The sequence below is a fragment of the Callithrix jacchus genome, chromosome 5, assembly GCF_049354715.1.
Source record: "Callithrix jacchus isolate 240 chromosome 5, calJac240_pri, whole genome shotgun sequence".
NCBI lineage: Eukaryota > Metazoa > Chordata > Mammalia > Primates > Cebidae > Callithrix > Callithrix jacchus.
The window spans coordinates 104376926-105317307 of record NC_133506.1 but is presented as its reverse complement, the minus strand read 5'-3'; the positions used below and the strand labels follow the sequence as shown (position 1 = coordinate 105317307).

Here is a 940382-nt window from a genome sequence, read left to right as displayed (position 1 = left end):
CGGCAGTCATGGCTGCATCCAGGGGCCTGAGCTGCTGTCCAGAGATCTGGAAAGAATGGGTTGTCCAGAGAGGTAGTGAAGTCCTGGGCACAGGAGGTATTCAAGCTGCCGTGGAAGAGGAGGAGGCTAGATTAGCTGAGTTCAGCTACTGCCATGAGTCCAATCTGTGGATTCCACACTCCAGCTCTGGGAGGGCGAGGACCTGGATCCTGCCCCAAGTCCCAGTGCACCTGTCTCTTCCTGGCCCTTTTCAGGCACCCTGAATAGGTGGGGACAGTGTGTGTGTGCATGTGTATGTGTGAGTGTGTGTAAAGGGGAAAAGTGAGGGAACTAGAATGTTTCACGTTCCTAGAATGGCTGCTTCTCCCTCCCCCACATGCTTGGCCTGAAGGGATGGGGTTATGGGTTTGAAGGATGAGGGGTCCACTTTCCTGGGCTCAGCACCTTGCACAGACCCCATGGAAATGACACCACAATTGTGTTTCCCCTCAAATCCTGACTCTATCTGGTGTATACAAATGACCTGGAAGTGGAACCAGGCCCTAAAAGGCAAAGAGCTGCTAGAGGATGCAGCTGATTGGCTCGGATTATTTTGTTTGTTTTTGGAGACAGGGTGTTGCTGTGTCACCCAGACTGCAGTGCAGTGGCATGATCACAGGTCACCATAGCCTTGACCACTTGGGCTCAAGCAATCCTCTCCCTCAGCCTTCTAAGTAGCTGAAACTACAGGCACATGCCACCATGCCCAGCTAATTTTTTTGTGTAGAGACAGGGTCTCGCTCTGTTGCCCAGCCTGGTCTCAAACTCCTGGGCTCAAACGATCTGCTCACCTCAGCCTCCCAAGGTGCTGGGATTACAGGTATGAGCCACTGTGTCCGACCTCAGGTTGATTCTTAAACCCAAGGGGCGTCTGTCTCGATTGAGAGATGGTTTCAGTAAGAGAATGGTTTGAGTCTGGGTGAGGGAGGTGGAAGTCCCAGCATTTTCTCTGGCAGCTTAAGGGGATATGGGCTGTGAATGTGGAGAGGTGTGGATAGTTCCTGAGGCCAGGAGTTCACCCTTGGAGACACATCTGGATGTGAGAGTAGGATCAGGGCAGAGGTTCTGCCCCACCAGGCCTCTCTGATGGCCATGGAAGACCCCAGAACAGAGAGCCACCCTCACACCTAGCTTCTCAAGGACTGGCCAGGTCCACCCCTTCCCCTGCTCTGCTCACCCTAGAAGGGCTTAGAAGTCCAGGAGGCAAAGGCGGCCCCCTATACTCTGTATGCTGAGGGGCAAAGGCACCTCTTCTTGTTCCTGTGCCAACTCTGACAGCCCAAGATGGGCTGTTTGGTAGAAACTTGGGCCAGGTGGGAGTAGGGGTGTGTCTACCTGAAGTCCCTCCTTTGAGGTTCCCAGCTCCGCTCTCCCTCTGGATTAGAGCCCCCCACGCTGTGGGCATGTGGGCTGAGTTGGGGGAAGGTGGATACGTTGCTAGGGGAAGGAAGGGAGGAACCCCCCAACCCCACCCACCATGTAGTTCAGGTCTTTTTCTCCCACAGCAGGAACTCCAGGGTTCCCCTACAGCCTCGAAGGACTGGTCTCCCCACTGCCCTTCCCTTCCCCTCCCACCCCGGCTCCCAGAAATCACTGAAGCAACAGAGATTCGTCTTTATTGTTTTCACTGAGGGGATGAGTAGGGGTTGAGGCCCCGCACAATATAAAGGTGCTGGTGGTCGGCAAGGCGTCTAGAGGCCAAGGCCCAGCCTGGAGAAGGAAGCTCCAGGACGCTGGTATCTCCCTGCACGCTCTCCCCCAGTGGCTTTCTCTGGCTCCTACCCAAGCTGCCCCCAGCCCCGAGGCTCCTGGCTCGGTGCCAAGCATCCAGGCTGTCCTACCTGGGCCCCCGAGAGGAGGCTGGTGGTCAGGGTTCCGAGGTGTTCAGCCACTGGGGGTTCGCGATGGTCCATGGAGGGGATTTCGTGGCGTTCGCAGTTTTCTTGTGGGTTTTAGATTTCTTCGAGCTGGGAACACGTCTTTGCATTGGTCAAGAGGGCGCTCCCCGAGCCCAGCTAGGGCCGCGATGCGGGTGAGGGTGCCCGGCGGCGTCCGTGTCCCCCAGCACCCTCCGCCGTCCTCCCCCCCCTCGCACCCTCTGCCTGCCCACCTGCTGCTGAAGAGCCTCCCCACGTACTTCTCAGTCGAGCCTAGGTTCAGCTGCCGCGGTACCTGCAGCTCCTCGCCCAGGGCGCCCTCCGGCGGCAGCAGCAGCCACACGAGGCCCGCTACGGCCAGAACGCATGCGCAGCGTAGAGCCGGCATCTGGAGGGGGCGGGGTGCACAGAACTGCAGGAGGTCACGTGACGCCGGGGGTGGGGCCCGCGCGCGCCCAGACCGCTGCTTGCAGGTATTCCGCGGGGAAAGCCAGCTGGGATGCTGGGGTTCTCAGAACGAGGGACGTGGCTATTTCTGGGACACATACCAGTGCACGGACGCCCTAAGGGACATCCTGGTGCCCGGGGGAATGGTGCACACCTGGACATGCTGGAGGGCATCGAGGTAAAAATGAACTGGGAGACACACCCTAAGGTGGACTCTCAGCCCCTCGCTCTTCCGGACTCCCTTAGTCATTCCAGGAACTGTGAAGGGGTGTGGGGAGGGAGGAAAGGAGGAAGCTCAGAGGCTACCTGGCACCCTGAGGTCAGGAGGCAGTGGTGGCAGCGCTGTGATGGGCAGGATGAGGGAATGTGGCTTGAGGACACAGCTCCGAGTGGGTCTCCCTGTCAGTCGCCCCTTAAACTCTGACTGAAAGCTGCCATTTAAATGGAACTTCCAAATTCACTATGGAGCACATGCCCAGATTCCCAGAGAGCAGTAGGACAGGGGCTCCTGCCTCCACTTCTCCGAGAAGAACACTGAGATGCAAAGAGAAGTTGCTCAGCCACCTGGTTCAGGCACAGCTGGGGTTAAACCCGCCGTTCTGACTCCAAGTAGGTGTGTGACCGTTTGGTCCGCCCATTTCTGGGGCCCCTGATATAAGCCCTGTGGGCTTCCTGTGATGCAGGATGATTCTCAGATGTCATTATCTACCACTCACTGTGGAACAGGCCCAACGATAGATCGACCTTGAGACTCGTGGATGATTTGCCCCAAACTTACCATCCCACCCACTGGGACCACCGCTACTCCTCTCTGCTGGGGGTGGCCCAAACCTAGCCTCCCACTGGCTCCCTACTTCCTACCTGCCCTCCAGTGTATCTGGGGTGCTGGTGACATCCCAAGAGAGACACAGAGGCCACTAACTTGGCTGCAGACCATGGAGAGCAGCTGGCCTTGGAGGGGCCGGGATGTCCTGCACAGCATCACTGCATTTTTTTAAAAGTCCCATCAAAGCCCTTTCTTCTTGGTGAGGGAGTCCCATGGTGTCCTGTGTTCTCCCTTCTAGACTGCATGCTTCCTGAGTGCAGCTGGGGTCTTGTTCACCTCTGAACCTCCAGCAGCTGGCACAGTGCCCAGCTCACTGTGGGCCTCCATGGATGCTTAGGGTGGTGGAGATGGGAGGCAGGGGGAAGGGAGGTAGGTAGGAGGGGAGTAGAAGGGAAAGAGGGTCTCATGGATCAATGGATGTGACCAAAAAAGGGACAATGGGACAGATAGATGAATGAGTGAACAAATGCATGGTGTGGCTCCTGTCATTGGGCCTGGAACCAGCCGCTGCCCATCCTCACGTGTTCATGCACCTTGTTTCCATGTGTGTATGGAAGAGACAGAGGGAGGCAACTGAGGAACCCCGTCTTGGCTTTAGCTTGTACCTAGTCTTTTCCACAGCTTCCCTGTGGCCTCCAGGAATGCCTTAGGGCACCAGAAGAAGCTGGGTGAGCTGTCAAATGACTCCCTGGAGTGCTCCTAGGCAAGACCTGTGGTCCTGAGAAGCAATTAGAAATCACTGCTAGAGTCTGAGACCAGACTGCTGCATCCAGAAGGTAAGTCCAGTATATTCTGGGATAATGCAGGGGTGTGGAGGTATGGGGACTACTGTAGGAATGCAGCCTGAGGTAGCTGACATCTGGATCAGGGCAACCATGGGAACAGGTATAGGGGACTAGATAGTAACAGGGATGGAAAGGAGAATTAGGACTCTAACAAAGTCCTGATGTAGGATGTGAGGTAAATTTTAATGGTGACTTAACAGAAAAATCTGAAAGTTGGTACATTGTCAGTGGGAACAGTGACATAATAAAAAGAGGGGAGAGAAAGAATAGCCAAGACCACTCTGAAGAAGGAGGAGGAGGAATGACATGTCCCACATGCCATTATGACTTATAAAGCAATTAACAATGAAAACAGTATGGCAGCAGTGCAGGTACAGAAGGAGAAGGAAAGGCAAATCCTACACTTGACCCAAGATGAAAGAGCCAGATGCAGCTCCATATATTTGGGAGCCTTCGAAAGAGGGGACTGCAGGCCAGATGATTACAGATGGCTCACACCTGTAATCACAGCACCTCCCCACCTGTAATCACTTGGGGAGGCCGAAGCGGGCAGATCACATGGTCAGTAGATCAAGACCATCCTGGCCAACACGGTGAAACCCCTGTCTCTACTAAAAATACGAAAATTAGCTGGGTGTGGTGGCGCGAGCCTATAATCCCAGTTACTTGAGAGGCTGACGCAGGAGAATCACTTGAACCTTGGGGGCGGAGGTTGCAGTGAGCCGAGAGGGCACCACTGCACTCCAGCCTGGGTGACGGAGCAACACTCTGTCTCAAAAAGAAGAAGAAGAAGAGACTACAATAAATGCCAACAGTTCTGGTTATTATCCATACAGAAAAAAGACACCTCGAGTAACACATAAAAATAAACTCTAGCTTGCTTAAAATCCAGTGGAAACAACAAAGCTTTCAAACTTTCTGAAGAAAATACAGATGGCGTAAAGGACCTCAGGCTAGGTAAGGATTTCTTAAATAAGATAAAACCCAAAAATCACCTTCCCCACAAAACCCACGAACCACAAAGGGAAAGACTGATACAAGTGACTACATTAAAGCAAAAAACTTCTGTACACGAACACCACAAAATAAATATATGAATGGCACAGACTGGAGGATCTCTGCAGCAGACAACAAAGAATTCATGTGCAGAAAATATACAAAGAATTGTTACAAATCAATAGGAAAAGTCAAACAAGGCAATGTTTTTTTAATAGGGAAAGGGCAGATGACAGAAAAGATAACCCAAATCATCAAACACAAAGGGAAAGCAGTGACATCACATTTATCTTGTCAAACTGACATATATTTTAAAGTTTGAAGATATAGGAAAACTGGAACTCTCATTCCCAGCTGGTAGGATTATAAATTGTTAAAATATTTTATTTTTTTTGAGGCAGAGTTTCGCTCTGGTTACCCAGGCTGGAGTGCAATGGCACGATCTTGGCTCACCGCAACCTCCGCTTCCTGGGTTCAGGCAATTCTCCTGCCTCAGCCTCCTGAGTAGCTGGGATTACAGGCACGTGCCACCATGCCCAGCTAATTTTTTGTATATTTAGTAGAGACGGGGTTTCACCATGTTGACCAGGATGGTCTCGATCTCTTGACCTCGTGATCCACCCGCCTCGGCCTCCCAAAGTGCTGGGATTACAGGCTTGAGCCACTGCGCCCGGCAGTTAAAATATTTTAAATGCTTTCTGACAATAACTGATAGAATAAGGTATGCATCCATCCTGTGACCCAGCATTTAGAGGAATATGTCCAGAGAGGTTCCAGCATACATTGAGGAGATATACATGGCACAGATGTTCATCAAAGCACTTTTATACAGGCCCATAATCCACTGACTTTTCCCATCCAATCTCTATTTGCTTTGAACCAATTAAAGAAGATGTAGCCAATAATGCAATTCAATCACTACATTTCATGCTATGAAAAAAATAAATGTGAAACAACAAAGAAAGTATGAATGGCATGCTGGGAACTAATATGCCAAGTAGAAAATCGGTTTCAAACTGAACTGGGAATTCCAAGAACACAGCATGCTGGAAGTCAATCAGAAACAGTCCTGGCTGGTTTCGAATTCCTGGCCTCAAGCTACCCTCCTGCCTCAGACTCCAAATGTGCTGGGATTGCAAGTGTGAGCCACCACACCAGGCCAGAAGTTAGTGCAATATTAATTAATATAATTTAACCATAAGGCTTAAATTGTAACATTACATGTTTCTATCCTATTGTATTGAATTCAAATCTTGTTTTCTCCCTGTAATCCTAGCACTTTGCAAGGCTGAAGTGGGAAGATTGCGTGAGGCCAGGAATTTGAGACCAGCCTGGGTAACACAGCAAGACCTCATCTCTAATGGGGGAAAAAGAAGACTAATTTTCATTTAGTCGTAAAATGTAGTCTAAATATTGTTGCGACTTACCTAATGCAGGCCTTACCCTACTGTATTCATTTATTTCCTAACTGAAACAAGACTGGGAAGGAGGTATACATAAATAAAACCAAAGAAATGCCCCCGACCGTACTCTGCTTTCATTCTGCCTACTCTGGGTCTTTTCTAAAACAATTATATTTTTTGAATAGTAATACAAGTACATAATATCAAATTTTTTAAATATAGTAAAATGCAACTCAGTTTCCCTTCAGAGAGTCTATCTTTACAAAAATTTTTATCTTCATGGTCAAGCAAATACAAACATAAATATACAGGCACACTCCTGTATACCCACAGAATGCACCATTTTAATATTTCACAATAAAATGCCTCTGTTTTACTACCCAGGCTATAGAGGATGTCCATCTCTCTTAACACATTTTTTCAGCTGATTTTATAAAGTAAAATTTTTACGTGTATTTATTTCAATCCCAAAATATAATACAATGTTCTTAAAAAGATGTGTGAGATGTCTGGAGACACATTCCAAGTAAAACTAACACAACACAAAACTGAAAATCTGCTTCAGTATCAACAGAAGGAATGTACCTGTTATTACACAGGAAGCAACTGTGTGTTATCATATTAATTATTTCGTGACCAGGAAGAATGCTTAAGAATTTTATACCCTAAGAAGTTTGTTAATTGCATGAATAGCCCAGGCATAGTAGATCACACCTATAATCCCAGCACTGTGTGAGTCCAAAGTGGAAGGATCACGTGAGCTCAGGAGTTTGAGACCAGCCTGGGCAACATAGTGAGATCCTGTCTCTATAAAAAATTTCTTAAAAATTAGCCAGGCATGGTGGTGTGCACCTGTAGTCCCCACTACTCAGGAGTCTAAAGCAGGAGGATCACTAGAGCTGGGGAGATCAAGGCTGCAGTGGCTATCATTACGCACTCCAGCCTGGGCAACAAAACGAGACTGTTTCAAAAAAAAAAAAATACTGGATTCAAGAATACATCCATTTTAATTTTTAAGTAATCTAAATTGTTCTCTGTAGTGGCTTTCACCAATGTACAGTCTCATGACTATGATGTACCTGTTTTCCTGTAATCTTACCAAGCTAACTTTTTACAGTTTAACATGCACATCTCTTACTATGATAATGGTTGAGAATATTTTCATATTTGAAGGCCATCTGCGGCTGGGTGTGGTGGCTAATGCTTGTAATCCCAGCACTTTGGGAGGCTGAGGTGGGTGGATCACCTGAGGTCAACAGTTCAAGACCAGCTTGGCCAACACGGTGAAACTCTGTCTCTACTAAAAATACAAAAAAAATAGCTGGGTGTGGTAGCTCATGCCTGTAATCCCAGCTACTTGCGAGGTTGAGGCAGGAGAATCACTTGAACCTGAGACATGGAGGTTGCAGTAAGCCAAGATTGCACCACTGCACTCCAGCCTGGGTGGCAGAGCAAGACTCTGTCTTGGCCAGGCATGGTGGCTCACACCTGTAAGCCAGCACTTTGGGAGGCCGAGGCAGGAAGATCACAAGGTCAAGAGATCAAGATCATCCTGGCCAACATGGTGAAACCCAATCTCTACTAAAAATACAAAAATTAGCTAGGCATGGTGGTGTATGCCTGTAGCCCCAAGCTACTCGGGAGGCTGAGACAGAAGAATCACTTGAGCCCAGGAGGCAGAGGTTGTAGTGAGCCAATATCGCACCACTGCACTCCAGCCTTGTGAAAGAGTGAGACTCCATCTCAAAAAATAAAAATACTCTGTCTCAAAAAAATAAAAAGTAAATGCCATCTGCATTACCTTTCTGTACACAGTGTTTATATAAGTTCCCATTTTCTATTGTATTTAGGTCTTCCTCGAACTGATAAATACCTGAAGGAAAGTCATTCTTTGCCTATAATGAGATATTACAGATATTTTCCCCAGTCTATTTGTTTGTTGACTTTGTTATGATGAAATATAGCCAAATTTATCCTTTTTTTATTTGAAATGGGCTTGCTCTGTTGCCCAGGCTGGAGTACAGTGGCAGGATCACAGCTCAGTGCAGCTTCAAACCCCTGGAGTCAAGCGATCCTCCACCTCAGCCTTCCAAACAGCTCCATGGCTGGCTAATCTGTTTTTTAAAGTTTCTTTCGAGACAGGGTTGTCTTGTTGTCCAAGCTGGTCTTGAACTCCTGGCCTCAAGTGATCCTCCCACCTTGGCTTCCCAAAGTCCTGGGATTACAGATGTGAGCCACTGTGCTTGGCCTTATCATTTTCTTAACTCATTTATGCCTGAGGTTGCAATTTTTTGAATTTTTGTAATCAGACCTTGGCGATGAACTTGAGCAGGACATGAATAACTCCAAGATGCTTAGCTTTCCAATACTGGATGCTAGGCATATTTATCCATGTCTTACGGCTTCTAAGCTTTGGGTTAAGCTTAGAAAAGTTTTTCTTATTCAAATACTATTTTAAAGATACTAATCCAACCATTGTTCGTTTTAATAATTTTATGATCTCTCATTTAAACCTCTCATTCATCTGGAATCTTTCTGGGGTAAGGAATGACAATGGGGATCTGACTGTTTAAATTCTGTGTTGTTATTCCGTTGTCCCAACACCACTACTGAGTGACTGAGGCTCTTTTTGGATGTTTGACTTTTTAGAAGTTAGACTCAGAAGTAGAGATGACTAATGAGCTCAGAATTAGTGAAACCAATACCAAAAATTTGGAACTTGGGGGACCCTAAAACACATATAACATTAAAAAAGCACAGATCCTGAAGTCCAACATCTATCACATAGAAAGCATATTAACTGCTACTGTTGTTAGTCTTGGAAGACCTAAGGATGGATTATCTCCAATTCAATTAAAATAACTATGTACTATACAATAGGTGTTTATAAAAAGCATTTATATGGCACTTTTACTTTGTATAATGTGAATTCACTTACTTTCTCTTCATATCTACTCTTTAAGAAGATGGGCAGAGATTTGAATTTCCATTTATTGCTGAGGAAAGTAATTCGGTGATGGTACCTTGTCCCTTTACTTATAGGAAATGGTAGTGCCAAACTCAAACCCAGACCTTATATTTTCAAATATTTACCACTGCTTTTATGCCCCACACCAAGTACTTTCATGAAAAAATTAATAAGACTCCCTGCTCACAAGGAGGTTGAAACGATTTTTCAATTAAATATTCAGACCGATCACATACTTAATTCTAAGCATGAAAGGAGAACATAGAAGTAGAAAACATCATCCTTGGCTTCAAGAAAACTTCAAAGGTCTACAGCAGTTCAAAAAAGCAAGACTTGAGGGACTGGAAAATAAACATGAAGGTCAGGAACCATCTTATATACTCTCTCCATGTCTTATGTTATTTACTGCTGGTATAATTAGAATGTAGTGTTCGGGCCAGGCGCGGTGGCTCAAGCCTGTAATCCCAGCACTTTGGGAGGCCAAGGCAGGTAGATCACGAGGTCAAGACTGGTCAACATGGTGAAACCCCATCTCTACTAAAAATACAAAAAATTAGCTGGGCATGGTGGCGTGTGCCTGTAATCCCAACTACTCAGGAGGCTGAGGCAGGAGAATTGCCTGAACCCAGGAGGCGGAGGTTGTGGTGAGCCGAGATCGTGCCATTGCACTCCAGCCTGGGTAACAAAAGTGAAACTCCGTATCAAAAAAAAAATAGTGTTTAGGTAAGTAAATCATTGTTGCTTGTCTAAATGTACTGATCGAACCTGCTAGACAGGGTGAGATATGAAACAATAACAGGCCCCATTTATTTTTCCCTGGGGCTAAACTTTTATCTGTGTTCAAAATTTTATTTTTCTGTGAAATATATATATATATAATTTTTTTGAGACGGAGTTTCGCTCTTACCTAGGCTGGAGTGCAATGGCACGATCTTGGCTCACCGCAACCTCCGCCTCCTGGGTTCAAGCAATTCTCCTGCCTCAGCCTCCCGAGTAGCTGGGACTACAGGTGTGCGCCACCATGCCCAGCTAATTTTTGTATTTTTAGTAGAGACGGGGTTTCACCATGTTGACCAGGATGGTCTCGATCTCTTGACCTCGTGATCCACCCGCCTCGGCCTCCCAAAGTGCTGGGATTATAGTGTGAAATATATTTAATCAATAGGTGTAGCCCAGAAGTGGTGCCTGACCTTTCTTCATTACAGTGTCTAAGAGCTATCTGATGATTTTTTATATTTTTAGTAGAGAGGGGATTTCCCTATGTTGGCCAGCTGGTCTCATACTCCTGATCTCAAGTGATCCACCCGCCTCAGCCTCTAAAAGTATTGGGATTACCAGCCTAGGCCACCGCGACAGGTCTATGGATGCTACTTAAAACACTACGTTGGTACAAGTAGCTTATGGCTCAAACAGGTAATCTAGACAGAACAAGGGCAATGAATACTAAATTTCTTTCTTCCTTTTTTTTTTTTGAGACAGGGTCTTGCCCTGTCACCCAGGCTGGGGTACAGTGGCACAGTCACACAGCTCACTGCAACCTGGACGTGTTGAACTTTGCATGCCCAGCCAATTCATTTCTAAAGGAGTACTTATTTTGAAAAATATATATATATATTTTTCTGAGATGGAGTTTCGCTCTTGTTACCCAGGCTGGAGTGCAATGGCACGATCTCGGCTCACCGCAACCTCTGCCTCCTGGGTTCAGGTGATTCTCCTCCCTCAGCCTCCTGAGTAGCTGGGATTACAGGCACGTGCCACCATGCCCAGCTAATTTTTTGTATTTTTAGTAGAGACGGGGTTTCACCATGTTGACCATGATGGTCTCAATCTCTTGACCTCGTGATCCACCCGCCTCGGCCTCCCAAAGTGCTGGGATTACAGGCGCGAGCCACTGCGCCCGGCTGAAAAATAATTTTTAAAAAATGAATTCTTCACTTAATTTCGGTTACTATAATAATGACTAAAAGTCTTTTGGCTTTTGTTTTTTGTTGTTGTTTTTGAGATGGAGTCTCACTCTGTTGCCCAGGCTGGAGTACAATGATGCGATCTCAGCTCACTGCAACCTTCACCTCCTGGGTTCAAGTGATTCTCCTGCCTCAGCCTCCTGCGTCTCTGGGATTACAGGTGCCCGCCACTCCACCGGGCTAGTTTTTGTATTTTTAGTAGAGACGAGGTTTCACCATGTTAGCCAGGCTGGTCTTGAACTCCTGACCTCAGGTGATTCACCTGCCTTGGCCTCCCAAGGTGCTGGGATTACAGGTGTGAGCCACCACACCCAGCTGTGGCTTTTTTATTTTTTAATATATAATTTGGGGTTTAATTATAATCTCATAGAACCAAAAATAAATTATAGAATTTTTTTTTCTTTTTAAAAACTGTTGGCCAGGCACGGTGGCTCACACCTGTAATCCTGGTCTTTCGGAGGCTGAGGCAAGCGGATCACCTGAGGTCGAGTTTGAGACCAGCCTGGCCAATATAAAGTGAAACTCCATCTCTACTAAAAATATAAAAATTATCTGGGCATAGCTGTGCACTCCTGTGGTGTTCGCGCCAAAGGCTCGAGACAGTTGACTTGCCTCAGTTTGGCTGCTGGACCTGTACTGCATTTCCTCACCTCGAGGGCTGTCGAGTGAGACAGGGCCATAAGCTGACTCACTAAAAGCAACAACAGAATGCAAAGCAAAGGCCTGCAGTTTATGAGGACATTGTGCTGTCTGCTTCCATGTCCCCCTTCAGTCTCTGTGTAAGCAATAAACTTGCTGCAATTGAAATGTCTAAGAGGAGCAGAGACCTCTGCCCATATTTTCCCTGGAGCCAAGCCTTTGTTTTAGCTCCTGATGAAAAACAGGTTTAACCAGCCACCTTAAGGGTGCCATTGTATCTTTGGAATGTAAAATCATTGAAATGTAAACTGCTACCACTAGCCCCCTTAAACTGCTTCCTGAGCAGGATATCACAAGCCCCGGATATCTATTTTATGGAGTTTGTTTCCTTTCTGTTTTCCCCTTTGTTTCTTTCTGCTGAGATGAGGTAAATGTAAACAAGACAAAAGGTATAAAAGCTGTAACCCACAAAAATAAATTTGCTGCGTTTTGGCCATAATCTTCACGCAGCCCTCCAGACTCTACTTTTCTATATTCTTTCTTTTCCGCGCACTCTCTCTCTCAGGTTGAACTAGACATCTACGTTGGCGGTCTCGGGGACTCCCGCGGGTCGGTAGTCCCCCGGCAGACGTGCCGGACCCCGACACACTCCTGTAATCCCAGCTACTTGGGAAGCTAAGGCAGGAGAATCACTTGAACCCAGGAGGAGGAGGTTGCAGTGAGCTGAAATTGTGTCACTGCACTCCAGCCTGAGCAACAGAGCAAGACTCCATCTCTCAAACACACACACACACACACAGTCTGGTTTACAACAAAGATGTATGATACAAGTAGGCTGCTTATAATTTTTTTCCTTCTCAATAATCAACTTGATATAATTTAAATGTACATGGAAGAATTGCAAAGGAATCCTAACTTTAAATTAATAAATAAGGCAACTGAATGTTGACAAATAGTAATAAGCAAAAAGCTGGTTTTCTACCTAATTCAGAGTTCTCACAAACCATCTATTTGTTTTCTCTCTCTGATCAAAATGGAGGATGTGGGGCCTGTTCTTTGGTTGGAAATGAAGTTCTAATTCTAGTTTAACCATGGAGCTAAGCTGAAAATTCAAACTTTTTTCATCTAGATTACCTCAGTTGGCCTTTTTTTCTCCCCCTATTTCTACACATAAATATATCATTAAAATGCTACATTTTTATCATTTGTTCCTCTCTATTAAACATGTGAGAAAAAGGGTGAGTCCCACCTTGTCACCCAGGCTGGAATGCAATGGCATGATCTCAGCTCACTGCAACCTCAACCTCCCGGGTTCAGGCAATTCTCTGATTCTCTTGCGTCAGTATCCCAAGTAGCTCAGACTATAGGCAAGCACCACCACGCCCGGCTAATTTTTGTATTTTTAGTAGAGATGGGGTATTCACTGTGTTGGTCAGGCTGGTCTCGAATTACTGCCTCAGCCTCCCAAAGTGCTGGGATTACAGGCATGAGCTACCGCTCCCGGATGTGTTTCTAGATTTTTTTGCACTGATTTCCCAACATATTAAATATTAGGTTACATCCCAAACTCTATCTGATTAGCGTATAGCATGAAAGAAAACAACTCTAAACTGTATTGGTTATTACCAAGTTTAATTTCATTCACATCAAGTGTCATACAAACACTACCTACCTATGTGGCTAAGACCCGAAATTAAGCCCTGATCATCTTATCGATTCTGTAGGCTTGTCAAGTGATGCTTGTTCAATTTCCAAATGTCCTTCTTCATATTGATCAAAGTGATTACCCTGAAAAAAGATGATTACAGCTATTTTTCAAAAGCAATAAATGTCAAATTTAAAATTTATTAACAGCCTAACCAAACTAAGGGTTATTATTCCTTCCTTCCTTCCCTCCCTCCCTCCCTCCCTCCCTCCCTCCCTTCCTTCCTTCCTAGAAACTGCAATCATTTTTTCAGTAGACAATCAAAACCACACCACAAATTCCAACTTTTAAAAAAATTATAAAACCATATTAGGGCCAGGCACAGTGGCTCAGGCCTGTAATCCCAACACTTTGGGAGGCAGAGGCAGGAAGATCACTTGAACCCAAGCGTTCAAAAGCAGCCTGGGCAACACAGTGAGACTCTGTTTCTTTTTTTTGAGACGGAGTTTTGCTCTGGTTACCCAGTCTGGAGTGCAATGGCGCGATCTCGGCTCCCCGTAACCTCTGCCTCCTAGGTTCAGGCAATTCTCCTGCCTCAGCCTCCTGAGTAGCTGGGATTACAGGCACGCGGCATGTGCCACTATGCCCATGCCCAACTAATTTTTTTTTGTATTTTTTTTAGTAGAGACGGGGTTTCACCATGTTGACCAGGATGGTCTTGATCTCTTGACCTCGTGATCCATCCGCCTCGGCCTCCCAAAGTGCTGGGATTACAGGCTTGAGCCACCGTGCCCGGCCTACTCTTTAAGAAAAAAGAAGTTTTAATTAGTCACACATGGTGGTATGAACCTGTGGTCCCAGCTATTTAGGAGGCTGAGGTGGGAGGATCACTTGAGCCCAGGAGGTTGAGGCTGCAGTTAGCTGTTTCAAACCACAGCATTCCAAGCCTGGGTAACAGATCAGGACCCTATTTCAAAACAACAAAACACAGCTTCTTAGAAATCCAGGCCCAGTTATCTGAACTTTGCTTCTCTTAACAGGTGCTGAAATCGTAAACTGAAACACGATCCACCATTTGGGACACGGCGACTCTCTTAGACTGACTACACGAGTAAGACTATGAACTCATGAACAAGGAAAGGCGGCGCGCTCCCCCAGGGTCCCCCAGGCTCCTGTGGCTCCGGCCAGAGGGTGAGCTGGGGGCTCCGGGACAGGCCGCGCCCTCCGCCCTGCATGCACCGGTCCCCCAACCCCTGCCTGTCCCAGGCCTTGAAGCTTCCACCCACCTCGGTGAGTTATGGCAGCTCGGCCTCTCCCAGCCCAGAGCCCACCAGCCGCCGGGTCTCCCTGCCCAAACCTGCTGGGCCTGGACAAAACGCCGCCGAGCGCCTAGACACAGCGCCTCTGGGTGGCGGGCCTAGTGACCGCCCGAACTGCGTGGTGGAGGCCCCGAGGGTGCGGAGGGCCCGGGAAGGCGGCCTAGGGACACAGGCAGGCTCGGCCGCCTCTCTAGGCGGTGACCGCTCTGTCCCCATTGGCCGAGACCTACCTAGTCCTGACCTCAACCGACAAAGCTTAATGGGCCTGCAGGTCAGTCCCAAACGATGATGTGTGGACCCGTTAGTGTCCGTTGGGTGGTTGGTCTTGGTGCTACTAGAACTTGCTGTCGGAAGAGAGAAATAGCAGAATGACAGGCCACGTTCGTCCCTTTGGAAATGCCTGCCACCCTTTGGGAAGATTTACTGGCTGTTTATAGAAGGCCTGTGTATATAATACGAAAAAGCTGCTCTCAACTCCACCCCAAATGCTTTTTAGTAGAAAACATTTGCTACATCGAGTCCTTCTAGATGCAAAGAGCTACCTGTTTTACTTTCATAAGCAATACCGCATTAAAATTTTAATATGAAGAAATAATAATGAAAATAAAATTATATTTCAATGCCGCTCAATGCTGATAACATTATTTTAACCTAAACCTGCTAAGACAATAAACTTTAAATCAACTGATATCTCCCGGCTTTTCAAGGAATTAAAAATAATCTTTTGACAGTTTCCAAAGCAATTATTCTTCAAGATGATCTGCATCAAGAGAGATAAACATGCCCCTATAATGCTGTATTTCATCATAAGCAAGTTGTCACTTTAGCTAAAATAAATAAAAAGTTTCAACAAATGATAGTTGCAGACAACTAAGATGTTCTCTCTAATCATAGTTTTCACAGATCTCTCTGCTTCATTAGGAAGGAAAAGCTCATAATTTGGTTTTAAATCAAGATACCAATTTTCTGGTTCCCTTCTTGCAATAAAGTACAGGGCATGAGGATTTGTGAGTCCCACAATGACCTAAGTCAAAAGACTAAAGACTTCAGTGTTTTGGTCTAGCCTAAGTGAATTCAGTGTGTGGAATGATAAGACAACTTGAATTGTAACTAACAAAAAGTTGCTTTGCTTTTTCAAGGTAAAATTGAAATTCTAATTGAATACATAAAATTCAGTGATGGGAGCTCTAACCTGTAATTTGCCACATTGTGTTATAAATGTTAGGTTTCTCTCACTACTCTGTGAAGTCCTTAAGACAAGAACTGAGTCTTGGTTCTCTCTTAGAAACTTAATTCTTAATATGGCAGCCAAACACTAGGGAACAATTAGGTGCTAAAATTTTGCGGCAATGATGAATGAGTTCTAGAACAAGATGGTGGTGGTGATGGTCATATGATATTGTTAATGTACTTAATGCCACTGAACTATATACTTTTTTTTTTTTTTTAAGAGAAGTGGGTCTGGCTATGTTGCCCAGGCTGCCTTCAAACTCCTGGGCTCAGCCTCCTGACTAGCTGGAACTACAGACTTCACTACATGTGGCTTGAATTACATACTTTAAAATAGTTAAAGTGATACATTTTATTACATGTATTTTACCACAATAAAATAAAATTGCATGGCAAAGTCTATACAAATAAAGAAAGGGGGGAAAAGGAGAAAAAAGGAATAGCAAGGGACAGGAAAATGTTTTCCAAAGACAAAAAAAAAAAAAAAAGGACTTAAGAGTAGGTATTTCAGGAATGAGAAAAAGCACTCATCAACAAATGATTAAAAAATTTTCTTAAAATAGCTATTAATCCTGAAAGTCTGTCTTAAATTAACCTCCAATATTTTGTTCAATTACCTTTTTAAAATAATACCTGCTTCTTCAAATTTTAATTTCTATAACATTAAAAATTTTAAGTTAAAGGTGGTAATTGGAAAGTACTTCTAAATTACTAAATCATATCCAAATACTGAGATTAGCTCAAACCTCATCATATTATAGAACACCAATGTACAGCCAAATAGCAATTCTCTCTCTACAGGCCTATACAATTTAATGTTAAAAGAATAGACCAGGCACAGTGGCTCATGCCTGTAATTCTAGCAGTTTGGGAGGCCTAAGTGGGAGCATTCATCGCTGGAGGCCAGGAAGTTAGACATCAGCTTGGGCAACACAGCGAGACCTTGTCTCTACCAAAGAATTAGCTAGGCATGTGCCTGTATTCTGAGTCCTGTAGTCCAGCCTCTTGGGAGGCTGAGGCAGGAGGATCACTTCAGCCCAGGTGTTCAAGACTGCAGGGAGCTGATTGAACCACTGCACTCAGGCCTAGGTGAAAAACAAGACTTTGTCTCAAAAAAAAAAAAAAAAAAAGAACTCATCCTAAAAACACTCATTGTGTACTATTTTTTAAAAGTAATTACAACTTTAGTTTGTTTAGAGACAGAGTTTCTCTGTCACCCAGGCTACAGTACAGTAGAGCCATCATGTCTTAAAATATATATATATATATATATATATATTTTTTTTTCTTTCTTTCTTTTTGAGACAGAGTCTCACTTGGTCACCCAGGCTGGAGTGTGCATTGGCACAATCTCGGCTCACTCCAACCTCTGCCTCCCAACTTCAAGCAATTCTCTGCCTCAGCCTCCTAAGTAGCCGGTTTACAGGTGCCTGCCACCACACCTAGCTAATTTTTGTGTTTTTAGTAGAGATGGGGTTTCACCATGTTGGCCAGGCTAGTCTTGAACTCCTGACCTAATGATCAACTCACCTCGGCCTCCCAAAGTGCTGGCATTACAGGTGTGCGCCACCTTGCCTAGGTGAGACAGAGTCTTATTCTGTTGCCCAGGCTGGAGTGCAGTGATGTGATATTGACTCACTGCAACCTCCGCCTCCTGAGTAGCTGGGATTACAGGTGGCCGAGAGCATGTCTGGTTAATTTTTTTGTATTTTTAGTAGAAACGAAGTTTTACTATCTTGGCCAGGCTGGTCTTGAACTCCTGACCTCATGATCTACCCACCTCAGCCTCCCAAAGTGCTGGGATTACAGGCATGAGCCATACACTCAATCTTTTTTCATTTTGTTTTGTTTTTGAGGCGGAGTCTTGCTCTGTCACCCAGGCTAGAGTGCAGTAGCATGATCTTCGCTCACCACAACCTCCGCCTCCTGGGTTCAAGTGATTCTCCTGCCTCAGTCTCCTGAGTAGCTGGGATCACAGGCTTGTACCACCACATCCAGCTAATTTTTTTTTTTGGTTGAAACAGGGTTTCACCATGTTGGTCAGGCTGGTCTCAAACTCCTGAGCTCAGGTGATCTGACTGCCTCAGCCTCCCAGAGTGCTGGAATTACAGGTGTGAGCCACCGTACCCCACCTGTTTTTGATTTTTGTAGAGAGGAGGGCTCACTGTGTTGCCCAGGTGGTCTCAAACTCCTGAGCTCAAGTGATCCTCCTGCCTCTGCCTCTCAAAGTTCTGGGGTTACAGGCATAAACCATCAAGTCTGGCCTAGAGTATTTAACTTAGGACAACTACATGATGGTTTTAACCAAAACGTATCACTATCAAAGACTACATAAAGAACAAACACAGATTATTAGAGAACTACCAAGTAATTCTACAAAAAGAGAAAATGGGCATTTTCTAGGAAAAACCATTTCAGCTCATTTCTGCTGCTTGAAAAATCACACAAGTTTTTCCAAACAAATAATGAATCATTAGCAAAATCCTGTTTTAATCTTAGGCTTATTTTAGAAAACCCTGGCTGGGCATGGTGGCTCACACCTGTAATCGCAGCACTTTGGAAGGCAGAGTTGCATGGATCATGAGGTCAGAAGTTCTAGACCAGCCTAGCCAACATGGTGAACCATCCCCCCACCCCACCCCCGTCTCTACTAAAAATACCAAAATTAGCAGGGCATGGTAGCACACACCTGTAATCCCACCTACTCTGGAGGCTGAGGCAGTAGAGTCGCTTGAACCCAGGAGGCAAAGGTTGCAGTGAGCTGAGATTGCGCCACTACACTCCTGCCTGGGTGACAGAGTAACTCCATCTCAAAAATAAAAAAAGAAAATCCTTCTGTAAATTACAAATTACTGTCAGCAAACACCAGGTTCCAAATAAGACACTTAACAAATTTCTAAATTTGTTAGCTAATGAACTTTTCAAATCATTCTTGATCTGTCAGATGCAATACAAATAAGGATTAATAATAGAGTTTTAGAATTGTAGTCCAAAAAAAGACCCACAAATCTATGATTAACTAATCTTCAACAAAAGTACAAAGACAATTGAACAGAGAAATGATAGTGTTTTCAATAAATGACACTGGAACTAGGTGTCCCTATGCAAAACAAAGAGCCTCAATCTATACTTTAAATGATAAAAAAAAAATTAACTCAAAATGCACTGCAGACCTAAATGTAAAACTGAAAATGATATATTCTAGAAGAAAAAATATAGAAGAAAATCTTTATAACCACAGGCTAGACAAGTATTTTCTTAGAGACAGCCCAAAAGCATGATATATGGAATAAAAAATTGATAAGCTGGACTGGGAAAAAATATTTACAAAACTTATTCCTTTTTTAAAAACATCAGAAACCAGTGAATGCTAAACAAATCTATACCTGATTAAAAACTTGTATCCAGCACCCACCATACCTGGCTTGCCACAGCTTTTATGCAGATAGACTTTATTTTTTCCAGTAGTTTAAGGTTCACAGCAAAGTTGAGCTGAAAGTAAAGATACCACCTCCTGCACATTTGTTATAATGCGTTTGTTACAAGAAATGAACCAACATTGACATCATTATCAGACAAAGTCCATAGTTTACATTAAGGTCCACTCTTGGTGTAGTTCTACGCATTCTGAAAAATGTATAGTGACATTTATGTTTCATTATAGTATCATAGAGGATAATTTCACTGCTCAAAAAAGCCCCAATGTCCACCTGTTCATCCGTTCACTTTCTTCCCCTCAAATTCCTGGCAACTACTGATCTTTTTTCTGAGTCCGTAATTTTGCTTTTTCTAGGATGTCACACATTGGCAATCATTATGCAGCCTTTTGAGATTGGCTTTTTTCACATATTCGAATGTGTTTCCAAAATTCCTCCCTTTTTCTGGCTTGATACCTAATTTCTTTTTAGAGATGAATAATATTCCACTGTCTGGTAATCACAGTTTACTTATCCATTCACCTACTGAAGGACATCTGAATTGCTGCCAAGTTTTGGCAATTATGAATAAAGAATGCTATAAACATCATGTTTTGGTTTTTGTGTAGACATGTTTTCAGCTCCTTTGGTTAAATACTCAGGACAGTGATTGCTGGATTGAATGTAAAAATAGGTTTAAGTTTGTAAGAAACTGCCAAAGTGTCTTGTCTTCTCTTTCTCTTGACAGTGTCTTTTGCAGAGCAGAACTTTTAAATTTTAATTTTAATAAAGTCTAACTTACCAATTGTCTCTTTCACGGGTGTGCCTTTGGTTTTCCACTTAAAGTCATCAGCAACCCCAGGGATTACTGTGCTTATTGTGATTTACTTTTGTGGGAGTTGATGGTGTTTAAGTTTTTGTGTTAACATTAAAGAAACCAATTAAGCTGGGAGTGGTGGCTCATGCCTGTAATCCCAGCACTGTGGGAGGCCGAGGCAAGCGGATCACAAGGTCAGGAGTTTGAGTCCAGCCTGGCCAAGATGGTAAAACCCTGCCTCTATTAAAAAAAAAAAAAAAAAAAAAAAAAAAAGCCTTTTTTATAGGGTAACTTTAATTCAGCTTAAATCTGCAAACTTGTGGGATTTTAGACCAAGAAATGACATGAGTGTCTAGTTCAAATTCTTCATTTTACAAATGAAGGTACAAAGAATGAGAAATATGACATGATTTGCATGAGGTCATAGTGAATTATTAATGAAGACAACTTAGAATTGCTGATAACCATTTTAAAGAACTGAGATGAAAGATGTATTGATAATTTTTCTTGTATAATAAATACGTTTGATGATAAGTGTTCATTTCTTATTCTTTTTAACTTGGTTTTATGGCTACTAATTTTTAAAACAGTAAATTTAAAACAGTGAAAAATATAAACAGTTTTTATACTTTTCAAGGAATCTATGATCTAATGGGAAACATGTCCAGAGACATGGACTCCAGTAAGCGCTGCTCAGGGGAAACGGACAAACTTTCAGAGACAGGTTCAGAGGATGCAGCAGTGCCACCAAATAGAGGCAACTGGCAGGGGGTGGGTGGTGGGCAGCATTCAAGCATTAAAATACAGAGAGATGGGGGAGGTAGGAAGAGTGGGGTGAGAAGCGTGGGTGCATTTTAAGTAGAGAGAACAGTGAAGCAAAAGCTGAGGAAAGAGCTTTGTACAATTGCTGTGAAGAGGAAAGTGGCCAGTCTGACATGGGCCTTCTCCAAGCACCTTTCAGCTGGGGTTACAATGCTAATTCCCCTTCTGTCACCGTTGGGTCCACTGTTAGGTTAATGGTGTTTATCTCATCACAACATAAATAGTTTTTCTTTTTTTTGAGATGGAGTTTCACTCTTGTTGCCCAGGATGGAGTACAATGGCACTACCTTGGCTCACCGCAACCTCCATCTCCCAGGTTCAAGTGATTCTCCTGCCTCAGCCTCCCATTTAGCTGGGATTACAAGCATGCACCACCATGCCCAACTAATTTTTTGTATTTTTAGTAGAGAGAGGGTTTCTCCATGTCGGTCAGGCTAGTCTTAACTCCTGACCTCAGGTGATCCGCCTGCCTTGGCCTCCCAAAGTGCTGGGATTACAGAGGTGAGCCACCCCGCTGGGCCACAAATACTTTTTAAAAGGCAGTAAACATTGTTCTCATAAGGACAGGAAGTCATTCCAGTTTTCTTCCTCAGTTGACCTCTCCTAGAGCCATTTGCATTCTAAGACTTAATCTGACCTCATCAAAGCAAGAGCTATGGTCCCTCAGTAAAGGAATTTCAAACAGCTGGACAGAATTTTTTTGGACAGAGGGAGAGTCCACTGAAAGTGCTTGGCCTTTAAAAATCTTTATAGATAACAAATTTGGCTCAGTGACATTTTAAGGTTGTTTTGAAACAGGGTACCTCTCTGTTACCCAGGCAGGAATGCAGTGGTGTGATCACAGCTTACTGCAGCCTTGAACTCCTGGGTTCAAGCTGTCCTCCCACCTCGGCCTCTTGAGTAGTTGGGATTACAGGTGCACACCACCACATCAGCTAATTTTTGTTGTAGAGATGGGGGTCTCATTATGCTGTCAGTGTTGGATGAGATGTTTTTTGAGAAGTAGTCATGCTGACAGCTGTACAGTTACATTTCCCGGGCAATTCCTAGCCCACACTCCTCTTGCCCTGTCACCCTCCAGCAAACAGTTATACTTAAGTTCTACAGGATCTGTACTCAGATGATTAAAAGGTACATTAAAAGGTACCAGCATGTCCTTAAAGCCATAATGGGTGTTGAGGGTGGGAGCAGTGCTGCCAGGCCTCTCCAGCTGTGCAATGTGCATCAACCTGGCCAGGCCTCTTCTGGGTCCTGGGTTTGGTCTGGAGACCTTGTGCGGGAAGGCACTGCTCTGACCTAGGGATAGAAGACCTGGCCTGGTGCTGGGTGTTAGGGCACCAGGTTTCCAGTCCCTGCCTTGTCATTCACTTTGTGATCTAAGACAAATACCTCTGTTTTCTCATGAGGTGTTAGGCCCTAATTTATCTATAAAGGCCCTACCAGCTTTTTTTTTTTTTTTAAAAGACAGAGGCTCACTGTGTCTCCCAGGCTGCAGTGCAGTGGTGCCATCTTGGCTCACTGCAACCCCCACCTCCCAGGTTCAAGTGATTCTTCTGCCTCAGCTTCCCAAGTAACTGGGACTACAGGCACGCATCACCATGCGCTAATTTTTGTATTTTTAGTAGAGACAGGGTTTCACCATGTTGGTCAGGCCGGTCTCAAACTCCTGATGCCTGGTGATCTACCCACCTCAGCCTCCCAAAGCACTGGGATTACAAGCGTGACCCACCATGCCTGGCCTTTTGAGACAGTTTCATTCTGTCGTCCAGGCTAGAGTGCAATGGTGCTATCTCAGCTCACTGCAACCTCTGCCTCTCAGTTTCAAGCGATTCTCCTGCCTCAGCTTTCTGAGTAGCTGGGAATATAGGTGTGCACCACCATGCCTGGCTAATTTTTGTATTTTTAATAGGGGCAGGGTTTTGCCATGTTGGCCAAGCTGGTCTAGAACTCCTGACCTCAGGTGATCCACCCACCTTGGCCTCTGCTGGGATTACAGGCGTGAACCATAGCGCCTGGCATTCACGTTCTCTTTCAAGTGATTGGTTTGGAGAAGGAAGAGAGAAGCTGTATACAAAAGTCCCCCTTATCCATGGGGAACATATTCCAAGATCCCCAGTGGAGGCCTGAAACGTAGGTAGTACTGAACCCTATATATATTGTTTTTTCCTATATATACATACCTATGATAGTTTAATTTATAAATCAAGCACAGTAAGAAATTAACAATAATAGAACAAGTATAACAATACACTGTAATAAATGGTGTGTGAATGTGGTCTCTCTCAAAATATCTTAATGTACTGTAGATCTTAGCAACCTCAGCATTTTGTCTTTCCCTAAGTCAAAAATCTTCACCTTTTCACATAAAGGAACTTTATGGTTTCTCATTGGCAAATCGGAATTGTCATATCGCTACTGTTGCACTTTAGGGTCTTTGAGGAGTGTTTCACTGTTGCTGAGGCTGGAGTGCAATGAAGTGATGCATGGCTCACAGCTGCCTCAAACTCCTGGGCTCAAGGGATCCTCCCATCTCAGTCTCCTAAGTAGCTGGGACTACAGGCACACCACCGTGCCCAGCTAATTTTTTTTTTAAGAGATGAGGAGGGTCTCGCTATGTTGCCCAGGCTGGTCTTGAACTCTTGGTCTCAAGGGATCCTCCTGCCTCAGCCTCCCAGAGTGATTACAGGTATGAGCCGCCACACCAGGCCCATTATTAAATAACATAAAGGTTACTTGAACACAAGCACTGTGATACCTCAATGGTCAATCTGATAACCAAGATGGTTACTAAGTGACTAACAGGAGGGGAATGGGAAAAGAGTGGAGCTCAAGAAAGATCAAATTGCCTTTAAAGATTTATTTCCTGGGCAAATAAATGAACAAAATGGCCTCTCTCCTCAAGTGACCTAGTTCCCCAGGCATTGGCTTTTTTTTTTTCCAGGAAAAAAAAAAAGCTAATTCTGAGTCCACCCTCCTGAGCCCCTGGTAATATTCTCTCCATGGAGCCCGGCTCCCTGCTCTGGGCAGCACGAACAGCACTGAACACCTCTGCCTCCCTCTGGGTGCCGGCTCTGGGGTCCTGGGCAAGGCTGACCTGAGGCTCAGGGGATGCCAGAACTGTGTCCTCACAATCAGCCACCCATGATGTTCATCCCTTGCTCCCACCCAAAATCCTCCATTTCTCTCCTACTGTGTCTCCTTCCATCCTGCTCCTCCTCCTCCCCAGCAAAACCCTCCACTGTCACCTCCCCCAGCAACTGGCACTTGGCTGAGAACTCAGCTTCCCCACAGCCCTCTCCAGTGCAGGCTATTCATCTTCTACTCTTCAAACGTCAGGATCGACAGCCTCCCTGCTCCCGAGACCATGTTCCCCTCCACTTATCCCATGCTCAACTTCCGTCTGGTTACCACCGCCCCCCGAGCCGTACGCAGCGGCATTTTCGCTACCACCGGCCTGGGTGGACTTCCCTTGACCTCATCTCCAAAGACTTCCCCCCGCCCCCACTCCATTTCAGCTGCACACTCCTGAACCTCTTCCTGACCTTGTACGCCCTCATCATAAGTTCCCACCCTTCCAGGTGACTTTTGTCACTCTAGCACGTGTTCTTCAGCAGGCCTCAAGCCCATTCACTCCTCCTCGGTCTCCCTGTCTGACAACCCCCTTTGGCCTCAACTCTCCCCCTACCCAGCTTGAACTGCACTCTCCAGCACCTCAATCACTCTTGTTCAATTCTTCAAAACCATCTTTCATCTTTCTGAACTCCAATTCTGTAGGGGCCTTCTTGTGGGTAGACCCCTACACTAGAGAAATGCAAAGCATACAGTCTAAGAGATTTGGGCACCAGGTCAGCGGCCCCCTCCACCTCGGCTGGGCCTTCAACACTGCCACATTCCTCCATCTTAACCCACAGCAACCCAAGGGAAGGGGAAGATGGGCGGAGCGCAGAGCACCCACCTAACCCACACCAATCCTTCCATTCCCTCCGCCTCCTCCAGGGCTTTGAGCCGCTTTTCCTGATCTTCTCGCGTAGGAGCAACTTCTCACACTGTCCAAACTAAACTAGCTCAAGTCTCTCTCAGCTGAAAAAGAAACACTCCCTCGAGTGGCTCTCTCTCCAGTGACTCTCTCCAGCTACAGCCCCACGTCTCCTCCCCTTCACGACCAGCTGTCTACACTTCCTGCTTCCATTTCCCCACTTCCTTACTCCCTGGCTCCTGCCCCCACACCCGACAACTGTTCCCCACAGGGCCACCGGTGGGCACCACTCAGTGTTGACACGGCTGCCCCTCCCTGTGACATCGCTCTCCTGCTAGTCCGCTCCTATCTCAGTCCTCTCCTCCCCATTACCCGATCTCTCCCAGGCCCTCTGCTAGCCATCAAAGGCTGATGCCTCACAAGCCTACGTCTCCAGACGGGCTCGCCCAACTGCCTCCTCCAGCCAACGCTGCAGCCCACTCAAGGTCCACGTGGTCTAAACCGCATTCCTTCCTCGCACTCCCTTGCCCTGTGTCCCCTCTTAAGAGGGGATCCTGCTCCGAGCCAGACCTGCGCCCAGCGTGGAGCTGAATGAACATAAATACTTACTTAACAAGTAAACGAATCCTTGACCCTCCCTCATGCTCTACAGCCGGTGAGGAGTCCTGTCCATTTTACTGCCTCCTACGTCCCTCGAGTCCTCCCCTCCGCTTCTTCGTTCACCGTGACTGGCTGCCTCCCCAGATTCGCAACGCCGCGGCGCTCGAATCCCGCTCTGTAACCCTCGCTCCGTGACGCCCGCACTGCACGGGGGCACCGCGGCCCAAGACAGGCGCTGGTCTCTAATACACGAACGGAACGAGCAAACGGAGGCACGAGGAAAAAGAGCACCGCCAGCAGCGCCCGGAGCCCAGGATACCGCGGCGGGGACGGAGAAGCCGAGCCCACGCACGTATCCGTGAATCGGGATCTGCAAAGGATAGCCTAGCGCCAAACGACGTGACTAATCCCCGCTCACGCGGCGCTCCCAGCCGCCAATGGAAACAGCTTTCGAGCCGCCTTCTCCACGCGCCATACTCATACGGACCAATGGGTGAGCCCTTCAGGGAATGCCGCCCCCTGTCCACGAGCCTCCTCTCCTCTCCAGCCAATGTGAGCGGCCTGCGTGGCCTTCGAGGGGGCGGGGTGGCGGTCTTAGCGCGTCATCCAGGAAGGCGCGCGGTGCTGGAACCCTCTTCTCATAACGGCGAGTCCAGGCCCAACCGACAGAAGATGGGGGTTCCGGCAACCAGGCGCTGCATGGAATGGCTGTTGGGCCTCTATTTCCTCACTCACATCCCCATGACCCTGTTCATGGACCTGCAGGCGGTGCTGCCGCGCGAGCTCTACCCGGTCGAGGTGAGAGGCGCCTGTCTTATCCCGACCCGCCAAGGCTCTCCCGCGCGCTGCGTCCACGGGGCCTTCATCCCCTCCGCGCTGGCACAACCGGGTTCCAGTTCTGCCGCCTCCCTCGAGTCCTGCCCATGCTCCTCCGGCTCCTTATCCAACTTCAGCTCGTTGTCTTCCTCGGGCTTTGTCTCCGTCCCAGACCCTTCTTCCAAGCGGCAGGGGCGAACGCTTTGCTTCCTTTAAAGACACTCCCTGGGTTTAAGGTTCCCGCGGTTCCACCTCTGGACAGTTGTCGGTGTCTGAGGGAAGTAGCCTGGTTGAACTGGTGTCTAAAGCCACGTGTTAGGTTTGTTTGAAAGTTGTTATTTTTGGAAGGGCTTTAAAATCCCAATCTGATCCAAAAAATAATCCGAGTAGAAACAGACCCGTCTGAAGGGTTAGCACGTTGGTTGGTGCCGCTGGGGCGTTCACAGATCGTCACTGCTTTAAGGTTACGTTCCAGCAACTTCCAAAGCTCAGGAGTAAATTGGCAGCTTTTCTGATTGGCCCTTCAATGTTGAGTTCGAGTTACAGTGATCACCTGAGTAGAAATAAAGGTGAAAATTCCTATTTCCTGGTTGTTGGAGAGCCTTCTTTACCCCAAACTCTGCTTTAATGCTTTGTTTTTTCTTCAAAGCTACAGTTTTAGTTTCTTGGTTTGTTGGTTTCTTTCCTCTTATCTGGACCCTGTGACCTTCTTCCATGGAATTTCTGTCCTCAGTTCTGTTTCTCCAACTTATCTGTAGAGCTGTAGAAAGGACTGACTTGTCTACCTGAAGATTTCATTTTTCCTCTGGGGTTTCTCCTTAAATGCTTTTTCTCTGCTGAGGAGGGATTCTTTACCTGAGGTTCATGAACTCCCAAAAATGGGTGCAAAATGTGTGTACCTTTTGTTTCCTGGAAGGAGAATATAGCCTCCATCGACTTTTCAAGGGGCCTAACTCTCTCAAAAAGGTTAAATGCCACAGCTCAAGAATGTTCCACCGCTCCTGTAAGTCACTGATTTTTGTTTGCTTCTAGAACCAAACGCAACTGGAAGACTTCTGGCCTCCTTTTCCATGGGAAAAGTGTAGGCAGTGTGTGGCAAGGTGCAGTCTGGGGACTTGGTTCTTCCAAGAACCGGTTGGTAGGCAGGTCAGGGCTCTGTACCCTCGACTGGCAGAGGGAGTTGAGTTAAATCATAAGCTCAAACATATACAGGGTGAGTTAGTTTCCTATTATTGCTGTAGTTACCACAAATGTAGTGACTTGACACAGATTTATTTGTTATACAGTTCTGGAGGCCAGACCTTCACAGTGAAATCTTACAGTGCTAAAATCAAGATGTCGGCAGGGCTCATTTCTTCCGAGGGCTCCTGGCAAGAGTCTGGCCCTCGCCTCCTCCGTTTTCTGGTGGCTGCCGATGTTCCTTGAGTTGTAGTCACATCACTTCAGTCTCTGCTTTGGGTCACCCCATTGCCACCCTTTCTGTAGTAACAGAGCTCCCTCTGCTTCACTTTTATGAGGACTTTTGTCATACATTCAGCGTCCAACAGATAACCCAGAAAATCTCCCCATCTCAAGGTCTTTAATTACATCTGCAAAGTCCCTTTTGCCAAATAAAGCGACAGTCACAAGTTCCAGGGATTAGGATGTGGTTATCTTTGGTGGCCATTATTCAGCCTACTACAGGGCCAGATAGTACAGACTCTTCCCAAAGACCAAAGAGGTCATGAGAGCTCTGCAGTAACCATTACTTGCCCAGAAGAAAGGAAAATCTACTACAGTGTTGCCCTATCTGTGGTTTTTGAAACTTGTGTGGCCAGCAATACTCAGGCAGGCTGCCTGTTTATCTGGTGTTATGGGACCTATTTGTTTTGAGGTGGAGTCTCACTCTGTCACCCAGGCTGGAGTGCAGTGGCTCGATCTCGGCTCACTGCAACCTCCACCTCCCGGGTTCCTCAGCCTCTCAAGTAGCTGGGATTACAGGTGTGAGCCACCACACCCAACTAGTTTTTGTATTTTTAGTAGAGATGGGGTTTCACCATGTTGGCCAGGCTGATCTCGAAGTCCTGACCTTGTGATCCACTTGCCTTGCCTTCCCAAGGTGCTGGGACTACAGGTGTGAGCCACCGCACCTGGCCGGGACCTTTTAATACTTGGTAGTTAGCCTGCTACTCCACGTAACCATTCCAGACTTCACAGCTGTTGGTTTCTATATGCTTCGTGGATGTACCATGCCCACAAGCCTGTCTTGCTCACCCATAACAAAATACATTTAAAAGGTGCCCAGCATCATATCATAAAGATCCCCAATTAAACATTAAAATGCTTACATTTGATAAAATTTTCTCAGTCTTTTTCTTATAAACAGGTCCTTTGTCACCCAGGCTTGGAGTGCTATGGTGCAGTCATGGCTTACCACAGCCTTGAATTCCTGAGCACAAGAGATCCTCCCACCTGTCTCCTGAGTAGCTAGGACTATAGGTGCACACCACCACACCTGGCTAATTTTGTATTTTTTGTAGACATGGTATCTTACTATGTTACCCAGGCTGGTCTTCTTGGCTCAAGCCATCCTCCTGGTTCGGCCTCCCAAAGTGCTGAGCTTTCAGGCATGAGCCATCATGTCCAGCATCAGCTTTATTTTTTTAGTGCTGACTTACTGCAAAAGGCCCAAGGGCCAGTGCAGGCAGTATCTGGCCAGAATGTGCATGCGTATGCGCGCACGTGTGTGTGTGTGTGTGTGTGTGAGATGTTAGGCATCAGCACAGGGGCATCCTGGGGTATGGGGGGGTGGGGGGGTGGGTGTGTGTGTGTGTGATGTTTGAAGGCATTAGCATGGGGGCATCCTGGCATGGAAGGTCTGTGTCTCCATTCTTGTTGCTTTGGTGTAGGAAATGCTGATTTTTTTTGCTTCTGATGGGGCAAATGATAATAAAAGCTCTGAGTTAATTCTGTTTCTCTTTGAAAAATGCCAAAATGTATAATCTGTCATTTTCCTCCTTAAATTGAAGTAATTTTTCCCTAGAGCTAAAAAGCCCGTAGGAGATCCCCTAGTGGTTGGGCTGAAATTTGCAAATTAAATTTTTTTTCTTGGATTGAACCAAATGACTGCTTGGAAAAACTTATCTTTTCAATTTACTTTTTTTTTTTTTTTTTTGAGATAGTCTCGCTCTGTTGCCCAGGCTGGAGTGCAGTGGAGCAGTCTCCGCTTACTGTAACCTCCACCTTTCGGGTTCAAGGGATTCTCTTGCCTCAGCCTCCGGAATAGCTGGGATTACAGGCATGTGCCACCATGCCCGGCTAATTTTTCTATTTTTTTTTTTTAGAGATGGCGTTTGACCATGCTGGCCAGGCTGGTCTCAAACTCCTGACCTCAAGCAGTCTGCCCGCCTTGACCTCCGAAAGTGCTGGGATTACAGTTGTTGAGCCACTGTGCATGGCCTGGAAAAAGTTACTATGAAACAGTAAGAATTAAATTTGGATAAGAACATTGGAAAGAGAGGGTGGGGAGCATTTTGTAGTATCATTTGCAGCTGGATGACATTGCATCTGGTAAAAATAAGGAAAAACAAGTGAGCATTTGGCTCTGAAATCAGTCTGTGTTCTCATTCTAAATTACAGAAGTACAAGATTGGTGAGTAGGAAACCCTGGTTTAGAGGTGCCTATGTGCAGGCCAGGTGAATCTTTTCATGGATAACGAGGGTGAGTTGAGTCAAATGTGAGTCAGGTGTAAATGGAGACAGTTTCATTACCTTTAGTGGAGAGGCCATAACTAATAATTTTTAATGCCAGTTGTGAGCTGTGAGTTTAATGGGATTAAAGTTGAATATCTCCAGATATGTATTAATTACATTCAATTAAGTAATCATTATGTTGCTAGTCAATATTTTAAAGACTACATGTATTAAGTCTCTATCTTACCAATAGTGAAATAGGCACTATTACTGGCTCTATTTTGTAGATGGGGACACATGTGTAGGGAGATTAAAGGCCTTGCCTAAAGCCAGGCACTCTGCCTCAGGTCCCACACGTCTCACCAGGCTGCCAGGTGCCTGGGCTTTCTACTCTTTTACTCACAATTAGTGCTGGCCTCATTCTGGTGTCAGGTGGCTGGTATATGACTGTGGGCAGATGGTTGGGTCCTAATTGATTAGGATATCTGGCTAAGATTGTTTTTTAAATTTTGCTGATCTTATCTTGTAGGCCTTAGAACTTAAAAGTGCTGTACAAGTCTGCCTCAATTTACAAAATAGGTGGATCAGAGAGGCTGAATACAAATTGAATAGAAAGTGAAGTTCAAATGGCCAGAATGACTTTTTTTTTTTTTGAGGCGGAGTTTCGGTCTCGTTACCCAGGCTAGAGTGCAATGGCACGATCTCGGCTCACTGCAACCTCCGTCTCCTGGGTTCAGGCAATTCTCCTGCCTCAGCCTCCTGAGTAGCTGGGATTACAGGCACGCGCCACCGTGCCCAGCTAATTTTTTGTATTTTTAGTAGAGACGGGGTTTCACCATGTTGACCAGGATGGTCTCGATCTCTTGACCTCGTGATCCACCCACCTCGGCCTCCCAAAGTGCTGGGATTACAGGCTTGAGCCACCGCGCCCAGCTCAGAATGCCCTTTTTTTAAAAAAAAAAAAAAAAAGATGCAGTCTTGCTCTGTCACTCAGGCTGGAGTACAGTGGCGCAGTCTTGGCTTCCTGTAACCTCCACCTCCTGGGTTCAAGCGGTTCCCCTGTCTCAGCCTCCCGAGTAGCTGGGATTACAGGCGTGAACCACCACTCCCAGCTAATTTTTGTATTTCTGTAGAGACGCGGTTTTGCCATTTTGTCCAGGCTGGTCTGGAACTCCTGACCTGGGGTGATCTGCCTGCCTTGACCTCCCAAAGTGCTGGAATTATAGGCATCATGCCTGGGCCTGGCCCAGAATGCCTCTTAAATTTTGCAGCCAGGCTGGGTACAGTGGCTCACAGCTGTAATACCAGCACTTTGGGAGGCTGAAGCAAGAGGATCGCTTGAGCCCAGGAGTTTGAAACCAGCCTGGGCAATGTGGCAAAACCCTGTCTCTACAACAAATTAGCTGGGCTTAATAGTGCATACCTGTAGTCCCAGCTACTGGGGAAGCTGAGGTGGGAGAATCACTGGAGCCCGGGATGTTGAGGCTGCAGTGAACCACACTCCACCAGCCTGGGCACCAGAGACTATCTCAAAAAATAATAATAATTTTACAATCTTCTAAAGCAGGTAGTTTCCTCCAGTATTTAAAAATCTAAAAAGCGAAAAATGATCTTAAAAAAAATCTAGTCCAAGTTGCTCACTTTATAGATGAAGAAATAGAGCCCTGGAAGAGAACAGTGACTTAGCCTTTGTGTTTCCTGTCAAATTCAATCTCATTCAAACTATCCGAAAAGTGCTTAGAAGGAAGCAAAGGGTATTGCTATGAATTTAAATTAAGTACAAATTGGAGATCCTAAACAAATTGGAGATCCTTGAGTCAATAGATTGGTTATCTAGCCAGAGCCTTTCTGAAAATTTCGCCAACAGGATGTTTTGTTTCTGGATGTTTGCTTAAGGCACTCTTGCAACAGTGGGCCATTTATTTCACAATAGTGAGCCTTTATCTTTTGATAAAAATTAACAGGAAAAATATCCTTGGATTTTCCATTGTAAGATAAATTCTTACCCTGGAGTTGCCTCTATTAATCATAGTATCAAGACTTATTTGTCTTTTAAGGCCTGTGTGTCAGGACAAGGCCATGTCTAGGAGGTTAAATGTGACAGGTGTTAAGTAGTCCACGTAAGCCAAGAGCAGCACTAGGCTTTGGACTCCCATAAAAGCGCAAAATGGGCAGCCTTAAACTCTGCATCTTTTCTCTGTCTGTGGCCAGGTCAGCATGGATCCTCGTTCTTTTTATTTGACAGGGTAATTACAAGGGTGAGGCCCAAGCTAGAACTAACATGCTAAAGCCCTGCATAGCCAAGAATCTTCTAGGTAGTTTATGTTTTGGGGCAGAGTTTATTCTTCCACTAAAATCCTACTGTCTCCTAAAACAAACCAAAAATTAGAATTAGGGGAGCTAAGAATTATAATAGGGGTTTTTTTGGCTGGGCGTGGTGGCTCACACCTGTAATCCCAGCACTTTGGGAGGCCAAGGTGGGCGAATCACAAGGTCAGGAGTTCAAGATCAGCCTGGCCAATATGGTTAAACCCTGTCTCTACTAAAAACACAAAAGTTAGTTGGGTGTGGTAGCATGCACTTATAATCCCAGCTACACAGGAGGCTGGGCAGAAGAGTTGCTTGAACCTGGGAGGTGGAGGTTGTGGTGAGCTGAGATGGCGCCACTGCACTCCAGCCTGGCCAACAGAGCGACTATCTCAAGTAAAAAAATAACAAGGAGCTTATTTGCCATATGCCGTACTGGAGTTAAAATGTCCAAAATTACATCTCCACAGAGGTTAGATTTACTTTCCCTTTCACTCCCACCTCCACCCCCAAAAAAGAAGAGAGAAATTCATTTCTGCATTTGAGGGAATCTGGCCTTTGGAGTTTAGTGTATAGTTGCCATTGCAAAAGGGAAAGTGTCAGGATGGTTTTCACATTTGTCTTTTTTTTTTTTTTTTTTTAAGAGAAAAAGAAGGGGAAAAAAAAAGAGGGAAAAAGGAATATTACTTCATTCCTAAAATGGGTTTCAATAATGGCCAATCAATATTTAAGTGTTTAAAGTGGTTAATGCATATTTTATGTGTTTAAAATGGAGACCTCTATTGTGTTTATTTGTTCTGGCTCTGAGTTCAAGTCCTGGATATCGTTATCAATTTGTTGTCTCGTTGAATCTAAATCTCATTATGTGTCTTATGTATCTGGGTGTTAAGATCTCTTATTGTTACATTACTCCTTTTACCCTTGCATCCTTGTAGCTTTGAAATCTATTAAGTGTGAGACTTGCAATTCCTGCTTTTTATTTATTTATTTTTGCTCTCCATTTGGTTGGTGAGCTTTTTCCATCCCCTTGAGTCTTTGTATATCTTTAGATATATCGTTAGATTTTGTGGATAATGTATATTTTGTGTGTTTAAAATGGAGAGCTCTATTGAGTTTATTTGTTCTGGATCTTAGTTCCAGTCCCGGATATCGTTATCAATTTTCTGTCTCGAATCTAAATCTCATTATGGGTCTTATGTATCTGGGTGTTAAGATCTCTTATTATTCCATTAATCCTTTTACCCTTGTATCCTTTTAGCTTTGAAATCTATTTTGTCAAATGTGAAAATTGCAACTCCTGCTTTTTATTTATTTATTTTTGCTCTCCATTTGGTTGGTACGTTTTTTTTTTCCAACCCTTTATTTTGAGTCTATGTATATCTTTGGATATACCGTTAGATTTTGTCTGTATCTTTTGATTGGGAGATTTGGTCGATTTAAATTTAGGGTTGCTGCCATTTGATATTAACTGGCTAGTCTTTTTTTTTAAATAAAAAAAAAAAAGAATGATATTGTTGGCAGAAATGTCACATTTGTTCATTCAGCGAACCCCCTGAGTGCCTACTAAGTGCCAGGTATTTATTATTGCTCCTGACAGTGGCCAACACACTTGGATATGTGTTATCTTGAAATTATGAACAAATGCTGGGTAGCAGAAAGAAGGGGCTGCAAGTTGAGAGAAGGGAACATTTGAGTTAGGGATAGTCAGTTTTTATTGAATGACCATCTAGGCTGTGTCATAAAAGCCAGCTGGACATGCCATCTGCTGCCGGGGTGGGAGCAGGGCTGATTAATGACAGGCTCCTCGAGTGTATTTTCAGATGATTTAGAGCCAAGCCTGTTGAGGCCAGGAGGCTGTAATTCATCATGATTGTTTCCTTTTTCAGTTTAGAAACCTGCTGAAGTGGTATGCTAAGGAGTTCAAAGACCCGCTGCTACAGGAGCCCCCAGCGTGGTTTAAGTCCTTTCTCTTCTGTGAGCTTGTGTTTCAACTGCCTTTCTTTCCCATCGCAACATATGCCTTTCTCAAAGGTTGGTAAATGGTGGGAAAATGCGATTTTTACTCAGGAATCAGGTCCCAGAAATCTTTTGGGAAAGTATCTCCAAAGGGGAGGGGATGGCCCCCATAGATTGTGGGAGGATGCCATAGGATCTGGGGAAATAGCCAGGGTAGATCTTGTAAAGGGACGTTAGTGTGGCTGTGGCTCAGGCTCATGTCTGTGGTCAGCGGGGCTGCATGGCTGCCTCACTTGTCTGGAAATCTCTCGAATACGCATGAAACCTGAGGTCATCCCCGACACAATTAATTTCCCTTTTTGTTGGCTTATTTCTCTGCATTGAATAGTATCACACTGACTTATAAGCTGTAGCATCAGGCTAATCCCTAACGTGCTTTTCTCATTTTAAAATTCTTACAGTGTTCTCATAATCAATACTTTTTAAAGAAGGTGACCATACACATGTACTTGATAAAGAAGCTAGAACAGCTGAAAATGCTCATTTCCCACTGGCATCCTCTGGGGTCACCGAATCTGCCTCCTGATCCTCCCACCTATATAATTACTGAACAAACAGATGCCATGGGGCAGGGATTTCCCTTCCCTTGCATTTTATACCACACAGATTTCACAAGTTATGGCACTTTTATTGCCCTGGAGTTTTTCTGAGTTATGTTCTGGCCCCCTTCTTGGTTCTTTGGCGAGCTGTGAGTGAGCTGTCACATTAAGCCTACATGTTGCGCAGTGTGGCACATCCAATTTTCCAGTTAGAAGTTCCCACTTGGAGAAGGTAGTAGAAGAGAGCAGGCAGAGACAGCGGGAAGGTCATGGATGCCTTGGAGTCATCAACAGACCTAATCATTTTTCTTTCCCCTGACTACCTCAGGAAGCTGCAAGTGGATTCGAACCCCTGCGATCATCTACTCAGTTCACACCATGACAACTTTAATTCCAATACTCTCCACATTTCTGTTTGAGGATTTCTCCAAAGCCAGTGGTTTTAAAGGACAAGGACCTGAGACTTTGCATGAACGGTTAACCCTTGTATCTGTCTATGCCCCCTACTTACTCATCCCATTTGTTCTTTTAATTTTCATGCTCCGGAGTCCCTACTACAAGTATGAAGAGAAAAGAAAAAAAAAATGACGGAAACAACCATTGGCCCAGGGTAGAGATGCCTACAGGGCGGTTGTTTGTTGGATACAAGGAACACTGCTCAGAATCCACGTCTTCAGCAGTATTTGAAACACTGGCAACAACACACAAGAGCAAGATGGTATCAGGAACCATGTCAAACCCTTTTTTTTTTTTTTTTATTTAAAGACAGTCTCACTCTGTTGCCCAGGCTGGAGTGAGGGGCAGTGGCATGATCTCAGCTCACTGCAGCCTCTGCCTCCTGGGCTCAAGTGATCCTCCTTAAGCCTCCCGAGTAGCTGGAACTATGGGTGTGTAGCACCATGCATGGCTTTTTTTTTTTTTTTTTGAGGAGACGGGGTTTTGCCATGTTGCCCAGGTTGTTCTTGAACCTAGTAGGCTCAAGTCATCTGCCCACCTCAGTCTCTCTAAGTGCTGGGATTACAGATGTGACCACCTCAGTCTCCATAAGTGCTAGGATTACAGATGTGACCACCTCAGTCTCCGTAAGTGCTAGGATTACAGATGTGACCACCTCAGTCCCCTTAAGTGCTGAGATTTTAAATGTGAGCCACTGGGCCCAGCCCAAACTTTCACCTTCTGAGGGAACTGGGATGAACAGACTGATTGGCTTAAAGTGGGGAAAGGGATGTAGGCTGGGTTATAGGGAAGTGGTACTGAATACCTGACTATATGCCTAAGTTCCGCTGCAAGATTATTAAAGCAGGACCAGACCAGAAATTGCTAAAGAACATGGCCTGCTTGACATTTTCATGAGTCACCTGACCCACAGGATATATGCTGCTTATGACTAAACCCTCCACTCCTGATTCCCTAGAGTATATCAACCTATCAGCAACATGAACAGTGCAATGTTTGGGGCCATTTTAAAATGGGAAATTTTGTCTTTGTAATATTAATTCAAAACTATGTCATGTTTTCTTGTCCCCACCTCTAACCCAAGGAAAAAAGAAAATACTATGCAAAGGAAGTTTAGTTTTCTTAAGGTTTAGCCCTACAATGACTTTCAGTCAGAAATGGGTTAGATTGTAAAATGTTGGCCGGGCGCGGTGGCTCACATCTGTAATCCCAGCACTTTGGGAGGCCGAGGCGGGTGGATCACGGGGTCGAGAGATCAAGACCATCCTGGTCGTCAAGGTGAAACCCTGTCTCTACTAAAAATACAAAAAATTAGCTGGGCATGGTGGCGCGTGCCTGTAATCCCAGCTACTTGGGAGGCTGAGGCAGGAGAATTGCCTGAACCCAGGAGGCGGAGGTTGCGGTGAGCCAAGATCGCGCCATTGCACTCCACCTTGGGTAACAAGAGCGAAACTCTGTCTCAAAAAAAAAAATGTTTTTGTTTCTGTTGTAAACAGATCCTAGGAGGTTTTTTTGTTGTTTTGTTTTTGAGACAGTCTTGCTCTGGGCATCTGTGGCATGATCTCAGCTCACTGTAATCTCTGCCTCCTGGATTCAGGTGATTCTCCTGCCTCAGCCTCCTGAGTAGCTGGGGACCACAAGCACATGCCACCACGCCGAGCTAATTTTTGTATTTTTAGTAGAGATGGGGTTTTACTATGTTGGCCAGGATTGTCTCTATCTCTTGACTTCATGGTCCACCCACCTTGGCCTCCCAAAGTGTTGAGATTACAGGTGTGAGCCACTGCACCCAGACGTCTTTAAGTTACTTTATTTCTAAACCTTAGTTTTCCACGTTTCTGGAGGCCACCTGACACAAGTCCCTTTATCTGAAGTCTAGCATCTCAAGCCTGATCTGGAAGTGTGCTCCCTAGTGGATAACTTCATCCTTCTAATATAGTTCAGTCATTCCCATCTTGTTCTCAGAAGGGAAGGTGGCTGCAGCCAGGCACAACATAGTCATTGTGTGCATATAGGGTCTCCTCACGTTGGTGCTTGGCATTCCATCAGCTTTCTCTAAATCTGTGCTCAAGTCCAACCTTAAAATGATGTTACACAGCAGGTCCCAGTCAGTTCCCTCAATTTTCACCCACTTTGCTCAAAAGCCATATTGGTCTGATTAGTGGTATTGTCTTGACTCGCGTGTCTGATCCAAATGTAGCTGCTGAACACTGCCTGGTTTGTTTTCTGGACCGGGGGATAGGGAATCTATCACAATGGGTTAAACATATTTCAAGGGCAACAGGAAAAAAGGTACATCAAGCCATTTGAAAACAAATGTATTGCTTCTCCTTCCAAAGCTTTGTAAATTGACAAAAAAAAAAGGACCAAAGTTTACAAACTGTTTAGTTCCAACTAGGAGCATAAGAGGTGAGAACATGCACTGCATGGTCACCAGCAGCAGCTGTGTGCTGATGTTTAAAAACGGGCTCCCCCAGACGCAGGGGGCTGCCTTCCTTACACGCCACCTCTTGTGACATAGGTCACTGGTGAAGCCGCTGGAATGGTACAGAGGTTTTTTTGGTTTTGAGGAGCTTTTTTTGTTTTGCCTTCCTGCTATAAAAGTGAAATTTTCAGTTCATTTCTGAAAAATAAATTGGTCAATAAATTCATTTTGTTCTGCTTCTACTTTACATAAACCTTCATATTCAACCCGATACCTGAAAAACAAAATTGTTAGAGGCCCTGAAAAAAGGATGAAGTAAATCACAGACTTAATTCTTCTAGAGAAGTAGAGGTTTAAATGATTTCAGGAAATGGTGTGAGTTCAGAATGAAGAAAGATAGAGGCAAAGCCCTACCCAGAGCCACCCATGAGAAATCTCTAGCCCTAGGAAAGTCTTCTTTCAGAGAGCCAGCCAACTTCATGGACCCTTTCATGCTCAAGCTACTAGAGGTGGTTTGATATTAACAAGTTTTGTATTTCCTTCTCATCAAATGTAATTTTATTTTTAAAAATCTTCAAATCAGGATGAAAGTGAGATGCTATTCCTGAGAAAACGATGAATAAGGACAAGAAGTGAATGCAGGAGGAAGAGTAGAAATTCAGCTGTGTAAAGAACTTGCTTTACATCAATGCTTCTTACCTTTCTAGCTGCATTTTCTTTTCTGCTATTAGTGCTTGAAGTTGCTGCTGCTGAGCTTCTCTCTGCTTTGCTATAGATTTGAGCAAGTTCCGAGCACCGATGGCCTACAGTATTGCCAGAGAAGGCCATGGCTTCGTTAAAACCCGTCTACAGCATGAAGTCCTCAAAGTGGGGAGGGGTCATCTGGGAGCTATGTCAGTCTCCAGAGAGGAAAAGAAAGCAGAGCCCCAAAGCTTTTGGGTTAAAACAGAAGGATTAGCCTACTGATCACAAAGTGCCTCAAGAACTTGACAGCAGCTTTGAGGTGAGTCTAGGAGTATTCCTAGAGCCAGGCACAATGGCACATTCGGTGGTGCCATTCAGCCTTGTGCCTTTCACCAGTCATACTGTAAGCCTTCATCTCTTCATTTATAAAATGAGGATAAAACCATCTATATCAGTGCTGATAGAAAGATTAAAGGAGGCCAGGTGTGGTGGCTCACGCCTGTCATCCCAGCACTTTGGGAGGCCAAGGTGGGCAGATCACTTGAGGTCAGGAGCAAGACCAACCTGGCCAACAAGGTGAAACTCCATCTCTACTAAAAATACAAAAAAATTAGCTGGGTGTGGTGGCGCACACTTGTCCCAGCTACTCGGGAGGCTGAGGTGGGAGAATTGCTTGAACCCAAGAGGCAGAGGTTGCAGTGAGCCGAGATTGCGCCACTGCACTCCAGCCTAGTGACAGAGTGAGACACTGTCTTTAAAAAGGAAATCATAAGTTCAGTAGGTTAAATGGACCAGAAGTTATTAAAAGCTTAATTAAATAACCCACCCACCCCTCTAAAATCAAGAGGGAAGAAGGATGAGAGGCCAGTGAACTAGGTTCCCAGGCCAAGATGTAGGCAGAAGACATGCTGATCTTACCTTCATCTTTTCATTTTCTGCTTCTTTTGCAAGTTGATCAATAAGCTCAATTAAACCACCAACTATTTTCTGAAACTGGCCAATTTCTTTTAGGAAAAGAACAAAAAATAAAATATTTAAGTATCATTACTCTTCCTCAGCAGAGTGCTGAGGCAGTGAGGGCAGAACTGACTGCCCCTTCTCATTTGTGTCAAAATAGTTCAGTGTTAAGCCAGGCATGGTGGTGAGCATCTGTAGTCCCAGCTACTCGGGAGGCTGAGGTGGGAGTATTACTTGAACCCACGAGTTTCAGGATGTACGCTTTGATCATGCCTGTAAACTGCCACTGCGTTCCAGCCTGGGCAACATAGTGCAACTCTGTCACTTAAACACCTTGGTGCCTGTTGGCCTATGTCTCCCACCCTTGGTCTGAACCTAGAAAGGGGTGGCCAGCTGGACCACGGCATACCCCGACCTTGCGTCCCCACTGAGCCAGCTGCTGTAACCTCAGGCTTTGAAAGCTCTATGCCCTTCTTAGGCTCATCCTCCAGACAGACCCCAACTCTGCTTCCCCAGGAGTGACAGGAAGCACTGTTGTTCACAAAATGGCAGCCTTAGGACACAAGCACTGCCTCTGAACTAGCTTCAGGTAGGACACCAGATTTCAATTAATGATGGGGATGGGGCTTCCCACTTGTAACCACAGTAAATAAAGAACTCACAGCATTTACGTGCCTAATCTCCCATTCATTTTTTCCAATGTCCCGCATGTGACAAACACAATTTACTGAGGGAAAACTACGGCCTAGAAAAGTGTGTGCACGGCATAATGTGTTAAATGCTTGTTTAGAAACATGGAAATTCCTGCTGCCATAGAAGGTTAGTGACAGAAACCGAGCTACCTTTCACTAGTCACGCTCTTTCCACAACCTAGGAAGCCCCCAAAATGTTCAGAAATCCCTTGCTCTAGCTAGATCTGGCTCTGTACTGACATCGGGCTGGCTTGGCTGCTGGGACAAGAGGCCTCCTGAATATCTGTAGCCAAAAGATTATGTCAGTTTGTTGAACTGCTTCTAGAAACTTCACTTACCACTTTTAACTCCAAATAACAGAGAATCTGCCACTGAGAAAACTCTGAAGAAATCAAATGAGTACATAATTCTGTTTTCCACCCCAAGCCATGGTTGTGTCCCCATGAAATTTAAGGTTTCTAAGAGCAAGAAGTGAAAGATGGCATATCTAAAAGCACCCTCCCCTCCCCATCCCAGTGTTTGGTTTGACTGGTGCTCTGCTGGGGACCACATGAGAGCATAAGAGGCAAGTAGAGAAGGGTGGCATGTGGGAACTCAAGAGACAGCAGCTCCATCGTAGGAGGGCCAAGAGCTGCAGTCAGGGATAAGCATGGGGTACAGCTGGAATGCCAGCTCAAAGCCGAGTGGCACGGTATCTCCCCAAATGATACTCACTGTCCACAAAGTCTTTGCACTCTTCCTTCAGCTCTATTGTCTGCTGGGTAACCTCTGGGTCCAACACCCGCAGCTTGTTCAGTTCATCGAAGTGCAGCCCTGCTTCACCCAGGATGTCCTTGGCCATAGCTGCAAAGAAACCGGCCCAGTACCTAATCACTCCCCAGACACCCACGGAAATTCCTGCTGCCAAGCCAGCCCCACTTCTACCATTGGACACCAATGCCAAAAACCCAGATGTTCCAAAGGCTCCCTGTTCCCTCTGCCACCACATCACTGAGCCTCACCTAGAGGAGTTCTGCTCTGAAGGAGTGACGGCAGCAGTCAGGAGGAGGTGTGTCATAGGAGCAAGGGTCAGGAAAGAATAAAGTCTGCTTGCTTGTCACAGTCATCGTTCATTCCACACACATTTCTTGAGTGCCTACTACATGCCAACACTACTAGATGCTGGGGGTACAAAGATGAATGCAATGCGGTCCCTGCCCTGGAAGAACACATAGTTTAGCTGGGGGAAGACAGACATGGAAACTGAAAAGTCATAATGTGTTAAATGCTTGTTTAGAAACATCAGTAAAGGGCTGGAGGAGGACAGAGTCATTCATGAAGGAGTGACAGCTGAACTAAGTTGTGAGCCATAAGTGTAGTGACTTTATATCACCAGTTATGTACCCAGAAGCACATGAGAAGGCTTCTCAAATACATACACATAAAGCAAATAAAAGAAGAAATCTGCATGAATTAAAAATTATGGCTAAAAAATACAAAGGAGTAAGAATATTACTCAAAACATATGTTACAGGATATTGTATACTCGCCTGAATTGGGAATCAAAGTTGGGTCATTCTCTTTCTAGCAGAAAACACAGAAAGGAATGAAGTATCAGTAAGAACATATCAAGTCAGGAGGCCAGGGATAGGTATTCGAAAAAGAAAACAGCATGGACAAAGGCCTGAAGTCACTGAAAGGACCGATCCTGCCTAAGAATGAAAGGAAAAAGGATGGAGCTGCAAAGGTGGGCTGCAGCCAGGGCAGGAAGACACTGTATGCCAAGCTAAGCAGTTTGGATTTCTGTCTGTAGGCAACAGAGAACTAACAAAGATATCTTCTCCCTTTCCAAGCCACCTTGCATTTCTGATCCAAAGGATGCCTCAATTCTGGAAAGAAAATACTGAAAAATCACCCTCATTCTGGCTCAAAAAATTCCACACATACACAAAATTAAAAATAGACAGCATATGACCTGTTTAAAAAGGGAGGCAATGCTAGTTACATCTAACAATTGGCTGCTATGCCAATTCTAAAACCCAGGTGCTCCAAAGGCTACTATCACCTGGACCTGCACCAGCCCCTCCCCTCTGCCCCCAGTGTCCCCAGCCTCACCTGTTTCCCTTCTTGCTTCCTTAGAGAAGTCCTGTTCTGAATGGGGTGATTCTGGGGGTGGCTGTTCAGGTGCCACAGGAGGAGCAATGGTTGGAAAAGAATTAAGTCTCACTGTTTCCAGAACTTCTGGTTTTCAAGAGGACCAGAAATCCGATGTCTCAATGTTGGTATGTATATCAAAAATTTAAAATAAGGGGGAAAACCCACCAACACTGTGTGGACCAACTAAAACATATCTATGGGCTGTCTGTATACAACTCTGGTCTTTGGCCTCAAGGGAATCCACTGATGTAAGTGAGCTAGCATCTTCCTTTTGAAGCATTTTAATCATCCATAGCTTCCTTATAATAGGGCTTTAAAAAAAGATCTGGCTGGCTGGGCTTGGCGTCTCACACCTGTAATTCTAGCACTTTGGGAGGTCGAGTCGGGCAGATCATGAGGTCAGGAGTTCAAGATCAGCTTGACTAACATGGTGAAACCCCATCTCTACTAAAAATACAAAAATTAGTTGGGTGGGGTGGCACGTACCTGTAATCCCAGCTACTAAGGAGGCTGAGGCAGGAGAATCACTTGAGCCCAGGAGGTGGAGGTTGCAGTGAGCCAAGATCACACCACTGCACTCCAGCCTGGATGACAGAGCAAGACTATGTCTCAAAAAAAAAAAAAAAAAAAAAAAATTCTGGCCAGTGAGGTACTCATGCCTATAACCCCAGCACTTTGAGAGGCTAAGGTGAGAGTATCACTTGGGCATGGGAATTTGAAAGCAGTCTGGGCAATGTGGCAAAATACCAACTCTACCAAAAAATTTTTAAATAGCCGGGCCTGGTGGTATGTATCTGTAGTCCTAGCTACTTGGGAGGCTGAACTAGGAGGATCACTTGAGCCCAGGAGATAGAGGCTGCAGTGAGCTGTGTTCACACCACTGCACTCTTGCCTGGGCAACAGACTGAGAGAGACCCTGTCTTTAAAAAAAAAAATCACGAGAGAGAGATCCAAGATGGCTGATCACTAGCAGCTTGGGATTGTAGCTCCCAGTGAAAGCACAGAGAACGACAGGATGCCACACTTTCAGACGAATTTTTGTTGCTCACAGACCAGGAGATTCCCAGCGGAGGAGCCCCATGGGTCACCAGTGCGACTCTTGTGGCCGGTGCAGTGGTTCTTGGTGCAGAGAAAACAGGACTGGGTCCCCTTTTGGTCGATGTTTGGAGCTCTGGGAAGGCAGCGTCGCCTATTCAGCTGATTGAAGGAGGGACTCAAGAAGGAAGCTAGACCAGAGATTCCCGGACAGAAAAGCACCATCAATCTTAACACCACTGTTTTAGCCAGCACAGCGGGTTGCTCAGATTCTGGTGCTGGGAATCAACCAGTTGGAGGTCCACTCAGAGACCTAATTAGAAAGTCGCTAATTACAAAGACGACAGGTGGATAAATTTACAATGATGGGAAGAAACCAGCCTAAAAAGGCTGAGAATACCCAAAATCAGAATGCCTCTCCCTCTACAGGGGAATCACAATTCCTCACCAGCAACAGAACAAGGCCTGATGGAGAACAAGTGCATTCCATTAACAGAATTAGGCTTCAGAGGTGGATGATAAACTTCTGTGAGTTAAAAGAAAATGTTCTAACCCAGTGCAAAGAAACTAAGAACTTTGAAAAAAGGTTTGACGAAATCCTAACGAGAATAGACAATTTAGAGAGGAATATAAATGAATTAATGGAACTGAAGAATACGATGCGAGAACTCCGCAAAGTATGCACAGGTTTTAACAGTCAAATTGATCAAGCAGAAGAAAGGATATCAGAGGTTGAAGACCAACTTAATAAAATGAAACGAGAAGACAAGATTAGAGAAGAAAGAGTAAAAAGGAATGAGCTAAGTCTCCAAGAAATATGGGACTATGTGAAAAGACCTAATTTACGTTTGATAGGGGTACCTGAATGTTATGAAGAGAATGAATCCAAGCTGGAAAATATTCTTCAGGACATTATTCAGGAAAACTTTCCTAACCTAATAAGGAAAGACAATATTCAACTCCAGGTAATACAGAGACCACCACAAAAATATTTCTCAGGTAGAGCAACCCCAAGACACTTAATCATTAGATTCACCAGGGTTGAAATCAAGGAGAAAAAGCAGCTAGAGAGAAAGGTCAGGTTACCCACAAAGGGAAGCCTATCAGACTCACAGCAGATCTCTCAGCAGAAACCCTACAAACTAGTAGAGAGTGGGGGTCAATATTCAATATCCTCAAAGAAAAGAAGTTTCAACTCAGATCTCATATCCAGTCAAACTGAGCTTTATAAACGAAGGAAAAATAAAATTTTTCACGAACAAGCAAGCACTCAGAGATTTCATCACCACCAGGTCTGCTTTACAAGAGCTTCTGAAAGAAGCACTCTACACAGAAAGGAACAACCAGTATCAGTCATCCCAAAAACTTACCAAAAGGTAAAGAGTATCTCCATAATGAAGAATCTATATCAACTAATGGGCAAAATAGCCAGCGAGCATTAAACGGCAATATTAAACTCACAAATATCAATATTAATTCTAAATTTAAATGGATTAAATGCCACAATCAAAGACACAGAAAGGAAAATTGAATAAAAAGTCAAAACCCATTGGTATGCTGCATCCAGATCCATCTCATAAGCAAGGACACAAAAAGACTCAAAGCTTTGGTGGAAGACTTACCAATCAAATGGAGAGCAAAAAAACAAAACAAAACAAAAAATAGGAGTTGTAACTTTCGTCTCTGACAAAATAGACTTTAATAGTAACAAAGACTAAAAGAAACAAAGAAGGACATTATAATGGTAAAAGGATCAATACAACAATAGGAGTCAATGATCATAAATATATATATAAATAATATATAAATTATATATAAATATTTATACATAAATATATAAAAATAAATATATATGCACCCAATATAGGAGCACCCAGATACATTAGACAAGTTCTCAATGATTTATAAAGAGACTTGGACTCCCGCACAATAATAGCGGGAGACTTTGACACCACATTGTTAATATTCGACGGATCAACGAGATAGAAGATTAACAGGGACATTTATGATTTGATTTCAGACCTGCAACAAGTACATTCAGTGAATATCTATAGAATTCTTCACCCAGGTCCAAAGAACATACATTTTTCTCAGTATCACATTACACCTATTTTGAAAATGACCACATAATTGGAAGTAAATCATTCTTCAGTATTTGCATAGCATTTCCAGACTTAAATGAAATATTGGTTGGCTGTTTGTTATTTTCTTCCCTTATTCTTTCCTGTCTCCGCTGATAAGTACAATTATCGGCATAAAAGAGGTTTTTAATACCTATCTTTAGATTGCATTCCAGCCTGGGAACTAGAGCAAGACTCCTGTTCTCTCTCCCCCTTTCTCTTTCTCTTTTTTTCTTTCAAAAAAAAAGTGATAATTATACTAAAGTGGATTTTCATTTACTGAGAATAAACACTACAACAAAGAAGTGCATGTAAATCAGTCTGAAAGCTTCTCTTTTTTAGAAGCAAAATTTAAAACCGACAAAGCACCAAGTATGTGAATCTCCAGCTTCAGCATGTGAGAGCAGCTTTTGACTATTTTTAAACCTTAACATTTGATGAAATTTCATTGTAATGTAATTTGACCCCCAGGCCTGTTATGATATGACATCTACAAATGTGTTAACAAATCATGTTCTTTTTTTCTTTAAAAAAATAAAAAAGGAAGAAAAAAATTAAAAGGCAGTAAATAGAGAATAACTTGGAGGGGGTATGATGTTTAGAGAAGGTTATCAGGGAAAGCCTCTCGAAAGAAGTAACATTTGAACAGAAATTTAGGAGAGAAGGAGCCAGCCAGGTGGAGACCTGGGAGAAAAAAAAAAAAGAATTTGCTGAGATTGGGTTTTCAAGAATAAAAATATATCTAGGGTAGTAATGGGATCCATTGTTCCCAAACATATTTCCTTTTGTCCCAGGTCGTTTCTAGACCCAGAATTGGAGCTTGTCCTGTCTCCTCCAAACAAGCAAAGGGTGCTCTTTTTGGCTACAAAGACCTGTCTCACTGGCTCTGCCCAGAGGTAGATTTAGAGCCAGGTCCAGAGTAAGCATTTTGGGGACAAATTATTTCACCAGAAGTAGTTTCATGTGGAATTATTTGACGGTGAATAAGGCATTCCTAAGTGCATGGATGGTGTTGGCAGAAGCATCGAGGGCTGGAGAGGCAATTCTGTACTCAGGATATGAGTCTATTCCAAGAATGGCACATGTCTGCCCATGCACATGATTAGAAGATCTAATGTAATCAACTTGCCACGAGGTGGCTGACGGGTCCCCTGGGAAGGTGCCCCACTGGGGGCTGAGCATCTCCATTGCTTGCAGGTCAGACATGCTACAGTCCTGTTAGCAGTAGTCATGATCAGAATATTCACAGAGGGTATTTCTGGGTTAAAAAAAAAAAAATCTTTTGCAGCTACGAGGTCATTAATCTGACCAGCTGCTCCAGAAATATTCAAGTAATATGAGGGAGCAAACATCCGATTCAACTTCCACTCCCTTCCCTGAGAGCATGCATTTATTCAGAAACACCCACTGAGTCCGTGCTGTGGGGAAATGTGAAGTGCAGCAGGAGAACACAGTTCATGGGGGGCGGTGTTGGAGGAGAATGCCAACAGAGGCCTTCTGAAAAAATGATGTAACTGAGACCTAAAGACTGTTCAAAAGTTTGTCAAGTGAAAGGGGAAGCAAGGCAGTGCAGGCAGAAGGAAACACATATGTGAAGATCCTGAGGTAAGAGGAAATTTGATGCATTCCAATAACTGAAACTGAGCAAGAGAATGAACAGGGTGAGGCTACATAGGGAGGTAAGAGCCTTCCGTAGAAGGCTCTAAAAGAGGCAGTAATGGGCAGCCAGCAATCAGATTTAGAAAGATCGCTTTTGCTCAGCCTGGAGAATGCATTGAAGGGAACGAGAGGGCAAGGTCCTACCTATCTTATTCATCACTGTAACCCTAGCACCTAACATGTGCCCACACATAACTGGCACTCAGTAAATATTTGTGGAATGAATGACCGTGGAAACAGATAGGAGACTATTACAGTAACCAAGGCTGGCAGCTAAAGACAAGTGTTCCGAGTTGAGATGTTTTGTAAGTCGAGTTGATGGGGCTCAGTAGGGACTGATTGAATGTGGGGGTTTGAGGATAAGAGAAAAACGAGTCAGGCCTGACTCTCATGAATCTGGCTTGGCCCCTATCTGATGGAGGGGCTAGCTTAAAGAGATAGGTAAGATGGAAGAAGGGGTGCAGGGAAAGAGTTCGCAGATTCTCTACCAACTCCCACCACATGCGTGTCTGAGCATCTGAGCAACACGTGGCCCAAGAGCTAGGACTAAGCTCCCTGACTATATGCGGTGGTACACTCTCTGCGCCCCGGCTCTCCCAGATGCGTGCTAGGCCCTGCGAGCCGACTCTTTACTCTGTAAACTCCCCGAACTTATCCGAGCCGCAGTTTCCTCATAAGATCGTCGCAAGAATCAACGCATCAAACTCCAGGCCTAAACTGGGTGAGAAGGCACCCCGCTAGAGTGGGGCGGATTCCCACGTCTCTTTCCGCTCGGGACTACCTTTCTTCAGGACGCAGGCCTGTCAGGCTCCTCTCGCCCCTGATCCGCCCGCGTCCCCCTACCCGAGGTCAGCCTACCTGCTGGCCCCGCAGCGGCAGCGCACTGCAGCCCAGGCTGATGTAGACGGCAACTTCTCCCGGGTCGGCAGTAGCCGGTACCCAGTCAGCCTGTTAGGGCCGCTGCCACGGCTACAGAACCGTTTACCCACGACGTCACTACCTTCCTGACCCCGGAAGCACTTACAGCCCCCATGCCACGGAGCCTGCTGGGAAACAGAGGCCTGCGGGGAAGTCAGGCCTACAAGACCTGACCATAGCGCCGGCAAGGCCGCCGGAAGTGGCTTTGCCCTTCTCTTACCGCGAAGACTCTCGGGGGATTCCGCCTCCACCCTTCCCGGATAGAGCGTTAGGAATGTTGGGCCTTGTAGTCTCAGGCTGCATAGCCAGCAGGGCTGGGCCGCATTCCGGGCGGAGTCAGCGAGCACAGGATGTGAGCTCACAGCCCGGGACTGCTGGTGGGCAGGCAGCCGCAGGCTAGGGGCGGCTCGGAGTCCACTGGCCCCCCAGCTGAGAGGAGAGGCGCCCCCGGGGACGGTGAGAGCCGGGCCCGTCGATGCCCTCGGGGAAGGGATGGACTTCCCCTGCTGGAGCAAAGCGAGCCTGGTCGGGTCGTGGGGAAAAGGCGTGGGGCGGCGTAGGGGAGATGGAGAGCTCCGATCTCTCACGGAGGGTGGGCGTGAGAACCGGTGTGGGTTTCCCGGTAGTGAGAAGTGGCCCGAGCTAGGGAAGAGCCCACACCGACCACATTTCCCAGGACTTTTTGGGTGACACTTAACCTTTACACTTAGGGTTTCTGCTAGATCCGCCCACTCTAGCTCTGAGCTTTCCCCACGGCGTCCTCCGTGTCTGGCGGATTTCTGGGTCCTTCTTCCTTTAAGACCCCACCTCTTTCCACTGCCGCGGCTGTTTGCCCTTTGTTCTGCTTGGGTTTCCATTAGCTTCGCTGAGTGAGCCACGGATCCGCCCCTAGCCCCAGGCATCCCCAATATCCACTCCCAAAGTGCGGAAGGAAGAGCACTGTGGCTATCAGTGGAAACTTCATTCTCACTGGAATTACCTTCTGGGGCGTCACCAGCCACAGGATTCCTGGAACCCATTGGTCTGGGCGGAATCTGATTGACGTCATCCAGGGGCTCAAAGCAATTGCTCTGTAGGAAAGGAATAGATTGGCTCTGAATCCGTCGACCTCTCTTGGCAGGCCTATCCTTTGAGCTCCTTTGCTTTGGCAGAACATGTATGTGTGTTTTCTCTGATCCTGGGAAAACTGGGGCTAGACGCAGAATACACAGGGAACTTGCTAATACCTGTTAGGGAGGTAGATTTAGTCCTTTGAGGTGGGCGTAAAAAGGGAAGGTGATCTCATACCATTCTAGTGTTTCTTAGTCATTGGCAGCCTCCTGGTGAGGGCTCACCTCCCATATCCAATCCCTGTGGCAAATGAAAGGGTCTCCCAGATAAGCCGCCAAAGTAATTAACTGCTTCACACAGCACCCACTCTGGCTGTCCACTTCCTTGGACATTTTCCCCAGGGACTTACCTAAATCTTTTCAGGGACAATTTCATTCTAACAAAATGACATATGTAAAATACTTAAAATGTGCATGGCACTGTGCTAAGCACGGTTAGGGGACACAGCAGTAAACTTGGGAAACCAATGTCCTGCTTCTGGGTTGCACTTACAAGAGATGAGCGACTCTAAACTCCCGCATGTGATGAGCAGTCGGTGAAATCATTCCACTTTTTTTCTGTCTCATTATCACCAGTGTGGTCCGGGCAGCCATCATCTGTTCTTGCCTAGACTACTGCTTCCTCTGGTCTTCCTACTTTCTCTCTTGCACCTTTACAATTCATTTTCTACCCAGCAGCAAGTTATCTTTTCAAAATACGCTACAAGCAAGTCAGATCATATCACTCCCTTGCTGGCAGTCCTCCGATTGATTCATATACTATATTGCGATTAGTATAAAATCCAAACTTTGAAATCATCTAGCCTTCCCTGACTTGATCCCAAACCAACTTTTCCCTACTTTCTGTGCATCAACTGTTATGACCTTATTTCTGATCCTAAAACCTGTTTCTTTTTGTTGTTGAGATGAGATTTCCTTATGTCACCCAGGCTGACCTGCCCAGGCTCAGGCAGTTGTCCCACTTCAGCCTCCTCAGCAGCTGGGACCACAGGCACGAGCCACCATGTTTGGCTAGTTTTCTTATTTGTAGAGACAAAGTCTCACTATGTTGTCCAGACGGTCTTTAACTCCCGGGTTCAAGCAGTCCACCTGCTTTGGCCTCGCAGAGTGCTGGAATTACAGGCATGAGCCACCACACCCGGCCCCTAAAACATTTCTAACAGGAACTTTGAACTTACTCGTCTGCCTGTCTAGAATGCTCTCTTCAAACCGCAGCTGAAATGTCACCTTCCCAAAGATGCTTTTCCTGTCCCTCTGTCTGAATTAATGCCTCTCCCTAATCACTCTTTTATCACTGTTTTATTATCTTTATTGCATTCATCACCTTCTGGAATTATCTACTTATTTATTCAGGTCCTTATTTATAGTCTCGTTCCTTCCACTAAAATGTAAGTTCCATGTGGACATGCCTTTCTATATTTATTCTCTCCTGAGTACCCAGTGCCTGGCATGTAGGAGTACAATAAATGCTAACTTTCTTTTTTAAAATTCCTGTTAATATTATGATGCTTCTTTGAACTGTTTGAAGGTAAAGTCAGTATCTTTTCACCGTTCCCTACTGCCTAACATAGCAGGGTAATCAATAATTTAATTGCTGAATGAGTTAAATGGGCTAATATATATTAAAGGCCAAGAATGGTACCTGGCACATAGTAAGCGTTGCAGTGAATTTTAGATAGGTTGTTTCTCCAACGAATGAATTTTAATGATGCTTTAGAAAGCCAAAAACATACAGAATCTAAATCACGAGGAGTACCTGGTTTTGCTTTCTTTTCTCCTCCCTCCTATGAACTCCTGTTAGTGTTTTAATTTCCAAATCACTTTATTATTTTTATTTTAATTTTTTTTTCTAGAGGTGGAGTCTTGCTATGTTGCCCAGGCTGGTCTTGACTCCTGGGCTCAAGCAGTCTCCCACCTCAGCCTACTGAGTAGCGGGGAGTACAGGCATGTGGCAGCACACAGCGTACCTCATTGTTTTTAGATTTATCGTCTGATCTTTTCTAGTCCTTTCTTCTCCTATTCTTATTGGGAAGTAGGAGAGCAGGGCTGAGCTCCCTCTCAGGAAAAAGAGACAAAAATAGCCATCTATATTCTTCCCTGAAAAATGGTGACAGTTTCAGGAACTTGGGACAAGGCTGGTGCCAAGAAAAGGGAAGGTCAGAAAGCCCTAGCTGAAGCCCAGGTAACCTGCGCCAAGAACGCTGGCCAGCGCCCTCCACCCTGGCTCACTCCATTCTCTCCTGAAGCTGCTTTTACTTTCCTTCCTGAAGCCAGACTCTCAGTGGTGCTCAAAATAAACACTGGCGCAGACTGCTCCTGAGGCCAGAATCTTTAGAAAGGAAGTGCATCCTGTCCCTCTGGCTCCTGGGAAACTCCTAGGCTGGCCGGATTCCCAGTAGGCTTGGCTAAAAGTCTGAGATCCTGGAAACCTTGACAAGAGGGTCACCGGAATCGGACTGGAAGATCCCTACGGTGTTCTGTTCCTCTGGCCCTCTGACTGCTTCCATGGGTTTGCTTGTCTTCCTTGCTGCCCTGAGTGGAGCTGAGTCTCAGGGAGGCTGGTGAGGTGACCAGGGCAGGGATCTGGGAGACTGCCTCAGCCCCAGTTCCTGGTGTAGTAAAAATGGCAGGGAGACCAGATGCAGTGACTCACAGTTATAATCCCAGCACTTTGGGACACTGATGTGGGCATATCGCTTGCACGTAAGAGTTCAAGACCAGCCTGGGCAACATGGTAAAACCATGTCTCTACCAAAAAAAAAAAAACTTCACTGGGCATAGTGGCGGGCACCTGTGGTCCCAGCTACTCAGGAGGCTGAGGTGGGAGGGTCACCTGAGCCTGGGAGGCAGAGGCTGCAGTGATCCAAGATGGCACCACTGCACTCCAGCCTGGGTGACAGAGTGAGACCTTGTCTCTAAGGGGAAAAAAAAAAAAAAAAATGGCAGGGACTCAGTCTCTGCCAGCAAGTGGTGCTTGGGCTTGTCAAGGAGAGAATGATACAGTCATGTTTCTGCTTTTGTCTGCTCCTGGTCTGAGGGCTCTCTCAGCTGACTTATATACTCTCCCATCTCCCATGTACAGCACGGAGAGTATGAGGCTGTGGCCTCCACTGGCCACTCATTTGTGACCCTTTCCACCACGGCGGAGCCTTCCAAGCCTACCTCCTGCCGTGTGGTGATCTACCTGCAGCGGGAGATGTCAGGGGACACCTGCCTGTGCCCGGCCTCGGGGGCTAAACCCAAGCTCAGTGGCTTCAAGGGAGGAGGGCTGGGCAACAAGTACGTCCAGCTGAATGTGGGCGGCTCCCTATACTACACCACTGTGCGGGCCCTGACCCGGCACGACACCATGCTCAAGGCCATGTTCAGCGGGCGCATGGAGGTGCTGACTGACAAAGAAGGTGAGGTGTCGGGGCGCGCTGCGCAGGGTGGGGAGGGTAGGAGGGGTTCCCGGGAAAATGACCAGATCTAGAATTCAGGGTCACTTTTCCTCTTCACCTTGTGGAGGATGGAGTCCCTACTAGAGCTTTGGAATTCTGTGAAGTTGTGCATGGAGTGCTATATGTTTATGCATTTTTCAGGAAGAAGAGCCATCCTTTTAAAATATTCAAATAGGACAAGATTCTCATAGGGGCCATCACCTTAAGACTGGGCAGCGGGCAGAAGCTAGCAGCGGCGGGTGGCTTCTGTGTTGGGCTGGCCCTGGCGCCCTAAGCCTAGGCCCCAGTAGCCTCCACAGCCTGGAGGGCTGACTCTCCCATGGGGTGTGCCACTTCTGGGTTTCAGGGAGGAAGGGTGAAGAGCAGCCGTGGGCCCGAGTGCTAGAACCTCCATCCCCACCTCCGTCACCCTGCACGAGAGCTCTGTGCTCATGGAGCCCCTTTCCTGCCACCTGCCATCTGCCACCAACTTGTCAGGTGGCCTTTGCCTGCCTTGGGGTACCTGGTGGCAAACTAATCCTGTAGGGCCATCTGCACCCCTAGGCTGGATCCTCATAGACCGATGTGGAAAGCACTTCGGCACCATTTTGAATTACCTCCGAGATGACACCATCACCCTCCCTCAGAACCGGCAAGAAATCAAGGAATTGATGGCTGAAGCAAAGTATTACCTCATCCAGGGGCTGGTGAACATGTGCCAGAATGCCCTGCAGGTACATGGGTGGGGTGGGGTGGGGCGGGGCAGACAAGGTCAGGAATTGCCCCTTCTTGTGGGATGGAGGACTGTGGTTCCTGGCAGGTTGTGTGGGAGGCGTGGTTGGTGAGTGCAAACCTAATGAAGTGAGTGAGACGTCACCCAGGCCCACAGACCTGGCCGCCAGGTTTCACCCTTGGCAGCGTGAGTAGACCCCGCTTCTGGTTTCTGTGCTTTGATACCTGGATTTTTGGTTTTCTCTCATTTTTTTTAAAACAGGGTTTCACTCCTGTCACCCAGGCTGGAGCGCAGTGGTGCAATCTCGGCTCACTGCAACCTCCACTTCCTGGGTTCAAGCGATTCTCCTGCCTTGGCCTTCGGAGTAGCTGGGACTACGGGCACACGCCATGGCACCCGGCTAATCTTTGTATTTTTTGTAGAGATGGGGTTTCACCATGTTTCCAAGACTGGTCTCGAACTCCTTGGCTCAAGTGATCCACCTGCCTCAGCCTCCCAAAGTGCTGGGATTACAGGCATGAGCTACCACGCCTGGCCTGGATCTTAGGTTTTCTAAATGGAGGTCTGTTTTCCATCTGGCAGTTCCTATTGCCAGGGGCCTCATGATCTGAGTCTGACACTTCCTCACCAAGCAGAGGGTGGCCATGGCAGAGGGGCTCCAGAGGTACCTGGCTAAGCCTGGGAAACAGAAGATCCCAAAGAGGGTTCTCTGTTGTGTCTCGCCCAGGACAAGAAGGACTCCTACCAGCCCGTGTGCAACATCCCCATCATCACATCCCTGAAGGAGGAGGAGCGGCTCATTGAATCCTCCACCAAGGTACCCGGATCTGGGAGGGCTGCAGGCCAGGGAGGCCAGGCCCCCGTCCCGGCCCTCACTGTGTCCTCCTTCACAGCCCGTGGTGAAGCTGCTGTACAACAGAAGCAACAACAAGTATTCGTACACCAGGTAGGGTGGCTCAGACAGCCGAGCGGCTGGAGCAGACACCGGGCAGCAGACCCAAGGGAAGCTGCCCGCACTCCCAGCGTGGTCGGTATGGGTCTGGGCTGTGTGTTGGAACTGGTTATGCTAAGTGGGGGAAGAACAGAAAGTAGAAAGGAAATTGGGACAGAGGCCTTTGGAACTCAGCAGGGTGCCCTGGCTGGGATATAAATGATTGAAGGTGAAATGCGCCCTCAGCATGCATCACGAAGGCAGCATGGTAGGTGTTTTTACACGTTTTCTTACTGGGTGGCAGGGATGCTAGGAGGCCGGTGAGCTGGGTGTCCCGCTGAGCCAACCTGTGTAGTTCACACTGAGCTGATTCCCTCCCTCACCCTTCAGTCCATGTCCTCTCCATAGGCCACAGTTAGGTAGACGCAGGTGGCTGCAGATTCAGAGTCCCAAATCCTCCATATGACTCCCTGTGGACAGGCACATTGCCACTGTCACCCCCACAGTAAGGGAAGGAACACCTCCCACTGAAATAGCAGTGCTTTTACTTAAAACCAACTCAGTTCCTTTTCCTCGAAGGCCCCCCAACCCAGAGAGTGCCCCGTGGCCCTTTCTGTCCTGGCCCCCTGGCGTCTTGCCTTCGTTTCATCAGGACAGCACAGGGAAGGGAGGGAGAGGAGGGCCCCACTTGCCCTAGCACCTCCCCTTGGGCTGCAGCCTCATTCCCTTCCTCTCGGGTTTTTCAGCAACTCTGACGACCACCTGCTGAAAAACATCGAGCTGTTTGACAAGCTCTCCTTGCGCTTCAATGGCCGCGTACTCTTCATCAAGGACGTTATTGGCGATGAGATCTGCTGCTGGTCCTTCTATGGCCAGGGTCGTAAGCTGGCAGAGGTGTGCTGTACCTCCATCGTGTATGCCACAGAGAAGAAGCAGACCAAGGTGCGTGGCTTCCCCCTGCATGGGTCGGGGAGGGGAGGACACACACCCGCTGTGGGGGGCATGGTCAGGCTATGACCAGCAAAGGGCAAAAAGGGCACACACTTGGCTCTTCTTGCCAAACACAACGTGCTGGGCAAGGACAAAGCCAGAACAAAGGGTGTGGGGAATGGACAGGAACCACTTTGTTCCTGAGAGCTCAGGGCAGGGGCCACTGACTAGCAGGGAACAGCCTGGTACAATGGGAAGGACTGGGTCTTTGAAGTTGGCCCACTTGCCAGTTTTCTGACTTTGGATAAGCCACTTAAGCCACCTGGGCCTCGGGTTCCTCATTTGCAGACATGGGGATGACAGTATGAATTGAATGAGATATGAAAAGGATACAACTCTTGAGAGCAGCAGTGTGGTGTAGAAATAGCTTAGGCTTTTGTGTTAGAATGCTGTTCAGATCTATCTGAGCCAGGGACAGAGGTGGGCACATCACTTGAGCCCTGGAGTTCAAGACCACCCTGGGCAACATGGTGAAACCCTGTCTCTACAAAAAATACAAAAATTAGCTGGGCATCATGGCACACGCCTGTAGTCCCAGCTGCTGCTCAGGAGGCTGCAGTGGGAAGATCCCTTGAGCCCAGGAGTTTGAGGCCAGCCTAAGCAAAATAGCAAGACTCCATCTCCAAACACTCTTAATAATAATAAAATGAAATCTCCTCACTGGCCCCCATTAGCTGTGGGTTTCTGGCTAATCAACTTACTGCCAGGTACATGAGGCATTTGATAGGTGACAGTTATCAGAAACTCAGCTGGCCTCTCTCCCCCAGCCTAGTCAGTTACCCCAGAGAGCAGCTGCCTCCTGTGAGTGCACATCCTGAGATGATCTGCTGGGGTGGATAGCAGGTCATCCGGGAAGGGCCATATGGGTGTGAAGAGCTCAAAGTAGCCAGACTTGCCACACACCTTGCTGACTCCCACACCACTCAGGTGCCTCCAGCTGGGAGGTCTGCAGAGGGTTTGGGGAAGGGCAGCTTACAGGGAGCCCTGCTTCCTCCCACAGTTTTTGGTATAGGGGTAGGAGGGAGGGCGACAGCATGGGTGGCTTCTGAGCCTGTCAGTGGCGTAAGAGTGCAGGGGCAGGTCTCTGGTGGCTGGTGACACTGCAGCGGAAGTGGCAGCAGCACCTGGCATCTTCCTAAGTGTGTTCTCTTTCATGAACCTTGTGACCCCTCACAACACACCTGTAAGACATGCAGGGCTAGAGCCACTCTCCCCATGTGACAGATGAGAGAACAGAAGCTGAGTCCAACACAGCAGGTCAGGCAAGAATTCAGGTGCTTGACTGCCTTCCCTTTCTCTTTCCTCGGGGCAGGTCATGGCAGCGACACACGGGGTCGGACAGGCAGAGATAGGCAGCAAAACCACTCAGCAGAGTAGCTGCTCTCTGTATGCCTGTTTGGTGGTTTGCTCTGTGCCAGGCTTCTGCTGAGCAGTCGTATCTTTCCCGTAACATTGACAGCAACTCTTAAGGGGTTGAATTGAACCATCCTTTACATATGGGAGCTGCAGCCCAGAAGGGTTCAGCTCGAGGCCTCACAGCTAGCAAGTGGTGAAGCTGTTTGCACATAGGCCTGGCCTGCCCTCTATGCCCGCCAGCCCCTTGACCTCAGGCTGGGGCAGGGGTGCGGAGGGTGTTGGTCTTCCCTGTCCTCATATCTGTAGAACACATCCCCTCACCCTGCCTTCGGAGGGAGGCCAGCTCTCCCTGGAGACGGACTGCCACCTGTCTTATGAGAGGTGGCAGAGGCCTTATGGAGCCTCAGGGCCAGTAGCTCTGACACAAGGCTCCCTCTTGAAGATGAAACCTTGCTTCTTTCCTCCCTCACCCCAGGTGGAATTCCCAGAGGCCCGAATCTATGAGGAGACACTCAACGTCCTACTCTATGAGACTCCCCGCGTCCCTGACAACTCCTTGTTGGAAGCCACAAGCCGTAGCCGCAGCCAGGCTTCCCCCAGTGAAGATGAGGAGACCTTTGAACTGCGGGACCGTGTCCGCCGCATCCACGTCAAGCGCTACAGCACTTACGACGACCGGCAGCTCGGCCACCAGTCTACCCATCGTGACTGACCAGACTGTCAGGGAGTCAGAGCACAGGAAGCCCTATCTCCCATCCTGTGGAACCCCGCCCCATTGGCCACCCCATGCTGCTGCTGGCTGGGTCTCTGCTCCAGCACTCAGAGAAATGACAGGCCCTGCTTGGAGGTCAGAGGGTCCAGAGAGGGGAGGGACCACATTCCTCTGCCCTGCCCCTGAGCATTTCTGGATGACTGAGTCCTGTCCTGTCTGCTCACCATCGCCCTTCCTGCCTGACAGGGATCTGCTTCTGCTCTGGGGTGAATGGACAGACCCACCTCCTGCTGAGAACCTTCCCTGCCCAGGCCCTCTTTGGAAGGGCTGCTGCCCCTTAGGCCTCAGTTGAGGCCCACAGAGAATGGGTTCATTCTCGGGGTAGGTGGCTCCTGGTGCTGTAGGGGCCCAGTTTCATAACAGAAGGTGGGACATCTTTTTTCCTAAGGTGTTTGAGCACAGGCTTGATAAGTTTGGTTTTTTATAAATAATCTAGGAAATTAATAGTTCTAAGTCTAATAATGAGGAAGCTGGGCATTTCTTTTGCCCTCCAGGGTGCCAAGACCCTGTATATGACAGAACCCATGGCCCTTCTCCATGCCTGTGGGATCTGTTTCTTTAAAGCACTTTGTACTGTTTTTCAGGAGGTTGATATTCTCCCTGACCCACATCTTTCTACCCTAATCCCCACTTCCCTGCAGAATCAATCTGAGGGAGGAGATAAAGAGGAAGCAATTAAAAAAAATCCAACAGAGCAGCTCTGGCTTTGCCAGCCTGGCTAGCAACTCAGAGTGTACCAAGGAGGGAAGGATGGCTAAGCTGGGACCTGTGGTCCTAACGGTGCCTGTGGGAAAAGACATTCCCCACCCCCCAATTTGAGTCACATCACTGACCCCTAGGTGTAGCATGGCTGCTCTTTGTCATTCACTTGAGTGCCCTTGGCTTCCAGCCATGCTGTCCTCACATACGGTAAAGCCAAAGAGCTGTCACGGGCCAGAAACAACAAGCCACAGCAGGAAGACCAGGGAGCCTGTGGGCACTGCAAGGTGTTGGTTGGCACGGCCATTGGCTGAGGACAGCAGTCTCAGAGCCCGGTGTTCCCAGCAGCCCCTGCATAGAGGTGACACCTGCTTGGCCACACATCTACACCCTGCCCGGACTATCCATGCTGTTGGCTTGTCCTGGCTGGGGAGGTGGTTCTGCCCAGTGGTGTCTCTGAAGGCAGAATGAGAGACGGGAGCAACTGAAGCATCTTGAAGGCCTTCGCTCCTTGTTGGGTAACTCAGCGATGGAGATGCCAAGCACTAGCCAGGTGGGTGAGTTCCTCTTTAGGGCTTTGGTTTTCATTCCTTTTTGTTTGGCATAACCAAACAAGAGTTCAGCTTATCTGAATTCTTTTCCAAAGGAATGCTGTCAGGGAGGGCGCTCTTCTGCCAGCCTAACAAAGCAACATAGCCACATACAGTACCCACTTTCCACTCTGGAGAGAACATAGGTTATCAAGTTCATCCCTCTTGACTACTCTTATGATAGCTGATGCCATATGCCAGACCCAGGGTTAGACATTCATAAGGACCTAAAGTGATATGATGGCCGGACAGGGGCAATGGGACTTTCTCATCAGGCATTTTGTTAGTCACAGTCTTGAATGTATAAATAGCACTAAGACTCTCAGGTCAGGTACCTTGGTGATTAGCTACTTGTTCTTCTAGCCCTCATTGAGGTAACAAGATAAAGACAAATCCATTTATTTGGCCAAATTCAGTCTTTGGCTTTGTGGCTTTCCCACAGAGACTGGAATGCATCAGCCTAAGACCACTGGCCTATTTTCTCAGCTGCCCTCTTGAGATCCTTTAATACTGAAATTCCCAGCACCCCACCGAGGTATTTTGATGCTCGCCTCCGACCTCCCCATCCCCTTTAGTCCCTGCTTACTGCTTTGACATCCACATCCTCAATGTCTGGATCTTTCTTGCCAAGAAAGCACAGTAGCCTGGGAGAGGGCATTTATCTTCTCTGACTGAAAATATCTCCTTAAGGAAAATACTAACATTGAACTCACTGACATGATTTTAGCTTCTTTAATCAGATTTTGTGGCTTAAAAGTTTGGGGGTTTTCTTTGAAAGTTTATAGCTCCATTCAGAAAGCAACTCTTGGCTGTGTGTGTTTTTCAACTCTTAGCAGCCCAGGGGTAAGTAAACAAAAATGTGTGGATTAAGGTCAAACTTTCTTGTCAGTTTCTGAGAAACCTGGCAGCCTCCTGTTAACACAGACCAGTTTTGGGTTTTATTGAATTTGGTATGTGACCAGGGTCGGCCTGGAGGATGGTGCAGGTCATGGGCAGGAGAAAATTTTTCCTTTACCACATAACTGTAATACGTGGTTGCTCAGCATAAGCGATGGAAGCAAACACTAATTTCTAATAAAATTATGTTACACTCAATGGTACAGAGCCATGTTTACAGTGAGCAGGCCTTGGCCAGCTCACAGCCACGGGCCGTTTACCACCTGACCTTGTGTTCTAGCTAGGTCATAAGCGCGACCATACTGTTGCCCTGCAACCCCAGCTCCCCCTGGAGGAGGACTAAGGACAACACTAACAAGGGCTGGAACTGTGATTTAATATTAAGTCCAGAAAATAACCTCTAACAATCCCTGCAGTGGCTGAGAAGAAATCCTAAGAATTGGGGCAAGATGCAGCATGATTTATCTCTGGCTCTTGAACATCTGAGAGAGGCCCAGGAAGTGGCTTTGCTTAGTCATCATCCATACCTAAAGCTGCTCCTTGAGCCACATTCCTGCCTTTGTGGACTGGATGCTTGGCAGAGTCATACTCAGGGCTGGCACACCCCTTGCTCCAGGATACCCGACTGGCTTGCCTCACTCCTCTCCTGGGCCCAGAGAGGCCAAAGATGATAATGGTTGGTCAGTGCTAAGAGCCAGGCCACTCCAACCCTGACACTGGCTTCCCTCTCTGCATTTGGCAGAAGGTAAAGTAAGAGTCCATTCCAGCACCCCACCCCTGCAACTAGCTGAGAGGCACAGTGACCCTGGGAAATGTCCAGCCAGCCTCCAGGCTGATAGGGAAATAGGCACATGCCCTATCAGGGGGCAGCTCCCTGGAAGGGCAGCAGAGAAAGCAATCAAGGGCACCCACTGGGTCAGAAGGGGAGCCTGAGACTCCAGGAGCAGAAATGGCGAAGGTGATCAAGCGTGCACTGGTTTACTGATCAAACCTCACAGGCCAGGAAACTCCTCCAGGCCTGTGGCAGCTGAACACAGTTCCTTGGTGGAGAGGTTTACTGGAACATGGTGTAGGCCATGAGGAGGCTTATGAGGAGTCCAGCCTTGGAGGAGTCCCACATGGGTCTTCTGAAGAAAAGTTATACCACCCCTCCCCCCAAAAAGAACCCCACAATCAAATTAAGAGACCCACTGTGGCCCGTGATGGGGAGGGAGAAGAGTTCTGCAGCAATTGTGGGATGAGACTTGTTCTTCCTGGTGACTGAGCCTGGGCACTTGGAGCCTCAGCTGGCCTACCAGTGAAGGCCTGAGGGTGGTGTCTTCTCATCTTTATTGCTTTCCAGAGAGAAGGGAGGGATCCGAACATCAAAGTGGGAGCCATCAGGTCTTTCGAAGCGGAATGTGCCCCTGCAGGTTAGAGAGTAGGTGGTTTAGAGGGAGCCAGAGCTGAGGTTCTCCTAAGGATCTGGATGGCCCTAGGCCCTCAGCTGCCAGCCACAGAGGATGTGTGAGCCTGAGCTCTCTTCTGTCTACCTCATGACAAGATGACTAGTCCAGAGACCCTCATGGTTATCCATGAAAAGAAAAATGCAGCTGTGATGGCTCACGCTTACAATCCCAGCACTTTGCGAGGCCAAGGTGGGCAGATCATCTGAGGTTGAGAGTTTGAGACCACCTTGGCTAATATGGAGAAACCCCGTCTTTACTAAAAATACAAAATTAGCCAGGTGTGGTGGCACAAGCCTGTAATCCCAGCTACTTGGGAAGCTGAGGCAAGAGAATCGCTTGAACCCAGGAAGCAGAGGTTGTGGTGAGCAGAGATTGCGCCATTGCACTCCAGCCTGGGCAACAAGAGTGAAACTGTCTCAAAAAATAGAGAAAAACACAGCTGTCCAGATTCTGGCCTTTTTTTTTTTTTTTTTTTTTTTTTGAGACGGAGTTTCGCTGTTGTTACCCAGACTGGAGTGCAATGGCACGATCTCGGCTCACCACAACTTCCGCCTTCTGGGTTCAAGCAATTCTCCTGCCTCAGCCTCCAGAGTAGCTGGGACTACAGGCATGCACCACCATGTCCAGCTAATTTTAGTATTTTTGGTAGAGACAGGGTTCCACCTTGTTGACCAGGATGGTCTCAATCTCTTGACCTAGTGATCCACCTACCTCGGCCTTCCAAAGTGCTGGGATTTTAGGCATGAGCCACTACGCCCGGCCCTGATTCTGGCCTTTACATACACACTGCATAAACTACCCAATTGCATTTTCAGGTTAAGGAGTGAAACAGCAAGGAAAAATCCCAACTATATGAGCAACTCTGCAGCATCAAATCACCAGACCGCTTTGGCCTAAGTCCTCAGTCCACCAATCATAAGGAACTGAGAAACAGGCAGTAATAGAAAATCAGACAAGTCTCCCACAACAATAAATAGCAGATAAGGCTCCCTCTAACAATGTCACTTGTCTTAGAGTTAATGGCAAGCTCTAAGCTCTTTCTTTTCTGACCTACAGCTTCTGTCTGTGGAGCTGGGCAGCCCCTGCTGCTGCACACTCACTCACCACATGTGCCCACTAGAAGCCTGCAGCGAGACGTGGCTGCTATACTGGAACGCGGGCTGCTCCTTGGATAACACTGGTTCCTGAAAGGGTTTAGGCAAAATGGGTCAGGCCAAGCCCCAGGGACATGTTTCCTGCACCCCAGGGTTATGTGCTGACTGCCAGTTCATCAAGACTGGATGTCCCCTATCCAGCCAGCACCACAGCAGGCACTCCCACTGCATGGTACACTTCCTGCCAGTACCTCCTCCCACAGCATGGTCATTTGGCCTGGGCCTTTTATCCTGGCTCTGGGAAAGATCATCTCAGACTGAATGTCTGAGGGTGCTGCACAAAGATTCTGGGCAAAGGACCTCCTCTACAGCCTGGAGAACACAGTGAGACCCCATCTCCACAAAAAAGGTTTTTTTTAATTAACCAGGCATATCTGCTACTCAAGAAACCGAGGTGGAGGATTGCTTGAGCCCTGGAAAGTAAGCTATGGTTGCACCACCGCACTCCAGCCTGGATGACACAGCAAGACCCTGTCTCTAAAAACAAAGAACCTACTGTGGAGATACCCCCTCCAGAGACCATTCACACTTGCTAAGTGACAGGTACCATGGCAGGTACTCTGAAAACCTCTGCTGCCTTAATTCTACTGGTGATCATAAGATAATTGGCGTGATGCATATTTTAGCAGTAAGGAACTAAGATTTTGGTTAAATAACTTGTCCAAAGTTATGCAGTGAATATATAACTCAGCTGGAATTTGAAATGACTAGCTAAATCCAAAGCCCTGTTCTTACTCACTTTGCCACCTGCCTCCCAAGTCCCCGCTGACTTGAATAAATGCCTGTTGAATGTGGTCCCTGACACCAGTACTACTTGTGACTTTATTTCTCAGGAGACAGGGCTGAGTAGGCAGGGATTATAAAGTCAGATCTTTTCAAGGACCAGCAGAGGATGTAAACTTGTAAACAGGCAAAGAGGAAAGACCACAGGGAATGGTGGGGGTGCATGCCCCACCTAACAATATTCAAATTTTGCTTTTTAAAAGACACTATACCAGTTTTAAAAACTATACAAGTTTTGACTTCAGACTCACTTGGGTTTAAATCTAGGCCCTACCACTGCTAGCTATGGGACCAAGGGCTAGTTATTTAATTTCTCAGTCTCAGTTTCTTCATCTATGAAATGGGTTTTAAGAAACCTATCTCATGGAGTTGTTGTAAGATTTTTAACCCAAAACAATGCAATGTGTTCACAAAGTGAGCCTCTGTCTCTAACCACAAAGGAGAAGGAAGCCATGCACTGAGTCCCCAGGCTGGCCACACAGAATTACTGGACCAAGGATGCTCACCCTGCCCACTACCCCTCGACCTCGCACTGTCTCCAGGGTGCCGGAGAGACTGAATATCCTCCAGTGCCGCTCCCGGAGCTGTACCACGTCACTGTCAAGGTTCTCCAAACGGATACAGTAGCGCCACTGAGGGGGTATGGGACAGAGTTTAAAGAATAAACTTTGAGTAACCCTCCCAGAATTCTGTGCAGAGCAAAAGTCAACAAAGCTGACATGTGCACTGCACAAGTTCCACTCCCACCAGGAGGTGAGCTTCCCCACCTCCACCCTGACCCCCAGGCACACCCACAAGCTCCCCTTCTCCCCAACAGAAACACTCACCCAGTACACGTGGGAATTCTGAGCTTCCTAGGGAGAAAACAAAGACAATTTAAGTCCTACAGGGCAAGACCAAGTATGTTCCAATCAACATCTCTCCAATGTAGTTGATGTATTCCAGGAAGGTTGCAGACAGACCAAGCTGCGAGTATCTGTGGGATAAGTATGACAGCTGGACCATGGCCTGTAAGCCCACAGGGAGGCAGCATCCCTGTTCCTGGCCTCCCCGCTTCTCATCCCTTCAAGATCACCAAGAGAGCTGGATGCCAACAGAAATCAGCTACAGGACTCTTACCTTTTTCACTGCCCTCCTGGCCAGCCCTGCCTCCTATCACTGCTGCCTTGGGCCCCTATCCTCCTACTGTCTCCCATTACTGTCCCTTACTATAATAGTTTAAGGTAGCCGCCTCCACTTCTATGAAGTCCTCGAAGACAGGAACACTGTTTCATTTACATTCGTATCCAAGCATGCACTGATTATACACACTTTTCTGACTGCAGCTTCTATCTGCTGAGTTGGGTGGCCCCTACCGCTGCACATGCTTACCGCCAGGCAATGTGTAAGTGTGTATAATGTGCAAAAAGTGTGATGCCTACACTGATTTATATTATGTGTATATTCTTCATAAACATGGCTCCCTTTGAGCAAGAGGGAAGAGACAGGATAAAGGACTCCTTCCTGGGACCCATGGATTTCCCTGCCTGCTCTAGGTCTTGGTGTCAGCCATTCTCAAGAGGCTACTCAACCTCACTCAACACATGCCACCACTTTGGAGCCACAGGAATATGGTTTATATTTAGACTACCCTCCCCCAGCAGTCACCTTGAGGACACCATACAGAACCTGAAGGCCTAAGTCAAAGCTTAGGCCTCCAAGAAGCCTTCCCTGGCCTCCCTTCCACTTAGCACAATGTACAGGAATGTGTTTTATAAATATAAACAAGGAACATGGTTTATATTTAGACCCCCCTCCGCCAGCAGTCACCTTGAGGACACCAAACACCTTGAGGCCTACCCCTGCTAGAAGGGGTCCAAAGGCTGGCCACATACCCTCATGCCCATGTAGAAGGGGATGACAGTGACACGTATGTTCTCAGTTGTTTCCCGGTGAACATCGGAGAGCTCCAGCCACGGGTGATTCTTCTCTTGCCAGGCCCTTAATGTCTCCCGAGCCACAAAAGGGGGTGCTGGGGCAAGATACAACTGGTTAGTCCAGGCTAACAGTCCAGTGTGATTGCTCCTCCTAGAAAACCCTTCCTAGTGGAGGCCCAGGCAAACAGGATGCTCATACATGAAGCAAAAATACAGGCTGGAAGAAGGTACAGGACTGCTACTAAGGACAAGCCCTGAGGAGCTAGTGTAATAATATGGGAAGATAATCGGACTGGGAGGGCTTTCAGCCCTCACTCTGCTGCTAACAACCCTGAGTCACTTGTCATCATCCCTGAGCCTCAGTTTCCATATCTGTAAGGAGATAACAACCATCTGTCAGGTATGACACCTATGAGGTGTAACAGTCTAATAAGAGGTTGAAAAAAGTGTGGAAATAGAACTTTGGAATTTTTTTTTTTTTTTTTCTGAGATGGAGTCTCGCTCTGTTGCCCAGGCTGGAGTGCAATGGCACAATCTCCGTTCACTGCAACCTCTGCCTCCCAGGTTCAAGTGATTCTCCTGCCTCAGTCTCCCGAGTAGCTGCAATTAGAGGCGCCCGCCACCATGCCCAGCTAATTTTGTATTTTTAGCAGAGACAGGGTTTCACCAGGTGGGCCAGGTTGGTCTCAAACTCCTGACTTCAGGTGACCTACCCGCCTCAGTCTCCCATAGTGCTGGCATTACAGGTGTGAGCCACCACGCCTGGCCCTAGAATTATTTCTATGATATTCTTTGATGAAAAGGTCCTCCCATTCCACCTCCCCTTCTTAAGAGATTACCTTTTGTTTGGTCATACAGAAGAAATCTTTCAAAGAGCTCATGTTGGATGGGAACCTGATCAGTGGAGGTGTAGGGGAGGATGTCTTCATGGCTGACATAGTCCAGGCCTGGCACAGAGATGCAAAAGACAATGAAACTCACACAGGAGAGGAGAGAAATGGGGCTGAGAAGAAACATTTCCTGGCCTTGTCCCAGTATGGGATAACCCTGGTATCATACCTCTCAGCGTCATAATCCCTCCCAGTGGATGACAGGACATCAGAAGCCTCTCTCTCAGACACACCAGACCCCTTCTTGACAGGCACCATTCAAATACTAACTACTCACCTGGGATGGCATAGAGGGCCCGGCTGTCATCATGGTTAGCCAAGAAGGTCACAGCTTCTGTCTGAGATCTCTGAGACTAAGGCAACGAGTGAATCAGGGCTTTGTTGGCCACTGTGTAGTCCAAGGCCTTGGGGACCAGGACTGACTTGGGCTCTGTTTGACACCTTTCCCTCCCTTTGTCCCCATCGGAATGCAGGGCTTTTCCATGGAGAGGACCCCCAGGCTCAGCCATCTTGCTTACTTACTATATGTGGGCAGTCTCGGGCATCAATCAGCACCTGATAGTAGGTGTGAGTTTTGCCTTTCACCTCCTTAGAGCCATGACCAGCAGGGTTCTCTGCTCTGTGTGGCGAGAGGAGGCCAAGATCACTCCAGGAGAAATGGAAGCTGTACCTGACTCAGCTCCCTACCCCTCCTGACCTAAATGGGCTGGTCCCTGATCTCAAGGGGCTTTAGCACCAGCTGAACACCTATTGTGCAACACCTCAGCCCAGCTGCTCCTCAGCTGGGGCAAACAACAGAGCATGAAAGACCATGGTATGGAGCCACCATCTGATGTGTGGATGCCTCTTAAAAGAAGGGGGCCATACTGAGAAAATCAAATTGCCACCTCAGTCCCCAGGGCCCAGAGTACCCTTGTCTTTTTACATCCCAGGGGCTGTCTGTGATCATTTAATGGAGCTGAACCTTTTCTGTTTTAATGTATTCTAGGGATGATGTGAGATTGAGGGAAAGACTCCAGCTGAACATTAAGAAATGAAAAAGACTTTTCCCCCAAATGCCCTCTAGGGTACGCATAATGAAAATTAGGAGTGGCTTAGGAAGCATTCTTGGGAAGCCTAAAAGGACTCTCTGACTATCCCTGAGCACTCAGCACTTTTATCTCCATGGGTCTTAGTGCCAGAGAGGTACTCTAGGGATGTTTCCAAGGCCCAGGAGGATGCTGTCTTTACCCGTGGTACCCCAAGTACATATGTCTGCCATCTCCTTCTGAGGATACTGTGAGGCACAACGACAGGAAAACTTACTTTTCTGGAGCTGCAGAAGCCACATCCCGGTCATACAGTCTGGCCTGCCAGGGAAACAGGACAACACCTCGGTAGCCAAAAATGCTATGAAGGAAAAGCTGGGAGGAAAGAGGGGCCTCCGTGAGTCTGCAGTCCGGCAAATCCATCCAGGTGGGACCCAGACCACAAAGCAGCACAGGTGGAGGCGACTCCAGTACAAGGTCTTGCTGCCTTTTCCCTTGAAGTCTGATCAACCAGACCAACACTGGAACACTCTTATTTCTTCTTTACCTGGCTAACTGTACTCATCCTTTAGGTCAATGCTCAGGCCTCCAGAAAGCCTTCCCTCACCTCCCTTCCACTTATTAGCACAATGTCCAGCCACTGGCCATTTGCATATCATTAATTCTCTTCTAGACTATAAACTCCACAATGGCAGGAATCATGTCTACTTTGCTTTCTGATTTAACCCTAATACACAATGCCTAGTCCATTGTAGGCACATAGAAAAAAAAATGTTGAACCAACAAAAAGTTTTCCTTACCTACAATGTCCTAGAAGGGCCTAAACCTATCCCAGTGGACCCAGAACAAAGCTGATGTAGAAAAAGAACCACACACTCAGAGTTTACCACACGGCAGTCAGTTTTATTATGGTAAAGCATCAAAGGTTTACTTTTCTGAAAGCTTCCTCCACTGGCTTCCCACCATCCACTATGTTAGAGAAGTCTTTAGCAACTTGACCAAACCTCACTACAGTCCACACTAACTTGGAAAGAGAACCCAATAACACATCAAGTGCATTCAAATCTAGGAGAACAGAAACCCCATCTATAAAAATTTGATTCTGGTCTGGCACCAAACATCAAGATACAATGAATAGAAAACCTTACCATGTAGGCCTATGACCCAATCTGACTCCTTTCAGAAGCAGAGCACTATATGAAAATGAAAGACGACCCAGCCCAGTACTCACCTGCCCAGTCTCATATTTTCCATTCTGTTTTGGCACCTCAAACACACCGACTGTCTCCAACACTTTGCCCTCTGGTCGGTTTCTGAGTAGGATGGAAAAGAACAAGCAACAAAAAAGCTGAGAAGTTAATGGTTACCTATCCATCAGAAAAAGCTCCTGAGGATACTGAGGGGCCAGGGCAATGACAGCAGAGAAGGGTTTGGGGTAGTGGGGCCAGCTGGAACAGGAAAGGCTTTCCCCCTCCTTGGTGAAAACCTCCCCAATCTCCCACTGTTAGATGTGACTGCCCCCATATTACTGCCTTCTCTATCCACATGGCATTCTTCATATCATGCCCTCACACTCTGCTCAAATGTACCCCTGCTCTTGTTTCTTCCCTAACCTACCCTCTTGACCTCCCATAGCACTTTAACTATCTTGCTCACTTTTTCTGGAAGGGAAACATCTTTTTTTCTTCTTTCTTACATTTTTTATATCACAAATCATCAAGCAATATCCTGCCCACTTTACATTTCAGTTGTGTCCGTGCCTTATCTTTACTAAAGACTGTCAGTTCTCTGGGAGCAATGCCTGAGTCTGATTAGCCGGTACTGCCCCCTTAGAGCCTAGTGTAGAAGAAGGGCTCAAAAAATATTTGTCCTGTATTGTAATTCTATGTCCATCTCCTCCTCTAACCTGTAACCTTTACATTGCCCTTGAAAACCTTAATCATCTCTAGATTTCCTACTGCACCCAGTGGTCTCTCAATATTGTTTTTGTTCATATTCTCACAGGGGTCTTAAATTGCAAACAGCTATGATCTCTGGCCAGGGTCAGTATCTAATATCAGCCACGAAAAACTCAGCACTGTCAGTCACCACTCTGAACAGGGTTGCTCTTTCTAGGAGCACTTCAAATAAAGGTTGTTTCTACTGTTTTTAAGATGTGAACTTTATGCTTCCTCCCACTGATTCCTTAGCCCGTTTGATCCTCTTGTCCCATCCGCGAAGACACTTTCCACACCATCCCCATGGCTTCACATCCTTTTCCCCAAGTCACCTATAGAAAATCGATCTCCCCAGAGTCACTTGGAAACCTGCGGCCTACAAGGGTCCACACACCCAAGAGTCTCATTTCCCACCTCTAGCATCTTTCTGAGGGAGGCCGTGACCGAATCCGAAGGCTGAGGGTTCAAACCAAAGCCCTAGGGCTAAATTTAAAAGCTGCCCTCCGATAGCGGTGCTGGGAACCCCAGCAGGGGAAGTACGATTCACTCGGGGAGGGTAACGTGTTCCCCCTCGGAGCCAACCCCGCACAACCAGGGCGCTGGGCCGCGTTGGCTTCCCTGCCCCTGGCACATGTCCCAGACAGCGCAGGTCGACTCCCTGCTCGGGACCCTCTCCGGGATCAAACTCCAGTCCCCTTCAGCCGGTCCGGACACCCGGTCTCCGCACTTGCCGGGAACACGCTCCCTGGGCTACAAGCCCCGTCCCCGAGGCCCCTGGCTCCGTCCCTCACCGGGACGAGAGGTGCCTCCGCGTCGTCGTGCTCGCCGCTGGCGAGAAGGCCCCAGTGCCAGCCTCCGCACAGAGCGGCCTGGGCCACCGGGCCCCAGTCAGCGACCGGGACCACCAGCGGCTGCCCACGGCTAGGGCCCGCCGGGCTGCGCAGGCTGCCATGTCCCGCCCGAGCGCCCGCCGGGCTGCTGACACAGATCCCTAACCTGAGGCGGGGCGGCGTTCCGCCCCCGCCCCACACTGCCCCGCGCCGCGTCCCCGCCCCCTTGTCTGCCTGGTCCCACCCCGGAACTCAGAGCTACTTCCGGCGCGCGGCAGATGGAAGTCCCGGTTGGGGTCACCTGACTCAAGAGTCGGCTAAATATGGCGTCCTCTTTGGTAGCAGGTGAGCGGTTGGTATGTGCTTTGAGCCCCGGCGGGGAGCTGGAGCCTGATCGGCTACCCCGAAAACTGCGGGCCAAACTAGAAGCCGCTCTGGGGAAGAAGCACACGGGCGGTGACAGCTCCAGTGGCCCCCAACGCTTGGTTTCTTTCCGTCTGATCCGGGATCTGCACCAGCACCTGAGAGAAAGGGGTGAGCCCCAATCTCCAGTCCGGGGTCGCCTCCTTGTTTCCAGATCGATTTCTTTCTGAGGTCTTTTCCTGTCACTCCCCTTCTTCCACGGAGCACTCATCTAGAGAAGCGAAGAGTCACCTCATAAATCCCAGGGCCACCCACTTTCTTACCTCCCGTGGGAATTCCTCGTGGATGATAAATTTGCTTATGCAGTTTCTGCTCTCTTGACAGCCCCCCTTCACTTCCAGGCATACCTAGGCCCAATTGACTCTTGAGAAAGTCTAGGTTTTTACTAAATACTAACATCACAGATTCTGTCTCTTTTTCTCCACATTAGGAATCAGCTCAGCATAGTGAGCTTGTAAGAATCCGGATTTCTTTCCACCTTCAAAGCAAGAGTGGCAAAATCTGATAGTTTTGTTTTGTTTTGTTTTTGAGATAGGATGGGAAAAGCTGTGTTGAAAGATCTGGCCTGGGAGTAGCATGTGAGTTCTAGTCCTAGCTCTGTCACTAATCCCTTGAAGGAGACATTTCTCCTTGTTGGGTCTCAGTTCCCTTATCTGTAAAAGGAAGGAATAGGACAAACTGGCACATAAGGTCTTTTGCCAGAATTAACATAGACTAGCCAGAGTGCAAAGGGTAGATGGCTCAATTGTTACAACTAGAGAGGACCTTAGAAAGAGATTGCTTAGTATTAGTGTCCTCTGAGCATTTAGCATCACTGTGACCTAAACCTGTTTAGGGAAGATCTGTGTGGCCACAGAAGTGATCTAACCCGAAAGCACAAGTAAATGGCTTCACTGCTAGTCTGACGAGATAATTGAGAGCTGATAACTAAAGTCAGCAGCGCAACACTGGGAGATACCTATATAGAATTATCCTAAATTCCATTCAATTGAAAATGATCTTGGAAATGAATTAATGTAGAGATGGCCATGTTTTATTTTGGTAGAAAGAAGGGCTAGACCCCTCTTGTTCTTAACCCTTCATCCTCAGCTCTGTGGATCACTGTGTTTGTGAAACCTTTTCTTCTCAGATTCCAAACTATACCTCCATGAGCTCCTAGAAGGCAGTGAAATCTATCTCCCAGAAGTTGTGAAGCCTCCACGGGTATGTAAGTGATACGTTTGTGAGAATAAGTATTGACTGAGTTGGGCTTATTCATGATACGTTGAACTTAAAAATCAACTTTTAGGTTTGAAAATTTGTTTTTTAAATCTTTGGGACCTGGGGGAACAAGATATTGTCCTCCCCATTGACTGACTGTTTGGAAAATTGAGATCCAAAAAAGAAGCAAGCAGGTTCAAAGCAGTGTAATATGTGGGTCTCCTGATACCTTTAGCAGTGAACCAATGATTGTGATGTGCTTTCTAACAAGCTGGGAATATCATTCTTCTCATTTGGTTTTTCTGCTTCAGAACCCAGAACTAGTTGCCCGGCTGGAGAAGATAAAGATACAGCTGGCCAATGAGGAATATAAGCGGATCACCCGCAACGTCACTTGTCAGGTAAGGGCCTGCTCTTCAGCACATGGACTAAGTAGGCCCTCAGAGTGAGACCCTGCACTGGAAGAAGGTACAGAGGATAAACAAACATGGAAACTTGGTTTGTATACTGTTCAGGGACCATAGAAGCTCTGCATACAAACTAAATACAGTTCCCATCTCATTCACTGAGCCCTGGCAGGGAGCTGGAGCGTGAGCAGCTACCTGGAAAACTACAGGCCGAGCTAGAGGCCACTCTGGGGAAGAAGCACACGGGTGATGATAGCTCCAGTGGCCCCCAACACTGAGATGGTGACCAATTCTTAAATATCATAAAAGTGGGGCCGGGCATGGTGGCTCACGCCTGTAATCCCAGCATTTTGGGAGGCAGAGGCGGGCAGATCACAAGGTCAAGAGATCGAGACCATCCTGACCAACATAATGAAACCCCATCTCTAAAAAAAAAAAAAAGAAGTGGGAATGAGGCAGCTGGGTGCAGTGGCTAACAGCTATAATCCCAGCACTTTGGGAAGCTGAGGTGGGTGGATCATCTAAAGTCAGGAGTTCTTGACCAGCCTGACCAGTATGATGAAACCTCGTCTCTACTAAAAATACAAAAATTAGCCTGGCATGGTGGCAGGCACCTATAATCTCAGCTACTAGGGAGGCTGAGGCAGGAGAATTCCATGACCCCAGGAGGCAGGGGTTGCAGTGAGCCGACACTGCACCCTTGTACTCCAGCCTGGACAAGAAGAGTGAGACTTCATCTCAAAAAAAAAAAGTGGGAATGAGTCTTGGAGCCTTTCTTCCTCCTCTTCTTCTTCCTCTTCTTCTTCTTCCTCTTCTTCTTCTTCTTCTTCTTCTCCTTCTCCTTCTTCCTTCTTCCTTCTTTCTTCTTTCTTCTTCTTTTCTCTTTTTTTTCCTGATGGAGTCTCACTTTGTCACCCAGGCGGGAGGGCAGTGGTGGGATATCTGCTCACTGCAAACTCCACTTCCCGGGTTTAAGCGATTCTCGTGGCTCAGCCTCCCGAGTAGCTGGGATTACAGGCATGTGCCACTACACCAGGCTAATTTTTTTTAATTTTTAGTAGAGATAGGGTTTCCCATGTTGGCCAGGCTGGTCTTGAACTCCCAACCTAAGGTGATCCACCTGCCTTGGTCCCCCAAAGTGCTAGGATTACATGGTGAGCCACTGCGCCCGGCCATTGGAGCCTTTCTTCTGACAGGACTCCCTACTATTCTCTTGCATGCTCCTATCCTGGAACAGGAGAGGAGTAGATGGGTAATGGCAGCCTATGTCCTCTCTCTGAAATGCTTGCTCTGTGGTCCAGAAAAAGAGTCTAAATCGTTCGAGACAAAAGAATCCATGGAGAAGGCAGAGTTAATGTATTGGGCAATAGAGAGGGCTGAGCCCAGACTGACAAATGGATGCTCTCTGAGCTGCTTCTATTCCGAAATCATCTGCTTTTTCTTTTTCCCAGGATGCAAGGCATGGTGGGACTCTCAGCGACCTGGGAAAGCAAGGTGAGGTACTGAGAGATCAGGCCTCTAAAGCCTTTTCCTGAGATGGGTTATAACACTCAGGCTTGCTGTTTGACTGGAACCCAGTTGGTAGGGGGTGGCAGCCGTGAGATAAGAGCACCTCCTAGAGAATGTTGAACTAAAGGTTTTCTCTCTGGCTCCTCCCCAAAGTGAGATCATTGAAGGCTCTGGTCATTACCATCTTCAATTTCATTGTCACGGTGGTAGCTGCCTTCGTCTGCACCTACCTTGGAAGCCAATATATCTTCACAGAAATGGCCTCGGTGAGTAGCCACTGGGCAGCGCAGGGTGCCCTAGGTAGGGGTGTCAGTGGGGTAAGGAAGAACATATGTAAAGTGCCTTGTACAGGTTAGGTATTGAACAGATATTTATTCTATTAACAAGGGGCGCATTGGAGCTTTCCAGCAGTCATGGGGGTGCAGGGGGTAGGTAATAACCCCAGAGGAAGCCACATTAACTTTTCTTCCTATTCTCCAACTTAGAGGGGGATTGGGGGCTCTCCATAAGGTGCTGAGGGTACAGAGCTGGGTGTTGACCTGTATCCCTTAAGCTTGGTTCTGCCTACCTCCAGCGAGTGCTGGCTGCATTGATCGTCGCCTCAGTGGTGGGTCTGGCCGAGCTGTATGTCATGGTGCGGGCAATGGAAGGCGAGCTGGGAGAACTGTAACTGGTGCTTCGTCATCAAGCCTGGAGAAGACTTTGGGGGCTCCAGGTTCCCAATTCCCGGTTGCCAACTCAACCCCTCAGACTTTTTGTACTCAGGTTCGGTTAGTCAGAGGACCAGCCCAGGCCACCTGCTGTTTCTGTGGGGAGCCCAGTCTTCTCTGAATTTCCAAAGGGAGCAGTGGAGGAGATTGAGATAATACATCTTTAAAACAGAAAAAACTCATCTTGGTCTATCAGTACCTTTTCCTGAATCCGGTACCTACCTGCCTTCTCCAGCCCATTCTAGACACTGTTGGGACTAGGGTTTTTCCACCAGGAGCAGTGGAATCCAGGCCTTGCCAGAAGTAGACCATACTGCCTTGAACTTGTCCATATGTACAAACTGATCACCAGCTTTCTCCAGACGTGTTTTTTTTTTTTTTGAGACAGAGTTTTGCTCTTGTTACCCAGGCTGGAGTGCAATGGCGCGATCTCAGCTCACCGCAACCTCTGCCTCCTGGGTTCAGACAATTCTCCTGCCTCAGCCTCCTGAGTAGCTGGGATTACAGGCACGCGCCACTATGCCCAGCTAATTTTTTGTATTTTTAGTAGAGACGGGGTTTCACCATGTTGACCAAGATGGTCTCGATCTCTTGACCTCGTGATCCATGCTCCTCGGCCTCCCAAAGGGCTGCGATTACAGGTGTGCGCCACCGCGCCCGGCCTCCAGATGTTTTTAATGCAGACCTGTAATTGAGTTCAGAAGCCTCCAAGAAAACAGAAAGGATCTTCTTTCTCCAGTTTGTGCTGGAAGAGGAACTGATCAGAGGATAGATATCAAATAAAAGAAAGATGGGTTGCTATAGGATGGTGGAACTGGAAGCAGGCAGCTACCTTTTTGAAAAAGGAAATGGTATTAGGCCCCTTTTCCAGAAGATAAGACAGACTTATAGAGATCAACTGACCAGCTGTGGTCTTTCCTCTGTTACATGGAGCCAAAGACGCCTATGTTTTCCTGAAGTCTTGTAATGTTTAACTTCTGAGAACTTAGTGGTGTGATGATAGAATCTGTGTAATGCACTGAAAAGGATGTCAACCTTAGTTATTTATCCAATAAATATTTATTGTATCCAAGGTATTCTTATTTTAACTCCTGTGACAACAAAGTACAACCATTTCCATAGTTCTAACTGTTCAGGGTCTGCTCCTCATGGTAGACTCTCTTTTGTTCATTGTATGTACTCCTGTCATCTTTTTTACTTTTCCAAAGCACTTTCCTGTTTTAATAAATTATATACCCATTAACTCAGTAGACACTTCCTCTACAATGTTTGTGAGTTTCTGTTAGTTGGGAAAAGTGTCAGCTGTGTGAAGAAAAAGTAGGTGGCATTTTACAGTGTTTCCAGTAACCTGAGCTGTATAAAAGTTGTGTTAAAAAGCCACACTGAGGCCGGGCGCTGTGGCTCACACCTATAATCCCAGCGCTTTGAAAGGCCAAAGTGGGTGGATCATAAAATCAGGAGTTTGAGACCAGCCTGACCAACATGGTGAAACCCTGTCTCTACTAAAATGCAAAAATTAGCCATACATGGTGGTGCATGCCTCTAATTCCAGCTACTCTGGAGGCTGAAGCAGGAGAATGGCTTGAACCCAGGAGGCAGAGGTTGCAGTGAGCCAACATTGCCCCATTGCACTCCAGCCCGGGTGACAGCTAGACTCCATCGCAAAAAAAAAAACAAAAAAAAAGCTATACTGGACCAGGTGAGTTAGCTCATACCTATAATCCCAGCATTTTGGGAGGCTGAGGTGGGCAGATCACTTGAGGTCAGGAGTTGAAGACCAGCATGGCCAACATAATGAAACCCCATCTCTACTAAAAATACAAAAAAAATTAGCCAGGCCTGGTGGTGCATGCCTGTAATCTCAGCACTTTGGGAGACCAAGGCAGAAGGATGGCTTGAGCTTAGGAGTTTGAGACCAGCCTGGGCAATGTGGTGAAAGCCCATCTCTACAAAAAAATGCAAAAATTAGCTGGCATGTGGCACACACCTATAGTCCCAGTTGCTCAGGCAGCTAAGGTGGGAGGATCACTTAAGCCTGGGAGGCAGAGGTTGCAGTAAGCTGAGTCCCCCTGGAGGACAGAGTGAAAAGAGGACAAAAGAAAAGGGGGACGGGGAATCAAATGCCCAGTCCTCCACTTCTCAGCATGTAGAAGGGGGGGGTCTCTCATCTCCTAGCCACTCCTGCCTCACTATGCCTTGCTTTCTCTAGTGCACTCTGGGTCCAGGGACTGCTTGGCAGGTGGCAGGAAGAACAAGAAGCTTGGGGCCTCCTCAGTTTTTAGGGCCTGTCTGGAGAGGGAACTAGTATTTGCTGAGTGTTTTGCAATATGTCACACACCATGTAAAGGCCTTTACCTACATGATTTCTTATACCTAAAACAGAGAGCAAACAAATATCCCCTTTTTTTTAGTCACATAGCGTTCCAGAGTTGCCATGGTTACATAGCAGAGTCAGGATTTGAATCCAGTGCAGACTGCAAACACTATGGTTCTCTCTCCGAAGCAGAGCAGCTCTAGAGGTGGAAGTAACTGGAGTGTTCTAGACTCAGTGGGACCAGGAGCAGGGGGTGCCAGCAGAGGCTCTCATCTCCCCAGGGTCTGTCAGTCAGAGCTCTAAGCCCTTCAATTAACTATCCCTCTAATCCCAGCAGAAGCTTAGGTAATACCTCCCACCACGCATCTGTGTGGAACCTGGCCCTATGTAGGGATTAGGTGATGATAAATTTCCATGGCAAATGGCCCTTATCCCCATTCATTTGCAGATCACAATTCAGATTAAGTTACAGAGTGTGGGTTTTATTTGGAGATTAGTTGGTATTACAGATGATGGTGATACCAAAATCTAATGCTGCTGTGCCCGCCTGCATCCCAGATCTGTCAGGTTGTCTCCACAGCCCCACAGCAGAGGGCAACCAATCTGATCTTTGTGAAAATTAAATCAACGTAAGCCCCGGCCTCCTATCTTTGCTTTATTTAATGTCACTCCCTCTTCAGATTCATAGTTCTGATTAATTTGTCCAGGTGGTTGGCAGTCAGGAGAGGGGGTCCTGACCCATAAGAAGGTGGCTCTCCAGCAGTCTAGATTAGGAGCAGCACTCTCCTCTCCTAGCTCACTTAGCAGTTAGCAAGGTAATGGACTGGAGAGACCTCAGGAGACAGGAGGCTGCTCCTTCAGAGGGAGGAGGTCATCAGACCGTGAGAAGAACTGGGGACCAGGCCTGACAAGTGGAGGAAAACAGCCCTCACCTCAACCTTCTGAAGGTACCTCCTGCCACAACGATGGGCATATGCCCCAGAGGGTCTGGGGTGTGGGGTGGTAGGAGTCAGACCTCAGTCTGCATAGGACCTGCATCTAGGCTGGCCTGGAGTCCTGTGTAAGGGAGGATGCCTGAGCTAAACTCCCTTCCCATAGGGAACTCCTTTGGGTAAAAGGTGGAGGCAGGGGATCCACTTACAATGTGTTCAATCCTAGGAGGGCAGAGGGGGCCACAGGAGTCTGAGGAGGGGTCTTGCAAGTTCTAGACCAAGACCAGGAGTGGTCCACGTTGGTGACAATGGCCGAGGCATAGATGAAGTCAGACAGGTTGCCTAGTGATGTCCGGGGAGTAGCTTGCTCTAAAGAAGGGTGGACCCCTGAAGCCCCAGCCAGTTCCCATGGGGCTCAGCTTTAGCCCCTTCCCATCCCTGCTGTGGACCCAAGCTAGGAGCTGGACAGGAGGTGTGTTGACATACTGAGGTGCACTGAAGTGTGCCACTGGAGGGTGAAGGCCTGGCATTTGGGGATCCCAGGGCAGCTGGAGGGTGTCTAGAAGAGAACAGGAGCTCTGGGGGGACTCAGGCCTGGGGCCTAGACTTCTTGACTTCCTGTTCTTGATTCTTTTGGCCCAGTAGTTCTGGAACCACACCTGCTAAGAAAGAAGAAGGGGTCTATTCTGGCCCCAGCATCCCCTCCAGCCAGGGAGAGGGAAAACAATCTGAAGGCAGGCTACCCAGAAAAGGGGCTGTGGGCCAAGCCCAGGAGTTGGCTGTATGAGAAGGGGTCACAGCTCATCTGTATCTTGGCCTCAGGAAGATGAGTGACCCGGGCCAAGTGCTCACAGGTGCTGATGTCAGGGTAGGGCCATGCTGCAAACACCCTCTCCAGCTCCAGCAGTTGCCCTTTGCTGAAGGCGGTCTGCTTTCTCCGGTGGGGACCCAACCTGCTGGCACCACCTGCAGGCCACGGTAGGGGATCAAGCCAGAATCAAGCCGGGATTCCCTGCAAGAGCCTCCACCCAGCCTCAAAACCCTCAACTAACCCTGAAGTCCCTGCTCCCACCCCTCTTCAGCCTTCCCTCATCCCACCATGCCCCATGTCCTCACACTGCTCACACTTCCCCCATCAGATCACCTGCTGGGGATGCATCCATAGGACTGGTCATGGAGCTCGCAGAGGGTAAGGAGCCAGAGGGCCATGCCAGGGCAGTGCCCACACGAGACCCCTCCATTTGGGTTTTATCCTGCTCAGGGTGGCTGGCCCTGCCTCCAGGAGGGGAGAAGTTCAAGCAAGGCAGAGAAGTCTCGGGGGAAAGAAGGGAGGCCAGAGGCCGAGTTGGGCTTACGAGGGTACAGGTGGGCAAATTGTGTAGCCCCTGCCCCTCCGGGGCCTCACAAAGGAAACTGGACCCAGCCTCCCTCCTCAAACCTCAAACTCTGGCAGTCTGTACTTGAAATAGTATACTTCATGAAGATTATCCCAGGGCTCCTTCCAGGAAGCCAAAGAAAACCATCTCCAGTTCTCCCAGGGCACTGGCTGTCCCTTCTGGAACCCTTAGTGCTCTGGACCTGACTGCCTTCAGGGTAGAGAGGGTAGAGTCCTCTCCCACAACTGGGGACTGAGGTGGTGAAGTGGGCCAGGATGAGAAGGATGGTGGAGTGACAACAGGATGAGTGGGAGCCACCTGCTGTCAGCAGGACTGTGGAACAGATGTCACCACCAGATTGCCCTTAGGTCTGCTTTAGAGCTTTGCCCGCATCTAACCCTTTCTCCCTCTGGCCCCTCAAGAGCCAGATGGACTTCCTGGGGTTCTGAACCTGGAACCAGAAGAGGTTCCACAGATGCAGTTGAGGGGTTCTAAGAAAGATGATAAAGATGTTTATTTGTACAGTATTCTCTTTCTTAGACATCTTCTGAGCTACTTTTTCTTTTCTAATTTAAAATTTTTTATAATTTTATTTTTCTCTATCACCCAGGCTGGAGTGCAGTGGTGTGATATCTGCTTAGTGCAGCCTCAACCTCCCAAGCTCAAGAGATCCTCCCACCTCAGCCTCCTAAGTAGCTGGGACTGCAGGCACGCACCACGATGCCCAGCGAACTCATTTTTTGTAGAGATGGTGTCTTGCTATATTACCCAGGCTGGTCTCAAACTTCTGGGCTCCAGCAATCCTTCCACCTTTGCTTACCAAGGCGCTACAATTACAGGCATGAGCTACCATGCCCAACCAAAAATTTCCACATTTTTTGGTGTGTGTTTTGTTCTGCTTTTAGAGACAGAGTCTCATTCTACTGCCCAGGATGGAGTGCAATGGCACAGTCATAGCTCACTGCAGCCTCAAACTCCTGGGTACCTGGGCCACTTTTCTACAAGAAGTGTGTGCTTTTGAATTTCTCTTCAGTTTCTGCCCTTTGCTATCTCTCCTGGTCTTGCTGCTCCCCATCCCAGACTCTAGACAGAGACTTTGAGAAAGGCTCACCCTAGGGGTGGGTTTGGGGAAGCACAGTGACTGGTTCCCCAAGTGCTCAGGAGCCTGAGCTACTGTGATTTCAGATCAGGATGGACAAAAAAGCTGAGCTAGATCCCCATGACCTATTGTCTGTTCTCTCTCCTCCAAGACCCTAGTCAACTCCAAGGGGCAAAGAAAGCCTCACCCAGGGAGGGTAGCCTGGTAACTCTGCATCATCAGAGGGGTTCAAGTGCCTGCTTAGTTGCTGGTGGGTTACTGGGGGCTGCTTAACTCAAGGAAGGGTAGCTCAGGAGGCCCTCTCTAGCCCCAAACTTCAGTTCACAGGTCCTGAGCCCAACATGGATTGGACACAGCGAGGCCCTTCTCTGTTCCCCTTGCCAACTCATTCTGAAAGCCCAGCTTCCTCTCCTTTATCCACGCAGGGAAGTGTCCACCCCAGTCAGGACAGTAGTCTTAAACTCATGGCTAAGGGACCTTTATTGGGCTGGGGGAAGGAGATTAGAGGAGGGAGCTACAGAGGGCCTGGCCATGTGGGCTCTGACTCCTACAGACGGCCAGGAGCTGGGCAGCCCAGCCAGTACTGAGCGATGGAGCGTGGGTAGGGAGGGTCCACAGTGTCCACTCGCCGTGTGCGAAGGTTGACTCGGTAGTACTTGTCTGGAAGAGAAGAAAGCAGAGGGTGTGTGAGGCCCAGCCAGTTCCTGCCCACTCTTTCTTTGAGAAGAAAGTCTAGGGTATCTTCCAGAAGGAAAAGTAAATATCCACCATGCAGTTAAGGACTCCTGGCCTGGCTTTCTGTGATCACTACCTGCAGCCTGTATTCAGCCCCTGTGGACCCGGGACAGCAAGGAAGACCCAAGCTAGACCAGCCTCGGGGGTGGCAGGGGCTCCTACCTCCAGAGAAGAAGAAGACAGTCTGGATGGGTTCACAGGTGGCAGGCACAAGCCAGTCCATCCCATCATAAGAGTTGATTCCCAAGTCACTTTCATCACTGGAGAATAAGGACAGCCAAGTAGCTCGGGATGGCCGGCGGGAGTTCTGCTGTTGGCCACGGCTACGACCTCGGCGTGAACGGTAGCCTTTGCGGTTGCGATGCTTAAACTTTTGCTTCTTGGCCAAGGAGGGGCGGGGTGCTATGCCTGAGACGTAGATGTGGCCAGCCATGGCTGCGTCCACTTGCTCTGGCACACCGTGCCACTCCTGGCTGATGAACTGGGGTTGTCTGGTACCAGCTGTGGCAGGGAAGGGGTGAATGAGAGGTCTTGGGGGTCTGAGTCTTGGCCCCTCCAGCAGGGCCATTAGAATTCATCTGCTGCACCTTGCCCAAAGACACACAGCAGCTAATGGCAGAGCCCAGCAGCCAGGCCTTTAATTCTCCGTCCAATGCCCTTCCCCCTGCACCCTCTCCATAGTGTCTCGACCCTAGGCCCCCTAAACTCCTCAGCCACAGCCCCTCCTCTGCTGGCTGTACCCTCAGCTGTGCTAGGCAAAGTCCAAGGTGTGGAGTCCAGGTGGAGCTGAGTTTCCCCCAGAAGGTCAACAGAAGCAAAGTCTAGCCTGAGCAAATAGCCTTTGATCGATAGCTCCACAACCACAGCCCCTCCAGCCAGCCTGGCTCTACCGCTACACAGGGGTTCCAGCCCTTTTGAGGGAGAAGCAAGACTTGCCCCCTCTCCATACCAGAGCTTCTACCCCAGAAGAGAAGCTCGAAGATGTCCTCCCAGCTGTCCCGCTGCATCATGGCAAACTGCTCAAACACTGCCGACAGGGAGCTGCCTTCACATTCCTCCCGACTGGGCTGGTGCTGGAACTGGTACTCCCAGTACTGTTTCCCTGAGGAGTGGGGTGGTGGGCATTAGGAGGGCTGGGCCAGAGCAAGACTGGAGGTCCCAGAGGCTGTTGAAGTTAGGAGCTCCCACCATGAGGTGGGGTAGGGGTTGGGCACACGCTGAGGCCTGTCCCCAGTGAAGTGTGAAAGGAATCTGAGACTGCTCTGAAACCTGCCCAGGCTCCCACCCGCCCCCTGGGTACCTTTGAAGAAGTAGACCTGCTCCCGGCCACTGTAACTATGGGCAGGGAGGGCCAAGGCTGCATCCACGTTGTCCGGAATGCCATCAAAGCCGTCAGAGATATTTCGGGGGTAACCAGGGTCCAGGACACCATCCTCAAAGCGCCAGTACTGACTACCCTAAGAGGGAGGGAAGGTGAAAGGAGGTATGCAGGGTGCTGACTGGGCACGAGGCAGAGTCTTTTGCCCTGAGGCAGCCGTTCCCAGCTCCAGGTTCTCTGCCCAGGACCTGGAGTCTTGGGACTGCCCTGTGCTCACAGAGCCCCCACAAGGTCCTGCAGGGCCCAGGTCTGGGAGCAATAGCTCTCAAACCCTCCCTACATGCTTTCTACCTTGACCCACAGCCCCTGGCACCTTGAAGAGGTAGGTCTTCCCCTGACAGTTGATGCGGGTGAAGGCGGCATCGATGGGGCCCTCAATGCCCCAGACATCTCGGATGAGCTTGGGGTATCCAGGCCTTACTGCCTTTTCATCCAGTTCATAGCAGTATTGCCCTAGAATGGAGGAGGTGGTGTGAGAGTGGGGATGCTCGTGGGGCAGACCCCCATCCCCAAGACCTGCCCTTGGAATCACCTCGGAAGGCAAAGAGGGAACCGTTTTTGAGGTCAGTGAAGGCATCAAAGGGTTTCCCGCTGCACAGCTCCTCCTCTGCTAGGGTCTCAGAGGCCCCTTGATCAAGGGTATCAAGGCTTGAGGTCATAACAGGTGGGTGCTCAGGATGCCCTTCAGGCTGGGCCTGGAGGTCATGGGTCATGGAGGGCCCTCCTGGCTGTGGATGCGTGGTGGTGGTGTTTTTGTTCTCCTCATCATAGTCACTGACCCCGTACTCATCCTCCGGCATGACAAACACATCCCCACGAGTCACTGCAGAGAGAGTGGAGGATAGTGAGTCTCCAGCTGCAGGGAGGACCCCAGCCTACCCGCCTGGGCTCTGAACACACCTTGGGGCTTGCACTCAGTCATATAGTCCATGCAGCAGCTCTGGTAGTAAGAGCAGAGCTCGTCACACTGACACTTCTTGTCGGGGTTGAAGCCCTCGGTGCAGCGATACTTGCAGGAGTCTATGAGAAAGGGGTGTCAGTCGGTGCCACCAAGCCCGGGCCACCCTCGCCCACCCTACATAGATTCAGACAGCCGCCAACACCCTCCTGTACCTTGGTCAGCCAGAGCAACCCATGCCAGCAGGGCCAGCATGAGAAGGGGTCTCAGGGGTGCCATGACGGGGCTTCTAGCTCAGTGGCTGGCGAGCTGGGCTCTGATCTCCCTGAGGTCTCTGCTCTGATGCCTGAGGAAGGGAGGGAGAGGCAGAGACAGGGAGGGAGGGGACTGGAGAAGAGGAAATGCCTTTTCTGCCTCTCTGTTTGCTCAACCTCCAGCCCATCCCCCTCTGCCCTCCTCCGGCAGCTGCTGCAGCTAAGGGTCACATTCCTGAAACACTGGGTCTGGGAGAGCTGGGAGATAAGACCTTTGCCAAGCTGAGAATCATTAGGTCATCAGAAGAGGGAATTAGCACAGTGGGTCTGGAGGGCAGAAAGAAGGATCACTGGGCAACAGCTTTATCTCTCTGAGTCTTAGTTCATTTCAGTAAAGTGGGACAAACAAAGCCTTGCCTCATGGGGTGTCGGGAGACTACATAAACTAGAGCAGACAAAATGCCCAGTAGCTGGAGCAGCCACAAATTCCTTCTCCAAAAACGGCTATTGATCCATGATTGTTTGATCAGACACATCCCTGGTTGGGTGTTCATTTGCTATTGTTTATTTAGGGCAGAATAAGGGAGTGGGAGGAGAAATTGTAAGCACCCTGGGGAATTTTCTTTTTTAGCATAAAAGAACAAAGTTTTATTTCTGGGTTCTTCTCTTGGGTGCATCAATCTCCCCAGGCTGGAAATTTGGGTAAATATCAACCCTCTGGACTGGATTTGATTTCTGAGTCTTTTCACTTATTCTGAGCAGGCCACTCCCTGTCCCCAGCCTCAGTCTCCCCATCTGTAAAGAGTGGGCTTGTTCAGCACACTTTTAGGCTCTCAAGAGAAATATGATCCCTCTACCTGGAAAGTGCCCTCTGGCACAAAACACCTAACTTTGTGCCCAATTTAAGGTATCCACAGAACTTCTGAAGCCCTCCCATCACCTGAAGGAAGTGATGCTAAGATTTTAGCTGACGTTTTCTGTTCTGTAATCAGAGGGAATTTTGATTTTGGCCAATCTCTTCACCATGGGCTTCAGTCCCGTCATCTGTGGAATGGACACCAATCCCCACCTGATAGGCATGTTATGAGGTTTCGCTGAGAAACAGGCATAAAAGGGTCTTAAGAGTTATGATGATTGCTTTAACCATTTAGTAGGGAGGGGGCACACAGCGGAGTTGCTCCCACGTACCGGTGTCACAGGGGGCGGGGGGAGAACTGAGACCGTCCTCTCACTCTCCACCCCCTTAGTCCAAGTCCAGCGCAGAGAGAGGCGGCTGCTACTGAGGGGCTGGGGGAGGTTGGCCGGGGCGTGGGCGTGGCTGTGACTGGGGCGGCTTGGGGGTGGGGCTGCCCAGGCAGTGGGAGGAGCCCTGCGGGACCCAGAGGCGGGGCGTCGCGCGGCGACTCCGGGGCGTGGCTGCTGCTGAGCATCTCCCAGCCCCAGAGGAGCTCCTGCCGGGGCCACGCTTTGTTCCAGCCGCCGCCTCCTCTACCTTCCGGCGTCCAGAGCCATCCCTCGCCTCCTCGCTCTCTCCTTTCGTCCACTCCCTGCATCTGGGTCCGCATCACCTTTGCTAACCGCTGAGCCCCCGACCCCGCCCTCACTCCTGCCCCAAACTTCTGGCCGGCGCCCTTGCCTGGTACCCTTGTCTCCATTCCACTTCCTCCATCTTCTTCTCCCGAACCCTCTGGGGTTTGGGAGGGTTCTCTTTTCCCAAAGCCGGGGTTTCTCCGAGCGCCCCTAGCCTCCAGGCCGGGGATGTCCCTCGCAGTCCCGCGCCCATGGTCCTGACGCTGCTCCTCTCCGCCTACAAGCTGTGTCGCCTCTTCGCCATGTCGGGCCCCCGGCCGGGCGCCGAGCGGCTGGCAGTGCCAGGGCCGGATAGGAGCGGTGGCGCGGGCCCTTGGTGGGCTGCGGGCAGCCGCGGGCCCCGAGAAGTGTCGCCGGGGGCAGGGGCCGAGGTGCAGGACGCCCTGGAGCGCGCGCTGCCGGAGCTACAGCAGGCGTTGTCTGCGCTGAAGCAGGCGGGCGGCGCGCGGGCCGTGGGCGCAGGCCTGGCCGAGGTCTTCCAGCTGGTGGAGGAGGCCTGGCTGCTGCCAGCCGTGGGCCGCGAAGTGGCCCAGGGTTTATGTGACGCCATCCGCCTGGACGGCGGCCTCGACCTGCTGTTGCGGCTGCTGCAGGCGCCGGAGCTGGAGACGCGTGTGCAGGCCGCACGCCTGCTGGAGCAGATCCTGGTGGCTGAGAACCGGTGAGCGCGCCGGGCCAGGGTGGGGAAAGCGTCGTGTGGTGTTGACTGTCAAGCGCCTGGGTCTCCCGTGTGTCTCGCGCCGTGCCTTTGCCTGCCTAACCTCTCAGCCTGTGTGTTTTACAAATGAGGAAACTAAGACTTGGGAAAGTTTAGTGACTTGCCCAGTGGGTCACGGTGAACTAATGGTGCAGCCAAAATTTACTCCCAGGGCTAGTGGGGTGAGGAATGGAGTTGCGGACAGGAGCCCGTCCCTGGCTCTATGGATGGAGATGGCATTCTACTGCGAATTCTCCCTCTCCCTTGCAAGCCCACAGCTCTCCTGCCCACTGGCTTGGGTGCCCTTCTATGACACCTTCCCTCCCCATCATCCCATCCCTGTCCCACTGGGAGAAGAAGGGAACACAATGCTCAGAAAAGAGGGAGGGAGACTTCTCCTTTCCCTCCTCCCCAGCACTCAGCAATGAGAACTGGCCTGAGGCTGCCTTACTCCCTTCTTGCTGCCCCAATCCACCTTCTGCTACATCCTTCATTCTGGTTCTCCTAACAGGCCAGACATGATCTCATTCTGCGGCTGCTGATGGGGAACAGAAAGTTTTCTGCTGGGAGGCTTGGGGGGGCGGCAGGGCGGGGAAAGGATACCGGAGTGCAGAGCCAGGCAGGGACCAGGCAGAGTGTGTGTTCTCTCCCTCCGCCCCACTTAGCACCAAGATGCAGCAAGAGGGTCAAACAGGCCTGTTGCCACTCTTGCATGTCTCTTGGGATCTCTCCTGGAATATGAAGACATCCGAGGATTCACTTTCCCTCCCTTCTGATGCCAGAGCAGACCAAGCTGTCACACTCCAGTCTCACGCTGAAGTCTGAAGCTTCTCAAGCTTAGAAGTTTTTGGAAGAGTCACTTTCAGCTCATGCAGCTCTCACAAGTGTGAAGGGAGTGGGTTAGGGGTGTTTTCCTTGCCATTTCAAACAGAAAAAATTACCTTGTGATTGGTGGAAATGATACAACTGTCAAAAATGCATGAATGTAGGCCAGGCACGGTGGCTCACGCCTATAATCCCAGCACTTTGGGAGGCCGAGGCGGGTGGATCACGAGGTCAAGAGATCGAGACCATCCTGGTCAACGAGGTGAAACCCCATCTCTACTAAAAATACAAAAATTAGCTGGGCATGGTGGTGCACGCCTGTAGTCCTAGCTATTCAGGAGGCTGAGGCAGGAGAATTGCTTGAACCCAGAAGCGGAAGTTGTGGTGAGCCGAGATTATGCCATTGCACTCCAGTCTGGGTAACAACAGAGAAACTCTGTCTCCAAAAATAAATAAATAAATGCATTAATGTAGTAGTTTAGGTTGGGAGACCAAGATAGGGTTCTGCTTATTTGGCAAGCCATTAACCTCCCGTCTGATATCCGGTGTAGTGATGGAGATAGGCCATGAATTTGGAGGGGGTAGCAAATAGAATATGTGCTCACTGGGTGTGGTGGGGTCAAAGCTGGTGGGTGTGCTATACAGGCTTGATATATAGAGTCAGGTAGCTCTAACTAGAATCCCTGGAGAGTGAGTACAGCCAGCACCCCAAGGAGAGGACGGCTGCAATATGCGAATAGTACTGCTAAGTCTCAGGGTTAAAAATGACAATCCTCACCTGGTGTAGAGTTACTGAGAGAAGAGTCACTAACCAGTGTCCCTGGTCCCAAGAAACATCACGCTGGTTGCTTCAGTACCAAGGACAGAGCACAGTGTGCCAGGTTGGCATCACAGTCCTTCCAAAGAAAGGAAGGGTCCCTGCTGGGCACGGTGGCTCACAACTATGGGAGGCCAAGGTAGGTGGATCACCTGAGGTCAGTAGTTCAAGACTAGCCTGACCAACATAGTGAAACCCCATCTCCACTAAAAAATACAAAAATTAGCTGGGCATGGGAGGTGGAGGTTGCAGTGAGCCGAGATAGTGCCATTGCACCCCAACCTGGGCAACAGAGCCAGACTCTGTCTCAAAAAAAAAAAATCCAAAAAATTTTTTTAGACTGAGTCTTGCTCTGTTGCCCAGGCTGGAGTGCAGTGGCACGATCTTGGCTCACTGAAACCTCTGCCTCCCGGCTCAAGCGATTGTCATGTCTCAACCTCCCAAGTAGTTGGGATTACAGGCACCTGCTATGACACCCAGTTAATTTTTATATTTTTAATGGAGACAGGGTTTCACCATGTTGGCGAGGCTGGTCTTGAACTCCTGACCTCGGCCTCCCAAAGTGCTGGAATTACAGGCATGAGCCACCGCACCCGGCCACATTAGATATTTCTTAAGCACATCCTTGCTCTGATATTCTAAGAATTTATGTAGTCAGGTGTTTGGAAGCACAAAGTGAAGATGAAGGATCTTGAACTCTGGAAACAGGCAGATCTGGCTTCAGATCTCAGCTGTGCCTCTCAGAAGCTGTGTGGCTCTGGGCATGTCATGTAACCTCTCTGAGTTTTGGCTTTTTCATTGGTAAAAGGAGTAACTGGGCCAGGTGAGGTAGCTCATGCCTATAATCCCAGTGCTTTAAGAGACTGAAGTGGGAGGATAGCTTGAGCCCAGCAGTTTGAGACCATCCAGGGCAAGATAATGAAATCCTGTCTCTACAAAGTAAAAAAAAAAAAAAAAATCAGCCAGACATAGTGGCACATACCTGTAGTCCCAGCTATTCAGTCGGCTAAGTTGGGAAGATTGCTTGAAACTAGGAGGTCAAGGCTGCAGTGATCTATGATCATGCCACTGCACTCCAGCCTGGGTGACAAAGTGAGACCCCCATCTCAAATTAAAAAAATATATACAAGAGTAGGAAATAGCTGTCGTTCCAGCTGCCTCTGTGGGTGATTAGGACCCATCTGTTTTTTGAAGATGGGCTGCAGAGAAGTTGTGGGGTCAACTTAGGAAATCTGTGCCAGCCTAAGGCATGTTTGGGACTCAGCTAGGTTCTGCAGTGGACATAAAATCACATGCAGTATGGTCACTGTGGTGCCCGCTGGCCAAGGACTCTGTTGCTGGCTGGACCTCTACCTCTTTGTCACCTGTGGAGGACATCTTTTTTTTTTTTTTTTTTAGACCCAGTCTAGCTCTGTAGCCCAAGCTGGAGTGCAGTGGCGTGATCTCGGCTCACTGCAACCTCCACCTCCCAGGTTCGAGAGATTCTCCTTCCTCCCAAATAACTGGAATTACAGGCACCTGCCACCATGCCTGGCTATTTTTTGTATTTTTAGTATAGATGGGGTTTCACTGTGCTGGCCAGACTAATATCGAACTCCTGACCTCGCAATCCACCCCTCTTGGCCTCCCAAAGTGCTGGGATTACAAGCCACAAGGCACCACGCCCAGCCTTTTTTTTTTTTTTGAGATGCTGTCTCACTATGTCATTCAGGCTGGAGTACAGTGGTGCAACCTCTGCTCACTGCAACCTCTGCTACCTGGTTTCAAATGATTCTGCTGCCTCAGCCTCCCGAGTAGCTAGGATTACAAGCATACACCACTACACCTGGCTAATTTTTGTATTTTTAGTAGAGACAAGGTTTTGCCATGTTGGCCAGGCTGAACTCGAACTCCTGACCTCAAGTGATCCACCTACCTCAGCTTCCCAAAGTGCTGGGATTACAAGCATGAGCCACTGCTCCTGGTCACCTATGGAGGACATCATTTGTGGAGGTCAGTAAGGCAGGAAGCCTGAACCTCTACCAGGATATAGCAACTCTCCCACCTGCTCAGCTGGCCTCCAAGTTCTCTCTGTTGGATCTCTCCTTCCCACCACAGCCAGAGTGAAGTTTCTAAAATCCAAACATGACCAGATCACTCCCCTCCCTGAAAGTTTTCAGTGGCTTCCCTTTGACATCAAGGTAAAGTACAAATGCCTTGAGATGGCTCAAAACACCCCTAGGTCTGATTGCTTTTCACACTCTCCCCTTGAATCTTCTGCCTCAGCTATGGAAGTGTGGACAGCTTCTCAAGCGCACCAGCTCTCTGACACCTCCAAGTCTTTGTATACATCTGTGCCTGAAATGCAGTCTCCCCCTCTCCTCCTGACTAATGCCCCCATTATTCTTTTGCCCTAACTCCACAGGGAACCATTCAACATATCTAATGTGTATCTTTCTATCTGTGTTCTGCTAAAATCTTTAAATCTTTATTCTGGGTTTTGTGTGCATGTATTTTTAATGTATACAAATGATGCTGTGTCACATGGCACATTCTATTTACTTTTTCCCACCCAGTGTTGAGTTTTGTTGGTTCGATTTGGTTTTGGGGTTTTGGTTTTTTTGAGACAGGGTCTTTGTTCTCAGGCTGGAGTGCAGTGCCCCAATCACCACTTGCTGTAGCCTCAACGTACTGGGCTCCAACTATCATCCTTCATCCTGCCTCAGCCTCCCGGGTAGCTACAGGCCTGTGCCACCATACTTGGCTAAGTTTTTGGCTTTGTAGAGATGGGGGTTTTGCTACGTTGCCCTGGCTATGTTGTCCAGGTTCATGTTGCTGTGTTATCACCCGCTCAGCCACTTCTACCTCCCCCAAAATCCTCCAGAAGGGGCACCTGCCCATGTTAGTTACCTGACTCTCCCCAGGCTTGATACTGATTGCCTCCAACTTCCTGGCATCACAAATGACACTGTAGTGAACACCCATGTACTTTTGTCTATCTATATGACAATCTCTTTGGGAGAGGTTGCCTGTATTGCTCAGCTTCTAATTTTGCCCATCTAACAGGCATAAAGTGGTAGCTGGTTTTCCATTTGTTTGTTTTTTGGCAGTGAACATTTTATTCAGGGCATGCGTATGGAGAGTGGTTAGGGACAAAGGAGAGTAGGAATGACCTTTGAAATAAAATGAAATGATTTCGGTGAAGAAACTCTAGGGAAGGGTAATTTCCCCCATTTAGATCATTTTAAGAAAGAAAATGACAGATAAGGTTTTTGCTCTATGGAACTAACAAACAAGTAGACTATTAATGCAATATCAGATATTAAATGCTCTGAAAACAATCAAGTAGGGCAATGAGTTAGAAAGTGATGGGAAAAGCCTTTGATTGGATGATTGGAAGGAGGTAGCATTGGGGCAGACACTGGAATGATGAACCATGAAGACGATTTTGTTGAAGAACATTTCAGGTACTGATAGCCATTGTTTTAACTTTCATTTCTCTGATTTCTAATGAGTTAGAGCATCTCTTTATCTGTTTGTTCAAATTTGCATTTCCTCTTTTGTCAATTGCCTGGGGTTTTGTTTGTTTGTTTGTTTGTTTTGAGACGGAGTCTCACTCTGTCACCCAGGCTAGAGTGCAGTAGTGTGATCTCAGCTCACTGTAACCTACACCTCCTGGGTTCAAGCAATTCTCCTGCCTCAGCCTCCTGAGTAGCTAGGATTACAGGCATGTGCCACCACACTCGGCTAATTCTTTTGTATTTTTAATAGAGACGGGGTTTCACCATATTAGCCAGGCTGGTTTCAAACTCCTGATCTTATGATCTGCCCGCCTCGGCCTCCCAAAGTGCTAGGATTACAAGTTTGAGCCACCATGCCCAGCCTCAATTGCCTGTTTATGTCGTTTACCCATTTTCTTTTGAATTTACTATCTTTTCCTTGTTGATGTGAATCTTTGCTGATATATTCTACATATAAACCCCTCGTTGATTTTTTTTTCTTTTCTTTTGGAGTTTTCTCTCTCTTGCTCTCTCTTTTTTGTTTGGTAGACACGGGGTCTTGCTTTGTTGTCCAGGCTGGCCTCCATGTGCCAGGCATCGCGCCAAGCACTCTATATGGCTTATCTCATTAGTTAAGGTTAGTGCTGGGATTACAGGCATGAACCACCTTGCCCAGCCTGGTTTTATATTTTCCCTTGTTGGTTTTGGACATTGCAATACCTCTGACATTCTTTCTATTCCTCAAACATGCCACCTCCTCCGCCCTCAGGCCTTCATCCTTGCTCTCTCTCTGCCTGTTATCCTCTTCCCAGATATTTGCATGCAGAGGTTTCTCCACATTAAGCTCTCAGATGTCACCTCTTCACCCCTCCTCCAGGCACACTCTATTACATCATCTTGTTTTGCTAGCGCCAAGGCCCTATCACGAGGATCTGGTTCACTCATTGTTTCCTGTCTATGTCTTCCTTCATCGCCCTGAGGATAAGCTTCAGCCAGTCTTAGTTAAACCTCAGCCCCCAGTGCAGTGCCTGGCACACGTGAGGTCCTCAGGAAACATTTCCTGAATGAATGAATAGATGTGCCATAGTCATGGGCCATGGAGTGAGGGAAAGGCAAGGCTAAGAGTGGTGTGCTTCAAGTGACACTTAACGACAAGTTAATGTTTGTTTTTACCACGTGCCAGGCATTGTGCCAAGCACTCTATATGGCTTATCTCGTTAGTCCTGATAATAGTCCTATAAGGCAGGTATTCCTATTCTCTATGTATGAGATAAGGAAACCAAGGTAGAGAGATAAAAGAAGCTGCCCAAAGTTTGGTCTCCTTTATCCCAGTTAGAAAACGGGCTGAGAAGAAACCAGGACCCAGGGAATCTGCTCCTGAGCTGAGGCTCTCAGACACCACACATACTGCCTCTCTAGGGAAGAAGGGAGGGGGAGAACGGCTGTGGCCAGGATAGATCACCCTTAGAATCGCAGAAATGAGGTCCTCCCAGGGAAGGCGATGAAGGTGGGGAGCGGGGAGGAGGTGAGGGCAGGGAGCAGGGAGGGGAATGCTCTCCCTTATATGAGGCCCGTGAAGCCCAGAGAGGGTCAGTGACCAGGCCCCAAATGGGCAAGCCAAGCTTCCCACGGTGGGGCAGTTCCACCGCCCCCTTTCACTCTCTCTGGGCAGGGACCGCGTGGCGCGCATCGGGCTGGGCGTGATCCTGAACCTGGCGAAGGAGCGTGAACCCGTGGAGCTGGCGCGGAGCGTGGCAGGCATCTTGGAGCACATGTTCAAGCACTCAGAGGAGACGTGCCAGAGGCTGGTGGCGGCCGGCGGCCTGGACGCGGTGTTGTACTGGTGCCGCCGCACTGACCCCGCGCTGCTGCGCCACTGCGCGCTGGCGCTGGGCAACTGCGCGCTGCACGGGGGCCAGGCGGTGCAGCGACGCATGGTGGAGAAGCGCGCAGCCGAGTGGCTCTTCCCTCTCGCCTTCTCCAAGGAGGACGAGCTGCTTCGGCTGCACGCCTGCCTCGCGGTAACGGTGTTGGCGACTAACAAGGAGGTGGAGCGCGAGGTAGAACGCTCGGGCACGCTGGCGCTCGTGGAGCCGCTTGTGGCCTCTCTGGACCCTGGCCGTTTCGCCCGCTGTCTGGTGGACGCCAGCGACACAAGCCAGGGCCGCGGGCCGGACGATCTGCAGCGCCTCGTGCCGCTGCTCGACTCTTCCCGCTTGGAGGCGCAGTGCATCGGGGCTTTCTACCTCTGCGCCGAGGCTGCCATCAAGAGCCTGCAAGGCAAGACCAAGGTGGGTGCAGGTTTGGGATTGGGTGGATCAGGGGTTAGAGAGCCTCTGGGAAATTTTCCCAGAGGGAGTCACATTTAACCGGGAGTTGAAATACACATCAGAATTATGTGAAGCAAGACAAGGAGGGGGCCAGTCATTATGGCCTTGAAGGCAAATCCCAAAGTTTGGACTTGGTTTGGTTTGGGGGGCAAGAGGAAAACACTGAGAAGTTTTTAAGCAGGAGCCACTTGTGTTTTACAAAGATCATCCTAGCTGCAGTGTGGAAAGGGGCTTGGCAAGGGTGAGGTTGGAGGCAAGGCCACCCAATAAAAGACTATGACTTCCAGCAGTGGACGTTGGGGGCAGGGGGAGAATTAAGATGGTGAAGACTGGGATGTCAGCAGTGGCAGAGAGCAGATTCAAGAGATGTTTAAGAGATGTAGTTAGCACGTGGTGTCTGGGAGAAGGAGAGAGAGGATCTGAGGATGACTCCTGGCCATGAACATAGGCAATGAATAAGGCGAACTGGGTGAGCAACAGGTGGAGGTGGGAGAGGGGAAGAAAGTGAGTTCTGCTGGACATATGGAGAGATGCCCTGCTGGAGAGCTTCAGTGGGTAGTTTAGCCTTTGGAGTCTGGAGTCTGGGAAGATGGCTGCTGGAGACAGAGGCTTGAGGCTTGGGACAAGACATCAGAGTGTCAGCCAGATAACATCCACTGGAGTCCCAAGGGGTCCTCATGTCCAGGTCTAATCCACCAGTGACCTTTGCCCACTGCTTTAACTTGCTGTGTTAGCTTGAGCGCCTGGCTTCCTCTCTCTGGGCCTCTATTTTGACCTCATTTTTATCCTCTGGAAAATTCAGTGAATTGGACCACAGCAGCAGTTCTTACCCTGGATGTGGGAATGATAGTTTTAGCACCAAAAGTTTTTGGATTGTTCTTTCTGGAAACAGAGTTCTGCTATATTGCCCAGGCTGGCATCAAACTCCCTTGGGAGAAGGGAACTCAAAGAAGGGAAGTGGCTGAGGCAGGAGAATCATGTGAACCTGGAAAGTGGAGGTTGCGGTGAGCCGGAATCGCACCACTGCACTCCAGCCTGGGCTACAGAGTGAGACTCTGTCTCAAAAAAGAAAAAGAGAAAGAAGACTGCTATGTTAGGGGGTGTTTGGGGGTCACTGGGTCCAGTGTTCTAGGAACTGCTGATTCTTCTCTCTGCACTCCAAAGTTGGGCCAAGGAGGACTTGCTCTATAAGGCAGCTCATTCTGCTTTGGGAGAAGGGAACTCAGAGAAGTAGGGTATGAGAACCCCAAGGACTGGATCTGGGCAGCAACCATGATCACCAGTGTGTCACCCCTTTCCCACTGAGGCCAAGCGAGTCCAGTTCAACAAAGATACCTTGAGTCCCACTGTGTCCTTCATTGTGCCAGATACAGGGCTCCAGTAGTGACTGAGACATGTCCTCAGCTTATGCTCCAGTGGAAGTTGCATCGTTAACTAGGGACAGTGGCATTCAGAGTGTGGCATAAGTCCCAATTAGAGGTGTGGGCCAGGATATGGGGGAATCAAAGCAGGCTGCATGGAGGAGGCGCTAATCAATTTGGATTCCGATGGATGAGTAGGATTTCCGTGGATTAGTAGGATTCCTACCAGCAGGCTGGAAGAACTAATGGTTTAGAAACATCATGGGTCAAGACCCAGAGGTGTGAAAGCCTTGGGGTGTGTGTATGTGTATGTGTGTGGGTGTGTGATGTGTGGGCTGGTGGAAGGTGAGGTGACCTGGGAGTGGTGGGCAGCTGCACTGTGCCCTGCCTGGCAGCCATGCTGAGAGCTCAACTTTTATTCCAGGGCTGGTGGATGCTGTAGAAGGGATATGAAGGAGGGATATGCCCCTCTGCCTTCAGCCTATCCTGAGTCAGGACCTGTTCAAGAATTCAGAGTATTTCAGGAGCGGGGAATCAGCAGGACTCCTGACTTAGTGGCTGAAGGCGGGGTCAGGGCAGGTGGTGGGACTTTGGGTGGTGAGAAGAGACAAGGAGGAGGACTGGGAACGTATGGGGGCAGCTGGAGAGCTGGTGGAGCCTAGAGTCCTCGCCCCACTCCCTCCCCAGGTGTTCAGCGAAATCGGCGCTGTCCAGAGTCTGAAACGCCTCGTTTCCTACTCCACCAATGGCACTAAGTCGGCGCTGGCGAAGCGTGCGCTGCGCCTGCTGGGCGAGGAGGTGCCGCGGCCCATCCTGCCCTGCGTGCCCAGCTGGAAGGAGGCTGAGGTCCAGACGTGGCTGCAGCAGATCGGCTTCTCCCAGTACTGCGAGAGTTTCCGGGTAGAGCCGCTGGGGGCCACCTCCCCCAAGTCAGAGTGGGCGCCCTGGGCACAGGGACTGCGTCCACTCCAGGCCTCGCACTCCCGCGGCGCCAGGGTGGCTTTTGGGGGTGGAGAGCCTGTATGCAGCCACCCTCGGGGTCACTCGGCTCTAATCTGGGTCCCGTTCACCTCCTCCGCGCCATCTCCAGTTCTTCCGTTACATCTTGGGCTCGAGGTCCAGGGGCGGAAAAGCGGAGCCCTTCCTGACACCTGCCTCCTCTCCCAGGAGCAGCAAGTGGACGGTGACCTGCTTCTGCGGCTCACAGAGGAGGAACTCCAGATCGACCTGGGCATGAAATCGGGCATCACGCGCAAGAGGTACGGAGCCTCCTGCCCGCCCGACCCCAGCCGGGTTTAAATAACCGTCCACTCCGCCCGCAGCCCGTGGGAGTCCGGACCTCAGCATCTTCTCCTCCATGGGGTGCAGGTTCTTCAGGGAGCTCACGGAGCTCAAGACCTTCGCCAACTATGCTACGTGCGACCGCAGCAACCTGGCAGACTGGCTGGGCAGCCTGGACCCGCGCTTCCGCCAGTACACCTACGGCCTGGTCAGTTGCGGCTTGGACCGCTCCCTGCTGCACCGTGTGTCCGAGCAGCAGTTGCTGGAGGACTGCGGCATCCGCCTGGGCGTGCACCGCTCCCGCATCCTCACGGCTGCCAGAGGTCAGCCCGCACACACGCGACCCCGCTTCAGCCGCGGCCCGGGAAGGGTGAGGGGAGACACGGGGTGGAGCCTCCCAGCCTCACTGTGGATTGATTGAGCACAAACGTGGGTCAGACTGGGCTCTGAGGATATAAAGATGAATATGTTGCACTTTGCCCCAAGAAGTTCCCAGCCTAGACTGGCGCAGTGGCACTCACCTGTAATCCCAACACTTTCGGAGGCCGAGGTGGGCAGATCACTTGAGGTCAGGAGTTCGAGACCAGCCTGACCAACATGGAGAAATCCAGTCTCTACTGAAAATACAAAATTAGCTGGGCATGGTGGCGCATGCCTATAATATCAGCCACTCGGGAGGCTGAAGCAGAATCACTTGAACCTGGAAGGTGGAGGTTGTGGTGAGCTGAGATTTCGCCATTGCACTCCAGCTTGGGCAGCAAGAGCAAAACTCAGTCTCTGAGGCAGGTAGGCGGTGGGAGGGAGGGAGGTATTAAACAGGCAGGTGGCCTCGGCAGGAAGCATGCCCAGGTCTCCAGTGGGAGTACAGAGGAAGCCCAGCCCACCCTATCCACCCAGGTCTAGATTTCAGAGAGGACAGGATGCCTGGCCAAGTCTTAGAAGATGCACTAACCAAAAAAGTGGCAACAGGAAGGGCAGCCCAGGCAGAGGCGGCAGCCAATGGAAGTATAGTGGGATATATAGGTGGGAAGGGTGTGTGCGTGTGTGTGTTATCCTATTGGCCAATAGCTTACAAAATTTGGGTCTAGAGGTGGTTTAGAGTGAATTCTAGGGCTCTAGCCACCCTCCTTATATGCTAATTTATTTTAACTTACTAATTTACTACTTAGCTAATCTTTATTGTCAATTACCAGGGACTCTATTAAGTTTTTAAGATATTATCTCATAAATGTCTACATTGATTCTATGCAGTGAGTGTTCGATTTTTTAAATCAACCTTAAAGAACTCTTTAAAGAATAAAAAGAAGAAGTGTCCAGAGGACTGGGCACCATGGCTCATGCCTGTAATTCTAGCAGTTTTCGAAGCCAAGTCAGGTGGATCGCTCAAGTCCAAAGTTTAAGACCAGCCTGGGCAACGTGGTGAAAGCCTGTCTCTACTAAAAGTACAAAAAATTAGCTGTGCGTGGTGGCACACGCCTGTAGTCCCAACTACTTGGGAAGCTGAGGTGGGAGGATGACCTGAGCCCAGAAAGTTAAGGCTGCAGTGAACTGTGATCAGGTCACTGCTCTCCATCCAGTCTGGCAGCGGGAGTGAGACCCTATCTCAAAAAGAAAACAAGTGTCAGTTTGAGTTTTGAAAGACATCTGTGTGATCCCTCCAGCAAAATGGAAGATATAGAATACTTCCATCGTCGGTGTTCATTTTAAAGATAACTAACTAAAATGTTAGTTTTTTAAACAAATATTTTTTTAAAAAAAGAATTCAAATACGTTTCCCACAGTCATAAAAGTCATTAGATGGCAAAACTGGGACTTGAGCCATTGTCTTTCTGCTTCATAAACAAACAAATGTTGTCTGTGAGTGTTATGTCTAAATATTAAAAGAAGATGAATTCTTTTCATTATATCTATTCATTCAGCAATTACGGACTAAGCACCCACAAGACAAAAGGGACTGGGCTTTGGCTGTATTCTTATGCTTCAAACAAAGCAGGTCGGCTTTTATTATTTTTACATTACAGCTCCCAATAAAACTTCAAGATTTCTTATGTATTTAAGACAAGATCTCACTCTGCCACCCAGGCTGGAGTGCAGTGGCACAATCACAACCCACTGAAGCCTCAACCTCCCAGGCTCAAGCGATTCTCCCACCTCAGCTCCCAAGTAGCTGGGACCACAGGTGCGCAACACCACGCCCAGTTAATTTTTGTAATTTTTGTAGAGACAGGGTTTCACCATGTTGCCCAGGCTGTTCTCAAACTCCTGGCCTCCTCCCACCCCGGCCTCCAAAAGTGTTGGGATTATGGGCATGAGCCACCACACCAGGCACAAGATTTCATTTTTAAACAACAGGAAAGTCCTGGGGCAAAAATAGCTTACAAAAAATAAGTTTGTATAGGGAGTAGGGAGCCATGCTTAGTTTTTAAGTGGGGCCAGTGACACGCTCAGGTTTGGATTTTGGAAAGATGCTCTAGTAGCTGTGGCAAATGGACTAGACTGGGCAATTCTGTTTCTTTTGCTTCTTTTCTTTTCTGTTTTAGACAGTCTCACTCTGTCGCCCAGGCTGGGGTGCAGTGGTGCGTTCTTGGCTCACTGCAATGTCCCCCTCCTGGGTTCAAGTGGTTCTTGTGCCTCAGCCCTCTGAGTAGCTGAATTACAGACATGTGCCAAGATGCCCAGCTAATTTTTTTGTATTTTTAGTGGAGATGGGGTTTCAACATATTGGCCAGGCTGGCCTCGAACTCCTGGCCTCAAATGATCCACCACTTTGGCCCCCCAAAAGTGCTGGGATTATAGGTGCGGGCCACCGTGCCCAGCCTAAGGCAATTCTAGCTGGGTTTGGGGAGGCCATTGAGGAGGCTGACATTGGAAACCTGACCCAGGAAATGGCCCAGAGGCTGGAGTCCAGGGTGTTTAGTAGGTAGAATCCTCAGAATGGAGTGCCTGGCGCTGAGCACTGAGTGCTGCTCCACGGGAGTAGAGTGCTGTCTGTTTTATTCGCTGCTGAATCTTAAGCACTAAAGATAGTTCTGGCACATAGCAAGCACTTGAGAAATATTTGTTGAATAAATTAAATGGGAGGCAGGAGTTGAGGCTGATACCCAGGTGTCTGGATTTGGTGGAAAATAGGGAGAAGGAATGAGGGGAAGATGTGGGGTGTGTTGAATCAGGAGTGACTGTGAGCAGCTGGCTTTGCAGGTCTGGAGTTCCAGAGAGAGGACAAGGCTGGAAGTGCATATCAATGTCCCTAGAACACAGGCCTGCCTCCTAAGAGAAACCCAGCAGTAACATGACCTTCCTTCTGTAGGCCGCATCTCTCCTTTTTGGGGCAGGCCACCCTTCCCAGGCTGGGCTGAGAGGGCTGGGTGGACTAGGGACAAAGTCCCCACGGGATGATATGCCTCACAGCAAGTGATGGGGGCGCCACCCTCACTATGCTGCCTATTGCCCACTTCAGAAATGCTACACTCCCCACTGCCCTGTACTGGTGGCAAACCCAGCGGGGATACCCCAGATGTCTTCATCAGCTACCGCCGGAACTCAGGTTCCCAGCTGGCCAGGTGAGGAGGGGCAGGCAGGTGGCGGCAGGGCCTCGGGGCATGGCTGTGGCACTGACACCCGACCTACTTGCAGCCTCCTGAAGGTGCACCTGCAGCTGCACGGCTTCAGTGTCTTCATTGATGTGGAGAAGCTGGAAGCGGGCAAGTTCGAAGACAAACTCATCCAGAGTGTCATGGGTGCTCGCAACTTTGTGCTGGTGTTGTCACCTGGAGCACTGGACAAGTGCATGCAGGACCATGACTGTAAGGATTGGGTGCATAAGGTAGGTGCCAGCCTTTGCCTCTGTGGTCCCAGCATTGGCCGTGGTCCAGGAGATAGGGTCATCCTTCTATTCCTTCTTGTCTCCACATGCCGGCACCCTTAGCCCTGAAGCACCTCTCTGGCTCAGCTGGAAGTCAGGAACCATAGCTCTGACTATAGTAAGACTTTAGCAAGCCACAAGGGACAAGAGACTAGGCTTTGGCTCTCTGAGCCTCAGTTTTTTTATCTACAAAATGGGGTAACTTACCTGTTCCTCTCACCTTGTAGAACTGTTGTGAGGATCAGAGAGAGATAAAAATGCTTTGAAAAATAACTTCTATGAGAGCAGGAGAGTATAGTGACAGACAGAATGGAATAGGTGTTGAGAGCTCAAAACTGAGAGTCTGAATCCTGGCTCTGGCCTTGGGCAAATTACTTAACCCCAATAAGCTTTGTATTTATTACCGGAAAGTGGGTATAATAATGGTATGTAACGTCCTAGAACATTGTTATAAGGATTAAAAGAGCTAAAATTTGTGACGTGGTTAGCAGAATGGCTGGCACATAGTAACTGCTTAATAATGATAGTAATTATTATTAATTATAACTACTACATATGTTTAATTCTTATTATTATTATTATTATTTTTTTTTTGAGACGGAGTCTCGCTCGTTACCCAGGCTGGAGTGCAATGGCTCAATCTCGGCTCACCGCAACCTCTGCCTCCTGGGTTCAGGCAATTCTCCTGCCTCAGCCTCCTGAGTAGCTGGGATTACAGGCACGTGCCGCCATGCCCAGCTAATTTTTTGTATTTTTAGTAGAGACAGGGTTTCACCATGTTGACCAGGATGGTCTCGATCTCTTGACCTCGTGATCCACCCACCTCGGCCTCCCAAAGTGCTGGGATTACAGGCATGAGCCACCACGCCCAGCCTTACATATGTTTAATTCATCATTGTATTTTCAGTGCCTGACACATTGTAGCAACTCATTGAATACTTAGAGAATGGATGGATGGATAGATCCATATTGTGTCTTAAGGTTATTAATCATTAATTGGTCAGTAGAAATTGGAGTTGGGGCTGAGGCATGCAGTAGTCATCTGAGGGACAGGATGAGACAAGCAGCCAGCTCAGAGGCAAGAATATGCCCACGGGGCTGGGCATGGTGGTTTACAACTGTAATCCCAGCACTTTGGGAGGCTGAGGCGGATCACTTGAGTTCAGGAGTTCGAGACCAGCCTGGGCACCATGGTGAATCCTTGTCTCTACTAAAAAAATACAAAAATCAGCTGGACGTGATGGTGCACACCTGTAATCCCAGCTACTCGGGAGGCTGAGGCAGGGGAGTCGCTTGAGCCCAGAAGGTGGAGGTGGAAGTAGGCCGAGATGGTGCCACTGCATTCCAGCTTGGGCATCATAGTGAGACCCTGTCTCAAAATGACTAGAGCACAAGCAAGTTGGTGTAAATGCTGAGCCAGGTAGGCAAACCTCTTGTTTGCCACAGGGATCTGGAGAAGAGAGAACATCAAGGTGTCAACGAAAAGAGTCAAACTCTGTAAAATATTTGAAGAGATTTATCCTGAGCCAAATATGAGTGACCGTGGCCCATGACACAGCCCTCAGGAGACCCTGAGAACATGTGCTCAAGGAGTTCAGGACAGAGTTGAGTTTCTGCATTTTTGGGAGACATGAGACATCAGTCAATACATTTAAGACGTACATTGGTTTGGTTCAGAAAGGCAGGACAGCTCAAAGCAGGGGCTTCAAGGCTATAGGTAGATTTTAAATTTTTCCATTTGATAATTGGTTGAGTTTATCTGAAGACCTGGAATCAATAGAAAGGAAATGTTTAGGTATGAAAAAGGGTTGTGGAGACCAAGTTTTACTGTGCAGAGGAAGTTCTCAGATAGCAGACTTCAGAGGGAGTAGGTTATAAAATATTTCTTATCGGAATGAAAGGGTGCCTGGCTCTTTGTTGATTATCTCCTGAGTCTGGAAAGAAAAAGAAAAAAATGGGGGAAAGGGGATTCTCTATCAAATGTAGGTTTTCCCCAAAAGAGACAACCTTCTGGTGCAATTTCAAGATATGGCAGGGAAATGTATTTGGGGCTAAAATATTTTTATTTCCTCCCTTGTTATGTGATGTTATACTAGTCAGGTAGAAAGCAGACCACGTGGCTGGGCACAGTGGCTCACGCCTGTAATCTCAACACTTTGGGAAGCCGAGGCAGGCAAATCATAAGGTCACAAGTTCAAAACCAGTCTGGCCAACATGATAAAACCCCATCTCTACTAAAAATCCAAAAATTAGCTGGGTATGGTGGTGGTCACCTGTAGTCCCAGCTGCTCAGGAGGCTGAGGCAGGAGAATCATTTGAACCTGGGAGGTGGAGGTTACAGTGAGCCAAGATCGTGCCACTGCACTCCAGCCTGGGTGACAGAGTGAGACGCTGTCTCAGAAAAAAAAGAAAAGAAAAAAATAAAGCACACCATGCTATATAGTGTTAAAATTAAAATCCCTCTGATAAGACTTTATGGTTTGTAGGGCATGACTCCCCAGGCCCCTTAGGTAGGAATTTGGGCAAGATAAAAAAATTTTTTAAATGAGTGTTTAGTCCTCAGAGGGCTGGAATAATCAGGGAAGACTTCATGGAGGAAGCAGGTCTTGAGAAGAATCTTAAGAGTTTAGGTAAGTGGAAGAGAAGGCATCCCAGCCCAGGGTAACAGCATGAGCAAAGGAATAAAGGTAGGGAGGAGAACAGTGTTGAAAGCCCACATGCATCTTGGCTACTGCTTTCTCCATATCACATATGAAGAAACTGAGGCTCAGAAAAGTAGAATAATTTTCCCTTGGTTGCACTGCTAGTGTAGAACTCAGAAAAGCTGGGTTTCAAATTCCATCTATCTGACTCCAAAGCTCATGCACTTTCCCAAAATCTTCACTGCATTCTATTGCACAGATCTGAGGGTGTGTGAGGGGAGGTGATCGGGTAGGGCTGGATTCAGTTAATACCAGAGATGATTGTCTGCCTCTCTTCTCAACTCCATATCCAGTGATGTCATGTTGGTAGCTTGACATCAGCCATGGTGGGAGTATTTACACCAAGGAAATTGGCAACCACTCCAAATCAAGGTTTTGTTTGTTTGTTTAGCTGGCTGGTTGGGTTTTCTCCCACTCTGAATAGCTAGTTATTATAAAGTTACCAGCACACCATTGGCTGGATAAGAACTATGGAAACCAGGTTATGGAGTGTCTGAAGACAGGAGAAGACCTGTGCTTAAAACACTGGGAAACAAGGAGCCCATGAAACGGGAGATGCCAGGGCTGCGGGTTTTAGAATGAAGGCTCTGACACAGAAATGCAGTTCACCTTGAGTGTGGAGTGAAGCCCCAGAGGCCAGGTAGGAGGGGCCTGGTTTGGGGAGGGGCATTAGGCCAGGTGAACATCCTGGAGGAACATGGCTGATGACCCAGAGCAGGCAGCAGGCAGCCTTTCGAGAGAAAGAGAGGAGTGTCTGTGAGCTCCATGAGAGTTCAGACCTTGCCTCATTTATCTGTGTCTCTGGTGCCTAAAACCACGCATAGTACAAAGGATGTGCAATTGCACCAAAAAAAAGAAAAAAGGAAAGAAAGAAAAAGGAGAGAGAAAGAGAGAGGCTGTAGAGGAGTTTATAGAACAATTGAATCAATGATTAAGCCGACAAGTGATACTCATGAAGCTGAGATGCCATGCCTGGGAACACCATACATATCTAGCAGATTTACCAGGTAAGTGGACTGACTCCGTTTTTTTGTTTTTTTGTTTTTTTTTCCTCAGTAGAGACAAGGTTTCTCTATGTTGCCCAGGGGCTCAAACTCCTGAGCTCAAGCCTGGAGTTCAGTGCCTGCCTTGGCCTCCCAAAGTTCTGGGATTACAGGCGTGAGCCACCACGACCAGACAGAGGACTTGACTCTTAATTGTTTTCATTCTCAACCAGCTAAATGATCCTAAACAAACCATTATCCCTTTCATTTTTCTTTTCTTTTTTATTTATTTATTTATTTTTGAGTCTTTGTCACCGGGTTGGAGGGCAGTGGGGCGATCTCAGCTCACTGCAACCGCTGCCTCCCAGGTTCAAGCAATTCCCCTGCCTCAGCCTTCCGAGTAACTGGGACTACAGGTATGCACCACCACACCTGGCTAATTTTTTTTTTGTATTTTTGTAGAGACAGGGTTTCACCATGTTTGCCAGGATGGTCTCAATCTCCTGACCCTGTGATCCGCCCACCTCGGCCTCCAAAGTGCAGGGATTGCCGGCGTGAGCCACCGCTCCTGGCCACCATTATCTCTTTCTTGGCCAGCCTCTAAATCTGTGCAATGAACACTTTGTACTGTCTTTGGTTTTGTATAATTCTGGGTGAAACAAATATCTAAAGATTTCCAAATTGCTGCAGGGTCAGGATTCATCCCAATGCTCAGCAGAGAGGCAGCGGGGCTTGGTTGAAACAGCCTGGACTTGGACTCTCAAGGCTTGAGTCAGAGGACTGGCCCCTGACTTGTGGGCTGGGAGCATGTGTGGCTTGGTGGGATATCCCCTTCCGTCTTTGGGCTTTTTTTCTCTTCATCTGTGAAATTGGAGCAGCTCCCCAGGAAGCCAGTCAAGGTTGAAGTTATGCATGTTCTTTCTCCAGGAAGGCTCCAGTTCCCAAGCATGCTTGGCACCCATTGTCATCCCAGCAGACGGCAAGGAGGTGGGAGGAGCCTTTGCCTTGGACGGGCCCAGAGGCTCCGTCATCCCTCTTTGGTTGTTTCTGGTGCTTAATGGCCTCTGGTTTTAAAACCCCTTTCCCTGAAGCCACATTAGTGGGTAATCAATATGGAAAACCGCAAGTGAACTGCACTCAAGAAAGTAAAATCCCCTTGGTTCCTTCTTGAGAGGAAGGAAAACATTCAATACTCACTTACAGAACCCCATTAATAGCAAATAATTCCTCAGAACAACGCTTTGAGGTAGGTTGTATTATCCCCACTCTGCAGAAGAGGAAATAAGAACACCTATTAAGCATACACTATATGCTAAGCACCGCTCTAATTACTTGCCATGGAATGTCGTGCTTATTCCACGGAACAATCCTCTTCCAAGGAAGCTTATTTTGTGTGGCTGGGAGGGCAGGGCAGGGGTAGAGTTTGAGAAGTGGACTGTGGCCAACCACACAGGACCTCACAGGCGAGATGAAGGAGTTGGGACTTTATTCTAAGACCATGCAAAGTCTTGAAGAGTTTTAACTAAGGGGTGACTGGATCTGATTTGTTAGATATGTGTTTTGCAGAAATTAGCTACGTGAAAGGGCAATGTGGAAAGTGAATTAGAGAAGACAAGGGTGGATGAGGAGAGACTTGCTGGGGCTTAAAGATATAATGGGGATTGGAAGAGGGTGGTGGTGGGGTGAAGGTGGGGAAATGATGGATTTGAGAAGTAAGGAGTACAACTGGCAGGGTGCATGATGGATCAACCTGTATGCAGGAGTGTGTTTTCTTTCCAACACCAAATTGTATTTTTTATTATACTACAAGGGATAAGGGAGACATCAAGGTGGACTTCAGGACTAGTGTCCTCCCCTGGGCCCAGCCTCGAGCTAGTGGCCCTCCCAGCACCTGCTTGGCTACAAGGGTGTCTAGATGGGGACCGGGCTATCTTCCTCTTCTTTCTTTCTGCAGGAGATTGTGACTGCTTTAAGCTGTGGCAAGAACATTGTGCCCGTCATTGATGGCTTCGAGTGGCCTGAGCCCCAACTCCTGCCTGAGGACATGCAGGCTGTACTTACTTTCAATGGCATCAAGTGAGCCCCAGGGCCACGGGACCAGCTGGGTAGGGTACAAGTCGCCATGACAGGCAGTGTGTGGGCAAACAGCTGACTAGCAGCTCCCTCTCCCCAGCTTCTGACCCACATGCTTCTGTGCCCACAGGTGGTCCCACGAATACCAGGAAGCCACCATTGAGAAGATCATCCGCTTCTTGCAGGGCCGTTCATCCCGGGACTCATCTGCAGGCTCTGACACCAGTTTGGAGGGTGCTGCACCCATGGGTCCGACTTAGCCAGTCCCCAGTTCCCCAGCCCTGCTGTGACTTCCATTTCCATTGTCCTTTCGGAAGGAAACCGGCCTCCCTGGGCTGAGACAACCCGTGCTCTTCTCAGGAAATGTCTTTCCCTGTCCCCCACCCTCATGGCCCACCTCCAACCCACTTTCCTCAGTATCTGCAAAGGGAGGGGAAGTCAGGCTTGGGCGGGGGGCTGGTTAGAACTCCCCCAGGCCCTGCCAGCGGGTTGTCTGTCTTGTCGTCTGTCTCAGTCATGGGGAGGATCCCTGCTCAGTTCTGGAGATACTGGAATTGGGGTGGGGGTGGGGGTGGTTCCTGCATTCCCTTCTCCTGCTCAGATAGCAGCCAACTTGAGGAGGATGAAGGCAGGCAGCTCAGACAGGAATCAGGGCAATGCCCTGGTGGGCCTTGGCACTGTATTCTGAGCAAGAGTCTGGGCCCGGAAGCCAGCCAGGGATGAGTGCCTTCATGGCTTTCCACCCAGACCATGCCTGGCCCCTGCGCTTACAATTTCCTGCCGCTCCGAGGCCTTGCCCTGTAATCACTCAGTGCCCTTAGCCAGCCTGACGAGGTCCCAGATCCCCTACAGCTTCCTTTGGTGTGGCATCTTTTGCCACCTCCAGGGCCAGGGGTTAGGCAAACCAGCCCTCCCTCTGATTTTGCTGCAGCCAGCTTTGCTGCACTTGCTGGTGCACAGGAGCCTCCTGTTTGGGCCTGAGTCTGGGCATGGGGAGGCGGTGCCTCAAAGCCCATCCTACCCCGTGCCTTGGTGCTGTGCCTCAGGCTCCTGCCTGGTCGGGCCCAGAGGGCTTCCCCAGCCCCTCAGCCAACCAGGGCTATCCACCCCTTGCTCAGGGACCAGGCAGCCCCCATGACAGTGGAAGTAGCCTCAATGGAACCTGCAGCTCTGTGGAAAGAGGCAAGATCCTAAAAAGGGAAAGCGTTGTTACCTTTAAAGTCCAAATCACCTGGAAATATTAAAATCAGGCGATCTGGGGTAGGGCCTGAGACTCTGCATTTCTTAGATTCCCAAGTGAGCTGGTGCTCGTGGTTAAGGGCAGGAAATCTCTAAAGCATAAAGCCCTCACAAATCTTTGCCATTTCCCAAACACTCCACTCCATGGTCTCTATTCATCGGAGCAACCCTACCTGGAATTATCATTCCCATTTTACAGATAAGGACGCTGAGGCTCAGAAAGATTGAGGATAAGCCCAGTTTCCTGTCATTGGTGGCAGCCCCAGATCCAGACCCAGGCCTCCTGGCACCCAGTCCGCTGGCAGTGGAATTGCTATCCTGAGAATCATCATGAGGCTAGGCTATTGCTTCCCCCTTACCCCAAAGAAGCTGGCAGCAGGGGAGAGGATTTTGCAACAAAAAGCGGACCCAGAAGCCGTACAGAAATAACTGAGCAGGAATGTCCTCTTGTACCCTCCTCCACTGGGTTCAGAGGGCAAGAAAGTACCCTCCAATAAACCCAGGCTCCAGGCCGTGGGGTCTGCTGAGAGCTCTTCCCTCCTGAGGGCCGGATGTTCACACCTCAAGGCTGACTGCACCCCCAGCCCCACTCCTGGCTGTGCTAGGTGACACCTTGTTCTCGGCCACATGATCAGAAAGTCAAAGGTCTCACTCCGGGTTTGGGGCTCCTTCCTCCCACTCCCCACCCTGCCGGGGTCTGTCCCAGCCTTGACGCTTCAGTTTTGACCCCACCTGATCCTCCTTTCCTCGTGCAGCACAAACGCTCGCCGGTGCCAGGGCATGGACACGACAAGCAGGGCAGACCGGATGCTGCCCTCACAGTACAGAGTCAATAAAATATTGTCTGAGTGTGTCCAGGGGATGATTTCTGGCTCTTTGTCTCCAGTCAGTCCCACCCCTTCCTGAGGTCCCAATGGGCAGTATTCAGAGAGGTTTCTTGCATTTTTTTCTGTTTAGTGTACCCTCCACTGCTGTCCACTGCCCTGTGTGGCTTTCTGGTTGACCTCTGACTGACCTTCTGTCTCTCTGGGGAATCAGAGTCCAGCATCTGGCCCCAGCAGGAACAGCTGAAGTCATGAGCCTCCCCTAAGCCAAGGCCAGTGGGTCCAAAGGTGACTGCCACCCCTGCCAGGACAAACACAGCTCAGATCACCAGGGCAGGCACCTAGGCCTGGCCCCTCCTGAGAGGACTCAGAAGTAGCCTTTCCTCCAAAGCCTGCTTGGACATATGTCGGTAGGGCTAGGGTGTTCTGCTTGGCTGGGCTGCAACTGCTACCCCTCGGTTGGGGCTGAGTCAGCCAGACCCTCCCGCAACTTCTCCCCAGAGGCCAAGAACTGCTCAGGGACATTCAGAGGTCAAAAGTCCAGCCACAACTCATTCCTCCTTTCCCCCGGCCCATGAAGAGAGGTATCTCATTGTAGAATGTATGAGGAGGTGGGAAGGATCTCGGAGCATCAGCTAAGTTTCCTAATTTGTCCAACCAAATGTGATCACCAAATTCTGGCTCTTTCAACAATTTGGGGCATCCCTGATCTAGCCCTTCCTAGTGGGGCTTGCTCAAGGTTGCACAGCAAGTCAGCAGGAGCCTTGGCTGGCCCCACTTGGTACAATCCACCAGGCAGCTCAGGGGCTCCTGCCCAGCCCAGCAACTTCTGTTTTCTGCCTATGGCAGGCAGACTGTGAGCAGGAAAACAGAGGGCCCCAAAGCCCGAGGCACCAAGAGGTTCGTTTCAGTTTGATGAAACTGATTTATAATGATTGGCACTCTTGAGCCCAGGGAGTGGGTAGGCCATAGCCAAGGATCGATTCCCTAACCACAGGGAAAGCAGCACTCTTCCTCTGAAGATCACCAAGCTCCTCTCATCTCCCTCCCTCCTTCCCAAGGTTGGCACTAACCAGGTACCATATTCATCGTTAATGAGTGACTGGTGGCTACTGTACACGTCGGGAAACTGGTTGGGGCTGTGCAGTTTGGGCTGGAAGGAGAGATGCCAGCCCTTGTGCTGCCTCTGGTCCCTGAGGTGTCACCTCCATCAGGACCTCTCCTCTGCCCTGAGGGGTTGTAAGTGATGGATGACAGAAAGGGAGAACTGACTCCTGTCCCAAATAGCTCCCCTGCCACCTGCCCTGCAGTGGGCCTGTCTGGGTTATAATTCTAGATCCTAGTCAGAGGCTGGCTCAGCTATGGATGGGGTGGCGCCTTGGTCTGTCTTGACCACGTCGTCCACAGTGAGCGCGGCCCTTTGAAAGGAGCTGTGGTGCTGCTGTGGGCGGGGCTCCCAGCTGGAGACCTCCAGTTGGCTGGTGTTCACTTTGCTCCTCTTGCCCTCTGTCTTCTGATCCAGGCAGATCAGGGGCTCTGGGGAAACTGCTGGAACTCAGGGTGAGGACCAGCCTTTTCCAGTGTCCTGTGAGAAACCAGAGAGAGGGTTTGCATTTCACATGGGGAACCCTCAGTGCCTGTCTGGAGAAGTGATGCAGGATTACTTGGGTAGGCTTGTCCAGGTAGCTCTCCTGAAACCCTTCCCCAAGCCGACAGCTGGAGGACAATGTCCAGGGACATGGCTCTGGAAAATAACTTTTTTTTTTTAAGAGACAGGGTCTTGCTCTGTTGTCCAGGCTGGAGGGCAGTGACATGATCATAGCTCACTGTACCCTTGAAGTCTTGGGCTCAAGTGATCCTCCTGCCTCAGCCTCCTTAGTAGCTGGGACTATGGGTGCACACCACCATGCCTAACTTTTTAAATTTTTCATTTTCTTTTTTGAGACAGAGTCTCACTCTGTTGCCCAGGCTGGAGTGCAGTGGGGTTCAAGAGATTCTCCTGCCTCAGCCTCCTGAGCAGCTAGGACTACAGGTGCCTGCCACCATGCCAGCTAATTATATTTTTAGTAGAGACGGGGTGTCACTGTGTTAGCCAGGATGGCCTCAATCTCCTGACCTTGTGATCTCCCCACCTTGGCCTCCCAGAGTGCTGGGATTGCAGGCGTGAGCCACCACCTGCAATTTAAAAAAATTTTTTATAGAGACAAGGTCTTGCTAGGTTGTCCAGGCTGATCTTGAATTCCTGGGCTCAAGTGGTGCTCCTGCCTCAGCCTCCCACAGGGTCAAGATTACAGGCAGGAGCCCCCAAGCCTGGCCATGAAATACAATTCTTAATATCATACGAGAAAAAGCCAGTCAAGCTAGCCTGTGGCCCAGCCACAGGTAGCTGAGAAAGCTCTCTGGGCTTCCCTTTAACATAGTTCTGCTGCCATAGTTCCATCTATAAAATGGGAATGGAGGGAATAGGGGAACTGGGAGAGAGAACATAGCCTTGCCAAGTAGCAATGTTAGCCTGCTTCTTCCTCCACCTGCCTCTCCACCTTGCCCTTGGAAAATGGCTCCCGGAGGATTAGGCATCCATCTGCAAGGGTAGGGGCAGCCTAGGACAACACACCCAGAGGGGAAGGATTCCAGGAATGAAGCTGCAATGTCTGGGTGGGAGGAGAAGAGAAAACTTTTCCAAGAAAGGGCTCCATTACGAGCATGGGTTCAGGGACCTGCATTACCCGATGAGAATGGCTGGGATGAGCAGGAGGCCAGCTCCCAGGAGGAAGGGGAACCCCTTCATGAAGTTCAGAGTGACTGGGTAGAGTGAGTTGAAGATGCCGGAGGCCGTCAGCATAGCCAGGCCATTCACACAGGCCACAGCAGAAAAGAGAGCACCTGGGAAGAAATTAATACCATACTCTGGAGTCGGAAAGAGCCATGTTCGAATTCTGGCACCACCACCCCACAGCTGTGTGACCGGGGCAGTCACTTAACCTAAGTCTCCCCTTCCTCACCGGTAAATCCTTCTACATGTGACAAGAATTCAATAAAGTCGTACATGGACAGTAGCTGGCACAGAGGGGCTACTAAATAAATGGCTGCTATAAATCCACATTAAAAGTACATGTGCTCTGACAGAACCCAGCATATAAAATTAAAAAGGAAAAAAAAAAGGTACGTGTGGTATTGTCTGATGAAAGCTTGATGAAAATGGCTTTTTCTGGCTTATCCTATTTGGAATTTTCTCCTGCTTGGAACTAACTACAGGTGTGATTCCTCAGTTCCAACATTCATAGCTGTGTCACCACTGAATAGCTTCTTATCCTTTGTGTTCCTGTTCCTCCTCCTGCTAAATAAAGATAATACCTGTTTCCTGGATTGTCAGCAACACTAAGTTCACATGGAAATCACCCATCACTGGGCCTGGCCCCCTGGAAGTAGCCAGTCAGTAAGGGTGTTCTTTTTTCCTGCTCCCCTTGACATCTCTGGGCACAGAGAAAGTGCTGGGAAAAACGTTTAGGTAAATAAATGAAGGCACATGGATTCTGGGGACACCAGAGCCCAAAGTGGGCTCTGTATGGCACCAGCTGTCTGTCATCATCAGAACCTCATTCCAGGACAGATGGAGAAAAATGAATGTTTTCAGACTGGGGAATAAATACCCAGAGGATGGAAAAGCTGTTCTTTATAGATACACCAGGAGAACCCAGTTTACAAAATGTGCAACAATCCAACAGAAGTGGAGATTAAATTCTGTCACTTTACAGAGGCCTGTGATGTCATCAAGAGCAAACCATCTACATCACAGATGAAGAAACAGGCCTCTGTGACAGGATTCAGACTAAAACCCAGATCCTGACACCAGCTGCTTTTAAAAACAGACATGGGCTTGCATCCCAGCTCCACCATTTACTGGGTGAGCTGATGTAACCCCCTGGGCCTCTGTTTCTTCATCTGTCAACTGTGGAAAATGAAACCCACATCACAAGGCTGTTCATTTCTGGGCTGGTACACACTGACCCCAGTGAAACAGAGAACTCTAAGCATCATCACACCCACCTTACAGATGGAAAAGCTGAGGTCTGCAGAGAGTAAATCCTCTGCTCTGGTTATCCACAAAGAACATAATTGTGCACTGCTGACTGCAAACCCCAACTTTGTGGTTTGAAAATTCAAGGCAGCACGATCCTCTGCCCTTCGTGGGCAATTTGACAGAATTGTGTTTGTTTTGGCCACTTAATTCTCCAGGATGGGAGGCGGGAAGGCAAGCTGTTCCCCCAGCCACGGCTGCCCATCAGGCAGCACTGGACATGAGGACGCAGACACAGGTGGGTCCTGATACTCACCCTGCTCTGTCTCTCTCACCAGCTTGGAGAGTTTGGCCCGGATGATGGGTGTGGTGACTAACGACAGGAAGAGCAACCCATATCCTGTGGAGAAATAAACACTCATCAGGAAAATGGGGCCGGGAGAGGGGTGTCCAAGGGAGAGGCAGCACAGCTCCTATCCATACCTGATGTGGGACTTAGGTTAGACCCAGGAAGAACTTCCCTGATGGTGAGGGTGGAGAGACAGTAGCCAAGAACAAATGGAGACTGGCCTTGTCTAGGCTTGGCCATCTGCTAGTTCTCATGAATGAATGCTGATTCCCACCTATTGCTTTCTTGTCTGAACCTCTTGTGGTCACAGCAGGCATCACCCACCCACTTGGCACTTAGTAGGGATATAGCAGGGCATATAAAACAAGCATGGGCTTTGGAGTCAGCCCTGAGTTCAAAACCTGATGCCATCACATACTATCTGTGTGGTCTTGGGTACTTAACCTTTGTGAGCCTGACTCCCTGCAAGAGGAAGACCTTCATCACAGGATGAATCTGGGGCATAGGAGGCTAGATAACAGTGCCCAGAGGCATCATGTTCATAGCCCTGGAACCTGTAAATACTGCCTTCTTTGGAAAATGAGTCTACACAGGTGTGATGAAATAAAGGCTCCTGAGAGAGTGGGCTTATCCTTAGCAGGTTGGGCCCTAAATGCCATCATACATCTTTTTTTTTTTGAGACTCGGAATCTTGCTCTGTCTCCCAGGCTGGAGTGCAGTGCACAATCTTAGCTCACTGCAACCTCTGCCTCCTGGGTTCAAGTGATTCTCCTGCCTCAGCCTCCTGAGTAGTTGGGATTATAGGCATGCACCACCACACCTGGCTAATTTCGTATTGTTAGTAGAGATAGGGTTTCACCATGTTGACCAGGCTGGTCTCAAACTCTTGACCTCGTGATCCTCCCCTCTTGGCCTCTCAAAGTGCTGGGATTACAGGCGTGAGCCACTGTGCCCAGCCCATCACACATATATTTATAAGAGGAAAGTAGATGGAGATTTGGCACAGACAGAAAGAGAAGGCACAAAGAGGAGGAGAGCCAATGTGAGCACGGAGGCAGAGACTGGTGATGGCAGCCCCAAGCCAAGGAATGCCGGCAGCCCCTAGAAGCTGGAAGAAGTGAGAAACATGTCCTCTCCTGGCGTCTTGCAAGTGAGCGCTGCCTGCTGATTCCTTCCATTCAGCCAGTAGTGCTGACTTTGGACTTTCAGCCTCCAGAATTGTGAGGGAATATATTTCTGCTGTGTTAAGTTCCCAAGTTTGTGGTATTTCATTATAGCAATCTCAGTGAACCAGTACATGAGGTAAAGAGGTAACATCTATGAAAAGCACGATACAGGGACACAGCAAATGTGAGCTCCTTTTCCCTTTGATTCAGTTACTTACAGGCTTCCTGTTTTCTTCATAATCATTTCTCTCCCTGTGTGATTGTTGACCCCTCATCAAAACTGCAAACTCATACAGGATGGTGGATCCTCTAAAGAGGGTACAAGATGAGGTACCTGGGGCCCCTGCCAGTGTCAGGCCCCCCAATCTCACTCTGCTGAGACCTCCCCCAAACCCAGGGCAATGACAGCATCTTCATCATCTCTGCATCCCCTAGGGCCATCGGCTGGAGGGAAAGGTACTGGCTCCCTTCTGCTTAATTGTCAGACAAGCAGTTGAGTTAAGAAATCCGTGATTACTGTATTATTGACTATATACAGCACATTTTGGGGCTCTATCTAAATAAGTCTGTCTCTTTAAAAAAAAAAAAGTTAGCTAAAGCCAGGCATGGTGGCTCACACCTTAATCCCAACACTTTGGGAGGGTAAGGCAGGCAGATCCTTGAGCTCAGGAGTTAGATCCTGGGCAACAGGGTGAGATCCTCATCTCTATAAAAAATACAAAAATCAGCAGCAGGGCATGGTAATGTGTGCTAATGGTCCCAGCTACTCAGGAGGCTGAGGTGGGAGGATCACTTGGGTCCAGGGAAGGTGAGGCTGCAGTGGGCCAAGATGGTGCCACTGCATTCTAGCCTGGGTGACAAAGTGAGACCCTGTCTCTAAATAAATAAATCAAATAAAAATTTTAAAAAGTTAACTTCCTCATCTACTGGCCTGTTGACCCTCTCCCACCAAAAAAAAGGAGAGGAAGTGAGGAGGGAAAGGGGAAGGAGGAAGAGGAGAAGAGGAACTGAAGCAGAAATTTCGTATCTGTGGCCCAAGAAGCCTGATTTTTTTAAAAAACTAAAGAAGCTGATCAAGGATATTTGAGGTAGGTCCTGTGATTCTTTTTCTTTTTTTATTTCTGGTCCTGTGATTCTTATCAGAGAAGTGAGCACCAAGGCACTAATTGCATGGACTTTGTTTAGGAACATATGAATAGGCACAGTGTGGGAGGCCAAGGGGTAAAGCAATTAGTGTATGAGCCACATTTTGTCTTTTGCTCTATATTACTAATAGTATTAAGGGTTGATAACAGTGGACTAATTACTTTAGCTACTGAAGGTCTATATTTTTCATGTATCAAAGATGACATTTTTTTGAGATGGAGTTTTACTCTTGTTGCCTAGGCTGGAGTGCAATGGTGTAATCTCAGCCCACTGCAACCTCCACCTCCCAGGTTCAAGTGATTCTCCTGCCTCAGCCTCCCAAGTAGCTGGGATTACAGTCATGCACCACCACTCCTGGCTAATTTTGTAGTAGACGGGGTTTCTCCATATTGGTCAGGCTGGTCTCTAACTCCCAACCTGATCCACTGGCCTCGGCCTCCCAAAGTGCTGGGATTACAGGCGTGAACCACCGCGCCGGGCCCAAAGATGGCATTTTTGAGGAATTCCTTAGTTGTCTGTCCTCCAGTGCAGGCTGGGGACATATCTATGTTTCCAAAAACACAGGAATGAACCACAGTTGGGGGCGGTGAGTGGCTGGCCCCAATTCTTACCCAGTGCCTCATTCTTACCTGTGAACATGAGCGGCGTGATGGTGGCAAAGGCAAAGACCACCATCCCCAGGATGTTGAAAGCCAGGCCAATCTCGGCCACCCAGGCGTCCACCAGGCAGTGCTGCAGAAGCTTCAGGCCCAGCAGGCTGGTGAGGTAGGGGAGATGCTGAGCTGCAGAACCGTAGCCGATTAGTTTGGAGTCCCAGCAGAGGGGTGTGCTCAGTTCATACAGGGTCAAGATGTCCTGGGCCCCAAAGTGCACAGTGATCACCACGAAGATGGCCAGTGAGTACAGGGCTAAATGCTTCCTGGACTTCTCTGGGGCTGGAGTCACATAGAGCTGGACAATGGATCGGTGGTGATGGAAAGTGAAGAGCCGGGCAGACTTTGGCTCTTTTAAGGTCTCACCAAAGCAGAAAGCTGCATAAAGAGTCATGGCTATCAGCAAGGCCAGGGCCAGCCAGAAGGGGTTGGCATAACCTTGGGCCCGGAGCCAGTGGCCCCCGAGGAGGCTTGCCAGCATCCCAGCCACCCCGATGCCAGCTTCTAGCAGGGCCATCCGGAAGGTGCGACTGTGGCAGGAGCTGACATCTGCCACGGACGCAAAGCTCGCAGCCAGGAGGCCACTGAAGTCGCCGAGGAGGGCACAAAGGATGCGACCCAGCACGAAGTAGCCGACATGGAGCTGCAGCTGCACCACAAAGACGGACACTAGGGCCTGGAGCAGCAGGCCCAGCGAGGTCAGCACCAGCAGCGGGCGGCGGCCCACACAGTCGCTCCAGGCTCCCAGCAGGGTGGACGAGAAGAGCCCCACCAGGAAGCCGCCCACGTTCATGTAGAGGGTCCAGTGGGAGGTAAGGGTCTCCACTTCCTGTAGGGGCACAATGACCAGGGTGCGGTTCCTCACTCTAGGTTGCCCAACCCCCAAATCCTCGCCATCCTGGGAACTACGGGGATGAGGACTTTCTTTGGAGCCCTAAACCTCAGAGAATCTTAGCACAACTTTCCAAAATCTGCCAGTGGAGAGGTGTAAGGACATGGACCAAGGCCCCATTCCCTTTCTCCCCCCACTCCCTTTTGTCAACCTGCAAGACCAGATTTTAACTACATCAACTTTTCGCACCCCCTAAGCTGAGGTTCCGGATCAGGCCCCTTGGCTCTGGTCCCGCCCACCATCCAAAATGCACCCTCCCTCCAGTTACCCACAACTACCATTATGCAGGCCCCGCCCCTCCGCTGCCCCCACGCTCCAGCCCAGGGCCCTCCCGCTGTCCAGCTTCACGCCGCCCCGCTACCTGCATGGTGGGATCCGAGCTGCGGTTGCTGCAGCCCCCTCTGTGGCGGGTGCCATTGTAGCCGAGGTCGGCGCTGAAGCGGTGCCACAGGTACTGCGTGGTGAGCGGGCCCTGCAGGACCAAGGCAAAGTTGGCCAGGAAGACCAGCGGCTCTACGGGGCCCCGGCACAGCACTGCAGCTGCGGGGCGGGAGCGGGGCTTATCAGGGGGGCTCGCGCTCCCCTCCATGTGCAAGCTTGGCGGGGCTGTAGACCGGCGGGCGGAGGGAGGGCGCGCTGGCGACTAGCCGCCGGGGACCAGCGACGCGTAGCGCGGGGCTTGCGCTCTCTGCGCCTGCGCCCGGCGTCCCTTCTTAAATGTCTAGCGGGGAGGGGCCTGGGACCTGAGGCCAGCGGACTCTCGCCGGAGGTGCTCCTGGCTGGGCGTGGGCCGGCCAGGGGCCCCGCAGCCCCTGCCCCCAGGGTGACCTCATCTGTAAAGTGTGCATAGACAGCGCCCTGCAGCTCTCCCTCCCGGCCCAGACACACCACAAATAACAAGAATATCAATAATTAACATGTATTGATCACTTACTATATGCTGGACATGGTATTAAACCCTTTTTGTGCGTTGGTCTCGTGATACCCTACAGCCTAGCCACTATTAACGATCGGGCAATCTACCGGTGAGGAAAGAGGTCATCGGGTACTCAAGGCAGAGCTGGAATAGCACAGGACTCCTGATGCTGCTGATGTGCGCTGTCACAGAGAGGCAGGTGGAGAGGATCGGAGTGCAGCTGAGCCCAGCTGCCTAGGCTGGAACACCTAGGCTCTGCCACTACCTTGGGCATGCCACTTACCACCCTGAGCCTCTATTTATTCATTTGTAAAATGGAGTTGCTAACAGAACATGTCTCCAAAAGTTGTGAGAAAACAGTGTCTGGTATATTTAAAAGTGCTATTATTGTTATTTACAGGCTGTCATGTCTGGCAGTGGTGGCTTACACCTGTAACCCCAGCACTTTGAGAGGCTGAGGTGTTTGGATCGCTTGAGCTCAGGAGTTTGAGACCAACCTGGGCAACATGGAGAAACCCTGTCTATAAAAAATACACAAAAATTAGCCGGGCGTGGTAGCCTGTGCCTGTAGTCCCAGCTACTCGGGTGGGTGGATCCATTGACCCCAGAGGCAGAGTTTGGTTGGAGTGAGCTGAGATCATGCCACTGCACTCCAGCCTGGGTGACAGAGCAAGACCCTGTCTCAAAAAATAAAATAACATTAAATTTAAAAAAAAATTTTTTTAAGGCTGTCACTTGCTTCACTCCTGCCCTAGGATCTTTTCCTGGGAAACTCGTCGTGTTTCTGGGGTGAGGCAGGGCCTGGCTTAGCAGTTCCCTTAGAGGAGAAGGTGGTAGAGGGCCTGACCGGCCCTTGGGTGTGACCCTATGCTCCTGGGTGGCTCCCATTATAGGAATTAGGCCAGAAGGCAGTCACCTGCTCTGCTGCTGAGCTGGCCAGACTTTGTCTGGGTCTGTTTTGTTGCCTGTAAAAATGAACCGCATTACCTGCCTTACTCCCCCATCTTTTATTTATTTAACTCATTTACTGAGTGCCCCTTATGTGCCAGGCACTGTGCTGGGGGACTCCGGGACCACAACTGTAAAGGAAATAGACAAAGCCCTCACCAGGCCCGTTAGTTTCTAGAATGGAGGGAGAGGGAAAACAATCCAAGAATCCTACTAATTGGTATAAAATTTCAACCATGGAAAATAGTTTCAAACTCCAAAGGTGCTAATTCAGATGCTGGGCATGGGGGTAGGGGGAGCAGAATCAGAAAAGGCCACCTTCCCTGAGAACAGAGGAGCTGAGTGGGTTTCTGGAGGCAGGTCTTGACAGGCCTAATTCTTGGGAGGATGGATAGCTCCATTTCTGGCCACTGTGACTGTGCCTGGGCTTGTTGGAGCTTGTTAACTACTCCACCTCCCCTGAGCCAGGAGTCTGAGACTCAGGATACGTAGGTGCTGGCTAGAAACTAGTGGACTAAATGACCTCCCCCTGCAAGCTGCCCCCCATCTGTAGTCCCCTAGAGAGAGGAAATTCTACGTTAAACATTCAAACCTCTGGATTGGCTCCCCTCCCCTCCCTACCCTCCTTACCTCTTCCTCCCATTATACAAAAGCTTGGCCCAGTTAGGTCAACTACAGTGAGGGTGGGGTTAGGAGGGGAGGAGGAGAAGGGAGGGAAGGGAAGGTGTAAGTCCTTGTCTAAATCCTTGGAATTATTTCCTGGATAAAGAACTAAGGCTAGGAGAGGACAAGATCCCTCCTCAGAGAATGGGACGGGGTGTGGTTCATCCCAGAACCAGAGCCTCCAGTACCCATAGGGTAGAGGCCTTTCTAAGTCCTTGAAAACAGCTGCAATCAGATCACAGGCCTGCTCAAAACCATCCTGTGCTTTCCATTTTCCTCAGTGAGAGCCAAGTCCTTATAAGGGCTCTAAGGCCACCTGCCTCTTCTCTGTCCCTCTCCCCTGTGCTCAAGCCATGCTGGTCTCCTGCCTCAGGGCCTTTATACTTGTTCCTTCTACCTAGAATGTGCTTCTCCTGGATATCCACCTGGCCGGTTCCCTCGCTTCCTTCAAGTCTCTGCTAAAATGTCACCTGACCCTCCTATATAAGCAACTTCCCACCTCCTGGCACCCCCTAGTCCTTTACCCTGTTTCATTTTTTTCCATAGTATTTACCTGTCGGGGTCCGGCACATCTGCCGGGGGACTACCGACCCGCGGGAGTCCCCGAGACCGCCAACGTAGATGTCTCGTTCAACCTGAGAGAGAGAGTGCGCGGGAAAGAAAGAACACAGAAAAGTAGAGTCTGGAGGGCTGCATGAAGATTATGGCCAAAACGCAGCAAATTTATTTTTGTGGGTTACAGCTTTTATACCTTTTGTCTTGTTTACATTTACCTCATCTCAGCAGAAAGAAACAAAGGGGAAAACAGAAAGGAAACAAACTCCATAAAATAGATATCCGGGGCTTGTGATATCCTGCTCAGGAAGCAGTTTAAGGGGGCTAGTGGTAGTAGTTTACATTTCAATGATTTTACATTCCAAAGATACAATGGCACCCTTAAGGTGGCTGGTTAAACCTGTTTTTCATCAGGAGCTAAAACAAAGGCTTGGCTCCAGGGAAAATATGGGCAGAGGTCTCTGCTCCTCTTAGACATTTCAATTGCAGCAAGTTTATTGCTTACACAGAGACTGAAGGGGGACATGGAAGCAGACAGCACAATGTCCTCATAAACTGCAGGCCTTTGCTTTGCATTCTTTTGTTGCTTTTAGTGAGTCAGCTTACGGCCCTGTCTCACTCGACAGCCCTCGAGGTGAGGAAATGCAGTACAGGTCCAGCAGCCAAACTGGGACGAGTCAACTGTCTCGAGCCTTTGGCGCGAACACCACATTTACCACCATCTGAATTATAACTTTCTGCTTTCTCTATTTCCATCTCCCTTTACTAGAGGTCATGATGGCAAGGACTTTATTTTGCTGGGGATATCACCACCATATCCCCAGCACCTAGAATAGTGCCTGACATGTGGTAGATGCTCAAAAGACAATGGTTCAATGAACTCCTCTCGGTCTCAAGAGAGGAGATTGCACAGCTGGAGCCCCAGAGCACGTGGAGAGAGTTGCCCACATTGAGCTGCACTGTGGAGTCCAGCGCCCAAGAATCTACACCTAGAAGGAAGCTGAGAAATCACATCTCCACCTATCCAACCATTTGAATGACAGGGAAACTGATGTCCAGAGGGAAAGGTGACTTACCCAGAGACAGCTAAAAGGTCCCGCCTGTCAAATTTCTAGAGGAAAGAAGAAGCAATCACAAAGGAAAAGATCTGCAGACTTATTTCCATAGAATATAAAGTCTTCATTCAAAGGCAAATGATGAACGAAGTAGGACAAGATCTTCCTTTTAAAATATGACAAACGTTACTATTTTAACTATGTTTGATAATAACCTGAAGATCCCTCCCTCAGTAAACAGTTAGATAAAAACCAAGCACTGAGAGGTTGTAACGCAGAACATGCATGCGAGACACACAAGCGAACACTTCTCCAGCTTCCGAATAGTGAGAAAACACTGCGCCTTTCAGCTTGTTCTTTGCAGCCAGCACATTAGCAATGATTTTGCTTAAAATGAGAATGCTCAAAGCTGGTAAGGCTACAGGGAAACAAACCCTAATGAAGGCCTATAAATACACCCTTTCAGGAAACAAATCTGGTAGCCTTTAATCAAGACCCGTAAAGTCTCTAACTCCACATTTGGGTCTCCATCCAAAGGAAATACTCTCAAGTACAGAATAAAAGCCTTAGGTGCTAAGATATTCTCCATAACATTATTGACATGAGTTAAAAAAAAAAATAAAGATAAACAACCTACATGTCCAACAGTGGCGAAATCGCTGAGCAAATTATAGTCTATCCACTCCAGGAATATGCATCATTAAAATGACATGTTCAAAGAGAGTATAATAATATAGAAAACTGCTTACATAATAATTTGTATGTAGAAAAAGTGTCGGGGTCCAGCACGTCTGCCGGGGGGCTACTGACCTGCAGGAGTCCCCGAGACCACCAACATAGATGTCTCATTCAACCTGAGGGAGAGAGTGCGCGGAAGTGAAAGAAAAAAGAAAAGCAGAGTCTGGAGGGCTGGCTTAGGCTATGTCCAAGTAGCAATTTTATTTTTGCAATATGTTCTATTATATACTTTTCTGAAGTTAATGTTGTTTACGCCAGATCAACATACTTAAGTTACAGTAAGCAAGTTATGCCCACTAAGTTACACCCAGTAAGTAAGTTAAGCACAGTAAGTAAGTTACACCCAGCAAGTAAGTTATGCCCAGTAAGTACTTAACAATTGTAAGCAAGTTACAGTTATGCCCAGTAAGTTATGGTAAATAAATTATAGTTACGCCCAGTAAGTTATGGTAAGTAAGTTACAGTTACACCCAGTAAGTTACGGTAAGTTACCAAGTATAAATACTTAAGTTAATATTTTACAATGAAGGTAACAAGGGTCCAAAATGAACACAATCAAGCAATAAACCATAAGGAGCCGAAAGTGGACACAGTGCCTCCCAAGTCCTCATACCCATAAAATAATGTCTGTTAATTATTTTGAATAGCATAGTCCCTCTCTCGGTTCCTGCTTTCCCTCAGCTCGACTCCCCCAACCGGGGATCTATGTCCGGGCTCAAGCTCACCGTACGGTTAGGCCCATTTCCTAGGGGCCTCACACAGGAGCGATCCCCACAGATCCCTCAAAAAAGCAGAGAACTTGGTCATAGGCATAGAAAAGAATTGCACTGGAAACCATGGCACCAATATATTAACAGAAGTCCTCTCTGCATGGTAGGGTTAGGTAAGATTTTCTTCTGTTTCAAATGCTTTCAGCCTTTCTGATATAAACAGATATAAACATATGTTTTAATCATGGAAAATGTACAAATTTTTAAAATCTGATGATATTCCTTTCCTTCAAATGTATTCTGGCTCTGCTAATGCCGAGAAAAACAGCCAAAAAAAGGCAAAAAGAAAAAAAAAGAACAAATGTATTTCAGCTCAATTGCCAAATACCAGCTTCATGCTCCTTGGTGTTCTGGACACATCACTAGGAGCTGACTTATTGAACCAGGCAGCACTGTACTAAGGGCATTACACACATCATCTTACTGAATCCTGACTACAACCTTGTGTGATAGGCATTACTATTTTTTTTTAAGATGCAGTTTCACTCTTGTTGCACAGGCTGGAGTGCAATGGTGTGATCTCAGCTCACTGCAACCTCTGCCTTCTGGGTTCAAGTGATTCTCCTGCCTCAGCCTCCCAAGTAGCTGGGATTACAGGCATGTGCCACAACACCCAGCTAATTTTGTATTTTTTAGTAGAGACAGGGTTTCACCATGTTGGTTAGGCTGGTATTGAACTCCTGACCTCAGGTGATCCACCTGCCTCAGCCTCCCAAAGTGTTGGGATTACAGGCCTGGGCTACTGCACCCAGCCATGTATTACTGTTTTTACGGGTGATATAACCACAACTTAGAGGAATGAAGCAAAATGGTTTTTCTCACTCTGGGTTCAGGTTTTCTCTCCTCCTTACACCTGTTCTAGTGCTTTCTGTTATCCTCAGCCTTAGTATATGTTAGTCTCTTTGCCAGGAATACACTTCCCACTTTGCGTGGCCTATTCCACTCCTTTTCATCCTTCAAAACCCACCTCTGTGTCTCACTTCTAGGCAAAATTATTAGTCATTGGTTAATATGTACTTCCACAATACTGGGTTCATACATTTAACCCTGGTTTTAAATTTAACCTGGTTATAAATATGTGTTTCCGGGTTTGTCTCCTTTTAACCCCTTGGGGGCAGAGAAATTGTTTTTTCACCTCAGTATTCCCTGTCTCTGGGTGTCACGTGCAATAGGATGAAATGTGAAATAGCTTTGATGAAGTCCATCAACTCCAGTCAATTGATTGCATCTGTCTGGATTGCTGCATTGAGATGGGCTGTTCTTCTGGCTTGGTGGGAAGGAATCCTGTGATCCATTCTTAATGTCTGCCTGGGCTCGGGAATGTAAGTATCGGCACTAAAACCTGTGTTGTCCAACCCCAGGATATGTGCTCAGTAAGTTTTGAGAGACTTTGGGGAAGTACCTAGAAGTCATAAGAATTTCTTTGCTCCCAGTTGGGTAATGCCTCTGAGAGGCTGTCTATACAACCTCAGTGAGAGAGAAGATTGCAACGTGGATTCTTCATCCAAATGGCAGTCTTATCATAGCCTCCACCCAAAACCTATGCCTCTTTTTTTGCAAGAGGTCACTCAGCTTCTGAAGAGCTATTTGTGATTTTAGATACTGAGAGGAAGGATGGAGACAGCATGACAGAAAAACTGTTTTCCTTTTTGAGTTGTTGCTTCTCACATAGCAACCATAGGAGTCAAAGCAGCATCCTTGTCACAACTAAGGGTGTTCCCAGCACTGAGTAGAAGCTGCAGCTGTGTCCCCATCACTGTGTGACTTTGACCAAGTCCCTTTCTGGCCTCAGTATCCTCATCAATGAAATAATTTCTGGGCCTCTGTTTCCTTGTCTGTGAAAAATGAAGTAATAATATCTACCTGTGGGGTGGATGTTAGGCTCAAATGAGAAAATATGTATGGCCGTGAGCTTCACGTGGCTGTGTCCAGGTGCCAGAGATGACGATTGCTGTTGAACTGAGCTTGAAGGTAGGAGGGATTTCACCAGAAAGAAGTGAGGCTGTCCCAAGTGAGAGAAAGAGCTGGGCCTTACAGAGGAATGCTACCCGGAATTCAGAGAAGTGCAGGGCTGGAGGTCATTGAGTGCATAAAGATGTCATTACCACATGGGGGAGATTTCCCAAAACACTTTGTCTTTGGGCTCCTGCCCTTGGTTTCATTTTAAACACTTTCCTTTTGATAAAGGCTTTGCATCTATCCATCCATTCATTCAGCATCTACTGCCCGCCAGACCCACTGCTAGGTGCTGAGGTTACAGACAAGAATTTATATAATTCCTTCCATGAATCCTCAGGCCAGTGGGAAGCAGCACAACAAATCTCAAATAACAATAATAAAAGCATACAGAAAGATGAATCATTTCAGAGGGAAGGTGTATGTGTGTCATCAAGCGAAAGTCAAAGGGTTTGCAGAGGAGCTGAATTTTGAAGCATAAGATGATAAAACGGAGTCACCAGGACAACAGAGAGAAGACATGTGAAGAGCCTTCTGTCCGGTGGGAAAGGCAAGCTCTGAGAGACAGTAAGGGCACCTATTGTGTTGGGGGAAACAAAGTCATCTTAGGACACCCTGAAGGCAATTGAGCCCAGGCCTCAGTTCACAAAGGGTTTCAGTTTTAGACATTCAGTCCCAGGGACTCACTCCCTAGATTGATCTTTGTCTTTTAGTTGGAGTGTTTAGTCTAGCTGCATTTAATGTAATTACTGTTACAGTTGTGGTTAAGTTTACCATCTTGCTAAATCTTTTCTTTTTTTCTTTTTTTTTTTAGAGATGATGTCTGACTATGTTTCCCAGGGTGGTCTTGACCTCCTGGCCTCAAGGAATCATTCCACCTCAGCCTCTCAAAGTACTAGGATTATAGGCATTAGCCACCACAACCAGCCTTGCCAAATCTTTTCTACTTTTCCCACCTATCTTTGTTTCTTTACTTCTTCTCTCTTATCTTTTGGATGAATTATTGTATATGATTTCATTTCTGCCCCTGTTAGCTTCTTTTTTTTCTTTCTTTCTTTTTTTTTAAGAGACGGAGTCCCACTCTGTCTCCCTGACTGGAGTGCAGTGGGCGATCTCGGCTCACTGCAATCTCCACCTCCCGGGTTCTAGCAATTCTCCTGCCTCAGCCTCCTAAGTAGCTGGAACTACAGGCGCACACTGCTATGTCCAGCTAATTTTTCTTTGTATTTTAGTAGAGATGAGGTTTCACTGTGTTGCCCAGCCTCATCTCAAACTCCTGAGCTCAGGCAATCCACCTGCCTCAGCCTCCCAAAGTGCTAGAATTATCGGTGTGAGCCACTGTGCCTGGCCCTCTGTTAACTTTTTAGTTACATTATTTAAATTATTTTTTAGTAGATACCCTAGACAATATGCTTTCTTGATGTTTGGCAGTAAACCTCAAATTAGTACTTTTTACTGCATCTTGAAAAATGCAGAATCTTAAAAGTGTTGTTTATTTACTTATTTTTAAAAGATGGGGTCTGCTATGTTGCACAGGCTGCAGTGGTGTGATCATAGCTCACTGCACCCTCAAACTCCTGGGCTCAAGTGATCCTCCCACCTCAGCCTCCCAAATAGCTAGGACTATAGGTATACACCAGCATGTGAGGCTAAGTTGTTTTGTTTTGTTTTGAGACAGAGTCTTGCTCTGTCGCCCAGGCTGGTGTGCAGTGTTGCGATCTTGGCTCACTGTAACCTCTACCTCCCAGGTTCAAGCAGTTCTCCTGCCTCAGCCTCCCAAGTAGCTGGGATTACAGGCACCCGCTACCATGCCTGGCTAATTTTTGTATTTTTAATAGAGACAGGGTTTCACCATGTTGGTGAGGCTGGTCTCGAACTCCTGACCTTAGGTGATCCACCAGCCTCGGCCTCCCAAAGTGCTGGGATTACAGGCAGGAGCCACCGCGCCCAGCCCAAGGGCTAAGTTTTAACATTATTTATTTATTTATTTATTTTTTCTTTGTGGAAACAGGGTCTCACTATGTTGCCCAGGCTGGTCTCAAATTCCTAGGCAGGCAATCTTCCTGCATTGGCCTCCATGTGCTAGGGTGAGCTACCATGCTTAGCCTTGAAAGTATTTAATGTCATTAGTCTTCTAATGCCTTTTGTATTATTGTTATCACATATATTTTACTGTCACCTTTTTTTTTTTTTTGAGACCAGGTCTTACTCTGCTGCCCAAGTGGGAGTGCAGTGGCATAATCTCAGCTCACAGCAACCTCTGCCTCCCAGGCTCGAGTGATCCTTCCACCTCAGCCTCTGGAGTAGCTGGGAACCAAAGGCACATGCCACCACACCCAGCTAATTTTTGTATTTTTTCATAGAGATGAGGTTTTGCCAGATTGCCCAGGCTGGTCTCAAACTCCTGACTTCAAGTGAACTGCCCGCTTCGGCCTCCCAAAGTGCTAGGATAACAGGCGTGTGACACCTTGCCCAGCCTGCCACGTTTGGAACCCCATGAGATATTATAATCATTGCTGTTTTAAACTGCTGATTTTTATATTTATCCACAAATTTGCTTTTTGTCAGTGCTCTTTATTCTTCCTGCTCTTCTGTGCTACCATGTAGGGTCATTTTCCTTGCCTTAAAGATTGAACTTTTCATTTATCTCCTAGTGCATATCTACTGGAAGCACATTCTTTTGGCTTCTGTTTGAGAATATATATATGTATATATAGATCTATTTTTACAGAGTTTTGCTCTTGTTGTCCAGGCTGGAGTGCAATGATGCAATCTTGGCTCACCATAACCTCTCCCTCCCAGGTTCAAGCAATTCTCCTGCCTCAGCCTCCAGAGTAGCTGGGATTACAGGCATGCGCCACCACGCCCAGCTAATTTTGCATTTTTAGTAGAGACGGGGTCTCTCCATGTTGATCAGGTCGGAGTTTGAGGTCTCAAACTCCCAACCCTCAAACGGGGGAGTTTGATCTGCCTGCCTCAGCCTCCCAAAGTGCTGGGATTACCCACCTGGCTGAGAATGTTTTTATTTTACCTCCATTTGGAAGAATAATATTGCTGGGTATGAAATTCTAGATAGACAGTTTGATTTTCTTTCACATTCTAAAAATGTCATCACATTGTCTTCTGGCTTCCATTGTTTTTCATGAGCTTCCCTTCTGTCAAGGATTATAACCCCTTGAGTCCTAGCTATATTAACTCCTCACCAATGCTTTCAAAGAAAGAAGAGTATATTTCACACAGTTTTGGCCAGATGTGGTGGCTCACACCTGTAATTCCAGCACTATGGGAGGCCAAGGCAGGAGGATCACTTGAGGCCAGGAGTTTGAGACCAGCTTGGCCAATATGGTGAAACCCTGTCTCTACCAAAACTACAAAAATTCACCAGGCTTGGTGGCCCATGTCTGTAGTTTTGGCTATTCGGGAGGCTGAAGCAGGAGAATTGCTTGAGCCCAGGAGGCAAAGGTTGCAGTGAGCTGAGATCACGTCACTGCACTCCAGTCTGGGCAACGGAGCAAGACTGTCTCAAAAAAAAAAGTCACACAGTTTTAACTTGTGTCAGTTTCTACAGTTCTCTGTGAATATATTTATTCATGGGGACCCATGGAGCAAGAAAATATATATGTATATGTATAAATACATACTTACATATTAATTCTATAATTATACTGTGACTAATACAGTTAAGTAGCATTATATTATGCGTTAAAATGCTTTAATTTATTAAACATAAATATTTAAAATATGGTATGAAAACCTGTCTTGGCAAGTCTTTATTTTCAGTTTCTCTGGATTCTCAAATAAGAAAAGTGGCCCAGGTCTCTTGATCTCTGGGAGACTCTGCAGGAGCGCCTCATGGCTGACACAGTTTGGGAGTGACACAGAGGGTAATGTCTAGGAATTCCATTTGGTCTCAGGAAGGATATCTTCTGGTCAGGCCCTCCCTTCAGTCCCAGGCTCAGGAGCCCAACTATGAAGGCCTGGAGACCTGGCTTTTTTTTAGTGCACCAGAGCACTAAACTCAAGCGAGACCTGGGTGCAAATCAGAAAGCTGTTTTCTAACACACGGTATCTATTCATACCTGGTAATGGCCACATCGCGTATCTTGGGCTGCCTATTCCCAGTGCCCGGGAAATGGAAAATGGAAGCAGGGAACAGAAAGGTGCTAGGTGAGCCACAAATCAGAGGCAAAGGATGGAGGATGGTTTGGGGTGGGTAGAGCAGGCACAAGGGAAGCCACTGCTGAGAACTGCTCTCTAGGGACCAAAGTGTTGTGGCACTTCCTCGGTGGTGTTCTTGTACCATACTTCCCTATGCTGATCTTGTACACATTTTTTTTTTTGTAGACCTGTCAATAGAACGTATTCAGCAACAGTCAGCTTTTAATTAGGGAACTGCTGTGTGCCAGCCACTTTACATATATGATCTCTTATCCTCATTATAATTCAGTGAGGTAAGTATTGTTATCCCTGCTTTATAGATGAGGAAATTAGGTTATGAGGCTTGCCCAAAGACACACAGCTAAAATGTAGCAGAGCTGATATTCAGCCCATGTCTGTCTGACTCCAAAGCCTCCACACGTTGTATGTTCTTTTTTAAAAATTTTTCATTCATTTTTATTTCATGGGCCACCAAGTTACACACTTTTTACTCTCAATAGTTCACAGACAGGTAGCCTGGGGGTTGGATATGGCCCACAGATGTGTACTTGGGAGGGTGCAGCCTCCCAAGTATTTGGAACTACAGGCGTGCACCACCACGCTCAGCTAATTTTTGTATTTTTAGTAAAGACAGGGTTTCACCATGTTGAACAGGCTGATCTCCAACTCCTGACCTCAAGTGATCTGCCCACCTTGGCCTCTGGGATTCCAGGTGTGCACCACCACGCACCACACCTGACCTTCAGGAGTTCAATTTGGATCTCACTGAGATTGAGGTGTCTGTGTGATATCCTGGTGGAGGGGGCTCCACTGGGCAGCTGTACCCAGAGCTAATGAGGAAGGGCAGTGCTGAGAGCCATCGGCAAACGTGTGATAGAGCCTGGCAGTGGCAGACCATCCTGAGAGGATCTGACAAGGGACAGAGAGCCTGGGCAGGGGCCAGTTAAGAGCACAACCGTTTCAAGTTGAAGGGAGGAAGACGGAGCAGGCAGAGAGGAAGAAGAGAAGAAGCAGAAGGGAGCATTAAGCCAAGAGGAGAGAATTGCAGGTAAAAGTGGTGACATGCCAGGTACTGTAAAAAGAGAGGGCTAGGGAAATGTTGGCAATTGAAGCTCAACAGTGGTCACTCCAGAAGTTTCCACAGGTGAGATTTTAAAAAGGAAAAAAATAGAAGTCAGAACACAATGGGTTAAGTCAGGATCAACTGTACATTTAATACCAAGGAATGAAGCAAAGGGGCCTCTCGATAAGGTCATCCTTAGAGACTCCAACAAGCAAGATGCAACACATTCTGGGGTGAGAGCAGCTCTCCTCTCAAAGGTGGGACTGGGGTGCATTAGGGTCAGGCAGGCCTAATCTCCATGGCCAGTGCAATCTCAGGGAAGCATATCTGAGGCTGAAACCCAGTCAAGGGTAGTGAGAAGGCAAAAGGCGCAACCCCGCCCAGCCCTCACTGGTTAGGTGGATGACAGCAGCAGACGCACTCCCCAGGTGATCACCTGTCCAGGTAGCCAGCTGCCCTCCATGGGCCCAGAATTGACTTTTTTATGCTTAACTCCCAATGCCTCTACGCCCCTGTGGGAGGCTAAACAGGGACAGCCTCACAGCCCTGCGGAACCAATACTTACTTCAGACTGTCCTGTGGTGCCTACACCACTTTAACTTTTCTACGCAGTTATTTTGACATTTGGTTGACAATTATTTCTTATTTCATGAGACTGAGTGGAAAAAGGGAGAACCCTGGGGCTGACTCTAGTGCTGATATCTTTCAGATAAAGATGGGAAGTCAATTGTGTTTGCCGCTGTAGCCATGCCACTGTTGCTCTCTAACCCAGTGCTTCCTCTAGCTTGCCAAGCTCCAGCCCAAGGAGAAGGGCATAAGTAGGGAAGTCTCTATACAAGGAGAAGCCGGTAGCTAATGAGGTCTCTATGTGATGGCTGGTAAAAAGCCAATGGCCCGAAATTGACCAGAGGTAAAGCACCCAGGGAGCTACTGGGTACAAAAGCCACTTGTAAGAGTGCGCCCTCTACTGCAGAGATGAATAAATGCTACCCTTACAGGCCTGCCACTGTGGCACTCCGGGGAATGAGTACTCAGAAGTGCACTGAACCTCTGACTGCAAACTTCCTTTCCAATGTCTGGTGCGAAAAGTTGCTCAGGACTTTAAAACAGTTCTGTGCTGGCTGGGCATGGTGGCTCATGCCTGTAATCCCAGCACTTTGGGCAGATCACTTGAGGCCAGGAGTTCAAGACCAGCCTGGCCAATATGGTGAAACCACGTCTTGACAAACAAACAAAAAACAGATCTGTGCTTCCAGAGCGTAGCTACTGGTGCTTTGCAGGAGGCAACTGAGGCCTGTCTGGTTGACCGTTTGAAGAGCCCAAGTCGTGTGCAGCCCATGCCAAACATGTAACAACTATGCCAAAGACATCCAGCTAACACACTGCCTATGTGGAGAACGTGCTTAAGAATTCACTATACACTTTGGGAGGCCGAGGCGGGTGTATCATGAGGTCAAGAGATCGAGACCATCCTGGTCAACAAGGTGAAACCCAGTCTTTACTAAAAATGCAAAAATTAGCTGGGCATGGTGGTGCGCGCCTGTAGTCCCAGCTACTCGGGAGGCTGAGGCAGGAGAATTGCTTGAACCCAGGAGGCGGAGGTTACGGTGAGCTGAGATCATGCCATTGCACTCCAGTCTGGGTAACAAGAGCGAAACTCCGTCTCAAAAAAAAAAAAAAAAAAAGAATTCACTATAATGGGAAACACTTCATTCTCAAAATATTTTTCTCTTCTTATTACTGGTAATTCTGAATGTTGGATATTTTTTTCCATAGGGTCAAAAGGTATGTAAGTATATGATTGAGAGTGGAAAAATAGGGGAGAGAAATCAGGTATTGGCAGTTTTCCCGTTTTCATCTGTCTATGAGTTTTTAGTATAAATGCAGGCAGGTAAAGCATCAGTGCAAGTCAAAATGTTCCAGTGACCAAGTTTTGGCAGCACAAATTTATAATAATTGTAAATACACCTGTTGGCCAGGCACATGGCACATGCCTGTAATCTTAACACTTTGGGAGGCGGAGGTGGGAGGATAACTTGAGCCCAGGAGTTCGAGAGCAGCCTGGGCAACATGGTGAAACTCCGTCTCTACAAAAAATACAAAATTAGCTGGGCACGGTGGTTTATGCCTGTAGTCCCAGCTACTTGGGAGGCTGAGGCAGGAGAATCAATTGAGCCCGTGAGGCAGAGGTTGCAATGAGTCAAGATTGCGCCACTGCCCTCCAGCCTGGGCAACAGAGAGACTCCATCTCGAAAAACTAATACTAATAAATAAACAATAAAAACTAATTGATTAAATATGAATAAATAGGAATGAGAAATCTCTAACAAAGTGAATTAAGGATTTTTTTAAAAGTCTACCTGAGGACAAATTGCCTGAGTACTGCTGGTGAGAGCTAGAACACAGATGAGTGAACACCGATACAGGATTCTTCCAGGAGCCCTAATTCCCGACCTTGTTTGCAGTGCTAGTTTGCTGCTGCCGGTGTCTGGTCTTCCTTTCCCAGCCTTGTACCTTGTCCTTCTCCCTCCAGGTCTCTCTCTCTCTCTCTCTCTCTGTCTCTTTTTCTTTTTCTTTTCTTGAGATGGAGTCTCGCTCTGTCACCCAGGCTGGAGTTTGATCTTGGCTCACTGTAACCTCTCTCTCCCGGGTTCAAGCCATTCTCCTACCTCAGCCTCCTGAGTAGCTGGAATTACAGGCACGCACCACCAAGCCTGGCTAACTTTTTTATTTTTAGTAGAGACTGGGTTTCATCATATTGGCCAGGCTAGTCTCAAACTCTTGACCTTGTGAACTGCCCACACTGGCTTCCCAAAGTGCTGGGATTATAGCCATGAGCCACCACACCCGCCCAATCCCCAGAGTCTCTTACAGTGCCCCTTCCTTCCTTCCTTCCTTCCTTCCTTCCTTCCTTCCTTCCTTCCTTCCTTCCTTCCTTCCTTTCTTCCTTCCTTCCTTCTTCTTTCCTTCCTTCCTTCCTTCTTCTTTCCTTCTCTCTCTCTTTCCTTCCTTCCTTCCCCTCTTTCTTTCTTTTCTTTCCTTCCTTCCTTCCTTCTCTCTCTCTTTCTCTCTTTCTTTCTTCTTAGATATTACAGATATCTGTCACCCAGGCTGGAATACAGTGGTGCCATCTTGACTCACCGCAACCTCTGCCTTCCAGGTTCAAACAATTCTCCTGCTTCAGCCTCCAGGTAGCTGGGATTACAGGCACCTGCCACTATGCCCTGCTAATTTTTTTATTTTTAGTAGAGACAGGGATTTACCATGTTGGCCAGGCTAGTCTAAAACTCCTGACCTCAAGTGATCTGCCTGCCTCGGCCTCCCAAAGTGCTGGGATTACAGGTGTGAGCCACCATGCCTGGCCTTCAGAGATGGGTTTTCACCATGTTGGCCAGGCTGGTCTCAAACTCCTGACCTCAAGTGATCTGCCCACCTTGGCCTCCCAAAGTGCTGGGATTACATGCATGAGTCACCATGCCTGGCCAAAAAACTTTTTTTAAGTCAGTATCAGCAAGTTCTTGTTCCCAACCTAAAAACAAATTTCTTCTATCTCCTAAGTAAGGTGAGAAAATGAAAAGTGAATAATAAGAAACTACCCTAGAAACTTAAACTTTTATTATTGCTACTGTTTACCCCATCTTTATTTTATTTTATTTTGTTTTGTGACAGAGTCTCACTCTGTTGCCCAGGCTGAAGTGCAGTGGCACAATCTCGGCTCACTGCAACCTCTGCTGCCTGGGTTCGAGTGATTTTCCTGCCTCAGCCTCCTGGGTAGCTGGGATTACAGGTATATGCCACCATGCCTGGCTAATTTTTGTATTTTTAATAGAGACAGGGTTTTACCATGTTGGCCAGGCTGGTCTCGAACTCCTGACCTCAAGTGATCCGCTCACGTCAAACTCCCAAAGTGCTGGGATTATAGGCATGAATCACCATGCCTGGTCTAACTTTTATGATTATGAAAAATTTCAGGCCAGGCTTGGTGGCTCAAACCTGTAATTCCAGCACTTTGGGAGGCTGAGGCAGGCAGATCACTTGAGGTTAGGAATTCGAGACTAGCCTGAGCAATATGGCAAAACCTTGTCTCTACAAAAAAAATTAGCTAGGTATGGGGGCGCAGGCCTGTAATCTCAGCTACTTGGGAGGCTGAGGTGGGAGGATCGTTTTGAGCCTAGGAGTTCTAGGTTGAAGTGAGCTATGATTGTGCTACTGCACTCCAGTCTGAGCAACAGATCTAGACTCTGTCTCAAAAAAAAAAACAAAACACCATTCAAACATACACAAAATAGAGCCAGGCAATGAGCTGTCATATACTCATCACTTATGTTGAACAGTTATCAAAATATTGCTACAGATTCATCTATTTTTCCCTTTGCTCAAGTATTTTAAGACAAATTCCAAATTCATGGTATAGTGTCATTTCACTGCTAAATACTTTAGCATGCATCTCTAAAATATTAATATATAGATATTTTCTAACATAAACACAGTGCTGTTATCCCTCCTTAACACTTAACCATTCTTTGACATGATCTGATACTGGGTACTCAATAATTGTTTCAACAAAACATCTTTTTATGACTGCTGTGTTTGAATTAGACTATTTTTCAAACAAGCCCATGCATTGCACTGGAACAGCATATTAAGGCTCTTCTATCTCTTTTTTTTTTTTTTTCTGAGACGGAGTTTCGCTCTGTTGACCAGGCTGGAGTGGAGTGGTGCAATTTTGGCTCACTGCAATCTTTGCCTCTCGGGTTCAAACAACTCTCTTGCCTCACCCTCCCGATTAGCTAAGATTACAGGCACTCATTACTATGCCCAGCTTATTTGTTTATTTATTTATTTTCCCCCCAAGATGGAGTCTTGGCCTGTAGCCCAGTCTGGAGTGCAATGGCACGATCTCAGCTCACTGCAACCTCCGCCTTCCAGGTTCAAGCAATTGTCTTGCCTTAGCCTCCCGAGTAGCTGGGACTACAGGCATGTGCAGCCATGCCCTGCCCTTTTTCCTTTTTCTTTCTTTTTTTTTTTTTTGAATCAGAGTCTCACTCTGTCTCCCAGGCTGGAGTGCAAGTGGTGGATCACGGTTCCTACAACCTCTGCCTTCTGGATTCAAGCAATTCTCCTGCTTCAACCTCCTGAGTAGCGGTGATTACAGGCACGCACCACCATGCCTAGCTAATTTTTTTGTATTTTCAGCAGAGATGGGGTTTGGCTATGTTGGCCTGGCTGGTCTCCAACTCCTGGCCTCAAGTGACCAGCCTGCCTCCGCCTTCCAAAGTGCTGGGATTATAGGCGTGAGCCACTGTGTCCAGCCCTATTTGCTTTTTTAAATGCCATTGGCTTGTTGCAAAAATAATCTGAAGATTTACCAAAAAATCATGTGTACACAAAATAATATTTAATGTAAAAAATACTCATGAACATTTATATTAATAGAGATTTTATAGCATTATTGAGTTCTAAGAGTGGATTCCATCATATGATATGTAAATCTATTGCTCAACTTTTATATCCTTGACTTACACAGTGTGTAAAAATAAAAGTACAGCCTGTAGTAGAAAAATGTATCAACCAGAGTGGCCTGAAATAGGAGACATCTGGGAAACAGAGATCAAAGGGAAAGAGGGAACTTGGTAGTTTATCCATTCCAGAGTAAATTACCTGGAATGAAATTTACCATTCCGGGTGATGTGCAGTCAGCCAGACGGCAGCTTTCACTTCACAGGCACCATGGATACATCAGCAGGCAAGACAGTCCTTGTCAGCAAGTTGCTCAAAGTCTTCATAAATATCCTTACAGACCCCACCCATCTGCACATCTTCATTTTCCTTCTCTCTTGGTGACCTCTGATGACCTTCTGGCTTCCATGGCACTTGATGGACTGGCACATGGGTGCAGGTCCCCAGGAAGATCTATTCCGGCTTTTTAAAGTTTGATTACCTACTGGGAGTTAACACGTTGGTGTTTGGACGTGTCAGGCAGTCCTTTATGAGTCTGATTACTGTGCCTCAGCCTCTGAAAACCAAACACAGTCTGGTTGTCCTCACAAACTAGCATCTGGGGCCAGGCCTGGGTGTCCAAGGTTCTGCTGCCATGGACACAATGGGATTTTTCTTCCCGCCACCCCACAAACTTCACCTAAACATCTTAACCTGATGAATGAAGCCTTCTGTGACCTCTTCTCTGCCTCCCCTCACCCTTATTCTACGGCCTCAATAGCTTTGTCATCATCCTCATCCCTGTCCCCACTGTCACTTCACCATCCCAGGACCTCCTTGGACTATTCCAATGAACTCCTAATTTGTCTTATTTATTTTATTTTATTTTTTTAACAGAGTCTTGCTCTGTTGCCCAGGCTGCACTGGCGTGATGTGCAGTGGCAAGATCTTGGCTCCCTGCAACCTCCGCTTCCCTGGTTTAAGTGATTCTTGTGCCTCAGCCTCCCGAGTAGCTGGGATTACAAGCATGTACCACCACGCTCAGCTAATTTTTTTTTTGTATTTTTAGTTGGCCAGGCTGGTCTCAAACTCCTGACCGCAAGTGATCCACTCACCTCGGTTTCCCAAAATGCTTGGATTACAAACGTGAGCCACCCCGCCTGGCTTTGTCTCAAATATTCTAGAATTGCTCTGCTTCCAAATCTTTCTCCACGGTAATCTTTTAAAATGCATCTCATTTTGTTCCCCCTCTACTTAAAGACCTTCGATGGTTCCCTTGGTATGACATCTGAGGCTCGTTCCAGTCTGGTGCCAGCTCCCTCACACTCTGCCCTCACTCATGCCAGACACTATGCCCACTGCCCATATAGTCCCAGCGCCTGCTACTGCCCCTGCGTGTCTGACTTGCCTTGGATACCCCCGCTCCAGGAAGCCCATTCCCCCTCCGGAGCAAGCTCTGACACAGAGCCCTGTACTCCCCTGGGGGAAGTATAGGGCTCTGTGTCAGAACTGTCTCCGGAGGGGGAATGGGCTTCCTGGAGCAGAGGGTATCCAAGGCAAGTCTAGAAGGTTGAGTAGGAAGGAGTTTCTCCATCACACAGGCAGGTGGTGCGGGCATAGGGCCTTCCAGGTGGGGGCAGTAGCAGGCCCTAAGACGACATTAGGAGTGAGCAGTGCTCAGAGCTGACCTCACAGGCTAGGACTGATGGAGTGTAGGTGGGTTCAGTGCTCACCTCCCCACAGATAACACCAAGGACCGGGCTTCACAGCAAGACGAATTCCAACCTCCTCAGCCTGGGAGGCTTCCCCGCTTTTTGCCGACTGGGAGCCCCAGCTGCCTCCCTTTTCCTTCTCTCCTTGGTCCTCATGGACTTCCTCCAGACCTGCCCCAAGCTGCTCTCGTTTCTCTCCTGGTGGCCACACCTGGTACTACAGTGCTCTCCAACGCAGGGGAAAAGTCCCCAGCCTGCAGATAGGGACCCAGCTATACGTCTGGAAAATGAGCCAGTGGATTAAGCAGGCATATTTTCCAAAGACTCGTCATGGCAGAGATTTGGTTTTTAGTGGGTTGACTTATGTAATGATGAGTCCTGTAAACTCGAGTCTTGTGAATGAGCAGTTACATCCACCAAGCCACGTTCCAAGTCACCTATGTAGAAGTATGGGAACTAGGACTGTCCCAGGATGTTACAAGGATCAAATCGTGCTAGTGGTGTCCCTCCAAGGGGCCAGATCCCCAGCCCCGTGGGGCTTTACGCTAGGATGAAAGGTACACACTATTAGAGTGTGAGCTTGTCACACTTCACATGCCCTCCCACCAGAAACTTCTTTCCCAGCACATATCCTTTTGCTGGGGTTTCTCTGATCACTCAGGACCTCTCACCCGCTCCAGACTTGACTGCCTGAACTTCTTCCCTAAACCCCCATCAGCCAGCCAGCCACCACATATTGGGTATCCCCAGAAGATAGGCTGTACCTTATTCTCCAGGGGGGAAAAAAAAAAGGAAAGCAAGTTGCAGGGGCTCATCCCAGCACTTTAAAAAAATTAGCTAGGCCAGGCACGATGGCTCACACCATCATGCACTTTGGGAGGCTGAGGTGGGTGAATCACCTGCGGTCAGGAGTTTGAGACCAGCCTGGCCAATATGATGAAACCCCATCTCTACTAAAACTACAAAAATTAGCCGGTGTGGTGGCACACGTCTATAGTCCCAGCTACTCAGGAGGCTGAAGCAGGAGAATCGCTTGAACCTGGGACACAGAATTTGCACTGAGCCGAGATCATGCCACTGCACTCCATCCCGGGCAACCTAGAGATAATCTGTCTCAAAAAAAAAAAAAAGACAGGAACAATACAGGAGAACTGCAGGAGATTACTTTTTACTGCAATATACAATTTACTGCAGAGATGAACTGCTCACATGGAGACGGTTAGCACCATATGGTATTGTAAGCAGATGCAACACTTGAGCTCAGCACAATAGCAACAGGAGGTGGAAATAATTACGGTAGTATAGTCAGTACTACAGTTAATTTTATGCAGTTATGATGTAATACTGCACCCATACATTGGTTTACATTTCTCTTGACTGCAAATGGCAATAGCACCATGTATTATCTGTGAGTGTGTACGTGTTTCAATAAATCTTAACTTTAAAATATTTATGGAGAGTAATCTGCGTACAAGAGAACCCACACAGTTAAAATTGTGCTGTTCAAGGGTCAACTTATATAGACACACAATTAATTTCTGTGTGTTTATCTTATATCCTCAATGTTGCCAAAAGAATTACAGTGTTTGACTTTCAAATATTGAAATAACCTTTCATGCCTAGAATTAACCTCTCTTAGTCATGGTGTATAATTCTTTTGTATATTGCTGAATTCTATTGATATTTAACATTTTAAAAATAGGCTGGGCATGGTAGCTCACACCTGTAATCCTGGCACTTTGGGAGGCTGACAAGGGAGGATTTCCTGAGCCCAGGAGTTCGAGGCCAGCCTGGGAAACATGGTGACACCCCATCTCTTAAAAATTAAAAAAAAATAGATTTGTTGGCCAGGTGCAGTGGCTCAAGCCTGTAATCCCAGCACTTTGGGAGGCCGAGGCGGGTGGATCACGAGGTCAAGAGATCGAGACCATCCTGGTCAACATGGTGAAACCCCATCTCTACTAAAAATACAAAAAATTAGCTGGGCATAATGGCGCGTGCCTGTAATCCCAGCTACTCAGGAGGCTGAGGCAGGAGAATTGCCTGAACCCAGGAGGCGGAGATTGCGGTGAGCTGAGATTGCGCCATTGCACTCCAGCCTGGGCAACGAGAGCGAAACTCCATCTCAAAAAAAAAAAAAAAAAAAAAAAATATATATATATATATATATATATGTTGACCACGTGTAGTGGCTCATGCCTCTAATCACAACACTTTGGGAGGCTGAGGTGGGCAGATCACGAGATCGGGAGTTCAAGACCAGCCTGACCAACATGGTGAAACCCCGTCTCTACTAAAAATACAAATATTAGCCGGTTGTGGTGGCGCATGCCTGTAATCCCAGCTACTTGGGGAGCTGAGGCAGGAGAATCATTTGAACCCGGGAGGCAGAGGTTGCAGTGAGCCGAGATTGCACCACTGAACTCTAGCCTGGGTGACAGAGCAAGGCTTCATCTCAAATAAAGTAAAATAAAATAATAAAATAAAATAGATTTGTTTTTGTTCGAGATGGGGTCTTGATCTGTCCACCTAGGCTGGAGTGCAGTGGTGCTCTCATAGTTTAGTGCAACCTCAAACTCCTGGGCTCAAGCAGTTCTCCTCCTCAGCATTCTGAGTAGCTGAGACCACAGGTATGTGCCACCATGCTTAGGTAATTTTTAATTTTTTTTTTTTTTCGTAGAGACAGCATCTTGCCATGTTGCCCAGACTGGTCTTAACTCTTGGCCTGAAGTGATTCTCCTGCTTCAGCCTACCAAAGTGCTGGGGGTACAGGTATGAGCCATCACACCTGACCCAAATCATAAAAAGATGTATTTAGTACTCTACCTAGAGATAAAGAATATTATAAAATAAAGTTTGGTGCTTCACCTGACCTCGATTTGGGACCATATTGTGGAGAAAGAACAAGGTAACAACCAAAAGTGTCAAAAGTCATTCTGATTTTTCAGAGATCCCCTTCACAAGCCATAGTAACATCTCTTATAATTCCCATCCTCAAGACAGTTTTATTAGTTAGGGTTTTCCAAAGAAACAGAACCAATGGGAGACACGTAAATATAAGTATAAATATAAATATAAATTGTGTGTATGTGTATGTGTAGAGAAAGGGAGATTTATTATAGGAATTGGCCCAAATGATTATGGAAACCACCAAATCCCATGATCTGCCACCTGAAAGCTGAAGAATCAGCAAAGCTGAGGGTATGATTCGATTTGAGTATGAAAATGTGAGAACCAGGACCACTGATGTCCAAGAACAGGAGAAGATGAATGTTCCAGCTCAAATAGAGAAACTGAATTCACCCTTCCTCAGCCTTTTTGTTCTTTCCAGGCCCTCTGTGGCTTGGGTGACACCTGCCCACATTGGTGAGAGTGATCTTCTTTACGTGGTTTATCAATTCAAATGCTAATCTGTTCTGGAAACACCTTTACAAAACACACCCAGCTATCTGGTCATTCCATAGCCCACTTAAGTTGATGTAAAAATTAACCATCGTTCTCGCTTCAGCAGCACACATACTAAAATTGGAACGATACCGAGAAGATCAGCATGGCCCCTGTGCAAGGATGACAGGCAAATTCGTGAAGCGTTCCATATAAGAAATTTTTTTTAATACAAAGTTAAAAAAAAATTAACCATCACAGAAGTGTTTTTAGTACGTAATGCTGGGTCAATTGAAAGTCCATTCGGGGGCCAGGCGTGGAGGCTCACGCCTGTAATCCAAGCACTTTGGAGGCCAAGGCGCTGGATCACCTGAGATCGGGAGTTCAAGACCAGCCTGACCAATATGGTGAAACCCCATCTTAAAAATAAATAAATAAAGTCCATTTGGGAAAAAAAATATTGACTTCTACATTATACCTACAGAAAAATCGATTCTAGATAAGTTGTAAATAGTAAGCTAATAAAGGTTTTTTTTTGTCACCCAGGCTTGAATGCAGTAGCGTGATCTCGGCTCACTGTAACCTCCACCTCCCAGGTTCAAGCGATTCTCTTGCCTTAGCCTCCTGAGTAGCTGGCACTACAGCTGCATGCACCACAACACCCAGCTAATTTTTGTATTTTCATTAGAGACAGGGTTTTGCCATAATGGCTAGGCTGGTCTCAAACTCCTGACCTCAGGTGATCCACCTACCTCAGCCTCCCAAAGTGCTGGGATTACAGGTGTGAGCCATCGGACCCAGCCACTTTTTTATTATTTGTAGAGATGGGGTCTTGCCACATCTTGAACTTCTGGGCTCAAGCGATCCTCCCACCTTGACCTCCCAAAATGCTGGGATTAGTGCTGACATTACGGGCATGAGCCACTATGCCCAGCCCTCTTAGAGTCACCTGATATCTACTAATAACTTTAAAGCTTAAATTAGGTAGAATAGATGCTGTGGACCGAAAGTAGGAACGATGCTTAACAATAGAAGATCCAACCGTTGCTTACGGATCATATCCACTCCACATGGAAGAATGAGGAACCCTGGATTCTCTCTCTCATTCTCTCTCTCTCTCTCTCTCTTTCCCCCTTTTGGGTCCTTCCTGTTAGCATTTAAGCATGCTAAATTGATCTTATCTTTTTGTTTTGTTTTGTTTTAAGACGGAGTTTGGCTCTTGTTACCCAGGCTGGAGTGCAATGGCGCGATTTCGGCTCACCGCAAACTCCGCCTCCTGGGCTCAAGCAATTCTCCTGCCTCAGCCTCCCAAGTAGCTGGGATTACAGGCATGCGCCACCATGCCCAGCTAATTTTTGTATTTTTAGTAGGGACGGTGTTTCACCTTGTTGACCAGGATGGTCTCGATCTCTTGACCTCGTGATCCACCCGCCTCAGCCTCCCAAAGTGCTGAGATTATAGGCGTGAGCCACCGTGCCCGGCCTGATGTTATCTTTTAAAAATTCCCTTAGCCATATATTCTCCTCCACCCCATTCTCTCCTACTTGTCTCAAATAAGAAGATGATAGATAAATTTGGTTTTGTTGTGTTTTGCTTTTTTATAAAAGTAAACAAAATTCAGAGGACGGGCTAAACATCATCTGTGTTGACTGGACACAGATAAATAGTGAATTACTGAAATGAAGAACTGAAGATAGAGCTGAAGAAATACCCAGAATTCAGAAGAGAGGCAAGTAAAGTAGAGGTTTGAAAACCTAGAGGATAGAATAAAGTATGAAGTATATAACATAGGTCTACTCCGAATTCTAGGAGGGAGTCTAGAGAGAATAGAAATAGACCTTTTAAAAAAATGTCTAGAGACAGAGTGTTGCTATGTTGCCCATGCTCAGCTTTTTCCAGAGGTATTGGCTGAGGCATTTCCAGAATTCATGAAAGGCACAAATCATTCAGTTCATAAGTCCTGCGTAGGATAATGAGTGATCCTGGAAATGGGAAGAAAGAAGGAGTTGTGTGCCAATAAATTGGTAAGCAAGTAGGTAAATCAAACATTAACTGCACAAAATATATAGTTGTAATGTTTAACTTGAAAGAATTATAAAAAATAACTAAATAGGGGCCGGGCGCGGTGGCTCACGCCTGTAATCCCAGCCCTTTGGGAGGCCGAGGCGGGTGGATCACAAGGTCAAGAGATTGAGACCATCCTGGTCAACATGGTGAAACCCCGTCTCTACTAAAAATACAAAAAATTAGCTGGGCATGGTGGCACGTGCCTGTAATCCCAGCTACTCAGGAGGCTGAGGCAGGAGAATTGCCTGAGCCCAGGAGGCGGAGGTTGCAGTGAGCCGAGATTGCGCCATTGCACTCCAGCCTGGGTAACAAGAGCGAAACTCCGTCTGAAAAAAAATTAATAATAATAACTAAATAGAAATAAGATAATGGACTGTATAAGACAGAAGGGGATGATTGGTATGAGAAGAATGGTAGAAAACTTGAATAATTTTAGATTTATTTTTTTTGAGACGGGGTTATGCTCTTGTTGCCCAAGCTGGAGCACAATAACGCGATCTCAGCTCACTGCAACCTCCACTTCCTGGGTTCAAGCAATTCTCCTGCCTCAGCCTTCCGAGTAGCTGGGATTAAAAGCACACGCCACTACGTCCAGCTAATTTTTTGTATTTTTAGTAGAAATGGGGTTTCACCATGTTGGCCAGGCTGGTCTCAAACTTCTGACCTCAAGTAATCCGCCCACCCTGGCCTCCCAAAGTGCTGGAATTACAGGCATGAGTCACCGTGCCTGGCCAATAATTTTAGATTTTATATAAAGTATGCATGTTAAATGATTAATATTCTGAAAGAGAGAAGATAGAATTTACAACCTCCAAACCAAAGAGGGAGAGGAAGAATTAAATTTGAAAAGTAAGATACTTCCAAGTTAAGATGCAGAATCAACTAGTCTTCCAAGTTTAGATGCATACAAAGCTAATTTATCTCACTTCCAACCAAAAGCCCCAATTAAAAGTTATATATATATATATATATATGGAGAGAGAGAGAGAGAGAGACTGAGTCTTGCTCTGTCACCCAGGCTGGAGTGCAGTGGCACAATCTCAGCTCACTGCAACCTCCACCACCTGGGTTCAAGTGATTCTTCTACCTCAGCCTACCAAGTATCTGGGACTACAGGCGCCCACCAACATACCTGGCTAATCCCAAAGTGCTGGGATTACAGGTATGAGCCACTGTGCCTGGCTTCAGTATTATTTTTAAATATTTATTTTTAAAAAATTAATGGAGGGGACCAGGCGTGATGGCTCATGCCTGTAATCCAAGCACTTTGGAGGCCAAGGCGGGTGGATCACCTGAGGTCGGGAGTTCAAGACCAGTCTGACCAACATGGTGAGACCCCGTCTTATTTTTTTAAAAAAGGAAAAAAAAAAAAATAATGGAGGGGAGAAGAGTTGGGGAAGGGAAGACAACAGCAGCAACAGTTTGGAACACATGAACATATGGGCTAAATGACTTAACACAACAGAGAAGCAGAATTCTGAGACAGTAGTGGGGCACCAATCACATTCTTACCAGAGGATTCTCAAAATACTTAGTCATTGGAAACTACAAGCAACTCTAAAACTGGGGATGGTATGAGAGTGGAATTTAAAATGAGGAGGATTAGATAAAAGCTGAGAAGCAGTTGAATGCCAAATGCCCTCCAGTATTCTACACCATGGCATTCCCGCTTCTCCTACACCCTAGCAGGTGATTGGGGGATTATTCTTGAAAGAAGGAATGACAGAATGCCTTTGCCTGGAGGGAGGCTGAGTAGCACAGCTGAAGACTACCTGGAAAGTGGGATTATGTGACTGTAGATGTACTGAAAGCTAAGACCTTCCTTAACCCTTTTCTCCTGCTCAGCTCCCAGAACCCTATAAGTAAAACCTATATCCTCTTTTTTTTTGAGACGGAGTTTCGCTCTTGTTATCCAGGCTGGAGGGCAATGGCGTGATCTCTGCTCACCGCAACCTCCGCCTCCTGGGTTCAGGCAATTCTCCTGCCTCAGCCTCCTGAGTAGCTGGGATTACAGGCACACGCCACCATGCCCGGCTAATTTTTTGTATTTTTAGTAGAGACGGGGTTTCACCGTGTTGACCAGGATGGTCTCCATCTCTTGACCTCGTGATCTACCCACCTCGGCCTCCCAAAGTGCTGGGATTACAGGCTTGAGCCATCACGCCTGGTCCCCTCCATTAATTTTTAAAAAATAAATATTTAAAAATATATATTGAAGCCAGGCACAGCCCTATATCCTCTAATCGGAAGATTAGAAGAGTGTTTTCTGAGGAACATGAACAGCCACAGAGAAAAGATCCAAAGATACAGAAACTTGGGGTTTCCAAACTAATGACCAATCCAGGTCACCAAATGAAACTCGTTGTGACTTCACTGACTCAGAGTATCTTATTTGTTTTTTCGTTCTCCCACTCTTAAACATAACAAAATGACATGGATTATGAGATAAGCCTGGATCTGAGTTAAGCCTTTAACATTGTAGGGAGGAACTAAAGCGAACAGGAAAAGCTCTCAGAAGAACAGAAACTATACAAGGGAAAAAACCTCCAAATTTCCAAACGACCCTATTATTAGGCTCAGTGGTGCACACCTGTAGGTCCAGCTACTCAGGAGAACTGAAGTGAGAAGCCCAGGAATTCAAGACCAGCCTGGGCAATATAGCAAGACCCTGTCTCAACAAAACAAAACAAAAAACCTATTGTTAAGTCATTAGAGAGATAAGAGAAAATGTTATATCTACAGAACAAGAATGGATGCTATTTAAAATAAGAGCATTAAGAGAACAAAAAAAAAGCAGTAGTAGAAATGAAAAACTTGAGGAAAAAATTGAGGAAATCCTAAGATACTAAAGCAAAAAGAAAAGACAAGAAAGACAGAGACAGCCCAGGAAGCCGAGAATCCAAATAATGCAAGAGAGAACAGGGAAATTAAAGGGAAGAACATCAATGAAACCATTCAAGAAAATGTCTCAGAATTGAAGATGTGAGCTTGACAGAAGCCACAGAATGTTCAGCATAATTGTTAAAATAGACCCATTCCAATGCACATTATGGTCACATTGTAGGGTCTTCAAGACAAAGAGATAACCTTCAAGTTTCCAAAAAGAAAAATAAAAGCTTTCATAAGAAGATCAGGAACCAGAATGACTTTAGAATTCCCAAAAGAGTTACTTGAAACAGAAAGAAAATGAAGCAATAACTCAACATTCTAAAGAAAAATTATTTCCAACCTCAATTTTTTTTTTTTTTTTTTTTTGAGGTGGAGTTTTGCTCTTGTTGCCCAGGCTGGAATGCAATGGCGGGATCTTAGCTCACTGCAATCTCCACCTCCTGGGTTCAAGTGATTCTCCTGCCTCAGCCTCCCAGATAACTGGAATTACAGGTACCCGCCATTATGCCTGGCTAATTTGTGTGTGTATGTGTAGTTTTGTAGAGATGGGGTTTTACCGTGTTGGCCAGGCTGGTCTAGAACTCCTGATCTCAGGTGATCCACCCGCCTTGGACTCCCAAAGTACTAGGACTACAGGCATGAGCCATGGCACCCAGCCTCCAACCTCAAATTCTTCAACCAGACAAGCTATTGCTTTAGTTTGAAAGTAGAATCATAGTTTCAGACATGCAATGTCTCAGAAGTTACCTCATATACACTTCTCAACAAGCTATTAGAAATTGTCCTCTACCAAAATGAGAGCGTAAATTAGGAAACAGAAAGTAGATGAATGAAATAGATCCAACACAGAAGGGAAGGTATGGGAATTTCCAGAATGATGACAAAGGCAGATCCTAAGATGATGCTTGTGTTCCAGGTAGAGGACAGCCTGTTCACATCGAGGCAGTGTGACTCACGAGGCAAGTGGACGTAATTGAGGCTTATAATAACCATGCCATCTGCTGGTGAGTGTGATCCACCAAAAGAAGGAATTAAATCAAGGAGGAAGGCATGGAACCCAACTCAGGAAAAAGGGAAAGAGTATTACAAGGACACATCAAAGGAAGACCCTAGCGTGCAGCAGGTCCAGAGATCAACTAGACTAGATGGAAGAGGTTTGGAGGCCTCCAGGATGGAGGAAAATAAAGCTCTCTAAGAAATGTATGGAAGTGATGGATCACCTGATGTGACTAAACTTGTGGAAGATTTTACCAAGAGGCTTTTAAAAAAGTTTTATTTGTTCATTTTTATTTTAGAGACAGGGTTTCACTTTGTTACCCAAGGTAGCCTCAAACTCCTGAGCTCAAGCGATCCTCCCACCTCAGCCTCCTGAGTAGCTGGGATTACAGGTGCAAGCTGCCGGGCCTGGCTCTCAAGAGGCCTTTAGATGGTGTGAGAAGGGTTAGTGATATGTACAAAGAAACCAAGCTAATGAAAACACTAGACAATTATGAACTTTAGGAAAAAGCCACAACTAAGAAAGAATCATAATCACCATATACATTATCCAACTATGAGTATTTGCATGAACATTCTAATGTAAACACTGAATCTTGATTTAATTTAAAATTATAATACAGTCTTATTTAAGAGAGCCAAATATTTCTAGTATAGTTACATTATATTTAAATTACACTCTAATAGGAAGTTGCTAGCTAAAATCCAAAATTGATGAATGAAATATAAATGTGGCCTGGCACTGTGGCTCACACCTGTAATCCGAGCACCTAGGGAGGCCAAGGTGGGTGGATCACCTGCAGTCAGGAGTTCTAGACCAGCCTGGCCAACATGGTGAAATCCTGTCTCTACTAAAAATACAAAAATTAGCCGGCATGGTGGAATGTGCCTATAATTCCAGCTACTCAGGAGGCTGAGTCAGGAGAATCCCTGGAACCTGGGAGGTAGAGGTTGCAGTGAGCCAAAATCATGCCATCGCACTGCAGCCTGGGTAACAAGAGTGAAATCTGTTTCGAAAAAAATCTATATATATTTTTAAGATTATATATAATTATATATTTTAGATTGCATATAAACTATGTAATTTTTTATATGCAGATGGCACCACTGCATTCCTGCCTGAATGACAGAGTGAGACTCCATCTAAAAAAAAAAAAATACATATATATATATATATATGTATATAAGTATTCCATTTAGAAACAAGGATAATATGAATATCAAAATAAATGGTGAAAAGAATTGGAAATGGCTGATGTTGAGGAAGTGGGGAGTGAAGAGGGATGGACAGAAAACTGCTACTTTTTTTAACTTTTCAGAATATTTGGGTATTTAAATGTCTTCTACAATGTAAAGACACCTTAAGCTTGAACTTGAAAGACAGAAAAATATATAACAAGCAAGTCCAACTACAAGGACAAACGGAGGACAAGCAAGGATACTTGACAGAGATTAATTTCCATCATTATAGGAGACTTTAGCACACATTTCTCAGTAAGTTATGGATCAAGCAAATAAAAATTCACAAAAAAGTGAAAAATGTGAGCAACTTAAATTTGATTTAATATACATTATATCTAGAACACTATAAAAAATTCAAGAGTACATATTTTTCTTAAGTATATGTGGATAATTTCTGACAATTGGCCGTGTATGAGGCTACAAAGTTTACTTCAACAACCAAAAAAATCAATAGCATACCAACATCATCTGACTCTAATACAATTAGGTCAGAAGTCAAAAAAACTTCCAATGTAGAAACTCTGTAGAAGGGGTTAGCAAACATTTTTTATAAAGGGCCAGTTACTAACTGGAGCTATTATTAAAAATTAAGCCAGGCCCAGTGTCTTATACCTATAATCCCAGCACATTGAGAGGCCAAGGCAGGTGGATCACCTGAGGTCGAGAGTTTGAGACCAGCGTGACGAGCATAGTGAAACCCTGTCACTACTAAAAATACAAAAATTAGCTGGGCGTGGTGGTGTGAGCCTGTAATCCCAGCTACTCAGGAGGCTGAGGCAGGAGAATCGTTGGAACCCAGGAGGCGATGGTTACAGTGAGCCGAGATGGCACCACTGCATTCCAGCCTGAGCGATAGAGCGAGACTTCTTCTCAAAAAAAAAAATTAAATTATACACATTTTAAAATAATAAATAATATTAAAAACAGGGCTGGGCGCAGTAGCTTGCGACTATAATCTCAGCACTTTGGGAGGCCAACGCAGGTGGATCACAATGTCAAGAGATGAGACCATCCTGGCCAACACGGTGAAACCCTGTCTCTACTAAAAATACAAAAGTTAACCAGGGCGGTGGCTCACACCTATAATCCCAGTTACTCGGGAGGCTGAGGCAGGAAAATTGCTTGAACCTGGGAGGCAGAGGTTGCAGTGAGCCAAGATCATGCCACTGCACTCCAGCCTGGGCTACAGAGTGAGACTCCATCTCAAAAGATATATGTATATATATATAAAACAAAGGTTTTTAAAAATATATGAATACAAAGATTTTGTTTTATACATATATAAAACAAAGGTAATGAATACTTAAAATCACCACATCTTAATTACTTTATGATATTTTACTATAATCTATGATTTTTTTTTCTTTTTTTGAGTCTCCTTGTCACCCAGGCTGGAGTGTGGTGGCACAACCATGGCTAACTGCAGCCTCAATCTCCCAGGCTCAAACGAGCCTCCTACCTCAGCCTCCCAAGTAGCTAGGACTACAAGCGCGTACCACCACACCCAACTAATTTTAAAGTATTTTTTTGTAGAGACGAGGTCTCACATGCTCCCCAGACTGGTGTCCAGCTCCTAGGTTCAAGCGATCCTCCTGCTTCAGTCTCCAAAAGTACTGCTTGGATTACAAGCATGAGCCTCTGCACCCATCCTAATCTGTGCTTTTGAGGTAATTTACCTCTATCAATTGTATCCGTATTGTGAGAATACTATTATTATGATATACTATTTTATTTCAATTTTTACTGTAGTAAATTATGCATCAGATAAAATTTGCCATCTTAAGCACGTTTAAGTGTACAGTTCAGTGGTATTGTATACATTCATAAGGTTGTGCAACTGTCACCACTATCCATCTTTGTAATTCTTCTCAATTGGCAAAACTGAAACTCTACGCCTTAAACAACAACTTTCCATTCTCCTCTCACACAGCTCCTGGCAACCGCTGTTCTACTTTTTGTCTCTATGATTTTGACTAGTCTAAGTTCCTAAGTGGAATATACAGTATCTGTCCTTTTGTAATTGGCTTATTTCACTCTGCATAATATCCTCAAGGTTCATTGTTGTAGCATATTGCAGAATTTCCTTCCTTTTTAAGGCTAGTATTGCACTGTATGGATATACCTCATTTTGCTTATTCATTTGTCTATCTGTGGGCTCTTGGGTTTCTTCCATATTTTAGCTAGTGTGAATGCTGCTATGAACATGGGTATACAAATATCTCTTTGAAACCCTGCTTTCAATTATTCGGGGTATATACCTAGAAGTAAAATGGCTAGATCATATGGTAATTCTATTTTTTTTCTCCCTACTATATAAAGTACATTTGAGCAGGGCAATTCTATTTTTAACCTTTTTCTTTTTTGAGATGGGGCCCTGCTCTGTGGCTTAGGCTGGTACACAGTGGCACAATCATAGTTCACTGCAGCCTCGAACTCCTGGCCTCAAGTGATCCTCTTGCCTCAACCTCCTGAGTACATTTTTAATTTTTTGAGGTGCCACCATACTGTTTTCCACAGCAGCTGCACCATTTATGTTCCCACCAGCAGTGCGGAAGGGTTCTAATTTCTCCACATCCTTGCAAACAGTTGTTCTTTTCTTTTTCTTTTCTCTCTTTTTTTAGACAGTGTCTCGCTCTGTCACCCAGGCTAGAGTGCAGTGGCACGATCTCAGCTCACTGCAACCTCCACCTCCCGTGTTCAGGTGATTCTCTGATTCTCCTGCCTCAGCCTCCCGAGTAGCTGGGATTACAGGCACCCACCACCACACTCGGCTGATTTTTGTATTTTTAGTAGAGATGGGGTTTCATCACATTGGCCAGGCTGATCTCGAATTTCTGGCCTCAAGTGATCTGCCCAACTCAGCCTCCCAAAGTGCTGGGATTACAGGTGTGAACCACCATGCCCGGCCTATTTTCTGTTTTTTAAATAGTAGTCATCTTAATGGTCATGAGATGGTGTGAGACAAAGTGGCAAATGTTTGCCTCTTATCAGCCCCTGCCTTAAGAAGCCATGATTTCTCCTTCTGCTTTTCAGCCTAACTTCATAACTCCCCCGACTGAGCACCGCCGTCTGGAAGAACGCCTTGAAGACCATGAGCAGGACAGAGCACAGCCTCCCACATCTCTTCCCTGAATCACAGCATTGTTAGAAAAAGTAAGTTCAAAGATCCTAGCCCTTCCCTTTTCCTGTACGTAAGATAATGTCAAACAAGATTAATCATTACGTCAAACTTTGATGAGATTTTTCTCTAACATAATTTCTGAGCACATTTGATATAATTTCTGAACACAGGTAGAGTCTGGCAACCTGATATATAAGCTTTGGGCTGAAACGCTGCTTTGGAGCAGTCTAACAAAAACTCCTGGCCGGGCTCTATGGCTTACGCGGGTAGTCCCAGCGCTTTGGGAGGCCGAGGAGGGCGGATCACGAGGTCAAGAGATCAGGATCATCCTGGCCAAGATGGTGAAACCAAGTCTCTACTAAAAGAACTAAAATTAGCAAGGCAAGGTGGTGAGCACCTGCAGTTCCAGCTACTCGGGAGGCTGAGGCAGGAGAATCACTTGAACCCAGGAGACGGAGGTTGTGGTGAGCCAAGATCGCACCACTGCACTCCTGCCTGGCAACAACCAGACTCCGTCTAAAAACAAAACAAAATAAAACAAAAAAAAACTCTCTCTTGGGTTGCAATCCTCAGTAAGACTGAATTAAACTAACTTTTAAGCCTGATTTTTTTATTTGACAGTAATATCTTATAGTTTTGATTTGCATTTCTCTAATAGCTAGTAATGTTGAGCATATTTTTGTGTGTTTATTGGCTGTTTGCATAACTTCTTTGGAGAAATATCTACTTAAATCCTTTGCCCATTTTTAAATCAGGTTGTTTGACTTTTTGTTGTTATGTTTCAGGAGTTCTTTATATATTCTAGGTATTATTATTATTATTATTATTATTATTTTGAAACAGGGCGATACTCTGTTGCCCAGTCTGGAGGGTAGTGGCACAATCTTGACTCACTACAACCTCCATCTCTCAGGTTCAAGCAATTCTCCTGCCTCAACCTCCCAAGAAGCTGGGATTACTGGCACGTGCCACCACTCCTGGCTAATTTTTATATTTTTGGTAGAGACGGGGTTTCACCATGTTGGCCAGGCTGGTCTCAAACTCCTTGCCTCAAGTGATCCACCCACCTTGGCCTTCCAAATTGCTGGGATTACAGACATAAGCCACTGCACCCAACCTAGTTGTTAATTTTTTATCAGGTATTTGATTTGCAAATATTTTCTCCCATTCTGTGGATTGCCATATACACTGTTGACAGTGTCTTTGATGCACAAAATATTTTTTTACTTGATTGATTGATTGATTGAGACTGGGTCTCCTCTGTTGCCCAGGCTAGAGCACAGTGGCACAATCACAACTTACTGAAGCCTCAACTTCCCAGGCTCTGGTGATCCTCCAACCTCAGCCTCCTGAGTAACTGGGACTACAGGCGCCACCACACACACCTAATTTTTTTGTATTTTTTGTAGACAAGGTTTCACCATATTACCCAAGCTGGTCACAATCTCTGGGGCTGATGCAATCTGCCTGCCTCAGCCTCCCAAAGTGCTGGGATTACAGATGTGAGCCACCGTGCCCAGCCTATTTTAATTTTCCTGAAGTTTGATTTGTCTATTACTTTCCTTTGCTGCCTGTGCCTTTGGTATCATATCCAAGAAATCACTGTTAAATCTAATGTCGTGAAGCTTTTGCCCTAGGTGTACCTCTAGGAATTGTGTTGTTTTAGATCTTACACTTAGGTCTTTGATACATTTTGAGTTAATTTTCATATATGGTGTAAAATGATCCAACTTCATTCTTTTGCATGTGGATAGCCTACATAATGGTGTGTTATTTGAGCATCTCTTCCCAACTCTGTATTCAGTGGTATCACATTGATAGCTTGGAATCAGACATAATGGGAATATTTACACAATAGTAATTGGCAAATACAAATCAAGACTTTTTTTTCAGGGATCCACTTGTTAAATATTATCAGCACACCACTGGATGTACAACTTTGATTGCATCCAAAGAATAAAATGGAGTAAAGGATGAATAGATGTGTGTTAAAGCAAATGTAGTAAAAAGTAGAATCTAGCTGGGTATGTATTATATATTCACTTTTCCATTATTTCAACATTTCTTATATTTGAAATTTTTCATACTAAGATGTTGGAAAAAGGAAAAGTGGGGAAAGGCAGCAAAAAAAAAAGAGGCACCTAATTATTATTATTATTATTGTTTTTAAGATGGAGTTTCACTCTTGTTGCCCAGGCTGGAGTGCATTGGCATAATCTCAGCTCACTGCAGCCTCTGCCTCCAGGGTTCAAGCAATTATCCTGCCTCAGCCTCCCGAGTAGCTGGATTACAGGTGCCCACCACCATGCCCAGCTAATTTTTTATATTTTTAGTAGAGACAGCGTTTTGCCATGTTGGCCAGGCGGGTCTTAAACTCGGGTGATCTGCCTTCTTACTGGGCTCCAGTGATCCTACTGCCTCAGCCTCCTAAGTAGCCGGGACTACAGGCAGGCTCCACCACGCCCAACTTGGAACTACATTTTTAAAGTGCCGAAAGCAGGGAAAAAACTGTTAACCCAAAATTATATATCCAACAAAATTATCCTTTAACAATGAAGGAGAAACAGTGACATTTTTAGTTAAACAAAAGCTGAGATAATGTGTCACTTGGAGACTGCGCCTCAAGAAACACTGAAGAAAGTTATTCACACTGAAATTATACTACATTATACAGATCTACAGAAATAAATGAAAGATCAGAAATGGCAAAATTGTGGGTAAATGTAGAAGCTATTTTTAACTTTTTTTTTTTTTTAAAGACATAGTTTCGCCATGTTGGTCAGGCTGGTCTTGAACTCCCGACCTCAGGTGATCCGCCCACCTTGGCCTCCAAAGTGCTTGGATTACAGGCATGAGCCGCCACGTCCGGCCTATTTTTTTATTTTCTTAATCTCTTTTTAATGTAATAAAATTCAGTCATCCATAAAAGCAGTAATTTAATCTGAAAGTAAAACACAAGAAGCAATATTAGAGTTTGTTTAGTAGATTATGTTTTAGCTTTGAAAGCCATAGAAATCAATTATCCCAGTTTTCTTCCCATAAAATACCATATTTTTCAAAGCCTTATATGAAAAAAATTTTAATTTGAATATAATGACAAATGATATTTCATAATATTTAAAATATAAAGTGAGGTCAATGACTCAAAAAAGTTACACTGCAATGAGTTTGAGGGGAAATTTTATAATTTAGATCATAACAGATATAAAATATAATAGTACAGCTTTTTAGTGCTTGACAGGAAGGAATCGTGATAAAAAGGTCAATATGAAACCCTTTAATTATAGTAGCAATGTCTACCATTTGAAATGCATCCATGCTCTTTAGTATACTCATATTAGAGTCAAGTATATTTACTTTCACATGTGTTATAGCTGCTATTGCAAAGGAAAAATATTGTCTTATTTTCCAAGAGATACACACGGGGCATTTTTTTCTCCATGGAACTTGTGCAAAGCAATATAAGATTTAAATTCTTCACATAATATATAAAACGACAAACTTCCTCAGACCGGTGTTTTGAAGTCTGGAATGCTGGCACTTTCCAAGTAGGCAACAGTTCTTCATTCCTGTAATCTGGCTCAGAGCTGCTGTTGACTATGGACCTGGAGCAGCAAACATGATTCCTTTTTAGGTTTCTTCTTTTCCACTGGTGTTTTTCTGTTTATCTGTCTGACCTGACCAGGTCATAAAATACCTCATTAAAGTTTAACTTTGAGCTGGGCGTGGTAGCTCACGCCTGTAATCCCAGCACTTTGGGAGGCTGAGGCAGGCAGATCACTTGAGGCCAGGAGTTCCAGACCAGCCTGGCCAACGTCATGAAACCTTGTCTTTACTAAAAGTACAAAAATTAGCCAGGCGTGGTGGCCTGTAATCCCAGCTACTCAGGAGGCTGAGGCACGAGAATTGTTTGAGCATCACTTGAGCCTGGAAGGCAGAGGTTGCAGTGACCAGAGATGGCGGCACTGCACTCCAGCCTGGGCAACAAAGCGAGACTCTGCATCAAAAAAAAAAAAAAAGTTTAACTTTGACCTTGCAAAAGATTCTAAAAAGACGTAATTATACCACTGTCTGCCTGTTCTTTGTCAACTACTCACTCATCTCCAGGTCACCTTTATTGCCAGCCAAACTTATTGGAACATCTTCTGTGTCCTTAACCTATAGAATCTGTTCCTTCAGGTCCTGTAAGTCATTAAACATGGACTGAGCTATTATAGAATATACTAGTGCAGGCCAGGCATGGTGGCTCACACCTGTAATCCTAACACTTTGGGAGGTCAAGGCGGGAGGATCACTTGAGCCCAAGAGTGTGAGACCAGCCTACGCAATATAGTGAGAACCCGTCTCTACAAAAAATAAAGAACTAGCCGGGTGTGGTGGTGCACACCTGTAGTCCCAGCTATTCGAGAGGCTGAGGTGGGAGGATTGTGTGAGGCAGGGAGGTGGATACTACAGTGAGCCGCGGTTGCACCACTGTACTCCAGCCTGGGCAACAAAGTGAGACCTGTCTCAAAAAAAAATATATATATGTGTATGTATACACATACATATATATACGTGTATATATAGTAGTGCAAACCCTTGGCCATTCTTCATACAAAAATTCCTCATTGCTATAAGTTGCTCTGTTCCTGCTATATCCAAGATTTTGAGCATGTACTGTTGGCAATCTTCTTCAATTTACTTTCTGTAGGAATCTTCTATCATTGGGTCATATTTTTCAACAAAAATTCCCTGAATAAACTAAACTGTCAGAATAGACTTCCCAGCACCTCCTGAACCAAGGACCACTAGCTTGTACTCATGCATGATAGGGTCTGTTTAAATACTGACAATCTACTCAATGCCATTGATGGTGCAGTGAGACACAAAGGCATTGTTTATTTATTTATTTAATTTTATTTTTATTTATTTTTAGACAAGATCTCCCTCTGTTGCCCAGGCTGGAGTGGCACCATCACAGTTCACTACAGCCTCAAACTCCTGAGCTCAAGGGATCCTCCCACCTCACCTTCCAAGTGCTAGGATTACAGGCTAAAGCCATCTCCCCAAGCCTTCACACTCTTACACACAGGGTTGGCCCTGTGGGAATCTATTCCTATCTCCCCTCCCCTCCTTCTTCCACCTCTCAGCCGTGGCTTCTGCTGATGCACACTCTATGTGGTGAGAGCTTCTGTTTATAAAGTGTAACTATTTTTTTTTTAAATAACAGCTTTATATAGCTATAATTCACATACCTTATAATTTCCCTATTTAGGTGTACAATTAAATGGTTTTTGGCATGTTCACAGAGTTGTGCAACCATCACCACAATCAATTTTAGAACATTTTCATTACCCACTGCTATGAACTAAATGTGTTGCCCCTGAAATTTGCATGTTGAGGCCCTAACCCTCAGTATAATGGTACAGTAGTTTCCTCTTACCCAGTTTTACTTTCTGCAATTTTAGTTACCTGTAGTTAACTGTGGCTGAAAAGATTACATGGAGAATTCCAGACATAAACAATTCATCAGGTCTTTGTTGTTGTTGTTGTTGTTGTTGAAACAGGATCTCACTCGGCCACCCAGGCTGGTGAAGAGTGGCATGATAATGGCCCACTGTGGCCTCAATCTCCTGGGCTCAGGTGATCCTCCCATCTCAGCCTCCCAGGTAACTGTAACTACAGGCACATGCCACCATGCCCAGCTACTTTTTTTGTATTATTTGTAGAGGCAGGGTTATGCCATGTTGCCCATGCTAGTCTCAAAGAACTTGTAAGTTTTAAATTGTGTGCCATCCTGAGTAGCATGATAAAATCTCATGCTGTCCTGCTCCATCCCACCTGGGACGTGAGTCATTCCTTTGTCCAGCATATCAATACTGTGTATGCTACCTGCCCATTAGCCGCTTAGCCATCTCGGTTATCAGATTGGCTGTTGTAGAATCACAGTGCTTGTGTTCAAGGAACCCTTATTTTACTTAATAATGGCTCCACAACGTGCGAAAGTAGTGATGCTGGCATATTGTTATATGTTTTATTTTATTATTAATTTCTATTAATATCTTACTGTGCCTAATTTATAAATTAAGCATTACCGTGCTTATAAGAAAAACATAGTATACATATGGTTTGGTACTATCTGTGGTTTCAATCATGCCGTGGGGGTCTGCAGATAAGTGGGGACTACTGTACGTGGAGATGGAGCTTTTGACACGTAATAGATTTAGATGAGCTCATGAAGTTAGAACCATCAGGATAGGATTAGTGCCTTATAAGATGAGACACAAGAGAGCTTGTTCTTGCTGTTTTTCCACCATGTGAGGACACAGCATGAAAGTGGCCATGGGGCACATGTTCTCAGGACCTCCTAGAGTTGTGTCATGGAGGGAAAAGAAAGGAAGGAAAGAAAGAAAGAAAGAAAACGGCCATCTTCAAGCCAGGAAGACAGCCCTCACCAGAACTCAACCATGCTGGCACCCTGATCTTGATCTTTCAGTCACCAAAACTGAGAAAAGAAATTTCTGTTATTTAAGCCACTCAGTCTATGGTATTTTGTTATGGCAGCCAGAGCTAAGACACCCACCAAAGCAAACAAACAAAAACAAAACCTGTACTTGCTGGTAGTCGACTCCTCTTTCCCCAGCATCTCCTCCATAGCTTTAGGCAACCACTAATCTATTTTCTATCACTATATAGCTTCCTGTTCTGTACATCTCATAAAAATGGAATCATACAACTTGTGATCTTTTGTGACTGGCTTAATTTGTCTAGCGTAATGTTAAACAAAAAATAACATTGTATTGTGGGGTTTATAATGTATATAAAAGTAAAACATACGACAATACTGTTACAGAAGGCAGAGAAGCAAACAGAATTATATTATTGTTAATTCTACATAGGCTATTTATTTTAATAACTAGAGCAACCTCTAAAAATAAAAACAAAGAGGCATAACTAAAAAGCCAATAGAGGAGATAAATAAAATAGAATACTAAAAACATAATCAGTTAACCTAAAAGAAAGAAAGGATGAGAATTGATGTACAAATAATCGGATGAATAAAAAACAAATAGCAAGATGGTAAATGTAAATATAACCATATCAATAATTACATTAAGAATAAATGGACTAAGTCATTCAACTAAAAGGCAAGAGATTTACAGACTAGGGAAAAAAAGACCCAACTATTTGTTATCTACAAGAGATGTACTTTGAAGGTAAGGACACAGATCAGTTGAAAGTAAAAGGATGGAAAAAGACACAACATGCTAACTGTACACATAAGAAAGCTAGTGTAACTATTTTAGTATCAGGTAAGGCAGACTTCAAGACAAGGAGTATTGGCCAGACACAGTGGTTTGAACCTGGAATCCCAACACTTGGGAGGCTGAGGCAGGAGGATTGCTTGAGGCCAGGATTTTAAGACCAGCCTGGGCAACAAAATGAGACCCTGTCTCTACAATATATATATTTTAAAATTAATAAATTAATAAATAAAATAAAATAATTGAGACAGGGACTTGCTATGTTGCCCAGGCTGGTCTTGAACCCCTGGACTCAAGTCATCCTCCCACCTCAGCCTCCCAAAGTGATGGGAGTACAGGCATGAGCCACCATATCTGACTTCAATTATTTAAAAAAACAAAAAGGAGTATTACCAGAAATAAAAAGGCAAATGACCATAATGACAAAACAGTCAATCCTTTAGAAAGCTATACCAATGTTAAACATGTTTGCACCTGTAACAGAGATATGAAAAGGCTGGGCACAGTGGCTCACACCTGGAATCCCAGCAGTTCAGGAGGCTGAGGCAGGCCAACCACTTTAGATCAGGTGTTCGAGACCAGCCTGGCCAACATGGTGAAACTCCGTCTCTACTAAAAGTATAAAAATTAGCCAAGTGTGGTGGTGTGTGCCTGTAGTTCCAGCTACTCTGGAGGTTGAGGCAGGAGAATAGCTAGAACTTGGGAGGCAGAGGTTGCAGTGGGCCAAGATTGTGCCACTACATTCCAGCCTGGGTGACAGACCAAGATGTCATCTCAAAAAACAAACAAAAACAAAACATATGAACAAAAACTGACAGAACTAAAGGGAGAAATAAGCAAATTCTCAACCGTAGTTGGAGATGTTTACACCTCTCTCAATAATTGATGGGTCAAGTAGATAATAAATCAGAAAACATTTACATGATTTGAACAATCCTAGCAACAAACTGGACCTAACTGACATTTATAAAATGCTATTTACAGCAACTGCAAAATACACATTCTTTTCAAATGCAACTAGAACGTCCGCCCAGATAGACCATATTCTGGTTCATGGTCTATTCACTGAAGCTCAACGAATTTCACCAGATTTTTTAAAACATGTGGGATGAAGCCAACATCCTCTAGAAGAAATTTATAGCTTTAAATGCCTATATTAGAAAAGCAAGGGGCTGATAGGTCTTAAACTAAGAAGTCAGAAAAAGAACACTGAAAAAAAAAAAAGAAAGAGAGTTCCCATGCTTCCACTAGGGAACATGAGAGCGGGTCCATTGAACTGGAAGTTGAGACTGTCTCCTAGATTTTTTGGGCTTTTCTACCATTGAATAATCAGGAAAAAGATGAGATCAAAATATTATTTTATTATTGATTATTGATCTTGATTTTCAAAATTGTGAAATAGAAGAAATAGGGTTGCTGCTGTACAGTAAGAGCAAAACAAGAGCTATTTAGAATCTAGAGGAACACCTTGCAGATGCTTCCTAATACTATCATGTTTAAGGGTTAAAAGTCAATAGAAAGGCCAGGCCCAGTGGCTCACGCCTATAATCCCAACACTTTGGAAGCTGAGGTGGGTGGATCACAAGGTCAAGAGATCGAGACCATCCTGGTCAACATAGTAAAACCCCGTCTCTACTAAAAATACAAAAATTAGCTGGGCATGGTGGCGTGCGCCTGTAGTCCCAGCTACTCAGGATGCTGAGGCAGGGGAATCACTTGAACCTGGGAGGCAGAGGTTGCAGTGAGCCGAGATTGTGCCATTGCACTCCAGCCTAGGTAACAAGAGCGAAACTCCATCTGAAAAAAAAAAAAAAAAAAAAAAAAAGGCAATAGAAAGCAACCTCATAAGGGTACCAAGGGCCCAGATCCTTTAGAAATAAAGGGTTGAGTCATAGCACCAGATGGAGAGCTGCTGGGCTGAGCTGCCGGTTGTGAGCTAAAAGAGCATGGAGTGAGTGGTGGAAGGAGGAAATTACAAATGTCATTGCCTAGTGACCAGTTGTTTAAATGAGGACTATAGTATGCACCCATATTTTCTTCTTTGCTGTGTTGACATTTTTTATGAATTTTCCCCATTTTATAAAAAATATTTATTTTTTGTTGATTAACTTTACAATCTATTGGCAGAATGCTAAGGCAAGACTATGACAGAATTAAAAGAAAAGGGGACATTACCCAGAGATCCTAGTCTTGGAGCTGGATGCAGTAAGTCATGGAGCTTTCCAGTGTCCTCCTTTGCAGGGAAGAGTAAGTTCGTTTTCATTTGTGCACAGGATAAATGGATTGTGAGTAAGAAGAGTTTGTTATTGTTTTGGGAATTTCAGTATGAAAGCAGATGTTGGGCAGCCAAGGGGAGAAGTGCAGTGGGCATGCATCATGCTTTGTATGTCTTTTGAATAGCTTTCCTATTTGGGGGAATTTCTTACATTATGCAGTTCTGTCTTACCAACAGAGGACCTAGAACTTGTTTTCCCTTGCTGCTAGAACTCAGGCATGTGACAGAGGCTCTATACTATTTTTTTTCAAACTTTTATTTAGGTTCAGGTGTACATGTGCAACTTTGTTATATAGGTAAACTCATGTCATGGGGGTTTGTGGTACAGATTATTTTGTCACCCAGGAGCTAAGCCTAGTACCCAATAATTATTTTTTCTGATCCCCTCCCTCCCTGCACCCTCCACCCTCAAGAAGGCCTCAGTGTCTGTTGTTCCCCTCTTTGTGTCCATAAGTTCTCATCATTTAGCTCCTACTTATAAGTGAGAATGTGTGTATTTGGTTTTCTGTTCCTGCATTAGGTTGCTAAGGATAATGGCTTCCAGCTCCATTCATGATCCCACAAAAGACATGATCTCGTTCTTTTTATGGCTGCATAGTATTACATGGTATATATACACCACATTTTCTTTATCCAATCTGTCACTGATGGGCATTTAGGTTGATTCCATGTCTTTGCTATTGTGAACCGTGCTTCAACAGACATTTGTGTGCATGTGTCTTTACAGCAGAATGATTTATATTCCTCTGGGTATATACCCAGTAATGGGATTACTGGGTCGAATGGTAATTCTGTTTTTGGCACTTTGAGGAATCACCACACTGCTTTCCTTAATGGTTGAACTAATTTACACTCCCACCAAGAGTGTATAAGCGTTCCCTTTTCTCCCCAACCTCATCAGCATCTGTCATTTTTTGACTTTTTATTAATAGCCATTCTGACTGGTGTGAGATGCTATCTCATTGTGGTTGCGATTTGCATTCTCTAATGATCAGTGATATTGAGCTTTCCTTCATATGCTTGTTGGCAGTATGTATGCCTTCTTTTGAAAAATGTCTGCTCATGTCCTTTGCTCACTTTTTAATGGAGTTGTTTTGTTTTTTTCTTGTAAATTTGTTTTAAGTTCTTTATAGATGCTGGATATTAGACCTTTGTCACATGCATAGTTTGTAAATATTTTCTCCCATTCTGTGGGTTGTTTGTTTACTCTGTTGATAGTTTCTTTTGCTGTGCAGAAGCTCTTAAGTTCAATTAGATTCCATTTGTCAATTTTTGCTCTTATTGTGGTTGCTTTTGGTGTTTTTGTCATGAAATCTATGCCTGTTCCTATGTCCAGAATGGTATTGTCTTCCAGAGTTTTTAGAGTTTTGGGTTTTACATTTAAGTCTTTAATTCATCTTGAGCTGATTTTTGCTTATGGTGTGAGGAAGGGGTCCAGATTCAATATTTTGCATATGCTTAACTAGTTCCACATATCCAAGCACTATTTATTGATAGGGATTTCTTTCCCTATTACTTGTTTTTGTTAGCTTTGTTGAAGATCAGATGGTTGTAGGTGTGCAGCCTTATTTCTGGGTTATCTATTCTGCTCTGTTGGTCTATGTATTTGTTTTTGTACCAGTTCCATGCCATTTTGGTAACTGTAGCCCTGTAGTATAGTTTGAAGTCAGGTAACGTGATGCCTCTAGCTTTTTTCTTTTCACCTAGGATTGCCTTGGCTATTGGGCTCTTTTTTTTGGTTCCATATGAACTTTAAGATAGTTTTTTCTGGTTCTGTGAAGAATGTCATTGGTAGTTTGATAGGAATAGCATTGAATCTGTGATTGCTTTAGTCAGTATGCCTATTTTAATAATATCAATTCTCCCTATACATGAGCATGAAATGTTTTTTTGACCGGGCACGGTGGCTCACGCCTGTAATCCCAGCACTTTGGGAGGCTGAGGTGGACGGATCACCTGAGGTCAGGAGTTTGAGACCAGCCTAACCAACATGGAGAAACCCCATCTCTACTAAAAAATAAGAGTAATAATACAAAAATTAGCCAGGCGTAGTGACGCATGCCTGTGGCTACTTGGGAAGCTGAGGCTAGAGAATCGCTTGAACCTGGGAGGTGGAGGTTGCAGTGAGCCGAGATTGTACCACTGCACTCCAGCCTGGGAGACAGAGTAAGATTCCGTCCAAAATTTTAAAAAGGCAAAGAAGCATATTTTCACATAAAATATTTTGATTTCCTTCTATTTCTGTTATGCCAGTCAAGTTGGAAAATCCACTACATTATATAGGGTTAAATAAAACCCATCTGATGAGATTTTATGGTTTGTAGGGCATAACTCCTCAGGTCCCTTAGATAAGAATTTGGGCAAGAGAGGAAAAAGGTCAGCGTCTAGCCCTCACCTTCCTGGTTCTCCAGCTTACAGACGACAGATGGTGGGACTTCTCAGCATCCATAGTTACATGAGCCGATTCCCATAACACATCTCTTTATACAAGTATACATTTGTACATATAGATATGTATATGTGTGTGTATGTGTACGTTTAAAGTCTGTTTCTCTGGAGAACACTGACTAATACAGCTTCTCAGGAGTAACCATAAAGGAGACCTAACACCTAATGCTCAGCACTGTTGATGTAGACAATCGTAGCAGTGCAGTCTCTGCTAGAGAAGTCTCGTGGTCCATCTTGAGTGTTGTTAATGGTAGCAGAGTCTCTAAGCCCGAACTCTGGCTGTCCCAGGGATTTTTCAAAAGACTTAATGAATCATTTTCTGCTAAAACTAGCTACAGTGAAATCTTTTATTTGCTATTAAGAACACTAACTGAGCCGGGCAGGGTGGCTCACGCCTGCAATCCCAGTGCTTTGGGAGGCCAAGGCAGGTGGATCATCTGAGGTCAGGAGTTTGAGACCAGCCTGAACAACAGGGAGAAATCCCATCTTACTAAAAATACAAAATTAGCCAGGTGTGGTGGCTTATGCCTGTAATCCCAGGTACTTGTAAGGCTGAGGAAGAACTGCTTGAACCTGGGAGGCAGAGGTTGTGGTGAGCCAAGATCGCGCCATTGCACTCCAGCCTGGGCAACAAGAGCAAAACTCCATCTCAAAAATAAAAAATAAAATTATCTGGGTGTGGTGGTGCACCTGTAATCCCAGCTACTTGGGAGGCTGAGGCACAAGAATTGCTTGAACCCAGGAGGTGGAGGTGAGCCAAGATCATGCCACAGCACTCCAGCCTGGGTGATAGAGCAAGACTCTGTCTCAAAAATAAATAAATATTGAAAAAATTAGCCAGGCATGGTGGTGTGCACCTGTAATCCCAGCTACTTAGGCAGTTGAGGCAGGAGGATCACTTGAGCCCAGGAGTTTGAGGTTTCCATGAGTCATGATCATGCCACTGCACGTCAGCCTGAGTGAGAGAGGAAGACCTTGTCTCTAAAAAAAAAAGAATCATTCTGCTGCATTCAATTAATAGTATATTGTGAAGATTCTTCCATGTCCATTCATATAGACCATTCTTTTTTAATAGCTGCATAATATTCCATTGTACAGATGCTTCATACTTTAGTATGAATTAAGTATTAATCCTTAACTACTAAAAATAAAGTTTCAATGAATATTCTTGTACAAAAAAAATGTTTGGACATTTGAACAAGTCTGCAGGATTGATTTCCTAGAGGGAAGATTCCTGAGCAAAGGGATTTGCAATTAAGACTGGGATAATGGCCAGGCTCAGTGGCTCAGGCCTGTAATCCCAGCACTTTGGGAGGCCGAGGCAGGTGGATCACTTGAAGTCAGGGGTTCAAGACCACCAGCCTGGCCAAATAGGCTGGTGGTCTTGAACCACCCTGTCTCTACTAAAAACACCAAAAAAAAAAAATTGCTGGGTGTGGTGGCACACACCTGTAATCCCAGCTACTTAGGAGGGTGAAATAGGAGAATGGCTTAAACCTGGGAGGCAGAGGTTGCAGTGAGCCAGAATTGTGCCACTGTACTCCAGCTTGGGTGACAGAGTGAAACTTTGTTTCTAAAAATAAAAATAAAATAAAATTGGGATAGTTACTGTTTTGTTTTTGATTTTTGTTTCATTTTTTATTTTTTGAGATAGTTACTGTTAAATTACTTCCAGAAAAGTTATACAAATTTATAGTCCCACTAAAAAGCCCACTTCCCCCATGCTCTCACCAATTCTCTACAATTTTTCTCTAATCTGATAGGCAAATAATGCTTTATTTGACTATTCCTGACATTCAGTAGTTTTCCTTTTTTTTTTTTTTTGAGTCGGAGTTTTGCTCTTGTTACCCAAGCTGGAGTGCAATGGCGCGATCTTGGCTCACCGCAACCTCTGCCTCCTGGGTTCAGGCAATTCTCCTACCTCAGCCTCCTGAGTAGCTGGGATTACAGGCATGCGCCACCATGCCCAGCTAATTTTTTGTATTTTTAGCAGAGATGGGGTTTCACCATGTTGACCAGGATGGTCTCGATCTCTTGACCTCGTGATCCACCCGCCTTCAGTAGTTTTTTTTCATGTTTATTGATCACTTAGTGTCTTCTGCAGATTACTTGTTCAAATCCTTTTTTTCTTTTTTTTTTTTTTTCCTGAGCAGATCAAATCCTTTTTTCTATTGGACTTTTGGCCATTTTCTTAGTGATTTGTAGGAGTTTTAAATATTTTATATATGCCTTGTTTCGGATGTTCCACATATTTTTCTTCCCACCAAGTCATAGTCTCAATTTTGTTTAAGAGTCTTTAGTCTTAGAGTAATTTAAAATATTTGTTATTGGCGCACTTTGAGTCTTGCATTTCAGTTTGTTTATTTCTTCGTTTCAAAAAGGATTTGCCGGGCCTATGAGACTACACAAAATGAAGAGTAAGTTCAGGCAAGGACAGACTAAAGGTGGAATATAAAGATAAGGCCCCAAGGTAACTTAAAAGCCACAAACGCCTCCAGTCCGGGTGGCACAAGTCCGTGCTTGGTCAGGAGAGAGTTGACGCCTTTGTTCAGGGTGCCCTGGTTGGGGCTGGCATCGTAGCAGCGGCTTGGAGGCTCACCTGTGAGGTGGGGTGGCTGCCTAGCTGGGCTGCCCAGTCCCACCCATCCCTGGCCACACCCCCACCCCACCTGCAAGCTGCGCCTGGGCAGGGAATCCTGTGGTGGCCCAGGCCTCCTGCGTGTGGCTCTGGGAAATGACATTGTATTCCAGGCAACAGTTTGTCCCAGGGCCTGTATCTTTTTTGGTGACTTTTGTTTCTGTTTTTCTGAGACGGAGTTTCGCTCTTGTTGCCCAGGCTGGAGTGCAATGGAGCAATCTCAGCTCACTGCAACCTCCGCCTCCTGTGTTCAAGCGATTTTCCTGACTCAGCCTCCCAAGTATCTGGGACTACGAGCATGCGCCACCATGCCCAGCTAATTTTTGTATTTTTAGTAGAAATGGGGTTTCACCATGTTGGCCAGGATGGTCTCGATCTCTTGATCTTGTGATCTGCCCACCTCGGCCTCCCAAAGTGCTGGGATTACAGGCATGAGCCACCATGCCCAGCCCATTTAACTAATTGTTAAATCGATTTTTTTATTTTGAAATTCGTTTTTTAGTTTTGGTGATACCATAAGTTTGTTTTCAGGTTTCAAGAGTTTTCATAGACGATTGAAAATTCCTAGACCCTAAACTCTCCCACCCAGCAGGGCTTACACCTCTCCCAGTTTGGCTTAACCTACCAAAGACCCACATTCCCAATCTCTAGCTGCTACTAGCACCTTCAATGTCTCCTGGGATGGGAGTTACGACCTGGGGCTCCAATGAATTCTTTTGTTTTTGTCTTTGTTTCTTGAGACGGAGTCTCTCTCTTGTTGTCCAGGCTGGAGTGCAATGGCTCAATCTCAGCTCACTGCAACCTCTGCCTCCTGGATTCAAGAGAGCCTCCTGCCTCAGCCTCCTGAGTAGCTGAGACTACAGTCACCCACCATCATGCCCCACTACTTTTTAATTTTTTTTGTATTTTTAGTAGAGATGGGGTTTCATCATGTTGGACAGGCTGGTCTCGAACTCCTGACCTCAGGTGATCCACCAGCTTTAGCCTCCCAAAGTGCTGGGATTAAAGGCGTGAGCTACCTCACCCAGCCCAATGAACTCATTTAAAGGAAGAAACCTGAAAGGAGAAATAGAGAACTTCTGCCTCTCTGTGCCTCAAACTCCAAATAGGTCTTTGGCTGCAGGTAGAATTTTAACAACCCAAGAGGTTCTTTGGAAGGCTTGCTTGTAGGGGACTGGGAGAATCCAGATTTTTGGGGAGGGAGGGGGAGGAATCCAGATTTTAATGAGGTATTTCTTTGATCAGTGGGGCTATGTTAGGTGTTGTTAACTATCCCATGACCCACTAAATGTGGATCCCAACACTTAGCGTTGTCTTTAATTGTGTATTTAGTTTTGTCATTATTTAATAGCCTGCCTCCCTTGCCAACCGTAAACCAGTGCCCAGCATAGTGCCTGATACCGTGACACACAGTAGGTGCTCAGTAAATGTGTTTTGTTTGTTTGTTTTTGGGGGGGTATTTTTGAGACAGAGTCTCGTTCATCACCCAGGCTGGAGCGAAGCGGCACAACCTCCGCCTCCCGGAATCAAGCAATTCTCCTGCCCCAGCATCCTGAGTAGCTGGGACTACTGGTGTGCATCAGCACACCCGGCTAATTTCTGTATTTGTAGTAGAGATGGGGTTTCACCATGCTGGCGGGGCTGGTCTCAAACTCCTGATCTCAAGTGATCCACCTTCCTCGGTCTCCCAAAGTGCTGGGATTACCATGTGAGAGCCACTGCTCCCGGCCACTCAGAAAGCATGTTTGTTTAACAAATGATGGTTGAATTGATGCATTCTGCTCACTAGAGATTTTGATAGAGTCTCACCCCATGATAAAGCCCAGTAACTAAATAGCACCAGGAGTATACCTGTAATTGAACAAAGTTAGGTTTTTTTTTTTTGAGACAGTTTTGCTCTTGTTACCCAGGCTGGAGTACAGTGGTGCAATCTCGGCTCACCGCAACCTCCGCCTCCTGGGTTCAGGCAATTCTCCTGCCTCAGCCTCCTGAGTAGCTGGGATTACAGGCACGTGCCACTGTGCCCAGCTAATTTTTTTGTATTTTTGGTAGAGACGGGGTTTCACCGTGTTGGTCAGGCTGGTCTCCAACTCCCGATCGCAGATGATCTGCCCGCTTTGGCCTCCCAAAGTGCTGGGATTACAGGTGTGAGCCACCGCGCCTGGCGTACAAAGTTAGGTTTCTATACTTGCTTCAGTGAAGGAGCACACACCATCAGGGACTGTGGGACATCTTAGTAAGAGGCAGCGAGGATGGGCTTGTTTGGAACTGTGCTTGGTGATTTTGGAGAGTATTTAAGGAAGCAAGAGTTTGTTCTGGGTTGAGCACTGTCAGGAAGCAAGGGCAATTTGATGATTGGGAATCTTAATAATTTTTATCTAGGAGGTAGGAGGGTCCTAGTAGGGCTAGAGTTGTCATTGTCATTGTTTTTTTTAAAATTATTATTATTATTATTTTTGAGACGGAGTTTCGCTCGTTACCCAGGTTGGAGTGCAATGCGCGATCTCGGCTCACCACAACCTCCGCCTCCTGGGTTGAGGCAATTCTCCTGCCTCAGCCTCCTGAGTAGCTGGGATTAGAGGCACGCGCCACCATGCCCAGCTATAGAGTTGTCATTGTTTAAAAAAAAAGCAATGGGCTCTGTGCGGTGGCTCACACCTATGATCCCAGCACTTTGGGAGGCCAAGGCAGGCGGATAATGAGGTCAGGAGTTTGAGACCATCCTGGCCAATATAGTGAAACCCTGTCTCTACTAAAAATACAAAAATTAGCCGGGCATGGTGGCATGCACTTATAATCCTAGCTACTCAGGAGGCTGAGGCAGGAGAATCGCTTGAACTTAGGAAGTAGAGGTTGTAGTAAGCTGAGATCACACCACTGCACTCCACCCTGGGTGACAGAGTGACACTGTCTCAAAAAAAAAAAAAAAAAAGGCCAGGCATGGCAGCTCACACAGGTAATCCCAGCACTTTGGGCGGCTGAGGTGGGTGGATCATGAGGTCAAGAGATGTAGACCATCCTGTCCAACATGCTGAAACCCCGTTTCTACTACAGATACAAAATTAGCAGGGCATGGTGGCGCGTGCCTGCAGTCTCAGCTACTCGGGAGGCTGAGGCAGGAGAATTGCTTGAGAACCCAGGAGGCGGAGATTGCAGAGTGAGACTCCATCTAAAAAAAAAAAAAAAAAAAAAAAAAGCAGTTGTCATTCATGTTCGCTAAGGGAGACGGATGCTCGGTCATTTTGAGTGGCATAGTATCCTTGATCTTGCCTTGTTCTATCATGGTGGCAAAGCAACCTCATCTGACGTCGATATTCTGTGATATTCTGCCATGTTCAGCAAGGAACATGACAGCCTAGCTGTTGGTTGCCAGGCCAGTAGAGTGACCATCATAGTTTATCTGGGACCAAGGGCTTACCCAAGATGTAGGACTTTCAGCACTAAAACTGGGAGAGTCCTGGGAAACCCGAGACAGCTGGCTACTCTATGGGCCAGTTGCAAGCTCTCAGGATATTTTTCTTTCTCGTTAGGTACAGTGATAGCACTAGTACTGCTTCATAGAGTACTTGTCTAATCCTCCCCCAGTCACTGAAATGTATAGTATATGTGTAGACTAAAGCTTTTTTTTTTTTTTTGAGACAGAGTCTTGTTCTGTTGTCCAGGCTGGAATGCAGCGGCATGACCTCAACTCACTGCAACCTCCACCTCCTGGGTTCAAGTGATTCCCCTGCTTCAGCCTCCCAAGTCAGGCTAGTCTCAAACTCCTGGCCTCAAGTGAGCTGCCCATTTCAACCTCCCAAAGTGCTGGGATTATAGGCATGAGCCACCATACCCAGCCTAACAAATGCCTTTATATTCACCATTATCATCCCATTTGAGGCCAAGAGACCAAAGCCCAAAGTGGGTAAAAGTATTGGCCCTAGGATTGGGTGTGGAAGCTGCTGACATTGCAAGGGACATCCCACAGGAGATGTCAGCCTGGCCAGGGCTAGGAAGCCTCACTCCACAGGGATTCTGCCTACCCTGAGCCAGGGAGCTGTTGTGTAGAATTTCTGAGGAATATGAGACCTTATTCACGTTATGCAAAACAGGGCCATATTCTGCCAGAAAGCCACTGGGATTATAGGCCATCAGGGCCCTCGCCATCATCTGTGCCACCCAGCATCTCAATGGGCCTTAACCCTGACCCTTTCCTCTCAGTGGGGCGTGGGTGCCAGCTCCCTCAGCAACCTTTTGGTATTGCCAAGGTGTGGCTCAAGGTTGCCGGAAAGAATGTTGAACTGGCAGTTGAAGGATCTGGGTTCAAGTCCTCACTTGGCCACTTACTAGCCATGAGCCTTGGTCAGTCATTTCCCTTTTCTGAGGCCTGAGTTTCCCCTTCGTTATGATAATAGTATCAGTCTCAAATAACATGATGTGAATTCAATGTAAGAATGAGTGTGAAAATCTTGGGGCTTGGTCCACAGTGGGGACTCACTGATGTTGATTAACTTGTTAAAGTAAAATTAATAGAGGGAGGTCCCTGAGTTCTAGGTCCAGGATGTGCCAAATGTATGTGACCTTCAAAAGTCTTCTGGCCAGGCACAGTGGCTCACGCCTGTAATCCCAGCACTTTGGGAGGCTGAGGCAGGTGGATCATGAGGTCAGGAGATCAAGACCATCCTGACTAACATGGTGAAAGCCTGTCTCTACTAAAAATACAAAAAATTAGCCAGACGTGGTGGCACATGCCTGTAATCCCAGATACTCAGGAGGCTGAGGCAGGAGAATCGCTTGAACTAGGGAGGCAGAGGTTGCAGTGAGCTGAGATCATGCCACTGCACTCCAGCCTGGGCAACAAAGTGAGACTCTGTCTCAAAAAAAAAAAAAGTCTCCCCAATTCTCCAAGCCTCAGTTTCCTCAGCATGAAATGAGCAGACTGTTCTGGATCTTCTCTAGCCTCTTTTCCAGCTCTACTCCCCAGCACTGTGGGATGGGAACGGTCAGGGTACCCACCTTAGGGCACACATGCAGAGTGCTAAGTGTGTCAAGGTTGGGAACAGACACAGAGGCGGATGCCTTTCTGCCCCAGGGACCTGTAGGCTTTGCAAATTAAATGATGAGAGGCTTTATGACATCTTGGTGAAGGAAGGAGGTCAGCATGGAGTGTGGGGAGGGTGGAGTACTGGATGTTGATAAGGGGACCAGTGGGTCCATCTGTCAGTCATGTGTGGTCGATCTGTCAGCCACCAGAATCATTCAGAATCCTGTCCCAAGAAGAGCGCTGGGCACAAGCGGTGCTGCACACGTGGTGGTCCACGCTGAGCTATCCACCCAAGGTGGGTGATTCAGATCCCAGCTCTGCTCTCCAGACTCCTGGCCCAGTTGGGGACATGCCTGGGACAAATGCTTACCACCAAAAGTAAGCACGGTCTGTGCCAAAAACCAGAGCAGCCAGTATGTCCTCAAAGGGACTCTGCGAACAGTGTCCTCAAGACAGGCTACAATATTAGGCAAGGGTGGCAGGTGGGAGCTGCTCCTGAGGGATGAGAGAATTCTCCTGGAAGGAAAAGGAGGGGGGTGGCACAAGCCATAAGTCAAGGCTCTGTGCAGCCAGGGAGGGGAAAGCATGGAAGCCCCGAGGATGCTGAGCCACGGGGAGGCACACCTGCAGCTGCGGAAGTTGGAGAGTGGAGTTGCAAGCAGAGGCCAAGGAGGAAGGGGAGGAGAAGGAAACCAGCAAAGGCTCAGGGCCAACCGCGTGCCAGGCACTCTGCATGAATCTTCTCACATAAACTGCTCACCTTCCAGGTATTTTTCTTATGCTCATTCTACGGGTGAGGCAGCTGAGACTCAGAAAGACCAGGAGCAGGTGGCACAGGCAGTGGGAGCAGAGCCAGGGTTAGAAGTGGGGTCCAGAACCCCTTCCCACATCGTCTGCTTTGAAGCTGCTCCTGGGCTTCCAGGAGAGGAGGATTCTTTGGCAGGAGGGGAAGGACCAATGCAATGTCACTCCTCTTCGAGGCAGCCTTCCAGTTGCCCTCCTACTCAGAGAGCTCCATGGTTCAAACACTGCACAGCAGCTAGCTCACCTTAATGCCACCTGACCCAGCACAACATGATTAAGCCCTGCTCTTTTCGGTGAAAGGTCTTTCACGAAAACACTGCTCATCACAAACATGGGCTCCCTTGGTTCCATGCCAGGCAGAGCGTCTTCCCTGCCTCCTTGGCTTCAGGGTCAGAACACATGACGGGAGGGAGACTTTGTCACTGTCCCTGTCACTGTGGGGAGAGGCTTGGTCAGAGTCCTGCTTTGATTTGTCAACAGCACTTGATCTCTTGGGAAAATAAACTGAAGCTGAACGCTCAGAAAGCATTGGTTTCTTGACCCTGAGATTTAAGGGACCCTGGAGAAGGGCTGCATCTGCCCACTGCTGGCCGCTGAGAAATGACGATCGCTGCTGTTTATGGAGTGTCCACCCAAGATAGGCCCAGCAGGTTGCTGGACGAGCATCAGATCTTCTCTTTTGACTACATGTCCAGTTTTTCCCCGCTTTACAGAGAGAGAACTGAGACTCAGAAACATTGCATTTAAAGCCAGATCTGTTTCATTCCAAAACTGCGTGTTTGCTGAATGAATGAATACATGGGTAGATAAAGAATGAATGGAATCAGGTTCAGGGACCCAAAGACTGGAAGCCAGCATTAATCGTACCACCTCTTCCTATCTCTAGAGCCTCCTCACAATACTGAGCTAGCTGAAATCAGCTGGAAATAAACATCAAACGAAAGTTTAAATAGAAAACAGAGGGAGAAAGAGTCCTCAAAAGAGCTGGGCCTGTGTCATCTAAGGACACGATCAGCAGAATAAAAAGGCAACCTAAAGAATGGAAGAAAATATTTGTAAACCATACGTCTGAGAGGGGGTTAATATCCAGACTCTATAAAGAACTCTTATAATCCAACAACAACAAAAGACAAATAACCCAGTTAAAAAATTGGCAGACAATTCCAATAGACCTTTCTCCAAAACTAAACAAATGGAAACGTGTATGAGAAGTTGCTCAACACCACTAATCACTAAGGAAATGCAAATCTATACCACAAGGAAATATCTTCCCTGCATCATTCCAATTTTAATGTGCGTGCTGCCGAAGCAAGCACAAAACCACAGTGAAATACCACACACCCACTAGGATGGCTGCTATTTTAAAAAGACAAAACAAAAATAATGGGTATTGGTGAGGCTGTGGGGAAATTGGGATGCTTGTGCACTGTTGATGGGAATGTAAGATGGTGCAGCTGCTTTGGCAAACAGCATGGCATTTCCTTAAAAAAAAAAAATACTAAACATGCCGGGCGCAGTGGCTCACACCTTTAATCCCAGCACTTTGGGATGCCGAGGCAGGTGGATCACAAGGTCAGGAAATCGAGACCATCCTGACCAATATGGTGAAACCTCATCTTTACTAAAATATAAAAAATTAGCCGGGCGTGGTGGCAGACACCTGTAGTCTCAGCCACTCGGGAGGCTGAGGCAGGGGAATCACTTGAACCAGGGAGGCGGAAGCTGCAGTGAGCCAAGATCACACCACTGCACTCCAGCCTGGTGACAGAGCAAGACCCCGTTTCAAAAAAAAAAAAAAAACCCTAAACTAAACATAGAGTTACCAGATGATCCAGCAATACTGCTTCTTGGTGTATATCCAACAGAATAGAAAGGAGGGTCTCAAAGAGATATTTGTACACCCACGTTCATAGCAGGAGTCTTCACAACAGCCAGAAGGTGAAAGCAACCCAAGTGTCTATTGACAGATGAACGGATAGACAAAATGTGGTCTATAAATAGAATGGGATGTTATTCAGCCGTAAAAATGCTGACGAACACCACAAAATACATGAATCTTCAGGACATTATGCTGGGTGAAATACACCTTTCACAAAAGACAAATAACCGTCTGATTTCATTTCTATGAGGCATTGAGACTAGTCAAACTCAAGGAAGCACAAAGTAGAAAGGTAGTTGCCAGGGACGTGGGGAAGGAGGAAACGAGTTGTTTAAAGAATGTAGAGTTTCAGTTTTGAAAGATGGCAAGTTCTGGAGCTGGTTGCACAACAGTGTGCGTGTACTTAGCAGCACTGAGCTGTGCATGTAAAAATGGTTAAGAGGGGCCATGTTGTTCCCTCCACGCTGTGCAGGAGCAGCTGGAGCTGGAGACTGGCTGCGTTACTGCCACCGCCTCCTGCTCTGCAGGTCTCCGACTCTCCCTCTGTCCTCATAGCACCCAGACGGGCCGGCCCAGAGTTCCCCGGCCATCTTCCGTGTGGCCACAAGACACTCTTGCACTCCTGTAATGAGCCTGGCACTGTGATGAAACGCTTTTCCCCTGTCGCTTGAGTGCATCTTCTCGACAACCCTAGGAGGGTTCTTGAAGCTCTTGAGATTAACAATGGCAGGAAAATCATCACTTTTTAAAGTAATTTTTCTTGGAGATGGTGGAGTTGGGAAGAGTTCATTTATGAACAGATCTGTAACTAAAAAGTTTGATACCCTGCCCTGCTCTTCCATACAATAGGTGTGGAATTTTAAAATAAAGATTTGGAAGCGGATGGACATTTTGTTACCATGCAGATTTGGGACACGGCAGGTCAGGAGCGATTCCGAAGCCTGAGGATGCCATTTTACAGAGGTTCTGACTGCTGCCTGCTTACTTTTAGTGTCGACGATTCACAAAGCTCCCAGAACTTAAGTAACTGGAAGAAATAATTCATATATTCTGCAGATGTGAAAGAGCCTGAGAGCTTTCCTTTTGTGATTCTGGGTAACAAGATTGACATAAGCAAACGGCAGGTGTCTACAGAAGAAGCCCAAGCTTGGTGCAGGGACGACGGCGACTATCCTTACTTCGAAACAAGTGCAAAAGATGCCACAAACGTGGCAGCAGCCTTTGAGGAAGCGGCTCGAGGAGTTCTTGCTGCCGAGGATAGGTCAGATCACTTGATTCAGACAGACACAGTCAACCTTCACCGAAAACCTGAGTCTAGCTCATCTCACTGTTGATTGCTAGACTGTTGATGCATTCAAACCAACTCACACATATACACAAAATCAACACAGGGATGGAGACGAGAATTAGCGTTTGCAGCAGTATATCATCTACTAATAAAATTAAAGTATATTGCTGCTTTATTAGTTGGTGGGAGAAGAGACACATCCACTCATGGAGGAATAGATTTACTCAATAATGGCACCTTCCATTTATAAATTGTAACGGTTGTGTAATAACGTTTCCTTAATTTAAATATGTAAGTTGCAGAGCTAATACATGAGATGACCAAGACTTTAATGATAATTAAAATAAGAAACTTGACTATTTTAGAAGTTACACTGGGATTTTTTTCCTGGGAAAATGGAGAACTACTTTTATATGTGTATGTTTTATGTGATTAGCATTGTATTTTGGTTCAGGGAAATAATTTCCTAAAGCAATAATGTTAGATATTAAAGATTAAAATCTAATATATTTGTGGGAAAAAAAATGGTTAAGAGGAGCCAGGTGTGGTGGCTCACGCCTGTAAGCCCAGCACTTTGGGAGGCCGAGGCAGGCAGATCACGAGGTCAGGAGTTCAAGACCAACTTGGGTAACATGATGAAACCCCATGTCTCTACTCATGTCTCTACTAAAACGCAAAAAATTAACTGTGCGTGGTGGCATGAGCCTGTAATCCCAGCTACTTGGAAGGCTAAGGTGGAAGTATTGCTTGAACCCAAGAGATGGAGGTTGCAGTGAGCCGAGATTGTGCCACCGCAGTCCAGCCTGGGTGACAGAGCAAGACTCCATCTCCAAAAAAAAAAAATTGGTTAAGATGGGCCGGGCGCAGTGGCTCACTCCTGTAATCCCAGCACTTTGGGAGGCCAAGGAGGGAGGATCAAGTGATCAAGGGCTTTTAGTGAAAGCCCATCTCTACTAAAAATACAAAAAAAAAAAAAAAGCTGAGCATGGTGGCACATGCCTGCAATCTCAGCTACTCAGGGCAGGAGAATTGCTTGAACCAAGAAGCAGAGGTTGCAGTGAGCTGAGATCGCACCACTGCACTCCAGCCTGGCAACAGAGCAAAACTCCGTCTCAAAAAAAAAAAAAAAAAAAAAAAGGTTAAGATAGTCATTTTACATTATATATATTTTATCACAATTTTTAAAGAGAGCTGGGCCTGGAGATTTAGAAGGAGAAAGAATGGGCCTTGCTACTTGGTGATGCAAGAAGGGGGTTCTTGAACTGATTGTGTATAAATGAGCCTCAGATCCCTTTTAGGATCAGAATCCCTGCCCAGCTGGGTCCCTGCCCAGCTGCCAGCAGCCACAGCCGATGGACTAGGCCAGCTCTGGAAGGGTTACTCCGCATCTCCAAACCCATTCACTTCTTTGCCTAGTTGTCTAACCAATGGTCCCTATATGCCCTGCCTGAAGCTCCAGGGACTAGCTCCAGAACATGCTGGAAGGAGGGCTTGGCTCTCTGGCATCAGCCTTATAAATTGTCTTAGGGGCATCTCATCCACCCATCTACCCATCCAGCCAGCCATCTATTCTTTTAACACATACTTGTTGAGTACCAACGCTGTGCCAGGTCCATACAGTCTCTGCCCTGAGGGAACCTGTAGTCTTGTGGGGACAGAGATGGGTTATCAGGAGAATGCAATGCAGCATGACATGTGCTGATATCTGGGGCAGTTTGCAGGAGAGCTCATCCTGTCTGTGATGAGAGTTCACAAAGAAAGTTCAGTCTTAGGGCTTGAAAGGTAAACAAGACTGAACCAGAGTGAGGAGGAGGAGGAGTCAGGGAGAATATGCCTAGGAGAAGCAAGAGTGTAGGAGCTGCCTGGAGATTTTAGAAACTGCAGGGCCCACCTGGGGACCTGAAAACAATTGAGTCTGTCTTATTGCTGACTGCGAAGCAGGAGAGGTGATGGCTGAGACAGAAGAGGAAAGGGAGAACTGGATTTTGTAGGGACATTTAGGCACCTTTTGACATTTGACATCTTAAAGGGACATGAGGTACTTCTCAAGGTGCATGGGGGCCAGATCTGAATGTGTATAAAACAAATTTTGTGGACCCAGTTGGAGCGGTGATGGAAGATGAGGGGAGCGGTCAGAGCACCTGGAGTTGGATTTGGGGTCTGAGATACTCAGAGCTGTACACAAGATGTCCATCCCGAGTCCACCCCTCCCTACTGACTGAGGGCACACCAGCCACCCAGGAGGGGTGCTTCTCTTCAAGGGAGGGTGGTCATCTTGAAAACGGCCCCAGGTGCCTCCCTAGCCCCGCTATCCTGTGGTCCCCTCTGTCCTTGAGAACATTCTTTCTTCCTCAATCAAGGATTTGATGACTGTCCCTGCCCTCACCCTGTCTTCTCTCCTCTAGGCTGGGCAGTCTCGGATCTTACAAATCATTCCTGGTGGTCCCTGATGTGTCCAGCCATCCTGCCTTTTTAGGACCCCTGGGGTTGTACCCCCGTGGACCCCAGGCCCAGCCTGCACAACATTGGGTTGGCTCAAAGACCACTGTCTTAAGGCCTGCCCCACATGTTCAGATATAAACTTCCTAAAAGCCTCCTTTGTGACCCTTTGGGATCCAGCCCTATCTCCAGCTTATCAGCCACCTGCTTCTGAGGACAAGCTGGCTCTTGCAAGCCAGAGACCATTTCCTCTCCCCCGAGGACTTTCAGCCAATCTCTGATGGCCCTGTCCAGGAGGGGCAATGGACAAAGGGCAGGGTGCATGTTTCCTGGTAGTGACTCTTTGCTGAGCTAGTACAGAGACCTGTCACAGCGAAGGTCCCAACGAAGACTGAAGAAGGCCAGCCACACACCTGCCACATGTTACTCACAGTTCATTAGGAGCCACGGGAAAACACAGAGTTATCTGCAGCATTAATTAAAGGGGACGGGTGGGGTAAACCAAACTATTGAATAAGACCTGGCAGAGTGGGGCCATGGCTGTGACAGCCAGGCAAAGGGGAAGCTGTTGTAACAAATATGACAGCTGGAGGCTTCCCAATGGCTTGGGACACTGCTTTGAGACGAATTCATCACTGATGGAGCCTGGCCACTGGTGATGCAATAGCCCCCCAATATTGGGCCTCAAAAAAGAATCAACGAAGGTCCCAAAAGCCTATGTCTTGGAAGAGGGCTGTAGGGGAAGCCAGAGGCCCTCAGTAAAATAGTAGCCATCCCACTTGGAAGCATTGAGTTTTGTCCCAGCTCCATCAAAGGAGCCCAGAGAATGGAGGGTTGAGCCAAGGGCCCTTGGCATTCGTTTCCAGCCTTCCTGGAAACAAATCTGCATTCTCTCTGTTACTCGCAAGGCGTGTGACTCTAGACAAGCAGCCTCACTGCCCTGAGCATACATTGCAGGGTTGGTGTGGAGAGTCAGGTAAAGGAATGCAGGTTTTACACGTGGTGAATGTTGTTCCTGGGGGTGAAGTTGGGCCTGGTTTTTCTTGTGGCTTCTTAAGAGCCTCAGGCCATGGGAGATGCTTCCACCAAGGTGAGACAGAATGGGGGCATTGTCCTGAGTGTCTGAAACCCTTTGTGTCTCCCTGTCCTTCCTGGCTCTTGCTTACTTTGCCCTGGGCAGGTGGCAGGGCACCGTGTGGGAGTGAAGGAGCCATGCCTGAATGGGGGCTGGGGTGGCTAGCCTGACCTGTGTCACTGAAGCATTCCATCCAGCCTGCCCTCACTCCAGGAGCCCTTGACCTGGGTCCCTCCGACCTCTAGGACCACCCTGCAGAAAGCACCAGGAGTTGTTCTCATAAAAGCTCTGCTGGCTCCAGGAGTGTCTCAGTGGCACGATAGCACAGGCCATGCTATGGTACACCCAGAACTGTAGTTATCAGCTCTTAAGCCTGTCCCCTGCAAACCCACAGTCCAACCATGCAGAATCTTCTGTTCTCTTAATGTCCCCACACTTCTGCATCTCTTCCCAGACTGTTCACTGCCTGAAACACTCTCCCTGATACCCTGCCTCCTTATCCCGGCACACACAGATCATCACATGCTAATAACCTCAGAAACATGTATTGATCTTCAGCTGCATGAAGTCAAGGTGAGGAGGGGTGAGGGTGTCAAGAAACAGAGGGTCTGGTCAGAGATAAGACCCACAATTTCTTCCGGACCACAACCTGCCCTCTTCAACACACATGCACACGTGCACACGCCCACACACACACGCCACCCTCCAGGCTTTCATTCACTCTTCCCTCTCCTTGTGCTCCTTCCCCTATCACCTCCTGGCCAAATAAGACTGAGCTCTCAAGCCTTCGCTCTGATGCCGTCTCTTCCAGGAACGCTTGCCTGGCGCCCTTCACCCAGGGCTTCTGCGCTGGCTTGGATCTCCCTTAAGGCACCGGTAATGCATGTGTGAATTCTGGCTGGCTCCATGTCCTTTGGCCTCAGTTCCCCCAGCTGTTAAATGGATTAGTAACACCTAACCCACAGTATAATGAAATACACTAACTGACTTGGACTAAGTGCTGAGCAAATGTCAGCTTTGACCACTAGCAGCAGCAGCGTTTTAATCCCTGTATCCTTAGCACTGAGCACAGGGCTGAATACATAATTGGTGCTAAATACTTGCTTGGTGGAGGGAGGGAGGAATAAACGGATGGATGGATGCCGGATAAATGAGAGATCTAGTATGTTTCCAACACAAGAGACAATCTTTTCTGGGGGATAAAGAGGGCTAGGAAGAGCCTGAAAGAAACTAACCTTCATTGTACACCTGCCATGCCTCAAAGCTCAACATACATAAGTCGTCTAATTTACGCTTTGCCATAGCAAGATATTACTGCAGAATGAGGAAGTGGCCATTCTGAGAGGTTAAGTCACCAGATCAGTGTCACACAAGACACAGTCAGGACCAGGAACTCTGATGGTCCTTGATACCTGGAAGGAGGAGGAGGAGGACTTGCTCCAGGCCTTGGCTGCCGACAGTCTTAGACTGGAAATTCCTAGGGCATCTCTGTGGGCAGGGCAGGGCAGGGCAGGGCCACCCCACCCAGGCTCTCACCTAAAGTGCTCAGCTGAGAACCTGGCTTGGGAGAACAAAAGGAGAAAGGAAATGGCGGGCAGGTACAGGGGGTTTGGGGGCTGCCTGTGGAGGGTGGCTGGGGGACTCTCCTTCCTTCTCCAGCTCCTCCAGCGCCACCCTCAGCAGCCTCCCAGGACAGAAAGAGTTAACGCTGGGCTTAACTTCTTGAAGGAACCTGAAGCTTGTTATTCCTTGGTCTTTCCTCCCTCCCTGTCCCGCTCTCTTCCTGATCTTTACTCCGCCTGTGGGTCCCTCCTCCTTACTGTCACCTCCCTGACTCCAAAAACGTTCTGGTTGCCAGAGTGGGTCAATGGTTAACGCTCAAGTGGCTTTATATAAGCCTACCCCAGCCACCTGCCCGCTCAGCTGCGTCTTTGGTCCTTCTGCTTCCCAGATCCTGAAAGCAGTGGCTGTGGCAGCCCTCGCTGGTCCACACCATGGCCACCTGCTGGCAGGCCCTGTGGGCCTATCGCTCCTACCTCATTGTGCTCCTCCTGCCCATTCTCCTGCTGCCTCTGCCCATCCTCATCCCCAGTAAGGTAAGGACTTGGTGTTCTGGGCACAGATAACCCCAGGGGGGCAGGGGAGGGACTGTCAGGGCCAGGGTTGAGCATCCTTAGGATCCAGCATAAACTCCTCACTGCCCCTGCCCTGGAAGTGAGGCTACGGCCCCCTGGTCCTCCTGAGGACTGAGGGCTAAGAGGTCAAAAGGGGCTTTTTCTTGGCATCCAGCCATAGGAGCCCAGTGTTAATTGCTTATGCGGATTTGCAACCCACTGTCCTAGGAAACAGGAAACCAGTTCCATCAAGGAGATGCAGCAGGGGCAGATGGAACTGGTCTGCCTACTGTGTGCCCACCTAGCCCTGAACTGAGCTCCATGGGGGCTGAGACAGGCTGGCTGGGGAGGGAAAGGCCAGGTGAGCAGTGGCACAGTGTGAAGAGGAATGGCAGGAGAGTAGGAGAAAGCCGGATGCAGGCGGTCTGCTTCTTCAAGAGCATAAGCAGGAAGAGAAAGAGTTCACCTGTGACTTCAAGGGCTAAGTCTGTGGAGGAGGAGGCGTGGGAGTTGGAAGAGGGGACCCCTGCAGGTGGACAGCACAAAAACTGTTCCCCTGATGGAGGCAGAGCTGGACACAACCAGGCATCACTGTCTTCCCCTCCACCCCCAGCAGAAGTCCTAACTTCATCTCTCATTAAATTGAGCCCCCACTGCCTGCCCTGCCCTCGGCACCCAGTAACTCTTTCCGCCATCTTAAGAGGTCAGGCCTGACTGTCCCATTTGACAGATGGGGAAAATAAGGTTAAGTCCCTTAGTCAAAGTCCCAGGGCAGATCCGAGTTTCATAGAGCTCGGATATTATACACCTTTGGGCCCGCCTCTGTAAGAAAAAGAACACAAAAGAATGAATCTGAAATTAGCTTGGGGCTTTGGGAAGGGTCCAGGAGGAAGGCTTTGAAGCTCGGTCTTCACAGACAGTCAGCCTCTGGCAAATCACACAGCTGGGAGGTTGAGAGCTGGGGGTGTGATCTGGTGCCAAAGCCTGTGCTGTCCTCTCTACACCCTGCTGCCTTCTGCCCCCGCCCCACACCCCAACACTGCCCATCAAGACATTTGCTTCCTTTTGTCACAGATATGGAAATTGAGGCAAGCTTTTTTGCTCATGGTATCCTAAAGGGGTATTGGTGGTGGCACGGCCCCTAGGCCCCTGACTCCTGGTGAGTGGCAAGGCTCAGCTGACCTTTGAGATGACCTTCATCTCAGGCCAAAGCCAGTGGCATCTCAGTGCTGGGGACCCATCAGATGAGTTTTTCCAATAGCCTGGGGCAAGTGTGTTGACCCCAGGAGGGAAGCCAGACAGGCACTACGATTTCTTCCCACTCACCCTCGCCCTGGGGTAGCACAGCCCAGAAAGATCAGTCTGTGCCCAGGTCACACAGGAAATCCTGAGCCGGTGCTGGAAAGCAGGCCTCTTCGTGGGGCTGAGATGTGTTAGGAGCCCTGTCTTCCCAACACCATATCCTGCCCTGCCACCTGCCTCTGGCTCACAGATGCTGCCAGCCCCATCCTGACTCTGGCTCTATATAGGAGAGGCCAGCCCCCTTCAAGGACTTTGCTCCTGCAATTGTCCCCTACAAGATAATTATTTCCCTTTCTGCCTGATCTCCCCCATCCACATACAGACGTGCTATAATACCGATCATATTAAACAAACAACAGCTCTCACTCCTTCCAGATATTGCCTTCTTTCTCTGTTCTCTCTCATAACAGAGAGCCTCAGGACATTGTCTACACTGCAAGGGCACTTTCTCTTTAGTCAGCTCCCAGCTCCAAGACTCAGATCCCATCAATTTCCATGTGACCAAACCCTGGGCCATTCTAACATTCCTCAACCCCTCAGCAGCATTGGTCACAGCTGTCACCCGTCTTTGCCGTGTTGTCTTCTCTTGGCTTTGGTGACACCTTCTCCATTTGACTCTGAGGTTCTCCAGGGTCCCCACTGCCCATAGCAGATCTTATCCATCTCGTGCTTTACAAAGTGTCTCCATGCCCGTGAGTCCTCAATCTGTAACCCCAGCCCTAACTCTAAACTTGCGTTATCCAATCAACACCAGCCACCTCCGGATTGAATATTTTCTTTGTAAGCAGCATACGCTTGTTCACGTCCAGATCAAAACCTTTCCTGCCCTTCTCCGGTTGGCTTATGCATCAAGAAATGCTTCAACCATCTACCTTGCTGCAATAGCCAAACACTTGAGGTCATTCTTGATTCTTCTCCTTCCCTCCTTTCCACATGCAACAGAAGGTCCTGCTCACTTGATACACCAAATTATCTGAATGGAGCCATTCCACCACCCCACTGTCTCCCCGGTCATTTCCCATGTGTCTCACCCTGCTTAAAACCCTACATAGGCCAGGCACAGTGGCTCACATCTATAATCCCAGTACTTTGTGAGACTGAGGTGGGAGGATTGCTTGAGTCCAGAAATTCAAGACCAGCCTGGGCAACATAGTAAGACCCCCCACTTTAATTTGGGGGGGAAAAAAGCTCTCTACACTGGCTTCCTGTCAAACTTAGGATAAAACCTCTTTGAGCAGCCAGGGGTCACCAAGGTTCAGCCCTGGACTCCCCAGGCTCAATCCCCTGTGCCCCGCCTGCTCCTCACATTGGACTATTCCCCCAGATGCCTCCTTCCGGTTCCTTAGATTTCAGCTTACATCCTCCTCCTCAGAAAAGCCTTCTCTGAACAACCCCAGTCATTCTTGGGGAAGAGCCCTGTTCTTTTATTCATAGGGTATTCACGCTCTGAAATTATCTATTTGCTTATTTTTTACTTCTTCTCTGGCTTCCTGCACTAGAATGTCAGCTCCAGGAGGGCAGGGACTTTGTCTTGTCCCATGCAGAATCCCCAGTACCTCGCACTAAGTAGATGTTCAAAAAATACTTATTAAGCCAGACGCAGTGGCTCACACATGTAATCCCAGCACTTTGTGAGGCCAAGGCAGGTGGATCATTTGAGGTCAGGAGTTCGAGACCAGCCTGGCCAACATGATAAAACCCCAACTCTACAAAAGCACAAAAATTAGCCAAGTGTGGTGACGCATGCCTGCAGTCCCAGCTACTCGGGAGGCTGAGGCAGGAGAAGTGCTTGAACCCAGGAGACAGAGGTTGCAGTGAGCTGAGATCACGCCATTGCACTCCAGCCTGGGTGACAGACCGAGACTCCATCTCAAAAAAAACAAACAAAAAAAACCCCAACTTTTTCAATGAAGAAAGGAAGGAATTCGGACAAAGTGGATCTGTCCTGTATCCGTGTTGAACCTCTGTTCTCTGTAATGTCAGCAAGCTTAGCCCCATGGCCCTGGCCTCCAAAGGGGGAAGAAAGAGCCCCAGCCTAGGTTCAAATTTGTGTCCATAATAATAATATTGATGTTTGTTGGAGAACATTTTATGTGCTAAGCATTGTACCGTGCACTTCAAAGCATTGTTAGATCATTTATTTCTTTCAAAAGCCTGTGTGTTGGGCAGGCACGGTGGCTCACGATTGCAATCCTAGCACTCTGGGAGGCCAAGGCAGTTCGGATCACTTGAGGTCAGGAGTTCGAGACCAACCTGGCCAACACGGTAAAACCCCATCTCTACTAAAAATACAAAAATTAGCCAAGCGTGATGGCAGGCACCTGTAATCCCAGCTACTCAAGAGGCTGAGGCACGAGAATTGCTTGAACCTGGGAGGTAGAGGTTGCAGTGAGCTGAGATCGTGCTACTGCACTCAAGCCTGGATGACAGAGCGAGACTCAGTCTCAAAAAATAATTTATAATCAAGTCAGAACAAGTCCTTATCTAAAAAAATAATAATCTGTGTAATTAAAATACCCTTAATGCAAGCTGTTTCTGAACCTCAAAGGCAGAAGAGGACTTGAATGATTCACTTCCGTCATGAAACCCATACAAGGAATTTGGACCTCTGTTCCGAGGCCCGCCTCTGTCTTTTGAGATTTCTTGGCTCTCAGTTGAGATAGCAGAGTCCAGTGAACAAAACATGGCTTTTGGAGCCAAACAGGTGTGGGTTCAAATCCACTGAGCAGCATGTACAGCCATGTGACCTGACCAAGCTTCTTCAAACCCTGTCATCTCTAAGGGACTGTTGTGAAGATGAGATGAGACAGCACAGTTATCATATACAGAGTGCCTGGCACCAAGGGCCTGGGAAACACGTGCTCCCTTCACCCTCTGCCTCTTGTCTGAATTTCTGGGCCCCTGGAAAACACAGACTGGTCTGAAGCACTGTGTAGATGCCTCACTTCTCCATCGCTCTGTTCAAATGGGCTCTCGTGCTCAGGAGGGCCTCAGATGTTCCCACCTAGACAACAGGAAGGCATGTCCAGTCACCCACCAGAGTGGTGAGCTGTGTCCCTAGGAATAGCCATGCCTGTGGCTGTGTGGACATAGGTCTTCTAGCTTCTGGGATACCTGGAAGTAGGATCAGAAGAAGGAGCCAGCCTCAAAGGCCAGGGGGATCCCTGGGGTAGAGGCCCCAACTTGGACTTTGCCCCCATATTACTAAATCATGTCCCTGCTTATTGGTACCTGCCAGGTGAGGGCCAGGAATGGGAAAGTAAGTCACCCTCTTCAACAGTCAAGTTTTCTGGATATGATTCAGCAACAAGGCTCAGGGCTGTCGTGAGGATCAAATTCATAGGGGAGCATGGGAATCCCATGTTCCTCATGGTGCCGGCTTGTGTTTTGTTCTTTTTTTTTTTTTTTTTTAAGACTGAGTTTTGCTGTTGTTACCCAGACTGGAGTGCAAGGGCACGATCTTGGCTCACCGCAACCTCGGCCTCCTGGGTTCAGGCAATTCTCCTGCCTCAGCCTCCCGAGTAGCTGGGACTACAGGTATGCGCCACCATGCCCAGCTAATTTTTTGTATTTTTAGTAAATATGGGGTTTCACCTTGTTGACCAGGATGGTCTCGATCTCTTGACCTCGTGATCCACCCACCTCGGCCTCTCAAAGTGCTGGGATTACAGGCATGAGCCACCGCTCCCGGCCTGCATTTTGTTCTTTAGTGCATACAGGCAGGGCTGGCCCCGGCCCAGACCGTGATGTCAGGACTCTTCCCCGGACTCTGGTTTTCTCCAGCACTCAGAAATTCATTGTTCCCTTTGGTTTCTTAAGACAGAAGCTGATGCAACAAAGTCATTCACATCAAGGTGTGCAAATCAGTGAAGAACATCTCAATGAGAACAAGCGAAGGACAGGAAGAGTCACTGCCGTCACGTGCAGCCTCAGTGCAGGTGTGGGATGGGAAAGCTTTAGAATGGTCAAAAGGGAAGGCTCCAGTGCAGGCTGTTGACACAGGGAAGCCGTGGACAGCTAACTACAAGCAACACCCCAGGTGACTGGTTAGAGAGGCATATTTGGCTTTCTTAGGTTGGCCCTGAGTTGGAAGTAGGAGTAAAGAATTTGTGGCAAAAATTGAGGGAATTGGCAGTCATCGAGCAAATCCTGATTGTTTAGGGCCCACTGCTGCAGAGGTCCTGGTTGGGCATCTCTGCTAGTTATTACAGGAGTTGTGAAACATATTTTTACATATGAACTGGCCATTGTCCCCTTTGGATATTCAGTCCTCAAAGGTATTAGGAATCTGGCATCTGCCTATTCTTCCTGGAAAAGACTTCATCCCCCGAGAGTCTTTCATGTTTTTGTTGGTTTGTGAGATGGAGTCTCACTGTGTTGCCCGGGCTGGCCTCAAATTCCTGGGTTCAAGCAATCCTCCTGCTTTAGCCTTCCAAGTAGACACACACCATTGCACCCAGCACTTTTTCGTATTTAAATTGCTGTATTTATTTATTTGTTTATTTTTTTAATTGATTTATTATTATCATTATTATTATTTGAAATAGGATCTCACTCTGTCACCCAGGCTGGAATGCAGTGGTGCAATCTCAGCTCACCACAACTTCTGCCTCCCGCGTTCCAGTGATTCCCCCAGTTCAGCCTCCCAAGTAGCTGGGATTACAGGTACACGCCACCATGCCCAGCTAGGTTTTTGGTTTCTTGAGGGTTTTTTTTTTTTTTTTAGTATTTTTAGTAGAGATGGGGTTTTGCCATGTTATCCAGGCTGGTCTTGAACTCCTGGGCTCAAGCAGTCCCCCCACCTCAGCCTCCCAAAGTGCTGAGATTACAGGTATGAGCCACTGCGCCTGGCCTAATAGCTGTATTTCAGTAAAATTGGTTTCATTTTTATGTATTTTATTTAGTGCATTTAAAAACATTATTCTAAGACACTGGAATGCTTCATCAGGCTGCCAAGGGGATTCTAGTACCTAAAAAAAATGTACGAACCCCTGCAGCAGAAATTTCCCTAAGTGTATACAAATACTTGCACACGAATTTTTTAAACTGTGTATAGTAGTATCTGTGTAATCTTTTATTAAACCACCAGTCTGACTATGCCACTCTCTCTCTGCTTAAAACTCTTTGAGGCCTTCTCCCTTCTTCTCCGCTGTCTTCCAGACAAAGTCCTAGATTCCTTTCAGGGCAGACAGGGCTCTTTCCAAGAATGCATCTTGATCTTTTATGTCTCATTCCATTCTACATTTACTCCCTCACCCCAAGCCCCTTTGCCCACTAACTGAACTCCTACTCACCCCTCGGTACCCACTCAAGGTACCCCCTCTGGAAGCCTTCCTCAACCCAGACAATAGGAGACACAGGAACGGGGCCCCTTCTCTTCTGAGCTGCATTCTTCTGGTCTCTGCTTTACAGGTGCTTGGCAGGCTGCCACCCAGTGCCTCGCCTTGCTCCTGAGACCCAGGAGTGCTCACTGCCAGCAGCACGCCCACTTGCTAGGGGCAGAGGGGCAGTGGGAGTGTCCCCCATGTGCCAGCCCGTCCCCACCCTTGGGTTAACCTTCAATCACCAGAAAGAATAAGGTGTGACACCTCTGAGACTGTGGGCACATCTGCTGCTGCCTGACAGTCATAGGCTGTACCATGCCAGTGACAGAGGCCAAGATGTCCACAGGTCCCACACCTGCCACACACCCCGGGTTTGGAGTCTGCCCTGGACTCCTTGGCACCTTCACTTCCATTTGTGCCTCATGTATTCTCTCTGATTTCCCTGGAAGCCCAGGAGCACGTTTCTCTCCCAGCACCAACCCTGCTACATGCTCACAGGCTACAATGCTTTAAAACTAATTCCTGCCCAGGTGCGGTGGCTCACACTTATAATCCCAGTGTTCTGGAAGGCTGCGATGAGAGGATTGCTTGAGCCCAGGAGTTCAAGACCAGCCTGGGCAATATAGTGAGACCCTCATCTCTACAAAAAAAATATTTTTTTTTCGTTTTAATTAGCTAGGTGTGGTGGCACACGCCTGTACTCCCAGATACTCAGGAAGCTGAGGCAGGAGGATCACTTGAGCCCAGGAAGTCGAGGCTGTAGTGAGCTATGATCACACCACTGCACTCCAGCCTGGGCAACAGAGTGAGACTCTGTCTAAAAAAAAAAAAAAGTTAATTAATTAAATTTTTAAAAACCTTATTCCTACATTTGTTTGTTCTCTTTATCCTTACAGTAACCCACTGGGTGGGTGTTTCTCTTATCCCCATTTGCATAGTGGAGATAAATGTGTTTACAGCTGCAAATGCCTGATGTTTCTTACCAGAAAAGCTGAGAGAGGTTAAGTAACTTGCCCAAGGACACACAGCAGTAAAGCAGGGCCTCAGCACTCAGCACCCCATGCCCTGGACATGTGCTTTTTCACTACAGAAGAAACAAGCTGCCAGGTTTAAGGTTTGGAAGCCCCTCTGGGGGTTCTGTCTTCTGTCCACCCCTATCTTTGCAAGCAGCCCTGCCTTCAGGCCAGCCACACAGGCACTCAGACTCCCCGAGGGCCAGTGCTGGGCCTGACTCATGCTTGTATCCCTAGCACCCACGTTCATTCACCCATTCATCCAGAGTGTCACCTCTGCTATAGAGATGCCAGGCACCCTGATGGGGTGAGTGGAAACAGACTTGCACCCTGCTCCCTGGAGGGGAAGGTCTGACGACAAAGATTGATACTCATCATTTAGTCCCTAAAACTAAATGTTTAATTGCAGACTATGATGAGTGCTGTGCAGAAGAGGTACAGGGACTTAGAGTGTGAAAAATGGGAACTCTATCCCAACCTGGAAGCCAGCCTGAAAAACAAATATTTGAGCTTAGATCTCAAGAACCAGTAGATATCAACTAGGCAAAGTTGGGAGGGAAGAGAGGTCCAGAGAGAGGAGGTCACGTGCAGAGGCCCTGTGAATAGAAGTAGGATGCGGTATTTGAGGAATCCACAGAGGGATGGTGTGGCCAGAGCAGAGAGAGTGAGGGGGAGAGTGTGAGGACATAGGCACAGACCAACCCCGAGCTTAGGTTCCCGAAAGCACCAGGAAGCCACTGAAGGGGTGTGAGCTGCTTTGAGGTGAGTGTGTGTATGCTGGGGAGGGGGGTGCAAATTAAACAGAAGTGCCTTGAGATCACTCTGGCTGCAGCAAGTAGAGAGGATTTCAGGGGCAAGAGAGGAAGCTGGGAGATGAATAAGGAGGCTTCTGCAGAGGTCTTGCTGAGATTTGAACTAGGCTAGTGGGCCAGGGCTACAGAGAAATAAATGGGAACACTCAAGGGAGGACCCAGCAGAACTGGGTGCCTGGCCCATAGAGGGTATCTGTGGAATGAGTGGCTAATGAATAGGCAGGAGGCCCAGGGCCTGCCCTCAGTGAGCTTCCAATCACAGAGACTGCCTGTTGGGTGGAGAAGAGTGAGGATCTGAACGGGGTGACTTCCTTGGGTGTGGGGGTGACACTAGTGGGAAAGGAGTCTTTACAGACCAGACCAGCACCTGCAAAAGAGTGACAGGCTGGAGTCACAGAGGAGAAAGAGGCTTGGCTCCTGTCCTCAGGAGCCCATAAACGGATCCTGAGAGGAGAGAAGCTGCTATGGTCAAGGGACAGAGCTGGGGAACAACCACCCTGCTGGCCTGGGGAAGGAGGAGGCAGGGATAGAGGCAGAAAAGCATTCGCCACCAGGAGAAAACTCTTCCCCGGTGATTTCTGAGCTCCAGGAGGGGTCACCAGGGACTGTGGTGCAGGCTGTGCCCCGCATAACTCCATATGAGAATGGTGCCCTGGACTTGGGCAGGGCAGTAGCCCTGGGAGCTGCCAGCGGTCAGCCAGCGTGTAGTTGGGCTGGGCTGGCCTAGGTTCCATAGAGCTGGGCTGCAATGCAGAGAGCACTAGAGTGACCTGGAAGGATAGGGCTGATCCCCAAATCCCCACTTCTAGAACTGGGGATACTGACCTTGTAATTGGACATATTGTGTGCCTAAGAAGAAAAGACCCCTAGGGCTCTGCCCTGAGGGAGTGCTAAGAGGCTGGGACCTGATCCAGGGGCCTCTGAGAACCCTGACAGCACCTCAGTCTCAAACCCAAACCCTCTAAGCATCAGCAGCTGTCAACAAGGCAATGCCAGACCTCCCAGAGTCTTGGTTCTGCCCTGTTCAGAAAATTACTTTGAAATGCACAGGCCAGGCACAGTGGCTTACACCTGTAATCCCAGCACTTTGGGAGGCTGAAGTGGGAGGATCACTTGAAGCCAACAGTTCGAGACCAGCCTGGGCAACAAAGCAAGATCCATCTCTACAAAAAAAAAAAAGATGGGCATTGTGGCACATGCTTAAAGTCCCAGCTATTTGGGAGGCTGAAGTGGAAGAATTGCCTGTGCCCAGCAGTTGGAGGCTGCATTGAGCTATGATCACACCATACACTTCAGTCTGGGAAACAGAGCAAGACTTTGCCTCTAAAAAAAAATTTAAAAAAATTTAGGGTGGGTGTGGTGGCTCATGCCTGTAATCCCAGCACTTTGGGAAGCCGAGGTGGGTGGATTATCTGAGGTCAGGAGTTCGAGACCAACCTGGACAACATGGTGAAACCCCATCTCTACTAAAGATACAAAAAATTAGCTGGGTGTGGTAGTGGGCACCTGTAATCCCAGCTACTCAGGAGGCTGATGCAAAAGAATCACTTGAATCCGGGAGGCGCAGGTTGCAGTGAGCGGAAATTGCACGATTGCACTCCAGCCTGGACGACAGGATGAGACTCCGTCTAAAAAAATTTTTTTAATTAAAAAAATAAGAAATGAAGTGTTCAAAATTAAATGCATGGGATTGGCGGGGCACGGTGGCTCATGCCTATAATCCCAGCACTTTGGGAGGCCGAGGTGGGTGGATCACGAGGTCAAGAGATCGAGATCTTCCTGGTCAACTTGGTGAAACCCCGTCTCTACCAAAAATACAAAAATTAGCTGGGCATGGTGGCGCGAGCTTATAGTCCCAGCTACTTGGGAGGCTGAGGCAGGAGAATTGCTTGAAGCGGAGGTTGAATTGCTTGAATTGCAGGACGCGGAGGTTGCGGTGAGCCGAGATAGTGCTATTGCACTCCAGCCTGGGTAACAAGAGCAAAACTCCGTCTCAAAAAAAAAAAAAAAAAGAAGGATGGGATGACAAATAAACTAATTATTTTGAATACAGGTATCAAAAGATGGAAAAATAAATTCCAGCTCAGAAATAGATGTGCTTCCTTGCTAGTGCATTAGATAAGATCTAACGTTGGTATAATAACTACCAAAATTTCAAAATAATGATGGAGGTAAACAGAATGTCAAGATATATTCTGGGGCTTTGCGCCGAGGTAGGAGGGGGGAGTGGAGGCGGGAGTGAAGTCTCACGAGAAGAGGCGGTTGCCCTAGCGGAGCCCTCTGGCTGTGTGTGGCTGAGGCTTCGGCGCCAGAGCCGCGGACGGTTTGCTGAATCCGTTAGTGCGCTCGACCGAGACCCGCCGCCGCCATGTCTCACTGCCTGCGTCCCCCAAACACGTCTCTGTTCGTCAGGAACGTGGCCGATGACACCAGGTCTGAAGATTTACGGCGTGAATTTGGTCGTTATGGTCCTATAGTTGATGTGTATGTTCCACTTGATTTCTACACTCGCTGTCCAAGAGGATTTGCTTATGTTCAATTTGAGGATGTTGGTGATGCTGACGATGCTTTCTGTCCATAATTTGGACAGAAAGTGGATTTGTGGACGGCAGATTAAAATACAGCTTGCCCAGGGAGATCGGAAGACACCATATCAGATGAAAGCCAAGGAAGGGAGGAATGTGTACAGTTCTTCACGCTATGATGACTATGACAGATACAGACGTTCAAGAAGCCGAAGATACGAAAGAAGGAGATCAAGGAGTCGGTCTTTTGATTACAACCATAGAAGATCCTATAGTCCTAGAAGCAGTAGACCGACTGGAAGACCACGGCATAGCAGAAGCCATTCCGACAATGATAGATTCAAACACCGAAATCGAACTTTTTCAAGATCTAAATCCGATTCAAGATCACGGTCTCCAAGTCCCAGCCCAAGAAAGAAATGAAGGCTAAATCACGTTCTAGGTCTGCATCTCACACCAAAACTGGAGGCACCTCTAAAACAGATTCCAAAACACATTATAAGTCTGGCTCAAGATATGAAAAGGAATCAAGGAAAAAAGAACCACCTAGATCCAAATCTCAGTCAAGATCACAGTCTAGGTCTAGGTCAAAATCTAGATCAAGGTCTTGGACTAGTCCTAAGTCCAGTAGCCACTGATAGTATAAACCATGGTCATTTTTAGGCATGTATCATTTACTCATAGTTTGGTTTACTGGAATACAATATTGCAATGATGCTTAAAAAACAGGTTAGTTTTCCCTGGACTAGGCAATGGTTATAATTAAAATGATATGCTGTTGAGAAGCCATTCTTAAGAGTCCAGTTTGTTTAATGTTATGGGCAGCTACCAATTTGTGGTGTCTCTGCATATTTTTGTGAAGATTCTCATTTTTTATGCTTGAAGTATTTGGTGAAATGTTGGTTGGCCATAATTTGCAACATTGTCTCATTAAAAATAAACTTTCATATTCATATTTGGTAGAACTGTTAACCTAGAAATGTAGCTTGCTAATAAGATAGAATGATACAAAAGTGAAGTAGTAGCCACAGTACAGCACTGACTGCTCAGACACACTTAGGTTCAGGATGGGCCTTTATGTCTTGTCAAAATGTCTAGGCCCAGCCCGGCGCGGTGGCTCACACCCGTAATCCCATCACTTTGGGAGGCCAAGGCAGATGGGTCAGCACTGTTTACAATAGCAAAGACCTGGAACCAACCCAAATGCCCATGGATGATAGACTGGACAGGGAAAATGTGGCACATATACACCATGGAATATTATGCAGCAATCAAAAACGATGAGTTCGTGTCCTTTGTAGGGACATGGATGAAGCTGGAGACCATCATTCTCAGCAAACTGACACAAGAACAGAAAATCAAACACTGCATGTTCTCACTCATAGATGGGTGTTGAACAATGAGAACACATGGACACAGGGAAGGGAGCACTACACACTGGGGTCTGTCGGGAGGAATAGGGGAGGGACAGAGGGAGGTGGGAAGTTGGGGAGAGACAGCTTGGGGAGAAATGCCAGATATAGGTGAAGGGGAGGAAGGCAGCAGATCACACTGCCACGTGTGTACCTAAGCAGCAATCTTGCATGTTCTTCACATGTACCCCAAAACCTAAAATGCAATTAAAAAAAGATATATTCTGAGATAACTGCAACAACTGGATTGGTATCTAATAGCTGATAGCCACCATCAAGTATCTGTGAGGAAGTCAGCAATAATACCATTAATAGCACTATGATTCGTTCCCCATGTTCATAACCTTAGTTTGATGTTAGTGAATAGATAATAGTTTCCCCCATTTAACTTCGTGGATCCTCGGAATTCCATGCCCCAGTTAAGAATCTCATGATGCAGGAAGAACAAGTCAGCGAATTGTGCTCCAGCTTGACAGGCTGCCCAGGAGGTGGGATGGGGACACAGGGCCAAAGCCATCGAGGTTAATGAAGGCTTCTGGATGGAACTTTGGAACAGGTCTTGGGTTTTGATCCATAGATAGAGGGAGATCCATCACAGACAGAAACAAAGAGGGGAAGGGAGCCATGTATTAAACACACTGGTGAGTCTGACCTTTTTTTTTTGATACAGAGTCTCACTCCAGTTGCCCAGATTGGAGTAGTGCAGTGGTGTGATCTCAGGTCCCTGCGGCCTCAACCTTCTGGCTCAGGAGATTTTGCCACCTCAGCCTCCTAACTAGCTGGGACTCCAGGTGCCTGCCACCACACCCAGCTAATTTTTTGTATTTTCAGTAGAGACTGGGTTTTGCCATGTTGCCAAGGCTGGTCTCAATCTCCTTTACTCACGTGATCTGCCCACCTCAGCCTCCCAAAGTGTTGGAATTACAGGCGTGAGCCACCATGCCCAGCCTGTTGCTCCCTTTGGAGTATGGAAATGGGGTCTCAAAGTGACGTGACTTAACAGAGCCCAGCCACTGGACGTGGCAGGCCCTGGGAAGATAGCTCTGGGTTCAGAGTCCCAGCTCATTCTCCCTACACCCCAGCAGTCACAGGGAGCCTGAAGCTGAGGACACCCTCAAATGCAAGTGATCATGCTCAGGATAGCAGGTGAAAGCTGGAGCTGGGGAACCAGATGGCCTGGTTTCTCCACTTACTATGTGTGTGATTTGAGGCATTTTTGAAATGTATTTAACTCCTTTCTTTTTTTAACTGTGAAATGGGAACAATAGTTATTACCTCTGAGAGCAACTAAATGCAACTTATAAAAGCATTTGAAGCACATAGAACATGATATCTGGCACAGAGTCATCCTCTGATACTTCTACAGAAATTTCTTCTCGAATCAGCAGAGTGAGCACCACCCCAACCCCCTCCTTGCCTCTGACCAGAGAGTTCTAGGTGGACAGGGTAGAGGACACCAGGGTCCAGGAGGGTTGGCCTGTCCTTAGTCCAAGGGGAGGGTAACTAGCCATTCAATCATCGTGGGTAAGGAGACACCAGCATCAGCAGAATCCCACTGGGGGAAAGAGGGGGGCTGGGTTTCTCTGGTCGAGGGTCAAATGACCCCACTTCTGGGGCTGATGAGTTTATGTCCAGGGTGACAAGCAGTAGTAGAGGTTTGGTGAAAAGAGAGCTTGGCTTCGGACAGACTTGGTGCAGCTGGTGTGCAGCTGGGCAGCTGTGCAGGCTACACACTTAACAATTATTGGGGCACTATTCACAAAGACTACAAGGGGAGTGCTCTTAGGTGGCGCTTGAAAGTTACACAATCCCAATGCCTTATCTGAGTTCCATCCTGGTTCTGCCACTTTTTGTAATAGTTTTGTGACCTTGAGCAGCCATTTACCCTCTGAGCTCATCTATAAGGTGAGACCACCACACCCACCTTAATAGCTGTTAGGTTTTCGTGAAACCACAAAAATGACAATACTAAAGGGCCACCTCCTACTCCCACCACAGGGACCCTTCCCAAGCTTTAGGGTACTAAGAGTGTGAGGTTATAATGGGTGAGCTCAGCCTGTACCAGGTAGAAAGACAATGACAGGGCGATAGGGTTGGTTAAGGGAGCAGGGGCTCCCTGGCCCCACTGTCCAACAAACCCCAGCATGGGGCCCCTTCCCTTGGCAAACAAAGAGTGGGAAGGTGCCCAGCCCCTGGAGAGGGGATACAGGTGCCCTCTCCTGGCTAATGATTCTCTAGCCCTGGAAAGCCTCCTGGCTAATGATTCCCCAGCACTGGGAGAGGCTCTATCAAGGAGGGTGGGCCTTCATTCCTGCCCCAGGTCCCCTTTGAGGCCTGAGGTCAGGCTTCTCTAGTCTTGGGGGCTTCATCTAGGAAAGGGGGACTTCTGGTACCCAAAGGCTCACAAGACTATGACTCAGCATTGCCCCACAATTCCCTGCACAGTACAAGCATCTTGAGGGCAACTTCACATAGCCTATAAATGTAAATTGCACCTCTGAAGTTGTGTCATGCAGCAGCCAGACCAGGATTGCTAGAAAGGAGATCTTCCACCATTCCCCAAACTCTCCAATGATTCATTCATTCTGACAAGATCCGCTCCAAAGCCTGCTGAATCCTGAGCTCCAAGGATTCAGACGCCACATAACCGACTCTGTCTGATGGAGAGCTCACTCCTAGCAGAAGGAACAAAGACTAAATATCCAACCAATAAACATATCTTGCAAGTTGTGATAAGAGCTGGGAAAGGCCAGGGTGCCAGGCAAAGGTCCACGTTGCCCAGCTCCCACTCCTTCTGGCAGCCCCCATCTCATCTTGGGACCCTCAGCTGGGCCCCCTGCAATCCCCTCGTGCTGGGAGGGGACTGGTAACAAACTCCAGACTCTCCGATGTGGCTGGCCTATCACGTCCGGGCTCCCCAAGGTCAAAGACAAGGTGGTACTGGTACCTTGCCTTGATTTTTATTTGCATTTTGAAAAGAGACCTTGGGCTTGGGAATCAATGACTGTGGGTGTCACAGGCAGTTACTAATGGCCTGGTTTGTCTGAGGGACAGGAGGTGGCATGGCTCTAGGACACAGGCCAGACCCTCTAACAGCTCTGCTGATTCCCTACCCCCTGCAGGAGGCCTATTGCGCGTACACCATCATCCTCATGGCGCTCTTCTGGTGCACTGAGGCCCTTCCCCTGGCTGTCACCGCCCTCTTCCCCATTGTCCTGTTCCCTATGATGGGCATTGTGGACGCCTCTGAGGTGAGCCTCCATCCACAGGAGAAAGCATTCTGGGCAATGCAGAAGGCGGGGGGGAGGGTGTGGGTTCCCTCAGACCTTGTTGACTAAGAAAGACTCATCATAGGCAGGGCACATGGATGAGGGGTTCCTGCCTCTGCATGAGGAAGAAGTCAGCTAGAAGGCTGCGGGCTGGGGCGAGGAGGGGTGCAGGATTGGTGCAGAGAGTTCGCTCAGAGTGGGAGTGATTAACCAGCCTTAGGTGAAAGGTGGAAGGCATAGCCACCTGGAAAAGGGGCCTTGAAGGCCAGCTAACACACTCGTATACTTCTAGTTCAGTGGCTCTCGAACTTGAATACCATCGGAGTCACCTGGAGGGCTGGTGAAAACACAAATGGCTGGGTCCAGAGTTTCTGATTCAGTAGATCTGGGGTGGGACCTAAGCATTTTATTTCTAATAAGTTCTAGGTGACGGTGATGATGCTGGCCCAGGGACCACACTTTGAGAACTGCTGTCTAGTTTTTAGAAACAGCACTAAAGTATCTATCTCACAGTCCATGGCTTGAAACTCGAATCACAGTAGATTATCCCAATTAATTGTTCCCAGAGGGAGATAAAGCGAGTTTGTCAAGAAGAGAGAAACCTTGTTGATACTAAATGGCAGATAATACAGGCCGGGTACGGTGGCTCATGCCTGTAATCCCAGCACTTTGGGAGGTCAAGATGAGCAGATCACTTGAGCTTAGAAGTTTGAGACCAGCCTGTCCAACAAGGTAAAACCTTGTCTCTACAAAAAATACAAAAATTAGCCAGTGTGGTGGTGCATGCTTGTAGTCCCAGCTACTTGGGAGGCTGAGGTGAGAAGATGGCTTGAGCCAAGGAGGCAGAGGTTGCAGTGAGCTGTGATTGTGCCACTGCACTCCAGCCTGGGCAACAGAGCCAGACCCTGTCTGCAAAAAGTGGAATTTAATTTTTAAAAAATGGCAGATCATTCAAAGACCATTTCCATCCAGTTTTGAGAGACCAGGAAAATGCCAATCTGTGGGAATGTCAGTGACTGCATCCCATAAGCTCAGGGGCACCGTGGGAGACTCCAGGGTCTTCCCATTGCTCAGCCATGTGTCCACCTGCCAGGTCGCCATCGAGTACCTGAAGGACTCCAACATCCTGTTTGTCGGGGGGCTGCTGGTGGCCATCGCGGTGGAACACTGGAACCTGCACAAGCGCATCGCCCTCTGTGTGCTCCTCATTGTTGGGGTGCGGCCAGCCCTGTGAGTTCCCACACACCAGCACAGGAGAACCTGCTGGGGAGATGTTCTGGGCACCTGGTCCCTGAGGAAAGCTGGAACAGCAGTGTGTCTGTCTGCCCATCCCTAGGCTAATCCTGGGCTTCATGCTGGTCACGGCATTCCTGTCCATGTGGATCAGCAACACAGCCACCTCGGCCATGATGGTGCCCATCGCACACGCCGTCCTAGACCAACTGCACAGCATGCAAACCAGCGGGGATGTCGAGGAGGGCAGCAACAACCCCACCTTTGAGCTCCAGGAACCAAGTCCCCAGAAGGAGGTGACCAAGCTTGGTGAGAAAGAGGAGTCTAGAGCCTGCCCCAACCCCCTGGTTCTTGGAGAGAGTCTGAGGGTCTGTCCAGCTCCAAGGGATGGTCATCTTGGAGCTTTGGGAAGAGAGGAAAGACAGTGACCAATTTGTTTTTCCTTTTTTAAAAATATCAAGTCCCTGCCGGGCACAGTGGCTCACGCTTGTAATCCTAGCACTTTGGGAGGCCGAGGCGGGAGGATCACCTGAGGTTAGCAGTTCGAGACCAACCTAGCCAACATGGGAAACCCCGTTTCTTTAAAAAATATATTGTTTTAAAATGTCAAGTCCCCTGTGTTAGAAATCCCCTCATCCCTGGGCAAACCAAGATGCTTGGTCACCGTAGCAAGAAGACAGCTGGAGTGTAGGTGGACAGTCCAAGACCTAGGCGCCATTCTTCCTGTGTGATTTGGGTCATCCTCCTTTCTTCTCTCAAGGGAGAGGTCAGACCAGATGGTGGCCGAGGGCGCTCCCAGCCTGAGACTATGGGGAATGCTGGGCCCCTCAGGCCTGGAGACAGCATCTGTCCTCCTCCCAGCCCCGGTCTGTGCTGTTCAAAGATAAGGTGCCCTGGAGGCCCTTGCAGCCCGGGCCATGTTCCCCAGAGCTGGCCCTGTACCCGCCCCCACCTGGGCTCTCCCTTGTTTCCAGATAATGGGCAGGCCCTCCCTGTCGCTTCTGCTCCTCCAGAGGGGAGGACACATCACAGCAAGGAGCATCTCCGCATCAGCCAGTGCATGAGCCTGTGCGTGTGCTACTCTGCCAGCATTGGGGGCATTGCCACGCTGACCGGCACCACGCCCAACCTGGTGCTGCAAGGCCAGGTCAACTCGTGAGTGACAAGGGGTGGGGCATCTTGGGGGATCCACACACTCCCTGGAAGGTGAATGAGGCTAGGCAGTTCTGGGGCAATGTCACACGGCAGCCCACATCCCTCCTGCAGGCTCTTCCCTGAAAATGGCAACGTGGTGAACTTCGCCTCCTGGTTCAGCTTCGCCTTCCCCACCATGATCATCTTGCTGCTGCTGGCCTGGCTGTGGCTGCAGATTCTCTTTCTAGGATTCAAGTAAGTGGCAAAGTCCCTGCCCTTAGCACTGGGAGCTTCCAGTTGGGTCCAGCTGTGGAAAGAAAATGATATCATTACCATCCCAGTGAGAAGGCTTCTCCCTCCCAAGGCCCCTCTGTGCACTTGGATCTCCATTTGAGCAAATTACTGGATAGAGAGTATTACCCCATTTCACAGATGAGCAATCTGAGGCTTCAGGAGTGGTTCAACTAGATTTGTCAGTGCTGGGACTGCAAACCAGGTCATTTGATGCCCCTTCCCATAATGCTCCACCATCCTTTAAAAGATGCTTAAGGAGCACACTCCGAGCATGGTTAGTTACAGAAGCACCTGCTGTGTTCCTACCGTATACCAGGTGGTGACTAACGCACTGAGAATACTAGAAGGAACTAGGCACAGCCCCTGTCCTTGTAGCCCATCAGGTGGATGATGATATGGTGGGGGCCATGACAGAGGGAAGCCCAGATGCTATGGGAGCACAGAGAAAAGAGTGCCTAGTTCAGCCCAGGTGAGTGAAGATTTCAGAACACCCTGGAGGAGATCGTGCCTTGGCTGAATCTTGCAGGACTAGAAGTCAGCCAGGGAGAGAAAGGGTGAAGACATTCCAGGCAGCAGGAGCAGTTTGCACAAAGCTCAGAGACAAGAAAGGACATGATGTGTTCGAGAGAACTCTAGTTCTCAGGGCTAAAACACGAACAGCAAAAAGGAGCATCAGGTCATGAAGCTGGAGAAGTAGGCCAGGATGGTTCTGGAAGCTCTATGTGCCACCTAAGCCTCTGGACCTTGTCCTTGAGGCCAAGAGTAATAAGTAGATTCCATTCCTACTTCCAACCCGGGATTCCTGGCAGTCACTATCTGGAGCTCTGAGTTGGAAAATCGTGGGAGAACTTGCTAAGGCTCAGTTAGTATCAAGTCTGTGACTGATTAGTGACGTCTGCCATGAGTATGGAGTGTGCCTGGTATGAGTGTTACTGTAATATGGCTTATAATTTGCCCTTCCTGCCCAGGCAGTGGTGAGCCCTTGAAAGTTTTTAAGCATTGCTGCTGCACTTTGGAAAAATCACTTGGGAAATGTAAGGAAGCTGGCTGAAGGTTGGGGGTTAGTACAAGGCAAGGTGGTAGTGGAAGAGAGATCAGCACAGTGCCAGGCGCCATAGGGGAGTCAAAGATGTGTGAAGCGTGAAGGAACTCACAGTCCAGCAGGGAGCTTGAGATTTACCCAAGTGGAAAGTTAAATGTCAACACAAGTGAAGTCAGCAGCAGAAGGAAGTGGGCTGTAGCCCATTGTGCCTCTGAGACAATGCAGGTGGGGCTCAGGCTGGCAGGGGATGCCCAGAGCAGGCAGAGGAGGAAAGGAGGACTTCCCAAAGGCTGTTGGAGGAAGAGAGATGTAAGCCAGGGCCGGATGAGGTCCCGAGGTCTGAGCTGCTAGGTCCTCCTCATCCTGGGCGAGGGAGGATTCGGCACCATAGAAGCCCTGGAGGAAAAGGGGCTCAATGGAGCAGGGCCAAGCATGGGGAAACCCAGCTCCTCCTGCTAAGCACGAACTATGACCCCTAAAAATCTTCCGCTCTTCCTCCAGAACCTCAGGTGGAGCCGGGGCCTGAGTATCATGGCCCTGAGACGCCCTCTTGTGAGCGTCAGCCTTTAGGTCTTAGGCACTCCAAGCCGCTTGCTCCCTGCCTGGTGCAGGCCCTCCACGAGCTGCCCCGCCCCTCTGCCTACAGCTTCCGGAAGAACTTTGGCTTTGGGGAAAACACGCAGGAACGACAGCAAGCAGCCTACAGCGTCATCCAGACCGAGCACAGGCTGCTGGGCCCCATGACCTTCGCAGAAAAGGCGGTCAGCATCCTGTTTGTCATCCTGGTGCTGCTCTGGTTCACCCGGGAGCCAGGATTTTTTCTTGGCTGGGGCAACGTGGCTTTTCCCAATGCCAAAGGGGAGAGGTGAGAGTTGCAGGCAATGGGAGGAGGACACGTCTGGGGCTCACGTGCTGGGGAGGAGGGAGGGTTGTAGGTCCCCAGTGCAGAACAGGAGGTAACACCTGGTGGGGGATGAGGGTTCCCAGGCTTGTCTGTGGGACGTCGCCTCGCCACCACCCTCAACCCCGCAGCCCTGAGCAGCCCCAAGCCGTTAAGCCAGCCCTCCCTGCACCCTCTACAGCATGTTGTCCGATGGGACAGTGGCCATCTTCATCGGCATAATTATGTTCATCGTACCTTCCAAGTTCCCAGGGCTGACCCAGGACCCAGGTAAGCCCCTGGACTGGGAGAGGGAAGCCCCTGCCTTCAAGTATGTAATGTACCTTCCACCACATTTGACAGGAGTAGGCAAAGCCCAGAAAGGCTGGAGCTACTTGCCAAGGGCACAGGGACTCGGGGACAAAGTTGAGATGTTGCAGAACTCAGGGTCCCCTCCTGCATGCGTTAAGCTCCAAAAGGGACTCCACAGGGAGCCCCCAAGTGGAGAGAAGAAAGGCCTGTTTGTTCTTTGGTGACCCATCCTTCTCTGCTTGGGGAGTAGAAAACCCAGGGAAGCTGAAGGCCCCTCCTGCCCTCCTCAACTGGAAGACAGTGAACCAGAAGATGCCCTGGAATATCGTGCTCTTGCTGGGTGGTGGCTATGCTCTGGCCAAGGGCAGTGAGGTGAGACGCCCCCGGCCCCCTCCTGGCTCCTGCGTCTTTCTTTTTCCCAATGTGAGGGAGACTCTGTGGCAGAGAAAGAGGGGGTCCTGCTTCTGTCCCACAGAGGGGAGACCTGGTCGCCCTGTAGGAGTCCCCACGGGTGGGCAGAGCCTTTGCAGCAGCTGGAGAGACTTAGGTTAGAGCCCCCATGAGGGAGGAAGACACACAAGCCCTAGAGCCCTCTCCTTAGTTCAGCTCTCAAAGTTCAAGGGAAGGCGGAATTCCCTGGTGGGCGGGGCCTGTTCCCAGAGACAAATGCTATCCCACCCCAGGCCCTCGCCCCCTGCCAGAAAGAGCACGCCGTAACGTCCGCACCGAAGTAGTTGGGGTTGTGTTAACGCGGTTTGCCTGCCTCAGCCACAAGGGGGCACCATGATCACACCCACTCAGGCTCTGGGGACCAGAACATCTTTTCCCAGAGCCTCCGTCCAAAAGAGGGAAATCCCTGACACAGCATCCCTGGTCCTCCATGTTCTGGCTCAAACAGGAGGCAGCTGCCCAGGTCAGGGATGGATGCAGGGGACTCCCGGGTCTTTGGCATGTTCATCCACTAACTGTGCCCAATGCTGTGGTAGGTGCTGGCCCCACCAAGCGAGATTAAGTCCCCGCTTCCTGGGCTTGAAGCCTGGCATTCCAGACGCGGCAGGGCAAGACCTCGGAGCTTTTCCATCCCCATCCTCCCATCAGCCTCTTCCAGCCTCTAGCAGTCCTCCCCCAACTTTCTCTCCCTGCCAGGAGCAAGTTCCCCTCTGCCCCAAGCCACTGGACTGGAAGGGGCAGGAAGAGGGCTAAGGTTGTCCAGGGACCTCCTGAGAGGGGTCAGGAAGGCAGGAGTAAGTGCAGTCAAAGATTTTTGCTCCCATCAGGCTCCAAGTTTCCCTAGAAGGCCCTTTGGCCCCCTCTCCTATTTCCTCATCTGACCCTTCTTCCCACACCCAACTATTCTTCAAGAGCAGGAAAGGGCATCCCTTGGTCTTAGCTGGGTCTTGTCATCCCTCTAGAGCTGCCTTTGACTCTGAATACCAGAGAGGTGTGAGCAGGAGCGGGATCCTCCCAGAGCCTTGGCAGAGGACTCGGGGGCCCAGGCAGCCTTGCCTCTCACACGCCATCCTCCCCTACCCACAGCGATCGGGCCTGTCAGAGTGGCTGGGAAACAAGCTGACCCCACTGAAGAGTGTGCCATCTCCAGCCATCGCCTTCATCCTCTGCTTCATCGTGGCCACCTTCACCGAGTGCACTAGCAACGTGGCCACCACTACGATCTTCCTGCCCATCTTAGCCTCCATGGTGAGCTGGCCCTCAGAAACACCTCCTCCAGGTAGCCCTCCTGCCTGCCTCACCAGAGGTTCTGCCTGCTAGGCAGAGTGACCTGTCTTTTGTACCTCCTCTTTTCCTGAAGATGACCCCTGAACTTCCATCCTTCTCTAGGCTCTTGAGCCACCTTGGGCCCCAAGGTGCTCTGGCCCCGACTCACCCTTTCCCTGGTGATGTCACCCCTGGAGTATCCTGATGGGGATCGTGGTGGCCTCACCTACCTCCCCACCCGTCCCTGTTCTGGTCATTCCTGAGGTGTTGGGGTGAAATTGCTCCCCGAAGCGTCCCCAGCCCCTTCTTCCCCAGGCATGTTCCTGAAGCCTTTGATGACACCCCCAGAGCCCCTTTGAGATCCGTTTTATGGGCCCCTCCCCTCACCACACCCCACGAGGCAGGCCGACACACTCATTCCCTCCAGAGAGGTCAAGAGGCCCTTCCCAGGTCACCTAGTGCCTTCTGGGAGAAGTGTGTCTCCCAGAGAGGGGAAGCAGGAGAATTGGGGGCCATACCTCCCCTCCAGGATGGGGAGCAAGGTTAACTCTGCCCACTATCTCCCATCCAGGCCCAAGCCATCTGCCTCCACCCTCTCTACGTCATGCTCCCCTGCACTCTGGCCGCCTCACTGGCCTTCATGCTGCCTGTGGCCACCCCGCCCAATGCCATCGTCTTCTCTTTTGGGGGACTCAAAGTGTTGGATATGGTGAGTGACAGGGAGGCCTGAATGCCTCATACCTCCTTCCTGCTCTAACTTTCCATCTTGGTGAACCACAAAGCAGCTTAAAGCCACTGAGAGCCTCAGAGTTGAGTGGGCTCTCATCTGGGGTGAAGGTGCAGTGGGGGAGGTTGGGACATGACCTCTCAGTAGCAGCATCTTCAGGCCCTGCCATCCCCCTGCTATGTGAGAGGGAGGGAACTGGGTGGGGAAGATGGGGAAGGCTCCAAGGTGCCAGGCACACTCAGGGAGATGAGTTCAGAGAGAACAAGCCCAGGGCCCTGGAAGCTCAGGAGGAGCGCCCCTTTTCCCTGATAGCACTGGGAATAAAGCAAGGGGCAAAGGCACTGGCTATGCTGCAGATTAGGCCAAAGGAAGGACTTCCCAGAGATAATTTTGCTAGTGGGAGGGCTCCTATGCACCCCTGAACACCCAGGGGCTTAGGGGTGGCCCAGCCCAGCCCCTGCTTAGCCAAACTGACTCTCCTCCCTCCAGGCCCGGGCAGGATTCTTGCTCAACATCATTGGGGTCCTGGTCATCACACTGGCCGTCAACAGCTGGAGCATTCCTATCTTCAACCTACACTCCTTCCCCTCCTGGGCACAGTCAACCAATACCACAGCCCACTGCCTGCCCAGCTTGGCCAACACCACCATGCCAAGCCCCTAGACTGGGGTTCACCCTGGCCATGCCCAGGAAGACCCACCCCATTCCCACTCCTCTGAGCCAAGAGGGGACACCCCAAGTTCCAAGCTCCTAGCCAAAGGCTGAGAGAAAGGCACGTGTGTACATAATCTTTTGTGTGTCTGTAAGGAAGGTGTATATGTTCAATTTCCTATGTACTGGAAGAAAAGGCGTGTGTGTGTGTGTGTGTGTGTTCACGCGCGTGTGCGTGCACCCGCATGGATGTGAAGGGTGTGTGATGTGAGGCCATCTGAGGGTGCTGTGTGCATGCACATGATCCTAGGTGTGTATGCTAGACAGTGCACGTGTGTGTTCACAGACAACACAACACACCCTCTCTGGCGCCCCAGCTTGGTCTCCTCAGCTTAAAGATCAGACTTCTTTGCATTGTATTTATTGAAACTCAGGCTTGGAGTGCCCTGGGAGGAGGGCCTGCCAGCGGTTGCCATGGGAACAGCCTCTGGGACTGGCCCAGCACACTGAGGGCTCCCCAGCATTTGGGTGTTTTGGTGGAAATTCAAATATTAACCACGTTAAAGTTTTTTCAGTAAAGTCTGGGATGATTTTTCATGGCACTCTCCAGGGCTGGTCCCCAATGTGGTTCAGACCCCAGGTTGGGGGGGTCCAGTGGGAAGGGACCTGGCCTCTGTCCTGTATGCAGCCCCCTAGGCACCCCTCCCACCTGGGGGAAAGGTCATGGTCAGGTATCCCTGCCAAGGCCCTTCAGAGTGGGCGCAGCCACCTAGGAGAGCCGCACTGACATCACTGGGCTGGCTAATTGGGAGCTGCCAGTCCCTGCGTGTCTTTGGGAAACCGGCCTCCCCGTTCCCAGAGCACTCCCTGGGTATTTACATAAAACCCTCTGCCCCTGCCAATTCCTCATGGACCCTTACTCCAGCTGGAAAAACCAGTCCCACCAGGCCAGAGGAGGCAGGCTGACCTGTGCTGGGTGCCCAGGGGACGGACCCTCATCCTGCAGCACAGGAACAGGCTGGGAACTGGCATGGCCTTCAGAGTCCAGGACCAGACAACTGTGAATAATTCCGCCTCCCCCACCAACATCTACCTGGCCTCCCCCAAATTCTCCCACCCCACACCCTCATGACCTCCAGAGTTTTCGTTTATCTACAAGGTGGGGTGGGGATGGGGAAGAATGATACCACATCCATCATTCCTTCTGCGAGCCAAACAGCCCTTCCCGCCTGGAAATTCATCTTTGTGTTGAGGCGAAGTCCTCCCACTGTGGATAGTGGCATGTCAGCCTAGAGTTCATCCAGATGGAAGTTTCCCAGAGTCTCGCCCCATCCCCTCCTGCTCCAGTGGGAGAGAAAAGAGACACTTCCCGTCCTCTTCATGCCCACGTGAAAAAGGGGGCTGGGCTGTGAAGAGAGAAACCCAGAAAGGATTGCATTCTGGATCCCCCTGGGCCAGGTTTCCACTGGGTCCTCCCAGAGCTGGGGGTTGGGAGTGCATATAGGAGGGGCACTGTGCGGGGGAGTAGGCAGCTGTCCCCAGGGGACAGAGGGTCCTGACAGGACATGCCAGGCATCCTGGAGAGGCAGGAGTGTTGTTCGGGTGGCTCCACCCCCACTCTGGCCCCCCCAGGCTGGCATTCCTCACTCATGAAGCACAGCCATAAATCACTGTTCCCACTCAGACCCACAGGAGGACCCCCTCTCACCCACCAAAGCCCCAGGCAACAGTTCCCCGCATTGGAAATGAGCAACCCCAGAACGGTGTGGCTCCCCCAGTGGCCTACCCACAATGTGGTGGGTCCCTAAGGAGCAGCCCAGCTCCATCTGCAAGGAAGACCCTCTGCTGCTACTTCCTTCTGGACCCCAGCTGGGGAAAAGGCGAGTGTGCTTCTCAGGGTGCACATGCCCTGCCTACTGTTCTCGGCTCCACTTCCCCCTCAGTCCGGCTCAGAGAGGGTCAGGTGTGGACTGAGGTCCCAGGAAATCCACACAGCAGTCCCAGGAAGTGAGGACTGGTCCTGCTTTCTCCGGGAAGGAGGTGAACGCCAGCCAGCCTGAGGGTCTAGAGGTCGACTGTGGTGGGTGCCCTGGAAGGGCTCTGGAGCCAAGCTTCCCCTAGGTGCTCAGAAAACATCCTCTTCAGCAGGCAGGAGGGTGGACAGGCAGCAGGTGGCACCTGTCGGCCTAATCACCATTATTAACTGGGCAATAAAGTGGCACAGCCTGGGCCAGCTTTGAAGGAAGGGCCTGCCAGCTGGGTCAGGTTTGTACAAGCAGCCTGGCAGCTCAGCTCCTCTACACACTCCAGGCGATGGCAGGTAGATGGGCCCTGCTGGGACTGGGTCTGCACCCTCGATGCCTAGGCACCCACCTCCCTTCATCGATGGCTTCCAGGAAAGTAGCAGCGAGCTTTGGGTGTCTCCTACCAGCCGGATTGGGCCATGCTGGGACTCAACAGCTTCTACAGTGTAAGTGTCCCATTGCTAAGATCCATGAGACTGGAAGTTACTTGAGGACAGTCTGCCTGTTGGAGATGTGTCCCCAGTTCCTACACAGGGCCCAGCACGTGAAGAAAGGAAGCATACAGAGCTTCTTGCTCTCAGGGTGAAGGTGGACACGCTGCTTTCCAAGTCTCTTTCCAGACTGCCGTGGAGTAGTATGAGGCCTTGAGAAACGTCTTGACCTCTCTGGGCCAATGTCACCTTAAGCTCAGCAGATAGGCCCAGATTTCTGAGCCCACCCATAGTGTTCCCCTGTCTCTGTCCCCTGAGGTCCTGAGAGTGTCCCTGTTTCCCTACCCTCCTGCCAGCCAGCTCCAGCCCTCTAAGGCAACCAGAGGGCCCAGAGATGGGCGGAGCTTGCCAGGGAGCTGGCAGAGGCAGGGGCGGGCTGTCCACACCATTCTCGGAGTTCACCTGGACCTGGGCCCCAAATAAAGGGCAGCCCTGGGGGTTAAAGTCCTTGACCCCAGAGTAGGCCTTTGGGGACACAGGCCATGACTTCTCTGTCTCCTCACAGTCTGGAGGGGAGGCTGCTTTCTGAAGGAGGGAGGGAAGCGTGGAGGAAGCTTGGGAGTGCAGGGTCCAGGTTGGGTAGAACGGGGTGGGTGAAGTTCTGGTGGAGTTACAGCCTAGAGAGGGTGCCCCTGCAGCCTCCCTTCAGTTTGGCAAGGGAGGGGGAAGGGGGTGTGCAGAGGGGGAGGTGAGGAAGGAAACAGAGCAGCCTGATTGGCAAGAGTGTGGCAGGGACCATAAGTGTGCTCTGAAGGGTAGAAACACCCACAGTGTGTACGTGCAGTCACAGATCCATGGGTACCCACAGAACCCACAGACGCATGCACCGACATGGATACCTGTGAACACACAGTTAAACACATTCACACACAAACACTCATGCGCACAACGTTACAGGTGCTCAGCCTGAAAGACACACATGTCCAGAAAGACACCATGTCCAGAAACACACACAGACATACACAGCCACAGCCAAGTGCACACACACAGTCGCTCAAACTCCTCTGCACCCCATGTCAGACCTGAGTGTTTCACTGCATGGGGATGCCCACACTTAGACACAGATTCTGGCTCTGACACACCCAGTAGCACATTGCAGCTCCACAGACTTCATGCGCACCCACGGCGGCACGCGGGCATGAGAACACAAATGTAAATACATACACACTCATGCAGAGGTACACACGTACTTACAGACACTGACACCAGTGAAAACACACACACCCCAACATTGCTTCTCCCACCTTCACAGCAGGAGGGATTAAGGCAAGAGGCGAGAAGCCCTCCCCACCCAGCAGGAGTTTGTGTTCCTCCCCCCTACCATCCCCCGCACCAAGCTCTCAGATTGGAAACTCCCTGGATTTCCCAGGGGGTCATCCAACCAGAACAGGCTCAGACCTCCTGGCCCAGCTGTCCTGCCACACACACCCTCCACAGCTCAGGGTGCTTCTCCATCAGCCACAGCCAATGAGCTGCTTGCTCTTCCCCAGGAAGCTCACCCTAATTAACCCCAGATCCCCTCACCCCTTCTTTGATGTGGGGTCCCTGGGCCTCAGGGCCTCATGGCAGCCATGCTTGGGGCCTGTTCCTCTGTGGATGTTCTTCAGTGTCTTGCACACCAGTGGAGTGAGACTTGGAAAGCAGCAGGCTCACATTGGGAACGCACTTTGGAAAGGCAAGTCCAGCCTGCATGAGCAGAAGCGGACAGAAGATGGCCAGCCCAGACACAGGGTTCAAGGAGGGGTCCCCTCCTCCATCACATTGGAGCTCCCAAGGGTGGGCACACACTCTTCCTTCTTCCTTGGGTCCCTAGGGTCTTTCCCCAGACCGAGGCATAGCAGACACTGGTCCCAGGGATTTCCATCCCCAGCCGGGGCTGTTTTCTGGCTCAAAGCAGCCCAGCCCTGGATACAGCTTAGCAGCACACAGTGAACCATTTCCAACCTCCAGTCTTCAGAGGAACAGAGCTTCCTCTGGCCCCAGCCTGTCTAAGCACCCAGCGGCAGCTCCTCCAGGCCAGAGCCCAGCTCAGCTCCACCTTAGGACCTGAAATGAGGAGGCTGGAGTGTGTGGGACCAAAAATCCAGACAGAAGTCCTTTCCCAATACTGCAGCAGCTAGAGTGGATGCTAGACACCAGGGCAGACTTTTGGGCCTAGGAGAGAATTCTGAAGGGTTGGCATGATGAGAGAAGGAAGGGATGGTCTGATCTAGAGACAGAGGAGAAAGATCTCACAAATTCCCTTTCACTCCAAGCTCTGTGGCAATGCCAAGGCTCCTGCTTCAGCTCCTAGGCTGCATGCAATGAGGAAGTTGTGCTTCCCAAAGGAAAGAGGCAGCCAGAGCCGGAGCCCGCACCCATTCCTGGGGCAGAGGTGGATCCCGTCTTGGAAGAGAAAGAAGTTCATCTCATCCATCAGAAGCAGTCTCACTGTGGGAAGTGACAACTACAGTCTTTCCTGGACATCCCATCAGGGCCTCCCTGGGACAAAGTCTTTTAACTTTGTTCATGTTACATTTTGCTCTAAAGAAATTTAAACTTTTTACTTAGTCAAATCTGTTAATATATTCCTTTATGGCTTCTGGATTTGATGTCACGCTCAAAAATGCCTTCTCCACCCCATAATCATAAAACTGTTTCCCATATTTTTTCTATTTGTTTGTATGATTTTCACTTTTATATCAGATTGTTAATCCATCTGGATTTTTAAACATATAGTATGAAGTAGGATTTAACTTTATTTCTTTCCAATGGAAAGTTCATGATCCCAAGGAGTGGGATTTCTTGCTTGTTACTTTTAAATACTTTATAGTCCAGATGTCGTGGCTCAAACCTATAGCAGTACTTTGGGAGCTCGAGACCAGACTTGGCACAGAGCAATACCACATCTCTACAAAAAAAAAAAAAACAACTTAACTAGCTGAGTGTGGTGATGTATACCTGTAGTCCCAACTACTGGGGAGGCTGAAGTGGGAGAATCGCTTGAGCTCAGGAGGTGGAGGCTGCAGTGAGCTGTGATCATGCCTCTGCACTTCAGCCTGGGCAACAGAGCGAGTCCCTGTCTCAGAAAAATATAATAAAGGCCGAGCACCAGGGCAGACTTTTGGGCTGTAATCCCAGCACTTTGGGAGGCCAAGATGGGCAGATAACAAGGTCAGGAGCTCAAGACCAGTTTGACCAACATGGTGAAACCGCATCTCTACTAAAAAATACAAAAATTAGCCAGGCGTGGTGGCGCGTGCTACTCAGGAGGCTGAGGCAGAATTGCTTGAACCTAGGAGGCAGAGGTTGCAGTTAGCTGAGATTGCGCCATTGCACTCCCGCTAGGGCGATAGAGCGAGACTCCACCTCAAAAAAGAAAAAAAGAAAAGAAAATACCTTACTATTATATACCTATTTTAAAATACCTTGTCACATGCCCAATTCTCATAAATATTCAAGTTTATTCTGGATTCTATTATCTTCCATTAATTTATTTATTTCTGTGTCAAAGTTGCAGTTTTAATCATGGAAGCCTTATTGAACATTTTGAAAGCTGACAGGGCAAGTTACCCGTCAGTCTTCTTTCTCAAAAAGTTCCAAGCTATTCTCATATACCTACCCTTCCCCCAAACTGCAGAATCAACTTGTCAAATCTCGGGGGCCAAAAAACCTTTAGACTTTTGATTTGAATTACATTCAGCTTCTAGATTATTTAGAGGAGAATTGGCGTTCTTACAATATTCTATTCTGCCTCCTTGTTGTTGCTGTTTTAGAGACAGGGTCTCACCATGTAGCCCAGGCTGGTGTCAAACCTCCTAGGATCAGGCGATGCTCCTACCTCCAAAGTGCTGGGATTACAGGCGTGAGCTACCCTGCCCAAGACATTTTTCTTTCTTTTTTCTTTTTAACCTTCCAATTCAGGAACATGATATGCCTTTATATTTATTCAGGTCTTATTTTATGTCCATAATTAAAAATCTATTATATTTTATGAGTTATATCTTTTTGTCTCCTTTTTCTCTTTTCTTTGTTTTTTTGTTTTTTGTTTTTTTGAGACAAGGTCTCATTTTGTCACCCAAGCTGGAGTGCAGTGGCTCAATCTCGGCTCACTGCAACCTCTGAATCATGGATTCAAGCAATCCTTCCATCTCAGCCTCCCAAGTAGTTGGGGCTACAGGCACTCGCCACTTCATCCGGCTAATTTCTTGTATTATTCATAGAGACAGGGTGTCACCATGTTGCCCAGGCTGGTCTCGAACTTCTGAGCTCAAGAGATCCACCTGTCTTAGCCTCCCAAAGTGCTGGGATTATAGGCGTGAGCCACCTCACCCAGCTAACTCCTATTTTAATTCGTTGTTTTAGCTGTATAGAAATGGTTTTGATTTTTATACATGGATATATTCTTCTATCTTACTACCTTCTCTCATTTGTTCTCATAGTCTTTTAATTGATTCTCTTCAATTTCCTAAATAAACAAACACATCATTTGTAATTATTGAAGATTGTTTTACCTCCTTCCTTCTTATAATAATGCCTTATTTCTTTTTCTTATTGTACTGGTTGGGGCTTTCAGAATAATGTTCATTGATAGCAACCATGGCAGCCTTCAACTTACAATTTTTGTGGTTTTCTGTGCCCAGAGTATCCAAACAGAAATACCTGTGAGTCTAGAAATAACAATTAGCTCTATGTACATCAGATAGGAGCAATTAGCAAACATCCAGGTCTTGATAGCCGCCCTTTCACTGGAAACGCCGTTGACTATAGGGTTAGAGTACAGAGCTTTGATTGCTACGTGAGCCCCAGAGAAAGGTGGATTGAGTCAGGGCCCCTGTTCTAACCCCAGAACACAATTCTTTTTTTTTTTTTTTTTTTTTGAGATAGAGTCTTGCTCTGTCACCAGGCTGGAGTGCATCGGTGCGATCTCGGCTCACTGCAACCTCTGCAATTCCCCTGCCTCAGCCTCCCAAGTAGCTGGGACTACAGGTGTGTGTCACCACACCTGGCTAATTTTTGGTATTTTAGTAGAGACGAGGTTTCATCGTGTTGGCCAGGACGGTCTCCATCTCCTGACCTTGTGATCTGCCCACCTCAGCCTCTCAAAATGCTGGGATTACAGGTGTGAGCCACCGTGCCCAGAACACAATTCCTACACCCAAGTGGGCATACCAGCACATCCTCGTTACTTTCCCAGCACACTGGCCTTCGTGAACAGAAAGAAGGCACTTGTTTATTGAGCCTCTACTATATATGAGGGGTTGTGCTGAGAACTGAAGACATGTAAATTTATTTAATCCTCATAACCACCCTGTGGGTATTATTCCCTTGTTAACAGATGAGGAAACTGAGGCTCAGAGTGGGGAGTATGGAAGATCACACAGCTAACCATCACTTACAATGGGTTCATTGCTGTCTGCCTCTGCCCTTCTTTTCTGAAATGGATATTTACTACAGAACATTTTCTGCCTCAACTAAGAACTCTTTAAATGTTTTAGTGTGCCAGATGACCACCACTGTCCCCTGGCCAGGGTTGACATTACCTCTTCCCTGGGAATTCCAGAATCACTGGGGAAGAGCTGACTTGCCCATACCCTCAGGCCAGAAGCCAAATCCCAGACCTTGTTGGGCAGCAGTGCTGGTGCTAGGTCCCTAGAGCCTTTAGCTCCAGGAAGAGATACAAGTGGGCTTAGAGGCCAGTGGTGAGGGAGACGGAGGAGGGAAAGAATGGCCAGGGACAGGAGACAAGAGGGTGGGGAACAAAGAAGATGAAAAGGAAACAGAGAGAAGGAGGTGAGGACAGGGTCTGGGGGAACAGCAGAGAGCTGTCAGGGAGCAGGGATAGCCCCAGGTCTGAGTCCAGCTGGAACCAGGGAGGCCAATTCCTAGGCCTTCACCGTCAACGTGGATTCCAAGGGGCCAGAGACCAGGGCAACAGTCACTCAGGTTTCTGTTTCTATCCTCCAGACCATGAATAGTGGCCGTGGGATCAAGACATAGAACCAGGGAGCCCCATCTCCTCCCACACAGACAGCCATACTCACACAGGGCTGGATTGCTGACCCACAGCAGAGATGTGTGCACAGACATGAACATGTAAACACATGGGCAACACAGAAGCCTGGGTCTGGGGACACAGAGACACAGACACGGGAAGACATGCAGACACACGCCAACCCCAGAGACAGAGGCACAGACCCAGGGAGAGATGTGAACAGCCTCGCATATAGCTTCCCCTGAGATGTCATCTGCACATGCTCAAGTGGGTGCACACGCCCCCACCCACAAGGAGACACCCTCAAGGTGCTGCAGGAGCTATGGAGAGACAGATAGATGGCCGGCCCCGTGGACAGACAGTTCCCAGCAAATATGTGTTAATGCTTGGCCCTGGAAGGGTCCCACCTATCCATGCTGTGCCTCAGAGAACCCTGGGCTGCCACCCAGTGCTATCCCCAAAACCTCATGAGTGGGCTCCATGAACATACATGTGGCGGCGGGCTCTCCTGACACACGTGCACATGCTCCAACAGGCCTGTGCCCCACCTGTGGGGGGTGGGGTGACATCCCCTTTCTGGAGTGCAGGCAGGTGTCACGGGACAACCACCTCCTCCACAAGCCACAGGCTGTGCCCGCTGGCAGGGACAGGGGAGGGGGCCCGGGCTAGCTCAGGAGGAGGGAGGGGCTGGTGGGGGCTGGGGCGCGGCAGGGGCGGGCACAGGAGCCAGTACCTGTCAAACAAGAGCCAAGGAGCAAACTAGCTTCTTAGTCACCTTTCTCTTCTCCCGGTTTTGGCAGCAGCCCCTCCGGGCAAGGGGAAGCTGATATCATAATTATTGGCTCACCTGGCAGCTGCCTCCCCTCACCTGATGTCAGCACAGACCCAGGACCGCCGAGCTGACGGACTGACAGACGGACAGACCTCCTGGCCCCCCAGACCCGGGCCCCCACGCCGACCTGCTTCACTGAGCAGGTAAGAGGAGCCCTGGCCCAAGTCAGCCGTGGAGGCCAGCAGGGCCGGGCTGGGTCATGGGGAGGGGGGTTGCTTTTTTAACGGGGCTCAGGAGTGACTGGGAGCAACTGGGTGCTCCCTACATTCTCACTGCAGCTCAAAGGATACTCAGAATTGGGGTGAGTGCCTGGAGGCCCAGGGGCACCCCCTCCCTCACGGCCCCATCCAGTTCCTTTCCTAGATTGTCCACCTTTAATTCCTCTTGCTGTGGTGTGTGCTGGACTGCGTGTGTGTGTCCCTGTGTGCTGGAGATGTGCTCACCCACCTTGTGCTGGGGGACATGAGGACTTAGAAGTGCTAGATCTGGAAAACTAAGGCTGAACGATGGAGGCAGATTCCACACCTAGTGGTTTTTCTAGGTGGAGAAGGGAGAGCCCAGCTCTGGCCGGGGGGCACCAGGAGTGTGTGCAGGTGAAGGAATTGCTCAACATCTCCCAGCAGCCTGCACTGGGGTCTAGATACCTGGGCCCATGCAAGGCCTGGGTTGCAGAAAGGAGATGGTGCGCCTTGTGGAGAAGCAGACAGGTAGCACACAGGTGCTGTGGCCAGGAGTTGATTCGGGGCTTAGGGCAGAGTCGCCCCCACCCCCTAACTCCATCTCTCTCCCTCAAGACCCCTGAGGCTGAGTCCTGGTGAGCAGAGCCTAGCCAGGCAGGGAGCCCTTAGGCCTTTGGAGCCTAGAGATGGGGGTGTGGGGAGTGAAGGCCCTAAGGGAAACGGCCAGAGCAGCAGGAAGCCCTGCCAGCTACCCCGGCTCCTCCCCAACCCACTGTGGCTTAGCTCAGATAGGGTTCTCTAGTTCCCGTGGAGTCCCCCAGGCCCTCCCTAACTATCCAAAGCAGCCCGTTGGATGAATAGACTCTAACAAGTGGGCATGTTTGCAGGGGATATGTGATGTGCTTTGTGGCAAGGCACAAGTGGTCAGCGGGAAGGGACCCGAGTGAAGGGGCTCCTCTTGGGGAGATCATTCCATCCACCCCTGCCCCTATGCCAGTCATTGTCCACGTTGGGCAGGACTGCCCCTCCTTGTTTTCCTAATCACTGAAGGAGAAACTCTGGTCAGTTTCCTCACAATCATGAAGTGCTTCCCAGAGCCTCTCTGGTCATTACTGCTGCAGAGTCCAGCCCTGCTTGCTCCGTAGCAGTCTTCCTCCCGCACTGAGGAACCCAAGTTCCTCGGATCTGAGGGTGGAGTTGCACTGTAGTCCTGTTCCCACCAGGCTTGGCTCAGACCCTTTTACCATCTTGCTCATTCCCTGATACAAGACACAGGCAGTAGAAGAGCATCCCCAGTGGAGGGGGAAGGGGCAGCACCTCCCATCCTGGTCCCTTTCTCTTGTGGCTCTGTGAGGGGCCTAGGGTGAACCAGGCCGGGTCCTGGAGAGGGGCAGAGGAGGTGAGGGCTGCCCCAGGTTGGGGATCCTTAGGGGCAAAGGAGCCACAGGGAGAGGCGCATGTCCTCCCGGCTCCCCGCCCAGCCCCGCCCGTGTAGCCTATGCGAGCTCAGCTCCCGGCTCCAGGGCCTGCCGAGGCACGCTGCCCCCCCAGGCCCGGCGCCTCACTCGCCTCCCTGAGCCAAGAACCTGTTCTCCCAGGAATGCCAGGGAGTTCTCAGAGGACTTTATTTCCCAGGGGCTCAGGAAGCCCCAGAATCCTCTGGACCAGTGGGTCCTGGGAAACTAGAGAAAGATCAGGGACCCCTGGGACTCCTCCCTGCTCCCAGCTTTGTCCCATCCACACACTGACGCCACATTGCCTCCAACCAACAGCCATCTTTATTCATCGTGAGAAGGCTTAGGAAAGTTAAAGACAAGGGGGAAAGGCCGCTAGTGACATGTGCCCTCTGCCATGTGCCATCCTTAGCCTGGAGAAAAGCCTTCCTTTGCCCCCATCCCCTGGAGAGGCCCATCTGCCCTCTAAGAAAGCAACATAGCACCTTTTTCCTTGGACTCTTCATCTGTTCTAGCCAGGAAGTCCTACCTGATGTCTAACTTCCTCCTTTCTGACTTGAGTTGACACCTGGTCTTCATGGACCAGCAGAAACCCCATTGCCTGCACAGGGCCCAGGCACACAGGCAGAGACTGTCTTAAACCACATTGAAATGCCCTGGGAGCTTGGGCGCTGACAGGGACAGAAAGGCCCCACTCGCACTGCCCCTCTCTTATTCTCTCCAACTCCATATTCTAACGAAGTTGGAGTCCACTTCTGCCTGCCTCCCCATCCCCCAATAACAGAAGGATGGAGAGGACTGAGGTCCTATAGGTATGCCCTCCCCTCTGTTCTTCCAAATCACAGCCTGCCGGCCCTGCTGTGGCGGGCAAAGTGGAGTTCAGGAAGATTGGCCTCTGCAGCAGGAGCGACTGATAGACTTCAGAGAAAGGTCTCAGCATTTTAAGTTGAGTTTGACTGGACTCTGAGCACAGGAGGTGATTTCCTGAGTGGAGAGGCAGCCTTTGATTGGGGGTGGGTGGGGTTGGGCTGGCAACATGCCCGGGACCTGGGGAAGGACGAGATGACCCCCAGGAGCTGGGGAAGGACAAGATGACATCTGGGAGAGGACCTCCCAGAAGCACCAACCGCATGGTTCCTGAATACATCGGGTCTTTCCAGCTTATTCTTCCCCATCCCCTGCCCCTCCCTCCCTCTCTGTGCCCAAGTCCAACCTCATCCCTGACCCTTCCACCCCCTCTGTCTCTTTCCCCATCACAAGCCTATCCCCATTTCCATCTTCAATCCCAGCTCAGCCTGATTCCTAGTCATCCCCATCACCAACCTTCCTGCCATCACCACAGCCCCTCCTGCCACTTCCTCCTTACCTCACCTCCTCACTCCCACACCCAACCACACTCCCACCCCATCTCCCCCTCACACTCCTCAGGGGAGATCTCCCCCTCACACTCCTCAGGGGAGATCTCCCCCTATGTCACAGGTCCCCTTGGAGTCCAACACCCCTCATCAGTGTCCCTGCCAGGTCCTAGCGTGTCCTCCAGGTTATCTGAGCGTTGAGGAAAAGCCCAGAGCCATGCCAATAGACAAAACGGACAGGACAAGATCCTCCCTGGAGAAGCCCTTATCTTCCTGATCCTATCTGGACTGTAAAGGCTAGATTCTCACCAAACAGTAAAAATGAGTTCAGATGCAACAAGACAAGCAGAGGCCTGGCGTCCAGACAGACCTCCACACGGCGGGTGCATGGCAGTGAAGCGGGGATGGAGAGACGCAATCAGAGAGCCCCGCGGTGGGCGGGGACAGCCTTTCTCAGGGGCCGGGGAGCCTAACTGATCCGATTTATCAGCTAAGGAGGGGGAGGCATGGACGCAGGAGCAGGGATTTTTAGGGCTGATCGGGAGTGCACATCCCCGGGTCTCTACCCTGCCTGTGGCCCCTGCTTAGTCAGCTCAGATTAATGGGGCCAGGGAGAGAATTCGCTGAATCGTGATCTCGGGGAACTTGACTGGAGAGCCAACTGTGAGTCATGGAGAAAAGGGAACCTGTGCGCTCACAACTACTCTAGAAGCTTCCAGGGGTAGGCACACCTCAAGATCCCTCCCAGGATGCAACAGAGAGCCCACTGAAAGGTCTGACCCTCTCCCTCCACCCCATGCTCACAGGAGGATGTATGGTCAGTCAGCTCCAAATCCTGCCCTCACACACCCTCCAAGGCCTTCAGGGCTCCCCACACCGCCTCTGACAAACTACAGCCAGCCTGGGCACCAACACACACACAGACACACACACACACACACACAGACAGACACAGAGACACAGACACACACGGAGACACACACAGAGACAGAGAGACAGACACACAGAGAGACACACAGACACATACACATAGACACACACAGACACAGACACACACACAGACACAGACACACACACAGACACACAGAGAGACACAGACACAGAGAGACACACAGACACACACAGACACATACAAACACACACACAGACACACACAAACACACACAGACACACACAGACACACACCGACACACAGAGACACACACACACAGACACACATACACACACACAAAGACACACACAGAAACACACACTGAGACAGACACACACACACAGACATACACACACAGAAACACACACACACAGAGGCACACACAGACACACAGGGACATACACACACAGAGAAAGAGAGAGAGAGAATGGGAATGGGGTGTATCCCTGGAACCAGATTGCCTGGAGACAGTTGGAGGTCCCACCTACACTTGTAAATTCCATAGCCATGTCCCAGACTGCACCAGCCCATCAGTCTGGGAAGGCAAAGGATGTACATGAGGAAGGACACACATATTCACGCACACACACGCACCCCGCTGTGATCAGAAAACCCAATTACCAGACTGTACACTTAGCATCCCTTCTCCACACAGGCCCAGAGTGACCACAGCAGTCTTCACTGTCAGTGGGGGCAGTGTCTCCAGCTTCTTCTGGAGGGGGTTCCTGGAGGCCACGTTGGGCCCAAAGAGCATGTGGCTTTATAGGGGTGGCTCTGCTTCTCTGTGCCTTCTCATGAGCATGTCCAATCTGCCTGAAGTGGGAAGGGTTTTGGAGAAAAAATTATTTGGGGTGGCAATGCCAAACCCAGGATGATCTGGGATGGTCAAGGGAGAAAGATGGCGGCTGGAGCAAGGAGCTGGATGGGCTCAGGAAAACACCCCAGAGCCTGCCCCTTCTCCAGGGACATGATTAGGTGCTCAGAGCTGCTTCCCATAGCCCCAGCACCTGGAGGAAGGAGCAGGGCACAGACACCTACCTCCATAGCAGGGAGACCCTCCCAGCCAAGCCCCTCCTTGTTTGACAGATGGGGAAACCAAGGTCCCACCAGTGGATGGGCGGATCCAGCCACCCATCCGTCCAGAGAGGTCAGGCTCCAGTTGGAGGGACTTCCACTGGTGGGACCTTGGTTTCCCCATCTGTCAAACAAGGAGGGGCTTGGCTGGGAGGGCCTCCCAGTGCACTTCTCACTCCAAGGCTTAGTAAGTTCAAGGAGATAACCACCTGCCTGTCCCCTATGCTAGACGGCGTTGGGGGAGGAGGTGCACCAGTGCATATTTGTTTTGCACTAAATCTGTATTATTAGTAGTGGTGGCAGAATTAATATCCCTAATAATAGATTGAGCAGCTCTGATAATGATATGTACAGAGTGTGAGAGGCCCCTGGCCCAAGGGACAGTGGAATCCCCACTCAGGTGGACAGGCAAAGAGGGAACCCACCAGCAGGATGAGAGCCCTCTTGACCATCCCCATGGGGCGCACCCCTAGGAAGGGCAGATGGTTGAAAGTGAAAAGATTTCACTTAGCCCCATCCCATTCCCAAAATCCCACAGGCCCGGGACCTCCAGGGGAGGAGGCAGGGGCACCAGACATGCTGTGCTGATTTAATTTCTGAGGATTTTGACATTCTAATTCTCACTTGGTCCCCAAAACAGCTAGGTGAGGTATGTAGGGTAAAGATGAGGACCCCATTTTATTTATTTATTGTATTTATTTATTTTTGGTTTAGGTTTTGGTTTTTGGGTTTTTTTTTTTTTTTTTTTGAGATGACGTCTCACTTTGTCACCCAGGCTGGAGTGCAGTGGCTCAATCTTGGCTCACTGCAACCTCTGCCTCCCAGGTTCAAGCAATTCTCCTGCCTCAGCCTCCCAAGTAGCTGGGATTACAGGCTCCTGCCACTGTGCCTGGCTAATTTTTATATTTTTAGTAGAGATGGGGGTTTCACCATCTTGGCCAAGCTGGTCTTGAACTCCTGACCTTGTGATCCACCCTCCCAAAGTGCTGGGATTACAGGCGTGAGCCACTGTGCCCCGCCAAGGACCTCATTTTATAAAGGAGGGAACGAGGTTTATTCCCATGAGTAGCCCACGCTGAGAGCAGAGCTGGGAGCGGAACTTCCTGCAGTCCTTGGTCAGGAGGACTCATTGTGAGGAAAAAGGGAGATTCTGTAAGGAAGCCAGGATCTGGGCTCAGTGAAGGCTTCCAGAGATGATAATGCCAGAAGGTAAAAACAAAGCTCCAGCATCCCTGTTGGTCTCACAGATCAGATCCTCTGCTGCCAATCACTGCCACAGCCTATTACCTACACAGCCCACAGGAGGCTCAGCCCTGGGTGACTTCATTACAGGGATGGGACTTCTAGGCCACAGGGACCCAGAGCTAATGGGAGCTTGGAGGTTAGCCACTTCATCCCATCCCTCAGCCCACTTTTCCACCCCCTCCAGCCAGTGTAGCTGAAGGAAGCTTGCTGTGGGAGGGATGAAGGCAAGGCTTCATAATCTGTGAAAAAGCCTCCTGGGCCTTCACTCACACCCTACCTCATCAGCCATTCTTTGGCCCCTATCACAGCTGGGCAGACTGAGGATTTCAGGGAAATCTCTTCTCTGGAAACCCATGTCTAAGGCCTCAGATTACTGCTTTCTGGATCAAGCAGGCAAGAAGTTCCTCCTTCTCAAAAGCCCAGCTCTCCACTCAAGCCCTCAGTCATTCTAGGTCACCTCGTCCACCTCCAAATCCGTGGTCAGGCCAGTTCTCACCATCAGACTCAGCCATGCCTTCAAAAATCCTTGGGGCCAGGTGAGCACCACGGCATGTACTTTTAGTCTCATATACTCCGGAGGCTGAGGCGGAGCCCAGAAGTTTGAGACTAGCCTGGGCAACAAAGCATGACCCCATCTCTAGACACGGGGGACGGTGGATTAAGAATATTCTCCTTAAACTGCCTGTCCAAGGAGCGTTTATGTTCTTGGAACTGAGAATTTCCCTCCCCTACTAACCTTAGTGGGCAAGCTTGCTGAACTTGCTTCTGGGAGCAAGATGTTGGGGTGGGCTCACAGCCTCAGAGCCTGAATCCAGAATAGGCAGGGAGTCAGGAAGGCGGAAGAGGCAGATTGTGAATGACACCCAAGAAAGAGTAAGAGCAAAAGATCCTGGGGGCCAAGGATGCTTAGGTGGAAGGTCTCTGGCAAGGGTCATCTAAGGAGTTGGAAGAACCCAATAGGGCTGATCTCTTAGACTAGCAGAGGGGTCCTAGTCTCAGAAAGGAATGAACGGGAGCTTTGAGGGATAGCATTTCTTGTTTCCTTGAAACTAAACATCCCGTTCTTTCCATATACAAAATAAACATCCCCAGCTTGGCAACACGGCGAAACTCCCTCTCTACTAAAAATACAAAAATTAACTGGACATGGTGGTGCATGCCTGTAATCCCTGCTACTTGGAAGACTAAGGCAGGAGAATCGCTTGAATCTGGAAGTAGAGGTTCCAGTGAGCCAAGATCGCACCACTGCACTCCAGCCTGGGTGACAGAGTGCGACTCTGTCTCAAAATAAATAAATAAATAAATAAACATTCACAGATAGGTCAAGGACATCTATCAATCTATCTCACTAAATATTCATTCTTTACACTACAGATACAGAAATAAAAACACTTTAAAAATAAGACATTCAGAAACAGAAATTTAAAAAATAAGACATTCATCCATCTGTCTGTTGATCTATCCATCTGTCCATCTGTCTAGGTTTCCATTTATCCATTGTTCATCCATCAATCTCCATCCGATGATCTGTCCATTCATCCAACCGTTCATCTCTCTATACATGCATCCATCTATCCATCCACCCATCCGTCCAGAGAGGTCAGGCCTCCCCAGGGCTGCTAGGAAGGGCCTGTGGTCCTGTGGCATTTATGGGGCATGTGACCTGCCTGCCTGGCCTGGGGAGACAGCTCCGCCTCAGCCCTCGGGCAGGGGGCTGGTCCAGGCATGTGGGAGTATTTATACCTCGATGGAGGCTCCTGGGGAGCTGCAGGCTGAATGACTCCCCGAAGCGGTGATGGTGGCCATGACCCAGAGCCCACTGTGAGTGCTTGGATTTGGCTCCTTTGGGGCCAGGGCTGGGTGGCAGAGGCTAGAGAGGGGCTGGAAAGATGGGAAGCTGCCCAGAGGCAGCCAGAGAGGGCGGAAAGGAAGGGGTGCTGGCAAAGGCGAGTTGGAGACTGGATGCTGTTGGAATTAGGCACCTGAAGCAAAGCTGGGACGCTCCTGGAGAAGGGATGAGTCTGTTGCCCTTAAACAGGCTCTGGTGGGTGCCTTGGTGAATGGCAGGAAGGACAGGACACAGGAGGACTAAGATTACAAGCACTCAGGGTTAGAGATCTGGAAGAACCTCCAGGTCAGCCCGAGGCTCAAGTGCTTCTCCAGGATGGGCACACTGGGAAGTGCTCTGGGATCAGCTTCCAGAGGCACACGGGAATGCTGAAGGGGTTTTAGGAGAGACCGCCTGATTTGGGGGCTGGAATGACTCAGCTGCAGGTGTCAGTGGCTCACATGGAGGAAAGCGTCACCTGGGGGACAGGGTGGCTTTTCATCCTTTGTTCTCCCCACTCCCCTCCCTGCCCGTTCTGTCCCCACCTGTTTCTGGACTTGAGTCAGATCTCAAGGCAGGGGCACATGACCCATTTTCTGAAACTGATGCTGGGTTAAGAGCCAGGGAGGCCAGGATTCTGCCCTCAGGACTTCTAACATTGATGGGAAGAAAGGAGCTAGCAACCCCCTTTCTTGGAATCCCCAAACCCCAAGTTTCCTGGGGTACCCTAGCCCCAGGCACAGCCCCCAGGCCCTTCCCTGCCACCCCCGTAATTGTCGAGCTACTCCAGGGGACCCCTCCCAGCAGCCTGTCGGGTGGATCCCTGGGTGGGGCTACAGGCCAGCACCCGGCCGAGCCCCACCCCTCGTAAAACATGCTGCCACAGCCAGCAACAGAAACCATTAAGGCAGAACTGAGCCGTCTCCACCTCACTCATAAAGAGCGGGTAGGAGGCAGCTGGGTGGAAGGCAGCATGGAGCATGAAGAGAGCCCCATGAGGACCCTCGGCACCCCAGGCCTGCCTGTGGCCCTGTGATTCAGCTGCCCACAGGGAAGCAGGGACAGACCCTCTCAAGGAAACCTCCAACATTGCTCCCACCCACCTTTCAGGTGTGAGCAGGGAGGCTGAGGCATCTCCAAGGTGGGGCCGTGTAGCATAATGGTTCAGCATACTGGCTTTGAAGCCTGGGTCAGAACCCTGGGGAGCATAATTTACTAGCTGAGTGAACTTGGACAAGCCAGGTTAACCTCTCTGAGTCTCAGTTTCCTCATCTATAAAATGGGATGATAATACAGCTCCTCCCTCCTGGGATGTGTAAACTCAGCCAACTCTTCCCAATCTCCTTGAGAATTTCCTCAGGGGGGGCCCATATAAAGGCAGAGGAGGGGTGAGGTCCCAGCTGACAGCTCTGTGGGCCAGATACACCTTTACAGAGTACATACCTCCACAGGATACATACACCTCCACAGGGTACACACTTCCACAGGGTACATGCCTCCACAGAGTATGGAGTACACCCTTCCACAGGTGCACACCCCTCCACAGGGTTCACACCCCCATAGGTGTATACATCTCCACAAGGTACACACCTCCACAGGTGTACACACTTCCAAAGGTGTACATACTTCCACAGGATACACACCCCACAGGTGTACACACTTCCACAAATGTACACACTTCCACAGGTGCACATGCTTCCACAGGGTACATACTTCCACAGGTGAACACACTTCTACAGGGTACACACTTCCATAGGTGAACACACTTCCATAGGTGAACATACTTCCATAGGTGAACACACTTCCACAAGTGAACACACTTCCACAGGGTACACACTTCCATAGGTAAACATACTTCCACAGGTGAACACACCCACAGGTGAACACACTTCCACAAGGTGAACATACTTCCACAGGGTACACACTTCCACAGGGCACACATTTCTATAGGTGAACATACTTTCACAGGGTACACACTTCCACAGGGCACATACTTCTATAGGTGAACATACTTCCATAGGTGAACACACTTCCACAGGTGAACATACTTCCACATGGTACACACCTCCACAGGGCACACATTTCTATAGGTGAACATACTTCCATAGTTGAACACACCTCCACAGGTGAACATACTTCCATAGGGTACACACTTCCACAAGGTACACACTTCCATAGGTGAACACACTTCTATAGTTGAACATACTTCTACAGGTGTACATCCCTTCACAGAGGTATACCCCTCCACACGATACACACTTCCACAGGGTACATACTTCCATAGGTGAGCATACTTCCATAGATAAACACACTTCCACAGGGTACGCATTTCCATAGGTGAACATACTTCTACAGGTGTACATCCATTCACAGAGGTACACCCCTCCACATGGTACACACTTCCACAGAGTACACACTTCCACAGGGTTCACACCTCCACAGGATACACCTCTTCACAGGTGTACACTCCTCAAGAGGTATACACCCCTCCACAGGGTACACACTTCCACTGGTGAACGTGTCTCCACAGGTGTACTCCTCAACAGGTATATGCCCCTCCACAGGTGTATACACTTCCACATGTGTACACCCCTCCACAGTGTGTGCATCCCCACAGGGTACATACCTCCACACGTGAACACCCCTCCACAGGTATATACACCTTCACAGATGTACATATTTTCCCAGGTGTACACACTTCCACAGGGTACACACTTCTACAGGTGAACATACCTCCATAGGGCCCATACCTCCACAGGGTACACATCTCCACAGGTACACATTTCTCAACAGGTATACACACCTCCACAGGTGTACACACTTCCACAGGTGTATACACCTCCATGGAGTACACACCTCCACAGGATACTCACTTCCACAGGTGACCATACATCCACAGGTGTACACTCCTCAACAGATATACACCCCTCCACAATTATACACACTTCCACAGGTGAACATACTACCACAGGGTACAGACTTCCACAGGTGAACATAACTCTACAAAATACACCCCTTCACAGGGTATACAGCCCTCCACAGAGTACACCCCTCCACAGAGTACACACTTCCACCAGATACTCACCTCCACAGGGTACACTCCTCCAATGGATACACACCTCCACAGGGTACAGCCCTCCACAAGGCATACCTCTCCAAAGGGTACACACCTCCACAAGTGTTCACACCTCCACAGGATCCATACCTCCACAAGTATATACACCTCCACCAGGTACACTCCTCCACAGGGTATACACCTCCACAGGGTACACACCTCCACAGGTGTTTACACCTTCACAGGTATACACATTTCCACAGGGCACACACTTCCACAGGTATACACACCTTCACAGGGTACACACCTCCACAGGTGTTCACACCTCCACAGGGTACACACCTTCATAGGTTACACACCTCCATAGGTGTTCACACCTCCATGGGGTACACACCTCCACAGGGTACAGGGTATATACCTCCACAGGACTATCAGCATCTTTAGATGCAAATGGTTCCAGGGCCTCATTTTACTTGTAAAGGAAATGAAGTACAGAAAGGGGAAGTGAGTTATCCAACATCACACAGTCAGCAGAGTGTCCCCTGGCCCCCACCCCCCTAACAGCACCTTCTGCCTGAGTCGTAAGGAGCCGAGAGAAGGCTCTCTGAGAGGTGGAGAGATGTGGATGGGTAGAGGGGGGCAGCCTGGCTGTTTGTGAGAAGGGCATGAAGCAGGCATGCGGTAATGATGATTGCTGATCCCTGATGATGTTGATCCTGTTGTCAGCCTCTCTGGGGAATTTCTCACTCGTTGTCCTCCCTACTCATGTCAAAGGGCTGTTTCTTTCTTTCCTCTGACGCCAGGGCAGATCAAGTCTACCTCTTCCATCCCCACTCCCCAAGGATCATGGAGAGCAGAAGGTGGCCAGAATGCCCAGATGCTAAAATGATCTTTAGTCAATGTTTTGCAAGCGGTGCACCCCTAGAGAGTCAGTGTCTGGGGGTATGGTCATGGCTCTCAAGGCCTGAGACTTAGATGTGGTTGTCAGTCAGCTGTGTAGCCCTAGGCAGATTATTCCTTCTCTCTGGGCCTCAGTTTCCTCCCCTAAAAAATGGACTTGATGACCTTGCTCCCCTGCCAGTGGTGTGTTGGTAAACATTCACCTGTCAGCCTTCAAAAGTAAATACATCATAATTTTTTTAAAGGCCCTGATTTATAGGATTTGCTAATTTCCATGGGCAAATAATCCCACCGTGGCTGATCTGGACCAATTTCACTGGACATAAAGTTGGGAAGAAATGGGCACGATTGGCTCCCACAAGCCCCTACCAACTGGCCCTGCACACAATTGCCCCCTGCCTTCTGGGGCAAAGAGAGGATGAAATGAGACAAGAGATACAAAAGTGCAGAGGGGCTGGAGCGGTGGTGTACACCTATAATCCCAGCACTTTGGGAGGCTGAGGCGGGAGGATCGCTTGAGCCCAGGAGGTCGAGGCTGCAGTGAGTGATGATCGTGCCACTGTACTCCAGCCTGGGCAACAGCAACACCTTGTCTCAAAAAAAGAAAGAAAAAAGTGCAGAGGAAACTTCAGAGTGCACTGTAGATGTGGAATTGTGATGAAGGGACCCCAGAGCACAGTCTCCCAGTGAGAGCTTCCAGGAAGCAGGTGGCTGTGGGTTGTGGGTACCCATATTAAGGGGCAGGTCATGAGAGTGATCTGGGGGAGCTCCTGGGATCTGAGAAGGCGGGAGAGCTGACTGGGCCTCCTGTGCTGGTATTTGCTAATATTTACACACATCCCCTCAAGTTCCAATGCTCCCTGAAACTAGAACAGGCAGGATAAAGGTTAGCCCTCTATGAAAAGTCCCTTCTGAATGCAAATGCCAGCCCCAGGATACTGGGGCCAGCAGGGAGGCCTCCCAAGAGATTCAAAACAACAGAGTCAACCCCCTGCTCTCCACACAAGTCCCCAGGAGCTTCTACAGACACTAGGTCTACCACACGGGAATGACGGAAATGACCTGTGGGGCCAGAGAGCCAGGAAGAGGGAAATTTAGCCTCTGCTAATGGGAGAGGACAACGTGGAGGACCTGGAGGTGGGAGGCAGGAGAGGCAAGAAAGGCGAGTTTTCTATGCTCCCCTCCCCCAACCCCCATGGCTCATGCCTTAAATAAACTCTGTCCCACTGCTAATTATTAATAATAGCTATTATTTATTGAGCATGTACTATGTGTTAAGCTATTTACAAGCAATATTTTATTTATCCTCCAGAGAGGTATGTATTTATTAGTCCTATTTTACAGATGAGGAAACTGAGGCATGGGGAAGGAAGTTAAGCATCTTGCCCAGCCAAAGTCCCACAGTTCCTGCAATTGAAACCCAGCCCTGACTGGTAGTCCAGTTTCAGGAGCTCTGTCGGCTACTCCAGGGAAGGGTCAGGGCCAAGGCAGCCTCATCCAGGTTCCTGCAGTGAGCCCTTCCCTGTGCTACACAGGGGCTCCTCATAAACACCAGTCAGAGGCCTTCTGACTAGCCCCAGAGGAGCCCCTCTCTCCTGGGCCGTGTGGCCTTAGGAAAGTCATTCTTTACCTGTTCCCTGAGCCTCACTTGTAGAATAGAGCTTTAGCTGCCACCAAGGGGGCATCATGGTCAATGAATCAGGAGTCCCCACTTACAAAACCTGCCCAGAAGAATCCCTGAGGACTAGTCAGGGACCTCTGCATCCTTAATGCAAATTAAGGAGTGAATCTCTGAACTCTGCCTAACTTCCTGGGTTTACATCCTGTCTCTGGGAGATGGGAGGAGGCAGCAGGGTGGTTTGGCCAAGTGAGGCTGTGAAAGTCAGGGTTATGAACTGAAGCCTCTGTCAAGGCCTCTGACATGCAGAAAGTCAGCGGGAGCTGGAGATGATGTCCTGGAGAATAGGGAACAGGGACAAGAATGGGGCGAGGCAGACACTGCGGGAATCATTCTGGGTGGGTCAGACCCTCAGCAGGCGGCGCAAGCCTAAGCTGGAGCTCAGAGAGGCCTCCCCAGGTTCACATATCTGCAGGGGAGCAGTGCTAGGGCCTGAGGCCATGCTGAACGAAGGCCAGGGGGACAAGGAGGACTAGCAAGGGCAGCTGCCACCTGGGGCTGGGTCATCAGCCAGTCGCCCCAGAGCTGCCAGGCCTGAGGCAGTGAGACCATCAGAGAAGCTGTAGAGCCTGGGGCCAAAGGCCCCTGGGCCCAGCCACACTTGGCCAGCAGAGGCCAGATGTCTGACTCGTGTCCTTGAGCATTTTCCCTGTGCCAGCACCTCATGCAAACCATCCTCATGACCACCCTGTGAGGCACAGAGAGCTACACAGTTTGTTCAAAGTCACACAGCCAGAAAGTGACAAAGCTGGGGCTGGAATTCAGTCGGGCTTGACTCCAAATCCCTGCTGTAAACCACACTGTGCTACCCCACCTCCAGAGAGGTGAGTGGCCACCCTCTCCAGGTTACCAAGTGTGAGATCTGGCAGGGAGGAAGGGCCCTCGGCCTCCCATTTGGAGCTAGAGAATGCCTTGGGAAGGCGCCAAGCCCCCTGCACCACCCACCTGAGAAGGCAGCTCTGGGCTGGCCGGGGTGAGGCGTGGCTGGCAGGCAGGCCCGAGCTGTCCAGGAGGAGCTATCCAGGGAGCAAGTGGCAGTGATGCGCAGCGGGAGATGGGCTGCCCTGCACCTCAGGCCCCATGCCTGCTCTGCTGTGGTGTCCCGTTACGGCCAGCTCGGCGCTTCCCCAGTCACGCCACATTTAGCATTGCCGAGTGAGCAGGCGCCAGGACATCAAGAAGGGGTGCTGGGGACTCTTGAAGGGGCGGGAGAGCCTCCCACCAGGCCCCCACCTGGACCCCGGCTTCTAGCCCCTCCACCACTGATCCGCTGTGCGACTTTGGGCAAATTGCCTCCCCTCCTTTTCCCTATTACCCCCTCTGTCAAATGAGGTTTATTGATGGTTTATTCAGCAAAGAGGTGCCAACCCCAGTCTGGGTACCACAGGGCCGAGAAGGCCACCTCTCCCTCCCAGAGCTCCAGAAGGAGCATGGCCTGGGATCAGCGCAGCCGCCCTGCTCTGGCTTGAGGGGGTCTTGGGTAGAAGGGGTGAGTGTTTATTAATTTTTTTTTATTTATCCAAAAAATAAAAATAAAAACAAAAATACAAAAAATAGGCGTGGTGGTGGAAGCCTGTAGTCCCAGCTAGTCTTTTTTAAATTTTCATTTATTTTTATTTATTTTTGAGATAGAGTTTCACTCTTGTTGCCCAGGCTGGAGTGCAATGGCGTGATCTCAGCTTACCGCAACCTCCACCTCCCAAGTTCAAGCGATTCTCCTGCCTCAGCCTCCCGAGTAGCTGGAATTACAGGCACCTGCCACCATGCCCAGCTAATTTTTTGTATTTTTAGTAGGGACAGGGTTTCTCAGTGTTGGTCAGGCTGGTTTTGAACTCCAGACCTCAGGTGATCTGCCCGTCTCGGCCTCCTAAAGTGCTGGGATTACAGGTGTGAGCCACTGTGCCCAGCCCCAGCTATTCTGGAAGCTGAAGCAGGAGAATTGCTTGAAGTCAGGTGGCGGAGGTTGCAGTGGGCCAAAATGACGCCACTGCACTCCAGCCTGGGTGACAGATCGAAACGCCGTCTCAAAGAAAAAAAGTGAGCCACACTCACAATGATATTCATAATGAGAACTGGCATTTATAGGGCATTGACTGCACCAGGCACTGTGCTGAATGGTCTCTGCACATGATTTTGTTTGACACAACCTCCGTGTGAGGTAGGGCCTGTCACTCTCCCAGTTAGATGGTGATGCTGAAGTTCAGAGAGCTTTGCTGGCACAGCCTGTGGGGAAGGGCCAACCCCGGCTTTGAGGCCTGAGTCCTCTGAACCACTCCACTGTGTGAAGGACAGGTTCCCCTATGACTGCAGAAGGTCTGAGCAGAAAAAGCCCTTAGATATCATGTACCAAGCTCCTAGGTCTTCATGGGGAAACTGAAGCTCAGAAAGGGGCCATGGCCTGCACAAAGTCACAGGTTAGAGTTTGGAGGACATGGGTGGAACAGCACTGACCAGGTGCTGCAGTATGGGTGTTGACATCCTCAGGGCCCACTAGGCTCACAGGCCAGGCAACCAGGGGCCTTTGGGTCCCCAGTTGCACACTGTGGTCATGTCGCCAGGGTGACCTGAGGGTCACTGCAGGATTGCTGCGGGCCGGCTCACCTGCTCGGAGGGGCTTACTCCCACCCCAAGCGCGAGTCTGACCCATGCACCAGCTCACCCTCCCCTCAGGAAGGACCCATCGACTTGCCCAGTCACTGAATGGAGACCACCTGCTTGAGGTCACCTGCGGTGTCACTGTAGACACCGGAGACTGATCTTGAGGAGCCAGAGGCAGGGCCCAGCCGGGAGCCAGGATCTCACCGATCAGTCTCTGCAGCTACAGCCTGAGATCAGCCAAGCCCTCCCGAGGGCTCCTACCTGGATGATTTGCCCTTTCTCCACAGGGGACCACTCTCTGCTCCATTTTTTCAGAATGTTTTTCTTTCTCCCTTTCTCTCTCTCTCTCTCTCTCTCTCTCATCCATGGCTTACTTGATGCAGGTTCCCAACCCAAGGATGGGGTGGGGGTGGAGGTGGCAAGCCTGGGTTGGTCAGCCCTGGACGCTGGTCCTCACTCTCATGGCAGACGGCTTTCTTTGAGCCCAGGACTGGGTGATGGTGTCGCTGCCCCCGCCGCAGTCTGAAGTCACGCTGCCGGGCCCCACCAGACTGGAGGGCGAGCGCCAAGGGGACCACATGCAAGCGCCAGGCCTCCCCAACTCCCCCACCACACAGAGTGTAAGTATGTGGCATCTGGCCTGGGTTCAGGCCAAGGCCTGCGGCTAAACAGGCAGCAGGTGGACCAGTCACGTCACCCCTACAGGGACCTACCAGGTTCTGTCTTATCCCTTCCACCAGCAAACAAGTCCTCAGTGACCCCGGGATCCAGAGGGTCAGTCTGGGCCTGTCCCAGGGCAGGGCTGTGAGCCCCATCAGACTTGGGGTGCCCAGGTTTCAGGGTAGGGTACCCTCATGAAACTGGGGCTCCCAAGGGCAGGCTCTGTCTTTTCCACCATTTAGGGGCTCCCCAGAGCTCAGCCATAGACCCCTTTACCCAGAACAGAGCAGGGTCTCAGCAGGTGCCCAGGCCTGGTTCAGCCTACACTCACAAGCTGTCTACCCTCTGTCTGCCCAGAAGCATGCCGGCTTCAGCTGCTCGCCATTTGTGCCTGATGGCCCTCCAGAGAGGACACCCTCCCTGCCCCCACACAGCCCCCGTATTGCATCACCAGGCCCTGAGCAAGTCCAGGGCCACTGCCCAGCCGGCCCCGGCCAGGGTCCCTTCCGGCTCTCACCCTCAGACAAGTATCCTGGCTTTGGCTTCGAGGAGGCCCCAGCAAGCAGCCCCGGGCGATTCCTCAAGGGCAGCCACGTACCCTTCCACCCGTATAAGCGGCCTTTCCATGAGGACGTCTTCCCTGAGGCCGAGACCACCCTGGCCCTTGATGGACGCTCCTTTAAGACCCCGGGGCCCCTGGAAGCCTTCGAGGAGATCCCCGTGGACGTGGCGGAGACTGAGGCCTTCCTGCCTGGCTTCTCAGGAGAGGCATGGTGTAACGGGCTCCCCTACCCCAGCCAGGAGCATGGCCCCCAAGTCCTGGTGAGTACTAGGGGCCAGCAAGTGCCCCATGTCCCCACTGTGTGGGTTCCTAGCCGCCTAGAAAGAGTCCTCTGAGGCCAAAGTCCCACCTTCTCTTTGCAGACCTTGCCTCTCAAGACCAGAGACTTGGGGCCCCCAGGTCAGCTGGGGAGGGGGTGCTGGCCTGGCCAGTGTGGAGTGGGGCAGGTGGGGGAGGCAGGTCAGGCTAAAGAAGCTGGCGGCTTCCCAGATGCTCCTGAGTCAGGATTCCACTGTGTGACTTCTCTCTGTTTGTTTAAGTGTCAAGAATCTCCAGCCAGACCTACAGGCCCATATGCAAATGTGACAAGAAAAACACATTCCAGAGGCCAAGAGAAAGGGTTTGGGAGGAGTCACAGAACAGTTTTTCCCTCCCCAGCCTTAGCATACAGGGTTGAGAGAGGACTTAAGCCTTCTAGAGGGACCTTTCCTGGCCCCATTCTGTGCCTGGAGTGGGGCCTGGGTGTATTCCTAGAAGTACCTTAAAAGGTTAACATGCCCTTCCATAGCCTGACCCCCACAAGCTGTGTGACCTTGGGCAAGTCTTAACCTCTCTGAGCCTCATCTGAAAAGTAAGGTTAACAGTACCTGTCGGCCGGGTGCAGTGTCTCACGAGACGCCTATATTCCCAGCACTTTGGGAGACCGAGGCGGGTGGATCACGAGGTCAAGAGATCGAGGCCATCCTGGCCAACGTGGTGAAACCCCGTCTCTACTAAAAATACAAAAAAATTAGCTGGGTGTGGTGGTGCGCTCCTGTAGTCCCAGCTACTTGGGAGGCTGAGGCAAAAGAATTGCTTGAACCCAGGAGGCAGAGGTTGCAGTGAGCCGAGGTCGTGCCACTGCACTCCAGCCTGGCACCTGGTGACGGAGTGAGACTCTGTCTCAAAAAAAAAAACCAAAAAAACAAATAGTACCTGTCTCAAGGCATTGCTGCTTAGGGAAGAGAAGAGCTAAAGGGAGCTTGCCCTCTGCTCCCCAGCTCTGGTTTGGAGGTCCCCGAGGCAGTGACTGAGTGGCGCAGGCTCAGCGGTGCCTACCCCTCACCTCTTGCTTTCAAACAGGCCCCCATTCCAGCCCCAAACCACCCCAAAAAAGGCTTGGAAGGAAGATGGAGAAGACAGTTGGGCACCTACCGGGTGTGGCCAAGACAGGACTTTATTCCGGCCCTTTGATGGCTTCCTCTCGCGTCCCTTAAACAGGACCACAGCCTGCAGACAGGGCACCATCATCTCAGCTACAGCCCCCAAACCTCCACTCATTAACAGCTCCCAATCATTCTGCTGGGTGCTTTTTTTCACGTGCCCTCATTTAATCCCCTCAGTCACACTCTAGAAAGTTCCCACCATTCCCATATTGCAGATGAAGAAACTGAGGCTCATAGAGGCCAAGTGACTTGCCAAGGTGTCTGCTAGCCTGCAAACGGTGAGGCTGAGATTGAGCTCACACCCTGACCCTCCCACACATGGAGAAGAGCTTAAGACACAGCTATCTGTCCATTTGCCGGGTGACCTTGGGCATATTGCTTCCCCTCTTTGGGCTCAGCCCCGTCATCTGTCAAATGAAGGGGTTGGACACAAGTGCTCTTGGCCCTTCTAGGCCTGAGATTCTATGATTATGGCAATCTCTGCATCAACAACCCCAGGGGACACCCAGCGAGAGGTCACAGCTGATTTGCCCCTGTGGGCCCAGATGCCAGTTTCCCAAGGCCCCTGGTAACTCCTGGAAGCACCGCCCGCCTCCTGCAGGGCTTGTCCACCTTCCAGGGCCTGGCTGCACACCCTCCTGTCCCTACTCACAGGAGAGCTCTGCACTAGGCCCTGGGGACTCCGTGCCGGCCTTCACAGGGCTCACGCAGACCAGCAACTGTGTAGACTCCCAGAAGCAGGGAGCAAAAGTTCTGCACCAGGGATGGCCAGGAGTCAAAGCAGAGCGGAGTTACTAGCCCCATCCAGAGAGCCTGCTGGGGCTTCCTGGGGCTGTAGGGAAGAGGAAAGAGAAGGGACCCACAACTGGGCCAGCCTGTCTGGCCACTACCCATGCTCCCCTCACCATGGCTCCTCAGGGGGAGTTCTGGAGCTGTGGCCTTCCTGGGGCTGTACGGAAGAGGAAAGAGAAGGGACCCACAGCTGGGCCACTACCCATGCTCCCCTCACCATGGCTCCTCAGGGGGAGTTCTGGAGCTGTGGCCTTTTCCTAGTGTTCTTTGCACACCTGCTCTGAGAGTCTGAGGCCTCTGAGTCAGGCATGTCAAGTGAGGTCAGCACCGCACCCTGGTACTATTCTGGGAGATCCCTGTCCCCACCCCAGCACAAGTCTCCCTAGCTTCTCAACTTCTCGGGACAGCCCAGCTTCAGCCTCTCCCCTGCCGTGAGGTGAGGGGTAGGGGCTGCTGTCACTTCCAGCCTGGACTCTACCACTAAATTGCTGAGTTCCTTTGGGAAAATCCCTGCACTTCTCTGTTTTCTGTGTGTCCAGGAATAAGCTGTCAGGGAGGCAGAATAGGGGTTGCTTTTCTGGAAGGTTCAAGACACAGGAAAGAGGAAGGGAGAAAATAAGGCCTAACCTAGTCATCTGCTTTCTCTTCCAGCAGGGTTCAGAGGTCAAGGTCAAGCCCCCAGTTCTGGATAGTTGTTCGGGGATGTTCTGCTACCAGCCTCCCTTGCAGCATATGTACTGCTCCTCCCAGCCCCCCTTCCACCAGGTGGGTCTGGGGCAAGTGGCCTGCTTCCCCCGGGTCTCAGGATATTGAGGGTGTGTGTGTGTGTGTGTGTGTGTGTGTGTGTGTGTGTGTCTGTGTGTGTGGTGTGTGTGTGTCTGTGTGAGGGCATATGTACACCTGGATGGGCAGGTAAGGGCATCAGGGCCCTGAACCTTAGGCTGGGCCACAGCAGGTGGAGGGAGTGGTTAATGGGAAGAGAAGCAATTGCCCTCATCCAGGGTGGGCTTGTCTGAGTCCCTGGCAGGGCCTGAGAGGACTCAGATAAGAGTATGGGGCTGAGATGGAGGCAGGGCTGTGATGGGAACCAGAAATGAGGGAAGGAGGAGAGCTGCCCCAGACAGAGAGAGGGGCAGAGAGAAGAGGAGTGTGTGGTGTGAAACACAGGCTGAGCAGGGCTTCTGTATAGGTCAGCCACTATCTTGCTATATGACCCTGGCCCCCAACTTCTATTAGCCTAGAGAGGATGGGCACCCAGTGTGGGCTTAGGGGACCTTCCTACCTGGAGGACTCCAAGTCCCCATCATCTTCAGCCCTTTCCTCCTTTCCCAGCTTCAGCTCCTCCCAAGTGTACAGGATGCCAAGTAATTGCCCCACACTGGTATGGGATGGAGGAGTTTTAAAGGAGAAAGAAAAGAGCTCCAGAGCAGCCAGGCAGCTCCCAGGAGTCACCAGGCAAGACGGAGCAAGTGGCTGCCCAGCGCCCAGCTCCATCCACCTGCAGCCTGGCACCAAGACAGGCCCTGCCTGTGGAGCAGGTTCTACTCCTGGCTCTGTGGCTCTGGCCCTGATCTCTAGGAGGAAGGCAGGGGAGAGGGGCTGGGTCAGACTGCCTGCTTTGCGGGGAAAAGGAAAAGATGGAGGGAAGCAAAGAGAAGGCATGACAGGACATCCTCCCTGCTGAGGGAGGCCTGGGGGAACGACCAAAGCTATCCTGAGGCTCATGGTCTGACCCAGGGTAGATGTCCCCAAAGCAGGAACAGAGATTGAGCCACAGAAGGACTAAGGGGCCACCAGACCTTTCATGATCTCACCATGCCTGGCCCTGCTTTGATGCCCTCTGCAGTCTGCAGTCTGCACCCCCTCTCAACAAGATGGCCGCACCCAGGGTTTTATGGAACCCGGACAGAGGGTGACTCAGGCACTAAGTGTCTCCTGGGTGACCTGGAAAAAGCTCTTCAGCCTGGAGCAGCTGGGGGAGTCAGAGTCTCCTGCCCCTATCCCCCATAAAACACCATCCCTGGCACCGCAGCCACTCCCTTTGCCGTAAAACCACCTCCCACCCCCACCTGCCCACTACCATGACCAGCCCTTTCAAAGAGCCACTGAAACTCATAAAAGTGGCAGTGCCCAGCAAACGCCCAGGCTGGACATCCCACTTCCGGCCCAGCTGCTCTGGGGAGATGCACGATTGCCAGGAGCACTTCCTGGAATGATGCAGGGGCCGAGGGCCCCATACTCTCCCGGCAGGGTCCCATCAGTGTGGCAACTAGAGCATCAAAGGCTAAGAGGAAGGAGCTGGAGGAGGGAGGCTTTAAGGCCTCTGAGATGCTAAATTATAGGGTGTGGATCTCCTTACAGCCCCTCAGATAGCTCTGTGTTGGGGATGATGGAGCCCATGACCCAGGCCTGAGCGCCTTCTCTAGTTGTATATAAATGAGGGAGGGGAGCCCTCCTGGGTACCATGGCAATCACTCTGCCCCCTTTGACCTCCTCAGTACTCACCAGGGGGCGGCAGCTACCCCGTACCTTACCTGGGCTCCTCACACTATCCGTACCAGCGGATGGCACCCCAGGCCAGCACCGATGGGCACCAGCCTCTCTTCCCAAAACCCATCTACTCCTACAGGTACATTTCCCACACTCTGGGGGTGGGAGGAGGAGGGGATGAGAGGGCCCCTGGGAGCACTGAGGTGTGGAATCCTCTGGGTCTACAAGTAATAGCAGGTGGAAGTCAAACCAAGGGGGCTTCAAGAGGATGCTGGAGAAAGGGTTCCTGCATGGAGGCAGGGGCATAGACTGGATCGCCTCTGACCCTTTGTCTGCACCTGGGGAGTCATGTCTGTGACTTGACTCAGCAGATACTGGTGCCCTGGGGTGAGCCTGCCAAGATCTCACCTCCTAGGGCCCAGGGCCTGGATCTGAGAGTTTAGGGGAGATGCTTGATGCCTTCCCTCTCCTTCCCCAGAAACAGAGAATTCCCCCTCAAAGCTCTACTGGAGGGAAATGGGGTGAGGCCTGCAGCTGTGATTCAGCTATTCACCATCTGCCAGATCTAGTGGGACTTCTCTGGGGCCGGGCTCTTCAGTGTCAGCAGACCCAGCCTGTCTGGGAGACCCTTCCATCTGTCCTTTCATCCAACCAACAGTGACACTTGACCAAATGTGTGTCAGGCCCTACATGGGATCGGGTCATCAGCTAGTGTGAGCTCAGGGGAAGGGAGAGGAACTTAAACATCAGCCAGGAGTACAGAGAAGGGCTTTGTGAGAGGCAGGGTAATTCACTGAAAGAAGGATACGCAGGCCTTGAAGTCCAGCAGAAACAAGTTCAAGACCAGACTTCGGAATTGACTCATGTGAAACCTCAGGGAAGTTACTTAATCTCTCTGAGCCTCTGTTTATTCCTCTTTTTAAGAAAATGTCAGGCTTTGGGGGCAGGGGACTGGGGGAGGGATAGCTTTGGGAGACATGCCTAATGTAGATGACGGGTTGATGGGTGCAGCAAACCACCGTGGCACCTGTATACCTATGTAACAAACCTGCACATTCTGCACATGTGCCCCAGAACTTTAAGTATTATTCAAAAAATTTAAATATAAGACTTACAAAATTCAAAAGATAAAGAAATGTGAGGGTTTGGTAGCAGTTCAGGCTGCTGGACAGACTATGTAAGAGAACGTAGGTGCCATGCTTAGAACTTTGCAGGAGCTCAAGAAACCTTCATTCCCTCCCTACTCTCCAACGTTCATGCAGTTGGCTCAGGACTGACTAGTAATGACAGCTTCCATTTAATGAGTGCCTTCTATGTGACAGGCAGAACTTAATCCTCACAACTCTGGGGTAGCTGTGACTTTCTTCACTTCAAAGTTGAGGAAACTGAGGCTTAGAGAGGGCAAGGCATTCACCCAAGGTCACACAGCTAGCGAGTAACTAAGCCAGGTTTCTCAGATTCCACAAGACCTTCTTGCGTCTGTAATTCCCGACTCCAGTGTCCATTTCAATGGACAGTTTCTCATTCCCTTCCAACTCCAACCCCATTAAGCCTCTCACCAGGGGTGCCGGGCTCGGAGTGGGTTTAAGACCCAGTCAGAGGTTTAGACTCTCAGGGGCTTTCTCTGTCTTCAGCATCCTCATCTTCATGGCCCTTAAGAACAGTAAAACCGGAAGCCTTCCCGTCAGCGAGATCTACAATTTTATGACGGAGCACTTTCCTTACTTCAAGGTAAGCCCAAGGTTCCCCCCACCCCACCACCCCCAAGTCCTGGCCAAGCCAGGCTTTCAGAGCCAGAGGATGCAGTCTGGACGTGGGAGAAGAATTAGAACGAAGGCCAGGAGAAGGCTTACCCCCACCAGGCTTTCCCTTGCCTCCACCTCAAAAGGACAGAGTTCCTACAAAAGGGGTTCCCTGTAGGGAACAGAGCCCAAGCGCTCGTGCAAGGTTGTACAGCCGGCTGGAGGTGGACATGTTAGCACCGACAGGCCTCAGGGAGCATCCACCTACCCCAAGTGGGGAGAGAAAGTTGGAGAAGAAATGAGACACTGTCGCTACCCCAACCCCTGGGATGCTGGGGAGCTGGAGGAGCTGGTCAGCCATGGTGACTGTGTCGTTGGGGCTGAAGAAGCCATTGCCTTCCAAGGTGAGATTAGGATCTGCCTCTGTGGGTGGCAGGCTCAGCTGCCATCCTGCCAGAAAGTGGGGTGTGGGCTACCCAGTTTTTGAGTGTCCCAGGCTGGCTTACCTGACTCTCCCCCAACCCCTTGGGCAGAATCTCATTTCTATCATCCACAGAAGGGGCCTCTGGGAGCCTTACCCAACTCCCTCTCTACAGGCAGGACAGGGGCTTTTCTCCCAGGGTGGACAAACACATCTGAGACAGTAGTCCATTCCCCTAAGGTCGAACAGTAGATGGGATCAGTTACTGGATCAAGCTTCTCGGCTTACACACTTCTCTGCATTCCCCCAGCCCCTCGGTAGACACAAATCTCATCTGCGACCCAGGCAGTGGGCAGTTGCTGAGACCCAGGTGATCTGGAACTCAACTCCACCTGCCAGGGGGTGATTTCTGCCCCCACCATCTATGGTCCTGCCTGGGGATAATTTGAGGCTTGATTTTCAAACAAGTTTATCCTGCTGGGCTGCCGTCAGATGGGGAGTGGGCACGATTGCTGGAGTGGTCTGGCCAGGGGTGGAAAAGTGTGGCAATCCACCAGAGGTTCTGGGAGGAAAGGAGGAAAGCGAGTCACCCCTGGAATTCAAGAAGCATCAAAGCCTGAATTCAGGGTTGCCCCCCAGACCCCAGCAGCTCAGGGGGCTAAGTCTCCCTAACCCCTAAAGCTTTTGGAGGGTCTTCTAGGGTTTTGAGGGGCCAGGGCAGAGAGAGGGAAAAGGCAAGGCCCTACTCCAACTCCTCTCAGCCTTCTTTCCCCACCAACTCCTGGCCTGGCCCCCAGCCCCTCCCTGCATCTCATCTTCCTGGCTTAATTATTTTTCCTGGGAGCTGTGTAATCCCTGTTTTATGGGGCTAAGGAGTGAAGAGGTCTGACAGCTTTTTGTTCCCTTTGGTTCTAGTTGTTGTTTTTAGCCACTTGCATCACTCCCTCACTCCCGAGTTCACATTTGATCTCAGAGAGAAAGCATCTGTGAGGATGGGAGGGGCCCCCAGATGGTGAGGCGGGCCCTATGGGGTGACCTGGGCTGGGCCCTTACCTGGGGGACAGAGTTAGAGGCTGAGCTCTGTTATTGCCTCCTTGTGTGATCCAGGGCTAGGCCCTTTATTGTCTGGACCTCAGTTTCCCAGTCTGTAAAATGGGCCAGATCAGTTGGCACATAGATTACTTCTGACTCTGACGGTTCCCCTCTGATCCACCTAAGGAAATTCCTTAATTCAAAGGTCCCCCTCCTCATTCCATCTCTCACTTTCCATTTGAAGATCTTTTTCTGGGCAAGGATGACTGGACCCCAGAGTGGGCAGCACTCATGCCCAAGGCAGCTGCTGTGGGCGTCCCTTGGCCCCATGAGTCAGGGATGTGGGACTGGGGAAGTGTTCAGCCACTGGACATAATTGTTAGTGCTGACCATCCCTATTCCAAACAGGAAGTGGCTGGGGTGGGGGCTGCCCTGGCATCCCAAAGTCAGTTTTATGGGACCATAAAAGGCCCCAATGCCCATTAACTCTGCCCATGGGGCGACATGGCCTTGACTCCTAGTGGAGACTAGGAGTCAAAGGTGAACCCCTAGTTGGCTGGTCTGGTGGCTCTAGAATCCTCCCTACTGACTTAGGGGTCATCTCAACCAGCTCCTACCCTAGGCCAGCTGCCCCCAAGAAAGGCTGCACCAGGTCCTGCCAGCCACTTGGAGTGATGCTGGCATTAGGGCCCAGTTCTGTTGGGCATGATTCAGCTTGGCTGCTCCCTGGGGCAAGTGAGCTGGGAGGAGGGAGTGGCTGCCCCTCATTAAGCAGAAATTTTGGGCTGAAAGGGGGAGGGGCCAGGGAATGAGGGCAAAGGAATCCAACTGGCCAGAGCGAGTGCCATACCAACAGTCAGCCCCTGCTGGGCTCAGGGCTGTCACAGAGCCTGGAACAGAGCTGGAGGTGGGCGGGCAGGGGGCCCACTGGCACTCCCGCCACCGCCTCTCACCCAACTGAGTCAGCCTAATGGTTTTTACAACCCTCCCTGGGCACAATTACCACACTGGTGGCATGACCAGGCCTCCTAATGGGTGTTTATTCTGTTGGCACGAGCAACCCCCCACCGCCTGAGGGCTGGCCTCCCCACCAGGGCACACTCATGCAAACACACACCCACACATCACACAATCATGGCTACCCACACTCACACCCAGAGAGACTTTCTCACACACGGCCATCCTCACACTCGAGGAATTCATGGACCCATACCCAGGAGACCTTGCTCACGCCAGGTAGACACACTTAGAGACTTGTGCATGTGCTCATTTGCACTGTCCCTTCATATACCAAACCCACATAGACACACAAACATATGTGCAATGTGAACACCGCACACACCCAAACACTCACCAACCTCGTCCATCTTTCTTTTCTCCCAAGTTAGCCCCAGAGGGGATAAGGCAGACCCAGGAGAGGAGCATTCCTCCCTAATTTCTGCCTCTAAAGCCAGCCGGGAGACCTCAGAGTTGTGAGTCCCCTTCCACAGAGGGGTCCAAGCACAGGCCTGGAGAGCCAGTCAGGAGCAGCCCAGCTTCAGATGGAAGGGTGCCATGGCTTTCTGAATTACCTTGACAGTCCTCTGAAGGGTCAGGCAGGATGGGGTGGGATGAAGGCAGATTTGAGATGAAAGTAACTTGGGGTCAAGGTTCCTGCTCATCCCTCCCCCATCACCAAAGGGGACCAAGCAAGGGCTGGGTGCCAAGGAAGACATCAAGCCCCAGAGTAGATGGCAGCTCTGTGCCCAGAGGGGCCACAGGAGTGTTCTAGAACCCAGACCTGAAGCCCACTCTGGCTCCCTGACCACGGCCTGAATGCTTGTCTTGCTCTGCTCTGGCAGACAGCGCCTGATGGCTGGAAGAATTCTGTCCGCCATAATCTGTCTCTCAACAAGTGCTTCGAGAAGGTGGAGAACAAATCAGGAAGCTCGTCCCGCAAGGGCTGCCTGTGGGCCCTCAATCCCGCCAAGATCGACAAGATGCAGGAGGAGCTGCAGAAGTGGAAGAGGAAAGATCCCATCGCTGTGCGCAAAAGCATGGCCAAGCCAGGTGAGGCCAGGCCAAGGGCACCCAGGAGCCAAAAATAAAGAGAATCGAAGAGTGAGGCAAGGCCCTGAGTGAGGGTTCCAGGTCGGGGAGGGCTGTGGAGGAGGGAGGTCTCATGGTGTTCTTTCTCTCTTGGGCCTTTCAGAAGAGCTGGACAGCCTCATTGGCGACAAGAGGGAAAAGCTGGGCTCCCCGCTCCTGGGCTGTCCACCCCCTGGGCTGGTAGGCTCAGGTCCCATCCGGCCCCTGGCACCCCCAGCTGGCCTCTCCCCACCGTTGCACTCACTCCACCCAGCTCCAGGTCCTATTCCTGGCAAGAACCCCCTGCAGGACCTACTTGGGCACGCACCCTCCTGCTATGGGCAGACTTACCTGCACCTCTCACCAGGCCTGGCCCCTCCTGGACCACCGCAGCCACTGTTCCCACAGCCGGATGGGCATCTTGAGCTGCGGGCCCAGCCAGGCACCCCCAAGGACTCGCCTCTGCCTGCCCACACCCCACCCAGCCACAGTGCCAAGCTGCTGGCCGAGCCTTCCCCAGCCAGGACCGTGCATGACACCCTACTGCCAGATGGAGACCTTGGCACTGACCTGGATGCCATCAACCCCTCTCTCACCGACTTTGACTTCCAGGGTGAGCTGGGGGTGGGAAAGGGAAGTGGGACAGGACTGGAGAGGTACACCTGGCAGGGTGATTCACTCTCTCCAAGTCTCCAGGCTGCAGCCTAGAAGTGGCTGGGTTTTTGGTCGACTGAAGCAGAGGAGGCCGGACATGGCAGAAGGAGCCTCCCACTTGCTCTCTGCCATCCAGAGAATGGGGCAAGAGGGATGTCCTTGCCCCTGTATCTCTCCTCCTGGTGCCCCAAACATGGTCCAACTGACATCATCAAACCACTCTTGGCCAGGCACAGTGGCTCACACCTATAATCCCAGCACTTTGGGAGGCTGAGGCAGCTGGATCACCTTAGGTCAGGAGTTCAAGAGCAGCCTGGCCACTATGGTGAATCCCTGTCTCCACTAAAAAATACAAAAATTGTCTAGGCATGGTGGCAGGCACCTGTAATCCCAGCTACTCTGGAGGCTGAGGCTGGAGAATCACTTGAACCTGGGAGGCAGAGGTTACAGTGAGCTGAGATCACGCCACTGCACTCCAGCCTGGGTGACAGCAAGACTACACCTCAAAAACAAACAAAAAACACTCTCAGCTCTGGATAGGCCGAAAACAGCTCCATGTTCTATTCCACACTCAACTGTGAGTGCCCAGTAGTCTGAACATTCTCAGATGTATTTGCATTTTATCAGTGTTCATCTTTTAAAGCAGAAGGAGAGACTCTACCCTAGAGAAGTGGGCGCCCTCAGAGCTGGGCGAGTCCTGGAGAGATGTGGAGATAGGAGTCTGGGGAGGGTTCAACCCATTCCACTCCATCTTGGCAGCTCTGTCTCTGCAGATGGCCAAGCCCACCCATTCCCATCTAAATTCCAGTGTGCCCCAGGCCCTGGTACTGGCCACAGGAGGTTTGGAGCAGAATGGTGACCCCACCCTCACACTCTCTGTGTTCCCAGGGGTGGGGAACATTCACAAGCTGATGGAGGCCCCTGTCCTCAGAGAGCTCCCAACCTGATGGGGAGGCAGCCCAGGTATGGGAAGCTATTATTAGAAAAGTGCACATAGACCCTCAGCCCAGTCCAGGAGTGGGGAGCAGCGCTCCCTCAGCCTCAGAGGAAGCTATAGACGTGGGATGCATTTACTTGAGCCCCTGCTAGATAAGAGGCATCAGGCTGGCTGCTCTCCATGTGCTTCTCATCTGGGCCTAGAGGTAGGAGGGATTACTAAACCTACTTCATGGAAGCACACAGAGGCTTGAGAACTTACTCTAGGTCACTTAGCTAGAAAGAGGGAGAGTTGGGATTGGAACCCAGGCAGCCACATCCAATCCAGGTTTAGTCAGGCCCTCTCTCTCCAGAGCCTGCAGCCTGAATACCCGCTGCAGGAGCCCCAGGCCCTGGCCAGGCATGGTGCGAGTCCCATGGCACAGGTGGCAGCACTGTTAGCTCCTCAGACTCAGGTGTGTGTCCTGGCTCTGCTCCCATGCCCTGGGCCCTGCAGTGGAGGAGACCCAGGGAGCCATGCCCATCCATCCCATTAGGTCCAGAGTACACTGCTGGAAGCACCTTGATCTGGGCTGTAAATCTACCTTCCTTGGGAGACTGGGCAGGAGCCAGGGTTAACTGCTGAGTGCATGACATTGGCATCCATGCTGCCAGCAGGCATCAATCCCTCCCCAATTCCCACCCCCCATAAAGAACCACAGAGGTCATCTAGATTGATGGCTTTCAGATTGTGATACATGCGAGGAGGAATCTGAGGCTCAGAGAGGTTCAGCAACTGCCTGGTGTCACACAGCTAGTGCCAGAGTCTGTTCCCAGCACATGTCACCCTGATCCCCTGCTCTCTGCAGCATGTGAGAGCTGACAGGGAGGAGTGGGCAGACAGGGCTCCACCAGTGCCTCCCAGTGACACCTGTTCTCTCCTTCCCCATCTCCCCCAACTAGGAAACCTGTGGGAACAGTTGAAGGATGACAGCTTGGCCCTCGACCCCCTGGTACTGGTGACCTCATCCCCAACATCATCTTCGATGCCGCCACCCCAGCCACTACCCCACTGCTTCCCCCCTGGCCCCTGTCTGGCAGAGACAGGCAGTGGGGCAGGTGACTTGGCACCCCCGGGCAGCGGGAGCTCCGGGGCACTGGGTGACCTGCACCTCACCACCCTCTACTCTGCCTTTATGGAGCTGGAGCCCACACCCCCAACGGCCCCTGCAGGCCCCGCCGTGTACCTCAGCCCCAGCTCCAAGCCCATGGCTCTGGCATGAGCTGTGCCTAGCATCGTCAGCTCCAGTGTTTGCCTGGTCTGGAAGTCTTGGCTGGCTGCCCGTATCGGGCTCACCTTAAAGGTCAAGGAAGAAAAATACTACCTGTCCTCTATGCCACTAAGCCAATGTGTGTGTTAGCTGGCAGTGGGGGCACAGAAGACACCACCTGGGGTGCTGCCCCTCACACATTTCTGCCACGTGGTGGCCCAGCTCCTCACCCAGAGCCCCCGAAGAGCAAGTATGTGGGCAAGAAGAAAATGCACTGTCCCTAGCTCACACTCATCCACACTTAAACCCTGGTGCACAATCACACACATTCAGAGGTACCCCCACCCACATGCCTAACAGCCAGAGGAGCCAACATTACATCACTGAGAGCCCAGTGCCCAGTTTCCGGGGCAACCGAGAGCTGAGGACTTGGCTTACAAAAAGCTCAGGGCCCCTGCCAGGCCAAAGATAACCCGAGACCCGCATTCTGACATCCACATGCTCTGCAGGCCTGGACCCTCATCATGTCCTTTCCCATAAGCCCCCTGTATTTATTCCCCCATCTTTGTCCCAACAGCCCAGCCTGAGGGAGGAGATTGAGAGCTCCTCCCTGGGTTGTCTATGGCCCCCCTTAGGGGTTGCTAATTGGCAGCACCCGCTCAGCCAGGCTCTACCCATTCTTAGTACACGCTCTGTCCAGCCTCCCCCAGGGTGACACACAGGAGGGGAAACATCTACCCGGGGACCAAACTGAGCCCAATTCCGAAGCAGTGTTTGGAAAAGCCCTTGCCCTCGGAAACTTGAACTCGCCCTTTTCTCCCAGTCCCGGGTGCAGGAAGGGCCCCCTCCCAGTCACCAAAATCTCACTCCTCCTCCAGAAAGAAAAGTCCACGTAGTTTAGTTCCCAGCTTCACTCTACTAACGATGGTTCAACTTACAGTTTTTCCATTTTAAGATGGTGCGAAAGCAATACACATTCAGTATGTTCCTCGACTTAGGATGGGGTTATGTCCAGTAAACCCATCGGAAATTGAAACATCGTAAGTCAGAAACCACTTTTGACTTATGATGTTTCCCCGCTCAGGATGGGTTTCTCCGGTTGCAGCCCCATCTTGAGTTGAGGAGCACCTGTTAGTTACTTACAACTGTCTCATGCAACCCGGGCATTCAGGGGGAAAGCCTGGCACAGGGTGGCAGGGAAGCACCCATGCCAAGCACCCCCGCTTTGACTGCCTAGCAGACTGAGGGTGACCAGGAAGCACAAGGGATACCCCTGGAGCTGTGGGGTGTGGTCCAGGTGCCTGCCATGAGCCTGACTCCACCAAGGGGGAACCTCAGCCCAACTTGGACCTGGGGGTGACAAGAACTTCCACCCCCAGGTTGGCCCCAGGCTCATAGGAGGCATAAGCAGATCCCTTGATGGCTTGTCATTGTCCCCTGTCCTGTAACAATAAAGCAAGTGCCTTGTGGTCTCACTACTGAGCCTTCATTTCTGCCCCCCTCTCCCTAAGCAAAAGGGCCAGGCCACACTGATGGCAAATGCCCTGGGCCTGTGGCGTCCCTGCCACCCGCACCCAGAACTGGGAAGTTTCTAATCCAAAGAGTGAGGCATCCAAGAAAACTTCTTGACCCACTGGGGAGGCTGAGGAGCAGGTGGGCGAGGCCTCTTCCCAGGAGGACTTCCAAAGAGATGCAGGGAAGAGGCTGCCCTGCCCAGAGGAACAGAGAGGATTCCCTCCCCAAGACCCCTTGCCTCTGAAGTCTGCCCACTTCCCCTTTGCACCCCCATCTCCTCACACAAGAAGGAGTCACTGCCCCACCCAGGCTGTGCCCTTCTGCTTCCAATCTGTCCCTGGCTGAAAGAGATGCCAAGAAATTTGGGGTCCTGAGTTCCACAGGTGACAAAACGGAGCATACCCTGGTGCTGTGTGCACTGCTGGTCCTAGAGAGTGGTCTCTGAAGGATCAGGGGCTCACTCAGTCCCACTTCAGACTCACCCCCCAAGTTTCAACTCCAGGTGGGGTTGGCGTCACTGCAGCACTGTCTCAAGAGAGATGGGGCAGATGTGGAAGCCAAAAGCACACACATGACCTCCAGGTCCCAGAGCAACCACAGGTGGGGCTTCTGCTTAGAAAGCTCTTCTTCGGTGAAGGCTGGGCATAGTGGCTCACACCTGTAATCCTAGCACTTTGGAAGGCCAAGGCGGACAGATTACCTGAGGTCAGGAGTTCGAGACCAGCCTGGCCAACATGGTGAAACCTCGCTTCTGCTAAAAATACAAAAATTAGCTGAGTGCAGTGGTGGGCACCTTTAATCCCAGCTACTTGCGAGGCTGAGGAAGGAGAATTGCTCGAACCTGGGAGGTGGAAGTTGCAGTGAGCTGAGATCACGCCACTGCACTTCAGCCTGGGTGACAGAGAGCGAGGCTCTGTCCCATAAAAAACAAAACTCTTCTTGGGGCCAGGCCTGGAGAGCCAGCCAACACCTACCTCCAAGAGGACAGGTCTGCAAAAGACCCGGTAATAGAATCCCACCTAGCCAGCACTCTCCCCAGCAGAGGCTGGAAGGCTAGATGTAGGGCTGGAGGGCTGAGGTAGGCTAGGGAGTGGGGAAGGCATGGCCAGTGCCTCAAGGGGATGGCCCACCTGCCTCAGCCTGGCCCTGGCTGTGCGGGAAGCAGGGGCAGATAGCTTGATTCTAGGTTTTATTGCCAGATATTCGGTTTTTCACTCATATCTGGTGGGCAGGGCCTCTTGGCTCTCTGCCAAGCCCTCAGGCCATGCTGCACCCCAGCTCTGTCCAACCCTGGGCCTGTGTCTTGAAGACACCCACGACCCCAAACACAGGGCAAATGTTTCCTGGGAGAATCCCATCAGGACCCACTTGTTTGCGTCGGGTTCTGAGACTCAAGAACCTCGGATAAACCTATCTTATATCCCCAGGCTGGGCCGTCTCCTCTAGGGGGACTTCAGTCAGGCCTGTGTCCAGTGGGTCCATTCAGCACACTTGTGTGTGAGCTGGCCCCTGATGCAAGAAGACAGGTAGCAAGCAGGTAGTGTTGTGTGTGTGTGAGTGAGAGAGAGAGAAAGAGACAGAGAGAGAGAGAAAGAAAGGGTGTGTGTGTGTGTGTGTGCGTGTGTGCGTGTGTTGTTGTTGTCGTTGTCCAGGCCCTCAGACTATTTTAACTTGGTCACAGTTCCACCCTGAAATGACCCCATGCTCTCCCGCTCATATGCTGCCACCTGCTGGCCACCCCACACCAATCATTTAGCCATTATTAGAGTGAGCAACCATCTTTTTCATTTTATTTTTCTAAGTAGATAGGCGGTCTCACCTTGTTACCCAGGTTGATTTTGAACTCCTGAGCTCAAGTGATCCTCCCACCTCGACCTCTGTTAGGTATTGGGATTGCAGGCATGGGCCACTGCACCCACCTAATGTTGGCATTTTTTTGTAGAGGTAGGAGGGTCTCATTACATTGCCCAGGCTTGTCTTAAACTTCTAGGCTCAAGCAACGCCCCCTCCTTGGCCTCCCTAAGTGCTGGGATTACAGGCATGAGCCACCACGCCTGTAATGACCAGCCTGGCCAGGGTGAGCAACAATTTGTCTGAATGGATGCAGGGTCTGCGAGTCCCCTATGTGGAGGGAATTAGTCCTTTTGCTCACATATTCTAAATGTGAGAGATCTCAAATTGATTAGAATTCCCAGGTCCAGGAACTTGCATGAAAAAATTACCTCTTCATTCTCTCTCATCCTTACCTGAAATCTAGCATTTCCCTCCATTATGAATGTCAGCAACAAATTACAAATCACACTAGCATTGGCAATACCTGTGACTTTTGTCATTAGAAAGCACAGATATTTTCAAATTATGGATAGTACAGAATATGTATAAATATACACATGTGCACACACATACAGTAATTTGTCGCTTAACCACAGAGATATGTTCTGAGAAATGTGTCCTTAGGCAATTTCGTCATAGAGTGTACTTACTCAAACCTAGATGGCAGAGCCCAGGCTATATGCGATAGCCTATTGCTCCTAGGCTACAAAGGCTGCAAATCTGTACAGCATATTAGTGTGCTGAATACTGCAGGCAACTGTAACAGAGTGCCTATATGTGTTTCTACAACACATAGAAAAGGTACAGTAAAAAATACAGTATTGGCTGGGTGCAGTGGTGCATTACTGTAATTTCAGCACTTTGGGAGGCCAAGGCAGGTGGATCAGGAGTTCGAGACCAGAGTGGCCAACATAGTGAAACCCTGTCTCTACTAAAAATATAAAAATTTTGTGGGTGTGGTGGGATGTGCCTGTAGTCTCAGCTACTCGGGAGGCTGAGGCAGGAGAATCACTTGAACCCAGGAGGCAGAGGTTGCAGTGAACCAAGATCATGCCACTGAACTCCAATCATGCCACTGAACAGAGTGAGACTCTGTCTCAAAATAAAGAAAATACAAAAAATTAACCAGGCGTGGTGGCACACACCTGTAATTTCAGCTACTTGGGAGGCTGAGACAGGAGAATTTCTTGAACCTAGGAGGCAGAGGTTGCAGTGAGCCGAGATTGCACCACTGCACTCCTGCCTGGGCAACAGAGCAAGACTCCAGCTCAAAAAAAAATACAGTATTATAATTTTATGTGACCAGCACCATATATGCAGTCTCTCATGACAGAAACATCGCTATGCCGTGCATGATTGTAGATACACACACACACACACACACATACAGTCATCTCACAGTGGTTCCAGGACCTCCCATAAATTCCAAAATCTGTGAATGTACAAGTAAGTCCCTGATATGAAATGGTGGCAGATTTGCCTATAACCTACACATATCCTCCCATATACTCTAAATCATCTCTTGATTACTTATAATACCTAAGACAATGTAAATGCTGCATAAATCGTTGTTATACTGTATTGTTTAAGGGATAATGACAAAACAAAGGTCTGCACATATTCAGTACAGACATTCTTGATCCACAGCTGGTTGAATTCACAGATGCGGAACCCATGGCCAATTGTATATAGTTTGTTTTTTGTTTGTTTGTTTTTGTTTTGTTTGAGACAGAGTCTCACTCTGTTGCCAGGCTGGAGTGCAGTAGAGTGATCTCAGCTCACTACAACCTCTGCCTACCAGGTTCAGGTGATTCTCTTGCCTCAGCCTCCCAAGTAGCTGGGACTACAGGTGCACACCACCATGCCCGGCTAAGTTTTGTATTTTGAGTAAAGACGGAGTTTCACCATGTTGGCTAAGATGGTTTCAATCTCTTGACATTGTGATCCACCCACCTCAGCCTCCCAAAGTGCTGGGATTACAGGAGTGAGCCACTGCGCCCTGCTGTATGTAGTTTTTAATAATAAAATAAATAGGATAATCATGTATTTTATGTTCCTAAAATCCTTTTATTGCCCATAGGCTTTAGCAGACTGACAACAAGAGAGTCTGTGGCACATAGAGAAGTAAAGTAAGGGGCTGGGCCAGCACCAAGGTGGGAGGATTGCTTGAGCCCTGGATTTTGAGACCAGCCTGGGCAACACGGCAAAACCCTATCTCTACAAAAATTTAGCTGGGTGTGGTGGCACATGCAGCTTCCTGTAGTCTCAGCTACTTGGGAGGCTGAGTAAGAGGATTGCTTGGGCCCAGGAGTTTGAGGCTGCAGTGAGCCGTGATTGCGCCACTGCACTCCAGCCTGGCCAACAGAGTGAGACCCTGACTCAATAAAAAAAAAAAAAAGGTAGTGTTCTCACTTTAGTTGCCAGATGGTGGGGAAGTGGAGGGTGACTCCAGGGGAGGGGCCAGGCTAGTCGGCCTGGGACAGCAGCTCTTTAACAGCTGGAAGGTAAGATCTCAATGTTTTAACCACTGGTTTGGCAGTCCCAGCAAGCACGCTGCAGGCCAGCCCAGGAGGGCATGCACTGTGGGTTTCCCTGTGGTATTTAGGCTTTCCTGCTCCAGCCAGGGGCAGGATTCTCATGACACCCCTAAAGAGTCAACGCAGGCCAGCTGCGATGGCTCACGCCTGTAATCCCAGCACTTTGGAAGGCTGAGGCAGGCAGATCACCTGAGGTCAGGAGTTCAAGACCACCCTGGCCAACATGGTGAAACACCGTCTCTACAAAAATACAAAAATTAGCTGGGCATGGTGGCAGGCGCCTGTAATCCCAGCTATTCAGGAGTCTGAGGCAGGAGAAGAATCGCTTGAACCCAGGAGGCAGAGGTTGCAGTGAGCTAAGATCATGCCATTGCTCTAGAGCCTGGGCAACGGAGTGAGATCCATCTCAAAAAAAAAAAAAAAGAAAGAAAGCAAAAATGACTGACCCATTTCAGAGACAAAAGGGAATTCCCCCCTTCACGGTCAATAGCTCACCAACATCAGAGCTGAGACTAGCCCCACCTCCACCCCGTCTTCCTCCTTCTCCTGCCCAGGGAGCCTCTAGTTTCCTAGGGACAGTGCTAGGAACTAACTGCAGCAAGATGTACCATTTGCAATAGGACTAGTCCCAGAGACATGAAGACTTAAAGGAAGGCATGGGGGCAAGGCTTTCCCCTACCTAGGCTCCTCCAAGCCCTTCAAGGGACGCAGACCTCTTTTCAAGATGAGTGCCAACCGGATGCATCTTCCCTTCCAGCTGTTAAAGAGCTGTTTCAGAGATGAGAATCTGAGAACCGGGACCCTCCTCCTCTCTGAAGGTGGAAGTGCAGCAGTCCCAGTCTAGACCCTCAACCCGGTTCTACTTGGCAACAGCAGTGAGTAAAACTATTATCAGGATGGTGGGGAAAGGTCCTGTTCCTTTCTATAGCTTCTCTGCAGACGTGACCCCATAAATTACAACAGCAAAACCAGCCCTATAGTGTACTTCTGTACCATACAGCCTCATCTGCAAACAAATCCCTCCCCTCCATATTCTTATCCATGTTCTCCTTCTTTACCTTTGTGGCAGCTGATGGTTCCTGCCCACTTGCTTTGTGATGAATTCTTTCCTCCAAAACATGGGCTCACTCCTATCTCCACTGGTTCCTTTCCTTCTGCCCTGCTCTCAAATACTGGCCTTCCCTAAGGTGATACATTCTCATTCAGGGACCCTCAACTGGGGGATGGGGATTCTTCTTGTAAAAACATTGTTTGGGAGAGTCCCGGTAATTGCAGGACATTTGGCATTCCTGTCCCCTGCTCACTAAATAACAACAGTGTCCGTGGAGGACCCCATGATCTCAGCCACCATCACAGCTTCAGCAATCACCTTGTGGTCAATGGCCTCGACAATCACCACCTCCAGCCCTTATTCCCCTCCTGGTCTCAGGACCTGTCTTTCCTGTCTTCTGGTCATTTCCTCCATGCCCCAGCATGTCTCAATCTGAGGTCATCATCTCCCACTGGCATCTCCCTGATCCAACCTGCATTCTCCAGCCCAGTGATGGCACCCCAGCCGCTCTAGCACCCAGGCCACAAAGCAGGCAATCAGCCTCGCCTCCTCCCTCTCTCCAACCCACTCATCCCATCAGCCACCAGTCCTTGGGATATCACCTCTTAAAAATACCAATTTCATCTGTTTCTCTCCATCTCTGAGGACACTGATCTAATTCAGGTTCTCTCTCTCTCACCAGATTCCTGCAGTACCCTCCTCATCCTCACTGCCCCCTGCCCTTAGTATGGTCGCGCATGGAGCCAGACTGCCTGGATTCAAATACTGGCTCTGCCACTTCGTAGCTGTGCAATATTGGCTAGGCACATTAACCTCTCTGGGCCTACATCTTCTGTAAAATGGGCATAATGGTGGCTTCCTCAGAAATGACCATGTTTTATGAGTCAACACATGTAGAGCACCCAGCCCCGGGCCTGGCACTCAGTAAATCTTGGCTATTATTCGTCTCATTCTTTCCAATCTGCCCTTCACTCAGCAGCCAAAGATAATCTGACCAGGTCATGCCCACTTAATCCTCCTCAGGGGTTTCCCACCTCTCAGAAGCCCCGCTCCTGAGGCTCTGCAGATGTGTCTTCCTTTCACATTACATTCACTCTTGAACACACCTAAGCTCACACCCATAATCCTAGCACTTTGGGAGGCCCAAAGCAGGAGGATTCCTTGAACCCAGGAGTTCGAGACCACCCTGGGCAACATAGGGAGACCCTCTCAAATAAATAAATAAATAAATACACCTGATAAATCTTGCCTCTGAACCTTAGCTTAGGCTGTTCCCTGTGCCTAAGCACTCTTTCCAACTCTTCCCATCACAAGCACCTGCTCCAGTGCTGCCTCCTCTAAAACTCCTCTCCAGAACCCTCCACACAGAACAACTCTGTTGCTCTCCATGTACCCAGTCTTTTTTTTTTTTTTTTTTTTTTCAGAATTCCCAGAATTCAGTGCAGATCCTAGCCCCACTGCCTGCTCCCAGCAAGAGCTTCACAGAATCAAGCGGAACTCCAGCACTTCTGGGCCTCCTGGGGCCACAGCTCCTCAGCCCAGAGGGTAGGTCAGCTCCAGGCATATCTGGAGGGCCTGGAACTGTAGGGTATAGGGTGTGTTCTCTGCCCACCTCAGTTCCTGAATTTCCTCCATTAAGGAGCCTCCTCCTCTGAATCTGGGGAGGGGGTGGAGGCTGAGAGCAGTGTTATGTGCAGGGCTGCCCCGGCATGGGGGCTCCCCAAGGCAGCTGAGGACAAGGAGATGGCTCCAGGCCTTAGCCAAAGCCCTGCCACCTTCTGTGATAAGGGCTAAAAGCACAACCCAATGGTCCTAGTGGCCTCTGGGGTTCAGGGAAGGTAGCGTGGAGGACAGGGCTACCTCCTCCACACCTTCCCTCCCACCCGGGAATTCAGGGCCTTTGTTTCAGCCTCTGTTCTGCCAGGGTTGACTCTGACTTTGGGCCAAAGCTTCCCCTCTCAGGATCTGGGTCTCCTTCATCACAAGAAAGACCCTCTCCAGTTCCATCCTGTTCTAAATGCTGACTCTAGGTGGTGTCAGAGCACAGAGAATCAGAGGTCAGGAAGACCAAGGGGTTAGAGTGCACTGGAGCGTGGGAGGCAGGAGAAATTTTTTACTACCTTAAGCACATTCCTGCCTATCCCCCCTCCCTTCTTTGCCCATCACATAGAGGCTGGCCACACCTGAGAACAGAAAAGGAGACAGTTTATTGAAAACTATATACAGCTGGTCCAGCTCCTACCATGGGCTGCAATCTCAGCCAGTCCCGCCTACACCTCAGGCAGTGTCCTGGCCCCTCATGGGAGGAATGGGGCTGGGCCTAGGGCCCAGACTCCGTTGGGTGGCTTGGCAGCTGGAGCCCACCGTGATCTTTGTAAAGTACAACTCTAAGTGGCCTGAAGGTAGTGGGCAAGGGACAGGGCATGGATCCCTGCCTGACCTAGTCACAGCCTTGATAGGGGAACACTATTCTGAAACTGGGCCCAAGGAGGGCTGAGCTAAGTTGTCTGGAAGTCCTGATTGCTCCTCTCATAGGCCTTCCTAGACATGGAGGCAAACAGCCTCCCTACGACCCCACCCCACGCAGCAGGCCCCATGGGCTTCACGGGCTTGACTGGGACACCAGGTACCCTTCCTCCCAACACTGACTCAGGGTCCAGGTCTCCTGGAGCACTTCCCAAGCAGAGGACTTGGGGTTGAGGGGTGAGCGTTGGGGAGGTCACAGCTCCGGGCCCAGAACCGGAGCTTCCTGGGGTGGGGCCAGCCGTGGGGTCAGGGTGTCCCGCTATAGGAATAGTCTGCTTTGTTGTGCATCACCAGCCGGTCATCCACGAAGTAGAAGCTGTCAGACTGGGTCTCATATGGGTGGCGGATCATCTCGCTGACTGCAAGAGAGGCCCAGCCAGGCCGGGCAAAGGTCAGGAGCCTGATTCCGACCACTGCAGGGGCTTTAGGACTGGGGTTCAAGGATGGCAACAACTTGAGATATCGCCAGCCTCTTTCTCTACAGATGATATGAGACTGGTGCCAGACACAGAGCCCCAGGGTGGGGAAAAATGGGGTCAGACCCAGAAGTCCCCCTCCCTCCCATAGCTCAGTCTCTACACACCCCCCCCACATCCCCCACATCCCCACTCGCAGAAGGCCCTGCCCACGCACTCAGCTCCTCGGAGAGAGGGGGGAAGTCATAGATGTGTTCGCAGGTGTTCTTGCTGCTGGGGATGCAGAAGCCAAAGTGGAAGTCAAAGCTTTTGAGTAGCTGGTTGCGGAAGTAGTGCCTCTCGATCATTCGGAAGTTGTTGACAGGCTTGTCTCCCACGGTGAACTCCACCCTGAGCACAAGAAAAGGAGGCAAGGTTGAGTCTGTCCTTGAAGTCAGCCAGCCAGACAGGCTCAGGACAGGCCACCCCTAGGAGAGGCTGAGAAGGGCCCACTCCCACCCTCTCCCTCACCCCCTTGACCCCACCTCCTGCCCAGTGACTCACGTGGCTCCCACCTGCCTCAGACGGAGGAAGGCAGGTGTGAACTGGTAGCGGACAAAGCGCCCAGCATTGGGGTCCAGGTCCCGCCGGCTGATGGGCAACCGCTCTGCAATGTACCCCCGCTGGGGCTCAGTGGGCTTCAGGCTGGGCCCTTGTCCACCCAGGGTTCTACCCTCAGGCCCCCATCTGTCTGAATTTTTTATAACTCCCCAAGAAATTCTGGGGCACACTGAGGGGTCAGACCATTGGCCGAATAGCGCCACCTAGGGGTTCTAGGTCTGCAGGTTCCCAATTGCCACTGTGGTTCCCAGGACCCATAGGACTGCAGTTCCCAGAGAGGCCTGTAGAGGTCAGGCTGCCAGGGACCGAAGGGACAGGGCTGACTTCGGAAGATGTCCAGCCTCAAAAACAAATGGGAAGGAAAAGAAGGGGCCCCCTCTGCCTGCAGACTCCTGAGAATGCTGGGGTCCAAGCCCCAGCTCTGTGGACTCCTCTGTGGCCCAAGGAGTCCCTGGCAGCCCAGTCCACAGCTCGTGCCTGTCAATGGCTCACCCAGCCCACTCACCTGAAGCTGGGGGCTTCTTGATTTCAAAGAGGACAGTGCCTGAGTCCATGTCCCGAATCTTAAACCTGACGAAGTCGATCTTGTAGATATTCTCCTCAGGGGAGCAGAGGTAGTCTAGGGGAGACAGGCAGCTGAGCAAAGAGGGGGCCCCAAAGCCCCTGCTGCCAGGTCAGCTTGTGTGGGACCCCAGAGTAGCTACCATCTTCTCATCCCTGGGATCACTGCCCTCTGGAAAGAGGAACCTGAGCCCCTGCCATAGGGGTACACCCCCAGTGTGGAAGAGACATCACTCAGCCATGGGGATCTAACAGGAAATAAGGAGAGCCATCCCAGTGGCCTCTGGGGCCAATGAAGGGCAGGGCAGAGAAAGATGGAGGACAAGGCCACCTCCAGGACACTCTCCCTCCCGCCCTGGAGTTGATGGTCCTCATTCTGGCCTCTGCTCTGCTAAGGCTGGCTAGGTGACTTTGGGAGAACTGGATCTCCAGCCTGGTGGGAGCCTCTCCTCTCATTTGGGAACAACTTCCTGCAGTCTGACCTGCCTCTTCTACTGCAAACTCAATCTCTCAACCTCTCTGTTGCCTTTGAGAACCACACTGTAAAGGGGACCACACAGCTCTGCCTGGTAGAGTCACAGTCCTTCTCTGGAGGATACCCCTACCCTTGCCCCACGGTTGCCCCTGGCATGACATCTAGATGTGTCAGGTGAGGCTGATGTTGAGGGGACTTTTCCTGACATGGGTGGTGCTGGGGCAGGTGAACAACCCTTCCCTGTTCCTCCTCCCCTCCCAACCCCCTCCTCTCAGTAAGAGGCTTACACCAGCCCAGCTCCCTTAAGCAGCTTAACCAAAGCTCTGCTGACTCAAGCCCAGAGCCTGGGATATGGCAGGGGAGGAGGCCAACTTCACTCTCATCCTTTGTTGATCTCCAAATGGGAGGAAGTCTTAGCAAGCAGAGGGAACCCCCTTAGAGGTCATTTACACAGCCCTGGCTCTGAGCCACCTCCCCCCGCCCCGACCCCCATAGAGAAGAGAAAGTAGCCCCCGACCCCCATAGAGAAGAACACAGGCTAGGCCAGGAAGAGGGTATGGCAGGTGCAGCAGCAGTTGTGGAAGGGGTAAGGGGAGTCCTCAGGCCCAGAAGGGGAACCAAGAACAGTGGGAGGCCCTGTCTGAGGAAGCTCGGGGACCTCCAGGGCCTTATCTAACCCTCGCAGCTCTTGCAGCAGCGACTTCAAGTGCTCAGGGAGGCCCTGGCAACAAAGAGAGCTGAGAGGTGCGGGGAGGGGCTCTGGTGCTGTCAGCCTGCGCAGCATCACATCCTCCCCTGGTGGCCTATCGAGGCCCAGAAATCACCCTCCAGGCCCCTGGGCCACCTCCTAGTCCTCTGGGGCAGGAAGACGAAGTGAATATAAAGTCATTTTCTCTTCCCCAGGCCCACTTCTTCCCCAAGCCTGATAGTCTCCTCCAGGAAGCCCTTCTGGCAGTTATCTGTTACCCCGGGGCCCAGTATAGACTTTATACAGCTTGGGGAAGAGGCAGGGCCCTGAGTCTACTACAGCCCATGGGTGGGGTGGGGGGAGAATGGAAGTGGGCCACCCCTACCTCACCTTGTTCACCCTATGTTCACAGAAAGTAAGCGCCAGTATAAAGACACAGAGAATGTACAGAGCATAGGGAACGGAGGTGGCAGAGTGGGGAGCAGGATCCTAGTGCCCAGCTCTCAGATCCATAAGGCCTTTTTGCCTCCCATTCTTCACTTTCGGAGCCTCTCTCAATTAGCAACAACTTCCTGCAGTCTGATCTCAGTGCCTTCTACTGAAAACTCAATCTATCAGCCTGTCTGTCCTTAGAGGAAGTGAAGAACAGGGATGTCCATAGCTCAGAACACCATGACCATTCCTTCCCTTCTAGAAAGGATGAGGCCTGGGACCCAGGGTCAGGTCAAAATAGGGGCAGAGTGGCCAAGGGCTCAGACCACAACTGCTCTATTCCTCCCAACCATAAATAGCTTCCTAAGCTGGATTCAGGGCCCAGTAATCTGGGAACAGCAAACCTCAGACCTGTGTGATTAGGGTCAGAAGAGACCAGGCAAGGGGTGCCAGGGTGGAAAGCCCTGGAACTCGGTTCTCAACTCCTGTACAGGAAGGGGTTCCCATAAAGCCCTTCCCCCGACTTACCCTCCACAGATGCCCAATCTCTAAGGGCTAAGAATTTCCTCCAAAGTAGGAGACAAATGGCAGTACATGAGCTGGAAGCTCCCTCTAGTTGCAACATAAACCCCCAAAGTTACTCAGGACTCAGTCAGTCTCACCTCTGGACTGCCTCTGAGAAAGTTCTGCCCCAGAGCTAAGCTGAATCCTAAACGCTGCTGCTGCAGATTGTAGCCCAACTGGCTTCAACATCAGCCTGATCCAGGCCTCCTCCCTCCATTGATGCCTGCTTGGGTAAGGGAGCTCAGCACTCTGGGGGCCCAGCCAAGAATGCCTGCTGTCCAGCTCAGAAAGGAGGGAGGAGTTGGCCCCCCAGCGACTCAGGAGCACCAGCTCAAGGCTGCCTCCCCTCCACAGCTATGTCTGGGAGCCCTGGGGCTCTGCTGCTTTGGAAGCTCCAGGACTCAGATCCACTTCAAAACCTGCCCCTCATACCCACAGAGAGGAGCCCCAACAGTTATTCTCACAAAGGGGGCCAAGGCAGGTTGCTGGTGGATGAGGCCAAGGTGGAGAGCCACTGTCTCTCCATGCACTGCTCATCCTTTGAGGCTCAGCCAAGGCTTCTGCTATGAGGTTTCCTAGCCCTCGTTCCCTGCCTATGATGACCCTCTCCCCTGCCCTGAATGCCAAGTTGTTTGACTCCAGGCAGCAGCCATGTAGGGCCCAAAATACTACTGACCAAAGAGCCCAAGGTACACAGCATGCATAGATGCCAGGCACTGTACAGAATCAGAGGACTTATCTCCACAATAACCTTATGAGATAGGTATCATTATCCCCATTTTACAGTTGAAAAGACATGCTCAGAGAGGTGAGGTTACTTGCCCAAGGTCACACAGCCAATTACATGGCAGAGTTGGAACTCCAACCAGGCAGTGTAGCTCAGAAACTCTTAACCGCAGTAGAAACCAAGCCTCCCTTGATGACAGAGCCCCCAGAATAGGACAGGTGACAGTCCAGGCTTGGAGGGACGTTAAGCCACTCCCCATGAGAGGAACCACAGCCAACACACTGAAGCTGCCTGCTCAGTTTCTTTCCTGGGGAAGAAAATGGCCCAGGTCTTCCTGGAGGATTGGGGTGAGGGTATTAATGGTTGGGGAGACTTGAAGAGCCTGAACGCCTCCCAAGTAACTCAGCCTCCACTAGCCTCCACCGTGGGGGCTGAGGACAGGCTGCACTCAGCCCCTCTCCCCCCATTAGTGCAGGAGCGGGCCTCATACAGCTCTGGAGACTCCACAGGGACAGGGCTACGGTTGCAGCTGCTGCCGCACCTCCACGCCGGGAAAAGGGGACGGGCCCCTCGAAAAGGAAGGAATAAATCTCAAAAGGGAGAAGAAGAGCACACAGAGAGATCAAGGGAAGGGGGTACACAGCGATCTAAGGCTTGGCGGCAGAAGGGAGAGTAGGAGACCTAGGAGAAGGGGACCCGGTGGGGGAGGGGAGGCGGGAAAGGGGGCGGGGGCTGGGGGTCGGCGCGCCCGGAGGGCCCCTCGCGCCCTCTCCCCTTCCCGCCCGCGGGCGGTGCTCCCTCGCGGGTGCTCACCACCCGTGATCCGCTGCAGCCCCAGCACGTCCTCCGGCCCGATCGGCTGCTTCCTCTGCAGCGGCCCCGGCATGGGCCCTGGGCCTGCGTCCGGTTCCGACTCGGACCCAGATTCGGATTCAGCCTGCGGCTCTGGTATGGGGGCCACGCTCGGGCCCGAGGGCCCTGGAGCGGGCTCCGCCCCCGTACCGGCCCCGCCGCCGCCCTTCTTCACCTTCATGGCCTCTCAGGGCCGCGGCTCGCCTACTGCTGCCGCCGCTGCCTGCGCCGGCTGGAGCCGGGGGAAGGGGGAGCGTCCGCAGCCCCGCCCCCGGCCGGGGCTCCAGGTACTTCCCCGCCCCTGGGGCGGGCCCTGCGCTGATCCCGCCCGCCGCCCTGCCCACCCCTGTCGAATGGCCGTGGGCGCGGGGGAGGGGAGTCAGGGGAGCCAGCCCTGGGCTTCATTCTGTTTTTCTGACACTTTCTTGGTACTAGTGGGGTCCTGACTACCTCTCCGCTTACTCACTGTGTTCTAGCCTTTCTGCTCGTGAGTTCCAGGCTCAGGGTCTCTGCTTGGATGCTCTTCCCCAGATGGCCTCTTTTCTCCTGGTCACAGCTCAAATGTCATCTGCTCAAATGGTCTCCCTCAAGCTCAGTCTAAAGTCCTTCCCCCTCAGTCACCATCTCATCAGCCTCTTTTTTTATTTCTAATGCAGTATGTGAAATTATTTTTATTTGTCCGCTGACTCTTCCCCCGAAAGCTCAGCTCTGTGAAAGCACTGATCCTGCCTACTTTGTTCTCTGGAGGACCAGCACCTAGCAGAAGGCTCCCTGCAGCTGGTGCTCGAGATTTTTTTTTTTCTTTTTGAATCTGATGAATGAGTTAGTATCTCAGGTAAAAAGCAGATGCTAACAGCCTTGGGCGATCCAGCTAGGAAAGGTACATGGCCACGTGGAAGCAAGGTGGACCTGTGGGCACAGGAGAACAGACACCAGGAAACCATTGCTTACGTGTGAATGCAGAAAGAAAGAGTAAAGCTCAGACTTCATATCATTCCAATTCATATTCAGCCAGTGTTTATTAAGAGCCTAATATACGCCAGACACTTTACATGCTGATCACATTTAATCCTCACAACTGCCTTGTAAGGGAGGTATCATCAGTGCCATTTGAGTGAATGAAAATCTGAAGCTCAGAGAGATTCAACAGCTTATCCAAAGTACTCCAGACAATAAGTGCAAAAATAAGAATTTGAATTCACAACTGTTTGATTCCAAATCTGGAACTTGCTGGAACCTCTACCACACACACAGAGCACCACATCCTCAGCTGCTACCTCCTGGACTCCCATCAGACTGTACCCAACAGACAAAGCCAGCCAAGAGGGAGGGGAGTGACGGAGAAGTTCCCAGAGGTGACCAATGCCTGGCCCCTTCATAACAGCAGAGGCGAGGGCTCTCACACGGAGGTTAGGCAGAAGTGTGGAAGGGAGGGCTTTCCCATAATGCTCCCTCCTTTCAGTGCACCAGTGCGCTATGTTGAGAAATGGCGCAAAAGAACAAACAGTCCCTGCCTCAGAGGGATACAGGCAGCAGCCTTAAAGATCACACAAGATAGAGACCCGGATGATGTGCCTTTTGAGGTCCCTCTCAGTGGAGCAGGACTGAGCCAGGGGAATGGGAAAGGAAAGAAAGATGGACCCATCTTGGAGTGTTGTACTTTGGTTGCTGGAGAGCCAACAGTGGAGACTGGAGACGGCAGGCCCCATGTATGTGCTTCTCATCTAACACCACCCGTCTTGGCCAGACAGGAAGGCTTCCTATGGAGGTGCTGCCCTGCTCAGTCTGTCTTCTCAGGCTTTTTCCAGGACTTGCGGGTCTCCAGGAAGATCTTGACCAGGGAGAGGAGGATGGGCACAGCCATAGGCAGGAAGAGTGGGATGTAGATGGCAAACTTCTGGTCATCAGGGAAATAAAGGAGGTGGAGGAGTGATGGGTCAAAAAAAGCACACTCAGAGGATGTCACAGCTTCCTGGCTGGCGACAAAGGCAGATGCCAGGTGCCCAGAGGCCAACTCTTCTGCTGACTTCTGGATTGCAGCTACAGCCCTGTATACCTAGGAAGGAGAAGGAACAAGAGGGTATACCAGTAAGTCCTAGGCATTGGTGGGAAGGGTGCTGGGCCTTACTGTGCCTTCCATCTATCGAGGAAGGCACTTGAAGTTCATCTGGGATCTATGGAAGTCTGTCTAAAGGGATATGGTTTATTTTCCTAGGGTCAGCTTGAAACCTCACACTCTCATCTACACTTCTTCAGGAGAGCTGGTACTGCCGTCTAGAGGAAGCCTGGGAAGATAGCAAGCCCACTCATGACGTGGACCTCACAGACCTCTAATCTCACCATACTCTGGCCCTCTCTGGCTACTCCAGTCCTAAGTTGCAGAATCCATCCCCTGCCTGCTTACCTCAGATGCCACATTGTCCTTGATGACAATGTTGCTGATCTTGCCCAGAAGCTGTGCCAGGGAGGTGAGGGTGGTGGTGGCTGTCGCCAGGTTCTCCACTGACCGAGCCCAGAGCAGCCGGTCTAGCTCCCAGGTCGTTAGCCCTTCGCTCTTAGGCCCTGAAAGCAGGCATTTTGGAGGCACCTGGGGCTGAGCAATCCCAAAGAGCAACCTGTAGAAACAGCGGTGTAAGATCAAGGTCGCTGAGACCACAATGTGGGAGAGGATGGCTAAGATTTCTCAAATACCTGTCCTAAGCCAGTGATTTTCAATCCTACCCAGAACCACAGGGGTTAAAGGGAAGTACTTCAGGGCTTTGGGGTATAAGCGGCAACACCAAGAAAGTCAGCCGCAAACCCCACTATTCCAACCGGTGCTTCTGCTTCTACCTGTTTCAATATTGCACTTCCAAGGTCTTGTTTTTTAAAAAAAGTTCCATGGCTAAAATACTTCTGATAAACCCAACTTAGTTAATCCTTTCACCTGCTCTACCCTCTCTTTGAACAAATGGGGCCAATGGGACTTAGCATTAAGGGATGATCCAGGACTGCCTTTGCCAAGGCACATGTGCTATGCTTCTCTAAGCCTGCATGTGTGACAGACACCGCTAGTCAATCAGAAGAATACTCTTTCCTAATGAGCCCAGATACGGCCTTAGAATCCTCAACACAGAGCCTCAGGCAGCCACTCTCAATCTGTCAGGCAGCACAAGAATTAACAGCTATTGCCTTAAGCAGCCCTAATCCCGCCCCATGGGCCTGACATTCATGAGTCTATTTTTCTTAGAACTGGTTTTGTCACCTACTAGTCCTTCTTAGAAAAAGGAGGATGGAATCCTTAGAAACCCTTCTTGGTTTCCCTGGGGCACTGGGCACAGCCAAGATATCCCTGCCAGGTAAGGTTTGATTCTACTTTGCAACTCCCCTCTGCAGCCACGGAGACTATGTCCCCAAGTGGACCATCCAGGACCTCACCGCAGCTGAGCCAGAAACACCTCCATCACTCGCACCATGTCCACCTCGACTCTCACCGGCAGCGCTGAGGCGTTATAGGCTTTGGAGTCGACATTATATACCTGAAAGGGGGATGCCACAACATCATACCAGGCCATGCACCGCTCTGCCCTAGGCACTCTGGAGAGAAAAGGAAGACATATTCTTTGCTCTTTAGAAGATATAAACCTCATGGTATACAGGAAGGATTAAATAAATTATCCCAATTACCCCCTTGAAAGTCCTGTAGAACATTTTTTTTTTATCCCATTGTAGAATTCTCCCCCATGAGAAACTCCCAGTCTAACAAGAGAGACAAGGGCTCCCAGCCTTGCAAGACTCCCACAAATAAGGCCAAGATCTAAGAAGGACACAGAATGATCCCTGGTAAGGGCAAAGGGCCATAGCATAGAACAGACTGGTGGAAACAAGAGTGGGGTCTGCAGAAGAGAGGCATGAGCACATGGCACCCTCACCTCTCTGCCTGCTCCTACCCCAAGCTGGGCCATGGAGGACACCAGAAGGAAAACAGAAGGGACACAGTTTCAGGGAACACCTGCCTGTCCCAGAAGCATGGGCTCTGGGATCTGCATAGTGTGACTATTACCATAATGCCACCCCAGCGGGGACTGTGAAAGGCATTGGTGGCCACTGGAGCGCCATCTTTGTCCTGAATGTACAGCGGGGAGTGGGCAAGCTCAGGAACATAGAGTAGAAAGTTGAGCACAGGGTACAGGGAGGCAGCGCTGGATCCTGGTAAGTATAAAGACAGGGAAGGCAGAACATCAAAACATGCTGGACCTGGACCCAGTCCCAGGTCAGCCTCTAACTTGCTGGTCACTCACTCTGGGACTGATTCCCCAACTAACAATCACTAAGGTATCCTCCTGTCCTGGCTTTCTATAGTAAAGGGCTTCAGAATGTTCTCTGAGATGTGCCACACAGATGGAAACATAGTCCTCAGCTCCAAAATACTCCTCAAAGGCCCATTGAGCATCTAAGGCAGCTTTCTTGGCCACTGCCACAATGTACCCATGTTAGTACAGATAGTTTTACGCAAACCAGAAATCTGACTTTATGTCAGTTCCCTGCTTAACATCCTTCAATGGCTAGCCACCATAACAGGTTAAAGTTCAAACTCCTTAACATGGTCCTTCATGATCTGGCTCTGCCTGCCTTACCAGCTTCATCTCTGGTCATCATTTACATTTCAGCCACACTAAACTACTCTGAGCTTCCTAAATGCCTATGATTTCTCACTCTTCTGCATCTAAGCTCACAGTTCCCTTTGCCTAAACTGCCCTTCTTTTCTGTACTCAGCACTGTCATAAGGTAGGCCCTCAGCCAATGTTTGCTGAATAAATAAATGAATGGAGGAATTTTCTAAGACCTCACATGCCACCCCCTCACAGTCCTCGGGCCACACTAGCTTGCCGTGGTGTCTGAGATTCCACAATTAGACATACTCACTTTGGTCTGCCTATGTTCCAGTTCTTAGTCACACCTCCTCTTCCTAGTTTCCACCCCAAAAACGAAAAACTGTAATACCAGCTTCAAAGTTATTCAACCTCAATCGGCAGAACTGTCCAACCAAATTCTGCCCTCATGTACTTTTGCTGTTGTCTTTCCTATGTGTGTGACTACCTCTCTCCTAGATGGCTTTTAGGGAGATAGACACAGCCTAGCCATTCATTTGTAAAATGTGCTGGGAATCATGTTTAATAAATGCTTTTGGATATGATAGTGTGAAGATGGAGATATCAACAGAGCATCATGAAAAAGGAACCTAGGGCTCAGGCATGGTAGCTCACGCCTATAATCCCAGCATTTTAGAAGGCTGGGGCGGAAAGGTCACTTGAGGCCGGGAGTTTAAGATCAGCATGGGCAACACAGTAAGATCCTGTCTCTACAAAACTTTTTGAGAATTAGCCAAGTGCAGTGGCACATTCCTGTAGTTCTAGCTACTCGAGAAGCTGAAGACGAATGAGTCTAGGAGTTGGAGGCTGCAGTGAGCTCTGACTGTGCCACTCCACCCCAGACTGGGCAACAAAGTAAGACTTTGTCTCAAAAAAGAAAAAAAAGGAGCTTCCATCTCCCCAGTCTCCTTAGACCAACCCAACCTAGGAACCATCACTATATACAATCCACCTCCAACCCCCGCCCCTCACCTGGCTAAGCCGTCAGGGTCCCTCTCTAGCCTGGCAGAAAAGAAACACCCTCATCTTTAGGTGCTCACCCAGCCGGGACTCCACTGGGTTGATGACATGGGGGAGGTTGTGCATGTCCAAATAGTAGCTGGAGGAAGCTGAGTCAAAGCGGGGGTTCACTCCCAACATTGCATAGTAAAGAATCTGTAGAGCAAAGAGGGAGTGGTTACTTTGTCTAGATTTATACTCTACTTTCTCCCAAAAAAGATTTGAGGTGCCTTAAAAAGATACAATCAGGACAAGACAACATATAAGAGACAAAATCAGGGTTGAAAGAAAATGGGTGCAGAAGAAAATAGCAAAGCCAAGGGTAAAGTGAATACACTAAATACATGCTTTGAACACCACATATTTTACCAGGTTTCCTAAGAATCTACACAAAGAGAGAAACAGAACAGCACAATTCAGTGTCTACAAGATCAAATCAAGCCAGTTATTCAGAAGCAATTACTCCCACTACCAAGACCTGACAAATTCTCCCATGTGTTTTCCCTACAAGGTCATAATGTGACATAGAATCACATCTTTTTTTTTTTTGAGACAGAGTCTCGCATTGTCCCCCAGGCTGCAGTGCAGTGGCATAATCTCGGCTCACCGCAATCTCTGCCTCCTGGGTTCAAGCAATTCTCCTGCCCCAGCCTCCCGAGTAGCTGGGACTACAGGCATGTGCCACCACTCCCAGATAATTTTTTTATATTTTTAGTAGAGGCAGGGTTTCACCATGTTGGCCAGGCTGGTCTTGATCTCCTGACCTCGTGATCCGCCCGCCTTGGCCTCCCAAAGTGCTGGATTATAGGCAGGAGCCACCACACCCAGTCCTTCACATCTTTATTGTTACTACAATAACAAATTTCAGGAAGCTTTTTTCTAAAAACTAAATGCCTTAAGAATGGCTCATGGTAGTAACATCTAAGCATGACTGGTGAGTACGAGTCTAGAGGGAGCCATAGGAAGCTGGTTTGTTAACAAGCACTGACAAACTCCCTCAACTGGATGCTACAGAGGGAAACACCAGAATCTGCCCTCAGTGGATCGATGGACACAGACAAGGGCACACATACACCCCCACTACCCACCCTTCTGACACTCACATACATATACACACAGGAAATTCCTAGCAAATCAGCAAGCTCTAAGAGATGGAAGAACAGACTACACTTGTAAATATGTAGGGAAGTTGAAAAGGACTCCTCAACTTGCTCTCGGTCTCACCTGAGAGTCCACAGAGAAGTTGCCGGCAGCACTGAGGGCATTCAGGAAAGGTTGCACATAGCGCCGGACAGCCCCCTCGATGTCCCAGTGGACGTCATGGGACTTGGGGTCTGGGTTGAGTAAACTGAAGGTGATCTCATAGCCTGCAGAAACAGGAGTCAGGAAAGTCAGAGGCTCCTGTGGACCAAAGAAGAGGGGCAGCCTGTACTCCCAGCTGAGCTGAACTTGTTTCTCTTCTGGATAGGGCTGGTTTCCATCATGGAATCAAAAGGACAAAACTGGGATGAGAAACACTGAGTAAGAAAAAGCTGCTGGGTGCTGTGGCTCACACCTGTAATCCCAGCACTTTGGGAGACTGAAGCGGGCGGATCATTTGAGGCCAGGAGTTTGAGACCAGCCTGGCCATCATGGAGAAACCCCATCTCTACTAAAAATACAATTATTGGCTGGGTACGGTGGCTCAAGCTGTAATCCCAGCACTTTGGGAGGCTGTGGCAGGCAAATCACTTGAAGTCAGGAGTTCAAGACCAACCTGGTCAACATGGTGAAACCCCGTCTCTACTAAAAATACAAAAATTAGCTAGACATGGTGGTGGGCACCTGTAATCCCAACTACTCAGGAGGCTGGGGCGAGGGACTCACTTGAACCTGGGATGCGGAGGTTGCAGTGAGCTGAGATGGTGTCACTGCACTCCAGCCTGGATGATAGAAAGAGGCTCCGTCTCAAAATAAAATAAAATACAAATACAAAAATTAGCCAGGCATGGTGGCATGCACCTGTAATTCTAGCTACTCAGGAAGCTGAGGAGTGAAAATCACTTGAACTTGGGAAGCAGAGGCTGTGGTAAGCAGAGATCACATCACTGCACTCCAGTCTAGGTGACAGAGCAAGACTCTGTCTCAAAAAAGAAAATAAATAAAATTAAGTAAGAAAAAAATTGAGACTTGGCTGGGCAAGGTGGCTCAAGCCTGTAATCCCAGCACTTTGGGAGGCTGAGGTGGGTGGATCACGAGCTCAAGAGATCGAGACCATCCTGGTCAACATGGTGAAACCCCGTCTCTACTAAAAATACAAAAAATTAGCTGGGCATGGTGGCACGTGCCTGTAATCCCAGCTACTCAAGAGGCTGAGGGAGGAGAATTGCCTGAACCCAGGAGGCGGAGGTTGCGGTGAGCCAAGATCGCACCATTGCACTCCAGCCTGGATAACAGGAGCGAAACTCCGTCTCAAAAAAAGAAAAAAAGAAAAAAACTGAGACTAGAGAAAAAAAGGAGATAGAAGTTCTCTGCAGATTTTCCTCCTGCCCAATGTAATTAATTTCCTCTCTCTTCCTGTGGCAAAGCCTGATGCCCTACCCAAGCTGGACTTGAGAGGCCGCCTCTTCTCGGCGCTCCACTTGTCCTCTGGAAGGTGGTCAGCCAGAGCAGCAGCAAGCACATCCTCAGTCAAAGACATGGCCTGGGCCACCTGGATTATGCGGCGCCCAATGATGTTAAAGGCCTCCCGGTGCATTATCCCCCGCACCACTGCTGTCCTCTTGGGTCCAATGTAGCTCATCATGTCCTGTGGGGGTGAATAAGGGACAGAATGCCCATGGCTCAGAAAAGAAAGCCGAAAAGCACCCTGGCTCTTACAGTTGAGAATGTGGCCTTCTGCCACTGACCACCATGTGTGCACCTCTCTTGAGAGTCGGAGAGCTATGAACTCAGCATATCTGAGCTATGAGTATATATTGAGAGTTTTCATTTGTTTCTGTTCCCTTTTCTTTCCCAGTAGACATGGGTCCAGGCAGCATCCAACTTTCCAGAGGCTGGTAAAATGGTGAAATGGAAACTAAGAGATGGCATGCTAAGCAAGAAAAGCAGAATAAACAGCCAACTGGAGAGTCTGACATAAAAACGGCACATGGCAAAGAAACAAGTATCACAATAGCATTATTTCTAACAATAAAACCTAGAAATAATCCAAATGTCCATTTGCAACAGAATGAGTAAATTATGTTTATGTTCATACAATGATACATACATTCAACTACATAATTATGATTCTCTCAACTATAAATGTTGAACAAAATAAAAGTTGCAGAGGAACATGTGTTATATTCCACTATTTATATAAATTCAGAAATGTAAAATTAAATACATTGTTTATAGAGATACAACATATGTGATCAAACTCTAAGGAAAAGCAAAAATTATATACACAAAATATGGTCGCCTTGGGCTAAAAGGGAATGGAGTATATCCACGGAGATCGACACTGTGCTACTGCACTGTAGTTTGTAAGCTGGGGTGGGTATGGGAATGTTCATTAAAATTTTTAGTCTTTTTATAAAAATTAAATGTTTGATTATAAATTTTTTTCGAAACGGAGTCTCACTCTGTCACCCAGGCTGGAGTGCAGTGGCACTATCTCACCTCACTGCAACCTCCATCTCCTGGGTTCAAGCGATTCTCCTGCCTCAGCCTCCCAAGTGGCTGGGACTACAGGCGCCCACCACCATGCCTGGCTAATTTTTGTATTTTTAGTAGAGACGGGGTTTTGCCATATTGGCCAGGCTGGTCTCAAACTCCTGACCTCAGGTGATCCGCCCACCTCAGCCTTCCAAAGTGCTGGGATTACAGGTATGCACCACTGCACCCAGCCGATTCTTTTATTTGTAGTAGAGACAGGGAGTGCAGTGACATGATACTAGCTCTCTGCAATCTCCACCTCCTGGGCTTAAGCGATCCCCCTGCCTCAGCCTCCAAAAGTCACTGGGACTACCACATCCAGCTAATTTTTTTTATTTTTTGTAGAGACGGGGTTTTGCCATGTTGCCCAGGCTGGTCTTGAAATCTGAACTGAAGCAAGTTGCCCGCCTCAGCCTCCCAAAGTGCTGAGATTACAGTGTAAGCCACCAGACCCAGCCAGCATTCTTGATTAAAAATATTTGGAGTTTTCTGTAGCAAATGGAAAAAATGGGTAGCAACGGTGCAAGAAGGAGGTGACCCAGGAGGTCATGAGCTGAAGGGATAAGGCAAAGCAATGGCCTCTTTGTTACCCTACCTGGGGAAGAAGTGAGGAGTGTTCAGAGATCACGTACACAGTCAGGGAGCCCTCCGCTTGTTCCTGAGGCTCATCTAACATGGCTTCTGCCTCTGGGACAAGAACAGGTGGTACACCAAGAGCAAAACACCATCCCATCTCCCCCCACCACCCCCCGAGTGCCTCACCCACCCCTTCATTCACATTCAGGTGACACAGTGGTCAGACTTGGGTAAGCCAATCAATCTCTGCGGCCCTCGGTGGACTGAGTTGAATCCCACAGTACCTCATTCCCAGAGAGGTTTTGGAGGTAAGACAAAGTATGGGAACCAGGCACTTAGAGATCAGAAGGAAAAAGAGGGCTTCACATTAAAATGGTGTGCTCATCCCTTCCCATACCTTGCGCACTGCCCGATGACAGGGCCTCCTCCTCATAGTCCAATGCCCTCCGATAGGCCTTCTGGAAACGGCATTTGATTTTCATTTTGTCTAGGAGGGATAGGAAGTAGCGCGATGAAAAGGGCAAGCATCAGGCTTCTCCCACCTTCCCAGCCCTAACACCATCCAGCATCTGAGACATGAGATGGTTGTTTGCCGAAAAAGTCCAAGTAGCTGCAGCCAACGCTAATGATTTCTGGATAGATGATAAACACATGATACCCGTTTCTCCCATCTGCCCCAGCTCTTGCCTTCACCTATGCACACACTGGTCCTTCAGCTTGAAGTGTCTTCTCAATGTGAAATCTATTTCAATAGTCACTACATTAATAGGCAAAAGGAGAATAACCATATGCCCCTTCCAATCAATCACTGCCCCAAAATAATTAAATTCAGTGAACGTTCCTGATAAAAAACAAAACACACAGGCCAGGCACAGTGGCTCATGCTTGTAAACCCAGCACTTTAGGAGGCTGAGAATGGTGGATCCCTTGATCTCACAAGTTGGAGATCAGCCTGGGCAACATGATGAAACCCCATCTCTATAAAAAACACAAAAATTAGCCAGGTATGGGCCAGCACAGTGGCTTACCTCTGTACTCCCAGCACTTTGGGAGTCTGAGGCAGGTGGATCACCTGAGGTCAGGAGTTTGAGACCAGCCTGGCCAACATGATAAAACCTCATCTCTACTGAAAATACAAAAAATTAGCCCGGTATGGTGGCAGATGCCTGTAATGCCAGCTACTCGAGAGGCTAAGCCAGGAGAATCCCTTGAACCTAGAAAGCAGAGGTTGCAGTGAGCCAAGATCACACCATTGCACTCCAGCCTGGGCAACAAGAGTGAAACTCTGTCTCAAAAAAAAAAAAATTAGCCAGGTATGGTGGTGTACACCTGTAGTCCCATACTTGGGAGGGCGAAGTGGGAAGATGACTTGAGCCTGCGAGGCAGACGTTGCAGTGACCCTAGATAATGCCACCGCACTCCAGTCAGGGCAGTAGAGCCAAACCTAGTCTCAAAAAAAATAAAAAATAGGCCGGACACAGTGGCTAATGACTGTAAATCCAGCACTTTGGGAGGCCGAGGCGGGCAGATCACAAAGTTAGGAGTTTGAGACCAGCCTGGCCAATATGGTAAAACCCTGTCTCTATTAAAAATACAAAAATTGAGCTGGGTGCGGTGGCTCCGCCTGTAATCCCAGCACTTTGAGAGGCCGAGGCGGGTGGATCACAAGGTCAAGAGATCGAGACCATCCTGGTCAACATGGTGAAACCCCGTCTCTACTAAAAATATAAAAAATTAGCTGGGCATGGTGGCGCATGCCTGTAATCCCAGCTACTCAGGAGGCTGAGGCAGGAGTATTACCTGAACCCAGGAGGCAGAGGTTGCGGTGAGCCGAGATCATGCTATTGCACTCCAGCTTGGGTAACAAGAGCAAAACTCCGTCTCAAAAAAAAAAAAAAAAATACAAAAATTGGCTGGGTGCGGTGGCTCACGCCTGTAATCTCACACTTTGGGAGGCCAAGGTGGGTGGATCACCTGAAGTAGAGGGTTCAAGATCAGCCTAACAAACATGGAGAAACTCCATCTCTACTAAAAATATAAAAATTAGCCAGGTCTGATGGCATGTGCCTGTAATCCCAGCTACTCAGGGGGCTGAGGCAGGAAGATCACTTGAACCCAGGAGGCGGAGGTTGCAGTGAGCTGAGATCGCGCCATTGCACTCCAGCCTGGGCAAAAAGAGCAAAACTCCATCTCAAAAAAAAGAAAGAAAAAGTTCCTCTTTTCTTTATAAAAGAATTCCAGATCATATATTTCTTCCAGGAAGAAGAAATGATAGAATTGTTAAAATCACTAATTTGGCTGGGCATGGTGGCTCATGCCTGTAATTCCAGCACTTTGGGGACCGAGGTGGGAAGACTACTTAAGCCCAGGACTTTGAGACCAGCTTGGGGAACACAGTGAGACCCTGTCTCTACAAAAAATTTAAAAATTAGCTGGGGTCAGGTGCAGTGGCTCATGCCTGTAATCCCAGCACTTTGGGAGACCAAGGTGGGTAAATTGCTTGAGGCCAGAAGTTTGAGACTAGTCTGGCCAACATGGTGAAACCTCATCTCTACTAAAATTACAAAAATTAGCCTGGCATAGTGGTGCACACCTGTAATCCCAGCTATGTCAGAGGCTGAGGCATGAGAATTGCTCGAACCCAGGAGGCAGAGGTTGCAGTGAGCCGAGATGGCACCACTGAACTCCAACCTGGGTGACAGAGTGAGACTCTTGTCTCAAAAAAAAAAGAATTAGCTGGGCACAGTGGCACATTCCTGTAGTCCCTAAAATAAACCATCCCAGCTACTTGGGAGCCTGAGGTGAGAGGATCGCTTGAACCCAGGAGTTCAAGGTTACAGTGAGCTATGATAGGGCCACTGTACTTCAGCCTGAGTGTCAGACCCTATCTCAAAAAAAAAAAAAGACCCCTTCTCTACTTTTTCTTTCTTTCTTTCTTTCTTTTTTTAAAGACGTGGTTTCTGGCTGAGTGCTATGGCTCAAGCCTGTAATCCCAGCACTTTGGGAGGCCAAGGCGGGTGGATCATGAGGTCAAGAGATTGAGACCATCCTGGTCAACATGGTGAAACCCCGTCTCTACTAAAAATACAAAAAATTAGCTGGGCATGGTGGTGTGTGCCTGTAGTCCCAGCTACTCAGGAGGCTGAAGCAGGAGAATTGCTTGAACCCAGGAGGCGGAGGTCGCGGTGAGCCAAGATCGTGTCATTGCACTCCAGCCTGGGTAACAAGAGTGAAACTCCATCTCAAAAAAAAAAAAAAAGATGGGGTTTCACCATGATGGCCAGGCTGGTCTTGAACTCCTGACCTCAGGTGATCCACCCACCTTGGCCTCCCAAAGTGCTAGGATTACAGGGGTGAGCCACTGCGCCCGGCTACTTTTTCTTTTTCTTTTTTTTTGAGAAAGAGTCTGGCTCTGTCACCTAGACGAGAGTGCCATAGTGCCATCCCAGCTCACTACAACCTCCACCTCCCAGGTACCAGCGATTCTCTTCTCTCAGCCTCCCAAGTAGCTAGGATTATAGGCATGCACTATCATACCCAGCTAATTTTTGTATTTTTACTACAGACAGGATTTTGCCAAGTTGACCAGGCTGGTCTTGAACACCTGACCTCAAGTGATCTACCCACCTCAGCCTCCCAAAGTGTTGGGATTACAGGCGTGAGCCACCATGCCCTGCCTACATTTTTTTTTTTTTTTTTTTGAGACGGAGTTTCGCTCTTGTTACCCAGGCTGGAGTGCAATGGCGCGATCTCGGCTCACTGCAACCTCCGCCTCCTGGATTCAGGCAATTCTCCTGCCTCAGCCTCCTGAGTAGCTGGGATTACAGGCACGCGCCACCATGCCCAGCTAATTTTTTGTATTTTTTTTTAGAAGAGACGGGGTTTCACCATGTTGACCAGAATGGTCTCGATCTCTTGACCTCGTGATCCACCCGCCTCGGCCTCCCAAAGTGCTGGGATTACAGGCTTGAGCCACCACGCCCGGCCTTTTTTTTTTTTTTTTTTTTTTTGATACATTCTCGCTCTGTCTCCCAGGCTGGAATGCAGTGGCGTAGGCTTGGCTCAGTGCAACCTCTACCTACCAGGTTCAAGCAATTCTCCTGTCTTGGACTCCAGAGTAGCTGGGACAACAGGCACACACCAGCACACCCAGCAAATTTTTGTATTTTTAGTGGAGACGGGGTTTCACCGCATTGCCCAGACTGGTCTCAAACTCCTGACCTCAAGTGATCCACCACCCTGGCCTCCCAAAGTTCTGGGATTACAGGCATGAACCACTGTGCCCAGCCTATTTTTTTTTTTTTTTAATTAGCCAGGCATAGTGACACATGCCAGTAGTCCCAGCTACTTGGAAGGCTGAGGTGGGAGGACTTGATTGAGCCTAGGAGTTCAAGGCTGCAGTGAGCTATGATTGAGTGACTGTACTGCAGTCTGGGTGGCAAAGTAAGACCTTGTCTCTAAAAAAAAAAAATTTTTTTAAAAAGCACTATCTTGTGGCTGCTAACAAAATGGATTCCATGATCAAATAGATGCTAAAAATATCATGTGAAAGGTTGATGGGGAACTCTAAAATATAGAGATCATGCAGACAATACCTGAGCTCACTGCATAATTTTTGCATCACCCAAAATGGGATAACCAGCCATTAATGCTTCATGATGTAACACAATAGGAAGTACACTGCACCAACTACAATGCATTCTTATCCAAAACATTGAACCTGGATTTAATTAAACCGCTAGATCTACCAGTTTATAAGAAATACGGATGTTAGAGGAATGAGTTAAATGAAACTGTGCGGAAGCTACTTGCCAAATCCCAAATGTGAGATGCTCTATAAAACAAATGACCTGGTTTCTCCAACGAATCAATGGTGTGAAAGAAATGTATGGGGGAAGAGTGGGGGGAGCTGACATAAAATAAAAGTGACAAAAAGGCAAATGCAATTTATCGATCCTGATGGAATAAACCATCTGTGAAAGGATACCTTAGACATAGCTGGAGAGATCTAAATACAGACTGAGAATTGGGTTAGGAATCACTGCTAACTTGATTAGGTATGATAATGGTAGTCATGATAAAAAAGAAACAAAACTCTTCAATGGCTTCCCTTCTCATCCAGAATAAAAGTCTCGAATGAAAATTCTCACATCGACCTACCAGGCCCTAAGCAATTGAGCCCCCTTGTACTGCTCTGGTTTTATTTCATTTCCTCTTTCTCTCTTCCTCATTCACCCCAGTGAAGCCACAAGGAGATTCTCACTGCTCCTGAAAGGTACAAAACCTGCTCTTAACTCAGAGCCTTAGACTTACTCTTCCCTCTGCCATGATGCTCTTCCCCCATTCCCCCAGATATGTGCACAGTCTGTTCCCTCATCTTTTAGGCCTTTACTCAAATGTCCTCTTTTCAATGAGGCCCTCCTTGTCCACCCTATCTAAAACTGCAATCCCCACCCATTACTCAAGAAAATTCCCTCTCCTCCTGTCCTGCTCTATTTTTCTTTTTTTTTTTTTGAGACAGAGTCTCACTCTGTCACCAGGCTGGAGTGCAGTGACGCAATCTTGGTTCACTGCAACCTCTACCTCCCAGGTTCAAGCAATTTTCCTGCCTCAGCCTCCCAAGTGGCTGGGACTACGTGCACGCCACCACACCTGTATACTTTTTTGTATTTTTAGTAGAGATGGGGTTTCACCATGTTGGCCAGGATGGTCTCAATCTCTTGATCTTGTGATCCACCCATCTCAGCCTCCCAAAGTGCTGGGATTACAGGTGTGAGCCACCGCGCCCAGCCCCAGTCCTCTACTTTTCTTCTATCACCATCTAACATACATTTGACTTACTTGTTCTTTTTTTTTTTTTTTTTTAATTGAGACAGAGTCTCTGTTGCCCAGGCTGGAGTACAGTGGTGCGATCTTGGCTCACTATAACTTCTGCCTCACAGGTTCATGGGATTCTCCTGCCTCGGCCTCCCAAGTAGCTGGGATTAAAGGCACCTGCTACCATGTCCGGCTAATTTTTGTATTTTTAGTTAAGATGGGGTTTCACCATGTTAGCCGGGCTGGTCTCGAACTCCTGATCTCAAGTGATCTGCCCGCCTCAGCCTCCCAAAGTGCTGGGATTACAGGCATGAGCCACCGCGTCCCGCTTTATTTGTCTTTTTTATTGTCTGTCTCCTTCTTGTATGTTTTGTTCACTGCTATATCTCTAGTAACTAGAACTGTATCTGACGTAGGTATTCAATAAATACTTGTTGATTAAATGAACAACCCTATTACTACTTCTGACTAACCGCTGAGGAAACCAAGGTTTAGAGAAGTTAACAACCTTACTCAAGTTTACGCAAATAAGTAGCAGAATGAGGCTTGAATCCAGCTCCCATACGCCTGGTCACCCTTTATATGTGTTGCCTATACTGTCTTTACAGTATACCCATATTACTGAACACTGTGTCATCAAATATGAAGAAATCTATGATAAACTGAAAACAATCAAATTTCAAACCAATTTGTGAGGGATAGTCCAACTTTTATTTAGAAAACAAGAAGTTTGGCCGGGCGTGGTGGCTAACACCTGTAATCCCAGCACTTTGGGAGGCCAAGGCAGGCAGATCAGAAGTTCCAGACCATGCTGGCTAACACTGTTAAACTCTGTCTCCACTAAAAATACAAAAAATTAGCCAGGCATGGTGGTGTGTACCTGTAGTCCCAGCTACCTGGGAGGCTGAGGCAGGAGAATCACTTGAACTCAGGAAGTAGAGGTTACAGTGAGCCAGGATCACGCCACTACACTCCAGCCTGGGTGACAGAGAGACTCCATCTCACAAAAAAAAAAGAAAAGAAAACCAAGAAGTTTGGCCAGGCCTGATGGCTCACACCTGTAATCCCAGCACTTTGGGAGGCCAAGGCGAGTGGATCACCTGAGGTCAGGAGTTCAAGAGCAGCCTGGCCAACATGACGAAACCCCATCACTACTAAAAATACAAAAAATTAGCTGGGCGTGGTGGCAGTCACCTATAATCCCAGCTACTCCAGAGGCTGAGGCAAGAGAATCACTTGAACCAGGAGGCAGAGGCTGTAGCAAGTTGACATTTCGCCATTGCACTCCAGCTGGGCAACAAGAGCAAAACTTCATCTCCAAAAAAAAAAAAAAAAAAGAAGTCTGTTTGTGTACAGAGACTGAAGCTGAACCATACAAAATATGATTACTTTTATACTTCTTTTTTGGTCTTTTTGCTTTTTTCCTTTTTGTGGAAAACGGGGCCTTGCTATATTGCCAGGCAGGTCTTGAACTCCTGGGCTCAAGCTATCCTCCGCCTCTGCCTCCCTAAGAGCTGGGATTACAGGTGTGAGCCACAGCACCCAGCAAAATATGACTACTTTTTAAAAAATGTTTCAACCAGCTGGGTTTGGTGGTTCACACTTGTAATCCCAGCATTTTGGGAGGTTGATCCCTTGAGCCCAGGAACTGAAGACCAGCCTGGGTAACATGGTGAAACACTGTCTCTACTAAAAATACCAAAACAGGGCTGGGCATAGTGGCTCATACCTGTAATTCCAACACTGTAGGAGGCCAAGGCGGGTGGATCACAAGGTCAAGAGATTGAGACCATCCTGGTCAACATGGTGAAACCTGTCTCTACTAAAAATACTAAAATTAGTTGGGCATGGTGGCATGTGCCTGTAGTCCCAGCTACTCAGGAGGCTGAGGCAGGAGAATTGCTTGAACCCAGGAGGCAAAGGCTGCAGTGAGCCGAGATCGGGCCATTGCACTCCAGCCTGGGTAACAAGAGCGAAACTCCGTTTCAAATAAATAAATAATATATATATATAAATAAAATTTTTTTAAATACCAAAACAAATTAGCAGGGGAGGGTGGGCTGAGGTGGGAGGATTGTACATGGGGAAGGTGGGCTGAGGTGGGCGGACTGCTTGAGCCCAATAGGTCAAGGTTGCAGTCGGCCCTGGTCGTGCCATCACATTCCAGCCTGGGCAGCAAAGAGAGACCCTGTCTCAAAAAAGAAAGAATGTTTTCACCAAAGCTAAAGAACTAAAGTGTAAATGGCACACAGGTGCCTCATGCTCTAGACTCCGCCCACATCTCCAGTCATTCCCAGTCTTTCACTACACATTCCAGTAAGGCAAAACTGCTCATAGGTCCCCAAGTATGCTGATTCACCCTGCCACACTTTCACACAGGAGTATAGTTTGTTGGTTAAAAGCCTGAACACTGGAATCAGGCCTGGATTTAAATCCCAGTTCCATCTCTTGCTAGTTATGTGATCAGACAAGTTAAATTCCCGCAGCCTCGGTTTCTTTATTTATAAAATGGTGATCATATCATTAGAAAGGATTAAATCAGGCAACACATATAAAGTGCTTTACCTAGTTTTTGGCACACAGCGAGCAACAACTATTAGATATCCTTATATTATCTCATGCTATTCACTCTGCCTGAAATTCTCCCTCTCCCTTTCCCATTTAACCTGAATTCCTAAACATCCTTTAAAAATCCGACTTAAAATTTACATCTCTCAAAACTTTCTCTGCCTTTCTTTCCTCCAAGATGATTAATACTCTTTATTAAGTGCAACCCCTGTTTTTTGCATACTTCTACTGCAATTTATTTTATCTTTCTCCCCGACCTGAATGTCTTGAAACCGTTGTCAATTTCTTATTTATTCCCAAATTCCCGGTAACTAAAAAAAGCACCTCAGTAGCTGGACGCGGTGGCTCAGGCCTGTAATCTCAGCACTTTGGGAGGCTAAGGTGGGCAGATCACAAGATCAAGAGATCAAGACCATCCTGGCCACCATGGTGATACCCGGTCTCTATTAAAAATATAAAAATTAGTTGGGCATGGTGGTGTGCACCTGTAGTTCCAGCTACTCAGGAGGCTGAGGGATGAGAATCACTTGAACCCAGGAGGCGGAGGTTGCAGTGAGCCAAGATCGCACCACTGCACTTCAGCCTGGGCAACAGAGCAAGACTCCATCTCAAAAAAAAAAAAAAAGTACCTCAGTAAAGTGTTTATTATTAAACTGAATAGGGGTTGGGTGCGGTGGCTCACGCATGTAATCCCAGCACTTTGGGAGGCCAAGGCAGGAGCATCACCTGAGGTCAGGAGTTCGAGACCAGCCTGGCCAACATGGCCAAATACAAAAATTAGCTGGGCGTGGTGGTGCATGCCTGTAATCCCAGCTACTCGGGTGGTTGAGGCAGGAGAATTACTTGAACCCGAGAGGCAGTGAGCTGAGATCGCGCCACTGAACTGCCACCTGAGCAACAGAGCTAGACTCCCTCTCAAAAAATAATAAATAAATAAAAACTGAATAGGGCCTATATGCAAACCCAATTTAATTTCAAACTCTGTGTTCTTTCCACTACATCCCACCTCCTCCCCTATACCTTCATGGGCATCGGTTGGTTCCGATTAGGTAGTGTCTTATGAGTAAAGTTGCTATTTAATGACAGTGAATTTAAAGGTAGTTTTTTTCTGACCAAACACATTGTTCATTCAGAGAGGTCTTTTAGTAGTAAGTTTTTAACTGCCTTTATGATACACCCACTCTCCTCCCACCCAACTCAGCTCTGGAGTGAGCTCAGACGTGTAAGGCATCCCTGACCCTCAGGAACTCACATTTCAGAGGAATCTCTCTTTCATGCACAACGGTGAAGGGCAGCTTCTCCTGGTCGTCCAGGGGCACTGACTCCCGCGTAAACACGACAGTGACAGGCACCATGAGGCGGAGCTGCAGGAAGGGGCGTCAGGGCCATCACTGAGTCTCCACCTCGCCGGCAGGCTGTCCCCCGACCGTCCCCCACGGCAGTCTCACCTGCAGGGCATTCAACCCACTGATCTGGGAGTAAGGCAACGAGGCCCGGTAGGTCTCCGTGGTCTTCCACCAGAGCGGCAGTCCCAGAACGATGGCCACCGCAGCGAAGAAGAGGGCGGCGCGCTTGCCCCGGACCACCTCTGAGGGCATGGGGAACAGACTGAGGCGCCGGAAACGGGCTAGGATGCCGGCCCCCTCCCCGACGCGAAGCCCCGACCACCGGCATCCAGGGGCCAGCGTTCATTGGGATCCCGGTGAGAATGGACCCGGCCCAAGCCTGAAGGCAATCCCATCTGAAAAGACCCCCCGATCCCCCGTCCGCGGGACCTCTCGCACACCACAATCCCCATCCCTGCGTTCCTCCTTTGGCATCAGCGAGCTGCAAGCTCCCACCCGAAGCCCACCGCACCTAGGTCTGTAGCCGCGGCCCCAGCAGCCGCCATGGTGGCTTCCGGCTGCTCCGGCCGCCGGGGGCGGAACTTCGTGACCCTCACCCAATCGGAATCTCTTCAATGAGGGGGCGGGACCGCAGCGGTGATCGGGGCCAATCGAGAGCGGCACTCCAGAGGAGGCGGGAGCAAGCAGGCAAGGGATGGGCGGGCTCCACTGGGAGCCCTGCTGGAGGTCTGAAAGCAGGTCACCCTGACGCCGAGAGGTGGTTGAGGTACTGTGCGGGTTTCGGCACTGCTAGAACGAAGTCCCCCGATTCCCTATAGAACACACTCCTAGTGTGTGCCCGCGATTAAGAGGGCAACCTCTGCAGTAGTTAAATAATAGCTGGACAACTACAGGCAGCTCCGAGGCTCAATTGTCTCATGTGAAAATGGAGATATTTACTTAAATGAGGCCGTTCTTGTAAGGAGCCTGGCACACGGAAAGCCCTCAAAGGTCAGCTGTCACGGTTTTATCATTCTTATCTTAGAGCTCCTCTTGGGGCGCCCTCTCCTCAAGCCTCAAACATGGAGGTAGCAAGCTAGTACGTTTTAGCATGATTGGCTCTCTCGCTATTTTAAAATTCATTTTAATTCATTTTCAACTTGGAAAACTCAGGATACTTCACTTCAAAATCTTGAAAATTTATGAGCCCAAACTCTGGATCCTGATCATTGCGGTTCAAATCCTGGCTTCATCACTTATTAGGTTAGTGATCTTGAGAAGATCCCTCTGTGTCTTTCTTGGTCTGTTTTCTCTATTAAAATAGGGAGGATAGTAATAGTACCTACTTTATAGAGTTGTATGAAATGCGTGAATACATATAAAGTGATTAGAACAGGGTTGGTGCTATGTGCAAGCTATTTTTGTTATTATAAGGTCAGGCCACACAGGGTGGAGCATTTGTAGCCTCCCCAGCTGACACAGAACAAACACAGCTTTTTATCTGCTTAGGTAGTCCCAGGTTCTCAGCCTATCTCACACCCCACCAGTGGCACGAGGCTTCATCAGAGCTGTCCTTACTCAGACCCTCAAATTGCCCCCCTTGTACCCACTTCTACCCCAAATGAGAATGGGCCATAGCCCTTGGCAGCCTCCTAGATGCCCTGCTCAGCCCTGGCAGCCCGCAGAGCCTTTGGAGTTTCCCTCTTTGGGCCGGAGTCCAAATGCTCCCTCGCCCTTCCTGGTGTGGCTCCCCCTAGCGGAATGCGTCAGGGCCCAGCTGGGCTCAACACTGGAAGATAGGAGAGACTGCCACTCACTCTTACCCCAGCCTGTCCTGCTGCCTCCCTGCTTTGAGCCTTGCACAAATCTGCCTCCAGGAGTTGCCAGTCTGGCCTCACTCCATCCTTCTGTAGCTTTAGCCTAGTGTCACTGATGTGGCATTCCCTAGAAGACTTGCAGTCTTCCTCAGTGCCCCGCTCCAGACCTGGACATCAAGGGAGCAAGAGCCTGAGCTGGGGATGGTAATTGCATGTGCCCTTCCTCCATAAACTCGAAGCCCAGTAAAACTCAAATCCCACCCTCTCCACCCCCAGAGTCAGAGGGCCCTAAGATAGAATCAGCAGAGATCAGAAACTGGGAGGTGGGAATTTGATGTGTAAAACAGGCAAAGTAGCATGTTCTGCTGCCATTTATTTGCTGTATAATATGTACTCAAGGCATGAGCGAGGCTTCTGTACTACCCCCTGATACCAGGAGAGAGGGCAGGCAAGAAGGTGAACCCAAGGAGAAGCTACCACATCATGGGAAAATTGTGAGAGCTGGCAGAGGTAGGGGGAGACTCAGCCATCCTGCTCTGACTTCTAGCAATTTCTTCTGCCCTCAGTCATGAGGAGCACCCTATCCTCCCATCCTATGATCCCAGGTGCAGCAATGAGAGAGGGAAAGGGAGGGGAGAAAAGGAAGACAAGCCAGTGCCAGATGAAGGCATCTCTGCTCTGCATAGCTATTTGGCCTTGGCCATGACTACAAGCAAAAGTGGGTGCACACGGCAGGGCCAAGGGCTGTGGGATGGAGTGGATACTCAGTAGGCATGGTTGGCAATGTAGAGGGACTGTGCTGCTGCTCCACCATCTTCTCCACTGCCTTCATACTTGCCCTGGGCTGCAAGGCCATTCACCTGCAAAAGGGAGTGTGGAGTAAGCAGGCTGAGCCAGCCCACAGGTGCCAAGCCCTGCCGAGGCTATAGTCTCTGGGTGCTGTCCACCACCCACCACCACCTCTAGCTCCCAACCTCGGCCCGCTTGATGAACTCCTCAGTGGCAGCTCCAGCATTGTCCTGTTGCCCTCGCCAGGCATTGAGTGCAGAGGCTTGCAGGGCACGCCCATAGGAGAAGGTAAGCGCCCAGGGCCGGGGAAGGGGGCAGCGGTTGATGGCATTGAGGTTGAGTGATGCCTCCTCTTCGCTCTGGCCCCCAGACAGGAAGGTTACTCCTAGGGTTGAGGAGAGAAACAAACTGACTGGTCACTCCCAATTTTTCCCAGGTAGGGAATCCCTGAAGGCCACAAGAAGGACCTGAAGATGGGCCTTAGGGATAGGAGCAGGTTAAGGAGGTGGGTAGTACCTGGGACAGCTGGGGGCACAGTGCGACGCAGGGCAGTGACAGTTGCCATGGCAATCTCCTCTGGGGTATACTTGATGGGACAGGCATGGCCAGGGGTCACCATGTTGGGCTTGAGCAGGGTCCCCTCCAGGTACACATGATGGTCACTCAGGGCCTTGTACACAGCAGCCAAGACCTGGGTGGGGATTAGAGGAGGTTTACTAAGGGTCTGGGCCCCCACTGGTTACTACATAATGCTCCCTATCTAGGGGTAGATGGGCACGGACTGCGAGGGCTCAGTGCAGGCTCAGATCACAAGCCTGTGCCAGGATCAAGTGAAAAAGTACTAGGAGAAAGTATGCCTGGATCTAAGCCGGGGGCTCCAGGGAACAGGCACTCCTGCCGAGCTGTTCCTGCAGTATGTTTGTGTGTGAACTTACCTTCTCTGTAACATACTGACAACGTTTGAGGTCATGGTCTCCGTCAGGCAGTATTTCAGGTTCCACAATAGGCACAATGCCATTCTGCAGGCAAGAGCAGAGATGCTTGGGAGGGGCAGTAGGGGAGACAGAGAAAGCCCTGTAACTCTCTCCCCACCAGGCACACAGAGCACCTAGCTGACCATCCTCCCGACACACACACCTGCTGGCAGATACTGGCATAACGGGCCAGCACATTGGCATTCTCCAGAATGGCAAGTGCAGAGGGTGTGCGCTCACTGATTTTCAGCACACAGCGCCACTTGGCAAAGTCAGCACCATCCTTCTTGTACTGGGCACAGCGTTCTGAGAGCCCATCCAGCCCTGCAAGCACAGTGCCAACCTCATCACCCTGCCCTTCTTTACCAGCATCAACTATCTAACACCTCTTTGGTCCTCAAGCCCACCCACCCTATACCTTGAGTGGTAGTTTCTCCATCAGTCCCAGCTAGAGGCACCACACCCTTGTCAACCTATAGGGAAAACACAAGCAGAGGGTTGAATCCAGGCAGGATTCCCCTCGCTACCTCTCCTACACAAGCCTATTTTCACACCCAGCTTCCATTCAGAGCAGGGCTGGGGGCTGCACCTTAATGCCCACGACGATGCCCTTATCCTGGATTGTTTGGACGAAGGGAACACCATTGTCATCTTTCTGGTAGAGGGTCTCATGGAAGAAAATGACACCTCCAATGCACTTCTTCACACGGTCATCAGCACTGAACAGGACCTGGCGGTACAGCCTGCGATTCTCCTCTGTGTTCTCCACTCCAATTTGGCTCAGCCGCTTTGCCATGCTGCCTGGGGGCAAACAAAGAGAGGCAGCAAAAACATCTCCAGGGTCCCCTAGCCACCTGTACCCTACCTGGCTACAGATGTTCACCTACCTACAGACTCATCTGCAGCCAGAATCCCTTTGCCCGGAGCTACAATCCGGAGGGCAATGTCAGACAACTCCTTCTTCTGCTCAGCAGAAAGGACTGGGTATGAGTGAGGCATGGTGACTGGAGTGGAGCTCCCTGGAGTAGAGACAAGATAAAAAAGCCAGCCCTCATCCATTACCTCCTCCACTGCCTCTCCTGGCCAGATGGACCAAATGGTCTCCCCCATCAAACATGGGGCTGGGAACAGGGCAGCAGTTCTTGGCATGAGTCCTCGGCATCAAAGTGGCACCAATCCCTCTGACAGCTAGCAAGCTTAGGGCTCCAGATCCAACATCTCCTTTTGTCCCTGGTGGGCACCCTTCCCAGCCCTGGGGAAAGATGCAGGGTGGGGGTGGGGAGGTGAGCAGCTCTGAAGCCACAGGTCTTTTGATGAATCTGCTGCCCATTCGAGGATGCCAACCCTCCTTTCACTGAACTTGGCCCCTTGTTGAGGTAGGCAGAAGCCCTGGCCTTTCCAGCTTTCCTTTTCTCATCCTCCACAGGAGCCCTAGGGAAAGTGTACTTACTTCCAAGGCTTCAGAATGAGGCAGAAGTACTTATTGCCACCCTCTTCTCTCAGCTGCTAGAGGAAAAGGTTGGGAGGAAGAACAGCTAGAGAGTAGGAGTGGCCGTAGCTGCTTCTCTGTACTCCAAACCTGCCTGCCGATGCCTATTGCCTACTCCTACCCAATACCGGAAGTTGGCCTCAGTGGGGCTGCAGTGTTGTAGGAAAGACGGCCAGCAGGTCAGCTGCGTTAGTGTGTGGAGACAGGGTTAGTGACACCTCCAGGTCATCTCCATCCCTCTCTGTGGATGGAGGGATAGCAATAGCAAGCACTTCAATTCCCCACACTCAGACACCCAGACCGAAGGGCAGAGGACCAAGGCTGAAAGGAGTAGAGAGCCTGAGAGAGAGATAAGACTGAGGGGAGGTAATGGTGACGCAGGCTAAACAGTCAGTGAGAGACCTAGATCGGGGGCAGAGAAGGCGGGAGAACTGGAGAGAGGACCTAGCCTAGGAGGAGAGGGAGCAGGCAGAGAAGGAAATGCTCTGGGTAGGAGAGGCAGACTCCAAGGAAAAATTCAACAAGTAGAGGAGGCTTTGGGTTTGGAAAAGCTGAGGTCCAGGTGGGAGAGTTGAGGTGGGATAGAACGGGAGAAGTTGAGCCACGGGGTTTCAGGTGCGCGGAAAGGAGCAAAGATGTCAGGAAAGAGTCGAAAGGGCACATCCAAGAGCCCCAGGGAGCAGGATGAAGATGGCAGGGGAAGAGCCAAGGAGACGAAGCGGAGATGCTGAGCGGCTCCCGCCTCGCCTGGCCTGGCCTTACCTGTGCGCAGCCAGTTAGCAGCGGCAGCCACAAGCACTGCTTGGGTTCTGATCAGCAAACTGATGTGGCTGCAGCCCTAGCTCGCTCTGGTAAATGAGGCTGCGGATGCCGCAGAGCTACGTGACTCCTCCGGGGGCGGGGCGGGGCCTGCCCGCCCTGCCCTGGCCACGCCCCCTACACCAGGACTGGTGTCCGGAGCAAGACCACGCCCACTGAGGCGGGGCGGCGAGGAGTGAGTGCCCCGCCCGGCATCTGCGGCTGTTAGGGACTGCCCTTCCACCTCGTCGGGCCTCGCCACTAGGGCCCGAGAGGCTGGAAATGACTTTGCATTCATTTCTGCCACAATCCCTTTAACACGTGCTGGGCAATTGCTGGATGTTGGGGATTAAGATTGGTCTGGTGAAGAGGAGGCACCGAAACATTAACAGGTTGGGTAGGTGGGGCAGAGGCATCATCAAGGTGCCCAAATTCAGGGCAGGAAGTAATGAATTGAGCTTCTCTGTCCTCACCCTATTTGCCAGGGCATACTCCTGAGGGGGCTGGGGAAAGTAACAGAATGAAGCCATTCTGTTTCCCCCAGGCGATGAGCCAGGGAACACGCAGTCCGGTGCCCAGAGTTTTGGAGAAAGCAAGGGAAGGGAGGAAGGGCAGGCAGCCTTGGCTTTGGAGGCAGCAGGAGGTGGAGAGGGATCTGTGGAGGGTGCCCAGGCAGGAGGGCCAAGCTGCCTATTCCCTGATTTAATCTGTCCCATCTCACCCAAAAAATAAGATTCAGTAAGCTTGGAGAAATCCATTAAATACACTTTATTTGAATAGTATTAAACTCAGTTGGTCTATGCCAGTTGGTCTTGGTATTGGGGTAAGGGGGTATTGCAGGTAAAAGGGGGTGAAGCAGATTCTGGCTTTCAGTTTCTTAGCTCAGAAATTCCAGCAATCCCTGTAGCTCTTTGCATCCCCTCACCACCTCTGGAATAGAGAGCAGGGTCTGGGAAGAGAGGCAGAAAAAGCAACTCAGGATCACAGGCCTAAGGCTCAAGGCTCCCAGCCCCAGGAGGCAGCCACTGAATTAGACGGGAGAAAACAGACACCACAGAGAACCCTGCAATAGTTATTCAGGCCCAGCTCTCAGCACAGGCTGGAAACCAGAACTGTGCTCATCAGTACCCCCTGGGGCCAGGCCTTGTACCAGGTGGCTTAGTTATATCACCTCCCTTGTTCCTATACCTTATAAATATGCTGAACAATGTCATCTAGTTTTTCTAACTCCTTGTCAGAGCGCCGAAGGTTCTCCTCTAGGATATTTCTCTAGAAAGCAAACAGATTTCATAAGTCCTATGCTTAAAAGAACCAGAAAAGCTTGGTAGGATAGGGGAAACATGGCAGGGCATTTGTTAACAAAGGTAGGAAATGCCCTGGAATGGCACGGACATTCTTACATGGCTCTGGAACTTGATCATGAGTTTTTCCTTCTCATTTTTCATCTCCAAGAACATAACTCTCAGTTTGTCCACCTAGAAATATGTCCAGATCAACAGGGGTACAGCCTGGCGTCCCCACCTGCTGCCCAGCTCCTCTGTTAACTCTGAGTCACCTCCTGAGAGAGCCACACTTTCTCCTGAATCCAACTGGTGGCCATGGGCTGGCAGTTGGAGTCCAGCTGGCCTGCCAGAGCCTCCTGGAGCACTTTGGTCTCTGTCTCTGCACGCCGAAGTGAGCGGGTAAGGTGGGTCACCTCCTCTCTAAGGCTCTGGGAATGAGAATGGAGAGGTGTCCAATAGAACATAAGAAGAATAGGCAACATGTGGTGAACATAAGTAAACCAGGAATCCACTTCTCATATTTGGGATCCTGGCTAGCGGTAACACAGAAGGCAAAGGCATGGGCATGATGAACATACTATGAGCTCGCCGCTCTTGTCTATCTGTTCTAGGATCTTCTCATTCTGCTGCTGTATCACTTCCTGGAGTTCCTTTTCATTCTGTGAGGAAAGGGAGGTGAGAAGACACAGGGAGAGCTGGTTTCTTCAGAGCCCTTGCCAGGAGATAGAAGAGAGTGCCTGACCCATGCTCAGCCCACATGAGACCAATTGGTATCACTCCAATTCTTCCTCCAGGGCCAAGTCAGGCAAGGCACATTTCAGTGTTGGGAGAGTTCTGCTAGAGTTCCTGATTTTTCTCCTGGGTCGGCCTAGGAAGATAGGTCAGCCCATAGCTGATATGTGAAATGTCTGACCCCAGGAAGGGCAAAACTAGGGCAGTGGTTGGAAAATCCCTACCACCCAGATTCCTGGAGAGATAATGGGTCCCAGTAGGCCAGTAGAGCTGCCCCAGTTCTTCATCGCCCCACTTCTAGGTCCCTCCTTCACCTTGTAGCGCAAGCACAAGGCCTGGTTCAGCTTCTCTATGTCTGCTTCCTTTGCCTTCTGGGCTTCCTGATGCTGCTCCTCCTCGGCCTGCAGCCTAGCCTGCAGCTCACAACTGGAGGAGGGAAGAATTCAGCAACATTCCTGTCCTCTCAGGGGCCAGCTGGACCCTTGGCATGCATAAGAGGCTGTGTCACTGTCCCTCTGTCACCAAAGCTGCATCCCACTCACATTTTTCGCTGCAGAGTCCTGATGGCTTCTTCTTTAGACTCTTGTAGCAGGGAACAAAGACTCTGAAGCTCAATAGTCATAATACTCATTTCTGCCAGGCTCTCCTCCATGCCCAGGGTCTCTGAAAGAGAAAGTCCCAGATAGAGATGTAGCCTTCCAGCCCTGGAAGGAAGGAGTATATAGCCATCATTTCTACAACTCTTATCCGTGTTCCCCACCCACAGGATTTGTATGTCTGGAACATTACAGATCCCAGAAGGCAGAAATAAAATGAGCCCAAGTAGAATTGAGGTTTTTAGAGCAAAGCACTTCTCACTGCTTTCGTCTTTACTCATCACCACCAGATTTTCTAGAAACGAGGCAGGATCCCCGGAGCCACTCCTAACCTGCAGGCTGAAGGGAAACCATTGATGCTACTCGGGTGAAAGCACTCTTATCACTTCCAAGCAAGGGCACAGGAGCTGATTCTGGCTCTACGAGAAAAACCAACTATGGGAGAGGGCTCCTCTGGTGACCCAGTCAGGAGTCTACCATAATGGAAGCCAGAGAAAGATAGACAAGCCCACTGATGGGCATCTTCAACAGCTGAAGATATTGACAACAGTCACAACTTTCCCACCCCCAAATCCCAGGTCCTTTAACCTTCAGCTGCCACTGCTATCAAGATGCTTCCCAAGAAGGTGCTGTCATTGGGCAGAGGGCGTTCCTGGGTGGGAGCACAGACCGTGCTCAGCAGAAGGGTCTCTTGTTCAGTCTAAGGGCAAAAAAGAAAAAATAGCTGCTGCTCAGGTCTAGTGAATTCCTGGGCTTCCAGGTAACTCCCAGCCATCTCCTCCAAAATGCTGTCCCACCTATTACCTCAATTCTCTATCTTCCACTTCCCCATTAGTACCTTTCCCCAAACATGTTTATATTCTTAAGCTTCTCCCACAAAAGCAACAGTATTTTAAAAACAAACCTAAACAAAACAAAACAAAAACCCTTCTTCTTACCTTAAATCCCCTTTTAGCTACTGCCTTTTCTTTCCAGAAAGGAAGGGAGAGACGGAGGGAGAGAGAGAGGGAGGGAGGGAGGGAGGGAGGGAGGGAGGAAGGAAGGAAGGAAGGAAGGAAGGAAGGAAGGAAGGAAGGAAGGAAGGAAGGAAGGAAGGAAAGAAGGGAGGGAGAGAGGGAGGGAGGGAGGGAGGGAGGGAAGGAAGGAAGAAAGGGAGGGAAGGAAGGAGCGAGCCAGGCACGGTGGGGTGGCTCACGCCTGTAATACCAGCACTTGGGGAAGCTTAGGTGGGAGGATCACAAGGTCAGATATTCGAGACCAGCCTGGCCAATATGGTGAAACCCTGTCTCTACTAAAAATACAAAAATTAGCTGGGCATGGTGGCACATACCTGTAGTTGCAGCTACTCGGGAGGCTGAGACAGAAGAATCGCTTGAACCCAGGAGATGGAGGTTGCAGTGAGCTGACATCGTGCCACTGCACTCCAGCCTGGGAGACAGAGTGAGACTCCATCTCAAAAAAAAAAGAAAAGAAAGGAAAGGAAGGGAAGGGGAAGGAAAGGAGCCTATACTTCTTGCTTATAATTCTCACCATCTATTGACTCCCCAGCCCAGTACACTCAAGTTTCTGCCCTGTCATTCCACCTAAATCATTGTCAGTTGGTTCACCAATGGCAGCCTTACGTTCAAATGCGATGCATACATTTCAGCTCTTGTTTTACCTGACCTATTTGATATTGATGACCACATTGTTCTTTTAGAAACTGCTTTTTCTTAGCTTCCAGGACATGAGTCTCTCTCCCTTAAAGGCAGGCCTCACACCTTTCTGTTTATTTCTTCTCTATCCACAGGTCCTTCCTTAACTGTTGGATCCTCTGGGTTTAGTCCCTGGCCCTCAATTTACTCTGATTCATTCCCAGCATGGCCTTACCTCGGGAGCACCACAAAAATATCTACTTCAAACTTCCCTTCCACATGAATGACTCTTCAATCCTCAACTGGATTTTTTCCCAGTGTGCAGACTCAAAGGTTAACTGCCTGTGAAGAATCTACCAGAAGGTTCCACAGTCAATCTGTCAACTTTAAAGCTGAGTTCACCATTTTCCCTGTGCCACCCTATCAGAAGTCCGTTCCTATTCCCGTATTTGTAGGGGGAGGGAAGGCTAGCAAAGGCCTACAGGTCAGATCTAGCCTGCCAACTGTTTTTGCCTGGAATGCAGCCAGACCCATTCATTTACACATAGTCTATGGCTGCTCTTGAACTACAAAGGCACAGTTGAGTAATTGAGACAGAGACCATATGGCCCAAAAAGCCAAAAAATACTTATTATATGGCCATTTATAGGAAAAGCTTGCTGGCCTCAGTTCCGGGGGAGAGTGTCACCATTATTCTTTACTTTTTTCTTTTCTTTTTTTGAGACGGAGTTTTGCTCTTGTTGCCCAGGCTAGAATGAAATGGCAAGATTTCAGGGCAACCTCTACCTCCCGAGTTCACACGATTCTCCTGCCTCAGCCTTCCAAGTTGCTGGGATTACAGGCACCTGCCACCACGCCCAGCTAATTTTTCTGTATTTTTCGTAGAGGCGGGGTTTCACCATGTTGGCCAGGCTAGTCTTGAACTCCTGACTTCAGGTGATACACCCACCTCGGCCTCCCAAAGTCCTGAGGCCAAGTGTCACCATCCTTCTAGCAATCTAAGGATCATTATTCACTCTTCTGCCTTACTGTTACATCAAATTGGTCACAAAGTTCTACTGCGTCTACTTTCCTAAATATTTGTTGAATCCATTCACTCCATTCTCTTCTTTCTACTGCCTATAACACTGCCATTATTTCAAGCCTTCAAAATCTGGCCTCCTGCCTACTTCTCCAGTGTTGTCTCCTGCCTTGCCCCACACAGCGCCCACACTGCAGCCATGAAGAGCTGCTTCCCATTCCTCAGACTTGCTGCGTTCCATATGAATGCCATCTTGCCTTGTTTACCTTCTAGTCCCAGCACCTAACCTAGGTCTTCTAAGGTAGACACTACAAAAAAGAACACATCAAGAAAAAAAAGAATAAGAAGAAGAAAAATAGTTTGGAAATCTTCTGTTGCCAAAGAAAAAAAAAAACCAAAAAAGAACACATCATGTACTATGTATATGACTTTCTACTTTCTACATATGACTCTCATATGTAGTCAGATGAAACTTTTCTTTTCTTTTTTTTTTTTTTTTGGAGACAGAGTCTGGCTCTTGTTACCCAGGCTAGAATGCAATGGCGCAATCTCGGCTCACTGCAACCTCCGCTTCCTGGGTTCAGGCAACTCTCCTGCCTCAGCCTCCTGAATAGCTGGGATTACAGGCACACACCACCATGCCCAACTAATTTTTTGTATTTTTAGTAGAGACAGGGTTTCACCATGTTGACCAGGATGGTCTCGATCTCTTGACCTCATGATCTACCCGCCTCGGCCTCCCAAAGTGCTGGGATTACAGGCATGAGCCACTGCGCCTGGCTGAAACTTTTTTTTTTTTTTTTTAAAGATGGGGATTCACCATGATGGCCAGGCTGGTCTTGAACTCCTGACCTCAGGTGATCCACCCCCCTCGGCCTCCCAAAGTGCTAGGATTACAGGCGTGAGCCACTGCGCCTGACCAGATGAAACTTTCATACACTGTTCCCTTTGCCTAGCGGATCTTCTTAAATACCCACCCCTGCCCCACAAACTTTAAACCTCAAGACTATACCCAAGGTCAGCTGCTTTGAGAAGGCATCCTAATTCTCAAGGTTGAAGTGGTTCTCCCCTCTCTATCTCTAACAGAGGTCCATGCAGACCTCCATCATGATTATAAGTCAAGATGACAAGTTTACATCTGTTTGTCTTCCATGCTAAACTGTAGATTTGTTGGCATTTCCTGCACTTAGCACCCAGTTGGGGAAGAGGATCAGGTAATAAGCAGTTTCCAGATTTTAAGATATTTGTTGTACCTTTATCTGCTGAATAAGCTAATTAACTGTATATTCTGAATGATATCAACCACTTATTGTTTAGTGTACACTTCAGGGAGGCTACATTTCTGCTTTCTTGAAACATTGGCTGGGCATGGTGGCTTACGCCTGTAATCCCAGCACTTTGGGAGGCCAAGGCAGGTAGATTGCGAGGTCAAGAGACCAAGATTATCCTGGCTAGTGCAGAGAAGGCTATTTAAAAATAATAAAAAAAAAAAAAAGGCTGGGCATGGTGGCTTACACCTATAATCCAAGCACTTTGGAGGCCAAGGTGGGCGGATCACCTGAGGTTGGGAGTTCAAGACCAGTCTGACCAACATGGTGAAACCCCATCTTTAAAAAAAAAAGGACTATCCTGGCCAACCTGGTGAAACCCCTTCTTTACTAAAAATACAATAATTAGCCAGGCATGGCAGTGCATGCCTGTAGTCCCAGCTAATCGGGAGGCTGAGGCAGGAGAATTGCTTGAACCTGAGAGGTGGAGGTTGCAGTGGGCCAAGATCGGGCCACTGCTCTCCAGCCTGGAGGCAGAGTGAGACTCCATCTCAAAAAAAAAGAAAGAAACAAAGTCTGGTAGAAGAGACCATGTATCCAAGGAAAATTAATATAAATACCAAAAAAAAAGAGTAAATTCATGAAAAATGAGAAATATGGCAGAAGAAAAGATCCCTGGGTCCTGTGATTTGATTTGGGAACATTTCAAAGAAGGTAAACCAGGGAAGATTTCCTTTTTGCAGGGGGACAGGGATTCACTCTCAGTCGAGTGCAGTGATACAAAAAAAATTAGCCAGGTATGATCATGGGTCACTGCAGCCTCAACTTCCCAAGCTCAGGTGATCCTCCCACCTCAGCCTCCCAGATAGCTGGGACTATAGATACGTAACACTACACCTGGGCTAATTTCTGTATTTTTTTGTAGAGATGGGTTTCACCATGTTGCCCAGGTTGAAAGGGAGGGTTTTTTTTGTTTTGCAGAAAAGCAATTTATTAAGCCGAGAGAGAGAAGTGGGGAGAGAAAGAAAGCCAGCTCCCACACTGTCGTGGGAGGGGATCCCAGAGAGGGAAATCCCGGAAGGGAGGATTTTAATAGAAAAGGTATTTCTAGTTTGAAGAAAGAAAAAAATGAATGTGGGAACAGCCTGAGTTTGGGTTGTGGGGATGAAGATGGGGACATGTGTATACCATCAGGCAGTCTAGCTGGAGCAAAGGGTTCATAATAGGGAAGTAGGAGACAGGTGAAGAAAGGTTTAAGGAACAGGCTAAAGAGGTCCTGTAAGGTAACTGAAAGTCACTGAAAAGGTCACAGGGTTAGAAAAAGAGTAATGTTTTAGGAAGACTATTCCGCAAAATAAAGATACTATTGGAAGACAAGAGAAGGAACCCCAGGATCCTACCTTCTCCTTTAGTTTTGTCTGTAGGAAGAGAGTCAGGCTCTGTAGTTGCTCAGTCAGCATCCCTAGCTTTTGAGAGTGTTGCCGTGTCTTCTCCAGGTCTTGCTCCTGGTTCTCTGCTATGGTGCTGGCCAATTTAGCCCTGCAATAAGGAACAGGGAAGATGACCAAAGACCAAATTACCTTCATGAACACCTCTCCCAAATTCCCACAGAGCTGCATTAAAGGAAAGAAACAAAGTGCTCAACACTGTCACAGTTCTCTTCTCAGAGATTTCGGCTTCTAGAAGTGTTCCTGAGAAACAAATAAGCACTTGGGGGGAAGTACAGAAAGTTAGAGAACTTACGTTAAGTTCTCTACAGTGTCCTTGAGGTTCTCACACTGCAAGCTGCGCTCCCGGAGCACTTCCAGAGTGGTTTTCAATTGACACTCAACCTGACCTAGCTCCAGGTGAGCAAACTGATTCTCCTGGTCTGCAAACTAAGAAGACAAGAGAAGGAGCAACAGAGGGCGGGAGAATTTCAGTGCCCTGGGGACAGAGGCTTCTTCTATTTCACAGTCACGAACCTCATCAATGCTATCAGGCAAGAATCACACTCCTGAGGTTTACCAGCTCCCTTGGCCCAAGCCACATTCCTTACCTCCAATGTCTCTTTCAGGTCCCGCACCTCTTTGGCCAGGACAGCTTGTTGCTGCTGCAGTTCTGCCTGCATGTGTTTTAGTGCCATCTCTTCCTTTTGCCATCTGCCAGAGACCACACATTAGATCCCATTTGGTCCTAAATCCTGGGTGCCTACTGCCACAACACTGTTAGGAACTCACTGAGCAGCCTGCTCCTCATTGCTCTGGGTAAGTTGGCAGAGTAACTCATCCTTCACAGACAGGTCCTGGGCACAATGGGCATGCTGACTCTGTAGCTCTTTTAGCTGGCTGTCCATGTTGGCCAGAATCTGCAGCTGAGCCCGGAGATCTAGACCAAAAATATCCTAATGACACCATGCAGTCACCAGGCCAGAGACTCCCCAGACTTCTGCTCCAAAGCAAGTGCTCCAGAGTACTTCATTGCTCTAGTGCCACACTCCAAGCCTTAGCAGGGCTCAACTGCTTACATGCATGCATACACACACACACACACACACACACACACACACACACGCACATACACACATACAAACACACACACACACACACCTGTTGCTAGATGACTGTTTTCCAACTCCAGTTGTTCTATTTGGCCTTTGCACTCCTCTAACTGGGCAGAGACTTGTGCCAGCTCCCTGGAAACCTAGGAATAAAAGATCGTTTTTCTCCTATATTTCCTCCTGAATCAAGAATCCCAGGACTTGGTCCAGCTTCTCTTTCTGGACAAGATAGAAAACTACCTTGCTCCTGGGCATCAACATTGCCCAGGAAATAAGGTTGATCCTCAGAAAAAAAGTAGAGGCAGGAGAAAAGTTGCCAAAATAAACATGCTGAAGGGCAAAGGAAAAAACTGGGATTAAGGCCATCTTACAGCTAAGGGACCTGGCTGGTCTCCAAACCCATAGGGTAGAAAGAAAACAGGTCCAGGGTAAGAATCTAATGATATCACACATTAGAGAGGCCTGTGGCAGAAAAAGAAACCAAGCCTAAGCAGTCCCCACTCCTGGTTTGCACCTCATGCTTTTCCTCAATTGCCGCATCACGATCCTGCAGGGCCTGCTGGCTCTTGACTGTGAGTTTCTCTGTGAGTTGTCGAGACTGACTCAGCAAAGCTGTCCATGTTGTATACTATCAGAGAAAGCAAGTAGGTCAGTGAAGCACACTTGAGGCAAGGCTCCTAACAGGACTTGATGTAAGGAATTAGTTACGATGGCCCCAAATACTCACATCCAGTTGAATGGACATCCAGTCCTGTTGCAAGGTAGAGGTAAGACTCACTGTCTGCTGAACCAGCTCTTCTTGCTCAGTATGAAGCCTTACCTACGAGAGAAACATTGCCTAGGCAGGAGCCCCTTCCCTTTGGATATAGCAAAGTGGGAGTATGCTACTACCCTCCCAGTCCGTCAGCAGAGACCCCCAGGAAAGAAAATTCCCTTAAATTACCAGTTGGGTCTGGGTGTCTTTCAGAAGCCCCCTGAATTCCTGCATGGATACTAGGTCCTGTTCCAGCTGGCTGATGCGCTGGCTGGCATGTGCACAGAAAGCCTCCAGCACTGTCTCTGCCTATTGAGGGAAGAGGTTGCAAGGACACAGTGGGCAACAGGGGAGCCAGCACAAAAAGCTGTAACCACCCAACACCTCAATATATCAGTTCTTTACTCCTCAGGGCAGGCAGTTCTTAGGCCACCCATCTGTGTCTCAAGTGCGTTTGTTTCTATAGGAACCTCGAGGTGGAAACCTCCCACATCCAAAAACAAATGCCTGGCACCTTACCACATCCTTGCCTCTGAGAGCCATTTCCTCTCTGTGCCTTGCCTCCTCCCTTTCTGCTTTGAGGCTCTGGAGCTTTGCCCTCAATTTCTTCAGCAAATCAAAACAGCAAGAGACCAAGGTTTCTGTACGCTGAGACTACACGATAAGAATCAGATGCTGTGTATGGTTCCTCTTTATGGCTTTTAGTCCTACCAGAGGCCTCTACCTCTATCTTCATGCTGCTTACCTCCTGACTCACAGTAGTTTTATCTTCTTCTAAATGCAGCAGGGATAGGTGAAGCAAGGATATCAGCTCTTTAGAGATGAGCACCCATGATTGCTGTAGAGAAAAAGATGAGTAGATGAGATCAAATAAAGTCACTACACAGGAAATGGGGGCACTGGGGAGGAAAACCGCTCCCCATAAGGAGATGTACTTTACAAAGGTTTGGAAACCTCCCTTTGCCAGCATGGCTCAGTATCACCATCTGTTAACCACCCAGGATTCTCCATTCTTGAATTTCACAGGAGACCCTGTGGTGGTATAAGGTCAATTATAACTTACCATGACATTTCTGGCCTGCTGTAGAGCTTGTCCCATCTCTTGGCTCTCCTTAAGATGCTGAAGTTTATTAGTTATCTAGCCAGAAAAACAAAGTTGTTCTTTGTTTTGTTTTTGAGACAGAGTCTTGCTCTATTGTCCAGGATGGAGTGGAGTGGCAAAATCTCAGCTCACTGAAACCCCCACCTCCCAGGTGCAAGCAATTCTCATGCCTCAGCCTCCCAAGTAGCTTGGTTTACAGGCATATACCACCACACCCAACTAATTTGTATATTTTTAGTAGAGTCAGGGTTACCCAGGAGGCTGAGGTGGGAGGATCACCTGAACCAAAAAAGTTGAAGTTTCAGTGAGCCCTGATTGCAACATGGCACTCTAGCCTAGGCCATAGACCAAGACCGTACCTCAAAAAATAAAAATAAAATCTGTTATTAACCATCATCACTGCAACAACAAAAAAAGTTCATCTGAATTTAAATTAAAATTTCCTTTAAATTACTTCAATCAGAAGACTTCAAGTGAAGAAGCTTTCTTTTAGATAGAGAAATATTTTAATCAGTTGTATGGTAGTCACTGTAATATAATTTTTTTTTTTAATTTTTTCTTTTTTTTTTTGAGATGGAGTCTCTGTCACCCAGGCTGGAGTGCAGTGGCATGATGCTGGCTCACTGCAACCTCTGCCTCCCGGGTTCAAGAGATTCTCCCACCTCAGCCTCGCCCGTAGATTGGACTACAGATGCGCGCCACCACAACCGGCTAATTTTTGTATTTTTAGTAGAGACGAATTTCACCATATTGGGTCAGGCTGGTCTTGAACTCCTTACCTCATGATCTGCCCACCTTGGCCTCCTAAAGAGCTGGGATTACAGGCATGAGCCACTGAGCCCAGCTGACTCTGTTTTTTGAGGCAGGGTCTGGCTCTGTCACCCGGGCTGGAGTGCAGTGGCAAGATTTCAGTTCACTGCAGCCTTGAACTCCTAGAGCTCAAGTGATCCTTCACCTTGGCCTCCCGAGTAGCTGGAACTACAGGTACACACCACCGCACCCAGCTAATTTTTGTATTTTTTGTAGAGATGAGGTTTCACCATGTTTCCCAGTCTGGTCTCGAACTCATGAGCTCAAGTGATCATCTGACCTCACCCTCCCTAAGTATTGGGATTATAGGTGGGAGCCACCATGCCAGCTGACCCCTTTCCATTCTAATAGATGTAAACACTGAGAAATCCTCTTCACATAAACAACAGAAATAAGTAGAAGCAGAAGAAGGGAGGCTGAGTGCAATGGCTGAGGTGGGAGGATGGCTTGATACCAGGAGGCAGAGGTTGCAGTGACCTGAGATCACACTATTGCACTCCAGCCTGGGTGACCGAGCAAGACTCTGTCTCAAAAGAAAAAAAAAGAAATTATGTTCTTCTTTAATAAAGTGGGCATAGGCAATCAGGCAATTGAGAATGGAGAAGTAGGAAAGAAAAACAATAAAGAATACATGTGGGCCGGGCACAGTGGCTCACGCCTATAATCCCAGCACTTTGGGAGGCTGAGGCGGGTGGATCACGAGGTCAAGAGATCGAGACCATTCTGGTCAACATGGTGAAACCCTGTCTCTACTAAAAATACAAAAATTAGCTGGGCATGGTGGCGCACACCTGTAGTCCCAGCTACTTGGGAGGCTGAGGCAGGAGAATTGCTTGAACCCAGGAAGCGGAGGTTGCGGTGAGCCGAGATCGCGCCATTGCACTCCAGCCTAGGTAACAAGAGCGAAACTCCGTCTCAAAAAAAAAAAAAAATGAATACATGTGCATAATGAGAATGAATGAATAAGGCCTAATATTTGATAGGACAACAGGGTGACTACATTCAATAGTAATCTGTACATTTAAAAATAACTAAAATAGTATAATTGGATTGTTTGTAACACAAAGGATAAATGCTTGAGGGGGCAGATACAGATACTCAATTTTCCATGATGTGATTATTAACTATTGCATGACTATATCAAAACATCTCATGGACCCCATAAATATACATATCTGCTCTGTAACCACAAAAAATAAAAATTATTTTTAAAATGTTTTAGGCTTATTCATAATTTTTCTTAAAATATTAAATAGAGTCTACCAATGTAAAAAAAAGAAAAAGAATACAAGTGGAAGATGAGGATCTAAAAACCAATTCCTTTAAAACCTTCCTTGCTTACACTCCTTTGGAAAGTTTTAATGTACCCCAGGGCATAGTGAGTACCCACAGCTTTAAGGGGATTTTCCAGATCTTCAGCTTTTTTGTTTGTTTTAAGAGACAGGGTCTCACTCTCTTGCCCAGGCTGGAGTACAGTGACATGATCATAGCTCACTGCAGCCTCAACCTCCTAAGCTCAAATGATCCTCCTGCCTCAGCCACTTGAGTAGTGAGGTATGCAAAACCGTATCCAGGCGATTTTTAAAAATCTTTTATAGAGATGGGATCTTACTATGTTGCCCAAGCTGATTTCAAATGCCTGGTCTTAGGCAATCCTCCTATCTTGGCTTCCCAAAGCAGTGGGATTACAGGCATCAGCCACCATGCGTGCCCAGATCCTCAGCTTTTACAAATGTCCTAAGAATGAGCCTGTGATAGGAGTCCCCTTTGCCCTCTGGCAGCTTCTCAGCTGAAGTTCCAAGGAAGAGAGCCCACTGGAATCCTTCAAACTTTGAGAAGAACCTTCTTACCCCACTGGCAGATGTGTCAGTCTGTGTGCTACTGTCCTGGGTTTCTGGGTGAGGGACAGCCAGCCGGCTCTTCCAGTCCCGAAGCTGGAGGGAAAGAACCTCCAGAATGACAAGAGAGCTCAACAGGTTATCTTCCAAGTCACGTCGAGACAAGGCAGTCAGATCTGGAGGCCGGCTGCAGCAGAAAGAAAAGAACATGAGGAAAAGTAAGGGAGGGGAAGGTCCAGTGTAATGGAGCTCACGAGGCACAAGGACATAGGGGCACTTACCCACACAGGAACTGCTCTGTCTCAGAAGTACTGTCCTTGGTGCCAACCAGGCCTGTCTGGGATGTGTTTGTACTCTTTTCCTGTGGTGCTGAGGGAGTAAGCAAAGTCCCCACCAAGCAAGCAGAGAAAGGGGTAGTGCCAACTGCAACATCCCGAAGCATCGAGGGAAAGGATAAGCTTTGGCAGAGATTTTCCAGCATAACTGAGGTATTTACACCTTTTTCCAGCCAGGCCAATGGGGACATCCAAGGCTCTGTATCAGAGCCAAGAATCCTACCAACATCTACTGCTGGGCCTGGAGCTGCTTGGGATTCCATTTCTACTAGATTTGGTGTCAGGCATGTGGATGGAATATCTTCCACATTTGAGACAAGTGCTTGATCTCCCAATTCAAACTCCTCAGGGTGTGTGGGAAAGCTCATTTCTCTTTCCTCCAAAGCTCCATGCTCTACAATTTCCTCCTCTGGGTCCACATGATTGACAGGGATATCTGTTGCCAAGGCAGTTGAAGGGGAAAGCCAGAGAACAGAGGAAGGCAAGAAGGTGTTACTTTCAGAAGGTACTAAGTCTTCATGCACACCCTCAGTCCTGCTGTCCCTCAGGCTTTCCTTGGAGCAATATAGTTGTTCAGAACAGGCATTTGATGGATACTCTAAAAGATGGGATGAAGAATCCTGGCAGACAGGTTTCTCAGATATAGCAGCAACAGCTGCTGAAAACCTGTCTTCCAAGCAGGATGCTGCCTCCTTTCTCACCAGATCCCCTGGCCTCAAAGGTTCATTTAAAGATATGCTGTTTGTCTCTGCCATGGTAGCTAAATGGGCCTCAAATGTCATGTCTTGCTGCTGCCCCAATGGAGAGGGTGCAAGGATGATGGTTTTAACTATATAATTGTCCAGTGGGTCTACTGCCTCCTCCAACATTTTAGGAGTAGAGCTAGTTTGGGGAACTAGATCTAGAGGCTGCTCATCTGATTCATGCTGACAAGCTTCTAGCCACTTTGAGGAATGATTGAAATGTTCTGAAGGGGAGTCTGTCCTCTTGGCATTTATGGAATCCACTGGAGATGAGTTGTTGCTGCCTTCCTGCCAAAGGAAACAAAAGTAGTTGTCTAAGGCAATCAATTCAGTTCCCAATATATAATTATGGATACAGGATATTGTCCAAACTCAAGAAAGAAAAGAATTCTTACTACCTCTGCTTAGGGAAGAACTTGGCTAATCTTTGTTGCTCATATAAAGAGAAAACCCTGAGGAAAAGAAAGGGAGGAGAAGGTCCCTCAGACTTTCCTTGGAGCAATGTAGTTGTTCAGAACAGGGATTTGGTGGAGACAAACAGCATATCTTTAAATGAGCCTTTAGTTCATTTAGTTCGTTCAATAATAGAGACGGAAAAGCTGCTAAGCCATTTGGGGTCCTTCCAAGCGAAGCAGCCTACATTATAAACAGGCTGGGAATACAGATGCATATCATGGGCAGATGGTAGCTTGAACGTGACCCCATTCCTCTCCATTCTGAACTCTAACCCACTTCTAGGTGAACAGGTAGGATGGGTCCATAGGGTGTGAGTGAAGACTCAAGCTCTGTCAAAACCTAGAGTTGGTACAAGATCTTCTCCTTCTTGACCGTGTGCAGTGGTTCACGCCTGTAATACCAGCACTTTGGGAGGCCAAGTCAGGAGTTTGAGACTAGCCTGACCAACAGGGTGAAACCTGTCTCTACATTTTTAGTAGCCAGGCATGGTGGCGCATGCCTGTAATCCCAGCTATTCAGAAGGCTAAGGCAGGAGAATTTCTTGAACACAGGAGGCAGAGGTTGAAGTGAACTGAGATCACACGATTGCACTCCAGCCAGGGCAAAAGAGTGAGACTCCATCTCAAAAGAAAAAAAAAAGATCTTCTCCCTCTTGAAATAGACAAGAATTTGGGAACCAGAGTTAGAAAGTACTTGGACCACAGAGATCCATGAAGTCCAGGGAGAAAGGGCAACACTAACGTGTGCCAGTGACCTAGTCTTTTAGTCCACAGAGCTAAGGGGCATCCTGAACACAGGGGTTGAACCCATTTGGCCCTTGGGATTTGAAGAGCTCTAGACTTTGTAGCATAGGAGATTAAAGAGCAAAGAGACTTCCTCCTGATGCCCTGGCAAGGGACTGACAACCTCCCTACTGCTGGGTCACAGGGAGAAGGACAACCGCACCTTCTACTACCTGCCAGATTGCTGGACCTGAGACTCAATGAACAACAGAAGGAAAATAGGAATGATCTTAAGTGGATCTGGTAGCCAGAGAAAGGATAAACTCTAAGATAGCTGGTAAAGGTAGACCCTAGGCCAGGTGCAGTGGCTCACACCTGTAACCCCAACACTTTGAGAGGCCAAGGTGGGTGGATTATTTGAGTTCAAACCTCATCTCCACTAAAAATACAAACTTAGCCAAGCATGGTGGTGCTAGTGTGTGCCTATAGTCTCAGCTACTCAGGAGGCTGAGGTGGGAGGATCACTTGAGCTCAGTGGGCAGAGGCTGCAGTCAGCCAAGACAGCGCCACTGCACTCCAGCCTGGGCAACACAGCAAGACTCTGTTCCAAAAACAAACAAAAAATGTAATTCTTCAGTTACCTCAGCCACATTTTAAGTGCTCAATAACCATGTGACTAGTAGTTACCAGGCTGGACAGCACAGATTATCAAACATTTCCATCATCCCAGAAGTTCTATTGGACAGTGGGTGTTTTGCAGCTCTTTCAAGAAAGACTACTATCTCGCTCCTCTCCGCCAAGTGCAGAAAGCAGAAACTGGACCCCTTCCTGACACCTTACACTAAAATTAACTCCAGATGGATTAACGACTTAAACATAAGACCTAACACCATAAAAACCTTAAAAGAAAACCTTGGCAAAACCATTCAGGACATAGGAGCAGGCAAGGACTTCATGCCCAAAACACCAAAAGCCCTGGCAACAAAAGCCAAAATAGACAAATGGGACCTAATCAAATTCCACAGCTTCTGCACGGCAAAAGGAACAGTCATTAGAATGAATCGGCAACCAACAGAATGGGAAAAAATTTTTGTGGTTTACTCATCTGACTAAGGGCTGATATCCAGAATTTACAAAGAACTAAAACAGATTTACAAAAAAAAAAACAGGCCAGGCACGGTGGCTCAAGCCTGTAATCCCAGCACTTTGGGAGGCCGAGGCAGGTGGATCATGAGGTTAAGAGATCAAGACCATCCTGGTCAACATGGTGAAACCACGTCTCTACTAAAAATACAAAAAATTAGCTGGGCCTGGTGGTGCGTGCCTGTAATCCCAGCTACTCAGGAGGCTGAGGCAGGAGAATTGCCTGAACCCAGGAGGCGGAGGTTGCAGTGAGCCAAGATCCCGCCATTGCACTCCAACCTGGGTAACAAGAGCGAAACTCCGTCTCAAAAAAACAAGAAAAAATGCTCGTCATCACTGGTCATTAGAGAGATGCAAATCAAAACTATATTGAGAAAGCATCTCACGCCAGTTTGAATGGTGATCATTAAAAAATCTGGAGACAACAGATACTGGAGAGGATGTGGAGAAATAGAAACACTTTTACACTGTTGGTGGGAGTGTATATTAGTTCAACCATTGTGGAAGACATTGTGGCGATTCCTCAAGGACCTAGAAATAGAAATTCCATTTGACCCAGCAATCCCATTACTGGGTATACATCCAAAGGGTTATAAATCGTTCTACTATAAGGACACATGCACACGAATGTTTATTGCAGCACTATTTACAATAGCAAAGACATGGAACCAACCCAAATGCCCATCGATGATAGACTGACAGGGAAAATGTGGCACATATACACCATGGAATATTATGCAGCCATCAAAAACGATGAGTTCAGGCCAGGCGCGGTGGCTCACGCCTGTAATCCCAGCACTTTGGGAGGCCAAGGCGGGTGGATCACAAGGTCAAGAGATCGAGACCATCCTGGTCAACATGATGAAACCCCGTCTCTACTAAAAATACAAAAAATTAGCTGGGCACGGTGGCGTGTGCCTGTAATCCCAGCTACTCAGGAGGCTGAGGCAGGAGAATTGCCTGAACCCAGGAGGCGGAGGTTGTGGTGAGCCGAGATCGTGCCATTGCACTGCAGCCTAGGTAACAAGAGCTAAACTCTGTCTCAAAAAAAAAAAAAAAACGATGAGTTCATGTCCTTTGTAGGAACATGGATGAACCTCAGCAAACTGACACAAGAACAGAAAATGAAATACCACATGTTCTCACTCATAGATGGGTGTTGAACAATGAGAACACATGGACACAGGGAGGGGAGCACTACACACTGGGGTCTGTTTTGGGGAATAGGGGAGGGACAGAGTGGGGTGGGGAGTTGGGTAGAGATAGCATGGAGAGAAATGCCAGATATAGGTGAAGGGGAGGAAGGCAGCAAATCACACTGCCATGTGTGTACCTATGCAACTATCTTGCATGTTCTTCACATGTACCCCAAAACCTAAAATGCAATAAACAAAAATAAAATAAAAAAATAAAAGTTAAAAAAAAAAGACTACTATCATCATACTTCTGTTACTCAGGATATCATCTGTCTTTATACACTCTTCTTTCCTCCTCAAACCTATTTTATTTATATTCCATCTCTTTCCAAAAATAATTCATATAGCATGAAAATGAACAAATAGATACGATTAATGAAATAACAAAGTCATGGTCAAAAAAGAGGAAACAAACCTTCCTATTTCTGGAATAACAGTGGCTGTATGTGATGATCCAGTTTGGCCCTGAGCTATGGTAAACTACCTAGTTCTCATTATCAGAAAGAAAAGGATACTAATTTCTTCAGGAAGACAATTTTCCCAGACTGTTGGTCCTAAAGCGTTTCTTAGAGGAATCTTATACAGGAGCCAAGCTTTAGCAGCAACTGACATGCAGTTTTGACATGCAGTTTTAACATGCAGACAAGTTTTAACAGCAACTGACATGCAGTTTCTACATGGCCATGTCTCTCAAGACCTTTAACAAAAGTACAAATCAGTGAGGGCAATTCTGCAAGGGGCTAAATTAAGGTGATCCAAGTACCCTGCCTTCCAGTGGTGTTAATGATCCCAGGAGAGTTCTGACTACCTCCTAGAGTGGATGGATATTGCCTCAATCTTGCAGCTGACTGACCTTTCCATAAGTGAGGCCATACTGGAGGAAGAGCACTAATCAAGGTGGTAGGATTTCTCAGTAGTTTAATAAAGGTCGAAGGGAGGAGGAGGAGGTAATAAAAACTTACAGCTAAATAGAGATTCAGGTTCTCAGTGGATTTCCTTTAACCACCCTAGGGCACCTCTCTGTTGGCCTGAATAACTGTAAATGGATGTCACTGAGGTAGAAGACTTCATTATGGTTATTAATTACGTTCTAGCACTGGTCCTTTGTTCCCCTGAGCTCTCACCCTGGGCAAACAGCCCAGTTGAGAAACTGTCCAGGTGAATCTTACCTGCAGCCCCAGCTTGCACAGTGATGGGGTCAGCGAGGAGCAAGCAGGGGTACTTTTTTCAGAGTTGGTGAGGGCACCGGGCTGCAAGATAAGTTCGCGGAGAGGAGTTCTCATAGCTGGTTTTCCCTGAGAAAGAAAGCAAGAAAGAGGGCAAGTGTGAGGAAGGCTGGGCTCTGCCAGCCCACCCTTCCTCCCTCCCTAAGAAACTCAAGAAGCAATTAAGAGAGTAGGCTTGAGCTCAGGGTTGTAGCTCCCAGTGAAGGCTCAGGGAGTAAGTGGACGCCAGACTTGACGAATTTTTGTTGCCTACGGACCAGGAGATTCCCAGCAGAGGAGCCCCATGGGTCACCAGCGCAACTCTTTTGGCCGGCGCGGCTGTTTTGCCGGTGTCCCATTGCAGAGGTTCTCAGTGTGGAGTATGCGGGACTGGGTGCCCTTTTAGTTGGCATTTGGAGCTCCAAGAAGGCAGAGTCACCCATTCAGCTGATTGAGAGGGGGACTGAAGCCGGGAGCCAGACCGGGAGATTCCCAGGCAGAAAAGCGCCACGAATCTCAGCGCCGCTGTTTCAGCCGGCATGGTCGCAGCACAGGAAATTGCATAGATCCCGGCACCTTTTTGGCAGGCGACTGGGGCACCTGGGAGAGAATCGACCGTTCAATTAGGAAAAGAAAAAAAAGGGGGCTCCGAGGCAGGGGAGCCAGGTGATCGGGCTTGGCTGGTCCCACCCCCCACAAAAAAACAGCAATTGGAAAAGCTGACGCTTGAGAGTTTCACAGCAAGCACAGCTGAACCCGGGAAGGTCCAGCTCTGTGGGGGAGGGGGGTCCACCAAAGGAAAACAAAGAAACAGAAATAACATCACCACCAACAAGCTGGATGTCCGCTCAGAGACCCAATCTGAAAGTCAGCAATTACAAAGACCACAGGTGGCTAAATCCACAAAGATGGGAAGAAACCAGCACAAAAAGGCTGAAAACATCCGAAATCAGAATGCCTCTCCTCCTTCAGGGGACCGCAGCTCCTCATCAGCAAGGGAACAAGGCATGATGGAGAATGAACGTGATGAATTGTCAGAATCAGGCTCCAGAAGGTAGATAATAAGAAACTTCTGTGAGCTAAAAGAACATGTTCTAACCCAATGCAAAGAAACTAAGAACCTTGAAAAAAGGTTTGACGAAATGCTAATGAGAATAGACAATTTAGAGAGGAATATAAGTGAATCAATGGAGCTGAAAAACAACAGGAGAACTTTGCGAAGTATGCACAAGTTTCAACAGTCGAACTGATCAAGCAGAAGAAAGGATATCAGAGGTTGAAGACCAACTCAATGAAATAAAATGAGAAGACAAGATTAGAGAAAAAAGGACAAAAAGGAATGAGCAAAGTCTCCAAGAAATATGGGACTATGTGAAAAGACCTAATCTACGTTTGATAGGTGTACCTGAATGTGACAAAGAGAATGAATCCAAGCTGGAAAATATTCTTCAGGATATTATTCAGGAAAACGTTCCCAACCTAGCAAGGCAGAACAATATTCAACTCCAGGTAATAGAGAGATATTCCATAAAGATATTCCTCAAGAAGAGCAACCCCAAGGCACATAATTGTCAGATTCACCAGGTTTGAAATGAAGGAGAAAATGCTAAGGGCAGCCAGAGAGAAAGGTCAGGTTACCCACAAAGGGAAGCCTATCAGACTCACAGCAGATCTCTCAGCAGAAACCCTACAAGCCAGAAGAGAGTGGGGGCCAATATTTAACATCCTTAAAGAAAAGAACTTTCAACCCAGAATTTCATATCCAGCCAAACTAAGCTTCATAAGCAAAGGAAAAATAATATCTTTTGTGAACAAGCAAGTACTCAGAGATTTCATCACCATCAGGCCTGCATTACAAGAGCCTTTCCAAAAATATACCAAAAGATAAAGAGCATCAACATAATGAAGAATCTACATCAACTAATGGGCAAAACAGCCAGCTAGCATCAAATGGCAGTATTAAACTCACATATATTATTATTAATCCTAAATTTAAATTGACTAAATCCCCCAATCAAAAGACACGGACAGGCAAATTGGATAAAAAGCCAAAACCCATCGGTATGCTGCATCCAGACCCATCTCATATGCAAGAATACACAAAGACTCAAAGGGATGGAGGAAGATTTACCAACCAAATGGAGAGCAAAAATAAATAAATAAATAAATAAATAAAAAGCAGGAGTTGCAACTCCCACCTCTGAAAAAATAGACTTTAAAGCAACAAAGATCCAAAGAGGCAAAGAAGGACATTACATAATGGTAAAAGGATGAATGCAACAAGAAGAGCTAACGACCCTAAATATATATGCACCCAATACAGAAGCACCCAGATACATAAGACAAGTTCTTAATAACTTATAAAGAGACTTAGACTCCCACACAATAATGGTGGGAGACTTTAACATCACATTGTCAATATTAGACAGATAAACGAGACAGAAAATTAACATGGATGGATATCCAGGACTTGAACTCAGACCCGGAACAAGTAAACTTAATAAACGTTTATAGAACTCTCCACCCCAAATACACAAAACATACATTCTTATCAGTACCACATCACACCTACTCTAAAAGTGACTACATAATTGGAAGTAAATCACTCCTCAGCAATTGCATAGCATTTCACGGGTTTAAATGAAATATTGGTTGGCTGCTTGTTTGTTATTTTCCTCCCTTATTCCTTCCTGTCTCCATTGTTAAGCACAATTATTGGCATAAAAGAGGTTTGCAATACCCATTTTTAGACTGCATTCTGGCCTGGGCAATAGAGAAAGACTCCCATTCTCTCTCCCTCTTCCTTCCTCTTTCTTTCTCTCTTTCATTCTTTTTTCTCTTTCTTTCTCTCTCTCTCTTTTCTTTTTTTTTCCAAAAAAAAAAAAAAAGGGAGAGAGAGAGAGAGTAGGCTCGCACCCTAGTCGCGCAGGAGCGGCACGGCGAGCAAGGACTCCACAAACCCCTAACCCCAGGCTCCACCCAACTTTCCAGGACAGTCAACACGGCCGATGCCCCCGACCCAACAGCCCGGCCAGCTCTCTCCGCCAGAGCTCTCTCGATTACCGTCTGGGGCGAAGGCGACAGGCTGAGGCTCAGTTTTTTCGCCCGCCACATCTTCAACACAGAAGACAGGTTGATCACGTCTCCGACCAAGTCGAGGACGCCGCGTTCACCCGCCGTCTGTGTTTAAACCTTCTCCGAGCTTCCCAATTGGCTGCTCCAGGCCGGCGCTTCCGCTCGGGGCCGAAGCCCGCGGGTAGGTGGGCGTGGCAGTGTTGGTCACGCCCCCTATCCCGCCTGCCCCTGCGTAGTCTCGCGCTCTCCGCTGACCAAGTCCTCACCGCAGGCATCGGCGATAGGGCTGGAGGCGAGGCTGGCTCAGGACAGGGCTTGTGTCCTCACATCGGAGAAGACCCCACAGATTGCTAGAGAGTCAAGGAGTCCATCCCTCCTGCTTCCAGTGGACCCCCTCACATCCATGGTGTTCACATCCAAGTTGTCTCTGTGGATGAAGCCTTTCCTCAGGTCTCCCTCAGTCCCCTCCCGCCGCAGCCTTGACGGGAAAGAGCCGGCCAGGGAGTCTAGTAGCCGAAGCGGGTCCGAGCGACTTCCCTAGGCTTGGTGGGACCGCGTCCGGAACGGCCTGGGCTATAATGGTCTAGAAAAGCCTCCAGAGTTTCTGGGCTTTTCCTTGGACTTGCTCAGGCCCGCTATCAGTTCACTGGGATAACAGCCTACATGTATTGAACTTTGAGTGTGTGGCTGGCGCAGTGCCAAATGCCGTGTAGTAGCTCACTTAATCCGCATAAAGACCTTCGTAGTGAGAAGTACTAAAAATATCCCCATTTGAGACAGCAGGGAGCTGAGTCAGAGAGAGCGTGTGTAATTTGCCCAGCGTCCCACAGATAGTAAATGGCAGAGCCGAGCTCCTTCCCTGCCCCGCCAGCGCCTGCCTTCCGCCTCTCGGATCTCCTGTGTTCAGGAAACCTGTTGAAGGTAGGACTGCTAAATGGTAAGTATTCAGAGTGAGCCGTTTGCGATGGTGTGTGTTCCTTTGCACACTCACGGCGCCCTATTTACACTCTACAAGTCTTAATACATTGGGGGAAAGCAGCAATCGAAAGAGGAAAGAACTATGATGTTAGAAACTGAAACGTCCCTGGGGACGGGCTCCTCTAGTACTGTGTTATCCAATACCTAAGCCCTAACCATAGTGGCTTTTGAGGACTTCAAATGTGACTAGTCCCAGTGGGAATGTGCTATAAAGGTAAAACACTTTACACACTGGATTTCAAACACGTCATATGAAAAAAGGAATGCAAAATATAGCAGGGTGCGGTGGCTCATGCCTGAAATCCCAGCACCGGGAAGACAGAGGCAGGAGGATGCTTTGAGCCCAGGAGTTCGACACCTCCCTAGGCAATATAGTGAGACCTTATCTACAAAAACAAACAAAAAAGTTAAGGCCAGGCGCGGTGGCTCACGCCTATAATCCCACACTTTGGGAGGCCGGCAGATCACCTGAGGTCAGGAGTTAGAGACCAGCCTGGCCAACATGATGAAACCCCCTAACAAAAATTAGCTCGGTGTGGTGGGCGCCTGTAATCCCAGCTACTAGGGAGGCTGAGGCAAGGAGAATCTCTTGAACCCAGGAGGCAGAGGTTGCAGTGAGCCGTGATCGTGCGACTACATTCCAGCCTGGGTCACAGAGCTAGACTCTGTCTCAAAAAAAAAAAAAAAAAAAATTTTTTTTTTAAGCCTGCAGTGGTGGCAAACGCCTACCATAATCCCAGCTTGGGAGGATCGCTTCAGCCTAGTTCAAGGCTGCTGAGCTATGTTCATCCCACTGCACTCTAGCCTGGGCAACAAAGCAAGACCGTGTCATCAAAAAAAAAAAAAAAAAATACTGTTTACAGGGTGGCCAAGGCAGGTGGATCACCTGAGGTTGAGAGTTCAAGACCAGCCTGACCAACATGGAGAAACCCCGTCTCTACTAAAAATACAAAATTAGCCGGGCATGGTGGTGCATGCCTGAAATCCCAGCTACTTGGGAAGCTGAAGCAGGAAAATTGCTTGAACCCAGGAGGCGGAGGTTGCAGTGAGCCAAGATCTCACCATTGCACTTCAGCCTGGGCAAAAAGAGCAAAACAACATCTCAAAAAAGAAATAAATACTGTTTACATATTGAAATTATATTTTAGCAATATTGGGTTAAATAAAATACATTAAAATTAATTTTTTTTGAGAGGGAGTTTCGCTGTTGTTACCCAGACTGGAGTGCAATGGCGCGATCTTGGCTCACCGCAACCTCCGCCTCCTGGGTTCAAGCAATTCTCCTGCCTCAGCCTCCCGAGTAGCTGGGACTACAGGCGCGCACCACCATGCCCAGCTAATTTTTGTATTTTTAGTAGAGACGGGGCTTCACCATGTTGACTAGGATGGTCTCGATCTCTTGACCTCGTGATCCACCCGCCTTGGCCTCCCAAAGTGCTGTAATTATAGGCGTGAGCCACCGCACCCGGCCAAAAAATAATTTTTTTATTTTTGAGAAAGGGTCTTGCTTTATCACCCAGGCAGGAGTGCAGTGGCGCCACCATGGCTCCATGCAGCCTTGAAGTCCTAGGCTCAAGCAGTCCTTCTGCTGGGACTACAGGCGTGCCACCACACCTGGCTAATTTTTTTTATAAAGACAGTCTCTTGCCGTATTGCCCAGGCTGGTATTAAATTCCTAGGCTCAAGTGATCCTCCCACCTCAGCCTCCCAAAGTGCTGGAAGTACAGTCATGAGCCACCACACACAGCCTTTTGAAACTTTTTAAATCTAATATATAAAACTTTTTTTTTGAGATGGAGTCTTGGTCTGTCACCAGGCTGGAGTGCGGTAGGGCAATCTCAGCTGACTGCAACCTCCACTTCCTGGGTTCAAGCAATTCTTCCACCTCAGCCTCCTGAGTAGCTGGGACCAGAGGCATGTGCCACCATGCCTGGCTATTTTTTGTATTTTTAGTAGAGACGGGGTTTCACCATGTTGCCCATGATAGTCTCGATCTCTTGACCTCATGATCTGCCCACCTTGGCCTCCCAAAGTGCTGGGATTACAGGTGTGAGCCACCGTGCCTGGCCTATATATTTTTAAATAGGGTCTGGCTCTGTTACCCAGTACAGTAGCATGATCTCAGCTCACTACAACCTCTGCCTCCCAGGCCCAAGTGATTCTTGTGCCTCAGCCTCCTGAGTAGCTGGGATTACAGGCCCACACCACTATGCCCAGCTAATTTTTGTACTTTTAGTAGAAACAGGATTACGTCTCATCATGTTATCCAGGCTGGTCTCCAACTTCGGTCTTAAGTGATCCTCCTGCCTTGGCCTCCCAAAGTGCTGAGATTACAAGCATGAACCACCACACCCTGCCTAAGGAAATTTTTTTTTTTTTTTTGATATGGAGTCTCACTATCACCCAGGCTGGAGTGCAATGGCATGGTCTCGGCTAACTGCAACATCTGCCTCCCAGGTTCGAGCAGTTCTCCCACCTCAGCCTCCCTAGTAGCTGGGACTACAGGTGCATGCCACCACAACCAGCTAATTTTTGTATTTTTAGTAGAGACGGGGTTTCACTGTGTTGACCAGGCTTGTCTTGAACTCCTTACCTCGTGATCTGCCCACCTCGGCCTCCCAAAGTGCTGGGATTATAGGCATGAGCTACTGTGCACAGCTGGAATTTTTTTGTGTGTGGGTATATAGTAGATATGTATATTAAAATTAAGTGAATTTAATGTGAATAAGTAAAAGGTATAAGTCAGTGATTCTGAATGGAGGTGGAGGGACTAGGAGGAGTGAATGCCTTCCAGAGATAATCACATCAGAATTGGAGGAAAGCAGCAGTGCTTTTTTTTGAGACAGAGTTTCACTTTTGTTGCCCAGGCTGGAGTGCAATGGCTCGATCTCGGCTCACCACAGCTTCTACCTCCTGGGTTCAAGTGATTCTCCTGCCTCAGCCTCCCAAGTAGCTGGGACTACAGGCGCCCGCCCACCACACTCGGCTAATTTTTGTATTTTTAGTAGAGATGGGGTTTTCACTATGTTGGCCAGGCTGGTCCTGAACTCCTGACCTCGTGACCCACCCACCTCGGCCTCCAAAAGTGTTGGTATTATAGGCGTGAGCCACCGCACCTGGCCTGGCAATGCTTTTTTAAATTATACTAATTATACTTTCTGAAACTTTTTCTTTTCTTTTTTTCTTACTCGCTCTGTCACCCAGACTGGAGTGCAGTGGCCAAATCATAGCTTCAGGTTATGATTTGGGCATAACCTAAAGCTTCTGGGCTCAAGCAATCCTCCCACCTTAGCCTACTGAGTAGCTGGGTGGTACAGGACCACCACACCTGGCTAATTTTTAAAAATATTTTTATAGAGATGAGGTCTCACTGTGTTGCCTAGGCTGGCCTGGAAGTCCTGGACTGAAGTGATCCTCCCACCTCAGCCTCCCAAAGTGCTGGGATTACAGGTGTGAAGCACTATGCTCAGCCAAAATTTTGATTTTCTGTTACCCCCTCCACTGCACCCTGAGAATCACTGCTGTGGTAGACTACTGAAGAGTATGTTGAAAATGTTCTCATTTGGTAAGAAATAATTCAAACTACACTCACATGATTATGATCTCTAAACTAATATGACCTAGGAAAGAGATTTTAGTTACATTATGTTTAACCATTTCTTAAGGACCTTAACCCATTGTGCTGCTGTGATCACAAAAGCCATATAATGTTGGGTGACCCAAACATTAATTAACACGGTATTATAAAATCCTCTGCATCTGCCCTTTGAAAAAGCATCACAGGGCTGGGAGCATTGGCTCACGCCTGTAATCCCACCAATTGGGGAGGCCGAGGCAGGTGGATCACCTGAGGTCAGGATTTGAGACCAGCCTGGTCAACATGGTGACACCCCATCTCTACTAAAAATACAAAAATTAGCCAGGCGTGGTGGCAAGCACCTGTAATCCCAGCAACTTGGGAGGCTGAGGCAGGAGAGTCACTTGAACCCAGGATGCAGAGGTTGCAGTAAGCTGAGATCACACCACTGCGCTCCAGTGTGGGTGACAAGGCGAAACTCAGTCTCAAAAAGAAAAAGCATCACAGGCCAGGCGCAGTGGCTCACACCTAAAATCCTAGCACTTTGAGAGGCCAAGGCAAGCGGATCACTGAAGCTCAGGAGTTCAAGATCACCTTGGGCAACATGGCGAATTTCCATCTCTTAAAGAAAAGGAACAGGGAAGGGGAAGGGGAAAGAAAAGAAACTATATGAATAAATTGTCTTATTTATTTATGTAAATAAATTTCAGCATCACAGAAATCCCAACCCATCCCCTATAGTTAAGAACCAGTGGTTATTTTACCTTCATTTTACACACCAGGAAACTAAGATCCAGAGAGGTTAAAATAACTTATTAAAGACAATTAGATAGTTATTAATGGATTCAGGCATCAGGTCTCCTAAATTCCAATCGAATGCTCTTAACTACTATTTTAGAAACCATTAATTCCTATCTTTCGTGTTCAGAGTTTTTATCCAGTATGCAGTTCTGGTCATTACAACTTTAAAAAAGTAATGTAAATGTCTAAAGAGAAACAAATGAGATAAAAGTATATTGTCGTATTTATTTATATCCCAACCTTATTACAAAAAGGCTTACAAAGATGCAGATATTATAATAGGTATTATTACTGCATATAGATGCAGTAATATAAATGGATTAAAACTTAGAAAAATGAGAATAAGGAAAAGACAGGTAGAAAAGACAGAACCAAAAACATGACTAGCATACAAAATACATAAACATTTGCTGAAGGTAGGCCACAAACTGGGCTCTAAATGGTCTAGTCTCAGTACAAACAGAAAAATACAATCAGTTGGATATTTAGTGTCCTTAAGGTTAAAAACAAACAGCAATTCAGGAAAAGCATAACTGGGTCCAGAGAAAATTTCTCCTATGCATTCTTAAGTAGAAAGTTATGAACTGTTATGATAAACACCCTTTACAGTATCCATAGCAATTTATTTTATTTAATTTTTTTCCTGAGACAGGATCTCACTCTGTTGCTCAGGGTGGATGCAGTGGCACAATCTTGACCCACTGCAACTGCTGCCTTCCGGTTTCAAGCAATTCTTCTCCCTCAGCCTCCTGAGTGGCTGGGACTACAGCGTGCATAACCATGACTGGCTAATTTTTGTATTTTTTTGTTAAAGACGGGGTTTCACCATGTTGGCCAGGCTGGTCTCAAACTCCTGACCTTAGGGTATCTGCCACCTCAGCCTCCCAAAGTGCTGGGATTACATGTGTGAGCCACCACACCCAGCCAGCAATAAAATTTCATAGAGCAATTAAATTTTCTTTTTTTTTTTGGAGACAGACTCTGGCTCTTGTTACCCAGGCTGGAGTGCAATGGCGCCATCTCAGCTCACTGCAACCTCTGCCTCCTGAGTTCAAGCAATTCTCCTGCCTCAGCCTCCCGATAGCTGGGACTACAGGCACGTGCCACCATGCCCAGCTAACTCTTGTATTTTTAGTAGAGATGGGGTTTCACCATGTTGACCAAGATGGTCTCGACCTCTTGACCTCGTGATCCACCCGCCTCGGCCTCCCAAAGTGCTGGGATTATAGGCGTGAGCCAAAACTGTATACAAATTTAAAACCCAGATGCTTTTCCTTAATAAAGGAAAAGGTTATTGAGATATATGGCACAGTTTTGGCTCACTGCAACCTTGGCCTCCTGGCTTCAAGCAATTCTCCTGCCTGAGCCTCCCAAGTAGCTGGGACTACACATGTGCGACAACACATCCAGCTAATTTTTGTATTTTTTAGTAGAGACAAGGTTTTACCATGTTGGCCAAGCTGGTCTCGAACTCCTGACCTCAACTGATCTGCCCACCTCAGCCTCCTCCTAAATCTTCAGGTTGCTGCATGACTCTTAATTTCTTGGTTTGCCCATCAGAAACGAAATCCTGGGCTGACTAGGAGAAATTATCAGTTTAATAATCTTATGCTTTTCAAAAGAGGTTTTATTTTGGACAACTGTTCTAATTATAGACCTAGAGAAGTCATTTAACCCACCAAATTTCAGTTTACATTTTCTTCTTCACTAGCTTATTTGATTCACCTTTCAATTTTTCTTTTTGAGACGGAGTTTCGCTCATTACCCAGGCTAAAGTGCAATGGCGCAATCTCGGCTCACCGCAACCTCCGCCTCCTGGGTTCAGGCAATTCTCCTGCCTCAGCCTCCTGAGTAGCTGGGATTACAGGCATGCGCCACCATGCCCAGCTAATTTTTTGTATTTTAGTAGAGACGTGGTTTCACCATGTTGACCAGGATGGTCTCGATCTCTTGACCTCGTGACCCACCGCCTTGGCCTCCCAAAATGCTGGGATTACAGGCGTGAGCCACTGTGCCCGGCCCAGATTATATTTTTTAACTGCATATTTAGGGGTTGAAATGCCAGCTTTCGAAACTTTTGAAAAATTCACAGGCTGGGTGTGGTGGCTCACAACTGTGAAGTTTGCAGTGAGCAGAGATCATACCACTGCACTCCAACCTGGGTGACAGAGTAAGACCCTATTTCAAAAAAAAAAAAAAAAGGCCAGGCGCAGTGGCTCACACCTGTAATCCCAGCACTTTGGGATGCCAAGGCAGGCGGATCACTTAAGGTCAGGAGTTCGAGACCAACTTGGCCAACATAGTGAAACTCTGTCTCTACCAAAAAACATAAAAATTAGCTGGGTGTGGTGGCACACACCTGTAATCCCAGCTACTCTGGAGGCTGAGGCATGAAAATCATTTGAACCCAGGAGGCAGAGGTTGCAGTGAGTCAAGATCACACCAATGCACTCCCGCCTGGTCAACAGAGTGAGACTCTATCTCAAAAAAAAAAAAAATTCATATTGCCTCTGACAAGCCTATTAAACACATGAATAGCACCCTGGGAGCCCAGGAAGTATTATTATTGCTCAAGAAAGGAAACATGGCAGAGAAACAAGTGGAAGCAGCTCTGGCTGACAGCCTAAGGGTAGGAGCACTACAGAAGTAAAGAAAAGGAAAAGGTCACCACCCTGATCTGAGATGTTGAATTGAAAGATAGGTTGTATGATGGGGAAGGAATAGGGCCAGTTTGGCTGCCAGTAGCAGAATGTCCAAGATTGGAACTCTAGTCTAGGAGAACAGAACAGTGAGAGATTACAAAATAAAAACAAGCTGGATTATCAAGGTGGTCATACTGAGTCTACAGGGATAGAGATCTTCAGGCTTCCAGCCAGGCTCCAATTTACAGTAGAGAGGCTCAAGCAGGGATAGGGTAGAACAGGAAGGACTCCAGATCACAGTCGAAGTCATCAAAGGGCATGGTCTCCGCTGAACTGGGCAGGGTAGCTTGTGTCTCCATGACAAAGTTCACTGGGTGCTTCTGTAGGAGCTCTGGGTCAAAGGCCACACCCCGAAAGAAAGGGTGGACCTGGAAGTGATGCAGATAACGCAGACGATAGAGGGGGTTCTGGCCTAAGAGCTAAAGGGAAATAGAGCATGATAGATGAGTGACTAGGGTAGGGAAGGCCTGAACAGAAAGGATGAAAAAGAAGAAAGAAGTTGATAGAGCTGTGGAGGGTAGAAATAAGAACCCTAAAGAGTAGATGATTTGTGAAAGAGGGAGAAAGAGAGGCTACTTTGGGGAAAAGGTGGGAATAATGGAGCTGTATTTGTGAGTGTTCAGATGGTAAGAGTGTACAATGCTCCACTCTCTCAGAAGGGACCTCTGTTCTGGATGGGGAGGAGATTGGGGGGACCAGGAACTCAGGAATGTGACTCAGTACAGCTTAGATGGCAAGTAGTTAGGTAGTAAAGTTGGAGCACCCCCGCTAAAAAATGGAGCAGAATGGGGAAACATCACTTTAATGAAGGCAGGAGAGCATGAATGAATGGTTTGATAGCCAAGAAGGAAAGTAGTGCTCATTCTTACCTCATGGAGCAGGAGTGAGAGGCCCTGGTTAAGAGAAGCTGGGATCTCATAGTCACTATGGGTCACACTTGCCAACATGGCCACATGATCTGTCTCTGCAGCCACTGGAAACTGAGTTAAGAGGTAGGGAGCAGGGGTGGGGGAAGGGATAGTAGGAATAAGACAAGATTTCTTAAGGTCTTCCTTCTTCCCACCACAAGGCACAGCTCTTCTCTGCCCAAAACTACTATTCTCTCACCTTTCCAGTTGCCAAAGAGAAAAGCAAGACACCCAGTGACCACCAATCAGCAGCATGGTTGTAAGGTCCTCCACTTAGGACCTCTGGGGCTACAGATTTCAAAGATACTCGTCACTGACATCCTTTAGCTATCCTCCTGCCCAGTGCTTACCCATCAGCTTTAACCTCTCTCACCCATATACTGAAGAGTGCCACAGATAGTGTAGGCTCGAGCTCCCTGGGGCAGGTAGCGGGACAGACCAAAGTCTGTCAGTTTCAGATGACCTATTAAAGAAGGTAAGGCAACTGCACCACTGTTCCACCCCTTATTGGCCATGATTTATTCCCAAACCAAAGCACCTCTCATCCTGGGGCTAGGGAAGAAAAAAAGACTTACCTCGTTCATCTAGAAGAATATTCTCCATCTGAAAGATTACAGGTGAGAAATTATTCTTCCTCTTCAACTCTTTTGTCATGTATACACCCCAGGTGAAGGTGATGCCCTACTCAGCACTCAAATCTATATCCAGAGAGCCCTTGCCCAAATCCTTGGCACCCATGGGGGCCCCAAGGTCTACTGTCCTCAGCAACCCAACTGATTTCTTGGACTTGTTGGAACTTCTGAGACTCTTTCTCAGACAAAGGGAAAAAAGCACTTAACTCTACCTTCACATCTCGATGCATAATGCCCAAGTCATGGAGATAACCTGTGGATAGCAAGCATAGGGCGTGCTGCAGCGTTTCTGTCCTTTCTTGTTTCCCTAGTAGCCCTCACCCCATCCTTATCTTATTCTTTGACCTCCAGAATTAATATTAATTCTTTACTCTCTTTCTTCCCAACATAAATCTTCCCTCCCCATTTCCTTTACCACTGTTTCACTTACACAGCACCAGGACCAACTCGGCAGCAAAGAGTCGGATGGAAGCCTCAGGAAAGCAGCCAACAGCCGACCAAAGGGAGTACAGATCTGTGCTGCAGTAGCTACACACTGCAAAGCCAGTTTGGAGCTACATACATTGCCAGAAATCTAGGCAGTGTTTGGGAGCTGCAATGCCTGAGCTCAAGGCATTGTAGGCCTCCTGCCCAAACTGATACCACCTGCTGTTCCCCCTCCCTTTGGGACAGAGAAGTGTCATGAGAAAGGGGACAGAACAAAGGCAGAACAAACCAAAGAGGTAATCTCAGGTGGGGAGTATGGTAGAAGGACCCTGGGGGATGAGGAGAGTCCAATCACTCACTAATGAAAAGGTGCCATTTTCCCTGCCAGCTGTCCCTCAAGCTGTGTACAAAAGGATGGTTGATCTGTCGCTAGGGACAAAGAAAACAGGAAGTTAGGGAGGAATAGCGTCATTGAGAATAAAGGCAGCCAAGAAATCATTACCCAGATGTGCAGAGGGAGAATTGCTGCCTCACTTTTCAGTTCAGAGGAACTCAGTAATTGGGACTGACTGCCTGGTAATCCTCAAACCAGCAAATACTAAGGAATACACTGGGACATGAATTAAGAGATTTCCCTGGTAGGCATGGAAAAACTGTTGACAGCTGATAGCTACTCTTCCCAGGACCTACTTTAAACTAGGTTGAAGTAGATGGAGGAGGCAGAACCAGGAAAAGAAGGTGGGCAAGAAAGGTACTTTCCCTACCAATGGCCTAGCTCTTTCAACAATCCTTTCCATGACTAGGTGCATACCTGGATGCTAACCTCCTCTTTGCACTGCCTCACGGTGTCCCTCTGTAGCACCTTTACCTTGGGCACCACCTATAGGAGAGTAGTGATGAATAGAGAATAGAGCTATTGAATTGTTTATTCCTCCCAACCTGTCTGGAATCCACATTGGAAACAGACAAGAGAATGTGGTACCTGAGCCCCTACCTTCACTGCAAATACAGCTTTCTGGGTACAATCTACCACCTTGAGGACAGTTCCAAAGGAGCCTTTAGCCACAAGGCCTAAAATCTGTACAGAGAAATGGAGAACAGGGCAATTGAGACTGGTCATTTCTAATTCCTCCCAAAGACTGAGACCCCACTCAGGGATTCCACTGACTTACCTTTAGCTGCTGCTGCTCCCTAATGGGCCTAACAGGAAACTCTGGTAGAAAGAGGTTGATGAACTGAGGCACTGGCCACTCAGGCAGAGGCTTCTCTACCAGCAGTGAGGCTGGCCTTAGCGACTCCCGGAACAGACAGTGATGCCCCTGTAGTTTCCACAGTTCTTCCAGATCTGACCTGATGGTTCCCATACCTGACCAGAGGGTCTTCCAGCCTTGGGCCCAGGGACCCCAGATATGGCCATCCTGCTGAGAACCAAGGGAGCCACTCTAAACTTTCCGCTCCTGAGGCATAGCTGGTTCCACCCATCTTACTAGGCACTCCCTCCCCTTAAGTCTCCACCCCTAGAGGTACATTTTTCAACATGAAGGAAAATTCGTCACCTTTGCTTTATGCTAAGCCCTGGATTTTCTGGACACAATTCAAATCCTCTAGGAAAATAATTGGTGGACATTTTCACCACAATGCATTATTAACACAGCTTGAACCTTAGTATTGAGCTGTGATGCTTTCATAGTATAGCCTCCCTGCCCCACCCCCACATCCAGTAATCACTGCCATGCTCCTAACCAAAAACTTCCCAGGCCTCAAGAGCCCATGTCTCCCTCTCCTCCCCTCAGTAGGCTGCCAGAGCCCCATAGCCTACCTTGTGAGAAGCAGCCACCCGGGTGTGTTGACCCTGCCGACAGCTCACTGCTCCCATCCCCAGCCTCTGCCTCCTCTCTCCTGCTAAATCTGCTGTCCCAGTTACATAAGCAATTCCTCTCCCTGATACTGCATGACACAAGCCCCGCCTCTTCCAATGTGCAGAAACCCATCAGCATGGGGGCAGAGTCACACTAGTACTAGATATTTTTGTGATAAAGCTTCAGGGTAGAGGAGGGAAGAGGCCACCCTCAGAATGGCAGCTGCTGGATGTCTTGGGTTGACAACAGAGGGATACACAGACTGAACACATGCACTCAACACACACAAAAAAAACGAGCATCAAATTTAAACTTTTTTTTTTTCTCTTTAAATCTTTTTGCCATTCTCCAGGGCATATCTCAGGGGGAAAAGTGGGGTACCCATGGCCAGCCCTGGCTCCTATTGCCATCCTCCCAAGTGAACTTAGCACGGAGATTGGGAAGGAGTTGATTGCCCCTTCCCCCAGAACACTAATACCTCTTTCATACATGGCAGTGGAGTGAGGATCAGCCCCTTCCCCTCAGTTTCCTGGCACAGAGGGAGGACAGTTACACTTAGAAATATAATATATATATGTATATATGTCTATAAAAATGTATCACACTTGATCAGGACTATCGCCCCCCACCCTTTCACTTGACCCCAAGGGAATCGGGTCCAGGGGTCTTGCTCTCTTGTTGCCTCTCTGGCCCTGAGCCTGATCAGCGTGAGATGGAACTCAGCATTATTGTCCACTATGCCCTGCAGGGAATAGGCCAGCTGCTGAAGAGCAATGCCTATAGGCTCTGACACCAACAAATCCTGGTAGATAAAGGGAAGCCCCTCCCACTCCACAAGTCCCTGGAGCATGAGCCAGAGTCAGATCCTGTACTGCAGCCACTCAAATCGCCAAATCATTTGCGCCTGCCAAAGATCGACTTCTTGCCAGGGTTCCTGTCGCCCACACTTAAACCAATGAGGAGCCGGGCTTTCTCCTCTTCTTCCTGCTGTTGCATGTTCAGGTCCGATTTAGTTTCTAGCTTTCCCCGGACTTCAGAGCCTGTTGCAGGCTTCAGCCTTAGCTTCTCTTTGATTACCTGGCAGATTGGAGAGGAGTAAAAGGAAAGGTAAATATTAGTGGGCAGACAGAATAAATCAAAATGAACCAAGTCAACAAAGATTTATTGAACACATCCAAGGCACAACGCAGCAATGTGCATGATAAAACGGTCTCTGCTTTCAAGAAGCTTACAGTCTAATTATAACTCCTTCTAAACTTTAGGTTGTGTTAGCTCTCAGTTCTCTAAAATCAATGGTGATATATCAAATACTCAGTAAATATTGAATATAATCATCTGAGTGAGGTCATGGAGAGGGCAAGCATAGAAGCCACATTTCATGCACCTGCCCCTTCCCAAGGATATTCGTTCATGTATACTAAAATGAAATGTGCCTGAAAAGAGGATCTACCTGCCAGCCCCATTAACCAAACAGCCACGAGCCCTTGCGGGATACCTGGGCAACCAGGGCTTTGCGGCTGTCCCTTTTGACAGCCATGGCAAAGTCAAGCCATGTCCATGTGTTGTTATGGTACTCCAGACAGGGCAGCACCAGGTTAAGGTCACCCCAGTCCACACTGTTCTTCTCACCCTGTAAGAGGCGGCAGAGGAGAAAGAAAAAAAGAGGGGGAGAAAAATACATCAGCTGCCATTTTGAGTCCAAGCCAGCCACCTGAGTGCAAGTCCTACAATAATAACCTACAGATACCGATTTCCCCTTACCTCAGCCTGGTAATGGTGCTGACTCCTGAGAGGAGCAGAGGAACAGTAGATTTATCACCCACAGCTTAGCATCACAAACAACCTGGCTATGTCGCTGTCTAGAATCTCTGATGATCTTATCTGGTTCCCTTCCCACCCTGTTCTACAAAGTGCTTGAGAGGTGCAAACCTTGTAGCTGACACACAGTGGAACCTGTGGAATCTTTATGTAGATGAAGGAGTTGTTCATGGCAGCTCGCTCTTTCATCTTGTCAATATCATCCACAGGGTGCTAAGAAAGGTGGGCAAGGAGTGTGACCCCTGAATCCATCAGAAGAAACTCAGGACCCCAAACATCTCCCTCTTCTTTTATCCTTAGAGTGGACTCAAAACCAAAGAAATGCCCAGCCACGCCAAACAGGACCTCAGGACTCTCCCATTTTTCTGTCATTGGGGCATGTTTGGTACCTCTGGTGATTTGCGAAATGACCTTCTGACCCCAGAACTCCGAGTCAAACCCTGCGCCACACCCTTCCCGGGGCCCAATGGTACTGCATCATCTGTTGCGATCAGCTGCCGAGGCTTTACCACTGGTATTCCTATGAAAAAGCAAGTGCACCAGTTGTCATCCATCCTCATTCTTAAGTCTCAGCTGTCTTTGAGGCTGCTACTCTATTCTGGCACTCCGTCATAAAAGTTCTCACCAGTAGTCACCAGTTTGGACTTATCCTCTTCATCACCAACTTCATCATCTTCCACACTTCGGCCAGGAAAGAAAAAGCCCATCATTCTATGAAAGAACTGGTGTGTCAGCTGGATGGTGAGAGGGACCACATTTACCTAAAGAGGAAAAAGATTCAAGAAGCAATTAAGCTCAGACACCATCATCAGTTTACCTACGCCTGATATTGTGTAACACACAGCTGGCTTTTGAATATCCTTTGTTCCCATGTCCCTAAGGGACTGCTTACTAACCTCAAAATGCTCCTTAACAGAGATACCCCCAACAGGGGGCCGGACTTTGCTGAAGAGGCGGAGAGCTAGCTGTCGCCCAGACTGGCAGGAGCTCTGGGGCCGCAGTACTACCTGTAGGATACAGAGTAAATAACAGCCCCCAACCCAATGTCCTTCCTGCCATAAAGCAACCCATAAACCCTCTGCAGAATGAGAGGAGAAGTTGCTAAGCTGGGCAAGCCTTCACCCTCTCAGATCACCACATTGTTTTCCATAGTGGATTCATATTAAAGAGCCATTATAAATGCCCTGTGCTAAAAATATGCAAATGGACTAGGAATGGAGGAAAAAGGACTTGCCTTATAGACAGCATTGGGGAGGAGGTTGTTCATAGTGAACCAGCCCAACTCCAGAAGATGTTCTGCTGTGTCATCAGACTTATTCACCTATAAAGACAGATTATGACCCATCTACTATAATAAACCTTTCTCAGAAGTCTACTAGACAACTGCTATATATCCAGTTTGTTTTCAGGCTCTACGTATGCCTAATCCCAACCTTGCTATCTATCTTCTTCAATCTTATACAATCAATACTCTTTAATCCAGCATTTCTCATGGGTACCATTATCCAGGACACTAAATGTTGGTAGTACTATCTAGCCATAGTGACATTAAAAAATTGTCTAACTCATTTCCAAATGTCCCTTGTAGGAGAAAGTAATAAATAATATCCTCTTCTTCATGTCAATGGCAGGAAAGCTGAATGTCAGTATTAGAATATTCTATTCTAGCCAGGCACGGTGGTTCACACTTGTAATCCCAGCACTTTGGGAGGCTGAGGTGGGTGGATCACGAGGTCAGGACCAGCCTGACCAACATGGTAAAACCCCATCTCTACTACAAATACAAAAATTAGCTGGGCGTGGTGGCATGTGCCTGTAAATCGCTGCTACTCAGGAGGCTGAGCCAGGACAATCACTTGAACCCAGGAGGCAGAGGGTGCAGTGAGCCAAGACTGTGCCACTGCACTCCAGCCTGGGCAACAGAGCAAGACTCCGTCTCAAAAAATAAACATAAAAAAAAAAAAGAAGACTCAATTCCAGGCTGGACATGAAATATTATTTGCCTCTGGGCCACATTTCTAGGGATAATCTTATTCAATGAGAAAAGCATTTGATCAAACTCATCTGTAATGTATCTTTTTTTTTTTAAATTTGAGACAGGGTCTCATTCTATTGCCCAGGCTGATATTCAGTGGCACAATCTCAGCTCTGCAACATCCACCTCCTGGGTTCAAGCCATTCTCCTGCCTCAGCCTCCTGAGTAGCTGGGCTTACAGGCACACACCATCACACCCAGCTAACTTTTGTAATTTTTTTGTTTTTGGAGATGGAGTCTAATTCTGTCATCTGGAATGGAGTGCAGTGGTGGCACAATCTCAGCTCACTGCAACCTCCGTCTCCTGGGTTCAAGTGATTCTCTTGCCTTAGCCTCCCAAATAGCTGGGACCACAGACGTGTACCACCACACCTGGCTAATTTTTGTATTCTTTCTTTTTTTGTTTTTTAAGACAGGGTTTCACCATGTTGGTCAGACTGGTCTTGAACTCCCGACCTCAGGTGATCCGCCCGCCTTGGCCTCCAAAGTGCTTGGATTATAGGCATGAGCCACCACGCCCGGCCTAATTTTTATATTCTTTTTTTTTTTTTTTTTTGAGACGGAGTTTTGCTCTTGTTACCCAGGCTGGAGTGCAATGGTGCGATCTCGGCTCACCGCAACCTCCGCCCTTGGGTTCAGGCAATTCTGCCTCAGCCTCCTGAGTAGCTGGGATTACAGGCACACACCACCGTGCCCAGCTAATTTTTTGTAATTTTTAGTAGAGACGGGGTTTCACCATGTTTACCAGGATGGTCTCGATCTGCCAACCTCGTGATCCACCCGCCTCGGCCTCCCAAAGTGCTGGGATTACAGGCTTGAGCCACTGTGCCCGGCCTATTTTTTATATTCTTAGTAGAGACAGGTTTCACCATGTTGGCCAGGCTGGTCTTGAACTTCTGACCTCAGGTGATCCACCCGCCTCAGTCTCCCAAAGTGCTGGGATTACAGGTGTGAGCCACTGCACCCAGCCTGTCATATGTGTTTTTAATTACTTACTTTCTTTTGTAGAGACAGTGTCTCACTCTGTTTCCCAGGCTGGAGTGCAATGGTGTGATCACAGCTCACTGCAGGCTCAAATTCCTGGGCCTGCAATCCTCTTGCCTCAGCCTCCCAAGTAGCTGGGACCACAGGTGTGCACCATGATGCACTAATTTTTTAATTTTTTGTTCAACTCTTGGTTTCAAGCAATCCTCCCCTCTCAGCTTCCCAAAGTTATGGGATTAAAGGCATGAGCCACCACACCTGGCCTGTATCACTTTTTAAAAAATGTTTTATTTCTTTGTTCATTCTTACTCTCCCCTATGGCATCAGAGCTATATGTGTATCACTCATAAACAGATGTGTCTCGGCCAGGCGCGGTGGCTCAAGCCTGTAATCCCAGCACTTAGGGAGGCCGAAGCGGGTGGATGACAAGGTCAAGAGATTGAGACCATCCTGGTCAACATGGTGAAACCCTGTCTCTACTAAAAATACAAAAAATTAGGTGGGCATGGTGGTACATGCCTATAATCCCAGCTATTTAGGAGGCTGAGGCAGGAGAATTGCCTGAACCCAGGAGGTGGAGGTTGTGGTGAGCCAAGATCGCGCCATTGCACTCCAGCCTGGGAAACAAGAGCGAAAACTCCATCTCAAAAAAAAAAAGAAAAAACAAACAGATGTGTCTAAGGAAGCACTGCTCATATTTCCAATTATACCATCATTAGCAAGCATATAATAATTAGCCCCTTTTTATTTCTCTTTTATGAGTTAGACTCCTAAGCTAGGTCAATGTCTCTCAACACAGCTGCCTTTGTGTGATCATATATCCCAGATACCTTGCTGTAGAGGAACCTCTGCAGCTCTAATTCAGCAATTCCCAGCTGTCCATCTTCCTCTGTCAGGCGCCATCGTGCCTGAGCAAAATAAAACTCAGTGCGACGGACCACACTCACATCTTCTTGCTGCTTTCTCAGCTCCATCTTGTTAGCCCGCTGCAACTGGAAATCCTTAAAACACCTATAAGTGGACAGGGGCGCCAAAGCCAGTAAGGGAAACAGCACACAGGTTGGGGGTAGGGTAGTATGCTCTGGAGTGATGCAGGGGGTTCAAGATAGTGCTGCTTGGGTTTGAAAAAAAAAAAGATGCAGGAGGTAAGGTAAACTCAGAAATAAACCTATTCTGGGTTAGCCAGTCCCTAAATTTTTTTTCACTGAATTTACTGCTCCTGACATTCTAGGTCATAGAAACACAAACCCCATCTTTGAGCTCTACAGCTTCTTGATAAAGTCGTATCTTCCCACTAATAATTTCTAGAATTATATCTGCAATTGTATACTGATAAAGATATTTTTATGTTTGTTATGTCAGGTTCATTTAAAAAAAAAAGATATTTTCAATTAAGATGCATAGTATCAAGGCCACAAAATTCCTTGACATATACAGGTACAAAAAAAGGAGATCAAAAACAAACAAACAAAAAGGCCATAAAAGTGATCTTTCGGCTGGGGACGGTGGCTCATGCCTGTAATCCCAGCAGTTTGGGAGGCCGAGACGGGTGGATCACAAGGTCAGGAGATTGAGACCATCCTGGCCAACATGGTGAAACTCCGTCTCTACTAAAAATACAAAAATTGGCTGGATGTGGTGGCGCATGTCTATAGTCCCAGCTACTTGGGGGGCTGACGCAAGAGAATCATTGAACCCAGGAGACGGAGGTTGCAGTGAGCCGAGATCATGCCACTGCACTCCAGCCTGGGCAACAAGAGCAAAACTCTGTTTACAAAAAAAAAAAAAGTGATCTTTCCCAACTACCCATTTTTCTTTTCCAGGAAGAGGTATCTGAACCTATTCCTACATGAGCCTTTGATAATGCACATTAGACCTAAAGATAGTCAGAACATGGGCAAGGAAGAGAACTGCCTCTAGCTGAGGCACTGGAAAAGAGTAAGGAAAGAATACTGGGGTACCTGATGAGAATATTCAGCTCTTCACTTTCTAGCTGCAGGGTGGCCTTTTCCTGGTTTAGCTGCAACTGAAGCTTTTGGTTCAGGTCAAGCAGATTCTCATTCTTGCTATCATCCTGCAAAGACTAGGGAAGCAGGATAGAAATTGAGAGGAGATCTCCCTCATTCTAGGAGACTTCCTGGTCCTTGACTATCTATCTGCAGTGACTACCTTCATGATAGAATACATCTGCTTCTCCAGCTGTCGTATTTGGGCCACATGCTGCCGCACAGCCTCCTGCAAATGCAGTATACTGCTGCGCTGCTCCTCGGGATTGCTAGAGATTTCAAGCTGGAACCTGACCCGTTGCTTCTTCTCACTATGTTCCTAAAGGAAAGGAAAGGGAAATGAATAGGATTTCTAAATAGACAATTCTTACAGTAAAGTGAAATAGAGAAAAGAGAAAGAAATGGGGGTGATCTCTTCTAGAAAGCTAACCTTTATCTGTCACTGTTAACAGCAACAGTGGTAGGTCAATGCAGAAAATCTGGCAGTGTGGATTTCACAAGTCAGGCCCAACGGGATGCAGATAGAGGTGGAAGCAGGGAATAGTTAAATGTTTTTACAAGTGTCTAGGTGACTGGGTAGAGAAATGACTAGGAGAAAACAATCAGGCAAACAAGCCCTACAGTCTGAGAGACACTCAGGCCTTTTCTAAATAAGTAGGATTCCAACTGCCACTGCTAAGAGGATGTGTTAACCACAAGGCCCTTTTTCCGTGTGAAGTATGAGGCCAAATAAAGCACAAAGTCTGGGTGTTCCTGTGAGGCTAACCAGCATTCTACAAGGACCCATGCTCACCTTCCGCTTGGGTTCTACATGCAGCAGCAGGTTGTTGACGATGTCCAGGATCATGGCATACTGAGCTGGGTTGGTGGAAATTTCCAGCTCATGGTGGATAAGGGTGAAGGTATCCACAGCCCCTAGATAATTGTTAGCAGCTAAATAAAAGGCGCAAGTTTCTACCCAAATGTCTACTCCATCTCCTAACCCACATTTGGAACCACCCCACTAGTCAACCCCACAGAAAGGGTGAGAGGTACTCATGGGCAGAAACATGTTTATTTCAGAATCATAAGCAATGCCCGTTCATCCCAGCTCCCTGCAAGAATAGAGGTTATTTTCTAATAGCAGAATTTACAAAAAGTAGAGCAAAGTGAAATGTTAATGCCAGTGCACAATGAACTTTTAATAACTTTACTGTTGCAAAGTCCCCTCCTAAAAGCCTTTCAAGCCCTGAATACCTTCCTGCTTCTTTAGGAGATCTTCCTTTTCCTGGTTCTCAAGAACTTCAGGTGGCTTAATCTGAGTTGCTAGTTCAGGATCAATGTCATGGCTATAACTAATATAGTACATTCGGCAGCTGCAACGCGAAATGATCCGCTGGACTTGCTGAGCTTGCTGTGCCTCCGCTGGCTGGTTCCAATCTGGGAAGAGGTGGGAAAGAGATAAGAAAAAGACATTCTCAATAAAGGTAATGTGAGAGCCTCCCAGCTATGTCTCAGAAACTCCAGAAACACCGCTTTCAACCTAGCATAGCACAAAATGGTCCTAATCCAACGTACACTGACATTAAGAATAGGTAGGAAAATGAAGTCCCTTCGGGATACACATCTGATCCTAATCATTTGACACGGAGGACGGGGAGAGCTGACCTGTGGTTGTGGTAACCATGCCGCCCACTGCCTGTCCACTCTCCATCAGCTCCTGCACAGAGTCCAGACTACGCTGCCGGTGCTCCTCAATATTCTTCACCTAAAGACAGAGATGCAGGCAACTTTAGCTCCTGGGGAAACAGTGGCTTGTCCGTGGCCAACTGGGTGACAGATCTCCATGTTTTAAGTAGTTACGTATACTATCTAGAGCTCTACTGCCTAGAATAGCTTGAACCATCTCCCAGGATAGAGGACATATTTGTCTCATTCTCTTGCCCCAGTATACCCAAATTCTCCAACCCAATTGAGTTACATGCACACTTTGCCAGGCCCACAGGACTCAAGACAGAAAAACAATGAGTGAGGTTCAAATCTAATCATGTTATGGGCAAAATATCTCGTTAAAAAAAAAAAGTCTTTCCCACCCATTTTGGTATTTGTTCCATTTGTGTTCTTGCTGTTTTCTATCTTCAGATAGATAACCTCTTTGACAATGTTGCCATGGGAAAAGGGGACTGAATTATTTTGATTCACTCTGCCAAGCTGAAGCAGAATGAATAACAGAATGAGTGCGATGGGAAGACCACAGCAGATGGTGGATCTGTCAAGTCTCAAAAAAATATAGGAAAGGCCAGATCAAAGTCCCTCATACCTAAGCCAACGACGTTCCACTCTAATGCTAGTATCACAGCCTGAGGGGGGAAAAAAAAAAAAAAAAAAAAGAGTTCACCTGCAAAAGAAGGCATGCCTAAAAGCAGCACAGATGCAGAAAGTGCCAGAAAGATCCTGATAGCTCAACCATTCTACTTCTGCATGGGTAGTTAACACCTGTGCTTACCTCCTAAGACTACTGGTAAAGGGCACTGCTTGCCTGAATGAACCACAGCTCTTATATATCAGCATGACTTCTCATATTACCAACAACCGGTCCCTTACTCATCTTGACATCTGATCTAAATGCTCATTACCTCTTACTACATTTGAGGTTGCCTAAATTAAGCCCTAAGGTCCTTGATATAAGAAGCATCAGCCAGGGAGGTGAAAGGAAGGATCAGTTTTACCTCCCACAAAGAGAAACTGTAAATGGATTTATCATTTTGGTCCTTAACAGATGCAGCTAGATCCTGTAACTCATTTAGGGGTGTACCATGCCCTGTGCAATGTGGGCACTTAACAGCTGTTAAGTAATAACAACATACAATAGTGACTAGGCATATCTCATAACCATTAGACTCTCCAATAATTCTGATGATATTGCATCTTAGAAGTTAAAGCATAAACTATATCCTGGTTCAGTTTTACCGAAAAGCTGAAAAGAAAATTCACAATCTGGCAAAGCAAAGACAGACTTCTTCCCTAGTTTTTGCCAACTACTCACAATCTCACCATCTAAAAAAACATTATCTTGGCCGGGTGCAGTGGTTCACACCTGTAATCCCAGCACTTTGGGAGGCCAAGGTAGGGGCGGGGAATCACCTAAGGTCAGGAGTTTGGGACCAGCCTGACCAACAAGGTGAAACCCCATTTTTACTAAAAATATAAAAATTAGCCAGGCGTGGTGGCTCACCTGTAATCCCAACTCCTCAGGAGGCTGAGGCTACAGAACCGCTTGAACCTGGGAGGCGGAAGTTCCAGTGAGCTGAGATCGAACCATTGCACTCCAGCGTGGGCAACAGAGCGAGACTCTGTCTCAAAAAAAAAAAAAACAACATTATCGGCCGGGTGCAGTGGCTCATGTCTATAATCCCAGCACTTTGGGAGGCCAGGATGGGTGGATCACGAGGTAAAGAGATCAAGAACATCCTGGTCAACATGGTGAAACCCCATCTCTACTAAAAATACAAAAATTAGCCGGGCGTGGTGGTGCGAGCCTGTAGTCCCAGCTACTGGGGAGGCTGAGGCAGGAGAATTGCTTGAACCCAGGAGGCGGAGGTTGCGGTGAGCCGAGATCACGCCACTGCACTCCAGCCTGGGTAAAGAGAGCAAAACTCCATCTCATAAAAAAAAAAAAAAAAAAATATTATCTTGCCACACACTTAGACTTCCCTAGATGTACTGCCTTAAAAAAAAATGACTACTTTCCACCTGAATAAAGCTTTGTATTTTCAAAGCACCTTATCATGTGATCCTTTCAACAATCTTGTGAGGGTGAAGTATCAATTCCATTTCACAATTAAAGGTGATTTGTACAAGAGCTCATGGCTACTATAATGGGAAAGCTATCATCAGAACTCACATAACCTGACTCCTAGACATCTTTCATTCAACGTCAATGCCTTGCTGAAATAACCAATCAGTCATTTTCATAAGAAAGGACGGAGAAAGGGCAGATAGTAAGCTTATCAAAAATTCTCAGACTCACTGCCTGTTTTCTTGGCTGACGGCTATATCAATGTGAACATTAATAGGGATCAGCAATCTTCAAGAGTTAAAAAGCTCCAGTCCATTTTATATTAGTTGTGGGAAACAAGTTTCTCTTGCAATGAAATAGAACATCATGAGAGAAAAAAAAAAATATTTATATGCTTCCAGACCAGAGACTGTCCACATTCAAGGTGTTATCAGCTTCATTATTCTGCTAAGTTAGTAACAGAATCTTCCAGCTATTAGAAAGTCTATGGAAAGGTAGGAATATAATGTGCCTTCACAAACGCACTGACTAACCTCTAACCAGAGCTGTCGGCCATCCTGCTCTGTGGGGCTGCTTTCAGTGGTGGCAAAGTACTGCATGCCATCCAAGAGGCAAGTCCAGGATGTCTTTTGCTTCAATGTATCACCATACCAAGCTGGATGATGCTGGCACTGCAGCAGTTGGGCTTTGGCAGCTGACACAATGACACAGCCTTCTGTCTCCGCTCCACGAAGAACCATCTATGCCAGAGATAGAAGCAGAGTTAAGCTACCAAAGAAGGTGAGAAGTTTAGTGAGCACACTGTACCAACCACTGCAGCTAGGTCTAATTCTGGCTTACTGAGTAAATTTTTACTGGCTTTTAAACACAGAAGTGATTATCTATGACACCTATGAGAAGGAAAAGACTTTTGGAGCTCTATTCACCCATTCATATTTAGAGGAGGGGGAAGGTGAACAATATGATCATAATCTAGTCTGGTGTTGGGGTGACTTGTAAAGAGAAGGTACCTGACAGTTGACCAGCTCAATAAGGCAGTTTCGGTTGTATATGTCATCCGTCTGGCAGGCAGCAATGCCACACAACTGGTCACTCATGCCTGACTCCTCTTCTGTGAACACTACAAACCTATCTGTCTCTTCAATTAGCTTCTGCAACATGTAAGCACCTGGCAGAAAAATAGGAAGCAGGGAAAGGTTGCAGTCTCAAAGGGAAAGACTTTTCCCTTTCCAGAGCCAAACTGATCTTCCTTCAATTTATCTGGCTAGGTAAGGGCTTAGAATACTTCCTCTCGAACCTAGAACTCTAGCCTAGCCCACCCCTTGACCCATGAAGGCAAAACAAGGGTTATTTCATTTTCCCTTCAATTTTAATAAAAGTAGCAGATTTCCAACAGAAATTTAGAAATGCTAGGTAAGATAACATTTTTTTCTCTTAAGTATAACCACCTCTAGATTACTCTATAATCTCCCCCACAACCTTATTTTATTCTTTTTATTTTTCATTTCATATTATTTTATATGCTATTTGACTCTTTTTCACTTGAAACCACTCTCTTGCCAGCAATGTCATCATGTTCTCCTAACTCTGCTGCTTTCTCTGATTGTCTCCAGGCCCTCTTCCTTCTCCCAGGTCTAAACTCCTCAGATCCATCCTTGGCATGTTCCCTTCTCTTTCCTACACTTTCTCTTAATGGGTTTGTCTAATAGTGTATATGGTTAAGAGCAGTTTCCAGAATCAGACTAGTCTGCCTGTGTTATGACCTTGGGCAGATTGCTTCTTTGCTTCTCAGTTTCCTTGTCTGTAAAATAACAGTAACTACCTCATAAGATTGCTATGAAAGTTTAATGGGGCAGGGCACTGTGGCTAACGACTGTAATCCTAGCACTTTGGGAGGCTGAAGTGGGCAGATCATGAAGTCAGGAGATTGAGACCATCCTGGCCAACATGGTGAAACCTCATCTCTACTAAAAATACAAAAATTAGCCAGGTGTTGTGGCGCGTGCCTGTAATCCCAGCTACTTGGGAGGCTAGGGCAGGTGAATTGTTGGAACCCGGGAGGCAGAAGTTGCAGTGAGCGGAGATTGTGCGATTACACTCCAGCCTGGTGACAGAGCAAGACTCCGTCTCAAAAAAAAAAAAAAAAAAAAAAAAAGTGAGTTCAAAGGAATAATACATAAAAACATCTTGCAGAGTACCTACCACACAGTAAGCAACTATTACAATATCCTTGGCATTAACTCTTAGCTCTATGCTGAAATTCCTAAATATCTATCTTTAGCCCTAAGCTTTCAGACCCTCATTTCCAGCTGTTTGTTAGACATTATATAGATGTCCTACTAGTAACACAAATTCAGCATGTCCAAATCTGAATTCAACTACCCTACACCTCCCCAAACCTGTTTAGTCGCTGGCTCTATTTCTGATATTACAGTCTTAGTCGTTATAATTTTCTCCCTGTAACTCCTCCTTCCAACCAGTGGCCAATTCTCCCATATGCACAATAATGTTTATATCCATCTTATCTCCATTCCCACTGCCTCTACCTAGTTCCAGCCCTCAATACCTCTTTTTATTTACTTATTTATTTGAGATGGAGTTTTGCTCTTGTTGCCCAGGCTGGAGTGCAATGGTGCAATCTCAGCTCACTGCAACCTCCGTCTCCTGGGTTCCAGCGATTCTCCTGCCTGAGCCTCCAGAGTAGCTAGGAGTACAGGCACGCATCACCATGCCCAGCTAATTCTGTATTTTTTAAGTAGAGACGGGGTTTCTCCATGTTGGTCAGGCTCGTCTCAAACTCCTGACCTCAGGTGATCCGCCCACCTCAGCCTCCCAAAATCCTGGGATTACAGGCATGAGCCACTGCCATACCCAGCCAGTGATGTCTTTTTGTATGCTGAGTTGACTGGTTGCTGGAGGCCCCTAAGTAGCTTCAGGATGGGGGCTGTCACTGGAAAGACCCAAGCAGGATTAGAGGATTATAACTTTCAGCCCCACCCTGCCACTTCCTGGGAAGAGAGGGGCTGAAGGTTAAGTTAATCACCAATGGCCAATGGTTTAATCAATCATGCCTATATAATGAAGTTTTCAGCCGGGCGCGGTGGCTCACGCCTATAATCCCAGCACTTTGGGAGGCCCAGGCGGGTGGATCACGAGGTCAAGAGATCGAGACCATCCTGGTCAACAAGGTGAAACCCCGTCTCTACTAAAAATACAAAAATTAGCTGGGCATGGTGGTGCGCGCCTGTAGTCCCAGCTAATCGGGAGACTGAGATAGAATTGCTTGAACCCAGGAGGCAGAGGTTGCAGTGAGCCAAGATCGTGCCATTACACACCAGTCTGGGTAACAACAGCGAAACTCCATCTCAAAAAAAAAATAAATAAATAAAAATGAAGTTTTCATACAGACCCAGAAAGACAGGGTTTGGAGAGCTTCTGGATAGCTGAACACGTGGAAGTCGCTGGGGGGTAGTAGCATGCCTGCCTGGAAAGAGGACAGAAGCTTCCCGCCACTACTCATACCTTGCACTATGCATCTCTGCATCTGTATCCTTTGTAATACCCTTTATAATAAAGCAGTAAAATGCTTCCTTCAGTTCTGTGAGTAATCAAACTCAAGGAGGGCACTGTGGGAACCCGTTTATAGCCAGTTGGTGAGAAGCACAGTAAAGCAACCTGGAGCCTGTGACTGGCTTATGAGAAAGGGGCCGGCTTAGAGACTAAGTGGTCAACCTTTGGGATCTGATGCTGTCTCCAGGTAGATAGTGTCAGAATTGAACTAAATTGGAGGACACCCAATAGGTGTCTGCTGCAGAATTAATTGCTTGCTTATTGGTCAGGAAAAATTCCCACGTTTGGTCACAGAAGTCTTCTTCATTTGTTTTCGAGTGAGAGAACAGAAAAAAACACTTTTGAGTTTGGGCTTTTTTAAACTCGACTCTTCTTTGAACACACTGAGCTTTCCAATGCCACTCCTACTCAGGCTATTCCCTCTGCCCTGATTGCCCTTCTACCCCATTTATACATGTCCAAATCATATTAAGCTTTCAAGGCCCAGCTCAAAAGCTACTTCCTCAACAAACCCTTCCTGGATGGTATTCCTGCTTCACTCCTGTCAGCAACAACTCCCATATTCTTTTTTTTTTTTGAGATGCAATCCCGCCCCATCACCCAGGCTGGAGTGCAGTGGCACAATCTCAGCTCACTGCAACCTCTGCCTCCTGAGTTCAAGCGATTCTCGTGCCTTAGCCTCTCGAATAGCTGGAATATGCCTGGCTAATTTTTTTTGTATTTTTTTTAGTAGAGATGGGGTTTCGTCATGTTGGCCAGGATGGTCTTGAACTCTTGACCTCAAGTGACACACCTGCCTCGGCCTCCCACAGTGCTGGGATTACAGAAGGGAGCCACTATGCCCGGCCAACTTCCATATTCTCTTATGTCTCTTTTGTGGCATCTATCACTTTGCTTCTTTCCCTTACTGATCTTGTTTTGGCTCCGTCACTCCATTCTGGCCATAGGACCACACCATTTAATGCCCCTACATCACTGTTAATTAATATATAAGACTTAAGTGACCTAAGAAGGAAAAATATGTTTCACTTCTGCACATAGATGGAACAAGCCATGATTCAGTCCTTTTCAAACTCCTGTCCAAGCTCATATCCACATTCTACAACTAAACCTATTAAGTCTCATCTCCCTGAGCTTACCTCCTGATGACCCCTTATCAGGCCGTCCACTGAAGCTGGGAGTGTTAACACGAGGTGGGGTTGAGGCACTAGTTGGGACACCCCGCTTTGGCTTTTTGGCTGGCATCTGTGGATCAATCTTTAACCCCTTCAGGGCCTCAGTAGAAAGATTACGTTTGAGTACTGCTGCCTTTTTGTAGCCATCATATAACCCAAAGGCAATGTCTCGATTGGTGGTTGTCCAGGAAATTCGTAAATCTACCAAGTGTAGCTGATGTGTATGAAAGGTAGGATCCCCATCACGAGTAGAAAGCTCCTAAGAAACAGGAAAAGGACTTCAGGTAAGCATGGAAATTGCCCCCAATGCTATTGTTCCACAAAGACAATGATAAAAGAAAAGTTTGTTGAATAAGAAACCTGTTAGGCACAGGGGCTCATGCCCATAATCCCAGCACTTTGTGAGGACGAGACAGGTAAGTCACCAGGTCAGGAGTTTGAAACCAGCCTGGCCAAGACAGGGAAAACCCATCTCTACTAAAAATACAAAAAACTAGCTGGGTGTGGTGGTAGGCGCCTATAATCCCAGCTACTCAGGAGGCTGAGGCAAGAGAATTGCTTGAACCCGGGAGGTGAAGGTTACAGTGATCACACCATTGCACTCCAGCCCAGGCAACAGTGAGAGACTTAGTCTCACAAAAAAAAAAACCTGTTGTGGGGAGACAGACCCTGGAGAAGGAAAAACTAAGTGGTCTTGGCTTGTTTGTTATATTACATTAAAACTATACCGACTGTATTTTATTCATTATTAAAAAAATTTTTTGGAGTTCCTCTAAAATATTTTTTTTAGAAATGCAGTCTAGGCCAGGCACGGTGGTTTACACCTGTAATCCTAGCACTTTGGGAGGCCGAGGCAGGCGGATCACAAGGTCAAGAGATCTAGACCATACTGGCCAACATGGTGAAACCCTGTCTCTATAAAAATACAAAAATTAGCTGGGCATGGTGGCACACGCTTGTAGTCCCAGCTACTCGGGAAGCTGAGGCAGGAGAACTGCTTGAACCCAGGAGGCAGAGGTTGCAGTGAGCCAAGATTGCACCACTGCACTCCAGCCTGGCGCCTGAGCGAGACTCTGTCTCAAAAGAAAGCAATGCAATGGAGTCTAAGTCTATTTTGCCTAGAATGGTCTTGAACTCCTGGCTTCAAGCAATCTTCCTGCCTCAGTCTCCTAAGTAGCTAGGACTACAGGCAAAATCCACTGTGCCTGGCACCACTGTATTTTATTTTTAAAATATTTTTATTTATTTACGATCTGCCCACCTCAGCCTCCCAAAGTGCTGGGATTACTGGTGTGAGCCACTGTGCCCAGCTGATTCTCACTCCATCACCCATGCTGGAGTGCAGTGGCATGATCTTGGCTAAATGCAACTTCCACCTCCCAGGTTCAAGAGATTCTCATGCTTCAGCCTCCAAGTACCTAGCATTACAGTTGTGTGCCACCACACCTGGCAATTTTTTATTTTATTTTATTTTTGAGACGGAGTTTCACTGTTGTTACTCAGACTGGAGTGCAATGGCATGATCTCGGCTCACCGCAACCTCCGCCTCCTGGGTTCAAGCAGTTCTCCTGCCTCAGCCTCCCGAGTAGCTGGGATTACAGGCATGCGCCACCATGCCCAGCTAATTTTTTGTATCTTTTTTAGTAGAGACGGGGTTTCACCATGTTGACCAGGATGGTCTCGATCTCTTGACCTCGTGATCCACTTGACTCGGCCTCCCAAAGTGCTGGGATTACAGGCGTGAGCCACTGCGCCCAGCCAATTTTTTATTTTTTTTTTATCTTTTTTGAGACAGAGTCTCACTCTGTCACCCAGGCTGGAGTGTACTGGTGCAATCTTGGCTGGCTTCAACCTCCACTTCCTGGGTTCAAGCAATTCTCCTGCCTCAGCTTCCTAAGTAGCTGGGATTACAGGCACCTACCACCATGCCCAGTGAATTTTTGTATTTTTTTAGTAGAGATGGGGTTTCACCGTATTGGCCAGGCTGGTCTGGAACTCCTGACCTCAAACGATCCACCCACCTTGGCATCTCAAAGTGCTGGGATTACAAGTGAGAGCCACTACACCTGGCCTAATTTTTGTATTTTTAGTAGAGACAGGGTTTCACCATGTTGGCCAGTCTGGTCTCAAACTCCTGATCTTTAATGATCCACATGCCTCAGCCTCCCAAAGTGCTAAGAGTAAAGGCGTGAGCCACTGCACCCAGCCCCAATGGTGCAATCCTGGCTCGATACAACCTCTGCCTCCTGGGCTCACGCCATCCTCCCATCTCAGCCTCCTGAGTAGCTGGGACTAAAGGTAAAGGTGCATACCACCATGCCTGGCTAATTTTTTTGTGCTTTTTTGTAGAGACAGGGTTTCACCATGTTGCCCAGGCTGCTCTGGAACTCTTGAGCTCAAGGGATCCACCTACTTTGGCCTCCAAGAGTGCTGGGATTATAGGCATGAGCCATCATACCTTGCCTATTTATTTTTGAGATGGGATCTTACTGTCAACCAGGCTGGATCGCAGTGGCATGATCACAGCTCACTGCAGCCTTAACTTCCCAGACTCCAGCAAACCTCTCACCTCAGGCTTCTGAGCAGTCTGGACCACAGGCACATGCCACCACACCCAGATACTTTTTTAGATTTTTGTTAGAGACAGGGTTTCCTCATGTTGCCCAGGCTGGTCTCAAATAGCTGAGCTCAAGCAATGCACCTGCTTCAGCCTCCCAAAGGGCTGGGATTACAGGTGTGAGCCACTGAGCCTAGCCCTGACCGTATTTTATTTGTTTTGTTTTTGTTTTTTGGAGACAGCATCTTGCTCTGGTGCCCACGCTGGAGCACAGTGGCACGATCTTGGTTCACCGCAGCCTCCGCCTCCCAAGTTCAAGAGATTCTCCTGCCTCAGCCTCCCAAGTAGCTGGGACAACAGGCATGCTCCACCATACCCAGCTAATTTTGTATTTTTAGTAGATACAGGGTTTCATCATGTTGGCCAAGTTGGTCTCGAACTTCTGACTTCAAATGATCCACCTGCTTTGGCCTCCCAAAGTGCTGGGATTACAGGCATTGAGTCACTGCACCCAGCCCTCCCCCACTATATTTTAAATGACAGAATTTCAACTTAAAATCCTTCCCTAACTGGGGGAAAAGTCAATACCAGCTTTTTTTCAGAGTTAGGAAAAATTTTTACTCTATTTCCTAAAGAGTAAGATACTATTTTTAGAAGAGGAAGAAAAGGTATTTTCAAAAAGAGGGATGCTGATATAGCTAAACAAAGTGAGTCTGTCATAAATGACATACATGCTTGGAATATGAGAAACCTTACCAGGGACTTAGCCTGCAAACTACTCCTATGGACTTTATTGTGTTGCCCCCAAATTCATATGGTGAAGTCCCACTTCCCAATGTAATGGTATATGGAGATGGCCCTTTGGGAGGTAATTACATGAGGTCATGAGGGTGGGGCACTCATGATGGAATTAGTGCTTGTATAATAAGAGAAACCAGAGCACTCATCCACACTTGTGCTCTCTCTCCCTCTCTGCCATGTGAGGACAGAGACAAGGCAGCCCTCTGTAAGTCAGGAACAGAGCCCTCACCAGAACCCAACCATGCAGGCACCCTGATCTTGGAATTCCCAGTCACCAAAACTGAAAAATAAATTTCTGTTGTTTAAACCTCCTATCTTTGGTATTTTGTTATGGCAGCCCAAGTAGGCTGAGATACCTACTAATATAAATAAGGAAATAAATAAACTATTGGGCAGTACCTCCTCAGCCGTGCGATTGCTATGCCGTTGGTAGGTGAGGGAGGACAAGCTCAGCAGGTGGGTCTTTGTTACCAAGGGATCAAGACAGTGATCAGCATTCTCCTCAGTGGGTGAGGCCATCAGATGAACGGTCACCTGACTTAAATCACTCACCATCTGGGTCACACTCCAATCAGAGATAAGGCGCCGCATCACTGTGCCTGCTGAGAAAAGGAGGTACACAGAGCCCATGCTACCCAGTTCAGAGGATAGTGTGAGACAGAGATGGAGGAGGGAAATTAAACTGAGAAAGGGAAAAACAACAGGGAATAGGATAGGAGAAATGAAGGGAGTCTTTTATTTTACCTTGAGGTATAAGCCGCTGAGTTCCCCGAGTGAAGACGTGGCCCTGACTGCACTCAATCTGGATGCCCCGTTGCTGGGCAAATGAGGCCCAATAATGTACCTGACAACAAGAGAGCATAACTGAACAAAGGAAGGCATGAGAGGGATGATTAAGGGATTCAATATGAGAAACAAGAAAATTAGAAGCAGAATAGAAGTGAAGATGTCAGCAAGGACATCAGTGCCTTACCTGCAGCTGGGGAAAGAGGGCTGTATAGGAAAGTTGCTTGTAGTGCTGACCAAGTTTCTTCTTGCTGGGTTTCAGGTTATTGAAGAGCTTTCCCCTGCAGATAGGCCTTGTGACACTAGTCCAAGTTGCCCAGAAATTTTGCATCCAGCGCAGGGTACTACTATATAGCAGAATTCGGGGCTGGGATATTGCTGCAAAGGGAAGGATAGACATTTCTTAGTTATGGATGAAACACAGAGATAAAGCTAAATCTTTCCCTTACTTCAGGTTGTAGAGGCTTAAAAATCTAAAATCCAAACAGCACCTAGCCTCGCATTCAGCATCCCCAACTCCCTCTTCTTTCAATGATCTAAGCTCTCTGCTTTCCCCTACTGCTGTGGTCTAAATATTTGCATTTTCCCAAAATTCACATTGAAATACTAACCCCAGGCCAGGCACAGTGGCTCACGCCTGTAATCCAAGCACTTTAGGAGGCTGAGGCAGACAGATCACGAGGTCAAGATATCAAGACCATCCTGTCTCTACTAAAAATACAAAAATTAGCTGGGTGTGGTGGTGCATGCCTAGAGTCCCAGCTACTTCAGAGGCTGAGGCAGGAGAATCATTTGAACTCGGGAGGTAGAGGTCTCAGTGAGCTGAGATCATGCCACTGTACTCCAGCCTGGGTAACAGAGCAAGACTCCATCTCAAAAAAAAAAAAAAAAAAAAAAAACTAACCCCAGCCAGGCACAGTGGCTCATGTCTGTAACCCCAGCACTCTGGGAGGCCGAGGTGGGTGGATCATAAGGTCAGGAGTTGAAGACCAGCCTGACCAAGATGATAAAATCCCATCTCTACTAAAAATACAAAAAATTAGCCAGGCACGGTGGCAGGTGCCTATAATCCCAGCTACTTGGAGGCTGAGGCAGAAGAATCGCTTGAACCTGGGTGACAGAGGTTGCAGTGAGCCGAGATCGTGGCACTGCACTCCAGCCTTGGTGATAGAGTGAAACTCCATCTCAGGAAAAAAAAAAAAAAAGAAAAACATCATCACCTAAGGTGATGATGTTAAAAGGTGGACCTCTGGGAGGTCACTAGATCACAAGGGTGGAGACCTTATGATTAGGATTAGTGCCCTTTTAAAAGTGGTCCAAGGGAGCTCACTGACTCCTTCCACCATATTAGGACAGAGCAAAAAGTCACCATCTATGAGGAATGCACCCTCAAGACACTGAATCTGTCAGCTCTTTGATCTTGGACTTTCAAGCCTCCAGAACTATGACAGATAAATGTTTGCTGTTTATAAGTTACCAAACTTGTGGTATTATTGTTACAGCAGCCAAAAAGGACTAAGACATCAACTCTTTCCAATAAACAAACAAAAAAAAAGGTCCTAACCCAGCTTCTCCCTTGTCCTTGTCCTCTCCCCTCCCAAGACAGTCAAGCTGAAGTCCCCAGTGTCCATGCCCATCCTCCCAGCCCTTCCTCCCCACTGCCCCAGGCCCAAGCCTCACTTCCACTGTGACGAGTCAGATCCATCTTGATGGAGAGATTGAGGTTCTCTGAGCGAAAGGCCCGGTAGGAGTCATGGAGCTGGCCCAAGGGCACCTCAGGCAGGAACTCTGGGGCCCGTAGAGTGACACTATGGTGATCATGGGGGTTCCCATGGCACAGCCACTGCAGGTCCAGTGTCATGCAGAGGTCAGGCAGGTGAAGGAAGCAGCAGTCGTCATACCTGCCTCACAACGGAGCCCCAGCCCTCAGTGCCCTGGTCACTCACTTCCCCTTGGTTCTTCCCCCTCCCTCCAACCTAAGTCCCTCACCCCATGGAGGCCCCTCCCTTCACTCCACTCACTTAGAGGCTGTTCTCACGTTGATATCCAAGTCACCCTTGAACACAAACTGACCAGGTTTCCAATGAAAAGACAGGTGGCTCCACTCCCAGTGCATATTTTCAGTTGTGTTGTATGGATCCTATGACCACCCCCAAGAATTTGGTGAGATATAGATAAGAAAACCATCCTCATCTCCCAAATCAGCACCTTTCTCTCTTCCCACACGTGCTATACAGGCCTCAACCATACCATCCTGATAGGAAAAAAGTATCATGACACCCCTCACCTCAGTGGCCAGTTGGTGCAGGTTCGCCTGTTCAATGTCCATGTGCCAGTCTCCATGGAACAGAAGACGGCTCTTGTCCCACCAGGGCAAAGGTGGGCTGGGGTCAGCTGAGGGCTTGGTCAACAGGTCCACACACTGGCCAATCAATGTCCAGGCTGGATCCCAGCATGGGCCCCATACCACTGTATACTGGAATATTTCCGCTGGGGTAGAGGAACAAAGGCTATAACTTGAACATAACATTACTCCTCTCTTCCTCCTTCACTCCAGAAGGACCTCAGCTCACCTCCCATTTCACCCATTACAAATGTCCCTCAGCCAAGCCAACTGCCCCATCTCTACTCACAGTGAAAGTCATGGTAGAATTTGAGTGGGGGCATGTTCCTCTCCACTGCCACGTTACCCCACGGAAGCCCCAAGTGCAGGATCTGACGCCGACGGGAGCAAGGCTGACCACTCTGCTCAGTGCCCACAAGTCGACCCATCAGCCGCCAGTCACAGATCTCAAACAGGTACCGTGGGTAGTCTCTGATCCGAACTGTTATCAGAGGAAGAATACACACTGGCTGCTCAGGCTCAGTCTGAGCACTCTGGGGCATGTCTTTTACCTCACCACTACTTTACCCGTCTATATTTACAAAGTCAATTGAGAGAACAAGGGCAGGCAGCTGGCAGCAAGCTGAAAAGTGACAGTGACCCTGGAGCAGAAGGTTAAGGGCATAGCACTGAGATCCAAGAGCCACAATAACCTTAAAGATGACTGTGTTAGCAGCTTTCCCTTCATGTTAGCCAAGCAATTTTAGGGTGAAATTCAGGAACAAAGAAAGGGAAGGGGAGCTCACCCATCCCACTCCACCCATCCCAAACAGCCACGGTTCCCAATATAACTTAGTTCTTCTGAAATCACTCAGAGAGCTCCCTAGAGCTCAGAGGGCAAACACCAGGTCTGCAAATAAGGGAAACATTACTTACCCAGAAAAGTCTTGACATTGCACTTGAGCATACGACACCACTGAATGACAAGATCTACTCCCTCAGGAGGAAAAGGGCTGCCTGGATCAAGCTCTTGAACCTGCTCTACCACACGCTCAGGACCATGGAAGGAGGCATCTGCCAGAGCTACCAGCTCTAGCCCTGCTACACTCCAAGTAAGCAGTGCCTGGCGCATGGGTGTGTTGCCATAGAGACGACGGGAGCGCTGGATGTAGATTTCAATGTTTTTGCGTTCCAAAGAGGCATAGAGCTCCTCAATTTTGCGGGCAGGCAATAACTCCCCATGCTGCTTCCGAAGGGCGGCCACTTTGGCATCCAAAAGCTGCAGCCTTTTGGCACTCTCCTTACTTTCATCCTTCATCAGCTCATAGTTATCATGAAGTTTCACCTCAAAAATGTCATCCAGGAAAACCCATGAAAAGTGCTGAACCTTTAAGAGTAGATCAGGTGGGAGCGGGACAGGGTGTGTGGAGGCCCAAGCACAAGTCCCTCGATGCAGTCCCTTCAGCCACTTCTGAACTCCCACAGCCTCATCTAGAGTTCGAGAAAAGTCATATTGATAAGGAAACTCCACTGAGACTGAGCCAAGGGAGAGGAGCCAAACACGGTTCCGGAGGGTCTGCAGTGCAGGGAAGGGGTTCCGGTGGAGAATCATCTCTTCCAGCTCAGGTAGCAACTGCACCTCCACCTCCTTGAAGTTGAAGATACTATTGCCATCAAAGCCAACAGCCAGCTCTGGACAGTATACCTGCAGGGAACCTCCATGCCGGCTCAGTGACACACTCTCTGCAGCCAGGGTAATGAACTTGTCCTCAGCTACAAAAGCTGTCACCTTGGCTGTGCTCACCTCCAGGGTCAGGTTTAGCAGCCGCTTTGGGGGTAAAGGCTCAGAGGCATGGCCTTCTAGCTCAGAAGTGGTTCTTGAAGTCTCTAGTGCAAGGGATGGTACAGTCTCAGGAAACATAGTGGCTCTTAGCAGGTCTCGGCACTGTAGAGTGGCCAGGACATGCTGGTACAGGTACATGTGATCGGGGGGGCTCCAAAGTAAGGTCAGCCCTGCACCACACTGAACCTTTAGGGAGCAGAAGAAAAGGATCTGTCAATTACCATGTCGCAAAACAGTAGAGATGGTAAGGATTATGATACATGCACACCTGGCTCAAGAACCATCTCCACCCAGAAGTCTTTCTTGAGTAACCACATTAATTACTCCCTTCTTTTGTTCCTGTTAGCACTAATGCGGTGAGCTAACAGTTGTTATTATCTTAAATTTAAGAGTACTTATACTTTTTAAGTTTTCCTCAACTGAATCCTAAATTGTCTGAGAATAGCGGTCAGGTGTTTTAATTCTTCGGTATCTACCATAGTACACTCAGTGTAGACAGCAGGTACTCAATAAATCATCTGGCTTCATGTTTCTGCTTGTGAGTTGCCTTTCTATCAGCAACTAAACTTTGTCTGGTAACCACTGCAACAGTCAACTTGAATGTTTCATGAACTGACTGCATCAATTTCATTCTCAAAATACAGCATAATAAATTACTGAGCACACAAGTCAATATGGCAGCTGACTTATATAAAAGTATGCCTCAAGGATGGGAGTAGAGTCTTCGTCAGCTTGAAAAACAAAGTCAGTTCTGAATAGCTAAGTGGACAGAGAAAAGTAAAATTCCAGGACATAAAAATTCTCAAGTTCTAGTCTCCAAAAAAAGAAACTTCAGTTTCTAAAGGAAGGTGAAGTCTGACAAAGAGGAAAATACCCCACCCTCCTCCTAAGAGGGTCCCATGTCCATCTGTTACCCTGAGGACAAAGACACTGGAAAGCCTCTCTGAAAACGTGCTGGTGCCTCTATCTTCTGACTCCTTCCAGTCTTTTGATGGGCTAAGGGCTTCAACAAAATGACACCAGATCATTATTTTTTAAAAGTCCCTTATTTTTCAGAGATGCATACTGAAATATTTATAGTTGAAGTTATATATATCTGATACCTACATGAATTGATAATTATTGAATCTTTTTTTTTTTTTTGAGACGGAGTTTCGCTGTTGTTACCCAGACTGGAGTGCAATGGCACGATCTCGGCTCACTGCAACCTCCACCTTCTGGGTTCAAGCAATTCTCCTGCCTCAGCCTCCCGAGTAGCTGGGACTACAGGCGCGCACCACCATGCCCAGCTAATTTTTGTATTTTTAATAGAGATGAGGTTTCACCTCATTGACCAGGATGGTCTCGATCTCTTGACCTCGTGATCCACCCTCCTCGGCCTCCCAAAGTGCTGGGATTATAGGCGTGAGCCACCGCGCCCAGCCTGATAATTATTGAATCTTGATATACAAAAGCTTATATAGTCTCTCTAGTTTTGTATATATTTTCAATTCCACAAAAGGTTAAAAACATACAAGCTACAAAAAATAATGATGATCAGGTGTCATACTTCTCATGAAACCAGTTTTACAACATGAGTTAAAAAGAGAGGCTGGGCATGGTGGCTCACACCTATAATCTCAGCACTTTGGGAGGCCAAAATAGGAGGATTGCTTGAGCCCAGGAGTTTAAGACCAGTCTGAGCAAAACATGAGACTCTGTCTTGGGAAAAGATAAGAAAAAAAAAAAGACACAGGAAGGCTCTAAGCTGAGGGAAAAGCCAGCCTGGCCCCACCTCTCCACAGGAACATTACCTCTAGAGAGCGGATGCTGCTGTGATAGGTGATGGAGATCATGGAAAGGCTGAGCACTGGGGTGGGAATGTCAGGGGCCTTGCAACAGGGCTGCATCTTCTCTGTGACTGATTTTACCAGTGCTAGCACAAGTCCTTGAATCCCCACAGTGGAGGTCTCCGCACTGCCCAGGATAGTCAGGGTGTCCAGACGTACCTCTGAAGCACCTAACAACAAGAAACCATGACAGCCTTGGTTCACAGCTCTCAAAGGGAAACAATAGTCCTCACTTACCTTTCTTATTTATTTCCTTAATTATCTTTATTCCTCATGCCACCTTAAGTTCATTCCTTAGGTTTTTTTTTTTTTTTTTGAGACAGAGTTTCGCTCTTGTTACCCAGGCTGGAGTGCAATGGCACAATCTCGGCTCACTGCAACCTCTACCTCCTGGGTTCAGGCAATTCTCCTGCCTCAGCCTCCCGAGTAGCTGGGATTACAGGCACGCGCCACCATGCCCAGCTAATTTTTTGTATTTTTAGTAGAGACAGGGTTTCACCATGTTGACCAGGATGGTCTCGATCTCTTGACCTCTTGATCCACCCACCTCAGCCTCCCAAAGTGCTGGGATTACAGGCTTGAGCCACCGCGCCCGGCCCATTCCTTAGGTTTTTAAAATTTTTTTTAAAGAGATGGGGTTTCTCCATGTTGGCCAGGCTGGTCTTGAACTCCCAACCTCAGGTGATCTGCCTGCCTCAGCCTCCCAAAGTGCTGGCATTACAGGCATGAGCCACTGCGCCTGGCCTCATTCCTTAGGTTTTAAGGAAACTTTCCCTTTTCCATCTTAACCTAACTAGATTCAGCAGAGCCAAAGAATTTCCTTAACTCCTACAAATTGCACAGACACATACCACTTACCCTCTAGAACTAAACACACAAGGAAATAAGAAGCTATATGGATCTCACTCTCTTGACTAGATCAAGGCTGTCTTTTTCTTAGGTCTTGCTTACTACTTGCCTTTCATAAGCCCTTAAGAAATATCAAGAAACCTAATATTTATGCAAGACCTTCAAGCATCTCATGACTCTAATTTAGAAAAATTCCAGATAATCAGCTTCATCAAATGAGAAGGAGCACACTAAACCAACATAATCTGCTTAGGTTACACACTACACACTTCAGTATATTTATTTATTTTATTTTTGGAGACAGAGTCTCGCTCTGTTGCCCAGGCTGGAGTGCAGTGGCACCACCTCAGCTCACTGCAACCTCTGCCTCCCAGGTTCAAGCAATTCTCCTGCCTCAGCCATTCAAGTAGCACACTTCAGTATAGACTCCTTGTCCCACTTACCAACCAAGGCAGAAAGGGTGAACAAGTTCATGTCTTCGACCTTCAAGTCCACTTTCCACAGTAATGACACAGATTCCCCAAATGAAGAGTCCCTAGAGACAGCTGACTTCCCAGATTGTGAACCCATCAGGGATAAAATACGAGACAGACATTGGGCACAGGTATCTGATGCTTCTACCTGAAGTCCTCGAATGGTACAATCAAGAAAGAGGGTATCTGACTGGGTGCTGGACAAGCCCAGAGGCTGGTTATAGCTACCCTAGAGAAGAAGCAGACAGATACCATTAGAAGTACACAGGTGCACCGTTTTATAATGCCCTGATGCACTGCCAGCTCCCAACAGGATGCTCAGTGCTCTGATCCATGACAGGATGAGGAGAGCCGTGCAGGCCCCTATTCACCAAAGCCCCCACCTACCTGTAGTGTGAAGGAATCCAGAACAAGAGCCTCACCCCAAACATGCATATTGGGTGGGTGTGGTGCCCGCTGAATGTGGGAGTCACTGCCCACACGCCAGCAGAGGTGGTCCACAGTTAGGACGCCCCGCTGATGGATGCTTTGTGGCCTGAGGTGCTGGTAATCTGAACAAAGGTGAGAAAAGAGTTCCATGGAGCCACCGTGGCCATCAGTTGGGCCAAGCTCCACTAATGGACAGATTCTTGTTCCTTTTCCATCTGAGAGGCTTACCCAGAGAGATGGAATTGAATCCCAAGGCAAAAGGCGGTGTATCTCCAAGCTGAATGGAAATGTTGACATTGGAGATGGAGGTGCTAAAGATGATGGGAGCCAGAATTTGGGGGAAGGTTCTGCATAGGGACAAGACATCACTGTTTGGTAAAAAGTGCAACCTCCTATTATGGAACAGTTTCTGAAGCTCACAACATCAGAGTGAGAATTTACAGTTGTGTTGTGATTCTTAGGATGGGATACACCTAGAAGATAAAACACTGAATTCATCAACTTACTGCTACTCTTTTTTTTTTTTTTGAAACAGAGTTTTGCTCTTGTTACCCAGGCTAGAGTGCGATGGCGCGATCTCGGCTCACCGCAACCTCCACCTCCTGGGTTCAGGCAATTCTCCTGCCTCAGCCTTGAGTAGCTGGGATTACAGGCACATGCCATCGTGCCCAGCTAATATTTTGTATTTTTCATAGAGACGGGGTTTCACCATGTTGACCAGGATGGTCTTGATCTCTTGACCTCGTGATCCACCCGCCTCGGCCTCCCAAAGTGCTGGGATTACAGGCTTGAGCCACCATGCCCGGCCAATTTACTGCTACTCTTAACAGTAATCTGCAGGAACCCCAGAAAGATATTAATTAGACTGAATCATCTAAAATTGTCACTTTCACAGGCCAAATATGATGAACACCAGCAATATTATATGACTGAACCTAAAATAACCAAGAAGCATCACTTTTAAACTATAACCTTAAGTTCTCTGTGCAGCACAATGGAAGCACTACACAAAGACATAACTGTCACCTTACAATCTCCATGTTGGCAGACAAGACAAAGATTTTCCTTGTCACTTAAGTTCAGTTCAACAAATGTTTATTTTGTATAAAACAGTATGCTGGGCACTAAGGACACAAAAACAAAGAGGACAACATCCTGCCATGAAGGAGTCTAGTCTAATAAGAAAGATATATAAAACAGATTGCTATTGTGACTCAGATTTGAGGTGGTCAAACAACCTCCTCATTTAACACAAGATGCCACTTTGGACTAAAAGAATCCCAGAGAATCCAACTGATAAGATGGTGGCTGAAAAAGATCAGACTGACCTTTTTTTCCTTTGCTTAAGAACAGGTGAACTAGACCCTTGAGTCTCCAGTGCCAGTAGATGCAGCCAGTGAGAGAATTCCTGGTGCCGGTAGTGAATGATGCAAGTGTTCAGAACCAGGGAGGCTGAGAGGTCAATGGTAGTCACCTGAAATGAGAAGACAAACTGTGGATTGGGTTTTATTTTACAAACTCATAAATATAATAATGTAGAGACAAAGTAGAGAAAGAAACAATTCTTGGTACCACAATCATCATACCTGCACACTAGCCTTGAGGGAATTGAGGCAGACAATGCGCTGGCGACTCTGGGACAGCAACAACCCATCTGTAAGAGGCCAAAGGACAGATCAGAGGACAGCACTGGAAGGGCAAGAGATAAAACTGGGAGAGGGTCAGAAGTTGGCAAAGAGGTTAAGACTGTCACTAACACTTGTGAGTTGGGGCTGTTTTCTCTCATTATGTTCCCTCCTTCTGCTCCCCAGTTACACTGAGATTAGATTAAGAAGACCATATGAGACATGAGCAAAGAGAGTATCTACTCCTCCCATTCTCTCTCAGTACCAGTACCCCGACCCATGAACCTTCCAGCAGGAGTTCAGTGCTCATCTGTGCCATATCAGAATTTGCTGTGAAGCTTCGAAGGGGCAGCTGATCCTCATCACGGTGATACAGGAACTGCAGTAGCTTCAAAGTCCAAGTCAGGTGCCTGAACCAAGACAGATTCTGGCTCAGGAAGATGTGGATGCCACTCCTACTTCTTGTTATTTTTATTTTTTTTTAATAATTTAAATTCTTCTCACATTACATAGATGTAACCATTCCTATTTCCTTTCTCCCCATAGGCAAGCTCAGTGCAACTACTAGGCTGGTTACAGAGATCCCAACATACAGCTCCCACGATCACTCTCCCATCCTCTGTGTCAGGAGAGACCTCACCTCTTTTGACTATTCATGGACAATACCACACTTGTGTTCTCCATCTTAACCTTGACCTGGTCTGGCAGCTGCTGGAGGAGGATCAGGCCAGGCAGAGTTGGCTCAACCAAGTCCTCTGTCACCTCTGAAAACATGAATGAATAACACAAGAACCAACAATCTTAACACTTTCAATTCTCCAGAAATGCCCTGTCCTCTATGGACAAATTCTCCCACATAAAGTAGACTAAGAAAATGCCTAAGCTGGATGGACCACAGGGTGAACACCCCAGAGATCCAGGCACCTGCTGTACTTCCTTCTCCAGACTCTAAAAACCTAAAGAGTACAAGGAGCAGGTTGGTAAATGATAAGAATATGGACCTTAGGGCCAAATAATTTAAACCTCATTTTTACTACTGATTAGCTGTATAACTTCAGTCTAGTTACCAAGCTAACCTTCCTAGGCTTCAGTTTCCTTATTTGTGAAATGCTGAGGATTTAGTGAGAGAATATACAGTCATCCCTTGGTATACTTGGGGCTTTGGGTTCCAGGACTCCCTGCAGATACCAAAGTCCAAACATATTCAACTGCAGCAGTTGTCCCTGTGGGAACCTGTGTATACAAAAAGTCAGCCCTCCACATCAGCAAGTTTCATATCCTGCAAATGCTGCATTTTCCATACATGTTTGGTTATGGATGTAGAACACACAGATATGGAGAGCCAACTGTATGTACTGAAAAAAATCCACATATAAGTAAACCCACACAGCTCAAACCATGTTGTTCAATGGTAAATTGTATATAAAATACATAGTAACTAACCCATGATAGATGCCCACTCAGTGTTAGTTCTGTCACTCTGCATAAGCAAATGCCTATTTCTTCTAACTGTCCTTAGGGTCAAAGTCCATGGTGACTAATGACTCATACCTAAAAAAGGAGTGAGGCCACCATTTTATCTACTTCCAAAACAATCCCTGAGAACAAGATAGCCAAGAAACTCAATGACTGGGGCTTTACCTGAACAGGGAACAGGCTTAGATGCCAGGCTTGGGCCCTGGCACAGCAGTTGGCTCTGGAAGAGGCCTTCATGCAGTTCAGCATGGAGTGTCCACACATCCACAGAGATAGCTGTCAGATGCCGACTGCTAATGCCCACCTTTAGACACAGGTCCAGGGCCAGTGAGAGCTCCACTAGGCAGGTGTCTTCCTGTGGGGAAGATAAGCCTCTGAGGTGTGTAAGAAGGTTTGGCAGTCTTAGGTCAAAATGTGGTGATCTGGAACACCAGGTACTGACTTGAGGGAACCCCCTAAGGCCACAGAACCTAGAATGTAAGCCCTAAGCTCCTTCTTTATGCCCAGGAGGAAATGAGGCATCTGAATGATCATGGCATACTTACCAGCTGACCACTCTTTAGAACTTTGCTGTTGACCTTACATAAGCTCACCTCACAGATTAGCCTAGGAAAGGAAAAAAATTAGGAGCACTTCACCCTTTTCCTCACCATTTACCTCCAATCAAGCTCTGTTGGCTAGAAGGGACAAGGCAAGTGAAATGTCTAATGTTGACACCTCCTCAAGTTGCACATGAGAACTTAACACCTTAATAAGGAGGCCCTGAAACAACTCTAAGGCAAGAACAGGACAGCTCCATTCTCTCCTCCCCAGTGCTTACCTTTTCCCATCACTATCCAAAAGAAATCTGCTTCTACTGATCTGTATATGCCATAAGGACTCAGAGGTATCCACCTTGAGAACCATAATGTTTATAGCATCTACATGAATAGAGAATAGCTGGAAGGAAAAAGCGAAGACAAACATTAATTATTGTTAAGGAACTACCCTTCCTTTCCAAATATGTAAGAGAAACAGCTCTTAGGATTATGCCCTAAAAATAGTAGAAAAATCTACCCATAACTCCAAAGCCAACCATGCCAAAGTACAGTCCAGGATAGCGGGAGAAGTTGTCTCACTTGGCAGAAGATCTTCAGTAAGGATGGGCTGAAGGACAGTTCCTTTTGATCCACCCCAGCGCTCTGGGAGAATGGGGCAGACAGGCCAGAAACTTTCTGTAGGTCCGTTCTGATACGCACTTCTCCAAAGCACAACGCCACATAGTGTCTGCCCAGAAGAGAAATCTCACTGCCACCAGGCCCATTCCTCTCATAGCAATCTATTCTCCACCCTCACATTCACTTTCTCATCCTTCCAAGAAATATAGCTCAAATCAGAGGGTTAGGTTTATAGCAGTTATCAATATCTGTCTCACGAGATAACGGCACCCAGGCTAACAGGAAGACTTCAGCAAGAACATCCCTTCCTCCTTGGATTGTGAGTCCTCTGTAGAAGAATCTCACTCTGGAAACACCAACTACAAAATACTCCCTTAGGGGAGAAGTGAGAATATAGGGTACTCACGGAAGATCATGGCTAAGGAGTTTGCTGGAAATCCACAGGTTATCAATTTCCTAAAATAGTGAGGGAGAAAGTTCTGTGTGCTAGCTGCTGCTAAATAAGCAATGAGCAGCTTGACAAGCCAGGAAAGGTTCTGGATTATTAGAATTTCTCTTTCATAGGCATGTTGCCTTGAATCCCCTCTTAGAATAGTAAACTCTTCGATATCCTGTTATCTTTCTTTTGTATCTTTGTTATGTGGCCTGGACACTCTGTGTCCTATAAACATTTTTAACTGAACAACTTGCATCAATCCCAGCGTTCTCCAACTAGTTCTAAGATCATCTTGGCAAAGAAATGGCAAGGCTGGGATTTACTAGAAAAGCCACCAGAATTTATTTTTTTTTTAAAAAAGGAAATTAAGAGTTTAAATTCAGCTGAATCAACCTTACATACATATCCAGAGTTTCCTAGAACTCACCACTGTTTGCTGGTGCTGCTGAAACTTAAGACTGACATTCTGGATCCAAAAAAAGCGGAAGGAGCCAATCTTTAGCTCCGCCTGCAGCTTCCGCTGACACCACTTGGTGGCCAACCGGACTACAAGCCACCTGCAGAAAAATTTCCGTTTATTCATAGGACCCTTTTCCAATGAAAGTTTCCCTCACCCCTTGCTGGTCTTACAAAGCCTTGCAAAAAGGTCGTTTCCTGAAACTGGATCTGAGCAACCCTCCTTTCTCCCAAAGCACCACTCTGTCATAGACATTCAGCGACACTGATCAAGATCCTAGCTCTCGACTGACCCCTCCACCCAGAGGAAACCAGAAACTCCACCCTCTAAGTTGGGGACAAAAAAAAAAAAAAAAATCTCTCAAATTGTTAGGAATCCCAGAAGCAAAGGCAGAAGGCCCCAGCAGGAGTCACAGCGGAGGCGGCTCTGTCAGATATGCCATCACGCCATCACACTCCCCAGAGGGTCTCCGTCTCCTGCCCCCACCCTCCAGATAGGTATCCGCGAGAAGGCACTTTGAGGTCAGACCTGGCTGCTAGAATGCTGTTCTCCCCAGACCTATGCTGCAGGTGCCCTTCGCGCTTGGCAAAGAGGACATTCGGGGGGGAAGAGAGGGAAAGCGAGGCCACTGAACCAGGCCCCTTCCTCAGACTCCTATTCAGTTCCTGGCCTCAGCATTTCCTCAGGCCCCGCCCGCTTCCTCAGTCTCCCCCACTCTCAGCCCATTCCCTGCAGCTCAGGCCGCGCGCCCCCGCACGATCCCTCCCCTCGCCGCGCGCCCCCTCCTCAACTCTACCCATTCTGCCTCCCGCGCCTCAGTCCGGCCGGCGCCCCCTCCTCAGTCTTTCTTCCTCCTCTTTGCCCCCTCCCTCCCTCCGCCACTGCCGCGGCCGAGAGCCCCTCACCGGCCTAGAAAGAGAGCGCTAAGCGCAACCAGCAGCAAAACCAACAGCGCGGAAAAGAACAGAGGCATTTAGGTCCGGGTCCGGCCCGGCTTGGCCCCGGCCCCCGCCATGCCGGGCCCCGACGCCGGATCCGCGCAACGCAGCCGCGGGCCGACCAGCCGCGAGCGCAGGAGCAGCGCTGAGCTAGGAAGCGTTGGTGCGCACGCGAGCCCCGCCTCCCACAGCCCGCCAGCCAGCCAACGGCCTCCCTCCTCAGCCCCACCCCGCCCCGCGACCCGGCAGGGCCGACCGGCTGCGTGCGCTAGGAACGGGTGTGGCCCCGGGAGGAGGGCGCTGGGGAGCCGACCGAGAGCTGACAGACGCCCCGGGCGCTCCCCACGGTGCCCGGAGTCCGGGCCCACTTCCTGGGCTGCGGTGACTTGGCTGGCTCATTTCGGCGGGGAGAGCTAACTTTCAGGGGCAGGGGAGTTGGAGTCCGCCTCGCCACTTAGGCCTGGACTTATGTTCTGCGGAAGTTACACCCCCGTCAGACTAGTGGTATCTTATTCAAGATCCTGTTCAGGAAAATTACTGAGGCGGAAACTAGGAGGTAATTAAAAAGCCTGAAAAATCCCGCCCAATTCCATCCAGAGGAAACTAATGAGTTGTGTTTTTTTTTTTGTTTTTTTTGAGACGAGGACTCGTTATGGTGCCCAGTCTGGTCTCGAACTCCTGCAGGCTCAAGGGATCTTCTCACCTCAGCCTCCTGAGTTGCTGGGACTAAAGACGCGCGAAACCGTTCCTGGCCAATGAGTTTTTACTTCATTTACTGTTTGAACACTGTTCTGGTCAATCTACTTATAGTACGAACTGGGCCCTGAAGAGGGGAGATACTGCAGAAGTACTGAATATTGTTCTTGCCCGTTAGCAAAAAATAGTTTATCTGGGAAGCAGACATATAAAATAGACAATACATAGTTTTTGCCTGCTTCTCTGTAAAATGAGAGAACAGGACAAAGGTCTCTCAGAGTTACTGTGCTGCTACCAAGAATCAGTATCTGAATGATACCGATAATACAGCACAAGCTAAGAAAATCCTGAGGATTTTTTTTTTTTTTTTTTTGAGATGGAGTTTTGCTCTTGTTGACCAAGCAGGAGTGCAATGTCGCAATCTGGGCTCACTGCAAACCTCCACCTCCCGGGCTCAAACGATTCTGCCTCAGCCTCCCAAGTAGCTGGGATTACGGGTGAACCCCACCATGACCAGCTAACAATATTTTTGTATTTTTAGTAGAAATGGGGTTTCATCATGTTAGCCAGGCTTGTCTCAAACTCCCGACCTCAGGTGATCCACCCACCTCAGCTTCCCAAAGTGCTGGGATTTCAGGCGTGAGCCACTGCGCCTGACCCTGAGGGTTTCAAAATAAATGGAGTAGGTCATGTCTCTTTTCATGCCCCTTCATTCCCACATCCTAATTCCATAAATATCCTTCAAGATTTTACTCAAGAGTTTCTGTTTGGCTTCCTCAGATAAAATACCATTTCATCTTTCACCTATTTGTGGCCCAAAGTTGCTTTTATGTCTCTGACTGGTTTCTTCCCTTATCTAGTCCTCTCATCAGTGATTTCACATCTCCCCAAGAGCTCCAAAGCTGTTTCAAGGTCATACTTACCTCTCAAGCACTATATTTGTGTCATCTTCCTTGTAATCTGCAGCCTTCCCCCAGGGTACATCCTCTGAATGCTCAGGAAGGCCTAATTCACTGAAAACCTCTGTCCAAATCAAGGAGGGGTGCCATGCAACACATATCCTTACTCTGGTTCATGTTATCTAATCTGTTTATTCAGCCAAGACTATCCCTTCCTTCCTTCTCCCTAGACTGTTACTAGCCCTACTCCCAACCATCTCATAGCTTAACATGTTGATTTTAGCATTTTTCTATTTCTTTCTGGAGAGATCTTAAGGGAACAACACAAGTAGAATAAATACAGGGAGTCGGGGAGCAGGAGGGACAGTAGAGGCAGCAGTGGAGCTCAACTAATTCATGGCCTCCATTTATTGAGACCACAAATCCTTGTAAAAGAGACCAAGTCTTTTAATGTCATGGGCCATGTTTGGCACAGAACTGGTCTCTAAATGTTCTACGTTAACAAAGCAAATAGGAAAAAGAACAAAACCCAGAAGTTTCTAAAAATAAAAAAGGCTGCTAGTCACTGAAATTCCAGCAGATGGCAGCCATCTCTGTTCACCAATACTATGACTGAAAGCTACAGGAGCAAATTTTCTATAACTGACATAGGAAAGGAGGAAATCATGTAGGCAGAGGACAAAAGTAGTTTTCTAACCATCTTTTTAGAGAAAGATATATCTACGTTTGTCCAAAAAACAGGATTTGTTTTCCAAAAGCTAAACACAATTGTGTAGTTAAAAAAACATGAGTCATGAACAGCTGGATTACTATTCCAAAATTATTCGTTTTAAGAATTCAGGCAGTAAGCCAGTCATGGCAGCTTATCCCAGTAATCCCAGCACTTTGAGAGACCACAGCATGAGTATCGCTTGAGCCCAGGAGTTCCAGACCAGCCTGGGTAACCTAGTGAGATCTCAACTCTACAATAAACCAAAAACTGACACAGGAGGATCACTTGAGCCCAGGAGGTCAAGGTTATAATAAGCTGTGATCGCATCCCTCCCACCTGGATGACAGCAAAGACCCTGTCTCAAAAAAGAAAAAAACAAAATTCAGGCAGTTACTCAACTTTTCTGTTGCACTGGTAAAAAATGTATTACCCTATACTAATTCTGTGAAGATTAAATGAGGTAAGATCTATAATATGGTACCTAGTATTTAGCCGTGCATACTGGTTCTTTCTACCCCACCCCTTTTTCTCATTTGCAATAACAGCTACAAAGCAAACATTTCACTGGCTGTTTGTTATGCTATATTCTTTGAGAGTTTTTAGCTATAATTAGTCAAAGATCTATTAAAGATGAAATGTCTGGAGAGAAGTCAACGTAGAGAGAGAAAAGGTTTGGATGCAAGTAAAGTTCTTAAAAGAACCCAACTGAAGGTTCATAGCATCTCCAAAGAGTGTTAGGACTCAAGGATTAAGCAGATAATGAAATAGCACACATAATAAATAACAACATAGTGACTAATAATAAAATTATTGTTTTTATCATTTTGGAGAGAGAAAATAGGGGGAAAATCACATAGATTAACAGTCCATGATGTCAAGCTCCTGAGGAGTAAAAGTTTCTCAGCTAAGAGGGATACTGCCCTCAGTTTATCAATATGAATAAAAAACATCCGCCCCTTTACCAGCAAGTCCTCTACTCAGAAAGAACCGACCTATGCAAGTCTGGGAGAATGAAGTTCAATTGTGCAGGCTGAAGCTTCCAAACAGAGCCTCTATTTTCTGTTGTATGTCTTCATCTCAATGGTGACATGGCCACTGACCAAGGAACTTGTGGCAGGGATACCAAGGAGAGGCAGCAACAGACGTCTATGAACACTGTGTTAACAGTGGCTCAGAGCCTCTAGATTTATAGCTCTGCATGGTGGGCTTCTGCCTTCAACAACTCACTGGGCTTCATGAAGATGCCTTCCATGGCTTTCCAGTAGTTGTTCTGACTTGGCTGGGCCATGCCATGCACTTCTTTTTGCCCACTGATAGGTCGACCATATTGTTCTCCTGTGACAGACAGCAGTACCTCAGTGGAAGAGTGTTTGAACCGCACCTCACCATCTCTCACCCAGTAGGGTCCATTACAGAGCACTGTCCAGTCATCCAGATAATCACCTTCACCTTCCTCACCAAAAGCACTCACTTCCTGGAAAACACAGAAGGTAGTAACATTAGCATGGCTGACAAGGGCTTGAAAAGGGGTGGGAGGGAATGGGAAGAAAAAAGAAGGCCACCTTGAAATAAAAAATCGAGGTGGCCAGGCATGGTGGCTCAGGCCTGTAATCCTAGCACTTTGGGAGGCTGAGGAAGACAGATCCCTTGAGCCCAGGAGTTTGAGACCAGCCTGGGCAACACAGCGAAACCACATCCTGAAAACACATAAAAGAAATTAGCTGGGTATGGTGGCACATGCCTATAGTACCCAGCTACTACAGCTATCACCTGAGTTTGGGAGGTTGAGGCTGCAGTGAGCCGTGATCTTATCACTGCACTCCAGCTTGGATGACAAAGCAAAAAAAGACACAAAGGATGTAAGAAGAAAAAAAAATTCATTCCTATAAGATTATGGTCCATGGTTTCTATCTGAGTCATGGCATCAAACAGAAAGAAAAAAAAAAGATTATTGTCCAAACCCTTATTTTACAATTAATACTATATTTACCTTATATTTTCTATTACATTGTTAAAATATTATAACTTTTTTTCTCTTGAAGAGTTGGGATCTTGGCCAGGTACGGTGGCTCACACCTGTAATCTCAGCACTTTGGGAGGCCCAGGTGGGCAGATCGCCTAAGGTCAGGAGTTCGAGACCAGCTTGGCCAACATGGTGAAACTCTGTCTCTACTGAAAATACAAAAATTAGCTGACGTGGTGGCAGGAACCTGTAATCCCAGCTACTCAGGAGGCTGAGGTAGGGGAATCGCTTGAACCGGGAGGTGGAGGTTGCAATAAGCCAAGATCGTACCATTGCACTCCAGCCTGGGTGACAAAAGTGAAACTTCATCTCAAAAAAAGAGCTGGGACCTTGCTCTGTTGCCAGGGCTGGAGTGCAGTGCCTCAAGTGATCTTATGGACTCAGCTCCTGAGTAGCTACAACTACAGGTGTATACCACCACACCCTGGTAATTAAAAAAAAATTTTGTAAGCAACTATGTTGCCTCAGCTGATCTTGAACTGCTAGTCTTAAGTGATTCTCCTTGCTTGGACTTTCAAGGTGTTGGAATTATAGGTGTGAGTCACCATGCTGGCCTTAAAATACTTTATTTTCTTGAGATAGCATCTCGCTCTGTTGTCCAGGCTAGAGTGCAGTGGCACAATCTTGGCACACTGCAACCTCCGCCTCCCAGGTTCTAGTGATTCTCATGCCTCAGCCTCCAGAGTAGCTGGGATTACAGGCATGTGCTTCCACACCCAGCTAATTTTTGTATTTTTTTAATAGAGATAGGGTTTCACCATGTTGACCAGGCTGATATCAAACTCCCAGCCTCAAGTGATCCACCCATCTCATCCTCCCAAAGTGCTGGGATTACAGGCATGAGCCACCATATTCGGCCCTTAAAATACTTTATATCCCTAATTATTTGACTTTAAATATTACTGCTTCATTCCCTTAAGTAGCTTTTAAATGACCTGATGACAAGTTCAAAAGGGAATGGACTCTGGAGTCAGGCCAACTCTGAATCTCAACTTGATCCCTTCCTCTGTAAATCCTCTGAGCCTTTGTTTTCTCCTCTATAAAATGATCACAGTATCACCCGACAGAGCAACTGTGAGAATTAAATGAGATAGCAAATATTAACTGAGCAAAACATAGCAAGTTCTCTATATTTTTTTTTTTTCTTTCTTTCAAAAAAGGCAGTGAAAGAGAAAGTTTTCTATATTCTACTCCTCATCTAAATCCCATTCTCCACAAGGCCAAATATTCGGTTTCTATACAATGGCAATTGAACATTTATTGGTTATTTCAGGTGTGTGTGTGTGTGTGTGTGTGTGTGTGCACTCTACTTGATAAAATTGTTTCCCAGGAGGGTACCAGTATGTAATTCTGACACTGCTATGTTTGTATACTGGAATGAACAAGTTCAATACATGAATGTCGGATGGTGGGAGCAAGGTATCTTACTGTTGGAGTGGGAATTTACAAATTAACACGGGGAGGCTAGCATGATTTATGTGGTAATGGATTACAGCTAAAAACATCAGTAAGAACCCTAGCCAGGCACAGTGGGGCATGCCTGTACTCCCAGCTACTTAGGAGGCTGAGGCAGGCTCTAGTGCACTATGATCACACCTATGAATAGCCACTGCATTCCAGTCTGGATAACACAGAAAGAGCCCATCTTAAAAAAAGGAAAAGAAAAAGAAACCTCATTTAACTTAATATATATATAGATACAGATGGCTACACATAAAAATATTTATAGATATGTGTATATACATGAGTAAGTATACACAGATACAGCTCTTTTTTTTTTTTTTTTTTTGAGACAGAGTCTTGCTCTGTCACCAGGCTGCAGTACAGTGGCACGATCTTGGCTCACTGCAACCTCCGTCTCAAGTGATTCCCGTGCCTTAGCCTCCTGAGTAGCTGGGACTACAGGTATGCACCACCAAGCCCGGCTAATTTTTTGTATTTTAATAGAGATGGGCTTTCAACATGGCCAGATGGTCTTGATCTCCTGACCTCATGATCCACCTGCCTCAGCCTCCGAAAGTGCTGGAATTACAGGCATGAGCCACCACCCCTGGCCAGACACAGTTCTTTATTCTGTCAAGTTAGAGGGCCTAAAAGAAACATTACAGTTTCTTTTAGACAAGGTTAGATAAGGCCTAGAACTTGGTTTTAATACCACTCTCCAATAAAAGGAAGCATAGTTCCTTGGAGAAATAGCTGATTCTAGTACTGGAGCAAGAAATAAGCAAGATGAGCCTGTGGCATCTTTTGGTGCCAGAAAGTTAAGAAGTGCTTTAAAGTGTATGCACGTATACACACACACACAATGGGATGCTGTCAAATAGACACAAAGCCAGCTGAAAGAATTCCTAATACTCAAAGTTGGAACAATTTAAACAACAAAATGTAGTATTAGATTATAACAAAGTATAAACTATCCATGAGTTTAGACTAATGTAAATAACTGAATAAATAAATAAATTGGGGAAAAGAGACAAATCCCCCATATGGAAAAATCCCAAATAAACTATGTAGGTATTCCACACTAAGGTAAAGAAAGCATAACTCTCCAGTCTATAAGAGTGAAATGCACATAGTGACTTCCTTCAAAAAGTGAATGGAAAGGGGGAAAATGAAAAGAGTAACTTTACAGGAGAAACCCAACCAACAAACACTACTTCAGCCAAGTAATCAAGGTCAACATCAACAGTCATAAATCATAAAGCCTTTTGGCTGGAACCGCCATCTTCCAGTAATTCGCCAAAATCATGAACACAAAGGGAGAGAGGAGAGGCACTCTAGGCCTTTAAGAAAACATGGAGCTGTTCCTTTGGCCACATATATGCGAATCTATAAGAAAGGTGATATTGTAGACATCAAGGGAATGGGTACTGTTCAAAAACGAATGCCCCACAAATGTTATAATGGCAAAACTGAAAGAGTTGACAATGTTACCCAGCATGCTGTTGGCATTGTTGTAAACAAACAAGTTAAGGGCAAGATTCTTGCCAAGAGAATTAATGTGCGTATTGAGCACATCAAGCACTCTAAGAGCCAAGATAGCTTCCTAAAACGTGTGAAGGAAAATGATCAGAAAAAGAAAGAAGCCAAAGAGAAACGTACCTGGGTCCAACTGAAGTGACAGCCTGCTCCACCCAGAGAAGCACACTGTGTGAGAACCAATAGGAAGGAGCCTGAGCTGCTGGAACCTATTCCCTATGAATTCATGGCATAATAGGTGTTAAAAAAAATAAAAGACCTCTGGACTGTAAAAAAAAAAATCATAAAGACAGTATATACCCCTGCTATGATGGGATAAAAATGGCACTTTACCTCTGTGATCTTCCTCCTAAATCCTTTATAAGACTAGTCTAATCATAAGAAAAACAGACAAATTCCAACTGAGGGGCATTCTACAATACATCTGATTACCCCTCAAAGCTGTCAAGGTCATCAAAAACTAGGGAATTCTGAAAAACTGTCACACCCAAGAACAGCCTAATAAGATATGACAAGTATATGTAATGTATCTTGGAATAGAAAAGGAACATTAGGTAAAAACTAAGGGGCTGGGCACAGTAGCCTCACACCTGTAATCCCAGCACTTTGGGAGGCCAAGGTGGATGGATCACGAGGTCAGGAGTTCGAGACCAGCATGGCCAATATTATGAAACTTCGTCTCTACTAAAAATACAAAAATTGGCCAGGCGTGGTGACTCACGCCTGTAATCCCAGCACTTTGGGAGGCCGAGGCGGGTGGATTACGAGGTCAGGAGTTAGAGATGAGCCTGGCAAACACAGTGAAACCCTGTCTATACTTAAAAAATACAAAAAATTGCCGGGCATGGTGGCAGATGCCTGTAATCCCAGCTACTCAGAGGCTGAGGCAGGAGAATCGCTTGAACCTGGAAGGCAGAGGTTGCAGTGAGCCGAGATTGCACCATTGCACTCCAGCCCTGGCTACAGTGCGTAACTCTGACTCAAATACACACACACACACACACACACACACACACACAACTAGCCACGCGTGGTGGCAGATGCCTGTAATCCCAGCTACTCGGGAGGCTGAGGCAGAATAGCTTGAACCTGGGAGACAGAGGTTAAAGCAAATGGAGATTGTGCCACTGCACTCCAGCCTGGGACAGAGATTCTGTCTCAAAAAATAAAAAAAAATTCACTAAGGGAATCAGAAAAAAGCTATGAACTTTAGTTAATAAAACTGTCTCAGTATTGCCTCAATAAGTGTAGCAAATTTACCCTTCTAAGATAAGATGTTAATAGGGAAAACTGTATACAGGCAGTGGGGACAGGGAAGGAGTCATTAAGGGGTCACCATCCCCTGACAACTCAAAGCTTAAAACAGTGGCACAAGGCGGGGCGCAGTGGCTTAGGCCTGTAATCCCAGTACTTTGGGAGGCTATGGTGGACAGATAGCTTGAGCTCAGGAGTTTGAAACCAGCCTGGGCAACAAGGCAAAATCCTGCATCTACCAAAAAAATACAAAAATTAGCCGGGCATGGTGGCATAAGCCTGTAGTGGGGGCTGAGGTAGGAGAAGTGCTTAAGCCCAGGAAGCCAAGGCTGCAGCAAGCAAGATCACACCACTGCACTGCAGCCTGGGTGACAGACCAAGACTCTGTGTTTAAAAAAAAGAATAATGACACAATAACAAATCCATTTTCCTAATGTAACTAGCTAGCATCATTAAAAAAATTAAAAAAAAAAAAACTGGGGCCAAACGCAGTGGCTCACACCTGTAATCCCAGCACTTTGGGAGGCCGAGGCGGGTGGATCACGAGGTCAAGCGATCAAGACCATCCTGGTCAACATGGTGAAACCGCGTCTCTACTAAAAATACAAAAAAATTAGCTGGGCACGGTGACGGGTGTCTGTAATCCCAGCTACTCAGGAGGCTGAGGCAGGAGAATTGCCTGAACCCAGGAGGCGGAGGTTGCGGTGAGCCGAGATCGCGCCATTGCACTCCAGCCTGGGTAACAAGAGTGAAACTCTGTCTCAAAAAAAAAAAAACTAACTGCAAGTTGGAAAACATTGGGTTTCTTTATTGCAGGATATCAGAACTTAAGATATGCTGTCTGTCCTTCCCATTTCTCGATTTAGTTTAGTTGTTGTCTCCACTTGGACTGGAACAATTTTCTTCACATTTATAAAACAGAGCCACCAGACACGGTGGCTCAAGCTTGTAATCCCAACACTTTTAGAAGGCTGAGGCGGGTGGAACACCTGAGGTCATGAGTTTGAGACCAGCCTGGCCATTATGGCGAAACCCTATTTCTACTGAAAATACAAAACTTAGCCAGGCGTGGTGGCGCATGCCTGTAGTCCCAGCTCCTTAGGAGGCCAAGACAGGAGAATTACTTGAACCCAGGAGGTGGAGGTTGCACTGAGCAGAGATCATGCCACTACACTGCAGCCTGGGTGACAAAAAAAACAAAATAGCAGAGCCATTTCCCTAGGTCTGCACAAAAGAGAATATCTACACCTGGAAAAGAAACAGTTAAGAAATCAAACCACCACCCACTGAGTAATTCAGGGCAGCAATGATCCATCGATCCATTAAAAGCCACCTCACCTGGTTTCCAGAAAGAGGTGAAGTAAAGTGGTGACTATGGAGGTTTCGGCCAGTGTTGACATGTGTCAGCCGGATGGGTTGGCCACACTTGATGGGGGTTCCCCTCTCACACACTGTGGCGGTCTTCCCCCGTATCCTCCAGTAACTGTTGCTGTCATCCACAGAGGTTACACCTGTCACTGACTGCTGCCCACTACCTGCAGTTAAGAAAAGAAAGCCAACTCTCTTTCTCTGCCATGGACAACATGTTCAGAAACAGAAGCTCGAGTGTGCTCAAGACTCAGCTTCACCAATAACCCACCACCATGGCCAAGGAAGATACTGCTGCTGGAGGTGTAATGGATATTAATACTGCTTTACAAGAGGCACTGAAGACCACCATCATCCATGATGGCCTACTAGGTGGAATCTGCAAAGCTGCCAAAGCCTTAGACAAGAGCCAAGCCCATCTTTGTTTGCATCCAACTGTGAAGAGCCTGTGTATGTCAAGCTAGTGGTGGCCCTTGGTGCTGAACGCCAAATCAACCCAATTAAGATTGATGATGCTTTCATGTGACTTTGCATACAAGTAAGAAAAAAAAAAACAAGATTGATGACCGTAAGAAACCAGAGAAATGGCTAAGCTCTGTAAAAATGACACATAAGGAAATTCTGTAAAGTGGCTGGTTGCAGTTGTGTGAAGGACTGCGGCAAAGAATTTCAGGCCAAAGATGTGTACTTCAAATGTAAGAAATTAACAAATAAAAAATTTGGCACCCATTCCTCAAAAAAAAAAGGCAAGTGAGCTCAACCTCACCTTTCTTGTCTATGGCCAATATTGCACTCTGTGTCATAAAACAGGTAAGAAGGGGTGAGGAGTAAATGCTATGCTTGCCAATATCTTTTCTTCTACAACATTAAAATATTTATTTGAAAATGAAATGTGTCCACATAATACTAGTTATTATATGATAAAGTATACTTACTTAAGAGTATGTCATATCAGAAAATTCTGGCCTGGCGCGGTGGCTTATGCCTGTAATCCCAGCACTTTGGGAGGCCAAGCTGGGCAATCACAAGGTCAAGAAATCGAGACCATCCTGGCCAACATGGTGAAATCTCATCTCTACTAAAAATACAAAAATTAGCTGGGTGTGGTGGCACACGCCTGTAGTCCCAGCTACTCAGGAGGCTGAGGCAGGAGTACTGCTTGAACCCAGGAGGCAGAGGTTGCAGTGAGCCACGATCATGCCACTGCACTCCAGTTTGGCAACAAAGACTCCATCTCCAAAAAAAAAAGAAAAAAGAAAATTCTAACAATTTGCATCAAAGGATATCAAAGGCACAAATGGTATGTGAGTGTTTTGAGGCACAGGCAGTGCTAACCTGTACACACTAGCCTGCATAACCCCTAATATGTCCAATCATATAATTTTCACGTTTGTAATATTATTCATGTTCATTAACTATTACAATAAAATTTTTATTCACAATTAAAATGAGACTATTTTACATTGCCAACTTTAATCCAAGCAGCCATTACAGCTCCCAACTCCCATGAGTGGTCAATTATTATAAAAGTATTCTTATAGGTCTGGCACAGTGGCTCATGCCAATAATCTAAGCGCTTGGGGAGGGTAAGGTAGGAGGATCCCTTGAGTCCAGGAGTTGGAGACCAGCCTCAGCAACACAGCAAGATCCAGAGAGAGAGAGAGAGAGAGAGAGAGAGAGAGAGAGAGAGAGAGTGTGTGTTGAGACAGATTCTCACCCAGCTAAATTTTTTTTGTATTTTTAGTAGAGACAGGGTTTCACTATCTTGGCCAGGCTGGTATTGAACTCCTGACCTCATGAGCCACCTGCCTTGGCCTCCCAAAGTGCTGCGATTACAGGCGGGAGCCACTGTGCCCAGCCTATATACATAATTTTATTTTATTTTATTTTATTTTATACATAAATTTTTTGAGACGGTGTCCCTCTGTCACCTAGGTTGGAGTGCAGTGGCACAATCACAGCTCACTAGAGCCTTGACCTCCCAGGCTCAGGTGATCCTCCTGCCCTAGCCTCCCAAGTAGCTGGGATTTTAGATGCCTGCCAACACACCCAGCTAATTTTTGCATTTTTTTGTAGAGATGGAGTTTTGCCATGTTGCCCAGGCTTGTCTCGAACTCCTGGGCTCAACCAATCTGCCCACCTCAAAGTGCTAGGATGACAGGTGTGAGCCATTATACCAGGCCTAAAAAAATTAATATTGCTGGGCGTAGTGGCTCACGCCTGTAATCCAAGCATTTTGGAGACCAAGGTGGGGGGATCGCCTGAGGTTGGGAGTTCAAGACCAGCCTGACCAACATGGTGAAATCTTGTCTTTACTTAAAAAAAAAAAAAAAAAAAGGCTGGGCACAATGGCCACCGTCATAATCCCAGCACTTTGTGGGGCTGAGATGGGCGGATCGCTTGAGCCCAAGAATTCAAGACCAAGCCTAGGTAACAAGACAAAACCCCATCATTACAAAAGATACAAAAAATTAGGTGTGGTGGGGTACACTTGTAGTCCCAGCTACACAGGAGGCTAAGTTGTGAGGATTGCTTGAGCCCAGGAGGTCAAGACTGCAATGAGTCGCGATTTTGTCACTACACTTTGGCCTGGGTAACAGAGTGAGACTCTCTTAAATTTAAAGAAAAAAAATGTAGCTACAGGCTTTAAAAAAAGGGGGTGAGAGATATATAAACAATCACTGATAGCTAACGTGTATTACTAAAACTGCTCAGCACCACAGTGTGTGAGCACTTACACTTACTGGGTATCTGGCACTGACCTAAGTCCTTTGCTTGAATATTCTTATTTAAAATCTACATCTATTTGCTGAGATAGGTATCATTTTCTCCAGCATACCCAAGGTCACACAACTCTAAGAAATAAGGCAGCTGGTTGCAGTGGCTCACACCTGTAATCCCAGCATTTTGGGAGGCCAAGGTGGGCAGATCATGAGGTCAAGAGATCCAGACCATCCTGGCCAACATGGTAAAACCCCATCTCTACTAAAAATACAAAAGTTAGATGGGTGTCATGGCACAGTGTAGTCCCAGCTACTCAAGAGGCTGAGGCAGGAGAATGGCTTGAACCCAGGAGGTAGAGTCTGTAGTGAGCCAAGATCGTGCCACTGTGTTCTACTGACAACAGAGCAAGACTCCATCTCAAAAAAAAAAAAAAAGAAAAAGAAACAAGGCTGGGGTTGAATGAACATAGGCAGTCCAACTCCAGAACTAACAGTCTTAACCATTCTGCATCGTATCCCACTAAAGTCATCTTTTTTCCAACAGCTTTAATTTGTCAGGTTTCCCCAAACAAGCTACTCTCATAAACTCCGGGGATACTCTTTCCAAGGCTTCATTCACTACCCAGGTCTTTGAAGTATCGGTATTTCCCAGATACTTTTCAACAGTTTTACCTATTCCTTCTAGATTTGCCTTCAGCTCCATGGCCTTGCCTGACCACAGCCTTTTGATATTTCCCTTTTACCATGTATACCATTATGCTTTATGCCAGTTATATGGGTAAATGTAGCCAATTATCAGCTCCTTTCTACTGTCTTCTTCCACTCAGCTCATGACTTCATATCTTCTTTCAGAAAAGAAAAGGCAAACCAACTCTCTCTTCCTACTTCTGGTTACTGCCTTACAGCTCTCTGGGTCCTCACAGCCACACTTCACTAAACCATGGTCTACATTTTGTGTCTTACAGTTTCTGCTTTCTATTCAACCCTTTACTTCCTCCTCCAAATCCTTATACCTTGGAATACTGAAAGTTCTGTGCCTGGCTTTCATCTGTTTCTACCTCTTAAACAATTGTTGGGGATCAGGACAAAAGCATTTGTTTTTTATTTTTTTGAGAGTCTTGCTCTGTCACCCAGGCTGGAGTGCAGTGATCTCAGCTCACTGCAACCTCCGCCTCCCAGGTTCTTGCAATTCTCCTGCCTCAGCCTCCTGAGTAGCTGGGACTACAGGCGCCCGCTGCCACGCCCAGCTAATTTTTTGTATTTTAGTAGAGACATGGTTTCAGCGTGTTACCCAGGCTGGTCTCCAACTCCTGAGCGCAGGCAATCTGCCCACCTTGGCTCCCTAAAGTGCTGAGATTACAGGCATGAGCCACCACACCCAGCCAGCATCTGTATTTTTAACAAGTTTCTCAAGTTATTCAAATTGATGCCAGATTGAGAACCACAGTTCATCCTGGGCGATTTCATGTAGTACCCTGACATCTTCAACCACAGTCTGTACAAGATGTTGTATTTAATGTTGTATCTCAGGCTCAGCACAGATCCCTTTTTTGAGCTCCAGACTGAACCTGGTTCTCAAATCTGGCTGCCCATCAGAACCACCTGGCCGGGCGCAGCAGCTGGTACCTGTAATCCCAGCACTTTGGGAGGTCAAGGCAGGCGGATCACAAGGTCAGGAGATCGAGACCATCCTGGTCAACATGGTAAAACCCTGTCTCTACTAAAAATACAAAAAAAACAAAAAAAATTAGCTGGGTGTGGTGGCACATGCCAGTAATCCCAGCTACTTGGGAGGCTGAGGCAGGAGAATCATTTGAACCTGGGATAGGGAGGTTGCAGTGAGCCAAGATCACACCACTGTACTCCAGCCTGGTGAGAGAGTGAGACTCCATCTCAAAAAAAAAAAAAAAAAAAATCTTAAGAGCTTTTTAAACCTACAGATCCCTACTGCCAAGCCTCTCTCCACCACCACTCTAATTCAGTAGATCCAAAGTAGGAAACCAAAACAAATTTAAAAACAAGCCTAACAACATGGTAGTCTTCACTGAATGAGTGCTAGGATTATTAAGACATCCCAGTGATGACAACTCAGGTCCTTGCCTAGTCTTAACGGATCAGATAAGTTTTGGGAATCATGAACCAGACTAGCACGCCTGAGAGAACTCTCCTCCCTCAGCAAACAGCATCATCAGTCATCCAAGACAGAAATCTACTAGTTATCTTAGATGCCTCTCACATCTCACTAGCTGACCTTCATTCTTTATTTTGTTTTTTTTTTAGTTTATCTTCTTTTTCAGACAGATAAGATTTTCTTTTTTTGGTCTGTTTTCATTGTCTTGTAATTTGCTTGAATGTTTATCACTACTGAGTCTCCTGTATGTCGTACAATTTTAGCCATGTAGTAGGAACTCATTAAGACCTATGCTTAATGAATGAATCCACATAAAATTTATTCCTAAACATTTTAATTTCAAATGTTAAAAAAAACTGGTTTTCACTGGGCGCAGTGACTCATGCTGGTAAACCCAACACTTTTGGTGGCCAAGGTGGGTGGATCACCTGAGGTCAGGAGTTCGAGACCAGCCTCGCCAACATGGCGAAACCTTGTCTCTACTAAAAACACAAAAATTAGCCAGGTGTGTTGGCACGTACCTGTAGTCCCAGCTACTCGAGAGGCTGAGGCAGGAGAATCACCTGAACCCGGGAGGCAGAGGATGCAGTGAGCTGAGATCAGGCCACTGCACTCCAGCCTGGGTGACAGAGTCTCTTTTTTTGAGACTCCTTGTCAAAAAAAAAAAAGGCATTTTCTCTGCAATTCTTGTCACTGCTCCAAGTTCATTACAAGAAGGAGGTTAAGGTTTGGGTATAAGGGGAACAAAAGATACAAATTGAGGAGCAAGTGAAAGAAGCAAAAGAGCTGGAAGACAAAGGGTTGTAGTCAAAGAGTGAGCTCTTGGAGTTTAAAGTTTCAGATACAGTACTTTCCGTAACTTTAAAATTTCAGATAGCACTTACTGTAATTTTCTTGTTTGTCTCTAAAGCAGGCTTTGAACCTAGATAGATTTGGATAGAACCCCGACTTTGTCATTTGCGAGATGCAAGGCTTTGAATAAGCGATTTAATTTCTTTGCGACTGTTTCCTCAACTGCGAAATGAGGATATCAATCGTTATCACCTTACAGGAAAGTTAATAATCGGAAAAAGAACACAAGTAACGTGCCTGGCCGGTAGCTTAGCAAATATTAAGTGTTGTTGCGATTAAGACGCTTTAGAACAACTCAGTTCTCCGACTCTCTAGACCTGAGGAACCTTCCCAGGGAACTGCTAACCTTCCCAGACCACACCCTCAGGGGGTCCCGCCCCTCCAGAGCTTCCCAGGCCTCCCCAGCCCACCCAAGACCGGTCCCCAGCATTACCTGACCCATAGCGCACATCGTGTGAGTGCAGTCGGACGTTGTGGCGCGTATTGACTAGCTTCACCACGGAGCCGCAAGTAACGACAGCCAGATTGGACGCTCCCACAGCGTTCCACAAACCCCCCAACAACAGTAGCGGTACCACAGCCATCGTAGCTGTATCGCGGAGCTCCAGATCTTCGAAGAAAACTCGGCCCCTCCCCGGAACCGGAAGCTGAAGGCGAAACCACGGAGAGAAGGAAGTGAAGAAGCCCGAGTCTGATCTTTATGGTTTATTTTGCTAGAGCGGCCGGAAAAACCGGCTGGGCCTGGTTCCTTAAGAAACTCTCGCTCTGTTCCGGGGTCCCTGTGGCAGCTGTCGTCCTGAGCCGCTTCGGCTAGCTTTCGCACCCTCAGGACGAAACCCCCAAGAGCTGCAGAGAGAGTAAGAAATGGGCCGCCCACTCCCAGTGACAGGGAGCCGGAAATGACGTAGCACGTTGACGCAGCAGCGGCGGCGGTGGCGGCGGAGGGGCAGTGCGGTGGCTCCGTACTATCCTTTCCCAGTCTTGGTTCGACGACTCCATTTTCCTCGGTGGGGGCTTAGCGCACCGGAGGAGCGGCCGGCTTCAGGCAGGTAAAGTTCCGACTAGAGAGCGTGTTTCTCGCATTGGTCAGGTGGGGAACCAGGCTTCTAGGGCCTGGTCGCGTAAAGGAAGAGGCTATGGGGAGCCGAATGCGGGAAGAAGGAAGGGGGGGCCTGGCCTTCCTTGCTCTGTGGGGGGAAGGGGAGGAAAGCGGTTGCTCAGAGTCTCAAAGCTTTTCCCAGCCCGGTAACACCTGGAACCCGTCAATTGGGTGGCATGTTGAATCAACAGGCTTCCTGGCATCCCGTCCTTCCCTCCGCAGCTTTTTATAAAACTGGGCCACAGGAAAGCACTGGGGATGGAAGGGACCTGGGGCTTCTGAGCAGGGATCAGGTGATCGAATTGTTTGTTCTGGGGATATGAATACTATGGAGCTTTCAGCAGTTCGGCCAGCAGGCTAGAGGGCGATGCCAAATTCCAGCTCATTACATATTGCTGAAAAATACAAATGGAACTTTTTGTAGACGGTTGCATCCTTCATTCCTTTCTAAAGGGCGAAGGTCTTGTAGAAGTACCTGAAGCCCATTCATTCTCCGTACATTCATTTTCTCAAACGTTTGCCAGACGCCTATCATGAACATTAGAATGATTTATTAGATCAAAATTGTATTGTCTAGTTTCTGCCTTTCTCCTCAGGCACTCCTTTGAACCAGCTGGAGAAATTCATTTCCCTGGGTTGTTACGCGAACTGATGCTTATTTCAGAGACCTAAGCTCTCTAAAAATACTTCCACGGAAATTCACTGTAATATCAGAAGTAGCAAGGGTGTATGAAGCTACATCATTAATAAGCATTAGAGAGTGTAAACGATATTGAATTTGATTAATTTCTTCGGGAAAATGTCTGGTTCCACTGTTTGTCTGAAAGTTACCGGTTTGTAAGTCTTCGGTGTTTTGATTACAAAAGCATGACTGCTCTTCCATCAGCTGTGAATTTAGGGCCCTTTTCCATGAGTAGTGTCCCTTTCACCAGTACAAGTCCATTATTATTCACTTGGTTTGTGTGGCTGCTAGATTGCATTGCATGGCCTGAGACTCTAAGAGGTCTTAACTTCATCAAGAGATTAATTACATCAGAAAGTGGTGCAGTCTGGAGAGGCTTAGTCAATTTTTACAGTTCTCCTTCTGAAAGCCTCTCTAGTGTGGTGGAAACATATGATCTTTGTAGGCAAATACTTTTGCCCTTGCTTCTATAGTCTTGATCTTAATAAATGGCGCTACTATCAATCTTACCTATAATCCTTGGCTTCCTTTCTCTCCACTATTTCCCAATACAGAGAGTCACCAAATCCTTTCTTTCCATAAAACTGTTCCTATCAGCATACAGATTATGTTCTGGTATCCCTCACATTCCTCTCCAACTAATGTGGTAATTTTTTAAATTTCCATTCATAGATAACTACCTTTACCAACTCAGCTTTCTCACTTTTTATTTACTCTTCATTTTATACCAATCTGGCTTCTCTTCTGCCGACTCTTTTTTTTTTTTTTTTTTTTTTTAAGAGACAGGGTCTTGCTCTGTTGCCCACATTGGAGCTCAGTGGCTCTATCATAGCTCACTGCCAACGGGAACTCCTGAGCTCAAGCAGTCCTCCTGAGACAGCTTTTAGTAGGCAAGTGCCACCACAGCAACTTTGCCCACTCCACTGAAGTTGCCCTGATCAAGGTCACCAGTGACTTCTTTGTTGCCAAATCCAATGGATACTTTGTTCTCATCTTCCTTTGTCTCTGCAATGTTCAAATAGTTACTCCTGTCTCCAAACTCCCATCTTGGCTTCATTGACATTGCACTCTTGATTTTTCTCCATTTATCTGGCTGTTCCTTCTGAGTCTCATTTGCTAGCCATTTTTGCTCTCTCTCTCATGTCTAAATATTGGGTCTGGGGGCAGTGGCTCACGCCTGTAATCCCAACACTTTGGGAGGTTGAAGTGGGTGGATCACTTGAGGTCAGGAGTTCAAGACCAGCCTGGCCAAGATGGTAAAACCCCATCTCTACTAAAAATACAAAAACTAGTGGGGCATGATGGCACGCCTATAATCCCAGCTACTTGGGAGGCTGAGACAGGAGAATCACTTGAATCCAGGAGGCAGAGGTTGCAGTAAGCAGAGATTATGCCACTGCACTCCAGCATAGGCAACAGAGCAAGACTCTATCTCAAACGTGTGTGTGTGTGTGTGTGTGTGTGTGTGTGTGTATTTATATATTTATATATATTTACGTGTATATATATGTGTGTATATATATATATGTATATATATGTGTGTATATATATATATGTATATATATATATGTGTGTATATATATATATGTATATATATATATGTGTGTATATATATATATGTATATATATATATGTGTGTGTTGGAATTCTCACAGGATTTAATCCTGAGCCCTCTGCATGTTTTTCCTTTAGGTGGCCCAGTCCTATGGCTTTAATTACCACCTGAAAGTTGGCAACTCTAAAGTTTAAATCTCTAGTCCAGCCCTCTCCTCTATGTTCCAGAATCACACACTAAAAATGCCTGTTTAATTATCTCCCTTTGGATATTTCTTAGGTACCCCAAAGCTAACATAACCAAAAGAAAGTTTTGGTTTTCTCATCATTCTAAGTGTTACCCTTCTCATTTCACTGAGTGGTACTCCTATCCATAGGGTTACCAAAGATGGACCTCTGAGAATCATCTTTGTTCTTTTCCTTTACTACTCCTCTTCCCCAGTCTTTCAATAAGTTCTGTCCCTTCCACTTCCAGAATGTATTTATAATCTGTCTTCTCTTCTCTGTCTTCACTGCTACTACCCTATTCCAAGCCACCACCATCTTTTGCCTGGGCAACCATGACGGTATCCTCAGGTTTCCTAGGTTTTCACTCAGATCTTCCTCCAGTTCATTTTTCCATGAAACAAGATCGGATCAGGGCAGATCATGTCATTTCCCTACTTACTCTCCAGTGACTTTCTGTGGCCTTCACGCCCTGCTTGAGCAGGCCTCTCCCTCATAGACTGCTGCCTTCACCATGCTCTGGTGCCATCAGCATTATGATGTCACCTATCATATACCATGTTCTTGCCCACTTTCTCTACTGGAACCTCTCCCCGTGGTTCTACAGGTCACATCCTACCTATGGACATCTCAGCCTAAGTAAACTCACTTTACTTAGAGATGAGGATGTGTATTTCCTTCTTAGCTCTTAGAGCAAGGTTTGTTTTATTTGTTGGTAGTGTATCTGCTACACCAGCATACAGGCATCCTAGGAGCATGGATCTGGTCTTGTATATGCCTGGCATGTGGGAGACACTCATTAAATAAGTATTAGTGCCAGGCATGGTGGCTCACACCTGTAATCCCAGCGCTTTGGGAGGCTGAGGCATGTGGATCAACTGAGGTCAGGTGTTTGAGACCAGCCTGGCCAGCATGGTGAAACCCAGTCTCTACTGAAAATACAAAAATTACACTGGCGCAGTGGCATGCACCTATAATCCCAGGTACTCAGAGGGCTGAGGCAGGAGAATTGCTGGAACCCTGGAGGCAGAGGCTGCAATGAGCCAAGATTGGGCCACTAAACTCCACTGTACTCTACTATACTATATCAAAAAATAAAATAGTTAAATAAAAAAAAAAAGACCATCCTGGCCAACATGGTAAAGCCCTGTCTCTACTAAAAATACAAAAATTAGCTGAGCATGGTGGCATGTGCCTGTAGTCCCAGCTACTCAGGAGGCTGAGACAAGAGAATCACCTAAACCTGGGAGACAGAGATTGGATTGAGCCGAGATTGTGCCACTGCACTCCAGCCTGATGACAGAGCAAGACTCTGTCTCAAAAAAAAAAAAAAAAAGTGGCTGGACACGGTGGCATATGCCTGTAATCCCAGCACTTTGGGAGGCTGAGGCGGGTAGATCACCTGAGGACAGGGGTTCTAGACCAGGCTGGCCAATGTGGTGAAACCTCGTCTCTACTAAAACTACAAAAAAAAAAAAAATTAGCTGGATGTGGTGGTGGGCACCTGTAATCCCAGCTACTTGGGAGGCTGTGGCAGGAGAATTGCTTGAACCCAGGAATCAGAGGTGCAGTGACTCAAGATTACGCCACTGCACTCCAGCCTGGGTGACAAAGCAAGACTCTGTCTCAAAAAAAAAAAAAGTTTGTCCTAGCTACTAGGGAGGCTGAGTTGAGATTATGGCTTGAGCCCAGGAGGTCAAGGCTATAGTGAGATGTGATCACACCACTGAACTTTAGCCTGGGTAACAGAGTAGGGCCTCATCTCAAAAAATAAATAAGTTTTTGTTGGATTAGCAAGTAAATTAAGTCAATTCTGTGTTTCTGCAATGGCTTCACTAACACTAGATCCTTATAACTTCTCCAACTCTTATGAACCATTCTTCCCCTTCTGGGTCTTCTCTGTACCTGCCACAGTGCGTGCATTGTGCTTGAAGCACACAACTCCAACATCATTCCCCACACCCATCTCCAAAAAAGCCAGCTCCTCTGCTGAACTAATTCCTCCTTACTCTTAAGGTCTTTGTTTAAAGTCACTTCCTCAAAACCAGGGTAGGTTGTCTTTTTACAGGATCCCATGCTATCCTTGTCATCAATTCCCTAAAGACCTGTACTTCTAAATCAGGGGTCACCAAACTAAGGCCTGTGAGCCAAATAAGGTCACCCCCATTCATTTATATGTTATGTATGCTTCTGTGCTACAATGGCAGATCTGGCCCTATAGAGAAAAGGAAGATTTGCCAACCCCTGTGCTTAGAGCAGGAACTGTGTGTTCCCCAATGTGTGTACCATGAAGTTCAGTAACTTCATCTCTCTCTGTGTTGCAGGGGTTCTGAATCTGCTTACATATTTAAGTTGTGCCCTTCTTTTGCCCTTACCCTGTTTCTCCAAAGAAATGTGGAAAGAAAAGGAATTTTAAAAACAAATTTTTTTTTTTTTGAGTCTTGATGTGTCACCCAGGCTGGAGTGCAGTGGTGCAATCTCGGCTCACTGCAACCTTCTCCTCCTGGTTTCAAGAGATTCTTCTGCCTCAGCCTTCTGAGTAGCGGGGACCACAGGCACTCGCCACCACACCCAGCTAATTTTTGTATTTTTAGTAGAGACAGGTTTTCACCATGTTGGCCAGGATGGTCTCGATATCTTGACCTCGTGATCCGCCTGCCTAAGCCTCCCAAAATGCTGGGATTATAGGTGTGAACCACTGTGCCTGCCTGAATAAATAATATTTTTAAATGAACAGAATTAATTTTTTCTGTATTAAACTTTTAGGTTTTGTAATTCCAAATTGGATATTCACTTATGGATACCTTTGGAATAGTACTAGGCCCTTGCTCATAAAATATAGGATACAAGACAGTGTGGAATGTTTTGTAGCTTAAACTTCACCCTAGATTTCTGGGGCTGTTCTCCAGAGCACCACACCTAAGTGTTTGCTCATGTTGCCTTTCTCCAGACTGTATCTTAGGCATCACCTTTTCTGAAGTGTTCCCCAACCTTCCCATTACTCTTATAGTTCAAGTGTGTAACTTAACATAATCCTAATTGTGCTTTGTTGTAACTTCATTAACAAGTTTTTTGAGACAAGATTGTGAACTCCACCAGGTTGGAACATATTTTACTCATTTTTATATACCTAAGTCCCAGCACAAGCTTGGCTCTTTAAAAAAAAAAAACTAGCAAATGTTAATTGAAGCTGCAAAGTGAAAGGAATTAAAAGACTAGATCTCTTTTCACTCTGGTCTCCTCTTAATTGCCTCCTACAACTTCTTGTTCAAAGGGAGGGACTGCAGAGGGCCTCTCCCATGGCAATCTGATCCCAGTTCCATTCCTCTTCCAGAGAATGTCATGGTAACCACCAGCTTCTCCCTTTGAGCCACATCTTGTTCTGCAACTGTGCTTCTGCCTAGAGAAACCTTCTCCCTCTATCTCCCCACTCCCCTTCTAGACCTATTTCAGTTGCAAATTTAACTTACAGTGTGAGCATAGGGAAAATTTTAAGAGCGTAAGTGCTGAATACATCCAAGCTCTATCAGGCCTATTATAGATATCATATATTAATAATAAAAATACATACATTAGTATCTTTGTTCTAGAGTAGTTCCTGCTTGTCAGTCTCAGACCGCAGTGCTACTGCAGTCTGCACATCTAGCTCCTGCAAGTTGCAGCAAGTCGGAATTGCTTCTGGCAAACCTCTTACAAGTGGAAGTCTTGTTATTGAGCTAGATTGGAGGCATTCCCCAGCTATAGCATAGCATGTGCTTTATTGCTAACCTAGGTGATGGGAAGAAAGAGAACACAGCTATCTTCCCAAGCTGTGTGCAGCATGGAGCACCAGCTGCCCCTGAGACAGAAGAAGGCTGTTGTTTTAATCAGGTAGGCTGTCTGTTTCTCTGTTAAGTAGGCTGAGAGGCATCTGGTCTGAAGGAGCTGGCATTTAATTTGAAGATGTTGAGGCCTTAAAAGATTGAACTTATGGGTCTGCTAGCCTAATTAAAACAAGCTACGTGTGGGGGCTGCCATACTCAAATCTATTTTTAATGGCTCAGTTCAGGGCTGAGGAGGAGCAATGTCAGAATTAAAATTAGAGCTTCAGATTTAATTGGCAGTTTAAGACTTTCACTTTTGGCAATACTCAAGCTAAATGACCTTAAGGATACCGCTCTTGGGGGCATGAGGGGCATCAACCTAACCCCTAGGCTTCCTGTCCCACAGCTCTTTAGGCCTAGTCTTTATAGTCATTCCTAAACTTTTTGGTCTCAGGACCTTTTGTGGTTTTTTTTTTTTTTTTGAGATGGAGTCTTGCTTTATTGCCAGGCTGGAGTGCAATGGTGTGATCTCGGCTCACTGCAACCTCTACTTCCCAGGTTCAAGCAATTCTCCTGCCTCAGCCTCCCGAGTAGCTGGAACTACAGGCATGTGCCACTACAGCCAGCTAATTTTTTACTTTTAATAGACACAGGGTTTTACCATGTTGGCCAGGCTGGTCTCAAACTCCTGACCTCAGGTGATCTGCCCACCTTAGCCTCCCAAAATGCTGGGATTACAGGCGTGAGCAACTGCACCTAGTCGAAGAATAGTAGTTTTTTGTTTTTGTTTTTTAGACAAGTGTCTTGCTTTATTATCCAGGCTGGAGTGTAGTGGCGCAATCTTGGCTCACTGCAACCCTCGCCGCCCCCCCACCCCGGGTTCAAGCAGTTCTCCTGTCTCAGCCTCCCAAGTGGCTGGGAGTACAGGCGCACACTACCATGCCCAGCTAATTTTTGGAGTTTTCACCATGTTAGCCAGGATGGTCTCAATCTTCTGACCTCATGATCCTCCCGCCTCAGCCTCCCAGAATACTGGGATTACAGGCATGAGCCACCAAGCCAAGCCAATAGTAGTTTTTAAAACAAGCCATTTTAGTAAGAATGGACTGGGTGTGGTGGCTCACTCCTCTAATCCCAGTATTTTGGGAGGTCGAGGCAGGTGGGTCACTTGAGCTCAGGAGTTCGAAACCAGACTAACATGGTGAAACCTCCGTCTGAAAAACATAAGGCTGGGCATGGTAGCTTATGTCTGTAATCCCAGCACTTTGGGAGGCCTAGGCAGGCAGATCACGAGGTCAGGAGATCGAGACCATCCTGGCCAACATGGTGAAACCTCATCTCTACTAAAAATATAAAAATTAGCTGGGCATGGTGGCATGTGCCTGTAATCCCAGCTACTTGGGAGGCTGAGGCAGGAGAATTGCTTGAACTAGGAAGTCAAAAACATAAATGGCAATACAAGAGGCATTATAAGGCACTCTGTGATTCTGTACCAGAAAAGCTATATCCCTTCAGGTGTGCTACACAAATTAGGTCTTTTATTAGTCCCTCCATTGAATATGGTCTTTATCTTCCAGAAGCTTATAGTCTTAAGTAGGAGAAAGGGACATGGGATATATATATAGTAGACCATTTTACGGGACAGGGTGAAGAATGATACTGAGTGTGTCAGCAGCCAGCTTGAGGGTTCCACAATGGAATCTTGATGTGATAATTTTTTAAGTCCTGCTCAAGGCCCATCAAGCTCCATGTTACTATTCTTAGAAGATCCCTACTGTCATTTCCAGGCTTTGGTGGAAGAGTCTGAAAGCAGGGATGTAGAAGATAAAGTTGGAATTGGTTAGTACAAAGTTACAGAATGCTAAGGAATATTAGGTCCAGGATTCAAATTCAAACTCAGTTAACACATTTTGAAACAATAGATTCTTTCCCCTATGTCATGTAATATTGCCAACTCTCCTGTGAGGTAGGTAGTGCCCTTACCATTTTCCAGATTAAGAAAGTGATACTCAGGCATGTCAAGTAATTTGCTAAAGTTTATGTGTAGCTGGTGGGATATGAGACCAGGATTTGATTTCTGCTCTTAAGCCCAGCAGTCTTTCCATTTAAACATGTTGCCTTTATTTTGTAGGACATGGAAGCCTGTCAAGATTTTTTGCTTGCAAGGGGAATAAATGATAAAAATAGGCCCTTTTTGGACCCAAATGCTCCCAGACAATACTCACACAAATCAGCTCAAGTTCATGAAGTAATTGTGTATTTAATCTATTGAAAAGAGATTTTGCCACCCAGTGGCTCACGCCTATAATCACAGCACTTTGGGAGGCCGAGGCAGGTGGATCACGAGGTCAAGAGATCGAGACCATCCTGGTCAACATGGTGAAACCCCGTCTCTACTAAAAATACAAAAATTAGCTGGGCATGTTGGTGTGCACCTGTAGTCCCAGCTACTCGGGAGGCTGAGGCAGGAGAATTGCTTAAACCCAGAAGGCGAAGGTTGCGGTGAGCCAAGATCATGCCATTGCACTCCAGCCTGGGTAACAACAGCAAAACTCCGTCTCAAAAAAAATAAAATAAAAGAGATTTTGGCCAGGTGTGGTGGCTCACACCTGTAATCCCAGCATTTTGGGAGGCTGAGGCAGACGGATCACCTGAGGTCGGGAGTTCAAGACTAGCCTGGCCAACATGGAGAAATCCTATCTCTACTAAAAAATACAAAAATTAGCCGGGTGTGGTGCTGTTAGCCGGGTGTGGTGGTGTGTGCCTGTAATCCCAGCTGCTCGGGAGGCTAACGCAGGAGAATCACTTGAACCTGGGAGGCAGAGGTTGCAATGAGCCAAGATTGTGCCATTGCACTCAAGCCTGGGCAACAAGAGTGAAACTCCATCTCAAAAAAAAAAAAAAGGAAAGAGATTTTGCCGAGTGTGGTGGCTCATGCCTGTAATCCCAGCATTTTGGGAGGCCGAGGCAGGCGGATCACCTGAGGTCGGGAGTTCAAGACTAGTAGCCTGGCCGACATGGAGAAATCCTATCTCTACTAAAAAATACAAAAATTAGCCGGGTGTGGTGGCATGCGCTTATAGTCCTAGTTACTCGGGAGGCTGAGGCAGAAGAATCGATTGAACCCGGGAGGTGGAGGTTGCAGTGAGCCAACAGATCACACCACTGCACTACAGCCTGGGCTACAGAGCAAGACTGTCTCAAAAAAAAAAAAAAGATTTTCATAACTAAGAATAGTATACCTAAATATATAACAGGTCCTTTTATAAAGTTGGCACTTATTGTTTCCTAACCCTCCTAGGAGCAGATTATATAATCTCACTCTACACTATATCCCTGCTTAATTATTCCTATATTAGTTTATTTCCTCATTTGCCCATTCCTGTCTTCAAATGGGATGGAAAGAAAGAGAATACAGCTATCTTCCCAAGCTGTGTGCAGCATGGAGCACCAGCCTCATTTGTACTTTTAAAAACAAGGCAATTAGGTTGGGCATGGTGGCTCATGCCTATAATCCTAGCACTTTGGGAGGTGAGGACAGGTGAGATGGCTCATGCCTGTAATCCCAGCACTTTGGGAGGCCAAGTCAGGTGGATCACCTGAGGTCAGGAGTTCGAGATCAGCCTGACCAACGTGGTGAAACTCCATCTCTACTAAAAATACAAAATTAGCCAGGCATGGTTGTATTTATTTATTTATTTATTTATTTATTTTGAGACGGAGTTTTGCTCTTGTTACCCAGGCTGGAGTGCAATGGCATGATCTTGGCTCACCGCAACCTCCGCCTTCTGGGTTTAAGCAATTCTCCTGCCTCAGCCTCCCGAGTAGCTGGGACTACAGGTGCACACCAACATGCCCAGCTAATTTTTGTATTTTTAGTAGAGACGGGGTTTCACCATGTTGACCAGGATGGTCTCGATCTCTTGACCTCGTGATCCACCTGCCTCGGCCTCCCAAAGTGCTGGGATTACAGGCGTGAGCCACTGCGCCCAGCCCAATATATATATATATTATTTTAACAGGCCTCCCCCTCCTATAATCCCAGCTACTCGGGAGGCTGAGGCAGGAGAATTGCTTGAACCAGGCAGGCAGAGGTTGCAGTGAGCGGAGATCGCACCACTGCACTCCAGCCTGGACGAAAGACTGAGACTCAGTCTCAAAAAAAAAAAACAGTACATAAGAAAGAATCAATGCTAGGAGGAATGGATAATGGAAGATCTGGAACCGTATGCTTCTTCCTCTCTTTTCCCCAAGTGGGAATGTTGAGTGGGCAGAGCAGTGGCAGGTTGCTAAAAGGCTGTTTGTGGGAACGTTTAAGAGCCCTCTGTACAATCATGTGTCACATTTTTTCGTTCTACCCTCTTTTCCTTCCCTAGTCATCTTCAGTCTGAGTGAGAAACTGCAGTAATGTCTGATTTTGTGGAAAGCGAGGCTGAGGAGTCAGAGGAAGAATACAATGATGAAGGCGAGGTGGTACCCCGAGTCACCAAGAAATTTGTGGAAGAGGAGGATGATGGTGAGGAGGCCCCAGCCTCAAGCTTCTCCCCACTATTGCTAAGCTTTGGATAGTTGGATTCTTGCTGATGAAAGGCTCAGGCTCAGCACAGAAGTTATCACACATGAGGTACCAGCTTGAGAACTTTCAGTCATTCTTAGCAGATACTAACTGAGCATCTGTCTATATGCCAGGCACTAGGCCTAGAAATATAAAACAACAAAATCTAGCTATTGTGGAGTTTACATTAGTGAGAGGGGGTAGATAATAAACCAGTGATAAGTCCATATGTAATACTTTCTGCTTTTAGACCTAGCATTATTGATATTTATTACCAAGTTTCCTATTTCTCTGTCCAAGCCCAATATTTAGACCCGTCAACAGATTAGAACTACAAAATGACTTTAAAGGGGTAAAGGGACATACAAGTTTTATCAAAGGAATTGTGGCTGAAAGAAGGAGTATAGCTGCTGAATTTACAAACTGACTAAAACAAAGTTATTGGTGGCTATAATAATGTAGTAACAATTTTGAGAAGCCAAAGACAGGTGGCAAATATAGGGAAATAACCTACATCCTGGCCAAAGACAAATGGTGAATGTAGGGGGAAAACCATTCTTTCCAGATGCTGCTATTCTAAGTCACTGGCCATGTTTCGCGTCTTTACATGAGGCAGAAGAGTTAACATGGCACCCAGGTAATTAGGTGCAGAGCAAATGGATAATCACATTAATCGAGTGGCCCTGCACCTCTAGCCTGTTTTTTAGTCTCCATGCCTCAAACATGCATGTCTTCCAGATGAGGAGGAGGAAGAGGAGAACCTAGATGATCAAGATGAGCAAGGCAACCTGAAAGGCTTTATCAATGACGATGATGATGAAGATGAAGGAGAGGAGGATGAGGGCAGTGACTCTGGCGATTCAGAAGATGATGTTGGCCACAAGAAGAGAAAACGCAGTGAGTAGTCTGTCGCTGGCTCAGGTGAGGCTTGGGGTGGAGGTTTTAGTGGAAAAGGGCACCTTTTCACCATGGGCAACTCTTTGTTTCTTCAGCCTCTTTTGACGACCGCCTGGAGGATGATGATTTTGACCTCATTGAGGAGAATTTAGGTGTCAAAGTCAAAAGAGGAGTAAGTGTCATTCTTTGTCTTTGTCCCTGGAGGGTGAAGTTTTTCCTTCAAATTTCAGTGTGTCTCTGAGTGAGGAGATACATGCAGGACAGTTTGGAGAACATTAAGAGGAGAATGGTGTTCGCCATCATTGCGCTATGGAGCCTAGATCTGCATCCCAGATCTGGGTGCCTGTTAGAGAAAGTCTTGTCCAAGTTTCAAGGGTGGGTTTTGAGGCTACAAGAGCATCACTCAGTATGTTCTTTCCCATCTCCCTTGGTCAGAGTAATTGTGGTGGGAAGAAGGAAGTGAGACTGGAGATTTGGTATCAGTATGCCAGCCTTTTCAGATCCTGATTAGGCAGGTTTTCCCACCCCTAGCAAAAGTACCGGCGTGTCAAAAAAATGTCAGATGATGAGGACGATGACGAGGAGGAATATGGCAAGGAGGAACATGAAAAAGAAGCTATTGCGGAGGAAATCTTCCAGGATGGGGAAGGGGAAGAAGGACAGGAGGCCATGGAGGCCCCCATGGCTCCTCCAGAGGAGGAGGAAGAAGATGATGAGGAGTCAGGTATGTCATATTGGGCAGGGAAGCCAGTGTTTGGATGGGTATTGGGATTTCCTAGCCTGTGGGAATAGAATAGAAGCCATTCTTTAGCTACATCCCCCAGCATTTGACACAAAGAAGTTCCTTTTCAGGAGCCTCCCTACTCTGTTCCTCACTGGCCACTCAAATAGTAGGAACCAAAATGATTTAGTCGTGGTTCAGCCCCTGACTCTGAGCCCCAACCCCTCCTTTTCCTACCCAGATATTGATGACTTCATTGTGGATGATGATGGACAGCCTCTGAAAAAACCTAAGTGGCGGAAGAAGCTTCCTGGATACACAGATGCGTGAGTGGGGTCTGGTACAAGGTGGGGATAAAATGATTGAGTGGGCCCAATCGGGAAGGAGGAGGTCAGAGGCCTTTGCCAAAAATGGGGCATTCCCAGCTTGCCGCCATTTTGTTTCCCTTCATCAAATACCCTCTATGAGGCAGTGATTTCAGACAGTTCCTGGAAGCCCTGGAAGCTGTCTCTGCACTCTAGGGCCACTGTGGTATTCGAATAGAGTCACACATGAGCAAGGCTCCAGCACTCCTCTTCCACTTAGAGTTCCATGTTTATTCATTTATATATATATTGACCTTCTTAATATAATTTTGTTGGAAGAAAATGCCTGCATCACAATTTAGAAGTTTGAAAGCTTTTGCTTTAAGGAAATACTGTAATACCTTAGCAGAAGATGAATCCACTGAGCAAGATATGGACCCATCTGCTGTGTTGCTATTTGATTACTGTCACTCAAAAGTGCCAAAGATGGGCTTTTTATTCTTCCATATACAAGTTTGCCCAGAAATATCCCCCAATGAAGTCTTTTGTCCACAGTGAATATGGTTATTTTGTTTACCTTTCTCCTAACCCTCTTAGTTCCCTTGGTACAAGTAAAGGAGTATGCAAGGGCTGCATTTCTCTCCCTTCACCTGAACCTCAGCCAACTGCCTCTTGCTGCCACCCACAGGGCCCTGCAGGAAGCCCAGGAAATCTTTGGTGTGGACTTTGACTATGATGAATTTGAGAAATACAATGAGTATGATGAAGAACTGGAGGAAGAGTATGAGTATGAGGATGATGAGGCTGAGGGTGAAATCCGAGTACGCCCCAAGAAGACCACCAAGAAGCGTGTGAGCCGAAGGAGCATCTTTGAAATGTATGAGCCCAGTGAGCTGGAAAGCAGCCATCTCACAGATCAGGACAATGAAATCAGAGCCACTGACCTGCCTGAGAGGTTCCAGGTAAGAAACCACCAGCCTCTGCTCTTTTACCAATCCATAATTACCTTGTAGCCAGGAAATAATCCAGTAAAAGTCTAGCATTGAGTATCCAGCACATGCTTTGAACCTCATCTCACCTGGGGCCTGGGAAATCCAGCTCTTAGAGAAGGGAAGATAGACTCTATCTTGCTTATGGTTCTTGAAATACTGTTTTCTTTAGAAATCTATGAAATGCAGGCTGGGTGCAGTGGCTCACACCTATAATCCCAGCACTTTGGGAGGACAAAGTGGGCAGATTGCTTGAGCCCAGGAGCTTGAGACCAGCCTGGGCAACATAGGGAGACCTTGTCTCTACACAAAATATAAAAGACTAGCTGGGCATGGTGGTGCACACCTGTAGACCCAACTACTCAGGAGGTTGAGGTGGGAAGATTGCTTGAGCCTGGGAGGTCAAGGCTTCAGTGAGCCATTATTGCACCACTGCATTCTAGCCTAGAAACAGCCTGTCTCAAAAAAAAAAAAAAAAAAATTAGAAAGCTGTAAAATGCTTGCTTCATGCCAGGACAACACTGCTAGGTACTGGAAATGTGCACCTGATGATCACACATTTCTGTTCAAAAAGGCATATGTTTTTCTTAAGTGAGACACAAGATAAAGTCAATCTCACCCTGTTGTCTTATCCACTGCAGCTCCGCTCCATCCCAGTCAAGGGGGCTGAAGATGATGAACTAGAAGAAGAAGCTGACTGGATCTACAGGAATGCTTTTGCCACACCAACCATTTCTCTCCAGGTACCCAAAAAAGATCCTTATGTTTTGATATGAACCAAATGATACTTCATCAAGATAGGAAGCTCTTCCTGCCCTATTCCATACATCTGTGTGCCTGGTACAGAAAACTCTGTACATAGTCCCAGCTACTTGGGAGGCTGAAGGTGGGAGGATCGCTTGAGCCCAGAGTTCAAGTTCAACCTGGGAAACATAGTGAGACCCGTCTCTAAAAAATTTTAAGTGTGTGTAAATGAGAAAAAATTTCTTTTTTGAGATGGAGTTTCGCTCTCGTTACCCAGACTGGAGTGCAATGGCACGATCTCGGCTCACCGCAACCTCCGCCTTCTGGGTTCAGGCAATTCTCCTGCCTCGGCCTCCCAAGTAGCTGGGACTACAGGCGCGCACCACTGTGCCCAGCTAATTTTTGTTTTTTAGTAGAGACGGGATTTCAACTTGTTGACCAGGATGGTCTCGATCTCTTGACCTCGTGATCCACCCGCGGCCTCCCAAAGTGCTGGGATTATAGACATGAGCCACAGCACCTGGCCAAAATTTCTTGATTTCATCTAAAAGGTTGTTTTTTATTATTAAGCAGTTATGTATAGTAAGACAAAGCAAGTAACACTGTCTTGCTATTTCTGTATTTTCCTACTGCAGGAAAGCTGTGATTACCTAGACCGAGGGCAACCAGCCAGCAGCTTCAGTCGGAAAGGGCCCAGCACAATTCAGAAGATCAAAGAGGCCCTGGGCTTCATGCGAAATCAGCATTTTGAGGTAATACCTCAAGCTCTGGTGGCCCATTGGTGAGAAATTTAATTAGGAGATGAGGGAAAAGATAGTTCCCGAAACCAGGTGGGAGTCCCCTTCCCCTGTCCCCTACCCATGACTCAAGAAGTGTTAGGACCAGCAGAGACCATAGTGATCATGAGAACGATGCTACCCTGTCTGCATTATTTTCTCCTATTAAGGAAAGCACCAGGCCCTGGAAGAGCTGTGAGGGAGGCCAGGATTCCGACTGTTGAATTTCCTGGAGCTGTTTTTCCAGGAAATTATTATCTACTGGCAGAGGGGATCTTAACAGATCTGTCTTCTCTGAGTGACTGCAGTCTCTTTGCCATCCTAGGTGCCTTTTATTGCCTTCTACCGAAAGGAGTATGTGGAGCCTGAGTTGCACATCAATGACTTGTGGAGAGTCTGGCAGTGGGATGAAAAGGTAATGTGGATCCATGGCCCCCAAGAGGTGTGGGCCAGGGTAGGCACCACTACTATCAGGGTACCTACAAACCCAAACTTCCCAGGCTGTCTAGTTCCCCCCGCCAGCCTGTTAAGGAACAGAGCCTTGGGTCTCCAGGGCCGAACACTAGCCCTCATTCCTGCTCTGCTTCACCCTAGTGGACCCAGCTGAGGATCCGTAAAGAGAACCTAACACGGCTGTTTGAGAAGATGCAGGCTTATCAGTATGAGCAGATCTCTGCTGACCCTGACAAACCTCTTGCCGATGGCATCCGGGCTTTGGATACCACTGACATGGAGAGGTAACACATGTAGGGTTTATTCCATTATGGGAAGCCCTCAGACCCAAGGCTGGCCCTGAAGGCGCACTGTTAAACCTTGCAGAATGTGCAGCACAGGGCCCATCCCTTAGAGATCCAGTTTGTCAGCTGGGTGCAATGGCTCACGCCTGTAATCACAGCACTTTGGGTAGCCAAGGCAGGTGGACTACTTGAGGTCAGGAGTTCAAGACCAGCCTGACCAGCATGGTGAAACCCTGTCTACAAAATAAAAAAAAAATTAGCCAGGGGCAGTGGCGCATGCCAGTAATCTCAGCTACTCAGGAGGCTGAGCCAGGAGAATCGCTTGAACCCAGGAGGCGGAGGTTGCAGTGAGCCAGGATTGTGCCCACTGCACTCCAGCGTGGGCAACAGAGCGAGACTTCATCTCAAAAATAAAAAAGAAAAGAAATCAAGCTTGTCAAAGCCAGCCACAGTGGCTTGTCCCAGTTACGTGGGAGGCTGAGGCAAGAAGATCACCAGCCCAGGAATTCAGGGCTACCATGAGCTATGATTATGATACTGCACTCCACACTGGGTGAAAATAATATCCTGTCTCTTAGAAAAAGAAAGGGCCGGGCGCAGTGGCTCACACCTGTCATCCCAGCACTTTGGGAGGCTGAGGCGAGTAGAACACCTGAAGTCAGGAGTTCAAGACCATCCTGGCCAACATGGTGAAACCCTGTCTCTACTTAAAATACAAACATTAGCCAGGTATGGTGGTGTGTGCCTGTGATCCTAGCTACTCGGGAGGCTGAGGCTGGAGAATCTCTTGAACCCAGGAGGCGGAGGTTGCAGTCAGCCGAAATCACACCATTACATTCCAGCCTGGGCAACAAGAGCAAAACTCCATCTCAAGAAAAAGGAATCTGACTTGTCAACACATCAAAATTAATCTGAGAGACAAATTCATCTTAGTTTTCCGTATCAACATATAGAAAAGAAACATTGTCAGAATAATTGGATATTTATATTTGCTAGTCTGTACCATTATTCAGTGTAGAGAAAATAGGCTGTGGGAGGGGAATAGATGGTTGTTTGTTTTTTGGTTTTTGGTTTTTTTTTTTTAAGACCGAGTCTTGCTCTGTGGCCCAGGCTGAAGTACAGTGGCATGATCTCGGCTGACCACAACCTCCCTGTTTTGGGTTCAAGCAATTCTCCTGCCTCAGCCTCCTGAGTAGCTAGAATTACAGGCATGTGCCACCACGCCTGGCAAATTTTTAAAGTTTTAAGACAGGTCTCGATACAGTGCCCAGGCTAATCTCTAACTCCTGGTGTCAATCGATCCTCCAACTTTGGTCTCTCAAAGCACTGGGATTACAGGCATGAGCAACGTGCCCTGTCTGTCTCTCTCTTTTTGCTTCCATTTCTAACCACAACCAGCTACCATTTCTGTTTGACATAAATGCCTTCTTTCAGATGACTTGTTTGCAATTAAGATATGGTCTTGGTGGCTGAGGCAGAATTGCTTGAACCTGGGAGGCAAAAGATGGAATGAGCCAAGATCGCACCACTGCACTCCAGCCTGGGCGACAGAGCGAGACTTAATCTCACAAAACAAAAAAAAGTTATGGTCTAGGGCTCAAAAGTAATAGCTATAGTAATAATTGGAAAAGACTGGTTGGGATCCCATTCTAGTTGGGATCTTGCCTTTTGGGAATTGGACCTCTTGTAGCCAAATTGGGGTATACCCCTTCTGTAGTGATGACTCAAACCTTATGTCTCATCCTCTTCAGACTCAAGGATGTCCAGTCAATGGATGAGCTGAAAGATGTCTACAATCATTTTCTTCTTTATTATGGTCGAGACATCCCCAAGATGCAGAATGCTGCCAAGGCTAGCCGCAAGAAGCTGAAGCGTGTAAGGGAAGAGGGAGATGAAGAAGGTTAGTGATGGGAAAGAAAATCTGGGAGACTCATGGCCGTGCATTATGGCTCACACCTGTAATCCCAGCACTTTGGGAGGCTAAGGCAGGCAGATCACCTGAGGTCAGGAGTGTGAGATCAGCCTGGCCAACATGGTGAAACACTATCTCCACTAAAAATGCAAAATTAGAGCTGGGCACAGTGGCTCACGCCTATAATCCCAGCACTTTGGGAGGCCGAGGCAGGTGGATCACGAGGTCAAGAGATCGAGACCATCCTGGTCAACAAGGTGAAACCCTGTCTCTACTAAAAGTACAAAAATTAGCTGGGCATGGTGGTGCGTGCCTGTAATCCCAGCTACTTAGGAGGCTGAGGCAGGAGAATTGCTTGAACCCAGGAGGCGGAGGTTGCGGTGAGCCGAGATCATGCCATTGCACTCCAGCCTGGGTAACAACAGCGAAACTCCGTCTCAAAAAAAAAAAGTGCAAAATTAGCCAGGCCACGTGGCACGCTCCTATAATTTTAGCTGCTTAGGAGGCTGAGGTGTGCCTGAACCTGGAGGCAGAGGTTGCAGTGAGCTGAGATCATGCCACTGCACACCAGCCTGGGCAACAAATCAAGACTCTGCCTCAAAAAATAATAAAGAGAACCCTAGAGACTTGGCAGCCATGGCATCTTGAAGGAGGCCCTTGGCTGGGTGCCCTTTGGGGCTTCTCCCCCCAACATATCTCGGATCCTTGGGAGTGATGGCAAACTAGAACCCTAAATCTTTCCATGTTTTCTTCCCAGGCGAAGGTGAGGAAGCAGAAGATGAGGAGCAGAGGGGCCCCGAGCTCAAGCAGGCCTCTCGCCGAGACATGTACACCATCTGCCAGAGTGCTGGGCTAGGTAAAAGCTAGCATCTTTAGGATTTAGGCATTCTAGCCTGAGCAAGAGTTACCCAGAAAAAAAAGACTGGTGGGCAGGACAAAGAAAGGCTATCGGGTCAATCACCAATCCAGTCCTGAACCAGCTTATTACCTGGTCCTCAAAAACACTTCCCCTCCACACCCATATCCACCCCACAATGATGATTCAGCCTCTCCCTGATTTCCTGAGGTAATAGGAAACTCATGATTGAAGGGAGAGAGTCCAGGCTGTCTGTTTCTTCTGCTTTATAATAGCCTATCAAGTGTTTAAAGTCAGCTTTTTCATTGTTCTTTGACCACTTGTTCCTGCTTATTCATGGCCTCTTTTAAGTCCAGTGCCCTAGCCGGGCACAGTGGCTTACACATGTAATCCTAGCACTTTGGGAGGTCAAGGTGGAAGGATTGCTTGAGCCCAGGAGTTGGAGGCCAGCCTGGGCAACATAGCAAGACTTTACAGAAAAAAATTAGCCAGGAGTGGTGGCACACGGCTGTAGTCCCAGCTACTCGGGAAAGCTGAAATGGGAGGATCACCCGAGCCCAGGAGGTTGAGGCTGCAATGAGCCATGATCACACCACTGCACTTTAGCCTGGGTGACAGAGCACCCAAGAATTTAGGAAACAAGAGGTAGACCCAGCAAGAGCTTTCTCATTTTTTTTTGAGACCGGGTTTCACTCTGTTTCTAGGCTAGAGTGCAGTGGTGCCGTAATGGCTCACTGTAGCCTTGACCTCCCAGGCTCAAGCAATCTTCCCACCTCAGCCTCCCCTGAATAGTTGGGTCTACAATTGTGTACCACCATGCCCAAGAGGTGTTATTTCCTTTCTCAGGAAAATAAAAAAGGCTTGTTCCCAGAACTGCTACTCCAGATTCTGAAAGCCAAGAGGTGTATAGGCCCTCTGCTGTCTTACACTTCATTCTTCTATTTGCTTTAGATGGCCTGGCCAAAAAGTTTGGGCTTACTCCTGAACAGTTTGGGGAGAACCTCCGGGACAGTTACCAGCGGCACGAGACAGAGCAGTTTCCTGCAGAGCCCTTGGAGCTGGCCAAGGATTATGTTTGCAGGTAGGCATGCAGCAGGTGGCTGGCAGGAGGAGGGGCGTAAGGGCCACAACGCCCTGGTCCTGTAGCTGCATCATTTTCCCCACAGCCAGTTCCCTACTCCAGAGGCTGTGCTAGAAGGCGCTCGCTACATGGTAGCCCTGCAGATTGCCCGTGAGCCTCTTGTCCGGCAGGTGCTGAGGCAAACCTTCCAAGAGAGAGCCAAGCTAAACATAACCCCCACCAAGAAAGGTAGAAAGGTGAGCTGGGTGAAGGGCTTTGATCCAAGGTGTGCCTCAGCTCTTTCTGTGGTCTGAGTTTCTTGCCTTCCACTTCACTGAGTTGTCTGCCTGAAAGCAAAAAGGCAGTCTTTCCTCCAGAGGCCTGGCCCAGCCCATCCACAGGCTCATGATTCCCTCTTCATGTGTGCAGGATGTAGATGAGGCCCACTATGCCTATTCCTTCAAGTACTTAAAGAACAAGCCGGTTAAGGAACTGAGAGATGACCAGTTCCTCAAGATATGCCTGGCTGAAGATGAAGGGCTGCTCACCATTGACATCAGCATAGATATGAAGGGAGTGGAAGGGTAAGCAGAGCCCTGGGCTGGGGGCTCTCTGGGAAAGCCTGGTGAGGAGTCTGGTGGACGGAAGGGCCCCTCGGGAGTGGGTAACCACAATTTTGGAGTTGAGCAAGCTGTTGTCTCTGGCTTGCTTAGAACATTCATGGATATTCGGTGTCACCTTTTCTCCATTCCTGACACCGTAGCTTTGTGTCTCTCCTCAGTTATGGCAATGACCAGACATATTTTGAAGAGATAAAACAGTTTTACTACCGAGATGAGTTCAGCCACCAGGTGCAGGAGTGGAACCGGCAACGCACCATGGCCATCGAACGGGCTTTACAGCAGTTCCTCTATGTGCAGATGGCCAAGGAACTCAAGAACAAGCTGCTGGCTGAAGCCAAGGAATATGTTATAAAGGTGAGGACAGAGCCTCATGATTTTTAGTCATATGATTTCCCCAAACTGGAACTGGGCATGAAGGAACCCCTTACTAATAGTCCCATAGCTGATGGAGAAACACTGGGGGCAGGTGAAGCATAATGTGAGAGGGAATTCTAACAAGGCCACATGGGCCACCTCTAAGACATCTCTGCCCCAGGAGCTTCTTTCCTTCCCCACCGCCACTCACCCAAACATTCTTTGTTTATTTCGCTGTTCTCTATATCCTGCTGTTTCCACAAGCAATGCCTTCAGGTGATAAGCCTGCCAATGGCTAGGAACATGGGCACATAAGAGTACACACCCTCGCCCATGTGTGCATGTGTGTGTTCCCTTAGCACACTTGGTGAACCTGATGACCATATTGTCATCATGTATATAATATCTATTGTGTCTCTTCCCACAGGCCTGTAGTCGAAAGCTCTACAACTGGTTGAGAGTGGCACCCTACCGACCAGATCAGCAGGTGGAGGAAGATGACGACTTTATGGACGAGAACCAAGGGAAGGGTATTCGAGTCCTTGGCATTGCTTTCTCCTCTGCCAGGTAACAGCCTGTTTCTGCCTGCCCAGCACCATCTCTTACTTGTCTTCCTAATTTCATTTTTCTCTCATTCATAACTTCATATTGCTGATTGTTGCACTCTTGTTTTTCTGTCTGGCTTGCAGAGATCACCCAGTGTTCTGCGCCCTAGTCAATGGTGAAGGAGAAGTGACAGACTTCCTTCGACTGCCCCATTTTACCAAACGGCGAACTGCGTGGAGAGAGGAAGAGCGAGAAAAGAAGGCAAGTGGCTAGGATGAGGTTACTAAAATATATCTGGAGAATGTCTTATGATTCAGTGGAGATAACTGTTTATGGTCTAAGCAACATCCTATGCAAGACTGTCTCTGATCTGGTCACTGACTTGTCCCCTGGGATGCCTCAATTTCATGAGCAGTAGATGGCACTCAAGTTATCTGGTACAGAATTTGCTTCTGGCTTCAGGCCAGTTCCTAGGCCTTGTGTGCTTCTGGAGTTGCCTTAACTGCCTCTGTTCTTACCAGCATCTGGGTCAGGCTGTTCCAGCAGCTGAAAGCCACTGAGGCATGAAGCCAACCTTTTCCCTTCTTTAGCCTTTCAGTGTCTTTTCTTCCAAGGAAAGAAGACTTTCAATTCATTTGGTTGGTATATTTCTGAATTTTGTTTATCCTAATGGTATCTATGGTATCTTTCAGTTTTGTGGATAGAGCTGCATTCTTGAACGAAAAATTTCTTAACAAACAACTTTTTTTTAATTTAATTTATTTTTATTTTTATTTTTATTCATTTATTTTTGAGACAGAATCTCATTCTCTCGCCCAGGCTGAAGTGCAGTGGCGCAATCCGAGCTCACTGTAATCTTTGCCTCCCAGGTTCAAGTGGTTCTCCTACCTTAAGCTCCCGAGCAGCTGGAATTACAGGCATGTGCCACCATGCCCAGCTAATTTTTGTATTTTTAGTAGAGGCGGGGTTTGACCATGTTGGCCAGGCTGGTTTGAACTCCTGACCTCAAGTGATCCCCCTGGCTCGGCCTCCCAAAGTGCTGGGATTACAGGCATGAGCCACCATGCTCAGCCTATTATTATTATTTTTTGAAACAGCGTCTGGCTTTGTCACCAGGCTGGAGTGCAGTGGCAAGAACTCAGCTCACTGCAACCTCTGTCTCCCAGGCTCAAGTGATCCTCCTGCTTCAGCCTCCCAAGTAGCTGGGACAGAGGTACTCACCATTATGCCTGGCTAATTTTTGTATTTTTTGTAGAGACAAGATTTCACCATGTGCCCAGGCAGGTCTCAAATTCCTAGACTCAAGTGATCCATCTGCCTCAGTTTCCCAAAGTGCTGGGATTACAGGTATGAGCCACTGCACTCAGCCATTAAAATTTTGAAATGGGCCCGGCATGGTGACTGATGCCTATAATCCTAGCACTTTGGGAGGCCAAGGTGGGTGGATCACCTGAGGTCAGGAGTTCAAGACCAGCCTGGCCATCATGGTGAAACCCCGTCTTAAAAAAAATAATAACAAGTATTGAAATGGAGATCAGAATTTCAAATAGTTCCAGTTATCAGTCCTAACTACTCACTTTTTTTTGTTTTGAGACAGAATCTTGCACTGTCACCCAGGCTATAGTGCAGTGGCGCGATCTTGGCTCACTACAGTCTCCGCCTCCTGGGTTCTGGCAATTCTTCTGCCTCAGCCTCCTGAGTAGCTGGGACTTCACCACCACACACAGCTAATTGTTTTGTATTTTTAGTAGGACAGGTTTTCACCATGTAGGCCAGGATTGTCTTGATCTCCTACCTCGTAATCTGCCCACCTTGGCCTCCCAAAGTGCTGGGATTACAGGCATGAGCCTCCACACGTGGCCACTACTCAACATTTTTAGCAAAAGTGACACTACAAATGAAATAGCTACAAAAACTATAGGAGGACATGCAGGAGTGTGAGGTACTAGGAATTAAATAAAAAGGAACCGGACATCTTTAGCTGAAGAAAATTATACTTAACCATGTTGCCTTTTTTTTTTTTTCCCCGAGACAGAGTCTTGCTCTGGAAGGCTGGAATGCAGTGGTGAGATCTTGGCTCACTGCAACCTCTGCCTCCCAGGTTCAAGTGATTCCCCTGCCTCAGCCTCCTGAGTAGCTGGGACTACAGGCATGCACCACCTCACTCAGCTAGTTTTTTGTATTTTAGTAGAGACGGGGTTTCACCATGTTCGCCAGGGTGGTCTGGATCTCCTGACCTTGTGATCCACCCACTTCAGCCTCCCAAAGTGCTGGGATTATAGGCATGAGGCACTGCCATGTTGACCTTTTCAGTGGGCCCCCACCCAAAAGAAGGCAGCTACTAGTTATTCATTTTGCTTCATCAAAACTAGAACTAGGCCGGGTGCAGTGTTTCACGCCTATAATTCCAGCACTTTCAGAGGCCGAGGCGGGTGGATCATGAGGTCAAGAGATCTAGACCGTCCTGGTCAACATGGTGAAACCCCATCTCTACTAAAAATACAAAAATTAGCTGGGCATGGTGGTGCATGCCTATAGTCCCAGCTACTCGGGAGGCTGAGGCAGAAGAATTGCTTGAACCCAGAAGGTGGAGGTTGTCGTGAGCCAAGATCGTGCCATTACACTCCAGTCTGGGTAACAACAGCGAAACTTCGTCTCAAAAAAAAAAAAAAAAAACAGAACTAGAGGCTGAATATTAGATTTTGGTTCACAATATAAAAGTACAGTTTCCTAACTTCATTCTTGAGACCTGGCCAGTGGCAGCTAGTATCACTGGAGTATAGTTCTAGTCAGTGGGATTATTAAGCAGAGGCAGGGTGGTTAACTTTCAGGAGAGGGTGGAAATGGATCCTTGGTACCAACTTGGACCAGATATTTTCCATATGAAGGTTCTTCCAGTTCTTACAAGATCTCTGCAGAGTGGTGGCTCATGCCTATAAGCCCAGCCCTTTGGGATCTTTGGTACGTACCAACTTGAACCAGATATCTTCCATATCTGGTTTCATATCTTCCACATCTGGTCCATATCAGTTTCCTCATAAGATCTCCACTGGGACCGGCCGGGCGCAGTGGCTTACGCCTATAATTCCAGCACTTTGGGAGCCCAAGACAGGTGGATCACGAGGTCAAGAGATCAAGACCATCCTGGTCAACATGGTGAAACCCTATCTCTACTAAAAATACAAAAATTAGCTGGGCATGGTGGCGCACGCCTGTATGCTGAGCTGTATATCTCAGCTGAGCTGAGATCGTGCCATTGCACTCCAGCCTGGGTAAGAAGAGTGAAACTCCATCTCCAAAAAAAAAACAAAAAGATCTCCACTGGGTGCAGCGGTTCTCACCTGTAATCCCAGCACTCTGGGAGGCTAAGGTGGGTGGATCACCTGAGGTCAGGAGTTCAAGACTAGCCTGATCAACATGGTGAAACCCCATCTTTACTAAAAATACAGAATTAGCTAGGCTTAGTGGCACATGCCTGTAATCTCAGCTACTTGGGAGGCTGAGGGAGGAGAATTGCTTGAACTCGGGAGGCAGAGGTTGCAGTGAGCTGAGATGGTGCCATTGCACTCCAGCCTGGGCAACAAGAGTGAAACTCTATCCCCCCCTCCCCCGCCGCCAAAAAAAAAGTTATCCAACATAGAGAGACAGAAATCTCCGTATTTTCAGAGCCATTCAGCTTGAATTTTCTTTCAATCCAGGCTCAAGACATTGAAACACTAAAGAAATTTCTCCTGAATAAGAAGCCTCATGTGGTGACAGTTGCAGGAGAGAACAGGTAGGTGGGGATTAGACCATTTCTGGTTTAAGGCTATGACCCAATTCATGTCTTACTATTGAATCTGGCATATGCCCATAACAGATGGGGCTTGTGCCTATGTAGGGTATTGATGATATCCCCACAGAGTATCCCTGGGGATGTTTTACCTCTTTGTCTTAAAAGTTCTTTCGTCCCCCACCTCTTCACCCCCAAGGCAGTCATGAGACTGTCAATCCCTAAGAAAATGTATTCATTGGCCAGGCGCGGTGGCTCACGCCTGTAATCCCAGCACTGTGGGAGACCGAGGCGGGTGGATCACAAGGTCAAGAGATCGAGACCATCCTGGTCAACATGGTGAAACCCCATCATTACTAAAAATACAAAAAATTAGCTGGGCATGGTGGCACATGCCTGTAATCCCAGCTACTGGGGAGGCTGAGGCAGGAGAATTGCCTGAACCCAGGAGGCAGAGGTTGCGGTGAGCTGAGATCGCGCCATTGCACTCCAGCCTGGGTCACAAGAGTGAAACTCCGCCTCAAAAAAAAAAGAAAGAAAGAAAATGTATTCATTGACCAACACTCATCCCACCAGGGACGCCCAGATGTTGATTGAAGATGTGAAGCGCATTGTACATGAGCTGGACCAGGGCCAGCAGCTGTCATCTATTGGGGTAGAACTGGTTGACAACGAGTTGGCCATTCTCTATATGAACAGCAAGAAGTCAGAGGTAATGCTGAAGCCCCACCCTTAGGGCCTGCCCAGGCAAGTGCTATTAATCCCAAAGAGATGAAATAGGGAAACAAACGTCAGCACGGGCACAGGATTGTACCTGTGTCCTGATCCATGCAGAAGTTCTCCATTTTGCAATTATGGTTCAGATTGGGAGTCCCAGAGATTAAACTGATCCCAGGAAAAAAATCCCAGAGAAACAGAGAAAATCACTTTAAACCAGAATGGTTTGGATTTCCTCTTGATGTTGGAGCTGAGGGGATTTTAAGGCCCTGCTGACCCTTGTTTGACTCTAGGCAGAGTTCCGGGATTACCCTCCAGTGCTGAGACAGGCTGTCTCCCTGGCCCGGCGCATCCAGGACCCTCTGATTGAATTTGCCCAGGTGTGCAGCTCCGATGAAGACATCCTGTGTCTCAAGTTTCACCCCTTGCAGGTGAGTAGGATTTGACAGGCAGGCTCGGGTGGAGGGAAAGGCAGAGTAACCTTACTCCTGTCTGCTGAATGTCAACAGGAGCATGTGGTGAAAGAGGAGCTGCTCAACGCCTTGTACTGTGAATTTATCAACCGAGTCAATGAGGTTGGGGTCGATGTCAACCGTGCCATTGCCCACCCTTACAGCCAGGCCTTGATCCAATATGTTTGTGGCCTGGGACCTCGGAAAGGGACCCACCTCCTGAAGGTAGGATTGGAGTGATCAGAAATTTTAAAACTTGCCATTTCATTGAATATGAATATATACTTTTTCATTAATTTGAAACATCAGGAAGACCAAGGTCAGAAAAGTAAAGTGACTTGTGGAGAATCACTCAGCTAGTGAGAGTCAGTCTGACTACAGACCCAGGTGGCCAAAGCTGTGCCCTTCACCGCTTTATTCTTTTTTTTTTTTTTTTAAGATGAAATCTTGCTCTATCACCCAGGCTGGAATGCAGAGGCATGATCTCAGTTCACTGCAACCTCTGCCTCCTGCTTTCAAGTGATTTTCTACTTCAGCCTCCCAAGTAGCTGAGACTACAGCCATGTGCCACCATGTCTGGCTGATTTTTGTATTTTTAGTAGAGACGGGGTTTCGCCATATTAGCCAGACTGGTTGGTCTCAAACTCCTGACCTTGTGATCTGCCCACCTCAGCTTCCCAAAGTGCTGGGATTACAGGTGTGAGCCACCGTGCCCAGCCTTTGCTCTGCTGTATTCTAGTGGCTCATGGAAAAGGTAGCCATAAGCCATGATCTGAAATGGATAGAGAAAACAGGAGACGGCTGGACACAAACCTCAGGATAGTGGGGTTTTTCCAGTGGAAAGTAAAAGGATTTCAATCAGATAGGGGAGCATGCAGGGATCTTCAGAATTATTAGTAATATTATTTTTCTTTTTTTTTTGAGACGGAGTTTCGCTGTTGTTACCCAGACTGGAGTGCGATCTCGGCTCACCGTAGCCTCCACCTCCTGGGTTCAAGCAATTCTCCTGTCTCAGCCTCCCGATTAGCTGGGACTACAGGTACACGCTACCATGCCCAGCTAATTTTTGTATTTTTAGTAGAGATGGGGTTTCACCATGTTGACCAGGATGGTCTCGATCTCTTGACCTCCTGATCCACCCCCCTCGGCCTCCCAGAGTGCTGGGATTATAGGTGTGAGCCACTGCGCCTGGCCTATATTTCTTAAGATAGGTGATGGGGACTTGGTTGTATTTTTTATCATTAGCTACTTTACTTAAGCCATACAACTAATAACATTTTTTGAGACTGAGTCTTATTCTTTGTCACCCAGGCTGGAATGCAGTGGCACGATCTTGGCTCACTGCAGTCTCCACCTTCCGGGTTCAAGTGATTCTCCTGCCTCAGCCTCCCAAGTAGCTGAGATTACAGGCATGCACTATCATGCCCGGCTAATTTTTGTATTTTTAGTGGAGATGGGGTTTCGCCATGTTGACCAGGCTGGTTGCGAACACCTGACTTCAAGTGATCTGCTTGCCTCGGCCTCCCAAAGTGTTGGGATTACAGGCATGAGCTGAGCCACCGAGCCTAGCCTACTAGTGTCAACTTCTAACTTATGAGCCATACATTAGTTGTATGTGGTCTTTGGTGTAGGTATAGTATCATTTATTTATTATTTTCCCATTTAAGGCAAAATGTTGGGGTTTGTTGTTGTTGTTTCTTAATTCTTAGTGGCCGACAGTATGCCACAGTGCTCAACTAGATACTAGGTGGAGACAGAGTTTTTGTTACGAGAGTTTAACAGAAACCAGAACAGTCTGGGGAGGTGGGGCATGCTTACTGCCCTGGCTCAGTCCAGCTCTCTCCCCCAGATCCTGAAGCAGAACAACACCCGGCTCGAGAGCCGGACCCAGCTGGTTACCATGTGCCACATGGGTCCCAAAGTCTTCATGAATTGTGCCGGCTTCCTCAAGATCGACACGGCCTCCCTGGGGGACAGGTGATGCCCTCTGCCTGGATGGGGCAGGAGGAATTCCTAGTGGGCTTTGTTTTTGGGTTTCGGGGGATTAGGGCTATTAAAGGGCCACAAGCCATTTAACTTAGGCAATGTTTTAAAGAAAAGGTAAGGAACTTTATTCAGTCAAGAGCCCCTGACCTATGGAAAAGATCGGTTCAATTATGTAAAACATTTTTTGTGTAAGAGAAACATAAAAAGAACCAGCTTAGCTTATACATTAAGGACAGAAAACACAAGATTTTCTTCAGTGAAAACAAACTTGCTTTTTTTTAAATTATGGTTTGTTGTGGCCAGGTAAGGGTGGGAACAGCAGGGGCAATGAAAAAGGAGTTTGGGGGTATGAAGAGATAAGGAAGGGGGAGAGAGATTTGGTATGTTTTGAGATGATGTTATTAAGAGAAAGTTCTATTCACTTGGACTTTGGACTTCACTATTGACCTCTTCCTCTCCAGAAGTTGTCAACTCAGTCTTTGGAGGATCTTTTCCACGGGCACATAGCTCCTCATTCAGTAATGGAAATCAGTGGGGAAATAGGCTTCAAGTTCTAAAACTTCATTTTCCACTCAGCTTTGCTGTAACACTCCACGAATAACATAGGTCCATGTGAGTGCACGGGCAAGACCAGCCTGGGAAGGCTTTATGGGGGAAAATAGCTGTCAGCAAATTTTCAAAGGTTTTTTTCCCCTTTCTTGATTTATCCTATTATGAGACTCATATAAGTTCATCATGTAAAATTCAACATACAGAATAATTATGCAGAAAGTGGAAGTCCCCCATAATCCCACCCCCCAGAGATAACTACCATAACAATTTTATGTATACTACAGTTTTTCTAAATTTTATTTTTGCTATGCATTTACTAACTACCCATTTATTACAAAAATGGGATCATATGGTTCATAGTGTTTTTGCAGTGCATTTTTCACGTATCAATATATCGTGACCATCTTTCCATGTCAGCACACATAGATCTCCCTCATTCTTGTTAATGGCTGTATAGTATTTCATTGTATGGAGGTGCCCTAATTTATTTAACCAGTTCCCCATTGGTGGACATTTGGGTTGCTACTAGAAGCTTCTTGTTCTATATCCTGTTCCTTTTCTGCCTTTCCTCCAGCACCGACTCATATATTGAAGTTCTTGATGGTTCCCGCGTTCACCCTGAGACCTATGAGTGGGCTAGGAAGATGGCAGTGGATGCCCTGGAATACGATGAGTCAGCCGAGGATGCCAATCCTGCAGGAGCCCTTGAAGAAATCTTGGAAAACCCAGAGCGACTCAAAGACCTGGACCTTGATGCCTTTGCAGAAGAGCTGGAGAGGCAGGTAAGTAACAGCATGGAAGGCCCAGCAGGAAAACCCATCCTAAGTGCCCAGGTTGGTAGGACAGTGAGTGTCCAGAGAAAGCCCGATACTGTTGGTAAGGCAGACTTGATCCTTTCATCTCTCTGCCCTGCTCTACTGGGTTCCTCAAAGACGTTTTCAGTCTGCTTATTAAGGAGCTAGGGAAGTCTCAGAGATTGCCACCATAATTATAAAGGGCAGGAGGGGGTTGGGAGGACGTCAATACTAGAGTTTCCATCTAGGCCCCCTTTCCTCCTTTCTAATAGCATAGCTTTGCATTTATCTGTTGACTCATTGGGGTTCCATGAAGCATTCTGATTACAGAACAGTGTTTCACGGCTAAGTTTGAAAACCTCCTTTAGCAAATGTTGAAGGGAAAGAAGAGAAGAGAAGCCCTGACAGAAACTTAAATCCCATTTGGGGAGGCCTGTCCCTTCCATGGAAATCTCCTAAGGCTCGGATTGGGGAGCAGCTGCAAGGCACTTCTTGATGGGCTTCTTCCCCAGGGCTATGGTGACAAACACATCACACTGTATGACATCCGGGCAGAGCTAAGCTGTCGGTATAAGGACCTCCGGACAGCCTACCGCTCTCCCAACACAGAAGAGATCTTCAATATGTTAACCAAAGAAACACCAGAGACCTTCTACATTGGTAAATTCTGGGGCCATTTTTTTTACTGGGGGTGGGGCTGTGTTTACTTTATACATTCAAACCAAGCAGCAGTCCCAAAACAGTTTGTATTGTATGTGGGGAAGACCAGGAGAGCATTTTAAAAGACTGGAGAGTCTTGGACTAGAAGTCAAAACTGAATTTAAGGTCAAATATGCTTCCAATGTGCTGTGGAATATTCTTCTATAGCACATTGTGCAATTAGTCTTCTAATAGGCTTCATTCTCCGCTATCATCAAATCAGGGGAATGGCTAGACACAATGGCTCATGCCTATAATCCCAGCACTTTGGGAAGCTGAGGCAGGTGGATCTCCTGAGGTCAGGAGTTCAAGACCAGCCTGGGTAATATGGTGAAACCCCATCTCTACTAAAAATACAAAAATTAGCTGGGTGTGGTGGCAGACACCTGTAATCCCAGCTACTCCGGAGGCTGAGGCAGGAGCATTGCGAGAACCTGAGAACCTGAGAGGCAGAAGTTATAGTGAGCCAGGATTGCACCACTGCCTTCCAGCTTGGGCAACAAAGTGAGACTCTGTCTCAAAAATAAAAAAGAAAAATCAGGGGAAGAGCTCCCTCTTCAGGGATGGGAAGGAAGTCAGATAATTCTGTCACTGAAAGGCTGGTGGACAGTCCTGTCCACATTTTCTGAGCCTGCTCCCCATCCTCTTTCCTTCCTGCAGGAAAGCTCATCATCTGCAATGTCACTGGCATCGCCCACAGGCGTCCCCAGGGTGAGAGCTATGACCAGGCGATCCGAAATGATGAAACAGGGCTATGGCAGTGCCCCTTCTGTCAGCAGGACAATTTCCCTGAATTAAGTGAGGTGTGTGTTGCAGCGTTGTCTTGCTCAGTGAATTTCCTTGGTTGAATAATCTTGGTGCCTAGAAGGGAGTCAGAAGTGAGAGTGTTCTAGATCAAACAAGTACACAAGGAAGGAAGAGCAATAGGAAACATACAGGTTTGGCCTGAAGTGCCCTCGGAGAATGCTCATATACCTGGGTATGGTGGCTCACTCCTATATCCTAGCAGTTTGGGGGGCCAAGGCAGGCGGATCACCTGAGGTCAGGGGTTCAAGACCAGCCTGGCCAACATGGCAAAACCCCGTTTCTACTAAAAATAAAAAATACAGCCAGGTGTGATGGCACATGCCTGTAATCCCAGCTACTCAGGAGGCTGAGGCAGGAGAACCCAGGAGGTGGAGGTTGTGGTGAGCTGAGATCACCCCACTGCACTCCAGCCTGGGCAACAGAGTGAGACTTCGTCTCAGGGGAAAAAAAGGGCTGACATAGAAATGTCTTATGGTCGCTGGGTCAAAACAAAATGGCAGCCAGGCACGGTGGTCCTTGCACCTAGTGCCAGCTACTTGGAGGCTGATTTGGGAGGATTACTTAAGCCCAGGAATTTGAGGCCAGCCTGAGCAATATAGCAAGACCCCATCTCCTTTTTTAAAAACAGGAGGGGCCGGGCCAGGTACGGTGGGTCATACCTGTAATCCCAGTACTTCGGGAGGGTGAGGTGGGTGGATCACCTGTGGTCAGGAGTTCGAGACCAGCCTGGCCAACGTGGCGAAACCCCATCTCTACTAAAAATACAGAGATTAGCCAGGTGTGCTGGCAAGACTCTGTCTCAAAAAAAAAAAAAAGGCTGGAGGGGCTTCAGTTGCAGCTAAAGAGATCTAAGTTGGACAAACATTAAAGAGGATACAGTCACACCAGTAATCCCAGTGCTTTCAGGGGCCAAGGTGGGTGGAGTGCTTGAGCCCAGGAGTTCAAGACCAGCCTTAGCAACATGACAAAACCCAATCTCTACAAAACAAAAGAATTACCCAGGCATGGGGGTACGCACTTATAGTCCTAGCTACTCAAGAGGCCAAGATGGGAGGATTACTTGAGGTTGAGGGTACAGTGAACCGGGATTGCAGCACTGCACTCCAGCCTGAGCAACAGAGTGATCCTGTCTCAAGAAAAAAATGATGGCTGGGAGCGGTGGCTCACGCCTTTAATCCCAACACTTTGGGAGGCTGAGGCAGGCAGATCACCTTTGGTCAAGAGTTCACGACCAGCCTGTCCAACATGGTGAAACCCCATCCGGGCTAAAAATACAAAAATTAGCTAGGCATGATGGTGGGTGCCTATAATCCCAGCTACTCTGGAAACCGAGGTGAGAGAATTGCTTGAACCTGGGAAGCAAAGGTTGCAGTGAGCTGAGATCGCGCCACTGCACTGCAGCCTGGGCAACAGAGCAAGACTTCAAAGAAAAGATTCATCAGATGGCCAGTGGTGCTAGGCGTCAGCTATCAGCTGTGAGACAAGGAACTTAGTAGATGTTCAAATTCTGTCTTGGCAAATGACTAAGTTATTGTGTTTTCAGATCATGGTGCAAGGTATCAATGGTAAAATAAATTACACCACCTCTGGGAGCTCTTTTCTGAATGTATGATCTCCAGAATCTTGATAATCAAGTTACTCTCCTCATGCCTCTTCAGGTCTGGAACCACTTTGACAGCGGTTCATGCCCAGGCCAGGCCATCGGTGTCAAAACACGGCTAGACAATGGTGTCACCGGCTTCATCCCCACCAAATTCCTCAGTGATAAAGTGGTAAAGCGGCCAGAAGAACGAGTAAAGGTAGATGACTGGCTGTCCTGAGGTTGTGGAGCAGTTTTCAGCTCCCCAGATCGGGCTTTCTTTAACTATGGGCTATCCCCACGAGAAGTTAGGCTCTGTTCCCAGTGGCTGCTGGTGGGGAGCATTTCAGAGAAGATTTATAACTAGTTGAAAGAAGCTAGGGTGAGAAGCATCTGAATGAGTAGCAGCTTTTGTTCACTGCCTTTGTGAAATTTCAACAAGTTTGCCGGTCCTTTGGGAGAGGGTTCCCTCTTCCTGTGTGGGAAGCTGCAATTTAGTCCAGAGGGCAGGAAGCAGGGCCCAGCATTACATGCTGTGAAACAGAAAGGCGCTGCCTGTTCTCCCAAGGTCAGGCAGCAGTGCTTTAGAGGATGGAAAAGAATGTATGGCACAGTTTCTGTGCACAGGGAGCCTCTGAATCCTATAGGCAGAACCAGATAACACAGAAGGAACCTTGCGATGGTGTCTAGGAAAGGATGGAGAATAAATCTCTAGGCTCTCTTTCTGTTCTATTATTTTCCTGCTATATATTATGCTCCCACTAGATACCAGGACTGACACCAACATATGTTGTCTCTAATCACAACCTGATGGAAATAGAAATACTGTCTTTTTTCAGAGAAATTCAACTTCTTCAGAATCACCCAGTTAGTTAGTGACATCGCTGATAGCAGCTCTGCCAAGTTCACTGGTTCTGAGTGTTGTAAACCCCTGAGAACTATGACAGGAAGGCTGGGGGAAAGGTAGTTCTAGTAAATGAAGCTGGGGAGATTTTGCACAAGCAGGAGAGTGATGCAGAGTTACTGACTTTTGCCACTACTTTAGAAAGAAAGGCTCATGTCAAGGGTAAGATACAGAACAGCTATTATTTTGCTTCCCCTTCAAAAGTGAAGTCAGGCCAGGTGCAGTGGCTCACACTTGTAATCCCAGCACTTGAGGAGGCCAAGGCGGGTGGATCACTTGAGGTTAGGAGTTCAAGACTAGCCTGGCCAACATGGTGAAACCCCATCTCTACTGAAAATACAAAAATTAGCCAGGCATGGTGGCATGCGCCTATAATCCCAGCTACTCAGGAAGGTAAGACAGGAGAATCTCTTGAATCCTGGAGGAGGAGGTTGCAGTGAGCCAAGATCACGACACTGCAATCTAGCCTTAGCAACAAGTCAGACTATCTCAAAAAAAAAATTAGCCAGGTGTGGTGGCTTACACCTATAATCCCAGTGCTTTGAGAGGCCAAGGCAGGCGCATCACCAGGTCAGGAGTTTGAGACCAGCCTGGCCAATATGGTTAAACCCTGTCTCTACTAAAAATAGAAAAATTAGCCAGGCCTGGTGGCGGCTGCTTGTAATCCCACCTATTTGGGAGACAGAGGCAAGAGAATCACTTGAACCCAGGAGGCAGAGGTTGCAGTGAGCTGAGACCACGCCATTGCACTCCAGTCTGGGCAACTGAGCAAGACTACATCTCCAAAAAAAAAAAGTAGGGGGAAGTCAACCTTTGATGGCACCATGGGCAGTAGCTAGTCAACTTCATGAGAGAAGAAAGAAGAGAGCCAGGGACAGGATAAGTCCAACAGGCTCCAGCTGATTTTCCTGCCCAGAGTGGAGGCATCAGTGCAGTCTACAGACCAGACTCTACCCCAGATTCCCAGTCTGCCATTCAGCAGCTAGCTGGTTTTGGGCAAGTCACTTTACACCTTACACTTTTCTGCCCGGAGTTTGGTTTTCTCACGTGTGAAATAGGGCATCGGGCTAGATCATCTTTGTCCCTTCCAGCTCAAATGTTCTGTGGATCTAGGTAGGAATGACTGTTCACTGCCGCATCATGAAGATTGACATTGAGAAGTTCAGTGCAGACCTGACCTGCCGCACCTCAGACCTCATGGACAGAAACAATGAGTGGAAGCTGCCCAAGGACACCTACTATGACTTTGATGCTGAAGCTGCAGACCACAAGCAGGAGGAGGACATGAAGCGGAAGCAGCAGCGAACCAGTGAGTGTGCCTCCCACCATCTCTGTGCACCCTGAATCTTGGCAGTTCTCCCAGTGCAAGGATTCAGGCCACAGGATGCACATGTGTCAGTCTCCCCTTGGGAGTGGGGACTCAACTTTGAGGTGCTGAGGCCTGGAGATGTCACGAAAGAGTCATAGGTAGGGCTGGAACCCAGAGTCTCTTGGGTCACATTTTCTTTGCTAATGGCTTGTGGCTCTTAAAGTCTCATTCTTTTAGTGTCCTAGGAACCCAAGATAACATGTCCTTTATATCCAGGCCAGAGAAGGTGAAGGAGTCTCACAGTCCCATATTGGGTCATAAATTAAGCCCAAACAGGGTGGCTCATCCTACAGACCCTGCGCTTTGGTAGGCCAAGGAAGGGGGAGCACTTGAGCCCAGGAGTTCAAGACCAGCCTGGTCATCTTAGTAAGACCCCATCTCTACAAAAAAAATTTAAAGATTAGCCAGGAGCCGGGCATGGTGGCTCACCCATGTAATCCCAGCACTTTGGAGGCTGAGGCACATGGATCCCTTGAGGTCAGGAGTTCAAGGCCAGCCTGGCCAAAATGGTGAAACCTCATCTTTACTAAAAATATAAAAACTAGCCAGGCATGGTGGTGGGTGTCTATAATCCCAGCTACTGAGGCAGGAGAATTGCTTGAACCAAGGAAGTTACAGTGAGCTGAAATTGCACCACTGCACTACGATCTGGGTGATAGAGTAAGGCTGTGTCTCAAAAAAAAAAAATGCTGGGCACGGTGGTTTATGCCTGTAATCCCAGCACTTTGGGAGGCTGAGGTGAGTGGATCACTTGCTCCTGTCTCTACTAAAAATACAAAAATTAGCTGGGCTCGGTGGCACAGGCCTGTATTCCCAGCTACTCGGGAGGCTGAGGCTGGAGAATCATTTGAACCTGGGAGGCGGAGGTTGCAGTGAGCTGAGATCTCACCACTGCACTCCAGCCCGGGTGACAGAGCAAGACTCTATCTCAAAAAAAAAAAAAAAAAAAACTGCCAGACTCGATGGCTCAAGCCTGTAATCCCAGCACTTTGGGAGGCCAAGGCGGGTGGATCACGAGGTCAAGAGATCGAGACCATCCTGGTCAACATGGTGAAACCCCGTCTCTACTAAAAATAGAAAAATTAGCTGGGCATTGTGGTGCGCACCTGTAGTCCCAGCTACTCGGGAGGCTGAGGCAGAAGAATTGCTTGAACCCAGAAGGCAGAGGTTGCAGTGAGCCGAGATCGTGCCATTGCACTCCAGTCCGGTTAACAACAGCGAAACTCAGTCTCAAAAAAAAAAAAAAAAGGCCAGGTATGACGCGCACCTGTAAGATATTCCCAGCTATCTTAGAGGCTGAATCAGGAGGACTGCTTGAGCCCAGGAGTTTGGGGCTGCAATGGGCCATGATTGTGTCACTGGCACTCCAGCCCAGATGACAAAGCACACCAACTCAATAAATAAGAAATTAAGGACTGGTTTGTCCTATTGCTGCCAGCTCCTAGTCCCATCATCCAGTCTGTACTGCTTTTCTGCCCTCTTCAGCATACATCAAGAGAGTGATCGCACACCCATCCTTCCATAATATCAATTTCAAGCAAGCAGAAAAGATGATGGAGACCATGGACCAGGGTGATGTGATTATCCGACCAAGCAGCAAGGGTGAGAACCACCTGACAGTGACCTGGAAAGTCAGTGATGGCATCTACCAGCATGTGGATGTGCGGGAGGAGGGCAAGGAAAATGCCTTCAGCCTGGGAGCCACTCTGTGGATCAACAGTGAGGTGAGAACCAGTGCCTGCCTGCCTCCCATCCCAATTCCTGCTTCCAGAAAGAGGCCCCACCTGACTTTAGTAACTTGGGTCATAGGTATTTTAGCTGTGCAGATCAACAAAACAGGAGATATTATTTTGCCCCCTCCTTCCCTCTCCCTCAAATGTTAAAACAGGCTACCTAGAGCGAGCCAGTAGAGGAAGAGGAGAAAATACACATGTGTATGCACACACATATCAAGTTTCTCTTTTCTGTTTTCAGTGAAGAGAAATACTGGTGAACTTTCCTGTTGTTCCCAAGCACTAGGGGAGAATCAAAGCCAGGATTTAAAGGACTTTATGCCCTGTGAGCTAATATATCTGGGCATGACACAGAGAGATACATTGAGGGGACTTCGCTGTGGAGTGAGGCTTCAGCAGGACTGAGAAGCCCATTCCTTCCTGTGGTTTCTCTTCTGGATGGATCTGATGAAAGGCCAAGAGTCTCAGCTCTGGATATGGCACATGAAGCCTTTACCTTCTTCCCACAGGAATTTGAAGATTTGGATGAGATTGTTGCTCGATATGTCCAGCCCATGGCATCCTTCGCCCGGGACCTTCTGAACCACAAGTATTATCAGGACTGCAGCGGTGGGGACCGCAAGGTGAGCCCAGGGCCCTCTGAGGGATGACACTTTCCAGTCACTTAAGGATGTACGCTTTCCCTTCAGTGTAGGGGACACTCAGGTGGTGAAGGAAGTGTACATCATGTGTGCACCAGACATTGTATACCAAGCATGCTTCTGTCCCAACCTCTCCCCCTCATTCTACCCCCAGAAATTAGAGGAGCTGCTCATCAAAACTAAGAAGGAGAAGCCCACCTTCATCCCCTATTTCATCTGTGCCTGCAAGGAACTGCCCGGCAAGTTCCTACTGGGATACCAGCCCCGGGGTAAACCCAGGTGAGCACTAGTGCTGAGAAGGTGCTGCCACTGGGATTCACAAGCAGGCAAGAAGGGAGAGAGAGGCCCGGAGCAGTGCCCTTGCTGGCTCTGCTCGACTGCCTTTCTCCTCTCGTCTGTTTAGAACAGAGGTGGAGGTTGGAAGTGGGGAAAGAGGGTGATGATTTAGAGGCAAAAGGCAAGGATTCACATAAAGAAGGGTGATTTCTTTAGCACTGTGAGAAAGGAGTTCCTTTTACCTCCTCTCCCTCCCACAGAGAGACAGAAGTCACCAGATAACTTCCACCTGATTGCAGAGACTGGGGGAGCCAGTACACTGGTCTTTCCTGTCCACCATCTGCCTTACCCTCACCAGGGCTTGCACATAGTGACTCACTGTTGCTATAATATAATGTGCTCACTCCACCAGCACCGAGGCAGTGGTCAGGAGAACTCTCCTGTTCTGCTCTGTCTCCTGCTCTGCCTCCTTCTGTGTGACTCACAGGCTGGCCTTCCTAAGGTATTCCTTTATCTGAGTACCTCTAGCACTCACCTTGAACCTAGAGGACAAAGTCCAGTTTTCTTAGACCTGCCTTCTTTGTATCTGTGACACAGACTGGTAATCACACTCACTTTCTCTGCCTAAGCCCTGCTTCCATCCTTCCATTGGCCTTTGGCCAAGGCCATGTGCACTTCTCCTTTTATCCCTGTACTGGCTACATGTGATGCACAGCTCAGGCTGTATTAGTAGGAGCTCAGTGGCCAGATGACAGGAAGTCCTAGACTCTGGACCGTGTGCCATCTTGGGCATATCTGGAATATTGTGCTCGTTTCTTGAGAAGCCTGTTCTGACTCACCATTGTGCTTCCAGAGGCCAGCATCCATGGCTGTGTGGAGCTGGCACCTGTGTCTCATGAGGAACAGTTGAACAAACTGGGGCCTCTATCCAGGAGCAGGTGCAGGATGATAGCTTCTCTGGAAAGCAGCTGATTCTCCTTGTGTGGCAGAATTAACACTTAGAGTTAGGGGGCAGGTGTTAGCCTAATAGAAATGAGAACTGTGTACTGTGTAGCACTGTCTGTTTGTCCTTGATAGCTGGACTTTATTGAGCACAGCCCAGCTTTAGGCGTTGTGGAATGTGCTCTGTGCATTCTCATTTATCCTCACACCCACCCCATAGGTTGAAGTGCTGTGGTCCTCATTGGACAAATGAAGCAGAGATTCAAGTTTAGCTATTTGGTGCAATGTGTCATAGGTGGTGAACGGCAGAGCTAAAACTAGAACTAGATCTGGAACTAACCTGGAGCCCTCCTCTTAACTACTGTCTGCTACTCAGAAGTGTTGAACAGGGCAGACTAACCACCTTCCACAGCCACTGCAGAAAGATGCCTGCTTTTGGGGAGTTGCAATTTGCTACCCTGGAAGGCCCTTTCCAACCCTGGCATTATGGGACCTCAGTCTCACCTCACTGGCAGTATGCTGTGTTCACACTGCAGCCCAGTATGGCGACATAGCCTCCAGCAAGCCTTCCTCCGGCAGCCTGTATGCAGCACACAAGGGGCCACCAACTCCTTGGCCTTGACTGTACTCTGTGCTGTTCACCTCCCTTCACAGGCCCAGGGACTGGCTGTGTCATCTCTCCTTTCCCCTAGCACCCAGAATGGCTACTTCACATGGTGGACATCTGTTCTGGTCGCTTTCTCATGGTGGGTCCCAAGTGGTTTCTGATGCATGTTTCCTTCTAAAATCCCAGGATAGAATATGTAACGGTGACTCCAGAGGGATTCCGGTACCGGGGCCAGATCTTCCCAACCGTGAATGGACTCTTCAGATGGTTTAAGGATCACTACCAGGATCCTGTACCAGGCGAGTTCTGCTCTTCTGACTTCAGGGGTATATGGCTGGAGGAACACCTCAGACCAGACTCATAGTAGTCCCAGCCTAGGGGAGTGGTGAGGAGTAGGCTGTCATTGCAGGTGTCTTACTAGTCCCCCAGCCTCCTAGCATCAGGAAGGTTCTCCATCCACTGTGCCTATGCAGTTTCCCTTCCTCCCTCCACCTACTTCAGTGCCCCTTCCAGCCCACTGAATTGGAAAACCAAAAATAGGTTTCTGGAGGGATGTAACTAAGTAGCCACTTCCTGCAGGCATCACCCCTAGCAGCAGCAGCAGGACCCGGACACCTGCCTCTATCAATGCTACCCCAGCCAACATCAACCTTGCAGGTGAGGAGCTTGAGCCTGGAACTGGAGGTGGGGAGGATGGAACTAAAGGGACTTTCACCTCTAACATGCCCCTCCCCCTCTCTGTGTGCTTACAGATCTGACACGGGCCGTGAATGCCCTGCCCCAGAACATGACTTCACAGATGTTCAGTGCCATTGCTGCGGTGACAGGCCAAGGACAGAACCCTAATGCCACCCCAGCCCAGTGGGCCTCCAGCCAGTATGGCTATGGCGGCAGTGGAGGCGGTAGCAGTGCTTACCACGTACGTGACTTGGGAAGGAGGCTCCCTGTGCAGGGTGGGGCCCATAAACTGGCCTCTTGCACTGCCCACAAGGGGCTTCATATGTACAGATGGGGCTGCCATGGCCTTGGTAACTGTCTCCAACAGATACTCCTTGTCCTCAGGCCCATTTGAAGGGGAAGAGAGTAAGAGAGGGTGTGACCTCTCCACAGGTCTTTGGGATCTTTGGAATCCGCAAGCCACTAGAAATCTGATGTGGTTGGGACTGGTGGGCCCCACTGTGTGCTAGGTGCCAGCCTGCAGGCTTCCCACTGCTGGTCAGAAGCACACACTCAGTGGAGGATCATCTGGAAATCTTTGCTGAGCCCACCCTTGTGCTTAACCAGAATTCACAGTAAGGCCAGACAAACCCCACACCCATCCCCATTTAATTGTTCGCATCTCTCCAGGTATTCCCAACGCCAGCCCAGCAGCCAGTGGCCACACCACTGATGACCCCTAGCTACTCCTACACAACCCCAAGCCAGCCCATCACCACCCCTCAGTACCACCAGCTCCAGGCCAGCACCACCCCACAGTCGGCCCAGGCCCAGCCCCAGCCCTCCTCCAGCTCCCGGCAACGGCAACAGCAGCCAAAGTAAGTATCTGGATGCTGGCACAGTGCAGGTCAGTAGTGGGGGCAGGTGTTGTCAAGAAGCTGAGAGGCTTAGCATAGGCAGGTGCTCTGGATCCTCTGAGCGCCCTGACCATGTCATATATCAGGAACACTAGTTTCTGAGGGAAGACAGAAGAGGGCAGTGTGGCAACCAGCTGCTGTTGCATCTGCCTCACCCAGCAGAGGGGCTGCTGCCCATAGGTGTGAGGTCCCTTTCTGCAAGGGTGGATACTCCCCAGTGATTGGTGGGAAGACTTCCTTTTAACAAAGTCCCAATCTAAATTTTTCTTCCCCTCCCAGGTCCAACAGCCATGCAGCCATCGACTGGGGAAAGATGGCGGAGCAGTGGCTGCAGGAGAAGGAGGCAGAACGGCGGAAACAGAAGCAACGGCTGACACCTCGGCCCTCCCCCAGCCCCATGATCGAAAGCACCCCCATGTCCATTGCTGGCGATGCCACCCCACTCCTGGACGAGATGGATCGGTAGGGGGCCTGCTCCTCGGACTCTGGTTACCTCTGAGGCTGGGAAAGGCCTGGCCGCCCACTGCCTCCCTCCCTGCCCCTCCTTTTCTGTCCATAAAGTGGCGTGAAGTGACGTTCTCTTTGGTGGTCAACCTGGATGGGTGACAGGCTAGATGGCCTTGTGAACTTGAGCTCAGTGTATGCTAGGCAACAATTCTCCCACTCCAGACCCTCGCTGACCACCTGTCCTGGGACCAGGCTGGGAGGGGAGTGTAGCAGGGAGGAGGAAGAGGAAGGTGAGAATGAGTGGAACAGTTCTGTATTCTCCCTATAAGCCATTTTGAACTTCTGCCCTCACTGGACCCTGGGCTGTGACTGGGGCACCAAGCTTAGCACGAGTCTCCCCTAGCTCTTATGGGGAGAGGGATGCTATTTATTCAGTTTGGGGCAAGAGGGAGAAGAGGGAAAATATTTCTGATCCTGATGCCAACAGCCAGGTAGTTGTCCAAGCAGGATTGCAAGGGACAGAGAGAAGCAGCACTCACCTGCCCAGCCCTGCCTGGCTGCCCTCTCCCACCTTCTGCCACCACCGCTTCCTGCCTGTCATTTGAATAAACAGTGTTTCTACGGAGCCCTTGCCAAAGCCTCTCTCTTCAACTCTCTGGCTCTTTGAGGGGTGGCTTTCAAAGCAGCATTTGGAGCTCAAAGGACTCTTCTGACTCCCTCTTCTGATCCATCAGAGGCAGAGATTCATAGACTAGGCAGCTTCTGCATCATACTGCCTGGGGCCCATCCCTGCTCTACTTCCCAGCCCTGTGAGCCTGTGCCAGCTCCTGCAGTCTTTCAGCTGTAACATGGAGATAGTGATACCTGCCTCATCGTCTGCTGTGAAGACCGAGGCAGCCTGTGCAAGCTCCTTGGCCCAACGCCTAGTACCTCGCAAATGTTACCCGCTATAGTACACCCACTCACTCACAGCACAGCTGCCCCATCCGCCGTGCCTGCTGGTTTTCTCTAGCATACTGGAGAAAGACCACAAGTAAATCTGGGTTTCTCAACTTGAGCCTCTGCCATTCGTCTCTTTTCAGCTGGGCCTTGGTCTCTGACAGGCTCCCAGCAGTCAGGTGTTCCTGCCCCAGGATGGGGCCCCGCCCACCTGCTCCCGTCCAACACACTGGCTTTGGCCCTTTGTCCCTGCCCCACTGCATTTTTTATTCTGGACTCCTGCACTCCCTGTTTCTGCACAAGGGCTTCGTCTCACTCTGAGTCAGTGCTGGGAGAGTGGGGTCTCTGGCTCCCTTTCCTCTGCTTGGGACTTAACAGAGAAGTCGGAAAAGGCCACTGCTGCCCACACGTGGTATTCCCTCCCCTTGCTTTTCTTCATCAAGAGCTGGGGAAAGGAACCTGCTTTGCCAGGAACTCAGGTCTGTTCCCTTCAACACAAAAGGGCTACAAGAGTCCAGGAGCTGGACCACATCAGCTGGGAAGGTCAGTTCCCAGTGGTACTATAAGCACCTTCCTCAGTCCAGGAGCTGGACCACATCAGCTGGGAAGGTCAGTTCCCAGTGGTACTATAAGCACCTTCCTCAGTCCAGGAGCTGGACCACATCAGCTGGGAAGGTCAGTTCCCAGTGGTACTATAAGCACCTTCCTCAGTCCAGGAGCTGGACCACATCAGCTGGGAAGGTCAGTTCCCAGTGGTACTATGAGCACCTTCCTCAGAGCCACTTAGAGGAGGGAAGGGCCAGGCACAGTGGCATAGAGTGGGTTCAAAAGTTCTGTTTTTTGGGGGTGTCGCTGCAGACAGTACTGCCTGTCCCAGAAATGGATTTCACACAGACCAGTCTCTCCCAGGAGAGAGGGGAAGCTCTCCTTCCCACTACTTGTTTACCCTTGTCCTAGGGTGTGAGGAAGAAACACGGCTGTGCCCCTTCCTTTCCTTCCCGCCTGCCTTCCCATGGGCTTTCTTGTGAAAGCAGATTGCCTTTGAGAAACCCCTGCAGCCCTGAGCCCACCCTCTGCTCCCCAAGAAACAGCCAGGTTGGAGGGAGAGAACAAGCAGGGGACCAGCCACAGGCTCTATGGCATTTATTCTGCACCCTGGCCTCAACTGAGATTGGGGTTTGATCCTGGGGGAGATTTTCTCTTGTTTACCTTCCTGGTTTGTGAGGGCTTTGCCCCTGTCTTCTTGGCCTGTACTGTGTTCTCTTTCTTCCTGGGTGATAACCATTCCACATTATCCTCGCTGGACAGTTCCCCCTGCCCCCGGCCACTGTAACTGTCCTTACTCTCCAGCTCTTCCCGGCTTTCTGGGCTGGACTCGGACATCCTGGCCAGCTGTCTTGGGCTTAATGATCGGCTCACGTCTGGAGGGGAAGGCTCTGATTTAACTGGGCTTTTCTTCTTAGTCAATTTGCCCTTCTTGGCTTTTTTTTTTAGCTTTGCCTTCTCATCCGTGCCCTCCTCCTTGTCTTTCTCTTTTTCCTTTTTCTTCTTTACCTTCTTGATCACCTTGCTGCCCTGACCCTTCCCTGTGGGGCTCTCAGAGCGCCAGATGGTGATGGGTGCTGCAGAGTCAGGGGTACCAGTGGCCATGGTGGTGCCTAGGTCAGGGGAGGCAGTGGCGGGCCCCACCTGCGCCGGGATAGGAGGCTTGCTTTCCTCCTCCTCTTCCTCTTCTTGATTTACATCATCTGCTCCACACTCATGGTGAAGGGGATGGTGGATCACTGCCACAGAGACAGGTCTGTAGCTTTCACACCTGGGAGGAGGGAGGACGGGAAGTTTGACAGACAGGTGGGGGCAGTGCCCTGTAGAGGTCCCTTCCCCATTAGCCCACTGGAGCTCACTCACCAGCCATACCAGAACCGCTCCACGTGCTCCTCCTCCGGGGTGAGCTCAAAGCAAGGGGACTCGATGACATGGGAGCAGGTTGGGCCAGCGCCCCGGGAGCTGCTGCTATTCTCTGAGCAGTCCTTCTGCCTGCCACACATGGGACTCTCAGTCTGTCTCCCATCACTTCCCCCAGGGACCCAGAGCCAGAAGTCTTAGGGACAGTGGGCTTCTGCGGGGCCTGGCCCAGGCCGCCAACAGACCTCCTCCCCATTGCTCTTAGAGCAGAGCAAGGTGAGAGCTGGGGCTGGGCCAGCAGCACCAGGTCAAAGCTGAAGAGGCAAACCAAAGGTTGAAGGGGGGACCACAATGAAAGTCTGGACGTGGCTCTGCCATGGGTTCTCCAAGTTGAGGGGGGGGTGTCACCTAGAATTACAGTCGCAGTGCTTGACAGAGTGTCGGTGCAGGCTGTGGTGGCCACAGTCAGAGGCGAAGGGATAGATGATGTGCCCAGTGCACTGCTTGTGTTTCCAGCAGCACCTGTCAGATTCCTTGCAGTCACCTGAGGGGGCAGGGGCCTGGGTCACTCAGCAGCAGCTGCAGACCTCTCGGTCTTCCCACAGCTCAAGCTAAAACCTCACCAAATTCACCTGCTGCCACCAGCTGCCCCCACCTGCCCCCACCCCAAGAAGTATTTTGCTTCAGCAGTAGTAACAGCCTCAGAGTAACCCCAGGTCCCAGCAAAATGTCTGGTTCCATGTCTAATACACAGGAGGTCCTCACAAGCCCCCACTGTCCTGTGACTCCCTGTTCCTTCCATTCTCTCCCTCCAGTGGGAGGCCTCCAGCAGCTCCTGCCTGCCCCTCACCCAGCTGCCCAAAGTGAGTGGCGGCCCTGCTCTACAAGGCACCTGGTAGGAGAAGGCCCTCCTACCATGGCACCCCGGAGCTCCAGGAGCAGCAGAGCCGCAGCATCCTCAGTTCCTACACCTGCCCTGTCCCACTCTGACCCCTCACAGCCTGGCCAGGAGCTAAGGCCTGCATCATGCTCATTAGCTTTGGACTGGTCCTTCCTTCCCCATTTCCCCCTCCTCCCATCTCCTCTAAGCCCCTTTTCTCCTCCCACCTGATACTTTTCTCACTGTCCTCCCTTCCCATCCCCTCTTCTTCATCCTTCCCCCTGCTCTTCACTCAGCATGTTCCCATGCTCTTCCCCAGTCCCTAGAGCTCCAGGCTTTCAACCGACCTACCCCAGCCTGGGCACCCTTTTAGGCAGCGCAGAGACCACATCCCCTTTCCCAGGGCACAGGAAGAAGCTGCTGGGGTGAGAATTCGGGGTTAAGGAAGAGCCCTGTAGGAAGGCCCCCACATCTTGCTCAGCTCAATGCCAGTCCTAGAGACAGGAGAGTTTCCTAGGTCTACCCCCACTGCCTCTCCTCTGACCCTGCCTGAGGCCCTCATCTACCACTGGCTGTCCCCTCCTGGCACTGTCTCAAAGGTAAGCCCAAGAGACGACTCTGCCTCTCACAGCCCACGATCTCTTACCAGAGGACAAGGGACCTTACCTCAGGTTCCCTGGCACCCCTGGGGGAGGGAGGGAGCAGGCACTGGCCTGGGGTCCTATGGCTGGCTTACCCTCAAAGAGGCCGTGAGGATTGTGCCTTGGCCAGCCCCCAGGAGGAGTGGAACTAGGGTGAAACCTCATACTGGCCACCAGCCAGGAATGAGCCCAGGCTGTGGATGTGAGTCCAAGTGGCCTCACAATGCTGAGAGGTGAGCCAGCAGCTTGGCCTGAGGCTTACCCACATTTCTCCTTCCTTCCCTTCCCCACACAAGGCTGTGAAGTTGTGGGACCTCACTACACTGCTTACCCATGTGGTGATCTCTGTATCTCTTTCCTCCCGTCCTGTACCCTTAATCTCCAGGGGAGATGAGGAAGGCACAGTGCATGGCAGGACCCTTGTACTTCACCACCAGCTCAGCCTCCCTCACCACTGCTGAGCTGGGCCAAAGGGCAGCATAGTGGCAAAGTGCCCTGAACTTAGAGTCAGGCCTGAGCCCAAGTCATGGGTCTGTCACTTACTAGTCATGTGGCCTAGGGCAAATTCCTTTATTTCCCTGAGCCTTCAGTTTCCTTATCCACAAAATGGGATGGTGGTCATACCTATTTTGCAAGGTTGTTGGGAGGACTCAATTCACATATATCAAAGATACTTATGTGTCCTAGTGCTATACAAAGGAATAGGGTGATTGTGGCCCGAGAAAGGGGTCCCTCTGGCATCTGTAGGGGATGGGTTGAGGATGGGACAGCTGGATAACCCTTCAGGACCAAACACTTCCCTCCCTCCCTGACTCAGGGCCAAACTCCCACCGGCTGCCAGCTTTCCCAGGTGAGGGGTGATGGGGGCCCGCTGGGTCAAAGGTCTCCTGGACCCACCTTCAGAGGAGACGGTAGACACACAAGTGCTGGATGTCACATCGGCCAGCAGATGTCCTCTCTCCCAACTGGGAAACCTGTTTACATCTGAGAGAGGACAGAGTGGCAGTAGTGGCAGCAGCCCCCTCCCTGTGCCGTTTATTCACCAAACATATCCCAAGAAGCGCCACTTGTCAGGTCCCCGCTGCATCCTGGAGATGCAGAGATAAAACAACAGTCCCTGCTTTTGAGGGGTTGTGGGAGGGGAAAGGGATACAGGGGAAGTTCATGACAATAGTGTGATACAGATGCTGACAGAGAGGGAAATGGTAGTAGCACAGGACAAGGGCCACCTACCAAGACTGGAAAGGAGGATGGGGGATTACGGAAGACTTCTTGGAAGGAGCATCACTAGAGTTAGAGTGATTAACAGGAGCCAGCCAGGGTCTAGGCAAGGAGGGACAGCTCCAGAAACTATCCCAGGGTGTGTGGAGCTTGAACAGAGGGTGACCCTGAGCAGACCTCCAACAGGGGCAGCAGCTCCCTCAGCCATCAGCAACCACAAGACAAGTCTGTCCCTATGCCTTTCCGTCCCACAACTAGCTTTGTCCCTTGAGCCACTGGACTTGAGGCCTGCTTAAGGAAGAGAAGCTGATTGCTTGGGGTCTTCAGCAGGCCTTCATGGCTCTTGGTCATCCTCCTACAAGTCCCTGACCAGGTCCTCCACCTGTTTTCCACAGCACAGCCAGTACTCAAAATTTGTGAAACAAACGAGTGAATGAATGAATGAATGACTTTAAGCACTTCCCGGAAACTCCTACAACCACTGTTTCTCTCAGCAGATAATTTCACTGGCATTATCTGTGGAAGCTCCATCCCTCATCAACTTTTCTTCCCCGGGAAAGGGTGTCCCTCCTCCCTCATGCCCAAAGCATCTATATTTTAAGTCCCAGCCAGAATTGACACCTTCTCCGTTTTTACTGGCTTACAGGCTATAAACATCATTAAACAAAACACTCTGTCAATCCTGTTTCACCTGCAACTGCATATCCCCCTCTCAATCCAAATTGATTCACTCATTCATTTAGAGGACGTATGTTGGGTGGCTTCACTCAGCACTAGAAAAGAGGCCCAGTCCCTACCTTCAGTGAGCTCAGTGAGCTGACCTCTTCTCCTCCAGCCTCCTGCAACATGGCAGCCATCAACCCCTCCATGTGAATAGCTTTGGCAAAGGCCACCAGCAGTTTCCCAGTAGCCAAACCCAGTGGCCTTCTTGTCTCATCTCATTTGACCCTGTTGACAAATGAATCTCTTTCTTCTGCAAACTGATCCTTGGGCTTCCATGGCAGACCTCATCTTTCTCTTTCTTCTCTAACTAGCTCTTTAGTTCTTCCCTATTTCCTTTGCTATCTCCTCTTGTTTTGCTGTACACCTTAAATTGGTGATTACCAGAGTTCTGTCTTGGTGGCCTCCTCAGAAGACTCTACAAAAGCATATCCTGGATAATTTCATCAAATTCCATGTTTCCAACATCCACCAATGAAATTACATAAATCAGCCAGGCGCGATGGCTCAACCCTGTAATCCCAGCGCTTTGGGAGGCCAAGGCGGGTGGATCACAAGGTCAAGAGATCGAGACCATCCTGGCCAACATGGTGAAACCTCATCTCTACTAAAAATACAAAAATTAACTGGGCGTGGTGGTCGTATGCCTGTAGTCCCAGCTACTCGGGAGGCTGAGGCAGGAGAATTGCTTGTACCCAGGAGGCAGAGGTTGCAGTGAGCTGAGATTCTGCCACTGCACTCCAGCCTGGAGCCTGGCAACAGAGTGAGACTCTGTCTCAAAAAAAAAAAAAAAAAGAAAGAAAAGAAATTACATAAATCTGTAATCCCATCATTTTGGGAGTCTGAGGCGGGAAGATCACGAGCCACGAGACCAACCTGGGCAACATGGCAAAACCCCATCGCTGCAAAAAAATATTAGCTGAGGCCAGGTGGCTCACGCCTATAATCCCAGCACTTTGGGAGGCCGAGGCGGGTGGATCACGAGGTCAAGAGATCGAGACCATCCTGGTCAACAAGGTGAAACCCCGTCTCTACTAAAAATACAAAAATTAGCTGGGCATGGTGGTGCACACCTGTAGTCCCAGCTACTCGGGAGGCTGAGGCAGGAGAATTGCTTGAACCCAGAAGGCGGAGGTTGCGGTGAGCCAAGATCGCGCCATTGCACTCCAGTCTGGGTAACAAGAGCGAAACTCCGTCTCAAAAAAAAAAAAAAAATACTAGCTGGCTAGTGGTGTGCACCTGTAGTCCCAACTACTTGGGAGGCTTTGGTGGGAGGATCACCTGAGCCCAGGGAATTAGAGGCTGCAGTAAGCCATGATCGCATCATTGCACTCCAGCCTGGGCAAAAGAGTGAGACCTTGTCTCAACTAAAATATATGCCTTTGATTCTAAATCTCCACCACAGCCCCAGTCTACGGATGAGAACACAGACACTCAGAATAAGTAATTTGTCCCAAGATGTATGTTAATAGATGGCAGAGGCAGGATTCAAACCCAGGTCTTCCTGGTTCCATAGCCTATGCTCTTTCTGCCCTACTTACTGTTGGCTGGGGACACATGACTGTAAACAAAGGGTCATTCTGTATATGAAGCTCCATAGCCAAGCCTTAAAACCACATTCTGCTTGAGTCAGCCGGCGAGGTGGAGGTTGCAGTGAGCTGAGAACGCCATAGCACTCCAACCTGGGCAACAGAGTGAGACTGTCTTAAAAAATAAACTGGCCGGGCACGGTAGCTCACACCTGTAATCCCAGCACTTTGGGAGGCTGAGGCTGGCAGACTGCCTGAACTCAGGAAGGAGTTTGTGACCAACCTGGCCAACATGGTGAAACCCCGTCTCTACTAAAAATAGTCGGGCACAGTGGCAGGTGCCTGTAATCCCAGATGCTCAGGAGGCTGAGACAGTTAGAACTGCTTGAACCCAGGAGGTGGAGGTTGTAGTGAGTTCTGATTGCGCCACTGCACTCCAGCCTGAGCAGCAAGAGTGAAACTCCATCTCAAAATTAATAAATAAAATAAAATAAAACACATTCATCTCCATATGCAAAACCTTGTCCTTACAGGCCTGGTGCAGTGGCTCGTGCCTATAATCCCAGAACTTTGGGAGGCCGAGGCAGGTGGGTCACTTGAGGTCAGGAGTTTGAGACCAGCATAGTCAACATGATGAAGTCCTGTCTCTACTCAAAATCAAAAAATTTGCCAGGTGTGGCGGCACACACCCGTAGTCCCAGCTACTCAGGAGGCTGAGGCATGAATCGCCTGAACCCAGGAATTGCAAGTTGCACTGAGCGGAGATCGTGCTACTGCACTCCAGCCTGGGCGACAGAGTGAGACTGCGTCTCAAAACAAAACAAACAACAACAAAAACACCTGTCCTTCCAGTCATCACTTCCTACTACACCTGCTTCTCAGCCCCAACACTGCCAATGCCGCAGGGGCCCCAGCCAGGGTGAGGAACCAAAACTACTCTGCCTTGCTCTTTCAGGAGCCACCATGAAAGAGGCGCACATGCAGGGTCAGAGCCTGTTTACTCTTCACTGACTAGCTCCCCAGGACTTCAGACACCCATCAGCTGTGTCTCCAAAGGAGACCAGGGGAGGAGGGGCAAAAGGGGAGATGAATTTAGTAACTCTCTTCAGAGGTGAGAAAAGCAATCTGCTCTTTAGTTCCAGAGGACAGGAGAGCTCTGACCAGCAGCAGTCCAGAGCTCTTGCAGCGAGTGACTGACACTGCACAATGAATGAGGAGGGTGATAGGGTGAAAGGAAGTGGGAGGCTTATGGTGTTCTTTCCCTGCGAGATGTTAATCGGCGCGCAGATGCCTAACTCAAAACTCACAGGTGATGCTCATCTGTACAGAATCCTCCCTGTGTCCTGCGGGGCCGAGGGGCTCTCCCCGCCCTTGAGGCACAGGGGGTGGGCACCAGAGCAGTCAAAAGGAGTAGGGAGGGAAGGGAGGGAAGAAGAAAGGGGACGGAAGAAACTAGGAAAGAGGGAAAAGGGGGAAGCAAGGGAGGGGCAGTGCGCCCGCGTCTCCTAGGAAATGCCTCTCTGGCCTCGCCCCCACAGAGGCAATTGTGATGTCACGCGTGGAACCCCCAGATTCCTTGGTCCACCCTCAGGGTCGATGGAACGGCCCGCTCCCGCCCCGGCGTCGGGGTGGGCGCTAGTCCATGGGCCCCAGCCAAGACCCGCACTTCAAAAGCAGCGGCCAGAGCCCGCGGGTAGGACCCCGCGGTGCCTCCCAGTCCGACAGCCCAGACTTCCAGCCCAACCCACAGGCGGCACAGCAAGGCGCAGGTCCCCAGCTCTCAATCATTGGCCCGCGGCTCGACGCAAGCCCGCCCCCGGCTCAGCCCTGGGCCCCCGCCTCCCACGTGCACCACCCCGGGGTACACGAGCCAAGCCGCGCCACGCCACGCCCCAGACCCTCTTACAGCGGCGCCGTCTCACATCCCACGAGCGGGCCTTGGGCTCGGTCTTTTCCTTAGTCCACCTTTCAGTTGTGAGCGTAGTTCTGACCCACATCACTCTCCGCCGAAGTTTTCGTCTCCACAGGTCTCTTCTGTGAAGTCCAACCCCGAGCCTCTGCCAGGTCGAGCCCTTGGCCCAGCCATGAACTCCAGTCTAGGCTTCGACCCCACCTAGCCCAAACTCCGACTCATTCTGGCTCAGCCCCCGCCCGCCTGCCCCGCCCCGCCCCGCCCCAGCTGCGTGGTCTCCCCAGCCCGGGGCTCTGCGTCAGCCGCGTTCTTCATCCGGGGCCTCCCGGCACCTCCCAGGCCCCTCTTTGTTCTCCCCGTAACCCTAGAACTTATCGTTTATCGCAGACCTTAGCTTTACAGGCCCAGCGCTCACCATCCATCCCTGGTTCCAGATCGCAGTCCAAACCCCAGATTTTAACCCTGCCTCCAGATCGTAGCCCCAGCTGTTAGCCTTACACCGATCCTTGTCCCAGCCCCATTCTTAGCCCCGCCCCAGCCATTCTCTAAACCGCACACTCCGGCTTTTGAAAAACCGCGCGCTTTGGATCAAGAGACCTTCCAAACAGGCTTGGTGTGAGCAACATGGCTGTTTATTCACTTGGGTGCAGGTGGGCTAAAGCCGAAAAGGGCATTAGCAAAGGGCAGTGGGAAAGGAGTTGGTGTTATAGGTTTGGGTAGTTTTTGGGGGCGGGGGTGTTACAGAGTAAGATCAGTTACAGCGGTGGGGGGTAGGGGGCAAGGAGTATACATGACCGCAAGTTCGATTACAATGGCAGGGTCGAGTGAGAGGTATTTACATTATCATAAGAACAGTTAAGATGGCAGGGTTGGGTGAGGGGCCAGTCCAGGGAAGCGATCAGGGACAATGGCGAACGCAGGCAGTGGGTGGGAGACATCTTCCGAGGCAAACAGGACTTCAGACTTTCAGACTCCAGGCTTGCATTTCGAAACCTGATACCCGCCCGCTCCCCGCCCCGCCGACCCTCGGGAACCCCGCGGCACACCCACTTCTGCCCGCCGGCGAGCGAGGGCCTCCGGGCGTCGCCATCTCCACCCCACGGTCCTGGTTTCGAGGTCCCTCCGTCTACGGAGGAGGTCGGGCTTCCCTCACTTTGTCCACAGGCCTCTCCCAAAGCCTAACCCCCGGGTGAAAACCTGATGTGGGCTCCCAGCCCCAGCGCCACCCCGCAGCGTTCCCGCCCCCGGCCCCTATGGGACACCCTGTTCCAGAGACAATAATGCCCGCTAGAGAGTTGGTTCAGGCCAGGCGTGGTGGCTTATGCGTGTAATCCCAACACTTTGGGAGGCCGAGGCGGGTGGATCACCTGAGGTCAGGAATTCGAGACCAGCCTAACACGGAGAAACCCCGTCCCTACTAAAAATATAAAAAAGTAGCTGGGTGTGGTTGGGCATTCCTGTAATCCAAGCTACTCAGGAGGCTGAGGCAGGAAAATCACTTGAACCCAGGAGGCGGAGGTTGCAGTGAGCCAAGACCTGGCCATGGCACTCCAGCCTGGGCAGCAGAACGGGACTCAGTTTCAAAAAAAAAAGAGACTCCGTTCTGTCTCTGTAAGCTTGTCCCGAGAACAGGGCCAGCTGCATTCATAGGAACCTCATCCCCTCAGGTACAACATACACACTCTGCACATGCACATATCTCACAGCACACAAAAAATCTACTCAACCACACACAGACTAATACAGCATGCACACAGAACACAGAACTCGCACACCCGGTGCAGCACAAACACCACACACACCTGGACTGTGGTGCTGGCTTCACACACAACACATCTGATAACAGGCAAGGCAAGGGTGAGGAGCACAGGGCTGCGAGGGAGCAGACATGGAAAAAATGATGACGAGAATGTGAAAAGAAGTTATCGCCACATCACCCACATTCCATGCCTCACACCCCTCCATTTCTCTCTGCACCAGCTTCCAAAGTCAAGATGGAGAGGAGGGAAAAGGATGGACTTCACATGTTTTTTTCCACCATCATCCACATCTCTGCTGCTGCTGTTGCTCTGCCTGATCCCCACCTTCATTTTCCTCCAGACCCAAGTCCAGATTGGGTAGGGCTGCTGCCCAGCCCCTCCTTCCCTTGGTAGCTCTAGGGAGTCTAGGAACTGCAAGGGAGGGGAAGCCAGGACGGGAAGTGTCCAGAAAAGCCATCCATCCTGGTGAGAATGGAACCGGGCATGGAACAGAGCACTTGCCGACTTGGAGCCAGAATCTGCCTTCTGACCTGGACCCTCCTTAGACTCCCAGGATGACACAAGGCCATAAGTCCTCCCTTGTTGACCCAGATGTCTGAGGTACTTACAGCTATTCTGGAACTCCAGGTCAGATGTCAACAAGGAGCCAGGGTCTTGGTCACCCTTCCCCATACAAAAGTTGATAAACAAAAATGATAGTTAATGGTTTGCCAGGCAAGGTGGCTCACACCTGTAATCTCAGCACTTTGGGAGGCCCAGGCAGGTGGATCACGAGGTCAGGAGTTCAAGACCAGCCTGGCCAATTTGGTGAAACCCCGTCTCTACTAAGAATACAAAAATTGGCCGGGCGCGGTGGCTCACGCCTATAATCACAGCACTTTGGGAGGCCGAGGCGGGTGGATCACGAGGTCAAGAGATCGAGACCATCCTGGTCAACAAGGTGAAACCCCATCTCTACTAAAAATACAGAATTAGCTGGGCATGGTGATGCACGCCTGTAATCCCAGCTACTCGGGAGGCTGAGGCAGGAGAATTGCTTGAACCCAGAAGGCAGAGGTTGCGGTGAGCAGAGATCGAGCCATTGCACTCCAGCCTGGGTAACTAGGAGTGAAACTCTGTCTCAAAAAAAATAATAATAACGAAGGTTTTTTGAGCTCATCTTATGTGTGTATGTTAGTACTTTATCTTATTTTATCCTTATGACCTCATGAACTCAGTATTATCAGATGAGGAAATTGAGGCCCAGAGGATAAGTGATTTGCCTGCATTCTCATACTGAGTGGACAGCAAGGATTCAAACATTCAAACTCAGGTCCTTCTGAATTAGAGCCAGGGTCCCTATCCTCCCTGGACTGTGTGGTCAACCCCTCAACAACAAAAACAACACAACAACGACAAATCCAAAACTCAATCACTTCTTTGTTTCCTTTGGAAAAGTATTTCTTTTCCTTTTCCTTTTTTTTTTTGAGACACAGCCTTGCAGTCGCCCAGGCTGTAGTGCAGTGGCTCAATCGCGGCTCACTGCAATCTCTGCTTCCTGGGTTCAAGCAATTCTCCTGCCTCAGCCTTCCTAGTAGCTGGGACTACAAGCGTGTGCCACCACACCCAACTAATTTTTTGGTATTTTTAGTAGAGATGGGGTTTCACCTTGTTGGCCAGGATGGTCTTGAACTCCTGAATTCAAATGATCCACCTGCCTTGGCCTCCCAAAGTGCTGAGATAACAAGCAAGAACCACTGCGCCAATCAGGCTGGAAAAGTCTTTCTTTTTTATTTTTTTGTAGAGACAGGGTTTCGTCAGGCTGGTCTTGAACTCCTGACCTCATGTTCCACCTGCCTTGGCCTCCCAAAGTGCTGGGATTACAGGTGTGAGCCACCTCATCCAGCCTTTTTTTTTTGAGATGGAGTCTCGCTCTGTTACCAGGCTAGAGTGGAGTGGCACGATCTCAGCTCACTGCAACCTCCAACTCCCTGATTCAAGCTATTCTCCTGTAAATCCCGAATAGCTGGGATTACAGAAGCCTGCCACCACGCCCAGCTAATTTTTGCATTTTTAGTAGAGACACCGTTTCACCATGTTGGCCAGGATGGTCTTGATCTCCTGACCTGCTTATCCACCCGCCTTGGCCTCCCAAAGTGCTGAGATTACAGGCGTGAGCCACCACGCATGGCCTGGAAAAGTATTGCTTAAAGGGAAGGCAAGAAAAAGGTGAAAAAAATGAAAAAGATTCCCCAGTGGTGAAAATTTGGGTATAAGCATGTGTGGGGAAAGGATCAGGGGAAAGGGGTCTCAAAGCCAGCCATTCAGACCTCACCCCGTGAGGGCCTGGTGCAGCCCCCAAACTGACTTTCAGCTCCCAGCCTACCTGAACCTTCCCAGGGGCCCATAGTGGCCAGCATAGCATCCCCACGGGGGGTCCAGTACCAAGATGGCCATACAGTCGTGCCCATTCCATATTCCTCATCCCCAAAAAAGAACTCCAGCCCCTAAAGTGTCGTAAGAAAGAAATTTTAATGCATAAAGGCACAGTGAGAGGCTGGAATCATTAGGCATTCTCATACACAAAGCGTTCAGCAGGCTGAGCAAAAGAACAGGGGACACTTTCCCCCTCTACTGCTGGGCACCCTGAAGAGTCCCCTGAGGAGTAGGGGGCATCCAGTCTTTGGCACGGTGCCTGGGGGCAGGAAGTGACTAGCATGGTCCCAGCTACCCCTCTGGGGATATTGCCACCAAGAGGCAGCTCTTTGGTCTGGATAAAGTCAGTGCAAATGTCCAGGGGTCAAGCTCTGGGGGAATGAAGGTGGCACAGTACCCCAGGGCTGGGCAGTCTCTGAACAGTCTCCTCAACCTCTCATGGGCAACATGTGGGCTTCTTCTTGCCGGCAGTTAGGTAGAGGTTGCTGTCATTACTGCTGATGCCTATAGAAGGATGGAAAATATGTGAAGCAGGATCGGAGACTCACTGTGCCCTCTGCCACCCTCAACCAGGCAGGCACTCACGGACAACATCCCCAATGCGTCGGGCCCCTGATTTCTCCAGCTCAGCCAGGACATTGGCCTCAAAGGTCAGTGCTGCCACACGGAAGAAGAATTCTCGGACATTCTCACCTGACACAAGCAGCAGATAGGTGCTCAGGAACAGTGCTGGGAATTGGGGCATAGAGCACAGCTGGAGGTGTAGCAGTGACAGGAGAGGCAGGCAGGAGTGCCACAGCAGAGGCCTGAAGCCTCCAACTCACCAGTGAGAGATGAGACTGCCCAGTACTCAGCCTTCATCTCCTGGGCCACCTTGAGGGCGTCTTTCTCCATCAGTGCATACTGAGCAGGGGTCTGAGGGAAAGTCAGAATCAGAGGGGGGCATTCCCTCACCAAGAATGGGAAGTCCCCCCACTGGCACACTCACACTCAGGTCCTTCTTGGAACCTACGAGGAAGAGAAGCACACTGGAAGGGTCATTCTCCTTCAGGGCATCAGCCAGCCACTGTCTGCCATGGGTGGTGGAAAGTGAGGGAGGAGTGAGCCTGCTGGGCCCCTCCCGCTGATATTCATATGTCCAGTGACCCCCTCTCTGGTCCTATATGCATTCTTCTTCCCGACCACCCCTCTGTTCTGAACCCTCTCTTCCTGGAACCTCCCATTATATTGCAGGATGCTCACATACTTGGTATGTTCCAGAGATGCCACATCATTCAGGTTGAAGACAATGATGATGGCTGCAAGAGTGGCAGAAACAGCCCCAGGTTGACAGGGAAGCCACTACTGGCTCATTTCCCCAATCATTCCAGCTCTAGATGAGAAGCCATGTACACTCTGAGACCCGCCTACCCCACTTCACCCAGCCGCTTACCTTGAGCTCCTCGGTAGTAGGTTGATGCAATGCATTTGAACCTCTCCTGTCCAGCGGTATCCCAACTGGGAGAAAGAAGGAGTAAAGCACAGGTGTGTGCTGGGGGGTGTGGGTGCTGAGGGAAGGGATGGCTGGAAGGGGTATGGAAGCACTCACAGCTGCAAACTGAAGGGGACGCCCAGCACCTCAAATCGTTCCATCTCGAAGTCCACTCCAATGGTGGCCTTATAATTCTTATCAAAGATGTCTTTGCAGAACCTGAGAGGTTACCAGATGCTCCAATCTGGAGTCAGCCCACCTGGGCTGTTCAGCCCCACCCTGCCCAGTTCAGCTCCAGCACCCCCTTACCTATTAATGAGGCAAGTCTTCCCCACTGACAGGTCCCCCACCACAATGACCTTGGAGATCTTAAATCTGCTGGACACAAGAGTGGGCAAGGGGAGTGGGCAAAAGCTCTTTCACCCTAGGGCGTTCCAGTGCTCCCGACTAGGTCCACGACGGTAGCTGCACCTAAGCTGAGGGACTTATAGACACCAGGTGTCCCAGGCAGCTGCCTGGACAGATGTGCTAGGGAGGAGGAGTGTTTTATGCTCCAGCATCAGAGAGACATGAATTTGAATCTCAGCTCTCACACTTACTAGGTGTGTGACTTTGGACACATTATTTAGCCTCCCTAAGCCTCAGTTTCAACACTTAAGTGAAGTTAGTATATATTTTATTGGGTAGTTGTGAAGGTTAAAATGAGATAAATGTCCTATATTCTAAGACACCCTCCCCCACCATTTTAACATCTCTGAAATCTGAATATATCTTAAGTGATGGTCTTTTACATTCAATAAAGATAATGATAGTACCCAACACAGCCTGGCACACAGCAAATGCTCAGTTAATGATGGCAACTGTTATCAGTATTACCTTTAAAACCCACAATAAGACTCATCCCTGTAAGCACAGCAAGATCCCTGCCCTGGGGCTCCATGGATGCTATGTGGGGATCTGAGCAGGTGACCACCTTCCCATCTCAGACACCTTAGTCTCTACTCAGGAATCCAGCTGCCACCCTTTACCCCACCCCATCTCAAAGAACTCACAACCTTGTTGGAAAGAGAGGAGAGAACACAGCGGCTTAAAGAGGGGAAATAACCATATAGCTGGTAGGGGCTGAAATGAAGCCCCAAGAAGGAGGTTGTTTACCCTTGCTAAGGCTAGTTTCCTGGGACCTCCTCTCTTTGTTATGGGTGTCCCTAACTCACCCCACGGTGCCTGTCCGGTGCTCCTGGCAGGCGCAGGTGACGCGAGGGTGGAAGTCTTTGTGCACGTGCAAAGCGGCCTCCTTCCTCAGGCACTTAGTGGGAGGGATGATAGAGAATGTAGCTTCCGGCTCCTGGCCCTTTCCCACAGCCAAGCAGCCCGGGTAGGGGTGGAGTGCAGGGACCACCCAGAAGCAGCAGGCCTAGCTGGGTGGCAGGGCTGGGCCCAGTCCTCTAACTCGTCAGGTGCCGCCTCCTCCTCCTCGCCCACACCCTGGGCTGTAGACAGAAGCCTGACGTGGCCCTGGCGCCTACCTGGGGCAGCTCCGCCAGGACGCGGTCCCTCCGCACTGGAGCCAGAATGTTCATCCTGCCTGCGGCCTTGCGGGGCGCCTTGAGAAGGAGCCGAGGCCAGATCCGCGCCAGCGACCCGAGCGCGTGGAGACCCGACGATCACCCGTGGCCGGGGTGTCCCGACTATAACTCGGGGCCACGGAGACCCAACAGGAGCCCGCGGTCTCGGAGACGCTACGACCACCGCGGGCCACGGAGATGAAACAATCACCCCGGGCCGGGGCGAGCCCACAATCACTCGGGCCCTGGGCGTCCCGAAGATGACTCTGGGGCGGGGAGACTCCTCAGCCGCCAATTGGGGACGGGGAGTCCCGTCTGATGGGGGCCGAGCCCGCGCAGACCCTACGATTACGCGGGGCCGGACAGTGCCTACAATAACCCGGGGCCGCTGAGACCCGACGTCATCTCGGGACTGAGGCGACCCTACCATAACAGAACGGCCCGGGGCGCAGAGCGGCCCCGCCACACGGGGTCAGTGTGCGCAGGGGCGGCGCTGCCAAGGCCCGCAGGCCGCTGGAGGAGGGGGCGAGGGGCCCAGTCTGGCTGCAGGGCCTCGCGTCCCACTCCGCTCTGGCTGCGCGAACGCTGTAACACGATCCCCGGAAATTCCTGGAGAAAGGCCGCCCCCTGCCCCTCTCCTGGCCGCTGCGGGTCTCGCAGCCCGCCCTCGCCTCCCTCTCCTCTCCTCCCCTCTGCGCTGCCCAGCTCAGGCTCCCTCGCCTGACGCCTCACCGGGCACCGGGACCGCCCCCAGCCAGGCTGGAGCCTATCCAGATAGGAACTCCCCAGCCTCCTCGCCCCTGCACTTCTAAGCCGGGCTGCGCCTTCATGGGGACCTTACCCAGCTGAATTAGTGATGGGGAATCGGAGACTGCTGCGTAGCATCTGGCGATGCCAGGAACCCGCGGGGAGGGGAAAGGGGGAGAGAAGGGGCCCAAGGAGAGGCGGCGCTTCTCTCCTCAACTCCAGGCCCAGGAGGTGACTCACAGAGTCTGCCCCGTTTGCCCTTCTGCCCTGGGATGTGGGAGGGGGGAAGCGTTTGAAGGGGTTGCCAGGGTTAGAATAAGGTGCCCACCGAGGAGAGAGACGTCTGAAATCTGGCATCTTCTCCTTCAAGGCTGCTGTGGAGATTGGGAGGTGGAAGGGCTGAAGATCAAGCTGCTTCCCTCAACAGAGGATAAAGAAGGGCCAAGTGGATCAGGAAACTCCGCTCTTTGGGGTGCTCTCCGCTCTGGGAGGTGGGTACTCCCCTCCGGTGTGGGTGTTCATTGTACTGACCCCATTGGAATCTTTACCCCCCAAGGACAACTTCTCTTTGCAAAGTCCTGCCGGATAGAAGACGGGGTAGTGCACAATGAATTTCACCGTCAAAGGGGATGTCTCTGGATTTATGAGGGGAGAGGGATGACAGAAAGGATCAAGGGGGATGGGTTTGGCATACACCTCAGAAGCAAACATGAGTGTTATGAAACCTTGTCCTGTGTCTGGAGCTGAATTTGAGCATGTAAAGATGACCCGGACATGGAAGGGAAGACTAGTTTAGGGTAGGGGACTGTGAGTGAAGTTACTCACAGGAAGAACTAGCGAATCTTGGAGAAATGTGTGGAATTTTCGTAGAACTTCAAGAGCATTATCGGAAATGCAGGAAAACTGAGTGCCAGTGTGACAGGTGAAGAGGGGCAGGTGTGGCCTCCTTGTACTTCTGACATTTGTCCCCCTCGTGACTCGATTTTTTTTTTTTTTTTGAGACAGGGTCTCACTCTGCCACCCAGGCTGGAATGGCTCACTGCAGCCTCGACCTTCTGGGCTCAAGAGATCCTTCCACCCCAATCTCTCAAGGAACTGGGACTACAGGCACACACCACCATGCCCGGGTAATTTTTGTATTTTTTTGTAGAGATGAAGTTTCACCATGTTGCCTAGGCTGGTCTCGAACTCCTGGGCTCGAAGCAATTCGCCCACCTCGGCCTTACAAAGTGCCGAGATTACAGGCGTGAGCCACCGCACCCGGCCCTGACTTGATTTTTTTTCTGCCACCAAATCACTGTGTTATCGATTAATCACATTCCTCTCTGGACCTCAAGTTTCCACAGATGCTGGCTGAGGGCATTCGACTGAGCAAATCCTGCTCCAGCACTCTAGAACTTAGCTGTATCTAACTCTCGAGTCAATCTAAATGTGTTCTTTCCGCTTGGCAGCTTTCCTGTCTCCTGGCGTGGCAATCCTCTTCCCTGAGACTGGCAGTTGATCAAGATGGTAAGCTCCTGGGACCAGACCCGAGCGACACCCGGCTACGCGGGCCACTAGCCTGAGCAAATAAACGCGTGTCTTCAAAAAACTACAACTCCCATGAAGCTTTAGTGCCTTTGAGGGGAGGAGTGGTGCATGCTAGTTCACGCTTGAAAAAGAAATTACACCTAACTACCGCTCCCAGAAGGCGCCAGTCTGCAAATTAGCCAGTCAGCTCTAAGTACAAAGCATCGCGAGTCTTTGGTGCGATTTGGCGCTATAAGCCCGTGGGAACGGGCATCGGAGACCCTTTTTACAAGATGGCGCCGAAAGCGAAGAAGGAAGGTATGTGCTGAGAATGGGGGCCGCTGTTGGTTTACCGGGGATCGTCGCGCCGCAGAGCGAACGAATTGGGAGTATGGCAGCTGGACTAAGCCCTGAGGGCTGTGCTCCGAAGCTGCTCCCGGCGTTTCGGACACGCAGTATACGTGGGCCGCTTGTGCCCAGCCTCATGGGCTGAGTTCCTGTGGAGAGAGTTGGGGAGGTCACCCCACCGGCATTATCACCCGACAGGGAGAGCCAGATAGTCGGCTCTGGGAAGCTGTACGCATCCACAAGCTGGCGCTCCATGTCCCCGGGCCTGTAAGGAATTAGTGCCCTCAGCTTTACTCATTTTCCTTCTGGTTCACGTTTGACCGGGCTACATTACCCGCCTTCTCCGCGTGGTTTTGCGATGGGGTATGTGTAAAATTCGTAGGACATGTTCTGGAAAGTGATCAAGCTTTCGTTCATTACTACTTTGTTTCTTAGTCGTATTCCTGGAGCTGCGAGTTGGTGACTTTGCCTCTGGTATCGTGCATATGATGGAAAAATTTTAATTTCCTGACACTTGTGATGTCTGCAAAGGAACCGCTGATGCACATGTGGCCAGGGTCGCCCACTGTAGTTCTTGAGGCCGGAAGTGGCCTATTTTTTAATTCCTCACTCTCATTTTCTTTTCTTCTCTCCCAGCTCCTGCCCCTCCTAAAGCCGAAGCCAAAGCGAAGGCTTTAAAGGCCAAGAAGGCAGTGTTGAAAGGTGTCCACAGCCACAAAAAAAAGAAGATCCGCACGTCACCCACCTTCCGGCGGCCCAAGACACTGCGACTCCGAAGGCAGCCCAAATATCCTCGGAAGAGCGCCCCCAGGAGAAACAAGTCAGTACTGCCCCATTACCCATGAAAAGATTTGGGTATCCTCCATTGGTATATTGGGAAATTGACTGACTCTGTGTGGTGGCTTCTCAGACACAAGTTGTGTACAGTGTGCTTCTCTTTTTTTATTTTAAATAGAGATGAGGTTTCACCATGTTGGCCAGGATGGTCTCGTGATCTGCCCGCCTTGGCCTCCCAAAGTGCTGGGATTACAGACGTGAGTCGTGCCCGGCCCAGTGTGCTTCTCTAATTGGCAGTGTAAGGATATTGTTTCTGCCCCATTTACAATGCTGGCAGGAATTCTTATTGAATCAGCTCAGTGGCCCGGCGCGGTGGCTCAACGTCTGTAATCCCAGCACTTTGGAAGGCCGAGAAGGGTGGATCACCTGAGGTCAGGAGTTTGAGACCAGCCTGACCAACATGGAGAAACCTAGTTTCTACTAAAAATACAAAATTAACAGGGTGGGGTGGCTTGTGCCACCTTGAACTGGGGAGGCAGAGGTTGTGGTGAGCAGAGATCGTTCCATTGTACACCAGACTGGGCAACAAGAGTGAAGCTCTGTCAAAAAAAACAGAGTCTTTCAAAGTTTCTGGTAGGTTAATTATTGCTTCACATCTGGTCACGATTTGTAAACTATTTTGGGGTGAGTATAAAGTAGAATTACAGAGATTCCTTGCTCATAGCTCCAGCTGCTATAGGGAACAGTTCTTGACGGTGAGAATGTGGGTTGATTCTTTATTGATAATGGGGATTCCATCATCTATATGTTGCAGTGATGGCCTGCAGTGGTGTATAGAAGCTTTGTTCCATTCATTTTCCCAAGTTTTCATACTGCTGAAGGAATGGTTAGGGGAAAATGAGCAAAAAGTTGGACACTTCAGTATTTGAGCTACCAGTAATAACTGACTTTTTAGCGACCACAGATTTGAGTAGAGCATTGGTAGTAGTTACTACCAATGGGTTTTTGCTGTTTCTGCTCTTTCCTAAGAGAAAGAATGAGAAAAGAAAAAGCCGGGCATGGTGGCTCATGCCTGTAATCTCAGAACTTTAGGAGACTGAGGCAGGCAGATGATCTGAGGTCGGGAGTTCCAAACCAGCCTAACCAACATGGTGAAACCCCGTCTCTACTAAAACTACAAAATTAGCTGGGTGTGGTGGTGCATTCCTGTAATCCCAACTGCTCAGAAGGCTGAGGCAGGAGAATTGCTTGAACCCGGGAGGCAGAGGTTGCAGTGAGCCGAGATCATGCCATTGCACTCCAGCCTGGGCAACAAGAGTGAAACTCTGTCTCAAAAAAAAAAAAAAAAAAGTGGATTGTGTTCATACAGGAAAGCAGTTCACAGACTGTCTTCCTGCCCCTCCCCCACCAAGTTGGACCTAGAATTTAGTGTGGTGAAGTTTAGGCCTGACCTGGTTTCAGACCAGGAAAGTAGTGTCTGAGGAAACAGCCTGCTGCTGACTTTTAGTGGGGAAGGGTGTATTATAGTTGTGCTCAGCTGTACATAAGAATTTGCTCTTGAGGAATGGAGGTGGTGGCTCACACCTGTAATCCCAGCAGTTTGGGAGGCCAAGGCAGGTAGATCATGAGGACAGGAGTTGTTCGAGACCAGCTTGGCCAATGTGGTGAAACCCTGTCTGTATTAAAAATAAAATTAGCTGGGTGTGGTGGCGCTCACACGGAGGTTGCACTAAGCCGAGATTGTGTCACTGCACTCCAGCCTGGGCGACAAATTCATCTCAAAAAAAAAACTTTATTTCAAGAATTGGTGCCCCTTGATCATAGGGCCAGTTTTCAGCAACCAAAAGGGACAGAAATGCATGAGTCAGCCTCAAAGTGAACCAGCAGAGTGGAACTCTACCAAATAGATGATTTATTTACTGGAGACTAGCCATGTTATTAAGCTGGAGTGCACTGCAACCTCTGCCTCCCGGGTTCAAGCGATTCTCCTGCCTTGGCCTCCCAAATTAGCTGGGACTACAAGCACACTCGACCACACCCAGCTAATGTTTGTATTTTAAGTAGAGACAGGGTTTCACCATGTTGACCAGGATGGTCTTGATTTCTTGACCTTGTGATTTGTTCACCTCGGCTTCCCAAAGTGCTGGGATTACAGGCATGAGCCATTGTGCCTGGTCAGATGATTCTTAAATCACTTGAGGAGTAAGAGCCCTTCAAGAGAAAGAAAATGCACCATGTTCTGCCCCTGGGGTTGAGGCTTCAGGCCCTTAGATTTCAGGGTGCAGATGATGACACTGTAAAGCGACCAAAGTCTGAACAAAATGATTGGTACTTCATTGTCTGATGCACCTAGGCTTTCCTCTCTCTGGACTACAAAAGAGGGCCCATCTTTCTATTGGGTGCGGGCCAGGTGACCCCATTTTGTCTCTCTCCCAGACTTGACCACTATGCGATCATCAAGTTTCCACTGACCACTGAGTCTGCCATGAAGAAGATAGAAGACAACAACACACTTGTGTTCATTGTGGATGTTAAAGCCAACAAGCACCAGATCAAACAGGCTGTGAAGAAGCTCTATGACATTGATGTGGCCAAGGTCAACACCCTGATTCGGTGAGTTGGGCCTCGAGGGATATGGAGTGAGCTGGACCAGCAGTCTGCAGCCAGAAATCCTGTGGTTCATAAGCTTTCCTTGATGTTTATAGTCCCTGCTATGCAGGAGGATCGCTTGAGTCCAGTTTGAGACTGCAGTGACCCACTGCAATTAGAGTATAATTGTCCCATTATACTCTAGCCTAAGCAATCAAGCAAGACCCTTTCAAAAAAAAAAAAATTCCCCTGGACCTTTTAGCAGGGGGAAAAGTTTCCTTGATTTACACTTGGAGTCAGAAGTAGGTTTCCCAGTGTGTGAGCCTTGAGGCAGGAATTATAGACTGCTGTAATCACAGACCCTTGTAAGGACCTCAGGAAACGCTTTCTAGGACTTAATTGTGGGGTTCATTGGTGCTCATTTTCTGGAGCCACTAGAATGAGACAGTTTCTTGCAAATTACCTTGGTTTAAGTTTCAACTTGGCCTGTGGTGTTCCCCTTAAGAGAATTGGCTTTGTAGCTTCATAATGTCCTCTGGGCTAATGATGGAAAAATCACTGGAAAGGAATGACATGAACAAAGGAACCGCTGAAGTGCCAGAGGACTGGGGGAGGAAGTGGGGGAGGGTGTGTGAGCAGTGAAGGCAGCTGGGATTAAGGCTTCCTTCTCTGCCCCAGGCCTGATGGAGAGAAGAAGGCATATGTTCGACTGGCTCCTGATTACGATGCTTTGGATGTTGCAAACAAAGTAAGTTTCCTTCCTACAAACTCCTTAATGCTCATCCCTGGGTGCAAATGATGCATATGCTAGTGACCAAAGCCTGGCTTTCGCTGATTAGTTATAATTAACTGACTTCACTTGTATCCTTAAGCCTTACCCTCATGTTCCTCATTTTGCTTTCTAAAAATTCCAGTTTAATCTTCATGTTTCAACTCCAGTAACGAGGCTCCTTTTTGTTTTTCAGATTGGGATCATCTAAACAGTCCAGCTGGCTAATTCTAAATATATGTATATCTTTTCACCATATATATGCCTCTGTCAGTTTCTGGTTGGGTGGGAGGCCATACACAGGAACTGTTGTTGTAACTTGCCCACTGCTTGGGCAAGACTCCTGCTTAACCTTTTTGAAACTCACCCTGCCACTCCTCCATCCTTGATCACTCCAGAGATCTTTGTGACTAGCATTAGTGTCCTAGGAAAACCAGAACTCAGAGCTTGCCTCCCTGGTTGAGGGTAACAAAAAACTTTACAAGAACCCCTTTCATCCCTCGAAGAGGCTGTGTGTGAAACCAGTGCCCAGAGTTTGAAGCACGTTAGCATCCATTTCAGGGGAGTGTGGGTTGGCTGGCTTTCGAGTAGCATTTTGTCCTCACACACCCATCTACTATGTCCAACCGGTCTGTCTGCTTCCCTCACCCCTTGCCCAATAAAGGACAAGGACTTCAGAGGAGTGCTTTCATTAGTGTTTTCAATAGTGTGGGCGCAGGCTCCGAAGGTAGAGAGGCTTGCCCCAGAGGACACCCGAGCTTGGGGCTAAGTCCCAGTTTCCATGTGAGGCTTTCTGTTCTTGTCCATGTTTGCTGTCCCAGGCTCTGTGCCTCACTCAGTCAAAAACTTGTCTTTGTGTTGCTGCCTGGGGACACGCTCAGGGCAGAAGTCGGAGCGGAGGAGGCGGGAAAAGTAGATTAGGATCATCATGTCCAACATGAGCAGGACAGCCAGTAGGAAGGTGCCCAGGGTCCTCTGGCCCACATAATGTAAGAAGAAATGGGTGAGGTAGGCCTGAGGGGCCAGGCGGAAGAGAAAGTACATGACCAGGTTCACATACTTGTTAACCTGATAAAGGAGATGATCCTGGGTGTTACTGATTTTCATCATCATGCGGATGGTGAGGAAGATGTTGCTGACTTCCACCAGTAGCGTTAAGACACCCCCACCGACAAAACTGTTCCAAAAGATGCCAGAGAAGAAGGCACCCATGGCCTAGAGGAAAAAAATAAGAGTTAGGGAACCCAGATGCAAATGCTTTCCTGTAAGTTGGTGGAGGACATAAGGTGGAGGGCTGGAAAATCCTGAATTTTTTCCTTCTGGAATAATTGTAGAGAATAAGATGCTTGGTTCTGTTCATTCAACATCGTTAAGATCTTGGTCCCTGCTCACAGCTTCTGGTTGTGGATGGTGTCTCCAGTCTAAGGAGCCAGTGAGGCCATGGGTTGCTGGCCTCAGTGAATAAACACACAGACTGCCAACCTCCAGCATCCTAGCATAAGAAGTAGCACACAGGTTGCAGGGGGTGGGGGTGGGGTGTTAAAATAGGCCGCCTCCCAGGTTCAGAAACGCGGTTACTGGCGCGAGGCCTATTCCACATAGCCTGCTTCTCTTACCATGATGTGATGAACAAGGTATTCCCAAGAGGCTCTAGCCTGACCGCTAGCCACGATGTCCACCGTGTCGTGGATGAAATACCCTAATAGAGGGATGAGACAATAGGTTACGAGCGACTGAACAAGCAGCTTCCTGTCCCCAACTAGCTTTCTGCTTCCTGGGCAAGACCTACCTGCAGAGAAGCAAACGAGCAAATAGCCAGAGAGCGACCATGCTGTCTCAATCTCCACCAACATTTCGGGGGTCTGCCATACACTGTAAGGGAGGGAAGAAAGGCTCACCTTTCCGGTTATCCTTGCCAGTCCCGGGGGAGTCGGCTCGCGCTAGTGGCTGACTGAGAAGCTAGGAGTGGCTGGGCAAAACCCAAGTACCTCGAGTTTCCCAGGTGCAATCCCCCTCCCCTGCGGCCACAGCGGCTTCTGGTTGGATAGGATACCAAACGGGATCAGGTGAGAATGCGTGGCCTCAGTCCAGTGAGCGATGGGGGTAGAAACAGAAGAGACGGCCCCAACTGCCCGCTCAGGATTCCCGGCCACCTCATTCCCACAGTCGCTCACTCACCACAGCAGCGCCCAGATCCCCGACACAATGGAGTGAGCGAAGGAGACGAGCAGGTTGTGCCAGCGCCAGGTGCGCAGGGGGTCGGCGCGCACTTGTACGGGTAGGGGCAGGCGACAGAGCGCGCGCCGGAGCACCCGGAAGGTCAGCGTGGCGCCCAAGAGCAGCGGCAGGGCGGGGTGCAGCAGTGGGGGCATGCTGGCCCTCCCTGCTGTCCACCCGTCCGCCCTCGAGGCCGCCTCCTAGGGCTGTTCTGGGAACCGGGATCCCTCTCGACCCGGTCCAGCACAGCCGTCTCTCCCGCCGGCAGCCAGCCCCGCACAGTTTCGGCGGAGCCCTCTAGGCCCCTTGGCTCCTCCCCGTCCTCCCCGCGAGGCCTCTGCCCCCGCCCCTCCCGCCTGCCTCCGCCCCTTAGGCGCCGCGGCCGCGCTAGCGGGTTATACACCCAGCTGCCCGGCCCCCGCTGGGCTCCCGCGGACTTCGGGCGACTGGAACCTGAGCTGGGGGAGCGCTGCCGAGGCACCCCTCTCTGGCGCCTCCCGACTGCCGACGGCGTCCCCGCTGCCCTCGCTCGCGTGGCCTCATTAACCCGCGTCCCCACTTTCCCCGGGGCCACCGGCTCCCCCGCCCTGGGCGGGTACCGCGAGAGCTCTCTCCACTTTCTGGGCAGAGCTGGACTGAACCCGGCACGCCCACGCCCCCTAAGTCCCGGTCCTGGGGTGGGCTCGGGAGCCCAGCTTTCGACAGAGGTCTCCTCGCAGACCCAGTTCCCCGCACCGCACCACTCGCAGTCTTCTAGCCGGAGACCCGTGTTTACCCGTCCCTCCCGCGCCCGCAAGGGTGGGCACTTGGGAATTGCTGAGTAACCCATCGCCACCTCTCCACCCCCGCTCTTAAGCTCCTAGGGCAGAGCGGCTGTCACAGTCCTCCCTCAGACAGTCCCGGCCCTCGGCCTGGCTCCCCAGAGTCTGGGCAGGCAAGACCGCGGATTTGCCGGGACTGCTGGGGTGACCCTCGCTCTCCAGGCCGGTGGCCCTGCAGCAGTTCCAGCTCCTGGCCACTAGGTGTCAGCCTGACCTCACTGTGGTGCGGGCTTCCCCTCCCGCCTCCGAGCGAAACAGCTGCTTTGAGGGAAAAGTAGGTGGTCTGGGCGAAAAGAGGAGCAGCTAGGAGCCAGCGAGGGAAGTGAAGTGGGGGTCGGGGCACAGAGGGAGAAGAAGGTGGTAATAGAGGAGGGGAGGGGAAAAGCGGGTGTGCTGCGGAGGGAGGAAGAAGCTAAAAACCTGAAGCGTAAGGACCCAGGGACCAATCGTTTTGAGTGTTTGCCTCTCCTTATGGCTCCAAGGTTACACATTAACCACTGTGGGACTTCTAGGTCAACCAAGGCCCAGTCGGTTTCTAGGTGAGAGCACTGGCGTCCCGGGTGAGCAGCTTTTCCGCCCCGCCACTTGGCTCACAGGCTGCTCTGTCCGCGGGCCGACACCGGCCTGAGCCAGCGCCCTTCCAGCGGTCATTCCACGTGTCCGGGTTCGGTACCCTTGCGAGGGCCAGGGATGGAGCAGAAGATAAAACGTCCCTTTCCTCACAATCCTCTAACGTAGGATTAGAGCCCACTCTAACATAGGGACTCTAATCCTCAGCTAATGACCATCCTCCTCCTGAATACTGAGGGTTTTGTTTTTGTTTTTGTTTTTGAGACGGAGTTTCAGCCGGGCAAGGTGGCTCACGCTTGTAATCCCAACACTTTGGGAGGCCGAAGTGGGCAGATCACGAGGTTAAGAGATCGAGATCATCCTGGCCAACATAGTGAAACCCCGTCTCTACTAAAAACAAAAATTAGTTGGATATGGCGACGTGCACCTATAGTGTAAGCTGCTACTCGAGAGGCTCAGGCACGAGAACGGCTTGAACCCGGGAGCCGGAGGTTGCAGTGAGCCAAGATAGCGTCATTGCACTCCAGCCTGGCGACAGAGGGAGACTCCGTCTAAAAAAAAGAGAGAAATGGAGTTTTCGTCTGTCGCCCAGGCTGGAGTGTGCAATGGCGCGATCTCTGCTCACTGCAATCTCCGCCTCCTGGGTTCAAGCGATTTTCCTGCCTCAGCCTCCCGAGTACCTGGGATTACAGGCACGCGCCACCAGGCCCAACTAATTTTTGTATTTTTAGTAGAGATGAGGTTTCACCATGTTGGCCAGGAACACCATGTCGGTCTTAAACTCCTAACCTTAGGTAATCCACCTGCCTAGGCCTCCCATAGTACTGGGATTACAGGCGTGAGCCACCGCGCCCAGTCGAATACTACGTTTTTATTTTTATTTTTTCTTGAGACGGAGTTTTGCTCTTGTTACCCAGGCTGGAGTGCAATGGCGCGATCTCGGCTCACCGCAACCTCCGCCCCATGGGTTCAGGCAGTTCTCCTGCCTCAGCCTCCCGAGTAGCTGGGATTACAGGCATGTGCCACCATGCCCAGCTAATTTTTTGTATTTTTAGTAGAGACGGGGTTTCACCATGTTGACCAGGATGGTCTCGATCTCTTGACCTCGTGATCCACCCGCCTCGGCCTCCCAAAGTGTTGGGATTACAGGCGCGAGCCACCGCGCCCGGCCCTACTTTTTTTTTTTTTTTTTTTTTTTTTTTTTTTAATAGAGATGGGGTTTCTCCATGTTGGCTAGTCTGGTTTCGAACTCCGGACCTCAGGTGATCTGCCCACCTCGGCCTCCCAAAGTGCTGGGATTACAGGCGTGAGCCACCGCGCCCGGCCGAATACTAAATTTTTAAAGAGCTCCCGGCCGGGCGCGGTGGCTCAAGCCTGTAAACCCAGCACTTTGGGAGGCCGAGGCGGGTGGATCACGAGATCAAAAGATCGAGACCATCCTGGTCAACATGGTGAAACCCCGTCTCTACTAAAAATACAAAAAATTAGCTGGACATGGCGGCGCGTGCCTGTAATCCCAGCTACTCAGGAGGCTGAGGCAGGAGAATTGTCTGAACCAAGGAGGCGGAGGTTGCGGTGAGCCGAGATCGCGCCATTGCACTCCAGCCTGGGTAACAAGAACCAAACTCCGTCTCAAAAAAAAAAAAAAGAGCTCCCGCAGAACAGGAGCCAGGGACAACCTGGAATTAGCCTCACTTCCGGTCAAGAGCCTCGCTGGGCACGCTAACCAGCCCCCTGCCTCTGGGCTTCTGCCTTGAACTCATCCCGGGGAAACCGCGGTCTTTCCTTCTACCCCGATGTTTTCAGGTAGTAATCCACCTCCGCCCCGTCTTGCCCCGTGGGGGTTCACGCTAGATGAGCACTGAAGGCAAATTACCCTCCTGCAGCGCGCGTGTGTGAAGGAGGAGTTGAGAGTGCTGACGAGCGCGGTGTTCACTAGTCGGGATGGCCTGAGACCGTGTCACGTCCTCCCCAGGTGAATCAACTTACACAGCTCGGGATTTCCCCTGTCCCTCCCTAGGCAAACACGAAACTAGCTCTGCTGCTTTCTGCCGGGAGCGCTGGTCTCGGTCGTTTTGGTAGTGTTTATCGTTTGCGTGCCAAGGAGAATCCGCTTTCTCCTGAAACAGCTTCACTCCTGGGCAGACGGGGCTAACCCTCGCTTCCCATCCCCGCCCGGCCTGTGGGGTCCACCTCTCGGGAGCGCGACTTCCTTTTAGTCTAACAAGCTTTACAAAGGCTGGGTATGTGTGTGGGAGGGGCGGATACCGTGCGGGGCACGCCCTATTTTCTTGCCCTATTCCTTAGACCCTGCGTGGGGCAGGGTCGTGAGGAGAAAAGTGACGGCGTGTCGCAGCTGCAGGTGCGGTACACGCCCACGAACACCGACGCTGGGCTGAACTCACGCTTAGCGCGCTGGCTCCGCCCCGCAAGCCGCTCACCGCGAAGGGGCGGGGCCCAGAGTGGGCAGGTCCGCGCACGCGCCGCGTGGGGGACGGAAGTGAAACTCTAAGAAATGAGATGGAGAAGTACGAGCGGATCCGAGTGGTGGGGAGAGGTGCCTTTGGGTGAGCTAGGGTTCTGGGGGAGGAACTGCTAGGGGAGAGGGAAAATGAGCCCCAATTCTGCCCGCGAAGTCGCCGCCTACCTAGCCCCGCCCCAAGGCGTGAACAGTCCCGCCCAAGCTTCCGGTCCCTGTCGGCGGGTGGGGGGGGAGACTCCGCCTCTATGGAGGCCACTCCCCTGACAAGCCCATTGCCCCGCCCACTGATTCTTAATTCGTTTGTTCTACTAATATTGAGTGCCAGCTATGTATGTCAGGCTTTGGGCGTTGGGTGTACAGTTAGAACCGGAACAGGCGTAGTCTTTTCCCTCTTGGCGCTTACTGACTATAGGAAAATTATACAATAAACAAAACATTATGAAATACTAAGTTATAGTAATTATGAAAGGTTAACAGGTTGTAAGGATAGAGTACATTACCAGGGAGACTACTTATATGAGATGGTCAAGGAATAAATCTCTGAGAAGGGAGGTTTATTTATTTATTTATTTTTCTAAGACGGGGTTTCACCATGTTGGTCAGGCTGGTCTTGAACTCCCGACCTCAGGGGATCTGCCCACCTTGGCCTCCAAAGTGCTTGGATTACAGGCATGAGCCACCACGCCCGGCCGATGAGATTTATTTATTCATTTATTTTTGAGACAGAGTCTCCCTTTCTTACTCAGGCTGGAGTGCAGTGGCACAATCTCGGCACACTGCAACCTCTGCCTCCCAGGTTCAAGCAATTGTCATGTCTCAGCCTCCCAAGTAGCTGGGATTACAGGTGTGCACCACCACGCCTGACTAAATTTTTTGGATTTTTTTGTATACACAGGGTTTCGCCATGTTGGCCAGGCTGGTCTGGAACTCCTGAACTCAGGTGATCCGCCCACCTCGGCCTCTCAAAGTTCTGGGATTACAGGCATGAGCCACCGTGCCCAGCCAAAAGTGAGATTTAAAGCCAAGACTTAGGGAATGAGGATCAGTAGTCTGAAGGTGAAGAGAGAGCTTTTCAGAGAGAGGAAATAGCATATGTGAAATTTCTCACATGGGAACAGAGAAAAAGACTAGTATAGTTGGAATGTAGTGGGCAAGGTAGAGAATGGTATAAAATGTAATTGTTGAGGGCAGGGACTAGATTATGGCCTGGTAACCTGAGGTAAAATGGTTCATTTGCCACGATGGGTTTTTTTGTTTTGTTTTTTTGTTGTTTTTTTTTTTGGTTTTTTCTTTTTTTGTGACAGGGTCTTGTGCTGTCACCTAGGCTCAAATGCAGTGCCACGATCTCAGTTCACTGTAACCTCTGACTCCCAGGTTCAAGCAATTCTCCTGCCTCAGCCTCCCAAGTAGCTGGTATTACAGGCACATACCACGATGCCCCGCTAATATTTTTGTTGAGACAAAGTCTCACTCTGTCCCCCAGGCTGGAGTGAAGTGGTACTATCTTGGTTCACTGCAACCTCTGCCTCCCAGGTTCAAGCAGTTCTCTTGCCTCAGCCTCCCAAGTAGCTGGGACTACAGATGTGTGCCACCATACCCAGCTAATTTTTCTATTTTAATAGAGACGGGGTTTTCACTGTGTTGGCCAGCCTGGTCTTGGACTCCTGACCTCTGGTGATCCACCCACCTCGGCCTCCCAAAGTGCTAGGATTACAGGAGCAAGCCACCACGCCTGGCCCACCACTAAGGATTTTAAAGGGGGAGAAAGATCCTGAGACATGGCAGAGTTTTTTGAAAAAGGGCAGGGTACAGTGGCTCACAGCTGTAATCCTAGCACTTTGGGAGGCCAAGGTGGGCAATTGCTTGAGCTAAGGAGTTAGAAATCACCCTGGGCAACACAGTGAGTCCCTCTTTCTACAAAAAATACAAAATTAGCCAGGTGTGGTGGCATTTTCATGTGCCTGTAGTCCCAGATACTCGGGAGGCTGAGGTGGGAGGATCACTTGAGCATGGGAGGTGGAGGCTGTAGTAAGCTGAAATTGGAACACTGCACTTCAGTCTGGGTGACAGAGACCCTAAAAAAAAAATACTATAAGAGAAAAAGAGAGAAAAGAAGGAGGGATGGGCATGGGGGCTCACACCTGTAATCCTAGCACTTTGGGAGAACAAAGCGGGTGGATCACCTGAGGTCAAGAGATCCACCCACTTTTGACCAACCTGGCCAACACAGTGAAAACTTTGTCTCTACTAAAAACACAGAAATTAGCTGGGCATGGTGTTGGGTGCCTTGTAATCACAGCTACTTGGGAGGCTAAGGCAGGAGAATCACTTGAACCTGGGAGACAGAGGTTACAGTGAGCTGAGACTGTGCCATTGCACTCCAGCCTTGGCAACAAGAGTGAAAATCCGTCTAAAAAAAAAAAAGGGAAGAAAAAAAGAAAGAGGAGTGGTCTGATAGGATTTTTAAAAGGCATTCTGGGGATGAGCATAGTAACTCATGCCTATAATCCCAGCACTTTTGGAGGCTGAGGTGGGAGGATCACTTGAGGCCAAGAGTTCAAGACCAACCTGGCCAATATAATGAGACCCCAATATGCATTAAAAAAGACAAGTAAATTAAAAATGAATAAAATGTCATTTTGGTTGCCATATGGAATTTAGATTTGAGGGTGACAGGCATGAAAGGGACTATTTTAGAGACTTGTACATTATCTTAGGCAAGAAAAGATGATGACTATAGGATAAGGGTTGTAGAGAAGGTACAGAGAATGGATGGGTTTACAGTAGTTCAGAGGTAGAGATGGGATTTGGTGATGTGTTTGTGTGAGATGGAGGAAAGATTCTAGAGTGATTTTCTTTTCTTTTTTCTTATAGACATGAGGTTTCACTGTGTTGGCCAGGCTGGTCTCAAACTCCTGACCTCATGATCTGCCCATCTCAGCCTCCCAAAGTGCTGGGGTTACAGGCATGAGCCACCACGCCTGGCCTCTTTTTTCTTTTCTTTTCTTTTTTCCTTGAGACAGTCTCACTCTGTTATACAGGCTGGAGTGCAGTGGCACGATCTCGGCTCACTGCAACCTCCGCCTCCCAGGTTCAAGCAATTCTCCTGCCTCAGCCTCCCAAGTAGCTGGGATTACAGGTGCCCGCCACCATGCCTGGCTAATTTTTGTATTTTGGGTAGAGATGAGGTTTCACCATGTTGGCCAGGCTGATCGCAAACTGCTTACCTCAAGTGATCTGCCTGCCTTGTCCTCCCAAAGTGTTGGGATTACAGGTATGAGCCACCGCTCCCGGCCTAGGGTGATTTTCAAGTGTCTTTTGTTGTTGTTGTTTCGTTTTGTTTTGAGACTGTCTCACTTGGTCACCCAGGCTAGAGTACAGTGGCATGATCATGGCTAACTGTAGCTTCAATGTCCCAGGCTCAAGTGATCCTCCCATCTCAGCCTCCAGAGCAGCTGGCACCATAGATGCCACCCTGCTCAGCTAATTTTTTTTTTGGAGAGACTGGGTTTCACCATGTTGCCCAGGCTGATCTTGAATGCCTGGACTCAAGTGATCCGTGCCTTGGCTTCCACAGTGTTGAGCCACTTGGCCCTGCCTCAGGTTTCTGATTTGAGCAGTTTCTGATTTTAATAACTGGCAGATTGTGGTATAATTTGCCAAGATGGAAGAGCCTGAGCCAGGAAAGGTCTGGAGGCAGGAATCAAGGGTGTTATTTTGAATTTGTTAAAAATTTAGGATGATGTGAGCCATTCAAGTGGATATCTGAGTCTGGGGCTCAGAGGAGAAGTCTGAGCTAGAGGTAAAAATGGGAGACTTAGATCAGCTTATATTCCATTCATTGAGCAAATGCTTCTTGACCACCTATTGTGTGCTAAATATTGGGCTACGCACTGGGAATACTGTGGTGAACCAGAATGTTGTAGTGCCTGCTTTTATGGACACTGACCACAGAGTTGAAATAAAAAAATATGAAAAGCTTCTATTCATTGAGCATTTTCTTTGTGCTGGCCACTGCGCTCAGTGCCTTAATGCATTTTCTCATTTGATCCTCTCAACAACCCTGTGAGGCCCATTTTATTTTCAAGACAATGATGTCACATAATGTATCAAACCAGATAGCTAGGAAGAGGAGGAGCCCAGATTTGAACCCAGGCAGTCTGCAGGAACTTAGAGATCAAGACTAACTTTACCCTCTCTGTGCCTGTGGTGAAACTGAAGTCCCACACAGCTTGTAATCAGTTTTCCCTGTTCCCAAGCTCAGTGTTCTGTGCACTTGTTTAGATGATCTCTTAGTCTAGAACCCTCTTCTTTTTTCTTTTTTTGAGATGAATTCTCATTCTGTCACCCAGGCTGGAGTGCAGTGGTGCAATTTCAGCTCACTGCAACCTCCACCTCCTGAGTTCAAACGATTCTCCTGCCTCAGCCTCCCAAGTAACTGGGACAACAGTTGTGTGCCACCACGCCTGGCTAATTTTTTATATTTTTAGTAGAAACAGGTTTTCACCATATTGGCTAGGCTGGTCTTGAACTCCTGAACTCATGATCCACCTGCCTCAGCCTCCCAAAGTGGATTACAGGCATGAGCCACTGCGCCCAGCCTAGAACCCTCTTCTAAGAGACATCAGTCACCAGGCTGCCCTGCGCGTGATATGTGCCTGGAGGCCCAGCTGGTACCTGTCCCTGTTCTCCATATCCCTAGGATTGTGCACCTGTGCCTACGAAAGGCTGACCAGAAGCTGGTGATCATCAAGCAGATCCCAGTGGAACAGATGACCAAGGATGAGCGACAGGCAGCCCAGAATGAGTGCCAGGTCCTCAAGCTGCTGAACCACCCCAATGTCATTGAGTACTACGAGAACTTCCTGGAAGACAAAGCCCTCATGATCGCCATGGAATATGCACCAGGTGGGCCAGCCTCCTTATAGTGGCCTGGCTGGAGGGGCCTCTTACCTCTGGAACAGACAGACTTAGATCACCTGGCTTCCCTCCTTGTAATGGGCATGGCCAAGGGTCAGAGTTCTGGTCCCAGTGATCTGCCCCCAGCTGGCCCCTTGTCCTCTCTGGTCCCAGTGCTCTGTTCCATACATAAAAGGAGAGGGGTTGTCCTAGGTGTGTGAAAGCCTGGATCTTGATTAGTCCCTTGGGCCACAGGTGGCACCCTGGCTGAGTTCATCCAAAAGCGCTGCAATTCCCTGCTGGAGGAGGAGACCATCCTGCACTTCTTTGTGCAGATCCTGCTTGCACTGCATCATGTGCACACCCACCTCATCCTGCACCGAGACCTCAAGACCCAGAACATCCTTCTTGACAAACACCGCATGGTCGTCAAGATTGGGGATTTTGGCATCTCCAAGATCCTTAGCAGCAAGAGCAAGGCCTACACGGTGCCTGGGCATGGAGGGGACCTCCAGGGTGCTAGAAGTCTTGAGGGCCAGGGCCTAACCTGCCTCCTCCCCTCCCCCTAAAAAACCCTTGGCCCTTTGGCCCCTGTTTGGGTGGTCCTGCAGGAGGAAGCTCCTTGGCTTGCCTTGAGAAGGTGGCCCCAAATGGGCTAATGTGCAGAGCCCCTGGTCTTCCTCCCTGCAGGGCTGTGATCCCAGCTTCCCTCCTGCAGGTGGTGGGTACCCCATGCTACATCTCCCCTGAGCTGTGCGAGGGCAAGCCCTATAACCAGAAGAGTGACATCTGGGCCCTGGGCTGTGTCCTCTACGAGCTGGCCAGCCTCAAGAGGGCTTTTGAAGCTGCGGTGAGTGTACACACCCTCTAGGGGACAACTGGGAAATCTACCACTTCCCCAGCAGCCCTCGCTCCCGCCACCTGGGGTTTCTCCTCTGGCTGGTTATGTTTCTCCCTTTTCAGATTACCCCAGGGAAGAGCTATGGCTATGCCTCAGACTATGGATTTCTAAGAGTAGGTCTTGCCTCCCATTAGACTGAGGGCTCCTGAGGGCAGGGCTGTGGCTCTCCCAAGGGACCCTCCCAAGAGTAAGACTTGAGTTTTCCCAGCATCCTGGGGCTTCTGAGACATAGCTGTAGCTCCCCTGTCAGACTAGGGGTCACTGAAAGCCAGGTTGGACTCCCCTAGCGGTCTGGGAATCACCTCATCAGACTGAAGTCTCCTGAGGGCAAAGCTGTTATCCCAGGAGACCAGGGGTTGGGGCTGGGGGGCGCTGCCCTCACTTCACCAACTTCCCAACCTGGTGCCCTCACAGAACCTGCCAGCCCTGGTGCTGAAGATCATGAGCGGCACCTTTGCACCCATCTCTGACCGGTACAGCCCCGAGCTGCGCCAGCTGGTCCTGAGTCTACTCAGCCTGGAGCCTGCCCAGCGGCCCCCACTCAGCCACATCATGGCACAGCCCCTCTGCATTCGTGCCCTCCTCAACCTCCACACCGACGTGGGCAGTGTCCGCATGCGGAGGCCTGTGCAGGGAGAGCAAGCGATCCTGGGCAGCAGGGTGTGGGCACCCAATGGGAGCACAGGAGGCCTGGGGCAGAGGGGCACCTGGGTGAGTCCTCCCTCCCTGCAGGTAGGAATGTCAGGAGAGTCTTTGTTCTTAGGCCCCCGTCTGTCCCGCAGGGTGGAGAAGTCTGTGACCCCTGGCAGCACAGGGAGCAGGACCACCAGTGTCCGCTGCAGAGGTAAGTGGGAAGAAGCCGTCAGTCCCCATAGATGGCACACCATTCACATCAGTTTAATAGTCCCCATGCACTGTACCCACAGGTGTCCCCCGGGGACCTGTGAGGCCAGCCATCCCACCACCACTGTCGTCAGTGTACACCTGGGGTGGTGGGCTGGGCACCCCCCTGCGGCTGCCAATGCTCAACACAGAGGTGGTCCAGGTGGCAGCTGGGCGTACGCAGAAAGCTGGCATCACACGCTCTGGGCGTCTCATCCTGTGGGAGGTGAGCAGGCCAGTGGGGAGGTGGCCTGGACAGGTGGAAGTGTAGGTCCACAGAAGGGTTGGGGTGCTCAGGCACTGCCCATCCTCCCGCCCCTGTAGGCCCCACCCCTAGGTGCAGGCGGAGGCACCCTCCTTCCTGGGGCAGTGGAGCAGCCACAGCCCCAGTTCATCTCGCGCTTCCTGGAGGGCCAGTCAGGCGTGACCATCAAGCACGTGGCCTGCGGGGACTTCTTCACCGCCTGCCTGACGGGTGAGACTTGGGCCTACCTCGGGGTGGGGACCTTCTATAAGGCCCCACAGAGCACTGTCTCTCTTCTCTTGCAAACCATTTACTTAACGAATGCTTTCACTAGTCATCAAGCTATTGCTTCTTTCTAGTAAGTGTTGAGGAGATTTCCTTACACTACCTCCTTGATCCTATGGACAGGCCTGCCAAAACAGTTATAGTATCCTCATTTGACAAGTGGGGACATTAAGGCTCAGAGAGGGTGTCACTTGTCCAAAGTCATATACATTTGAAGAGACTCCTATCCTTCCTCTCTTCCTATCCCATCTTTCCAGCCCTGGTCCCCAACTTTATTTTGTTGCTGCAACCCCCTGGTGGACAGGGCTATCTGGAATGACTGCTTAACTTCTCTTCCTTCTCCTTCCTCACGGCCCTCCTCCCCAGACCGAGGCATCATCATGACCTTTGGCAGTGGCAGCAATGGGTGCCTAGGCCATGGCAGCCTCACTGACATCAGCCAGGTGGGTATCACATGTACCCTGGGGAGGGGGAAGTTAGGGGATGGCAGGGAGCCCACATCTGAGAGCTGACACCAGATTGGGGACAGGGGAGTTCCCAGCAGCCACAGGTTCCTCTAGCTTCCCGGCTGCACCTGCTCTACGCCGCCTACATCAGGGGAAGTACAGAAAGACCAGGCTGCCCCAGTGGTTGCCCACTTGGCAGTGCGTGTGGCTAGAGTTAAAGACACAGCCACCTCCGGAGAATGCGCAGCCTCCAGCTTTGTCCCTACAGGGGGTGTTGAGGCCAGATGGTTAGTCTAGACCCTTTGCCCAGTCTCTCCTTACTTCCTCTCCTCTTTAGCCCACCATTGTGGAGGCCTTGCTTGGCTATGAGATGGTGCAGGTGGCCTGTGGGGCCTCTCACGTGCTGGCCTTGTCCACTGAGCGAGAACTATTTGCGTGGGGCCGTGGAGATGGGGGTAAGCTCCAGCCTCTAGTCTCATCTCACAGTATCCTCAGCCATGACTTGTTCCCCTTCATACTTCCATCCCACAGCCCATTATCTCCTCCCTCTTTTCTCTCAAATTCTCTTCATTCATTCAGCAAATCTTTATTTTACACCAACTATGTGCACACCCTGTGCTAGTGATGAGATGAGATGCATATGTGGCTTCCTTCAGGTGTTTATGATGTAATGAAGGAAATTTCATTCATCTACCTTTTTTTTTTTTTTTTTTTGAGACAGAATCTCACTTCTTCGCCCAGGCTGGAGCACAGTAGCACAATCTCGGCTCACTGCAACCTCTGCCACCTGGGTTCAAGCGATTCTCTGCCTCAGCCTCCCGAGTAGCTGGGATTATAAGTGCCTGTGGGCCGGGCACGGTGGCTCACGCCTATAATCCCAGCACTTTGGGAGGCTGAGGCGGGTGGATCACGAGGTTAAGAAATCGAGACCATCCTGGTCAACATGGTGAAACCCCGTCTCTACTAAAAATACAAAAATTAGCTGGCATGGTGGCGTGCGCCTGTAATCCCAGCTACTCGGGAGGCTGAGGCAGGAGAACTGCTTGAACCCAGGAGGCGGAGGTTGTGGTAAGCCGAGATCGCGCCATTGCACTCCAGCCTGGGTAACAAGAGCGAAACTCCATCTCAAAAAAAAAAAAAAAAAAACTATAGGTGCCTGTGACCACGCCCGACTAATTTTTGTATTTTTAGTAGAGACAGGGTTTCACCATCTTGGCCAGACTGGTCTCAAACTCCTGGCCTCATGATCCACCCACCTTGGCCTCCCAAAGTGCTGAGATTACAGGTGTGAGCCACTGTGCCCAGCCATCTACCTATCTTTATTTATTTATTTATTTATTTAATATAAAGACGGGGTTTCACCATGTTGGTCAGGCTGGTCTTGAACTCCCGAACTCAGGTGATCTGCCAGCCTTGGCCTCCAAAATGCTTGGATTACAGGCGTGAGCCACCACACCCAGCCATACCGATTTTTATTGAGGTCCCTTTGGGTCAGGCATCAGGGTGGGCACTGAAACTAGAGATGACATTGATGGGTTCCTGTCTTCCTGGAGGACTCAGTCTAGTTGGGGAAAGATGACGTCTCCAGCATGCCAGAGAACAGATAGCATCAGGGCTACATACCAGGTGCAGAGGTGTGGAACTCAGTGAACAGTGATGTCAACTGGAGGAGAGAGATGGCACCTGAACAGGGCTTTAAAGGAGGATTTTGGCCAGGTGCTGTGGCTGACACCTATAATCCCAGCACTTTGGGAGGCTGAGGCAGGCAGATCACCTGAGGTCAAGAGTTCAAGTCCAGCCTGGCCAACATGGAGAAACCTTGTCTCTACTAAAAATATAAAAAATTAGCCAGGCATTGTGGTGGATGTCTGTAATCTCAGCTACTCAGGAGGCTGAGGCAGGAGAATCACTTGAACCCAGGAGCTGGAGGTTGCAGCGAGCTGAGATCTTGCCATTGCACTCCAGCCTGGGTGACAGTGAGACTCGGTCTCAAAAAATAAAAATAAAGAACAGGCTGGGCGTGGTGCTCACACCTTTAATCTCAGCACTTTAGGAGTCTGAGGCAGGCAGATCATGAGGTCATGAGATCTAGACCATCCTGGCCAACATGGTGAAACCCCATCTCTATTAAAAATAAAAAATAATTAGCTGGGCATGGTGGCGCATGCCTGTAATCCCAGCTGCTCTGGAGGCCGAGGCAGGAGAATCACTTGAACCAAGGAGTTGGAGGTTGTAGTAAGCTGAGATCATACCATTGCACTCCAGCTTGGCAACAGAGTGAGACTGTCTCAAAATAAAGAAGGAAGGAATAAAAAATAAAGGAGGATTTCAACCAGCAGAAAGTCCTAGGAAAGGCATCTTGGGCTGAGAGAACAGAAAACTCACGCCGTTCCCTCCCCTCAGTGGGCCCTCCTCATCCTGGCATCACCCCCTGCTAAAGCTCAAATTAACCCCTTCTGGGCTTCTTCTTACAGGGAGACTGGGACTAGGCACCAGGGAGTCCCACAGCTGCCCCCAGCAGGTGCCCATGCCCCTGGGACAGGAAGCTCAGCGAGTTGTATGTGGCATCGACTCCTCCATGATCCTCACTGTGCCTGGCCAAGCCCTGGCCTGTGGAAGCAACAGGTGACTAGGTCATCGGGATGACTAATCTGTCCCTAGCTCTCCTTGGCTGCCAGTGCTCCATCCATCATTGCCTACCTCTCACCAAAGACCAGAATTGAGGGGGCTGAGGGTGCTATTGGTTCAACACAGGGTGGGATCTGTCTTCTGGTGCACCAGCTCCTGCCCAAACTATCGGATGGATTTAGCTTCTGGCTCTGCCCTCAGATTCAACAAGCTGGGCCTGGACCATCTCTCCCTGGGGGAGGAGCCTGTTCTCCACCAGCAGGTGGAGGAGGCCCTGAGCTTCACACCACTAGGCTCTGCACCCCTGGACCGGGAGCCCCTGCTGAGTGTAGACCTGGGCACTGCTCACTCAGCTGCTGTGACTGGTGAGCAGGACTTGGGTCAGGAGGCGAGAGGGGGACTCATGGTCTCCTTGGTACCCTGTTGAAGCATTCCTTTCCTTCTTCTCCCCCCACAGCCTTGGGTGATTGCTACACTTTTGGCAGCAATCAGCATGGGCAGTTGGGCACCAATGCTCGCCGGGGCAGCCGGGTACCCTGTAAGGTCCAAGGCCTTGAGGGCATCAAGATGGCAGTGGTAGCCTGTGGGGATGCCTTCACTGTAGCTATTGGGGCAGGTGAGGACTGAGTATGGTGGGGACAGATAGTGCCCTGAGCAGTAGTGGGGTTTGCTGCTCAGGGCCACTGGACTCAGCAGCCTCCTGGGGCCATCCTGGCAATGTGGGAGGGGAGCTGCTGCTTGGGCTGTGCCCGCTTCCCACTTCCTTCCTGGGGATTCTTCCTGGCAGAGGGTGAAGTGTACTCTTGGGGCAAAGGGGCCCGAGGTCGACTGGGAAGGAGGGATGAAGATGCTGGATTCCCTCGGCCAGTGCAACTGGATGAGACACACCCTTACACGGTGACTTCCGTGTCCTGTTGCCATGGAAACACCCTCCTGGCTGTTCGCCGTGAGTTGAAACTTTTCCCACTTCACCACACAGCCCAGCTGGCCCCTCCCTACACTTTCATCCCCAGTGTTCACAGATGCCCATATCACCAAAAGCATCTTTAGCCCCTAGATAAAAGAAAGCAGAAGCTACAGGTAAAAAGCTTGAAGCTTCCTGCCTGGGGCCAGCAAGGCAGGTGCTTCTGGGGCCTCATCAAAGAGCTGCTTGCACTGCTCCCCAGGGTTCACATGCTTTCCTTCTCCTACTCCTGAGTCCAGTTGATGTTGAATCTCTTTTTCTAGCCTATCAGGGTCCACAGTCCAGGGCCCACTGGGAATGGGAGGTGAATGATGATTTCTGGAGGCACTGCCCTCCGAAGCTGCAAGGGTTTCTCTTCATTACCCTACAGCGGTCACAGATGAGCCAGTCCCCCCGTGAGGCACCTGGATACATCTCTGGACCACCCTAATATTGCTTCTCCTCTGAACTGAAAAATGCAGGTGCCTAAGGCATGACTCCCAGCTGTCTCCTGGATTATTCATCAGTGGGGGTGTCAGGGCTGGTGAAATCCCTGCTCTGCTTTTGGCCTTGGACATGGAAACCTCAACCACTTTGTTCTCCCACCACACCTTTGCCCTTCCTACCCCTTCTTCCCTTCAGTCAGTGTCCCCAGGGTCCAGTCTGGCTAGAGTTAGAAGGCAGACCCAGCCTTTGGAAGCAGGGTGGCCTCCAGAGCCTTGCCATAAAAAGACTGAAGGCAGCTATAGCTCCTCCTCCACCACACAGACCCTGCCCTTTCCCCCACCCCAGTTAGAAAATAAGTCTGGACCAGGGGTGGTGGCTAACATCTGCAGTCCCAGTGCTTTGGGAGGCCAAGGCAGTTGAGGATCCCTTGTGGCCAGGAGTTGGAGACCAGCCTGGGGACCATAGAGAGACTGCTGTCTCCACCAAAAAAAAAAAAAAAAAGAACGACAAGAAAATAAGGCCAGGTGTGGTGGCTCAGGCCTTTAATCCCAGCACTTTGGGAGGCTGAGGTGGGCGGATCACTTGAGGTCAGGAGTTTGAGGCCAGCCAGGTCAACATGGTGAAACTCTGTCTCTACTAAAAATACAAAAATGGGGCTCACGTCTGTAGTCCAAGCACTTTGGAGGCCAAGGCCGGCGGATCACCTGAGGTCGGGAGTTCAAGACCAGTCTGACCAACATGGTGAAATCCCATCTTAAAAAAAAAAAAATTCTGGCCCATTAAAGTTCTCATTATAGGTTCTTTAAAAAATAAAGGAAAGAAAAAACAAGGCCAGGCAGGGTGGCTCACGCCTATAATCCCAGCACTTTGGGAGGCCGAGGCGGGTGGATCACAAGGTCAAGAGATCGAGACCATCCTAGTCAACATGGTGAAACCCCATCTCTACTAAAAATACAAAAAAAAAAAATTAGCTGGGCATGGTGGCGTGCGTCTATAGTCCCAGCTACTCAGGAGCCTGAGGCAGGAGAATTGCCTGAACCCAGGAGGCGGAGGTTGCGGTGAGCTGAGATCGCGCCATTGCACGCCAGCCTGGGTAACGAGCAAAACTGTCTCAAAAAACAAAACAAAAATTAGCTGGGCGTGATGGTGGGTGCCTATAATCCCAGCTACTCTGGAGGTTAAAGCAGGAGAATTCCTTGAACCTGGGAGACGAAGGTTGCAGTGAGTCGAGATCAAACCACTGCACTCCAGTCTGGGTGACAGATCAAGACTCCCTCTCAAATGTCCTTGGTGCTCACCAGGAGTGTCTCCATGTTTTGGAGCAGAGCAAGCCAGAGCCTGCCTGGACTGGACGTTAGGCCTGCCTAGCTTCTGTATAGCCTGGGGCACGGGGGTCCCAGGGGGTGCTGCCACCTCCATCACACTTTCATTCTGCATAGCCTGGGGCACTGGGGTCCCAGGGAGTGCTGCCACCTCCCCACACTTTCATTCTAAGGCAGGGATTTGTTCGACGTTAGCTGGCCTCCCTTCCCCAGCGGGAGGGCAACAGCCACTAAGTATCTGCTGCAGAAAAGATCAGCGCTGGGGGGTTGTCCCTCACCCCATGCCTTTCCCCAGTAATGGTAGAAAGGGTAGCTGGTGGGACCAGACTTGTTTCCCAGAGGACAGGAAGTAGCGCTAATAAAAATTTCAGCGGCCTGCCTGGAGTGCGGTGTCTTCAGGGGTGGGAGTGGCGACCAGGCACCCCAGGACTGGGCTGGGCCGGACCTCGGATGCAGGGCTGCGGCCAAGGGAGGAATGTGGGCGCAGCCGGAGGCTGGGGCCGAGGTTCCTCTGGCCCAGAGCCCAGTCCAGCCTACCCGCCTCAGCTGGGCTCCCCCGAGCTGGTTGCCAGGCTTCGGCTGCCTAGCACCTGGAAGCTGGGGCCCCGATCCCAGGCGGCTCCGGCCCCCGAGGCCGAGCTGTTGCCTCTGAGGAAAAAAACCTCTGTGGCGCGGCCCTTCCCTTTTTCCGACCCGCACTCTCCCGGGGCCCTCCGTCCCATCCTAGCGCCAGGCCCCGCCCGCTCTGGGGAGAAGCGGAGCTGCGATCTCTCTCCCACAGGGGAAAGAAAGCCCTAGCTCCCGCGGTGGGCGAGACTTGCAGTTACCGGACCCGAAAGCCTTGCACTCGGGAGTGGGCGGGGCCGCACGGGCGCGCATTAGGACCGCGCGGCCGCTGCCCCGCCCCCTCTTCCGGCGGGCGGGCTCCAGAGCCGGGTCTTGGCCGCGGCCGCCAGTCGGCGCCGCCCGGAGCCCGGAGCGCGGCTCCAGCGAGGCGCGGGCTGTGGGGCCGCCGTGTGCCCGGCCTCGCTCGCCCGTGCCGGCCACTCGCCCGCCATGCCCGGCTTCGACTACAAATTCCTGGAGAAGCCCAAGCGACGGCTGCTCTGCCCACTGTGCGGGAAGCCCATGCGCGAGCCTGTGCAGGTATCCACCTGCGGCCACCGCTTCTGCGACACCTGCCTGCAGGAGTTCCTCAGGTGCGGGCCGAGGAGACGGAGTTGGAGCCGGCGGGGGCGGGGCGGGGTGGGGGGCGCCGCTTGGGGAGGGGCTCGAGCTTGGGGCACGCCGGGTCTTTGTCTGCGCCGCGACCCTGTGACCTCAGGGGCGCCCGTGACGTCACGGGGAAGGGAGAGGTGACGTCAAGCCCCGAGGGAGGACCCCCGCAGGAATCCGAGGGGTCCGGGTCCACCTGCCCGGCCCCGGGCGGAAGACCTCGGCGCCTTCCCGCGGGGCGGGGAGGGGAAGATGCCCTTCCCCCTCACCTGAGAGCCGTCGCGGCCTCAGCCTTGAACTTTGAATCTTGCGGGAAGAGGACAGAACCCGCTCCAGCGCGGCACTTTAAGCCTCCGGAGCTTTCCCCCATCTAACCTCTCCCGGTTCTTCGAACGTTCAGAGAACGGAGCTATTGTTCTCCCATTTCACAGATGGGGAAACGAGATTCAAAGAAAGGCTGCGACTTGCCCAGGGTCACAGAGTTTCTTAAAGGCTTAACCGGGATTTAAGCTCGGGCTGCTGTGAGCACACAATGGAGGAAGGACTGAATCCTGCCCCGAACCCGGACCCCTCTAGGCGGTTCCCTTCTCTTCCCGGGGTTGGAGTAGGGCGGGTGGGCCATAAGTCGTGAAGGAGGGGGTCGCACTCGTTGTTACTGAACTCCCGCTGCCCTCTCAGGTCAGCCCTTGGCTCTTGGGCATCCATCAAGTTTCTGGGCGCCCTGTGGTGTCTAGAATCTCCTGGCTATGAACCTTTCAGGCCCGGGTGTGGAAGGCAGGGTGAAGGAGCCCGGACACCTGCGGAGGTCATGTCCCAGAGCGCCAGGGGAGGCTGGGTCGGCCACTGCCTGGCTGTTTGCGGAGCAGAGGGGACCGAGGGCACGGCAGGGAGAGCACCTCTGGGGCTCCTGCCTTCAGTGCTCCCTCCCTCCAAGCCTTCCTCCCTCGCGTGGTCCTCCGCAGCTCCTACTGGCGGAAATCTCTGCAGGCCCTTTGTTTTCTGTTCCCCACAGCCGGGGCCGGCTCCTGCCCTCACAGATGCTCCCGCACAAGCTTCACGACTGCCCCCTCCTCCCTGGCCTCCCCCTCCCCCTGGCAGTGTACACATTTACACTCCTACAGACACAGTCCCATTGTCTCCGCCTTGGCTCTTCCCCGGCCCTCTGGGTTCCAGATGAGGCCAGCTAAGCCCCCTTCCGCCCCCCCCCAACAGCTGACCCATCCTGACTACCTCGGGGAAGGAGCAGGGGAGGGGGCTGGCAGGCCCGATTCCTTCTACCACTTTCTTGGCCCCTCTCTGCCCCTCCCCCTCCCGGAAATCCCCTCTTCCTCTCCCACTGCCCCTCCCCCCATCCTGTCTTCTTCCCTGGGCCTGGGCCTCCACTGCACATCCTGGAGCAGCCTCTGCCCTGCCTCTCCCCCCATCCCCCAGCGCCTGAGCTGTGTTGCTGAGGCTTCTGAAGGGGAGAGGTGGTTGGGCGGGCACTACTCCTCACCCTCAACCGTCACGGAACAAGCACGAGTGAGGGTGTCCACAGCCCTGGCTGGGCCCCAAGCTGCAGGCTAGGCTTCTGTCTGAAGCCTAGGGACTTGCTTCCATCCTCTCCCTGTCTCCAAAACCACTAAGTCAGCACATTCTTGAAGCAGCCAAGTGGACCCCTCTACCCCTGGGCCCACCCCTCTTTCCCCACTCCTGCCTGAGCTGTTAGGTTGGCCCAGGAATGCTGGTTGCCCTGTGGGCAGACACACCCCTTCACTGCCTGCGCTGCTTGTATTGTCCTTGGCATTGATAGTGGGGTCAGTGGTAGTGGGGTCAAGGGGAGGAGGTGGGTGCTAGAAATCCTTGGGGCAGTAGGGGCCTGGACTGCCCAGACCCTGGAGAGTGCCTCTAGAACTGGGCTGCCTTTTGGGCTCTGCTTCCGCCTTGCTCCCTGCCTGCCTCCCACCTACCTGACTCAGACCTGCCAGGAATGCCCTGCCCCAGGGCCTTCAGTCCTGCTGGGTGAGCTCTTGCTCTGCCTCAGCCCTGCCAGGCATGTGTGACTGGTTGTGGCTGGGGTCAGCGAGGGCGTGTTGACAGAAAGAAGCATGCCAACAGGCTCCTTGGGTGCTGACAGCCAGGTAGGAATCTGCAGGAAAAGGCGGACAGCTTGCAGAAGGGGAGCGTCACCAGGCTTCAGAAGCCCACTGAGCAGTGCCCAGTCTTAGCTGTGCTTGCCTGGACATTTTCGCTTGCCAGCTTCTCTTCCTCTGTGTGTGGTTTAGTAGAGCCTGTTTGAGCTGTGGAGTCAGACACACATAGCCAGGTGCTGCTTCACTTGTAAGCTGTTCCATCTGTAAAATGGGGGCATTCCACCCTTTCTCAGAGGCAGGTGGCAAGGGCCGGGGAGGAGTATAAACAAGTGCCAGGGAGCATGCCTTTCCTCCCCTTTCCCATGGGAGACACACCCTTAAAGGAGGAGGGCTGGGTGAGGTGGCCGCAAGCTGACCTTTGCCCTGGTTCTTGGCAGGGGACCTTCCTGGGGACTGGGCAGCCATGGAAGGCCCTTAATCTCTGCCCATCCCTGTTCCCCCTCCCAATCAGCTTTCAGCCCAGCCAATGAAAACTAACCTGGGGGGAGGGGGTGACTGTGCAACCTGTTCCTTTCCCAGTTCAGCTGCCTTCCTGGGGGAGGGGGTGCCAGCTGCCACCTGTTGGCCAAGTCCTGACTGAGGCAGCTTGTGCCTCCACTAGGCCGAGACCCCCCTTCCCAGGAGACCCCCCTTCCCAGGACACGGGCTAGGGTATCTTCTGGGATCCTGGGGAAGTGGAGCCCCTAGGGCCTTTGCTTGCCCTTTTGTCTCACCTGGGCTGGCTGGGAACCGGTCTGGTGAGGGAAGGAGGCTGCTCTGGTGGAGGGGGTGGAGCCAGGCCTTCCTTTCCCCTAATGAGAAGCCTTGACCCTGCCCCTCCCCGCTTTCAGTGAAGGAGTCTTCAAGTGCCCTGAGGACCAGCTTCCTCTGGACTATGCCAAGGTGAGTCCACACTGCCAGGAAGAAGGCCAAGCACAGTCTGTTGCCCTTGGAGGCTGGAGGTGCTGGCAGCCAGTGGGCTCAGGGCCAGTGTCAACCAAGAGCCTGAGGATAGTGTGCCCCTACAAAGGTAACCTGTTCCCTCCCACCAGGCCAGTTTGCAAACGAGGGCCCTGTTTGCCCTGGAGGGCAGGCACAATGCCCAGCCTGTAGGGGTGCACAGAGCTGCTCTGTGCCTGCAACAAGTGCTCCCTCCCCTTCCGGTGGCAGACTAGACCTGTGGCTGAGGGCCAGTATCCCTCCTCCAGGGGGAAGGAAGCAGAGCCTGGGGGACAGCCTGGGATTGAGCAGGCCGATTGGCTCCCTCTTCAAAGGAAGCGTCCTGTGCAGGCATGTTAGGACCCAGCATCAGAGCAGACGCTGCCTGCTGTGCCCTGCATCCCTGGACACAGAGGGGCAAAGAGCCCGGGAGGCTGTTACAGGCTCCAAGGTAGAGCCAGCCCACCTGGGGCCCGGGGTGTGCAATGGGCACTGCAGTCGGCTCTCACCCTGGCCAGTTCCCCCTATCCCCACCCCCAGATCTACCCAGACCCGGAGCTGGAAGTACAAGTATTGGGCCTGCCTATCCGCTGCATCCACAGTGAGGAGGGCTGCCGCTGGAGTGGGCCACTACGTCATCTACAGGTGAGGCTCTGATGGGAGGTCTGGCACCACCTCTCCCTTGGCAGGCACTAACGGCAGCCTTCCCACCAGGGCCACCTGAATACCTGCAGCTTCAATGTAGTTCCCTGCCCTAATCGCTGCCCCATGAAGCTGAGCCGCCGTGATCTACCTGCACACTTACAGCACGACTGCCCCAAGCGGCGCCTCAAGTGCGAGTTTTGTGGCTGTGACTTCAGTGGGGAGGCGTATGAGGTGGGTGGGGTCTGGCTGAGTGTGGAGGAGGGGTACCTGATGGCCTAGGCATCCCTTGACTCAGCACCTCTGACATTTCCACAGAGTCACGAGGGTATGTGCCCCCAAGAGAGTGTCTACTGTGAGAATAAGTGTGGTGCCCGCATGATGCGGCGGCTGCTGGCTCAGCATGCCACCTCGGAGTGCCCCAAGCGCACTCAGCCTTGCACCTACTGCACTAAGGAGTTCGTCTTTGACACCATCCAGGTGAGGCCCTTCCTGAGCAGGGCAGGTGACAGGGAGCCAGGTGACAGGGAGGTTGCAGGGCAGGTGACACAGAGCCAGGCTATTGACTACTGCCTCTCTGCCTCTGTGGCCCCAGAGCCACCAGTACCAGTGCCCAAGGCTGCCTGTTCCCTGCCCCAACCAGTGTGGTGTGGGCACTGTGGCTCGGGAGGACCTGCCAGGCCATCTGAAGGACAGCTGTAGTACCGCCCTGGTGCTATGCCCATTCAAAGACTCCGGCTGCAAGCACAGGGTGAGATACCCCTTCTCCTTCTGTCAGCCCTTTTTTGTCCTTGAAGCCCTAGACGGAGGCTTGGCTTCTTGATGCCACTTAGGCCTTGGTGTGGTCCCTGCTGTGCTTCTCTGAAGCCATCAGTCCCCCATGCTGGCCAGCTCCAGCCTCTTCCTACCACCCTCTATCTTCCTCACATAGAGCTGGGTCCCTGCTACCCTGTACCCACTCTTCTCTCCCCTGGACTTTCCCCTACTAATAACTCTTCTCCCTTCCCCTATGGCCTGGGCTTTGCCAACAGTGCCCTAAGCTCGCAATGGCACGGCATGTGGAGGAGAGTGTGAAGCCACATCTGGCCATGATGTGTGCCCTGGTGAGCCGGCAACGCCAGGAGCTGCAGGAGCTTCGGCGAGAGCTGGAGGAGCTATCAGTGGGCAGTGATGGCGTGCTCATCTGGAAGATTGGCAGCTACGGGCGACGGCTGCAGGAGGCCAAGGCCAAGCCCAACCTTGAATGCTTCAGCCCAGCCTTCTACACACATAAGTATGGTTACAAGCTGCAGGTGTCTGCATTCCTCAATGGCAATGGCAGTGGCGAGGGCACACACCTCTCACTGTACATTCGAGTGCTGCCTGGCGCCTTTGACAATCTCCTTGAGTGGCCCTTTGCCCGCCGTGTCACCTTCTCCCTGCTGGATCAGAGCGACCCTGGGCTGGCTAAACCACAGCACGTCACTGAGACCTTCCACCCTGACCCAAACTGGAAGAATTTCCAGAAGCCAGGCACTTGGCGGGGCTCCCTGGATGAGAGTTCTCTGGGCTTTGGTTATCCCAAGTTCATCTCCCATCAGGACATCCGAAAGCGAAACTATGTGCGGGATGATGCAGTCTTCATCCGTGCCGCTGTTGAACTGCCCCGGAAGATCCTCAGCTGAGTGCAGGCGGGGCTCAAGGGGAAAGGAGAATGGGGCAGACCTGAGTCAGGCACTGCTAAACTTGGAGAGGGGGCCGGACCCCCGTCCGCGGCTTCTGCATAGGTTCTGTTATCCCATTCTTCCTCCCTGAACCACCACCCTCAGGTGCCTCCAATTGGTGCTTCAGCCCTGGCCCCTATGGGGAACAGGTCTTGGGGTCATCAAGGGCTGGAAACAAGTGACCCCAGGGCCTGTCTCTCTTCTTGGGCAGGGCAGACATGCCTTGGTGCTGGGTCACACTCTACCAGAACTGAGGTGCCTGCTCAGGTGCTATGTCCCAAGAGCCATAGGGGGGTGGGAGTTGGGGATGGAGGAAGGGTACTTCAGTCTGTCTTGAGATCTGATTTTTTTTTCCCCTTTCCCTAGCTGTGTACCCTCTGGTTATTTATTTCCTTAGTGCCAGGAGGGCGCAGCAGGGGAGCCCTGATTTTTAATAAATCCAGAATTGTATTTATTAATTTGCTTTCAGCCTGACTTACTTGGGTTGGTTAGGGCCCCGGGAGGTTTAGTACAACTGAAGGCAAAGAAAGGACCAGTAAGAGAACGGCCGCTGCCGGGGTCTGTCCCCAGGATCCATTTGCCCTGTTGGCTCGCCTTCTGGTGGACGCCCGGGGAACTGCATTGGGCTTTGTGTGGCAGACGGGTCCTGCCACTGCCCTCTGGCGATTAAATGCGGAGGTGCATGGTCTGCGTTTCTTCTTTTTTTTTTTTTGAGACCGAGTTTCACTCTTGTTACCCAGGCTGGAGTGCAATGGCGCAATCTCGGCTCACCGCAACCTCCGCCTCCTGGGTTCAGGCAATTCTGCCTCAGCCTCCTGAGTAGCTGGGATTACAGGCACCCGCCACCATGCCCAGCTAATTTTTTGTATTTTTAGTAGAGACGGGGTTTCACCATGTTGACCAGGATGGTCTCCATCTCTGGACTTCGTGATCCACCCGCCTCGGCCTCCCAAGGTCTGCATTTCTTAAGGCTGGAGTCCCTGGTCAGCCCCACCAGACTTGTGCCTCTGCCCTAGGCAGGTCTTTCTTGGTCTAATGATAATAGGACTGATGCTGTTAAGCACTTGACGTGCATTGTTTCATTGAAAACAACTGTCAAGTGAAATGCCTTTTATCACAACTGGCTTAGTGGGCTCTAGAGAAGAGTTAATGAGACAATGCATATTCCTGGCCCAGAATAAGTGCTTAGTGAATGCTTTCTAAATCCAAACCCCAGTCCACATCCAGTGACTGACTGGATGTTGAGCAAAGGGGGCTTCAAGATGTTCAAGGCACTTGGTTTTCTCACCGGCTTTTCTTATGGGCCTAGTGGGTGCTTGTGATTATCCATATTTCACTGATGAAATACCAACAGAAGCAACTTATTGATTCTTCTGAGGGTTCAGGCAGGGCCTGGATTCTGTTTTAAACCCCAGTAGTTGTAGCTCCCTCTAATTTTGTCAATAGGTGTGGATGCTTTTGCTTGCTTCTGGCAAGTTTCTCAGCTACATAGGGCCTCCATTACCTACCCTGGTGAAAGTCTGCTCACCTCCCAGATTTGTTGTAAAGATTAAATGAACTGGTTAGAATGCAGTGCCTTACTGTGTCTTACCTAGCCTTGTATGAGGCTGTATGTATGGGAATTATTACTAAGGGAAGGTTCCAGGGCTTTTTTTAAAAAAACTCATTATTTCTTTTCCTCTGGGGGAAAAAATTTTTTTTAATAAAAAATGATAAAAAAACAAAAAACCTCAGCCTCTGTGGTGCACGCATAGTTACTCAGGAGGCTGAGGTGGGAGGATAGCCAGGAGGTGGAGGTTGCAGTGAGCCAAGATTGTGCTACTATACAATCTCTTGATCGCTTGTGTGGTAGAGCCAGATCCTGTCTCAAAAAAAAAAAAAAATTATCAGATGACAGAACAGGACTAAGCCTCAGTAAGCCAGACTGGGGAGCTCATCGTCAGCCAAATCTTTTCAAAAAGGTCAAATTCACTTATCTAGGGAGAAAGGGGCCCTGCTGCCTGAGAAAGCAGAGCTTGACCTCTTCACCAGATAAGCCATCTTGGTATGGTGATGCCTGGAAACTGGTAGAGGCAACCATGGCTCCAGCAGCAGAAATGCTTTCAGGCAACAGGCCGGGCCACCCTACCAGCATCCCAACAAACACTTAGCCAGGCACAGTGGCTGGCACGTAGAATTCCAGCACTTTGTGAGCCTGAGTTGGATACCAGCCTGGGCAACAAAGCAAGATGCCCTGTCTCTACAAAAAAATAAAAGCAGCCAGGCATGGCAGCTGACTCCTGTAATTCCAGCACTTTGGGAGGCTGAGGTGGGCAGATGACTTAAGGTCAGGAGTTCAAGACCAGCCTGGCCAATATGGTGAAATCCCGTTTCTACTACAAATTCAAAATTCGCTGGGTGTGGTAGTGCCCACCTGTAGTCCCAGCTACTTGGGAGACTGAGGCAGGAGAATCACTTGAACCCAGGAGGCAGAGGTTGCAGTGAGCTGAGATTTCGCCATTGCACTCCAGCCTGAGGAGGCTCCATCTCTAAATAAATAAATAAGCTGGTTACCTTGGCCAAACAGGTTCCTGTGCTGCCAGGACACTGCCACTGCATGATTCCAGGAGTCACATTCACATAGACTAGATGGTGCCTCCTAGAGTTGTCTGCAAACAATGGGACCGTTAACCCCATACTCTGCCAGCCTCACAAACCTGGCCCTCATTTCAGTGCTAGTCATAACCTACAGAATTCAGGCCAGGTTCTGCAATAAAAGTGTGAGCTGGACTTCCCAAGCATCTACCTCAGCCCAGGAGTCATTCGCTCTGGGAGGAGAGCCATACTTTCCTACTGTCTAGCTCTATGACCTTAGGCTGACTGCAGATCTTACTCTATGACCTTAGGCTGACTGCAGATCTTACTTGACATACAAGATGACAGCTTTCTTTCACAGGGGTGGCATGAGGCATAAAAGAGTCAAAACACAACCGGGCGCGGTGGCTCACGCCTGTAATCCCAGCACTCTGGGATGCCGAGGCGGGTGGATCACGAGGTCAAGAGATCGAGATCATCCTGGTCAACGAGGTGAAACCCCATCTCTACTAAAAATACAAAAATTAGCTGGGCATGGTGGCGCGCGCCTGTAATCCCAGCTACTGGAGAGGCTGAGGCAGAAGAATTGCTTGAACCCAGGAGGCGGAGGTTGCAGTGAGCCGAGTCACGCCATTGCACTCCAGCCTGGCAACGAGATGAAACTCTGTCTCAAAAAAAAAAAAAAAGAGTCAAAACACTTTCACAAAAGAGCACCTTCGGCTGGCCACAGTGGCTCACGCCTGCAATCGCAACACTGTGAGGCTGAGGCAGGCAGATGACTTGAGGTCAGGAGTTCAAGACCAGCTTGGCCAACATGGCAAAACCCTGTCTTTAATAAAAATACAAAAATTAACTGGGCATGGTGGTGCACACCTGTAGTCCCAACTTCTTAGGGGGCTGAGGCAGGAGAATCGCTTGAACCCAGGAGGTAGAGGTTGCAGTAAGCCAAGATCGTGCCACTGCACTCCATCACGGGCAACAGAGCAAGACTTTCCTTCCAAAAAAAAAAAAAAAATCACCCTACAGAAAAGGGAGTGCTCAAGAAGGCTAGGTGCTTGAGCTCCATCAGCATTCAGGACCTGTGGACTCTTGCTACCAAGGGTCTAATTCTACCCTCCCTGAATCCCACATCTTGTGGAATCTTTTTTTTTTTTTTTTTTGAGACGGAGTCTCCCTCTGTTGCCAGGCTGGAATGCAGGGGTGTGATTTTGGCTCACTGCAACCTCTGCCTCTAGGGTTCAAGCAATTCTCCTGCCTCAGCCTCCCAAGTAGCTGGGACTACAGGTGTGTGCCACCACACCTGGCTAATTCTTGTATTTTTAGTAGAGACAGAGTTTCACCATGTTGGCCAGGATGGTCTCTATCACTTGACCTTGTGATCTGCCTGCCTTGGCCTCCCAAAGTGCTGGGATTACAGGCCTGGCTAATTTTTGTATTTTTAGTAGAGACGGGGGTTTCACCATGTTGGCCAGGCTGGTGTCCAACTCAAATTTTAAAACTAAGTTTGGTGTGATGGCATGTGCCTATAGTCCGTTACTTGGGAGGCTTAAGCGGTTGGATCCCTTGAGCCCAGGAGTTTAAGGCTGCAGTACCACTATCTGAGTGACTAGAGACCCCCCCATCTTTAAATATTACATATATATATATATATATATATATATATATATATATTATTACATATATATATGTAATTTTAAAAGAAGCCAGGCACGGTGGCTCATGCCTATAATCCCAGCACTTTGGGAGGCTGAGGCGGGCGGATCATGAGGTCAGGAGTTCGAGATCAATCTGGCCAAGACGGTGAAACTCTCTCTCTAATAAAAACACAAAATTAGCTGGGCATGGTGGCACACCCCTGTAGTTCCAGCTACTCAGGAGGCGGAGGCAGAAGAATGGCCTGAACCCAGGGGACGGAGGTTGCAGTGAGCCAAGATTGAGACACTGTGCTCCAGCCTGGACGACAAAGTGACACTCTGTCTCAAAAAAAAAAGAGAAAAAGAAAAGAAAATTGATGGTTGGGTATGGTGGCTTACACCTGTAATCCCAGCACTTTGAGAGGCTAAGGCGGGCAGATCACCTGAGGTCGAGTTCAAGACCATCCTGGCTAACATGGTGAAACCCCGTCTCTACTAAAAATACAAAAACTAGCCAGCAGTAGTGGCAGGCACCTATAATCCCAGCTACTCAAGAGGCTGAGGCAGGAGAATTGCTTGAGCCCGGGAGGCAGAGGTTGCAGTGAGTCGAGATCGTGCCATTGCACTTCAGTCTGAGGGAGATGAGCGAGTCTTGGTGACAAAAAGAAAAGAAAACAAAATTTTTTTTTGAAGAGCCAGGGTCTTACCCCTGGGTGCAAGCGATCCACCTCAGCCACCCAAAGAGCTAGGAGTACAGGCATGAGTCACTGCATTCACCCAGAATCGGTTTTTCCCTGCATTACATCTTAGCTCAAACTCAGTCTCAGCTGAAGAGGAAGGAAACTGCAATCACTCTTTTTTTAATTTTTTTTAAAGACGGAGTCTCACTCTGTCGCCCAGGCTGGAGTGCAATTGCACGATCTTGGCTCACTGCAACCTCCACCTCCTAGGTTCAAGCCCTGTCTCAGACTTCCGAGTAGCTGGAATTATACATGAATGCCACCACACCCAGCTAATTTTTGCATTTTTAGTAGAGATGAGGTTTCGCCATGTTGGTCAGGCTTTTCTTGAACTTCTGACCTCAGGTGATCCACCCGTCTCAGCCTCCCAAAGTGCTGGGATTACAGGTGTAAGCCACCTCACCTGGCCTAAATCACTCTTTAGGTTGTTTTTTTTTCCTCTGCAGACAAAAAAAAAAAAGAGAGAAAATTCTCCACAATTCAACGTAAGAAAACTGGAATCGAACCGGGATCAGTGGCTCACGCCTGTAATCCCAACATTTTAGGAGGCCAAAGCAGGCAGATCATCTGAGGTCGGGAGTTAAAGACTAGCCTGACAAACATGGAGAAACCCCATCTCTACTAAAAATACAAAATTAGCTGGGCGTGGTGGCTACTCGGGAGGCTGAGGCAAGAGAAACGCCTGAACCCAGGAGTCAGAGGTTGCCGTGAGCAGAGATCATGCCATTGCACTCTAGCCTGGGCAAGAGTAAAACTCCGTTTCAAAAAAACAAAAACAAAAACAAAAAAAACTGAAATCACTGAGGAGCCAGTTATGTTGAGGATAAGAGCCCCTATCACCTTCAACTCTGTTGGAGGCCCTCAGAAATTCCAGTGTTGGAGTGGGGGACAAGGGAGGTTAGGTTTGAAGTTTGGGTTGGCTTATTAACAAACCAGATCCCCATTTTTTGGCTGGACTTGGTGGCTCATGCCTGTAATCCCAGCACTTACGGTGGCCAAGGCAGGTGGATCACTTAAGGTCAGGAGTTTGAGACCATTCTGGCCAACATAGTGAAATATAGTCTCTACTAAAAATACAAAAAAAAAAAAAAAAAAAAAGGCGTGGTGGCAGGCACCTGCAATCCCAGCTACTTGGGTGGCTGAGGCAGGAGACTCGCTTGAACCTGGGAGGTGGAGGTTGCAGTGAGCCGAGATTGTACCACTGCACTCCAGCCGGGGTGATAGAGCGAGACTTGTTAAAACGAACAAACCAAACCAGATCTCCATTTCTCAATGACTTATGGCCCTTGAAGTGAAAGTGGCAGGACCCTTTGGACCTCCCATTAGAAGCAGCAAACCACATTTATCCATCAAACTTCACAGAAAGCCCCTAGCTGCCCTGCCCAGGGAGAGGGCCTGACAGAGGAGTACCGTGTGTCCAGGGGTTCACTAAGGAACTGTCTACCCATGCCCTACAATCAGCACAGCTCCTGGCCTGAACTGATGAATTTGGAGACAACTTCTGAAAGGATGCATACTACAGGGCCCCCCTTTTTAAAAATTAGGAATTACTCTATCAAGTGAGGTTAGAAACATAAGAAAAAATTACCTCAAACATTCACAGCATTAAACGAATAGGACAAGGTCAGAAAGCGAGGTTTTTTTTCCTTTTTACTGGTTTATAATAATTTTTAAAACCCCATCACACCCATAAACCACCACAGGTGAGAGAGATGGAGAATGAATGCTACAGTATGTGGATAGAGTGGGGAATCCAGATATTCCCTAGGGTAGTGTGGGATGGAGACAGGGAGTGTGGAGAGGAGGCCCTGGCTTGGACCCTTATTGCTGGCTGGGGGTGGCTGGCAGAGGGAAGTGGGACTCAGGCTGAACTGCAAAATAGGGAACATCTCACACCAAAGGCGAGGGCAGTTGGGGGCAGGGGGATCACAGTACATTTTCCATGCAGACTAGGGGTGGGAGTGAGAGCTTTAGAGACTTGCACCCCTACACAGGAAGAGTTTGAGGTTGTTTGACTTAAAGCCCCCAAGTTGGTGTCTGGTCCAATTTCCTAAAATGGCAGCTCACCTTTCAGGGAGAGGTATTGGGGAGAAAAAAAAAAAAAATACAGCAAGAGTATCTTTTGGAGATCAAGCAAGGGATGGGGGAGACAGTGGTGCTCTTTAAACGTGACTCCGAAAAGCAGGAACTGGAAGAGGGCCCTGGGTGAGGTGGTGGCCAATACCTTGGGAGAAGGCATTGAGCCGGAAGCTGCAGGTGCTCCTGAGGGCTCAGGACAGGGAGGTACCAGTGTTCACAGACAGCAGGAAAACAACTGGGAACAATAAATTAGGACTTCATGTTGCTATCATTTGGCATAACACAATCAAGCTTTTTTTTTTCCTTTTTCTTTTTAAATATAAGGCAACTTGCCAACACATAATTTAAAAACTGGTCGCCAGTCACATTGCTTCAGATCACTAGAGAATTTCTGGCTAAAGAACAGTAGTGGATTGTGAACAAAATGCAAAATCTTAAATAAGAACCATTAGCTCACATTCTCCAGAGACAAGAGGAAAGGTAAGGGCTTATTTTGTCTTTAAAAAATAAAAAAGCCCAACTCTGCATCTTTAACAGGAGTGCAAAAATTTTTAACAAAACAACCTAAGTTTAAAGTTACAGAAAACTGTTAAATTTCTAGCCAACTAATTGTCCTTGGGGATGAGACACGCTGAGCATGGAGCAGATGAGGGTACGCTCTAAGAATGGACAAAGGGCAGGAGGGGCTGTTTCCAATGTAGGCCCAGCTCCAGGTGTCACAACCATGCTCATTTGGTAAAGGAAGTATTCAAAGAGCTTAAGGCTTTGTGTTTTTTTTTTTTTTTTCCTTCATTAAACTGAGGGGCTGCACTACAGGGTGAATGTACCTGTGGGGCCACTCACACACAATGCTACTCAAACCCACACTACATTCATACAGAAACGTAACATTTAAAACTTAACAGTGTAGAGCAATATTCTTAGCCAGTGTAGAGAGAACCAAATGCCTTTTTTTTTTTTTTTTTTTGGTGTTTTTAATCCCAAACTCCAATGTGATCATTCCTTACCTACCTAATTCCTGAAGTAAGGTAGACTTTGTTTGTTTGAGGGGGAAAGGACAGGGGCTGTGGGCAGCAGGTGAGTTAGGGGACAGGCAACAGTGAGAAGAGATCTTGAGTATGCTGAAAAGTCACTGTGTTTTTCTAGGTTTGGAAAGGGGAATCTGGAACCAAGATGCCAATACAAAGATTTCCCCCCACATACATATCTCAAGAAATGGTCAAATACCTGCAAGATACCCTTGAGGTCGAGTGTGGCAAGGGCAAGTGTAGTGGCTGTGGGATCAATGTCACAAAACAAAGCCTTGAGGAATGGAAAGGAACTCGAAGGACATGAAGACTGGGTCAGCTTTGATTTGAGATCTTTGGGTGAATAAGGAATTAGCTTCCAGAGCACTTGGGAAATCTTGCTTCTTAGTCCTGGGGGGATGTGGGGGAGGAGGAAGGGAGGAGCAACAGGCAGAGGCCTGGTTTAGGGGCCTGAGCACCTACACTATCTCAACTAGGGCATTCCCTCAGCCCACACCTCAGTTGTCCAAAGGGAAACAGGCAGAGGTTCAAAAAAAAGATGTGTGGGAGCTGGCTGGAAATGGTCAAGGTCCAGAGATGAGCTGACAGGCAGTCAATGGAGAGGAAAGCCTGGGCTTGGGGTTAGGTTCTAACATAAAACCAAAAGTTGCTAGAGGGGAGGATGAGAAGACTCATTCTGTCCTGTTAGATTCCACCAAATTCCCTTTCTTAGACATCTGAGAATGATCACATTGGAGCAGTGAAACTTTCAAACTATCCAGTTACTTAAAAGACTAAACCTAGGAGGGTGATGTATGATGTGTTGCACGTGGAGGGCACCAGGGCTACCTATCTATACCCTGGGTGCTGAATATGAAGACTTCGACTATCTGTGGGATCAGGGGCTCGGTTGCCAGGGGCTCGGTGGGCCTTGCTCAGCATGGCCAGGCTCTGTTCTCGGAAGCAGGCCTGCTGGAAATCCCCACTTAGGTAATCCACTGTTTGCATCAAGCTGTTCTGGCTTGCCACTGGACCGCCCCCGGTCCCTGCTCGGTAGTGGGCCCCAGGAGCGGCCGCACAGTCGAGGGGTGCACCTGTGGGCTGCCCACCGTGGAACGGCATGGCGAGGTCCTGAGACCCCGAGCTGTCGCTATTGGGAGTGGGCAGAATGTTGTTCCACAGGGGTTGGAAGTAGTGACCATTGGGGTAGGCCAATGGGGCTGCCAGGCCGTTGACTGGTGGGGATGGGGTTGGCTTTTCCAGGGGTGGCTTCAGATGGAAGGACTGTGCCAGGCAGAGTTCCTGCGGGTAGGCAGGGGCCTTGCCCACAAAGCCAGGCCCTGCCAACTCGCGTCCTGCTGCATGCTTGCCTGTCAGGCCAGGGGCTGGTGTCCCACCAGCCTCGTTGCACATCTGTTGTAGGTGGGCCAGCTGGTGCTGGTTCCAGGTGACTGGCTTGAGGTCGCTAGGGTAGCCAGTGGGGGCGCGAGAGATGCCTGTGGGCAGGTTAACGGGACCTGCAGCAGGCAACGCGGCGGTGGCCGCATGGGTGTGCTCCATGGGATTGACCACACATGAAGGCATTGGTGTGGGGACGCTGTGGGTTGACACCCGGGTGCTTGCATTGATGAGCAGACTGCGACTAATGGGGCTGGGGTTGGCGATCTGGCCCTCACACACTGAGGTAGTGCTGATGCCTGCCCTCGTCTGGCAAAACTGGTTGATCTGGTGCACGATGCTACTCAGGTCCGGGGGCTGGCTGTGCTGCAGGGTGGCCGCCATTGAAAGGGGGATAGTTGAGGTAGACACGGTCACATTCGGGGGGGCATCTGAGTCTGGCATCTTCCGGCCTCCATGCAGCAAGGGATTATGGGGGTGCTGGAGACCCTGGTGTGCCAGGGCCTGAGGGTGGACCAAGCCCTGGGTTTGGGCCATGGGCTGAGGGTGGCCCAGGCCCTGAGGCTGCTGGAGGCTCTGAGGGTGGGACAGTGCCTGGGGTGGTGGGATACCCTGAGGGTGCTGCAGCGTCTGGGGAGGGGCATGGGCCAGGGTCTGTGCATGCTGCAGGGCCTGCTGACGGGCCAGAGCCTGGGCCTGGGGGTGGGCTAAAGTGCTGGGTGCCACAGTAGCATAGGGTGCCACTGGGGGGTTCATGATGGCCTCAGGGAGCAACCGGGCTCGGGTGCCGTCAAAGTCCTTGAGTATGCTTTTGGCTGGCACTTTGACAATGGCAAGCAGGCCTGCCTTGGTGGCGGCCTGCGTCGGATAGGGGCTGTAGCGCTGGACTGATGTGTCGAGGCCGTTCACAGTACGACGAACGTGTTTCCGCTGGGGAACCTTCACACTGTTGGGGAAGATTTTTATAGTCAGTGGGTTGTTTGCGACCTTCTTAGCATATGCATCCAATTCGGCTGGGGTAGGATAGTGAGCAGTTCTCATTTTCTGTGTAGTGTCCCCTAGAGAGAGAGAGAGAGAGAATGGGAAGGAGAGCAAAGAGGGAGAGGGAGCTCATCAGTGCCAAGCCAACCAGCCCTTCTAGACTTCCCTATTGAGGGCCTAGGGTGGGGTGGGGAAGTGACTAGTTATCATTTATAGTCTTCATTCTAGACCCAGCTTCAGTCTTCACATTAACAAGCACTGCTAACGTTCAGTAAGTGCTTAAAGTGGACCAGGCTCTGTGCTGAGTTACAGGCCATCTCAGTGACTCCTCACTATTGCTTTAGAAGCAGGCACTAGCATCATTCCCATTTTATAAATGAGCTAACTAGAGATCAGAATAGCAAAGCAGCTTTCGAAGTCTCATCTTGGAGAACCAGAACTTGGCCAATACTCAGAGAGGTAACCATGAGTTCCCCCACTACACAGAAATGCAGGGTTTCTGGGCACAGTGGCTCACGCCTGTAATCTCAGCAGTTTGGGAGGCCAAGGCAGGTGGATCACCTGACGTCAGGAGTTCGAGACCAGCCTGGCCAACATGGTGAAACCCTGTCTCTACTAAAAATACAAAAATTAGCTGTGGTGTGTGCCTGTAATCCCAGCTATTGAGGAGGCTGAGGCAGGAGAACTGCTTGAACCTGGGAAGCGGAGGTTGCAGTGTCGAGATTGTGTCACTTCACTCCAGCCTGGGCGACAGAGAGAGACTCCATCTCCAAAAAATAAAAATAAAAAAAGGCAGGGTAGGGGCCAGGCACAGTGGTTCACACCTGTAAGCACTTTGGAAGGCCAAGGTGGGTAGATCACCTGAGGTCAGGAGTTTGAGACCAGCCTGACCAACATGGAGAAATCCCATCTCTACTAAAAATATAAAATTACTCACACATGGTGGTACATGCCTGTAATCCCAGCTACTCAGGAGACTGAGGCAGGAGAATCACTTGAACCTGGGAGGTGGAGGTTGCAGTGGGCTGAGATTGTGCCATTGCACTCTAGCCTGGGCAATAAGAGCAAAACTCCATCTCAAAAAAAAGGAAAAAAAAAAGAAATGCAGGGTCTGTGCTGAGCATGGTGGCTCACACCTGTATTCCCAGCACTTTGGGAGGCCGAGGCAGGCAGATCACCTGAGGTCAAGAGTTCCAGACCAGCTTGGCCAACATGGCAAAACCCTGTCTCTACTAAAAATATGAAAATTAGCCAGGCGTGGTGGCCGGCACCTGTAATCACAACTACTTGAGAGGCTAAGGCAGAAGAATAGCTTGAACCCGCAAGGCTGAGTTTGCAGTGAGCCGAGATTGCACCACTGCACTCCAGCCTGGGTGACAGAGCAAGGCTCCGTCTCAGGAAAATAAAAAAAGAGAAATACAGCGTCTGGAACTCTACCAGCCCAGTGGCCTGACGGTAGAAGGTTCTAAGCAAAGCTACTTGCCAGGGCCCTTGGTGGCCCTTCAGTCTATACGGAACCCAGAGCTACGACTCTGCAGTCTGCAGTGACCAATGAGGCATCAGCTTTCCCTTGTATCTTGGCAGCTGGGGGGCTGTGCCAACTGGGTGGGCACCCTGACACAGTGGACAGAATGCTTCCTTTCAGGAGCAGAGGAATAAGCTGCCAACCTCTCTCCCATTCCCCATGTCACAAGTTCACTTTTGTTTACAGTTTACTCTATGCCTGGCTGGGTGAGGATCAAAGGCTTTATTTATTTCCTTGAGAAGGATGGTAATAATGACAGGGCAGCAGGGAAGGGAATTGAGAAGAAAGGATTCAGAGCATCTTTCAATCCTAAGAGCCAAAAATGTGTATATTTGGTCCATATTAGCTGTCACTTTCCAAAAAGAAAGAGGAAAAACCTGCCTTCCTTTGGAGACTGCGGAAATGCCTACTCGGTGTGCCTCATTAATGTTAACAGTCTCTTTGTTCCCATCTCCTGTTGCCTCCCATCAGGGGGCTCAGCGGATGTCCGGCTTCCAGTCAAAAAGGAAAAGGTTCCAAGAACAAGGGCTCTTTACGGATGCCAAGCTCCTGCAAGGGGGCTGGGGCTCTGCTCTACTCTCTCTCTCTCTCTCTCTCTGAGGGAGGGTCTCCCCTGAGTTTACACAAAAGGTGCTTAATAAATGCTTGCTGACTGAGTACATAGACTGTCCAAAACAGAAATGGCTTGGCTGGGAGCCCAGGGTTAGCTAGCTGACTCTCTCCCTACTTCCTCCCCTTGCAAAAGGCAGCCAGACTAATCTGACTGAATGCCCAGCTTGTGGCCTCAGGTGGCCTTGACCCAAAGGAGACCCCATTCAAAGTCATGTCACTGGGTATCACCCAGAACAGAGGTAGGCTAGTGAGCATATTAGAAGGAAAATGAGTACAACTGCCTTTATTCAGTGATAATGATGTTTAGCAAGCTTAGAAATCCTGCTTTGGGAAGCAGGAAAATAAAGTTCAAGTCAGCAGGGGCAAGAGAGATTTGGGCCCATGCTCACAGGCAGATCTAAGCAAAAAGACCCAGGTATCCCAACCCCCGAAAAAAGGTCTGTGCTTTCAAATACTGGCAAAAAAAGGTCTGGGATCACTGACTGAGAGACAGTCCCTAAACTCAAGACACCAGAATTCCAATAGAAATGCCTTGGTCAACCACTGTACCTATGTGTCTTCGATCTCGGCTCACCGCAACCTCCGCCTCCTGGGTTCAGGCAATTCTCCTGCCTCATCCTCCTGAGTAGCTGGGATTACAGGCACACACCACCATGCCCAGCTAATTTTTTGTATCTTTGGTAGAGACGGGGTTTCACCATGTTGACCAGGATGGTCTCAATCTCTTGACCTCATGATCCACCTGCCTCGGCTCCCAAAGTGCTGGGATTACAGGTTTGAGCGCGCCCGGCCACCTATGTGTCTTATTGGTTAAAATTTCATATGAGGCCGGGTGCGGTGGCTCAAGCCTGTAATCCCAGCACTTTGGGAGGCCGAGGCGGGTGGATCACGAGATCAAGATATCGAGACCATCCTGGTCAACATGGTGAAACCCCGTCTCTACTAAAGACACAAAAAATTAGCTGGGCATGGTGGCGCGTGCCTGTAATCCCAGCTACTCAGGAGGCTGAGGCAGGAGAATTGCCTGAACCCAGGAGGCGGAGGTTGCGGTGAGCCAAGATTGCGCCATTGCACTCCAGCCTGGGTAACAAGAGCGAAACTCCATCTCAATAAATAAATAAATAAATAAATAAACAAAATTTCATATGATACTCCAAGCACAGCGCCTTAAACTTACTCCACCTCCATGCTGGTGGGCTTCTCTCCTTGAAATCCAAGTAGGAGTCATATAGTACCTTGTTGAATAGAAGAGCCCCTTTGTTCTGTGTCAGTACCAACTCAGTTTTTTTCCTAGCAGAGGCAAGGGGAAAACTTGGCCTCATTCAGGAGTATGGAAGGGGACATTTATCCACATTGATTAGTTCTCTTGGTGCTGCCTCCACTGATACTGACAGTGGTGAAGAGGGTAGTCAAAGGATTCAGAATTAAAGTGAGATGAGGGCAGGGAGGGTACAGTAACAAGGCTATAGTAGCTTTGTTAAGGAAGAACCCCAAAGATCAGTACAGTGTACTGAACAAAAACGGGGTGTCATTCTGGGAATACAGCACCATCTACCTCACATACCAGACTGAAGCCTAACCCTTAAAAAAAAAGTTTTCTCAACACTTATCACAGCCCCACACAGGCACCCTGACCACTTATTTTCTTCTGTAATGTATTTCCGTAATTGCACAGCCAGCACAGACACCACAGCTTTGTAAGCAACTTACTTAAATATCTTGTACCAATGGTGTCACTGATAGAGACATAGAAAATGTAGGGAATAGAAAATCTGTAGTTTGTAAAAAGTTAGAGAAACATGTATTCAAGTACTAGCTTCATCATCTGCCCATACTGAGAGCCCGTCATTCCTCAATTATCAACAGGGATGAATTCTGCTTTCCTACTTCACAGACTTACTAAGATCAAGAGATTCAAGGAACCTTGTCACTGAATGAGCATTTTCATTTCAATGTGAACAGGAACTATGATGGTCAATAGTTACTATTCAAGGATAGCAGATGTGGCTGAGTCTGACCACAGGCAACACAAAGCAAACTGACTAAAGAATCCCTAACTGCAGGACCCCTGGCCTTCAGCCTGAGTTAAATGTAACAGAAAGCACTGTTGTCTATTCCAGCAACTGGAAGAAAATTTCTCCTTGAAATCCAGTCCTCCCAATGGAGACCTCTCTGTTCATCTTTCTGTTTTGGAGGCCAAAGAGCACAGGTGGCATATGCAGAGGAACCTCTATCGGTAGGAAGAGGCACAGGCACTGTATTTCAAACATAGATTTTGGAGTCTGAGCTGAGTACAAATTCTAGTCCAATCACTGGACAGTCATGTGGCACTGGCAATTGACAAATCTTCTATGCCTTATCCTTGTAACACAGAGTCTCCCATATGGAACTTCTGAGGAATGAGTGAGAACATATGTGAAAATATTCAATATAGTGCTTGGCACATGGTAGCAACTTGACAAATGTTAAGTATTATTTCTATGAGTCTATCCAGTTATTGGGTCAATTTCCCATTTCCAGGCCCCTCCACTAGGGGGCAGATGGGCATATAAAGAAGCAGTAAAAGAAGCTGATTTTGGCATTTGTCCCAGGACCCCCAGTGCTCTGCCATGGAAGGAGGTCAAAGTTGTTATCTAAAGATGGTTTAACGACCAAGGACCTGTTATCATTTCAGCCATTCAAACAGTAAATATTTACTGAGCCACTACTATATTGTGATCCTGAGAAGGAGAAATACAGAGCAGAGGTTTGGGATTAAGAAAGAAAAAATTTCTCAATATTGAAGAATTTGGCTAAAAGAAAAAAGAAAAGAAAGAGAAGTTCAAAATCACACATTTTCTGAGGCATTGGGGGAAGATGGGTCAGATTAAAACAAAATTTCCACGTACAAAGTTTCAAAATGGCTAAGGACTCTCCAAGCAAGTTACGTCATGGAATATATGATCTAGAAAAGCTCTAGGAGGCCATCCATCTAACCTCAACTAACCTAACCCCAAGCCAAGATGTTCTTTAATCCATTCAGCCTGCCCTCTGGCAAATCACAAATCTGGGTTAGGAAGAACATTACAGTCTCCTACACACACAGAAAAGGAAGAGGAGAACAGAAAAAGTTTTAAGGGATCAATCCTGTGATTCTGAACATATGGCAGCTGAAGCCTTGGGAAAAGCCATTAGCTAGGTAACTTACAGTGCTGGGGAAAGAAGCCACATTTCCCATCTTCTGATCCCTGGGGTCCACCAATCCTGCCTCATGCTGACTGTATTTATATTATAAAGCACACTGAACTGTAAACACCTGTGCCCATCCCACTCCACCAGACATCACGCTTTGTGTTTCTAGCAACTTTTAAGACCCTCCTGAGGATGGAGGGTAGGGAACGGCTGACAGCATTATCACAAAACTTTTTAAGGTCTCTATTGCTGATGGACCGGGGCTCTGAGCAGCTGCCTGGCTGCTGGTTCCCAAAGGAGACAGTTTATGCTCTATCTCACCTTAACTGTAAATGCTTAATGCTAACAGCTATAAGTCACATGACCTAATTTTTTTCTTAAACATTTTGGGGGAGAAAAGAAGACAGCAGACAAGCTTCTTCAAACACAATTAAGCTCTTGCTTCTACAAAGGTGTGGGTGTGTTTATGGATAGCAATGAGAGTTGGAAGGGATCAAACACTTTGTCTGCGAAACGGACATATGAGCCTAAAACCAGAGAAGACGGATATCTCAATTCTGAATCCAGATTTGGGGACAGTGGTTAGCAGAGGTTACTTGGGAGCTGCTTTGGGGAGAAGGGTGTTTTTTTTTTTTTGAGATGGAGTCTTGCTCTGTCATCCAGGTTAGAGTGCAATGGTGTGATCTCAGCTCACTGTAACCTCTGCCTCCCGGGTTCAAATAATTCTCCAGCCTCAGTCCCCTGAGTAGCTGGATTACAGGCACCCACCACTGTGCCTGGCTAATTTTTTGCATTTTTAGTAGAGACAAGTTTTTGCCTTGTTGGCCAGGCTGATTTAGAACTCCTGACCTCAGGTGATCCACCCACCTCCGCCTCCCAAAGTGCTGGGATTACAGGTATAAACCACCACGCCCAGCCTTTTTTTTTTTTTTTTGAGGCAGAGTCTCACTCTTGTTACCCAGAATGGAGTGCAATGGCACGATCTTGGCTCACTACAACCTCCTCCTCCCGGGTTCTAACGATTCTCCTGCCTCTGCCTTCCAGGTTCTGGTGATTCTCCCACCTCAGCCTCAGGATTACTGGCACCTGCCACCATACCTGGCTAATTTTTGTATTTTTAGTAGAAACTGGGTTTCACCATGTTGCCCAGGCTGGTCTTGAACTCCCGACCTCAGGTGATCTGCCTGCCTCGGCCTCCCAAAGTGCCAGGGTTACAGGCATAAGCCACCAAGGCGCAGTAACACCTGTAACACATGAGGTCGGGAGCTCAAGACCAGCCTGGGCAACATGGTGAAACCCTGTCTCTACTAAAAATACAAAAATTAGCCTGGGGTGGTAACACATGCCTATACTCCCAGCTACTACTCAGGAGGCTGAGGCGGGAGAATCTTTTGAACTCGGGAGGTGGAGGCTGCAGAGAGCTGAGGTTGTGCCACTGCATTCCAGCCTGGGCAACAGAGTGAGACTCCGTCTCAAATAAATAAATAAATAAAATAAAATAAAACAAAAAGTGCACACCAAGATAAACCTGCCAATTTGCTTTTCCTCCAAATGGCTCTTCCCTTGATATCACATCTTTGGGTAAAGCTGTCAGTGTGTAAGAAAGCAAGCTTCTCTTTGTCATCTTATTATACACCTCTAAGTACATTCCCTCTACAGTTGTACCCCCAGAAGCCCAGAAATAGGCACAGTGTAGTTAGGATGCTGATTTGGATGGCCAGGGAGTATAACATAACACCTTCATAACCCAATCATCACTTATCAAGATAGAGGCTGGGTCGAGAAAGCTATAGCAGAGCTTGCCTTATTGTATCAAGCAACTGTAGAAGGAAAACTACCACCTTCAGCTGTTATTACACAGGGCTGGATTCACTGTCTAAATCCCAGAACTAGCCAGGCTCTGAGTCTTATGGAGGCTGGACCATTTTTAACTTCTGATGGTGATCTCACAGGGCAGGGGCTGGCAAACGACAGCCTGCATTCCCAGTCCAGTTGCTTGTTTTTGTAAAAAGTTTCATTGGAACACAGACACCCTCATTTGTTTGTTGTCTATGGCTGCCTTTGCCCTACAATGCCACTCGGTTGAGTAGATGCAACCGAGACCACATGGCCCACAAAGCTAAAATTATTTGCTGTCTGGCCTTTACATAAAAAGTTTGTTAACCTTTGTTGCGAAGGGTTTAGGTAAGGTGCTAAGGCACCTTTTCTATCAAAGAGAAGGTTAGTGACCTCACTGATTGCCCCTTTGTGCTCTGAATGGAAGGTCTAATCCAAATTTAGGGCTGTTTTTACACCTGAAGATACTACACATGGTAATGTGCCAAGAATAGAACCTTCTCCTTGCATATCATGTAGTACAGGGAGAGAAGGAAGGATTCTGGGAAAATATGAAGTATAAGGTCCCCATTTCAGCCAGTTAAGACAAGAATCTAACAGTTTTCAAAGGCTCAATCTTGTGGGAAGTGTATTAGCAGGAAAATGCCCAGAGAGAATGAGAAAGCTGGCTCTCCATCTCTTCTGAGGGCAAAAGCTCCTTTACTTCCTATCATCTAAAGTCACACTGGCTCAGAAGGCAGACAGAAAAGCCAAAGGGAACTGTTTCCATGACAGAACTGTACTCAGAGTTCAAAACAGGAGAACAGCATAAACGGTTTATTTCAGAGCTATGAGTTTTCATTCAATTTCTTGTGAAGGTTCAAAATGAAACATCTTTTTTTTCTTTTTTATGAGACGGAGTTTTGCTCTTGTTACCCAGGCTGGAGTGCAATGGCACGATCTCGGCTCACCACAACATCTGTCTCCTGGGTTCAAGCAATTCTCCTGCCTTAGCCTCCCGAGCAGCTGGGACTACAGGCGTGTGCCATCACGCTCAGCTAATTTTTGTACTTTTAGTAGACGGGGTTTCACCATGTTGACCAGGATGGTCTCGATCCCTTGACCTCGTGATTCACCGGTCTCGGCCTCCCAAAGTGCTGGAATTATAGGCATGAGCCACCGCACCCAGCCTGAAAGATCTTTTTTAAGGGTGATATATATATTCCCTCTGAAGCTCTTTATAGTTTTGTTGCTCAACAGAAAGCTATCAGCAACAATTAAAATTGACATATATTGGGGAATTACAGAATTTAAGAAGACCCCTACTGCCTGGACAGTGGCTCACATCTGTAATACCAGCACATTGGGAGGCAGAGGCAGGCAGATCACCTGAGGTCAGGAGTTCAAGACCAGCCTGGCTAACATGGTGAAACCCTGCCTCCACTAAAAATATAAAACTTAGCCGGGAGTGGTGGCAGGTGTCTGTAATCCCAGCTGTTCAGGAGGCTGAAGCAGGAGAATTGCTCGAACCCAGGAGCTGAAGGTTGAAGTGAGCTGAGATCGTGTTATCGCACTCCAGCCTGGGTGACAAGAGCAAGACTCCATCTTAAAAAAAAAAGAAAAAGAAAAAACGGAAAGTGTCAAAATTCAAGGTCAATGTACCCCAGATGTGCCTCAGGGACAGCCCACATGTAGGGACAAAAACAAGGAATCACACAGGTTTCCCTAGGATACAGATTACTTACATTTCTGAAGTCCAGTGTTCATCTGCGTGTGACAAAGAAGCTGAAAGGATGGGTCACCTGGCCCTGGTAGACAGGCTAGCATGGCAGACTGGCATCAACACAACATGGGGCAGTGGCTCACACTGTAATGAACAAAAACAAGGTCATGAAACACAAGGCAACTCATTCAAAGAAGACAACAGGGACACTGGATATGAGTAGCAGAAGGCCCAAGTTTAGACAGATAAAGCAATTTAATTAGCAGTGTGTTGGCTGAAAATATATTTATATTTTTACCTGTGGTAACAATTTGCTGTCAACTATTACTATGGCTAAAATGATTTTTCAGTTACCACAGATGTGTGGGTGCAAGAAATAAAACTGGAAAGTACCTATTCATACAACTGGAAAGAACAGGTGCATTTGTAAGGTCTCAGTACTCTTGAAGAGGGTGGACCCTCATAGGGCCTGGCTCAGCCCATTTACAGCCCTGGGTGGAGACCAGTCAGACGTTTTTAGAGGCAGCATAGTGTATTATTGCAAAGGTACCCAATGTCTGACTTGTGAGCCAGTAATATGAACTCATTTTAAATAGGAGGAGGAGGAAAGCATCCTAGGAGGCACAATTAACCACTGATAAAGCAAATTCTGTTTATCAATTTCTGGGGATTCACCCTTCCTTTTTGTCTATCATACAATAAGACCTCCTGAACCAACCCCAACCACCAAAAAAAAATGCATTGTTCCCTGACTAAAGCAAGGAGCTTTAGTTGGTAGCTCTCTTTGTACAGGCAGTCCTGACATGTCAAGATGGCATGGGTTTCATCAGTAGTGTTTACCAGCCAGACACACACAGCCCAAGCAAGCAGACATTGATGTGGCCTTCTGTAGCCAAGGAAGCCCTGTCAACAATGCAAGCTCCTTATGTACCAGAAATGCAATTTTCCTAAATAAACAGAATGTGGCAAAGTACATGAACTTCTAAATCAAAGTGGCAAATTATGGCTTTAGATCGCAGCAAAAAAGGAATGGGAGGAAAGCTCAAAAGTTAAACAAAGACAACAAAAACCTCTTTATTTTCTTTAGAGGGCTCTCTGGGTAAATGAAACTACCTTGTCATGATGAGTATCAGAGGGCTCCAGCTTGCAAGACCAGGTAGCTGAAAAGATACTTTGTACAAGAGGCTGCTCAAACTATGTCTAAGATAGCAACCTCAGAAAGAACTGAAGATTGAATGACTTAATGAGAACAGAGCTGTCCACGAGCTCTAGCACAGGTTGAGTCTTTTTAAGGTCTCTGGTGGGTGGGAAAACAGAATGAACACAGTGGGCCAACTGCAGTGCCTCAAGAAATAAAAAGTCTTGGCCGGGTGTGATGGCCCAGCACTTTGGGAGGCCAAGGCAGGCAGGATTACCTGAGGTCAGGAGTTCGAGACCACCCTGGCCAAAGTGGTGAAACCCAGTTTTTACTAAAAATATAAAATTAGCCGGGCATGGTGGTGCATGCCTGTAATCCCAACTACTTGGAAGGCAGAGGCAGGAGAATCACTTGAACTGGGGAGGTGGAGGTTGCAGTGAACCAAGGCTGAGCCACTGCACTCCAACCTGGGTGACGAGAATGAAATTCTGTCTCAAAAAAAAAAAAAAAAAGTCTTCTGTTGGGGTCAAGTGACTGAAGTACTGCTCACAATCCCTTCCCTTGTGGATGCTGATCTTTACATAACTTCCCCCTTAAGGTCCTAATACAGCTGAAGGCCAACTCCAAGGAAAGGAAGGGAATTAACAAGTACTGGGAGCTAAAACTGTGAAATGGGCTGTATGAGGGGCTTTAGTGATGTTTTCTCAATTGCATCTCCCAAGCTTTCTTGGAATTAGGTAACAAACTTCACCTGTCATCTCATCATCTCTAGCTGGAATTACTATTAGTCTTCTAAATGGTCTCTATGTTCCACTCTTACCCTTTATCACCTAATCTATTCTCTACTCAGCAACGTTTTGTTTTTTTTTTTTTTTGAGATGGAGTCTTGCTTTGTCACTCAGGCTGGAGTGCAGTGGTGCCATCTTGGCTCACTGCAACCTCCGACTCCTGGGTTCAAGCAATTCTCTGCCACAGCCTCCCGAGTAGTTGGGATTACAGGCACCTGCTACCACACCCGGCTAATTTTTGTATGTTTAGTAGAGATGGGGTTCACCATCTTGGCCAGGCTGGTCCTGAACTCCTGACCATGTGATTCACCCGCCTTGGCCTCCCAAAGTGTTGGGATTACAGGTGTGAGCCACTGCATCCAGCCAATTAATTCTTTTAATTGGAAATCAGAGCATCTCAAATATCTCTAATGACTTTCCATCTCAGGACAAAATACAAAATCCTAACATGGACCCCAAGGCTCTCCATTATCTATTACTACTGGCTCTCTGACCTCACCTTCTGACCAACCCTGCCCTCTCTTGCTGACTCATTACTTCCAGCCACAATGGTCTCCCTACAGCTCCTTCAACAGCCAAACACACTTCTGCTTCAGGGTTTCGTCCTTTCCATTCCTTCGGCCTGGTATGTTCTTGCCCCAGATGTCTGTCTTTCTAGTTCCCTCACTTCATTCAGGTTTCTGCATGAATGTCACTTCCTAAGGGGAGGGCTTCTTTGACCTCCATGTCTAAAGCAGTATCCTTTATCCCTCATTTTTTTCTTTTAAAATCTGTCCTGAGACCCTGAACTCGACACTTCCTCCCAAACAATTCTCAGGCTCAGGCCCTTCCTGTTGCTAACTCCTCTATTTCCCTCACTTTTTACCACCATCATTACCACCTGTTTTATTTCCATCTCTCTCCACCCTACTAGGATATAAACTCCTTAAGAAGAGACCCTTGGTTCGTTTTGTTCATTATTATATCTAGAAAAGCATCTACTACCACTTAGTAGGCTCTCCACAAATAATTGTTGACCATATAAAAGGCAGATTGTTATTAATTTGGTGAGGTTGTCATTTAACCTACAGATGTCATTAATCTATTAATGATGGCAGAGCCCAGGATTGAAACCCAGATTTCACTTTTCCCAAAGCCTGTGCTCACTCTTTAACTCTAGGCTATTATCAGTTTTCTTTCTTTTTTTTTTTTTTTTTTTTGAGACAGAGTCTTGCTTTGTCGCCAGGCGTCAGGCTGAAGTGCAGTGGTGCGACCTCGGCTCACTGCAACCTCTGCCTTCCAGGTTCAAGCAATTCTCCTACCTCAGCCTCCTGAGTAGCTGGGACTACAGATGTGCACCACCGCGCCCAGCTAATTTTTATATCTTAGAAGAGATGAGGTTTCACTATGTTGGCCAGGATGGTCTCGATCTCTTGACCTTGTGATTTGCCCTCCTCGGCCTCCCCAAGTGCTGGGATTACAGGCGTGAGCCACCTTGCCCAGCCATACCAGTTTCCATTTTTTTTTTTTTGAGACGGAGTTTCCATCTTGTTACCCCCAGGCTGGAGTGCAATGGCGCGATCTCGGCTCACCGCGACCTCCACCTCCTGGGTTCAGGCGATTCTCCTGCCTCAGCCTCCTGAGTAGCTGGGATTACAGGCATGTGCCACCATGTCCAGCTAATTTTTTGTATTTTTAGTAGAGACAGGGTTTCACCATATTGACCAGGATGGTCTTGATCTCTTGACCTCATGATCCACCCTCCTCGGCCTCCCAAAGTGCTGGGATTACAGGCTTGAGCCACTGCGCCTGGCCCAGTTTCAATTTTTAATAGTACATTCAGTAGGTTCTAAGGGTTACAATGGCTATAATCATGAGGCAATTTAATTTATATATACACATATACATATTTATGTAAATTAAAAAATATATATACATATATATGTATGTGTGTGTGCATATATATATATATATATATATATGTATGTATGTTTTTTTTTTAAGAGGAGAGGGTGCAGTGATGCTCCCTAGGTAGTTGAGAGTGCCATCTTGGACTTCTAAGGGAAAGATAGGTAAATGAAAACACTGCTAAATCCAAGGTCAGACAGGATACAGATGGCCTTATTAAAGAACAAAAAACTCAGAATCTAAATGAGAAAGTGCTTTCTTGGACTCTGCAGTTGGCCTCAAACATACTCTGCAGACTCTGGAATATTACTTTTTTTGATTTTGGAAGCTGATACACACCTACAGGAGTAACTGAGGAAGGAAGGTAGGTATGATTAGTCTTATTTTCACCTTTAAAATATGTGTGTATCGCGGCCGGGCATGGTGGTTCTCACCCCTGTAATCCTAGCACTTTGGGAGGCTGAGGTGGGCAGGTCGCCTGAGGTCGCACTTCAAGACCAGCCTGGCCAACATGGTGAAACCCTGACTCTACTCAAAACACAAAAATTAGCTGGGTATGGTGGCAGGCGCCTGTAATCCCAGCTACTAAAGAGGCTGAGGCAGGACAATCACCCGAACCCAGGAGGCGGAGGTTGCAGTGATCATGCCACTCCACTCCAGCCTCGGAGATAGAGCTCCATCTCAAAAAAAAAAAAAAAAGAATTCTGGGATCATTTATAATCTTTTCCAGAAGACTTCCTCCAGTACTAAGAAAGTCCACAAACCCCTTGACCGGTTTCACTGACATCAAGAATCAGATCCTGCTAGGGTAGAAAAGGTAGGGAACGAGCTCAGACTGTGGCAAGGTCATAAGGATTGTGATGAAACAGGAATGAAGCAACCTCTCCCCACAACCCTTTCTAGAAAGCAGAGATGTCAGTATGAAGGAATCCTCCAGTGACCTGGCAGCTGAGTGAAGGCCTTTTATTTAAAATCTTCAAACCACCCACACTTTTTGATTACCATCTGGCTTTTTTTTTTCTTTTTCTTTTCTGGACACTACTGGTTGGGATCTGGCTTTTTCTTAAATGTAAATTCCAATATAGGAATTTTTTACAGTTGCTATTTCCAGAATTAGACCCAGAAATCACAATTAGCATTACTCTCTGAAAATGTTTCAGAATTCAACTCTTAACTTCTTTTTTTTTTTTTAAAGACAGGGTTTCACCATGTTGGTCAGACTGGTCTTGAACTCCCGACCTCAGGTGATGCGCCCACCTTGGCCTCCAAAGTGCTTGGATTACAGGTGTGAGCCATCACACCCAGCTAAACTCTTAACTTCTGAAGAGACTCAAGTAGTAACCTGGAGAAGGCCAAATGAGCTACAGACAGCACAGAGAAAGATCGATCTCCTTGGCAGAGCTTCTCTGTGTGCTCTCAGCCAGTTTTCCTAATGCCAGCTGGTATGCTACGTTGGCTACCCAAGGCAGTAGGGAATACAGTATCACAGTGAGCACAGAACTAAGCTTTTCCAACTCTCCTGGGGCACCTGTACAACTGCTAGCATTTCCCAGACTACCTCTAATTAAGGAACAGACCTTTTTCCCCACTGGGAAAATTCAAAAGTGCTTTCATCTCTGCTCCCCCCACCACCCCCCGCCCGCCCCCACCACCAGAAGCTACTAGAGGTTTTATTAGAGCTCTGATGTCACACTCTCTGCTTTCTTGGGTGGCATGTGAAAAAAGACCACCTCTGCTTTCAGGGTAGGTTTGTGCAAGAAAATCTCAGGTTTGGGAGCTTGAGAACAGCCTGGACAAAGTGGTGAAACCTCGTCTCTACTAAAAATACAAAAATTAGCCGGGCATGGTGGTGGGCACCTGTAATTCCACCTACTCAGGAGGCTGAGGCAAGAGAATCGCTTGAACTCAGGAGGTGGAGGTTTCAGTGAGCCCAAGCAAAACTACTCAGGTGTCTTCTTTTTCTCTCTCCTCCCGGCCCCGATATCCGAGACTGGAGTGCAGTGGCGCAATCTGATCACTGCCACCTCCACCTCCTGGGTTCAAGCAATTCTCATGCCTTAGCCTCCCCAGTAGCTGATATTACAGGTGCACACCACCACATCCAGGTAATTTTGTATTTTTAGTAGAGATGGGGTTTCACCATGTTCGTCAGGTTGGTCTCCAACTCCTGACCTCAAGCAATCCACCCTCTTCGGCCTCCCAAAGTGCTGGGATTACAGGCGGAAGCCACCACACCCAGCCTCATATGTTTTTTGATGGGAAAAGGAGGGGGAGAGAAAATAAAGTATTGGCAAAGGCATTTTTCCTTAGGGGATAAAGTGATAAAGTGCTATCTAGGGAGCTCACTTCCCAGTATAGCCTCACTACCTACAATCTAGTGTCTTTCAGTACTTCATTAGTTCTCTTCTACTTTCCTCCTTATAGCTGCCTTCAGCCCCCGCCTTCCAAAAAAAAAAAAAAAAAAAAAACCCCCACCTATTCCCCTAGCCCCCCAAAACCCAGAGTGACCAGTCCAGCTTCTGATTCATGCTGGAGTTCAAAAATGAAGTTTATACACTTGAATTAAAAAGTGAAATTGGAGGTCATGTGTGGTGGCTCACACCTGTAATCCCAGCACTTTGGGAGGTTGAGGTGGGTGGATCATTGGAGGTCAGGAGTTCAAGACCAGCCTGGCCAACATGGTGAAACCCTGTCTTCACTAAAAATACAAAAAAAAATAGGCCAGGTGCAGTGGTCACCCCTGAAAGCCCAGCACTTTGGGAGGCAGAGGCAGGTAAATTACTTGAGATCAGGAGTTAGTGACCAGCTTGACTAACATAGTGAAACCCCACCTCTACTAAAAATAAAAAAATTAGCTGGGCGTGGTGGCTCTTGACTATAGTCCCAGCTACTTGGGAGGCTGAGGCAGAAGAATCACTTGAATCTAGGAAATGGAGGTTGCAGTGAGCCGAGATTGCACCAGTGCATTCCACCCTGGGTGACAGAGTGAGACTTCCTTTCCAAAAAAAAAAGGGTCGGCGTGGTGGTGCACACCTGTAATCCCAGCTACTCAGGAGGCTGAGGCACAAGAATCACTTGAACCCAGGAGGCGGAGGTTGCAGTAAACTGCGATTGTGTCACTGCACTCCAGCCTGAGAGACAGAGTGAGACTGTCTAAAAAAAAAAAAAAAAAAAAAAAGTCATTGCCAATATCTGAGCCAAAGGTTTACCTAAAAAGACTAATTTTTTTTTTTTGGACATAGGGTCTCACTCTGTCACTCAGGCTGGAGTGCAGTGGCACAAACACGGCTCACTATAGCCTCAACCTCCCAGGCTCAAGCAATCCTCCTGCTTCAGCCTCCTGTGTAGCTGGGACCAAAGGGATGTGCCACCATCTGGTTAATTTTTAAAAATTTTTTGTAGAGATGGAGTCTTACTTTGTTACCCAGGTTGCCGTTGAACTCCTGCTGAAGTAATCTTCTGGCCTCAAGTGGCCTTCCAAAGTGCTGAGATTATAGGTATGAGCCACTGTGCCCAGACAAAAGACTCCTTTTGATAATCAAGGGGAAAGTTTTATCCTGTATCGCTCCCTCTTCCCTTACTCCTCGGTTCCAAGAAATACAGCTCAAACCTAAGGGAGACACCAAAATGCTGCTCTGGGAAAAATAAGCAGCAACAAAGACTGCAAAAATTACAAGTTTATCAAATCAGACTCTGCAAAATCAGTCATCGTTAAGGTCTGTTAGAATCAAACAATCCATTCAACAGGTAATTTTGTCAGCCCAAATAACTAAGAACCCCCCCAACTAGTACATTTCACTATTTACCTAACCTGATAATGTTTAGCCATTCCTCAAAGGCCTCTTTCTTCTCTATCTTTCACTCAATATCGGACCTTAAAGTCGCTGGCAATTGTGACCTCACAAGTCTAGGCTAGAGGAAAGGGCAAAGAAGAGAGATGGAGATTTACTCTAGACTTACTCTGTTGAAACCCTTGAAATGTATGTGCTACAAGCTACCTTCATGCTGCTGAACACATGGCTCAAGGCGTTTGGAAACCTAGTTCTAAACTACACTTTAGAATCTGTCACAACAGGTCCTCTTCCTATCCTGTTTCCCATCCCCACCCTGATTCCCTCAAAGGCAGTATCTATACCACTGCTTTCTTGGGTGATGATGCTCTTTCCTGGGTCTACTTAATATTACTTAACTCATCTTTGACTCAGAGTTTTCTCTTGAATTCTTTATTATTCAGGTATCAGGAAAGTATTCTCCCTGGATTTTCAATTTGAGTGTGACCTTCCTAAGACCACAGCCTGTCTCCTAATTGTTCTTCCAAGTTACAGAGTCAGGGGCAAGAATATTCATATAATAAATGTTTAATAACTTTCACTGGCTCACATTCCTGAAGGATAGCACATACTTTAATTCCAGGCTCTGGAACTTTAAGGTACATGGATAATACAAGTGTTACCAAATGTGTGTGTGTGCATGTGTGTACAGGTAACTTTACTAGGGGAGTGAGAGGAAAAAGGAGATAAAAATGCATGGTACATTTTTATTTTTTGTTAATCTCTCACCTCCCCTCTTTTTAAAAAATTTTTGAGACAGGGTCTTACTTAGGTCACCCAGGCTAAAGTGTAGTGGTGCAATCCTGGCTCACTGTAGCCTTGACTCCTAGTGTTCAGCCTCCCTCTGACTTCAGCCTCCTGAGTAGCTGGGATTACAGGCATGAGCTGCCATGCCTGGCTAATTTTTCTGTATTTTTAGTGGTGACAGGGTTTCATCATTCATCATGTTGCCTAGGCTAGACATTTTTTTTTTTTCGAAACGAAGTTCCACTCTGTTGCCCAGGCTGGAGTGCAGAGGTGCAATCTTGGCTCGCTGCAACCTCTGCTTCCTGAGTTCATCTGATTCTCCTGCCTCAGCCTCCCAAGTAGCTGGGACTACAGGCGCTAACCACCATTCCTAACTAATTTTTGTATTTTTAGTAGAGACAGGGTTTCACCATGTTGGCCAGGATGGTCCATCTCTTGACTTCGTGATCCACCCACCTCGGCCTCCCAAAGTGCTGGGATTACAGGCATGAGACGGAATTTCTTTTGCTCTTGTTACCCAGGCTGGAGTGCAATGGCGCGATCTCAGCTCACCGCAACCTCCGCCTCCTGAGTAACTGCCTCCTGAGTAGCTGGGATTACAAGTACGCACCACCATGCCCAGCTAATTTTTTGTGTTTTTAGTAGAGACGGGGTTTCACCATGTTGACCAGGATGGTCTCGATCTCTTGACCTCATGATCCATCCACCTCAGCCTCCCAAAGTGCTGGGATTACAGGCGTGAGCCACTGCGTCCGGCCTTGTTTTGTTTTTTAATTTAAGTTCTAGGATACATTTACAGAATGTGCAGGTTTGTTATACAGGTATTCATGTGCCATGGTGGTTTGCTATACCTATCAGCCCTTCATCTAGGTTTTAAGCCCGAATGCATTAGGTATTTTTCCTAATGCTCTTGCCCCACTCCACCCCCAACAGGCCCGGTTGTGTGATGTTCCCCTCTCTGTGTCCATGTGTTCTCACTGTTCGACTCCCACTTGTAAGTGAGAACATATGGTGTTTGGTTTTCTGTTCTTGTGTTAGTTTGCTGAGAATGATGGTTTCCAGCTTCATCCATGTCCCTGCAAAGGACATAAACTCATTTTTTTTTTTTTATGGCTACAGGCTTCTGTGTTTTAATTCCTTTTTTTTTTTTTTTTTTTTGAGACGGAGTCTCACTCTGTCTCCCAGGCTGGAGTGCAGTGGCGTGAGTAGCTGAGGCAGAAGAATTGCTTGAACCCAGGAGGCAGAAGTTGCCACCATGCCCAGCTAACTTTCGTATTTTTAGTAGAGACGGGGTTTCACCATATTGACCAGGCTGGTGGTCTTGAACTCCTGACCTCGTGATCCGCCCACCTTGGCCTCCCAAAGTTCTGGGATTACAGGTGTGAGCCACCCCAGCATTTAATTCCTATTAAATAAAAATGAGTGTTCCTTTTTTTTTTAGACAGGGCCTCCTTCTGTCACCCAGGTTGGAATATGGTAGTGTGACCTTGGCTCACTGCAACCTCCACCTCCTGGGCTCAGGCAATCCTCCTACCTCAGCCTCCTGAGTAGCTGGGACTACAGGTGTATGCCATCATGCCCAGCTAAATTTTTTTTTTTTTTTTTCTAGAAACGGGGTTTTGCCATGTTGCCCAGCCTGGTCTTGAACTCCTGAACTCAAGTGATCCACCTGCTTCAACCAAGCCCAATTTTTCATTACATTATAGACCTGAGGTTTCAAAGTTCTATCAGGACTGGATCATTATAACTTGAGCTCAACCACCTTAGAGAGGTAGAGTAACCTCTACATTTAATCACATTCATAATCATAAGCAGAATTGACAGACTGAGTAAATTTTGCTCATAGGTACCTGGATTTATGCCCAGCAAGGCAATGAGAACATCAAGAAACCAGAAGAATTCTGCCAAACACTTAAGATACAAGTAGTGCCAATCCTTCTCAAACTCTTCCCAAGAATCAGAGAAGACAAAATACTTCCAGATGCACTTCCAAACTATGTCAGCATTACCCTGATACCAAAGCGAAACAAGGACGCTACAAGAAAATTATAGGCCAATATCCCTGATGAACAAATATGCAAAAATCGTCAACAAAATACTAATAAACCAAATTCAACAGCCCATTAAAAGGATCATTCGGCCGGGAGTGGTGGCTCAAGCCTGTAATCCCAGCACTTTGGGAGGCCGAGGCAGGTGGATCACGAGGTCAAGAGATCGAGACCATCCTGGTCAACATGGTGAAACTCCGTCTCTACTAAAAATACAAAAAATTAGCTGGACATGGTGGCACATGCCTGTAATCCCAGCTACTCAGGAGGCTGAGGCAGGAGAATTGTCTGAACCCAGGAGGCGGAGGTTGCGGTGAGCCGAGATCATGCCATTGCACTCCAGCCTGGGTAATAAGAGCAAAACTTCGTTTGGGGGGGGAAAAAAACAAAAGGAGTGGGATTTATCCCAGGGATACATGGGTGGTTCAACATACATAAATCCTAAATGTGATAAACCATATAAGCAGAGTGAAGGAAAAAAAACATATGATCATCGCAACAAATACAAAAAAGCATCTGACAAAATTCAACATACTTTTTTTGAAGACAGAGTTTTGCTCTTGTTACCCAGTTAGAGCATGTCATCTTAAAACAGAAAATTTTGTTAATTTTCTGTTAATACAGAAAACCATAAAAACTCCAAAATACTATTAGAACTAATGAACAAATTCAGTTAAGTTGTAGGATAGGAAATCAAATCAGCAGCGTTTCTATATATTACCAACAAACTATCCAAAAAAGATATCAAGAAAACAATGTCGGCCGGGCATGGTGGCTCACGCCTGTAATCCAAGCACTTTGGAGGCCAAGGTGGGCGGATCACCTGAGGTCAGAAGTTCAAGACCAGCCTGACCAACATGGTGAAACCCTGTCTTAAAAAAAAAATTAATTAATTTAAAAAAAAAGAAGAAAACAATGTCATTTACAATAGCTACCAAAGAGGCGAAAGACTATACACTAATAAATATAAAATATTTAAGAGGCCAGGTGCGGTGGCTCATACCAGTAATCCCAGCACTTTGGGAGGCCTGATGTGGACAGCTATTCTGGAGGCTGAGGTGGGAGGATCACCTGAGCCCACAAAGTCTATAATGCAGTGAGCCATGATTGTGCCACTGTACTCTAGCCTGGGTGATGGGAGTGAGACCATGTCTCAAAAAAAAAAAAACAAACCATATCAACTCACACCTGTCAGAATGGCTAATATTAATAAGAAAAACTACTGAAGATTATGTGGAGAAAAAGAACCTTTTGCACACTGTTGGTACAAATGTAAACTGGCATAGCCATTATGGAAAACAGTATGGAGGTTTCTCACAGAACTAAAAACAGAACTACCATATGATCCAACAATCCCTCTACTAAGCACATATACAAGGAAATGAAATCAGCATGTTGAAAAGATACCTGCACTCCTATGTTCACTGCAGCATTATTCATAACAGCCAAGATACGGAATCAACCTAAGTGTCAGTCCATCAGTGAATGAACACATCAAAGAAAATGTATATTCACAAATCCTGTCATTTTAAGTAACACAAATGAACCTGGAGGACATTACTTTAAGTGAAATAAGTCTGACACAGAAAGTCAAATACTGTATAATTTCACTAACATGTGGAATCTAAAAAAGTCAAACTCGGAAGCAGAGAGATAATGGTCTTGGGAGGGGTGACTGGGGAAAAGGAAACAAAATTTCAGCTAAGCAAGCAGGAGGAACAAGTTCAAGAGATCTATTGTACAACATGGTGACTATAGTTAATAACAATGTTTTGTATACAGGCATGCCCCATTTCAGTCAACAACAGACTGCACATACAATGGTGGTCCCATAAGATCAAAATATGGAGGCCAGGCATGCTGGTTCACACTTGTAATTCCAGCAGCTGGGAGCCTAAGGTGGGAAGATCACTTCAGACCAGGAATTTGAGACCAGCCTGGACAACATAGAGATCCCATCTCTACAAAAAAAAATTAAAAAATTAGCTGGGTGTGGTGGTAGAGACAGGTTTTACCATGTTGACCAGTCTGTTCTTGAACTACTGACCTCAGGTGATCTACCCACCTCAGCCTCCCAAAGTGCTGGGATTACAGGTTTTGTTTTTTAAAATGTGCATGTAGGGCTGGGCGTGGTGGCTCACACCTATAATCCCAGCACTTTGGGAGGCCGAGGTGGGTGGATCACGACGTCAAGAGATCGAGACCATCCTGGTCAACAAGGTGAAACCCCATCTCTACTAAAAATACAAAAATTAGCTGGGCATGGTGGTGCGCGCCTATAGTCCTAGCTACTCGGGAGGCTGAGGCAGGAGAATTGCTTGAACCCAGGAGGCGGATGTTGTGGTGAGCCAAGATCGAGCCATTGCACTCCAGCCCGGATAACAAGCAAAACTCTGTCTCAAAAAAAAAAAAAAGTGCATGTAATATCTGACTTTCTAATGAATTGGAGGAATCACCTGTCCCAGGCCAACACTTTGCAATGTAACTCATACTTATGCTTTGGCTAGTCAACACTTTGTAACCAATTCATAGTGAAGATCCTTTCAAAGTAGATAAGATAGCAACTATGAGCAAAGTAAGAGTCCACTGGAAAAATGACTATATATAGACAAAGAAAAGCTTTAAGTGGTCAGACTTTTTTTTTCCCCCCAGGGGAGTATTATTAAGAGTAAATTATATGAAAGAATAATACAAGTAGGCCGGGCACAGTGGCTCACGCCTATAATCCCAGAATTTTGGGAGGCCGAGGCAGGTGGATCATGAGGTCAAGAGATCGAGACCATCCTGGTCAACAAGGTGAAACCCTGTCTCTACTAAAAATACAAAAAATTAGCTGGGCACGGTGGCGCACACCTGTAGTCCCACCTACTCGGGAGGCTGAGGCAGGAGAATTGCCTGAACCCAGGAGGGGCGGAGGTTGTAGTGATCCGGGATCGCACCTTTGCACTCCAGCCTGGGTAACAAGAGCGAAACTCCATTTCAAAAAAAAAAAAAGAAAAAACAAAACAAACAAACAAAACCAATAAAGTAGTCCTTTAAACCTATAAAGTGTTCAAAGTACCACAACGCACTTGATGATCAGCAGAATTATTTGGCTCCCTTCTGTGGCCCTGAGAATTTTAACAGTCATTCAGAATTGTTTTTTTGTTTGTTTGTTTTAGAGACAGGGTCTCACTCTGTCATCCAGGCTAGAGTATGGTGGTACAATCATAGCTCACTGCAACCTCAAACTCCTGGGCTTAGGGGATCTTCCTGCCACAGCCTCTCGAGTAGGTGGGATTAGAGATACTGTAATCAGGTGATCCCCCTGCCTTGGCCTCCCAAAGTGCTGGGATTACAGGCATAAACCACTGAGCCCAGCCCTACCTTTCTTTTATCTCAAAGGTACCTCTAAGAAATAGCTAACAACGCTTCCCAAGTAATCTTACGGATAATGGTAGAAAACAAAAGTTCAAAATTCTTCTATTATACATATTCTTCATTCTGTGTACACATTCACTGTCCTCTTTAATTTCTTCTCTCTCTGGGACCTCCCTTACCAACTCAGTGTCCTTATCAACTTTCACCCAGTTCTATTTAGTCACTTCAATTGAATTAGAAATGGAAGCTACCCAAACAGAATGAGAAGAGTATCTGCATCTGGGGATGCAGTGACCACTCCCATCCAATAGCAAGGAGCTCTAACAGGGCCTAGTCTTGGCGTCTAAATACTGCATTTTCCATTAAAAGGAACAAAGGCTCCTTGGGGAACTGACTGAGGCAGAGAAAGTACTAGATGAATCTAGTATATCTTATTGTGCAGGAAAGTAAGTGCTCAAATAGTAACAGTGAAATATCAAAGGATAAAGAAGCCACAAGATGCTCAATTGGTGAGGGAAACCCCAGAGAGCAAAGTTATGCAGTAGAAATTAGAAAAGACAGTGAGTGCATACACTGGGTAAAGTAGGCATGTTACCAGGAATATAACAGTTCTGAATTTTTATTTTCTACCATTGCCTTTAAGATGTTAGTTTGGGGAGTATCTATCTGCTAACCTTCTGAAATAAAAGAATGGCAGATTATTTTGGCATCTTTATTATTAAACATATAATTTTTTTCTTGATTTACTAGCCAAATATGGAATAATCTGAGCATGAAAATAAATAATGATAGCAGATTATATTTCACTGAATAAAACAAGAAATCATTAGTTCATACTAATGTAAACAAACTAATACACTGAAAGGCTGAAAAGGAATAGGATATTTGTATCGTTTCAAAGCCCTGTCTTGTAAAAATACTTACTAATTACAAAGGGAAAATGAGTAACTTTACTTTGGAAAAGCCAAACATTATCAGTAACGACACAAATCAAAATTCTATACCTTTTGAAATCATGCAATTAAGAACACAGCATCACTCCTGGGATATTCCTGCTGAAGATGTGTTACCTAAACTAACATGAGGAACCACCAGACAAGTCCAAACTGAGGGACTTTCTACAAAATAACTTAATAGCATCAAAATTATGAACATCAAAGAAGGCCTGAAGAAACTGTCCCAGACTGGAGAAGACTAAGACCATGAAAAATAAATGCAATGTGAGATTCTGACCTGGATATTTTTTGCTATAAAGCATAAAATTGGTACACTATTTAGCAACATTATAGAGGATCTGAGAATTATATGGAAGTAATTCGTCAATGTTACTTTCCTGATTTTGACAGCTGTATTATGGTAAAGTTGGAGAATGCCTCTTGTTTATAGGAAATACTAAAGTATTCAGAAACGATGGAGCATTAGGTCAGCAACTTACTCTCAAGTGACTGAAAGAAAAGAATTGTTTCTAGCATACTTGCAACTGTTCAATAAATTTCAAATTGTTTCCAATTTTTTAATTTAAAAAAATACAAGGTAGCAGAGTGTTGAAGTCTAGAAACGGTGGGATTGGAGATCAAAAAGAGGTGGAGAGAGTGGTCTGTTAATGACTATTCTCATTTATCTTAATGAAGAAGACATCTCTAAATTGGTGAGTGAGCCACTGGGGTTCCTGCCACCTGGAATAGGTTTCCTGTAACTTTCTGCCTCATCAACTTCCAATTTCTTTTCAACAGTTATCTGAATAACATTTTCTCCAGTGCCTATACTTCAAATTATCTCCCTGCTTCCACTCTGTTCTGGCAATGTTTCCACTGTGGGCATTCATGCACTCCCTTATCCTAAAGACAGAGAATTTTGCCTTTAGAAAGCACTGAAACAAACAAACAAAAACCTATCCTCAGTCAGGTGTGATAGCTCACAACTGCAATCCCAGCTCCTTGGGAGACTGAGTCAAGAGGATCGGTTAAGCCCAGGAATTTATTTATTTATTTTTGAGATGGAGTCTCACTCTGTCGCCTAGGCTGGAGTGCAGTGGTGCAATCACAGCTTATTGCAGCCTTGACCTCCCTGGCTAAAGTGATAAGGCGGGAGGAGGGAGGAAGGAAGGGGAAATGTCTATTCTGAAGGAGGAACTACTAATTGTCCCTTCTTCATACCTGACATTCACCGCCATCTCTTTACTATGTGCCATGTTCACTTTTCTTTTTCTCTTTTGAAATTGGATCTCACTCCATTCAGTCCAATAGTGTGATCACAATTGCAGCCTCAACTTCCTGGGCTCAAGTGCTGCCACCTCAGTCCTTCCCACCCCCACCCCTACCCCCACTCAACAGTTGGGACTACAAGCACGCACTACCACACCTGGCTAATTATAAAATTTTTTGTAGAGACGGTCTCACTATGTTGCCCAGTCTGGTCTTGAACTCTTGGGCTCAAGCAATCCTCCTGCCTTGGCCTCCCAAAGTGCTGATTACAGGTGTGAGCCACCATTCCCAGCCCATGTTCACACTTTTTAGTAAGAGTTTTTCAAGGCCCTTCCTTCTACACATACATCCATCAAGTGTCATGCAAACTCTGTTTTAAAAGAAAGCCCCCACGCCTGTAATCCTACTCAGGAGGCTGAGGCAGGAGAACTGCCTGAACCCAGGAGGCAGAGGTTGCGGTGAGCTGAGATCGCGCCATTGCACTCCAGCTTGGGTAACAAGAGCGAAACTCCATCTCAAAAAATAAAAAAATAAAAAATAAAAGAAAGCCTTGTTATATCTTCCAGAGTGTAAGTTTTGACATTCTTTCCTACATCAAACAGTTTCAAATGACATCATAAACTTTAGCTCCAGCTTCCTGAAAAGTAGTACCCACTATATAGCTAGCTTCTCCATGTTCACACCAACAGCAGCTGGCCAGCAGGGACTTGGTTATTCTACAGCAGAATGGTTTTCAGAAACAACCAATGAAAAGCGTTCTAGTACAAGGATGATGTCTATATATTCCCACTTTCCTCCTCTTTCCTATTTAGTGGGGTCTGGGAAGTTCTAGAGATAGAAGTGTGTTATGAACCTTTTGTAAGCAGCGATCCTTATTCACCCACTTTAAACCAACATTAACAAAAACTAGACTCTTAAACTGCATTGCCATATTCCTTGGCAACTGATTCAATCAAATTTTTATGTAGCCAAGCCCATGAAGATAATCAAGGAAACTGATACACCCTTAGAAAGAGTACTCATTAACAAAGGATAACGAAGGTGAGCAACAGCCAGAATGAAAGCAGCAGCAAGTCACATGGAAATCTAATAACAGCGCCAGCTGGAATCAACTTGTCTTTTGCGTTTTAAAGAGATTAAGATTTTGCTTATACCCCTAACATTTTAAGAAACAATAAAAAGTACAAATAAAATTTTAAAAATATTTTGCTTATAACTCCATTCACTTTTCAGGGTACCCATCAAAGAACAACAATGAAGGGAAAGTTTGAAGAAAGCAGGAAGGGACCTATGAGTCTTCTTCAGAGAAAGGCAAAATATTTCCCTTGTTTCTGTCCCTCTTTATCCATCTTATAAGGGTTGTTTCGAAAGATATGTAACTTTCTATTAAAGCAACATACTAGGCTGGGTGTGGTGGCTCATGCCTGTAATCCCAGCACTTTGGGAGGTCGAGGAGGGTGGATCACCTGTAGTCGGGAGTTCAAGACCAGCCTGACCAACATGGAGAAACCCCATCTCTACTAAAAATACAAAATTAGCCAGGCATGGTGGCACATGCCTGTAATCCCAGCTACTTGGGAGGCTAAGGCAGGAGAATCGTTTGAACCTGTGAGGCAGAGGTTGCAGTGAGTCGAGACTGCGTGACTGCACTCCAGCCTAGGCAATAGAGTGAGACTCTGTTTTAAAAAAAACACCTAAAATTCCTATACAGCTAAAGAAGTGTGTCCTAGTGTCCTACTGATTTCTTTTCTTTTTGAAATGGAGTCTCACTCTGTCACCTAGCCTGGAGTACAACGGTGACTCATTGCAACCTCTGCCTCTCAAGTTCGAGCAATTCTCCTGCCTCAGCCTCCTGAGTAGCTGGGATTATAGGTGCATGCCAACATCTCCAGCTAACTTTTATATTTTTAGTAGAGACAGGGTTTCGCCATGTGGGTCAGACTAGTCGGTCTTTCCGCCTGCCTCAGCCTCCTGAGTAGCTGGGATTATAGGTGTATGCCAACATCTCCAGCTAATTTGTATTTTTAGTAGAGACAGGGTTTCGCCATGTTGGGCAGACTAGTCGGTCTTGAGCTCCTGACTTCAAGTGATCTGCCTGCCTCAGCCTCCCAAAGTGCTAAGATTACAGGTGTAAGCCACTGTGACTGGATTTCTTTTCTTTTGTTTTTGAGACAGGTTCTCATTCTGTTGTCTAGGCTGGAGCACAGTGATGCAATCACTGCAGCCTCGACCTCCGGGGCTCAGGTGATTATCCCACTTCAACCCCCTGGGCATCTAGGACTACAGAAATGTGCCACCACACCCAGCTAATTTTTAAAAAATATTTTTTGTAAAGAAGGAGTTTCACCAAGTTGCCCCAACTGGTCTCAAACTCCTGGGTTTAAGCAATCCATCTCATCCTCCCCCAAATGCTGGGATTACAGGCACTGGATTACAACCAATGTCCTATTGATTTTTTTTTTTTTTTTTTGAGACAGAGTTTTGTTCTTGTTGTCCAAGCCAGAGTGCAATGGCTCACTGCAACCATCATCTCCTGGTTCAAGCGATTGTCCTGCCTCAGCCTCCTGAGTAGCTGGGATTACAGGTGTGCACCACCATGCCTGGCTAAATTTTTGTATTTTTAGTAGAGACAGGGTTTCACCACGTTGGCCAGGCTGGTCTCGAACTCCTGCTCTCAGGTGATCCACCTGCCTCAGCCTCCCAAAATGCTGGTATTACAGGTGTGAGCCACTGCGTCCTGTCCTACTGAGTTTTAAAGTGCCCAAACCAAGTTTTCTTTTGCATTTAGAAGAGAATTTAAAATGCAATCAGAAAACTTGACTGCACCTTGCCAGTTACTATAATCTTAAAATTAGCATATATTGCTGTGAATGACATTTAGTTTTATCTCAATCTATTCTCCTATGATAAACAACAGTGAACTCAAGGGTATGATCTCAGAATATAAAAAGTCATTAAGACAGCTCCTAATAGATTCTTTTAAAATATGATCCTACAAGGCTCTTCAAAGGAAGGACAATATATCTTAATTGTGAGATTGATTTTTTTCAATGCTTTGACCTCTTGTCTAAAAGAGGCCTGGAAAAAGAAATAACCGCAGTGGAGCAAGGGTGTGAAATGTGTCATACCAGTTATTAAAATCCATCAAGTTCACACTTTAGTCTTTGGATAAATGCAGCCAAAAACTGACTTGCAAGTAATTATCATCACTATCTGCAATAAAAGTTAATTGGACATAACTGAACTAACACCCTAATTGGAGGGAAGCTGTAACTGGCGAAGAGCCCATTCCTCCTGCTCCTTCAATCTGCAAATGAAACTGCTAATGATAATTTGTGGACAAACATGAAATTGCTCTCATGGTTTCTCCACTGCAAATCACTCAGCAATTCCAGTTAATGCCCAGCATGTTGGGCCAGGAGAAAAATCATTAACTGGTGTTTCCTTTGATAAAGATGAATTTTAACAATAACCAAGCTCATTAAGGCTGAGAGTTACTGAGAACTGTTAAATTTCCCCCGGATGCCCTAAGTAAAGCACTGTGGTCTGATTTCCACATCATAATACTGTGCATTAGATGCACCATGTGCCAACCGTATATAGTAGTAAGAAGAGACAGTATGCAAAGACAGAAGCTACTGTTTGTAACATTAACAATTTGTCGTCTTTTAACAGAATCCTGGAAAACATTTTTTTTTTTTTTTTTTTTGAGACGGAGTCTCACTCTGTCTCTCAGGCTGGAATGCAGTGGTGCAATCTCGGCTCACTGCAACCTCTGTCTCCCGGGTCCAAGAGAGTCTCTTGCCTCAGCTTCCCAAGTAGCTGGGACTATAGGTCCGCGCCACCACACCTGGTTAATTTTTTTTGTATTTTTAGTAGAGACAAGGTTTCATCGTGTTAGTCAGGGTGGTCTTGATCTCCTGACCTCGTGATCCATCTGCCTCAGCCTCCCAAAGTACTGGGATTACAGGCATGAGCCACTGTGCCCAGCCCAGAAAACCTCATTTTTACACAGGAAAATGGTATTGTTGATCTGCTTCAACAGCAAAGATTAAATCATTTCTGAATGGGCTTTGGAGCTGACAGATTCCTGCTGCCTGATTTATTTCTCGTCCAATTCTGGACAAGAACTGTGCCCATTTCTCTGGAATTCAGTATAACATACTGCTTTTCAACTATATCTGCAGCCTGAGGGAACTAAGACTCCTAAGGGTATTGTAGAGACTCAAAAAGTCATTCTATTTTACAGATGGGGGGGAGGAGAAATGACTGTGGTTTCTATATCAACAGTGACTTGTGAAGAAGGCAGGACACAGGTGTCCTACTCAGGTGACAGAAGGTAAAAAAGATAAAAGCAGGTACAAAGTGCTACTTCTGCTTATGTTTTCTTAGGTGTTTTGGGCCCTATACTGGCAAGCAGGTAGTAGAAATTAATGGAATCAAAACTTTTTCCAAAAAGCAGCAAGGCAAGTCCACTTCAAATATTTTTTGGTAAAAGTTATTTTGGAAGGTTGATGTTCACTTTCTGTAGTCATTAAAATATAATTCTCCCAATATGAAATGTGGAAAGGGCTATGAATAGCTCAGCCAGGACATAACAAATAGAGAATCAGTCATTACAGTGAGAGATCTAGAAACTGTAAAAAGGTAAGTAAATGGAAACAGAAAATTGGTGAGATATTAATCATTTATTTATTCACTGAACACCTACTATGCATCAGACACTGTGGTAATACTATGTATTGAGAAAACAAATAAGACAAAATCTTTGATGAGAAATGTGAATAAAGTTGTTTGAAAATTCAGACAATGAAACACTTCAAGGGACAGTGAGAAAGAAGGGAGAATAGCAGCACAGATCATTGAAGACTGAGTAAGAATCTACCAGACTGAGAAGAAAGGGTAGTCAAAAACTACTACAATGAAAGGCATGCAGCTGTAAAACTAAATGACACTAAGCCTGCATGGTGGCTCAGACCTGTAATCCCAGCACCTTGGGAGGCTGAGTCAGGTCAATCACGAGGGTCAGGAGATTGAGATCATCCTGGCCAACATGATCTGATATGGAAAGCAGGATGTTGGATGTATGGGCTAAACATGGAGATAAGCCTGATGTGCCAAATTATATTAATATTTCATGCTAGAAAGACATAACAATAGATTGAATGGAGCTGGGGAGGGGGAGGAGGGAGGGAGAAAAAATTTTAAAAAAGAGAAAAGAAAAAGAATAAAGCTGGGTTTATTCTTTTTTAAGTAAAAGCTCAATGTTGTTACCATTAGATTGGCATGAAAGTGGACCCAACACCTAGGTAGGGCATGGTGGGCTTATGCCTATAATCCCAGCACTTTGGGAGGCTGAGGTGGGTCAGGTGTTTGATAATAGCCTGACCAATAGGGTGAAACCCCATACGTACTAAAAATACAAAAATTAGCTGGGTGTGGTGGTGGGACCTGTAATCCCAGGTTCTTGGGAGGCAGAGACAGGAGAATCACTTGAACCCAGGAGGTGGAGGTTGCAGTGAGCCAAGACTGAACCACTGCACTCTAGACTGGGTGACGCTCAGAGCAAGACTCTGTCTCGGAAAAAAAAAAAAGAAAGAAAGTGGACCCAATACCTAACAGAATAATCATGCTGCTGATTAAATGAGATGGTATTTGTAAAGCGGTTAGTAGTACACTGCCTGTGACTGATGGAAGTTATTATATTTGCTAACGTCAGACTTCTCTGAATAGGGATAGGTTTTAAGGAGAGTAACATGACCAGATGTCTATTTAGAATAAATCTAGAAGTGTGAAAGAAAAATGGGAGATGGTAGAAGCAGGCAGTGAAGAGTGAAGTAGCTATTGCCTTTTTTTTTTTTTTGAGACAGAGTCTTGCTTTGTCGCCCAGGCTGGAATACAATGGCAATATCTCAGCTCACTGCAACCTTCGCCTCCTGGGCTTAAGCGATTCTCCTGCCTTAGCCTCCTGAGTAGATGGGATACAGGCATAAGCCACCAAACCTGGCTAATTTTTGTATTTTTAGTAGAGATGAGGTTTCTGTATGTTGACTGGTCTCAAACTCCTGGCCTCAAGTGATCCGCCCACCTCGGCTTCCCAGAGTGCTGGGATTACAGGCATGAGCCGCCGTGCCCAGCCACCTATTGTGATTTTGAGGTAAGATGATGAAGATCTCAAATGTGGATTTCATAAAAGGGCCTATCATATAAATAATGGAGTAGATCTGTCTGATTTCTAGAGATAAAAATTAACTTAATATTAAGTTTTTTAAGAAAGGCAATTTTAAGTGAACATAAAGAATAATCTGAACTTGTTCAACAGTGACAGAGAAAATAGTGAAGCAAAATTAATGACCATTCATCAGGAATGACGGAAAAGGGTTTATTTTCAGTAGCTAAGAATTTGGGCTAGGCCGGGCGTGGTGGCTCATGTCTGTAATCCCAGCACTTTGGGAGGCTGAGGCAGGTGGATCACCTGAGGTCAGGAGTTCAAGACCAGCCTGGCCAACATGGTGAAACCCTGCCTCTAAAAAAAAAAAAAAAAGAACTTGGACCAGATGACCACTCAATCCAACTTTGAGATTCTATGATGCTAAATCATTTACAAAGGTGGTTCTGTAATGTCATTAACAATATCTTACATTTGTAGAGAGCTTTATAATTTTCAAAGTGCTTTTCCTGTTTCTTTCTTTTTCTGAGACAGAGTCCTGCTCTGTCGCCCAGGCTGGAGTGCAATAGCACGGTCTTGGCTCACTGCAACCTCTACTTCCCAGGTTCAAGTGATTCTCCTGCCTCAGCCTCCTGAGTAGCTGGAACTACAGGCGTGCCACCACCCTGGATAATTTTTGTATTTTTAGTAGAGATGGGGTTTCACTATGTTGGCCAGGCTGGTCTTGAACTCCTAACCTTGCGATCCACTCACCTCAGCCTCCCTAAGTGCTGGGATTACAGGCATGAGTCACAGCGCCCGGCCTCAAAGTACTTTTTCACATGATTCTCTTGCTTAATCTTCTCAAGATGCCCTTTGAGATAGTTTGGGTATGTATCATTAGTCCTATTTTCACAGATAAAGAAACTAGGAACTTGCCAGCCATCATGACTCATGCCTGTAATCCCAGAAATTTAAGAGGCTGGGGTAGGAGGACTGCTTGAGCCCAAAAGCTCAAGACCAAAGACCAGCCTGAGCAACATAGGCAGAACCCCATCTCTTAAAAAAAAAATTAAAAAATTGGCAAGGCACGGTGGCTCATGCCTGTAATCCCAGCACTTTGGGAGGCTGAGGAGACCATCCTGGCCAACATGATGAAACCCCATCTCTACTAAAAATTACGCCACTGCACTCCAGCCAGGTAACAGAGCAAGACTGCATCTCAAAAATAAATAAATAAGATGTGGATTCTTCCTTACTCTACTGGTTCCATTTCCTGTTGAAAAAAAAGGTTCTGGGAGAATAAGATAAGCAAAATCCAAACCAATACCTTTACAGCTACAAAATTAATGTCTTCATAATAGTAAAACCACTCCACTAAATAGCTGGGTAATGCAAAGGTTCCATATAGGAACTGAGGAAATAGGACTTTTCTATCCTAATTTAGGATGAGTTGCCTTCAGCTTCTCAGTCTTGATACACCTTTCCTTTTAAAGTCATTTAAGTCCTATCCTTTACACAGTAAGGATGAAGATAAATAAAATGCCAATGGTAGAAGTGCTTAGCTTTTGGAAGGAAGTAAATTTTAAGTTATGGCTAATAATGCTTATGCTTCTCCTTTGAAGCAACATGAATGTTGTCTAAATCATCTCAATTTTGCAAGTGGCATAAAATCTGATTTTCATTCAGCTTAGCAACTGATCCACAAAAACACTTTGCTGAATGCAGAAAAAAAAATTAGTGATTGTTCATGGAAATCTCACCTTTTAAATTTGCTGTAAAGGCCGTAAACAGTGGCTCATGCCTGTAATCCCAGCACTTTGGGAGGCCGAAACAGGCAGATCACCTGAGGTCAGGAGTTCGAGACCAGTCTGACCAACATAGTGAAATCCCATCTCTACTAAAAATACAAAAGTTAGCCAGGAATAGTGGCAGGTGCCTATAATCCCAGCTACTCGGGAGGCTGAGACAGGAGAATCACTTAAACCCGGGAGGTGGAGGTTGCAGTGAGCAAAGATCATGCCATTGCACTCCAGCCTGGGCGACAGAGTGAGACCCTGTCTCAAAGGAAAAAAAAAAATCTGAGGAAGGAAGGAAGGAAGGAGGGAGGGGGGAGGGAGGGAGGGAGGGAGGAGGGAAGGAAGGCGGGAAAGAGGGAGGGAGGGAGGCAGGGAGGGAAGGAAGGAAGGAGGGAGGGAGGGAGGGAGGGAGGGAAGGCAGGCCTTTTTTTTTTTTTTTTTTGAAACTAAGTTTTACTCTGTGGCCTAAGCTGGAGTGCAACATCTGCACACTGCAACCTCTGCCTTCCAAGATTCAAGCAATTCTCCTGCTTCAGCCTCCCGAGTAGCTGGGATCACAGGTGCCCACCACCACACCCAGCTATTTTTTTTTTTTTTTTTTTTTTGAGATGGAGTTTCGCTCTTGTTACCCAGGATGGAGTGCAATGGCGCGATCTCGGCTCACCGCAACCACCACCTCCTGGGTTCAAGCAATTCTCCTGCCTCAGCCTCCCGAGTAGCTGGGACTACAGGCACGCACCACCGTGCCCAGCTAATTTTTTTGTATTTTTAGTAGAGACGGGGTTTCACCATATTAACCAGGATGGTCTCAAACTCCTGACCTCATGTGATCTGCCCGTCTCAGCCTCCCAAAGTGCTGGGATTACAGGCATGAGTCACCTCCCCCTGCCTGAAACCCCCAGCTTTAAAGTGATGACTGCTCTCTAATTTGGGCCCAGCAGAATGGCTCCCACAAAGAGTGGCAAGAAGAAAGGCTGTTCTGCCATCAACCAGGTGGTAACCCAAGAATACACTACTGAGATTCATAAGTGCACCCATGGAGTGAACCTCTAAGAAGCAAGCCCCTCAAGCACTCAAAGAGATCTGGAAATCTGCCACGAGGGAGATGAGGACCCCAGATGCACACATTGATAGCAGGCTCAACAGAGCTGTCTGGGTCAACGTACTAAGGAATGTCTCACGCAGTGTATCCCTGTGTGGTTGTCCAGAAAATGTAATGAAGTAAAGATTCACTAAAACAAGCTCTAGGCCGGGCACAGTGGCTCATGTCTGTAATCCCAGCACTTTGGGAGGCTGAGGCAGGAGAATCACTTGAACCTGGGAGGCGGAGGTTGCAGTGAGCCAAGATTGCACCACTGCACTCCAGTCTGGGTGACAAAGCAAGACTCTGTCTCAAATAAATAAATAAATAAATAATAAAACAATCTCCATACTTTGGTTACTTAGGTACCTGTTACCACTTTTAAAATCTACAGACACTCAATGTGGATAAGAACTAACCAATGGTCATCAAATAAAGTTATACAACTGCAACAACAAAAGTGTTGACAGTACTACTTTCATCACATACTATTCTAAATGGATTTAATTTCAGTCAACAGCTCTGATCATTAGCATATATTGCATAGTGTTAGAAAGTTGTGGCTGGGCGCGGTGGCTCATGCCTATAATCCCAGCACTTTGGGAGGCTGAGGCGGGTGGATCATGAGGTCAAGCGATCAAGACCATCCTGGTCAACATGGTGAAACCCCGTCTCTACTAAAAATTCAAACAATTAGCTGGGCATGGTGGTACAGCTGAGCTGTAGTCTTAGCTACTCGGGAGGCTGAGGCAGGAGAATTGCTTGAACCCAGAAGGCAAAGGTTGCAGTGAGCCGAGATCATGCCATTGCACTCCAGTCTGGGTAACAAGAGCGAAACTCCATCTCAAAACAAAAAAAAAAGAAAGCTGTGCTTTGGTAAGAAGACAGGTTTGTTTATATGCTTTTTTTTCTTTGAGAGGGAGTCTCATTCTGTTGTCCAGACGAGTACGGTGGTACCATCTCAGCTCACTGAAACCTCCACCTCCTTGGTTCAAGTGATTCTCCTGCCTTAGCCTCCTGAGTAACTGGGATTACCACTGCGTGCCACCACACCCAACTAATTTTTGAATTTTCGTAGAGACAGGGTTTCACCATGTTGGCCAGGCTGGTCTGGAACTCCTGACCTCAAGTGATCTGCGCACCTTGGCCTCCCAAAGTGCTAAGTGCTGAGATTACAAGCATGAGCCACAGGGCCCAGTTTCTTCTTTTTTCTTTTTAGAGACATGGTCTTGCTCTCTCTCACTGTTGCTGGAGTGCAGTGGCATGATCACAGCTCACTGCAGCCTCGAACTCCTGGGCTCAAGGGATCCTTCCATATCAGCCTCCTAAGTAACTGGGACTACAGGCACTCACCACCACACCCACCTAATTTTTTAATATAGAGACAGGGTCTCTCCATCTTCCCCGGGCTGGTCTTGAACTCCTGGGCTCAAGCCTCAAGTGATCCTCCTGCTTCAGCCTCCCAAAAGAGTGGGGTGGGAGGCTGAAGTGGAATGAACACTTGGGGATGAGCCACTGCATCCAGCTGAAGTTTGTTTCTTTGGCTTAGCTACCAACAGTCATCCACATATGATGAATAATTACATATTGGTGTCAGAAGACCAATAAAGAAGACATTTCAGTATCAAAACCTAGTTTATGTATGACTTACTTGAAAGATTTCAATTCTCCATAGCATCTCAGTGTGATTAGGTAACAAGGATCAAGTCTCTTTGGGAACCAGAATGTCTATGTTCTCCTCCCCTTGGCAATGAGAGCTCCAAGTTCTTAGTAGGCCTTTGGCCTCAGACTGAATGACACCACCAGCTTTCCTGGTTCTTGGGCTTGCAGACAGTATACTGTGAAACTTCTCAGCCTCCGTAACTGAATAAGCCAAGTCCTAATCCCCTCTTATATATTTACCCTCCTGGTTCTGTTTCTCTGGAAAACCCTAATACAGATTTTATATTTAGTATTAAATAAAACAAACTGTTCCAAGGATACTACACTGAGCTGAATTTTTCTAGGTCCAGTACTGAGTTATATACTACTATTGATGATTAAGAAACTAAGTATAATCTAAGCATGATAGTTCATGGCTGTAATAAAAGCACTTGGGAGGCCAAGGTGGGAGTAGCATTGGAGCTCAGGAGTTTGAGACCAGCCTGGGCAACACAGGGAGACCCCATCTCAACAAAAAATGAAAAAAGCAGTCAGGCATGATGATGCTAACTTGTGGTCCCACCTACTCAAGAGGCTGAGATGGGCCGGGCGTGGTCGCTCACGCCTATAATCCCAGCACTTTGGGATGCCAAGGGGGGCAGATCACTAGAGGTCAGGAGTTTGAGACCAGCCTGGCCAACATGGTGAAACACCCTCTCTACGGAAAATACAAAAATTAGCCAGGCGTGGTGGCGCAAGCCTGTAATCCCAGCTATTCAGGAGGCTGAGGTACAAGAATCACTTGAACCAAGGAGGTAGAGTTTGCAATGAGCAGAGATCGTGACACTGCACTCCAGCCTGAGTGACAGAACAAGACTCTCATCTCAAAAACAAACAAACAAAAGAGGCTGAGATATGAGGAATGCTTGAGCCCCGGGTGTAGAGACTGCAGTGAGCTATGATCACACTATATTCCAACCTGAATGACACAGTGAGAACCTGTCTAAAAACAAACAAAACACAGAGAGAGAGAGAGAGAGAGAGAGAGAGAGAGAGAGAGAGAGAGAAAACACAAAAAGTAGAATCTCTCTCTCAAAACAAAACTAAGTGTAATACAAGTTCTTGGCTATCTTGCCTACTGCTTACCTGAATGACCAAAGGAAAAAAACAAATTTCTCAGTAGTTTGTATGCCTAGAAAAATCTGTTAAAAAGCAGAGGAAGTTAAAGCTATTGCTTAAAAATGTGCCCATGAGAATATTTTTGGATTGATTTCACCTGTCTATATTTTGCCTGCTTGCCTTTCTGTGTGAATAATCAATAACAGAATACTCACAGATCAGGAAGGAACTTTTGTTTTCTCCATTGTTTGGTATCTGTGAATCTAAGGAATTAACTCTTAACTAGACCATATTTTGGTAAAGACGCGCTCTGCCTTTTTCAGTTAGGCTGCAATGTAACAAACTCAGTCCATGACTAAATTTAATCTAATGAACCCAGTATTTCCCTCCTGGGATCCACCAGCACCAAATATAATAAAACTTCAATTTGGACATCGGGCACCATGGTGCACACCTGTAGTCCCAGCTACTTCCAAGGCTGGGGCAGGAGGGTTGCTTGAGCCCAGGAGTTCAAGGCCAGCCTGGCAACATAATGGGACCCCTTTCTCAAAACAAAACAAAATCACCTTCAAGTTGGTCTTTTCTTAACAACTCTATCTTTTCTTTCTCCAATACCTCATCTTGAGCCTTCTTCTCTTGAATAATAATAGCATCCTGGTCTTTGGATTCCCTTCACAACCAGAGATGAAAACAGCTTCTCAGGGTAGAGAGAGGAAAACTTCAAATCATTTCAAATATGGTTCCTGAAAGTTCTTAGAGAAAATAATAAGGTATATTAGAAATTCAGAGAAAGGAAGAATTCAGAGACCTTGCCTCTTGGTCTGGCTTCACTACCAAATCACTTAAGTTATTTAGATAATCATAGGGCATTCGTTTTCCCTACTTCAGGGAAATGCTGAGACCAATGTTCATTTAATTCACTGGATAAAAACTATCCAAAGTAAGAATATTTACCTTAATACTGAAAATGATTCTTGGGCTGAAGAAACTCTTTTTTTTGATGCGGAGTTTCACTCTCTCACCCAGGCTGGTGTGCAGTGGTGTTATCTTGGCTCACTGCAACCTTCACCTCCCAGGTTCAGGCAATTCTCCTGCCTCAGCCTCCTGAGTAGCTGGGAGTACAAGCCTGTGCCACCATGCCGGGATAATTTTTGTTTTTGGTTGTTTTTTTTTTTTGAGACAGAGTCTTGCTTTGTTGCTCAGGCTGTAGTGCAGTGGCACGATCTCAGCTCATGGCTTCCTCCACCACTCAGGTTCAAGCGATTCCCTTGCCTCAGCCTCCTGAGTAGCTAGGACTACAGGTACGCAACACCATGCCTGGCTAATTTTTTTGTATTTTAGTAGAGATGGGGTTTCACCATGTTGGCCAGGATGGTCTCAATCTCCTGGCCTTGTGATCCTCCCGCCTCGGCCTCCCAAAGTGCTGTGATTACAAGCATGCGCCACCAAGCCTGGCCCAATTTTTGTATTTTTAGTAGAGACAGGGTTTCACCATGTTGGTCAGGCTGGTCTTGAACTCCTGGCCTCAAGGGATCTGCCGCCTCGGCCTCCCAAAGTGCTGGGATTACAGGTGTGAGCCACCATGTCCAGCTTAAACTCTTGTCTTAACCTTTTTTGAGACTTTTGTATATTTACAAATCATGAAATCGCTAATGAAGTAAAATTATATGATCTGACCAAACAAAAAGACCATCCAGTGTTCATAGAATGCTAACATAGCCGGGCGCGGCGGTGGCTCAAGCCTGTAATTAATTCCAGCACTTTGGGAGGCCGAGGCGGGTGGATCACGAGGTCAAGAGATCGAGACCATCCTGGTCAACATGGTGAAACTCCGTCTCTACTCAAAATACAAAAAATTAGCTGGGCATGGTGGCACGTGCCCGTAATCCCAGCTACTCAAGAGGCTGAGGGAGGAGAATTGCCTGAACCCAGGAGGTGGAGGTTGCGGTGAGCCGAGATGCCACTGCACTCCAGCCTGGGTAACAAGAGAGAGACTCCGTCTCAAAAAAAAAAGCTAACATATAAAACAAAGTTTAAGGAAGATACAAAGGCCTGGATTCTAAAAAATAAATGAACAATTTGAATGTGTTTAAAACAAACAAAAAGGTTAAATGTTTGTATCTGAATGGTAACTTTGTTTTGAATGGTTCTAACAATCTCATAATTCCTGCAGTATCAAATACAGTGCAGGTAATTAATTCAGTGGACTCTTTCCTACTGCCAGACTGAACAGCTCTGAGGATAATCTCCCTCACTCTGCCAGGGCTCAGTTGGAAGATTCATTATTTATGCACTCAATTGTTTACTCTGTCCTATTTTTTCCCATACGTCCAGGCCCAAGAGCCATGTTACCACTGGCCTGTTTCCAAAATGAATGCTTAACTCATTGCCCTACTAGTTACAAAACCAGACAATCAAACACAGTATCTTAACATTGGAGAGCAACCCCATCAACCACTTGATCCAGGGGAGAAAGTAATAACAATGCCAGTTCAGGTTACCAAAAGCTAAATTGTCCTGGATTAAGAGAGATCCATACATCATTCTAGTCCTTTATTTTGAGCCACTGAACAACATACATACACCACCAAAAAGGATTCTTAAAGCACAATATCATTAGAAAGACAGCTCTGGCCCTCACTAAGAGCAGACTGTAAACTATTGAGGGTTAAACCGATTGAGATAAAATTTGCCTAGCAACCATTCTTTAGGAAGAGTTCAGTAACTCACCAACAATAAATTCAACATCCTCATCTGACTGGTAAACAGATTACAGACTCCACCAAGTCCTCTACTTTCAGGATTCAGACTCACAGCAAACAACTTCCTCAAAGGATTCAGCTTCCAAGAGTCAAACCCTGGGGGAGGGGGTTGTGCTTAAACACACAAAATATTGTCTCTGACACCAGAGAGACAAAGCTGAAAAGCTAAAAACTACCATCAGCTACATCTCCATATGAATCCATCCACTGTTCTAAATAAGTCAACTTATTTAGATAACTGAGAGAGCATTTTCAGAGTCTGTTTTGCTTCTATTATTTTCCCACCTTGAGTAAGCTTTTCTCAATTCCAAACCTTACAACACTCAGCTGATTATTATGAGAATCAAGCAACTCCAAGGGCCCAATATTTTTCCTTCACCTTCTCAAGGGGATTATTTTATACTTCTCATGTGAACAGGGGATTAGTCTCGAGTCTCCCTTTAAAGACAACATAGAGCCCTTTTCTTAACACATTCTAAGCCATGACTCACAGAAATAAGCAGGATGACCCAGGCACAGTGGCTCATGCCTGTAATCCCAGAACTTTGGTGGATCACCTCAGGTCAGGAGTTCAAGACCATCCTGGACAACATGGTGAAACTCTGTATCTACTAAAAATAAAAAAAAAAAAAAATAGCCATGTGGTGGTGTGTGCCTGTAGTCCCAACTACTCAGGAGGCTGAAGCAGGAGAATTGCTTGAACATGGGAGGCAGAGGTTGGAGTGAGCAGAGATCGTGCCACTGCACTCCAGCCTGGGCGACAGAGCAAGACTCTGCCTAAAAAAAAAAAAAAAAGCAAGAAATGAGCAGGATGGATAAAAACAGACTGCTAAAGAAAATTAAATCAATTACTTCAACCTCAACCAGCACTAGGTTCCCTCAACCTAAGAGATTATGGCTTTCTATAATTGTTTTCTTGCAGATGACCAAATTCCAGTATTTCCATGCCCGTTACATGGTATCTGGAGATCAGTGCAAATACCCTTATGATCAATCAGTTCTATACATAGTCCTGTCTCCTGGGAAAATGTTTTCAGGGACCCCTACTCATTGCACTATGCAAAATACTGATCATACAAATCAGTCAAGAAAACAGAAATATCGGGTATGGAGGGGCACAGTGGCCCACACCTTAATGCCAACACTTTGGGAGGCTTCTTGGAGGACTGCTTGAGGTCAAGAGTTTGAGACCAACCTGGGCAACAGAGCCAGACCTCATTCTCTACAAAACATAAAAATTAAAATATAATAGCAATATAAAAAAAGAGAGTGAAGTATAACACAACTCTATAAAGCTGTACTTACTGCTCACACATGGGTAGAGAACTCAAATACCACCTAGATATCAAATAGAAGGGCGACTTGTTTTTTGGTAGAGGTGAGTTGAAATCTTACAGCCTCCAACTGTCTGTTTTTGAGACAGGGCCTCATTCTGTCACCCAGGCTGGAGTGCAGTGGCACAACCTTGGCTCACTGCAACCTCTGTCATCCGGGTTCAAGCAATTCTCCCACCTCAGTCTCCCAAGTAGCTGGGACTACAGGAGTGTGCCACCATGCCCAGTTAATTTTTTTAGGTTTTGGTAGAGACCGGGTTTTCACCAAGTTGGCCAGGCTGGTCTTGAACTCCTGACCTCAAGTGATCTGCCCACCTCAGCCTCCCAAAGTGCTGAGATTACAAGCGTGAGCCATTGTACCCCACCTTCCAACTGGTTTTTTGGTCACTTCCCCAGTTTCGTATACCTTAGACATCAAAGCGCACTTTGTTTTATATGCTAGCTAACTGTTAAGGTTTCAATCAGTGATTTTTAACAGTTCACTCTCAGTAACAAGTTAACTAAGTCAACATCTGGAGGGGAATCCCTTTCCCTCCCAATTTAAACACAATTCATGGAGACTTAAGGGACAAATGAGTAATGAAGTAAAACCCCAAAACCTGACACAGGATTAGTGTGAATCTACTTTTTAGTAACATGTCTAATCTAAGGTATTTGAGATTTTATTTTTTAAAAAGGTAGTAATAGGGAAAAGTAATACCTGTTATTTCCACAATTGAAATGGTTTCCTATCCCACTATCCCTATTTTTTATACTTGCTTTCACCCCAAATTGCTCCTGATTGTTTAAAGAGCTAATAAGTCAATGTAAAGAAAAAGCATTAATCTAGCCAAAACTGTAAGACAGCTCCAGTGTAGCAATTCTGTCTTCAAAAGTGGACCCCAGTTAGAACAATCTTTGGAAACTGAACCTGTATTACATAAATTCTGAACCATTTTAATTAATATTTATCAAAGTGTTGCCAAAAAAAAAAAAAATATTTCATACCTTCTCGAACTGCAGCTCTTTGCTAATCAACATTAAGATAAATCTGGTCCAAACACATTTGGTGGAAGATGCCCACTTAAAGCAAGGGTGTCACATATGCTGCCACCCAACACACACACACACACACACCCGTTTCTGACATCAAAAATTTTGGATTTTCTATCTTCAACTGAAAACGTTCCTCTCAATTTAAAGAGGTTCCCAATTTTGGCTGGAGATAGGTGTTCTTCAGAAAGAAGGTATCCCTAAGTTGAAGAAGCAAAGGAACTCAATTTCATTTAAGTTGTAATGCTACAGCCACCCAAACTCATAAAGTTTGGGGAGAGGAATCTTTTCGTTTTTTTTTTTTGAGACGGAGTTTCACTCTTGTTACCCAGGCTGGAGTGCAATGGCGCCATCTCGGCTCTTCACAACCTCCACCTCCTGGGTTCAGGCAATTCTCCTGCCTCCGCCTCCTGAGCAGCTGGGATTACAGGCACCCGCCACCGTGCCCAGCTAATTTTTTGTATTTTTAATAGAGACGGGGTTTCACCATGTTGACCAGGATGGTCTCGATCTCTTGACCTCGTGATCCACCCGCCTCGGCCTCCCAAAGTGCTGGGATTACAGGCTTGAGCCACTGCGCCCGGCCGAATCTTTTCTAAAAAATTAATGAGGCCGAGAGCAGTGGCTCACTTCTATAATACCAGCACTCTGGGAGGCCTAGGCGGGCAGATCACGAGGTCAGGAGTTCGAGAACAGCCTGATACATGGCGAAACCTCAACTCTACTAAAAACACAAAAATCAGCCAGGCATGGTGGCGCTACTCGGGAGGCTGAGGCAGGAGAATCGCTTGAACCTGGGAGGCAGAGGGTGCCAGTAAGCCGAGATTGTGCCACTACACTCCAGCCTGGGCGACAGAGAGAGACTCTGTCTCAAAAACAACAAAACAACAAAAATAAACAAAAAAAATTAAAATTCATCTGGAGGTTTTTAAAGTTTTGTTTTGGTTTTTGACCACAGAAACTAATCCCTCCGAGGGTCTGTGAATATAAGAAATACACCAACAGAGAAAAAGATAAGTTTCAGCAACAGCAAGGTACAAGTTTGCCTGCTCTAGCCAGGTTTCTCCAACAGAGCTGAGCTGCTACACAAAGCCGGTGACAATGTACTCCGGGAAGAGACTTTAGCAGAGTTCACCGCTAACAACTATCAGGATTTCCTTTAACCACCATTTGACTGGGGCTGATCCCTCTTTCCACTAGCACCTCCTCTCCTTTCAGATTGTTATTGCTGATCAAGGCAGTCCCAAGAAGGAAAATGGTGAAGACAGCCTTAATGGACACGGATGCAGTACAGTTCCAAATATCCACTCCTAGCTTGCCTTTTTTTTTTTTTTAATTGCGGTTTACTGCATCAGATACCACACACAAAAAAAGCGCTTTTCTTCTCCGTGCATTTTACTACGCGACCGATATCGACACATCAGTAAAAAGAGATAAGAGTCCTGAATCTCCTTACCCATCTGCAGGGGTGAGATGAAGGGAAGGAAAAAAAACGGATGAAGGGTAGAAACAGAAAACCAAAATAATCTGATGGGATCCACAGATACTATTTCCCATTCCATTTCCCCTTTTCTTACAAGGTTAAGTCGGCTGAAGTCGGGGTCGCGTTAGAAAAAGCACACACACACCTTGCACCCTGGAAAGGAGGTGAGGTTCGCTCCGCAGCGCTCGGTGGGGCTCCTGGCTCCGCCCCGCCAGCCTGGGACAGCTCAGCCCAGCTCACCCCCACCCAGGGAGGACAGAAGAGAAGGGGCTTCTAGCGGTCTAGGCAGGGGGAGGGGGAGGCGGCTGCTCCGGGTGCCAGGCTCAAGGAGCGCAGCACTCCGTGGTGCGCCGACACCCCCTCCCCCAGTCGGCTGCCGCTAGCTCCCCTCCGCCGCCGCCGGAAGCCAGCCCCGCCCCCTCGCCCCGGCTCTTCGCGAGCCCCCTCCTGTCTGCACAGCCAATGGCGAGCCAGGGAGCCAGCAGAGCGACTCGCCAAGCATCCAACTGGAGAGGCCCATAGGGAGGTCAGCCACCAGGATAGGCCCGCTACCCGCGGACCCGGCCGACTCGGCTCCTCTTTGTTAGCGCTGCCCCTCTCTCTCCTGGCCCCCACCCCAAAGCCAGGAGCTAAGCATCCCGTAGCTGGGCCAGGTGAAGCGACGCTGCCTGGCGCCCCTTCTCCCTCTGTCCCCCTGCCCCTTCCCACTCTCTGCCTAGGTACTAGGAGACCCCCTACCCACGCGATACCTCTCAGAGTGCCTCAGACTTCAACAGCAGTTGCCACCTGGAGACACTCAACAGTAAAAAGATGCTCCCCAAGCCTCTCTGCCTCTGGTCTAATCAACTGCACTGCACTGTAACAGTGGACGGATTTAGGATTGCATATTAAATCAATTGCACACATCGATCCTCCCTGTCGGAAACTCCTGCTTCCCGTGACGCAGAAATTAAGGAGCGAGGCGGGGGGGGGGGGGGTGGGGGGGGGTGGAAAAAGTATGTATCTAGAAGTTTGTGGGGTGGAGAAGGGAATACATCAAATCATTGGCCAAAAAAGAAAAAAACACATAGAAAAAACCACACATAGTTGACTTCAACCTGCTTCAGATACAAAATGTCCAATGTATTTAACTGGATGTCTCCAATCCAGTAAAATCCCAAGACAGCGGGTTTCAGTACAATTAGGGAGCAAACACCTAACCCTTGTTCAATCACCTACCTAGTTTTATGGGGAACATACTCTGAGCAACCACCAGGCTGAGAGTAATTGGCAGGCTGCACTAAAACTTCAGTCACTAATGCCAACATTAGGGGCATAACGCTGTTGGAATAGAATATGCTAAACACTGGTATATTTTCTTGGGTGTAGTGATAAAGCACTACATGGGGCTCATTTAAGAAAAACCAGCCAGGCGCGGTGTGTCTCACCTGTAATCCCAGTACTTTGGGAGGACAAGGCAGGTGGATCACTTGAACCCAGGAGTTCGAGACCAGCCTGGTTAACATCACCACCCGGTTAACACCAGACATGGTGAGACCCCACCTGTACCAAAAATTTTAAAAGTAGCCAGGCTCAGTGGCTCATGCCTGTAATCCCAGCACTTTGAGAGGCCAAGGTGGGCAGATCACAAGGTCAGGAGTTTGAGACCAGCTTGGCCAACATGGTGAAATCCTAAAAATAAAAAAATTAGCTGGTTGTGGTGGCAGGCACCTGTAATTCCAGCTACTCGGAGGCTGAGGCAGGAGAATCACTTGAACCCCGAAGGCAGAGGTTGCAGTGAGCCACAATCATACCACTGCACTCCAGCCTGGGCAACAGAGCAAGACTCTATCTCAAAACAAACAAATTATTTTTATTTATTTATTTATTTATTTTTGAGACGGAGTTTCACTCTTGTTATCCAGGCTGGAGTGCAATGGTGTGATCTCAGCTCACCGCAACCTCTGCCTCCTGGGTTCAGGCAATTCTCCTGCCTCAGCCTCCTGAGTAGCTGGGATTACAGGCACGCACCACCATGCCCAGCTAATTTTTTTTTTTTTTTGTATTTTTAGTAGAGACGGGGTTTCACCATGTTGACCAGGATAGGATGGTCTCGATCTCTTGACTTCGTGATCCACCCGCCTTGGGCCTCCCAAAGTGTTGGGATTACAGGCATGAGCCACCGAGCCACCACGCCTGGCTAAAACAAAGAAATTTTTTAAAGTAAATAAGCATGGTGACTCATGCCATAGTCCCAGCTACTTGGGAGAGTGCAGTGAGCAGAGAACATGCCACTGCACTCAGCCTACGTGAGAGTAAGACCCTAATGCCAAAAAAGAAAAAAAAAATAGGGGTCAGGGAAGGCAAGTTATTACCTAGGTTGTCATTTTTGTTGTGTTCAGAGTTCTGCAAATGCATGACATTAAATATCTACATCACACTCTACAACACTCCTTAATCCCCCCAAACACTACTATAATTTAAAACAAAACAAAACATTAACATTAAGCAGCCTAGTCTACCTTGGAACTCAAAACTTTTCATATATAACAACTTCAGAACTCCTGGAAGATGGAAAAGGAGCTGTACAACAAGCCTGTTTTACTTTATTTATTTTTGAGATGGAGTTTCACTCCATCACCCAAGCTGGAATGCAGTAACATGATGCTGTGGTGCAATCTTGGCTCACTGCAACCTCTGCCTCCCGGGTTCAAGTGATTCTCCTGCCTCAGCCTCCCAAGTAGCCGAAATAACAGGAGCACACCCCAACGCCCAGCTAATTTTTGTATTTTTAGTAGAGACGGGGTTTCACCATGGTGGCCAGCAGGCTGGTCTCAAACTCCTGACCTCAAGTGATCTGCCTGCCTCGGCCTTCCAAAATGCTGGGATTACAGGTGTGAGCCAACATGCCAGGCGGATCACATCTATTTTTTAAGCACATGTGAATATACATCTCTTGGTCCAGTATATCTAGCAGTATACATACTAATCTGTCAACAGTAGTTATCACTGAGAGAAAGAATAAGAATACAGGTAGGGAGAAGAAAAGAAGATAATTTGTTTTATTGTATCTTTTAAAAAATAAAAAGGTGAGCCAGTTGCAGTGGCTGATGCCTGTAATTTCAGCACTTTGGGAGGCTGAGGTGGGTAGATCATTTGAGCTCAGGAGTTCAAGACTAGCCTGGGCAACACAGCAAAACCCTATCTCTACAAAAAATACAAAAATTAGCTGGGCATGGTGGTGTGCACCTGTAGTCACAGCTGTTTGGGAAGGTGAGGTAAGAGGATCACTTGAGCCTGGGAGGTTGACACTGCAGTTGAGTTGGGATGGCCCCAGTGTGTTCCAGCCTGGACGACAGAGTGAAACTTTGTCTCAAAAGAATAAAAATAAAAAATTAAGGCCCGGCATGGTGGCTGAGGCCTGTAATCCTAACACACTGGGAGGCTGAGTTGGGCAGATCACTTGAGGTCAGAGGTTCGAGACCAGCCTGGCCAACAGAGTGAAACCTCATCTCTACAAAAAAAAAAAAAAATTAGCCTGGCATGGTAGCAGGGACCTGTAATCCCAGCTACTTGGAAGGCTGGGGCAGGAAAACTGCTTGAAACCAGGAGGCAGAGGTTGCAGTGAGCTGAGATCTTGCCATTGCACTCCATCCTGGGCAAGTGACGCTCTGTCTCTAAATAAATAAATAAATAAATAAAATAAAAAGCATTAATTTTCTCATTTTTACTAGATTAACAGTGAAATTACAGATTTTATCATCTTTAAGTTATGTTAACATGTCTTACTTTTATAGTCAGTAAAAGATACTAAAACATAAATATCTCTCAGAAATAGATGGAAAAGATCAATAGGCTAGACTAAAAACTAGGTAACATCCCTCTAGACTGATCAGTTTGCACCTCATTATTTCTTGAGCAAATTTTTACAAATTTCCCAAATGGCAGCATTTATAACAAGCAAAAAAATTAAAATGTAACTTTGACACTGATACAGTTCCAGTAGAACAGAATAACAAACACACAAAACAACAATGATTGAGCCCCAAAAGAAGGTAAACAGTCTTAAAAAGACAATATCCAGCTGAGCACAGTGGCTCATGCCTATAATGCCAGCACTTTGGGAGGCTGAGGCAGGTGGATCACCTGAAGTCAGGAGTTCGAGACTAGCCTGGCCAACATGGCAAAACCCTGTCTCTACTAAAAATACAAAAATTAGCTGGGTGTGGTGGCACGTGCCTATAATCCCAGCCACTCATGAGGCCGAGGCAGGAGAATCACCTGAACCCAGGAAATGGAGGTTGCAGTGAGCCGAGATCTCACCATTGCCCTCCAGCCTGGGCAACAAGAGTGAAACTCCAACTCAAAAAAAAAAAAGACAGTTTTCTCATCAAGACCTGCTACGTGATATTTATAGCATTCAAACACTCATGACACAGAGCACAGAAACTCTCATAAAAGCTTTATTGTTCGTTAGACTTCAAGAGAACAGTAGGTCTGAGAAAAACACTGCATTTTTTTTTTTAAAGGGAATTCCTTGCACTGTTACTTTAATGTAGCAAGGTGCTCTTTAACAGTAAAGGTTCTTAACTGGCTGCACTTTCTCTTTCAGACACTAGAGGGGAGTATAAAAATTCATTGACTGTATCTGAGATTTTGTTTTACTTATTCACTAACGTCACCAAATATGCCAAAAATTCTATTAGATCCCAGAGACAAAAAGATGAATAAGATACGGTCTTTGTCTTTAAAGTACTTAGTTATTTAGGGAAACTATGCCTGTTAAAAACTAATAATAAGGCCGGTGTAGTGGCTCGCATCTGTAATCCCAGCACTTTGGGAGGCCAAGGTGGGTGGATCACCTGAGGGCAGGAGTTCGAGACCAGCCTGGCCAACATGGTGAAAGCCCGTTTCTATTAAAAAATACAAAACTTAGCTGGGCATAGTGGCAGGTAATCCCAGCTACTCAGGAGGCTGAGGCAGGAGAATAGCTTGAACCCAGGAGGCAGAGGCTGTAGTGAGCTGAGATTGTGCCATTGCACTACAGCCTGGGTGACAATGACAAGAGCGAAACTCCGTCTTAAAAAATAATAGTGGGCAGCAAATCACACTGCCACGTGTGTACCTATGCAACTATCTTGCATGTTCTTCACCTGTACCCCAAAACCTAAAATGCAATTTAAAAAAAAAAAATAATAATAATAATAGTGGCAGGGCCGGGCGCAGTGGCTCACGCCTGTAATCCTAGCACTTTGGGAGGCCGAGGCGGGTGGATCACAAGGTCAAGAGATCGAGACCATCCTGGTCAACATGGTGAAACCCCGTCTCTACTAAAAATACAAAAAATTAGCTGGGCACGGTGGCGTGTGCCTGTAATCCCAGCTACTCAGGAGGCTGAAGCAGGAGAATTACCTGAACCCAGGAGGCGGAGGTTGCAGTGAGCCGAGATGGCGCCATTGCACTCCAGCCTGGGTAACAAGAGCGAAACTCCACCTCAAAAATAAATAAATAAATAAATAATAGTGGCCGGGCCTGGTGGCTCATGCCTGTAATCCTAGCACTTTTGGAGGCTGAGGCAGGCGGATCATCTGAGGCCAGGAATTTGAGACCTTCCTGGCCAACATGGCAAAACCCTGTCTACTAAAAATACAAAAATTAGCAGGGCATGGTGGCACATGCCTGTAATCCCAGATACTCAGGAGGCTAAGGCAGGAGACTAGCTTGAACCTGGGAGACAGAGATTGCAGTGAGCTGAGATCATACCACTGCACTGCAGCCTGGGCAACACAGTGAGACAGTCTCAAAAGAAATAAAAACAATAATAATTATGCCAGGCGCAGTGGCTCACACCTGTAATCCCAGCACTTTGGGACACTGAAGCAGGTGGACTAGCTAAGGTCAGAAGTTCGAGATCAGCCTGGCCAACATGGTTAAATCCGGTCTCTACTAAAAATACAAAGAATTAGCTGGGTGTGGTGGTTGCCTGTAATCCCAGCTACTAGGGAGGCTGAGGCAGGAGAATCACTTGAACCTGGGAGGCAGAGGCTGCAGTGAGCCCAGATTGCACCATTGCACTCCAGCTTGGGCAACAAGAGCAAAACTCCATCTCCAAAAATAATAATAAGAATAATAATAATAAAAGGCAAACTACAACAGAGAATGCAGAGTAGAGAATCAAACCCAAGACTTTGGGAGACTATGGATATGGGACAGGACAGAAGGAGAACCATTCCTGGAAGAGATCCTCCCATGCACCTATATATAATAATTCACACTAGACAAACCAGCATATCCAAACTGGCTTTTTCTCCTATTAACAATCTTTCTGGCCTTAATCTAAATGGAAATAACTTATATCTGGATGGTACCTTTAAACTTCTATCTATAGAAAGTAGAAGCATTATTTGGTAAAGAAGGTTTGCTAAAATAACTACTTGGTAAGGCTTCAAAATCAGTTTTATGCAGTTTTAAAGGCATGAAGGTGGGGTGTAGTGGTGTGGTCTATACTTCCAGCTACTTCGGAGGCTGAGGCGGGAGGATCACTTGAGCCCAGGAGTAAAGAGTTGGAGATTATAGTGAGCTATGATCGTGCCACAGCACTCCAAGCCTGAGTGACAGAGCAAGACCCTGTCTTAAAAAAAAAAAAAGACTCTATAGGAATGACTAAAAAAACAGAATTAAAGCTCAAAGTCACGATAAGGGTGCCAAAGGGAAACACTTGTATGGTATATTTTCCCCTCATCTTCAAAATGACAGCTCCATCCTTTGTTATGGTTTAGGATGTTCGGGTTGTATGTTCTGGGAGTAGAGAGCTAGAGAGAAGGGGTAAGTTGTCAATTTCTCTTCCTGATGAGGTAGAAAAAATAAAAAGCCAAAATCCTGAAAAAGTTTCACACACATAGACAAAATGAGACAGTAAACTTGTGAATCGAGCATGATTTGGCATCTTTAAACGCAGAGCCAATTCTCTTCTAGTGCCAAAGCCAATGGCTTCTCCTGTAGACAAAATGGCACAGTTCCTGAAAAAGCCCTGGACGCTGTTTCCCCACAATCCTATAATCTGTCAGAAGACAGAAAACAAAAAGAAGGCTGTGCAAGCCAGAAAAAGCAAATTATAACCAACATAGAGCCAACACTTTACTTCAGACAGAAGGAGCTTTTCTATGCATCTTTGGAAGGGGAGAGACAAAAGAAGCTTGCCATTGCTCAAAATAATCAAGGCAAACAATAAAACAATTTAACCAAACACGATTTTGGATTAGCATTTAATGCAACAGCCTCCCTTCTCGCTTCTTATTCATAGCCTTAAAAGAATATTTTATAAATAAATAAAATAGTGTAATGCCACAATATACAAATAACTTTTATAAGTCAATAAGACGAAGACAAATAACCAAAGAGGAAAATATTCAAAGAATATGAGCTAGTTAATCACGGAAGAAATACATAACGTCAAAGGTTATATATATTCCATATTGTTAGGTAGTGGTGGAAAGTGCTTTCTCCATACAGTCCAAAAGGCATTTTATCTTGATAGCACTGCCAACTGCAAGCTTTCAGAGAAACTTGGACTATTCTGAATGAAATAATAATGATAAAGATGTCAAGCATAAGTAATACATTCCTAAAAATACTTAGAAGTTTTATGAAATACCTAATCTAGGAAGGAAACTATTCAATACAATGGATACAGGTAGGCTACAAATTAAATCCAAGATAATTAAATATGAATATAAGATGAACTTTTGCCTATGAATGTAAAACAGTTGAAGCCAATCCCTCAGCCTAGAATGAACAAGGCCAATGACTGAAGCAAATAACAGGAAGTCTTAATACAAACCACAGAAATAAAACATTTCTAAGAAAGTAAACTTAGTCAATTGTCTTTGCTGTGAAAGCATGTTATTCAAGGACCCTTTTAGCAGTCACCAAATGCAAATGCAAAAGAAAAGCAGATAATGCCTGAATACAGCAAAATCAAGTACAATCTTCCCATCAAAGAGAAAAAAGAAACCTAAACCTTTCACTTGTCCTTGATAAAAAAAGGTAATGGATTGTGAGAGAAATCAAATTCCAGAAAAAAAGATTCAACTCCAACCTGCATAACGCTAAAAACTGTTACTTTATTCTAAAATTAGAAACACACAGGTCCCTATACTGAAAACAATATACAAGATCCCAGCTGAGGTGTCAGGGTAAAGTTCCCAGCACATCAGCAGACCATTTCAGTTTTCCCTTATCATCTTTAGACCACATCCCAATTTTCCTCTATTGTTAATGTCACTTAAAAGACTGAGAAAAATTTAGTTCAACAGATTCAAATTTCAATGCACTTCCTAAGTACAGTATAGGTAATAATGCCACTGATTCTATATTTAGTCTCTGGTATGGAACAAGGGGTTAGTTTTGTCTAAAATGGCATCATGTCACTCTTCAAACCTGACTGCAAAAAACACCTAATCCTGCATTAAAATGTCTTTTTTGTTTTGTTTTGTTTTGTTTTTTGAGACAGAGTTTCGCTCGTTACCCTGGCTGAAGTGCAATGGTGCAATCTTGGCTCACCGCAACCTCCGCCTCCTGGGTTCAAGCAATTCTCCTGCCTCAGCCTCCTGAGTAGCTGGGATTACAGGCGTGTGCCACCATGCCCAGCTAATTTTTTGTATTTTTAGTAGAGATGAGGTTTCACCATGTTGACCAGGATGGTCTCGATCTCTTGACCTCGTGATCCACCCGCCTCGGCCTCCCAAAGTGCTGGGATTACAGGCTTGAGCCACCGCGCCCGGCCTTAAAATGTCTTTATGGTGTTACCTATAAGAAGTTAAAATGCTTTTTCAGTGTTTTTTGTGTGTGAGAATGTTTCTACTGAGTGGCTGTGATGCTATACTATAGACATAATTAAGTCACTCCCATCAGTCCTTTAAACATTCAGAATTGTAACTACCATAAGGTGGAATTCATTCCTCACCAGAACCACAAAGATGATAAATCTCTCTTTTTTTTTTTTTATTTTTAAGATGAAGTCTCACTCTGTGGCCCAGGCTGGAATGCAGTGGAATGATCTCAGCTCACTGAAACCTCCACCTCCCGGGTTCAAGCAATTCTCCTTCCTTACCCTCCCGTGTAGCTGGGATTACAGGCCCCCACCACCATGTCAGGCTAATTTTTTTTTGTATTTTTAGTAGAGACAGAGTTTCATCATGTTGGCTAGACTGGTCTCAAACTTCTAAACTCAAATGATCCACCTGCCTCGGCCTCCCAAAGTGCTAGGGCCCAGCCTGGTAAAACTCTTAACACTCTAAAGTAATATAATAGAATTTACAAAAATATATCACCTTCTCAAAAGGAACTTAAGGCCCCCAATAGACAGCATGTTGCTAATTTTCACATCATCATAATAAAGAACTATTATTTAGCATTTATATCACACTTTAACTTGCAAAATGTTTTACAATTATTTTCATTAGTCATGCATCACAATCACCCAATAAGCCAAAATGTTATCCTCATTCAACAGTTTTCTTAGAAAACTGATGTACTTTAAAGCCAAGGTCAAGTCAGCCTGCTTTTCTTATAGACCAAGGGCCTAACCCTTATAAAAACTCTCATTTGTTCACCCGTTACCTATATTGCTCATAAAAGTAATTAAAGCAGGATTTTAGAAATAGGAGTCCATCTAAAATAATGGTACAAGGCCAGGCGAGGTGGCTCATGCCTGTAATCCCAGCACTTTGGGAGGCCAAGGCAGACTGATCACATGGTGTCAGGAGTTTGAGACCAGCCTAGCCAACATGGTAAAACCCCATCTCTACTAAAAACACAAAAATTAGCTGGGCATGGTGGTGCACACCTATAATCCCAGCTACTCAGGAGGCTGAGGTGGGACAATTGTTTGAACTTGGGAGGTGGAGGCTGCAATGAGCCGAGATCATGCCACTGCATTCCAGCCTGGGTGACAGAGCAAGACTCCATCTCAAAATAAATAAAATAAAATAATGGTACAAAAACACTGAAAGATGATACTACTTCAACAAAAATACATAGTCAGGCCATGCACGGTGACTCATGCCTGTAATCCCAGCACTCTGAGAGGCCAAGGCGGGTGGATCACTTGAAGTCACGAGTTCAAGATAGCCTGGCCAACATGGCGAAACCCTGTCTCTACTAAAAAATAAAAAAAAATTAGCTGGGTGTGGTGGCAGGTGCCTGTAATCCCAGCTACTTGGGAGGCTGAGGTAGGAAAATTGCTTGAACCCAGGAGGTAGAGGTTGCAGTGAGCCAAGATCATGCCTTTGCACTCCAGCCTACGTAACAAGAATGAGACTCCATCTCAAAAAAAAAAAACACACACACACACACACACACATATATATACATATAATAGATAGATAGATACATGGTCACATTTGCAGGTAATCCCAGCTACTCATGAGGCTGAGGCAGGACAATTGCTTGAACTTGGGACAGAGGTTGCAGTAAGCCGATATTGCATCACTGCACTCCAGCCTGGGCAAGAAAGCAAGACTCCGTCTCAGAAAAACACACACACACACACACACACACAATCAACTGGAATACAAACAGGTAAGAACTTAGTAACAATGACACAGGACGTTTTCAAAGAAACTGGGTTCCAAAACCTGTTATCAAACAAAAACAAAAACAAAAATCAATTTTTTTTTTTTGAGACAGAGTCTGGCTCAGTTGCCCAGGCTGGAGTGCAGTGACGCAGTCTTGGCTCACTGCAACCTCTGCCTCTTGTGTTCAAGCGATTCTCCTGCCTCAGCCTCCCAGTAGCTGGGATAACAGGCACCCACCACCACACCCAGCTAATTTTTTTGTATTTTTAGTAGAGATGGGGTTTCACATGTTGGCCAGACTGGTCTCAAACCCCTGACCTCTAATGATTTGCCCACCTTGGCCTCCCAAAGTGCTGGGGATTACCTGGCCCAAATGATTCTTCATCTTATTTTTCCCTCTCAATCCACTACAATTATACTTCTATTTCCACCACTCCAATGAACAGTTCTACTCAAAGTCGCCAATAATTCCTACCTCCTTAGGTTGTCAAATCCTGTCAGTATACCTGTTATGTGACCTCTATACAGCATTGAACACAGCTAACAAATCCCCCCCCTTTTTTTTTTTGAGACAGTGTCTAGTGCAGTGGCGCAATCACTGATTACTGGAGCCTTAACCTCCCAGTCTCAAGCAATCATCCCACCTCAACCTCCTATATAGCTGGGACTACCACAGGCATGTACCACCATGGACAGCTAATTTTCAATTTTTTTGTAGACACAAGGTCTCATTATGTTACCCAGGCTGACCACTCCCTTCTTGAGACACTTCTTTACCTGGCTTCTATAGCTTCTCTTTCTGGGTTTTCCACCTACCTCACCAGCAATTCCTGCTCTTTCAAACTGCTCTTTTTAGCTACAAACCATCTGTAGGTGACCTCCTGATTGAATTCCATGACTTCAAATTCTATCTATTTCAGCTCAGATTTCTAGGAATGCCAGGCATTTCTAACTGCCTATCTGATTTCTCCATCTGGATACCTAACAAGTATCCCAAACTTGACAGGACCAAAAACAATTTTTTTTTTAATTTTAGACAAGTTATCACTCTGTTGCCAAGGCTGAAGTGCAGTGGCACAATCACAGCTCACTACAACCTCCATCCCCTGGGCTCCTCCCACCTCAGACCCCCAAGTAGCTGTGACCACAGAGATGTACCACCACACGCGGCTAGTTTTCTTATTTTTTGTAGACACAGGGTCTCTCTATCTTGTCTAAGCTGGTCTCAAACTCCTGGGCTCAGGCGATCCTCTTGCCTCAGCCTCCCAAACTGCTGGATTACAGGCATGAGCCACCACTGGCCAAGAATTCTTGACAATCATATTCTGCTAGTCTTACCCATCTCAAGTAATAGCATCAACTATTTACTTCCCTGGTTGCTCTAGTCAAAAATACAGAAGTTATCCATGTCCTTATTACCTCACTTCCGAAAGTGTCTAGCTCTGTCACCTGGAGTGCAGTGGCAAAATTCCAAAGCAAGCTCTGTCAACCTCACTTCCAAAAGATATGCCAAATCTATCTACCTTTCCACAGTTTTTATAACATCACCCCAGTCCAAGTTACCATGAACTCATTTGATTAGTGCAAAGAGCCTTGTTACTGGTCTCCTTGTTTTAAGTCTTCAACTCTCTACAATCCATTTCTCTTTTTTTGAAATGGAGTTTCACTCTTGTTGCCGAGGCTGGATGCAATGGCGTGATCTGGGCTCATCACAACCTCCTGGGTTCAAGCGATTCTCCCACCGTAGCCTCCCGAGTAGCTGGGATTACAGGCATGTGCCACCACAGCCGGCTAATTTTGTGTTTTTAGTAGAGATGGGGTTTCTCCACGTTGGTCGAATAACTGACCTCAGGTGATCCATCCACCTGGGCCTCCCAAAGTGCTGGGATTACAGGCCTGAGACACTGCACCTGGCCTACAATCCATTTCTAACACAGCAACTGAACATTCTTTCTAGTCACAAATCAACTCATATCACAATCGTACTTAAAAACTCCAAAGGGGCCGGTTGCAGTGGCTCACCCCTATAATCCCAGCACTTTGGGAGGCCGAGGCAGGTGGATCACGAGGTCAAGAGATCGAGACCATCCTGGTCAACAAGGTGAAACACCATCTCTACTAAAAATACAAAGCTTATTAGTGCATGTTAGTGCGCGCCTATAGTCCCAGCTACTGGCTGAGGCAGGAGAATTGCTTGAACCCAGAAGGCGGAGGTTGCAGTGAGCCAAGATCGTGCCATTGCATTCCAGTCTGGATAACAATAGCAAAACTCCGTCTCAAAAAAAAAAAAAAAAAAACTCCAAAGAAGGCTGGGTACAGTGACTCACACCTGTAATCCTAGCACTTTGGGAGACCAAGGCAGGTGTTGCCTGAGCTCAGGAGTTCAAGATCAGACTGGCAACATGGTGAAATCTCTTCTCTACCAAAAATACAAAAAATTAACAGGGCATAGAGGTGTGCACCTATCTACTTGAGAGGCTGGGGTAGGAGAATCCCTTAGCCCAGGAGATGGAGTATGCAGTGAGCCAAGATAGCACCACTGCACTCCAACCTGGGTGACAGAGTAAAACCCCATGTAAAGCGCAAAGGTATAAAGAGTTATTTCTTGCTTTAATCCTCTTGCCCTTTCAGTTTCTGCACCAAACTTATGGTTAAATGTCACAAACAACTGATACATGAAGCTTGAGAGGTAAATGTGTGTGTGTGTGTGTGTGTGTGTGTGTGTGTGTGTGTGTGTGTAAACAAAAAAACAAAAAACTTCAAAGGAAACACCTTACTCTAGCTTCCATATCTCACTGTCATCTGGCCTCTGCCTTTCTTATCTCTTGTCATTCCCTCATTCACCATATGCAAACACTGGTCTTATATCTGTTCCTCCAACATAGCAAGTTAATTCCTCCTTAGGTGCTTTGTACTGTAACGTTTGATCTGCTGATCTTCATATACTCCTAGATCTTAAATGCTATATCCTCAGAGATGTATTCTCCCAATCTAAAGTAGCTATCCATTCATACTGTCTATCACATCTTCTATTTTTCTGTATAGTATTTATTAACTAATTTTTTATTTTATTTTATTTTTGAGATGGAGTCTCGCTCTTACAGTCTGGAGTGCAGTGGTGCCATCTCGGCTCACTGCAAACTCCACCTCCCAGGTTCAAGCAATTCTCCTACCTCAGCCTCCCAAATAGCTGGGATTACGGGAGCCCGCCACCATGCCCAGCTAATTTTTATATTTTTAGTAGAGACAGGGTTTCGCCATGTTGGCCAGGCTGGTCTCAAACTCCTGGACTCAAGTGATCTGCCCACCTTGACCTCCCAAAGTGCTGGGATTACCATGCCCGGCCATTAACTGATATACATATATTTTTTTGAGATGAAGTCTTGCTCTGTCGCCCAGGCTGCAGTGCAGTGGCGTGACCTCGGCTCCCTGCAACCTCCACCTCCCGGGTTCAAGCGATTCTCCTGCCTCAGCCTCCTCAGTAGCTGGGACTACAAGCACTTGCCACCACACTCAGCTAATTTTTGGTATTCTTAGTAGAGACAGGGTTTCACCATGTTGGCCATGCTGGTCTCAAACTCCAGACCTCAAGTGATCTGCCTGCCTCGGCCTCCCAAAGCGCTGGATTTACAGATATAAGCCAACATGCTCGGCCATTAACTGATTTTTAAAAAGCTGTTTGTTGCCGGGCACAACGTCGCACACCTGTAATACCAGCACTTTGGGAGACCGAGGCAGGTGGATCACCAGAGGTCAGGAGTTCGCAACCAGCCTGTCTAACGTGGTGAAACCTGGTTTCTACTCAATACCAAAAAAAAAAAAAAAGTCAGGCATGGCAGCGCATGCCTGTAATCCGAGCTACCTTGGGAGGCTAAGATGGGAGAATCACTTGTACCTGGGAGGTGGAAGTTGCAGTGAGCCGAGATCGTGCCATTGCACTCCAGCCTGGGCAACAAGAACAAAACTCTAAGTCAAAAAAAAAAAAGTGTTTGTTGTCTGTTTGCCCTCATTGGAATGTAAGCTCCATAAGAACAGGGACTTTGTCTATCTGTTTTGTGTACTGCCCATGCTGGAAACATAGTATAAACTCAATAAATTTGGCAGGCTTAGTTATTAGGTGCTGAAGTTAAAAAGGTGAAAAATGGCCAGGTGCTCATACCTATAATCCTAGCATTTTGGGAGGCTGAGGTGGGAGGATCACTTGAGGCCAGAAGCTTGAGACCAGCATGGACAATATCGCAAGACCTTGGCTTTGCCAAAAATAAAAGTTTTTTTCATTAGCTAGGTATAGTTGCTTGTGTCTATAGTCCTACCTACTTGGGATGCTGACATGAGAGGATCATTTAGGCCCAAGAGATTGCAGTGAGCTATAACAGCACCACTGTACTCTAGCTTGGGTAAGAATAAGACTCTGTCTTAAAAAAAAAAAAAAGCCTGGACAACATATTGAGACTCCGTCTCCACAAAAAATTTTAAAAATTAGCTGGGTGTGCTGGCTTGGGAGGCTGAGGCAAGAGGATTGCTTGAGCCCAAGAGTTTAGAAGCTGCAGTGAGCTGGCCAGGCGCGGTGGCTCACCCCTATAATCCCAGCACTTTGGGAGGCCGAGGCAGGTGGATCACGAGGTCAAGAGATCAAGACCATCCTGGTCAACATGGTGAAACTCCGTCTCTACTAAAAATACAAAAAATTAGCTGGGCATGGTGGCGCGTGCCTGTAATCCCAGCTACTCAGGAGGCTGAGGCAGGAGAATTGCCTGAACCCAAGAGGCGGAGGTTGCGGTGAGCCAAGATCGTGCCATTGCACTCCAGCCTGGGTAACAAGAGCGAAACTCCGTCTCAAAAAAAAAAAAAAAAGAAAGAAAAAGAGTAAGTAAAGAAGGCATAACCCCTACCCACAAAAAGCTCACAATCCAGATGAGGAAATAGAATAGCAATTAAATAATAAATGCAGGGAACATGCATTCTATTTTATAGAATGAGATGTTGCCCTATAAACAATGTAAAACATAATATATGTAATGTTAGCAGGATAATAAAATGTCAGAGTAGCCCATGAGCAAGAATGATTAATATTGCTTTGGGAACAGGGAAGACTTAACAGAAGAAATGAACTATAAGGTATATCCTAAAGATTAATTAGGAGAATCTTGGTTATATTTGTTCGGATTATTGGTTATATTTGTCTATTTTGGAAGAAATGTCCTTGGAAGAAAAGAAAATTGCTTGAGCAAAAACAATAAGGTGAGGAAGGAAGATGGAATCAAGCATCTGCTAGGCATCAGGCAACAGGATAATGAAGGGTATTAAAGGGAAAGGGCATAAGTAGTCTTACAACTTAGGAAAATCACTCTTGTGGCAGTGTGGTAAACAAATTAAGAGAGGTGATAAGCCTTGAGACATGCAGATTAGTTAGAAGGCTACTGTAACTGAGACAGAAAGAGAGACAGAAAGGAGAGAGAAAGAAAGGAAGAGGAAAAGGCAAGGCAAGGCAGCAAAGAACAGAATCCTTGGGCCATGAACACCAACATTTAGGGATTGAGTAGAAGAAAAGGAGACAATGAAGAAGGCTAAGAAGGAATAGTAGGTTAGAGCAAAACTAAGAGTGGACAGCATCACAGTTTAAAAGTAGGAGAGAGGTAAAAAGCTAAAGACTGAAAAGTGTCATCTGGGTTTGAAAACCACATCACTAAACAGAGCAATTTCAGTGAAGTGGTGGGGACAAAACACAATTATAGTATTTAAGGAAAAAATTGGTTGTAAGAAAGTAAACAGAGCCTGAGTTGGGTGGATCACGAGGTCAAGAGATAAAGACCATCCTGGCCAACATGGTGAAACCTCATCTCTACTAAAAATACAAAAATTAGCCGGGCATGATGGTGGCACACCTGCAATCCCAGCTACTCAGGAGGCTGAGCCAAGAGAATCACTTGAACCCAGGAGGCGTAGGTTGCAGTGAGCCGAGATCGCATCACTGCATTCCAGGCTGGGTGACAGAGCCACAGAGTGAGACTTCCCCTCAAAAAAAAAAGAAAGAAAGTGAACAGAATAGGGGAGACTACTTTTAGGAACAGGAGAGAAACACAACAATAGCTGAAGGTAAGGTGGGGACAGAGAATTGGGGAAAAGAGACAGTAGAGACAAAGACTGAAGATTGAGATAAAAGAGAAATAGTGGGGAGGTGGGGAGGGATAGCCTGGGGAGAAATGCCAAATGTGGGTGAAGGGGAGAAGAAAAGCAAAGCACACTGCCATGTGTGTACCTACGCAACTGTCTTGCATGCTCTGCTCATGTACCCCAAAACCTATAATCCAATAAAAAATTTAAAAAAAAAAAAAAAAAAAAAGAGAGAAATAGTGATGCAATAATATCAGGGAGGGATTAACCGTACAGCAAAGACAGGAAAAGGCAACATGAATATGGATACAGTAAACTGCAGGTATAGAAGAAAGTAGTATAGGCAACGTCTACTTGATAGCCTTTAAGAGAAAGACTGGGGGAGAATAACATTAAAGGACTAAATTAATAATCAACTAGATTAACAATTTATCAAGAACAAGCAAATATTCAGGTGACAGAAGCTTAACCAGACACCCAACTATCCCCTACTGAGGGGAATTTTTTTTTTTTTTTTTCATGAGTCTACGTCTGAAATCTTTTTTTTTTTTTTTTTTTTTTGAGACGGAGTTTCACTCTTGTTACCCAGGCTGGAGTGCAGTGGTATGATCTCAGCTCACTGCAACCTCCACCTCCCAGGTTCAAGCGATTCTTCTGCCTCAGTCTCCCAAGTAGCTGGGACTACAGGCGCACACCATCATGCCCAGCTAATTTTTGTATTTTTAGTAGAGACGGGGTTTCACCTTGTTGACCAGGATGGTCTCGATCTCTTGACCTCATGATCCACCCGCCTCGGCCTCCCAAAGTGCTGGGATTATAGGTGTGAGCCACCACACCCGGCCTCCGGGTAATTTTTCTATTTTTAGTAGAGATGGGGTTTCTCCATGTTGGTCAGGCTGGTCTTGAACTCCTGACCTCAGGTGATCTGCCCGCCTTGGCCTCCCAAAGTGCTGGGATGACAGGTGTGAGCCACCAATGCCTGGCCCCAATCTTATTATATTTTATCTAAATACTTGTCATTACCCAGAAATCTGAGATCTGATGGAAACGCAGAGTAGCTATGGAGAAGTAAGAGCAGAGTAGAGACAGGATCCAGAAACACTGGCAAATACTTCAAATTGCCTCTCAGAAAAAAGTAGCAGAGAGAAGACACTGGATGCCAAGCAGAGGGGAAATGTTAATCAATACTGGACTTGGTCCAGCTGCCTAAAAATTCCAGGCAATTTTTTCAATGTCTTCCCAAATCCAAAATTCCACACTCACCTGGAAACTGAAATACATAACTTCCAGGAATATTTAAGGATACCTCCTGCCCCAATATTCTGAGTGTCCAAGCTTCGGTCCATTAAGCAATCCCTGGGAGAATAATTTAGCTAGACTAAGGATGAGATCTACATATTAACGTGGTAAATTTCACAACTGAAAACTTTTTCATGAACTGAAGTGAAGGATATGTCTTCAGGTGACACAAGTGTCCTAGGATAGAAAAAAAGAGAGGAAAAGAAAGCTAGTTGGCTGAGCGCAGTTGGGGCTTATGTCGGTGATCCCAACACTTTGGGAGGAGGCCAAGATGTAAGGATTACTTGAACCCAGAAGTTTGAGAAAAGCCTGGGCAACATAGGAAAACCCCATCTCTATAAAAAATTTAAAAATTAGTAGGTCATGGTGGCACACACCTGTAGGGCCAGTTAACTGAGAGGCTGAGGCAGGATTGCTTGCACTCAGTAGCTCGAGGCTGCAGAGAGCCATAATCATGACAGTGCATGCCAGCCTGGATAAGAGGGAAACCTTGTCACAAAAAAACAAAGAAAGTGGGCTGGGCGCAGTGGTTCACACCTGTAATCCCAGCCCTTTGGGAGGCTGAAGCAACCAGATACTTGATCCCATAAGTTCAAGACCAGTCTGGGCAACACAGCAAAACCCCATCTCTACTAAAAAATCCCCCCAAAATTAGCCAGGCATGGTGGCACACCATCTGTTCCAGTTACTTGAAAGGCTGAGGTGAGAGGATCACTTGAGCCCAGGATGCAGAGGGTGCAGTGAGCTGTGATTGTTCCACTGCACTCCAGCCTGAGTGACAGAGAAGACCCTGTCTCAAAAAAAAAAAAAAAAAAAAAACTTACACAACTGCATTTCTTTTTTTTTGAGACGAAGTTTCGCTGTTGTAACCCAGACTGGAGTGCAATGGCACGATCTCAGCTCACCACAACCTTCGCCTCCTGGGTTCAATCAATTCTCCTGCCTCAGCTTCCCGAGTAGCTGGGACTACAGGCACACACCACCATACCCAGCTAAATTTTGTATTTTTAGTGGAGACGGGCTTTCACCATGTTGACCAGGATGGTCTCAATCTCTTGACCTCGTGATCCACCCGCCTCGGCCTCCCAAAGTGCTGGGATTACAGGCATAAGCCACCATACCCAGCCCACAACTGCATTTCTAAGTAAAATAAAGAAGTTTAAAAGGATCTAAATTTTCTAGACTTTTTAATTATGTCAAATGTATTTTAAAAAAGAAATAAAATTAAGCTAAAAATTCAAATGTATTTGGGGAATTAAATTTCTGGAATTAGTCTTTAAAGTCTCTCTCCTCCACCCCCAGATAATAACACTCTTTTAGTGTTCAGTTCTAAGAGTTGTCATAAATGCATACTCGTGTAACCATAACCATGATCAAAATAGTCATATTACCCCTAAAATACTTCCTTATACTACCTCTTTGTAGTCAAACTCTCTACTTTTTTTTTTTTTTTTTTTTTTTGGAGACAGAGTCTCAGTCTGTTGCCCTGCTAGAGGGCAGTGGCACCATCTTGGCTTGCTGCAACCTCCACCTTCCAGGTTCAAGTGATTTTCTTGCCTCAGCCTCCCCAGTAGCTGGGACTACAGGTACACGTCACCATGCCCGGCTAATTTTTGTATTTATAGTAGAGATGCAGTTTCAACTATGTTGGCCAGGCTGGTCTTGAACTCCTGACCTTGTGATCCACCCACCTCGGCCTCCCAAGTGCCCAGCCATTCTCTCTCTACTCTTAACCCCAGGCAATCACTAATCTGTTCACCACTGTCCTAGAGTTTTGAGTTTTCCCCAGAACATCGTACAAATGCAATCATACAGAGTATAGCCTCTTGAGTTTAGTTTCTTTGACTGGGCCTAACACCCATGAGATTTATTCACGTTATGGGATATACAAATAGTTCCTTTTTATTGCTGAGTAGTATTCCATTGTATAAATATATCACAGGTTATTTATTCATTCCCCAGTTAAGAGTCATTCAGGTTGTTTCGAGTTTGTGGTGACTATAAATAAAGCTGTTGTAAAACAGCCACATACAAGTTCTTTTATGAACACAGATTTTTATTTCACTTGGGTAAATACTTAGGTCATTTATGTATGTATGTATGTATGCATGCATGCATGCATGCATGCATGCATGTATGTATGTATGTATGTATGTATGTATTTAGATGGAGTCTCACTCTGTTGCCAGGCTGGAGTGCAGTGGCACAATCTCGGCTCACTGTAGTCTCCAAATTCCTGGTTCAAGGGATTCTCCTCCCTCAACTTCCCGAGTAGCTGGGATTACTGGCATGCACCACCATGCCAAGCCAATTTTTGTATTTTTAGTTGAGACAAGGTTTCACCATGTTGGCCAGGATGGTCTCAGTCTCCTAACCTTGTGATGTGCCTGCCTTGGGCTCCCAAAGTGCTGGGATTACAGGTGTGAGCCACCGTGCCTGGGCTGAATCTATTTCTGAACGCTATGTTCTATTAATTGATCTATGGATCTATCCTTTTGCCAATACTGCACTGTCTTGATTACTGTAGCTCTTTAAATGAGATAGTATAAGTCAAGCCGGGCGCAGTGACTCATGCCTGTAATCCCAGCACTCTGGGAGGCCAAGGTGGGTGGATCACGAGGTCAAGAGATCGAGACCATCCTGGTCAACATGGTGAAACCCCATCTCTACTAAAAATACAAAAATTAGCTGGGCATGGTGGTGCACGCCTGTAGTTCCAGCTGCTCGGGAGGCTGAGGCAGGAGAATTGCTTGAACCCAGGAGGCGGAGGTTGCGGGGAGCCGAGATCGTGCGCCATTGCACTCCAGCCTGGGTAACAACAGCGAAACTCCGTCTCAAAAAAAAAAAAAAAAGAAAGAAAGGAAAAATGTTTTGTATAAAGACATGTATTATTACTTAATACAACAAAGTTGAAAGCCCATTTTTCATAAAAGACATGCTCTTCATTCCAAACAGTGAAAATAAAATATGTTAAGCTTCTTGTACTTTACAAACAATGGTCCCTCTGCTGCCAATGATCTTCCTCTTACTCTTTACCTAACTCATACTCATCCTTCAGGTCTTACTTTGGATAATCCTCCATCCACAAGCCTTTCTTGATTTCCCCTAAATATGGACTAAGGGTTAACATATTTCCATTACACTCTAAAGACCCCTATCATCACACTTTTTTTCTGTTGTTGTTGGAGACAGAGTCTTGTTTTCTAGCTAGGCACAAGGCTGGAGTGCAGTGGCATGATCTCGGCTCACTGCAACCTCCGCCTCCCAGGTTCAAGCAATTCTTCTGCCTCAGCCTCCCAAGTAGCTGGGACTATAGGCGTATGCCACCATGCCCAGCTAATTTTTTGTATCTTTAGTAGAGACGGGGTTTCACCATGTTGGCCAGGATGGTCTCGATCTCTTGACCTTGTGATCTGCCTGCCTCGGCCTCCCAAAGCACTGGGATTACAGGCGTGAGCCACTGTGCCCGGCCTATCACTCTCAACTCTATAACTGAGAGTTAACTTGTTTCTCCCATCAGTACATAAACTTTGGTGGGTAGGAAGGCACTACACTAATACTTACATTTTAGCTCCTAGCATAGACAGAGCTATATACTCAAAGTCTTTGTTCTGAATGACCAATTGCTTTGAATTAACAGCAAGAAAGGGGAGAAGTTGAAAACAGGATGTCTTACCTTGCAAATAAGCTATAAAAAGAATCCTCCAAGCCGGGTACAGTGGCTCATGCCTGTAGTCCCAGCACTTTGGGAGGCCACGGCAGGCAAATCCCGAGGTCAAGAGATGGAGACCATCTTGGCCAACATGGTGAAACCCCATCTCAACTAAATATATAAAAATTAGCTGGGCATGGTGGTGGGCACCTGTAGTCCCTGCTATGTGGGAGGCTGAGGCAGAGGAATAGCTTGAACCTGGGAGGTGGTAAGTTTATAGTGAGCCAAGATCGCACCACTGCACTCCAGCCTGGCAACAGAGCAAGATTCCACCTCAGTAACAACAAAAAGAATCCTCCAAAAAAGTGGAAAGTGATAGCAGTTAAAAAAGAAAGGCTGGGCACAGTGGCTCGTGCCTAAAATCCTAGCACTTTGGGAGGCTGAGGCAGGAGGATCACTTGAGGCCAGGATTTTGAGACCACTCTGAGCAACACAGTGAGACTCTGTCTCTATTTAAAAAAACGAAAAGATCCTTAATAAATATGTGAAGAGATAGAAGGCAAATCTAGAGATTAAAAGATAAACATCAGGCTGCTCTCCACACACTGCCTAGCAAGTAGCCCTGCTCTGCAGGAGTAGTAATGGAGCTGTAATAACACTGCCACCTCAATAAAGCTGTTTTCTTTAAAAAAAAAAAAAAAAAAAAAGTAAATAGACTTATGAAAATTTTAATGCATGAACCTTATCTAGATACTGTTTTAAACAGTCAAAAAATTATGAGATAATTGCAGAAATGTGAAAACCAACTGGTTATTTGATGATAACTAAGAAATGCTTGTCGGCCGGGCATGGTCTTTCACGCCTGTAATCCAAGCACTTTGGAGGCCAAGGCGGGCGGATCACCTGAGGTCGGGAGTTCAAGACCAGCCTGACCAACATGGTGAAACCCTGTCTTTAAAAAAAAAAAAAAAGACAGAGAAAAAAAAAAAGAAATGCTTGTTGGCAGAGCATGGTGGCTCACACCTGTAATCCCTGAACTTTGGGAGGCCAAGACTGAAGGATAGCTTGTGCCTAGGAGTTCAAGACAAGTCTAGGCAATATAGTAAGACCCCATCTCTTAAAAAAAGAAGTTTGAATTAGCCAGCCATGGTATACCCTGGACCCGACAGTCTCAGCTACTCCAGAGACTGAGGGAGAAGGATGGCTTGAGCCTGAAAGTTGAGGCTGCAGTGGGCCATGATCACACTACTGCTTTCCAGTGTGGACGAAAGAGCTAGGCCATATTTAAAGAAAAAAAAAAAAAAGGGTTGGCCTGGCTCATGCCTGTAATCCCAGGGCTTTGGGAGGCTGAGGTGGGCGGATCACCTGAGGTCCGGAGTTCAAGATCAGCCTAATCAACATGGAGAAACCCTGTCTCTACTAAAAATACAAAAAAATTAGCCAGGTGTGGTGGCACATGCCTGCAATCCCAGCTATTTGGGAGGCTGAGGCAGGAGAATCATTTGAACCCAGGAGGTGGAGGTTCTGGTAAGCCGAGATAGCACCATTGCACACTCCAGCCTCGGCAACAAGAGCAAAACTCTGTCTTAAAAAAAAAGGGTGGCCAGGTGCGGCGGCTCACGTCTGTAATCCCAGCACTCTGGGAGGCAGAGGCAGGTGGATCATGAGGTCAAGAGATCGAGAGCATCCTGGCCAACATGGTGAAACCCCGTCTCTACTAAAAATACAAAACAATTAGCCGGGCGTGGTGGCACGTGCCTATGGTCCTAGCTACTCCGGAGGCTGAGGCGGAAGAATCGCTTGAACCCAGGAGGCAGATGTTGCAGTGAGCCGATATTGCGCCACTGCACTCCAGCCTGGTGACAGAGCAAGACTCCATCTCAAAAAAAAAAAAAAAAAAAAAGGTAACTTTTTGTGAGTTTTTTTTTTGTTTGTTTTTAAAGACAGGGTTTCACCATGTTGGCCAGGCTGGTCTTGAACTCTTGACCTCAGGTGATTCGCCCGCCTCAGCCTCCCAAAGTACTGAGATTACAGGCGTGAGCCACTGCACACGGCCGGGATTTTTTTTTTTTTTTTTTTTTTTTAGTCCTTATATTTTAGAGATACTGAAGTATTTATTCATGAAATTACATGTCTGGGATGTGATTCAAAATAATCCAGGGCTAGGTGTGGTGGCTCACGCCTGTAATCCCAACACTTTGGAAGGCTGAGGTGGGAGGACTGTTTCAGCCCAGGGGTTTGAGACCTGCCTGGGCAGCACAGTAAGACTTCATCTCTACCCACTCTCCCCCCAAAAAAATTAGCTGGGCATGGTGGCCTGTGCCTGTAGTGTCTTGCTACTGAGGAGCTGAAGCAGGAGAACCACTTGAGCCCAGGAAGTTGAGGCTGCAGTGAGCCTGATCACGCCACTACACTTCAGCCAGGGCAACACAGTGAGACCTCATCTCAAAAAAATTTTAATATTGGCCGGGCACAATGGCTCATGCCTGTAATCCCAGCACTTTGACAGGCCAATATGGTGGATTGCCTGAGCTGAGGAGTTTGATCCCATCCCGGCAACATGGTGAAACCCTGTCGCTACTAAAAATACAAAAAATCAGCCAGGTGTAGACGGGTGCCTGTAGTCCCTGCTATTCAGGAGGCTGAGACACAAGAACTGCTTCAACCTGAGAGGTGGAGGTTCCAGTGAGCTGAGATCGCACCACTGCACTCCAGCTGGGTGACAGATGAGACTCTGTCTCAAAAAAAAATTAACAATGCTTACCCAAAATCTACCAAAAATTTCAGATATTCTGCATATTCTTTTTTCATAAAACATGTCTCTACTTATATTTCAAAGTCATGAACTATAAAAAAAAAAAGCACCTAATACCAAATTATTCTTCCAAAAAGCAAGGATAGAATATATACCATTTTCTCTTTTCTTTTACTTTTTTTCCCGAGACAGTGTCTCACTCTGTCACCCAAGCTGGAGTGCTGTGGCTCAATCACAATTCACTGCAGCCTCAACTTCCCACGCTCAACTGATCCTCCCATCTCAGCTCTCCTCAATAGCTGGGACTACAGGCACACACCACCATGCCCAGCTAATTGTTTTTTTTTTTTTGAGATGGAGTCTTACTCTGTCACCCAGGCTGGAGTGCAATGGCTCACTCTCAGTTCACTGCAACCTCTGCCTCCTAGGTTCAAGCAATTCTTTTGCCTCAGCCTCCCAAGTAACTGGGACTACAGGCATACATACACCACCAAGCCCAGCAAATTTTTATATTTTTAGTAGAGACAGGTTTCACCATATTGGCCAGACTGGTCTCAAACTCCTCACCTTGTGATCCACCACGCCTGGCCTCATTTTTTTTTTTTTTTTTTTTGAGACAAAGTCTTGCTCTGTCGCCCAGGCGGGAGTACAGTAGTACAATCCTAGCTCACTGCAACCCCTGTCTCCCAGGTTCAAGTGTTTCTCCTGTCTCAGCCTCCCTAGTAGCTGGGATTACAGGCACACACCACTACACCTGGCTAATTTTTTATTTTTAGTAGAGATGAGGGTTTTTACCATGTTGGCCAGGCTGACTGATCTCAAATTCCTGACCTTAAATGATTCATGCCCTTGGCCTCCCAAAGTGCTGGGATTATAGTCGTGAGCCACTACGCCTGGCCCCAGCTTTTTTTTTTATTTTTTAGTGTAGACAAAAGTCTCACTACATTGTTCAGGCTGGTCTCAAACTCCTGGACTCAAGTGATCCATCCACCTATGCCTCCCAAAATGTTGGGATTACAGGCGTGAGCCACCACACATATATCTTTCACTTACCATGAGGTATGTTTATTTCAGTGTTTTCAGTTCTTACATCACTTGTGAAAAAGCTATGGTGTAACAGAAGCCTATACATAAGTGGCTTGAGCTCTCAATCCCAGTTCTGAACACACCTAGCACTGCTGGTTCAAAAAGATCTGTATTCTTCAAACTAAATCTTCAGAGTTTCTGGTTCATAAATATCACCCACTTTGTTTTCTTTTTCTTAATCTTTTTTAATTTTTATTTATTTATTTTTTTTTGTGACAGAGTCTCGGTGACTCGAGTGCGATGGCACGATCTTGGCTCACTGCAATCTCCACCTCCCAGGATCAAGCAATTCTCCTGCCTCAGCCTCCTGAGTAGCTGGGACTACAGGCACACACCACTACGTCCAGCTAATTTTTGTATTTTTAGTACAGATGGGGTTTAACTATGTTGGCCAAGATGGTCTCCATCTCCTGACCTTGTGATCTGCCCGCCTGGGCCTCCCAAAGTGTTAGGACTGCAGGTGTGATTACTTCCAGCCCTTGTCTTTATTTTTTAAGACATAAGGTCTGGGCTGGGCGCAGTGGCTCATGCCTATAATCCCAGCACTTTGGGAGGCCGAGGTGGGTGGATCACAAGGTCAAGACATCGAGACCATCCTGGTCAACAAGGTGAAACCCCGTCTCCACTAAAAATACAAAAATTAGCTGGGCATGGTGGTGCACGCCTGTAGCCCCAGCTACTCGGGAGGCTGAGACAGGAGAATTGCTTGAACCCAGAAGGCAGAGGTTGCGGTGAGCCGAGATCATGCCATTGCACTCCAGTCTGGGTAACAACAGCGAAACTCCATCCCAAAAAAAAAAAAAAAAAAGACATGAGGTCTCACTCTGTTGCATCCCAGGCTAGAATACAATGGCATGATCATAGCGCATTGCAGCCTCCAATTCCTACACTCAAGTGATGCTCCTACCTCAGCCTCCCAGATAGCTGGGACTACTGCTGCTTGCCACCATGCCCAGATTTTTAAAAAAAAAATTTTTTTTAGAGACATGGACTTGCTGTGTTGGTCTCTGGTCTCCAAATCCTAGCCTGAAACAATCCTCCTACCTTCACTTCCCAAAGCGCTGGGTTTAAATGATGTAAGCTACCATACCCGGTCAAAAATCACCCAATTTCTAATGTGAGGTATTTGATGGAACAGATTGCTACTTTTTCCATTTTTCTAAGAGAACTGATGTTAAGAAGGCAGTTTTTCTAAGACAAACCATTGGGAAAAAGAAAAGATGGTATAGAGCTCATAGGCATACTAATTTTCTTTTATCAAAAACTTTATAAAACTATGTATGTGGCTGAGCTCAGTGACTCAACCCAGCACTTTGGGAAGCTGAGGTGGGCAGATGACCTGAGGTCAGGAGTTGGAGACCAGCCTGACCAACATGGAGAAACCTCATCCCTACTAAAAGTACAAAATTAGTTGGGCATGGTGGCGCAAGCCTGTAAACCCAGTTACCTGGGAGGCTAAGGCAGAAGAATCGTTTGAACCTAGGAGGCAGAGGTTGCAGTGGGCCGAGATCACACCATTGCACTCCAGCCTGGGCCACAAGAGCAAAACTCTGTCTAAAAAAAGCAAGTAGTTCACAGAAAAAAAATAGAAAAATAAGGAAAAAGACTAGCACTACACTGTGAGATAGTAGTTGTCACGCCACATTCCTGTAAGGCTAATTGTTCAAAAATATATGAATGAGCAACCTATAAAGCAACTGAATCTTGGACTTACAGGGTCATCAAGCTGGCTTTAACTACTAATATGCTGATGACTACTAAATCTGAATCTCCCTTCTAAACCTTTCTACTCATATATATATATATATATATATGTCTGTATCCAGAAAGAAGTTTATTTAATTTGCTACTGGATTTCCCAGATACCTCAAATCCAATATACCAAAAATCAAACTTATCTGCGTCAAATGTAATACCCTCTTTTACTCCTGTATTCCCTAACCTGGCTAATGACATCACATTCCACTTAGCTATCCAAGCCAGCAAGTTCAAATCCATCTCTGTTTGTCAACTCCTTTTCCTTTACCCATACCCCAATATAAAGTCAATATAAAGTAACTTTTAGTTACTCTCCTAAATTCTTCAATCTGGCTGGGCGTAGTGTCTGACACCTGTAATCCCAGCGCTTTGGGAGGCCGAGGCAGGTAGATTATGAGGTCAGGAGACCACTCTGGCCAACATGGTGAAGCCCCGTCTCTACCAAAAATACAAAAATTAGCTGGGTGTGATGGCACACACCTGTAGTCCCAGCTACTCGGGAGGCTGAGGCAGGAGAATCGCTTGAACCTGGGAGGCAGAGGTTGCAGTGAGCCGAGATCCCACCACCATACTCCAGCCTGGCGACAGAGCAAGATTCCGTCTTAAAAAAAAAAGTTCTCCAATCTGTCTACAATTCCACTGTGACTGCTATGCCTGATATCCTCAATATCTCTCAAGTCATCATACCAGTCTCCCAACCAACTAGTCTCCCTACAATCAATTATGCCTTTCAAAATCTAACTTGTACACTGTCAACAGAGTTACTTCTACTTAAATAGTGATCTAAATATGTTCCTCACCTGGTTTAAAAACTCTTCCATGACTCCTCAGCACCTACAAAATAAAATTCACAGACCCCTTACTGAGGTCATCTAAACTGGATTCCAACTCATTTCTCACCTTACTTCATTGCACTCCTTCCTCATACCCACAATAAACTTCTTCTCACACATCTGTATCTTCTCACACATCTGTATCTTTATACAAGCTGTTGTCTGAACTTCAAACATTAACTTTTCCAATCCTTTTTGTTTGCTGACTCAGCCAAATTGTATTCCTCCTTCAAGACCCTCTGACTCTCTAGGAAGTCTTCTCCTACTTTCCCCTCCCACTATTAGGCAGAACTAATGTTCCCATAGCATTTAGTACAGATCTCTATTACAGCACTTATACTGATTCAGAATTATTTATGTGTTGGTCTCTAATTATAATGTGGCTGATCCAAGTGCAGTAATGTTTACGACTAATTGATCATAACCAGTTACAAATTTCTTTGTTACTTCTTCATTCCCTCTGCTTCACTTGGCTAGCCTTTAGAAAAAGAAAAAAAAAAAAGTGGACTCTTTTTTTCTGAGACAGAGTCTCACCCTGTAGTAGTCTAGGCTGGAGTACAATGATGCGATGTGGGCTCACTGCAACATCCACCTCCTGGGTTCAAACCATTCTCTTGCCTCAGTTCCCGAGCAGCTGGGATTACAGGTGCCCCGCCACCAGGCTCAGCTAAGTGTTTTTTTTTTTGAGTGCAAATCTCTGTCCCCTAGGCTGGAGTGCAGTGGCACGACCTTGGCTCACTGCAACCTTGGCCTCCCAGGTTCAAGCAATTCTCCACCTCAGCCACCCAAGCAGCTGAGATTACAGGTGCCTGCCACCATGCCTGGCTAATTTTAGTATTTTTAGTAGATACAGCGTTTCACCATCTTGGCCAGGCTGGTCTTGAACTCCTGACCTCATGATCCACCCATGCTGGAATGGCCTCCCAAAGTGCTGGGATTATAGGCATGAGCCACCATGCCTGGTCAAAAGCAAACTCTTTAAAAATGATTTTGGGCCGGACACAGTGGCTCACGCCTATAATCCCAGCACTTTGGGAGGCTGAGGCGGGAGGATCACAAGGTCAAGAGATGGAGACCATCCTAGTCAATATGGCGAAACCCCATCTCTACTAAAAATACAAAAAAAAAAAATTGGCTAGGCATGGTGGCACCCACCTATGTAGTCCCAGATACTCGGGAGGCTGAGGCAGGAGAATTGCTTGAACCCAGGAGGCGGAGGTTGCAGTGAGCCGAGATCATGCCATTGCACTGCAGCCTGGGTAACAAGCGCAAAACTCCATCTCAAAAAAAAAAAAAAAAAATTACTTTGTTGGCCAGGGGCATTGGCTCACGCCTGTAATCCCAGCACTTCAGGAGGCCCAGGCGGGTGGATCACAAGGTCAGGTGTTCAAAACCAGCCTGACCAACATGGTGAAAACCCGATTCTACTAAAAAAAAAAAAAATGTCATTTACCTTTTAATTCCCTCCCAGCACCTAGCACAAGACATGACATAGAGTAGACACTTAAATATTTGCTGAAGTTGACTGCTGAAAGGATCAACTGTAACATTTTTCAATGAGGCCACAGAATCCAAAAAGCTTACGATTCAAGCTTAGTTATGGCTTACTGGTAGAAAAAAAGACATTACATAAATTCACAAATTGATACTTATGTTGTTTCTAGGTTTGCATATTTTTCTCTACTAGTTTCAGAGTTAATTCCCAGAAAATTGGTAACCAAGTAAATCTTTTAAATAAGACACTTTTTTTTTTTTTTTAAATAGGGTCTCACTCTGTCACCCAGGCTGGAATGCAATAGCATGATCACAGCTCAGATTACTGCTCACTGCATCTTTGATCTCTTGGACTCAAGTGATCTTCCCACTTCAGCCTCCTAAGTAGCTGTGACTATAGGTGCATGCCACCATGCCTGGCTAATTTTTTAATATTTTCGTAGAGACAGGTTTTTGCCACATTGCCCAGGCTGATCTCGAACTCCTGGGCTCAAGTAATCCTCCTCCCTAGGCCTCCCAAAATGCTTAGATTACAGGCATGAGTCACCATGCTGGCCTAAATCACTTCTTCTTTTTTTTTTTGACAGAGTTTTGCTGTTGTTGCCCAGGCTGGAGTGCAGTGGCAGGATATCAGCTCACTACAATTCCGCTTCCCAGGTCCAAGCGATTCTCCTGCCTCAGCCTCCTGAGTAGCTAGGATTACAGGCAAGTCCCACCACACCCAGCTAATTTTGTATTTTTAGTAGAGATGGGGTTTCTCCATGTTGGACAGGCTGGTCTCAAACTCCCAACCTCATCAGGTGATCCACCTGCCTCGGCCTCCCAAAGTGCAGGGATTACAGGTGTGAGCCACCACACCCGGCCCTAAATCACTTCCTAAATGACCTATATTTTCCGATGAAATAGTATGACCCAGTGTTGTACCAAACCACCATTTAATAATTGAGCCAGCAAATCTGATTATTTCCCTCCTTGTATTAAATGCATCTTTAATAAAGAAAATTTCGTATTTCTCTTATTAAATTGTAGTCCTTTTCACTATAAGTCACAGAGCTCTGACAGAAACAATCGAGACCTTAAGATGCAGTGATAAGACAGAAAAACATATTAAACACCTTTTTTTTTTTTTTTTTTGAGACGGAGTCTCGCTCTGTCACCAGGCTGGAGAGCAGTACAGTGCAGTGGTGCAATTTTGGCTCACTGCAACCTCCACCTCCCGGGTTGAAACAATTCTCCTGCCTCAGGATCCCGAGTAGCTGGAACCACAGGGGCTCGCCAGCACGTCCAGCTAATTTTTACATATTTTTTAGTACAGACAGTGTTTCACCATATTGGGCAGGATGGTCTCAATCTTGACTTTGTGATCTGCCTGCCTCGGCCTCCCAAGTGCTGGGACTTTGGGAGGCCAAGGCAGGTGAGCTACCCCACCCAGCTTTTTTTTCTTTTTTTTTGAGACAGATTCTCTCTGTCGCCCAGGATGGAGCACCTTGGCACAATCTAGGCTCATTACAACCTCCGCCTCCCAAATTAAAATGATTCTCCTGCTGCAGCCTCCCAAGTAGCTGGGATTACAGGTGTTGAGCCATCACGCCCAGCTAATTGTTGTATTTTTAGTAGAGACTACATTGGCCAGGTTGGTCTAGAACTCCTGACCACAGGTGGTCTGCCTGCCTTGGCCTCCCAAAGTGCTGGGATGATAGGCGTGAGCCACCATGTTCAGCCTGGAATCACCTTTCACCTTTTTAAAGTTGCTATTTTTTGGGAGGAAGGAGTCTCCCTGTCACCCAGGGTGGAGTGCAGTGGTACAATCTCAGCTCACTGCAACCTCCGCCTCTTGGGTTCAAGCAGTTCCCTGGCCTCAGCCTCCCCAAGTAGTGGGACTACAGGTGTGCCCCACCATGCCCAGCTAATTTTTGCATTTTTAGTAGAGACAGGGTTTCACCATGTTGGCCAGGCTGGTCTTGAACTCCTGGCCTCAAGTGATCACCCATAACAAGAGCGAGACTCCATCTCAAAAAAAAAAAAAAAAAAAAAATTAGCCGGGTATGGTGGTGCACACCTGTAATCCCAGCTGCTTGGGAGGCTGAGGCAGGAAAATCATTTGAACCTGGGAGGCAGGTGACACTGAGGCGGGAGGATAACTTGAACCAAGGAGATCAAGGCTGTAGTGAGACATAATCATGCCATTGCAGGCCAGCCTGAGTGATAAAGCCAGACGCCGCCTCAAAAAGAAGAGACAAAACTTCTGTTTTCAAGTAAATATGATCAGTAAAAAATAAAAAAGTAAAAACACGGCTGGGCACAGTGGCTTCTGACCTCAAGTGATCCACCTACCTCAGTCGCCTAAAGTGCTAGGATTGCAGGCATGAGCCAACATACCCAGTCAATAAATTTGGGATTTTTTTGTTTTGTTTTGTTTGTTTTTGAGACAGGGTCTCGCTCTGTCGCCAGGCACCAGGCTGGAGTGCAGTGGCATGATCTCGGCTCACTGCAACCTCTGCCTCCTGGGTTCAAGCAATTCTCCTGCCTCAGCTTCCTGAGTAGCTGGGACTACAGGCGCACACCCCCACGCCCAGCTAATTTTTGTATTTTTAGTAGAGACGGGGTTTCACCATGTTGGCCAGGATGGTCTCGATCTCTTGACCTCGTGATCTGTCTGCCTCGGCATCCCAAAGTGCTGGGATTACAAGTGTCAGCCACCGCGCCCAGCCAATAATTTGTTTTTAAATAGACTGTTGGATGGGTGCGGTGGTTCACGCCTGTAATCCCAGCACTTTGGGAGACCAAGGCGGGCAGATCACCAGGTGAGGAGATTGAGACCATCCTGGCCAACATGGTGAAACCCCATCTCCACTAAAAATACAAAAATTAGCTGGGCATGGTGGGGCACACCTGTAGTCCCAGCTACTTGGGAGGCTGAGGCAGGAGAATCTTGAATTTGGGAGGCGAAGGTTGCAGTAAGCCAAGATCAAGCCACTGCGCTCTAGCCTGGCAACAGAGTAAGACTCTGTCTCAGGGAGAAAAAAAAGAATGTTTTTAGGCTGGGCACGGTGGCTCACGCCTGTAATCCCAGTACTCTGGGAGGCCGAGGTAGGTGGATCATTTGAGGTCAGGTGTTCAAGACCAGGCTGGCCAACATGATGAAACCCTGTCTCTACTAAAAATATAAAAATTAGTCAGGCGGTAGTGGTGTGCACCTATAGTTCCACCCACTCAGAAGAAGCTGAGGCAGGAGAATCGCTTGGCCTGGGAGGCAGAGATTGCAGTGAGCCCAGATTGCACCACTGCACTCCAGCCTGGACGACAGAGTGAGGATTTGTCTCAAAAAATTTTTTTAAATTTCCCTAAGGAATGGGACACTTTTTTAAGAAAAATGATTCATTTTATCAGAATATAAATTAGCCAATAGGTGGGGAATGGTGGCTCATGCCTATAATCCTAACACTTTGGGAGGCCAAGGCAGGTGGATTACCTGAGGTCAGGAGTTCATGACTAGCCTGGCCAACATGGTGAAACCCCATCTTTACCAAAAATACAAAAATTAGCCAGGTGTGATGATGCCCACCTATAGTCCCAGCTACTTGGGAGGCTGAGGCAGAAGAATCACTTGAACACAGGAGGCAGACATTGCAGTGAGCCAAGATAGAGACACTGTACTCCAGCCTGGGCAACAGAATAAGGTCAGGTTAAGACCAGTCTGGCCAACATGGTAAAACCCCATCTCTACTAAAAATACAAAAATTAACTCTAGCTATTTAGGAGGCTGCCCCCACCACAAAAAAAAAAATAAGCCAGGCTGGGCACGGTGGCTCACACCTGTAATCTCAACACTTTGAGAGACAAAGGTGCGTGGATCACCTGAGGTCAGGAGTTCAAGACCAGCCTGGCTAACATGGTGAAATCCCATTTCTACTAAAAATACAAAAAAATAGGCCAGGCATGGTGGCTCACGCCTATAATCCCAGCAATTTGGGAGGCCGAGGTGGGTGGATCACGAGGTCAAGAGATCAAGACCATACTGGTCAACATGGTGAAACCCCGTCTCTACTAAAAATACAAAAGAATTAGCTGGGCATGGTGGCGCATGCCTGTAGTCCCAGCTACTCGGGAGGCTGAGTCAGGAGAATTGCTTGAACCTAGGAGGTGGAGGTTGCGGTGAGCCGAGATCGAGCCATTGCAGTCCAGCCTGGGTAACAAGAGCGAAATTCCATCTCAAAAGAAAAAAAAAATACAAAAAAATAGCTGGGCATGGTGGCACATGCCTGTAATACCAGCTACTCGGGAGGCTGAGGCAGGAGAATTGCTTGAATCCGGGAGGCGGAGGTTGCAGTGAGCCAAGATGGCGCCATTCCACTCCAGCTTGGGCAACAAGAGTGAAACTCCGTGTCAAAATAAAAAATAAATAAATCAATAAATAATTTTTTAAAATTTTAGCCCCTGCTATGTCAGAGATTCACAGGAAGTCCTTAAATCTCCAAAGCTCTTCTCCCACTTTAGAAAAACTTCTCACACAACAGACAAGAAGTTTAGAAAAACTTCTCACGCAGCAGACTAGCTCACCCCTTTTTCTTCCCCAGGGGAAGAAATCCTCAATTTGTAAGGGTCATCTACCACATAAAAGTAACCACAAATAGGAAAGAGACTAGGAGAGGAGGACAGGAAATTCTCACCACAGCTGAACAAACCTCTATTATTTTAACATAACACGGGTGGCATTTATGGGCTTATTTGAACTGATGGAAATTTCCAGCGGGGGAAAAAATGCATTACCAACATTAAAAATAAATTTCCAATGATTAAAAAATAAAATAAGATGGCTAAGCCAGCTTTAACATTTTATACTCTACTGCATTTGCCATGTAGCAAAGATGGAATAAATTTCTGTAATGACATATCACAATATTAACAAATGCTTTCTTTTTAAAACTATTATCTTACAGAAAATAGATATAGACAGATAAACTATTGGGACAGTCAAGGAACTAAAGCAAAAAGGTTAAAATTATATATCACTGTGCATTTCCAGGAAGGAAAAGCGAAACACATTTTACCAGACAGAAGTTAAAAACACCAGCTTTCATTTTCCCCATTCCTATAAAGTAATTCACTCCCCTTATTTGTGAATCTTCAAGAACCTCCCTACCTTAACTCAGGTAAAAGTTAAGGTATAGCCCCTCCCTACCTTAACTCAGGTAAAAGACAGATCAGTCAACAATTTCCAGAAAGCCTTGACATTTCAAGGTCTCAATCCTCAGAGCCAGCAAAGCTGAATCGTCTGTCTCTTTATGTCCTTTTAAAAGGAGTCTGCATTTCTCTTTTGGAAACCATTTTCTCTCTCCATAAACACGTAGTTTAACCATCCTCTGCTTTGTCTACATTAAAAAACAGCAACGCCGCCTAAGGAATGTTTCTTCAGCCTGTCAGGAAAACCAGACACCTCATGGGCTCTTGCACAGCTGCTTCCGTCTTCTGAGATATTCGACCTGGGAGATCCCACTGACAAGCAGCATAAAAGCAGGGCTTACTTAATAGCTGCTGTATGCATATCTGACCTCCAAAATGGGTACAGGTCCTTGGAAAACCAGAGACTCCTTTACAAAGGTAAACCTTTTTTTTTTTAAGATGGAGTTTCACTCTTGTTACCCAGGCTGGAGTGCAATGGCAAGATTTCAGCTCACCACAACCTCCGACTCCCAGATTCAAGCCATTCTCCTGTCTCAGTCTCCTGAGTAGCTGGGATTACAGGATGAGCCACCACGCCCAGGTAATTTTTTGTATTTTTAGTAAGATGGGGTTTCTCCACGCTGGTCAGGCTGGTCTCGAACTCCCAACTTCAGGTGATCTGCCTGCCTCAGCCTCCCAAAGTGCTGGGATTACAGGCCACCTTGACCGTCTTCTCAACTCTTTAAAGCACATAAATGCCAAGCAATTACAAGGCAACCTGAGTGAGCTATGTTCAGAAAGTATTTAACAGATTGGCCCTCCATTCCTTTTGGGTGAGGAGCTGCACACCATTTGTAAAAACACCAGAGAATACGGTATTTTTCCTACACAAGTCTGATGGCTAATTTGTCACATTACAGAACTGGTAGTTCTATACATGATCTGCTGTGCGCATACCGAAAGCACAATGGAGTCTACTGAGGTTTTACAAACAATATGCTTCTTGCCTTGACAGAGAAATCAGTCATTCTATTAACAACAGTAAGGTCTAAATTCCAGAAACTGTTGGTGATACATTAACATCAGCATAGTACTTAAACAATTCACAATTTGCATAAACAATTTCAATTACATAGGTGATGCTTGCAACAGCACATTTGAGGCATGGCATCTTCCTGGTGTTCAGAAAGGTTAAGTGGGACCTGCCCAAGGTTACCTAACAGCTTTATCAGTGGTGGAGTTGGTTTCGAACCTACCTGACTCCAAGCCCCTAACTCTTTTCCCTAGACCTCTCCCAGCTTTCAAAAGAGAGCTCCCGATCCCCATCCTCTACCCAGAGCAGCCTATTACTCCGGGCGACCGACCCTTCCCCTGCCTGGTTGAGTTTGCTACTTCAGCTCCTGCAGAGCTTTCATCCTCCACCACCCTCCCCCCGCGACCATTCTCTGAAAGAAGCGGAAAAGGAGAGGCGACCAAAAGCTCCTAGAGGAAGGGATGACACAAATGGGGGAGCACGGGACATTAGCCCTGCCACAAGCTGCTTCACTCCACAGCGCGCAATCCTTCCCCCTCCCCCAAGCTATCCAGCTCTGCGGCCGGGGACCTGGCCTCCCCGGCCCCAAATTCTCCCATCATCACCTCAAACTGTACCTCCCCCACGCCCTTCCGTCTCCCACAGGCAGAGCCCACCCCACAAAGTCATGGTATCCTTCCGTCAAGTTACCCTCTTCCCACGCGCTGCCCACTCCCCTTCCACCACTACTCACGGTCGGTGACTGGGCCCGGCCCTCATGGCTGCTCCGTTGCCGCCAGCCGCCCGCCGCCACCACTTCACGCCCCAGCCCCTCAGTCACCGCCGCCGCTGCTGTCTGGACTAGCCGGAGCCGCTCCTGCGCCTGCGCAGCGTGGAGCACCTGGGCCCTTTCGGGACGCACGCGCCTGCGCAGACCCTACCGGGGGCGTCTTCCTCACTGCCTGATGGTCTGGACCTCTGGGTCTCCGGTGGACACGGGAGCTGCCCTTGAAGACTTCTGAGGCTTAGAGGATTTGGCGGCTGCCTCAGGGTTTAACGCCTCTGGAGTACCGTGCCTAGATTACTAAACTCTTGGATTGCGCTTCCCCTAATGGAGCCATAGATTTAATGGCATTTCCAGGATTCTGCATCCTACTTGCACTTAGAGGCCTGAATTCAGGTGCTCTGAGGTGACCACTGATGATAAATTTGGGTCTCCTTTTCTCTCTCTCTTTTTTTTTCTCAGACGGAGTTTCGCTCTTGTTGCCCAAGCTGGAATGCAGTGGCATGATAGCAGCTCACTGCAACCTCCACCTCTTGGGTTCAAGCGATTCTCCTGCCTCAGCCTCAGCCTCCTTGGTAGCTGGGATTACAGGCTTGCGCCCCCACACCCGGCTAATTTTTGTATCTTAGTAGAGACGGGGTTTCACCATGTTGGTCAGGCTGGTCTCGAACTCCTGACCTCAGATGATCCGCCCATCTCAGCCTCCTAAAGTACTGGGATTACAGGCGTGAGCCACCGTGCCCAGCCAAATTTGGGTCTCTTTCAAGAAAACGATCATGTCTAGAATGTGTTGGGGGTAATTATGTAAAAAGCAGCTTTGCCATCCTAGAATACACTACTAGCCAGGAGATGCAATGAGGTCCTGGGGACTTTGTCAAGAAGGTGACCTCACCTAGAATGCACTGGGACACTGCTAAATTCAGTACGTTTATCAAGCACATGCTTTTTATTGGACAAAAATGTTCCAGGTATCATATATGTGCCACTGAGGAATTTGCAGGCAAATAGTCCCCTACTTTCCAGTTCTCACTGTGAGCCTGGCCCTTTTGCAAAGTGGTAAAGGAAAACCTTAGATCTTTAGCCCAGTGAGGCCCAACTATCAGTCCCTAGACTGCTGCTTTGGTATAACCTGGTAGTGACTAAGCTCAATGGAGTCCTGAGAATTCAACAAAACAAATTTGAAAGCAGCAGGCAATGAACAGCAACCAAAGGGAAGAGAAGGTACAGGACTAAACTCCCTCCTCATCCCCATGTCTCTTTTTTCTCTCTCAACTCCAGCGTTGGTCTCCTCTTTTCAAAGTTTGGACACATAAGGGCCAAGATACAATGTAAGGGAGAAATAAAGATGACAAGATGAGTGCTCAGAGAGGAATTTTTTTTTTTTTTTTTTTGAGACGGAGTTTTGCTCTTGTTACCCAGGCTGGAGTGCAATGACACGATCTCGGCTCACTGCAACCTCTGCCTCCTGGATTCAAGCAATTCTCCTGCCTCAGCCTCCCGAGTAGCTGGGACTACAGGTGTGCGCCATTATGCCCAGCTAATATTTTGTATTTTTAGTAGAGACGGGGTTTCACCTTGTTGACCAGGATGGTCTCTTGACCTCGTGATCCACCTGCCTCAGCCTCCCAAAGTGCTGGGATTACAGGCTTGAGCCACCGCGCCCGGCCTTTCTTTTTTCTTTTCTTTCTTTTTTTTTTTTTTTGAGACAGAGCCTTGTTCTATTGTTACCAGGCTGGAGTGCAGTGATGTGATCTCGGCTCACTGCAACCTCTGCCTCCCAGGTTCAAGCGATTGCCCTGCCTCAGCCTCCCAAGTAGCTGGGACTACAGGCACACACCACCATGCCTAGCTAGTTTTTTGTTTTTTGGGTTTTTTTGTATTTTAGTAGAGACAGGGTTTTACCATGTTGGCCAGGATGATCTCAATCTTGTGATTTTGTGATCCAACCACCTTAGCCTCCCAAAATGCTGGGATTACAGGCATAAGCCACCATGCCTGACCTCTCCTTGTACCTTTTTATCTCTCACTAGGTTATGTACCCATCCCTAAAACAATCATCATGGCCTAGAGAATGTTATATGCTGATTGAGTTGGTTCAGTTTTGTATGCTCCATGCCTAGAGTGAGTCTCATCCAAACCACATGGTCTGATTTTGGAGTAGGGATGTTGCTATGGATAACTATATTGTATATAATGAATTAATGATCAGCAGGGGAAAGATCCAGTATTCTGCCCTTGGTAAGAAATTCAGGTAGGGGGCTGGGCACGGTGGCTCAGGCCTATAATTCCAACACTTTTTGATCCACATGGATCATGAGGTCAGGAGTCCAAGACCAGCCTGGCCAAGATGGTGAAACCCCATCTCTACTAAAAATACAAAAATCCGCCATGCTTGGTGGCAGGTGCCTGTAATCCCAGTTACTCAGGAGGCTGAGGCAGGAGAATCACTTGAACCTGGGAGGTGGAGGTTGCAGTGAGCTGAGATCACGGCACTGCACTCTAGCCTGAGCAACAGAGCAAGACTCCATCTCAAATAAAAAAAAGAAAGAAAGAAATTCAAGTAGGGAAATGGCTCAGAAGACCCATAATGGTTCAAATATAGGAATGTATGTTGTTGTCATATAGATTCCAGCAGTGGGCGCCACTTTCCCCTTTCCCCTGGTAGCCAAGAGTCAAGACAGGGCCACCAGCCCATACCCCCAGTCCAGGCAGCATTGATTCCCCACCAGAACTGAGCTGAGGTTCAGTGGGGGATAATCCAAGAAAGCACTATCAATGACACCTTTTGGTTTTCTACTCTTCAGACCCAGGGCCATGGACCCTTGAATAGAGTTTTTTTTTGTTTGTTTTTTGAGACGGAGTCTGGCTCTGGCACTCAGGCGGGAGTGCATTGGCACAATCTCAGCTGCAACCTCTGCCTCCTGGGTTCAAGCAATTCTCTGCCTCAGCCTCTCAAGTAGCTGGGATTACAGGCACCCACCCGCCACCATGCCCAGCTGATTTTTGTATTTTTAATAGAGGCGGGGTTTCATCATCTTGGCCAGGCTGGTCTTGAACTCCGGACCTCGTGATCCACCTGCCTCAGCCTCCCAAAATGCTGGGATTACAGGCATGAGCCACTGTGCTCGGCCTAGAGTTGTTTTTGTTTTTTAATCAGCATCTCAATTTATTTTCCCTTCAACCCCAATTCCTTCCATGCTACTCTCCACACTCCAGGAACTCACCAGCAGGAACTCAGCAGCAGCTAATTTTGGTACCATTTAAAGGTTCTCCATTCTGGCCCCCCTTCTACTCTCTCACCCCCAAATCTTTGTATCTGGAGTTGTTTTCTTCCAAGAGGCTCAAACACCCAAGGTTGGTATCTCTCATAACCAACCCACACCAGGCCCCACCCCCTCTTTAGGAACTGGCCAAATTTGGCATTTTTTCATGACAGCCTGCCCTTTCTAGATGTTTTCTCCATTAAAGAAGAAAAAAAATCACTGTTTTCTCCTTAACTTCAAGCTACCACTCTCTCCTCTTCCCCTATAAGGGAATAGAAAACAAAAAGTTGAAGTATAAAAATCCCCCTCCTCACATTATCTAAATTATTGTCATCACTCTTCCCTCTGCCCCATAAAGCTGTGAAGCCCTTTGCCTCACTCTTGACGGTGTGAGGGGCCAATGGGCAGGGAATATGGTTTGAATTTCTGAATTGTTTTTCCTTCCACTGTGGGTACTTGCTCAGGCATTGGGGTCTCCTCACCCTTGGCCACATGAGTTTCTTCAGAATCCTGCCGGGCACGGTGGCTCACACCTGTAATTCCAGCACTTTGGGAGGCCGAGCGAGTGGATCACGAGGTCAAGAGATCAAGACCATCCTGGTCAATATGGTGAAACCCCGTCTCTACTAAAAATACAAAAAATTAGCTGGACATGGTGACGTGTGCCTGTAATCTCAGCTACTCAGGAGGCTGAGGTGGGAGAATTGCCTGAAACCAGGAGGCGAAGGTTGTGGTGAGCCGAGATCGCGCCATTGCACTCCAGCCTTGGGTAACAAAAAGCAAAACTCCGTCTCAAAAAAAAAAAAAAAGAATCCTTTGGTCAACTAGGACCTTGATTTAGAGGCAGTTTAGTCTGGGGTATTTTTATTCTGTCTGTCAGTTCTGTCTGTTTGCCTGTTTTCTTCTGTCTGTCAGTTTTTGCTTTTTGTCATTATTGTGGTTCTGTAAACTTCTAGTGTGCAGCGTCTGACCAATTTGAACAGGCTCTTTCTTTCCATACAAATTAACATTTATTTTTTTTTATTGCATTTTAGGTTTTGGGGTACATGTGCAGAACATGCTAGACATTTGCATAGGTACACACATGGCAGTGTGCCTTGCTGCCTTCCTCCCCTTCACCCACATTTGGCATTTCTCCCCAGGCTATCCCTCCCCAGCTCCCCCATCCCATTTATTTTTTAAAAATGTAGGCCAGGCACAGTGGCTCACGACTGTAATCCCAGCATTTTGGGAGGCCGAGGTGGGCAGATCACTTGGGGTCAAGAGTTCAAGACCAGCCTGGATGACATGGTGAAAGCCTGCTCTATTAAAAAAAAAAAAAAAGAAAATGTAGCAGTGGTGGGGGAGGATGGGAAGGGATAACACTGGGAGAAATGCCTGATGTAGTGCTCGCTTTGGCAGCACATATACTAAAATTGGAACGATACAGAGAAGATTAGCATGGCCCCTGTGCAAGGATGCCACGCAAATTCGTGAAGCGTTACATATTTTAACATTTTTTTCCTTAAAAAAAAAGAGAGAGAGAAATGCCTGATGTAGGGGATGGAGGTGGGGGAATGGAGACAGCAAACCACCATGGCATGTATATACCTATACAACAATCCTGCAGAAGGCTGGATGTGCACATATATTCCCAGAGTCCAAAGTACAATTTTAAAAAAAAGTTCTGAGGCTAGGGGCAGTAATTCATGCCTGTAATCTCAGCACTTTGGGAGGGCAAGGTGGGTAGACCACTTGAGCCCAGGAGTTCAAGACCAGCCTGGGTCAGGCGCTCACACCTGTAATCCCAGCACTTTGGGAGGCCAAGGTGGGTGGATCACCTGAGGTCAGGAGTTTGAGACCAGCCTGGTCAACATGGTGAAACCTTGTCTCTACTAAATAAACAAAAATTAGCTGGTCGCGGTGGTAGGCGTCTGTAAGCTCAGCTACTCGGGAGGTTGAGGCAGGAGAATCGCTTGAACCTGGGAGGGAGAGATTGCAGTGAGCTGAGATCAAGCCATTGCCCTCAAGCCTGGATGACAAGCAAAACTCCATCTTAAATAAATAAATAAATGAAAAATAAAGAAAATCCTCTATTAACCCCACAGCCCTCTCCTGCTCGATATTGGCCCTCAATATCCCAGGGTTCAGCATCCAAGAATTCAACCAACTGAAGATCAAAAATATCTGGGGAAAGGCCAAGCACAGTGTTTCATGCCTGTAAACTCGGCACTTGGGAAGGCCAAGGCGGCGGAGGATCACTCCAGGCCAGGAGTTTGTGACCAGCCTGGGCAACATAGTGAGACTGTCTCTGCAAAATATTTTAAAATTAGCTGGGTATGGTGGTGGCAGGACTGTAGTCACAGATACTAGGGAGGCTGAGGTGGAAGGAATGCTTGAGCCTGGGAGATCAAGGCTGCAGTAAGCCATGATTACATCACTGCACTCCAGTCTGGGTGACAGAGCAAGACCCTGTCTCAAAAAAATAAAAATAGGCCAGGCACGGTGGCTAACACCTATAATCCCAACATTTTGGGAGGCTGAGGCAGGTGCATCACGAGGTCAGGAGTTCAGCCTGGGCAACATAGGGAAACCCTGTCTCTACTAAAAATACAAAAATTAGCTGGGTGTGGTGGTAGACACCTGTAATCCCAGCTGCTCAGGAGGCTGAGACAGGAGAGTCTCTTGAACCTGGGAGGCAGAGGTTGCAGTGAGCTGAGACTGTGCCAGTGCACTCCAGCCTGGGCAACAGAGCAAGACTCTGTCTCAAAACAAACAAATAAATAAATAATAAAAAGAGAGATGGCTGGGCGCGGTGGCTCACGCCCATAATCCCAGCACTTTGGGAGGCCAAGGCGGGTGGATCACGAGGTCAAGAGATCGAGACCATCCTGGTCAACAAGGTGAAACTCTGTCTCTACTAAAAATACAAAAATTGCTGGGCATGATGGTGTGCGCCTGTAGTCGCAGCTACGTGGGAGGCTGAGGCAGGAGAATTGCTTGAACCCAGAAGGCGGAGGTTGCGGTGAGCCGAGATCATGCCATTGCACTCCAGTCTGGGTAACAACAGTGAAACTCCATCTCAAAAAAAAAAAAAAAAAAAGAGAGAGAGAGAGAATAGGAGGCAAGGAATTGAGAATAGCCAGAATATATAGTCTTGTCTTCCAAGGGAATTGAGATACCATAATTTCCACCCTCCCATCCCATGGATACAAAAATATGCTGATTCTCTTGCAGTGAATAAGAGATGACTTTAAGTCATCTCTGGATTACTTATAATATATAATACAATGTAAGTGCTATATAAATAGTTGTTTACTGTATGGTGTCATATTTTTATTGGTGTTATTTTAGAGATGGGGTCCCTAAAGTCCCATGAGAGAGATTTCTTTTTGTTCACTGATGTATCCCCAGCATGAGACAGAGCTTGCCAGTAGATGCTTTATACGTCTTCCTCCATAGTCAGGCATGTTGGCAAGTGCCTGTAGTCCTAGCTACCCAAGAGGGCTGAAACTGGAGGATCGCTTGAACCCAAGAGTTTCAGGCTCCATTGAGCTATGATCATGCCACTGCACTCCAGCCTGAGTGACAGAATGAGCACTGACTCTAAGAACCTTCTTTCCTCAATTCCCCTCTACCAAGGTTTATCTCTGTTTCAAGTGTTTGATTCGGAGGCTACAAAGGATGAAGAGGGCTCAAGGCCTCAAACAGACCAAAGTAAATCTAGTTCCTCCAGCTGCTAAAGTGGTCTAGGAGCGGTCTAGGAGATCCTAGGAGGCTAAGCCGCTTCTTCCTCCTTTGCAAACCCTTTGGTTTTATTTCAGGAAGGAATGACCTCAGATAGAAGACAGTAGCTGAGGTTTACAGGAAGGAAATCCAGACCTGCTCTTCATCCCAAACACGAACCCAGGGACCACTCCTTCCAGGAGCCTAGCGTAAAGCAAAGGTGCAGACAGTCCGTGGCCACCACTGACTGCTAGGGCAAGCCAAAGGCTAGGAGAGGATCCTTCAGGCCTAAGGATCGAAAGGACAAGGTACAAACCACCACAACAACAAACATGGGGACAGGGGGAACAGTGCTGGCTCCCACGCCCACAACCATTCCTCCCTCGAAAGGAGGACGATTTCTGCTTTTTGGCCTCATGGGAAATGTAGTCCTTCAGGAGACATGGCCAGAAAGGCTTTTTCTTTTTCTTTCTTTCTTTTTTTTTTTTTTTTTTTTTGAGACTTGGTCTTTTGCTCTGTCACCCAGGCTGGAGTGCAATGGGTGATTTCAGCTCACTGCAACCTCGTCCTCCCGGGTTCAAGCGATTCTCCTGTCTCAGCCTCCTGAGTAGCTAGGACTACAGGAGCCCGCCACCATTCTCGGCTAATTTTTGTATTTTTAGTAGAGACGGGGTTTCACTATGTTGTCCAGGCTGGTCTTGAACTCCTCACCTCGTGATCTGCCCGCCTCGGTCTCCTAAAGTGCTGGGATTACAAGCGTGAGTCACCGCCCCCGGCCCCCAGAAAGACCTTTCACAAAACTTTGACAGAAGAAAAAAATAGGTTATGTATAACAGTCCAAAACAACGACAAGCTTGGACAGCCTCTAAATACACGTTTTCCCCCTTCCTTGGCCTCGGCCAGTCTCCCGAGCGGCGCTTCCCGTCGCCCACATCCCATGCGTCTCTGCTCTCCCTTTGGGCCGACCTACCTCTCTACTACTCGCTGGTTCGTCAGCCGCTCCGTTCAATCGTGAGAGCGCTCCTCCCGTTCGGTTCCCAGAGTGCCTTGCGGCTGTAATGGCTGCCACCAGCTGGCGCGGGGCTGGGCTTGTTCAAGCGGTGTTAAGGGTCTGGCAGGTGGGCCCTCATGTTGCGAGGGAGCGGGTGATCCCTTTCCCTTCACTCTTAGGCTGTCAATGGAGGTACGTGTCTTGCATCGTGGGCTCCGCTTTCTCTGGTCCCCGCCTTGCCTCGGCTTCTCGCAGTCATGACCAGGGCTCTGCCCTGGCCCACCTCCTCGGATTCCCTCAGCTTGACAACTCGGTGACTCCTTGCGCCCCCGCTGTGTCCATGCACAGAGGTAAAGAGCCCTGATAGGTTTGCACGGAACTGTCACATTTTTAGCACTGAAAGCTTTCTGGGGATATCGTCTTTAATCCTATTTTATAGAAAACTATTTTGAGGCCCTGACAGGGATGAAGAGTGAGGAATCTCACAGGAGAGAAATAACAGTTTGAGTGGAAGAAGGAACCGATCTGGTCACAACCAGAGACGCTCACTAAAGAGCATAAGATTGAAGGGCCACAGACAAAGCGGAACTACGGCTCTGCACCCTGACTTGGGAAGAAAATTTGATCCAATAATGCATATTGGGCCTCATCTACTTGTCATGACACAGTTACACCTGGAAAATAGCACACTTTATACTTCAGAGTCTGGACTGGACACAAACTGGTCATTGCAAAATAGTGTCATAAGGAGATAATATAAAAAGACTGGGCCCTGGCCGTGCGAGGTGGCTCACTCCTGTAATCCCAGTACTTTGGGAGATCGCGCCATTGCACTCCAGCCTGGGCAACAAAAGCAAAACTCCGTCTCAAAAAAAAAAAAAAAAAAAAAAGACTGAGCTCTCTCCCTTTTTGACCCCTAGCCCTTCCTCCCGTCCCTCTTGCAGAGTCTTCATAGCACCCTTAGTAGGGTGAGAGAATGAGAGCTGAGGAAATACCTGGCTTTGTGTAATCCAGCTTACTTTCATGCACATACACTTCTTAGGCACAGCTACACATTATAAGTACATACAGCAATTGAGTAGTAAGTGCCAGGCATTGGGCTGAGTTGTTTTAAACAATTGATAGTCATCAAAAAAAATTATAAGATAAACTGGTGGCTGGGCGAGGTGGCTCATCCCTGTAATCCCAACACTTTGGGAGGCTGAGGTGGGCAGATCATTAGATCCGGAGTTCAAGAGCAGCCTGGCCAACATAGTGAAACCCTGTCTCTACTAAAAATACAAAAAATGGCTAGTCGTGGTGGCTCATGCCTGTAATCCCAGCACTTTGGAAGGTTGAGGTGGGTGGATCACCTGAGGTCAGGAGTTCGAGACCATCCTGGCCAACATGGTGAAACCCTGTCTTAAAAAAATATACAAAAAATTAGCTGGGCATGGTGGTGGGCACCTGTAATGCCAGCTACTCGGGTGGCTGAGGCTGGAGAATTGCTTGAACCCGGGAGGCAGAGGTTGCAGTGAGCAGAGATTGTGCCACTGTACTCCAGCCTAGGTGACAATGCGAGACTCATCTCCAAAAACATAAAAAAAAAATTTTAAAAGCTGGTAAATAGGTACCATTAATATCAACTTGATTTTACATATGAGAAAACTAAAGGGCTCAGAGAGTTACTTTAGAAGGAGGGAGGGAGGAAAGAAAAAATTATATTGGACGGGCGTGGTGGCTCACACCTGTAATCCAAACACTTTGGAGGCCAAGACGGGCAGATCACCTGAGGTCGGGAGTTCAAGACCAGCCTGACCCACATGGTGAAACCCCGTCTTTAAAAATAATAATAATAATCTATCTATCTATTTTTTTAAAGAGAGTTACTTTATAAATTAATGTAAATTAAGGGCAGGGCCAAACAAAGTCTCACCCTTTGTGGGTAGGCAGGAACAAGCACTTGATGGGAAATCCAGATTCCACTATGTCTCACACCTCTTCCCACTTGCACATAGATAAGCAGGATGTCCTCTTGGTCCATCACCCTGATATGCCTGAGAATCCCCGGGTCCTACGAGTGGTCCTCCTGGGAGCCCCAAATGCAGGGAAGTCAACACTCTCCAATCAGCTACTGGGCCGAAAGGTATGCAACACCCTTGACCCTCCTACCCTTTTTATCTTTTACTTCTTGCCATGCCTTCAAGGATGGTCTTGGAGGGATCTGGGACCTCATTGAGATTCCTTTGCTCCTGGCAGGTGTTCCCTGTTTCCAAGAAGGTGCATACCACTCGCTGCCAAGCTCTGGGGGTCATCACAGAGAAGGAGACCCAGGTGGTGGGTACCTACAAAGGGAGTCCTTGAAATAGGACAGAGTGTGAAGCTAAGAGGGTCTCCCTTACCGTCAACCTTGAAGAAAAGGATGCTTACATTCATTTATCTGAGGAAATGGGGTTTCCTCTTCCTTTAGGCATGACGCAGTTCTGTCTACCTTCCCCTATTCTGGCATCTAGTCAGAAAGATTTTATTTCTCTTTACTGCTTCCTAATCTTCCATATATTCATAGTCATCATTTTACTCCCAGATCCCATCCAGAATTAAAACAAAGCAGAATGGTAAAATCATAAAGTCAGCCCAGGCACAGTGGCTCACGTCTATAATCCCAGCACTTTGAGAGGCTGAAGCAGGCAGATGAGGTCAAGAGTTTGAGATCAGCCTGGCCAACATGGCAAAACCCTGTTTCTTTCTTTTTTTTTTTTTTTTTTGAGACAGAGTGTCGCTCTTGTTACCCAGGCTGGAGTGCAATGGCATGATCTCGGCTCACCGCAACCTCCGCCTCCTGGGTTCAGGCAATTCTCCTGCCTCAGCCTCCTGAGTAGCTGGGATTACAGGCACGCGCCACCATGCCCAGCTAATTTTTTGTATTTTGAGTAGAGACGGGGTTTCACCATGTTGACCAGGGTGGTCTCAATCTCTTGACCTCGTGTTCCACCCACCTCGGCCTCCCAAAGTGCTGGGATTACAGGTGTGAGCCACCGCGCCCAGCCTCAAAACCCTGTTTCTACTAAAAAAATACAAAAATTAGCCAGGTGTGGTGACACATACCTGTAATCCCAGCTACTTGGGAGGTTGAGGCAGGAGAATTGCTTGAATGCGGGAGGCAGAGGTTGCAGTGAGCCAAGATGGTACCACTGCATTCCAGCCTGGACCACAGAGTGAGACTGTTTCAAAAAAAAAAAAAAACTGGCCAGGTACAGTGGCTCACTCCTGTAATCCCAGCCCTTTGGGAGGCCCAGGCAGGTGGATCACGAGGTCAGGAGATTGAGACCAGCCTGGCCAACTAAAAATAGAAAAATTAGCTGGGACTGATGGCTGGTGCCTATAATCCCAGCTACTCAGGAGGCTGAGGCAGAAGAATCACTTGAACCCAAGAGGTGGGGGTTGCAGTGAGCCAAGATTGTGCCACTGCACTCCAGCCTGGTGGCAGAGTGAGACTCTGTCTAAATAAATAAATAAACCTAGTCAGTAACAGCTTGGCTGAGAAGGGAAGGAGGGCAGGCTCCTGACATCATGGGTGGCCTCTGTCACTTCCCAGTCATAATCTTTTCTCCTGGGGTCTGGGTATCTCACTTTCCTGATTTTAGATTCTACTTGACACACCTGGCATTATCAGTCCTGTTAAACAGAAGAGGTAATGGCTGTGGAATCAGAGGGTGGATGGAGGGGAGGTACTGAAAGAAGGTGGGGAAATTCCATCGTACGGGCTGGAAAACTCCTTTACCATCCCACATCCCTTGTCAGAAATGCCTAAGTCACAAGACCCTTCTTGACTGATGTTTGTCTGTTCCCCAGGCACCATCTGGAGCTTTCTTTGTTGGAAGATCCATGGAAGAGCATGGAATCTGCTGATCTTGGTTAGGTTCAGGATGGGAATCTTAAGCCCAGTTTACAGGGTTTATGGCCTTTCATTCCTGGTAGTTTGGGGGGCAAAAGCAAGAGCTCATACCATGGAAGTTTTTGTCAGGGTGGGAGAAAGAGCGACCATTTCCTCATCCTTTTTCCTGCCTTGCCATCTTCCAGTTGTGGTTCTTGTGGATGTCTCAGACAAGTGGACTCGGAACCAGCTCAACCCCCAATTGCTCAGGTGTTTGACCAAGTTCTCCCAGGTTCCTAGTATCCTGGTCATGAACAAGGTGAGCACTACCCACCTGAGGAGGAGGTCTGTTTCCCTCCAAGTCCCCTATCTCTGACTACACACCCTTGCCTGTCCCCCATGTCCAGGTAGATTGTCTGAAGCAGAAGTCAGTTCTCCTGGAGCTCACAGCAGCCCTCACTGAAGGTGTGGTCAATGGCAAAAAGCTCAAGATGAGGCAGGCCTTCCACTCACACCCTGGTACCCATTGCCCCAGCCCAGCAGTTAAGGATTCAAACACACAGTCTGTGGGAAGCCCTCAGAGGATTGGCTGGCCCCACTTCCAGGAGATCTTCATGTTGTCAGCCCTAAGCCAGGAGGATGTGCAAACACTAAAGGTCAGTTAGTTTTGGCTGTAGCCTGGCCCTTCGTTTCTACCATATGAAGACAGCTCTCAGATTTCCTCCTGGAAGCAAAAGTGAGTAGAAAAGTCCTCACTGGGACTAAGAAGCCCATCTAGTCCCTCTGTTCCCACAGAAATACCTCCTAGCACAGGCCCAGCCAGGGCCCTGGGAATATCACAGTGAAGTCCTTACTAACCAGACACCAGAAGAGATCTGTGCCAACATCATCCGAGAGAAGCTTCTAGAGTACCTGCCCCAGGAGGTGCCTTACAATGTGCAGCAGGTACAGAGTAAAGGGTTCTGGGATCTCTCTACCAGGTACACACCTATACCCAGGGGTATGACTGACTAATCACGTTGTCTTCCTGTATAGAAGACAGTAGTATGGGAGGAAGGACCAAGCGGGGAGCTGGTTATCCAACAGAAGCTTCTGGTGCCCAAAGAATCTTATATGGTAAGTGAGACTAGGCTCAGAGGAGAGATCAAGGCTGTGTTAGACAGGAGTTCTTCCCCCAACTTGTGAGCCCTGAGAGCAGGGCCATGTCCTTCTCTCTTTTTTCCTTTTTCTTTTCTTTTTTTTTGAGACAGAGTCTTGCTCTGTCACCTAGGCTGGAGTGCAGTGGTACAATCACAGCTCACTGCAGCCTTGACTTCCCAGAATCAAGCAATCCTCCCACCTCAGCCGCCTGAGGAGCTGGGAGCAGCTATTTTTTTTTTTTTTTTTTTGAGATGGAGTGCTGAGGCTGGACTGCAATGGCGTGATCTCGGCTCACCACAACCTCCACCTCCCGAGTTCAAATGATTCTCCTGCCTTAGCCTCCCCAGTAGCTGGGATTACAGGCATGCGTCACCACATCTGGCTAATTTTGTATTTTTAGTAGAAATGAGGTTTCACCATGTTGGTCAGGCTGGTCTCGAACTTCTGACCTCAGGTGATCTGCCCACCTCGGCCTCCCAAACTGCTGGGATTATTGGCATGAGCCACTGCGCCCAGCCCAGGACCAGCTAATTTGTTTGTTTGTTTATTTATTTATTTATTTATTTATTTAAAGGCAAAGTCTCGTTCTGTCACCCAGGCTAGAGTCCAGTGGTATGCTCTCTGCTCTCTGCAACCTCCGCCTCCCGGGCTCAAGTGATTCTCCTGCCTCAGCCTCCTGAGAAGCTTGGATTAAAAGTGCCCACCACTACGAATGGCTAATTTTTAGTTGAAGGAGGCTTTCACCATGTTGGCCAGGCTGGTTTTGAACTCTTTTTTTTGTTTTTTGGTTTTTTTTGAGATGGAGTTTCGCTCTTGTTACCCAGGCTGGAATGCAATGGCGTGATCTCGGCTCACCGCAACCTCCGCCTCCTGGGTTCAGGCAATTCTCCTGCTTCAGCATCCTGAGTAGCTGGGATTACAGGCACGCGCCACCATGCCCAGCTAATTTTTTGTATCTTTAGTAGAGACAGGGTTTCACCATGTTGACCAGGATGGTCTCGATCTCTTGACCTCGTGGCCTCCCAAAGTGCTGGGATTACAGGTGTGAGCCACTGCGCCTGGCCGGTTTTGAACTCTTGACCTCAAATGACCCACCCACCTCGGCCTCCTAAAGTGCTGAGATTACGGGTGTGAGCCTCCACGCTTAACCATCTGGCTAATTTTTTAAAAGTTTTTGTAGAGAAGGGGTTTTACCATCTTTCCCGGGCTGGTCTCAAACTTCTGGGCTTAAGCAATCCACTTACCTTGGCCTCTAAAAGTGCTGGGATTACAAGCATAAGCCACTGCACCCACCCGCTCTTTTTTAATTAAATTAAATTAATTTATTTATTTGTTTTGAAATGAAGCTGTTGCCCAAGCTAGAGTACAGTGGCATGATCTTGGCTCACTGCAACCTCCACCTCCTGGGTTCAAGCAGTTCTCCTGCCTCAGCTTCCCGAATAGCTGGGACTACAGGCATGTGCCACTGTGCCTGGCTAATTTTTCTGTATTTTTTAGTAGAGATGGGGTTTTACTGTGTTGGCCATGCTGATCTTGAACTCCTGAGCTTGTGATCTGCCCTCCCTGGCCTCCCAAAGTGCTGGGATTACAGGCCTGAGCCATCATGCCTGGCCTCTTTTTTAAAATTGTTTTTGTGACAGAGTCTCACTCTGTCACCCACGCTGGAGTACAGTGGCGTGATCTCAGCTCACTGCAACCTCTCTGCCTCCCGGGTTCAATCAATTCTCTTGCCTCAGCCTTCCAAGTAGCTGAGATTACAGGCACCTGCCACCATGTCCAGCTAATATTTTGTATTTTTAGTAGAGATGGGGTTTCACCATGTTGGTCAGGCTGGTCTCTAACTTCTGACCTCAAGTGATCCGCCCGCCTCGGCCTCCCAAAGTGCTGGGATTGGCTGGGTGCAGTGGCTCACACCTGTAATCCCAGCACTTTGGGAGGCCGAGGCAGGCAGATCACGAGGTCAAGAGATTGAGACCATCCTGGCCAACATGGTGAAACCCCATCTCTTAAAAAAAAAAACAGTGCCGGGATTACAGGCATGAGCCACGGTGCCCAGCCACCCTCTCTTTTTTTTAAAGAGGGGTCACACTGTTACCCAGGCTGGACTCAAACTCCTGGCCTCAAAGGATCCTCCCACCTGAGCCCCCTGAATGGCTGGGTCTACAGGCATGTGCCATCATTCCTGGTTTCCTTCTCTTTCACATACCCTCAGAGGCTCCTGATTGGTCCAAAGGGCCACATGATCTCCCAGATTGCACAGGAGGCAAGCCGCGACCTCATGAACATCTTTCTCTGTGATGTTGACATCCGCCTCTCTGTGAAGCTCCTCAACTAACTACTTTCTACTGACCCTCCCAGGGCATCCCAGCTCAAGCTGCTGGCAGGAACTAACCAGATCAGTCCTTTGCAGGGGACCTTCCAGGAACTAGTGAGGGACATGAACATTGACTGGCTACTAGTGGAGTGGCCCTACTGAGTCTGCACAGTCCCTGCCCAGCTGTATTTCCTGCTGGAAGAAGGAACCTGCCTTAGCTCAGTTCCCAGGTGGTTCCTCTGCCTGGGGCCACAGCTACAGAAGATGGCCTATTGGTGGGAGCAATGTCACCCTGCCTCCAGCTGGCTTTGGGTCCAGAGTTTCTCCCTGAGCCATTGTTGTGAGCAGGGAGATCTTTCTCCACCCCTGTTTCTTTCACCTTAAACTTGCGTATGGACTGGAGTCTCCTGAGTGAGGTAGCGCCTCCTATCTGCTCCCCAGTTCTTGATCTCTCCCACCCCATCCCTCTCCCCACATCTTGGATACTAATAAAGTTAAAAGACAAGCATTCTGGTTCTCATCTTTATTCCTTTTATTTTATTTCTTTATTTTTATTTTTTAATAGTAGAGACTGAGTCTCACTATGTTTCCTAGGCTGGTCTCAAACTCCTGGGCTCCAGAAATCCTCCTGTCTTGGCCTCTGAAAGTGGTGGGATTACAGGCGTGAGCCACCGTGCCTGGCCTTAGCTTTATTTCTTTACAACAGGAAAGAGAAAATTTATGTATTCCCTCCATCCACCCCCCATCCCACGCCCCCACCCCTGCCTTATTTTAGCTGGAGTCTCCTAGTAGTCTGCTCCAGGGTCCTGAGTTCTCTTCTCGCACGTTTTCTGGGTACAGCAAGAGAACCGTTACCATTACTAAACTCAGTAATGGTAACGGTTTCCTTGCCATTCCCAAGTGCCCTGGCAGTCGGCAGGCTGTGATAGGCTGAGCAGAGAGCTTCCTGGACTCGCAGCATCTCTCCTGCCCTCCTTGTCAGGCCCCAGAGCTGGGGGTGCCCAGACTAGTACATCATCTATACTGTAGTGTCTCATCGCAAACTTACAGTATATGATGATATCCCAGCCAGGGCCCCATCGAGGTCACAGGAAGCATGGCTTGGAAAACACTGTGGGCTGGGGGCAGGACAGGACAGGTCAGGGCTGAACACACACAGCTCCACAGTCCCTGCTCTACAGCTCCCTTCCCAGGCCAGTGTCTCCTTGATTCTGTGATCAAGCACAGCCCAGGTGGGTTATGGGAAGGGGACTGGAGCTAGGGTCAGTTGAGATCTCTTGGGGACCCAGGGCCAGTGTTAAACCAGCCAGAGATGGCATAATGATGCAGAAGGTTCCCTCTGTTCAGTCCAACGAGCAGATAGGCAGGCAGACCCAGAGAAGGTGCACTTACCTGGAGCTGGAGCTGGAGCTGCAGACTGAGGAGGCCTTTGGATGCAGGGAGGATCTGTCCCTTCCTCTTCCTCAAGCTGCTTGCCTTTTAACATACCAGTCCCTCCCCTGGGTGGGGCACTTTTCCTGGCCCTGCCTCTTAACCCTTGCCCTGCTAGAATCCATGAAAGAAGGGTCACTGGCCTCTCTCCCTAATAGGACTTTTTTCACATACCCTCTAGTGGACCACATTAAGCCTGAGATTCACCCTTCACTCCCATCCCCAAGAAGCTGATTATCTCGGCTGGGCTGGGAAGGGAAGGAGAAAGAACTGCCTCATCCCATTCATCAGGGCTTAATTGCTGGCCAGATCCCTGGTGGAAAGTTTTTAGTTTTTGCTTTTTTTGTTTTTGTTTTGCAGTGATGGTGGGCAATGTTAGTTGAATCTCTATATAGGACAGGAAGGGTCCTGGCAGCTGGATCTGTCTGGTGGGTGAGCTCACACTACCCCCAGCCTAAATTTCTGTTCCCAGGCCCTGTCCCTATGTTTATCATGAGCCCAAGGAGGCCAGACCTAGAGAGGCAGAGAGACTCCTTGCCTACCACTGCCCTTGCAAGGTCCTCTGGGTCAGGGGTGCTCTACTAGGAGATTTGAGAGCAGCTGAATCCCCAGCTCTTGTGGACCTGTTCTTCAATGCTCAAGGCACTTCCAGTGAGAGCCTAGCACTGTTTGATTCTTTGCCTCTGGGGTAGGGGAGAGGCTCTTCAAAGCAGGGCCTCCACTGTTTAGAATCCCCATTCTGGGGAACAATCCCTTCCCTCTTCCCTACCCCAGACAGTCTGGTCTGTGTGCTGGGAGGCAGTTATACCCCTCCTGCAGGGGCAGACTAAACCAGGATGGAAGTGGGAAGAGACCCAACCTTTTCTGGGTTCTATGGAGGTGTTCTATTTCCTGTGGCCATGGCATGTTGGCACATATTCTACCCTCTGCTTTGCATGGTCTTCCCTCCTTTCTTGTCTAGTTAGCTCCTGGCCCCTCTTCAGATCTCTTTTTTTTTATCCCTTCCTTTCTTTGAAACAAATTTCACTCTGTCACCCAGGCTGGAGTGTGGTGGCGTGATCACGGCTCACTGCAGCCTTGACCTCCTGGGCTCAGGTGATCCTCTCACCTCAAACCTCCAAAATAGCTGGGACTACAGGCATGTGCCACCATACCTGGCTAATTTTTGTATTTTTAGTGGAGACGGGGTTTTGCTATGTTGCCTAGGCTGCTCTCAAACTCCTGGGCTCAGGAGATCCACCTGCATCAGCCTCTCAGTGCTGGGATTACAGGCATGAACCACCCGGCCAGCCTCCCTCTTCACGTCTCTAAGTGTTACTTCTGCAGGAAAGTCTTCCCAGACTATTTAAGTCCCCCTGATAGGGGCTTATTTATTTGTATGATATTCACGTTAAGTAAGTAACAATGAGGGTCCTGTTTCTTGACTGATGTACTTCTATCACATAATCAGCAACTAAATAAATGTTCCAGCCTACATCAAGCTGAGCCCAATGTAATGTGGGGGAGGAGAGAGACCTTGGCCTGAGGAGGCAGACGGCAAAGCTGTGGCTCTCTCGGGCAAGCCATTTTTCTCTCTGGGACCCTCCCTATTCTTATTGGTGAATAGGAATAACGGCAGTCCCCTGTTCACAGAGTTGCCAGATCTAGGGGATCAGCTGCTGGTGAGGACTTACATTGCACTGGTGCCAGTCATCAGAAGGGGTTCAAACAAGTTAATTCCCACCTCACCCCATTCCCACAGGGATCCCCACAAGGCCTGTCCTTGAACATCTGAAAGCCCATGGAATATTCTTGAAAGCAGCCTAGGACCACTGCGAAAACCCAGGTCTAGAGGTGACAGGTCCTAAGTGACAGTCTCAGCTCTGCTGCATCCAGCTCTGTGACTTTGGACCAAATGCTCCCAGCCTCCGTTTCCTCAAAATAAAAATGGCAGCTATCAATACCTACCTTACACAGTGATGAGGACGGTTATATGAGCACTCATCTCAAGCTCCCAGATCAGGGCCTAGCACACATGAAACAAATGTCAGTTTCCTTTTTTCCTCTGTCTCACGAACTGTGTGACTGGGGACAAATTGCGCTTCTCTGAGCTTTGGTGTTTATACACACCTTGCCAAGTTGGAAGAGTCAGTCAGAAATACGAGTGAGAGGCCAGGCACAGTGGCTCATGACTATAATCCCAGCACTTTAGGGGGCAGATCACTTGAGCATAGGAGTTCAAGACCAGTCTGGAAGGCCGGGCGCAGTGGCTCACGCCTATAATCCTAGCACTTTGGGTGGCTGAGGCGGGTGGATCACTAGGTCAAGAAATTGAGACCATCCTGGTCAACATGGTGAAACCCATCTCTACTAAAAATACAAAACTTAGCTGGGCATGGTGGCGCAGCCTGTAATCCCAGCTACTCAGGAGGCTGAGGTAGGAGAATTGCCTGAACCCAGGAGGCGGAGGTTGCGGTGAGCCGAGATCACGCCATTGCATTCCAGCCTGGGTAACAAGAGCGAAACTCCGTCTCAAAAAAAAAAAAAAAAAAGACCAGCCTAGGTAACATAGTGAGACCCTGTCTTTCCTAAAAGTACAAAAAAAAAAAAAAAAAAAAATTAGCCAGGTGTGTTGGCATGTGCCTGTAATCCCAGCTACTTGGTGGGCTGTGGTGAGAGGATCACTTTAGCCTGGGAGGTCGAGGCTGTGATGAGCCATATTTTCACCACTGCACTTCAGCCTGGGTTATAGAGGGAGAGTATCTCAAAAAAAAGAAAGAAAGAGAGAAAAGGAAGAAAGGAAGTATGGAAGGGAGGGAAAGAAAGAAAAGATGAGTGAGGGCCAGGCACAGTGGCTCACACCTGTAATCCTAGCACTTTGGGAGGCTGAGGCAGGTGGATCATCCGAGGTCAGGAATTCGAGACCAGCCTGGCCAACATGGTGAAATCCCGTCTTTACTAAAAATCCAAAAATTAGATGGGCATGGTGGCGTGCACCAGTAATCCCAACTACTTGGGAGGCTGAGGCACAAGAATTGCTTGAACCCAGGAGGTGGAGGTTGCCATGAGCCTAGACTGCACCACTACCCTCTAGCCTGGGCAACAAAGTGAGACTCCTCTGTCTCTCTCTCTCTCTCTCTCGCTCTCTCTCTCTTTCTCACACACACACACATACACACACACACATACACACACAGACAGACACACACTCAAGAGTGAGAAAGCTTCAGAAACCCAGCTGCCTTAACCAGGTGAGGCATTGTCATTATGTCTGCTCCTGCTTCCCCTGACCCCCTTTCCTGTCCTGTGTCCCTTCTGCCAGGCCACCTCCACTCAGAGACCCCACAGACAGCTCAAGCTCCTTCAACAGAGTGAGGGGCTTCATGCACTAGGGCACAATTCATGCCACTTACTCCCTAGGCTTCTGCCTAGTCCCTGGGGGCTGAGTCCAAAATGAGCATAGGCAGAACCTAGGGGTCCTGAAGGGAGAGGAGAGAGATTATCTCAGCCAGCCAGAGGTCCTGTGGCTGTGGTCCCTGGCCAGGGGTGGGGATTTCTGTGAGCAGGGTGTGGGTTGGAGGAGAGTCTGGGCCTGGGTGGGATAGTGAAGGACCCTGATAAGCAGACACTGAGCTATCAGGGTGGGGGCCCAGCAGCCTCCTGCTTATCAGGAGCCAGCAGGGGCCAAAGCAGGGCTGAGGACACTTCACTTCCCACCCAGGGCTGTCTTCCTGGATAGTTGTTCTTCCATTCCTCTGCCTACCCAGCAGCCCACAGGGAGTTGGAATGTGAATCCCTCTCCCTCTCTGCAAGTCACATGGAAACTCTCTGGCCAGTACAGGGGTTGGAGAACACTAGCTGGGGCCTTGGGCCTGACTTTCAATTCTGACAGCTTTTGCTCCAAACCAGGAGCTCCATGGCTCTCCTGAGGCCGGTGTAGGCCAGTCTGGGGCCTTTGTCCTTCTAACTTCAATCCCTGCCACTGCAGCTTTAAGCTGTTGACTATTCTTTAGATCTTTTTTGGAAGAAGTCCTAAAATGTATGGTGATTGATGAAGTTAAGAATGGTCAGATCTAGGCCGGGCGCAGTGGCTCATGCCTGTAATCCCAGCACTTTGGGAGGCTGAGGCCGGTGGATCACGAGGTCAAGAGATTGAGACCATCCTATCCTGGTCAACATGGTAAAACCCCATCTCTACTAAAAATAAAAAAAATTAGCTGGGCATGGTGGCACATGTCTGTAATCCCAGCTACTCAGGAGGCTGAGGCAGGAGAATTGCCTGAACCCAGGAGGCGGAGGTTGTAGTGAGCCGAGATCGCACCATTGCACTCCAGCCTGGGTAACAAGAGCGAAACTCCATCTCAAAAAAAAGAAAAAGAATGGTCAGATCTGCACAGGTCCTTCAAAATCATGGAGTTCAAGTCTCCCATCTATATAGGAGAGAAACTGAAGCCAGAGAGGAGGAGAGAATTGTCCTGCAAGAAAAGCTTGCAGGTTCCCTTTACCTCTCAGCATGGAGGAACAATGCATGACAGAAAGAGGAACAGGAAGGCAGCCGCAGACACTCACAGACAGACACATAATGTGCAAAACACACACATACAAATGCACATATATACACTGCCCACATGTACACAGACACACAACACATAGAGATACACGTCAAAAAAATAAATTCAGACTGGGCATGATGGCTCATGCCTATAATCCAGCACTTTAGGAGGCAGAGGCAAGAGGGTCGCTTGAGCCCAGGAGTTCAGACTGGCCTCGTCAACGTAGCTAGACCTCATCTCTCCAAAGACATTTAAAAATTAGCTGGCTGTGGTGGCACGTGCCTGTAATCCCAGCTACTTGGGAGGCTGGGGTGGGAGAAGTGCTTGAGCCCAGGGGGATTGAGGCATCAGTGAACTATGATTGCAAAGCACTGAACTACAGCGTGGGCAACTGAGTGAGACCGACTGAGTGAGACCCTGTTTCTTTCTTTTTTTTTTTTGAGATGGAGTCTTGCTCTGTTGCCCAGGCTGGAGTGCAGTGGCGCAATCTCAGCTCACTGCAACCTCCACCTTCCAGGATTAAGCGATTCTTCTGCTTCAGCCTCCTGAATAGCTGGGACTACAGGTGTACACCACCACCTCTAGCTAATTTTTGTATTTTTAGTACAGGGTTTCACCATGCTGACCAGGATGGTTTCGATCTCTTGACCTCATGATCTGCCCACTTTGGCCTCCCAAAGTGCGGAGATTATATGTGTGAGCCACTGCACCCAGCCTGAGACCCTGTTTCTAAAAAATAAATAATAAATTCAGCTAGTAGAATTACTCTTACACCGCATATTCTCACTCATAGGTGGGTGATGAAAAATGAGAATGCATGGACACAGAGAGAAGAGTACTAAACGCTGGGGTCTATTGGGGGGAAATGGGGAGGGCCAGTGGGGGGGGAGGTGGGGAGGGATAGCCTGGGGAGAAATGCCAAATGTGGGTGAAGGGGAGAAAGAAAGCAAAACACACTGCCATGTGTGTTCCTATGCAACTGTCTTGCATGTTCTGCACATGTACCCCCAAACCTAAAATGCAATAAAAAATTAAAAAAAAAAAAAAAAAGAATTACTCTTATTTTCCTCATGGTTGCTTTAATACGTTTCATGACATTAGCAGTTTTATTTCTTTATTATAAAAAAAGGCCAAATAATATGGTTATTCAATGCTTTTCTCATTCAATGTCTCATAGCACAGACAGTAGCCAAACTCATTCTGGAACAAAGGACTTTGAGAAATTCTGAGAAGCTGGAAAACTGGTTTTTTGTTTTGTTTGTGTTTTGAGATGGGAGTCTCATTCTGTTGCCTAGGCTAGAGTGCAGTGGTATGATGTTGGTTCGCTGCAACCTCCACCTCCAGGGTTCAAGCAGTTCTCCTGCCTCAGCCTCCAAGTAGCTGGGACTTCAGACACATGCCACCACACCTGGCTAATTTTTGTACTTTTTTTTGAGATGAAGTTTTGCTGTTGTTGTCCAGGCTAGAGTGCAATGGCGCGATCTCAGCTCACCACAACCTCTGCCTCCTGGGTTCAAGGGATTCTCCTGCCTCAGCTTCCCACATAGCTGGGGTTACAGGCCTGTGCCACCACACCTGGTTAATTTTTTTGTATTTTTAGTAGAGATGGACTTTCTCCATGTTGGTCAGACTGGTCTCAAACTCCCGACCTCAGGTGGTCTGCCCGCCTTGGCCTCCCAAAGTGCTGGAATTACAGGCGTGGGTCACTGTGCCTGGCCAATTTTTGTATTTTTAGTAGAGATGGGGTTTCCCCATGTTGGCCAGGCTGGTCTTGAACTTCTGACCTCAGGAGATCTGCCCCCCATCCAGCCACTGTTTCTTTCTTTCTTTCTTTTTTTTTTTTAAGACAGGGTCTCTCTCATTCTATTGCCCGGGCTGGAGTGCAGTGGTGCAGTGGTATGGTCATAACTCACTTCTGGGCTTAAGGGATCCTCCTACCTCAGCCTCTTGACAGTAACTGAGTAAGGATTCCTTCTGCCTTGGCCTCCCAAAGTACTGAGATTACAGATGTAAGCCACTGCGCCCAGCCTGGAAAACCCTTCTAATCCTTACCTTCCATGTGGTCAATGGGGCTTGAGATTGAGGAGTTTGTCAGAGAGGCATGATCCACTTCATCTTGACTGGTCTGTGAAACTTCTCTTCACCTTCCCTGACACTTGCCTCTCTATGTCCAGGCTTGGGACCTGCTCTTACTGTTGTCCTCATCACACCATGACAAATTCCCTTGTTTATCCCCAACCATTCCATGAATAGGCATCCTGTCTGAACCATCTCCCTGGCCCAGCACCTGGGATTTATCCTGGTGTTGAGAGAACGCCTTATGTGGAATAGAGGCTGCCAACCCCTGGAGACAATGTCCAACATATGCTCAGGTGTATGTCCTCTTACACTTTCTATGCTGTTCAGCCCCATGAGGAAGTGTGCATGCTGAGCACTGTACCCAGATGCCCCTGCAGCCCTTCCAGGGAGTGGAGTCCTAGGAATGGCTTCCTGGGGGCTTTGCCAATGTCCATCAGTCTCCAAAAGACATGCCAGTTTCACGATAGAGAAACTAAGGTTTGGGGTGGAAGTGCTTGGCCTCTCATAGTGAGCAGAACTACAGCCCTGCTCTCCAGACCCCATGCCCTGGCTCTGTGCACAAACCTTCCAGGAAAGGGTTTGATTTTGTGTCTTTGTGAGGCCTTTTTGGGTTTCAGAGGCAATGGAATGAAACCTGAGTTTTGCCAGTTACCAGTAATGTGATTCTGAGTCTCCTTATTTATTATGGGGATGAAAATAATACCTGCCTCACATGGTCCTTCAGAAGATTCAGTTAAATCTAGCCAGGCATGGTGGCTCACACCTATAATCCCAGCACTTTGAGGGGCTGAGGCAAGTTTGAGGTCAGGAGTTCGAGACCAGCCTGAGGTCAGGAGCTCAAGACCAGGAGTTTGAAATCAGCCTGACCAACATAGCAAAACCCCATCCCTACTAAAAATACAAAAATTTGAGGCTGGACTTGCTGGCTCACGTCTGTAATCCCAACACTTTGGGAGGCTGAGGCAGGTGGATCACATGAGGTTGGGGGTTCAGGACCAATCTGACCAACACAGAGAAACCTCATGTCTACTAAAAATACAAAATTAGCCCAGCATGGTGGTGCATGCCTGTAATCCCAGTTACTTGAGAAGCTGAAGCAGGAGAATCGCTTGAACCCGGGAGGTGGAGGTTGCAATGAGCTGAAATGGCGCCATTGCACTCCGGCCCGGGCAACAAAAGTGAAACTCCTTCTCAAAACAATGACAAAAACAAAAATTAGCCAGGTGTGGTGGTGGGCGCCTGTAATCTCAGCTACTCAGAAGGCTGAGGCAGGAGAATTGCTGGAACCTGGGAGGCGGAGGTTGCAGTGAGCTGAGATCGCACCATTCCACCCCAGCCCAGGCTGACAACAGCGAGACTCCGTCTCAAGAAAAATAGACATGGGGAGCCTCACTATGAGACCTAGCCTGGTCTCAAACTCCAGGCCTCAAGCTAACCTCCCAACTCGCCCTCTAAAAGTTCTGAAGTTCTGGGATTACAGGCATGCACCACTGTGCCTAGTCATCTAATCTCCCCCGCCTTTTTTTTTTGAGACAGTTTCATCCTGCTGCCCAGGCTGGAGTGCCGTGGTGCAATCTTGGCTCACTGCAACCTCCACCTCCCGGGTTCAAGCAATTCTCCTGCCTCAGCCTCCCGAGTAACTGGGATTACAGGCAGTACCACCATGCCCAGCTAATTTTGTATTTTTTTAGTAGAGTTGGGGTTTCTCCATGTCAGGCTGGTCTTGGACTCCCGACCTCAGGTGATCCACCCGCCTCAAAGTGCTGGGATTACAGGTGTGAGCCACCTCGCCCAGCTGCATCGTTTTTTGTTTTTTGAGATGGAGTTTCACTCTTGTTGCCCTGGCTGGAATGCAATGGCACCATCTCTGCTCACCGCAACCTCTGCCTCCAGGGTTTTTCCTGCCTCAGCCTTCTAAGCAGCTAGGATTACGGGCATACGTCACCATGCCTGTCTAATTTTGTGTTTTTAGTAGAGATATGGTTTCTTCATGTTGGTCAGGCTGATCTCGAACTCCCAACCTGAGGTGATCTGCCTGCCTCAGTCTCCCAAAGTGCTGGGACTGCAGACTTGAGCTACCCCACCTAGCCCATCGAATCCCTTCTAAGCCTCTGCTATGCACAGCTCTTGGCCAGCTGCAATCCAGCAACAGTCCCCTCTCCTTTTTTTTTCTTTTTTCTTCTTTTTTTTTTTTTCTTTCTAATCCCCTCACCTTTCTCTGACCTTCTGCAGTTTATGAGCTAGGCCTTCTCATGAAGGTCACTTTTTCTGAAATCACAGCCCACGTTTGTCTTGAACCAGAGCTTTAGCCTTCAGAGTTAGGGGTTTTGCCTTAGGTTCTCTTGCTTCCTGCCTAGGAGTCCTGAGAGCTAGCAGGGAATAAGCACAGCTTTGATTGACTTGTTAGAGTCTGGGCTCCACCACACTACCTGCTGAGTGACTCTGGCCCCTGCACCTGATCTTAGAGTCTTGGCTTCCTCAACAGTAAAATGGAGTTCAGGCCAGGTGCGGTGGCTCACGCCTGTAATCCCAACACTTTGGGAGGCCGAGGTGGGTGGATCACTTGAAGTCAGGAGTTTGAGACCAGCCTGGCTGACATGGCGAAACACTGTCTCTACTAAAAATACTAAAATTGCCAGGCGTGGTTGTGGGCCCCTGTAATGCCAGGTACTCAAGAGGCTGAGGCAGGAGAATCTCTTGAACCTGGGAGGCAGAGTTTGCAGTGAGCTGAGATAGCACCATTGCACTCCAGCCTGGACTACTGAGAGAGACTCTGTCTCAAAAAAAAAAGGGGGGATTCAAATGCTTTATTTTCCATGCTTGTGAAGATGAAACAAGATGGTGGGCTCGGCGCGGTGGCTCACGCCTATGATCCCAGAACTTTGGGAGCCCGAAGCAGGTAGATAATGAGGTCCAGAGTTCAAGACCAGCCTGGCCAAGGTGGTGAAACCCTGTCTCTACTAAAAATACAAAAATTAGCCAGGCATGGTGGCGTGTGTCTGTAATCCCCCAGCTACTAGGGAGGCTGAGGCAGAGAACTGCTTGAATCTGGGAGGCAGAAGTTGCAGTGAGCTGAGATCATGCCACTGCACTTCAGCCTGGGCAACAAAGTGAGACTCCATCTAAAAAAAAAAAAGAAAACAATGAAGGTTGGTATTTCTAACCTAGAGCCTGGCACATAAACAACAGGAGCTCAAAAGACACCAAGTTCCTTCCTTTTTGGCTTTGCAGTGGGCTTTCCCTGTTCACTCCCTCCAGTGGGGCACATACCTCTGGGCACGTGTGCTCACTCATATCTGTGCACGTACATGTGATAGTGCGCCCATTGTACTCCTATTAAGACACATATTGAGTCAGAAATGGAAACTTTCCTTTCAACACCTCCCTAACTCTATTCATCAGCTTCCAGTTCCTGTTCTCTGGGTCAGTGGGGACCCTGGTGTCCAGACTTGGGCCATGACCTTTCCAGTCTCCAGGTACAGTTCTATTTTTTTCTTTCTTTCTTTTTTTTTTTTTCAGATGGAGTTTCGCTCTTGTTACCCAGGCTGAAGTGCAATGGTGCGATCTCGGCTCACCGCAACCTCTGCCTCCTGGGTTCAGGCAATTCTCCCGCCTCAGCCTCCTGAGTAGCTGGGATTACAGGCACGCGCCACCATGCCCAGCTAATTTTTCGTATTTTGAGTAGAGACGGGGTTTCACCATGTTGACCAGGATGGTCTCAATCTCTTGACCTCGTGATCCAACTGCCTCAACCTCCCAAAGTGCTGGGATTACAGGTGTGAGCCACCGCGCCCGGCCTTGTTTTTTTTTTTTTTTAACCACATGAAAGCTTGGTCTTTTATTCCAGGTACAGTTCTAAAGGTGGCTGTTGGGTGGAAAAGGATCCTGAGGGAGCCTGGGTTCCCGCCATCAGTCAGGCCTTTGCCTCCCTCCCTCCTTCCCTCCCTGCCAGGACGACCTGTCTGCTTCACAGCTGCTGTGGAAGAGATAGGCAGCCTGGATTATCAAGCCAGACAAGGCCCCTTGATGACAGTTCCCACCCACCCAGAGGCAAGTGTTTCTGAGCCCTTAACCCCCTCTGTGCTGGGGCTTCAGGCCTTGGGACTGGGCATAGCAGGGAACATGGGTAGGCCTAGTACCCTCTATACTGAGTTCCTAAGGCTGATGTCATGAGCACAGCAGGGTGTGAAACAGCATCACCTGTACCCTCCAGGTGCCCATTCTGCATCCTAGGCCCTTTCCATCCTGAGTTCATGGTAAAGAGGGCCTGAGTGGACCTCTGAAGGCTTAGGCAGAAGGCTTTATACTCTCTACTCCCCCTTCCTGAGGCTGGTTTCAGGCTCTGGGAACAGAGGCCTGGCTTTCTCCATTTTGGGGGTCTATTGGCATAGTACAGGTGCTGATGCATCCCCTCCTCACTCCCTACCCTCACGTCATTGCTCCTGTCTCCTCTCCAGCATCCTTCAGATCTCTTTCAGCAAGTCTCCACCCATCTTCTTGGCGACCACCTTTTCCCAGACCCTTCTGGTGGTCTCCCCTGGCTAGTGACTGTCCCTGACACTAAGACCAACCTGGACAATCTCCTAGTTGGGTCTAATTGTAGCCTCTCAGGCCTCCTTTTCCTGAAGGTCAACAGGAAACAGTGAAAAGAGCAGTAGTAGGCCAGGCATGGTGGCTTATGCCTGTAATCCCAGCGCTTTGGGAGGCCGAGGCAGGTGGATTACCTGAGCCTCAGAAGTTCGAGACCAGCCTGAGCAACATGGTGAAACCTCATCTCTACTAAAAATACAAAAATTAGCTGGGCATGGTCGTGCATGTTTGTAGTCCCAGCTACTTGGGCGGCTGAGGCAGGAGAATCGCTTGAACCTGGGAGGCGGAGGTTGCAGTGAGCCGAGATTGTGCCACTGCACTCCAGCCCAGCAGAGCAGGACTGTGTCTCAAAAAACAAAACAAAAACAAAAATTAGCCAGATGTGGTGTGTATGCCTGTAGTCCAAGCTACTCAGGAGGCTGAGGTAGAAGGATCACTTGAGTTCAGGAAGGTTGAGGCTGCAGTGAGTCATGATGGTGCCACTGCACTCCAGCCTGGGCAACAAAAAGAGACACTATCTAGCTTGAAAAAAAACCAAGTCTGCTCCCTCAAATAATTTTGCCATTTCAGTAAATAGCAACTCTGTTCTTCCAGACAGGACAAAGATCTTAGAGGCAATTTTTTTTGAGATGGAGTTTCGCTCTTGTTACCCAGGCTGGAGTGCAATGGCACGATCTCGGCTCACCGCAACCTCCACCTCCTGGGTTCAGGCAATTCTCCTGCCTCAGCATCCTGAGTAGCTGGGATTACAGGCACGTGCCACCATGCCCAGCTAATTTTTTTGTATTTTGAGTAGAGACGGGATTTCACCATGTTGACCAGGATGGTCTCAATCTCTTGACCTCATGATCCACCCGCCTCAGCCTCAAAGTGCTGGGATTACAGGCTTGAGCCACCGTGCCTGGCCTTATTAATTTTTTTTTTAAGATGGAGTCTCACTCTGTTGCCCAGGCTGGAGTGCAATGGCGCGATCTCGGCTCACTGCAGGTTCAAGCGATTTTCCTGCCTCAGTTTCCCAAGTAGCTGGGATTATGGACGTGTGCCACCATGCCCAGCTAATTTTTGTATTTTTAGTAGAGATGGGGTTTCACTACATGTTGGCCAGGCTGCTCTTGAACTGCTGATGTCATGTTCCACCTCAGCCTCCCAAAATGCTGGGATTACAGGAGTGAACTACTGTGCCTGGCTGTTATTATTATTATTTGAGACAGGGTCTCACTCTGTCTTTTAGGCTGGAGTGCAATGGCAAAATCTTGGTTCACTGCAACTTCTGCCCCCTGGGTTCAAGCAATTCTCCTGCCTCAGCCTCCCTAGTAGCTGGTAGTACAGGTGTGAACTACCATGCCCGGCTAATTTTTGTATTTTTTTTTTTGAGACGGAATTTCGCTGTTGTTACCCAGACTGGAGTGCAATGGCGCGATCTCGGCTCACCGCAACCTCCGCCTCCTGGGTTCAGGCAATTCTCCTGCCTCAGCCTCCTGAGTAGCTGGGATTACAGGCACGCGCCACCATGCCCAGCTAATTTTTGTATTTTTAGTAGAGACGGGTTTCACCTTGTTGACCAGGATGGTCTCGATCTCTTGACCTCGTGATCCACCCGCCTCGGCTTCCCAAAGTGCTGGGATTATAGGCGTGAGCCACCGTGCCCGGCCTTTTTTGTATCTTTTGTAGAGACAGGGTTTTGCCACATTACCCAGGCTGGTCTTGAACTCTTGTACTCAAGCAATCTGCCCACCTCATCCTCCCAAAATGCTAGGATTACAGGTGTGAGCCACTGCAACCAGCCCATGTCTGGTTTGTTTCATAATCTTGCAACATTATGTTTGCAAGATTCATTCAAGTATTTACCTGTAGCAGTAGTTCATTTGTTTTCATTACTGCATAGTATTTAATTTAATGAATATGATACACTTTTTCATTCTACCATTCATGAACATTGGAGTTGTTTGAATTTGGGGGCCATTATTCATAATGCTGCTGTGAGTATTCTTGTATCTATAAGTATGTATATTGCTGTTGGGAGTGAAATGGTTGGGTCAAAAGGTATGCTTATGTTCAGCTGTAGTAGATTCTGTCAAACAGGTTTCCAAAGTTGTTGTATGGACATACGTTTCTAGCAGCAGCCTATGAATGTTCCAATTGCTCCTCCTCCTCACCCATACTTGATATTGTAACTTTTGTTTTCATTTTAGTCATTCTGGTGGGTGTGTAGTGATAATCTCATTTTGGTTTTAATTTGCATTTCCTTGATGACTAATGAAGTTATGCATGCTATTCCTGCTATTCTTTACTGTGTAGCAAATCAACCTCCAATTTAGAAGCTTAAACAATGAACAGTCCGTTTACTATCTCACACAGTTTTTTTTTTATGCAAAATGTGTTTATTAAGATAGTTTCCCACTCATCTTGATTCAGAGTACTTTTAGTGCTGCTTCCTCCTGAATGAACATCCTTCTGTAAGCCTTGCTTTTCCTCCTGTAGGCTGGCAGAGGACAGTGGAGCAACCAACACACAAAACCACCGTTTGTGCATGGCTGAAGACCGTGGTGATTTTATAGCATCCTGGGCATTTCACATCCATGAAGTAGGAATTGGGACTTTGCACCAGGCGTTTCTTCTTGTGTTTCCTCTTCTCCTCTTCCGGAGACGGATGAAGGAGATCCTTTGCGAGAGGCATGTTCTCGTGCGTAGGTCGTCACCGCCGGAAAGGACTATCTCACACAGTTTTAGGAGTCTGGATTTTAGGAGGTTGGTTGGACAGAACTGGCTTGGGGTCCCTCATACAGATGCAGCCAGATGGGGGCTGGAGCAGCTGCAGGTATCTCTCTCTCCCTCTTCATGTAGCCAGGGCCTAACCTTGTGGTCCCTGTGGACTTCCTTACAGTACAGTGGCCTCAGAATGGTCTTACTGCTTACATGGTGGCTGAAGGCTTAAAGAGAGAGAATTCCGGCAAATAAAGCCTAAGCTTTGTCATCGTTTGTGATCTAACCTCAGAAGTCACATAATGTCACTTCTATCATACTCCATTGGCCTAAATAGCCACAAAAGTCCACCAGTTTCAAGGAAAGGAAGCAGAGGCTCTACCTCTAATTGTAAGGACGGTCAAAGTGACACTGTAAGAGGAACATGTGGGATGGAAGATAGTTGCCACTATCTGTGGAAAATACAATCTGTCACATACATTTCACACATCTATTGGCCATTCCATGTAGTGCCTAAGCTCATTATTTGTCTGTTTTTCTGCTGGGTTACCATCGCTTCCCTTACTAATTGGTAAAATATATTCTGAATGCTAGGGTTTTTTAAATTAAAAAAATTTTTTTTGCCAGACATATATCTTGCAAATATTTTCCCCCCATTATTCTGATGCTTGCCTTCTCATTCTTTTTTTTTTTTTTTTTGAGACGAGTTTCGCTGGAGTGCAATGGCGCAATCTCGGCTCACCGCAACTTCCGCCTCCTGGGTTCAGGCAATTCTCCTGCCTCAGCCTCCCAAGTAGCTGGGATTACAGGCACATGCCACCATGCCCAGCTAATTTTTTGTATTTTTAGTAGAGACGGGGTTTCACCATGTTGACCAGGATGGTCTCGATCTGTTGACCTCGTGATCCACCCGCCTCGGCCTCCCAAAGTGCTGGGATTACAGGCTTGAGCCACCGCGCCCGGCCTGTCTTTTTTTTTTTTTTTGAGACGGCATCTCACTCTGTCACCCAGGCTGGAGTGAAGTGATCACAGTTCACTGCAGCCTCCATCTCCCAGGCTCAAGCAATCCTCCCACCTCAGCCACCTGAGTAGCTGGGACTATAGGCACTATAGGGACCATGCTCAGTTACTTTTTTTTTTTTTTTTTGAGATGGAGTCTCGATTTGTTGCCCAGGCTGGAGTTCAGTGGCACAATCTTGGCTCACTGCAACCTCCGCCTCCCATGTTCAAGCAATTCTCCCTACCTCAGCCTCCCGAGTAGCTGAGATTACAGGTGCCAGCCACTACACCTGGCTAATTTTTGTAGTTTTAGTAGAGACAGGGTTTCACCATGTTGGTCAGACTGGTCTCGAACTCCTGACCTCAGGTGATCTGCCTGCCTCAGCCTCCCAAAGTGCTGGGATTACAGGCATGAGCCACCATGCCCGGCCGGCCAAGACTTATTTTGATGGTGCAATATATCAAATTTTTCTTTTATGGTTAGTCCTTTTTGTCTTAAGAAATCTTGGCTTGGCCATTGCACTCCAGCCTGGGTAACAAGAGCAAAACTCCGTCTCAAAAAAAAAAAAAAAAAAAAAAGAAATCTTGACTATGTCAAGGTCATAGAAGCATTCCCTGCTTCCTCTATAAACTTTATGTTTTGAGTTTTTACATTCGAGTTTTACATCTGTGGCCCACCCCAAACTAGGCTTGGTATATGGAGTGAGGTAGGGGTTGCAATTCAATTTTTTTGAGACAGAGTCTCACTCTGTTGCCCAGGCTGGAGTGCAGTGGCACAATTTTGGCTCACTGTAACCTCTGCTGCCCAGGTTCAAGTGATTCTCCCGCCTCAGCCTCCCAAGTAGCTGGGATTACAGGTAGCCTGCCACTATACCAGGCTCATTTTTGTAGTTTTTAGTAGAGTCAGGGTTTCATCATCTTGGCCAGGCTGGTCTTGAACTCTTGACCTTTTGATCCACCTGCCTTGGCCTTCCAAAGTGCTGGGATTACAGGTGTGAGCCACTGCGCCCAGCTGCAATTCAATTTTTTTTCCCCAATAGAGACCCAGTTGTTCCAGCACCATCTGTTTCTTTCTCCCTTGAATCGTCTTGGTGCCTAGAATTACCTTTTGAGGTGTATCAAATGATATCACTCCCTTTTCAAAGCCCTTCAGTGGTTTCCCACCTCAGAATAAAGGCCAAAATATACCTCATTAAGGTTCTACATGATCTGAAAGATGAGATCCTGACCTCATCTCCTGATACCCTGACTTACTCCCTTGCTGCAAACACCCTGACCTTGCTCTTCTTTTTTTTTTTCCGAGACGGAGTCTCACTCTTGTTGTCCCAGGCTGGAGTGGTGTCGTGATCTTGGGTCATTGCAACCTCCGCCTCCTGGGTTCAAGTGATTCTTCTGCCTCAGCCTCCTGAGTAGCTTGGGTAACAGGCATGCGCCACCACTAATTTTTGTAATTTTGGTAGAGACAGGATTTCTCCATGTTGGTCAGTCCGGTTTTGAATTCTTGACCTTAGGTGATCCGCCTGCCTCAGCCTTCCACCTTGCTCTTCTTTGATCATGCCAGACACTCTCCCACTTCAGGGCCTTTGTACGGAAAGCTCTTCCTTCAGATATCCGTATGCCTCATTCCGTTACTTTCCTTAGTGCTACCTTCTCAATGAGACCTTCTTTGAATACCCCAAAATTTCAGCACCCTCCCACACTTATTTCTTTGACTTCTTTTCCTTATGACTTACCATTATCTAACAGACTGTATATTTTTGTTTCTACTGGAATGTAAGCTTGAACGGCTATTCATTCATTTTGTTCACTCGTCTCTCTAGCATCTAAGACATGCTTGGTACATGGCAAGCATTTGATAAATTTATTAAATGAATAAGAATATTGAAGCCCAGAAAGATGAAGTTACTTGCCTAAGATAACACAGGTAATAAACAACAAAGCTGAAATTTATTTATTTATTTTCGTTTTATTCTTTTTTCCAGTAATGGCTATAAGCAAAAAGCTGAAATTTAAACCAAATCTGCCTTACTTCAGAATCTAAGTTCTTAAGCCTGAGAGATGGGCTCCATTACTAAGTAGGGCTCAGTACACTGGTACAGAGCTGCAGTGAACCTGGCAGCTTCCTCCAACTTTTTTTTTTTTTTTTAAGAGATGGGGTCTTGCTGTGTTGCCCAGGCTGGCCTCAAACTCCTAGGCTCAAGCAATCCTCTCTCACCTCAGCATCCTGAGTAGTTGGGACTACAGGTGTATGCAACTGCACCCTGCTCGCCCCCTCCACCTTCTGCCTGTGATGGAGCCAGGTGTTCCAGGGCTGGGGTCTGGCCTCAGTATCTTGGCCAATCAGTCATGCCCAAGGCTCTACTGGGGGCAAGGCCAGTGTGCTGTTGCCCCCCAGTGGCTAGGGTGGGGAAGAACAGGCTAAAAGCTGCCTTGATGCTAAAGGGGAGGGACCTGGTTGGTTGTTGGTTCTCAATCTCTCTCCTCACAGAAGACACAATGCTGGCGTGGGCATTAAGAGATCTTTATTTTACCAGAAGGGACAGGCAGTGGGGCAGTGCAACATCCAAGCCCCAGACCAGACATGCAGCATCCACATGCAGGAAGAGCTACACAGGCTGGGGCAGAGCCAGGGTGGGGAGCCGGGACCACTGGACACCCACAGCACCCCTGCCAGGACGCTTGTGTCCTGGGCTCTTCTGACTCCATTGGAGCAAGGAGGCAGAGGATTGGGCTGCTTCCTCATGACTGGAATCCTATCACTCTGGCCAGGCAGAAAGATAGCACAAGGGCTCTGGGGTCTGGCCAGGCTACAGCACTTGATTCTTTACAGGGTTGGCACAGCCTTGCCCACTGGAAGGGCCCAAAACCCAGGACACTGCAGCCCTAGCAGGAAGGTCTACATACTTTTCTGTCCCCAACAGGGCTGGACCCTGATCTCAGAAAACTTAGCAGAGTTGGAACCAAGCCCCACTGCCCCAGCAGGAACATGCCCATGAAGAGTCCTTCCCTGAGCACAAGCAGGGGCCTCCTAAGGCAGTAAGAAACTGAGGAAGCTGCTGTAGGCAGGAGGCCTTGCCTCTGTGCCCTTAGGGTGGGGGAGAGAGTACAGGGTATGAGTGCCAGCCGGGGCCTGGGGCAGATGAGGGGAAGGACAGTGGCTCTGGACCCTACAGGCCATGGCTGCCCAGGCCTAGAGGGGCAGCAGCAGGTGAGGTTGTGGGCTTCCTGGGGCAGGGTTTAGGGCTGGGAAGACCAGTCCAGGAGAGGGGACAGTGACCGTCCTACCCAGAACCCCTGCCCATGCTGAGTTCTGGCCAGGGCCATAGGGAGGACGGACAGATACACAGAGAACTTCAAGGCACCAGGATTCTGAGGAGCAGTGGGGCCACCCCCCATAGACAGAGAGTAATTGTAATAAACATCTTCAGCTTATACTACATGATGTGCATGGGGGGAAAGAAAAAGACAAAGGAAGATACACAGGGAGATGAGACAAACCTGATGAAAGTGGCAGTGAACGTGGGGTAAAGGAGAGGAAGAGGAGGAGGTGGACAGAGACAGGAGAGATAGGAAGACAGCCAGAGATGGCCTGAACACACAGCACTTCTGGTCCCTTCAAGATAAGGCACCAGAGTCAGTAACATTCCCGTTGTTCCTGTGGGATTAAAACGGGTGCTGAAGGGAGGACTGGGTGGCTGCCGAAGAGAGTGGGCCTGCAGGAGCCTCATACTTGGACACCGGTGGCCTTCTTGATCAGGGGTATCTGCAAGGATGGGAGATGCCATGAGGCTCCAGAGCCCAGGACCACTCTGCCTGGGCCTGTCCGATGGGCTGCCCAGGCAACCCCACTGCTGCAGCTGGGCAGGCACACACCTTAGATAGGTCCACGCCCGTGAGGGCATGCACAGAGGCAGGCAGCTCGGCCAGCAGTCGGTTCACTTCTGATGTGACCTTGCTGTTGTCCCCACTGAGGACCACAATCTCATCGACTTTGGTAAGTGGAGCGGCGATTTTGGCAGCAATCTAGGAGGTAAGAGTGGGAGGAGAGACTGGTTGGAGCTGACTCCGTCCCCAGCCCAGTCCAGCATCTCTCTCCCTCCCTTCCTCAACTCACTCCAACCCCAAAGCAGCCTGGGTGGCCCTTAGTCTAGCATGGTAAGAGAGGCTCTGTGGGTCAGGGATGGCTTAGGCCTGTTGTAGGGTTCCTGCCCTACAGGGGGACAGGACACTTCTCTTTTAACCCTTCTTTTTTTTTTTTTTTTTGAGACAGAGTTTTGCTCTTGTTACCCAGGCTGGAGTGCAATGGCGCGATCTCGGCTCACCGCAACCTCTGCCTCCTGGGTTCAGGCAATTCTCCTGCCTCAGCCTCTGGAGTAGCTGGGATTATAGGCACATGCCACAATGCCCAGCTAATTTTTGTATTTTTAGTAGAGATGGGGTTTCACCATGTTGACCAGGATGGTCTCGATCTCTTGCCTCGTGATCCACCCACCTCGGCCTCCCAAAGTGCTGGGATTACAGGCTTGAGCCACCGTGCCTGGCCCCCCTTTTAGCCACCTGTCCCTGTGTCACTCGCAAAGCCCAGGGAAGTTCTGGCACTTGCCTAGCTAGTCAATCAAGCAGGGACACCTGAACCCTGGGACCCGCCTGGGTGGAAGCCTCACCTGGGGCAGGGCCTCCAGCACCAAGGCCATCTTGGCTGCATCCCCGTATTTCTGGTAGGCTTCTGCCTTGAGCTTCATCCGCTCAGCCTCCGCCTTGCCCATCGCCTCAATGACTGCTGCCTCCGCCTCCCCGATTTTGCGGATCTTCTCAGCCTCTGCCTGTGCCAAGAGGACCTGCTTCACCCTGGGGGAGACCAGGCCGGGCAGGATTAGTGGGACGTACCAGGGTCCCCGCAAGCCTTGCCTGGGGGCCAGTAAACCTTCAAACCCTCTGCTCTGGGGCTGTCAGGGGTGGGAGACATTTGAAGGGCGGGGGTGGCCTAGCCTTCTGGCTCTGGCCAGGGAGAGGCCACCAGCTCCCAGCTGTACGTGGGAGGGGAAAAACCAGGATGCCTTTTATTCCCATGCACTACACTAGGCACTGGAGCCTCCTTTATCTAGGACCCTCAAGGGAATATGGGGTTATTCTCACTTCACAGTGAGTAAGCAGACATGGTGGAGGTGGGAGAAGTGGCTTCCAAACTGTGGTCAGGACAGTAGAAGGCAGAGGAGCCTGACTAAGCCCCGACCGGCACCTGGGCGGCTCTCACTTTTCACCCTCGGCGATCTGCTGGATCCGGTGGGCCTCGGCCTCAGCGGGCCGGCGCACCGTAGCAATGAGCTCCTTGTCCGTGCGCAGGATCTCCTGCGCCTCCACGTCAATCTGCTTCTTGCGCTGCACAACCTCAATCTCAATCTCTTCCTGCCGGATCTTCTGCTGCTCACGGGCCCCCTGCAGCTCGTAGGCCAACTGGGCCTCAGCTGTCTGTGGCAAGAGGGTGACTGGCACCTTAGAAGCTGGTCACCAAGTCCTGATCCCTAAGCCCCAACCCAGGATGCCCTCAGGCTGCTCACCTTGATGTTAACCTCCTCACTGAAGGCCGACTTTTGCAGCTCAAAGGCTCGCTTAGAGTCGGCGATCTTTGTGTCTGCCATGAACTTTACATCTAGCATCTCCTTCTTGCACTCAGCTTCCTGCAGGCAGAAGGGGCAAGTGAGTAAAGCTCCCCTAAGTGAGCATGGTCCTATCACCCCTGAGTTTCCCATCCTTGAACCCACGGACCCGGATGCCTGCGTCCCGTTCAGCCTCGGCCACACCAATGTCAGCATCTCTCTGTACCACAGCAGTCTGTGTCTTGCCCAGGGAGCTCAGATAGTCCACTTTATCATACACGTCCTGGGGAGGAAAGAGGGTATCATAAGCTCAAAGGAGCAGCTAGAGGCACAAAGGTGCTCCTCTAGCCAAGCCACCTTCTCCCAGATGGACACTAGGAGATACAGCTTCCCATCACACAGTACCTTGATGGTGAAGCTGAGGATCTCAATGCCCATGCGGCCAACGTCAGGGGCTGCCACCTCCCGCACCAGCTTGGCAAACTGGTCCCGGTCCTGATAAATCTGCTCTACTGTCAGAGTCCCTGGAGGCAGAGAGATCAGGGGCTGGTTCCCCAGGGACCCAGCCAGCTGGGGAAGGGAGGAGGCATGCATGGAGAGGTTGGGTGCATGCAGGGATGCTGCAGTCTGAGCTGGGCCTTCCTGGAGTATCTTCTCAACAGCATTTAACACTGGGCCTCCTGCTGCAGAGTCCAGGCTGGACGAGAAGTGTCCCAAGCAGCACCAGGTTCCTGAGCAGACTGACAGCCCCCCTAGGCCCAGCCCACCCAATGGCCTCTCCACTCAAGTTACCTGAAGTTTTAAAATGAAATACTTGAGGAAAAATGTTTTACCTTGAAACCCCAGTGAAAGAGGCCCCCTGCCAAGCTCTGCACCCCTCCCCTGCCCTGGCTTAGGAACCCCATGAAGCTCCTCAAAGGCTGGACAGGGCCTCACCGAGGATGGAGCGCAGATGTCCCTCCAGGGTCTGCAGGACGACGTTTTTGATGTCCTGCACATTCTTACCCAGGAATTGCTCACAAGCCACGGCCAGGAGTTCCTTCTCTGTCATGATCTTCACCTGCCAGTGATGACAGAGGCGCTTCAGTCAGGCTGGAGTGAGGCAGACAGAGGCCCCAGACCCACAGGTAGGCAGGGTGGTGGCTGTACCCGCTTCCCTCCTTTTTTCAGACCTGGAGGCCCTGGGGGCTGGAATCTGTCTGAGGCCTCTAGTGGGGAGACAGCAGCACAAGGACTTCCTAATACTGAGAAACTTCACTGCGCTGGCAGCCCCAGGCCCTGCCACGGCCTCTCCTGGGCATTCGGGGCTTGTCTCCCCACTCCTCCAGCTCACTGTCCCCTCACCAGCCAATTCCTCCTTTGCAGGCTTCCAACACATGGGAGACCCTCGGGCTGAGGGGCAAAGAGTATGACAAGGAGAATGAGCAATAGGAACAAAGACAGAGACGGAAAGAGCCTAGACAGGGCAGGAGAGGGTCAGGGGATGTGACCAAGGGTGCCTCTCCTTTTCGAGGTACTCAGCCAACCCCTCGCCGAGGCCTACAGCATGGCTGAACCTCGCTGCCCTGTGAAGCTGAGAGGTAGATCAGGGTAGGAAGCCCCCAACTAGTCCCCCAGCTGGGAATATGACACAGCCTCCAACTCCCAGAGTCCAGAGCTCCTCTGCCTCACATGGCCTCTCTCTCTGGGCCCCATCCCGCCCACCCCATACCCAGGGAACAAGGAAGGCCTGGATTTTGGGGCTTGGCATTTCCAACACCTGCAAAGAATGAGGGTGGGGTTAGTGAGCCAGGAGCCCTCAGCACTGGTTCGGTCCTTCGTGGGCCCGCTGAGGAAAGAAGGGGTGTCTGTTAGTCCTACTGGGTGGCCAAAAGGGCCAGGTGAGCAAGTTCCAGTGGCGATGACCCAACTCGCCCTCTCTTGTGGGACTTGCCGGGGCTGGGACGCTGGAGAGAGATTGCCCCTGGCTGCCGTCCTCTCCTCCTCCCCCCGAACCCGAGTACGGGACCAGGCAGCTCAATGGACATGCGCGGGGCTGCTGAGTTACTATACCTGGGCGACACCCGTCACAGTTAAAGCTACCCCCTCGGCCGTCTCTACGTCCTCGCAGCGGGGCTGCAACGTCATAATCTCTAGGGAAATCCTGCCAAGAAATGCAAAACAGGGGCATGGGTCTGGGGGCCCAGGGCCTGGGAGTGTTGGGAAAGAGTCTAGTACCTCACGGCTCCAGCTGGGTCCTGGTGAGAAGGGTGGAGGGAGGACTCTCCAAAGGGCTGTAGATGTCTGAGAAGGAGGTGGGCCGGGGGGGAGCTTGGGTGCAGGTGGCCCTAGGGGAAGGAGTAGAAGTGGGCTGTGTATGTGCACACACCCTCTGCTCAAGTCAGCCTGGCTGGAATAGTGAGAAAAACGAAGTGGAAAGAAGTGGCCGTGGGTGGTCTGGGCTGTTGGCAGGGGAGAATCCAGGTGTAGCTGTGTGTATGTTCTAGGATAGCAAGTCAGTGCTGGTCCTCCTGGCCCTGCAGGCCAGTGTGGATGCCATCTGAGCCTCCTGCAGGGGCCCTGACCCATTCCTTGGTCTACTCAGCACTCCAGGGTGCCCCAGGAAGCTGCCTGGAAAGCTCTGCCTGATTGTCTGGCATCCTGGGAGTATGCCCACTGCTGGGCCAAGATGGAAGTGATCCTGTACCTGCCCCTTGCCAGGGAAGACCTGCCTGGTCCCTCCACCTGGCTGTAGTCTTTGACTTGAAACCCACATCTGGTATTAGGCCCGGGTGGGTCACATGGGGAATGTAGATTGAGGTCCCACTAGAGCCTCTTGGCCAAGGAGTGTTAATCCTGGAAACAGTTGTTCTGGCCAGGCAATCTGATTCCTCCAGGGTCCACAGTCACCCAGCTTAAAAGGGATCTGGGCATTTGCAGATGTTACAAGTGTAGGAGTGGGTTTGGAGGGGGACAGGACTGCATCAAATGGGGTGCTGAGGGAGGCCTGGACTCTACTTCCACACAAGGTGCTCTGAGCCTCTCAGGCCTCTGCACCTCCCATGGCTACAAGGGCTAATGAGATGGGGATGGTCCCCTTCCCCATTGGAGATGGCAGGATGGGTGAAGAAGGGAGTGCCTAAGCAGGCTGATGGGCAATTTAATGCAGAGGGAGAGGATGAGGAAGATGCTGTTTAGCCCTCTTCCAGCCTGGGAACCAGCTGGCACATGGGCTCTGAGGGGGCAGGAGCTTTTTGATGTTCACTCCTGCAGTCCACGTGCTTTGAACTGAGAAGGTGCTCAGTAGAGAGCTGGTGAATGAAGCAATGAAGAGGGGAACCCACATATGGCAGAGTAAACATTTGGAGCTACTTAACACCCAGATCCAAGAATAGATTTCACCAGCTATGGCTGCATGGTAATGAAGGCTTGGCATCCTGGGACACTAACTGGCAGACATGGCAGAGCTTCCAGAATCCCTCACTCTTTCCCCGCTTGCAGGCCAATAGGCAAGGGCAAGGGACCTGGGGATCTACCGGGATCCATCCTGGCACCCAGGGCAGTGGAGGAGAGAAAAGAGGAGAGGGAGAAAGGCACGTTCTTAGGAGGGGAGTTCATCGGCTCCTGTCTGCCAGGCCCCGAAGGGCAGGAAGAGAGAAGGTTAGACATGGAGGAGGAAGCAGGTGGGTTATTACCTGTGCAACCCCTGTTACGAATAGTGGAACCCCCTCCGACGTCTCAATATTCTCACAGCGACACAGGATGGTCATAACCTCCAGAGACAGTCTGAGGAGCAGCCAGGGGTTGGGGAGAGGTAGGGAAAGGAAGGGGAGGAGGGGACACAGCAAACACACACAGTAGTTACCAGACAAGCACTGATGCCTGATGCCTGGAGGGTAGACATGCTGTCAGTAACCCAACCCCCAACTGCCAGCTTAGCCGAGGGCTGCAGGAGAGCAGAGACCCCCCATGCTGGCCTGTCTCTGGTCTCTTCTCTAGTCCCCAAACCATTCCAGTGAGGAGTTGCTGGGCTGGGGAAGATGCCTGCTGCCACCCTGGGCCTGCGGCATGAGGTTGGGAGGCTTATGCACAGGGCACCCAGGTTGCCTGCCACCTCACTTTCCCAGGGATCCTGTTAACAACCTGGGGGACTGAGCCTTAGCCCCTACCGTCTTCACACAGGTAAACCAGTGTTTCCAGAAATTGGGAGTGGGAGGCTATTCTGGGGACTCCTGAGCTTTAGCAAACGCTGAATCCACCAGGTCTGCACTATCTATCACTAAGAAGGCAAGGCGAGGCCAGAAAAGCCCAAAGAAAATTTGGATGTTCTGATGTGGGGGTCAAGGAAGGCTGGGGGAGAAAGTGTGCTCCTGCCGGAAAACTCAGGGACAACCAGGAGATAAGGGAGAAATTTAACTGGGAATTTCCAAAGTTGGCCAGGGGCAGAGAGAAGATTATTGGCAAAGAAATCAAGGTGCCTCAAAGCTCTCTGGCTCATTCTCTGGCTAGGCCTCCCTAGGCAGTGTGTGTATAGGGTGGCTGTCTAGGCAGAGGCCAGGCTGTGGACGGTATGGAAAGTTTCCCTAAATCAGAGGAAGGAAGAGAGGACAGAGGCCAAGGGTGAAGGGGCAGAAGCAGGTGGAGGGGGTGAGAAGGAACAGCAGGTGATGTGCAGCTCCCATCTCAAGCCGGGGAGGGTCATCTTCAGTGCCAGCCCTGGGGCTCTGGCCATGCAGACATGCAAAGGTTGCCTTCATTCAAGCCTCTAACACTAGCATCCTTGGGCCTGAGAGGACTCTTGACCTGGCTCAGACAGGAACCTACCAAGCTCTCTTCTGGGGAAGGAGAAAGGGAAATAGGGAGAGGGAGGGATGAAGGGTAGCAGGGAGGAAAGAAGGGAGGCTGCAGTTCAGATGCCAAGGGTGGAGAATTGCTCAGGTAAGGAAGAGAGAGCTGCCCACATCAGGGCCTTGGGGTAGTATAGGATGTAGCAGCAAAGTGCAGCAGGATGGGTCACTGAGCCTATAAGAAGAATGGCTGACCCCAAGGCACGCGACAGCTGCAGAAAGGACCTTGAGAGGGAGGCTGAATATCCAGGCTATTAGAAGCCTCTACTCTGACCTGAGAGGCTCCTGAAAGCCTAGGGACATAAAGGCCCCAGCCTGTGGAGATGTCCCCCAAGTAGGCTGGGGACTGGGGAAGGTGATGACCCCAGAAAAGGGGATAAGAGGGAAAGGACTACTGGCTCAGACTACCCAGTCAGTGGGACCACAGGGAGGATGTGGAGCCTGGGTGTGAGGTCGGTGTCCTGGGAAGAGATACAAGGTCCCTTACCTCTAACTTCCAAACCTGCTGTCAGAAAGGATCAGCCCTTCTGTCCTGGCTCTGCTCCCTGGAGCAAGAAGGGAGAGCAGAGGACCAAGAATATGGAGAAAGGGCTGCAGGAGACTTGCCCTAGCAGTGGCTACCCACACAGGACAGGTGGGCCTGGCTGCAGGTCGAGGCATCTGTACAAGATACTCTGTTGTGCTGGGAGTGCACAATGTGTAGGGTGGTGGTGTGTCTGGAGAGGGCTCCCCATGGCTTCTGACAGGCCACTGGCCCACTCAGATGTGTCCAGGATCCTCTCGAGTAGAGGCTATGGCCACTGTCGATTACTCTGACAATCTGAGCCTTGGATATTACTCACCTCTGGCCAGGTAAAGTGGGGGGAGAGGTGGGAGAGTGGAGCAGTTACTGGGAACCAGTGAAGTTAATCCGTTGTGCCATGCTTCCCATTCCCCCAATCCTAGTAGATGTCCTCAGGCTCCCAGGAGCCTCAAGTGCTAGCAGCTCAGTGCAGACATGAGCTGCTGATGGGTGGGGGCTAGGCAGAGGGGGTTTCCACTGGAATCTCCATGATTTCCCCTGTGGGGTGACTGACCCCCTTGCAACATGCCCACCAGCTCTGCTGCCCTTGTTGCCTGGGTCCTGGTTGGGAAGGGTCTGCTCCTCCCCTCCACCTCCCATAATCAGGAAGGGGGTGATCCTGGAAAGGTAGCTGGCATGCCTCATCTGCTGGGTGGGAGATGAGGTGGCAGGAGAGGCCAGGTCTGCCCTGCCTTGGGCTCTGCAGGCAGCAGAAGGTAGAGCTGAATGGTGGGCCCTCTGGGGAGCTGAAAACTCACTTCCTCTAGTCAGTCTTTCCAGACTGATTTAGGAGGTCTAGACCTGTCTTACCCCTGATCCTAGCACTAATTCGTTACGTCCCCACCCCTGTCTCTAACTCATCACTGTCACAGGACCACTTCTGAGTATATATCCATTATCTGCCACGTAGTCCCTGCCTGGATTACCCCAGGGCCTACATAGGTAAAGGTGTGCATGGGGTCTCTCCTGGTTTTCCTCTCTTATATGCCCATGCCAAACTGGGCATATAATAAAGACTTCTTAAATAACTTTAAGCTATGATTAGGAAATCAAGATTCTGCCTGGGCATGACCCTGAGTTCTTTGGGACAGAAGTAATGCCACCTCCAGTGGAAAAAAGAATGCCCACTAAGAAGGGGGCACCCATGACAGACTTTCCTGATACATGTCTCCTGCATCCCTGCCCAATCCATCTCACCTGCTTCTTAGAAGGCCCCGCCTACCAGAATGGAATGTGGAAATGGTAGATGTTCTAGCTGACCCTTGGGGTAAAGCAGAAGAATGCTATAAGTCCCTCTCTCCCTGGCCCACTCCATGACAGGTTCTAGAGCCCCCAGGTGCTTACCTCTGAGTGTCGGAGATACACCACCAGGCCCAGGCCCAGCCGCCAAACACGTACTGTTTATAGTCGGAACCACAACAGCCCCCTGGGGAGCAAAGCAAACCACCCCAAGTCAGTTGGTTCTTGGGTCTGTCTACTCCCCAGCCCACTGATAGCAAATTTTGTCCTTTACCTGCTCTGATACTTGACAACGTCTACTGTTGGGTGCCTCGTGCCGAGGTTACACACAAATGAGAGAGAAGTTCTCCCTGCCGTTATGGGACTTAAAATCTAGCTTGGTACACAGGCAATTTACATAAAGAGAAGGATACCCAATGAATAGTTGAGAATGTAAGTGCTTACAGAGAACAGAACAGAGCAAGACAATGGGCAGAGGTGATCTGGAAAAGCTTCCCCCACTTCTTTTTGTCAAATAAAGTCTCATTCTGTCACCCAGGCTGGAGTGCAGTGGCATGATCTTGACTCACTGCAACCTCTGCCTCCAGGCTCAAGCAGTTCTCCTACCTCAGTCTCTTGAGTAGCTGGAATTACATACATGCCTACCATACCACACCCGGCTAATTTTTATATTAATATTAGAAACAGAGTTTCATCATGTTGGTCAGGCTGGTCTCACACTCTTGGCCTCAGGCAATATGCCTACCTTGGTCTCCCAAAGTGCTAGGATAACAGGTGTGAGCCACCTCACCAGGCCAGCTTCCCCCCACCCTTTTTTTTTTTTTTTTTTAGACAGTTGGAATTAACTTGGGGTTAAACTATTGAAAAGAAAAAAAAAAAAAAAAAAGAATTAGGCCAGGCGCGGTGGCTCATGCCTATAATCCCAGCACTTTGGGAGGCCGAGGCAGGTGGATCACGAGGTCAAGAGATTGAGACCATCCTGGTCAACATGGTGAAACCCCGTCTCTACTAAAAATACAAAAATTAGCTGGGCATGGTGGTGCACACCTGTAGTCCCAGCTACTTGGGAGGCTGAGGTAGGAGAATTGCTTGAACCCAGAAGGTGGAGGTTGCGGTGAGCTGAGATTGTGCCATTGCACTCCAGTCTGGGTAATGACAGCGAAACTCCGTCTCAAAAAAAAAAAAAAAAAAAAAGAAAGAAAAAGAAAAAAAAGAATTAAAAAAGAGAGAGAGAGAGAAAAAAAAAAAGAGAGACAGAGTTTTTGATCTTGTTGCCCAGGCTGGAGTGCAATGGTGCAATCTCAGCTCACTACAACCTCTGCCTCCCACATTCAAGCAATTCTCCTGACTCCCTGAGTAGCTGGGATTACAGGCATGCACTACCACACCCAGCTAAATTTTGTATTTTATTAGAGACCCGGTTTCTCCATGTTGGTCAGGCTGGTCTCGAACTCCCAACCTCAGGTGATCTGCCCACCCTGGTCTCCCAAAGTGCTGAGATTACATGTGTGAGCCACTGAACCCAGCCCATTATTTTTTAATTTTTATTTTGAGAGGGAATCTCGCTGTGGACAGGCTGAATGAAGTACAGTGATGCAATCTTGGCTCACTGCAACTTCCACTTCCTGGGTTCAAGCGATTCTCCTTCCTCAGCCTCCTGAGTAGCTGGGAATACAGGCTCATGCTACCACACCCAACTAAATTTTTTCTTCTCAGGATGGAGTCCTGCTCTGTCACCCAGGTTGAAGTAGAATGGTGTGATCTTGGCTCACTGCAACCTCAGCCTCCTGGGTTCAAGCAACTCTCCTGCCTCAGCCTCTCGAGCAGCTGGGATTACAGGCACGTACGTACCATCGTGCTGGGCTAATTTTTGTATTCTTATTAGAGACAAGGTCTTGAACTCCTGACCTCGTGATTGGCCCACCTCAGCCTCCCAAAGTGCTGGGATAATAAGCATGAGCCACTGTGCCTGGTCCAGCTTCCATTTTTAATTAATTCATTCGATAAAAAAGTATGCCCTGGCTGGGCGTGGTGGCTCACGCCTGTAATCTCAGCACTTTGGGAGGCCAAGGCAGGCAGATCATCTGAGGTCAGGATTTCAACACCAGCCTGGCCAACATGGTGAAATCCTGTCTTTAAAAAAAAAAAAAGTATGCCCTGCAGTTCACCTGTTATCACGGTGGGTGTAGATAGAGAGGGAACGCAGAGGGGAGCCACACTGTGGGGCTTGTGGGAAGGAAGGAATAGTCTTCCAGTCAAGGTGGTGGGGCTTGCTCTTCTGCCTAGCAGATACATCTCAGTGAGGCTGGTTCTCTAGTTCCAGAATATTCAGAATGACTTTGTTCCTCTCATGGGAGTGGGTGAAGGCTAGGCCTCGAAACAAATGCTAACTTGTGGCCGGGCGCAGTGGCTCATGCCTATAATCCCAGCACTTTGGGAGGCCGAGGCAGGTGGATCACGGAGTCAAGAGATCGAGACCATCCTGGTCAACAAGGTGAAACCCCGTCTCTACTAAAAATCCAAAAATTAGCTGGGCACGGTGGTGCACGCCTGTAGTCCCAGCCACTTGGGAGGCTGAGGCAGGAGAATTGCTTGAACCCAGAAGGCAGAGGTTGCAGTGAGCCAAAATTGTGCCATTGCACTCCAGTCTGGGTAACAACAGCAAAACTCCGTCTCAAAAAAAAAAACGAAAACAAATGCTAACTTGTGGTGCCAATGGGCTAAGTGAAGAGAAAGCAAAAAGGCCTAAAAAGGAAGTGGTTCTTGGGAAACAGTGTGTCAACTATACAGAATATCTAATTCAGCCACAACCCAGATCCATGCTGTAGACATGTTCCCTATACAGAAATGAAAAAAATCAATTCTTGAGATTCTTGTGGTAAACTTTCGTTAATGCCAAAATTCCTTATCAAGTTCAAGGAAACCTTCATAAAACTGGACAGGTAGTTAACTTGCAGTGCAAAAAAATGTACAGGAAACAGAATTCAAAGAAAATACATGATCTGGGAAAAACCAGAGTGTTTTCTTTTCTTTTCTTTTCTTTTCTTTTTTAGAGACAGGGTCTCATTCTGTTGCCCAGGCTGGAGTACAGTGGTGCGATCACGGCTCACTGCAGCCTTGATCTCTTGGGCTCAATCGATCCTCTCACCTTAGCTTCTTGAGAGCCGGAACCACATGTATATGCCACCAGGGCTGGCTGATTTTTTGTGGAGACAGGGTTTCACCACATTGCCCAGGCTGGTCTCGAATTCCTGGGCTCAAGCGATTCACATGCCTTGGCCTCCCAAAATGCTGGGATTACAGGTGTGAGCCACTGAGACCAGCCAAGCATTATCATTTCCATCTTCACAAAGTTAGGTTTTCTAACCCAACCTCAAAAGGTTGTTTGATTCCCCAGGTCAAGGGTCTGGGGGAGTTTCATACAGTTGGGTTAGTTCCCTCACAGCAGGGAACAAGGCAAGTGGAGGCGGGGGCAGAGGGCAGATCACACAGTGTCTTGTACGTCAGGCCAAGGAGCTGTGTGACAGGAAGCCAGGTTACCCTTGAGAAACATGCCACTTTGCACGAGGAGGAAGACACTGGGATCAGGGACACTGGGTAGAAACCTCTTGCAGTAACCCAGGCAAGGCATGGTGGCTGATATGGGCAGACAACTTCTAGAGCAGTCTTATCCAAGACAACTTTCTGAGAGGGTAGGAATGTTCTATATCTTCTTCTGTGTTTACACTGTGCAGTACAGCAGCCTCTAGCAATATGCAACTGTTGTGCACTTCAAATGAGACTAGTATGACTGGGGAACTGAATTTTTTTTTGAGACGGAGTTTCACTGTTGTTACCCAGGCTGGAGTGTAATGGCATGATCTTGGCTCACCGCAACCTCTGCCTCCTGGATTCAAGCAATTCTCCTGCCTCAGCCTCCCGAGTAGCTGGGACTACAGGCGTGCACCACCATGCCCAGCTAATTTTTGTATTTTTAGTAGAGACGGGGTTTCACCTTGTTGACCAGGATGGTCTCAATCTCTTGACCTCGTGATCCACCCGCTTCGGCCTCCCAAAGTGCTGGGATTATAGGCGTGAGCCACAGTGTCCGGCCCCCTGTATTTTATTTTTTTGAGACGAATTCTCGTTTTGTTGCCCAGGCTGGAGTGCAGTGGCATGATTTCGGCTCACTGCAACCTTTGCCTCTAGGGTTCAAGTGATTCTCCTGCCTCATCCTCCCAAGTAGCTAAGACTACAGGTGTGTGCTACCACCTCCAGCTAATTTTTTGTTCTTTTAGTAGAAACAGGGTTTGACCATGTTAGCTAGGATGATCTCCATCTCCTGACCCCATGAGGCTCCCACTTCGGCCTCCCAAACTGCTGGGGTTACAGGTGTGAGCCACCGTGCCCAGCCTGAATTTTTTTTTTTTTTAAGATGAGGTTTCACCATGTTGGTCAGGCTGGTCTTGAACTCCTGACCTGAGGTGATCCACCCGCCTCAGCCTCCCAAAGTGAGGGGATTACAGTTGTGAGCTACCATGCCTGGCGAGCCTGAATTTTTTATTTGATTAATTTAAATGGTTACCTGTGGCTAGTGTCCACATTGGGTAGTGCAGCTCTACAGTCTGGGTTTGAGTGGGTGGTGAGGACAATGATAGAAACAGACACTATGGAGAGAACAGGAAACTAGGGACAAATTTTGGGTGGGTGGAGGCAAGGGAACAAAGACCTGCTCCACCCCACCCCCAGTGGGGAAGGCTTGAAAGGTTGGAGAGCTGGCATCTAATACTGCTTAACAGGCAGGTAACTCAGTTTTCTGGGTCTGCTGCCATGCATGAAGTTCCAGAAGCAAAGCCAGAGGTTCAGGGATCAAAGAGCAGCCCCACAGTGTGGGCAGGGAACAGTAAGAGGGGGTCTTGGATATCTGTTTTGCTGAGGTGGAACTACCTGCTTACAGGGCTGCTGTTCAAGGTAAGCCATTCCAGGCTTTTCTGACCTGGGAGGTAGAATAGGGTGGCATCTGAGGACAAGCACTCAATCTGAAACCCAAACCATCTCAGGATCAAGTGAAACTGGAAGGGTGCCAAAAATCACAGCTTATTCTAGATCTTCTGGCTTGGTGGGGGCTGGGGCATGGCTACCTTGGGCTAGCTCCAGGGGACTTCTCAAAATATGCAGTGGGAAGGTGGTAGTGGTAGGGGGTAGGATGAGGAGGTGGGGTGGGGGATGGACAGTATAGATGGCCACCCCTTAGCTTACTTTTTTTTTTTTTTTTGAGATGGAGTCTTGCTCTGTCATCCAGGCTAGAGTGCAGTAGTGCAATCTCAGCTCACCGCAACCTCCACCTCTGGGATTCAAGTGATTCTCCTCCCTCAGCCTCCTGAGTAGCTGGGACTACAGGCATGTGCCACCATGCCCAGCTAATTTTTGTATTTTTAGAGACAGGGTTTCACCATGTTGGCCAGGATGGTCTCGATCTCTTCATTTCATGATCCACCTGCCATCACCTCCCAAAGTGCTGGGATTACAGGCATGAGCCACTGCGCCTGGCCCTTTTTTTTTTTTTTAGACGGAGTTTCGCTGTGTTGCCCAGGCTGGAGTGTGGTGGCACGAACTCAGCTCACTGCAACCTCCACCTCCAGGGTTGAAGCGATTCTCCTGCCTCAGCCTCCTGAGTAGCTGGGATTATAGGCACCCACCACCATATCTGGCTAATTTTTTTTCAGTAGACAAGGGTTTTGCCATGTTGGCCAGGCTGGTCTTGAACTCCTAAACTCAGGTGATCTGCTTTCCTCGGCCTCCCAAAGTGCTGGGATTACAGGCATGAGCCACCGTGCCCAGGCCATCCTTTACCTTTAACTTATTCTTTGACTTGGGGAGCAGGCTGCCACAGCTCAAGCTGGGCCTTGGCCAAGAGCAACATGGCCAGGTTCCCAGGGGTAGAAACAACAGGAAGCTGGAACTGCCAAATTGCCCTGCCCCGACCAGCATCCTCCCGGAAAGGCAACTTCCTGTCAGCTTTCTGTCACTCAGCCTGAGCAGCCCTCCCAAGAGGCCAGTTAGGTGCCTCTTCCTTGACTTCCCTAACTCTTACTCATCTCAAGACCTAGAAGTTTCTCCTACTTGTACCTCACTCTTTCTAAGCCAACTTGCTTTCCTTTTCCGTAATTAAGCTGAAGAACCACAAAATACCTTACGATAACCTCTGTTCCACCCCCTTAGCTCCTCCCAAGGACACAGCCCACCACTCTGTCCTCTCAGGAGCACCCCCTGCCCTTCCTGGCTCTCCTCCACCTTCTTTTGTTTTTGAGACAGTGTTGTGCTCTGTCACCTAAGCTGAGTGCAGTGGTGTGATCATAGCTCACTGCAGCCTTGAACTCATGGGCTCAAGTGATTCTCCAGCCTCAGCCTTCCATACACCACCCACCACGCCTGCCTAATTAAAAAGAACTGTTTTTGTAGAGACAGGGTCTTGCTATGTTGCACAGGCTGGTCTCAAACTCTGGGCCTCAAGTTACTCTCCCACCTCGGTCTCCCAAAGTGCTGGGATTACAGGTGTGAGCCACTGTGCCCAGCCCACCTTCTTCCTACTAGTCAAGAAGTCTGTATCTTGGCTGGGCATGGTGGCTCATGCCTGTAATTCCAGCATTTTGTGAGGCTGTGGTGGGAGGACTGCTTGAGCCTAGGAGTTTAAGACCAGCCTAGGCAACACAGGGAGACCCTATTTCTACAAAAAATTAAAAATTAGCAGCCAGGCATGATGGCTCACACCTGTAATCCCAGAACTTCAGGAGCCTGAGGTGGGCTGATGACTTGAGGCCAGGAGTTTGAGAGCAGCCTAGCCAACACAGTGAAGCCCCGTCTCTACTAAAAATATAGAACTTAGCTGGGCATGGTGGCGTGCATCTGTAATCCCAGCTACTCGGGAGGCTGAGGCATGAGAATTGCTTGAACCTGGTAGGTAGAGATTGCAGAGTCAAGTTGAATCACTGTACTCTGGCCTGGGCAACAGAGCAAGACCTTGTTTTAAAAGAGAGAGAAAAAAAAAAACAACTAAGTGTGGTGGTGCACAATTATAGTCTCAGCTACTTGGGAGGCTGAGGTGGGAGGCTTGCTTGAGCCTGGGAGGTGGAGGCTGCAACCTGTGATTGTGCTACTGCACTCTAGTAGCCTGGGTGACAGAGCAAGACTGTGTCTCAAAAGAAAAAAATATAAAAATAAAAGTCCATATCCTACTAGAGGGTTTTAGCCTTTTTTGAGCTACACACCCCTTTAGCAATCCAGCAATGTCTAAGGACCCCTCCTCAAGAATATTTGTTTATCTATCTATCTATTTATTTATTTTTTGAGACAGGGTACACTCTGTTGCCCAGGCTGGAGTACAGTGGTATGATCTTGGCTCAATGCAACCTCTGCTTCCTGAGCTCAAGCGATACTCCCACGTCCGCCTCTGGAGTAGCTGGGACCACATATGTGCCACCAGTCCTGGCTATTTTTTTTTTTTTTTTTGGTAGAGGCAGAGTTTTGCCATGTTGCCCAAGCTAGTCTCAAATTCCTGGCCTCCAAGTGATCCATCTTTCCTCAGGCTCTCAAATTGCTGGAATTACAGGCATGAGTCTGGCCAAGAATATTTATAAATTCATAAAATAAATACATAAGAAATTATATTGAAAGTTATCAAAATTTAAAACAACCAAATGTGTAATACAGTAATATGTCCTTCTTTATTAATACATTAAATAGTAAGATCTAGTGGTAGATTTAATTACTAGCTTAATTTCAAAATACAGAGGCGTGTAAATGGTTTCCTTTTTTTTTTTTTTTTTTTGAGACAGAGTTTGCTCTTGTTTCCCAAGCTGGAGTTCAATGGAACACTCTTGGCGTATTGCAGCCTCCGCCTCCCGGGTTCAAGTGATTCTCCTGCCACAGCTGCCTGAGTAGCTGCTGGGATTACCAGCACACGCCACCATGCCTGGCTAATTTTTTGTATTTTTAGTAGAAACAGGTTTTTATCATGCTATCCAGGCCAGTCTCAAACTCCTGATCTCAGGTGATCCGCCTGCCTCAGCCTCCCAAAGTGCTAGCATTACAGGTGCGAGCCACTGCACTGGCCAATGATTTTCAAGGTACCAGCAATAACTAGTGTGTTAGGAAAATGCCTGCTAATACTATCATGAATTGTTGCCAATATTCATAATCACAGAAAACACTAAATTTCAATGGATGAGAGAAAATAAAATTGTGCTTTCTCAAACCTTACCCCCAACCCTGACCCATGAAAAGAAGTCCCCTTTAAAAATGAAAAAGATTGGCCAGGTGCAGTGGCTCACGCCTATAATCCTAGCACTTTGGGAGTCCGAGGCAGGTGGATCATGAGGTCAAGAGATCGAGACCATCCTGGTCAACATGGTGAAACCCCGTCTCTACTAAAAATACAAAAATTAGCTGGGCATGGTGGTGTGCGCCTGTAGTCCCAGCTACTTGGGAGGCTGAGGTAGGAGAATTGCTTGAACCCAGAAGGTGGAGGTTGCGGTGAGCTGAGATTGTGCCATTGCACTCCAGTCTGGGTAACAACAGCGAAACTCCGTCTCAAAAAAAAAGAAAATGATTCCCCTTTAAAATTTTCAAAAGTAGAGAGAAAAGAAGTTTTATGTTACAAACTGAAGGAGGGAGTTAGACATTAAGAAAGGATGGAAAAGATGACTTTGAGATGATTAGCATCCTCCTTCTGAAATTGGGCTGGGTGAGATGCCTCTGGACCTAGATGGAGGTCCAAAGAGCAAAGCAGAAAGGTGGGAGCAGGGGTGGGAGCAGTTGCTCTGCTCTTGCGAGTCCACACCCAAGAGGGAGCTGCATCTCAGCTTGATCATCTCAAATCCCAAGGCACCATTACGCCAGGCATTATCCCCCTGCCTTCTCTGCTTCCCTGACTCCAGCATCCTCAGTTCTCAGCATGGCCTCCTCTTTTCACCCCTAACATAGCTTTGAAGCTAACTACATTGACTTCTGTTCAGAAGAGCAGGTTCTCGGTAGCTGGAAGGCACAGAGCAGCCCATCTCTGGGGCACTTTTTGGCCCTCAGTCTCAAGATTTTTCACAAAGATGGAATTGGAGCTTTTGTCTTTTCAGCCCAGAGTTTGGGTTTCCTGAAGAAAATTCCACAAGAAAAACAAAAGTGCAGTGCAGATTCTGGTCTCTAAAAGCCTTCTGTAAGGGTGGGGACTGGGAGACAGGTCTAGGTCTTATAGAGGGGCAAGTCTGGCCTCAGTGTTCTCTGGGGGTCTCCCTCCTGTCCCCAAGGCTACTTCTGGTCTTCAGGGGGGTAGGGTACTTATTAGATTGATTTTGAGATTCAAAGTGACCCAGAAGCCATGTTTTGGAATGAAAATTCCCAGTGGACTTATCATACCTTTCCAAGGGATGGCAGCTATAAGGCCTGGCTCAGGGCTTCTACCTCCTTCTATTTCTTCTGTAGCCACTTCTACCAAATCTGCACGCAGGCTGAAAAACTCAGCACTGATAGTGGGAAGACAGACAAGAGAAATTCCTCCAGCTCCAGGCCGTCAAACTGTCAGGCACCAGGACCCCCTCCCCCAGCTCCTGAGAGTCAGGAGCTGCACAATCTGGTGGCTTGCAAGGTGTCAGTCGCTTCCCAAAGCACCCCAATATAAAATCTCAATAGCAACTCATTTTCTCCATTACTGCAGTCCCCAAGCCCCACCTTGACAGAAATTCTGGAGCTTGCAGCATTTTGCAATCCCGAGCTGCACAGCCCAGAGCCGGGTTTCCCAACCTGTAGAGGCCGCACCCGCGTCGCCTGGGCGGGCAATGCCGGTAATCCCCAACAAGCCCCAGCCTGCTCGGAATTAACGGGTCAGACTGTGCCCAGAGAAAGGACCTATGTCTCAGGGCCCCTCCCCTACAGGCACCTGCCCTCCAGGGCTGCGCGACCCGTCCCAGTCCCGAGCGGTGGAATCCAGCCAAACCTCTGCGTTCCCGGAACCACCAGCTCCCTCTCTCACGGAACCCCGCGACTTCAGTTCGGGAACCCCAAGCTCACGGTGGAGCCCGTGAGGGGGAGGCCCGGCCTAGGGAGGGGGATGGGGAGGAGAAGCAAACACTAGAAAACACGCAGCGGGAGGGGGAGCTCACGCAGCAAGGAAAGCATGAGCACAGGGGGGTCTCTCCTGGGGACCAGCGCCCTGTGCGGCGCGGTAGACTCAGGCCCAGGTCTTCCCCGTGCCCTCCCCAGCCATGCATCCACACCGAGCACCCTCCACAGCGCCCACCTCCCTCGCCGCCCCCTCACCTGAAACCACCAGCGCCTCGTTGGGCCCCACTGTGTGGCAATTGCCCATAGCGCCGGCGGCACGGAGGGCCCTCAGGACCACAGAGACCCGGACAGCAGTAGCGGGTCCGAAGCGCCGGCCGCGCCCAGCCTATCCCGCCACCCTCAGCGGCCGGCTGCCCGCTCGCCCGCGCCCCTCTGTGGTCGCAGCCCCGCCGGAAGTGTGGCGGCGGAGGGCGGGGCCGGCGCATTGAGGCAGGAACGAGCGCATCCTGGGCGGTCAATGCGCTTTATTCTAAGGGGCTCCAGATGCAGATAGCCCCAGGCCTGCCTGCAGCCGCCCAGGAGTCCCCTTACTCCCATGAGGCACCTCGATACCAACTGCCCTGCCTTGACTCACTTCCTAGCACCTATCTTATGGCAGTCGGCCCTGAGCTCGAAGCCCTGGGATCAAATCCCAGGCCCTGCTTCTACTCGCTGTGAGACCTTAGGCGAATCCCTTAGATTGGGCGCCTAATCCCGTTTCAAGAACATGGGGGTAATTTACCTAGCTAGATGGTTGCAAAGGGCTCGGTTCACTAATTCTCAATGTTGGCAGTGTATCACATTGCAAGCTCCCTGCCTCTGCTCCAGAGCTGATTAGAATGAACGAGGGTGGGGCCTGGAAATACTAAATCCAAATTCCCAAGAAGCACAGGGTCTAGCATATTACTCCCTATCTCTCCATCTGGGGTTACTGTCACTCTCAGAAAGAAATAATCACCCATTATTCCTTCAACCAGAAAAAGATGTCCAGGGCATAGCTTGGGACCCCAGAAAGTAACCATGGAGGTCAAGATCACAAACCCGTCAGTGTCCAGGGCATGGCCTGGCACACATCCGAGGTTTTCAAGGGCCATAAAGTTCCATGGAAAGCATCCTGGCCTTAGGGTTAGCAGAGCTGGGTTTTAGGCTCAACTTTAGCCTGAATTCGGCGTGTCATCTTAGACAAATCTGGTGAGCTCTGAGGGTTAGGGTAGGATTCAGAAACTGTGGGCTGCTTAGGGTTGGGGGAGCTCAGAGAAGATGGGGCCCCTGAGTCCTCAGGCTGGGGGTCTTCATCTGGTTCAGCATCCTCCATAGGCCCAAGCCCTGCCAGCCTCTTGCTGGCCTCCCATAGCCGATGGGCTGCCTGGTCATCTCGGGCAGCTGGAGGCACCTCTTCCACATGGCAGTTGGCAAAATATCTCCCACTGAGGGGCTCGAGGCCCTCTTGTAGAGCACAGTACAGGGGTGTCTGGGCACCTCCTCTGGGTGCCCGGAGCACCAGCCAAGCCAATGGGAGCAAAAGTGGGCGCAGCCATCCCGGAACATGGCGCAGGAACAGCTCCGAGTTCACAGGCCCTGTAGGCAGGAAGAAGGAAAGGAGTTGGACTAGGTGCAGTGCTATGCATCTATAGTCACAGCTACTGGAGAGGAGGAGCAGGAGGATCGCTTGAACCTAGCTTTTTGGGACCAGTCAGGGCAACAGTGAAACTCTATCTCTTTAAAAAAAAAAAAAGAGTTGGGACAGAGCTAGGAGACCAGGGAGAGAATCTGATTCAGTGGAAACCAGGGTAGTATTTACCAGGTATTCAGGGCTTCTGCAAGATGACTTCACTCATTTCCTGCATGAAGCCTCTTCCCTTCCATCCAAACTACTTGTACACCCCATATCCCAGATTTTGTTCATGCTGTGTCCCATGCCTGAAAAAATTCTCAGTCTCTCTCCACCTTTTCTTCTAGCTCAAGTCCTGTCCCTTGTTTAAGCAGCATTTACTAAGTACTTGCAGTATACCAGCCACTGTTTTGGACATTAGGGATATGGAGTATAATAAAGGGTTAATAAAGGTTAATTGTGATCGTCACTATTATAATTACTAATAAGCCTTAGGCAGTGACTATCTAAAATGTGGTATGGTAATATGAATATGGCAGATATTGTTATCCTGGTAGAACCTCTTCCATAAGACAAAGCCTACCTCTGGATCTCCAATTATCTCACTCAAGAGTAAAAGCCAGAATGCCTACAGTGGACCTCCCTCCAAACCCTACAGGACCTGGTGCTTCTCTTTGACTTCACCTCTTGCTATTCTCTCCACACTAGCCTTTCTCAAGCACACCAGGAACTTCTGCCTGAGGGCCTTTGCACTTACTTTTTTTTTTAGAGACAGAGTCTCGTTCTGCCGTCCAGGCTGGAGTGCATCGACATGATCTCGGCTCACTGCAACCTCCACCTCCTGGGTTCAAGCAATTCTCCTGCCTCGGCCTCCTGAGTAGCTGGGATTCGAGGCACCCACCACTATGCCCAGCTAATTGTTTGTATTTTTATTAGAGACGGTTTCACCATGTTGGCCAGGCTGGTCTTGAACTCCTGACCTTAAGTGATCCGCCAGCCTCGGGCTCCCAAAATGCTGAGATTACAGGCATGAGCCACCACGTCTGGCCCCTTTGCACTTATTTTTGCGCCTTTCTCTCTCTTTTTGGGCATCTCAGTATCTTTTAGGCCTCTGTTCAAATGTTGCCTTTATGGATATATGTCTTCCTTGACTGCCACTCCATATTCCCATTCCATTTGCCACTTGCCGTGCTTCCTCTTTCCTTACAGCGCTCTATCACTACTCCTCATAGTATATATATTTATTTATAGGCTGTCTCCCTCTCCTCCAAACTAGAATGCAAACTCTATGAGGGCAGGGTCTTTGTTTTGTTCACTGCTATATCCTCAGCACTGCAAATAATGCCTGATACATAGTAGGTACTCAGTAAATGCTTCTTGGATGAATGAATAATTATTAGCTATCATCATCATCATATTATAGTCAGTTCAGTCAGTGCAGATGGCTCCTGGGGGTGGGAATCCAGGTCTTATTCATGGCCATTACCACCCCTGCCCCAGGGCTCAGCACCTAGGCTTATGGTGTGAGAAGAACCTAAACCAGTAGAGCCTGCTTCCAAGATCAGCAAGGAACAGGTCTCTCCTTGGACCATGCTTCCTTCCTGCCCTGAGATTCTGTGACTCAATGAGGGCTGGGGGGCAGGGAGGTGGAAATGGTGTGGGGGCGGGCACAGGATGGGGCAAAGAAGGGAGAGGGGAATCAGGAGTCAAAGAACCAGACCTCACCTGGGTGGGCTGCATAGCAGGTGACGCCAGTGCCCTCAAGCTGGGTGGCAAGCTCCCGGGCAAACAGTACATTAGCCAGCTTACTGTCAGCATATGCCCGCAGCTCCTGCCGCCAGCCCACCACTGGGCGGTCCAGGCGTTTGAAGTCGAGGCGTCCTCGCCGGTGGGCAGCTGAAGCCACCACCACCACTCGGCTAGGGGTACATGCCTTCAGGCGAGGCAGCAGCAGATGTGTCAGCAGAAAGGGACCGATGTGGTTCACCCGAAGCAGCAGGTTAAATGCCTCGCGGGTCCGGCCACAGGAACTGATCCCTGGGGCAGAGGCCAGGTGTGAGCGGCTGCTCTAGAAGGAGCTATGCAGCCTTGGCATCCCTATCTGTGAGATTGGAATAGGGGGCATCCTTCCCATGTGTCCACTGGCCCCAGCAGGGCCCCACTGGAGGGGGCAACTGCCCCTGGCCACCCACCACCCCCCTGCAGGGCCTGCTGCCCCTCACCGGCATTGTGGATGAGGATGTCCAACCGTGGCTCAGAACTCAGGAAGGCAGTGGCAAAGGCCCGCACGGAGGCCAGACTGGCCAAGTCCAAGGCCATGAAGATGACCTCATTGTTCCCACTCTCCTGTGGAGCGGCAAGGGCTGGGCTTGTCACCAGGCACCTCTCTCCTCTTCCCTCTCCCCAGGCACCAAATTCTGAGAGTCCATCTCCTACTGTTTACAAAAATCTGCCCCTGTGTCTTACAGTGTCATAGATAAGCGTGTGGATTCAAATCCTGACCTAGTCTTTTACTAGAGTGTGACCTTGGGCAAGATACTTAATCTCTCTGGGCCTCAGTTCTCTCACTGCATAAAGGGAATAATAATAACAGTACCAATCTCACCGAGCTGTTGTGAGGATGAAAGGAGTTAACATGAGTAAAATACACTCCAGCAGCACTGGGTAGGTATTTGCTATTATTATTATCATCCACTTTCCCCATTACCATTTACCCTAAAATCTCTAAGAGACTTCTCACTGGTCTTCTTTCACCTGTTCTTCCCCCTCCACTCCAGGCTCCAGGCAGCCACAAAGGGGTTCGTTTCAAAGGCTATTCTGCCAGTCCTGAGCCTACTGAGGGCTGTTCATGAGACCTACTGTCCGCTGGTCTCTGCTGCCCCATCAATAAATTCCAAGCTTCTCAACAGGCTCTAGAATGGCTCCAGCCCTGTCATTTGCCCATCTTCCCCATACTTTGTGCTCTAGCCACATTTAATCTTTTTCTCAGATTCTCAGATCAGTCAAGCTTTCTTGCCTCAGGGCCTTTGCTTATGCTGTGCCCTCTGCTGTTCCCTTCCCTACTAATCTTCATTAACTCAAATCCTACTGAACGTTAAACGTCTCAGAACTGCAATTACGGCCTTCAGGAAGCCCTCCCCCGACTCGGCTCTGGTGCGCCTTCCTTGGGTGACCTCAGCGCTCCGTGCACCCCCTCTTCGCGCTGAGCCGCCCGCGCCGCATTCTCCTTCCCGGACCCGGATCCTCCGCAGCCGCTTTGCTGGCTTGTCTGTGTCCCGGCGGGTTCTCGGCTCACAGTCCCACGCGCCCCCGCCGCCCCTCACCTGGCGGAGGTCGAAGGCAGCAGCCTCCCCGCGCTCCCGGCTGCGGCAGGCCAGCACCACGCGTGCTCCCCGGCGGGCCAGCTCCAGGGCCGTCATCTTCCCGATGCCGCTGTTGGCGCCTGCGGACCGCGGGAGAAAGCAGAGCTGAGCTGAGCCTGGAGGGCCGCTGCTCCCGCCGGCCCGGCGTACTCTCCGCGCGCCCGCTGGCTCACACTCACCCGCCTCCGCACTCACCCGTGACCACTGCCGTGCGGCCCCGCAAATTGCCTATGCCGCCGCACGGCGGGGCCTTCACCAGGTTGTAGTAGACAAGCACGTAAGCGCCCAGTAGCAACCCCGCGCCCAGCAGCAGCGCCTCCATGCCAGCCGCGCCTCCCGGTTCCCGCCCAGGCCCCGCGCCGCCCTGGATTGCCGCCAAGCGGCTGCCGATACGCCCGACACAGGCCTGGAACGGCGCCGGGGCTAGTCAGCCTCCGAAGGCGGAGGCGGGCAGGAGGCTGGGCAGGGGTGTGTGTGCGTGCGGGTGTGCGCCGGCCCTGCGAGCGCCCCCTAGGCGTGCGTCGGCGTCCTGGGGGCGTGTGCCTTTGTGGACACCTTTGAGGTGCGTGTGTGCACTTGGGCCCTGGGAGCGCCCCCTAGGTGTGTGCCTGTATGAACTCTTAGGTGCGTGTGTCCACGGGCACCCTGGGAGTGCACGCTAGGTATGTGCATGCATCTGCAACGCTTGTGTGTGAATGAACTCTAGATGTGTATGTGCCCAAGGGCCCTAGGATCACCCTTCGGGTTGTGTGCTTGCCTCTGGATCCTGTGTGTGAGCCCATGTAAGCACCTTGTCAGTATTTGTGTGCCTTCAGGCAGAGTCCGTGCAGGTATGTGCCTGCATCTGTAGTCTCTGTAAACGCGTGTGCTCGAATATCTCCATATGTTTACTCTAGGTGTATGTAGCACAGTCCTTTCCTTTTGAAGTCAGTCTTTTCCTTCTGAAGGTGTGTGCATGAATACACCTATGTCTTTGAGTCTAGTCCTAGATGCTTTTTCCTCTAGGAACAAATCCCTTCCTTTCTCGTCCTTCCTTTCCTCCTTCCTTCCTTCCTTTCTTCTTTCCTTCCTTTCTTCCCTCCCTCCCTCCTTCCTTCCTCTCTCTTTCCTCTTTCTTCTTTCTTTCTTTTCTGAGACAGAGTCTCACACTGTTGCTCAGGCTAGAGTGCAATGGTGCGGTCTCACCTCACTGAAACATCTGCCTCCCAGGTTCAAGCGATTCTCCTGCCTCAACCTCCCAAATAGCTGGGATTACAGGCATGTGCCACCATGCCTGGCTAATTTTGTTATTTTTAGTAAAGATGGGATTTCTCCATGTTGGTCAGGCTGGTCTCGAACCCCTGACCTCAGGTGATCTACCGGCCTCGGCCTCCCAAAGTGCTGGGATTGCAGGTGTGAGCCACCGTGCCTGGCCCTGGCTTTTTTTTTTTTTTTTTCTGAGACAGAGTCTTGTTCTGTCACCCAGGCTGGAGTGCAATGGCATGATCTCAGCTCACTGCAACCTCCACTTCCTGGTTCAAGCAATTTTCCTGCCTCAGGCTCCAGAGTAGCTGGGATTACAGGTGTGTGCCACCGTGCCTGGCTAATTTTGTATTTTAGTAGAGACGGGTCTTCACCATGTTGGCCAGGTTGGTCTCGAAGTTCTGACCTTCAGTGATCCACCTGATTCAGCCTCTGAAAGGGCTGGCATTACAGGTGTGAGCCTCTGTGCTTGGCCAAATCCTTCAATTTTTTTATCTTCACATCCAGCCCCCAGCTTCTAGGATTCTTCCCTGTTCTCCCCACACAGGCTAGAGGGGACACTGTTCAAGGTGGCACAGGCAGTTAAGGGGTGTCAGAATTCACTCCTTCATTCCCCATCTGTCTTCCCTACCTCAGTCCCACTAATCCCCTCCATGGCTGAAAGGAAAGCAAGAAGAGATAGAGAGTAAAATCTATTATTGCCTTTCAGGAAATTTTCCTTTGTAATGGTCCTCACAGGTGATAGAGATAGGCAGAGAAGCTCCATCACTCACTTATAAGTGACAATGATGGCAAGAAGGATGGGGCCGGCTAGGGACAAATGGGTAAGCGCATTCCAGACCAGAAGGCCATTGCCTGAGAAATTCGTAAGTGCCTAGTATTTGGCACTTATAGTATGCTCAGCAGTGTAGTTAGCCCTAGAAATTCTGAGCAGAAGAAATACAAGTTTCTGCCCTTAGGGGTTTCAAGAAGCCCATCAAGGCAGGGGGATTAGAGTGATGAAGCCTAGATGGGCAGATTAGAGTCAGGAACAGACTTCAGGATTCCAGGGCTAGTTTCCTGTTTAGCTGCATCGTGGATGGTTTCCACTGTAGATGCTGAGGATGAGGCTGGGGATAGAATATTCATTCTCTATCCCTAAGGCAAAATCCTGATATGCAAGCAGGTGCATCTACACAGACACTGCTGGAATGTACACAAAGGTGCTCTCTTCAGGAAAATTTCCTGGAGAAAGTTCCTAAGATCTGGGACGAAAGCACGGTATTTGGTTTAATGAGCATCCCGGGACTTGATAATTAAGTTAATGCAGCAGACTCGTTTTCTGATGAGGAATAGCAGTTGTAGAGAGGTGTGACTGCGAATCACATGACTGGAAGTGGGTCAAGACTGGATTCTACTATCAGTCAGGGTTCTCTGGAAAAAGTCCCCCGGCCAGCAGATGCACCCATGTCCTTCCATTGTCCTACACCCACCCTGACCTGCTTTTCTCCAACATCTCCCCTCCCAAACTTCGCTATGGAAATGAGACCCGTCCAAAAGGTCCCTCACCTGCTGGACCCAGATCTAAGGGAGGGTCTCCTCTAAGGGTGATGACAGGTAGGACAGACAGTCAGAAAACATAATTTGAATTATTTTTGTTTTTTATATACAGAATACAGGAAAGTTTCTGTAAAGTCTAAAACATTACAATTACTATGTACATTGGTACTAGTTGTGGGGGTGGGAGGAGAGGAGGGTATCAGGGGCAGGAGGAAGAGGAGAGAAGTGGCAAGAGAACAAAAAAAGGAGACGAAACAGGTTTACGACAAAAACATTTTTGCTACAATAGACAATTTGAGAAAACGCTCTACCACATGTAGTACTGTACACGGTTTTTAAAAACATTGAAAAAATGTCATCACTAGATGTATTTACACAAAATCCAAATACACTTTTCCTTATTTGAAATAAAATAGATGGACAGCCAGAAAAAGAATTCATTTCTCATTTGTCCATAATACACAGTAGCTACCTGTAGTGCAACCGCTGCAGAAGGGGAAAAAATAACTTGGAGGATGGGAACCATGGAAGGAAAGTGGGTAGCGATCTTTATATTAAATAAAACAATGATATTGTATAGATTTTGCTGTATGAAAACTGTATTTCTTTTAATATAAAACTATTGTCACTGCCACAAAATAGAACAAGTTTCTGATTATTTTACAACGGCGGGCGAGGGGGAGGGAGCAGGAGGTGGGTGGGGAAGGATTTTGTGTTGGAGGAAGTGTCCAGACCATGGGTCTTTCCCTCCCTGCCCACGCTGTTCCTCAGCTCGGGTCTGCCGCTTTCCCACGAAATGTTGAGTACAAATATATGTGCAAATGCCCCCTAGAACTTGAGAAAAGAAAAAGGATTTTTAAAAAACAGTCAAAAGGTTTTCTTCATTTCATGCAAAGATTGTGGTTGAAGGGTTTCTGGTAGAGTATAGAAAACACCCGGGCTTGATTTGTGTACATTTTTGCATTGCAGGAGTCTTGGGTGTACAGGCCAGTGGCGGGGCAGCCGCCAGTCCTAGGGAACAGAGTTGGAGCGCAGCACAGGGCCCTGGTGGGGCTTGAGAGAGAGCTTCTCGGCCAAGACCCCATCCTGCAGCAGGCTGGCATCCCCTTTGGGCTGTTTGGTCGCAAACTCAGTGATGCTGAAGACAAACTGCAGGCAGCCCAGCTTGATGTAGCTGCCATGGTGCAGTAAGGCCGTGCCCTCCCAGCCGGCCCCACTGCCCCCAATCAAGCTCGAGCTGCTGGCTTTGCAATTGCAGGGTCTCCGCTGCGGCCCCTGGGCCTGGGAACTCATTATGGCTGCCTCCTCACTTGGCTCTTCATCCTGTTTCTGGTGCCGGCGGCGCCCTGAGAAAAAGGGGGATGGTCACAGAAGAGGAACGGTGAGCAGCCAACCCATCTGGACTGTTTGCCAAGGTTGGGATCCTGCATCTCCCCATTCCAACTGCTACATGACTAAGGGTACGGGATGCTCCGAAAGGGTTGGTGGAGTCTGAAGGCCCCACAGGTGTGTACACACACGAGGGTACTCAGCACTTATTTCTCTGTGGTCTGCCCGGGGCCCACAAGGAAGGAGAGCTTGGCCATTAGGACTGGGAAGGCAAGAGACAGACCATGGGCAGCAAGTCAGAACCACCCTGACTGGGGCCTCAGCTTTGTGGCCACAGACCTCTGCTCCAACTTACTGATGACACTCTGCACTTTGGCAACAATACTGCTTGGGGGGGTTGGCGGGGTCTTCTCGGAGAAGTCACATGAATACAGCACATTGTCCACCGTTGTCCCATGCTCACTGTAGTTTAACAGCTCATAATGTTTGGTATTCTGAGGAGGAGGAGGGGAGATAAGATGTGTGGTCTGCTGTGTGGGGCCTGGGGCTAAGGGGAGAGAGGACGTATGGAGAAGGCTGTGCTACTCTACCTAGTGAGACCTTACTTATCTCCCCAGTCATGGCCCCTGTCCTTTCAGAATAGGACTGAAGACACCTCCTCAGGGAAGCCTTCCTTCTGGCATTCTACACTCCCTACTCTCCCACTGCTCCTTCACTCTGCCCTCTCAGCACTGGCTCCTCTTGTATGATATTCATTGGTCCCTGATGATAATGAAATTCACAGTGACACACCCACAGGGCTTGGCTTCCTTCTACGCTGGTCCCCTCCCCTGCTTTAGGGTAGGCTCCCTCTGTTGTGCCTGTGACTAACCTCAGGAAAAATAGTGGCTCTGCACCTGGGAAGCAGGTAGCCTTGGTAGAATGGTTTCACACCAAGGATCTCCTCCTCCAGGAATGACAGGGAGGGAAGAGGAGAGGACCCTCCAAGCCCTTTTCCCTCCCCTCAGGGCACTGAACAAAAACCTAGTGCCTGGAAGAGGCCTCAGGTTGGGAAAGCTCCCTCCCATCCCATCTCCACCCCTCACCTCATCGTAGAATATGCAGGCATGCTTCCCGGACACGTAGTTACAGTGACCATAGTTTGTAAGGCACACATCCATGTCAGCTCCTGCAAGGTGGCAGGAGTAGAGGAAAAGGAAGGCAGAGAACAGATTGTAAGGTGCATGTGTGGCGGAGGTAAGAGAGGGAGGGAGTTAGTTTCTGGGTTGGCACTAGTAGAGACTTCAGGAGTGAAATCAGGGCCCTCCCCTTTTATTTTTGAACAAAAACTGATGTATTTTCCAAGCACCTGATAAAGAACAGCTGTCCCTGCCAACTGATCTGCTTTAGAACATGTGGCTGCTTAACCCAGACAGGAACAGTGAGCTACTGAAGAGGATGGGATATTTTTATGAGAATACAACATGGGGATGCAGGGCCTAGAAAATCGTATCACCTTAAAAAAAAAAAAAAGGAAGTTTCTAGGGTAAGGACTAATCTGTCTGTCCTTCTGTACCAGATATACAGCTGTCTCTAGGACTTCTGTGGAAAACAACAACAAAAAAACAGATACAGGGCGAACTGAAGATTGGGTATGTGTGAGCCTATCACTCTCAAAGACCAGGGACAAAGCATCTGCCTTCTCCTTGGGTTCTTCCCTGCAGTGTTTAAAATGCCTCCAAGGGCAGTAGTCTGAGCTTTCATCTCTGCTGATGCCATACTGGGCAAAGGCAAAGCAAAGGGCCTGAGCAAGGGAAGACAAGGAACGGATTGTCTCTTTTATTTTTGAGGCAGGGTCTCACTCTGTTGCCCAGGCCGGAGTGCAGCAACACAAACAGGATCACTGCCTCACTCTCTCACTCAGGTGACCTTCCCACCTCAGCCTCCAGAGTAGCTGGGACTATAGGCATGTGCCCAGCTATTTTTTCTATTTGTTTTTGGTTGAAATGGGGTTTCACCATGTTGCCCAGGCTGGTCTCGAAGTCCTGGGCTCAAATGATCCTCCTGCCTTGTCCTCTCAAAGTGCTGGGATTATGGGCCCGAGACACCGTGACTGGCTGATTGTCTCTATTCTTAGTTTCTCTTGTCTGGCCATCCACTGGTTTAAAGCAGTCAACTCTGGAAAGGGCTTCCTCACCCCTTTCTAGCTTCTGTGGGTAAGGGTGTCAGTCTTTAGGGCTGAACAGATTCAGTGTCTCTCCCAGCTTCCTAGCTGGCTCACCTGTCCCGATGTAGAGGGTTCGATAGCACATGTTCACAGCTCCTCCCAACCCTAAGAGGGGGTAGAACACAGCTCGGGCCTGTACCTCCTTTCTTTGCACTACAAGACAAACATAGGAATAGGATCATTCAGAAACTCAGATCCTGTGATCCAAACATAAACCAACAAAATCTGGACCTTTGGCTCATGGCCTGGAGAAAATCCCACTGGATGACTCATCTTTCCAAACTCACATCCAACACTGAGCTGCTTTTGGGTAAGGCTTTCTCTCCCCACCCACAGCATTTCCAACATGGGGTATAGAGGACCATCTTTGAAGACGGTCAGAGAAGTCAGAGATGACAGTACTCTAAATTCCTGGGCTCCTGGTTGGCTTATCTGGGATATTCCAACTGGTACTATAGGGAGAACATGGAAAAACAAGGCATGGACCAGTGTTTCTCAAACTTTAATGTGCATATTAATTGCCTACAGATCTTGCTGAAATGCAGATTCTGATTCAATAGGTCTGAGGAGGGGCCTTAGCTTGCATTTCTTTGCTTTCTTTAAAAATAAGCGAAGAATCAGTGCATTGAACTCTGCATTTCTAACAAGTTCTCAGGGGCTGCTACTGCTGCTGGTCTGGGAACCACACTTTGAAGCAGCAAGGCTCTTAATGGCCAACACTTAGATATATCTGAAACAGAGTTAACCACTTGGGGAAAATTTCCAGAAGGCTGGCCTACTGTTAATCTGTTTCTCACCTTGAACTTGAAAAGTTCCTTCCTGGGAAGCCCTTCTTTTTAAAATTTTATTGATTTTGAGACAGGGTCTTGCTCTGTTGCCCAGGCTGGAGTGCAGTGGTGCAATCATAGCTCATTGGAGCCTTGACCTCCCAGGCTCAAGCAACCCTCCCACCTTAGCCTCCTAAGCAGCTGGGACTACAGGTACATGCCAGCATGCCTGGCTAAGTTTTAAATTATTTGTAGAGATAGGATCTCACTGGTTTCCCAGGCTGGTCTCCAACTCCTGGGCTCAAGTGATCTTCCTGCTTCAGCCTCCCAAAGTGCTGGGATTACAGGTGTGAGCCACTGCACTCAGTCGGGAAGCCCTTCTAATTCAAATATTTGAAAGCAAGTGAGCAAAAAATACACTACATATACCCAAAGGTACTGGTAGCTGCTTTGCTGTGTCTTGAAGTGGACTTATATGCACACTTCCCCAAGTCTGATCAGAAAGCTGAGTTGCCATCTTGTTCCTGCTCTCTTGAGAAAAAAACCATGGTGCTTTATTAAACCCTTGAAAAACACACAAGGAGGTTTGAAATACTGGAAGCTCAGATTCTCCACGGAGGCAAGGTGACCATTCGCACACGTAGAGGGGAGAGCTGATGATGTGGTGACAGGTGTGTACATGCGCACCTTCTGTGTGGTGCCCTCCAGAAGCCAGCTGATGTGTCCCGACACTGCCCGGTGAAGGTTGGACCCGGGAGGGAAAAAGCTGATGTATTCTCTGCAAGGCCAGAAACTTGATCAGCTTCTCGTCCAGCATATTAATCTCGATTTCTAATAGCCAAAGAGAAAGATGAAAAAGTAGCTGAGGTGGAAGCAAATCAGGGTCACAGTGCAAATAGTCAGCATTTCTAAAATCCAGCCAAGTGACTGTTACTCAAACAGCACTTAGTACAGAGTGTATAGGGATCTGCAGCTGGGCACTGCACTTGCCATTTGCAGTGAGATGGGCCCCAGTGCAGCCTGTGCAGCTGCTTCCTGTAGTTGCATAGACTGATTTTAATTAAAGTGGTTCTAGAAAGGCAGAGTGGAATAAACCACTTTCCTGTCTGTGGGGGAGGGCCTGGATGTCTGATATTGAGACCTGAATTTTCTTTTTTTTTTCCTTTAGTGCCGTGACTCGGATATGAACCGAGACCTGAATTTTCTACCCACCTTCTGTTCACAGAGATCAAGATCTGTCCCTGTTCTCCTGGACTTTGGGGGTTTCCCACAGATGAAGTCCCTCCTTTGGGAGTGAGGATCCTAGTTTTAGTCTGCAAATCCAGGTGATCTGCCTAAAGTGATTTTGTTCTTTTCTCACTGGTTCAGTTTGGCTCTGTCCTCCCTTCATCTCTGATTGTGAGTATAAGCATATGTAGAAGGCAGAGCTGTAGAAGGAGCTTTCTTTTTCACTCCACTCCCTTATCCAAAAGGATACTCCTCATTCCCATCTCCCCTAGACCTTTGGGATCAGGTGTTCCTTCTCCCCCTTTCTGAAATGAGCTGAATGATATCTAGGAAAGCACCTTCAACATAGCAACTGTTGGAATAGCAGCTGCTCACTCACTCACCTCCATTGACATCCATAAATGCTCGAAGTGAGTTGGTGAGGTCCACCATGGCAGTAGAGTTGGCTGGGAAAGAGGGTACGGTTAAAGCGCTTCCTATGGATAACGTGCCGGGGCTGACCTTGCCATCTGGGGACGGAGCAGGAAGACTGTTACTTACGTTGCCTGAGGGAAACCCACCGGTCCAATCCCCCACTGCTGAGACAGGTCTGGATTTCGGACCCAAGGTGATGTTCCCTTCTTGATTCTCAACCCATAGGTTCTGGAACTCGTAGAGCTAAAAACGTGTGGTGAGGAAGGGCAGATGGAACGACAAATATACCCGGGCACGCAGGAGTCTCAGAGCACTGAGAACCATTGAAATCCACTGCTCTGGGGAAAGTAGTGGGGCAGCTTCATTCTTCGGGCCATGACCACCTCCCTGCTGCCTCTGCTCTTAAGTAAGTGGTGCCTGCCCTTGTAATTCCTGCCTACTGAAATATGACTCACAGCATGGAAAATCTACTCATGCTGGTATTAAGTGATAAAGAGAGATAGGAAAACAGCCTGGAAGTGGGGCCATCCTGGGACCAGGGGCCCCCATGCAGAGAAATCGCAGTCACCTGGTTACCGAGACTCCCAGCTGACTAGGAGGCCAGCTTCAGTTCAGACGGGAGAGACCACAGGGGGTTCCGGCAGCATCTGAAACCTGGTTCAGATGCCGGGGTCAGCAACCTTGAGGTCCTGAGTGCTGACTGGGGACAGCTGAGAGGTCCACATTAGGCCAAATACAGACCTAAAGGACCGCCCTTTGGCCGGTGGCCCGAGAGCAAGCTTCTGGGATAGACAAACCCCTGTAGGCATCCCACTCTATAGCTCTGAAAGACAGTGCTACTATCTATCCCTGCTTCCTGACGTGGAAGTTCCTCACATGAACTGTTCCTGAGACTATACATCAGGCATGAATCCATTCTTTTGTGTGGATCTGACAATACTGAAGCCATCACCCAGAACCTCAGGTTAATCACAGTAATTCCAGAGAGCACCCTGCCTTGAGGTGACAGAACAAAACAGGTGAGGGCATAGGCCTGGAAGGTACAGGATGGAGTCAGGAAACCTGAGCTGTGGTTCCAATCCTGTTGCTGACTCAGTAGGTCATTTTAAGGAAATCACTGAAGCTTTCAGAGCCTAAGCAGTCCCATCTATAAATGGGACAAGTTAACATGCGCTTCCTCTTGTATTACGGAAATGGGAGTAACACAAACAATACAGAGGCCAAAGTCCTCTGAAGTATTCACAGGGATATAAGTGCTTTTGGAATCTTGTCTTATTTGCCAGGAAGAGCATAACATTATTCCAAATCACCCCAAGGTTAAGCAGCACTCACCTGACGATGGCGCTGGTGAGCAGAATCGTTGGTTGGCTGCTGTGGCCAAGATACCATCTGCTGCTTGGGGGGGAGTGAGCACCCGGGTGGCATTTGGGGGTGAGCCCAGTGGCCTTGAATCTGTCAACGGAGGTCCTATCTGTGATTGGACAGTCTTTCTTTGCAAAGTGCTGGTGTTCTCGATGCTGGCACAAGAGCTGGGAATGGAAGGGGGCAGGCTTGGGACAGGAACCAAACTCCTCTGGGGGCAAGAGCTGGGGCCAGTGGTATTCTCTGTCTTCACAATGATGCCGACGGTGTGGTTCTGAAGGCCCCCAGCTGCTGGTGGCGTGAGGGGCCGGGGCCAGCCTTGCCGGTATGAGAGGCCTGGTAGGGGGGTGTTGGCGCCTGGAAGTCGCCGGGGGTCCGTGGAATCAGTAGGGCTGCTGTAGAGGTGTGGGCCATTGGCTTTCACCTCTGTGTTCACTGGCCCGTTGGCAGTCCCGCAAGGGGCTTTCTTGGATTTTTCCGCACAAGAACTGCAGCCGATGTCCTCTAGGGCTGAGGGCTGGAGGGGTGGAGAGCAGCTCAGGGAATTCTGGGTGCTAATCCCTGAGGGGCAGGACAAGGGGTAGTGGGAAGGTGTAGGTGTCTTGTCAGCTGTTTGCAGGGAGGTGGTGATTGAGCTGTCAGTCACAATAACAGGCTTAATATCAGCCTTCTCTGTCTGTTCAGAGTCCCAATGCGAAGGCATCTGCTTAGCAGATAAATGTTTCAATATGCTGCACTGGAGCGCAACAACACTACAGAGCCACTGCAATGGAAGGAGAGGAGAGGAGAGGAGGGTGAGAGGCCTGAGAAGTGCTGGTCCTTCCCGCCACAGTGGCCAGAGCTGCAGCAGAGCTGACAAGCAGTTTCCGAGGTCCCATTGCAAATGCTCACAAAGGGTGTGCTTGATTCCTGATAGAATTCCATTTCCATTCCCAAGCAAGACTTGTGGGTACACTCAGCAGGCAACATTCCCTCTGGCCAACAGAGCTTGGGATCCTCATTTTGGCTCTGCCTTTAAGGCTTACCTTGTGACCAATATCCAGCACTATCACTTAACCTCTCTATGGGTCTACTCATCTCTTTCTAGGGTATAGATTTCGGTGCACTGGGGGAATGATGCAGAGAAGCAGAGTGGTTGACTTTGTAGATCTCCTACTTGCCTTTGTGATTTGAGCCAGAAGTTCCCTCTGGAATACTCAACTATTGAGGGGTTAGGATGAGGGTAGGTGGGGACAGGAATGAGAATGACTGAGGCTACTTTAGATAACAGCTGTGGTGACATGGAAGACTGAATTTGGAATCCCAGCCCTGCCTTCACTCACCTCTTGCTGCTCTGCTTGGGTGGCTAAGTGCTCAGAGTTCAAAAGGTGCATCTGTGATTCCTCAGGGATCCCATTGCAGATCAGCTCCCCGTCCCGAATGGCCGCGGGTGCAATGAGAGGGGGTGGAAACTGGTACTGAGATTTTATAGCATCAGGAACCTGTTCAGGATAGACAGAAGGAAGAAGGAGAGGGAGATAGTTCCAACATGTCCAGTTGATTCTGCCCTGGTGTGCTGTTCTGTCTGTGGTGCTGGTGCCCAAGGGACCATCCACTCTGGGGTCCACTAAGGAAAAGGAGGCTCAGAAATGGAAATATAGCAGGTGGGGCCTCCACTTTTCTTCATCAAGGTCTAAGGCCTGCAAAACATAGAAACCACCATGTGCTGTCCTCTGCTTCAGCCTGAAAGGTGTAAAATGGGTACTGGACAGGGTTTCAGAGTAGTACTCTGGGTTCCTATTGCTCAGTGTCAAGTTTGGGAGGTGAATGAGCAGTCACTGAGAGAGAAAAATGCTTGACATGATGCCTGGCTTATGATAAGCACTCAGTCAATGTTAGTTTCCTTCATCCATTCATTCACGACTCATGAAACAACTAAACACCTCTGTGCAACAAAGACAGAAGACACACTCTGAATCACACACCATGTAAGAATGAAAGAGCCACACAAGCAAAGAGTCATTCATACATTCAACCAACATTTATTGAGCACCTCCTGTGTCTGGGCACTTTTTCAAGTTCTAGATATCCAGAGATGAATAAAACTTAAGACTTTCCCTCAAGGAGCTCACAGTCTAGTTGAGAGATAAACACAGAAATATTACAACATAAGGTAAAGGGTTCTAGAATAGACACGTGTAAGGTGCTATTTAAAGCATAAAGAAAGCTGGGTGCAGTGGCTCACACCTGTAAACCCAGCACTTTGGGAGGCTGAGGTGGGCAGATCACCTAAGGTTAGGAGTTTGAGACCAGCCTGACTAACATGACAAAACCTGTCTCTACTAAAAATTAGCCAGGCATGGTGGTGGGCGCCTGTTATCCCAGCTACTCGGGAGGCTGAGGCAGAAGAATTGCTTGAACTCGGGAGGCAGAAGTTACAGTGAACCAAGATTGTGCCATTGCACTCTAGCCTGGGTAACAGAATGAGACTCTGTCTCAAAGGAAAAAAAAAAAAGAGTGTTTATTTTAGTTTTGGGGACAGGAATTTGGGATTAGGGATTTTTTTTTTTTTTTTTTTTGAGACAGAGTTTCGCTCTTGTTACCGAGGCTGGAGTGCAATGGCGTGATCTCAGCTCACCGCATCCTCCGCCTCCTGGGTTCAGGCAATTCTCCTGCCTCAGCCTCCTGAGTAGCTGGGATTACAGGCACGCGCCACCATGCCCAGCTAATTTTTTGTATGTGTAGTAGAGATGGGGTTTCACCATGTTGACCAGGATGGTCTCGATCTCTTGACCTCGTGATCTACCTGCCTCGGCCTCCCAAAGTGCTCGGATTACAGGCATGAGCCACCGCGCCTGGCTGATTTTTTTTTTTTTTTTTTTGAGATGGAGTTTTGCTCTTGTTACCCAGGCTGGAGTGCAATGGTATGATCTCGGGTCACTGCGACCTCTACCTCCTGGGTTCAAGCAATTCTCCTGCCTCAGCCTCCCAAGTAGCTGGGACTACAGGTGCACGCCACCATGCCCAGCTAATTTTCGTATTTTTAGTAGAGACGGGTTTCACCATGTTGACCAGGATGGTCTCGATCTCTTGACCTGGTGATCCACCCATCTTGGCCTCCCAAAGTGCTGGGATTATAGGCGTGAGCCACCGCGCCTGGCCTAGGGGAAGATTTTATAGGAAGTCAGTATTTGAGTTGACACTTGGAAGTTGAGAAGGATCTTCCAGGAAGATAAAGGAAAAATAAGGAAGAGGGAGAAGCATGTAAGGCTTAGAGATGTGTTAGCACTTTGTGGATTTGGAGAACATCCAGAGAACCAACAGATTTGGTAACAAAGTCTTTATGGAAGACAAGGGAAGAAGAACTGAAAATGGTTCCCAGAATTTTAGTTTGAGGGACCGAATAGAGATAATTGTTATTTACTGCAATAGGAGATACAGGAGGAAGAGTAGATGTGGAGAGGCAGAAGACTTTTGGTCTTAGGCAGGTTCATCTTGAGATATATGTGGGATGGGCAGGCAGACATGAATCTGGATATAAGGAGAAAGGAATGGAATATGGAGTTGAGAGTCATCACCATGGGTTGGTGATGGCTTTGCCTGGTGCCAAGGGCTTTCTGTAAGGAATGGGAGAAGGAGGAATGGAACAGTGGGCTAATCTAAGGCCACCACTGGGGAAGAGTAAAGGGCTAAGTGGAAGAGAAATTCCCAATGAAGATACACAGTTCTCAGCATATTTTTCCTGAATTTCCATAATCAACGGTAAAGGCTAATGTTCCAGGAGAGAGCTGAGGTTCTTCACCAATATTCTATGGTGCTACAGTACTCACTTCACTCTCAAGCTGTCCAAGTACAAAATGCTTGAGTTACGGCCTTTTGAGTTTCCTTACTAGAGAAATACTTAAAAAGAGGGGACCAGGCGCAATGGCTCATGCCTGTAATCCCAGCAATTTGGGAGGCCAAGGCAGGTGGATGGATCACCTGGTCAGAAGTTCAAGACCGGCCTGACCAACATGGTGAAACCCTGTCTTCACTAAAAATACAGGAGGCTGAGGCAGGAGAATTGCTTGAACCTGGGAGGCAGTGGTTGCAGTCAGCCAAGATTGTGCCACTGCACTCTAGCCGGGGTGACAGAGCAAGACTCCATCCTAGAAAAAAAGGGTGGGGGGATGGGTACCATACAAAGACAGGTTTTTTATCAAGGTTTCCTGCCCTGTTCACTTCAGCAGCCATGCTCTCTGCCAAATCTACACAGTGAATTACACAGTCTGCTTTACTTTTAGATCTGTTTCACTGAGATGAGGCATACCACCTTTAATATCACCCATCCTCAAAATATTTGAATCTAGTTTTTAAAAACCTATGTTTCTATTGATGTATAAATATTTGCCCAGTTAAGTTTATTATACAATTTTCAACAGTTAGCATCTTGCAAGTGCTGATACCCACTAGAGGTGACAGCAGTGGTGTGATTTTTTTTTTTTTTTTTATTTTTTATGAGATGGCGTTTCACTCTTGTTGTCCAGGTTGGAGTACAATGGCACGGTCTTGGCTCATTGCAACCTCTGCCTCCTAGGTTCAAGCAATTCTCCTGCCTCAACTCCTGGCTAATGTTTTGTATCTTTGGTAGAGACAGGGGTTTCACAATGTTGGCCAGGCTGGTCTCGAACTCCTGATCTCAGGTGACCCACCTGCCTCAACCTCCCAAAAGTGCTGGGATTATAGGCTTGAGCCACTGCCGGGTTGGTGTGATTGATTTTAAAGTGTGGCTGCCACCAAGTGGCCATACTTGAGAATTGCTGGTTTCTGTTAGCACATTTCATTTTGAAATAACTGTGGGATCATTTCAAAAGAGAAAAACAAGTTTATATATGGTATATAGTGTTAGGCCCTCTAAGTTAACTGAATGAGGGGATTGAATGGTTTAAAACATCCTGACGACCACCAGATGCTTTTCAAGGAAGGAAATATTTCTGTCAATCTCTGTAAACACACTTTGGCTAATGTCAAGTGCATATAAATGTTCGGTATTATTATAGCAATGTAATAATAATACCTAACATTTCAAGGAAGTAAATATTTCTGTCAATCTCTGTAAACACACTTTGGCCAATGTCAGTATCACAGCATAGCTGTAATAATACCTAACATTTATAAAGGCAGGAGAAATTAGCCAATACAGGCCCTTCCAAATTCAGGAAGGAAGGAATACAATTTGAAGTATCAGTAATATATTAACAGCAGTCTGGAAAAACAGATTTAACTTTCCTTTAGATATTTTCCATTTAAGTTCCTGAGGTGGGATTAGCTCTTCACCTTCCATATGGCTCTTTCTGCTTAATCACCCCCACCTTTACCTTACCTCTTGGACAGAGGCCATCTAACAGGAACAGACAGAATGAGTGTTAGGCAAGGGCAACAGTAACAACAGAGCACATTTGGGTTTGGTGGGATGGGCTGAAGAGTGCTTATCCTTTAGAAAACTGGAGACTGGTAGACTTCAAAGGCTAACTTGAGGTTTAGCCCTCATAATCCTGACTATCATCCCCAAGTATTAAAATGAAGGTCACACTCATTACTTATTAGATGCCACAAACATAACTCTGGAGCCTCAGTTTCCCTGGCTGTAAAATTAGGACAGCGATTCCCTGTCTACCCCGTGATGGGAGTCAGACCACCATCTTGCCTACACCTAATTGTGACTTACCTTCAAGCTTCTTCTTTTGACCGACTGGAGCACACGACGGTTAGGAGGGTGCTTCTTGTGGATTCGGTTCAGGAAGTCCACTTTGACGACATGCTGCGAAATGGTGTCCTGGAAACGATCAAACACCTGGCACCGATTACTCAGCGTCATATTCTTCTGGTTCAGCTAGGGACAGAGCAGACACAACCCTGTGGTGAGCCTCAAAAGGCACTCCCTGTCCCAGTTAACCCCATTTCCTGTGTTTAAAAACTAGAAGCCCTCAGGCACATGGGTTCTGTCAATTAGGGACCAGGATGTTGGCGCTCCTGTCAGAGTAAGAGAACATGGATGAGAGTTCCTACTCAGCCCTGTCCAGTCCAGTAGAAGAGAGCTAATATGTTCTGGCTCTCTAGAGGGCCTTAAGGAAGGCAGGAGAAATTAGCCAATACAGGCCCTTCCAAATTCAGCCTCTGACAGTCCTCTGTTCCAGCTCAGACAAGCCTTTCTCAGAATCCTTTAATAGCAGCACAGGTTTCAGAGGAGACATATGCTTTGACCCTTAAGGGACCCAGACTCCCTTCCCAGCAAGGGTCTCTCTCTCACAGGAAAAGCAGGACTGTGTCCTACATAGGAGCTTGACTGACAACTGGGTCAGAACCAGAACTCTGTGTGCTCTGCTCTATTCCTACTCCATGGTACCAAGGAACATAAGTTAACCCATCTTGTATCAGTCTTCCTCTACTGGAAGGGAAAACTGGATTGCTCTTACAGGCCAAAGGGAGAAAAGAAAGAAGAGTTTCTGCGATAATATACAGAAGGCATACAGAAATTACACCACTTTTCCTCTTCTACATCTGGGTAGAAGAAATGACCTGTTGTGGCAGCTTCCCAATTAATAAATGAGGGAAAATCTTTAAGTGGCTAATAAAAATTTAACCAATTAAGAATTTCTCAACTGCTAGAAAGCTGCTCTTTAAGATTCATATTTGGGTAAACGACTTATGGTCATTTTTTTTCTGGTTCATCAGGAAACAACACTAGGAGAGAAGCAAGGAAGCAAAACAAGACTAGATTTTCCTCCTAGAAAAATCTGAGTGGCATGAGTCAAAAGAACACAAAGTAACTCTTCTCTTCCATGTGTACAAGTCTTTAACAGAGGTTACTCTCAGTGCAGGGGCAGCAGCACACTGCCATGAGGCCAACGGTCATTCCATGGTTACCATCATTTGACAGACAATGTCTTAAGCTGTAGGCTTTTTAATTTGGAAGGCTGCTCTTATGAGGGAGATCCTTCTCCTCAAATCTGACCCCATTTGAACTTGTGAGTGACTATTCTAACTGCCTATAAAGAGATGTCCTAGACTTCTTTTGGAGATAGCAAGTGATGGCTCTGTTATAGCTTCAGTCTGGAAAATACACCCAAGACTCTTGGAAGATAAAGCAATAGGACCTTCACACCATCATTCATTCAACAGCCTTTTTTTTTTTTTGAGACGGAGTTTTGCTCTTGTTACCCAGGCTGGAGTGCAATGGCACGATCTCGGCTCACTGCAACCTCCGACTCCTGGGTTCAGGCAATTCTCCTGCCTCAGCCTCCTGAGTAGCTGGGATTACAGGCATGCGCCACCATGCCCAGCTAATTTTTGTATTTTTAGTAGAGACGGGGTTTCACCATGTTGACCAGGATGTTCTCAATCTCTTGACCTCATGATCCACCCGCCTCGGCCTCCCAAAGTGCTGGGATTACAGGCTTGAGCCACCGCGCCCGGCCTTCAGCAGCTTATTTACTGAACCTCATTTGGTGCCTGGGACACATGTACTCCAGACAGCCAATGATTTATTTCCTTAAGGTTGGATCTAATATACTCTGCTTTTAGGGCTGTAATGTCAACTGCTTAATTCACTACAGGAGAAATCACAAACAGCCAAGCACTAGTGAATTAAGTCTGTGTGAGTAGCCAAAACAAAACTGTGTGAGAAAAAGCACAGCTGAAATATGTCAAAATGATCAGAATTGAGTAGGGTGGCCTGCAGCAACCAGTACCTGTGACAATGTGGTGAACTGCAGCAGCAAGCTGACCTTAATATGATTTCTACTCTTATCAGTCCACGCTCCAGCTATGCCTATTGAGGACTGAATGGACACTGCTGTGCTTACCACCACATGTTCGATGTGATTCGGACACATCCATCTGCCCAGGGGCATGGCAGTGAGCGGCGGCTCGAGGCAGTCCATGTGAAACAGGAGGGGGCAATAGTCACACTGGATGAGAGGAGCCACGCGGCAACTCCTGCAAAAAAGAGATGTAGGGCATTTCTGTGGCAAGATAGGAAAATTCAAACTAACACTGACCTGTGGAACAGCCTCCCCTCCTTAATCCTAACAACAGCCTCCCACATCTTCCTCCAGTGATTCAGTTACATTCATGATTAGAACAATGGATGGATTTGGGGGCTCTCATTAGGCTCTCCATTATTCTCTCTTCTAAGAAGAATGTGTCTTATGGCAAAGTGAATGTTTATTTGGAGTACAGCTAAAGTGGCTGTCAGAGCAGGGATGATCAATGCTCAGTATTCACTGTGGGAAAACAGTGCTCTGATCTTCCTACTTCTGGTAAAAGAGAGACTAGCTCATTAAAAAAAAAAAAAATCACTAGCAACCTTTCTGGAGTCTTAACCACAGCAAGAAAATATTTCTCTTCTGCATGAAGAACTCAGCAGAACTGACAATTAGAGGTGTGCTGGAAAAACGATTTTGTAATGTATTAATGTAAGCAGGATTCAAGGGAGAGGTACTAAGGAAATGATAAGTACGATTTGTAACTACAATACTCCTGTGGTCCCTGAGATATACGAAGCCACAGTTTGTCCTCAGAGTTCTGCCATTCTACTATCTAGTTCCCTTTCCCCATAGCTTTTGCTGTGGAACATTTCTTTTTGATAGTTATTTTCTCTGGCTACCCTGCTCTGACCATAATACAGTCCTCTAACACACCCAAGCCAGCAGGTTCACCTTTAGTAACTGCAGCAGCTGGTTTCTGTCAAAGAGATCCTATTTAAAGGAAACCTGCGTCTCAGAGACTACAACTGGGGCAGCCTAGGGGCTTTTGGAAGTCATCCAGTCCAACATACACTATCATGAATACTTATACTACTTTTAAACTTATCTTTAGTGATTCAAGTTAATGTTTAGTTTAAGTGCAACTCTTCTAGTTTTAGTGTCTATAAATACAGTTTTTATTTATTTATTTAAAATACAGGGTCTCGCTCTGTTGACCAGGCTGGAGTGCAGTGGCGTGATCACGGTCTAGCCTCCAGGGCTAATCTGCTTAAACTTCCTGAGTAGCTGGGACTACAGGTGTGTATCACCACACCTGGATCATTAAAAAAAATTTTTTTTAATTTCTTCTTTTAATATAAAAATTTGTGAAATTTCTTCTCCTTTAATATAAATTTTTTTAATTGATACACAAATTCACTGTGTTGCCCAGGCTGGTCTCAAACTCCCAGGTTCAAACAATCTGCCTGCCTTGGCTTCCCAAAGTGCTGGGATTACAGGTATGAGCCACTGTGCTCAGCCTAAACACAGTTCCCAGTACTCCTATACTGTGATTCTTCAGAAAATGTTGTTAACACATACTCATTCAAGACTCTCGTCAGTCCATTATTCAGTTAGTCTCTGTGTATTCATACTATCAGAATATGGGTTGTTCACATTTAACATATATGGTCTGGTAGAGGTGATGAGAGAAAAAGTATCATTTGCTAAATATGAGAAAGAGCCCCTTAGTATGAAAGAAAATACCTGTTACACGTGAAGCAGACTTTGACCGGTAAGGGAACAAGACCATTGTGATCTAATTCATGCTGTGTCTTCTTAACATTTTTCCCTGTGGTTTCCTCCTTTCTTCTCCTCTTGCTAGAACCTAGAAAAGAAAGTGATGATGCTGAACTAACCCTCGCTTCAGAGTTCCTAGCCTGAAATAAGGAAACAACATTAAGTGACAGAAACAGATCTTATGTATGTGCCATGACCTAGACATGGATTGCTCTCTGAGGCCCCTGGGGTTGATTTTAAGTTAGAAGAAGGAATGAGAAGGGAGAAAAAAAAGAGACTGATACATAAGTCAGAACCAGAAGTCACCTGCTCTATGACAGAACCACATCTAACTGTTTTGCAAAATAAAATGGTCAGAAATGCTAGGTTAGATACTGACAACCTAAGAAATATATATGTCCAAGTCACATAGTCAACAAGGACTATTCTGTGGAGTTGGCCTGCAGCCTTCAACTACTGGGCTCAAGCAACCTTCCAGCCTCAGCCTCCAGATTAGCCTAGACTACAGATGTGCAGCACCAAACTCAGCTAACTTTTTTCTTTTTTTGAGAGATGGGGGTCTCATTATGTTACCCAGACTGGTCTCCAATTCCTGGCCTCAAATGATCCTCCTTGTCTTGATCTCTCAAAGAGCAAGAATTACAGGTGTGAGCCACCACACCTGGCCCACATTTTTATAAAGAACAGAGAAGCTGGCCAGGCGCGGTGGCTCACACCTGTAATCCCTGCACTTTGGGAGGCCAAGGCAGGCGGATCACGAGGTCAAGAGATCGGGACCATCCTGGCCAACATGGTGAAACCCCGTCTCTACTAAAAATACAAAAAAATTAGCCGGGTGTGCTGGCATGAGCCTGTGGTCCCAGCTACTCAGGAGGCTGAGGCGTAAGAATTGCTTGAACTCAGGAGGTGGAGGTTGTAGTAAGCCGAGATTGAACACTGCACTCTAGCCTGGTGACAGAGCAAGACTCCATCTAAAAAAAAAAAAAAAATCAGTGTAGCTTTGATTCCATATGCATCCTTTTTAAGCCTACCAATTTCACTTTCTCTGAGAAGAAAAAGTAAGACCTAGAAGCTTTACGATATCAAGAAGCCAGGACTTAAAAAAAGGAAAAATGAATGGAGGGCAATTTGGCAATATCTATCAAAACTATAAATGCATAGTTTTGACCCAGCTACTGTCCTACAGATACAGTCGCACATCTATACATGTGTACAATGATGTATTTACAAAGTTATTCACTGAAGCACTACCAGTAGTAACAAAAGATCTGGAACCAAAATGTCCATTAATAACTACTACGCAACCATTAAAAAGAGTGAGGAGGCAGCTGGGTGTGGTGGTTCACGCTTGTAATCCCAGTACTTTGGGAAGCCAAGGCGGGTGGATCATAAGGGCAGGAGTTTGAGACCAGCCTGGCCAACATGGTGAAACTCTGTTTCTACTAAAAATACAGAAATGAGCCAGGTGTGGTGGCAGGTGCCTATAATCCCAGCTACTCGGGAGGCTGAGGCAGGAGAACTGCTTGAACCCCAGAGGTGAAGGTTGCAATGAGCCGAGATCGTGCAATTCCAGCCTAGGTGACAGAGCAAGGCTGTGTCTCAGAAAAAGAGAAATCTATATTAGTATGAAAAGACTTCTAGAACATATTTTAAAGTTAAAAAAAAAGCAAGGTATAGAATGGTTTACCTAGTATGTTATTTAAGGGGAAATTAATCAGCATATATTTTTATTTGTTTTTATATGCACAAAGAAATTTGAGAAGAATAAACAAGAATCAACCAGTGGTTATCTGTGAAGAGCAGGAATGTGGAAAGCAGGCAATGGCAGACAGGGATGGAAGGGAAATTTTCATTGCAGCCCTTAATATTTTTTGATTTTTGAACCATGTGAATGTATTAAACTTTTTTTTTTTTTTTTTAAAGATAATTCTGGGACTGGGTACCGGTGGCTCAGCACTTTGGGAGGCCGAGGTGGGCGGATCACCTGATGTCAGGAGTTCAAGACCAGCCTGGCCAACATGGTGAAATCCTGTCTCTACTAAAATACAAAAATTAGCCAGGTGTGGTGGCTTGTGCCTGTAGTCCCAGCTACTTGGAAGGCTGAGGCAGGAGAATTGCTTTAACCTGGGAGGCGGAGGTTGCAGTGAGCCGAGATCGCACCACTGCACTCCAGCCTGGGTGACAAAGTGAGACTTTTTCTCAAAATAAATAATATTAAAAAAAATTAAAAAAGGAAAAAGATAGTTCTGGGGAGGGGTAGAAATGTAGTTCAGAGACTGAGAAAATGAAAAACAAAGTCGCGGGGCGTAGTGACTTACACCTGTAATCCCAGCACTTTGGGAGGCTGAGGCGGGCAGATCACAAGGTCAGGGGTTTGAGATCAGCCTGGCCAAACATGGTGAAACCCCATCTCTACTAAAAAAAATACAAAAATTAGCCGGGCGCAGTGGCTCCTGCCTGTAGTCTCAGCTACTTGGGAGGCTCAGGCAGGAGAATCTCTTGAACATGGGAGGTGGAGGTTGCAGTGAGCTGAAATTATGCCACTGCACTCCAGCCTGGGTGATAGAGTGAGACTCCATCTCAAAAAAAAGAAATAACCAAGTAAGCTCTGTAATGGCTAAGACCTTCAAAGACCTCAAGCAGATCCAGGAACAGGAACCAAGATAGTAGCTACATGAACAGTGACTCCATAGGCAGCACTGCTCTTGTGCTGGTCCTTTGGGAAAGCTGGGTGGGGGAGGGATATGATGATGGTTTGGCTGACCTGGTAGTGCAGTGGTACAAGTCAGTTCATTGGGCAACTGAAATTGGGTGGGGTTCCGCTCCATGGCGGCAGCAATCAGCAGCTCAAAGGGCCGCCTCAGCTGGGGCTGCACATAGTCTGGCTCCGCTGCTACTGGTTCCTCATCCACGTCAATGATGTCTTCGTCGACATCATTCTGCTCAGAGGTGGGGGTCTCTGTACTGGCGTTGGATGTGGGTGTGCCAGGCCGGCTGGCTCTCCTTTCCAGGATCCGGGCATGGGCAATGGCCTTTAGTTCAGTTTTGCTGGCCGATCTGTCCAACAAGTCAGTGTCACTGATGGGGGATGTAGTCCGTTTGCCAGATTTGTCCACCAGTCCATTGACATGACCCAGCTCCTTTTTCTGCTCTCGTTTCTGTGCAAATGAACAGGTGGGCCCATCATGAAAAATACCATGAAACAAAGAGATGGATGCTACAAAGTCCTGGTAGATCACTAACCAAAATTGTAAAAGTCCTTCGCATATCACATTCATCTACCTGGTGACTTGGAACATCGTCTGTTAAAATTGACACAACTATAATTGAACTGGAGCTGACGAAACTATTGCATCAGAGAATCACCAAAAAGTGTGGAAAGTTAGGAATAATTATCATATGACATACAACATCTATAAAATATAGGGTAAAGAGCTAAAAAGGAAACACAGTGAGAATAAATTTAGTGAAACTAATAGTGAAAATCAATGAGATCATTATAGTTTGCCTTAGAGCCTCCTGACCTTCTGAATGGTTTTAAAAAGTTTGCTCAAAATAAATGACACTCTCAGAAGGTAGGGAAATGGAAAAAGATTAAGTGTACTCAGTGAGACTGGATGTCTGATAGGACATTTTCCTCCAGGACTCCAAATAGAGTAGTCAAATATAGGTTTAATATTGATCTAAGGTAGGAGGATCTGTGATCTTGTCCTACTTCTGCCACGGATCCCCTCTGACCTTGTGGTGACTCAGGCCGGTGGGCAGGGATTTCTTCATCTGTAAAATGAGACAGAAAAATCTTTCTTCTCTTCCTCTCAGGGATATGGTATAGGGAGATAAAAAAGGTCATATATATGAAAGAGATAATTTGGAGTTGGAGTAGGATCTAGCACTTCCACTATGAATCATGATAGGACCTGAATGTCAGGGGCTGATGAAGCCCAGAGGATGTATGATTGCAATTCACTTCAGTGTAAATACAGGAGGCCAAAGGGGAGTAGTGCTGGTGATGGTGGAAAGGCAGATTTGGCACCGGTAGGCAAAGAGGTCCGTGGGAAAGGTCAGAGAGGCATCTCAGGAGAAGTGCCCTCATACTATAATCCCCAACACACAGCTCTGCTTCTAGAAAACTGATGAAGAGGTAATAGAAGTTTGGAATGAGAAATTTTGTTTCAAATATTGGGTGTGTCAATTCCTTTGAGTTTTTAGGAAAGTTAATCTACATATTTGAGCCTCCACTTCTTCCTTTCTAAAATGGAAATCTACTGCCAGGATTTGGTATCCATCTATGGCTGTATGGATAGGTAATAGGATAACATAATCCAAACACCTGGCACATAATGGTCACTAACATCATGTTATTTCCTTTTTTCCACCCTCTTTACCTCTTTTCCTTCAGCTCCCGCAACCTTCTCAGGTCCAGCTTTTTTGAATGGCAAGTTTCTGAGAGGGCTCTTAGCTGGCAGGTGCCTCTAACTGGCCCTGCTCTGACCTAATTAGGGACACACAGGAAAGGATCTTGGAAGGTGGAGAGGCTGGAAGATAGCCTGTTTTATGGAGATACTTAACTATAGCTGTGGTTAGGTGGTTGCCTTGGCTTTAGCTTGCTTTTTAATATGAACACTATGCATGTATTTGAAAAATGTCTGCTTGTTTACCTTCTTTAAGGCTGAAACTGTTACACGCAAACCACAATCTGAATCATCTCATCCTGTTTCTGCAACCAAGGAAGTCATCATTCATTATGACATCATATTTGGGGACCAGGCAAATAGAGGTGAGGTCACAACGTAGGAAAGTTGCTTGTTGTATAATGAGTGTGAGGGGAGCACAGGGAGGTGGATTACAATGCACAGACAAATTCTAATCCATAGCCTACAATTTGAGGGTTGGGTCAATCATAATCTGAGTGCCAGCACACCTACTTCCTTTTTTTAATAAAGGAGAATTTAGGCTCTTGTTACCCACAAAAGTTCTGAAAGCAGAAAATAATAAACTATGTTCTTGAAGCCAGTACTGAATTATCAAAGCTGAAGGAAGGGAAGCTAAAGAGAGATAAGGAACTTGGGGTACAAATGGGTTAAAAATCCTCTCCATCAGTATGCCAAGTCTCTCTGGATACTAGCGACTTATTTGCCTTGGGGTGAGAGAAAACTCCTTTTTCCATCAAGCTGGAGAAGCAGCCTTCATTTTCTTCAGCCATGGATAAGGATGCCACATATAGGCAACTTATTAGGAGGTCAAGAAGAAGTTAAGACTACTCCTGTCACTAGTGACTAAACATGGCTCAGTAAATTAACACACCTCTTCTGCCCATTTCAGCAGCCCATGTTTGGATTTTTAGGCCCTACTGGATTCCAAACAGTCACCATGGGAAGAGTAGGGTGATTCCAGGGCTGGAAGAGACAAGAAGAAGGGACAAGAATGCCTTCAGGGCCAGGCCGTCTTAGCTCTAGCATATCAGTGCTCTGGATCAGGCTTTCTGGACAGAGTCTTCAGAAAGCAGCATGATTACCTTTCGGCGAACAGTGCACCGGTGACACATCCACTCTCCAGGAGGCAACATCTCTTCACTCAGTGGAGGGTTACTGTGGGGAACAGACAAGGGCAAGACTAAGTAACTAGCCCTTTGAGGCAGAAGAAAAAGCCTAGCTAGGTCTGCATGTTGCTAAATTCCTATTGTGGCCAGTCCTGCAGCACTGCTAGGATTCTGTCCTTCAAAACGCTTAGCATCACTCATAATAATGTAAGGAGTGAGCATCCCTTCCCACAACTTAGAGAGAAAAGCCAAATCCAGAGCTATTAACACTGGGTTTATAGGGAAAGGTATAATAAAATCACTGAGAGGTCTTCTACACTGTTTTTTAAAAGCCTGGGTAACAAGAGTGAAACTCTGTCTCAAAGAAAAAAAAAAAGCCTGTTAGTGTAAGATCTAAGCTTTTCTAATTGCTGTTCAAAGCCCTGTCACATGGTCCCATTCCATCTTCCCAGGCCCCTTTCAGGTACTCGTCCCACTAATCAAATGGAAGATTTCCTATTTCTTTTTCTAGAATATCCTTCTTTTAGAAAGCTATGGCTGTCAAAACTCTCTTCATCCTTTCATGCCTACCTCCATCAGCTGTGATGGATTAAAGACAGCTGCAAATTATTCGCTTTGCCTCCCATCCACAGGTAGTCCCTTTCCCTCCTCTTGAATTGCACTTGTCTTATGACTTGCTTTGAGCACAGAATGCAGCAGAGGTGACAATGTTGCAACTTTCGAAGGTAGGCCTTAAGAGATCTGCAGATTCTACTTTTAAAAAAATATGCTTGGAAAGTTCCACCTCAGAGCCCTTCTGTCATGCTATGAGAGAGGACATGTAGAAGACAAGGTATTCCAATCAACAGCTTCAGGATGGGTGCGGTGGCTCATGCCTGGAATACTAGGACTTTGGGACACCGAGGCCAATGGATCACTTGAGGTTAGGAGTTCAAGACCAGCCTGGCCAACATGGCAAAACCCCATCTCTACTAAAAATACAAAAATTAGCCAGATGTGGTGGCGCATGCCTCTAATTCCAGCTATTTGGAAGGCTGAGGCAGGAGAATTGCTTGAACCTGGGAGGGGGAGACTTCAGTAAGTCAAGATTGCACCCCTGCACTCTAGCCTGGGCAACAGAGTGAGACTCCACCTCGACCCCAAAAAACAGCTTCACTCCAAGTAACTTGAGTAACTCCAAATAACTTCAAGCCAATAGGCAGCAGCAACTATTGCTATGTGAGTTATTTTGGACATACCAGTTCAGTCAAACCTCCAAATGACTGCAGTCCCAGCCAACATCATGTGAAACAGAAAAACCACCCAGCAGAGCCCAGACAACCCTCAGAACTGTGAGAGATAATAACAAGTTTCTGTATTCAGGTCACTGAGTTTTGGCGTAGTTTGTTATGCAAGAATAGAGAAACAAACAGCTTTCCCATGAGTTTGTATTATTCCTGTATCTTGAACCTCTTGCTTCTGGCACTTCCCATGCTTTGCCCATTTCAGCAGTTCTCTTATATTTTATTTTTTTGAGATGGAATCGTGCTCTCGGCTCCCTGCAACCTCTGCCTCTGTGGTTCAAGTGATTCTCCTGCCTCAGCCTCCCGAGTAGCTGGGACTACAGGTGTGTGCCACCATGCCCAGCTAATTTTTTGTATTTTTAGTAGAGATGGGATTTCACCATGTTGGCCAGGATAGTGTCAATCTCTTGACCTTGTGATCTGCCTGCCTTGGCCTCCCAAAGTGCTGGGATTACAGGCATGAACCACTGTGCCCGGCACCTACTTCTTTTATTAGAGGGACTAGGAAAATGAGTATATCTCTTCTGACTCTTTGTATCTTTATAAATGTAGGGGTTGTGCACACAGTGGATCACCTAAGGTTGGAAGTTTGAGACCAGCCTCCATCTCTATTAAAAATACAAACATTATCTTGGTGTGGTGGCGGGCGCCTGTAATGCCAGGTACTTGGGAGGTTGAGGCAGGAGAATCCTTTAAACTTGGGAGGCAGAGGTTGCAGTGAGCCAAGATTGCACCATTGCACTCCAGCGAAACTCCATCTCAAAAACAAAAAACAAAACAAAAACAAACACGACAAAACAAAAACAGACTATACTTATGCTTAAGAAATTACTACCTTTGGGTTCTTGGCTAAGTCACTTACTTGGAATGGTATGCAGGAAATTTTTCTTCAAAGAATTGGGGAAATAAGTAAAAAAAAAAAAAAGAGTATTTTTACTATACAGGGAGTCTCCTTAGTGTCTCAGGGCTTAAAGCTATCCTGTTTTACCATTTCTACATAAAACAGCACTTGACTTGGCAAATTTTTTTAGCTCCCTGTTTCCCCAGATCTCTGAGCAACAAGTCAGATGCCCACCAAGCCATCACAGCTCATTGCTTCCCTTCCTCCCTGTTTAGCTCATTGCTTCCCTTCCTCCCTGTTTCATTAGTGAAATCTCAGGAGGATGTTTACCAGGAAGCAGGAAACTGGAAAAATAGTGGCCGGCTGGGACAGGTCTCGAAGCCCTGCAGGACCACCAGTAAATGTCACCTGTAATTCTTTGTTCATTTTCTCCAATGTAATTCTGCAAAAGGCCACATCCAAACTACTGAAATGCATGTATGTAATTTTCTTTTTTCTTTCTTTCTTTTTTTTTTTCTGAGACGGAGTCTTGCCCTATTGTCCAGGCTAGAGTCCAGTAGTGCAATCTTGGCTCACTGCAACCTCCACCTCCCAGGTTCAAGTGATTCTCCTGCCTCAGCCTCCCAAGTAGCTGGGATTAAAGGTGCCTACCACCGAGACTGGCTAATTTTTGTATTTTTAGTAGAGATGGGGTTTCACCATCTCACCCACCTGACTGCATGCATATAATTTTCAAAGGCCTACAGACTCTGCTATGCTTCAGTAGCTGTCATATCAAAATTAACCCTGAAGGGTGTCACTTCTGATTCTGTTTCTCATCATTCCTGTTCATCTGCCCACTGGCTTTGTACCAAGATATCCTATATCAAACATTAAAAGTAGAGAAGGGTAAAGGAAAGTGATATGGGCTTAGATCTTTCACTAAGACGTGAATGGTCTCTCGGCCACCCTTCATGCTTTCCTCGATCTATTCTCAACCTTGCTGGCAGAATAATTATCCAAAACACAAAACTTAAGTCTGATCATACCACTCTCCTGATTAAAAGCACTTCGACGATGCTCCTCTCCCATCCATTATAAGATTAAGACCCTGTGGCCAGAACCCTCTTTTTTCTCCAGCTTGATTAGTTGGCTCCCTCCATGGCCCATACTGTTTCTCACCTCTGTCTCTGCTCACTCCAGGGCTGCTACCCACAACCCTACCACTCTTCTCCAACTGCTTCACCAGGTAAACTCTTTTATTTTTGAGATGGAGTCTTTCCCTGTCATCAGGCTGGAGTCAAGTGATGCGATCTCGGCTCATTGCAACCTCCGCCTCCTGCGTTCAAGTGATTCCCCTGCCTCAGCCTCCTGAGTAGCTGGGATTACAGGAGCTCGCCACCATGCCTGGCTAATTTTCGTATTTTTAGTAGAGATGGAGTTTTGCTATGTTGGCCAGGCCAGTCTTGAACTCCTGATGTGAAGTGATCCACCCACCTTGGCCTCCCAAAGTATTGGGATTACAGGTGTGAGCTACTGCACCTAGCCAAGGCCATCACATTTTAAGATTTGCTTTCTTGAAATACCTAATATAGGTGAGGGGGGATGGAGGCAGCAAACCAACATGGCACGTGTATTACCGTGTAACAATCCTGCAAGATCTGCAAATGTGCCCCAGAAATTAAAATTAAAAAAAAAAAAAAAAAAAAAAAAGATTTGCTTTTCTTTCTTTCTTTTTTTTTTTTTTTTGAGATGCAGTCTTGCTGTGTCACCCAGGCTGGAGTGCAGTGACATGATCTCGGCTCACTGCAACCTCTGCCTCCTGGGTTCAAGTGATTCTCCCTGCCTCAGCCTCCTGAGTATTCCCAGGAGTATTCCCAGTATAATCCCAGTACTCTGGGATTATAGGTGCCCGCCACCATGTCCAGCTAATTTTTGTATTTTTAGTAGAGATGGGGTTTCACCATGTTGGCCAGGCTGGTCTCAAACTCCTGAACTGAAATGAGCCACCCGCCTCAGCCTCCCAAAGTGCTGGAATTACAGGCATGAGCCACCATGCACAGCCAAGATTTGCTGCTTTCTTAGAGACAGAACATGCATCTTGAAATAACAAATTTGAAAAGATGGTATCTTGAGAGAAGGGAGTAATATCTAAGATTAAATGGACAGGAAAGAAAGGTCTTAGAAAATGATCATCATAGGCATAGCTTGAACATAAGAATCACCCATCATAAAGCTTTCTCATGACCATGTTTCCTCTCTGCTTCAAATAATTAATTCCTTTCAAGCTATTTAGAAGGCAGCTTTTCAATTCAAACTTATTTTTTTTTTTTTTGAGGCAGGAATTCACTCTGTTGCTCAGGCTGGAGTGCAGTGGCGCAATCTTGACTCACTGAAGCCCTGACCCCCTGGGCTCAAGCAATCCTCCCACCTCAGCCTCCCGAGTAGCTGGGACCACAGGTGCATACCACTATGCTGGGCTAAATTTTGTATTTTTTGTAGAGATAGGGTTTCGTTACGTTGCCCAGGCTGGGTTTCAAACTCTTGGGCTCAAATGATCTGCTTGCCTCTGCCTTCCAAAATGCTGGGATTGTCAGTGTGAGCCACCACACCGGACTGAATGCAAATTTTTTAGAGGAAAAGGATTCATGAAATGGTTCCAGGAAAGACACTGTCATTGAGGTAAGCTCAGGAACTACTTCTGAAAGAGGCTGTTTTGCTCTATATCAGAAATACTGCTGACAGGGGAAGGATTCCAGGGAGAAAGGAGATTCTGCAGTTTCAGGGTACTCGTACTTACTCTGAGGACTCCCCACCTCAGCTACCCATCTCAAAACTCCTTCCCTAGCTGGGTGTAGTGACTCACACCTATAATCCCAACACTTTGGGAGGCTGAGGCAGTGGATCACCTGAGGTCAGGAGTTCGAGACCAGCCTGGCCAACAAGGCAAAACCCCATCTCTACTAAAAATACAAAAATTAGCTGGACAAGGTGTCGCACAGTTGTAGTCCCAGCTACTGGGGAAGCTGAGGCAAAAGAATTGCTTGAACCCAGGAGGTAAAGGTTGCAATGAGCCGAGATCGCATCACTGTACTCTAGCCTGGGTGACAAAGCAAGACTCTTTCTCAGAAAAAAAAAAAGAAAAAAACAAGATTGCTTATACCCATTACCAGAGATAGTAAAAAAAGAAAGAACAAAACCTTCCTTCCCTGAAGGAATGGTGTTCCCATAAGCTTAGTGTGCAACTCTGAAATAATTACATGCACACCAGAGTCTTTAAAGCATGATATGCCTATCAAGAAAAAATGGCTCTGCCCTAGCTCCTTCTCATCCTCATACAGCAATAAAGACAGGGTGCTAGAAGCCATCCTTTATGAGAGAAAATCATTAAAAGTTAAAACTCACGTAACACTGAGATTACTCTACCAGAGTTTCAGCTACTCAGCAGTGAAAACACTATAATGGAGCCAATGCTGCTTTTGTAAAGACATCAATGTGTTTCTTAAACTAAAGCCTAGAAATAGCAGAGTGATAATTTCATTGACATCTAGTATTAACAGTTTACAAAGTATTTTAACAGATGTTCTTAACTGATCTTCACTACCAGGCTCTGAGATAATTCTTATTCCCATCATACAGGGAAGGAAACTGACTTATCTAAAGCTACTAAGTAGCAGAATTGGAACCCAAATCAAAGTTTCCTGACTCTTTGAAATCTTGAGCCTAAGCTGTTTTTACTGTTGTTGCTGTTGTGTTTTTGGTTCACTCTCAGGGTATACTTAAGAGCCCAAGTTGTTTTTTAAGAACCTTTAGTAGTTTTTGTATTTCTGGGGCACACAGTGAAATATCCATCAGGGTACCCTCCTTAATCTCAAGTCTGAGTATTTTCTTCTCCATCAGTCAGTATTTATTGAGTACCCATTACTTTCTCATCAACGTAGTAGGTACCACACTGAAAAATGAATATGAAGCAAACTAATTATCATCTACCCCACCAAAAAAGTAATTTAGGCCGGGCTGTGGCTCACACCTGTAATCCCAGCGCTGTGGGAGGCTAAGGTGGGAGGAGTTGGAGGCCAGGCTGGGAAACATGGTGAGCCCCCTTTTCTACAAAAAATACAAAAATTAGCTAGGCATGGTGGCATGCATTTGTAGTCTCAGCTACTTGGGAGGCAGGAGGATCACTTGAGTCCAGGAGGGCAAAACTGAAGTGAGCCGTGTTCACACCACTGCATCCCAACCTGGGTGACAAAGCAAAATCCTGCCTTAAAAAAAAAAAAAAAAAGTAGCCTTGGAGAGAGAGGATCAAAGTCATCCAACCACTCAAACATTATTAGATGTTTATTTTAGGCTAGGCAATGTGCTAAGTGCTGGGATTTCAGAAATGGTTCTTGATTTTAGGGATCATGGGCTGGAGACAAGATGAAAAGGACATATGGTAATAAGATCATATACAATCAACTACAAATTGATTCTTACCATAAAGACTCACATTAAACTCAATTGTTTATGGATGCCAGAGCCCTAAAGTTTGGACATTTGGTATCTGAAGATGACAATGGGCTTTTTCCTACTCTTTGCATAATTCAGAGCTATTTAACAAATAGTAATTCAGCCAGTGAGCCTTTACAGACAGTGAAGTTAAGGATCGTGAGGCGTTCAGGAGGAAGCCATAGTTTCAGAAGCAGGTATATTCAGGTATATTTTTTCATTTTGATAAAATACCTTATAAAAGGAAGGTTCTAGGAATGGGGACATGTCTCCTGAAAATGAATGTTTCAGTCTGTCTAGAGCATAAGTGTTTGAACCTTTCTTTCTTTCTTTTTTTTTTTGAGTCGGAGTTTCACTCTGTTGTCCAGGCTGGAGTGCAATGGCACGATCTCTAATCACTGTAACTTCTGCCTCCTGGGTTCAAGTGATTCTCCTCTGGAGTAGCTGGGATTATAGGCACCCACCACCACGCCCAGCTAATTTTTGTATTTTTAGTAGAGATGGGGTTTCACCATCTTGGTCAGGCTGGTCTCAAACTCCTGACCTAAGGTGATTCATCCATCTCTGCCTCCCAAAGTGCTAGGATTACAGGTGTGAGCCATCATACCTTGAGTGTCTGAGCCTTTAGATTCCTTCTGAGAATTACCTATGTACTTGGGATGGTGAACCCTGGAATAGTTGTCTTCTGTACCTGAGCTAGCTTGTCTTGGAAAACTGGTAGCTTTTTAGCCAACAGGCCAAGGACCTCTATTTTCTGGCTTCAAAAGAACATAGCCTGCATTGCTATGAGACAGGGATTCTTTTCCACTGGCAGAGATGAAGTTCTTGCAGAATATCTTTCCATCTTCACTGCTGTTGATAAGTTTCCTTCCAGATCATTTGTTAAAAGGCTCTGGTCTACAATTCCTGCCAGAAAGTAACTGTTCATTGCATTTCCAACTCACTAGTATTTTATTTTTTTGTTTTGAGATGGAGTCTTGTTCTGTCGCTCAGGCTGGAGGGCAGTGGTATGATCTCAGATCACTGTAACCTCTGCCTCCTGGGTTCAAGCAATTCTTGTGCCTCAGCCTCCTGAGTAGCTGGGATTACAGGCATGTGCCACCATACTGGGCTAATTTTTGTATTTTTAGTAGAGATGAGGTTTCACCATGTTGGCCAGGCTGGTCTTGAACTCCTGACCTCAGGTGATCTGCCCTCCTCGGCCTCCCAAAATGTTAGGATTACAGGTGTGAGCCACTGCACCTGGCCCACCTCACTATTTTAACCACTATCTGATCTTAAAGACATGCTGTTAATTATAAAGTAGTTCATAACAATAAAGCCCTGAATCTTCAGAGACTGTACATTCATTTGGAGGATATATTTCTCAGTTTGGTGAGGCTCTCTGTGATACCTAGAAGGCCTACAAAGTGTTAACAGTAATATTTACATACAAATCAATTCCTAAAGCCAACCTCTGCAGCATGACTCCTACATACATAAGACTCCCATAAACAAATCCAAATGGCCCATCTCTATTGCTGAGGATGGTATCTAGATCAGTCTATTTCTAGAGTCATCAAGGAGAAAACCACAAACAGACATCCCTCAGCTAACTGTAATGTCTGCACTAATAGACCTCTCTGTGTCAAAGATTCAAATCAAAGCCCAAAGCCAGATGATCCCAACTCTCAGCCCAAGGATAAAGTCCAGCTTTAATTTAGAATGCCTTTCATTCACTAATGAGGCTGCAGCTCAATGCTGCAAGTTGAAGATGTTGGTAGTTGTCACAGTTCTTGGCTCTCTAATTAAGAGGATCTATTTCAAGCCATATACCAGTGTGGTTGATCTGAGTCTAACCTCACGACTCATCTCCCTCGCTTGTTAATGCATGTGAACCTGCACAACATTAGCATTTACTTCAGATTTAGTCGCTACCAATGGGACCTGTTGCTCCATAGTACCATATTAATTATCCATCCAGCATAAGCAGTTTCTCAATATGGAATTGGAGCGGGGGATGGGGAAACAAGAGAACAAAGGGAAGAGGCGAGTGAGAGCAAGAGAGAGCAATCGGGAAGCAAAAAGACTGCCTTTTATATTTTAGAGACCTTTTTCTGTGTCACAACATGGAGATAAAAATGATACTGGGCTCTGGACTTTTAAAAGCTTTGGTGTATGTCTTAGTCCAAAAGCAAGCAGGTAGATGCAAAATATTTAAGAAAAAGCACACTTCATTTTCTCTTTCTGAACTAACAAAGTAATTCTATTTAATATAAACAGTTAACAGGAACACTATGAAAATAGCATATCCATATACAATATACCAACAGCCTACTAAGTGGGTTCTCTTCCAAAAGAGGTCAGTCACATGAGCTGGTAGGGTTCCTCTTGTCAGAACCCATAATTCTTCAGGAATCAGACGCTCTCTAGCCATCTATGGTAGTTTCAGTTGAAATAAAACATCAGTTGAACTAAGAAAGAGTTCAATGCCCCTATCATCATCTGTATGCCTCCCTACCCTTTTTTTGGTGAGGGAAGAGGGGTTTAGCAAGCAAACAATAGCACTGAGCAGTTTTGATTTTTAATTTCACAGTTTGCAGGGCTCATCCAACCATGTGAGAACCACCACCAGATAAAAATCCTGCAATTATATTATATTTAGTAGCACTGTGTAAGACAAACTGCAAAACATAATACATGCTCAGAACAGGCCTACTCTCCCTCAGACTGGCCCTGTGGCCCTCAGCCAGTTCAGAAAATGTGCTGATATTAGCCAAAATGGGGAGTGAAGGTGATCACTGACAGGACCACCATCATGCCTCAGCCTCTTAGCAGCCATCTTGCTCTATAAAGTGACCCGTGAACACAGAAAACCAGCCTTTTATAAATGGAAACAAATTTATGTCCTAGGAAAGCTAAGTGGCACTGGGTAAAGTTTAATTTAAATTAAAAGCTGTATTAATACACCCCAGTTTTAAAGTGTATGCTTTCAGGGAACACCATTTAATGAAATTTAAATGTCAGCCGAAATAGTAAGCTTCCTCTGGACACTTGTGTGGGCTCAGCTTTTCTCTTCAACTATGGCCTATCTTTTACATGAAGATAGCTATAGTGAAGGATATTAAAGAGGTGAAAGCAGAAAGTTCATAGGGTCCCTCAACCTTAATCCCTTATCCTTCTTCATCCTGGTTACTGACTCAAATACCACTAATACCACAAAGTACATAAAAAGTATAAGAACTGCTGGTTTTTTCATGCAAAGCCTCAGTGGCAGTGTTAACAAGGAAACCAATGAAGTGCCAGGCCATTACAAATGCCCCATTGAGAAACTTAGCTAGTTGCATCACTTCCACAGGCATACAATCCTTTTAAACAGGCTGTGTCCCCAGGTTTTACTGCCTTCTATGTAGAGCTGGCTTGTGGCATCTTCTCAGTAAAGGACACCTGGCCATGAGTGTTACTAGTTAATACAGGGAAAAAAGGAAGGAGGGAGGGTAGAGCAACTAACAGTTATACCAGGTGTTTGCCTCTGCTAACTTTTCTACAAGCTGAGCCCCAGTGCCAAGGGCCTGATCTATTACTAGCCTGGTTTGACTATTCTTGCAATTCTGGTTTCTCTACAAAGGAAGAATGGGCTGGGCTGCAAACATGTTAAAAAGGGGCTTCATTCATTCACCCTCATGATAGTTGCTAGAGCCCACCTGTTTTGGAAAAGGTACAAAATTCTGGCATCGGCAGTAATTTTCTAACACTCTTGGGAACATTCCATTGGAAGGAAGAACCAACAACTGCAACCATGTATTCTGGAGAATCTCAGGGGTATGGAAAACTAGATACTATTCTGTTGCCAAATTTTAGCAGACTATCAAGAAAAAGGAAATAGCCAGGTGACACTTCTTGGAGACACAGCTCAGGAATTTGGGCCAGTTTACAGTTTATATACATATTAAACAAAATTCTATAAAGGCTCAGAAAACAAAAAACACTAACAATATCTTTATTTAAAACCCAACAAAATCAAGAGAGCAGGTTTCTTTCTTTCTTTCTTTTTTTTGAGATGGTGCTTGTTCTGTTGCCCAGGTGGGAGTGCAGTGGCTCGATCTCAGCTCACTGCAACTTCCACCTCCCGGGTTCAAGAATATTCTCCTGCGTTAGCCCCCTGAGTAGCTGGGATTACAGGCACGTGCCACCACACCTGGCTAATTTTTGTATTTTTAGTATTTCACCGTGTTGGTTAGGCTGGTCTCAAACTTCTGACCTCCTGATCTGCCTGCTTTGGCCTCCCAAAATGCTGGGATTACAGGTGTGAGCCACTACGCTCAGCCCAAGAGCAGGTTTCTACTTAAGACCTGGCTGCTTTTCCCTAAGGAGTGACTTCTGTTTCATTTACCAATCCCTGACAGGGTCTATAAAAAAAGTAAAGAGGGAGAATAATATTATTTGGGCCATATCAGCATAGGGATTATTCCCCACTTCTTTTACCCTTACCCTCTCCCATCCCCCAATTCTACTCATAAACATAAAAGCTCCCCACCCTACAGGACTGAAGTAATCTCCTGGGCATGCTGTCAAACTGTGCTGTCGTGGTTTGACGCCACAGCTAAGTGCTGACTTGGGCTTCCAAAGCCTTCCAGTTATACCCACCAGTGACCTATTTACGAGTTGAACATACTTCTCCAGAGCCATGATTTTTCCTTTGTCCCATTTTTCTTTCCGATGGTCCCTAACCAAAGAATCATCACCCTAAAGGTCTCTAAGTGTAGACACAAATGGTGAGATTTGAGGAAAGTCCTCAAGAAAATGCAGATACTTTTCTTAACTTACAGCTTACTTCAATGCGAACAAACCACAGCCTACAGTCAGATGTCTGATATCATAGAATTAGGCATTTTCTTTGGTATGACAGTTTGCTAAGTTAAAATAGCTAAGTGTCACCCATGCCAGGCAAAACCACAAGGACACAAAGGAGGGATGAAGTAAAACAAAAATGACAGAGCAAAACAATGTTTATTAACAAGCCCAAATTACTGACAACCCTCCCTATATTTTAGATGATGCTTTTGTAAAAAATGGCAAATAAGATCAAGGCAAGTTAAATATAGCCAAGCTATGTACAGAACTACAAAAAGTTATAGGTTTAGACATATTTAATGAGATTAATGGAGTATAATTTTCACAATTATAATGTATTCTGACCAGTAATTGATGACTGCCAATTGAAAAAGTTCACTGTAGAGTTTCCCTCTAAAACTGAGAATCAGCGGAACTCTGATGGTTTAGTGAATGTGGGAATTAACAAGCACTCAGCTCATCACAAGAGCCCAGGGGTGGTAGAAAGAAAAGCAAGAGTAGGTCCTCACTGCCTGATTTCATAATGCAGAGTCTTGTTTAAAGTCACTTGAAGCTCTGTGCATTTCATTAGTTTCTCTGCTCTGTTCTCTGCACAAATGCAGACAGGAGAAAAATAATATTCCACATCCCTGAGGATCACAGCTGAATAAAAAATGTGCTTGTGCTGCCACAAACAGGGTTCCACCTGAAACTCAACCTTGCTAGTAATTCTGAGAGGTTCTCCTATCCCTGCCTGGCTTGGAAATAAAGTGATGTCTTTGGGCTACGGTTGATTTCAAACCCTGTGGAGAGTACTCTTTTGCTCACTCAAGCTTATTTCAAAAAGAGCCTCATGCAGAGAGCACAGATCAGTGGGAAAGACTGACACTATATTCAGGCATGGAGTTTCTCCCTGCCCTGCTGTTACTCTACATGTCTTTTGTCCCGTCAAGGCTGAAAAACATTTCCTGGGAGATATCCTGTACAATTTGTCAGAAAACAGAGGAGGGGCAAAAATTAAACACCAAAGTGGGCCACGTGTGGTGGCTCACGCCTGTAATCCCAGCACTTTGGGAGGCTGAGGCGGGTGGATCACGAGATCAAGACCATCCTGGCCAACATGGTGAAACCCCGTCTCTACTTAAAAATACCCCCAAAAATTAGCTGGCTGTGGTGGCACGTGCCTGTAATCCCAGCTACTCAGGAGGCTGAGGCAGGAGAATTGCTGGAACCAGGGAGTCAGAGGTTGCAGTGAGCCGAGATTGTGCCATTGCACTCCAGCCTGGCAACAGAGAGAGACTATGTTTCAAAAAAATAAATAGGCTGGGCGTGGTGGCTCATGCCTGTAATCACAGTACTTTGGGAGGCCAAGGCAGGTGAATCATGAGGTCAAGAGATCAAGACCATCCTGGCCAACATGGTGAAACCCTGTCTCCACTAAAAAATATAAAAATTAGCTGGTCATGGTGGTGTGTGCCTGTAGTCCCAGCTACTCGGGAGGCTGAGGCAGAAGAATTGCTTGAACCCGGGAGGTGGAAATTACAGTGAGCCGAGATTGAGCCACTGCACTTCAGCCTGGTGCCTGGTGACAGAGCAAGACTCTGTCTCAAAACAAACTAACAAACAAACAAACACCCAACTGATTAACATACAAGAAAGCAAATATGATTAGGGGAAAAGAAATTCTCACCTTGTGTTTGTGTTAACAAAGTTACCATCCACTTGGAATAACCCAGATATCATTTTTGTTCCCCAGCTAGTGTTTACCTTTGCATGTCTCTCATCTGTAATACCACTAGGTATTACACAGCAGTGAGAAGAGGAAATGGGTCAGCCTCTGGCTTTCAAGTAGTTTAGTGAGCACTTACGTAGCACGATTACAGCAAAAGGGAAAGTAGGCAGCAGAGCAAAAGGGACTCACTCTTTGAGAGAGCAAGTCAAACTTTTCATTACTTTGAAAATTGCACCAATCTGCAAAGTGCATTTGTAATTTACTTATTGTGACTTCCACAAGAGCTCTATGTAGTAGTCAAGTTCCTTCTTGTTGATGGGTCAACTCATGGATTCCTCTTTTTATTAGTGTCTATTGTACACCTCAGCTTTTGTACCTCACACAAGTGGGCTAAAACCTCATCTTTGTTCTTATTTGCCAAGACTTAGATTTAGGAATAATCTTAGGCTTAAAATATGAGGAGTTTGATATCTGGGAATGGCAGGCAGAAAAAGGAGTCACCTTATTCTTCTTAACTGCTCTCAAGTCATGGGAAAAGCAGTCAGCCAGGGACCTGTGCATGTGTCCTGGGCATAGTGACAAATCTGCAATACCAACGTGCCTTTCTGAAATCTGGTCTAGGACTCGCACTGAATACAATGTCCTCCTCTTTCATGAAACTGGCAGGGGGACAGCCGTACTCCTGTCTTGTGTTCTCTTGGGAGGCAAGCATTATGCAGAGGTTCTCTTATAAGTGTCACTCACTGAATGGCAATGCAACTGGCCATGTTGTACTCCCTGGGGACTCTAAGTCAAAGGAGGAACCCAGCGGAGGGGGAAAACAGACATTTGAGAGTGTGTGTGTGTGTGTGTGTGTGTGTGCGTGTGTGTGTTTTCTGGTGCCTTAAAACACTGGCACCTTAAAACTTGAATGCATTTCCAGGAGCTTGTGCTGCATTAATATATAAGGGCCACCATAAACCCAAACAGAATCTTCTATCAGGGTGGCCTACTTAACTGTATACCCAAGGAATTGTCTGTATTGGGGTTGGGGCAAGAAAGTTCAGAAATGGATTTCAGTATGCTTACCCATTATCAAAAGCCCACAGTATTCAGCTTAATCTATTTTCTGTTACTCTTCACTTGTGGGAGAAAAGTTACATCCATTTCTGTTCAAGAAGCAGGACATCTGCATTTTTAGGTAGCAAAAATCCTCTTGGGAGGATCAAAGCAGACTGTTTCTTTTTATGAGTGATATAAAACTGTCAGGCAAATATTCTCTGCACTCTGTCTCCCTATTTATTGTTATCTGGGCTTATACAAAGATAAAAATAAGCAGGTGAGTTTGCTGCAATATACAAGCAACTTTTTGTTCTTGTTAACCGGGCTCAAAAGACAGCACATTTTAATTGACCTGAGGTTATTTCCACCACTAACAATAAAACTGAGACAATTTCCAAGCACTTTTCTCAGTAAAAGAAAGAAAGAAAGAAAGAAAGAAAGAAAGAACCCAAACCAACAAACAAAAAAACCTGAGACAATTAAAATCTTTTTTTTTCCTTTTTATTTTTTATTTTTTGAGACAGAGTTTCACTCTTGTCACCCAGGCTGGAGTGCAATGGTGCAATCTTGGTTCACTGCAACCTCCACCTTCCGGGTTCAAGTGATCGATTCTCCTGCCTCAGCCTCCCGAGTAGCTGGGACTACAGGCGTGCACCACCACGCCAGGCTAATTTTGTATTTTTAGTAGAGATGTTAGTCAGGTTGGTCTCGAATTCCTGACCTCAAGTGATCTAGCTGCCTTGGCTTCCCAAAGTGCTGGGATTACAGGGGTAAACCACTGCGCCCTGCCAAAATCTTCTTTCTTAAACTAGGGTCCCCCAAGTATGAGAAGTGCTCATACACAGAAATTTTCTATTGTGGCTAGTGGATGCCAGGTGAACATCCTATCTAAAGGCAGATGGTAGATTTTTCATACTTCCTCTAAGGCAACTTCCAGCTTTAAAATTCTTTGCTAGGAAGGGACATCCAGAAAAGCTGAAACAGCAACATACCAAATCACGTTGTAAGGTTCTCTTCACTGGGATCTACCATCCTGACTGGAGTTTACAGAAGAAACTCTTCACTTACTGACATTACATAGATAATATAGGCATAGATATTAAAGTGTGCTTAAATCAACCATCTTCTGTTAGATTAAGACTCAAAAATAAAAAAACAGAGGCTGAGGCAGGAGGATCAGCTGAGGTCAGGACAGGAGTTTGAGAATAGCCTAAGTAACACAGTGAGTCCCTGTCTCCACAAAAAAAAAAAAAAAAAAAAAAAAGGAAAAAATTAGCTGGCAAATGCCTGTAGGCCTAGCTACTCAGGAGGCTGAGGTGGGAGGACTGCCTGAGTTGAGGAGTTTGAGATTACTGTGAGTTATGACTGTGCCAGTGCCCTCCAGCCTGGGCGACAGAGCAAGACTCTGCCTCTAAAAATAAATAAATAAATGATGGGTGAGGTGTAAAGACAACCCATAAAATAGGAGAATACTTGCAAATCATATATGTGACAAGGGACTTATATTTACAACATATAAAGAACTCTCACAACTCAATTAAAAAAGCAAATAACTCAATTAAAAATGGACAAAAATCGGAATAGACACCTCCAAGAAAATATACAAATGGCCAATAAGCACATGAAGAAAACGTTTAACATCACTAGTCTTCAGGGAAATTTGATTCAAAACCACAATGTGATACGACTTCATGCTCACTAGGATGGTTTTAATCAAGAAGGCAGATAATAACAAGTGTTGTCGAGGAAGTAGAGAAATTAGAACCCTCTTATGCTACTGGTGAGAAAGTAAAATAATGCAGTTTCTTTGGAAAACAGGCAGTTCCTCAAAAGGTTAAAAGGTACCATAAGACCCAGCAATTCTGCCTCTAGGTGTACATCCAAGAGAAATGAAAACTTGCACCCTGGCCGGGCATGGTGGCTCACACCTGTAATCCCAGCACTTTGGGAGGCTGAGGCAGGCAGATCACTTGAGGTTAGGAGTACGAGACCAGCCTGACCAAACTAATGAAACCCCATCTCTACTAAAAATACAAAAATTAGTCAGGCATGGTTGCAGGAATCTGTAATCCCAACTACTTGGGAGGCTGAGGCAAGAGAATTGCTTGAACCTGGGAGGTGGAGGCTGCAGTGAGCCGAGATCATGCCACTGCACTTCAGCCTGGGGAACAAAGCTAAACTTCGTCTCAAAAACAAACAAATAAACAAAACCACCCCACAAACCAAAACCGACAACAAAGAAAACTTGCACCAAAATGTTCACTACATTACTTACAAAATCAAAAAGTAGAAACAACCCAAATGTCTATCAACTAATGAACTGATGAATAAAATGCGCATCCATACAATGGAATATTGTTTAGCCATAAAAAGGAATGTAAGTATTGATAAATGCTACAACCAGAATGAACCTTGGAAAGATTCACTGAACTCCCAATTTTAGGTATCACCTGTACTTTCACTCAGCTTAACAAAAACCAGTGTTTTATTCAACACATTAATAGTGACTAGTTGAATTCCTTTTAAATTTAAGATAGACAATTTATTGAATATTACTAATTTAGCTTTCAGAAATACTGCTGGAGGTGTACTTGACCAAGAACTTACAAGAGACCAAAATGAATCCCATCTCCAGATTCAAATGAAAGCAGTGCCTAAATATTTGTTTCAACCTTTTTATCTATTAAAAATACACAAGTCATTTACAAAGGCCAAAAACTGTCCTAATATATTATTAGTGGAGCCTATCTATAAAGTACTTTGAGAGCCTTAAGGAACAGCAGCAGATTTATGAGACTGTAACTGCAATGTACCTTTTACTGTGTATGTTAATTCATTTTGGGACAGGCCTTAAGTGAAAAATTTCCCATAACAATACTACTAAGTACTTGCCTAATCTTACACAAAAACTGTCACCTTTCAAGAATATAACCTCCTTTTCCACTTTAAATATTTCTGACAATTGCACTCATTTCGTAAGAATTAGCCCGGGCCCCACATTAAGAAGCATGTATCTTGCCCGGTGCAGTAGCTCAAGCCTGTAATCCCAGCACTTTGGGAGGCCAAGGAGGGTGGATCACAAGGTCATGAAATCGAGACCATCCTGGTCAACATGGTGGCGTGTGCCTATAATCTCAGCTACTCAGGAGGCTGAGACGGAGAATCGCCTGAACCTAGGAGGCAGAGGTTGCGGTGAGCCGAGATCGCGCCACTGCACTCCAGCCTGGGTAACAAGAGCGAAACTCCGTCTCAAAAAAAAAAAAGGAAGCATGTATCTGAACCTGAGTTAAAGTTGAACATTATTGTATCTTCCATATTTAGATAGACCATTAAGACAACACGACATGGGAGGCTAAGGCATGAGAATCACTTGAACCTAGGAGACAGAGGTTGCAGTGAGCTGAGATCACGCCACTGCACTCTAGTCTGGGCAGCAGAGTGAGACACTTTGTTTAAAAAAAAAAAAAAAGACAACATGACATATCTAGATGCTAATTCAACACAGAAAATGCAAAACAAATAAGTGAAATAAACATAAAAACAAATTAGGTTTGTTTACTGTGGAATCATTTTACTATTGATGGGGCAGGGTGAGGGGAAGGAATCTAGACATCGTGACCTCCAGTTCATCAGTGCCAGGCTTCTAACCACTTGCAATGTCAAAAACAACATACTGACAAGATAATGTTAAAATTAATGTATTTTAACCCATCACTTGGCCTGATACTATTCTAAGGAGGAGCTAAACACAACAAAATCAGAAAAACCAGCTCCTTATAAGTTCAAACAGGTTTGGCATGGCAGCTTATCCTGTAATCTCAACACTTTGGGAGGCCAAGGCGAGAGGATTCCTTGGTCTGCCTGGGGCAGCATAGTGAGACCCTGTTTCTACAAACAAATTTTAAAAATTAGCCCTGCATGGTGGAACATTCCTGTGGTCCCAGCTACTGGGGAGGCTTAAGTGGGAAGATCACTTGAGCCCATAGTTAAAGGCTGCAGGGAGTTAGGATCAAGCCACTGCACTCTAGCCTGGGCAACACAGTGAGACCCAGTCTCCAAAAACAAACAAACAAACAACTCCACTTCAAACAGCAAACATTTTCTGCAAGGCAGTTTTCTATTCTATGTGTGAAACCTTTGTTATGACTCACTGAAAATATGCACAACTCCAAACTGAGCTTAGTTTTGCCTGTGCACAGAGACCTTTTTACTCTCATTCTTCGAAAACCTTATTTTGGATCTTGCTGCCAACACCAGAGAGAGGAAAGCTGGCCAACAATTCCAAATATAACATGCGGAGGCAAATGCTACAGAAATCTGTCTGACGGGAAGGGACCATGCTGAGGTCTGCTGAGGTAGATGCACTTCTCAATCAGACCATTTTAGTCTCTCAGTTTGTTTGGAGCAAAATGCCATGAGAAGGCAATCACAGGAAACCAGCCAGTTTTATCATCCTGATCACTGATGCCCCATGGTATTAACTCTGTCAATGAAAACAATCCTACCAATCTCAAACAGAAAGATGGGTCAGTGGCAACTAAAGCTGTATTGGTTATTCTTTTTTTTTTTTTTTTTTTTTGAGACAGTCTTGCTCTGTCACCAGGCTGGAGTGTGCAGTGAGGCAATCTTGGCTCACTGCAACCTCCACCTCCTGGGTTCAAGTGATTCTCCTGCTTCAGCATTCTGAGTAGCTGGGACTACAGGTGCACGCCACCACACCCAGCTAATTTTTGTATTTTTAGTAGAGACGGGGTTTCACCATGTTGGCTAGGATGGTCCCGATCTTGCTCATTTTTTTTTTTTTAAAGACAGAATCTCGATCTATCACTAGGCTGGAGGGAGTGCAGTGGTGCGATCCCGGCTCACTGCAACTTCCGTTTTCCAGTTTCAAGCAATTCTCCTGCCTCAGCCTCCCGAGTAGCTGGGACTATAGGCATGTACCACCATGCCTGGCTGATTTTTTTTTTTGTACTTTTAGTAGAGACAGGGTTTCACCATGTTGGCCAGGATGGTCTTAATCTCTTGACCTCGTCATCTGCCCACCTCGGCCTCCCAAAGTGTTGGGATTACAGGCGTAAGCCACCATGTCCCACCTGGTTATTCTAATTTTTAATAGACTTTTGGGATCAGTCAGATGAGAACTTTCAGAAAGCTCAACTCCTGGCATGATAATTATGACGAAGGTCAGGTTCACCAAGGGACACTTAAAAACATCTCTCTTTCTAATACTCTAGGGACAGATTTAGTAACCCCTACTATCACTACTATAATTGATAAAGCAGTTAAACTTGGATAAAATGATTACACTATCACTTAATCAAAAACAAAGACATCAGTTTTTCCAGTTTAATTCTTCAGTGAGGTCACGGTACTGTGCACAAGACAATTCATTCCTTCATACAGAGGATCATTACAGAAAATTCAGAAATAGGGCTCCCAGTCTAACTGGGAAGAGATGACGTGCCTCATACAAAGCACTGGTTCCTGAGAAAAGACAGAACAATTAAAACAACTTATTTGACCAATCATTTCTTTTAGAAATTTATCTTAAAAAGATCCCCTGTGGTTTATGGCTATGTCATTAAACCCAAGAGGTAAAGTTTGCCTAGAACCATTTCTGGAACATTGTACTGGATTGTGTTCACTGTGAGGCGGACTAGCAAGGAATAGTAGAGACTAAAAAAGGACTTATCCCATAGAGCTCTGGATGGAGAACCACGGCAGCACTGCAATTAAGACCTACAGCATTTGGAAAATTTAAACTTCACCTTTTCTTTAAATTTTGTAGAGATGGAGTCTCGCTATGTTGCCCAGACTGGTCTTGAACTCCTGTCCTTGGGTGATCCTTCCACCTTGGCCCCTTGAAGTGCTGGGATTACAGGTGTGAGCCACTATACTCGGCCTCAACCTCACTCTTGTACTTTCTGTACACAGGGAAATTATTCTGTTTTAGCCAGTTTAAAAGGGAAGCAAGAGGAAATAGAGCCATACCCCCTAACCTCACTCTCATATGGCAAAAGCAAGCAGTAATTTTTTTTTTTTTTTTTTTTTTGAGACGGAGTCTCACTTTGTCACCCAGGCTGGAGTGCAATGGCGTGGTCTTGCCTCACTGCAACTTCCGCCTCCGGGGTTCAAGCGCTTCTCCCACCTCAGCCTCCTGAGTAGCTGGGACTACAGGCATGTGCCACTACACCCAGTTAATTTTTGTATTTTTAGTAGAGACAGCGTTTCACTATGTTAGCCAGGCCGGTCTCGAACTACTCCTGACCTTGTGATCTACCCACTTCGGCCTCCCAAAATGCTGGGACAGGCATGAGCCACTGTGCCCAGCCAGGACAAATTAATGAAAACACATTCAAGAATAAAAGTGTTCTGAGACATTAACTACTTGATCTAACTACTCCGGTTAAGTTAATGAAATACTTCTCTCTCCAGCCTGGCTAACATAGTCAAATCCTATCTCTACTAAAAATACCAAAATTAGCTGGATATGGTGACAGGCACCTATAATCCCACCTACTTGGGAGGCTGAGGCAGGAGAATCACTGGAACCCCAGAGGTGGACGTTGCAGTGAGCCGAGATGCTTCACTGCACTCCAAGCCTGGGAGACAAAGCAAAGACTCCTATCTTAGAAAAACTAAGTAAGTAAATAAAAATATTTCACTCTTGGTGGAAAGAATGTGGCTTCAGACACAGAAAAGTGGGATAAGCCTCACTAAATGAAATTCGTCTAGAGAATTCCACTTAAAAGACTTCCTGCCTTTGCACCAATACCTACAATGCTTTGTGATTTAGATAATAACTCAGATAACTCAATGGTACATTGAGTACTGGCATCTTCAAAGGAGAACAGGAGATGTGAAACAAGCATTACTTCATTTACTACTATTCACAAATCTCTGATTACCAGTTTCCATTCATGGTCTCAAAAAAAAAAAAATTTTCAATGAAATGTACAGTCTAGGGAAGACTGAATCTCACCAACAGCTAAAGAGTCCCTCCTTCTCTCTCCTTTTCCAGCTAAAGTGGAAACTGTTAATTGTTACAACTTGACAAGACTTTAGACTTGTCAATTTAGACTCATCTAATTAAAAAATTCAGAGGTTAGGTTTTACAGTTTAAAAGCCCAGTTTCAGACAAACCAGACAGCACACTTTTTCCATGCCTGACGTTTCTAATAAACAATTTCAGCTTTATCAAATAAATGAGACTAAAGATAATAGAGAGCTTAGCAAATTTCACTCAACATACGTGTCAACAATAATGGTTAACACCAATTTCATCCTAGGGATAGGATGTAAGCCCACATTTTAAATCAAGAAGTCTACAATTCAGTCCTAGTAATATAAACACCAAATAAGCACACTAAAAAAATATAAGCAACTGGGAGTAACTAGTAAGCAACACAATATACAAGCACAAATTTCTCCTAAGACCAGCAAAGGAAACGACCAGAGATATCTTCTCCAGGTAAATTACACCTTATAGGAAGTAAAGGCTAAAAACCACAGACCCTTAGTCACTGCATAATAAAAATTTTAAAGCCAGCAGCAAAACTTCCTCTAGGATAATGATTTTGGACCCTACAATTTTACAAGCCAGGATGGGGTGTCCTCCTGGGCAAAAGTATCTTGGGAATGGTAATGGGAGCTTCCTACATAACTTCTGACCACAGACTTAATTTGCTCAGTATCAGTCATCTGTCTATTAAGTGTTCCCAAACCTACAATTAGTACAAATATACGGCAGACACAACTCCACAAACCGAGAGATGGAATGTGAATGGAACTGTTAAGAGACCTTCAGTAAAATTTCACTTAAAAAAAACAAAAACAAAAACAAAAAGAGGAATAAAAAAGGCAACATCGAAAAACTGGTGGGAACAAACAGAATAGCCCTCTCTTCTCTCTCCAGACTTGCTCCTCCCGCCTGCCTCAGTCAACTGTTGCTGAACCACAAAATGAGACCCAGTAGAACAAGACGAAATCTGGGTTTGCTGCCGCAGATGTGGGATTTTTGTGGAGGGCAGAGGTGATTTCGGCTGGCAGAAGATGGAGTTTAAACTCTTCTTTGCCGGATTGTTCTGGGCTGAGCCGCTGAGGAGGATCAAGCAGCGGGCGATCAACGCAGGTCCCTCCCTCTCAGTTCGGTCTCTCCCCTCCCCTAGCGTTCAGTAACGGGGGAAAAAGCGTAAAGGCTTTCCAGCTCTCAGCTCCTTAAAAATGCCTTTCCGGTACCACCGCACACAATCCTCCCCCGACAGCAAAGAATTCTGCAGCGAAGGGCTCGCCGATCCGGAGCGGAGAAGTGAAATCGGCGCCCAAGGGCAATTTTAATTGTCTAACCCGGTCCGATTTCCTAAGAGGCAGCGGCGCCGGGAAGGAGGAGGGAAGAGGGAGGAGGGAGGAGGGAGGAAGGCAGCTCTGAGAGGCAACAGGGGGCAAGCGGAGACAGAGAAAGGGGACCAAAGCGGCGAGATCCTAGCCTGAGCCCCCGAGGAACTTCTGCAGAAAGGACTCATGGGCTGCCCCCACCGTTCCCCGGGAGACGTTTGCAAATCATATATGCAGCCAAAATGGCGCTGAGAATAAAAATATAATTTAAAGGCAGGTCGCCATATTGTAAACAGAGAAGCAAAGAAGAGGCGGACTCGAGAGACACCATCCATGATTTCTTCCACAGCCACAAGTGCCAGGTTGCCGGGGTCTGGACCAGGGCAACTCGGGTGGCCAAGGACTCCACACACCCACCCCAAAGAGAACCCGGCCAGGCAGGAACCCCGAGGGCAGCGGGCGCGCGGGCAGGCAAGCGGCACTGGGCCCGGAGCTCCTCCCCTTCCTCCCCCGCCACTGCCTGCCGTCCCGGCCGGCTCTGTCCCGGCTCCCCAGCGACTTCCAATCACATATGGGGTTCTCTTCACTCCTCCCAACCCCCACCTAGAAGTCCGGACCCACCGCTGCTCCTTCCCCCTAAACTGCCAGAACCCGGGGAACACCTGGGGGCGGGGAGGTGTTCGCCTCGGAGGCTGCAGAAAGTCAGCTAGCGGCAGCAAGCGCCCGTTATTTCGGCAGGCAGGGGCAGGCCGGATGAAGGAATGCGCAGAGAATGATCCGCCAAGAAGCTTCAAAGGGGTCCCCAGGACCTTACCAGCACTGGAGGTGGAAGGCAGCCGGGCAGTGGTCGCAGCACAGGAGATCTCCACCTTCCTTGCAGCTATCGCAGCTGTCGTGGTTGGTGGCCCTGCCGCTTCTCCGGGGCTCCTTCTCAGGCTTCCGACTCCGCTTTTCTGTCTCGTCCGTCTTGGGGGGAGCCAGCAGAGCTTGGATTTGCTGCACACACATACAAACCGCGTGTGTGCACACTCGGAGCTCCCGGGCGGTCCGTCGCCCCCCCGGCGCGGCTTCTCCGTCACCCACCCCTCTCCCCCCTTTTGTCCTTCTTCCTCCCATCCAGGCTGTTCCCAGAACCTCTCAGCCCCCGGAACCAGGGGGAGCCCACCCTAACCGCGTTCCTGCAGCACAACAACGAGAACAGCTTCTTCCAAATGGGGAGGATCAAGAGTAGGGGGATGGGAAGAGGGTGCGCGGTTCCCTTCTTGCCACTTCCTTGTATGGACAGTGGGGGACTCCAAAGCCCGGCTCGGGAGAGGCCCAAAGCCCGGTACCCGGACGTGCTGGGGGAAGCACAAAGGGGCCAACAAGAAGGGGGTGGGGAGGCCCGCCGGTGCAACGAGATGGAGTGGGCTGGCGCCTCGGGAAAGCGAATCGAGGGCGGCGGATAGGTGAAACTGCTGCAAACGTCCTCGAAGGCCGAGATCAACCCCCCAAATTGCAAAGAGAGAAGGGAGAAGCTGGGTGAGGAAGAATCCCCCTCCCTCGACCCTCTAGGCGCTTCGAGTTTAGGACCGGCTTTGTGGGGCGGAGGGCGGAGGTTCCCTCCCGACGCTGGGGGAAGGGGATGGAGGGCCACTCTTACCTCCATCAGCCCCCCTGATGTGTCCAAGTCGTACACGATCGTCTTGGTCTCCATTTTCTCCCACATTCATCCACCTCCCGGGCTGGGTGCTCTCTGCTCCGGCCCCCCCAACCCCGGGGGGAGGGGGGATGTGGGGGTAGGGGGCGCTCCTGACCCCGGCCCCGCTTCTTTTTTCTCAACACGGTTCTCGACTTCCTCGCCCTTGCTCCCCCCCACCCCCCGGCCCCTAGTCCCCGGGACGACAGCGTCCTCCCCACGGGCCGCGAGGGGGGAGCGGCCCCTCAGTCCCGGCCCGGCTGCTGGCTGCACAGTGGGTCCCGGCTCCGGGGTCAGGCCTCGGCGGGGCCTAGTCCCACAGGCTAAAGCCGGCACTGGCGACCGCCGGTCCGGCCGGGAAGGCTGGCGGGCGCTGCCATCCCGGGGCTGGGGGGATAGGAGGGGGGGTGAGAGGTTAGATGAGGTTGTGGTACGTGAGGTAACTGGGGGGAGGGTGATGGGGGGTGGTCCCCGGGCTCCGCCTCTCGCCGCTGCCGCCGTCTGCGTCCCGGCTGCCGCGCACTTGGCGCAAACTTACCGCGAGCGCCCGCAAAGCCACCCGCGCAGGCGCCCCGAGATCGCTGCTCGCCGCGCGCAACCGCAGTGACAGCCGGCGGCCGGGCTCCCGCGCAGCCGCGATAAGGGAGTACCCCCCAGCGCGCAGCCGCGCTGGCATTCGTCTGGAGCACCGAAGCCCCACCTTCTGTCCTGCGCCAGCGCACTGAGACAAAAGGGCGGGACCTGAGGTCTCGCGCAGGAGCTTGGGAAAGCTCGTCGGGGTCAAGGCGCAGCCGCAGGAAGCTAGGGACTCTTCATCCATTGGTGTTTGTGTGCAAACTAAGAGGACTTTGTTCCTGCGCAGGCGTGTTGGGGGTGCTCCCCTCCCACTCTATAACACAGCCGCCTCCCGCGCACGCGTATTGTCTCCCGCAGGCCCTCACAAGAAAGCTGCTCCTTTCGCCATTTTGGTAATGGGATATGGGCTGTCATGCCCTTGGTGTCCTCAAGCATGAACAGAAAGGAGCAAGGAGTGGTGTTGGATGGAGTTGGTCACCTGTCGGTGACAGTCGTGTTCCTAGGGATGTACTGGACTGTTGGTTCTTGCATCAGGTGTGGCTGGACCAGGCCGCCATATTGGTAAAGAGAAAAGCCATTTGCGACAGAAAATGACGCCTTTGGTGGCATGTTGGATGACTGTGGTTCCTACTTTTCTTTTACACCTGACAACTAATTTTATCAGTTAATTGTATCCTGAGCACCCCTGCCTTCTGTGGTGGTGGCACTGTGGGGAGTTGCGTCTGCCCGTTACCATCCTCTCTTTACCACTGTCCCTGAGATCTCTTCTAGGGGAAGCCTAAAGCGGAGAGCTTATAATCCTGACAACGCCCAGCTACCTGGGCATCCCGGACTCCAACTCCCAGTTTGCAATGCCAAAGGGTCTAAAGGGCGACTGGGGGAGCATTGCACGCTGGTAGCAAGAATCGCGATAGGACTGGTGGATTGTGGGAGCTGTAGTTCCGTGTGCGTGCGATGCATTCTATGGTGGGATGGACCCAGGGAGGAGTTATTTGCCTGCCAGGAAGGGATACTTTTGAGAGCGTCTATGCTGCATGCCGGGATTTGTAGTCTGAGGGCCCGCCTCGTATTCTGGGCGGGGATTCATGCTCCTTTTCAGGGCGCTGGCTCCTCCTCTTGGTACCACCGTCAGAGATAGCCGATTATTGCTGCCTGATGGTGGATGAAGCAGTGGAGAAGGGAACTGCATCGTTGTGCTTGACACTAGGGGTTTAATTGGAATTGTTCTCTCGTAGCTGTGCTCTGCCCACTTTTAATGTTAAGGGACACAGCATTCTCAGAGTCGTAAAACTAAAAAGGGTTTAGAAATCGTCTGATTTAATCCCGTCTTTTCCAGATGCACAGAGAGGAGCAGTGATTTGCCTAGGTCACACAGTGCATTTGTGGAGATCTAGGAATTAGATTCCTTGATTCTCAGGCCATACACTCCATTACACCATGTCGAATGTTTCTAAGGAAGTGGTACGCTTTCTTTGGGGACAATAAGGAGGATGAATTAGAGTGGGGATGTCAGTGTACCCTCAGAGAGGGAAGAGCTGAACTAGATCATTTGTATGAAAGAGGCAAGATTTTCTGACTTGTCTGCTATACTTTATGCCACAGGCTCGCAGAGGCTAGAACCTCATGTGCTGTCTCTCCTTGGCTTTTTTTCCTACTGCTCAGGGCTCAGCAGTGCTGCTGTGTCAGCCTGAAGGCATTATGGAGCAGAAAAGTAAACCATTGGCATCCATCCACTGAACAAGTCTTTGCTTTGACCGACACCATCAGTTGCAGCTGATAATAGGAACTATGGGCTAATGAGAGAAATACGACTTGGCTCTGTTGACAGGTGACAGGGAAACTTCACACACCTTCCTCTTGGAATTTGGAGGACGAAGTTAGGCCAGTGGAGCCCAGGAATGGTGCCACCTTGGAGAGCTCCCGCCCTGACAATTCGGGGGGATTGAAGAGCGCGCAGGTGGGATACAGACATCTTTGGAAGTGACCTCTCGTGGCTAATCTAGGCACTGCACTCTGCGTGGACGAGCTTCATCATCCTTCAAGGTGGCTGGTACTAGAGCCAAGAGTAGGTAGCATGAGTGGTCAAGATCTCCCTGTTGGAAGACTGGAGATTCCGAGTTCTCATAATTTCCTGTTGCCGGCCTCTTGCTCTTACTCTTGGAAAGCAGCCATGCAGGGCACACCTCTCAGCATAGAATGTGCATACTGGGGGCCAATGTGGGGCATTTCCATCTTGGTTGGTCTGGGTCTCATAGGGAAGGGGCAAACTTAAGCAGATCCTCCCAGCCACCTTTTTCCAGAGCCCATGGTTAGGGCTTTGCCTAACTTAGGAGCCAAGTCCCTAAGTTGCATTACCACTGCTTCTGACAATCTAAGTGTTCTCTGAGGCCAAGCCAGGTTAGGGCTCCATGTTCAGGGGCTCAGTCTCTGTTTCCTATTCCAATTTCCAAAGCCTTGCTTGCTTGGAAATACGGGGAAGGAGAGATGCATCAGGCTTCCTGAGCCTAGTTAGCATTGAGAAGGGCATCAGTGGCATTGAGAAGGGATTTGAGAGTGTGCCAGCCTGTAGTTCTGGGCCTGACAAAGAGGAGGAAATAAGGCATTGGATGGATATGCATAGGGGTTCCTGGGCTCCCACATCCCTGTGGCACCAGCCATTGGGGCCTCTGATTTCTCCTGCCATCTGTCACACTGTCCCTTTTGGGACAGGGGACCCTGTTCAACTGCATGTAACTATTTCTTTTAAAATAAAATCTGAGCACTTTGGGTGGCTAAGGTGGGAGAATCACTTGAGCCCAGGAGTTGGAGACCAGCCTGGGCAAAATGGTAAGACTCTGTCTCTACTATATATATATATATTTAATTAGCCATGCGTGGTGGCATGCACCTATAGTCTTAGCTATTCAGGAGGTTGAGGTGGATCACTTGAGCCTCAGAAGTTGCTGCAGTGAACTGTGATAGAGCCACTGCACTATACCCTGGATGACAGAGTGAGACCCTATCTCAAAAACAGTACAAATAAAATAAAATCTGAGGATGATTGATTGGTGGGTCTAGTATGCCTTCTGGTCTTGAAGTTCATATCCCATTTATCTCCCACTGCCCATCCCTCCAAGAAAGCATTATTCACCTGGCCATTGATTGTATTTTTTCTCAAAAACACCATTTTAATAAGGAAACAACAGAAATAAAAGATTGTTTTCTGGCTGGAGCCCATATAATACATTACATGTACAAAGTGGCCTTCAGCCAGCTCCTGGGCATCTCCCTGGGGCTCTCCTACCACCTGTTTCATGCCAAATTCCTGGGTCCTTGGACCTCTGCTCCTCTCCAGAATATGCCTGCCCCCCTCCCCTTATCGCCTAATACAGTGGCCAAGAGGAGAGCCTGACAAGTGGCTGGAATTGGAGGAGGGACTAGTGGGATGAAGATGTTTGTAAGAGCCAAATAAACATCGGAGGAAAGTCTCCCTCTCCTCAGGGTATAGGGTAGTCAGGGGAGAATGTGGTATCCTGCTTTGGTCTGGAGCATGAGTGCCCAGGGAAGCCCAAACTGAGGTTGGGGTAGGATCTCCCTGAACTCCTTAGGATCCCCTAGAATTACTGCCTCCACTGGGACAGGGCAGGAGGCAAAACTGTCCATTCCTGGGGTTTTAGAGAACTAGAGACCTCCCAAGAGGCTGATGTTGGCATGCCAGGACTACCCAGAGGTCACCATTGAGAGGAGTTTTGGCCATTGCGATTGCTGCGTGAGGAGCATCCTGGTGCAGTTTCTACCATGGTCAAGTTGACCCTGCTGCAGGTTGCCATGCCAGGGTGGGGTGGTGGTCACATGGAGAGAGGTACTCCTGCTCTGCTTGTGTGTTCCAGGCTGGTCCAGGCATGAGGAGGCTCGGGATGCTGGCTGTTGATGCTTGTGCTCCAGCTGTGTTCTGCCCACAGGCAGATGCCTCCCGACGTGGGCCCAATGAGGGGCCCTAAGTGGGCAGTGACACCAAGAAAATAGGTCACGGTGGGCATTGCAGGTGGGGAAGGGCACAACTTCTTGAGGGATTGGTGGCATCTCCTCCCAGGTGGTATGTACAGGAGGTGGAGGGACAGCAGGAAGCAAGGAGCCTTGCTGTGGGACTGTGGTGCAGGCCTGAGTTGGCTTCCCTAGGCTGCCCCCACCTAGATGGAGACTTCATATTCTCTCGTCTCCTGCAAAGGAAAGAGACTGCTGGGAGTTGGAAACTTGCATTAGATTTGCCAGGCCTTAATTCACCTACCCTAGGAAAAGGGAAAAAGTGAAGGAGCTTGGCAGGACCCTCAGGGTTACCTGCCCAAAGCAGCAGAAAACTGGGTCTTGGATAGGGTGGCAAGGCTGGCATGGTTACTTACTCCAGTCTCGTAAGTTGGATTGTCAAACGCTGACTCTACAGTAATGCGGTTGTAGGGGCGGGGGTGTGTGCGGGGCAGCTGCAGGGAGCTTTTTCCCTGGAGCCTGTGGGGCAGAGAAGCCTGTGAGTCAAGACTACTGGGTAGGAGTGAGTCAGGCATGCGGAGAGGAAAGAGAAGCCAGACTCACCTGGAGAAGTAGAGGTATACACCTCCTACCAACAACACCATCGCCACCAGTGGCAAGAAGATGGCAGCTGCAATGTGGGCAGCATCCAGGCTGCTGGAGGCAGCAGGCGCCTTGGCAACTGAAGACACAGAGGGTGGGACTGGAGCAGAGGTCTCTGTCACCTGGAGCCCATATCCTCTCACCTCTGCCCAAGGGCTACCAGCTCCCTCTAGCTGGCTGGGGACAGGGAAGGAGCTTTTTACTCTGCTAGGCCCAAACCTCTCTCCGCCTTCCCTCCTTGGGAAGCCCATGGCCTGGGAGCCATGAGAACCAGGACCAGGGAGACCACTTCTCTGGCCCTCAAGGGTGGAGACTCACCATCCAGGCTGCGGGTGTTGTAGAACTCATCCAGAGAGGCTGGAACAAGAGGGGAGGGCCAAGGGCAGTGGGTGAGTCCAAGGGGCCAAATCACTAAGGCTGGGAGCAGAGGTAGTGGGCTGATTATGGGAAGGATTTGTCCAAGGAGAGCCCACTCCAGCATGGGTCTTGGTGATGCCAGATCAGAAGCATCTGGGAAAGACTGGGGAGACTAAGGGTAACATGAAGGTGGCATTGGCTGGTGGTTCTAGTTCTCAACATTGCACATCTTTGCCAGAGCAGCTTTATGGTCCAGGCAGGGTTTTGAGGGATGACAGGGCACTCACCAGCCCTACAGATGGGTGGGGGGTCACTCCAATGCGAGGGGTGCCCGGGCATACACTTGATGCTGGCCTGGCCCTTCAGCACGTAGCCAGGGGCACATGAGAAGTGGATGGTGGCCCCTGCTGGGTGTAGCCGCTTCTCAGGATTTTGGGCGCCATTCTCAGGGGCACTGAGACCATGGCATGGCTTGAGCTGTTCCACTGCAAAGCAGGCAGAGCCCAGTGAGGGTGTCATGCCCTTGGCCTCCAGGGCAGCATCTTTTATCTCCAACTAAAGGTTTTCCCTCCTACTCATCTGACACTTACAGAGACATTTGGGGGCCCGGTCACTCCACTTGGGGCTGCCGGCCTGGCGATCATGGCAGGTGAGGATGGAGCTGCCCGTCAGCACAAAACCCTGGTCACAGATATATTGCACGGTGGCCCCCACAGGAAACTTGGGGCTGGATATGAGGCGTCGGCTGTGCTCCACATCTCCGGGGTCATGGCAGGAGGTCACTATGGATAGGGGATGATGGGGGGAAGTAGCCCAAGGAGAACTAAGCAGAGGCCAGTTCACCCCAGCCTTGTTCTAGGCCAGCTAACTTCTTCATCTTGTATAGCTCTGTCCCCTGTGTATCTGTCCCTACCATTATACTGGTGTGTCCCCCCATTTGTCCCCTTCCCATCTGTTGGGGTTGATAAACACTGATTGGCCATCTACCAGGAATGAAATACTTGGAGTACTGGCTGATAACCCCATGAAAAGGTATCATCCCTGTTTAACAGATGAGGAAACCGAGGCTATGAGAGGTGAAGGAACTTTGAGGATACTAGCTAATAACAGCTAGAGTCTGGCTCAGAATCCAGGAGAGAGGCTTGGAGGTTGCGCTGGGAAGGGGACAATGGGTAACAGGTATACTCACCCCTCTGGCATGAGGGCAGGTCCTCACTCCAGGTTAGGTCCCACTGGCACATGAGGACACTGGATCCCACCACCTGGTAGCCAGGGTAGCACTGGTAAGTGACCACAGTGCCGTGCACTAGCTCAGGCTGCGACGGGCTCTTCCAGCCATTGGGGATCTCAGGCAGCTCCGGACATGTGTCATTGCGGGGCACCTCTGGGGGCACAGAGGCACAAGATGCAGGCCTTCAGCCAGCACCAAAGTGACTGTCCCCCTCACCCTGAGGGCGCTCTGGCTCCTGCTGGTTTGTCCTAGACCTAGACTGTCCTGGGCAGGCTCAGGGATCCATTCCTCCCTGCTCAAGGGCCCCTGCTTGCCTGCCTCTGACATTGCTCTGTCTCCTAGATTCTAGGGTTATCATTTAGGCTTTGGCCTTACTTCCAAAAGCACCTTGGCCAGTTCCTCAGGCCTGAGAGATGGAACCAGGTAGGGTGAGGGAAATTGTCACTTCTATGAAAGACTGTCAGTAAGATAGAAGCCAGCACCTTTCCTTTGTTCTCCATTTTTGTTTAAAAGTTATTCTGGCCGGGTGCAGTGGCTCACACCTGTAATCCCAGCACTTTGGGAGGCTGAGGTGGGCAGATCACTTGAGGCCAGGAGTTTGAGACTAGCCTGGTCAATATGGCAAAACCCCGTCTCCACTAAAAATACAAAAATTAGCCAGGTGTGGTGGAGGGCGCCTGTAATCCCAGCTACTCAGGAGGCTGAGGCATGAGAATCGCTTGAGCCCAGGAGGCAGAGGTTGCCGTGAGCAGAGATCGAACCACGGCACTCCAGCCTGGGTGACAGAGGGAAACTGTGTCTCAGAAAAAAAAAAAAAAAGGGAAAAAAAAGAAAGTTGTTCTGCTGCCTACCCAAACCCCTCTTGTGACAACCAAATTCTGGCTCCCCCTCAAAGCAGATGGAGAACAGGACTAGCTTCCTTCACATGATCCCTGGTGTTTTTTCAGCTTCCCCTTGACTGAAAGAGCATTCAGGCACCTCACTGCCCTGGCCTCTTTGACTTGCCATGGCTTGGGGCCTGTACTCTTAGTGGGGTAGGGACAAGCTCACCAAAGAAGTGGATGACGAAGCCCTGCTGGTAGCCCAGCACTGAGGTCCCGGGGTCCGACTGGAATTGAATGGTCACATCAGCCATGGAGGTAAAGAGCTTGAAGTGGCTACGGGGCCCTGAGTACTGGCCCAGGACCCGGGCTGTCAGGTCATCCCCATCATAGAAGGTAAGTACGTCTCCAGGGCCTATGCGCAGCCTGTGGAGGAGGAGCGTCAGGACACAGCAGGCCTGGGGGCCCCAGGATGGGCTGGACAAAGGATATCCCCAGAACTTCGGAGTTGGCTCAGCCTGACCCGGTAGGCACTCACACTCGGATGTCCAGCATGATGCGCTTGTCCTCTTCCACATGCACACCCCAGATGCAGTCCTGCCCACGACCGTAGGGCTCTGGCCAGTTGGGAGAGAGCACCACGCCAGCTGAGTCTGTGATCTCCCCGCTGCACACGGCTGGAAGGCAGGGGAGGCCCAGAAGGTGTGTTGCTTTTCCAGGTTACCATCTGCCCATAGGAATGCCCACCAATTGCTGGGAGCCCCCACCTCCTCCTTGGAGGAAACCTGAGCCACATATATCACAGGGCCCCTGAGGCCCCAGGTTCTGCGGCTAGTCCCCTGCAGGCTCATCTACTGGTGCCTACTGACCTCGGCATGCTGGCTCTGTCTCATTCCATTGGGGGTCGTGGGGGTCAACACACTCGATGATGATGGAGCCCTGCTCCAGGGTGTAGCCAGGGTCACAGCTGAACTCCACAGTGGTACCCACAGGGTAGGAGGGTGCACTGCTGCTGAAGTTGCCGTATTTGACAAAGGGCTCATAGCAATGGCCCTGCTGGAAGGCTGTAAACCACAGGGCCCAGGCCAGCTCAGCCTCGACTGGTAAGCATCCTCCTACTTCCCTCCCCAGAGCCTTTCTTTTCCTTGGTACGAATGACAAATGTATGTCCTGGGCTTGGAGCAGGGAGGTGATGGAGGAGGGTCAGCCAAGAGTATCCATCCCTATTATGCCATCTTGATCACCAGGCTGTTCTTGGTGCCTGGTTTTGTGCTTAGTACACAGAAGGTACTCCATACATGTTTTTTGAATGAATTAATCAATACATGCATGCATAAATGATTCTAGAATATCTCTTACAGCAATTTTTCTTCCTTAAGGGTTGAGGCCTTTTTTGCTTTTCAAAATCTGGATAATTTATTCCCTTGGATCAGAGGGCCTGGGTCCAGGCAGAGGTTGCCTGCAAAGCTGGGGTAGGGATCCTGGTCCCAAAGAGAGGGGCAGGGAAAGTGAGCAGGGGCTGACTTGGAAGGAGTGACAGCATGGAGGCACAGAGGAGTAGGGTGTGGGAGAAAGACCCTAGCCCTGAGCCCATCCCCCTGGACCCCCCACTCCCAGTGAGGCCCCAGCAGGCTCACCCTCATAGCGCAGGGCCATGCCTGCCGCTGCCCCACTGCTGTCAGTACTGAGCTCGACAAAGAAGTGTCTGCCAGAGCTGAGCAGGCCCTCAATGGGCAGGTATTCCACCTCATAGGAATCATACACCGGTGGAGCCTCCACGTTGTCCCCATTGCGAATGATGAGCCTGAACCAGGAGAGTGGCAGCTATGTAGGCTGGTGGCTGACCCAGATGGGTTGTGGCCCCGGAATCAGGTAGCATCCCTCCAGCAGGGTATCACCAGGCCAGGCACTCCCATTCCACTAGGACAGCCCCTCACCTGTCATCATCTTCTGCCAGGGAAACTTTCTCAAAGTGCAGGTGTAGCCGCTGGCCCTCAGGAGCCTCAAGCAGCCAGTGACAGGTGAGGTTGTTGCTGTAGTTGCCCGGGAAGCCTGGGGAGATGATGCGGCCGGTGGTGGCGTTACGGATCACTCCCCCGCAGGCAGCTGTAAGACCAGGACAGGGTGTAGGCTAGGCCCCTGCCTGAACCCAGGCAGCTTAACATGCCTTCTTCCCCATCCCAGCTCTGTCTCCTCCGCTTGGAGCTGCAGGGACCTCCCTGCCATCTTTGGCATCATGGGCCTGAAGGTCAACCTTTTAGCCTGGTGACCTTACATATCCAGGTAGCCTGAGATTCAGAATCCTGCCTCCTAACCTTTCACACCCCTGGGACTGTTCAGGGCAATTCTCTTGACTGTGGGTAGATGGGTCACTGCCTGGCTGTGTGCCTAGGTAAGTCACTTTCCCTCTCTGCTGACTTCTCTAGGAGGCTGTGCCCGACTCTCCCCAGGTGGACTTTCTTAAAGCCCTTACTCTGGGCTTCAACCTTCTTGGGTACATCTGCTACTTCTACCTCATGCCACTTTCCTAAAATCAGTTGTTTGGGTATGTCCTTTAACTAGGACCCCCTGGAGTAGGAGCCAGGTCTTTTCAGGCCCGGCACAGAGTTGGTGTTCAGCGTTGGTTTAGTAAAATGAGTAAATGAATGTGAAAGCGGGCTCACACTAGATCCAGGGCGACAAACACCTGATATGCAGGCCATCCACCCGAAACCGTGTGCCTGTAGCAGCACTGCTACCCATTGATGGCCTCAAACACTTTCTGAAATAGCTCCCCAGGCCTCACTACCACTGCCATTCCTGCGTTGACTGACCTTTCTAGTGCTGACCCCTCTGGCTTGGGACTGTTCTCTCTTTCTAAGGAAAGACTGAACAGTTTGCCTGTGGCTATCTGTGAGGAGGATTATTGGGTTACATGGCCACAAGCTCCTGGAAGTTAACTGAGGCCAGAGAGGGGGCCTCAGGCAAGAGAAGTATGGCTGCTTGCAGGCAGTGCTTTCCTCTCCTGGACACAGCTCTGTCCCACCCAACTCTCAGTGACCAGGCTGCCATGACCAAAACACAGGACCTTTGTCTCCAAATGCTCAAGGCAGCAGCATATTTTAACCCAATAAAGCTCCTGGGGGGCTGGGGCAAATTCCTTCTCTGCAGAAAGGACAGACCTACTTTGGCTTGGTCTCAGAATGGAACTGCCCTTCAAATCTGATCATCCCCCATCCTTTGCTTTAAATTGCTTAGTGGCTCCCCATTACCCTCAGGATAGAGTTCTAGCTGAAAATACTGTTCAAGCCCTTTATGAATCCCACTGTCTCTGGACACAGCTTTAGTCCCCTCTCCTCACATGCCCTCTCCTTCAGGCACACTTCGCTGTGTCCTCACTGTCTTGTGCTGTTTCATGCCTCCACACATCTGCATATGCTGTTCCAGGAATCCACCCCACTTTCCCAAACTAACATTTCTGAAATCCTTCCATGCTGTTTCCTTGGGAAGTCTTGCTTGCCTCCTCTCTCATATATATATATATATACATATTTTGTTTTGTTTTGTTTTGTTTTTTAAATGGAGTCTCTCTCTGTTGCCCAGGCTGGAGTGCAGTGGTGCCATCTTGGCTCTCTGCAACCTCCACCTTCCAGGTTCAAGCGATTCTTCCGCCTCAGCCTCCTGATTAGCTGGGACTACAGGTGCGTGCCACCACTCCCAGCTAATTTTTATATTTTTAGTGGAAATGGGGTTTCACCATGTTGGCCAGGCTGGTCTTGAACTCCAGACCTTGTGATCCGCCCATCTCAGCCTCCCAAAGTCCTGGGATTACAGGCAAGAGCCTCTGCACCTGGCCTCCCTCATCTTGGGGTGGTTCTCCCTCCCTCAGGGTCCTAGAGCACTCTTCTTTCACTACTATTGTAGCATCCTCTGCACTGAGCTATTTGCCGGTCTCCCTGCTAGATAGATCTTCAAGGGCTGAGAATATGTCTGTGTTATTTATCTCTAGTTGTGCCTGGCACCCAGGAAGAGTTAATAGAGTGAAATAAGATTCATGGCCGGGCACAGTGGCTCAAGCCTGTAACCCCAGCATTTTGGGAGGCCTAGGCGTGTGGATCACAAGGTCAGGAGTTTGAGATCAGCCTGGCCAGCATGGTGAAACCCCATCTCTATTAAAAACACACAAAAAATAGCTGGGTATGGTGGTGTGCACCTGTAACCCTGGCTACTTGGGAAGCTGAGGCAGGAGAATTGCTTGCACCTGAGAGGCAGAGGTTGCAGTGAGCCAAGATCATGCCACTGCACTCCTGCCTGGGTGACAAAGGGAGACTCCATCTCAAAAAAAAAAAAAAGATTCAAAAGCCTAAGCCCAAGTTCCTTTCATACTATAAACCAAACACTCTATCTTCCTTTCTCCAGTAAGCCCCCTTTCACTGGCAGCAATCTCAGACCTGATCACTCAGAAACAGACCTGGGAGTCCCCTTTCCCTCTCCCTTCCCTCTCCCTTCTTCCCTCATCAGTGTCTTTGGAACTCCCCTCCTCTTCATTCCCCAAATCACAAACTGTCTTGTCTGGCTGGCCTCCCAGCCAGCAGACAATCACCTGGTTGATTCTCCTAAGGAATTCTAAGCCTCCCTTCTCTAATAAGCTTCAACAGCTCCTCAGCCTGTATCTTGCCCTGATACTCAAGGCCCTCCCATTGCCCTTGCCACATGTCTCAGGCTTCAGCCAAACCTGGCTGTCTTCTGTGTCCCTAAACATCCTCACCTTCCTGCCTCTATGTCCCTGCCTACGTCGTTCCCTCCATCTAAATGTCAAATCTGGTCGGGTGCGGTGGCTTACACCTGTAATCCCAGAACTTTGGGTGGTCAAGGCAGGCAGATCATGAAATCAGGAGTTCGAGACCAGCTTGGCCAACAACATGGTGAAACCTCTTCTCTACTAAAATTACAAAAAAAATTAGTTGAACCTGGTGGTAGGTGCCTGTAATCCCAGCTACTAGGGAGACTGAGGCAGGAGAATCACTTGAACTGGGTAGGTGGAGGTTGCAGTGAGCTGAGATCGCGCCACTGCACTCCAACCTGGTGATATAGAGTGAGACCCTGCCTCAAAATAAATAAAAATAATAAAACAATAAATTCAAACCTTCAGTGCCACCTCTCCTAGGAAACCTCCTAAACATCCAGCTAAGAATGATTGTGCCCTCACCTCCCAGGTCACTTTATGTTTTTTCATTGGTGAGTTTTACTTCTTGCCCTGGAAATTGGTGACCTCTGTGCTTTCTCCTTTCCCCCTTTCCTGGCAATGTGGGTTCTTTGGGACATATTTAGGGTTCTTTAGCTGTTTAATTCAGCTCTGTATACCTGTGGTGCCTCATCTAGGAGATGCTCAATAAGTACAGGTTGAATGAATGCCACTGAGGTGCGTGGCCATTTTCTGGCTTCCTTATGAAGAGCAAATGAAAGTGGCAGACAGCAACAGGGAGCAGGGATGAGCCCCCACCTCACTTCTCTGCTCGGCACTGAGCCCTTTCCCCTAGGGACACTCACCGATGCAGACAGGCTCCTTTGAATCCCAGAAGGGCTGGGTGGCATTGAGACAGGTAAGAAGCCTGGCGCCCTTCAGCTGGTAGCCAGTAGCACAATGGAAGTGGGCACTGCCCCCTGGGTGGAGGCTGGTGACAGTCACATCTCCATAAGCTGGACGACGGGGAAAGTGGCAGCTCAGGAGATAGGCTGCAAAGACAGAACAGGTGACACTGTGTATGTGTGCAGGGTGGGGGCGGGAGCTGAGCCATTTGTAGGGGAGGTCTGCCTCAGTGTGCCTGGAGGTGTCATTTGGGTCCAGAGGAAACACTAGGAGTTCCAAAATGACTCCAATCCCCTCCCTAGAAGGTGCCAATTATATTCCAGCAGCCTGGGCTGGTTACTGGAGCAGATACGGAGCTGGAAATTAGAAGGGTTGGGTTCTGGCCCAAGCTTTGCGACACTTAAGGCAGGTTATTTAATCTTTTTGTGTGTGTTTCCTCATTTGTTAAATGAGATTTAAAATCCCAGCCCACGTGCAGGGTTACTGTGAGAATAAATAGGATAGTATTTTATCTTCCTCGGTATCCTTGGTACCCAGCTGATAATGTATGTTCAAGAAATGCTTATTGAATGACTTGTAGACATGAAAGCACTTGAAATACTGAAAAGCCTATACTGATGTAAAGTGTTGATACTGTTTTTCCTTTAGGGAATAAATATGAATTGCAGCAGCAAAAATTGAAGTCAGACAGTAAAGCCTGTCTGACAGTATTCACTGAGAAATGCCAAAAAGCTTGATGGCAACGGCTGTGGACTTCTTTTAAAAACAGAATGGTGGTAGACTGGGGCAAGGCTTCAAGATTGCTTGAAGCCAGGAGTTCGAGACCAGCCTGGGCAACATAGTGAGGCCCCCATCTCTCTATAAAAAAATGTTAAAATAGCCAGGCATAATAGTCTTAGCTACTCAGGAGGCTGAAGTGAGATCGCTTGAGCCTAGGAGTTTAAGGCTGCAGTGAGCTATGATTGCACCATGACACTCCAGCCTAGGTGACAGAGTGAGTCCCTGTTTTGAAAAACAACAACAAACAAGAAGATGGTGATGAGGGTAGGGAGGCAGGGCACTGCCTTCATGGAAGTTGGGGGAAGGACAAGTTGCTTTGGGAAACCTGGTGGCCTTTGGAATTGTCATACCACATTTGACCAAATGGTGGCAGCAAATCCTACAAAGTAACCTTGGCATATCCCGATCCTGGGGCCAAACTGGGCTGGTAGCTAAAAGTGAGTATCAGCCAATACAGTAGCTCCTGCCTGTAATCCCAGCACTGTGGGAGGCTGAGGCAGGTGGATCGCCAGAGGTCAGGAGTTCAAGACCAGCCTGGCCACGGGAGGCTGAGGTTTCAGTGAACCAAAGTCGTGCCACTGCACTCCAGCCTGACAGAGTAAGACTCCGTGTCTCAAAAATAAACAAATAAATAAATAAAATAAAATAAAGGTGAAGATCTGGCCAGACACAATGGCTCACGCCTGTAATCCCAGCAGTTTGGGAGGCTGAGGTGGGTGGATCATGAGGGCAGGAGTTCCAGACCAGACTAGCCAACATGATAAAAGCCCATCTCTACTAAAAATAAAAAAAAAAAGCTGGGAATGGTGGCACGTGCCTGTAGTCCTGGTTACTCGGGAGGCTGAGGCAGAAGAATTGCTTGAACCCGGGAGGCAGAGGTTGCAGTGGGCAGAGATTGTACCACTACACTCCAGCTTGGGTGACAGAGTGAGACGCTTTCTCAAAAAAAAAAAAAGTGAAGATCCTGTCTTGCGTCTAAGAGGTGGGAGCAAAGGCCTGGAGGGGTCAAAGAGAGAGGTTGAGAGGCAGAGCCTGACAACCCTTGGGGAGGTAGGAAAGGTGAAGATTGTCTAGACTGGAGAACTTGAGTCTTGGGGTGGGGGGCAGCCTCATTGATGGTACCAGGTAGATGGGAAGAGAGATCCATGCAAGGGCTCTGTTCCTGGGTGCCTTTGTGTGAATAAAAAAAGGGACCCCCCCTCTTCCTTTGCCATTAAAAGGAAAAAGAAAAAGGGGCTGTCTCTGGGCAGACCAGGGTCCAGAAATTTGAGTTTTATGACTTTCCCCTGTCCTGTTACTATGTCCGTGAAAGTGGGAAGAGAATTCCTCCTCTTCTGTCTCTCAGGGAGAGAATGGTCAGTAAGTGGCTAGTTGTGCTTAACAGGTGGGCTCTGGGTCAGACTGCCTGGGCTTGAGTGCAGGCTTCCCTACTTGCTGTGCCACCTTGGGCAAGTTACCTAAATTCTCTGTGCTTCCTTTGCCTCGTTTATCCACCCATTTTCAGTATTACATCCAAGGTTGTGGAGGTTAAGTGAGAAGATATATGAGCAGTTTCTGAACAAATGCCTGAGACACTAGCCAGCACCTTACATCTGCAGGTACCTTCCAGATTCTAAAATGTCTTCATATTCTTCTTTCTTGAGGTCTATAATATGCTTGGGAGGAAGGCAGGCAAGGTAGGGGCTATTAACCCAGTTTCAGATGAGGAGAACAGGTTCAGAGAGACCCCGTGCCCTCATCACACAGCAAGTGTGTGCTAGAGCAGGAACCTGAAGCTCCTGGACTCTGGAACCTTCGTGCTTACCACCACCACCCCACCTGCTTCCCTAGTTGAAGCAGGAACTTGGGTTCAGGGGTCAGAGAAGTCTGAGAGTAACAGACAAGCCTGCTCTGGGTGGTTGTCCAGAGCAGCCACTCACAGTGACCTGGGGAGAGATCCTAGGGCAGGATGGGATGGGGAAAGGGGTGTGGGGTCTAGACCATGAGCCAGGCATCAGGCCCAACATTTCCCCTTTCATATTCCCCTTTGAGTTCTTATCACAACTCTAGTAAGGAAGGGCCCTTCATTTCACAGATGAGAAAACTGGGCTGGAATGGGGTGAGAGTAGGATGCTGGGGGCAGACAATGGAGCCCCCAGACTTCATAGTAGTTAAAGTACCACTTCCCAAGATGAGCTTCCTCCTGTTGCCATGACAACTGTTCCCGGGGAGCCTGCACCACTGCAATCTGTTGAGTTATTTTCTCACTGGAGTCTGTTTCTGGAGCCAAGTCCAGTGCCAGGAATGCTGAGGATGGAGGAGGGGGATGCCTGTCAGGGTCATCTGCCTCCCCACCCTGCCTGAGGCTGTAGGAGGGGAGTCGGAACTTGGTCCTGCGATGAGGCCCTTGTGAAAGTTCATACTCATGACCTCCAACATCAGCCTGGACAGCTTCAGCATGGGTGTGGGTACTAGGCCCCTCACCCCTCTTCTGGCACCCTCTTTCTCTAGCCCACAGAGATGCGCGTGTGAGTACATGCTCCTCCTGTTCCCATCTCTGGGATCAGGGCTAATTACAGACTATAATTAGGGGAATTACACTCATTAAGGCAAGAGCTGATCATTGACAAAAACTGGGCTGACGAGGGAGGGCTTCTGGGAGCGGAGGAGGCAGGACCAGGACCAGCTCTCCCAGCCCTTCCTTGGAGGTTGCTCCCCCTTGCTGGGCCTCCAGCTCACTGCCATTTCAGCCACCTTTGTCTGGCCTGACAGAGACGAGGTCCAGAGTTTTGTGCAAAGGAATTTGCGGCAAGAGAGAAGGTTACCATGGCGTGAAATTATGCCTGCTGCCAGGGAGGATTGATGGGCCATTAGGGAGGCTAGCTGGGCCGCCTAGACGTTTCACCCTTGCCTCAGCTGGCCCCTTGCCTCTGCCAAGCCACTATACAGCCCCGCCCACTTCCAGGCTCCCTGCTGCCATGCCAGACTGCTTCCCTCCTTTGGGTGGAGAGGTGAGGGTGGGGTGAGTGCTCCTTAGGTGGGATTCCAAGCAGCCCCACCTCCAGAGTGCTGGCTCTCTGTGGTCCCCTGCAGGGCTGCAGAAGTGATCCATGACAATGTAAGACAGTCCCGTGATTGTTCACACCAATTATTTCCCTATTAATTCTCCCTAGTCTCAACTGGTTAACCCATGCAAAGGATCAAGCTGACTTTGTGCTCAGAGAGGGGGATGGGTAGGAGGGACACAGCTGAGAGACTGGCAAAGTCCCGAGCCCTGTTTCCTCCCTGCCAGTCATGTAATTCTGGTGTCCTTAATGAAGCATGTGCTAAGCACTTGACACGTACCATTTTGCTTAATCCTAACCATGACTTTGTGGGGTAGGTGTTTTGGTCTTATATTACAGCAGAAGCGTCGGAGAGGTCAAATGACCTTGGACAGCCAAGGTCAATAGCCAGTGAGAAGGAGATTCAAGTACAGATCTGCCCATCGCCGGAGTTCTGTGATTTCTTCATTACATCATGCTGCTCCCTTATTTCCAGAGGTGTGCTGAGCTGACTGGGGCATGGGCCAGGTCAAGGTGGATGAGGCGGTCCAGAAAGGGCAGTCTGGCAGCTAAGACCTCCAGAAGGTCATCGTCAAACCCCTTTGACCTTTAGCCTCTTGCATTTGGGAAGGGCGTCTATTGTTATTGCCTGTTTAAGTGCCTCCTCCTGAGAAAGTACTCCTTGAGGGCAAGAACCTTGGTGCATCCTGACATTGCCAGTGTCCAGCACAAGTCTGGCAAAGAGCAGGTGCCTAGGAAAACTTTGCTAATGAATGAATGGGTGACATTGGGCACACTTGGAGGCTACCTGATCCTAAGTCAAGACCAGCTCTCTGCAGGGTGGTGGGTGGAAGAGAGAAGGTCCAGGAGGTTTCAGATACACGATACTTGCCTGCAGTTGTCCAGAGCTTCACTGGACACTTATGCTATGTGTCACTAGCCTCTCTCTGCCCCCTCTAGGCTATAATTGCACAGAGACCCCCCTCCCACCAAGAGGGCAGTGAGTTTGGGCTGGTTCTGCCCTCAGCTACCGAGGCTTTACCTTGGTAATGGAAACGGAAGGTGCCAGGACCAGCAGGTGGCGGGAGGCTCTGGAACCTCAGGGCTGCTTGGTGGGTGGGGCTGCGGATGACTTGGCCCCGCAGCAGGAAAGACTGGTTGGCCAGGGGTAATGGGTCAGGCCCCCCCAGGCCCTCTACAGTCACTGTCTCCCCTTCCTGGAGGCTGATATTCTGGACCTGCCGGTGGAGTGGAGAGAGAAGAGCACAGCAGTCATACTTCTTCCTGCTGCCTGAGTCACGGCCCTCAGGATCCTGCAGGCCTCAGACAGATCAATCCTCAATGCCCCTTGGGCATCGGAGCCCCCAGGTCCTGAGCTGGGCACTTCAGCAGTACAGGAGGAGCTCAGTGTGAGACAGGACCAGAAGTTCAGAGATATTAAGTAAATGATCCAAGGTCACATAGAGATATTTAGTGTCAGGTCTTCACGTGCAAGCCTGGAGCCCGAAAGTCTGAAGTCCTGCCTGCCCCAGCTGATATCTCCCACACCCCTCCTGTGTTCACCATTGTTCCTGATCCCCCAGCAGTGGAGCTTCCCCAGACAAGCTCCTCACCCAACCCTGCCATCTTAACTGTTCTTATACCTTAGAGTGGTTCTTATACCTTAAATACCTCTCACTCAACCCTGCCATTGTAACTGAGCTTGTGGTCATGTATACTCCTTGCCCCCTACCCCACCACTGTAACTGATCTTACTCTGCAATACCCCCGCCCCCCAAAACACTACCCAAACTTATAAAACCAACTCCTATCCCATTGCCCTTTGCTAATGCCCTTTTTGGCCTTAGCCCACCAGCACCCAGGTGAATAAACAACCATGTTGCTCACACAAAACCTGTTTGGAAGGTCTCTTCATTCAAAGTGCATGTTTTTCAACACTTAGCAGATCTGGGATTTTTTTTTTTTTGAAATGGAGTCTCACATTGTTGCCAGGGCTGGAGTGCAATGGTGTGATCTTGGCTCAATGCAACCTCCACCTCCCTGGTTCAAGCGATTCTCCTGCCTCAGCTTCCTGAGTAGCTGGGATTACAGGTGCATGCCACCACGCCTGGCTAATTTTTTATAGTTTTAGTAGAGATGGGCTTTCACTATATTGGTCAGGCTGGTCTCGAACTCCTGACCTTGTGATTTGCCTGCCTCAGCCTCCCAAACTGCTGGGATTACAGATGTGAGCCACAGCGCCTGGCCCAGAGCTGGGATTTGTAAACACATCTTTCTGTCTCCAAAGCTTTTCAGATACACCAGCTGCTTCCTGTCCTTTCCCCTCCCTGGGCTCTGTTTTCTCATCTGTAAAGTAGGGATGGGGTAGGTGTATTGAACCAGGTGGTGCCCGAGGGCCTGGTCAGCAGTATGAGGTCTTAAGTATCAGATCTGTGTGCCCAGCTTCCCCTGGACATCCCTCTTGGAGGTCTCACACCCAGCCTGCCTCACTGTCTTCCCCCAGCCAGCAGTTCCCCTGGGAATGATCTCGGTATCTCCCTGGGTGTCCAAGTCAGAAACTGGCATCTTGCCTCCTCCCTCGTACCCAATCAGTCATTCAGTCCCATCAACTGGACCTCAAATCTGTTCATGACTCTTCATCCCCACTGCTGCTTCCCCCGCTCATTGCTGTTACTGTCACCTAGATCACTGCAGCAGCCTCCTGGCCAGCGTTCCTGCCTGTGGGGCTTAACCCACTCCTCCCTCTACAGCAATATTTTCTGAACTATAGCCAGCTAATAGTCTTAGATCTGTTGCCAATCATGGTGCTTCCTTGTTTAAGTCCTCCAGGGGCTCCCCATTGAGTCTGTGAAGCCCTTGATGTAGTTCAAACTCCTTGCGTAGCCCACAAGGCCCTGCCCAACTTGGACCCTGCTGTCAACTGGGCCTTACACCACTCTTCTCTGCATGTCAGCCACGATTCTCTTTCTCTTTTTTCTGAGCTGCTTTCACTGATCCTTTCCCCTGGCTGTCACAGACTCCTCTGCCACCGCTGGTCTTCAGACCCTCAGTCCCTTGAGCATCTTTCTGGGCTCCATGCCTCCATTCAGATAAGGATGGACTCTGCCCAGAGGGAAATTAGCAGCATGGCTTGACAGAAGGAACACTGGATTGATCTGGAGCCCAGAGCTCTGGGACCTCATCCTAACCATGTGGTCTTGGACAAATATGCTGCTATTTGAGCGTCAGTTTCCTCATTTTAATTTTTTTTTTTGAGACAGAGTCTCACTCTGTCACCCAGGCTGGAGTGCCATGGCGTGATCTTGGCTCACTGCAACCTCTGCTGCCTAGGTTCAAGCAATTCTCCTTGCCTCAGCCTCCTGAGTAGCTGGAACTACAGGTGCCTGCCACCATCCCTGGCTAATTTTTGTATTTTTAGTAGAGACAAGGTTTCACTATCTTGGCCAGGCTGGTCTTGAACTTCTGACCTCGTGATCCACCGGCCTCGGCCTCCCAAAGTGTTGGGATGACAGGCGAGAGCCACTATGCCTGGCCTCCTCATTTTATAAAATGAGCTAGTGGAGATCTCTGCTACTCCAAATGTGGTTTCATTTGGACCAGCAGTATCAGCCTCACCTGGGAACTTATAAGAGACTCAGAGTCTCAGACCCACCTCGGACCCACTAAAGCATACTCCTCACTTTAACAGGATTCTTAGTGCAACTCAAAAGCAATGATCTACATGGGCTCAAGGTTCCTACCATGTTGCTCTGAAGAAGGGTCTTCAAAGGTTAACCACCTGGGCTGGGTAAGTCGCATCCAGTGAGTCACCAAATCCTTCCCAGTCTTATTTCCCAAATACTCCAATGGGGTCCTCCTCTCCATCCTCTTGCTACTGTCCTGGCTCTAACTACCTCCTGCCCAGGATTTTTCACCTGAGAATGGTTTTCTGTTTGTCTCACACTTCCCATCCCCAACTCATCTCCTGCTGACTTTGGATTGCTGAGAGACAAGGTCCAAACTGCCCAGTGGTCCATTTGGTGCCAGTGGCTCTGCTGCCCTCATTTACCTGCACTGCAGCCACAGGCCGCCCTCACTTCCACCCCCTGGGCATTCGCATATGGGACTCTGCAGGGTGAATGCCTTCCTTTCTTCCTCTCCTGGTGAAGCTGGTCATCTTTTCAGATCTCAGGGCTGCATCCTCTGCCTCCCAGGCCAGGCAGTCCTCCTGTTTCAGACTCTCCCCACTAGCCCCTGCCCATCTTGCTGTTAAAGCTCTGGGTGACATGTTGGGTCATAATGCCTTCTTCACTGGCCAGTTTCAACAAAGATGTGTGGAGAGAGTAAATGTGTGGGCTGCTGGAGGGACATTCCCCATCAGATACCTGCAAGCTGAGAGGCACAGAGGATGCTGAGCCCAGCTGGGTCCAAGGATATGGCTGCTGCTAGGCTCAGGGCCCCTCAGACTGGGTGCTGAGAAGAGATGTGGCCTGGGGACTCCAGAAGGGGGATCTGGGCAGGGAGAGGTCCCCACCCCTGACTGAGAGGAAAGACCTGGTGGGTCTTCGGGCTGAAGAGAAGGCTCGAGGCAGGGTATTGCAGGCCGAGGCGTCTCCTCTCTGTAAGAAGCTCCCCACCCAGGCACGTTTGGGCGGAGGCTGCCTGACCATCTGCTGGGGACATTCCTCAGGGAATTCCTGCAGCAGGCGGAGGCTGGATGAGGTCCCTTCAAACTTGGAGATTCTGTGATTCTAGAGTTGGGAAAACAAGACTCACACACGTGGAATCTGTAATTATCGAGAGATGCCAGGCAGCATATAATTCTGCCTTAAGTGGCACCGAATGCAGGCAGCAGGAATCCTCGTGGAGAGAGCGAAGGGCTGGGGAGGCTCAGGGAAAGCGCCTGCAGCAGGTGGGTCTCAGAGCGCCTTGAAGAGAGGAGCACTGGGAGAAGGAGGAAGGGGGGGACACTCACTACAGGGCAATTACCACGAAAGCAAAGGCAGAGAAGTTTTAATAAAAATTAATTTAGTATTTTCTTCTTAGTTCCCTATATACCTCTGGCTTGACTTCTAGCTTCTTGCTCCCAATCTTGCTGCTTTGTGGGGACCAGAGAGCAGCTGTAGCCACACAGTAACAATTGCCATCATAGAGCATCTACAGTGTGTCAAGCCTTGTGCTAGGTGCTTTTCATCCTCATCACAACTCTGTAAGATAGGTGGTAAAATACCCACCAGTAAAGAGAGGCTCAGAGAAGCTAAGGGACTTGCAAGAGGTCACACAGGTGTTAAGCAGTCTTGCCTTTCTGAGATAAAGGCAGCTCCTATCCTCCCAACTTCATGGGGGCATCTTCTGTAGAAACAGACGTTTAGATGTCTTTATTCCCAGGCCCCAGGCCCTCCAGGTTTAGCAGGGAGGTGGGTTTTGGCTTGGCCTGGCTTTTTTAAGATGTTGGGATTTAAGTTCCCACTAGCCACCCTTTGCTCCTAGCAGTCTGTAAAGCTGGGAAAACTTGGAGCTGAGACCTCTGGCCCCTATGGTCCGGGGGAGGCATGGCCCCTTCAAGTTGGCCTGGCTTCTAGCCCAGCCTGGTGGTGAGGGTTGGGATGAGAATGTGGAATGAAGTGGCGCCTATTCAGAAGGCTCCCTGTTCTCAGCCAAGGGCTGTCTGAGCAGCTCTGGTCCCCTGGGTTTCAAGCACCCTCTTGTGGGTCTGCTGCAGTGGCTGGAATGTAATTTGTCACTTGTTTGAGGGCCAGGGCTGGGTGTCGGACAAGGAGGTGTGATGAAGTCTTCATGCAATTTGCAGGCATCTGCAGGGCCTGGGAGACAGATTGACATGTAGCTCCTTTCATGAGAGCTGTCTTCCACACCCACAGCCAGTGACAGGAGGGGGCCTGGGGGCCAGGTAGGGGGAAGACAGAAACAGAGGGAGCTGAGGACAATTCCTGCAGGACCCTGGGCTGTCTAACACTGCCTTGCTTCCAGCAGACCATGGGGTCAGCTCAAGGAAGAAATATAGCCACTTTGAGAGGCTGGCCCTTTCCAGGATGGGAGATGGGAAGGATTCAGGTTGTTTTCTGCCAGCCCCTAGATCAACGGCCTCATCTGGCCTGTCTGTCCCCATAGAAGCTGTCAGTCAGGCCTCCAGCACGTACCCTAATGGCGTAACCCATAGGCAAGATGGCACTATAGTTTTTGTACACATTTGCACCGGCACAACCAGCATAGGCAGATGAGCTCAAAGATGACTCCTATGTGCGATCCCTACCCCCAGATGCTGGCCACAGGTCTCCTAGGCTCCCTTGGTCACTATCGCCTGTGTGTACTTGGACACAGGCCCACTTACATGCACACAGTCCCCTCAAACATGTGTCCTGGCATGTGCCTGCCCTCACACACCTGTGCTCCCTCACAGCAACCATAGGATACTCACAATTTTTCCCATAAGAACCTTTACAGTTTTCACATCATCTCTTCAGCTCTCAAAAAAACTTCAAAAAGGGAGGCAGGGCAGGCTGTTTCCCTGCGCTTTGTAGATAAGGGAACCTTTAATCAGAGAAGTTGAGAGACCCTCTTTGGTCACACAGTGAGACCAAAACAAAGCCAGGACTCGAGGCCAGGACTCCTGGTTCTTGGTCCAGTGCCCTGTCTTGTGTGCGTGGCAACCCCAGGCCCTCCCCAGAACTGGGAGAATTCCAGGTGGGTGTCCTCCAGGATCAGGCAGGGCTGACTGGGAAAGGGGATCTGGGGCAGAGCCTGACAGGTCCCATCTCCGCCTGAATCTCCCCTTTTGGATTTGCCTTGTGCCACAGCCAGGCCTATCTCCTGGGCCAAGGGAAGAACAGGGGCTCTTGAGTCTTAGATTAAATCCCAGCTCCATCACTGACCACTTGAGGGGCCTTGGGCAAGTCATATGACCTCTCCGAGCCCCAGTTTTGCCTGTGAAATGCGGAGAGTTTACCTACTGTATGGGTTTGTGAGGATTTGGTTAGATCCTGCCAGTAAGGGGTTCAGCATGGAGGAGCACAGTGCTAGCAGTCATCTTTCCATTTAATGGGGAGATGTGGGCCGCACCCTGCAGCTGGAATGATAGCTGGCTATGAACTTACTTTACCCTCAGGTCTGCCAGGGCTTGCTTGGGAGGCGCTGTACCTTGGAGCCACCCTCTCCCTGGCCAAGATCCTGAGTTGCCCCTGCTCAGTCAGGCCTATGAGGGAGCTTGCTGACCCCACATTCAAAGGCACTGGCTAGCCGGAGCCTGGTGCATCATCAGCTTCAATCTCCTTTCATAGAGAGGGAAACTGAGGCCCAGAGAAGGCCAGGGGTTTAGCCCAGTCACGGAGAGGTAGGCTGCAGAGCCCACACTGAAACCCCAGTCCTATAAGACAGCCTCTGTGCCCTTCTGAACTGGCACTCATCCAGAAAACTGTATGGGGTAAGGTCTGCTTTAGGGATGAGGAGAGTGACCAAAATCCATGGGGCCAGACCTGCGTGCACCTCGTCATGCCTCTTGGATGAGCCTGCCTACAGCCAGCAAATATAAAGTTGCCCAGAAATTCCACCCCACTGACCCCCTACCCCATGCCCACATCAGTCCTGGTCCTGACCTGGCTTAGAAGGGGAGGGTGTTCTGGCCATCAAACTGGCAGCTGGCCTGGCATGGGTAAGCTATGTGCCAACAGACCACCTGGGGCATGAGGGCAGGGACCGTGGGCAGCTGTGTCCAGGCTCCAGATGGTACAGAGAGTATCCAAGCTAAGATGGAGGCTGGCAGTGGGAAGGCTCTTAGAATGCCAAGTGCAGAGAGAGGCAGGCGCCAGGCCTGGAAAGGCCTGGAGCCCTCAAGGGGAGACTGGCTGCCTGGGGAGGGGATAGGACCTACATGGGCCATGGGGCTCATGCTCACCCATCCTGAAGGGGCTTCTCTGGACCTCTCAAGAAATAGCCTAACATGGCCAGGCGTGGTGGCTCACACCTGTAATCCCAGCATTGGGAGGCTAAGGTGGGAGGATCACGAGGTCAGGAGTTCAAAACCAGCCTGGCCAACATAGTGAAACCCCATCTTTATTATAAATACAAAAACTAACTGGGCGTGGTGGTGGAGCTACTCAGGAAGCTGAGGCCGGAGAATCATTTGAACCCAAGAGGTGGAGTTTGCAGTGAGCCAAGACTGTGCCACTGCACTCCAACCTGGGCGACAGAGCCAGAGTTTGTCTCAAAAAGAAAGAAAGAAGGAAAGAGCCGAGCTCAATCCTGATCCCCAGCTGAAGTAGGCAAGCCCCCTTGGATCATAGAGGGCCTGACCTGGCCTCCTCCCTGTGGGTGGCTCAGACCTTTGGCCTCAGAGGGCATCAATAACTGCAGCACCATCAAAGGGGGCGGGAGGCAGGGGATGAAGCAGGTTATGAGAGGCTGTGGTCCAAGCCATGGAGAGTAGGGCTTTTAGGGATTCTGGTACCACTGAGGCTGGTCCTCCAAAAAAAGGGGAATTGAAAGGGTCTGGCTCAAGGCCCAGAATTTAGGCACGGGCTGTGGTCTCATGCTAGGGGCCCAGCATGGTGTCTGGCTCCCTTGCTCAGGGGTGATTTGTGGGTCCCTAAGACAGTCCTCGCCTCCATGGCTCCTGCCACTCTCCTTGCCCAGATTTTGTCCCACCTATCTGCTCTGAGTGATCCCAGTGAATTCATGCAGGGGCAGGTGGGGAATTCTCCATGATGGAGGGAAGCCACAGGCAGTCCCTTCTCCCCAAGCCTGAGGAGCCATGGGCAGCACTGTAGGCCTTCCAGCTGCCCACCCATCTTGCCCCCAGTGTCCAGCATGGTTTGACCCAACTGTCAGCCTGGGCAGAAGGGCACTGCTCTTGGGCCGAACCTCTGGCAGCCCTTGGCCTTACTCTCTGCCCCTACACAACAGAGCCACCTTTCCAAAACAGCCAGGTCAGCCTTCAAGGGCCAGGCATGCCGCATCTGCTACTGCCCAGGCCAGGCGTGGCTTCTGGCTTCTCATCCTACAGGCCTAAGGCCAGGTGTCATCACCTCCAGGAAGCCTTCCCTGACCCCCAGGCTGGTGGGGTGTGCCCGTCCTGTGCTTCCCATCCCCATCCCTGCCAGCACTGGTGTTCTGTGGTCATTATTTATTATTTCTGTCTTCCCTACTAACCATGAAGGTCTGTGTCCCCAGAGCCCAGCACAGAGTGTGGCACATAGCAAATTCTCAACATATGCTTATGGAACAAATCCTCTGAACAAAATTCACTGGTTTGTGATTAACTGACTGACTTTAGGCAAATTCCTATTCTTGCTTGGGCCTCAGTTTTTCCGACTCTCCAGTGGGCATTGGTATGTAGTGTCAGAAATTCTTCAGGTCCCAAGTGGCCTGGGTGGGTGGGTGGGGGGCTTGCCAGAACTGGCCCTGGAAGAAGCACCTTCAATCCTGCTTAGTTCTGGCTGATTCTGTCTCTTGCTTCTTCCCCAAATTGGCTGCTGACCCAGCTCTGGCCACCCTGTGCCCCCCTCCCCTCCAAGGCTTCAGACTATCTCAGGCCGCCCCCGGCTGGGGTGACTGTGTCCCCAAGGACCCAGCCCCCATGGCGCCGAGGTGGAGGGTGGGGCCTGCATCTGCCACATTTCCTGACAGCAACCCAGGGCTGTGGCAGGTCTTCGTCTCAAGGTTGCCTGGTAACGGCTTTTGCATTCTGACTAAAAAAAAAAAAAAACCGTGGCAGCACCAGGCAACAGACACGGGGCTTGTGTGAGGGGCTGGGCATCCAGCGTGGAGCTTGTGCCTGGGTCAGAGTTGGGGGCAAGCAGAGCCAGCCCCTGGGCTGGGCTCAGCCTGGTCCAGTGGGCTTCAGTAGGGGTGATAGGCTTGGGGGAAAGATAGAGCCTCCCAGGCCTGCAGGGGGGCACCCAGCCTGGCACCTGCCCCCTCCCACCCCCTTTCCCACACCTGCAGCTGGTGCCTTCCACCCAGTGAGCCACAGCCGGTGCCACCTCTCATTAGGTGATGATTTTACATTAATTACCTTAATTAAGCGGTGCTGAGTGCTAATGGCTTGAGAGGGGGAGTGACTGTTCCTAATTACCCTTCCAGTCAGCCCAGAGTAAGGGGCACAGGGCTTGGCAGAGTAGGAGGAAACTATTGTAGGAAGAAGTGGAGGGGCCCAACAGGGGTAGGAGAGGGTCCCCCCAGACAGGGTCTGATTCAGAGACCTGGACCTGACATCCCCAGATGGGAGGGCTAGTGGCACTGCCCCAGGACAGGTTTAGACAGCCCCAGGCCCAAATCCAGGGACAGGCAGGAATTGGAATGGGTGGGAAGCAGAACCGAAGGCAGGGAACAGGGAGCGGGACAAGCTTCTCAGTGCCCTGCCCGATTCCCTCAACCGGGTTGAATGCCTCTCTGGCCCACCCCTGGTCAGTCTCCAAGATCCAAGTCAAAGGTCACCACATCCCTTCCTTCCTCCAATCCTTTGGGCATTCAGTCAGTCCATGGAGTACCCACTGGGCTCTGCACTACAAGGCAACCCTCAGGAGCTCATAGTCTAGCTGGGGAGGTGGACGGCTGTGTAAACAGATAGAGGAAGGCAGACTGCTCGGAGCTAAGATAGGGGATGCCCTAGGCTTTGGGGATCTGAGGGAATTCCCAGAGAGGGTGATGCCAGGGTGAAGTCCTAAGGGGGGGCATCAGGGGATGACTCTTCCAGGCAGAGGGACCAGCATGTGCAGTTGGGACTTGGGAAAGAAGGTTTAGCCCATTGAGTTAGCTGCAAGTTGTTCAGTGCCAAGTTCGGGTAAAGAATAAGGAAAGAAGTGGCTAGGGGTAGACCCAGAGAGAGCGACCTTGATTCAGGGGCCCCTTGAGAGGTGTGGGAGCAGGATCGATTTAAGAAAAATGACAGCAGTGGAGGTGGAGACAGGTAGTAGGGAGCAAGTGTGGGTGGGGTGACCAGTGAGGCAGATACTACATCATCAAGGGAGGGATGCGGGGGCTGGACCACATGTGGTTGTGGGGATGGAGAGAGAAGAGCAGACGTATTTACAGGGGAGTGTCATGGTGACAGAATTTGGGGATGAATTGATGGGACTGGGGGAAGAGGGACAGGGAAGGGCCAAGGTGACCCCATATTGCACAGCTCCAGGGCCCCATCCTCATTGCACTGTGGTGGCTCTGCTCCAAGTTTCTGACCTGGACAGGAGTGATTTGGGGAACAAAAAGGAAGATTTGCGTTTGTGGAGGTTGATGAGCCTGTGGGATATCTGTGAGGACCTGCAGCCTCAGGCCTTGGGATTAAGAGAAAGTCTTAATCCTAAGGGAGGGATAAGATAGCCCAGGGAGGCTGGGGACAGGAGGCTGGGCTGTAGATCTGACTTCCCTATCAGCTGATCACCTCTCTGATGGTATTGTCGAGTCTCTCTTCCCCCACCTCCACATCCCAGGAGCCAGCACAGGACCTCACCCGGAAGAGCTGCTGCTCAGAGAGGATTTGCTGAATGAATGAATGAATGAATAAGGCTCCATGACTCTCTCAGGCCCAAGCAGGCAGCCCTGTGTTCTCTGCTCAGCCCATAGATTCAGATGCAGGGTTTATATTCACCCAATCCCCTGACCACCCACAGCCCCTCTTGGCCTAGGGTATTGCCAAGCACACAGGACAGAATCCAACCATGTTTTAGGCCTATCTTCCAGCCCTGGCCTTAAGCAATCCCCTCCAACTGATGCCCCTAAGCATTCCCACATCCTCTCATAGCCTGCACCTCTCTGAAGAAAGAGAATACACCAGTCCCAGCTTTGCCCTTGCCAGATCCAGGTCACTCACCTTGATTTCCACGCCATAGCCAGGGTAGACAGAAATGTAGAAGAAGCAGTCCAGGCCGACATCAGGGGGTGAGCTGAGGGCTGTAGGGGAGTCCAGAGAGCCCTCTGGGCCTGAGAAATTCCAGCTACAAGGGCCTGGGAGGCAGGAGGAGACACAAAGCTAGTGCCAGCTCATGCCAGCTCTGGTGAAGTGGTCCAGTCAAGGCTGAACTCTGTGTGTGTGTGTGTGTGTGTGTGTGTGTGTGTGTGTGTGTGTGTGTGGTGAAGACCACTCTTGGGATGTCTAGTCCCCTGTTAAAAGAAGGGGACCACATTTTATTGGGCACCTACCATGAGCAATCTTATCTCAGTTCTCACAGTGGCTCAATGAGGTTTGTTTTATTATTGCCATTTTACAAATGAGGCTCAGAAATGAGATGTTACGTGAAATTCCTAGGGTCATGTTATAGTTGGAGGAATCAAGATTTTTTTTTTTTTTTTGAGACAAGAGTCTCACTCTGTTGCCCAGACTGGGCTCACTGCAACCTCCGCCTCCTGGGCTCAAGTGAGTCTCCTGCCTCAGCCTCCTGAGTAGCTGGGATTACAGGCGCCTACCACCACACCTGGCTAATTTTTGTATTTTTAGTAGAGACAGAGTTTCGCCATGTTGGCCAGGATGATCTTGAACTCCTGACCTCAGGTGATCCACCGGCCTCAGCCTCCCAAAGTTCTGGGATTACAGGCATGAGCCACCACACCTGGCCAAAGAGTCAGGATTTGAACTCGGGTCTATCTGGGTCCAATCCATATACTTCCTGCAGGCTGGCCCATAGTGCCAAAGGGCAGGGCAGGCTGGCACAGTGTTAGAGACAGTGTGGGCCCCGCATCCCCCCTTATCCCTATTTCCACATCTGCAAGCCAGCAGGTAGCTGACCTGGTGGCTGGACTGTAGTGATGGTGGTGGTGATGATGGTGGTGGTAGTGGTGGTCTCCTCATCATCTCCTGAAGCTGTGGAGGAGGCGATGGTCCCCTGGATCCCAATCCCTGTGGTCTGGGACACAATCTCTGGAACCCATGGCCTGCCCATATCTCCAGGACCCTCTTGGGTTGGTGTCCAGGCTTTGCCAGGGGGTATAGTGCTGGGCTTCTCCCGTGGGCCTATGGTGGGCACTGCCATGCTGGGCCCTGGAGGTAGGGGAGCTGTGATTCGAAGGACAGGGGGCTCTGACTCTGGACTCCAGGGTCCCTCCCTGGACTGGGGCTGAGTGGGTACTGCAGCCATGGCTGGGGTGGGGCTGGTAAAGACAGGGCGGCTGTCCTGGTTGGCCAGGCGGGGAAGGGGACTTGGGGTGAAGGGTGTCGGTGGGTCAGGCTGGAAGGGTAGTGCTGGCCTCAGCTCCTCATCTCCCTTCTCCAGCCCCTCTTGTAGGAATTCCTCAAGCAGTGGGTGGTGGTTGAGCAGCTTCAAGGTGGGGGCTGTTGTGACAAAGTGGATGCCTCGTTCTGGCTGCTCAGGTGTGGGGGCTGCGGTCAGCTCGCCATCTGCCTCCTCGATGCCTGAGGCTTGTCCTTTCCCCATGGTCGGGGCCTCTGAAGAGAGTCCTGAAATAACAAGGGATGGTCAGAGGTTCTCCCCCTACTCCAGAAAGCAGCATCACACGCAGCCTGAGTAGTGGGGGAGCCAGCTCTCTTTTGATAGAGAGCCCTGGGGAGTAAGCTCACTGCTAAGACTCACGGAACTACAGAATTTGAGAGCTAGAAGTGAGACGCTATCATATACTTCAAGGATGGCACATGAGATACTTTTTCTCCTCCAGCACCAGAGGCAGACATTTCTAGTCCATCCATGCACCATGTCCTACTGTTCTCAGGTTCAGCCTCAGAATCCTTCTCAACACTGCACTCCAGGTGGTCATACCTAACACCTCAGACTGACCTGACAAATATTTGCCATCCCTAATGAAGAGCAAAAGCCTTATTTTACTAATAAGGAAATAGACCAGAGAAAGGAAGTGACTTGCTCAAAGTCACGCGACCGGTTGAACTGAGATGAGACCCTTAAGCGAGAGTGAGTGTGTCTCCCACCACGGTGTCTTTCCTGCCTGAGATGATAGGGCATTCAAGTTCATTTCCTGTTCTCAGTGAACCTGCTAGTCATTAGCCTCAGGAAATGCGTCACATATGTGGGATTTTATTTTAGATTTCCTCATGGTTGCATGACTTCTTTTTTTGTTTATTTCTTTTGAGACAGGGTCTCGCTCTGTGGCCTGGGCTGCAATGCATTGGCGCGATCACAGCTCACTGCAGCCTCAACCTCCCAGGTTCAAGTGATTCTCCCACCTCCGCCACACTCCCCATACCCCTACTCTGAGTAGCTGGGACTACAGGTGCATGCCACCATGCCCGGCTCATTTTTAAAATTTTTGTCGAGATGGCATCTCACTACATTGCCTGGGCTGGTCTCAAACTCCTGGGCTGAAGCAATCCTCCCACCTCAGCCTCCTAGGGATTACAGGAATGAGTCGTCGCACCCAGCCATGGGTGTATGACTTCTTTGTTAGGGGCTCATTAGGTCCTATTTCTCTCAGTTCTTAGGAAATAATTTCTTTTGTACTTTTTTCGGTTTTTATGGTCCTTCTAGAGCAGTAACATGAGTAGAGTGGGAAGAGCCAAGTTTTGGAGCTAGGCAGATGTTCAAATCCCAGATGGACTACTTTAGGGCTGTGCATCCTCAGGCAAATAACTCAAACTCTCTGAACCATATTTTTCTCATCTGTAAAACTGGGTTTCCTTTTTAGGATTGACTGAGATAATACTACATCCCTTCTTTATTTGATATGTCTCCCTGAGTTCCCTTAATCTTTCTGGTGACACCAGTAGGTTCCATCTAGGGCAAGGTCAAAAACAGGTGTAGAATGGAAATCTAGCATGCTACCCATCCACCCCCTAATCCATGGCAGGCATTGCTAATCAATTTTGGTTATTTCTTGCTAAGGCCACATGGGCCTTAGCAACTTCCTTCTCAACAACGTTATCCAGGCAGCCACTACCAATCAATTAGATTGGCTCTGGGGGATGAAACTTACTTGCTATCTCTGGTCTGAGGTACAGATTGCTCTGCTATTGATTATGTTGACTTATTCAACCACATAGCTGGAGAAATGATGCATATTCTGCTTGTGGCCCATTTGGCTCCCCAGATCCTTAACTGCCAAGAAAAGGTCAATGAATGCTGGCTCCAGATTCAGCTCATACACAATTTTGCCAGCTCTGAGAAGCCTGGGAGGATATTTCTGATCCTTACAGCTCTCAAAATGGCTGCACAAGGACTTGAAGGGAAACACAGCCGGGGTGAGATAACAGAGTTTGCAAGGAGAAGGTCGCTTCCTCCGCACGTCTGGTGGTGGGGCTGTCATTCCACAGGCTCACACCCACTCCATGGATTGGCAGGCGTGAGGAAGCAGCAGATGGCCTACGTTCTGTTCAGGAGACCATAGCAGCTCTGATGTGTCAGACAAATGGGAGGAGGGAGGAAATTGGGTGGGGGAGGCGGGTACAGGTTGAAGGACTCTCCATTCTTCTGGGTCAGAGGAGCTTGGGCAACCTTCAGCCCTGAGAAACCAGGACCAACAGCTATCTCCTGAGATGTCCACTAAAGCAGCCCATCTGTGTCTTGGCATTGTGTACCAGGCACTGACAACACCATCCAATCTGGATGTCCAGCCAGGCCCATACACCCCAGAGCAGATGGTCCACCAGTGCCTGTCTTTCATCTGAATCAGTCATGGAAGGTCCAGGCAATGCCTGTGACATGCCAGAACAGGGCTCCTCTTTTTGCTCCCCCCCCCCCCGCCCGCAACCTGCAGATGTCACACAGGCTTTGCCAGGTAAGCTGAGACTGATTCTAGCATGGCACAAAAGGGGGGCTTTTCTAACCACGTGGACTGGAGCCCCCTGGAGCCAGGGATGGTTTAGGTGGCCCCTTTCCAGAGTACCCAACAACAGATGTGGCCCTTGACTCTCAGAGTAGGTAGCTGTGGGATACTTCCCTGGGAGAGGGAGAACACAGAGATCCTCTAATTCAGGAAGTGACCAGAGTGGGCACAGCTCTTCCTGCTGGCTTTGAGGTGGGTGCTGAGCAATGGAGCAGTGCTAATGGGTACCTCCCGACACTGTCGATTGCACTGATTGTGTTATATGGGGGGACTGAGCACTTGGTTAAATGGGATCGAGATAGCATATCAAACGAGCAAATTGATTCCAAAATCACTGCCACTTGGTCCCAGAAGGTGCCACCCACTGTCAGTTCAGAGAGGGTAAGATATCCTCTGGGAGACAAGACATTTCTGAGGAGAGGGCATCTCCAGACCCCCTGGTTGACTTTGTTGGAGGCCTGAGGCCCTGAGATCTGCCCCCTAGTTTCCCAGGATTGTGGCTAGGAGATAGGGGTCTTCTTTCTGCCTGGGATGATGGATTTCAGGGGTACAGGGACTGACAAAGGGTGAGTATGATACAGGGGACAGAAGAAGAAGGTGTCAGGGGCTCCAATGCCCAGTCTCATCAGGCACTACTCTGTCAGGCCCTCTCCAGACCTTGTATCATTTACTGGATGCTGCACCTCTGGGAGATGGGAATTTTATTCCCACTTAACAAAGACCTGAAGCCTAGAGAGGTGAGGCAAGGACTGGCCTCAAGTCTCACAGTGATGCGGCTGGGACTTAAACCTACATTGACCTGGCTTTAAAGCCCTAGGTCTTTCTATGCACCCACCTGCCTCATGGGAGGGAGAGACTGGAGTTAAACAGCGGAGAATACTCCAGCCAGTTGAAGAAACTAAGCCCAGGGAGAGGCACGGTCTCATCCAAGATCTCATGCCATTTAGAAGTCTGAGGCCAGAGCTTCTGGCATCAGGGGCTTGGTTGAGTTGGGCGCTGGTTGAGCAGACCCTCAAGAAGCCTTCTGGCTGGGACCCGGGGAAGCCCCCCCACCACCCACCCACCTGGCCTGAAGCATATCTGAGCCTAGAACCCAAACCGGAGACCCAGCAACACTGCTCTGCGGGGCCACGGCACAGAGCCACACAGACCTGGGTTCAAGTGTCAGTTCTGCCACTTAAAGTTCTTGTGAGTGGGGCAAGTTGCCTCTCAGAGCCTTTGCCTCCTCAGCTATAAACTGGGCACTTTGGCTGGGTGTGGTGGCTACGCCTGTAATCCCAGCACTTTGGGAGCCTGAGGCAGGTGGATCATCTGAGCTCGGGAGTTTGAGACCAGCCTGAGCAACATGAAGAAACCTCGTCTCTACTAAAAATACAAAATTAGCTGGGCGTGGTGGTGCGCGCCTGTAATCCCAGCTACTTGGGAGGCTGAGGCAGGAGAATCACTTGAACCTGGAAGGCGAAGGTTGCTGTGAGCCAAGATTGCAATCCAGCCTGGGCAACAAGAGCAAAACTCCATCTCAATAACAAACAAACAAAAGGCACTTGGGAAGGGTTTTGTGGGAATCTGCATGCTCTGAATAGCAAGAGTTCCGAACACTGAGGGAGAAGGCCACATTCAGAGGTTGGGCAGTCCCTGTCTGGGGAACACTGAGACAGGCTTCTAGGGTAGGAAGGAGTTGGTCCCTGGCAGGTAGGGGTCTCTCTTCTCTGGAGGAACCACCCATGTTCCACGTTGGGTGGCAGCATGTGTGACCCTGAGGATGTCAAAGACCTCCTCCATAAAACAAGGATAACACTGCACCGTGCAAAGGGCGGCCACCATCAAGGCCCTGCATGTCCGTGGGGGACGCAGAGGTGGGCCGCAGCAAGATCGTGCCCCATGATTCCCACTTGCCAGGCCCACCTGGTGCCAGAACACAGGATGTACTCACTCCTTGTAGCTCGGTCCTCCCCTCCGGCAGGGCCGGGGGCTGCCTCCTCCAAGTGGGCTGGGTTGGGGAAACACCCTTTCCCTCCCCGCGCCAGGAACTTCCCGACGCAAGCAGCCCCTAGCCCTGGCTTGGCCCCGCCGCCGCCTGGGCCCTCCCCCTGCATTAGCTCTTAAGCTATGCAAATAGACATCGGAGGGAGCCCTGTTTAAAGTATTTAGACGAAATGAAAAAAGGCTTTCATCGGCACTAATGAGCCATTCAGGATGCCTCCCCGGTGGATTCTCTCCCGCTCCCACCTCCCTGCCCGCACCGCCCCCCTAAGGCCCCTCTTGGGATTGGAGGCCCCTTCCCCCTAACCCCAGCCTGAGACTCCCTGGGAGGGCTGCTTACCCTGCCCCTCTTCCCAGGGCCCAGCTGGGTGAGGGTGGAGCTGAGGGCCCAAGCGCCCTACCCCCACCAGATCTGGATGGGGATGGGGGGCGGGGACCAGCTTGTATTTAGGGGAAGCCTTAAGGACTGGGGCCTCTTCTAGCTTCCAGCTAGGTAGGTGTTCTGACCTGTCTTATTATAGATGGGGAAACCGAGGCTCAGTGAGGCCCAGGAGCTTGCCCAGGTTCACAGTGCTGGTGTGCGGTGGAGCTGGAGTCATTATGTAGTGCCCCAGCCTGGGGGAACTGCTGTACCAGGTGGTGGTGCCACCTCAGGGCCAGCTGGTCTGCCCCTTCAGTGCTGCTGTTTCTGCAGATCTTTCTGTACCAGTCAGCCAGAAAGCCTTGGGTTCCAGTCCCAAATTGATACCGCACTAGCTGTGTGGCCTGGGGAGGGGCTGCCCACTCAAGCCTGTCTGCTCATCTGTGGAGTGAAGACATGTTGGGTTTCGGGAGGGCTCAGCTGTGGACAAACATGTGCTGTCACCCATCACAGCCTCTGCAAGGGCATGCAGCACTTCCTGTCACTCTGGCAGCCCCTGTAGAGGTGCCAGGCATTCCCCAAGCCTCTGGCCCCTCAGAGGTGGGCAGGCACAGGAGCCAAAGTTCTGGGACAAGTTCAGGCCTGACCCCTCCCTTATGGCAGCACCAACTCTCAGCTTCGGGAGAGGGCATGACAGCACGTGGGTACAAGGGGAAGCCTGAGGGACAGGGCAGGCAGGGGGCCCACTCCTCTGGGTTCCAGAGGTTAAGCTGGCCCAGCACGGGGAGAATGAGGATTTAATGGGATCCATTTATTATCCCATAAAAGTTAATGAGTTTATTCTGGAGGTTCCCTGGCCCCTTTCAAGTTTTAATAGGTGATTAGTGAGGGTCTGGTCCTTGCAGACCCCTATTATCCAAGAAACTGAGGGAGCTGAGAGTGCCCCCCAGAGCCAGAGTCCAGCCTCAGAGTGACAGTTCCGCAGGCCCAGCCCTGCCCTCTGTACTGTGAGGCCCCAGCTAGAGGCTGGCAGGGCGACATAGGGCCACTGGGATCTGAGGACTAGTTCTAGAGGCTTCCAATTCCATGTGCTACTGAAATAATTACCCCCACAATGTCCAGCACCTGAGGCAGGTTTGCTGCTGACCATCTGCTTGTGTTGACAGGGAAAGCAATATAACCCCCACGAGACAGACAAGGAAACCAAGGCCCAGATCGAGGCTGTGGCTCCTCCAAGGCCACCTAGAAGTTACGGCTGAGCCGGAATGGACACATTCTGTCTCCTGTGGTTTGGAGCCAGGAAACTTGGGCTGGTGAGAGCTGCCATTCACTTACTCTGTGCCCACTGTGTGCTGACCATGCACTCAGTGCCCTCATACACAATTTGGTCCTGGTGGACCCATCATGGCGGTCCCGGTGGCTCACCCCTGTAATCCCAGCACTTTGGGAGGCCAAGGTGGGTGGATCACTTGAGGTTGGGAGTTTGAGACCAGCCTGACCAACATGGAGAAACCCCATCTCTACTAAAAATACAAAATTAGCCAGGCATGGTGGCGCATGCCTGTAATCCCAGCTACTAGGGAGGCTGAGGCAGGAGAATCACTTGAAACCTGGAGGTGGAGGTTGCAGTGAGCCAAGATGGCGCCATTGCACTCCAGCCTGGGCAATAAGAGCGAAACTCCATTTAAAAAAAAAAAAAGGTTTTTTCTCATCCTCCCCTTGCTCCAGGGAGGTTTGTGACATTATCCCAAGAGTTGAAGACACTGGGGCCCAGAATGGTTATGAAGCTTGTCCAAGGTCACACAGCAAATGAGTGGCAGAGCCTGGGACTAGAACCCAAAGCTGGGCAGCTCCATAGCTTTCAGCTGTAGCACCTGGGGCCTCCTAATGCCCAACCATGCTGGACACCACTAACCTAGGGCACTCGTGCCAGGAGCCCTGTAGCTTGGATGATGGGGAAGAATGTTCTGGTGGCGTCCTGGAGGGGCAGTTGTTGGGGTAGACACAGGGATACACTCAAAGGGACCTTCTCATTGACAGAACAAGGGCTTTTCCCCTTTTGGCTCCATTTGCTCATGTGATTCTCTCTCCTTGCCATGACTTCTCTATTCCTTTGTTTCTGCAAACCCTCTCCATCCTTCACTGGTCAGCTCCTATCATCCTCTGGGGAACCATCCTTGCCTGGCCCTCGACCTCCTGGGGGCACTTCCTAGTGGGCTCCTAACACATGAATGGCTTGTGTCCCTGGGCAAGGATCCAGCTGTGGGCATCTCTCTTCCCATTTCTCTTCCTGGTGCTAGGCATAGTGAAGGCTGGGCTAAGGGCACACTGGTTCCAAGCTCTGATTCTGCCTCCCTGCACACTCAGAACGCACCCTGCTCTCCAAAGTGCCTAGCCCTTGGCCAGCAGGGTGGGCAGGAGTGAGTCCTGCAGGGAGAAGATGGGCAGCTAGCCCTTGGCAGTGCCCTATCACAGCCTAAACTGGCAGCTGATGGGGAGTGTCTGCTGGCACAAGCTGGTGGGTCCCCACTGCCCCAGACTACCCTCTCTTCCCCACCACTGATCATCTCCATCATGGCCTCTCACCACCCTCTCTTTCTTGGTCAACTCCTGCAGTCCAGTCAAATTTGGATTGTAAATATGAATGGGAGGCACCTTCTCTTGGCCAGCCTCCAGGCGAGGCAGTGGCTGGTTCCCAGAACCTGAGCCCTTGTAGCCTTTGTGAGCATCTCATCCCTCCCTCACTTACCCAGGAAGAAACCGAGCCGGGAAGGTTTTCCCAGGTCACACAGCAAACTTGGGGCAGGGTTGGGACTCAGGTTGGAGCTGAGAAGGCATCTGGCCCAACTGCTGGGAAGAGTGAACCCTCCAATCTGGAGTTGTCTGTCATCTGTGGGCATACCTCCAGGGACAGCCCACTGCCTCCTGAGCTGTCCTGGTTGGGGACAGGGGTAACTGTGGGCTTTGGCATCTCCAGAGTTGGGGTCTCATTGCCACATGGAAGGAGCATGGGTGGAGGTAGTGGACACCAGCTAGGAGTCAGGCCATGCCATCCTCATCCTACCCCTGAGAGGCCAAGTCCCTCAGCACAAGTCACTTCCACATCTGAGTTTCCATATTTTCATCAGTAAAATGGGTCCCTGCCAGTTCTAACATTGTAGGATCTAGTGAATCATGAAGGGCTCTATGAATAAAAATATTGAGGCTGGGCGTGTTGGCTCACACCTGTAATCCCAGCACTTTGGGAGGCCAAGGTGGGCAGATCAAGATCAAGAGATCAAGACCATCCTGGCCAACATGGTGAAACCCCCGTCTCTACTAAAAATACAAAAATTAGCTGGGCGTGGTGGCATACATCTGTATTCCCAGCTACTCTGGAGGCTGAGGCAGGAGAATTGCTTGAACCCGGGAGGCGGAGGTTACAGTGAGCCGAGATCCCTCCACTGCACTCCAGCCTGGCGCCTGGTGACAGAACGAGACTCCGTCTCAAAAAAAAAAATTGAATGCTGCTGTTTACTGAGTATACATTTACCACATACTCAGCAACACTGTAAGTGCTTTATCAGAATTAACTCAATCCCCATCATAACTTTATGAGATGGGAACTTTTATTATCCCATTTTATAGATGAGGACACTGAAACCCAGGGAAATGCATTAGCACTTTGGATGCATCTGATTCAAACCTAGGTTGTCTAGCCCTAGAGCAGAACTGTTCAATAGAACTTTGTAATAATTGAAATCTTTTTATTTATTTTTAGAGATGATGGTCTTGCTATGTTGCCCATACTGGACTTGAAACTACCTTTGCAAAAATTATAATGGTGAGAAAATTAGGACAGTGAAATAGATGTGATATAACCAACTCCATCTTACCTTTAACCTCCAGACTGCCCTTAGTCATTCCTGGGTATGGGCCAAGCTAACTTTGAGAGAAATTTAGTTTATAGTTTAAACGATAATAGCTCTTCCCAAAACTAAACCATGTTTTAAAAACTAATGAAAGAGGCCAGGTACGGTGGCTAATGCTTGTATTCCCAGCACTTTGGGAGGCTGAGGAGGGTGGATCACCTGAGGTTAGGAGTTCGAGACCAGCCTGGCCAACATGGTGAAATCCCATTTCTACCAAAAATACAAAAATTAGCCGGCTGTGGTGGGCATGCCTGTAATCGCAGCTACTCAGGAGGCTGAGGCAGGAGAATCACTTGAACCCAGGAGATGGAGGTTGCAGTGAGCTGAGACAGCACCATTGCACTCCATCCTGGGCGATAACAGTAAAACTGTCTCCTCCACCCACTGGAAAAAAAGAGAAAAAAACGAATGAAAGACCACCCAGGTTTGGAGGATGAGAAGGCCCTGAATTCTGCTGAGATGTAGGCGTAAACAATTATCAGCCATTATTTTGGAAGTCACAAGATTTACAACTTTCCCAATTACTCCTGTAAATAACATCACTATTGTAGAACCTACGATTGGCTTTTTGAGATGTCTTTTCAGACTTTTGCATTTCTTTTTTTCCTTTTTTTTTTTTTTGAGACAGACTCTGTCTCCCAGGCTGGCATGCAGTGGCATGGCCTTGGCTTACTGCAGCCTTGACCTCCCAAGCTCAGGTGATTCTCCCACTTCAGCCTCCTAAGTAGTTGGAACTACAGGCGTGTGCCACCACACCTGGCCAGTTTTTTGTATTTTAGTAGAGATGGACTTTCAGCATGTTGCCCAGGTTGGTCTAGAAATCCTGGACTCAAGCAATCTACCCACCTCGGCCTCCCAAAGTGCTAGGATTACTGGTGTGAGCCACTGCGCCTGGCAAGACTTTTGCATTTCTGATGACAAGATGGCTCCACCTGGCCCAAGACTCATGACTCCTGGGTCCTGTGGTCCCCACCCTCAAGTGGAAGGACCATTTTCCACACCCCTATAATTTCATCCCCAACCAATCTGCAGCACTCATTCCTCAGCCCCTGGCTATAAAAAACCCTAGACTCCTTCAGACTTGAAAGATGACTTCCTAATAATAATAATAATAGTAAAAAACCCCAAAACCACCAAACCCTAGCCTCCAAATATTCAGGGAGGATGATTTGAGTAGTAAATAAAACTCTGGTCTCCCATTTATTTAACTTATTAATTATTTTTTTTTTAGATGAAGTCTTGCCCTGTCACCCAGGCTGGAGTGCAGTGGTGTGACTCACTGCAACCTCTGCCTCTGGGGTTCAAGCAACTTTCCTGCCTCAGCCTCCCAAGTAACTGGGACTACAGGTGTGTGTCACCATGCTCAGCCAATTTTTGTATTTTTAGTAGGGATGGAGTTTCACCATGTTGGCTAGGCTGATCTCGGACTCCTGACCTCAGGTGATCTTCCCTTTTTGGCCTTCCAAGGGGCTGGGATTACAGGTGTGAGCCATTGCTCCCAGTCTCTATTTATTTATTTATTTTTGAGATGGAGTCTCATTCTGTTGTCCAGACTGGAGTGCAGTGGTGCGATCTCAGCTCACTGTAACTTCTGCCTCCCAGGTTCAAGCAATTCTCCTGTTTCAGCCTCCCAAGTAGCTGAGATTACAGGCATGCACTACCATGCCCAGCTAACTTTTGTATTTTTAGCAGAGATGAGGTTTCACCAAGTTGGCCAGGCTGGTCTCAAACTCCTTACCTCAGGTGATCTTCCTTGCCCAAAGTGCTGGGATTACAGGCGTGAGCCACTGTGCCCAGCTCCTGGTCTCCCATTTAGCTGGTCCTGTGTGTTAAACAATTTTACTATTGCAATTCCCCAATTTTGATAAATAGGCTCTATCTGGGCAGTGGGCAAAAAGGAACCCATTGGGCAGTTACAGACTGGAACTTCTGGGTTCAAACAATCCTCCTGCCTTAGTCTCCTGAGTAGCCGGGACTACAGATGCATGCCAGCATGTCCAGCTTGGGAATGTTTTATATTTGTGTGTCTATTATGGTAGTCAGTAGCCACGTGTGGCTATTGAGCTCTCAAAATGTGGCCACTGAGAATGAGAAACTAAATTTTAAGTTTTATTTCATGTCAATGAGTTTACATTTAAATAGGCACCTGTGATCAGTGGCTACCATAATGGAAAGTGCATATCCCTACCTGACTTCTCAGCCTTACAGTATTCACCACCACTCAGTGGGGAAGAGTGGGGCTCCTGAAAAACCGTTAAGATGGGGTGTCTGCTCCCCTCCTTTTGGGTCTGGGAAGACTGCGGCTTGGGATTGGCAGGGCGAGGCAACAAGGAGCCCTGGACTTCTTTGAGTTTTTCAGAAAGGCCTCGGGAACCTGGGTGTAGCAGCCACTCATTCCTCAGGGAGGATTCCTGTCACCCACCGATGCAGTTTGCTTCCCAGCTTGGCCGAGCACTGGTGCTCTGAGGGTTGGATTTACGATGCACAATTCTGGAAGCTCAGGCAGAGCCAGTTTAGGAGAATTTTATGGGTGGAGGACAGCCAGGAACACTTAGCCTCACGGTTTGCCCTCACATGTGTATTCCAGGGGAACATTTGCTGCGCTCTTTTGGCTTGCCCCTGCCTCGCTGCCCAGCCAGCAGCACGGAGGGCAGAATATCTGGCCTGGCTACTACCCCAGAGCAGCTGCCTGACCTCAGGCACAGGAGAGGCACTCACATTTGCTGAGCACCCACTATGGGCCAGCCATGCACTCCTTAAAGAGCTGTCTTCCACCTAGAGTGGCAGCCCTTTGTGCTTGGAATCGATAGTATGCTTGGCCTATGAAGAAACTGAGGCTGAGAGACAAAGTGAATCCTCTAGTTCACACAGAGGAAAGTGGCAAATAAAGAGTTTGAACTGGGTCTGCCTGTTTCATAGCCTGGGATGAAAATGTCTACTGCTGTGGCTGTTGCTTGGGGTGAGCATGTGTGTACACACATCTGTAAGTGGGCACATGTGTGTACACGAGCCCAGGGGTGTGTGTGTGTTCATGTGTGTGTGCATGTGTAGGTCCAAACACATGCCTGCGCCTCAAGTCACTACCATGTGTCCTTGCCAAAGGATGCCACGCCTTGGGACCTGGCTTCAAGAGGTCCCCAAGCCCAGAAAGGCCTTATCTCCTAAAAGAAGGGATATATTTCTCCCCAAGGTGGCTGTTGTGCCCTCTTTTTCACTCTGCCCTCTCCTTCGGCCCTGACCTGACCCTTCCCAGGGCTGTCTGTCCTGGACAGCGGCTCAGACTCTGGGTGGGTGGGGGAGGGGGAGACTAGTTGGGGCTGTGGCTAGGCCATTCCTCTTTGCTCCAGTGTCCCCTCCCTCCCACAAGGTTGTGACCAGGGGCCCAGGGGATGGGGAGCTCCCAGCTAACTGCCACCTTCTCTACTTTCCAATTTACAATCTAATATGGTCCCGCCACTGCAGAGCTGGGGGCTGGAGAGGTGATGAATGAGGCCTGTGCTCCAGCATTACCTGCTGCTCTCTACACCTTCCCCTGTGGCCCTTTGTTCCCCTCCCTGTCTGCCTGCTGGCTCTGGGGACCCCAGCCTGCCTGCCCACAGTTCCTCAGTCTGGGCAGGTGGCACAGGAGCTGGGGCCCTGGAGTGGGGGTTAGGTGAGAGGGAGGGGCTGACCTACAAGTAGGGGCAGGAGTTGACCCCAGCCCCTGGGGTGGGATGGAAGGAATGGGAAAAGCAGCAGGGGCCCTCTTGGCATCACCCCCTCACCAGTCTGATAATCAATCTGCTGTGCCTCACCCTGATTATGCCAACTCCCAGAAATGTGGCCAGGGCAGAGGCCTAGGTAGGGATGGAGGTGGGCACTGGGCTTCGATCTCTCCCTGGAGAGGTTTCTGTCCATCAGCTCCTTCTGTCCATCTGCTGACCCCAGGCCCCTTCTACCTGCTATGTTAGGAGGCAGCGAATGAGGAGCTACCTACTGGCCCCAAGGTAGTGAAGCAGGTGGGCAGAGGTACATGGCCCTGAGATGGGTGCTTGGCTCACAGCCCTCCCCCAGTGCCAGCCGTTTCTACCAACACCATATCAGCAGCAGAGACCATATTTCTCCGAATGGAAAACCTTGGAAGTGTCAGCTGGGACAAGGAAGGATGTGGAGGCAGGAACTGCTTTCTCCCTGGAGCCAGTACCAGGGCCAGCTCTGCCCAGCCCAGTGGTGAAGTTGGGGGACAGAGTTTGATCTAGGGTGGAATAGCATCCCCTCCATCCTTTGCCCTCCTGCCGGGCTCCAGATACCACCAAAGACAGTCCTTCCTAGCCATGAAGCCCAGCAAGACAGGGCCATGAGGTGCCAGGGCCGGACAGCAGGTTCCTTCCTAGGCCCCAGGCCAGCATCTCTGGACTACTGTCCCCTCCCAGCCCATACCCTGAGATTCAAAAGGCAGCACCACTGAGGAAGTTCCAGCACTCGTGTCCTCTTCTGAGCGAATCACCAGCCTGGCAGCTCGAAGACTCTGTGGTCTTTGGGTCAGACGAAGGGACTTTTTTGTGCACCAGGACCAAAGTTATCTCCCTGATCTTGTGACCTTTGCCCTGTGGTTACTTTTGTCTGCTGCATCTGGGAGGAGATGGAGTTGAGGAGCTTGGCTGTAGATGGAGGGGCCCTGAGCCCAGAACCCTGGGCTGCCCTGATGCTGAGGTGAGATCTGGCCACTCTCTACCCGGGAGGTCCCTGGCATGTCTGCTCTTAGCTGAGGAAGCTGAGGAGCCTGGTGAGGCCTTATTAGAAGGCATGGAGGGAGCTCTGCCACTGACAGGCTATGTGGCCTTGGGTTTGCCCCGCCTCTCTCTGCCTGGCCAGTTTTTCATACAGTACTTGGTACTGACTTTTTAGAGTCTTTGGGTGGGTGGGACATAGTCACTGCCCCTTTATTTATTTATTTGAGACAGAGGTTCGCTCTTGTTGCCCAAGCTGCGGTGCAGGTGCGCGATCTCGGCTCATTGCATCCTCCATCTCCTGGGTTCAAGCAATTCTTCTGCCTCGGCCTCCCAAGTAGATGGGATTACAGGAACGCACCAACCCTGCCTGGCTACTTTTGTATATTTGGTAGAGATGAGGTTTCACCATGTTTGTCAAGCTGGTCTCAAACTCCTGATCTCAGATGATCTGCCCACCTCAGCCTCCTAAAGTGCTGGGATTACAGGCGTGAGCCATGGCACCCGGCCTCACTGCCCCTTTATTATCGGTGCCCAACTCTGGTGGCTGATGGAGCCTCCTGGTGGGCAGGGCTAGAGGAGGTGGGCCTTGGCATGGTGGGCACTGAGCGCTGTTGACTTGCCACTTTCCTTTTGTGTGCACTGGAGCCTGTCTCCTCATCTGCCTGTGGACGGCTAGGCTGTGTGTGTGTGTTTGTGTCTGTGCACGCACACACATGTGTGCATATGTAGGTATGTGAGCATGTTTGTGTGTGTCTGTGTGTGCATGCACGTGTGTACATATGTAGGTGTGAGCATGTTTGTGTGTGTATATGTGTCTGTGTGCACATGCACATGTGTACATATGTAGGCGTGTGAGCATGTCTGTGTGTCTGTGCATGCATGCATGTGTGTACATATGTAGCTGTGTGAGCATGTTTGTGTGTACATATGTAGCTGTGTGAGCATGTGTGTGTATGGTCTGTGCACGCACACATGTGTGTACATATGTAGGTGTGTGAGCATGTTTTTGTGTGTCTGTGCACGCATGCACATGTGTACATATGTAGCTGTGTGAGCATGTGTGTATGTGTGTGTGTGTGTGTGTGTGCTCATGTATGTGGGAGGGTATGAGGTGAGGAGAGGGGATAGAGGTGTGAGAAGAGGGCCCAGAGAGAGCACCAAGGTTTCTGGGCAGCTCCTGTGTTCTAGACTCTGCTGCCCAACATCTACACTATCTGGTTAATCCTCCCCATTCCACAGGTGGAGAAACAGGGTCTGAGAGCTGATGTGACCTGTGGGAGGTCGTCTAGCTGGGCCTGGGAGGCAGACCCTGGGGCATCCTTGTTCTGCTGAACTCAAGACAGACAGGACAGATGCAAGCACAAAAGACCTTTGAAAGCAAAGACAGCCTGAGACCAGAGCACTCCCTCCTTGGCCTCTCAGCTCAGACACCTTGAACTGCTCTACCATACCTTCTCCCAGCTGGTACCAGTTTCCAGAGCAGCTGCAGCAGTGATGGAGGTGGGACCCAGGGTGAAGGCTCAAGGGCGTGGAGGGCAATGAGCTCTAACGGTGGCCTTTTGGCAGAGGTGAGCTATAGTAAGGGCCTGAAGCCCCGCTGGGAAGTGCAAGGGCAGTACTGGAGGTCCCTGGATGAACGACCTCCTCGAAGCGTGCCTCCCTCCTCTCCATGTTCTGACACTTTAAGTCCCTTTCTGCCTCTCCCAGCCTCTGTGTGGCAGATGCAGGAGCTCCAGCCTTATTTCTCAATGGCCTAGGGAGGAGTCACTGGAGGCCTGGGCTCTGCCCTTAGGGACTTGGTGAGGTTGTTGGGGGCAGAGGGAGAGCATCCTAGGACCTCTCCCAGCCCCAGGCAGGTGGGCTGAGCTTCACCTGCCCAAGGGTGTGGGCCCTGCACACCTGTGAGCTATCTCAGGCTTCTTTTGCTCTCCAAGGCCTTGTGGGCCTGAGGGGAAAGGGCCTCACCGGCTCAGCACTCTAGCGCATGAGGCTGGCCTGGCCCTCTACTTCCCCAGCAAACCTGAGTGGGGGAGGGGAGGGGTGCAGGGCTGCTAAAAATAGCAGCAGCAGCTCCAGCTATGAGTCTCCTTGAGGGGTCAGTGGAGCCTGAGATTGGGGAGGAAGAGACTGGAGTGGGCTGCAGGGAAGGAGAGAGACCAACTTGAGCTGGGGCCTGCTGTGCCTTATACCCAGGCCACAGTCCCAGGATGCAGAGACAGAGGGCACAGACATGCAGGGACAAGTGGACACAGACATCCAGGGACAGGTGAACAAGCCAGGCAGAGAAGCACGTAGACATGGCTACCAGCATATCTGGGGCTTCCTCTCTCCCGAACCTCAGGAACACTAGATGGGCCCAGCTGCACAGCCCCCAGCCTCTCAGGCCTATCCCTTGCCTCCACCTTATTTTGACCTCCAAGGACCCTGAAGAGCTGCGTGTGTGGAGACCTTGAGTTGAGAGGGCTAAGCCCTCCTCCCTTGTCTCTTTCAGTCTCTCTGTGTGTGGCTCAGGGCAGGGAAGGACCAAGGGTCACCAGAGGCAGCATCAGGAATGGATAGTGTTACAGCACAGACCAGAGTCAGGGCACCAACAAGTGGCTGTCACCTCAGGAGCGTCACTCGACCTGGGCAACAGGCCTCTTTCTAGCCTGGCTGGCAGGGAGAGCGAGGCATGGGAGAGAAGTGACTGGACCCAGTGGGGCAGGACTGGGGCTCTGCCAGGCAATGGGTAGGCAGTGAGGGAAGGGGGCCAGGGGAATCGGGAAGTAAATGCATGGATGACCCCTCTCGTGCCTGCCTTGTTTGATCCCACCTTCACACATTTGCTTGGAGATGCCCCCTTTGCCAGCGGCTCTTTGGTCCACAAAAGGTAACTCCATCTTTTACATTTCCTCTAACCAGCCAGAAAATAAGGCCTCATGACAGGAGGGGCCTGCCAGCTGCTGGACCAGATGTTTCATATCACCAGCATGTCTCTTTGCTAGAGGTAAACGATGTCTAAGACAATGTCCATCAGAGCAGCAAGCCAGGGTGAAGGCCTTAGAAGTACCCTGGCCTCGGTCTCTCTGCATTGCTAGTCTCACCTTCCTGGTTCAGACTTGAGCCAGCTGGAGCTCACCCCCACCCCTGTCTCAGTGGTCCAGCCCTGGACTCCTGAGTTATACAGTTCAGCCCCTCCAGAGATGCCTGACAAATCAGCTTCTCCTGGTGCTAGACAGCTCTGGCTGTTGGCAGACCCTCCTCTCAAGGGGTCTTGTGGTTTCTTCCCAGTCACCACCTGCCCATCCTGATTTCCTTTGATCCTGATGCTGTTCCACAAAAGAGGTGGGGCAAGGACAGGCATCATGAATTCCCAAGGAAACTGAGGCATAGGGGTGTGACACAACTTGTCCAAGGTCACCCAGCCAGCAAAACCCAGCACTGGGTGTAAACCCTGCCATCCTGGCTCCCTGACCAGAGTTCTTCCTCTTATATTCTTCCTTTGGGACTCCCCCCTCCTCCTTGAGCACATCTTAGCTTCCCACACTGTCTGATGCCACCCTGCCCCCAACCCCAGGCTCTGGGACTCCTTAGGCACCTGCTGGCTTTTGGGACCCAGGCCAGACACTCAGCAGGTGGCTGCCTGGGAGACAAAGGAGTTGGGACTCAGCTGCTGAGCTGAGAGGGAGGGAGGGAAGGAAGGAGGGAGGGAGGGAAGGAAGGAGGGTGGGAGGGAGTGAGGGAGAAGCTATGGGGAAGGAGGAGGAATGGGGCTGGAAGTCAGGAGGAGCAGAGTTCGCTTCGGTGTCTTTAACAAGGAGCCAGCAAGCAAAAAGGGGTAAAACAGCATGCACATGAGCATGGGGGTGTGCTCAGTGGTTTAGGCACTTTTCACAGTGCCCCGCAAGTTCTGTCCTCCCAGGCTCATGACCAGCTAGAGGGAGGGGCTTGAGGGTAGAGAGAAGAGCCTGTTGGGAGGCAGGGGATGGAGAGACTGAAAGAGATGCCAGGGTTGATGCCACAGTGTCAAGATTCTGGCTGGGCCCTGGGTACCCAGGGTTAGGGAGGGAGGGCATGGGAAGGAGGGCATGGTGAGGAGAGATTCTGTAGCACTTGCAATTTTGTGCTGCAGAATCCAAACAGTGGACTCCCCCTTCTCTCCCCACCACAAATTCATGATGCCTGTCCCTATCCACCAGCATCAAAGGAAATCAGAGGGGTGTTGACTGGGAAGAAACCAGAAGGCCCCCTTGAGAGGAGGATCCTCCAATAGCCAGAGCTGTCCAGTGGCAGGAGAGGCCTTGTACCTGCTCTGCAGGGGCACACCTGACCTGCCAGAGATGGGAAGGGTTGTGATGAAGAGCACCCATCATGGCTTGGCCCAGGGACCCCAGAGGTTTGCTGGGTCCTCACAGATCCAAAGGCAGACTCTTTTGCTACAAATGAGAAACTGAGGCCTTGAGCAGTCCCTGGCTAGGAGTTTCCTTCCTTCTGGAGGTCAGAGTAATTGGATCATATAGGTGCTGTTTGTCATTTCATCTGTATCTCGTTCTATTAAAATCAGAGGGCTGCTGGTCTAGCTGGACAGATAGTCACAATTGAGCTTATCAAAAAGGCAGCTTCCCTCCAAACTAAGTTCCTTAAGGGGAGGGATTATGTTGTATTCCTGCTGATCAAAGCACCTGGTAGGTGTTGAATAGAGGGTTGTTGAATGGAGAATAGGCGGATGGATGGAGTATGGACAGGCTAAGTTCTGTTGGTGTTTGGGAGACAGAGAGAGCCATCTGGGCTGGGTGATCAGGAAAAGAGGGGATGGGAGAATTGAAATAAGCAGAAAGACCCAGGATGGCATTCCGTATGTGAAAAAAATGGCTGAGCAAAACTGTAGGAGCTGAATGAAACAAGGCACGCGCAGGGTCTGAGATTCACCCTAGCATCCTCACGGCATCTCCCCACTGCTCCCCCTTCATCAGTCCTTGCCCCTTCATTCAGTCCCTGCTCAGTTCCTGGCAGAGCCCCTTGTTCCAGATGGGCCCAGCCAGGACCTCGACCCCACCCTCCCCCTTCCTGCCAGACTGCCTGCCAGCAAGGCTGCAGGCTCTGTAGCCTGAGACCCGGGACCGGATTGTTGCTGAGAATCGGCAGGTTTGTGGATTGTTGTTGGAGAAGCAGCAGGTTTGTTTGCTCTGGAACCCGCGGAGAAATCTCAACAATCGATGGCCAACAATACTCTGCCTGCGGCTGCAGCATCGATCCTCCCCTCCCAGGTCTGGTGGTTTGGGCAGCAGGCAGGCAGGTAGAAGGAAGCTGGGCAGGGCTGGGCCTTCCCACCTGGGGGCTGGGCCTCAATGGAGGCTGAAGAGGAGAGGTACAGAAGCCCAGGATGCCAGGACAGGAGCAACGGGCCCTCTCATTCACAAAGCACTCAAAGGTTTGAAGACTAAGAGTCATGGCAAATCACTGATCTCTGGCCCAAGGTGTCAGGGACCATAGGTCACATAATTCCCAGCCCCTTGCTTTTTCCTGGCCACCAAATATTGGAAAGGATGTTTTATTCCTTTGCCACTAAGGACTGAAAAGCATCTGTCATCACCAGAAATGTGCTAGAATAAAGTAAGGGGCTGTTTCTGTCTTGGGTCTGTCTGACAATATGGGGTTGAATTTGATTAATAAAAGGCAGGTATAATAGCTCCTATCTCATAGAGGTGTTAAGAGAACTAAATGAGCTAATGTATACAAAGCACTTTGTACAGTGCCTGGCACATAGTTGGTACCAAATAAATGTTTGCTATTATCATTGTTGCTATTACTATTATTTGGATAGTGATATTCTCCTGGGTTCCCATCTGCCTGTAGTGAAGCTCTGCTCTATGCTGGGAAAGTGGACACAGTGCTAGCTGAAGCCAAGTTTTGTGAAATGGGCAGCACTTTGGAGTAGCCTTACTACTTACTGGCTGTGCAGCCTCAGGGTAAATGACTTAAGTTCTTCAAAACTCAGTTTTTCCATGTGTAAAATGGGAACAACTAATCTCTTCTTGTGAGTACTAAATAGAAAAGTCATGTGAAAGGCTTTGCCAGTGAAGGCTGGGCCCCTAGGGATTCTGGCCCACACCTTACACCTCAATATATATATCTATGGAATGAATGAATGATGGATAGATGGATGAATACCTCAGGGCCTGCTCTTTTAGGAGCTGTAGACCTGAATTATTGTGGTTCTGAATGATTCTTTTTTTTTTTGAGACGGAGTTTCACTCTCGTTACCCAGGCTGGAGTGCAATGGAGCGATCTCGGCTCACCGCAACCTCTGCCTCCCGGGTTCAGGCAATTCTCCTGCCTCAGCCTCCCGAGTAGCTGGGACTACAGGCACGCGCCACCATGCCCAGCCAATTTTTTGTATTTTTAGTAGAGACGGGGTTTCACCATATTGAGCAGGATGGTCTTGATCTCTTGACCTCGTGATCCACCCACCTCGGCCTCCCAAAGTGCTGGGATTACAGGCTTGAGCCACTGTGCCTGGCCCTCCTGAATGATTCTTAGGCCTCTACCTCTCCATTAAAGGGCATGCAGGCTCAGAGCTGCTCTCTAAGATTCATGTTGGTCCCTGCCAGCTATGTGAGAACGCCTGAAGCCAGGAGATGGATGAGGGGGCTTCAGATGACAGGATGAATCCATGTCTAGCCAGATGACATGGATTCATCCTTCCCTTACCTCTTAGTGCCAGCCAAGTTCATATCAGGTATTCCTCTCAGCCATTAGGGGTGATGGGTGGGTGCTTAGGGTGGCTGTTATGGGAGGGGGTCAGGAAGCCTGGGCTTTACCTCTGCTAATATCTACCTGTGCAATTCTCATTAATTTATTCAACATGTATTTAACGTCTGCCACGTGCTAGGCTCTGTTCCACTGGGGACACAAGCAGTGGTGGCACTAAGGGGTAACTGACTGGGGAGAGGCTTTAGCCCATTTAAAATGGCCATCAGCACCCTACCCCTGAGCCACCTCAGGCTGACAGCGTGACAGCTTAATTTGTAAAAGGAAAAAACGAAGTAAAGGCTATAATTTACAGTTGGGATAATTGGCCAACTGTTAGGAAAGGAAAAAAATTCTAACATACAATCTATGTAAAAATAGCGTGCTTGCTACGCAAACTCAGCTTCAAGATTCGGTCCCAGCTGCCATAGGCCCGCCTCGCCTTTCTAACCAAGCAGCTGACCCTAAACTTCTCCCAAACAGAAATTCCGAGCTTCCCCAAGACATAGTGGGTGAATAAAACAGACTTGGGATCATCTTTGCTGAGTTTAGTTTTGCTGCTGGAGCACCAAGTAACCAGGGACTTGTGACCCAGCAAAACGAAGACCTTGATGGGGGAAGCCAAGGGATGGTGGGAGCACGGAAGAGTCCTCTGACCCAGGCTAGAGGACAGGCGAGGCTCCCCTTAAATATGTACTGAAGATGCCCCTTAAATATGTACTGAAGAATTACAAGAAGTGCCAGCTAAGCTAATACTTGAAGTCTGAGGTAGAGTGAGCCAGACTGGCCCAGGAGGCAAAAGGAATTTCAGGCAGAAGGGCTTACAAGAGCCTAGAAGCTGTTGAGAACTTGGCTAATTTGGGGAACTGAAGCTAAAACTCCTTTGGCCTGGCTGGGTGGGTCGGCTTCCTAGACTTGCTGATTCCTATTGGAATTGGTCTTGGAGACCTACTGTTGCCTGCTTCCCACCACCCAGCTGCAGACTAGTGCTGGCAGCATAGTCTCCTCTGGAAGCCTCTTCCATATAGAACCTGGCTCCTCCTCCCTGAGAATAGGCCGGTAAGCTGGGGACCCAGAAATCTGAATGACTTGACAAGAACTTTGAGGCTCTCATGTGCTATCAGGCATGGCAACCTTACATTGAAGGCTCCAGAAAGTAGAGGCCCAGAGAGGGCAGGGGTATATGTAAGATCACGTGGGAGCTGGGCTCTTAACCACCTGGGCTGAGAAGTTCCTTCACTAATGCACCCCCTGCCTAATAGGCCCTTTTCTTCTTTTTTTTTTTTTTTGGTGGGTGTAGGGGTGGGGTTGGAGTACTGAGCCCTGACAGCTCTGCCCAGGTGGGGGCACAGTATCCGTGAGCCGATCCCACCCTGGCAGATGTGGCTTGATAGGGCTAGGATAGGTGGGGATAAGGAGTACAGGAAGCTAGAGGGCCTGGAACTGGATGGATGAAGGGGCTAAGGAAGCAGGCTTCTGATATGCCCCCATGTTCAGGCAGCTGTAGTAGTACTGGTGGGGAGTGGAAGCTCAGTTTCTAATTAAGCACAGCCCTCGTGTCTCCTTGTTCTCCATTAGCGCCCCACAGTGTCCCCAAGGCATTATAAGCTGCCACCCTGCTGAGGAGGCCGGGATGGCCGCCAGGGCCTGCCAAGCTTAGGCCTGTGAGGAGCAAAAAGCCAACTCAGACTTCTCCTGTCCATGGCAGTCTCTGGGTCCTCCAGACTTCTCAGAAGCCAAGTGTAGGGGTCGGGGGGCGCTCCTACCTGCCATGTCAACCTCTAGGGTACTGAACAGAATCTGGACTGTCTCCCATGGGGCCTTGTCCCCAGCACCACTTCCTGATCCCAAAGTGCCAGGCTGGGGACAAGGAGCAAGACCTAGTATCGGTTTCAGCAGCAGTCCCCAGACTCAGGGATGTGCTGTTAGAATCCAGCACCTACCAAGGAGTCTGCAGGAAGCAGCAATTACCATTTTAGGTTAAGGCAGCCCTGGTTTGTTAACCCTTGCAGCACTAGGCCTCCTGAAAGCTGAGTTGTCCTTCCTCTCTTTCCTCCTCTGGACCTTGCCTCCTAGACATCATCCCTCAGTTCTTGGCAGAGTGAGCAACCCAGACTTGCCAGCCTCAGGCCCCCTCTACCACCACATTCTCAAGTGGAGCTCAGAGAGGTGGAGCATCAGGTCCAAGGTCACACAGCCTTGGAGGCAGCCTCCATTTGCAAGACCCAACATTAGCCCAGTATCAGCGGCTTCCATCTTCACAATCTCCCTAGGCCACATTCACACATGCAGAGTTTAATTAACTTTATTGATATTCAGAAATTAGGGGAATGACTAAAGGTAATTGCTCATTAAAAATCATTAAACTGACACAGCAGGCTCAGCACACGCAGCCCCTCCCACACCTCTTTCTTCCTCCACTGTGGCTGGAAGGCCCAGGCACCTGACTTGGGAAGATATTCTGTGGCCCAAGGCGCCCCTGACGCCTAAGGCCAATCCTGCCTTGGAGGCTGCAGAGATGAATAGGCGACTGAGCCTGTGAGGTTGGGCCAGGCCCAGCATGATCTTGCCCTACCTTTGCAGCCTTGGCATACCAGGCCTCCCGAGGCATCTGGGCTGTGCCTGGCTGCATCCTGCAGCCTGCATCCCACCTATGAGCAAAGCTCTCCCGGCCTCATTGGAGAAGTGGCAGGGCCGAAAGGCTGAGGGATACAACCTTCTGGCCTCCGAAAAGGTTCATAGTCTAAGGCCTTTGCTCCTTTTGGCTCACCTTTGCAAAACTGAAGTCCCCAGGAACTCCGGGATGGCCAAATGTGCTGCTCCCCAGTGAGATGACTCAATATCCCAATGGCTGGGACTTCCAGCCTTGCCAAGGAGAGAGGAGCCTCTGGCCACTCAGCTCTGACATCCCAGCCCTCTCACCCTCAGGCTTGGCACTTCGGAGCTGCTTCTTTATCTCCCTTGGGAAGTGAAAATAAAGCTCTTCCCCAATAGCCAGGCTACTACCCCACATATCCCATGGGCAGGTACTCCCATGGGCACTAGAGATCCTGACAGTTGGGAAGGGAAATTGCCCAGGGACACAAAGACTTTAGGCCACAGAGTGAGCAGATTCCTCCTAACACTCACACCCACATCCCCATCAGGGCTGTTCCAACTCCCGGCCACACTAGCCTTTCTCCTGGATTCCCACAGTCTCAATGTAGCCCTGCAGGGAGCTCTCTGGCTGAGACTGCACCCACATACTAGTGGCCTCACACAGTCCTCACACCTGTTCACTGCTGAGCCCTCACCCAAGATTCGGACCACCTGGAGTGCAGATACACTGGAACTGTCTCCTCTAGGCATTCAGGGCCCAGATTACTCTCATATTCAGACCCACAGACTCATATACAAGGCCTTGACTACGTGTAGTCACAGACACAGGCTCTGCACCCTAGGGGAGCTGTCCAGTGCCAGGACCCAACCCCACGAAAGATAGGTTTGGAATTCCTAGGGACATCCTCAGGCATCTGGGCAGGTATTCAGGCTTCTCCTCCCTGGCCTCTGTCCCTGGGGTGGGGCTTGCAAGACTCTTTCCCTCTCCCCACAAGGTGAACACACAGTTTCAAGTTCTGGGTGCTGCCGGAGGACCCAGCGTGGGCAGCCAGGTGGCAGGGTGAGGACACTGGGCTGTGTGAAAGTGGAGCTAGAGGCTCAGAAAAAGGCTCCCACTTCTCTGGGGTGGCAGTTTTTTTCCTGGATGAAGAAAACTGCGGTCCAGGGGCCTAGCCTGTCCGTGGCGGTGCTGTCCTGACCTCGGCCATGGCCTGGAAGGATCGAGGAGGGAGGTTAGAATCTCCTACCATCACACTTCTCCACATCAGATGCTACAAACCATATGGCAAGGGAGGGCAGGTCCCAATACGGTTCTGCCGACCCCACCAGCCGATTGGCTGTATCGGGAGAAGGACCTGGGTGCCAGTAGCTTCCATGAGAGTCTTGTTTGAGTCCAGACAAGACTCAGAAATCCTTCTTCTCTGAGGCACGGAGCCCCTATCCTCTCCCCAACACTCCCTTGCCACCCGCTCCATGGCCAAGCTTCCCTCGACCTGAGACTGATGAAGTTGGGGACCAGACTCCTAGAGGGGGTGCAGGGATTCTCAGGGTGTGGGAGACCGGTCCTCCAGAGACGAATCTGCCGCGAGGGTAGTGGGTGGACCGGGGCCGGGCAGAAAGGCAGGCCGGGAGGGAGGCAGAGCTCGGGGCAGTGGTGTGTGTGTGTGTGTGTGTGTGTGTGTATGTGTGTGTGTGCAAGGAAAGGACTTCGGGGAGGACAGAATCTCTATCCCAGGACCTCCACTACTGCAGTCCGGGGCAGAGCCAGGAGCCGGACACGTGGTACAGGCCTTCGGAGTTTCTCTCTAGAATTGTGCTCTAGGTCCCGACTCTGGCATGGCAGCGCCAAGGCATGGGGAGGTGAGCGAGGTCCCAACCCCGGGTCCAGCCGCCATCTGGCCCCGTCTCCCCTCAGTAAGAACACGAGAGGCCCCGGAACCGGCGGCAAAGTCGAGCGAAGTTTGGCAGGCGGCAGGGGAAACGGGACTGCGGGCCGCCAGCTGGACCGTCCCGACTCACTGCCCTGTGCCCCCCCGGGCACACGCCCCGGCGCCCTAAGAAGCCTAGAGTGTGGCGAGGTAGCGCGCGGGTGAGCGCGTGTGTGCGGGGAGTGGGTGGCGTGATGAATTGCAGCAGAGAAATCCCATTAGATCTGGGGAGATGATTAAAGGCGAGGTCTCGGCCGGGCGCGAATGGCAGGAGCCGCGGCAGCTTCCCGCCCGCGAAGCCTGCGCCCCGCCCGGCTTGGCCGGCGCCGGGGGCAGCGCAGCCGGCGGGGCTCGGTGCTTGTACTGGGCAACCAGATGAGCGAAGCTGGGTACCGGGTCTCCCTTCCCGCCCCTGGGGCCCCGCTCCCGCCTTCGTCCAGCCGCCGGACGTCGGAGTCCCTTACCGTGAGCCAGGAGCGCTAGCAGCGAGGGCAGGAGCAGCAGGGCTGCCGGGCGCATGGTGCCGGTTGTGGCCGCTCTCCGGGCTGGGACCGCGGCGGGGGGGCGGGGGGCTTGGCGGGGCTGGGGCTCGGGGGCAGAGCAGGGTCCGGCCCGGGAGAGGGAGCGGGGCCGCCGCCGCCTCCGCCACCGCCGCCGCCAGCGCCTGACAGAATCAGCACCACGGCCAGCGCCTGGCGTCGGCGCCGGGGACCGCCGCGCGGGGCTGGGGGCGGGGGCGCGGGAGGAGCGGCTTACCGTAAAGTCTCAAGCAAAGGCGCAGAGATCCAGGGGCAGGAGCCCAGGCTCCCGCGCCACCGCCAGCGCCCGGAAAGGACTGCCCTACTCATGTGAGCACACGGCCCCTGCCCTTCTGCGCTGCCCACGCCCAGCCAAGCCTGCCACCCTCTCTCCCGTTAACAGCCTGCCAAGGAGGTGGGTTGTCTCTGAGTCTCCATGAGAAAAAGTAACACCTTCCCCACCCCTCTCCACCCAATCCTGGTACCTGAGGGCGCCAAGGGTGACCTGGGAACACATCCGAGTGAGGCAGCCGGTGAGGCCCGCGTGCCCTTGTGGCAGTTCCGTCTTGGGCCGATAATGAAGATGGCTTTTGAGCGTACAAAGGACAATAAATTATTACTTCGCGCTCAATAAATGCCAGGGCTCCAGGCAGCTGCATCAGCAGCAAACTGTGCTCACAGAAAAGCTTAATTATCCTGATATTATAGTTAAAAGCCAGTGGCACTCGCGTCCTGGGGAGACATTCTTCATGTGGCAGGAGGCAACCTGGGCCAAGCTGTGGGCAGCTGAAGGTAGTATCCTGGGTCTCCACATAGCCCTGGCTCTCCAGGACTCTGCCTTGGCCCCTTTGCAGGACCAGAGAAGCCACTATGGCAGTCGATACAGACCCTTCATGCTGTCTCTGCCCAGGTTTCTGGAACTGGTGGAGAAAATGGGATAGGCATGAGAGAGGGTTCCCCAGAGGTGTTTTATTTTATTTTATTATTGTTTTTAGAGACAGGGTCTCTGTTGCTCAGGCTGGAGTGTAGTGGCACAATTAAATTAATAGCTCACTGTAACCTCAAACTCCTGGGCTCAAGAGATCCTCCCACTTCAGCCTCTTGAGTAGCGAGGACTACAGGCATGCGCCACCACACCTGGCTAATTTTTCATTTTTTTTTGTAGAGATAAGGTCCTGCTATGTTGCCCAGGCTGGTCTTGAACTCCTGGCTTCACGTGATCCTCCAGCCTTAGCTTTCCAAACTGCTGGGATAACAGGCGTGCACCACTGTGCCATAGGGCTGTTTTAGATAGAGACTTGAAGGAGTTGGCTGTACTATTAAAGACATGGAAAAATAACCTTCCAGAGCCCTGAGGAGCCCCAGTGAGTCACAGGACAGCAAGGGAGCAGTTACAGCTATACCAATCTGAGGCTGCGCTTTAGAAGCAGGGGCTCATGGACGAACTCACTTGGAGAACTTTAATGGGTACAGTGGGACAGGACCCTAAGGCTGATGTTATTATTCCCTGTAGAGGAATAGGAGGACTGAAGTCATTATTGCCCCCTGGGAGAAGGGCAGTTTTGTGTTTAGTTCTTTTCATATGAACTTGGTTTCTCCCCAAAGCTTCCAGGCTCCAGTCATTGTCCAATGCCCTTCCTGACCTCATCCCGGAAGCAGGTGGTGAAGTTTCTCCTCAAGTTCCTTAGAGAATCTTTTGGTCCTCTTGACCAGAGTCTCCCAGCTCTGCTGGTTGGATTCTCTCCAGACACTCTTCTTGTGGGCTCTGGGGAGCTGTGACAACTGCTGTAAAGAATCCCAGGCAGCAGGCAGACGGCGTGTGGAATTAGGGAGATGCTGGGATTTCTGGACAGTTGTTTTGAGAAGCTGAGGAAAAAGAGGGCAGTAGCCGAAGGATGACAGGAAGAAGGAGGAGCTGATGAAAGAATCAGGGATGAGGAGAGGAAGCCAGGAAAGAATGTGCAAGAGGGGGGCAGAAAGAGAGTTGCCAACAGAGGAAGGGAAGAGGCACAGAGGTAGAAGGTTGTGTGGCTGAGGGAAGTTTAGGGAAATGCTAGCAAATGTCATGAGATTTCTCCTTTCCTCCTTGAAAGTATTCCTGGTCCCTCATGGCTAGGCAGCTTGGGCAAGGGGGGTGAGTCATGACCTAGGGATGAACCTTGGGTGCCAGGATGATTCATGGGAATTTAGAGGTCGGTGGCAGGCTGGTCTGACTCTCTTGGCAACAGGGCTCCTTGATGGGCTTGGCACTACGCACATGAAGGAGGGTGAGATGAGCCATCCTGAAACTTGCAACTTCACCTTCCCTATGACCTGAATTAACCTAGAGGGTCAAATGGAGACTATAAGTCCCAGAATACAGCCCTGTACCCTGAACTCAGAAGATGGGCTTATACTGCATAATGGGCATGACAATGCACCTGGGCTGTTCCTCCCTCCTAAAGGCAATCAGCATAGCCTCTATGCAGTGGATTCCCAGGCAGGTTGGGGCAGAGCCTGGGCCAAAGTGGGAAACAACAGGGCTTCTGTCAGGTGCCCTCTGTCATGCCCTCCAAAGGGCTTGTCCTAACCAGTCCTTGATATTACCTACAAATTGAGAACAATAAAATGCCCAAGGGGACAATTAGCTGTACACAGGGCTGGCAGGCTTATAGTCTACTCAATTCATAGGCACATTTGAAAGGGGCATTCTGGGGGGATTTTCAAGGCTCCCCTCACTGCTCTCATTTCTCCTGTTCTCTGCATCCCCCACCTGGCTTTTTGCTCCCAGAGAACCCGGGCTTCCTCTGTCTGTGTAATTCCTTGCTTCGTTGTCTGCTCTACTAGTTGTTGACTTTGCAAAGGCATGGATCATGTCTGTCTCTTCTACCCACAATCTAGCTCAGTGGCAGGCACATTGTAGATGTTCAATAAATATCTGTGGATAAGCAATAAGGATGAGGAGTGTCTAAAGCCCAAGGTGCCAAATGAATGCTGTGAGATAATGAAGAAGAGGGCAATTGTTTCTTCTGGGGATGAGGCAAGGTCAGTGAAATCTTCACACAACGGATGAATGAAACCAAATTGAATATGTTTTTTAAAAATAATTAATTAATTAAAATTTGAGGCAGAGTCTCACTCTGTTGCCCAGGCTGGAACGCAGTGGCATGATCAGGGCTCACTGCAGCTTCAACCTCCTGGATGGAAGTGATTCTTCCATCTCAGCCTCCCAAATAACTGGGACTACAGATGTGCACTATCATGCCTGTCTAATTTAAAAAATTTTTTTTTTTTTTAGAGACGGAGTTTCGCTCTTGTTACCCAGGCTGGAGTGCAATGGCGTGATCTCGGCTCACCGCAACCTCCACCTTCTGGGTTCAGGCAATTATCCTGCCTCAGCCTCCTGAGTAGCTGGGATTACTGGCATGCACCACCATGCCCAGCTAATTTTTTGTATTTTTAGCAGAGACGGGGTTTCACCATATTGACCAGGATGGTTTCGATATCTTGACCTCGTGATCCACCCACCTTGGCCTCCCAAAGTGCTGGGGTTACAGGCTTCAGCCACCGTGCCGGGTCTAATTTTTTAATATTTTGTAGAGACAAGGCCTTCCAGTGTTGTCCAGCCTGGTCTCAAATTCCTAGGCTCAAGTGATCTTCCCAACTTTGCCTCCCAAAGGGCTGGGATTACAGGCATGAGCCACTGCCCCTGGCCCAAATATGCTTTATGATTCAATGGAGAGGGAGAGGGAAGACAGTCAACATGGGTGGGGGGGGAGGGGTGGTCTATGCAGAGGCACAGTGGTGGAAAATGCAAGCTAGTCTGGGGTCAATGAGAAGACTGGCTCTGCTACAGCAGAGTCACTGCTACAAAGTAGGAGGAAGGGCTGGAGTAGGCTGGGGCATGGTTATGGGAGGTTTGCTGGTCACCTGAGCTGAAGGACATCCTTGGTGGCTACACTGAAGAGGTTACCCCATCACGAAGATGTTTGCACTGAAACAGAGCAGTCTGGCACCATTAACGTATGTTTTCAAGCCCTATGGCAAGTGGTAGGAACTGTGGGGTTCACTGCTGACTCAGAAGCCAGGGGGTGGGGTGTGTGTCTGAGCTACAGTAACTGAATTAGGATTGAGAGTCAGAGAGAGGGAAGAAGGGGCTCTTCAATCCCAGAGACCCCAGCCCCTGCCCAGACAACGCTAGACATACATACAGCTCCGTCCCTGGAGAAGCCAGCTTCAATTCCCCAGTTGTAAGTGGGCCATGAATCTGTAGGATCACAGGCACATTGGTGACTTATTTTGAAGTCTCTGCTGAGATGACACTTGCTTTCTGCGCGAGAGGAGGAGAAAATTACTCTCTTTCAAGACAGCTTTCAAACCAGAGCTATATCTTTTGTGGAGCCAAAGGGGTTTTGGGGTTTCAGGGAGGCAAGGGCAGGGGTTGCCACCATACTCTAGAGGGTCCCAGGGGCACAGAGCTGCCTGCTCACTTCAACTCACTTCATGGAGCAGGCTCCCAGACCTTGCAATGCCTAGAACAGTCAGGGCTGCCAGGGCTCCAGCCAGGCTCCCTGAATTACCCAAAGTCAACCCACTGGATTTAGGGGCAGGAGGAGGGCCCTGCTCTGATAAATGAAGAGTCCTGGCTCTGGGCATTTGCTCCTGCTCCAGAAGCTGGACTAGCTTGGCTATGGGTAGAAGGAGACGCAGCAGAAAGTGGTGTGATGTGAACTACTTTCCATTTCCAAACAGAGGCCTCCAGCCTGCCCACCACCCCCAGCCGAGGCCTTTGATCCTCCACAGCTCCATGAATGTTTAATGCCACCAGCTGGGCAGAAATGAGGCAGGTGCTGAAACAGGGAGACTGGGGATAGGACTTAAGATCTACAATGTTGGCTAGATTGTTTTCACATAGGAGCTCTGGGATGGCTGAGAGGAGGCTTTCCCCCATCATATGGCAGGAGAAGTCCCAGCGTTCAATTTTGTGGCGCGAATAAAGAAAACTCTTTGAAAACCACCAAGGGGCTGAAAATAAAATGAATAATCAATTGTAAAAGCTCAATCTCTCATTTGATTGAAGGAGAAAGATGGAAAGTTAAATGACAATCAAATGCAAATACGGCTCAACAAACACCACAGCAATCACCAGGCGCAAGAACCACATGGTGCTTGCAGGCAGCGGGGGTTGGCAATTTGGAAGCCTGAGGCTATGTAGAGGTGACAGGCGAGGGGCCATTTTAATGGACAGTTAATAGATGCAAAAAACCCTGCATCTACTTTGCATACACTGCTGATGAGTGGGGAGCTGGAGTTCTGGCATCTAAAGGGAGGTTGTGCTACCTTTTGTGGCTGCCTCTATATCATTTCAGGAGGCCCTGAGTGCCTTTGGGGCGGGGTGGGGTGGGGGGTGGGGGACATGAAGCCAGAATGAGCACTGGATCAGATGATCGGGAGAGGGCCACGCCAGTCTCATTGGATTCTTCACACCAGCCGGTGCTGAAGGTTCAGGAGTTGAAGTTGAAAAAAGCCCGTGGGGTCCTCCACAAAGGACTCAAGCCGTTGGCCTTCCAACAGCCTGGTAAGAGTGGTGTTCTCCTCTAGATTTGCATAATGCTTTGTATCTCATTTGAATACTATTAATTTGGTGTCAGGCTAGGTTGGCATGGTGTAGGAAAGAGAACAGCTGGCCTTCTCCATCCCCTCTGTCCCCCAGAGCTTATTCTAATCATAGCTTTCTGCAATTGGGGGGATGAGGTCTCCACTTCCACCGTCCCCTTCATGCTCCCTGACACTCGGAGAGTCTCTTAGTGAAGCCAGCTCCTAAAAGCCAAGGCTGCCTGGCATTGTGGCCACCGGCAGGGTTATGCTGAAGGAAGAAGAAAGGGTCTCCCAAGGTCACTCTCCCCAAACCCAGACCCAGAGACACCATGGGAGGATGCTGGGAACCTTTGTCATTCCAAGCAATCAAGGCAGCTTGACTTGGAAAGTGTCCAAAGATAATAACCAAGAGAGGGAGGGAACAAAGACAGGCGATAATCCCAGAGAAATATAGAGGGCTCCAGAAATAAAATTCTCTGAACTCAATATTTCTAGTGCTTAAACTTACATAAAATACATCTGTCCAGAGGCATTGGGTTTATGGTGCTGCTCTGGGCCTGGGAACCTGGTGCCAGGTTGATAGCCATGTGATCAGAGAGTGGGTCACCAGCTGGGGTGAGTTCCTGAGAAAGAGGGAGGAAGCCCTGGGTGCATCCTGTGGACTGCCCTGCGGAGTGGGCATCAGGAGGCTACAGTGAGATGCGGAAGACTTATTTAATTGAAGCGGAAGGAAAGCGCATTCCGTGTAGAGGGAACAGCATGTGCATGGGTAGGCAGGACTAGGAGCTGGTTAGCATGGCTGGCTGGCAGCTAACAAGAACTGTGGTGTGGGACGTAGTTAGCAAGCTGGGGTGTAGGAAAGCTTGGTGGCTTGTATGAAATCTCTAGGAGCCCCACCTGCCCATCCATCTGTCCATTTATTCATTCATCTTTCACCCTACTACCTCCCAATTCACTCATCACCCACTCATTCATTTACTAAATGAGTGAGCATTTATTGAGCACTGTGTGTATGCCACGACCTGAGTTAGCTACTGGAGAGGGAGAGCCTTCAAAAAGCACCCAGATCAGGGAGGGGAAACAACCCCAACACCCTGTAATACAGCATGTTTGTCTCTACAAGGTACTTAAACAAGGCTCTGGAAGCCCTAGAGGCCAAGTCTCCCATGCTTCAAGCTTCCCAAGGCCAGGGTCCATCATTTCCTCCAGGGAATCTTCCATTCACACAGATCCTCCTGACATCTCATACTATTCCTTCCTGCTACAAAAGCATCCTGCTTCTTGTAGCCCCAGAGTGGTGGGAAGTGTTTCTGATGTACCTTCTCATTGACCCTTTATTTGGGCCTTAGAGGTATCAGTCTCAGGAGAACCCAGGGGAAGTGATATGAGACATGGGCAAGTCTCCCTCAGACATCAGTGCCCAGCCTTAGATACACTTCCAGCCACTTCCTTTTCCGGGCATGAAAATAGGACAGAAATCCCCAGTGTCCCTCAAGTCTAGCCATGCATTCCTTCCCCCACTCCTCCTTGAACTACTTGTCCTCTGCTTGTGACATCACAATGATCTCTATGGCAACTGATTGTGAGGTCACTAGTCCTTAAAGCAACAGAATCTGTGGGTCCAAACAATGGCCTGCAAGAGAAAGGAAGAATGCAAAATGGAAGCCTGGGATAGAGATCATCTCCTGGGAAGTGGGGAGGCCACCCAAGGCCTATGGAGGATGAGGGCTCCACTTCTCAGGCCGTCTGCAGTAGGGCCACATTTGGGGTTGCAGGAGCAAGGCCTTCTAGAAAGGGAGACTGCTCATTAAGAAACTGAGGGAGGCTGGGTGTGATGGCTCACGCCTATAATCCCAGCACTTTGGGAGGCCGAGGCAGGTGGATCACCTGAGGTCAGGAGTTCGAGACCAGCCTGGCCAACATGGTGAAACCCCGTCTCCACTAAAATACAAAAATTAGCCAGGTGTGGTAGTGCACGCCTGTAGTCTTAGCTACTCAGGAGGCTGAGGCAGGAGAATTGCTTGAACCTGGGAGACGGAGGTTGCAGTGAGCTGAGATTGTGCCACTGCACTCCAGCCTGGGTGAAAGAGTGAGACTGCCTCAAAAAAAAAACAAAACAAACAAACAAAGAAAGAAAGAAAGAAAAAAAGAAAGCCGAGGGTCATCCCGAGCATTGGCTTCAGAGGCAGGCCTAAATTCAAATCATCCCAGTATAATGCTTGCCTTGGGCAAGTTTTGGAACCTCCATTTCTTTACCTATGAAAGGAAAATGATGCTACTTGCCTTTCAGAAAAGTGTTCAGTGAGATAACCTGTAGGGAAGCTTGGCACATAGTAGGTGCTTGTTTCTATCTACTTGTACTTGTTTCTGTTTTTTTCCTATCCCCTCAGCCCTTAAGCCTAGGGTCTTGCGTATGATATGTACCTTATGAATGCTTACGATTATAGATGCACTCTAAGTGCAGGATGAGGACTAGAGGGCAATGTTTAGAGCAGGGGAAGTCAGTGCACCTGGATCCAAATCCCCACTCTGCTACTTGCTAGCTGTAAGCCTTTGAGCAAATCACTTCTCTGTGCCTTGGCTTCCTTAACTGTAAAATGGGAGATAGCAATACTCTCAGCTGGGCGCAGTGGCTCAAGCCTGTAATCCCAGCACTTTGGGAGGCCGAGGCGGGTGGATCACGAGGCAAGAGATCGAGACCATCCTGGTCAACATGGTGAAACCCCGTCTCTACTAAAAATACAAAAAATTAGCTGGGCATGGTGGCACGTGCCTGTAATCCCAGCTACTCAGGAGGCTGAGGCAGGAGAATTGCCTGAACCCAGGAGGCGGAGACTGCAGTGAGCCTGGATCGTGCCATTGCACTCCAGCCTGGGTAACAAGAGCGAAACTCTGTCTCAAAAAAAAAAAAAAAAATACTGTTGTCTTCATAGGGTTGATTAGGACTAAATGAGACCCTGCAAATAAACAGCAGAGCTTGGCACTTAAACTTGAGTGAGGCTGTTTCTGCACGCACTGCACAGTTTCCGTTCACCGTCAGTTTTCAGGAAATGCGAGTTAATCTGTGGGGTGTCCAGAACTGGAAGGTGATTGGCAGTCTCTCCAGGAAGTGGGTGACTTTCACTTTCTGGATTCCTCCTAGTGCAACACCTATTAGTGTTGCCCAACTCACACCAGTCACAGGGGCTGGGTGCTCCTTGTTGAAGTCAGATTGAGCGGTGACTCACTCATCTAGGAAGCCCAGATCAGGGCCTGACACATGGCACAGGCTCAGCAACAGTTAAGGTGAACTGAGTTAGAGGATGTCTTAACAATATACTGGCTAACAAAGGGTGATTTGTTACCAGAAGTAGAACTCTCTGTTGCTCTGTTCGAAGCACTTTACATTTTGATTCTCACAACAACCTATGAGCTAGATATTATCCATTTTTAAAATGTGGAAACAGAGAGGCTAAGTAATTTGCCCAAAGTCACACAGCTAGTAAACAAGGACAGAGGTGGGATTTGAACCCAGGATACCTGGCTCTAGAACCTATGCTTTTAACTCCCGCATTACCCCTAGCCCCAGTCCATCCATTTTACTGTATCTGCCACCACGAATTTCCTCCCTCAGCTCTCCCACTCACCCCCCTCTTCTCCTAGCTGAGCCTGGGCCCTATGCAGCTCAAAGAATGGAAATTCTCCCCCACCCGCCCCAGCCATCTGCCTCCCCCTTTGCTGAAATAAAGCCACTGCCACAGCCGAAGCCACCACCGGATCTCTTGCTTATTTCAAGTCCTCCTAAAGCTTGTTGAGTTCTTAACTTATTAAAGATAAGCACATGGAAATAGGGAGCAAATCTCTTTATTTATGACATAATCTCCAGCCCAGAAAACCGGCAGGAACAGTGTTGCCTATATTAGGGAACCAATAGGAAAAAAATCAATTAGATCCGCCAGAGCGTTTCACTATTAACTTTCTTCTGATGTTTCTCTTAAGGCTGGCCATGGGGGTCTCCACCAGCAGCCGAGATGGAGAAGAGAGTAGAGCTTTGTAGGAATAGAGGAAGGAATGTTACAAGGAAGGCAGCTGACCAGGCTTCCAGACAGACAGGGGAATCTCTTCATCATGGTCTCCTTCATTGCTTTCCAAATCTCGTTTAATTTCCATGTTTCTTGCAGCAATTTCAGTCGGTGTTTTGTTTTTTTTTTTTTTTTGAGATGGAGTCTCACTCTGTCACCCAGGCTAGGGTACGGTGATGCTATCTATCTCAGCTCACTGCAACCTCCGCCTCTTGGGTTAAAGGTATTCTCCTGCCTCAGCCTCCCCAGTAGCTGGGACTACAGGTGTGCGCCACCATGCCTGGCTAATTTTTGTATTTTTAGTAAAGACTGGATTTTACCATGTTGGCCAGGCTGGTCTTGAACTCCTGACCTTAGGTGATCCACCCACCTTGGCCTCCCAAAGTGCTGCGATTACAGGCATGAGTCAACGCGCCCAGCCTTCATTTGTATTTAGGGGCAGGGGAATCATTTGGTTACTCTTGACTTCTTATAGACTTGAACCCCAGTCTGACCACATTTTTGCAAGGCCTGTCAAGGGCAGGATCTGGAAGAACAATATTCTGGAGGGGCTCTTCTTGCCTGATTTTTAGTAGGATCTTCCGCTGGATAATTATTCCTCAAACACCCCATGCAGCCATCGAATGAGGTCTTCACCTCCATCTGCCTGCCTCCAGGAGCACTTTCTAAGCTAGCTCCTAGATAGGGCTCACCCTTATTCCTGAGAGCCTCCGGTGAGGGGGATACCCTAGCTCCCATAGTAACCCCAGAATTCATCTCCTCAAAGGCAGGGGATCATGGCTTGTTCAATAGTTTTTCTTCAGTGTCAGGCATGTAGCAGGGCCTCAGTAAATAGTCACAGAATCAATAATTATTATAAGAGCTCCATTGATGGAAGGCTTGCTCTGTGCCAATGCTGAGAAGGGTGATTTGTTTCCCAAAGGAGGACCCCTCTGTTGCTCCCTGAACCAGATGACAACCCAGAAGAATCTGCCAGTTTTGTCGCTTTGTTTCTCCTCATCTTGCTATTTGGCCAGGAGCAGCAGTAGCAGCAGCTCCAAGAAGTAGATATTATTATTTGAGTCAGGGTCTCACTCTGTTGCCCAGGCTGGAGTATAGTCGCACAATCATGGCTCACTGTAATCTCAACCTCCCCAGGCTCGGGTGATCCTTCCTACCTTGGCCTCCCAAGTACCTGGGACTACAGGCATGCACCACCACTGCCAGCTGATACTCGTCTTTTTTTTTTTTTTTGAGATGGAGTCTCACTCTGTTGCTCAGGCTGTGGCTCTATTTTGGCTCACTGCAACCTCTGCCTTCCAGGTTCAAGCAATTCTCCTGCCTCAGCCTCCTGAGTAGCTGGGACTACAGCACGCGCCACCATGCCTGGCTAATTTTTTATATTTTTAGTAGAGACGGGATTTCACCATGCTGGCCAGGCTGGTCTCAAACTCTTGACCTTGTGATCTGCCTGCCTCTGCCTCCCAAAGTGCTGGGATCATAGGCATGAGCCACTGCGCCCAGCCTGGTATTTGTAGATATTTTTTAGAGATGGGTTTTCACCATGTTGGCCAGGTAGAGGAGGAAGCTGAGTCAGGGAGAAGTAACTTGTCCAGGCTAATAAGTGGATTAGATATGTCCACCCACTTTTGGTCATTAGGAAGTTCTTCTTGAGGTCTAACCTAAACTTTTTCTGTTCCAGCAGCACTGATTCCTTCCTAGTCCCATGGAAGCACAGATCAGCTTCACTGCCCCTGCAAACTTCTCTCAGCTTAGGAGGGTCCACCCACTCTTAGCACATTGTTGACTTGAAATGAATATTAAACACCAAACCTCATGGAGGCCAGCCCTGCAGGTCAGGCAATGAACCAACCCTCCTCATGCCTGTTCATTATTATAATTAATATTGAACCAAGGTTGGTGGTGACCTCACCCTCGCCAGGTATTTGGGCTATTTTAGCAGCTTATTCAGATCAATGACAGACAGCTCTGAATAGATAAACTCCCTGCCATCCAGACGAATCAATTGCAACACTGCCGTCACAACAAGCCCAGGAAATCAATCTGATTTCAGGCGACATGGTAACTCAGTGCTGGGCAAGCTGGCTTTAATTTCCGCGTGGCTGAGACCCAGCTTCCTCTGCTCACTGAAGCACCTTTCTTTCCCAGCTGATGCTCTATGCACACAGGTGCCCAGGGCCCTCAGAGGGCTCAGGCCAAGGGGGGCAGCCACATGGAGGACAGGGTTCCAGGAAGCTGTGTTACTTTGAGGAAGGCTCTAGAACCCCCAGACCCAGAAGGAGCTGACTCAGATCCACTGCTGGGATCCTTGTTTTGCTGGCTTCAGCTTCGATTTTCCACTGCCCTTTGCAAAAAACCAAGCCTGGAGGCCTTTCTGGGCTGCCTCCCAAATCAGGGAGCTGCAGATGTAGGCTGCCTATCTCAGGCACCAGGACAACGGCCCTTTTTGGTCTGGGAGATTGTGTTTGTCTGGCAGGGGAACAAAAAACTCATCAGGACAGATGTAGTCATGTATTGGGTGCTTACTTTATGTCCAGGCACCATGCTAAGTAGCTTATACACATCATTTTCTTAACCTTTGCAACAGCCCTAAGAGATCAGAAGCAACAATCCACATTTTGCAGGGAAAAAAAGCAAAGCTCAGCGAGGTTACGTAACTTGTCCTGAGTCACACAGCTTGTAAGTGGTGGAGTCTGGATTTGAACCCATGTCTATTAGACTTCTGTGCCTAAGCTTCAGCCACCACACTCTCCTAAAGATGACATCAGAGGTGCCCATATTCTTCCCCTGCCTGGATATTGCCTGGTTAAGTAATTCCTACTTTAGTCAGGAGGAAGCAGATTCTGACAGGAGAAGCCAGTGCTTTTTCTCCAGGTGCCCAGGGAAGGGAAGCCTTTCTCATAAATTCTTACAATCAGCAATTGTTCCCTGAACTTGCATCTCAATGCTTCAGGGACTGAGTAGAGGATGTTGAGGGATGAGAGGGTCAAGAGGCTGAGCTGGCCTCTTCTTCCCACACCCCAGCTCTGTACCACCCCACTTCCACCTGCCCCATTAACAGATCAAGATAGTGAGGTGAGGGGCCGGGACAGGCAGCAGTGTCTTGGGAGATGAGGCTTTGGAGTCAGCAGATCTGGGTCCAAATTCTAGCCCAACTCCAATTTATTTGTTAAATATACCTGGGTAAGTCTCTTAACCCCTTGGAACTTCCTTCATCCTGTCCATATGGTAGGAATAATATTACTCAAACCACAGATTGTTAGGATTTAGAGGGAAAATTGCATGGAAAGTGCCTGGCATAGAGTGGGTCCTCAGTAGGCATTGGATTCTTTCCCCCTTTCTTGTCTCTGCTCTTTCTGAAACCCCATTGCCTGGGGTGCCCAGTTCTGAATGGCAGAGATCAGGGCAGTTCAAATGTGTTTTAGTTAAGAAACTCTTTTTTTTTTTGTGAGACAGAATTTCATTCTGTCATCCAGGCTGGAGTTCAGTGGCATGATCTCAACTCACTGCAACCTCTGCCTCCTAGGGTCAGTCAATTCTCCTGCTTCAGCCTCCTGAGTAGCTGGGATTACAGGCATGTGGCACCACACCCGGGTCATTTTTGTATGTTTATTTATTTATTTATTTTTGAGATAAAGTTTCACTCTTATTGCTGAGGCTGGAGTGCAATGTGTGATCTTGGCTCACTGCAACCTCCACCTCCCAGATTCAAGCGATTCTCCTGCTTCAGCCTCCTGAGTAGGTGGGACTGCAGGTGCGCCCCACCACACCCAGCTAATTTTGTATTTTTAGCAAAGATGGGTTTTCATCACGTTGGCCAGGCTACTCTTGAACTCCTGACCTCCGGTTATCCACCTGCCTGGCCTCCCAAAGTGTTGGGATTCCAGGCGTGAGCCACCACACCTGGCCCATTTTTGTATTTTTTGTAGAGATGGGGTTTCACTATGCTAGCCAGGCTGGTCTTGAACTCCTGACCTATGATCCGCCTGCCTCGGCCTCCCAAAGTGCTGGGATTATAGATGTGAGCCACTGTGCCTGGCCAGCTAAGAAACTCTTTAATCAAAAGACACTTTATGAGGATGGCAAGGAACAAAATAGATCAAGGGGAAGTTGGTCAGATGGTGCTAGGGAGTTCTCCTGGCTTGAACCCCTCTCTCACCCCGGCCCCACAGCAGCCACTCGAGTGCTTTCCTCAAGCCCTAGGCCAGTGCATAAAGAGCTGCCTCACTCAGGTGTCTTAGGTCACAGGCTTCTCAGGAGCTCAGAATTGATCACATCTGGTGATTTCTGGCTCCAACATGCTCTCTCAGTCACCAGCTACCTGGATTCAGGGCATGGATTCAGGGCATGACAATTTAGATGCCAAATGGACAAAGCTGCTTCTGGCCTCAGGGAGGCCATATACAGCTGCTCTGGGTGGAAGGTGGGGTTGGGCGTCACAGCTGGGAGAGGCATAGATCTGGGGTGGGGTTGGGGGGACAGATGACCCAGGATTGTGCTGGAGGTTTCTGTCTTGGGCAGCAATGGATCTGCTGGCTCCCATGGGAAGTAGATACCTGATCACCGGGCTCAGCCCTTAATCTTCTCCCCAAGCCAGGCAGGGACCGTAGGAAGCCAAGCCCAACAGGGAGAGTGACACACCACACCATACAGCGAGCAAGTGACAGTAGTGAATTCAAACCCAGGTCTGTGGGCCCCAGAGGGCTGGGGCTGCCCTTGACTCTCTCCTGTCTGTACAGTGGCTGTCCTCTACCTCCAACTCTCTGCAGAGAATTATCTATCAGCCCCTTCACCCGCAAACACAGAACAGGAAGAGAGAAACTTAAATAATAGGAGGAGAGACTGGGATTAGCTACTGGGAAGGACTTCCTGACTCATTAGCTTGTCTCTAGAAAAGGTTATTAGAGAAACAGTGTGCTCTCTCTCTGGAGGGATTTCAGATGGGGCTTCTGATCAGCTTTCCACTTCCTGATAGCTGCTGAGAGACAAGATGACCCCTGATGTGTATAGCTTTGTTTTTCTGTAACGTTTATTTTTTTGAATAGGTAATACCTGTACGTGGTTCAAATAATAAGGGTATAAAAGGTTGTTCACTGAACTCTCCCTCCAGCCCCTGTCTCTTCCCCTCCCCAGAAGCAAGCAATGTTGCCTGCTCCCTGTCTAGATATATACAAGCAAACACGGACACATACTCTCTTTCTTGAGTCCTATTTTTAATACACAAGTTGTAGCATCCCCTGCAAGCTCTTCTGTGCCTCGCTTTTGTCACCTGACAATATATCTTGGAGATTACTCCGAATCAGTACATAAAGAGCTGCCTCACTCTTAGATGTCTTTTTATGGTCACGGGCTTCTCAGGAGCTCAGAAGTAATCACTTCTGGTTTGATTAGCTTCACATTTCCATTTACAAGGTCCCCGCCCAGAGAGGGCAGGAAACCTCTCCAAGGTCACGCAGCAAGGACTAGGGACGCGCTCAGGGCTTCACCCCCTCCTCCCTCCTCCGTTCCCAGCTTCTGTCCCCGCCACCTCGTGGCTGAGCGCCGCCCAGGCTACCAGTTGGGAAAGGGAGAGGTCTCTAATTGAAATGCCCTTCGCGCTGTCCATTCGTGATCCGCACCTGGAGGGGCGCGCGGTGCGCAATGCGGGCAGGGCCGCGGGGCGCGGGGAGCTGGCGGCGCCCGAGTGCCCACGTGGGTGCAGGCGAGGCCATGCTGATTCCCCGGGAACCCCCGCGCCGCGTGCTTCCCGGTAATGAGCTCCCAGGGCTCGAGGTGAGCGTCTCCGACTGCTCACACGGCAGCCGCGTGGCAACAAAGAACACGGGGACTTTTTTCTTCTGTGCCTGACAGCTCATTAGAAGAATTAATTTACTCCAGCGTTTGCAGTTTAAAGGACATTATTTACTGGTTAATTGTTGTTATTACAAAATGTTAAATATCATTATTTATTTCCCAGGCCCTGACGGCTTTTCTGACAGGAATTTATTAGGTGAGACTGCATCACCGGTGGGCATCCCTCTGCAGGGAAGCCTAAGGTGGGGAGTTTGCCCCAGGCCTAGCTCTCTAGGCAGGGCGGGCACTTCGAGGGGCAGAACATAAGGGGCCCACTCCAGGACAAATGGTCATTGTCTCCTCCTCACCCCCCATTTCTGCGCCCCCCCTCCCCCCCCGTGTGTGTGGAGGGTAGGGCGGGGGGCTAGCAGACAGGGGACATGCTTGGCATAAAGCTGCAGTTTAGGGGTCAGGTTTGCAGTTACTGGAGGCTCAGCGGCCAGAATGAGGTCCAGACTTTGGGTCCTTCCCTTAAATAGTTACTTCCAAGAACGTTCCCCTCTCCAAAACGCACAGAATTGAAGAGCTGGAAGGAAGCCAGGTGGTCTGCTGGTGCTGAGCACAAACCAGTGGCCTCCAGGCTGTAAATGGCCTATGGACTTGAGTTTGACCTGTTCAACAGACTTCACATAAAAATCCACGTTGCAGTCTTCCCTTGAAAGATCAGAAAATCTTGCCACAAGACTTGACCCACAGTCTTGCATCAATTGGCGACGCTGAGCTGGCACAGAAGGGCAGCACTGTGCAAGGAGCATGTCTGTTCTCCAACAAAGGGAGGGTGCCACCTTCCCCTTTTGTTGCCCTCTCTACATTAATTTCCTGGCCTCTGTGGGCATTTGAGTTTTCAACCCCGATCTACTCTAATGATCACATATAGATGGAAGAAACTGAGCCCAGAAAGGTTAAGTCTCTGACCGCCAGGATCACAGTCCCAGTCCGCTTTTCACCACACTGTGCTGCCCCCTGAAGTTCTCTGCTCCCACGTCCTCTGGGTCCGGCTTAGAGTGAGTTCAGACAGAGAGTGTGGGTCTCCAGCAACTTCAGGGGCAGGAACGAGAGGCAGCCTAGTGAGAATTTGTAAGGATCATGGCCTTATAAATAGCATGTACTTATTCATTCAGCAAACAGTTTCTGGGGATCTGCTATGTGACATTAAAATGATTAGGACCCAAATTGCGCTGTTGAGGAACTTGGTCTGGGGACATTGTTCATGAAACAAGTACGCAATGACAATACAAGAAGGTATCCGAGGAGTAGAGGCATAGGAAGATGTGATTGGTGGGACTGGGAAGAATTAATCCTTTATGCAGCATTTTCTAGGCTGGGTGGACAGCCTGCGTCCTCACACACAGACGCACGGGCCTTATTTAATTCTCACAATATGGCAGATTGAAAATGTCTGTCATCAGCTGATAAATGGCAGCTATACCAGGCCTCCTCGGACTTGCTGTCTAGATTCTTCCCCCAGGGTGGGCGCCTGCAAGCCACTCCAGCCCTAGGGACCTTCTGTTGTAGTGGGTGGCACCCTTGCCATACAGTCTGTTGACTGGAACCCACATCTCACAACCAGGCTGATTACCATCATTTTACAAGCGAGGAAACTGAGGCGCAGAGACAGGTGGCAGAAGCTGGATGTTGATGGGTGAAATGGGCCCTGGGAAGGAGAGAGAATTGTCTGAGACCAACACCAGCCCCAGGAAATGTGGGTCTTGCTGGCAGACTTCAAACAATAGCCCTTTAGACAAGGTCTTGGGTCCCATCCTTTCCTCCCCAGGAACCTGACAGCAGTGGGTAGCCTCAAGGAAAATGTGGAGAACCAAAAGCAGATGAAAAGTTCTTTGAAAAAGTATGGACACAGGTTCAACTGAGCCATTACTGTTGCTATGCTGTATATTATTATAAAGTTATTTCTGGCTGGCAGCCTGGTTTATTTTAGACCCTACCTCATTTCTTCCAGGTTATAGGCCCTAATTCCTTGTCTAGTGAGACAGAAAGAGACCAGCACTATTGGAGTGAATCTTGAGCTGATTCAGAAACTGTACAGCTTGAGGAATTTTACAGATCCTCAGAATATCAGGGCTTGCTGTCCTTTGGAGGTCTTCGCCACCCCCCTCATTTCATTTTATTGCCATATTAAATTTTTTAAAATTTAATTCATTTTTTGGAATAGGTGATACGTGCTCAAGGTGCAAAATTCAAAGGGCGTAAAACAGTATAAGGTGAGCAGTCTCTCCCACTGCTCAGAGGCATCCAGTGCCGGCAATTGCTTCTGTTTCACTGTATTCAAAAATAGCATTGTTTCTCTTTTCTGATCATGTAGAAAATACAGCAATTTCTGCAGAAGAAAGTAAAAAATCATATGCAATCCACTATTTGGAGTTGAACATTGAACATTGTCACAGTTTTGGTGTTCACATTTCAGCCAGCCTTTTCTCTTTGCGTAGATGCATCTATAGTCACAAACTTGCATAACCTGGTTTTATTACTTGTTTACATTAAATATGATTCTTCAAAAATACAGATCGGAGAGGATACAAACTAAACTGATAAAAGTGAGTACCTTGGGGGAAAATAATGAGGTTGGGTAAGGATTAAAGGGAAATGTTTTAGGATGAAAATATATTGATATATTACTTCCTCCTGTGATTCCTTTGGAATCTGATTTTAAATGACTGGCTCAGAAGGATACTATTTAATCAATCCTTTATTATTGTGATTTTAAGATATTTACAAGTCTTGCTATAATAGATAAAGCTGATATGGACATTTTTATATTTTTTTGTAGGTTGGAGAAAAAGTAATTGCAGTTCTTGCCACTGAAAGTAATGGCAAACCTAGGCCAAGTGTGGTGGCTCATGCCTGTAATCCCAGCCCTTTGGGAAGCTGAGGTGGGTGAATCACCTGAGTTCAGGAGTTCAAGACCAGCCTGACCAACATGGAGAAACCCTGTCTCTACTAAAAATACAAAATTAGCTGGGCATGGTGGTACATGCCTGTAGTCCCAGCTACTTGGGAGGCTGAGGCAGGAGAATCGCTTGAACCCAGGAGGTGGAGGTTGCAGTGAGCCAAGATCGTGCCATTGCACTCCAGACTGGGCAACAAGAGTGAAACTCCATCTCAAAAAGAAAGAAAGAAAGAAAGACAATAATGGCAAACCTAATATATCTTTGCACACTTATCTAGTATTTCCTTGGTGGGGGCTTTAAGAAATGGAACTGCTGGGTCAAAGGTGGTTATACTTCATGGCTTTTTGATCCTTCGTATCAGATTTCTTTCCCTCTGGGCTGTCCCAATCTCCTGTTCCGTCGGCGGAGCCTGACCCTACTCCCACATCAGATTTGTTCAACAGAGCACTAACGTAAGGTGTGTGAGATAGTAAGGCAAACTCATGGGAGGCTGGGGAAACTTCTCGGGGTAAAGAACCCTAGGATGCTGGCAGCAGCCCAAAGGGGACCTCAGTGGCCAAAGGGAAAAGGAGGAGAATCAAGGAATGGGTACAGAACCCCTAGGCAGGTGGGGCAGGGGCCTCCACCAGTCCAAATCACAAAGCCAAAGCTTCTACAGCAACAACCCACGGCTGGACCCAGATCCTTCCCGACAGGGATCTAAACGCCAGGGAGAGTACAACCCCACCTTCTGCAGTGGCGCCACAGAGCTAAAGGCACAGCCGAGATGGCTCCTCTTGGAGTTCTTGTAGCCCATGAGAGTGACATGGCTTCAAGTTCATGTGGACATGGAGGACCTTCTAGGACTGGCTCCAACTCCTGCCTTCTCTAAGTGTCTCAGTCTTCTCTTTGGTTCTAGGTGACTGTCGCTGCTCAACATTTGTGGGTGTCATCCACAGCCTTTGCACTCTTAGATTCTCTGGCAAGTTGACCCGTCTCATTTGGAAAGCTTCAGAAGAAACAGGGCAGACACAAGATGGACTTATTGATTTAATTGAAAAGACGGCATTCCGAAAGCACCCCCTCCCTTCTGGAGCCTGGCATCTCCACGGTAGCTGAGGTTTCCTCTTGATGGGGCAAAAAGAGAAAGCCCAAGACTGCGTCTCATTGGTGAGATGAATAATACATTTGAAGCATCTCACAAACTGTGTTTGATCCGCCTAAAGCTTCAACCGTTAACGTATTTCTCTTTATCCCCAGCAAGGGAGGGCTGGGAACTGTCAACATTTTCCTTTCTGCCTAATTTGTGCCTTCTCCATAAGAGAAAAGCAAGGCTTGGGGGAGGGAAGGAGGCAAGGAAGAGACGGGTGACACACACTCCCTGGAACAATGCAGGGAGCCACAGGACTGGGGGTGCTCCCAGGACCTGGGAACGCCAGGGGTCATCAGGACACAGCAAGGGGCAATTAGCTCTGGGGAGAGGGGCTGTGCTATGTGTGCTGAGACCTGTTTGCAGGATTGTGTGCCCTTAAGAAGTCAATCCCTTGGAGTGTCCGTCTCCTGTGTTTCTGGTGGGAAATTGGAGGTAGGAAATTGAGCCTTGCCAATTGCCGGGCACCAAAGATGCTTCCTTTATCTCACAGGAAGCAGAGAGTAATGGCAAACCTAGGCTGGGTGTGGTGGGCAGTGTTAAAAACTGCCCCGACTGAGCTCAAGGGCAGCACTGTGCCCATGTTTCTACCCACAGGCTTCCAGTCACTCCGTGTGTCTCTCTGTAGGCCGGCCTTAGTGCTAAGGATCCTATCCAAAGTAACGCTGAGGGTAAAAGTCAGGCTCCCTGACCCAGAAGGTCACGTTCTTAACTGCGGTGCCATTCTCCTCCTCCCCCAGTCTCCATGACTTTGCCAACCCAGGCTCCTATTCTGGAGTAGGGTGGTTAGGAGCACAAACTCTGGAGGGAGGTGGCTGTGTTCTGAATCCTCTCACCAAGGCTCACTTTCCTCGTGTGTAAACGGAGACGTTAACAATAGTACCGGGGAGGGCCAGTGGGAGGGGGAGGTGGGGAGGGATAGCCTGGGGAGAAATGCCAAATGTGGGTGAAGGGGAGAAGCAAAGCAAAGCACACTGCCATGTGCGTACCTACTCAATTGTCTTGCTCTGCTCATGTACCCCAAAACCTAAAATCCAATTAAAAAAAAAAAAAAAAAAGCAATAGTACCGACTCCATAGGATTGTGGTGAGATTAAATAAGTATCCTCAGGTTCTCAGAGCAGTTCCTGGAGCATAGGACACACTGTGTGTATTAGCTCGTTTGTATTTTTCCCACTTCAGTGAGCTGGTTGATGTGTGTACGAGCTCTTATTCCACAGTCTGGTAGCAGCCACCCCCTCCCAGCTGGACTTGAACCTATTTTATCTCCCCTCTTGAGATGACCCATCACTGTTTCAATCCTAGCCTCCTTCCTCCACTGCCCAGCCTGGCGTGGGACCCCACCATCTACCCCACCACATACCCCACATTCCTGGAAGCTTCCCTGGGACCCCCCAGAGTACCATTGATGCATATCAGATTTTATCAGGTCTTTTGCCTGAGTTCTTCTTTTTCCTAAAAAAAAAAAAAAAAAAATATATATATATATATATGTTGGTTTGTTTGCTTTTTTTTTTTTTTTTTACAGAGTCTTGCTTTGTTGCCAAGCTGGAGTGCAGTGGTGCAATCTTGGCTCACTATAACCTCCACCTCCCAGGTTCAAACGATTCACCTGCCTCAGCCTCCTGAGTAGCTGGGATTACAGGCACGTACCACCATGCCCGACTAATTGTTTTAGTAAAGACAGGGTTTCACCATGTTGGCCAGGCTGGCCTCGAACTCTTGACCTCATGATCTGACTGCCTTGGACTCCCAAAGTGCTGGAATTACAGGTGTGAGCCACTGCGCCTGGCTGGTTTGTTTGCTTTTTAAGAGATGGGGGTCCTGTTGCATTGCTTAGGCTAGATTGGAACTCCTGGACTCAAGTGATCTTCCCACCTCAGCCTCTGAGTAGTTGGGACTATAGGTATGTGCCACCGTGCTCAGCTTAAAATTTTATTTTTTTATTGACAAATAATAATTGTATATATATTTATGGGGTACATTGTGATGTTTTTATTTTATTTTTATTTATTTTAGAGACAGGGTTCCACTCTGTCACCCAGGCTGGAGTGCAGTGGTGCGATTATAGTTCCCAGCAGCCCTCCCACCTCAGCCTCCTGAGTAGCTGGAACCACAGGCATGCAGCACCGTGCCTGGCTAATTTTATTTCATTTTATTTTTTTACAGAGCAGAGATGGGGTCTTGCTTTGTTGCTCAGCCTGGTCTCAAACTCCTGGCCTCAAGCGATCCTCTCTTCTTAGCCTCCCAAAGTGCTGGGATTACAAACATGAGCCACTGCTCCTGGCCTGATGTGTCTATGTATGTTTACAATGTGAAATGATTAAGTCAGGCTAATGAACAAATCCATCACATGATCTCACTTATATGTGAAATCCGAAAAAGTTAAAGTCGTGGAAGTAGAGAGCAGAATGATGGCTCCCACAGACTGGGGGAGGGGTGAATAGGGAAAGGGGAAACTGCTGATCAAAGGGTAAGAAGCGTGTGGTTTCTAATGGGTCCTCTCATTCTCATGGACTTTGCTGATTTGGGTGACTCTTTTATGTCCTTTAATGGCCGGTAAGGAAAATGCCCATTCCCTCCATAACCAGCAGCACACTTTTGCTCCCTGGAACAATGCAGGGAGCCACAGGACTGGGGGTGCTCCCAGGGCCTGGGAACCCCAGGGGTCATCCGGACACAGCAAGGGGCAATTGGGTCTGGGGAGAGGGGCTGTGCTATGTGTGCTGAGACTTGTTTGCAGGATTGTGTGTCCTTAAGAAGTCAGTCAGGAGAGCACCAAGAGAGATGACGTCTCTGGAAGGGAAACAGAGCAGATAGTCCCCACTGGGAAGGTACAAGGGACCGAGGAATGAGAGGGATGTTCCTAAGAACTAGCAGTGCGACTCCATCCTGAGCTATTCGTTCCTATACTTCACAGTTTCCCAGCCTCCTCCCTCCACTGGCTCCCTATGGGGAAGCTGCTCATTGTGGCCACCCTCAGTCCCCTAAGCTGCAGCTGTGAACTGGGACTTATGCACGGCAGCAAAGAGACACCTCAGAATTCCCAAGTGGAACAGGAGGAAGGAATCTGCCAAAGCAAGTGGTGAAACTAGATTTTGGAGAGGACTTCGCGTGTGGATGTTGAGAGGGTAGTCCTGGGGAAGAAGGACCTCTCTCTTCAGGGCAAGGCAGGCTTGGGGTCCCCAGCAGCCTGCTCTGCGTGCCTGCCCAGGGCCCTAGAGCCCTTCTGTTCAGGCCTGGCATCCCACAGAGGTGGCATTCTGCTCAGGAGCTCAGGGCACAGACGGGGAGGCAGGCATTGCTGGGAATCGATTTGCAGGAGCAGCGGGGGCTTTCTCTTCCTCCTTACTTCCCTGGTCTTTGATCTCCTGTCCTCCCTCCATAGTCCATTTCTCCCCCTCCTTCCCTTGATTTCTTCCTCTTTCTCTTTCTTTAGCTGAATCATAGCTGCTCCCTAGAAGGCAAAGGCTGGGGGAGGCAGCTCCTTGTCCTCTTTCTTCCCTTAACTAGGTGGGTCCTCACTGTCCAGATCTCAGCCTCCTATCCAAGTCATGAGGCAGGATTGGCCATGGGGAAAGGACACACACACACACACACACACACACACACACACACACTTCCAAGGCAAGAGCTAAAATGGAGAAAAATCAAAGAAAAGGGGAGAGGCAAAGAGAGAAAGGGTTCAGCCATCAGAAAGAGAGTGAAAGACAGAGATGAGGACAGTCAGAGACCACAAAAAAAGAGAATTCAGCAAATTAGAAATTTTACAACCATCCAGCAAGTCTGCAAAAATGATCTTCCCTGCGGTCTTTCGTTTATCTCATTATCTGACTCCTAATGTGCTTTCCCCCCTTTCTTTTCTCGCCACACTCGGTGCAAAATCTTATTAGATTTTTTTTTTCTGGCAGGGGCTTCATATAGTCTTTTTCATTACATTTCCTAATAAAAGCAATCACTAGGACAGCACGGCTGGAGGATTAAAAAGCCACCTCAGCAGCCTCCTGGCCAGCAGAACCACGACTCTCAGGAGCCTTGTCCACATGGCCAGGGGAGTGGACCAGCCCCTTTGGGCCCAAGGTCAGGGAAACCCAGGCTGTGCTGTGGAATGTTCCAGGGCAGAGACAGGTTCATGATGTTATGGGAGAAGAACTGAAAGAAGGGTCCCTTCCTGGAGCTATTTTCGAGCAGGGGTGACAGATACCTGTAGTTAATCCAGCTGATCCTGGCTACTTTTTGTTCCTGAGGAAGGAATATTTTGGGTCTTTCTCTTTGGACTTTGGCCCACTCCACCCCATGGCAAATTCTTATGAATAACATCAGTGATATATATGCCCCCCCAACCACTACCTTTTTTGAGATAGAGTCTTTCATTCTGTCGCCCAGGCTGGAGTGCAGTGGTGCAATCTCAGCTCACTACAGCCTTGACCACCCTGGCTCAAGTGGTCCTCCTGCCTCAGCCTCCTGAGTAGCTACAGGTGTGCACCAACACACCCAGCTAATTTTTCTATTTTAATTTTTTTGTAGAGATTCCGTTTTGCTATGTTGCCCAGACTGGTCTTGAACTCCTGGGCTCAGAGGATCTACCTACCTTGGCCTTCCAAAGTGCTAAGATTATAGCCGTGAGCCACCATCCCCAGCCACATCTTTACCTTTTGAGTAGATTTTATTTTGTTATCTAGACTTTTTTTTTTAACTGTGGTATAATACACGTAACATTTGCAATTTGTAATTTAACCATTTTAAGGGCACAAGTCAGTGGCATTGAGCACGTTCACACTGCTGTGCAGCCATCACTGCCCTCTGTCTCCAGGACTTCTTCATCTCCCAGACTGGAACTCTCTCCCCATTAAACACTCACTCCCATCCCCGCTATCGCCAGCCCTGGGTAACCAATGTTCTACTTTCTGTTTATGAATTTGTCTATTTTAGGTACCTCATCTAAGGAGACTCATATTTCTCCTTTTGTGTCTGTCCTGTTTCACTTAACATAGTGTACTCCAGGTTCACCCATGTTGTAGTATGTCATTTCTTTCTTCTGTAGAATGTCATTTCTTTCTTCTTTTCTTTTCTTTCTTTCTTTCCTTTTTTTTTTTGACACAGGGTCTCGTTCTGTCACCCAGGCTGGAGTGCTGGTGTGATCACAGCTCACTGCAGCCTCGACCTCCTGGACTCCAGCGATCCTCCTACCTCAGCCTCTGGAGTAGATGGGACTACAGGCTACCACATCTGACTAATTTTTGCATTTTTTGTAGAGATGAGATTTTGCCGTGTTTCCTAGGCTGGGTCACCTTTGTTTTTTTAAAGGCCAAATAATATTCCATTGTATGAATATGTCACATTTTGTTTATTTCACCCTTTTTTAAAAACAGAAACATGTTCACATAAGGAAAGTGAAAAACAGAGAAAACCCACCCAGATTCCTACCACATTAAGATACTGGTTCTCTCATTTCTCTTTTGCTAGTAATGATACCTCCATCCCATCCCTGAACAATCCTGGCCTCCCCAGCCTGCTCCAAACCTCTCAGAGAAAGCAGCTTGGCAGAGCATTTGGCGTTCGGTAAGGGCCAAAAGTTACGGGGAAACTGGTCTGATAAATCAAGTTAAAGGAGAGGAAGGAAACCCCTATAAAGTAGCAAGACGTTTTATTGCCTGGGTTATAAATTGGCCTGAAGGTATTTCACACGTCAGCCTCCAGGATGACTTGGGCCACACATTGAGTACTACCGGATTAACTACTCAACTTCAGAAGGGGGCGACTTTGAAGAGAACCACAGCCGTCTGGAAATATGTGGTCTGGTGTGTTTTAAAATAAAGGTACAATAATCAGATTGAAAACAACTTTTTAATGTCTTGTTGCTTTGAAACCCTTAGGCCACCCCTGCTTAACTGCTGCATCCCTCAGGTGCTTGGCCGGGGCTGCATGACTTGGTCCCAGTCAGCACTTCCTAAAGACCAGAGAGCACCACAGATGTAGGGGAGCTGCAAGGGAAGCCATTATTGCAGAAGACAGCACATCGCTACCTGGAGTGCCACAAGCTGCTCCCAGCAGGGTCTCCCCAGTCTCAGCCACTAGTTCCGTTAATAATGATAATACGTTGTAACTGCATGGTCCATTGGGATTTACCTTTCATTTATTTCCACTGTCCTCTAGGACCCCTTTGTGATTTTTTTTCTTTTCTTTTTTTCTGAGACGGAGTTTTGCTCTTGTTACCCAGGCTGGAGTGCAATGGCGCGATCTTGACTCACCGCAACCTCCGCCTCCTGGGTTCAGGCAATTCTCCTGCCTCAGCCTCCCGAGTAGCTGGGACTACAGGCGCACGCCACCATGCCCAGCTAGTTTTTGTATTTTTAGTAAAGACGGGGTTTCACCGTGTTGACCAGGATTGTCTCGATCTCTTGACCTTGTGATCCACTCGCCTTGGCCTCCCAAAGTGCTGGGATTACAGGCGTGAGTCACCACGCCCAGCCCTGTGTTTTTTTTAGACATACTTTTGCTCTTGTTGCCCACGCTGGAGTGCAATGGCATGATCTTGGCTCACTGCAACCTCCACCTCTCAGGTTCGAGCAATTCTCCTGCCTCAACCATGGCCTCCCAGGTTCAAGTGATTCTTCTGCTTCCTGAGTAGCTGGTATTACAAGTGCCTGCCACCACACCTGGCTAATCTTTTTTGTATTTTTAGTAGTGACGAGATTTTACCATATTGGCCAGGCTGGTTTCCAACTCCTGACCTCAAGTGATCTACCCACCTCAGCCTCCCAAAGTGCTAGGATTACAGGCATGAGCCATCATGCCCAACATCCTTTGTTCTAAGTCTCTGCCAGCCTCATCCCTGTCCCAGACCCCAGAAGAAAGCAGATTCTGTTCAGAAGCCCAGAGGTCACAAATACATCTCACCAAGCTGCTTTCCTTCCCTCATCTTGTGGCAGAGCCCCTGAAATGAAATGTGGATTTCACCACCTTTCTTCTCTCTGCATAAACAGAAGTATGTATTCTCTTCTTTTCCCCTTTTCTTTGAGATAGGGTCTCACTCTGTCTCCCAGGGAGGTTATTTATATTCCACGTGCCCTTAACAACAGGGTCTTTTTCTTATAGACTGACAGACACAGACAGACAGATGACCCCTTCCCCGCCTTCCACCGGTACCAGCCCTTTCTGGATCGTACCCTTTCTCTTCTTGAGAAGCTGCCTCCTCCCTTCCATCAATGCTCCAGGGGGCTTTTATTTTTCTTTCATTCTTGGCTCCGTATCAATCAAGGGGAGGGGGATACTTTATCTGAACCCTTGGTGAGCAACAGCAGCAACCGGCAGCTGCCAGGGCAGTGGGAACTTCATTTTCAGCGCTGACGTTTATAAATGTGGCACAGAGTACCAGTAGGGACTGGAATAAATCAAACAGCTTCTCCAGAGGTCCCTGGGGGCTGCTTTAGAATTTCTTCTCACTGGGGGTCATGCTTCTTCTCTTCCTTTGCAGATATGGGTAGAGGTAGGGAATGTTATTATTTGCAACGTGGAATGAGACACATTCTTGCCCCATCTTCACGAAGGAACTGAGCAGTACCCAAGACCCGGGCTGCTGAGGAGTGTGAATATCAGCCTCACTCTGGATGTGGAGAAAGGTTTGGGCTGAGCAGTCCTGGGTGGGGGTGGGAATGCAACTCTGTTGCTTTTTAGTGATCAGTTGCCTCATCTGCAAAATGGGAGTAAAAAAAAAATACCTGTGACAAGCTTACACAACCTGGTGAGCGGTTATACAGGAGCAATGATGAGAAGCCTAGTTATCCAGCACCCCATGGCGTCCGGAGAGCTTTGAATGGGTTCTGGGCAGATATTCCTCAGCCCATTCCAGGAACCTCTGCTTTGTCTATCCCTTTAAGAATTTTGGGCAAGGATCCCTGATGATCTGTTCCAAACACAACTGGAATCTTCCCAATGTCTTCTCTAAACCTTTCTTCCTCTGTCCTTCTAAACAGCAAGGAAATAAGTGTGGACAAGCCTGAGAGGTGAGAGACCGAGAGAGAGAAAGCCAGAGAAAGAATAAAGCTAAGATTCCACTTGGGAAAGGGGGCTGCCAAGGATGAGGCGGGAAGTAAGTGGCAGTTGGCTAATACTACGTTACTGAGAGCTCTGCACGGGTCCTTTCAAGGCTCTGGATGAGAACCTTGCTTAGTGAGATGAGACCCAGCATAGGCCCAGAAATCCCACTTCCTTTACATTCTCTAAATTTTCCAGATGCTGCACACAGTCCTGAACCTGCTCCCTGGCCTTTCTGTGGATTTCCCTCCTACCCAGGCTGTGGTTGGGAGCCAAGGTGCAGACAGGATGCTGACAATGCCTAGATCCCATCCCTGACTCCCATAGGACCACAATGATCTGTACAGTATTTTCTCCTCAGTGGTTTCCTATACGTAGCAAGATTCCACCCAGCTTCACTCCCCAGAGGCAACTAGTGTTGCCAGTTTCTTGCTATCCTTACAGAGAGAAAATTTATTTTCTATAAATATTTGTTCAACTCTTTATTTAAAGAGGTTAAGCACCGCACAAGGAAGGATGAATAGAGGACCGTGCTTCTCTGTGGATCTGAGCAATTCAGTGGTGGGCAATTGCTGCCCATTCATCAAAACAAAACCTGTACAGTAAGCAGGACCTACTCTTTGAGGAAAGCAATTAACCTGGGGGGGGTCACAGCCTGCACCTGCACCTTACCAAAATATTCCTTCTTTTAAACAAATATAGTGATTCCCTAAAAAATATTTTAGACAGCAAGATGCTCTGCTAAGGTATTTCCAATTCATGATGATGCTTTAGGGTTCCATGTATACTGGCCCCTCAGCCAAAGCCTGGCTGGTCCACACCTAAATCTAGCTCTCAGGGTGACAATTAAGAGATTCTCAGGCCGGGCACAGTGGCTCATGCCTGTAATCCCAGCACTTTGGGAGGCTGAGGTGGGTGGATCACGAGGTCAGGAGATCGAGACCATCCTCGTCAACATGGTGAAACCCCCTCTCTACTAAAAATACAAAAAATTAGCTGGGCATGGTGGTGCGTGCCTGTAGTCCCAGCTACTTGGGAGTCTGAGGCAGGAGAATTGCCTGAACCCAGGAGGCAGAGGTTGCGGTGAGCCGTGATCACGCCATTGCACTCCAGCCTGGGTAACAAGAGCGAAACTCCGTCTCAAAAAAAAAAAAAAAAAAAAAAAAAAGAGAGAGATTCTCACTCTTACTGCCCTCAGAGGGAGGTGGTCATCCTTGTTGACAATTGCCACTGTCTTTTTTCACCCTGGCATCTAGAGAGGAAGGGGTGAAGGAAATGAGAGACCAGTACACATGCAGAACATACTGCAGAGCTTAGATATTCTGGGAGTTAGTATTTTGATTGCAACCAAGTTCAGAAGCTCGGCAATGGCAGGCTGAGTTATTTGGACCAATTATCCCAGTCAAGAGAATGAAAAATGCTAGATAAAATATCAACAACAGGCTGGGCACGGTGGCTCACGCCTGTAATCCCAGCACTTTGGGAGGCCAAGACGGGTGGATCATGAGGTCAGGAGATCGAGACCATCCTGACTAACATGGCGAAACCCTGTCTCTACTAAAAATACGAAAAAAAAAAAAAAATTAGCTGGGCATAGTGGTAGGTGCCTGTAGTCCCAGCTTCTAGGGAGGCTAAGGCAGCAGAATCATTTGAACCCAGGAGGCCAAAGTTGCAGTGAGCCAAGATTGCACCACTGCACTCCAGCCTGGGTGACAGAGTGCGACTCTGTCTCAACAAAAAATAAAAAAATAAGAAAAAACGTCTTTTTTTTTTGAGATGGAGTTTCACTCTTGTTGCCCAGGTTGGAGTGCAATGGCACCCTCTTGGCTCATCACAACCTCCGCCTCCTGGGTTCAAGCGATTCTCCTGCCTCAGCCTCCCAAGTAGCTAGGATTACAGGTGTGCACCACCACGCCTGGATAATTTTTTGGATTTTTAGTAGAGATGGGGTTTCACCATGTTGGTCAGGCTGGTCTCAAACTCCTGACCTTATGATCTGCCTGCCTTGGCCTCCCAAAGTGCTGGGATTACAGGCGTGAGCACTGCACTCGGCCTAATAGATAACATCTTAAAAGCCTTGAGGAGTAAATAAAATAGTGAGCAATTAACAAGCCAACATGGAAGAGAAAACCAGAGGCTGCATAGAAAACGCTTTTCCCTTAAAGAGCATCTGTCAATTCTTGCAAATCTGAACTTTCATTTTGATGGCTTGGTAGAGAAAGGGAATTGGAAATCCAAGCCCAGTGCCTGCTCATCATGGAGACTCTAGTAAAAGATTCTCCCCTCAATATGCTGAGACCCCCAAAGGGCTACACCATCAGGATAAGGGTAAACCAAAGTAAGCTAGCTCCATTCACATTGCCTGGGTGCTCCAGGGAACCTCAGGCTGGAAACTAAGTTTAGATGGTTGTGCCCCTGATGCCTGGCAGAAGTAAACACAATCTGCTATAAAGGAAGCACCTGCATAAGAAAATAATTCTAATATATTTGTTCAAGCACAGCTACCAGAACATTATTAAAGACAGCCAAGCCTATAAGAAAATAAGGCTCCATGAATGAGAATTAAAGAAACAAGAGACAAAATAAAAAAAGCTGTGAGGACTTCACATATTAAAATGATCATACATAGACTATAATAAAACCATGCTTATTATAGGCAAATAAATAAAAGACAAGCTTGAAAATATTTTCAGGGACAGGAAATTATGCAAGGTGACAAAATGGACTAAAGATACAGTAACTGCAATTAAAACTCAACTTATTAATTTAAAAGCAGCTTAGATGCAGTGGAACAGAGAGTTAGCAAAGTAGGAGATAATAAGGAGAAATTACCCAGAATTCAGAGATTAAAAAAAGAGGGGGAGAATAGAGAAGATAAGAGATACAGCATGCAGAGGTCTAACATACAAATTTCAGAAAGAGGGGGAAGAACAAATAGGGCAGAGGAAAGTGTTTGAAGAGATAATGTCTGAGAGTTTTCCAAAGCAGATGAAAGACACCAGTTCACAGATCCAAGAGGCATGAAATTCCAAACATGACAGTTCTGTCTAAACCAGCAGCCAGGTGAGAAAGGAGGGAGGGGTACAGCTGAGAGTAGCCTTTCCAGCTCCAGCACACTTAAACTTCCCATACAAACCCCAATGAGAAGAAAAAGCCCTGGGCTTCCCAACAAGAAGAATAGCCTTCTGTCTTTGGCAGCAAAGATTCCCTGGCTCTTCTAGGCCTTTCTCCCTTTTCCACTGCTTCAAGGCCTCTTCCCTAGCTAGGTCCTGGTTTCTTATTATCCAACCATAAAGGCCTTCCCTTATTTTTATTTAGCTATTTTCTTAGTCTCTCTCTCTCTCTTATTATTTTTTTTTTTCCAAAGAGGGATTTCACCATGTTGGTCAGGCTGATCTTGAACTCTTGACCTCAGGTGATCCGCCCGCCTGGGCCTCCAAAGTGCTTGGATTACAGGCGTGAGCCACCATGCTCAGCCTTCTCTCTTATTTTTTTAAGAGATAAGGTCTTGCTATGTTTCCCAGGCTGGACTGAAACTCCTGGGCTTAAGTGATCCTCCCATCTCAGCCTGCAGAGTAGCTGGGACTATGGATGCGTGCCACAATACCAGGCTAGCCCTCTCTTTCTCTCTTGACTTCAAAGAAAGGAAGGGGACCCGAGGCAGAAACAGAAAAAAGAAGAGAATAAGAAAGAGTGAGAAAAAAGAGCAAGGAAGATGTGTCTGTCTCGCAGGCAGCACGGCCCAGAGATGGGCCAGTCTGGCTTTGGGGCCTGTCTGGAGGCAACAAGCAGAAGGTGGGCACTGAAGAAGGGTTAGAAGTCGTCCAGCATTCTGCTTCTCTTCCCTCCTTTTTCTCAGGCTTCCCTCAGATTCTCTGCCTCCATAGCTGGCAGGATAGTGTGGGAAAGACCCGAGTTTGCATATCTGTCTATGTACCCTAATAAACAGTAACATCAGCAGGACTGGCTGCAGAGCTAGGAGGGGAAGACCATATCTACCCAGAAAGGAGACGACCAGAGGGCCAAATCCTGGAGTTAATCTTCCTGCATGCTGCTGAATTTTGGTTGCCCTGTCACCTGTCAAGCCAACCCAGTTCATGTAAAAGCTGTTTACATTTCCTGCTCCCAATCTCCACTCTTCCCCCAAATCCCCACTTCAGGGTATAGTGATATCCAGGCTGTGAGGCACAGGAAAGACATGGGAGAGCATCTCTGCAGAGAAGGGAGGGGAGGCTGCCAACAGGGGCCACATACCTCATCTCCATCCCAGACACACGCTCAGCTCCACAGAGACCCAGGACCACTTCTCAGCACTCTCATTTCTCATTTTTCCCCCTGCCTGCTGAGCTTTAATGGGGCCTTCTCAAAAGCCTACTGGTAGATATATACCCACTCCGATGTACATGTGTATGAAGACACCACTTAATGACTACCTGGGGATATTTTAGGGCACCACAGTCAGATGAGTGTGCAAATACCGACATGTTTTTGTGCAGGGTTGTCAGGGAAAGACCTGGAAATAAGGCTAAGAAGATTCCAGTGATGGGCCGGGTGCAGTGGCTCACGCCTGTAATCCCAGCACTTTGGGAGGCTGAGGCCAGCGGATCACCTGAGGTTGGGAGTTTGAGACCAGCCTGACCAATATGGTGAAACTCCGTCTCTAAAATAAATAAATAAATAAATAAATAAATAAATAAATAAATAAAATAATAATAAAAAAGGAGATCCCAGTGTTCATCTGCAGGAAAGTTTCCCCTGAAGACAGATGAAAGCCACTCCACCCTCCTTTTTGGTATGTTTCCTTTTCTCCCCGTGAGGTCTGAGGGCACTCATTTGTGGGTTTATCCTGCCTGCCCCTAACTTCCAGGCTAAATCATGACTTTATATTTTCTCAGAGATTTCAGTCTGAATTCCCAAGGCTTTTCTTATTTTCTGGAGTCTGCCTAGCAACTGTACTCTTGTATCTTGAGGGAGAAGCATTGACTCTAATATCTGTCATTTAACAAATACAAACATAAAGGTTCGACCCCCTCCACCTCCTGGTCTGAAGGTGGGTGCTGTCCTGGGCACTCACAAAGGGCACTGTCAGCCTTCGATAAACCTTGCCAGGCCATAACAGGCATCTCACCCTCCCTGAACACCCAACAGCAGACAGCTAGAAAGCTTTGTGAGTCGGAGAAACCCACAACCTATCAGCAAACAGGAAGGGATGCTTTCTTATTCCCAAATGTCTCCCACATACCATGGAATACTATGCAGCCATCAGGGAGAAGGCGACCACTCGGTATGACTGATGTGGATTGCCAAGATAAAGAAAATGAAAACACCAGGGTGTTCTATACCCTACTTTTGCGATGAATAAAAGAGAACATACTGTATATGTTTGTCTACCCGTAGAACGTCTCTGGAAGGACACAAGAGAAAATAGCAACAGCGTTGCTTATATCTGATGAGAACTAAGCAGCTAAGGATAGGGTGGAAAAAGACATCCTCTACACAGTGGTCTCTTTTGTACACTATGCTGTTGTTCTATGTGTATGCATTACTTACGGAAAAATGACAATTAAAAAAAGCCTTCTCCTTAAAGAGCCTGGGGGAAGGCAGACATGCGAACAATTATAATACAATATGCTCACTGTTATTGAGATGCGCAGGGTGGGCAGGGAGTATAGGAGAGAGGCTGTCTAAGTGGGCTTGGGAGTGTCAGGGAATTTGGAAGAATCACCCGGAATGCTGAAATCCTCTCTGGGCTCGCCGTTGCCCAGGCATAAAGAACACAGTGAGAAGGGACCTAAGACGAAGCTGCAAGAGCAGGCAGAGGCCAGAGTGTGAGCAGGCAGAGGCCAGAGTGTGAACCGCCTTGTGTGCCAAGCTAAAGAATTTAGATTTTATCCTAATAGGAAATAGGCAGCTATTAAAGAATTTTCAGCAGGGAGTGACCTGTTCAGATTTGCTGTTTAGAGAGATGACTCTGGCAGGGATGCGGAGGATAGATTAAGAGGGGCAAGGATGGGGTGGGGAGAAGTGTTTTGAGGTTAATTCAATAATCTAGGTAAGAGATGGTGGACAGATGACCCTCGGGGCAAAGGGAGGGAAGATGGCGGAGAAGGGATTAAACCTGAGACCTGAACTGGGCTGGCAATATGTATGGAGACCATGCACAAAGCCTGCTCTGCTGCTGTCTGTTTTCTCACGCTGGCATCCTCTGCACGTTTGGATGCCCCAGATACCCCAGCAGCTGGCAGGATGGGTCCAGAGCACCCTTCCTGGTCTGCCTGCCTGCCTCCTTGCCCCAGGCTCCTTGGCAAAGCAGGGCAGGGAAAAGAGAACAGAAGCGTTTCCCTCGCCATCCAACTCCTAGGTTTCTCATTTATTCCTTGCTCTCTCCGGATTCGGGTCCTCTCATTATTTCTGATCTGTACAGCTTGCTGCTTCCCTGGCTCGGCTCTCCCACCCCCGTCTGTAAAGTGTCAATCAAGCCATCAGATGAGCAGCTCAGCCTCATATCCTCAGCGTCTCTGCCCCAGGACACAAGAAGCGATTGCTGACACACACAAGCAGCAAGGTGTAAGGCTGCTGGCTCTCCCTTTAATAGTCTTCCGATCCAGAATGGGTGTTAAAATGGAATTTGAGTGGATAGCTTCTCTCTGCCTGCCCCTGTCAGGACATCCACAAGGACGGGCAACCCTGAGAGAAGGGGAAGCCTTCAGAAGTCGATTCGCTTTTCATTTCAAGGTTGGGCCATAGCCAGTGTCTGCTTTCGGAGGAGCTGTTTGAAATTCTTAACGAGAAGCAGAATGCTTGAGTCCAGGAATCCAGGGCAGCCTTGTGAAGTAGGGATGGGGAAATGGAATTGTCATTTTATCTCTGAAGGGATATTGTATTAAACAAAGTGGGGGTGGGGGAGCGGGATACAGAGACGCTTTGTAGCTTCCCTGGAGGACTGAACAATAAGAAATATCGAGGGCAGGAGGAAGAACTGAGACTAGAACAAAGAATGAACTTCCCCAGGCCCTGGAACCAGGGGCCAGGGAGATTTGAAGCATCTGCTTCCTCAGGGGCTTGCTCCTTCTTTTACAAATTGTGAATGGATGTGTGATTTTTATAGAATACGGCAACTAATGAGCATGAAGCTCAATTACCCCACCAAGTTCTCTTTCGATCTTTGATCACACACACACAGAACACTTGGCTGCGATGTGTGTCCGTGTCTATTTGTGTTCTGCTTGTTTTTCTCAGGATTATCTAATACACACATTTCTGCAGAGCAGAGTCCAGCCTGTCATTTGGAATAGCTACGTAGTATTCCACTGTGCCAGCGAGCCAGAGTTTGCTCAGCCATTCCTTGTGGTTGGGTTATTTCCCATTTTTAAAAAATATTATAGAAGCACAGATATAAATATCTTCATGCCTTTGTCTCCTCTTGGGATGTGGTTCCCCAGGCTGAATTTTTAGGTCAGAAAGTTTGAGCCGTTTTACCTGGATGGCTGTGTATTGCCTCAGCCACCTCCAAGGAGATCTGACGACCCAAATTGCCACCCTCCACTACCTCTGTCCCCACAGCACTGACAACATAAGATGCTGTCATTTTTATTTAGTTTTGCTCATTTAATAGGCACATAATAGTACCTTGCAGTTATTTAATTCTCATTTCTTTCATTGCTAGTGAGACTGGGCACTCTTCCATGTGAGGATTTATTGTCTGCTTTTCCTCATATGTAAACTGTTCATCTCCTCTGACATCTTATCAAGAGAAATCTGGGGGCTGATCTTATATATTTACATCAAGCCTTTACATACTCAGATAGAACATTTTTCTCGGTTATGTCAGCCATTTTTTACTCTTGGGAGCTGTCCAGTTGTGATGTGGAGGCTAGCCTGTCCCAGGGGGTGGGGGTGGGAGTGGCATGGAGTTGTGAGGATTTCTGGACTCTAGAAATATATATATATATTTCTCTCTCTCTCTCTCTCTCTCTCTATATATATATATATATATATATTTTTTTTTTTTTTTTCAGAAGAATAAAAGTCAGGCATGGTGGCTCATGCTTGTAGCCCAGTGCTTTTTTTTTTTTAGATAGAGTCTTGCTCTGTTGCCCAGGCTGGAGTGCAGTGGTGCAATCTCGGTTTGCTGCAAACTCCACCTCCCAGGTTCAAGCAATTGTCTTGCCTCAGCCACCTGAGTAGCTGGGATTACAGGCTTATGCCACCACACCAGGCCAATTTTTGTATTTTTTAGTAGAGACAGGGTTTTGCCATGTTGGCCAGGCTGGTCTTGAACTGCTGGCCTCAAGTGATCCTTCTACCTCGGCCTCCCAAAGTGTTGAGATTACAGGTGTGAACCATCACCCTTGGGCAGTCTCAGCACTTGGAGAGGCTTAGGTGGGCAGATTGCTTGAGCCCAGAAGTTTGAGACTAGCCTGGGCAGCATGGCAAAACCCAGTCTCTACAAAAAATACAAAAATTAGCCGGGCATGGTGGTGCACTCCTGTGGTCCCAGCTACTTAGAGGCTGAGGTGGGAAGATCACCTGAGCCTGGGAGTTTGAGACTGCAGTGAGCTGTGACCACTGCACTCCGGCCTGGGTGACGAGTGAAACCACGTACCAACAACAACAAAAAAGATAAAAGAAAGAAAAATCCAGTCCGATGGCACCTACTCTCTGGGCTCCTATTTTCCTAGGAACAAAAGGGCTGGGCTGAGAGGACAGCCAGTTGCCAAGAGCAGTCTGGGGGATTACTTGTGGAATGAAAAGTGTTGCTGGGGGCCTTGGCAGGCCACTGTGTGGAGGCTGGCAGCCCCCTGTAGTCATGTGCATTTCCTGGACCATTATTTTCTCCCACTCACTGTGGGAGAAGCAGCGAAAAATTGAAACCGAATCATCATTACAAGTTCTGGCTCATCCTCAGTAAAGCACAGTGGTTAAAGGAGCAGCTTCTGGAGCAGACAGACCTAGGGTCATACCTCAGTGTCTTTTTTTTTTTTTTTTCATAGAGCTGGAGTCTTGCTCCATTGCCCAGGCTAGAGTGCAATGGTGTGATCATAGCTCACTGCAGCCTCAAACTTCTGGGCTCAAGCGATCCTCCTGTCTCAGCCTCCCAAGTAAGACTACAGGCATGCACTGCCATTTTTTGAGGAGATGCGGTCTTGCTATGTTGCCCAGACTGGTCTCAAACTTCTGGCCTCAAGTGATTCTCCCATGCCTCAGCCTCTCAAAGTTTGGGATTACAGATGTGAACCACTGTGCCCAGCCTCAGTGTCTTTGTATACCAGGAATGTGGTTTTGGGTAAGACAGGACCTCTCTAAGCCTTCATGTCTTCAGCTGTTAGGCAGTATTTTGGCTATGGCTGGGAAGGTAAAAAACCTTCCCGGCCGGGCGCGGTGGCTCAAGCCTGTAATCGCAGCGCTTTGGGAGGCCGAGGCGGGTGGATCACGAGGTCAACAGATCTAGACCATCCTTGTCAAAATGGTGAAACCCCGTCTCTACTAAAGATGCAAAAAATTAGCTGGGCATGGTGGCACGTGCCTGTAATCTCAGCTACTCGGGAGGCTGAGGTAGGAGAATTGCCTGAACCCAGGAGGCGGAGGTTGCGGTGAGCCTAGATCGCGCCATTGCACTCCAGCCTGGGTAACAAGAGCGAAACTCTGTCTCAAAAAAAAAAAAAACAAAAAAAAAAACCTTCCCAAAATGTTGTGGCTGAAAGCAACCCACCATTTTATTCTGTTTCACGGTTTTGTGGATGAGGAATTCAGATGAAGCTTGATTGGGTGATTCTTCTGCACTATGCAGCATCAACTGGGTCACTCGGTAGTATTTAGCTGGTGCTAGGCTGGGCTGGAGGACATAAGATGGCTTCGGTTTTCTTTGAGGAAAGGTCTTGCCATGTTGCACAGGCTGGTCTGGAACTCCTGGCCTCAAGCAATCCTTCCTGACTCAGCCTCCCAAGCCAAGATTACTTCATTCTTTTTTTTTTTTTTTTGAGACTGAGTTTCACTTTTGTTGCCCAGGCTGGAGTGCAATGGTGTGATCTCGGCTCACTGCAACCTCTGCCTCCTGGGTTCAAACAATTCTCCTTCCTTAGCCTCCCGAGTAGCTGGAATTACATGCATGCATCACCATGCCTGGCTAATTTTTTGTACTTTTAGTAGAGATGGGGTTTCTCCATGTTGGTCAGGCTGGTTTCGAACTCCCAACCTCAGGTGATCAGCCCATCTCGGCCTCCCAAAGTGCTGGGATTATAGATGTGAGCCACTGCGCCCAGAGACTTCATTCTTACATTGGGTTCTCCACATAGTCCCAGGTCCTCTCCACGTGCACTCTCCCATAGGGTGCCTGCACTTCTAACATGGTAGCTCAGGGTTCAAACATAAGAAGAGGAAGCTGCCAGTTTCTTTAGGGCTGGACCAGAAAGTGTCATTGGTATCACTTTTGCCATATTTTATTGGTGAATTGGTCATAGAGTCTATGATGGAAGGAGTGATAAAGAATTTGACACCATCCTTAATCTGTCAAAAGTGGGGATAAAAATACTCCTAAGCCAGGTGCAGTGTCTCGTACCTGTAATCCCAGCATTTTGGGAGGCTGAGATGGGAGGATTAGATGAGTAGAAGAGTTCAAGACCAGCCTGGGCACATAGTGATCCCTTGTCTCTACAAAAAATAAACAATTGCTGCTCATAGTGGCGTGTGCTTATAGTTTCAGCTACTCAGGGGGCTGAGGTGGGAGGATCCCTTGAGCCCAGGAAGTGGTGGATACAGCGAGCAGAGATTGTGCCACTGCACTCCCAGCCTGTATGACAGTGAGATCCGGGAGATCCTGTCTCAAAACAAAACAAAACAAAACAAAACAAATCACAATACAGAAACTCCTAGGGCAAGGAGGAGTAAATGAGATATCACACACAGAGGCAGATTTACCATGAAAAAAATGAAACTTCAAGCATAGGGTTCCTTAACTGAACAGTTTCTTCCACATCCAGGCATCTAATTTTGTGTTAATAATTCTCCTTTTTCCATTTGCTCAAAGAGGCCCCTCCAACTGTATAAGAATCAGGCCCTACCCATCTTGGCTCCGTCCTGAACCCCAGTATCAGTACTTACTAAGCATACTGCCTGGCGCAGAGAGATGCTCAACACGGGGCCCCTCCAGGCACTGGGCTGGCGCCTGGTCCCCTCCCTGTGCCTGAGGAGAGGGCTCCGCCTCTCACTCTGTCCTTTCCATCTTTTCAGGATCATTTCTTCTCCTTTCTTCAAAATGAAAGTAAAACATGCTGGGAATAATTTCATAATCACAAAACTGCCCTCCCAATTGGCCTCTGCCTCTACTCCCTGACCTCACCACCCACCAGGGAGGTGGGCCTTTCCCTGGGCATCGTGCCAAATTCTTAGCTGGGCCCCCTAGAAACTCTAAAGGAAATCAGGCTGAAGAGGGGAAAACCAGCAGGGGGAGGCAGGCAGCATTCCCGGTGCCCAGTACGGTCTAGGAGGCATTGAAATTCCAGGGCCGCTGTCCTGAGACAAAGATCATAATGAGACAGGAAGGTGGCAAAGGAAGGAGCCATTTGCATGACAATAATTGAGCCAAGAATAGAAAGCCACAGGGATACAAGGGTGAGGCTGGCAGCTGAGCTGGGCTAAACCTCACAAATCAGACTACCCAGCTCTGCTCTGCAGGAGAAGGGAGGCTGAGCCCTGGGCCAGGCTTGGCAGGGAGGGAATGGGGAGGACACGGCCCCAGGGCATTGTGGGAACACTGGCCAGGCTGGACTTCACCTTTATCCTCGTCCTTCAGCCGGGAGTTTGTCTTTGCTTGCCTTTGCCTTTGAGGCTCTGTGGCTGTGGGGCTGAGTGGGCATCATGGCAGCTCAGAAAGATCTCTATGACGTCATTGTGATTGGGGCAGGCATCCAGGGCTGCTTCACTGCATACCACCTGGCCAAACACAGGAAGAGGGTCCTCCTGCTGGAGCAGGTACTGTGTCCCTTCTGCACCCCTGACCTTAAGGACTGTCCTACTCACCTTCCCTGTAGAGGGGTTCCAGAGCCAGCAGGCTGCAGGGCAAGGCCAAAGGGCCTGAATCATCAAAAATTCTGTGTAATTTGTATCTTAGCTGCCTAGTGTGTTTCATGACAATTCAAAGAAGTTTCACATCCCTCACACCCACATCTAGGCATATTTTCTCTTCCTACTGCCTCCTAGTTCCTGCCCTTCACCAAGTGTCCCAGGCCCCGTTCTCTTCCTTCTCACTACTCTGTCTCTTCTGTGCCCAAATGGTTGATCTGACCCAGAAAAATAATTGGTTCTGGGTAACCTAAAGTAAAGGTAATTTTGCCTAGAGGCAAAGGTTGATTTATCAGCCTAAGAGGTAGGATTCTGCCCTGCATATTCCTGGCCTGGAAGCTTCTGTTTTTTTCTGCCACCTCCAGATAATAGCAGCCTCCTCGTTTGATACATGATCAGTGAGACTGAGGTCTTATTTTTCCCACTACGCAGTGCAGTCTGCAGTGACCGCTGCATATGTGGGTGGGCGCTGTGTGTCTGCAGGGTCCCTCGAGGACAGGGCCGCCCAGCTGTCAGCAGAACTTCCCACTGCAGTGGGCTCTCCCGTCCATTCTGCCTGCAGCTACCCAGGCTGGTTACGGTTTGCTCTTCTTGGTAATGAGCCAGAGTAGTTAGAAACCTTTTTCATTTCTTTATCGGTTTTCTCAAAGCCCAAGGGATTCCTGGTTCATCCTCTCAGGAAACTCATTGTTGCTGAATTCTGAGGTGGTTTTCTTACCCTGAGTGATCTGTAGCCACAGGGAAGTAAAGTCACCCTCAGTTTCCTTGTTCATAAAATGAAGGGGTGAGACCAGCATGATATGGAAGGTTTTTTTGTAATTTTGCTTCCTTATGAATTGAAGTGAGGTGAGATTGCAGCAGGATGGTTGAAGAATAGCTAACAAACTTCTGGATGTGAACGATGTTAAAAGGAAGCCCAAGTTAGGGCTATTGAACAACTTCTATCTTGATTGCCGAGTCAGTAAATTGGTCATACAGAGAGAATTTGGAAAGATTGTTTGGATTTTCTTTTTTTTTTGAGACAGGATCTCACTCTATTGCTAGGCTGCGTGCAGTTGTGCAATCACAGTTCACTGCAGCCTCAAACTCCTGGGCTCAAGCAGTCCTCCTTACTCAGCCTCCCAAGCTACTGGGATTAAAAATGCCACCACACCTGGCTAGTTTTTAAATTTTTGAGGAGACAGGATCTTGCTATATTGCGCAAGCTGGTCTCAAATTCCTGGGCTCAAATGATCTTCCTATGCGTAATCCTTCCCCGGATTGTGTGGAAATATTTGAAGGATACATGACTCCTGGTTGACAGCACACACTGGGTTTAAGGGGTGATGGCTTCCTTTGTCGCTCTTGTTTTCCACTTCCAGTTCTTTCTACCACATTCCCGAGGAAGCTCCCATGGACAAAGCCGGATAATCCGAAAGGCATACCTGCAAGACTTTTACACCCGGATGATGCATGAGTGCTATCAGATATGGGCCCAACTGGAGCATGAGGCTGGAACCCAACTGCACAGGTGGGCTGCGGGAGGAATTCCTTGAATCACGGGGCTCCGACCTGCAGGTGCTTGTAGTGTGTGAAGGGGCAGTGCCATGGAACATTGGGAATGCAATGGGAGGGACACAGGGCTCAGGAAGTACCAGACGCATGGGAGAGTTCTGCTGTCATGGTGGTCACCCCACAGGTCCAGTGGACTCTGGCCAGGCTCTGAGTTGCAGGACTGGGTTCAGGCCATGTGTCCAAGCCTAGCAGAAGCAGTACTGGAAAGCCTGCTGGCAAGGCACCATGTGGCAGATGCCCCGAATGGGGCGGAAATCTGCTGGAGTGTGTACTTTCAACTCTGCAGAGGCCTCTGCAACTCTTTTAGGGGAGGGGTTGGGCTAGAGGAGGAGGTTACTTTCAGGATTCTTTACAGTCCAACCAGTATCATAACTTTTCCTGCTGGGTCCTCACCCTCATAGCAACCCTAGAAACCCATTTTGTTCTCTTGGAATAACTTTTCCTGTAGGAAGAAAATGGGGCTGTTCCCCAGGCAGGATTGCTTGCCGGGGAGTGAGCCTGCACCTCTTTCTTGGCTGCCTTCATGGCTCTCTCCAAACCTCGACCTTTCAAGTACTCGTGGGAAAAAAAGTCAATACTCTGTGATGCAATGGGAACTTTAACCACCCCGCCTCCCCTCCCACCTCCTCTGTGACTCTTCACTGAACTTCCAACAAACCCCGGCTCTACTGCCACCTGGCTCTACCCTATAGGGTGGCAGTTTTTTTAGTGGCCAGGAACCGAGAGGTTACTGTTCTGTTGCAAAAACACCATTAACTTAAGAACAGAGTGAAATCCATTATGCAAATACAGCCAGGGCAGCTAATTATAGATATATTCAGAGGCAGCTAATGCACCCAGCACCCAAATAAAGGAGCATGTCTTGCTGGGGGGTGGCCTGGCAGAGGCACCCTTCTCTGTCAGATGTCTGTGAATACTGCTGAGCATCTTTTACTAAAAGAATCGCCCTGGGCCTTGGAGGGCACACTTCTTCCCAGCACACGATGAGACAACTAAGAGATGTTGGAGTGTCTGGAATCTCTGAGGGAGAAGAATCTGGAGTGCGACAGGCTTAGGTCTGACTTTGTGTTCTATTCCTCACCAGCTCTGTGATCTTGGAAGTTTCTTCACTTCTCTGTGCCTCAGTTTTTCTCATAGGGCTCTGTGAGGATTAAATGAGACTTTTGTGAAATACTTGGCCCAGTGTCTAGCACCTTTCTATAAGGGGCAGTCCCTTCCATCTATTCTGGGTCAGCTGCATCCTGTTCCATTGAGCGACGGGGGAAGAAAGGCAGGAGACAGATGAATGCAACAACCACAGACACCAAGGGTAGTGGCGGCAGGAAAGAGGGAGAGGGACCCTTGGGTAGGACAGTCTCAGAAGCACACAGTCCTCCTCTTTGGCAGGAGGACAGGAATTTGGAGGGGCTTTGGAACTGGGCCTGGCTCTAAATCTCAGCTCTGACACATTCAGCTGTGTGGTTTGGAATTCGCTGTTGAACCTCTGGCGAGACTCAGACTTTTCATCTGTGAAGTAGGGATACTAATACCTGTGTCATGGTGCTGCTGTGAGGTAATGGGCTTAGAACAGCACCTGGAAAATCATCTTCCTCCTCCTCTTCACCATATTTTTAGTGTTTACAATAAGAAACTACGCTGGGCACAGTAGCTTGCGCCTATAATCCCAGCACTTTGGGAGACTGAGGCAGGGGGGTTACCTGAGGTCAGGGGTTCAAAACCAGCCTGACCAAAATGGTGAAACCCCTACTAAAAATACAAAAATTAACCAGGCATGGCGGCAGATACCTGTAATCCCACTATTAGGGAGGCTGAGGCAGAAGAATCACTTGAACCCGGGAGGTAGAGGTTGCAGTGAGCCTAGATTGTGTCACTGTACTCCAGCCTGGGTGACAGAGTGAGACTCTGTCTCAAAAAAAGAGAAAAAGAAAAGAAACTAGGAGCTGTTCTAAGTATCTGATACCTATAACTCATTCCGTTCTCCCCACAACCTCATGAGAGGATTGCTGTCAGATACTCAGCGTCTTATCCCATTAATGCAAATCACAGAATTACTATACTCCTAAGTCTACAATAGAGGTTGGCCAGATTTTTCTGTAAATGGCCACCTAGTAAGTATCTTAGGCTTTGCAGGCCATGTGGTCTCTGTTACAATTATCCAACTCTGCCGCTGTAGCATGAAAGCAAGATGTAAATAAGTGGGCCCGGATGTATTCTAATAAAACTTTATTTATAGACACTGAAATTTGAACTTCATCTAATTTTCAGGTGTCACTCTACATTATTCTTCTTTGGATTAAAAAAAGTCAACAATTTAAAATTTTAAAAACCATCTCGGCTGATGGACCAGACAAAAACAGGCAGAAGGCCAGATTTGGTCCCCAGGCAGCTTGCTGGTCCTGGGCCTGGCAGATACTTCAAACTGGTTAACTTGTCCATTTCTGCCTCCAAATAAGTTCATGCCTAAATCATCCCAGGTCAAAAGACTGCTACTGTGCATTTAAAGACAGGGAAATATCATGGCACCTCTTAAAAGACCATTTCGTTGTCTCACAGCCCCAGTTATGAAAAATGAAAAGTAATGTGAATATGCTTTAAAAACCTCTAAAGTGTTATAGAGTGCTAAGTATTCTTACTATTGTTGCTATTATTCGATTATTAAAAGTCCTTTCTTATAGCTAGGCTAATGTAATCAGGAACACTAATTTATTTGGTTCTTTTACTTAGCAGGGACACAGAACAGATATTTCCCAGTCTCAGAATGGTATCTAACTACGGCTCTACTACCTTTGGGCTAAAAGCCATTTTAATTCCTTTAGCTTTTACTGATTCTGGTTTTCTAAATGATTCATCATTGGTGTGGTTTTTACGTCTCCCCACGTTCTTCTAGAAGAACCAGCACAATACCATAATGCTACTGATAGATATGAGCATACTTAATGCTATTTGATGATGATTAAACAAACAAACAAAAAAGCCTTTAGGAGTTGGCAGTTCAGGTGGCTGTCCAGTGCTTTTCATTCTGTTCAGCTGCTTCCTATGACAGTGGCATACTAAACATGGGTAGGTTTGGTATATTTGCATATATTCTGGGAACAGACAATGACACATGTGTCAGATCACAAGGTCTGAATCTTTTGTGATGTGTATAGCCAGGACACTGCTTCCAACAGCAAAACCCAGCTCCCTGGCCCATCTCTTTCCTGCCCCGCCTTCTCCCTTTGAGTCCTACTATCTAGCTCCTGACCCGGGCTGCCCCTGCTTAGCTGACAATATCAGACAAGATCACAGCCGTAGGCAGTACAGCTGCTGGCAGAACCTGGTGGCCCCCTCTGCAGCTGCTGCTTCTTGTGTCTGCAAAGTGTCTGGCTTGTCAGCCACATCCCCTCCCTGGAGCAGTCTTTGTTAACCAATTCCACCTCGGCCCACTGAGCAGAAGATGAAACGCCGAGAGCTCCTCTAAAACCAACAAAGACAGCAGCCATTACCAAGTCCCCATTCGAATCCCTTCCCCAAGGTGACTCAGAGCTGGCTTGCCTGGCATTTTTAACCCAGAGAGAGGAGAGCTGGAGCTTGGGATGGGAGATGACAGGTGCAGGGAGAGCAGTCTCCCCTCCCAATTCCTCCCCACTCCATCCCGCACCCTGTCCTGCCATAGTAACTGGTGGAAATCCCTGATCACCAACTCCCTACATCACATCTGAGGCATTAGTTGGGCCATAGAGGAGTCAACACAGCCCTTGGGAGGAATCTTCAATTACTTCTTCCTAGTGCTGGATGAAGCTAGGTCTGGAGGAAGGAATAGTTCATATCAAATGCTCTTGACTCAGCTGATGGGCATTCTGGGAGCTGCACTCTTTTCTAGAGTTCCCTGGCAACCCAAGCGCTGGCTTTAAGTCCTTCTTTGTAGCTAGTCCTGACCATTCATTTCCTGGTCATTTTTCATCCTGCAGATGCCCTTGTCTCTTCTTACCCTTCTCTTTCCCAAACTTTGCAGCCCAGGTCTAAGCAAAAAAAAGAAGATGGGGAGGCCACGAGCACAGTGGTGAGAAATTGATGCAGAATGAGCGGTCTATTTGTTGGGATCTAGAAAAAGCCATTAAGAAAATAAGCACTTAAATGATTTTCAATCTGCCCATGGAAGTCATCTATCTTCATACGGGGGGAAAAGGCCCATTCTCCAAGCTGGTTTTGATTGACTGGTTTTCAATTCTCTAAGCATTTCCCATAGGAGACTCTCACCTATCTCCCATAATGACAGGCCTTTGCATTTCCAGGCAGTGTTTTACATTTATTTCTGATTTGCTCATAATGGTCAAAAATCTCTCTCCAATCCAAGGCATTTCTCCAGCAGCGCACGGTTTCCCTCAGGCCAAATAGCTCAGCTGTGATCCACGAAAAATGAGAATTTCCCAAACACATCTTTGGACTAGGGGAGGGTCCGGCATCACACATTCAGATGGAAAATTTCCCACTGTTAGATCAATATCTGGGCTAAGAAATAAATGCCACAGGGGCAGAGAGCTGGAGCAAAATGATTACAATCGGCATAATTACATTCACCGGCGGAATCCGTTCGCTGATTACTCCCAGGAATGGGGAGCTCCGGCTTCATCCACCACAGGACAGCTTGGGAATTAGAACATCACTCAGCATTTCATAATTCTACAGATTTGCCCATTGTCGTGGCATGCGTTCATTTTTCCCATACAGTACATCCCCATAAGAGGAGTTATTTCAAGGAAAGAAGGAGGAAGAAAAGGAGGAAGAAATGATGGAAAAAGGGAAAGGAAATCTCAGAGCATATGAGAGGCCAAGGCTGGTATAGCAGGCAGAGGTTAGAATATGCTGCTCTGGAATTTCCGGGTCAGGGATCTCACATTACATCTACTTAGGTGTGGTTTAAGCCAGGTCTCTCCCAGAATCCCACCCAGCCAGGACCCCACTGGGTAAAAAGGGCTCAAGGAAATATATGTATGTGACTTCATACTTATTTGTTGACTAAGAAGTTTACTAGGGCTGAGCACAGGGGATCATGCTTGTAATCCTAGCACTTTGGGAGGTCAAGACAGGAGTTTGAGACAGGCCTGGGCAACATAGCAAGTGACCCTTGTGTTGACAAAACACAAATAATTAGCCAAGTGTGGTGCCACATGCCTGTAGTCCCAGATATTTGGAAGGCCAAGGCAGGAGGATTACTTGAGGCCAGGAGTTTGAGATGGGCCTGTGCAACACAGTGAGACCCCTATGTCTACACACACACAAAATTAGCCAAGTGTGGTGGCATGCGCCTGTAGTCCTAGATACGTGGAGGGCTGGGGCAGGAGGAGCTCACTTGCGGCTGCAGTGAGCTGTGAACGTGCCACTGCACCCCAGCCTGGGTGATAGAGTGAGACCCTATCTCCATTAAAACAAAAAATGTTTGGCCAGGCACAGTGGCTCACGTCTGTAATCCCAGAACTTTGGGAGGCCAAGGCAGGTGGATCACAAGGTGAGGAGTTCGAGCCCAGCCTGGCCAACATGGTGAAACCCCGTATCTACTAAAAGAAAATACAAAAATTAGCTGGGGGTAGTGGTGCGCACCTGTAATTCCAGCTGCTCCGGAGGCTGAGGCAGTAGAATTGTTTAAACCTGGGGTGCAGAGGTTGCAGTGAGCTGAGATCGCGCCACTGCACTCCAGCCTGGGTGACAGAGTAAGACTCCATCTTGGGAAAAAAAAGTTTACTAGGCAAGTTTTCAGTACCTCTGAACCAATCTGAAGTTCTTTTCGGGGCCACAGAACAAAGACAGTCTGCTGAGAGCAGGGATCTCCACGGCATCTTTCCTCTGTTGAGCGTTGCAGAGGCAGAGCTCTCGTTGCTATCTCGCTGGTGGTGAATGCTGGGTAGGCGGGGGCCGTGGCAAATGGATTGGGCACGCTGCGCGGCTCTGTGTACTGACACCCGCCCCAGGGCCTACTGTGTCCCTACCCCCTCCCAATCTTCTCTTTAATCCCCCCAACCAGATAATGTGGGATTTGGAAGCATGTAATATCCATGAGACTCCATTATAGGCTATTACGAGCTTTATACGCACTACCTGGGGGATGTACCAGGCCGCTGCTGGGCAGTGCAGCAGCTGAAACGGAGAAGAACCACAGGAACGGTCCCAAAGGCCAGAGTGACTCTTCCATTGTTTCTATCTGTTCCCCCCACCCCCAAAAGGAGCTCTATCTGGTCTCTTGTGACAGAGAGGTAGGAAGCATGAAAGAGAAACAGCTTTCACTCCTTTAGGGAGTACAAGCATAGAGGGAGGTACAGGGAGAAACAAAATCACAGTCACTGAATGCATTGCTGGAGCCCTAGGAGACCGTCTGCCAGTGTTTCTGCATGGGACATTGGAATTTGGGGTGGAATCTTCTCGAGCATTGCAGGTGTAGCATCCCTGGCCCCTGCCCACTGAATGGGAGTGGCAGCCCCAGGCATTGTGCCAACTACAGAAATGGCTCATGCCATTTTCAATTGTCCCTGGGAGGGTGGGTAGGTGAGCAGGGGGCTACCACCCAGTGTGGAACCATCAGCAGTTCAACGGGCACGTTACAGAGGAGGAATCTGGGCCCAAAGAGGTGAGCGACTTGATCAAGGTCATGCCAAGGTGAAGCCAGGACTAGAGACAGAGCCAGGTTTCCCAGTTTAAGACCCTTTCCACGAAACAGGCTGCCTCTAAGGAACTGAGAGACAGAGACAGACACACAGGAAGGGACAAACATATCCGACAAGAAAGAGAAAAAGGAAAGGGACAGAGCAGAGGGTGGCATGGAAGCGGGGAGGGCAGAGGAGAATACAGAACAGAGAGATCAAAATAGTGAATGGGGTCAGGGACAGGAGGAAGGGGAAGAAATCTCATCAAACTGACTGAACTTCCACCACTTTCAAGCCATGGAACATGAAAGAGGACTTAGATCTGTGCCCTCAAGGGCAGGATGGGTCCTGAGAAGGGGGATAGGGGACAAGAAAACCAATAGCGAGAGCCAAGGGCAGACTTGGGAATGGGCTGGAAATCAGCATGAGAATACTGAGACTCTACCAACTGACTCTAGATGGCTTCACCTGTTCTCTGAATACGAGGCCATGATGCCTCTCAGTGCCTACACCTGGACCTGAGATCCCTCCTAAAGCAGAGCAAATGGCCCAGGGCTTTGCCTTCTTTTGTTTTGTTTTGAAACAGGGACTTGCTCTCTCAACCAGGCTGGAGTGCAGTGGTGCGATCATGGCTCACTGCAACCCTGACCTCCCTGGCTAAAGTGATCCTCCCACCTCAGCCTCCCAAATAGCTGGGATCACAGGCATGCGACATCACACTTGGCTAATTTTTAAAAAAAATTTTTTACTTTTTGCAGAGAGAGGGTTGCATGATTGCCAGGTGGTTAGTGAACTAATGGCCTCAAGTGATCCTCCTGCCTCAGCCTCCCGAAGTGCTGGGATTACAGGTATGAACCACCACATTGGGTCCAGGATTTTGAAACACACCTTCACCTAGGTGACTTATTTCTTAACAGGCAGACTGGACTACTGCTTCTGGGAATGAAGGAGAATCAAGAATTAAAGACAATCCAGGCCATTCTGTCTAGGGAGGGAGTGGAACACCAGTGTCTTTCATCTGAGGAACTGAAGCAACATTTCCCAGATATCCGGTTGACCGGGGGAGAAGTGGGGCTCTTGGACAAGTTCGGAGGAGTTCTCTACGCAGACAAGGCTCTCAGGGCCCTGCAGGTAACGTGGTACAGCCCTGGGGCAATGCAGGTGCTCCCTGCTCGGCATCCTGGATCCCAATCAGCCAGCCCCAGACCCCTCTCTGGATGAGGCCTTTGCCCTTCCGGTTTTAGTCTTGACTTTTTGGGCAGGGCGGTGAAATATACACTGCTGGCCTTGTCAATATAGGCAAGGTCTAGATTCTGTACTCTTTTCTGCCCTAGGGGAAAGTCTTTTTGTCCACCAGGGTGAACCACATACAGAACTAATTCACCTTTCCCTGCTCCTGCCCTTTCAGGATGTGGTTGGACAGCTAGGAGGCATGGTGCGTGACGGAGAGAAGGTGGTGGAGATAAGCCCAGGGCTACCAGTCATGGTGAAAACCACCTCCAGGAGCTACCGAGCTAAGAGCTTGGTCATCACAGCAGGTCCTTGGACCAACCAGCTCCTCCGTCCCCTGGGCATTGAGCTGCCTCTCCAGGTAAGAGGAGCTGAAAGCCTGAGAGTTGGTGCTTAAGAGAAGCTTTGGAACCAGATGGAGTTAGGTTGAGTCCTGGATCTACCTCTTGCTAGTGGACAACCTTGGGCAAATTCGTTCACCTCACGGAACTCAGTTGTATCACCTGTGATATGGGGGGTGATAGCTATGTCATAGAGATGTTGGAGAACTGAATTATTAGGCTGGTGCAAAAGTATTTGCGGTTTTACCAGAATCACGGCAAAAACTGTAATTACTTTTGCACCAACCTAATATATGCTGTATATAAAACCTTTAGAGGCCAGGTGTGGTGGCTGATGCCTGTGATCCCAATACTCTGGGAGACTGAGGCAGAGAATCACTTGAGCCCAGGAGTTTAAGACCAGCCTGGGCAATACAGCGAGGCCCTGTCTCTACAAAAACTTAAGAAAAATTAGCCAGGTATGGTGGCATGTGCTTGTAGTTCCAGCTACTTGGGAGTCTGAGGCAGGGAAGATCGCCCTGAGCCTGGGAGGTTGAGGCTGCAGTGAGTTGTGATTCTACCACTGCACTCCAGCTTGGGTGACAGAGCAAGACCCTGTCTCAAAAAAAAAAAGAAACAAAATAAAAATAAAGCCCTTAGTACACAACCTGGCTTATAGTAAGCACTCAATAAATCTGAGGTCTTATTAATTCCCAGAGAGAGAAATAGGGCTGGGTCTGGGTATAGTTATGGGAAAAATCTAAGAATGGGAGAAGAGACAGGCTTGGAGATCTTTGTGCATCATAACACATGTAACAGGTAAATAAGAGACAAGCATGGATGAATTCAACAGGGTGTCCAGGCTTGTGTCAAAGGGCCTCAGGGCCCCAAAGAAACTGCTCTCATTGCTGTGGGGTTCCATGGCCTTTCTTCATCTCCCACTTCCTCTCCCTGCCTCAAGACCCTGCGGATCAACGTGTGTTACTGGCGACAGATGGTTCCTAGGAGCTATGGTGTATCCCAGGCCTTTCCGTGCTTCCTGGCGCTGGGCCTGAGTTCCCACCACATCTATGGACTGCCCACAGGAGAGTATCCAGAGCTGATGAAGGTGAGCAGAAAGACCGAGATAAGGCCGGTAGATGGGGGCAGCTTCTCTGACTTTCCCCTCCACAGATGCCCTTGGGTCCCGGGGCAGCAGCAGGAGCCTGCTTTGCTCTTGGTGATTTGCAAGGAAAGAACCTCAGCTGCCTTGAGGCCCAGCAAAAGGAGCCCTTCCTTTGCCAACATAGGGTGGTTGTAGGGACCAAGAGCTAAGCAGTCTCAGGTGACAGCCTGCAGCACCTGCCAGGAGTGGGAAGGCTGGAATGATGGATGGGGCCCGTCCTGTGTACACGCCTGCCTCTCGGCTATGGGTGTGCATGGAAGGCCAGCCCTCGACATTCACGCTGCTCTGATTGGAAGCCAGGTCAGCTATCACCACGGCAACCATGCAGACCCTGAGGAGCGGGACTGCCCCACAGCACACGCCAAGAGCCAAGACATCGAGATCCTGAAACGCTTTGTCAGAGATTACTTACCTGACCTGAAGCCCGAACCTGCCATCATTGAGCACTGCATGTACACGGTAAGGGGTCTGGGCAGCTTCTCTGGTCCCCCTCACCACTCTGCAGAAGGGGAGAAGGAGACAGACCCCGCACTGGCCAGGCCCTATTGTTTGACCCCTGACATAGGGTATGACTTTAAACAAAGGAGCTCATTTCTGTGGGTCGGTTCACCTCTACCAGAGAGGGGCCTGTTAGAAATTATTCCTATTCTTCTTCATTAGGAAACTAGGCTACGCCTGGCAGTCAGTCCTTCACTCTGATTCCCAGAAGAGCTCTAAAAGATTTTTTGGCAAGCTCCTCCAGTTAAGCAGGCCTTAGGGACAAAGAGAAGAGACAGATGTCACTAGGGCCTGAGGCATCTTGGCTAAAGTTAGTTTACAAAGATTAACTGAACACCTACTGTGTTCATAGCTCTGTTCGAGAAGAAAGGCAGATGGACAAATGAGAAAGACTGGCATGCCCAGAGGGGCACTGGCATGTGGGAAGCATCCCTGTGCCCTATTCCATCCTTTCTGGAAAGAAATCCAGCCCAGCCCCTCCCGTCAGAGCCTGCAGTTCTTCCTCTTCCCTCGAGCCTCAAAGGTCACAAGGTGTGATTGTTTCTTTCTAGAACACCCCTGACGAGCACTTCATTCTCGATCACCACCCAAAGTATGACAACATTGTCATTGGTGCTGGATTCTCTGGTGAGCCTGAGCTTCGGGGAATGGGGTGCCTTAAAGCTGACTGACCTCAGTGCCAGGCAAAATGATATTTTCCACACTCTTAGCTGCTCAGATAGGTGCTGGCCTGGACACTGTGTGTGTAAGGAGGCTGGGCAGTCAGAGAAGGGGTATTCATGGTGGGAGGCTGCTTCTGGCTTTGGGCTGTGATCAGGAGGGCAGTCAGCCCTGTCTGGGTAAGAAGGGGATGTGCAGAGAGCCCAGCCTCTCTGTCTCTGAGGCTGCCTGAGAGTCTGCTCTTCTTTTCCCAGGTCATGGGTTCAAGCTGGCCCCTGTGGTGGGGAAGATCCTGTATGAATTAAGCATGAAATTAACACCATCTTATGACCTGGCACCTTTTCAAATCAGCCGTTTCTCAAGCCTGGGCAAAGCCCATCTTTGACCTCTTGTCAGAAGCCTCCCTTCTGTGCACAGGAGCTGATTTCACAAATGGAGATGTCAGATGAAGGGAGTGTCCCTGTGATGTCATCCTTTTCTTCTGCCTCACTTTAATCCCTTGTAAACACCAGATGAGTAACTTTACCTTCTTTCCTTGGCCAGCTCCCCATTGCAACTACTTTCTTGCTCCCAGAATGTTGATCAGATATTCTACAATCGCAGAGTAGCAAGGACCTTTGAGATGGATATATCAGTAAGAAGAGGGCACAAGAACTGGCTCCGGAGACCAAAGCAGTTGTTAAAAAGTCTCTTTGTTGGGGGCCGGGTGCCGTGGCTCATGCCTCTAATCCTAACACTTTGGGAGGCCGAGGCGGGAGGATTACCTGAGGCCAGGAGTTCAAGATCAGCCTGACCAACAATAGTAAAACCCTGTCTCTATTAAAAATACAAAATTAGCCAGGTGTGGTGGCAGATGCCTGTAATCCCAGCTACTCAGAAGGCTGAGGCAGGAGAATCAGTTGAACCTAGGCGGTTGCAGTGAGCTTAGATCTCGCCATTGCACTCCAGCCTGGGCAACAAGAGTGAGACTCTGTCTCAAAAAAAAAAAAAAAAAAAAAATCTCTTTGCTGGGATATTTGAAGAGCATGGGATGGATTTAACTAAGTCTGCCCAGAGGAGGGTGAACAAGATGATCTCAGAGATCACCGTGCCCTTGGAGTTCCTTTTCCTAAAGCTAGAGCCAGCCTCCATCACAAATGCCTACACAATCTGGCTTGTCTTCGATGACCAAATAAATATTTGTGGAACAAATAAATAACTGCCCTGCATGAAGTCTGTAGTGGGCTTTCTTTTCTATGTGACCTCATTGCTTCCAGACTCTAATTGTCTAAATTAGCACCACAGAATCCATTAACCCAGGAACCCTTGGAGTCTTTATCCCCTCAATGCGCTGCACCCGCTTTCTTTGGATTCTTTGTCTCCTCCTTACCCCCTCTCTGGTTCTGTGAAGATGCTCAGCTCCCCAGTCTCTCATTAAGGTGTATTGTCAGGCCCTTATGAAGATCGAGCTGTTATACCAGAAAGAGAGAGAGAGACACACTCACTTAGAAACCCTGTTCAATGTTTGAATGTTAAATGTGCCATTTTATTATCATTAGGATTGCTCCCACTTAATGAAACAGCATTAGCACCGAGTCAGCTGGCCTCCTTGCACTAATTGCTTTGGAAGGGAACAGGCTTATAACCACCCCAAGGTGGGTGGAGGGGTGAGAGGTGGAAACAGAGACTTAAGCAAGGCTAGATGCACTGAGATGAAACCCACCTGGAGGATCTCCAGATTGGGCCAGTTCGGGTCCAGAGAACGAGTTAAAATGCCCTGGGGAGAGAAAAACTGGGACTGGGCGGGGAAGGCGGGGGAGTCACACAGTGGGGAGGAGCAGGCAGTGAGAATGACAGTATAAATATTCCCAAAGGAAATACAACACGGAGGAAATGACTCTTCAACTGCCTGAGTCCTTAAGGGCCTAGGCACGTGTATCAGTGCTGATTCTCCAGTGAGTTAAAAAAGCCAGCCAAGCCCATCAATCCCATGCCAAGTCTGCTTTTTGTGTGCTCTCAGCTGGTTCCCTGAACCTCAGCCTCTATACAACGGGAATCATCATATCTGTAAATGGGAATAATAATACCGACCAACTCCACAGGGGTGTGTGAGGATCAATTAAGATCATTCATTCATGTATTTGTTCAAAACACAAATACTGAGTGAGCCTCTATTATGTGCCAGGCACTATGTGAGGCACTGTGGATGTATCAGTGAACAAAACAGATAAAAATCCCTGTTCTAAAACAGTATGGTTGTTCCTCAAAAAATTAAAAATAGAATTACCATATGATCCAGCAATTACACTTCTGGTATATGCCCAGAAGAAGTGAAAACAGGATCTCAAAGAGTTATTTATATACTCCTGTTCAGAGCAGCATTATTCACGATGGCCAAGAGGTAGAAACGACCCAGGTGTCCACGGTTGGATGAATGGATAAACAAAATGTGATATGTACATACAGTGTAACATTATTCAGCCTTAGAAATAAAGGGAATTCTGGCCGGGCACGGCGGCTCATGCCTGTAATCCCAGCACTTTGGGAGGCCAAGGGCGGGTGGATCACTTGAGGCCAGGAGTTGGAGACCAGCCTGGCCAACATGTCGAAATCCTATCTCTACTAAAAATACAAAAATTAGCCAGGGGTGGTGGTGCATGTCTGTAATTCCAGCTACTTGGGAGGCTGAGGCAGGAGAATCACTTGAACCTGGAAGGTGGAGGTCGCAGTGAGCCAAGTGACAGGGCAAGACCCTGTCTAAAAATAATAAATAAATGAAGGGAATTCTGATATATGCTACCATATAGATGAAACTTGAGGACATTATGCTAAGTGAAATAAACCAGTCACAAAAAGACAGGTAGTATTATTCCACTCCATCCATACAAGGTATCTAGAGTAGTCAGAGTCATAGACACAGTAAGTAAATAGCGGTTGCCAGGATCTGGGAGAAGGAAATGGGGATTTGTTTAATGGGTACAGATTTTCACTTTTACAAGATGAAAGGAGCTCTGTAGATTGGTTGCACAACAATGTGAAAGTACTTAATGCCACTGAGCTGTACACTTAAAAGTGGTTAAGATGGTCAATTTTGTTATGTGTTTTTGACCACAATTTTTAAAAAAGATCTTTTTTTTTTGAGACAGAGTCTCCCTCTGTTGCCCAGGCTGGAGTGCAGTGGCACAATCTCAGCTCACTGCAACCTCCGCCTCCTGGGTTCAAGTGAGTCTCTTGTCTAAGTCTCCCAGGTATCTGGGATTACAGGTGCCTGCCACCACGCCTGGCTATTTATTTTGTAATTTTTTTTTTTTTTTTTTTTTTTTTTTTTAGTAGAGATGAGGTTTCCTATGTTGTTCAGGCTGGTTCTTGAACTCCTGGCCTCAAGTGATTCACCCACCTTGATCTCCCAAAGTGCTGGGATTATAGGTGTGAGCCACTACACCTGGACAAAAAAAAAAAACACATTCTTTTTTTTTTTTTGAGACGGAGTTTCACTGTTGTTACCCAGACTGGAGTGCAATGGCATGATCTCGGCTCACCGCAAACTCTGCCTCCTGGGTTCAAGCAATTCTCCTGCCTTAGCCTCCCGAGTAGCTGGGATTACAGGTGCGCACCACCATGCCCAGCTAATTTTTGTATTTTTAGTAGAGACGGGGTTTCACCTTGTTGACCAGGATGGTCTCGATCTCTTGACCTCGTGATCCACCCGCCTGGGCCTCCCAAAGTGCTGGGATTATAGGCATGAGCCACCGCGCCTGGCCAAAACTCATTCTTATAAAGCTTACAGTCCAGTGAGGAGGAGGCACATAAGCAATTCACGTAAGTAATTATATATTTGAAGGTGCTAAACGCTTTGGGGATAAAACAGAGCAGGGTGATGAGGAGGTGACAGGGAATGCTGGGGGAGGGTCTGACCTTTCAGGTGGGTGACTAGGGTAGGACTCACAGAGGAGGGGTCTTTGGGCAGACTTGAAGGAGAAGGAGTACGCCATGCAGGCCTTTGGATGCAGGTGAAAGAATGCTCTGAGTTGTAAAGCAAGGTGTTATTGTGTTATCACTGCGGGGAGAGACGAGTGAGACACACAGAAGGACCAGAATAAGATCCCACCAGCTCCAAAGCCAAGAAAGTTGGGGAGAAAGATGCTCGGAATGTCACCTCTCACCCCACAGCTGCCCGCAGTTCCCTCTGGCTTCTCTCCATGCCACCCCCTCCCCCAGCCAGCTGCAGCTCCCCTTCCAAAATATCCAGCATTATTCAGCTTGTTGGTGGCAGCTAAAGGAGGGACCAGTGTCTCCCGGAGGCTGAGAAAGGACGAGTGGGGGCTGCTCCCAAGCCCTGCCTCAGCTGGCAGAGGCCTCTCCAGATAAGCCGAGGAAAGAGTGGGAGGAGGCAGGGGGTGAGTGAGGAAGGATGGGTGTTGGGGGATGGATCGGGCCAGTGAAGAATGCAGAGAGACAAGAAATTGGGAAAGAAGAGATTGACAATGTGCAGGCCAGCACCTGCAGGGATGCCACACACCTCTAAAACCAAAGGAAACGGGCCCAGAATGCCCAAGTGGGGGAAACCAGCAGTTCTTAGGTGGGGTGGGGTGGGATTGTAGAGGAGATGTTGGGAATAGTCTCTGGGCCTAAGGGAAAGCCAAAGTCATTGCAGAAGGGGTCCTGGGACAACCTGAGAGTTTCAGTTATATCGAAGGATTTTCCTAAGCAGACCAACCAGTTTTCTCTCTCTGCTTCTCTTCTGCCTGAGCGTGGCCAGCCATCCCCTTTCACACAGGCCGTACAGATCTTCAAGATGGAAGAAAATCAAAATCAATCGGACAGGCAGGAAGAGACCTCTGGAAGGGCAGCTAGGGTCTGCACAGGCTGCAGAGGAGAGATAAGGGCAACGAAGAGAAAGGCTGGCCTGGTTGGCAAGCAGACTGAGGAAAGCAGAGGCAGGCTGAAAATAGATTGGGGGCGGGAGAGAAGAAAGCCAGGCCAGGAAAGAAGGGAGAGCAGAGGCAATCGATGCCTTCGTGACTCTGACCCAATTTTTCATCTCTCAGCCTTGCCAAAAGATGAGGAGATGGAGGGGAAATCGGGAAAGACAGGCAAAGAGGGAGAAGAGTCAGGGCAAAGTAATTTGAGTCCTTAGACCCAGGTGATCGAGGGGTACCAGTCAGGGATGGTGGTGGGGAGAGGAGGAGGTATACACTGTCCTCAGTACCAGTTAAGACCCCAGCAGAGTTTGGCATCCCAGAATGAATTTCAGAGCTTAAGGAATGTGAGTGTACCCAGGAAGGAGGGTCAACTATCTAGAAAGGTCAGAGGAGGCTGAGTCAGTCTGGAGACAGTCGGCTGGAAAGTTAACTCCATGCCTGCATTTTACTTCTCAGAAGAGTGATGAAAGATTTTTTTTTTTTTTTAAGACAGAGTCTCATTCTGTCGCCCAGGCTGGAGTGCAGTGGAGCGATCTTGGCTCACTGCAACCTCTGCCTCCCTGGTTCAAGTGATTCTCCTGCCTCAGCCTCCTGAGTAACTGGGATTACAGGCATGGGCACCACGCCCAGCTAATTTTTGTATTTTTAGTAGAGACAGGGTTTTACCATGTTGGCCAGGATGGTCTCCATCTCCTAACCTTGTGATCTGCCCACCTCGGCCTCCCAAAGTGCTGGGATTACAGGCTGCACCTGGCCAAGAATTTGGTTTTTTAACGGTGGGCTTTTAGTGCAGCAGGAGGGATTAAAGTTAGACTTCAGGAAATCCATCTCATTAGGTAGATTCGTGAGATACTAAAACATGTAGATGAGCATTCTTGTATTCTTTCCTTGGAAATCTTTTTTAAAAAATGAGAAGCCCCACTATTTGGGCCTGTAGAGGCTTGTCTGAAGGGCAGGGCCTCCCCTCAGAAGTTCTGGAAGTCTGCTGGCTAGAAAGGGAGTCAAGGATTTTTATTACCCTGGGGGTGGGGTCTGAAATAGATATCTGGGCCTAAGACAGGGCTGATACTGGCACCTGGGCTAGGGAGAATCGGGGAGACCCAAGGTGGGCTGGATCTGTCAGCCCTGGAGGAGCAGCAGGGACAAGGGGTGGGATTCTAACAGGCAGGACCCTTGACATTTACATAATGTTGAATCGTGAATAAGCCCAGCTCTGGGGTTCCTAGTTAGCACTGCTCATCTGCATCTTTATTAAGCTTTATTAATGATTCAGCTCCTACCCCTTCCCCCAGCCCCTGCCCAGGCTGCCCCCAAGCATCAGGGTGGTTGATTGCTCATTATTTTCGACTAGATTTGTTTCACCAACATTCAGTGAGGCATGGAGTGTGGGGGTGGGCACTGGAGAGAGGAACGAATCCAAAAGTCAAGTGGAGTGAGGGGGTTGGGGGCTGGAGAACGGAAGCAGCAGCTGTGGGGAGGCAGGTCACAGCTGTGAGCAGAGGCACAGATTGAGGGACTTGGGCATCACTCTCCAAAATGCTCCTGGGGCCAACATCTTCAGGAGAGAAGGGTTTCTTAGATTCCCCGAAACGTGCTGGGTTCAAGTCCCACTCGAATCCCTGGTTTCTCTTTCATCTGCTGCCAAGCCCCCACCAGGCCCCGTGCTCAGCTCCGGCACAGCACTGAGGCGTCGGAGCAATGAGTGACAGTCCCCAGAGAAGTTCTCACTTTTTCCTGAGGCAGGAATTTTGCTATTTTAAAAAAAAAATCTGCTACACTTGCAAGGCAAGAACAAGCACCAGGTCTGTTGGGGAGAAAGAGATCAGAACAGATGCACTTGGTGAGAGAATCTGTAGGAAAAGGGAATACTGTGTCCACAGAGAGTTTGAGCCCACCTTGAAAGAGGAACCCAGAGATGGGCAGCCCTCACCTGGTCTGAGCGGCTCTGGGGGCTGCCTGGTCGCCTGGCCGGAAACGAGGAGAAGTGTTTAATGGTATGAACATGAAGGAGTTGGCAGGAAGCTGGTAGGGGAAAGAGCATTTCTCAACCCTGGCTGCGCATTATAACCACCTGGGGAGCTTTAAAAATCGTGATGTTTGGGCCCCACACAAGACCAATTAAATCAGAATTGCTGAGGGAAAAGGCCTGAGGCATCATATTTTTTAAAAAGCTCTTCAATTTTGTTTGGATCCTAAACGGACCAATTTAAATATACATATTATAAAATATATAACAAAAATATATAATAAAATCAGGGACATTTAAACACTGACTGGATGTTTTGTATTAAGGAATTATGTTTTAGATGTGATAAGAGTATTGTGATTATGTTTTATAAAGAGTCATTTTCTGGCTGGGTGTGATGTCGTATGCCTGTAATCCCAGTGCTTTGGGAGGCCGAGGTGGGAGGATCATCACTTGAGGCCAGGCGTTTGAGGCTGCAGTGAGTTATGATCATGCCATTGCACTCCAGCCAGGATAAAAGAGCAAGGCTTTGTTTCTGTTTAGGAAAAAAAAAAAAAAGCTTGGCCTGGAGCAACGGTGGCTCACGCCTGTAATCCCAGCACTTTGGGAGGCTAAGGCAGGTGGATCACAAGGTCAAGAGTTCGAGACCAGTCTGGCCAATATGGTGAAACCACCTCTCTACTAAAAATAAAAAAATTAGCCAGGCATGGTGGTGGGTGCCTGTAGTTCCCAGCTGAGGCGGGAGGATACCTTGAACCTGGGAGGTGGAGGTTGCAGTGAGCTGAGATCACGCCACTGCACCCCAGCCTGGTGACAGCAGAGCAAAGACTCTGTCTCAAAAAAAATGAAATAAAATAAAATAAAAACAAAAATACAAAATATTAGCTGGGTGTGGTGGTGTGTGCCTGTAGTCCCAGCTACTCAGGAGGCTGAGGCAGAAGAATAGCTTGAACCCAGGAGGTGGAGGTTGCAGTGAGCCAAGATGGCATCACTGCACTCCAGCCTGGCGAGAGAGTGAGACTCTCCTCCCCTCCCCTCCCCTCCCCTCCCCTCCCCTTTCCTTTTCTGACCTCTCTTCTCGTCTCCTCTCTTTTCTGACATCCTGACATCCTCTCACTCTGTCACCCAGGCTGAAGTGCTGAAGTACAGTGGTGCTATCACAGGTCACTGCAGCCTTGCCTTCCAGGTTCAAGTGATCCTTCTACCTTAACCTCCCAAGTAGCCGGCACTACAAGCACACACCACCATGCCTGGCTAATTATTTTTAGTTTTTGTAGAGACGGGAGCTCTCTATGTTGCCCAGACTGGTCTCAAACTCCTGGGCTCAAGTGATTCACTTACCTCGGTCTTCCAAACTGTTGGGATTACAGACGTGAGCCACCGTGCCTGGCCTCATTTTCTTTTCTTTGAGGGATACAAAACTATTTCCTGGTGAAATGACATCATGTCTGTCAGCTTCAAAATAATACAGTGAAGAGAATGGGGAAGTGGCAGGGTTGCCAATGAAGCAAGATTCCCTGTTGATAACTGTTTTAATTTTTCTTATTTTAAATTAAATTCAGGCCAGGTTTGGTGGCTCACGCCTGTAATCCCAGCACTTTGAGAGACAGAGGTGGGTGGATCACCTGAAGTCAGGGGTTTGAGACCAGCATGACCAACATGGTGAAACCCTGTCTCTACTAAATACAAAAAAATTAGCCAGGTATGGTGGCACATGCCTGTAATCTGAGCTACCTGGGAGGCTGAGACAGGAGAACCACTTGTACCTGGGAGGCAGAGGTTGCAGTGAGCTGAGATTGGGCCATTGCACTCCAGCCTGGGCAACAGGAGTGAAACTCTGTCTCAAAAAAAATTTTTTTTTAATTTAATTTTTTATATGGGGGTCTCACTGTGTTTCCCAGGCTGAATTTGAACTCCTGGGCTCAAGGAATTCTCCCATCTCAGCCTCCTGAAGAGTGATAACTTGAAGCTGATTAATGGGTAAACAGGTGTATTAGTCCAGTCTCACACTGCTATGAAGAAATATTGAAGACTGGGTAATTTACAAAGAAAGGTTTAATTGACTCAGTTCCATGTGATTGGGGAAGGCCTCAGGAAACTTACAATCATGATGAAAGGTACCTCTTCATAGGGCTGCAGGAGAGAGAATGAGTGCAGAGTGAAGTGTGGAAAAGCTCCTTATAAGAAAGGAGCTCCATCAGCTCGCCTGAGAACTCACTCATTATCACAAGAACAGCATGGGGGTAACTGCCCCATGATTCAATTACCTCCCATTGGGTCCATCCCACGACACATGGGGATTACGGGAACTATAGTTCAAGATGAGATCTGGGTGGGGACACAACCAAACCATATCAACAGTTTCATTCATTATGCCATTTTTTTTTTTTTTTTTTTTTTTTTTTTGTATATAAACCAAAATAGCCAGGGATGAGAACCTCAGAAGCAGCCACTTAGGAAGACAGGGGCCACCTCAGCACTTCTGCAGGCAGAACCGGCTTGGAGGAGAACAGGTTTGCAGGACCCTAAATAAGAGGGGAGGGCTGGCTCTGTCTCCAACGTCCCGAGCCCTGGGCAGCATAGGGCCACTTGGGGAAAGAATAACCGGCACTTAGAGATGCAACTTGGGGTTTGGAGGGCTCTGCAAACTTCTTCCCTGTAAGCCCACACAGCCTCTGCGGACTGAGTCCCCATGCTTTGTGTACCAGGCCTGGAGGCCAGACTGAGGGAGCCACCTGCCTAAGACAAGCAATGCAAACAATGAGCTGCTTCTCTCTGCCTCTCTGCCCTCTCCTGATCAGCTCCACAGGGATTCAGACCCCCATCTCCTTTGGCATCCCCCACTGCCCATCACCAGTGCTTCCCTGCACTGTCACTCCTCTGACAGGCTCATCTACCAGTGCCAGAGAACGTTAGCCCAGGTGACTTTGTTGGGGGTTGGGGGGAGCCTGAACACAAATCTGTAGAACTGTGAGCACCCAGGACCCCATCGACAGAGGGAGAGGGAGATGGCCCCAGAGAGATTCCCCGGTAGCTTGACCTTACTTGCATATCACTCTTTTAATGAACAAATCAAACGAATCCTAAATTCTCAGTTATCTAACATTCCAGACTAGTTGAGTCTCTTCAGCCTTGGCCCATGACCAACACAGGAGTGCCCATGTTCTTCACGTGCTCCTGAGAAACAGTTTCCTGCCCTGCTGAAGTGGATGCCCCGATCCCGCTGCACAATTCAGCCCTGTCCTCCAGCCATTTCCACCGGCCCACCTGCTCCGGCCTCCCGCTCCGGCCTCTCGCTCAATTTGGGGCTCTATCTGTCTTCTATGCTCCATTACCTTCCCCCATGGCCTCTAGGGGATGGGGAGGGGAGAGAGTTGGAGAGAGGGGGGCTGTTGAAGAGATTTTTGGAATCGGTGCCTGCGAATCACCCGCTGCCATGAGTTATTTCAGCGCTGATGTTTGTCTCGAGCTGATTATTCCAGCCCGAGAACAGGTGGAGCAGCCTGCGGTGGTTTATTCGTCAGCCAAGGCCATCTGTTCCCAACAAGCTGAGATTTGTAGCTGATTTCTTCTGGGGAGCAAGGAATAGGGGTGGGGAGGGAGATGGAGATCACTCCCACCCCCCAGGGGACTTGCTCCTCCCAGACCTTCCAGGACGCCTGAACCTCAGGGCTTCCTGTTTTACTAGGGGTCCTGCATTTTCTCAGAGAAACTCACTGGTCACTCAACTCTGGCAACAACATTTCCCTAAGGGGCTACACCTTAGATTAAATCATGTATTAGAAGCACAAATCTCCCAGCCAGGCACAAAGTCTGGCCAATGAGCCACGTGCCCCTGTTGCAGATCTTTGAGAAAAAAAAAGTATATCACTATGACACAAATATCCTAAATGACCTTCTCAGTTCTTGGCTTCTCCTCATCGCAACCCCACTGCCAGTCCCTTTAACAAAAACATCCTCACCTAAACCGATCACCTGCAGGGCTCCTGGCTAAGTGGGAGGGCTTGGTCTAGATGCTCTTGTCTCATCTGCCCTGCTCCCCTCCTCTAAATACCCTGTTCATGTTCCACCCTCCAATCTGTTCCTCTTCCAGCTTCCACTCTCAGCTGTGCCAAGAGAGCCTGCTGCTTTAAGAATGGCTTTCCCTGAGCAAGGGATATAAGCAGTTTCTAAGCAGCATTGCCACACGGTTTGCCACTCCCCCCATTGCCCCACCTGCTATGATTTCTGCATATGAAATGCTGGGAAAGAAGTGACTCTTATAGTCACGCTAATATGACAAATTGGGGCCTTCTTTGGTGTTGCTACACACATCTGTACTGACTTTTAAAAACGGTAAGAAAACTTGGTATTGAAAGCACAGCTACTTCACCTATAACCCCACATCCCCAAGTAAAACTACTTACAGTTTTCAGATGTCCCTTCTAATATTTACTTATTGATTTGTGTTTTCCCATCTACTTTTGTCATGTCTATATGTAACCTTAGGAACCCATTAACAGAGCTAGAAGACTGCCTCACTTTCTAGTTGGTTCTCTCGGCTTATTTTGTCAGTTCTGGTAGCAGACAGTCCTTTCTACTATTAAATCCTGCCTAGTGGCTGAGTATGTGTCTACCAGAAACAGATGTGCTCCGGAACCCACAGATGTGCTCCAGAACCCACAAAGGCAGGCCATGAGACCTGTGCTTCCAGGGCAGAAACTTCCAGGGAATGTACTCACTAGGGTCGCTCTCCCTTGGACAGTAGTCCCCCAGCGGCCCTCAAGCAAGGGTGCCAACCTGCAATTGATGCCAGCCCCCAAGGTTAAGATGAGCCATAAGACCTCTTTTGTCGCATACTATTTTATATTTGCCTGGCTACCTGTCACTCACCTGTCTTTCAAAGTCCTAATGTTTCTGAATCTACTGACTATATCTTCCCCATACAGAGATCTTTTAAACTCCTTTTCTTAAAAAAAAGGGAAAAAAAAGAATTTCCATTTTCAAATTCCCTAGTGTCCTCTCTTTCCCAAATCCATTTGCTTCTTTTCCTAATCTAGTCAGATCATAGTCGTGGCACAAAACATATAAAAATTTATTAAAATGTGGAAACTCTTTGACTCTTAAGCCAAAGTCACTTCAAATGTAATTTGCCTGGATAGTGTCAAAACATAATATCTTTTTTGAATTTTCTTTTTTTGTAAAACCATCATAGCTGACTTTTGATATCTAAAGCAAATTCCATCTGCACATATAAGTATTCCACTGGGGGATTTATGTCACTGACTTCAGTCGCAAAGCACGCACTCTTTTTGGAATCTCCCTTATGTATATGACCCATCACTGGGGCGCACGTTATAAAAGATTCAATTTCTCTGTACGATTCTTTCTAAACACATGCAGCATCCTTGTTAACTCCAAAATGGCTATTGCTGTGGAAATCTTTCCTCCCAGATCAAATAGCGGGAATGGTCTGGATTGTTGTTGTACTGTAATGAAATTAGACTGAAGTGAATATAGCTTAAAATATGCATTCTGAGCGATGTGGAACTGTTATTCATATTGCTGGCACAGTGGGAGTGAAGTGAAAATGTGATAATGTATGGGGGATGCTCTGAAAATTGTGAAGAGCAACGCAAATGTGAAGTAGATATTTTCCCCCCAAATTGCCAAGAAGCGTTTCCTTTCTGAGGCCAGGCCTTGTCGAATGCCAAGCGCACACAATTTGAGATGAGGATCGTGGCAGCAGTTCTTTGCTTTCTTGCCTCTCACTGCATCCTCTGCCAAGGCCAGAATAGTTAGGAGACGCCTGGCCAGCTGCTGGAAGCAAGTTGAGGACTCTGCTTAGAAAGATGACATCACCCCTCAGCCTTGGTTTTCTTTCCAGGTCTTCACAGAGTTGTGATGGAGGTGAAATGAGTTGTAGGCAAAGTGGATAAACACTGGGGCCATCATACTAAGTTCTCAACAAATGGGAACTATTGTTGGTCTTATTACCCTCCTCATCACCGCACAAGTGTCACTACTGACAGGATAGGAAGGGGCAGTCCCAGTCACTGGCTCTTGGCCTCAGCTCAGACCAAAGACTTCCCAGTGCACTTAAAAGGGCGGGAAACAGTATTTCCCGTTTGCTGGAAGAGTAGATGGGTCCTTATGCCGCTGTAATCCTTAAAAGGGCAACGCAGTTCCTGGCCGGGCGCGTTTGACGCACGCCTGTAATCCGAACATTTTAGGAGGCTGAGGCAGTTGGATCACCTGAGGTCAGGAGTTCGCGACCAGCCTGACTAACATGGTGAAACCCCGTCTTTACTAAATACAAAAAAATTAGCCGGGCGTGGTGGCACATGCCTATAATCCAAGCTACTTGGAAGGCTGAGGCAGTAGAATCGCTTGTACCTGGGAGGCGGAGGTTGCAGTGAGCGGAGATTGCGCCTTTGTACTCCAGCTAGGCTAACAAGAGCGAAACTCCGTTTCAAAAAATAAAAATAAAAAAAGGGCAACCCAGATGGACTCGCCTGTCAGCGACTAGAAAACCCATTGCCCTTTTAAGAGGCGTGGCTTCTTGTTATTGAATAAAGAACCTCCACGCGGAGGCGGGACCACAAGGCCGAAGAACAGTGGACACGCAAATGAGATATGAATATGCTAATGACTTTCGCTTTCCCAGTGAATGGCAAGGCAGAGCAGGCTAGGGAAGGAGAGGAAATGAGAGGATGAGGTTCAACCGAGCGACTGAAGGGAAACCAACTCCCAATAGACCATGCACGACGTTTCTTCCGCAGCACCGGGATCTCGAGGCCCCACTGGCACCACCCGTCAATCCCTCAAGTTCCTCACTAGAGGGGATGAAGGGGAAGGGCGTGGGAGATTCTTTTGGCTGTGGTAAGGAGCTCTGAATTTAGACTCCAGAAGGTTCTTGCCAGCAGTACTACCTTGTTCCACAGATGGGGAAACCGAGGCCTGACAGGTTAAGCCCCTTCTCCAAGGTTACAGTGCTAGAGGCAGAAGAGCTCAGTTTGGCAGGTTTTGTCTATTTTTGCTTTGTTTTCACTACTGCACGTGGGCACCACTCTGGAGGTGAAAAGGCAGCAGCCACTAAGGCAGCAGAGCTTGGTACATTATCAAGCATGTCCCGGCCTGCCCACCAGGCTGGAGGTTTTAGAAAATACGTCCTGGGGAAGATGAAAGGAGTCGGGTGGCTGCCAGTAGCCAAGCAGGCAAGGACAAATTATCACAGACTTGTCTGGAATGTGTTGCTATATAAAAGGTGATGAAGTGTTCCAGCTTCCCAGAGAACCAGTGCAGTGGAAATGAACAGGGAACAGAAAGGATTAGGGTTAGATTTAAGGCAGTACTTTCTCTCAGGGATGAAAATTGGGCCCTTTATTCAGTGACCAACGCAGGCTAAGGACTCATCCCCCTCCCTTCCACTTCTGAGGCCTTTGGGAATCCATCTCCCTCCAGTCCCACATGGCCTGCTTGGAGGTCAGGAATGAATTAGATGACTTTTAAAAGTCCCCACTATTCAGGTAGGAGATCCTTTCTCTGGATGGGCCTCCTGCGCTCTTTGCTGAGGGTGAGGACAGCAGCAGCTCTGGCTCCAGGGCCCTGGGGGAGAAACAGCAGTCATGGCATCTCTTGCAACACGCTCCCTGCCAAATTGATTCAAATTGGCTTGGATATGAACATATGATTAAAGGAGCGGCGTGATTCATTTATCAGGAGAGATTAAAGAGCGGCATCTGCGAAGCCTAGCTGGGGGACAATTAAGGAGCAAATCACTAAGTGTCTGTGCCACCAGGCGGGGGGGCGGGGGAGGATGGGGGAAGGACAACTGGGATAATCTGCCAAGGAGACACAAGGAAAAAAAGACCATTTAGGGGTCACTGCCTGCCACTGCCATTTCTAGGCAGAGACTGGACACCATGGGGAGTCCCACAGGGTGCTGGTTCCCGCCCGTGCCTCTTATTCAGGAGTCAGAGCAATCCTGGGGATCTGCAATTATAGAGAGGATCTAGCAGGCTGGCTTTGAGTCTTGCAAAGAGCCAGATCTGCCTTCCGCAGCATCTTAAGGACCAGAGAGAGGTACCATGAACGTACAGGTAAGGCCAACAGCACAGTTTTCAAGGTACACCCAAAATGAAGATGGGCTTTGGTGGCCCTAAAGGCTCCTGGACTCCTCTGGGGAACTGGTGCCAAGGAATTGTCTCCTCAGCCTGGAGCCCACCACCTTGGCCAAGGGGCTGTGCTGAAACTTGGAGAAACATGTGGCAATGCATAGCCAGCCTGTGGCATGTTCTACCATCACCTATCTTTCCTTGCCCCTGGACCTTTGTTTAAGCTCTTCTTCTCAGTATGCCTTTCCCAGCAAGTCTACCTATGGAAGTGCTATTTTCAAGCCCTGGTCAAAATACCAGCTCCTTTTAGAGGCTTTCCCAATTCTCCATGCCAAAGAGAATATCTCCCTCCATAATATGTCCAAAGCAACTTCTTCATCCTTGTTATGTCTTATGTAATTATTTCAACATGAATCTGCTCCAGCCCTCGTCCACGAGCCCCTGGAGGATGGACACTATGATGTGTTCCTCTCTAACCACCCACTCCAAGCTTGCACACACTAAGAAGTGCAGTACGTATTTTGTGTCTACCTCCCTCCGCTTTATGAAGGAAGAGACCTTATCCATCACCAGCACCCAGAATGGGGCCTAGGCACAGCAGGCAGTCATGAACTATTTCTCAACTGTTAGGCAAGTGAGTATGTTTTCTGACTTGAACAAAGCTTTTTATCCCAGGTGGGGTTATTGGAGGTTGATGTTGGAGTTTCCAGTTAAACAGAGGCCTGACTCAGTATGAGTGAACAGATTTGGGAATTCATCTAAAGGTGGCAGGGAGGTTTGTCACACTAGTTCCTGGGAGAAACAGAAAATGTACTGCGCTATGTGAAAACAGAAATAAAAGATGAGAGTGATAGAACTGAACACAAGCTAGCAGTCTATTTTTCCCCCCAAGTAACTTAGGCCAGGCACAGTGGCTCATGCCTGTAATTCTAGCACTTTGGGAGGCGAGGTAGGCAGATCACTTGAGGTCACAGTTTGAGACCAGTCTAGCCAACATGGTGAAATTCCTTCTCTATTAAAAATACAAAAATTAGCTGGATGTGGTGGTACACATCTGCAAGTCCCAGCTACTTGGGGGCTGAGGCGGGAGAATTGCTTGAACCCCAGGAGGTGGAGGTTGCAGTGAGCTGAGATTGTGCCACTGCACTCCAGCTTGGGCGTCACAGCAAGAATCTGTCACCAAAAGAAAAACAGTAACTTCACTTTTACTACCGTCTCTATCCTCTTCTCTATTCTATCATGGAGCATTGGAGGGGGCAGTCTCCTTCGTTCAAGACAAATCTACTTCTCACTCTGTCCCACTCATTTTGGGAGACTTTTCTCCCTCCTTCCCTTTCTGACTCTTTCTGGGTGGCTGACATTACCAGGGCCTCAGCACTTGGGCTGTTTGACATCTTTTCCCACCAATCTGCCCAAACTACTTTATTCGTTCAGGCATTATAACTGGCCACACTACAGAAGGTAGAAGAGAAGGAGGGGGGTCATTTGTTTCTTGCCCTTCTGCATGAGCTGCCTCTTTGCTGTCAATGAAGGAACAAAGCATGGAGTGGGGCATGCAGACAGACCGAGCGGGCACAGAGACAGCGCTCCCAACTTTTTCGAGTTGCCCTGTAGGCCAGAGCTAGTTCTGAGAATTTTCATCAAAAAGTCACCTTTGAAATGACTAAAATTAAACTTTTAAAAAATGTTCTAGCCGGGCGTGGTGGCTCATGCCTGTAATCCCAGCACTTTGGGAGGCCAAGGTGGGTGGATCACAAGGTCAAGAGATTGAGACCATCCTGGTCAACATGGTGAAATGCCGTCTCTACTAAAAATACAAGAAATTAGCTGGGCATGGTGGTGCGTGCCTGTAATCCCAGCTACTCAGGAGGCTGAGGCAGGAGAATTGCCTGAACCCAGAAGGCGGAGGCTGCGGTGAGCCGAGATTGCGCCATCGCACTCCAGCCTGGATAACAAGAGCGAAACTCCGTCTCAAAAAAAAAAAAAAAAAAATGTTCTAATGAGAGGGGCTTGCATCCTTTAAAAAAAAATGAAAAAGAGGGAGAGAAGATGGAATCTCTGTAACTAGTGAGATTTAATAATCAGAGACCTCAACATTCCCTTGTGGAGGCCAGGATGAGGCTTGAAAGGCTCTGCAAACCTGAATCACAGTCCCCAGGCTCTTCACATAAAAGGAGGGGCTTGTGTCTTCCTTGACCAATCCCCTCATCCCACTACCTCTGCCTGCCCCAAAATGCATTGCCCAGGCTCAAGAGGCATTGGTCTGACACTTTGGGGAGCAGGCCAGAGATCAGGGTGATGTCCCCATGGTCCCCATCAGAATCCTGCCTCTGCCTATCCTGCTACAACCAATCTGGACTTTACCTGAGCCTGAAGGAACAGGCAGGAAAACCGCCCCAGCCAGGAGGAAAAGGGCCTTTATTTCCATACATCAGGTAAATAGGGAGGAGCACAGCCCAATGAATACAAACCAATTGCAGGAGAGAAGCGGGGTGGCAGATGGGAGCAGCACCAGGCACTGCCCTTGGGCTTCCAAGTCTGGTGGAGTTCTCAGGATAACCTTTTAGGGTGGGGGCTGGGTCCTCCAGACCACATGGTGTTGTGTCTGGGGGCAGTGAGTTGGAAGAATGATACAGGCTCAGGACACAGGGTGAGGACCCATGTCTAATGAGCACTGGCCAAAACTTCCATCTTCAGTTTTCCTGATTGCAAAGCCCTCAATCTCAAGCCTTCCCTCTCGAGTTGAGTTTATGGTCCAGGCAACCTGGACAGAGCAGGAGGGAGGCAGTGCTTGGATCAGCCCTGAACTGGTGTAGTTGGAATGGGTTTATCTTAAATAGGTCATTGCACGTAACACGCTGAGACGAAGAGGGTGGAGTGGGGGCTGAAGGTGTGGATGGTCCCCATGCACCCTTGTCTGCATGGGCTTGCTCAACCCAGCCCAGAAGCACCAGAGAGCCCCTCCCACCTCATTCTTAGAACCTGGACCTGGCTCTGCTCACCAGTGTCTCCAGCTGCAGAGAAAGAACTGCTCTCTGAAGAGTGAAAATGGAGGTGAGATGAGATTCCCGAGTAATTTCTGGGGGGCCCAGCCACCACTGTAGCGCCCCCCGCCCCACTCTGAGGGATGCAGCTGTGATGGAGAGGTTGGGTATTTAAATTAAAAAGTAGAAAGACAGCAGGCACCAAGAAGAGAGAGCCCCCATCCCACACCAGAGGGAAGGCATCACTGCTCCTCCCCCAATCCTCCCCATGGACCCAGCAACCTAGAGTGTCCCAGTAGGCAACCTGCCCACTGTCCCTGAGCAGGGGGCTGAGAGGGAGGTCAATGTGCTGGCTCCATGCAGTGCCAGGCTACCTGCCACTGCCCACGGTGGCCCAGGGTAGAAGCCAAGAGTGTGGCATTGAGGCAGGGAGGAGCAAAAAGTTCTCTTTTCAGAAACTCCTCTTTCCCCCACCTCTTCCACGTGGAGACATCAGACACCCATAGCCTGGAAAGTTCCCCTGACAGAAGGAGGTCAGGGTGTTTCCCATGCAGAGCAGCAGTCGGGTGGGAGAGATGAGGGCCCCACCACTTCTTGGGAGAGGTGCCCAGGCAGCTGCAGGCCATAGGGTGAGAGGGCTGCAAGCCACTCCCCTGGGCTATGCACTGGTCTCTGTCAGCTTGGCCTCTGTGTCGTCGCTGTCACTCAGATTGCTGTAGGAGTATCGGGGTCTGGAGGTATTGTTGAGAGGGTCGTGCTCATCATCTGACCGGTCAGGAGCAAGGGACTTCCAGTAGCTGGTGGGGCTGCAGGGACAGAGGAATAAGGTTAGGGACAAATGACACTCCTACCTTTAAGCACCCATGCCTTTGGTTCTAGAGGCCCACAAAGCCGCATCAGAGCACTCCCCAAAAGCCAAACATTGTTAGGTAAAAACCTTCCTTGGCTTACTTGGAAGATACTCAGAGTGGTAACAGGAAGGAGACTCTGGAAGCTTTTAAAGCTCCAAGAAAAGGGATGCTGAGAGCAGTGGGTCTCAGACTCGAGCTGGCATAAGAATTTGATTCAGACTCGAGCTGGCATAAGAATTTGATGCAGGCTCCTGGGCCCTTCCTCTTAGAAATCTTGAATCACTGGCTGTTGGGTACAACCCAGGAATTCTGCATTTTCAGTCCTTTTCCAGAAGGCTCTGAAGCAAGCAGTCCATGAACCACATTGGCCTAGAGGTCTGGTGATTACAACCTGTCTAGGGTAGAAGTTCTCTTAGGCAACCGATTCCTAAAAAGATTCCCTCTGAGAAGGAGGCGCTTTCCCCATCAAATACTCCCAGATCTGAACCCTTTTCTCTAATGACAGCTCCCTGAGGCCTGTGAGAATTTTTACCCTTTACCATGGCATCATCTACTCATAAGAAATGGAGGCTCAGGAGGGAGAGGCTGGGAAGACCTGTTTTAGGGTGGCCCAAGGGGAAAAGCCCCTTTCTTAGTACAATAACATAACTTAGAGTCTTCATCAGGCTGCTGGCTCTGGAGGCTTCTAGCTAACCCGGATGTGAAGACGTCTCTTCCCCTGGATGGAGCAGGATCATGGCATTGAACAGGGAAGAGGGGACCTCATCTCACAGCTCCATCCACCTTCCCTTTTCTTTCTCTCAAAGCCTTAGGGCCACCTTCCTCTACTCCTCCTGCCTCCACTGCCTCTGTCAGTTCAAGTGCACTCTCGCTTCAAAACAACTGCAGAATACACAGCCCACTGTGGCTCCTCTCCTACTGGTGCGCCACACTCAGCTGGGTCCCTGGAGCTGCAGCCCTGCTTCCAGATCCTAGACAGTTCCAACTTCGGCAAACAGCAGTTCCATGTTCCTGCTGCCTACGATTCTGACTTAAGAAGCTGAAAAGGGCTCTTTGTTTACTAGTCCATTTAAAGTTCTATCCCCAAACCAAAAGAGGCGGAGTCATGGTTCTGCAGAAAGGACCACCTTCTCAGCTTTTCCCAAGGTGGCAGTGAGAGATGCAGAGGGCAAGATCTGCTCACTGAGTACTCGTGTGAGTAAGACATGGCCTAGGCACCCAAGACGGATTCTCTTACTTTTCACAATAACCCTATGAAATATTACGAGGAAGCCAGTCCAAAGAGATGAAAGGATCTTGCCCAAGGCCACACAGCCAATATGTAAACTTGAATCTGGGACTCTCAGACCTCAAAGACTTTGGACGATTTCACCCTGCAACTAGATGGGATGACCTAAGGAAAAAAAAAAAAGACCAAACCTGAATTCTGCTGGCTTGGGCGAGTGCCCAGGGGTTATGTAAAGATACTTCTCTCTCTGTCCCTGGGGGAAAGGAAAAGGCTGATAGAATACATGTTCAATTATGCAAAATGGCTCAGGAATGGGACAGTCTGGTTAATAGTTATCGTATTTCTCATGAATGAATTACCATTTTTAAAGGAATCAGTATAGCACAAAACACATTTAATACAAACTAGACTGAACATAAATGAGTCTCACTTTGATAGGCCAAAGGCACTTAAGGACTCTGGGGGTGGGGGGTTTTCTAGGACAAAATTATAAAGCTTACTGATGACTGTGCAACACAGAAAAAAATTGGGGTTATTTTAGCTTTGGGGTTGTTTGAATTCTAAATTAGTGGGAGCCTGGTTTGGTTCTCATTTTTTACATAGAATTTCTGGACACTCAGGGCTAGGATCTGCTGTTAGGCGAAGGAGCACCTCGTTTTGTGGGAAGACAGTGGGGTTATTTTATGGGCAGAGGGGGGCAAGGCAGATGCCAGGGCTGGAATCCAGATGCAAATGAGGCACTGCTGGCGAGCTCCGGGGTGCTGTGAACTGCTGAATAGGGGCCCTCTACTCCTTTCCACTGCCTCACCTCTTTTCAAAGTGGGGGCTCCAGGCCCCACACCCACATTCTTGTGCCTGCCAGGCAGACACCTGGATAAATGACAGCCAGGTTTCCACACTGTTTTGTCAAGATACTGGGCAGAGGCTGCCAGGGAGGTGGTAAACTCTCTGTCTCTCTGTCTTGGGCAGTGGACCCACGAGATTGCTCGTCTCTAGGTTGGGTGATCTTTAGCTAGTCTCCTTAGTGGCGTCCACTGCTCCAGCCATCAGGGAGCCAACAGCAGGCAGCTGCCCTCTTCTCCAGGGCAAGAGTCAGGGCTGGCAATTTGAACATTTTAACCAAATTGTTTAAAAAAGCCTTCCTCCCCACAAGCCAGTGTCTCCTGCTCAGGCTGTCACAAACAATTTGGTACATAGAGTAATTCCCGCCAGGCAAGCCCAGGGCAGCAGCTTCCCTCCCCTTGACTTTATTATGGAAGCTGCATTCCTGCTGCAAATTCTTGCTGGTCCTTATCACCAGATGGGAAGCTAAGCGACTGCTCCATCCCATGCCCCCACCCCAAAGCCAGTTGATGCTGAGTGCCACCGAGGTCCTCCCTCCCCAGGCCTTTTCCCTCTGGCTCCGTGTTGCTTGGCTAGGTTCTGGCTTGGTGCCACTCTACCAACAGTGAATCCAATCCTTCTTAGAGGTGGTGGTGTATAGGGTGTCAGGGCTACTCCAGCTTTCCTGGTAGAAAAGAGGAACTGCACTGGTGACTGGTGGAAGAAACAGGCTTTTGGTTTTTTGTTCTTTCTGGTTGTGGGGTCAAGGATGATGATGGGCTGAGGGCACTGGGGTCTGAAATCTGCCAGTCACCAGTCAGTGTGGAATGGCCCTGCTTTAGGCCTATGTCCTTCTTGGAGTAGAGGCACAGTGTGCAGAAAGGCCTGGCCCTCTTTGCTTTCCAAATCTCTCTCCTGGGTCCATCAGTTGACTTCTTGCCCTAGAGGTGTGGGGCACTTAGCATGCCTGCTAAGGGGAAGGCTAAGATGGCTGATCAAATATTTTAACTTTTTCTTTTTGAGATGGAGTCTCACTCTGTCACCTAGGCTGGAGTGCAGCGATGAGATCTCTGTTCATTGCAATCTCCGCCTCCCAGGTTCAAGCGATTCTCTTGCCTCTGCCTCCCAAGTAGCTGGGACTATAGGTGCACACCACCACGCCCAGCTAATTTTTGTATTTTTAGTAGAGATGGGGTTTCACCACCTTGGCCAGGCTGGTCTCAAACTCCTGACCTCAGGTGAACCGTCTGCCTCGGCTTCCCAAAGTGCTGGGATTACAGGTGTGAGCCACTGTGCCCGGCCGACTCTTGTCTTAACTATGGAGCCAACACTGGTTCCCTAGTACAACAGAGATGCTTCCTGTTCCTCCTGGAGCACTCAGTAACCATCTGCTACATGGGGGAAGTGACAGAGCAGGGCTGAGCCATTTCACTTGCTCCATTCCTTAAAAGATCTTAAATCAGTCCCTTTTGGTATAATCCATTCAAAGTCAGCCTGGATGTCCAGCTGCTCCACAGCACAAGCATGCGACAGGTGTGTTAGTTCATGCATCTGGGAAATAAATGCTCGTGTCCCAGGGGGCTGCACTCGGGGGTCATACCTCCTGGGAAGCAGCAAGCTTGCCCTGGAAGGGCACCCTGCCAAAAACAGCTTCACATAAGCAGGGTGATCTAAAATGTCACCACCCACCAGGGAAACTGCCAACAATGGGATTCCAATGAGTCAGGCTCTGCCCTTCTTTCACGGTGGGGGTGTGGGCATAAAGCGCCTAACTGCTAGATCTCCCTCCCCACAGGGAGAAGAGCTGGGGGAGGCAGGAGAGCCAGGAGGGGGTTGTCACTCAGCAGCTGCTAATTTCTATTCATTAGAACTTTACAAGATGAGTAGAACTGAGGTGACACCCATGTGTGGGCCTTTGGTGGGAAGGCTGGGGAGGGAGTCAGGCATCTCCTGGGTCTGCTGTAGGGTGTGGTGCTGTGTGGGCTGCAGCCCTGTGAACCTTGTACTCCCAGGCTTGAGATCTATGCCAGAGAGGAAGGTGGCTTTGTGGGGGTGAGGTAGGGGGAGGGAGAGCTGAGCAAAAGGCCCCATAATAGCTTAGGATCACTGATGTGCACCAACCACAGCTGGGGTGTCAGCTTGGGACCTTTCCTGGGCCCAGCCTGTTGGGGCCATGAACGAAAGCTCCTGAATGGGTGCTGCCAGGCTCGCACAGTAAACATGTCACCATGTGCTCTGCACTGGTGGTATGGAGGAATGGGTAAGGGCAAGAGGGTTGGAGGTGGGCAGACCCCACTCAGACACTGGCAACAACCCTTCCCAGCTGCGTGTGACCACAGGGCAAATGATTTAACCTCTCCAAACCTCAGCTTCATCTTCTATGAAACCAGGCTAATGAGACCTTTGTCATGGAGCTACTATGAGGGCTAAATGACTAAAGTGTGGCAGTTATTAAGGACAGTCCCTGTCCCTGGTCCAGGGTCAGGACTTGTAAGTGGGAGCTATGACATCACCAGAGATCAACTGTTGGGGCTCTGGGCTCAAGAAGGCTGACCACCTTGGCGGGCCCCTGCTCTCCGAGGCAGCCAGGAGGCTCTCCGAAGCCAGGCATGCCCAAGAAGAATTCGGGTGGGACCTGAGGTGGCCACCGGTGGGGCAGGGAGCATGTTAGTTCACACCAGGTGGGACACGCCATGCTGAACCCAGGCCGGGGCCACCTACTGCACTAGTCGCTCTCAGGCCGGTAGAGGTACCGCATCATCAGGCTGTCCACCTCCTTCTTGCGCTTCTTCTCTTCCTTCTTCGACAGCCGGTGCGTCTGCCTGGCCTCTTCACTTTCTGCAGTTGGGCCCTTCTTCACACTGGAGCGGCTGTGGCTGGACACGGTTGAGCCACTGGATGATGACGAGGAGGACTCAGACTCTGTCTCTGTTCTCTTTCTCCTACATTTGGACTTCTTGCTCTTCCGAGAGCGCCCCTTCTTCCGCCTCTTGTGCTCCGAGGAAGCTTCAGAGCTGGAGCTGGAGCTGGAGCTGGAGCTGCTCCTTCTGCTCCTGCGCCTTCGCAGGCTCCGGCTCTTCCTGCCGCCGTGGGACCGGGACACATCAGCAGCGGAGGCGGAGCGGCGGATGCTGGCAGCTCGCTCTGGGGGATCCAGGTGGGCGCTCCGGGCACTCTGGATGCTCTTCCTGTCATCCTCGTCGGAGTCGGGCTCCAGGCTATTCCGTTTGAATGGAACAGGCTTGTAACTCAAGACCTCATTGATGGCAGCCTCCAGGTCTGGGTCCAGGTAGGAGTGACGGCTGACAGGGCGGACGCTGGAGCTGGGAGGCTCGTCCATGGCCGAGGCTGAGCTGCGCGGCCGCGGTGGCACCGACAGACTGCGGGTCAGCGACGGGTGGCTGTACTGCGAGCAGGTCTCACTCAAGGCCATGCTGGCGCCGTCGTCCCACTCGTCCAGGCAGCTCCGGCCCAGGGACAGGTGGGAATCGGGGCTCTCCCGGCCTAGGCCTGAGGCCCGGCTCAGGGAAGGGCTGAGCGTCCTGGACAGGCTGTCGAGCCGGGAGGCGCTGCGGCGGGAACTGGGCGAGCCCGACAGCGAGAAACTCAGGGAGGAGGTGGCCCTGTCCTCACCAGAGCCCTGTCGTGTGGCTGAGGAGGCCCGGCTGACGGGTGCAGAGACCGGGGAGGCCCGGCTGAAGTCGGAGCCCCACCGCTTCCGGCCCGCGCGCCCCCCGGCCCCGGAGAGGACCGAGCTGCACTCCTCCCCCGGCTCCTCGGACTTCCTGCCTGGGCCTGGCTCCTCCCTGGGGCCCACGCGGGCCTTCCGCTGGGGCCTCTCGGGGGAGGCCGCCCGCTCGTTCAGGGATGTGAAGAGTGAATCTGCATCCCCAGTGCCCCCGATGGAGTCCTTCAGGGTGAGCCGCTTCCGATAGCTCAGGGAGCTCACCACCGAGGCCGGCCTCTCCTCCACCCCTGGGGCCTCCTTAGAGAGGCTGCAGAGGGCCGTTCCCAGGGAGGATGACAGAAGCAGCCATGGATGATGGCAGCAGGGAGGGAGGGAGGGAGGTTGAGAGAGAGAGATGAACAAGCATTAAACCCAGAGAATAAAGACACAGGGGGAGGGAGGCGAAAGGAGGAGAAAACGGCAGCCCTGGCAAAGTGGTGGTGGTGAGAGTGTCGGAGGAAATGAAGCAAAATAATTTGCGTCAGTGAAAATAGCTTCATGGAGAATGTCATGTAAATTAGACTATTGTTCTATTTCATCACTTTTCCCCCTCTAAACGTTTAGTTCAATTTATTTCATTGTCAACTACCTGGAGCCTTGTGCCACGCCGTGGTGAACCGCGGCAGTGGGGCGGGGAAGCCGGCATTATCTGCAATAACAAAATGTTGTTTGGCCGAATAAATTAAACCAATTAGAGGGGGCCACTGGGTGCTTCTGATGAGGGGCCAGGCTTGGGGACGGGGCCTCAAGGGAGCCGGAGAAGGGAGGGAGGGATGTTACTTTTCCTACCCAGTCTACCTCCTATCTCTGGGAGGGGATGGAGAAAGGTGTGCCCTGGAGGATCAGGATGGGCTTGGGTTGCAGGGAGGATTCTATGTTGTGGGAGGGGAGTAGGGATGTGGCTTTAGGAGGGGAGGGGGCTGAGGGCTGTTCTTTCTCCCTACTGCCACACTGGTCCGTAGGAAAGGGACAGGGAAGGGGAAGCTCTGGATTCCAGGGGTGACTGTATATAATCAGATGACTATGACTGGCTAGAAAACAGAGAGCCTGTTCCCCTAGTGGCTATTAGGAAGAAAGACATGGGGGCAGTGAAGAGATTAGAGGAAGGAGAGAACGGGCAGAGAAAGACAAATGTGCCTGTAGCTGGGACAAGAATCAGTGGAACTGGTGTCTCTTTTGCTGCTTTTCATGGTAAGATGTCAGAGATCCAGAGCCGGCCAGGGCTGTGGGATCAAGAGTGCCCTGTGCTCCATCCCAGTCTTGATTCCAAGAGTGTGAACTACCAGGAAGTTTGCTCAACATTTGTTGAGTAAGTGGAGATGACAAACCTACGCCAAAGCAAAGCCCGGAGCCTAATGGGAAAACGTTACCTAGAAAAATAAGGGAGCTGCAGCCCTGGATAAGAAGAAACTAAGCCTCTTCCTGTGCTCATGCACATGCCAGAAGCACACCTGGGCTATTTTCACAGACGCCAGGCAAGAGATGCAGGCCTGCCCTCATGGGATCCAGGCGCTGCTCATCCATTCCTGGTGGCACGAGATGGCTTTTCCTCCCAGCTCAAGACCACATGCTCACCTGGAACTCTTCAAGCTGCCATCATCAGAAGCTGCCTTGGAAGGTCCCTTGTTTTTTGACAACCAGGACTTGACCCCGTCAACCCGGTCCTCCAGCTCCGAATCCACATCCGAGTCTCCCTCACTGTAGGGATGAGGAGCAGAAAGGTAGGCAAGGCCAGGCAAGGGATGGGCACCTGCTGCCCAGGAGGAGAGCAGAAGGGGGTACACGGGGTGTCTTGGGCAGGGGGCATGTGGGTGGCATGCGAGTCAGTGAGTTGGGGGGAGAATGAGAGAGATTAGAGCACACCATTCACAAGGAACCTGTCCCCACTCAGCAGCCACACTGTATGACAGCCACCAAGAAGAAACTGAGGAGCATGGAGGCAGCTCCCATGCCAGTTATCTGTGACAGGCCGCTGTTCAGCTGACCAACCCAAGGAGAATTACCGAAAGACCATCCACTTATCAATTATACCTAAATGGCTCCGAGCTAAGAAGAGGAGCCCTGGGTCCTTTGGTGACTCCTTGAGGACTACTCTGCTGTTTCTTGTCTGTCACTCCTCAAATTGTGGCTATGGCTACTGTCATTTTCCATGTCTTTGTTACAAGAGCTAGGCTGTTGGTCACAGAGCAGAAGGCAAGAGTTTCAAAGGATTTGGAGTTAGCTTGAAGCTGGAGGTCTCCTTAGCAGATGGCAGCACCAACCTGGGCTCTAGATTAAGGAGGCCCAGGCCATATTCCAGATCCACCCTGTGGCTTCTCTGGCTCTTAAGAAACAGAGAAAGGAAAAGGAGAGGCATTGGCATTTCCAGAGGGACTAGCAACAGTCACAGCACCTAAATTGTCCCTGGAGGCCCAGCTGGGCTCAGAAAGTCCCAGCCCAGAGCCCTGTTGCTCAAGGTCTCTTCTTGCCTTGTCAGGTAGCCCCCAGCCCTTGCTCAAAAGTGCTTCGTCTGACAGAGCTGACCTTAGCACTTACAGGAAAGCCCAAAGAGTCAAATTTTGAGGCTGAAGTCATGGTTACCCTCCTCATGAAGGAGCTGGGCTTGGAGACAGCTTTTGGGTAAGACTGCTTCTAAAATTCTGCAGAATGTCTGCTCACCAAGTTCCCCTGCTACGGACAGGCTAGGATTTCTCCTTGATATAAATTTCCTTTCCTTTGTGTCAACAGGAATGGCTCCATTCCTGAATTATGTTCTTAAATAAATAGCCACACAGGCACATGCACACACACACAGGCACACACAAAACCACCAGATTGTTCTGGGGACCAGGAGAGAGCCCAACTCATGGGGAGGGGAATAAAGAGGCATATTTTATGGGCTTCCATCAAATACAGAATTATAACAAAGACGAGGCTGGCTGATGCCCCGGGTAAACAGGAATTTAGCAGACAGCCTCGAAACTGCTAATGCAAGCCCTGTGCCTGTCCGAGCCTGGCAGATTTACTGTGGTGCATGGGCCCCATGGAACACCAATACCACCTGATTTATACACCCGTGCAAAAAACCTCCCTCTCTAGCTTCAGAGCCTATAATTTATCACGCCGTTCATAACCATATTGATTGCTTTTAGAAAGGAGGTGCTGTATGCATCGCAAAATCTATGTCTACATGTTAAAAGCGTTTCTGTATAAATCTACCTTAATACTGTGCTGTTTACTGCTTTCATTAAGGTTATGGCAATAACAACTGTATCTCTAAGTAAATCGAAACATTATTTTTCTGCCTGCCTTAGTGCGCTGGGCTCAATAACTTGGAGCTGGGGCCCAGAGCTGTTGAGGAAGGAGCCACACCGCCCCTCTGCCATCAGCCGGAACCTGGTTAGAGCTGCACGTCCCCATGCGTCTATGTGAGCGCACACCGGTGTGCGTGTGTGTGCATGTGCGGTGTGCCTGTGTGGGTGCATGCCTGGCAGTAGTTTAGAATATGATCTTAAATGCGCATTTTATCAGCCCTTGAAGCTCTTACCGCCCAAGGATGGCAGGGTTGAAACACACAGGGGACAGACAGTTTTGGGCCCAGAATATGAATTTTCCTCTTATATTCAGAGCAGTGGATGGTTTGCAAAGCTGGCCTACCTGCCCTCACCTTCCTTTTAGTTGCAAGCATCTAGAAGATGTTCTTTTCCTTAAATAATCAGGCCCATAAACAAACTCCAGGGGCAGGCAGGCTCAGGGGCAGTTGAAATTTTAAATGGTCGGAATTAAACCTCCAGTCAAATACAATTTATGTCCGGGCTCATGTGCTATTAGTTAACTGGGAGCCGAATCGCGGGGGAACAAACAAACGGAGACAGAACGGCGGGGGATATTAATTGTGTGTGACAACCAGGCTCCAGCGGCCCTCTATCACTGTTACACACTATTACATTTATCATTAGCTCTCACCGAGTCCTGTGTGCTGCCACCAGCCCATCTTGGCCAGGGGAGGGGGCCTACCAGGCAAGAGAGAGTAAGGGAAGAAACCCAATGCCATGCTAGAAAAACAGCCTCCAAAAACAACCCTGTCGAACTTGATGGAGGATCAGCCCGCTCTGCCTGAAGGCCTGCGCATCTGCATTTGCTGTCCAGCTCCCACCCAGAAAGACGGAAAAGAGAGGGGTGGATATCCTGGGCTTCCCACCACCTGACAGACAGCACCAGCACACAGGCCGCCAGGGCCTCCCTCTGCCCACGGTGCCGCAGGGAGTAAAGTAAACACATCTGGCTGTGTTCCCTTTCCCCGCCACAGCAGAGCAGCCCATGATTAGCTGCCTGAATGCTTTCTCTAAACAAGAAACTCGGAGATGCCCCTCACCTTCTACCCTTGTCTGCCAAGAGAAGGTGGTGAACCTTTAAAGATGAAACATACCCGCTTCTTTCAGGCAGCTCAGGTTCCTAAGGAGGCCAAGGATGTGGACAGATCCAGTCCAAACAAACTTTTTCCCAGAGAAATAGGCCAGAGAGATGGCCACACTTCGTTTTTGAGGGAGGAACGTGCTAGAGCTCAGGAAGGTAGACTTCTCAAATAGGCTGTGCCTTCCTTTCTGCAGGAGCCCCCTATCCTGCCTACCAGGGGTGCCTAGGCCTGCTGCAGCTTTCCAGGGAGCACACCTCATCACCCACTCCCAGCATCCCCTGAGGACAGAGTCAGAGTGTTAGTGTTAGAGACCAGCGAGGCAGGAGTGTGGGGAGGCTGTGTCCACATGCGGCGTGCAGCAGCCCCAGGGTGTGAGCCAGTGTTAGGGGTGGTTAGATACCCCCGAGGACAGCAAGAGAGCACATGCGCTCCAGTCCTCACAGTTTATTCTTTCTTTTCTGATACTTTGTCACCATATCCTGTAAACTAGAAATAGAGAGAAAAGGGTGGGCAAGGGGTCCAGAGGAAACAGAGGAAATGAATGGGCAATCCAAGGTGGACCCCTTAGCTGAGGACCTCTCTTCCCTCAGCAAGAGCCAGCTCTGGCTGGCTGAGACCAGGTAGGGGGATGCGTGATAGTGCTGTCCTCAGAACCTGATCTGGGCTGTCCCTGGCATCTCTCCCCTGCCCTAATGCAGCAGGCTGTCTGTGCTACCCCAGACTTGCCTGCAGGAGGGGCCCTAGCCCTGAGGTGGGAAGCGGGCAGGTCTAGGGTGTGCCTAGTGAAACTGTGGGAACTTCTCCAAGGCCTGGCGCTGCCCTGCACTGCCAGCCTTCCTTCCTTGTGACTTCCTCATCCATCTAAGACTACAAACCTCTCTCTCTATCCAAACCATTCCCTGGGTGGGTTTTATGAGAAAATCTCTGGCATAGTAACAAGGCATCACAGCCTTTAAATCTCTGCTCTCCCCAGAGTGGGGCAGACGCCATCGGAAATGCAGCTAAACGGGGGAATAACTCATCTTGAGCAAGCAGAGCAGGAGGGCCTGGTCCAGGGAGGGGTGACTGGGCGGGGGGCCTCACTTAGAGTGTACCTGTCTCACCCTCTGGCCCTGCAGGACAGGCCATGCTGGGGTCTGGCAGTAAAGGGAGGGTGGGGGTTGGTGGCTCGGTCATGGGGAGGCAGAGGTTGCAGCTGTTCTACCTGGTGGCCTGGTTCCAGAGGCGGTCTAGAGGGCCTCTGTGCTGGCTGCAGATGCCCCAGAGGCCACCCCTCACCTGTTGATGAGGTCCTCATTCTCATCACTCTCCATCTCGTCCTCGATGGCAGCCTGCAGGTCCCCGATGCGCTTGAATGCCAGCTTTAGGTCGGCCTGGAGGCTCTGGTTAGCGGCCTCCAAGCTTTCCAGATCCATCTCCTAGGAGGGAGGGGGCAGCCCATGTTACAGGATGGCTAGCCTCTCCCGCAGATGCCCAGAAGAAGCCTGCTTTGAGTCCCTCCCAGCCATGGGGTCGCTACCTGAGGGTTGACACAGGCTTCCAGAGCCTTTTCCGCTCTGGTGCTGCTGGGCTGTGGGGGCCTGAGGGAGCCTCCAGTGCCTTTGGCTCTCTGGTCTATCCTCTTGATATCCTCCCTCCTCCCTCCCATTCTCTGACTCATCCAAATTCTTTGCAGCCTATCCCCAACCAGGCCAGAGTGAGACATACACTCAGCAGCTACTCAGGGGGCTGCCATGTGGGGCCCGTGGGGGATGGGGGGGCATTACCAGTTCATGCTTCTTGCGGCTCGCCTCAGCCTCCTTCCTGGCAAGCTCGCCCATCTCCTCTTTGGTGTCCCGGAGCTGCCTCTGTAGCCGCTTGTTCTGCTCCTTCTCCCGGTTCTCGGCTGCAATGCGCTGATCCCGCTCCTCAGTCAGCTTCTCCATGTTTTCCTTGAGCCGGCTGGCCAGGCTCTGGACAGGCAGGTGGGGAAGAAAGACACAGCAGGTAGGCCCGTCAGCCAGGGCAGAGGGAGGGTGTGGCAGAGCTCTGGGTCAGGAGGCCTGGGTCAGAGCTCTGGCTCCACCATTCACTGGCTACCTGGGCTAGCAATCCTGAGGCTTCCCTTGCTTTTCTGTAAAATGGGGGCAGAATAACACCTGCCCCCCAGGGGTCTTCTGAGGATGAATAAGGTAATGAATGTGAATGCACTTTGAAAGATGAAAGATGCTATTATCATCATTACTACACCAAGACTGAGGGAGTGTTCTGGGCACAGCCTAGTGGGCCTGTCCGTATTGACACAGTTTGTAGAGGCCTCTGAGGTCAGTAGGGCTTCCTGCAGGGACTCTGAACCCAGAAGCCCCAAAAGCTAGATCCTGTGCTCAGACTAAATGGCTTTACTGGAGTTCTAGATTAGGAGAGACTAAACAATCATCAGATTCCAAGCAGAGAGCATCTTTCTAAGCCTAATGAATCTCCCACCAGGTAGTGGGATGCCGAGCAAGAAATAAACTGGAGAGAGGGGTTGAATGTGAGCAAAGAATCCTGCATCTGCTTGTAACCCTGGTTCTACCTCTGACTGGGCCTCTAGCCTCTATGTCCCTAAAATAACAGAGCCAGGCTGCAGGATTGGGCCATTCATGTTTAACATCCTATGAATCTAAATCACAAAACTCTATGAGCAGAAGGGAACCTGAGAGACAGAGGTGCAGAAAGGGACTAGGCCCAAGAGAAAAGGAGACAGATCCTGTGGGCCTGCCCTGTGTCCACCAGACCAATGGCCTCTCTGTCCCTTGATAGCTCTGTGACCTTGGGTAACCCTTCCTGTATGTAAAATAGGGATCAAAATATTATTAGCCAGCCTGGGGTTGGTGCGGGCAGAAAATAAACTCTCAAGTTTCCCCTAACTCTCTCCAGCTCTCCTGAGGGCTGCAACCCCACCTTGGGAGGGTCAGTTGTGCTCTCCTCCTGTCTCCAGGTTACTAATGCCCTCTAGATGCCCACCTGTTTCCATCCCTACCTAAGTGCCTGCTCCATGGACTGGGAGTTGATGTAGGAGGTGGTAGGGCTGCCCCTTACCAACCACACTCATCAACACAGGGCCCAGGCAGAATCGAAGGTGTGGAGACAAATGCTTAAAAACTCAAGAACTGGCCGGGCACGGTGGCTCAAGCCTATAATCCCAGCACTTTGGGAGGCCGAGGCGGGTGGATCACGAGGTCAACAGATCGAGACCATCCTGGTCAACATGGTGAAACCCCATCTCAACTAAAAATACAAAAAACTAGCTGGGCATGGTGGCGTGTGCCTGTAATCCCAGCTACTCAGGAGGCTGAGGCAGGAGAATTGCCTGAACCCAGGAGGCAGAGGTTGCAGTGAGCTGAGATCGCGCCATTGCACTCCAGCCTGGGTAACAAGAGCAAAACTCCGTGTCAAAAAACAAAAAAAAACCCTCAAGAACTTAAAAATAAGGTGAGACAGGTGTAAACCCAGGAGAGAATCCTTTCTGTCTCTCTCTTGCTATCTGCTCTGCCAGAGATGGAAGGGGCTGGCCCATGCTGGCTTTGGAGACCGAAAGAAAAAGGATTGGTCCAGCATGGTGGCTCACGCCTGTAATTTCAGCACTTTGGGAGCCTGAGGCAGGTGGATTGCTTGAGCCCAGGAGTTTGAGACCAGCCTGGAAAACATGGTGAAACCCCATCTCTACAAAAAATACAAAAATTAGCTGGGTATGGTGGCATGCACCTATAGTCCCAGCTACTTAGGAGGCTGGGATGGGAAGATTGCTTGAGCCTAGGAGGTGGAGATTGCAGTGAGCTGAGATTATACCACTGCACTCCAACTTGGGTGACAGTGAGACCTTGTCTCAAAAAAAAAAAAAAAAAGAAAGAAAAGAAAAAGGATTGAATTTGGAATATGGAAACTCCAGTTTGGAGGAAAGAGGATAAAAGGATAGAGAAAAGGTGAACAAAAAAGGAGAAGGATTAAAGGAAAGAGAAAGAAAAATAGGGCCTGGCTTGGTGACTCATGCCTGTAATCCCAGCACTTTGGAAGGCTGAGGCAGGCAGATTGCTTGAGCCTAGGAGTTCGAGACCAGCCTGGAGAACAAGCAAGACCCTGTCTCTACAAAAAATACAAAAATTAGCCAGGCATGGGAGGCCGCACATGCCCGTGGTCCCAGCTACACAGAAGGCTGAGGCAGGAGGATGGGAGGATTGATTGCTTGAGCCCAAGAGGTCGAGGCTGCAGTGAGCCATGATCACATCACTGCACTAGACTGGGCAACGGAGTGAGACACCATCTCAAACAAAAAAAAGTGAATGAACTTTATAATAAAGGGAGAGGAGACTGGGATGAGAAGAGGGTGAGAAAGAGAAATAAGATTGGGGAGAGGAAAAAATATGAAGGGAGAAGAAAGAATAGGGCTATAATCAAGAAAAAGAAAGAGAGAGAGAAAAAGCAGAGACAGGAGGGCGGGAAGAAGTGAGGAAGAAAGGGAATAAAGCAGGGAAGGGGAGAGGAGGAGAGGGAGGGCAGATGAGAGAAGAGGCTCCAGTCTGCACAGAAGTGGCACCATCCACTGCATATTTATGACCCTGCCAGAGAGCCGGTTGAGGGGAACAGGCGGGGGGAACTCATGGTGGAGGAAAATATGAAGACGAAGAGCTAAGCTGCTCTGGTCCCTTGGCAGAAAGCAAGCACGGAAACAGAATGTAAAGCAGGCGGGCTCCACGGTACCCAGAGAGCAGGCCAGGCAGGGTGAGAATGAAGCACCCGCCCGTCAGCTGGCCTGGCAGCGAGGCACAAGCCTCTGAGGAGTGTCCAGGGGTTTGCCCAGCCCTGCTGAGCATGCGCGGCTCCAGCTCTGGGGCAGCTCTTCCCTGCTTGGTATGGCCCGAGAGAAGTGCGAACCCACCTCCAGCCGTTTCACTTGCGTCCTTTCAAACTCCAGGCGTGTCTCTAGCTCCCGTATCTTGGCTTCCTGCCTGCTCACCAGGGACTTGTCCACCATGGACTGCTCCAGGAACTCCACCTGGCTCTGGAGGGCTTGTAGCTAGAGGTCAGGGGCAGAAGAGAAGAAAGAACTGAGCCCAGAAAGGGAGGAGGCTGCATCTGGGGCAGGCAATATCACCATGGTGACCAGAAGGCGGAGTGGGATGATGCACTGGGGAGGAAAGAGAATGGGGCCCCAAGCCAGAGGCCACCCCCATCTGCCCCAGCGCTTGGCACAGATCTTGCCCTTCGGAGAGAAAGGAGAAAGCTAAGGACTAGAGAGGGAATAGAGATGGGAAATGAGGCAGCTGAAGCCCAAATGTCTGCTATGGTGACATGGCTCCAAGCCTAGCTCTTGCTCCTAGCTTACTCTGCTCTGTGGATTACTGATAACAGAGAAAAGCACCTTCTAAATTGTGAACTTGGGGGTTCCTCCCACATGTAGTAACCCTGGCACCCTCTTTCTCCCAAGGGAGCCGCTGGTCCTCACCTTCTCCTGCAGCTCTTGCTTCTCTTTGTTGGCCTCTTCTAGCTGAGCTTGGAGATCATTTATCTGAGCCAGGTCCCGGGAAGCCTGGGAAAGGGATGAGAGCATCAGAAGCAGGATCCCCCATAAACATCCAGCTAGCCCAGCCCAGCTGGAACACCAGGGGACCCAGGTTACTGCACCGCCACCTCCCAAAACAAGCGGCTGTGTGGGAGACCCATGAGGAAGACCAGAAGGATGGTGATGGTGCAGAGCGTGAGGGCACTCCCGGCAGGGGTACCTGAGCCACGGCGGCCTTGTGCTTCTTCATCAGCTCGTTCATGTCTTCCTGATCCTCCTCCAGCCGGTTCTGTATCTCATTTTTCTCACGCTGAAGGCGGCTCAGCTGCTCCTCCAGCTGGACAGAGGCAAAGGCAGATCAGAGGGCATCAGGCCTGGTGTGCCTGTGGGCTCCAGGTGGCAAGTCCAAGCCTCCTCCTGTGCCACCTCCAATGGCGGGGGCATAGAAAAGAAGATGATAATGGGCTGAGCCCGCACACTGGAGTGGGTCCTAGGACCAGTGACACTCAGGGAGCTGCCTGCCCTGCTCTGGGCCAGGGAGATGAGGTAAAGGGCTGTATGCAGTATAGGCAGACCCTGGGCCTCTGAGCTGAATGACAGCTGCTTTCTGGCAGCTCTTTTGAGGCTAATGAGAAGGCAGAAAAGGTCTGCCCAGAACAAATGACCCATCATTCTGGCACTATCAGTCCAGGCCCTGACCTGCATGTACTCTGCCCCCTTCAGGCCCCAGGGAAGGACCCTTCAAATCTGTGAAGGTCTCCTGGCTTAGACTGTCATTTCCCCTGGGACTGCCCACTCCCTGGGCATCCAGCCCCCACAGCCAGTCCCCTCCTTGGGGGAGGGGAAGAGAGAGCCAACAGCAGCTTGAGGAAATGAATGAATCTATTAGCCTGTAATTCCAAACCAAAATGACTGTGTTGGCTCTTTCTCTGCCCCATCCATCTTGTTACTGGGCTGTGGGGAGCTGGGGAAGCCTCCGCCAAGAAATTTATTAACTCAGATTTAAATAAAATGGTAATTTTATAACAGCCTTTTTTAACACAATTAAGGAATTTGAATTACTCACCTGAAAACTGCTGAGGAGCACAAATGTCACGGGGATAAATCATGCCTGTGAGATTGGCATCTCTCAGCAGCCAGGTGACTAGCTCAGGGGCCACGAAGCTGCCAGCCCAGCCCAGCCTCCTCCCTGTCCCATTCCCTGCCCAAGGAGGTATCGGTGGCCACATCCCCGTAATGAATTCTCTGCCGATGGATGGGCCGTGGGAGAGGTGGGGAATTAAAAGGGAGGCATTAAATAAGAGCTGTAATTAGCTGCTGCTTGGGCTTGTCAGTGGGCTGGGCAGGGGGAAGGGGAGGGAAGCCGAGCCATCCTGTCCTCTTATCGGTGCTTCTGCTAATCTCTAGGCACCTGTTTACATCCCTCAGCCACATTAGCTGCCTTTATTTATGATGTTGGAGCCTGTGGCCAAGCTCCCGCAGGCAGGTGGTTAAACAGGGAGATGGGCCCTTGCTGGCTCCCTCTTCCACATGCTCCTCCCCTAGGCCTCTGCTCAGAGTAGGGAGATGCAGAGGAGGGGAGGCCTGCTCTTCCTGCAGCAAGTCCTGGTGTGAAGGGACCTATCTGGGGTGAAGGGAGCCACAGTTGAAGCTCTATTTTGCCTCAGCCCCCTGAGCCCTGCCCCAGGCAGCCCGGTCCCTCACCGCAGTCTTGGCTTTGGCGATGTCATCAATCTGCAGGTGCAGGTCTTCGATCTCCACCTCCATTGCTTTCCGTGCTTTCACAGCTGCTGCACAAGTGAACTCTGACTCCTCCAGCTGGAGACAGACCACCCCCCACCCCAGGAAGAGATGTCAGCCATTCCCTGGGCACAGGAGGGCTGTGCAGAGAAGAGGGAGCCCAGATGCCCTCCTCCTCCTCCTCCATTCACTTCAGACCCCAGGGCCATGGGTGTGTGGTGGTGCAGGTATGGGCATCTCCTTCTGAGACAGGGCTGGTGGGCACCAGGCCCCGTCCACACCACCCCGGTCTGGGTGGTCAGACAGTAGACACACACAGCCTGGGGAGTCTGGCTGCTACATGTGGCTCCCCTCTTTCCTGTCACTTTCCTTCCCAAGGACTCAAGAGCCACTGAGAGGAGCAAGAGAGAAAAAGAGAATGGAAAAGGTAAGCTCTGTGCTCTCTGGATACCTGGTTCTTGAGCTGGGTGATCTCCCGCTTGCTGGGAGCGCTGTTCTTCAGGTGGTCCAGCATGAGCTGGGCATCCGCCAGCAGGGCCTTGGTGCGCTTCAGGTCCTTCCGCAGCCGCTTCTCTGACTCAAAGTCCCGCCGGTTCACCTGGGTGGCATCAGCAGTTGGGGTTCTGGGCACCATCACACAGCCTCCTCCTGTCTTCCCCAACCCCCTCCTCACCATGTCTTCATTATCAGCATCTCCATAAGGATATGGAAGAGCCAGGATCAGGCCAACCAGGGAGAAAGGCCTGGGCGTGCCAACATATGGTGATGCCCCCATTCCATGAGGGATGAGGATGGGCTCTTTGGAGCACCCCCATTCCTCTGGCAGCTCTGTTCCCAGCTCCCCATCCCTAGGATCCCCACCCATCAGGCTACATGGGCAGGCAGCTGGCCAGGCTTGGCAGGTGGAGCGTCCCCTGACCTGGTCACTGAGGGTGGCGAGCTTGCCCTCCAGCTCCCGCTTCTCTCGCAGAACCTTCTGCTTGTCCTCATACTCTTCCTCCAGCTGCACCTCCATCTGTTTTAACTGGAGTACCGTGGGGACAGAGACCCAACCATCCCTTTAGTGCCTGGTGCCAAGCAGGCCCTTTCTGTTCTGGGTCCCCCACTCCAGGAAAACAGTGGGGTGGGCCTGAGCACAGTGATGTTGATGGAGGGGTCTGAACCTAAATTCCAGGTTTCTAGGGCTTCAAAGCAGCCTGGGAGGACGAGGAGGGATGGCAGGCCACATGTGGTGGCTACCTGAGCCAGAGTAGGAGACATCGCTGCCCAGTGGAGACCTGTCCAGCCAGGCTAGCTGACTGCAAGCAGCACCAGCACAGCACAGCAGGGCCATGGGGGGCTACCCCTGGCATAGAAAGCAGGGAGCATTAGTTCCTCACGGTCCCAAGTTTCTCTACAGACTGAGCCAATACATCCCTGCCAATGCCAGGCTCCTGAGAGGTGCTTCCTGGCCCAGAATGACAAAGGAAGACAATGTGGCTGAGGCAGGGAGACAGAAAAGCCCCTGACTAAAAAGCAGTGATGGGAACAGGCAGTTAACGCTGGAAAGGTAAGTACCCAGATACCTTACCTTCTTCTGACATGACTGCCGGGCCTCCTCCACCTCCTCATCCCGACCCTCCATCTCCTTAGAATGGGTCTGTCTCATCCGCTCCATCTCCATCTCCAGACGCAACTTGGCCTGGAGGAAGTGGAGTAGGGTCCGGGTTCCCTCCACAGCAGCACCCACCCACTCCCCACCTGTGCATGACTCTCGCTAGGCTCAGGGGCCGAGAACATCCTGCCAGCCAGTTCTCTTTGCCGGCACCTTGCTCCCGTGGCAACAGCTTCTCCAGAGCAGCTGAACTCCCTTACTAGAGGTCTGGCATAGGCCCAGAGAGAGGCAGCTGGAGTGGGGACAGCCCTACAGCTTCTCCATCTGCCTGCAGGCTCTAGCTCCCTGAACTGACTTGGTGGCTTGGTGGCAGGCTGGGTGGGCCTGTGGCCCTCGGCTGCCATGCATCCTGAGCCCCTCCCTACTAGAGCTCCATCAGATTTGTTTTTGTGGAACGCTCCACGAGCACTTAATTATCTTCACACTGTGGCTGGCACAGATCAGGTGCTCACTCCACATTTTGTGAGTAGGTGAGCAAGTGAACACAGGAATGAATGGGGGCGGGATCCTCTGGCCCGTGCCTGGGGCTGGCTGTGGGGATGGTGGCGGCCCCACTGCACCTCACCCCTCCCTTGGCCAAGCCCTCCTGTACCTGCTCCAGCATCTGGATGGTCCCTGCCTGCTCATCCAGCTCCTCTTCCTGATCCTTGACCTTGGCCTCCAGGTCCCGGAGCTGTTTCTTGACCTTGGCCAGAGAGGCCTCATCCTTGGACTCTTGGGAAGAAATGTCCTGGAGCTCTGCCTCTAGGGAGACAACCTTCTGGGTGAACCCTGCAATGTCCATGTCTTTTTCCTGGAGCAAAAGAGATGAGGCTGGTGCAGGGCCAGCCCCCGGTTGCGAGGGGAACGGGGCACAGATGGTGGGTGGCCCTACCCACCTCCAGTTGCTGCTTCAGGCTAAAAGCCTCAGCGAGGAGCATGTCCTTCTCCCGCTGCAGCTTCTCCCGCTGCAGCTTCTCCCGCTGGGCCTCCTCATGCGCCTGCGAGAGCTCACTGTCAAACCTGTGAGGGAGCGTGGTATCTCCATCAAATGGGGGAAGAGCCGGGGTCCCCTGCACAGAGACTGTCAGGAGGTCGTGCCATGGACAAGACCCAAGCAGGGGTGGGGGAACCCATGCAGCCCTAACGTGGGGCCAGTAGTGAGATAGGGGTGACATCTAGAGGTGGCAGGTCAGGCCACTGAGGCACTATTGAGTAACCAGGTTTAGGATGGGGAGCACTCAATCAGGTGAGCCCTTCACCAAGTAGGCCTAGGAGAGACCCATAGACTGCTTCCAGGCAGGGGAACAGGCCCCCTCAGGAGTTAGGTCTCTACATTCTCCATTTCAACACATCAAAGGATGAGGTACCCGCGTGAGGGATGGGTGGGAAGAAGATAGAGATGAGCACCCTGCTTCCACTAACTCACTTTGCACAATTCAGTTTGGCAACTTTAAGGGCAGCAACCGGCTCCTTGCCTCTGCCTCTTTGGCCAGGACCACACATCCCAGCAGTGCCGGCAGGACACCACCAGGAAACCCCACACTAGGTTCAGAGCTGACATTCCCACTGTGCCCAGCTGGCCGCATGCCTCAATGGGCACACAGGGGGCCTCTTTCTTCACTCCTCCACTTCCCAGCCTTCCATTTCCCGCTAAATATGGAGCAAATTGCTGAAATTCCTCTTAACACCTTCCCTGAATAGCTAATTAGGTTCCTGTGGAAATTGAACAGCTCCCCTTACCCCAACCCCACATCAAAAAAAAGTAAGAAAACTGCGGGCAGCCAAAACCTAATAAGTTGCCCAGTGGGGAGCATGGCAGCACAGTAACTAGGCTGAGCTGGCATTACCATCAGGTGCTCAGAAAGGGGGTAGAGCTAAGGGTGCCAGCTCTTGGGTAAAGGGGTAGGGTGAGGGCAGAGATGAGAATGAGGGAATGATGGTCATGGTATTGGGTGAGAGGAATGGAAAACCTTCCTATTTCCCCAGCTGGGGAGATGGTAGGGGTTCAGGAGGCCAGGGGCAACCCAGGGTCACTGGAAAGGCTCTGTTCTGCCATCCTCACTCCCAGGGTCCTGGGTGTGGGATGCCCCTTCACAAAGGCAACCGGTGCCTCTGCTGAGAAGCCCTTCCCCTGCAGAGGAGAAACGGGCACTGTTCCCACTCCCTGGGGCGCCCTGCTGTTCCTAGGGTGTGTGGGTTCCTCAGTGCTGCTAATAAAGGCGTCCCATCCTCATTCCCAGCCTGGGAAATTAATTTAGATTGGATTTTCTCCTGTGAGGGCCACCCCCCTCCTTTGTATCATTACCATAATGAGATGGAAGTGGCACGGTAGTTTAACGACATTAGTCAGGAGAGTGTGTTTGTATAGTTAAGGCAAGTGAGGGAGAGGCAGAGCTGGGGGCCAGGGGCAGGGATGCAGCAGTTCCTGCATGGGTCCTGGTTGATGCCCTTCCTGGCATGCATGGGGTGACAGGCACACGGTGCGGGGAGCACCTCCAAGAGCTGAGGCCTGGGCAGGCCTTCAGTGGGGACACAGCCTGAGTCTACCCTGGAGGTCAGGAGGAGGCCCCTTCATGTTCCAAGATGAATGACCAGGCAGGCAAGGCAAATTCAGGTCCTTCCTTTTTTCCTCTCTGCAGGGCAAGGAGGCTGTCCTGGCTTTGGTTGCTCCAGAAGGTTCTCTGGGCCCAGGGCAGGGGCCCACCCACCTCCTCTGCTTCTTCTCCAGCTCGTGGTTGCGGACCTGCTGGCCCTCCAGGTGCAGCTTGGTGTCCTGCAGCTCAGCCGTCAGTCGCTGGCACTTCTTCTTGAGCTGCTGCAGAGCCCGCTGGCTCTCCTCACTATCTGCCTGCAGGTCCCCGAACTGGGGACCAAGTTGGGGTGCACAGTCAGTGGCCACGGACAGGCCCAGAAGCATTGGCAGAGAAGGCGAGGAGGGAAGTGGGTGAGTGAGGGAAGACCCAGGGGTACAGGAGAAAGTTGGGTCTCTCAGGGAACTGAAGAAGCTCTAATGATAGCTTGCTCCTGATTGCTCCTGCACGGAGAAGCTAACATGCCAGCCTCCCCGATCCATCCCAGGCCAGGCCTGCCTGCCCCCAGCATTCATCAGACCAACACAAGGCACCAGTCCCCTCCTGGCCCTCCCAGGTACAGGCCTTGGCTCCTCCCCAGCCTCACCCGCCGCTCCAGCTGCCTCTTGTTCTGCTGCTCCACCTCCAGCTTGTCCTCAAACTCCTGCTGGAGCCGCTTCTTGGTGAAGTCCACCTCCCGCACAGCCCGCTCATACTTCAGCCGCCACTCACCATCTGTGGGATTGAGGCAGACAAAGGAGGATGGAGGTGCTGAGAGTCCCCATAAGGGGCAGAGGGGAAGGAGGAAGTGGGGGGGGCAGCAGGAAGAGTCAGCCAAGGCTCAGAACGCTCTCTGCAACGATGGCTTCCTCCCAAGGCAGAAGGAGCCACTAGCCATAAAACCAGTGTGGGAGATGCGGCTGCATGTGCTGTCCCCTTGCCAGGGACTGCTGGGACCACGGTCCTCAGTCTTTGTCATGACTGAGGCTGTTTCAGCTCTACATAACAATCCCCTGCATTTACTGGCACATCTGCCTTCTCCTCTATTTCTTTCACTTTAGTCTTATAACAGCCCCATGGAGGGGAGGCAGGCCTGGACAAGGGGCATGACCATCCAGGGGTGGGCATTAGGGCTTGCATCACAAGCCACTGCTAAGCTCCTTGGGCCTTGGGCCCACCTGCATCATCATCATCCACTTCCCCGTTGATCTCTGCTGCCCGGATGAGACGGGCCTCCATCACCTCCATTTCCATCACCTCCATCTGCTTCTTCAGTGCATCGTACTGGGTCTACAAAAGACGGGGTTATGGGCTGTGCCATTCTGCCCCCTCATACCCACTCTCCGAACCACACAGACCATGGTCACATGCTTACCCAGGACAGGCAGGGATGCTGGGCTAGGGGTGAAGATGCCAAGTATCTTTGGGGGTAGCTGATGGGGACTAGGGTATGACAGTCACCAGCCTGCCGTCCTCCCCTGGGCCCTGCTCTCACCTGAAGCTCCTTCATCTCCTTCTCAGCCCGGAGCCTCTCTGCTGTCTCCGTGTCCAGCAGCTGGGAGGCGGACTCTCCCGTGTTACGCTCATCCGTCAGCTCCGATGTCAGCTCTGAGATCTGGGGTTGGGGAGTCACCACCAGTTGAAGTGCCTGCCTCACTCAGCCAGAACACCCGAGGGACCTGCAGGGGCCGGGTCTCCCTAAGTCCATGGCCAGTCTGTGTGGTGCCAGGAGTCACTCACCCGGGTCTCCAGCCGGTCACTGTTGAGCCGCAGCTCATTCCGCTCCTTCTCCACTTTCTCAAGCTTGCTCCGCAGCTGCTGAATCTCCTCCTAAGGTGAACCGAAGAGGGCAAAGTGAGCCAAAGGCCCTGCGAGGGTCTGCACCCCTGTAGTGAACAAAGCTGATGAAGCTTGGGCCAGGACATCATGGGGGAGTCATGTACCCAACAGCAGAGCCATGGCCTCCCAGGGATCCTGTCCCTAGACCCTTCCCAATAAGCTGGGGATATCCAAGATTTGATCATAAGAGGCTGCCCAGGGGCTCAGGCAGCACCCCAGAGGGACATCTTCTGTTTGATGGGCACACTTCAAGGATGCCAGCTTTCTGGACTAAACGAAGAAGTGCTTAGAAGCCCAAGATAAACTGGCAAGGCTCTTCCCTCTCAGAGACTTGCCCTCCCAGGCTGTCACATACGTCTTTGTTCCGGATCTGCTCCTCTGACAGCTGTACTTCGATGAGGGGCCTCACTGTGGTAAAGAGCTTCCACCAGGGCCAATCCTTCACCCCTTTGTTCTTCTTGATGTTCTTCTGTACACAGCGAATGGCCAGGTCCTGGATCTGCAGGTGAGGTGGGGGTAGCACACAGTGGAGCTCTCAGTCACCCTGGCCAAGCTCGGCCCAGAATCCTCCCTGCCACCAGCATAGGCCCCAGGGCTGCTCCTCTGGCCCCCTGACCCCGTGTCAGATACCTTCCATGCTCCCCCTTGCCCCAGGCTTCCTCCTTCCCTCAGAGTGTGGGTAGCACAGACCCCAACCCTGAGAACACTGCACTGGGCACTAGCCACTCCACCGCCATTAGGAATCGTTTAATCTGCTTTATTTGCTGCCTGATTATTTCCAGTACCCTGGCCTAGCTGTGCTATAAAACCTAATCTTGCTGAAACACAAGAGGCGGCAGTGCTGGCTGTTTTATGGACTTGCTAATAAGAAAAGGAGTCGCTGACACAGCTCCTTAATCTTCATGGAGCAGCCTATGATCCAGAGCCCACCTTTGCCTTGGCGCTGCTTCCCCCTACCCCTCAACAAAGCCCTCCAACCAGGCCCTGTCACTGGGCACACCAGCACACTTGCTGGCACCAGGGAGCTGCCTGTTTCCCACCCTGGCCCAGGGCAGGATGCCCTGGGAGATTCCTGCCTCTTCTTCCCCTTATAGTCTCTACCCCAGGAACTTGGCTGTGCCCATCTAGGCTGGGAGAGGGAGGTGATGTCCCTAGAGCAGCACCTTTCTCTTCTTGAAGTGCTGGCGGGCCAGGTAGCCCCTGCAGGCTGCTTGGAACAGGGTTAGGTTCCTGCTGGTTTGTTCATCCCGCTGCTCCTCTAGCCGTGCCAGGGTGCCCGCCCGGAAGAAAACCTGTGGAAAAGCAGGCTAGGTGAAGGCAGGAGACAGGGCCAGCCCAGCAGAGGAAAGGGAGGGAAGGCGGGGAGCTGGAGAAACAAGCAGGTCAGGGACTGCAGCCCTTGGCTTGGGAAAAGCCTCAAAATCCAATTGTCCAAGAGGAGGGGAGGAGCAGGAAGAGGCCCTGGGAAAGTTGAGGGAGAAGGGACTGGGGAGGTTTGGGCAGGCAAGGAGTAAGATGGGAAATTTAACTTCAAAAAGAGAAAAGGTGAGGGAAGGTAAAGGGAAGATACCTGGGGCAAGGAAGGAAATGGGGCAGTCACCGGTCAAACAGGGAGGGGGCATCCTACCATATCTCTGAGGGCTTCGTTACCCAGGACTGCCAGCAACCCTGTCAGTGCCCCTGTGCCCCCAGCCCACCGCAGGGCCCAACCTGTGCTCCAGCCCCCTCTGACTCCCAACTGCTGGGATCAGGTGAAGTGGATGCTGGCAGATGTCTGTGTGAGAAGCCGCACTGAGTAGCAGCGTGCAGAGGAAGAGTGGGGAGAGCAGGAAGGGGGTGGTGGGAGGCTCCTGCCTTCTCCTCCCGCTCCCTGCTAGTCTTATTTCAGACGGTTTCCTCTTTCATGTGCCACCCCGCAACACACACCCAGGTTTCACCTTTTCATGAAGAAGCCAGTGAGGTGGGCGGGGGTTGGCCCAGCCGAAGGACCTGTCATACAGGTTTGGGGGCTGGAGGGCAGGCATGTGCGGAACCAGCTGGGCGCCCCCACACCGGGCCTTTCCTTATACTCTGCGCTGCTCTGAGACAGGGCTTGGTAAAATTTGTCACATACCACAAAGAGGAGTGTGTGTGAAACTGGAAGGGTTAGGCGAAAAAAATGACTCTGTATCCATGAGAGTGGGCACAGACACCTATGTATATGCCTACCTCCATCTGGCACAGAACACAGAAAATTTCTTTTTGTAGGGAAAAGAGAAGATGTGAACATGATGGGAAACACAGGTTACATAAATGCACTCAGAGCCAACAGGCACAGTAACCCAAGGCCCCCTTCAGCAAAGATCCAAAGAGAAGGCTTAAACTTTTTGCTGAGAAAGCTCTGCCTCTGGCAACTCCATAGAAACCTGGTCACCTGAGGCTGGGCTTGGAAAAGGCCAGCTCAGTCCTTTGTGACACTTCCCTAAATCCCACCATCGAACATGAGGTCTCCCGTGGGTCTTAGTTTCTACCTGAGGCTCAATTTATTTTCTCTTCTTTAAAGTTTTTTTGAACAGTCTTGCTCTGTCACCCAGGCTGGAGTAAAGTGGTGTGATTATGACTTACTGCAGCCTCAACCTCCCAGGCTTAAGCCATCCTCCCCAGTAGCTGGGACTACAGGTGTGCACCACGGTGCCCAGCTAAGTTTTGTATTTTTTGTAGAGATGGGGTCTCCCTATGTTGCCCACGGTCGTCTTGAACTTTGGGCATCACCTGATCCTCCTGCCTCAGCCTCCCAAAGTGCTGAGATTACAGGTGTGAGCTGTCATGCCTGGCCATTCAATTTCTTTCTCTTTTTCTTTTTCTTTTTTGGAGACAGTCTCGCTCTGTTGCCAGACTGGAGTGCAGTGGTGCAATCTCTGCTCACTGTAACCTTTGCCTCCTGGGTTTGAATGATTCTCATGCCTCTGCCTCCTGAGTAGCTGGAGACTACAGGCAGCCATCACCATGCCCAGCTAATTTTTTGTATTTCAGTGGAGACAGGGTTTTACCATGTTGCCCATGGTGGTCTCAAACTCCTGAGCTCAGGCCATCCACCCACCTTGGCCTCTCAAAGTGCTAGGACTGTAGGCATGAGCCACCACGCCTGGCCCCCAGCTGCTTAATTTCATATAATGTGCAAGCCCGGAATCCCACTGGGGGTAAAGAATATCCAGGTTCCATGGGGGGGACAGAAAATGCGCTTGGTTAGGTCCCATAGCCACCTGCCCAGAGCAGAACTGAGGTGCCGGAGCTGGGGGTGGAGAATGGCCCAGAGACACAGTGAGAAGAGAAAGAATGGTCTAGAGGCCAAAGAAGCAAGCTTCAAATCTCTCTTGAACATCTGTGGGGTTAAGGGTCCTTTTGGGTATGGGGTGAAAGCTCAGAACCATCTCTTCCCCAAAATACACATTCATACAAATTTTATCATGTCAGGAGGCTCTGATTCCCCCAAAGTCCTTATTGAAACTCTCAGGGTCCCATGACTCAGATGAAGATCCCCTCCTCTCTGAAGCAATGTGACGCATGTGGAATCCTTGCTCACGAGTCAGTGTTAACCAGAGCCTAGATGACCTGAGCTTTCTTTCCCAAACTAGATGTGAGCAGGTGCCCAATGTTGGCCCAGCTCTGCCCTGGAGTAACACTGGGCCCTGGGGCTTGCCTGCCTCAGCTGGGCACCTGGCATGGCTCAGGATGACAGAAGGTCTGAGATAGTAGCTGGGAAGAGAATCAGCCTGCACAGGCCCTTTCCTGCCGGAGATAGGCCTGGGAACCCAGGCATAGGCTGGAGAAGGTGCCATCCCCAATGGCAGCCAGCAGCAGCTCAGCCTGCTTGAGAGGCAGGAACCTGGAGGGAAAGACCAGTGTGAGTGGACCCTGGGACAGACCCTGCGGCTGAAGCAAACCCCTGATTGCAGATGGCTTAAAGCAGCAAGGGGAAGGGAACAGACAGAGAGAAAAGAGCTGAGCCAGACACAGAGATAGACAAAGCAGTGACACAAACCAGAAAATGACACAGAAAGAGGATGGGACACAAAGATACAGAGAACAAAGAGAGAAACAGAAAAACACAGAACCAGAAACCAAGCAATAGAGACCAGCAGGGACGGCTGGGGCCAAAGGGAAAGCCAGGGACAACAGAAGCGGAGATGGGAAGATGCAGACACAGAGATGGAAGTGAATGACAGGGAGGGTGGGAGGAGCCAGGAAAGTGACTCAACATGCAGGCCCAAGAGGAGGACCAAGGACACAGGACAAGTGAGACTCAAACCTCTGCAAGTACCTCCTTCCCCTGCACACACCCCATGGGGCCCCGTGACTCAGAGTTCCTTCCCTCTCTACCAGCAGAAACGGCTCCAGAACCCCCACTGGCCTCCCTTCCACTCTGGCCCAGGGGCGCATATGCAGATGCTGCCTGTCCAGGGTTCCCAGGCTTGAAAGAGAGGGGTGTGCAGGGCTCCCTGCCCGTGGGAGGAATGCTCAGCTGACCCTTTGGTGAGGAGTGACGTGGCAGACTGGCACCCAGGGGTGGGTGTGCCTGCCTTTTACGCGAGGCGTTCCATTCAGATGGTGAATTCGGCCTGTAGGCAGGTGATGGTGGCATAGTCTTACCATGTCCTGCTTACCCTCTGGAACCCAGAAGCCCCAGACAACTCTCCACAGGGGCTCTATCCATGGCCTTCCCGTCTCTTCCAGCCCACATCCTCTTGGTCCAGCCCTCCTGACTCCCCACACCAGGAACTGAGCCAAGTTCAGGGCCACCTTCCACCCACTCTCTCCCGACATTACAGAGGCGTTCCTGGGACTGAACAAGCCAGTCATCCAGAAGGAAGGAAAGCCAGTTTGCTGCATCTGAAACCTCTAGCTCCCTGGCCCCTGGCCCCAAAGGGGGCATCCCCTGAGTGGCAGGGCGGGGTGGAGCTGGTGGCAAGACTCAGAGGGACACCAGGAGACTGGTGATGTCTGGCTGAGCAGGGAGAACAGGAGGAGCGGGCCAGCCACCTGACAGGGGGCGCTGGAGAGTAAGGCCCGATTGCCCTCCTTCGGGGCAACTCACCCGGCTCAGGCCCATGCAGCAGCTGCTCTTCTCCAGATCCAAGCACTCCAGCAGCTCCTCCACTGCCTGTGGAGAAAGGCCTCTGTCAGCCCGCGTGGGCCACCCCTCGCCATGCAGGGCTTCCTCCAGGCCCTCAGCCCTTTCCCTCCCTCCTCCTAGATAATCTGTTCTTCATGCACTTGGGTGGGCTTCCTCAGTGTCAGGCCCTGGGTTGGACTCTGGGGACACAGAGATGACAACAAGAGGAATGAACCATCTTGCTGGGGAGCAAGACCAGTGAACTAGTGCAGTACCCAGAGGAGGCGGCACCTATGTCAGACCAGGGCATGTGCAAGGCACCTCAGATGGGTCCTGTTTGTGTGAGAAATTTCAATGCAAGTGAGAATGAGCTGGACAAAGTAGAGGATAGGGCATTTCAGGGAGAGGAATCAGCATATGCAAAGGCCTAGGAGCACAAGACAGCAAAACACACTGAGGAAACTCCAAGTCACTCATCGGAACTGGGATGGGGTGTGGGTAGTTAAGGTGCAGCTAGAGAGGGGCAGGAGCTGAAGCAGGTGGAGCCCTGTGTGCTTAGGGGGTCTCTGGAGAGTCATCTCAGGGATGGGCATGACCAGGTCTGCACTGGTAGAGATCTCACTGGCAAATGGGTAGATGGATGGAGACCCACCCCACTTAGGCAGTAATCCACAGGAAGGGAATAAAACCTGGCCCAAGGGGAAAAGAGGAGGAGAGCACACAGCAGGTGTTAAGGAGACAGAGCCTTGCCGGATACAGAGGGAAGGTATGTAAGGAGAAATCTAGAGCTATACTGAGATTTCCGATTTATGTAACTAAGCAGATAATGGTGCCATTCCCTAAAGTAGGGAATATAAGAGAAAGAGGCAGCTTGGGAGGAGGAAGAATGGGTTTGGTTTGAATAAGCCAAGTCTGAGATGCCATAAGGCATAGGGGTAGAGAAGTCTAGAAGGCAGCCAGATAGAAATGCATGTCTGGAGCTCAGGAGAGAGGCCTGGGCTAGAGGTATTGATTTGGGAGTCATCAATATTTAAGCAGTAATTGAAATGATGAGTGTGAATGAGGTTGCCCAGGAAGAGGGCGCAGAATAGAAAATATATATGGAAAAGGAGAGAGTTCTGAGAAAGAGACATCTTTATTTCAGGGGCAAGTGGAAAAAGAGGAGCTCAGAGGGAGTGAGAACAGAGTCAAGGGGGAATCAGGAGTGGCAGCAGAGGCCCAGCAGAGAATGTCTCAGAAAGAATGGAGCCCCGTGCTGCTAAGAATTCAAGTAACAAAGGGATAGAAAAGTGCTCCTTGGCTCTGGCAATATGGAAGGTGTAGGGGATGAGAAGATAGGTGCCAGGGCCTCAGGGAGGGGGATCAGGCAGCCATGGGCAGTGGGGGCAGCAGGAAAAAAGCCCAGAGTAGGCGGGAGGCAGAGCACAGTCCAGGGGGACAATGACACAGGTGACAGAAGCTCCCTCCAGAGATCAAGGCCTGCAGGGTTTGTGGGGAGCTTCTCCATGGAGGGAAAAGAGCCAGGAGAGGAGACACCAGAGGAAATAGAGATAGAAGTGAGTTGACACTGATGGGATGGGTCTCTGTGGAGACCCAAGGAAATAGACTCCAAGGCACAGCAGCAAGGAACTGGATGAGAGGAGGACCCTCTCCCACCAAGACAGAAGGGGCACAGGAAGATGAAGGCCAAGGGAGGTTTGCAGGAGGCAGAAGAAGCAGCTGGAGCCTGATGTCCTGAGATCTGGTCCTGGGTATCTGCTGGAAGGTGAGCTTGGAAGGTGGGGTGGGGAGGATTTGAGGAGAAAGATGGAGAATGGAACAGCAAATAGGAAGCCTGCAGTCATGGCCAGATAAGGAAGGGACATCTAGAAGACTTGCTGGTCCCCCTGAGGGCCCACCAAAGGCTGAAGACCATGAACCTGTAGGAAGTCAAGTCCACAAAGTTGTATAATTTTCTCTCACCACCCTTGGGAGCCCAGAGCTAGGACTGTAGACACCCAAAGGCTGGCACTTCAGGGTGGGAGTTTGGCAGGCCAGGAGCTGTGGGAGGCTCAGGAGGGCTGAGGGCAATGGAGGCTGAGTGACTGGAGAGTGAACCATGGAAAAGGGGAGAACTGACAGAGAAATGGAGTGCAATCCAGAAATGAGAGGTCCTGATGGAGCCAGAGAGCGGGTGTCCTGAGGGGAAGAGGGGAGTGGGACCAGAAGGCAGGAGGCTACGATCAGAGAAAACCACGCTGGAATTTCAGATTTCGGAGGTGAGGCATTTCCAGGGCTGATAAGGTGCTGGTGTAGCCACAGGTGAGAAGCTGGAATGGAGGCTGAGGGCCCATGAGAAGGGGGCGTGGGATGGGCATCTACATCCACACAAGGTTGCTCAGGCCACCGGCAGGCCAGAGGATGGAAGGAGGGGCTTCCGGGCCCCCTCCATGAATACAGGTCTTTAAGTTGAGGGTGGAGGGGCGGAGGGCACACACAGAGACAGCCTGGGCACTCTGTGGGCTTCCTGTCCCATTCTGCAGCATCCCTCCTTTTAGGGAAGCCATCCTAAGGTCTGAGGTGCTTTCAGAGTCAGGCTCGGTGCCTGAGGCCTGAGCACAGTGAGGGAGGGGCTCCTTTGCTCCTGGAGCCCTGTGACTGTCTGAGGGGCTGCCTCTGGGGTTCAGGGTGATGGCCCAAACTGGCAGGGACACCCCTTCTGCAGCCACGCATTCACCAACCAGGGCCGGCAAAGGGCCTGGCAGCCTGTGTTCACCCTGGTACCACAGAGGTCTCGCCATACCCACCTTCCATCTAGGAGGAATGCTCACCCAGCACTGGATGGCTTCCTGCCTCAGGAACCAATCCCTGTTCATGGGGCTCCCAAATCACTAATTCTCATCTGTCCCCAGTGGGTCCAGGCCCTGCTTGCTCCTGGATGACCGTCTAGCTCACCAGCGAGCAGACGCCCCCAGTTCAGGCTTCCAAGGAGAGGTGGCTCTTCTCCAGCTCCTAGGGTCCAGGCCCCAGGCCATAGCTGGGTGCTTCCAAAACCGGGAGCCCCTGACAGGGCCAAATGGGGTCTCCAGGGAAGGGAGGGCAGATGAGTCTGGAAAGGGCAGCTGCTTGAGGGGCCTGGGCAGAGGGAGAGGGATCTGGGAACCTGGACCTACCCGCCTTTCATCCACCACGATGTAGTTACGCCCGTGTTTCTTGGTCAGGTGCGGGGCCAGGACATCAAAGCGGCGGCGGAACTCAGAAAACACCATGTGGTCAGGGTAACCTAGAGAGAACGGCCCAGAGCCGGGCCTGTCAACGCTGCCTGCTCCGAGCACACCCCAGTAGCCACTGGAAGAGTGGAGAGGAAGCCAGTGGAGAGTCACCGAAGGGGAAGAAACTGAAGGGGGTGGGAAGCCTGTGGTTGAGGCAGGCCTGGAAAGGAGAGCAGAGAAGGGGAAGGCAGGGAAGGAGGAAGAGGAGGCCAGGAGGAATCAGGCCTTCTCCACAGGGGGACAGGAAGGCTTGAAAAAGGAACAGGCTCCTTCAGAGGGAAGCAAGCTCCTAGTCAGTGAGGTGTGCAAATGGCAGGTTGTGGGGCAGCTGACCAGCTGGGAGGAAGCATTCCCAAGATGCTTTCTAGCTCTCCAAATCTATGCCTCAGTGATAACCCAGACAGAATGACGTCTTATAGTCTTAAAAAAAAAAAAATAGGCCAGGTGCGGTAGCTCATGCCTGTAATCCCAGCACTTTGGGAGGTCAAGACAGAAAACAAAAATTAGCCAGGCATGGTGGTGTGCACCTGTAGTTCCAGCTGCTCAGGAGGCCAAGGCAGAAGAATTGCTTGAACCCAGGAGACAGACGTTGCAGTGAGCCGAGATCGTGCCACTGGACTCCATCCTGGGCAACAGAGCAAGACTCCACCTCAAAAAAAAAAAAAAAAAAAAGCCAAACAAAAATTAGCCAGGTGTGGTGTCGCACACCTGTAACTCCTGCTACTCGGGAGGCTAAGGCAGGAGAATCATTTGAAACCAGGAGGCAGAGGTAGCAGTGAGCTGAGATGGCACCACTGCACTCCAGCCTGGACAAAAAAAGCAAGAGTCCAGTCTCAAAAAAACAAGACACCAGGCCAGGTGTGGTGGCTCATGCCTGTAATCCCAGCACTTTGGGAGGCCAAGGTGGGAGAATCACTTGAGGTCAGGAATTCAAGACCAGTCTGGCCAGCATGGTGAAACTTGGTCTCTACTAAAAATACAAAAAAAATAGCTGGGTATGATGGTGCATGCCTATAGTCTCAGCTACTCGGGAGGCTGAGGCAGAAGAATTGCTTGAACCCAAGAGGCAGAGGCGGCAGTGAGTCAATATCGCACCACTGCACTCCAGCCTGTGAGACAGAGCAAGACTCTGTCTCAAAAAAATAAATAAATAAAAGGCACCACAGAGTAACTGAGAGGAAACGTGCCTGGGCTAGGCCCTGGCCCTCCCTCTTAGGATCATGTGACCTTAGGCCAATCACTCAACCTCTCTGAGCCTCCGTTTCTTCACCTTTAAATGGTGCCCTAGTACTACATGCTAGTCATGGAGAGTAAATGAGAAACCAGTAAAAAGCACAGTGTGACTCACTTGCTGGGTATTTAATAAACACTCCTTTCCTTTCCTCCATCCACTGAAGCAGGACATCAGAAAGGCTGCCCTCCCCGCCTGCACCCTGACCTTGAGTCCTAGGCCAGGTGACCAAAAAGACTTGTAGTTCTCTTTCCCTGAAGAGTGTCTGGGCTTCAGGTCAGGAGAGGTGTGAGGTGGCTTTTGGCTTGGAGCAAGGTCAGAGCAGTGGCTAGCAGGAGATGACAAGTCACCTCGATCTTACCAGAGCCCAGGGTAGAGGGCGACGAACACCACTCCCACAGAATCACATAATTTCAAACTGGAAAGGGATCTTAAACCAGATCCGACTCATCTTTCAGACCCAGAAACGGAGCAACTGGCTTGGTCAAGGTTACAAAGGCTGCCGCCGGGGGCAGAACTGGCTTCCAAACCTGGGCTCCTGATAACCAGCCAGGGGCTCGCTCCACAGCAGTGCTGGGCTAGCTGACTCTGGGAAACCCTCCAGCTGGGAGGTGAGGCTGATGCATGTGCCTGATAATTGAAACAGGAGGCGGGGGCTGCTGAGGGGCCAAGACAAAGTGAGCTATTGATTGTATCTGAATTGCAATTAAATTGATGGGCCAGGATAGCAGGTCTGGACGCCTGGCATCTTAATTAATCATCAGTGCTATCGTCGGTGGCTGGGGGCCGGGTGAGGGAGGGGGGCCTGCTGCTGCCGGCCTCATCGATCTGCTTGTTTGAGTAAAGCACATTGATTTTGGTTCAGAGCGGTAACAATCTGGTTTTGAAATAATAAACACCAACTCCATATCAAGACATGGGGACAGATCGATGATTTATTTAGAGCAGGGCAGGGAGCCGGTTTCCTGGCTTGGGCTGCTAAGGAAAAGTGACGGTGCCCATGGGAAAATCTGAAGGGGACCTGGCTGTGGGGAGGTGGGGGTGGGACCCTACCTGCTTTTCTAGTGAAGGAGATAAACAGCAGAAACCCAGCAACTCATAACTTGTCAGGCAAAAAATAAAAGCAAACAAAAAATAACCTACTTGAGAGACATGAGACATGACTCTACAGCCAGCCTGCCTAGTCAAATCCTGCTCTGCCACTCAGGAGCTGAGTGACCTTGGGCAAGATAGTTAACCTCTCTGAGCCTCAGTCTCCTCATCTGGAATGATAGCAGCATCTACCTCGTGAGGTTGTTGAGGATTAAATGAGGAATGTGTGGGAAGAGCTTCGAATGGTGAGTGCGCGGTAAATGGTCTAAGGACGCTAAGTAACCACTATTACTATCATCCTCTGTGTCTCCTCCTCTAGATGGGTCCATAAAAAGAGTCTGTCTGACCTTTCTTAGGAATTTTAAGTACTTCAGAAAGATTTAGCACCTCATTTCTCACTGGGCAGATGGCTCCGAAAGGCCACCGGGTTTGCTGCTGTGGGCAAAGTTGAGCTGTTCAAACTGGGGACATGGGGAGATAGGAGGCTCTGGACAAATGACAAGGAGTGGGGTGGAGCAGGGGTGGGGGAGTAAAGAGAACTGAATATGGAAGGGAGAGGAGGAGGCAGCGACTCTGCAGGATGGAAAAAAATGGAGAAAGGAAGGGGCTGTGGGCTGGGAGAGACAAGGAGAGATCAGAGCAGAAAGGAGTGTAAGGAAAGAGACAAAGGCCAGCCCTAAGGCAGGAGCAGCCCCACCGTGGCCCACGGGTCCCAGGCAGGAGGCTGCGCCGGGCAGGCCAGCTCTGGAAAAGAGAGCCAGGAGTTGAGAGGGAAGGAAGCCCCACCTTGGCGGTACATGCGCATGGCATCAAGCAGGCGGGAGCCGCGGAGCTGGGTGCGGAGCAGGGGCACATCCAGCTGCAGGAGGCCAGCCTCGCAGTGGTCTCCAGAGGGCAGGTCCAGCTCACTGCTGCTGCTGACTCGGCGCGAGGAGGCAGATCGGGGCTCTCCGGCCCAACCCTCAGCCACGGGCAGGAAGCAATGGACGAAATGCAGCTTTGACTTCTTGATGGTGTCAATGAGGGCGTCCTGCCAAGGGGAAGGGACCGCCCTCAGTGGGCCCTGATGGCCCATGCCCAGGAGAACAGGGACTGGTGCCAGCATCTCCACTGCTCACAGGGTAGCAGGGGTCCCAGCACCAGCCAGGGCATGCTAAGCCTGGACAACTCTGCCCTCGCCAGGCCTGGGTGGCCACTCACAGGCAGCAGCACTGAAAAGAAGACCCCACCAGTAGCCACTGAGTCACAGTGGGATGCTGAGTGGGCACCAGATGGCCTCAGTGTGCTCGGAGTCCCCAGGCCTGCCTGCCAGGAGTAAGAGTCCCCAGGCCTGCCCGCTGGGGCCTGGGCTGGCACTTACCACCTGCAGCTTAATCTGGATGCACAGTGACTTCTTTTTGACAGCCGCCATGCCCGTGGTAAAGGTCTTCCGCATGCTGGTGGCCCGGCGCAGTGCCAGCTGTGAGCCGCCCTCCAGGCCTGCAATGGAGCCTGAGAGCACCGTGGCACTGCCTGCGCGGCCCAGAAACAGGTTGCTGATGATTTTTCTGCCAGAGGTGGGAGAACAAGGGAGGAAAAGGAGTCACCTCAATGGAGCAGAAGAGACTACTCCTCCCACAAGGCCCCAGGGCACCAAACAGTCCCATTCAGCCACATCCAGGGGCCTGGCTACCTGACTGTATGTCCCATACCCTACCGAGAAACAAACTGGAGAAACTTTCAAACAGTAAGGAAAGAAAGTGGGAGGTAGGCAGAAGCCAAGGGATGGACAGGAATTGAACAGAGGGGAGTGACCTACTCATCTATTTCTCCCTCAGCAGGGAGGGCAGAGGTGTGGAAGGGCTTCCAATGTGACAGGAGGGGTTAGGGTTCAACATCTTCTAACACATGATATAATTTACTTATTACGTTTCCTGTTTATTATCTGTCTCTCCCACTAGAATGTAAATTCCACAGGGGCAGGGAGTTCAGTTTTGTTCACTATTATCTGCCAAGTACCTGTTGCAGGGTGGATGCCCACTAACTATCTTCTGAATAAGTGAGTGGATGACAGGGCCTGTGGGGCAGAGGGTTTCAAAGGCTGCTCCTGCCTTCTTTGACTGTGGGGTGTTCTTTAAATTTAAACCATGGCTCTCCTACCAGGTCTGCCTCCCCCCTCTACTCCAGGAGCCCTCTCCAGTTCCTCAAGGCCAAGTGCCCGGGGCCATTGCCTCTCAGGAATAAAGGCCATCTACTTTGCTAGTGAGGGGCCTTCTGAGACAACTCCAGGAGGAGGGAACCCCAAAACCAAAACAGTCCTGGGGACAGGACAGGGGCAGATGGAGTGGTGGTCTTACTTCTGGGAGTCTTGCAGGAGCCGGGGGGCATTCTGGGTGGCTGGGTTCTGCTTGGTGTAGTTCAGCCAGCCAATCACATTGTACTCTACCCAGTTGGTGCCATGGCTGTGGCCCAGGAGAAAATGGTGTGGTTTGCTGCTGCGCAGAAGAGGGCTTTGGCCTGGGGGTAAGAGAAGCAAGATTCAGGTTGTCGGGCAGGGCCCAAGCACAAAGTGGGTGGGCCCCAGGGAGTGCCACCTGGCTCCACCTGAGTGTAAGAGGAAGCAGAGGAGCTACCCTCTAGGGATGCCACCTACCTTTTTTGTCACCTTCCTGGGGGCCATAATAGGAGAAAAGGCGCTCCAGGAGGGCATCCTCGCTGGCCCCTGGCACCAGGGCCTCCTCTTCCAATAGCCAGAGCAGGCCCCTCGCCTCGTCTGTGCGGGCCAGTGAGCGGACCTACAGAGAAGGAGCAATCCCTCCTTGTTATATGGAGCTGCGGGAAAGGGGCCAGGGTCCTTGGGCCCAAACACACTCTACAGAATGCTACACACATGCACCCTTGCACGCACGCACATGCCGCAGCTCCTGCTGCTCACTGCTGACATCTTGTGGAGGAGGCGGGCATTCCAGGGAAAGGGGAGCCGAGAAATGGAGCGGAGGGAAGCTCACAGCAAAAGAGGACGCTTATCGCTCTGGTCCAAAGTCACCAAAGACTACAGCCTTCCTGCTGGCCCAAGCCTGTGCCCTGAGTCCCTCCTCCACCCTTGTCCCCTCAGAGGTCACAAGGGGCTTGGGTGAGTCCTGTACTGCTCTCACTCCTTGGCAGTGGGATAAAGTCTGGAAGGCCCTGAGCACAAGGCTTGGCCCTATGGAAGCTGTTAGTGAGTGATGGCTGTGGGCTTAATCCTGGTCCCCGAGAGGAGAGAACCCAGAGAGGGCTCAGACGGCTGCCAGGATCACTGCAGGGTATAAACTCAAGGGCCAAAAGCATAAGACAGGTGACTTAATGGATGTGGCAGCCAAACCTGGTGGAAGCTGGGATGAGCTAGAGAGCAGGTGTCCCTGTCTAAAGAGAACCACCTCCACTGAGCTGCAGACATCTGCTGTCCTGGAAGAACACTGGCCTGGCACTGATAAACTCTCTGGTTCTTCAAGAGAAGGTAGAAATATACAAAATTCTGATTTTTAATATCCCATGAAGGCCAAACAAACTAGGCCTGTGGCCACATCTGGCCTCAAAGTGCCTTTTCTATGGAGTTCCCACATCTTCCTCAGGCAGAAAGGAAGGAACCTTCCCTACACCCTATTCTGGCCTGGCCTTTAGGGACCAGAGGAAAAAAGAAGCGAGAAAAAGAGCCATTTTTCATCTCTTTGACCCCAGCTGCCTGCATCTCCTCCCCACAGATGCCCAAGGGAGTTGGCGTGATTACCAGAAGGAAGCAGAACATGGCCAAAGGGCAGGGCAACTCTGGCAGCTGGTGCTGAGTAGCGGGAACAAGCAATGAAGCCATCAGATGGGGAGACAGGCTTGGCACCAAGGCCCCTTCCCAGGGGTGCAGCTGCCCCACGCCAGGGCACAGTAGTCAGAGGAGACCACAGGAGACAAAGGAGGGCTGAGCTCTTCCCACACGCTGCCTGACCCCTGCTGCTCATGAGTCTCACATGCTGACGTTCCCCCTCTCCCAGGAACTACAACAGCTCTGAGTGAGGCCACCACAGGAGCTCAGGTGTCAGGAAAAGAAAATCCACTTCCCCAGGGAGATGCGGTGCTTGGGCACTTTAAACATCTGTCCCTGGGGCATACTCACTCCCTCCCAGGCCCCACCATGTATGCAAGCCAAACAGGGCCTTATGGCAGAGAAGAGGGAGGGAGAGGCAGGAATGAAAGCAGAGGAGGGAGATGGGCAGCCTCACAAAATGCCGGTTCTCCAACAGAGCACCTTATGCAATTCCCCAATGGAGGACAAGCACTAAATGCCAAGTGTTCGCAAGGCCAGCCAGTCCCCCACCGAGTGCCAAGGTGCCCAAGACACTAGCACAAAGGGTGACAAAGCCTGCCCCCAGGGTTGAGGGGCAAGGGTTCAAACCCATGACAGCCCTCCAGAGGGCACTGTACAGCTTAGCACTGTCTCCGCTGGGAGTGGGAGGCTGGCTCCTGGCCCTGCTCTGTTAGGTTGCACCAGTCCTCTTCTTGGAGACAATGGGAGGGAATGCCTTTGTCCTTGGGGTCTGTGCCCTCACCACTTGGGACTGGTTACCAGGGCTCCTGGCAGACGCACTGGTGGTTCAGCCAGTCACCAGCTGGGGCCTGAGCCTCAGATGCTAAGAAATGAGATATGCTTTCCTGCCCGGCTGGGACACCTGTGGGCTGTGGCTCCCCAGGGCACCAGGGCAGAAGAAAATGCCACCTTCCTGGCCAGACTGCCTGAGTGCTGAGAGGCAGAGCCCCAGCTCCACAGAGTAGTTGGTGTCTGGGCATGACTGCTGGACCTTCCCTCAGCCCACAGTGGCACCCCCAGCAGCAGCTCAGATGGGGAGAGGGGTGAGTAACGAGAGGAAAGGCTGCCCAGACCCTCTCTGGAGCTCCTACCAGGGACTGATGGGAGGCCTGGTCCACAGCAGCCACAGAGTCATCCGTGGGGGGCTCCAAGTCATCAAACGCCAGCTCAATGTTCTCCTGGGAAGGAAGGCCGAGCAATACTGAGCATGAGGGTCATGTTGGGGGTACAGCCCTATGAGTGGCTGAGGGGTTCCTGAGGCCAGCAAGGCCAAGCTCCTGTGCCTGCAGGTGCTCCCACCATCATCCCAAATGAAACTGCTCCCAAGGCAACTCACTATATTTTTTTGTACAGCTAAAATTCTAAGAACCTCTTTTTAACCTAAGCCAGAGTCACATTCTCCTGTTACTCACATCAGTTGATTAGACAACGCAGAGTAAGCCCACTCTCAATTTCACACAATCATCCTTGAACACTTGAAGACAAATGCCATTTTCCTTCTGAATCCTCTTTCACCCCAAATAAATATCCTGACAATTCACTCAACTCACTTTCAGATGAGGCAGGATTTCCAGTTCTCATCCCATCTGGGACACTCTTTTTATGGAAGGCACTAAGCCATCACCCGGCATCTCACAGATCAGGGAAGGGAGACGGGAAGGCCAGGCCCAGACACACTTGGAGCAGGAATCATACAGTGGCAATCACCAGGCTGGGGCGGTGCCTCAAAAGAGGGCAAGGGCAGCCTCCTGAGGGCCCTCAATGCATCCACAGCTTCTTGGAGAGTAAACTCTCCACAAAGTGAGAACACAGCCAAAGCCAGAGGCCAGGGACAAGGGGGCTAGGAATGACTCCTGCTCTGGAGAGCACAGGAGGACAGAAACAGAGTAAGGAGTGGGGAAGGGGTGCCTTCTGCATCCACAAATGCCCTTCTGAGGGTGCCAAGGCCAGAAGCTGAGGCTGGGTGGGGCCCAGGGGGCCCAGGTCCGAGAGCTACCTCCTTGTATCTTTCTAGCTCCTGCACGAAGGTGTGCTCGTGGAAGAGCCTCTGCAGCCGGTCCTGGGCGTAGTTGTGGCACAGCTCCTCAAAGGAGGCTCCACGAGCTGACCCACCCTGCTCAGGGTTCTGGAAGCCCGGGGTGTCCACAATCATCATGGAGCAGAGCGAGTGCTGGCTGGACTTGAGAGCCCTGGATAGGGACAGCCTGGGTCAGAGCCCCGCTGGTTGGTCCCTGGCACCAGGCAGCCCTGCCCTACCCAAGCCTGACCTCCACCCCTGCCCAGGTCCCCAGGAACCTGGTTGGGAGGGAGTGCCGGCCTAGCTCATGGCCCCCATGAGACAGTGAGCCCCTGCTGGAGGAGGCTAGCTCTGCCTCAGCCAACCAGACACAAAGGCATCAACTCCACCTCTGCCAAAGCAGGAAACGCCCTGGGTCCCGCCTGGCACTCACCTGTTTACCAGGGAGACGAGAAGGGTGAAGAGCTCGCTGTAGAGGCCAGCCGCCATCCCCTCGAGGCACTCCAGCGCACTCAGTTTCGGGCCTGTGGGACAGGGGGAGCAGCGCTATCTTCTGCTCCCCAGGGTTCCCCACCTGGGTATGCCCCTGAACTGCCCAGGGCCCAGTCAGCAGGGGGCCTGGGGTGGGGCTTCTGCCACTGACAGAGCATCTGTTCACTCCAGGAGTCCCCTCTAGCCCCAGGGATGGCAGCAAGCCCCGGATGAGGCCTCCTGCTCACAATCACCAGCCAAGGGGCAGAGAGTACCTGTCCCATTTCCCGGGCTGCTCTCCTCAGGGCCCTGGCGGAAGGAGGTGGAGCGCTGCAGAGTGCCAGCCTTGTGCTGGTGCTTGAAGATGGCTGAGGACAGCTCCTCCAGGCTGCAGCCCAGCAGGTACGCCGCCTTCTGGGCCCACTCATGGCGGGCAAACTGCTTTCGCCCAGCTGTAGGGTAAAAAAAGGGATCTCGCATCCTAGGTGTTTTTCCTTAGGCCAGCTGATGACTGCATCTTCTGGAGGCAAAAATCAGCCCAGATGATACCTGATGAGCTTCAGACAGAACAGGGGCAGCTAGCAGTGGCTAGCACTTCCTGTGTTCCGTGGGGATAAAGAGAATGAGCAGGTCCTAAAGGGGAGGTAACTCCACATGCTACCACCAGAGGGCAAGAAGCCAGCTGCAAAAATCTCTTTTCAGAGGGCTCAGCTCCAGGGGTGCCCAACTAGGGGAAGGGCAGAGTCAGAGGACAAACCAGCCACCTGGGATGGGCACAAGAAACCCATGTGCCTGTGAAGGATTTATCTTGAGAGAGAACTCCCCATTCCCTAGGTGCATTAGAACCCTCCCTCTTGCCCCCTGGCATCTGCCTGTGGAGACCACAAACACCCTCTAATAGCCCAACAGTGGGGAGGCAAAAAAGCCGCAGGGGAAAGGGAACAGCCCGCACAGACATATGCGCCTCAGCCAACATGTGTCTAATCATGCCAATTAGGGAAAGCTAACAAGAAACAAGGTTTTACCTTCAGTAGCTTCTGTAAGGCAAAGGACCAGCATGCAGCATGCAAAGAAAAACAGTGTGTTAGCAAACAGTCATCAACGGAGCTTGCTGTCTTGGAGGGTCCGTGGGGCGGGGAGTTGTGAGGATGAGCAGGCAAGAAAACACAACCACAGTCAGACTTGGGACACACGCACACACACACAGTCTCCAGGGAGTAGGCTTGTGGGTGTAATCACACTGACACATACAGAAAGAGACCTGTAAAGACATTTGTGCAGCACCCCCCCCCCAAAAAAAAAAACACTGGAAGCTCTGAGGTGCTAACAGACTTTGCTCCACAAGGTCCCTGTGCTGACACCTGCCTGTGGTTGGGGCTGGGTAGGTTAGAGGAAAGCCAGGCTTTTTACCGCTTCAGAGTGAAGCCACTTCCCTCAAGACACAGCCATGTGCCTGCCTGCCTGCCCGCCCATCCTCCAGTCTTGAGACAACTTCTCTAACACAGAGCCTGGCTCCTCCTGGGCAGGGATGCCACCTCCTGGGGTCACACAGAGCCTCAAGACCAGGCATCCGTTCCGCCAGGCACCTACCACCCACCAGGGCTTTCTCACTCCAGCTGAGCAGCCTGGGACCCTTCACAGGGGTACAAAGCCAAAGCCCAAGGTGCTGTTCAGTGCCAGCATCCCCTTTCCCTAAACTGGAGGAAAAAGGGGTGAAGAGGATTGTCACCCTCCAATGTAAGTCATCTTGGAGGATGGAGCAGAGCTCTTCCAAGCAAAGCCAACTCCCCAAGCGCAAGTGCCTTGGCTGCAGTCCATTCGTTACTTCGGTGACTGCTGCCCTCTGGTGGCAGCCACCCTGACATGCAAGAGGAAGAGACGCAGCTACCCAACCAGTGGAGAGAAGGGAAGAGGAGGACTGGGGAAAACTGGTCACGGGAGGTCCCAGGAAGCAAGCGCACCCTACCCCACCCCATGGAGGGCATCCTGAGAGGTTCCAGAATCCAGATCCAAAAGAGGCAGGAGAACCAGCTACTCCTGGGACTCCAAGACAACCCACAGCCTGCAGGCTCTCCTTCCACTCTCAACCCCGGGGCTTCTCCCCAGACCAGTCCTCTCCACAGTGATAGAACAAGCCCAGCCCCTAGAAAGTCTTGGGCAAGCACCAAGACAGGGCATGGTGTCCCCTACACCCCAGGGCAGGGCCGAAGTCAGTTACCCTCTTGCTCCTCTGGGGCCTCTGTCAGGAAGGGAACAAGGAGGAGAGTTATTCCAGGGAGGCTGCCCTGCCTTAGTACCCTTCTTGTCCCTCAGCCTCCAAACCCCCAGCCCTCCATGCATCCTCATGGTACCCCCCGGCATGGACAGCTAAGTCCAGGCCTCGGGCCATCACTGGCAAAGACACTTCTTGGGCCTTCTGCTCTGATGTGGGGAGCTGAGAAGCAAAAGAGGGGTATCTCAGAATGGCTGAGTCTATCCTGGGCCAGAATAAACTGGCAGTGGGCAGGGTTCCTAGGAAGTCTCCCAGGGGATAGGCCAGTTTGCTGGGACCCACTGCAGGTTACCTTTGGTGGCTCCTGCAGCCCCCAGGTGGTAGATGGCAGCCAGAATGAGCCAGCAGGCCTTCTGTTCATCGGGGGAGATGCTCAGCACCTTCATGGCCGCCTGCAGCTTACTAAACTGCTGAGCTGCCTTCTGTTTTTCCTCAGGCTGTAGAGACAGATGACCTCAAAGGACTGTCCCTCCCAGCACACCCCACAGGCTGGGCCCTCAGGGAGGGTGAGGCTTGGGTAGAGCCAGCAGCCGGAGTGAGCTGGGCTCCCACTATTCCCACGGGATGCTTGGAGGTTTCTCCTACCCACCAAGGCTCAGGGCTGCCAACCCAGACCCCACGGACCCCTCACCTTGGCCAGTGGCACAATCCCAAACACACTGTTCTCTGCCAAGTGGTTGAGGTGGAGCTCTGTCCTAGGGGTACAAATGAGGCATCAGCATGGCCAAGGCCATTTCCCTCCCAGGGTGGAGAGAGACAGACAGCTTCCAGACTCCAAGTTCTGTCTGCCCATCACGCCATGATCCCCGACTGGCAGGCCAGCTGCCGCGCTTTCCTAACTGGCCTGGAAGCCTGGTCAGAGCACCGTTCTCCCGAGGACAGGTCACCAGACATGCCCTGCTGAGAGGATGCAGCCAGGCCCTCAGAACAGAGCAGGGGACCTGCCCAAAGGGCGAGTCCAGCCAAGGCAGAGACCATGCCCATGCCCTCAGTTAGAAGGGCTAAAGAGAACAATGGCCTGGGGCTGCCGACACAGCCTCATCATATATCTCCTTTCAGTGAACACACATGCCAAGTCTGAAGGTCTGAGGGGAAGAGCATGGCAGAGGCAGCCAACATGGGCCAGGAAGGGCCAGCCTGGAGGGCACTGGAAAAGGCATGGGCTTTTGGACCCAGTGTGGACTCAAATTCTAGCTCAGCCCCCTAACAGCCAGGAGAAGCGGGTGGCATTGCCATTCATGATGGTGGGGCTGTTCCCAAAGGCTTCCAGGAAGGTGTACAGAGCCTGCCACTTCTCCACTGCAGAAAACAAGCCCAAGTGAACTCCCCAGCCACTGGCACCTCAGTGTGCTTTGCTTTCCAGAACTGGCTTCATGGGTAACGGGGCTCCTAGCTAGGCCCTGGAAACACTGAAGGGCTGGCTGTTCCCCTCCCTTATAGCTGGGCCCCAGTACCTGGGAGCAGGGAGTTCCTGACAGGCAGGGGCTATGTCTAATTCATATCACTGTCCCTGGGACCTCGCTCAGAGCCTAGCACGTAGCAGACATGCAGTGACCAAACAGTGCAAGATGCGATCAGGTGGCTTTAACTGAGGATGCAGTCAAGGCCCAGGAGCCCAGTCAGTGGGCTGGAGCTCAGAGCACCCTTGTGCACCCTCTGACCCATCTCACCTGAGGGTGCCATCCCCACAGGCCAGCAGGTAGTAGAAGACGTTGAATGTGGCTTCATTGGCTGGGCGCCGAGCCACACGCAGCTTCTCCAGAAGCATTGTCTGTGGGACAGCATGGAGGTGTGGGTAAGGTAACGAGGGTAGTGCCAGATTGAGTTTCTCCCACCCCACATCAGCACATCAGAAGGAATCAAGCCCACAGTCCTCTAAGCCCTGGGGAACAAGCAACTGCATTTTGTGATTTTTTAGATTTGAGATGGAGTCTCACTCCACCACCCAGGCTGGACTGCAATGGTGCTCTGAATGCAATCTCGGCTCACTGCAACCTCTGCCTCCTGGGTTCAAGTTATTCTCCTGCCTTGGCCTCCCAAGTAGCTGGGATTACAGGCACATGCACCACCACACCAGGTTGATTTTTGTATTTTTAGTAGAGATGGGGTCAGGCTGGTCTTGAACTCCTGACCTCAGGTGATCTGCCTGCCTCAGCCTCCCAAAGTGCTGGGATTAAAGGCATAAGCCACCTTTCCCAAACCTGCATCTTTTTAAAAAAAATTTTTTTTAGATACAGTCTCGCTCCATTGCTCAGTCTGGAGTGTAGTGGTACAATCACAGCTTGCTGCAGCCTCAATCTCCCAGGCTCAAGTGATCCTCCAATTTCAGCCTCCCAAGTAGCTGGGACCACAGGCATGTGCTACCACATCTGGCTCAATTAATTAAGCAGCTACATCTTATTCCCAAGGTGCTCAACGAGATACCAGATCCCTCTAGGATCAAATAGGGGACAGAAACCAGAACAAGGTGGAAGAAGACAGGCCCAGCTCCTCTCCCAAAGGGGCTCTGCTGCTCTGCCTAGCCTGCAGGCACCTGCCTTCTGGAAGTGGGAGCTTGTGGGGATGTATTTAGTAGGGGAGGGAATCAGCCTTGGCTAGGCATTACTTTCTGACAAGCCACTCCTCTGCTAGGTGAAATCGGTCTGAGAGAAGCCCTGAGCATGAATCTCAGAAAGTGGGCGTGAGGCTGGGGCCCGTCAGTAGGCTGAGGACAACCCCAGGATTGGAAGGGCAAAGGGAACTGGGCAGAAAGCTGGGCCGGGCCTCATACAGGGCAGGAGGCACAGAGGGCAGAAAGGTGATGCCTGCGGGCAGCACAGGCCAACCCTGCCCAGGTCTGGGTCAATTTTGTTGAGGTAAAATTCCAGGAAAATGAGGCACAGGAGAAAGCCTCATTTCTAGGTCATGAAATCCTGTGGCCTATCTCCTCCTACCCCAAGTCCTGGGCAGCACTCTCACCTGAATGGAGGCTGAGGCCACCTGGCCAGCTTGGTCAAAGTCCAGGGAGAGGATCTGGGAGAAGCGGGTGGCATTGCCGTTCATGATGGTGGGGCTGTTCCCAAAGGCTTCCAGGAGGGTATACAGAGCCTGCCACTTCTCCACTGCAGAATACAGGCCCAAGGGGACATCAGGAAAGCCAGGGGTAGCTTATCCCCCAGCTAGGAGCTCCAGAGGCATGAAGGCTTGGGGCCACTCAGACCAGAACTGCCCATGGACAGAGGGGTTTTGGGGGAATGGAAAGGCCAGGGAGAAAAAGAGCTGGCAACTCAGTGGGTGCTCTCTCCTCACTCCCCTCCTCACCCCACTCTCACTTTTCTCTGTTGTCCTTGCCTCACCAGAAAACACCTTGTTCCCGCTGACGCCCGCGATGGTGGCCAGGTACTGCACCAGATGCTGGCAGCTGGTGGTCTTGCCACTGCCACTACTGCCCAGAAGGACGATCGACTGGTCCTGGCGGCTCATCAGCATGGCCCGGTATGCGGTCTGGGCCACAGCATAGATGTGGGGTGCCATATCCTCCCGCCGACACCCCTTGAACATGTGCATCACCTTAGGCGGACAGCGGGGGGAGAGAAAAGGTTGGCTCTTAGCTGTTCCCATTTAGACACTCCTTACCCCCAAGGTCCATATCTTTCTGGATTTTCCCTCCTGTAGTGCCCAGGGATTCCGAGGCTGAGGCCAAGGCCATGCATGGAATTGCAGACACTAAGTCCTTGACGCCATCAAAGGCGGTGGGGAGGTCCTGTCTCCATCTCTTGAAATGATTCCTCCTCCCAGGTCAACTGTGAGAGTGGACAGGAGCCCAGTGGGATGCCACAGGGGAAGGGCAGAGAGCCAGGATGGAGGGTGGGGCCGGGGCCAGTGGGGTAGCCTCAAGGGCACCGCACCTTCTCGGAGTACACAGCAGGGGCCCCACGGGGGCCGAGGACCAGCAGGCTGGGGCCAGCATATGTGTGCAGCAGGCTAGCACCATAGCGCTGGCGCAAGGTGTGCAGGACACTGGACTCATTGAGGTACACCAGTGAGGCCAGATCCTCCAGACGGTCGCAGGAGGGAGCATTAGCCTGTGTGGGAGGACAAACAGGTGGGCACTGGAACAGCAGAGCCCATCTCCGCTGCCAGAGGATGAGTCTGCCCCTCCTAGTGCACTCCTGAGCTTCCTCCCCTCCCCCAGCCCCCTGCCCACCTTCTCCACGTCATCCTCGTCTACATCCAGGATGGCCCCGTCGTGGTCCAGCTTCACACGCACCTTCCCCTCAGGCAAGCCGAGCTCCTCGGATTTGAGCTGACTGGCTGCAGGGGAGGGACAGACAATTGGGATGGGGCTGGGAAGCCTCTGCTACCCGACTTCGGACCTTCTCGGTCCTGCCCTCCTCCTCACTGTATCACTAGCCTCCCCTTGCTCACTGCCCAGACGCAGAAGCCACATCCGCTGCCCAGCCCTGAGACCAGAGAGTCCCAACATGTGTCCCAGACCCTCCAAGACTCACCCAGTGAGAAGCCATCCCTATGGACCAGCCACACCTTCTCTGTCTCATTCCAGGCCTCCTCCGCTGCAATCTGCTCTTCTGTCTTTGCCTATCAGAGAGAGGGAAGAGTAAACAGTCAGGCCCTGCTATGGAAGACAGGGACAAGGATAGCAGGAGAGGGGAGGCAAGTGAGGGAAGGGCTTCAAGATGAGCCACTGGGCGAGGGATGAGTTAGGTGGCAGACACAGGACAAACACAGGGACATCAGAGGTATCTAGGAAAGAGGGTGGGAAAGCCAGGAGGTAGGGGCGGCTCTGATGGAGCCCTGAGGATGGGACAGAGGCTCGGGATCATACCATCAGTGAGGATCTGTCAGGACCAGGACAGAAGGAGCTTGTACCCAGGAGAGAGCAAGCCCCAGGGAAGCAAATCACCAGGTTCTCCCTCAGCTGCCCTCTGCCCCTCCACCCTGCCAAGCCTGGGAGATCCGTGTCCTGAGTCCAAGGCCCTAGACCCCGGCCACAGCTACAGGATATTCCATGCCCAGCTTCTCCCTTCATCCAAATGATAGGGCCTCCTTTGCCAAGCTGGGAGAGGGTATGTCCTCAGACCTGAGAGGGGAGTGTCACCCGGACTTTGCAGCACAGAATGATAGGTGGGCTCGGAGCCCTGGCCTCAGCCCTGGCCCTCCCCTGCAGAGGGTGCTCTATCTGGGCAGGGGGACAGTGCCTAGGTACACACACCAGCCTCCCTGCTCCTCCTCCATGCCACCATCAGCAAAGACCCCTGTCACACAGACCTAGTGGACATGCTGATGCCACACAAGGGCACGAGGCAGTGTGGCCAGAAGTATGGGGGTAGGGGCAGCCCTGTTCTGTCAAGTACAGGGAGAGGCTTGCACATTACAGAGATGGGCACAGGAGTGGCATAGGAGTGGTGTGAAGGAGCTGGGAGGCCTCAGGAGGTCATCAGCTCAGAAATCACCATTCATAGATACTGAAAGAGTATGGGGCTGTCAAACCTGGCACCCTCTAAGGACACTTGAGCTGGGAAGAAACGGTGCCTGGGGAGCTGGGGAAACAGACGAGGGACCCAGGGCCCATCAGGTTCCCCTTGTCGTGTGCAGGTGAAATGGCAAGGTTGTCCCGTGCCCTGGGTGGGGGATGGGCACCACAGTGCCATGGGCCCACCCTCAGGTTAGCCCAAGCCCCTACACTCTTAGAGGGCCCCAGCTGTGAGGCACAATTAGTCTGAGACCCGAGGCCCAGCCGTGGATACTCCCTGGGTCCTGACCCCCTGGGTGAGAAATTAGGAAAAGATAAGAAAACATAAGAAATACGTTCTTTGTCACATTTCTCGGAGCTGAAAGGAGATGGGGGCTCTCCTCCCAGGCTGGCTCCTGGCTTTAGACAAATCCCTCCAGCGCTGGACTGCCCTTCCCCAGCTTGGAGTAAGAGGGCTGGGCTGCACCAGTGGCTCCCAGATCTCTGGGTTTCATGGACACATGAAATAACTCTTTGAATAGGAGGATCACCATGGGGCTGGCAACATTTTGGTATCTTCAGTGAGGACATTAAAAAGGCTAATTCTTTATACTTGCAGAACTATAACTTTATACAAATCATTACAATGTTGTATTTTTTTTTCAAATCATGTAATACAGGGAAGACCTTTGTCTTAATTGGACACCTTCTATGGACCAGGTATTTGGGGAATGATGAAGGTGACATCATAGCCTATAATGAACTCCTTCAGAGCTAATCTGAAAATTGGTTTCTCACATTGGCCAGGAGGTGGAGACAAAGAATGCCTCATCTTCAGGCATGGGCTGGGAAGAGGGCAGGGATTTGGTCTTTTCAGCTTTCTCTATTCAGAGTGAGCAGAATTGAAACACCTAGAACCCAACTAGGCCCCCCATGGGCTCCAGTGGCTGAGAACCATATGCCACATGGGCCCAACTTGAAGAGCAACACTTGGTCTAGATGCTCCCCAAGGGCCTGGCACAGAGCTGCACCATCTCAAGCTCCCAGCATCGCCTCCCCCTGGGGTCCTCCCAGACACAGGGAGGGGAGGGAGCCTGGAGGGGAAAGAGGCCTTACACTCCAGCAGGAGGCCCGAGCACAGATGCCAGCCCAGGTGCAGGCTGGGGGCACTGGGTGGTCACCGGAGGGAGCAGAGGGCTCCTGAGTGGGGGAAGAGCACCCTACCTGGCTGTGGGCAGGAGAGGCAGCCTCAGGGTCCAGCTACCGACAGCAAGCAAATGAGAGAGAGAGAGAAGAGGGGTGAAGACAAGCAGACCACTAGCATGCCCCCTTTAGCAAGCACTCCTGGGTCAAGTAGGCTGGCAATCTCTGGTTATCCAAGCCCCGGGGTGAAGGTGGAGGAGCTTGGCGCAGGACCTGGGAGCGGGACTGGGCAGGTGAACTGTACCCAGTCAAGGAGAGGCCAGGAAGGTGAAGAGACACTAGTGACCATCAGGCCTCAGGAGATGTGGTTCTAAGTCATCCCCAGTAGCCTGGGCAGGAGTCTGCCACTCTGCCTCTGGCCGCAGCCTCTCCTGGGCTGGCCATCTGGTCCATTCTGAATCAGGCTCCATCTTCTGTGTGTCTACCAGGCCAGGCCACCTCACCACACCCAAGGCCTGGGCCCCCTGGGAGTGTCTTGCCTTATCTCCAGGGCATTTTTTAGCCTAGAGAAATGCCCCAGCACAGAGCTGCTCCTCGCTTTCTAACACAGCCCCAGGGTGCCACTCCCCAGGCCAAGGGCTGTGCTCAGAGCTGTAGCCCTGCACCTCATTGAATACAGCTCCCACCAGCTCCAGTCTAGGGTCTCTCCCTCAACCTCTATGCACCCTACAGCACTCCCACCACTGCCAGCCAGGCACAGTGACCCCGCCCAGATTCAACCTGGGGACCACCTGACAGCTGCCCAAGAGCCAAGGCACTGTAGGCAGACCCTGCAGCCAGCTGTGACCTCTCTGCTTACTTAAAGCCCTGAAAAGCCTTTCCGAGGAGGAAGGCACGTCAATCAGGACTTGGATGTTACTTGTTAGAAATGGGCAAGGAGTTAACAGGCCCCACCTGGGTCTGGAGAGCCAGGGCACCAAAAATAGCAACGACACCCTTCCTTACTACCCGCCAGGCCCTGACACCAAGACATGCCTTCAAGGCAGGGCAATGTGGCCAGAGAAAGGGACTGGACCCTGAGCAAGCAGGGCGCCCTCCCACATGCACACGGCTTTGGGCTCTCTGGAGGGACGACTCTCCCCAGAGCCCTTCTCTCATTGCTTCAAGAGGGGCCAACGTGAGGGCCCACAGACCGCCACAGAGCCACCTTCACAGGCAGTGCACCTACAGACACACCCAGGGCCCTGCTGCCAGCCTCAGGAAGAGGGCGGCCAGGGACTCAGACCCACACATGCAAGCGGCATTACAGAAGCTGTGAAGATCCTCTCCAGCCGCTGGTGGGCCTCTTCCACGGGGGTCAGCTGGACCTTGGCAGCTCCTGCCTAAAGGTTAAACCACTATTAGTCCCAGCCCAGAAACGGAAGGGCCGCAGCATGCCGAGCTCCCAGCCCAGGAAGCCACTGGGACCCATCAGGGAAGGAAAGTAGCGCCAGGGAGGCAAGCCACACAGCAACTTGAGTTTTTAAACTGTCAGATTAGAAAAAAAGAACAGGTGCCTGGGAGTCCTGGGGTGATTTCTTCCCACCTGCCTTTCTTAAGCCCTATTATCCCACTTGCCCACTGGCCTCTGACCCAGGCCCAGTCAGAGGTGGCTAAACTCCAGGTCAGGGCACAGCTCAGCTCCCAACTCCTCCCTTGGGAGAGGAGGAGGGACAGGGAGTCCGAGGGGAGGGCAGCCAGCCCAGGAACAGGCCCACAACACTCCCTGCCTGCTTATAGGTTCTCCAGAGTGACGGACAGTTCTGCCCAAATGCCCATGCCAGCTCCTCCCTGTGAGCAGGAGCAGTCACTTCCCTGATTCACAGGGTGGGCCAGGTGGGTGGGGAAAGCGGTGGCTGGCTTTTCTCTAAGTGCTGCAATGTCCAGGAAGAATGAGGAGCAACAAGGCTCCCCAGGTCCCAGGAGGGAGCAGTCAGGGAGGGCCTCAAGGCCTCTCAGGCTGTTCCCTGGCACCCTCCAGATCTCTCTCCTTCTAGCCAGAAAGAGCCTGCACAGGCACAGGGAAGTAGTGGCAAAACTTGATGTCCCTCCCCCACACCCTGTGAGGCCTCAGCAGGGTCCACTGCTTGAGTGAAGGGAAGCTTGAAGAGAACTGCCCCCAACTCAGAGGCCAGCCAAGGCAGCAATACCTTCGAAGGGGAAGAGGCTGGACTGAGCCTCCCTCCTGCTTCTCAGTCTCCTGCCACACCCAGAGAACACTTTCTGGGAAGATGGGGTTGTCCCTATATCCAGAGGGGCCCACTGTACCCATCTGCCACCCAAGCACAGGGCTCCTCAAGAGTCCTGCAGCCAGACCTAAAGAAGGCAGTGATGGCATCAGTAACAAGGGTTATTAGCACCACTATCAACACTACCATTTACAGAGCACCCACCAGCCAGGGACCAGCTTGGAGCATTATCTGTATCATTTCTAATCTTCTAGTTACTTAAAATCCTTCAAAGCAGTATTATCCCTTACTTGCAATTCCAGAATCCCAAAAGCCCCCCAAACAAAACATTTTTGCTTAACTATTTTGGCAGCAAAATCTGGTAGTTTATCCTCTATGCCCTGTAGTGTAAATATTCAGATTTTGCTTTGGAAATATTGATGTTTGTTACGCGTTGTTGCTCATTGTATATACTGTATGGCACTAAAATACAAAAATTACTGATTTCCAAAATACTTCTACACCCAGGGTATCAGAGAAAAAATTTCAGACCTGCATTATCACCATTCAATAGAAGAAGTGTGAGATGGGACTTTGCTGAGGTCCCAGGGGGTGAGTGGCTGGGGATGCAAACCCAGACCCCCTGACTTGAGAAAACACTGTCTTTCCACTTGGAACTGATCTGCTGAGACTCTGATCCTCGGCTTGCGGTCTGGGGCCTCAAGCTGGTGCCATGTAGCTGGGGACCAGGCCGTGACTCCCACGGCAAGGCCAGCAGCATGCTGGTTAGCAGTTCCCATCCCAGCTGCTGGCCCAGAGCCCAGGCAATCTCGGGGTCTTCGTTCTGTTAAAGAAAGCCATGCAGCCCCTGCCTTCAGCACATGACCCTGGGCTCAGCCCTCTTGGTCATGCGGGATTCATAGAGGTGGCTTGGGGAAGCCAGCTGTGAGGGTGCCTGGCCCTTGAGTGAGGCTGGTGAGGGGCAGGAGTGGTTAGTGTCGCACTCGTGTACCTCCTGCTTCACACCAGGGGCTGGTGACTTGGACTGCTGCTCTCCAGCGAGGTCTGACTTCAGGCCAGCGGAGCCTGGGGCCGCCAGCTCTTCTGGTGGGGCTGGGGAGCACTGCTTCTTTGGGGTTTCAGGCTTGGCTGGGGATCCTGCTTTCTCTGGGGAGTCCACCCTGTCTGGGGAGCCTGGCTCCTGGCTGGAAGGCTTCTGCCCCTTCCCAGGAGACTGCTTGCTGCGAGGCTTGTGCTCCTTGCCCCTGCCCCGAGACATCAGGCTCCGCAGGCCCAGGGAGAGCTCATCCTTGGCCGCCTCCTTCTTCGCTTCAGGCTTAGGCGGAGCAGGGGGAGGCGGGGGAGGGGGTGGCGGCTTGGGACTAGGGGCTGCCTTTTCTCCCCTCTTGCTTCGAGTTGGGTGCTCAGGGGACTTGACTCCTCTGCCTGGGGGCTCCTTGGCATTCCCAAGTTCCTCGCCGGGCAGCACCTTGCTCACCACCTTCCTCACTGCATTTGCCACCCGCTTCCGGGACAGGCCCTGGGCCTCTTCGCTTGGGCCTTCTGCTGTGGCAGCTCCCAGGCCATTCATGGCGAGTGTGGGTGCAGGGCTCTTAGCTCTCTGGGAAGTCTCTGGGGGTATCGAACTGGTGGGAGGCTGAGGACGCTTAGATGGGCCACTGCCTTCCTTTGAGCTGCACTCTAGCTAAGGTCATACAAATACAGGTAGATATTAGCATCATCCCCTGCATCCCTGCCCACCCCATGCAGAGGGAGTAAGAAGGTATGACCTCATGGCCTGGGACAGATCTTCCATTCAGCCATCCACCAAGCAACACATGGCTCCAAGAGGCTACCCCAGGAAGCCCACGTTCCATCTTCCCCACAGGACAACTGCAGCTAAGAGTTTGGCTTCTTTCCCACAAAACACGATCAGGTACTACTGCCACCTGCTGTCTATCCCCAGGCTTAGCATGGACCTGTGAGATGCCGGCACAGAGCGCCAAGAGGCCGGTGAGGTGCTCCGGGGTTACTGGCTTTGTGTTAGGGCAGCAACCAAGTCCCAATCTAGGCGAGTCCACTGCCTCACAGCCCCCATAGCAGAGATGGAGCATGGAGAGGTCAAACAGCCAATTCCCACCTCCATTCCTACCACCAATCCCAGACCTAACTCCACTGCTTCCTGCCTTTGTGGTCCTTGGCCCTTCCATCATCCGTTTTCTGGGCAATCAGACCAAGAGCCTGCCCATCCTGAAGGAAAAAATGATTAGGGGAGCTCTTCCTGGCCCCAAGACATGCCAAGCCTCCTCCTGGCAGTGTCCCTGTTCTGTGGCCACTGTCTGACCTTCACTTATGCTCTCAAGGGCTGCAGAGCCCAGCACTGGCCCAGGAAGCTTCCACTTCAGCCTGCTTTCTGCCAGTCTCTTTGCAGTTTTCCTCCTGCAAACCTCTCAAGGGTTTGGAGACACCCTAGCTCCCAGAGTGTGTGTATAGCCCACAAAGGGTTAAGCACTCAGGCAGCCTCAGCTCCATTCTGCCCTGGAGTGGGCTGGTACACTCCAGCTGGTATACTCACCCTTCCTCCACACACTGGTGGTAACCGTCTAGGTCCCGGGGGACTACCACTAGAAGGCCAGGCTGGCTAACAGCAGGGTAGAGTTTTCCATAAAGCCAGCCACATTGCCTGGGGGGAGCAAGGGTAACCTGGGGTCTCCTTGTTGGCTAGGCAGAGCTCTGTCACCAGCTGAGCTGTACTTGAGTCCTTGTTGCCCAAAACCATGATCTTGGTTCTAGAACTCATGTGGGCACTGGGCTCTACAAAGGCCCACCCGCCTATGCTTGCTTGGATGCAGGAAGATGCTCTTAGTAGGCACACCTGGGAGCTGCTGCCCCTGTATGCCACATGAAGAGGTTGTTCCGCTTTCTGAGCAGAGCTGAGCCAAGGGCCTCAGTCTAGGCCCTGGCTACAGGGTGGCTCTGCTGAAGAGGTAGGGAGAGTAAGCGCTTGAAGGTCTTCCTCGACCTCTTAGGCCAAGAGTGCTCAATGGCATGCCAGGGCACTGCAGAGTTGGCCAGTGGCCCTAGCCGCTGGATCCTACTCTTCTCCCCTTCCTCTTCTGGCTTTCCTCCCATCCCCCTTCCATCATTAAGATGATGATGATGGGCCAGGTGTGGTGGCTCACGCCTATAATCCTAGCACTTTGGGAGGCCAAGGCAGGGAGATCACTTAAGCTCAGGAGTTCAACACCAGCCTGGGCAACATGTGACACTGTTTCTACGAAAAATACAAAAATTAGCCAGGTTTGATGGTGTGCACCTATAGTCCCAGCTACTCAGGAGGCTGAAGTGGGAGGATGGCTTGAGCCTGGGGAGCAGAGGTTGCAGTGAGCTGAGATGGCACCACTGCACTTCAGCCTGGGTGACAGAGTAAGACTCTGTCTCAAAAAAAAAAAAAAAAAAGATGATGATACTGATTGCTAACACATACAGTACTTACCATGGGCCACAGCCCTCTTTCAAGCACTTTACATGTTGATTTTGAAAAAAAAAAATTCTGGGCAACTCCGAGGCCTCTCCCTATCACACATACATCCCTTTCAAGTCACAGGCTGGCTTTGCGGGATTGTTTGCCAATTAGGTGGAAGCCACAGTGCCTGGCTAATCAAATTGACCAAGGAAGTGCGGGGAGCCAGGAAAGGCATCATCTGGGGTAATGAAGTAAGGATCTGTGCTGTGACCCAGCTCTGTCCCAGAGCCCGGGTACTCCTGCCCCCGAGCCTGGGTATTCCTTCCCCCTGTGCTACCAGCTGCTGTCTCCTAACTACACATTTCTGGACTTGGCTATTCAGAAACGGATCCTCCTCTCTTACCTTAGAAGAGTCCAGCTTTATTCAGGGTCTCTATCCCAATGCACTGGGGCTGGAGGCAATGGGCAGCTGGAGCCTGCCTCCAGGTCACCTGCACCAAGCAGCTGACAGGGTCTTGGAAGAGACAGCAGTGACTGGAGTGAAGTCCCTCCATGCCCTTGTCTTGTGCCACCCAGAGCAGGCTGAAGAATCCTAACAGCTGAGTTCTCATTCAATGCTCCCTGATCCAAGAGTTTCCCCACCAAAGCCTCTCCAGGCCCAAAGGGTTCAGGAACCCATAACCAAAGGAAGGCAACTAAAAGGGATTGGGGAGGAGGATAAAGGAGGTCCCCAAAGCCCCCTGGCCATCTCCTTCACACACCTCAGGCTGGCATCACACACACCGTACTTTCTGCCTCTTTACTAGAATTCTCTCCAGCTGAGCCACATAGGAAGGGCCCCCCTACAATCTCCACCTACTCCACGGAACTGTCTCACAGGATAGTCCAGGGCTAGCAGGTGCAGGGGCAAACACACACACACACACACACACACACACACACACACACCCCTCAGAGAACTCAGGGATGCACTTACAGCCCCTTCCTCTTTGCCAGGAGGGCCAGGCTTTGGCAGAGTTTTGTCCTCCTCTTTAACCTGAGGGAGCAGGTGAATAAGTCACTGGCAGGTCAAGGCTGGGGACCCAGCACTAAAAGCACAGGGAGGGAACATTCAAGGGGCCTACCTCCCGCTAAGCAGCAGAGCTCCTGAGTCTTTAGGAATACCGGGGCAAGGGGACCTGGGCAAGAGCTATCCTATCCTAGAATCAGAACTGTTCAGTGATGACTTCGAGAATGAAGAGTCTCTGTGGGGGTGAAAGCCAAGTAGTCTTGCCCTCAGCGACCAGACTAGCCACTTTGCCCACTTGGGGGGCTGTCTAAAGAGGTCCACCCACAGTGACATCATGGTTTTGGTTTCGTGGTGGATAGGAAGAGCCAGCTAATTTAACTCATCCAAACTACAGGAGTCATCCCCACCTCAGACAAGAAGTGGTTTGAAAAAAAGCCCCTGATCTAGTGACTGAGGAGGTAAAAGCATGGGTGCCTGGTGGGCCAGCAGCATTTGGGGCAGGGTGAAGGTTGGCCCCTATCTGAAGGTGAAGGTTGGGGCGGGCTCTGGCTTGCTTCTTGGTCCTCCACAGTTCTCTCAGCTCAGCTGAGCTCTTGCTGGAGGCTGGGAGTGGGGCAGAGGTGGAGATTTAGGAGGCCAGATATTTTCCCAACCTCAGACCCACAAAACTGCCAACCTTGCAGCCGAGGGAGGGAACTCTGAATTAGGGGTGGGGTAAGGAGGAAGGAAAGATGCTAAGCTCTGGACACTGTGGCCGGGGATATGTGCTACAACCCAGGAGCTGGCTGGCCTGAGTCAGAGGGGAGGAGTGGAGGCACGGAAACAGTAGATACTGTCACACATCTGGAAAAAGGGCAGATGAAGTGGAAGCTCTGAAGGTTCTTTCAGTTCAGAAACTGGCTCACAATAGAGTTAGAGGGGCTGGGTCTCAAGTTTAAAAGAGCCCTCTCCTTTCCACCTCACCAGTAACTCTCCCTCCAAAAGCTCAGGCAGTCTTGGTGGATTTAATTTCTCCTCTTTCCTGAGTCAACTAGAACTTCAGGAAGAAGACAGCCCTGCTACCAACCCTACCCCCTCCTCAGCGTGCCTCCCCTTCCCAGCACATCACGGGTAGGAGCATGGCAAGAAGTCCTTGATTCCTAAGGGAAAAGATCCTTAGAAACATCCAGAATCATTTATATGATCCATTTGGGGGGACTCTCCAATTTCCATCAGGCTCTGTGGCTAATTTTGAACTCAAATTAGCAGTACCAGGGGCACTGGCCGGTGTGATGGCCGCTGCAGTTTTAAAGCTGCCTCTTGTCCACAGAGCTATTTGCAACAGGCTCAAGCTTCACAGTTAGTTTACAATGCGGAGGATGGGTGGAAACGGCAAATATCGACAAGAGTGAAGCTTACTTCTTTTAAGAATTGAAATCGGAGCAGAGAAAGGGAAGGGCTGGTGGACAGAGTGAGGAGAGGGTCTAGGTTTGTGCCTCCTGCTGCCCACCAAGTTATCACTCTCCCTGCTCCCTCCCCCAGGAATCACACCATGCAGTAGCTCCGGGTCACATAGGTTAGTGGGGGGACAAGTGTTCGCAAACCACACAGACACACTCATTACTGTGCACAGTGCTGTTAGCTCGGGTTCCGGGGTGGCCCAGATTCCAAGTCCACTCTGCTCTTCACCAGCTCCAAACCTGTCCTCCCTCCAGTGGCTCAAGTTTGGGTCCCCAAGTGTTTTCCCCAAGGTGTGGCATTAGGGAAAATACTGGGTGCCCCCCAAGCGTCTGGAACACTGGGCCCAGCTCTGAGCTCAGCTCTGGATTTAGTGTCAGGCTGACTCACCGCTACCTCCCCGCCAGAAGGGCTCTGGCTGTTGTAGGTCACTGCCCAGCTGGGGACTGCGCACATGCACAAAGGCACACACACAGGCACTCCCAAGTCTGCAGCCTGAATCACCCTCTGGACGCAGGTGGCCAACTGGCCTGACTCCCCACCCTCAGCCCCTTGTCCTCCTACCCACTGCAGCCCCCAGGCTCAGGAATACCCAGTTCCAGCAGTCTCTCCACAGCAGCCCACGTTCCAGGGGTGAGTCAAAGCAGCAGGGTGGTGGGAAGGGTATGGAGGGGTTAACCCAGAGGGACACCAGCAGCGGGACAAAAGGCAGCTCACCTTACCAGAGGTGGGGCTAAGGGGAGGAGCATGACTCAGCACAGGATCCCATCCAGCCAGAATAGGGAGTTCACCAGCCCCCGTCATTCTCCCCCCGCACCACCAATTATACACACGTGCCCCAGTCCATCTCTAGCTTCCAAAGCTCCCTCTCCCACAAGCCAGTCTCCTGCCTGCAGACACAACATGCCAAGCACACAGGAAAAACATAAAGATTCTAAAATCCAACTTTCCTTTTGTTCCCAGAAGGCAAACCTTGATGAAAAGGCCATGGCGCTGAAGGTAACCTGTACCCTGGGTCAGAGAAGAAATGAGGGGCAGGGTCTTTCAGGGTCTCAGAGTCTTCCTAAAGGTCAGAATCTGCCAGGACAAATGCTGTGGGCAACAAGGGGAAAGGAAAGAAGGGATGGAGTGGAGAAGGAAGGATTACAAAACTCAAAAGGGTATTGGAGTAAGGAATAAAATATTAAAGGAAAAAAATGAAGGCAGGTAGACACAGAACATAGAACTTCCTACTCTTGGAAGCTGTGTGCTTTGTTTTCATTTTTTGAGACACAGTCTTGCTCTGTTGCCCAGGCTGAAGTGCAATGGTGCCATCTTGGCTCACTGCAGCCTCTGCCTCCCGGATTCAAGTGATTCTCCCACCTCAGTCTCCTGAGTAGCTGGGATTACAGGAATGCACCACCAGGCCCTGCTAATTTTTGTATTTTTAGTAGAGACAGCGTTTCACTATGTTGGCCAAACTAGTCTTGAACTCTTGACCTCAGTGATCCGCCCACCTTGGTGTCCTAAAGTGAAGCTGTGTGCTTCGAATAAGCCACTTTGCCTCTCTGGGTCTCCCTGAAGAATTAGGGCCTGACTAGTCTAGATAATAGCTCAAAGCCTCTCTATGTCTGGCATCTTAGGAGTCTACACGGGGAGAGGCACTCAAACTCTTATTTATTAATTTTTTCTTTTTGAGACAGAGTCTCGCTCTGTCACCCAGACTGGAGTACAACGGCGTGATCTCAGCTCACTGCAACCTCCACCTCCTGGGCTCAAGCAGTTCTCCTGCCTCAGCCTCCCAAGTAGGTGGGATTACAGGCATGTGCCACCATACCCTTCTAGTAGAGATGGGTTTCACCATGTTAGTCAGGCTGGTCTTGAACTCCTGACCTCAGGTGATCCACCCGCCTCAGCCTCCCAAAGTGCTGGGATTACAAGTGTTAACCACCACACCCGGCCAGCACTCAAACCCTTAATATAGTAGAAGTTGTGGGCCTGTGACCTAGGAGAGGAATTGAGGAAGCTGCCTCAGGATCCAACAACTTTGCCTTCCAGCTGTAACACACAATTACCTGGGGCCAGAGGCCTGGAGAACTGCAAAACTGTCAATCTGTGGATTAGAAACCAGAGCTGGGCCTCTTGAAAAATAAGTCAGAATCTGCCTCAGTCCAGGGAGAGGCCTCATCCAAAGAATCAGTACAATTCAGTGGAGTTTAAGAACTGGTTCATTCTTATAACTACTTATCACAAATTAATAGTTAAAAATTAGAAAATGTTTTGTTTTCAATTAATTGTTTTTATTTTGCTTTGTTGACTTCTGTTTTATTATTCAGTTAATGTGTTAGGGACTTCATGTTTGTTAGTGTAATTAACTTATTTGATCTTTGATCTCTTGTTCAAGTTTTCCTACTTGTCCAGGGAGGTCCCACCCGACCCAGGCTGTGAGGACACCGGGCCATTTCCACCCATGCCTGTTCCTTTGCATCATCTGTTCCTATGAGCATTACTCTAACACAGATGTGGGGCTCTCCCCAGAGGAAATTTTCTCTGTGGCTTTTATGCAGAATGGCCTGGAGAGTTTTCCTCCCTTCCTTATCACTGAATTTCAACTAAGATTTGCTTCAGATCAAGAGCAAGTTATCTTGTAACTGGATTGTTTATAACTCAAAGGATAAATGCTTGGGAGGTGGAGAACCATTCTCTATGATGTCCTTGTTTCTCTTTTTTTGTGTGTGTGAGACAGTCTCTGTCGCCAGGCTGGAGTGTAGTGGTGCGATCTTGGCTCACTGCAATCTCCACCTCCTGGGTTCAAGCAATTCCCCTGCCCCAGCCTCCCAAGTAGCTGGGACTACAGGCAAGGGCCACCACGTCCAGCTAATTTTTTGTATTTTAGTAGAAACAGGGTTTCCCCATGTTGGTCAAGATGGCTTCAATCTTGTGACCTTGTAATCTGCCTGTCTCAGCCTCCCAAAGTGCTGGGATTACAGGCATGAGCCACAGCACCCAGCCAAAGTGCTTGTTTCTCAATGCGTGCCCATATCAAAACATCTCATGGGCTGGGCATGGTGGCTCACGCCTGTAATCCCAGCACTTTGGGAGGCTGAAGTGGGTGGATTGCTTGAGCTCAGGAGTTTGAGACCAGCCTGGGCAACATGGCGAAATGCTGTCTCTACCAAAAACACAAAAAATTAACTGGGGACGGGGTCCCAGCTATTGGGGAGGCTGAGGTGGGAGGATCACTTGAGTCTGGGAGGCAGAGGCTGCGAGCCAAGATTGCAATACTCCATTACGGAGTGTATTATACACACACACACACATATGTATATACACATATATATCCCATTAAGTATATACACCTACTGTGTACCCACAAAAAATTTTAAAAAAACAATATCAGGTTGCTCTTATCCAATACAGAATAGGTAAGGAACTCAGGCCTTAAAGATGGTAGCAATATCTGAGTTGGGAACAAATGGCTCTCTGGAACAAGGGTGTTGAGATCTAAGGCCTCTCTTCCCTGATCTGTTCTCTCTCTTTTTTTTTTTTTGAGACGAAGTCTCGTTGTTGTCAACTGGGCTGAAGTGCAATGGCACAATCTCAGCTCACTGCAGCCTCCGCCTCCTGGGTTCCAACAATTCTACTACCTCAGCCTCCCGAGTAGCTGAGATTACAGGTGCCCACCACCACACCTGGCTAATTTTTGTATTTTTAATAGAAATGTTGGCTAGGCTGGTCTTGAACTCCTGACCTCAGGTGATCCACCCGCCTCAGCCTCCCATAGTGCTGGGATTACAGGCGTGAGCCACTGTGCCAGACCAATGACCTGTTCTCTCTCTCTAGAGATTTCAGCTACTTCCAGCAACATTACTGAATATTGAATACCTACAATGAGATGGGCCCTAAACAAGTTATTCAACATTTATTTTCTAATGTAAATCTTACAACAATCTGAGGATTGGTGATATAGGAATTATTATGATTCCCATTTTATTGATGAGGGAAAAGACTCAGAAAGAGATTAAGTCACAAAGCTAGTTAAGTGGGGGAACTCGGACTTCGACCCACATTGGTCTGCCTCCAAAGCCTGTGCTGCTTCCTTAGCCAACCTTTTCTGGTACGTCAGGCAGGCATCATCCTTGGTAGCCAAATCTGGTTGATAAACTTCATCAGCGTGAAGGTTCAGCAGATCTGGTCAGGCCAAAGCACGGATTCACCGTGTGTTTTACTAATGTGCAACTTTCCAAATTGAGTTTATGGACTTGCAAAAAGGGAGACCCCAGCATGATTCTGCCACTCTGTGCAGCCCTGCCCACCTACTCCCTCTGTGGCACTTCTGACTTCTTCCCTTGAGGGACAGCAAGAGAAACCAACACTCACTGAACACTTACTATGAGCCAGGCACAGGGGAAGGCACTTCACACAGGTCTCTTCATTGAATCCTCACAACCCACTTTCTAGATAAGGAAATAAAGAAAGTGGGTTGCCTAGCGCCCCACAACTAGTAAGTGGTAGAGCTGGGATCCACAACCAGAATGGATCTTGGGGAGCTGTTTGTGTGTCTTTGTCATCCTGGACTGTGATTCACCCCTGAGCAGGACTTACCCATCATACTGTAGGCACTTAATAAATGTTAGCTGCATGAGAGTAATGGGACAGGGGTTCTCTGCACAAACCTCTTATTCCCATCTAATCTCTTCCCCAAATGTAAACTACAGAGAACAACATTTGCCCATTCTGATTCCCAGGGACATGGTACAAACAAGGGAGGTATAATCTCTAAACATACTCCCAATAAATACATAGTAAACTCAGTGCCTGTGTTAGAGGGAGGGCAAGGACACTGAAACTGCTTAGTAGCTCTTTGTGGAACAACAGCCACAAAACACATCATCCTCTGGTCTAGCCACTCCATCTTCAGGAATGTATGTCCAATGAGCTGACTTGAAAGAAAGAGAAAGAAAAAAAATACAGACTTTTATAGATGCACTCTATGTAACAGCTCCAGATTGGAAACAGCCTAAATGCCTAGAATTAGGAAATGGTTAGGTGCAACCCGTTCTTCTATTGCCATTTAAATAGAAAAATGTGTGGACAATGTAACCATATGGAAATCTCCACATAAAATAACATCAATCAAAAAAACTAGAACTCAAATAGTATACAAACAGTGATCATAATAGTCTTATAAACTGTGCAAATTAGGCAGAATAGGAACACTTGGTATTTATTGTGTTATATATTTGTTATTTACTGCTTATTTTTATTGTGAAGATGGCTAAATAGTCAATAGAAAAAGAAAAAGCAAAGAAGATAATAGCTAGAAGCATTTGTTCTCAAAGAGGAGAAATCCAAGAAGTATGCTGAGGGACTGTCAAACCTCATCCCGGGAACGCTTCTGATGCTCAGGGAGCAGTGCCAGGTGGGGTTTTCCCTCCACCATGCCAGCAGAGCCCCCTGATCTTAACCTGCATCCTGTGTGCTCCTCACAGGAGGGAATGGGGCACAAATGCTCCTAGGAGAATGCTGCCACACCTCAGGCAGCCCCCTCAGGCCCAGAATGCCCGGCAACCACATCGAGGCTCAAGCATCCATGCCAGACATCTGCATACTACAAGCACTTGAGAGCAGAAGGTAACCCTCGAGAGAGAGTGCCCAGAGGAAGCCAAGACGTGGCTGGTGGCTGAGGCCAGTTCCCCACCTTACTGCCTCTGCCAGCACTCACACACCCAGGGCTTCTCCTTCTAAGGACCAAGAGGCAGGGCATTCTCCTCTCCTCCCTCTCCTTTCCCATTCGGAGGCACAGAGGGTAGCTCTCAGGAGACTTCTTCCTGCCAGTACCAACCTAGCACCAACTTATCTAAGGACTGGGGGTGAGGGGGATGGGAGGAATAAAGGAGAAGGGAAGAAATAATAGTATAACAGTAAAAAAGAGTTAATCATTACTGAGCATTTGCTATGTGTCAGGCACTGTGCTGAATCCTTCACATGAATCATCTCATCTGATCCTCACAACATCCCTCTGAAATAGATACTAGTGTGACTGTGTTACTGTTACTTTACAAATGAGCAAAAAGAGGCTCCGAAGGTCAGGTGACTTGCCCAAAGCCTCCCAGCAGCAAGTGGCAGATCTGGGACTCACACTCAGGTCTCCAGCGAGAGACCTCCACAGCTCACTTGAAGGGATGAAGGCACACCCTGCCTGCCACCTCCCCTGGTTCACCTGCACTGCTGTCCTTCGACATCAGCTGCCAGAACAGCAGCTTGGGAGGAAAGCAGGGGTTTCAAATGAGGACCCACCCCTCCACCCACCGACCTGAATATGCTTTACATGGAACTGCTTGAGAAGAAGGGAAGCTCTCTAGGGAATGAACTGAAGGCCACACTGCCAGACAGAGGAGGAGGGGGAGATGAGCTTGGCAGGGACAACCTGGCCCTTGCAGTCCTGCCTCCAGCCAGAGCCATCCCCAGCCCCAGGGCGGAACAGAAAGCAGCCAGGCACCCGCCTCATTGCAGGCCAGCCCAGAGGAAGCAGGTGCACTGGAATGGCTTCCTGCCGCAACTGCAGTTGCAGAAGGGTCTGGCTTGCCTCCTCCAACGACTGGACCTACTAGAGGCCTCCCTTCCCTGGGGATGCTCCCTGCCCCTCTGCAGGGCACTTTGCTGTCTGCCTGGACATCACTGTGCATGGCCCTGAATCTGAGGCCCGGTGCTAGTGGCTCAGGGGTGGCTGGGGGAGAGTAAGCTAGACCAGGAAGCACCCATCTCTCAGGAGTTCTCTCTGACATCTCCCCCACCCCCAGGCATACTGCCCACACACCTCAGCCCTGGTGCCAGTTTAGGGCTGAGGCAGGGCAGTCCTGAGCACAGAGAGCTACAAGTGCTCACGGGCACATCTCAGGCTCCTGATGCACCTCCACACCAGGCCAGCCCACGCACTCTGCCAACTGCTGACACACTGAAAACCTTACCCTTGGGCTGGGAGGGGTAGAGTCGGGGGAACAGAAAGGACTGGGAGCAGCTATGTCTCTCCTCACTTTCTTTTTTAAGGAACTTACTTCTCTGGAGTAATCTCTACTCAAAGAGAGACTTAGGACCAGTCAGGGCATCCCTGACATGCCATCTGTGCCCCTTGCAAGTGTTCTGTGCAAGCAATGGAGGTGGCTAGGCTGAGACTACTCTTGGGGACAGTGAGAAGGGTTGCTCCCTGACAACTCCAAGGCCTATCCCCTCTCAAGGAGGAAGAGGGGAGAGAGCTATACCGGCAACGAAGCAGGGGCAAGACTGCTGAAGATCCTGGTGCTGGGAGCTGCGGCTTTGAAGAAAACAGCGTTCTAAGGAATGAAGGCCAAAAAAGCACTAATGGTTGGCCAGAAGGTGTGTCACAGGCTGGGAGGTGGAAGCAACCCAGGAAACAGAAGACAGTGCCCCTCCTGAAGTCAGGAGTTAAGCCCAGGATGCCCTGCTCCTAGCCACAGAGGGGTTTGAGGCTTCCGGGTCTGGGTAACTCCCTTCTTTGAGGCTTCCGGGGCTGAGTAACTCCCTTCTCACCAAGAAGCTCCGGAGAGCTGAGTCCCAAGGCAGCCCCACCCCCTCTCCCCATCTACTTCGGCGACATCTGGGGAAATCACAGAAAGGTCCCTCCTTTCCTAAATGAGGAAACAGCATGAGGAAGCTGAGACATCTCCGGGGTGGGGGGGTCAAAGGGACACTCACCCGCATGGCCCGGCCAGGAGCAGCTCAGAGCAAGGAGACTCCGCTCTGATGCTGCTCCTGCTCCGTTAGCAGCTCAAAATAGCACAAGATCGGCCCCGCCCAGTTCCCCGCCCTCTCTCAGCCCCTCCCGTTCCAAGCTGCCCAGCCCTGGTTGGAGCCAGTGGCCCGGAGGACTGCGGGTATCAGGTATGCCAGGAGGGAGAGGGTGATACAGCAATGTGTGTGGAGAAGGAGAAGGCTCTTAGGATAAAGCCATTAGGGTGGAGGGCAGGCAGTGTTGGGGGGTTAGGGCAAGGACAGGGAGGGTGGGACGTTCCTATGGACACACACACCCCGGCTCTGGGACAGCTGGGCTGATATGGCTCCTAAAAATAGCAGAGGAATTTGAGACCTGCAGCCCCCGGCCCCACAGGCCAAGCTTGAGACAAGCACATGCGCACTCATGTAGACTCACGTACATGTACACACACACACACACACATACACACACACGCGCACACACCAGCATACATGAACATTCAATCAGCACAGTATTCTTGAGAACATGCAAATCATAGGCCTACCTCAGCCACTTAATTACTGCGGCAGAGGCCAAGACAGCCACTAACATCACATCCAAGACAACGCACAGGGCCCACTGCACACTGTGCCCACATAGCAGCCACAGAGCAGTCCTATAAGGTCTGGCAGGAGCAGAGACCCACAGGGGCAGGCCCACTTACTGCCCCACTGCCATCAGCACAGGGGGGCATGCAGAGAATCAACTGCACTCTCTACGTTTACATCTCTCTCTCCTCCTCACACGCCAGGGACTGCACAGTGGGGAGGGTGGGGTAGGCCTCAGCCCTGCAGACAGAGGAAGTCATGGGTGTCTGGCCAATGAGTGATGGCTGCCTGTGAAAAGCCAGTGTTCCTTGTGAAGAGAAATCCTGGCCTGGCTCTCCAGTTAGCACCACGGATGCCTAGACCAGAACTAGGGACCCCCAGAGGCTGAAATGGGAGCTGGGGAACAGAAAGGGAAGGGGCCAAAAGAGAGGGAGTGCAAGCTTCAGAAACTGTCAGCTCTGCAGAAAAAAGGAAACAGTCATTGCCTCCCTCTTCCTCTTCAGGAAAAAGAAAAAGCAGGGGGTGGTGGTGGTGCTAGGAAGCCCGGATACAGAACCGCCAGTCTGGCATACATCCCATGCTTGTTGCCCCTGGCCAGCTCTAAGGGCCACTGGCCCTGTCATTCATCTGACTTTCTCCATGAAAAGATTGGTAAGCACTGCCAGAGAGGACGAAAACCCAGCTCTGCCTCCTACCTGCCATGCACTGTCCAAGTCCCATCATCATACAGTCACATACTCAGGCTATTAGAACCCAGTGCTTCTGTCCCTGCTCTCTAGGGAGTGAGCAGTGTCCCCAGGGGGAGCATCTGGCCCTTCGGAAGCACGTGCATTGTCACAGGTGCATCTCTAGCGCCTACTTAGCAAAAGGTTCCAGCCTCAGCTGCTCACTGAAATCTACTGGGAAACTTGAAAAAAAATACTGATGCCTGGAGCCCACCCTTTCCCTCTCAGTTTCTGATATAATTGGCCTGGGAGGGAGGCCTGGGCACTGGAATTTTTTTATGAATTAAAGCTCCCCAGGTGATTCTTACATGTAGCCAAGGCTGAGAATGGCAAGTCTCTAAGGCCAGCATAAGGCCTAACACAGAAATGTCCATTTGTTAAATGAGTGAGTGAGTGAATGACTTAGCTGTGTGAACACAGGCAGGTGACTTAAATTTTCCTTATCTGTAAAATGAGGATTACACCTGTACTGACTCTTTTACACAACCAGTATGGAACTGGTACATAATGTATGTGAAAGGGCTTTGGTTCTCAAAGTTCTCAGGCCAGCAGCACTGGCACCCCCTGGGGACTTGCTGGAAATGCAAATTCTAGGGACCCCACCCAGACCTGCTGACTCAAGAACTCTGGATATGGGGTGCAGCATCTGTGTTTAACTAGGCTTCCAGGTGGTGCTGAGGCACCTTCGAGTCTGAGAAGCACTGCTTCAAAGGAATGATTCACAGCATACCATGGTTAGGAGTGAGACCTCCAGAGCCACATGGCCTTCCATATAATAAACTACACAATTTGACCTCTCTGTGTCTTTTCATTTGTATTTTATTTTTTGAAATGGAGTCTCAACTCACTCTGTCGACTGGAGTACAGTGGCACTATCTCGGCTCCCAGGTTCAAGTGATTCTTGTGCCTCAGCCTCCTGTGTAGCTGGGATTACAGGTGTGTGCCACCACACCCAGCTAATTTTTGTATTTTTAGTGGAGACAGGGTTTCACCATTTTTGCCAGGCTGGCCTCGAACTCCTGACCACAAGTGATCCGCCCACTTCAGCCTCCCAAAGTGCTGGGATTACAGGTGTGAGCCACCACACCCAGCCTCTGTGTTTCAATTTCTTCATTTGTAAAATAGGAAAATCACAGTACCTACCAAGTGAGGTTATTACACGGGTTAAAAGAATTAGTACATACACAGCTCTGAGAACAGTGCCCAGCACATTCATTTTCAATATTTTTTTTTAAAAAAGCAGGGTCTTGCTTTTGCCCAGGCTGAAGTGCAGTGGCACTATCTTGGCCCCCTGAAATCTCCATCTCCCAGGCTCAGCCCATCCTCCCACCTCAGCTTCCCTAGTAGCTGGGACCACAGGCATGCGCCACCATGCCACCCTATAAGTTTTGTATTTTTTTTTTTTTTTGTACAGATGGCATTTCCCCATGTTACCTAGCCTGGTCTCAATCTCCTGGGCTCAAGCAATCCACCTGCCTCAGCCTCCCAAAGTGCTGGGATTACAGGCGTGAGCCTCAATACATTTTAATTAAGTATCTACCTATAATCATAAATGGGGAAAAAATGAGGCACTGTAAGCAAAATTTCCAGGTAACTGGAGCCTACCCTTTATAAGGGATAAAATATTTAAGTCATTTTCTAAATTCTATACTATTTATAATCCTAAAAATAACAAACACATACACCCTGCTTTTTTTAAGTATAACACTCCAAATTCTTCTCAAAGATCTCAAACTCTGAGCCTTCCTTCTTGAACCCAATCCATTTCTGCTCCATCCCGTACCGAAGGGCACGCCACCTCCACCATGATGACTCCCAATTTCCTGGCCTGGTTACAGAGCTTGGCTTCTGCCCCACCAATGCCCCAGCCTCTCTCCAAGGGTAGCAGTCCATCTTAGGCACCACCATGAAGCCTCGGATATGCCTGTATTAGGAAGGCCAGACACCCTTTGTTGCCATATGTCTGCTTTCTAATTCTTTTGTCCCCTGCCTTATTAGGCCATCAGCTGTCACTCGCCTGTCGGTGTGCCTGTCTCCACTCAGCTTCACATGCAACCACAGCTAGTCCCTCCGCTGCTCAAAGCATGGTGCAATCTCAGGGCATGGTCTGTGTCTTCAATGAGCCTAAGTGATGGCTCCAGGGGTCATGTGGGCACTCCCACAGCCAGCCAGGCCACCCCAAGCCCTTCAGCTTGCCTCCAAGGACAGCCGGAATCTATAATCTGGCCCCTTCCACTTTTCTAGTCTCTTCTCCCTCTTCTCAGCCAGCCTAGCTCTCCCTCATTTGCCTGCCCTTGTCACCACCAGAGCCATTCCCTATGAATGTGTCTCCACCTTGGCCGACCCTCCCCATCTCTCCAGGCCCATCTCGACTCCTTTATAAAGCATTCCCTGAAACCCGAGACCCACCCAGCAATACAAAGAACGTGGACTTGGCAGCTGGACACGCCTGGGTCTGAATCTCAGCCTCTTTCTTGCTGTCTGACCTAAGGAAAAGTTACTTGGCTTCTTAGAGTTTCCATTTTTTTGGCCTTAAAATAGCCTGATATCTACCTTAAGGGGCTGTTGTGAGAATAGAAAAGACAGTACATATAAAGCAACTGACATGCAGCCTGGAAAATTATAGTTATTAAATTATTAATATCATTATTATTATAAACCATAGCACTCACTGGCTACACCTAAACATATCACATACATACAGTTCTTGGTTATACTCAATACGTTACTCTATTATATACAGTGGAATCACACACTATAAGGGGTTAGATTCTAAAGTCAGCATGTAAGGCAAAAATAGAATCTAGTCCAAAATTCCTGAAAATCCCCCTAAACTACTCACAAAGTATTGTACACATGGTTTTTGGGTATGCCATTTGATAGAATATAGCTGCAGGAAAGCATAATAGCCATGTATGGCCTATAGCAAAAACACACAAAATATAATTTTTATAATTTTAGACTACAGTAATATAGTTTCTTACACAACCATATAGTTGAATTTATTGAAGTGTACTGTCCACATGCCATGACTATACAGCATAACTAATGTTCTGAATGATAATCGATTTGTGTTGAATGTTTAAGCCTCCTCTCCCTGGAGAGCTGGGACCACTTCCTACTTCCTTTATATCCCATCCCATTCCCCAGCACGAGGCACACAACAGGTGTTCCAGGAAAATCCATATGGATTTAGCCGACTGATCTGAACGGTGCCTGCGCAATAAGTGGGCTGGAACAGAGTGAGGAACAAGGGGATCTTCCCGTGAGGTGACAACTTCAACTGCTCGTGGGTGAGTTTAAGGTCCTTGGCTCTGTTTCAGGCACCTGACCAGGCAGAGTGGCCTGGCAGAGCTGGGGGCAGGCCAGGTAAGAGGCTCTGAGGGCTGGAGGAAGTTGTTCACTTATTCAACTAGCCGTGAACTGTAATACCTCAAGGTGAACACTGTGGGGAAGCACAGTGCCTGCTTCTTTTTCAGCTATCCCACCACTGACTGAGCTTCCTGAAGCAGACGCTGTGTGTTGCTCATTGCTGTACCCCAGCACTCACCTAGCACTGGGTCCGGCTCAGAGACAGTATGAGGCACGTTTGAGGGACTGAGTGAAAGAAGATGATTTAGTTCTTGTTTTCAACTAAATACTTCTGACTTCAAAAAATGTACAGAACAGCAGAGGGGATGACAAAGGTACCCCGAGAATTAAAATTCAAGTCAGAATGTGCTCAGTGCTCCAACAGGGACATCAGGAACCATCTAGGGAAGTTCAGAGGCAAAGATCTGTTCCAGTTAGGGAATTAGGCAGACAGCTTACAGACAGCTTGGAGCTAGGCCAATGAAGGAGAGAAGTTATAATGTGACAATGAGGTAGGAAGAGAATTCCAGGGTGAAAAAGTAGTGTAAGAAAAGGCAAAGAGGTGCCGGGCATGGTGGCTTACACCAGTAGTAGTCCCAGCACTTTGGGAAGCTGAGGTGGGTGGATCACCTGAAGTCAGGAGTTTGAGACCAGCCTGGTCAACATGGTGAAACCCTGTCTCTACTAATAAAAAAAAAAAAAATAGCCAGGCATGGTGGTGGGCACCTGTAATCCCAGCTACTTGGGAGGCTGAGGCAGGAGAATCTCTTGAACCTGGGAGGCAGAAGTTGCAGTGAGCTGAGATAGCGCTACCGCACTTCAGCCTGGGCAACAAAGCAATACTCTGTCTCAAAAAAATACAATACAATAAATAAAAGGCAAAGAGGTGGGAAAGCATGAGATGTGAACAGTAAGTCTGAAAGAAACATATGACACATATAGGGAAAGCAAGGAGGGATTAAAGCTGGGAAGGAAGCTGGGTCTCAAATCAAGCAGGTGTGTGCTGTAGTGGACGTGTTATTTCTGCTGCTGGCCACCCATTCCTCCATTTCCTCCATCCTCTGATTATAGCACCCCAGTTTCCCTCTGGGGACCCACCCCAGCACATGACTTGGCCCTGGCCAATAAGAATATCACATCCTCAGGCCATAGGTTCATGGAGGCTGTGTGACCCAAACAGTTTCAAGGACATATAATGAACCTTTGGGATTATTCAGAGTTATACTTCTCTTTCCACACAACTTGAACCTAGGGCTATAACATTTTGCCATTACTTTTCTGAGGATCAAGCCTGCCTAGAAGATGGGGTGAGAGACAGAAAAGGTCAGGTCCTAGTCACACTGATAATGTTTCCAGATAAGGCTGGGCCTGTAGCCAGTTCTACTGTTGGACTTTTCAGATATTGGTGCTAATGCGTATCTTCTTTTTAAGCCAGTTGAGCTGGGCTTTCTGTTGCTTGCAACTGAAAGAGCTCTACCTGAGATGAAAGCAAGGTGGGTAGTCTAAGTAACAGGAAGGCACACACCTCGTACTTGCCATGGCCAGGCACAGTGCTGCTGGTTTTCCTCTCAAAACCCTGCTAGGTAATGAAAAGGGGAATTGTGGAATGGGGAAGCGGGGTTTACAGGGGTTAAGACTGGCCAGATGATTTGAACTCAGAGCCTGGCTCCTTACACACCACCACCTGCCTGGAAAACAGTGGGATGCACAACAAGTTTCTGGAGAGTAACGGGGCATGATTTAACCTGTGCTTTAAGAATGCTGAGCAGGTCAGGCATGTGGCTTATTCTTATAATCCCAGCACTTTGGGAGGCCAAGGCAGGCAGATTGCTTGAGCTCAGGGGTTCAAGACCAGCTTGGGCAACATGGTGAAATCCCGTCTCTACAAAAAACACAAAAATTAGCTGGGCGTGACGGTGGCATGCCTGTGGTCCCAGCTACTTGGGAGACTGAAGTGGGAGGATCACCTGAGCCCAGGGAAGGTCAAGACTGCAGTGAGTCGTGATCACACCACTGCAATCCAGCCTGAATGACAGAGTAAGAGACACTGCCTTAAAAAAAATCTGAGCTAACAGGATGCAAGAGGAAGAGAAAGGAGGCTAGAAGGTGAAAGAACATTAGAAAGTCAAGGTAGACAGGCACAGTGGCTCACAACTGTAATCCCAAAACTCTGGAAGGCAGAGGTGAGGGGATCACTTCAGACCTGAAGTTCAAGACCAGCCTGGGAAACGCAGAGACACCCCATCTACAAAACATTTAAAAATTAGCCACGGGTGCACCTGTAGTCTCAGCTAGTTGGGAGGCTAAAGTGGGAGGATCGTGAGCCCAGGAGTTCAAGGTTATAGGTTACAGTGAGCTATGACCATGTTGCTGCACTGTAGCCTGATGACCAGAAAAAAAAGGAAGTCGAGGTAAAAGGTGATGCCAGATGAGAGATTAGGAGGGTCTACCTAGGATTCTGGCAGTCGGTGGAGAAGAGAGGGTGATGCAAGAGAAATAAGCTGGACTTGGTGACTCTTTGTGGGAGGATGGGAAATGGGCACAAGCAGGTAGGGGTGGATATTGAGAAAAGGAAGGGAAGGTGCTAAGGTTTCAAGCTTGGGAGTATCTCAACAAAATATAACCTAACAAAAGAATACTTCCCTGACCCCATTTGTCCCTCTAGTTCCTCTATAAATCAAAACTTCTAAAAAAAAAAAAAAAATTTATAAGCACCGTTGCCATAAATGGGTACTAATTATATGATCCTTGTATTACAAATTAAATTTGCCGCATGTAAAGTGTCACTAACAGAACTCCTTATTTAGGGAAGTTGGGGAGAGTCCTGTTGGCCTGGAGCACTTGCCCTTGGGGTGGGAGGGCCCAACCACTAGGATGGCAGGTGCACTTCCTGGATGATCACTTCAGAGGTCCTCAGCACCAGCCCTAGGGCCAGTGCTAGTGTCTACACCTGTCTCAAAGAAAATGCCAGCACAGAGTGCCTTCCCTTTCTTGGGAAGAATTCTCCTTTATTCCTTTGTGTTTGTGTGTTACAAAATCTCATCTTGTGTGAAACAGCAGTGTTAGGAGACGGTGATTGGTATTGAGGTGCCAAGATTTTTTATTAAATTCTACCGGGTGTCGATGGCCAGTAGATTCTGAAGTGTTAGAGGGCAGACTCCCTTGAAGAAGCCTAGGGATGGTCTCAGGAAGGAGAAGGAGGGCTGAGAGGAAACCTGGAGTGACCAACGGTGCACGCCCAGGGTCGCCCCAGCCACTCAGCACCTTCCGTATGGATCAGGGTTTGTGATGGCGGAGTCAGTCCCAGGCGTCCGTCACGACCTGCACTTCCCTCGTTAGCCCCACAGCCCGCCTGGGCGGGGCTAAGGGGGCAAGGCCAGGCCCGACACATGCGCCTGGAGCCCCGGAAGCTCCGCCCTGCAGTCCCACTGGTGTCCGGCAGAGGGCGGCCGCCCCCTTCTCATCAATACTCCCGCTCTACCCAGGCCGCGGGCTTTCACCTCCGCCAGGCCGGCCTCCGGGCCCCGCCCCTAGGAGGCGTCCCGGGGGAGCTCTGGCCCGAGGGAGCTGCGGCGGCAAGATGGCCTCTCGTCTCCCCAGGATGCGCAGGGCAAGAAGAGGCAGGGATAAACTAGGCGCCCACTTTGTTTTCATCACCGCTCTATCCCTAGAACCTAGAACAGTTCCTACACATAGCAGACATTCAGTAAATGCTTATTGATGGATGCCTGCTATACGTAGGAACTGATGCTTATTGAATGAATATATGAGTACAAGGTCAAAAGACGCCTTGAATCTGTTGTAGGGAGGGGCCCAGGATAAGCAATCAGGAAGGTCAGTGGGCATGGAACAGTGAACCACAGATCACTGCCCCAGAAGTGGTCGCGGAGGAGGCTTGGGGGTCTGGCACCATCCCCAGCCCCTACACCCCCCCAGTCCCTGCATTGGCACACCCCATCGGTTTTACCATACCATTTCGGGCACAGAGCCCAAGCATGGACGCCTGGGCTTGTCCTCTCTGCCAAGACCCAGAGTCAATACACGAAGACTAGGCAGGCAGGTGCGGCCGACTGCGGGGACCACCTGACTGAGCAGCAGCAGGTCAGTGGCTCTCTGAGGTCTCTCAGCTGCTGGGGATTTCCTCATGGCCCCTGAGTATTTCCAAACTGCCTCTGCTTTACCAAGCTTCTCCCAAGTCCCAAAGCCAAGAGCCTGCTTTGAGGATGGTTTCCCAAAATCCTCCACAGCCTTACCCCAAATCTCATCAGGACTTGGGTCACTTCTGGGTCTCCTAAATGCACCACAACCACTATGTTCTCCTCCCCACCCCCTCTGGCAGACATGAGGGGATAAGCATAATGAAGCATTGTTCTCTTTTTCATATAAATGACAACTCTTCTCTAATCCACAGAAGAAGAAAAAAAGAAAATAAAGTCAGCTTAAGGGTCAGTCAGAGCAATTTAAAAAAAATATCAGTAAGGTCTTCTTGGGTGTGAGAGATGGAGGCCTGTGGTGCTTATTCTCAAAGTCAGAGAGGTTCCTGTAGACAAGCCTCAGGCTCCTCCAAACACTGGACATCCAATAAATATTTGAGAACCTGTGTGCTCACCTCTGGAGCACCTATTGGGCCTGTTTCCAGAATGCTTTGAAACAAAAATAAAGCACAAACAGTATGTCCATAGTAACAGAAAGAAGCAAAAGCCTCTACCTTGCCTACCAACCCACCACCTCCACATTAGGAGCCTGGGCAAAATCCACTGGGGCATGTGAGTACCTGTGTGCTACAAAGCTGGGCAGAAGATACGCTAGGTGAAGTAAGGAAGCACTGCCCCAGATGTGGCGGCACATGGCCAGGGGCCTGCTGGCCCTGGGACATCAGGATTCCAGAGCTGGTGAAGTGTAGAAATTGCCAGAGAGGACAGATCTTCCTTCCTGAGAGGAAGGGGAAATGACCGTCCCCTGCCTCACCAGGCGGACTCTGAAGGAAGAGACAAACTTTCAAAAACACCCCACCATTTCTTTCTGGGAGCTGTTTAGAGCTGTGCTGTTTAATACCGTAGCTGCTAGCCATGAGTGGCTATTCAAATTGAAGTTGTCGGGATGTGGAGGCTCATGCCCATAATCCCAACATTTTGGGAGGCCTAGGCAGCAAGATAGCTTGAGGCAGGAGTTCAAGACCAGCCTGGGCAACACAGTGAGACTCAGTCTCTACAAAAAAAAAATTTGTTTAATTAACCAGGTCTGGTTCTGGCTACTTGGGAGGGGGAGGTGGGAGGATCACTTAAGGCCTAGAGTTTGCTGCAGTGAACTGTGATGGTGCCACTTGCCTCTAGGGCAACAGAATAAGACCATGTCTCCAAAAACAATTCCAGTTAAATGGAAACAATGAGGATACTTCTGATTAAATTAAAATCAAATAAAATTTAAGGTTTAGTTCCTACTGAGTTGGAAAGTGCTATAGAACATTTCCATCCCTGCAGAATGATCTGTTGGGCAGGTCCGGTCTAGAGGTTCTCTTTCAGGGTATCCTGGTCCCTCTGCCAGTGCCTCCTTCAGGTGATTTCCCTGCCTACCTGCTGTTGTCTCCCTTCCCCACCCCAGAGTCTGCTTAGACTCCTGTCCCCAGGTGCCTTGCCTTGTTCCCTGGGCCCCCAAAGGAGGTGGAGGAGGGGACTATAGTCACAATTTCATACCCAGCTGGGAGCAGAAGCCAAGGCTGAATGGAAACCTGCCCCCACCCTGAGGCATCCCAGGCCTGGGAGAAAGCCCCTCAGTGCCCTGCACAATCGTTCCTTGTTTCTGCAGTCTCTGGGCCAAGCACGGGTAAGACATCTGGAATGCAGTGGCCTGAGGGCTTCCCCAAGCTACCCGCTGCAGGACTTATCTGATGTTAGTACTCCTCTAGAGACAGAAGCCCCAACAGAATCCTGAACTTTCAAGGGCAAATAAGGCCAGTGAAGCCTCGTCCAGGGCATGCAGGATTTCTGCCATGGACCAGTGAGGACCATAATGGGACACTGCCCTGTGTCACCAGCTGGATGAAGAAAATGAGGAGTAGGAGGGGGAAACATGGTGGACAATGAACTCTGACATCCCTGACATGCTGGAGAGGAGGCTCAGAGAAGCCCCCCAGCCCCACGTCCTTTGCACAGAAGAGCAAAGGAACAGAGCGGCGGGTCTGACCATTGTTGTGTTCCATCGCAGGGACTTCACTGGAGAGGTTTTGCCACAGTTGAAAATTACAAGTGGGAGAGTCTGGGTACGCTCATATGGGTGGTGGAAGGAGCAGAGTACAGATCCTGGAACTGGCAGGTCAGGACTGTCTCTCTGTTCTATCCCTCAGTTCCTGCTTACTCCTAATCTAAGTGGGCTGTCAGGAGCAAGACAGGCGTGAAGAAACAAAATAAGTTGTAGAAAGACCAAAAAGTAGGGTGAGTTTGTACAAATGGAAAACCAACAGGCAGAAAGACACCTGGTACTCCGAAGGTCTTGCCATCAGCTAAGAATACGACTGGAGGGGGTCCCAGAGAAAGCAGCACAAGTTTAAAAACTGGAATCAAATTTCAGACCAGATTGGAAACACTGAGCAAAGAAATCCCTAAGATCACTGCGCGGGCCTGAGTAAGTTCCCCACTTTGGGCAAAAGCACCAGCGTGGCGACAAGAATAAAGCAGTCCCCAACCTGCCCCATGAGCAGAGCTGAGCCATTAACAGGAAGAGCACCTGTGACATTCTTGTGGGTACCAAGCTACCAGGCACAAGTGCTTCTCGACGTATCAGAGACAGATTAATGATAATGATGATGATGATGATGTTCACTTTTGTTTTTTGAAAGAGGGTCGCATTCTGTCACTCGGGTTGGAGTGCAGTGGTATGATCATAGCTCACTGAAGCCTCAAGCTCCTGGGCTCAAGCGATCCTCCTGCTTCAGCCTCCCAAATAGCTAGGGCAGGCATGTACCACCATGCTCGGCTAATATTTTTACTTTTTATGCAGTCTCACTATCTATCCCAGGCTGGTCTTGATCTCCTAGCCTCAAGAGATCCTCCCACCTCAGCCTCCCAAAGCACTGGGATTACAGGTGTGAACTCCCATGCCTGGCCAATGCTCACTGACTCTACACACTATTTTCAGGCACTGCTCTAAGTAATCCTCAAGACAACCTTACAAGGAAAGCACTATTACATTGTGTTTGCTTGTCTGTTTCAGACAGGGTCTTGCTCTGTCACCCAGCATGGAGTATAGTTGTACAATCATGGCTCAGTGCAGCAACTCCTGGGCTCAAGCAATCCTCTCACTTCAGCCTCCTGAGTAACTGGGACTACAGGCACACACCACCACACCCAGCTAATTTTTTTTTTTTGAGATGGAGTCTTGCTCTGTCACAAGGCCGTCTCAGCTCAATGCAACCTCCATCTCCCAAGTTCAAGCCATGACCTGCCTCAGCCTCCTGAGTAGCTGGGACTAGAGGCACATGCCACCACGCCTGGCTAATTTTCTGTATTTTATTAGAGACAGGGTTTCACTATGGCCAGAATGGTCTTGATCTCCTGACCTTGTGAGCCGCCTGCCTTGGCCTCCCAAAGTGCTGGGATTACAGGTATGAGCCACCGCACCAGTCTATATATATTTTTTAATATACATATTTATATATTAGGCCAGTGCTCATGCCTATAATCCCACATTGGGGTCTCACCACATTGCCTGGTCTTGTCTCACTATGTTGCTCAGGCTAGTCTCGAACTCCTGGGCTCAAACAATCCTCCTGGCTCAACCTCCCAAAGTGTTAGGTTTACAGGCATGAACCACCACACTGGACTAAAAGTACTATGATTACCCTTATTTTATAGATGAGGAAAATGAGACAGAGAGGAATTAAATAATTTGCCCAAGGTCACTCAGCCAGTAGGCAGCACAGCCAGGATTCAGACCCAGGCAGTCTGGCTCTAGAGCCCATGCTATAGCCAACACTTAGCGATATATTAACAACACCTTCACAGCCACAAGCAACTCCTGCCCTCTAGGCCCTTGCCAAGGCTGCCTTCCTCATCTCTCCTCCCCAGAAGAGCTGAAAGCAGTTCCTGCAGCCTAAACTAATCCTTCCAACCAACTTCATGTTTGACAAGCATCTGTTTCTATGGCAACAATAAGAGCTGTAGTTCTGGCATTTTGAAGAAAATGGGCAGGACAAAGGGTAGAGGACCCTTTATAGGATGGGTCCCTCTTTCAGAGGCACAGAAGAGAAACCTCAAAATCAGTCATCAAAGGAAGACAAGTGGGTTAGGTGAGGAACCCAAAGCCCTGATTGAAGCAGGAAAACTGCTTTCCCCACCCGAGACGAAGTCCTCTGGTTTGAAGCCAGCTGTTTTCCCCTGGAAAGAGAAGGTAAGAGCTAGAAGGAAATGGCAGAAATTGGAGGGGTCTGGGAGAAAAGGACAACTGATTCTAAATTCTGCAGAGAGAGAGAGAGAGAGACAGAGACAGAGAGAGAGAGAGAGAAAGAGAGAGAGAGGGAGGGAGAGACAGAGAGAGAGAGAGCGAGTGTGTGTGTGTGTGTGTGTGTGTGTGTGTGCGCGCACGTATGTGGCACCGAGGCCATTCCTAAGCTGGGTGTCCTGCCACAGAGCCCCGTTCTGTGGTTCTCTTCCCCAGACTGAGGTTAGGTGATGATGGGTGGAGGCAGGAGTGATCAGACAGCCCTGGGAGAAGCATGTAGACTGGCCTCGGTGTGCCTGCACAGGGTGGCTCACCTCCCTCAATGGAGGACAAGGGCATTTGGGGTGAGATGGTCAGGCTGGTACCCTAAGAGAAGGCTTCATTCCTGCCTGCCCCCTCACCTCACCTAAGCAAGAAACCCCTTTTATTGTTCAGAAATCCTGAGGCCAGGATCTCAGGCTGCCAGGGCAATGGGGGCTCTGCCAGGCAAAGCCAAGTGCTAAGGGGAATAGGGATGTTTGCTGGTCACCGATTCTGGGAAGACAGGCCACAGTGGTCCCCCCAGGCTTCTTAAGCAAGGGGCCCAGCTTCCCACTTGCCTCTATTGATCTTGAGGGACTCAACCTCACCCTGTGCCCATGTCCTTTAGGGAACCTAGGTGCCTGCTGTGAGGAGGCAAGGCTGTGCCAGTCTTAGCACAGGCTGGGCTCCCCCCGTGCCTGAAGTGCCAGGCATACTGGCTCCCACAGCCTGGATAGCTCTGCGGAGGGCACAGCAGACGATGCCAGCCCAGCTGGGGAGGAAACCTTGTACTGCTCGGAGGCCAGTGCTTCCGCAATTAGCTCCACAACCAAAGCAGTCCACAAAAGAGGGAGGGGCAGGAGCAGAAGGCAGGGCCCCCAGCAGGAAGAACTAACCACATAATGGAATGGTATTAGACCCTTCCCCTCACCATGTCCCTGGAAGGTTCTGTTGGAATCTCCAGATACTTTCCCCTTGATGTGTTGGGGCCAGGAATAAAACTGGGTATCACGGAGAGTCATGACAGTCTTACGCTGCCCGACAGTGCTGTCACTGCTTGGCCTCTGGCCCACGCCACCCAGGGCTGAGATGGCTCTTCCTGCAGATGTCTTCTGTCCTTGCAGAAGCACAGGCTCCTTCATCACAGGGGTGGCATCTTCAGCCTTTCTTCTCCACAGAACCAGGCTCAGGGGCTGACCGGAAGCAGGTGTTCATCAAGACATCCTGACATCCCACCCTGATTGCACCAAGGCTCTGGGGACATCCACATCTGGCCTTTCCTACAGCCCAGAGCCGTGCCTCTTCCCCACCACACATGCAGCCCTCTTCAGCCCCAGGGCTGGGCAGCCTTAGTCCTGCTGTGAGAGAAGAGCTCCCTGGGAGGAACCTGCTGCTCTGTGTGGACCCTGCTTGCCCCAGGGCCTGGCAGTGAGAGGAGTTGGGGAAGGAGGGAGGAAGTGAGTCAGCTCCTTATAGAAATGGGAGTGGGAGGGAGGAGCCAGCAGAAATGAGATCGGGGGCAAAGGGCACAGGAACAAGAAAGGTCACTAAGAGAGGAAACCAGGCCCTGGAGGTTGGGGACCCACAGAGTAGAAGACAGACACAGGTGATGAATTCAGCAGGGCCACCTCCAACCAAGGCTGGGTGGCCCCAGCAGGCCAGAGAATCTGCGTTCAGAGGCCTGGCCCCACCTGAAGATGGAATCTAGGCGGCTCCCCTCCCTGACTCATGTTCACGCAGGAAGCAGCGAGGCCTTGTGGGACACGACCAGCCTCGTTCTCTCCTCACAGAGGTGGAGCTCCCACTCCCTATCCTGAGCCCTACAGCTCCAGAAGCCCAGGTTCCTCCTGACCTGGCACAGTGGGCACATGCTAAGGTCCTACAGACAAGTCACCAAGGCCAGTCAGAGGGAGATTCCAGGAACCAAAACTATTCCCCAGAAGGGAAGGGAGCTGAGCCTGGGCCCCAAGAGCAGAGCAACTCGGGCTGCCTTAGCACCCACCTTCCCCTCCCTAGTAGGGACATATGGGAGCTGTCCCCAGGCTCCAGCTGGAATGCAGTGCTGTGACTGGGCAAGATCCTTGCTGTGAAAATTCCCAGCCTGCCGACATTCCAGCAGGAAGGCAGTTCAGGGAGAGCAGCAGAAGGGAAGAGGAAGCCTTGAGCCCCACCAGGCCACATTCCAGCCCTCAGAGACCTGCAGCCAGTGAGACAGGCGCATTCCTCCAAGGACTGGGCCAGACATGTGTGGCCTCCATGTAACCCTGAATCTTCTTCTCACCCAAGCCTGGCACCTTCATGTGGGCTCTGGTGCAGGGGGCAGGAGGCAGACTGTCCCCAGGAGCCCCCCTTCCTAGGCTCCTGCTCCTGGACGCCCACAGAACTGCCTCTCCTCCACTGCTGTGAGAGATGCCAGGCCCCAGGCACGCAAGAAACAGTCCATGGGTGGAATCGGGACATGCTAAGGTCCTAGAGACAAGTCACCAGACCAGCTGGAGCAGGAGGGGTCCAGGAATCAAAACTAAGCTCAAGTTTTGGTTCTGGTCTGGAAGACCGAATGGAGAGAATGAGAAACCAGTTCTTGACTATAGAACCATCTTCTTTTCTTCAGCAAATAACCTCTGCCCTCAAGCAGTGCTCCAGCACTGGAGAATGAGTAAGATAACTCAGCAATTACCATCTTGTGAATGCTATGAGGAGCCTGGGGTGCTGCCAGGGTGGGGGCCTGACATGGTCTGGGAAGATCAGGGATAAGTGACATTCAAATTGAAGCCAATGTATAGTAGAAGTGTACAGGGTGGGCAGGGAAAGGGGCTACAGACAAAAGGAATGGCAGGAGCTCAAGGGTAGACCAGTGAGAAGCCTGCATAGCCCCCACCCCTGCTAGGTGCTCCGCCAGGCTGTGCTCTGCCAGTTTTTCCACAATACACAGAGGAAACAACAGTGCAGCCCCGAGCAACCCGGCAAGCCAGCTCTTGGTCAGAGGTGACACTACAGGGATCCTGTCACCCCAAGTGCTATGGAGATCAGCACTAACATGCCAGAATGGGCAAAAAGGTGAGAGGGGCAACATCCCAGACTCCCAGATCTAGCATAGGGTCCTCCACTCCTGGGACCACATCAAACGCTGGCAAGGCAGGTGCCGCTTCTCTTCTCAAGGCGTCCCTCTGCCACCCTTCCTTCTCCCAGCTCCTACAAGAGTAAATCCTGCCTGCTGCCACTTGGGCTTACTTCCTCTGGCTAACTCTCCAGGAGACAGTGAGAGCAATGGTCACACCTTTCTGCAGCACATCGCCACAGCGCGAGTGGCCTGTCACTCCTGGCTTCCCTTCCGGAAGGACAACAAGGAATTGAAGAGGCTTTTAGTGAAAGGGCAGCAGGAGTCAGAAGGTCTCAGCTGGGCAGTGGACATCGATGGATATCCAGATAACTGCCTTCTTCTCCCCTATACAACAGACTAGTCAAGAGCAGATGGCCGGAGTTCAAGTCCTGATGAGTCACCTGTGCAACCTTATGCAATTTGCTTAACTTTACCTCTCAGTAATCCAGTTCCCTCATCTTTAAAACAGATTATGAACTCTCCTTCAATAACCCTTCAAGGGTTGCTGAGAAAATTAAATAAGTTACTATATGTAAAACACTGAGAACAACGCCTAACCTACAGTGAATGTTAGGCATGACCCTCACCTCGCCAGAACTTTTCATGCCCTTCCCCCACGGCATTTCTGTTCAGCTGAGTCTTTTTTTTTTTGAGACAGGCTCTTGCTCTGTCTCCCAGGCTGGAGTTCAGTGGCATAATCACGGCTCACTGCAGCCTCAACCTCCCAGGTTCATGGGATCCTCCCACCTTGGCCACCCAAGTAACTGGGACTACAGGTGTGTGTCACCACCTCTGGCTAATTTTTGTATTTTTTGCAGAGATGGTGTTTTGCCATGTTGCCCAGGCTGGTCTCAAACTTCTAGGCTCAAGCGACCTGCCCACCTCGGCCTCCCAAAGTGCTGGGATTATAGGTGTGAGCCATTGTGCCCTGCCTCAGCTGAGTCTTACCCAGATCAATTAAACACTACCTAGGGTGCATGTCTGCACTGTGTACCATACTGAGCGCTACAGATAACAGCCAGCAAACATCCGACATCCTGCCCCAGCCGAGAGTCTGAGCAAAGCAACCGGGCCAAGTCGCACCAGGGCAGAACACCATGCCCTGATTCTGGAGAACATATGGCGGGAGATTAAGGGAGTCCGAGGGGTGACCCAGGTCTAAGGAAATAGTTTCCCAACCAACTAGAGCCCACAACTGAAAAAATAAGCTTTGCTAACACTGTCCCCTGTATTTAACAGGACAGAAGCTGCTGCCAAACACCATGTGGGACTCGAGTTGGCTGCCCCCTATCAAACTGCACAGCAGAGGTGGGGGCCCTGAAAATGCCACTCTTTTGCAGTGGCTGGCTGGCATGGTGGGCGCCCACAGTGCTGCCAGATGCCTGGGGCACATTCATACCCGCTGCCCAGGACTGACAATGGAGGCGCCAGGCCGCCTGCCCAGGCAGCAGGGAAGCCCTCACCTCGGCTGGGTCACCAGTCCCCACCACCCCTCCCATGCTGTGATCCACCCCAAGAGTGCAGTGAGGAGAATACAGCAGCTTAGTGCAGTGGGGTGGCGGGAGCCCTGTTGGCGGGCAGCGCGTGCCTGTGGTTTCTGGGAAACGCTGTAGAGATCTGCAGCATTTTTAAAATACTTGTGTTCCCACCCGCCACACACTCCCCTTCACCCCACTCTCCACCCACCCCCAGTCAGGGTGTTTGCATATCTGGTATTTTCCAGAATCATTCCAATGTAAATAAGAGAGATTAGAAGGGAGCAGAGGGCAGGGTGACTTGGGGTGTCAGGGCAGGCAGAAAGGGAGCAGGACAGGAAGGGGTGAGGGCAGGCTACCTCTTAGACCTTGCCCCTGCACCAAGGCTCTGAACTGTGCCTGCAAAAGCAACCAATGACCATGCCATGTATCCACACTCAGGTCAATGCGGCCTGGGCACTGTGCCCACCATCCACGGGCCAGGTGGCCAGGGCACTCTAGGGCTGCAATTCATCTAGCATCTCATGAGGAAGAAGGCAGAATGGTGCCTCCAGGGACAGAGAAGGGAGACCTGATGGGATAGAAATGATCTAGTCCACTGCTCCGCCCTGACAGTCCCATGTACCCCACTAATCCAGGACAGACAATCCCAAAGACCTTTCACCCACCACTTACTGTGCCCTTGACACCTGCCCCCTGGCCCTTCATTACCAAAGGACTTAGTTAGGGTTGCTCACTGAGCCCTCAAGCCAGGGTTCTCACATGGCAAGACTCAGATGCCAGGGGTGCCTGAAGCTTTGGCACAAAATGAAGTAAAAATTTCCTATTTAAAAAGTAAAACAGAAACCAAAAACCAAAACCAAAACAAAACCAAAAAAAACCCCCTCCAAGGATCACTTGCAGTAAAATCAGGAACAGAAGCATTCTAGAACAGTGAGCCCAGGCAGCACACAGCGCTATTCTCCAAACCCAGCCTGGCAGACTGGGAGGCATGACCATTTTGATCTTCCCTTGGAATCCTGCAGGCCCCACTCCTGGCAGCAGCCAGGTACTCTAGGGACAAGGCTGATGAGGCTCATACAGTTTCTACCTAGGGGCCTAGGGCTTCCCCTACAGCAAAAGGGCTCTCCTGCCCTTCTCCCAAATGCAGGCAACCCTGACTTGCTGGTCTCCTGCAGGGTCACTGACAGCCAAGCCTGCAGGGCTGAGAAGCTGGCCTCTAATAAGCTAGAAAAGAATAGGAAGCACCCAGAAGCCCATCTGTCCCTTCAGCTGGCTGTCTGTAAGGCTAGGGCTACAGGAAAAGTCTACATGAAAGCGTCAGGAGTCTCCATTATTCAGAAAACCTCAGGAACAAGAATGGATGAATACTAGGATGGATTAAGTAAGGAAGCTGCAAAATTACCCTCCCTGGATGGCTTTAGAGAATGAGCAGAGGGAAGGGAAGGGCACTAATGTTCCTAAGCATTTACCACCTGCCAACTTGCCCAACATAAACATGCTTATCTCATATAAAGACCCACAAAATAGAGTATATAGAATAGAATAAAAAGTAAGTCTCCCTTTGGCCTGCAATTTTATTCTGCTTCTCAGAGATAAGTGGATGGAGTGAATTCACTGGGTATGCATCCTTTTCCAACTTAACCTTCTCAAACTCTGGGAGGAAGAATAGGCCCATTTTATAGAGATCACAGGTCAACTCCACCAGGAGGCCTCTCCTGATTGCCACCCCTCACCCTAGGCAGAACTTCCTCTTTCCTGCCCCACTGTGTGTCTGCACAGATTTCTGCGATAGCAGCTTTGATTCTTTACTTAGGTCTACCCTTCCTCAAGGAAAGATTGTATTTTATTTATTTAATTCCCCAGCGCCAGCACAGTGCCTGGTCCTTAGGTCACCTTCACTAAATATTTATTGGGAAAAGAGAACACTGAGGCTCTGAAAGGTTTGATAACTTTGGCAAAACCCAAACCCAAGTCTTTCTGGCTCCAGGACAGGAAGGGGTGAGGGCAGGCTACCTTTTAGACCTTGATTATGCTCTAGACCTTAGAGCCCATGCTCTTTCCACTGTAACATGCCCTCTCCCAGACCCACCTGAGCATGGAGGTGGTTTACATGAACATGGCAACCTCAGGAGGAACCCAACAGCCCGAAAGCCTTTGACTAGAACCTCCACTCCACACACTAAAACCTTTGACTAGCAACCTCAAGGTCCACCAGAAGTATCCCTACCACAGCGATTAGACTTGGCTGGGAGGGAGTAGTAGGCCTTCCTTTAAAGATCCCCTCTCCGGGGAGCCCTACACACTGGTGTCTGTTGGGGGGAATAGGGGAGGGACAGTGGGGGTGGGGAGTTGGGGAGAGATAGCATGGGGAGAAATGCCAGATATAGGTAAAGGGGAGGAAGGCAGCAAATCACACTGCCACGTGTATACCTATGCAACTATCTTGCCTGTTCTTCACATGTACCCCAAAACCTAAAATGCAATAATAAAAAAAAAGTGGACAAAAGACACACACACACACACACACAAATCCCCTCTCCCCACCACATCCTCAAAAGCTCAGGGATGGCCAGGTGCAGTGGCTCATGCCTATAATCACAGCACCTGGGAGGCCCACGGTGGGCGGATAGCTTGAGCTCAGAAGTTTGAGACCAGCCTGGGCAATATGATGAAACCCTTTCCTCACTAAAGTATACAAAAATTAGGCCGGCGCAGTGGCTCACACCTGTAATCCCAGCACTTTGGGAGGCCAAGGCAGGTGGATCACCTGAGGTCAGGAGTTCGAGACCAGCCTGACCAACATGGTGAAACCACGTCTGTACTAAAAATACAAAAATTAGCCGGGCATGGTGGCAGGCACCTGTAATCCCAGCTATTCAGGAGGCTGAGGCAGGAGAATCGTTTGAACCAGGGAGGCAGAGGTTGCTGTGACCCAAGATTGCACCATTGTACCCCAGCCTGGGCAACAAGAGTGAAACTCCTTGTCAAAAAAAACCAAAAAACAAAATACAAAAACATAGCCAGACATGGTGGTGTGTGCCTGTGGTCCCAGCTTCTCAGGAGGCTGAGGCAGGAGGATCACTTGAGCTCATGAGCCAAAACTGCCTCATTGCACTCCAACCTGGGTGACAGAGTGAGACTCTGTCTCAAAAAAAAAAAAAAAAAAAAATGCTCAGGGAGGCCTTGCTTTCCAGCCAGCACCTCTGGCTCTTCATGGCAGGACAACCACATTGGCCAGGGTTTAGCTGGGTGGGCTTTTCTGAGCTCAGCAGAGAGGTCCTGTGCTCCCTGATGTAGGAGGACATGCCTAGTCCTAAGGGACTGCACTTGTCCTCCCCCAGTATGGACCCACTGAGGATACAAACTGAACAGACTCGCCTTCTCCTCCCCAAGGCCTGAGTCTCCAGCCTGGCCTCTGCCCTTTCTCAATGGGCCCTGACTTTCCTATCCAGACTTATGGAAGTGGAGGAGGGAATTTTGATCCAACTGGGTTTTTAAGATCCTCAACTTTACCAACACCTCCCCTTACCTCACCAGACTCTGGAAACACTTGGCCTTCAGCAAACTTAAGAGTAATTGATCCAAATACAGATGACCCCCCAATAACTTTCCCTGAGGAATCAAAGGGGAAATAACATAGCATCTTCCCAGTACTCTGGCAGCCAGTCACTTGACTCTTCCTCTCCCTCAGGTCCCTACGAGTGGGTCACCAAGACCCCAGAGTAAGTCTGCCTTCGTTGCTCAAGTCTGAGATAGCTCTCCATCCCCCTGCCTCTACCTGAGTCCAGGCCTCCATCCATTCTCCTAGGATCACAATCACTCCCTCACCATTCTCCCCATAGCCAACCTTGTTACGCCCTAGAGCATGCGCCATAAGCAGCCATAGCGATTTCCTAAAACCTGTTCTTATTGCTTTCTGATTAAATTGCTTGAGTGCCCTTTGGTTAAAGTTCCCGTCCCCAGCACAGCTCACAGAGGCCTCAGTGACCTGGCTCCCATGGGTTCCTCCTAGTGCTTCTCTCAGCACTCCCCACACACCATTTCCCAGGGTCATTCCTGAAGTGTGTTACTCTCTCTCCATAACTTTAGGCCTTGGCATGTGTTTATGACAGCATTTTCCTTCCTTTTGCCCCCCCTTCACTCATCTACTACCCAGATGTCAGCTTTCGCTGACCCATCCACAAGACTGGACTTGAAGCCCCTTTGCTGGAGCCCCAGCACCAGAACTGGCCCCTGTGGTTTAGCTTCTCAGAGGGCCCTGTCATAGTCTGCTGCTAGACCATCTCTCCCACTAGACTATGAGCTCCTTGGGGCTGGGATTATGTGCGGCTCACTGCTGGATCCCAGGACCTAGTATGCAGTAAGTGCTCAACAAACGCTTCCCTAATGGACACGTAGGTGGAAGGATAGATGGCAAAAGAAAACGCTGGTCTCCCAGGCCGGCTGGTGGATTTCTGCCAGGCCCCAAGTCTACCCTACCACTATGGCTCACCCCTGCTCCCAACAGAACCTCATCTAGCAGCTACAGACAGGGACACATGAAGGTGTGAGCCCAGCATTCTGGACACACACCATGTGAGAGGGAAACCCAAGGGGCTGTGTCTCCCTGGAGCCTTCCAAACAGGCCATGGAGGGGAGCCAGGGGGCCTGGCCCCATCTGCATGCAGGAAGAGAACAGATGTCTCGTCAGCTCCCTCAGAGCTCCCTGGGGATAGGCAATATGTGGACACAATTGATGGATGGCCTGATGGCAGGGTGGCCAGTAGGAGCTGTCCCCATGGGGCCACAGTCATCAGGGTATCCTCCCAGGAGTCTGGAGGAGGTGGGAAGACTTCTCTTGGCGCATAACTAGGATCAGAACTGCTGCCAAGACAGGGAGCAGGAGTAGGAGCAAAAGAGTAGGAGCAAAAGGAAGAGGAGGAGATAGAGGCTGAGGGTACGGAAGAGGACCCCACGCCATTCCCAGGCCTGTCCAGGAAGCTGGAAACGCTGGGCTCACTCTGCTCCTCTCTGATTGTGGCATGAGTCCCTACCACCCACCTGGGTGAGAGAAGATACAGGACTTCTTTCAGGCCCATGTGTCCCTTATCCTGCCACATGGCTATAGGAGACGCATGGGGATGGAGTTTGCTACCATGTTCCCTGGCAGATGACACAGGCTGAGGCTGGGAGAAGTCCTCTGGGTACCAGCTAGGCTTACCCCATGGGAGCTAGAGTGAGCCAGCATTTCAGGGATACCAGCTGTAACTTGGAATCCACAAGGGCCTCCAAAGCTAAACCATCTACCTCCCCAGGGATGGGATAGCAGCAGCTACTTGGGAAGGGAAAGCTAGGAAATGTGAGATGCCAGGATGATCCCTGTGCTATAAAGAGAAAACCAAACAGCATCTGGGATGCCAGGCCCAGGGCCCTAAAGAGGCCTTACTGTGGTTCGGCAGGGAGCTGGCAACAATCCCCTGGGGGATTTATTCTTTAGAAGAAAATTCCATCTGTTAAAAGCAGTGTTAGCCCAGAAGAACGCATGCAGATAGGCATGGCAACATGTTACAGTCATTGCTTCTGAGATAACGACCCCTCCCTTGTTCTTCCCCCTCTACCCCGTGGTTCTCTGAGTTCCGCCTAACCTGGTGGCTAAAACATAGGAGGTGCTCAATGTGTGCTTCTGGAATGAAGAGTCCAGGTCTTCCACACAGGCCTCCTCCCATTCATTATCCTTCCCCGACTAGCAAAGCTGCCTAAACCCAGCTAGCTCCAGGTTAAAGGAAGGCCTAGAATCCAACTGCAGGGCTTCCTGCCAGTTGACCCTCTGCTTCAGGCCCAAGGTACTGCTGAGTTGAGCAGTTATCCTTAGCAGCCGCTTCCCCTCCCTGGGAGAAAGCTGGGGCTGGGACTCTGCCTATTTCCTCCCATTAGCACTTCCTCCCATTTCTGATTTTGACAGATCTGGCTGGTCACTTAGTACCAAAAGGTCCTGGCCAGGCCATGCATTGGCCAGGCAGCAGGGGCCAGATCTGGATGGTCCTAAAACCCACAGCTGGGAGGAGAAGACGGCCAGAGGATAACTTGTCTTTCATGCACTATCTCCAGGCAGGACATTCAAACTGCTATGTAGCCACCATATCAAAAGACCCCTGGGGTTAGTGAGCTTGTTGCACCATGGAGATCTGCCCCTGCATCTGATCTAAACCTCCCTGCTCCTGTGCCTCCTGCTATTCTTTTTGTGTGGGCAGGTTGGCAGCTGGGGTCTCAGGGACAGTCAGGACATACTATCTGTGTAGGTTTTATCCCTCTTGCTTTTCCAGGTCCACGCTTTTTCTCCTTCCAGGAGAGGTAATAAAGATGCTTGGAGTCCAAGGGACCTTTATAAATTAGATCCAGTTACTCCTCTGCTTCAAACCCTTCAATGGTCCCATTTCACTGGAATGAAATCTGAATTTCAACTGTGACTTACAAGGTCCTCCTTGTTCTGCCTCTGCCCTCTCTGCAGCCTCACCTGGTATTCCCTTGCTCACTCAGGGGCAAGAGGAGTCTGTGGCCTGAGGTAATCTTTCCCAAAGATATAAGCACACCAGCTATACCTCTCAGATGTTCCATGACAGCTCTAATTTGAAATCATTTGTCTTTTTTATCCCCAAGATCTAAATAACATGGAAATATTGTATTTTACTGTCTAGAGTGTCTCTTATACCTGGAAGTGACATGTTAGCCTACATGCCCCAATTTAGGGCTCAGGAAATATGGTGCCCAAACCCCTAACGGGTCCTTGTAGTGGAGAAGCTGAATACTTACATAGTAATTACTAACCAATAGCAGACCTCTCTCGAGGGCCCCAGAGCTGCAGCTAAAGTTCAGGCAGAGCTTGATCTAGCCCAGCACCCTCGAGAAAGGCATCACGCTGAATCCAGTTAGGTCAATCCAACAGACACAGAACACTGGAGAGAACCATAAAACCATGAGGCCTGGCCAAACTGCTGGGAACCCTACTGCAATAACCCTTTGCGGACTTGTCCTCAGCTCCCAGAACAAGGAAGAGAGACAAAGTGTGACTCCTTTAATGTCCTTGTCTTTCTTCGCTAGGTTGGGGGTGTTGTTTGTAGGGGTGGCACCCCCAGAAGATTATGAGTATAGGGCACCTTCTCCTAAGCTTATGCTCCCCACAGGCTCAGAGAGCAGCGCAGCTTCCCCACTTTCACACTGCTAGGGTCTGATCGCAGCTCTTGGGTACCCCAAATACCCGGCCAAGCACAACAGCAGGAGAGGCCCACATTCCCCATCCTTGCTCAGCCCAGGTGCCCAGGGAAGCACTCACATCGGCTGGCTCCCTGCGGGGTCCCTCGCTGCTCCGCAGCCAGCTCCTGCTTAGCTCACTGAGCTCCGGAATGGGCTGCACCTTGAGCCTCACACTGTCCCCTGACTGCCGGATCATCTCCACAATCTCATCCCTGGACTTGCTCTCCACATTGTGCCCATTAATCTCCACCAGTCGATCTCCTGGCACCAGCCCTAGGGCCAGGTCCTTGGTGCCTGCACCAGGCTCAGCAAAGTGGACCACCCGCCGATAGACCTGGCCCTCGGGGCCCCGATCCAGCATGGTTGTGCGCCGCAGGGAGAAGCCAAAGTCTCCAGTGGGCCGTCGTTGCAGCTCCAGCTCCCGGAGGGCAGGCGGGGGCAGGGGCACCACGGGGGGCAGGCGCAGGTCAGCTGGGAACTTTTTAGTCACCAGCTCAGGGGCTCGGGATCGGTGCCCTGGTCGAGGGATGCCTGGGCCAAGATGCTGCACCAGCTGTCCCTCCAGAGTCCTCACCTCCACCTGTGGCGAGGGGGCAGCAGAGTGCTCTGAGGGCGTCGAGGTTTCTGAGGCGCTCTCATCCCGGCTACGCTGGGAGAAGGAAAAGCGCTTGACAATCATCTGTGAGTTCTGCTTGGCCAGTGAGCCGAACTTGGCTGCCCGCTGCAGCACCGAGCCACGGAAGCTGCCCTCCTCACCCTTGAGGTCATCGCTGGAGCTAGCTGTACTTAGGTGGCCCGAGTCCAGGATGACGCTGCCCCGGTTACTGTCAGAGTCAATGTCAGTCAGGTGCAGGTCAGAGCCGCTGGCCACCTTGATGGGGATGGGGTTGGAGATTTCCAGGCGTGTCTTGGATTCACGCTTGGAGGATCGGTTCAGGTTGAAGAAGCCACGGCGCAGGCTCATCTCCTCCAGGCTCCGGAGTTCTGCAGCTGACATCCTTTCCTTTTTCTCCTTCTTTTCCTTCTTCTCCTTCCGCCCGCCATCTTTGTCCTTGTCTTTCTTCATTAGGTTAAACATGGTGGGGGTGCTGTTTGTAGGGTGGCACCCCCAGTGGATTATGAGTCCTTAGCAGAGGGCCTTGGATCCCCACTTTGCTGCTACAAACAGAAACATAGAGAGAAGGGTTATTCAAACAGAGCCTCATGTGTCTCCAGTCCAGACATAACAAATGAAACAGCTGCTCCTCACTGGGTGCTAGCCATGTGCCAGGCACTCTGCTTTACCCAATATTGTCTCCATTGATTTAATTCTTACAACCTTTCTAGAGATAGGTACTATTATTACCCCATTTTACAAATAAGGAAACTTCAGGTTCAGATAAGGTGGTAAAAGCCCAGATTCCAAAGTCTGTCATTTCCTTGAATCCTTGATAGACTTAGGTGTACCTAGAGGTAGTATCTGGGAGACCTGACCTCCTGGTGAGAGGATATTTCAAGCCAACCTGGGACCTGACTTAAGATTCAAACACAGACTGGGCAGGGTGGCACACGCCTGTAATCCTGGCACTTTGGGAGGCTGAAGCAAGATTGAGGGTAGGAGTTTAAGACCAGCCTGGGCAACACAGTGAGATCCCATCTCTACAAAACTTAGCCAGGCATGGTGGTGCACACCTGCATTTCTAGCTACTTGGAAGCTAAAGATTTCTTAAGCCCAGGAGGTCAAGGCTGCAGTGAACTATGATCATACCACTGTACTCCAGCTTGTCAAAAAAAAAAGGATTCAAACACAAAGGGAAAAGAAAATGATCTTAGTGCACCATCACCTCCCACAGACAATGTTCGTTTAAGCAACAGATATCCCATTCTTTGGGCTCTTTGCTGAGCCTGTTACCCCTAGAGCAGCATCCTTAGCCACTGCCTAAGAGAAGACCTCAAAAGAACCAACATTTATTTAATAACTACCACTTGCTAGCATAATGCCAGGCACTTTACATGCACTATCTCCTTTGAGCCTCACAGCATTCCTGCAAGGTAGATATCATTATCTCCACTGCACAGAAGAGGAAAATGGGACACCGAAAATTAAGCATATGTTGTCATACAGCTAATAAGTGGTGATGCTGGGATTCAATGGCAAATATTGAGTTCTTTCTAGGGTCTGGGTGACCAAAGTAAAGCAGCAAGGGAAGGAAGGGAAGTTCCAGACCAGAGGATAGACAGCTGCTAGGTGGGGGTGGGGTAGGGTCTGCTGGATAAACAGGATCCTAAAAAATTCACATCCTTTTCCCCAGACCAACGCCTAAATATAGCCCCAGGAAGAAAGCTGTGGTTGCCTGAAAGAAAAAACCCAGCCCCAGAGTACGTGAAACCATGGCACCAACCTACCCACCCCCCTGCGCATCTAACTGGGGACAGGACTGAGAATAGACTGGTGAGGAAAGAGTTGAGAGAGCCTTTCTTCTTCTAACCAGCAGGGAACAAGAAAAAGAAATAGGTCATGCCACCTAATTGGAAATCAAATGAATTTTTCTCTCTCTCTCTCTGAAAGCCTATGCCTCTGAGTTTTAAACAGGGGATCTACAAACTTACCCTTTCTAGTAATGGCCTCTTGCCAGGCCCTGGACAGGCCTTTCCTCTCTGTATGACCCACCCCCACAACCAATCAGAGCCCTCCAGGATCCCCATTCTACTGAGAGGGACCACCCTTCAACCCAGGTACAATGCTCAGGAAGGCATCAAGGTCAGAAATTCCCAAAGGCCCCAGTGTGATGGCTAATTGCTTCCCCCTGCCCAGCATCCTGACTTATGTCGCTCCTGGCATACCAACTCATCTCCTTTCTAGAGCAGTGCTGTCCATAAGAAATATAATTCAAAGCCAGGTACAGTGGTTCATGCCTGTAATCCCCAATACTTGGGGAGGCTGAGGCAGGTGGATCACTTGAGATCAGAAATTTCTGATCACTTGAGGTCAGAAATTCACCCACAACTGTAATCCCAGCACTTTGAAAGGCTGAAGCAGGTGGATCACCCAAGGTCAGGAGTTCGAGACCAGCCTGGCCAACATGGCAGAACCCCGTCGCTACTAAAAATACAAAAATTAGCCGGGTGTGATGGCACACACCTGTAATCCCAGCTATTTGGGTGGCTGAGGCATGATAATCTCTTGAACCGGGGAGGCAGAGGTTGCAATAAGCCAAGATCACACCATTGCACTTTAGCCTGGGCAGCAGAGAGAGACTCTGTCTCAAAAAAAAAAAAAAAAAAAAAAAAAAAAAGGGACATCTGGTCCAGTCACTAGTTCTCTGTGCGCCTAGTGTAAACCCTTTTCCCTCTCTGACTTCAGTTTGTAATTGGTAAAACTAAGTTCTCTCTGAACGTGTTGGTTCTAAATGCTACATCCACAGTACCTGGGAGTTAGAAAACAGAAAATCCAGGGCCCAAAAGGCACACAGCAAGGGCCCTTGGCCAGCTAGGTCTGGACTGATTTGGGGTAGAGGAGTATCTGACAGCCAGCATTGTCTCCTCAGGCTCTACTATGACAAGGGGAGTCTCTCTCTTCCTGAATGCTGATAGGGTGTGGCATAGTCCTACCATAAACCGAGATGTAGGATCTTCAACTGTTACTACCACCTTTTACCTCACCCACCACTGCCTGTACCATCTTAAAGGGATGGTTTAGAAGATAACTCCAGGGGTACTTGTGGGAGAAATGAAATAAATCCACCCTGGGGACTTGGATGGGACAAACAAGAGTATCTTGGCCTCAATCCAACCATAGAGAACCCAACTGCCTATAATGTCGTCCCACCAAGACACCCAATTCTCTGTCTATAATGCTTATCCAATCCTGGCTCTTTGCTGAGGACTAGATCACTGAGGAATATGAGTGGAAAAGAGCTCCCAGCATTCTAGGATCTTTGGGCTGGAAAGGTTCCTAAAAAGTAATTTCATGGAAACCCCCATCTCAGCAAAAGCTTGTTCCTCACTGTCATTGTGGCAGGGAGGAATAGCAGCTGGTCACAGCAGCAGCACACAGGATGGTGCTGGCCAGAAGTTTCAGGAGCTTTGGTATCTAGGCCTGGATCTGCCAAAAAAAAATCACTGGCAGACCTTAGTCTGTCACTTTGCTCAAGGTTGAACTACATGATCTAGGTCTCTTCTGGCTGTAAAATTCTAAATATTTAAGTATCCTGGGGGCACAGGTTAAATCACTAACCTTCTGCCAAAGCCACCCCTCTCATCCCAACTCTGGGGCCTTGAGAGAATGAGGCTATGCCAGCCCTTCCCTCACCACCCCTGTCCTGCTACCACCATCTACACAGCTCACAAGGCACCTCCTCCCCACTGCCATCCCCATAATCACCAGGCCTGGCTGTAGACTGGTTCTCTCCTGAGTTACATGTCTAGAGCTGCCTGGCTGCCTGCAGCCTCCCGTCCATGATCAGATCTGCAATGCAGCTGCTGCTCCATCACCTTCTTGTAGACCTTGCACTTTCCAGCCCCTCCTGGCCTCAGGTCCAAATCCTCCAACAGCTCTGACACCACCACCTTCCCACCCCGAATCCCAGGCTGCAGTTTCTATCTGCTTCCCCTTCCTCTTCCTCCTACCCTCTCCCTCCACTCCAGCGAAGGTAACTTTACAATTTCCCTGACCTCCTTCTCTGCCTTTCTCTCCTCATCATACTCTAAGAAGCTTTTCCTAATTTTAAGGGAAGGAAAGGTATGTATGTAAGTTAGGGTATGGACCTGAATTATCTTGACCTTACCATCCCCAAAAACAAAAGGAAAGTACAATCTGTCAACTCAGCTGCTCTATCGCTTTAAGAGAGTAAGCATCCTGAAGAGAATGACTGTTCAACTCAAATACATATCTATCTGTCCATCAGAGAGTGCATAAACAATTCTCATATTCATGCAAGGGAATACTACTCAGCAAGAAAAAGGAAACAGCCAAAGATACAACAGGGATGAACTTCAAAATCACGATGTCAAGTGAGAGCGAAAGAAGTCTTTGAAAAAAGAGTACATACTGGTAAGATTCTATTTATATGACGTTCTAGTACAGACAGAAGTAACCTATGACGGGGGTAGGAGTAGGATTACATGAGGGAACTTTTCTGGGTGATGCTTACATCCTGTATATTGATAGTGGTTTGCGTTGATAAATGTGTCAAGTCATCAAATGGTGCACATAAGATTTGCGCATTCATTGTTTGTAAATATTCACTCAAAATTAAAGAACTATAAACAAATGTTGAACTCTAGTGAATGATATATATGTTAAAGTATTTGGGGTGAAGTATATTTTGGGTTAAAGTATTTGGGGTGAAGTAAATTGATGTCTACAATTTACTTTGAGATGTGTAAAATTTTGAGATAGCTTGATGAGATTGAGGAAGGTAGCTCATACCTATAATCCCAGCACTCTGTGAGGCTGAGATGGGTGGATTGCTTGAGCTCAGGGGTTGGAGACAAGCTTGAGCAATATGGCAAATCCCTGTCTCTACTAAAAATACAAAAAGTTATCTGGATGTGGTGGCACACCTGTGGGAGCTATTTGAGAGGCTAAGGTGGGAACATCACCTGAGCCTGGGAGGTCGAGGCTACAGTGAGCCATGATCATGCCATTGCATTCCAGCCTGGGTAACAGAGTGAGGCCGTGTCTCAAAAAAGAAAAAAAAAACCATAGCCTGATGGATGGACCAAGGGATAAAGATTAGGTAAAAGCAATGATAGGAAAATGTTAACTGTAGAATCTAGGAGATGAGGGATGTTCATTGCAAAATTATTTAACTTTTTTGAATGCTTGCAGATCATTGTGATAAAATGTTGGGAAAAAATATGTATCCATCAGTCACTTCCTAAAGGCAAGCAACATAAAGATAAATAAGCCCAGTGTCAGAGTTTGGGCTTTGCATATCAAGTAACAAATCTGAGAACAAATCCAAGTAAATGGCTACAGGCATGGTGGCTCATGCCTGTAATCCTAGCACTTTGGGAGGCCGAGGTGGGCGGGTCACCTGAGATCAGGAGTTCAAAACCAGCCTGGTCAACATGCTGGGGGCTAAATCGAAACCAGCCTGGTCTTTGGTGGGTTTAGTAAGACCCTGTCTCTACTAAAAATACAAATTAGCTGGGCATGGTGGCGCGAGCCTGTAGTCCCAGCTACTCAGGAGGCTGAGGCAGGAGAATCGCTTGAACCCAGGAGGTGGAGGATGCAGTAAGCCAAGATTGTACCACTGCACTCCAACCTGGGCAGCAGAGCAAGATTCCATCTCAAATAAATAAAATAAAAATGAAAAAAAAAAATGAGCAAATAGCTATGCAATCTCAGGCAAGCCACTTAAGGCCTCCATGCCTCCACTTCCCCATCTGTAAAATGGAGATAATAATGGTACCTACCACCTAAGGTGGGGGAATTAAATGAAATACATATATAATCCCTTCAAGGCTGGGCGTGGTGGTTTACGCCTGTAATCCCAGCACTTTGGGAGGCTGAGGCAGGTGGATCACCAGGTCAAGAGATTGAGACCATCCTGGCCAACATGGTGAAATCCCGTCTCTACTAAAAATACAAAAATTAGCTGGGCGTTTGGCATGTGCCTGTAGTCCCAGCTACTCGGGAGGCTTAGGCAGAAGAATCTCTTGAACCCAGGAGGCGGAGGTTGCAGTGAGCCAAGACTGCGCCACTGTGCTCCAGCCTGGCAACAGAGCAAGACTCCGTCTCAAAAAAAAAAGCCCTTCATATAATGTCTAGCCCATAGTAGACCCTCAGAGAGGTACCTAATAGTAGCAGGGCACATTTTTGACCATCTAAATGGGACAGTAGAGAGGATAACAGAGTGCACAAATGACTATCAGGAAAAGTATGACTAAAATAAGTCAAAACGTTTGTACATGAAAAGTAAAGCCCAAAGAAGTGAAGGTAGCTCAACAAGCACAAGGCCAAGCTGATCACACTGGCTTGAGTCTAGAGGCCACACGCAGCTAACGCCAAGGATACTATGAACAGCCAATTCATAGGGGCAGACATACAAATGACCAACAAACATCAACAGGTATTCAGCCTCCATAATATTCACAAACGCGAAATTGAGGTATACTATTTTTTAATTAGCAGTTTAGTTAAAAACTGTTAAGATAGATAACATCAATCAATTAGGCCATGGGATGCAGAGATTCTCGTTAAGTATTGGTGGAAACACAAATTGGTAGGTTGGTGCAAAGTAATTACAGTTTTTGCCGTTACTTTTCTTGTTTTTTTTTTGAGACAGAGTCTCTCTCTGTCACCCGGGCTAGAGTGCAATGGCACAATCTTGGCTCACTGCAACCGCTTCCCAGGTGCAAGCGATTCTCCTGCCTCAGCCTTCTGAGTAGCTGGGAGTACAGGTGCCCACCCCCACCCCCACCTAATTTTTGTATTTTTAGTAGAGATGGGGTTTCATCATATTGGCCAGGCTAGTCTCGAACTCCTGACCTTGTGATCCACCCACCTTGGCCTCCCAAAATGCTGGGATTACAGGCATGAGCCACCATGCCCAGCCGCTGTTACTTTTAAACGGCAAAAACCGTAATTACTTTTGCACCAACTAATATCTTTCCAGAGGGCAAGTTAGTGGTATCCGTAAAAAAAAAAAAAAAAAAAAAAATTTAAGACACAAGGTCTTGTTTTGTCACCAAGGCTAGAGTTTGGTGGCTTAATCATAGATCACTGCAGACTTGAACTCCTGGGTTCAAGTGATCCTCCTGTCTCAGGCTTCTGAGTAGTTGGGACTACAGGAGTGCGTCACCACTCTTGGCTAATTTTTTAAAAATTGTTTTAGAGACAGGGTCTTGCTATGCTGCCCAGGCTGGTCTCAAACTCCTGGCCCCAAGCAATCCTCCTACCTCAGCCTCCAGAATAGCTAGGATTACAGGCACCACCACTGCACCTGGTATATGAAAATATTTGTGTACATATTATTTGGGCAATTCCATTATAAGACATCTATAGGTACATTCACACAATACATACGGCTAATCCTTGAAGCATTGTTTATAATAGCAAATCTACAAATATAAAATTTGTGTATACTGACCTGAAAAGATTCTATACTACATTGCTAAGTGAAAAAAACAGGTTGCAGGATAGTTTGTAATTTGCTAAAATTTAAAAACCTATATATACGTGTGTGAATATATTACATGTACATTGTGCATAATATTTGCATATGTGTAGGAAAATCGTATGCTCTGGGGAGGAGACTGGAATTTTAGAAGGGTCAAATAGACTTGTGTTTCATCCATATTTCAATATTTTTTCTTTTTTAAAATAATAGAGATGGGGTCTCAACATGTTAAGACAGGCTGATATTAAACTCCTGGCTTCAAGATGTCCACCTACCTTGGCCTCCAAAGTACTGGGATTATAGGCATAGGCCACCGCATCTGGGCTGTATTTTAATTTTTTTACAAGAACATTCATCTGGTAAACATGTATTTGCTTACACCTAGGAGCTTTAGGGAGTGGGATTATGTATCATTTTTCTTCTACTTTTCTTTCTTTTGTCTTTTTAGACAGGGTCTCACTGTGTCATCCAGGCTAGAATGTGGTAGTATGACCTTGGCTCATTCCAGCCTCAACCTCCTGGGGCTCAAGCAATCCTTCCCACCTCAGCCTCCTGAGTAACTGGGACTACAGGCATGTACCACTACACCCAGCTAATTTTTGTATTTTGTATTTTTTGAGGAGACAGGGTCTCACCATGTTGTCCAGCCTGGTCTCAAATTCCTGGGCTCAAGCAATCTGCCTACCTCAGCCTCCCAAAGAGTCCTGGGATTACAGGTGTGAGCCACTGCATCCAGCCTCCTACAGAATTTTTTTAAGTATTTATATAAGATGATATTTTATATAACATATATTAAACTATAAACATATGTAATGCCTAAAATATATATAACAAGCTTTTAAAAAGCAATCAATCCAAAAATTGATCAGTGGTCATCTCTGGAGAGTAGGGGAGAAGAAGAGTAACACTTTTGTAACGCTTTAGCTTTCTACCTAAAGAATCAACTTTTTTCCAGACCAAAAAAGAAAAAAAAGGTCTGGACAAACTAGTAGGCAATCCACTAACAGTAAATCTGCAAATAGTGTAATGGTCAATTTAAGAATTTTCATGTCTTGAAAAAGTTTCAGTGACTTGGGGGACTTGGTTAAAAAAGAGCTCACTTGTGGCTGTAAGTGGGGACACATTTAAATGGGTCACCCAGCAGCTGGCAAAAGAAAGGAAAAAAATACAGGAAATGGAAACTATAACGTTAGAGAGTCCCAAGACAAGGGCGCCCAGACTTGGCTGCGGTGGGTGGATACTTAGGTCAGTCCTCCCACCCCAACCCCTAGCCCACACTCATAAATAAATACAAAGGAAATACTTTCCCGAGAGAGCCGGCTTCTATCCCTTGGCCTCTGACCTCCCTGAGTGGCTGTTTCCTCCAGCCCCGGGGTCCCCATCCCGGCTCGGGCCAGCGCCAAGGGTTGCAGTGGCGGCCGGAGGAGTCACCAGCACCTGGCCCCGCCCCACGCCCCAGAGGGAGCCTCCTCCTGGCCGGCTATGCTGAGCTCCGCAGCGCCGGGTGACTCCCTGCCAGGTCACGCGGAGCTTATCTTGCTCCAGGTGTGCTCCCTCACTCCCACCGCACACTTCATCACGTGACATCAGCCGGCCCGCCAGCAGCCGCACAGGGAGCTGGGCGACCCTCGGCGCTTCCTGGCTGCTGGGCTGGCGCAGCCACAGCCCCGCGGCGCCTCCCGCTGCGATCCCGTCTCCCCCGGAACGAAGCAATCCCGCGCCCCGTCAGGTACCCTGCTGCTCTTCCAGGTACACCGCCTGGCACTCAGCTCGGCTAACACCCGCTTCCGCGTGACCTTGAGCAAGTCCCCTTCCCTCTCTAGGCCTCCACTATTTCAGCTACAGTATCTCCAAGGGCCTCAGAGCTCAGACTTGGCCCTCGGCCTCGGCTGGAGAGGTATTCTGCTCAACACACTGCAGGTTTTAACCCAGCTCTGTCTCCGACTTGCTGCTGTGTGACCTTTGGCCCATGGTCCAACCTGTCTGAATATCAGAGAAAAAGCATCCGGGGGTCTGACCCAAAGCAGACTTAAACTCTATCAAGTCCCCCTACCAATCTGAAGTCCTGTGGGAACCTGTCAATTACAGCAGACAGTGGGTTGGGCCTTCCTACCCCCAAACCTTTAAACTACAAACCAGCCAGAGCCCCTCAGTTTACCCACCACACTCAGGCCTGGGGCCCCAGACTACCAACAGAACCCAACTCACAGGGATGCTCTGGCTCCTGCTTGTGGCGTCCACTCCAGGTGAGGGGATCTGGCTGGGGACAGACCTCTGGTTTGAAGGAGTAAGAACAACCTTGCTGCCCTGGAGACCTGTGACACACCAAGTCGAGATCAAGGCTTCCCGAGTTCCAGCAACTCCCAGCTCCACCTCAGCAGGGTGGATTCTCCCTTTCGCTTGAGCCCCAGTTCTGCCCCACCCAGTCCACCTTAAGGTACCCGCCTCTGGGGGACCCAGAGTTTTGAGGCCCAGCTTCTGAAGACATATGCACCCCTCAATGAACAACCACGAGCAGGGCCAGTGAGGGGGCCTTCATGGACCGCCCAAGAGTGAGGCCGAGACCAGGCGGGAATCAGGAAGGACACACCCTCCTGAGGAAAGTCTGGGGTGCAGGAGGAAGCCCTCAGGCACACACTCTGACACCTGGGACAGGCCAGGAGAGAGTAAACAAACTAGACATTCAGAGCTACCAGGCACCAGGTCATCAACTGTTTAAAGTTCAAAGCTCCCAAAGGAAGTGACCGCCTATTGCCCCTCCCATGCCCACTCCCCACCCCCACCCCCACCTACAACCCTTCTCATTCCCCTAATCCCCACAGCACAATAGCTGCCCCCAAAAGCCATAGTTTTCCTGGAATAGAGGCCAAAACCCCAATGTCCTCAACCCAAAATGGACAAGCACACCTCCACCAGAGGCTATATATAACCCACATGCCAAATCCAGAAACCAGGAGGATGTTTCCTGGAAAGACTTTATCACAAAAAAAAAGAGGGGAAGCTGAAGAGGTGGGAAGCCATGGACAAACAGCCAGGGAGGCTTGTCAGGAAGCCAGAGACCTCAGGAGAGCAACTTCCAACATCCCCTAATAGAAAGTAGCCCCTGAACTAAAAAGTGTGGGGAACATTAGGCCAGGCCTGTTGCCACAACAACAGGGCACCAACGTGCTCAAGAAAGGGCTCCACAGCACAAGGGAAAGGCAGCTCGGTTCAATGGGCTCCGTACTCACCGTCCTGCTCAGGTGATCTTGCTCTTAATTGGCCTCCCCTCCCTTCCAGCACACCACAGTGCATACACACTTCCCAGAGCTCACTGGCCACAGGGGCACTGATGAGGCTTCCTCGGCCACAGACACGCCAGGGGCTCCAAAAGACAAGATGAATCCACACTAGCTCGAGTCATTGGCAGGGTGAAATGGGGAGGGAACCCAATTCTATACTTCTGGGCGGCCATCTGAGGGCATGAGGGCCTAGCCAGGACAGTCCCTCTCAGGAAGCATTCCCCCAGCCCTCCCCACACAAACACAACTATGAGGCCAGCGCCAAACACATGCCCCATTGGCCAAGTGACCAGGCAAAATGAATGCCGGCTCAAAAACAAACTGGCTATCTTCCTCCACATCTCCCCCACCCCCCACCTCTGGCTTATTCGGGCCACAGCCTTTCCAACTAATCAGCAAGACACATGTGCCTAGCAGTAGGACAACTCCCCCATTTCCGCCCCCGCAACAAAGCCCCAAAGCCTGGCCGGTCCCTGCGGCCTTTATCGCACCCAGGAACAAGACCCACACTCCTGGCCCGGCATGGGACCAAGGAGCGTCCCTCCCCCATTAACAGGGGCCAGGGTGAGGGGGCAGCTACCCCTACCACGTCCCCTTCCCATTGGCGAAACAACTGGCATGACAGGTTAGCAGGGCGGGGCGTCGGGGCGGTCTCTCAGAGGCCTGGGGCAGCCGGTCCGACCTTCCCACACGCACCCCACCCCTCTACAGGGAAAGCTGAGGTGAGCATTCAGTCGCAGGGCACAGCCTGCACTCCCTAATCCCCAAAGCCAGCCACCATTCACCCACTCCCCATCTTCTGTCCCAAAAGGAGGGGGCCCAGGGAAGAGGGGTCTCCATTGTTTTGCCAGCTGTCTAGCAGCTGCTCCTTTGAGAGGAGCCCGCTATGGGCCCGGCAGTGAAAGAGTGAAGGCCGCTGGGAGAGATAAAAGGCTCGGTAGAGGTGCTCGCCTTCCCCGCTGCCTTCCCCAGTACCCCGCTCGCTCACTCGCTCCATCGGGGGGCCTGGGCCGGGCCCGGAGAAGCCCACCCCCCACCCCTCAGCTCCGGGCCACCTGGGCGCCTCCAAGCGCCAAATCCCCCCACACTAAAAGGCACCCTGTCCTGCCTCCCTGCGCCCCCCAAGTTGGCCGGAGGGGCCTGTGGTGCCCCTTCCCCGCCGCTCCCGGTCGGCCCCCACCCCCGGGCGTCGAGCTCCACGGCACCGCCGGGGACGGGAGCCGGGAGTCCGGGCCGCTGCTTCCAGGGGACAGGGGAGGAGGAGGAGCCGGCGGGCCCCGCCGCCCGCCCGCCCGCCCGCCCGGCCGGATCCCGCCCCGCCGCCCCACCGGGCCCGGCCCGCCACAGAGCGGCTGCCCACGCCGACCAGCACTCACCGGCCGCCGGAGCCCGCCCGGCAGGCAGCAGAAGCGGAGACGCGGCATCCAGCGGCCCCGGCCCGGTTGGGGCTGGAGAGGAGCGCAGCGCAGCGCGGCGCAGCTCAGCGCCGCCCCCCGCGACCGCGCGAGCCTAGCCGAAAGGGAGCTCCCTGCTGGCGGCTCTGGGGATAAACTCCCGCCCTGCCCGGCAGCGCCAGTACGCGCCGCCAGACGTGGGCCAGGCGGGCACGGGCGCTGCCCTGGGAGCCTCCGTCCTCAGTGGGCTCCGAAGCCCCTCTCGCTGTGTCTGAGAGAGGCCCTGCCTGGAGTTTCTGTCTGCACTGGGCACTGGAGGCTGTCTGAAAAGCGTCTGAAAGGGGCCGAGTGGCACTGCCCAGGACAGGCACCAGGGTCACGATGCACGTATGGAAAAGAGGCTGTCCAAGGCAGGCACCGAACTCTGCAGGCTGTGCTCAAGGTAGTGCTGTCTAGAGGAAGCAATTGGCCATCTCTTCCCAAGGTGGCTCTGCAGGGGCACACACAGGGACCTGCTGGATGGTGCCCGGACTCAGTCCATAGCAGGTACTGCCTGCCATGTCCGAGATGGCACTGCCAGAATGCACTCCCCAAGGTGAGAACAGATTCCCAATAGCTTGGTCTGATAGAGCCCTGCCTCAAAGTGGAGTGGATCAAGAGGCATAGAAGGGCCCAGGGGACAAGGCTGTAAGTGCCACTCACTCCCTGAAGGAGTTCACCAATGCTAAGATTAATACTTTCAGAAGCTCTTTGGAATGCAGTCTGTCCCTGGGTCCACGTTATCCCGTAAATATCAAGTGAGCTGCTCTACCCACCAAGAAGGAAGTTTATACTTCCTGGGAAAGGCCAAGGGACATCCAGAGACCAGGTCTCCAAGATAGGTGCTATGTCTGGAGTTTGGAGAGAGGAAGAAACATGAACACTTCTCTGGGCAGTGTCCATGCTGGGGTGGGGTGTGCCAGAACGTGGAAGAAACTGAGTGGGGTGGTGCAGGAAGAAGGGTGTAGCAGACGAAGACAGCTGCCTCCCTAGACAGCCCAAACAGGAACTTCTCCAGGTAAAGACAGCCCAACCTGACAGACCAGGGAAGGTTGGAGCAGGGAGGCTCAGGAGCAAAGACTTGAGTAAGAGTTAGGAGTTCCTGAGAAATAGACCCAGGCGGATTACACATTTTGGAATTACATGCAACTCAAACTCAATTTAACAAACTGCCTGCTAAGTGACAAGTACAGCCCCAGGCACTTGAGGTGACAGAGAGGGAGATCAGACATGGCATATCTCCAGGGAAATCACATGGGGAACAGGTAGAGCTGAACTGTGACAGTAGTAGGGTTCACCATGCTGGCATAACTTGGATGATGAGATAGGTGCTATGATGGGAGGCTTACTTGGCTTGAGGAGTGAGAAGAGCTGCTTCAGAAATGACATTTGAGGCCAGGTGTGGTGGCTCACGGCTGTAATCCTAGCACTTTGGGAGGCTGAGGCAGGCAGATCACTTGAGGCCAGATTTCAAGACCAGCCTGGCCAACCTGGTAAAACCCCATCTCTACTAAAAATACAAAAAATTAACCAGGTGTTGTGGTACACATCTGTAATCCCAGCTACTTGGGAAGCTGAGGCAGGAGAATCTCTTGAACCTGGGGAGCAGAGATTGCAATGAGCCGAGATTGCACCACTGTACTCCAGCCTGGGCAACAGAGCAAGACTTTGTCTCCAAAAAAGAAAAAAAAACCGCCAGGCGCGGTAGCTCAAGCCTGTAATCCCAGCACTTTGGGAGGCCGAGGCGGGTGGATCACGAGGTCAAGAGATCGAGACCAACCCGATCAACATGGTGAAACCTCATCTCTATTAAAAATACAAAAAATAAGCTGGGCATGGTGGCGCGTGCCTGTAATCCCAGCTACTCAGGAGGCTAAGGCAAGAGAATTGCCTGAACCCAGGAGGCGGAGGTTGCGGTGAGCCGAGATCGCGCCGTTGCACTCCAGCCTGGGTGATAAGAGCAAAACTCCGTCTTAAAAAAAAGAAAAAGAAAAAAAAACCATAAAACAAAAACATGACATTTGAGCAGAAGCTTGAAGGCTAGGTAGGACAATGACTATCATTAGTGTTTCCTGAATACCTACTATGCACTAGACACTGTCTCTATTCCTCACAATGAACCTATAAGGGAGACAGGATTATTATAGATAGGGGTTGAGTGCATGTACTCTGGAGCTGGATTTCCTGGGTTCAAATCTCAGTTCTGTCAAGTACTAGCTGTGTTACTCTGGGTGATTTATAAAACCCCTCTGTGCTTCACTTTGTACATCTAAAAAATTGGGATAATAACAGTGACTCCCTCCCTCAAAATTTGATTTGAAAATTAAATAAGCATAGTCTTTTCAACAAACGGGGCTCTTCAACAAACTGGACATCTACATGCAAAAAAAAAAAAAAAAAGACCTAGACACAGACCTTATACCCTTCACAAAAATTAACTCAGAATAGATAATATGCCTATATGTAAAACACAAAACTATAAAACTGTCTCCTCGAGGATAACATAGGAGAAAACCTAAATGGCCTTGAGTATCACAATGATTCTTTTTTTTTTTTTTTTTTTAGTTCATGTCTTTTATTAACTCGGTTATTTGTCTTCTGGTTTGTTAAAGCAGTAAGTCAGACAACATTTGCCACAATAATGTCTGTCAAAGTGGCTTGCCATAAACACTCCAGCACCACATTCATCAGAAGGGCATTCTCGACGAAGGCGACTAATTTTGCCATTCTCATCCACCTTGTAATATTTCAGGACAGCCAGCTTAACCTTCTTTCTCTTGTGCTTATTCTTCTTGGGAGTGGTGTAAGACTTCTTCTTCCTTTTCTTAGCACCACCACGAAGTCTCAACACAAGATGAAGAGTAGACTCCTTCTGAATGTTGTAGTCAGACAAAGTACGTCCATCTTCCAGTTGCTTGCCAGCAAAGATCAGTCTTTGCTGATCAGGAGGAATTCCTTCCTTATCCTGGATCTTGGCCTTTACATTTTCTATCGTATCCGAGGGTTCAACCTCGAGGGTGATGGTTTTTCCCGTAAGGGTTTTCACGAAAATCTGCATTTTGGTGGCGGCCCCACGTGAGGCGCAGATGGCGGATCGAAAAGGAAGAATGTCGCGCAGGCCCACCCACAATGATTCTTTAGATACAACACCAAAGGCGCCATGAAAGAAAGGGCTGATAAGCTGGACATCATTAAAATTAAAAATGTCCTCTCTACAAAAGACTGTCAAGAGAATAAGAAGACAAGCCACAACTGGGATAAAATATATCCAAAAGATATCTGATAAAGGATTGTTATCCAAAATATGCAAAGAATTTTAAAAACTCAACAATAAGAAAATGAACCACCCAATTCAAAAATGGGCAGAAAACCTGATCAGTACCTTTCCAGATAAGATATACGGATAGCAGTAAGCAAAGGAAAAGATACTCAAGAATAGCAAATTAAGATAACAGGGAGATAAAACTACCCACCTGTTAGAATGGCCAAAGTCCGAAACACCAACAACTCCAAATGCTGGCAATAGAGCAACCAGAACTCCCATTCATGGCTGGTAGCAATGCAAAATGGTAGTCACTTTGAAAGACAGTTTGGTGGTTTCTTAGAAAACAAAACATACTCTTACCATACAATCCAACAATCCCACTCCTTGGTATTTATCCAAATGAATTGAAAACTTATGTCCACACAAAATCCTGCACATGATGTTTACAGCAACTTGATTCATAATTGCCAAAACTTGGAAGCAACCAAGATGAACTTCAGTAGGTAAATGGATAAATAATCTATGGTACATCCAGACAATGGAATTTTATGTGGCACTAAGAAAAAGAAATGAGCTATCAAACCGTGAAAAGTCATGGAGGAAACTTAAATGCATATTCGTAAGTGAAAGAAGCCGATCTGAAAAGGCTACATATTGTATGATTCCAACTATATGGCATTCTGCAAAAGGTAAAACTATGAAGACAATAAAAAGGTTCGTGGTGCCATGGATGAGGGTCAAGGGAGGGATAAAAATACAAAGCATAGAGGATGTTTAGGACAGTGAAACTCTTCCATATGATACCGCAATGTTGGATACATGTCATTATTGTACACAGCAAGAGTGAATCCTAATGTAAACCATGAACTTTGGGTGATAATGATGTGTCAATGTAGGTTCATCGATTATAACAAATGTACAACTCTGGTGAAGGATGTGATCGTGGGAAAGGCTGTGCATGTGTGGGGACAGGGGGCATATGGGAAATCTCTACTTTCTGCTCAATTTTGCTGTGAACTTAAACTGCTTTAAAAATAATATTTATTATTATTATTATTATTTTGAGATGGAGTCTCGCTCTGTCGCCTAGGCTGGAGTGTAATGATGAAATCTCAGCTTACTGCAACCTCTGCCTCCTGGATTCAAGCGATTCTCCTGTCTCAGTCTCCCAAGCAGCTGGGATTACAGGCAGCTGCCACCACACCCAGCTGATTTTTGTATTTTTAGTAGAGATGGGGTTTCACCATTTTGACCAGTCTGGTCTCCAACTCCTGACCTCATGATCCACCCGCCTCAGCCCCCAAAGTGCTGGGATTACAGGCATGAGCCACTGTGCCTGGCCTATAATTATTATTATTATTATTATTATTTTTTTTTGAGACAGGATCTCACTCTGCCACCCAGGCTGGAATGCAGTGGCATATTTCAGCTAACTACAACCTCTGCCTACCAGGTTCAAGTGATTCTCATGCCTCAGCTTCCAAGTAGCTGGGATTGCAGGCACGTGCCACCACACCTGGCTAATTTTTGTATTTTTCGTAGAGATAAGGTTTTGCCATGTTGGCCAGGCTGGTTTCAAACTCCTGGTCTCAGGTGATCCACCCACCTTGGCTTCCCAAAGTGCTCAGATTACAGGCATAGCCATTGTGCCTGGCCTTGTATTTATTATTTTTTTTTAATTACACGATTTAATATATAAAAAGAATAGTACCCAGCACATAGTAAGCATTCTATAGCTGTTAGCTTGGTTATCTTTTCTAACTCAGTTGTGGAAATTAAGCACAGACAGGTTTGTGACTTGCACCTAGCCAAAGAGTAAGAGTCAGGATTCAAACTGAGTCCCTAAGGCTCCAAAGTCCATTCTTTTCCCTACACCATGGCAGTGAAATGAATAGGTATATTAACAACTCTTTTATTTACATGTGTCTACACCTAGGGCACTCTCAGGGTAACACATGGTGTCCCTGAGAGCTCTTCTTGTCTGAACAGGAACCAGTTTCAGACACCAGGCAAGACTGGGCAGCACTCACACTGACACAATATCTCTGGTTCTTGGTCACTTGATTTTAGTCTTTTCCTTCCCAAAGGCCAGAACAAACCCTGTCCTGGCTCTAAGTAAAAGTAAAAGTAAAGCACCTCTCCTCTTCGCATAGAAAAAAGCCAGAGCAGTATCCAGATAAATCACCCAGATGGTCATGGGAAGGCCAATTTTTTCCAGAAGATTCCTTAAGTCCTAAAGTGACCCAACTTTAATCAAGAAGCCCCCCACCCCAGAAAGAAGCTTGGTAATAAAAATCACTTATATTGGCCGGTGCGGTGGCTCACGCCTATAATCCCAGCATTTGGGGAGGCCAAGGCAGGAGGATCACAAGGTCAGGAGTTTGAGACCAGCCCGGCCAATATGGTGAAATCTTGTCGCTACTAAAAATACAAAAATTAGCCAGGCGTGGTAGTGTGCGCCTATAGTCCCAGCTACTTGGGAGGATGAGGCAGGAGACTCACTTGAACCCAGGAGGCAGAAGTTGCAGTGAGCTGAGATCGGGCCACTGCACTTCAGCCTGGGCAACAAGAGTGAAACTCTGTCTCAAAAAAGAAAAAAAACAATCACTTATATCAAGGGAGCCTAACTATGGGTCAGGCACTATGCTAACCCCTTAATGCACTGTCTCACTTAATCCCCAGAATTACCCTATTAGGGAGATGCTATTCTTATCCCCATTTTACAGATTAGAAACCAGCCTTAGGAAAGTGAATTAATTTGCCCAAGGCACTGTGACTAATAAATAGCAGAGCCAGGAATGCTTGCCCTGAACCTCCGGGCTGAATCCTGGGTAGAGTGGTAAGTGCCCGGCTTTGGGGCCATGCAGAGAGAATGCTTCGCTCTAGCAACTTGCCAGCAAGCTCCTTAGCCTCTCTAAACCTCACTTTCCTCATCTATAGAAGAAAGATAATAGTATTAATATTGCCTACCTTGTAAGGCTGTGAGAGAATAAAATAAGCAAATTCATTTAAAGCAATTAGCTCAGTGCCTGAAATATAGTAAGTGGTTAACAAGTGTTAGGAATTATTAATCTCTCTGAACCTCTATTTCTTCATCTGTAAAATGAAGGTTGATAATATAAAGAGTTACTGTGAGGCTTAGAAGAAATAGCAAATGTAAAGGGTGTAAGATGATGCCTGTTGCATGGTAAGTTACCAATTTTATATATATATATATTTTATTTATTTATTTATTTATTTATTTATTTTTTGAGATGGAGTCTCACTGTCATCCAGGCTGGAGTGCAGTGGCGTGATCTTGGCTCACTCCAACCTCCGCCTCTCGTGTTCAAGTGATTCTCCTGCCTCAGCCTCCCAAGTAGCTGGGATTACAGGCCCATGCCACCACACCCAGCTAATTTTTGTATTTTTAGTAGAGACAGGGTTTCACCACATTGGCCAGGCTGCTCTCAAACTCCTGACCTCAGGTGTTCCACCCACCTTGGCCTCCCAAAATGCTGGGATTACAGGCATGAGCCACCGCACCCGTCAAGTTACCACAATACAAAACTCCTCAAAAAGAATTGAAAATAAGCAAGTCTGCTTTTTAAAAAGTCCACAGAATTGCAAATCTGTCTGATAGCTGATGTTCAAATGTTGAAAGCACATCTTTAAATGTTGTTCCTCAAAATGCACTTATGAGCTTAAGATCCTTTACCCTTTGCACAGAAATTTGGAGTGTAGATAGAGAATGCTCTCCAGGAAACTTAAAGCTAAATTCTTAGAGTACCTGCTGAAGATCAGTCTAAAATGAAGGAACATGTTTCTGAAACGAGGTAAAAAAAAGTTAGAGAATAGGAGGGTGGGCACGGTGGCTCATGCTTGTAATCCCAGCACTCTGGGAGGCTGAGGTGGGCAGATCACGAGGTCCAGAGTTCAAGACCAGACTGGCCAACATCGTCAAACTCCGTCTCTACTAAAAATACAAAAATTAGCCTAGCACAGTGGCAAGCACCTGTAATCCCAGCTACTTGGGAGTCTGAGGCAGGAGAATCACTTGAACCTGGGTGGCAGAGGTTGCAGTGAGCCGAAATTGTGCCACTATACTCCATCCTGGGCGATAGAGTGAGAAAGTTACTAACAAGAAATCAAACACATATACAAGTAAACAAAATAATATAATAAACCCACAAGTAGCCAGCATACAACTTCAATAGTTATCAATTCACAGAAATAGTGTTTCAACTACCTTCCCATCTATTCCCCAACCCTCATATCAAGTATAATTTTGAAGCAAATCCCAGATATCACATAATTTCATGTGAAATATTTCAGGCCAGGTGTGGTGGCTCATGCCTGTAATCCCAGCACTTTGGGAGGCCAAGACAGGCAGATCACTTGAGGGCAGGAGTTCCAGACCAAGCCGGCTGAAGTGGTGAAACTCTATTTCTACTAAAAATACAAAAAAAATTAGCCTGGCATGATGTGGGTCTGTAGTCCCAGCTACTTGGGAGACTGAAGCAGTAGGATCACTTGAGCCAGGGATGAGGTTGCAGTGAGCCAAGATCACACCACTGCATTCCAGCCTGAGTGACAGAGAAAGACTCTGTCTCAAAATAAGAAATAAGGCAGGGCACAGTGGCTAATACCTGTAATCCCAGAACTTTGGGAGGCCGAGCAGGTTACTCACTTGAGGTCAGGAGTTCGAGACCAGCCCGACTGACATGGTGAAACCTCATCTCTTAAAAAAATACAAAAATTATTGTGCAAGGTGGCACACACCTGTAATCTCAGCTATTTGGGAGGCTGAGGCAGGAGAATCCTGTGAAGCCAGGAGGTAGAGGTTGCAGTGAGCTGAGATTGCACCACTGAACTTCAGTAACAGAGAGACTCTGTCTAAAAAAAAAAAAAAAGAAAGAAAAGAAAGAAAGAAGGAAAGAAAGAATTTCATCCTTTAACTCTAAAAGGGTTTGTTTTGTTTTTATTTTTTGTTTTTCTTGAGACAAGTTCTGGCTCTATCACCCAGGCTAAAGTGCAGTGGCACAATCTTGGCTCACTGTAACCCCGCCTCTGGGGCTCAAGTGATTCTGCCTCTGCTTCCCATGTAGCTGGGACTACAGGTGCACACCACCACGCCCAGCTAAATTTTTGTTTGTTTGTTTGCTTTGTAGAGATGGGGTTTCACCATGTTGCCCAGGCTGGTCTCCAACTTGTGAGCTCAAGTGGACCTGTCTACCTCGACCTCCCAAAGTGCTGCGATTACAGGAATGAGCCACTATGCTCCACCAGGATTACATAAAAAACAAAACAAAAACACAATACCATTGTCATGCCAACCTTTAAACAATAATTTTTAATATCATCAAATATGCCATTATCTCCATGACGGAATGATCTCCATAAATGTCTTTTGTAAAAAATATTGGAATCAAGATCCACTTCTAAGTATCTTTTAATCTACAGGTTTCCCTTTTATCTCTTTCTTTTTTTTCCTCTGAAACTTATTTGTTGAAGAAACATAGTCATTGATCCTATAGATTTTCTCACAGTCAGGATTTTGCTTATTGCATTCACATCAGGTAATTTGATAGCCTATCATTGGTAGGTAGATCTGGAGGCTTGATCAGCTTTGAGTTTGATTTTTTTTTTCCTTTTTGGCAAGAATATGTCTTATATCTGGAAGCACATTGTCTCCAGTTGTCTCTGAAATGATACTTTAAGATATCAGAAATTCATGATTGTCTTCACTTGAAATATAAGAATATAAAAAGAGTCTATCCAGCAACAGATAAATGGATAAACAAAATATGGCATATATATAATGTATGCATATTTTTATTCAGCCATACAAAGGAATGAAATTTCAATACAGGCTACAACATGGATAGCCCTTAAAAACATTATGCTAAGTGGGCCGGGCGCGGTGGCTCATGCCTATAATCCCAGCACTTTGGGAGGCCAAGGCGGGTAGATCACGAGGTCAAGAGATCGAGACCATCCTGGTCAACATGGTGAAACCCCGTCTCTACTAAAAATACAAAAATTAGCTGGGCATGGTGCTGTGCACCTGTAGTCCCAGCTACTCGGGAGGCTGAGGCAGGAGAATTGCTTGAACCCGGGAGGCGGAGGTTGCGGTGAACCAAGATCGTGCCATTGCACTCCAGCCTGGGTAACAACAGCAAAACTCCATCTCAAAAAAAAAAAACAAACAAAAAAAGTTATGCTAAGTGAAAGAATCCAGACACAGAAGGACAAAGATTGTTTGATTCTCCTTATGTGAGCTACCTAGAATATGCAAATTCATAGACAGAAAATAGAAGTTAACCATGGACTAGGGGCTGGTGGGGGTGGGGGAACTGAGAGTCATGGTTTAATGGGTACGGAGTTTCTACTGGGGATTATTTAAAGTTCTGGAAATGGATAGTGCTGATGGTTGTACAATATTGTGAATGTATTTAATGCCACTGAATTGTACACATAAAATAGTTATAAGGTTGGGATTAACTATTTTATACATAAAATAATTAAGCCCAGGAGTTTGAGGCTACAGTGAGCTATGAGCACATCACTGCAATTCATCCTGGGTGACAGAGCCAGAAAGGTAAATTTTGAGTTATGCATATTTTACCGCAAGAAAAATTTGTTTAAGAGCCTGGTTATTGCATAGAATATGGCCCCTCTTACAAACCCCTGATGGCCTAAGTTTATGTATTGGCCTTTCTGTGAACCTATAGCCTTACTCTTGCACTAATCTGCACATAGCTGTGAGGCTCTTTCTATGCTTCCAAGAATTTCCTGACCTCTGCCTGGTTCTGCAGTGAACAGGGGATCCACAGCCAGCCAGGAGCCCAGCACCCCAGACTATGGACATCCAGAAGCAGGAGGCAGCCAGGCAAATGTGTCTGGAGTCAAAAGGCTGAGGTTAAGCCCTGCCTTTGACACTTACTTGGCACAGGTGCTTCATCAAATGCCAACCTCTCCATTTCCACACCTGTGCAATTGGGTCTACAAACTCCTACCTCACAGGGTTATTGTAAGGATCAAATGAGGTCTGGACTCAGTTCTAAATATAGCCTAAAGATTTCAAAATTAATTTAATCGGCATATATGAGTTGAGCTCCTATTCCATGCAAAGTATTAAACTGGGAGCAGAAGGGTGTGTCCTCTTCCTGCAAAGCACATCATCACCACCCCTCCTTGCAACTGAGATGAAAGACCAGCGAGAGACTCGAGAGACACGTGCAAAGTTACACAGCAGGATGGGATTTAAATAACCGCTGAAGACCACAGTAAAGGGGTCACAAAACACTGCATGACTAATTGTCAAGTGAAATTGCCTTGGAAGCTCAGAAGAAAAAAGATCAGAGGAGTGGTTAAGGGAGGCTGCAAAGAAAAAGGTAGTAACTGAGCAATAATAAGAGAATGTAGGTGATAATCATGGCATCTACTGCTCGTTGATGAACATTGTGTGCCTGGCACGTTAGCTAGAGAAGCTTGTTTAATCCTCACAGTGACCCTGTGAAGAAAGTATGATCAGTCTCTTTTTACACAGCAGGAAATTGATCCCAAGAGGACCAAGTAGTTGCACAAGCTCACACAGCCATCTAGTGGCAGGGCAGGATTCGAACTCAGTCCTAAAGCCTCCTAGGTCAGAGCTCCTCGGGAGGGAGCACAGGCAAAGGGGGAAGGTGAGGGAGCCTGTGAAGGCCCCAGGCACAGTTCCTGGTGTGGCTAGAATGGAGGGCTTCTTTAGAAAAAGTTGGTGATCAGGCTAGAAAGGGAGGTCCGGACTGGCTCATGGAAGATGCTGGTTTCCAGACAGAAAAGTTTTGAGTGATTAATTCAAGGAGGTTCCACAGGGAGGCAGGTGTAGGTTGGAATGGAGAAGGGCAGTGCAGGTGCTTGGCAGGTTCAGCAACAGTAGTGCAGGGGGCAAGAATACAGACGTGAACAAGGAAGATGACCTGGGGACCTGATGGAGGTGACAGGTGTAGGAAAGATTTACAAGAAAGAATGTGGGGCATTTGCCTTCCAACAGCCCAAAGAGCAAGTGAGGGAGGAATTGACAATTGATTCCACGATTGTGGGTGGCCCAGGCAGCTAGGTGAGGCAAAAGCAACGCTGTAGGTAGCTGAGGCTAATACAATGGCTAACAGTTGTTACCAGCTACTATCTGTAAGTACTTTACATGTATAAACTCATTTCACCCTCACAGCATTCCTATGAGGTATGATCTATTATGATTTCCATTTTTCAGGTAAAGAAACTGGGGTACAGAAAAGTTAAGCAACTTGTCCTAGGTTACACAGCTGGTAAGTGGCAGAGCTGGGATTTGAACCCAGGTGGTCTGGTTCCAGAGGCCTCACTCTTCATCACTTCACTGTACTATGTCTGTTGAGGTCATGTCTTCAGGAGGAGGCTCCCACTCCACATTCCCCACCCTCAAAGATCAAGCAAGATGGCAGGATTTTTTTGCTGGGTGGCATTGTTGCAGGGGAGTGTCAGGTCTCTGCGGCTGCCCTAAGCCAGCTGCTTGTCACCACTGGTTGGTGAGCCTGGGGCCTGTGGTGCTGAGGCCTGCATTGCCCAGGCACTCACCAGCACCAGGTCCTTCCTCATCACAGTGGAGCAGAAGTAGCAGTAGGTGGTGCAGGCCACAGAGCGTGCCTGGCAAAGAAAGACCCAGCCAGGTAGTGCAACTCCACTGCTGCAGGAGGAAGCAGACCAACGGCACCTGAAGTTCAGGAAGATCTTCCTCATGGCCCTGGACATGAAGCAGTCAGGACTGGAGGGGCGGGGAAGGAGTGGCAGTGAAGCAACTATGGCACGTCACACCCAGAGAGTACATCCCCATCAGGAAGGCCAGCTCCATGCAGGCCCACAGCACCACGTGGGCAGTGCAGATGGCCAAGACCCTGTATGGTTGCAGGCTGGGGTACCAGGTAGCAGCCTCAAGGCATTTGGGGGGGAAATCTCTGCTATGAACAGCTGCCCCTCTAGGAAGTAAGAAGCCTCCAGGGGCCCCAGCCTGGGTCCCGGGAGAGCCCCCTCCAGCTGCCAGCTCTTGCAAGGTCTCCAGCAGACACCCACTCTCCACACCCACTGTCTCCTCCCTCACCATCTAGTGCAGCACACAGGCGACAAAGAAGATGCAGGGTACGGCCACCAGCACAAGCTGGAAAGCCAGCAGCAGAAGTGGGAGAAGTGGTCATGGGTGCAGCTGGGCTGCAAGGTATTGCAGATGAATTTGCACTGCTCATCCCACAGACAGCACTTCACAGCAGGGTGACAAGCAGGAAGTGGAAGACCAGGACAGTGAGCCATACCTTGCCAACCATGGTGGGATGGTTCTACACTCGGCTCAGGAGCCAGCTCAGGAGCCAGCCCAGGAATGACCAGTCACTCATCTGTGGACACAGAAATCCCAAGAAATGGAAGTGAGGGGACGGGGAGGGAGGGGGATGAAAACATGATACCCCCGCAGCCAGATATTTGCAAAGCTATTTCTGGCCCACAGCAAGAGCTCCAGTTCCATCTGTGCCTGACGCCCAGGCATGCCACTCGCTGCCTGACAAGGACGCGAAGAACAAGCTGGCAGAGAAAAGGACACTGCAGAAGAAAAGATGGAAGCAGCGATTCCCAGAAGGAGCTCGGCACAGCCCAAAATTCACCAAGACAGGCTGCACACTTGTATTACCGTCAGGCTTCCACTGAACTCTTCCTAACTAAACAGGCTTTCGGGCCTGCCAACTGTCCTGGCATTTTCTCCAGATCTACATTATACCAGGGATATTTCTCCCAAGGTGCCAAAGTGGAAATTCATGACCTAAATTGTGTTTCCTCCGGGTCCAGGGTAACATGTTTTTTGGCTACTATGTCAGGGTTTGAAAGAGACAGGTCTTACATCCTCCTGTCTCTGCCTGAGTCCTTAAGGCCTCATACTGCAACAATCTCATTTTACTTTACATTTCTGCAGCTTCTGATCCTGAGAATTACTGAAAAAATTCCCAAGGGTATAGCTTGTGGGGCATTTACACCATTATCTCCATCAACACTCTCCCTTCTGCCTCTCATATAAACACATAATTTATTTATTGTATTTTTTTAGAGACAGGGTCTCACTCTGTCACCCAGGCTGGAGTGCAGTAACATGAACATAGTTCACTGTAGCCTCAAACTCCTGGGCTCAAGTGATCCTCCCGCCTCAGCCTCCTGAGTAGCTAGGACTACAGGTATGTCCCCCATGCCCAGCTAATTAAAAAAAAAAAATTGTTGGGCACCATGGCTCATGCCTGTAATCCCAGCACTTTGGGAGGCTGAGGCATGCAGATTATTTGAGGCCAAGAATTTGAGACCAGCCTGGCAAAACATGGCAAAACCCCAACTCCCGACTCTACTAAAAATACAAAAATCAGCCAGGTGTGGTGGCGCATGCCTGTAATCCCAGTTACTCAGGAGGCTGAGGCAGGAGAATTGCTTGAACCCAGGAGGCGAGGCTGCAGTGAGCCCAGATTATGCCCCTGCACTCCAGCCTGGGCGACTGAGATGTGAGACTCCATCTCAAAAAATATCTGTATCTATATGTTTTTATTTTGTAGAGGCAGTGGGCGGTAGTGGGGGGAGTCTTATCTTACCCAGGCTGGTTTCAAACTCCTGGCCTCAAGCAGTTCTCCCACCTCAGCCTCCCAGAGTGCTGCGATTATGGTCGTGAGACACTGCGCCGGGTTTAGACATAACAGCAGTAAGTAGCATGCTTACTACGCAAACTCAGACTAAAGACCAGACCCTACCCTTCCTTATAACTGACTGCTTTCCTAACCCCCTCCTAAACAGAATCCTGGGGATCCTACTGAGACCCCTCCCTCTTCCTCCTTAACTTTCATGAAGCCAAATTTTCTTGACTCTTATCTCCCTGGCTGCTCCATTTGAGTCAATGTGCTGTGCTTCTCTCCACTCTGTAGACATTAACATTCCTCAAGATACTTCAAGCCTCTTACTGGTCCTGGAGGATGCAGTCAGCTAGGATGGCCACAGGCATCTCCAGCTCCCATTAAACATACTTTCCTGGGCTGGGTGTGGTGGCTTACACCTGTAATCCCAGCACTTTGGGAGGCTGAGGAAGGCGGATCCTCTGAGGTCAGGAGTTTGAGACCAGCCTGGCCAACATGGTGAAACCCCAGTTCTACTAAAAATACAAAAATTAGCTGGACATGGTGGAGGGTGCCTATAATCCCAGCTACTCGGAAGGCTGGGGCAGAATTGCTTGAACTTGGGAAGCAGAGGTTGCAGTGAGCTAAGAATGTGCCACTTCACTCCAGCTTGGATGACAGAGCAAACAAAGGAAAAAAAAAAAAAACTTATTGTCCTGGAAAGGAGTGGTATAGTGGCTATAAACTTGCACTTAGATGCCCCGAGCTGTGTGACCTTGAGCAAGTTGTGTAACCTCTCTGCGCTTCTGTTTCTTCATCTGTGTAATGGAGATTCTAAGGAGATTTACCTCGTAGAGTTGTATGGGTTACCTGAGTTAATATATATAAAGGACTGAGAAAAATGCCTGGCACATGGTAAGTACTTCATTAATATTAAGTATTATTATCTCTCCTCCAAACCTACTCCTCTTCCTGTCTTGTGAATGGCACCATCAGCCAGGTTGCCCAAATCCTGATCATTATCTGTAATTTCTCCCTCTTGCTTCTCCACATCGAACAAGTCCCCGCAGTACTACTTCCTTAATATCTCTCGCACCCACTGCCTTCTCATCAGTCCATGGCATAGACTTTGTCCAGACCTTCCTCTTTCTCTCGCCAGCATGATCACGCCGACCTCCTTATAACTTGCTCTGCCTCCAGTTTTGTCCCTTTGAGCTACCCTCTCAATGGCTGCATTCCTAAAATGCATATCTGGTTATCTGGCCATTTCGTCTCCCTCCTTAAAACTCTCAGCTGCAGGTAGATCACCCAAGGTCAGGAGTTCAAGACTAGCCTGGATAATATGGTGAAACCCTGTCTCTACTAAAAATACAAAAATTAGCTGGGCATGTTAGTGGGTGCCTGTAATCTCAGCTACTTGGGAGGCTGAGGCAGGAGGATCCCTTGAACCTGGGAAGTGGAGGTTTTGGTGAGCCAAGACCATGCCATTGCACTACAGCCTAGGCAACAGGAGTGAAACTCCATCTCAAGAAAAAATAAATAAATAACTCTCAGCCTCGTGCAGAGGCTCACACCTATAATTCCAACTCTTTGGAAGGCCAAGATGGATAGGTCACTTGATCTCAGGAGTTGATCCAGTCTGGGCAACATAGTGAAACCCCATCTCTACAAAAAATAGCCGGGTGTGGTGGTGCATGCCTATAATCCCAGCTACTTGGGAGACTGAGGTGGGAGGATCGCTTGGGCCTAGGAGGTGGAGGCTGCAGTGAGCCAAGATCGTGCCACTGCACTTTAGCCTGAGTGACAGAGTGAGACCCTATCTCAGAAAAATAAATAAATAAATAACTCTCCAATGGCTTCCACTGTCCTCAGGATAAAGCCTTACTCCCCAAGATGGTATGAAAAACTCTCTCTAATCTAGCCTCTGCCTGCACTTCCAGCCCCATCTGTGCTCTCCTTACCCTCCAGCTCTCAGAACTCCTAGAAGCCCTGCACACCTGCAGGCAGCTCCATGCTCCTGAGCAGTCACTCACACTCTGCCTCTGCCTGTCCAGCCCTACTGTCTTTCCAGCCAACTCTTACTTACCTCCCAACACTCAGTTCAAGCAGTAGCTTCTCCAAGGACAGTTTCTGATCCTATCCCAGAAAGGACTGGCCATTCCCATGGTGGCCTCCTGCTAAGTGCATCATGTCTGCAATTCCCATTCATATACAAGTTCCATTGAAAACACAAAACTTATCTCCATTACCTGACTGTGAATCATTCAACAGCAGAAATTGTATCTTATTTCTCAGTACTCTAATTTTTATTTTTTTGAGACAGGGTCTCACAGTGTCACTGAGGCTGGAACGCAGTGGCATGATCTGGACTCACCACAACATTTGCCTCCCAGGCTCAAGCAATCCTTCCACTTCAGCCTCCCGAGTAGCTGGGACTACAGGCATGCACTACCATGCCAGGCTAATTTTTGTATCTTTCGTAGAGACAAGGTTTCACCCTGTTGCCCAGGCTGGTCTCAAATTCCTGGGCTCAAGTGATCCACCCACCTCAGCCACCCAAAGTCTGGATTGTAGGCGTAAGCCACCATGCCTGGCCATCACTACTCTTTATATGAAGTAGGTGTTTAATATATGTTTATTGAATGAATGAATGAAAGATTGAATGGGTAGCTGAACGAATTCCTCCCTCATTCATGTTCCCAGAGCTCCAGAGAGAGGAGTACTCTCCAAAACTTCTAAATTATTCCCACCTCCAAGAACGCTCTTTGCTTTTTCTTTCATCCCAATCCTACCCACTTTACACCCACTTCCTTTAGGAATTCTTCCCTGACTATTCCAACCCACCCTGAACACCTCCATCCCTGAATTCTTTGTGCTCACTGCTATGCAGGATCCCTGCGCACATTCTGGCTGGCCTTGTTCCCTGTTATCAGGCCTTATCTTGTTGTTGTGCCCTACAGAGCAGCAAGCACAAGGGAACTGCTCAGATAGACTCACACACTGGTCAACATGTCCGGGAACAGAAAGGCTTGAGAGGAGGGAGGCTCCGGGGGAAGCTCTGCAAGATTTTACTCAGAGCTCAGAGTTCCAAATTCCCCTACTGCTGGCTCCTCCCTACTGCAGCTAGGAAGGATGTCAGATGACATTGGGGAAACAGAGGCACTAGGCAGGAAAGAAAGCCAACTGTTCTCACTCAAAGCTCAAGGCCTGAATCAGGTAGGTCAGAGAGAGAGGCGCACCTAGTCAACGTTCCTGAGCAAGCTGTCAGTGGAAGAGAAAAAGAAAACACAAGCCACCTCCATTCCTCACCCATACGTCACTTCAGGCAGCTCCTCCATTCTCCCTCCTTGCCTCTTCTTTCTCTGCCCTTTGGAGCCAGACAGACCTGGGTTCAAATCCTGATTCTGCCACTTGCTAGTTGTGTGACTGTGCGTCCAATCACTTACCTCCTCTGGGCCTGCTTTCCCATCTGTGAAGTAGAGATTTTTAACATAGAATGACAAAGACATAGTGACAGTGAGAGATAATGTAAAACTCTGCCCAAAATTCATAGAGGCGGAAAGTAGAACAGAGGTTCCCAGGGGCTGGAGAGGAGGATTGGGGAGTTATTGTTTAACGGGTGCAGTTTGTCTGGGGTGATGAGAAAGTTCTGGGCATGGGGGTGATAACAACTGAGGCACACTGTGGAGATACTTAATGCCCATGAAGTGTACACCTCAAAATGGCGAGAATGGTACATTTTGTTTTTTTGAGACAGAGTCTTGCTCTGTTGCACAGGCTGGAGTGCAGTGGTGCCATCTCGGCTGACTGTAACCTCCACCTCCTGGATTCAAGCGATTCTCCTGCATCAGCCTCCCGAGTAACTGGGGCTACAGGTGCCCACCACCAAGTCTGGCTAATCTGTGTATTTTTATTAGAGACAGGGTTTCCCCATGTTGGCCAGGCTGATCTCAATCTCCTGACCTCAGGTGATCCGCCCACCTCGGCCACCCAAAGTGCTAGAATTACAGGCTTGAGCCACCATACCCAGCCAGAATGGTAAATTTTATATGTATATTTTACCACAAAACATTTATATAACCAGTCAGGCACAGTGACTTACGACTGTAATCCCAGCACTTTGGGAGGCTGAGAGAGTCAGACCACTTGAAGTCAGGAGTTCCAGACTAGCCTGGCCAACATGGTGAAAACATGTCTCTACTAAAAATACAAAAATTAGCCAGGCATGGTGGCACACGCTTGTAGTGGGACTCCCAGCCACCTGGGAGGCTGAGGCACGAGAATCACTGGAATCAGGAGGTGGAGGTTGCAGTGCGCCGAGATTGCGCCACTGCACTTCAACCTGGCCAACAGAGTGACTCTCAAAAACAAAATGGCCAGGTGCGGTGGCTCATGCCTGCAATCCCAGCACTTTGGGAGGCTGAGGCGGGTGGATCACTTGAGGTCAGGAGTTCAAGACTAGCCTGCGCAACATGGTGAAACCCTGCCTCTACTAAAAATATAAAAAATAGTTGCATATGGTGGTGGGTGCCTGTAACCCTAGCTATTCAGGAGGCTAAAGCATGAGAATCACTTGAACCCAGGAAGCGGGCCAGGCGTGGTGGCTCACGCTTGTAGTCCCAGCACTTTGGGAGGCCAAGGTGGGCGGATCACAAGGTCAAGAGATCAAGACCATCCTGGCCAACATGGTGAAACACCATCTCTACTAAAAATACAAAAATTAGCCAGGCTTGGTGGCACGCGCCTGTGGTCCCAGCTACTCAGGAGGTTGAGGTGGAAGAATCGCTTGAACCCAGGAAGCGGAGGTTGCAGTAAGCCAAGATTGCACCACTGCACTCCAGCCTGGCGACAGAGCAAGACTCTGTCTCAAAACAAAACAAATCAAAACAAAACAGAACCCAGGAGGCGGAAGTTGCAGTAAGCCGAGATCGCATCACTGTGCTCTAGCCCAGGCTACAGAGTGAGAATCTGTCTCAAAACAAACAAAAAAACAAACAGGCCAGGCGTGGTGGCTCACGCCTGTAATTCAAGCACTTTGGAGGCCAAAGCGGGCAGATCCCCTGAGGTCAGGAGTTCAAGACCAGCCTGACCAACATGGTGAAACCCCATCAAAAAAATAAATAAAAGTTAAAAAAAATAAAAACAAACAACAACAAAAAAACCAAACAACATCTATAACCAAATGGTGGGGGTGGGCGGGCCTTCCTCAGTGCCTGGCACCTGGTGGGTGCTCAGTGATAAATAGAAGCTATTATTACTGCTATTGGCAGTTCCTCTCATGCTGCCCCAAAACCCTTCTCTTCACTCTTCAGGAAGAAAATACCAGAAACTCCCAGTCTGAGTATTCAAACTCCTCACCACCACCACTAAGGAAGCAGATGCTCCTGCAGGGCTGGCATTTTATGTATGCCTCCTTGGTCAGGCAGCAGGCACTTGGGAGATGGAGACCTCTGGGCATTTTCTTTCCTTTTTTTTTTGAGATAAGGTCTCACTCTGTTGCCCAGGCTGGAGTGCAGTGGTGTAATCACAGCTCACAGCAGCCTCAACCTTTCTGAATTCAGGTGATCCTCCTACCTCAGCCTCCCAAGTAGCTGGGACCACAGGTGTGCGCCACCACACCCAGCTAATTTGTTTTTGTTTTAAGAAGAAGGGTTTTTGCCATGTTGCCCAGGCTGGTCTGGAGTCCTGGGATCAAGTAATCCACTTGCCTCAGCCTCCCAAAGTGCTGAGATTACAGGTGTGAGCCACCAAGCCCGGCCTTCTTTTCTTGCCAAGCAAAGACATCCTGGAGTGGGCAGCAAAAGGGAACTACCTGCCCCCCATTGTTCAATATTCTTTATTAATCATCTGGTGAGCTCCCTGCTTGTCCTTGTCAGTCCTTGGTCCCCCACAGACCCTGAAACTCACCTCCTGTCTCCCTGGCCTGCCTCTCCACAGAGCAAAGCCTGGGGCTCCTTCTCAAATCTAGGAAACCAGAACTGAGCCCCTGCTTCTCTTGATTTGAGCCCTGGTGGGAGAAGGGTGGAAAAGAATCAACAAGGCATAGGAGAGTGAGGGGGAAATGCCAGTTTGCCCAAGGAGAAAGTGGGGATTGAGGAACTTACTTTTTTTTTTTAAGAGAGACAGGGTTTCACCTGTTGGCTGGGCTGGTCTCGAACTCCTAACCTCAGGTGATCCACTTGCTTCAGCCTCCCAAAGAGCTGGGATTACAGGCGTGAGCCACCACTCCCAGCGAGGAACTTACTATCTCCCTCGAAGAGAAGAAGGTTCTAAAATAACAACAGGAGCGAATGAGTTAGAAGTTTCTGGTTGCCAGAACTTTAAGGCAATGGAAGAGAACTGCATGGTAGCTCATGTCTATAATCCCAGCACTTTGGAAGGCCAAGGTGCTTTCAGGCAACGGAAGAGAGACAAAACTGGAGGCAGAGCAAGTCTCCCAGGAGAACTTCGAAAACGGGACAGAGATCCATCTTTTTAGGCCAAGGTTTCTCAACTTCAGCTTTAACCTCAGCATATTGACATTTTGGACTAGATAATTCTACAGTGTAGGGAACTGCCCTGGGCATTGTAGGGGGTTTAGCAGCATTCCTGGCTTCTACTCAGTAGATGCTAGTAGCACCCCTGCTCCTGATCATGACAACCCAAAACGCCTTTATTGCCAAATGTCTTCTGATGGACAAAACTCCCCCCACCCTTATTTGAGAACCACCGATCTAGGCTAAACACAGTGTTTTTCTGTTTGGAGGAAGGGGAGGAGAGAGTTGACCTTTATATTCTAGGATGTAAAATGTAAAACTCAGCCAGGCGTGGTGGCTTGCACCTGGAATCCCAGAACTTTGGAAGGCCAAGGTGGGAAGATCACTTGAGGCCAGGAGTTCGAGACAAACCTGGCCAATATGGTGAAACCCCATCTCTACTAAAAATACAAAAATTAGCCGGGTGTGGTTGTGGTGGCGGACATCTGTAATCCCAGCTACTCGGGTGGCTGAGGCAGGAGAATCGCTTGAACCTGGGAGACCTGGGAGCTGAGATGGCACCGCTGCACTCCAGCCTGCTTGACAAAGTGAGACTCTATTTCCAAAAATAAATAAATCAAACATATACAGCCATAAAAAAGAATGAGTTTATGTCCTTTGCAGGGACATGGATGGAGCTGGAAGCCATCATTCTCAGCAAACTAACACAGGAACAGAAAACCAAACACCGCATGTTCTCGCTCATAAGTGGGAGTTGAACAATGAGAACACATGGACACAGGGAGGGGAACATCACACAGCGGGGCCTGTCAGGGGGGTCGGGGGAAAGTGGAGGGAGAACATTAGGACAAATACCTAATGCATGTGGGGCTTGAAACCTAGATGACAAGCTGATAGGCGCAGTAAACCATCATGGCACATGTATACTATGTAACAAACCTGCACGTTCTGCACATGTATCCCAGAACTTAAAGTAAAATTAAAATAAAATAAAACTCCACAAGGGGTAAACAAGATGCTGTGACTGGAAGTTAGGGAGAATAACACAGGCCCCATATCCTAGGAAATTGTGAAGCTCCAATCAGCTGCGCAAAGTCACACAGCAAGGACCTTGCAGAGTCAAGAGTGGTGAATCCCCAGGTCCTCAGCAATGACAAGTCCTGTCATGCAAATCAGCTCCATTGTGATGGATTCCAATCCTCGTCTAACTCAGATCTTTTGGGGTTGGGGTAGGTTGCTAAGCAAGCATTCTCTGGGCCTTCTTAGGAGCCACATGGAAAATAGAAGCCTTAAAGAAGAGCCAAGGCCTGGAAGGAAGTTTCCAAGCTCCAAATCTTCGTTTGTTTTTGATACGGAGTCTCATTCTGTCGCCCAGACTGGAGTGCAGTGGTGCGATCTCAGCTCACTGCAACCTCCACCTCCTGGGTTCAAGCGATTCTCCTGCCTCTGCCTCCCAAGTAGCTGGGATTACAGGTGTGCGCCACCATAACCAGCTAATTTTTTTTTGTTGTTTTTTTGAGATGGAGTCTTGCTCAGCAGCCCAGGCTGGGGTGCAGTAGCATGATCTTGGCTCACCACAACCTCTGTCTCCCAGGTTCAAGAGATTCTATTGCCTCAGACTCCTGAGTAGCTGGGATTACAGGTACGCACCACCATGCCTGGCTAATTTTTGCATTTTTAGTAGAGACTGGATTTCACTATGTTGGCCAGGCTGGTCTCAAACTCCTGACCTGTGATCTGCCTGCCTTGGCCTCCCAAAGTGCTGGGATTACAGGATTTAGCCGCTGTGCCCGGCTAATTTTTTATTTTTAGTAGAGATGAGGTTTTACCATTTTGGCCAGGCTGATCTCTAACTCCTGACCTCAGGTCATCCACCCACCATGGCCTCTCAAAGTGCTGGGATTACAGGCGTCAGCCACCACACTTGGCCTCCCAGCTTGAAATCTTAAAGTATCCCTGCCCTCCCCAAGGCCCTAGGACACCGGGCCAAAGAATGGCACTGATGGTGCCATTAAGCTCCATTAACAAATGCCCATTGAGCTCCCCTAGTCCCAAATCAATATTATAGATTTTTACTTTTGCCTCAGGCTCCAGTGTGCCCTGGCACAATACTGTTGCTGATTCTGTCTTTACTGAAAATATCATTTTGTTCAATATGGATTTTTTTACATTTAATATGATTGCTAAAATATGGCATTGCTAAAAATATAGGCACACAGTGGGTGTGCCTATAGTCTCAGCTATTCAGGGGGCTGAGGTGGGAGGATTGTATGAGCCTAGGAATTTGAAACCAGCCTGGGCAACATAGCAAGACCCCATCCCTAAAAAAAATTGTTTCTTTTTTAAGATGGGATTTCACCGTGATGGCCAGACTGGTCTTGAACTCCTGACCTCAGGTGATCCACCCACCTCGGCCTCCCAAAGTGCTAGGATTATAGGCATGAACCACCACGCCCAGCCAAAAAAAATTTTTAATATGGCATTAAAATATTATTTACTTTGATTATTGAATTTTTTGCATCCCCTTAAGTTCTGTGGCTGGGGTGAGTGCCTTACTCCCCTCATCCTAGTCCTGGCCCTGCTCACTGGGTCCCTAACAGGAGTGCTCATGAGGCACAGGTGAGGGCAGAGGGGGCTCACAGGCTGTATCCTGCACACAAATAGATTCGGTTTGGCTTGCACTATGTTTGCAAAAATGTCTTCACTTGTTGCCAATTTTCTTAAATCAAAAGAATCACATAAAAACCCAGATTTCTAGGAAAGAAAATTGGATAATCTGACAACACTACACACGATGCGCAATAGCTTTTGGGACCTGGTTAGTGGCTTCCCATTTAGGGAAAAGGGTGCTGCCCAATTTCTCTTAGCCACACCTAGCCAACGTCTCCCATTTACAAGACCTACCTTATCTTCTGTGCACTGGTGAGCTGCAGCCAGCTTGCACTATCTCACAAGAGCTGATCATCAAATTTTTAGTCAGTTGTTAAGTACCATCATTATACAAAATTAAATAATATAAGCCTATAATTAAATCAATTATCTTCAAAACAAAACTCATAACTTCCTAATTATTTTACTACGTTTTCCTCTGATCTATGTTCTTGAGATTATTCATGTCTACTATATCTGTGCGGTAGAAGTGCAACACTGTGCTGTACTACTGTAAATCTCCTCCCACCTCCATGCTCAGTGATGTCACATTGGTAGCATGAACTTGGCCATGGTAAGAGTATGGAAATCAGCAAAAACTGCAAAACAGAGGGCTTGAGCTATTGTTTCGTTGATTGTTGAGACTTAAAATATTGATGGAGGCCAGGTGCAGTGGCTCACTCCTGTAATCCCAGCACTTTGGGAGGACATGGTGGGCAGATCACCTGAGGTCAGGAGTTCAAGACCAGCCTGACCAACATAGAGAAACCCCGTCTCTGCTAAAAATAGTAGTAGCCGGGTGTGGTGGCATGTGCCTGTAATCCCAGCTACTCGGGAGGCTGAGGCAGGAGAATTGCTTGAACTCAGAAGGCAGAGCTTGCGGTGAGCCAAGATCGTGCCATTGCACTCCAGTCTGGGCAACAAGAGTGAAACTCTGTCTCAAAAAAAAAAAATTGATGGAGAAATTGTTAATTATGCAGATGAAACTTAACAATGTGTCTTGTATGTAGCCATTACATTGTGAATAGCACAAAAATTCGAGGAAATATTCTTTTTGTATTTGTAAACTACTATCAGATTCACCAAAGAAGCTGTTCATGTCATTGAATAAGGAATGAAGCGCAGGACAAAAGTCCTCATTGTTTCACTTTCATCTTACTCCTTCACTTAAATGAGACTATTAACCAACATTCAAGTCAAAACTACACTTGTCTCACATTTGTAACCTTAGGTTGGTTACTGGTACAAGTGTTCCTCAAAAATCAATGAAAGCATTTTGAATGAATGGCTACATGGAATTTATAATAAGGATATATATAGTTATTCTATATATATAATTATATATAATTTTTCCCATTTTAAGGGTGAGAAAACTGAATGTCAGAGCTGGGATTTCAGTGTAGGTCTGCTGTCTCCAAAGCCTGTGCCCTTTAGGCTCTGCAGCCTCCAAAGGAGAGATGGTAGGGCATGAAAGGCCTGTACATCTCATGCTCTCAGAAGACAAAAAAAGAGAGAAAGAGAAATTGAACCAAACATGTAGACAAAACCTGCTCCATAGCCTCATTCTCCTCCCCATCAGCAAGATGCTCCTTCAGTATCCTAAATCCCTCTTAGTGTAGTTCTGCCTTCTAGACAGCCCCAGAGCTAGGCCCACCATTCTCTTACCTGAAAGGAGGCGGTTGTCTCTGAGAGCTGGAGGTCCAAATAAACCTGCTGCCTGCTTAGGGGTACTGCAGACCGGGAAATGTGCAGAATGTGGCTGTTTATCCCCAGGCCTTGGGGGCCCTGCAGGAGGAAAACTCAGAAAAGGCTGGGACAAAAGCTGGGAGACACAATGGGCATCCCTCGTGCTGAAAATTCTGCCCACTCGGCACGACAGAAGCCACGAGAATCCCCCCACTGCCAGCACTGAGGACCTGGATGTGGCCATGGCTTGCCAGATTTGCTAAATTTGTTCCACAGGTGTAGATGCCCTGAGGCTCCTGCGTGGTCACCCACGTGGAAAGGCAGACAAGGCCTGGCTTGGAAACCACCTGGACCCAAGAGATCTTGGTGTACATTGGCAGGAATGAATCAACAGCTGTGGCTTGTCCCACCCCAGAGCAGTTCTTCCTCATGAAGTCCTTTTCTCCCAATTTGGTGGAGGGGCAGGGAAACTTGGAGATGACATCTAGGAGCACCTTCCCAAAAGAGGGCGCCCTTCTCCAGAAAGCCTGCCCAGCTGCTCTGGCCTTCCTGACATCTCTCAGCATCCAAGCCTGAAACCAAGGGCCTAGGGCTGTATGGTTTCCTGTGTGACTTTGGGCAACTCCCTCTACATCTCTGGTCCTCATTTGTGTAAGAGAACCAACAAATATTGAATGGCTTTCCAGAGCTAAACACATAAAAACTTTACATCCCTTTCCTCATTCATATCCTCCCATGAACTCTATGAGGTTGATATTAGAATCCCTACACAGTAGCAGAGGAAACTGAGGAACAGAGAGGTTAGGTAACTTATCTTGGGTCACACAGCTGGAATTCAAATTCAGATCTGATTGACTTAAACTTGATGGCTTCATGTCATACATTATACAGTACTTGACACAAGTGTAACAGGAACAACTCCACCCCCAACTTTAGGGTATAGGAAATGGGTATTAACTTTTGTATAACTCAGTTTAATCACAGCCAATTTTAGGTTTCCCCTCCTTCTGCAACAGGATTTTTCCAAAGTGTCCGAAGGCGGGGGTAAAAGCACTCCGCCTCTACGTCATCTGCCGCTGATCTGAATCACTGTGTCATCCACTATTCAGCTAGTCACTGACTCACATGTGGGTGTTTTTTGTTTTTTGTTTTAGAGACAGTGTCTCTGTCATCCAGGCTGGAGTGCAGTGCCATGATTTTTAAATGCTCATAAAAATCCTAAGAGGCAGTTCTTATGGTCCTCATTTTACATAAGAAGAAACTGATCCTCAGAGGGCAAAATCATCTTGTAATCACTGAGCCACACCATTTAGATGCACCATAAACACTCACCAGTATCTCTCAGGCTACCTAGTCACCAGCACCAGGAACTACTCTCCATGAGCAAGTCAGATGGGACGGGTGCCTCCCTGGATGAGGATGTAATGAAATATTGGCATAAACTGGTTTCACCATGCAGAAAAAAAAAGTCTTTCCTAGCCATCTTTCTTCCAAGGATCAAAAGATCTGACTGTAGGTCCTTCAGCCAGGTTGGCCTACATGTCAGCGGCTCCCCAGACCACACTCAGAAGTATTGCCCAGGGTTCCAGGCTGGAGTCACCTCCTGCCTGTCTTCCCTCTTTTCTGGAGGATGCTAGGAAATTATTGCTCTAATCCAGGGCCCCCTCATCCACCTAGAAGTAAGTGTGGGTACAAGGAAGTGGGTGCCAGGTGGAACAGGTGCCAGTAGTATAGTCCTAGGAGGTGATAGGGCAGGCCTGGGACCAGAAGCTGCAAATTCCTAGTCTATCTACTGCCTGGATGCTCCTGACCTGATATTAGAGGCCTGGGCACTATCACTTCCTGTGTGACTTTGGGCGGCTCACTCTACCTCTCTGGTCCTCATTTGTGTAACAGAACCAATAAATATTGAATGACTTTCCAGTGATAAACACATAGAAACTTTACATTACACACACACACACATGCTGTGACAGAGCTAACCTTCCCCTAATATGAGATTCGTCTTCTCATCTTCTATAGTAATTGGACCTTTTATTTATAGCTGGGCAATGTCCACCCAGAATAAGGATTTTACTTTTTCCAGCCTTCTTTCCAGCCAGGTGTGGCCATGTGACTACTCCCCAGTCAAGAAAGATAAACATCGTATTGGTAAGTGCAACTTCCAGGCACGGCTCAGCTGGATAATTGTTTTACTCCTTATGCCATTGACTGAGGTCACTTGGTGGAGTTCAGCCTGCACACGGGTTGGCTTGGAGAGTCCTGATGGCTTCACTCACGTCTGGCATGCCGGCCAGGACAGCTGGAAGGCTCAGCCAGAACTACGAATTGGAACATCCACGTGTGGCCTCTCCAGCTGTCAGGAGCGTTGGACTTCTTACACGGCAGCCTGGGCTCCAGAGCAAGCATTCCAGTGAGCAAAGTCGATGCTCTATGGCCTGTTACAACTGAACCCCAGAAGGTACCTGCCATCACTTCTGCCTACTCTAATAGACCTACTGTTTTGGTCAAAGCGGTCCCAAGTCCACCAGCATTCAAGGAAAAGGACGCCTAGAAAATTTATACACACACACATTGTGACAGAGACTACTAACCTTCCCCTAATATGAAATTCCTTTTCTTCTATAGTAATTGAACCTTTTATTTATAGCTCAGTGAGGCTGTCTCTCACTGATCGACTGCTTAATGAGAGCAGTGTCAAAGAATTTGCAACCTGCTGGGTGCAGTGGCTCATGCTTATAGTCCTAGCACTTTGGAAGGCCAGGGTGGGAAGATCACTTGAGGCCAGGAAGCTGAGCCAGCCTGGGCAACAGGGAAAGACACCATCTCTGCCAAAAATAAGAAAATTAGTCATACAGGGTGGCGCACACCTGTAGTTGCAGCTAAGATGAGGAGGCAGGAGGATGGCTTGAGCCCAGGAGTTCAAGGCTGCAGTGAGCTGTGATCATGCCACTGCATTGCAGCCTGGGTGACAGAGTGAGACCCTGTGTCAAAGAAAAAGAAACATGGCCGGGCACGGTGGCTCACGCCTATAATCCCAGCACTTTGGGAGGCCAAGGGGGGTGGATCACGAGGTCAAGAGATCGAGATCATTCTACTTATCAAGGGGAAACCCCGTCTCTACTAAAAATATAAAAATTAGCTGGGCATGGTGGTGCGCGCCTGTAGTCCCAGCTACTCGGGAGGCTGAGGCAGGAGAATTGCTTGAACCCAGAAGGTGGAGGTTGCGGTGAGCCGAGATTGCGCCATTGCACTCCAGCCTGGGTAACAAGAGCGAAACTCTGTCTCAAAAAAAAAAGAAACACACATACACACATACAAAACCACAGCAATCCTGGACCACTTGGGTCTGGACCTTAAGTCAGAGAAAAAATAAGCTTCCATTTTGTTTAAGCCACTGCTCTTTTGGCTGTCTGTCACTCACAGCCAAATGCAATCCCAGCAGAAACACATGCGTGCACAGACAGGCACTTGCATACACACACACTCCCAATCACAGCACGCAGCCTACGAGACACAGGGAGAGAAGCCAATGTTAAAATCTCGCAGGATTAGGAGTATTCATTACTCACATGAACTAATTCAACACACCAGCTTCAGGAGCTGTCCTTTCCCGAGGTTCGCATCTCTTCATTTCCCCTGCCACACCCTCACTATGGTATATTATAATTAGATTATACTTGTCCATATTGCCCTTGCCCTGGTTAACTCTTCGGCCCCATCTGTCTTGTTCATCATCATTCATTTAGCACGAAGCACAGGACTTCAATCAACATTCAGCCAGGTTTGTGTTTTACAAACAGCCTGCAGGTGATACTTTGAGCTGCTGGGGACTGGAATCTTAGTGCAGTGAGACTGATGAGGAGTCTGCCTGGACGTGATGAGACCCTAAACTGGAGCCTCAGTACTGGAGACAGGGATGAAATGGAAAGAGAGCAGGAGGTGGAAATGACAGGCATTGGTAACGATTGAGGGGCGAGGGAGAAGTAGGAGTCAAGGACTGCGCCCAGATTTCTAATCTGGACAATGGGAATAATTAATGGTGGCACCCTTTTCTGAGAGCAGAAACAAGAGGGAAGTGGAAAACTTGGGAGAAGGTAACAAGCTCAGTTCTGCTTATCTGTATTTCAAACGCCCCAGGGGCCATCCAGGTGGATCCATGGAGGAGGCAGCTAGATGGTTGGACAGAACCAAAGACTGGTGAAGTCACGACCACAATTTCCAAAACATTCCCAGGCAAGTCATTCATTGTTCAGCCAAAGTGTTGGAGGAAGCAGGGTGCAGGGTGGGGCCCTGGGTTGGAAGTTGGCAGACCCACATTCCCATCACCACTACTACCTGATAGGTCAACTTGACGGGCAAGGGACACTGCCTTCTGGCTTGTGTTTTCTACTTAGTGGTAAAAATGAGAAGCCTGCCTCAAATCTCTGTGTTTCCTTCTAGTTCTCAGGTGCTATGACTCTTGGCTACATATTTGAGATATTTGCAGGCCTATCCCATGCAGGCTACTGGGCTGGGCCTGACGGCATTTCTGCTTCTTTCAAAAAAACAAACCAACACCAACAACAACAACAACAAAGGTCAATTGCAGGAGGAGCCTGGGAGGTGAAACACATTGTAGGCTCCCCTGCTCCAAACGGCTGTTTTTTCCCATTCCCTGCACCCAGGTCTCTGTCCACTCAATACTCCAGAACACCCTGCTTAGGTCTCCAGGCCCCTCCACCTACTCCCAACAACTATTTCCTGAAAGACCAACTAGGAATAAAAATTATCCCCATCATGCTTTGGGAGGCCAAGGCGGGTGGATCACGAGGTCAAGAGATCGAGACCATCCTGGTAAACAAGGTGAAACTCCTTCTCTACTAAAAATACAAAAATTAGCTGGGCATGGTGGCATGTGCCTGTAGCCCCAGCTACTCGGGAGGCTGAGGCAGGAGAATTACTTGAACCCAGGAGGCAGAGGTTGTGGTGAGCCGAGATCGCGCCATTGCACTCCAGCTTGGGTAACAAGAGCGAAACTCCGTCCCCCCCCCGGAAAAAAAAGATCACTGGTGTGGTGGCTAACACCTGTAATCCTAGCACTTTGGGAAGCTGAAGTGGGTGGATCACCTGAGGTCAGGAGTTCAAGACCAGCCTGGCCATCATGGTGAAACCCCATCTTTAAAAAAATAAAAAATTATCCCGATCATGGTCTGGGCACGGTGGCTCACGCCTGTAATCCCAGCACTGTGGGAGGCTGAGGCAGGCCGATTACCAGGTCAAGAGATCGAGACCATCCTGGCTAACACGGTGAAACCCCATCTCTACTAAAAATACAAAAAATTAGCCAGGCATAGTGGCATGCGCCTGTAGTCTCAGCTACTCCGGAGGCTGAGGCAGGAGAATCACTTGAACATGGGAGGCGGAGGTTGCAGTGAGCTGAGATCGCACCACTACACTCCAGCCTGGGCGACAGAGCAACACTCAAAAAAAAAAAAAAAATTATCCCTGTCCCTCCCCTTTGTGTCACACTTTATATTCCTACTTTCTCCAGTAGAGATGATATTTACTGCACAGGAACCACGTGGTAGGCACCATGCCAGGCTCTGAGGTCCTGGGATGAATACCACACAGTCCCTACCCTCAAAAAGGCAGGGAAGATAGTTAGCAATGTCATTCGAGATGAATGAACCACACAGAGGCTATAGGAACACAAATGATGGGAAGTGGGGTGTGTGTGTGTGTGTGTGTGTTCAGGAGGATCCTCAAACCCTGTGAAGTTTTTGGGTTTTTGTTTGATTGTTCGTTTAAGACAGAGTCTTGCTTTGTTGCCCAGGCTGGAGTGCAGTGGCATGATCTCAGCTCACGGCAACTCCACCTCCCGGCTTCAAGCAAGTCTACTGCCTCAGCCCCACCAAGTAGCTGGGATTACAGGCACCCACCACCAGGCCCAGCTAATTTTTGTATTTTTAGTGGAGATAGGGTTTTGCCTTGTTGCAAAATATGCACAAATATGAAATGCATGAATATGAGCTTTTCTGTTGGCTAGGCTGGTCACAAACTCCTGACCTCAAGTGAGCCACTCACGTCAGCCTCCCAAAGTGCTGGGATTATAAACATGAGACACCATGCTCTGCCATTTGTTTGTTTTTCTGATGCAGAGTCTTGCTCTGCTGCCCAGGTAGGAGTGCAGGGGTGCAATCACAGCTCACTGCAACCTCAAATTCCCAAGCTCAAGCAATCTTCCTGCCTTAGCCTCCCGGGTAGCTGGAACCACAGATGTGTGCCACCATGCCCAGCTAATTTTTTTATTTTTTGTAGGGACAGGATCTTGCTATGTTGCCCAGGTTGGTCTCAAACTCCTGAGCTCAAGCAATCCTCCCAACTCTGCCTCCTACAAATGATGGGGATTACAGGTGTGAGCTACTGCACCTGGCCCCTGTGAAGTTTTGTATAAAGCATTAGCACTGGAAGGGATCTCACAGACCAATTCGTCCTACTCCCTTATTTTATATGTATAGAAGCTGAGGCCCAGGCTGGCCAGTCATGGCGGCCTCACACCTGTAAGCCCAACGCTTTGGGAGGCTGAGGCAGGAGGATCATTTGAGCCCAGGAGTTCAAGATCAGCCTGGAGAGCATAAGAATAACCCCATCTCTACAAAAATATTAAAAATTATCTAGTGTGGTTGGGTGTGGTGGCTCATGCCTTTGGGAGGCCAAGGCGGGTGGCTCACTTTAGGTCAGGAGTTCAAGACCAGCCTGGCCAACATGGTGACACCATGTCTCTACTAAAAATACAAAAAAATTAGCCAGGTGTGGTGGCAGGTGCCTGTAATCCTAGCTACTTAGGAGGCTGAAGCAGAAGAATCACTTGAACCTGGGAGGCAGAGGTTGCAGTGAGCCAAGATCGTGCCACTGCACTCCAGCCTGGGCAACAAAGCAAGACTTTGTCTCAAAGAAATATAAAGTAAATTAACTGGGAGTGGTGGCATGCAGCTGTGGTCCCAGATACCCAGGAGGCTGAGGTGGGAGGATTGCTTGAGCCCAGGGGTTCATTCAAGCCTGCAATGAGCTATAATTGTGCCACTGCACTCCAGCCTGGGTAACAGAGTGAGACCCTGTCTCCCCGAAAAAATAAAGAACAAAAGAAAGAAACTGAGGCCCTGGGAAGTTAACTGACTTGCTCAAGATCATATAGTTAGTAAGAGTAGCATGGCCCAGACTGGAGTCACATATCTCAGATTTCCGGTTCTCATGCTCTTGCCCCCTCAGCACGCTCCTTCCTATGCTTGTTCAATAATAAGCTTATCTTAAGAGATATAAGAACTAAGATGCTGCCAGGCATCATTCTAAGCTCTCTAGATGGACTGATACATTTATTCCTTACAACACACCGAGGAGTTAGGTTTTTATGTTCCCCTAATATGACAGTATTGAATCTTAGGTTAACTGACTTGCCTGAGGTCACACATTTAACACAATATTGAATATAGGTATTCTGAGCAAAGAGCCATGTGGGGGGCGGGGGATATTGCCTGGAGGCTTTAACATGTAATTCCTATGTCCCACCCCCAGAAAATCTTAAGTGAACCAGCCAAAGTTTGCATTTTAACCATGCACCCTAGATGATTATGGTTTGGTGGCTATTGGACCACTCTCTGAAAAAAACAATTCTAATGTACCTTTTCTCTCAATTCAGAGTTTTCTGGGAGAGTCCCTCTCTTCCTTGGGACTCCCTGTCCTTGGGGACCCTGCTTTCCAGAGTCCGCTGGGAATAAGGGTACTCTGGGAATGGATGTATGCCCCCTGGTGGTCAGAAATTAGAGGCTAGGCGCTGCAGTCAGCAAGGTGCCATCAACTGCTCAAATATGAACTTTTCTGGAATTTCATTCAGCCAATATTACTGAGGTGCCACTATGGGCCAGCATTGAGCCATTGTAACACACAGCACACTGGAGAGAAACAAGACTTTTGGGGACAGAATTCTTGAAGGTGACGGCTCACCTATTTTCATCCGTGGGATACTAAGGCACAGTTTCAAGGAGAAGTTGGACAAATTTCATCTGGTCTAAGTATTTGTATCTGGCAACATATAGCTCTGATCTTAGATCTTTAGGAGGCTTAAAAAGAGTTGTTTGTTTAAGAAGCCGAGTCCACACTTGGGAAGGAAACACAGAAGCACATACATTTGCAGTGCAGCAAGAAGAACCCAAGGCTTTGGAGTCAGGCTGTTCCAGCTCTGTTACTTCCAGGCTCTGGGGCCCAGGGACAGTTATTTCATCTTCCTAACCTGAAGCTGCTTCACCTGAACCATGTGAAAAATACTAACACCTCCCCCAAAGGGTTATGTGATGAAAAGGCCTCTTAGAACAGTACCTGGCACTAGATAAACGTTCAAAAAAGCTGTAGGGATTTTGAAACATAATACTTTGTAGTTATATACCATGAAGTATAAACAACATATACCAGGATTCTGACATCGGTCTTAATTCATTCACCTTAAAAAGGATAATTCTTGAGGCCAAGCGCAGTGGCTTACTCCTGTAATCTCAGCACTTTGGGAAGCCAAGGTAGTAGGATCACTTGAGGCCAGAAGTTGGAGACCAGCCTGGACAACATAGTGAGACCCCTGTCTTTACAAAAAAAAAAAAAAAATAGGCGGACATGGCATCATGAACCAGTAGTCCCAACTATACAGGAAACTGTGGCAGAAGGATCGCTTAGGTCCAAGAGTTGAAGGTGGCAGTGAGCCAAGATTGCACCACTGCACTCCAGCCTGGGTGACAGAGCCAGACCCCATCTAAAAAAAGAAAAAATATTGATCCAGTGTAGTTGAGAGACAAGATTTCCTCCAGTTTTGAATTCTCTAATATGTGACGCATAGACATCAAAACGTTCCTCACTGTTGGTGGGAGTGCAAGCTGGTACAATTTTGAAAAATTGTTTGCTAGCATCTGCTAAAACTCAGCATATTTATGACCCAGCAATTCCATTCCCAAAAGAAATGCTTATATATGTTAACTAGAAAACTAATACAAGCATGTTCATAGAAATACTATTTATAATAGCCTCCAAGTGGAAAAATGCCTAAGGGTCTATTGACACTACAATAGATTTTTTTTTTTTTTTGAGATGGAATTTTGCTCTTGTTACCCAGGCTGGAGTGCAAAGGCACAATCTTAGCTCACTGCAACCTCCGCCTCCCAGGTTCAAGCAATTCTCCTCATCATCCTCCTGAGTAGTTGGAATTACAGGCACCTGCCACTATGCTTGGCTAATTTTTATATTTTTTTGTAGAGACGGTTTCACCATGTTGGCCAGGCTGGTCTTAAATTCCTGACCTCAAGTAACCCATCCACCTTGGCCTCCCAAAGTGCCAGGATTACAGGCATGAGCTATGATGCCCGGCCTAGATGTTTATTTTTATTTTTATTTATTTATTTTTGAGATGGAGTTTCGCTCTTGTTACCCAGGCTGGAGTGCAATGGCGTGATCTCAGCTCACCGCAACCTCCGCCTCCTGGGTTTATTCAATTCACCTGCTTCAGCCTCCCCAGTAGCTGGGATTACAGGCACCTGCCACCATGCCTGGCTAATTTTTATATTTTTAGTAGAGATGGGGTTTCACTATGTTGGTCAGGCTGGTCTCAAACTCCTGACCTCAAATGATCCGCCTGCCTTGGCCTCTCAAAGTGCTGGGATTACAGGCGTGAGCCACCGAGCCTGGCCAGATTTTTAAATTGTGGTATTTTCATAGACTAGAACACTACACACAGTAACATGAGTAAATTTCACAAATGCAATGACAAAAGAAGCCAGATGCTGAAGAGTACATAATGTCTGATTCCATTTGTATAAGGTAAAAGTACCAAATGGTTAAAAAGAAATGCCATTAGAAACTGGAATACTAATTGCCTTTATGTGCAGAGTAGTGATTAGAGGGGGTCTGGAGGGGTTTCAGGGAGGGGATTGACAATAATGTTCTATATCATGATCTGTGTGGCAGTTATACAGTGTGTGGACTTTGTAAAAACTCATCAGACTGATTACTCATGATTTGTACACTTTTCAATGGCATGAATTCATAGATTTCAATAAAAAGTTTACCTAAAAAACTCTTTGTGACCAATCACAGAACACCCCCAGGCCTCACTTATCATAAGCCCAGGGTATCAGAATCAGAAATTTAATGCCCTCTGGGGGTGGGAGATGTGGCCTCAGGCCCATGAGCTGCCACCAGGTTTCCTGTTAAAAGTCAAGAACAAAAGAATTGTCTGGTAGATAAAACTGGTTCCAGAAAAACTGCACCACAGCAAAGAGCGAGGTGTTGGCCTGGAGCCTATGGGTGAAAAAATCAGACCTCCAACCCTATGCCAATCAGAGAGGTGGCACCTGAATATACACCAGACTTGCCATTTGAGAACCCCAGGACAAGAAATTAGTAAACACTGCTCAGAGGTGGTGAAACACATAAAATACTTGCAGCTAGAAACACAAAACAGCCTTACAGGAGTTGATCCAAAACCTACAGAATAAACATATGGCAAATGCAAGGAATGAGAAAATGTTGCAACCAGAAATTACAGGTAAAAGGCCAATCTGAAAAAATGTTTCAATTCACAAAACACAAATGCTAATTTAAAAGAAATGTGGCCTGGGGAGGTGATTCACACCTGTATTCCCAGCACTTACTAGAGGCTGAGGTGGGCGGATCACCTGAGGTCAGGAGTTCCAGACCAGCCTGAAAACATGGTGAAACTCTGTCCCTACTAAAAATACAAAATTAGCCAGGCGTGGTGGTGGGCGCCTGTAATCCCAGCTACTCAGGAGGCTGAGGCAGGAGAATCTCTTTAACCTGAGAGGCAGAGGTTGCAGTGAGCCAAGATCACCCCATTGCACTCCAGTCTGGGCAACAAGAGCCAAACTCTGTCTCAAAAAATAAAATTAAATTAAATAATAGGTGGGGGAGGGGATGAAATTTAAATTTAAAAAAATTTTTTAAATAAATAAAAGAAAGGTGTTTCAGGCTGGGTTCAGTGGCTAACACCTGTAATCACAATATTTTGGGAGGCTGAGGTAGAAGGATAGCTTGAGGACAGGAGTTTGAGACCAGCCTGAGCAATACAGTGAGAGTGTATCTCTACTCTAAAAAGAAAAAAAAAATTTTTTTGAGATGGCATCTTGCTCTCTTGTCCAGGCTGAAGTACAGTGGCATGATCTCAACTCACTGCAACCTCTGGCTCCTGGGTTCAAGCAATCCTCCCTCTTCAGCCTCCCAAATTGCTGGGATTACAGCATACCAGCAACTTGGATATGCTGGGATACCACCATACCGGACTAATTTTTGCATTTTTAGTAGAGACAGGGTGTCACCATGTTGGTGAACAGGCTGATCTTGAACTCCTGACCTCAAGTGATCTGCGCTCCTCAACCTTCCAAAGTGCTGGGATTACAGTCATGAGCCGCCACGCCCAGCCAAAAAGAAAAAAAAAATTAAAGTTTTGTTTAAAAAAAAAACGAAAAACCTGGGCTGGGCACTGTGGCTCATGCCTGTAGTGCCACACTTCGGGAGGCCAACTCGGGCAGATCACCTGAGGTAGGAGTTTGAGACCAAAAAAATTAGCTAAGACAAAACGTAGCCGGGCATGGTGGTGCACACCTGTGCATCGCAGCTACCCAGGAGGCTGAGGCTGCAGTGTAGCCTGGGTGTCAGAGCAAGACTCTGTCTCAAAAAAGAAAAAAAACCCTAAATGTCTACACATCATTTTTCATTTCTAAAATTTCTTCTTAGTTCTTTTTCAAACCCATCTTTCCCCTCATAGTATCTCACTCTCATCATATACATTCTATTTCTTCCTTTAAGTATTTGAACACTTTAAACAACATTTTAAACATATTTCTTTTATATTATATATAATATATGTGTGTGTGTGTGTGTATATATATATATATATATATATATATATATTTTTTTTTTAAGAGACAAGGTTGGTGGCTCACGACTGTAATCCTAGCACTTTGGTAGGCTGAGGCAGGCAAATCACCTGAGGTTGGGAGTTTGAGACCAGGCTGACCAACATGGAGAAACCCTGTCTCTACTAAAAATACAAAAAATTAGCTGGGCATGGTGGCACATGACTGTAATCCCAGCTACTCGGGAGGCTGAGGCAGGAGAATCACTTGAACCTGGGAGGTAGAGGTTGCAGTGAGCCAAGATCACACCCAGCTGAACAAAACTTAATAAACAGTTAACTAAATCCTACTATAGAGTGAATTAATGAATCAGAACAAATATGAGGAAATCATTCAGGAAGTGGTAAAGGATAGAAAATAAAAAAGACAAAATGAAGGACAAGGTGTATAGTATGATAAATTCCAAACAGGAATTCAGAAGGGGGAAAAATCACAACAGCAGAGGGAAGGCAGCATGCAGAGGTGATGGGAGGAAGTTTCCTGAACTGAAGAAAGACAGGAGTTTGCCAGCTGAGGAAGCAGAAGTCCTAAGTAGGATAAATAAAACCAAGTCTAACCGGGTGCGGTAGCTCACACCTGTAACCCCAGCACTTTGGGAGGCCGAGGCAGGAAGATTACAAGATCAGGAGATTGGGACCATCCTGGCTAATGCAGTGAAAACCCGTCTCTACTAAAAATACAAAAAAATTACATGGGCATGGTGGCACATGCCTATAGTCCCCGCTACTCAGGAGGCTGAGGCAGGAGAATCGCTTGAACCTGGGAGGCAGAGGTTGAGGTGAGCCAAGATTGCACCATTGCACTCCAGCCTGGGCAACGAGAGCGAAACTCCATCTCAAAAGAGAAAGAAAAACCCAGGAGCTGGGAGTGGTGGCTCAGCACTGTAATCCCAGCGCTTTGGGAGGCTGAGGAGGGCAGATCACTTGAGGCCAGGAGTTCATGACCATTCTGGGCAACACAGTGAAAGCTGGTCTCTACAAAAAAATACAGAATTGGCTAGGCATGGTAGCACAATCCTGTGGTCTCAGCTATTTGGAAAGCTGAGGTGGAAGGTTCTGCTTGAGCCCAGGAGGTGGAGGCTACCAGTGAGCCATGATCATGCCACTGCACTCCAGCTTGAGTGACATAGCGAGACCTTGTCCTCAAGAAAAAAAAAAGGATTAATAGTTGTCATTAATGAGCTGCTTTCAAAAAATGAGCTGCTTTCAAAAAAAAAGGAAATAGAAAGGTTCAGGAAACTCCCCCGCCACTGATGTGAACAATGAAGAACACAGCCCCAATTGCTACTGGAAAACACCCAACGATGATGAAAGCAATCAGCCTTAGGATGAGGTCAACAATGAAGTCAGTAGAACAGAGACGGAAAAAAACCCGAGTCATTGACACATCACTGGATCAACCAAGCCTGAGGCTCACCTTACTGTGTTTTCTGTGAGGTGAACTACATACTTTTCTTATTGTCTATGCCAGTTTGCATTCAGTTTTCTATGACTTGCGGCCAAACTTATAGTAAATGATACAATGGATATGGAGAAGTGGGGCTGTACAGAACTATTAGGGAGGTAGAATTAGCAAGATTCCGCCGAAAGTTAGGTATGGTGGTGAGAGAAAAGTGTCAAGATTGATTCCTAGATTTCTGGCTTGAGTGGTACCATCTCTGCAACAGGGAACATCAGAGGAAGATCAGGCTGGAGTTAGGAAAATAGTGAGATCATCTGAACAGCGTGGCTGTGTTGGGTTCGGGGGATCTGCTGGAAGTCATCTAACTGGAGAGGTCTGGAAGGTAGTTGAAGGGTATTCTGTGTTGAATAGTGTCTCTCCAGAATTCTTGTCCACCTGGAACCTTGGTTTATGACCTTACTTGGAAACGGGGTCTTTAGGGACGAAATAAGGTAAATTGAGATGAGTTCATACCAGATTAGAGTAAGCATAAAATATAATGACGAGTGTCCCTATAAGAAGACCATGAAAAGACATAACGAGGGCAGGTCATGGTGGCTCACGCCTGTAAATCCCAGCACTTTGGGAGGCTGAGGCAGGCTGATTGCTTGAGGTCAGGAGTTCAAGACCAGCTTGGCCAACATGGTGAAACCCCATCTCTACTAAAAATACAAAAATTAGCCAGGCGTGGTGGTGCATGCCTGTAATTCCAGCTACTTGGAAGGCTAAGGCAGGAGAATCACTTGAACCCAGGAGGCAGTGGTTGCAGTGAGCCAAGATCGCACCAGTGCACTCCAGCCTGGGTGACAGAGCGAGATTCTGTCTCAAACAAACAAACAAACAAAACAAAACAAAACAAAACACAGCGCCGGGCATGGTGGCTCATGCCTGTAATCCCAGCACTTTGGGAGGCCAAAGTGGGCAGATCACGAGGTCAGGAGTTCGAGACCAGCCTGGTCAATATGGTAAAACCTCGTTTCTACTTTAAAAAAAATACAAAAATTAGCTGGGTGTGGTGGTGCATGCCTAACCCCAGCTACTCAGGAGGTTGTGGCAGGAGAATCGCTCGAACCCGGGAGTCAGAGGTCGAAGTGAGTTGAGATTGCACCACTGCATTCCAGCCTGGCGGCAGAGCGAGACTCTATCTCAAAAAAAAAAAAAAAAAAAAAGACACAGCAAGACACATAAAGAATGCCACGTAAAGACAGAGGCAGAGATTAGAATGATGCCTCTATAAGCCAAGGAGCACCAGGTATTGCTGGCAACCACCAGAAGAAAGGAGAGGTCTGGGATGATTTCTGCCTTAAGTTTCTCCTTAAGTCAAGAAACCAACCCTTGATTTAAGACATCTGACCTACAGAACTGTGAGAAAATACATTTCTGCTGTTTTAAGCCAAATTTGTAGCAGTTTGCTATAGTAGCCCTAAGAAACGAATACAAAAAGAGGTGTATGAATTTAAAATACAGATCTGGAAGCCACCAGCACAAAGTAGTTATTGAATTCTTGGCAGTAGGTGAGATGACCTCAGGAGAGTATAGAACAAGAAGAGATGAGAAGGCCGAGAGCAAACCCTGAGAAGACTGACACTGACGGAACAGGAAGAAGAAAAAGAATGGACAAAAAACATTGAGGAGGAGCAACAGAGAGCAGTGATTTGGAAGTCAAGGGGAAAGAGGTTTCTAAAAGGAGTGTTCAATAGTCCCAATGGTGTAGAGATATTATGTATAAGAAAACCTGAAAAAGAGTCCATTGGGTGTGACAATGGAAGTCATTTGTCTTCCCTACCAAAGCAGTTTTAGAAGAGTGGCAAGGATAGAGATATGAATGCTATTATTGAAGACTTGGTGGCCAATGAGGACACTGAAATGGCCACCATTCTTTTAAAGCCTGGGGTGGCCGGGCATAGTGGCTCACACCTGTAATCCAAGCACTTTGGAGGCCAAGGCGGGTGGATCACCTGAGGTCGGGAGTTCAAGACCAGCCTGACCAACATGGTGAAAACTTGTCTTTATCTAAAAAAATTTAAAAATAATTAAAGCCTGGGACTATGAAAGGCAGAGTGACAACAGGTGATGTCCAGAAAGGGAAGTAGAGTTCTTCCCTGGGTTTTGTGTTTTGTTTTGAGATGAAAGAAGTTTAAACATGTTTATATGCTGAAGAAAAGGATCTTGAAAAAGGATCAGTAGAGGAAAGTTTACAATTGCAGGAATAGAACGTGGAGACCAAAAATCAGAAATTCAAACTAGTAGACACAACTTAAGCAAAACGAGCCCTAAAGGAGGTAGCCATAACTCACCATTTCCTAAGTGGGGGCTGTGCACGGTGACTTTCTTCCAAAGAAGGCAGTATAAGTCGGGGACAGTGGCTCACGCCTGTAATCCCAGCACTTTGGGAGGCCAAGGCAAACGGATCACGAGGTCAAGAGAGCAACACCATTCTGGCCAACACGGTGAAACCCCATCTCTACTAAAAATACAAAAATTAGCTTCTGCCTCAGGAGGCTGAGGCAGAAGAACCACTTGAACCCAGAAGGTGGAGGTTGCAGTGAGCCAAGATGGTGCCACTGCACCCCAGCCTGGCGTCAGAGTGACTCTGTCTCAAAAGAAAAAACAAAAGGCAGTATTTTAAAAGGAAGGGAAAAAAAGTAACTTTTTAAGTGGAGAAAACTGACAAACACTACCTCACACCAGTGATAAGTCACTTGATAGTACATGTCCTTGACGTGATGTGGTAAGAATGGCTCTTTCTCGGCTGGGCTCGGTGGCTCACGCCTGTAATCCCAGCCCTTTGGGATGCCAAGGCGGGCAGATCAGGAGATTGAGACCATCCTGGCTGACACATTGAAACCCTGTCTCTACTAAAAAATACAAAAAATTAGCTGGGCATGGTGGCATGCCCCTGTAGTCTCAGCTACTCAGGAGGCTAAGGCAGGAGAATCACTTGAACCTGGGAGGCGGAGGTTGCACTGAGCCAAGATCGCCTCACTGCACTCCAACCTGGGTGACAGAGTAAGGTGCAAGACTCCGTCTCAAAAAAAAAAAAAAATGGCTATTTCTCTCTATGATCTTCCAAAAACATATCACCCCAATCTAATCATGAGGAAAACAACAGACAGATCTTAATTGAGGGATATAAATATACCCGACCAAAATAAAAACAATATAAATAAAAATAAAAACAATAAAAAATAAAATATACCTGACCAGGCCAGGTGCAGTGGCTCATATGTCTGTAATCCCAGCACTTTAGGAGGCTGAGGCAGGAGGATCACTTGAGGCCAGAAGTTCAAGACTAGCCTGGGCTACATACTTTTTTTTCCTTTTTTGAGATGGAGTTTCACTCTTGTTGCCCAGGCTGGAGCGCAATGGCGAAATCTCGGATCATTACAACCTCCACATCCCAGGTTCAAGCAATTCTCCTGTCTGTCTCAGCCTCACGAGTAGCTAGAATTACAGGCTGATGCCACCATTTTAGTAGAGATGCGGTTTCATCAGATTGGTCAGACTGGTCTCAAACTCCTGACCTCAGGTGATCTGCCCGCCTCGGCCTACCAAAGTGCTGGGATTACAGGTATGAGCCACCGCGCCTATCCTCAACATACTATTAAAAAATAAAAACAGGCTGGGCACAGTGGCTCATGCCTGTAATCCCAGCACTTTAAGGAGCCGAGGAGGGCAGATAACTTGAGGTCAGGAGTTCAAGACCAGCCTGGATTAACATGGTGAAACCCCAGCTCTACTAAAAATACAAAAATAAGCCAGGTGTTGTGGCAATACCTGAGATCCCAGCTACTCGGGAGGCTGAGGCACAAGAATTGCTTGAACTTGGGAGGCAGGGTTTGCAGTGAGCCGAGATCATGCCACTGCACTCCAGCCTGGGCAACAGAGTGAGACTCCATCTCAAAAAAGAAAACAACAACAACAAAAAATAAAAACAATTAGCCAGGCATGGCTAACCACTGCAACCTCTGCCTCCTGGGTTCAAGCAATTCTCCTGCCTCAGCCTCCCGAGTAGCTGGGACTATAGACGCCCACCACCATGCCCAGCTAATTTTTGTATTTTTAGTAGAGGTGGGGTTTCACTGTGTTGGCCAAGCTGATCTCAAATGATCTACCCACCTCGGCCTCCCAAAGTGCTGGGATTACAGGTGTGAGCCACCATGTCCAGCCAATTTTTGTTGTTTTTAGCTACCAAGTTTGTGGTAATTTTTTTTTGAGACAGGGTCTCAAAACTCACCATGTCCAGACATTTTTTTAATTAAAAAATGTTTTTTTGAGATGGGGTTTCACTGTGTTGCTCAGGCTGGTCTCGAACTCCTGAGCTCAGGCACTCTGCCCACCTTGGCCTCCCAAAGTGCAGGGATTACAGGCGTGAGCCACCTCGCCCGGCTAATTTTTTTTTTTTAATGTGAATAGCTTTTAAGGTACAAGTGATTTCTGGTTATGTGGATGAATTGTACAGTGGTCTGGGATTTAATGCACCCATCACCCGAGTAGTGGACACTGGACCCAATATGTAGTTTTTTCTCCCTCACCTCTCTTCCATCCTCCCACTTCTGAGTGTGCATGGTCCATTATAGCACTCTGCATACCTTTGCATACCCAGAGCTTCGCTCCCACCTCTAAGTTAGAACATACAGTATTTAGTTTTCCATTTCTGAGATACTTGACTTAGAATAATGTCCTCCAACTCCATCTAAGTTGCTGCAAAAGACATCATTTTGCTCTTTTTCATGGCTGAGTAGTATTCCATGGTGTATATATACCATATTTTCTTTATCCACTCATTGGTTGATGGGCAGTTATTTAAGTTGGTTCCTTATCTTTGCAATTGTGCACTGTGCTGCAATGCACATGCAGGTGTCTTTTTGATATAATGACTTTTCCTTTGGATAGGTACCCAGTAGTGGGGTTCCTGGATCAAATGGTAGATCTACTTTCAGTTCTTTAAGAAATCTCCAGCCAGGTAGGCTGACTCATGCCTATAATCTCAGCACTTTGGGAGGCCAAAGTGGGCAGATTGCCTGAGGTCAGGTGTTTGAACACAGTCTGGCCAACATGGTGAAACCCTGTCTTTACTAAAAATACAAAATTTAGCCAGGCGTGATATCGTGTACATGTAATCGAGGGGCTGAGGCAGGGGAATTACTTGAAGTGAAGGTTGAGAAGAGGCGATTGCAGTTGCAGTGAGCCAAGAGATGGCGCCACTGCCCTCTAGCCTGGACAACAGAGCAAGATTCCATCTCAAGGGGAAAAAAAAAAAAAAAAGAAATCTCCATACTGTTTTCCAGAGAGGGTTATGCTAATTTAGCAGTGTATAAATGTTCCCTTTTTATGGGGCAATTTGTTTTAGCAGCAATAGGAAATTAATATGGGTTAAACGCTAAAATCAAGGAAATCTCTTAGAAATCAGAATAAAAGGCTGAGTGTGGTGGCTCATGCCGGTAATCCCAGCACTGTGGGAGGCCCAGGTGAGAGAATCACCTGAGCCCAGGAGTTCAAGACCAGCTTGAGCAAGAAGGCAAGGCTCCCATATCTACTAAAAATACAAAAATTAGCTGGATGCAGTGGCATGCACCTGTGGGCTCAGCTATTCAGGAGGCTGAGATAGGAGGATCGCTTGAGCCTGGGAAGTGTAGGTTGCAGTGACCAGATTGTGCCACTGCACTCCAGCCTGGGCAACAAAGCAAGAGTCTGTCTGGAAAAAAAAAAAAAAGCCGGGTGCAGTGGCTCATGCCTGTAATCCCAGCACTTAGGGAGGCAGAGGTGGGTGGATGAGGATTTCAAGACCAGCCTGACCAACATGGTGAAACCCTGTATCTACTCAAAGTACAAAAATTAGCTGGGTGTGGTGGCATGTGCCTGTAATCCCAGCTACTCAGGAAGCTGAGGCAGGAGAATCACTTGAACCCAGGAGGCAAAGGTTGCAGTGAGCCAAGATGGTGCCACTGCACTCCAGCCTGGGTGACAGAGTGAGACTCCGTCTCAAAAAAAATCACAATAAAGACAAAGAGACATAAAATAGGAGAAACATATAAGAAAAGTGGAATATCAATTCAGGAAGTCCAACATCCAAACAATAGAAATTGAAGAGAAACATTAAATACAAGTGAGAAAATGATTTTTTTAAAATGCAATAATATTTTTAAGAATCGAAGAACACAGATTTCCTAAGGTTGGAAAAGTCTACTAAATGCCCGGGAAAATCAAGAAAATAAGACTTTCACAAAAGCATACCCTTAGGAAATTCATGTCCCTAGAGATTTAAAAAAAAAAAATCCAAAAGCTTTTAGAAAGAAGAGAAAATCTTATACAAAGAATCATAAATTAAAATGACATCATACTTCCCAATAGCAACATTGCACATAGAAGTCAAAGGGGAAGTATTTTCACAATTTGCAGAGTACTAGTATCATACTCTACTTCCAGCCAAACCTTAAATCAAATGCTACTGAACAAAAGGATATTTTTAGACATTCTGACCTCAAAAAAATTATCTACATGTACCATGTCTCAGGACACTATTAGAGAATGTGCTTTACCAAAACAAGAGGGTAAACTATGAAGGAGAAAGACATAGGTTTCAACCCTGAAGGCAAGCAAAGGGAATTCCCAGGACATCAGTCAAGAGAAGTCTCAGGGCAACAGCTATGCATCGGGAGTCGCATAGGGAGAAACCTCCCCAGACTGGAACAGAACAGAGGCTTCCAGGCGAGGTATGGTGGCTCACACCTGTAACAGCACTCTGGGAAGCCAAGGTAGGAGGATTGCTTGAGCCCAGGAGTTTAAGGCCAGCCTTAAACATGTGGCAACATGGCAAATCCCCATTGTCACAAAACATTCAAAACTTAGCTGGGCATGGTGGCATGCATCTGTAGTCCCAGCTACTTGGGAGGCTGAGGTGGGAGGCTTCCAGAAAGGAGGTGTCCTGGGGGGAAAATGGAGCTGAGACATGGTCTGACAGTTTCAAGCATGTAGAATATCATGAGAGATATTTAATGAAGATGCCAGGAAACTGAACCTATGAAAAACATTAGGCGTTTTCTTAACTCTAGAAAAAGCAAAACGATTCAAGAAAAAAATGCTATCAAATTTTACTTGGTCAGCAGTGAACAATATTTACAAACTCATAGACATGGAAACACTAAATATGAATTTAAGTAAAATTTGTAATACATCCACAGGACGGTGGGGAGGGAGAGAGAACAATAAGAAGGATAATTTTTTTTTTTTTTTTGAGACAGAGTCTCACTCTGTTGTCCAGGCTGGAGTGCAGTGGTGCCATCTCAGCTCACTGCAACCTCTGCCTCCTTGATTCAAGCAATCCTCTTGCCTCAGCCTCCTGAGTAGCTGGACCTACAGGAATGAGACACCAAGCCCAGCTAATTTTTTTTTTATTTGTAAATATGGGGTCTCACTATGTTTCCCAGGATGGTTGCAAACTCCTAGGCTCAAGTGATTCTCCCACCTCGGCCTTCAAAGTGCTGGGATTACAGACATGAGCCACCATGCCTGACCAGAGGGATAAAATCTTATCTGCCAAAACCGATAATCAATACATAATGTCAAATCGATGAATACCAGAAGAAAAGCTTAAAAAGTTGAAAATGTGCCAGGCACGGGTGGCTCAAGCCTGTAATCCCAGCACTTTGGGAGGCCGAGGAGGGTGGATCACTAGGTCAACAGATCGAGACCATCCTGGTCAACATGGTGAAAGCCCGTCTCTACTAAAAATACAAAAAATTAGCTGGGCATGGTGGCGCGTGCCTGTAATCCCAGCTACTCAGGAGGCTGAGGCAGGAGAATTGCCTGAACCCAGGAGGCGGAGGTTGCGGTGAGCCGAGATCGCGCCATTGCACTCCATCCAGACTGGGTAACAAGAGCGAAATTCTTTCACCAAAAAAAAAAAAAAAAAAAGTTGAAAATGTTAACCTCTGGGCAGCATAGCTGCTGGATTTTAAAAAAAAAATATGTAGGCTGGGTGCAGTGGCTCACACCTGTAATCCCAGCACTTTGGGAGGCCGAGGCAAGTGGATGACTTAAGGTCAGGAGTTCGAGACCAGCCTGGTCAACATGATGAAATCCTGTCTCTACTAAAAATACAATAATTACCAGGATGTGGTGGCGGGTGTCTGTAATTCCAGCTACTAAGGAGGCTGAGGCAGGAGAATTGCTTGAACCCAGGAGGCAGAGGTTGCAGTGAGCTGAGATCCTGCCATTGCACTCCAGCCTATGTGACTAGAGCAAAACTCCATCTCAAAAAAAAAAAAAAAAATATATATATATATATATATATATATATATATATGTATGTATGTATTCTATACCTTTGATGCACTAAATATTTAGGACACAAGAATATATGACTTCTTAAGTTATACATAACTTTCTAACTAAATATAGGAGTTGCTATTAAAAATACTAGATAAAAGGAGGCTATTGATTAAATGAAGTTCCTGAGACAGTAGGAAGGTATATAATCCAGGACAGGAAGTGCTGATCATCTGGGGCTGGAGAAAAAGAGGTGAGGTGGGTGTGGTAATAGACGCTCTGCAGGTATTGCAGATTCCAGGGGCAGAAAGTTGAGGAAACTCATGCCTGGTAAAATAGGTTGTAATGTCACCTGCTGGGAGCAAAGGGAGACTAGGCAGTGAGCGGCTGGAAGACAGTGTGAACAAACATACACATGGAGCAGGATGTTAATCTGGAAATTTCCGGCTGGGCTTGGTGGCTCACACCTGTATTCCCAGCAATTTGGGAAGCCAAGGCAGGAGGATCACTTGAAACCAGCAGTTTAAGACCAGCCTGGACAATGCAGTGAGATCCTGTCTCACAAAAAAATTTTTAAATTAGCCAGGCATAGTGGTGCACACCTGTAGTCCTAGCTATTCAGGAGGTTGAGGTGACAGGCTCGTTTGAGCTGAAGAGGTCGAGGCTGCAGTGAGCCATGATTGTACCACAGCACTTCAGCCTGGGTGAGATAGGAAGATCCTGTCTCTAAAAAAAAAGCAAAAAAAGGAAAAATCGGCTAAAGTCACCAAAGTGGTAGATATTAGAAACCAAAGTAGTGAGTTGTGCAACAGACTAATATATAGAAATTTCTTTTTTTCTTTTTTTTTTTTGAGATGGAGTCTCACTCTGTCATCCAGACTGGAGTGTGGTGGGTTGATCTGGGCTCACTACAACGTCCGCCACCAGATTCAAGCAATTCTCCTGCCTCAGCCTCCCAAGTAACTGGGGTTACAGGTGCGCACTAAAACACTCAGCTAATTTTTGTATTTTTAGTAGAGATGGGGTTTTGCCATGTTGGCCAGGCTGGTCTTGAACTTCTGACCTCAAGTGATCCACCCACGTTGGCCTACTCTTCCTTCTTATGCCAAGAATATAAAAGAGTTGAAGAAATTGGAGACAGAGGCAGAAAGAAAATTTTGGGAGACAGCTGTGATGTGAATCCCACTTCCCTTAGGGGAAGGGGTGAAAGAACTTCACTGCAAGGCAAGGGAGAAGACTATGCAGGGCCCACTCTGACAGCTTAAGATGTGTCCCCTGCGGCGTAGAATCTAAAGGTCAGAAGTTAGGCTGGGCCACTGCTGAGGATGAGGCCGAGCAAAGGAGGCTGATTAAGAACAAGCCCGCACGCCAAAACTGGCCATGGCAAATGATGTGTGACTGCCTCCCATGGATAAGAGGGAGGCCATGCCTGAGAGGGAGCTGGAATGGCGCTGTAGTGACTTAGACCTGCAGGACTGATGTGTCCTTAGCAGAGTGACACTGGAGGTGACCACCAGGTGCCTAGGAGCCGTGGAAGGAACAGGTAGCCAGGGTGGAGACACAGACTTAGACCAAGTTATGCAAGTGAGGGCTCTCCCAAGAACCATTAAGTGCCCACAGAGTGACAACTGTGAAGAGTTGCCAGATACAGAGAGTGTGAAGCCATCTAACCACAGGAAAGAAATTTTCTGTCCTCTTCCTCTCTTGTTCCTTCCACTCCTGGAAGGGTTGGAAACCAATGACTAAGTGGGAGAAAGAAAAAAGCGTTCACTTTCCCTGGGTGCAGGGTTTCTGCCGAGAACATGTCCTGTCTGCGATTACAAATAGAAGACTTACTTTTGAATGGAGATTGAAGTTTTGGTTGCTACCATACACTGGACATTCACATTTAAAATTGGGATTGTCTTTTGTGATTTAAAGTACCATCTAGGCTGATAAGAGTGGCTCACACCTGTAATCCCAACACTCTGGGAGGCTGAAGCAGGCGGATCACTTGAGACTAGAAGTTTGAGACCAACCCGGCCAATACAGCGACACCCCATCTCTACCAAAAAATACAAAAATTAGCCAGGCGTGGTGGTGGGTACCTGTAATTCCAGCTACTGGGGAGGCCGAGGCACAAGAACCACTTGGACCCAGGAGGTGGAGGTTGCAGTGAGCCGAGATCACACCACTGCATTCCAGACTGGGTGATAGAGTAAGACTCGGTCTCAAAAAAAAGAAAAAAAAAAATAGGCCAGGAGTGGTGGCTTATCCTTGTAATCCCAGCACATTGGGAGGCCAAGGCAGGAGGATCACGAGGTCAGAAGTTTGAGATCAGGCTGACCAACATGATGAAACCCTGTCTCTACTATAAATACAAAAATTAGCTGGGAATGCTGGCATGCACCTGTAGTCCCAGCTACTTGAGAGGCTGAGGCAGGAGAATTGCTTGAACCCAGGAGGTAGAGGTTGCAGTGAGCCAAGATCATGCCATTCATTGCACTCCTGCCTGGGCAACAGAGTGAGACTCTGTCTCAAAATAAATAAGTAAATAAAATAAAATAAAAATAAATAAATGAAATAAAGTAAAATAACCATCTAACTTTTTATTACTTACAAGTGTCCAGAAAAGCTATGAGACCATCCAAGGCATCCAAGGCAGAGAAACTAGCCCCCTTTATTTAATAAATAAATAAATAAAGGGGCAGAGGAGATGAGAATAAAGTTGCTTTTCTGGCTACTCTTGTTCATACAAGTCACGAGGAAGAGGGATGCCTATAAGCAGCACAATAAGAAATCACAGATTTTGGAAACAAAGAGCATTGAGTTTGTAATGTGGCTCTGCCGCTTCCTAGCTATGTGGCCTCAGGTTGATAATATATGTTCTCTGAGTCTGTTTTCTCCATTGGAAAATGCAGCTAGTTAAACATATCTCCTAGGGTTATTTGGAAGGACTAAACTAGATAACATTTGGAAAAAACTGAAAAACATTGGTTTTCTTCCTTTCTCCTCTTTGTCATCGGATGCTGTGGTTGGCTGGTCGGCCTGGATAAGCCCGGGAAGACTTCCTGCAGGTGGTGGCTCTTGACACTGTCTTCCTCAAAGGATGAAAGAGAAGCAGATTGACAGAGGTGGATCCTGGGGTGCTCCAGACAAAAGCAAGAGATGACTAGGGTTGGCAGATGAAATGCAGGATCCCCAAATTAAAGTTGAATTTCAGATAAACCACAAATAATTTTTTAGTAGAAAAAATGTTTGAGATCTACTGATACTAAAAACAGTCATTGTTTACCTAAAATTCATATGTAATTGAGTGTGCTTTTTTTTTTTTTTTTTTTGAGACAGGTCTCATTCTGTTGCCAAGCTGGAATGCAGTGGTACAATCTCAGCTCACTGCAACCTCCGCCTCCAGGGTTCAAGCAATTCTTCTGTCTCAGCCCAAGTGGCTGGAACTACAGGCGCTCGCCACCATACCCAGCTAATTTTTGTAATTTTTGTATTTTACCATGTTGGGCAGGATGGTCTCGATATCTTGACCTTGTGATCCACCCGTGAGCCACCGCGCCCAGCCCTGAGTGTCCTGTATTTTTACTTGCTCAATCTAGCAACCCTGAATGAAACAGAGTTGGACTGCTTGGCTACAGTGGAGATAGTGGGCTGAGTGTCACACAATAGGGCAAGTCTGATCCTTGTATCTATTTTTCTAGCTGTTTCGCAGGGTTCTAGTTGAGAGGCAGTGACGAAAGCTGCAGTATTGAGAACTTCAGTTAGACTGAGTTGAATTGAGAAGCTCTGAGCATTTACTCACAGAGCAAGCAGGCTGTGGAGGCTGGACCCTTCTGACAACAGCTTTTCCAGCAGGTTGGCATCCTTTTATGCCTGGAAGCAGAGGAATGGATGACCTCAGAAAGGGCTCAGAAAGAAAGACAGGCAAGTTTCCCCCAGTGCCTGCCCTACTGCCTTTTCAGGCCCAGCCAGGCCCTGGCTCCCCTGCCTGTTTAAAGAGGTAGAAAGGCACAGGGCAGAAAAACAAGATCCCGCAGCAGCAGCCCCTCATGGGGGAGGTGGGTGCAGGCTGAACGCTGACTAGGCCCTTTGCTTTGTACCCATTCTGCTTATTCCCGCACAACAAAAGTGCTGCTCAGCCGCCTGGCCAGCTCCATTGTGCTCTTACCACAAAGTGCTGAGTCCAAGGGCTTCCCTGGCCCCATGACCTCACTCCCTCCCCACCAGCCTAGAGGCAAGGCCCAGGAGTCCAAGCCATCCACAAAATTCCATTAAGCATCTACACTGCTTGGCATGTAGCCAGGGTGTCCAGAAGCTCACAGTTCAAACTGCCCAGGTTACATCTGGGGAGCTGTCACGGTCCTCTTAATGTCAGACATCACCCCCAAAACTAACAGTGCACCCCACTGGACAGCCAGTTGTCCCATTCAGTTGCACAATGAGTGTGCTGGCTGAGAACATGGTTTGCAATCTGTGACCCCAGTAAATCCATGCACTTTAGAAAACTAGACTGACAGAATATGCTGCAAAAATTAAATAAAGAAAAATATCGGAAAACAAGAAAAATAAAGTGAATGTGGTTCAAATTCAAAGGAAACATTTTTTACCTGAATTTTTTTCTAAAATCTGTGCTGCTTGCTCCCACTTGTCTCTACGAAAATCTGGCCAAAAATGGTGTCTGACTTGGCAAAATCAGTAATGCAATTACAATGTGGCGATGAGTTCTGAGAACCTAGCTTTGCCTAAACCCCTTTATTTCCCTTCATCTGATAGCAGTGGTTAAGGTAGGTATTATCCTCCTACTTCATGCCAGGAGGAAACAAGATGGGCTTTGCAGTCAGATAGACAGGTACTGAAGTCCCTGGTAGGTTCCCTGTCCCAGAACTTGGCCTCTCAGAACCTCAGTTAGCTCATCCATAAAATGGGTATTCTTATGATCTACTTCACAGCATTGTAGTGAGGATTACAACGGCACTGTCTGGTTTTGCAGTCAATGCTCAGTAAACTATAGTTATCACTAGTAAGGATGAACAGGAGTGAACCAAACTCAGCCTGGGAAAAGGGATTCCAAGCTGGCCACTCCCTTCATTCCCACTCCTTGAGTGGCTCTGCTCTAACATTCCTGGAACGAGATGAGGCTGGGGGCTGCAGCAAGGGAAGCAGCAGTGCCAGACAATCAGAGAAGGAATCCCCGAACTCGGTTAAAAACTAATGAGTTGATATTTGGAAGGCTTGGTGGTCAGTACCAGAGACCTGAGAATCCTCAATCTTTCGGGACTTACGGTGATTGAGAAAAGTGGATTGGGGCCAGATGAGGAATTATGACTCCAGGAATGTTTGATGGATATTTGTAAATTGTTTGCACAATAACCCTGATTCCCACCCAACCCCCACTATAGTTCTGTGGATGTGTGTTTGGGCTTTTCCATTAAACATAAAAGCTCTGCTTGGCCGGGCGTGGTGGCTCACGCCTATAATCCCAGCACTTTGGGAGGCCGAGGTGGGCAGATCACGAGGTCAAGAGATCGAGACCATTGAAACCCCATCTCTACTAAAAATACAAAAATTAGCTGGGCATGGTGGTGCGCGCCCGTAGTCCCAGCTACTCGGGAGGCTGAGGCAGGAGAATTGCTTGAACCCAGAAGGCGGAGGTTGCAGTGAGCCGAGATTGCGCCATTGCACTCCAGCCTGGGTAACAACAGCGAAACTCCGTCTCAAAAAAAAAAAAAAAGCCCTGCTTCTCTGCAAAAATTAAAAATTAGCTAAATTGGTCTCCATGTACTAACAATTCAGTAGGATGTAAGGCCCCACATTATGATGCTGATAGTGTGTGAAGCACAAGCAGGCCAGTTGTGACTGGGGTGAGAAGGCCAAACTCAGCTGGGTGCTCCTAGCAATAAGGACTATGCCACCAGAATCACAAAACCCAGTCATTCATTCATTCAAAATATACTTATTGAGCTAGAAGTTATGCTTAGAGCCAAAGAAACAATGAACTAGGTGGGGTGCAGTAGTTCAAGCTTATAATCCCAGCACTTTGGGAGGCTGAGGCCAGTGAATCCCTTGAGTCCAGGAGTGCGAGACCTGCCTGGGCAACATGGCGAAATCCTGTCTCTACAAACTAATACAAAAATTACTCAGGCATGATGGTGCGCACCTATTATCTCAGCTACCTGGGAGGCTGAGGTGGGAGGATCGCTTGAGCCTGGGAGGTGGAGGCTGCGGTGAGCCATGATCATGCTCCCACACTCCAGCCTGGGTGACAGAGTGAGACCCTGTCTAAATTTAAAAATAGAGAAAGAAAAAAAGCCAATGAACTAGACAGATGAGGCCCTTACCCTTATAGAGCATGGCGCCTAGTGGAAGAATTAGATAGGTAAACAATCAGTTTTATTTATTTATTTATTTTAATTTTATTTTTTTTTAGATGGAGTCTCACTCTTGCCCAGGCTGGAGTGCAGTGGTATGCTCTTAGCTCCCTGCAAACTCCGCCTTCTGGGTTCAAGCAATTCTCCTGCCTCAGCCTCCTCAACAGCTGGGACTACAGGCACCTGCCACCACATCCGGCTAATTTTTGTATTTTTAGTAGGGAAAGGGTTTCACCATGTTAGCTAGGCTGGCCTCAAACTCCTAACCTCAGGTGATCCACTCATCTCGTCCTCCCAAAGTACTGGGATTACAAGCATGAGCCACTGCACCTGGCCAGTTTTATTTTTTAAAATCACTTTAATCGAAAATACATTCTTAATGTTTAAATTTTAAAGATTACAGAAAAATATACTATGAAAAGTCTTGTCATGTCTAAGCCCCAAGTGCCTCAGTTCCCTCCCGACCCTTGGAAACCAGTATTTCTAGTTCCTAAAGCAATTTCTACAGTATGATCAATGTGATCTTGTGTAACTGGAAAAGCACAGGATGCCATGAGGACACACCGTGAGGCCTAAGCCAGTCTAAGAGTAGATGATTGAAAAAAATTAGCAAATGAGTGTTTCCCGAAGACCTCAATTCTGGAGAGGAAAGAAAGGAGGAAGGGAAAGGAAAGGAAAGAAGAATCACTAGCCATAGACAACCAGTGCTTTAAGCCCTAGCACAGCCAGCAGGTTGCCAGAACATGCTGTGGTAACAAGAGCAACTCTGTCCCCTGCCAGCCATCTGTCCAGACATCACAAGTTAATCAAGGCATCAGAAGTATCCTTGGGGGATGTGCCATGCTTAGCATCAGACTTACATGTCTAGAGCAAGTTTGTTCAATGGGCAGCCTGTGGCAGGACAGCTCTGAATGCATCCCAACAACTTAATAAACTTTCTCAAAACATTATGAGATTTTTTTTGCAATTTTTTTTTTTTTGAGACGGAATCTCACTCTGTTGTCCAGGCTGAAGTACAGTGGCAAGATCTCAACTCACTGCAACCTCCACTTCCCAGGTTCTACCAATTCTGCCTCTGCCTCCCCAGTAGCTGAGGCTACAGACGTATGCCACCATGCCCAGCTAATTTTTTTTTTTTTTTTGTATTTTTAGTAGAGATGGGGTTTCACCATGTTAGCCAGGATGGTCTCAATCTCCTGACCTCGTGATCTGCCCACTTTGGCTTTCCAAAGTGCTGGGATTACAAGCATGAACCGCCACGCCTGGCCCTTTTTTTTTTTTAAGCTTATCAGCTATTGTTCAGTGTTAGTATATTTTATATGTGGCCCAAGATAGATAATTTTTCTTCCAATGTGGCCCAGGAAACCCAAAAGATTGGACACCCCTGGTCTAGAACGTTCTGCCCAAATCTGCAAATACTTGAATACATACCAGACCTCACCCCCTGATTTTTGGTTCTGAAAAGAAGGGGCACTGATGAAACTTGAGTCAGGGGCTGCAGAGATTGCAGAGGGATTGGGAGAACTTTCTTCTTCTCTCCAAACTGCTATGACATTTTCTTTTTTTAAATTTATTTATTTATTATTTTTTTTGAGACATCTGGTTTCCAAGACATTTTCAATAGTATCTGTCACTAGAAAGAGAGTAGGGGAAGGAATCACCAGCCCACAATGTATCAGGCAGATATTCTCTCTATTTTTGAGGTTAAGAGAGGCTGAGTGACTTGCTTCAAATCTCCCAGCAGGGAAGCTGGGATTTGAACCCACATCTGCCTGGCTCAAAGCCCTCCACATCCATTGCAGCCTCTTGCTTCTCACAATATCTGTGATGCTTGAAGAACACATCTTCTCCTTCAGAGCCCCTGGGGAGGCCCACAATTCCCCTACCTTACCCTCATCAAGTGTCCCCAAGTTTCTGGGAGAAGTCATTTTACCCTTTAAGGTACCTTTCAAAGACCTAAAACAATACATTAAAACCCCAAACTCGACCAGGCATGGTGGCTCACATCTGTAATCCCAGCACTTTGGGAGGCCGAAGTGGGTGGATCACTTGAGGTCAGGAGTTTGAGACCAGCCTGGCCAATATGGTGAAAACCACTCTCTACTAAAAATATTTTTAAAATATCTGGGTGTGGTGACAGATGCCTGTAATCCCAGCTACTCAGGAGACTGAGGCAGGAGAATCACTTGAACCTGGGAAGCAGAGGTCACAGTGAGACGAGATCACGCCACTGCACTCCAGCCTGCTGGGCAACAGAGCAAGACTCCGTCTCAGAGAGAAAAAAAAATTTTGGTTTTGAAAGTGTAGATGGTGGGAATTCTCGCCCCTGGTCTGGGTGAGCTAGAGGGGAGAAGCAAGGACATCTAGGTCCCTATCAGCTTGCCTAGACAACTTCACAGAAAAGCACCTGGGAATCTGAGATGGAGTAGGTGAACCCTTTACATCTAGATGGTGAGTCCAAAGGGGATATTCAAAGGGTTGCCTTCTTCCCCTTCCTACTGCTGCCCAAAGATTACCCGCAGGTTGAAAGAGCCCTTTCCTCCTGGAACAGATGTGGGCATGGGCTGTTTGGGAGCAGAATGGTGAAAGGAATTAACATTGAAGACAAAGGGACAGGCAGCCAAGATCATTTGAGGAGGAAAAATTGCTTCATTTTTAGGCTCCTTCCCCTTTTGAAACAGATCACTTGCATTCATCATATGCTCAGTGTTTATATGCAGAACTGCAGTTTAGCCAGGGAGGTCTCTTTCCTCTCCTGGGATTTTTTGGGCCATTTATGCATTACTCCTGAGGGAAGGCCAGTGCAGGGTAGTGACTTTGGGGTTGGTTAGAACTGAGTTTGAGTCTTGGCTCTGCTGTTATTAATATTGTGACCTTAGGCAAGTCACTTGATTGTTCTCCGTCTCAGTTTTTTCATCTGGAAAACAGGTGAAAACAGCACTGTTGTGGTGATTGTGAAAATGTATTTCTTTCTTTTGTTGTGGAAAAGTATCTAATTCAAACTTTTCAAGTAAAAATATTTAGCATGTGTCTAATATATAGGAATTATTCGGGCCGGGCGCGGTGGCTCACGCCTGTAATCCCAGCACTTTGGGAGGCCGAGGAGGGTGGATCACGAGGTCAACAGATCGAGACCATCCTGGTCAACATGGTGAAACCCCGTCTCTACTAAAAATACAAAAAATTAGCTAGACATGGTGGCGCGTGCCTGTAATCCCAGCTACTCAGGAGGCTGAGGCAGGAGAATTGCCTGAACCCAGGAGGCGGAGGTTGCGGTGAGCCGAGGTCGTGCCATTGCACTCCAGCCTGGGTAACAAGAGCGAAACTCCATCTCAAAAAAAAAAGGAATTATTCAACAAAAGGTTTAATTCTTTTAAAAAACCCTAAAGCTGGTGGGGGCACAGTGGCTCACGCCTGTAATCCCAGCACTTTGGGAGGCTAAGATGGATGGATCACCTGAGGTCAGGAGTTTGAGGCCAGCCTGGCCAACATGGTGAAACCCTGTCTTTATTAAAAAATAAAAAAAATTTTTTTTAAAAACCCCTAAAGTTATAGCTCCAAAATTTTAAAAGAAAATTGCAAAATTAAAATGAATATTTAATAAAATAGCTACAGAGAGACTCATGTTTGCTAGTCAACTATAATTGAAGTCAACTCCTACATAGTTATATATAAATACAACATAATAAAGATTCCCAAGAATACAATGAACCATTTTTTCTCAATAGAGTTCAGAATTATAATTCCTTTACATTTTTTTAACAACAAGAAATGTATGTCCTGTATGGAAGTGGGGTGCATTTTGATGTGCTTGATATGACACAGGAAGATCCTAAGGTGGTGTGAGGAACCTGGAGAAGGACAAGAGACAAAGTCTCATGGCAGAGACCTCTGCCCTCACCCCCTAG

At 48.9% G+C, this 940382-nt stretch overlaps 35 protein-coding genes, 5 long non-coding RNA genes, 5 other non-coding genes and 4 pseudogenes across 192 annotated transcripts; 23 read left to right on the top strand and 26 right to left on the bottom strand.

The window, feature by feature from the left end:
- Nucleotides 1-1759: 1759 nt before the first annotated feature.
- On the bottom strand, nt 1760-2440 carry LOC144582651 (uncharacterized). The gene is made up of 2 exons (XR_013535814.1): nt 2150-2440; nt 1760-2006 (listed from the first exon to the last, which is right to left on the bottom strand). It is a non-coding gene; the product is annotated as an uncharacterized LOC144582651 (long non-coding RNA).
- A 290-nt stretch (nt 2441-2730) lies between these two features.
- LOC144582652 (uncharacterized) lies at nt 2731-6495 on the top strand. The gene is made up of 2 exons (XR_013535815.1): nt 2731-3965; nt 6247-6495. It is a non-coding gene; the product is annotated as an uncharacterized LOC144582652 (long non-coding RNA).
- IFT20 (intraflagellar transport 20) lies at nt 4135-49185 on the bottom strand. Of its 12 annotated transcripts, none has more exons than XM_054256182.2 (6): nt 48142-48281; nt 41048-41176; nt 39603-39688; nt 38700-38803; nt 13617-13732; nt 4135-4746 (listed from the first exon to the last, which is right to left on the bottom strand). In XM_054256182.2, exons 2-5 carry the CDS (start codon nt 41172-41174, stop codon nt 13654-13656), a joined length of 396 nt encoding a protein of 131 aa, XP_054112157.1. In that variant the 5' UTR covers nt 41175-41176; nt 48142-48281; the 3' UTR covers nt 4135-4746; nt 13617-13653. The 12 variants fall into 12 exon arrangements, 10 of the variants coding, with proteins under 10 accessions (XP_054112157.1, XP_035156865.1, XP_035156864.1 ...); XM_035300974.3 differs by having other exon boundaries at nt 4135-4742; XM_035300973.3 differs by lacking the exon at nt 4135-4746 and adding an exon at nt 5153-9682.
- TMEM97 (transmembrane protein 97) lies at nt 26371-38226 on the top strand. The gene is made up of 3 exons (XM_002748264.6): nt 26371-26567; nt 34451-34595; nt 35448-38226. The coding sequence occupies exons 1-3, from the start codon at nt 26442-26444 to the stop codon at nt 35705-35707; spliced, it is 531 nt and encodes a 176-aa protein (XP_002748310.3). The 5' UTR covers nt 26371-26441; the 3' UTR covers nt 35708-38226.
- Nucleotides 48562-59895, top strand: TNFAIP1 (TNF alpha induced protein 1). Its single transcript, XM_002748261.7, has 7 exons — nt 48562-48657; nt 52393-52711; nt 53294-53463; nt 54190-54279; nt 54356-54408; nt 55140-55335; nt 57215-59895. Exons 2-7 carry the CDS (start codon nt 52507-52509, stop codon nt 57449-57451), a joined length of 951 nt encoding a protein of 316 aa, XP_002748307.1. The 5' UTR covers nt 48562-48657; nt 52393-52506; the 3' UTR covers nt 57452-59895.
- On the bottom strand, nt 59519-69885 carry POLDIP2 (DNA polymerase delta interacting protein 2). The gene is made up of 11 exons (XM_008997207.5): nt 69645-69885; nt 68148-68229; nt 67194-67291; nt 66411-66507; nt 66166-66241; nt 65838-65945; nt 64957-65093; nt 63910-63936; nt 63589-63714; nt 62250-62329; nt 59519-61103 (listed from the first exon to the last, which is right to left on the bottom strand). The coding sequence occupies exons 1-11, from the start codon at nt 69803-69805 to the stop codon at nt 60989-60991; spliced, it is 1107 nt and encodes a 368-aa protein (XP_008995455.3). The 5' UTR covers nt 69806-69885; the 3' UTR covers nt 59519-60988.
- Nucleotides 69886-69992: 107 nt separating this feature from the next.
- On the top strand, nt 69993-79590 carry VMA12 (vacuolar ATPase assembly factor VMA12). 4 transcript variants are annotated; one of them, XM_078373996.1, is made up of 6 exons: nt 69993-70028; nt 71236-71309; nt 71618-71707; nt 73165-73207; nt 73376-73488; nt 79165-79590. In XM_078373996.1, the coding sequence occupies exons 1-6, from the start codon at nt 70007-70009 to the stop codon at nt 79573-79575; spliced, it is 753 nt and encodes a 250-aa protein (XP_078230122.1). In that variant the 5' UTR covers nt 69993-70006; the 3' UTR covers nt 79576-79590. The 4 variants fall into 4 exon arrangements, with proteins under 4 accessions (XP_078230122.1, XP_078230121.1, XP_002748306.1 ...); XM_078373995.1 differs by having other exon boundaries at nt 69993-70217; XM_002748260.7 differs by lacking the exon at nt 79165-79590 and adding an exon at nt 73797-75182 and having other exon boundaries at nt 69993-70217.
- Nucleotides 77384-78419, bottom strand: SEBOX (SEBOX homeobox). Its single transcript, XM_017971724.3, is given in 5 exon segments — nt 77384-77595; nt 77598-77702; nt 77705-77840; nt 77987-78144; nt 78323-78419. Coding segments are annotated over 5 exon segments (708 nt in total).
- Nucleotides 79591-80115: 525 nt separating the features above from the next.
- On the bottom strand, nt 80116-83008 carry VTN (vitronectin). The gene is made up of 8 exons (XM_002748356.7): nt 82880-83008; nt 82667-82786; nt 82299-82589; nt 82080-82219; nt 81689-81845; nt 81338-81490; nt 80551-80889; nt 80116-80313 (listed from the first exon to the last, which is right to left on the bottom strand). Exons 1-8 carry the CDS (start codon nt 82941-82943, stop codon nt 80201-80203), a joined length of 1377 nt encoding a protein of 458 aa, XP_002748402.2. The 5' UTR covers nt 82944-83008; the 3' UTR covers nt 80116-80200.
- A 1338-nt stretch (nt 83009-84346) lies between these two features.
- On the top strand, nt 84347-107017 carry SARM1 (sterile alpha and TIR motif containing 1). 2 transcript variants are annotated; one of them, XM_002748259.6, is made up of 9 exons: nt 84347-85169; nt 91999-92617; nt 94705-94917; nt 95185-95276; nt 95386-95621; nt 98756-98858; nt 98932-99121; nt 104800-104921; nt 105049-107017. In XM_002748259.6, exons 1-9 carry the CDS (start codon nt 84700-84702, stop codon nt 105176-105178), a joined length of 2175 nt encoding a protein of 724 aa, XP_002748305.3. In that variant the 5' UTR covers nt 84347-84699; the 3' UTR covers nt 105179-107017. The 2 variants fall into 2 exon arrangements, with proteins under 2 accessions (XP_002748305.3, XP_035156861.2); XM_035300970.3 differs by having other exon boundaries at nt 104800-104950.
- Nucleotides 104613-115895, bottom strand: SLC46A1 (solute carrier family 46 member 1). 2 transcript variants are annotated; one of them, XM_017972575.4, is made up of 5 exons: nt 115567-115895; nt 114290-115142; nt 111316-111399; nt 109708-109864; nt 104613-108566 (listed from the first exon to the last, which is right to left on the bottom strand). In XM_017972575.4, the coding sequence occupies exons 1-5, from the start codon at nt 115792-115794 to the stop codon at nt 108509-108511; spliced, it is 1380 nt and encodes a 459-aa protein (XP_017828064.1). In that variant the 5' UTR covers nt 115795-115895; the 3' UTR covers nt 104613-108508. The 2 variants fall into 2 exon arrangements, with proteins under 2 accessions (XP_017828064.1, XP_017828063.1); XM_017972574.4 differs by lacking the exon at nt 109708-109864.
- A 22778-nt stretch (nt 115896-138673) lies between these two features.
- LOC118154235 (U6 spliceosomal RNA) lies at nt 138674-138787 on the top strand (annotated as a pseudogene).
- Nucleotides 138788-152458: 13671 nt separating this feature from the next.
- On the bottom strand, nt 152459-153686 carry LOC108591577 (ras-related protein Rap-1A pseudogene; annotated as a pseudogene).
- Nucleotides 153687-171914: 18228 nt separating this feature from the next.
- LOC100400749 (ras-related protein Rab-9A-like) lies at nt 171915-172525 on the top strand (annotated as a pseudogene).
- Nucleotides 172526-177914: 5389 nt separating this feature from the next.
- On the top strand, nt 177915-202332 carry SLC13A2 (solute carrier family 13 member 2). The gene is made up of 12 exons (XM_002748254.6): nt 177915-178089; nt 193618-193746; nt 194858-194994; nt 195101-195306; nt 195972-196152; nt 196264-196386; nt 198114-198332; nt 198550-198638; nt 198910-199031; nt 200196-200357; nt 200947-201084; nt 201592-202332. The coding sequence occupies exons 1-12, from the start codon at nt 177988-177990 to the stop codon at nt 201763-201765; spliced, it is 1782 nt and encodes a 593-aa protein (XP_002748300.1). The 5' UTR covers nt 177915-177987; the 3' UTR covers nt 201766-202332.
- LOC103793201 (serine/arginine-rich splicing factor 10 pseudogene) lies at nt 188855-189640 on the top strand (annotated as a pseudogene).
- A 25530-nt stretch (nt 202333-227862) lies between the features above and the next one.
- FOXN1 (forkhead box N1) lies at nt 227863-242876 on the top strand. Its single transcript, XM_054256179.2, has 8 exons — nt 227863-227991; nt 228389-228853; nt 231464-231574; nt 233308-233438; nt 234934-235030; nt 238336-238543; nt 238686-239174; nt 241094-242876. The coding sequence occupies exons 1-8, from the start codon at nt 227869-227871 to the stop codon at nt 241411-241413; spliced, it is 1944 nt and encodes a 647-aa protein (XP_054112154.1). The 5' UTR covers nt 227863-227868; the 3' UTR covers nt 241414-242876.
- Nucleotides 242877-250525: 7649 nt separating this feature from the next.
- On the bottom strand, nt 250526-256433 carry UNC119 (unc-119 lipid binding chaperone). Of its 3 annotated transcripts, none has more exons than XM_002748251.6 (5): nt 256140-256433; nt 252385-252498; nt 251823-251925; nt 251497-251669; nt 250526-251222 (listed from the first exon to the last, which is right to left on the bottom strand). In XM_002748251.6, the coding sequence occupies exons 1-5, from the start codon at nt 256357-256359 to the stop codon at nt 251110-251112; spliced, it is 723 nt and encodes a 240-aa protein (XP_002748297.1). In that variant the 5' UTR covers nt 256360-256433; the 3' UTR covers nt 250526-251109. The 3 variants fall into 3 exon arrangements, with proteins under 3 accessions (XP_002748297.1, XP_035156858.1, XP_035156859.1); XM_035300967.3 differs by lacking the exon at nt 256140-256433 and adding an exon at nt 254698-254850; XM_035300968.3 differs by lacking the exon at nt 256140-256433 and adding an exon at nt 253046-253117.
- Nucleotides 256434-257169: 736 nt separating this feature from the next.
- On the bottom strand, nt 257170-276375 carry PIGS (phosphatidylinositol glycan anchor biosynthesis class S). The gene is made up of 12 exons (XM_002748250.4): nt 276305-276375; nt 275896-276035; nt 275700-275811; nt 266460-266549; nt 266082-266173; nt 264389-264596; nt 263033-263175; nt 261850-261964; nt 260221-260366; nt 259596-259696; nt 258583-258793; nt 257170-258234 (listed from the first exon to the last, which is right to left on the bottom strand). The coding sequence occupies exons 1-12, from the start codon at nt 276336-276338 to the stop codon at nt 257959-257961; spliced, it is 1668 nt and encodes a 555-aa protein (XP_002748296.2). The 5' UTR covers nt 276339-276375; the 3' UTR covers nt 257170-257958.
- A 1572-nt stretch (nt 276376-277947) lies between these two features.
- On the bottom strand, nt 277948-281698 carry ALDOC (aldolase, fructose-bisphosphate C). Of its 7 annotated transcripts, none has more exons than XM_035300966.3 (10): nt 281604-281698; nt 280803-281082; nt 280240-280371; nt 279942-280153; nt 279771-279825; nt 279516-279676; nt 279314-279397; nt 278895-279069; nt 278564-278763; nt 277948-278449 (listed from the first exon to the last, which is right to left on the bottom strand). In XM_035300966.3, the coding sequence occupies exons 3-10, from the start codon at nt 280349-280351 to the stop codon at nt 278354-278356; spliced, it is 1095 nt and encodes a 364-aa protein (XP_035156857.1). In that variant the 5' UTR covers nt 280352-280371; nt 280803-281082; nt 281604-281698; the 3' UTR covers nt 277948-278353. The 7 variants fall into 7 exon arrangements, with proteins under 7 accessions (XP_035156857.1, XP_035156855.1, XP_035156854.1 ...); XM_035300964.3 differs by having other exon boundaries at nt 280803-281025; XM_035300963.3 differs by having other exon boundaries at nt 280803-280858.
- Nucleotides 281699-282392: 694 nt separating this feature from the next.
- SPAG5 (sperm associated antigen 5) lies at nt 282393-304191 on the bottom strand. Of its 2 annotated transcripts, none has more exons than XM_002806834.7 (24): nt 304080-304191; nt 300981-301106; nt 295498-296582; nt 295229-295403; nt 292530-292604; nt 292212-292304; nt 291986-292120; nt 291656-291775; nt 291440-291532; nt 291227-291340; nt 290762-290855; nt 290393-290540; nt 290212-290314; nt 289917-290050; nt 289574-289712; nt 284839-284950; nt 284583-284669; nt 284197-284317; nt 283969-284080; nt 283501-283581; nt 283195-283350; nt 283040-283114; nt 282828-282908; nt 282393-282588 (listed from the first exon to the last, which is right to left on the bottom strand). In XM_002806834.7, exons 1-24 carry the CDS (start codon nt 304128-304130, stop codon nt 282517-282519), a joined length of 3582 nt encoding a protein of 1193 aa, XP_002806880.2. In that variant the 5' UTR covers nt 304131-304191; the 3' UTR covers nt 282393-282516. The 2 variants fall into 2 exon arrangements, with proteins under 2 accessions (XP_002806880.2, XP_035156853.1); XM_035300962.3 differs by lacking the exon at nt 304080-304191 and adding an exon at nt 301593-301619.
- A 132-nt stretch (nt 304192-304323) lies between these two features.
- LOC103793200 (uncharacterized) lies at nt 304324-319170 on the top strand. Its single transcript, XR_013535812.1, has 3 exons — nt 304324-305012; nt 314124-314411; nt 318093-319170. It is a non-coding gene; the product is annotated as an uncharacterized LOC103793200 (long non-coding RNA).
- On the bottom strand, nt 309648-316033 carry RSKR (ribosomal protein S6 kinase related). Of its 7 annotated transcripts, none has more exons than XM_008997198.5 (12): nt 315935-316033; nt 315288-315536; nt 315098-315193; nt 314927-314995; nt 314475-314544; nt 314120-314224; nt 313902-313942; nt 313633-313660; nt 313431-313520; nt 313257-313345; nt 313019-313129; nt 309648-312568 (listed from the first exon to the last, which is right to left on the bottom strand). In XM_008997198.5, the coding sequence occupies exons 1-12, from the start codon at nt 315989-315991 to the stop codon at nt 312347-312349; spliced, it is 1227 nt and encodes a 408-aa protein (XP_008995446.1). In that variant the 5' UTR covers nt 315992-316033; the 3' UTR covers nt 309648-312346. The 7 variants fall into 7 exon arrangements, with proteins under 7 accessions (XP_008995446.1, XP_002748292.2, XP_008995447.1 ...); XM_002748246.7 differs by having other exon boundaries at nt 315110-315193; XM_008997199.5 differs by having other exon boundaries at nt 315288-315533.
- BLTP2 (bridge-like lipid transfer protein family member 2) lies at nt 316281-349454 on the bottom strand. Of its 4 annotated transcripts, none has more exons than XM_078373964.1 (39): nt 349178-349454; nt 348352-348481; nt 347895-347944; nt 347450-347597; nt 347152-347270; nt 346877-346937; nt 346497-346686; nt 345496-345619; nt 345141-345265; nt 344817-344884; nt 344559-344704; nt 343459-343577; nt 343189-343352; nt 342772-343030; nt 341444-341649; nt 338744-339836; nt 338118-338309; nt 337772-337974; nt 337506-337624; nt 337165-337385; nt 335672-335862; nt 335443-335542; nt 335098-335300; nt 331305-331599; nt 327606-327763; nt 327129-327335; nt 324465-324564; nt 324054-324236; nt 323611-323732; nt 322981-323136; nt 322773-322894; nt 321642-321822; nt 319023-319113; nt 318689-318795; nt 318418-318553; nt 318182-318312; nt 317904-318005; nt 317470-317604; nt 316281-317051 (listed from the first exon to the last, which is right to left on the bottom strand). In XM_078373964.1, the coding sequence occupies exons 5-39, from the start codon at nt 347235-347237 to the stop codon at nt 316869-316871; spliced, it is 6279 nt and encodes a 2092-aa protein (XP_078230090.1). In that variant the 5' UTR covers nt 347238-347270; nt 347450-347597; nt 347895-347944; nt 348352-348481; nt 349178-349454; the 3' UTR covers nt 316281-316868. The 4 variants fall into 4 exon arrangements, with proteins under 4 accessions (XP_078230090.1, XP_054112146.2, XP_054112144.2 ...); XM_054256171.2 differs by having other exon boundaries at nt 347388-347597; nt 349287-349454; XM_054256169.2 differs by having other exon boundaries at nt 349287-349454.
- A 2968-nt stretch (nt 349455-352422) lies between these two features.
- On the bottom strand, nt 352423-365581 carry SDF2 (stromal cell derived factor 2). Of its 2 annotated transcripts, XM_008997180.5 has the most exons (4): nt 365390-365581; nt 359221-359417; nt 356752-356844; nt 352423-353100 (listed from the first exon to the last, which is right to left on the bottom strand). In XM_008997180.5, exons 1-4 carry the CDS (start codon nt 365538-365540, stop codon nt 352813-352815), a joined length of 729 nt encoding a protein of 242 aa, XP_008995428.1. In that variant the 5' UTR covers nt 365541-365581; the 3' UTR covers nt 352423-352812. The 2 variants fall into 2 exon arrangements, with proteins under 2 accessions (XP_008995428.1, XP_002748290.1); XM_002748244.6 differs by lacking the exon at nt 356752-356844.
- A 286-nt stretch (nt 365582-365867) lies between these two features.
- Nucleotides 365868-407870, top strand: SUPT6H (SPT6 homolog, histone chaperone and transcription elongation factor). 6 transcript variants are annotated; one of them, XM_035300943.3, is made up of 38 exons: nt 365868-366005; nt 372289-372386; nt 376696-376835; nt 377613-377771; nt 377867-377943; nt 378303-378495; nt 378734-378818; nt 379486-379759; nt 380428-380529; nt 381166-381282; nt 381632-381721; nt 381901-382043; nt 383795-383943; nt 384713-384811; nt 385763-385892; nt 385978-386128; nt 386301-386455; nt 386653-386848; nt 387276-387415; nt 387538-387655; nt 391093-391169; nt 391743-391878; nt 392177-392314; nt 392393-392560; nt 394185-394312; nt 395448-395655; nt 396180-396327; nt 397027-397169; nt 398832-398972; nt 400770-400965; nt 402511-402749; nt 403268-403381; nt 403554-403678; nt 405411-405523; nt 405804-405881; nt 405977-406143; nt 406572-406759; nt 407078-407870. In XM_035300943.3, the coding sequence occupies exons 3-38, from the start codon at nt 376727-376729 to the stop codon at nt 407262-407264; spliced, it is 5181 nt and encodes a 1726-aa protein (XP_035156834.1). In that variant the 5' UTR covers nt 365868-366005; nt 372289-372386; nt 376696-376726; the 3' UTR covers nt 407265-407870. The 6 variants fall into 6 exon arrangements, 4 of the variants coding, with proteins under 4 accessions (XP_035156834.1, XP_008995429.1, XP_002748289.1 ...); XR_013535810.1 differs by lacking the exon at nt 403554-403678; XM_008997181.4 differs by lacking the exon at nt 372289-372386 and having other exon boundaries at nt 365868-366001.
- Nucleotides 407871-409312: 1442 nt separating this feature from the next.
- PROCA1 (protein interacting with cyclin A1) lies at nt 409313-417523 on the bottom strand. 14 transcript variants are annotated; one of them, XM_035300953.3, is made up of 7 exons: nt 416388-416574; nt 415093-415233; nt 412508-412594; nt 411321-411386; nt 410498-410633; nt 410093-410221; nt 409313-410000 (listed from the first exon to the last, which is right to left on the bottom strand). In XM_035300953.3, exons 4-7 carry the CDS (start codon nt 411358-411360, stop codon nt 409346-409348), a joined length of 960 nt encoding a protein of 319 aa, XP_035156844.3. In that variant the 5' UTR covers nt 411361-411386; nt 412508-412594; nt 415093-415233; nt 416388-416574; the 3' UTR covers nt 409313-409345. The 14 variants fall into 14 exon arrangements, with proteins under 14 accessions (XP_035156844.3, XP_078230110.1, XP_035156837.3 ...); XM_078373984.1 differs by lacking the exons at nt 415093-415233; nt 416388-416574 and adding an exon at nt 417382-417523; XM_035300946.3 differs by lacking the exons at nt 415093-415233; nt 416388-416574 and adding an exon at nt 416987-417242 and having other exon boundaries at nt 411321-411389.
- Nucleotides 417524-421244: 3721 nt separating this feature from the next.
- Nucleotides 421245-425393, bottom strand: RAB34 (RAB34, member RAS oncogene family). Of its 15 annotated transcripts, XM_078373990.1 has the most exons (12): nt 425045-425107; nt 424788; nt 424165-424242; nt 423853-423944; nt 422948-423013; nt 422756-422857; nt 422600-422664; nt 422414-422465; nt 422156-422237; nt 421992-422082; nt 421753-421860; nt 421245-421671 (listed from the first exon to the last, which is right to left on the bottom strand). In XM_078373990.1, the coding sequence occupies exons 1-12, from the start codon at nt 425086-425088 to the stop codon at nt 421604-421606; spliced, it is 849 nt and encodes a 282-aa protein (XP_078230116.1). In that variant the 5' UTR covers nt 425089-425107; the 3' UTR covers nt 421245-421603. The 15 variants fall into 15 exon arrangements, with proteins under 15 accessions (XP_078230116.1, XP_008995438.1, XP_078230112.1 ...); XM_008997190.5 differs by lacking the exon at nt 424788 and having other exon boundaries at nt 421753-421896; nt 422948-423016; nt 424165-424377; XM_078373986.1 differs by lacking the exon at nt 424788 and having other exon boundaries at nt 422948-423016; nt 424165-424377.
- Nucleotides 425394-426740: 1347 nt separating this feature from the next.
- Nucleotides 426741-431619, top strand: RPL23A (ribosomal protein L23a). Its single transcript, XM_002748240.6, has 5 exons — nt 426741-426777; nt 427444-427627; nt 430021-430197; nt 430852-430921; nt 431139-431619. The coding sequence occupies exons 1-5, from the start codon at nt 426753-426755 to the stop codon at nt 431151-431153; spliced, it is 471 nt and encodes a 156-aa protein (XP_002748286.1). The 5' UTR covers nt 426741-426752; the 3' UTR covers nt 431154-431619.
- LOC118154333 (small nucleolar RNA SNORD42) lies at nt 427287-427353 on the top strand. Its single transcript, XR_004744201.1, has one exon. It is a non-coding gene; the product is annotated as a small nucleolar RNA SNORD42 (small nucleolar RNA).
- On the bottom strand, nt 429360-433467 carry TLCD1 (TLC domain containing 1). Its single transcript, XM_002748237.7, has 4 exons — nt 433121-433467; nt 432732-432814; nt 432559-432641; nt 429360-432157 (listed from the first exon to the last, which is right to left on the bottom strand). The coding sequence occupies exons 1-4, from the start codon at nt 433312-433314 to the stop codon at nt 431774-431776; spliced, it is 744 nt and encodes a 247-aa protein (XP_002748283.2). The 5' UTR covers nt 433315-433467; the 3' UTR covers nt 429360-431773.
- LOC118154341 (small nucleolar RNA Z17) lies at nt 429863-429934 on the top strand. Its single transcript, XR_004744208.1, has one exon. It is a non-coding gene; the product is annotated as a small nucleolar RNA Z17 (small nucleolar RNA).
- Nucleotides 430711-430771, top strand: LOC118154334 (small nucleolar RNA SNORD42). Its single transcript, XR_004744202.1, has one exon. It is a non-coding gene; the product is annotated as a small nucleolar RNA SNORD42 (small nucleolar RNA).
- LOC118154342 (small nucleolar RNA Z17) lies at nt 430962-431033 on the top strand. The gene has a single exon (XR_004744209.1). It is a non-coding gene; the product is annotated as a small nucleolar RNA Z17 (small nucleolar RNA).
- On the top strand, nt 433032-449521 carry NEK8 (NIMA related kinase 8). 14 transcript variants are annotated; one of them, XM_078373972.1, is made up of 16 exons: nt 436238-436356; nt 436437-436525; nt 441735-441940; nt 442187-442419; nt 442650-442781; nt 443247-443455; nt 443615-443676; nt 443759-443940; nt 444039-444189; nt 444610-444686; nt 445027-445144; nt 447164-447314; nt 447519-447682; nt 447775-447933; nt 448105-448263; nt 448652-449521. In XM_078373972.1, the coding sequence occupies exons 3-16, from the start codon at nt 441805-441807 to the stop codon at nt 448678-448680; spliced, it is 1962 nt and encodes a 653-aa protein (XP_078230098.1). In that variant the 5' UTR covers nt 436238-436356; nt 436437-436525; nt 441735-441804; the 3' UTR covers nt 448681-449521. The 14 variants fall into 14 exon arrangements, with proteins under 14 accessions (XP_078230094.1, XP_078230098.1, XP_078230097.1 ...); XM_078373971.1 differs by having other exon boundaries at nt 447444-447682; XM_078373966.1 differs by having other exon boundaries at nt 443247-443676; nt 447444-447682.
- Nucleotides 449522-450983: 1462 nt separating this feature from the next.
- Nucleotides 450984-457097, top strand: TRAF4 (TNF receptor associated factor 4). Of its 2 annotated transcripts, none has more exons than XM_002748235.5 (7): nt 450984-451228; nt 454207-454258; nt 454835-454939; nt 455009-455170; nt 455255-455416; nt 455532-455687; nt 455968-457097. In XM_002748235.5, the coding sequence occupies exons 1-7, from the start codon at nt 451086-451088 to the stop codon at nt 456598-456600; spliced, it is 1413 nt and encodes a 470-aa protein (XP_002748281.2). In that variant the 5' UTR covers nt 450984-451085; the 3' UTR covers nt 456601-457097. The 2 variants fall into 2 exon arrangements, with proteins under 2 accessions (XP_002748281.2, XP_054112141.1); XM_054256166.2 differs by having other exon boundaries at nt 454813-454939.
- A 6122-nt stretch (nt 457098-463219) lies between these two features.
- Nucleotides 463220-554817, bottom strand: FAM222B (family with sequence similarity 222 member B). Of its 7 annotated transcripts, none has more exons than XM_035300930.3 (3): nt 554744-554817; nt 475921-476042; nt 463220-467129 (listed from the first exon to the last, which is right to left on the bottom strand). In XM_035300930.3, exons 2-3 carry the CDS (start codon nt 476000-476002, stop codon nt 465523-465525), a joined length of 1689 nt encoding a protein of 562 aa, XP_035156821.3. In that variant the 5' UTR covers nt 476003-476042; nt 554744-554817; the 3' UTR covers nt 463220-465522. The 7 variants fall into 7 exon arrangements, with proteins under 7 accessions (XP_035156821.3, XP_002748280.3, XP_078230103.1 ...); XM_002748234.7 differs by lacking the exon at nt 554744-554817 and adding an exon at nt 546776-546884; XM_078373977.1 differs by lacking the exon at nt 554744-554817 and adding an exon at nt 546776-546884 and having other exon boundaries at nt 463220-467017.
- LOC118154199 (U6 spliceosomal RNA) lies at nt 551454-551560 on the top strand. The gene has a single exon (XR_004744091.1). It is a non-coding gene; the product is annotated as a U6 spliceosomal RNA (small nuclear RNA).
- Nucleotides 554813-562579, top strand: ERAL1 (Era like 12S mitochondrial rRNA chaperone 1). The gene is made up of 10 exons (XM_008997174.5): nt 554813-555114; nt 556762-556889; nt 557003-557080; nt 558388-558434; nt 558596-558657; nt 558824-558936; nt 559025-559273; nt 559413-559562; nt 559653-559733; nt 561970-562579. The coding sequence occupies exons 1-10, from the start codon at nt 554832-554834 to the stop codon at nt 562090-562092; spliced, it is 1314 nt and encodes a 437-aa protein (XP_008995422.3). The 5' UTR covers nt 554813-554831; the 3' UTR covers nt 562093-562579.
- Nucleotides 562580-562585: 6 nt separating this feature from the next.
- LOC103793199 (uncharacterized) lies at nt 562586-563525 on the bottom strand. Its single transcript, XR_620181.5, has 3 exons — nt 563464-563525; nt 563120-563189; nt 562586-562711 (listed from the first exon to the last, which is right to left on the bottom strand). It is a non-coding gene; the product is annotated as an uncharacterized LOC103793199 (long non-coding RNA).
- A 13561-nt stretch (nt 563526-577086) lies between these two features.
- LOC108591802 (small ribosomal subunit protein eS27) lies at nt 577087-577412 on the bottom strand. The gene has a single exon (XM_017972567.4). The coding sequence runs from the start codon at nt 577378-577380 to the stop codon at nt 577126-577128; it is 255 nt and encodes an 84-aa protein (XP_017828056.1). The 5' UTR covers nt 577381-577412; the 3' UTR covers nt 577087-577125.
- A 3498-nt stretch (nt 577413-580910) lies between these two features.
- FLOT2 (flotillin 2) lies at nt 580911-601263 on the bottom strand. Of its 16 annotated transcripts, none has more exons than XM_078373960.1 (14): nt 600917-601120; nt 600537-600695; nt 600017-600123; nt 590735-590816; nt 587677-587767; nt 586055-586145; nt 584939-585062; nt 584408-584526; nt 584172-584285; nt 583964-584083; nt 583660-583874; nt 583070-583253; nt 582279-582428; nt 580911-582168 (listed from the first exon to the last, which is right to left on the bottom strand). In XM_078373960.1, the coding sequence occupies exons 6-14, from the start codon at nt 586127-586129 to the stop codon at nt 582130-582132; spliced, it is 1140 nt and encodes a 379-aa protein (XP_078230086.1). In that variant the 5' UTR covers nt 586130-586145; nt 587677-587767; nt 590735-590816; nt 600017-600123; nt 600537-600695; nt 600917-601120; the 3' UTR covers nt 580911-582129. The 16 variants fall into 16 exon arrangements, with proteins under 16 accessions (XP_078230086.1, XP_078230085.1, XP_078230083.1 ...); XM_078373959.1 differs by having other exon boundaries at nt 600594-600695; XM_078373957.1 differs by lacking the exon at nt 587677-587767.
- DHRS13 (dehydrogenase/reductase 13) lies at nt 601171-606150 on the bottom strand. Its single transcript, XM_002748349.6, has 5 exons — nt 605870-606150; nt 605636-605754; nt 604535-604658; nt 604038-604349; nt 601171-602278 (listed from the first exon to the last, which is right to left on the bottom strand). Exons 1-5 carry the CDS (start codon nt 605994-605996, stop codon nt 601827-601829), a joined length of 1134 nt encoding a protein of 377 aa, XP_002748395.2. The 5' UTR covers nt 605997-606150; the 3' UTR covers nt 601171-601826.
- A 2388-nt stretch (nt 606151-608538) lies between these two features.
- On the bottom strand, nt 608539-655605 carry PHF12 (PHD finger protein 12). 4 transcript variants are annotated; one of them, XM_078373949.1, is made up of 16 exons: nt 654958-655605; nt 654130-654311; nt 630779-630851; nt 630568-630659; nt 628028-628421; nt 625231-625351; nt 623584-623716; nt 621447-621611; nt 617083-617241; nt 615731-616523; nt 614368-614493; nt 613187-613588; nt 612045-612143; nt 610870-610952; nt 610140-610278; nt 608539-609801 (listed from the first exon to the last, which is right to left on the bottom strand). In XM_078373949.1, exons 5-16 carry the CDS (start codon nt 628089-628091, stop codon nt 609467-609469), a joined length of 2619 nt encoding a protein of 872 aa, XP_078230075.1. In that variant the 5' UTR covers nt 628092-628421; nt 630568-630659; nt 630779-630851; nt 654130-654311; nt 654958-655605; the 3' UTR covers nt 608539-609466. The 4 variants fall into 4 exon arrangements, with proteins under 4 accessions (XP_078230075.1, XP_078230074.1, XP_002748276.2 ...); XM_078373948.1 differs by lacking the exon at nt 630568-630659; XM_002748230.6 differs by lacking the exon at nt 630568-630659 and having other exon boundaries at nt 613445-613588.
- Nucleotides 654599-763266, top strand: PIPOX (pipecolic acid and sarcosine oxidase). 2 transcript variants are annotated; one of them, XM_054256161.2, is made up of 8 exons: nt 654599-654836; nt 751372-751520; nt 759099-759312; nt 759590-759772; nt 760693-760839; nt 761197-761355; nt 761946-762021; nt 762309-763266. In XM_054256161.2, exons 2-8 carry the CDS (start codon nt 751456-751458, stop codon nt 762437-762439), a joined length of 975 nt encoding a protein of 324 aa, XP_054112136.1. In that variant the 5' UTR covers nt 654599-654836; nt 751372-751455; the 3' UTR covers nt 762440-763266. The 2 variants fall into 2 exon arrangements, with proteins under 2 accessions (XP_054112136.1, XP_002748275.1); XM_002748229.6 differs by lacking the exon at nt 654599-654836 and adding an exon at nt 749746-749920.
- On the bottom strand, nt 658711-710728 carry SEZ6 (seizure related 6 homolog). 7 transcript variants are annotated; one of them, XM_035300921.3, is made up of 17 exons: nt 710648-710728; nt 684668-685336; nt 683756-683889; nt 672998-673193; nt 668113-668298; nt 664521-664689; nt 664221-664387; nt 663453-663647; nt 663122-663260; nt 662813-663009; nt 661721-661915; nt 661122-661313; nt 660819-661016; nt 660493-660531; nt 660136-660253; nt 659949-660051; nt 658711-659784 (listed from the first exon to the last, which is right to left on the bottom strand). In XM_035300921.3, the coding sequence occupies exons 2-17, from the start codon at nt 685311-685313 to the stop codon at nt 659752-659754; spliced, it is 2907 nt and encodes a 968-aa protein (XP_035156812.1). In that variant the 5' UTR covers nt 685314-685336; nt 710648-710728; the 3' UTR covers nt 658711-659751. The 7 variants fall into 7 exon arrangements, with proteins under 7 accessions (XP_035156812.1, XP_078230077.1, XP_035156810.1 ...); XM_078373951.1 differs by having other exon boundaries at nt 658711-659768; XM_035300919.3 differs by lacking the exon at nt 710648-710728 and adding an exon at nt 710356-710566.
- Nucleotides 763267-779418: 16152 nt separating the features above from the next.
- On the bottom strand, nt 779419-883822 carry MYO18A (myosin XVIIIA). 36 transcript variants are annotated; one of them, XM_078373936.1, is made up of 48 exons: nt 845984-846033; nt 842659-842724; nt 839241-839380; nt 836819-836880; nt 833389-834081; nt 831459-831551; nt 830143-830286; nt 828065-828152; nt 827761-827867; nt 827462-827638; nt 826910-827123; nt 826533-826675; nt 825245-825345; nt 824206-824269; nt 823867-824011; nt 822328-822339; nt 821578-821754; nt 821265-821355; nt 820811-821003; nt 819906-819992; nt 817630-817771; nt 817334-817493; nt 816358-816544; nt 815784-816027; nt 812576-812685; nt 809406-809471; nt 805495-805623; nt 804687-804830; nt 804233-804322; nt 803988-804107; nt 803671-803782; nt 803100-803227; nt 802631-802785; nt 800819-800942; nt 800533-800733; nt 799857-799967; nt 799206-799310; nt 798738-798884; nt 798251-798364; nt 796767-796883; nt 796490-796573; nt 795923-796060; nt 792792-792977; nt 792304-792443; nt 791467-791511; nt 788205-788327; nt 785624-786897; nt 779419-780807 (listed from the first exon to the last, which is right to left on the bottom strand). In XM_078373936.1, the coding sequence occupies exons 3-47, from the start codon at nt 839275-839277 to the stop codon at nt 785628-785630; spliced, it is 7320 nt and encodes a 2439-aa protein (XP_078230062.1). In that variant the 5' UTR covers nt 839278-839380; nt 842659-842724; nt 845984-846033; the 3' UTR covers nt 779419-780807; nt 785624-785627. The 36 variants fall into 36 exon arrangements, with proteins under 36 accessions (XP_078230062.1, XP_078230061.1, XP_078230065.1 ...); XM_078373935.1 differs by lacking the exon at nt 842659-842724; XM_078373939.1 differs by lacking the exon at nt 842659-842724 and having other exon boundaries at nt 830251-830286.
- Nucleotides 798382-799821, top strand: LOC118153807 (uncharacterized). Its single transcript, XR_004743394.2, has 3 exons — nt 798382-798513; nt 798665-798713; nt 799686-799821. It is a non-coding gene; the product is annotated as an uncharacterized LOC118153807 (long non-coding RNA).
- Nucleotides 883823-886296: 2474 nt separating the features above from the next.
- On the bottom strand, nt 886297-886854 carry LOC100401239 (ubiquitin-ribosomal protein eS31 fusion protein). Its single transcript, XM_002748228.6, has one exon. The coding sequence runs from the start codon at nt 886808-886810 to the stop codon at nt 886340-886342; it is 471 nt and encodes a 156-aa protein (XP_002748274.1). The 5' UTR covers nt 886811-886854; the 3' UTR covers nt 886297-886339.
- Between the last annotated feature and the right edge of the window lie 53528 nt (nt 886855-940382).

Coding starts and splice junctions, on each gene's coding strand:
- SUPT6H (XM_008997181.4), top strand. CDS start 376,727: ATGTCTGATTTTGTGGAAAGCGAGGCTGAGGAGTCAGAGGAAGAATAC. Junction 378,496..378,733: donor AGAAGATGATGAGGAGTCAG/GTATGTCATATT, acceptor TTTCCTACCCAG/ATATTGATGACTTCATTGTG. Junction 391,170..391,742: donor ACAGTTGCAGGAGAGAACAG/GTAGGTGGGGAT, acceptor TCATCCCACCAG/GGACGCCCAGATGTTGATTG.
- LOC108591802 (XM_017972567.4), bottom strand. CDS start 577,380: ATGCCTCTCGCAAAGGATCTCCTTCATCCGTCTCCGGAAGAGGAGAAG.
- NEK8 (XM_017972569.5), top strand. CDS start 437,071: ATGGAGAAGTACGAGCGGATCCGAGTGGTGGGGAGAGGTGCCTTTGG. Junction 437,118..441,734: donor GTGGGGAGAGGTGCCTTTGG/GTGAGCTAGGGT, acceptor CCATATCCCTAG/GATTGTGCACCTGTGCCTAC. Junction 447,934..448,104: donor CACTGTAGCTATTGGGGCAG/GTGAGGACTGAG, acceptor TCTTCCTGGCAG/AGGGTGAAGTGTACTCTTGG.
- DHRS13 (XM_002748349.6), bottom strand. CDS start 605,996: ATGGAGGCGCTGCTGCTGGGCGCGGGGTTGCTACTGGGCGCTTACGTG. Junction 605,755..605,869: donor CCGCACGGCAGTGGTCACGG/GTGAGTGCGGAG, acceptor CGCGGTCCGCAG/GCGCCAACAGCGGCATCGGG. Junction 604,659..605,635: donor CTGCCTTCGACCTCCGCCAG/GTGAGGGGCGGC, acceptor GCCGCTCCACAG/GAGAGTGGGAACAATGAGGT.
- TRAF4 (XM_002748235.5), top strand. CDS start 451,086: ATGCCCGGCTTCGACTACAAATTCCTGGAGAAGCCCAAGCGACGGCTG. Junction 454,259..454,834: donor TTCCTCTGGACTATGCCAAG/GTGAGTCCACAC, acceptor CCCCACCCCCAG/ATCTACCCAGACCCGGAGCT. Junction 455,417..455,531: donor TCGTCTTTGACACCATCCAG/GTGAGGCCCTTC, acceptor CTGTGGCCCCAG/AGCCACCAGTACCAGTGCCC.
- PIGS (XM_002748250.4), bottom strand. CDS start 276,338: ATGGCGGCTGCTGGGGCCGCGGCTACAGACCTAG. Junction 266,174..266,459: donor GTCATCGGGCAGTGCGCAAG/GTATGGGAAGGG, acceptor TTCTTGTCCCAG/AGGCAGAAGCCATGTTAGAT. Junction 258,235..258,582: donor AGGACAATGTGGCATCTGAG/GTAAGCAGGCAG, acceptor TCTCCTTCCTAG/GTATACAGGGCTGTAGCTGC.
- TMEM97 (XM_002748264.6), top strand. CDS start 26,442: ATGGGGGTTCCGGCAACCAGGCGCTGCATGGAATGGCTGTTGGGCCTC. Junction 26,568..34,450: donor GCGAGCTCTACCCGGTCGAG/GTGAGAGGCGCC, acceptor TTCCTTTTTCAG/TTTAGAAACCTGCTGAAGTG. Junction 34,596..35,447: donor AACATATGCCTTTCTCAAAG/GTTGGTAAATGG, acceptor TGACTACCTCAG/GAAGCTGCAAGTGGATTCGA.
- PHF12 (XM_078373948.1), bottom strand. CDS start 655,023: ATGTGGGAGAAAATGGAGACCAAGACGATCGTGTACGACTTGGACACA. Junction 628,422..630,778: donor GGTGCACTGTTCGCCGAAAG/GTAATCATGCTG, acceptor TCATTTGCACAG/AAACGAGAGCAGAAAAAGGA. Junction 610,953..612,044: donor AACCCTCTACATCGGGACAG/GTGAGCCAGCTA, acceptor GCCACCTTGCAG/GAGCTGACATGGATGTGTGC.
- PROCA1 (XM_035300946.3), bottom strand. CDS start 417,077: ATGTGGGTCAGAACTACGCTCACAACTGAAAGGTGGACTAAGGAAAAG. Junction 410,634..411,320: donor AAAAGGGTGCCCAGGCTGGG/GTAGGTCGGTTG, acceptor CTGCCCCCTCAG/GTGACTGCAAGGAATCTGAC. Junction 410,001..410,092: donor GAGCGGTTCTGGTATGGCTG/GTGAGTGAGCTC, acceptor CCCTCCTCCCAG/GTGTGAAAGCTACAGACCTG.
- RPL23A (XM_002748240.6), top strand. CDS start 426,753: ATGGCGCCGAAAGCGAAGAAGGAAG. Junction 427,628..430,020: donor AGCGCCCCCAGGAGAAACAA/GTCAGTACTGCC, acceptor TCTCTCTCCCAG/ACTTGACCACTATGCGATCA. Junction 430,198..430,851: donor AAGGTCAACACCCTGATTCG/GTGAGTTGGGCC, acceptor TCTCTGCCCCAG/GCCTGATGGAGAGAAGAAGG.
- FAM222B (XM_035300930.3), bottom strand. CDS start 476,002: ATGCTAGCCTGTCTACCAGGGCCAGGTGACCCATCCTTTCAGCTTCTT. Junction 467,130..475,920: donor GAACACTGGACTTCAGAAAT/GTAAGTAATCTG, acceptor CTCTCTCTCTAG/GGGACACTACACAGAAAATG.
- UNC119 (XM_002748251.6), bottom strand. CDS start 256,359: ATGAAGGTGAAGAAGGGCGGCGGCGGGGCCGGTACGGGGGCGGAGCCC. Junction 252,499..256,139: donor GCTGCAGCGGATCACGGGTG/GTGAGCACCCGC, acceptor TGTCTCCCCTAG/ACTACCTCTGCTCCCCTGAG. Junction 251,223..251,496: donor CCCTCTCTCCGAGGAGCTGA/GTGCGTGGGCAG, acceptor CCTCTCTTGCAG/TCAGCGAGATGATCCGCCAC.
- PIPOX (XM_002748229.6), top strand. CDS start 749,807: ATGGCAGCTCAGAAAGATCTCTATGACGTCATTGTGATTGGGGCAGGC. Junction 759,313..759,589: donor AGGCTCTCAGGGCCCTGCAG/GTAACGTGGTAC, acceptor CTGCCCTTTCAG/GATGTGGTTGGACAGCTAGG. Junction 762,022..762,308: donor CATTGGTGCTGGATTCTCTG/GTGAGCCTGAGC, acceptor TTCTTTTCCCAG/GTCATGGGTTCAAGCTGGCC.
- SEZ6 (XM_035300919.3), bottom strand. CDS start 710,410: ATGCGCCCGGCAGCCCTGCTGCTCCTGCCCTCGCTGCTAGCGCTCCTG. Junction 663,261..663,452: donor GACAGAGCCAGCATGCCGAG/GTCAGTAGGCAC, acceptor CCTGCCTTCCAG/CCGTGTGCAGCGGGGAGATC. Junction 663,010..663,121: donor ATCATGCTGGACATCCGAGT/GTGAGTGCCTAC, acceptor CCTCCTCCACAG/GCTGCGCATAGGCCCTGGAG.
- FLOT2 (XM_008997162.5), bottom strand. CDS start 601,146: ATGCGCCGGCCCCGCCCTCCGCCGCCACACTTCCGGCGGGGCTGCGAC. Junction 584,527..584,938: donor ACATCTGCGCTCCATCCTCG/GTGAGGCCCTGT, acceptor CTCTGCCTCCAG/GGACTCTGACAGTAGAGCAG. Junction 583,875..583,963: donor GTGAGGAGGTTAACATCAAG/GTGAGCAGCCTG, acceptor CTCTTGCCACAG/ACAGCTGAGGCCCAGTTGGC.
- TLCD1 (XM_002748237.7), bottom strand. CDS start 433,314: ATGCCCCCACTGCTGCACCCCGCCCTGCCGCTGCTCTTGGGCGCCACG. Junction 432,815..433,120: donor GGGATCTGGGCGCTGCTGTG/GTGAGTGAGCGA, acceptor CCTCCCTTACAG/TGTATGGCAGACCCCCGAAA. Junction 432,158..432,558: donor ACCTTGTTCATCACATCATG/GTAAGAGAAGCA, acceptor TTTTTCCTCTAG/GCCATGGGTGCCTTCTTCTC.
- IFT20 (XM_035300972.3), bottom strand. CDS start 49,103: ATGCCTGGGGCTAGGGGCGGATCCGTGGCTCACTCAGCGAAGCTAATG. Junction 41,532..48,141: donor TGCCGCTGCGGGGCCAGCAG/GTAGGCTGACCT, acceptor GTGTTCTTCCAG/GGCAGGGACCGCATTGCATT.
- VTN (XM_002748356.7), bottom strand. CDS start 82,943: ATGGCACCCCTGAGACCCCTTCTCATGCTGGCCCTGCTGGCATGGGTT. Junction 82,590..82,666: donor GACTGAGTGCAAGCCCCAAG/GTGTGTTCAGAG, acceptor CTCTCTCTGCAG/TGACTCGTGGGGATGTGTTT. Junction 80,890..81,337: donor CTTCTGGGGTAGAAGCTCTG/GTATGGAGAGGG, acceptor TCCCTGCCACAG/CTGGTACCAGACAACCCCAG.
- FOXN1 (XM_054256179.2), top strand. CDS start 227,869: ATGGTGTCGCTGCCCCCGCCGCAGTCTGAAGTCACGCTGCCGGGCCCC. Junction 227,992..228,388: donor ACTCCCCCACCACACAGAGT/GTAAGTATGTGG, acceptor CTGTCTGCCCAG/AAGCATGCCGGCTTCAGCTG. Junction 239,175..241,093: donor CACCGACTTTGACTTCCAGG/GTGAGCTGGGGG, acceptor TCCCCCAACTAG/GAAACCTGTGGGAACAGTTG.
- LOC100401239 (XM_002748228.6), bottom strand. CDS start 886,810: ATGCAGATTTTCGTGAAAACCCTTACGGGAAAAACCATCACCCTCGAG.
- RSKR (XM_008997198.5), bottom strand. CDS start 315,991: ATGGGAGCAGTGAGCTGTCGGCAGGGTCAACACACCCGGGTGGCTGCT. Junction 315,194..315,287: donor GGGAGCAGCAGCAGCTAAAG/GTAAGTCAGTGG, acceptor TTCTCTGTACAG/ATTTTAGGCCTTGTGGCTAA. Junction 313,521..313,632: donor TATTCTTCTAGATGAACGAG/GTAAGTCTTTTT, acceptor CTTCTTTAATAG/GTCATCTGAAACTGACAGAC.
- SLC13A2 (XM_002748254.6), top strand. CDS start 177,988: ATGGCCACCTGCTGGCAGGCCCTGTGGGCCTATCGCTCCTACCTCATT. Junction 178,090..193,617: donor CCATCCTCATCCCCAGTAAG/GTAAGGACTTGG, acceptor TACCCCCTGCAG/GAGGCCTATTGCGCGTACAC. Junction 193,747..194,857: donor GCATTGTGGACGCCTCTGAG/GTGAGCCTCCAT, acceptor TCCACCTGCCAG/GTCGCCATCGAGTACCTGAA.
- POLDIP2 (XM_008997207.5), bottom strand. CDS start 69,805: ATGGCAGCCTGCGCAGCCCGGCGGGCCCTAGCCGTGGGCAGCCGCTGG. Junction 67,292..68,147: donor GAAAATATGAGACTGGGCAG/GTGAGTACTGGG, acceptor CTTTCCTCCCAG/CTTTTCCTTCATAGCATTTT. Junction 62,330..63,588: donor GTCGAGGGGTAGTGGGCAGG/GTGAGCATCCTT, acceptor AAACCCTTTCAG/GAACCAGTGTTATCCAAGGA.
- MYO18A (XM_035300896.3), bottom strand. CDS start 872,008: ATGTTTAACCTAATGAAGAAAGACAAGGACAAAGATGGCGGGCGGAAG. Junction 826,676..826,909: donor CGGGAACAAGGTGTTTTCTG/GTGAGGCAAGGA, acceptor TGTATTCTGCAG/TGGAGAAGTGGCAGGCTCTG. Junction 805,624..809,405: donor GCTGCATGGGCCTGAGCCGG/GTGAGTTGCCCC, acceptor GCTTTTCCACAG/GTTTTCTTCCGGGCGGGCAC.
- ALDOC (XM_078373979.1), bottom strand. CDS start 280,501: ATGCCAAGAACTGCTGCCCTGTTCCCAGCCCCATGTTTGATGGGGGAG. Junction 279,398..279,515: donor ATGCCAGTATCTGCCAGCAG/GTGTGTGTGTCG, acceptor TCTTGCCTGCAG/AATGGCATTGTGCCTATTGT. Junction 278,764..278,894: donor TGTGCCCCCAGCTGTCCCAG/GTACTACCCACC, acceptor CCTCAACCCTAG/GAGTAACCTTCCTGTCTGGG.
- SARM1 (XM_002748259.6), top strand. CDS start 84,700: ATGGTCCTGACGCTGCTCCTCTCCGCCTACAAGCTGTGTCGCCTCTTC. Junction 85,170..91,998: donor ATCCTGGTGGCTGAGAACCG/GTGAGCGCGCCG, acceptor CTCTCTGGGCAG/GGACCGCGTGGCGCGCATCG. Junction 95,622..98,755: donor CATCCTCACGGCTGCCAGAG/GTCAGCCCGCAC, acceptor TGCCCACTTCAG/AAATGCTACACTCCCCACTG.
- VMA12 (XM_078373995.1), top strand. CDS start 70,007: ATGGCGTCCTCTTTGGTAGCAGGTGAGCGGTTGGTATGTGCTTTGAGC. Junction 70,218..71,235: donor CCAGCACCTGAGAGAAAGGG/GTGAGCCCCAAT, acceptor TTTTCTTCTCAG/ATTCCAAACTATACCTCCAT. Junction 71,310..71,617: donor AAGTTGTGAAGCCTCCACGG/GTATGTAAGTGA, acceptor TTTCTGCTTCAG/AACCCAGAACTAGTTGCCCG.
- SLC46A1 (XM_017972574.4), bottom strand. CDS start 115,794: ATGGAGGGGAGCGCGAGCCCCCCTGATAAGCCCCGCTCCCGCCCCGCA. Junction 111,400..114,289: donor CACGCCGCTCATGTTCACAG/GTAAGAATGAGG, acceptor ATTTCTCCACAG/GATATGGGTTGCTCTTCCTG. Junction 108,567..111,315: donor GGTGAGAGAGACAGAGCAGG/GTGAGTATCAGG, acceptor GGTTTCTCACAG/GACACTGGAAAAGGCTGGTC.
- RAB34 (XM_035300941.3), bottom strand. CDS start 425,307: ATGCCAGATTTCAGACGTCTCTCTCCTCGGTGGGCACCTTATTCTAAC. Junction 422,665..422,755: donor GTCCCCTTCAGTTTGCAGCT/GTGAGTGCTTCC, acceptor TCTTTCTCCCAG/TTGGGATACCGCTGGACAGG. Junction 421,861..421,991: donor GGCAGTCTCATCTCTCACTG/GTGAGTTGGAGG, acceptor TGCTTGTGTCAG/GTGAGAATGTCCGAGAATTC.
- BLTP2 (XM_054256169.2), bottom strand. CDS start 349,354: ATGCCTCTGTTCTTTTCCGCGCTGTTGGTTTTGCTGCTGGTTGCGCTT. Junction 341,650..342,771: donor CACCCTTTCTGCCTTGGTTG/GTAAGTGGGACA, acceptor TCTTGTTGTTAG/GTGCTTCAGAGGTACGTCTG. Junction 324,565..327,128: donor GCCGACAGCTCTGGTTAGAG/GTTAGTCAGTGC, acceptor CTCTGTCTTTAG/GTGAAGAATATTGAGGAGCA.
- SDF2 (XM_008997180.5), bottom strand. CDS start 365,540: ATGGCTGTGGTACCGCTACTGTTGTTGGGGGGTTTGTGGAACGCTGTG. Junction 356,845..359,220: donor CACCTCTTTCTGGAAACCAG/GTGAGGTGGCTT, acceptor ATGAATTCATAG/GGAATAGGTTCCAGCAGCTC. Junction 353,101..356,751: donor GTCACTTCAGTTGGACCCAG/GTACGTTTCTCT, acceptor TGTGTTTTCCAG/GAAGTGAGTGCTTTTGGTGA.
- ERAL1 (XM_008997174.5), top strand. CDS start 554,832: ATGGCTGCCACCAGCTGGCGCGGGGCTGGGCTTGTTCAAGCGGTGTTA. Junction 557,081..558,387: donor CAGAGAAGGAGACCCAGGTG/GTGGGTACCTAC, acceptor TCCTGATTTTAG/ATTCTACTTGACACACCTGG. Junction 559,734..561,969: donor TGCCCAAAGAATCTTATATG/GTAAGTGAGACT, acceptor ACATACCCTCAG/AGGCTCCTGATTGGTCCAAA.
- SPAG5 (XM_002806834.7), bottom strand. CDS start 304,130: ATGTGGCGGGCGAAAAAACTGAGCCTCAGCCTGTCGCCTTCGCCCCAG. Junction 291,533..291,655: donor AAGACACCCAGACCCAACTG/GTAATTTAAGGG, acceptor TTTCTCTCGTAG/GTAAGGCTTCATACTGAGCA. Junction 284,081..284,196: donor AGGACTCTGCAGCGAAAAAT/GTGAGTGGGATG, acceptor TCCCTCCTCCAG/TTGTGAGCTGCAGGCTAGGC.
- TNFAIP1 (XM_002748261.7), top strand. CDS start 52,507: ATGTCAGGGGACACCTGCCTGTGCCCGGCCTCGGGGGCTAAACCCAAG. Junction 52,712..53,293: donor GGTGCTGACTGACAAAGAAG/GTGAGGTGTCGG, acceptor CTGCACCCCTAG/GCTGGATCCTCATAGACCGA. Junction 54,280..54,355: donor TCATTGAATCCTCCACCAAG/GTACCCGGATCT, acceptor CCTCCTTCACAG/CCCGTGGTGAAGCTGCTGTA.